This window comes from Emydura macquarii, unplaced genomic scaffold (genome assembly GCF_026122565.2).
Source record: "Emydura macquarii macquarii isolate MOO-44397 ecotype Brisbane River unplaced genomic scaffold, CSIRO-AGI_Emac_v2 contig_2863, whole genome shotgun sequence".
Classification (NCBI taxonomy): Eukaryota; Metazoa; Chordata; order Testudines; family Chelidae; genus Emydura; species Emydura macquarii.
In genome coordinates this window covers 3,228,877-4,367,599 of record NW_027133000.1, presented here as the reverse complement: position 1 = coordinate 4,367,599, position 1,138,723 = coordinate 3,228,877, and the positions used below count along the sequence as shown (strand labels likewise).

Below are 1,138,723 nucleotides of genomic sequence, written 5' to 3'. Positions count from 1 at the left end.
CATGGTAAGATTTCAGAACCATAGGCTTTATTGTTGGCCTATGAATTATAAACGGGTGGATGTAAGATCAATAGCATATCATGGAAGAGCACCAGCAACTTGCCGGGAAACTAGGAGTATTTCTCAAATGTTGTTATATGGATTTTCAATGGGAAACCTTAATGCATTCTGGCCTGCATATAGGACTGTGTATTTTTGTTAATATATAATGAGATGCTGTATGTTTTTATGGCTGAATGTGAGCAGGAGTCAGTGGTTTAATTCACGAACTCTGGAAATCTAGATTGTATTACAGCTGGAAAAAAGTGTTCCCAACTGAGACTATAGTATACTCTTCGGGGGAACCCAGCGCATTACTGAAAACCTACCGAATAAAACACCTTATGTTTTTAAAATAAAATCAATGAACACTGAGTTTTATTTCACTTATAGCTGGTTGTGTGGCTAACTGTGCTAATAGACAGCTGATTATTGGTTGAATACTCAAGTTCAGGAAAAATGTAGAATCCACACAGTGTAAAGTGATCATTTCAGATTATGGCTTATAAATGAACTATTTTTTGCTATGACTGTTCATTAGGCATTGTTTTCTGATTGGTCACCTAGCTCATATGAGGATTGACTCTGCTCTCTGACTGGATAACTGAAACTTTTTACAAAGAGAAGGGGAGTAGAGAGAACTCAAAGATTTCAAAAGGCTGAGGAAACAGACTCCATCTTGGTTTTGACATTACATCACCAACATGGTGTCTGAGCACCTCACAAATGCATAAATACACATTTCTCTCTCCTTTTTTTTTTTTTTTTTGCTCTAGTACGCTAGGAGCAGGCTTTAATCCATTTACTTGAATTTTCATATGACTTATGCTAGCTGTCAATGTTCTTGCAAACCAACAACCACTCAACTGAATGATCAGGGAAAATGAATAACCAGGTCACGAATATCATCAAAGTGAGTTTGGGATTTTTATCTGAACAGGAGTACCCGAACAGGGCTCTAAATTTGGAATTCAGATTTATTTTGATAAGCACCCAACACTTCAGATGTACAGGCCAAGTATTTGCTAAACCAGTGGTTCCCAACCTGTGGCCCAGGGGCCAAAAGTGGCCCGTGGGAGCATTCAAAGTGGCCTGCAGCTCCCATCCTGCTGGCTACAGAAGGAGCTGCTGCCTAAGGACCAAGGCGGAGCATGTTTCCATGCGGCTAAAAGACCAGTGCAGGCTCCTTGCTGTAGCCAGAGGGGTGGGAGATCAGTGCTCCCCTCCCCTGGCTGTAGCAGGGAACACAGTAAAGCGCTCCACCTTGGTCCCCAGGTGCTTGGGGTCCCGGCTGGCGCCAGAGGGAGGGGAGCACTGATCTCCCATCCCCCTGGCTGCAGAAGGGAGCCACTGCCTAGGGACCCAGGTGGAACACAGAGGGCTACAGGATGCATGCGGTTTCCCTGCTGCAACCAGGGAGACATGAGATCAGCAAGGAGGCTCCTTCTGTCTTGCTGCAGTGCGGTGGGAGGCTGCTGGCAGAGACTGGTGGCCCTTCAGGGTTGTGAAAATGATATCTGTGGCCCTCAAGCCAAAAAGGTTGGGAACCACTGATCTAAACTGTCTGAACCTCCTCAGCCTGCAAGACTGAACTGGAACTCCCATAGAGCAGACTTTCACATGCAAGTAATATCAGGCTGTCTTGTTCTGGGCTCTTTATTTCTATGCAGCACTGAAGGAACTATGATGTAGGAATCGGATAGAAACTAGAGATTGGATTAGATTGATAGACTGAAAATACAGTTGGAACAATCCTCATGGCTTTTCAGGATTTCTCATACTAGTTTCAACTAGCTTCACACCCAGAAATGCACACAACTTTTCTGTCTTTTTCCATTTAATGTTTTGTAACCTCAGAAAACTTTGGCTTGAATTCAGTGTGCATTTTGGCTGAATTTCTAGGTGTGGGTGTGCGGAGAAGAATTCATATTTTGTCAGAACCTCTTTGCTAGTTTAACATTTATATAACGTGTCAGGTTTTATGCAGTTAATTTTCTGACTGTCAATAGCCATTCTTAAAATCAAACATGTCCACTCATAAAAGCAATCAAGAAATTTATTCAATATTCCTTGGGCTAGACCTTTAGCTCATGTAAATCAGCATATTTACACAATCTGAGAAGCTGGTTTATTGCTCGGTTTATGAGCTACCGTTCACAATATTATAGTTCAAGTTGAGGACATTTGTCAAATCACATTGAAACATTCTATGACTGGGACAGTAGAATGACAAGGAGGAAAGAGTTAATCTTATCAGATACAACAATGCTGCATCAGTTATCTAGAAGCATGAGATGAAAAGGGAATTATCCTTAAGGAGCAGAGGATTTGGAAGAGGGAGAAACCCCTGAATGGCAGAGGGCTGGTGAGGAAGAGAAGCCTCCGAGGAGAGGAAAGATATATAGGAGAAGATACTTAGGGCTAAAGTGGAGGAATTAGAGAGAGAGAGAGAGAGAGAGAGAGAGAGAGCCCCCCCCCCCCCCCCAGGCCGCCTCAGTCTGGGAAGGAGTGGGTTGTGGAGAAGAGCACCTGAAGTGTGTGAAGATCGGGGGAGGGCACCAAGGTGTCAGGAAAGAGGGGATAAGAGACCACTGAGAATGGGAGAGGTAAAATACTTGGAGTAAATTAAGGGATTAGAAACTCATGGAGGACAGGGAGAGAAACAAGTGATATCCAAAAGGGAAGGGGAGAAGATTCTGTAGGAATGGAGTAGACAGGAGAGCTGTTCAGACTATTCATTGTGAAACATTTACTCAACAAGTTGGGAACAGAAGCAGCCCAGGGAATTACAGGACATTTAAAATCTTTGCCTGATCAGAGTTTACATTTTGAGGGGTTTTTAAGTTTGTTCTTTAAACATTTCTGTTTACCTGATGTAGAATAATCCTGAGATGTATTAGAAATCCTGTAGTTTTGGTTGGCAAATTACCATTGTAGAACATTCCAGATAAATACAAGGTTCTTGGGTATTAATTATTAGTTATGTGGCTTACAGTTTTGGCTTTGAAATACCTAAAATTCTTCTAAAATGTGGACAATTTCACCTTGTATTTTAACATTCTGGAGGATCACGTTGGCGGGAGGGAGGGTGTATTTTTATCTCCCAACAGGTTTTCAGCCTCCCATTTATATTAACAGGCTTGGTGAGAAAGAAGGCTTTCCAGTTTCTTAACTGTATTTTAATAGCCTGTACATTTCTTAATCTGTATCTTGTCCTATATTGCTATGCTGCAGTTACACTAGATGTCAAAGAAGCAAGAGTATAGTTAACCTTCCCCATGTAATTCCCTTAGGGTTCAATCCTGCACTCACTGAAGTCAATAGGATTGTTGCCAGTGACTTGAGTGGAGATAAGATCAGACTGTTAATGTGCACAAAACACATGGCTTATTCACCCTAAGAACACAAACGCACAAGGGAAGGAAACTTCACAGCACAATCATAACACTGAGTCTCTTGCTATAGTATAAACAGTCTTCTTCATCAACAGTCAGCAGAGCATTTTAGGAATGGTCAGCCATAACATTGCATTTCAACAATTCCCCATAGAGAACTAGTGATGGGGAACTAGAAAAGATTTGGAGGTACAGTTTAGATGAGCCACCAAAGTTCAGGTGCTTATCAAAACTTATTTGGACATGTGAATCATTTGAGGCTGCAACATTGATGGAAATTTGTCAAATCCTTCAACTGCCTCCATCAACAGTGCAGTAGTATGGACATATTAGAATGGAAGACCAATGCATTCTGAAGTACATTGACCATGGAATGCTGCTACAAACTTGGCGATCACATGGAGCTAAAATCTTCTATGGTGCAATAAGATTGCCAGCGATAGATCTAAACCGATGAGACAGACAGACCCTTTTAACAGACGCTAATATGGGTGGTGCTTGGTCTCCAAGGAAACCAAATCTTTTTGGCATTTGCCATGATTACCTAGGCCTTGGTTCAGGCACCCTTATTCATGTTTAGTCGCATGTTATGTGAGTAGCCCCAGTGTAATGATTGGGACTGTGTGCAGGGGGGGGGGGTTTGTGGGCAGTACTATTCAATATGGCTAAGGATGGCAGAATCAGGCCCATAAAACTTTGGGGGAAATTGTGAACCCCTTTTTTATTGAGAGGATTATGAACCCCTAACCCACTGGTGAGCAGCTACTTATAGGATGAGTCCCACTGAAGGAATGGCTCATGACTTGTGAGTAGAAGGTTCACAGTCTGGTCCTGGATGTACTAATTATTCAGGCCTCCGTCCTGTTCCACCTGAAGTAAAAAGCAAAATTCCCATTGATTTTAACTAGGTACAGGATCAGTCTCTTGATAATTTGTTCCCTGTGGGTAAATTCATTTAATCGCCATAAAGGCTGAGTAAGGAGGCTCTATGCAGAAGTACAGTGGGGGCTAGGGAGGTGAATTTGACACCCTCCTTCAGGAGCCAGAGCAGTTTCCCACAATGCTGATCACAACACTTAGCTTTTTACAGAGCTTTGAAATCTCTATATGTCAAGTATTTCATTCATGAAGCACAGCCCCCTCAAAGCTCTATTCCAGCCTGTAGGTGGGAGTCAGAGTTACCGCCCCTAAACGCTATTTGTGCAGATTGTGTCAGTGACACTATATCCAAGTAAAAGCAGATTCCTCAGCCTTTCTCACCCATCTCATTGTTGTCCTCGTTGGTCTATGCATCATTGCACAAAGAACCTTTCTGCACTGTACAGGGAAGTTCAGTGGCTCCTCTGTAGGTCCACTCATGGCCTCCTACGTACCTCCAACGAGGGGTTTAAGTAGTTCAGAGCTGGAAAGGGAAAAAAGGTTCGGTGGATAGGGTTGGACTTGGTAGACCTAGATTCAATTCTCTGCCCAGCTACAGCTTTCCTGTGACCTTTGGCAAGTCACTTAATCTTTCGGTGACTCCATTGCCTGTCCATAGAATGGGAGTGACAACACTTTCCTACCTCACAGGAGAGCTGTGAGGATAAATGCAGGCTTTGCCTACACTAGCACTTATGCCAGCAAAATTTGTCACTTGGGGGTGTTTTTTCACACCCCTAGGTGACAAAAGCTTTGCCAGCATAAGTGCTAGTGTAGACAAGGCCACAGTAAAGATTGGAAGGCACTCTCATGTCAGCCTGTAAGTACCTCAAATAGATAGTCCTTAGCTGGCCCTCAGCACCACAAATGAATAACAACCCTACATGGATTTAGGAAGATGGAATGCATTTTTTTCTGGTGTTCCAGTCAATTTCTCTGCCTGTCTGCTTTCAGAAACCTTCTGAAAAACAAGCAGACCATTAAAACCTACTTCAAAGTCTGCTTTTTAGAGCTGACCAACCTTGACAGAGAAATTCACAGTAAGAAATATTCTATCCCATGTGTCATTTCCTGAGTTCTTTGTTACAATTCCTTTAAATCAGAGATGAGCAGAATAGTTCAGGTATAATATCTGACACAACCTTACACCCAAACTCAACCTGAACCCCAAAGCCATTTCTTGAGGTTTGACACTATGCAGTTGACTTTATTATTTTGTCTTTTCCTTCTTTCTATGTGCTCTGCAAACCTTACACTTTTATTCCCTCTGGGCACCTGTTCTGAACAAGATTATGTCAAAGGGATCCCATTCTAAATTATCTCAATTCAACTGTGTGGAAATTGCTCCCTTTCAGTCCCCAGCTTTCAACTGGTTGAATTCTGAAAGTCCGTTACAGCTCTGTACAATTTGTAACCAATTTTAGTCTCACATTTCATCTGTATCTAAATCTGAACAAATAATTCCCAATAAATAGTGTCCAATAAAGTTAGCTGCTTTTTCTAATTGCAGAACGTTTGTGAGCAGATCAGTTTCTGCAAATATATTCATTATTCTATCATTTTTTAAAAATTATTCTAGTAACAGGTTTTGCTGTCAGGCCCTCATCCTGCAAACATTTTATAAGAGCTTAGATTTGCTCACAGGCATAGTCCCAGTGACTTCAAAAAGCATTGCATAAGTGTTTGTAGAATCAGGTCCTGAATAAGTATTGGCTAAAAAAAATTTAAATTTAGAATATCTGTGATGGGTCACACATAGGATTGTTTCTCTTCCTTGATGGATAATCAACTACGGGCACAAAGAGCTGTGTGTTACAAACTTAGTTTGGTTTTGTTGAATACTTATGCATGCAATTTTGAAATTCAACTTTGCAAACATTTGTGACACTAAATGTTCTCTCCAGTGCTTGTGGAAGTGAACACAAGGAGTGTGAACATGACTATGAAAACTTCATTTAAATATTCTAGTATTAATTTATGGAAAATATTTTTGTAATATCCACCCAGCAATAACCAGAACATGGGGATTAAATCAGTGCCCACAAACTCATTAACTTGAGAAGGATCATACCCTTATGAAAAATGACAATGAGTTTGAGCCTTCTCCAGTGAGAATGGGAAGGCTTGTTCAGTGAATCCATGGTGAACAGCTCCCTGTAATAAGCTATATACATGGACATGCATTCCCTGTACATGAGTAAATAGATTTGATTTTATTTGTGTAGGGAAATCAAGTGGGAGTCACTACTCTCCCTGTCCATGAAACAAACTCTGGGAATCTACTGGGATTTAACATGCACATTAAAACAAAATATATTTGAAATTAATCCGCTTTCAACATTTGCCATAATCAAGAACACAAAAAAACCATGATTGGTATCCTACAAAATTTGCCATAACGTTGATCCAAAATGACAATCCTCCTAGATATATAAGGATTGCTCTTATTCAGTTCACTGCTTTATTTTTTTTTATTGTCGTGTAACAGCAAAACAGGAGAGACTGAAAAACAGTTGTAGTCCAATGTTTTTTATATATTAACACCCTTTCTTCTGGCTCATTTATTCAATGAAATAAAATATCGGCTCTAAAGATGAATTCTACAAAACAAACTTTGCACTCAACTCCCTTATCAACAAATGCTACACATTTGTCACATCAAAAAGAGTTAAAACTTAAATTTGCTGACCTATATGCAAAATTTTCTTCCTCTTAGAGGCACTAAATGTTTGCAGCAGTTGCTACTAAGTTCCTTTTTAGATCAGTTTATTAGAACTAGATGAAAAATTTCATGTTTTGAATTTTAAAAAATTCCCATATTTTGACCATCTCTAAACTTCATTCCAGAAGCTTACTCTTCTTCTCCCATTCTCCTTCACCCTCACACCATCCACCTAAATATTTCTGAATCAGTTTTTTTTCCCCCTTTGTGTGCACATCATTTAATTCCCACACTTGCTTTTCTACTTGCTTTAGGAGACCATTCTCTAGCTTATGAATGTACTCCTCCACCAGATGTGGAGCTGTAATATGGGAAAAGTACAGCTATCCTCACCCAACCTATCGTTGTTCATGCTTTTTGTCACCTCTCAGCTGGACTACAGCAATGTGACATACCCGGGCATGAAGCCTGCAGTGCTTAGGAAACTCCAGCTGTTCCAGAACACTGAAGTACATCTACTCAATGCAGGTTACCACCAACATCTCAATCCAGTCTTCTGTATTCTACACAGGTATTTCATAGAATACTGAATCAAGTCCAAGGTCTCCATCCTTCTCATCAAGGTGCTCAATGGCCTGGTTCTAAAAGATTGACCAAAGCTTTGGGATGAAGACTGTGGCCAACATCTTTGTTCCTCTGGCACTATAGAACTTTCTCAGTAAGGGTAAAGCTCATCTGTGCAGGAGACAGAGCTTTATCTAGGGCCATGCCAAGACCTTGGGATGAATTCTCCCAAGAACTAAAGACCATCACAAACCTTAGCACCTTCCACTTTGAGTGCAAGGTGCATTTCTTTAACCTTGCTGTCTCTAACATAGCGATGTGTATATCTATTAAAAAAAATCCAAAACAAAACACTCCATTATACACACTTTTTTGCCCCAGAGACAGGAAGAGAGAACAAACATGACAATGTTACTTGCATTGCCTATGGCACTACTGGAAGGTGTTCAGTGCTACAGTGATGAGCATGATGTAAGAGCTTTTTTATAGAACAAAGTATAGCATCCCCAAAATGCAATATCCCCTATTATAGTAGAAATGAGTTGGTATTTGCTCTCAAATCATTCTCCTTACCAGACAGTGTGATTGCATTAATAGTCTGCCATTTACATGATCACATACTAGTTCCCCCCACCCACCCACCCACCCCCTGGATTCCTACCTTATTCAGTTCACAAACTTGTTGCAAGGCTTTTAGCGATGTGGTTCCCATAAAAGTCAGATTAAATTAAACAATTGAATTTGTTCACCTTTTGAAAATTGGGATGGGGGAGAATGAGCTGTTTTGTGAGAGCTACTGAGGACTACAAGGCACATACTACAGTTTTTAATTTCACCCTACCCCATTAGATCTGACAAATAGATAATTTAGGGTTTGTTCAATGCATAGCTATAGTACAGTAGGTAACAATGGCCACCTTACATCCTGCTTTCTGGTAGGAGTAATACTTGTACACAGGTCTGACCCCACAATGGATGACCGATACCAAGGGCCAAATTTTCTAACAGATTTCAAACTGGCCTCCTCCACTGGATACTGACAATGTTTTTCACACTGTCATTCATGCATCCAAATGATAGGTAAATTCTATGTTTATGGATTTGATTTTTTTTCCCCATTTTGATTTAAGTCAATGAGTTTGCAACTGACCACAGTGAGAATCAGATCAACACTTCTTAAACTTTACTGACATTAAAAAAAAAAAAACCCCACACAAGAAAATTACTCTCTTCCTTATCTTCTTCCCTTCCCCCCCCCCCCCCCCCCCCCAAAAAAAAAAAAAAAAGCTTGAGGCCTCCATGTATTTGCCTCAAATACAATCAGGGCCCTCACATGGTGTGGGGAAGGCAAGAGTACACTTTACCAGGACCCAGAGGCCCTAGGGGCCCCGGCCCAGGCTGCAACCCCCATTACCATGAGGAAAAAAATTTTCACAGCTCATGAGATTGTATGTATGGGATGAGGGATTGTGGTATGTGTGTGGGAGGGGGCCTGTGTTACAAGTTTGTACTGGGCCTGAAAAAATTATGCTTGGGCCCTGAATACAATATTGGGTTTCCTGAAAGTTTATATCTTTTCCATCTTGATACAGCTTATAAATGACCTCCACACTTAACTGAAATCTTCCATTTTATTTGCCCTTTTTATAGTTAATGTTTTCATAGGGGGTTTAGATGAAATGATGGGTGAAATATGAGGAGGTTCAGTTCAGACTAGGGCCTAACAAATTCTCTATCTGATTTGAATAAACATGTGGAATATGTAAACCTAGGCTAGAAATCCTGGCCCCAACCCATCCATCACCCACTGAAGTAAAGGAGTTGGATAAGAGCCCTTTTAAAAAAAAAAAAAAGCTCCCTCCTGAGGCTGGACTGTTGGGTGAAAGCAGCCCAGACAATGTTTCAGCTAATGAACAAAATTCTACCACAAACTCCCTCTGCATCTCACAGCTGTTCATGTGTTGGATTTTTTTAAGTTATCAAGTTTTTCAAATATGAGCTGGTTCAGTCTCAGCTGTATGCGTGTGTGTGGGGGGTGGGGTGCTAGGAATTTGTTTATTTTACCTGAGCCAATTCACCTAACTCTCTTTAAACGGCAGGGCCTGGCAGCAGCTGTCATGCTTGCCATTTATACAGTCAGCATTTACCAACTATACTCTGAGATAGGAAATAACTCTGCCTTAAGTAGGGGGAAACTGGAATACATCAGATAGCACCACATGGCAACTCTTGGCAAATGCAGGGGTTTTTTAATGCTATATTTCCTTACAGCATCACAGGAAAAATAACTCACTTGTTTTGGAACCCAAATCCTTCAGCTTTTACAAATTGGTTGTTGATCCCATGAATGTTGATTGCCTAGACACATTGAAAGAGAGGTTACAGGGAGAAACTGGTTTCTAGTATCAAAGCACCACTCTAGCTAATTGAAAACTCACCTGATATTCCCCTGCCTTAAACTGAGCAGGTTGCTGTTTCTAAGCAATCCTTCCCAGGTTGAAGAGATGCCCCAAATGTAAATAATTAAGCAGTAATCCCAGAACCAGGGATTTAAAGAAGAGAGAAAGCTTGGGAGACCAGTAGTGTGAATTATTTTTCTTTGGTTTGATCTCAAAAGACTTCTTAAAAATCTCTGCAAGTTTCCTTTTGAGACTTGCTATAGCACCAGTTCTCAGGAACTACACAACTCCCTTTCTGAGCACTGATATTGTCATTTGCCTCCCCCGTGCATCATCTAACAAAGGATTGAGTTCCCTCAGAACTGCTTGCTGAGGAAAGAATTTAAAAAAAAAAAAAAAAACCACATTGGCTTGCAGAATAAACACCACCTCAGCAGGCTCCAATTTAGGGACTCTCGGGTAGCACAATTTCCCTTTCTTTTGCCATGACCGTTTCTGCTAGCTGTATCCCAGCCAGCAATAAATAACTTTTCTTAGCACCCAAAATACACTAGGACCTTCACAGACCTAGAAAGACCAAGTCCCTGCCCTGAAAGAACTTGCCATCTAAATCTGAGGTGGGGGGGGGATGAGAAGCAGCCTGGAGAGGATGAGGAAGGACTGTTAAAGGGGGTTGAATTATGCCATGATTGCTCAGGTTAGGTGTATGCACAGCTTGGAGTGTCTCTTGAGTTTTTGTTGATATTTAAAAGAAGGTAAAGATGGAAAATGTGAAATATTACTGACTCACTAAGAGCATGTGGAAGAAATGAATCTCAGCTGGGTGCAGGGGGAGGGATGGAAGCTGTGGATTTCCAGATTCTCTGCCTGTCTCAGGAGCAGGTTAGAGCAGCTTGAGTCTAACCTATGCTAGCCAACTATGATCCCTAAGAGACCATCTGCCAGCTGGAAATTGCTAGAATGCACAGTGCTCTGGCCCCTCCCTCTCCCAAGCAATGCCTACTCTCTCCCTAAAGCCAGGACTGCATCTATTTGCAAACCAGGAAGTGGACGGGCACCAGCCCACTGCTAAAGGCCCCTCCCCCAGCCTAAGGGGAGGAGCTACTGAGCCTGGAATGCAACTGGTTACTTGGGACAACTAATGAAAAAACAGGAAGGGACGTGAGGGTCACAGGTTTAAACGAAGGGATCCAGAAGGGTTCACCGAGCAGAGAACCCCAGACAGCGCCCACTGCTCCCAGAAGGTGTCAAGGGAGCCAGTGGACGCTGCCCAGAGGAACTCTGCCCAGAGAGGGAGGGGTAGGAGCCAGCTGTCCGGCTGCTGGGGACTGTGGTTGCTGGGAGGTCAGTCTCTGCCTCCTGGCTTCTCTTTCTGGCTCTGCAGTTGACTGACTGTCTGTTACCTTAGGAAAATCTCTGTGCCTCAGGTTCCCCATTTGTAAAACAGAGAACACTCACCTCAGGTGAGGGCTGTGGGGCTAGAATAATTCATGACTGAAAAACACTTACCATCCTGGATGGAAGGTGCTCATTCTTGTACATGGCAGGTCAATTATAGCTTTTTCAGAATTAAGAAGTGTAACTTAAGTCGTGAACTGGGGGATTCTGGGATGAGTTTAGATGTTTCCCGACACTTCTGGAAGGGTCAGTTAGTGGAGGATATGAGCTGGCATCTGCAAGTGAAAACACTTTTTTTCACATTTTTCCAAGGCAACATTGGAGAAGCAGCACCCAGGTTTTGATTTTCATCATTAATAATAGTAGCTCCATCCATCTGAAAATCTTTAAAAACATGCACTAAAGGAAACAGAACTGCTAGGTTAAAGAGAGCTGTTAGCATTTTTACAACACTTTGTATGTTCAAAGCATTATACAGAGTATGTTTAACCAATTAATCCTCACAACATCACTGTGTGATAGGTAAGCATCAGAACTTCCAGTTTACAGTTCAGGAAATGGAAGCCCTGATCCTACAAGGCACTCTGTGTGGGTGGACTCTAGAGCCCAAATGAAGCCACTGCATCACCTATTCAGAATGGTGAAATGACCTGCTCAGAGCAGCACAGTGGGTGAGGTTTTGGCCCCACTCACATCAATGACTTCAATAGGGCCAGAATCAGTGGCAGAGCAAGGACTAAGAATTCAGACCCTCCAGATTCCCCACTCTTGGCTTGTTCCTCCTTACCATAGAGCCTTCCTAAAGCTATGCTAGGGTTCCTGACTCCAAAACAAAGTTCTACTCCCATATACAAAATAAGTTCCATTTGTTTTTTAAAAAAATGATTAAAACTTTAGTTTGCCCTCTGGTGGTAGAAGATGGTCAAGGCTCCAGTCTTCTTCATACATTTTTTTCCCTTTTCAATGAAAACACTCAGGGCTTGTCTTCACTTACCTCGGCAATTCAGCGGCAGTCGACCGGAATTACGCAAAAAACTTGCGTAACTCCCATCAACTTCTGTTCTGTGCGCCGTCTTCACTGCACTGATGGGAACTGCGTTCCCATTGATGCAGCGCTATGCCACTTGAGAAGGTGGTTTTAGTACATCGATTTCTGGATCGACTGAGCAGGTCTTCACTGACTGCTCAGTCGATCCAGATAAGTCGATCTGATGACAGCAAATTTGCCGCCGTCAGTGAAGACGTAGCCTCAGGCCTGGTCTACACTACAGACTTTTGTCAACCAAAGTCCGCTTTTTTCACTGAAACAGCAGTGGGGTATATACTGCAATCCCGCCCTGCCGACCAACTCTCCTGTGACAAAATAAAATCACCAACAAGAGGCGCAGAGCTTTTTGTGCCAAACTTGTAGTAACAGTGTCAGTGTAGACACCGTGCTTGGTTATGTTGTGATAAATGGCTTCTAGGAAGTGACCCACAATGCCCATACTGGCCATCAGTTTGACTGCAGAGCAGTGGAGTTCATCTGCCCCTCCCCCTTTAAAGTCCTGGGAATTTTTGAAATTCCACTTCCTGCTTGGTTGGCACGGAGAGCTCACATTGCATCTTCCCAGCTGACCATGACAGTTCCATGCATCAAACACTCTCCTGCCTGGAGCACACTGGAGCATCTGAATCTGATTGATCAGCATTTGGGGAGAGGAGGCTGTGCAGTCCTAGCTCTGCTCCAGACAAAGATATTCCAATACGTAGTCAAATTTCTTGTTTAATGGTGGAGAAGGGCTATGAATGGGACACGCTGCAGTGCCATGGGAAAATCAAGCTGCTGTGTCAGGGGTAGCTAAAGGCTAGGGAGTCAAACTGTTGCTTAGGTACAGACACAAAGACCTGCCACTTCTATAAGGAGCTGGAAGCTATCCTCAGCAGTGACCCTCCACCGCCAAGAGACCTGTGGATACCTCCGTGTGTCTGGAGGCAGTGGACACTGCATTCAACCCCGACAAAGAAGTCATGGATGAGGTCAAGTTGGAGGACTATGTGGAGCAGGGGACAGGGTCATTTGGTGACATGGGGAGCCAGGATCTCTTCTCGACCCCAGTGGTTTCAAGCCAGTCCCAGCCCTCCAGATCTCAGGGTGCAGGATACAGGAGAAGGGAGCTTGGGTAAGTGGTTTGTGTGGGATATTTTTTGAGCTGATGCTGCTCAGTTACATGAGGTACAGCTGTCCTTTGCTTTGTTGCATTATACAGCTGGTTGAAGGGATAGATAGATAGATAAAAATGTACAAGAGTTGCTGTGTTTGCATGTGTCCCCCATTCCCCTGTTCAGCTAGGCAGTGCGACAGAAAAGTATATTAATGCACACCGAGATTTCACAGGAATCCTCCAGAGATCTCTAGAAAACTTTCCTGCAGTTACCCACCAATCCTCTGCCAGAGATTCTTCAGCAGAGCTGCTTGGTTTCTTCCCACATTGGAGGAAGCTTTCCCAACTCTATCGGCAATCACTTTTTGCAGGGACCAAAGCAGCACACAGGCAAGCAGCATAGGGACCCGATTTGAAGCTGCTCACATGGAGGAGATGCAGCCTAACATCCCTGCTTATCTCGGGAGTGAGATCAGCTTCTGTGGTCCCTGCCTGTGGAAAATGATGGCACAATTTGAATTTTGTCCCTATCTACCTGTATGAATACCCCAAAAACCACCCAGAACCTTTTTCCCCAACTTGAGTGCCCCCTCCTCCTGGGCACAACTCACCATGCTCTGGTTGATAAGCTGTGCCCTTGTCAGGGGGCAGTGAGAGAGGTGCATTTTACAGTAATGAATCAATGCTGTTAGTGCACTAACAATCATGCTTCTGTTCATTGTTTAGTGTGCATCTACAGATGTGCCCTTGAGGGGAAACCTCTCCACACCTGCTGAGTGCCTGCAGCTGATAAGAAAATGACCATGGAGGAGCAAAGAAGAGATGTTCCAAGAACTCTCCAGTCCTCAGGCAGGAAAAAGGAGAGAGGGCATGGAGACATAGTGTATCTGAAAATCAGAAAATTGACAGGTGAGGAGGAAAAAATCAGGTCCTAAGGACATGATAAAAGCCATGGAGCAAACAGAGGTGCTAAAGTCACTCATAATGCTGCAGACTGGATTTCATGCATGCTCACCCCCCTCCCTTGCAGCCAGTACAGAACTGCTTTCCAGGCCCTCCCCAAACTCCACCCACACATTCCTACCAAACTCCTGGCCCATCTCAGTACCCTGTTCACACCACCTCTTCAGACTGCTTCCAGAATGATAGCTGGACTTACAACCAGGTATCAGAGCTCTCACTACCCCTTACTGCTTTCTGCCTTGCAGCCCAGCTTTTCATGTGTTGTGAATAAATGTTTGTTAAAGACCTACTCTGTAAAGGATAGACAATCTTTTTGTCTCTTGCACATGGTGATTGCAGCTCACATTGATACACAATGCAAGTTGACTAGCAGTCATAGCATGGCACAGCACTTTAACAAAGACACTGCATTGTTGCTCATTGTCAATATGGCTCCTCAAGGCCTCCCTGATTTGAATAGCTCCCCATTGTCAGCCTACTAGAGGGGCACAACTGCTTGTTCATAGGCAGCTGCAAGGCAACCCCCGCCCCCTCTCTGCGCTCCAACCAGAGGGGAACTTTTCACCCCTGCACACTTGCAATAACACAGTGGTGGACTTCCCAGCTCCAAACTGATTAGCAACTGACCGGTAGCAGTCTGGAGTTGCCAGCTTCCACAGGGTGATCACCCCGCACTTCTCCATCAAGAGGGCAACTCTCATTCTGGTGTCCTTCTGCCCCAGAGTAGGGGTGAGCTCCACACAGAGTTCTAGGAAGGTGGCTTTGCACATTGGAAAGTGCTGCAGCCACTGCTTGTCATCCCAGACCTGCATAATATGATCCCACTACTCAGTGCTTGTCTCTCTCACTCACAAGCAGCGGTGCACTGTGTGCAGATGCTCCATGAATGCAAACAGTAATCCAGCATTGTTTGTTTGCAAGGCACACAGCAGGTCAGGCGCCTCAGATTCCTGTTCTGATTGGTAGCTTATGATATGCTGCATGAGCAGCTGTGCTGTGTTCAGAACATTGACAACAGTGAAGAGCAGTACAGGATCCAGCCTTTCACATAGAGATGGCAGGCGCACAGTAAACTGGGGCCACTGAAAATGCCATGAAACAGTTGGAAACCCATGGAATGTTGGGATGGCAATCACTGCATCATGGGATGTCGAGCCTGCTCCCATGATGCTCTGCAATCTGCTCCACCGTCCCACAACTCTAAATGGCACAAGGTGACAAGTTGCACAGTGGAATAGCTGCCTACAGTGCTGTTATAATTGTTGATGCTAGAGCACCAACTGGAGGCGCTTCGGTGACACAATGAGTGCTATGTGCACAGGCACAAGCTTTGTAATTGCATCACTGTAACTTTCTAGTGTAGACAAGGCCTGATTGGCAATACAGCCATTCTCCCTTCCAAATTCAGAATAACTGCCAATCAGCACTCACTGTGAGAATGGCACATGCACACATCATTAGTTAATGCTGTGTTCCTATATTTAAAAGTCTGCTGTACAAACTTTGTGCTTTAGCTTCCAGCTAGTTATAAATGCATTATGGGTTAAACCTTGCCATAAAACTTCACAATGTGGAAGTGATGTTTTTTCTTTTAAATTCAAGTTTTAAAAAAGGGATAACAATTCACCTATTTTAATGCCACAACTTCCGGACAAAATTGTTTGACAAAATGTAGAAAATCTTTCCCCTTTAAAATAAAAAAAAGTTCCCTTCAACACTAAAGAAATACATAAAGATTTTTTTTCCCCAAAGAAATTACCTCTGACAACTTGGCTTTGTTTTGTGCTTTAAAGCACCAGAAACAATACGCTTTGAAAATGGGCCATTTCACATGAAAGAGGGGGATTTTTCAAAAATACTTCATGTTGGCTTTTTTATCATAGACGTTGACCGTATTTATTTCTTGCCCCATAAATCTAAGTAGGACCAACTGGATCAATACATATATTTATAAATATGCATTAATCATAAATTCATGTTGGACAGACTCTTATAATGAATTCTAAGAATAGTTTAAAATAAACATTTTAAAAAATAACTACTTAAATACTGGAGGTAAAACTCCCAGTAACTTGCGTGGGGCCGGGATTTCAACCTGTGTATTACTTTATCTATCAGTTAAATGTGTTTTATGAGGGAGAGAGGAGCCAAAAAAGAATAATTTGTCTAAAGCCTCTGTACTTTGAAGGTTTGTAAAATATGAAGCCGATATTTTAGTCACACCTGGATTTCTGCTATTTTAGCTACATCTACTTTAGTGATCTCAGATGGTAGAAGGAATTTTTTTTTTAAATTGAAAATTTAAATTGACTGTAACCCAACCAAAAGGAATAGCTATCAAAGTGCATTCAGATACCCTCTTTCAGAAGCAATTCAAGATAAGCCAAATCCAAACCTCATATTCAAACTCCTTCAAGGTTTCAGATATGAAAGTGTCCCACCCCGCCCTGGTTTTTGTTCCTGAGCGGATTCAAAACAGAAAGGGTATGTTTTCTTGTGTCAGTTGAGATCCAGCTGAAAAATCATAAGAGCATCTAATTTGGGGAGAATCACACTTAGGGGCCAATGCTCACAAGATTTCTCTGTCATTGAAGCAGGAACTGAACTCAAGTCCCCAGTTTAGCTACACATCCAATTGCTTAATCATAGCCTAAATCTGAGCCAGAAGGAAACTTCTACACCTTGGTCCATCTGTGGAAGTCATGACATTTACATATTTGCAACTGATTTGTCAGATGCCTTAAGACAGAAGCTCACATAGCAGTGAAACATTGACCCCTCTCACATTTTTTCCTCATCGTAAGTTAATTGTTTATATCACCTGGTTCAGCCGTTCCCAGTAGTCACTTTGTGGCACACCAGAATCCATCAGGATTGAGTTTGGTGTGAAATGGGAAGAAGAGATCTCATTTTATGTTTCTGGTGGGTGGATATTATTGTGATTTTTATCACAGGTCTGAATATATATTCTATGCATTTGGTGGATTTTACTCCTTGTTTTGTATATTTGTAAAAGAGTTGCTCAAAAGTCACAATAAACAAGCTTTTTTTTTCCTTTTTTCTACACACTCTGTTCTTTCTTCTCCTAAAAATCAGCTTGGAGGCCCTGATCCTGTTTAGACCTAGTCCTCTGCTTATCTTTATGCACTGTGAATACTTGCTTTGAAGTTAATGGGACTATTCATAGTGTGTAAAGTTAAGCATGTACATAAATCTTTGCAAGACTGTCTTCTACGTCATTTCTTCTGTTCTACCAGTTGGTTTGTCTATTGCACTACTCTGAATGTACAATATGGCAAGGCTTGAGGGCACCACAACTCAGCATGGCCAGTCCTTGGGGGCATGCGAGATTTGCAGTAAGGTGCTCAGATACAAGAGTAGATGCGGGCAGTATAAAGAACCCATATAAAATAGATTAGAATGGAATTGTGATCTTTTTCTATCAGCTGCACTTTAGTATTTAACTAATGCATCATAAGCAGTATAAAGATAAGCTACCTTTGGTAGCTTATTGAACCATGCACAATTCAGGGAGGATGGAGGTAGGCTGTTCTAAGTTGTGGCAGGTGACAGAACTAGGATCAACGGTCTCAAGTTGCAGTGGGAGAGGTCTAGGTTGGATATTAGGAAAAACCTTTTTCACTAGGAGGGTGGTGAAGCACTGGAATGGGATAGCTAGGGACGTGGTGGAATCTCCAGCCTTAGAGGCCTTTAAGGCCCAGCTTGATTAAAGCTCTGGCTGGGATGATTTAGTTGGGTTGGTCCTGCTTTGAGGACTAGATGACCTCCTGAGGTCCCTTCTAACTCTCATACTCTGATTCTATGAATTCTTAACAGGGCCTCACATATAAAAAGGTGAAAGTGCCCAACAACCTTTTTCCTCAGTCCCAGCACTATCTTCCTTGTCCCACAGGTTTATTCAGAAGATGGCTTATGCTTCACCACTTACTGAGGTACAGTCCCACCAGTTCAGGAGATTCATTACAAGACAGCATTAGACTAGAGAAACAGATAAACTAGCAGGGGATAGGGGAAGCTGCATTTTTTTGCTGCTCGTAATCTGGTCTATCCAACTAAGGCTGACAGGAGCCTTGCTTAGTGTAGTATACAAACCCTATTAATTACCAGTGTATATACAGTGCAACACCTAACTAACTTGTGTTTCCCATTTATACCATTCTTTTTTACAGATGCCATTACTCTTTTTGTAATGCAGAGAGGATGGGTCAAACTCAAAGCTGGTGTAAGCAGGTCTAACTCCACTGAAGTCAACAGAGTTTCACCCACTTACACCACCTCTGAATTTGGCCTGGAGTTTGGATCAATGTGAGAGAGCTTTTCCTGCTCCTGCCTGCACTCTATATGAGCTCTGGATAAACCTTAGCCATCCGTGATTAACCCCTCGGTCACCTTTCAAGGGCACCATGTTCATTATTTAGTAAAACATAAAATATTTTGATCCATTAAATCCTCATTATCCATAATTTATTCCCCAGGGCGCAGGAGCTGTTGAGTCAGCTAGCCTAGATTTAATTATCAATTTTTACAGTAAGAAGACTGTTTATTGATATCATTATGAGACAGACACTAAAATGAAGCAGATGCTAATCTGAGGTTAAGCTCCAGGAGGCGCCAAGCAGTCTGACCAAAGAGACTAATGATGTTCATCAGATAATAAAAAAGGAAAGTCCCCCTCTACCCCTCCCGCCCCCCGACTGTCTGTACAGAAAGCATCTCTCTCCTAGTACCATTTAAAATCACTAGACAAAAGGAATCCCATTACCTGTTAAGGCAAATATTTCAAAATTGTACTCAGTTTTATTAGACTAACATTCTATTTCCTTTATTATAACAATTTTTTTCAACAAGCACTGGTGGATGCTAGTAGAGAAAGACAATGCACTTTATAAGTTTAAAATCAAAGGGATCTTGGACCTTGGTTTCAATGAATTCACAGTCAGACCGTCAGTGAATCCAGGACATTCCAAATCTCTCTCATCTATCCAAACACAACAATATAAATAAAGGGACATGTAGAAACAAACCTGAAATTTCATCAACCTCCTGGTTTCTGTAGTGAGCTGTCACTTTCTAGTGTTGATAGCAATTAAGTGACACTATATGATCCCTCTGGAAAAATATGCTGTCAGGCTGTGTCCACTGATATATAGTAACATGACTGTTAAGGAATGACAAAGTGGAAAAGGTTTCAGACTTGCCAAATAAGCCAATGCAAATGATCATTTGGATTTGTAATTTTCCACCTAATATTTTAAACTTGATTCTGTATTTTTCTCTGAAGTATTTTTGTACATATTTTGCTAGAGGTTGAGTGGGAAAACTGCATGCTACTGTAATATACAATTATCAAGTTTATATTTTACAGTAACACAGATCTGAATTGGGGCTCCTTTTATGCTAGGTGCAGGACAAACACCTGCAAAGATACGATCCAGGCCCTGAAAAGCTTACAAAGATGTACACTTTTCCCATTCAACCCCTGCCAAGATATAGTGATATTTATTATTGTATTATGTGGGCTGAGACTTGAGAATGAGATACCTTCTGGAAGGTAATCCCTAGCCTTGTATTTATTATTAAAATAATAAGATACACTACATATTTTTTTAAAATGTTACTAAGTAATGCTGCTTTTAGGATCTAATCTAAAGCCCACTGATGTGAATGGAAGGACCTAAATAGGCTTTGGATCAGGCACTTATCTAGTAAAGATTGGGAGCATCCTTTCTGTCATTTGGTTACTAATGTATAGATAAACAAGAGAACAAAATGCAATTAACTGATGACTATTCACTCACCTTTTTCTTTTCTAAAATCTGGCCTGGTCCACTGTATTCTAAAGTAATTGTCATCTAATTGGTTAGTAACCCAGATGATGTACAGAATTTTATTAATATTCTTTATCGTTCCTGTAATATAAATAACTAGCAGTCTCGGTGTGCTAGGCAGTGTATAAACACATTATAAGAGACAGTCACCAGCTAATGTGCAACTCCGTGGACCATATTTCCTCTCTGTTGGACCGAGAGTCGAAAACTACTTAACACAACACTGACTATTCACTCCTTCAAGCCCTAACCACCAGTGCAAATTTGACACTTAGCTGCAGAACCCTCACTAAAGTAGTGGCATCAGTGCATGTTTGACTAAAAGGATCCATTTCCAATACCATTCAGACTTGAAAGAGTTAATGAGGTTTCAGGGATAAAAACTATCCCTCTTCTGGAATTTCAAATTGCAAGTGTAAAGCACGAAGGATTATTTCTCCAAGAATTAGGTAGCACAGACAATACTGAAGAGGTTTATTCATGATACCGCGAAGTCTGATAAATCAGCTTCAGCTTCATGGTGTTACAGTGGTCAATTATATACGCTTTCTTATCGATTACATAGTACGTTTTAAATTTTTTATCTATTCACTCACAAATACAGACATTGTCCCATATGGAGAGAACAACAGTGATAATGGTAGTTACATACATGCAGAGACACTTTAATCACTCTACTTACATCAAGGATCCTAGGGCTACACTTCAGGTGGGGGTAGGGTGGAGGAAGAAGGGGGGGGGGCCTTACAGATAGGTGTCAGATAAGACAGAAATTCTAAAAGCAAATGTGCTGTTCTCATTGTAATTAGAATCACTAAGAGGACATCTGGCTTCCTGAGCCATTGGATACTTACACTAGCCATTGTCCTTGAGGATCAGGTATGCTCGTTAGCCATTTAAATGAGTTTCAATCTACAACTTGTTAGCTGAAAACAACCTCAGGCCTTACAGTTCCCTCCTGTTTGACAAATCGAACCCATATGTGAGATATGATCAATTATTTAGATACTTTGATATTCATGATCTATTTTAGGATTATATGGGGAAGGTGTTATGGAGGGGGGAGGAAAACGCGGTGGGGGCAAGAGTAGAGCGCATAGTAAAGTTGAAAATAGGACACGAAGAGAAGCAGCAGCGGTAGCTATTTGCAGGATAGTCCACCAGGTGATGAGGCTGTAGGACGGGCTAGAAATTGAATCTTCCAAGTGGGTTACAATCTGGATGGAGAGTTGGACCTTCACACGACCTTTAGCAGTGTTCTTATGAACAGTGGCAGACCCAGAGACCACAGCAAGGACCACTTTAGCCAGCAGCTCCTTTGCTATTTGGGCAGGGGTATTGTCCGGATATAGATTGCCATACCACCAAGGAAGTGGTGTCATTCCAGTGAAGATGCGGCCAGGCAAATGAATGTCACCCAGAGTGAAGGAGTCTGTAATCTGTAGACACATGGAGGAGTTGGCTGGACACTGTAGTGGGCCGTAGTTGTAATATGATGCAGTGGTGATAAAACACCACTGCATGGCAGACACTTGAACAGCAGTCTCAGCATCCAGGAGAGGAAGGATAGTAACAACCACAGAAGAAGTATTCAAAGGGTGGAGGGTAGAACAAGAGCAAATAATATAGTCAGCAGTTTCTGTACAATAGTCCAAAGTTGTTATGAGCATGCCACCACTGGGGGAGGGAGACATAAAGCCAGAAAGTCCTATTGGATTGACAGTGTTGTTAGACACATAACCAATAGATTTAAAATAAAAAGAGGAAGGAAAAACATGGGTGGGGATAACAAAAGGGTATGTAAGAAGAAAATCAATAGAAAGGGTGGAAGAGGTTTCAGTGGGTAGCAGGGAGGCAACAATTAACTGAGCAGATATATTTGCCAAGTTTGCAAGGGCAGAGGGAGAGAGGGTGTGGGAGGGGGGAAAACCAAGGCACATATCTAACATATCTTCTTTTAACATATGGAACAAATCACCAGCTAACATATCACAAGCACATCCCTTAGATTGGGATATAGTCATATTGATTATGATATCGGAGGATTTTTTTAATTCTGTATAGAATCCATCCATGGCTGTGTCAATAGCAGCGAAAGGGTATAATAAGCCAGCATTGGTGTATTTTAGGGCCTGGGTAGTCTGGCTTTTAACCCAGGCATTGTAAGATCTATCCGCATTGGAATTAAGCAATTTTATCATGGAATTTGAGTTTCCAAATAATCCCCCAATGTCACCTGGGATGCTTCGCTTTTGTCTTTTTACTGCATGGGTGTGGAAAGTATATTGGTGCACTAGTAACTTTAACTGTTCTTGTAGCCATTGTAAAGAATTAGGGTGATCAAAACATACATTTTGTAATGATGTAGTAAACATCAAATCATATTTAACTTTAACAGAAACCATAATTACATCATGTAGAAGTATCTTATTAGATCTCAAATAGATAATACCACCAGGAGGGGTAGAGCGGAGCACAAGGCAGGTGGTAGAGGGGATATAATCACATTCTCTCCTGAAAAGACAAAATTGGTGCACAGAACTCATATTAGATAAACTTATTTATACAGTTTAATTCTGGTTTTGTGAACCCACATTGGGATTTCTTGTCCCTTCATGGATATGCTGTATGCTGATCCTTTGTGATCCAAGTGTTGGCATTATCAATTTTACAAGCATTTTCAATCCATGTCCATTTTTCCTCTCTAGTGCATTGTTCTTGTATTTCAGGTAGTGAAATTTGCTTCAGGTCAGGAGTTTGGGTGGCTGCCACTTGGAGATTTTCCTGTGGAATTATTGCAGCCTTTTTAGCAGACTCATCTACAGCTGCATTTGCAAGAGAGAGGGGGTCATTGTTTCTAGTATGTGCCTTGATCTTAACCACAGCCAGCTTAGAAGATTTTTGAACTGCTTCCAATAAGCCTTTAATACACCCCCCCAATTTTTAAGAGGGGTATCGAATGAAGTGAGGTAACCCCTATTAGTCCAAGAATCAAGATAGTCATGAACTACCCCAAATGCATAGCGGCTGTCTGTGTAAATGGTAACAGCCTGGCCTTCAGCTAGGAGGCAGGCCTGTGTTAGTGCCACTAATTCGGCTACTTGAGCTGACCAGGAAGGCAGCAAGGGACCCGAGCGGAGGCATGTACCTGACAGGTCGCAAACTGCTTAGCCAGAACAAGGTTGACCGGCGACATAGTACCGGAATCCGTCAACAAACAAAACAAGATCAGAAGAGGGTAGTGGTTGTTCAGACACAAGTTGGTCCTGTATAATGGTGTCCTCAGAAAGAGGGCACTGATGAGGTTCCCCTGTTGTTGTCATTCAGGTAGCAGGATTAAGAAGGTTAGAATGTGCAATTGTAATGTGGGGGCTTAGAAGGGTGCACTCCCACTTGGACCATTGTGCTGAGGTGACCTTTGAGAAGCGGCCCCTGTCCAAGATTTTGTGAACTGCATGAGGCACGAAAATTGTAAGGGGGGCTCCAGAAACCAAAGGTGAGGAAACAGTAACAGCCCAGGAGGCTGCCTCTACAGCTTGAAGACAGTGGTTAAAAGCCAGAGTTACTGGATCAAGGCGGATGGAATAGTCGGCCACAGGGTGGCGCCTGTCGCCATGTTTCTGAGTGAGTACAGCAATAGCATGGCCATCCTGTACATGGGTCCAGAGCTCGAATGGTACTCTAGAGCCGAAAGAAGGACTGTTTTAAGCTGCGTTAAGCAGTGGTCATGCTCTGGTGACCAAGAGATGGGGTCCGAGGAGGCTTGGGCCCCTTTAAGAAGGTCATTGAGGGGTTGTGCTAAGGTGGAAAACGATGGGCTATATTGTCTACAAAAGTTAAGGAGGACCATTAACTTACGTAATTCCCGAACTGTTGTTGGCCGCGGGGTTGCAGCTATTGCGATGCAGCGGTCTGAAGTGAGGGCTTTGGAGTCCTGGGAGACCATGTAACCCAGATATTGAACCGTAGGTAGAGCTATCTGAGCTTTCCGAGGGTTGGCCTTTAAGCCTGCATCAGCTAAGGCCTGGAGCAGCATTTGAAGGGCATGTAAGTGGTCAGAGACAGCAGAGGAAGCAAGCAATAAACCATCAACATATTGCAAACAAGTAGAATTGGCAGAAGCCCAGTTTACCAAAGAGAGGGCTTTTGCCATAACCCGGTGAAAGAGGTTGGGAGAATTATGATGTCTTTGGGGCAAACGGGTGGGGCCAAAGGTAAACACAAACCAGAGTTGTGACTCTGGATGCACAGGGAGGTTCCAAAAGCCGTTTGCAATGTTTAACACAGTGAAGATGCAGTAAGAATGATCAGGGCCCGAAAGGACGACTGATGGGTCGGCTACAATGGGGGCAAGTTTATCTGCATATTGATTAACAGTGTGGTAGTTGATGGTAAGGTGCCAGGAGCCATCAGGTTTTTAAACTGGCCAGATAGGACAGTTGGTTGGGGGGTGGAGGGGAACAGGGAACAAGACTTGAGAGGATATTGTTTGGTAGGTGGAGTAAGTTGACCGGTAACCTGGATGGGTGGGCAGAGATGAGCAGGCACCAAGACGCAAGATAACTTGTCCTCAGCCCAGACGGAAGGAAACCTGGAACATAATTCTTGAAAAGATTAGAGGTATTCCAGATGAGAGTCACAGATTTAGGAGTGGCAATAGAAGAAAGAGACTTGTTGCTGCGAAGGGGAATGGTACGGGTGCACATGAGTTTATCAATAAATGTAACTGTGCTCTGAGCGAGATTAAGTGTAGCTGCAAGATCACAGAGGGCATCCATACCCAAAATAGTTCCCTCATATGGAGCTACACAAAAAGATTGAGTCCAGAAAAATAGATTGGATTCTATAAGAATGGGGTGGCTCCTGTAGGCAGTGATGCATGTGCCTCCTACCCCTGAAATAGTAATGTATTGTTTAGTAATGGGGAGAGGGAGGTCAGTAAGGGAAACAGACGCTCCCGTGTCCACAAGAATTGTGCGTGGTCGGCCTCTTATCCATGCTTGCAAATCTGGTCTTGAGAGGTTTATATCCGCCTCCATAGCACTGATGGATAAGGGGGCTGCTGAATTCTAGCAGGTCATGGAGTTCAAAAGTCTAGCAATTTCTTCCCTGCTCAGGTGTGAGTAGAAGTTGGCAGTGGGCTGAGCTGCCAGCTGGGGTTGGTTACGTGGGGCCGTCCGGATTAGATATCCAGCTGCCCAACATCCAGTCCCCCCACAGATAAAACATGGCAAAGCAGGGGGTGGGGGTCAATAGGAGTGGGGCCAGGACCGGATTGAAAAGGCAGAGTACTGCGGGTGTTCAGTTGGCCGTGGTCCCGTCCCTGATTAGGGTTGGGCTTTATGCCTACAGGTTTTCTGGGTATTCCCAACACCCCCACAGTTTTTTCTTTCTTATCTTTGGCTTGTCTAGCTTCACATTCAGAAGCCCACAGGCAGATAGATTCATAATTGAAGCCTGAGTTTACTCCCAAATTAAGGGTTGTTTGCAGATGGGAACTGAAACCTTTCTTTAACATTTTTAAGAATGTCTGATCGGTCTTTTTGGGGACCAAGATGCCTGCATTACTTGAATACACTTTCCATTTTTGCTCACAGTACTTGGCAGCAAGCTTATCCTTGCCTTGCACGCAGCCCACTATCAGTCCCCAGTAACCGGCTCCATTGCCCAGGGCATTTTGAATGGCTTTTTTAAAATCAATGCAAGCACAGGTCATATCAACTTCTGATTTAAACTTAACAGAGGCCCAATTGCCGTTTTGATGTTCCTTTAAAAGGACCTTGACCCATGAAAGGTCGTGGCATTTAGCTTTAGTCAGGCTATGGAGATCCCTAGGATGTAACGTATATGTTGTAACCATCTGATTTATTTTTCCAAAATATCAAGTTTGGGTCTTTGGGTTTTAGATCTGGGAGATCCTTTAATAAGCCCCTCATTTCCTCTGTACTGAGAGGAGTATACTTAAAAGTATGCTGAGCTGTTCTGTTACCTCCCTGTCCCATCCATTTTTATATTTGTTTTGTGAGCTGTTTCCAATTAATTTCTTTTTGGTTATTTTCATTATCATTGTCTGAACCAAAACTGGTGTGATCCTCCTATTGCATGATAGCAGCAATATGATTTTAACCTCTAAAGCACTGTTCTCTGTTTGGAGTTCATTTAATTTATGGTTCAGGTCTGCCTTTTGGCTCTGCACCAATGTGAAAGCCTTTTGGAGTTCCTCTAACTTTACCTTTCTTTCATATTCACAGTAAAGTATCACAACTCTTTTCTCTAGCTTTCCTTTTGTTTTACCAGACCACCACAATGAGCTGTCTTTTATACTTACATCAGTCCATTCATCTTTTACCATAGCCTCCTGAACCTTTGCATGCTTTTCTTTTAGAAATTCAATGATTTTTTCCTCCCGTTGAGGGCATCATTAATGCACCCTGGGGCAATTCGTACAACACTGTCACCCAGCTTCCCAAAACCCTCTTAAATGGTGTTTCAGGGGAATCAGCCGAGCACACCCTTGTACTCAGCACTACTGAAGCACACTCTGGTGCTCAGTACTTGGCGTTGCAGCCTTCACCAGAGCGATCCCTGCAACCCAGAAACCCTGGCAATGCAGCCTTTGCCGAAGCGATCCCTGCACCCTGAAAACGTGGCCAAAACTACAACCCCAAAACACAATCCCTGTTCAGTCCTCTTGTCTGTGCCTTATGCGTGGTTCGTTTTGCAAAGGGGTATCTCAGGGAGTCCCAGACCAAGGTACGCACCATAGGTGGTAAGTATAAAAGGTATTCACCTCTGTCCTTGGTCGTGGGAAGCACTCCGAGGATCCCAGTTGCACCCTGCTTGCTGCGCCAAATTGTAAAGCATAAAGGATTCTTTCTCCAAGGATCAGGCAGCACAGACAATACTGAAGAGGTTTATTCACGATACCAGGAAGTCTGATAAATCAGCTTCAACTTCATGGTGTTACAGTGGTCAATTATATACACTTTCTTATCGATTACATAGTACGTTTTAAATTGTTTATCTATTCACTTACAAATACAGACATTGTCCCATATGGAGAGAACAACAGTGATAATGGTAGTTACATACATGCAGAGACACTTTAATCACTCTACTTACATCAGGGATCCTAAGCTACACTCGGGGCGGGGGTAGGGTGGAGGAAGAAGGTGGGGGGGGGTCTTTACAAATAGGTGGCAGGTGAGACAGAAATTCTAAAAGCAAATGTGCTGTTTCATTGGAATTAAAATCACTCAAAGGACATCTGGCTTCCTGAGCCATCGGATGCTTACACTAGCCATTGTCCTTGAGGATCAGGTATACTCGTTAGCCATTTAAATGAGTTTCAACCTACAACTTGTTCGCTGAAAACAACCTCAAGTCTTACACAAGAGAACAGTGTTTCAATCATATTTAATCCCTGGGCCTGAGTGAACTGAATTTATGGTTTCATTTTAGTTCCTATTGGTCTGTTTTCATGTTACAATTATATATTTGCTACAATTTGTCTCTATTCCAAGATTTGCTGAAACAAAGGAAACATTTGAATGTAATTTGAGACTAAACTATTTTTTCACTCTTTAGGAAGGTAATGCTCAGCTTTTAGATAAATACAGGCATTTGGCTTCCGGTATTCTCATTCCATCTGTCTTTGCAATAATCACCTGGATCTAATTTAACATGGACAATTTTTCTCCAGATCAAAAGGTTACAGTGATGGATCTTACCTAGTAAGATACTATCTTTGGTCCATAGCATGCCCTCACTTGCATTTCTACATATGGATACTTGGACTAGAAGTCAGGAGATATGGTTTTAGTTCCAACTCATTCAACTGTTTGTTTCTCAGTTATCTCATCTGTACAATGGGGATAATAGATTTTGTCCAATTTGGCAATTACTTTGAGTTCTACAGATGAATAGCCAGGTAAGTACAAACTTTCATTATTAATATGATAAAGCTGAAGTGAAAAAGCTAAAGAGATACTTGAGATTTCCTATAACAAAAGAAAAAACACCCTCTTCTGCCATCCACAAAAATCATATGAGTCTTGTCTTGAGATATTTCCATTCAGCAGGGGTGGTAGTACATGCCAGGTGTCACCTTTCAGAAGAGTTGGGAGGCACAATGAAGAGAGAGGGACTTAGGCCAGATGTACACTAGGCGTGATTTGCCAGTATAGGTATACTAGATAGATTACACTGGCAAAGCACTCCTAGCGTGGACGCATCTTATACCAGGAAAATGGCACTTCTGCTAGCATAGTTTATTCCAGCACCCCTGAGCAGAATAAACTCTATCAGCAAAAGAATGGCTTTCTCAGTATAACTAGGTCTACACTCAGGTCTTTTACTGGCACAACTATAGTAGTCACAAATCAAATCCATGACTGACATAGCAATAGTATAGCATAGTACTATCGTAGTATAGTATTGTAGTATAGACCTGGCCTTATTGTACAGCATCCATACCATTTCTTTCTGCTGAAGAAAGCAAGTCAGGTTAGAAACTAAAGATGCCCAAGTCTAAGCTGGCCATAGTGAGTAATGAGACTATCCCTAATACATACAAGGACTTTCAGCACTTAGGGTAACATGACCTAGTGGTTAGACCAGGAGAGACAATTGGGCATCATCTATCATGCATTATTGACTTGAGAGCTGATCTTGGGTAAGACACTTAGCCTTTCTATTACTCCTACTATGTGGGGCCAGATAAGTCCTAGAGCAAGGGGAAGGAGAGGAATTCTCCTTTCATAATGTCTCCCTTGAATGTTTCCAAGTGCATTATTTCACTTTCATTCCATGAGAGGTTGTGAAACTGACAGCATTTTCCATTGAAGGGACAGCACTGAGAGCTGTGCTGGCTCTAGGCAGTGTAAGTCTGAAAAGCCTTAATGGAACACGATGAAGTTAATTCATGTTATGAGTAGGCAAGAGGCATGCATAATGCAATGGTACAAATGAGGACAAACTCTTACATTTCTATTTTATGGCTGTGAGAAACTGATGTGTAAAATGGTCCCATAGGAGATTGCACTTGACCCTTAAATGTCATCCTGAGAAACTGGCCTATGTTTCTCCCATCACATTTCATACATATTTATAGAGGGCAATAGCAAGTGGGTTTGCACCTCAACTGTGTTATTTGCAAGGTATTCCCATTGTTTTAATATACTGTGTTGGGGCACTAAAATATCAGTATTGCAAAGTACTACTTTACAGTTCTGATTAGATTCATTCTAAAGGATAGATTTATTCAATAACATATTGCTATATTCACCCATAAAACTCTGTGTTAGAACAGTATTAAGCATCGTGTTTCAGCCAGAAGTCAGGAAATTCACAGTTATAGCTGTAAGTCCATCTTTTCTTAATCCCATAGTGTATGAATATGGCAACTTGCAGATGTTTTTATTCAGGCAAGTGTCCCATTGACTTTAATGGAAGTTTAGGCTCAGTAAATAGTTCAAAAGAGTATAGGATTGGGGCTATGCTATAGAGTAGATCTTCCGTTATTGTGAGGCTTCCTACAAGAAAACCATATGAAAGTTAGGACAACAGGGCAAAAAACACAGCACTACATAGTTTCCTGCATGATGCTGCTATTGTGAAGTATAAAAGTTTATGAGTAATGGGCTCCAGCTGTGAAATTCCTATCCAGATTAGAACTCTCCTGAAGTTTCAAGATGAAGTTCAGGTACATCTCATAGATTTCAGTGTCAGAAGGGACCATCGTGATCATCTAGTCTGACCATCTGAACATTGCAGGCTCCTGAACCTCATCCACCCACTCCTGTAATAGACTCCTACCCTCTGGCTGAGTTACTGAAGTCCTCAAATCATGGTTTAAAGACTTCACGCTACAGAGAATTCACCATTTACATTAGTTTAAACCTGCAAATGACCTGTGCCCCATGATGCAGAAGAAGGCGAAAACCCACCAGACTCTCTGCCAATCGAAACCAAGGGAAAATTCCTTCTCGACCCCAAATATGGTGACCCACCAGCCAGACAGCTGGCAAATTCTCTGTAGAAAATCAAAGCTCTCCCCATCTAATGTCCCATTGGAGATATTTGCTGCTAGCAGGTGTAGATCAGCTACATGCCATTGTAGGCAGTCACATCATACCATCCCCTCCGTAAATTTATCAAGCTCAGTCTTGAAGTCAGTTAGGTGTTTTGCTCCATTGCTCCTCTGGGAAGTCTGTTCCAGAACTTCACTCTTCTGATGGTTAGAAACCTTCATCTAATTTCAAGCCTGAACTTACTGATGGTCAGTTTACACCCATTTGTCCTCATGCCAACATTGACTTTTAACTTAAATAACTCCTCTCCTTCCCTGGTGTTTATCCCTCTGATGTATTTATCCAGAGCAATCATATCTCTCCCTCAGCCTTCTTTTGGTTATCTTAACCAGCCGTGCTCTTTGAGTTGTCTCTCATAAGGTAGGTTTTCCATTCCTTGGATCGTCCTTGTAGCCCTTCTCTGCACCTGCTCCAGTTTGAATTCATCTTTCTTAAACATGGGAGACCAGAATTGCACACAATATTCCGGAGGAGGTCTCACCAGCACCGTGTATATTGGTACTAACACTCCTCTGTCTCTACTGGAAATACCTCACCTGATGCATCCTAGGAGTACATTAACCTTTTTCATGGCCGCATCACATTGGCAGCTTGTTGTCATCCTGTGAGCAGCCAATATACCCAGGTCTTTCTCCTCCTTTGTCATTTCCAGCTGATATGTCCCCAGCTTATACTTTGCAAGTAGAATATTACTCAAACCTTCATGCTCAGATTTTTAAAGGTATTTAGGTTTTGCTGTGCTCAGCTCAGTCTTGCAACTTCTAACTGATTTAGGAGCCTAAATCTCATTTCAAAAGAGGTCAAAGCACTTAGGAGCCAAAATTCCCCTGACAATTGATGGGATTTTTGCTACTAAGTGCTTTGACCTCTTTTGAAAATGAGATTTAGGCTTCTAAATCAATGAAGGTTGCAAGGCTGAGTACAGCAACACCTAAGTATCTTTAAAAATCTGGGTCTTAGGCACCAATTTCACTGTTGATGCAACTCAATGAAATCAATCCTGCATACTGAATGAGGCAGGGGGATCAGTGAAGGACAATTGTGAGCATATAATTGACGATCTTATCATAATGCACATGAACAAAAAGTCTCAATTAAGGTTGCACAGGCTCACTTATTTCTGACATTTCCACTCCGGCATGCTTGATGAGGCAAGTAAAAACTCTTAACTTTGGGGTTCTTTTAATGCTATACCATTTATATGGCACTGATTTGTGCCAGTCTAGCTTTTGGAGGATTCTTCTATCCTTAACATGCAGCACAGACTTCCCCTTAACTAGAAAGAAAAAGTAACAAGATTCATCCTTGCAAGCCCCCACTACTCCAGCCTTGGTCTCCATGACCCCATGTGACCTAATTGCCTTTGGACTTGATCGCCTCCAAATTTATCCTCATTGGCTCCCAGCAAGACCCCATTACCTCCAGCCTTGCTCTCCGTGACCTCATGTGACCCCATTGTCTGCAGAGATACTCTCAGTGATGCTTTTGTGACTCTGACTGCCTCCAAGTTTTCCTGATTGACCCCTGCATGACCCCACTACCTCCTCATGTGCACTCCATGACCTTGTGTGACCTCACTGCCTTGATATGCCCTCTCATTTGACTCCTGTGTGACCCTGATTATCTCCAAATTTATTCTCATTTACACCTGCAAGACCCCATTACCTCCAGCCTTGCTCTCCATGAATCCCCACCCTTCAGACTTGGTTTCATTGACCCCCTCTGTGATCCGGATTGTCTCCAAGTTTTTCATGATTAACCCTTGTATGACCTCACTACTTCCAGTCTTTCTCTCCATGACTCTGTGTGACCTCAGTGCCTTCAGCTGTTCCTTCACTGACCCCTCTGTGACCCTGATTGCCTTCAAATTTATCCTCATTGACCCATGAATGACCCCACTACCTCCTGCCTTGCTCTCTGTGACTGCATGTGACCGCACAGCCTCAAGTCTCACGTTCATTGATCCCTGCATGACTCCGCTCCCTAGACACTCACCTTACTGATCCCAGTGTGATCAGCACTGCCTTCAGACTTCCCTCTTTGACCCACTCCATGACCCTGACCCCTCCAAAATTATCCTAATTGAGCCATTCATGACCCCTGCTACTTCCAGCTTTCCTTTCCATGATCCCCCATTGCCCTACTGCCTCCAGCCTCATTCTCATTGAGCCCCATGTGACTTCCAACTCCCTCCAATCTTATCATCAGTGATCTCTCTGTGGACTCCACCACCCCCCTTTCCTTCTTGACTTGCCTTCATTGACCCCTCTGTGTCCCTGACTGTCATCAAATTTCCCCTGACTGACCAATCCACATCTACACTCACCCTCACTGATCTTTGTATGACTTCCCGTTGCCTGCAGTCTACCACAGTGATCCATGTGCCCTTACCTGAAACAAAGGGTGAGGCAACCCAAGTGCACACTTCAGCCCTTCAGAATGTGAGTTCAATTCCCTTGGTGGCTCCCTTAGTTTAGGCTTAGTAGGTAATGTTCTCTTGTGCCTCACTGCCATAGCCGGGGGCAAAAGAGGAGGTGGGTGACAGGATGACCACCCCACAAGTCCTGATAGAGGGCATCAATTGTGCTATTTTTGAATGCAAAACACATGCTCTTCCATTTGAGCTAATATCCCTGGCAGAAGACTGGCTCCAGCCTGCCCATATTATACCAGAGACCACAAAGTTCCCTTAGCAGCCTCTTGTTCCTTTCCAAAACAGCCATGAGTGGCTTGTTTCTTGTGAGTTGACTAGCTCCAGTGGTTAGACTGTGGTGCTATTAATTCCAAGGTTAGGGGTTTGATCCTGGGCTGACCACTCTGTTCCTGAAGACCTTCAGAGGGGGAGCTTTGCTCTTTTGTCTGACTGCCAAAGGCAGAGGTAGGGAGCAAAACCAAAAAAAGGAGACAGGCCAACCTCCTCTCAAGTGAGAGCCGGCTCTCTGGTAAGGCAGGAATCAATCCTACTATCACCCACATTCCAAGTGTGGGTTCTACCACTTGAGCTAATTCCCCACCTCTGGCTGACCTGCTGGATACCTATGGGGCAAAAAGAGGGGCCTGCGCAAAGCAACAAGAATGTGCCTGTGCCCTCTGCAGCAAAGCAGGGTAGAAAACACAGACATCTGTCCCCTCACATGCAAAGCAAGCACTCTACCACTTGAAGTAATTCTCCAGGGCCTTAGCCACAATTCACTGTGTTACTGCTACAAGGCAGATGAGGGCCAGGGATGTGTAGCTTTTCACCCTGCCATGGCTTGTTTCTTGGGAGGCCCAATGGAGTAAAGGGGTAGTGGGGATACTGGAGGCACACAACTCCCTGGCTGGCAGAAGCACAAGGGAGGGACTGGTGCTTTGATGCTATTGAAGAACGCGGGCCTCAGTCCCACTGCCTTTTGCACACTAGGACTCTACCATTTGAACTAATGCCCCTGACAAGAGACTGGTCCTGGCCCACTCAGGTCATGCCAGAGGCTACAAAGCAGCTTGTTGCTCCTTCTCAAAATAGCTATGGGAGCCATATTTCTTGGGGGTTAGTCTGAGTGTGATGTTAATAGTGCCAAGGCTGTGGGTTTGATTGCCCTTGGTGGCTGCAGGTCTTTGGAGGGTGGATTTTGCTCTTTTGTTTGACTGCTACGGGGAGGGGGGGGGGTCAAAAAGAGGGAAGGATGTGGGCTGGCTGCCTCATGGAGAATGGAAGAGAGTCCTTGCCCCAGTGCCTGGAGGGCACAAGCATCAATCCCCCTACTTCTAACCTGCAGAGCAAACACTCTACTGCATAAGCTAATTCCCCACCTTTAATCACACTGCACTATGCTTGGATGAGTGAGAAAGAGCTTTGGGGTCTTGCGCAAAGCAGAATAGAACAACAAGGAAGGGCTGGGTCCCTCCACTGCAACAGAGCAAGCTCGGGAAGGCAGGCATTGATTGCACTATTGCTCGACTCATTGTGTTGGGTTGCTACAAGGCAGATGAGCGCCTTGAGGTCAATGAGGAAAATTTGGAGACAATCAGAGTGCCAGAGAGGTCAATGAAGGGGTATAACAAGGCAATGGGGGTTACATGCGGTCAGGGACAGCAAGGCAGTAATGCAGCACTCAATGAGGATAAATTAGGAGGCAACCAGTGTCACAATGGGAGCCAATAGGGTCATATGGGATCATTGAGTGAAGGCTGGAAGTAGAGGGGTCATTCAGCGGGCAATGAGGATACATTTGGAGGCAATCAGCATCATAGAGAGAGTCAATGAGGGGGGCATATCAAGGCAGTGGGGTTACATGAGGTTATTCATTCAAAATGAAGCAGTACTGGGCTCATGCAGGGTGAATGAAGATATATTTGGAGGCAATCAGGGTCACAGAGGAGTCAATGAGAGCAGCTCTGCAGTTGATGGGGTCACATAGGGGCATAAATAGCTAGGCTGGAAGCTGTGAGGTAATAGGTCAGTGAGGATAAAGTTGGCTGCAATCAGGTTCACAGAGGCATCAATGAGAGTTAATCTATTGGCATTGGGGGTCACACTGGTTCATTGAGTGCAAGGCTGGAGGTAGCTGGGTTATTCAGAAGTCAATAAGGATAAATTTGGAGGCAATCAGGGTTGCAGGGAGATAAATGAGGGGGCATATCAAAGGAGTGGGATTACAGGAGTTTATGGATTGCAAATGAGGTGGTAGCGTGGTCATTCCTGGGTCAATTGGGAGCAATCAGGGTCAAGGATGGGTCACATCAAAGCAGTGAGGTCACACAAGGTCATGTCTTGCAAGTGAGGTGATGGGTCATTCAGAGGTCAATGAAGATATATTTGGAGCACGGGGGGGGGGGGGGGTCAAGGTGCTTAAATCTGAAAGTATTGGGTCACACAGGGGTGAATGAGGATAAATTGGAATGTACTAAGGGTCACAGGGTCAATGAGAGCTAATCCACAGGCGATGGGGATCATATGGAGTCACTGAGTACAATGCGGGAGGCAATGGGGCAATTCTGAGATTACTGAGGCTAAATTAGGAAATCATGGTTGCAGGGAGGTCAATGAGGGGGCATATCAAGGCAGTGGATCATAATGCAGTAATGGCTTGCAAGTGAGGAGACTGGTCATTCAGAGGTCAATGAAGCTATATTTAGAGACAAGCATGGTCAAAGCAGGGTCAAGGTGCTTAAGTCTGAAAGTTGGGTCACATAAGTGTCAATTAGGATAAATTTGGAGGAAATCAGAGTCACTGAGGGGTCAATGAGCGTTAATCTACTGGCAATGGGGTCATATGGGGTTATGGAGTGCAAGGCTAGGGACAGTGGGGTCATTCAGAGGGCAATGAGAATAAATCTGAAGGAAATCAGGGTCACTGAGGGGGTCAATGAGCATTAATCTATTGGCAATGGGTTCATGACCTGCAAGACTGTAGTGCAAGGCTAGAGACAGTGGGGTCATTCAGAGGGCAGTGAGAATAAATTTGAAGGCAATCAGTCAGTGAGCAGGCATATCAAGGCAGTGTGGTTACATCAGGTCATGCATTGAAAATGAGGCGGTACTGGGGTCATGCGAGGGTGAATGACACTATAGTTTGAGGCAATCAGGGTCACAGAGGCATCAATAAGAGCAAGGCTGAGTCAGGGGGATCACATAGGGTCATAAGCAGCTAGGCTTGAAGTTGTGCAGTAACACAGAAGTCAATGAGGATACATTTGCTGCAGGCAGGGTCACAGAAGGGTCAATGAGAGCTAATCTATATGCAATGGGGTGGTCATCCTCATTGAGTGCAAGGCAGAAAGCAGTAACAGGGTAAATTAGGAGGTAATCTGGGTCACAGAGAGGTCATTGGATGCATATCAAGGCAGTGGGGGTTACATGAGGTTATGGCTTGGAAATGAGGTGATAGTGAGGGCATGCATGGGTCAATCAGGGTCAAAGAGGGGACACATCAAGGCAGTGGGGGTCACTCAAGGTCATGGTTTGCAAGTGAGGAGACGGGTGATTCAGAGGTCAATGAAGTTATATTTGGAGCACAGGGGTCAAGGTGTTTAAATCTGAAGGTATTAGGGTCACACAGGGGTGAATGATGATAAATATGGATGTAATCAGGGTCACGGGGGTCAATGAAAGTTAATCTATAGGCAATGGAGTCAGACCGGGGCACTGAGTGCAAGGCTGGAGGCAATGGTCTCATTCAATGGTCAAGGAGGATGTGGGGGGTCTCAGCAGGTCACAGAGAACCAGGCTGGGTGCAGTGCTTGGGGGGGGCGGGTCATAGCTGTAAAGGAGGATACATTTGGAGCAGTCAGGTCACTCAGTGTTCAACAAAGGCAGGTATCAAGGCTGTCAACCTCTCCCTCGAGCAAGTATTCAGATCTCTGCTTTCTAGATTGTTTTGAGCCGCTGGCATTTGCTGGCAAATAGACCAATCTCTACTGAGGGACTGGAGGTTTTTCCATTTCTTCATTCTTGGCTCTGGCCAATAATAATGCTCCGTGCTTAATGACCACCCTGTGAAGAGGCTTTGGGTCTATTTTCCATGCATCTTAGCCACTGGTCTCACTGACATGCCTGGCAAAAATGAGTGCCCTGTAAACAGAGTGTAATATCTTATCCCCCTCAATCTTAAAATAGCAGGGCCTGTTGGTGCCACTGTTAGAGACAGGATACCAGATTGATACAGAAGGGCAATTCCTATGTTGTTAAATGTACGCTATTTCACATTTGATGCTGGGGTGTACAAGTCTTTCATAAAATAATCAATCTTATCCTAATGTCAACATATGTGCTATTGTTTCTTTTTAAACAAACAAATAGCAAAATAAACATCCATGTAAATTTTGACACAATAATCAAGAACGCATAGCTGAGTTAAATCAAGCTCACTTCTGCTCCTTTTAAGCTTCTTTTCTGGATAAAGGCTCCTTTAATATCTCTCAATTTTATTTTTCATGACAACCTTTTTTCAAAATCTCAGAACCTTGCTTGGTATTGTGCATCAATAGCCAATGGATCTGACAGACCCCTAAATGTAGTTTGGTTCTGCATTCTTAACAGAAATGACTTTTGGCACTTGTGTGCCTTGCAATAATAAATAATTACTCTTCTGAATCTATCCCAAGCAGTAGCAGATTTATTGACAGGTCCCAGAAACAATTCTGCCATGGAACAGCCCAGAACTTCTTGTGAGCATTTTCTGATATTCTCAAGATGGAGTCTGAGGCAAAAATCTTTTTATTAATATAAACATTGGAGGAAGACATGCTGGTTTGTAAAAGCCCTTCAGCCTCCCTATGCTTCCGCTTTATCAACCCCATCAGTGGTTCTGCATCCTTTCTGCTCTGTGACCAGCATGGTATGGACAGTGACCTAAGGGACCATGGGGAGGCAACCCAGGGAAGCTAGTAGCATTCTTGAAACTAGCAACACAAGGCTGCTACTTATAAGGTCCCTTGGTTGGGGCCCAGAGTAGAGGGTGGGACCAGGCTTCCCCCCGCACCAGTCATTCACCAGAGCAGCCAAAGCCCCAATGAAGAGGCAAGGGCCCTAGCAGGCCCAGAAATGGGACTGGAAGCCAGAGCGGAATGGTCACTTTATGGGATAGAGTTACCCTCTCCCACCACTGGGGGGGGGGGGAGGGGGACACGACGACGACGACACGACGACTTCTGAGGGGTGAAGTAGTACTCTGACACACTGCTAGGGGGAAGCATGGGACGAACTGAGGCAGAGAAGATGCTCTGCCACAATATATATTGATTTCAATGGGAGTAGTCATGGAGTAAAGTAATATTCAGCATGAGTGAGGGTATCAGAATCTAACTCACATTCATCACAGGCCAGTTTGTGAGCCTGGAATCAATGAGAACATGTGTGGCACATCATGCTATTCAGTGTGAGTAAGGGTATCACAATCCGGCCCTAAATTTCCACAAGGATGCTGCTGACACTGCTGTGGAAAATGGCCTTCCCCTCTGCTCAGGTCCTAGCCTACTCCTTCCCAATCTCAGAGCCTGAATCCCTCAGAAAACTCATGAACTATTGGTGTATGGAGGTAGAACGATGCCACACAGAGGTAGCATTATCTGCATTCCTAGATCAGCTGAGTGTGGCCCTAAAAGCCCCTCTGTTCATCATAAAAGAGCGCAGAAGAGAACAATGTGCAATACTGTGTTTGGTTTGTGTTGTTTCTGTCATACATCCACAAGGCACTAACACAGGCCTACTCTGTTATATCAATCTGTAAAGTACACTAATGTTAAAAAGGAGAGACAGAGGGAGTGAGTTTTGAAGCCAATACATCTTCACTTAATAGCAGCTAAACAGAGAAATTACTATGACTGATCCCACTGGAAATAATAGAAGTAAGAGAGAGAAGTCCATTACATGGTGTGTCTGATGGCTGTATTAGAAATGATTTGTTTGTTTTCAGAGAGCGCCTTTCTTATGAACTATTGCTTATCTGTATTAAAGAAAATACAAAAATATTTATTTAAGCCATCCCTTTCCACTTCTGATCCATTTGCAATACAAATAAACTCTGTTTCATTCCTGATTTTATAATGAGAAGATTTGAAAATCTGCCCGCATATCTCAGTCAGATGTTTCCTTACCTTCTGAAAGTTTGTTTGCCTTTTTGGTTTTTGGATGACTATACTATTGCCAGTTGTTATGTAATCATAAATTGCTGTAGAAGGCAGACAAATGCAAATGTTTTAATGCATGTTCCTTTCTGGTCAACTGATTTGGTAAATGTGAGAGGAAAGTTTTTGCCATGCATTAGTTTATAAAGCCAGCTGAATGTAAAGCCAAGTGGCCTACAATAGAACAGATGCAGGAATAAGAAGCAAAACACAAGAAGAGAAAATAACCATTCAAATGGAAGAGCCTGAAACCTGAAATCTATCCCCTTTCTGCAGATACATGTGGAAAGAATAAAGCCTAATACATTCCAAGAAAGGATATGCCAACTTTTGGCTGTAACCTTTTCTATTCTGTTGGTTGCCAAAGTTAATGCACTGTTAAACACACATTCCTTCCTAAGATTTAAGAATGTAAGGCCTAACCATTCAAAGAACCTAGCCACCTTTAGCTCCTTCAACTTTCCTACAGCACTTATAGCTAGCTGGGTGGTATACTGCACATTTACATAACCCCGATTGATACTTTCCAGGTTTGAGCTGAAATTTGTAATTGAAAAGATTTCTGAAAGACCTTACAGCATAAGTTTTTGTGTTAGTGTACACCAGAAAAACCCACATTCATGAATCTGAGCAAAGCTTGGAAAGATTTTTCATTCTACTGCACTCTGCAGCGAATACATCTATATCTGGCTCATTGAATTCTCTTACTGTAGAGCCCTCAGTATGTGTGATATGTAAAGCAATTAAAATGTGCCTGTTAAAATGCACATCTCTTCTGTACTGCTGAAAATAGTGCATTAAAATTTAATTTTTTAAACCACTACAAAATGGCTTGATCTGCCAAAAGTGTGCCAGAGTATATGAGAAAACTATGACATTGATTTCAGAAGGGGTCGCAAGCACTTTGGAGAACAGGATTAGAACTCAAAACAACCTTGACGAATTGGATTGAATTCAACCAGATGAAATTCAATGAAGATACGTGCAAAGTACTTCACATTCAAAGGGAAAATCAAATGCACAATTACAAAATGGGAAATAACTGGCTAGGTGATAGTACTGCTGAAAAAGATCTGGGGGTTCAGTGGCTCATAAATTGAATACAAGTCAACAATGAAATATAGCTGCTAAAAAGGCTGATATTCTGGGGTGTATTAACAGGAGTGTCATAAGTAAGACGTGGGAGGTACTTGTTCCACTTCATTCAGCACTGGTGAGTCCTCGACTTGAGTAGTGTGTCTCTGGGCACCACACATTAGGAAAGATGTGGAGAAACAGGAGAGAGGCCAGAGGAGAGCAACAAATTATAAAAAGTTTAGAAAACCTGACCTATGAGGAAAAGCTAGAAACTGGACATGTTTAGTCTTGAGAAAAAAAAGACTAAGGGTGGACTTGATAACAGACTTCAAATGTTAAAGGCTGTTACAAGGACTGTGATCAATTATTCTCCATGTTCACCAAAGACAGGACAAGATGTAAGGGGCTTAATCTGCAGTAAGAGAGATTTAGATTACATAGAAATCCCCTTCCCCCCCAATAACTGTAAGGATGGTTAAACTCCGGAATAGGCTTCCAATGGAGGTTATAGAATCCCCATCACTGGAGGTTTTAAAGATAGGTTGGACAAACACCTGTCAGGGATGGTCTCGGTTTATTTGATCCTGCCCCAGCACAGGATCTACATTTCTATGATTCTAAATTAATTTAAAAACCAATTAGCTTTTTGCATAGGCACGAGCAGCCAATTCTTTGACCAATTAATGATTTGTCTATGGAAAGCATCCCTGAGCCCCAGTCATGAGGCTAAGATCCCAGCTGCTGTTTTACTGACACACATTCTGATAGCTGCTGCTGAACGGTATCAAAGCGAGAGAACAGTCTCATCATCGTTGCTTTCACTTGGTCCTACAGTGTTACTTTAAAAATGTAATTGGCTTACATAAGGTGAACTCTGCCTCCTGGACTGAAAACTGCCTGAAGGAAAGTGTTCAGACAGTAACAATAATCCAGTGGGGGCCACAGCGTGGGAATCAAATGGGAGGCAACCATGGATGAGACAGAATGTGCAGCTCGGCTCTCAGCAGGAGTGCAAGTGGGAGAGAAGAAGGTTGGCACTCAGGGGTGAGAACAGCAATAGGGATGAGCAGGAAGACTGTGTACTTAGGGGTGTTCAGTAACCCCAGTGAGGTCATACTCTAGTTTCTTATCTTGAGAGCAGGGGTTGCTGGGCTGCAGTGTCCTGGTCAAAGAGACCTGCCAGGGAAGCTCCTTCTGGGCTTTGATTTCATACATAGTTGGAGTCAGCAGAATGAAAAGTTAGAACTCCCCCTTCAAAAGGAGGAGTAGGCAGGTAGAAGACAATTTCCATTGAGCCTATTGTACCTGGAGGCTGAGGAGGAAGACAAGATAGTGGCCAAGGCTCTGATTATAAAGGTTTTCTGCAGCAGCTGCCTCAAAAGGGAAGTTCTGTGATCTTGGATTTGCAGAACTTTCCCCTATCGTTGGTAATAAATGGCTTTACTGATGAAGTTTGCAGATGACACAAAAATTAAGGAGGGTTGCCAACACTTTGGAGGATAGAGCTAAAATTCAGAAGGATCTTGACAAGTTGGAGAACTGGGCTTTGGATAACAAAATGAAATTCAACAAAGACAAATATAAGATGTTACCCTTACGGAATTAAAACCAAATGCACAAATACAGAATGGCGGGGAACTGGCTTGGCAGAAGCACTGCTGAGAAGGATCTGGGAGTTGTGGATCACAACCTCCACATGAATCAGCAATGCGATGCTGTTGCAAAAAAAGCAAATGCAATTTTAGGTTGCATTAACAGAGGCATAGCATGCAAGTCACGGGGAGTGATAGTACTGCTATACTCAGCACAAGTTAGGCCTTAGCTGGAGTGTGCGTCCAATTTTGGTCACCAATGTATAGAAAGATGTCCTCCAGTGAAGGAGCTTCCACAACCTCTATAGGCTGTCTATTCCATTGTCCTACTGTTCTTACAGTTAGGAAGTTTTCCCTGAGATTTAATCTAATCTGCTCTGCTGTAGATTGAACCTATTGCCTCTTGTCCTGCCCTCTGTAGCAAGAGAGAATAACATTTCTCCACCTTTTTTATGGCAGCCTTTTAAGTATTTGGAGACCGCTATCATATCCCCCCTTAATCTTCTCTTTTTCAAACTAAACGTACCCAGTTCCTTCAGCCTTTGCTCATATATGACATCTGTCCTGGATGGTTTAGAGACAACAAATCCTGTACCTAGGCTGGGATGTAGACTAAATGTCCCTTCTAACCCTATTATTCTACTCTGGGGTCTGAATCCAGCCCAGCTTGGCAGTGAGTGGGAATTGAAAGTCATTCCCGTTCACTGAATAATGAATGGCCTGTCTGAAATTGGATGGTATCTGGCCAGTTCCTAGAGGACAAGTGTCCACATCAGAACTGGTATTAAGTGACAATCTCAGCAGAGAAAGCTAAGGAAACAGTGAGCATAGCCATTATGCCATCCTTCCAGGATGGGACTGTGTGCAGAAGCATCCACTGCTTTTACTGTTTTACCTTTTCACGTGGATAAAGATGGTAAATTATCAGTCAGTGAGGCAACAATACCAAGGGGTGTGCTAAATGTTAACCGAGTAGTGTAAGCATCACCTTGAAGTAACATGAGAGATAAAATTACACCTCTTTAGAGGGAAAAACAATACATCTTGGCCAGCTGAAGGGTTAAAGGCATATAAGAATTGCCACACAGATCAGACCGGGGTCCTTTTATTCCAGTATTCCGTCTTTGACAGTACCCAGTACCTGATGCTTCAGGGGAAGCTGCAAGAAATTCTGTAATATTCTGACAAAGAAATTCTGACAATCAAGAAAAACCTTGCACATGGCGGAAGTTTCTTACTGATCTCACTCAGCTACTGGTTGTCTTATGATCTGAAGCATGAGGGCTTATATACCTTATAATTTTTTTCTTTTTAAAAAGTATGGTGGATGTTCTCATTATTCACATAAAAAAGTAGTCTTTTCTAAATCCTACTGACCTCGTGGTCTCAACAATGTCTTCTTGCAATGAGTTCCACAAAGTGAATTATTCATGTCTGCAAAATAGTTTCTCAGTTCAAAACATGTGACATTTCAATGTCATGGACTCTGCCCCCGTTCTTTTATTTTAAGTTACCCTCTCTATATCATATTACCTATAAAGAAAAAGGTTCCATTAAAGAAATGTTCATTTTGCAAAGTCTAGCCTTCAAAAGTTAGGAAATGCCGGAATGAAGGTTACCTGAGAAGCTTCACTTCAGCCCCCTGGTGGATATGCTTTATGATAGAATCTTTAATTACAAGATCATATATTGTTGTTTCACTGCCTCATTCAGTACACAGGCTGGTCAGTGCTCAATTAATGAGCTGCTACTCAATATATTGTTTGCTATACTGCACACTGTTCAAAACCTGCGCTGGAGGCATAATTATTAATTTCCTCATGGACTTTTCTACAGCACTGATCACTATAGCATATAAGTGCCTGCAAAAAGTACCTGTGTGGCAAACAAATATTTAATAAGGGGCTCTTCAATCTAGAAGGGATTCAATCTATAATGGCTGGATGTTGAAACTAGACAAATTCAGACTGGAAATAGGGCGTACATTTTTAACAGTCGGAGTAAATAACCATTGGAAGAACTTACCAAAGGTCATGGTGGATTCTGCATCCCAGACCATTGTTAAATCAAGATCGGATGCTTTTCTAAAAGAGATGCTCTAGAAATTATTTGGGGGACGCTCTATGGCATGTGCTATACAGGAGATCAGACTAGATGGTCACAATGGTCCATTCTGGCCTTGGAATCTCTGAATCTATATACAAACAAAATATTTATTTTCACAACATCACTGTGGGGTAGGAGGACAGGTATGATGGCATTACCATTCTCAACCCAACTCCACATCCTAGTCCCCACCCCCACCTACCTTCCTTGGCTCCACATCTCAGTCCCTCCTACCACAGCTCCAACCCCCAGGCCTGGTCTCTTTACACTGCAGCGCCACATAACAGTCCCCTGGAACCTTTTCCCCCTCCTTGCCACCTCCCCAGGCCCAGTTCCTCAGCATTTGAGTCAGGCTGATTGCTACTCCTGCTCCTCGCTGCTGGAGAGCATGGGAGATAGACAGTCCCCTCGCTCTCAGTGCCTGTCACTGGACAGGCTCCTGATTGCCAGGAGCAGCAACGGCAGGGAAAGCCCTGCTCAGTGCCTGAAGCGTGTTCAGAGCAGATAGATTCTGCAGAAAATTTAGCTGCCAACCCCCCTACTAAGAATTTGCAAATTTGGCTCAACGCTTGGGCAATTTTTCCACTGTGCAGCAAAAAAATACATCCCTAAGACCAAGCTGACCCCACACCACCAAAGGTCAAGTCTCTGCTCCAAAGGATGGAAGTACTGCAACTTCTCTAAGGGCTTGTCTACACTTACCTCTGAGATTCGACAGTAGTCAACTGGAGTTACGCAAGCTACGCAAAAAACTTGCGTAACTCCCGTTGACTTCTCTGCTCCTCTTCTGCACGCCGTCTTCACTGTACTGCGCCGACGGGAACTGTGTTCCCGTCGACGCGGCCCTATACTACTTGAGAAGGTGGTCTTAATACCTCAATTTCTGGATCGACTGAGTGGGACTGAGGCACACACTCAGCATGGAAGATTTCAACTTGAACAGGTAACGTTTGGCAAAGTTATAAGAAATTAGAAACAGGGTCTAATAATGGAAAATGTCAGGCCACCTTGCCTATAAGTGGTGCTACCTGCATTGCCTATAATCAATATTCACTCTCATGCCTCTCAGGTGAAATCCCAGTCACCCTGCACTCGATGGGAATTTTGCCAATGACTTTAACAAAGACAGGATTATGCCTCTAAATGTTTCTCCCCTCAGACAGAAATCTCTCTGTATCTCTAATCTTTGCCTCACTTTTGACTTTAGCACCTTTTGAATAGCTTCTTTATTTTGTTTTAAAATTCCTTTTTCTAAAGCTTAGCATCATACATATTAATCTCATAAAAATCAAAGTTTACCTGTATATTTTTAGATATAAAAGTTTTAAATCTGCTCCATCCACAGACCTCTCATTATCATCAATGGGTTTTGACACTTGCAGTGGCTAATCAGGTAAGAAAAGAGGCGAGCAGGACTATAACCATGTGACTCTGTTGGAGGGAGCCTTCAATCTTCAGTGCACTCTTGTGGCAAAACCAGACGACACAGCAACTCTGCCTCAGTTGCCTACCTTTATTGATGGGCCAATTGCCATTTAGCCCATTTGCTGCAACCTCAGCCCTCCAGCCAAGTCACTGGTAGTCTTTTCCCCTCTCATGGTGCTAAGGAGCCAAAAAGATCAGGAGATCAATCACCCTAGATGAAAGCCATACAATCCTTGTCATCTTCAAGTATGACTTGCTTCTTCAAGGCCTTAATAAACCCTTGATGGGTTTGGTAGGGGAACCCAGACCCACCCGTTCCTTTAGGTTCCAGGCCAGGGACCATATATGAAGAGACTGGCATCAATCCCTCCCAACCCCTTACTACCATGCCGCTTTTGCAGGTTGTTCCTTGGATCACACCCTGTGGACCTCTCCTCATGGAGGTTGAGCTTCCTGGTGGCTTCTCACCAGTCTGTAGAGGAAGAGTCCTTGTCTTAACTCCTCAGCTTCCCTGGCAGCCATCTGGAACGCCTTCACTCCTGCTGCCCTCTCCATTCAGCCCCAGGGTATATGCTACCTAGTGCAGCTCTCCACTCTGTTCTCCATATTGGCCTTGCAGTCCTTCTTTTATAGGAACCACCCATTCTAGTTCGCTCCAGCTGGGTCCAATCCTTAATTTCCTTTCTCCTCTCCAGCTGCCACAAAATGGGCTAATTGGGCTCTCCAGCTCTCCTTAACCCTGTTACTTCCAGTGTGGGTTTTTATACACCCCATTCACCAGCTCTCATTAACTTTAGTGTAAATCCTAAGCTAACACCTTGGGGACTAGTTCCAGAGGGGTAGCCGTGTTAGTCTGTGTACAGCAAAAACAACGAGAGTCCTGTAGCACCTTAAGACTAACAAATTCCTGCGGGCATAAGCTTTCGTGGGCTGCAACCCACTTCGTCAGATGCATGAAATGGAAATCACAGATTGGAGGTATATATATACATCCAAGGGCAAGAAACATAACAATGGGGAGAGCAAGTGCTAACAAAGTCAATTCAGTTAGAGTAGATGAGGCCTATTGACAACCATTGATTAGAAGGTGAGAATGTGTACCTTAAGACCATCAGTCATGTTTCTAGACATATAAATAGCAAAGATCGTTTTAGAAATATTCTCATGTGCACAGAAAGGAGTAAATATTCAGCAGAGTACACTGGGAATTAGTCCTGCAGCCGCTAACCGCTTATGAGAATTGTATAGCTAAAATCCCACCATTGCCCATTGAACATTTACTTTATACTCTACTAAGGCTGGGATCTAATCTTGAGGTGTGGAGGATTTACACTAATAAGGATTATCCTTAAAACAGTCAGAAAAGAACAGACCCCCGCAATATCTATGCATGCTGTACATACGCATTCGTTTTTGCGACCATTTGGATTATCAGTAATTGTGACACATATTACACCTAAGCCATCATTTTGTACTCTGTTCTGTCAAAACAATGGCACTAGGACTTTTTTATTTTATAAATCACAAACTTTATAATCATACAAATAAAACAAATATATTATATTTATATATATATATATATTCTTTTCCTTGTGGTTTTAGCACTAAACAGCATTTTGTGTTTAGATCTATGTGAGTTGAGGAAACAAACATGTTAATTTCATTATTACCAGCACCCCCACTGTAAAACTGTATACTTTTGATTTTCAAAACTCTCCAGTGAAAGCTACCAAGTTAGAAACTAGATTCTTTATACAAAACTAAAGCAAAAAGACTACGAAGCATGGATTTGAAACTGTACAATTTTTAAGGAGTTTGAATCAATCACTTTTGATCTAGAGATGGTCCAAACCCAAAATCTGAACATCTTAAGACAGAGGAATCTTAGATCCAAACTTTGACCCTGATTCAAGGAAACAGTTAAGTACATGCTTGACTTCAAGCACGTGCTTAAATCTCATTGTGGTCAATGAAACCTAAGCACGTGACTAAATGCTTCACTAATCAGGATCTTTGTGTCTGTCTGGCCTCTGTCCTTGTATCAAAACAAACAAAATCACCAGTATGAACAAATATGCCCACAAAGTTTTGGGAAGTTTGAGTTCAGATATAAATCCACACTTGGATACTCTGATCCGTCTCTACTCTGTTCAAAGTTTAGCTATTTACCTTACAGTCCAATCAATATATTTAGTACTTGTGGTACAACACAAGGGTTGTCCCTTATTGTATTTAGTGTTCTAACACTCTTCAAATCACTTCAGTCCAAACAGAGGAGTCGGTGGGTGTGTGTAATTGCAATTAATGTTAATAGCCATTACAAACACATTTGAATAATTCAGATTAGAAATGAAAAAAATCTAATGTTTATGAACCTTTTATAAAACATGTTTTACAACTTTGCATTGAAATCAGAGCTGATGTGATGATTGAATACTCGTGAATTCAGATACCACAGGCTCAATTCTCCTATTGCTTACACCAGTGTAAACTAGGAGTAACTCTACTGAAATCAGTAGAGTTACACAGGTATAAAACTGGTGTAAACAAGAGGAGATTCTGGCCTTGTAACTGTTTAGAGAACCTGCTTCTCCAATTACTAGCCTAGAGATTTAGTAAATGGATGGCAAATATTTCCTGCCTTAATATAGCAGAATTCCAGAAGTGGATTGCAAATATATGTGAATAAAAACAACATTTTCAACTATTGTCTAGATTAAGAAATTATAAGCACTATTAATAGTGATGATAGTCTACTCAATGGATAGAGATGTGGATCCATAATTAGTGCAAGGCAAACCACAAAAACATTGGAGGTTTGATTCTGATTAGCATCCAGATGCCTGCATGAAAGGAGTGGAGATGCACATAGGAACATTCATATTATAAGTAATATAGCTGATTTGCAGATACTTTAAAAACTATCTGAATTCAAATAATTTGAGATCAGAAACAATTAAGTGACACCTTTCTATACAACGGAGCTTTATAACCGTGTTTATTTAATACCTAAGTAAAACTATTAGGAGCAAATTCTAGCTGTTTGGATGTCAATGATAAAATAAATCCTTTTATATGTTTACAATGAATCTCAGGGATTTAATGTGGCAGCACAAACAAGTTGGTTTTGTATAAATCAATCCAAGCTGGATTTTTTTCCTATGTTTTTTTATGAAATGTGTATATTTGGTATGGCAGATGGTTGGAACTCTTTCCATATGCCAGACCCATCCAGAATGAGCCAGATTTCGCTTTCAGTCACACCACTATAAAGTGAGAATAACTCCAGTGCATTTATACTGGTAGACCAGAGAAGAATCTGGCCCATTGTCTCAACCCAGGAACAAAAGATTTCTGTTTCGACTTTCTGTTTCAAGTCCATGATCTGAAGGACTTTGAAGACTGTAGATAGGAAGATTTATAAATGAAGTAGCTTTCCCCAGAGGCTACACCTTCCTTGTTGGATATAATTGATCATTTACATAAAAATTCTTATGGTTCAGGTAAATCTTAAAAGTATAGGACCTCAATTTGCTCTCATTAACACAAGTATGCATCAGGAGTAACTCCACTGAAGTCAAAGGAGGTACACTGGTATAAAACTAGTGTAGGGGATAGGACCATCAGGCCTATAGTGTCCCTGAGTAGCATTCTAATGAAGAAGCCATTTTATCTGATTCTGCTGCATCATCTTAGCTTACAGAACTGCAGTTTCTCTATATGGTCACCCTGGTTACCCATTATCTAATCTATTTGCATGCCTTCTGAATGTATATGCAGAAAGAAAATCCCCCAAAATAATAAAATCATTCAGAAGATGCTTGTTTCTAATGGGTCACCATCTGGGGGATAAGTTCTCTTTCAGTGCCTTCTTAGTTGCAAAGTATGAAATTAGTAGGACTGGCCTTTAAAGTGATATTAACAATGCAATGGAATATTTAGCACTGATTTATTCATCACAGTAATGGTTCCAAGCAAAGATGATATGGAAGGACTGGCGAGGGTTGGGGTTTTTTTAAATGTACAGTTTAGAGAAAAAATATTGCTTCAATGAGTCCACTCTATCCCAGCTTCAGCTCAGTTCCGGAACCCTTTAATCTGGCTGCATTAAGAGGCTGGATGGTGCCGGGGAGTGAAGGTCACTTTCCAACAAGGGAATGGGGCTGATGCTCCACTGAAGCTGCTGAGGGTTCCTCTCTGCTTCACCTTGCTGAGGCTTCCTGCCATTGAGAAGCTGTTGCTGGCAGCCCTGCTCTCTCTCCTCTTCTGCTAGCATCTGTGCTCCTTTGTTGTTCGTTGCAGCCTGAGGCTGTGCATGTGCTGGACGAAATGGATAAATATAACTCAGAGCCATCTGAGACCACTGATAGCAACTAACAAGAAAACAGAACAGAACAGAACAACAGCCATACTGGCTCAGACCACTAGTCTATCTAGCCCAGTATCCTGTCTCTGCAGAGGGTAGCTCTGCAGTCCTTCGGCAGCTGGTGCTCCAACAAAGCATCGGAACTTGGGGCCGTCACCTCTGCACACATCTTCCTTAGGTGTTTGTGGCCACAGTATACACAGAACCATGAACCCCCTCACCATGACACTGTTCCTCCTCCATCCCACTCCTAACTGACCCACCTCCATGATGGCATATCAGGAGTCCATGTGGAAGCCCATCTCCACTGCATGCCCATATGACTGCTCACTTACTAACCTTCCCCAGAGCAGAATCATGGCAGTTTAACTGCATTGGGGATGCTTGTTGTCCCTGCTATCATCGGGGTGAACTTTACCCTAAACAAATTGATCAAGGCTCTCATCAAAGAGGTGGCAGTGGTGGGAACAGAACCCTGGTGACACAGCTCCAAGTCTCCTGTTCTACCCACTAGAATCCCCACTTCCCTCAACATTTGTGCTTTTGGAAAATAAAAGGATTTAAAAATGCTAGTCTGAGACTGTCCCTACACATCTTAGTGCACTGACCTGAAGCCAGTAGGAGTTCTCCATACAAAGAGCTTCCATGATTTGCCTCTATTGTAAGGTCTGAGGCCTTGTTTTTTTGCCTAAGCTTAGGCCTTGTTCTTGGGCTAAGAAGTAGCAGCCATATCAAGAGAGGCAGCAGCCATAAGCTAAGTAGCAGATAGTCACATCTTCATATTCCTGAAATTACTTCAAGACAATGTAATATCAGGCTGTTAAGAAGATGATACTGTCCTAACAGTACCTACCACCAGCAGATAAAGAAACAAATCTTAAGATGCTTAAAGAAAACTGTTTGAAAGCATTCTGTCTGGAAAGGAATCACTTGTCAACTGTTGTGGTTATAAAATCTACACTTCTTATTGTTTTGTCTTTATGGCACCCACTTCTCTATTCTTTATCTGAATGATTTCTGTCTCATTCTTTAATTGTTTCTCGTGTTGCATAACTAAGATAACTAAGTGTGATCAATTAAGGTGGTCGGGTATGATTGGTTAAAGAACTATTTTGCAATATGTTAGGATTGGTCAAAGAATTATTTTGTAATATGATTGGATAAGGTATAGCTAAGCAGGACTCAAGTTTCACTATAAAAACTGGGGTCCAAGAGGGAAACCAGCTAGAAGAAGAATGTGGGACAAGAAGAATAAGAAGGAAAGACCTGAAGGAAGAAGAAGGATCCACCTCCAAGATACCGCCCAAGATCAAAGCTACTAGAATCCTCTGCACGACCCTGACATGCAGCAACCAGAATCCAGACAAGACTGACCTTGCCTGGCCAACAGGGAAAGTCTGCCTGCCTGATCAGGATTGGTGAGCATAGCATTGTATGCTTAGCATGTGTACTATGTTTGGTAATTGTTAATAAATAGAGGTTAAGGTTATTACTGTGTAAGAATCTCTCACTGGTAAAATCCTGAAAACCCACAATAGTATACATCCAGAGCCCTACCAATTTGAGAAAGGGTGTGGGTGTTTATATTAACCAGGTTAGTTTCACCCAGAGCCCTACGGACTGGGAATGGGTGACCCTGAGCCCTAGAGTATGAATTGGGTAAGGGTCGATGCCTTTCCCCTGGAGCCCTACAGATTGGGAAACAGCGGGGTGCCCTAGTGTGTGGGTAACACTATGGGCAATTCAAAGGGATTTATGCACCTAAAATGCAGATAGGCACCTAGTGGGATTTTCAAAAGCACCCAAACCCATTAGGCTCTTTGGAAAATCCCTCTAGGTGTCTATTTGCATTTTTGGGTGTCTAAATACCTTTGCAAATCTGGCCCTTTGTGTTTACAAATTGTTGCAGAGAGTATTTGGTTCTCTCATAATTGCTGTAGACATGAGTTAAATATGAGCAGTGAGAGAACTAGTCCAATACATGAAGCTTTCCTCAGTTATCAGTTTAAATCCAGCCCTGGTCAGCAGTCAATGAATCCAGCTGACATCTGAAAGGCAGTATGCTCTCAATGAATAAGCACAGGAATCAGGAACTCCTGGGTTCCATGTCAGGACTTCTACTGATTTAGTGTGACTTTTCCAAGGTCAGACTTCCCACATCTGTACAATGCAGATAACGACTACCTGCCTGCGTCACAGGGATGTTGTGAGGAGGCTTCATAAGTTAATGTTTGTATAGTTCTTTGAACATGGAAAATCCTAAACAAATACAAAATACAGCGCTATTATTCTCAGACTCCGATAGTTAGTTATTAGGATGTCTGTGAAAAAGTACTGGTTCCTAATTGACGATGTGTGTGCACATCACAAAATCACCAGCACTGGCAGTAAATGGAGACCACCTGGTGTATTCAGCAGGGGTCAAGGACTGAGTGGGCATAACTCAGTGATGCGAGTAATGCTTACACAGTGCCAAGCAGTCTTCAACTGGCTTCAACAGATTCCCACACCAGCCACTCCCATCCCTGGTGCAAGGGGCAGGAGGGAGCATGTCAAGGATGAGCTAAGGTGACAGGGGTATGGCGGAGCTGAGCTCCTCTATGACTGATACTTTATTGGTGTAAAGGACTTTGTGCCAGGGCTGAGCCCTGAATTAAGAAACCTCAACCAGCCCCTGGTACCTGCTGCCCTCCGACATGGTGGAGAATTGGGGCCAGGGAATGTAAATGGACATTAAGAGTTTAATGCTCAGTGTAGCTTTCAACTCCCTAATCTTAATGAAAATGTCATTAATCCCAAGTGAATAATACAAGGTCATTGGGAGAGACTCGGTGACTTGACAAATAGAGAAATTCAGCTTTGTTAAATAAAAGAAGACAGTTTACAGCATATTTATGGATAAAATTGTTGCATCTGCTCAGGCAGAAACTAAGGGACTTCAAAGGAGTTGCACCCCCAACAGGAGCAGTATTTTTAGCTCAAGGAGCACACCTAGGCTTCTTACTTCCTCATTATTCTCTGAGCAGAACTGACCACCACATTGCAGGATGCAGCTCACTTAAAGCTTCCCTCTGAATTGCCACTACAGGCTGGAACTATTTAAACTGTAAACAGCAATTTACCTCTCTCTCAAGCAAGAAGATCCTTCTTAAACATCAACAAATGAGCTCACCAGCAAGATGAAGACGGTACTTGCCAGCCAGGACATTTACATTAGAAGCCCAAGCTGTCTGTGAAGCGGTTGGATTGTAATGCTGCCTTGCTCGGTGGCCAGAAAGGACCTGTTTTCCTCCTGTGCATACTGCTGTAACTGTAACTCTGCCTGACTGCTGTCTAAAAGGACACACACTCCTTCAATAACTGTTAGATGTTCCAAGCAAAGCTGCTGCCAAAGATTAAAGAAAATCCTACTCACTGGGTCCTGAAGGGCAGGAGTGCCCATGGTCTGTTGTCTCATACTCCATTAGATCGACAGCTCTGCCTTCCCTGTGCCCGTTATGTGCGATCACAGCAGTGAGCTGCAAAATATATGCAAATATACTAGTCTTATTTTTCTCAGAGTAACAGACTCAAACAATAGCCATTGTGCTGTGCAGGCAGCATGGTGGAGAAAAGCCCAAAGGGTGGAGAAAAGTGCCTAATATCCTCCAGTGTGATCCCATTCTCTCCAGCTAATTAAGGAGCTGAGCTGAAGGCACACCTGTTATGTCTCCCCGCTTCCCTGGGAGGGCCTGCTCCTAGGCTCCGGAGCAGCTTTTCAGTTAGCCTCTTGGGAGCCCAGGAGAAGTCATCTGAAATCAGCCCAGAGGTTCTGCCCTCTCACAGGGACTTGCGGCCTCTAACTCCCATTGATTTCAAGGCTAGGTGCACCAGCACTTCTGAAAATCCCACTAGGTGTCTATCTGCATCTTTAGGCCCCTAAATGCCTGTAAAAATCTAGCCTGACCTTCCCCTTCTCTTTGGAGAGCAAGTCACCAGCTGCTCAGCAGCACAGAGAGCAGGCTCTGCAGGCAGTGGCCAACAGGCTGCAGCCCAGAACATGAGAGGGGCAGGAAATCCTCCAGAGTAGGCTAGGAAGAAAGCATGATTGTGACTTTCAGTTCCCAGCACATACCCCCTGGGAATGAGGGAGAAGGAGACCCTGCCCCTTCTGGAGGTTAAGAGAAAAAATAAATTCTGCCCAAAGGAGATGGGGAAACTCAACAGGGGAACGACCTGAAAGAACAGAGGGAAAAAGGGTGGAAACAAACGAAGGGGGGGAAGACAGAGATAAAGGAGAATGGGGAAACTCCTGGTGAGGGATAGCTAAAGAGAGGGGAGGGGAATGGAAGAAGGATGTTCAGAGAGGGGAGCCAGAGATTTGATATTGGCATGGGAACTGATGGATTTATGCAAATGAGGCAATGCATATTTATCAAATATGCATAATTGGCATTGATTCACATGCATAAAATCTCCAGACCTACAGCTGTAACAAGACTGCAGTGAACTCTGAGGGAGCCCCAAGGTGCAGCCTTTGGAATATCTGCAACATAATGAACAGTAGAGAAAAACTTGATGGATTACAGATCTGAGAACAAAAACAAAACCCAGAACAGGCTCATCCAATAATTTGCCCCCACCTCCTGAGTGAACCTGGCCTGGTTTCTGATTGCCTACAAAAAAACATGCAAAATCCACAGCTTTCTCTTGGTTTGGCAAGAACATGGTGAAAACTGAAAGTTTTACCTGAGTTGTTCTTTGTGTTTTGGATTTATTTGAATCTGAAAGACTCCATGAAACTCAAGGCTGTGAACCCTTTTAGCATAAAAGTGAGGGAATTGTTGTCATAAACCCCACATGCAGCAAACTGCCATTTTTGCACAACTCTAATTGCTACCACAGTTCCTCAGCTGGAAGGATAGAGGCAGAGAAAGAGGACATTGGCAGAGGGTGCGGGGAAAAACCGAACCATTTTACCAAAGCAGTTCCAGTAACTGATGCCATGGCGATTGATTGCAGCTGGTGGGAAACACTACACCCCTTGCATGCATCAGCTCCACATAATTCACAGCTGGGGGTGTGCGGGTGGGCCCAAATAGGGACAAGGCATGGAAGCTGCCTTGCACCTGGCCCAAAGATCAGAGAGTAGATTCCATTCCCCAAACACCTCTTTTAGCTACACAAACCCTGCTTACTGGGACTGTGTGCCAGGAAAGGGGTGAATTTCATTAACGGTTTACAGTTACAGGTTGCATTATTAGCATTATTTATTATGTGCATCATCATAGCACATGATCCACCCACTACTTAAGTAATTAATTATTAAACATTATTATTATTATTATAAACCATTTATATTTTGGTAGCACCGAAAGACCCTAACCAGGACTGGTGCCCTATTGTGCTGGGCGCAATACAGGCACAGATAAAGCGACAGTTTCCGCCCCAGAAAGTAATTGAATTTTCTTTTTAAATAAAATCCCCAAAGCTTATCGTTCCAAGTGAACAGTAAGAGGGGATTACTGTCCAATGCTTTTCTTGGCAACAATGCCATTCCCAGCCCAAGTTTGCGCAAAGATCTCATGGTACTTAATCCTCATGGCTACATCCTCACTGATCAAATCAAATACATGATGCAAAAGTAATCTATTACTTCTAAGAGAAAGTAGTAAAAGCAGTGGGTCAGTGATTACTTGCTGAGCCAGTAACAAGTCATATTTTTTCAGCCCCCCAGGAGAAGAGTGTAGGAGGTGAAATTCATCACTAGAATGTATATAACAGCTGAGTAGGTCGGATTTGTTTTTGTTGACTCAATTCATTGTTTAGCTGTTTAATTATTCCCATACTCAATGCAAATGTTATAATGCTGGTAAGTAACTGCAGGGACAAATGCTGGTGAGGGCACCGCTGATCAGCCGTAGGTTTCCTAATACACATATCCATGCCAACAAGCTTTTCTCAATTCCAACAAACGTTTCTGATTTCCCAAACGTCACCTACTTTGCAAACTGTTTTTCTTCTCTCCTATCAACAAATGCCAGCATGGGTGAGATTCATCGCATTTGCTATCTGATACCTGCAGGAACAAAGCGCCGACTGGCTCAGCAACTGAATCATTGGTAATAAAAGGTTCACAGGAGAACGAGGCCTCACAACTAAAGAATTATTTCATGCTGCAACCATGGTCAAGTCAAGTCAACACTCCTTGCATATGTTGAACCGCACCTTTCAATGGCCACCCGCTGGCAAACACAGCCAGACTTTCCATTCAGTCCATTTGCAAAATGTCATTTTAGTGTTGATTAAAAATCTTCAGAGCCACAACTCAGCAGACACACATTATATGCTATTTAAAATCTTCCAGCCCATCACATACGTCTGAAATTTATGAATAAATCTGGCACGGCCTGTAAACAGAATTTCTCTGGACTCGGAGACTTGGTGTAATAGTTTCAAGATAGGAACTTTTCATTCAAGATAAAAATATAGAATTAAAACTAACATCTCAATTATTCAAAAACAAAACAAAAAAACAACACCTCCCCCCCCCCCAGTGTGTAGGCCTGAGTCTCTTTTACACTAAGGCCTGGTCTATACACAGTTTTTGTACTGGTATAACTATGTTGGTAAGATATGTCTTTCTATTTTGGTTTAAAAAAAAAAAAGTGTTATACAACTCCTAAGCATGGACACAGTTATACTGCTATACAGGTGTCTTATACTGGACACCTAATGGTTATGGGTCTTATATTGGTTGTATTCTCCTTCCTATACAAGAATAAACTATTCCGCTATATAAGCACTTCTGTGCTGGTAGAACTGTATCTACGCTACGGGGTTGTGGTGGGAGATGTACTGCTTTAATTCTACTGGAAATCTGTACAACTTGTGTGTGTAGACAAGGCTTTATTCCACCTTACACTACTCTGACAGTGAAAAGGGGTCTTAAAGCAAATGTAAATGTATCCATATAGGCAAAGAATGTAATTAGGCCCACTTTAAGGCTCCGTTACAGTGCCAGAGCAGTATACAATAACCTTAGGGAAAATGAAAATCAAGCCCATAATATAGATTTTATGGGGCCAAATTATCTCTATTGCACTGGTGCAACCCCAGTGACTTCAACAGACTTGGACGAGTCTGACCACAAGGAGAATTTGACACCCTCTGCATCAAAAAAAAATTATTAGAAGAATATTTTATATTCTCTCACTCCCAAGCTGCCACAATAGATTGGATGTTTGTCTTTCCAAGGCTGTTTCTAATACAAAGGCATTTAACCGCATCAAACCCAAATATAAAGTTCAATACCTCACATAGCATCCAGAATACTTGGCTTCCAAGAAACCTTTTACAGGGAGGTCATACTTTCCTGTGAAAATAACTCAGTGATATGCCAAGTCATCACATTGCCATTTCCTTAATTTAGAACACAGCCCCAACTGTTGTGTTCAAAGCTAACAATAACACTGGCTAATGGTTGCAATACATTCAGGCAGCTGTGAACTTTGAGGGATAACAATGAGGTAAGATGAACTACAGTTCACAGCAAAGCATTTGATGACTCTAGCAGTTACTTAATATAGTTAAGATGAGAATTATTTGATGGATAATCTCAAGTGGATGCCTAATGCCCTTTGATCCTTCCTACTTCCCTCTCCACTCCATATTCATATAGTTACCCGAGGCTTGTTGCTACTAGGTGTCACGTTCTCAGTGTCAGCACTGCTGCTGCTGCAGGCATCTCTTAGCGCTTCTGCATAAGAATTCTTCTTATGAGTGTTCTGACTTCTGCAACAGAACGAAAGCTCAGACAAATTAATGGTCATTGGGAGCAACAGATGGCATTTTCTTTTCTTTTCTTTTATTGGTGAAGGGTAATATTTTACTAATACTTACAAATGAGTGGATGTATTTTCTTTTCTTTCATACAGACCAATTAGTACATTACTACTAGTTACAGATGTGTCACCTGACCTGACAAAAGTCGAATGGGTCAAATGGCAGTAGGCTCAGTAATAAAATGTTTGTGCTGATGTGCCTTCAGTATCATGTAGTTTATAAAAATAACAGTTGTGATAAGGAAATGGGAGGGAATAGTAAAAAAAATGTAATACAAAAGCATGTTTATTTGCAAATCTGCTTTTTCCTCTTTATTAAAGGCCAGATATTCAGAGCTCTGCATGTGCAAATGCTATGACAGTCTGTACAGTGACTGTAATTCTCGCACACCTATTTGAGCATATACAATTCTGAAAATCTAGCCCTACGTTTTATTCATTGTTTTTCATGAATGACAACAAAACTTCAGAAAAATCATATAATAAAAATCACTAAAACTAGAGCACTCAAAATTCTAACAACTAAACCATTTCCTGGAGTAAGTCTACCAAAGATAGTTATATAAGAGGACTGTTTAGTTCTGAAAAAAAGCAAACAATATTACCAAGAGGAGAAAAAAAGGATACAGGTAATCAGATCTAAGTGGTCAATTTCGCAATTCAAACACACTATTTTAGCAGCTGAACAAAGATCACTATAATAGAAGACTGAAAACCACCGTGGCTCCCATTTCAGAAAAGCATCCCTATTCTCGAAGGGGGTTTAAGTACCTGCTTAATTTTAAGCAGGTGCATAAATGGTTTCCCGAATTGAGGTCACAGACAAAATACATATACTAGAAAACATGTACAACTTTTCTCCGTATAAACATTAACTAAAGTAGTTAATACTTTAACTATCATCCATGCTCTCACCTAAACTTATCTTGGGAGATGTCTCCAGATTAACTCTGGTAAAAACAGAATTACTGCATTTGATAAGATCTACTTTTAATGAAAATTACTAGTTGATCTTTATCATATTAAATGAAAATTACATTCTTTATTTCATCCTGCATTTACATGTTAATTAGCTATTTATATCAGGCCAATAACTGTCGTATTTTGTCACATTTATAAAAATCAAATACAAACCAAAAATTGCCTTCTGATGACCCATCCCCACCTCAGATAGTAAGTACCTCCCTGACCATAGCTACTGACCCTAGAAACAAAAAATAAGATTAAGCAGATGTGACCTGCACTGCACCCTACACCTAGGTTCTGCCATATCACTGGAGAAAGTTAATTCCAAAGCCAAGGACCTGCCTCCAAGACCATTTATGACATACCCCCAGAAGTACAACTATAGAAAAATCCTAACTGCCCTGACAAGGGATAGGAGGAGGAGAGAATATTTCATGCAGCCACATCTGAACCACTTGGCAATATACAGATGATTGTCAATGCTGAGTCTCTGCCTGACAGTTCCAGAAGTGACTCAGGCCCACTGCAAAACTCACGCACAGGAACTACATGCTCACAGCAACCTGTCCACTTAAAAGGATTATTTGAATTCTATTCTTCGTTTTTTAAGCGTATGAACACCACACGCTAGAACAACTTGGCAGGTTGGGAGATCTCTATGTGTAGCTTTGAGAACTCTTTGAAGAGGCAGTGATACCCGGTTGACTGAGCATGAACTAGGAGTCAGATGCTTCTCAATTCTAATCCCAGTTGTGCCACTGACTTGCTCTGTGACCTTGGGCAAGTCACTTTTCCTGTCTTTGCTTCAGTTTTCCTCCTCATCTGTAAAATAGGGATATTAATACTTCCCCGTCTCACAGACATGACACGAGGCTTAGCCAGCTGCAGCACTTCAAACATGTAAAGTGATGATTATTAATAATAAATAAAAATAATAATTCTGTTTTACTTGACCATATCCACTAACTATATTGACACAGTGCATCAGTTCTTTTCCCATCTAAACTATAAATTTTGGAAGCGAATAAATGTAGTTTGCCTAAAATTGTTGCAATCATAAAAAGATATGAAGTGTCTTATGGAGAGAAAGGAGGAGTGTTACCAATCTGTGTATGGAATGTAATCAATATTTTTCAAAATAGACTCGGCTATGAGAAAAAACAAAATAGCAATTTCAATCCAAATACTGGTTTCTAGGCTCCAGTTAAATAGGGATTTTAGATCAGTAGTTTTCTTTTGATCTAGTTAGTAATAGCTGTAGTACAAAGCCAGTCAAGCATGTAACTGAAAACTTGCTGTTGAGGTTAATAGTTATATTGATCAAAACCATTTAGTAAAGAAGAAAAGTAAATCAGGGCAAAATGATAAAGATTTTTTGTTTTGTTTTTAAGGGAATGTACTTTAGAAAGAAAAGAAAAAGAAGAAATACAAATATAGTGTATCAATGAATATCCCTAGACCTTACAGCCAGCTGTATTTTTGACTTTGTTAAAATGATAGCTTCAATAAATGACACATAAAAAGCCTAAGAAACCCTAATTCTGTATATTTAGTCTATAGACATAATTCAGCTGACTTGTCTTTAAATTCCAAATCATGAAAATAGACCAACTGCAATTTCCTTTAAATCCAGGGCTCTAAAATCGGTCAATAGAACATAAGAAATATGGCAGCACTTCCAATTCTGTGGTCTAATATACTATGAATAATTAAATAAATAAATAAAAACTTACTCACTTCAATGACTATTTGTGTCTAATGAACTCTGATCTTAAACACACGCGTGCACGCACACACAGGTTTATTTCCTTCCTTCTGATCTATGCAGGAGGGTGTCTTGATTTGGCTGTTGGGTATTTTTCTCAAAAAGTGCAAACATACTATAGGATTGTACTATAGCCTCTGAGAACAGCTGGGTGATGAGGTCCTTGAATACCGAAGCAGCTGTTTGCATGAGAATTGCCTTTCCTAGAGTTTGCTCCTGTGAGTTGCTCAGCATTCTCAGTTCCCAGTGACACACCAGGGCAAGTTGGGAGCTGCAGTATATTGCAAGATTGGGCCCTTCCATCATCTATAGGAACAGTGTATTTATAAATAACGTATTGATTATAGGCTGGGCATTTTTCCACTAAAAGTAAGCCCATTCCTGTGCAATCCCTCAGAGTCATGAGCGATTGATGGAAGGACTTTCTCAAAAGAGACATTGTAGACTCACACTCCTGTTGCTGCTGCTTTTAATACCTGGCAGTTGCTGCTTCCACGTGCTCTGCTACATGTATCATTGCACAGCCCTGGTGATAGAAGGGGAACACGTCTGATCTTCCCATGCCAAGAAAATTCTCAGGTACAACCCACCAAAAAGCTAATGGGATTGCTCTCACAGGAGAGGCAAAGCCCTACCAATTTTGCTTTGCAGCTCTGGAGCACTGAAGAAGAACCCTGGGGAAAAATATGCATTATAGGGCATGCTTCTGAACTCGCTCATCAATACAAATTATGGATCCTCTTCAAACCTAATAGGGTCTATTCTCCTTCTCCCTGGACACATGTAACTCTCATTAATGTAAATGTGTGTACTGCAAACAAGGGAGAGGAGCTCAGATGCCTCAGGATTATGAATAATTCATAGGTTAAATTAGTGAAAATACAAAATAGCAAAATACATGTGGAGCCAGATCCACAGCTGCTGTAAATCAGCATAGCTCCATTGACCACCATGGAGCTATGCCCAGTTACACCTGCTAAGAACCTGGCCCCTATACTTCACCATATACGGAAGCTTTTTGGTACCTAGGCCAGGGGTTGTAAGTTTGTGATTGAAAGTTTTACCTGTAACAGTAAACAGCAAGACATCCCAAGAGGACCAGCAGGATCAGCACAACCATACAAACTGCAATTGTGATGTTCCGTTTCTTTATTTCCTCTGCACGCTGCTGTTCCCACCATTCCAAGTCGCTGAATTGACAGCGCTCCCCCACGTAACCCGTCACACAGCTATCGAAAAGCAAATGAGCACACATGGTAACCAGTGATGGAAAAGAAAAGTGTCACCGTTTTAATCACCTTTTGTATTGCTTCATCAAGTGCAACCCTTATGGAAGAGTCTTGTTAAAATTTAAGCAGGATTAAACAAACCCATAGGGGTCTGTAGAAATTACTCTAGCCACCTATAGAATTTAATAGCAAGATGTTATCTATAGAAACATTGTATAGAATTTTATAATAGGGCCATCATTCCTTATTAAATTCTATGGGATGGTTAAAAGAAATTATTTTCTATTAAATATTATTGGAATTTTCCATAAGGGAATGTTCCTCTGAAATTTTCAGAATAGCATCTTCCAACAGGTAAGACATTTTGAAAATTAGACAAGGCAAGACACACATATGAGAGCTTGCTGAATAATTTGGTTTTATTAAAAAAAAAAAAATTATTTTTTTATTTTATTTTTTTGTTAAAATGGGGGAAGACGAAGAAGGAGCATTACAAAAGCTCCTATGGATAGAAATATCTTCAGGATCTTTTAAAATTTTAAATGAACAATTGCTGCTTTTTTTAAGTCACTCTTCTGTGATTTAAAACCCAGACACACACAAAAATGTTCATGAGACCCAAACATAAAATTGACTAGAAACTGATCAATAAAAGGGAATTTCACAAATCTAGTTTCATCGTCCAAGCCGAGTGAAACACGAAAAGGGAACAATGCAACATAAACAGTGAAAAGTAAACTAGATTCTTAAAATTCTTTCATGGTTTATAATGTAGACCGCAATCCTGCTCACCAAACTTACAAAACTGGTCTTACTGAAGTCAACAGACCTACCCATATGAGGAAAGCAAGCAGGATTTTGCCTATAGCACACTTCGCTGATGACCTGAAATACTATGCAAACATTAATTACTAAATTAAGTCCATGCATCTTGTTTCTGTCACAAAGTATGACAAGTATGCATTAGGGTTAGAGCAATGCTAATATGTTTTCAATGTAAACCACAATAAATTCCATACAAGCCAAATGGATCACTGTCTAACATGAGCACTTTTATCAAATTAAAATAAATTATGTTTGGTATGTGCAATTTATCACTAAACATATTGTTTTTTCCCCCATAACTCCATTCTTGTATTTATGTGATTGTTACAGTCTAAATGAGGGAATACTGCCATCTACTGTGTGAATGTAAAAAATAATCATTAAAAAGTAAGCCCACTACCATATAATATAATATGAACCTTTAATTTATAAAATGGACCCTAGCTGTTTTGCAAATATTAGAGACTATATACATTTGAACCATTTCACTATTCGTCAAAATCCTACATATGAGAAAATCCAAATTAACAAGGTCCACGTTGAAATTTCTTCAGGAAACCTGACATTAGCCTCTAAAATGCCAGCAAGAAACATGATAGCTTTGAAGGATTTACAACTTATGTAATAACCTGATAGCAAATATTAGATTTGAACTGAAGTATTGGATGTTGCTGCATCTCCCATAGTAGCATTGTTCTACACTGCAACATGGCAAATTGCTCCACTATCTGTCAGTTTAAAAAGCATCACAGACCACCACATTAATTTCACCGGATATATTATGGATGCAGTTCAACTATGATGGGTGCTAAAAAAAAACAAAACAAAACAACCTTTGATTTTACTATTTTAATTTTGTAGTATTAAAACATGTATGTACAAGCTGTTCATAGGGGCATGTCCTGCCTTTTGCTCCGCAGGTACAAAGGGCCTCTGGCAGTGGAAATAGTACAGGTCAGCTGCAGTAGAAGAGGTCTTAGGATTTGAAGGAGTGTGCAGGAAGTGCATAGCACAAAGCCAGCTACATAAAGGTTCCCAGCATGACCGCACATAGAGATACCTGAGGGAGGTTCTGGGAGGAGCTGGTGAAAGGATAAGATGGAAACACAAGATCTTCCAATACATAGATCTTCAGACCTTTACCTCACACAGAGTGGTCATGCTAGGTCTGAAGAGGCTACGCCAGCCATTGCTGGCGCCTCCACCACAGCACAACCACTTACCCCAGCTCGTCTCCTCAACAACTAGCCACGTTTCTTGGGGAATGTACAGGTTACTGATTTTGCCCCATAGTAAATATTTCTCTGGTTAGTTTTTAAGTAACAAATAACAAAGTCCACTTCAAGAATGCAATTATAATTGACACTTGTGGGTGTCAGCGTATAGTATAGAAAGTATTAAAAATGGTTCAGGAGAAATGATGAAATCCATTCACCATTTGCAGAACATGACACCCAATTGCATCCTGGTTTACTTTGGAGCATTTTTTAAAAAACCATATAAATAAAAAAGAGGGCCTGTCTTTAAATTCTATTCTTGATGTGAAACATTATTCAACTGTAAATTTACTCTGTTCTAAGCAGAAAATTAATTCAAGTATAGAGGAGGAAAAGGAGAGACTTCTCTACAAAGTGAAGAAAGGCTGTCAGGCAGATCAGGGAACAGTCAGAGAGGGGACTTGGTTTCTAGAGTGGCAACATTTTTTGTTTTTTTCTGTAACTATGTTAAGGGCTTGTCTATATGAACAGTTAGTTTGCAGCAAGCTGGGGGTATAAATCTACCTCACCCTAGTCTGCTGTGTACCAAGTATCCATGTTACCCTTGCTGCTGGGAATTTTTGGTGTGCAGCTGCAAGGCCCACATGAAGACTTAGTGCACATCAAGCTAGCTGTACACCCCAGCTTGCCACAAAGTAGGAGTTCGCATAGACTCTTTGGGCTTTGGAAAGTATTAGGATGAAGTCTGATATGCAAACCATTTCTGTTGTTTTATTACCATTTTCTCTCTTTTTTAATAAACCTTGTTTTTAAGGAGGCTGTTATATTTGATAATTTCACACAGACTACCCCAGAAGAGACAAGAATCCCTCAATCTCTAAGTGGAGGTGCTGAAGCCTGGTATTGGTCCGATGGGGCCATGGACAGGGGTGTCCTCTCCCATTATAGAGTACCATAGACAGCTGTAGCAAATCAACAGGAGCGAAGCAGAAAGGCCAAGGAGTAGACATGAGTTGGCAGGGGTGTGGATGACTATTACAGCTAAGTATGATTATTGAAAAACACATACAATATATATATGTAAAAGGAGAAATGAAAAGTAACTGCCATGCATCCAGTGTTCCTTTAAGCTGTGGGCGCTCTGGTTTGGCCAGTTACCTCACAAAGGCTATATCTATACTGTCCACTACTAGCGGCAGTGTGTAGGATACATGTAGCTACGCACCGCAGCAAAAAGCAGGCAGCGGTCACATTGTGGTGTGTAGCTACATGTGCCAGTGAAAGGCTGTGTTTGGGGGAGGCAGTGGGGAGCTGATGGAACCTCTCTATTGCCTCTCTGCTACTAGTACCTTTCCTTGCAACTGGGAATATCTGCAGCAGTGGAGAGGCAGAAGGATACTACACTGCTAAAAACGGCAGTGTGAATGGAGGACGCACTGCATGGGTGAGTAGGGTACATATCCGGGTACTTACCCACAGGGGTCCAGTGTGCCCTTACTCTACTCAACTAAGCAATGTTTCGTGGTCTACACTGCCATGTATACCCGTGCTGTAAGGTGCAGGTAGTGTATGTACTCTACAAGTCACCAACCGAAGAGTGCAGTGTAGACATACCTACAGATTCTGAAGCAAATATATGCAAAAGACTCAAGCACTCAAGGAAGAAATCAAATGTTACTGTTAATGACAATGTTTTGGAACGCAGCGAGCATCACTTATACCAATGGAATATGAAGGGCAGGCTCTGCTGACAGTTGTAGGAAATGCACAGAACATATATGGCAAAATACTTCATTGTTTATCTAGAGGGGAAATGCCCATCACAATATTTCTAGGATGCCATATGTCAGCATAGATGATACAAAGGTCTATACTTACGTGCATGCATAGTCTTCTAGAATTGAAACATAAATACAAATTCCACCATGAAGACAATAGGACTCATAGGAAGATGGGCAGTCCATAAAATCATCTTGCCCAGAGGAAATGTTGCCACCACTGGGGCTAGTGATAGAAGGCATAGCAGATTCTGAAATACAGTATTTCACACGCACATCTTAGTAGTTGGCTAAACTGGCAAAATTGCTTGGTACAGAGCTTCAGCATTTCCAAGTCAGATAATAAGTAAGAATCTTTAACATTAATATGCAGATTGTGATTCAGTCCTACACATGGTTAAGGTGGAGCCACACAATATACTTTCTTTGTCTCTATAGTTTGATACTCTTCTTGTACTGCCACACAAACAAGCAGAACCCAGAGAGAACATGAAAAATGACTTGAAATAGTAAGTCTGGCATCATGACATAAGAGGGGTGGGTTATTACCCCTACAAAGAACTATTTAACTCTTACAGAACACAGAAGTTATTAGTTGTATATGCAATTATACAGAAATTACAGCTGGCCCTGAATGTTGATGTTTATTCCGATCAAATGGAATAAAAAATACTCACCATCCCTGGCTTTGTAAAACCAAATACTGGTCTCCTCAGGTCAGCCCTACTTGGGGAGGTGTGATTTGCAAAACAGCAGCATCCAGAACCAATTTCATTGGATTCACAGTCTGCCTGACATATTATTCAAGAATTTCTGAATTTACCAGGATGACTCATCTACTTGAGCACTCAGCCTTTGTTACATAGGGACCAGGTTATTTGGCTTATTCACTAACGTTACTCACCGGTACAGTTGACCCCGGTTCCAGATAGACCATTAATGCAAACGCAGGTGTAGTTTCCTTCAGTATTTGTGCAGACAGTGTTTTCTCCACACGTGTGTGTCCCCAGCTTGCATTCATCGATATCTGTCATCCAAACAGTCTGCAGTTAGACGAACGAATGCCTCAGAGTGTCGTTCTAAACAGGGGCAATGGGCTCAACACTACAGCCTTCTGGCATGGGAAGAATGTGCAGAGCTTCCCTCCACAGAATATTCTTGGCAGCGAGTGGGATGACTGAGCAAGAAAGTGTGCTCTCCGTTTGCGGAGAACAGGTAGACTCATCCATCCCTGCACCTCACAGGACTGCAGTGTTAGGAGAAGGGCTGTAGATCCTCCATTGGAGAGAGAGGAGACAGAAGCTTCACTCAAAAATTAAAGGACAGAGAGACTATGAGACATGTATAAGAAGCCCTAAAGCCTCATCTACACCAGCTATTTTCTGGTATATGCTAATAGGGTTGAGGTAAACGGACTAATAACCTATGGGAGAAGGACACACCAACATTGGTAGGAGAGGAAATATAAATAAGGAAAAGGAAATTAAACCCCTACTGAATATGCATTAGACGTAGTGGCGTCAGCATACCACATCATAAAAGTTGAATCGGGCCTGCACGCCTTAGAAAATACAGCTCTTGGGAGAAGTCAGGATGATGACCACTGGTTATGATGACAAGGAAGATGATGAGGAGAAGGAAGACTATAACTAACTTTTCAGACTGTTATGCAAGGGATGAGATGGCCATTCTGTGTTATCTCTATCTACTTTGCTGAGCTAGAATGTTTGTAACTTGCTAACTGGGTTAATACAACTATTATAAATACAGAAGAATTTTCCTAAGTGTGAGTGTTACAACTGTGCACATCAAGGGTCCCACCTGAACAGTAATTCTAATAATACTGGGGCTTGATCTTGGGACAAGAATCTCAGCGTGTCATCTTGGCATTCTTAAGTAATCAATATAATTAACATACAATCAATAGATCAGGCAACACAGAGTAGACCACAAGGTGGTTAAGAAGCCAACAGCCAAGTGCTCCCAGCAACGCTAAAAACAAGGACGTATATTTTTTTAAAGTCTCGTGGTCTAAAGGTTTGGTTAGGTCATGTAAATTTCAAATAAATGCCTGAACTTTCAGGTAAGCTGAGTCTTTGAACCTTTTGAGGTTCACCCATCCCTCTTTTGCCAGACTTAAACTGGGACAAAGGACTGAATCCTACAGTCCTGATTCATATACAATTCTCAGGATTTTTGCCCGAGTAAGGACTATAGGATGAGGTCCAAAGTGCCCTGGAGAACTCAGAGTGGTGTTTTAAACAAAATTAAAGCAAAATATTCTGAATAATGTGAATGCAAAAAAAAAAAAAAAAAAACAATACAGGTGTGTTTCTGTATTCTCCCTTGGCATATTTTGGATTATTGTTACATGACAATTTATGCATTCATTAAAATCAGAATATGGTATCCATTTGAAGACACTCCTTTCCGTTTCTTTATAAAGTTAAGACTTTTTATTTTTAGCAATCTTGTTCTGCCCTAATGGCCTGAGCCAAAGCCCAGTAAAAAAATCAGTGGAAAGAGTCCCACTGATTTTAAGGGGCTGTTGATCAGGCTGTAGAGGGGGGAAAAACATCTAGAAAAAGTAATTTAAAGGGACAAAAGGGAAATGAAGACTCATGTAAAGCTCTATGCAAGCTTTTTATTATTCTAATATTGATAACAAGCCCATTCTTCAATCCTATTGTAATGCTAAAAATAGATTAGAAAAAATAAAAGTTATAGGAAATGATGTTGGAACCCAAGTTCTGGCCAGTAGGATCAGTGGATCTGATTATTAACACCTTTTTAAATGTACTCAGGTTTGTAAATGTCAACACCCTGAAGCTCATGCCTATTAAATTAGCCTAGAATTATTTGAGGAGTATTATGACACACTCAATACCTGCTTTAGTTTATATGCATGATAATGATTTCCAATAAATCTCAGCTAGTTCACCCATTTTTCCCCCCAGCATAGCCACCAAAGTGTGAACAACAGGGGGAAGTATCCATCGACAACTAGAGGCTTCGCATATTGATCAGCTGCTGATGTTGCCACACATCAAACAATAGGAAAAGAGCCAAAAAAGTAGAGACAATAAATGTCATCTGTTTTGGGGAGCTGACTAAACTAATATTATTATGCAGGTTCTCATGTCTTTTTCACAAATTAGTGGAAGAGATCCTTATGGATGCTTGACACACGGCTCGCATCTTGACATATAGCTGGACCAAATCATTAGACACATCTCTCTTATTTACTCACTCATTCTGTCACTGTCTCTCACTCACTGTCACCCTCGCACTGCCCCTCACCATAACAATGAAGCCCGTCTCCATTGTAGCCCTCCAGACACTTGCAGACGTAGCCGCCTTCAGTATTGATACAGTCTGATAGGTGTCGATTACAGCGGTCCATATTAAGAGCACACTCATCAACATCTATGGGAAAAACAATGTTAGATGCCAACGGGCGTGTTATTCATGGAGAAATCCCGTAACATGCTGAAATGATAGAAAAGAAATGACCATATGTGATCCCCCTAAAACTATCCTGTTACCTTTTCTTTGTGCTTCTGAAGTATGGGGAGAGAGTGAGCAGAGGAAGGGAGGTGTCCTTATTTCCAGCCATGAATTGAGGCTCAGATTTTCAAAAGAACCCAAGAAAGTTAGCTACCGAACCCCGATTCAACTTGATCTGCCTAGCTCCCTTTGGCTCCTTTGAAAATACCAGCTTTATTTATTGATTGATTTTGATCTAAAAGGAAAAAAACTTTACCTCAGTGACACCCAGATCCAAAGCTCTGGATGCCCATGTCATGTGATCAATATGATTTAAATCCCACCACCACATATTCCCACAAGACACCCTCCAGTTAGCTACATTAGCTATCCCCCAATGCCTACTCAAACAGGTGGGCTCTGCAGAGTATGTGGAAGGCTATTTTGGCCCAGCAGTGGATAAGCATTGTAAAGCAAAGGTGGAGAATGCTCTGCCAGCAGCCCCTCTCTTTTATACCATCAAGGTTAGCACCATCCTGAGCCTAGCTGTGAAACAAACTTGCTCTAGAAACACATTTGACTGAATAAATTTCTTATGCCAAAAAAGGGCTGTAGATGGAACCAGCATGGTAATATATTTCTCTCTGAAATTGCAATGCTCAGATACAAAGTCTACTGTCCCATGAGGGTGCACTCTGCCACACACTCTTACTTTACACTTGGCCTCCCGTCTGAACTGCAGTGCCTGGCTTTCCTGACTCATGAGTGTATAACCCAATCTCAAAACTCCCTCTTTTCTTGCACTCCAGAAGCACTATATGAAGAGGAATGTAGACTTTGAAAATGGGAACAAGTGTTAACAGAAAAAGGTATATTTCAGTGAAACAAGTAACATCTATTCTCCCCTCCTAATTATTATTTAAATAATGCTGTAAGTGTACATGGTGTTTTACAGTCAAACAATGGCTTCTGCTTTATTTTTAAGGGCTATCTTGTCTTTAACTTTGTGGTAATATAAAATGCTTTTATTTACTATTTATGCAAGTGTGCAAATGAGCTAACTGCACTGTGCTGTAGTTGGTCTCATCACAAGAGTACCCAAGAGCATATTCTAATACCAGAAAGAGACAAGCAGAGGAACTCGCATAACTATACATTATATTAGGCCAATTAAACCTTAAGAGAATCCACGATTCTAAATTGTACATCAATTTAATATCTATGTGCCTTGAGCTTTTGTAATTAGATGCATTTTATAACTAAATATATTACGTTTGTGTTTCTATACTTCCATAATTTGTATTTATTATCCCTGCTCCTTACAGAACAGAATGTCTGATCTGTCATAGAAACACAGAATTGCAGTGCTGGTGAGAACAATCTGCAGTTTTTTTGGTCAGGAACAATGGCCAGTTCCAGAAGCTTCAGAGACAGGTACAAAAAAAATCATACTGGTCAATAGACATGCCTAGAGGAGAAGGCAGGCAGTGGTTGGCTTACGCTCGCAAGCATGAGGATTTATGTTTTATAATTATTTTTTACCTTGCTGATATTGCTGTGGATGTTCTCTATTTAAATACAAGTGTTTTGACTACCACTGAGCCCTTGGCCTCAACAACATATTGTGACAATGAGTTCATTAGGATAGTTGTGTGTTGTATAACAAAATATTTCCTTTGATCAATTTTGTCGTCTTCCAATTTCATTGGTTGTCTCCTTGTTCTAGCAATATGTGAAAAAACAAGTAGGACTGCCCCGTTAACCTTCTTTGTAGCGTTGGTTATTTTATAAACCTCTACCATATCCCTTCTTATTTTCCTCATCTCTAATTACATAGTCTTAATGTATCACTCCTGCTAATCTTTCACACCTGCTAAAGTGTGCATATTTAATGGTTGCAGCCTGCAGAAACTATAAACGCTAATGCTACTACATGAGCATGAATGTTTAGGGGGTTCTAATTGTTTTCACATTCCACACTGAGTTCAAGGGGAACTCTCTTCTCATCTGATAAAGCTGCCACTTACACACTTTAGCTCTCTCTTTCACAATGTTCTAGGAGAGACAGGGCCAGGGACCAACAGGTTCATTAGAAGAGCATTCTGCCACATCTTCCATTGCTAAGGGCATTGCAGCACATTGTTTATCTTCCTATTCCCATAACAGACTAAATTCATCCCTGGGGTGTAACTTTTCTGAATTTAGAGAACTAAACACCTGAGGCAAATTTGGCCCAAGGAGTCTATTCTATCTTTATGAGCACGTATTGTCACAACCATCAATATTAATAGGAAATATTAGGGAAAAATAATGGAGGTAATAATTAACCATTCCATTTCACACATTCTCTGTTTATTATCTTTTTCAATGGAAACGATGTGTCTAAACAGAGTAGTCTTGTCGACCTTCCTGTGATGGCTCATGCTGTGGACATGTCAGTGCAACAAAAAAAAAAACAGATGACTTTTTCAATTCTATCATTTTCTAGAACATTTTATTTAATGCTTGCCATTACCGTAGCATGATTTACCCTCCCTGGTAAATCCTTTCAAACACTGGCACATAGCACCATCTTCCAGGGGAACACACTGGGCATTGACATTACATTCGAACACAGCACAGTCATCTCGATCTGTAACACAAACAAAATCAAAGCCCACCACGCTGACTAGTTCAGTTAATCAAAGGAGCAAATGAATTTTAACACAAAGGCATGTACAGTCAAAGTTTTAAAACATGGTCCCCTAAGGTTAACAATGACCAGTTTACATAATTTTAAATGCAAGTGTCTTTGTCTATACTGGGTATAAACAACATTTCACCATTTATTTTCCCAGTGTAAGCAAAACACAACAATGCACCAGAGCTGGGTGAATAACTGACTTTTTGCTTCATTGGCAGTTCCAAAAAAAACCCCAGAACAATCTGTTCAAACTGAATCCCAAAATTGTGTAACATTTTGGTGAATCAAAAAAAAAATCCATTTCAGGTTGAGTTAACATGTTTTGTTTGACCCAAAATGAATTTTTCCAGGCAGGAGATGAGGCCTCTTTTATAACCTTTAGCCCAGTGGTTAGAGCACTTTCTTGGAATGTGAGAAATCCAGTTCTCCCTTCTGCCTAATGGGGAGAAAGTTTATGAATTGCTACTATGAAGGTCAAATCCTAAGAAATTTTTAAAGTAAAATCATGCATAGCAATTAACTTGATGTAAAAGTGTCCAGGAAAGAAAAGCCCTAATCCCTTTTTGGTTTTTCTGATCCAGTTCTCTGTGTTTTACAGTTTTCCTGTTAAGCAAGCCTTTTGTCCATATTTAATCCAGGCCTCTCTGGATCCTGTCTTTAGTTGGTACTGACTGGACTTCCCGATTTCATAACATCCAGACCTAAACCTTGATGATTGTTTCCTCTTCCTGGTGGTGGTAATATACAGCATGAACATTACAGGTTGATACCGCCTTCCTCCATCTCTGATCCACTTGAATAAACTAATTTGTAGCCAGCTCCGAATTTCACCTTCAGTATAATAGAAGTGACCATATGAACCATGAAATTGTAGATCTTACCAGACACCATGATTTCAGCCATCAACAAGTGTTTGGTCTGTAGCTCCTCCCCATTGTTAGTATTCCCGTATGTTCCACTATTCAGTGGACTCTGGTATAAGGTTTCCAGTGTTGCTGTTTTATTCTGTGGTGCTGCCTTCCTGTGTACAGAGACACCCCCTGAAAATGTTGAAGACAAGTAGAACAGATTGCTGAAGTCTGCTGAATCAAAGTTCTGATTTTTAGTTGTACATAAATCAGTAATTTGTAAGTAATAGAATCTGTGGCTTTCTGTTTAAAACAAAAGTCAGATTGTTCCCATGCTGGCCTGCTCCCCCAGACCTAAAATCCAGTCACTGGTTGGTTTTCTCAACTACAATCGGAAGGGATTAAATTAATTCCCCAATTGCATTTGCCAACATTGGAGGTACATACATCAATGTCTGTTTTCTGTTCTGCTGCCAAATTTCGCCACGAGTGTAGTCGACAGGAGATATGCAAGCTATGTAGAGTAGCTTGCATCTCTCCCATCAACTTCCTATCTTCTAAATAGCACAGCGGCCCCACTACTCTGCACCAACGGGAAGTGCCCTCCATCGAGGCAGCGTTAATCTTTTTGCGGGGGAGGGGGTAGATTGACGCCGTCGACTTCTGGATCGATTGGGCGGGTCTCCACTGCCGCTCAATTGATTCCGCGGCACCAACAGTGCTGCCGTGAGTGAAGACATACCGTGTGTGTTCAGGTCTAATACCACAGTGGTCTAATAACATATGTTACTGCCTGAGTGGGTCATCCACTGTGGGGAACTGAGTGATTTTTTTTTTCCTTTTTAAAAACGCTAAAGAAGGCACAGCAATTCCTCTTAAAGGTATTGATTCCTACATAAGATAGTGGCATGTTCAGGAGAGCCTGACTATATAAGCCAGCATGTAATAAGGAATGGGAGAAGAGGGTAGAGAGTTGATTTTTTTTGTCAGTGTGGATGTACCATATCAGAACACAGAATCAGAAAAATCAAAGATGCAAAGAATCTTTGATCCACCCTGAGGGGTATTGTAAAGAATTGTACCCTACAGTATATTGCCCCCCTAGAGGATAAAGCATGTCAGATCTGCTTATGTTTTTAGTGGGCAAGTTAGTGGAGCTGCTTCTTTACATTCACTGAGGAAAGGCCTTAATTTTCAGAGCAAAATATTGTGAATTCCAGCCCCCGATGTTGTTGAAATATGTTGTTAAAGACAGGTCCTCCCTACCCCTGATAGAAACATATTGCACATATCCAGGCACTGACACAGTCACAGCTAATGAGATTCAGTGCAGCAGCATTTTTTCCAACTCAACTGAGTGCCAACATATTGGCTTGTCCACACCTAGCACAATGCATGACCGGTGAGTAAGAATACATTCCTGAAAATATGAGCAGTTTTCCCAAATACCTCAGCTGCTGGTGCCAGGGACAGAATACAGTTGGTGTTTTTCCACCTGTACAATGTACTTTGGTAAGCTGTCAATGTGCTTTGGGAAATTCTGCCCTGCAGAACCTGACAATCATGTAATAATTCTGCTCACAAAGTCAAAACACGGTACACCTACATGGTTAGGAATTGTATGTAAATCATTTTGCATGCAGACATGAACTATATGCAGAGTCAGACAGGTTACAAATTCAGTGAGAATCTGTAGTGCTGACAGCATTTAGTAGCTCTTTTCTAGAGCTTTCCATTGGTGGATCTCAGTGTACTGCACAAAGATGGGCAATTACAGATTGGGAAATTGAGGCACAGAGAGATTAAATGACATCCAACTTCATACAGCAGGTGAGTGGGAGAGATATGCTGATATGATCTCCATTCAAAACTCAGAGGGGAAGGAGAGAGAGAAAAAAGACTGGGCAGTGATGCAATAAGAAAATGCCTATAAAAGGGAAATAAATGCTATTTTCAAACTTCTACATGGCTATTACAAGTTGTGAAAAATAATAAAAATACATTATGTTGTTATTTGACTGTATCCTTTGAAGACAAGCTTTTTTCATGATTCGAAGAGTATGATACCTGCTGTTGTCTCAGAAGTATTCAGAGCTTGACAGGTTTTTCCATCTTGAGTTTTCATAAAGCCTTTGTGACATGAGCAATGGGCAACTCCAAATCTGTCTTCACAGATCTGATCACAGCCTCCATTCTCATGAAGGCAGGGGTCTGCCCCTAATGGAGAGACACGATATGTGCATCTTATCAGAATGCAGCCATACACTTGGAGAATCCTCAACCAATATCTTATCTTGTTGGCAGTGCAGATGTGGAGGAGTTAAATTAAAAACTGACTGAATAGAGAATGCACTCTGTTTTGTTAAGACAGGACATGCATAATAAAATATACATATTACACTGACAGTGAAGCAGAACTGCAGTCTTGCCATCAAACAGATATACTTACAGATATTATGCATGCTTTTTATTATTGATCACTTGGAGCCCTATCATCCTTTATAAGGCCTACTTCTGTGCAGGGGAAGACCAGGTCAAAACAGCGGGTCAAACTGCAGCTGCCTTATTTACACAAGTAGCCTTATTGAAGCCAATAGGACAATTCACTTTAGTGTAGACACAATATGAAGTTTCCTGCAAGGTCTTCCATTGGGCTGGATTTTGTCCCTTGCAGAATAATCAAGCAGTTTGGCCTCCCAAACCAAGGAATCTTTACAGTTCCACAGAGGCCTTTTTTTTTGGGGGGGGGGGGGGGGGGGGGAGGGGAGGGGGCGGGGTGTTCCTCATCAGTACTATTTGCATAATGTGAAGGCGATAGATGGACATCAAAAGAGTGTGGCCTCATGGCAATAGGTTAGATAAGTGCTACTGAAAGTATTATATTCTTAGCTTGAAGCACATGACTTTAGATATGCAAGATCTATTAGCATTAATGGGTGGTTGCATGCCCAAAGTCCACACATCCAGCTGAGAACAAACCCACTAACGTCTATGAGTTTAAGAGGTAGGATACAACAGCAACGGTTTTCTCATGATTCCAACAAAAACCAGTCTGACGGTGCATGCGGGGCCTTTTGAAAATTCTATTTCAGAGATGGACATTCTCTCCTCTAAATGTCTATTGTACCAATAGCAATGAACATAAAAGGAGCCAGTAAGGGAATGACTGCTTAACTTCTGCAGTATACCTGGTTTCGCCAAAGGATGAACTACAACCACTGATGAGGGTCTCAGCATGCTGCCTCGGAGACGTACCCTGTTTTGGCCAGTCTTCTTGTCCACTCTCATTAATGAAGGCTTAGCCCAGTCAGAGAACCAAATGTGATCCTCAAATACTGCTACACCAAATGGATGACCTAGAAAGCAATTATATTCTCATGTTCAAGTGGCACAAGTCAGCACATAACCAAAATGAGTATCCTCACATGCATTTCTTTCTAGCAACACAGCAATACTGTACACCAAGATAGACACATAAAAATGCAAGTATGGGTATCAGTATGATGGAACAAATCAGTGCCCATGAATGGTTGTCACTATGGTGATGAGCAGTGATGACACTCAGCTCTTCCTACTCCAAAAGCATAGGCCCTTGCGGCCTCTCAAGATTCACTTTTAGCTGTTACCATTGCAAAGTCTGTGATGCACAGCGGATTCCATTCTGTAAGGGACAATGCTGCGCACATGTGTGTACACACACAAATCAGTACACTACACTATTCACATACATGGTTTAGGATTAACCGTTACATTTTCAAAATAACACATGGAATAACAGTTTTTCCGCTGGTAACTGAACATATTCCAATTTGAAAATTTAGACACAAGGGGATGATTTCAAAGCACAAGCATGGCAATTCAAAGTTAAAGGTATGCTGCCAAGTACTGTTGTATAGATTTTTAAAAGAAATCTCTGTTGTCTAATTCTGGCTATTTTAGTATCAGTGTCAGAGTTAGAGATTGCTGTTAGCTTGCTATGGGCCTACACCATTTAGATGAGTCATCATCTCCTATTTGCAGGATGCCTTCAATGCACAGGCTACCTATACTGGACCTGTATATATATTTAGCTGCTCTTGGAGGGAACTCTAAACTCCTGCCAGAGTTTGGATATTTGCCCCATTTTATCAGCCTGTTGCATCAGGCATTCCTGTCTAGAGAGCGGTATTTCATGTAGGAACACAATTTGCACTTAGTGTTTTTCCAGTTGGGAAAAGGTCTGGTCTATATGAGAAAATTTTACCAGTTATACCAGAATAGCCATCTCCATTGGATACTTAGGCCACAATAAAAGTGTCCTTTTTCAGTTTAGCTTAACGCCTTTCCCAAGTGGCATTAGCTAAACTTTAAAAAAAGCCACTTTTATACCAGAATTAAGAGTGTCTACACAAGGGTTTTTACCGATATAACCATAGTGGTTTGAATTCATACTTTAGGTTATATCGAAGAAATGTTTCCATGTAGACGAGGCCATTTACTTTTTCTTAAATGTATGGAATTTTTTAACCCTTTTCTACTCCATGAGCATATCCTGAGATCCTTGAATCAGGCCTATCCACTTGGCCTGATTTTCTTCTCACTTCATTCCATTAGTAACTAGCCAACATGCTGGGTAATGTCCCCATCCAAATATTGAATCACTATTTAATTATACATAATCTGCACCACTGCAAGACCAAAACCCTCCCTCCCCAATGGTGATCAGTAATTTACCCTTCACTTGTACTTAACCACAACTTAAAAATAAAAGTGGGAAGTGATTTAATAAAATCAAAAATAAGAAAAAAAGGATCCATCCTACAATAATCACATAGAACCAGGGCTAAGTACCATAACTATGCATCTCCAAACATAATAGGAACTGTATAAACAAGTGGAGGCCTTTATTGTTGGTTCTCTAGACCAGGCGCTTGCAGCTTTGTTTTTACTCACACCTACAAAACAGTCACAATGAGGGAACAAATCAAGGAAATCTAATCTGCCTTGCTGTCACCAGATATCCACACATTCTACTCATTATTCACATATGACTTGTAACTACAGTGACACTAGATGGCACCCATGTAATAAGAATGCATACTTACAAAGTATGTATAAGGTATTTAGATACTATTGGGAAGGTTTGAAGTTATAATGGTCCAGGATACAATGTATTAATCTTAAAATGCTCATGGGTCCAGCTAAGTGTTTATCAATGTCTTTTAAAAATATACAATTATATACATACAATACTTCACACAGAATCTCAGAACACACATTTTAAGAAGAGATCTTTTTTAAAAGAAAAACCATTAAAAAATTCCCTAAAGAAACCAGACAGATAGTTCTTTTTAGACAATCCTACCCTGGCTCCTATTTTTAAGCCATAAAACACCAAGAGTGAAACCTTTGCCCTATTGAAGTCAATGGCAAAACTCCATTGACTTCAACAGATTTCACTCTGTATCTCTCTCTTCCCCTTCCAATGCACAGATCTGTTGTTCACCAACCTAAACACACACTGATGCCCTCTTTCTGTCTCCCAATATACACTCCATAGTCTAATATTCATCTCCTTTCCTCCTCTCTTTTGCTTCCCGTTCCCTCCCAAGAGATGCTACTCCTTTGACATCCACTGGAGAACAAAGTGAAACTTACAACAGGTTGTCGGGTTTGTCTTTGCAGCTGAGCCCACCTGACTCAGTTGCTAAGTGGAATTTTCCCCCGGTTTTTACTTTTCACTTTCAAACCTATCACAGAGGGGACAAAGAGAAATGACAAGCCAGGGTAGCACTGTGGAAGGAGGGGAGGAGAAGAAAGGATTGTTGGAAAGGCATTCTATTCAGCCTTATTGGTAGCCAAGTGACGGAGAGTTCTCTCCGCTCTTTGCAGGCTGCCCTGCACACCACTGATGGGGAATCTGGCATGGAAGAAGTAACACAAGCCATGCCAGAGAAAGAGCAGTCTAGTGCTGTGAGATGGCTGCCTAATGTGGTCTCTGGCAGAACACCACTACCACAAAAGTGTGATAGTGTGGTCATTATACATGGAGGTCTATTTGAACCCAGATGGCAGTCCTCATTTGACCCATGACCTGCCTTTTGGGCAATGCTGCTGCAGACTGACTACACAGTTACAAAATATATGAGATCAACATGTGACAGTGTCCAAGGGCAAGGACTGTTCCATGCACACAAACATTAAAGTGTGCTTGATTCTAAATGTGCTAGACTATCAGTTATTCTCTGCTAAGGCTTCTGTTCTAGCTCACAGGGTAATCCCATTTTGTCTCAAACCACAGTAAGGCTGAGCAGTAATAGCCACCAGCATCTTGCAAAGATCATCTTTCCATTGCCTGCAGTGTGTGTGTCATGTATTTTGAGACATCTGTGTATTGAAGATGTATAGACATAGTCCTTGGTACAAGATGCTTAAAATCTAAAGACCTGATTTCTCCTCTCATTTACAAAGGCATAATTCCATTGACATATGTATTTAGTGAAGCAACCACACAAGGAACCAACATATCATTTTCTTAATGTGGTAGATCTTCCAGGGAACGCAGCGCAGAACTCTGTGCAATAGATCTGGGGTGGTCTCTTACAACTGGAGAGTGCTTAATAAGGATTGTCTCGTGTACGGGTTTTGCTGAATATACTAAATACTGCATTGACTTGTCTACTACATTCCCATTAACCTCAATGGAGCTACACAGGATGTAAATCAGGGCAGAATATGGCCTATAATTCAGACTCACATATACTCACAGACATATATACATAACAAGTCATTGTCAACCTCAAAACCTCACCTACATCATTCTGTGTAAGTATTTGGCGTTTAGAACCATCCAGATTTGCAGTTTCAATAACAGAGCGTTTAGCATCACACCAGTACAACTTGTCAGCTAAGTAGTCGACAGTTATTCCACTGGGCCAACCCAGGTCAGTGCTAGCTATAACCAGACGATCAATGCCTTGTAGGGAAGCGCTTTCGATCCGTGGGTTGACCCCCAAGTCGGTCCAGAATAATCTCCTTTAGTGAACAAAACACATAAAGGAGTCAGTAAGCAAATGTTTTCCCTCGCTTTTAATCTTGTTTTGGGGAATTCTTGCATGACAGACTCATTGTAGCAAATCAGGCACATGGCAGATAATACACATGGCACCTATCCTGCAAGCAAATACTTTGAATACTGATCTTTAAAAAATTGTTTTTAAGATCCCAGATCATGAAATTAATACATGTGTTGACAAACATAATTCTGTTTTTGTATTTTAAAATAAAATCTTTGAAAAGCCATCTCTTTCATCTGCTAGCTGCCAAGTCTGGAGTTTAGGGTTCTGTGTTTCCCCTGCAACAGATGATAACTCCCTAAAAATGGAAGGATTGGTGCTTTAGGCATTATGATAGCAACAGCCATTACAGGACACACATGGAATCCTGAATACATATCTCAGCAAGCAAGCCAGAAAGGAAATTATTTTCTTCTACATATTAAAAGAAACCAATAATGATCTGTGGCCCAAATTAACTAATGATTTTTAATGCCTCAATTTTTGGGTGCCCAACCTGAGAAATCATAAAGGAGACTCATTTTCAGAGGTTGGGGGCTCAACATTTTCTGAAAAAGCAGGCCCCTTTAAGGTGACTCAAGTTTGTCACTTAAAAATTAAGGTATGCAGAATCACAAATCATTTTTGGGCCACAGGTCTTCCCTGGTGTAATCCCAGTCAGTCAGTGGAGTTACATCAAGGATGAACTTTGCCAAGTTATCTACCTTTGTTAAACGTACTCATATAGGACCCAAGTCCTACAACCTTACACAAGCAGTTCCTCTGTAGTCAAAGGACTGCTAATGGAGAAGATCATCTGTCCCACAGTATTCTCGATACTCTTGTTTCTCTTTGAATTTCATCTTTAATGCTGATATTTACCGTCATGGAAATTACCATAGTTCTTTGTTGTTCCTTTAGCCTTTAACTTCTCAACAGGGAAATTTTCAGTAGGCTCTTCTCCCCCCACCCCATTATATCTTTTGCTTCAACTTTGAACAGTGAAATTCATCGGTTACAGTTTCAAAAATAAGCATCTTTTCAACTCTGCAATAACCAAAACTTAGGCTAGACTTCTGCCTGTTGTTTCATGAACCAGACCATAGAACTCAGACATTCTGTGACACACTATACATAGAACAAATCTTACTTTCAATTGAGATTTAGCTTCATTGGTAACTCAGATAACTAGCTCCCCAAGCTCAGGTGTTCCTAAGGATTTTCCCTGCAGACACTCTCTGTCATAAACACTTGTTCCATCGTCACTTTCAAATACTCCCAAACCTTATGTATCCTAGATGGAGTTAACAAGGTCAACCTAACTCTTTTCACTCAGCAGTAATTATAGTGCACTTTCATGCAGGATAAAAGTGCCTGACATCAAGATGACTCAGAAGAATCCTGCATCACTAACTCAGGTCTTAGAAACCATCCTGTTACAGACAGATAGGGTGAAATCCTGGCCCATCTGAAGTCCATGGGAGTTTTGCCATTAACTTTGATGAAGCCAGGATTTCACCAATGATCCTAATCTATCACTTGGTGTTTCTAAGGTTCCTATCAACATACTGTCCATGCACCATTAGATATGTATACCTTTACATCCAGTAAATCATAGTGGATCTGACTTCAAAGACGGCAACATTACTTAAAAGTGGGTATGATAACTGCAATAAAATTCCTCCCAGGTGAAAAGGAAAAATTACTTTCAAGCAATATTGCACATGTTGTCGTGCAAAAGGTACAATCCTTTTTAATTGATGGTGTTTACCAGTAAGGATGACTTTCACAACATATATGTATTTGCTTTGTTTTATTTATCCCTGGTGCCAGGTGTTCCTGATAATTGTGCAAAACTTATAGTAATAACATAACTCCTGTAATTACCCCTCAACTAACAATAGCCCAGCAATGAAAAAGAAGCCTTAAGTATTTTTAAAACCTGCTTCTAGATTCCCACTGCTACAGCTGCCCACCCACACAAAACCAGAGAGACAGCATGTGAAGTCACAGTGTGTCCTAAAGGCAAATATTTGTCTTTATTAGGAAAGTCATAGGGAGGCAGTTCCTTGGGATGGGGGTGGGGAAGTAATCTACTGCTTTCTTCCTGTTCCAAGGTGAATCGGGCGCTCATTGACAATGAAGAACTGATAGAACTGGGTAGAGCAAGGACAGCGATGGTAGCTGCTCTGCAAACTTCTCCCACCCAACACCATCAATCTTCACCTGCAACACCCCCAATTACTATGGCCATTAGGCAGTCCACTGCCAACAGTGGGCTAGTATCTTAGGAAGAGATCAACAAGCTCAGTTTGTGTGGGACAAAGGCAGGACCTCGGAGAAAAAAAAAAAAGAAGCTTTCATATTTACCTTCTTCACCACCTAGTCTTAGGTCAATAGTATCTATTACTTCTTACTTAGCTAGTGGGTGAACCGCAATCCCTCGGGGCTGGAAGGTGTCCTCCTTGATGATCATTTCTCTGTGCATTCCATTCAAATCACTCCTCCCAATGTAGGACTTCCTGCAACGTACGTGACACAATTTGAGCCATTACTGCTATCATCTTCATTCCCCTCTTTAGCAAAATATACTCACTGAGTTTTTAAATTGTCATTTGCTTCAGTTGACCATAAAGTGTAATAAATGGCATTTCAAATACAGAAGCTAATCCTACAAGAACCAACTGACCCACTGTTTTAATCATTCATGTCATAACTCCATTATCTGGTCCAACGGAGTGATGACAGAATACCCTCTGCAGGAAATCTTAAACTCACTTTTTTCAGATATGTAGAGAGTTGGAAGTTGGTTTATTAAGAACATTAATTGGAATGAAGTGGAGAATAAGCTTCCGAATGAAGAAAAGTGTTAAGGGACAAAAGTAATAAATATTTTTCTCATATATACCACTCTTCATCCATAGGCGTCAAAGCACTTTACAAAGAAAGGTGCTCCCAAGTCCTCTATTTTATCCAGAAAAGATTGCAGAAAATTTAGTTTAATAAATTTTATCCAGGGAAACAAATGTCAGAATAGTATTAACACCTGACTGAAAGTAAACCTACATCCTTCCATTCCTAGCTGAATCAACAAGGAAAGAGCCAGCAGTGGCAGGATGGAAGGAGGAATATAGACGTGATAAAATGGGGTAGGGGGAGAAACTGGTAGCTCAGAATGTATGACAGGTACTAATTCATAACTCCATCCATGAACTACACCTTCCTAAAAGTGGGCATAGGAACTTACTAATTTTTATACAGGAAGCTGATCCACATATTTGCCATGCAGTTCACAAACACAACTAGTCTGGGTATATACATCACAAAGAGTAAGGAAGGTGCAATTCAGGGTACAGCACATACAGTAGTAAGCTGATCTGGGTATTCAGAATTACTTTTCATTGACTAGTAAAATGTTGGTCATACTATGTAGCCACCGTGTCATCTTTCATATAGCCACTATTGTGTTGCTCTACTCCGACAGTGCCTTTTTGCCAAAGATGGGCCTTCTTTTTCCTTTGTGAATAGTGTAATGTACTGTACAGACATGTGATCATATTATTCACTAGTGACTAAGCCACAAAGAGGATATAACCCTTCCTATGGCAGTCAGTTAATGAAGATTCTCAATTTAACTCAAGAAGGTCTCTGATTCTGTATTATATTCAAAATAGGTCATGAATATAGTATACTAATGTTCATCATGTTTATATGCAGCACACATTCAGCATTCATTACAACTGCACCTGATCACCTGAAATCAGTGGGAATTTGGCTGTACGAGAAGTACAATATCAGAATCACAGTGAATTGTTCTTTTTTTAAAAACATGCTTCCAGACCCTTGACACTGATTTTCAGATGCTATGCTTTCATTTGGTAATGACTTTCAGTCACTATATAAAACACTGCTGTATTTAGCGTAACATCTCATTTATTCCCATATTACAATTCAGTTATTCCATATATTTTATGATAATGTTATGTGCTCTGACATCAGTGCAGAAAGAAGAACATACCCTCTGTCCGTCCAATACAATTTACGGTTAATCCAGTCCACAGCAAGCCCTTCAGGTATATCTATAGCTTCACAGATAATTTTTTCACGTTTTGAGCCATCCAGATTAGCTCGTTCTATCCACTTCAAGGCTTTGTGTGCAAAATAAATCTGTTAAGAGGAAACATAAGAGTTATTTCCAATTATTTCATATATAATTTCTGTCTGGTTTCCCTGATCTTACTGTTTCACCTGTGACTATGAATTTTCTTTTTGGAAATATCCCTATTCACTTATTTACAAAATGGTAACCTGTGATTATTGATCAAATAAACAAGCACTTATCCTTCAACCAGAATGACTTCTGCAGGCTGAGCATGCTTAGCAATAAATCCTAGCTGCCCTACATATCACCTCCCAAATAACCTAAGGTTCTCCTAATGTGAAGCACAGCCCACGAAACAAGAGGAGGAATAGGCAGAAAGATATATGTTAATATTTAGCTGCCATATTATTTAAATAAATGAAAGCACATGTGTGGAGGGGGATGGATATAATTCGTTCCTGTTCCACCTCTTTTTGCATTTGTTTTTCCTTAAACACCAGGCAGTTAGGACCCGAATCTTAATGGGGTTACAGGTGGGCGCAAAGGTCTGGCCCATACAAAGAACCTTGCAAGGTATCAACCAAAATCTGAAATTCTCCAAAGTCTAGCATTATGATTTCCAGAAGAGCCATTTTATATTTGGCATCAGCAGAGAATTGTATCTTGAACTGCAAAACTGCATGCAAACTAAAACTTTATTGCAAATGCAAACAACAACATAAATGCCTTTGCACTGACTGTAGATTTTTCTTGAGCCTTTAACTCAGCTGGGGCAAACTCTCATTAACTTCAAGGGGTATTTTGCTTGAAAGGAGTGAAGGATCAGACCCACAATGATCCATGACCCCAATTCTACAAAGTCTTATTCATGGGCTTAACTTTAAGCATGTGAGTCGTCCTGTTGCTCTCAAAGGGATGATTTGTGCTTACATAACTCTGCAGGATTGGGGCCTATATATGGAAGTAGAGAAGGCTGGTATTTTTTAAAGTCACAATTTCAAGCCTTTGCAACTATTGCTCATTATCTGGGGAAAACAGCAACAAATGAAATTCACAGTCACCATCTTCTCATTTCTGTGCCTCCCATTCTGTCTGGTAACTACTTCCTTCAATTAAGTACATCTGTTAGAGGGCTTGATCATGCAGCATGCTGAGCTTCTGGCCTCAATCCAGCTAGCACTTCTAGATATTTTTGCTGGATAAGGGCCAGAGTGCTCAGCAATTTGCAGAATTAAGCCCGTACAGAAGCACTGCCTTTTGTGACTGAGACAACATTGCAGATAAGTCCGCTCACAGGTAGAGCACGACTTGCTCCACAGAACAGACTAATTTATAATTACATACCACTATTAAAGGGCCACGGTGTCATGGAAGAGGTAGCTGCATTCCTACATTGGCTGGAATTATCCTTCTGCTAACATTTGTATTGGTTTAATTTTGTGCATCCATTGAAGCTAATGGAAGACTTTTCACTGAACGTAATGAGCTTCAGAGCAGGCTCTCAGAGTGCCCCATAGTACGCCTCTGCGCTGCTCTTTTCTGTGATTTTTATTCCTGTACATTTTTAAATGTTGGGGATGCCTCGGAATAAAAGGTGCTTTAGAAGCGTACGGTGTAATTACAGCAAACACCCCTTTATCTGAAACCCTATTGTCTGAAGCTCCACATTATCCAAATCCTGTCCTTGTTCCCACCCCAAAACAACTGCCTGTGTGCACACATCCCCGCACACACACACACCTCAGTTAGCCACTCCACCCAGCTGCTGGCAGGCAACCCTCAGAGTGAAGCTCCCTGCCACCTGTGCCCAGCTGCCTACATGCACATCCCCTGCCCTTGCCTCCTCACTTCCTCCCCGCACCACGCCTGGGTCAGGGTCTGGCCCTGGCTGATGTAGCACTGAAGTGCCCAGCTCCCTCTTCTGCGTGGCCTACATGCTGCTCCCAGGTGGCCCACAGGAGGTACTGCTGGGGCATGTGTGCCCTGAGCCAAGCAACCCAGGAGCCCGAGTGCTAGGGAATCTGCTGTCTTGTTGTTACTGTCCATGCATAGTGACAACGGCAAAGTCTATACCCAGGGTGGCCAAACTGTGGCTCACAAGTCACGTGCAGCTCTTTTATAGTTAAAGTGTGGCTCACAGAGCTCCCCGCCCCCACTCTCTGCTACCAGACTGCGGGGGAGGGCAGAGGATCAGGGAGCTTGGGGCTTCTGCCTGATGGCGGGGTGGTGGGGTTAGGAGCTTCTGCCCAGCAGGGAGGGAGATCTCAGGGCTTCAGCGTCATGGGTGCCCCCTGCTGGGTCTCTGGCTTCAGCAGGAGTGAGGCTGGAGCCTAGAGCCTCAAGCACCGACAGGCATGCCCCATGGGGCTGGAGCGTCAAGCTTCAGCAGGCATGCCCCAGCTCTCAAATTTCTGAAAATGGTCATATGTGGCTGAGAGGGTCAGTAAGTTTGGCCACCCCTGATCTATACCTCCATCTAGCTGTTTCTGAGTGCAAAGAAGACCGCTGGGGGATTGGGATGAGAGGCTGCCCTCTCATTTATCTGAACTCCCAACTATCCAAATAAAATCTGCGTCCCCCATAAACGGGAGCATACTGCATTCCCTCGGAGAACTGTGGAGATAAGTCTCATTATAGGGAGAAAACTACCTACTATACAAGGCTTAACAAAGCAGCATTCAACCATCCCTCTTCCAAATTCACCACGCTGAAAACACTGGAATAAGGCAGTACTCACTGGCTCCAATCTGGCAAACTGCACTCTGTGGGCAGACTCCTGTGTCCTGCCAGGACTGCCAGGCAGAATCAGGACCACATTCTGTAAGGCTAACAAGCCCACCACATTTGCAGCAGGTTGGTTTAATAATACTAGAGATTTGGGTGCAATGCTTGTTAAAACAGCACTACATATGGTATGGGTTGTGATGCGTATCCATGATAAAGATGCCCTGGTTTTCTATGATCCTTCAATAAAAGTACCTGATGTATTGCCAGGAAATGATTCTGAAGTTTAAACTTGTTTAAAGTGTTTTTGTTCTAGACAGTGTCTCTTTCACCAACACAAGGTGGTCCAATAAAAGATAATACCGCATCCATCTTGTCTTTTTGTTCTTGACTGCACGCTTAAAACTATGTGGGAAATCCAACAATTTTGGCATATGGACCACATTAAACTAATAGATACAGAACTGAAGGGTCATATTTAACCCCTAGCTTTTTATCGTCCTATTCATGACAGAAGAACACGTCAACTGTGGTGCTGGACATTTAGCGGAATGATGCACCACCCCAGCATGTAATCTGGATCACTGGCAGCAAAAAGGTTAAGTTCCAAGGAAGCACAGTCCATTTGTCCTTGCAACACTTCAAAATCCTCTCATTTTTAATGCCTTACCTTACTTTCAACTGGGTCATAGTCCAGTGCTAAGACTATTCCCATCTGCCAGTCGAGCAAACTTGCATAATCTGTTCCATCAAAATTGATGCGGCGGATGTCCTGGCCGTTTGCAAATAACAAAAAGGGCCTGGGGCCTGTTAATGAAATTTTGCATGCATGTTAATTCTTCTCAGCCCAGAGTAATCTGTAGATAAGATGCTTTAAGTGTGATAAAGCAATTAGAGTGCACATTCTCTTCTCTGTCTCTCCTTGCTCTTTTGTTTCTATCATCTTAATCAGAGTTGAACATCAACAAGATCTAATCAGTGAAGAAGGAAAAAGTGAATTGTCTATCACTGAAAGCAGTTGCCTCTTTTCCTTTTATTGCTAAATTTTAAACTGGCACTTATCTCTTCTGCACAGCTGACTGAATAGATATGCTGGATGCACACAGGCCAAATCATGACGTCCTTACTTAGTTATTACTTGGTCCTTTCCTCAGGCAAACTCCCATTAAAGTCAATAGAAGTTTTGACTCAGGAAATATTGAAAGTCTGGGCCCAGGTATATAGAAACTGAACCAGGATGTCTTTTATTTAACAAAGAAGCATAAAGGGAAGTGTTAAAATACAGGACATAAACATAGACTACAGGCCACACTCCTGCCTTCCCTTTTCCCCGCGCCCCATATTGTGGGAATCACTGCAGTGGTTCTCAATCTTTCCAGACTAGTGCACCTCTTTCAGGAGTCTGAAGTCTAAGCCCTGCCACGCAGGACTCAAGCCTGAGCCTCGCTGCCCCAGGATCAAGCATGTCACTTAGCTTCATGGGGCCACGGACAATTGCTCTACTTGCCACCCCCTAATGCCGGTCCTGCCCTTGTGATTGCTCCCATCCCGCAACCCCCAGGTTGAGAAACACTGAGCTAGGTGAGTTGACGTATCCCCCGGAAGAGCTCTGCATCCCCCGGGATACATGTACCCCTGGCTGAGAGCCATTGACTAAGGGCATGTCTACCATGCAATCAAAGGTAGATGTGCTTTAACCTAGCTAGCACAAATGAAAATAGCCATGGAGATGTGGCAGCACGGGGTTCAGTGTGGACTGCACAAGCCTGCCTGGAACCCTGGGTGACGTATTTGCTTTGCCAGCCCACGCTGGCAAATATCCACTGCTATTTTTAGCTAACTATATTAAAGACAGCCCAGGTATGCCTGCCTGAGCTGCAATCACACATCCGACTGCAGCGTAGACATATATTTTAAAATGTAAAAAAGAGGGGAGCTTGGTAGTGCTTTAGTTTATTGCACTAACCTTTCACCCATGGGCCCCGGACTTAAATCTCACTTAGGTCACCAACGAAATTAGTCTGACAGTCTCAATCAATCCCCCAACATTAATTAATTATTGCTGCATTACAGTACTGTCCAGAGGCTACAAGTGAGATTGGAGCACCATTGTGCTAGGCACTGTACAAAGACATTGTCAGAGACTCCCTGCCCCAAGATTTTATGAGCTAAATTGAAATAGCAAAAGGCAAAGACGAAGAATGAAAGGCAGGATTATTAGATGGGGAAACTGAGGCACCAAAATTTAGGTCCTGATCCTGCGAACACGTACATGCTTAGCTCTATACTTGAGAATAAAAGTAAGTGTAATTGTTCACAGGATCAGAGTCTGGTCATCTGTCCAAGGGCACACAGAGTTTGTGGCAGAGGCAGGAATTGAACCCACGGCTCTTCAGTGCCAGTCCAATGACTCAGCCACAAGAAAATCCTTCTTCTCTAGAAACTGTGTACAGACATTGTGGCAAACTGCCAGCTCTGCTACTGTGGGTCCTGCACTTTTCTTTCTCTTGGAGGGTCAGGGTGCCACCTGGTGCTCCTATTGCTGGGCATTTGTCAGCCTGGTAATGCCCATTAGGGTAAGGGGGAAGGAGAGAAGGGACCCGGGCCTACCCTCTGCTCTGGGTTATAACTTTCTTATTATGTAGCCAGGAATATCCAGGAACACTTCAATACTGACCTATAGCAGTGCAGTGTCTTGTATCTCCCTGCAGTTTATATCCAGGAAAACAACCACACTTCCAGGAGAATGGGCTTACAGAGGTACAAATCTGGCTACATCCACCATTATCCAGAGATGTACAGCCTTAAATAGAGCATTTTTAAAAATTAAACTATAGTTATGATATAAAACACTATAAAGTCACAAGTATAAGCAACAGAACATCCCACCATACAATTGTGATTTCAACTATGAAATGGATTTTATGGCTGACAGACATTTCAGGAAGACAGCATTACTGTTGAAGGCCAAAGTTTACCACAATGGATGAAGATTATCAGCGTCTTCTTGTTACGTCTCTTCTTGAGAATTTACAACAGGGGCAGTAGGACATATGAACAGAGCTTGCATGTGTTGATTATTTAATTCAGCTCATTTTACTCTCTCATTTGATCTAGTCAAATCTACAGAAATTAATTACTTCCATTAGATGCTGAACATCTGCACATTGTGCCATGATACAGCAAATTAAAGCCATTCTCTCCCCAGAAAATGAAATGGGTTAGGGCAATAAAGCAATGAAACAAACTGATTTTCTAACTCGACAGGCCATAACATTGTGTTTCATTGCTTCATTTTCTAGCCCATGCCACCTTGTTAGGAGAATGGCTCGTGTCTTCAGCCAGAGCTGATGAGTGCAAGTGATTTACTAGATTTTTTTTAAGTTCACTGCATAGCCCTACCCACACCAAAAGAAACCATTCTTCCCACTCCTGGCCAGATAGGGAATGCGGCTACATTTACACTGCAGCTGGGTGCGTGCCTCCCAGCCCAAGAAGACAGATATGCACTAGCTCCACTAGAGCTAGCATGATAAAAATACCAGGGTGGATGTTGTGGCACATGCTAGTCACCTGACAACTGACCGTCTTGTACTTCAGCAGCTAGACCAAGCCATTCCCTGGACCACAATATCCGCACTGCTATTTTTAGCACATGCCTGTCTCCCTGGGTTGGGAGGTACAGTCCCAGGTGCAGTGTAGACGTTCCCATTGACTACACAAACTGACTCAACTGGGTATACGCAGCAAAAAAAATGTTACATTGACTAAAACTATTCCCACCCCCAACTGATCCTTACTGGATCGTGGCCTCTGTATAACACACACCAGAACGTGCAGGAGCTGTAAGGGGAATTCCTGTGACACAGAGGTTTCAAAGGACTGAAAGGCTGGCAAAGCAGCTGTACATTGTCCCCACCCCCTCTCCGCCGCTGCAGCCCTTGGTGTAGGAGATACTTTGGGAATGGGAGGGGATGTTAGCAAGGGAGGGTGAGTAATAAAAGTGCTTTATACTATGGTTATACAGGCTGCAAAGCAGCCCATAGGCAGCTGAGTTAAGGTTGCCTAAATTAGAGCAGCCCAGAATCTGGAGAGCTGTAAAGTCACCTCTGTTACCTCTCACCCCAGCTCAGCTTTTGAGTTGTACCCTCTGAGCTGTGCCTCCTGAGAGATTCTGACAAGGGAAAATCACTAACCTCTGTGTGTTCTGGAACAAATGTCTGTGTAGTGTCCAGATTAGCATTTACAAAGGAGTCCAGCAGAATATGGCCTGAAGGGGTTCAAATGCTGCTGACAAGAAATATCAACTGGTTCAGATGAGTTCTGTTCATCCAATCAAATGGTATGATTCTCCACTGCCATGCACAGTCATTGACAGCTGTGCAAAGTGAGTGTGAAACACCATCATCCAGATTTAGCGCTCAGCACTAGTAACAAATGCAGACTTTGGCAGCCATTAAAGCAAGAAAAATGTTAATATTCCTACCTGTGCAGGTTTTGCCATCTCCTCTGAGCACTGATCCCTCGGGACAGAAGCAAACAGGCCCTCTAGATGTTTCAAGACAACCATGACTGCATTCAGTGTGATTATTTGCACAGGAAAAGAGTTCTATAGTAATTTGAAAGGGAAAAACCCACACTAAATTCACAAATGTTAATCAGCATTTTTAAAAAGGCACAACAAACATTCATGTGTGGACACAGACAGGAAAATATTTCTGTTTGCTTTTCAAAACCTCTGTCTATTAAGGATAATAAAGGAAAAAGTTGAAATTGTTGCTGTGCTCTGATGCTGTTAATATGTACCTTGTAATTTTAAGCTTTCCAAAATTTTACTGAGGTGTCAGCAAAGTAGCAGTAATTTGTTGCACGTGAAACTGACCAAATAACTGAACAGGCACAGGAGTTCTGTAACTGTGAAGAAGGCCGATGTTTGGGCAAGGAGGGAGGATCCCAAAGTGTGGGCTCCAGTCTGAACCCTAACATCTACACAGCAATTTGTAGCTCTGCAGCCTGAGCCTTGCAAACCCAAGTCAGCTGACCCAGGCCAGCCACGGCAGTGCCACGGGCCTTTTATTCCACTGTAGACACACCCTAAGACAGTGGTTCGCAACCTGTGGCCCAGGGGGCAAAAGTAGCCCACAGGAGCTTTCAAAGTGGCCCATCACTTCCCTCCCACTGGCTGCAGAAGGGAGCCGTTGCCTAAGAACCTTGGTGGAGTGTGTTGCCGTGGGGCTAAAAGACCGGTGCAGGCTCCAGGGGGGCAGGGGATCAGCGCTCCCCTCCCCTTAGCTGTAGCAGGGAGCACAGCAAAGTGCTTCACCTGGGTCCCTAGGTGATGGGGTCCGTACTGGAGCCAGAAGAAGTGGAGCACCGATCTCCCTTCGCCCTGGCTACAGAAGGGAGCCACTGCCTAGGGACCCAGGTGGAGTGCATGGGGCTACAGGATGCATGCAGTTTCCCTGCTGCAGCTAGGGGAACAGGAGAACCTCCTCACTGAACATCTTCCATCTGGCTGCAGGGAGGGTGAGGAGGGGGACTGCTGGCAGAGACTGGTGGCCTTTCAGGGTAGTAAAAATTATATCTGTGGCCCTCGAGCTAAAAAGGTTGGGCACCACTGCCCTAAGGGTACTGCAATATGAGCTCTGGGTTAGCAGGACTTGAGCCACTGAAGCTGGGATTACCTTGAGCATCTACACTTAATTGTCAACCCTACATTAAGAATTTTCTAACCTGGGCTGAAACCTGGGGCTCCGGCATTCACACTGCAACACACAGACCTGAGTCAACCAGCCATTGCTGCAATGCAGCCTCCTGCAATGTGGCTACTCTAGCCCTTTGACCATGGGTGCACTGAGAGAAAACTTGACTGTCCACCCTGCACATTACCAGGCGTTTGAACAGCCACCCAGCACATCTTGCTAAGCCGTCATTTTGGTCAGTACACTCCCAGCTGCTGGGGCCAGCAACATGGAAGAGGCGCCATTTGAAGAACTTCTCTTGCTTGTGCTCTCACTCGTGTGTCAGGAAACAGGCAGAGCTTCTGTGAGACGTAGGTGGACACGTTGGCTGCATTTCCTAACCCACCAAGGCACCTGACAGAGCTTATGATGGAGCAAGAGAAGCAGGACACAGACATGGCAGACTCATACTGACTGATGCTGCTCGTGACACTCGGTATTTCTGGAGCAGGGCCACATCATCATGCAGACCTGGGGTGATCAGCAGTGGGCCAAGAACTTTTGCATGAAGAAAGCTACATTTCTGGAGCTCTGTGAGCAGCTTGTTCTGATCTCCTGTGTAAAACCTCACACAAGGACAGCCATGCCCATCCAAAAGCAAGTTGCTATAATCAGCTGGAAGCTGGCAACCCCAGACTGTTATATGTCTGGTGCCAGCCAGTCTGGTGTTGGAAAGTCAACTGTGGGTAAAGCTGTGGTGGAGGTTTCTGAGACAATCAGGCGTGTGGTTTACCCCAAGATGGTGGGCATAAAAGATATTCCTGAAGCAACTGCTGGCTTTGAGAGAATTGAATTTCCAAACTGCACCAGGGCCATTGATGGGACTCATGTGCCTATAGCTTGCACTCCTTCAGGAGCACATGGGCACATAAACCACAAAGGGTGCTATTCCATTGTTATGCAGGCCCTTGTGGACACAGAGGTCGATTTATGAATGTCAATGTGGGCTGTACTGGGAAAGTTCATGTAGTCAGGGGTTTTCCTCCCATCAGGAGTCTGCATTCCTGGACAGGCTGGGACACTATTCCCACCAAATTACATTGTCAAACAGAATTACTGTCCCACCATTATTCTGGGGGACCCTTTTCTCTTGGTTTATGAAACAGTACCTGATTTCAGATACCCTGGCGAAAGACGCTTTAATTACACCCTCAGCAAGTGCAGAATGGTTGTTGAATGTATTTGTTAGAATGAAATCCCGTTGGAGATGACTACTGACCCATTTGGATTCCAGTGTCATCAATGCTGGGCACATTACTGCGGCTTGCTGTGCTCTTCATAATGTTTGCGAAGCCAGAGGTGAACCTTTATTAATTTAAATACACAGTGTATGAAATGACACAGTAATAGCAATACACTTTCTTGATAAAATAAAAAGCTTTATTTATAGACATGCATTAGAAAAGTAAAACATTAGCCCATTGCCAGGCAGGCCAGCTGCCATTACCACACCATCAACAACAGAACTTTGGCAAAAATAAAACTTAAAAAAACCCCAAAAACGTGCATGAACAAGTTCAAACAGTGAAACCTTGTTCAAGACAGAAATCCTCTGGCACTGCATGTCCCCTGAACCCCATTCTCCTTTTCCTTCTTTCCCCTTTTGCCACACAGCTGGCACTAGGGGAGAGGTGGAGGCCCTCACAGGGGATGGGATCAATATACAGGGCTGCATGTGGCAAAGTTGCCCTCCCCAGCTGCTCATGTGACCTGATGGCATGGGCCAACCAGCCACGGAGTTTTCCAAGCTGTTTCTGGACTGCATCACATGGTACCACACAGGGGACTCACGCCATGGTGTGGGTGATTCAGCAGAAGCCGGTAGTCTTGTGGCTATTAGTGACATCAGCCTCTCAAACAGTTCTTTCTGCTGAGCTCTCTCCTCCTCCCTTAGCCACCATTCCTGTTCCAGGAACTGCCAAGCAAGTGCATGTTCCCAATGCTGAAACCCTGTCCTCAAGCTGTGCAGTCAGCCTGAGCCTTTCCTCTAGCTGCAAGTCCCTCGGTCTTTGGTACTTCATCTGCTCATTGGCCCTATCCAGAACTTCAACCAGAAGTTCACCATGGAAACACTTCCTCTTGGAATGGCTCATGAAGATATGTTGGCCCAGCCTTCTGCTACAGTAGAGATCGAGGGTCCTGGAACAGGACAAGATACAGAGGGTTATTGTCTCATATAGCTCAATGCAGGAGCACAGAAAAAATCCTCATGGAATTTCAAGGACATAAAATGTTACTTTTCCAGACTGAACTTCAGTATATTGTGAGAGGGATACGTCAGAGCAAACAGAAGGCCCCTCGACACAGCCTGGTTAATTTCATTGAAAGACGTGCAGAGACAATGGTAAGTTACAAATGCACAACTGTTTTTTGTTTTCTAAAAATTGCAGAATTATCTGGGTATGGGGCAGGTGGGTGCACATCAATGGCCATGCTACAAAAGCTTTTTCTATCATTTCAGGCTTTCAACACATTGGAGGACATAACAGTTCTTGTGGCAAAGAGAGATGTTATTCCAAACTGCTAGTGGGAAATCTGCAGTGTATGCAACTAAAGTATTAAACATGTAGTGATTGAATAGCACATCTATGAGTGACGTGGACTGGTCAGCTACCAAGGTGGCCTGGAAAATATGCCCTTCCCCAAAATGCGACTACCTATCTGAAGTTCCTGCTTCAGGAAAAGCTTGTAACTATCAGCACCTAGGATTGGGTCAGAATTCATGAGGGAATCAATAGGATGCTGGATTAGCATCCACAAGGCTTAGTTTGTTATGGCTGCATGCAAACACACACAAGTCTAGAGCTAGCCTCCTTATCCATATGCCTCCTGCCACATTTCTGGACAAAATTTCAAAGCCCAGTCAAAACTGGCACAAATGATTTGGTTACATATGGACTGCATGGGCTACCTTTGGCTGAAAAGGGACTACATTTGTAAATGGAAAATACTGCCACTGCCCTGCCCTCCCTAGTTCACTGTTTCCAGGCAGCTTGTTACGCCATTGAGTGGATACGGAGCGGCATACTTACGGGCATAGCAACGTAAGGTTATTCTTTTTAAGAAACAGGAATGGCCTAAGCAAAAATCTGAGCCTTCTCAAGTCAAAATTCACTTTCAAGGTGTTTTTACAATTTTGCATTTCCTGGTCACCATTCTGAACACCACATGGTGGAGGAAGGGGGAGGCAAGCCGCTGGTGGCAGACAACCCGCCATTAGCAGAGCCATGTGCTAGCTGGGGCTTCTAACAACTTTTGCATTGGTTCATAGAATGGAAATCCCTCCCATTACTGTATCAACAAACATTACAAGGGAGCCAGAAACTTACCATGCTCAGGGAAGTTTTTGTTCCTTCCATGGTCTGCTGCAAGCTCCGCAGCAAGCTGTTCCTCAGGGGTGGCATCAAACAGCTCCTCAGAGTACGGTCCCAGCATGTGCTGATGCTCCTGCTCCAAAGCCTTCTCTGGGACCGGTTTCAGCAACAGAATCACTTCCTCACTCGGTGTCTGCTGCTGACTCCCATCAGTCCCCATGCTGGATTCTGGGGCCTCAGAGCACCATCCTGGCTGACCAGGTCATCACCAGACCGCTGTTGGCTCTGGGCGTGGCACAGTGCCCAGCACTGGACAAACTCTTCATAAAATGGCCATGATGTCAGCGAGTTGCCTAAGGTGCAGTTCTGGTCCCTGGTTTTCCTGTATTTAATCTGCTCCCTGCACTTGTCACCAGTCCAGTACATTTTCAACTCTGACAGCTTCTTTGGTATTTGCTGGTAGGTGTGGTCATTCCTGGTACTTTCACGGAAGTCCACAGCTTTGCTGGCTTTGCACAAAAAAATTACCAAACTCTGGCTGTGCTCCCGTGACCATGAACCAGCGTGCTTTGCAACAGACTTCTTCTGTTCAGTCTCTATTGCAAATATAGAAGGCTATCTGAGGGTGTGCTTGCAACTGAGTGTGCAGAAGACAATGGGAGGGTTAAACACTGACTCACATAGCTGCTGCACTAAACTAAGGGGGCTGCTTCCATTTCCCTGAAGTCAACTGGAGATTCTTGGGATAAAGGGGACAAAGGAAATTGTCCCATGGACTGTGGACACTAAGGCACGGGCAGCAGGTGGCTAGCCTGAGTCTCTATCATTGCCATAATGTGCTCACTGCTATTTTTTGCTCATCAGCTCAAACAAAGCTAGCCCAAGCCTGGCAACCCCATTTGGGATGCTCACTCACAGCTGTCATGTAGCTATACCCCAAGTGCTACAGTAATACAAACAATTAATAATAATAGTGACTGAAGGCAGAAGTAAATGGTGGGAAAAACCAACAGCTACCAATGCATAGCCTTCCCCCATTCAGCCATCACAAGAAACTGATCACATGGGCTACAATCTCTTGTTTCCAACATATGATCCCTCATAACTGTCTCAGTAACTGTTATACTGCCTGTTGTGGACAGAAAACTTATGATGATTCTTTCAATTGTTTTAGTAAATTCAGCAAGAGGCTCATAATAGGTACACATTCATAAATAAATACAAAGAACTGTTCCTTTTCTCTTGAGTACCATTGTAGTAAATTCTGCCATTAATTTCTGTAGGAGAAAATAGGTTTTTTAGATAGCACAGAACTGCTTTTCTGGTTTTTAGCCACACGGACAGGACTTTCCATTACAACTGTTGACAGTGTCAACAACGTCTTTAGGTTTCCTTCATTAATACTCTTTCCCTTTCAATTAATTAGACAGGAAAACAGCTCTAGATGTCCTCCTTCCAGCCAACATATCTGTTTCTTTACACTGCCTTAGTGCCATATGGCAACATCTGTTGGGAGGAGCTGAAACTGGAACAAATGCAGGTTTCCCACAGATGCTGGCTTAAATGGTACATAGTTACAGTAAATATTCCTTATCCAAGGCAACTGTTCTCTGCGCTGCATTTTTCTGACCTCTAAGTACCTTGAAAATGACCTCACATTAAATCCCTTATAGGAACTTATGGCTTTAGAATGAAGAGATTTATATAATAAACAGGGAATCATCAAAGTTTCAGGCTACTGTGTAGGCTTCCATTATTCCAGCTCTCTGCTTGGTTGAGAAGATGTTCTGGTGTTACGATTATGTGCACACTTTATGGGGTGGGAGTCATTCTGTACTATAGAAATTATAGAACAGTAATCTAGGAGTTAAATTAATTCATGTTTGGTCCCTCGCCTATCTCAGAAGCGGATTATCTTCTTCTCACCCTTATATCACTGGTCAGCACTTAAATACTAAGGTGATAAGTGCCTTGAAAAATAACTAAGATGATCTATGGATTGACTGATTAACAGAGTGATGAGCAGCATTGAAAATGTTCCCAGTCCCAAGGAGCTGCATGTAAGATAGTGACATGAATAAATCACTCAAAGATAGGGCCTCCTTCCTAAGCTTCTGCATTCCATGCAAGGGCCGGTCACAACTGCAGTCCCTGAGCTCAGGAGAGCATAGGAACTTCTCCTCCCTCTGTATGCCCCTAGGTGCACACTTGGAGGTGCACAGAAGCACCACCTGCTCCATAATAGTGCCTGGTGCAGGCCAGGTGCACCAAGGAAAGCAGACTGTACCACCCTGGAGTACCATAACGACACCTCCCCGTCCCACCGTGCACCAAAATGGGATTATGCCTTTTAGAGCATGCTACTCCTGGGACAGTGCAGTGCCTCATTGCCTGTGCCTAAATGCCACAACTAAGTCCAGGACAGCTTGGGAATAAGTGCCAGGCTAGCAGCCAACTGTACGATTCTGTGAGATTTCATGAGCTACAGAACACACCCAAACAGCAAACCTGTGAAAAATAACAGTGGCATGTAAAGTGGTGAAATGAAACACCTTTAAAATACACCTGGGCAACAGAGGACAACTTCAGCCCACAGACACTTTTTTTAAAACACATCTTCTTTCCCTCATGGGTAAGTGTAGCACGTAAAAGAAAAGGCACTTTCCAACCACTGTCTGAAAATTAACACAGCACAGGTAGCATTGAGGGGACATAATACACATGCATGCTTATCCTAATCAAGCACACAAGGAAACGCAGTTAAAGAGCCCTGTTGCACTGGTAGCCACAAAGACTTTCCAAGCCCATGTTTCCAAACAGCTTTCCAAGAACAACCTAAGGAACATTGTATCAGTATAAATCTGAGTGGAGGGTTAGATCATTTTAGGGCCTCAACAAAGGAACACATTAGGCTGTACCACATGCATGACTTCCCCATCATGCCCCCTCTTGGTCAAACATGGTGATGCAAGCAGTCCCTGCCTCAGTTTCCTCCTCTGAGGTAGGTCCCCTCAGCTTTCCCCACACAGATCAGCATTAGTTAGGCCCTCCAGCCAAGTCACTAAACACATTTAACCCCTTCTGTGATAACCCAAGTCCAGACAAACAAAAGATTCTGCCACCCCACCCGGACTACCTTTTCTCAGCCCTCTTTATGAAGTCCCGGTGTTCATCAGGCTAACAGCTGACCCCATTTTTCCCTCCCCTTCAGGTTGGGAGGCAGCTAATTATGGCACAGGTGAGGCTAATTGAACAGGGCTACCTGGCTGGCCCAAGGCCTCCAGGCCCTTAAAGGGGTAGGCTGCCCCATTACAGGCCCTTGTGAGGAAACTTATGCAAAAGTTCTTTACAAGATATTCAAAGCATTGTGCACCTGTCATACCCCGCATCCCCCACCCCACATCAGCTGGGGTTGAGAGTTCAATGGGACCAGCAAGGGGAATGCTCCCCTGAGTCCTGGCTGGCTCAGTCCTGCAAGAGGGACACTCACTCCTCCACCTGCAGACATTTCTCCTGATAAGCCAAGTGCAGCCAGGGAAGACAGAGATGTAGGTGACCCCAAGAGCTCCCTCCTGCTGGTTATGATGTAAAACTGTGTCCTCATTGCCTGATAGAGGTTAAAGTGCTACTAATAGCAGGGCCAGCCCTAGAGCAAACAGCGCACCGGGTGAGGAGTGTCTTCGGCATTATTTGTTAAACTTTTGAATAGCTTATTTTTTATTGCATTTGTAGCCCATGTCATGGCTTTGATGCACAATTTGAATGCCGGATTTACTCCTATCATATAAGTTGATAAATACCTGAAGCATTTTATTTCAAATATTCTATTTTGTCGCTAACAACAAAAAGAGCCCAGCACCCGCCAAACCCGGCACCTCATGCGGTCATCTGGGTCACCTGCCCCTAAATCCAGCCCTGACTAACAATGCTGAGGCCTGACTAATAATGCTGAGGCCTGACATTTTATCCCATCTCTATGCACTGTGTTTTTATTCACCTTCGTTTCCTGATCAAGAGGACTAGGTGCACAAAATTACTTTCTGGTTTCCACATACAGTAAGGATTTAGGTATTCATAAGCCCAAATCTTACACTCAGCAGCTAGATCTGCCTCACAGAAATGGCACTTAGGAGTGCCTCATTTCTGCCTCACAGAAATGGCACATAGGAGACACTTAGGCTCAGACCCTCAGTGATTTCAACGAAGTTAGGAAACTATATACCACTGAGGATCTGGGCCTCAGACACTACGGTGACAAGTGTGGTGTAAGAACTTACATAAAACAGAACAGAACCATGGCAATGAATAAAAAATTCAAAGAAATTTTTGTATGGCTAAACACCATCCTGGCCGGGCAACTCTAAATGAATGAAATCATGACTAAAAATTAGACCAATGAAACATGAATAAAATACTGTTGAAATTACTTCATTGATCCAGATCAGTTACTAAAATGTCTCTAAGGAATTGGAGTAGCAAAAAGGGAAATTTTAAAACGTTCAAGAAATTATATGCCATTAGGCCAGCTGACTGGGAATATATGAGCTTGTCAAATTTATGGCCCTGATGAGAAACAAATCTAGAAAATGTGTCATAAAGAGATCATTTCACATCACAGTGAGAAGATGTGCAAGGTCTAACACACAAGGAAAATACTACACAGAAAAACAAAAAATAGCAGCATTCCTAAGCTTCAAACTATAAAGGTTTTAACCAGAACATCAATTTAAGAAGATATTCCAAGAAGAAAAAAATATCCTACTTTCCCTTTTGATATATCGGAGCATATTGGAGGCTTACTCCAAGAGTACATATTATATGTATTTCATATAACATAAATACTAGGAGTTGTAAGATGTGAATCTATAGAAATGACTGCCTTAGTTTCACAATGACATATGTCAAAAAATGACAATCGTTCTACTGCTGCAGAATGAGATGGAGGTGTGATTTCAATTTTCGTGCTTTCAGGATACAGTATTTCCATTATTAATCAACCACAAGAATCTGTATTATGGTATATATTATGGTTCATTGCACTATCTACAAGCTGTTTGAAGTCAGATAATCGGAAAACATATGTTTATATAAGCTTAGAGTTGTTTGACATCTCTCCTACATACATATGCTATGTTCTAGAGACATTTTACTTGTTTTCTTATATAGGGGTTATATCACTTACAGAATACCTTGGTAAATGGAATAAAATGCCTCACAAAATAAAACAAATCACTCAGTAAAAAGATTTCTTAGATATACAATTATTTCCATATAAGGAGTATATGACCATGAGAAGTGAGAGGATGATATAATGTAATCTGACGGCTGGAAATTTTTGTAATTTTCCCAAAATGCCAGGTGCACAATATATGCCTGGTTGAAATGACAGTATATCAGGTCACATACATTTGTGCTACTGTAACACACTAGTGCGTGTGTTAGAGGTCCCCTCTCTGTACTGACTCACTAGGGATATGTGAATCTATTACACCCTCAAACACAGAGCCCTGGCTCTGTAGCTCAAATTGTTTCAGCATATTCCTTTAGCTCTGGAGGCCCCAGTTCAGTCTCCAATGTGTCAGCCAAGATGGTAGCCATCACACTACCAAAATGAAACATTTTCAGCACTCATTTTCACTTCCCTGCTTGTCTTATAACTTTGCATAATCATAAAAATACAGTATCCATATTTTCAAAGAATGTTTCAGAAAGACAAACATGAATGCAGTGAGGCAAAATAACTTGGCAGTCTCATCATTCCCATTCTAAGCATGAGAGATAATGCTATGGTAGCTAGCTCAGAGTTGCTATCATTTGAAAAAATCTTCAGGAAAAGTTCTCCAAATAAGTCAGGAGCCCGAGGTCCACAGGGCTCCTACTTACCCACACAAGTGAGATCTCTGTGTGCATTTTGGTAAATTTTATATTGTTATATGATTACCTTAATTATCATCATCACCTCAAAATTGATATTCTCTCAAGCTGTTCTTAAAGATCAAGCAAGATAAAAAAATTCACTAACTCCTATGTTCTGTGTCTCATATATTGCATTGTGATATTTATCATCACAATGTTGCAAAAATCTACTGTCAGCATTGCAAAAGTACATATACCGCCAGTGATGGGAGAACCCCAAAAGTTGAGGTTCATAGCTTGGAACTGATTCAGGTAAACATCCTAGAATTTGGATGCTCAGTTAATTCGTGTAGGCTCCATGAGACTCTCACTTGATTATTCACATGTAAGTTATACTTCCTCAAACATGACCTCTGAATTTGGCTCACTGAGTCTAAGCTGATCTAATTTACATATCAAAGGGCTGAAAGACAGAAATGTAGCAAACTGGAAACACTAGGTTTTTGTGTAAGTGAGGACTCCAGGATCAGTCCTCATATATTTATGTATTACAGCTACTTACCATGACATGTTTTCCTATCAGGCAGCAGAATAAAACCGCTTGGGCATGTACAGTAATAGGAGCCAGGGATGTTTACACATCCCAGAGTACAGCCATGGTTCCAAAAAGCACATTCATTGACATCTGACAAGAGAAACAATTGTATGTCAGAGTAGGGTCATTATATTCAATACATGTAAGGACATGGATTAATAAAGCAAACTAACACAAAGTTCAAAAATAAATTATTATTTAATTGTTCTAATGAAGATTGGATATTTCATTTTGTAAAATATGCTGGTCTTAATAAACTATGAAAAATAAGCTCATAGAGTTTAGTCAAACAAGTTTGAAAAAGCTTCTAGTTAAAGTTCCGATTTATAAATTTAAAAAGTGCTGCAATGCCAGATATTTAAAGGTATTTAGGCACCTAAAGATGCAGATAGGCACCTAGATACTTTAACAATCTGGTCTTGTGTGACTTAGGGCAGAATTTGCAAAAACACCTATGTGATTTAGGATCCCAAGTTCCACTTTATAAAGTGATTCCATTTTATTTCAATGTGAGTTAGACACCTGACCTGCTTAGACACTTTTGAAAATCCCACTAGGCACCAACTGCATCTTTAAGTGCCTAAATATTTTTGTAAATATGACTCCTGCGTGATTAGTGTGCTTTTATAAACTTTACCCTAAGACAAGTTTTACAACTTAAAGAAAAAAGTTCAAAGAAAAATACAAGACTATTTAATTTGGATTAAAACAGGTGAGGTAAAATTTTCAAAGGTAAGTGGTTTAGGAGCTTGAGTCACTTTTGAAAATGTGACTAAATCACTTAGGCGTGTTTTGAACATTTTACCCTTGGAGTTTGATTCATTTCAATTCTTATGAGCACCCAAAATTATGCATGCTTATCTGAAGGTCATCTGACTAATCCAAACTGAGACTGCAGCATTTCACAAGAACAGACTTTCTGGCAGTATTTTGGTACTTCTGCTTATAGACTCACTCAGAAACTGGACACATGAAAATGAAATATAATAAGGAAAAAAAGTTAACTGGCATTTTTAGAACTGCCGCAAGACATGTAATTCAACATTTGAGAAAAGGTAGAAGTGTGGGAGGAAGCATATCCAGTTGGCTCATCCATCCCACGATTTGAGTCCATATATTACCTTCACAATATTGCCTAGTTCTACTTAAAACAAATCCATTAGAACACTTGCACCGAGGGGTCTTGGAGTCATCTCTGCAGATGCTTCTCGTGCAGTTTTCTTTGTTTGAAAGGCAGGATCTGAGTTCTGGAAAAGCAAATATTTTCTAGGATGGAGATTGATTTATAATATAGAAAATTTACCTTTCCATACAGAACCTGATTTCATAGTCACTCCCCATGTGGAAATCACATTGACTTCAAAGACAAATTTCATACATGGAGCCACTGCACAATTGGACCCATGGTATTAGGTGAGAAAGAAGGACACAAGCATCTTTGATTTCCCCCTCCAAATCCTGCCTCAAAACCCATTCACCATGCTTTCCACCAATGATTTCCACCCTTGTGTTGTCTACTCATTATTATTATTATATGGACTGAGGGATCAGAACCCCAATGGACTAGGCACTGTACAAACACCGAACAAAAAGATGGTCCCTGCCCCAAAGAGTTTACAATCTAAAGCTTATCTTACCTCGGTCTGTCCTATAAAACAGCAGAACTACTGCTGTACAAATTAACATTTTTATTTGTGTTATCTTTTATCACTCCTTTCCCGACAACCTTCCTTTGTCCGTTACCTTCAAGTTCTATGTTTGTCCAATTTAGACTATAAAATTTTAGGGGGAAAGGACTGTAAAGCCATCCAAGATTAAGATGCTATGTGCATGTTCAGTATTTAATAATCATTTTAGTAAGTAATATGAAACTTCTTTCATGAACTGACCATAAAGCCTACAGAGCAGGATCACATTAGAAATAGCACTAACACATTAATACTCTTTTAAAGGCCCCTGAAATATTTCCAGACAGACCAGGGAGCCACACTAATCATGAAACCCGTGTTTACCCAGCTATTGCTTTGTGATATTTAAAGTCACTGATTAAGTTGACTGTTTGTTTGTGTCCTGAGATTTGTGTTAATATCTAATAGTCTAGGTGCCTCTGTCACAAGTCAAAAATACACTTAACCAAAATAAATCCATCATCTCACCACCCAGCACAAAACTCAACTCCCAACTATATTTTTCCTCCAGCTAACCTCCTCTCCTCCAAACAGCCCCCAAAACCCCACTAAAGAGATAAATTTGGCAGCACTCACTGACATTCAACAAACCAAGGTTATTTTGGACCAAAGGAGGGATTGGGTTCCAGAGTTCACAGAGTAGGTCCTACTGCCAGTCCCCTCTTCCTTTATTCAGGTGATCCAGCTAGAGTGCCTCCATCCATCACAGCTGGGGCAGAAAGCCCTAGGAGGAGAGAGGGGGGAATCTCCAGTATGTAGGTTCCAAGTCTAGTCAGTTTTTATTGTATTCATCTGCCAATTCTAAGGAAATCTCTTCTCTTTCAAGTATTGCTTCTTCTGGTGGAAGACAATTTTAATCCTGCCAGGTAAGAGCAAAGATGCTCTGGGCTCTAACTCTTGCTTCTCATCAGCAGTCTGCACAAACTGGGGAAATACCCTCTCCATCATTTTCCACTGGTAAAATCAACTTAGCAAGTTGCTATCTAAAAATGAAGCTCCAGGTGCTTCAACAGGAGAGTGCGGGCAGGCTAGAAGCCATGACTGTGTAGGATCATTTCTGGCCACCTGCCGGCACAGATACATCCCGGAGACACCAGAAGAAGGGGCAGAACTGGTTTGGTTGGAGGCCCATGGTCAACAGTCAGAGTCACAAGATGATTTTTGTTGATTTGCAAAATCAGAGTGGTGAGACTCATCTGGGCCAAATGCAGGATAATCCCTTGCCAGAAATGGGGTGCCTGTCTCTGTGATCCACTTTTCTGTCTCTATCTATCTGCACATGTGCAGAGGAGTCGTCCCTTTACAAAGGGCTTATCACCTTGCCAACTGTGCGTACAATATTACATCCTGTTTCATATGCTAATTTTCATTTTATTGCTCTCTGTTATTTATATAAAACTAATAATTAATCATCTACTTTGTTCTGCTGCCTGGACTTTATGGGACATCTGTGACTAATTGTCTTCCTTGTCATTGTTCATTGTCACTTTGGATGATGGGGACATATTTACCTTTATCTACTATGCACTGCTTATGATGAGACTGTCACAATTTTTTTTCTAGCAGGTTCAGGGGTATTGTTCTTGCCATTAAATGGGAGTTAAGAGCAGACAACATCACAGGTGACCCGCCACTCTAGCTATATATATATACAATGGACACATGCATAGGGGGACAAGACATGGGAGCGTGCTTAAAGGAACTAGTATCTGTAAAATAAGGTTTTGACATTTTCTTCAGATGGGAAGTACACACCTGTGCAAGAACCTAATTTCACAAAAGATTTGGCCAGTGCAAGCAACCAGGTCAGCAACCCCACGTCAACAGGAATGGCAATGGGCAATCAGCCACCAGTAAAGAAGGTGAATGTAGAAGGTCAGTAAATGCGGATGTGGCCTGTAGAGGAGTTCTGATCCTCCAGAGGTCAGAAAGGTATCCTATGATAATAGTGCTGAGGCAGCTTTCCTAAAGGACTTAGCACAACATCAAGAAGGAATGCCTGCCTCTGGCACGTTAGAGCCAAAGAAAGAGGAACTGATGAAGACCTTATGAGAGCAGCTTATCCACAACAACAACTACTAAAGAACACAAAAGAAAAAAGTATCCAAGTTAAGCTAGCAGTTGAACTTTAAGATGACAAGAGCAGAGTCTATTTTGATTCCATTTTGAATAATCTTCTGTTTGCTACCAAATACTGTTGTTATTGGTTCCCTCTGAATCCTATTGATTAGACAAAGATCTCTCTCTCTCTCCCCCTCTGCAATTATTTTATTTTAACTCTATTACCATAGCTAACTTAGTAAAGCATTTTGGGACACAATTTCCATAAAAGACTCATAGACTCTAAGTCAGAAGGGACCAATATGATCATCTAATCTGTCCTCCTGCACAATGCAGGCCACAGAACCTCACCCACCCACTCCTGTAGTAAACCTCTAACTTATGACTGAGTTATTAAAGTCCTCAAATCATGGTTTAAAGACTTTAAGGTACGGAGAATCCTCCAGCAAGTGAGCCGTGCCCCATGCAACAGAGGAAGGCGAAAAAACCCCAAAGCCTTTGCCAATCTGCCCTGAGGGAAAATTCCTTCCCGACCCCAAATATGGTGATCAGTTAAACCCTGAGCATATGGGCAGGACTCACCAGCCAGACACCCATGAAAGAATTCTCTGTAGTAACTCGGAACCCACCTCATCAAACGTCCCATCATAGGCCATTGGCATATCTACCACCAGTAGTCAAAGATCAGTCAATTGCCAATCTAGGCTGTCCCATCATACATACCATGCCCTCCATACATTTATCAAGCTCAGTTTTGAAGCCAGCTAGGTTAGTTGCCTCCACTGCTCCCCTTCGAAGGCTATTCCAGAACTTCACTCCTCTGATGGTTAGAAATCTTCATCTAATTTCAAGTCTAAACTTCCTAATGGCCAGTTTATATCCATTAGTTCTTGTGTCCACATTGGCGCTGAACTTAAATAATTCTTCTCCTTCCCTAGTATTTATCCCTCTGATGTATTTAGAGAGAGCAATCCTATCTCCCTCAACCTTCTTTTGATTAGGATAAACAAGACAAGCTCTTTGAGTCTCCTCTCATAAGGCAGGTTTTCCATAGTAGCCCTAGTAGCCCTTCTCTGCACCTGTTCCAGTTTGAATTCATCTTTCTTAAACATGGGAAACCAGAACTGCATACAGTATTCCAGATGAGGTCTCACCAGCGCCTTGCATAATGGTACTAAAACTTCCCTATCTCTACTGGAAATACCCAGTCTGATGCATCCTAGAACTACATTAGCTTTTTTCACTGCCACATCACATTGGCGGCTCATAGTCATCCTGTGATCAACCAATAAGCCCAGGTCCTTCTGCTCCGCTGTCACTTTCAACTGATGTTTATAGCAAAAATTCTTGTTATTAGTCGCTAGGTGCATGACCTTGCACTTTCCACTATTAAATTTCATCCTATTTCTATTACTCCAGTTTACAAGGTCATCCAGATCTTCATGTATGATATCCCAATCCTTCTCTGTATTAGCAATACCTCCCAACTTTGTGTCATCCACAAATTTTATTAGCATATTCCCACTTTTTGTGCCAAGTCAGTAATAAAAAGGTTAAATAAGATTGGTCCCAAGACCGATCCCTGAGGAACTCCACTAGTAACCTCCCTCCAGCCTGTTCACCTTTCAGTATGACCCGTTGTAGTCTTCCCTTTACCCAGGTCCTCATCCACCTTTCAATTTTCATATTAATCCCCATTTTTTCCAATTTAACTAATAATTCCCCATGTGGAACCGTATCAAATGCCTTACTGAAATATAGGTAAATTAGATCCACTGAATTCCCTTTGTCTAAAAAATCAGTTATCTTCTCAAAAAAGGAGATCAGGTTGGTTTAGCATGATCTACCTTTTGTAAAGCCATGTTGTATTTTATCCCAATTACCGTTAACTTAGATGACCATAACTACTTTCTCTTTCAAAATTTTTTTCCAAGACCTTGAATACTACTGAGGTCAAACTAACAGACCTGTTGTTACTCAGATCACTTTTTTTCCCTTTCTTAAAAATAGGAACTAAGTTTACAGATTTATTAAAAATCCTTGCTAATGGGCTTGCAATTTCATGTGCTAGTCCTTTAATATTCTTGGATGGAGATTATCCGGCCTCCTCTCCCCCCGATTTAGTCCCATTGAGCTGTTTGCGTTTGGCTTCTACCTCAGATATGGTAATTTCTGCCTTTTTAGCCTCATTCCCATTAGCCACCCTACCACTATCCCCAAGCTCATCATTAGCCTCATTAAAAATGGAGGCAAAGTATTTGTTTAGATATTCGGCCATGCCTAGATTATCCTTAACCTCCACCCCATCCTCAATGCTTAGTGGTCCAACTTCTTCTTTCTTTGTTTTCTTTCTATTTATATGGCTATAGAACCTTTTACTATCAGTTTTAATTCCCTTTGCAAGGTCCAACTCTACTTGGCTTTTGGCTTTTCTCACTTTATCGCTACATGTTCTGAGATAGAGGTAGCTTTCTTTGCTGATCCCTCCCATCTTCCACTCCTTGTAGGCTTTCTGCTTTCTCTCAATCATCTGTCTGAGATGTTTACTCATCCAGCTTGGTCTACAACTCTTGCCTATGAATTTTTTCCCCTTCCTTGGGATGCAGGTTTCAGATAGTTGCTGCAACTTTGATTTGAAGTAATTCCAAGCCTACCCCACCTTTAGATCCATGAGTTCTTCAGTCCAGTCCACTTCTTCAACTAATTCCCTTAATTTTTAAAGTTAAAGATGGGATTTAAATTAAACTGACACTATGTAATACTAGATCAGTGTTTCTCAATTAAATTTGGCCACGGAACCCTTTTGAACTCCATAAATAATTGCGGAACCCCCCAAACTCTTAGCAGTCTTCTAATGTCGAAATAAACAAAGGTCAGCATTTCTCACTTAAATTACACTTACACTGGATACCCTCCGCCGGAAAATCCAAGACATCTTCCCTTTTTCGGCGGCGCGGAGAACAGCTGCTCTCAGCGGTGTGGAGAACAGCTGCTCAGGGCTCCGCGGAACACCAATTGAGAAACACTGTACTAGATGGTATGTTACTAGATGAGAATCAGCTTCTTTATTTGGAAGTATTCTGCTTTCTTCTCAAAACTGCAGTCCTCAGTGAGGCAGACAACAAGCATATTCACTGAAGGGAAATAAAAAGTGGCAGGGATTTCTAAAAGCTGTTCTGAAAATTCTATTTTTTATACATACAGCAGTGAGACATTTAGTATATACTTATGTAGCTATCATATCTAAGAACTACATCAGGTGTCATATAACTAATCCCTGGAGTCTACAAAGAAAACCAAACAAAAGCCAGGTAAGAATAAGAGGAAGCTTTACATGGTGAATACGAATTTGTGGGGCCCAATTCTCCTTCTGCACAATATAGGTAACTTCCAGTCAAATCCATAGGAGTTACTCACATACTGCAGGGTGAGGATTAGGCCCTTAGATGCTTCTAGAGTATCGTCAGAGAAAACATCATCTGCAATAGGATAAGAACCATAGCGTAAGCCGGAGACGTCTTCCTAGGACACGGAGTGAATCTGCTTAGAGATTCTGCTCTTATTTCCTAAATATTGGTGTGTCATATTGGTTCAAACCAAAAAAGAAAGAGTAGGGAAATCAGCTCCCCATCACTAACATAAAGGAATTAATTAGTTTAATAAACAGAGGACACTCAGAAGGGCAGAAAGGAAGGAGATTTCCAAATGTTTATCCTTTTGTGTCCTGTACACCACTATTTTCAGAGACTGTCTAGAGATAAGAAAACAAAGCCAAGAATGAATCCTGTGGCTAACTGAGTGAAACCTTTCCAAAGGAAACAGTCAGTGGTAGGCACTACAGAATAGGATACATCAGGTATCTTGGAATATGGGGGTAGCAAGTGGAGAAAAGGTGCAATTACAAAATGATTGATCACTAGAGTTCTGTCCCAGAAGACACAGAAGTGCTATGCCAAGAAAATATGGTTACTTACAACAAAAGATCCAAATGTTACAGATCTGGCTTAAAGAAGCTGCCCACAAATAATTAATTCAGTCCATTTCCTTGGTTCTTTTTGGACTTTAATACTACTGGTTGCCCAAACAGCCATGGCTAAAACCCCACCTACTTCCATATGCAACTGGCCAGAAGATAGCACCCTGGTCCTAACCACCATTACCCATGCATTTGTGAACTCCAAGCTTGATTATTGCAACTCATATCTAGCAATGAAGCCATATGCCTAGCAAAACCTCCAGCTGGGACAAAATGCAGCAGCCTCTTTGTGTAGCAACACAGGTTGTTATTTGTTATGAACACATCACCCAAGAGCTTTGCTTCCTGTACTGACTCCACAAAGAATATAAAGTAAAGTTCAAAGTCTCTCTCCTGATACTCATTTTATTAAGGGACTGGCCCCATTGCTTACTTGTGAGATCACCTCTCCCTCCATAATCATGACCTCTAATAATGGCAACATTCTAATAGAACAATAGAGAGAAAGAATGAGAAGAAAAAATACCAAGATGGTAAATGCCACTGCATCATCGTAAAGAGAGGTCATTTTCTTCACATTACACAGTGCCAATTGGTGATTCTGATTTTAAACATCAGTAAAGGGTGCTTAACTCTCATATGCTCATAAAAACTGGCTGGATAGATTAACTGACACATTTTATTTAGACAAAAATCATTACCTGAGACTGGTAAAAAAAACCTGTCATTAAATTGGACCCTAGTTTCTTGATCATATAGCCTATAGAACTAGCCTGCTTGCTTGCATTATTATTAGAGATATTTTTCATATATATTTTGATATGATTGTGTGATTAAATAATAAAATTAGATATTTTATTTAGCTGTAATGCAAAGTGCCTTCCAGGCCACATCCTGGATGACAGCTACCGTTAGTATATAGATATAGATATATATATATTCAACTTTTGGCTTAGATAAGTATCAATGTATAACAGGAGAAGACATATATGGTCATAACCTTTACCCTAGACAAGTCAAGAGACATTAAAAGGGGAAGGGGCTGTCCCCGGTTACGCCCAAGAAACAACTTAAAAGAACACCACAAACCCACAATAAGCTAGAAATAACAAAGGTGAGATAGAAGACCACTTGGAAAGGGATGTGGATACGTCAATAATACGTACGAACCTGGTAGCCAATAGCTTATATGTACCCCAAAAGTTTGGAGGTGGAAAGGCCAAGTATGGGCCGGGAAGAAGGATTCATATTCTTGGGGGTATAAAAAAGATCAAATCCAGCTCATCCGGGCAGTCGACTGTCAGCTACCCCTGCTTGAAGTTTTATTTAGTGTTAAGATTCATTCTTTTATTTTATATTCTTAAAGTTGTCATGTTGTAATGTTAGTCTTAGCTTATAGCTCTTAGCTTTGAAGCAGTGATTATTCCACTCAACTCCAACTTGAGAAATTAGACATCTCTTTCAACCAAGTCCAGGAAGGGTGTGAGTATACTAGTTTAAAGCATATCATAGATATATATATCAAATAAGTCTTTAAATTTAAGATTGTATTAATCCATTATCGATTTGATTATTCATTTTATTTTCTCTATATCAGTCATTTGTTTATTATTTTATGTTATCTTAATAAATTTATAAAATTATACAAATATTGGTTATCACTAGAATTTTTCCTGTGTTGTACCCGGGGTCCTTATAAAACTTACCTGAAGCCTAATTAAGGATACGAACCTCATGATCCTTTAATCAGATTAACTGGCAAACCTATTACCCTATTCAATAAATTAATAACCATAAAATCAGGCTACAATCATTAGAATTAAAGCATTACACGTTCTTGCTTATTATACAATGTTCAAAGAACTTGTAGAATTTATTGGACCCTACAGCTGATGCTGAAAGATTCTTTCAAAATAAATGGAAAACAGCACCAAAACACCACCCTAAACTTCCTCCAAACAAAACCCAGGTATGTGGTATACCAACTCTTTGAGCTGTGTGTGCCCAGCTCTCTTCAGTAGCTGATGCTTCTGTAGCTAGGACCAAGTGCTCACAAGCTTACTTTTGTCTCCCAAACTATTATTTTTGGTTTAATCTCCCTAATCTTCTTCTGGAATTCCCTGCCCCCTTATCGGGCAAAGAATAACTGTACTGTTGCTGCTGCTGAATGTGAATATTCAATCATCTACGCACAGGCAGCAAACAACTCGCTTCCCTCTGCAGCAAACAACCTGCATGTGACCACACAGGCGAGAAAGAGCACATGAACAAGCTCTCTTGTACTATTTCCAATTCACCCTCTAAATTCAACCACATGGAACACTGCCTAACAATTGTGTTTCACATGCTTTATTCTACCCAGCCGTAATATGGGAAGCACTGGCCAACTAATAGAAAGGCACATCAACAATTACTATTTAATCAAATATGAATGAAGATCTTGGTTCAGGTTCGGCTGAAAGTGTCAAAATTTCAGCTGCTTTTCTCAAAGAGATTAGCAACATTATAAACTGCTTCCACTGGATTTTTTTTTAAATATCATAGAAATATTTCTACTAGTCTCATTTTTTTTAAAAAAAGAATCATATAGGCCATATTTTTAACCATGTCCTCTTTAAGAGTCAATAGGAGTTACAGCTACTCAGAACCTCTGAAAATCAGATATTTTTATTCAGGAGTCTGTGTGTGGATTTAGGAACTTAAATTTAGATACCCTTGCTTGAAAATTTTGGCCATAAAACCTAAAATTGGAGCTAAGTTTTGCCTGACACTAGTATCCCTTAAACAGAACAGTATTTGAGGGGGAGGGGGAGATAATTAAAGCAGAAATGCTAAAATCAGTCTTTGAGATGTTAGGACCATACTGACAGTCTATAAACCGTAAGTAGAAGTGCAAGTATTCCAGGGGATTTATACATTTATCAGCAGCTGAATCTGGAGTTATTTATCAGACTCTTTATCACGTTAGAAGAAAACTTCCACCTTTCAGATTTTGCCCAACAGAACAAAATTGTGGCATTCAAGCTTGTGATATTTACATCACGACATTCTGTGAGTATATTGCATCAAACCCAAAGCCAAATTAGTGTCCTGTTAGTCATGAAACAGTCATGACAAACTCAAGACTGTCCTGTGAGAGAAAAAGGGGATAATGGAGGACACATCCTTGTCTGATCTCTCCCAAGCCAGGCATTAATCTAGTGAAAAAAGCCTGTAGCATATAACCCAATTTGATCTTGGGCAGGAGTTGTAGCAGTTAAACATTTCCTGTTAAGTTCTCCTCTGGTGCAAAAGAACTTATTTGCCATCTGTGTTACTGTTTTTAATAAGGGTTGTTTGATCATTTACGTTTATGCTGTGTTGCAGCAAACATTGACTTAGCCTCTACAGGACATCCAATTAGAGCCTACATGTCCTCATCTCCAGGTTGCCTGTTGTCAGATCCCCTATAAATCTCATTTGTGCTCCAGGCTAATTAGCCTTCTTCTCAATCCTGGTTCATGTGCTGGACAAACTAAGCAATGGACATGTAAAGTCCAAAAGCTTCATCTGGGTCAGTCAAGGTAAGTTTCTTTTTCTCCCCATGTTTTATGAGAAGCCATTTGGGAATGAAAAAAAAAAACACATTAACAAGCACCACTTACTTTCATGCTTCTACCCAAGTTATCCTTGCAATAAAGCTGAAGACAGCACAGAGCATTTAAAAACATTGACAATTTATCCACTAACAGAAGCAGGGGGAAAACCCTTTTTCAGTTGAAAAGTGAATACTGAAAAGTGGTATATACACTGAGGGGAGGGAAACACATTTAAGCTCCTATGAGAAGAATAAAAGCTAAGTGCTCAGGAAGAATAAGCTTTACATTATGTACTTTTGCCTCCAGGGAATGCTTCTAACCCAGCTGACAGCCACTGGCATTCATGTATCAGCAGTTATGAACTAGCATTCTTGCTTCCAGTTTCTTCTCCCCCTATCCCTCTCCACAGCACATGCAGACAAACCCTATTGGTCAATACCAGCTAAGGATTTAGGAGAAATTATGCAGTGCCTGCCAAACCTGGGTCAAATAGTTACATCAGACTGTGCAATATGCTGACACTTCACCATCTGAACCACAAACCTAACCTGGTCATAACAGAATTCTTTATTTAGTCTGGTGAGTTCAAAGTAACAAGTTTAGTTACAGTGTTGTACAGAGCCCTGAAAATCCCTGAATAAAGAGCTAGGCTCCTTAAGATCATGGATGTGTGTTTTGTTTTCATGCAAGCACTTGTCATTCTATTTTAATTGCTAGCATTTCTGCTGCAGCAGAACAAATGTTTGAAGTGAAAATTACACATTTCCACAGGAGATTCCGATTGGAGACCTTGGTTTCTACCACCCCTCAGTACAAGGAAAAGGGAGAGTGTGTCCAAATTGGGTGTCAGGTGGAGTGAAGGGTTAAAAGGAGGACAAGAGATATGAAGTTAACAAGTGTCAAGGTTCTTTCCAAAATGATGTTTCAAGAGGGTTTTTTACATTATAATTTTTGTTAAGAAATGTTCTATATTCCCCCTAGCCGTCCTCCCCCCTGAGTTGCTCAGAATCCCATGGTTCTTCACCTTCCACAGAGTTTTGGAACTACCACAGCACATCTCAGGTGCCTGATTCTCCATTGTCTTGCACTTTGTGTCGTTGCTTACACTTGTACAAGGTAAGTGCAAAATGCCACTGCATCTTAATAGTAACCATTCATACCCATTTCACATAAGAATGAATGACTACACAAGATGTAAGTCAGTGAAGAGTCAGGCCCTGGTTTTTGTTTTTGTTTTTTCCTCTCTGGGCATTTGTAGTGCACCCACCACTGTGGTATTTAGGGGATCCCCAAAAGTGTGACAACACCTCTGTTATACATTACCTACATTCATCTTCTGATCCCACAGTAAAATACTCATGGTGAGATCATACTTGAGATCATCCATAGTGAGATGACCATGAATCAGACTCACACCTCTCATTTAAAAGTTTCTATTGAAATTCCATATCAGTCCAAGGATAAACAGGGTGACCCTTAATCCAGTCACTTCACTGTGGGAGTGAGACATAAATACATAGCACTACTGGATATTGCATGCATTTCTCAGAACAACTTAGGACTGATAGCAAAGTTTTCAATTATGCCTTAGAATGAAAGGTCCACAAGGGACCTCAGGAACTGAGGAAGTTAGCCTAGAAAGGGCATTGCAAAGCTGTATATTTGATAAACTCAGGATGTGCACACTATAAATACATACACAAACACATGCACACAAACAAAGAAATTAATTCATGTGGATGTTCCTCATTAGTAGATTAATAGAAATAGTTTGTTCTCCATGTGCTTCCTAACTGAAACTCCAGTTAGAATCATTAGTGAAATCCTGGTCCCACTGCAGTCCATGGGAATTTTGTCATTGACTTCAATGGGGCCAGAACTCTTACTGAAGAAAACTCTATCCTGAAAAATCAAATGGAGTGTGTGACAAATATTCTTATATACATAAGAACATTATTGTGTGGTGACTTACCAAAATCTCGAGCGTCTGTTCTTGTACCAGGCTGTTTAAATGGATGCACAATTTTTATCTCAGCAGGTGGCAAAAATGATGGTTTCAGACTGATTGTGACTATAACCTTTCCTGTATATTTATTGGCTCTTCGGATCATGCCTGTTTTCAGCTCTGAATAGTACACATGCTCAGTAAATAGAGACATACCAAATAAATGGTGTCTGGAGTGGAGAGAAAATATCAAAGGTCACTTATTTGTTTTCATCCCCAATTCAATCATTTGCTTGTCAATGTCTCCTGAAAACATGGAACATCTAAATCAACCATATTTGTGTCAAATATCCTGATATACTTTTAGTCAGAAACTAAAATATGTGAACACTCGATTGAGTGGCTTATGACAGTTAATATGCCACTAACACCTCCAGATGGAATAGCACACAAAATCCTGCAGATACAGTGGGGCCAGCCAAACAATTACTAACAAATCCTGCATGTTGAGTGACTAGCTGATCAGGACTGCCCTGTTTCATAGAGGAAGTCCTGGTATTCTGGCTAATTCCATGGAACCCACAGTTTGAAACGGACAACACGCTGCGCCATGTACCTTTGTGGAAGGAGCCAGGCCTGTTAAGCATCTCCATTTCTCTGAGAGGCAACAGATTTCTGGCACCCTCGCCTGAGTTCCTGAGCGACTCAGGAGCGAGAGGCTGGAAACTCTCCATAGCTGGCTAGGAAGAGTAGGATGCTGGTTTCCATTTCCCAGCATATACACATGGGGAAGAAGAAGGAGACTCTGCCCCTTCCAGAGCTCAAGGGAAAATAACATTGCCCCAGGGAACACTCAAAGGAGGAAGTGCGGAACTAGAGAGACTCGGTTGATTGGGTGTGGGTAAATTTAATGGGAGCAACTGATAGAGATTTGACAGTGTGCAAAAAAACATAGATTGTTTGGTAATTGTATGCAAATTAGATAATGCATACTGAAATATACAATTAGGCAGCACTATTTGCATAAACCTCCCAATTTCCAGACTCACAGCCTTAACAGATACGTATTATGTACCAGACATGGGCAGCTGATTTTTCTAAAGCAGTTTGTCTGGGGAGTATATCATCTATACCAGGATATGATAAAATCTTGTCTACTATAGAGAATAGTATTATTGCAATTTCCACTGGTGTGAGTCTACTGAGATCAGTTGCAGTGACACAGGGCATCCATCCTTTTTTCAAGTGCACTACTGCAATGTGTCCATACAGTAACCCTGTACCATTGAAGAAGTACTAGGGGCCAGGTATTTAAAGGTATTTAGGTGCCTAAAAATGCTGATAGGCACCTAGTGGGATTTTCAAATGCCTGCGTGCCTAAGTCCCAAGTCCCATTGATTTCAAATTGGATTGGGCGCCTAGGTTCTTTTGAAAATTCCACTGGGTGCATATCTGTATTTTTAGGCACCTAAATACCTTTAATAATCTAGCTCCAAGGTAACCATGCCACAGGAAGATCCCAGGATTAATACAGGAGATTTAGACTTCCTGGCAACTACAGGTGTGGATTTGAAATGCCTGTGCTTTCTGTCCATGTTGTAGCCAGTGCATTAGTGCAGAGTGATCTGGTGCAGAATACAACAAACATGAACCTTGCTCCAAACAAAAGCAAAAGCAACGTGCAGCACTGCAAGCACTTGAGTGTGTTCAGTGTCACAAGTGCTTGTAATGCCAAAATTCTCTAGCATAGACAGGGCTTGTGACGACAGTAGGTGACAGAGACACTCGTCATTATTTCTGTTTCTGTGGAACTGACCACAGCAATAAAATCAGCAGAGAATTGGACAATGTGTAGATCTAGTGCTGCCAGGGTCAGGAAAACCTCCAGATCCAGCAGCTGAAGAAGACAGCCAGGTTATACGTGACGATCGGAAGAGGAAGAAAAGACATAGCCAGTGGCTTGAGCACAGATTGGGAGTCCACACTCCTGAGTTCTCTTCTGAGAAAACCCACTCTGAGTTGGGGCAAATCACTTAACTTCTTTGCCTCCTTTTCTCCATCTACAGGAAAGAGCTAATAATACGTACCTACTTAACTGGGGAGCCCTCAGGATTAATAAGTTATCATTTGTTAAAAGCTTTGAAGATGAAAAGCGCCAAGATGCAGTATTTCTCAGATATCAATGAAAATAGTTTATGTTTATTCTATTTTCCTATCATCTTCTGGTTATATATTGGCTATTCTGAGAGTATTGTACCATTTTGTCTGTACTTTACAATCGTTATTGTTTCCAGACTCAAAGAAGAAGGGGAAGAGGATGGCTTTATCTCTTATAAGCTCTAGAAAATATTTAGTTTCCTTCTACCCAACAGAGACAATCTTACCGTGGAGAATGTTTGGGCAAACGAATAGCGCCACCATTATAGTCACATGATCCAATACGTGAAACATCTTCCTCGCTATCATACTGGATCCAAAAGAGTCTTGTGTCAATAAAATCCAATGAGATGGTCGTTATTTTTTCGGTGGTCCTCAAAATACTTCTCATGTCAGTTCCATCAAGGATTGCTCTGTGAATGGTGGAAACAGCACTGTCTGAAGACCAAAATATAAACCTAAAGACAAAAAAGAGTCATATTATGAAAGAACTATTTGCACAATAGTTCAACTGCTGATGCACATTATCTCTTTATCCCTCCCTTTTTTCAGTATTTTTCATTTTTACAACACTACTACCCAAACAGAAACACCTAATTCAGAAATGCAGCAATACCGCAATATTTGTTGCATGAAAGAAAAAACAAATATGCAGAAACTGGCAATCTGAAACTGAATGTTTACAAAATACCCTCTTCGATACTTGTGCAGTATCACATGAAAGTCCATAAAAGATCTCTCTCTTCAGGGATGGTCTAGAGATAATACTTAGTCCTGCCATAATAGTGCAGAGAACTGAACTAGATGACCTCTCGAGGTCCCTTCCAGTCCTACAATTCTATGATTCTATCTAAATGGATTTGAGCCTTGCTCTTGACATACTGTTGCCATTAACCTTTATATCTCTTACAAACCTTTGAGGCTTTCAAGCTTTAAGGCTGTCACTCATTTAGTCAAATGGTGCTAATACATTTGTTGATTATCAGAAACTTTTTAAAAATATCTTTCCTGCTTGTCTTTCAAAAAAAAAAAAAAAAAAAAAAAAAAACACCACTTTAGATGTATCAGGAATGTCAAGTCAAGTCTCCCTTAGTTTTGCTGGAGGACCTGTTGAGGGTCTGACAGCATACATGTTCTGAGCTCTCTCACTTTAAAAGGGGGTGACCGTCATTTCTCCAAAATATTCATTAGTTATTGTTTTATACAGTCTGACTAAAAACTGCCTCCCCACTCAGTTCTTCGCTTACTGCCTCTTGACTCCCCTAATACCATAATTTTTACCATAAAAAGGTAATACCATAAATAAGCTCTTCAGTCACTTTAGAGACTTCCAGAATAGACTAGATCTGAGTGCCTAATGTAAATGACCAGCAGGAAAATAAAACCATACACAATAAAGGGAAAAAATATTTGGCCTTCTTTATGCATAAAAAAGTAAATAGGGCAAAAGTCTTATTTTCCCCCTTTGCAGGATACCTTTAAGATAGTAACCAAAGTTATTTTCATGCTGTATCTTTAAATAAGTGTATACATACAACTATGTATGTATGGCAACCACTGTAGCACTAGGTCTTTATCATTTTTTTCCTCATTTAAAAATGTTTTCAAGGGGACTGGATGGCTGAAGGAATTAGGTAAAAAGATACTGGAAACTTCTCCCATTTGGGTCAAGGAAGATCTAATTTAGTCATGACCAAATATCGTGCAGTTTTGATCTAGCAACACCCTGGTTGACGCTTCCAACAAAGAGAACAGTATTGTCAGGGAGTCACTCACAGCTACAGGGGTTCCTGGAAGTCATGAGTGGGGTGGGGGAAACCTGCACTGTTGCCATGCATGTTGTACAACTTCTGTGCATAAATACAGCTCTTCAGTTCTCAGCAATTCTAAACCCAGGATCTCTCTTGCAAACACTTAACTGAAAAAATACCCTTTCTACTATTTTACTGATTTCTTTTAATCTAAATATTAGGGCACAGGCAAAATGTGGCTACTATCCTGCAAACACATACACATGCCCAATGAGACTATTCACATGTGCAAAATTACTCGTTTTTCTTGAGGTTTGCAAGATCGGGGCCTATATTTGCACATGACTAGCTTGGCCACAGTTCCTCCAACAATATATAGATAGTTGTTTTATTTGACAGGACTAAGGTTTGTTTTATACTGTTTGTTTTACAATTGCACGCAGAAATTATATTATTGCGTTGCGTTGGCTTGATAGCACTGAAATGGGTAGACATATTCAATTCAGACTACAAAGCCCACATATTATCGTTATTCTTATTTGTACTTATGGAGCAGTACAGAAAAAGGTTGCTTTGTTGTTATTCTGCAGCAAAACCAACCAAGCATCTTTTGAGAAAAATGCCATTATTAAGTTAGCTGTCATGCTGGTCTTCATTACTTAAGAGTTGTACACATTTCCAGGAAGATATACTTCTCCTTAGCTTCTGACATTGCATATGTTTTTCCCTGTGGAAATTAATTCACTGACTGCTTGGTTTGCTATATTAATATTTTAAAAGGCACCATTGGTACTTTCAGACAAGCACAATGTGATAAAGCATAAAAATGATACATTAGGTTCTCCTAGAAATCTACTTTCTCAATAGTTTATTAATAGCTAGCTAGCCTGACATAGCAGCATGTGAGTAATGCTTTAAAATAAATCCCTAGTAGCTCACGCACAGTTGTATGTATACACCTTAGTCTGTCCACAGAGTTCATAACAGTTTAGCAAATATATTTCCATTATTCCATTCATAACATGTTTCTATGTGGCTTTAGGCTGAAAGGGTACAAGGACTTGTGAGAACTTACAAATCAGTAAATGTGACATTCAATACAGAAAACAAACAGTCTGGCATTCAGCCTTTTAAATCATACCCAAATGGCAACCCTGAAAAATACAGATATTTTTGGTTAGCATGAAAAAAAAGGCTAATGTGTAAGTGCAAAAGAAAACGACATATGAGCTTTAATATTAAAAAGCCTTGACAGTGGTGACGAGTGGCTTCATTATAAATAAAAAGTGCCAAAAACACTTTATTGCCATATCAGTATGAAGAACTTCAATGTCTCTCTCTGTTTTTCTTTTAAAAACTACAAATGAAAGAGCTTTACACAGTCAAGAGGAGTCAGCGTAGAGTATTCACTGTGATGATACATATTCAAATCTCTCTTAAGAACAGCCATATCTCCCTGAGCTGATGCATCTATGAATGGGTCTCTATGTAAATTGTTTTGAGCCTAAAGAAGTTCCCTTATCAAGACTCAAACACTAACATTTACAGAACAATAACAGCAGTCAGTAGCTTTACAACCAGTATTCAAAACTGACCAGACTGGAGGCAAACACAATAGAAAGAGGGGAACAACGAAAATCACTGGCATTAGCTCTTCTTTAAAAGTCACCTACTTTTTAAAAAAGCACTGTCGGCTTAATACAAACTGTGTTATAGATCAGGGATTCTCAGCACTTTCTGACATCATTCCTGCTTTACCAAATGAAGAACAAGCTCATTCCCTTAAGTCCTCCACCTCCTTCAACTGAGACCTCATTGGCTCTTTCCCTGACATTCAATAACCTCCTCATTCCTCTTCGCCCTGAGCTAAGGCCATCTCATCCCTCCTCCCTTGCAATCAGAGCCCTCCCTCCTCCCTTTAATGATGAACTATGCATCCAGACTCTGTTGGACTCCAGTAAGCTGCTGCCACCTACCATCCTATTTATCTGTATTGTGTTCTTGTGGAAGTTGTAACAATCATTTGACATTTGATCAACATACCCTACACAGGCTGTTTCATTACCTTACAAGTAGCCATCAGCACATTTGGTTCATTTTGAGACGGATTCAAAGAAATTATAAACCCAGGCAGAATTACCTTTTCCCGGGGTCAACAGCAATACTTGTGGGATGACCTACATCCTTTAAAAGGACTCGGGAATTGTTTCCGTTCATGTCGGTTGCTTCAATAGTTGCTTTCTGGTGGTTGGCCCAAAGAATATCTTGTTTTATCCAATTGACTGCAAATCCTGAAACACCTTTTTCAACATAGTATAATCTCTGTAAAGAGAAATTAAAAACAAAACATTAAAAAAAAACAAAAAACCCAAAATTACCATCTTAAAGTCATCACAAATACAGTGAGTTGCAAATACATTGAGGCTTCCTTTTAAATCCATTGGCTGACCTCTTTTTAATAGCACCACCAAGACTGGATTTTCTTCCTTGCTCTTTAGCCACCTTGATTTGTGCTGAATTTCCTCCGCTCCTCTCACCTACATCTTTAAGCACAAACCATTGAGGTAAGTCACGCTAAGCAAGGATGAGCTGTTCTCGAATGAAAATAGATAATGTCAGGCCGGGGTATCCCAATGTTGCCCAGATTTTCCTTTTACCTAAATGTATATTGTATTTTCAAAGCAGCCCTAATCCTTCCAGTTCATACATGCAGGATAAGCCAGTGAGGCTGCATGTAGACACCGGAGTTGACTTATGAGGAGTTCATTGCAGAACTGGCAGCATCTCAGGTCCTGGAAGTGCTGAAGTTCCTTGGTCTTTGCCACATAACCTAGTCAGATCTAGAGCACTGCACAGCTATCCCTGAGCAAGAGATGTATCGCTGAAAGGAGTGTTCATGTGACCTTAGGTCTCAATTAGTAGTTTCAAGAAAAATGTCAGGGAAGTTAAGTACATTCTATTCATGCTAGTTGTGCCAGTTTGGGTTTCTGAAAAAATCTGTTTGAGAAATTCCCACAATTCTTGTGATACATTTAAAACTAGTAGAAATTAGCACTGTCTGCAAGTACAACACACCTAGACGTGTCTGAATTTCCTCCCCTTAGCCTTTATTCTGTCACCATCCCCTCATCTTATTAAAGAGATCACATGTATTGTGAATGCTAGTGGGGTAGCCCACTGAACACAGATCTCCCCGTTGCTGCCTAGGCTAGTATGCCATGGACACACACTTCAAAGCTACAGTTGCAAATCTGTAAGCAGAAACTGCACCACTGTATCTGAAGAGTAGCCCCTCACATCGTTGTGTCATTATGCATGGTTTCCTGGACAATCCCATGGAAATTACCACCTTACCTCTTGTTTTGTGCCATTCAGGTACACTCGTTGCAGAAGCCCTTTTTCAGAGTCCACCCAATAAATTCTCTCTTCTTTGTAATGAAAATCTATGAGCACTGATGCGCCAGCATTGGCTACTAGTCTTTCATGATTGGTCCCCTCCCCGTCAATTCTAAAGATGGCATTTCCATGGCTAAAAATTAGAAATGGTGCAGGATCTGGGTGGGGGGTGAAAAGAAATGTGGTTATGCATAGGTATTTTTTTTTTTATGAGACTAAATTCTTTTCAGCACTATGCCAGTCACAGAGTTAGAAGGAACAAAGAATACTCATACCTCTTCACGTTCTGCATCTTAAGGGGCATCACCCATTTTAGTCCCAGAGAGTTATCTATGTTTCACACAAATGTTATGTCCCCTTACTTTTTTATTGTTGAACGTCAGTTACATCAAAAATTACAGACTCATGAAACTGAGAACACAGAAAGAGTTACTTACACTAAAAGACTGAATCCCACAGCATTTTAAGTTTCCTGTCCGAATACTATTTTTGGTGACCTTAATTTTGAGTATGAGTGAAACACTGTGACAGGTGAGAGGTATGATGTTACTAAGTGGAAAATCAGAATAAAGTACTGAGTAAAGCCAAGATTTTAAAAAATTGAAATGCCTACATGTCTACATATCAGGCTTCTGCTAATCGTCAATTTGTCACCAAAGCCACATTTGGAGGGGAAAGCAATAAACATTTTAATGGCAGTTTGTGTGTGTGTGTTTAAATGGTGTTTGAAACTGGTCAGAGCACAAGGTGAAGATAGACAAATAAAACTCTGTGCCTGATCCACCTCCCATTGAGGTAATAGGACCCTCTCGAGATTCTGAGTTTGATTCAGCTTTCAAATAGCAGCTTAGGCAGCAGTTTTTGACCAGTGCCCAAGATCTGGTTTACTGTTGTATAAGGAAGTTGACCAGCATGCTGATTTGTCTCATAAGCTGTTCTGTACTTGAAGTTTTTAAGGTATTACCCAATTATAACAGCTGCTTCTAGGACGTCAGTGACTCTCTTTTTCTGTTGTTTGCTTGCACTGAGCAACTCCATGTGAGACTATTTCAACTATGTAGACTTGGTTTACGTAAATGGTAAATGAATGTTGAACTGCAGCAAGGTTGATTTGTCTCAGGAACCTGACAGCTGTACTGCTTGCACTTTTGCCAATTACTCCTCGACCAAAAGTTTACATGTATTTTGATTTTGTCCTCCCCAGTCAGTGATTTTCTCACAACTGCAGTTTAATTGAGGGCTCTAAAAGGAGAATCGAACACACTGAGGAATTTTGTTTTGTTTGGATTTCCTGTTATTATAATTAGTAGTAGTAGTATTTAATATTTATACTGCACTATCACCTGGAGACACCAATCAGGTTTGGAGCTTCATTGTTTCAGGTGCTGTACAAACAGAGAGAAAGAGACAAAGTGCTTACCATCTATAAAATTTTGAAGGCATTTTGTTTGGTGGGCTTCATATTGAAGAATTTATATCCAAAGATGGAAATATGAGCTGCAGGACTTCTGCCCCATCTTAACAACTCTTGAAGTGAAAAGCCACTTTTCCTTTGACCTTCCACACATCATATCTGATACAGCTAATTTACATGTGACATAAAATGGACAGGAGTAGGGCTTGACATTTGCAACTGACACAGAAAACTGCCTGAACAACAGCACACAAGCCCTACTGGGGCAGTGCTTTAAACATTGGAGCTTTCCTTATAAAAATGTCATCCTCTCGTATCCTTTCTAGTTTAATGTTGGACTGTTCTCTGAAAAGCATCTGTGTACAAATAGTATTGTGAGGCTACCTTATTTTCCTCTCCTTGGTGTCCAGATCAAATGTACATCATTTACAAGCAAATACAAGATAAAAACACTTCTTTTAAACTGCTAGTCTTGTAAAATCAGCCTGGGATCCAAAAGTCAAGCTTGTTTCTTTCTGGCTCATATTTCATCACCAGTGCAGCGAAGATTCTACAGCTGTAACAGAGCTAACACTTCTGTTGTTGATTTGTGAGCCAGACCGAGTCCAGTTCAGACTTCCGTAACTGCATTGGCATTGGGGTGCTACCAGGAGTAACATATTCAAACTTGATTTGGTCGTGTGTGCTCAGATGCCACAGTATTGGACATGAGAGAAATTATTATTATTATTCATGTTTATTAAAGTAGTGCCTAGGGACAAACCAAGACTAGGACCCCATTGCATTAGGACCATATAAAAAAGGAATAGATAGTCCCTGTCATGAAGAACTTACATTCTAAACAGACAAGACAGACAGAGTGCAAGGGGAAAAGGTAGAACACACAGACAGAATGAACGATGTGATAGCAGCAAATGTCATGTTAGTGCCATGATTTTTGGGGGAGGAGGGATAATATTGGGAGGGTTGGTTAGGAAAGGGACGGATGAATGGTTGGATCCTATGATGACTCTGCATAGCGACAGGGAGCAGGTCTGTTAAGTAAGAAGGGCGCATTTTTACAAGTTCACTTTTCTTACCACAACCGCTCTTTATGGAGGGAGGGGGGTGAGGTGAGAGAGAGAGAGAGAGAGAGAGAGAGAGAGCTGTCACACTAATACCAGAGCACAGGCCCATTCCAGTAAGGTCATTTTCCACTTTAATTTTACGTGAGCTGTGGCAGTTGATTAATCAGCACATGAAATTGTCCCAGTCGCTGTCCAGTAGCTGAGTTATGTCATGTCAGCGCTGGAAGCAGACCAGCCTGGAATGTTTCCTCACATTGTGAACTGATGATAACTGCTAGATAAGATTATGAAGCTCTTTTCAGCCATCTATAAAGATGATCTTACCATTAGCATAACAGGACCACTTGTCATTATCCAGTGTGTAGCCAGGCAAACAGGAGCAGATATAGGACCCTGGAACATTGATACAGGTTTGGCCACAGGTACCCAGACCACCTTCAAGGCATTCATCAATATCTGAAATATAGGTACTTACAGGTCAGGAGAATTCAGCGACCAAAACAGAACAAAAAACAAAAAGAAGGCATGTATGATATGACTCAGTTATTCAAGATAATAATGTGTTAGCTACAGATATTTAATCTCCCATTATTAAAATAGTAGGATGACTATATGATATCATTAGTGATGGACCTGGGATTTTCCCAGTCAAGTTTATGGTAAGTATAAATAAGGGTGGGAGATGTGCTGAGAGAGTTGTGTGTGTGGGTTATGTTGTGGTGGGAGAGTTGTGTGGATTTTTGCAGGTGGTGAATGAGGGCGAATGAGGGCATATATGTATTTAGGGTTATTGTGTGTGCTGGTTGTGTTGTTGTGTGTGGATGTGTTGTGCTGAAGTTGTTGAAATGCAAATTAGTTGTAGAGTAAGGTTGGTGATTGGTTGAGTTGCCTCTGATATCACAACGGTCTAGGACTCTTCGCATGGCATAGATACATGCCTCTCTGTAGCTGTAAACTGCACAGGTGTAATTCGTAACGTCAAAATGTCTGAGAACTTCAAAACTGGACAATAACAGACAAAACCGGTGATATTCTGAACAAAAAGAACTCCGAACCATACTTGTAGCTATTCTCAGAGTTGAGTCAATGTGCAGCAGACATCTTAGGGTTCAGAGTGACCACACAGAATGACATTCCATTAATCATATTATATAGCTTCTTTGTTGCTACCAGGGATTTGTTCAGTGATTTATTTATAGGGGACAAGCTAGGGAAATCTCCCTTCTATCTAATGACTCTCCATTTTAAACTAATGTTCAGTAGCTTCACAGACAAAGGGAATGTATTTATCCCCCGCTCTTGTTTGTTTCTGTGGTTTGCATTATAATTTGCTAAATGGATTTTGACACACTACCTTGGTCTGCAGCTGCCCGACTTTTCTGTGATTCTCCCCCCGTAACCTCCCCTCCTGCAGAAGGAATTTCACAAATAAATCACTGGGCTTTGTAAAACATGCCTGAATGCCAAGGCATTCCCATTTCAAACTGAATCTGGTCCATTTGGGATTCAGTTGAGTCTTGCATAGAAAATCAGACCCTTTGAGTTCTGAAAGCAACAAGCCCAAGCCAAACACCCGTCAGTGCAATGAGTGAATCGGTTAGAAACGCTGACTTCTAACTGACCGATTAATCTAGAGCCTTTAGGAATTAACAAAATGCTTGATGTATTTATGCTGTATTTATTGGGGCTGGATGCAACAGCCATAAGACTAAAGGACTTTTGGAAAATAAAGTCATTCCTGAAGAGCAGGGTTTATTTGGGGTGCATGTGGGAAGAGGAATGAAACACGAGGGACCGCTCCTGCGAGGTGCTGAGCACATTTACAGAAAAGCAGAGAACCCTCAATTCCAACTGAAATCAAATGCAGAGGATGGCAACACTCAGGAGGTGCTCAGAACCTTGTACCATCAGGCTCTTGTGTATTTGTTAGTGTACATCAGCAGAAGCGGATTGGCATAGACAAAGTGTTCTTAATTAATGATTCTACCCTGCATAAAATCCATTTTTCTGTCAATTATGGAAGGAGAACAAAAGCATATCAAAGGCTTCTTTTTGGGGATTTATCAACACAATAAGTACATGAATGTACACAAACAAACAGAAAAAGCAGCAAGAGAGAATTTGAAAAAGCGTTGTGATTGATTGCAAGTATGAAAAGGACATTGATTCATGAAAACATATTTTCCTAAAAAGTCAGGTGTACAGCTCAGAGAATAATAGTCCCTGCATAGGTTGCTGGGGATTTTCATTCTATAATCCTGACCAAGACTTTGGAACAACCAAATAAGAGACAACCCCTGGAGAACCCATTTTAGATTTTAATCTTAGCCCAGTGCAAATCGAAAGTGGGTTTTGAGAATTCATTGAGTGCTGTGTGAATACTTCTATAGTTCAAATATGATTGAGAAAGCCCATAGCCATGCATAATCTCACTATAACTGTAGAGAGTCAGTGACTTGATTTAAGGCACTTTTGGTAATCAGGGTTGCAACTATTGCACTTCCTCTCCAGATAACTCAAGAAACTGATCATGATCCTTGCACCGTAACAGGGGTTCAAGTTTTTCACAAAACTCAACTGTTCTTGCACAATTTCTACAATTAATTAGGTGAAGCAAACCTAGCACTAAATGATCAAGATCGGATGTTACATTTCCTTTTTCTATCCTTTTTTTTAATTGCACAAGCATGACTGCAAATAAACTCCCACGCTGACATGGAAGTGATCCAATACAGGCAATCTCACTTCCACTGAAGTCAATTGCATCACTTTTATTAGCTTCTACTTTCCCCTTCCTCGGTAATTCCATTTCAGCCACTGGAGAGTGTAAACTCTTCCCTAATGCCTTCAAGCACAAAAGCACCAAGAGCAGATAACGTTGGGCAACAACTTTCACTGCTTCAGATGTGTACAAATCAGAACCATCAGTATAAGGTAACTGTGTTGGGAGGCACTCCAATCCTTTTCCTACCTACTGAACTGTGCAGGAAAAGCTGCTTTTGTGAGGGTAAAATTAACCATGTTTACATTTCAAAATTTGACTTCCCTTTGGACATGAACTACTGTGTGCACACAGTTTTTTCACGTTATCACTTTGGTGCACAAATTACAGACTTTACACATATAGACCCCATCTGTGTGCAAACTAAGCACCAACTCCATGGAAATGGATTTTGCATTTGTACATTCTATAACTTGTGGGAATAAGGGATAATGCCCAAGAAACGGTGCTTACAAGTGATTGTGTGGCAGAAGTGAGGGCTGAACTGAGACTCTTTTGAAAACATAGCCTAGAAGATCTAAACTCACTTTCCCTTGCTCCTTACGCTCCTGCCTCCTTCCAAACTCTCTCCTTTGGTGGTCTTCCCTCAATCTCTGTTTCACGCCTCCTATCATGACATCCTGCCCCTATGCTTTGAACTGCCTCCCACTTCTCTTGTGAGAAACTCCTGGAACAAGGCTCCAATATCTGCTCTGTTGTTTTTTTTTGTTTTGTTTTGTTTTGTTTTTTTAACTCTTATTCAGTGTATTGTATTTGCCTGACTGAGACTGCATGATCCTTACAACAGTATGTACATAGCAAATAATAATAACTGAACATAAAGCCCACACCAAAAGTTCTGCAGTTGCCCAGTATAGAGAAAAACAAGAAATGCCCTCCACCTATAAGCCTTTTGATTAAAAATGCTGTGAACCAACCACTGGACTGGTATGTCACTATGTATACAGATTGCTCAGAGTTGACTAGTGGATTGCCAACATATTAATCTGGCTACACAGAGGAACTATGTAACATAACCAAGAGAGAACCATAAAACTACATTTCCCCCTGCTTTACCAATGCAAAATCTAATGACAGAATCAGTGACATTTTTTGGTTTTGAATTCATGAAATCTGCCCGTCAGTCACTGGACAAATTTGTATATATTTTGTGCACAGTATTATGCTGGACAATAATAGCCCTGAAGATAAACTAGCCATAACCATAGGCACTAAGGGAAAAGCCTGAGAAAACAAATGAGCAATATACTATGCCCTGTAGGTGAATGGACTCTCACTCTGTCAGACCAATGAGGGAACTGAATTCCATAGCCAGAAATACTCTGCTAAATGAGCCCTGACATTCAGATCTAGGAACTATGAGCCAAAGTGTCCCATCTTATTTCATACTCAATATGCTACACACTGAAGGAGAATAAACAGCCAATTTTGGGTCAGCTTCTTAGTTGTGTTTGAACTGTGCTTAGCACATCTCTAGAAGGCAGGGGACACAGATGGTTTTTTATACCACTTTTATGATCCCACTAGATTCTGAGGCATGTTCACACCCTAGCATAATTAGAGTAGCCTTAAGACTGCCCTAATTTACACCCAGCTTCCCAGATAGGCTATTCTGGCAGCTGGAAATAGCTGGAGCAAAGATGCACTCTGGCCATGCCACTCTTCCCCCAGACAGGCCCCTCGACCAGGGGCTGGGTGGAAAGGGGCACAGAACTACTACTTTGACTCTATGCCATCTAGGGATTTTCCTTTACACAATGGAAGTTCCCAGATATACTGTTGTTTTGTTCCTTAATTTCCCAACTGCAAAATGGGCGTAATAACAACTTTCCTAGATCCTGGGGTTCGTTGTGAGGATAAGTTCATTATTGTTTGTGAGGTGCTCATAAGTCTCTAGACAGCTACTTCCTCAGAAAGCTTAGTAATAATCATTATATATCAAGCCCCCTCCTCAATTTTTTCTAAAAGTTATCTTTTGAAATATGTCCTGTTATTTGATTAATTTTGATAGTGGTCTTTGAGATAGATTCCTACCATGCTGTCCTTTGTATATCATTTATGTCTATAAGCATCCTTTGCAAAGAAAGCCTTTCCTTCTTCCTAAACCTCTACATGAAGATTATTAGTCTATCACACTGAACTCCGCAAAATGCTATTCTGAATGTCCCCTAAATGTCACAATGTTAGGCTTGGTCAAGCAGATTCATTGTCCCTACATGCATTGAAACGAGTTAGACAAAAGGGCAACCTCAACAGATGTTTCTTTCCACCATGTTGCTAAGCAGGTTCTTAGGATAGTTATAGCTATTAGGAAGCTGCATCTAGGATGCTTGGGACTAAACCCTGCAGTCCTTTCTCAGTCAAAACACTCACTGAGGTCAGTGAGAATTTTGATTGAATAAAAATTGCAGGATTTGGCCTTCAATTTGAGTGTCAGCAATACTGCCATTTGGAAGGATCAAATTATAGAATCATAGAATGGTCTAGAAGGGATCTTGAGAGGTCATCAAAGCCAGCCCTCTGTGCTGAGTCCAGATCAAGTACACCTAGACCATCCCTGACAGGTGTTTGTCCAACGTATTCTTAAAAACCTCCAGTAATGGGGATTCTACAACTTCCTTCGGAAATCTATTCCAGAGCTTAACTACCCTTAGAGTTAGAAAGTTTTTCCTAATATCTGACGTAAATTTCCCTTGCTGCAGATTAAGCCCATTACTTCTTGTCCTACTTTCAGTGGACATGGGGAACAATCAATTATCGTCCTCTTTACAGATCTGAAGACTGTTATCAGGTCCACTCTCAGTCTTTTCTCAGACTTAAACATGCCCAGATTTTTTAACCTTTCCTCATAGGCCAGGTTTCCTAAATCTTTTATCATTTCTGTTGCTCTCTTCTGGACTGTCTCCAGTTTACCCATATTTTTCCTAAAGTTTGGTACCCCAAATCAGACACAGTACGTCAGCTGAAGCCTCATCAGTGCCCAGCAGAACAGGACAATTACCTCCCTTGTCTTACATACAACACTCCTGTTAATACATCCCAGAATGATATTTGCTTTTTTTTGCAACTGCAGCACATTGTTGACTCATATTCAATTTGAGCTCCACCATAATAACCACCAGATCCCATTTAGCAGTACTGCCGCATAGCCAGTTATTCCCAATTTGTAGTTGGGCACTTGATTTTTCCTTCCTAAGTGAAGTGCATTTCACTTGTTGTGATTTAATTATCTGTCTCTGTTTAAAACAGAAGCAAGGAGGGATACATTAGCTTGGACTGGTTCATTGTGACACTCTGTGCCACACAGGGATGAAGAATATGGCAATCGTCCTGCATTACCAAGCTCTACCCCACTTGGCCCCTATAAGCAGCAAGAAGGGTTGATAAAGGGTGCATGCAATGCATTTTCAATTGTCCATGTTTGCTGATCCAAGCAGCAGCTCTCATTTGTTCTGCTGCAATCTTTCCTGAGTGGAGTAAATCACCCTGCAAGTGACCAACCGCCAGTCATAGCTTTTCTGAGGATGCACCACCAATTGCCATGAGAAATCTGTGCCTGTTTGCTGGCAAAGTAGAGAGTAATCTGTGTATTCCAAAAGAGAAGGAGGGTATGAGGGTGGCTTGCCCTGCAATCTCACATTGCCTGCAGTGCTGACACTGGCTTAGGAGTTGATGCAGAGAAAATAAAAGGAGAGGAAGCACTTCAAAGAGGAATGTTTAAAACTAAGCTACATATTATTTTCCATCAAATATGCAGATCAAACACAAGTCTTTAGTCATTAAAGATAACTCTGTTTGACATTAAATAAAATGCCACACTACCACAATATAAAAACACGCTTTGTATGAATCTGACAATACCCAGGAAAAAGCTGATTTTAAATTCTCGGTGATCAAATATCTATTCAAAAAACCCCTGAATCACATAGTAATTTGTTTTATCAATCTGAGTAATCACTTAGCTAGACACTTTCTGTCTAGAGGGTCAAGAGCCAAACTACATTACATACCAGACATAGCAAATTAAGTACCAGTGAAAAGCACCTGTGAGCAATAGGTAAGACAACAACCAAAAAAAATGGTAACTAATGTCCTCCCCAGAAACCAATGTTTCTGTCAGATATGACCAGCCGACATGTAACAATATAATTGATGACTCACTCCAGCACTATGAATAGAACTTACCCTCTTGTTCTTCAAGGAATCAACTTTTGGTGGTGTATTCTCTCACAGGAGCACTAGAGGGTGTGTGGGTGTGGAGGAGTGGGGTGGGTGTGTGTCACTCTCATTAGTATTAACGAGAGTGCCTCTTGTAACTCCCATCGGCAGGGACTGGATAATTTGGCGGGCTGCTAATGGGCTACAGGACTGTTTAACTCTACCGGAGAAAGGATAATAAGGATATTAAGTATAATAACCAATGGCTGGAAGGTGAGGCCAGACAAATTAAAATTAGAAATTAGGCACAATTTTTTTTTTTTTTTTTTAAACAGCGAGAGTGATTAACCATTGGAAAAAACTACTATGGGAAATGTTGGATTCTCCATCTGCTGATGTCTTCATATCCAGACTGAATGCCTTTCTGGAAGATATACTTGAGTTAAACAACAGTTATTAGGCTCAAAACAAGGGTACCTGGGTGAAATGTAATGGCCTCTGTTATACAAGAGGCCAGACTAGATGATCTACTGATACCTCCTGGCCTTTAACGCGATGAATCTATGAAATAGTTCCTCCAGGCAAGGGTACACTGACTAGTCAATGTGAGGGAACTTACACGGCCTCTGTTGTATTTGTTTTGTGGATAGACAGGGAATTTCAGTATTGTCAATCTGGCACCTTGCATCACCACCAAAGTTTACATGAAAAAGAAAATCTCACACACACATACAGATGAGCAAACAAGCACCTTAACTGAAACCATGATATAGTTAAAAGATAATTGTTTAATATAAAATCAGAGGCATATTGATAACCCACTTCTGCTATCAGAGAACATTTGTTACAACTGCAAAGATGAGGTGCCAATAGTACACAGAGGTACTATTGAATGTATTGAGTTTCAGTGTATGTTCTCAGCGTATTGCAGTAACAGTGGATGACAGCCCAATACTGAATATGGTCACTCCTCTCTCTGCAAAGTTTAAGATGTAAAAAGGTTATTTTTTAAGCTCGGAGACAAATTGATCATAAAACTTCCCATCAGGTGCACCCTAAGTATTCTCCTTCACCTGCACTGTTTGTGCCAAAGGGAAGTGCAGCTGCCATCCTGCTGGAGCTGCTTTATGTATCCCAGCAACGACTAATGAGAACTTTTTCCTGTGAAAGAAATCGGCTTAGTCAACACAAAGACTGTCGCCGTGCTCTGCCAGGCAGCTCTAAATGGAAGAATGAGGTGCCGCTCTGTACTCAAAGGCTTCTTTATGCAGAGAATGCCTTGAGAATCAGTGAACACTATGAATCGTGTCATTGTGATGCTGGCAGTCGTCAATGCCCTTACAAACAAATATCCCAGTTTACTGAGAGTCCTGAGAAATGCTCTGATCAGAGACGGCAAAGCATTAGCATGCTTGGCAGGGCTGCAGAAAATCAGTGTGTGTGAAGGCAGTGAGTCAGAGTCTGCCTTCATTTACTTACAAATGCAACCTCACTGAAGTTTGGCTCCTGTGGAGTTACACTGGAGATTAATTCAGCCCTTAATTCACCACCACAATTTTATCAACAAGCACAAGCATAAAATTCATTTGAATGATGAAGAAAATGCCAGTGGTGATCCCTTGTGCTAAAACTGTACTGATTAAAGGCCAAAGGAGAGCAAGAAATGGGAAAGAAATTGTACTTATACTATATGAAGTAGCAGCAGAAACTAGCATGCTGACTATAAACCAGACTTCTTGAGTCTTAGGCCGGTGGAATTTAAGGAGCAGGTGTCAAAACAATGCTGCTGAGGGCTCTGCAAAGATGGGATAAAGTTAATTAAGCAAAACAAACAAGCGTGCTGCTTGTCCATCTGTAAAAGACTGTGGGCCAGATTCTCAGTTCTACTTGGGTTACTTTGTGCCATTCAGCCCAGCGGAGAACTCTCCCAGTGGAAGGGAACTCCCCACTGGCATAAAGCCCATACCAGCTGCCCTACATTCAGCCTGAGGGAAAAAGGGGGAAGGCACTGGAAAAGCAGAGGAGGTCATTTGCTTAGGGCAAGTAAATGGGCACTTCACCAATCTTCCCAAGTACAAGCTCCATTAAGAACCTTATTGGTATCACGCATGGAAGCCCTAGATTCTCTAACTCATGCTGGAGTCCACCAGCACAGAATCAGGGAGCCATAATGAGCTCCCTGTTGTTCACTCCGCCACACCCAGAGCTTGGATGCAAGGGAGAATCAAGGCTAATATGTGTACTGAGTATTGGTAAAAAGACCTCAAGAGTCTGCTTCTCAACTTTCCTCTGACATGTGGACTCTTGGACAGCTTATCTTGACGGATTACACTATATGTCCAAGACTACTCCATGTATCTGCAATAACACAGTGAGCAGTGATAAACTTGATCTGCTAACTTTACATCTAGCCTGCTAACAGCACCCATAGCAATAAAGCAGCCAATCTAAGAGAAAAACGAGCAATACCCTAGTGATTCTTGCTCCAAGGAGCTTATGTCTTTTTCATTTGCTCAGTAAAGCACCTAGCACACATATAGGAATCCTGATTTTACTATAATAATAATAATTGCTAATTCATATATCATCTGTCCATTGCTTCCAAGAAGGAAGGATGGTCCAGTGGTTAGGATGCTAGCTTGGAACCAGGGAGACCCAGGTGTAATTGCATTTATACCACATGCATATTTTATACTGCTCTGCCATAGACGACGTGTGTGACCATAGCCAAGTCACTCAGGACTGGTTTACACCTTACCTCGTGATTCAGCGTCAGTCGACGGGAGTTACGCAAACTATGCAGAGTAGCTTGAGTAACTCACGTCGACTGCTCTGCTTCCCTTCTGCGTGCTGTTCACACTGCACTGTGCCGAGGGGGTGGACTTTCTCAGTCGACTTCCTGAACGATTGAGCGGGTCTACACTGACCGCTCAATCGATCCAGAAAGATCGATCTGGCGTCAGCAAATTTGCCGCCGTCAGTATAAACACAGCCTTAGTCTCTCTGTGCCTTAGTCCCCCATCTGTAAAATGGGGATATAATGGCACTGCCCTTCCTCACAGGAGTGTTGTAAGGATAACTGTGTTAAAGATTGTGAGGTGCTGACATACTATGATAATGGGGGGCCATGTAAATGTGATACAGAAATTATCAACCCTTGTACTCTTTCCGTGGAATTGGGCCACGGAGGTGGTGTTTGGATCTGAAAGCAGAGTGAATTTAGGCTTTGGTTTGGGTATGAAACTGGATGAGGTTTTGGGCTGTGTGTCAATGGTGCAAAATCTCAAGTTGTTTTTAAGGGATATCAACTGAAAATGTCAGAAATCTCACAGAGGGAAACTATACCCATCAGACTTCTTCAATTTTGGATCTAGATCTCAAGAGCTTGACCACATCTGAGCAAGAACTGGCAAATAGGCTATTTTCAGTTTGGGAATGAATCCGGAAAATAAACTGTAAGGGCAAGTTAGTATCCAGGGAGTCACATTCAAAGCCCTTAGAGGAGTTCTGAGTCAAAGATCCAATTTTGATGCCTCTCTACTAGAGCAGCGCAAATAAACTAATATTTTCATTCATTGTCTGAACTGAAAAAAATTTTTAAAATCATTTCAGGGCAACATGAAATGAAATTTTTCAAATTTTTTGATGAACCAAAAAATTTAAAAAAAAATTATTCTAGTCAAACAAAACTTTTCATTCAATCTGAAATGCAATGTTTCATTTCATTTTTGAGTGTTTATTTTTTTTAAATAAAATTAAACTCACATTCCAAAACAAAAAGTTAATCTGAATCAGAATGTTTCATTTAAAAAACATTGAAACTAAGTATGTCTTTAAAAAAAAAAATAAATAAATAAATTTTTTTTTGTTTTTCAACCAAAACAATTTGGCAAATTCAGCATGAATTCACTAAATGTTTCAGTCAACCTGAATCTGCTTTTTTCTGCAAAATAAAAGGCTTGAAAATTTCACCCAGCTCTAATCTTCACTTCCCAAATTTCTCAGTTATTGAATGTATTGTTTATTTTATTATTATTATTAGCTTGCCTTTTTCCACAATGACTCTCATTATGTTAATTTTGCCCTTATTTTGAAAGAACTTTTTTGAAAGAACTCTGAAAATCAGGCCCTTTAAAAATGTCTTGCTAGACACCCAAAATCACTTGTGAAAATCTTGACATAAGACATTAATGCCTGAAACTCCTCACTGAACAAAATACTGATGAGGAAAGTTAAGATAGTTTCATTCTATCAGCCGACTGACCTCTCCCTAGTAAAACACTTCCCAGAGTTCCTTTAGATAAGAAATGTTATCCCTGAAGTCAATGTGAGTTGAGAATATTCGGTATCTTCCAGAAGAAGGCCCGATGAGACACGATGTTAGTTTCCACTATTCCCTGGTTACTTTTTGTTCAGACCTCATTTCAAAGTTGTTCCAAATTTTGATCTATAAAGACGGCATTTGTTCATATCAAGCCTCATGCAGTGCCCACTAAAGTCAGTGGGAGTCTTTCAGTTGACTTCCATGTGCTTTGGATCAGACCCCTGTGGAAGATATCTTCTTCTGAATATTTTCAGGTTTCCCATCAGATATCCTATCATGCATCCCAAGGTGAGATGCTTAACTAGCATAGTTGGAGGAAAGTTACTAAACATAATCAATCAACTGCAGTAATATATATACGGCAGCTCATTCAAAAACATGAGTGATAAAGATAAATGGTTGTCTGCTGTGCAGGGAATTAAAGTGCCTCTAGAAACCTGACATTGGGTATACATTCTGACTGTGGTATGAAGAAACACAATGCCAAAATGGCTGAAACTGCTTTTCTTGTACAGGTGAAAGTTTACATGTATTCCGTAAGGTCTATGAGAGAGAGATAATTTACCAACCAGTAACTAAGACCCAAGTCCTGCAGTCTGCCTCCTTTCCCTATGTATATATGCCTTCTCCTAGTAAATACCTTCTGCTGCTATTGCTTAGGCTGGGTTTGGAACTGGTGACCTAATGGTGAAATGCACCCAATGTCTTCCTTTCCCTATATATATACTTTCCCTAAAGGTGGCTTACATGAAATTTTGGTGGCTTACATGAAATGGTTATGGTGATCTTGCCCAAATTCTTGATGCTCTCCTCCTGGAAGCCTACAAAAAAGAATAGCTCTCCTGCAAGTGGATGTACATGAGTGGGGATTTTTTAATCAGTATTTTTTTGAAAGTATAGTATATATTTATTTTCCTCCCTCCCCTCCTCCAATTTCCATACATCACTTAGCACCGCAGAAAAGCATCATGTCTGTCTGTGCTTGTACAGAAATTAGCATAATGGGGTCCCAATCCTGACAGGACTCTCTAGGGATTATTTTATATATATATATATTTAATTTTTTTTAAGTCTATAGTGGATGAGTTTTCAAACCATCAGAAAAGCCTGTATTTGGTACCTTTGTTGGCAATCTTAACAGAGAACCCAAAGATTGAATAATATAGAAAGTGAATTCCCCTTTTGCCCGTAGAAGTGCTTTCTCCAGTCATGAATGAGGAACATTGAGCTGGCAGAATCAAGAAATTTGTACTGCTTCTATCTGTGTCATAAGTGCTGTGCAGGTAAATAGAGGACTTCAGCCTCCAGGGCTGTCAATGCCTTGTTTTGACCTGTGACCTCCACCCCATCCTGTTTTTCATTCTTTGCCCTCATAATCAGTTGATCCCCATGTTTCTTTTGGTCCTTTCCTTCTGTTGAGGGGGAGGTCTTTATTGTTTCATGGGCAGTTCCCTCCCTGGAACCTGGGGACCAAATAGGCCCTTGCCCATGAATCATAATTACAAAGCTATTTTAAAACATTTTAAATATTATGATACCCTCACACTAAGTAGCACCTTGATCTTTCAACATCCTTGAAATCAAAGGAACAATTCAAGAAGTAAAGTACTCCTCAGTGTGAATAAGGATATCACCATCTAGCATTGAATCAGTACTGTAATAACATTAAACAACAAATCTAGAAAAGCCTGTGTTCTTTATCATTAGTCCTTTTTGCAACAGCTCTCTCTTTAGCAGAGAGTTGTTGCCTTCTCATTTTGGTGAAGGCCTTCATGGCTGACGTGGTGCTGAGACAGTAACAGGGAAACAGATGGCGTGAGGAGCACTGATCAATAGCCAGTATATTTGTTATGACCCACAGATGAAAAAGTTGGTTGTCAAGCCCTATCCAGCATCATCATTGTTCACAGTTTGCCAGTATGAGTCACGAGACCCACTCTTCACATTTGTCTCCTCACTTGCCTTCAGCATCTGCCCTCAGCATCCTGTCATGTGTTTGCGTTGCACCTTTTATTTGCCAAGCAGATTCATGTAATTATTGCAGGGACACAAACATTAACAGTTCTATGGTCACACAACAGAAATTTTGTGTCAGAAGAAAATACAGAGAGGGATTTAAAACGTAAACGTGTTCCTCTTCACTGCTGTATGCTGTGCCAAATTCTGCCCTTTGTAACACCCACACAATCCCAGTAGGCTATAACTGAGGACAGATTCCAGCCCATTTCATTTCATTTTCCATTTATGCCAAACAGCGACATGTTACTTGACATCATATAACACCTGTGATCACAATATCTACTAATAGGCTTCGCTATTGCACAAAACACACACTTCTACCAGGTTACCCAGAGAAACTTTATAGCTATAGATTGTATGACTATTTGCTCAGTATCTTGCTGAGCTACTGGCCATCTGTTTTGGTGGATGAGGTATTTAAAGAAGAAACCTCTCCAAATATGAAAAATAGAATGGAGTGTCTCTCATTCTTCATAGAAAGAAAGAGGAGACAGCAAAGCATTTCTCAGTTTTCTGGAGACTAATAAATGTAATGTTAAGGTGAAACTGAGTCAAGTGCAAGAAAAAGAAGGAAGAATGCATCTTTATAGACTTTTAAACTTCAATGGTCCTTCCAGGGCCAAAGTCTGCTCTAAATTAAACCCAGGAAACCTCCTTCAGTTCAATGGGGTTGTTCTCATGTAAGTGAGGACATAATAGGACCAATACAATGTGTTTAGAAGTCATAATGAACTCCCAAAGGAGTGATGAAAGCACCGTAGTCTCTGAAAACCCTTCAATAAAGTTTATCATTTGTATACCTTGTACTTGTAAGCCTTTTTCCTTTTCTCTTAAGAGTAAGACATTTAGCATGCTTTTGTTTTCTGTTTACAAGTTGCCATTTCTTGGCAGAACATACCAAGAGGCACCTTGTTATTAAATCACTGGAATCCTGTCAAAAACTGAGTCAGAGCTTCTGACACAATAGAAAACCAAGGAAAAGTATTCACTTCTAATATTAGGGCTCTCTCCTTGAAGACTTGCAGATGTTTTCCTGCTTTTCTTGCCGTATAGTCCAATTGGTGACTGCCAGTCGCCAACGACTGGAGACAGGACACTAGATGGGGAGGGCTCTAAGTTACTACAGAGAATTCTTTCCCGGGTATCTGCCTGGTGGGTCTTGCCCACATGCTCAGGGTCTAACTGATTGCCATATTTGGGGTCAGGAAGGAATTTTCCCTCAGGTCAGACTGGCAGAGACCCTGGGGTATTTTCACCTTCCTCTGCAGCAAGGGAAGTATACACACACATACACACACACACACACAGAGAACACATATATAGACAAAAATATATATGTATACATATTAGTGTATGTATATAGACACACTACAGAGACACACATAAAAACACAATAGGGGTAACCATGGGATAGTTCTTAAAGATGATTACTAATCTTCCTTTTACATACTACTTTCATATAACTAAATTGGCATTGGCTAGTTTTGGTATAAAAATAAAGGAATAGCAGCCCTGTTAGTTGTGGGAAACAAATATATATAAAATCTGATTTATTGAGCCAATCATAGTAACACACACATTACGTAAAAGCCAATAGTACATGAAACTGAGGTAAGAGGATAAAAAATGCAGCTTCTCTTAATATTTGAATGGTGTAAGTCACTTACCTATACAAGTGGAGTTTTCATTCCCCAATCGGTGTCCCTTGGGACAGTTCCAGTGCTGTAAAGCTGAGAGGCTAACAAAACCAATTTTGAAAACCACCGGCAAAAAAGCAGTAAGTATGAGAAACATAATCTTCAGTTTTTTGAACCGTTAGTAGAGAGTAACTTGCTTGTACTCAGTCATATCCAGGACAAGATGAACATGTGTATTCCCAGAGTGTTTCTACAACAGCCTGCTTTATGCAATTGGACATCTTTTCACAATCCCACAGTTTTCCTTCTGTCTTGCTTTTCTTATCACTTTAGTCCCTACTACAACCTTTGAGGAAATTCCAGTGAGATTTCTTCCACACGTACAATATTTTCTCTCCCTTTCTCTCTCTCTTCTTTTTTTTTTTTTTAAAGCCAAGTATGAAATGCCTGACACCCTTGCCACAAACTTAACACAGCTTGAAAGCAAAGCTCATGAGGATCACTGCAAATTTCCTTGCAACAACCAAGCTGTAGAATAAATCTTAAAAATAGAAAAGCTGTGAAACTGCCCACCACAGACCTTAAATGTGTTTGGGGGTAGATATCTATAGGTATTATCCCTCCTATAACATAGTTTCTCTTTATATACAAACTTGGAATGACTCCCCATTCCTTTTTAAAGCTCTGCTTGCCCCACCTCTTCTCTTTTTAGTGCCACTCGAGTGAAGCCTGTGTTTGCAAATAGTAACGTTCTAAACTACAGGGAAGCCAGCCAAAGTGCAGATATCCAACCACTAATAATAAATATTCAGTATTTAAAAAGAGTACTAGCAGGTACCTGCTTAATACTTAATACCAACTTAATAATTAATACCTGCTTAATACTGTACCTTTAGCTTCTCAGAGGCTGTAGTCAGGCTTACAACGTGCTATGTTCTGTCACAATTATGAATAACAAGTCATTCATTGTAATAACATCATGTGTTTCCTTGCCACAAACAAACTTTATCACACATACATATTCGTGCATAAACAGAAAAAAATAGAATCCTCCAGTTTCCCTGATATACATTTTTGCCTGGGAAGGTGGATTATATTAGGGCCAAATTCAGAACTGGGGTAAGCAGCTGCAACTTCATTGAAATCAACAGAATTGCAACCACTTACATTGGTCTAAATTTGACCCACCATTCTTTCAAAATCACTATGGACAGGAACTGAGACAACATGTGGTCTGATTCTGCGCTGCTTTGTACCTGCTGTAGTAGTCACTGATATTTGTGCACAGAGGGTGTAAAAGGCTACCATTCAGATACAGTGGCCTTTTACATCCGCTTTGCACAGGAGTAAATGATTACAAGCTGCTAGGTAGTGATGAATTAGGCTCATTCTCTTCCTGCTGCTCCAAAAATCCCATCATATATGCACTACGGGTCCCATTCAGCAACGTACTTAAACACGTGCCTAAGTGATTTGCTGAATGGGGCTGGAATTATATGTGCTAAAGTTAAGCAGCTGCTTAAGTACTTTGCTGAATTGGGGCCTGCTCCTCTAACTGTTGTGAGGTGTTTTGTTTTTATATTATTCTTACGGCATCATTTTGGAATAAATCCTCTGATAATCAAGCAGCTGGGAACACTGGCAGCACCAGAACCCAGCACAGCTGTACGCTGGTCCATCCCTGGGAATTTTTTCTATATTTGCTTGAATTGACGAGACGTGTGGATTTGTACTGATTGAAAATAAGAACCATGAAACATTGATTATGAGCTGTGTAACTCTCTGCTAAGTGCAACTGTGTGAAACTGTTTCTTGATGTTTATGTCCATGCATAGTAACGTTCTGCTGGCTTAATCCACTGCCTTCATTGCAAGAACGGGGCAAAGCCACTAATTAAATCTCTACTGACAAATACAAGCCTTGTTTTCCTGTAAACCATTCAGAACTGGGTTCACTACCGTGTGCCCTATAAAACCAAAGTAATGTAAATTATACAGGGCCAGAAACTGCAGCCCTGGCTCATGCAGAATAGCACTCACCCATGCAGAAAGCCCTATAGAATTCAATGGGACTACTGGTGTGAATGAGAGGTATTCACTCAGGGTTGGGGTTGCACAATCTGCCATAAATCGTGGCATTCTACCATTAATACATTTTCACTAACAAAATGACTTTGGGTCATGGCTTTACCTCCCACCCCCTCTCCCATTTTTCTTCTAAGTTCAAGTCATGGTGATAGTGACTGAGCAGCACCAAAGGAATGCATCACTTATCTGTGAGTAACCACCAGAGCAATGTTTGCCAAACTGTGAGGCGGGCCTGCCCTGAAGGGCTCTGACCTCTCCCAGGTCAGACTCAAACAAGCCTACAGAAAAGGAGGGGGAAAAATGAATAATCTCTCCCTTTTCCTTAGGACCAGGGCAAATTTTAGGTTATTCCTGGGGCTCCACATTCTCTCAATCTCTCCTTTCCCACACATGATTCTATTCAACCTCTGCTCCATCTTTTACCCTGATTCTTTACTGTTTTCCCTCTATCCAAACACATGCCCATGTATTTTTCTTTTTCCTTCAGATCCCACACAGTGGGTGGGAGAAGGGAGCAAATTTGAACAGTCAACACCACAAAAACATTTACCTTAGGCAGAGCCCCATTCAGTGCAGTCAGACAACAGCAGACCCCTGGTCACCCATTAATTTCAGGACTGTCCTATAAATTTAGGAGTCCCTAAAAACTGGAAGGAAGCTCTCTCAATGGTGTTATTTTCCATCTCCAAAAGCTAGATCTGCCTCAGACTTGACAAAACTAGAAGTGAGTACCTAAAATTAGTTACTGAAAACTGCATACAAGAGATGGTGCCTCATTTACTTAGTCCAAAGTGTAAATTTCCAAGAAAGAGAGGAAATTGAACAGGCTGGCTTGCTTCACAAGATTCAAATAAACCTTCCAAATGCACCATTTTTCTCCAGTGGTGGCTGTTTACTGCAGCATCCCATTTGTCAGATGTCTGTCCTAAAACAGGGAGTGCACTGGACTGGGACTCAGGAGATCTGGGTTTTATTCCCAACTCTGCTGCTGTGTGGCTTTAGGCAAGTCACTCTGGCCCTGATATTTAAAGCTATTTAGGCATCAGTGTACTCAGTGTTTCAATGCCTAACTGATTCAAGTGCCTAAATTTCATTTTCAAAAGAGATTTGGACACACGGGAGCCTAAATCCCATCAACTATCAATGGGATTTTGGCTCCTTAAGTGCCTCAATCCCTATTGAAAATGAGATTTAGGCACCTAAATCAGGTAGGCATTGCAAGGCTGAGTGCATCAATGCCTAAATACCTGTAGAAGTCTGGGCCTTAACCTCCCTGTGCCTCATTTTCCCCATCTTTAAAATTGGGATAGGGATACCGACCTCCTTTGTGATACAGATGAAAAGCACTACAGAAGAGCTAGGCGGTAGTGTTATTATTCAGTGCTTAGGAGAGGAATGCTGCAACAAGGGAGCAGAGATGTTGGAATCAGGACCATCACTTCCTTACGGGCATGGATGCCAAACACATAGTGGCTGATTATGGTGTGACTGTCATTGGAGAAGTGAGGCACAGTCATGGACAGAAAAGCCCAGAGGCTGGCTTGTGATTCCTCACCAATGCCCGTGTATTGTAGAACTCCAGGTACGGAATGCCTATTGAAGTTGAATTCTCTCAATCTGGGTTTTGCCAGGGGAACAGCTCTGCAACAGTCGCCGAGGGATTCAAGCACGCTTTACTATAATGAGGTTTTCTGCTAACCTCCAGGGAAAATGGGTGATGTATTTATTAACATGCCTTTTTCTATCCACTTAGAGCCAATGTGGATCTCTGGAATTACCACCCCTGTGGAAAACACCTCCAATGACATGACGCTGCTGAAGACACTACACCGTAGTGCACGCTTCCATCTGACATTGGTCACATGATCAACAAGCTGAACATGTGTGTCAGATAGCTTTGGCATGGGACAGATGCATGGAACATAAATGTGCATGCTATTTCATACATCACAGGCGAAACAGGAGGGGCACAGAGCAAGAGACATATTCTAGTGTTCTCTGGGCAGACGACCGAACACCAGTGCTTTCTGAATTCTAAGCCTGGCTATGACACAGACGCTTTCTGCGGCCTTAGGCAGAACTCTCTGCCTAAGTTTGCTCATCTGTAAATGGGGGATAATACTTAACTAGATCAAAGGAGATATAATGAGGATTAATTAGTTTTTGTAACGGACTTTATTCATGAAAAGTGTTATGCATACTGAGTATTATTATACTTCCTGCTCCCACTATTTATTTCAAAATAATTCATGTGCCAATGTCTAACTTGATTTGGTTTTCTCAGCTTGAATTCTATATTTTTTGTTATAAATACAGTTTTTTCCTATACTAATATGATCTTCTGTTAAGGAAAAAGAGCCATGAAAAAGTTCTGACCCTGAGAGCAATTATAGCATTAACTGTAACTTGAACCATCAACTTTAGGCACTTTCACTTTGTTAATTTTGACTTGCAGGCTTTCACTATGATGCTTATCATGACTGACAACAATTATCATGCATAAGTACTTCTCTGAATAAAAGATATCAGATCACGAGGAATTCAAAGAAGAGTCATTTTCCGAAAGTTATAATTTTTTAAACATGTAATATAATAGCGAGACAGTTTAATAGAACAACACCCTAATATTCTGGGGAACCAGTTTAGTGTTCTGCCTATTTTTGACATAGCAGAGCCCATCGCGTTACTTTGTCGGATGATGCTTTAGAGCTCTCTGTTAGATGATTCCACTGCTAAGCATCAGATTTTGGAATACCGACATTGCCTGGAATCAAATCATTCATACTGAAGCAAACCTTCATTATTCTGAGTTACTCCACATACATTAAAGCTCTGTGCAATTTACGATGTGAGGATATATAGGACGAGATCCAAACACTTGAATGTAGGGCTGCTTGTGTGGCTGACGGCACTCTTCCTAGCAATCACTTCATTGTCCTTGGTCAAAAATGTATCCTCCCCCCATGCTGGTTGTCTGCCTGATTGCCATCCCAGAGACAAATACTCACCAACAATCGAACACCATACAAGAAGATCACTAACCCAGGAACATACCCCTGCAACAAACCCCGTTGCCAGCACATCGACTCCAGTGACACCATCACTGGTCCTAACCACATCAGCCACACCATAAGAAGCTCATTCATCTGCACATCTACTAATGTAATATATGCCATCATGTGCCAGCAATGCCTCTCTGCCATGTACATTGGCCAAACCGGACTGTCACTATGCAAAAGAATAAATGGACACAAATCAGACATAAAAAATGGTAACATCCATAAACCAATTGGAGAGCACTTCAATCTCCCGGGACACTCTGTAGCTGGCTTGAAAGTTGCTGTACTTCTACAAAAAAAACTTCAAAAACAGACTTCAAAGAGAAACTGCAGAGCTGGAACTCATCTGCAAACTTGACACAATTAAACTGGGTCTAAATAGGGACTTGGAATGGTTATCTCATTACAAGAAGTAATTGTCACTGTTCACACATTCTCACCTCCTAATCAATGGTTGTGAATAGGCCTCAACTACTCTAACTGAATGGACTTTGCTAATACCTACCTTCCCCATATATATATATATATATATATATATATATATATATATATATATATATATATACACACACCCCCGATCTGATTTCTATTCCTTACATCTGACGAAGTGGGTTACAGCCCACGAAAGCTTATGCCTGCAGAAATTAAATTTGTTAGTCTTTAAAGTGCTACAGAACTCTCGTTTTTATTGATAGTAAAGTGACTGCTAATCTACGTATCTGACCGCAGACGTGCTCTGAGAATCCTTTGGGATGAAATCTGCCACCAATTTTCAGAGCAGCTGAGCACTGAACACTTCCATGGAAGTCAATGGAGGCTGCAGTGATTAGAATTTTGGACTATCAGGACATATGTTTGTATTCTGTAGGCAAATTATCAGATGCATTGCTACTCTCTATGTGCACCTTCCCCACCAGGAGTACTGGCTGGAGACATGGATAATTAACATAACTACCTAAAATTATTTAAAGCCAGTTTCTGTCTGTGGATTGCAAACCTCTTCAGATGACACTCTCTCTCCCTCCTCCCCATCTGTAGACATGTTCCTCTATAGTTAATAAATATCTTGAGTCTATTCCAAGGTTTTCTTTACAAACATTTCCTGAGAAATTTAGCATGGAATCATTTCAAATATAGTTTCATGAATTAGTTCACTTTACTCTGAGAAGTTTGTGTGCCCCCATAGCTCCATCCATCTTGATTCTCAGCTAATTTACACCAGTTTGACACAGGTAAATGTGTTTGTTTGTGTGTAACTGGTGTAAGAGGAGAATCAAGACACATATGAGGACACACATAAATAAATATGCATATTCACACATTTACAAAAGGATCCTGTAGGGTTCCTAATTTATACCTAGTTAAGACAGATACTGTCCATAATACTGTGGCAAATTACAAATGAACAGATGTAAAAGCAGACATCATTGTAGGCTAGTTTTTCAGAGTAAAAAATAAACAGCATGTCTCTCCATTGTCATGGCTGTGACTAGCTGAGATGTTGTCAGTTCCTAATGTTGAACTCCTGTGGGGGAGATGGCAAGATATTCTTAGTGGGGGGTGCCAAACTCTGGAGCACTCTTCCTCCTACAGTTAGGCAGAGCCTTGATTGATGACTTTATGAGTATGGTGCAAATTGCATTCATTTAATTTAGCATTTTTCTTATTTGGGCATTCAGCTAGGGCAGAAGGGATTGCTGGTAGTCTGGGAGTGGCACAGAGCAGGATTAATAAAATGTGTTGCCAATTGCTGACAATATTCATTTATATATTTTTAATTGTGTATTGAGTAAACAATGAGGTGATCTTGGGATGCAGAAAATTTCAAATGAATTAATATTTGAGTTGCAGAACCTCCTGAAGAATCCACTTAAGGCAGACTCTTCTACTGAAAAGTGAGCAAAGCTAGCTGCAGGGCAATTTATTCATCTGAAGTAACATTAAAGGCACTGCATAGATCTAAGGTGAAAAATACATGCTCATTTCCCTACTGACCATAAGAGTCCTGTATGTGGATCTGCTCTACCATATTAGGAAGTACTTACAGTTGGTAGGGGAAGGGACATCTCATCGGCAAGGGGCCCAACTATACACAAAGCAGTCTGACCTGACACAACTTCAGAAGCAGCCTCACAGCTGCCAAGAGACAATGCCAAAGAGCCTATCATGGACCCAAATGCCACTGCGAGAATGATATCCCAGAACTTGGCATCCAAGACACACCCTGTTTGAGGGCACAGCTGTCAATTCTCCTCTTGGGGAAAGACAAGAAGAAGAGAGCAGGGTGGGAAGATAGGCTGCAGTACTCGGTGCAGGCACAACTTATACTTGATTTTTAAAGGGCACTGATGGTTTATCAAATAAACTCACTGCCTATTTTAAATCTGCAGGCAGGTCTCTTATTATTGGAAGAAGTGAATTTTTTGAATATGGAGGCTCAAATTTAGGCTTGAGTGGGTGCAACATTTTGGAGCCAGAATGTGAAGGTTTTCAGAAGAGAACACACAAACAGTAATGCTACTTTGTTTGTTACTCCTGCGAGACAGGATTTGTGTGATGCAGTAATCATGAGTGGTTTTTAGTAGGCAGCAGACAGAAACATTACTATTCCCAGAGGCAGAGCTAATGGAGGGCAGAGGGGTCAACCGCTTCTCCCTTTTTGCCTCTCCCCCCCACCCGCCTTTAGGTGTATGCATGGCACCTTGTCAAGTATATGCTGCAACTAACAAAAGGAGGTGTAAGATACAAATTTTCACAAAGGGCTGGCGAGCAAACCCACCTGCACTTGCTCAACAGCAGCAACTCCTGTCTCATAGGGCCTGACCCAGCTCCCCACTAGCCATGGCACACAGGGCCGTGTGTACTGTGACCCCATGCGCTAGGATGCAAAGCCATGCACTCAAATTTGGCCTAGTTGCCCCTCTGTTCCTGGACCACCCCTGAACAGTGCTGCGAACCTGTGCACCAGGTCGCAATGTCCAGAGTGGGGAGTCAGGCCAGGCCCTGTGGGACAGGAGCTGACGCTGCCAGGTGAGCATGGGGGAGGCTCACTATCCAGCCCAACACCAATGACCCATCGCCCATCCAGTTGCAACACCTGGCTCAGTCACGGACTATTCCTAGAGTGCTTTTCATGCAACTAAACATCCAAGGGGCCAAATCCTGCTTGGCTTATCACACATAGGTCCATTGACTTAATTGGAGACTACTCAAGTGAGCGATTCAGCATTAAAGGGCTTTAAGAAATCGTTTCACTGTAGTGCAGCAGTGGAGTGATTATTGGAGTACAGGACTAACAATCAATTAGCAGTGTACCTACAAACTGTCTACTCAGTTGCATGGCGATATATAATAGCTGCATAGACCATGTTTCGAAGCACACTGCAATCATACACATCGGTACAGATGTTGGCCCATGCTATGGCCCCTTTGTGCCTCTCTGGGCAAATTAGGCTTCTCCTGGTCCTGGTGGGTGGGATCCTCAGCTAACATAGAGCTGGATCTGCACCACTCTGTCCCCTTCCCACAATGTGGGAGGCATGTCAGGAGCAAGCCAAGGAGAAGGGAGGCATAGTTGGAGTGCTGTTGTACTCTGGCAACCCCCAGCTGGCAAAGCAGCTGTATCCAGCCAGTGAGAGTTAGAGCAGCCTGTAACTTACACGAGGGTCTAACCCAGCCTCTGGCAGCCCAGGGAGGGCAAAGGTGGCATCAGGCACCACTCAGCCATTGTATACTGAAATGAAAGGGAAAATATAAACTCCACAATATGTAGTTCTCAATTGCTGCATCTGTATGTATGCTGAGCATCAAGGAGGCCTGAGTTCTGCCACATCTCTGCCACAGACTCCCTGTGTGATCTTGGGTAGATCACAATCTTTCTGCACCTCAGTTTCCTTATCTATACAAGGGAGCTAATGATACTTTCCCTCCCTCAAAAGACTTCTTGAGCCTTAGTTCATTAACATTTGAAAAGTGCACTGAGCTCAGATAGAAGGTGCAATTCAAAAGTGCAAAGCACTTCTTGTAATTTATTACTACAAAAACTATACTAAACAGAGAAAACAAATATAGATGAAAACAAAAAACTGATCCAGTTAGGATTATGCTGCAATTTGCATTTGGAACAAATACTGATGAGTTGTATCATGAGTATGGTATTTTATTATCATATCATTTCTACAAGCCACTGAGAACTACTAAATATTATTTACTGATCCTTAACTAGAAATGATATCTTGAATATACCTGTGTAAAATATGGTAAAACATTAATTTTTCACGTGAGATATGTAAATATTTTTACTGCATACTGAAATCATCACGCTGTATACAGGAAGCTTATATTTATCAAAGAGCACAATGGGTTTATCATGTAAAGTCCCCATATCCACCAAGATAAGGCAACATGCAAAGAAGCCCTGTGTTTTTGTTAAATCTGGCAGACCACATCTCTAGAAATGTTAAAAATAATCTGGAAAAATTTCTGGGTGATCAGGGACAGCTACTTCATTCTCTCATGTCATTTCACTAGATACCTCTATTAAAAATACAGTCATATTTTACAGTAATAGCCCCAGAGTACAGTAGCTGCAGTTTTCAATAGGGTTCCAAATACTATAGTATCACTGTTATAAACAAGGGCGTTTGGAGTGGTTTTGTAGTGTATCACAGTATTTAAAGTCAAGCTAGTTGGAGTACAGTTTCAAAATGGAGTTACACACCCAAATCCTCTGCGAGGAAAGTGGGAAAGGGTTAAGTGTACCTCTTGGGCAATGCTTTGAAAATTAACCCTACTCATCTACTTTTCCAAAATGAAACAAGACTCTAGTAAGAGGAGAGGGGCAGGGAAATTCTATTCTGAGAGTTTGCATGTGTTTCCCAATGCTACTGAAACCTCTCCATTTGTGTGTATGGAGTTTGCCTGCCTTATTTGGAGCCTGGCTCCCAGGCAATGCAGAACATGTTGTTTAAAAAAAAAGAAATACCTAAAATACCTGGATCAAATAATAAAATTCTAATAATATCTGCATATCCATAGACAGACATCTCAGGACCTACCTTAAGCATGTTGGCATGAAAGTCACAAACAGATTCCTGTGTGAATTCTGTGTTCGCAATCTCTCGATACTACAAACATGTGGACTTTGGGCGTGGGGGCTCTCATCATGTTGCTGGGGCACGCGCTCTTCTTCATGTTCCAGGATTAAGGATCCGGAGTGACAGCTCTTACCCTCTAGCTATACAGTATATAGGAAGTGATCCTGCTCCCATTGAAGTCAATGGCAAAATTCCCGTGGATTTCAATGAGCACAAAACTGAGTCTATCTACAGTAAAGGGACAGATTCTCAATTAGTGCAAATCAGCACGGCTCCACTGAAGTAAATGTTTTTTCAATGGTATTGTCACCCTCACAGATTCACAACAGCTCCTTGGAAAACAGGATATTTCAATCTAATGTTCTCCAAGTTGTGTTTGTTTGGTTTTTTTTGGTATTAATTATTTTTATTAATTTAATCATTTCAAATATATTTGACCTAAATCTGAAATCCTTATTCCATCTTAGAGTCAGAACTCCTACTGAAGCCAATACATGCTTTACCTGAGTAAGGATTGAATAAAACCAGTTTAAGATTTTAGGATTTGGCCTTTTCAGTATTTTATACCTGAGTCCACCGTGGGCTGTCAGTGATTGGAAAATAACATGCAGCCGTTTCTGCATATCTCTCTCATTTGTATGGGGTGTTCAATGATTACAGCTAGTTCCTGCTACCAATACAATCACGTGTTATTCAACGTGCAGATTACTCTTCAGAAACATGAGCTGGTGAAAATATTATCTTAAATTGACAAACTCTATTTTAGATCAAGTATAGTCTCACAGTTACCAGCACTTTTGCCATAAAATGACGGAGAGGGTAAATTCCATTAAACATGGAAGAATACAAAAACTGAAAGCAATACGAAGTATTGTGGGGAGAGCTCTTTAAGTAGCAATGCTGAGTGGTTGGCAGTCTCTCAGCATGCAGTTATATCCAGTAACAACAGCAGGTGTTGTCCATGTTTTTCTTAATCAGTTTAGGATCAGGATTGGATCCCCTGGTTTAGGCTTTGGGGTATATTCAGACGTTTAAAGAAGGTGGATTTCCTAGACTGGCATATCAGCCTCACATTCTTAATGCAAGGCCACTCTGAAGTTGGCAGAATTGTTCTGAACTTTCAACGCATAAACAAATAACCTGGACTAGTCTGGTGACTGATGGGAGAGTTGTCCTATAGCTCAATCAAGATAATGTGGAGTTGTTTTGTTGAAGAATTCTCTTAGCAAACTGAATTGTTCCCATATAGGTGGGGAGGGCTAGAAGTAATATGGATGAAAGCATACTGCTTCCCAAAAGTGTGGAATTCAGAGCCGCAAATAGTGGCTCATAGTCAGGGACTATTTCTTCCAGAATGTCAAAATGAGAGAAGATAACATGTCACGGAAAAATTATAAAAGGTGAGTTGTGGGTCTACTAAGAAGTAGAATTTCTACAAACCTAGAAAAAGTCAATGCCGGAAAAGCATGCCTCCTTCTTCCCACAAGACTGGTGCTATCCTTTTCCAAAGTCTAGCTGGCAAAGCAGTGGTTATGAGAGGTTCTTTGAGTTGTCATTGTTCTTTGAGCTGGTCATTCAGCAAGACTTGGACGATTCCACCTTATAGTTTAGGTCCTGCCCTATGCTGAGGTATAGTACCAGCATTGAGGCTCACTCCCCAATTTTTGTAAGGCCCTGGTACCTCTAATAATGTTGTTCTGCGAGGAATGAAGGACTACAGTGAGATTTCCATAGATCATGAGAATTTCTGCTTCTAAGAGATCCCCTTACACTGCATAAAAATCACAGGCTGGATATGGATTCCTCTTAAGTAACTGGGCCAACTATTTCTTAAAACCATGGATAGTTTGCAGTTGTGTATCAGCATTAGTGTATATTTTAATCAATTCTAGTTCATATGTTGAGGTTAGCAGGAGATACAGAAACACCTATGGATCATCCCACGCCTCTGGAGAATATAGGTGATTAATAGGACTCCTCAATAAGGTGTCAGCCACCCCAAGGACCTCCCAGGTGCATATTCAGCAATAGGCTTGAAATTCATAAAATGCCTGAGCAACTTTAGACATCTAAGGAGCATCTTATCCGATTCTGTATTGTTTATTAATAGAACAAGTATCTTGTGATCTGTCACGATTTTGAAGCTATCAAAACCTTGCAAACATTTTGTGAATCTCTTTCATGCTCATAGACTTGTCAATCATTCTCTCTAGTTGCGCGTACTCAGTCTCAGCGTCTGAAAGCTGTCTGGAACAACATGCTACAGGCTTCTAATCATATCACTGAAACTGGAGCAGAACACCAACAACTCTCTAACTGCTGGCATCTATTTAGATGACTGTAGACTTGGAAACATCATCCTTCTCCAGGGATGTGGTCAATAGATTATTTAGATCCTCCAAACATGTTCTTGTGCTTTCTCCTAAATCCACACAGAGTCTGCTTGAAGTAGTTCATAAGGAGCTTGGGCTTTTGTGGAATGTGCTCCAAAAATTTCACAGACAACGGATAAATTGAATCATTTCAGATATATTTTTAGATCATATTTAAACTATAGCTGAAACGTCTTCTGGATCTAGCCCGCAGCTTTCTTTATCAATCACATGCCCTTTGAACTATAGTGGAGTTTCTTGTAGCATACATTTTTCTAAATTTATTTTTGTCAAACAGCTTCTATCACCTTCAGGACTCAAGGATATGATATAGTCCTTTTTTTCTATAGAGCCCGTTGGAACACATCACTCTGTCAGTGCTTTAAGTACACTATTTCTTCCTGTCATATCCAATCCCCCCTGCATTGTGGGAAGAAGACCGATTGGAACCCTCCAGAATGTACTCAACACATGTCATGTGGTTTTTTTTTTAGTACGATCCACACAAGTTCTCCTTTGAGCAGGTAGTTTTCACCAAACGTTGTTCCAGCTTCTCCTTTGTATTTTATGAGGACCATCTCAATGATTGTAGTTAAATCTAGGTGGCTACTTGCCAAAGGGTCAAACACATATTTCCTTGTCTTTGTAGCTAGTGTGGACTTTGAATTAACCCAAACATCTTATCTGTGCATGGGGTCAGTTGAGCATTGCCCAGAGTTGCTCCAACCTATGGCTAAAGTTCACTCCTAAAAAGTCCCTTTACAAACTAGTGTCACCTCGAATCACAGTGTCACACCCGAATCAATTTTAAATTTAACATTCCAATCCTATTCAAGTATGGTGTGTGTGTAGTATTTTTTTATCGTACTTCTTTCTTCCCTATGGGAATTTTTTCTTTGTTACTTCTTGCACTGTGCTTCCATGACACTCTTGTTACTAACTTGCATTTTTACTAGCTCAAACTAGCAATTGGCTGGCCTATTCCAAAGTGAACTCTGACATAACTAATTTTTCTGAAATTCCATCTAAAATTCCAACTACTAGGCAATCCTTAATGTGTTCTTATGCTTGTTCATATAGTGCCTTTATAAAGTCTTCTATGCACTCGCTGGGCCTCTGCACGCTCATAAAAGAGCGTTCATTTGAGTATTACATTCTTTAAGCATCAGAATGCTGATCAGACTTTCTAAGAATGATTGCATGGTAATTATGCTCCTCTCTCAATTTTTAAATATCTCCAGCTTGATTTCTTGTTGCACAAACTGATGACTTGAGCTGTACTTCATTGCTGTGTTAAGATTTGTTGGGTTCAAAATTCTACCTCATTAAACTGAAAGGCTTGTAGAAACTGGGGCATGAGCGGGGGAAGTGTTTTAATTGATGGTTAGCTCAATCAAAATCGTGTCTGCTCATCTATCAAAGAGTTAAGAACAAGCAAATGATGTGGTTCTGTGCACTTATTTTTAAAAACGTATATAAAATACACATGCAAAGTGAGTGCAGCCTGTAACATCCTGGGGGCATCATTCCAGATCCATGAGCAGGAATTTTGAGCAACTTGATTCCATAAAATCCTTCCCAGGTTTTATAATGAAGCTAAGGCTTGCTGGGGCAGAACTTTGAGAGTGTATTCAATGCTCTGTGGATACTTATGCAATGCAGGTATGACCAACGATGCTCATAATAGTAAGGTACCTAAGTCTCAGTGCTTAGATTTACAGAGCTCACAGCAAACTGGGCATAACACAGCCCCTTAGGCTCCTGGCAGTGGCAGGTACAAAATATCACACAGCTAGGGAGTAGCAGGGAGAAATACATTATTTGTATTAAGTAACAATCAAAGAGAAAATTGAGAAAGATATTTCTCAGTCAATAAACGTAAGCTTTGGAAAAATATCTTTAGATGATGTTGCCTCCAGTTATAATCTGAGGTCAGGAGCATTGTGCAAGATTACTTTAACAAAAACGGAGGCTTCTACCAGAAGTCAGATCAGTTACTGAATTTTGCAGCAAACGTTGAAGAAAGCAAGCATAAAACATATGTATTCTGAACTTAAAAGAATAGTTGCCTCATTACAGTAAACTCATATTGCTTCTTTTTCCTCTTCTGTGGCTCAAATTCCCACTTAATCCTAAATGCAAAGGACTGTGCTGTGGAAGACTTAAAAAATACAATTGGTAAGAGCTGTTTTTTGGAGGTTTGAATATTTGACCCAGTCCTAGCAGCTTGAAAATTCAAGCTACATGACTCAGAGGTCAATTTGATCAGTCCATGGCATTAGCTGTGTTAAGAAATGTAGACTTCAGCATCATTAATTAATCGGCTTCATAAGAAAATAAATACTTACGGGTATTGGATTTAACTTTCTCTCTCATCAACAAAGATGTAAGTGTTTCAAAGACTGGAAAAACTTGCTACAAGTTTTAACCCCACATGTGGTTTTATTCCTCATTTTAAAAAAAAATTAAATGAGAAATAAATAAGAGGGAGCAAGAACATGATTTGAGGATTTGTTTTTACTTTTACTTTGCAGAGTCTTGGAGAAAGAAGCCAATGTTTGAGGACTATAATGATATCCTACAAGTGCACATTTTATTGAATGAAAATATTTATAACTTAATTACAAAATATTTGCTTAATGCACTTAACTGCCCAATGGTATTAAAAATGGACATGTGCTAAATGAATGTATTACCATACCGGATCAGACCCAAAATCCATCTAGTCCAGTATCCTGTCTCCAACAACAGCCAACACCAGGATGCTTCAGAGGAAACTTCAAGAACCCATCATTAGGCAGATGTGGGATATCTGATTTATGATATACAGTGAAGGCATGGGAAGCAGAATTCTCATTATTGTCATTCAGTATTTAGAAATGGAATTCAAGATGGATTTTTGCCATTGTTGGGAAAGAGATCCTGTGGGCTTTAATACACATTACAGTGGGGGAAATGGTATTTATTAATCATAATAATACTTTGCATCCTGGTCCAATTGAAGACAATAGGAAAGTTTTGCCATTGATTTCAAAGGGAGCAGAATTTGATCTTTAGTCACTTCCATACACAGATGTTTCTTTTAAACACAGAAAATCAAAAGGGCTAGCTTAGCATGTAAAAGAATCTATTGAATTTTGCAGACCTATCTTAGCCTTCAGTCGGAGAAGTCCCCCAAAGCTCTTGTTATACATAACCCTAGCAAACAGCAATGAGCAATAATGCTAAATCACAATCAGGTCAATTGTGTCAATTATGATTTAACTGCTCACTCACCACCAATATATGAAGTGGGCAGCACAGGTCAAAGCTTACAGCCGCAATACAAATGTAATAAGGTGACATATGGGTCAAGATGAGTTTAAGTCTATAACTGGCTAGATTGTAAAAAATATAGTTCAAGGTCACTGTGGTCCTCTCATCTGCTCAAAAAAGAAATCTAATTGGTTTTCCTCTTCTGACAAATATGTAGAATTTTCTATTATTAACGGCTTTCTGTTAAAAGAAAGTTGTAGTGTACAACAATTCATTATGTTCCAGTATTATTATATGTGGGACTATATCTCTGTCAAAATTTTTATTACACATTTCTTCACTTGCACACTGTATATGTTAATTATTTGCATAGATGCATATTGTATAATAAAATATCCATAAGCAGAAAACATGCATTGACAGAGTTAAAACTGAAAGCATATTTCAATGGTGTCTAGCTGACATCCACCCAAAATTGCATTCTTTACTTTAAAAAAAAAAATCTAAAACGTCAAAGAAAAAAAACCAAAAATAAGCCCAAGATATCAAAAAGACTAAAGATGACCTAGTCAGTTATTCATCTTCCATCTTTCTATATCACCCCACTTGGCTGGTATCATTCACCCAACCTGAATTTCCCCCGCTTGTTTTATTCTGTAGTGGAACAATGTTGTAAAATATATACTATTGATGCTATATTTCATTTTACGTATAGTGAAGATGTTGACAGGAAATACAGTCCTAGGTTTCATTAAGTTCAGTATTCCCATACTGTGATGAAACTGGTTGAGAAGGAAAATATTTGTGTGTATAGAAATGGAATGCTAGACCTGATTTGGTGTTATGAATTGTGTTGATTATATGCTGTTGCAGGTTTACATATATGTATGTACAACTTGAAAGTCTGTATTTTCAATTCTGTTAACAACTATATATAATATTTTGTCATCAGTAAATTGCTGTATATGTTAGTTTTTTGATATATTGGAAATGGACACCTTTAATAGGAAATGAGATTTTATAATCCATTATTTTGCTGTTTTGATTTTTGCAAATATTTGTGTAAATTTTAGGGTGCGGAGTTAAAGATAAGTGGGGGGGACAGTGAGTGATGAAGCACTACAGGGCAGTGGGGGAATGGATGGAATTCTCAACTGCTTATTTCAAGATTTTTTTAGCATTTGCAGGGTTGTTTGTTTCTGAAAACAGGGTTACTTACCAGTAACTGTTGTTCTTTGAGATGTGTTGCTCATATCCATTCCAATATAGGTATGTGCGCGCTTCGTGCACCGATTCCCGGAACTTTTTTCCCTTAGCAGCCCTGCACGGTCGGCTCAGGCGCCCCCTGGAGTGCTGCGCTCATGGCGCGGCATATAGGGCGCTGCCTACCCCGCGGGCCCTCAATCCCTTCTTTCTGCCGACTCCGACAGTGGGGACGGAGGGTGGGTTTGGAATGGATATTAGCAACACATCTCGAAGAACAACAGTTACTAGTAAGTAACCCTGTTTTCTCTCTTTGAGTGATTGCTCATATCCATTCCAATATAGGTGATTAAATAGCCATACCTTGGAGGTGGGTAGGAGTCAGCGTTGAGCTACTCTCGCCAGTACTGCTCTGCCAAATCCTGCGTCCTCTCTCGCCTGCTGCACAATGGCGTAGTGGGACGTGAAGGTGTGGACCGATGACCGGGTTGCTGCTCTGCAGATATCCTGCAGGGGCACTCCTCCCAGGACGGCCGCAGATGAGGCCTGGGCCCTGGTTGAGTGCGCTGTCACAGCTCCTGGAAGCGGCACCTTCGCCTGCTCATAGCAGGTTTTAATACAGGCGGTGATCCAGGTGGAGATGCAGTGGATGGAGACAGGTGAGCCCTTCATCCAGTCCGCCACTGCCACGAACAGCTGTGTTGACTTCCGGAACGACCTGGTCCGCTCGATGTAGAAGGCCAGGGCTCGTCTGACATCCAGGTAGTGCCATCTCCACTCCTCCTCCGAACCGTGTGGTTTAGGAAAAGACACGGGGAGGAAGATATCCTGGTTATAATGAAACTGAGACACCACCTTAGGCAGGAAAGCCGGGTGGGATCTCAGTCGGACCTTATCTTTGTAAAAGACCGTGTGTGGGGGGTCCGAGGTCAAAGCTCTTATCTCGGAGACCCTCCTAGCCGATGTAATGGCCACCAGGAAGGCTACCTTCCAGGAGAGGACGAGCAACGGGCATGTAGCCAAGGGCTCGAAGGGGGGTCCTGTCAGCATGGTGAGGACCAGGTTCAAATCCCAGGGAGGCACCAGGTCACGGACCTGCGGATACAGCCTCTCCACCCCCTTGAGGAACCTGACTGACATGGGGTGGGAGAACAGGGATCGTCCTTCCATTGGCTGGTGGAAGGCCGAAATAGCCACCAGGTGCACTTTCAGGGAGGCTAGTGCTAGACCCTAGAGCTTTAGATGGAGTAGGTACTCCAAGATCACCTGTATGGGCAAACCGCTCGGTGGGATACCCCGGGACTCCACCAAACAGGTAAACCGTTTCCACTTGGCCCGATACACAACCTGAGTGGAAGGTTTTCTGCTGCCCAGCAGAATTTGCTGGACCTGCGCCGAGCAGGCTCTCTCTCCCTCCGTCAGCCACAGAGTCTCCATATGATCAAGTGGAGGGAGTCCAGGTCCGGGTGCAGCATGCGACCCTGGTCCTGTGAGAGCAGGTCATAGCGCCTCGGGAGTGGGATTGGCGTGTCGATAGACAGGTCGAGCAGCATGCTGTACCAGTGCTGCCTCGGCCAAGCAGGTGCAATCAGTATGACATCCGCTCTGTCCCTCTTGATTTTCAAGAGGACTTGGGGCAGGAGAGGAATGGGGGGAAACGCATACATGAGGGTCCCCGTCCAGTCTAGAAGGAACGCGTAGAACATGGCTGCTGTATTGTCCGTAAGGACCTGAACCATTCTGCCCCTCAGAAATCCGAGGAAGACCTTGCAGGCCAAGCGGACTGCTCTGAGCTCCCTGACGTTGATGAGAAGACGCCTCTCATCTGCCGACCAGAGCCCCTGGGTGCTCATGTCACTGGTGATGTGGGCCCCCCCATCCCACATCTGAGGCGTCCATCATCAGTGTTACCGATGGGGCTAAGTTTCTGAAGGGGACGCCCCTCAGAACTCCCCCCGGGTCCCTCCACCAATCTAGGGAGGACAGTACCGGGGTGGGAACAGTGACCACCCTATTCAACAAATGCCTCGCTGGTACACATACTGAGGCCAACCACCCTTGGAGAGGCCTGAGCTTCAGGTGAGCCAGACTCACCACATAAGTACATGCCGCCATGTGTCCCAACAGCTGGAGGCAGTACCTGGCTGTTGTCGTGGGGGACCTGTGTAGATCAGCTATTATGGTGACCATGGTCTTGAATCGAGGCCGTAGGAGGAAGGCTCTGGCCTGGGTGGCATCCAGGGTGGCCCCTATGAAGTCTATGTGCTGCACCGGGGTAAGCGTGGACTTCTGCTAGTTGATGAGCAGCCCCAGTCTGGTGCACGTCGCACAGGTGAGTGCTAGGCTGTTCCTCACATGGGCCCTGGACCTGCCCCGGATCAGCCAGTCGTCCAGGTATGGAAAGATCTGGACCCCATTGCGGCGGAGATAAGCTGCTACCATGGCCATACACTTTGTAAAAACCCTGGGGGCCAACGAGAGGCAAAATGGCAGGGCCGAGAATTGGTAGTGGGAGCCCGCTACCAGGAACCTGAGGAACCTTCTGTGACCGGGGAGGATAGAGATATGAAAGTACGCATCTCTGAGGTCGAGGGAAGCATACCAGTCCCCTGGATCTAGGGTGGGAATGATGGAGGCTAGGGAAACCATGCGAAACCTGATGCGTCTGATGAATCTGTTCAGACGACAAAGGTCTAATATGGGCCTCAGACCCCCCTTGGCCTTGGGGATTAGGAAGTATCATGAATAAAATCCCCTCCTCCATTTCTGTAGAGGAACTTCTTCTACCGCTCCGAGTAAGAGGAGGGAGTTGACCTCCTGTACGAGCAGCTGCTCGTGAGCGGGGCCCCTGAAGAGGGACTGAATAGGGGGAGAGTCCGGGGGGAAGGCCGTAAGCTGAAGGGCATAGCCCCTGAGGACTACGCTGAGGACCCAACGGTCCGAGGATATGGATTCCCATTCAGCATAATAGGGCCGAAGCCTGTGGGTAAAGGGTCGGGAGAGATCCAGGGGCAATGAAGGAGTGCCACCCTCGTACGCACCGTCAAAAATGTTTATTCCCATTGCTACCCTTGCCTGCGCCTTGCTGGGGCCCCGCCGAAGACCCTTGGCGGTCACGGCAATTGGGCGCCCTGAAGCAGACCCGACCCCTCCTGGGTTGAGCGGGTCTGGGGCCTGGCCTGGGAGGCGGCAGTGGCTGCCTCTGGGCCTGAGGCCAAGATTGGCGCCTTGCGGCCTGGGGGGTGTAGAGCCCTAGGGACCTAAGGGTGGCCCGGGAATCCTTTAGGGCATGGAGTTTCTCAACCGTCTTTTGAGAGACGAGCCCTTCCCCTTCAAACAGAAGGTCCTGTATGGCTTGCTGGACCTCCTGGAATAATCCTGAAGATTGCAGCCAGGAGCAGCGGCGCATGACGATGGCCAAAGCCATCACCCTGCTGGCTGATCACTATATAATGCCGCGTTCGCCACTGCCGCTCCTTCCTGGGTCACAGTGGCAAAGTCCGCGGCCTGATCTGGTGGCAGTGCCAACTGGAACCTTTGCAGTGAGGGCCACAAGTTAAAGCTGTACCTCCCCAGGAGCGCCTGGTGGTTGGCGACATGTAGCTGCAGTGCCGCCGTGCAGTAAACCTTGCGTCCAAAAAGGTCCATCTTCTTACAATATTTATCTTTAGGGGTGCTGCCCTGGCCACCCTGTTGGTCGCGCTGGTTGACAGCATCAACAACTAGTGTACGCGGGGCAGGGTGGGTATACAAAAAATCAAACCCCTCCTTTGGGACATAATATTTTCTCTCTGCGGCTTTGGAGGTAGGAGCCACGGAAGCGGGAGTCTGCCAGAGGGCCTTGGCGAGTTTCATAACCCTCTCGTGCACCAGGAGGGCAACCCGCAATGGCCCCGCGAAGCCAGATGACCAAAGAGAGGGTCTTCCTCCTCAGACATCTCTTTGAGGTCCATGCCGAGATTGTCCGCCACCCGCTTTAGCAGGTCCTGGTAGGCCCTAAAGTCAAAGAGGGGGGCCTTACAGTCCATAGCCGCCGCCTCATCTGGATAGGAGGACGACGACTGTGGGAGGGGCCCCGTGGAGGGACCCTCCTCGGGGTCGGAACCCTCCTCAGACGGGTGACCATGGTCCGGTTGGGCCGGAGGCGGGGGTGCTGGCTGGGCCATCGAAGAGTGGATGGACGCAGTGCCCTGGCCCATCTGAGTGCCCCACATCCCCCAGTACGGCCACTGCCAGGGGCCTTGGGGCCACGCCGTTGCTTGCATCGGTGCTTGCAGAGGCTGGCATGCATGAGATCCAGAGCCGCTAGATCGTCGTTTGCAGCCCCGGGTTGTTGAACGGCCCCTAGAGGACGATGAGGAGCGCCTGTGCCGATGTCTCCAGTGTCGTCGGGGGGGTGAGCTGCTGGAAGAGTGGGATGTAGAACTCCCCCTGCGCCTCGATCTTTTCCGGTGCCGTTTCCCACCCTGAGACTGGGAGCGGTGCCACCTACGACTCCTCGAGACTGAGCAAGAGCGTGGTCTACTCTGCGGTGCCGAGACGGTCGGTGCTGGTGCCGAGGCAGGCGGTGCCCTCGCAGGCCGTGCCGAGGCAAGCGGTGCCCTCGCAGGCCGTGCAGCAACCTTCTCCTGCGTCGGAGACGGTGACCGCTCCAGGCTACGCACCGGAGTCTGGGATCAGTGCCGAGCAAAGCTCTGCACCAAGGCATCGGAACTGGAGCTGTGATCCCCGCACGAGGCAGAAGTGGATCGGCGCCGCCTTGCGCGTTTGCCTCTCGACCGCCCTCGGTGCCGCAGTGTCGAGGCGCTCGACGACTCTGAGTCGGAGCTAGGAGGGGAGCCCGCACTCTCGACCCTCCTTGACCGTCTGGGGGGAGATTTCGACTCCTGTCTCCTCCACCCACCGGGGCAACCCAGCGCAGGTTTACCCCGAGACGCTGGTCCCAGAACCCTCGGCCGAGGGAGGGACGGAGGCGTGGGCAGGCCCATGAGGACACGTGCCACCACGAAAGCCTCCAGCGTCGACGGCCCTTGCAGAGGCACTCCCCCACCCCGAGGAGTCGGGGGAGGCTCCCTGCGAGGAGATGCCGGTGCCGGAGTAACCTCCACGGAACATGGCTGGGGCATCTCCTGTGACGCTCCCTGCTGTACCAGTCACAGGGAGGAGTCCATATGTGTGGCCGGGCCGCTTCTTCTTTTTCAGCACCGCTGGCTTCGGTGCCGGTGGGGCGCTCCATACCGAGGAGACGCTCGGTGCTGCCGGTGATCTTGATGGCTCGGAGTCCGGCCAGAGTGCGGACTCCATCAGGATAGCCTTCAGCCTGGCATCCCGTTCTTTTTGGGTGCATGGCTTGAAGGCTTTGCAGATTCTGCATTTGTCTCATCTGTGCTGCTCTCCGAGGTGTCGGAGGATCACTCACAGGAAAAACTTTAGCACACAAGGTGCAGGCTTTGAAACCAGTGGAGCCAGGCATGGCTCTAACGTAGCCCCAAAGGGCACTTACTTACTAACTACTAACTGCTAAAGAGTTGTAAAAACCACAATCAACTAAACAAAGAAAGCACTAAATGCTAAGGGAGGCTACTTGCGATATGCAAGGCAGACATTCCAGCAACCGTCACAGGCGGAAAGAAGGAACTGAGGGCCCGCGGGGTCGGCAGTGCCCTATATACCGCGCCATGAGCGCGGCACTCCAGGGGGCGCCTGAGCCAACCCTGCAGGGCTGCTAAGAGAAAAAAGTTCCGGGAATCTGTGCGCGGAGCGCACACACACCTATATTGGAATGGATATGAGCAATCACGGGAAGAGAAAATTTGTAGTTTTTTTTAAGAAAGGAATTTAAGGTGCTAACTGGATTCATTGAATCACACTCACAACCTGGAATCAGGGAGGGGGGTGCGGAGGAAGTTGCTTGTCAATTTTCCTGGAATTTACTGAGTACCAAAAGGAGATAAGCAATGCTCCATCAAATCTTATCCAGCCCACCAAAGCAAAGGTACCTTACTCGTAAAGATGAATAACGTTTTCAAAACCATTTAGGACTTTCAATGGGAACGAGGAGCCCATGTGCCCACATCACTTTTGAAAAAATGGGACTTGGGCTTCTAAGTTAGTTACATCCTTTAGAAAATTTTACCCCATATCTTAGAACATTTCAGGATTTAAAGTTTAGATAGACCTCTCAGTCCCTCTCTGCCGCCCCATCATGCTCTGCACTCCCTCCAGGCCTTACACACCCTGCCCATGCCCATTCCATGACTTCCTGTCTCCTGCTTCCACCTCTGTGCCCCATCCCCTCTATGCCCCCCAAGACCTTATACTGCTTTCCATTTCCAACTTCCATGCATTTTTCTATCCTCCATACAAGCCCACAACCATCGAGCCTCCCCCTATTCTCTGCACTTCCTCTGTGCCCTTTGTCCCATGCTCCCATTTCAAGACCATCCACATGTCCAGCTTAGCAATGCACAGTGCTCCAATCACTGCAATATACAGGAAATGTCCCAGTACCCACTTCATCTCTCCTTCCACATCTTGCCAGTCTTTTGCCCCATTAGATCCCCTGCCACATGCACCATAGCCCCCTAGGAAAAGTACATGTCCCACATGGTCTCCTACCATTTCATTGTGCCCCCTTCCCTAGGACTCTCAGACCCTGTCTACACTTACTTCCGGGATTCGGCAGCAGTCGACAGGAGTTACGCAAGCTACCCAAAAAACTTGTGCAACTCCTGTCGACCTGAGGCAACGAAGCCAACAGGAGCTTCGTCATGGGCTTCAATGGATGCAGGGTCAGACTCCTGGTAGATCATTCTAGATGTTTATTTTTAAGATATATTACATGATTTTGGAAATGGTGATCTGTGCTCATAATTAGCCTACACAGTTCAAATGTTACCCCTCATCTTCTCACCTAATTCCCTTCTGCTATTTGTTACATCCCCTGTTGCATCTTGTCTGTAGCTATTTGCGGACGAGACCTCATCTTACCCTGTGTCTAATACATACATGAATGTACATTGTGATATATAGTGTCAAAGGTAATAAATTGTCAAAGAGGTTTATTAAATTGTAGTATGTGTAGCATCCACATAAATGGATAAGATTGCAATTTTGAGACAGGGCCCTATTAAGTAGTTTCAAATTATTGTTACCACTTGTCCCTTACAAAGGTACTCACAGCAAAACCTTACCTTAAGTTCACTGGCCAAGAGACGCTCCTTCCAAAAGCATCTGTAACTTGATGAAGAGATATACGTTGCATCTCAAGAAACAACGCACGTAATCTCTGGGTAATTGGCTTGAGCCTTGATTAAACCAAGATCACTCCCAGTCCAAGACATTATACAACGTAGTGCTCTATCACATTTTGAAACACAAGCTGACTATCTTTGATTCAAGCAAAAACAGAATTTAAGCTCTACTCCTATAGCTTTACTTCAGTACATATTATTTTTTAAAGAAATATGGGGAATATTTGATAGCTACAACATACATGCTGTTCACATTAAATACGATGACAAGATAAATACAAGTAAGTTTAATAAAAACAGAAAATAGAAGAACATAAATCAGACAGAGTAACTTTATGCTCTATTTACCCTCCAAGGAACATCACATCACATCATATCAGAAGTCACAGGATGTAAAAAAGACAAAAAACAAAAACAAATACAGGCGTCATTTTCCCTTCCCCCTTTCCACCACAATAGTCTGAGTTGTATCAGATGCTATATCTGATAGTGGTATTTCATAACTGGCACTGACCTGCTTTCAGATACAAGACTGCAGTTTGGAATTAGTTTGACCCTTGGTGTATTTCACATTGTCCACTGTATACAACACTCAACAGAAGTACTCAGACCTGGAGCCCTCACTTTTGAAGGTCATCTGAGAATCCATGCTTGACCTAGAACAAAGCAGAAGTCTTTCTGACTCATCAGTGTCCCTTCGAGTCCAGAGCTCTCCTCCTGTACCCACTGAACGGGGCTTAAGGGAAAGTGTTTCAAATTTGACATAGCTCTCTTTTGCAAGGTCAGCTTCCCTAGCAGATTCTGGTTTCCTGTGAAGCTTTAAAACTTTATAGAGTAAGAAAAATACCAAAGGTAGAACAATCACACATACCGCACTGCTAGCCACTACCAAAATGGAAACTTGAGCACCGCTTTCGTCATTTATTCCATCAGTAGAGAAAATAATGCATTGGTCTTTTGTAGGTGGGACTCCTTTGGGACAGACACATGCCATGTATTGTGTACTAGGCTGTAAACCATCTATTGTGACTTTGTTTCTGCTGGGATCTGTACTTAGAGGCAGCATATCTTTCTCACCATACTTTGAGTACAACACAGTCACTGCAGAGTTGCTTGTGGCATTGACAGTTTTCCAAGTTAAGGTCACTCTTTCATCAGTTTCGCTAATCACTTTTAGGTTCCTTATGGTGACATTCTGTTCAGGCAGTGCTGCTGCATTCAATGAAGTCTCCTGATCTTTTTTGCTTGCTTCCTCCGGCTGTTTTTTGTTTCCAATTGTCACTCCCTTTGAACTTTTTTTCCCATCAGGGATGAACTTGGATTGTTTTTTGTCTGTGATCTTGGCACTTGTGGGTCTTTCAGTGATAGCCATTGTTGTGGGTAGTGATGATAAGGGTGGCAGTGTGGTGGTTTTTTCAGATTCTTGCTTGGCTTCATCCTGTGTGTTATTTTGCTGGTCAGCTCCCAGCTTCTTCCCATACTTTTGTGGTGACACAGTCGTAGTGACAACACCAACCACAGTGACAGTGACAGCAGCTTCTGACATTCCTGCCAAATTTTTGGCCTTACATCTGTAGTCCCCTGCATCCTTGTATGAAATCCCTGTCAAACTTATTATGGACCATCTGACACCCTCTCCTGGAGTTTCTTGAATTACTAAAGGAAAATAAAATGCATTTAGTAAAACAGTGTAACAGTAAGCTGGGGGAAAAAGAAAAAAAAAAGCTGTCATACTATCTCTTCCATGCTTTTGCTATGTTGGAAGGAACCATTTGAAATACCCATATTGTTTTTTAAACACAACTTGTAGAACTCCCTGGAACATGATAGTATTGAAGAACATTGTTGAGGTCAGGTCTACACTACAAACCTATATCAGTATAGCCACATCACTCAGGGGGTGAAAAATCCACCCCGCTGAGCAACATAGATATGCCGACCTAAAGCCCCCATGTAGACAGTGCTATGTCAGTGGGAGAGCTTTTCCCGTTGACATAGCTACGGCCTCTCGGGGAGGTGGATTAACTACGCCGATGGGAGAGCTCTCCCCCGTCAGCATAGAGTCTTCATGAAAGCACAACAGCAGTACAGCTGCATTGGTGCAGCTGCACTATGCAGTGTTTTAAGGGTAGACTTGCCCTGAATAGGGTTCAAAAATAAAATTAGACATTTATATGAGTGATGAAAATATTGCAGTTTCACTATTCAAAACAAAAATGTATAAAGTGATGTAAGGTAAAGTTTCAAAAGTGCGTAAGTGACTTGGCAACCTAAGTCCCATGGATTTTAGGAGCTAAACCCCATTCACTTTCAACAAGACTTAGGACCCTAAGTGACTAAGTCACTTTTAAAAATGAGACTTTGGCTCCCAAGTCACTTGAGTGTTCTTGAAGGTTTTGCCCATCAGCCCATATGCTTAAGGGTAAAAGCTTGCTACTAACTGCCTGGGGTTAGCAAGAAACTTCCTCCATGGGTTAGTTATTGCATAATTACCCATTATGGGGCTTTATGTCTCCTTAGATTATCTAGTTCTAGTAATTGTCTGAGGCACTATTTTGGACTAAATTGAGCACTGGTACAATTGCCTATGACAATTATTAAACCTATTACATAATCCAAGATCTTAATATATCACCTCGCTAGGGAGGTTAAAGTCTAAACGTATGCTGGAAACTGAATTATCCTGTTTCACCTAAAGGTAGTCCTCAGGTCAGGATTGGAGTATGTGGCTGCATCACCCAGGTTGAACCTATCCTGTGGACTTTACTTTTCCGGAGCTGTCAATCTAGAATCCCTAAGAGCCCCCCTCCCAATAATAATTAATAGATTGATATCTATTTTATTATGTTAATTTTACTTTTAGCCCAATATATTTCAATTATTTCAACTATTGTAAGCTCCTAGGGTGAAAGACTGGCACTGTAAATAACAAAACAATTGTAACGCATGACATCTTGACCTTACAAATTTCTACATCTCCACTACTTGTGTGCTACAACAATAGCTGTGACATGAACAGCAAAAACAAAAACAAAAAAATATTACATTCCAGTTTCGAAAGCTCTCCACCCAAATTTGGGAAAAGTCTGGATTTGAATTCAGACATCAGTATTCAGACCCACTTCTACAGAATATGAATCATTAAAATACTTTGAGTTATTAAAACAATTGAGTTTGGAGGCAAATAGTTCAATTTCCAGACTTTTCTAAGAGCTGCAGTTTTTATACAGACACTCAATTATCTTCCTCTACTCTCAGTACCTTCCTTTTCTGTCTTTCCTTTTCTACAGCTTCCTTAAATCCTAAAGATAATCCTTAGATACTAACCATGGTGCCATCTACTGGCAGCCTCCAAAATTGCACAACAATTCATTTCCACTGATATGCTTACTTTGTTTTAAATGAGTGATATTAACTCACTGTTTTGAGTTAAAAGAATTTCTCATAATAAATATAACAATTTTTATTGTGGGCTTACAGTAAGATGCCATACTGTTTCATTCTCATGAATCCATTGCTTTATAATAGGAAAACTTCTGAATTGCTGGATGCAATTACTAAAATTGGCTGATATACAAAAACAATATCAGATATTCACCGTCTCTTTACTATTCAGTATGGACATTGAAATGTTATTTATCATCAAACTACTGTTTATGACAAAGCCAATGCTTATAATACAAATTGCTATGTTTAAATAGCTCAGTTATGGCTATACTGGCTTTTATAACTTGGACACAAGCCAAAACTAAAATTTCTAGCCCAAACCACCCCTCCAATTTTGGGATCCTGAATCTGAGCCCTCATATCCAGTCTTCAATCCAAATCATGTCCAGAATTGGAAACAGCCTGATTGCCATGTTCGTGTTCAGATATGAATGAATTTAATACAAACAGCTGTCAGGAGATTCCGACTCCAAATGGTGGAAATATTGTGAGAATATCTGGTTTCGTTTGTTTTCCCCCATTCATAATAAGGGTCTCAAAGATCATTTCCAAGTGCAAATGCTCAATGTTTCCAGGTTCTCGTATATCTTAGAAATAAATTATGAAATACCTGTATAGTTCACCGGTAAATTGTCAGACCTGATCCAGGTAAGTTGTGGGGTTGGATATCCAGTGGCATCACAGCGTAGCAATACATTACTTCCCAGAGACGACGTGATTTTTGTTGCTGAAGTCATCACCGATGGTTTAAGACATTGCTCCAGCTCTGCTTTCTGGAACAAGATACCTGCCAGGCTCTCAGGTCCACTACAAGCCACAAGAGGATCCAGAAGTACAACAGAGGTGTCCACTATTTTGGAAAATTCAATTAGCTTTGAAATCCGACAGTCACAAAACCAGGGATTGTCCTGCAAACCTTAAGCAGAAAAAAATGTATACCCTTAGCTTCAGACATTATTTGGATTTCATGATTAGAATGGGGACATACCATCATGTCTAAATGCTAATAGGGAGAATTGTGTACCTCTTAAGTTCATGAAATATTTAATTTGTTCCTTTTACCCCCCTTTTCTTTGGAGGTTCAGGAAGGAAAGTTAAAACTGTTTGTTAACATTTGATAAGCTGTTTGTTAACATTTGATAAGCTAGATCTTCTCCTCACAACTACCAGCATTGAAAATGATACATCTGTTGACATGTTCTGCACTAAATTGCACCACTTTTTAATTCCTTAGGAGCAACCTCAGAAGTAGCAGCCTTCATCAGATGCCAAGTAAGGTATTTCACCAGCATTTGGCTTCTTGGCAGACCCTTCATGTACAACTAAGTAGATCTACTAACAGCTATGGGCGTCTTTTGCCCTCTTCCGCTCTCCTCTTACCCCTTCATTACGTATGGAATTTATTAAGCTTCTCTTTTCTTTTCAGGTACATTTTTCAGTGCTTGAATTTTTGTTGGGGAGAGAGCAATGATATAAGCTTTTATGACTTGTACCAATACTTCTGCCACAGAACAGAGATGGTGTTAAGCCAACAAAGTTTAGACCCAGGACCAGATTTCCAGTTAGGCACAGTAGGCACATGCCTAGTAGTGCCAGCATTCTAGGGGTACCTAAACAGTGGCAGATTACTGCATGGGCCAATGGGGCCAGGAACCAGGGGCCCTGGCCAATTTGGGGGCCCCACATGAGTGCCAGAACTCTGGCCCTGCTCCCCGCTCCTCCTCTCTCCCAGGACCCCACCACACTGCTCCACCTCTTCCCCCTGAGGTCCCGCCAGCCTGGAAGCCAGAGCCCAGGGGCGAGCCCCTGCCCGGATCTGGCCAAGCTGGTCACCCCAGCCCCCCACGTGGAAAACACGAAGGTCAGCTGTACACAGGGGAAGCACTGAAGATCCTGTATCTAGGGGTGCATAAGGTGTAAATCCAGCCCTGTTGAGATCTGGATCTGAACTTGCCCAGTGTTCAGGGGTGTTTGGATCCAGAGATCTCATTCAGATTAATCTCTTAAATACAAAATATTTAAAAGTTGAAGAGGGGAGAGGACGAGAATGAGAGGAAGTGGAGGGCAGAGGAACTTTTGAAAGAATTAAAGGATATTAGCATTTTTTATGACACACAAGGACCCTGCCCCTCCACTTTTGACTTCACACTATTAGCCCTTTAATTCTGAAGAACATGAGTGAGGGGACATTTTTTCTCTTGGTGAATTTAGTTTCAGGTGAATTACAGTGGCCATTTTTAGTAATATAAGTCCAGATCTTCAGTTGGTGTAAGACAGCATAGTTTTGTTGACTTCATTAGAGCAACATCTATTAATACCAGCTGAGGATCTGGTCCACAGTGTTTCAGTCATGTCTTTAAATAGTTTCTGATCTGACATGAGATCTTTGTCCACATCTCCCTGAAACACTCCATTTCCTTTGAATGTTAACAATAAATAGAACTAATTCCCAACCTACACTATTTTTGTAGGTAACACAGGAGAAACCCCAATGCTATGATGATGGGTGCATTCGAAGTGGGCAAACAAATATAAAATAAAAGCTGCTATTTTGCAATGAAAGCCTATAATTACTGGATACTCTGAGCAGTTTAGCAAACAAATCATGAACAAAATCCATATGAGGAGACAGAACACACCTCATGATGTGAAAAGATGCACTAACTTTAGGAATAATTAAATAAAAGATTGCTATTATTCCATGTTACCAACATCTTTATTTTCCCCTTTCTTAATAATTCATTTGCTTCTAATCTCTTAGCATTTTTAGAAAAAAATCTGTAGATGTAGAAGTACATGCTTCCTTTTACCACCTGACCAAGATTAGGTTATTTTAAGCACAAAGACAGTGATTGGTTGAGAGAGTGGTAAACCCCGACTAATCTTACCCTTTCAAACAAGACTTGACCTGAAGAGATTCCTTGACTATGAGTTCATGACATCACAATCCAATCTTACTCTTTCCAGACATGAGTGATTTTAAATCTATTTACAAATTATTACCCACAAGAAAAGGAATAGGCAAATCCAAGTAAACTGGTTCAACTATGGTATTTTAGAAAGCTAATCTGCAAAGAAAGAGAGAGTGCATGCTTTGGAGATTATATATAGCATTGAGGATTTTTATATATATACTATATAAATGCCCAGTTCACCAGAGGTTGTCAGGTTTTATATGACTCATAAAACGTCCTTACAATTTACTCACAAGGTAATTTCAAGAGGTTTCCTCTAACATTAGCCCATTCTATCTGTAGCTGCCCGTTTGAACTGTATACTTAAGTTGGGAACATGGGTAAAACTAGCAGGGGAAGGAGAAGGTTGATGTTCTCAATATTCAGCCTACTCCCTTAGTTCATAAAATAAACTTCCTTCCAATTTATACACACACAGCACAAGTGTCCCAGAAGCATTAATTGCAAACTAATCCAACTTAATGCCCCTGATTCCAAGGACTGAGTAAATGTACATGACATGAAAGGATGTTGGTACAACTGTGCAAGATAAAGGTGTCCGAGGGGGCATGGATCAGTGTTCATGTCACCCTCCCCATCAGTACCCAGCCCAAGCCAGGGATACTAACGATCCAGCTAGCATTCCAAATTCGGTGATGAATCCTGGTCACGTGCCACCTGAGGCATGTTGCACATATGCTAAGAATAAGACGGTGTCCAGGGTAACAATGTTACTTACCCACATTCTCTTAAATATGCATTTCCCACTTTTTTGAAATATTTGTATGTTGCTGAGTTGGGGCAATTTTGTCTCTTAAAAAATTTAAATAGCCAAAATAAAATGGTTTAATGGTCTGATCCTGCAAAATCTTACTTGTGAGAGTAATAATGATAATAAGGATTTGTAGGATTAGTCCCTTAAATTGGTAAATTATTCACCAATATGACCGAGTGATTGCAATATATAAACCTATTGTGAATCTTTTAAAACATACAAAGGCACACAAAAATACCAACAAATAATTCCACTGAAAGCAACTACAGTAAGAGAAAGTGAAGGTTGCAGGATTAAGCACTTAACAGTCAGGCATCTCATGTGCAAATGAGCTTCTTAACTCAAATGCTTTTTATTAGGTCAATACATGGTTAATGAAGTTTCTGTGACATATTAATGCCATATAGTAAAAAACCAACATCCTGCTTAGAGACAAGGTGAGTACAGTGTAGTTGTAGCCTTGATTCTCTAATATTCTGGCACCGACAAAGCTACAATTACACTGCATACAACACTCTTATTGTGTGTCTGGGTAGTGCCACAATTCTCATTGCAGAGTATTGATTGTAAGACATCTTCTCAGTGTCCAGGGAACCCCTGCAAGCTTTGGAGCACACTTCTTCTACTGAACGTGGGCCTAAGCCCACAATCCTTTTCTCAGGCAATGCTCCCCCTGAAATCAGTTTTGAGTGGGAGAATGGCAAGATCAGTTGCAGCATCTGTTCCTACTTCAGGCAGAAAGGCAAGGATTCCAGACTGACTAATGAGGAAATAATGTTTCTCCTAGAGGAACGTACCATAGTTTCAGTTGCACAAGGGGTATTCTCTTCACAAATAAAACATTCAATGCACATAAAATGTATGCTAAAATAAGATTTGAGCTGTAACAACACAATGTTAGGAATGCTTCTTGTGGAATGTGTTGTCTCATTTGAGGTATTGGTGTGAGGATTATTTGAGCTTTGTTTTGTGGTGCATTGACCTCTAAAAGTCATTGCAAAATTCTTATGGTATAGAAGGTGAACATTTAAAGATGTGTATTAATCAAGAAGGTGGCTAATCCTAAAAACCCATTGAACTCTCGGCCATTGGAAATTATTAACATTTGCAGAGATAAGAGATTCAAAGTCAGGCATGTGCAACTGCACACTGACCTTTGAACATAGAATCAATCACAGAATCACAGGGCTGGAAGGGACCTTGAGAGGTCATCTAGTCCAGTCCCCCGCACTCATGGCAGGACTAAGTAATATCTAGACCATCCCTGACAGGTGTTTGTCTAACTGCTCTTAAAAATCTCCCATGATGGAGATTCCACAAGCTCCTTAGGCAACTTATTCAGTGATTAACCACCCTAACCATAACATGCCTTACTGATGCCTGGAAACAACTGATGTTCATGAACATGTCAGATACATAGGGATGTAAAAGGTTAACAGTAATCAGCTGTTTAAACGTTTTCAACAACTGATTACCGTTTAAGCTGGGAGGAGGGGAATGGCAGTTGGGCTGGGAGAGAGGCGCAGAGCCCAGCGTGGGGGTAGCTGCAGTTGGGCTGGCTCCCCACCAGCGAGAGGAGCTGGGCAGCTCTTGCCGGCGGGGAAGCATGGAGCCGGGGGCAAGCCACAGCTGGGCTTGGCTCAGTTCCCCATGAATGAGAGTTGCCCAGCTAACATGGTGGGGGGGAGCCACAGCTAGGCATCTCTCACTTGGCAGTGAGGAGCTGAGCCCAGCACGGCTCCCTCCTCGCACTCTCAGCATTTGACCATTCTAAAAATAGAACGTTTAAACAGATTTTTAATTACAATAATTTTTACATCCCTAAGATACAACATCTGAACATGCACAAGACCAGTTGAGTGCCTGCTCTCCATGTGTATATGTACAGATATTTGCTCACAAGTTCAACTCACTCAAATACACAACTACACATGGCTACCTTTAAAATCTGTCCAGTTTTATTTTGTAACTGGTCTAAAATGCAGAGGCTATTCTTATTTGGAGAAATGTCTATTCCGCTCAATATTTTACAACATGAGCTATTCTCTTCCCAATGGACTGGAGAACAAGAGTATAAGGAGATGGAAGTACGCCTAAGATATTGTAAGGCAGAACAGCTGCTCCTGAAACAACCCCTTAAACAGCGGCAGCTTTCCACAGTAGTAAATGATGCAAAAACCCAGGTTAACTCCACTATATAGCTTCTGTTCTTTCCTGTTCAGAGAGTGTAAAAACAAACAGCTGAGGGGATGCTGTGCAGTGGGGAAGTGAAGGTCAGGCGTCAGGAGAACCCAGGATCCTCAGAGTTAGAAGCATGCTTTTGCCCATGGACCTTCAAGACTGGTAGGGCTCGCAACTTGTTTCCCTTCTCAAGATGGCAAAGTCCTTCTCCCCAGGGAGAGCTTGTGACAAAGCCTCTTTGATTGACTTTTACCCTCCTGCAGGCTTTCCTATAGGAAGCTGTGTCTTATCATTTATCAGTCATATTGCAGTAATGCCCAAAGGATTCGATCCAGATCCAGACTCCACTGCCTGGGGCACTGTACAAACACACATCATGAGACGGTCCCTGACACAAAGAGTTTCAAATTGAAATTGACTGAGTAATAAGTGAGTAGCAAACAACAGAAGAGACGGGGAAGCAAAGAACAAGATAATAGGGTCTCATGGTTATTTGGCTAGCCTTGTGGGTTCCAGATCAGTTGGAAACATTGGATTTTGTGTATGGGGAAAGCTGTAGAATCCTGGAGCTACTCACCTTGCCCCTTTCCCAACACTTAATATACTCCTGCATCTGCAGGTAGAGACAGGTGGCTCTTTGAAAGGCAACTGCCTTCCCTCGTCCTCCCATTGCAACTCATATGTACAAGGCTGCAGGGTTAGCCCAAGGTTCTCTTCTTTGCTCCCATGGCACTGAGCTCAGTTTCAGGAGGCACAAATTGGTTTGGAGGATTGGGAAGGGAATCAAAGTCTCCCAAAGAGGAAAGTGAGGCTAAAACACATCAGCAAAAATATGATAGCACAAATGAAAAAGGGAATTTTTTTAAAAAATACCCAGAAAAAAATAATTGTTTATGGCTCTCTTGGCCAACTGCAAGAGGACAAAAATCAGTCTAGCACAAAGGTTGAATAATACAGAAGAACAAGAGGCCTTCAAAAGTGCCTATGATTTGTAAAAATATTCATAAACCACAAATCCCTGGATTAACTTTATCAGAACTCTACAGACTGGTTTGCTCATCCCTACCATATGTCTGCAGTGTCCTGCTGATATCCATCTTGTAAGGATTATGCTCACATTCTTACTCTAAATCCACAGACTATATAAACCCACAACATAAAGAGGTGGTAAATTTGGTTCTATCTCCATTAGATACTGAAGAGAATGGAAATGTAGTTCTGGCCTCCGGACTGCAGAAAGCACTCTGAAAGTTAATAGTTCTTGCTACACAGGATGGTGATGGGTGAGAAGACTTTGTGAAGGATGGTGAGAAGGGGGAGTAAGACACAAAGGAAGCAAAGCAGTGGATGAGCCACATAGGAAAGAGACAGAAAACTGAGGAGCCTTGGAAACAGAAGAGATAAGGAAGAATCTCAGGAAACTCATTTTCCATGTATAGAAGATATGAAGGTGAAGGCATGCCCCAAATGCTTATACTTTCAATGGAATGCAAAGCATGTATCCTTCACAAAGTATATAATAAGCAAATCTTGATTTCTACTCTGAAAATATTAAGATTTATTGATGTGAGAAATAAATATTGACCAAGTCAAAGCAAGAGTTGATAGAATGATGATCTTGGATAATAATTCATGCTGTGAACCAAAACATGAAGTCAATACATTCTGAATGTCTTCATCATAAATCTCTCTACCATGTCAATGACATTCTAAAGTGTAACAGTTTTTTTTTTACATTAACATTCAAGAAGAAAAAATGTTCATCTTCCAGAAATAAAATCTGTAACCAATCACCTCTAATGATACCTTAAGGAAAGTCCAATGACATTTAATAGGCATCAAGCTGATAAAGTTATTCAAAAATACTCTAAACACATATATGGTTTAATAGAGAATGATAGAACTTCTTAACCTACCTATATATAGCAAGTACTTAAGCAGAAATGCTGGAAGAGATTCTGTGTTATATTCTATAGAATACTGAACTATCATCTTTTCTTAAAGTCTTCAATAAGGGAGAAAGATTTGCATAAAGTATCTAATTGGTTCTGAGAAAAATAATTGTTATCACAGCAGCCAGACAAAATGCAATTATTTACTGCTGATTCATTAACATTGTTTCAGTTCCACAGTTCCAACTTTGACCTTTGAGGAGGTAATTTCCTCTCTCACATCATGCCTATTACAAGCCAGTTATGAGCCAGGGTTTTCTTCTAATATGAACCCAACACTTAAAATTGTTGCATAATAAGCACTGATTTGCCATACATGGATCTGATATACATGGATACAGACAACACCGTAAATAAGCAATAAACAAAGCTTCCTTCCCAACGAACCATAATGGAGTTTCTGTGCAAATGGACAGAAAATGGCCACATCCCACAAGTATCCTTATCTGATTCATTTGGAGACAAGCCTGGATGTTGCAGTGATAACAACAAACTCAAATAATTTATTCCCTCAGTAACTGATTTGATTATTCATCTACCCCCAGTCAAATAACAGCCCATATTTACAGTTGTGAATTATATACTCCAATGTGTATCATTTATGTAGTCCCTCCTTCTTGATAAACAGTCCCCTGTTCCCCACCAGTACTGCCGCTGTGTCAATATGGACTTTAGCTTAGAGGCGGTCATGTGCGGAATTTCCTTAGTAAATCAGTAACCAGCTTCAGCTTGTAATTTAATGCACATTATTCCCTCTTTACAGGATTGTGGAGTGGCAATAAATAAAATATTCAAGGTTCCAAACAAAACCCCGATCTACATTACAGGTGATATTCCCTCCACCCCAGCTGGCATACCCATGGCTTTCCTGTAACTGCAATACCATCTGCAGCCCCTGCTCTCCTCCTCCATGGGGGTTTTGGTCAGTGGCTTCAAATAGCAATTGATTGACTGGTCCCTTTTCTCCCTGGCTCCCTGTGCTTCCCTCTCCCCCCACTGCCACACACAGTGCCATGGAAATAATGACTACAGAGCAGGCCTCAGGAAGAGTTGTCTTCTCAACCACCAGGCCAGCACACTCCGCAGAAGCCTAGTAGTTCTGCTGCATTCAGGGTCTTTGGCATGTGGGAAGGCAGTTGGCATCCAGAGCAAACTGCAGCTCTGTCATATGCTGTATATTCCCTCATTCTCTCCATGGCTCTCTAGAAGGCAGAACATGTGGGGAATGATATTACCATTGTGCTTGCCTCCTATTTCAAACCACAGTATGCTCCTGAAGTCCAGCCCTGCCACCATAGACTTCAACGTGAGCAGGATTGATCCCTTTGTGCCCAAAATGACTGAAGAAAGACCAGGAAAATGGGTCAAACAAGAATAAGGTTTGGAGTTACTAACAAAACTAGTGAAAGGCCAGGTTCTTGTCAGCTAGACAAAAGCAGCTCCTGGTTTTCCACTGGCACAGTCAGTCACATCGCCTGAAGGTTTGGAAAGGGAACCTTCTCCTGCACTCTTCCCTCCCGGGTTCACTTATGACACTGCAGCTAGCATTGCCTTCTAAATGTTATTAAAAATCTCTGTCTGGGTTTGGGGTTTTTTTGTTTTGTTTAAACATATCAGAGAATAATCTTGTTTTCCTGAGACCAGGAAATTATTCCGCCAACCATTGCTCACATTGAGTAGAACACTGACTTTCATTTTACTGGCAAGATGTCAAAAAGTTGACTTTGCTGTAAGTGCTGCTAGGAAACTCTGAGTTTCAGCTCCCAATGACCCCATGCTTTCAGCTAACAAGCCAGCTAGAGATAGGGCACCAAACTGGGTGCTCCTGCAGAAGGGGGACAAAACACCCAGAACTCTCTGCGGGGTCACTCTACAGAATTATCTCAGACCACAGAGAAGGCAAAAGATGCAGAGAACTGCAGATCTGTGAAGAAGTGAAGCTTTACTCGAATGGAGGATCAGCTCCTCTGGCCTCACCTCTACCCATAGCAACCTGGTTCCTGCAGGAGAAATGCTACCATTGTAGCAGGTCAGCCTTTCTGATGGGTGCAGAAATGGAGCCTTAGTTAGCACTGATTCAAGCAGAATTAATTAAGGTGTGGAATCTAAGCAGATCTCCTTCCCAGAGATAGAGAGTGAGAGTGCCACACAGAACTACTCCTCTTTGGTTCCTCTCCCAGCCCCGAAAGCCTCAATGAGCTCCAGCAGTTTCCAAGGGTATCAGAGGGCAATGCCACAGAGCCACAATTCTCCCTTCTCCATGGTTTTTACCTAGAATCCGTTCTGCTTGGAGAAGTGAAGAAGATGGCCAGGCTCATAAATAATCCTACTCAACTTTGTACATTTTTATGCAACAAAAATACAGCGTGGGGATTCTCTCTGATTTCATCAGGAGGCCCTAAAACCTACCAGGGTAATAACAGCCCTGTCCCTCTGGCACAGACCTGAGGGTGAGACTCCTGCAATGAGTGTGAGAGAGTGTGTATGCGCACATGTGAGAAACACAACTAGGGCTCCTTGGCACTACATTAATAGAATCAACAAAGAAGAAGGGGGGAAAAAAAAGGTTTAGTAGCAAGGGGATTGTGCGCTTGTCATGGAACAATCCAAAACACAAGCAGCGTGACACTTCAGATCTCCAGAGGAAGAGGATATTTTCTTGTTCACATTATGATTAATTGTGTAACAATCATTGTCTGATTGCATTGTCTGATTGCATTGATAATGATTGGAAATTAAATGAATCATTCACCGCTAGCCTAATTTATAATTGCTCCAAATTCTGCAAAGTAATCATCATTTTATTTTCAGGGCATTTGATTCCAGTATATAAATCTTTATTACCTGCATACAATCTCCACTGAACATAGAATCCAAAAACTAGAGGCTGATTGGTGCCTTAATCCAGTGAATCTACTGCCCTTTAATCACTGGAGATATGGATTCAAAGCCAGACTGGGTTCACAAATGAAAATGATGAAAATGAACTAAAGGTCTCATGCTAATTCCCTTGAGGAGATTTTTGCCCATTATAAAATCATCATATAATGTGGCACAATCAGTCACGCCTGCTCAAGAGAATCTGAGTGCTAGGGCTGCAAGCCTTGTCAGGATTAAAGGATGTTGACAAAGATTGGGGAGGAAAGTTTACAATGTGCCTGCGAGCACACAGCCAGATTCCAGTATCTTTGCACAGCAAGGGCAGTGCAAAGAGACTGGAAGCCAGCTAGATCTCCCTAGAGGAGGATTCTGGTACAGGGGAAATCCTCAGCAGATTTACACAGCAGCTGGGAGGTTTAATTCCCAGCCCAGGTAGATATACACATGCTAGTGCTGCTCAAGCTAGCACATAAAAACAGCAGTGTAGCCAAAGCAGTACAGGCAGCAGTTCAGATTAGCCACGCAAGTGCGCAGCCAGGGGGTCAAGCAGGAGCGTACCAGGGTGGCCTGCCTGAGCCACTATGGCCACCCTAGCTCAAGCAGAGCAAGCATACACACATCTACCTGCACTAGAAATTACACCAGGCTGCTACATAGCCATAGCCAACTTCTACTCTACTCCCTTCTGTAATCTTCAGTGTACGGGGAGTGTGCCAGGGGCAGGGACAGAGCGTGCTGTGTTCCAACCAGCCATCACCAGTTGTGTAGATTAGAGCAGCCCTCACACCCCTTTTACCTACTGCAAGGCTGACCATCCCAGGATCAGTGAGCCACCTGCTCCTACATACAGTCCATTCCCTCCAAACACACACGCTGCATCCCCAGGAACGGAGTGCGATGGAGAATCACTCCCATTCAGCCCTACACAGAATTTTTTTCTGAGCAGCCAAAAAGAAGCATATTTTAAAAATTAAAAAACCAAGTTTTAGCCAGAATATTTACAAAATTTATGCGTGATTCCTGCGGTCCACATTCGTTACGAAAAGCTAAGTTTGTTCTACTAACATTTTAAGCCATGCATTAGTATTTCCCACACAGCGTTTGTCCCCAAACGTTAGCAGTAAAAATAATTAAAATATATAGCAGGCAGCAATCAGCATAGCATAAGCAGCTTTACACTGTATTTCAATACTTAGATTAAACATGTAACAAATTAACATATTAGCACTGATATAACAATGTTGTGCATCGTTATAGCACCTTTTATACTGCATGATCCCAAAGCCCTTTAGAAACCATGGCCTCAATCCTGCAAACACTTATGCATACAAGTAACTCACTGGGACCACTCACATGCATAAAGTTGCTCACATATATAAGAATATTAGCAAGATGGACACAAACTAGTTCTTATTCATGATAATAATACTTACCTGAATAAAGATTTGCAGGATCAGTCCTCTACAATGGAACACAGCAAGTAAACACACATTACACAATGGTATTTAATTACAACTATGGGGCAGAGGTTCCCAAGCTGTGATGTATGGATTCACTGGTGGTTGTCTGTGGAGAGCTGGCTTGTCACATGGTGCTAAGCTTTCCCATTGCATTAAAAGTATAAAAGTTAAAAGTATATAAATACATCGAAAAATAACAACAGGAAAGCAAGCTGTAACTGGAGCTGCCGTGGTAATATTATGCAATTGCTAATTGGGACCAGCAGGCAGGACACAAGATCAGGAATGGGAGGGGAAGCGTGAGGTGGTCTATGAGATTGCAAATAGGATGGGTGGGTGGTCCAGAAGACCCTCTCTCTAAGATGTGGTCTAGACTATGATCAAGTTACGAAACCCCTACCAACAGGCAGGATATAATTATGCAAATAGAGTTTGGCCAAAGCACCAGTTCTAAATCCCTTACTACTACTATGGCTGTGAAAAGTGCCATGGGATCTCTCATATCCACTTTACAGATGACAAAGATAGGATAAATGATCACACAACACACCAGCAGCAAAACCAGAATTAGCACCCAGCCCTGCTGACTCCCAGTCCAGGGCCTTATCCACTACACTAAGCTGCTTCCATTTTAAAGTGAATATTTAGGCATGTTTTAATAAGGAATCCAATCTCCTCGTGAGCTTACCTAATATGACTCTCTGTGCTGCTGGATCTGTGTTCTTGAATGGTGTAGCTTCTGAGAAGGGGGGCCAAATGTCCATGAGGTCTGATGGCAAGGTGGTTAATTTGTTGCTGGATATGTCCAGGTAGGTGAGGTTTCTCAGATATCTACCAGCCTCAGCTGGAATGCTGGTCAATTTGTTGTTATGTAAATCAAGGGTTCGTAAATTGGGCATCTCTACAAGAGACTCCCAAGGGAAACCCGACAGCAAATTCCCATCCAGACGCAATTCATGCAGTTGCTTCAAATTATAAAAGCTGCTGGCATCAATGTTAGCCACACAGTTGTAGGTCACCCATAGGTATTTAAGGTCCACCAAGTAGTAAAAGGCTTCAGTGGGGATTCTTCGTATGACAGTTTTTTCTACACGAAGTTTTACTGTGTCCACAGGAACATTCACAGGGATCTCAAACATATCAGGGTCATTACACAGCACAGACCTAGCACCAAACAACAAGGAGAGATCTGCATTTCATTACCAGAGACTTGCATCTCAAATACATATTAAAGTGTTAATAACCTTTTCCACCACCACTACTGCCAAAATACCAGATCAAGTGCAGTCCTCTATGTTTAAAAGATAGAGACAATTAAGAGGTGGACTTCCTTTCTAAAGAGAAAGTGAATATAAAATATTAATGATACTGCTGCATTAATTCCAGAGCAATTTAAATGCTATCTTTTATCAAGTCATTTTAGGGCCAGCAATGTAATGCAAGAACAGAAGGATTTTATTTGTATTTTTATAATTGAAACAGGAGATTCATGACCTCCATTTTAATAAAAAGTCTGTAATTCTGTGTGTCACATTTATGGAGATATCAGATATTTAATGCATTAGTAAGGATAAATATAGTTGTGGATCTTTACTTTTGAAAGTAGGTAGAAGATTGCAAAAAAAGTCAAAATATTCCAACTGAGTGCTTAAATTTAAGCTTCTAAATCCACAGGTAGGCACCTAGACAGAAGTGACCTAATTTTCAGAGGTTCTGAGCACTTTCTACTCCCACTAACTTCAGTGGTGCTGGGGTTTCTCAAAATCACTGAAAATTAGGCCTGAAATAAATATTTTAAGTGCCTACATATGGATTTAGGTGTCTAGGCACCCAGGTTAAAGAATTTTGACCAAAGAAGTTAATGTCTCTCCTTTCTCTCCCTATAGATGCTGATTGAGCATTTATTTTCCTTTCTTTTCACCAGAACTTTGTACTAGATATAGTACAAGAATAAAACTAGCTGAAATTGTAATTCACCAAATGAGCAACAATACAAAGTCCAGTGCATCTGCTGTAAAAATTTTCAAAGTGGATAAGCTTTTTGTTTATCACCATACTTTTTCTATTGTGAAACAGTAAGATTTTCCTACAGAGTAATGGCAATTTTTGCTTTTATCTAAAACCAGGATTACTATACCATGGATAACTGGTTTGAAAAATTGAATTTTCAAGGAAATATAAACATTTAGTAAGTTAGTGTGCAGACAGAAGTCTCTTTCTGCAAAAACTGGAGATTTAAAATGGGTCCAACTGCTAAGTAAACAATAAGACAAGATATCATTGCTACCCACTAACATTGTTTACCATGGAAAAGTAGCATAAAAAATGGACCAAACTTCCCCTTTATACTTCTAAAAAGCACATGAACTAACAAAGTAAAACTACACAATCCGCACTGATCAATTGTGTCAGAGAATGCTATTCTAAATTTCCATCAACCTATTTTCCTATAATTATATTGTGTAATGGCAATAAAGAAAAGCATACCTTGTTCCAGTGCCATCACTTCTGCCATGGTAAATGCAAGTGCATTGGGAAGGACAAAAACTGTTTACTTCTTCAAAAAAGCTAATCATGATGCATAAATAAACAAGCAGATACATGACTTCCTCCTCACAAAATTGATATGAACAAAATCTAAAACCTTTTATTCCCAGACACTCATACGCTGTGTGCTATGAATGTGAATGTAGACATCCATTTAGCAAGAGCAGATTACACTGGATTAGTTGAGATCTGTAGCTACTTAACCTTCAAATGTATCCTGAAAGGAATGAGTTGAACCAGCTTATTCTTTATTATGTCAAAGGAATATATTCTGTTAAAATTATATCTATCATGTATCAAGACTATCTTTATAGTTAACTATATTGAATGTGGATTTACTAGATATATTTTGATATATCCCTTTATTTCACAGGGGTGTTATGCAGCTTAGTTAGCTAATATTTAGTTAGCTAATATTTCAGATTCTGGAAGGAAGTGTACTGCATAAGTGTAACATATCGTAGACAGTACTAAATAATAAGTTCAGAAAAGACATATTCTAAGACTATATAACCATACAGTGCAGAACGTACCTGTATTTTAATATTAAAAAACATTCAAAATTAATAGCACACTGAGCTAGGTTTAGCAACTTTTTTAAACAATTTTTTCAGACTTTACCAAAAAGCTTAAATATTTTTAACAGTTGCCTACTGAAAAGAATATAGATGACTTCATATAAAACTTAAATGTTAATAAAACAGTCAAAGAAATAAACTAATGGTTGGTGCCATGTACTGATTATCAACTGATAGCACCAAAAATATCTTCTGAAGTGAAATCCCTTTGGATTTTGCTTTACAATATGTGTTCTTCCTTCTTCCTTGAAATATTGGTATGTTTGCTTTTTAGAACAGATATGGGAATCTCAGAACAAAACTATATTTTCTCTATTTTATTGTTTTCAATGCAAGTTAGAGTTCAACATCCAGCATTCCAAAATGGTCTGTGTCACTTTAAAACAGGTACAGGAACTGGTAACAGGAAGTAAACTCAAGAAATTAAGTTGCTATAGTAGATGAAGCAGTTTTAGTTGAGAGCTGCCTGAGTGTTGTTCATATTTTATATTACCAGTAGATATGATATTTATTCACCAAACCTCAGAAACATCAAGTTAATTATCACCTACAACTGAATCTTTGAAAAGATACTCATCCCTTCAGCCCTGAATAAACTCATGCCCAGTACGGCCAACCCAAGGCATTCAGAAACCACGAGTCAGGCCTTCAAAGTATTGAGATTATCTTAAAAATCATGAGATTTTCTTAAATAATAAATTACTTTCCTTCTAGTTTGAACCTTTAACATGTGCTCAAGGTCACACTTTCAAGATTTTCTCTGCAGTCACAAGGGTTAGAATCTTACTATTTTTAAAAATAAAAGCTGAGATTCTTGAATAATCACTTGACTCCAGGAGCCAGAAAAAACACCAAATATCACAAAACTGATAATAAAGAGAATTGGTAACTTAGAGTTGGTACTTAGTCAAATACTCCTGTATACTACAGTACTCACAGAAGCAACCTTTTCAGATCAGATCAATGTGTGCATTTAAGACATGGGAGGGAATGCAGGATACTACTGTGCCTGAAATTTTGGAAACTGGTTTAGAGTTCAAAGAGGGAAAATACACATACCAAAGAATTATGCATACACAACATTTATTTATTTTACTGTAGAAGAATTAAGCAGATACTGCTTTATTCTCCCTCCATTCCACACCACTTTATTGCACCATATGAGAGTTACAAAATAATTGAGCATTCACTATTGTCTTTTGAGAGGGATAGGCTAGTAGGCCAATTGGCCTAGTCTTCAGTACTAAAATTTTGACTTTAAAAAACAAACAACTGTATTAAATATTATTCAGACAAAGAGAAAAATGATTGGCATGTTGGAATGGATTATTATTACAGAGTGATACAAATTTAATTGTGGCCCAGGTTTGACGACTTATTTCCATTTAGTGCACAAAATGTATACTGTGGGACAAATAAAGAGGCAGTGCCTTCTAGCAGCCTCAGTATGTTAGTGTGCTTTGAGAGACACTCATTGGTAAGGCGTTATTAATAGTTATCTCCTGCCGAGTTTGACATCGAACCATTGCCAGGATTGCCCTCCGGAACCTGTAATTCGGGGAGGGAGGCAAAAATTCAGATAGTTAGCTGCATAGATAAAGAAGCAAAAACAGAGGTAAATTAAGATAAAATTACTCAAATGTGCTAAAACAATAAGACTTTTTATTTTAATAAAACTTTTAGAATTCATTTAGTCTCTAAGTCTCTTCCTCTGCCAGAGTAAGTCAGGAGGAACTCTGTTGAGGTCAATAGAATTGCATCAGTGTGAAACTAGTGTGAGTGGAGACTCAGACCCACTGAATTTTGTTACCTTACAATGCATTTTTTTCAGGACAGTCCCATTTTCCAAGTGGTCTGCCTCAGAAATTTGGATCCCTAAAATGGGACACCGATGTATCTCATTTTATCCTCACCTCCCCAGCAGGCAGGCACTGGTGCTAGCTCTTGGAAGTGATTAAACTCAGGTCAAGCCCCCAGAGCAGCACCATGAGTCAGGCCAGCACAAGTAGGGCCCAGCTGCCACAGCTGTGTGATAAAATGTAGGGATGTGAGTGGGTAAATGGAAGCATGCGGTGTGTGTAGCACATGATGGTCTAGGCACAGTGCAGATCTAAACCCACAGGGTCATCTACTCCACAGGAACAGTTCAGTTCATCTGTATGGACGTCCCAAACCATGCTTGTAGGTTGGGGGATAGGAACGGAAGGATTCCAGTATCCCCACCCTCTGTATACTTCCCAACCACAGGCAAAATCCTTTTGATATTGGCTGTTTTGGTGAGGCCAGTGAAATGTCCCCAAATTATTATCTCAATTCAATATGATACCTATGCTCAAAATATGGTAGTTTTATTTTGAGGGAGGAGGAGCCAGATGTGACTTGTAGGTATTCTCTTAAATGTCTCAAACCACTTCACTATGACACATCTCATGCCAAGCAATGATGTTCATGGGAGCTACAAGTCACTAAGGCCCAGATCCTCAAAGGTATTTAGCTTCCTACATTCCATTGAGTAGCCATACATTTTAGCCCATTTAATTAAAAGCGGACGGTCCCTGATTCGGATATGACTCAAATTTCACCCTGACCCCATCTTAGCACAGGACAATATCTGAAATTGTTTTACAAAATGTCTTCAATTGTATTCTAATAAAAACAACACTGAAATGTTGTCAGACACCTTCAGACATACAGTAGTGCAGATACTACTCCCTACATTTATTAAAACCTGTCCTCTAGATCATCCAACCCATCACAGATAATTCAGCACTGGTTTCATCTTTCAATCTCTTTGTTAAATATTTTGTCTTTTATCTTACAGAATGTATTTCTGCACAACGATGATGTCCAATAATCATAAAGCAGTTGGAGGCTATTAATTTAAAAATGGGACACTTACTTTTTGTTTGCAATGACATAAATACAGGGGTTATAGAATGTGGAAGATTTTGCAAATAGAGGTGCTATGATGGCCATTGCAGGGGAAATTTTCTTTGGGTCTCCAAAGGAAGACCATAAGCATACAATGGAATATGGAGACCAAGCCACCAAAAACATCAAAATCATCACAATAGACATCTGTAAAACAAGAAAAAAACGTTTGATAGACCAAATCATTTATATATGCATACAAATATCAAAATCAAACATTATATTTATTGAAGAATTAAGACAAGACACCCCCCCCCGACATCACCTTTGTTACATCTACTTGATCAGACCAATCTATGTTGATGCTCTCCAGGCAGTTACTGGTAGTGTACTGTTTCATTGTTCGGGAAACATTGTAGTAACAGTAAAACATGACTGTTAACGGCACGACAAAATTAACAGCAATTACTGTCATAGTGTAAGAAACAAAGGACCTGTAAGTCAAAAAATAGATACAAGAAATCACAACTGTGCAGCCATGAAAAGTGACTGAAAATGCATTGTTCCCTCAGGATTTATTGTTAATAATTAAGTAAAAAAAAAAACATTTTCAAAAGGTAAAAACAATTTCTTCAACTTGTTAAGTTTTATTAGGGTCAGTGCCTAATACTTTCCGTAGTCAAGGATTCTTACTATCTTTTTTCATTTATTATAGACTATGTCAGTCTCTACTTCTGAACTCCTATTGTCTTTTAGAAATTGGACTACATATTCTGAGGAAAAAACATTTATCACAATGATGAATAAAAATAAGTGATAATCTATATTTGAAAAGTAAAATAAAGTTTTCAAAATCTTACGCATCATTTTTCCGCCAATTTATTGTGCAGGTGGCTCCTGTTGGATCTGGGGCATAACTAGCCCAACCTACAATAGGCATCAAGGCCCAAAAGACAGCATTTATCCAAGCAGCTAGGATCAGTGAAGTATAATTACTGGCAGTCATTCTTCTTCCTGTTACCAAGCAAATATTTTTACGTCAAGCACTCTATTCTTTTGCTTTTCTCCAAGTTTTTATTTGAACCAAAAATATGTCCAAGCAAGACAATTAGCACAGTAATTATTAGTGATCCTTACAAGCACCTGAAGCAGAGTTACAATACATCTCAGTACAATCACACCTTCCCCCACACAAAGTTTAGCAATGAGAGAGTGAGAGAGAGTTTCGGGGGGGGGAGGAAGTGAAGGAATTAACAGTTATAATGTTTAAACCTATAATAAAGATTGAGAAAAATACAGTATAGAAAACAAAATAATATTAAGAGTACATGTCAGCTTCAATTAGTATTCTTAGTATTATTCAATTATTCAGACCTGAAGAAGAACTCTGAGTGACTCAAAAGCTTGTCTCTTTCACCAACAGAAGTTGGTCCAACAAAAGATATTACCTCACCCACCTTGTCTCCCCCAGCTTCAGTTATTGTCAGGAAACATTCCACAAACAAAGGTCTATGGGCTTACTTCTGTATATATGATTGTGTTAGCTGTGTATGGGAGTACCTATCAAATTATTAAGAATCCTACAGATTTGCTATAGTCTTCCACTTCGAAGCACGTGAAAATGCAAATTGTAAAATGGCGAAAATGAAAGGCAACTGAAGGTCCCACTTCTGCATTCCTTACTTGCATAAGTAGAACCACTTAAGTCAATGGGATAGCCCACATGACTAATTACTGCCCAAAATTCAGAAGTACATTTCCACAAGAGGAAATAAAAAAAACTTGCCTGAAGGTTCATAGATGTCAACTAATAAATGACTTAAATGATCATTTTTGTGCAAGAGTTATATCCCAGAGTACAGTACCTATATCAGGCCTGCAGATTGTCAGGTAACGATCAATTGCAACAACAGTAAGCAATCCGATACTTGCCATTCCAAAGAAGATATTTAAGGCAGCATAGATCTGAAATTTAAAAAGATAACACATCCATTTCACTTACTTTTGCAAATGCTTCCAAAGGTTTGAGTCTTCTCCTGCGTCCTGAAGCTAAGTGTTATCATGTGCTGTATTCAGTGCATTCTTTGGTGACCAATTTGTTTAACAAATTAACGATTTGGAGTAGGTTAAGTAAAACTAAACATTTTAAGATACGTGTGCTTGAGCTCTCAAATTCCATTGAAGAAGTTTGCCAAAAGCCACCATTTACTTTAAGTCATGTTAAATAATGAATTTTGAGATCATGGGATGCAAAGTTTTGTTTTTTTTTGTTTTTTGGGTTTTTTTTAACTCTTTTTGTTGCATATTGGGGAAACACAAACAACACTTTTCTTACTGCAAAAGTTATAACCAGAAATTCACACAGTTCTACAATTTCAGTTTACAAGATTTCTTTAGTTTACATCAAGTTGAGTTTTGAGTTGAAAAGATCCTAGGAACTCAATTCAAGTCACAGTGGAAACTGTCATATTCATCCCAAAAATATAAGTCATCCTAGATACAGACAAATAAGGGCCTGGATCACTAGTGAACATTGGCTGAATTTTGAATTTGAAATTAAATCTGCAAATCAGACAACTTGTGTGTGATTTCAGATCTTGCTGTGACCATTCTGCTGTCCTGTTAAGATTTTTACTTGACAAATATTTTCAGGATGTATAATTAATATTACCGCTACATACTCATTTCCTGTGTAAAAATCATAATTAAGTCACTGCATGCACAGTCAGCAAACATCATTACATATCTGCTAAAGTTATACTTTTTTTAATGACAATTTTACATGGAGAGAAAAACTGCAAATTCTAAAATAAGATGGCTAATTCTTTAAACACTCTCCAAGATTTTCAAGAATGACCACTGGTTTTACAAACGTCTATTTTCTGGGTACCCTAATACACATGCCTTAAAGAGGCCTGATTTCCAAAAGTGCTAAGTTCCCACCCTATGCCAATCAGACCTCTTTAAAGTGCATCAGTTTGACCACCCAAAGATTGATGAAACCACAATCACTAGTTACTTTGAAAATTTTGGTTACTGAGTGGTGAGAAGCATCCATGAATTCTTCAATAAGTAATGGGACTTACTTTGTTAAAGCTATTTTAATACTGTATTGTATATTTAACATCAATACAAGTTTATCCTTCAATAACCTTCCAAAGATTAATAATGAAAATTAGCGATGAGATCTAAATACCACCCAGATCCAAATACCATTGAATTTTGAGGAAGTTCAGTTCCAGATGTGGATCTAAACTTTGCAGCTCGGACTCATCTCTAAAAAACATTAAAAATCACAGGAAGGTATTTGTCATATATTTAGGTTTGTTTTTAATTGCTTAGTACTTGTTTTGGTCCCTGATTTAATATCAAAGATATCAAATACCTGGCATCCAATGTATCCAAATTTCCAGCTCCCATGTAGGTCTGAAGCAGCAGACATAGGATAACCAATGCCACTAACACCAATGTCAGTAAAAGCCAGGTTAATAATAATTGCATTTGTTGCTGTCCGAAGTTCCTTGTACTTAACAAAGATGCCTAACACAACTATGTTACTGAGAATGCTAATCACCCCTGTGAAAACACAGAAAAAGGAAGCCTTACCAGTGACAGAAATAATGATAAAATATACATAACAAACCAAAATGCATTTTCACAATGAAATCTAAATATTGAATAGATTTAGTTTAACTGCAAAGATCATATTTAACAAGGAGAGCTTTCCTAATTTAAGGACAGATTCACCAAGGTGTATAAGGACATGCTTAAAATTAAGAACTAATTAGTCACTAAGACTGCTGAGCACAGTGCTTTGTCATGATCCAACAGAATGAAGTAAGCTGAAAGGAGTGGGTGCTACAGGCTGGTTGGGCTGGCAAAACACTCTGGCATTGAGTAGCTGGCTATGATACTGTTTCATAAGACTCAACAGAAGCCTTTATGTGGAAGACCCTCACAGCAACCTCAGTAACTTGCTTTCTGCTAAGGACAGCTCTGCGGCACAGTCACATAAAGCAGCACTCCTGAGTGACAGCAGAACTCTAAAATAATGAAAATGGCTACTATGCACAGAATTGTGCTAAGATATATTTAAGTTAGAGTGCGTTGATCATCTATCTCCATCCTAAGCACATCCATTTCCTCCCTGCTCATCAGTGCTCAGTTCGTTGCAGGCACAGGAGTTTGCTCACATTGCTGAACGTTATGTATAACCCACTCCACTAAGTCCAGTCCTGCTTCCTCTCTGTTTTCCAGTCGACTTCAATGGCAGCATGATTGGACCCATTCTGCTCAGCTGGTGTGTGCTAAGCATTAGCCCTTATGCTGGAGACACTACTTTCAGCTGTGCTATCTACAGGATCTATGTGAATAAACTCTCCATTTTCTCATCTCCCAGTTAATGATTCCATTTAAAACCAAGCATCCTAAATGGTCTACATTCACAGCCAGTCGGGACAGCTTCACAATGAGCATCAGTGTACGGTTGTCTCACTGAATATACAGCCAGAAAAGCTGAAACAATAGCACCAACAGAGTTCTGAATCTTACCAGGGGGTTAGCTTTGAATCTTAACTACCACTACTAAGGTGCTTGGCACACACAGATATGCACATGAAATCAGGCAGAGCGAAAACAGAATGCTATGTTGTTCAGACTGTGAAAGGTCCAGTTCCTCTTGAAGAGGTAAGATCCACTTCTTGACTGACAATTACTACCCTCCTGGATCTCAGAGCAGATACAGTCCTGATCCTCTGATGCTGCACACTTGAGTCTCTAATGTACTCCTCAACACTTTAGAACCCCCTTGAGCCAATCCACTCCCCGAAATCCTCAGTTCTTCCTTCTGGACCCCAGCACTAGTTATTTATGACCCCTGTTGGCTCCCCTGAGTCCTGACAGACATTACTCAACTTCTGCTGACTTTGGCATATGGAAAAGAGAAACAAAATTTCAACTTTTAAATACTGAATACTGCTGTGCTGTCTCTGCTCAAGTCAGTGCTGCAACAGCGTTCAATCAGTTCTCTGCAACTGGTTTATAGGAAGTATCGTGTATGTGGCAGAGAACAGCTGCAGTACAGACCAGTTGACATTCTCACACCAACAGAGGCAGCATAACTGTAAAGGCTAATGGCTTCAAGCACCTCAGTTCATATGTACAAATCCAACTTACAGTCAATAAGAAATGCCCACAATGGACATCACGGGCAATATATAGAGAATATGCCCCAAAGCTTTAAATATACAAGTTACGTGTATAATGATTAAAGCATTTCATCCACCTATATAGCCAAGATACATATACAAGAGATATGGAGACAGATGAAAAAACTGTAACAACTTACATATAGGGATAACAGTGGTGAAATCCTGGAAAAGAGACTCCAGAAACACTGGTACAATGCCAAGATTTCAGTTCTTAAATAAAATGGCTAAATTCTATTTGTGTAAATCAGTGATATTTTGATTATACACGTACCTCATTGTAGGAGTTTCATTGCAATGTATCATTAATTAGTACTAATCACTTATGTTACAGAAACTTTCATATTTAAATTAAAAATGTAAACACAAATGTAGCACTCATTGATTTTTCAGCTAAATTTCTTTTCACTCTTTTTATCATCACAAGCGGTTCAGAACAATAGCAGCTACCAGAGTGCACGTGTTCAGACAGGAAAAATTTCCTGTCCTCACGTGTTTAAATGAATAGAAGGTGCTGGGTGTGCCTAACTGTACTAAGGCCACATATGTTTTGATGACTCCCAATGGCAGGAATTGCACAGCACAGACTTTAAAAATGAAGGACAAACTTATCCAGATTCAGAAATAGCACAGAGATACTGCCATTTTGTTCTGTGAGAAGTCTTGGCATTAAAGGATCACAATTCCTCAGATTTCCTCAATTAAACCTTGTGATATTTGCCACGATCAAAATAACAGAGCCTTGTACATTCCCTGATCAAGAACAGCAAAATGTCCTCTCTTATTCTTCTTGCTAAGGGAGGGGAAGAAAATAAAGGCAGTCTCTATGCCATAGACAAATTTAGGAAATAGAGCAGGACCCTGTTACAGTGAACAGTCAAAATAATTAAGTAGAATATAACTCCTGAATAGTTACAATGTTTTAACTACAGAGGGAGTTTGCAGCTTCAGTCAGTGATCCTCCATTTGCAATGAAGTTATTCTGTGACCATGAAACACTTGATTTAAGATGGTTCCAAAGCTTTTCACCATTATGAGCAAGCCACAGAGACAGAAATGCTTTTAAGGGTTTGACTGTACCAGTGGTCACCATTAAAACAAAAGATTACCACACTATAAACCAAACTCCAGCAATTATTTCCTTTTCAGAGCATGGGGAAATATCTCTTGATACTGTAGCATGGTAGCTGTTAATAAATGTTGACTTAATGGTGACTGCTGTATCTGTATTTCCTTTGTCATCTTCTCCATCTCTTAAATAATACAATGAAGTTAAAGTCTTCCATTAAAGAGCCCTTTCTGCCATGGCAATGGATTATCCTGTTGCAAACCGAATTACATGGCCAACATGTTCATAATGTGAATTTGTTAGAACGAGGAGTTCAGAAATGGATCAAACTAGTTAGCAAAAGTTCCTGCATTAAACCTCAGTTCATACTACAGCTGAAATCATTGCTAGCACTGCTTCCTGATCAGTTAAGACAAAGTAACAAGAAAGAGAAAAAGAAAGAAAAAAAAGATCTTTCCTCTTTCAGCTATTGTTATGAATACTGTCTGAAATAACAGTTGTTGTACTTGGTGTGTTGGTCACCGATGTTTATCAGTGTAGGCTGTGTGTATGTGTCCCCGTGGACATGCTGTCCCAGCTCTGCGCAGGTACTTGAGACAGCTCTCACGATCAAATGAATCGACACGACCACAGATTAGCTGAGCAACGAAGGCACCCAGGCCAGGTTTATTGCGTGTGGCTCAATGAGAAATGACCTACAGAGTATCTCTGGCCATGGCCCAATGGTGGGACTTTCCGTTATCCCCTAAACCGGACAATATTATTCCCTCTGACACCCTCTTTTATACATTGTTTCATACAATTTCGTTCTGCCCCCTTTGACGTAGGTAGTTGCCACCTTCTTGACGTAGTCTAATACCACCTTTTTCCGTTAATTGGCTGATTTGGGCAAAACAACTCCATTTATCACTTTTAGTCATTTCTATTCATCGAAGTGTCATTTTAGGGAGTTAGTATCTTGGTACCTCCTATACCTACTACATAGTTTTCATTTTAATAATATTTTGGCAATATATATGTTTTGCAGTATCAGCACTTTTCTGTGCCAATTTCAGTTAGCTTGATTTTTTCCACTTATACTCCTGTTCACTTGGCTTTTTTCACTTAGGCCTTAGCCTGTTTTACAGGCCTTAAGCTCTTACTTCTTACTACAACAGTTTGTAAATCATTTTCATAATGTTGGGTATACTATGTCCCTTTAACTCAAAAACCAGTACTGTAGATTTACACAACTGACAAATACATAAAACAAACCCACACGTCAGTTGCAAAGTGAGAGAGAAAGAAGAGAGGTTTTTGCCCTTGTTATTCTCCTTAATCTCCCGTTAATTTTTCTCTTAATAAAACCGTTAAACAATTTGATAAGCCAGATATTGATACAAACCTAATCCAGTCAATCTGAGTTAAATCAAAGCCTGAACAAATGACCTACATTTCTGAGAGTGCAAATGATTTGGTGGCACCTACCAGTAGAAGAAAATTTCTGGTGTTTCAAGAATAATCTATTAAATAATATATTGAATATACTAGATTCTTAGCAGAACTAGAAAGAGATTACAGCTGTTTGAAATATCAGCCTTGGTATCAAAAAAACGAAATGAGTTCATTTTAAACAGAAGAATGATTTGTCAAATATTAGACAAAAAAGATTCACTGAGTAAAATTTGATCTACATAATTACTGCACATAAACCATAAAATCAAAAGAATTAGTTGAAAATATATAATAAATTATTTATAACACTGTAATTAGCTGGAAAAAATGTGCTGAAGACTTACAATATTTCCTAACAAAATATTTATAACTAAAATGGCTAAAATTTTCAATTGAACAGGCATAAAATAAACACAGGCATATTTTTAAATGTGCTAGATTGTAGAATTAAAATATTTACTTTTGAAGCTTTCAATTATTGTACTGAAATAAACAAGAAAAGAGTTATTTAATATTTGAAAAGGATCTCAAGCTTCTCCAACCCTTGTCTCAAAGCCCACTGCAGCCAGTGAGAGAACACGGACTTTGGATCAGGCCCCCAAAGGGTGTGCTACTTTTCCTAAAATGCGTCATCAGTGAAATATACAACTGAAACGAGAGTCTGCTCGTCTTCCATCAATGACAAGTGACATTCCAACACTTTCTCTTACATTTCCCACACAGACACCCATGCACACACTCAAGACTACACATACACTGTTGTGAACATTTGACCATCAGAGACATATCAAGATAACTTCAAGCACATCACTAAAAAATGCAAGATGTTGCAACTTCTATTTTTATTCCTCTTGCATGCTGGCAGAATTCTGCACTTTTTTTTTTTCTTTTTTGCTATAATCACATATAAGAAAAATACATTTTTTTTTAAATTATGCAACAAAGCCTTAAATGTAACCCTAATTTTAGAAGTGTTTTCTTTCTTCTTTTCCTTTCTTTTTTGTAAATAAAAGACATTTCACTGGCGTTTTGACCCAAAATGAATACTGAAGCCTAAATTACCATTTTTAAAAAATAACCCACCAACCTCCATACCTGCTGTTATTAAGTAAGCTGCGACTATATTGTGCTCAGTCTGTGAAAAGGCTGACTGAGCTTCATTTTCGCTTTCTGAAGGGTTAGCTGAATCATTCCAAAACATTTTAGACTGAAGAAATTGGGGTATTCCCTCCATGCCAGTTCTTCAACACGACATACACAAAACCCTCCAAGATCCTTTCAGGCAAATTCTTTCACTATGAAACAGACTCATTGAACAATTAAAAAAATCCCCCCTCCCAGTCTTCCCTGACAGGCTACCAACAGAATTTAATTGGACTAAGTGCAAAGGAGTTTACATTCCAAATTTGCGCAAGGAAAAGCTTCTAAGCAAAACAAAGAGCTACACAGAACTAGGTGCATTTCCAACAAGATGCTTACATTTCAAAGTCTTAATGCTAAACAGATTATGCGTCACATGCTCTCACACTTTTTACTTCAACTTCTTGTGCAACATTTCAGAAGATCTAGACAAGAGTTGGCTAGATTAATTAGAAATTCAGCCTTGTTTGGAATTAATTCTAATAATCACAGAGAGCACGATAGGAACACTGAAAATAAAAATGCGGGTTTCTCTAAAATGCAGGGTACACCTAATCTAAACTCCACCTTTTCAAATCATTAGGGAACTCCCTACTATAACTTTTCAGAAGTCTTTGTTAATTTGACTTAAATAATCCTGTTAGTAAATATAAATCTTGTATGATTTCTGTGCATTAAACTCTCATAATTTGTTTACATGTTAAACAAAGTCCTTTTTGTGTTATGTTAGTGCCCTAACCCACTGAAACAGAAAAGTTCTTTGTCCTTCAATTGAACCTAGTGCACTGGACCATCTTGCCACAGAGAACATAAATCAAAAGGAATGCTTCTCAATGGTGTTGCAAGGCTTGTGGATCATGGGGGACACTTCACCGACGTAAGTGTGGAAAGGTGCCTGGCATGCGCATCTTTAGGAACTCAGGTCTGTTCAAAAAGTCCTGACCAAAAAAGTAAATACTGGTGATGTTGAAATGCCAATAGTGACCCTGGGGGATCCTGCCTACCCCTTGCTCCCCTGGCTAATGAAGCCCTACACCGGGCATCTGGACAGCGAGAAGAAGCGTTTCAATAATAGGCTCAGCAAGTGCAGAATGGTGGTGGAATGTGCATTTGGACATTTAAAGGCACGCTGGCGCAGTTTGCTCACTAGGTTAGACCTCAGTGAAAGAATCTCAATAGTTATCTCTGACTGCTGCGTGCTCCATAACGTATGTGAGACAAAGGGGGAGAAGTTCCCATCGGGTTGGGTTGCAGAGGCAGATATACTGGCCGCCAATTTTGAGCAGCCAGATGCCACTGCAACACTGAGAGCTAATCGTGGAGCGCTGCACCTCAAGGAAGCATTGAAAAACCACTTTTGTAATGATACACAACAGTAATGTGTGTCACTTATCTGTGCTGTGCTTTCACTTCGCATCCCCTACCCGTTCCCCACCAATACAGTTTCACCCCTCCCATCCTTCCCCTCCCTTTATTCCCTTCTTATCAATAAACACAGTAATGAATTGTAAAGCACTACTTTTTTATTGGCGACCCTTCACGGGGGGAGAAAAGGAAGATAATTTAACATTCTGCATGCATTGTCTGGGGGCTGAGAGGGGATAAAGAGCTCAGTTTTGCTGTGCACACAGGAAAGAATCACACATTACCACTCCTAAAAGGGGCCATCACCTCTTTCTGCTTCCCTCAATCGGCAACGAGAGGCGCACATATTGACACGCCTGCCTCAGCTCTTTGACCTTAATTGCTGCACGTCCCTGTTATGCCCCTTCTCCAACATGCCGCAAGATATCTTCACATAGATATCCAAATTTCTTTTGCTGGCTCGGAGCTGAGCCAGAACAGACTTTTCGCCCCACAGACCGATGAGATCCGAGACCTTAGGTTGGCTCCAGGCTGAAGCGTGTTTGGGGCATGCAATCAACATGATCAGTTGTGCTGGCAAGCTCTGTCCATGCTGACCTAACAGGAAATGGGAATTCAAAATTTTCTGGGGCTTGAGGGCAAGGGCTGTTTCCTGTATACGTGGCCACAATGCAGCAGAGTGCAAATGTTCAGAGCAGTCACAACAGAGCATTATAGGATACCTCGCAGAGGCCAATGACGTTAATTTACATTGCACTCTGCCTACAGATGCTCATTCATAGAATCATAGAATATTAGAGTTGGAAGGGACCTCAGGAGGTCATCTAGTCCAACCCCCTGCTCAAAGCAGGACTAACCTCAGCTATATCATCCCAACCAGGGCTTTGTCAAGTCTCAGCTTAAAAACCTCTAAGGATGGAGATTTCACCACCTCCCTAGGTAACCCATTCCAGTGCTTCACCACCCTCCTAGTAAAAAACTTTTTCCTAATGTCCAACCTAGACCTCCCGCCCTGCAACTTGAGACCGTTGCTCCTTGTTCTGTCATCTTCCACCCCCGAGAACAGCCTAGCCCCATCCTCCCTGGAACCCCCTTTCAGGTAGTGAAAGGCCGCTAGCAAATCCCCCCTCACTCTTCTCTTTTGCAGATTAAACAAGCCCAGTTCCCTCAGCCTCTCCTCATAAGTCTTGTGCTCCAGCCCCCTAATCATTTTTGTTGCCCTCTGCTGGACTCTTTCGAATTTGTCCACATCCTTTCTGTAGTGGGGGGCCCAAAACTGGACACAATACTCCAAATGTGGCCTCACCAGTGCCGAATAGAGGGGAATAATCACTTCCCTTGATCTGCTAGTAATGCTCCTACTAGTGCAGCCCAATATGCCATTAGCCTTCTTGGCAGTAAGGGCACACTGTTGACACATATCCGGCTTTTTGCCCACTGTAACCCTCAGGTCCTTTTCTGCAAAACTGCTGCCTAGCTAGTCAGTCCCCCAAGTCTGTAGCAGTGCATGGGATTCTTCCGTCCTAAGTGCAGGACTCTGCACTTGTCCTTGTTGAACCTCATCAGATTTCTTTTGGCCCAATCCTCCAATTTGTCTAGGTCACTTTGTATCCTATCCCTACCCTCCAGCGTATCTATCACTCACCCCAGCTTCATGTCATCTGCAATCTTGCTGAGGGTGCAATCCACCCCATCCTCCAGATCATTAATAAAGATGTTGAACAAAACCGGCCCCAACACTGACCCCGGGGCACTCCACTTGTTACCAGTTGCCAACTAGACATCGAGCAATTGATCACTATTTGTTGAGCCTGATGATCTAGCCAGCTTTCTAGCCATTTTATAGTTCATTCATTCAACCTATACTTCTTGAACTTGCTGATAAGAATACTGTCAAAAGAATACTATCAAAAACTTTGCTAAAGTCGAGGTATATCACATCCACCGCATTCCCCACATCCACAGAAGCCAGTCATATCATCATAGAAGGCAATAATATTGGTCAGGCACAACTTGCCCTTGGTGAATCCATGCTGACTGTTCCTGATCACCTTCCTCTCCTACAAGTGCCTCAAAATGGATTCGTTGAGGACCTGCTCCACGACAAGCACTTCCTAATGAGTTAAAAACTCATTAGGAATGTTTGTTACACCAGGTGTTCTTAATAATTGAATTAGAAATTACTTTATTTATAAATCATGTAAACTAAATTTCCATAAAAGAAATTCCACAAGTAATGACATGAGATATCAAAAACAGAACACAGACTGAAATTAAGTGTGGGAAGGCAGTTTTCCTGCCAAAAAGGCATTTTTGTCTTACACCCTATAAAAGGAGAGAGGGTTTGGGAGTTAGTTTGGGAATGACCATCGCCAGCATTCCACCAGTTCCAGAGGAAGAGAACATGGTGCTGTCCTTTCACCATTAACAGGAGGAAAAGTATGTTTTCTTTATGCAGTCTAATATTGTATTAATCTTTGAGGAATATTTTTATTAAATAATTCCATTATATATATTTTTATTAAATAATTTCATGATATATGAATGGTTTTAATTAAATTATTAATAATTGATCCATTAAATAATTGCTGTTATTGTGACATCTCACTTTGTTATTACATTCAAAACACGCAACAATCAAATGAATGGCTGAAACGAGAAAAAACATATCATCCAATATTTTCAAAAGTAGCAATTTTGGGTGCTCAATTTAAATCATCTTAAAGGGGCCTTATTTTTTGAAGGTGGATGCTCAGTGCTTTCTGAAAAGCAGGCCCCTTTGAGATGGCTCAAATTGGACAGCCAAAATTTGAGGTACCTGTGATGGAATGCTAAAACTAAGTAACATACCTTACCTCAGTTGGTACCAGCCACACTTGGCAGTGCATTAAAGTATCTTCAGGAAAACATATATCTTGTATCTCTCTCCATGATGGAAGCTCTGTAACCACTCCAAATCTGGTACAGAGGCCTGACATACTAGTAGCAGCCCTGCAACCCGGTGTGTACAAAGAGTACGACAGCAGCCAAAATTACTAATTGTTTGAAAATCTTGACCATTATAAATATTTTAAGATTATCATTTGATACTTACATAATAGCAGCACTTAGAGACCAACCAATTTGGGGGCCAATTGTGCTAGGTGCTAAACTAATAATGAATGACATACTCTGCCACAAGAACTTAACATACTGCAATTTTTCTCAGTACAAAAAATTATTACGTTATCAAATAAGAGGTTTGCCACCACTTTCCTTCCCCTCGTAAAAGTAATTTGGCTTTGCTTTTATACTACTGAGCAGGTTCTATAGAAGATCATGGAACATCAGTCTGTCAGCTAAACCCATCCCTTCTATTATGCCTAGAGACATGCATTCACTTACATAGGATCTCACACTGCAGCTAGTATCGATGTGATACTTCTTGCCACAAAAGGATAGTATCGATGTTGTACCACTTGTATCGATGTGGTACTTCTTGCCACAAAAGGATTTGAGTCAGTTTTTGGAATGGGGTCAGGGTGGAGGAATTTGTAAGGAGAGAAGAGATGATCGTCTTGGCAATGAAACCACTTTCTCAGCACCCTGCAATCTACATTTTACAAAACCAAACCATAAAATGTGTCTCCTCCATATTGATATCTGATTGAAAACTGCTCTTTGCCTAATTTTTTGGCACAATTTTCAGAAATTCTATAGCTCCTGTAAATTCCATGCAAGTCAACAGAGGTTGCAGGTGATTAGCACCTATAAAGAATAGGCCACTACTATTTCTATTCTAAACAGAATTTCCAACTCAGGCAGTGAAAACATGCAGTCTTTTATACCTAGTCATCAGATAAACTGCAGTTTTCTGATTTGTGTGGCTAGCTAAATGTCACAGAGGCATCATATTGTTTCAGATATCTTATATTCCCAAATAAGGAATTTTCTTCTTAAACTAAGGAAATTCAAAGACAAAAAATGTCAAAAATTAAATTAAGGTTAAGAATACCTATCACTAACTTAGGGATTTAAATTGTTATAAGAACATTTAGCAAAACAAAATAAAAAATCCCAAACCAAGAAATTCAGAATTAAAGCATACAAAAACCCAAATATTTGGATATGCATATGCAAATTCAAAATTAAGTTGCCCAAACTACCTTAAGTAAATAAATAAATAATACTTAGCACTGTGCCTCCCAGACTTTCATGAGAAGAACCAGAAATTCAGGCTACTTTTAGCTATCAATAAGAAATAGTGTTATCAGTGACAAGAAGAACTAGCATGATTTATTCTTAATTACAGGGACTGTGCCACCTCTAGCCTAAATGTCAAAGCCACACCACAGAAAACGTTATTTAAAAAAATTCCTAAATGAAAATAGCTCACTGAAGGCAACTCCTCTGTGAGGGCCAGTCACACCAGATTGCTGGGGGTGCTCAGTACTGTACTAGGCAGTGGGTTGAACCTTCTGATGCTGATCCCAGTTCATTAGATGTAACCTACAATGGAGACATGAATCCAGTTAAGCTAGTGCTCAGGTGCACATTTTTTATCGTGCTTGTAAACTCTAAAGTTCATTGGCTGTTTAAGCCATAGGCTGGAGACTTCTCAAAAGTCCTTAGAAAGTCCATGATCCAAAACCAACATTTTTACAAATAGGGCTGTCAAATAATCGCAGATAACTCAAGCGATGAATGCAAAACAAGTTCACTAGATTAAAAATATTTAGTTTTAATTTTAAAAATTTATTATTTCCTACCACCATGGATAACACCACCATCACAATGGATACTGCCATCCTGTCTGTCAACTCCAACCTCTGTCTACATCTTCATATCCAGACTATATCTAAATCGTGCCAATTATTTCAGTATAACATCTAAGATAGGGCCTTTCCTACCCATTCACAGCTAAAACTCTCATCCAGTTTCTTGTCTTGTCTTATCTTGATTATTGCAACATTCTTCTCTGACCATCACAAATATAAAATTGCTCCATTCATATCCATTCAGAATGCCATTGCAGTTTTCCTAGACTCTTGCTTTGACCACATCAACCCTCTCTTTAAATCATTCCACTGGCTCCCACTTCCCTCTCACAAAAACATTAGCTGCTTATATTCACTTTCAAGGCCCTTTACAGCCGGACCCCACCTTGCCATCATCTCTTATTTGCTATCGAGCCATCAGCATTTGCCTCTGTTCAGACAATAAGGTCAGGCTCCATTGCCCTCTTGTAAAATTTTCAAGCAAGCACCTTTGTGCTTTCTCCCATGTTGCCACATACTTGAGAGGTGCTTTCCAAAACATCCACAAAGCTAACTAACTCTCCTTTGCTGTGATGCCTACAAAACCTTGACTATGATTAGGCTGCTGGTGTGCAGAGACTACTGCTTATCATGCTGACTAACAGTGTCTCACTGTTCCTTGTACTCTTCCATTCTGTTTGTACCCATCTATTACACATAGATGGTAAGCTTCTTGGGGCAGGGACTGTCTTTTTGTTCTGTTTTTGTACAGTGCATAATACAATGAGCTTCAAGTCTACAGCTAAGGCTCCTAGATACTATAGTAATACAAATAATCAATAATTCAACAAGCATAGCAAGGACTGAAAATAAATACGTTAAGAGTGAGCAAGTTAAAAAAAGATATATTTACAATAAAATGAGTTTAATGTTAATGAGAATATAAAGGTATGTTCCACTCCAAAATTTATTTTCTTCCATATTGAGACTGCTGCACAAAACACGTAACTCCAGTTCATTTTGTACACCTCTAGTAAAAGGTTCTCAGTACATGGTATAAATGGTATTGCCAAGTGCTTCCCTTGTTGATTGATAAGAAGATTTTTATAAAATCTTCTTTCATTTTTGCATAAAGGAACTTTTTCAGCCTTATTCTCTTTGCAGGGCTGGAGAATACAGATTGGTTCCCCTCCTCCCCCCAAACTCTGAAGAGCCACAGTAGTTATTAGCATTCCACTCATCCTGTAATGCACATCATTGGACAGGCTTGCCAAAAATTGGATCCATAGAACAAACGCATGCCAGCAATTTGTGGAATCCTGTGCTCTTTTGTGCAACACTTGTCTTACAGCACATCTGCTGCTGAGTGAGTTTAACTAGGATCACATAATTCTCTTATCAATTGCATTAGCACAATGCTGCTGTTCCACCGCTTCGGACACTCAGAAACTCAAAGAGAAAAATAACCAAGGGACATACACTCCTCACCCATTTCATTATCTCACATAATCTGGCACTAAGACTAAGGTGGCCTATAGAAGAACTTGGTATTAACAACCTTGACTTTCCCAAAAGTTACAGGTCCATTTTTAGTTTTAATTAAGAATTCCTTGTTAACCTCCTTTCCTTGCAGAGTATTTTGTACAAATTTTTTATTTTTTAAAAGACAATGTTGAAATATTTGGTTTTTAGACTGCTAGTCACTGAAAATATTCCAAAATAGTAAACAAAAGAAAAAATTAAGCGAGGTACATGGAACATAGAGCATAAAAGACCCAACAATGAAAAGACAGTGAGAACAAAACACGAGTCATGCGTAATACATAGTTATATCTGTGTCCTTAGAGAGTCTGCAGCTTCTTTTTTTACTTCTTCAGTGGATTGTTGTCTTCAAGTTGGAGTAGAAAGTAAACCATTAACTAAAATAGCCTTTCAGAAAGGAAGAATCTAAAAAATATATAAAATATAAAGTCTGCTTCAGATATTTAAAAAAATCTTCAAGTATATTTCAAGTGAAGAATAAAGAGCTGCCTCCAATTCTTCGTCAGTAAACACATCTTCCTCATGTGTTGATAAGTATCCATTAGTTGTAACAATTAATGTTGGCAATATATTTCATTACTTTGGTTTCTCTAAAAACAATTTTTACTTTTCAGGTCCACTAGAAAATTCAGCAGTTAGCTCCACTTTTTAACGTCCTCTACCTGTTTAGAAAGAGAAAAGTGTACATTAAGCAATTCACATCTTGAAGCAAATGTCTGAAGTGTACCAATACTGCACAAATTACTACAGTAAGGAGCCAGCTATTGCTGTATCCATTCGTATGCCCCATTTTTGCTAAAGTTGGTTTTGGTCTTATATAAAAATGCAGAAAACTGAACTTGGTCTAGAGCAGAGGTGGGCAAAATATGGCCCACGGACTGGATCCGGCCCATTTGACACTTTGGTCCGGCCTACCAGGTCCTGGCGCCATGCTGGGAGGCGGGCTGCAGCCCCACGACTCCCTCACCATCTGGGCAGTCCTGCCGCGCACCTGCAGCCACTTGCTTCCTGCCAGGTCCCGGCACGCAGCCACAGCCACCCGCCTGCCCGCTAGTCCCAGCACAAACCTTCAGCCACCAGCCTCCCGCCTGTCCCAGCGCACAGCTTCAATCAATGATGACCAACTTGCAGCTGTGCTCTGCATTGCAACAACAGAAATGACACCTAACTTCACCTCCCTTGTCAATGTCCATCAGAGACTTTCTTCTTCACACTGACTTTCATTTCTTTTTTTTTTTAAACTTCATTTTAATAATAAATGTAAGTTGTAAGGAAAAGTTTCGCATTAGTGAACACTTGTAAAATTGGTAATAACAACACTAAATGGTTTGCAATATGAACTGCTTCCTAAGATAAGCTTTGGATAAACGTGTATTCAGTTAATTGTTATTAAGTTTAATTCCTTTGTTGTGGAAAGAACATAATGGGGTCTTTATACAATAGATGGTGAGGTAATTTCATTAATATAGTAGAAATGTGTGGCCCGTGACGACTTATCAAAATTCATGGAGTGGCCCCTCCGCAAAAATTATTGGTTTAGAGAATCTGTCGTAATGTGCAGAAACTACCATACAGGTAACTTTTTGCATAAAACTATTGGAAGTTTGTGCTTCTTTACAAAACTGATGGCAGAAAAATTAAAGTGCTACTAAGTATTCAATACTTGTTTTACATGTCCTGAAATCTTTTTTTTAAACAGCACTCTTACCCCTAAAACCACGGCCACCACCTCTACCACCACCTCTTCCTCCTCTGAAGCCTCCACCACCTCTTCCTCCTCTGAAGCCACCTGCAAAAAGAAATTAAGTTTTGAGAAGTTCATTTGCAAATCCATTCTGTACTAAGAATGCAACAAGTTACTGCAAAAACATCTTCTCTATGTGAAAATGCAACAAAAATAACTGTTAATGCAAGCAAGGTTTAGTGTCACCCCAGTTTCCTGCCTCCTTCTCCATGAGCCACCTCAATACCTGTCCAAAAATACCAGAAGGCATTTATCAAAAACAAAACGTATTTGGAGTTACTAGATTTTGGACAGAGAGCCAAAACATGCTAGATTATTTAAAAAGTAAACAGGTAAAGTTTTCAAGACACCGTAACTTTCAAACTGATGTTTTACATGAAATGTCTTATATTATCTAACAGTGGAGGAGATGCAAAATACAAAGTTTCAGAGCAATTTTTTCTTTTTGGGAAGGTAGGTGTTTGTGTGTGCAAATGCATGTCAGAGAAAAATCAGTCTTTTAATCAGAAACCTAGCTTCAACCTAACCTGTGGAACGGCTACCACATTGAAGTTAAATGTAATAGAGATGGAAGAGATCTAATAGATCAACCAACTCCACATCCCAAAGCAGTTATATTCACTATATTCAAGTATTTAGTCCAACCTAGATTTAAAATGTGTTATGAAATGGAGCTTTTGCCATTAACTTTGGGAGTATATTCCATTATCTAATAGATTTTACCTCTGAAAAATTATCACTGGTATTCACTAAGTTTTCTTTTTCTTAATTTCATGCTTTTGTTTCTTTAATGAGTCATACTTTACCAGTTTTCACTGTGGTATCAAGTAGAAAAATATGTATAAAATGTGTATTTATTTTAAAATATACTAATAAAGTACAACAATTTACTTGAGTGCTTGCTTGGCTGTAGGTTTTGATAAAAAAATCTGCTGTAATTTTTTTTTTTAAATAAACACTTACCTCCACCTCTACCTCCTCCTCGTCCACGTCCCCCTCTACCTCCTCCTCTTGGAGCGCCTTTCTCACCTGGAGGCCTTGGCAAAAACCTTTGCAAAGGCAACAACTTTGCTGGGTCAATATAAAACTGCAGGACAAAAGCACTGTTACGCTTCAGGAACAGCATGACATTAGTCCAATATTCAATACTTTTCTCCCTCTCTTGGAAGAATTTGAGCTTATTTTTTCTTAATATCATCAGCATTTTAAAGTCTTTTTTTGCAAAGAGCAACACCCAAAACTTTTAAAAATGTGTCAAGATCAGAAAATTATTTCAGTAACCAGAGTAAGATTTTAAAAAATTACCTTTAAAAAAAAAAAAAAAAAAAAAAAAAGATAGCTAAAAATATGTGTATGTGAGAGCAGACAGGAAATGTAAATGAACACAAAATTCTCATAAGCCAGTTAACTATCAGTGATAACAGAGAACTACTAACTAGAGAAAGTAACAGATTCAAAAATTTTGGTTAGAGTGTCATGTAAAAAAAAAAATTGAATTCCTTATATGAGATTAAATGTATATTAAACAAATGCACAACACAAAATTAGTTGTTTACTGCATATGCATTTTATAAGGTCCTAATTAAACATGCACTCCAGTGTTTTTCACTTCAATTATTAAATATATTTTTAGACTATGTGGTAACAGGAAATTCAGACTATGTAAAGGTTTATTTGGAAATTCTTCATAAGGTTATATTTTCCTCTCTCACTGAATGTATCAGAATTGTATTGCATATTAATAAACTCACCTTTTGTAATTTTTTAAAGGAGGAAGCCTTCATGTTCTCTGACAGTTTAACTGAAAAATACTGTTAATTTTCTTAAGGAACATAAAGGGTAACTTAACTGCATTTATAAGTCTCTGTATAAATGGATAAATGCTGGTATTCTATCAATTTAAATCATAGTTGTGATTTTTTTTAATTACTTTTACATTTATGATTACTGTAACAAAGATTAGAGAGAAATATTTCTATTCTTTTTCAGTTTACATTGTGCATTTGACAGCATTTTGTGGACATAGTTTCTTCCTTCTGTATTAAGGTTTAACCCAGCAACACACCAACAGGGGAAAGACAAAACGGTAAGTGGTAATGGTAAAAAGATATTTCATAACCACACATTTGGCAGGGGAAGAGACTAGACTTGAACAGAGCAGTATCCTTTTAGCTTTACTCATAGCTCTGGTATCTTGACAAAATTCAAGATTGAGACAATGAAAAATTAATGAGTTGCAGATTCTAGGTCATTCTTTTTTTAACTTAGGAATGTATATGCAACTAGGAGAAAACTGTTCCTGAAACTCAAGTACAATCCTGACACAAATAGTAAGTTAGTGAGTTAATACATTCAGGCCAATATTCTCAAAAGAGGGTGCCAAAAATTAGGCACTAAATATGGACCTATAAGCTTAAGTGTCCTGATTTTCAAATATACTCAACACCCCATTTCCCATTGAGAACTGCAAAGAGGTCTGCATGTTTGAAAAGCCAGAACACTCAGTTAGGTTCCTGAATACGGATTTAGGAGCTTAACTTCAAGCAGCCATAGTAAGTGAAAAAAAGGGAGGGAGAATATTTAGCAGTAAAACTATAAAGGAGACAAATCTATCAAACATACTTTGTAGGTTTCTGCTTCTGTCTAAGCCCCTTTTGTACCAATTACGAATACCATCAACAGTACTAGGTGAAAAAAGCAGCAAAACTAAGTCATGACCCACACATAATCTAGAGTAATTTGGAATTGGAATACCATATTAATTTGGTATACCATATTGGAATACCATATTAATGTCTAAAACACACGTTAGTGCAGCCTATTGAATACAGTATTTTCACGCATACATAGGTTAGTATTTGTTTAAATATACTTTGAATTAATGAACAAATTAATGGATTGTTAATAATCTTTAAAGCAGATTAAGCATCCAGTGATCCTTTATATCCTATAAAGGAAGCAAATAAAAAAAGATATGGGGAAAATGAGAAATGAAAGTCAACCAACTTGTCTAAGGTCACACATGGTGGCAGAAGATCCTGACTCCAAAACACAAACTTTTAAGTCCTCAATACCACCTATATTTGGATAGTCCACATCTGTAAGTGGAGTCCCCTTTGCCAGGTATTGATAATAGGATTAAATCATTCTAATTATCAGCTCTTTAAAAAAAGCTCAACCAACTCCATTTCCACCACACCACACAAAAAACTGCCACCAGGAAAAACCCTAGTGCCTGCCTGTCTTGTTCTATCACTTCAGCCCGAAAGTTAGTCTGTTTTAACATATGGATTCTCTGCTGCCCATGTGGAAACATCATCTTTCCTCCTCCTGCAGCGTGCCCTTCAGTGGATCCATACACAAGTTTTCACAGAAATTTGGGATGACCCAGACTTATAACAGTGGCAGTTTTATAAATGGCAAGTGCCATCCTTGTGGTTCACAGCAAAAGGAAAAACACTAAGCAATGTAAGGACCCACCAAAAAACAACGAGAGTCCTGTAGCACTTTAACAACTAACAAATTTATCTATTTATAGTACTTTTATTAGGCACAAGTCAAGAAAAAAGAATTCAGTCTTCCACCAGTCTCCAAAACAAAGAGGCTAAGGGCTTCTCTAACAGGAAAGTTATAGCAATACAAGTTAAGGTGTGAACTGAAACCAATATAATCATGGTGGTAAAACTCCTCTTCTGTAAAACTCCACTTACCATAGTATAAGAGTGCCTTTTTTTTTTTTTTAAAGTTTAGCTTACCTCACTTTGGAAGGAGTTTAAGGTAAATCAAAAAAAGCCCCTCTGATGCCAAAATAAGAGTGTCCACACAGGGAGCTATATAGGTATATCAGTTTGACTAGTAAACATTCTTGTGTACACAAGCCCAATGCTATTTTGAAATGGCAGAGCAATTCTCTTCAGTAACTGGCTTTACCACAAATATTCAGAACAATCTACTTTTGAAGGATACAAAGTCTCTTAGCTGTCCAAATATTTCATCCACTTTGCCAATCTGCTCTTTATTATCCAAGTAAACTGGTGCATTGAAATAAGGCACTCTGTTTTCTTCTGTTGTACATTTACAAACTATGTCATCTTCACAAGGATGCATGAACTCTCCCAAAACTGCAGTAAGAAAAAAAAGATATACTGAAAACTAGAACATTCATTCCAAATTAAAATAAACACAATCTCTTGGTATAACTTACTAACTACACTTTCAGGAGGTCCTTGGTCATATCCTCCTCTGTTGAAACCTCCACGTCCACGACCAAAGCCACCTCCTCCACCACGACTGAAGCCACCTCTTCCTCCTCCACCACGATTGAAGCCACCTCTTCCTCCTCCACCCCGATTGAAGCCTCCTCGTCCTCCTCCACCACCTCCTCTCCCTCGAAAAGACATGTTCTACCTGCTAACTGGGGGAGAAAGGGGGAAAAGTCAGACAATTAAAAGCAACAGTCAAGGGCGCCCCATGCCTCACTAAATTTCCAAGTTAGATAAGATCCCAGAGTACTATACAACTTGGTTTGCAGATTTAACACTTATTGATTTGGCTCTTACCTGAAATATATGTTCATTCGTCAACTCAAAATTCCATTGAAAATTAAAGCTACTGCAAAGTCCATACTGCAAAGTTCATAGAAACAGAAGGGAAGGCAAGGATTTTAGATTAGACTTTTAAACACACAGTGCTGTCCATCTGTATATATCAAATAGCTTGAGATGACAAACTTTTCTCTCTTCTGTTTCTATGAATGGACATTACAATAGATTTCAGCTATGGTACAAATTAATGATTGTCACAAAACAAGCATGACAGATTTAGCACACATTTGTATTTTTTATTCTGAGTGTTCCCAAAATGAATCTCAATTACTATAAGCTAAGTAAGAGTATAGAGAGACCAATATTTCATCCACTTGCCAATCCTAGTGGAGATGAGGCAGTTATAGTTTTCATCGGAGTAGGCAGGACGAATTAGGGTATATCTAACACTGCGATAAAAGACATGCAGCAGCAAGTTTCAGAGCCCTGATCAACTGACTCGAGGCTGCAGAGCTAAAAATAGCAGTGTAGACATTTGGGCTTGGGTTGGGGGATCTCAGAATCCGAGCTTCAGCCCAAGCATTAATGCTGCTATTTTTAGCCTCCCAGCACGAGCCCAAGTCAGTTGACCTGAGCTCTGAAACTTGTTCCAATGGGTCTTTTATTGCAGTGTAGACTTACCGTTAGGATATGTCTACAATGCAATTAGACACCCACAGCCGGCCTGTGCCAACTGACACAGTAGCAAGTTTCAGAACCCAGGACATGGAGCTCCAGTTAAGGGGCAGTGTAAATTTTCAGACCTTCCCATCTTGCTGTGTCCTAGAGCCCAGGCTCCAGCCCAAGCCTGAACATCTACACCACAATTAAACAGACCTAAGAAATTAAGTCAGCTGGCATGGGCCAGCCATACATTTTTAATTGCCAGATAGACATATCCTTAGAGACAGCAGGATCCTAGCGTTTACCTTGATGTAGTAACTCCAGGGAAGACTACAAACGGCCTCATCTGCACTATGAGTGTAGCACAAGTTAACTGAATGGAGCTGATACATCTTTCCCTGGGGCAGACACAGACAGATGCGACTTCAGCATCTTCCACACTAGGGGTTCCACATGCTAGCCTAAGACCTGCTGAGCTGAGGCATTATTAGTAACATAGATGATGGGGTTTAGGGTAGCCAACTGTAAATTTACAGACACTCAGTAAAAAAAATGTACAATTTTTACACTGTCCGTAAACACATAAATAATGAAAATGTCTGTGAAATTGGGTAGAAAACATATTGTATTTTGACACTGATTGTCATCATTCAGAATCACTTTTTGTATCATAAAACTACACTGACCATGACTTTATCAGTTTTCGGTTTTCTATTATTGCACACGCCCAAAGAACTTGATTGATCAATTAACTTCAGCTAAAACAATTGTGTAATTCCGAATTCCTGTATACAGAATATCACGAGTACACACTTTTGTGACATTATTGTATGGTTTATAGTATTTTTAGTGATGTCAGTAGAAAGTATACCCTGTCAATTAAAAAAAAAAAAAAAAAAATCAATTTCAGTTCTCCATATCAGTAAAAACTAAAATGCATGGTTGACAACCTCTCATAGCTGGTGCTAGCCCACTGGGGGCCCTAAGCAGGAATATTTTGGGGAGCAGCCCCGATACTAAAACAGGCAAGTTCTTAAATAAAAAACAAATGGAAGGCCCCCTTAAGATGGGCCCTAATTGCTTACTCCGCTTATGCCTAGCACAGACACTGGGTTTACTGATCAGCACATCCCTTTGGTAAGCACACATGGGGCTACGCCTACAGCGCAGGTTCAGCCACAGCAGCGGCTTGGCCTCACCCAGGGTCGAGCCCAGACTCCTGGGTTCTCTCCCTGGCTCTCCCCAACACGGGGACGGGGTAGGGGCAGGGGTCTGTGCTCCACTCACGGCATCCCCCGCCGCAGGCGGAGCGATAGGCCGAGCAGACCCCACGCGATTGTCCATTTCGGTGCTCGGGCAGGGTGAATGGCCTCGAAGAGCGAGAGCGTTCAATCGCACGCAGCCCCCAGACCGGGGGATGGGAGAGGTGTCCCTGAGATACGATGGGGGCGGGGCGGGGCGCTCTGAGGTGCTGCGATGGGACCCAGCCAAGACCCGGGCGGGGCTCGAGGTGCTACTAACCCAGGCAGACCCGGGGGATGGGGGGGAGGGGCTTGAGATACGATCATGGGACCAGGCGAGACCCGAGGGCGGGGTTTGAGGTGCGATGGTAACCCAGCTGGGGGGCGGGGGGGCTTGAGGTGCGATGGGACCCGTCACCGAGCCCAGGGAGCCGGGCAGGGGAGATGCTTGAGGTGCGAGGAGAGGGTTCAGTATTTAGTCCCAATAGACCAGGGTCTGGCCCTGGCGGCGGGGGGGAATTCGGCGGCGGCGGGGTTCCGTGGGAGGACCTCAGCCGTCTTCCGCCTACCACCATCAGGCCCTTAGCAGAAAAAAGGTTCCCCACCCCTGCAATAGACCGTTATTCAAAGAGCTTCGACCCCACACGTGACGCATCCAACTGGGGGAAAGCAGCGACCACCCCCAGCGCCGCGGGCTTGCAATGTCCCCCACCCCGCACTCGCACTCGCACTCGCACTCACCCTCACCCTCAGGAGGAGGCGGCAGCAGCACGTGGCTCCATACAGGCCGGGCCAGCAGCAGCGGGCCGCTACCGATGACGTCAACAAACCGTGACCGGAAAGGGGGGCGGGCGCGCGCGCATCCGGAAACCAACACCCGGATCCTCTTCCTCAGCCAATCCCAGGGGCAGACAGGCGGGTCTGCCGTAAAGCAAAGAGCCGTTTTTGCAACGCGGACTGGGAGAGAGGGTGTCGCGACACTTTTACGTCTGTTAAGTTTACGACAGTTTGGAGGCCGCCCGCTAGGCGGCTGCCGAGCAACGACAAGTGAGCGGCGAGCGCTCGGTACTCAGCCCGCCCGCGCAGTACGCCTGAAACGGGCTGAGAGAGTTACTGTTGCGAGAGAGAAAGCCTCCCCTCCCCTGCACGTCCCAGCCCGCGGGCCCTCGGCTATGACTGGCGCCCAGTCTCCCTGAGCGGCCGGTGACTCGAAGCAGGCGGCGCGCGGGGAGAGTAGAGAGGCGCATGCGCACGTGTGGTGGGTGCTGGCGCGGAACCCCGTCTCCCAGCAACCGAACCTCAGTCCCGCGCGCTCTGGCTGTTGGCTGCCTGCAGCCTGCTCTCAGCGGTGCCGGCTGCCAAGGTGCCAGGCAGGCGACCCCTGAGCGGCTGGGGCTGGGCCACAGGCTTAGCTGTTGTGCTTTGACGTCACACTTTGCCCTGCTGCAGCAGTATGGGCATGTCAGTGGGCCGTGGCCAGCCTGCCAGAGCGAGACACGGGGGTGCACGTGCAGGAAGGCACCAAGAATCAACTAAACAGGCCCAGCAAATGGGTGATTTCAGTCAACGCTGCCAGGCCAGGCCCTTTGACGCAGCCCCACTTGACAGTCTCATAAGCAAACTCTGGAGTAGCTGGAGTGACAGTTAGGTGGGGGCACAACGGTACTTATAAAAGTTGTGGGTGACACCAAGCTGGGCGGGGGAACATGACAGGCATGATTAGGATTCAAAATGATCATGATAAATTGGAGAATGGGTCTGAAATCACTGCAATGAAATTCAGTAAAGGCAAATTCAAAATGCTACACTTGCAAAGAAAAAAAGTAATGCAGAAAAAGATCTGGAGGTTACAGCGAATCACAAACCCAGCCCTCTTCTACAGCATGGTTTCTCAGCCTGTGGTACTCGTACCCTTGGAGGGTATGCGAGACACAGCCAGGGGGTACATGGCGAAAAACCCAGTGAAGGGAGCAGGGCAGCAGCCGCTGGCTTTTTGGGAACCCAAGTGGCAGCCACCTATGTCCCACCTGGTCCCAGCTCCCAGGTGGGAGCCTGGCAGCAGCCTCTTGTGCTTTGTGAGCTGGGCTGGCAGCTAGGTGGCTGCCAATCATGCCCCGGCTCTGAGCCCAGAGACAGCCTCCCACACCCTGGCTTGAAGATGGGCAGCAGTTGTCCACATCCCCGGGTCCCAGCCTGCGTGGAAGTCTCCTCTACCCCAGCTCAGATTGGGTGGTAGTTGCCCACTTCCCAGGCTGACAGCCAGGCAGCAGCTCTCCTCTCCAGCTCAAAGCCCCTGCAGAGAAAGCAGGTGTCAATTTATTTGTCAATTTCACTGCTGTAGCTGAGCGGTGAAATTGACAACCCCAGATTTTACCCCTATAAAAATGTTAAGAGGGGCCCACACAGTGTGATTTGCCCCAGGCCGCACCCCCCTAGGGATGGCCATGGAGAGTGCTGCTATCTACTCTGGTGGGCCGCTAGTGCCTGCTCATACCTCACAAGTTCCCACCTGTGTGAGAACACTGTGACCCTGCCATCAGGCCATACTGATTGGCTGGCGTTGACCTTTGCTCCTATATGACTGAAGGGCAGGAGGAAGGAGGGGAGAAACAGCAGGGGGTTTTATAATCTGCCACAGCCACACAGCATTGCAGAACTGAGAATTCTCTTGCTTTATGAGAAATACAGTCGTCCAGCGGTAAAGGGGGAAAAGATTGTATTTCTCAAAGTGGAAAACTGAGTGTTGGGGTACTTACTAAAATTTTCAGTAGTTAGGGAGTACTTGCTACTTAAAAGGTTGAGAAACACTGTTCTACAGTTCAAATTTATGTCAGTAAAACTATGTTGCTCAGGGGTGTGGAAAATCCATACCCATGAGTGACATAGTTATACTGACCTAATTCCTGATATGGACAGCACTGTGTCAATATATGAGGGCTTCTCCCATAAGCATAGCTACTGCCTCTCGGAGAGGTGGAGAACCTACACCAATGGGAGAAGGTAGGTAGCAACTTCACTAAGCCCTGGTGCAGTGCTTTAAGGGTAGACAAGCTCTGACTAGGAAACGAGAGTGATGCTGTTGCAAAAAAGACTGATTTCATTCTTGGGTGTCTTAATAGGAGTGTCATTCATAAAACAGGAGGTAATTGTTCTGCCATTATTAAACAGTGGTGAGGCCTCAGGTGGACTATTGTATCCTGTTTTGAGCACCACACTTTTAAAAGAGTGAAACTGGAGAGAGACAAGAGTAACAAAAATGATAAGAGGTTTAGAAAACATGACCACTGAGAAAAGGTTGAAAAAATTGGGCAAGAAGAGAAGGCTAAAGGGGGATGTCATAACATACATATGAAAAGGTTGCTATAAAGAAGATAGTCTCCACATTTGCCAAGGGTTGGACAAAAAGTAATTGGCTTAGTTTGCAGCAAGGGAGATTCAGGTAGATATTAGGAAAAACCTTCTAACTGTAAGCACTGAAACAGGTTACCCGGAGAGCTTGTGGATTCTGCCTCAGCCTGGGGAGGCGGGTGGACTAGATGACCTTTTGAGGTCCCATCTAGCCATATATTTCTATAATTCTAACACGCTCAAAAAGAAATCTAAACAATTTCAAATAATCATATTAACCCAGTAGTTTGCATTCCCCCATTTCTGCCCTGACCTCCCTCTTGATATTTGTTGTTGGCACAATCACATTTTCTTGTTTTTAAAAATGTGTTTCTCTCCCCTGTTGCTGTTTGAAAGACCCTTACAAGGAGCAAGGGAATCTGTGTAAAGGCCCTGATCCTGCAAACATACGCTAGCAGTATCACACTGAAGTCCCATTGAATTGTGAAATTCTGGACATAGCTAAGAACTTGGGTTTCAACTACAGCTAATGGCAACAGCTGTTGTGCAATATTTTCTCTCATCCTTGTTTAAGCTTGAATAAGCTTTGGGACTGCATTTGTATGATTAAAGAAAAAAGTCATATCAGAGCCATAATGGACTCTGACAAAACCTGCCTGATTTGCGTGTACGATAGAGCCCACAACCTTCTCCAATCTCATTGCGAGAACTTTTGCCTATATTTTAATATCACTGTGAATAAGTGATACGGGCCTGTAATTGGAACATAGCATGGCATATCTTCCCAGTTTAGGAATAATCGATAAAAAAGTTTCCCTGGGTGTAGGGGGAAGGGTGCTCTGCTCTCCAGAAGTGATTCAAACAGTTCAAGCATCTTGACAGGCAGGAGTTCAAGGAAGTGTCTATAGAACTTGGCAGAGAAGCCATCCAGCCTATTGGCTTTCCCCACTTTCATTTTCTTAATTTCCTCAATTAACTTGTCCTCCATTTAGGGGAGCATAAAGGCTTCCATGCTGTGCAGCTGTAATTTCTGATCATATAATATTTTTTTTTAAAATTGATCCAAAACAAAGCATGTGTGGAGGGGTTTGTCTCCAATTGCTAAGATCATTATAAATATTAAAGTACTCTTCATTAATATCTTTAGGTGCATGGAAGCATATATTTGGCCTTTTCCCTGTTCTATTTAAATGCTCTTTGCAAGTTCAAGCAGATCTGAGATGGTAAGGATCAGGCCTGAAGCTTCCTTTATAGTTCTCTAGCAGGCTAATAGTTTCTTGACAGCAGACATCACAGCAGGGGCTTTCCCAGATGAAGAATAGGCAGTGTATACTGTTGCTTTGAAACTAAACTTGTTTCCTATGTATACAGACGTAAACTAATTAATGAATTAATTAACATAAAGCAATTATCTATTCAAACTATTAAGGCATTCCATTATGGCACAGATAATTTAAACTGAAAACAATGTAAATGTAACCCTTCTGCCAGACAGAGTCAGCAGCAGCAAGGGCTGGGTTCTATATCTAGGGGTCCCTGTCAATGATACAACACCAAACTCACTCGAGCCCCCACCCAGTCACCTGGGAAATCACACACTATCCCCTGGGCGCCCCAAAGGGCAATACTTACCCTCTCACAAGCACAGAGTCTGAGTGTAGAAAGTAAACCTTTTAATAACAGAAAGGAAGTAGCACAGCACTGGTTTGGGAAACAGTGCAAACAGAATTCATGAACTCAATGAGCCAAACCCATCCCAGAGTATGGGGCGTGTCCTTCACCTCTCCCTTCTTGCTTTCCCCTGTACTGACCATCGTAGTTGCAATGTCCATCTCTCGGTCAGGGCTCAGCCAGTCCCCCTATGCAGGCTCCTGTCCGACACAGGCTTGACCAGGCCCCCTCCGCTGCTGTCTCCTACCGCCTTTGGGCCTCTCTGAGTCCCCGACCGCTGGCGACAACCCGCCTGGCTCCCGCTGACCCTGGCGCTGACCACATCTGGCTCCTGCCAACTGCTGGCGCCAACTGCGCCTGGCTCCCGCTGACCGAACCAGGTTGGCACCTACTGTGCCAGCCTCCCACCGGAGTTGACCATTGCTGACTCAGCTCTGTCAGTTGTCAGGCAAGGTTTCCCAGGTCCTCTACTGGTTCAGCTCTTAGTGAATTTCAGCTCTTTAGTGATTCAGCTCTTAGTGAATTTCAGTTCATGGGTAAACCTTCTGCTGACCCAGAGACAACATCCCTGCTTTCAAGAAACAAAAGACTCCAAGAGGAGTTGTTAATTCTACCTTTTAACAATGGGAGGAGATAGTCACTCCATGCCTCGGGGTGGCCCTTTGCCAGCAATCCCAATAGAAGACTTCTCACCCCTCCTCTCCCCTTGTGAGGCTGAAATATCCATTCGCCACCCCTTTTGGGCTCTATTTGGATGAGAGTGAATTTTTTATCAGAACAAGTTAAACACAGATCTGATGCCATTTATTCATACAATCGAAGGACAACATTTCATTACCCCTGCAGTTAACACAAAAGTGACTTGTAACACAATACCAGACACATTGACCATTTCCCATCGTGCTCAACACCTGTGTGCTTATGCAATATGCTGAGTACTTAATTGTACTCATGCAAATACAAAACCCATGCAAACACCGTGCCCCCCTTTCAGCTGCTGAGCAGGGGGAGTGCCACTCAGACCTTGCTTACATAAGTAATATTATTTCCTGCAACATTTTACATCTTTGATCTTAAAGTTAGTTGAACCATTCACACGCATAATATAATGTAAATAAGACATGAAAGGGAATTAATATCCAGAAGCTAATCTGATTACATTGCTAACATCTAACAAGATATAGGTAAACACAGACAAATACAATTAGTATTTACCTCTAATTTTCTAACAATACAGAACTGTTCCTGGCAAGGTTTACATGTCCCAGTTCCATGTTTGTTAAACACATACTGCTTTTGTGATGCTGTGATGGACTTCTGTCCCACCTTCCTATGGCCACATTGAATTACTTCCTGTCCTCTTCAACACTGCAAACCATCAACATGCAGAAGCTGCATAGAGCATAGAACCTTGTTCTGAACATGAGGCATGACTTCAGTAGATCTTTAATTTTTTTGTTTTATTATTTTCTTCCTCATATTGTAAGTTTCTTCACAAGGCTGGCTTGATGTAGGCCCCTGTCCACCACATAGTATAGGAAATCATAGAATTATAGAAATGTAGGTATGGAATGGACCTCAAGATGTCATCAAATCCATTCCCTGTTCTGAGGCAGCACCAAGTATATCTAGATCATCCCTGACTGGTGATTGTCTAACCTGTTCTTAAAAACCTCCATTGATGGGGATTCCACTGGTAACTAATTCCAATAGTTAGCTATCCTTATAATTAAAAAGTTTCTCCTAATATCTAACCTAAATTTCCCATGCTCCAGATTAAGATGATTACTTCTTGTCCTACCTTCCGTGGACATGGGGAATAATCAATCTTCATCCTCTTTATAACATCCCTTAATATATTCAAGACTATCAGGTCCTTCTTAGTCCTTTCTCAACATACCCAGGTTTTTTTTAACCTTTTCTCATAGGTCAGATTTTCAAAACCTTTTAGCATTTTTGTTGCTCTTCTCTCATCTCTCTACACTTTGTCCACATCTTTTGAGACCTAAAATGGGACACAGTATTCCAGCTGAGGCCTCTTCAGTACCAAGTAGAGCAAAACAATTAGCTCCTGTGTCTTACATACAACACTCCTGTTAATACACTCTAGAATGATATTTGCCTTTTTCGCAGCTGCATCACATTGTTGACTCATATTCAGTTTATGATCCACTATAACCTCAAATCCTTTTCAACAGTACTACTGCTTAGCTAGTTATTCCCCATTTTTTATCTGCATTTTATTTTGCCTTCCTAGGTGTAGTACTTTGCATTTTGTCTTTATTAAATTTCATCTTGCTGTTTTCAGACCAATTCTCCAATTTGTCACTTCATTTTGAATTCTAATCCTGTCCTCCAAAGTCTTTGCAACCCTTCCCAGCTTGGGGTCATCTGCAACTTTTTTAAGCCTACTTTCCATTCCATCATCCAAATTATTAATGAAAATATTAAATAGTACAGTCCCAGGACAGACCCCTGTGGAACTCCACTAGATAACAATGCATGGACAGCAAACCATTGATAACTACTCTTTAGTATGGTGTTTCAACCCATTGTGCATTCACTTGATAATAATTTCATCTAGACTTCTTAGTTTGCTTGTGAGAATGTCATGTGAGATTGTGTCAAAAGCTTACTAAAATCAAGATAAATCATGTCTACTGCTTTCCCCCATCCACTAAGCCAGTAAACCTTCAATAAGAAAATCAGGTTGATTTGCCATGATTTGTTCTTGATAAATCCATGTTGACTACCTCTTACCAGCCTATTATCCTTTAGGTGCTTACAAATTGATTATTTAATAATTTGTTCCTACATCCTTCCATGTATCAAAGTTAGACTGATTGGTCTATAATTCCCCAGATCTTCTTTGTTCTCTTTTTTTAAAGATAGGTACTATATTTGCCCTACTCCAGACCTCTGGGCCCTCACCCATCCTCCATGAGTTCTCAAAGTTTGTTAATATTGGTCAGCTCAAGTACCTTAGGGTGAATTTCATCAGGCCCTCCTGACTTGAATACATCTGACTTATCTAAATATTCTTTAATCTGTTCTTTGATTATCAGGCCTGTCTTTTTGTCTCATTATCTAGGTGTTATTTAAATAAAGAGAGCATTAATGTGCATATGTAATTCTGTTATTTGGGGCATTTTGGAATATGTGTTAACTTGTGCTAAAAGATAGACATTCTTCGGTTTTGTTTTGATTCTGGTTTTCCTAGGAACTGACACTCCCATAACAAACCACACAATACCCCTTTCACCACTTGCCAAATAGTTAAGCAATGTATACAGAGCATAATCTTGAAATATGAAACTCTCTGTTGATAGTACATCCTGGTATTCCTCTTTTTTATCCGTTATATTCCAGGATAACTCAAAGGAGGCACATATATAGAAGCAGCTAATAACTAATGTGGAAGCAATGGAAGCAGCTTGAGAATTTCAGTGGTATTCTTTGGCAAAATCAGGAGTGGGACCATTGATTTTTCGTTAGGGCATGAAAAATAAACTCCTAATGGGATCCTCCTTTTAATCATTTACTTAAAAGGCTTTAATTTTGCTATCTTATATTGCAGTTACGGTAAAATAGTTAGATTGAGGCAATTATCTGTCAATGTGGAGGTTCTTGCACTTTACTTCTAAACAACCTATTTAAATATTTTACTAATGGTTAAAAATTAAACAGACAAATACCTAAGGCTAAAAAGAACCAGACAGAGAGAAATTTCTCTAGCAAGAGAGACAAAAACTCTTCATCATGAAAGTACTACTAGTTTTCTTGGTTTTTTCATGTCCTTTCTTTTGTATTTGTGGACTACAGGTAAGAATTTAATTTATTTTAAATAAGCTGATTCATCCGTAAGTTTTTCTTAAATAATAACTGGTGAAAATATTTTATTTTTAAATGTTTCCTTTAATGGCACCCATGCAATTATTTTAATCCAAAATCGAATACTTGAAATGTGACATGCATTTTACTTTCATGTAATTACTGTAATTGGGAATGTATGTCAGTAAGCTTCTGAAAAAGAGTTTTTAGAGAAAAATTATTGCAATTATAGTCCCAGGCCCAGTCCTGCAAGGAGCTCTGAAGGGGCTCAGATGCTTGCCTGTCCAGTCAGTTGCAGGATTGGGACCCTAGAGAATCAAATCATGCAGTCCTCACTCAGTTTATACTTAGGCAAAACTTCCAGTGGAGTAATGGGAGTTATACTGGAATAAACACTTCAGGATCTAGCTCATAGTTGGTCTGTACATTTAAAGGCATAATTAATTTAATTTAATTAATTACTGGCCTGAGAATAGCAGGAAGTATGAAATAAGATTACAAAACAGGGTAAGGTTTTTTGATGAAATCCTGGCCCCTCTAAAGTCAACAACAAAACACTCATCAGCTTCAATGGGGTCAGGATTCACCCTTAGTACTTTAGACTTGAGTAGTATTGATTTAATGGGCACATTCAAGGTTGATAGTCCCTTTGGCTTATCTTTTTTCTGTGTGCAAATTACATGCATGTATTTTTTATGCTTCAACATTTTTTTCTTAAATAATAGCAAGCAAATAAAAGCACTTTGTTCACAATGAAATCAGTGGGGATTTCCATGAGCACAGGCGTAAGCACACACAAGTCTCATTGCAGGATTAGGGCCAGAATCAGTACTTGAAATCCAGAACTCGCTAGCAACCACACCACAATAAATCTTATGTCTCTGCACGAAGCAAGAAAAAAATGGCAGGAAATATATTTCATTTTCAAGTTTCCAAGGGGTTGATATAAATAATTGTCACTTCAGTGGACCTAAAACCAATAAAAAAATTAAGTGTGGATTTAAGTTTCTTTCTTACCTTTATTGTTTGCTTATCTGTGGTTCTTTAAAAATATTTGCAAGTTACATTAAAATCAAACATGATTAGACCAGTAAGAACATCTGTTTCTACACATCCAGCTGCTGCCTTTTTAATTGCAATTTACTGTAAATCCCACTATATATCTACAGTACCATTTGAGTTTGTTAAGATATTAGTTTAAAAATTCTATAATCTGCTGTGTTGAAAAGTCAAGGAATATTTGAAGGAAATCAGAGAGAGCAGAAAGGTGCAAAAAGAAAGAGAAGAGGGATAATCAAATCCAAGAGAAATAAGAAAGGTGGGTTGACCAAGGATACTACTACAAACACCTGAAGTGCAACACCCCATTATTGCACACATAAGACAATAAAAATACAAGGAAAAAGCTAGTGATAGGCCTGATCTAATACCCAATTGGAGTCAATGGAGGGATTCCCAATGCTTTTAGTGGATGTTGGACTGGGTCCTATACATCAGCTGATTTACTTGATTTGCTACCTAGTCTTATTTGATTTTTGATTTCATGTCTTGCAGGGCAGAGCCTCTGAAGAGGAAGAGCTGGTTCAGCAAGTTCAACCAGTTCAGCAAGAGACATATCTGATAAAAGAATGCTTAAATAACAAGTACACGCATAACTCTTGTAAGAAAATTTTCTGTCACCCATGGCAGAGATGTGTTGGAGGAAATTGTATTTGCAAGCTTCCCTACCAGTGCCCAAGGAATGGCACCTTGGTTTGTTCTTCCAGTGGAAGGGCATTCCGAAATTATTGTCAGCTAAAGACCTATGAATGCCAGCACCCACAAGAGAAGTTTCTGAATAAAGCAAACTGTATGCCTGCAGGTATTCAAATATCTTTTTCCAAAACTATCAGTTACAGTCAGGTGGTGAATGCTTAACTCTTTACTCTCAGAGAGCTTGGCTGTTTACTTGTAAATATTTAATTGTAAAATGTGAAGCAGCAAAAGAGAAGTAATTAAAACTAGGTAGTATTTGTTGACAATCATAACAATCAAATACTTGACAGGCCTGCCTGCCTACATCCACTTCTGCTCCTGGAAGCCCCCACAAATGATCAGGTGTGGTGGAGAGCTGGGGGATATGGGAGAGGGGCTTAAGAGGCCTTAGGGGCTCCAAGGGGAATTAATCTATGGCTTGGAGTCATTAAAGGACAGGGGCTATTGAGAACATGAGCAGAGTGAGTGGCTTGCTGTGGGGAACAGAGACCTTCCAGCAGCACGAGTGGATGGAAGCGTAACAATAGCCAGCATTATTGTGGAACTTTTTCTTCACAGATCTCAAAGCACTTTACAAAGGTGGGAATCATTATCCTCATTTTACTGAAAGGAAAAACTGAGGTATATTGAGATGAAGTGACTGGCCCAAGGTCACAAAGTCAGTCAGTGGGAGAGTCAGAAATACTACCTTGGGCCTTGATTCCCAGTCTGGTGCTCTATCCACGAATACATTTTCCCTTCATATTAATGTTACGTATCTACAAGTTCTAAAATAATGACATATTTATTGCTGTGGAGTGGTTGTCTTTCATCTGATACACTTCTGCAATAATAACAATATTATTGGGGGGGTGTTTTTTTTTTTTAGAAAAATTTGAAATTTCTTTGGACTATGCAGATTCACAATCAGAGGGTCTTATTCAAGTAAAGCTTGTGAATCATACTGAGAAGTTATTTATGTGTAACAATGAGTGGAGTATGAATGAAGCAAATGTTGTCTGCACACATCTTGGTTTTAAAACGTAAGTTTTGGGGGAGGGCAGAGGTTCATCTAGATAATTGCAATGTTTATGAAAATGCACCATTGCTTACCTGTGGTCACGTGACTGGGGGGACAGTCATGGAGAGTATATCTACTGTAATCTTCTAATAAGGCTTATGTAATTCATCATTTGACAGTAAAAGCCAAAAGATTTCTATCCTGGTAATCTAGTATATTACAAATAGTTGTTACACATTTTATATTCAAATCATAAGCATTTTTATTTAAACTACCATTTACTGAGGGCTAGATCAAGAATTTTTTCTTAGCCCTATGTTATGGACAATTTGCAGATGTGCCTCCCCAGAAAGAGGTCTGGGAGATAATTCTGGCTCAGAGAGGAAGTAACTTACTGCTGTCCTTTACAGGGTACAGCTTACTTCTCCCACTCCTGCCGGCTATCCTCCACTGGTCAAAATATTGGGGGCTGGAGCCAAGGCTCCACCCACTTTCTGCCCTCTTGACCACCACATAGCCTACGTGGTCACAGGACAGAGGAGCAGCTCTACAGAGCCTGTTTTCTAACCTGTGCCCAGACTCATGGTTATCCAGACAGAGCCATGTAAGAGGCCAGCTTTACACTCCTGTACTCCCTTACATGGCTGCGTAGGGCCAACTGACAATCTAAATATGCGTGAGGGCTGGACATCTTGCTGTAGTGCCCACACCACCCCTATGAGATTAGGGTTTAATTCCCAGTCCTAGTCTTTAACTCCTCAGACCCAAGCTCACTCAGTCCTAGATGAGGATTACATGCCCAACATTGCCATGGCAAGGCTCTCTGGTTGTTTATATACTTGATACAAATTTCTTGCAGGTACGATAGGGCACTAATAAAGTAAGAATAAGGATACAAATGAGATGAATAGAGTAATCTAATTTGGAACAAGTGCAAAGTTACAGGATGTTTTTAAAGACATCTTTGTTGTTGAAGTTCTGTTGGTCAAGAAGATGAGAGAATTTGGGGGAATTCTGACAGTTACTAAGGTTTACAACTCATTAAGGGCCTGGTCCTACTATGTCCTCAGCACCATACATTTTTAATGACTTTAATGGAAATTGGGGGTGCTTAGCATCAGATGGTCCCAAAGTCCACACACACATAAATGTCTGATCCTACAAGTTGTTCCACAGGGGTGGATCCTATGGCCATGCAGCGATCCAGCTATGTAGGTGCCTAACTCTCACTGAAATCAATGGGAGTTAGACATTGAAATACTTTTCAGGATCTGGCCCCACTGACTGTGATGGAGCTGCACACAGGCACACTGTGCAGAACAATTTGCAAGATGAGAGCCTCATTTTGTTTCCAAAGGTGGCACCTTTTACTCATGCAGTGCACCTACCTACCACCATTTTGTGTTGTCAGTAGATGATGTGTGTTCATTTTTCTCAGCTATGTCCTAAACATCTTTACCTTTATGGTACAGGAGGGAAATCAAGGCACTGCTACACAATAACTGAGTATGAATAATTCTATGTGCAATGATAATATATTTTGAGGTTTTTTATTTACATCTTCATAGAGGCGCTGAACATCACAAAAAGAAATTCGAAGTCCCAGAATCTGCCTTAACTTCATCTCAATGTCTTCATGCTACTTGCAGAGGGCTAGAGACTAGCCTGATGGAATGTTCTTTAATCAAGAGATCAAATATTAATAGTAACCAGAATTTTGCTAGTGTTGTGTGCCATAAAGAAGATGATAGAGGTTGGTAAAATATGTATCTTTTTTTAAACACTACTTAGGGTTCTTCAGTTTAAACAGTGTATCCAGTTAGGAAGTTGCATTCTAGCCTATCAAATATGGTACCACAGCCACAGCTACTTCTAACTGTAGTTACATTTTTATAGCTTTTAAAATAATTTTTAGCTTTTAGTTAGTTTGATAAAGAAAATAATTCACCTTCTTTCATAAAATATTCGGAATAAAATTTCACAAAAGAAAACATGGCAAAATGTTGTGCCTACAACTCCATTCCCCCTCCAAACCTAACAAAGGCGCTGGAGTTGAAGAAAGGTTTCTTAAAATCCTTCTCTTGAGCAATTTTCACCATCTCTAGTAAGTCTTTTCTTTCCCTGGTTAGCTGGAGTGGTGGCCAGTGGCAATCTTATAGCCATTGCTCTGTCCAAGATGAATGTGTAATACAATTCAGACCATTTAAAAAAACCAGTAGCATGGTACCAGCCAAGAGCCTGATTATGTGAATTCCTAGTTCTTCTGCAAAGTGCCCAGCACCTTGTAGGATTGGTCCCAAAGTAATTTAACTCCTGCATTGGTGTAAACTAAACCATGTTTTTGTTTAAAACTTTTCATACTTTTATATTCTACGTGATGAAATTTACGATAATTGGGCTTTCTTTGGCTGCTCTGGTAGCATCAGTGAGAGTTGCAGCTGGTCGGAAGAGGGATACAGATCTTCTCTGTCTTTGACACAATGGCAAAAGCAAGAGTTTGGAGACACCTTAAACATGGTGATATCCTTCCAGGGGAAGAGTATATGCACATTACTCACATGCACCACCTCGCAGTAGGTCTGAAATGGCATCTCTATCTTAGTCCTTAACAAAGAAAAATGAAGATCCTCTTTGCCATGTTGCTGGAAGTTGGATGGGGAAAAGAAAAGATCATACTGAAGGTCTGATGCAAAGTCCATTGAAATTAATGAAAAGATTCCTATTGACTTTATTGGGCTTTGGATCATTTCCTAAGAAGGCTGTGGCCCAACTTTTGCAAAAATAAACAAATAAAAGTTTTCCTTGTGTGTTTATGGTGCTGTAGAAAGATAAATAAGAACTTTATTTTTCATCCTGCTTTACAGAATGTTCACAATTCCATTGTGTTAATAAGAAATGCATTCCTTTGACTGAAACCTGTAATGGAATCAATGACTGCGGAGACCTAAGTGATGAATTGTGTTGTAAAGGTAATAGTAATTCTCCCTTCTAAAATGTCTTATAGTTATGTACAATATTCTGATAGAAAACTTTCATACCTTAAAGCTATAAGGCATTATCAGCCTATTTCAATACAATTGAGGAAAAGAAAAACCGTTTAAGGCGATAATAATACAGCTTCATTATAGTTAAGCAAGGAAAGTTAGGCACTAGTTAACTTCTTGAAGCATGTGAATGATCTATTAGTATTAGGACAAAGAAAGAGAAAAAAGATTTTTAGGAAGAAGACAAACTTTAATATCAAAGTTTACTATTTAATATAAAGAGTCATAAACCAAGGAAAAATTGTGGCCAGTTGGACTGAAAATGGATTATTAGAGATGGACAAATAATAAATAATTCAACAAGTTTACATTTTTTTTCTCATAGCGAATTGTCCATAAAGCCAATTAAGATTTTCCAGATTTATTACTTATGAAAAAATATTCACAAAATAATATCTTTACCTGGAGCTTGTTCATGAGCAGTCACTGTGTTCAATATTTAAAATTCCACCTATTTTAACTGGAAACAGGGAACCGAAGCAGGCTATGTGACCTGACTAGATGAGCATACTTTTAGAAATTGGAAAGTGTAGATAAAAATCAGATTTTTCTGGGTGCCATTAACAAAATCTCACCTTCTCACATGGTATTTCAATTATATTTACAATACTGAAGTCAAGTTTCTAAAGTTCAAAGATGATGCTAAATTACCAAACACCCGTGGAACAGACTTCTTGACCCCAAAGCTTGTGTATGAAAAGATTTATTCATGTTCATGTGATTAGTGCTGTTTTCATCACTCTGGCCCTGATCCAAAGCCTACTGAAGTAAAATTCTGTCTTCCCCAGCCCTTATACTGGTATTAAGGAGCCATCACCTTTTCCATAAAATAAAAAATCTCTGAATATAGATTTGCATGGGAGAATATAAAATAACTCAAAAAAAAAAAACCTGGCCAAACTTGGCAAAGCATTGGCTTTACCCTTTAAAATGTATCACATTTTTGTGATAATAAAGTGAAAAGCCACATATGAGAATTTATAGGAAAGTTTCACCCAACAGAGGAGTGCCTGACTGTAATTGAGGGCCATGGCCAATATTTTCAAAATACAATCCTAAAGTTCAGTTCCTAATCCTATATTTAGACACCTCCCAGTAGGATTTTCAAAAGCATTGAAGTCAATAGAACTTGTGCTCTTAAGCCACTTAGATGCGTAAATATGGGCTTAGTAGGTTAACTTTAGGCTCCTGTTTTTGAAAATGTTGGCCTCAGTCTTGAGAGATGTTGAGCATCCCAAATGCCCATTTAAATCATCAAGAACACTAACAAGACTGACAGTTGTTTGGGTGTGGGCAAAAGTTCTGGAAAAAACAGGTAATGGGTCATACTCAAAAAATTTGAGAACTATGGCACCAAACTGATGAAAGCCAGAACTTTTAAAAGCCTGAAAAATTGAAACTCTGCTTCAAAGTTGGAAAATGGGGAGTTTACAGCATTGATGGCATCCATTTTGCTTTATGTTTCCAGTGTCTGGTTCCATTCGATATTTACTATTCTCATAATTGTTGCTGCATTGTAGTAATGTTAAATTAGGTCTCCTACAGCAATTCATTTGGTGTACAGTTTGATCCCATCCCATACAAACTGAGCTCTCTTTTTGTTACAGAATGCAAAAACAACAGTTTCCATTGTAACTCAGATGTGTGTATTTCAAATAAGTACCTCTGTAACGGGGAAGCGGACTGCCTTGCTGGAGAGGATGAATCTCAAGCTCGCTGTGGAGGTTAAACTTTCATAGATTTATCTTCTTTGTTCCAGTCAATTTAAACTAGAGAATAAAGAATTCCTACATTTAAAGTATGCAATTGATAGGAAAGCTCTCATAAAAGTTATGCAAACATTTGTCACAATTTTATGTTATTGGTTTCTGTTCATTACATCCTTATCCTCCTCTTCCTTCTAGAGGAAGAGGAAAAGCCAGAAAACTAAGGGGATGGGGGAACAGATTATACCTTAGGGGTCTTCATTGGAAGGGAATGTCCTTTGCCTCTGAAGTATTGTATTGTCCTCCCCACTTTCTCCAGATTCTGCAAAGAGTTGTCTGTTGTGCCAAATATCCATGGCTGGGGAATGGGTACGACTGGTGGAAGTATTTCACCCCCAATAGATCCATGGGGAATCCAACCAAATATTAATGTTTCCTGTCTGTACCAGCCCACTCTTCCAAAAATGTTTTATTTTGTTTTAAACTTGTTATATTCTCTCTTGCTCTAGCTCTTGCACAATTGTATCTCTTGTCTGATTACCCCTCAATATTCCCCCAAATTTTCTTTTGGTGGAGGACAATCCAAGAGAAACTTCAGATAATTTTGTTTGATTTGTCTAAGGTTGAAGAAGGCAGGCAAAATACAGTTTATATCAGAAAGCTAATCACTGTGTTATTATGTGTATTATGGTGATGTTCAAAGGGGCTTGGGCAGCCCATTGCTCTATACATTGTACAAACATAGAGGAAGACACATCCTGAAGAGTTTACAATCTAAATTTAAGACAAGTGAGTTTGACGGACAATGAGGAAGAGGGAGAATAAGATGAAGGTAACAGGGAGACATTTATGTGGTTACACAGGGTAGCTATATGCACAACTTTATGGTTCCAAATTATTTTAAAGCATTGGGGTACTGGGAAGAATGTTTTGCCTGTGATCCAGCCATCATAAACTGTGCAATAGAAGTGGGCCCCTAGGAATGATTTAAAGGAGATGGTTGTGTCTTTACAGATTTGTTTCAAATATAAGGGGCAACGTGGAGGAAAGCACAAAGATGGTTTTGGGAGATGAGGACAGATAAGCAGTCTGACAGATGGTGTAATTCAGAAATGACAAATAAGAGAGAATAAGCATAGAGGGCAGAATGTGCTTGGATGGTGATAAGAAGAAGCTTGAACTTGAAGGAGTGGAAAATGGGGAGAACGTCTTCTAGCTGTTAATCCTATATTTAGGTATTTTATTTGTGTAGAATTTGTCCAAACATTCCAATCTTTAATTCCAGTTTGGACTGATAAACTATTCTAAAGTGTCTCACCCACTGACTCATCTTTACCCGTCTCTTGTTTGGCTCTGAGTTTTGTTGTAATTAAGTAGTCTAATCAGGTTGAAGTTTCACATTCAAATTATGCATGGAGGGTACCAAAAAAACTATATATCGTCAGAATAAAAACAAAAAACAATCTTGATTCATATGATCTGGGTGTTTTTTCCAGCAGCCATATCTAATGCAACCTTGAAAAATCATCAACAAAATTTAGTAGCAGAGGCATAAAACATACTCGCCCATCCATGAAGATAATAAAGAAATAAACAGTATTTTATTCATCAATCAGTAAATAAATTATTTGGCCAAGGCAAGTAGAGTTTTCCAAGGCTGTCCAAACATCTAGTTAATGACTGCTTTCTGCAAAATCAGAAAAATGCAGAGTTGGGAAACTCTCTCACTGGAACAATATAGAACAATATACAGTGTGTTTAAGCTATACTGATGTTTTTGTGTTTTAGCCCTACGTGAACAAAAGCCAAACCCAGAAATTCCAGGTAAATATGTTTATGTTCTATTATTTTATGTATATTTATATTCTCTCTTCGAGTGATTGCTCATATGCATTCCAATGTAGGTGTGTGCGCGCCCCGTGCACAGATTCCCGGAACTTTTTTCCCTAGCAAGCCCCGCATGGCCAGCTCAGGCGCCCCCTGGAGTGCCGCGCTCATGTCGCGGTATAAAGGGCGCTGCTGGCTGCGCGGGTCCCCAGTTCCTTCTTTCCGCCTGTGACGGTTACTGGAACTATCGCCTCTTGCTGTGTGCAAGTAGCTCATTCCCTAGTTGTTTGACTGTTTTCAACATTTCTTGTTATAGTAGTAGTTATAGAGTTCGTTAGTTTGTAGTTGTAGTGACAAGTTAGAACCCCGGACGGGGTCCTCTTCTGCTGGGAGTCATGCCGGGGTCCACAGGCTTTAAGAACTGTGTCTTGTGTACTAAAGCCTTTCCTATTAGTGACCCGCATGACCGCTGTCTCCGGTGCCTTGGAGAAGAACACCGTCGAGACAAATGTAAGATTTGTAAGTCCTTTAAGCCTCGGACCCAGAAAGAACGAGACGCGAGGCTAAAGGCGATTCTAATGGAGTCGGCGCTCCGTCCAGCTTCCGAGCCGTCCCGGTCTCCGTCGGCACCGAGTGTGTCGTCGGTGCGGAGCGCCCCCCCACCGGCACCGCTTTCGGCACCGCCGCGGGCCTCTAAGGTGGCCAAGAAGACGGCACGGCCTTCGGCCGCACCCAAGATCTCCCTCCGGCCCGCGCAGGGTGGAGGAAGTATGGAGACGCCCCAGCCAAGCGCCGTTGAGATTACTCCGGCACCGGGGTCTCCACGCGGGCTGCCTCCCCCGACTCCTGGTAGTGGGGGAGTGCACCTGCAAGGGCCGTCGACGCCGGAGGCGTTTACTGCGGCACGAGCCCTCATGGCCTTGCCCACGCCTCCGTCCCCCCTCGGCCGAGGGACAAGGGACCCGCGTCTCGGGGCAAACCCGCGCTGGGTGGTCCCGGTGGTTGGAGACGCTCCCAATCTAAGTCTCCTGCCAGACGGTCACGGAGGGTGGAGAGCGTCGGCTCCCCTCCGAGCTCCGACTCTAGGTCGTCGAGCGACTCGGCACCGCGGCACCGTGGGCGGTCCCGAGTCCGTCGCCGGAGCCGCAGATCCAGCTCCGATTCGAGCGGGGATCGGGATTCGGGCTCCCGATCTACGGTGCGGAGCCCGTCCCGGCACCGATCGAGGTCACTGTCGGTCGTTTCGAGAGGCAGCGACTCACATCTGACGGCACCGCCGATCCCGGCACCGCCGCCTGCTTCAGCACTGTTGCCGGCTCCGGCACCGGTGCAACCGGCACCGATGATGGCACCGTTGCAGCCGGCACCGATGATGGCACCGTTGCAACCGGCACCGGTGATGGCACCGGCACCGACCTCGGGACGGCTGGACTCCCTTCAGCGTCACCATCGTCGGCACCGCTCTCGGTCTCGAGGGGGCAAGCGGCATCGCAAGTCCTCTCGCCGCAGGGGCAGGTCGGGTGCGTCGTCGTCGTCGTCCCCGTCCTCCTCTCACCGCCGGCACCGCAGACGTCGGCACCGGTCCACGTCGTCCTCATCGGACCGCTCCACGCGTCGGCGACATAAGCGACGCACGGGGGGCTCTGGTGACACTAGGGCGGTGCGGCTCCATCAGCCTTCCCTGCAGGCCGCGGGGTGGGCCCAGGTACCTTGGCAGTGGCCGTATTGGGGACCCTGGAATGCCTCTATGCCCCAGGGCTCGGTGTCATTGCATTCTGTGGTGGCCCCCCAGTCCCCCCGGCCCCTAAGGTTCATGAGCAGGGTTCGGAGGACTCGGACCCTGGGGAGGGACCCTCTTCCGCACCCCTACCCTTCTCTTCCTCATCGTCACCGGATGAGGCAGCAGCAAGGGATCGTAAAGGGCCCCTGTTTGACTTCAGGGCCCACCAAGACCTCCTAAAGAGGGCTGCTGAGAACTTGGGCATGGAGTTTAAGCTCATGTCTGAGGAGGAGGACTCCCTCTTTGGGCCCTCGGGCTCTCTAGGACCCTCCCGGGCGACCTTGCCAGTGCATGACAATGTCATGAAGATAGCGAGGAAGCTGTGGCAGACCCCTTCCTCCCTGCCTTCCACCTCTAAGGGGGTGGAACGGAAATATTATGTCCCCAAGGAACCCTTTGAATTTCTATACAGCCACCCTGCGCCCAGTTCTCTGGTGGTCGATGCGGCCAACCAGAGGGACCGTCAGGGGGGTCAGGGTAGCACCCCTAAGGACAAGGAGGGCCGTAAACTGGACTTGTTCGGGAGGAAGATCTACTCTACTGCGGCGCTGCAGTTTAGAGTAGCGAACCACCAGGCCTTGTTTGGGAAGTATAATAAGAACCTGTGGGCCTCGATGCAGAGGTTTGCTTCCCAGCTGCCCCCTGACCAGGAGGCGGATTTTTCCACGGTTCTGCATGAAGGATCTGCGGTGGCTACCGCTGCGCTGCAGGTGGCTAGCGACGCGGCTGACACAGCCAGTAGGGCAATGGCCTCGGCGGTGGTGATGCGCCGCTGCTCGTGGCTTCAAGCCTCTGGCCTCACTCAAGAGGTTCAGCAGGCTATCCAGGACTTGCCGTTTGATGGCCTGGGTCTGTTTTCGGAAAAGACAGACGACAAGCTCCACGCTCTCAAGGACTCTCGGGCCACCCTGAAGTCTCTGGGGTTGTATACTCCTCAGGCCTCCAGGCAGCAGTCCAGACCGCAGGTCCAAGGGCAACCACCGCCCCCGCCCAGGCCGGCTCCTCGACCACCCCAGCAGAGGAGGGGTCGTGAGCGCTACCGTGGTCCCAGCAGGGGAGGCCGTCAGGGGTCCTCTGCGAGGGGCCAGCATGGGCCTGCAAAAGGGGGTAATCAGCCTAATAAACGTTTTTGACCCAGAGCAGGAGGGTAGTACTCTTCCTTCTCTCTGGGATCCTGGTCGGCCGTTTGGGGACAGGCTTCGCCCTTTTCTTTCAGAATGGGAAGCCATCACTACGGACCGCTGGGTCCTGGAGGTGATTGCCAAAGGGTATGCCCTCCAGCTTACAACCTCCCCTCCCAACACCCCCCCAAGGCTGTCCCACATTGGGGATCCGGCCTCGGTTCAGCTCCTGGTGCAGGAGATTGGGTCGCTCCTCATGTTGGGGGCAGTGGAGGAAGTCCCACTGGCCGAAGAGGGCAGGGGCTTTTATTCTAAGTATTTCTTAATCCCCAAGGCGAAGGGAGGCCTTAGGCCCATTCTGGACCTCCGTGGCCTAAATAGATATATTAGGCGAGTTAAGTTTCGTATGGTCTCTCTCGCCACTTTCATTCCGGTCCTTGACCCAGGGGATTGGTATGCTGCCCTGGACTTGAAGGATGCATACTTTCACATCTCGATATTACCGGCCCATAGGCGGTTTTTGAGGTTTGTGGTAGCGGGACACCATTATCAGTTTCGGTCCCTACCCTTTGGGCTCTCCTCAGCACCCAGGATTTTTACTAAGTTCATGGCTGTGGTAGTAGCCCACCTGCGCCGTAAAGGTGTTCAAATCTTCCCTTACCTGGATGACTGGTTAATCAGGGGGAGGTCGAGTGCCCATGTGAGACATAGTCTGTTCCTCACACGCGACTTGTGTGCTAGACTGGGGCTGATTATCAATGAGCAAAAGTCCACACTCACTCCGGTTCAATGTATTGAGTTTATTGGAGCCAGGTTAGATGCAGTACAAGCCAGAGCCTTCCTGCCTCAGGCAAGATTTGAGGCGATGGCAGCCATAATATCGGATCTCCACTTGTCCCCCATGACGACAGCCAGGCACTGCCTGCAGCTGTTGGGACATATGGCGGCTTCTACATATGTAGTGAGACTGGCCCGATTGAGGCTTAGACCTCTCCAGGCGTGGTTGAATTCGGTGTATGTACCACACAGGCATTCTCTAACTAGAGTGGTCCTGGTTCCCCCACAGGTGCTGTCGTCCCTCGATTGGTGGAGGGACCCCAGGGAAGTGATGATGGGAGTCCCCTTCAGAGAGTTCACCCCATCTGTGACGCTCATCACAGGCGCATCCGATCGGGGATGGGGAGCCCACATTTCTCATGATCAGGGCACCCAAGGGCTTTGGTCTCTGGAGGAGAGAGCTCTGCACATCAATGTGCGCGAGCTCAGAGCAGTCCGGTTGGCCTGCAGGGCCTTCCTCCCCTTCCTCAGGGGCAGAGTGGTCCAAGTCCTTACGGACAATACGGCAGCCATGTTCTACATGAACAGGCAGGGGGGCACGCTCCTCGGCACTTTGCCAGGAAGCCATTCACCTCTGGAATTTCGCGGTGAGACACGGTTTTCATTTATCTGCCTCTCACCTCCCGGGGGTACGAAACAGCGAGGCGGACCGCCTCAGCAGAGTTTTTTCTCCCCGCCACGAATGGTCCTTACACCAGGACATAGTGGCTTCCCTTTTCCAACGGTGGGGTTCTCCCCGTCTGGACCTGTTCGCTACAGCGGAGAACAGGAAATGCCCGAGGTTTTGCTCGCTCAGGGGTCGCGAGCCGGGCTCTCGGTCCGATGCCTTTTTGGTTCCCTGGACAGGGGAGTTAATGTATGCTTTTCCCCCTGTCCCGCTCCTGCCCCAAGTCCTCCTAAAGATCAAGAGGGACAGGGCGGACGTTATACTGATTGCTCCAGCGTGGCCGAGGCAGCATTGGTACAGTATGCTGCTCGACCTCTCCATCACCGAACCGATTCCGCTACCCAGACGGTGCGACCTGATCTCCCAGGACCATGGGAGATTGTTGCACCCCGACCTGACCTCCCTCCACCTTACCGCCTGGAGACTTTGTGGCTGACGGAGGGAGAGAGGGCCTGTTCTATGCAGGTTCAACAGGTCCTCCTGGGCAGCAGGAAGCCGTCCACGCAAGTAACATACAAAACTAAGTGGCGGAGGTTTTCGGGGTGGGCAGAAGCGAGAGGGTTACACCCTAGCATCTCCCCTATTCAGGCCATCCTGGAGTACTTACTGCAGCTTAAACTGCAGGGCCTGGCTTTGGCCTCCCTCAAGGTCCACCTGGCAGCCATCTCGGCCTTCCACCAACCCATGGAGGGCCGCTCCCTGTTTTCTCACCCTATGTCGGTGAGGTTCCTTAAGGGGGTGGAGAGGACTTTCCCTCAGGTGCGGGACCCGGTGCCACCCTGGGACCTCGACTTGGTCCTCAACGGGCTGATGGGTCACCCATTCGAGCCCTTGGCTACGTGCTCCCTTCTACTCTTGTCATGGAAGGTGGCCTTCCTAGTGGCTATCACCTCGGCCAGAAGGGTCTCCGAACTGAGGGCGTTAACCTCGGAGCCCCCTACACGGTTTTTTATAAGGATAAGGTCTGGCTGAGGCCTCACCCGGCTTTTATGCCTAAGGTGGTGTCTCAGTTCCACTGTAACCAGGACATTTTCCTTCCTGTGTTCTTTCCCAAACCCCATGGGTCGGAGGAGGAAAGGAGGGGACATTCGCTGGACGTCAGGCGAGCCTTGGCCTTCTATCTCGAGAGGACCAAGCCTTTCCGGAAGTCGACACAGCTCTTCGTGGCTGTGGCGGATAGGATGAAGGGCTTGCCTGTCTCCACCCAGCGCATCTCCAAGTGGATTACTGCCTGCATTAAAGCATGCTATGAGCAGGCAGGAGTACCCCTCCCAGGGCCGGTGAGAGCACACTCCACTAGGGCCCAGGCCTCTTCCGCTGCCTTTCTAGAGAGGGTTCCCCTGCAGGACATCTGCAGGGCAGCGACCTGGTCGTCAGTCCATACGTTCACATCGCATTACGCCATCGTGGAACAAGCAAGGGAAGACGCAGGGTTCGGCAGAGCCGTGCTGTCTAGAGCAGGTCACCGATAACTCCTACCCTCCTCCAAGGTACGGCTACGCAATCACCTACATTGGAATGCATATGAGCAATCACTCGAAGAGAGAAAACAAGGTTACTTACCAGTAACTGTTGTTCTTCGAGATGTGTTGCTCATATCCATTCCAAACCCACCCCCGTCCCCGCTGTCGGAGTTGGCAGAAAGAAGGGACTGGGGACCCGCGCAGCCAGCAGCGCCCTTTATACCGCGACATGAGCGCGGCACTCCAGGGGGCGCCTGAGCTGGCCATGCGGGGCTTGCTAGGGAAAAAAGTTCCGGGAATCTGTGCACGGGGCGCGCACACACCTACATTGGAATGGATATGAGCAACACATCTCGAAGAACAACAGTTACTGGTAAGTAACCTTGTTTTTACAATCATTGTAATAATAGTAATATAATAAATATTTCCCTACTCAGTGCTGTATAAGTATAGGAGTATTTGCATATGTTTATCAGAGAGAGAGAGAATTTGGTGCACATGGATGTTTTTGTATTTTATTTCCACAGAGTTCATATGAAAAGTTTAAAATGCAATTAAATATTTTGAAGTCTTTTTATTTTATATATAAGTATATTTTTATATACGTAAGTTATAGACTGCCATTGTGTGAAGATCTCCATACCAACTAGCCATTTAAATCTTGACCTACATCACTTCTGCTATCATGGCATAGGACCTACAATGAAAGTACTTTCATTTCAGCCCTTATTTAGGCAAAATCCTCATTGATTTCAATGGATGTATGGTTTGAATAAAACTTGAAGGATCAAGTCCAATAAAGAAACTTTTTAATTATTTCATATGTGCCAAATATCACTATTAAGCAGGCTAAAGGAAGCATTTAGCACACAACCATACCACCTAAATATAAAATAACTCTGCCACATGCCTTCTTATCGGCTCCACAAAGCTTCCTGAGATGGGTGAATGATGAATTTTGGTGGCCTCATAGTGGAGGAGAGCCAGATGATATTAGTCAAGTGAAACAAGAAAGAAAGGGAGAGAAGTGTCAATATGTAGTTGTTTAGATGCAAAATACCCTGTAATCTTGATTAATGGGGTATTTGGCACACATTTATTAGTAGACCACTTGTTATTTGCAGATCATTTAAGGTGAGAAGGCCAAAGAGTGCCATATTACATGATATTGTGATATAAAGCAACATCCACTAGGAACTGGGATGAAATATGTGTTTTTTTAAAAGGAAAATAACATGCTACCATTATTTTGACACACAAACATATATTTAAGGGCTTGAGTAATTTGAAATGTTTGTAAATATTTGGGTAATAATATTTCATTATTTTGCTACAGAACAAGATGTTGTCATCCCAAATTCTGATACAGATGAAGGTAAGTTTAACTAAAACTCCAGCCCAGTTGCATACCATATCATAGGATGAACTTTCCAAAGCAATCAGGCATTTTTCAACTGATCATTTTCATTTCTTTAAAAAGAAATTTAATAAACACACATTGAGATAAATATGCTGAATTTGAAGGGTTTATTCAGACAAGTTCTTGTACAATTAATATTGTATAAAATAATTTGTACTCCCATATGCATTGTCTTTATGTTTTATTTGTGTACACTGCGGAGCTTAATGCTCAGTTGATGTGAATGTCATCATGCCACTGACATTAGTGATGCAATGGCAATTCACACTGGTTGAAGATCTATCCCTGTATATCTTGCCAAATGATTCAAATGAATATAAACACATTTAAAGGAATATTGTTACAATTACATGAATGAATGCTGCAAGTAGAAAATGAAGAAAAACTAGTAATAGGCTCATATGCATATGATGTATCTAAACTATACAAGATCTTAAAAACAAAAAGAGCCATAGAAAGTTGTAGCCCTAGATTCCCTGTTACTCTTGCCCTGCACCCAGCATGCAGAGTATCTCACAGATGTCATATTTTCCACAAGAGTTTCAATCAGTCTCCAGTTTCTACTGTGTTGAATTCCTATCATTACTGAAATAATTGTGGGCCAGATTCACAAAGGGACCTATGTGCTCACTGCCCGTTTGGGCACCTAGGTCCAACATTCATTGGCATTCGCAAAACCCCCATTCAGCTGCCACCCAACCCTGCAGGTGCCTAGAGTTCCTTGGCACACGTTTGTGCCATTAAAGTTCCTGAGGCACATAAACTTCAGTAGCTAAGCATGTGTACAGACACCTAAATCCTGACAACGTCCAGCAACCTGGCCAGGGATGGATTAACACATAGACGAACTAGTCACATGCTTAGGGCCCAAATGTATGTGTGTGTGTGTTGGCGGGGGGGGTATTTTTGTTTTGGGTTAGATTTTTTTATTGGTTGGTTGGTTGGTTTGTTTTTATGCCAGTGCAGATTTGCACACAACCCGAGAGAACTTCACTCTCTGGAATGAGTGGTGTCACAACATGGCACATGGGTTCGCATCACAACACCACTCAAATTTGACCTGGCCTCCCCTCCTTTTTGTATTGGATTGGATTCGATTCGATTCGATTGTCCTCCCCACTTTCTCCAGATTCTGCAAAGAGTCGTCTGTTGTGCCAAAGACCCATGACCGGGGAATGGGTACGACTGGTGGAGTTATTTCACCTCAATAGACCCATGGGGAATCCAACCAAATATTAATGTTTCCTGTCTGTACCAGCCCACTCTTCCAAAAAAGTTTTATTTTGTTTTAAACTTGTTATACTCTCTCTTGCTCTAGATCTTGCACAATTTTATCTCTTGTCTGATTACCCCCCAATGTTCCCCAAAATTTTCTTTTGGTGGAGGACTATCCAAGAGAAACTTCAGATAATTTTGTTTGATTTGTTTATGAGGTTGAAGAAGGCAGGCAAAATACAGTTTATATCAGAAAGCTAATCACTGTGTTATTATTTGTATTGTGGTGATGTTCAAAGGGGCTTGGGCAGCCCATTGCTCTATACATTGTACAAACATAGAGGAAGACACGTCCTGAAGAGTTTACAATCTAAATTTAAGACAAGTGAGTCTGACGGACAATGAGGAAGAGGGAGACTAAGATGAAGGTAACAGGGAGACATTTATGTCGTTACACAGAGTAGCTATATGCACAACTTTATGGTTCCAAATTATTTTAAAGCATTGGGGTACTGGGAAGAATGTTTTGCCTGTGATCCAGCCATCATAAACTGTGCAATAGTAGTGGGCCCTTAGGAATGATTTAAAGGAGATGGTTGTGTCTTTACAGATTTGTTTCAAATATAAGGGGCAATGTGGAGGAAAGCACAAAGATGGTTTTGGGAGATGAGGACAGATAAGTAGTCTGACAGATGGTGTAATTCAGAAATGACAAATAAGAGAGAATAAGCATAGAGGGCAGAATGTGCTTGGATGGTGATAAGAAGAAGCTTGAACTTGAAGGAGTGGAAAATGGGGAGCACGTCTTCTAGCTGTTAATCCTATATTTATGTATTTTATTTGTGTAGAATTTGTCCAAACATTCCAATCTTTAATTCCAGTTTGGATTGATAAACTATTCTAAAGTGTCTCACCCACTGACTCATCTTTACCCGTCTCTTGTTTGGCTCTGAGTTTTGTTGTAATTAAGTAGTCTAATCAGGTTGAAGTTTCACATTCAAATTATGCATGGAGGGTACCAAAAAAACTATATATCGTCAGAATAAAAACAAAAACAATCTTGATTCATATGATCTGGGTGTTTTTTCCAGCAGCCACATCTAATGCAACCTTGAAAAATCATCAACAAAATTTAGTAGCAGAGGCATAAAACATACTCGCCCATCCATGAAGATAATAAAGAAATAAACAGTATTTTAATCATCAATCAGTAAATAAATTATTTGGCCAAGGCAAGTAGAGTTTTCCAAGGCTGTCCAAACATCTAGTTAATGACTGCTTTCTGCAAAATCAGCAAAATGCAGAGTTGGGAAACTCTCTCACTGGAACAATATAGAACAATATACAGTGTGTTTAAGCTATACTGATGTTTTTGTGTTTTAGCCCTATGTGAACAAAAGCCAAACCCAGAAATTCCAGGTAAATATGTTTATGTTCTATTATTTTATGTATATTTATATTTACAATCATTGTAATAATGGTAATATAATAAATATTTCCCTACTCAGTGCTGTATAAGTATAGGGGTATTTGCATATGTTTATCAGAGAGAGAGAGAATTTCGTGCACATGGATGTTTTTGTATTTTACTTCCACAGAGTTCATATGAAAAGGTTAAAATGCAATGAAATATTTTGAAGTCTTTTTATTTTATATATAAGTATATTTTTATATACGTAAGTTATAGACTGCCATTGTGTGAAGATCTCCATACCAACTAGCCATTTAAATCTTGACCTACATCACTTCTGCTATTATGGCATAGGATCTACAATGAAAGTACTTTCATTTCAGCCCTTATTTAGGCAAAATCCTCATTGATTTCAATGGATGTGTGGTTTGAATAAAACTTGAAGGATCAAGTCCAATAAAGAAACTTTTTAATTATTTCATATGTGCCAAATATCCCTATTAAGCAGGCTAAAGGAAGCATTTAGCACACAACCTACAACCTAAATATAAAATAACTCTGCAACATGCCTTCTTATCGGCTCCACAAAGCTTCCTGAGATGGGTGAATGATGAATTTTGGTGGTCTCATAGTGGAGGAGAACCAGATGATATTAGTCAAGTGAAACGAGAGAGAAAGGGAGAGAAGTGTCAGTATGTAGTTGTTTAGATGCAAAATACCCTGTAATCTTGATTAATGGGGTATTTGGCACACATTTATTAGTAGACCACTTGTTATTTGCAGATCATTTAAGGTGAGAAGGCCAAAGAGTGCCATATTATATGATATTGTGATATAAAGCAACATCCAATAGGAACTGGGATGAAATATGTGTTTTTTTAAAAGGAAAATAACATACTACCATTATTTTGACACACAAACATATATTTAAGGGCTTGGGTAATTTGAAATGTTTGTAAATATTTGGGTACTAATATTTCATTATTTTATTACAGAACAAACTGTTGTCATCCCAAATTCTAATACAGATGAAGGTAAGTTTAACTAAAACTCCAGCCCAGTTGCATATCATATCATAGGATGAACTTTCCAAAGCAATCAGGCATTTTTCAACTGATCATTTTCATTCTTTAAAAAGAAATTTAATAAACACACATTGAGATAAATATGCTGAATTTGAAGGGTTTATTCAGACAAGTTCTTGTACAATTAATATTGTATAAAATAATTTGTACTCCCATATGCATTGTCTTTATGTTTTATTTGTGTACACTGCGGAGCTTAATGCTCAGTTGATGTGAATGTCATCATGCCACTGACATTAGTGATGCAATGGCAATTCACACTGGTTGAAGATCTACCCCTGTATATTTTGCCAAATGATTCAAACGAATATAAACACATTTAAAGGAATATTGTTAAAATTACATGAATGAATGCTGCAAGTAGAAAATGAAGAAAAACTAGTAATAGGCTCATATGCATATGATGTATCTAAACTATACAAGATCTTAAAAACAAAAAGAGCCATAGAAAGTTGTAGCCCTAGATTCCCTGTTACCCTTGCCCTGCACCCAGCATGCAGAGTATCTCACAGATGTCATATTTTCCACAAGAGTTTCAATCAGTCTCCAGTTTCTACTGTGTTGAATTCCTATCATTACTGAAATAATTGTGGGCCAGATTCACAAAGGGATCTATGTGCTAACTGCCCGTTTGGGCACCTAGGTCCAACATTCATTGGCATTCGCAAAACCCCCATTCAGCTGCCACCCAACCCTGCAGGTGCCTAGAGTTCCTTGGCACACATGTTTCTGCCATTAAAGTTCCTGAGGCACATAAACTTCAGTAGCTAAGCATGTGTACAGACACCTAAATCCTGACAACGTCCAGCAACCTGGCCAGGGATGGATTAACACATAGACGAACTAGTCACATGCTTAGGGCCCAAATGTGTGTGTGTGTGTGGGCGGGAGGGAATAATTGTTTTGGGTTAGATTTTTTTATTTGGTTGGTTGGTTAGTTTGTTTTTATGCCAGTGCAGATTTGCACACAACCCGAGAGAACTTCACTCTCTGGAATGAGTGGTGTCATGACATGGCACATGGGTTCGCATCACACCACCACTCAAATTTGACCTGGCCTCCCCTCCTTTTTGTATTATATTGTATTGTCCTCCCCACTTTCTCCAGATTCTGCAAAGAGTCATCTGTTGTGGCAAATATCCATGGCTGGGGAATGGGTACGACTGGTGGAAGTATTTCACCCCAATAGACCCATGGGGAATCCAACCAAATATTAATGTTTCCTGTCTGTACCAGCCCACTCTTCCAAAAATGTTTTATTTTGTTTTAAACTTGTTATACTCTCTCTTGCTCTAGCTCTTGCACAATTGTATCTCTTGTCTGATTACCCCTCAATATTCCCCCAAATTTTCTTTTGGTGGAGGACTATCCAAGAGAAACTTCAGATAATTTTGTTTGATTTGTCTAAGAGGTTGAAGAAGGCAGGCAAAATACAGTTTATATCAGAAAGCTAATCACTGTGTTATTATGTGTATTATGGTGATGTTCAAAGGGGCTTGGGCAGCCCATTGCTCTATACATTGTACAAACATAGAGGAAGACACGTCCTGAAGAGTTTACAATCTAAATTTAAGACAAGTGAGTTTGACGGACAATGAGGAAGAGGGAGAATAAGATGAAGGTAACAGGGAGACATTTATGTGGTTACACAGGGTAGCTATATGCACAACTTTATGGTTCCAAATTATTTTAAAGCATTGGGGTACTGGGAAGAATGTTTTGCCTGTGATCCAGCCATCATAAACTGTGCAATAGAAGTGGGCCCTAGGAATGATTTAAAGGAGATGGTTGTGTCTTTACAGATTTGTTTCAAATATAAGGGGCAACGTGGAGGAAAGCACAAAGATGGTTTTGGGAGATGAGGACAGATAAGCAGTCTGACAGATGGTGTAATTCAGAAATGACAAATAAGAGAGAATAAGCATAGAGGGCAGAATGTGCTTGGATGGTGATAAGAAGAAGCTTGAACGTGAAGGAGTGGAAAATGGGGAGCACGTCTTCTAGCTGTTAATCCTATATTTAGGTATTTTATTTGTGTAGAATTTGTCCAAACATTCCAATCTTTAATTCCAGTTTGGATTGATAAACTATTCTAAAGTGTCTCACCCACTGACTCATCTTTACCCGTCTCTTGTTTGGCTCTGAGTTTTGTTGTAATTAAGTAGTCTAATCAGGTTGAAGTTTCACATTCAAATTATGCATGGAGGGTACCAAAAAAACTATATATCGTCAGAATAAAAACAAAAACAATCTTGATTCATATGATCTGGGTGTTTTTTCCAGCAGCCACATCTAATGCAACCTTGAAAAATCATCAACAAAATTTAGTAGCAGAGGCATAAAACATACTTGCCCATCCATGAAGATAATAAAGAAATAAACAGTATTTTATTCATCAATCAGTAAATAAATTATTTGGCCAAGGCAAGTAGAGTTTTCCAAGGCTGTCCAAACATCTAGTTAATGACTGCTTTCTGCAAAATCAGCAAAATGCAGAGTTGGGAAACTCTCTCACTGGAACAATATACAACAATATACAGTGTGTTTAAGCTATACTGATGTTTTTGTGTTTTAGCCCTATGTGAACAAAAGCCAAACCCAGAAATTCCAGGTAAATATGTTTATGTTCTATTATTTTATGTATATTTATATTTACAATCATTGTAATAATGGTAATATAATAAATATTTCCCTACTCAGTGCTGTATAAGTATAGGGGTATTTGCATATATTTATCAGAGAGAGAGAGAATTTCGTGCACATGGATGTTTTTGTATTTTACTTCCACAGAGTTCATATGAAAAGGTTAAAATGCAATGAAATATTTTGAAGTCTTTTTATTTTATATATAAGTATATTTTTATATACGTAAGTTATAGACTGCCATTGTGTGAAGATCTCCATACCAACTAGCCATTTAAATCTTGACCTACATCACTTCTGCTATTATGGCATAGGATCTACAATGAAAGTACTTTCATTTCAGCCCTTATTTAGGCAAAATCCTCATTGATTTCAATGGATGTGTGGTTTGAATAAAACTTGAAGGATCAAGTCCAATAAAGAAACTTTTTAATTATTTCATATGTGCCAAATATCCCTATTAAGCAAGCTAAAGGAAGCATTTAGCACACAACCATACCACCTAAATATAAAATAACTCTGCCACATGCCTTCTTATCGGCTCCACAAAGCTTCCTGAGATGGGTGAATGATGAATTTTGGTGGTCTCATAGTGGAGGAGAACCAGATGATATTAGTCAAGTGAAACAAGAAAGAAAGGGAGAGAAGTGTCAATATGTAGTTGTTTAGATGCAAAATACCCTGTAATCTTGATTAATGGGGTATTTGGCACACATTTATTAGTAGACCACTTGTTATTTGCAGATCATTTAAGGTGAGAAGGCCAAAGAGTGCCATATTATATGATATTGTGATATAAAGCAACATCCACTAGGAACTGGGATGAAATATGTGTTTTTTTAAAAGGAAAATAACATGCTACCATTATTTTGACACACAAACATATATTTAAGGGCTTGGGTAATTTGAAATGTTTGTAAATATTTGGGTACTAATATTTCATTATTTTACTACAGAACAAGATGTTGTCATCCCAAATTCTGATACAGATGAAGGTAAGTTTAACTAAAACTCCAGCCCAGTTGCATACCATATCATAGGATGAACTTTCCAAAGCAATCAGGCATTTTTCAACTGATCATTTACATTCTTTAAAAAGAAATGTAATAAACACACATTGAGATAAATATGCTGAATTTGAAGGCTTTGTTCAGACAAGTTCTTGTACAATTAATATTGTATCAAATAATTTGTACTCCCATATGCATTGTCTTTATGTTTTATTTGTGTACACTGCGGAGCTTAATGCTCAGTTGATATGAACTGTCATCATGCCACTGACATTAGTGATGCAATGGCAATTCACACTGGTTGAAGATCTACCCCTGTATATATTAGTTTGAACCATTTGGCAAGATAAACACATTTAAAGGAATATTGTTACAATTACATGAATGAATGCTGCAAGTAGAAAATGAAGAAAAACTAGTAATAGGCTCATATGCATATGATGTATCTAAACTATACAAGATTTTAAAAACAAAAAGAGCCATAGAAAGTTGTAGCCCTAGATTCCCTGTTACTCTTGCCCTGCACCCAGCATGCAGAGTATCTCACAGATGTCATATTTTCCACAAGAGTTTCAATCAGTCTCCAGTTTCTACTGTGTTGAATTCCTATCATTACTGAAATAATTGTGGGCCAGAATCACAAAGGGACCTATGTGCTCACTGCCCGTTTGGGCACCTAGGTCCAACATTCATTGGCATTCGCAAAACCCCCATTCAGCTGCCACCCAACCCTGCAGGTGCCTAGAGTTCCTTGGCACACATGTTTCTGCCATTAAAGTTCCTGAGGCACATAAACTTCAGTAGCTAAGCATGTGTACAGACACCTAAATCCTGACAACGTCCAGCAACCTGGCCAGGGATGGATTAACACATAGACAAACTGGTCACATTCTTAGGGCCCAAATGTGTGTGTGTGTGTGTGTGGGCGGGAGGGAATGGTTGTTTTGGGTTAGATATTTTTATTGGGTTGGTTGGTTGGTTTGTTTTTATGCCAGTGCAGATTTGCACACAAACCGAAAGAACTTCACTCTCTGGAATGAGTGGTGTCACAACATGGCACATGGGTTCGCATCACAACACCATTCAAATTTGGCCTGGCCTCCCCTCCATCATGGGAAGTGTTGCGATGCTATTCTCCAGATCACAACTATCACTACCTCCTCCTGGAAGAAATTGCTTCAGTGCCTAACTTCAGGAGAGGGTTCACAGCTGTGATTCCCAAGAACAGATAGGTGCCTCCTTCTGATCTGGATTTGGATCCTAGCTCCCTTTGGCGGCCGGAGCTCAGGCCACACCCCTCTCCTTGAACTTCCTAATAGCTAGTTTAGGCAGCCCTCACATAACCTCACTCACTCAGCTTGCAGGCTCCTGTGGATTCCATTCTTGGGTGCCTAATTCTCCTCATGCATTGTATAGGGATATTAAGCACCTAACTCCAGACTGTGAATTCCACTAGGTGGCAAGGCGCCTAAGTCTCTATGTGACTCTTGTCCTGAATGGCCACAGAAATCAAATTATTTTAAAAAACCCTCTTGATTTGATGAAAATTAATGTGCTCCTTAAAAGACATGCTCATCCCTTTTTGTTAAAGAGAGAAGAAAAATAAAGTCACAGTTGCCTCTGTTAAAGTGTGGTGTTACCAACCACCGAATAACTCGACAGAAGCGAATCATAGGAGGAAACACTGCTGGAAAGGTAAAACAAAACAGACCCACTGACTGGAGGGAGAGGGCAATAGCCCAAGGGCCCGGCAATTTAAAAAGGCCCAAGCCTCTTCCACCCGTAGCCCCACCCACACTCCACCCCTCGCCACATTGCTCCTTCCTCCCTTCCTGCCATTGCTCGCCACTTGCGTCCCTCCTTTTCTCCCCCCACTGCTGCTCATTGTGTCCCCTTCCCCCCTGCCCACTCAGCCCTTCAGGCTGTTGCTTACTGCCTGGAGGAAGGGGGTGTGTGGAAGAGAGGAGGGGAATGAAACAGGAGGGGGGGACAGACATGGTGATGAGTGGGGGTGGGGGCAGGGCCTGAGGCAGAGTGGGGGTGGGGCCACGGGTGAAACAGGCAGGATGGTATTGTTCTGACCTGGTGGGCCTGAACAAAAGTGACCTAATCTGATAAAAATTTCTATGGGCATTGTTGTCTTTAGCTTTTGAGCACCTTGATGTACCATTGGAAGTATGCCTTAAAGCATAATAAATGCAGAAACCTAGTAAGTTTGTAAAATTGCAATTGTGAACAGAAGGGATAAGTCTTATACTTCAAGCTGGGGATGTGATTCCCAGTTCAAGGAGGCATACCCCTGCTATGCTCATTGAGTTAGCATGCTAAAAATAGAATGTAGCTGTGCCAGTGTGAGCCATCCCAAGTACACGTCCATGGTCTCAGACAAACATGTACTCAGCTACCCCAGCGCACCAGCGCAACTGCACGCTATTTTTAGCAAACTAACATGATCACAGCTAGTGTATATCGTCTTGAACTGGGAATCACACCCCGAGCTTGAAGTGTAGACATATCGAAAGATGTCAGAAAAGCAATAGTTAAGGCTTGAATAGAAACTTTTTGTTCTCCAAGGGAAATTGTGTGTGCGCCATAGGATTGACTCCAATTTGCACTCTTAACTGAGATTTTTTGCATTTAATTTCCCTTTTTTTAAGATAAGAGAAAAAAAACACTATCTGTGAAACTATGGAGCTGCACAGTAGTATTTTGAACAACTGCACAAATTTTATACTGCCCCATTTTAAAGAAATGCAAACCCCCTAACCACTGTACTTTAGAGTTACATAATGCAGCACTGCAGAACAGGTGTGTAGTGAAGGTACACCAGCAAAATCTGGAGCAAATAATTTAGCAAAATACTGTAGCTAGAAAGACTATCCTGTTAAAGCAGAATTAAAACCTGAATAGTGTGCCCAATGATACAGTCACATATTATATTTGATCATATAGGACGAGATCCTATAACATGAACCGTGCAGATATTTTTTACAGGGTGAATTTCCGTGGCAAGTAGCAATTAGAGAAGGTAGTGGCTCAGTGAACTGTGGAGGAATTTATATCGGTGGCTGTTGGATTCTGACTGCTGCACATTGTGTCAGGTAAAATCCATTGTAGAAATGGTTTGCTTCTTGCAAAGCAGAGAAAACATTTGATAGGTTCTCGTACTTCTCGTCTGTTTTTTTGCTGATTCCCAATTGCATAGGGAAAAAATACATTGTCACACAAGTCAGCAAACCAAAAATTACTATAATTAAACAAACCAAAAACCCAGGAGAAAGTCTGAACACCAATCTCCATGCTCAGCTCCTAAATTCTTAGCATCATTGTTGTGTAGATTCAGCCCAGTCAACATCATCGCATCCGTCTCCCTCTAGCTCTCTCAGCCCCATTCCCATCATGTTCACTGATTCTATCATAAAGGATTTCCAGATGGGGTCCTCCTTAATGTCTGAAAAGATTTCTCTACTTTTTAATACTGTTTATCTTAACATTTATACAGCACAGATCACTATGGTATCAAAATTACATAATTCTATAATGGGTGGTCTTGTAAATACTCTTCTCCTTTTCAGGAGCAAGATGAGCCAAGTGTAAGTTAAAGAAAATTTCAAGGCTATTCTGCCTGCTCCTACATAGTTCTCCTGCAGGTAGAAGAGCCTCCAGATTCTCCTCTATTTAGTCTTCTTTCCCCTGTTCCAAGGTCAAACAGTTGAGGGGGTTTGCGTGCTTTTTCTATCTGTTTTAAAATTATCATTATTGTGCTATGGAAAAGCTGGGGCAAAGGGCTAGATCTTTCAATTTATCTTGAAGATGGTCAGGTTAGGTCTGCTGTTCTTGAGGAAGGGAATTCCACAGTCAAGGGCCTGCAGCCCAAGTGGCTTTGTCTCCAACTCCCACTATTCTTAAAGCCACCATAAGGCCCCCACTCTCTTGAGGCTGCAAATTCAGTGCTGCACCTCCAAAGCGCAGCACAGACTCTCACTCCAGGAATCAAATCTATGATTACTGCGGCTAAACTGCTTGAAGCAGCATTAGTACACAGCCATTGGAGGGGAGGGTAATCAGTAGGGGAGGTATGAAGAAGATTATGATCTCCACAGATCTCCTGTGGGACATCTCCTCAGGCCACCTGCTGTTTTGGGAACTGAATTTCCTATTGGTTCCACAGGGGTTTGGGAGAAAGTGGGGGGAGAGGAAATAATAGCCTATACATACATCTGATAGAAAAATGAACGGGAAATTCCTTGAGTCAAAACTCTCCCTTTCCTTTCCCCTACATGTGGAAAAACAGCATAGGGCAAACATGGCCTTTATTTTGTCACCATTTAACTTAACTGGCAGATTGTGCATTAGAATATCAAGAGGGTTGCAAGAAGGCTTTAATGATTCTGTGCAAGCACTCTAAAATTCATTCATATATATATTTTTAATTCACTCATTCATATAATTTGTTCAGCCTAGATGCATATTTCACTTGTTTAAGATGTTGTTTACTACTAGCTAAAGAAGTGTCACTGTTGATGTACATTTACACCTAAAAGATGAAAAGATAAGGATGCCTATGCAGTTGCTTGACATGATTGGTGATGTTTCCTGGGTCATTGGTCTGACCCTGCTCTCACTGAACCCATATGGCAGAACTCCCATGGACTCCATGACTATAACATGTCTTAATGCATTAGGATGACTTTTATCGCTCTCCTACATTTTCCATGAAATCCTAAGTTACACAATGCATAGATGATGGTGCATAGATGCACAGATCGGTTCTGTTTAATCGATAGCAGAAGATTTAGAAAAAGCAGGATGTTTGAGGTGGGAGCAGCAACCCAGTGTTTCTAGTGATAGAGAAATCCTGTTACCATGTCAGATGCAGAGCATGCAGTAAAAGGCAGATAGTAATCTTTCACTGTCCTTGTGCGAGTACAGGAACTATTCCGTGTGTACACCTTGGGAGTGTACATTTCCCCAAAGCATGCATGGATGAATGGGGAGGAGGAAGTGATGGTTTCAATATCACCTCCATTCTGGCCCATGGAGTAGGCTGGGCATACTTCCACTAGAGTGAGTGAGTGAGTGAGTGAGAAGAGAGAAGTCTGCACCACAGTACCTGTACATACTGGGGCACAACCAGAGAAGCATGATCCTCCCAGCGTTCCCACTGAGGCAATACTAACAATATATTTTGAGCTATTGTAAATATTTTTCCATGTCAGATGTAGCACTATACAATAAGTGGTATCTGCCCCCACACTTGATACAGTTCAGAAAGCCCTGATCATCCTGGGCAGAGGAGGAATAATACTGAATATGTGGTATTAATTATTGTTCTATAGAGATGCTGATGAATTGCTAATTGGCATAACACTTACTGTAAGCCAGAGTTTACATTTGTATTTATTAACAAAATATAACTGACATTTCTTTTACAGACAAAGTCGAGTTAATCAGTATCGGATATGGACTGGAATAATAGATACAATTGCCTATAACCAGGAGATAGATACTTTTAAACTAAAACAAGTGATAATCCATGAAAACTATAATGCCTCAAGTTATCAGAATGACATTGCTTTGCTGGAGATGAAAAGTAATGACAAAGGAAAACCATGCTCACTAGCATACAGCATACCTGCCTGTGTTCCCTGGTCAGAATATCTGTTCAGATCTGGACATCAATGCAAGGTTTCCGGCTGGGGACTAGCAGATGGTATTTGATTTTTAGTTTATTATAATGAATTATTTATATTATGGTAGTGTCAAAAGGCTCCCATCTGGATCAGAACCTCATTATGCTAAGTACTGTACAAACTCCTAGGATGACACAGTCCTTGTCTCAAAGAGTTTACAATCTAAATAGATTTTTTTTAAAAACCAAAATATGGAGAGAAGTGGGGAAGGAATACAACATACATGCAAAGTGATCAACTACGTCATGTTAGATGTCTATTTTTAGCATATTTGTTTTATTTATAACACAAAAACATAACTTTAGGTTGGTCTGGAGTGGGGAAGGCACTCAAGGTTGAAGTGAAAGGGAAGATATTGTTGGAGTGAAAGAGGGGTCTACATAAATGGAGAGGAAAACTGAGTGGGATAGAGGGGAAAGAGAGAGAAAGAGGACAAAAAGCATGGTGGTAAGGAGAGCGAGGCTGGGCGGCCAAGATACTGCAGAGATGGGAGAAGACAACATTGAGGAAAATAGTAAGTAAAACTCTGCATCCTGACTGATTTGCACAGATGAATGGTGTGTTTTGATAACTTATTTGCCAGTCTGCGTGGGGTAAAGACCTGGATGTGAATCACAGTAAAGGATCCTGAAAAGTTTGCATCCTCCTATTTTTCTTTATCACTCTTCTCTTCTTGGAGCTCAGCCATACAATGGTGCAGCTCTTTACTTCAGTCGTTCAAGGAGTGTAGAAGCACCGGACATTTTTTAATGAGCTCTGTTTTTGCCACAGAGGTGAGGTGATCATTTCCCTCATGAATTACAGTACTTGATTAATAGCATATGGTAAATTAAAAGACTGGCATGGAAGCTACATTTTAAACTGCTACAATATTAATATTATATTACTATATTATATTATATTACCCTCTAGTAACACTCCACTTAGAAAACCAGTTTCCAAGATTTGATCACAAGTGGCCTGTGATTAAAATGATACAAAGGAGACTATGCTTTATGCTTTATTGTCCCTCAACATTTAATAGTTTGTCCCTAAGATACAATAAAAACAACAAGAGTCCTGTAGCACTTTAAAGACTAACAAATTTAATTTCTGCAGGCATAGGCTTTCGTGGGCTGTAACCCACTTCATCAGATGTAAAGAATAGAAATCAAATAGGAGGTATATATATACACATCAAAGGGTAAGTTAGGTATAAGCAAAGTCCATTCAGTTGGAGTAGTTGAGGCCTATTCACAACCATTGATTAGGAGGTGAGAATGTGTGAACAGTGACAATACTTCTTGTAATGAGATAACCATTCCAAGTCCCTATTTAGACCCAGTTTGATTGCGTCAAGTTTGCAGATGAGTTCCAGCTCTGCAGTTTCTCTTTGAAGTCTGTTTTTGAAGTGTTTTTGTAGAAATATAGCAACTTTCAAGTCAGCTACAGAGTGTCCTGGGAGATTGAAATGCTCTCCAACTGGTTTATGCATGTTACCATTTTTTATGTCTGATTTGTGGAGCTGGAACTCATCTGTCACTGTTCACACATTCTCACCTCCTAATCAATGGTTGTGAATAGGCCTCAACTACTCTAACTGAATGGACTTTGCTTATACCTTCCTTCCCCATTGTTGTTCCTTACCCGTTGATGTATATATATACCTCCTTTCTATTCCTTACATCAGACGAAGTGGGTTACAACCCACGAAAGCTTATGCCTGCAGAAATGAAATGTGTTAGTCTTTAAATGCTACAGGACTCTCGTTGTTTTTGCTGTATACAGACTAACATGGCTACCCCTCTGGAATACAATGTGACTCAGTCATCTAGCAGCCCTTTTCCAGTGAAAAGAAAGAAAAGAAAAAGAGATTGAGAATGAAGGGAAATTAAGATAGGAGAGATGGGCAGGGGTGCCACTTAGGGGCAGGCAGGGGGCTCTGGACCCCCAGTTTTGTTTCACCGGCTGGGAGCACCCTGGCTTTCTCTTCTCCCTTCACTGGCATGTTCTTTGCTCAGCAAATAAGAATGCAGAGGTGTACCTGACAGAACCAATAGCAGGGCTGGGAGCCTCTGCAGCTCTTTTTCATTCCTGAAACAAACACGCTCAGTGAGTGGTGAAAGGAAGAAAGCTCTCAAGTGCTATGCTGAGGTTGAAGGATGCTTGCTGCAGATTTCATCATGATCTGCCCCTCACCTTCAGATGTCCACATGTTAAAAAAGCAAGAGCAAGCCTCTTGTGACCCCAGTAGACACAGGGCTGCTCAGGCACATACAGGGGATAATTATCCTTACAGACGGGCTAGCTTTGGAAGTTTCAGGCTGCAGGAGCAGCGCTGCTGAATAAACCACTTATAAAATTTCCCTGCTGTGAAGAAACAAGCATGTGCTGCCACCACCACAAATTTAATTTAAATTACACTTAAAACTTTCCCAATTTTTTTCCAACTCTCTAATTTTGTAGTGAATGTCAGTATCCCAGTGTGGCCATTCTACATACAGTTCCACTTGTCTGTAGAAGTCTTTTCTTTGCCCACAATGGTCTTTGGGTCAGGTCCGTAGGTTATGAGACAGAAACACTGATTCATCTGTGAATGCCCAGATTTTACCAAATCTCCGCGGAGTAGGGTTGCACTTTTCTAGGATCTTTTTCCCAGAATACCTTCTGAGGAGCTGCTGCCCCTCAACTGCTGCCCTTAAGCAGCCATTTTGCAGCCCTCCACTGTATCTCCTTCTCTTCCAGCTGGTAAGTATTCTTATTTCCTGTTGTAACTCACTTGTTAACATTTCTGAGGGTATGGCAGAGTCTCACAAACTTGAGTACCATCGTGAATTTCACTGAGGTGATGTTTACGGTCATCAATCCTTACAACAACACACTAGAAACCTCCCTCCAACTTAATCCTTTGTATTTATTGTAACTATTTGTGTAAACCCTTCAGTGAACATAAACCCAAGCCAATCTGAACAATTTGTAAGAATTTGGCTGCCAAAATTTGTTGAAGACCCATGCTACTAATATCCATCATTTAATTATATTCCAGATAATGATTCTTTTTAAAGGTAAAGACCAATGTGTTAATTTAAAAAGTTGTTTAAATAAATAGATTGGGCTACTTTTTAATTGACTTTGAACTATTGATGCAATAGAAATCTGGCAACCATGTCACACACACACGTCTATGCAGTCATGTTCATTTTGCTGATTTTTCCCAGTCTGTTCCTACAAATCCCACAACCCACCACCTCCTGGGGCTTATCAACAAGGCCATTGACAATTTTGCCAAGATGAGACCACAGCGTTATCCATTTTAGCTCATATCTGTAGTGGTTTTGTTTGTTTGTTTGTTTAAAAAAAATCTAGTTACCTTTAAACATTCCTGGAACAAATTAACAGTCTCATTCTCTCTTCACAATTTGGAACATAAGCCATTTAAAAAACATCAATTGTAGGGGTAAGCAGATTTTAAACATCTCTACTAATGATTGTGTACAAAGTATCAAACTTGTGTATCTGATATCATTTCAAAGCTCTAAAATTAAAAATCTCAAGGTTTGGGATTGGAACTATCTTGCTGTATTATCTCCTCAGGGATCTATACTTACATACAAACTTAAAATCTGGCTGTAATTGGTGTTTGTGTATTTTTTTCTTTCTTTATATAGTGCTCCTGTCAGCTAATTTCTAAGTTATTATCTGCAAAAAACCTAGAGTTCTGCATAGCCCCTTGAGTCACAGTTAAAGTTGTACTAAAATCTGAATGGCACTCCTGGAGATGGGAGGAGAGTGCAATTTCTAGGGCTTTGACAAAATAATTAAACATTGAAAATACTGCAAGCTACCACAACAATTGTTTACTCTGAATAAGATCATGAGGATTATAATGCTGGTCCATTTAGGAAGCTGAGCTGAAGAGCTAGAATGGGCAGGGTAAAAATGGGATGGATTCAGATAACATTTTTATCTAAAGGCCCCTTATGTGGCAGAGGCCCGGAGGGTTTTTTCACCTTCCTCTGTAGCATGGAGCATGGGTCACTTGCTAGTGGATTCTCTGTATCTTGAAGTCTTTAAACCATGATCTGAGGACTTCAATAACTCAGTCAGAGGTTAGGAGTCTATTAGAGGAGTGGGTGGGTGAGGTTCTGTGGCCTGCATTGTGCAGGAGATCAGACTAGATGATCATATTAAAGTCTAAGTGTCAGACCTTAAAGTCTAAGTGTCAGACTGAAATTAAACAAAAATAAGTCTTAAGTATGGCCTGTATTTAGTTCTTCGAGGATTCTGATATTCTTAGATATATCTAATGTCCTCCTTTAAATTAAATTGCCTAGATTAAGGTTCCCTTCCTCACAGAAAATACAAAAGACAGTCAACCGTTTGTCATATTGTGTAGTATATAAATTGCAAGCACTGACAGAAAATGAGGAAACAAGCCAGGTGGTCAAGAACTGCAATTAGCTAAAAAATGTGTCAGAAAATGTAACTGCTGTGTGTGATTCTGTAGTTAAATAGTACTGCTTCTACCTGGCTGATACGCTACACTATGTACAAGGAGAAAGTATGCATGCATTTAAAGTGAGTATTGTATGTAACTGAATAGGTTATATTGAGTCAGAAAGCAAGTATGAAACTTTTGATTTGACTGTGTCTAAAATGCATTTTAAATTTAAAAGTTCTTTTTTTTTTTTTAGGTTATACCAAACAATTTGTTCTTCGTTGGGGCAACATTCATTTATTTCCAAACTGTTCAGATATCTATGAAGAGCGCTTTTTTAAAGGAATGGAATGTGCAGGCAAGCAATTGCATCACTATTATTTCTTTCTGGTGTCATCATCAAGCCCACCTCACCTAATATCTGAAGTCCTACCACCCAGTGCTCTCTTATAGCCATGAAATACAGTAAACTACACACCATAGTGAAGCTCTTAGCAAAGTGATAAGGAGCCAAAATGCTCTTACTAGATCTGCTGTAAAGTGATGCAGATATTTGGGACCCACTTGCATGTACTACTACACACCTATGTTTGCAAGTGCAGTTACCATGACTACATGCAATTGCTGTGATTATGCATGCAAATTTCAGCATCCAGTTCTGTATGTGATTTTGCATGCACAAGTAGGCTACTGCCCATTGAAAATCTGGCCTTTACTATCTTTGGTCCTGATTCAGCAAGGTACTTAAGCACATGCATAACTTAAAGGACAAGTAGTCCCATTGACTTTAATTTGCCTGGTCAGAAAGAATTAGCACTATGGGCTATCATTCTGTAAGCTGAAGTTAGAGCCTTGAATTCAAAATTTTAACTTTTCAAGCTACTAGAAAAATTGCCACAAGCTTGCTTAAACTTATTCCTTGTATACAATTAATATGACAGATGGGACTTTCCCTCCCTTAATTCAAGTAAGTAAAGGCAATGCTTAAAAGAATAATTTTAACAGAAAATAATGAAAAGTAGTCCAATTAAGCTAAGAGTGAATTCAGACTGGTGCCCTGCAAGGAAATGAGTCCTATGGGACCCACCAATTTTATCTCCTAGGTCTGCCATACTTTTCTACTGATAGTATTTATATGTGTAAGGCAGTTAGCAATATAAAAGCCAAAGACAGTGGTTTTCAACCTTTCAAAGTACTGTACCACTTTCAGGAGTCTGAAGCTTGAGCCCTTCCACCCTGCGCTGAAGCATGTAACTTAGCTTCACAGGGTCCCCTGTGGCATGGTGTCCTGGGCAACTGCCATGCTTGCCATCCCCTAATGCCAGCCCTGCACTTGCAAACCCCTTTCCCCTCCAACCTGTCCCACAGGTTGAAAAACACGGATCTAGATGAGTTGATGTACCCCTTGGAAGACCTCTGCATACTCCTAGGGATTCGTGTACCCCTTATTGAGAACCACTAGCCTAAGATATTAATCAAAGGTGAACTTGTAGAGATAAGTCAATGTCTAAGAAGTCAAGAAGAAAACTGATATTAAGGAGAAACTTTCCCTTCTCAAAGCAAAACAAAACACAAACCTTCAATATGATTTTGGAACTGAGGACTGCTATTTGTGGAAGTACATGCCCATCAGCATGAGTAAGGATTGCATAATCAAGTACTACGTGGCTGGCCATCACACTTCACTTTCTTCACTGTCCATATCACAGAAATACCACAATCAGCAATAGCTGATACACTTTTTGGGAAAGCTCCAGAGGCCACACTTTGATAGGTATAGAGACTGAACTACTCTCATGGTTAGTAGTGGTTCCTCCCTATCAAGTTGAAAGACCCTGCTAAAATGTATGGGAAAAAGTAGACCTCTTAGTAAGAGAGCAGCTAAAGCCAGAGGTAACGTTCTAGCACTGAGGCAATGACTCTGCATTATGGTATTTTCACTTTCTTCACACTTGATCTATTTTTCAGAAGCACTATACTAAGTTAAAAAAAAACCCTACTTTTTTGCTTTGGTTTATTTTCTATAGATTACTTTTGCAACAACAAAATACAATGGACTGAATTCTGCTCTGATACTCTGGTATAAAACCAGAGTAACTTCACTCAGTTACTGGACATTAGTTGAAGTTCTGTTATGTAACTGAGGAGAATTTGGCCATCTATGATTTTAGAAAAGAAGTTTTGCAGTCTTCACAATAGGAAAAACATACATAATAAATTTCCGTTGTTTTTATTTCCTCTCTCTTTTGCCTCAGGTACCTTTGATGGTTCCATAGATTCCTGTAAAGGTGACTCAGGAGGACCCTTGGTCTGTATGGATTCAAATAATGTGGCATATGTGTGGGGTATTGTGAGTTGGGGTGAAAACTGTGGAGTTAAAGGATACCCTGGAGTTTATACAAAAGTAGCCAGCTTCTTTGATTGGATTACCCATCATGTGGGAAGGTCCCTTATTTCTCAATATAATGTGTGAAGCTTTGGGAACTAAATACTCCCTTTTCACCACTTACACACACAGAAATGAAGATTAGGTCTACCTTAGGATAGCAATTTTTGGAAGAAATGTTTAAACAAATCTTTGAAAATGCTATGTGTTCTATAAATGTAATGATTTTTGTGGAAAGTGTTTTGTACTGAAATTAGTTCATTGCAAGGTTCCCTAATAAATGCATGCTTAACCATAAGGAAATTAAAGCATCTGATTATTTTTTTTGGGTGTGGGGGGAGAATATTACATTTCATGTTGTGTATGCACTGGGATATCTGTTAAAATGGAGAACTATACTGAAAGCAAGGAATAATAAAAATGAATACATGCAGAGATTGTTCAAACCTAGCAGAGAGTATAGAGACCTAAACACTTTAGGTATGTCTATGCTGCTGGTGGTACTGGCAGTACCGTGGGATCAATTGAGTAGGCAATGGAGACCTGCTTAGTCAATCCCAAAAGTGCCCTCCTGTCGACGCCGTAAACCCACCCTCACAAAAAGCATAAGACTTCCTCGACTGGAGGAAATTTCCTGTCGGTGCAGCACAGATGCCATGGTAAGTAAAAGTAATTCAACAGGAGATATGCAAGCTACGTAAAGTAGATTGCGTATCTCCTGTCGACTGCCGCCTTCAGCTGTAGACCAGGCCTTTGTAACTGACTGGATTTCTTCACTCACTACCAGCATGAGTATCAGCACAAACCTCAAGAAAATGTCCAAAGCCATAAAACAACAGATACTCAAAATAACATGTTCTTCTTCAAGTGCTTGCTTATGTCAATTCCAAACTAGATGTGCGCGTGCTGCATACATGGTCTGCCAGAAAGTCTTTCCCCCAGAGTACCCGTAGGGTCAGCTGTGGAGCCCCCTGGAGTTGCGCCTCCATGGCACTTTATATAGGGCCCTGCTGATCCTTCCCTCCTCAGTTCCTTCTTACCACCCATGACAGTCGCTGGAAAAACCGGTTTCTCTTGCTTAGCAAGTAATTCCCCCTTCATATCACTTCTCGTTAAGTACCTGTAAATAGTTAAGTAGTTAAACGTTAGTTGTAGTAGTTTAGTTTGGATAGAGTACCCGATTAGCAGGTAGTTTAGATCTGCCCACCCCGTACCGGGGTTGGGGCATGCCTGGCTTCAAGTTGTGCGGGTCCTGCAAGAAGCCTATGCCCAGGGACAACCTGCGCTCCTCCTGCCTGAAGTGTCCCTTGCGGGACAAGTGCAAGTTCTGTCGAAGCTTCCATCCAAGGACCCAGAAAGAGAGGAGCCAAAGGCTCAAATTTCTAATGATGGAGGAAGCTCTTCGCCCTTCAGGCACTTCTGGGGAGCAAGCCAGCAAATTGGCCTCGGTGCGGAGTGCTCCAGCATCAGTAAGGGAAGGGCCGCAGTTGAAGGACTCTGCTAAGGAGCTGCGGCACTGACACACCTCTCCGGCACCATTCCCATCACCAGTGCCGCCTAAGAAGAAGTCTGAGAGAGGGCATTCACTGACATCATCGGGAAAGGAAGTGGGCAGAGTGACACCCATGCTGGGCCACTTGAGTCCGGACTCTCAGTGGAGTGCAGCACCAGTGACTCCAGCCCCGAGAAGGGGTCTGTTGAGTCCAGTGCCAGAGGCATCTCTGACAAGGGAGATATTGGAGGAAGATTTACAGCTCCTCTCCACGCCCGAAACCTTTGAGGTGGTGAAGGGGCTGATCAAGGAGACAGATCACACTCCTTGCAGCACCAATCCCCGGCACCACACCACTGTGGTCTCCACGCAGCAAAAGATTCTCCTTGGACTCTGAAGCGGAGTCAGTAGTATCCAGGAGAAGCTGGTGCCAGAGCAGACAGAGACCAGAGGGGCTGCCGCCTCCCTCGGTGCAATGGCCGTCCCAATGGCAGATGCCATCACAGTGGCCTTTTTGGACCCCCTGGGCATACCACCAGGCCTAAGGGTTCCACTCAGGCAGGTCATACTCTTTGGCCTCTGGGTCCAGACCACGGCCCTCTCATTCCGCGAGTGCCCTGCCAGACGTTGGAGATGCCTCAGACCTGGGCACCAAGTTGGATGGACTCCAGGAACCCAGTACTGGGGGAGGTGAGATGGCACCACATGACCCGGCCATTGCTGAGGGGCAGGAGATCCCAGGGCCTGTGAGGGAATCTTCCTCCTTGTCCCCAGACAAAGCAGTAGTGGGAGCTACCCCAGCGGCCATCCCAGATGGCCTCTCTACCCCCTACTGTTAAAAGGGTACAGAAGAAATACTTTCTGCCATCCAAGGAGCATGAACATTTTTATACCCCCCACCACTCCGGGGTCGTTGGTGGTAGCTGCCGCTAACGAAAAAGAGTGGCAAGGTCAGCAGGGGCCCACACAAAAACCCAAAGATGCCAAAAAGTTGGAGCTCTTCAGGCAGAAAGTGTATTCCACCAGAGGGCTCCAACTTAGGATCATGAATTAGCAAGCGATCCTAAGTAGGTATGTCTACAACTCCTGGGCATCAATGGGCAAATTCAAGGACTCTGTGCAACAAGAGTCCAAGTCCAAATTCATGGCCATGGTTAGAGAAGGCAAAGTGGTATCCAGGACTCTGCTCCAGTCGGCCTTGGATGCAGCAACCCATGCCATGTCATCGGGGTGGCCATGAGGAGAAGCTTGTGGCTGTAGGCTTCGGGCCTCCCTCAGGAGGTTCAAACGACCATCCAGGACCTCCCATTTTAAGTTATTCTTGTCCCAGACGGATTCTAAGAGCCTGAAGGACTCAAGGGCCATTCTAAAGTCTTTAGGCCTGCACACACCAGCGTCTCAAAGAAAGCCCTTCAAGCCACAACCCAAGCCCCATTTTTACCAACTGAGACAGAACTATAATCAGAAACGGGGTCAAAATGGCAGGAGGAATAACCATCACACCTCCTGCCAGAACCAGGGCCAGTTGCGGCAGAAGAACTTTTGAGGATGCACCCGAGGACGGCCCAGATCCAACCCATCACTTGCTTTGCAACCATTTATCCCAATTTTAACATGCATGGTCCCAAGTTATGTCGGACCAATGGGTCCTGCACACGGTAAAATTGGGATACTCGCTCCAGTTTCTTCCATGCCTTCTTCCCACCCACTCCCCATCCCCGTTCCATTTCAGGGACCCCTCTCACGAGCAGCTGCTTCTTCAGGAAGTGCAGTCACTTCTGAGGTTGGGGGCAGTGGAAGAGGTGCCTCATGACCTGAGGGAGAAGAAGTTTTACTCCCATTACTTTATAATCCCAAAAGTTAAAGTGGAGCTTCGCCCCATTCTAGACCTGAAAAACCTGAACAGGTTTTTGAGCAAGATATGGTTCCGCATGGTTTCCTTGGCTTCCATCATTCCCTCACTGGATCCGGGAGACTGGTATGCTGCCCTTGATTTGAAGGATGCGTACTTTCATGTGGCCACTGTCCCAAGACTCAGGGTTTCTTTGCTTTGTGCTAGGCAATATGCACCTGCAGTTCCCGGTACTGCCCTTCGGTCTGTCAGTGGCGCCCCGAGTGTTCATGAAATGTCTTGCGATAGTCTCATCCTTCCTGAGGAGGCAAAGGATTCAGGTATTTCCTTACCTGGATGATTGGCTGGTCAAGGGACACACCAGAGCCCAGCTGGAGATGCACCTATAGGTGATAAGGACCTCTCTCAACAGGCTCGGTCTCATGATCAACAAGCAAAAATCAACACTGGTCCCCACAAAGAGAATAGAATTTATTGGGGCAGTGTTAGACTTGGGGCAGGCAAGGGCGTCCCTTCCCCAAGCTCAGTTCTTGGCCATCAGGGATATAATAAGGGGCCTGGAGAGAGACCCTCAAAACTGGAGAGACAGCCCAAAACTGCTTAAAACTGCTGGGGCACATGGCAGCATGCACTTATGTGGTCCAGCACGCAAGGCTGCAACTGAGACCTCTACAGTCCTGGTTAGCAACAGCATATCTCCCAGTGCACAACGCACTGGACAAAGTGGTGTCTGCCACCCGAGGCTCTAAATTCCCTGTATTGGTGGTGCGAGCACCAAAGGGTATGTGCTGGTCTCCCCTTCCAGTCGCTTCAGCCTTCCATGTGTCTGGTGATGGACGCCTCAGACTTGGGGTGGGATGCCCATCTAGGCTCCCTCAGGATGCAGGGCCTGTGGACGCAGGCAGACTGCTGCACATATCAATGTGAGAGAGCTAAGAGCAGTGCATTTCGCTTGCCAAACCTTTCAGGATGATCTACAGGGCAAGGTGGTGTCAGTTCTGACGGACAACATGACAGCGATGTTTTATATAAACAAACAGGGTGGAGCTCGCTCCTCTCCCCTGTGCCAGGAAGCCCTCAGTCTGTGGAAATTCTGCATCGCTCAGTCGATCCACCTAGCGGCATCATACCTCCTGGGGTGACAGAACATGTTGGCAGACAGCCTCAGCAGATCTTTCCTCACCCACAAGTGGTCGATTCACCCAGATGTGTTGGCTGATGTCTTCCAGAGGTGGAGCGTGCCCCAGGTAGATCCGTTCGCTTCAGAACGCAGCAAAAAGTGCAGGAGGTTCTGCTCCTTTCAGAGGCACAGCCCTGGGTCCATTGCAGACACATTTCTCATCCCGTGGGACGGACCAGCTGTTCTACGCTTTTCTGCCAACTCCACTTTTCCTACAGTCCAATGGTTAGGGCACCCACCTGAGAGGTAGTGGGATCCTGGTTTAAATCCCTTCTCAGCAGGACAAGAGGAGAATTAAACCAGTATTTTCTACATCTCAGGTGAGTAACCTAACCACTGGACCAAAGGCTATCATGGAGGTCCTTCTCCCCCCACTGTTGTGTATAGAGCTAGGCAGTTTCTGAAAACACCTCCCAGATCAGCTCAGCAGGTGAGATAAACAGGGTAGGCCTATCTCCACCTGGTTTGAGAACCACATTGGGGCTTATGTGGGCAATAGAGGTCAGCACTGAGGCAACAGCGCATGTGCCCACAGGTACAACCCTAGGCATCTAGAGAATTTGTACAGGGAAAACATAAGCAATGAGGGAATTCAGGAGCCTACAAAGTTAGGCAGCAGCTGAACGGGAGTTTTGTGGATCACAGTGGTGCTTAGGCACCTGAGTCCATTTGTGGATCCAGGCTGAAGTGCTTTCCTGAATAGGGTCCTTGGTGCATTGAACATAGGGAGAGCCCTCCTTCCTCCTTGACAGTTATGGTAAGAGCTCCCCCTTCTATTTCAACTTGCTTTACCTGGTGCCAATCACTTGCTCCTGTGTTTCTATTGGTGCTTGATTGATATAAATCATTTTATATCCTATGGGTCAAGAAATGAAATAATTAAATGCCTGGCACATGAGTCTTTTGCTTGGATAGCCCTTCCTACTCTTACTTGGAAGCAGGACAGTTTTCTTTCCCCATGGCTGGGAACATTAGCTTTCTGCTCTGATTGTTAATTCTGTCCTGAAATTTCAAAAGCACTACTTGAAGGGTTCAGTACATCCAAAAATCAAGAGTTTTTTTGCCAAAATGAAAACAACTCTCACCATCATCCCAGCTGAGCTCATGTAAGTAGTACTTAGGTTTGTTTTTGTTTTTAAACAAAAACTTTATTTCCAAAAACTCTCAAATGTGTTTTGTAGGTGAATTTACCAGGGCCTAAATGTTCTCAGCAAAATAGGACTGGGGTCTTCATGTTTAATAGTCTTTCAGCCTTCTCATTAGCCTTCATCATTAGCACCCAGTCCTACAGCCCTCTCATATAACTGATCCTATTGACTGGAATAGGATCCCTTGCATGAGTAAGTGTTGCAAGATCACTCTCCATCACATTTAACAATGTCACGAAATCAAATACTGGGTTGTATTGCAGAAATAAAATACTGTTAGATATAAAAGGCCAAATCCTGCTACCTATATGTACACAAGCAGTCCTATTGACTTCAAGTGAGTAAGACAAGCATGATTTGTACAAAACATAGTACCTCTGGTTTTGGAAGTAGTGTTTGCTCAGAGGAGCAAGACTGATGAAATCCTATAGATAGAACAAGCCCTGAGTTCTGACCATTCTCCCACTCCAATCAATGTATACACGGTACAGCTGTTTGGAAAACAGGAAAATTTTCCTGCAAAACCTGTGACTTTCATTCCCTCCCTCCTCCAATCAAAACATTTCAAAGCTTGAAAATTTTCAGCCAGCTCTAACAAATGGTCTTTGCCAACCCATTAAAATACCAAGATTTGACATGACCATGCTCTACTACTGTCACCCAAAGTCACTGCTGACCTGATGCCCCTGTGTCTCAAGTTCTTGGCTCACACAAGGAACTCCCCCACTTCCTTAAGTACCTTATTTTGAATCTATATCATTTTAAATAATCTGTTCTTAAAACAACAGGCATTATGAACTCAGGTGCAAAGGCTCCCCTCAAAATGGCTTCTTAAAACAATATGGACTGGATTACGCCTTACTTATGGGGAGATCTACAATGGCTTTTATCCCCTTTCCACACAAAGTAGAATTTGCTATAATATTTCTATGAACTTTATATTTCCCTACATTATTATAACAACACAGGTGAGGATTTTTTGTTTAACATAATTCTATATTTCTTTGATTCTTTGATTCTCGATAGCATATCTTGTGCTATTCATAGTCCCATAACACTTGCACAGCAAATTAAATCAGGATTATATAAATTCTGCAAAAACTTTTATGACCTAAGCTACTCATTAACTTATTTTGAACCATACTTTTTTTCCATTGCAGAATATGTTTGAAGGAGGCAAATATTTCAGAAACATCCTTTAATCCAATGATTTAATTATGTAATGGAGAGAAACTCTCACAAAGATCTCAAAACTGCCGACCAATAGTTACAACAAAATTAATGTAAAGTGTCTAGAAGCTGAAAATATTCTTTGTAATAGAGAAGAGCCCAGGATCCTGCAGTTTTACACCTGCCTAACACTTTCCTAACCCGCAGTCCCACTGAAATTCATTGTAATTAAGCACATGTAGTACAGGATGGAGGCCTAACCTATCACAATTCATCTCCTAACTCAGAATTTGTGAAGTGATTTGAGATCCCCAGATAAGGAGCGAAGTATTTCATCATTTGTTCTTAAAAACATGTGAAATTGGACTTTCTATAGAACTTTGGAGCTCTTTAAACGGAAGATGCGACAGCAGCGCAAAGTCCTTCCACCGCACAGGGCTTGCGCCAGTTCCCACTGAAGTCGGTGGCCGAAGGCCAGTTCAGCGGCTTGAGCCACCCGCTGGCGGGACGCAGCCTTTCCCCAGCCGACGGGCTGGTGGGCGGAGGCCCGGAAGGAGGAGCACGTCCCCTGGGGCTGTCCTTGCAAGCGACTGAGTCAGAGAATTGATGAGGAAGAGCCACCCCCGGCTTCTTCCCTCCGCTCCGCGCAGGACAGCAGGTAGAGCCCCGCCCCAGCAGGGCAGAGGCGGGGCCTGCCCGGCAGGCGCAGGTTGACGGCGCAGAGGTGCTGCTGAAGTTGCCCGGGATGGTGGAAGTTCCGCGGCCGGGGCAAGCGGGGGAGAGTGGGGCTGCGGGCGCCTGTCCTCGGCGCAGGTGAGGGGCGCGCGGCATGCAGCCGGCGGCGGGGGCGTAGCGAGCGCCCGGGCCAGCGGGGACTCTCCTGCGGCGGCTGTGCTACAGCCCGGGCCGCGGGACCTTCCGTGCAGGCAATGGCCTGCGCCCTGCTGCTGCTGCTTCTGGCTTGTGGCTTGCTGGGCGGGCGGCGGCCACCGTTGGGTCAGTGCCAGGAGCCCCAGACCCCGGACTGGAGGATGACTCTCAAGACGATCAGGAACGGGGTGCACAAGATAGACATGTACCTGAACGCGGCTCTGGATCTCCTGGGAGGAGAGGACGGCCTGTGTCTGTATAAATGCAGCGATGGTAACAAGAAGTACTTTCTACCACCCACACGGGGCTGGGCTGGGGTGGCGGGGAGGGAAGAGCCTCTCTCCCGGTGGAGATGGGCCTGGAGTTTTGGAGGGGGTTGGAGCCAAGCTTGGCAGCGGATCCCGGTCTAAAAAGCTGTGAAACGAAGGCAACGAAAAGTTCCTGTGGCTCAAAACGTTCTCTTTGAACCCGGGGGGGCCAGTTTGGTTTCAAATTCCATGGCGTGGGTCCATTTCTAGGGGCAACAGATAAGTTTCCAGGTACAAAGTTGGACATCTGGTGAGGATTAATGCAGGCTGAACCATTTATCTTAGCAGAAGCTTTTGGTTTAGGAATTTCTCTTGCCCTGATGTACTGTCATATAAAATTTCAACCTCTACCCCTCTCACAGGCAGGAAAGAGCAAAAATGGTCAGTTTCTACAGTTATTTCAATAACTGACTTCTGTGGCAACCTGACCTCATTAATATGTTGTCTTTTAAAAAAGACCTTTTAAAAAACTGTTAAAAATACGGTTATGTACAGACTGCCCCATTGTCACCCAAATCTTCTGTATTACAGGGTTTACTTTCCATATTTAGAAGATAAGGTATAGTGTCTGCACTGTCCTAGAAGATCTGAAACAGGATTGGTTGTCAGTGATTTTTGTTAACTTTGACAGCAGTGTCTAATGTTTTTGTCTTCAGGCTTTTCTTGTTTAGCAGCCCTGACTTGGTGTAGTTTAGTAGTAATACTGCTATTTTGCAGTGCTCTTTCCAGTGACCACTCTCTTCACACTGTAGTTGATTGCAGAAGATGTAATTTAGTATTTGCATAATTTCAAGAGTCTTCATTACAGAAGTGTTGGCCTGTAAGTCAATAAACACTTAAGCATAAAATGGCTATTGGCTGTACTAGGATATGATCTAAAAGTCTTAAAACCATGTGGAAAAAAAAAAACCCGATGTTCCCTGCAACTTCCATCAGAATTGCCAGTCCAAATTAAATACTAAAAAGAGGGCCTGTTTAGGTTACCGTAGAAAAGTTACTTGATTTAACAAACAATTGCCAAAAGTTTAATGAAAAACTTAGAACAGGATTTTAGTGAAACTTAAGTAATAGGTATTAAGGCAAAGCTCAAGTTAACATATGCTGTTTGCACTGGTAATGCAACCTAGTTGAATCTTTTGCCACTGAGCATAAATAGTTTGCCTGGACGGGTCAGGAAGGAATCTTTTCTTCCAGGTATGACACTGCACATGTAATTAGCTGTAGTGTGTGGGGATTCACATTCCTCTACAGTCACTGGTATTTTTAATTGCTAGAATCTATTTAGCATATGTAAAATACTTCAATCTGGGACTTCAAAAAAAAAAAAATCACAAGTAAGACTATTTATAACCTAAAGACATATGAAAATGTCAAAAATGGAAGATTCTTTGGAATAAACCTTTAGTACTTTTTTCAATTGAGATAGTGTTAAGTAAGTCCCATCTGAAATTTCTCTTACACTAAATGCATTCTAGCTACTTGCTGAGTGTACACAGTTTCTGCTATGTCTCTCTCTGCTTTACCTCAGGCCAACAGGGTAGCAGTGACACTCCGACCTCAACACATACATTCCCTTCCATAAAATGCTTCCTTCAGTTTGGTCTCAGATATCAAAAGCAGTTTAGCTGTATTCTTATAAAATTCCATACTACTTATTCTGGTGTACGCATCAGAGTAATTTCATGGCTTTTCCCCTTTACATTCTTTCTAAAATATTCAGGGAAGCCCTGCTCAAATAGAATAAGTTAGTCAATGCTGTGGTTTTATAGGATTAAGCAACAATACTTCTGTATCATATTCACTCCAGTTAGTAATTCTGATGTCTAAAATGAAAATTTCAGAGCAATGTCTTGGATTATGGATAGGAAAAGCATGCAGAACTCTAGGTAAATGTACTAAAACTAGTTTTCCTGCTTTAGTTCTTCCCTGCATATAGTACATTTTTCTGCCTTATCGAGTATATTATTTGTAGGCCAAATGTTTTGAACTTGGATGCCTAAAACCAAAACCCAAATACATAAATAAAAATTTAAGAGGTACTTAATACCTGTAGCTCCTTCCAACTTGCAGGTTAGTGGGAGCTCTGAATATTCAGGTGCCTGAATATGGATTTAAATGCATAAAGTGAAATTATACAGTAGTTTTGAAAACTTTGGCCTATATTATTAAGCAGGAAAAGATCTGTACTCCATGCTTTTTAAAATCTCTTTTACAGGATTGAAGCCTTTTCCACGTTATGGGTATAAACTTTCACCACCGAATGGATGTGGATCCCCACTATTTGGAGTTCATGTAAATCTCTCTCCTTCATGCATTTTATTTTTTTCATATTTACTTGGACTTTCATATTTAATAACAGGCTGTGAACCGTATACTTTAAAGAGAAGTATGCCAGTTTTATACTTTCATTCTAAACATAGAAATGTGCATCATATTCATAAGGCCAGAAAGGACCATTATGATCATTTAGTCTGACCACCTGCATAAAGAGGCCAAAGAACCTCACCCATTAATTTCTGCCTAACGCCCATAACTTTCGTTTGAGCTGTAGCAGATCTTTTAGAAAGATATCCAATCTTGATTTAAAGACTTCAAGTGATGGAGAATCTATCACATCTGTATGTAAGCCATGCTATTTGCCAAGTTATTCTCACTTAAAAATGTGCACCTCATTTCTAGTCTGAATAGGTCTTTCTTCAGCTTCTTAACTCAAGTGTCCACACTTCAAAAAGGATGCTGAAAAATTGGAAAAGGTTCAGAAAAGATCTACAAGAATGATATAAAGTGTGGAAAATATAGTGAGAAAGTTAAGAAGTTGAATCTATTTAGTTTATCCAAGAGAAAGCTAAGAGGTGACTTGATCATAGTCAGTAAGTACCTACATAAGAGAGATTTATGGTTGTATGTTGTGTGGTCAGATTTCCTAAACCAAATATTCATGTTTTTGTTTGTGGTTGAACTTCCTCAATATTACATGGGGAAGGAAATTAGTCTCTACTAGTAATAGACTAACTTGATGTTTACTAATGTAAACATTTTTCTTCAGTACCCTAGAATATTACAGGAATGATATTAAATGATTGTTAGTGTTCAACAAGCAATTTCCCCACCCCATCCCAGAAGATCTAAGACCTGCAATGGATGAAATAGAATATTGTCTGATTTAAAACCAAGAACATTGGGTTGGCCTAATGGTACCACTCTGCCCTGCTATGAGAGAATCGTAGGTTCAGTTCTTCTCTCACTGTCCATGTTAGTAACATTTTGCTTGGTATTGGAGTGGTGGGTAATGCACCTTTTTTAATAAGTTCAAACATATTGATTCAACAGTGTGTATAGAAGGCAGGCAGTTTTTACCAACCCTGATGCAATAAAAGTTGTATCTTGTTGGCTGGAATGCTAACTTTGAATTTTTCCTTTACAGTTTGACATTGGTATCCCTTCAATGACAAAGTGCTGTAATCAACATGACAGATGCTACGATACCTGTGGCAATAGAAAAAATGATTGTGATGAACAATTTCAGTATTGTCTCTCCAAGATCTGCAGGGAAGTACAGAAAACACTAGGAATATCAGAGAGTGTACAGGGTAAGGCCGAAAAATAGCATGCAAGTTATACTAAGTTGATATTTTATTGAAGCTCTGTAAAAACGCAGACTCAGACTTTTAGGCCAGAAGGGACTATCATGATCATCTAGTCTGACCTCCTACATACTTCAGTAGTAAGCCCATAACCTCTGGCTGAGTTACTCAAGTCTTGATTTAAAGACTTCAAGTTAGACTCCACCATTTTCTCTAGTTCAGACTAGCAAGACACCCGTGCCTCATGTTGCAGAAGGAGAAAAACCCATAGGATCACTGCCAGTCTGACCTGAGGAAAATTGCTTTCCGATCCCAAATATGGCTATCCATTAGACCATGACGGTGTGGCAAGAGCCAGACAGACATACATACACTTGAGAAAATTCCCTGTAGTGACTCAGGGCCCTCCCCATGTAGTATCCAGTCTCTGACTATTGGAGATATTTTGCTAATAGCCATCATGGGAAGGCCATAAGCCATTGTAGACAATCTCATCATACAACCCCCTCAATACATTTATCAAGATCAGTCTTGAAAACAAGTTGTTTTCTTTTCTCACTCTCACTCTCACTCTCTCACACACACACACCCTTAACTTAAACAACTCCTCTCTCACCCTGATGTTTATCTCGGATGTATTTATGGAGAGCAATCATATTTTCCCCTCTGCCTTCATTTTGTTAGGCTAAACAAGCTAAGCTTCTTAAGTCCCTTGTAAGGTAGGTTCTCCATTCCTATGATCATCCTAGTAGCCCTTCTTTGAACCAGTTTCAGTTTGAACGTGGAGACCAGAATTGAACACAGTATTCTAGATGAGGTCTCACCAGTGCCTTGTATAATGGTAATAACACTTCTCTATTTTTACCGGAAATATCCTGACTGATGCATCCTAAGATTGCATTAGCCTTCTTCATGTCCGCACCACATTGTCATCCTGTGATCAACTAGTACATCTGGGGCTTTCTCCTCCACCATCACATCCAACTGATAAATTCTCATCTTATAGCAAAAATTCTTGCTGTTAGTGCCTGAGTGCATGACTTTGCACTATTAAATTTCATCCCATTTCTATTACTCAAGTTTTCAAGGTAATTCAAATCTTCTTGTATGATATTCTAGACCTCCATATTGGCAATATCTCCCAACTTTGGGTCATCAACAGACTTCATCAGCACACTCCCACTTTTGTGCCAAGGTCATTAATGAAAATGTTAAATAAGATTAGTTCCAAGACCAAGTCATGAGGAGCTCCAGCAGTAACTTCTTTCCAGCCTGACAGTTCATCTTTTGGAATATCACTTGTAGTCTCCCCTTTAAACAGTTTCTTATCCACCTTTTGACTCTTGCATTAATCCCCATTTTTTCCAATTTAACTAATGATTTCCCATGTGGAACTGTATCAGATGCTTTACTGAAATCCAAGTAGATTAGCTCCACTGCATTCCCTTTGTCTAGAAAATCAGTTATCTTCTCAAAAAAAAAAATCTTGTAAAATTGTGATGTATTTTATCCCAATGACCGTTTACCTCTATGTGCTGAACTACTGTCTTTCAAAAATTTGTTCTAAAACCTTGCATACAACTGAAATCAAACTAACTGGTCTGTAGTTTCCTGGATTACCCCACCCCCATTCCTTAAATATTTGAAATTCTCCCATCATACCCTAATGGGTTTGCAATTTCATGTGCCAATTCCTCTAATATTCTTGAATGGAAATTATCCAGGGGCCCCAATTTAGTCTGATTTAAGATATTTGAGCTTTGTGATCCACCTCAGATGTGGAGATTTCTAGTTCCACATTCTCCTTCCCATTAGACACTCTGCCACTGTCCCCAAGCTCCTCATTTCTCTTATTAAAAACTGAGGCAAAGCATTCAAGTATTGGACCATACCTAGATTGTCTTTAATCTCCACCCTATCCTCAGTACTTAGCTGTCCCATTTCTTCTTTCCTTGTTTTCTTTTTATTTATATGGCTAAAGAACCTTTTACTATTGGTTTTAATTTCCTTTGCAAGATCCAACTCTGCTTGGCTTTTGGCAGCTCTCACTTTCCTTACTTTTTGACCTCCAAAAGATTTCTTCCATTTTTTGTAGGCTGGGATGGATCAACAAGGAATGCTTTCTGCTTTCTTCTAACAACTTGTCTGAGATGCTTGTACATCAAGTTTGATCTGCAACCCTTCCCTATGACTTTTTTCCCCTTGGGTTGCAGGTTATAGATAGTATCTGCAACTTTGACTTAAAGTGCAGTAGATCTACTCTATCAGTTGCTGCCTGTCTCTCCCCTTCATTTTTTAAACTCATCAAATCTGTTCCACCGCTTTATTTCTCCTTTACTAGCTAGTCTTTTCCTGTCTTATAGTCACATGCTTCTACCAGCCACTTTGATCATCCAGCAATCTATCCTCACCATTCTCTGAGCCAGTATGCATCTGCAAGTCTTGAAGTTTCCCTTCAGCCTCTTCTCTCCATCATTCATTCAAATCCTTTTCAAAATTCAACTGTAGTTTCTAGCTGCATCTCCAAACATCAGACCATCTCTTCCATCAGAGCTATCAGGTGGCATTTCATACAAATAAAGCACCTTTCAGGTACCCTCTCCAGAATAAGGTACATACCACAGCTTTCATCTCCAGTCATTTTCATTGTCTCTTTTATTCTTTGGGTTACTACCACTGCTGCCTCTCTGACACTTGTAGCCATCTCTCCTAAGCTTTCAAGAAGGGGAAACCAGATAACCTCCTTCTTTTCTGTTTTCATCTGGTTGCTGGGTGGGCTGGCTGCCTGGCTGCCTTTATAGGCATGCTGATTAGTGAAGCCCTGCCCCCAATCAAGGTTCAGCTGTGATCAGAATCACTGCTGCTCTCACAACACACCACCCCCATTAGATTCTGGAAACTGAAAACAAACCAGCAGCAAACACATGCTCAAGAACTCACTCACTGCCCTAAGGAACGGGCTTGCCTCCCTTCTCCTCCAACAGATCTCCACTCAAACTGCCGTTTTCAGCTCTGTGTGCTGGCTGTTGTGCCACTGCATAGTTGCATAGACTGTTTACATTCAGTTTCAAGTAGTTTAGTCATAAACTAATTTATTTCCCTTTCCCTCCAAACTTTTTTTTTTTAAAATGAAGAGATGTGTATATGTATTTTCTGGCTTTTACATGTGTAGATCTAATAATAAAGGGGGGGAAGAGGATATTTTCCACCTCCTACACAGAGATCCCCTAAAATACTACCCTGAGTTGCATCTTTGTTTAGTGGCATACCAAGGGGGGCCAGCCCCTCCAGCACCCCCGGTGCGTCATAAAGGGCCGGCCCGGCGTTCCCCTCTCCCCCCAGGCTGGAGGGTGAAGCTACCCCTTCTGAGCCGGTGCCGGGCTGCGGGGCTGGAGCAATTGGTAAGTGCGGGGTGCCGGGCCAGCTCTTCATGATGAGCGGGGAGCACAGGAGGCTGAGGGACGGCTGTCCCGTTCCTGCCCTGCGCCCGGGGGTGGGAGGCAAATGCAGTCTTGGCCACTGGGCGCCGGAGATCCACCGTCTTTGTTAGACCAAAGTCAAAAGTGAGAGATTATGAAAAGAACTAGGCTAACTGTTGAACCGTGTGTCTTTTAGATTCATGGGTTCCCTTTTATGTGCATGAAAACCAGTGGTACAAGTTCATAAAAATAACTATAATCAGGTTATCTGCAGTGCTGCAGTAATATAAATATTTGTTGCATTGGATTTGGTTTAAACTGCTACTAAATGTGACAGATTAAATTGCAGGCAAATGCTGAACTCTGTTACCTTTTATAAATAATACAGCTACATCATAGTAGTAAACATTAATCTTGCTGAATCAATGTTTCTTTCAAGTTTGGATTTTTCAGTAACTGGAGCCCATCCTGTTAAGAATAAAATTCAGAGACTCACTTTCTCTTGAAATAATTGAGGTGTTGGTTACAGATTCCTGACAAATTAATTTGCCAGTAACATACCTTCCGAAATCTAGTAGCATAACTGTTACTCTTATGACAAAGAATAGGCCTCTTAAATTTTGTATTATGTTAGAATTGATACTATATTTAGTATTCTTTTAGTGACTACTCTTACGTGCATTGAAGTCAGCAGAAGTTCTGGCAGGAACTTCAATGGGAGGAGGATTGGGCCTTCATATAAGTGCAGGAGGAAAGTAATGCTTTGTGCAACAGCAGTAGAGGAGGGAATTATCTTTAAAGAATAATATGTTTTGATCTAAGTGGTGTATGTTCTTCTGTGGCAGCACATGCTATACTTTGTGATTGTGGGCCCACTTCTGCAAATGTACAATATCTGACAGATTCAGACAAGTGCTCTGCTAATTCAGGATCATATTGCTTGTTACCATGACTGGTCTGATTAGGAGCAATATATTTGCAGGATGAGGCTCTCAAAGTTGTTTAACTGCCGTGAAGTAATTATCAGAAATAGTGAGAGATCTGCCATTAAAGCCAGAAGAAGTTAAGCATGAATTGAGGCATAAATCTATATTCTAAATTTTGTCAGAAGTTTGAAATATAAAACATACTAGACATATTGCTGAAGTTAGAGTTTAAAATGATCATTCATTCATTCTCTGGTCCCAGGCTATGTTTATCCTTGTGCTCTGGCAATTTGAAAACAATCGTGAAGAGAATGTCTGAGAAACTAATTTTTAGTTGTTACGATATTCCATTAAGAGTACTTCTAAACTAATCCTATACTGATTTGATCTCCCTTTGTGTCTTGCAGCCTGTGAATCAACTGTTCAGTTGTTATTCGATGCAGTTATACATTTAGGATGTAAACCATATCTGGATAGCCAGCGAGCTGCATGTATGTGCCAGTACGAGGACAAGACAGATCTGTAAAAGAAGATAGCAAAAGCTCATGAGTTAGAACTGAGAAAAAGACAACAAAGACCTACAAAGAGCCAATGTTTTGTTACAAAGCTGTTTTATTTCATTTTCACAAAGCATAACACAAAAATGGTTCCAACATATATTGATATTGTCCTAATTTTAAAAAGGACTGCTTAGCCCTGCTCTCCTCCCACATAACCTGGAGCTTGAAACTGAAACTAGTTTCCTTCAGCATGTGCCAGAGGCTTGAGGGAGGGTGGCTCATAGAATGCTACTGCAAAAACTACTAGTGTCTTTTGTTTTAAAAAATTGGTGGTGGGGAATGATGGGAGTGTGAGAATTGAATAGACTTTTTCAAACATTTTTTAAAGTAGGTCAAGTTTTGGGTTTATCCTTTAATGTTTCTAATTTATCTCAACAGGAAGGGAAGACTTTTTTTGTGTTTGAAATATTTTGTGCATTTAGTATGTAATCTTAAATTTCTTGCCCTTCTGTGCATTTAGTGGAATATCATTGTGATGAATTTATTTCTTTTTCTCTGCTTCAACTGTATGTGCTGCTGTGTTCTCATATACAGTATGTTGAAGACTAGACCAAACCTAGAACCAAAAACCACATCTTCCTATCTGTTTTATATAACAAACTCACTTTTGAAGCACTAATCTGATTAGAAACACTGACACTTTTAAGGCTTGAATTGCAATATTGAACAGTTTACATCCTAGAAAAATACAAGGTGACACTTGTGATCTGACAACTTATTGAAGCATTGGTATTATTCTTACAAATTATTTCTTAAAGAAATATTTTTAATAGATGTTTATATTTTTCAAATCAAAATTATTTTTATTAAATGTACCACCCCCCAGAGGCATTCTTTTTAACAAAGGTGTCGTTATATGCATAGCAAAGATGGATTCTACTTGTGTGTCCACAGAGAGTGATTTATATTTAACTGTTGTAATGTAGACTGTGTTAGTGTATTCACTTATCCTTTGGTCTATCTTCTTCTTATGCTGTTCTTTGGGGTTTTGTAAAAATTTTAAGTAAGAAAAATGATTTTTTAAAAGTGTTTTGAAATTTCAACTACCTGTGCAAGAGTCAGAATACCCAAGACATCTTTTGTATGAATACATTGCTATGTGCCGCTAACAAATACAATTTCTAAATTTCCCTCATAGGTGCATTTTTCTCTGTGACTTTTAACTTGGATCAGATAAAATAACTTTGGACACAAAACTGAATTATCTTTTTTTGTACTAACTTTAAAAAAAAAAAAAAAAGTGAAAACTTCAGCAAGCAACCATGGCTTTTTGATTGTTTATCTCAAAGTCCAGATCTACACTACAAAGCTTGGTCAATAGCTATGGAACTGCTACCATACACACCACATGGCCACAATTGCTATGTTAACAGAAACAAAAAACAATCCACTGTAGATGCAGCTATGCCAACAGAAGAGTGCTTCTATCAGCAAAGCTAATGGTCTGCACTAAAAATTAGGTCAGTTTAACTACATTGGTCAAGCATATGAAAAATCCATACCCCAAGTGGCATAGTTAAGTTGATCTAAGTCCCCATATATCAGCACTAGGTCTGGAATGTCGCAGCAAAACCTGAGAACTCATTAAATTAATCCTCTGTTTTGTATATGCTTTATAAAACTGGATTGTGGAAAATTTTAGTTGGCTAGGATTCTGTGCATTAGTTTTTCCAACTTTCAACTGCTCAAACAAGTTGTGTATTGTTCTCCTCAAGCTTGTACTGAACTTGCATTATAAAAACACTTCCTGCAGTGTGCATGAGGAAATGGCCAGATCCATATTAAAAGGAGAGACACCTTCAACACTACTGAACAATACAATAGGTGAGTGTTGCAATGGAATGAATGGTCTCACGTGCATTGCAAAGGACGTGTTTAATTTCTTCCGCATTATAGAGTGTTTGCATATCTTGTGAGGTTTTCATATGGCAGAAAGCTTCTTGATGTCAGAATTTTTCTTGTTCTGACAAGTATACATCAACACCACGAAAGGAAAATATGTACCATACCCCTATCCCAAAACAAAAGACACCTCCTTGTACCTGCATGAGTTAGCTCAACATCTGATCACTTAACAATGTATTTGTAAAATCCCTCTTGTTCCTTAATGGAGTTTAACTTGTTACTATGCACTTTTAAGTGGGTAGTCAGCAGCAACATTTATTTAAACGTTACCACAAGATGCCCTCAAACCAAGACCTAGTCCACCTTCCATACCAAAACTGGCTACACCATGTTTCTGTGGATTGGGTTGGAATGCTTTGAACAAGGGAAGGCCCATTGTCCTTTCTGGGAAGTTAGAAAAGCAGCAAGTGGTGTGCTAACAATCAAAACTCTGCTAGATGGAATTATAGGCCTGAGATACTTGCAGTAAGACTCCAAAAAAAAAAAAAAAAAAAATCACAAATCATACCAGGCAAACTGTCCCACAGTACATGCTTGCCTAGATAAAAAAAAACTTTATACATAAGAACAGCCACAGTGGGTCAGACCAATGGTCCATCCAGCCCTTGTACCAGATGCTTCAGAAGGAATGAACAGAACAGGGCAGTTTCAAGTAATCCATCCCGTTGTCCAATCCCAGCTTCTTACAGTTGGCGATTTAGTAACACCCAGGACATGGGGATGCATCCCTGATCATATTGACTAATAACCATTGATGGACCTGTCCTTCCTGAATTTGTCTAATTCTTTTTTTAACCCAGTTACACTTTTTGCCTTCACTATGTCACAAGGCAACAAGTTCCACAGTTGACTGTGCGTTGTTTGAACAAGTACTTCCTTTTGTTTGTTTTAAACATGCTGCCTATTAAACACAATCATGGGCACCAGAGTCGTATAATTTTGGTGATGCCCTGCCCTGGCCAGGGCGCTAGGCCCACATTACATGGGAGAAGGGCAGAAGGAAGGGGCTGGGCCAGGAGGGGGGAGTGCTGCTGCACCACGCAGCTTGGGGCCAGGGTTGGTACCAGATTGGCTCCTGGCCAGCCGCTGAGTATGGGAGGCAGCACGGTCAGGCTGTCATGGGTGCTGGGGCCACTGCGCTCTGCACCTCCACCACCGACCAGCAGAAATATGGGTGGAGTCAGGACCATCATGCTCAGTGTTGGTGGAGCTCAGGCACCACAGGCCCATATAACTCACCGCCTATGAACACACTAAGAAAAGCAAAATCCAAGTAAAGTACAATATCATCTTAGTCTATCGCGTATGAAATATTTTAAACCTGTGTTTAAACTCATACTCATTTTATTCAGCAATTCTGGTAGGATTTAGTCTTTCATTTTACATTAAGCCAAACTCCAGTTTCCTGAGGCATCTCAAAACTATGAATATGGCTGTTAAACCACTTTAAACCTTGGTGAATGAAAGGCTGCTATGGAGAGTTGTAGGTTTCAGCATACTATTGCCTCCCCTTCTCTCTCTTCTCCTTCCTCCTTATTTAGGGGTGCAAACTGAGAAGAGTCTAATGCAACTGCTATAGAGCTCCATGTTTCTAGCCATAGTGGCAGTTAAGATGTTAGTCTTTACAGTCACTAATTCATACAGAAATTATTGTAGCTAGTGCCCTTTTTAAAAGAATTTCTACTCACTAGCTGACTTGAGAGCTCTGCGATTTGCAGTTTATAAGAATGGATTTTCTGTTTAGCAGGAGTCTAATTCTTATTCCTTAGTGGGAGGTGCTAAATTCACATAATCAGGATATAATTTTTGGACCAAAGTCTACATTAAGGTAGGTTAAAACAACAACAATTTAATGGTATATTGCTGTAGCCTGTCATTGGCTCTCCCAGGACAGAAAGCCACAGTAAGGAGATTTTATTCATTGCACTGCCTTGGAGAAAGTTCACCAACAGCAATAGAGACTAACACCCGGACAACACTTAAAATTTAGGTTGACACCCTGAGTAGCATAGCCGTTCTATCTAACTCCCCCTGTAGACACATTTAGGTTGACGGAAGAATGTTTCCATCCACCCAGCAATTGTTGTTAGAGGTGTTGGTATTTCTATAGCAGTGTTTCTCAATTTTATTTCCCCCCGGAATCCTTGCGCGCCCATGCCATACCCTCCACCGAAAAGTTGAGGAAATCTTCCCTCTTTTTGGCGGTGCGGTGTAGGGTTGTTTCGGCGGCGCGCTCTCTGAGCCATTTTCCGCGGCCCCATCAGCTGTTCGGCGGCACCCGATTTTTGGTACTTTCAGCGGTGCGGTTCCACGGAACACCATTTGAGAAACACTGTTCTATAGCAATTAAAGAAAATCCTTCCATTGCCATAGGCTGCACCTACCTATACTACAGGGTTATGCCTGTAGCTGGGAGTGTCTTTGCTCTTGCGCTGCAGAAACTGCACAGACTCCACTAGCTGTGCATTCACAGCACCATTTATTTGAGTTCCCTCCACCAACATCACTACAGTCCTCCAGCAACAGTCATTTATAATAGCCTCTGTGCTTTTAGCCATCTCCTCAACACCTGAGCGGAGCTGAGGTGTCCGTTCCCTGCGGCCTCAGAGAGGAGGCTTAGCTATTCCTGTTCCTCTCTGACTTGGCACTGCTTCCCTGCCTCTCTTTATCCTTCTGGGCTGACAGGCTAATTGACTCTTTATCTCACCCAGCCTGCCAGCATGATTATCTAATTACTTCTATCATCTTCTCTAAGGGAACTCATTGGTGCCTAAGTGATCAACAGCAGCAGTAGTTTTGACAGACATGGAAATAGCATATGTATTTAGGGTGCGATTTTCAAAAGTCCTCTGCTCCCATGAAATCAATAGTTTTACTCCATCAAAAGGCGCTCAACTAGGGCAATGCTGAGTGCTTATGAAAATCCTACCCTTATATGACGCTTCTCAGGGGTACCCGGGGCTGTGAGGCACCTTGTCGCCACCACTTGCCCTTAGCGGGAGGAAGTCTTGTCTGTGCCTGCTGTGGATCAGCTCCTTGAAACCATCAGCCTCTGGCAACAACAACACTGCCTTCCATGCCTCCACAGACCTTGCTCTCTCCGTAGTTTAGCAATAGGCACACACCAACCCCCAAGTCCGTCACGCATGGCTGTGGAGTGCTCAGCCTCTGTTCCCTTGAACACTCACAGAACTCTCAGATTTGCTATTCCCAAAGACGTACCCACGCTAAGCTGGCTAAAAATAGCAGTTTAGATGTGGTGACATGGGATTTAGTGCAAGCTAGCAACACAAGTACATACCCTGGGTCTCCAGTGTGCCTGTTTTAGCTGCTGTTTTAGCTATGGTAGCATACAAGAGTGTATGTAATTCATACCAGTTCAACTCCACATGCACAACACATGACAAACCATAAAGAACGTTTTATTTTAATATATTGTTCAGCTACCCACCGACTTCTGAAACATTTCTGTTACATGTTAGAAGTATCACTCTTAACAGACATAGCAAAGAACCTGCCTGCATCTGGTTTCTGAAATGTAAGCAGGTCTTCGACTGCACAATCTGTCAACACTTGTGGCTCTACAACAGCGATACTCAGATCTCAGTGGCTCAGGAGCCAAAGTAGCCAACTGCATTACCCAAAAGAGCCCCCGTTGTGTGAATTCATTGTTTCACTTGTGGCTCTACAACAGCGATACTCAGATCTCAGTGGCTCAGGAGCCAAAGTAGCCAACTGCATTACCCAAAAGAGCCCCCGTTGTGTGAATTCATTGTTTCATTTACTATATATTATAATATATATATTATTCTTATAGCAAATAAAGTAATGCAAATAAATTAACTTAGTGCAAGTTGATAACTTAATTGATTAACAACAGTAAAAGGATCCTGATTGGTAAAAAACTTAGATTTTGAATATCATATGCTGCAAAGAGCAGCAGGAGACACATTAAAGAACCTCAGTCTCACTGCTCTCCAGTATAAGTGAGCAGTAAGATAACTCACTGGCTAGCTATAAGGTTACAGTGTTGGATTAATTTCACTTCTGGCAAAGTAGCTCCTTCCAGTACTTCAAGTATGAAATGTTAACCACATCACTGAAATTACTATTGAGCTGTCATTCAGAACAAAAGGATTTAATGTGTGAAAACAAAAGAGGTAGGCTTTTTTGTGAAATATTAGCTATGAGATCCCCACAGATTACAGGGATGCCACATTCATTCTGCCACATTTTGGTTAGTGTACTGGACTATTTTAAAATGACAGGAAGAACTTTAGTCTGCTCTTTATGGAATCCCCCTTTAGTTTTCCTAATATTATAGTTTTTAATCTCTCTTGTCCCCCAACTCTCAAGGCCTAGTTCTACCCATTTTTATATGCACATATGTACTTTAGGATTCAGCAAGTGTTGGGAGTAAAAAAATATGAGCATAGCACTTGCGATACATATATGCTATTGGTCTTGTGCTGAGCTTTTCTTTACAAAATGAATAGGTGTATAGATGAATGATAATTAATTATTATGATTATTATAAACATTTACACAACAATCTACAGACAGATTAAGACACATTTCCTGCCTGAACATGTTTACAATGTAAGTGAAAGTAAAAAAAGACTAAACATGAGACAACAATTCAGATTTAAAAAAAAGACAGTGTGGAGAAATTATTGCAGGTTAGAACAGGATAGGAAAGATTCCTGGAAGATGTGAGTGGTAAGAAGAATTGAAGGAAGAGGCTGGTAATTGTCTGAAATGGGAAACCATGACAAGAACAGGGGATAGAATAAGGCAGGAGCAATATGAAGGGTCCAGGAAGGAAAGAATAAAATGGGGAATAACAGAAAACAAGAGCAAAGAGGCATAGTAAGTAGGGAGTGAGACTATATGGGGCCTTGACGGTAAGGACAAGAAGCTTGAATTTGATGCAGTAAGAGACAGGAATCCTCCAGTGTTCAGAACAGCAAATTCAATTTAAAAAAAAAGAAAAAAAGAAGAAGATATTTTAAGACAAAATAATTAGGTGTGCACATTACACTAGCATTTCCTCCAAGCGACAGAAGGTGCAGATTCTGAGTAGGGCAGCTGTTGCTCTAACATTATTTGGGGGCACACGCAGGACCTAATTTTTAAAACTGTGCGGCAGTGTGGCACACAATTGTCCCTAAGCCTGTCTAATGATCAGGCACCCCCGGCCTCCATTTTGCTTGCAAACCCCTATGTGTGAGAACCCTAAATGTAATGCTTAGAGATGGGCCCAAGGTCCAGAGTTTAGGGGTGCTCAGATCGACACGAGGGGGAGGTCTGCAGGGGCCTTGGTTCAGCCCATTATTTATAAATATTTTAAGCTGGCTCCTGCCACCTCAAACCCGCCCCCCAGTGCAGGTGCTGTTTGGCTCTGGGGTTTGGTTCAGCCCAGCGATATAAAACCAAAGCCCCCTTAGTGCACTGGAGGATTAGTTGTTGCTGTTTTTCTCCCCTCACACAGCTGGGAGGGCGGCGGACTGGACTGTGCACCCCACCGCTGCGGCCGGCTGACCACACCAAGGGCCGGGCCCGGGGAGAGTGCGGGGCGCGTGCCACCCTGTCGGCCTGCCGGGCCCGGGCGCACACGGCTCGCTGCTGCCTGGGGGTGGGGTGCGGTGGCCGCTGGAGGCGGGCCGGGCGGGCGGTGCTGCGGCACCTGGGCTGTGCAGCAAGCCCGGCGGGCGAGCAGGAACTGGAAGTTGCGCACGTAGCCTGCAGAGAGGAGGACGAGCGAGCGCAGGGGGCGGGGGCCGGGACTTCGGGGTCTCTCTTGGTGGCCATGGCCAGCTCCAAACACCGGCGCATCGGCAGCAACTCGGGTAGGGCCCCGCGCGCTCTCCTCGGGGGCGGTGAGCCCGGGGGGGTCGCGGGCGGGCTAGGGCTGCGGTGGCACCGCGCGGCTCCCCGCGGAGCCTGGCGGTGGCCAGGGGGCTTTGCGGTTGTGCTGGGGGGGGGCTGAGAGCTGGTCTCTAGGGGCGTTGGGCCCGGGGGAGGCCGGGGCTGCCTGCGACCATCGCCGACTTCTTCCGGCTGAGGAGAAGAGAAAGCGACCGCCGAGAGAGCCGAGGGACTGGGAGAGTCGCCGGGCGCCTTGGAGCCTGGCCCGCCCTTTGTCTCCGGTTCCTGCCCCCGCCGCTTCCCAGCTCTCCTTCCACACCGACGTCTTCTGCCAAGGCTCCCTCCCTCCCTCCCGGAGCGGCCACCCTCCTGCCGCTTCCCCTGGCAGCCCCCCAGGGCAGGGAGCTGCTCTTCTTGGGGACACCCAGTGCTTGGTTTGTAATGAAAGGCGCTGGGGCTCAAGCAGGTTTTTTTTGCTTTCGTAGCTGAGATGGCGAGGCCAGAGGTGCCGGGCAATGAACCGCGGAGCCTGGCGGTGGCAGGGCTCATCCCTGGCACAAAGCAAGCCCTGGGTACACACCTGTTCTGCAGTGCCAGGCAAACTGGTGATTTATGAGCAACAGCCACCTTTGGTTTGGCAGGGTTTCAAACAGGCGGCAGATGTGCCCGCTGTCCACTCCTTATAGACCAGGGTTTCTCAAACGTTTTTTTGCTGGGACCCCATTTGAAAATATTTCAGGCTGTGATGACCCCGCCTCCCCCTCTGCCATTCCACACACACACACACTCCCATGCCACCCTTACTTCTGTGCCGCTGCTGCTGGGGTGGGTGCTGCCTTCAGAGCATCACTCCAGCAGCTGCTGCTCTCCCATCATCCAGATCTGAAGGGCTCTGGCCTCATGCATGGGGCTGACAGCCATAGCCAGGCCATGTGCAGGGGCTGACAGCTGGTAACCCTCTCCCATAATACCTCACAACCCCTTGAGGGGTCCCAAACCCCAGTTTGAGAACCCCTGTTATAGATATTGATTGAAAATGGGGTGGGAGGGATCAATTATTCCAACGCGTGCATTGCACATTAAATGAGGGGCTTGGCAGTAATCCACTCTCAGTCAAACTGATGGTTTCATAAAATAAATGAAAGCAGGTTTGCAAAGTATGATATTCGTAGTTATTTATAAATGTGATTGAACAGTGCTTTTTTAAAGTTATTTTATTTCTCTTCTAAAGAATAGTGCCATTTTTAAAATTGATATCATCCCCTAGTATATCCGGTGCATGTCGAACACGCATGTGTATTAACTGAAAATAAAGAGGAATAAAACTCCACAGTGATGGTGATTTCAGACCTCTTCCCCAATCATCTCTTCAGAACTGGTATGAGTAGTAGACTCCCCAACAGATTGTTTGCAAAAAACGCAACCAAACAAAAACCACCAAACAAAACCGCCTCAAACTTCAAGGTCTGGTCTATACGGGAATTTTTTTTACCAGTTATACTATTGTAGTTATAGCTGTATAGTCCCCTGTGTGGACATACTTATTTCAGTGTAAGAGTGCCTTTTCCAGTTTAGCTTTGATACCTTCCCAAGCAACATAAGATAAATTGAAAAAAATCCACCCTTGTACCAGAATAAGAGTATTCACATGGGGAATGATACCAGTATAACTATCTCTGTTTTAATTCACACCTTAGCTTATTCCAGTATAACTTTCCCATATAGACATACCTTAGTCTGCAACTAAAGTGTGTACACAATAATGATGGGGGTTTTTTTTTGTACTGTATGTATTCTATGAGTGTAGGAGCACCCTGGCTGTGAAAACAAAGTTTGGGTCGAGTGGGGTGTGGTTGCTTCGTCCTCAGTGCATGCTGTGGCATAGCCCTAGGCCAGGTTAAAGGCAGCATTGGCACTGCATCTGATTCAGAATGAGATTAGAGGGTGTAGCTAGCACTTTGAAATTTGTGGCCACGTCATCTACTATATTGCCCTCAACCCACACAAGCTGCTTACTGCCATTGCATGTACACTTACTGAAGGACTGCATCTGGCTGTGCATTGCAGCAACCAACCCCTGCCCTAAGGCTATAAAGATTTGCACTTATTGACTTATGCCTGTGCCTATGCCCAGAGGAAAGAGGGAAAAGGTATTCCTGATGTTGGAGGAGGAACCGTTGTAAGTGACTAAGTGAAGCTGCTTCAGGTGAATACAGTCACCTTGTGATGCAATAGACAACTGCTGGCATTCAACTCATACCTTTAAGCACCCACATGTTAAGAATCATTAACTACGGCATCTCAGGTTGTTCAAGCCAGTCATCTATTTTTCTTCATTAACTGAAACTACTTTCATTATCTGCATGTTCCTACTTACCCTCTTCCCTGCAAGGAGTTCCATACAGGCCTCCTCTGTAGAGCTTCTTGAAGGATTGAGGCCATAGTGTATAGAGTTCCTAGGTTATATTCTGCTTTCAAACAACATTTTGACTGTCCACATAGTAGCTAATAGTGATTATTTTAACTACTGATATTTTGCACTTATAGCATTATTAAGACATTTCCTTGAGTGGGTGAGGGGATAGGAGCGAAGTGTGTCAGGCAGAAGGTAGGATAATGGGATGCTGACACAGAATGAGGGTAACTGCCTCAAGCTCTCTTACCTCTTCCACTCCTCCCTCCTTCTCCTCCCAAAACCCATGGGCTCATCTCCCCCAGTCTGCCCCGGTTCCCACCAGTTTTGCCAAGCTCCCTAGTCACTCCTGTATCTCACAACATCCTGATTCTATGAGGTGCAAGAGGACTGACTCCTGTAACACCTTACCCACTGCTACAGGGTACCCATAACAGGAAGTAAGTTGCTGTCAAGAAATGTCATTCAAGGAGCTGCACGTAACTTTGCAGCAGTATTTTCTCCTATGGAAAGGTGCACTGAATTGGGTCCCAGGAGACCACAAGTTTTAGTTCTAGCTCTTTCCCTGACCATGCACTTCATACATATCTTATTACTGAGCAAGGTCTGATATCTCTGTATTTGGAAATAGGAGAAATTAAACATACCTTTTTTACAGATGTAGTAACAGGTAACGCAGGGTCACATTTGGCAGAGCTGGGAATAGAACCAAAGTTTCTAATGGAGCAGATTCATGTCTCATGCAGTTTGCCACCTTGCCTTTCAGATTGAATGTACCAAATCTAGGTTCTTGGATATGTTGCCTGTAACCACTAGCTTCCCTCCCTGAATCATTTTTTTCATTTCCTTTTTTAATAAATCTAGGAAGTTTCACATTTACTTAGGGCTCTTTAGTGAGAGAAGCTTTGGTCTGTAAAACTCCCAACTCATGTGTTGTAGAAGTTGGAAGGTATGTTGTGATAGAGCCAGGGGCCTGCAGGAGTTGATTGCCACTTAGGAAAACTAGATTCTCCTTCTGGCTCTGTCACAGATTTCAGATATGATACTGGGCAAATCATTTAAATTAGTTTTTTCACAGGTGGTCACTAGCTGTGTTCTTTTGGGGTCTGATTTTCACAAGGACTGAGTACCATTGACATCAGTTGCAGCTGCAAAGAAGGATAGTCCAGTGGTTAGGATGCTAGCCTATGATTTGAGGGAGCTGGGTTTAATTTCCTGTTCTGCCACAGACCTTAGGCAAGTCATGTAGGGCTAGATTCACAAGCACTTTGGTACTTAAATCCAACATTTAGGCACCATCGATGTTCTCAAAACCACTGCTCAGTTGCCTCCTAACATCCCCTAAGTGCCTAAATTTCCACCAATAGGCACGTGCAAAGCTGCTTCAGTCTTGACACCAATCCAACTCATTCTTAAGCCCCAGCAAGATTCTCAAAGTAGCCATTCTCCTGCCTGTCTTCCCTGTGAGAATTGATCCAATAGGTGTTCTCAGAGCGTGCATACTGGTTCAGACCCTGCACAAAATACATCCACAAATATATGATTGTCAGTCCACACATTAGACCCATGGATGGGGCACTCACTGGGGACATAGGAACCCAAGTTCAAATCCATCCTCTCTCTGATGTGGAGCAGATACTTGAGCCCAGGTCCCCACATCCCCAGTCAGTACCTTGCCATAAGACTATTGGGTATTCAGTGGGGAGGGATCCTCTCCCAGTTTTTCCTTGGGAGCTGTTACACTTTATAATTAAATATTTTCTGGAGCAGGGAATCAAACCTGACTCTCCCACTTCTCAGGTGAGTGCCCTAAACACTAAGCTGCAGAGTACTCTTGCTTTCTCTGGACCAGTGATATAAGACCCTGCTTCAAATCAAGCAGAGCAGGAATTTAAAAAACAAGGTCTTCCCACATCCCAGGAAAGTGCTCTAACCACTGGCCATGGCATAGACTGGGCTAGAAACACCCCATCACTCTGCTTGTCCCTGGCTATCTTTTGTGCAGGACCCTAACTGGGAGGCATGATCAGAGAACACCTACTGACTTGGTCCCCTTTGGGGCGATAGTTTGAGAATGCCACTAGGTCTCAGGTGTGAGCTAGGACTCCAAGCAACTTGGTATCATCAGCATTTAGGTGCCTTTGCACTTTTCTGCTGGGTGAAACTTACATGTCCAAGGAACTTTGGGTGCCTGCAGGGATAAGCTGCAGCTGAGCAGGGGTTCTGTGAATGTCAGTGGTACTTAAACTTTGGACTGTGCCGCTTAACTCCTCTTTAGATTCCTAAGTCCTTTTGTGAATCTGTCCCTCTGTGCCTCAGTTCTCCATCTTTGAAGCGTGGGTTATAGCATTTCCCTAGCTCACAGAGGTGTTGTGAGGAGAGAGAGACATTAAAGAGTGCCAGGTGCTCAAATACTGCCAGGTACTCAAATAGGTAACGAACCCAGGTCCCCTGCATCACTGCTAAGTAATTTAGAGAGACAGAATTGGTGCTGAGCATTGACAGCTCCTCAGGCACTGGAGTCTAGAGGAAGAAGCAGGGAGTTTGATGGTCCTGAGTCCTAAATCTCTGCCATTGACATACTGTACTTAGAGCCCATTTGCAAAGAGGGGATAAGTAGTATTATCCCCAAACTCTGAGGGTGCTGTGAGGATTAATTGGTTAGAATTCTCTGCTGTTCTTGTCCTCATCCTCATCATCCACAGAGGCCTCCTCATTTGTTCTGGACTGGGATTCTTCGGCGGTATCGATGCTGTGTGGTGGCACAGTGGTGGGATCACTGCCATGAATTGCATGCAGCTCCTCATAAAGGTGGCATGTTTTGGGCGAGGAGCCAGAACGGCTGTTAGCTTCCCTAGTTTTCTGATAAGCCTGCCTCAGCTCTTTGATCTTAACATGGCATGCTGCACGTCCCTGTTGTGCCCCTTCTCCAACATGCCGTGAGATATCTTCTTGTAGATATCTAAATTTCTTTTGCTGGCTTGGAGCTGTGCCAGAACAGACTTTTCGCCCCACAGACCGATGAGATCCAAGACTTCTGGTCGACTCCATGCTGGAGTGCGTTTGGGCCATGTAGTTGCCATGAGCAGTTCAGCTACAAAGCTCTCTCCACTCTGTCCAAATTGGAAATGATAATTCAAAATTTCCTGGGGCATGAGGGGAGGAGCTATTTCCTGTGTACATGACCACGTTACAGCAGAGCACTAATGTCCAGTGCGGTCACAGAGCATTATGGGATGCCTCCCAGAGGCCAAGATGTGGATTTCCGTTGCGCTCTGCCTCCATTGACGCAAATGCGACCAATGGAATTCAACTTTAGCGCTATGCCACTTGTGGAGGTGGTTTTATTAAGTCAACTTTTACCGCGATTTAGATCAGCGGAACTTACATGCCAGTGGAGACGCATGCTTCAAGGAGTTGACGTAAGCAGCGTTATGTCAACCTCCATTGCCAGTGTAGACCAGGCCCAAGAGACAATTTTTTTGGCTCAGGTGATCTCTCTTGAAGCTTATTTATCTCGAACTCCTGGCCTGAGTCTTTCTTCCCCTGTTCTGGGATGATGAGGAATTCATTAATTTCCCACAGCTTGCACTACCCTGCATGTGCCTCATTAAGCACATGTAGCTGTGGCCCGTCCTAAAGAGGAAGGCTAGCATTTCCTTGTCAACACTCAGATAGACCCAATACCCTGATCACAGAGACCTTAACTATGTATTTGTATAATGTTTTTTGGGAGAGATGGCAATTAAGTGGAAAGTTAACTTGGAATTTCCAGGCTAATAAAAAAGGGTTTTTAAGAGAAAACAATAATGTTTTCAAAGGTTGAGTTTATTTTGGATGACTTGATATTTTATCAGCCTTACCTCCAGGTTCTCAGGTAAAAACCATGGTAAATCTCATACACACATGCTCTCTTTAAACGTTCCTTTGCTTAGGATTCTGAACTATGTCATTACTGCTAAGTTCAGCTGTGTCTGCGCTAATACTTTTCAGCACTTCTCCCATTGTTAGTCTCATACCGTTGTTGCAGCTCTTCTGGTGGTAGCAACGATGGACTTGCTAGTGTAGACAGGCTACCGGTGTTTTCTACACTGGTCCATGCAACCTTGGCCGTTAGACAACATGATGGTAAAAATACTGGTACCCTGTTCTACACTAGCACCTCCACCATTACTATTACCAGTGGAGCTGTGCTTGTGCTAGACCAATAATAGAAGTGCTAATGTAGGCAAGGCTGTAGTGATTTGATTTGGATGGAGAGTTAGCTGACAGGTAGGATGCTGAGGGGCCAGCAAAGGGCAAAAAATTCTCGCAAGAGTTAATAAACATGGCCCTTCATGGTTCAGTGCTGGGACTCTATTCAGTTGATTTATGACAGAAACAAATTATGAAAGGGCATGAGTGGTGTAGTATAAAAATGTGCTCATTTGATTTTTTTGTAATATTGTATGTTATGACAGTGACATTGATGTGTTTCAATTGCAGGGCAAATCCAGGTGGATAGTGGGCCTGATTTAAAGACTGAAGGTACAGTGAAGTATATTACTTATGGCCAGGTTAAAAGGAGTATTGTGGGCTGTCACACTGTGGGTAATATGGATTGTGAGAGATCTTCGGATCTACAGAGACAGTAACGTGTAGGTGGGAGAAGAAGATGGGAACAGGACAGCTTTATCTTTAACAGCTTTAGGTCGGTGGGTCTAGCTCTGTATTCTTTGTGCATTCATTGTGTTATTGGCTTCGGTAGGAGTTTTGGTTGTTCTAACACTGCAGATGTATGTCTCTATGCATTTTAGCAGACGAAAGGGTATGAATTGTTTGCACATTTTAGAATTTTTCTGCTAGTTGGAAGACCTTATATCTTCATCACTTATTAAATAATTGAGTGACACATCTAACCACAAAGAAAATGTTTAGCTTCAGGCTGATTGCATCATGTATTTAAAAGACATGCACTATGTGCTAGAAACTAAATAGCATACATAAAAGCATGCAGTTTACATGAAAGCATGAAATTACAGAGGTTGTGTGTTAAAATAACCAGACAGCCGGTTTGTAATTTGCATATGCAATGTCCATGATTGCAGATGTACAAATTATGCACGTGTACTTTTGCAGTTTTAAAAATCTGATCTTTTGGGGCCACATGTTTAAGAATGGCCTCCAAAAGTAAACCCATAAGATTGTGCACCCAAATAAGCATTAATGCAGATCAAGTGGTTTCATACCTAATTACCTAGCCTGTGCATGAACTGCCTTGTTTGTTATCAAGTGTACTTTACAAATGGTTGCACGTGATCTACATATATATAAGTCCTAAAAAAAAAATGCAGGAACAGACTTCCGGAACTATAAGTGATAGTACTGGAACACACTCAAAAAAGTACCAGAACGGCATTCTGGGGTGTTCTAGCATGACTCAAGCCCTGATGCAAGTTTAAATTTGAAATTCTGCCACTGCCTATGATATCAAGTGTTCTTTTAATAACTGATTTAGTAATTCAAACAACCTTTGGCTCTCTTTTTATTATAGGTGGAGACCAAAACATCACAGAAACAGATGCCCTTGATGGAAGGTAAAGGCCCTTGTTTAATTAAACAACTAAATATGGTAATGGAAGAGACAGAGAGACGTGGCATATAGCAACCAGAAAGTGAAACTCAAAGCATTTATGAATTGGGTTTTTTTTAATCTTTAATAAGAGTCCAAAGGGAGTGCACCAGAAGGCCCCCTGTAATGATACAAAACGTGTCAGACTGCTACATGTCTCAATATGGTCTCAAGTTGCAGTAGGTTGGATATTAGGAAAAAGTTTTTCACTAGGAGGGTGGTGAAGCACTGGAATGGGTTACCTAGGGAGGTGGTGGAATCTCCATCTTTAGAGGTTTTTAAGCTGCGGCTTGACAGTGCCCTGGCTGGATTTAGCTGAGGTTAGTCCTGCTTTGAGCGAGGGGTTAGACTAGATGACCTCCTGAGGTCCCTTCCAACTCTAATCTTCTATGATTTTATGATTCTGTGTTCTAGTATAATTGAAGTAGTAGTATTGATTATTATTTCATTATAGCAGCATCCAGAGGCCCTAGTAAGGATCAGAGTTCCATTGTGCTGGACACTGTACAAATATGTACAGTAGGAAGGAGACTGTGGGCTAGACTCACAAATGGAACTTAGGCATTGCAACACCAAACTCTATGGCACTTTGGTGCCGAGTGGAATTCATAGCCCTATGTTAGGTGCCCAGGTGCTCAGGATTCCCACGTAATACATGGGGAGAGTTAGGTTCCTAAGAATGGGATTCACTGAAGCCAACAAGCTGAGTAGGGGGAGCTACCTAAGCTTGGCAAGAGTGAAATGCAGAGGAAAGGGGAAAGGTTTAGGGGCCAGATCTGCAAAGGAACTTAGGTGCCTAAGTCCCCAATTTAGGTGCTACAGTGATCCACAGACCCCTGCTCAGCTACTGCCTAACTCTGTAGGCACCTGAATTTACTTACATAGTCTCTGCTTCTGAGTGCACACTTACTATAGGCATCCAGATACCTAAGTCCCAGCATGATCCTCCAACCAGGGAAAGACAGTCATTCCTCCCACCTCTCTTGCCGGTCAATGTGGTAGAAATCCTTGGAGCATGCATTCCAGATCGGGCCCCATTTAAAATCCAGCTGGATGATGGGGAGGTGGTGCTATTGCTCTTACAACATTCAACCCGGTGGCTGGTTAGAGCAGTCACCCAGGATATGTGAGACCCAAGTTTAATTCCACCCTCTCTGCCTGAGTAGGGAAAAAAGATTTGAACAGGGATCTCCCACCTCAGGAAAGTGCTCTGACTACTGAGCTATGGGATATTCTGGGTGGGGGTCTCTCTCAAGCTGTCCTGTTGAAGCCCTCCCACTTTGTATAAATACTTATAGTCACTGGGACAGAGAGAATGATAATGATTCTCTAGCCTGGTGGCTAGGGCACTCACTACCTCTCTCTAGCCCAGTAAATATTTATTTATGCAAAGTGGAACAGCTTCACCAGGAGTGACTGAGGAAGCCTACTTCAGAATACCCAGTAGTCAAGTCCCTGCTCCTAAGCAGGGGGATTCAATCCTGGGTCTCCCACATCCCAGTTGAGTGCTCTGGCTATTGGGCATAAAGGGACTAGCGCCGCCTCAGTGTTGTGAATGGCGCCTAAATATTGGAGTTAGGCACCTAATTCCCATTGTGAATCTAGCCAAAAAATCAGAACACTTTGTAAATGTCAAAATGTATTTCCAATTTTTTTTCAACTGAAACAGCTCACAAAGTCAGCATTAATTTGCCAAAATATTTCAATCCAAATCTGCATTTTTTTCAGTGAAAAAAGTTTCAGCTGAAAAATTTCACTGAACTCTAATATGTGTCTGTGCGAACACACGCACCTCACTTCTGCTGCTTCCCCCGTTACCTGTTTGGAGGGCTCTTTGTTCCTAGTGGTGGCTCTGCCCCCAGCCCCTGAGAAACAGGGTTGAGTGTAACGGGTAGGAGAGACAACAGGCATGGAACTGCGTGGATAACTATTCACCACAACATTGTTTGTTGGGAATCGAATGATCATTTGAAATTAGGTTAGTGCATTACTTTTTTAAATAGAGCATTTTGTATTTTAAAAGGATTAAATTAAAAGGTACATTCCAGATATAACTTTATAGAGGAGGAAAGGGAACTAAGACATACAGAATGTGAACAACAGCACATACTGCTGCACATGTAAGGAAACGAATTGTCAGACAACTAATACAAGTGAGGAACAAAATACTATGTTATGTTTTTTTATGGTAGCGCTCACTCTATGCTAAGCACTCTCCAGACATTCATGGGAGGCGGGGGTGGGGGAGTGCAGATCTCTGCTTTGAGGATACCACAATCTAAAGTCAGATATGACCACTTCTAACCATCAGAAGAGTGAAGTGCTGGAACAGCCTTCCAAGGAGAGTAGTGGGGGCAAAAATCCTAACTTGTTTTAACCCTGAGCTTAGTAAGTTTATGGAGGTGATGGTATGATGAGATTGCTTACAATGGCATGTGATCCTTCAACGACTGCCATTAGTGAATGTCTCCAACGGCCAGAGATGGGACACTAGAGGGGAAGGGCTCTGAGTTACTACAGAGAATTTAGACCCCGTGTGTGTCTGATGGATCTTGCCCACGTGGTCAGGGTCTAATGGATCATCATATTTAGTGTCTGATTTGAACTAGAGTAAATGGTGGATTCTCTGTAACTTGAAGTCTTTAAATCAAGATTTGAGGACTTGAATAGCTCACCCAGAGATTATGGGCCTACTGCTGGTAGGGTAACCAGAGAGCAAGTGTGAAAAATCGGGACGGGGGCTGAGGGTAATAGGCACCTATGTAAGACAATGCCTGAATATCAGGACTGTCCCTATAAAATTGGGATGACTGATCATCCTTACAGGAGTGGGTGGACGAGTTTCTGTGATCTGTGATGTGCAGGAGATCAAACTGGCTGATCATAATGGTTCCTTCTGGTCTTAAAGTCTAAGACGATAAATAGAATTTTTTTTTTATATGAATCAACTAGATTTACTAGATTTATAAACAACACAGCAGAAGTGGGTCTTTAAGAGGGACTTAAATGTGGATAGTGTAGAGACTTTGCAGCAGAGCTCAGGGGGAGGTCATACCATTCATGGGGGGGCTGCGTGGAAGTGATTAATAAGGCAGAAATATAAGGAACACCATGCCTGAAACCAGTTCGACAGATCTTGAGATGACATGAAGAATTGCCTAGGTCCTCATACCAGCTATTTTCAGACTTCATTCAACACCCCATCTCCAACCATTAGCCCACCCATCAATTAATTTTTCCACTCATCTTTCTTCCTGCTAGGTAATATCCAGGACCCAAATGGCCCTGGTTATACTTTTAGAACAGTCCATAGCATTAGCATATGTACATTTTTATACATATATGTATTATACATGGGATAATCAGACATGATATACATATACAATATTTTACATATTACAAATAATACAAAGCGAGGGGGAGAGAGGCAAAATGGGAGAGAAAATTGCTTCTTCGGGCACATAGAGGTAGCGGTATAGGGAGTAGCAGCTGAGAACCAGCCTCCAGCTATATCTTGTTTACTGGTAATGCGACATGGTCAATCCGAGGGTGCGAAGTATGACAACCCAAGTCGGGTCACACTGCCCTAGAACTGGCTCTAGTCATGCTAGTTATTTTTGACAGGTAAATATTTGTTTTCATATATTCTCAGATGGAATGTTTTCTTTTGTCCTGATTTCATGGGAGAAGCTGTTCAAAATATTGTATGTGCTTCCTAGTGGGTGTTTGGAAATAGTTTTTTAGTATGTATCTGAATTTACACAGGGATCAGAGTTTCATTCCATAAGATAATTTCTTTCTTTACTAGGTATTTATGGCTTATGTACATTTAAAAAAAAATCTCTGTGACCTATTGTGGAAATTTTTCTTTTAGAAAAAGGCCACACTGTCGCTGCTCAAGTGGCTTGGAGGCTATAGCTGGTTATGCCCGACACAGTTTTCCGACTGTTGTAGAATTAAGGGAAAGAAGCTGTGACATGCCCCATCTTTCTCTATATTTTTTCCCCTCTCGATTTTTGAGTACTGAGCATGGTGATGCTAAGGGCAAAAATGCTGAATATTACAGACTTGTAACTCAGTCAGTAGTATTAAGGACATTTTGAGTTCAACTTTCTGGAGTTTATTTTGGATTTAGGTAATTTATCTCAGATGAAAGTCTCTCTCTGTCCTACCAGCATAGGAATCTAACGTCGCAATGTAGTCTTAAGAAAGTCATGTGACTGCATAAGCTGCCATGCACATGTTGCATGTGATTCAGTAAACAGTCACTTGAAACAAAATTCCAGGTAGTGCACACTTAAGTTATCAAATGGTGTTTTAAAATAAGAAGTCTGGTTAAACTGTGAAACCTGGAGAATCAATACTGAGTCCAAGCTCCACTTTAGTTTACCATAATGTGCCTACTTATTGCACTGACAGGCTTCTGTCCTAGAAGTCAATGGATAATCCAAGCAAAACAATGAAAGTTACAGAAACAGCTTTTTAAACTCAGAATTTACTGGCCTTTATCTGCTGCAGCCCATTCTTTAAGGAGATTTTTGAATGACTTATTGAATGTGCCTCAGACTTTCAAAAGTGACTATGCACTCTTGAAAATCTTGACCTCTGAACACATGGAGGTAGGTGAATTTATAATTCTTTATTGATTAATTGAAAGGCATGTTCTTTCTTTGTGACAGCCGAGCATTTGATCCAGCAGCACAGTACAAAATGAACCACAAGCGAAGAGGGGTTGCTTTAATCTTCAATCATGAGCGGTTTTACTGGCACTTAACACTGCCAGATAGACGTGGCACACATGCAGACAGAGAGAATCTGAAACGCAGGTAAGATGATATTTGGCTGCTTCACGGAAGGATAAATTTTTTTAAGGTAAGTTAAATAAAAATACGCAATTCAAAGTGATTTGTCATGTAAGTTATATAAGCAGGTCTAAAATAACCGATTTTATTGACATAATTATTATTGAAAGATCTTGCATGATATCCCATGATAAAAAGAATTAAAGAGCCTGCTTTTGCTCTCTTTGAAATAATAGGCAGGCGGAACTCCATTTGATTTCAGTGGGAACAGGATCAGGCCCTGTGAAAATAGATTGCTGAGGTACAGGCAGCCATCATGGTGGGGAAGACTAAGTGGTGGTTGTAATTTTTAAAAGCTGCTGAGTTTTGTGTAATCCAGCAAACGACGTTTTCTTGTCGCTCAATATCATGAGGGGAAAAAAGTAGAACACAAATATTTTCACAGGTTAATATATAAGAACGGTAAATTTGCTTGTAAAAAATCACAAACTGGTGGGAAGGCCCAGGGGGCAGGTATAGTACCTGAAATAACTTTTAACTCGTTTTTTGTAATGGACTAGATTTCAAGCTGAAATAATATTGTGCCCCTTTAATATTGTTTGACATTAGTTTATCCAGTATCCGTAATGCATGCAAGCCAAGTGATGGCTGTCTACTGTTGAGATAGAAGTTCTAAGTATGTGGCTCTTATAACCATGCAGTTTATGGTAGGAGATAAATTGACCTTTTGCTGTTTTACATCTTACACTTACTGTGATTCACTAAACCAGTAACCAGTTGGAGAAAGTGCTGTGTTGTGCAAATAAATCTGTTTAATAACTTATGCCATCCAATAGCAGAGTAGTTCAAGGACAGGTTCGTAGGGTAAACGTCCTGTATGATACGATTTCAAAAACTGACTAAAGAGTTGAGAAAGTTAAGTGGCCTTTATTCCTATTCATCTAGCAGGTGCATGCAGCTGTAGCTGCTAGCAAATGCAAAATAGGCAACTGGTAGTTACCAAAAAGCAGCTTTAGGGAAGCAGAACAGCTCTGCAGCCAAATGAAGCTCTTGGCGCAATTGGCTAACTCAAGGAGCTGGTATAGTGTAAGCTTAGCCACATGCTATTTTACAACAGTTTAGATATGCAAAAAGGAAGGGATATGTGTCTTATAGAAAACACCCATGTCTCTTAGTACTAGTTGTCTTCCACTGTGGACTACCAACAAATTTCAGACTCTGCCACCACTGACAATATTAGATATAGAGAGACAAGGTGGGTGAGGTAATATCTTTTATTGGACCAACTTCTCTTTGGGGAGAAAGACAAACTTTCAAGCCACAAAGAGCTCTTCTTCAGGTGAAAGCTCAAAAGCTTGTCTCTCACCAAACAGAAATTGGTCCAATAAAAATATTACCTCATCCATCTTGTTGTCTCTCTAATATCCTGGGACCAAAACAGCTACACTGCATACAATATTAGATGTAATTAGAAACACGTCCCTCAGAAAAAGTGATAGTGAGTTTCCTATTCCATTCACTAGCAATAGAATTCCATAATAAATTCTGCGTTAGCCTATGGAACCATTCAACAACAGCACATCAGGGCATTGGGGAAACAAGTAAAAATGGGTAAAGCACCAGGTTAGGCTGGCATTGGCCTGATATCTGTAAAGGAACCAGTTACAAGTGTAATGGATTGGCACAAAGCTCGTGGGGCATGTGGCTGCACATAATCTAATCAAAGCTTAATACAGGGGAGATGGCATAGCCCAGCATCAGCATTTTTCAGGGCATGATTAAGTTTTGATATTCTGCAGCTTCTGATGATTTAATAGTATTATGGCCCTTCAATACCAAAACCAAACAAAACAAAAAAGTCCAATACTGTCATTTTGGTTCATAGTTACATGAAAGTGAAATGCATTTTGGCAAAAATGGCAGTTGTTGTTCCTATTTTATTTGGAGTCTTATGTGATTGGTTTTCAGACAATTCCGTTTGAGTACCTCAATTATTTGTGTTTTCTGGTGCTCCTTAAGAGAATTCCTATTTCATCAGAACACCTTCACTTTGTAAACAATGATTTTTTTTGTTCTATGCATCTTTAGGGCACTCCTGGCTCTCAGGTTTAGGTGCCATTACATAAATTAACATGAATATCTATTCTCTCAAGGAATAGGTACAAAGTTCCCCAGGGAACAACAGAAGTGGGGTCATTTTAAACATAACTCATAAAGGATACTTATTAAAACTTTGTGTGTTTAATGATAGTTTGACAGAGCTTGGATTTGAAGTCATTTGCTTTGATGACCTTAAAGCAGAAGATGTGTTGCAGAACATTTATGAAGGTAGGAGATCATGTACTGGATATGTCTTACTCTATTTGTAGGAGCAGTTCTAGATTAGATGGTATTTATCCATCATTGTTAGACAAGTTCACTCTAACTTGTATGGTTTCCCTTCTGCGGTGAAGTCCCATAACATAAAAAGACTAAGGAACAGAAAATATATTTTATACCAGTGGTATACTCATTTGTATTGCACTGCAAGTATTAGAATTCCTAAGATGTATCTGTGACTGCATCCAACAGAAGTGGTGCTGAATAAGCATCTACTTAACTTCTGGTAGACTGGATCCTCAGCTTGTATGGATCAGTGACTTCAGTAGTGCTATGCTGATTTACATCAGTTGAGAATCTGGCTCAACATATTCGGAATAGGACAGATTTGAGATTAAGTGGCAAAATGTGGCCGTGAATGGATTAATGGTGCAGTGTTTAATAAATACAATAAGCTTTCGTAGTCCTCTAAACACAGATCCACTATTCTAGTGTCGATGAACAACCACAGTGATGCGGACTGCTTTGTGTGCGTGTTCCTGAGCCATGGTGAAGATAATCACGTTTACGCCTATGATGCTAAAATAAAAATTCAGACAGTGACAAACATGTTCAGAGGAAACCAATGCCCAAGTCTAGCAGGAAAGCCTAAAATATTTATAATCCAGGTAAGATGTTTGTTCTTGAATTTATGTACTTTTTCCACAATAGTACAGAAGACAGTTCTTCTGGGATAACTTCCTCCATTATGGAAAAGGCAATGGTTATTGTGGCTCTTCCCAGAGGCACCTTGCTACCAGCTGCCATTACCAAGAGGAATTCTTGTTTGGAAATCAGCTCTCTTCCAGGCTTTCACAGATCTTGCTGTCTCAGTGCAGGTTAGCAATAGGCACACGCCAACCCCAAATCCTCTGACCATCCCTCTAGAGAACTCAGCCCATCCCATTGAACTCTTACAGAACTCTGATTCAGTACTCCCAAAGGTGTAATACAGAGCAGCTTATTAGAGTCAACTCAGGATCATCAGTCAGCTTCACACACAACACTTAGATTCTATTAGCCAGGATGGGCAGGGATGCAAAACTCTGCTCTGAAGCGCCCCTAGCCTGTTTGCCAGAAGCTCAGAGTGGGGATGGGATGGATCAGTTGATGACCTGTTCTGTTTATTCCCTCTGATATTGGGCTAAAAGGACCATTGGCTGACCCCGTATGGCCGTTCTTATATGTTTATAGTGGAAACAATGGTTACATATAAAACAAAATCATAAAACACTTTGTAGAGCCTAAAGTTAACTCACAGGACATTTCCCTGTCTTCTACAGGATAGCTTACCACAGTGCCTTTTCCCACTGTTTTTTCAACCAAGCTGGCTGAAATCCCCCTTTCATAAGATCAAGACTGCTGGCTGACAGCTTGTCTTCATGTATTGAAGGATGCCAGGGTCTCTCTCTGCACCCCAGATCTTCACTTTTGGTCTTCACCTCTTCTGAAGTCTCTGCAAGCTCCTCATTAGCATTTGACTCACTATGCTAATAGACTTCTATTGTAAGACATACAGTGGTCCACCAAGGAGATAAACTTCTCCAAACAGGAGGTGGGAGACACTTCTTTCAAGACATGCTGCATTTACTACGAGGCCTAACAGCAGAGTTTTCAGCATATATACACAGACATCTTGCAGTGGTTGACAACCAGCATCACACAGGCTTTCCTCAGAGACCCTGCGTGATCCCTTAAGATGAACCTAGGGAGCCTGAATGTCAGTGACCTCTGCCAGTTGGCATCAAGAGATCCTTGGGTTACAGTTATCTAGCCTGGGTTGGAAAATCTTAGTCCATGTACAGAAGCATTTGAGAATCAGTTAAATTTGATTTTTTTTGCTATGCTAACTGAAACAAGAAATAATCTTGTACTGAAGCTGCCAGTGAATCACAATGGTAAAATTATACTGATACGTGAAAGCCAGCCCAAATCAAGACAGTGTAGGATAGATGGTCAACAGGTGTCAAATGGCAGAGAAGCCATTGCCTTCAGCTTTTTGGGGCAAAGAGTTGGTAGCCTCAGCTCAGTTTTTAGGTGACCCCACCTCATACTTAGGAAGACTAAAGAGCCAGTGAACAAATTCCATGAACTATATTTCTTGCCTCCCCAGGTGGTTCCCTCCCAGTCAAGGTTGAAGTCTCTTGGCCCAATGCTATGGGGAGTTTGTATTGCATTTCCTGTGCTTTACATGTTTGTTGTCTTAAAAAAAACCCCAAGCCTGTATTTGGAGCTTGATTTGTCCTGCACTACGTTGACCTCTCCTGCCCTGTTAGAAAAAGAATTTTTGCTCAATGTGGTGTCCTAAATTGGCCAGCATAACTCAAGATGAATGGCAGTGGCCAGGGTCTTCAGGAGATGTGTGGCCTCTATTTGCCACAATCCTGTGTGGACCTGACTGCAATTTAAAGCAGCTATCCCCTGGATGAACCACTTTATAACTCTTCTCCTCTAGGGATGCAATTTCCTTAAGACACAGAGGTCCCTGCAAAATTAAACCCTCTGTTAATTCAGTATCTTATACTAAGACTAAATCTACTTGGATTTTATAGAAGTAAGGGCAGCGAGCAGGGGAGAAGTCTACTACTTCAACTGGATAATTAATTATTTAAGGGCTTCTACTAGTGTAGACTCACTAAAAACAAAAACTAGAGCCATAACCTAAAATCACTTCCACCCTTTCTTTTAGTTAATTTACAATGCAAACAAGGACATAGTAGAAAGTAGTGCTGAACCCCTTGAAATATTGGAGCATGCAGTGAGGAAACTTGCTGTTGTATGCTTCCTGTTAATGAAGGCGAGAACTTTCATGAATACCTATTTACTGACCAGCATTATATGTTCATCTAAATACATATCCTCTCTTACATCTTATTGGGTTCCTTATTCTGCCCCTTGCTTCACTGACAATGCCAGCCTCATGTACCTGCTTCTCCCACAAGTGTATTCACACACTTTTTTTCAAGCTGCTGCTTACACATAGAACGCCCTCCCTGAACTGATCTGTAAGGCTTCTATCTTCTTCTTCCACAAGTAGATAATACGTCAGTATGGTGTTTACCAGACTTCAATATTTCTAAGTTGATGCCCTTTGCTATTAACCAGCCTCCTCTACCAATGAAAGCTTCAGGGAAGTACAAGTAGGACAAAGGGTAGTTCTTTCTGAACTTAGTCACATTAATGAAGACCATCTAAACAAACGGGAAGCACTTCCGCTTTTAGAATTTTGTTCTGTGATGGCTAATTGTACTTGGCAGATATAAGGATTCAGCAGTTTTTTCTCCTATTAGGCATGTCGAGGAGATAAACATGATGACCCAGTCGTTGTTACGGATGCAGTGGACAGCATTACAGACAAGTCTAATGTCAATGAAACTGAAGTGGATGCTGCAGCTGTATACACATTACCTGCTGGTGCAGACTTTCTCATGTGCTACTCTGTTGCAGAAGGTATGTTATTTTGCATTTACATTTTTAGTGTTTAACTCCTGCAGGAGTTCTGCTGCTGTATCACTACTGTTTCACTAACTAGAGTAGGCTTGAAGAGATTCTTCATCACACAATCAAACAAAGAATTAAAGTTCCTTAAACTGACCACTTTATTTGTCTGCATTAGCGTTGCCATCTCCCCAACATAAGGATTAAAAATAAATGAAAATATGCCATTTAACTTGCAATTTTTAAAAGACTTTGCACCTCAAAGTATACAGATCCCAGCCCTATCACTGAGCTACCTGTCAGCAGGAAATAGACTTCTGCACCTTTCTTCTGGTCATGTGACTTCTTAAGCCTCCACACACAGATGGTTGCATTTCCCAAACAGCCAATGCATATCACTCCCAATCCTGAAGGCTGTCCTGTAATTCAACAGTGAGTGAATTTACAGAACTGTTTCTACTACTGAACCAATATTGCACTCAACTTAACATTACCTGATGTTGGAAAGATATAAAAATATTCATACAAAATCCTTTTGTAAAATATTGTATAAAGTCAAAGGGCAAAATCCATCACTAATGTGCAACTCCACTGAAGCCACTGCATTAACAAAATGGTATTGCACTCATTATAAATTATAAGAGATTAAAAAGACTGGGGCTTCTCAAGTTGAAAAAGTGACAGCTAAGAGCGATATGATGGAGGTCTATAAAATCATGACTGGTGTGGAGGAAAAGTGTTTACCCCTTCACATAATTTCTTTGGGAACACCCTGCTTCTTGTGTTAAGAGGGAGCAGGTTTAAAAACAAACAAAAGGAAATACCACTTCACACAACCCACAGTCAACCTGTGAAACTCATTGCCAGGAGATGGTATGAAGGCCAAAATTATAAATGGGTTCAAAAAAGAATTAAATTAGTTCTCTCTTCGAGTGATTGCTCATATCCATTCCAGTATAGGTGCGTGCGCACCCTGTGCACAGATTCCCGGAACTTTTTTCCCTTAGCTAGCTCCGTAGGGCCGGCTCAGGCGCCCCTTGGAGTACCGCGCTCATGCCGTGGTACATAGGGCGCTGCCGGCCCTGCGGCCCCTCAGTTCCTTCTTTCCGCCTGTGACGGTTACCGGAACGTCTGCCTCTTGCATGCAAACGCAAGTAGCATCCCTTAGTGTTAGCTGTTATTGTTTGAGTTCTAGTTTATTGTTAAAGTAGTTAGCAAGTAGTTAAGTAGATAGTGGCCTTAGGGGCTAGACTTGAGCCATGCCTGGCTCTATGGGCTTTAAAGCCTGCACCATGTGTGCGAAGTCCTTTCCAGTGAGTGACCCTCAAGACCGTTGCCTCCGATGCCTCGGGGAGCAACACAGAAAGGAGAAGTGCAGGATCTGCAGGTCCTTCAAGCCAAGGACCCAGAAGGAAAGGGACGCAAGGCTGAAGGCGATCCTGATGGAGTCCGCGCCCCGGCCGGACTCTGAGCCTTTGCGTGATCCTGCGGCACCGCGTGTCTCATCGGTGTGGAGCGCCCCACTGGCACCGTCCTCGGCACCAGCACCGGCCCTGCTTGCTGTGCCAAAGCAGCAGCAGCGGCGGGAGGCCGCTCCCATGGACTCTCCCCTGCTACCGGGAAAGCAGGGGGTGCAGCAGGAGATGCCCCAGCCACGTGCCGTGAAGAGTACTCCGGCATCGGCATCTCCTTGCAAAGAGCCTCCCCCGACTTCTGGGGGTGGGGGAACGCCTCTGCAAGGGCCGTCGACACCGGAGGCTTTTGCTGCAGCACGCACCCTCATGGGTCTGCCTACGCCTCCGTCCCCCCCTCGGCCGAGGGCTCCGGGACGGGTGTCTTGGGGTAAACCTGCGTTGGGTGGCCCCCGTGGGTGCAGGAGACAGGAGTCGAGGTCTCCCCCCAGACGGTCAAGGAGGGTAGAGAGTGCGGGCAAATGCCAGGGGCAAACGCTCGAGGCGAAGGCGCTATAGTTCCGCCTCGAGTGAGGACCTTAGCGTGGGCTCTGGTGTGGAGCCCAGCTCGGTACCGATCCCCAGGGCTGCCTACTCCGTGCATCGCAGCACCACCGGCCGCCTCGGCACCGCCTACTCCAGCACCGAGCGCCTCGGCGTAGGCGACACCGCTCCCGTTCGAGATCTGGGAAGTGTCGCTGCAAGTCTTCTCGACGGAGGGGCCGTTCCAGCTACAGCTCCTCCAGCAGCTCTTCCCCTCGTAGACATCGCAGGTGCTGGCACCGGAGGTCTTCATCGTCCTGGAGCTGCTTCCCTCCCAGGGCCCATAAGCAGCGTTCAAGTGGCTCTGGGTCAAAGGGGGGGCGCTTGGAGATGACCCAGCAGGTTCCCACGTCGGTTCCTGCATGGCCTCAAGGCCCCTGGCAATGGCCATATTGGGGGCCTTGGGGCGCTCAGCTGGGTCAAGGGACCGCCTCTGTTCAGTCCTCAGCGGCCCAACCAGTGCCCTCTCCTGTTGAGGCACAGGAGGATAACCCTTCGGAGGAAGGGACTGACCCAGAGGAAGGTCCCTCTACAGGGGTCCTTCCTCAATCCTCCTCCTCCTCCCCTGATGAGGCGGCGGCCAGGGACCACAAGGCCCCCCTCTTTGATTTCCGGGCCCACCAAGACCTCCTGAGGAGAGTGGCAGACAGTCTGGGCCTGGAGATTAAGGAGCTCTCGGAGGAGGAGGACCCCTTCTTTGGGGTCTTGGACACGGCAGGCCCATCTAGGTTGGCCCTCCCCGTTCATGAGAGGGTAATGAAGATTGCTAAGACCCTCTGGCAGACCCCCTCCTCGGTAGCCCCCACCTCGAAAGGTGTGGAGCGCAAGTACTATGTTCCCAAGGAGGGGTTCGAGTTCCTGTATACGCATCCTGCCCTGGGTTCCCTAGAGGTGGATGCAGTAAACCAGTGGGATCGCCAGGGGGGCCAAGGCAATACCCCGAAAGACAAGGACAGCAAAAAGCTGGACCTCTTCAGGCGTAAAATGTGTTCCACGGCAGCCCTACAGCTGAGGGTCGCTAACCATCAGGCAGGTACAATTTGAACCTCTGGTCTTCCTTGAAGAGGTTCTCCTCGGGGTTGCCCCGGGACCAGGCCACTGACTTCGCCACAGTGTCGCAGGAGGGAGTGGCGGTGGCCAAGGCGGCGCTTCAGTCAGCCAGTGACGCAGCGGATGCTGCCAGCAGGGCGATAGCTTCGCCTATCGTCATGCGCCGCTGCTCCTGGCTGCAAGCGTCTGGCCTGTCTCAGGAGGTCCAGCAGTTGATTCAGAACCTCCCATTCGACTGTGCCGGCCTCTTTTCTGAGAGGACGGACGAAAAACTCCACGCCCTGAAGGACTCACTAGCCACCCTGAGGTCCCTAAGGCTATACACCCTCAGGCCTTGAGGTACCAGGGCAGCCGCAGCCCCCACCCAGACCCGCTCAGCCCATGAGGAGTCGGGGGCATTACCGGGCGCCCAACCGCTGGGATCGGCAGGGGCCCCCTATGGGGTCCCAGCAAGGCCCAAACAAGGGTGGTGCACCCCATAAGAAGTTTTGATGGGGTGCACAAGGGTGGCATCTCTTCTTCCCCCCCGGATCACCCCAAGTTATTCTCCCACAGACTTCGGCCATTTTACGCTGAATGGGAGGCTGTTACTACGGACCAGAGGGTCCTTGGCATAGTCCTCCGGGGCTACGCTTTGCAGTTTACAGCCTTCCCCCCCCAACCTGCCCCCTACCCAGTCCCTCTTCAGGGACCCCTTTCACAACCAACTCCTCATGCAGGAGATCAACTCCCTCCTTACGCTCAGGGCTGTGGAGGTCGTTCCTCCACAGGAACAGGGAAGGGGACTATACTCCAGGTACTTCCTGATTCCCAAGGCCAAGGGGGGCCTGAGGCCGATTTTGGACCTCCGCCATCTGAACAAGATTCTCAGGCGCACAAGGTTTCATATGGTCTCCCTGGCCTCCATCATTCGTACCCTAGATCTAGGAGATTGATATGCCGCCCTCGACCTGAAGGATGCGTATTTTCACGTCACTATCCTTCCAGGTCACAGAAAATTCTTAAGGTTTATGGTAGCTGGGTGCCACTACCAGTTTTCGGCCCTACCCTTTGGCCTTTCATCCGCGCCAAGGGTGTTTACGAAATGCATGGCAGTAGTAGCAGCCCACCTGCGCCAACAGGGGATCCAGATATTCCCCTACCTGGACGACTGGCTGATCCGGGGCAAGTCCAGGGCCCATGTGAGGAACAGCCTGGCTCTTACCTGCGCCACATGCACCAGACTGGGGCTGCTCATCAACGAGCAGAAGTCTACTCTCACCCCGGTGCAGCGCAGAGTTTATAGGGGCTATCTTGGATGCCACATAGGCCAGAGCCTTCCTCCCGCAGGCTCGGCTTGAGGCCATCTCCGCCATGAACTCCACAGGTCCTCCACGACGACAGCCAGGCATTGCCTCCAGCTGTTGGGACATATGGCAGCATGTACTTATGTGATGAGGCTGGCTCACCTCAAGCTCAGGCCCCTCCAAAGGTGGCTGGCCTCAGTCTCTCTGCACTGGCCAGACACAGGCTCAACAAGGTGGTCACAGTTCCTGCCCAGGTATTGTCCTCCCTGGTATGGTGGAGGGACCCCGGGACTTGGCCCCTTCAGGTTATGCAGGGGTTGAGAGGCTCCCCTTCCGGGACTTGGCCCCTTCAGTGACTCTGATAATGGACGCCTCAGATGAGGGTTGAGAGGCTCACATCAGCAAGGACCTGAGCACCCAGGGGCTATGCTCACCACACGAAAGAGCTCTCCATATAAACGTCAAGGAGCTCACGGCAGTCTGCTTGGCCTGCAAGGTCTTCATCAAATTCCTGAGGGGCAGGATGGTTCAGGTCCTCACGGACAACACAGCACCCATGTTCTACATAAACAGGAAGAACATAAACACACACACATACACAGTTTCAACTTAGGAGAGAGAGAGAGAACTCAGCAGGCTGGGTGAAAGTGGCAGATCAGCAGGGGGAGCGCGCTCCTCGGCTCTTTGCCAGGAGGCTATCGAACTTTGGGATTTGGCCATGAGACACGATTTTCACATATTGGCCTCTCACCTCCCGGGGGTCAGGACCGAGGCGGACCGCCTCAGCAGGTCGTTCTTACCCCGCCACGACTGGTCACTGCACCCAGAGGTGGTGTCTTCAATCTTCCAGAAGTGGGGGGGTTCCCCAACTGGACTTGTTCACGTCGTCCTGGAACAAGAAGTGCCCGAGGTTCTGCTCACTCCGAGGTTGCAAGCCGGGCTCCCTAGCCGACGCGTTCCTTCTAGATTGGACGGGGACCCTCATGTATGCGTTTCCCCCCACTCCGCTTCTGCCCAAGGTCCTCTTGAAAATCAAGAGGGACAGAGCGGATATGATACTGATTGCGCCAGCCTGGCCACGGCAGCACTGGTGCAGCATGCTGCTCGACCTGTCAATTGATACGCCACTCCCGCGGCGCTATGACCTGCTCTCACAGGACCAGGGTCGCCTGCTGCACCCGGACCTGGACTCCCTCCACCTGATGGCTTGGAGACTCTGTGGCTGACAGAGGGAGAGAGAGTCTGCTCGGCGCAGGTCCAACAGATTCTGCTGGGCAGCAGAAAACCTTCCACTCAGGTTGTGTACCGGGCCAAGTGGAAGCGTTTTACTTGTTGGGCGGAGTCCCGGGGTGTCCCACCGTCCGGCTCACCCATACAGGCGATATTGGAGTACCTACTCCACCTAAAGCTCCAGGGTTTAGCACTGGCTTCCCTGAAAGTGCACCTGGCAGCTATCTCAGCCTTCCACCCGCCGTTGGAGGGGCGTTCACTGTTTTCCCACCCCATGTCTCTCAGGTTCCTCAAGGGGGTGGAGAGGCTTTATCCCCAGGTCCGTGATCCAGTGCCTCCCTGGGATTTAAACCTGGTCCTCGCCATGTTGACAGAACCCCCCCTTTGAGCCCATGGCTACATACCTGCTGCTCATCCTCTCTTGGAAGGTAGCCTTCCTCGTTGCCATTACATCGGCTAGGAGGGTCTCTGAGCTTTAACCTCAGAGCCCCCATACAAGGTTTTCTATAAAGATAAGGTCCAACTGAGGCCCCACTCAGCCTTCCTGCCTAAGGTGGTGTCTCAGTTCCACTATAACCAGAATATCTTCCTCCCCGTGTTTTTTCCTAAACCACACGGTTCGGAGGAGGAGTGGAGATGGCACTTGCTGGACGTCAGACGAGCCCTGGCCTTCTACATCGAGCGGACCAGGCCGTTCTGGAAATAAACGCAGCTGTTCGTGGCAGTGGCGGACTGGATGAAGGGCTCACCTGTCTCCACCCACTGCATCTCCACCTGGATCACCGCCTGTATTAAAACCTGCTATGAGCGGGCGAAGGTGCCGCTTCCAGGAGCTGTGACAGCGCACTCAACCAGGGCCCAGGCCTCATCTGCGGCCTTCCTGGGAGGACTGCCCCTGCAGGATATCTGCAGAGCAGCAACCCGGTCATCGGTCCACACCTTCACGTCCCACTACGCCATCGTGCAGCAGGCGAGAGAGGACGCAGGATTTGGCAGAGCAGTACTGGCGAGAGTAGCTCAACACTGACTCCTACCCACCTCCAAGGTATGGCTATTTAATCACCTATATTGGAATGGATATGAGCAATCACTTGAAGAGAGAAAACAGGGTTATTTACCAGTAACTGTTGCTCTTCGAGATGTGTTGCTCATATCTATTCCAAACCCACTCTCCGTCCCCACTGTCGGAGTCAGCAGAAAGAAGGGACTGAGGGGCCGCAGGGCCGGCAGCGCCCTATGTACCACGGCATGAGCGCGGTACTCCAAGGGGCGCCTGAGCCGGCCCTACGGAGCTAGCTAAGGGAAAAAAGTTCCGGGAATCTGTGCACGAGGTGCGCACACCTATACTGGAATGGATATGAGCAACACATCTCAAAGAACAACAGTTACTGGTAAGTAACCCTGTTTTCATAAAGGACAGGTCCATCAGCCAAGATGATCAGGGATGTAACCTCATGCTATGGGTGTCCTAAGCCTTTAATTGCCAGAAACAGGGAGTGGATGACGGGATGGATCACTCAATATTATTGCCCTGTTCTGTTCATTCTGTTCATTCATGTGACGCATCTGGCAATGGCCACTGTCAGAAGACAGGATGCTAGGTAAGATGGACCATTGATCTGACCCAGTGTGGTCGTTCTTATTAATCCCCGGTTGAATTTGACTATGCAGATGTGCCAAAGTGCTGTTTACATCTCTAATATATGAGTACCCAAGATAGCTTAAACAGTGCAGAGACGTATATCTAAAATTTTATCCATAGTGCATAAACATGGCTGGCAAGAAGTAAATTGTGGTATTGAATGTTATTAACTGTCACTTCTAGTCTTCATTTAAGGTTAAATGCAGTCCTATGCTTTTATTTCCCAATAGGTTACTATTCACATCGTGAAACTGTAAACGGCTCTTGGTATATTCAAGACCTGTGTGAGATGATAAGAAAGTATGGTTCTTCCTTGGAGTTCACAGAACTTCTCACTCTGGTTAACAGGAAAGTAGCTCATCGCAAAGTAGAAGTATGCAAAGATGTTAATGCACTAAGAAAGAAGCAGATTCCGTGTTTTGCCTCAATGCTGACTAAAAAATTGCACTTCCAATCAAAATCAAAGTAGATAGGCTCACTATGAGAACTACATTTTATTCAGATTCACTCCAAAACATGGAAAATATCTTCATCACTTAATTTTGTAGTCTAGATCACTGGGTGAAGAGTTGTTCAGGAGTTTATAACATGATTTTCAATGTAGCTAGAGAACTGCATAGTTATTCACTCATTTTCCTCAACAGGACTATTTGCAAAAATGCTTGGGATCAAATTTCAGGAGCCATATTTTAAATAGGTTTTTTAAAAAAAGTTTCTGTATTAGAAATTATTGCTTTGTTTTGTCAGCATTGTAGCAATAGCAGTCTCAGGGAATTTTGGGAAAAATAATTGTAACTGATTTTTGTGTAATAAAAATTGAAAGGTGCTCAGATCCCATGGTAATGACGTTCAAAGTCCTAAGAGAGAGAGCACTTTTTACTCCATTTTTTTAAAATGTTCTGATTTGCACTTAAAAGATACCGTCTCCACTTTCTCACTGCATTCTAGCATTTTGTAACTTTTTTCAAGTATTTTTAAAACTGCATTAGATTATAAAAGCTTTTTTCTTGCACTGATATTAATTTATGGGGAGTGCAAGTAAGGTATATGTGTACTTTTTTTGTATCTTAAAAAATATTTAAACACAACCCATTAAAATGCTTGTTTCACCAGGCTCAAAATCTGTGTGGTGTGTGCCTTTAATGAACATCTAAGAAACACTGCTGTGTTTGGGCTCTTCCTCACTAGATCAATGCCTTCTCATCACTTGAGTTTAAAGAGCCTGTGTAGTTAGAAAAATGACAACATGGGGTTCCCTATTTATTCTCTCTCTAATTTACACAATAACTACATTCAGTTCACAATCAAGGAGACCATCAATCCAAAAAACAAAACCCACACTCTTCTTTTTGCCTCTTACTTCATCAAGAGTAGTAAACTCAGGATGCCGAATCTTTGACCTGACCAATTTATTCTACATTATTTTAAATACCCTCTTAGGCCTTTGGAAGTCTTCACTGCCTGGTCAGATATTTTCCCACAATCTCTGACTCCAGAAAAATAACATTTTAAATAAAATGTGTATTTAAATTATAGTACACTGAACACTTCATGCCAAACTTTAATCTGTTGCAGCAATAGCATCCTGAGTTTATACTGATAGTACTCAGGCTATGTACAAATATGTTCTTCAGTCCTCTGAAAATGAGCATATATGTCATGCTGTAAAAATTAATATACATTACAGACTGAATTCAGGAAACTACAGATGACTGAAATGAGTCTGAATTTGTTTTTTGTTTCAGATTTGAGGTACCATATTATGTAGGGACCTGAGACTTGATGTGTAGCATATATTGACCTAAGATTTACAATTTTATCATTAATTTTATTCATTCAGTATATAAATTGTATACAGCTTGAGTAAGGTAAATGATCAAAGCCGCTAACAAATTTATTTCACTAAAATAAAATAAATAAAACCAAGCCAACCCCCCCATCATTTAATATTAGATGTAAACTAACTCTGTATCTTCATTTTAATAGGTATCTTTCTAAAAACTTGTGTTCTGGATGTGCAAGTTAAAATCAAAGGATTTTAAACTGTGGTTCAAGATTTTCATACTCTGCCTTTGTCAGTTAAGACAGCATCACTGCTAGAAGTTAGAGCCAGGAAGAGAGAACTAAGAAACTTTGGCATTCCCAAAATTTGGGGCCTTAAGCAACATATTTAACCTCTATAAGCTTTAGTTTCCCCCCTATGTAAAATGCGGATAATACTTATCCACTTTAAGTGGCAAGAGATTCCAGGTGGAAGATGCTGCAGAAGTATATAAATATAGCTAATATCACAAAATGAGGACCATCTTTTTGGCCCTGATTCATGATTACTTAACCATACGAGTTAAAGTTCATCTCTATTCAGGAAAGCACTTATACACATACTTAATTTTAAGCATGTACTTTCTTGAATTGGGACCTTTAACAGGTTTTCTGTCTCCTGTCTAAATATAAAAATATATTTGACCATAAGTACCAGAAACCTTTTCATGACATCAAATTTTTCAGTTATTCCTCTGCTGTTAATAGTCCTATCAAAAACAGTAAAATGCTTCTATACACTAGAACACCACTCTGACTCTAATGCCTGCATCAATTTACTAAAATGGAGAAACAATTTTATTACAATATCTAAATGCATATTTTGAAAGACTTCTTTATTTCAGGAATACAATTTTAAAAAATCCAATTATCTAATATTTTAATCACACATTTCTAGTAAAGTTCAGAACTATAGTGGTCAAAAATATCTAGTTTCCAATGTAGAAACCTAAATAGTGGAATCAGTATTGGAAAGGACAATTCAGTTTTGAAAAAATAATTAGTCTTTATCATTAATTTCCTGTATTGGAAGTCGCAGATGTAGGGGCTGATGCAAGCGTCTCAAGGACTCTTCAGTCTGTAAACGCAAGAGAGAATTAAATGGAGGATGTTCCGCTTTCATATTTATCCCTTTCAGGTCACCCTTAATTTGTATCTTCCTTTCATACTTTTGATGCCCTTTCCCTCTAGCCAGGTCTTTTGCTTCTGAGTGACCTTATGGCACAGATTTCCCACAATAATCACAAGTGCAGCCCCTTGGTCACATCATTCTAGGGATTACCATCCAAAACCAATTCCTGCCATCAGTGAATTAATCTGTCAGCCAACAGATCGACTGGCAGGAACTGCACTCACACAAATGCACAAGCATTCTCTTTCCAGGCAACTGACTGTGTGACTCCATGCATAGTGCTCTCTCGCCTTCAGGCAAAACCTAGGATAATGTAGAAAGCCCATTTCTTCCAACAGCAGAACTGAATTATTTTACTAACATAAATTGCAAAATTCACACTCCAGACTAGTGTCAGATAGTGAAAATATTTTAAGCCCCAACCTTGATAAAAAGAACTAGTTTGAATCCTACCCAATTATCTTTTTTAAAACGAAAATGCATAAATCAAGAAATCTAGAAACCACTTTCCAATTAGCTCATGGTTTACTGAAAGGTCATAAATGGTGAGACCACAGCGTCATTCACTTGCACCAAGAAACTTATAAAAATACCTCTGCCAGTGCCTCTTTTAGCTTGTTGTACTGTTCCACATCAAAATGCTGGCTTCTGGATTTCCGGTAGAAGTAGTGGAGGAATTGCCTGTCTTTGATATCTGGGTAAATATAATCCTGACAGATAGAAAAAGGACACAAATATTTGGGTTTTTTGGGCAGGCAGAGGGTTAGGAGTGCAAAGACATTTGTGCAGATGGAGTTAAATCAAATTAACAAACACCAAAAAAAGCTCTATAGTAATTAAAGGAAACCTACACCAAAACGAATAGATGGCCTTATTTTCAGAATTGCTGAGCACTCAGCTCCCATTGGAATCAATAGGTGAGATTGTTAAAGGAGACTGAGGAAGTTGGGCTCTTGAGTCCCTAAGGTTCCTTTGAAAATCCCAGACAATGGCAGCTACTGGTGCGCAGCAGCTTGGAAAATCAGGCCCGTAAGGAATTTATCAATTTATCCTAAACAAGAAAACTACCTCAACCCTCTTGAAAGTCAGCAGAAAGCAAGAGGAGCAGAATTCACTCACAAACCCAGCTTTCAACAAACCAGCTGAGAGCTCCAAAAGCTGGCAACCTCCTTCACCTACATGTACTGTAGGTTCCATATGTGCATGTATTGGATATTCACCAACTATGTTCACACCAAGCAAAATAAAAATGGAGGAGAGCATTATTGAATATGCACCATGAAAAGGAAGACAAGTTACTATCCAACCATGTGCTTTATAGTATTCCATAGGATCCCAGACAGTCAATGGGAAAAATGTAAGTTCCTTTCTATTTTATTGGAGTTGATGATTTCCACATTCTATACTTGGTCCAAGTTCTGGGTTTTTGCTGTTCAGGAATTATTCTCCCCCCTCTGAACATCTCTCACTTCAGCGCAAGTGACTTCTCCTTTGCATAGCCAAGAACAAGAAAGGAAGTTAGGCCACAAGAAAAATCTGCATCTTACTCAAGGAAATAAAGTAAAGTAGTCTAGGGAAAACAGCTGAAAAGTTTCCAAGCAGTCTGGCCTCCTGCATCAAGTGATGTATGAACTCCATCAAACAGAAAAAGAAACTGGCTTTGCCTTCCTGACCCATTATTAGGCTACGTTCCTTGACCAGCCCTGCTTTAATAGTTGCACTCTCTCTGTAGAGAAGTGTGAGACACACAGTTACCACCCAGGCCACATACAAAGAACTGGAGGATAGAGGATAGGTTTCATTTTCAGCATCAGATTGGATCCCCCCAGTCACTAAGTATAGCCAGGATTTTTAAGTGCAGTTCAGTGTAATATTACTTCAGACCTGTTTATATAATGGGACTCACCTGTTTAGTAAGTACAAAGTAAGCATAGAATGCCAGGGCACTCCCGTAAGTGATAAAATATGTGACTGGCTCCATTATATCCCAGGAATAGACCCACCACGTCAGCCAGGCCAGGGCTCCACCTTGAGTGGACAGTAGTGCTAAGCCAGTCCATAGGAGCCTACTGGTCTTTGCATCTGCGCTTGTTGCGATTCTGGCTTTAATCTAGGACAAAAAAGGTTATTCATTCAACATGTGGCTATTAATTTCATACATTTCCAACATGTCCCACTATGAACTTTTCTCCTGGATAAGAGCCTGCACTCAGCACTCCTACTCACTTGCAGCAGGCTTTCTCTGCCCAGAGAGTCTTTGAGTTTATGCTCCCCAGTGGTGGCCACTTCCTGCATGGAGTACAGAGGGGATGAGGTCTGCCAGCCCTCCACCTGGCCCTACATCCTTCAGGACTCTACTGACTGGATTTGCATGCATCAGCTGATGGTGCCTGATTTTTCAGAGTGGCGCTTTCACAGCGGCTCTGAGACTGCGGTGTTCAATGTAAGGTTTGTTCCCAGCCTATCAAGCTCTTACTGGTCTCCTCCTCCCTATTTCTTCCTTCATGTCCCTTTAACTTGGCCTCTCTTAGCTTCACCATGTTTGTCCCTTTCTTTCTTAACTTATGGTCATCATTAGTCAGACCCAGCTGGCTATCCTGGTGACAGCTTCATCACAGAAAAATAATGCTGCTTTCTAACTCATTGTTTTTCCATGATATGGCAACATCACTCCAGACACCCAAGTGAACAACCAGACTCAGACAAAGTAACCAGGCAGTCAGGGTAGTGCCAGCTCACCATAGTTTTTCCTCCAGCTCTAGACATTGTCAATAGGGTAAGCCACATAACAGGAAAAGGAACAGAGCTGGAAATAATCCTGCATCTGGATTGGCTATCACTTATCTGCCTGACAAATAAGAAGGGCTTGCGCCATTCATTCATGCTGGAGCTGTCACATAATGGAAATTTGTCAAGAGAAATTTGTTTTTATATTTAAAAAAAATCCTTCCCAACCTGCTCCAGGGGTAGCAGCTGTTCCTTCAGGTGGTCCAGTTTCTGAAGCAGTTCTCTCTCTCTCTTTAACTGATGGTCTTCTAAATGAAGGGCCATGAAGAGTCTATGAACCAAGGATTTGACATCGTCTGCTTCAGCATCATGCTTGCTACTCCACTTAGCTGAAAAAAAGGCCATGGTTGTCATTAGAGAGACAAGATGGGTGAGGTAATATATTTTGTTGGACCAGTTTCTGTTGGTAAAAGAGACAAGCTTTCGAGCTTACGCACTGATCTCAAGACGACCTCTGTATAACCTCGCAAGCTTTTCTCTCTCACCAACAGAAGTTGGTCCAATAAAAGATATTACCTCACCCACTTTGTCTCTCTAATATCCTGGGACCAAGACAGTTACGACAAGACTGCAGACATGGTTGTCATGACTGGTAAGATGTATCAAGCAATGCTCATTCAGGAAAAATAAACACATCACCGTCAACAGAGTTTGTATGAGGCCACAAACTGAGGGCCAAAGGTTTCAAAGGGGATACAAAGCCAAACTGATTTTTTGTGGGGACTGTCATGATATTTTAAAAAAAAGGACAAAATATGCCTTGGAACAGATGTAACTGGATAATCAGATTCCTTAAGACTTCAGCATAGCTCTGTTTCTTACCTTTTACAGGGACTTGTACGCTATATGTCGTGTTGTTGATGGCAAGTTTAAAGTCATTCATAAATAAAACTTCCATCAGTGCTGTAGCAGGGATCTTGCTACCATCTGCAGGAGAAAATAGGGAGGCTTAAATCCTAAACACAAAATTACTTTATTTAAAAAACAAAAACAAACCCAAACTGAAAAACCTCTATGTCAGCAGTTTCCAAAAAGTAACACCAACAACAGTGTCTTTTAATAAAGATTACATTAAGTTCAGAAGTGGACAGTATGCAGCTACAATAACAAAGTGCTTTTAACAAATAAGTTTCTTAACAATATTAAGCCAAGAAAGCATCATCTGAAATATTTAGCATGTGCCCATATTTCATTTGATATGTCTGGCATAACTCACTATTGCCAGCAGCCTCCATTTTATTTCAGTTGTAAGGAGGGAGACTGTAAAGATAAAGTTATATATAAAGACACTCTTTATCTGTGTGTCAAAACTTCAAAATTCTCTCTGTTTTACTTAACACCAAGTCGTTTACTTTTAATCATTAACTTTTTGCATTTGGCTTAGTCTGGAAAATTAAACTAGTTAGATTAGATTCACTTTCTAGACATAGAATGGTCTTGTGGTTACAGGATAGAACTCTGTCTCAGGAGATCTAGCTCCACCTGTGAGGGACCCAGGTAAGTCAAAGTTTCTCTCTCAATCGGAGAGAATTTTGTTAAGCTCTCAGAAGTGTTGAGAAGCTAACATTAATGTTTGCAGCGTTTTGTATGGAGGATATTACAACGTAAGACTGAAGACCTTAGAAATTCCACACAAGAACTCAAGGATTATTGAGAGATTGTCAAAGCTTTATAGAAAATACTGTATTTCCAAAATTAACTATAAAACCTCAACAACAACAACAAAATACTCCAAGGCACTATTCTGAACAGATGAAATCTGGAGTTTCTATTCCAATGTGTTTTAAATATCCTTACAGTTGTGACTGGGCCATTCCTCAAGAAAGTAGTCCTCTTGGCCTCAAAAGGGAATGGATATAGGAGTGCAGATTACAAGACTAAGCCCTGGGTTTATTTTTGAAAAATTGAGGGAAAGATTTTTTAGAAAATCAGGTTTAAGATGCAAAGTTATTTACAACCTTAATTACAGTATCTTTACTGTGGCTCCATTTCTCTTTAGTTGGGATTTATTGTTTGAAACCACAGTGTCAACCACCAGCGGAAGAAAGATGAAGATGTGTCTCCTTTCCATCCCAACTTTTTACTATTATGCTGACACAGCCTCTTTAGCATAGCTATAGAAGTCCTATATTTTCAGTCCTCATTCACACACAGCTGCAACTTTGGTTGAACCCTGAATAAGATTTGTTAGAAACTAAACAAACCTCACTCGGTTACAGATTTGCCTTTCCTTCGAAGAGTTCTGCTAGCTGAGAGTAGAGAATTTTGGCATTCTTGTTCTCCAGCTTTTCCTAATCAGTCAGTACAGATAGGAAAATGTAGTCCTTACACTGTTAATACATTTTTAAAACAGGCTTTAGCTGTGATTGGGAGCAAGGGGTGCGTTTACTGAATAATCTTGTTAAGGGAGGTGAGGAAGCAAAAATGAGACATTTCACTGGCCTCTGCAGAAGAGAGTTCAAATTCATTCTCATCCTTTTGTCCACAGGCTTGTGGAAGTACTTATTGGCCCACCACCCATGAAAAATAAAGGTAAAATAAAGATTAACAGTTCACATGAAACTGAACAACCATTTAAGATTGCAGACAAGAGAACAAGACAGATCCAGGCCTTCCCATGCTGTAAGGTGCAGACAAAAAGGACTTTTTAAAATCAGTGAAGCACTGCAAATATTGATACATGAACAGCAAATATAATAATCATTGGCATGTAGGACTGCCAGGGAAATGCAACAACATCTAGACACTACAGGGAAGGAGGCAGTGCTCTCTTACATAGGGATAGTGAAGTGTCCATTTTTCTACAGCTTTCTTATTGTAGATAATGGCACAATTTAATGTTTTTTTCCCCATAGGATGAGAAAGTGGAGTGACACACAGTGCAGCAAAACGTAACAACACACATGCACACACAGGTGAAGACTGACACACTTCAAGTACAAATTCCTCTTGCTTCTTCCACCCCTTTTCCAGTTGTTCCTTTCTCTCATTTTCTCTCTCTCTCTTTCCCTGTGTTTACCTTCTTTCTTCCCAATTAGGCCTGCTTTTTAGCAGGGATAGGCCAAGGAATGGTGTTCGAGTCTGTATAAGACGTAGGCTAGAGTTTGGGTTAGAGGTTAGATCATGGCTTGAATTTCATAGATTTTTTTCATTTCCATCCAATGACATTCACATCTTGCATGCTATTCTCAGCTAAACTCAATTTGGCAGAGTCCATGTGATCATTTGTTCCAGTGATATTTCTGCCATATTGAATGCTGGGAATCTTATGAGAATGGTTGCCTTGTGAGAGTTTACCTGCATCTAAACCAGAACTGGAAGATAGGTCCCTCTCAATGATGGATCCATCTCAGAACCAAGAATGATAGGATAAACATGGGTATTTTAACCCAACGCCCTGCCAAAATTCAGAAGGGTCTGACTCTGTCCAATATCTCCTTTTTGTTTCGTTTTTTAAAATAGCCTGCCATTTTTAAATAGCCTCTCTCTTTTTTGTTGTGTGACTGGCATTCCTGCGATTGCTTCCACCCTCCCAGTCCCATGTTTTGTTGGTTCCCTCCACCTCAGTCCCACCTGCACCATGGATTTATGGAAATAAACTGTTGCCTTCAGTTTGATTATTGCACTGGAGGCCCCAGATTTAGGAAAATACTTAATCACAAGCTTAAGTCCACTTCTAATGGATTTAAGGACATGGTTAAATACTTTGCTGAACTGGGGCACCTGAGATAGACAGACTCCCCAGTAGATAGTGAAGGGAAGAGGTCTGAGAAACAGGAAATCTGGGCTCTGGTCCCACCTTTGCCACTGACTAGCTGTTTGACCTTATCTCCATTTCCCTATAAATAAATTGGAGTTGACATTAATGTTTGTAAAGCACTTTGAGACTCTTGGCTAAGAGGTGCTATACGAGTGGGAAATATAAGTATGATTCCTGACTGAGCATATTGCCACGCTACAGTCCCAGACTTTCCATCTGTAGAAGCATACTGTAAATAACTCCACACCTGCAGTTTCGCATTGGAACTCTGTTGTCTGGGACCCATTTGGCAGTATCTGCTGAGATTTCTATTAATGAGCTCAGGAAGCTAACACACCAGCTGGCTCTCCTACCCACTCTGTATGAGTAGCGTGGCAAACTTGGAACACTATCATTTTAAACAAAAAATGTAAATTGTGCACATATACTCAGTTTTTCAACATTTTACAAATGTCACCTTAATCATTTACATGTAAATGAGCTTCAGCTGTCTCATTAAAATGACATTCAATACAACAATACTTCAGACTTGTTTGAAAGTGCCAGACAGGATTTCTTTTCCATATTTGATGCAATATTAAGATTTTTTAACCTGTCTAATGGTTTATTAACTGGAGGAAAAACAGGAGCGCGCCGGAAGCCTGAAAAACAATTTTCTATACAAGGCAATTTTCCTTTCCATTTATCACGCTGCAGGTGCAGAGATGTCAACAAAAAGCTTTTCTTTGTCTAATTTATACAGTGCTAGAAGGAGATTCATAGAAAATTAAAGTAAATAAACCACTTCTGGTCAGCTTTTCTTTTTAAATATATAGTGTTGGGTTAGATTTTTCTACTCTCATTTTATCTAGCAGTAAAACCAGGAGAAATATCTATATTTAAATCAAAGTTTCCTGGGATCTTAATTTCTTGTTTAAAAAAAAAATATATATAATCATATTTAAAAATGTAATCATCCAGTGTTAACACTTGTTGGTATAATATTCATTTTTTGATAAAAAAACATAAAAGTTCTTCTTTTTGTTACTAGTACTTGGCATTTGAAAGTATGGGGTGGAAGAGATTAACTATGTCACAACTATTAAATACATGCAAGGTACTTTATCAGATGAGATGCTTCCATCCTTGGTGAAGTTGTCATATTTCCTCTAGAACTGGTAACCTAATGTATATCTGCAAAATAGATGGCCTGGTAATTTCTTATTGAAATAGCATTGTGCATTAACTGTGAAGCTTGAACCAAAGCTAAGTGCTTGGTTAACATTAAACTTTTGCAATTAAATACATAAGGATGGGATTCTGCAGACAGTTAAATCTGTAAGTGTAGATACTCCGTGTAGACCCCACTAATACCAATAGGACTCCGTACTGGGGTAGCTGTGCTCACAGATGTAGTTTCTGCAGGATCATGCCCTGACTTAGTTGCTTGTAAAAGATGGAGGATAGCCCAGATCACCATATTACAGTATAATCTATCATGAAAACTCACACATACATCCTAGTCCAGACAGTTTGGAGGGTAGCAATCTGACCCTAACCCATGTAGGATGCTTGCAGGGAATATAAGAAAGTGTTATGGACTATAACTTTTGTAATGCCTGTATTTTAATCTATATGTTCAAATAGACAGACTATTGCCTTCATTAAATGAATCTACACGCTTCATGGATTCAAAGGATAAAAAATGTTTTAAGAGATGAAAGTCAATTACAAAAAGGATATTAAAAGCCCATTCTGTAGTTCAAGTAAGATGTGCTTTTTACTCTGGAAAGAAGAAAATGTAAGTTCGTGCTTATAATTGTAAAAGTTTATAAGTGGTAATATACTACTTCAGAGACAACAGTGTTCTTATAGTATGAGCACATGACAGTAGTGACAGAGTAGTTCTCATTGAGAAGGCACCTTCATTATAAGCTTCTATTTTCAGCACATTATAAAAAAATTCCCTGTTAAAACATAAAAAAAAGCACCTTTGGTTCATAAGCACAAAATTTCAGCCCAAGTTTTACTTTCCACTAGAAAGTGTGCCTGATTTTGTATTACACAGCTGTGAAAAATAAAATGTCTCATTCACAGTTCAAAAACTACAGAAGATGCTCATTCTAATAAGTTATCAAGTCGTTTTGTGCTAAAGGCATTTTGTGCTCATAGCAGCCCCTGTTATGGAATGTATGTTTTGTTCAATTTAAAAAAAAAATCGATAGAGAAGTAATTATTCATTGCAATATTTTCAAAAGTGCCCAAGTAACAGTTCAGGTTCTCGCAAGGGTGTATCATCCACTGTAGGCATCAACAGCAGAGTCCGGTGTCCAGAAGAATTCATCGCTCTTTATCATCAGTTCATTGTTCTGTGTGGCTGGTGGTTTTGCTCCTAAAAGATTTGTGAGGTCTATCCTCAGGACAATGAGTTCTGCTTAGCATGCCCCCTTTCCGTACCAAGTTTTTAGGGCCACTTTGGTGCCAGTGATGTTGGGATTGGCTTCAGTGCCCAGTCCTTTATTAGCACCCTCTTCTCTGTGCCAGTCTTTGGCATTGCTTGTCTACTAGACAGGGTGCTAGATAAGGCTAGCTTGTCTGTTAGCAGGACTCTGGAGCTTGTGTCCTCAGCGTCTGATGAGACCTTCAGGGGTTGCTCCAGAAGATGGAACTTCAACCTTGTGTCCTGACTTAACATGTTCTTGTGGAGAATGAAAGGTGCACCAAATATCTGCTCAGTATGCATGACTCTCCTAAACAGAAGAGACATTTGTGTCCATCTTTCAGGGGAAGGAGATCATCGCAGAACAGACAGGGCTTGAAGCCGCAGGGTGAGTCCACCATCTTAAGTAACCTGTACAGGGGGTCTATGTGAGGAAGTGGAGGGCTAGGAGGGTAGTCTAATCATCAATACTCAGTCCACAATATGGATCTGGGCAGTCATATGTTGAAGAATCAGAAGAGTTCTGAATGTTTGTAGAAGATTTTTGGGACGGTTTAGTCAAAACTGAAAACTAGCATGTTGGACAACTGCCAGGTTCTGCCATTGCCATGGATGGCAAGAGAGAATCAAGGGAGGGTAAAGGTCACTCCACCCTTTGTGTTTTTGAGTCTGGAGAACTGCAGTTGATAAGCTTAATGGAAGAAGTGTGTTTTAAGAAAGAAAGAAAGAAAGAAAGAAGCAGCTTGGCACACAGCAAGAGAGAGAGGAAGTTGTAGAACTTTCAGGTACGAGGGCCAGCATGGAGGAAGACACAAAAATAAAGAGAATGGTTTAAAGCAGGAGGGCCTGGGCTGAAAAAAAGAGGGTAGTATGTAACATGAGGTGACAGCAGAGTCTGAGAAAGTTAACAGGGTTGGGCAAAGCCTTGAAGATGAAGATGAGAAATTTTAATCTAGTGGGAAGGCCTAGAGTAGGCAATAAAGGAATTCAAAGAGCAACAAGACCTGGTCAGAGTGGCTGGTAAGGAAGATAGTCTTGGCAGCAACATTTTGAATTGATTATTGAGGTGTAAGGTGGGAAATCAAGATTTTCCCAGCAGTTCAGTTTGCATTAGTCTGGGCAAAAGGCACGGGACAAAGGTTTGGAACTTTGCCTGGAGACCAAAAGAGAGGATATCTTAGAAATGTATAGGAAGAACAAAGACAATTTTGCAACAAACTGGATATAGGGGAAAGGAGAAAAAAGAGGGTCAAATATGACACTGAGGCTGCAAACCTAGGAAACAGGGATAGCAGTGAAATTGTTAACAGAGATAAACTAATGCAAGGACCTCAGTTTTTCCCATTGTGAGCTGGGCTGTTCAGAAAGAGATTCTGACAGACAGGAGAAGACAGGATAGGTAGAAGAGATTGTGGTGAAGAGGTAGATTTTGGAGTAAAAATCAACAGAAGCATTAAAGGGAAAATATGTATAGGGCTGAAGGAAAGAAAAGCAGCTGGCCAATGGCAATTTTCCCCTTCATTAAGGGGTTTTAAGTTTGTGAAAGAAAGTCACTAACCACTCAAAAAAGTCCCTCGCCACAGCCGTATAGGTTAATCCTAAATTCCTTATTTAAGATCAATATATTCATCTTTGAGCAAGTCCTGAGGAATTCTGTCTTTCCAGGAATAAAAATTGTGATCTCTTGTTCCACAGTGGATTTTGTTTCCAGAAGAATAGAACTCACTAGTTTTGATTGCAGAACACTAGAAGACAGGTTCTTTACCATGGAAAGAAAATCTATGCTCCAGCTAAATAAAGACTCACCTATTGTTATTCTCAGGTCATCTCCCAATCTCATCTAGATCATACCCACAGAAACACTGACAGACACCACAACTAACCACATTCAGAGAGAGAGATTGAGTGTCTTTCAATCCAGTGCAGGGGCCTTTTAAGGCTAGTGGTAGGAGAAATATTGGAAAACGAGAAGATACCCACTTAGCATTAAAAAGCACTGTAAGAAAGATGAGCTTTTTGAAGAATGACAATTAAAGAAAAGTAGCAGATCATAAGAAGGTTAAATTGACAGGTCCAAATTTTGTATTTTTAATTAGGCTTCTCTAGGGAGATACTGAAATTAACCCATGGAACATCATTAATTCATGATGCTCTTAAGGAGTACTAGCAGTTAAGAACCACTAATCCTCTTCAGTTATACAGAATCTGATCAATGACAGAGAAAACCAATACTGTCCAAGACAGTTACTCTTTACAACCTGTTTAAAAATGGACAAGTTCAAGTTATTTTGAACAGGGAGCGGAGTTGTAAATACCTGTTGTAAAGACTTCTGCCTTCTCAATTGCTTTATCTTCTTTCTGTAAATCCTGCAGGAAGGTCCCCACTCTCGTTAACATTGGCTTGATGGTAAACTGACAGCGCTCTTTTCTTGAGGGCAGCATAAGGGTTACCACAGGAAGTCCATGTCTGTAATTAACAGTTATTTCTAAAAAAGGAAATAAAGCCATATTGTAAGGTACAATGTGTCTTTTAAATTTACATGTGCTTTTAAAAACAGGCATGTTTAATACAGAGAGATACATAGTACTTCTTCATTTATTCAATGTATTGTATGGAACTATAACACAATGCTTCATATTTTAACTTCTGGAACACCTTTCATTATCAACAATAAATTAAGACCCACCACACCACTGTGAAGCATATATCCTTCCCATTTTAATCCTGGGGCAACTCAAGCACTAAAAGGATAAGTGATTTGCTCAGAGTCACTCAAGAAGTCAGTGACAGGGCTAGAAATAGAAACCCAATCTCCGGGCTCCCAGTTCTGTGCTGTAACCCCTAATTGTGGCCGAAGGAGAAATACTTGCTGCTATGCAACGAAGTAATGGACATTCAATGTTTCTATACGTGTCATTTTCGGAAGGCTGGAACTGGAAGTTCAGTTGATTTAAAAAGATAACTGATGAGAAAACTTACCATCAGATGGCACCAGTGTGCCATAGCGTGCTGTTTTATGGTGCTTCAGATTTCCAGTTTGCCTCAGACACTGCATCTGCAACAGAGATTTTGGCTTTGTTTTAAGAGAGGTTGGGATAGAATGCTTTCTTGGTAATAGGCAGTTTCCAGCCCAATTTGGTAACCTGCTGCAGAGATTGGCAGAGCACTGGCTGATGATTTCTGAAAATTCTCCTCCATAAATACAAAAGGCTTTAGAGACCCTCATTTCTAGGCAGGTTCATTCCTATTCGTCCTAAACAAAAATGGTGTTAGGCCATAGGCAGCAATTTACAAATACTCTTAATATTTCAGCCAGCATGCTACTAATATCTTAAGATGAAAGCACTGCTCAGAAATAGAGTACACCACTTATTTTGTGATAGGCAGTAAATTGTAAGGGGAACCTAAACATAGAACTTGATATGTTTCCACACTGTAATATCTTGTAGGAGAGAATATCACCACTCACTATGCACACAGCTGCTTGGAGTAGGTCATACAACCTATCTTTTATAGTAGTATTTGTGTGTGCTGGATGAAAAATATCTTAGTAGGTACATTTTAAAAAAGATTATATTCTTAATAAGTAAATCACTACATAGAAAATGCAACCAGCTGTGGTCCAAGGTTAGTCACAGTGTATTTCACAATTTTTATATCATTTTTAAAAAATGATTACTGCTTGCACTACAGTGCAATTCAACTGCTAGTGCAACCACTCGAGATCATCACCACCTAATGCCCCACTGAAAGAGACCTACCAATATGTAAAAAGCCCCATTGTGCTACCTTCTGGAATGAACACACGCAGTAATCACAGCAGGTGTTTTAACCTGAATAATGTCACTAAAAATGTCCACCCTCAGAAATACCAGTAAATAACTATCACACACCTCACTAAGGACTTGTCTACACACAAGAGGTGCTTTAACTTTATTGGTATAGTTAAAGCAGTACAACTTCTCCCCTGGTGTGGATCCAGTTATGTTGGTATAAAGGTTCTTAATACAGGGTATAGCTTTTCCCATATGGGAAGGGAAATAAGCTATACTGGTAAAAGTCTCCTTTATACCAGTAACACTACAACTATACTAAGGATTGGACCAGCATACCTATACCTGTTTTAAAAGCAAACAAATCCAACCTCATCCCCTTACTGAAACAGTTAAAAAAAAAAAAAAACTGTGTGGACCAGGACTAAGTGAAAGTTTGAGACTTAACAGTTAGGGAAGGAGGAAACTGCACAGTTTGGGGTCAATTTACCAGATAAAGGAGACAGTATCCTTCTGGAAGGCTTGCAGCACGCTTTGCCTGAGGCAGATATATTTCTGCTTTCAGTAGCTGCAAGCTAAATGCTTTATGAAAGGTATCAAATGGAAGTTACGTAAGAATGAGACTGATTATTATGTTCTTGCATTTAACAGAATTGCGAGCTTTTCATTCATATGGGATTTATCATTAATTCCGAGAGTCAAACATGCAACCTTTAGAGAAATTAACTGCCTCAACACATGGCTATAGACCAGTGGTTCTCAACCTTTTTTTCACCGAGTACCACTCGGGTCAGGTACAGTCAGGTCGAGTACCACTTGACCTGACTGTACCTGACCCGAGTACCACTCGGGGAAAAAGGGGGGGAGGGGGAGCTTTCGGCGGCAGCGGGGTTTCGTGGCAGCGGTGGGCCGGGACTTTCAGTGGCGGCAGGGTTTCGCAGCAGGCTCCATGGCGGGAACAATGCCCTCCGCCGAAACCCTTCCGCCATTTCCCCTTTTCGGAGGCACAGTCTCACGATGGTGGGTGGGAGGGCCCTTCCGGCGGCGGCGGATTCAGCGGCTCGTGTACCACCCAGCCTTCTTCGGTGTACCACCGGTTGAGAACCGCTGCTATAGACTATACTGCATATGCCATAAGATACAAGAAGGCAGCAGCCTATATTCACATTGTCTCCTTCTCAAAGGCAATGGTAATTTTTTTCTACTGTCCTCTTTCAATACAACACAATGCACTGCTAAATGTAAGCGTTTTAGAACCATTTTAATTACGCTGCAGTGAAAAGCACTCCATTTAAAATGTGTCTCGCTGTGAGCCTTTCAACAGTAATGTAGAATTACAACTCTTCCCTCTTCATATGAGCAAGTGCTCGCTTATTACTACAGTCTCTCAGGGGGCTCTCAATTGTCACCCATAGTTCTGCTTCAATATCAATGCAATTCACCAAAAGTGTCTGCTTGAGAATTAAGGGGGAAGAAAACGCCGAAAAAATATTTGGGAAACTAGGGACTGGACAGCCCAAAACTGAGTTAAGAGGCCTCTCCTTCAAACTGTAATCACCCAGGGCCAAGTCATGTCCTCTGCATATAGATCTCATCCAGCCAGTGAATGACAAGAAGGATGAGGAAGAGGGTTGGGAAGAAGAGTCATCTGCCTCTGTAACACTATTTAGTCTGCAGGGTCAGGCAAAATCAGTCCGTGTTCTGTGGGAGCACACACATCCCATTCTCTGCCTGCCACGTTGGCCTCAAAGTGATTGCTAAGAAGAAACACCACCAGCCTGGGTTATTTTCTGCTGGCTCTTTGGTGTTGCAAAGCTCCCCTTTAACAGGGTTCCTGGGACAGCCACAGCCGGGGTGATTAGTGGGGAAGGTTAGTGCTGGAGCCCCAAAGCCAGTGCAGTCCCCACATGGATTTTGCACGAAAGGCCCAAGCTTCCTCCAGATCAACCCAGGATCCTTCTTGATTCCAGGGGGTCTGTGGAGTTCCTGGGCAGTCTGTGGCTTGTGCCAGGGACGGAGGACCAATCCCCACCTCAACAGGATGAAGTGGAGGAGGAAGTTCCACAAGGGGCTTCCACAGTTTTCCTCCCCAATAAAGGTACATTCCCTCAGTGCTCAGTTGCAAAAAGTCCAGCTGAAGTTAATTCACTGGGACTGAAGTCAACCTGATTATAGACTTTCCTAGGCACTCATCTATCAACAAAAAGCATGCTATCAGAAGGGTTTCTGTACCCCTCAACATTGGATTAGCTAGGCATAACAATGCTTCCTGCAGATTTAAAGTATTAATCTGTAACAATATAAAATGAGATTAATATAAATATACCCAGTTATTTATGAGTACTTTTTCAATATTTTACTTATATGTTTTAGCATACCCAACACACAGACATATTGCTGGGAGCAGGGGCTGAGGAGATGTATGTGTGCATGTGACATTAATTGCATTTTTCTCCTGAAACAAATCTGGAAAGCAATTCATATGGAATGACAAGATTCAAGAGCCAATAGCTGTGATTTCTAACCCAACCTGTGCTCCAGAAATTAAATGAATATTTAAAAAATAAAAATAAAAAGGATTGCCCATCCAAAATCATTACTGGTCTATGGACCTTATCACAAAATGAATCAGTCTTTTAGACAAACTTTATATCTATAAGCGAAGTTACAATTTAAAAGTTGTTCACGAGACATATTTTATATTTTTTCTAATGTTTGTTTTCTGTAAGTAAGAAAATATATGTATAAGGGAGCAAGATATTATGCGCCCTAACAATCACCCACCATCATTTGATATAAATTCTTCATTTGAGCTACAGAAATGCCTCCCAGTTTTGCATGGCAACCCTTGATTTAACATTTCAATAATTTCCTCCTGCTTTTATTGATCAGGATTTTCATTTTGTTCTCTGTGGTTCCTAGAATTGATTTAAGTCACCATGAATTAGACAGTTTTTATACAAATTTGTTCAGGAGGCCTGTAAATCTGCAATTTATCAGCTAGAGGACAATTCATTTTTTAAAAAAAAGATCATTTGCTCTCTGAAATAATACTGTTGTATACAGTTACAATTTCATCCCAGAGAAGTGTCAGAAACAGCCCTTTTCTCTTTCCTAGGGCAAGTCATTGCTGATAAATTTTCTTATCTTTTTCAAACACAACTTCCGCATCACAATAGGAACTAGCAGGCAAATATCTTCTCCCAAATAGAATATTTTATCCTGCTGTTCTGAACAGTACTATAAAGGATTCAACTGCACTGTATTTATGGTTCAAATCTCACAATTTATTGAAAAGCTACAATTTTTTTAATCTCTTTTTACAGGTGTAAATCAAGGTTCCAATGTTAACAAAAGGGATCTTGGAATGCCCATCAGCAATTTCAACTGGCATGATTATTGCAGACACTGCAGCAATTTGATGTACCCACAGAAACATAGCACTTTTCTGGCTCTTGGGTGAAACACCCCATGCTTTACATCTCTGGAAGTGAATGACACACAAGAGATTCATAGTTTTTCTTAGTTGGCTTCATTCTTCCTATCATTTAATGGTCACTAAGGATTTTTCTTTTCCTCCTCCTGCACAGCCTTCTGTAGATGGTTAAACACTGGATTTAAGTAGCCAGACAAATAAAATCAATGGCTAAAATGACAGCATTAATTAAGCATATCAAGATGTCAGAGTCTCAGGATAATTTACCAAGAGGCCAAGTACATGCTTTTCAAGAGCAGAGAACATTTCTAAACTTGCTTCAGAATTCAATTTCAATTCCTGAAGAACAGGCATATCCTTAGCAGATTTACACCTTGCTTAGGCCAGATTATTCCCCTTAGATCCACACATCTCTGCAAAAGAACTCCCTCTGCCCTACATGGAAGGAGGTGAAGGGGATGTCAGCCACTTTTGAAGCATCATCCTTCCCATCCTCGGTCCTCTAGAAGGTTCTGTGGGTCTGGGAGAGCAAAAAAGTTAAATTCACTAGTCTAAATTTCACCATCCAAAACTAGGTGAAGTGCAGAAAAGAAAATTTGCATATACCGGGAAGAGTAAATTTGATTGTTTATTATTTTATTTTTTAACAATTTAAAATGTTATTAATACAGATAAGTGCCTCTTAAAAATACTGTATATGATTTTTAATATGTAGAGCTCTCTTTCAATGGGACTCATACAACTCTGAGCATAACAAAACAACTTGAACATAACCTTTTTAATTTAAGTTTACAAGTATTTCTGCCTTCAGAAATGTAAATCAATAGTGAATCTCAAGTTGATTTTTCATTCTCCAAAAAGGAGAATACCCTAAATGTAGAGGGAGGAAATGCATATGCTGTTGATACATCTGAAAACATTTTGTAAACATAAGAAGCACTTCTAGAAAGTGAAGAAAGAACCAGGAATAAATCTCTAAGTATTTTATCATGTTTTCATTGCTCTGTTTTAAGACTAGCACACTAACGCTCTTTCTTATATCTATCTATAGCTGTATCTAGTTTATCTTTAAAAAGAAACCCATAAAAATGAATGCACAGTCTCAAGCATCTTCTCATGCGAAGGACCACTCCAAAAGAAGGTACTTCTAGAAAGAGTTCATGCCTGCTAATATTAATAGAGTAGGCAATCTTTCTGCAAATGGGAGCCACTTAATCGAAGCTTAGCAACCCACCAAAAATCAATCAATCGGAGTTCACACTGTTATTCAAACTATAACATTTTAAGCAATCACAGAAATAAACAATGGACCAAATTTATCCACTCACTGCAATGCAGTTACACCATGTGTTTGGCCCATTATCCTGTAACAGCTGAAGCAAGGTTAACATCCCTCCTCCTGCTCTTTGTTTTCTCTTTATCAGTTTTCTTTTGCTGGTTTCTCATCCCCCTCCTCAAATTTAATTGGTTTCTCCATCTCTTCTATTTACATGTTTCTATGTTTATTAATTACAACTCCAGTTATAAGATATTTTATCTGTTAAAAATCATATTACCCTACATTGTATAAACTTCAGATGTTCAGTCTGGGGTATTGTGGCAGGCACCTGCACGCTTGTCAATATCAATTCACTGTGTCACAACAACAGAGGCTGAAAACAGTAATACACTAAGGCAGGCTGAAAATTGAGACATAACCCTGTTCTTACCAAAAGCACTACTCCAGAAACAGTGCCACTACTCTGCAAATGAGCATCTCTGAAAGCACTGGGGGGAGACACAAAAGCACTGAACAGCAGAAGAGAGCTTCTGAGCACAAGATCCTCCAGGAAGCACAAAACTATTTAGAAACTACAGGTACCCCCCAGCTTTCCTTTTCAAAACAAGACAACTGTCAAACAAGCATAAAGGAGGGGCTGGAAGAATAGTATATTGTTACACACGTTGAATGCATCTGAATGCGTACACGTAAATCATACTTGCGTAGGTCAAACTGATTTAAAAAAATATATTTAAGCATGAAATTAAATATTTTCCTTTCTACACCTGCACAGCAAAGCCACTCTACAGTTCTCAGCTGATGGATATTCCCCTCTTTTGGGGGGACTACGGCATATTACAATCTATGACAATGAATTTAAAAATGGTGTTCAATCTTTTCCTTACTCCATAGTTTATTGCTCTCCTGCTCTGTTGTCTCTTCCTCACTTTACTTCATCACGCTCCAATGCGTCTCTCCTTCTCCCCCTGATCCTGACCATCCCCATGGGTGAAACCTTGTTCCCATTTAAGTCAATGGCAAAATCCTGAGTGTCCAACTAACTGAGCTTTCCATCGCTCTTTCCCTCCTGCTAGGTTCCCCATCCCTCTCTTTTTTCCCATAGGGAGAGGAAGGAACAGCCCAAATAGCATCCAAAGGATTTAGAGTTTCAGAGATTTGGCAGCATCACACACTTTCAAGAAAGCTTACAGTCTGCCATTTATAGTCCTCAAACTAAGAAGAAGACAGTCTTTACAATCTATGACCTAGAGGGAGGCTCGAATCAGGATGGGTCAGACAGTGACAGGGAAGGATTATAGCAAGAAAATATATTTGCTTTTAACCAGGAGTAAAGTAAAGTCTACACCTGAGAACTGCACCATCTGTCTTTGAACAGGATTCTCAGTCAAAAAATGAATTTGTTGTAATAGACAGGAAGTGTTCAATTTGTTCCACAAATAGTTCTCTGTTCTTGAGCTCTGCTTCCACAGACAAGGATCCCGACCAGAGAAAAACTGTTGCAATCTTTGACTTTAAAACTAATGAAGAGAGACTTTGTTCTTAAAAACAGGCTTAGAGTATGTCCTATTAGGTAATCAGGATAGCTGCTCCTCCCTCTGCAAAGGTTTGGGAAAGAGCTTGGCATAAGACATGTAATTGGCTCCATCCCTATTAAAAAATAATTCAGCTCATCTCTGGAAAGAGCAAAGTTCTTCAGACTGGCTGCTAAGGTAAAGCTAAAACTTTTACTTTTGTTTGTATTTCACCAGAAATGAGTTAACAGAAAAAAATATGAGTGCAAACCATTAGATTAACTTGTTCATCCAACATTGTTTGTTGCTTTACTGAAGTTCTATCTAATTCACTCATTTTTCTTCTGAAAATTTTTTTGGATATCTGAAGCACATTCTAGAAGATAGTAAAACAATTTTTCAATTAAGTGACATTTTGTTCACAGAGTTATTTAAATTGTATTTAAAACATTTAACACATTTTTTTAAAAACCTCAAAAATGGAACTAAACATTCAAATTTTGTTCAAACCAAAATAAATTTTACACTTTTTGGTTCACTAAAATTTTTTCAAAACATTTGCATTTTGGACTGACCCCCAAACATTTGTTATAATTCTTATTTTTTGGAACTGCCAGTGAACCAGAAAAGTTCTTTGACAGGTCTACCACTGACACGTTTATACTTTACCAAATTTCACATTCCCAGAACATATTACTACAAGTTCTGATAAGTGAAACACAGAATCTAGTATATCAGTGTTTTATCTTAAGTGGCTGGCCCAGTTAGAAAGTGCTATAAGAGCATGTATCCTTGATGCAGGGGTCCTTCTCCATAGAAACATGCATTCTGGAAACAAATGTACGTTTCTGTTGAACACTTTTGTACTCCGCTTCAGAACAACTTCCTTCATGTCAATGGGGCAGAAGGCAAGGTCAATGCTCCCAATGTGTCTGATCCATGTTGTTGTGGGGGAAGGAGCACCAGCAGCCCTGGAGTGTTTTTATTTGTTGCAAGGGACAATAGGGATACCAGTGGACTCCTGACAGCATGGGCGTCACAGATACTCCAAACACATGATAAAGAGGTGATTGTTTGAAGCACCTCAGAGGGTTTTGCTTTGGGTTTGTGTGTCGTGGTAGGAAGCATGTAAAGAGGAGAAGGAGTGGTGAACAAGAAGAGGTAGTGTACAGACAATGGAAGATGAGTGAAACAGTGAAGGGCAACAGAACTAACAGAAGAGACAATCAAGAAATAAGAGCAACAGAAGAGAAAAACATGGACAAAAGCCCATCCTGCCAGGGAAAAAAGAAAGTCTTAAGCCAAACCACAGATGGCATGCACTGCCACAGACAGCAGACCAGGCACTCGAAGTACAGGAACATCAGGAACAAAGGTAGTGGTTAGAATTATCACCAGTGACGCCACCCTCTCCAATAACAGCTATTGTACAGTTTTCCTCTCTTGCTGCAGTCACAGATGCACTGAAGATAACCCCTGGGACAACCAAAACCACATGATGGCATCAGTCATCCATTACAGAGCTGTACTATGAGCAACTTATTTTTCTTTTCTACAAATCCACATTCACCCATCACCCTGAGTGCAGACAGACAATCATTTTCATCTTCTATCAAATACATACACACTCTATGCTCTGTACACATACCGAACATCATCTTTACTTAAACCCTAATTCAGCAAGATACATAAGCATGTGCCTACCATTAGGCACAAGTAATCCCAGTACCTGAATGAATCAGAACCATAATCTTATCTCCCCATTACCTCTCTTGTTAAGTCATCAAAAATTAGTTTATTGTAGCCTCTTGACCCTAAAAAAATGTGCCAACAGTTTCAATTATAATCTAATAAAATGCATTTCCCAACAGTTGAACTTCTGCTTTATCATTAGCATTCTGCATGTACAAACACCACCAGGCATGCCAAAACTAGAATACTTCCTGGCCACACAAAACAGTTAGCTGTAGCATTAACAGTTGTGCAAGCTTCCATTTAGCCCCTTCTATCAAACCCAGCTTTAAAAGCCGTCAACAGCTGTGGGTTCCCACCCTTCCTGCTTCATTTCCTCTTCAGATCCCATTTTTAGTTTACGGTAAGGAAGGGATTCAATCCAAGTGGAAAACACAAAGCCTTGCAAAATTCTACCCACCCACACACACAGAATGAACTGACAAGTAAAACGTTACGGACAGATTCTGTGATGCGTCTCCTAAGGGACACAGCACATACAGTGCAGCCCAAGGGAATGGGCAGCAACAATCACCACCATCTGGTGTGGCCCTCAGGGTGAATTAGACAAGCCCAGAAGCAGAATGGATTGATTTAAATCAAGGCGATTTAAATCACCAAGAGAAAATTGATTTAAAATTGATTTAAATCAAGGCAATTTAAATCACCAAGAGAAAATCATTGATTTAAATCAAGTTTCCCACTGATACTTCTTCACATATTTCTTAAACAACGGTGCAAATCTGACCACTAAAACTTGTTAATTTACAACTCAATACAGCATTTTACAACATCTAGCAGGGTATACTTTGTGTAATTTTTTGATAACTTGATTTTTATTAATTTAGGAAATAGTACAAAATACTCATTACCTGTGTCAAGCTGCAGATGCAGCAACAGTATATTGGGAATAGTAAGAACTAAATCACACACGCAAACACAGTAGCACTTATTATATTTTATTAAACTAAATCTTAAATGTTACATAAATGTTTCACATTTGCAATTGCAGCAGTCTCCTGAGTTGCTGGCTGATGGCTGTCCTTGAACTTTTTTTTTTTAATTTTCAAATTTTATTTACTCTAACAGACAAGTCATCACAACACTAAACGTACGCTGTCCTTAAAACTTCTACAACTCTCTCTCATCTTACCCACTCCCACTGTCATTTTTATTCATAGACTGAAACAGAAATACGAGTTTTCCTGTTTTTTCAACTCCTAGTCGATTTCTTAGGTTTGAGTGAATAATACCAAACGATGAAAATATTCTCTCTGTGCCTGCAGAGAAAGCTACTGCTGTGAAAAGATGGCTTAGCAACTGAAGGAACTATATTTCAAGGTGCCTGGCTAATGATTTCCACCAATTCAGGGGAGTGACTTTGTTCAAAACATCATCAGTAAATCTGTACTATTTAAATAGTTCCACTCCAGCCCTGAAATGTATTATGACTGGCATAACTGAGGAATGATTTTGAGATGCCCATGCCACGGCAGCATCATCTTCTTCAGAAGTTAGGATCTACCTTTATATCTGGGGTCGAGAATGTTCACAAGAAAATGAGGTGGAGCTTGATCCATTCGCTTCTTTATTGTCTGCAGTTTAACTTTCTGGTGAGGTATTTCTTTCGTCAATGTCTCTTGAAGTATCTTCCAAATTTTGACAGCATCAGCAATAATTTATCTGAAGTTTGTTTAAGGCTATGCATACAGGCTTCGATATACTGAGCATATCCTCTACATTCCTCTTTAATCCAATGTTAGATACTTTGAATGAGATACTTCCATCTATTTTATCACGATTTTCTTCACAAAGTTTTATGAGAATAGGCCAGTTCTTAATAAATTGTTCAAAACAATCAACCACAGAATTCCATCGAACATCTTGAGGGAGAATTAGTTTGGATTCTCCTGCTCTCTTCAGTGAAGCTGAAGCAAAATGGTTGTTACAGAAGTATTTTGCCACTTCAACAACATTTTCTTTTATTCCTGGAGAAGATGTACTTAAGTCTTTGGCTAAAAGATGCATTAAATGGGCACTGCAGCCATATGTTATTAAGAAGCATCCTTCTGTTTCTTCTTCTAAGTATCTTCTCATCTTTGCCATGTTTGTAGCATTGTCTGTGACAAAACTGCACACGTGACAGTTGAATTTTTGTTCAGTTTATTACAGCTTTCACTGACACTTCTTTTTAATATACTGTTGTGTGGGCTTTTCCCGATGTATCTATTGTTTCTGAAAAATATGCAACCCCATCTTCTGTTGTCACACAGGCAGATATTACTGGATCATTGTGGACATTGCTCCACACATCAAGGCTTAAACTGGCAAATTTCTCCTCGGTATTTCTTGCACTGTTCAAGTTCCTTTTCATACACTGTATCTAGCAACCTTCCACCAATGTCTGCTCTACCTGGTGGAGTGTAGCCTGGTCGTAAGGACTCAACCACATCAATGAAGTGTTTATTGTTAACAGTGAAAAGAGGAGAATTTGTGGCATAAATGAACCAAGCAATCTTTTCATCTATGATGTTTTATTGGTATTTGCTGTCCTTACTACAAACCCATCCGTGGTGGTGGTTTTACTGGATGATTGAAATCTTTTGCTTGCTACTGATACTTTGTTGTCTGAAATACATTTAGTTGCAGCACTGCTCCTAAAAGTACAAACGGATGACTCTGAAGTTGTTGCAAATAGACAGTCACAGTCAAAGTCTCTTGTGCTTAAATGGGATCCTGAAACAAAATTCAAAAATGATTTTGAATAGTCGTTCCTCTCAGTTCTTCTCACTCTATTATTCAGTTAATCATTTACATTTTTTTTTTTTTTTAACAAGGATGCAGATCTGATTCCAAATTACTAAAAAAGCTAAGACTGACTGCACTCAGAGTTAACTTAATTTTGGAGTAAGCCCCAGAGAACACACTGGCACTTCTGTTTTTTGAGAAAACAAGTATAGGATGGGGTTCCCTTGGAAAAGCTGAGTTATGCTGAAGTAAAATAGGGAATAGACTTATGACATGACCATTATGGTCTGTGGCCACAATGTTCCAAAATAAGGGGCACATATTATGTAATATAAAATACGAAAATGACACCCCAGTGGCAACTGGCAACTCTAGATTTCTCTTATTGCAGCTTTCTGTACTGTGTACTTGGGTGACAGATTCTAAACCTAGTTAACTAATTAAACAAGCCATAAGGATTAGCTAAGCTAAACTTTTTTTTTCTAGCAACATTCAGCATAGCAAACAGCTTGGGAATTTACTTGTTAAATCATACTTGTACTAAAAGGCATAGAGAGAGTCTTGAAGAATGATGCATTGCAAAGTGAATTATTTAAGTTACTAACCAGTTGATCCACACTGTTCTTCAGACATATCCACATCTTCATCCACATCATTTTCTCCCAATAAGCAGTTTTCATTATGATGTTTCATTCTTGCAACTAGGCCCTCCATCTCCTTCTTGCACTGCTTACACTTGACACGTTTTCCTTTTTTACCAAGGGAAGGAAATTCTTCAAAATATTCCCAGATAGGGTCTCTCTTACGCTCAGAAGCCATGACAGTTTTTCTGTGGCAAAAGTGTGGGGGAATATAGGAAGCTGTGTGTACTGAATAATGTCTTCCCTTTTTCTTTCCAGTCCAATCCATTGTTTCTTTCTACTCTGCCTCCATCCTTTGTCTCTCTGTCTTAAAGACCGTGTCTTAACTAACTGCTCTGCCTGGCTTGGCCCAGCTCCACCACCACATAAGCACAGAACAACATCAGTTCTATCCAGCTTGTGTCTTTCTTTGTATATGTGACTTTAGTCTGCTGAGAAAATGAAACTGAAAGCCCAGAACTTTCAAGAAGCAAGAGCTGGTAGTTAGACTGGACAGACTAGAGCCATTAATTCATTTTTATGAGACTGTAAGTGGAAGTTTAGCATGTTTGTGATGAGATTTAATTGTAACAGTTATTTTTAAATGAGAGAGAAATGTAGTATTTTATTAATGATTTTTTTAAAAATAAAAAAAAATTAGATTAAAAAAAAAATCATTGATTTTTATCCACCCTGCCCAGAAGTCAGAATGTCTGGCTTCTAAAGAAGCTTCTCCCTTTTTCCTACTGTATCTGCATCTCCAGGCATTACTTGTCTCACAGAAGTACTTTAAATCAGGAATTTAATTAACAACACACAACTGTCATTTCCTGAGCCCCTAGTACCTCTTGACTACTTTGCCTTTTGAAAGGTGTGCTATTAGGCCAGCTGCAGGCAGAAGCCCTTCCAAAGGGAAAAACATCATTTTCTTTTTGTCCCTTTAACAAGTGATGTAGGAACATAGGACCCCTGCCACACTGGAACAGGTCAATGCTTATTCTAGTCTAATATCCAGTGTCTAAAGTGACCAGTGCCAGTACACAGATGTAAGGCTCAGCAACTCTTACAATGGACAGTTACACAATAACCTGCCCATGAGGAAAGTTAGGGGTTAGCTTATGCCCTGAAGCACTAGGATTTAAAACCCTTATAATGTCACTGTGGATGTTCTTACAGGTCACAGAAGTGTATAATACTTTTTTGAACCCTACTAATATACAGATCTTAGCTGTTTATTAGAAAAGGACCCAAAGGGCTGGAAGGAAGCCACAAAGAACCAAAGCAGCAAAGGTTTGTTTGCTGACAGAGAAAATAAAGGGGTGGAATTTTTTTTTTTTTTAAAGTTTCATTTGATACCATAAGAGCATCCATAACCAATAGTCAAAAAAGAGCAAGTAAGATGCTCTGGAACAAAATTAGGGGAAAAAAGTGAAGACATGCTATACTTTAAATTTAGACTCAGGATAAAATCATAACAAGATTAGCATATTTAAAACATCAACACAAGCCTGTTGTTTATCAAAACCTAGCAGTAGATGAATGGGGACATATAAAGATGGCAAGAAAACAAACCAGTCTAGAGAAAGGAGAAACAGAACTACTTTGAGAGATGAGGGCACAGAAGTCACAGGAAACCCAATAATAATCAACAGGTTTAAGAGCCTCTATGCTTCACTACTCTCCTTACACAACAGCTATAATAAGTCAGGTTTATAGGCATGACAGTAGCAACTGTATCATTACGCTTCAGAAGGCAGATTCATTCTAAGCCTCTATTTTCAGGGTCTTATAAATATTCTAAACAATTTAATCCCTTCCTCCCTTAGATCTGAAGTAGCCCAAATCTAATGATCTTCCAGACATACGCAAGGTCTATCTATTTACTTGGAAAGGGGAAATTTGTTGGGAGAAATTGTTTTGTTGGTGCAACAGCTGCTGTTTTAATAGAATTGTTTTTTGAAGTTATGTCAAAGGGGCCTAAGGCATACAGTAGAGCCTGAAATATGGAGAAATAAGGGAAATTTATCATATTTAAGTAAAACAAAATTTACATTTTTCCTCATATAGCTAGAGCTAATCAGATGCAATGAAAGTAATTGCTGATTTAATTTAAGCCAGAATTTTTAATTAATTGATTGAACTGCATGCACACTTTTTCCTGCAAAATTTAGGTTGTCTATGGAAAAGAAGTTTATTTTTTGATTTTGATAAATCTAAAGCTTCCTCTGGGTCACATCAGAATAATGTGAATGGAGGGCAGAGGGATGGGGTTCTGGGTGGTTCAGAAGATAACCTGATGCTTCCCTACACTAATTTTTTTTTTTTTAAACTAATTTTTAAGAGTACTCGCTGTGTTGTTTTAATATAGGACCCAGTGTTATTTGAGGATTTATTTTAGGCGATTTTTTCCCAGAGTCATTGGGTTTTTTTAAAGTCTTCCCTGTGTAAGGTCTTATTCTTTGGCTAAGGAGCTGCAGCCACATAAGGCGAGATAGCAGCCATGTGCTAAGTAGCAGGTACATGTAGTCACATCCCACATTCCTGAAATTGCATCAAACAACTCTAAGAAGGTATAGCTAAGCAGGACCCAAGTTTTAACAATATAAATTGAGGTCCAAAAGGAAGTTCTTTGAAACCTATCTCCAGGACACAGCCCAAGTTCAAAGCTGCCAATCCTCAACACCCTGCCAATGGTATCATGCAGCTGGAGTCCTCAGGTGATCTAATCCTGCTTGGCCACCAGGAGAAATTTGTCTGACTTATTGGGAATAGTGAGCATTGTATGCTTAGCGTGTGTATTCTGTTTTGGTAATTGTTAATAAATAGAGAACAAGGATAATACTGTGTAAGGCTCTTTTGCTGGTAAAACCTCGCAAGCCTGCAGAAGATTATGCCCAGAGCCCTACAAATTGGGAAAGGGCGGGTACTTAAATTAACTGGGTTGTGCCTTGAGCCACCCAGGGTGGGGTGCTGTAGTCACAGTGTGTGCAGGTAACAACTATTGGTTGCTAAATCAATATGGTTATTTATTACTCTAACTGGAAATGATAACTATATTTTTCAAGTTGAAATAGTAGTGGTATATGCTTCTCAAAGAGGACTACATGTGCCATGTCAAGTTTGAAGAAAAAGGCTTGGGGAAAAAAAGAATTACAATTGTTTGGAACAAAAGTTACACACTGATATTTTCAAAGTGAACACCTAAAGACTACACAGATCGAGAAACAGTGGACCAAATTCTGCTCTCAAATACATGAGTGTAAATCTTACTCCACTGAAAGAAATATAGAAGAGCACAATTTGGCCTATAAAGACAACACAGGAAAATAGACACCATTATGCTTATTTCAATAAATGTGCGTTCATTTAGATATGTTAGTTACGTTTGAACAGTTTGTCTTCTCTAAAAAACTCTCAACTCACCTCCCTCAAGAGATTTAAAATATAAAAAATCCCTGTTACTATTCCATTATGCTTGAGATTTTATATGAATGCAATTAGGATGATTCAATACTAGGGGTCTTAGAACAACATATCTGACACATTCTTCACAAATACCAGGGCATCAAGATTAACATTATGTCCCCTAATGCAAAACACAGCGCATCCTCACTACCTATACACCAGTATTCTATATGTTCAAATATCTGGACAAACTGCTTATTCCTGAGAGATGTGGTGCTTGGTGGCTATTCCATGTTTCTAGTTTATGCAGACTGCAGATAGTAGAGGAAGGCAGAATGCATAGATAGCAAAGATGAAATACTACTTTTAAAAAAGTAAACAGAATGCAAACTGGTAACTGAAAGGCATGCAGATGACATGGCAACGAGCCTGGTATAATACCTGGTGTTCATCTGGACTAGGAAAAATGGATCTGTTTAGATCAGGCCTGGCTAACGTGCTAGCTAAACCTGACAAACTCAGCCTTTTTCTAGCTAGAATCAAAGCTAGAACTTTACCAGATAAAGGTGTTACCTTGCATCTATGCTGGCGAAAAGTTGAGTGGAGGTAAAGCTTAAGTAGCACATAAACTAAGCTCAACCTAAACTCAACACTTCTCCAAGTCAATACAACCCTGTGGATAGATCAGATAAGTAATTAAAGGCCATTGATAGGCTAGTGAATGGGTAAAATCTTTCTGACATTAAAATTTCCAGGCAGATACTGAAACTGGCAGAAGAAAAGTGTGATTAAAGAGAAACACAAACAGAAAATCTTAACAAGACCTTCAAAGAGTTAAACCACTATGTGCTCACATACTTATGCAAATAAGAAGCAAAGATGTTCCCTTATCTGGAATATTAATGAGAAAAAAAGCCAAGTACTTTCCTAGATAGAGTTATGATCTCTTATAATTTCCAAGCCTCAAGTAGGAACTGCTTCCAGGAATATACAGTATTCAAAAATTAAAATTATGGTAGAACAGAGATCAGGTGATATTGAAGCAGTTCAGTACTTTTATATCAGAAATTAAAAATTAAAAAATTGTGGAAGTATATGAATCATTTCTGTGCAAACTATGAATCATATGAAGTATATGAATCACTTCTGAGCGCATGCTAACCAGATCGCTCCAAGTTCCCTGACATTGTGGAGCCCCGGTCCTCTCCCAACCAGGTCCCCTGGGTAATGTGACCTGAGCTAATGTGCGCCCCCCACTGCAGGCCTGAAGCATCTGACACTAGAATCATTGAGAGGCTCCTGTCTGCAAAGGGCATTCACTCCATCACTGGTCTAACCACCACTCTAGGGTCTAACCACCACTCTACGGAGGTCAGGACTTGTGGGGGCACTGTCACATCCCTGTCCATGGGGTGCCTGCTCGGGGTGTAAGCCGAGGCCAGCCATAGCTGAAGCAGTCTGAGCTTCAGGTGGGCATGGCGAAGCACATAAGTACACACTGCCATATGGCACAGTAGCTGCAAGCAGACTGATGCCATTGTAAGGGGAAAGGCCTGGAGGTACCTGTTCAGGCCAGACATGGCCTCAAACCTGGCCTGCGGCAGGAATGTTCTGGCCTGCGTTGAGTCGAAGACTGCCTCTACAAACACTATCCTTAGTACAGGCACCAGAGTAGACTTCTGCTCGTTTACTAGCAGGCCCAGCCTGGTGACAGGTGGCTCGCACGAGGTCCAGACTGGCTTGGGCCTGAGCCCTCAACCTGCCTCTGGTTAACCAGTCATCCATATACGGGTAGATCTGTAACCCTTGATGCCTGAGATATGCAACCACCCTGCCTTGCACTTTGTGAATGCCCTCAGGACTGACGACAGGCCAAACGGGAGGGCTGTAAACTGGTAGTGGAAACCACCCACCACAAATCTGAGAAACCTTCTGTGACCCAGAAATATCGATATGTGAAAATATGCATCCTTCAAATCGAGGGCAGCATACCAGTCTCCTGGATCCAGAGAGGGAATAATAGAGGCCAGGGAAACCATGCGGAATTTTTGGCTTCGGATGTACCTGTTTAAGCCCCGCAGGTCCAGGATGGGTCTGAGTCCCCCTTTGGCCTTTGGGATAGGGAAATATCGAGAGTAGAACTCTCGTCCTCTCACATCCGGTGGGACCTCCTCTATGGCTCCCAATATGAGAAGATTGCGCACCTCTTCTAAGAGGAGTTGCTCGTGATAAGGGTCCCTGAAGAGGGAAGGGGACGGGAAGGTGAGAGGAGGAGGAGAGGAAAATTGGAGGGTATAGCCCATTCCAATGGTGCCCATGACCCAGCGGTCCGATGTTATATGGACCCAGGCCAGGAAGAAAGGAGCGAGACAGTTTAGGAAAGGTGAATATGCAGGATTCAGGTGTGAGGCTGGAATGCTGTCCTCATGCGCACCATCAAAATGAGTGACGCTGACTGCCTGAGCATCAGGAGCCAGGCAGCTACGCAGTCAAGGAAGAAGGCAGGCCCTGCCTGCGTCACCTAATGTTCCTCTCTCTCTCTCTCCTCTGTCTCGCTCCTGGCAAAGTGCTGCGCCGGGAACCTGGGCTGCTGTTGTTGTTGCTCTGCTCGGGCCAAAATTGCCTCCTGGAAGCTTGCAGCATGTCCAGACCCAATGAGCGCAGCATTGCCCTTAAGTTCTTAAGCCCATGGAGCTTTGCATCGGTCTGCTCCGAGAAGTGTGCAGCGCCATCAAATGGTAGGTCCTGTATGGACTGCTGCACCTCCTGAGACACAACTGGAGCCAAAAGCAACAGCACATGGAAATCCCCGAGGCCATTGCCCTTGCCACCGAGTCAGCCGCATCTGAGGCAACCTGTAAGGTTGCTCTGGCCGCTGTCCTGCTCTCCTCCAAAACCGTGGATAAGTCTTGGGCCTGATCCAGAAGTATGGCCTCCCCGAAATGCTTGAGGGAGTCCCACAAGTTATAATTATACCTGTTGATTGGCAACGCGGAACTGGAGGCTGGCAGTAGAATAAATTTTTCTCCCAAACAAGTCCAGTTTCTTGCTCTCCTCGTTTTTGGGGGTTGAGCCAGGCTGCCCCTGCCTGTCCCTTTCATTTGCTGCCACCACCACCAGGGAGCTTGGCACAAGGTGGGTGAACAAGTATTCAAACCCTTTCATGGGAATGTAATACTTTTTTTCCACCCTCTTTGAGGTCAGGGGCAGGGAGGATGGAGTTTGCTAAGTGCATGGGAGGCCCTGCAGATGTACCCTCTATAGGGTCCGACTCCTCCCCAACTTGGAGTCATGGGCCTCTGCTGGCTGCGCTGTGGCCCCCGATCGCTTCCCTGACAAGATGAGGGAGTAGGGTCCCAAGGTCACCTGTAATCCCCAGGGGTTCCAGTACTGCCATTGGGGTGGCCATTGACCCCGAGGCCACCCTGGAGGGGCCAGGCTGGGACCTTGCCCTTCAGGTTGAGGAGGCTGGGTGGGAGGAGCCGCTAAGTCCTTTCCCCCCCAGGAATTGCTGGACCCTCCTGCCAGTGACCAGCGTAATTCAGAGCTCGACCGTCTCCCCATCTCACGGTACCAAGGGGAGGGGGAATGGTATCTGCGCCTCCTATCTCGGCTCTCCCTTGACCAACGTCTTGGGGACGGGGAGTATGAGTCCAGTGACCGGCAGTGTCGCTGCCTGGACCACCCGCGGCCAGAGGAGAAGCAGGAGTGGCATCTGGGCAACAGGAAGCCTCTCAATACTGAAGCCCCTGTCAGTAGGGTTCCTCCCTGGGCAAGCGCCGTGATGCCTGCAACCAGGTTCTGCACCGCTCATGCGCAGGTGAACTCATCGGTACCGGTGAATGAGAACAGTGCCAGGCTCCCGACGGGGAGCGTCTGCTTGATACTGAGCGGGACCTGCATCGACTTATCAATGCCGTTGCCTCGGTGCCAGTGATTGTTATTGACGCTCCAGACTGTCTGGGCTCCTCCGGTACTGGTACTCCGGCCCTGGAGACCACCTAGGTGTTGGGGAACATGCCTCAGAGGATCAGCCCCTCGGTGGGATCCATCTCCAGCGCAGTGACCCATTTAGGTAAGGGGAAAAATTTTCTGGTAACTATGCGCAGGGCGCACACCCACCTACAATGAAATAGACATGAGCAAGCACTCGAGGAACAACACTTCTTACTGCATGGTAGAAGTAAAAAAAACCAAACAAACCACCAGCATTTGTAGATATGCTCTGATTTCCAAAACAGGCTGCTTCTAAACAGTCCCTCGACCCATCCTGTCATCTCACTCTGAAGGTGTTGGTGAAATTGCTGTAATTGTTCTACCCTCAAACACTATGTTCCATAACCAGCTTAGACAATGTCTGGCTTAAAGAGAAATCTGGGGAGGGAAAAATTCCTATGTGACCTTTTAGATACAGGACTGAATTTGAGAAAGATATCATCACCTAGAGGGATTGGAATTAATTTGGTTCTGACAGCATCACAAATGCTGAGAGCATTCTTTCCAGGACATTCTCTCTGAGCAAAAAGAGTAAAAAATCGAACTAGCAAGAAATGGAGACAGAAGACTTCATGCACAAAGGGTTACAGAGAATGGTTGAAAGGCTAGGCCAAGCTCAGAACATTCAGCAGGCAGATGAAATGTGACTTCATGTCAATGGCAGAGTGCCTGTCATAGACGATGATCTTGCAGCAAATCATGAGGTCAAGTGAAAAAAAAATATAGGAAACAGATGCTGAGGATTTGTGATCATTGAAAATTATAGCTATTATTAGCGATCTGAGCTGCTCATCACTAGCTAAAAAGACGAGACACTGATTAAATAAAGCCACTTAACATAAAATTGTTTATTGCCTTTGAAAAAAAAGCACACACAAATTTAAGCCATCAAAACCCACTGTTGACTCAAAAAAAAAAAAAAAAAAAAAAGCCACAAATACTCTCACCTCCATGTTTTCAATGTGCTGCTTATTTGGGTCCAGATTACCAGGGCAAGGAGTCTCTCCTCTCACTCAACACACACTGAAGGCACTGGGGAATTCATATGCTGCTCCCTGCTAGTCCTCTGCCCACTCTGGCTGCACAAAGAGGGTTGTGGGATGGAGGGAGGGGAAGGCCACAACCGTCTGACCCATACCCTCCACAAGGGTGGAAGACCTGCCAATAAAGCGAGTGCACAAGCACTTGTGGGGGCCTGTGACAGGGTGTACCAGCCCTGCCTTGCCCTAGAAGAGGGTAAACAATGCACTGCAGGCTGAGGAGGCCATGCCCCATCACCTGTTAGGGATGCTCAACCTGGAAGCAAGGTTCAAAAGGAAGCAACCCAGACCAGCTCAGTCTGGACTGGCTGTGAAGCACGGAGGACACAGGCTGCCAGCTCTTTCCAGGAAGCGGCTATGGACTCTGACCCCAGAGCGAAGGCATGCCAAGCCCTGGATGGGTTCTAGGTCGGTGGATGAACCCAGGGAAGGGACAAAACCACCAGGAGTGGCACTAGCTGTGGACCCCACCACACAGGACGTTCCATCACACGGTCCTTCCCATGGCCTTCCATAAGATATTTGCTTTTTCAGTGGGTTCCATTCCACAAATTCAAATGGCTCTCCCATTCTATGTCCCAGTTCTGTCTCTTTCCCACACCAGTCATGGTCCCAGTTTCCACTCCTTAAGTGTCTGATCCCAGTCCCAGTATCTCTGCCAGTCTTTGTCTTCCCATCTGGGCTCGCTATACAGGTCCCAATCTTCCGTACCCCCCGATTCCCAGTCTCCTCCCCACCCCACACCCACTTCCAATTTCCCCCACTCCCCCCAGCTCCTAGTCCTAGTGTCTCTCCTTTGGCTCCTCATCTAATCTCAGACTCCCTTCATCCCCTTTCTAACTTCTTGCGTGGTCTCACTGCCTCCTTGTCCCAGTCTCTTTGTGCAACCAACCTCTGTTCTCCCCCTGCCACCCAGCTCCTGGTCAGATCTGTCCCTCTTATTCCCCCCCAACACTGGTTCTCAATAGCCCGTCCCAGTCTCTTCCCTCCCTGAGCTTCAAGACCAAATCTCAGAGGCCTCCACCCAGTATCCTCACCAGCACCCAGTCCAAATCTTTCTGCCTCACATGGCTCCAAGACTCTGTCTCCTCACATAAGCGTGTCCAGCCTTCCTTTCCCCTTGGTTGCCAGACCCAACCTTTCCTCCCAGTCCCAGCCTCCACACCCCAGCCTCCTCAGCATCTAGAAGACTATTAATTTAGTAGCCTTAGAAAGAAATTTGTCCTGACTCTGTACCCCACCCTTCTGTACCTCATATTTATGATATAAAATATGTTAGTCCAGTAAAAAAACAAAACAAAATACATTAGCCTTGGAGGTGGAGAAAGTTTCTCCTGCATGTGTTAGTTTTATAAAGGGAAACAACAATTTTGCAGAAACTGCCACCCTTTGAAATGACTTTTTTCACACAAAGGCTTATGAAGTACAAATTATTTGCTGGCTCATTATAAAAAATAAATCAGTCACATCTATTTAGTCCTCAAACCCAGTATAGTCACAAACCTTTCTTGATAAATACAGATTGTGAATGGATGCAATATAATCTCCTGGGGGAAAAAAACAACAAACCTTTAAGGACCTAAGTATTTATGTTAATTCAGGAAGCATTTTACCATAGAAACATCCCGTCATGGACTTGATACCAAGTGGGATTCAGAGTGCAACATGCCAAGCACTTGGAGATGAGACTTCTACAGTATAGTCGGTGCACTCTGCAAGACATTTGATTTGAATGTTGATGCTTCCCTTTCTTCCATAAGCAGGTTATTATATCATGACAGAGCCAGAAAGGATAAGAAGAAGCAACATTAAAGTATGTTCTAAGCAGTGAATGTGTTCAAAGAATAATGGCCCTTTCTGGAAACGTTACCCTTTGTTAGGGGATGTGGTTTTTCCCTTTAGATCATGTTTATACATAACTAGACCTGCAATGGTCCGCATCAGCCACGTGGGAAACCAACTCATTTGTTAGCTATCTGCCCACTGACACTAAGATTAGGTACAGTTTATAGTAACTAGTGCATTGAAACAAATCTCTCATGGTAAAATAAAAGCTGCCTCCCTTCATTTTAAGTCTCTTGTAATAAGAAAAAACCTCTCACACACAAATATCTGAATCCAGTTCATAGAATTCAGGAGTCCATCTCACTAAAAACACCACCACAACTGGCATCTCAGCAAAGAATCAGCCTTAGTTATTTATAAGGAGCTTGTCACTTTGGTATCGAAGTCCAAAGGATTGAATAAGCATGAAATATCAACTACTGCCTCACCATCAAAAACAATCCCTCCAGCTCACAACTAGGACCATTCATGGATCTATATGAGTGTGTTATCTCTATACATTTTATACAATATACCAAGTTTAGACAAAGGCTAGTCAAACAACTGCTTTATTGAACCATTTACATATAACTCACCTCCCAGTCCCCTGAGTTCTTTTCCAGTTGCTGTTTCCATTTCCTGTCAATCCTCAAGGTCTCTCTCACTTGAGTACACTAGTTGCTCTACTCACTAACTTGCATTACAGATAGAGGATGGTTGCACGGCTATTGCTATACTACATCTCTGCTGTTACAAGGGCTTCAAATCTCCAGACTTGTCAGTCCAGCCCCATTCACAAGCACACAGTCCACTGTAAAAACATACAAGTAGGTTATTTCACCTTCGTTTCCAAGAGCAGTAACTATCATTGTAATTAACTTTATTGTAAGATCTTTCCATATTACCCACAAAGCACGTCTTACGGGGAAAATAAGATAATGATGCTGGTTGAATATGAATGATGCCTTGAAAAGCACATCCAAAAATCTTCTCTCAATTCAGAGCAGCAGCTTTGTACTAGAGAGGCCCATAAAACAGCAGTCACCAAACTCCACCAGTAGCTCAGTTCATTATTTTTACAATGTGACAGGCTTTTAGACACTTGAAAAATTACCACCATGGAACTTTGTTCCTCTCTACGACCTTTATTAGTTAACTGGGCATCTGCATATAAATTAAACTTGTCATATCTAAAAAAAGCTCTTTTCCACACATTACATAGAAAAGGCCAAAGCTTCAATATACAGATTAACCCAAGAATGTTGCAGACCGAAGATAGAATCTGCAGTGAGATCAATTTAAAATCCTATGTTTTAAAAACATTTGAGACTGAAATGTACAATAGATTTTTGTTATCATATGCAAATATCTAAAGGAACTTTTTAAAAAGTGCAACCTAAGATTTTAATCTAAAATTATTTGAAAGAAAAGGGTGTTTTACAAAATAAATTTTCTATTTAATTTCAATAATAAGATATTTTAGGGGAGGGGAGAAATTTTAACACGCTTGTAGCATTGGAGACTAAAACAAGTCAACATTGTGTCTGCGTACCAGAGACTGAGGTTATGTATATACTACATATTATCCACATTATCCACTACATAATCCACACCCCTGAGTGACAAATGTTATACCGACCTAAGCACTGGTGGGGACAGTGCTATGTCAGCAGGAGAGCGTCTCCCGCTGACATAGCTACCACTTCTCGGAGGCAGGAGTCATTAAGCAGATGGGAAAGTTCTCTCCCATCAGCTCAGGGCAGTGGCTCTCAACCTATTTACCACTGTGGGCCACATATGTAGCTCTCTTTGTGTGGATGAGGCCCACATAACATAATATATATACTACCTGTATGGCCCTAAGGATGTCAGATGGGCCACAACTGTGCGCTGATTGGGCCACAAGCGGCCCACAGGCTGCAGGTTGAGAACCACTGCCTTAGAGCATCTTCACCAGAATCACTACAGCAGTGCAGCTGCATCAGTGCAACTGCACCACTATAGCAGTTGTAGTATAGACATAGTTTTACCTTATCTCTAGTTAGGATGAGACTGACAAATGTAAACTTACAGCTCAGGCTGAGCAAAATACAAAACCAAAGTACTAGGAAGTTAGTTTTACACAGATGTCTTTAAAAGAAAGTGACAAACTGAAAATGTGCATTTAAATATATATATGGGCACACACTTCAAGATGCCCGGTAATTAGAAGTAATGGGCACAATTTAAACACCCATTTCCAAAACACAGGAAAACTATTTTCAAGCAGTTATCCTCCAAGACGTGAATGAGCCGTAATATTAAGATCACATGTGTAGGCACTGTGGTAGTCAAGATAAGCATCTCCATTTTCTTTTTTCTATACAACCTTTTCCACTTATTAGGGAGAAATAACAGATCATCACTGCCTTTGTCTCCTCCTACCAGAATATAACCACAACAAGCTTGGGATTTTACTAAAAGGATTAAAAATTGTTTAATTACACACTAACAATCCCTTGTTGCCATGGATAATTAATAAAAGCTCAAAGCTTTAATAACCTAGATTCCTTTCATTAGAATTTGTACACCAGTGTGATATTGAGGGAGAGATCTGAGTCTGGCTAGTCACTACTGCTACATAAACCCTTTTAACCCAAAATTACCAGTTACAATGTTTGAGTGAAGTAAAATAAACATATGAGTATATACCTGGCAGTGTACACAATGCTAAAAACAAAAACAGGCCATGCACTGAAGGGTAATCAGTTCAAACTAGAAATTTTCAAAAAATTTCATTGTATAGAACAGTGGTTCTCAATCAGGGATACACATATCCCTGGGGGTATGCAAAGGTCTTCCAGGGGGTACATCAACATCTAAATATTTGCCTAGTTTTACCCCAGACTCCATAAAAATCACTAGCAAAGTCAGTACAAACTAAAATTTCATACTGACAATGACTTGTTTATACTACTGTATATATTATAGTCCAGAATTTGTTAGTCTTTAAAGTGCCACAGAACTCTCGTTGTTTTTCTATATACTATGTACAGAAATGTAAATACAGTATTTATATGCCAATCAATTTATTCTATAATCATATGGTAAAAATGAGAGAGTAAGCTATTTTTCAGTAGTCATGTGCTGTGACACTTTTGTATTTTTGTGTCTGATGTTGTAAGCAAATAGCTTTTAAGTGAGGTGAAACTTTGGGTATGCAAGACAACTCAACTCCTGATGGGAACAGTAGTCTGGAAAGGTTGAGAACCACTGGTATAAAAAAAAAAAAAAATAGAAAAATTTCCACAGGGAGCATTCTCCCCTCAAATTCACAACAGATGTAATCTCTCTCTCTCTAGCTCCCCCCCCCCATTGTGTATTTTGTGTCTTACCTTACTGCCTAGGTTGCCATGGCAACAGAGCTTAGCTTGTTGCCATAGCAAGAGAGTTAGACTATTAGGGGATAGCTCAGCCAGTCCTGGCTGTTTTTTTTTTTTAAAGTGTAGTTCAATAAAGACTTTTCATGGGTTTGCATCTCTCTGTGTTCCCTGCAGATTTCTCTCTGAATACAAGTACTTTCCAAAGATTTAACATAACAAAAATGGCAACAGAAGCTGGGATGACCTGTGCTGCACCAGCAAAGAAGTAAAAGTCAATGTAAGAAAAAAACCTTTTTGCTGTTTTGGGGGCTGGGCTGTTTACATTGACGGTTCAAACTTTAAAACAGGCTCTGCTTTGTTCTAACTGAAGTGAAGCAGAGAGTCTGGGAATGGTGAAAAGCAGTGCTAGTGAATGGAAATCACCAGTAATTGTTTGTGAACGACTCCATCACACATGAATAAAAGACTCAAAGACAAGAGGGGGAAAAAAAAAAAAAAAAGAGGGGCAGCAATGGCTACACTTATGGGGCCCCTGGGACCTTCTGATGACACTCTAGAGGAATGGAACTCGTATATGGAGCATTTTCAGCTTTTTGTTATTGCAAATGAAATTACAGATGCAAAGAAGGTGCCCATTTTCTTAAGTGTTGTAGGAACTAAAACCTATACTTTATTGCGCAGCTTAGGGCATCCTGATAAGCCAGAGACGAAATCTTACAGTGACATTATGAAAATCCTGGAGACACATTTTTCTCCAAAACCACTAGTAATTGCAGAGAGATTTAGGTTCCATAAAAGGAATCAAGAAGAAGGTGAAACAACTGTGCAATTTGTAGCAGCTCTGAAGAAGCTTGCTGAGCACTGTGAATTTAATGATGTGTGAAATGACACCCTATTTGATAGGTTAGTGTGTGGATGCACCTATTGACAGAGGCCCAGCTCACCTGGCAGAAGGCCATTGAAATTGCAAAGGAAGCCCAACAGCTCAGTGCATCGACCAGAATGCATAAGGTGTCACAAGAACCTTCCCACAAGACAGTGGGGAGCTAGGAATGTTACTGCTGTGGAAAGCCAGGTCATCATGCATTGGAATGCTGGTGTAAAAGACCTAGTGTGTCGACAATGTGGCAAAAAGGGACACACTGAGCATGCCTGCAAACATAAGAAAGAAGAGTCAAACAGAACAGGCAAACCTGAGAAAAAGAAGCTTGCTGCCTTGCGGACCAAAAAGGAAAATCTGCACGCGGTAGAGCAGACTCAGGATGATCAAAGTGACACCCAGTCAGAAGAAGTGCCACTCCATGTCTTGTCCATGGTAGTTGGCTCACATGAATACTGGGTAACCCCGCTGTCGGAAGGTAAACCTGTACACATGGAACTGGACACTGGCGTAGCAGTTTCGTTGGTCTCAGACATTGTGTATAAGGAGAAGCTAAAGCATCTCCAGCTTAGGCCGACAAAAACTGTTCTGAAGACATACACTGGAGAAGTTGTACCCATGCTGGGCACTACTGATGTTAAGGTGAAGCTCAATGGACAGACTGCCAAATTGCCACTGTTTGTGGTGGAAGGCAATTACTCAGCCTTAATGGGAATGTCATGGCTTAGGAAGATCCAGCTAAACTGGACAGAAGTGCACAGGATGGCTAAAGAAGAAACAGGACTGACAGCTGTATTAAAGAAACATGATGCTGTTTTTGGAGAGGAAGTATGACGGGAATCATTGTGAAATTGAACATTAAGCCTGACAGCCAACCAAAATGTCTGAAAGCCAGAACTGTGCCATATGCCATCAGGCCAAAGGTTGAAGTGGACCTGGAGCGCCTGGTCATAAATGGAGTCCTAGTACCTGTTGCCTGTAGTTGCCCATTCGGATCTGTGGGGATTTTAAGGTCATTCGACCCAGTGCTGTTTGCAGAGCAATACCCTCTTCCCCGCATCGATGTCTTCTTCGTTGGGTTGGCTGGTGGCCAAAAGTTCAGCAAGATTAATCTGAGTCAGGTGTATTTACAGATGCATATTGATGAGAAGTCCCTAGAGCTGTTGACTATTGTGGCACATAAAGGGCTGTACCAACACTGTCACTTGCCCTTCAGGATAACATCTGCTCCAGCTTTGTTCCAGTGAGCTATGGACCAGATCTTCAGTGGCGGCAGTTCCTCTCTCAGGAGTATGAAAATTTTAAGAAAGCAAATGGGATACATCACATCACTTTAGCACCGAATCATCCATCCACCAGTGGATTAGCTGAAAGGTTTGTGCAGACCATGAAACAAGCTTTAAGATCTGCAAGGGGACATTCATCCATTCAAAAGCATCTGGACACCTTCTTACTATCCTACAGAAACACACCTCATGCTATGACCAAAGCGTCCCCGGCCTTTCTAATGATGGGACGACAGTTGTGCACTTGCTTTGATTGCTGAAACCCACCAAAGCATGACAAGTTGTGCAACATCAACAGCAAAACCAAGTCATCAGACATGCACACAGAGCAAAAGACCGAATCTTTAGTCCTGGACAGCCTGTCCTAGCTCAGAATTTTGCTTCTGGAGCTAAATGGGTCCCTGCTACAGTCATCACCCAAACAGGACCTGTTTCCTACACTGTCCAGACTGCAGATGGTCTCACCTGGCGGCGGCATGTAGATCAGTTGTTGCCAGGTCATACTTCATACTGCTCATTCTTCCCTCTTCATGGTGGGAGTCCTATAGTTTAAGCCCTATGAAAGCTTAGTCTCCTCTGCTCATAAGCTTTCCCTATTGGCGGACAGTTTCATTGTGGCAGAAGAAGATAGTTGTTGGCAGAGGCCACAGTCACTGAAGGAGAGATGGAGTCTCAAGTACTTAGGGCCAATAACACTGACAGCTTTTAATATCAGAAGAAAATCCAAGTGACACTGGAGTGTTATTAGCACTACAGTTTCAGATTCTGGGGCAGGCTGTGGACAACCATGCCATGTTGCCTAAATACTGGGATGCAAGACTATGTCCGTCTCCATTCTGGAACATTCTGACATATTTTCTGAACATTTTTCATTAGAACAATCCAACTATAAGAACAAAGATGTTATTACAAATGTAGAACATAGGTTTCTCAGTGTAGAGATTTGTACATCGATTTTTCATACAAATATGAAATCTGGGCTTATAAAATGCTCCCTGCACATACCATTACTTCTGCTCCAATTTAAAATGAATTCAGAGGAAAGTAATAATCTTATTATACTGTGATCTTATGGAAAATATTTCCCAATGTGATCTGACCGCAGTGAGAGAAAGTGCAGATAAAGAACTCCTATGTCACAGGAGCATTTATTCATATGTTGGTTTGCTTTGGTTTTTTTGGAGGCTTTGATGGAGGTGGGTGAGGGAAGATGTCACATTTGGGTTCTACCAACTATCGCATGAAACACTAGGTGGGTGAGGTAATATCTTTTATTGGACCAACTTCTGTTGGTGAGAGAGACAAGCTTTTGATATTACACAGAGCTCTTCTTCAGGGATCCACACAGCTACAACACCACTGCATACAACTACAGCATGGACCTTCTCAGAAGTACATTTTTCAGAGAAGTAATTTAGGTAAACATTTGAGCTGCAACACATACTTAGGCCCCAATCTTGTAATTGACTTGGGGCAGGTGAAGGAGTCCACCCGCATGGAGTCAAATGTAGGTCAATTAAACTAGGGTTTACTAGAGCTTAATTTACATGGATGGGGTAAAAAACAGATCCTGGAAATAAAACCCAGCCAACCAGACTACAGCCTTCCATCTAATCCAATAAAGCACAGCTGTCTTCTGTCCCCAGCTTGATTTAGAAATGTGTTGGTGGCTATTACAGTGTAAAGCTGTATTATCTGTTTGAATCTGTAAGTTTATCCATAGCCATTTTAAAAGAGTGGTAGTCCACAAAACTACATTAACATGCTCAACTGGCATTTTCAAGGGCAGTAATTTTATTCCTGCTATTAATGTAAGGAGTGTGTGCCAGGACTCCTGGGTTCTCGTTCCACCTCTGACTCACTGTGTGGCCTTGGGTACCCACAGCTATTGATTGTAGCTGGAATCCTGGATGTTCCACTTCTAGAAGTTAGGCCCTAAATGTTTCAAACTGAACACTCAAAGATCAGTGGACAATTCTGAAAATGGTGGTTTTTACCTCTCTGAACCTCAGATTCCACATCAACAATATAGAGATAATACTACTTACAACAGTAATCTCTGAGAGCCAATCTCTGAGAGACATATCAGAACACTAGAACACTCGGACTAACGTGCTTCATCCAAGGAGGATTAAGATATCTTCTGTGTATGTATATGTGATATTTAAGGAGTTCACAGTTTCATAGATCTGGATATAGTGATTATATGCATACAGCAATCAAAACTGGAGATTCCAATACAGATGCTTATAGCAAAATTTCACAGAGGTGTTAGTGTGTGTAAAGCACTTTGAGTTCATTGGCTAGAAGGCTAATATGGAAGTATTATTTTGCAACATGTTTTTAGATCAATCAGAAATTTTCATTTTGATCCACCACAGTTTATGGAGAAACTATAGCGTTCTCCTTAAGGTTGTAAGCAGGTGCCATAATAAACCTTTTTTTTTGTTTTTAGCTCCCCTATAAATTTTGGCTTAAAAGACTGATTGGCCTAGAAATTACTCTGAAGGGTAAGAGAAGTTTTTCTGCACGTTTTGAGAAAAGTGGTCAAATTGATTTTGTATTACAGGTTGTTAAAATTGCCCAGATTTGAACTTTTAGGTTAACTTAGGTACAACCTTTCGAAGTATATATCTAACTCAAAACCAGCTTGTAACCTCTTAGCTTTTACATAGTTTCAAAACGCATGCTAAGACTATATTTGAAAATAATAACTGGGCAAAGTCGTTAATGTTTATCAGATTTGTAATGGTTATTATCTACCTCCCCTAACTGCTCGCTTCCATAGCTTTTAGTATACAGAGTACTTTGCTTGCACTGTTTTACACATTTATTTGTATTCTTATATACAGAATACCACGTTACCTTAATGTTTTTGGCATGCTAATATATTTTAAGCTAATGTTACAACAGATATTCCTTTGCTCAAAATGGGTTTTTTTCTGGGTAGGAAGAGAAATTGGACACCCAATACATGTACATCAATGTCCAGGAGAAGGGGGTCCTACTGGATGTTGAACACTTTGAAAAATCAGGGCTTCAGTATCATAGAATCATAAAAATGTAGGGCTCGAAGGGACCTTGAGAAGTCATCAAGTCCAGCCCGTTGCGCTGAGCAGGACCAAATAAACCTAGACCACCCCTGACAGGTGTTTGTCTAACCTACTCTTAAAAACGTCCAGTGATGGGGATTGCACAAACTTCCTTGGAAGCCATCTACTAATATCTACCAAAGAACCTTGAGAGCATAGTGAGAAAAGAAGAAATGATGGACAGCAGTCTATCAGCAGCACTGGTCAGAATTAGTGAGCCAATGAAAAAAGTATCACCAACATCTACTTAAAAAAAAAAAAAAAAATAGGAAAGGAAACTAATTTTCAAAAAAAAAAGCACTGGATAAAACTTAATTTTTGAGTCATTTGAAGACACAACTGTCAACAACTATACAGTGCCACAAATGTAACATTAATTTATTTCCAAAAGGTGATCACAAGGAACCTGGGTAAATTTAAATTACAATTCATGTGAACAACGGTGCAAAAATTTTTGGTGACGTCACCATGGAATAGAGATGGCTTTTTTTTTTTTAAACTAGTGTCTTGGTGAGAAAAACTGCGTGAACAATATAGTGGTCTAATTGGAAGACAAGCAAATATACAAACATCATGAAAATAGTAAGTTGATTTTTTTAAATTAATGTAAGGATGAAATACCTACATTTACATGTTTATTTCCCCATTTTACTGCATAAGAGGAATTGCATCAGAAGTGTCACAATATATTATTGTTGTTTATATGTTTACAGCCAAGAGCACCACCATACTTGAACTGCCTTAAAACGAGATTGTTTGGAGGAACATGAGCAGAAACCAAGCAAATGGAGGAAGAACTGTTTGTTTTTGTTAAGGGATGGAGGAAGTTAAAAGAAAGGATGGCTAACATTAATTTCAGCTCATTCACAGAACAGTTCCCCACTAATTAACACTAGGAAACAAGCATGATCAATACCTGGCACATCCCCAGATGAACACATTGAGACCAATATTTCTGGGCTGAAGCCTTATGTACAAGTGAACAATATGCTATTTTTAACAGGACTTAACACCTCTGATTTCCCCTAGGAAGTTTTGTTGGTGCTAATCATCATATAAAATAAAACTGCTAGTTAAAATCTCTTAGTTTATTCACCCCTAAAAATGTTTTGAAAACATAAAATTATTTTGTATACCACAGTAATAAGTAGCTTACATTTAGACAGACTGCGTATGAAAGGTAGGATAGGCAGAAGACTGGAATATACAATTCCTTGAGCTGTACACATGAATGAGAGACCTAGTCAACTATTTATCACAATATTACCTCCAGCATTTTAAAGCTTATTTGTAGGGCTGTAAAATGATTACAAAAAAATCACAATTAATCGCTAGATTAAAATAACAGTCGCAATTAATTGCAGTTTTAAGTGTACTGTTAAACCATAACAGAATGCCAATTATAAATTTATTATAAATATTTGTGGATGTTTTTCTACATTTTCAAATATATTGATTTCAGTTACAACACAGAATACTAAGTGTACAGTGCTCACTTTATATTATTTTTATAACAATATTTGCACTGTAAAAAGAAACAAAAGAAATAGTATTTTTCAATTCATCTCTTACATGTACCGTAGTGCAATCTCTATCCTAAAAGTGCAATTTACAAATGTAGAATCATTATTATTTTCTACATAACTGCACTCAAATACAAAACAATGTAAAACTTTAGAGCCTACAAGATGAAGCATGAAGGGGCATACAAATGTTTAGTTTATCTGACACAAATATCTTACAATAGTGCCAGGTCAACACCTATTCTCACTTTCAGGTGACATTGTAAATAAGGAACAGGCAGCATTATTTTCCATAAATTTAAACAAACTTGTTTGTCTTAGTGATTGGCTGAAAAAGAAGTAGGACTGAGTGTACCTGTATGAGGTGAATTGAAAAATACAATTCATAATAAATTGGTATTCTATTATTGTTTAACAGTGCAATGAAAACTATTTTTTTAAATCTAGCTAATTTGTTTTGCATTAATTACATGCATTAACTGTGATTAATTGACAGCCCTACTTATTAGCTAACCTGTCAGGTCAGTTTTTCACTGTTCTACATCAGTGCTTTACAAAAGAGACCAATAATTCATGTCAGAAATAGATTAACAAATTTTAAGGCCAGAAGGGACCATTGTGATCATCTAGATTGACCTCCTGCCTCACAGAGGCCAAAGAACCTCACCTAGTAATTTCTTAATTAAAGTTCATAACTTCATTTTGAGCTAAAACATCTCTTCTTCAGAAAGACATCCAGTCTTGATTTAAAGACTTCAATTAATGGAGAATCTATCACATCCCTATGTAAATGGCATTAATTGTTGTATGATCATCACTTTAAAACGTGCATCTTATTTCTGGTCTGAATTTGTCTAGCTTCAGCTTGCAACCACTAGATCTCATTACGCCTTTGTCTGCCAGATGAAAGAGACATCTATCACCAGACATCTCTTCCCCATGTAGGGAATGATTAAAAAGCATGATTAACTCACCCTTTAATGCTCTCTTGGATAAACTAAGTAGATAGAGCATCTTATGTTTATCACTATAGGGCATGTTTTCCAGACCTTGTTTTATTCTTGCAGTTCTTCTCTGAACGCTTTCCAGTTTTTTAGCATACTTTTCTAAATGTAGACACCAGAACCTGACACAGTGTTCTTATATGTATGGCCTTGCATTTGGTTGTATTAAAAAGTATGTTGGTAAAGCAAGCCCATCTTAACAGAGTACTAGACTGGCACACAGAAGACTTGGGATCTAGTCCTCGCTCTGCTACTAGCCCATTGGGTGACTCTGGGCAAGTCATCTTTGTGCCTCAGTTTTCCCATCCATATAAAATGGGGTTAATACTACTGACCTCCTTTGCAAAAAGCTTTGAGATTTACTGAAGAAAACCAGATTAGAGCTGGGAATTATTAATTATTATTATTAGCAGCAGCAGCAAGTGATCCTGCTCAATCTGTATAATTGACCTGCTTAATCATTACTTACCGCTGCACTAATTTTTGAGTCATCTGCAAATTTTATATTTTCTTCCAGATCATTGATGAAGGTATTGAATTGCATTGGCTCAAGACCAGATCTTTGTAGAACTACTAGAAACACCCCCAATTGAATGCCATTCTCCATTTATAATTATTTTCTGTCTATCAGTTTTTATTCTAATTATTTTTATCTATCAATTAATCTGTCTTTAAATCCATAGACAGGATATGAATACATTCAGAGAGGATAAAGAATAGTACCTGGATAGCTCGATCAGATTCCTTCAATTTCAACCTTATGATTTTCAAGCTTTGAATTTAAATGGATTAGTATGTACATTTCTATGCAGTATCTTTCATACATCAAGTTTCTCAGACTCTGCTGACTAAGTTTTAAAGCTGATTTTTTTTCTTTTGTTTGATTGGTTTTTTTCTGTTTGTTTGTTTTTAAAGAGACCAGCTGGCTTAGAGAGGGGATTAAGGGGAAAAAGAGAAACATTCCTCCTGCTATTCCACATTACTGTTTTCCATAATATTATATATGCATATTTCCTCGCAAAAATCATATCTCAGCTGGACTCCACCTTTTGTCAGCCAATGAGCAGCTGAGTTCCTTCTTCTGCTGTTTTGAAAGTCTCCTGGCTGTCAGAGATGGGAAATTTCCAAGTAATCAGTAAAAGCTCTCTAGCATCGTTTAACAAAAGTAATTCAGCTGAGGGCAAAGTCCTAGCTCATCTCTGTTCTGTGATTAATGTCATAAAAATAACAGCAGAGCATACTGAAATAAATGCAAGAGAATCAAAGATTTGTAAGAAATTAAGGCATTTATGGTCTTCAGGGGACTCAGTACTGCTAATAAGGGCAGGCAATGTCAAAACACTAAAGGCATGTCTACACTACAATCTTTCTACAGCCACTGCAGTAATTATTGTGCCAGATGTCCACACTATCCTCCACTCCTTCTGTCGGTGATGCACATCCTCACCAGGAGCCCTTTCAGCACCTGAAGAGGGGCAGGGTGGGAGGCTGGGAGCCAGGGTTTTCAGCTTTGCACAGCTCTCTGCAAGAAGCGGACGGGAAGCCGCCTGAGGCTTCTTGCCTCCAGCAAGGAGATCTGCACCCAAACTATGGCTGCCGTGCTTCCGGCAGGGAGCCAAGAGCCCAGGGGACAGTCAGACTCCAAGCCAGGAGCCTCAGTGCAGCCATGCGGGGAGTGAGGAGCCTGAGAGGCAGCCCAGCTTGAAGCAGAGACCTGGTAGCAGCCCGGCTGGGAAGCTAGCTTTCTTGTCAATTGCACAACTGACACAAAAGACAGCCAACAGCCAATGTAAGAAATGTAGTGTCTACACAGACACTGCATCACCCTAACGACACTGACATAAACCCTAAGTCTCGTGGAAGTAGAGTTATGATGTCGGTGTAATGGGGCACTTGCATCAGCAGGCACCAGGCTGTAGTGAGTACACTGACATAGTTAGGTAAGAATAAGCTGGTTTATGTTGACCTAACTGTGTAGTGCAGACCAGGCCTAAGTGTCTCCTTAAGAAGGTATAAAAAAAGATGTATTGTTACCCGTCGAGTTACATTGAGACTAATGAAAATGCAAAATGGAGAAAATTAAATCAATCTGCAGCATACAGCCAGTGTACAAAACCTAGAGCAGTGGTTCTTAACCTTTCCAAACTACTGTACCCCTGAAGCCTGAGTCCCACCCCCATGGGGCTGAGGCATGTAACTTAGTTTCATGGCGCCCCTGTGGCTCCAGGCAATTGCCTTTCTTGCCACCCCCAATACCAGCTCTGAACTTGCGACCCCTCTAAACCCCCAGGTTGAGAAACACTGACCTAGAGCAAATTCAAAGTCACCCACTGCTCACCATTCCTATGAGTGCCTTCCAATACATTCTAATGTATTGTGTCAGAGGCAATACTTGTATCATCTCCTCTAACCTCTCACCCTTCCAGTATGATTTGCTAAAACTCTTTGCAAGTAAAACACATTCCTCCGCTATTATTTTTCTTGTTTGGGGTGGTTCAGTGAGAAAGTTTGTGATCATCCGAGTCCCTCAAACTCATCTTCCCATGACCTCAGGCCATCCTATTTTCATAGCTAAGTAGCATCCCACTCCTGCAAGGATTTATTCACATGCTCAGTTTTAAGCAAATCTTTGCCAGATTGTACTAGATGCACCTCCTTCCAGGCCAGTGTGACTCTTATGCAGGCAAGTGAGGGTCAGTCAAGAGCAACACAATGGATTACCAACCTCCAAGCTTCTGAATGTGCTCCACTCACACAGTACTTCCAGTACTCGTTGGCCAGGTTCAGTCCCAAACTTGAATCCCTCATATATCGCTCCTAGGCCAGCCCCTTGACTGTTTTCTGTTCCTTGATTGCTTTCCTATTACATTTAAGTAGTTTTCTATTGAAATTTGTCTGTTATGTAGCGGTAATCTTAGCTGCAGTTTGGTTTTGGCCCACAAGGAGCCAAACAGCTTAGGGGCTCATTTTTGACCAGCTGAACATAGAGGCTCATATTTTGGTAGTGTTGAAGAGTAGCTTTTTTCTCCAATCTGCAAGATGTTCTGAAGTGGTGACCATTATTCCCTCCCTTGTATCTGGATCATATCTTTCCCTCCACTGCTATCCTATCCTATCTCTAGAAAGTATTGAGCTATGTCGCTTTTTTTTTTTTTTTTTTTCCTTCTACCCAGGGGTGGGAGGGGGGGAATAGAGGGGATGAGATACATTTTGGCATAGCATCGTTTTACTTGTATCCTCAGTTGGTAGAAAACACCAGCGAGACAATCTTCAGGGTCTGCCTAAAGAATAGTGATATTCTAAAGACAGGGTTTTTTGTTTTGTTTTTTGGTTTGTTTTTTTTTTAAGATACTTGCTCTCTCATCAGCACACTGAACAGCTGTGTAAAAGGGAAGACCTATCATGTATCACAACACTTCCCTGGCTGCACCACAGGGCCACCAGAGTTGGTCAGTGCAGTAACAAATAAGCAACAACATATGTTAATGACAAGAAGAACAGCAAGTAAACTAGATGCAGAATTTTAAGTGTTCCAATGTGCCATCAGCTTTCATTTCTTTGGCATGTCACTGCACTGAGAAAATAAAACAGACAGTAGTCAATGGCCTGGAAGCTTTTCTCAGAGTGCAAAAAGATGGAAACAGTTTTGAAGGTTATCTTCATTTCAGAATATAAACAACTAATTTTTATCTGTACAAAGAATAGATATCAAAACTGGAATTTTTATGCTCAGTTTTATCAACATGACATTGCCGGTGCCTATTCCAAAATTAGAGCCTGCAAAACATGAATCCATAATGAATCTTACACTCTGCCCCAACAGACCATTAATGCCTTCAGCCCTCAAAGCGCTGAGACCTCTCAACTCCTGCAGAAATCACAGTATTCATTGGCCAGTATTCTAGGGGGACACAGGCAGAAAGATTTTCCATTAATTCAGTATGTAGTTCTACTACTTTTGGATGCAGACATCCCAAGCTCAATGTCATGCTGTAGGTAGGGTGACCAGGTGTCCCGATTTCATAGGGACAGTCCTGGTATTTGGGTCTTTGTTTTATATAGGCACCTATTATCCTCTACACCTCCCCTCCCCTCCTTTCTGATTTTTCACACTTGCTATCTGGTCACCCTAGCTGTAGGAAGTTCTTGACAAAAAATATTCATCCTCCATTTGACGTTTGCTCATTTGGCTACCGTACTAAATTCTGCATTGTCCACACCAGGCACTGCAGTTTTTATTTATTCTTTCCAGAATGCACTTATGCATTAGCTGACTTTATTATGGTTAATACAGCACTTTCATTCCAAACTCCCATTTTCAATGGCTTATAACTTTGTTGAACTATAAAAGTGTTATTAACAGGATCTAAGCTGTCTCATACTTGTGAGTCAGACAAAATTTGGGAGTGTCTGAAGAAAGTTCTTTTGGCTGATTTAGGGGAGTGGACATTCAAGAAAACAGGTTATTTTCTATTTTTGTCTAAAATATTTTTATAACATAGAAAACTGGTACATTAAATGCAAAAAAAAATCTGTTACTTTAAAGATTAAATTTAGTTGCATAAAATCAAGAGACAGAGTTAAAAATCACACAGCTACCTTAACTCTGCCCCTTCCATGCATGTCCTTAGCCACTACCTGAATATGTGATCTCACTGTGTATGCAGTTATAAAAATGATATGCATGCAACTACATTAACAGAAACATGATTTTAAAAATAACCACACACAATTCACTAAAGGAACACTACAGAAAAAGTGCCGCTCCCTTCTATATTTCATGCTGCATTACCATATAATATCCTACTATAATTAATCTATGGAATCTACTGTAATTAATGCAAGGAGACAGTTCTAGCTACTTTGGGAAATTTAACTGTTTCCTGATATTAGTGTAATTACAATCTCAGCCTTAATATAATTTACATGCACTCTAGAGGAATGGGAATGGAAATAATATACAAAAATTACAGCACACACGTTGCTAGGTGCAGGTGTTTTCCTCTAGTTTTAGACTTTCTGGGACCGACCCTGCACTAATGAGGTCTAAGTGTTTTTGTTGGTATGTTTGTTTTATATAAAGTTTTGCCATTGAAGTCAATGGGATCAAGGCCTCAGTTCTTTTTGAAAATTAAATGGAAAAGTATAAAGATACTTTCTCTTCCCCACCCCAGTAAGACAGGGGATCCTGCAAATGACTACTGACAAGAGTAATCAAGATGCAAGTCCACAATAATATGTAGGGTAGGGTTACTAAAGAGCAGGGACAGCAATAGGAACCATAAGGATGAGAGCAGCATTTCAATTCCAGTAATTATGGGGAGGGGGGAGGAGGCATTGGAAGTTCAAGTTTCATTTACCCCCATTTAAATAAAAGGCTGCCCTCGAGCATGTGCTAGCGAATTGTGTCAGGTGCCCTGTTCAACACTGTCCAATTAGGTACTGTGATGACAATTCAGCAAAAATAATGTAGCTATTCCCACGTGGAGCAGTCAAGACATCACTTGCTTTTTCAGCCTGTGGAACTCATTGCCAGGGGATGTTGTGAAGGCCAAAACTATAACAGGGTTCATAAAAGAACTAGATAAGCTTATAAAGGATAGGTCCATCAATGACTATTGGCCAAGATAGTCAGGAATGCAACCCCATGCTCTGGGTGATCCTCTAGCCTCTGACTGCCAGCAGCTGAGAGTGAATGACAGGGGATGGATCGCTCCATGTTTGCCTGTTCTGTTCATTCCTTCTGAAGCACCTGGCATTGGCCACGGTCAGAAGACAGGACACTGGGCTAGATGGACCATTGGTCTGACCCAGGATGGATGTTCTTATGTTCAATAAAAAGCCTTAATATTTCAGTGGAGTTTAGTCATGACTCACCTAACCTCTCAGACAAATTTCAGATAAATATTGTAACAACTAGTTTAATCTTTTTCAAATTAATTCATTTAAATGGGTAAATCCAGATCCTTCAGACCTCAACTCATGCATGCAAAATGTATTTGGGCACATTTACTGAAATATAATTCTTGCATAGCCTCACATATAGCTTTTTCTGATGCAGTTATAAAGTGGCTCAAGCTTTCACAGAGTCTCACATGCTACTACAGAGATTCCACTGCATTAGTTTTAAGGCAGGTATCAGAAATTACGCTAGTGTACTTACATTATTTAATTCTACTATTGTAGCACATAGCAAGTATTTAGCTATCACTGTGTTACCCTTTCACTTTTGCACACTACTTTTAGATTTAGGGTCTGATTTTCAGACATGTTTGGCATCCACACTCTAAACTATGTCAGTGGGAGCGAGCTGCCCTTGCTTTGAATAGTAAACCATTATGGCACCTCTTCATATTCTGTGAATACCTCTCACTCAATTTTCATTTGATCATCGCTGTGTTTTTTGTTGTTGTTTTGTTTGGTTTGGTTTGGTTTTTTAATTTTTGCTCCTACCTTGTTTTGTTTTATGTCTACAAGGACAATTTTAATTTTTACTGAGGTTGGCTGAGGCATCCATTAAGATCGGTTGCAAATAACGGAGTTTTTTTTGGGTTTTTTTGTTTTTTTTTTTGGTTGCTTCTAGGATTACTATATGGCTGTTAACAGAGACTCAGAATGGCTAGAAGCTTCATGATAGGGATTAAACAACCTTTGTGCCAAAGTTTTGCTGGGGAGAGCGAGCCAGTTTGGAAACTGCTACTGCAGAAAGTAAGCTATAAATGACTGAAGAGTCTTTGTGATCTCAATTCCTGATATTCCCCGTGACTAACATTCCTTATATTCTCTCTCCACACACACACACACACACACACACACGACTGAAAAGGAATTGGGCAGTGTGATGCTGAGCCTAACTTTTAGGCAGGACCCAAGCATAATTTTTTCAGGCCCAGTACAAACTTTTAACACGGGCCCCCTCCAATAATGGGATAAAGGGGTTGCAACCTGGGTTGGGCCCCTTAGGGCCTCGGGGCCCCAGTAAAGTGTATCCTTTTTCCCCCCCATGTGGGGGCCCTGCTTTTAGGTGCCTGGAAAAAGACACTGGGCTTCACAAAGCCCAAGTTACAGGCTTAAGTTCCTTCACAAGGAGTGGGGAGAAATACTTACACTGTAAGCACAACACAGTCTCATTTGAAAGCTTTAACATGCCAAATTTATGCCACTCTCCAGGAGACTGTGGTTTGCACAGGGTTTTGGTGCTGTACTGTCATCAGGCAAAGCGCTATAAATTTTTGGAACAACTTTTTAAAAACAGATTTTCATGTATCTGTTTCCTATTCCTATCTTTAGAGGGGAAAATAAAGCCAAGATTCTACTAACCACCACCCTCTGATGACAGCCTTAGCAGTTTTAAATGCCCACACATTCAAATGAGAAATGGACAGACATTCTAGTTATGCTAAATGCTAAGGGTGCTGCAATTTCTGTAGGGCAGCGGTTCTCAAACTTCATTGCACTGCAACCCTCTTCGGACAACAAAAATACTACATGACCCCGGGAGAGGGGCCTGAAGCCTGAACTCTGCCACCCAGGGCCAGAGTGCTTCAGCCCCAGGCGGTGGGGCTTCGGCTTTGGCCTCAGCCCCGGGCCCCAGCAAGTCTTACACCAGCCCTGGTGATCCCATTAAAATGGAGTTGTGACCCACTCTGGAGTCCCAACTCTCACTTTGAGAACTCTGTGGGGAATGTTTAAGTCCTGAAGCTAGATGCAATTGCTTATATATTTATTCCTTTATCATTGTCAGATGGGGTTACTTTGAGAGCGTCATTATATCACATTTTCCACTTATAATTTAAAAAAAAAAAAAAAAAGACCAACTACCATTAGCATTTACCAGTTTAGGGGAACTGAAGAATGTGTTAGTGTATAACTAGACTGCAGTATGTGACACTTTAAATGAGTCAGCTACACTGACAACATTAATATTAATCAAAACACAAACACACACACAAAGTTTTTATATAGCCTTCTTGGGTTTGGGAAGGAATAAGAACTGAACAAATAAATTGGCAATAGCGTCAGAAGTCCTGTATACAATGTCTGGATTCTGATTATCTCTGGTGCAGCTTCTTTGTGCCATGTTGCAGGCATAACAACCAGCTGAAGGAGAACTATCCCATGTAAGGGTGAGCTCTGATGGGTGTGGAGCTGCCACAAGGGATCTTCTACAGCAGCAGTGGGGGAGTCATGGAAGAGAAAAAAGGGGATATTGCCGCCCCTAACCACATGGACCTTGGACTGCATTTTCAGCCCCCCACGGACTGCATAGAGCAAAACCAAAATCAGAGAAGCGCTATGGAAAGCTCTGAACAGTGGTGTACCGTAGGTCTCTTGGCACCTGGGGGCCAATACACATATTTGCGCCCCAACCCGTTGTTGGTAGAAGCAGCCCCCGCAGGGGGGCATGTGTGTCTGTGGGTCCATTTCCCACTGACCTCCCCCTGCTGTGGCAGAGGCATACCGAGGGGGGCATGCACCAGGCACTGGCTCCCGGGAAGGGCGGAGGGGCACCAGCCGAGCCCTTGGAGGGGAAGCCGCCCCCACTGACATCCCCCCTGGCCCGTGGCTCCCTTATTGCACCCAGCCGGAGGCAGAGGGGCAGGGAGGTGGAAGGGCCGGTCACAAACTCTGCTGGTCAGAGTTTTTGGCACTACACCTGGTCGGCGGAGCTGCCGGGGATGCCAGCAGGGGGCTGGTTCCTCTGAGGAAGGCCCAGCCAATGCCCCCAGGCCAGCGCCCAGGGGCATGGCTGCCTCCCAGTCCCCCACCCCAGTATGCCACTGGCTCTAAAACATCTGCACAGCACCCCCAGCCTTGTGTTCTTTGCAGTTTGGCTGCACTGCGACAACCTTACCCCACATGGTCGTTATAACTAACACTTCAGCTTCTGAAGCTCCTAAAAATTAAATAGTATTAGATTTTACATTTTAATTCTTTCCAGTATGTTATTCTCAATAGCTGGATTCACAAGTATTGTTATTAAAACAGCATCTTATTCTAGTACACAACAGATTTTGGATCTAGCATTTATGAACACAGTAATGAACTTTCCAAAAGATTTTTAATGGACCTTGTAAGGGGATGATAGGATATGTTTGACGTCTTAAAGTGTGATATCTGAGCATCTGACAATGTTTAATTCCCACACCACCTGGGGAGGTAGAGAGGCACTATTAGCCTCATTTTACAGATGGAGAACTGCAACAGAGATAAAGTGACTGCTCAAGGTCACACTTGAAGCTTGTGGAGTACCAGGAAACTGAATCCACATCTTCCAAGAGCCAGACTATTAACCATTGGACAATCCTTCTTCTCCTATGAATGTTCCCTTATTTTACCATCCTAGGTCTCAGCCTAGAAGGCAAAATTGCTCCCAGTAAGTGGGATAAAAATTCCATTCCAACCCACTGACTTAATTAACAAAATGTCAGTCACCTATTTTTAAATTTTAAAACCTTAATTTTTTAATCCTATACTTTTCACCATGCAGCATATTCAGAATGGACTGGAGCTACTTAATAATCCTTTCTGGCCTTGTCCAATGAGTTGGGGGTGCTGGGTAGCAGATTTCGGAAAAATCAATTTTGTTGCAATAAATAAACAATTTCATACCTGTTAGAAATCTAGATGCAAGTTCATTTACTAGCAAGAAGTCTAATCTGGCTCAGTGTGCATATCTCAAAATACAGCATTTATTTTACATCTTTAATCGCAAATCTTTTCTCAAGCAGTATGAATTTTGGCACAGGAAGTGTCCCTAAGCAATACATCAAATAATCTCAGAACTGAAGTTATACCTCTCTGTTAAGAATTGGATGCAATGGGTGTTTAGAAGAACAGAGCACATTATTTGAGGAAGACAATACTGTTATACTTTGGAGGTGAGTTCAGCAAAACCTCACTGAAGCTAGTGGGTGAAACCTCCATCCTTCATTCAAGAAACACAAGAAACAACCAAACTCCTTCATGGAACTACATAGCTGAAACCATTCAAAACTCAAAACACAGGCATATGGCAAGGCTTGAGTAGAATCCCAAGTGTGGCCCAAGGGATTTTCCTGGAGACTGATATAGCACACAGGGACTGGGCACTGATTAATGGAGTTGTGCATGTCTTCGTGTAAGAGAAACAGCCAACACATGCAGAACAGAACATAGAGAATGAACAAAGAAGCCCCAGACACAGCTGGAGAAGACCTGGTAGGCTGACCCTCAGAAAAAAGCTAAGGCTTAGTCTATACTACGAAGTTTTGCTGGCATAACTACATGAGCTAGGACTGTGAAAAAAAGTTACACCCCCTATCTGACAGATGTGCCAGCAAAATCCCTGGTGTAGATGCAACTGCACTGACAGAGTGCTTCTGTCAGCTTTACTAATGTCATTCAGGGAGATGATGTTACTGTTTAAGTAGAATTACTCCTTCTCTGGGCATAGGTCGCATCTACACTAGGGGTGCTATACCAGCACAGCCTGCCAACATAGGCTCTGTAGCACAGCTGTCGCCTAAGAGAGAGCTTCTGGGCAAAGTGCTAGCTGAAAGAGGCTTGGAACTGTGAGTAAAGAAACAAATCTCCTGTTTGATTCCTCCTGTGTCTAGGGAAACAAGACTTTGTAATTTCTTTGTAAATAAACAGGATTGCATCTAAAAAATTACTCCAATAGCAATTTCTCCTAATGGAAGCAACTGATTAGACCCAAAGAATGTCCCAAGTCAGAAAGAGGTAACAATATAACATGCTTTGTGTGTAGATTTAATGAACTATAATAGTTAAATTTCTCAGCTGCACTTGAATTCTGTTTTGCATGAAACTAAGAGTGAAATGATCAAATGCAGAAAATCCATCAAATAGTTTAATAGTTTAATTTAATTTGATTAAACTATTTCTTTTTGTATATAATCTGCAACCCCTTTGCTACAAGAAAAATGTCTACAAGGAAATGAAAGCAACAGCTAGAGAAGAACATGTAGGCATATTCAAATGAACAATTGTAGACATCCCAACTCTGCCTGTAGCTGCCGCTCAGTCAGGTATGGCCCTTTAACATATGATTCCTTAATGCTTGTTGATTACATTGATAATAAGAAGTAACCTCTGGGCCAATAAGATTTATAGGGTCCCATACCGCTGGAGGGGAAGGAGAAATGTAATGATCACTCCCACTGCTAGAGGTGGGATCTGGGAATGACTTTTCTCTTCTAGTTGCAGCCCAATTGCCAGAAGGAAAGGGGGAGGGAGATTGGGTGGAGAATTTCCTCTCCCTTTAATTTGATGATGGAGGAGTAGGAAAGAGGAGAAAGAGAAGGCCTGTGTGGGGATTTCAGCACATAACTGCAAAAAGCCTGGGGCCCTTGGCAGCTGTTTGTGTTGCTTGTCCCTAACGCCAGTCCTGAGTCACCTAGACTGCTACCAATCACAGAATGGTAAATGGATTACATGACATAACAGATCTACTCCATCTTCCCGCCAGTGTAGGATTTTTCCCTATTGTATATTTACTAGTGCTTTGTCCAGTTTAGTTTTACACTGTGCCAAAAATGGACAGGGATCATTCCCTTCCTTCAGGGGACTATTTCACAGTTCATTCCATCTCAGGAAGACACAGCCCCACAATAATCAAGATCTGTATTTGCCAACTCAACTTTATCCCATTATTCCTGATTATATGCCCTTTTATAGTCCCTCTCCATCCCAGCTCTTTACATTTTCAAATATCTAATTTATGCTCCCCCTTACTCACTGCTTAGCCAAGTTATGCATATTTATTCCTAAATCTTCCCTAACGAATTCATACCTCCAGCCTCTGACCATCTATATTGTTCTTCTATGAACTCCCTTCAATTATCTATATCTTTACGGCAATAAGGTTCCTAAAATTAAATGAAATATTTCTGGTTCTGTGACACCAGAGGGGGACTATTACTTCCTTGTCCCTTGAAATAATGCCTCCACTATGCAACCCAAACTGGCCTTTTCTGCTGCCCTATCACATTGTACCTTCCTGGCTAAACTTTCTCATCATTAAGCCTTTCAGCATTACTGCTTTCCAAACGTCATCTCTCACTGAGAATAGGATTTTGCTATATTAAATAGCCGCTAAAATCTAAAGATCTACCACTTTCCCTTCACCCACTTATTTTATATTTCTATTGGGGGGTTGGAGGTTAAGGAATCAACTGAGTATGCCTGTACAGCATGAGACCCCAACTGAGTTGAGGTCTCCAGGCCCTATTATAACACCAGTGACAAATAAATAATAATACATTTCTCAGACAAGCTCTATCATATATCAACCTACACTACTCTATTTCATGATTCTGTTATTTTTAGGTGTCATACAATTCTGCTCTCTCATATCTGTTTAATTACTTTGGTAGGGAATAGAAAACTTAACCCCTGTTGAGCAGCCAGGTACCAGATCACTCTCCTTTGTGCAACGTCAGCATGTTTTGCCAATGCCAATACACATACCCAGAATAACCATGTTTCACATTTTATGACCATTTCATTTAGTTCCACCCAAGAGGACCAGGATCCCATTGCACTAGGCACTGCACAAACACATAGGAAGACAGTCTCTGCCCTAAAAGCATGTACAACATAAAATAGACAAGTCACAATAGAGACAAGCAACACACAAGCAAACTGTGAGGTGATGTTAGGTTAACATATTAGCTATTTCATGCCCCCTTCTCACCCCATAACCATCTCTTCAAGTGTCCCAGACAAACTCCACCACCACTACCGCCTCATCCCCAATGGTATAGATTCAGTCCCCATATGGGAACATGACGATTTGGGTAAGGAAAGAGTATGAGAGGGGGAAGAGAGGGAAGGAAAGACAAAAAAGCCAGTCAGTCAGACAGCAGCCATGTTAGTAGAAGTGATTTCAGGTACAAGGGATGGGGGCTCATGTGGCCTCTCCTGATCTCCGCAGTCACTGGCAGCTAATGCTGCTTGCTCCCACACCCATCATGTGAGGAAGACTTGGAGGTCCCTTTGGGTTGGGCCACTTCTGAATATTATTGCTATCTAGGTAGCTGGTTCAGATACAGTCCAGGTTGGTACTGACCAAAAAGCTGTCTGAAGGCCAGAGCTGGTGTCAGTCCAGCTCCCAGTGCACTAGAATCTACACCACATCCACGCCAAGTGCAGAACAGCCATGGAGACTGAAATGCTCACATGCAGTAATACCTACAAGTCAGGCTTGAAGCACCGTATTTGTACTGTTCGGGGAGCTTGCACTGCCACTTCCCTGTGCTACACCTGTTCAACAGATAAAGAGAGCACTTTATTCTCCAAAGTTGCCAATCCTGCACCCTCCCCAAGCAGTCCGTTCACAAAAAACTATTCTATTTTATTTTTAAGAGAACCAATGTTTGTTTTCCAGTCTCTCGAGGCAGGTCATTTCTTTTGTAGTTTGGGGAACTCTTTTAGTCATTTCTCCAAAGCATTCCATTACATCCTTGAATAGCTTATTATCTGCACTGCTGCGATATTGACAGAAGAAGCAAAATATCCTCTGCAGAGTTATGTATGGAAAATATTTAGCAATTAGAATCATGCCAACATATTTCATGGCTTAATCCATCTTCTTCCTTAATTTAATCGATTTTAAGCATATTTTTCCTTGCCACTTATGCTGTTTCCTGCTATATTCAGCCTTTTAGCTCATAACAGGATAGGTGACAGATATTGTGTGACATTACTATTTTTTCCTCTTTTACTCCTATGACTAGATACCACTACTAATGGTTTATGACAAAAGTACTAACCCAAAGTGAACTTCAGTCACAGCTGTAGTTTGTTCAGACAAGGAATCACCTGCAGATTTGTTCTATACTCCCAGTTTATGAGTCTTAACTTCACAAATCAAGGAATCTTGTGCTTTGCTGGGAAAAGGGACTGAACATATGACTTTTCATATTCATAGTGGAGGAGGAATTACTTTTTATTTTTAATAATTCTTCTCAGAAGAGGAGGGAAGGAAACCTCAGACTTTTAAAAAACAGAAGATGCATCTCTTTGCATTGGAGCAAATTTGATTATCTATTATTTGAAGCTTCAGAAGAAGATTCTGTGCAACATGGCCAGGTGATGGCCTTCAGAAAGCTGAACAGAATCAGTCAAGAAAAGTTCACACATCTTCTTTTCCCCCACTCATATAATTATTGAAAACAAATACCATTTGGTTTAAAAGTAATCTGCAGACCAAGCACTAAGCAAGCCCTGCAGAATTCCAAACACCTCAGATGTCAGGGTTCAGTTCAAGTACAGTTCAAGTACTTTATTAGGTTTAGATTAAACAGTGTCAGTGATGGGGCAGAAAGAAATGCAATTTTCTGTAGCTTTGTTTTGCTCTTATAACTCAAAAATGGTTTAGCATTAAACATTATTAAATGGTATAGATGGTTAGTCAAAAACATTCTCCTCAGCATCACAGACCCTCCCACAACAACAAATCAAATCAGCTATCAGGCCAGGTTGGTGGTCATCTTAGAGTACACGGATAAAAGAGTTTGGGTCAGAGTTCCTTGAGGAGAGGCATGAGGCATGGTGTCTGTCTCTCAAGTAAGCTTTTCCAACCAATGTTCAGGGCAGCACTCACCCACCCGTATGGCTATGACAGCTGAAACAAGATACTGTGACATTTTTTAAAGGCTTTATTTCAATATAGCAAAAATACAAGGATGCATTCTTCACTTAAAACAACCTCCAATATTAGCACCTGCACTGACACAAGGGATATGTCTACACTGCAAGCTGGAAGTGTGACTGTAGCCATACTCACAGCAGCTTTAATCTAGCTAGTACAAGTAACAACAACAGTGAACCTATGTCAGCAAAGGATTCAGCATGAGCTGTACAGGCCTGCCAGGGATCCCGGGTACTTATTCAGGAAGATAGCACACTCTGAAGTCTATACCGCTGCAGCTTTACTGATACTGGTACGCAACCTAAATAGATTAAAGCTAACTCATGTATATCTATAGTGTGGACATACAGACTTATTCTACATTGCTGGGTAAATAGCTAGAACGTAATGACAATACAAGGGACTTAAGGTCTGTAAAATCTTGTTTTTGCCAAAAAATTAAATTTTGAGCCGAACTTGAATCATCAATATCCTTTAATTTTGTTCTTCATCAGCTCTTCAAACGTACCAAAAGAAGAGTTGCCTCTAGGGTATTAAGAGTTTAATGCTGTGTCTTATTTACTGTATGCCAAAATCCATGAGTGTATGGGCACCTATTTGTACATGAAGTTGCTGAAAGTCACATACGTATTTACTGTACATTAAGATATTCCAAGAACATCAAATTGAAGATGGCAATCTGAAGCTAGTACAGCATCATCTGTGATATTCTCATTTCAGCTTTTACCTTCTTCTAATGTGTCATTGCAAAGATCTGCCAAAGAGCTTTCATCTCTACCTGCATGAGATGCAGTAATAGAGTATAATTATACTGCCTTCAAGGCAAAAAAGAAGAAAATGGTTTCTAATAAGAATTCAGAATGAAACTTATTTCAATAGCTCCAGCTCAATATCAGCATTAGAAAAATGTCAGGATTTCAATCCCTCCTAAACAGAATACATAGCTGTGGAAACGGAGAGAAAAACTCTCTGATAGGTTCGGTTTGGGATACGGGGGGTTAAGCGAGACAGTGATGATTCTGGGGGTTTGCTTAATCAATAAACCCTTTATTTTACAATAAACAGTCCTATCCTTCTAATAAAACAGTTCTATTTCTATAATAAACAGTTTCACAGCAAGCAATTGCACAGCAAACAGTGATAGCAAAGGGCAGGAGAACTCCGTGCACAAAAGGACAAAATGTGCCACCCAAGACTTTAGCGTTTTGTGATCTCTCCTGGATCAATGCGTGGCTGCCAGCATGTGACACTAGGGTGCCCGGTTTTGGAGTTCCCCAAAGAAGTTACAGGACAAACACAACAGAAAACAGTTAATCCATACTCACAAACATTATATACAGGTATACCATGCTGGCCAGATTCAGTTGCCGTTTGCTTTAGATACTGCAGATGGGAGAGAGCCACTGTGAGTGATCAGTTCACAGTGAAGCGGGCTAGGAAAGATGCGTCAGCCCGCCGAGGCGACACGACCAAGAGATACGCGGGGTGCCAGGTAGATTCAATTCCTCTCTGCCCTCTGCTACCTGGGTTTGAACTTTTATAGTTTCCCACGGTCAGCAGAGGCTAAGCCCCATTGGTTGCTATTTGCTGCATGACCTTCTAAGGTCATGGCTCGGAGTTTAGCCAACCAGGTGCTCCTGATTTCCTGGGCAGGTATGAACCAGCCAACCAGGTGATTACAATTATCCTGGGCAGTTGCTGACCACGTACCAGCAGGTGGGGGTCACTTCATTTCCTTATAAGGAGACAGGTACATGCGGCTCGTGCTGCTGAGTCAACCCTCCCTAGGCTGCCTCTTTATCCACGTGGGGGTGGGGGCAGTGCATGTGGTGCTGCAGACGCCACTATGCAATTCAGTCTCCACAATAGCAAGCAGCAACTCTCAACATTATGCCACCCATTTAAAATCTGTCTTCCACTAAAACTATAGGATTCAGTCTCCGGGCACTTTCTTAGCATGATTACGAGCGAACAGACATTTATTGCTTCTGATTTTGGTGAGGAAAAGCAACTTTCAGTTTCCCCTGTCTAACTACTATGTCTCTTTTACAGTGATTTAAGGCACCACTGGATAGATCTAATTACATTAGCGAAGCTGTGTGAATGACTGATTTTTCAGTTTGTGGGCTGTTCCAGAAAACATCAAGGCAAAAAATTGGTCTTAGATCAACAATTTTTTTTTTTTTAATGTACTGGCTAAAAGTTTTGATTTTGAAGGGTTTTTTAAAAAAAATTTAAAAAAAAAAAACTGAAGTGAACTGAAATAGTTTTGCATAAAAAGCTCAAAACCTTAGGGGGAAAAACATGGAAAACTTTCAATTTTTTCTCTCCACATTTTTAGGTTTTGTTTTTCCCCCACGCAACTGAAAAAAAGTGACAAATTCAACACAAATTCGGGAAATGTTTCAGTAGACCCAAATCTACTTTTTTTCAGTGAAATATTTCTCTGAGCTATCCTTCTTAGTCTGTAATTTGTTCAAACTTTGTTAGTTTTCAGTTAATTGTAGGCAATTGAGAATAACTAGCAAACCACTGCAAGTATATCAATTTATAATGTTTTCAAATATAGCCATATTAAGTCCTTGTGTACACTAGAAAGAAGATGCAGCTTAAAAAAGCAAAAAAAGTCCCTTTCCCAGCATAGTTTATATTAGTTCCCTGAGCAAAATAAGCTACACTTGTAAAACAACTTTTTTTGCCAATATAACTGCATCTACACTAGGGCTTTTGCCAGCATAGGTATGTCAATTAGAGGTGTATGAAAGTCACACTCCTAGCTGTTGCAGAAAAACCTTTAAGTGTAGACGAAGCCTAAGTCCCTCTCTTAGATCTTGCCTATACTACAAAAGTTTTGTTGACAAAAGTCAGCTTTCATTGACAAAACAGCGGAGGTGTACACACTGAAAGAGTTACAGCACATAGCAAAACAAGAGCTTGGAGGGAGACAATTAATGAAAGACTCAGTCTGGATAGCCTGGAAAAGACACAGGGGCAGGAGGGGATGATAGATAGACAGGAGCAGATGAAAAAGCTCCTGGAGGGCCAGACAGAGATGCTGAAGTCCCTAATTATGCTGCAGTCTGAGCACATCCATGCATGTCTCCCCCTGCAGCCAATACAGAACACCGTTCCATGCCATCCCCAACCCCCCCACGTTTCCTCATGTGTTACCGGTTCCTCACAGTATCCTTTACGTTTGACGCCTAGGGACTGGTTTCACAAGGAAAGCTGGAGTTACACACAGCTGTGAGAGACCTAACTGAGAGAATGTTCCGTCCAGTTTGACCAAAACTTTATGTTTTGTCCGGTTGTTAAACTTGAGTCTTTGAAAGAACATGAGTCTTTATTGTGTTATACACACACTGGTCAGTGCTAACATTCAAATATTGTGGCTATAAGCAGGAATATTCGCTCAGTACAATTAACACTCAAGCACTACAAGGGTAATTCAAGGCTGCAAGTAAATATTGCTGGGCCAAATTAATCACAAAAAGGCATATTACTAGGAATCATTGTCAAAATGCTCCTTCAAAGCCTCCCTGATTTGAATAGCCACCCGGTGTGCCCCTCTAATTTCCCTGGTATCTGGGTGCTCAAAATCAGCAGCCAGCTGATCAACTTCAGCACTCCATCCCAGGGAAATCTTTCCCCCTTCATTTCGCAAATATGATACAGAGTACAGCAGGCCACTATGACCATTGGAATATTTTCCTCATTGAGGTCTAATCAGCCAAAAAGGCAGCACCAGAGACCTTTTAATCAACCAAAGGCACATTCAACAATCATTTAGCACCTGTTGAGCCTGTTGTTGAAGCACTCCTGGCTGCTTTCTAGGTTCCCAGTGTAAGGCTTCATGAGCCATGTGAGCAAGGGGTATGTGGGGTCTCCCAGGATCACTATGGGCATTTCCACATCCCCCATTGGAATCTGCTGGATTTCTAGAAAGTCCCTGCTTGCAGCTTTCTCTACAGTCTAGTATCTGAGCATCATGCACCTTCTCTGACCCCCTGCATTGATGTCAGTGAAAGGGCTCCGGTGATCCATCAGCACCTGCAAGACCATGGAGAAGTAGCCCTTTCAGTTGATGTATTCTGTCACAAGATAGTCTGGGGCCAAAATTGGGATGTGTGTTCCACCTACCACCCCACTTGCCTCAAAGCCATCATTTCCTGCATATTACCGAAAGTCACAGTTCTTTGTAACAGGAGGTCATGAATGGCCCTGCATACTTGCATCACTGCAACCTCCATGGTGAACTTTCCAACTCCAAACTTATTTGTGGTAGCAGTCTGGAATTGCCTGCTTCCACAAAACTATTGCCACTTGCTTTTCCACAGTGAGGGCAGCTCTCATTCTGGTGTCCTTGTGCTGCAGTGCTGGGACGAGCCATGCACACAATTCCAGGAGGTGGATTTGCACATCCAGAAGTTCTGGAGCCACTGCTCGTCATCCCATACATGTATCACAAAGCGATCCCACCACTCAGTGCTTGTTTCCCGAACCCAGCACTGATGGTCCATCGTGTGCAGCTGTTCCATGAACATCAGCAGCAATCTTGAATTATTTGTTTCCATTGCAAACAGCAGGGCTGGCACCACCGATTCACTCTCTGTTTTGCTGCTCATTAAATACTGTGAGACCAGCCACATTGTGTTCATAACACTCATCACCAGACTGGTCAGCAGTTCAGAACCCATGCTGCTAGGCAGAAATGGCAGGCACACAGTTTACAAGGGCTGTTGAAAAATGTCATGAAATGAAATCTGAAGCCCATGGAATGATGGGACAAAAAGAACTGCATCATGGGACAATAAGCACATCCCCATGATGCACTGTAATCCATTCCCAGAGCTTTCAGCAGCAGAGGGTGATGAATTGCACAGCACGATAGCTACCCATTATACAATGCTCTGTCAATGCAAGAGCAATGACTGTGGATGCACTCCGCCAACACAAGCATCGTTGTGTGGACGTGCACAACCAATATAATTAAAAAGTGGCTTATGACTGTCGACATAACTTATGTCTACTTAATTCTGTAAAAACAACGAGAGTTCTGTGGCACTTTAAAGACTAACCAATTTAATTTCAGCAGGCATAAGCTTTCGTGAGCTGAAGCTTATGCCTGATGAAATTAAATTGGTTAGTCTTTAAAGTGCCACAGAACTCTCGTTGTTTTTGCTGTATACAGACTAACATGGCCACCCCTCTGGAACTTAATTCTGTAGTGTACCATGGCCTTGTACTATATCCTCCATGCAACAAGCACCACAGTGGCTCCAGTGGCTCTAAAAGAAGAATTTCTCATTTACTTTCAATTTTGAATGGTATGGATTTATATACTTATGCACACCAATGTAGATGGGGAACGGCTAGAATAAGGGGCTCAAGACAATTTGGACAGAAATCTTTACAATATGCTTTCCCCAACTACCATCAATATATGCAGGATAGATGGGGCACACACACTCATCATATCAAAGGAATTGTATTAAACAATCCTGAGCCATTTCCACTTGTAACCATATTGGAATGAGTTCATTCTCAGAAGGGCATAATAAAAAAAATGCACAGGTTGAATATGAACGACCATATTATGAATTGAATTAAAACCTTGTTGAAACTGATGTGTGAATGCATCCTTCCTTCATTTATAATTGTAAGAGACAGCTCAGGGGCCACACCTAAAACAAAGCATAATGGAATCTGCCCAGCAACTAGCAGTATGTGGGAGGAGGGTTCCACTGTGTATTGTTCTGACCAGGGTGTGTGCGCGTGCGAGAGAGAGAGAAACTAGCCGGGGAGTGGATGGGGTAGACAAGAATCGGAGACTCAGGCACAGTAAGAAAGCTAAGCAGCAACCAGTAAGCACAGCGTGACTCTGGGAGAAGCCTAGGGAGAGGTTCTGGGTCAGGGGTGTTGGCTGAAAGAAGCTTGCACCTATAAACTGTGAAATTGTTCCTGTTGTTCTTGGTTCCTCCTGCATTCAGAGAAACAGGACATTGTACGTTCCTTGGAAATATTTTGACCTGCTGCTCAGATCAAAAAGCAGCAACAGTCCATGTAGTATTTTTAAAGGTTAAGAAAACTAAACCCTCTCCAGTTCGTATTTCAGGGGGCTGAGAGTGTTTGTTTTTTTACAGAGATACAGACACACACAGTTTTCAAGGTGTTATTTCATAAAATATGGATGATAAAGATATATCTTTGGCGTCTTATTGCTGATTCCAATTGGCAGCATGCCAATCTACCAAGAGTTTTCAGAGCTGATTTTAGAAGAATTTCCATTGAATTTTTTTCTTTAATCCTCATCAAAGCAGACAGCCACCATACAACAAAATATTAACATAACAGCTAGAGCATTACAGTTATGCAGTCTGTTGTAATATAAGAGACAGCTGAGATAAGACAGCCTATTATTAGATACATTTTATACAAGGGCATGCTATACATCAAATTTTTCCTAGGCTTTTATCATTTGAAGTATTCTACGCTAGTATAAATTTGCAGTTACATTAACATCATGCTAATATTCTATTGAAGATATTTTAAACCAAGCTTCCTAAGTAAATAGAAGGTAGTTGACTAATCACTGACTGCAGTGACCATTTACTAATAAAACAAAAAATAAAATCCTCAGACTTCACACCATTATTTTTATAATTAGATAATTCAAGTTGAACAAACCCAGGAAAATTGGGTTGCAAATATCAGAATATTCTCTATGTTCAAGGAGACTTTAAACTATTAATGGCAAAAAGATATCCCTTCAATTTCTAACATACACTTTGTAGCAATAACTAAAGGATCTAAAGCCAGTATAAACCCTGTCATATCCAACTTTTTAGCAAAAAAAGTATTTTGTCCTCAATCCTGCAAACACTTAAGCACATGCATATATTTACTCACAAATCAGTCCATATGATTTAAATAGGGCCGTTCACATGAGTGAAATTAGGCATGCACTGAAGTGGACACAGGATCGTGGTCTTTCTTAAGGCTTGGCTATTTGGGAGATTTTTCCAGGTATACCAGTATAATAATACAGGTATATAGTTAAACCACTCTAGTTATACTGGTATAATTCCCCTATGTAAACAACTCTTATTCCAGAATAAAAGTGGCTTTTTCCAGTTTAGTTTAAACTTACTCCAGAGCAGCATAAGCTAAACTGGAAAAAGGCCCTTGGATACCAGATTAAGTGTCCACACAGGGAGTTATACCAATATAACTATGGCAATATCAATTTTCACTTTACCTTATATCAGTATAACTTCCCAAGAAGAGAAGCCCTTTGGTAGCACCACTGAGTTAAAGTCACATATATGAAGGAATGGCCATATTTTAGCTCTTAATCTCATTATGGGGGATCAAATGTTTTTATCAAGTCCAGTGAGATTTCTGAAACTGACCATTTAAATGAACTGTATGAAAGAGAATATAGTATTTCCCATCCAAATCTGAGGTTTTATCAATTCAACAGTAGTTAGGAGGGTTCCAATTTCAAATAAGCCTGTTGACAATGTATTTACAATGATTTTTCAGCCACAATCAAAGAGATTATCTAATTATCAGAATTTCGAGGATCTCTTTCTAGCTTTTAAATGACAGTAAAAAAATAGCTTCAGAAGAAATTCCCTGAAATCACTATCCTTCATACAGCAATGAGTTCTTCCATGTGAGGAGTTAGTTTCATTTGGGGGGAAAACAACTTCTGAAACCCAGCACTGCAGCTTTCTTCCCCTGCCGCCTATAGAATGAACAATTCAACAACATAAACCATTAGCTGCATTTTTAACTGCACATGCACGTGTCTACAGATGGTACAGTTTCAGTCTTTGCAGCTTATTCCCCAGCCAGAATGATAAGGGGATCCGGATGCTCAGAATCATGAAAAGACGGCTACTTATCTTGTAACTGTTGTTCTTCGAGATGTGTTGCTCATGTCCATTCCATAATAGGTGCGTGCACAGTTACCGGAAAATTTTTCCCCTTAGCAGATCCCGTAGGGCCAGCTCCAGCACCCCCTGGAGCCCTGCACACATGCCACAGTATATGAGGCGCTGTCGACCCTATGTCCCCTCAGTTCCTTCTTTCTGCCACTGACGGTTACTGGATCTGCATTTTTGCTTGCTTTGGCAAGTGCCTCTTAGCTGTAGCCTTTGTTTTATAAGTACTTGTTAAGTAGTTGTTTAGATAGTTCTTAGTTACTGTTGTAGTAGTAGATAAGGTAGTCCCGTTAGGGGCCTCCACCCGGTTTCAGGGTATGCCCTGATCTCCAGGCTTTAAGCCTTGTAAATCCTGCAGGAAGGCCTTCCCGATTAGCAACCCCCACAGACTGCTTAAAGTGCCTTGGAGAGTCTCATCAAAAGGACAAGTGCAACATCTCCAAGGCGTTCAGACCGAGTACTCAAAAGGACCAAGATATCCGTCTGAAGGCCTTGTTAATGGAGGCGGCACTGAGACCGGCATCAGAACTGTCCCGCTCCCTTTTGGCACCAAGCACCGGGTCGGTACAGAGTGCTCCACCGGCACCAACTTCATTGCAGCACTGGGCTTCCTCTTCACTGAGGAAGAAGCCCAGGAAACAATGTGCGGCAGACGACCACTCACCTGCGTGGAAAAGATCTAAAGACTTGGGGCTGAGCTCTCATAGAAACAAATAAAGGAAAGATGAACCCATCAGGATGGCTATACAGGTGCAGAAACATAAGAAGATAAAAATCTGAGGGCATGAAGAGCCACAAGTTTTCACTTTCACACATGGGATCTGTCAGATCCCCAGATAGAAAGCAGGCTAGGATCTTTAAGAACGTGTAAGTAAATTTTATTAACTCAAGACTTAAAAGTTTTATTAACTTACTTTCTGCAATGAAGTTTTTCAATACCATGAGTACTATCTTCTTAGGCAAGTTTAGTAAGACCGTTTGATTATACTCCATATCCTTCCAAGTCCCTCCAGACATGTTTTCTATCTTGCACACAAATTTTAATAAATCCTGTAACACTGTTTGACTGCATCCCCTGTAAGGGGATCTTCACTCTGAATCCCTCTCAAAGACATGATGCACTGAAGAGTAACCTTCCTTAAAGACACAGCTATCTGACCCCATTAATCAGGCAGACAGGACAGCATCTGAAACAGACCCCAGAGAACTGCAAAAACAATCTCATTTTGAGACAAACTAAGAGGATAGCACCACAGAGGTAACCTTTGCCATTGCTCGGAGCTTCAGGCTGTATCATATGGGTAAGCACTGAACTGAAACAGTACTGAAGCATCTGGGACATTTCTATGAGATAGATTGTGGGCCAAATTCAGTGGAACCGGACTATATACTCAAAAAGATACTCATTCAGTTGCTAAACATTAGTGATATTTTCTTTCAGAAGGGTCCTCTCTGAAGCCAGCTGCCAACTGATATATAGTGATTCTGCCAGACTACAATAAGAAGCAGAGAAGACATTTTCCCTGCCGTTTCTAGATTTATTTATTTATTAAAGCTGGAAACAGGTTTAAGAATATTTGCAGATTTAACATTCCCTGGTTCTTTCCCAGCATTTCATAGAATATTTTTATTATGGGATATTTCTGCCTTGAAATGTTAAAATCTCCCAATTTATCACATACTGACCATGAGCCAGCCAATCCCTGCTGGCTTCTCTTAGAATTTTGGGGATATTGCAAGGTTGCCAATTCTTATAATTTTATCATGCATCTCAAGGTATTTTCTTACAACCACAGCTCCAGGACTTATGTGACCACAGAACAATCTGAGCGTCCATTAAAAAAAAAAAGTGAGTTTCTAGACCTTGTGGCTGCAGAGAAACGCTAGAAAATACCCTAAAAGTACCCTAAAAGCTCAGAATCCAGAACGCAAATAAAAGGAAGTCACAATGTTGTTTGTTTTTTTTAAACTCATGATTCAGACACTTATGATTTTTGGGGTCTGACTCATGACATTTGAATGCTGAGGACTAGCAATACAGAGAATGTCTCTCCAGATTAAAAACCATATCTGGGCCTATTCTAAGAGAGGGATTAGGCATTCTAAATTTCACTGGCATCAGAAGACGACTGGGGTTACTATCCTAGGAAAGGATCAGGCTCTGAAAAAGATAGATCAATTTTGTGACCTGAACTACGTAGAGGTATTTTAAATAATTTATTCTAACTCTGCTACATGCTTAATTACATTCTCAGTTAATTTGCAGGTGCACTGAAGGGACAAACTTAAAATTTCACATATTCAAATTATGTGATCATTTAAAAAAGGCATCTGTAATTCATCCAAATTATTCAAAAAAGAATCCTGACACTGTCATACTTTGACATGTATTATTAAAACCAACATCAGAGACCATAAAGAACATGCATTATGTATTATTCTTGAAAGACCCCAAACAGAGTAAAGAGGTCTTTGCACAAAGCATGCAGCTCTAAACACTGAACCAAGTACTGTTTCTTATGCTGCTGGTATTATTCTGTCAAACCCAAGATGGGAATATTAAGAATAATGTAACCGTAAGGATAGGAGAGAATTTCATCACCTGAATAACAAAAAAACTGCTTCACATCCCTATGCAGCATTAAAAGCCTTGGCTATGAATTAAAATAGGGACTGCCCCAGAATTTACAAGACAGTATTATTTGCATTATATGAAATTGCTTGAGCTTTGAAAGCTACTGTATTGGCTGAAAAAATCGTTCTGATCAGATAAGGGTCTTGGGTCAGTGGAATCACTATGATGCTAGAGGACATGGAATGTGTATTGGCAAAAATCCTTTATTTGAGATGGTTTATTTGGGGCTCTCTTTTCTCACTTTAGATTAATTGTAATTAGCTTTGCAGTAATTCTCTACCAAGTGTAACCAAAGACAAGCAGAACCAATCCAAACTGATAGTTCATCCATTTCAGAACTTCATAGCCTGATGAAACTGCATCCCCAGGAAGGCCTCTGTTTTTGTGAGACCAAATGGAGAGAGCTATAATATGGCTTCAAGAAATTTCCCTAAGCAATGAACTAACCGCAAAGTCAGCTGTATGGTCTGCAGTGGATGTAAGCAACATGGAATTTTAGCATTTGAGAGAAACAAATGAAAAGATATGACAACAGCCCTGAAGATAACCAATGGACACAATGAATTAAAATTAAACGAATTTATGAAGAAAAAGAGAAGGGATATGTAAAACTAAAATAATTGGAAAGAAAAAAACTAAGTACAGGCTGGGATCATGGGATCAGGTTAGCTGAGTGGGAAAGTACAGTCACAAGATGGCTACTCAGGACTATCATTTTTCTAGTGCAATTAGAACATAAATTTCAGTGTGAGCTAGGGGTCAGAGCACAGAACTGGGAGTCAGGAGACTGAAGTTCTAGTCCCAATGCTGACTTATGACAGTGACTTACTCAAGATTACATGTTTGTGTCTCAGCTTCCCCAACCTTAATATGAGGATAATACTTACTGCCTTTGTACAAAGCTTTGAAATGTTAGGATGAATGGCACACAGTATTGTCTGCAGAGAGAGCCTTGCTCCTCTTGGTTCTGTTCAATTTTAAGTTCACTGTCAGCATCCAAACACTAATATTTTTAATTCCAATGAGACAGTCTCACCTGTGTTATATTCAGAATCCCCAAGTTTTAAGATGCCATGGAAAATTGCAATACATTAAAGCTGATCCACAATGAAATTAAAATAATCTGATAATACCATATTTCACATATCTAATCTATTAGAGCATCTGAAGTCAGAAGCATGGCATTTATGACATGAGGAAAATCTGCTCTTTACAGTTTCAATTATTTTCTCTCTGTGTGTGTAACAACAAAAATCTATTTGGACAGTCACTCAAACTACTAGTTCAAGTGCTCAAACAACTCAGAAATGCTAGCCTCATGCATGACTGCTTCAACAATGAAGTCAGTCAGTCAAATTCTTCAAGTTCCATGTAAAATTTATCCTGTCATTGTTGTAATGCAAGATGACAGAAGAGAGTAGGGAGTCACAGCCATCAATCTTGTAAGACGAAGTGGTCTGTGGTGTTATGAAAATAAAGCCTGGGAAATCACTGGGGTAGATAACATACCAGCATAACTGTTAAGAACATTTAGCAATTGTATTGATCTCATGTGGAAAATGTGCAACAAAATATATATGACTAGAAACTGGCCACAACTGGATGAAAGGAATCCTTCTGCTCTTACCAAACTGAATGCAGTAACTATCGTATCATCTCCCTGCTATCACTTGACGTAAGTAGAGTGCTGCTGTACATAAATTCAGAATTGCATGAAGCTAGTGATAGAAACAGAAGCTGGTTTCAGAGACGGACAAGGCACGTGATCAAATTGCAAAATATCTGTCATATCATTGAAAAGGGCAGAGAGTACAATCACCCACTGTTTATGTGGGTCATTGAATACTGCAAAGCGTTTGATACCTTCGGACATGACTGTCTCTGGAGGATACTGGCAGACATTAGGATTCCGAAGCATCTCACTAAACTAATTACAAGTCTCTGCTATGAACAACAGATCATGGTGTAAACAGCAGCTGGCAACAGTGAGTGGTTTTCCACTGGCAGGGTGTCAGACAAAAATGCATTCTATCCCCAAATATTTTCAACATGTACACAGAATTTATTGGGACAAGCCCTGGAAGGTGCTGATAAAGCAGAAGAAGCTGGGATTTCCATTGCTGGACACTTCTTAACTGATATACTGAAGATATGACAGTCTTTGCTGCAGGGTATCAATGCAATGAAATAAACACAGGAGTCTGTATAAATAGTTAACGAAGAATAGGGACTATTCCTGAATATGGCAAAAACAAAATGCATGTACACACTGACATGATAAACAAGATGCAAATGGACATCATGATTAACAGTCAAACTGTAAAGGCAATGGATTAATTATCTGGAATCATATGTATCCATCCATGGAAGCTGTTGAAGAAATCAGAAGCTTACTAGTCATGGCTTGCTCAGCAATGACCTCCCTTATCGAAGTATGGAAAAACTGTTGCATCTCAAAATGTCCAGCAGTTCGACTGGAGAAAAGCTTGATTTCTTTCTAAAATGACTTACAGGTGTAAATCCTGGGAAAGTAATGCTATAAGAAAATTGAAGCCTTTGAGATTTGGTGCTAGTGAAGACTCTTGCGTATTTCCTGGACAGAAAAGACAACGGATGCTCACATAAGAAATATTATTGGAGAGAAGCTGACTCTGCTCTTGGAAATCAAAAGGCTCAAACTTATATACTTCGGTCACAACAGGCACAGAGATGGAAAAAAGCTCAAGAAAGTTATAATGGAAGGACTGATGATGGGTCATCATCGTAGGGAATGACCAGTGAGGAGATAGATTGTGTGCAGCAGATTACTATGAGGTTAGCTGCTGCGTGTGCGAAGTTAGCAATGGATCAAGAAGACTTCTGAAAATTCTGCGATGATGTCACAGTATCCAGACATAAATAAATGGACTTGAATTTACTTACCCCAAAAGACCATAACGTATTGGTTCTGAAACAGCATATTCATGACAAATGTATTTCTTCTAATGGAGTTTATATTACTGTGCTATTATTTTTGCAAAATCTGATTTCAGATTTTCTCTACAGCCAATGCAAGACTGGGACTACTATGTGCTTAGATTATACCTTAGGAGGGTACTGCACTTCCTGTAGTTATGCTGTTCCTTTACCATCTCTTCAAAGACTTTTAGACAGTTTTATTCGATCTTCATTTGCGGTAAGTAATTTCAGTTGCAAACCCCAACCAGAGCAAGATCTAACATATTCTGCTCCAAGATCACTCCACTAAAGGGAATCACTTTAGCACATAGCTATAGTCGTAGCTCCATCAGAATTCCCATTCAGCTTCAAACATCTGCTATTTCATTAAAAGGGTATGACTGAATTCCCCGCCCCTTAATTACAGCTTTGAGGGAAGCTTATAATTAGGCTCAGAAGGATTAAATTGTTATTGCTAAATGTCTATGCAGTGAAATTGAAGTTTACACACACAAATCAAAGAAAAATATTTCCATCAACAACTGAAATTTACAGACAGGCAAAGTAAGAAAAACGTTGCTTGAAAACCTATTAGAGTTTGATATAAGGATATTTTCTTTGTATATGCTGACATATGATGTTGACAGTTTGTGTTTAAATGATTATAATGGCTTTACCTTTTTGAATTTCAGTGTTTATTTTCTTTCAATTGTCTGACCCTCCCATAATTTCCCACAACTGTGAAAATTTAAGATGATAAAAAAAAGTGAAAAAAAAGCTTAGAAACAAAATCAATATTATCCATCCAAATTATTTTAAGAAATACTTTCTTTAAAGCCTACTTAAAATTTGAGGCATCATTAAAACATTATTACAGTTCTAACTTTGGACTTTGGGACAGGGACTGTCACTTCCTATAAAGTAGATTCTTAGAGTTATGAACACCTCGGGAATGGAGGTTGTTCGTAACTCTGAACAAAACATTATGATAGTTGTTTCAAAACTGAAGATTAACGTAATACAGCTTTGAAACAATGCAGAAGAAAAATGCTGCTTTCCCTTTATTTTTTTAGTAGTTTACGTTTAACAGTACTGTACTATATTTGGGTTTTTTTTCTTTTCTCTGCAGCTGTCTGATTGTGTACTTCTGGCTCCAAATGAGGTGTGTGGTTGACTGGTCAATTCGTAACTCTGGTGTTCGTAACTTTGAGGTTCTACTGTATTTGTACTGCATCTAGCACAATGAGGCCCTGACCTGGCTGTCCTCTATGCATTCCCATACTAGAAAAATTGAACAGCAGCAGCAGATTTACAGAATGTATGGAACCCCCCTGCTTTTTTAATAAAAAGTTTAAAGATGCAGGATCCAAGTTTCCTGAGACATGTCTCTTCCCCCCTCCCGCCATGACTAAACATAATGGAGCATGGTCAGATTCTCCAGTAGCTTCAACACTGCAATCCACTACCTTGAGCAGGAAGGAGGCTGGTTCAAAAAATTAAACACGGCATATCAATCTCTGAATATTTTATATGAGCTGTGAAGAAGAAACAAATGAACATTTCCTGGAGAAAGAAAAACCAACCATCCATACATTTTACTCTGGGCAGCAAGATAGGCATTCTAGTCATAATGTGAACTGTATTGCACAGACAGGGAATGGTAATCATCCTTTCATGGTGCAGTGAGTGTCTCTGGCCAAAATGATTTTTCTGGGATGTAAAAAGTTTAATGTTCAAGAAGGAAATAATAAGATTTCCCACTAGTGTGATTATCAGGCCTTCCATCTAAAGGCCCTTCATGAGGTTGAGCATAAAGCAGGCTCATGTGTCTACATCACCCCTTCCTCTGAACAATGGGGAGATATTTATGGAATAGAATTGCTACCAATTTCGTAGATAAATTCAGAAACATTTCTTGCAGGGAGCCTATTTGCATTCCCTCAGCACCAGATAACAACATGAAGGTTATCAAATAATTTTGGACTAAAAAACTTGACAGTGAATGTAAGGAAGGATAACTGCATTTGAATTGTTCATTCTACATAAAGACAAATCACGATTGACTGTCTTACCACTATCTAGGGCACTCAAATTGTTTTATCTTTTTAAAGGTGTATATTCTGTGCTTATCCATGATCAATGCAGCTTTAAAATGTATTAATTTGACCTTTCTTTTTTTTTTTTTGGGCGATATCGAGGCTTTTTGTTTCAGCATCTTAAACAAGCCTACACAGGCAGACAAAATTATGTTAAATGCTCTCTCAGAAGGGACAATAGGAGATTCTATCTGCCAATCATCACATACAGCACAGTGGTTATTTGTTTACCCACTTATTTTTCTGTCACCAGATCACTCTTGTGCCTTGCTCACTAGGCGAGAGAGTCCATACTTCATAGACTGCAAAAGTTACCATCTTTATTAGACAGGGAGCCAACTAATGTTCAGTCTTAACTTTCACTCCCTTCATTACATACGCAGTAATGATGAATAAAATCATTCTAACAAGAGAGATTTATTTCACTAGAGATGGGCCTGACCTGCAGTCTGGATCTGAACTTTCCCAAAATTCAACAGGGACTCCGATCAAGTGCTCCATTTTAAGCCCTCTCTCCTTACAATGAAGAGGCTATAAATTACATATCACTAATCTACTACAATATAAACCATAAATGGGTGTTCATTAGTAAATTGCAAGGTGGCTTTGGACAATCAGTAGCCCAAGCCATATTAAACACAATAGAGGAGTTTAAAAACAATCCTTTTTTATCCTATAACAGAAATAAAGTCTCAGTGGAAGTGTACACTCTCAAAGGATCCCTTTGAGGATGCAAGTATTTCTCTGACAATTCAGTAGAAGAACCAGTGTGAGTGACAAAAAAAACCCAGCTTCCAGATCTGTGCATCTCCCCGCTCAAGCACACAGCTAGTGGCAAGGTTTAATGCTCATTGCTCTCACAAGGCAGGCTTGGACTGCAGGGAATAAGTTGGTGGCCAAGGAGAAGATGGGCAATAACGACCTTATCAAAGACCTCCTTGCCTTAACACATCAAGATGATCACCAGATTCTTGTTCGACACAGACAGCAGCAGAGCCACCTAGAGAGCAGGGAACCAGGATCACTCATCCTTACCGTAAGGCCAGCAAGAGAAAAGAGAAACTAGTCAGGAAGAGAAATTAATATAAGGAGCCCTGCCTCAGGACTTAGCCAATGTCACAGCATGGGCAGGTTCAAGGGAATGATGCTGCTGTCCTCAGTTGGACTTCAAGGAGCACAATCAACTTCCCACCACTAGCCACAGCAGAACTTAGTGACCACTAAACTGAAGAGAGCAACTGGAAATTCACCTTTACTGTGGATTGCAGGCACGCTGTTATGGAATAGGTGAATTAGCAACATTCCACTAAATTTAACTTCTACACACATCTTTCACTAGCCTAATTCTATTCAAGGTAAGAGAATCAAGTTTTATAATTTAACTGAACTTTGAAGGCAGATGCATTGTTTATCATTCCCTAGCATGATGTCAGCAGAGCCATCGTAGCAGACTAATCAAATTTTCCAAGACAACAACCAAAGTCTCAAACACAAAGACAGAAAAACATCTTTCTGGATCAAAATTTCAGATACAAGCAAGGGTTCACGGTTGCATTTAGGTTAAAGAAAAATTCAAGTGCACAAAAAGGGGAAAGATGTGTACCAAAGGAGTTTCTGAAACCATGCAGTTATTTTGTAAAAGTCACTTAAAATTTAGCAATTATACTGAGCTTTGTGGTAAGTCTTGAAAGCACTCGATACGTTTTAATATTCAATACATTTTAATGATTGATTCCCACAACTAGCCTATAAAAGTAGGTTAAGTATTATCCTCAGTGAGAGAGAGAGAGAGAGAGAGAGAGAGAGAGAAATATTAAGTGCCTTGTTCAAGGTCCTAGAAGGAATCAGGTTTGGAATTGGAAACCAAGAGGAATTTATTTCCAACCCCATGCTCAAATCTGTTTTGTGAAAATGTTTCCATGAGGAGTTTGGCTTTTTTCTTTTTTTTGCATAGAACAGTGCAGTTTGTTTTGATTTAAACATTTCATGAATATAAGATGAAGAAACTAACGACATAAAGTTCAGTTTCATTACTCACTAAGTTTGAACTATCAATATGCAAAAATTAAACACCCTGAGTGATGAGAGATTTTTAAGTTTTAATAATATAAGATCTTACAGATAAAGAAATGTTTTTTAAATTAGTTTTAGTGACAACTTTTTTAAATATTAAAAGAATTTTTGTTAAAAAAGACCCATTGTTTAAAGATGCATTTTACAAAAATATTGTTTTCATATTAAAATAAACTTTTAAGCACAGCAGAAAAACAGCAATGAAAATTTGGATCAAATGGGAGCCACAGCTAGTAGGCCAGCTATTCTGCCTACCTTAAATCACAGGTAGGCTCATTTAGGCCCCAATTCCCAAAAGCATCCCTCTTTCAGCACAATATTCAAGCACTTGCTTCAAGTCCCTTGGCAGTCAGTGGGCCCGGGGTTTTTTCTTTTGCAGCGTGGGGCATGGGTCATCTAGTATGATCATCTGGACAAATCTCACCTAAATCAATTCCCCCCACCATTCCAGAGGCCTTGGGCATTAATGGAACCTCAGACACTCCTGTTCTCTACCTGTTGCGCACAGCAGTATAGTTTCCTGAGGGCTGAAATGCTTTAATGTAACTAAAGTTACTGAGCTCAATATGGGGTATGTAGGTGAAATGTAATGGCTGCAATACATAGAATATGGTATTTTGCAGATAACTACAGATACATGCACAAGAACACTTCCTTGCAATTCACTGACTGACTCCAGAATCTATATTCAGTGTGCAGACAGTGAGAAATTGTGGATGTAAATATGTACAGAAGAGGAGGAGACAGTGAATTTTAACTGCACCCTACAACAGGTGTCTTTCCAGTGAGCAAATGTTTATCTCAAAGAATGTAGCCATCTGAACTGCCAGCTGAAACAATGGAGAACATCAAATCCCAATTCCATTATGATATATTGGCATGGATGCAACATTAAAGGCTAACAAAATGAACCTGCTGAGGCAGGCATGTTCTCTGAAAGAGGAATGCACAATGGCTTTTTTTTTTTTTTTTTTTTTTAAAGCATCTATGAACATTTATTTGCAAGTCATGACAAGTGCATACATTCTCAATTAATACTTTATTGGGGGATTGTGTGTGTTTTATTGGCTTTTTATCCTCTTGTATCTAGCACAAGGTTTGTGTGAAGAAAATAAATATTGGTCTTTAAGTTAGAATAACTTCAGGGTTGCTTTAACCCAAGGATCAGCAACCTGTGGCCCGCGAGATGATTTTGTATGGCACTCACCCTGCCACTGGCACCAGGGTTGTATAATTTTTGGTGGTGCCGGGAGTGGCTCCTGGCCAGGGCACTGGAGGCCCACGTCATGTGGGGGGAGGGGCAGGGCCGGGAGGTGGAGCAGCCACTGCAGTGCTGCTTGGGGTCGGGAGCAGCTCGTGGCCAGGGTGCTGGGCCCACGTCCCGTGGGAGAGGGATGGGAGTGGGAAGGGGCGGGGCCGGGGGGGGGACCTTATAAATGTTAAAATGTATTACTGACACGCAAAATCCTAAATTAGATTGAATGAATGAAGACTTGGCACGCCACTTCTGAAAGGTTGCCGACTCCTGATAACCTACGACAGCTACTACAACCCCCCAGGATCACCAAACTGGCTGGAGCTCTCTGCAGCATTTAAGCACTCTACCCATACACCCCTCCCACCACCAATAAACCTCCTATGCCAAGGGGACACAGAGTGACTATAAGGACTCCCTCACGGTCAGGGAATTCCCCTTAGTCCCATGATTCCAAGTGGCCTGAGCAGGGGCTGAGGATCTGGCCTGATGTTTGGAAACGGAGGGATAAGAAAGGGTTAAACCGTAAAACCTACAGTTTATTTAGAATATTCAGCTGCAAGGCAGAAGCTCGGTGATGATTCATTTATCCTAGGTAGGTGGCTGCCAGCACTGTTCTGGGGATGTTACTTTGACAGAATCCACTATAAAAATTGACAGTAAAGTGCAGGGATAACAGGAAAAGAAAACAAGACTGACTAAGTTTCAAATAGCCCTTTGGATATTTGTACACATTTTGGATGTTTGCTCATGAGTTGATGCCCAACTGAACTTTAAAATGTACTATTCATAAACACTGGAAGCATTACAGTAATTTGAGAGTAAATGCGGACAGCTGGTGAAAAGAAGAGGGAAGGATTGGAAAATGCACTTTGTGGAACCAATCAACAGCTTACTGACTGCAGGCATCACAGCATGGGTGATTCTGAGCTGTGTTTTTAAACAAAATGTGAATATCATTGGCAACTGAGATGCAAAATGTTTTTTCCTGCTGCCTGCAGATAAACAAAACAAAGATTTTCCAATTTGCAACCAGAAAGACTCTCCTCAGCAACATAGTTACCTGCCTACTCCTCGATCTGACCGTGGTGAATTCGCCAGCATCAGTGAAGATATACCCTTAATCAGGAAAGCATTTCACTGAGACAACAGATAAGGCTTGTCTGCACTTACAGAACTGCACCTCCCACTGAGGCGATAGCTAGGTTGATGGGGGTTAGGTTGGTTTAACTATGTCACTCAAGGAGTATATGGATTTTTCACACCCCTGACCGACATAGTTATACCGACTTAATTTCCTAGTGTAGACCAGGCCTTAGGGAAGTTTTCTTTGTGTTAAAAATTGAATGAGCCTTCAGTCACTTTTACCAGACAATCAAAATTCCTCACGTTGTTTTGTTGGGACAATTTTCAATATAAGTACCTGTCAAATATGACTGTTATGGTAACAAATGCTTCATCTGAATGAACTGTGCTGCAGACTTACAACATTAAACAAATATTTGCAAACTGCTATAAACACATTTATTTACCTACCTCACTAATAATATTTTAGATTATTAAAACGAAATTGTAAAAAGCCTGTTGACTTGTTACTATGTATGCCCTGTTTATTTTTCAAGTTGACCTCATCTTGGATTATGCAATTAAGGAAGTCAGCTTCACTTTTGTTATAGTCACTTTCAGCTTCTTAGTACTACAGTATTGTGGCTTTCAAACAAGACAAGGAGAATGTCTGGTTTGTTTGGTTTTTTAAAGCATCTTTTCCTATCTGAAATTACAAGACACTGGAGAAACACTTCCATTGGTCTGAAGTTTTAGAAGTTTGTTCCATCCAAGCACATCTAGGGCCAAATTTAAGAGTAATGGTGTCCATTTAAGTAAGGTTTGGACAAAATGTATTTTAGATAAAGTATTGCATTAAAGCAGCAATGTTATTGGCTTCTAATAAGGCAGGCTTTTTTTCTGAATTGTAAGTTTCCTTAACAAAAAGTTTCAGAAAATTATAACCTAACGACACCCCCCATCACTGAACTCGAGATAAAATCCTAGCTCCACTGAAGTCAATGGCAAAACTCACATTGACAGCAAAGAGCCACAGTTTCACCCATGGAACTTGCCTCCATCTATTTTCCATCACGCTCAGTTAGAGCACTGGTCTCCACTGTCCTCACTTATAACCTCCCACTGCCGATGAAAGAGCCTTTTGCCTCCACTTCCTCTTCTCCCCCAGCCCTTTGGAATGGCTTCCTACTTCGTCAACTCTCAATCTCATTTGATATCTTAGCTAAAATCAGTTGTCCTCCCTTGCCGCTCTCTTACTAGCAGTGATTTCATAGTTATAGAATTAAATATTATTTTTTCAGCAAAGCATTTTGGATAAAGATTATATGAAAGATGCTATACAAAATATAAGACTAATCACAAAATGTGCTGTGTAACTTTCAAGATCAAGCCATATATCACGTTGTTTTATTGAATTGTATTATTTCAAAACCCATATTGTATGAGCTGTGAATTAGGCCATTAAACCTTTTTGTTTGACACACAGAGGTAAGGAAGAGATACCAAATATATTACTATGATTTTATCTTCTTTCAGTGCGGTTTCCTAAATTATGAATATATCTCCTAGTGCATGCATTCTTAAGAACTAACTTTCTCAACCACTGGAAATTAAACCTTCATTTTTATCAGTCACCATGCAATCCACTTACTAGTCTGTTTTCAAAAGGAACTTGATATTCTTGCCTGATGTTTCTACAAATATTTCTATTTTAATCATTATTTAAGTAGAGTGGAACATTTTCAAGAGGTGCACGTTACTAAACCAGTTCAACTGCATTCTGTAAAGCCATATTTTGGGAAGGTTGGCAGTTATGACACAATAAAGTCAGAATAATCTGAAAGCATATTTTCAAAGAACAGTGCATGGCTTTTCCTGTAAAATGCCCACTGAAGCATCAGGAGTCCTGTTGCTAAGATCCTACTCAGTTGAGAATCTATAGCCCAACAAAATACTACATGGCAGAACAAAATTCCCATGCAATAATAGAGACAAGGAACATACACCTTAAGAGTATTCCAGATATAGCTGTCTTTTGAGTATGAAATTCATTCAACTACAGAGAAACCTGCAAGGATCTACACCACTTCAGCCTTGCACTAGGCACTGGGAAAGTAACTTCACAGAGGTGCCTCTGAATAGTATGCTATTGTAGGCAGGGCCACTGATTTCAGAATAAGATGAAAGCAGTGGTAGAAAACACCGGCCGAGTGGGCAAAGGAGAGTAAGCTGCGACTATGCCAACTATGAAGGGGCTACAGTGAAACCCCAAACTGGACACAGTTGTACACCTGTGAATTCCATTTCCCCACCCCAGCTCAGCTAGGAACCAAGTTCGTTCTATCAGAGGCATTGTGCAGGAGAGGTGAATTTCACCTTCATTGCATTAAAGTGCTCGGAGTATACAAGTCATGAGAAAAAGTCGACCAGGAATGAAGTTTTATTTCTATAAGAAAACATAGTAGTTGCACTTCTAAGGGCATAATCTACACTACCAGCCCCACAGCTATGCCACTGTCATTCCTTAACGTAGATGGTTCCCACACTGTGGAAGAGGTTTTTCCAATGATGTAAGTAATTCATCTTCCCAAGGAGCGGTAGCTAGGTCGATAGAACTGTCCCATCAATCTGTGTATGTCTCTACTTGGGGATTAGTGGGTTTAACTAGAGCACTCAAGGCTGTGAATTTCTCATACTGGTGAGTGACGTAGCTAGACTGATCAAAATTTTAAGTGTAGACTTGGGCTCAATAAAAACAAAGACTCCTCTGTTCTTCTAACATTTCACTTCATAACAATGAACTAAACTGACTATAAAAATTAAATTTAGAAATTAAGACCACCACCCTGTAATCTCATTTGTGCAGGCTGAACTCTGCATTTCAGCTGGGTCTTAGCTGGATGCAGCAGTCCACCCAAACAAGTTAGACTGAAGAATAAGGATCTACATTAGTGTATACAATGTGTGTACAGCTTCCAGTTAAATTAAAGGGAAACTATATGCAAGCATGTGAGGGCAGAGTTTTACCCCAGGATTGGGGCTGTTTTTGTTATTTTGGGGGAGGAAGGAGGGTGCAGGCTGTAGGGACTGAAGGAGGAAGAATGGGGGCAGGGAGCAACACACATTAAATTATTTTTGCATACTTCTATCGTCTAGAAATACTTTGGGAGAGGAGTTTCTTACATAATTTCCAGTCATGCCTTGTCTAGACTAGGATAAGAAGCTGTGTTAGCTTACATGTTTGAGAAGACCAATGTAGAAAAGGCACACTGTCTTTAACATGTGCTACTAAGTGAATAGAGTTTAAGTGAAGCAAGGAGCCTAGTCTTTAACTCACCTACTTTAGTACGTGTTGAAGTATACACTGCTTTGACTACACCAGACTTTCACAAATATAGACAAAGCAAGTTGTACTTTTAATGTATGTTAGCTAGTCAAGATAAATTCTGGGAAGGAAAGGCTCCTTCCCAGGGTTTAATTCCAAGAGCACACAGCATCAAATACGCCTTTCTTCCTAGTGAAGACTTGGGCAGAGACCATACTGCTCTCCTATACCTCATTACAGACTGTGTCACCCATTTTAGTCCCAATTTAATTGCCATTCCACCCAAAGCCAGTGTTCACACTGTTCATTGCTTTGAATTAATTTTATGAACACTGCACCAGGAAAACTCAGTTAAGGGAAACTTCGCATACGTTAAATAAATAAACCAGCATTTATGAATTTGTGTCTGTCATGTGTCCCAGTCACAGATTTAGTCCTGAATAGGTTGACGAGTTAGGGCCAATATTTTGCTAAGCTTCACTGGAGCAAACTTTTTAAAAGAAATGGATGGCCTCTTTAATAATGGAAGTTAAAAAAGATCCTGATAATGGAACTTGTCAACCATATTTGTTTCCTTTTTCCAGACTATTAGTACACAGTCATATTGTTATCCAGGGCTGTGTTGTCCACAGAACCATACCTTTCAACAGATCTTTCTTTTAAAATAGCATTTTTGACCCTTTCTGCACAGACAGCAGACTGTGTTTTTAAAAGAGGTTTCTTAAAGGGACACAAACTTAAAACATAGAAGAGTGATTTTTTAAATTCACTTGTTTTACAGGAAATATTTAGGATTACTAAAGTGAAAGTAATTAAGAATTACAAGTTGCCAGCCTTCAGTTTGTTTACTTAGTGCATTTGACAGCATTTTGTGCATAGTCCATTTAATTGTTTCCCTGTTGAGACAGTCAGTTTCAACTCTTTTCCTGTGGGTTTTCCCACGGGTTTTCCCACACAGGACAAAGAAAAGCCATTTTAAAATAGCCACTAGAATGCCCAGAAGTTGACAGGCAGACCCAGGAGCAGGTGTGGTACCTAAAAACTATACAGTTTTGGGAAAAGAGGGGGAGCGTTTAATTGACTAATTTTTACAAGTTTAATGCCCTTTGAGAATAAGGCACCACAGCCCTCAAAAGAGCAGCCCACATGGATTTCTCCAAGAGTAGAAGAGAAAGAAAGAAAAGAGGGAATACCTAGAATGCTACTACCTTAGGGCAGGGAAATCAGGGGCAGCAGTCACATCATGTAGTTGGACATGGCACTTCCTAGCTTTCACCTCAAATGGAAAGAAGAAAATGAAGTCCACAATACCTTCATCAATCTGGAACTATCAATGGTCTTTCATGTTCATTGTAGAGTTCAAAGGCTCCCTTCTCTCTTCCTTGTCTCCATTAAACTTCCTAACCTCAAAGTCTCATGCTACTGAAGCCATCACCTCCCAGGTGGAGAGCTGGACTGTCCTCAAATCCTGTCAGCAGCACTCAGTCATCCATAACAGTCACCTGGGGTTGCGGGTGCTACCTTTGCAACTGTCCAAAACAGCAGCAGCCCAAAACCTGATCTCCTGCATAGCACTGCTACCATTACTGTTTATACAGTAGAACCTCAGAGTTATGAACACCTCGGGAATAGAGGTTGTTCTTAACTCTAAAATGTTCATAACTCTGAAAAAATGTTATGGCTGTTTTTCAAAAGTTTACAACTAAACATTAACTTAACACAGCTTTGAAATGCTACTATGCAAAAGAAAAAGTACTAAAAAATAACGGGAGAACAGCATTTATGTTTAACTCAGTACTGTACTGTATTTGCTTTTTTTTTTTCTTCCCCTCTGCAGCTGCCTGCTTGTGTACTTCTGGTTCCAAATGAGATGTGTGGTTGACTGGTCAGTTTGTAACTTTGGTGTTCATAACTTTGAGGTTCTATTGTATTATAGCAGCTCCTAGATGCTCCGGTAAAGATCCAGGTTCTACCATGCTAGGTACTGTATAAACACATAGCATGAGATGGCCCCTATCCCAAAGAACTACTTACAGCCTAAATAGGCAACATAAACAGTAGTACACAAAGGATGCAAATACATAACACAAAAGGTAAATAACTAACCAGTTGTCTGTTTCTATGTATTAGTTTCCCCAAAACTATCCTCCAGCCCTATATACAGGTGTCCCCTGCCCTATTACTACTGATCCAAAGAGCCCTTCTTTCAATCTGCCCACCACAGAGAAGTCACCTGTTTCCCAACAAGGCAAAGTGAGCAGGGAAAGCAGACATTCCAGATCCTGCAGTCAGTACTGGACCCCTGCAGCTATGAATAGGTCAGACTGCAGCATTCAAACCAAACAGGTCACTCTGCTCAATTCTGTAGAAGTTTTCAGTCCACCTTTAAAACCTGATTGTATTTAAAAGCCAAATACAATACGTCATCTCAACTGGTTCTAATCAAAATGAAACATTGACTATGAACCCTTCCTAGTTTGAATATAGAAAACACAAAAGACAATATCTGAGTTAAAGCTGTGTTGTCAGCATGGCTAACTTCTATATTTTTGTCTAAAAAGGGGAAAATACATTTTTCTAAGTCCAACATTGAGAAATATCAAGATTTTACATTATTAACTCCACTCCTGAAAATTCAGGAATAACTGCACTAGCTTAGTGTTTACGAGCCAGAAATTGGTAAGGATTATGAACTGAAACTGAATATGGTGACTGTAATTTCCACAGTGTAGTTTCATTGTCTATGTTGGCTTTAGGCTGAACCAGTAAACAATTGTAAATGGCGAGTTTCAGTAAACTAATGCCTTGTTACTAATAATTACAGTAACAACAACAAAAAGCCTTAAGATGCTTACCCTGCCAATATCCTTTTAAGAACACTCTACCTTAACCTTAGATTTCTTGGCTTTCATTGTTCTATAAAAATGGAGTTATTTACAGGATTTCTTTTTTAAGTTCAGACTTTCCACTGCTTCAGCATACACCTCAGCCACACCTCTCTCTCCATGGATATTTATCAACAGACATATAATGCAGCTGTGCTAAATCAACTGTTACTCCTACAGTTTGCTTTGATGATTCATCCTCAACCAATCAGGGACCAGGGCAACAACGCTGGAGGAAGTGGAAAAATTATAAAGACATTGGTCACGTTTCCATCCTGAGTTCAGTTGACAAGACAGATTCTCCTCCTCTGTCAGGCTTACTTGGAGCGCTACTGCACTAGTCGCTTCGTTTCACACCGTTAAAGTTCACGCCCAAACAAACAGCAGCGCGCTGCCGGGAAGGCAAGGCAGGCTTTCAAAACCTCAGGAAAGCAACGAGCGCTGCCAACAAATGCCTTCGCTTCGGGTGTGCCTGAACCGCAAGGAGCGTCTCGCCACGCCGGCTTCATGTTAAAAGCAGGTGTTGGCAGTCTCCCGGGGAAGGCTTTGGCCAGGGATGAGTTTCAACGAGTCACTTACAACCTCAACTCTTTTGCTGTCGTCGCCCCCCGAGCCTCCCCCTTTCCGCCCCTCCCAGCTGGAGTCCTTATTTAGCCCCAGCAGGATACAGACCGGCGCGGGTAGCAGGCAGAGTCCAGCCGGCGCCGAGCTGCCCCCGCCCCAAGGTGTGGCCCATCCTCCGGCCCCCAGCGGGCACCTCCAGCCCCGGAGGAACTTTCCGCCGCTCCCTGGGCGGGTCGGGGTGACTCGGAGCCCGGTGTCTGCGGAGGGCGGGGGGGATCGCAGACGCAACCCTCCCCCGCTCTGTCTTCCCAAAGCTGCTGCTGCTGCTGCTCCCAGGAGAAAAACAGCCCCCGGGCCGCTGGGAGCCGCCAGGACAAACTCTGGGCCGAGCGCGCGGCCCCAGCTCACCCGCGCGGAGACAGCGGGCAGGGGAGCAAAGTTCTGCCCGGGAGCTGCCCCAGCGCCGCCGAAGTTGCCACGTGCAAACTTTCCCGGTGCTGCCCCCCCCACCACCACCACCACCACCGTCCAGCCCCGCGGCTCACCTGGGGAGCTGCAGGCAGGGGCCCGGCCAACGCGCAGCTGCCGCGTCTCCCAGCGGCGGTCAAGGGCTGCTGCCATCTCCCCCTGCCGCTCCGGAGCAGCTGCCCTGCCCGCGGCAGCATCCTCCTCCTCCTCCTCCCGCGGGGCGAGGCAGTCCCGCTGTACCCGCCCCCCGGGGCACCCCTAAGGCAGGCTCATAGGGGGCGGTCGGCGCCGCCGCTGCACCCGGCGTCGCCCTGTAGAGCAGCTCCGGCGCCGGGAGAGACTCGGCTGGCTCCTGCCGCGCGCCGACTGCAGGAAGAGCCACGTAGGGGCGGTGAGTTAAAGGCGAGGGCGCTGCCTCCGGAGCCCGGGTTTTCAGTTGGCCGACAAAAAGCAAGTCGCCGCGCTGCCCCGGGCGGGGCGATGGAAGCGGCTGGTGACCGACCCACTCCCCCCGACCTGTGCAAAACCCTCCCTCCGCGCGCGGAGCCGAAGAAAAGCGCCGCCGCAGGGCCGGAGACGCAGAACTGGGGCGGCAGGAGCCGTCGGGGCAGAGGCTGCACAGCCCTGCTCCGCCCGCAGCCGGCGCTGCACCGCAGCCGACAGGGGCTGCACGTTCCCCGCCTGCCACTGCCTGAGGAGGCAGGACAGCTGCCGGAGCGGGCGGGTAGGGGAGAGAAGTGAGCGCCGGCAAGGAGGGGTGGCCCCGCTGCTCTGTGAAGGCATTGGTGAACGGACAGCACTACAAGCGGGCGTCTAGTGGAGGGAAGAGTAGATGAATGCAAGGGATGGGCGGATCCGCCCGAATCCATTTGCAGCCACTGAAGAGGGGGCCCGATAGGAAAAAGTGGGGCTTGAAAATAGCAGCTATTCGCTTTGTCGCTCCAGCCACACGAAACACCACAAATCCTGGCCCAGTGTTTTCTTCGGGTGGGTGCTCAGCTGGAAGTACTGCTGAAGAACAGCATCTCCTCCTCTTGCAGTTGTTGACAGGATGATAAAATCAACAACCCACCCTCTCTTTTCCACAGGCACTATGCCAGGCTAGATTGCCACTGACTAGGCAACAGGAAGAACAGGTGAGCAGATAGCAAGTGTGAAACATCAGGACCAAGGCGTAATAGGCACCTCTATAAGAAAAAGCTCTGAATAGCAGAACTGTCCCTATCAAATCAGGATATCTGGTCACCCTAGGAAGGACTCGCTCCAGAGATTGGGGCTGGTTGCTTTCTTTCCCACCTTTTTCCTACTGGAGAGTGTGATTATCATCATGGCCACTAGTATAAAGATTGTGACCCAGGGAGTTCCTCCATGGCAACTGGCAGAGTCCACACCATACTATACAATATCTCACATCAGGCCTGACACACACATTGCCCCTACCCATGGTTGTCATAATCTGTACCTAAGATCTAAAAGGTGTAATGGAAGGTATTAAATGCAAACTAGGAACATGCTGGTCATAAAGGTTATCGTTTAATGTAGGTACAAGCAGTGTGTAAAAAATTATAGATGGGTGCTGAAAATACATTCCTAAAAAGTGTTTTGCAAACACTGCATAAGCTCAGCCTGTCCTAGACAAAGGAACGTTGTTTTGCTTGTTTTCCTATGTCTCTAATGTAAACCGAGTCAGGTAATATCTGAGAGGATGGAAAGAAATACATGTGTTTTCCCTTGTTTACGTTCCATGTACATCTACATGGAAGGTAAACAAAGCCATCAAACTAAACAAGTAGGGTGCAGGAGAGAAAGATCACTTAATCACAAATGGGGAGGGAGCCTGCACCCCCCAGGCAGTCTGCCTGGCTCTTGTAACAAAGATATTTTGGAAAAGATAAGCTGAAGCAGAAAGCCATTTTAGCATCCATCACATAGGGGACAAAGTGGCAGCAGAACCCTATGAGCTCATGCAAAATGGATCATCTTGGCCTGAAAACCAAGAATAGCTGGAACTGACTAAAGGTGAGAAACCTCCTTAGATAAAGATTGTAACATGCCGAAGTTACATTTTAGTCACTAGAAAGCATGTTTTGGTTTGTTGTACTTGTAACCATATACGTGTCTATTTTTACTTATCACTTAAATCTGTGCTTTGTTAATAAACTTATTCTTGGTTCATTACAAAACCATCTCAGTGCCGTGTATTAAACTGAAGGGTGAAATCCACAGCTAAAGTAACAGGCTGGTGTGTACTCTGTTTTCTTTGGAGGCAGCAAACAACTTCTGTGCATATCCAGGGAGAGAATGGACACTGAAGGGCAGATGGTTTGAGGGAGACTCAGGACTGGAAGAGCTGTTGGTGTCACCCTGCAAGGAGTAACCAGGCTTTTAGAGGCCAGGGTGAGGCTATTGTGCTGTGAGCATGATGCTGGGGACAGGGCTCTGAGCCAAAGCTGCACAGCAGGAAGTACCCAGGCTTGCATTGCAGGTAGTGACAAACCCCCCCATTTGTCTGAGTAAACCCCCAAAGCATCCCAATGTCATTTTAGAGGTAGCACACAACTGGACTGATTGACAAACACATTGCAAACTGTTTCACTCACACCTCCAATGCACCTCCACATTGCTTACTGCTGTTACAATTAGTGCCACTTGAGGCTGAAATTTGTAGAAGCAGCCTCACTGTCATTCATTAAGTTGTTTTAGGTTCCCCTACATCTTATGAAAAAGTAATAGAGCTTCTAGTTTGCTATGCTTTTACCATACAGAAATAAACTCCCAAGCCAGTTAAGTTTCTGCAAAAATAATCTTTTCCTCATTATTAATTTTTCCAGATACCCACTGCATTTTCTTTGTCCTGAGAGACCACAGAGGCCAAGATTTTCAAAAGCAATTAGTGGTTTTGGATAACAGACTTGAGACTCTTTAAAGGGACTCAATTTACACAATGGGCAAACAAAACTACTAGGGCTTGTCTACACAGAGGGTTTAAAACAGATTGATTTGATGCACAGAACACAAGTGGCACTAATAGGGAACACTGTGCCATCTTTCATTCGCATCAGTGTATAAATATGGCAGTGGCTTGCCACATACTAAGCGCATGGCATTCTCACAGGGTTCTTTGCTGCACTGCTGAGCAGTGTGCATTCTCTGGGATTTTTCTTGCTGTGCATTATGGGATGCATAGCAGAAGCCAGGTGGATTCAATTTTTTTTTTAAATCCATTCCCATGTTTCTGCTATCTTTGTCCCATGCTTCCTTTCTGGGCAGGTGAGCACCATTTTCCAATTGCTATCAGCCACAATGGACATAATAATACTTCCCACAGGCTGTTTAGGATATATTTCACTTCTCAAAGCCAAGCAGCTGATGTGGCAGCAGCAGCTGGAACTTCAGTGGGTGGCATGAGAACAATGAGCAACTGCAATAACAGGAGCTGTTCCTGAAGCAATTTCACATCATACAGTGTCATTTATGGGCTCAGGAAATCAGGGTTTTCTAAAGAATTGTTCTAAAGACCTTGTTGAAGCTATTCACAGGCCACTTGGCTAGAAAGGAGCAACTGTTTAACTATAGGGGGTTGTGAATCCAGCAGTTTGAAGGAAAGCTAGCAGATTTTGTGGAATAGGTTGTAACCTGCAGGAAAAATAACATATCTAAGACTACAGCTGCATGTTATATTTTGCACAATATTTGTGAAGGATGGGAGAAGGCCACATGTGAAAATCTTGGCTAATTTCTATTGCTGACAGACATCACTAAAACAGGTTTATCTTTAGCAGACATCAGTGTCTGCAACTGGTACCAAGTATGTTTGATGACACCATGTCATCCTTCTGCTGTTTTTTTCCCCCCAGTCTCTTAGGGGCAAACAATTCAAGAGCTACATCTAACTTTTGGTTATTTCTCATGGCAAGTCCTGAGGTTCTTAACTGTCTCTCAACAAGGACAAGAATCACTTCTATAAAATAGTATTTTAGTATTTTGTTTAGCTAGGATAGTTACCAGATCCACCAGGAAAACACTCATGTGCAAACACTTTCTCCATGCAAAGGTATACTCAAAGGCATTGGGTTGTCATTGTAGACAGCTCATTGAAGACTCCCTACTCAATATGAGCCATGGTTTAAAAAAAGCAAAGAACAAATGCATATGTTAGAATGCATAAGGAATAGAATGGTGAATTAATACAGAGATTATAATGCCTTTGTATAAATCAGTGGTGTGGCCTCATCTGAAATACCATGTGCAATACTGGTCATCCCACCTGAAAAAGGACATTGTAGACTAGAGTGGGTTCAGAGAAGGGTGATGAAAATGATCAAAGGTACTGAGAAGCACTCAGATGAAGAGAAACTGAAAAGCTCTGGATTGTTTATCTTAGAAAGGAAATGAAAAGAGGGGACATGATAAAAGTATAGAAAATAATGAATAGTCTAGAGATGGTAGACTGGGGACTCCTCTTCTTCCTGCCCCAACAAAAGAGCAAGGAAGCATTCGATGAAATTCAAAAGCAACAAAACAAAATACTATTGCACACAGCATGTAATTATGCTGTGGAACTCATTGCCACAGGAAATCATTCAAGAATTTAGTAAGGTTCAGTATGGATAGCAAAAATATCCAGTTATCATAATCAACAACAAAAATTGTGGAAAGGCTATTAAACTTCATGCTTCAATATCTGACTATTAGAAACCAGAATGAGACATAAGGGGGGCAGATTATCCACATCTGCCTACAGCAGCATTCTTATACCTTTCTGTGAAGTATCTAGTACAGGCCACCACCAGAGATAGGTTACTGGATTAGATGGACCTTGGGTTTAACTCCAGCATGGCAATTCCTATGGTCCTGCAATACTATCTGATGATCTTGGTGGTCTGAGAATGAACCTGAAGAATCCATCTCCAGTGCTGTTATTTTTCTCAGTGCCTCTCACAAGCATAGATGTTCCTCATGTGGAACCAATCTATTATAACATTATGGTAGAGGATGCTAGAGTTATGGTTGAAGAGACACTTTCATTCTGAATCTCTATTTCAGGGCATTTTAACTTTAAAAAAAATTACCTTTATGAACACGCTTAACTTTATGGAGAGAGTGCTTACTTTTGTGAAGAGTCAGTAGTAAGCACTACAACTGATAGCGATGGCAGGATCAGGCTCCAAATACTCACTATATAGAAAAAGTATACAGGCAATAGAATGCAACAAAAGTAGCTGTTTAGTACACTTTTTGTTCCACTATGTTCTTTGATTTGGCTTTGCTTGGTTTGGCAATATTTATTTTTAGTCCATTTTTTTTAAGTGAAAGATTAAGTCTTGTAGACTCTAAGAGGAAGGGTGTTTGCAGCTTGTCATAAAGATAGTCAGAATCACAGGATTGAAAGGGACCTCAAGAGGTCATCTTGTCCAGTCCCCTGCACTTATGTCAGGACTAAGTATTCTCTGGACCATTTATGACAAGAGTTTGTCTAACCTGCTCTTAAAAACACAGGTTCAGTATTCTTTATATGGCTGCAGAAAATTAATTTAGATATAAGTTATAATTAGAGCTACCAACATTTTTCATAATTTGATTTTTCAATTAGATTTTTCAACAAAATTTTGAGACAAAATGAAGATAGGTGAATTTTTATCATGCTTTTCAACCATCTGTAGAGCAGGATGAAACTAATATCTGTCATGCTGTTAGCAAAGTTATTGCCATATCAAAAGGGTTAATCATGTCCATACCAGATCCTCTCCATACTGGCCAGCTTTCTCTCTCTTCCCCTAAACATTACTTTTTACATACAAGGCATCTTTCATTCAAGAATCTTAAAGCATTTTGCAAACATTAACTAAATCCTCACGTTATCTCTTAGGTAAGGAGACATTCTACCATGTTGTGAATAGCTGAGATATTCTGAGTACCAGAGATATTATCAAATCTCACACATTAAATCAGTGCCAGAGGAGGAAATAGAATTGAGACATTCAACCCCCTGCGCTAACCAAATCCACTTCCTTGTCTCTTCCATTTCACTGCCACATTTATTGGAATGGGAGAATGATTTGCTTAAACATGCAATTAAATTTTTGTATGTATTGGTGTCTGTATGACAGTGGTCACCCAACATGATAAACTAGGGCAGTATATGAATCTCCAAACTAAGGAATGAGAACTCAGGATAAAATGTGCAACAGACATTTTAAAGGGGTAAAACGTCATGGGGGGGAAAAAACATTGCTCAGATTCTGAGCTGTCTGGGGACGCTCTTCCCACTCCTACATCCATATCTTTAAAGGTCCCAAACTACTCAAATCTCCAGGGACATAACTAACAGAGGGGCCTCTGTCTGCCAAGAAATTTGAAACTTCAGAGAGGCATCTAGAATTGTTGGCATTTGCTATTAGTTATCAAAATCAGGAAGCAAAGAGGCAAAAAAGGGCCTGGTGGTGAAAAAGGGAACCAAAGCTTGTCAAAGAGATTTCACAGTTTGAGAAGCACCTGCAGCTTTATCATCTGGATGTTTATGACACTGGTGGAGTACATCACTAATCCTATGTGAGAACTCACCACCCACAGTGAATTTGAGGTTTTGTTTTTTTTTTAATATTATATGAAAAATCATCAGTAGATTGTAAAGAGGTATCAAGAATATGCTCAAACAGTCCAAAAGGTTTATTTAAATTTTCAGTTAATCCTAATATTCCTGACAACATTATCTAGATTTCTCTCCACCAAAGACTCAGGGTGCAAGTAACATTAGAAAGGCAAAAACTGCTACAAGGCATCAACTCTTCAAAATTATAGAGACTGCCAAAGATGGCTGCAAGTATATATTTAATAACCTAAAATTATGGCTGAACATTTTTGTTCAGAGCAGTTTGATTTCTATATGCTTTTATTGCAAAAGCCATATGTATAAATTGAGATTTAACTATGTGGGCTAAAACAGGTTGTGACATAACCTCTGTATATATAGGATTTCACTGGTATGCTGAAGTTGAGATATACATTGATTACATTTTGCCTTAGTTATGAAGAATAGGTAAATAATATATGTAAATAATCTGAGTTCCTCCTTTGAAGGAATTACTGATAGATAGTGAAGTACTATGTGAAGGCTTGGAAATACATTTTTAAACCAGCAAAACTGGTTTCTTGTTTCATATATTAAGCAATAAGTTTTTCATTCAAGTAATACTTGATGTGTTCTCGGGATATATATGATAAATTGGTCCTTCCTAGTTCCACCTACCGCCTACATTATTTAGCACCTGAAAACCAAATGGAATAAGAAGATATTATATATATGGATTAAGATGAATTCTAAAAATTATGGCCAAGCACATTTTGGTAAATCATACAAGATATAAAGGAAGATACCCACTCACTAGGATATACTTAATCTCAGTCTCAGGGATGTAAGCAAATATGATTGAAATTAGTATTACTTCACCCCTTCATTTTCTGCTCCAGATGTTGCATAAATCAAATAATTAAAAACAATCTATCCCAAATTATCCTTGGTTTTATATGAAACGTCAATACTTTCCTTTGTTTACAAAATAGGGGATTCAAATTGCCAAATTGAAAAAGGACATACTGTACATCTACCAGACTTGAAGAATCTGGCAAATGTGAGGATCTTGTGTCCTAGATACGGATGGAATACCCATTAAAGCCCCAGTCCTGCAAACACACACATGCTTAACTTTATTAGCATGAGTAGTTCCATTGACTTCAAACAGAATTACTCAGGCTAGTAAATTAAGCACATACAAAAGTGTTTGCAGAATTACCGCGTCACTGAATACATGTGAATGGCACTTACATAAAATGTACACTAACATTGACTTGAAAATGAAGGAACTAATTCTGATCTCACTTATGCTTTGATAAATAAGAAGCAACTCTACTTAAATCAATGGATTTACTTCAGTTTGAGAGAATAATCAGCTCCACAAAATCCAGTACTATATCATACTCTGAAATTTTTTAAATAAACTTCACAGAATTTAAAATGATCTAGGTAGAAGTTTACATCTGAAATTACAAAAAATAGTGAAAAATATTCTAGAACTATTGGAAGAGCTAAACGATACTTAACACTTGATTTATGACTAACAAAATTTGTTCTTTCAGCAGCTGCAAAATAAAAACAATCTGGATGTAGAAGAGAGGACCAGATGCAATTAAAGCTGTTTGCTAGATTAGTGAGTTTATTTCTAACATCTCAAAGAATCCAATGTCAAATTGGATTTAAAAATAACCCTTCAAAATCCACATTTAGTATCTTACCTCTGAAGAATGATAATCAGACTTTGACACAACTTTTCAATTCAATATTGTTATGAGCAAGAATAAAATACCTATTGTGCTATAAAACAGTGGCTCACAACCTTTCCAAAAACAAGGTTACTTACCAGTGACTGATGTTCTTCAAGATGTGTTGCTCATGTCCATTTCACTATAGGTGAGTGCACGCTACCATGCATGGTTCCCGGAACTTTTTCCTCCTTAGCAGATCCTGTAGGGTCAGCTCTGGTGCTCCCTGGAGCCCCGTGTGCATGCCGCAGTATATAAGGCACTGCCAGCCCTACGCCCTCTCAGTCCCTTCTTTCTGCCAACTCCGGCAGTGGGGACAGGGGGTGGGTTGTGGAATGGACATAAGCAAAGAACATCAGTCACTGGTAAGTAACCTTGTTTTCTTCTTCGAGTGATTGCTCATGTCCATTCCACTATAGGTGATTAACAAGCCATACCTCTGGTGGTGGGCTGGAGTTACCGGTGAGCTGCCCTCAATATGGCTCTACCAAATCCAGCATCCTCTCTCACCTGTTGGACGATGGCGTAGTGGGCCGCGAAGGTATGCACCGACGACCAGGTGGCAGCTTTGCAGATGTTCTGCAGGGCCACTCTCTCCAGGAAGGATATAGACGAGGCTTGAGCTCTGGTTGAGTGCGCTGTGATGGTTCCCGGAAATGGCACCCTCGCCTGCTCGTAGCAGAGCTTGATGCAAGATGTGATCCACAAGGAGATGTGCTGGGTGGAGACCGGTGATCCTTTCATCCGCTTAGCCACTGTGACGAAGAGCTGCGTCGATTTCCGGAACGGCTTTGTACGCACGATGAAGGCGGCCAGGGCTCGTCTCACGTCCAGCGAATGCCATCTCCTCTCCTCCTCTGAACCGTGCGGTTTGGGAAAGAACACGGAGAGAAAAGTATCTTGGTTACAGTGAAATTGGGAAACCACGTTGGGCAGGAAGGCTGGATGCAGCCTCAACTGCACCTTATCCTTATAGAATACTGTATAAGGGGGCTCCAAGGTCAAGGCCCTAATCTCGGAGACCCTCCTAGCTGAGGTAATGGCCACCAGGAAGGCTATCTTCCAAGAAAGCACGAGCAGGGGCATGAAGCCATGGGTTCAAAGGGGGGCCCCGTGAGAATCGAGAAGACCAGGTTGAGATCCCAGGGAGGCATCGGGTCACGGACAAAGCCTCTCCACCCCCTTGAGGAACCTGACAGACATGGGGTGGGAGAACAGGGATCTCCCTTCTAGCAGCTGGTGGAAGGCTGAAATGGCCGCCAGGTGAACCCTCAGGTAAGCCAGTGCCAGATCCTAGAGCTTTAGCTGGAGCAGGTACTCCAGGATAGCCTGCAGAGGTGAGAGGCTCAGCGGAATACCCTGGGACTCCGCCCAACAGCTAAACTGCCTCCACTTAGCCCGATACATGACCTGTGTTGAAGGTTTCCTGCTGCCCAGCAGCACTTGTTGGACCTGCACCGAGCAGGGCTCTCCCCCTCCGTCAGCCACAGAGCCTCCAGGCCGTGAGGTACAGGGAGTCCAGGTCCGGGTGCAACAGGCGACCATAGTCCTGGGAGAGAAGGTCGTGCTGTCTCGGGAGCTCCATGGGTGGGGCGATTGAAAGGTCCAGCAGCATACTGAACCAGTGCTGTCTAGGCCAAGCCGGGGCAATGAGTATGACATCCGCCCTGTCCCTCTTGATTTTCAACAGGACTTTGGGCAGAAGCGGAATGGGTGGAAACGCGTACATGAGGGCTCCCGTCCAGTTGATGAGGAATGCGTCAGATATCGATCCAGCCTCGCGACCCTGGAGCAAGCAGAACCTCGGGCACTTCATGTTCCAGCCCGATGTGAATAGGTCAGTTGGGGAACACTCCAGTTCTGGAAGATCAAAGTCACAACCTCTGGGTGCAACGACCAGTCATGGCGGGGTAGAAACGACCTGCTGAGGTGATCCTCCTCGTCGTTCCTCACTCCCAGGAGGTGAGAGGCAATCAGGTGGAAGTCATGCCTCACAGCGAAGTCCCACAAGTGGGTGGCTTCCTGGAAGAGGAGCACGCTCCCCCGTCTGTGTATATAAAACATGGCTGCAGTGTTGTCTGTCAGCACCTGTACCACCCTGCCCGTCAGGAATCGGAGGAACATCTTGCATGCTAGGCGAATGGCCCTGACCTCCTTCACTTTGATGTGCAGGCACCTCTCCTCCCCCGCCCAAAGCCCCTGAATGCCTAGGCTGGCACTGATGTGGGCTCCCATCCCACATCCGAGGCATCAGAGATTAGGGTGACTGATGGGACCAGTTCCCTGAATGGGACGCCCTTCATCACCCCCCTGAGAGTCCACCACCAGTTTAGGGAGGCTAGGACTGGCGGGGGAACTGTGACCACCCGGTCCAAGGGGTGTCTGGTTGGCACATATGTCAAGACCGACCATGCCTGAAATGGCCTGAGCTTCAGGTGAGCTAGCCTCACTACATATGTGCAGGCCGCCATGTGGCCCAACAGCCTTAGGCAGTGCCTGGCTGTTGTTGTGGGGCACCGGTGCAGCTGGGAGATGATAGAGGCCATCGCCTCAAACCGTGGTTGAGGAAGGAAGGCTCTAGCCCAGGAAGTGTCCAGGGTGGCCCCAATGAATTCTATGCCCTGCACAGGGATTAGTGTGGACTTCTGCTCGTTTATGAGCAGTCCCAGCCTGCTGCACGTAGAGCAAGTGAGGGTCACGCTGTCCTGCACATGAGACCTGGACCTGCCCCTGATCAACCAATCTGTCCAGGTAAGGGAAGATTTGCACACCTTTTCATCTCAGGTGGGCAGCCACTACTGCCATGCATTTGATGAACACCGTGGGGGCCGGCAAGAGGCCAAAAGGTAAGGCTGTAAATTGGTAATGGGAACCAGCCACCGTGAAATGGAGGAAACGCCTGTGGCTGGGGAGGATAGACACATGGAAGTATGTATCCTTCAGGTCGAGGGCGGCATACCAGTCTCCTGGATCCAGGGAAGGGATAATGGAGGCTAGGGAGACCATGCGAAACCTGAGTCATTTGATGTATTTGTTTAGACGACACAGGTCTAATATCCCCCCCTTCGCCTTGGGGATGAGAAAGTTCCTTGAATAAAACCCTTGCCCCCTTCTGCCTTGAGGGACCATTTCCACCATTCCTAGGTTGAGGAGGGTGTCCACCTCCTGCAAGAGGAGTTGCTCGTGAGAGGGGTCGGGGAGAGTATAGAGGGGGGTAGATGTAAATTGTAGGGCGTAGCCCTGAAGGACTATCCTGAGGACCCAATTGTCTGATGTGATACTTGTCCATTCTGCGTAGAAGGGCCTTAACCTGTCTAGGAAGGAGCAGGGTGGATCCAGGGAGGCAGTAGGGGCACCACCCTCGGGCGCACCATCAAAATTGCCCCTTTCAATTGCCCAACTCCTTGGGGGGCCCCTGCTGGGATGCTGAGGATGAGCTGGGGGCTGATTTTGCCTTCTAAACCCCCTATTTCTGTCCCTGCCCCTGTAGGGCTGGAAGGGCCTAGGCGGGGGCCTTGGTTCCTGCTGTGCCTGGGGTCGTGACTGCCACCTGGAAGCCTGGGGCATGTACAGGCCCAGGGAGCGAAGCGTGGCCCTGGAATCTTTAAGACCGTGCAGCTTCATATCGGTCTGATCTGAAAACAGGCCCAACCCATCAAAGGGGAGGTCCTGAATGGACTACTGCACCTCCTGCAACAGCCCCGAGGACTGCAGCCACGAGCACTGCCTCATGGCGATGGCAGATTGCCCTACTCGCTGAGTCTGCAGCATCACTGGACGTCTGTAGTGCTGCCCTAGCCATAGTGATTCCTTCGTCCAGGACAGTGGCAAAGTCTGCGGCCCGGTCTTGGGGCAGGGCCTCAGCGAATCGTCTGAAGGAGTCCCACAAGTTACAATTGTACCTGCCCAGTAGGGCCTGATGGTTGGCAATCCTGAACTGCAGGGCTGCCGTTGAATAAACCTTCTTCCCAAACTAGTCCAGTTTCTTATTGTCCTTGTTTCTGGGAGTGGATCCCGGATGACCTTGTCTGTCCTGCTGGTTAGCTGCATCTACTACTTGGGTTCCCGGGGTTGGGTGGGTGAACAGAAACTCGAACTCCTCGGCCAGGACATAATACTTCTTCTCGGCCCCCTTTGATGTAAGGGCGATCAAGGCAGGGCTTTGCCACAGGGCCTTGGCAATTTTAAGGACCCTGTTATGGACAGGTAGAGCCACCCTTGCTGGGGCCTCTGCCCCCAGCACATTAAAGAGGGTATCCTTGTCCTCCACTAACTCGTTGACCTCCAGCCATAAGTTAGAGGCCACCTTCTTAAGCAGCTCCTGATGCGCCCTAAAATCTCTCAGTGGTGCCATGTGGTCCCTGGAGGCTGCCTAGTCTGGGAAGGAGGAGGAGGACTGCCAAGGTGCGATCTGTGGCTGTTTCCCCCCCGACAACCAGGTGCACCCGTGGAGGGTCCCCTACCCTGGGTCCAATCCCTCGTTTGAGGAATGGTCTTTATGGGCTTTGTCCAGTGCGGGGGGCACAGACTGAAGTCCCGATGATGGGACGGACTGTGGCCCCGGTCCCATCTGGACGTCCCATGGGACCCAATAAGGCCATTGCTGCGGCCATTGACCCTGTGGCCAACCAGGGGCTGGCTGCAGCACTGGCTGAGATGTTTCGTGGGGCGTCGGCTGGCCTTACAAGTGTCCCAATGGCTGCCCCCCTTTTGGGACCCCAAGCCACTGGAGCAGTGGTGCCGAGCCCGCCTCCAGCCCTTGGTGCCGCTCCGTGCTGGGGACTGTCCTCTCAACACCTCCGACGGAGGAGAACAATGAGGACCTCCTCCGTGATCGGTGTCGGCGAGTGGAGGCATGCGCCGAAGAGCTCAATGTTGTTGAACGCTGTCTCGGTACCGACGACTTTCGGTGCCGTTTGCCCTTAGGAGAAGAGGAGCGGTGCTGTTGGGAGCTTTGTTGTGCCGAACCAGACTCCGGTGACTGGGTTCTGAGTTCCCTTGAGGGCGACCGGGTTCCGCACCGCGTTGGTGCAGGCAAACTCCTCAGTGCTAGGCTCCCCGACAGCGACCAGCTTCTATGCCACCTCATTGCAGGCGACCTCCTCGGTACCAGGGATTGAGAACTGAAACCGTCCCCGCGCTGCGCAGCGGGCCTCGAGCAGTGTGCCTTCTCTGCGCTGCCTCCGGTGTCAGCGACCGACTTCGGTGCCAAGGGGGGGACCAGCTCGATGAGGTATACTCAGAACGACTGTTAGGGGAGTGTCCTCACTCTACCCCCGATGGCCATCCGGTGGGAGACCTTTCCACCCCTGCCAGGGGTCTCCACCACCCTTTGGAGGGCCCCAACGCGGGTTTGCCCCGGGACACCTGCCCCTCCTCCCTCGGCAGAGGGGGGGCTGAGGTGGTGTAGGCAAGGCCAGCAGGGCTCTTGCCACCTGAAAAGCCTCCGGTGTTGACAGCGTCGGCAGGGACACTTCCCCACTCCCAGGAGTCAGGGGAGGCTCCCTGCTTGGAGATGCAGGCACCAGAGAAGACTCGACGGGCCATGGCCGGTGCATCTCCGCACTCGACCCTGCCCTTACCGGCGGCGCAGGGGAGTGTCCGCGCTCCCTGCACTGCCGCTTCTTCTTCCTTGGCACTGGGGATGCCTCTCAGCACCAAGTTGATGTCGGTGCCGGGGGTGCACTCTGTACCGAGGACACGCTCGGTGCCGAGGTGGATCAGGGTGGCTCGGAGGCCAGGCGGAACGCTGCCTCCATTAGCATGGCTTTCAACCAAATTTCTCAGTCCTTTTGGGTCCTTGGTTTAAAAGCTTGCAGATCTTACATTTTTCTCTTCTGTGCTCTTCCCCCAAGCATTTAAGGCAGCGGTTGTGGGGGTCGCTGAGCAGGAAAGCCTTCCCGCAGGAGGCACACTGCTTAAAGCCAGGTGACCCAGGCATGGCCCAGCCACCCTAAGCCCTTCAGGGGCTTCTAATCTATCTAAACTAACACTACTTAACAACTACTTAACTAACTAAGGCATTAAAAGTAACAAAGTTCAAACAATGGGAATGGTACTTGCAAAGAGCAAGGCTAGTTCCAGCAACTGTCAAGGGCGGAAAGAACAGAGGGGGCGTAGGGCCGGCAGTGCCTCATACACCACGGCCTGTGCACGAGACTCCAGGGAGCACCAGAGCTGGCCCTACGGGATCTGCTAAGGGGAAAAAAATTCCGGGAACCGTGCACGGTGGCGTGCACTCACCTACAGTGGGATGGACATGAGCAATCACTCGAAGAAGAACTAAGGTATCCATTTCAGGAGTCTGATCTGACTTGCGTTCCCCCAGGTTTCACCCCACTTAAAAAACATCTTGCTTACAAAATCAGACATAAAAATACAAGTGTCACAGCACACTATTACTGAAAAATTGCTTTCTTTTACATTTTTACCATGTAATTATAAAATAAATCAATTTGTATTTAAATATTGTACTTACATTTCAGTGTACGGTATACAGAGCAATATGAGCAAGTCATTGTCTGTATGAAATTTTAGTTTGTACTGACTTTGCTAGTGTTTTTATGTAACCTGTTGTAAAACCAGGCAAGTATCTAGATGACCTCTGCATACCTCCAGGGTTACACGTATCCCTGCTTGAGAAACACGGCTATAAAGGAAAGAGTTTGCAATAATATCTGCTTCTCCAACTAGAAAACTGAAGGATGCCAACCTTCAATTAACGTTTTAAAATTATGAACAAAATTTGGCTGGAGCCCACAAAAATCTTAATTAATTGGGGCTGAAGGACAAATTGTTCCTGGCAGTGCTTGAAATCTACAGGAACATATGCATGTTTTGGGATTGTGCGCAGGTGAAAGTTGGAAGTACATATTTGCTTAAACACTACATTTTTAACAGTAAACATGGCAATATTATCTTGGCCCCTCCCACACACAGCTCAAAGGGAGATTTAAAGTGCTCAGGTTTATTCATTGCTAAGAAGGTATTATAGACACTGGAAATATATCACTAGTTCCTGGTACCTGATTAGACAGTGGCCCTCTAAAATGTACTTCTTACAAGTGACTTTTCTTGGGCATAATAAAAGAAATGATTTTTAAAAAAATCCTGAAAGTAAAAAATAGTATAGAAAACACATGCACCCCTCTCTCACCCACATACACTTTCCCTTTGTTTTGCCTATCCTATCCCATCCCACCTCACACCTTTTTGATCTTCATTTTAGTTTCTTTTATCATTGCATTATGGTTGTGCTATCCTCCTGCAGGAGTCAATGTCTTTCTCTTTACACAGTCTATTTTCTAAGCTGTTTGTGAATGGATTAGTTATTTTTTGGAAGAAGGAGGCAGTATTGAATTTAAATCTCTATTTCAAAAATCTTTCAGATTTCAGCTTCAAAATACACTTAAAACAACATGTAAATGAAAGGAATACACAGAAAAAATATCACAAACAGAAGTATGTGTAGCCTCCTTTTCTATTATACTGTGGCCAGCAAGCAATAAGCATAGAACAAAAAGACTGTTTTAATATTTATAGCAACATTAAAATATATTCTAATACATCTCAGTGCTTTGTGGAGCCACTATTATCAGAACATGAGTGACTACTACACATACAATGCACCTATTCTAATAGCAATACAAAAGATCATAGAATAAATAGGGAAAAGCAGTTGTGTGTGGTGAGATAAGTCTGGATGCATCCAAAGTTGATGCATCATTAATGAAGTGCAACTTAGAGGTACACTGTAGGGAGAAAACAGAACTTGAGATAATCTGCCCTTCCTTTCTTTTCAGTTTTTATGAAAAATCAGAAGTTTTGTTTTTGCCACTGCCCTCAAAAAGAGGTATTCAAATCATCTTTATTTTTATTCCAGAATAAGAAAAATTCAGCTAATTGAAAAGGAATGGAGAAAATGGAACTATGTGACAATAGACGCTTTATAATTTTGTTGAAACAGACATACCATATAATGAACGGTGCTACCAGTGTTAATACTGATTCATTCTTGCATGCTATGTTCACATACTCCCTTAGTGGCACCGTTGTTCTTTTGCTATGAGTCCAAAGTCTGATTTATAAAAATGAACTTTCCTTCCTTTGCTTCAATGGAGCTGCTGTAGCTGGAGGCCACTGTTTCAGAAAAACAAGTTATTGGCAATTAACTCTGAATTCTTTCCCATCACCCTATGCTGCAAGGAACAGTTTTACTCCGCCTCCAAATCCATTAGTGTTCAGTTGCCAAAAAGCGTAATAATTTATACTGTATGGAGTGATTGTAGATTAGCAGATCTTGTATTTTGTATTGCTGTTAAGTTTGCCATAACCTTGCTAGATGTAAATGTAGGTTTCTGCCAATTCTACCCGCTATTACTGCTTTGCCAGTGCCCATGAAGACACCCCTTTACTAAATGAAGCACATCACTGTTACTCATTTCTCAGCTGAAAGACTCTAGTTCCAGTGCAGTGCATGGAAACGTATTTCAAACTGGCAGTAAGGAATCACCTTCCTTATACCACTTTGTTTCTCTATCTCCTTCAGAGTCCCAAACATCAGCTCTGATACAAATTGTTCTATAAGTCTGGCTGTCCTTCCATTCAAGTCTACGACTCCCTTTATCTGCAAAAGTGGACGTTTTTCTTCTTCATTAGAAAAGCACTTCTGAATAAACCATCTTGTAATAAAATATTAAAAATTAAAATCTCACCTGAAAGAATAGACACAGTCCACTCCAAAGAAGCACTTGTATCTCTCCACAGCTTTACAGCTGAAAAATAGATCACTTTTATCTTATAATTTAGAACTCCAACCCTAAATAAATTGGCTGAACTATATTCTTGACAGTCTTCTGAATGCAGCAATCTCACAATTTTAATTTATCTCTTCGCAGTTCCCCAAATAATGTCTCCTTTCAGACAAAGGCGCTGTTTTAACTGAGTTTCAGCCACACCAAGTAGGTAACCCAATCTGTAATCCAAGCATGTTTCTGCAGCAAAATGTTTTTTCTAGATAATTTCTGTGGTGTAAATATTTTAAACTTTGCCACAACTGCCTCCTGCCACAAAGCAGAATGTTATGCCTTTCTTTATATGCACTGAGGTAGAAGGTTGCTTGCAATATATATATTCGACCATGCCTGCTCAGAAAGTGTGCCACTGGTGTTTGACAAAGAGGAAGAGTGAACCTTGGCAGCTGATTGTCTTGGCAGAAGAACAATTTTAATTAATTTCCAGAGGTTGTATTTTTATTTAGTTTACTATTTGTAGATGGTACCAGAACACCATGCAGTAGGGACCCACTACACCCAACTTCAAAAACTGTCCTAACATCAATCACAGCTGATCTGGAGGGAAGATATATGATTGTTTGTGGGGCTCAGTACTCAGGGCAATTAAACTCTTGGGTTCCTCTGCTAAGGCTATTCGTAATAGTATCTCTATTGTGATACCCCTGCAAGAGTAAAAATAATACAGGCAGAAGTCCAGCAGCAGAGTGAGGGCTATCAAGTTTATTGCACTGAATGCAGCGTGTATGATTATCTGTCTTGTGGGCAGGTGATGTATGCATTCAGTGCAAGCAACTCAAGACCTGCAGAAAGTGAGTATGAGCTCTTGAGACCAGGATGGCTGAATTGAAGGAGCTAAGAGAGACAGAGAGCTACGCAGATGAGACTTTTTGGGACACAGTAAAGCAGTCTCTCCCTCAGTCTGACAGCCTCTGTGTTGTTGAGGAGGATGAAAGGCTTGGGGAAGGAGAACAAAGCTGGAGCAAAGGGAAACCATCCGAGTTGGGATCCTCCTAAATCATATCATGGTATCCTCCCACATTGAGGATACCCCTCTGGGGGAGGCAACCCAGTTATTAGGAAAAGACAGGTAATAGTAATGGGGGATTCAACTATTAGAAAACCATGGTTGGTTTTGTGAGGACTGGGAGAATGGCATGATGAATTGCCTGATGGGTGCGAAGGTTGAGGACCTCTTGAGACATCTAGATAGACTTACGTGCAGTGCTGCAGAGAAGCCATGGTTGTGGTACATATAGGTACTGGTGAGGTAGGAGAGAGATCCTCAAGGTCAAATTTAGGCTGCCAGGAAAGAGATCCAAGAAAGTCCAGGACCGCATTCTCTGAAACACTTTCAGTTCCATACACAGGGCCAGTTACACAGATGGAGCTGCAAGGTCTCAGTGCATGGATAAGATGGTGTTACAAGATGAGATTTAGGTTTATTAAGAAATGGGGAACCTTTTGGGAAAGGAGAAGCCTATGCAGGAAGGATGGGCTCCACTTGACCTAGACCAAAATGGAACCAGATTGCTGGCATGTAAAATTAAGAAGGTCGGAGAGGAATTTTTAAACTAAGGGCTGGGGGAAAGACAACAAGTGCAGAAGAGTATACAGTCTAGACAGACATCCTTTAGGGGAAGATTTATTAAAGGGGAAATGCTATATTCTAATATAGAGAAGAGGATAGAAGTTGATAAAGTACAAGTAGGAGAACAGAAACAGGCAAATGAAAAAGAATCCTGTTCAATTACATCAAATGAAGGTGGACAACTAAATATTGATAAAGTTTTATAAGTGCTGGTATACAAATGCAAGAAATCTAAATACAAAAATGGGTGAACTTGACTGCTTGGTATTAAATGAACATGTTCATATAAAATGCATCAGAAACTTGGAATAATTACAATCAATGGTACACGGTAATGCCAGGGTACAAAATATAATGGAATGACAGTAGTGGTGGTGGCGTGGCACTATATGTGAAAGAAAACACAGAACCAAATATAGTAACAATCTTAAATGAATCAAACATTACCACAGAATCTCTATGGATAGAAATTTCATGCTTGAATAAAAAGAGTATAACATTAGGAATATACTATTGACCACCTGACCAGGATGGTGATGGTAACTGAAATGCTTGGCGATTGGAAAGGCTACAAAAACCTAATAGTAATGGGAGATTTCAACTATCCCTCTATTGACTGGGAATATGTCACTTTCAGATGGAATGCAGAGATAGAATTTCTAGACACCATTAATGACTGCTTCTGGGAGCAGCTAGTCCTGGAACCCACAAGGAGAGAGGCAGTTCTTGATTTAGTCCTCAGTGGTTCACAGGATCTGGGGCTAGACGTCAATAAAACTGAACCATTAAGTAATAGCAATAATATAATTAAAAGTTAACATTCTTGAGGTGAGGTGGGTAGGAGAATAAGAAGCCCACCATAGTAGCATTTAACTTCAAAAGGGGAACTACACACAAATGAAGCGGCTAGTTAAATAGAAATTAAAAGGAACAGTCACAAGAGTGAAATGCCTGCAAGCTACATGGAAACTTTTTAAAAACACCGTAACAGAGGCTCAAACTATAGGGATGCACCAAATTAAAAAAAACAAACAGTAAGACGACCAAAAAAATGCCACCATGGCTAAACAGAATAAAAGAGGTGGTTAGAGACAAAAAGGTATACTTAAATTGGAAGTAAGTTCTACTGAGGAAAATAGAAAGGAGCATAAGTTTTGGTAAGTCAAACATAAAAGTATAATTAGGCAGGCCAAAAAAAGAATTTGAAAAGCAACTAGCAAGAAAGACAAATTAACAGCCAAAAAAATTTAAAAATTAAGTATTTTGGAAGCAGGAAGCTTGCCAGCTAAACAATCAGTGTGGCCACTGGATGATCAAGGTTCTAAAGCAGAGGTTCTCAATAGCTGTTGCAGAGAAGCGAACTGAATTCTTTGCATTGGTCTTCACTGTCTGGGAGACTCATATCTGTGCCATTCTTTTTAGGTGACAAATTTGAGAACTGTCCCAGATTGAGGTATCAAGAAAGAACGTTTTGATGACTTTACTTTTTATCAATTTGTTCCAGGATCAGATGCTATTCACCAAAGAGTTCTGAAGGAACTCAAAAGATGAAATTGCAGAACTAACAACTATGGTTTAACCTATCACTTAAATCAGCGCCTGTAGCAGAGGACTGGAGAATAGGTAACGTAACACTGATTTTTAAAAAAGGCTCCAGAGGCAATCTTGGCAATAACAGGCTGATAAGCCTAACTTCAGTACCAAGCAAACTGGTTGAAACTATAGTAAAGAACAGAATTATCAGACACATAGATGAATGTGATTTGCTGGGGAAGAGTCAATGTGGTTTTTGTAAAGGAAAATCATGCCTCACAAATCTATTAGAATTCTTTGAGGGTGTCAATAAGCATGTGGACAAGGGTGATCCATTGGATATAGTGTACTTAGATATTCAGAAAGCCTTCAACAAGGTCCCTCACCAAAGGCTCTTAAGCAAAGTAAACAGTCATGGGATAAGATGGAAGGACCTCTCATGGATGAGTAACTGGTTAAAATATAGGAAACATAGGGTAGGAATAGATGGTGAGTTTTCACAATGGAGAGGTAAATAGCGATTTCCCCCAGGACCTGTTCTGGGACCAGGGTTGTTTAACATATTCATAAATGATCTGAAAAAAGGAAATGAACAGTGAGGTGGCAAAGTTTGTAGATGTACAAAATTACACAAGATTGCAGTCTGCTTTGGACTTAACTAAGAGTTACAAAACGACCTCACAAAAATGGGTGACTGGGCAAGAAAATAGCAGATGAAATTCAATGTTGATAAATGCAAAGTAATGCACATTGGAAAACAATCTCAACTATACATACAAAATGATAAGGTCTAAATTAGCTGACATCATCCAAAATAAATATTGAAGTCATTGTAGATAGTTCTCTGAAAACATCAGCTCAATGTGCAGCAGCAGTAAAAAAAAAAAAGCTAACAAAGTTAAGAATCATTATAAAAAGGGATAGATAGTAAGACAGAAAATATCATGCCACTATATAAATCCATGGTACACTCACATCTTAAATACTGTTGGCAGTTCTGGAAGCCCCAGCTATATCTGACATATCAACCCTCATCCTCAAAGGAAACCTGCACAACACTTTCAAAAGATGAGCATGGGAGCTTAAATTCATTACTCTGCTAGACACTAAAAATTGAACAGAGACACTGGATTTATGGTTTATTACACCAATCTAACCCATTGACCCTCCTCCCTTCCCCCCTTTGTTTTATTATTTACAGAGGTGTTAACAGGCCACTCTATCTTGAATGGTCCCTTACAATATGTTCTAACTATTTATGTTAAACAATCTGTTCCACCTTGCAATTGCTATGACACTTTTCCCAGACTTCAAGAACTTTGTGTAGCTTGAAAGCTTGTCTCTCTCCCCAACAGAAGTTGGCTCAATACAAGATATTACCTCACCCAATTTGTACATCTCAAAAAAAGATATATTAGAATTGGAAAAAGTACAGAGAAGGGCAACAAAAATGATTAGGGGTATGGAACAGCTTCCATATGATGAGAGATTAAAAACACTGGGACTGGAAAGGAAATGAGTGATGGAGGATATAAAAGTCTATAGATCATGAATGGTATGGAGAAAGTATTATTTACTCCTTCACACAGCACATGAACCAGGGGTCATCCAATGAAATTAACTGGCAACTAGTTTAAAACAAACATAAGGAAGTACTTTTCTTAATGCACAGTCAACCTGCAGAACTCACTGCTGGGGTGTTGTGAAGGCAAAAAGTATAACTGGGTTTAAAAAAAGAATGAGATAAGTTCATGGAGGACAGGTCCACCAAGGGCTATTAGCCAAGATGGTCAGGGATGCAACTCCATGCATTGTGTGTCCCTAAACCTCTGACTGCAAGAAGCTGGAACTGGATGACAAAGAACGGATCACTGAATAAATTGCTCTGTTCTGTTCACTCCCTCTGAAGAAACTGGCACCGACCACTATCAGAGAACAGGATACTGGGCTAAATGGACCATTGGTCTGACTCAGCGTGGCAGTGGTCTCCACACTTCTGGGGATGCACACCCCCCTTACCTGGTCCGCACCCCCTACCCAGGAGCCGCAATCGGAAGCCACCTGACAGCTTTTCATTATTATATACATTGGTTGAATTCAAATAAATTAAGAAGTCCTCTTATTACCAATCTCTTGAACCATGCAGTTTTTACATCTTTCAGCAATCTAAGAATTTCTGGAGTCAGCTACTTTCAATGGGTAGGAGTCTGGATGTCTTCAATTTTTGTTTCTAAGGCACACCATTTTTTTTTTATAAGAATGCTTGCTTCATATGGAGATTTAATATAGCCAAAGACCTCTGCTAATTTTTTAAGTTACTCATCATAAAAGCACATCTCCCACATTAAAATGCTACTGATGAGTGGGTCTGATGCTTTTTCAAGGTGGAAACACACATTTTATGGCTCGCATCTAAATTCCTTTATGGTGCTGATATTATCTGACATTAACCTACCGTTATATAAAAAGAGCAAAAAACTACCAGTTTTTCTATACTGTAAATAGCTTATACTAAATAAATCAAAAAGCTCTCACGTATTTTTCATAACAACTTTTATATACAAAATACATAGAAGAATAAAGCTTTAAGTAGCGGTTTTACAGATCATGTCACCATAAATCATTGTTTTAGATGTTCCTGGATATTTAATATCAAGCTCATGTTTGTGTATTCTGAAACTGTTCATTAAGATTATGCTAATATCCCCTTCTGACACATTTTCACCTGTCTTACTGTTCAGTACCATTTACCCTTTATTGAAAATGTGTAGTGTAAATATAACAAAAAATATGTCATTACTTGCATCCTATTGTCCTGATTTAGGGACACTATCCTGTATTTCTGCAGACATTTAGTAACTGACAAAATAAAGATGAATAACAAAGGTTCTGAGCTATCTTTGGTGTTCTTGAGTATATATAAATAAGGAAAAGATACACAAATTTAAATAAGGTATCTCTAAAACTGTGATGTGGTGCAAACATTCAGGATAACACTGCTTTCAAGATTTAATTTGTCATAAAACAGTTGCAATACTTAGCTATTACATTTCTATTGAATATGATACAGCAGGTAAAAATTCAATTTGAGTCCATCTTTCTGGGGGTAGGGTAGTTCATACTCAACTTCCTTAATTTTTTTAAAAAATGTTTTTTTTGGACTGTTTCAAAAGAAAATGTACTAGAATTACCACCATTTATTTTTCTAGCACTTCTTAGTTCAATTACTTGAATGCACAAATGTAATTAAACCAAACAAATGACAACAGTTCAGACTGAGGCATATGACTGACCAACTCTAAACCAGCATTTGCAGCAGATGGCCAAACACAGTTCCTTCTCCTGATCACCGATAGCAGCTTTAAACTTCTGAGCTTAATCAGTGTTCATAAACCCAGGCATTTATTAACAGAAATGAGGTTATAAAGAAGGCAGCAATAAGGTGGTTACATTTTGAAACAAGTTTCTTTGACATTTACCAACTTTTCAAATAAAATATTACTTTCCCTTCATTTCTTTTAATAAAATATTTGTATATCCTTTATTTTTCATCACAGCAGAAACCCTGGGTCACAGGATCCCATTCAGTGATTAACCATGCTTATTTTGAGTGCCACAAAACTGAGTTGCAGAAACCTGGACCAAGCTTGCTGCAGATTACAAAATGTTAGGATGTTATGCTTTTTCACAAGCAAATATGTGAAAGGACCCAACACTAACCCTTACTGATACACCTATTGCCCATTTCAATATATGAAATATTTTCTCTTCCCCTTCTAGAAATCTGTGAAATAAAGTGGTAAAAATGTTATCTTCAATAGTGAATTTTAGATTCAGTATTAGAGTTCCATTTCTAAATCATTATTAGTTGCATAAATCTAAGAACAAATGATCAAGCAAAATATTTTTAATTAGTAAGCTGATCATAAATAAATCCATGTAAAAGAATTAACAGGATTACAAAGTTGTGTTTTTCCTATGTGGATTCAGATTTCTTCATATGTATTATCACAGCCAACCTCATTCTCTAATTGGGCAAAATGATCTGTTATTGAACACCCAACACTGCTGCACACTGAGCAATTCATTGTATAGTTACATTTTTACATTTTCTTTACAAATGTAACATTTATGTACATTATATTTTATTTCTACAATTCATGTACTGTATTGAAACTCTATAGTCTTCACAGGGAAAATGTTTAAGTCTTTTAGTGAATACGAATCATTCCTTTTAAAAAGTAATATAAACAAACAACATATAGCACTGCCCTTGGCATCTCTGTAAGAGTTTGAATCCAGAAAGGTTATCATAATAAATGTAAGAAAAAGATTTTATCTAATTTTACATTTCATTAAGAAATATCATCCCACATAGCTACATAAATTCAACAGCTTGCAATAAACAGAGCACCATACTGCTGCACTACTGGAAACGTGTATAAACCAGTTTAAAATGTACTAGTGAAAGAGCATCATTACTCCTATCATTTTTAGGCTGAAGCAAATCCATAAAATTCCTCTGGAAGTGTGTATTTTTCCTTTAGCTGTAAAGCTTCTGATACGGTGCTGTGCACTGTATATTGTGAAGAGCAAATGCCTGCTTTTGTAATTTGCTATGTGCTTCCCTCACAGCTAATATTTGCATCAAAAGTTGGGAATTTTCTTCTCATTTCTTCCTCTTTCACTTACAAATCTGCTGTTGAATATGAAGTAAGAATTCATAATAAGAGAATGCTGCCTCTGTCCGGTCTTCAATTAAGTGCTGGAAAAAATCTGTTTTGGCAGGACTCTCATCTCTGAAACAGAAAAAAATGCATTAGTCAAAGCACTAAACACTAAGAAAAACTATTATAAAGAAAAGCATAAGAAGGAAGTCCACTCCTTGCATATTGTTCTCAGAGATCTAGGGGTATGTCTTCACTGACAGCAACTAATTCGCTACCGTCAGGTCCATCTATCTGGATCGATTGAGCGGTCAGTGAAGACCCGCTCAATCGATCCGGAAGCTGACGCAATAAAACCACCCCGTCAAGTGGTGCAGCGCAGTGAAGACGCCGCGTAGAAGAGGAGTTACAAAGTTGACGGGAGTTAGGCAAGCTACTCTGTGTTGCTTGCATAACTCCAGTTGACTGCCACCGACTTTCCAGGTAAGTGTAGACCTGGCCTAGGATTCAGAAAAAAATGCTAGTAAGTAGAACTGATAGGGAATTTTTCATTGAATGATTTTCTGAAGGAGAAAATTTCAGTTTTGCCACAATGACAGTTCCTGGCTGACCTGCTGGAAGACTGCCACAGCTGAGTAACCTGACTCTCCACCTCCCCTCCACTTCAGAAGGAAGAGAGCACTCAGCCTTCCCACCATTCCAGGCCAGAGAAGCTGAGCACTCTCAGTCTCTTCCTTTAGAGAGGGGCAGGGAGGAAGGACACAGAGTGGCAGGCTCTCCCCCTCTGACTGCCAGAGCTTGGGGTGATTGATGGTATGTCTACACAGCAACTAGACATCTGTGGCTGGCCGATGCGACTTGGGCTCATGAGGCTTGGGCTGCAGGGCTGTTTCATTGCTGTATAGACCTCTAGGCTCGGGCTGGAGCCCGGTCTCTAGGACCCTGCAACGTGGGAGGGTTCCAGAACTTGGGCTTCAGCCCCCGTCAGGAAGTCTACACCACAACAAAATAGCCCTGCAGCCCAAGTCCGAGTTGGCTGGCACGAGCCAAGCTGTGCCTTTTTCTTTGCTGTGTAGTCCAACTCTCTGTCTCTTCAACAGCCAGGCTGGAAAGCTCTTATTAATTTCACTTTCTGCATGTGCTGGAAGTTTCCCTTTTGCTGACCAAAACAGTTTTTTCTTGAAATCCTTCCCTGAGAGAAAAGTGTCATGTTCTGACTTTGTACGAGTCCAGGACAAAAATATTTCAGGAACATGAAATTCTTCACAGAAAGGAATTTTCATTTTCTGGGCAACTCTGCTAATAAGGGTATCAGTTTTCCATAGTAAAAAACAAACGTTCTTTCCTGTTATAAAAACTGGAACTCCAGAATCTGGGTTAAAAAAATGTGGTAGAGGAGGGAGAGAAAAAAAACATTACATCAAAAGACAAAACATCAATAGGAAACAGAAAAAAGGATTTTTGTGGAAGCATGCCATGATTCTGTTGTCAGCAATGGTTAACTTTTAAACATTTTATATATTTTTAAGATTATAGTCACTGCTGGCGTATAATCCTCAACTTTTGCAGGTGGGACACAGAAAGGAGCATGAAAGAGGCAATAAGACCCCAATCCCACAAACACTTTCAAATGAGCTTAACTTTAAGCATATCAACAGCATCTTTGAAGTTACTGCAAGCGAAAAGCGATGCACAATATTTTGAAGGATCGGGCTCTTAGACTGTAAATTAACTGGGGCACCTGTCAACTATCGTTTGTACAGCACCCATTGTAATTGTGCCCCAGTCCTTATTAAAGTCCCTGGATGTTACTGTAATCCAAACAGCAGCAGCAAGGCTAAGAGTTAAATATGGAATTTCATCCCTAACTTTGAATTTCTTGTCTTTTGTTAATTTGGGTGACAAAGATTATCTCAAGTTAAACCAACTGAAATGATTGATAATCATTACTTTAAACAGTTTTTGATATATTCAATTTTTAAAGGTGTAAAACGATTACCTGAGATGCATATAACTCACTCTCAGTTAACCAATAACATCTGAAAAGTAAGTAGCCATAAGGGAAATGCTGATACAGTCTTTACTACATGATAATTGAACCTATGGTGTCACTCAGTTACCTGAACCTCTTCCTCACATATAAAAAATAAGATCAATATTTGCTTCACGGACATAAGCCAGCAGCCAACTAACACTCAGTGTGTTTATTTTTAAAAATTTGTCAGACATGGTATATCAATCATTGTCAGAGATGAAAAATCTACTGACTGGATACAAGTATTAGCATTTTACAAGGTCTTGGTTTTTCAAGTAGGCAATTGCTTGAAAAGACAACAAGGACTTCAGTAAAGTAATTCAACAGTAAGTATAGTAGATGTATTAGAATACAGGTCACATTTTATGTTAAGGTTCTTTTTATAAATGGTTTATAAAGAATTAATAAATTATTAAATATTGTAAGAACGTTAAAGACGTTAGTAGCACATGTTAAATAGATGGTGGTAGGCACACTAGTTGAAGGTGTTACAGCTAGTTATAAACCATAGTTATAAGCCACTGATTGATCGGTCTAACAATCTGACAACTGATTAACAATTTATTAAAACTATAGAGTTAATTAGTTATTAATTGTAAACCATTTATAAATAGAACCGTAATATAAAGTGAGATTGGAAAATGATTCAGTTACTTCAATTCATCATAAGGCACATACTGTTTAGTATATTCATAATAGTAAAATGTATTCATGTCTGAACTTTGACTAGATACTCTAAAATGAAATGAACTTAATTTTTTTCTAAGGCAATCTCTGGGCCTCATCTTGTGTAGTGCTCAGCATCTCCTGTGCTGTGCTGATATATAAAAATGAGATTACAGAAAGTTTAACTATAAAAATACTTACTTTATTACTTGAAGAACTGGGTTTAAAGGTCTATTGTCTCTAAGCCAGGTTATAAAAGACCGGGCTCTCTCTGAAGAAAGTGTATCTAATTCTGGAAGCTGTGTCTGGTTGAAGAATGCAATTAGAAAAATCAAGTTTTATAATGAAAGGAAATATAACCTAACAAATTAAAATGAAATCATGCTGAAATAATTCAATGGTAGGCTGGAACATCTACTCTAAAACAAACAAAGAAAAAAAACAACACATGGGAAGCTCCACAACCGTGGATGACTGATAAGTTAAACAGCCATTTTTAAAAACATTATATTTCTGGGTACTGAATGGGTATATATGAATCAATAGAAACCATTTAGTAAAATATATACATGAGTTAAAAAATGGTTTGGGAGAAGATGGATCTTAGCATGACATGAACCACAAGGGAAACAGTCCAATCTTTTCCTTCAAAATCATCTATCATGAATTGTATTATATAGACTTATTAAAAGAGAAAATGTGTAAGTGCAAGAATTTCATAATTTCTCTCCTTTTACCTGAATCAATAGTATATGCTTAAATAAAATAGATTAATCACTATATTTTAAGCACAAGATATTTTAGAAAACAGTCCTATAAAAAAAACACAATATGTAGGTTAATTCTGTCCTAACTGTATTCACATTTTACCTCCACTTCCCTGCAAATGCATTATTTTAACTTCTTCACCACGTAAGCTCCTAACCATTGTCCTCTGCATTGCTTCTGCAGCCCTAAGGAGACCAACATACACACAACCACCACAAACAAGCCCTGAACAGCAACCCCCAAGGTTCAACACAAGGATTGGAATTGGCTCTCTAAGTGGCTGTGGGATCACTGCTAAGCAGTGAAAGATGCTTCATTCTCCCTGAACTGAACTGATTCTGCCTTTGAGGCTTGTTTAGTTGGTGGGGCAATTAACATGGGATCAACATTCGTTTATCTAACTACAGGTTTAAAACTAATTCTATTTGTCCTCTATATTAGTGAATGAACTATATTTAAAAAAATTTCACTTACATTTCTGTAATGGCCAGTCATTCCCTATCATAAATGCATCTCCCCCCTCCCTTTGCTTTTTCACTGAAAATAATTAAGCTATCCTTACATCTATCTTCTTCTATTAAAATACCATTACCCTTTCTTCATTCAAATCCATCCTTAAAACCCACTTCAATTGTGTCACCTTCAATTGCCAACTAATTATGTCTGAGTAAAGGGATAGTTAGGACTAGATTACACATGCAAAATAAATTTTAAAAACTTGGAACCTTACTGTTTTTGTGCTAGCTTTCACTCTGACCACTCTGCTGCATGTTTCACGTCTCACTACCTCCTACCCTCATCTGTTTTTTGTCCTTCATATTGTTATCTTTAGGGCAGGACCTGTTTTCCTGAGCGTTTCTACAGTATCTAGCACATTTGATTCTACCTGAATACAATTCTGTTCCAAATTTTTTGTACAGTATCTTCATAAGGTCCCTCTATCCTCAAAACAGACAGCTGTTCTGACATTTTGGAAATAAAATCTTAGTGCCGTCGGATTCAATTAGAGAGAGATTTTCAAAAGCCCTTCAGGGAGTGTCAAGTTCCAGTGATTTTTAATGGTTAAAATGGTTGACTTCCTTGTTAAAATTGACCAAAGCTAGGAAAACTCAATTAAGTAAGGTTTAAACTCTATCCTTGATTCATCACATTATGAGTTGTACTGTAGATCTTGTAGACCACATTGAGTTCAGAAAATACTAAGTCTCCAAACACCGCCACCTCAACAGGGCAAATTATGAATCAAAGAGTTTTAATATTAATTCTGGATTCCCTTTTTTCTGACAGCTAAGTCAGAATCTCAATTATTTTAATCTGCTTATGTAAATCCCGTGATATTTTACTTTTAGTGCGTTAGTTAAATTAATTGTACAGTTCAAATAATTTTATGGTGCTCAGTGAAAACATGCATACACATTTTTTAAACATATGTTTAAAGGACTTGCAACTACCTATAAATTCTCCATTCCTACAAAGCTGGCAAATTGGCATCAGCATTATGCATCTAATAAAATAAATCTATTTCAGTTTCATAATTTGATAAGCCAATATAGGGGAGAATGTAGATTACTTGGCAATATGCCATAGCTCACTGAAAAACTTACCAGTTTCTGTGGTACTGATGCATAGTTAGGGCATCCAAGCACATCTTTTATGAAACTATTATCACAGCTTTTCCCAATCCAAATGTAAAATATCTGTAAGGGAACAAAATCCATTTCAGTGATAAAATGCCTCGCATATATTTTAGCAGATTGAGTTTTAAAATGTTTTATTTGTTTTGGAGTTCAAATTTAGAAATTAAGTGAAATAATGTTTTAGCAATTTTGACTTGTTTTGGGTTAAAATGTTTAGAATGATATTTTTCTGGCTCTGCCAGGTTTCATGTAAAATCTGATAACTTCACAGAATTTGATAATAATTCCAAGGAACTAAAATTATCAGAGTACATTTCTAATTCACACAAGCTGATAATCAGCAACAGGAGCCGTTTCAATGCACGTTCTCCTACAGACATTAATGTTTCATATGGTTGCCTGCCTTATTAATCAACTGGCACCATCTACAGTTAAATCATTAAACAGCATCTAAGAAACTACAGTAAGCACAAACACTTTTTTGAAACCTTTAATTTAAAGTATTCTCAAATTAACCAGGTTAAGGAGGTCAATAATTTTGACATATGCAGGAAAATGCTGAACCCTTCAAACATACAGGGTTCAAATTTTTCCTTTCCAGATAACACTTCAATATACATTGTGGAAGAAAACATTCTTATGGTACTTTAGTAAACATCTATTTTCTTCAATTGTGTCAGTAGCCCTGCTTTCAATGCCACTTAAGTATGAGCATAAGTTGCTATACTGGGACCCTAGGGCATCCAATTCAAAATAACCAACCTAATCAGGGAACCAATGGAAAAAGAAAGCGTTAAGTTTCAGGAAGGACAATTTAAACCAATACTGATCCGTATATGTGCAGAGTAACATGAAAAAGTAACCTTTAAAACATTCGTGGGTTTCTGCCCATGAAAGCTTATGCCCAAATAAATGTGTTAGTCTTTAAGGTGCCACAGGACTCTTGCTGTTTTTCTTTAAAACATTAATATCCATGCTTGTTTAAACAATTTCTTTATCACAAACAACAAGATATTTCAGTCCAGTGCAAATAAACTGCTGACATTCAAGGTTCTCTGATTCTCATTCAGGACATGAATTTAGAATCCTCAAATAACTATGGTGTCAATTCACTACAGAGTATTGGTATTATGAGTTAGCTGCAATTAAAAGTCTGAAGTGAAACACATTCACTTTATTCATATCAGAGAAAAACTATTCAGACAGGTAGCTTACTGAGCCACAATCCATAAGAAAAGCTCCGTCTCTTGTCAGCTTCTCTGCAGACAACTTCTGAAGAGGAGGTTGAGGAACAACCCTGTCGTTAACATGTATTGCACCCTGTAATAAAGAGTGACAATAAACCTATTATATAAAACAGGACATATAATTCAGCAGCATTAAGTTTAACTAGTTTTTGACAAAACAGTAAAAAGACTTGTAAATGTAGTTTTCTAGTTGTATCTTGCAGAGGGTCTCATTTAACAAAGTGCCATATTTATCCTTCACATGGGTCTTAGGGCTTTCTAAAGTGAATTATTAAAACTAATGCCAGGTGATCTTTCTACCATATTGATCCAAGGTTGACTGGGTAAGTTGTAATATAATGTGTGTTATAATATACATATTACATTAAGTGGATTCTCATTCTGCAGCTCCTGAACCTAAAAATAATCCAGAAGCCTAGCCGTTGATAGCTAATGAAAATAAGTTACAAATAGCAATGGCAAAATCTCAACTGATTGTCTGCCAACACCCTCCTAATTTACACAAACATTGTTAGAGCAAAACAATCTAAAATTCTACTCACGATAGACGTGCGCTACATGCCACCTGCAGATAGCAGAAAGCCCCTTTTGGTTAGACCTTGACTGGTGTATAGGTTAAAGCTGCTAAAAAGTCTCTCAGACGAATCTTGGGCCGCGGCCACACAATTTTGAAAGAGCCTAATTGACAGAACTGACCTGTATTTTCAATGTTTTGGTTTAAACAGCAGGGAGGTAATTTAAAAGCCTGTCTGCAGATGAGGAGGAAGAATAAAATTGCAAGGTTCTACAAAGGTAGGATCCACCCCACCCTGTCAGTAACTCTCTGCTCCAAAACAGACTGAACATCTATTTTAAGAACCTATGAACCTTTCTACACAGAAGAATATGGAAATTTATATAAATGAGGACATGTCCACTTCTGAACTGAATTATGATAATCACATTAAAAAAGGTAGAACTGATTTAAAAAGTCCACAGAAATACAATGCAACTGATAAGTGGTCTAGTGGAAATTGTACAAAATAAGAAATGAGAATTTATAGGAGAGAGTCTGTAAGGAGAAGAGCTAGAAGGGACTTCGCTGTACACAATTATGATGAACATCAAGAAAGCTAATCCTTTACACGTAAAAGAAATTTCAAATTTAAAACCAACTACAGGAAATACTGATTTAGAAAAATATAATTAACCCATGTTATTCATGGCTGTAGAAGGTCATCAAGAAAAAGTATGGTCACATTTTAAAAGTTACAGAAGAACACTATTAACGTTGTAACTATGCAAGGTAAGACAATAAGGGAAATTAAATCTGATGCTTCAGGGCCAAATTCTGTTTTCAAATATGCATATGTCAATGGGCAGTGTGCACAAAGACAAAATGTCATGCTTTTAGTATAAGCTAATCCTCTGTAAATATCAGGAAAGATTTTTTTTCTCCAATTTACAAATTGACTAGGTGCATTATATTTATCTTGATCTTACTTCCTTGAACAACAAGCCTGTCCATTTTAGAAAAACCATCCTAAGTTTTTCCCCAAATTTTTCTCAAATGACTACTTCTTAATGACTAATAAGTAGGAGCTGTGACATATCATAAATTATGAAAACACTATAATGAAGAAAGAAACAAACTGGGATTAACTGGTTTGATAGGGCCTTCAGTTCAGCTGTTTCTAATATAGCTTAACACAGGTTTCCTTTAAAAAAATGTTGTTAGGACAATAAGGATTAAAAATTAACTCAAAGCAACTACTCAGGAAATATTTTGAACTGAGGAATTGAAATACCCTGAGTAACATGTATGCCACGCAGAATGAAGCATTTAAATTAATTTTTGTCAGTCAATAAAAACACTAGATAGTTTTAAAAATATAGTTCTGCAAGAGGCAACCAGGTTAAATTCCTTTGGTACTAGGAACTGGATTTTCCAATGAGATGTCCCTATGCGTTTCCATTAACACTAACAGCTGAAAGTACAAATATATAGACTATAGGTGTTTCAGTGTCAGTAGCAAAAAATTTGAAATGGCTTGCTTAAGGAAACTGCCTTACTCAATTTGTGTGTGAAGTATTAGAAACACCAGCTAATTAATATATCAGAGTAAAGTAAATGTAGCTTAGTTTAGCTTCCTTAAAATCATTAGTCATTAAACTTTGAGATAGCATTGGTTAAAACAGCTTTCAAGAAATTTGTCAGCTCTGTCAGCTGAATTAGTCAGATTCAATGACCATATAAAAGTAGTTACTATGTAATGCTCTTTAAAATATTTAAAGGATATTCCCAAACAAATAAAACTTTTAAACTAGAGTTAGGGTCATAGATTCAATAATGACAAACTTTTATTGAGACAGTACAGTTACTAAAATGCAGACTTCAAGTTTTGCAAACATGGTTAACTCTGATCCTGAGCAATGCCCATTCTATTCATTAAAAGCCCCTTTACTTCCAATCACCATATCTTATCTACATTTTAACAGTGAACAAAAAACCTTAATCTTGTTGTACGTACAGTTCTAAAACACTCCCATCCACCTCATACTCAACCACCAAGCAAGACATATTAATATCCCACCTCATCCATACACAATGGAAAAGCAGCTAAGTATTTCCACTATGAGAGAGATAACTTCCTCCACCCTATATATACAAATAAAATATCTACTTCACCCATCCTTCCCATACAGCTGTAAGAGCTTAACTGCTAGTAACAAACCTAATGGATATTATATGCATTGCTTTATATAAACTGCAAAAGATGCCAGAGTACCACAGTCACCAAAGAACGTATGCAAAATGCATTGTGTGGGTTGGTTTTTTTTTTTTTTGTAGTACCCATCCAGTATTCATGACCAAAACCTTTAAAGTAAACATACCTTTGGAGGTTATTCTGATCTACTAGATTTTACCATGGGAAAAACAGAAGAAGTAAATCTTTAAAATTACACCCAAAACTTTTAAAGGAACTGCTACCGCAACATAATAATAGGGTCAATAGATATTCTATTTTATTCAAAATCAAATAAGTTATCCCATAAGAAATGGTTTCATACTGTACCTCATCAGTCAATCTGTCTATCCTGTACAAGTTGGGATGTATCATTTTCATCAGATGAACAAGAGGCTGACTCTTTATCTGGCACATGGCATATACACGATCATCCAAGCGTGTGCTAGTGCCAGTTCTAAATGCTTTCTGTAAGAAAGTATGTTGACTTTAGGCACATTTTATATGTTTTGTATTGCTTTTAAACAAAATTAGAGGTGAAATGTTGCTTTGGCACTGGAAAAAAAAAACCTGCTCTGAAGCTCATGGATACATAGTTGGCAAAAAACAGTTAATTTTTCAAAAGGAAATACTGGCATTAAAAAATTCTAAAATATCCAACAAGTCAAATTCAACTTGAATGCCAAATCTGATGCACTTTAAATCTAATCCATCTTCCCTCTGTTTAGGAGAAAGACCAAAAGAAAGACTGTATTCCCCCACTTAGCATGAGGTTATATTTTATTGCCTCCATCATTTTCCTTACCTTTATGCATGACAACTATTATGGGTCTGTGGAATTTATTACCACAACGTATCAGCTTAGTAGGAGTCCAAATTTATAGTAGTAAAGATTAAAAAAATACCAAGAATTTTGGAAGGGATATAAAACCTCATGTTTCATGGCACAAACCAGCCTCTACCAAATGGGGATTAGGAAGACTCTCCTTGAGGATAGGTTAATCCATAACTGCTTTTGTGCAAAATTTCTTGCTCCTTCCTTTGAAACAGTTGGTATTGGCCACGGTTAGAGACAGGACATTGGGCTAGATGGACTGGTCTGATCCAAGTAGGGCAATTCCTATGTTCAACAAGCAAAAGTCTCTGCAATAATATAGTCACGAACCCTACTGGATCCGTATCTTTCCTGCACCAAGAAGAATTTAAAGTACTCTAATTTTTTGGTCTGTCATGTTTCTAAAATATTTCCATTATCCTTGCTGTGATATTTCCATTGTCCTTTCTGTATCCACTAAGCTTCTATAATAGAAAAAAATAATGTTTCTTATTATTGCCCCACTGCTTTAAAAAAAAAAGTCATCTGTGTGTTCTTCATATGACCTGGCAGTGCTAAAAGGTCCAATTTTGTTGCTTTTATTTGCCAAGCTTTCCAGGGCAGCCTTAATCACTGTCCTATGTTAGTCCTGGGCTTGTGGCTATCAGTGAGCCCCAAAGGAGATAAAAGCTTATGAGCTTCTGATTTGAAGAAATTCTACTTTTCACTTTACTATTTAATTTTGGGGAGTGATGTTTTGTTTGGAAAATGTTATACAGAATATGCAAGCTTTAGATACCAACCTCTCAGTGTAAGCCAAGACCTGCTGTTGGCATCAGGGTACATGGAAAGTACTCTTTTTACCTCCACTCTTTAAACAAAATTTTGTTTTTGTTTTTAAATAAAAAACTTTCAGAAGTAAACATTTTAAAGTGTTTGTAAACATAATGCCATATTAAGCATTTCTCGGAAGTGAAACCCTACTTATCAGCTACATAGTGTTATCTTTCATCTTCAGTTTCTCATTTAATGACACTTAAAACTGACATCTGATATTACCTATTTCCCTTTAGAGGTCTCAGGTATTGGTCACATATGTTTGAGGGCATTTAGTTGGTTTGCTTTACCTACATAATGGAAAATGAGCAAAAAGAAATAAATGGCTTCTAGCAATAATTTCAAGCAACATTTCAAGCAGTGTTTGGCTACAATATTTGTTTACTAGTTTTTGTTATGAAATGAAAGTGTAAACAAAACTGATATGAAGTTCTAAATTTCAGAAACACATGAACTGAAAGTTTTCGTGAGGAACTGATAATGTATCGTTAATTATATTTTTTCATGCAAATCAACTTTTCAGCAATTTATGTACAATGATACTTTCCCCAAAAATAAAGTGCACAGCTCAGCTTTCACAATAATTTAACAAAAGGGTCTACATGAGGAGGGGAAAGATGCTAGACTATGAATCTTAATGTTTACAGCTTGCCTTAAAGCTGAAGACTTAAAGAAAAACACAACTTTGTATTTGATGTCCAACATGAACGAGACTAGATTATAAAGTACCTGTTTAAGAAGAGCCAAAACGTATAAAGGAAACAGCTTGAGGGCGTTTGGTGCTATGAGAGTGGACTGCTGCAGATTTGAGGCAGTTGAGATATATGCCGACAATGAATCTACCACAGCATTCACTAAGGCATCTCTTGCATCGGAAAGACTTGATGTAACTGACCGATCCACAGCTGCAGAATTAAAAGTAGTGACAAATAAAAAAAAAGCCTTAAGTGCTGTATCTTATTAAAAGCAGTTGTGAGAAGTATAAAAAAGGTATGATTCTAAGAAGTGGTATTTTTAAGATTTAAAAAAATAGATATACTGGTGAATTTTTAATAGGAGCAAATACATTGCAGCTTCCTGTAGGAAAAACCACAGTGTTAAGACAAAAGAAGCAGTTCAATGCAGCTACTCTCTTTGTTTGCTAGGTCCCTGTTTCTGGAGATCTACAATATTGGGGAAAAAAGAGAATAATTACGAACAGAACAATTACTCCCCTGTTATGTGCCACTATGACATAGTAGCAAGAAAAGGGATATTGAATCAGAAGAAGTCAATAGAAAGAAAAAACACTCTGTGCTCAATGACAATAGTAAGGAAGTGGGAAACAGCTCATGGTCATTGCTTTGAGGTGAAAGGAAAAATGAAGATATCTGCCAAAACAAACAAATAGAATGGTATGAAAACTGTTTTTTAATAAACCATACATTAAGTTTCATACTTTGGAAGACTGCCAATACAAGTCTCATTCCACTTTAAAAACTGACTGATGTCAACTTCAGCAGAAGCTTCTTCCTTGATCTTCTGCAGTTGGTCCAAATGGCACCAAATGACTGAGAAAAGCTCATCTATGTATTTTTAAAGGCTATCAGCACGTCAAATTGTGGAATCAAAGAAATAAGCATTACATTTATTAATAGAATGCGTGGCCTGAAACTGGTCATAGAAGGCCTGGTCTGAAGTTGTAGCCTGAAACTGAAATAGAATCCCCAGGCTAAACCATTAACAGAATGCCTCAACTGAAATTAGGATAAAGATGTTAAAGTCACACAAGAGGTCTCTGAACCACACCCGAGAGGCAAGTCTCTGTTATGAGCCTTAAGCCTTATTGAAGTCTGAACAGACTTCAACTGTTTTGATAAGTACCAGTACCTGCCCCCCTTTGTCTTACTGGCCCCATAGAAACTCACTCCATACAAATTAGCATTTGAACAGGTATTGTGTCACCACCCATCTTCAGGAGTTAACCAGGGTCCCTGAAAACCTGATTGTATAATCAAGTGACTCATTGGGAATTCCTGTGAGGGCGTCTGGTGTGCCCCACTGTGCATTGTGATTGTCTTTTCTGTTAAGTATTTAATCAAATTCCACTATACAATCAACATGTAAATGAACCTAAGCAACCCCTATATAAGTCTTTTGTATCTGGTAGCCAGAGGAAGTACATTTGCCCAGCATCCAGACATGCTGCTTGACTTCCCTATAGCCACCTGGGTTTTCCCTATGGCTATAGTATTCCCCATAGCTATGGTTATGTGATTGTGTGTGTCACAATTAAAGCTGCACCCGATCCTACTCTAAAATGTAGCTGTGTGATTCTTTTCCACGACAAAATGTTCCTCAATATTACCATTTACTACATATTACAGGTCTCAATCCTGAGTGTCATTTTGTACTCGGAAACCTTCCATAATTCTAAAAATCAAATTACACAATCAGATGGCAATTGCGGAAGAGTGAACCTACAGGAGTTTTAGGATCCTTATGACTCAGAGCCCGTAGCCTCCTAAAGGCTGCCTACACTTAAAATGCTACAGTGGCACAGCTGCACTGCAGTAATGCTTCAATGTAGACACTACCTATGCCAACGGACGGCATTCTCCCATTAGCATAGGTAATCCACCTTCCCAAGAGGCAATAGCTAGGTAGATGGAAGAATTCTGTTGACCTAACGCTGAATACACAAGGGCTTAGGTTGGCTTAACTATGCCACTTGGGCCCTAACCAATGGAGTTAAACTGACAATTTTCTAGTGCAGACCAGGACTAAGGTTCCAGGTTTCACCCTCATTTACAATAACTAGGGGCTTGTCTACATAACAAATTACTGCCTGGCAAACAAGGCTGTGAATCTAAGCCAAACTACACTCCGGGTCTTTCAGTTCACATGGGATGCTGCTGCCAGGAAAACTGATATGCTGTAGATTCGCATCATGAATTACCATGAAGTAACTTGCTTTGTAGACAAGTCCAAAGACCCTTCAATCAGTTCCACTCTTTTCAGTTGGTCAGAGAAGTTGTTTATGAGTGAAACAAAGCACTGCCTCTCCTAACAGGCTAAGTATGCTGTTCGCAAAGCACTCTTTACTCATGTCAAACCTAACAATGAAACTGCAGATTTCTATATGGACCCATAGAGTGAATCTAGGTAAATTTATCCTAAAATTTCAGTTTAACTAATGACAAATCATCTGCTGTATATCAGAGTTCTGAAGTGTAGATTCAAATTTAAATGTTAATAAAACAAAATATTATCAAACTTTGAGATATAAAAGTAACACTTAAAAGCGTTTCAGATCTTTTTGTATACCTCCCAACATTCCCAGTGGTTAAAGCAGGATGGATCCTGACCCCAAATGGTGCAGGTAAGGTTGCAGGGGGCATTGCAGAGCAAGCCAGCCCTGCACACACACTGTAGTTGAAGCTCTTGTCCCATGGGACTAAATATTCTGAGTGGGTGCTAGGTTCCTGGGGTGGAGTGCGGGGCAGTAGGTTGAGAATGGAGAACAGGGAAGGAAAGAGCTGTGAGGGAGGATTTAGGGAAGTAGGAGGGGGAAGCAGACTGCAATGCCTGGAGCAGGGAGCTGACTACAGCCAGCTCCATAGGACAGGAGCTGCTTTAACTGGGACAGAGGATTTTGTAGGTCAAAGCGAAACATGGGACTACTGGGTGATCTGCTTTTGTAATGAGACAAATGTTGGTCTGTTTTGCTGAAGCAGCTATAGTTAAACGTTTCCTTCATTGCAATGCCAGGAACGTAAATACATTTTGGTTGTAGGAAGCCATTTATAGACTGAATGTAAATTTAGCATCGATAAAAATGAAGTGCTATTAATTTCTCTCAATACACTTTGTTTAGTAGACTACTAGCAGAAACACAGTACATACTAGAGGGTCACACTTTGTTTTTTCTGTAGGCCAAGACGTACAGCTATTGAGAGAGAGCAGCATATGAAACCGCTGACTGCAATATGTAGGCAGCAGCACAGGATGCCTGCATCTATTTGGTGGAAGGATTTGTGTAGGGAGTGGGGGAGAGGCAATGAGAACTGGAGGGAGGGAGGGAGAGAAGCGAAGCAGAGAGGGGGCTGTGGTTCTTACAGATATCTCCCCAGTCCTTGCTCTGAGAGCTGCTTTGTCTTTTACCCTTCAGAAACTCAATCTGGGCTCCCTCCTCCACTCTCCACCCCTTTCTGGATCCCTGCTTCCCCCACCATCACTTCATCCCTTCAGTCCCTGCAGCTTCTGCCCTCCCTCTCTGAATCCCCACTTTCCCTCCATCCCACTTTCTCTCTAAGGCTCTCTTATTTTTGTTAGGCTAGGTCTACAACATCATCTTTACCCATGTAGGAATACCAGTATGCTATACTGGCAAAGCACACCTAGTGTGGATGCAAGTATAGCGGATTTATACTGGCATAATAAAGACACACACACACCCCTTTCCAAATTAACAAAAGAAGCGATATTATTAAAAGAGCAGTTTTGCTGGTATATATGTATCCACGCTATGGGCTTCTCCTGGCATACCTTCCTCCAGTCACAACTCCCCCTCTTTTCTTGGACTCAGCATATGGCCTGAGCCCCTGAGGGTATTATACAAAGCCAGAGCTCCCCCAGTTGCCAAGGGGAGAAAGAAAAGCCAAGCCAGTCTCCCCATAGCCCCCTCCTGCTCCTGGAGTACTACATGGGGCAAGAGTTCCCCAGCTTCACAGATAGGGAAGAGAATACCAAATCAGTCTGCTCCTAACTGCCCTCTGGACCAAGCTCATGGAATTAGCAACCCACACCCTCTTCCTTGGGATAACAGTCTTCTTCTGCTGGCAGCTCGTGTAGTTAATCCTGTAAGTCAAGCAGGAATGCTAAAGGTTCAGGGTACAAGCCATGATGATGATGATGACAATGTTACAGCTGTACATAACAGACATACTAGAATTGGTTTTTATCTCTGTCCTTGAAAAATACTAGGAAGTTACATACAAAAAGTTACATTAAAAGAACATTTCAGTCAAGCACTCAAAAATAAGGATGTGTCAGATGTACAGTTAGCTATGCATCCTTAATTTGGTCCTCTGGTATGTATGCATTATGATTTCATACTATTTTTCCCCAAGTGTCCCTGCCTCATTCAGTGCACAGTTTGGATGTACACTGGACCAAATTAAGGTTGTGTGGGAATACATAAATCTGGCAATTCTTAACTAAAATTATTTTAATGTACTTTTTATGTAACATGCTACGATGTGACACACTTCATAGCTTTTGTAGGCTGAGCTCATTACACACACCTTACATTCTCCATTTCACTCACTACCTCCCTGTGTGCCACCCTCCCATTTCCCCCCTGCCCACCTGTGCCTTCAGGGACTCCCTAGAAATCCCCCCAATCTCTCCTCTGACAAGGGTTCTGTGTGTTCCCTCCTTCCATACCAGGGTCCCTATTCTCACTCCAGGACACAGGGTCAGTGTGCTCCCTAATCCCCCATTACAAGGTCACCCATTCTCCTGCATGGCTGGTGCTCTGTGTAAGCCCCAATTCCCTTCTTTCTCACCCATTCACCACAAACAAGCATCCCTCAATCTTCTCCCCATACCAGGGGTTCTATGTGCCCCCCATTCCCTATACCAAGGTTTCCTATTCTGCCCCCATTCCTACCAGGCCCCCCATGCTAAGGGCTCTGTGCCCCCTGTCATCTCATACCAGGGTCCTTCCCTATTCCCTTGTATGTGTACACCCCCATACCCTCCATTCTCATTCTTCCCCCAACTTATTACTAGTCTGGGATATAGGTCATTTAGGGTGTCAACATGTTAAATTCTATTGGGAAGATGGACAGAGATGATATAACAGTACTGTTATGCAGGAAGGTGTTAGGGCTACTAACAACCAGTTGTAATCTACAGACAACTGCAGAGATGCTTGAAGCTATTGCTGTGTTAAACAGATAGCAGGGTCTCCATGTGTTCCCCATTTTCTCCCAAAATCAACATGGTTCTGGCTACTGATACCTAGAACATTCCCTAAATATTACAACTGTTCAGAGATGTCCTTAAAAAATTATTGCATTATACATGAACAAAATCAGATGTGCCATCAATTTGAGGGTAATGCCTTTGCAAGCCTGGCCAATTACACATTTGATCACCTATTCCCGTACTCACCCATGTTTGCTAAGAGGCAGACAGCTGCTTGTACATCTGCTCCTGCATACACATCAGCCAGTGAAGTGACTACAGGCAAGCAAAGTGTGTGCACTCGAATTCTTCGTTCACCTACACCAAAATGATGAATACATTAATAATGCAATACCCACTCATAGGAAAGAGGCACCTGAAATTGTTTACTGCATTCTCTCACCCCAGACTCCTTTGCTCCACCAGTGATATCAGCCCTGATACCCAATTTCTTCCTTCTCCCATTCCTGTCTATGAAACCTTTCACATGCTGTCCACTATGCATGAAATCTCCTAATCCTACTTTATAAAACAACCACCCTCTTCACATTCAAATCCCCCCTAAAAAACTTACTTGCACAATGCAATGTCCAAGTGGTGAGTTTGTAACAATTTATAAACAAAAGTTATTTACCAGAAACTAGAACCTGGGTTTACACTGGCCAAGGATTTCGGAAGCAGTTGACAGGAGATATGCAAGTTCCTGTACATAGCTTGCGTATCTCCCATCAACTTCCTAATGTTTACTTACCACGGCGTCTCCGCTGCGCCGACGGGAAATGCCCTCCTGTCGATGCAGTGCTACGCTTCTTGCTGGGGGGGGGGCGGGGGGGGGGGGGATTTACAGAGTCGACTTCCGGGTTCAACTGATCAAGTCTTCACTGCTGCTCAATCAAACCCACAAAATCGATGCCCCATTGCCGGCGGTGCCACCGGCAGTGTAGACATAGTCCAGATCTTCCAGGGGTGCCTATGTATATTCCTACTCATGGAATCCAAAATGTCCGTGCCACAAGCTTTTAGAACCTTCCAGAAAGCCACTCTATTTAGGTCTTCACAAGCAATTTACACTCATGCATCCTTTGGATCTCATCAGTGGTAATATACAGAGGCTCCTGAAGAAAAGATTTAGGACATATTCCAGAGGAAGGAGCAATTTATTTTCTCTCTGCCTTTAAACAATAAGGTCTTTGTGGCAGGGACTCTACTTGGGCCAGATTATGCCACCTGTACTCAAACTTAGTACCTAATTCCAAAAGAAACTCCACTGATTTCAACAGGACTACTCACAGAGTAAAGATGTCAGTATCTGGTCCTTGGTGAACTGTACAGTGGCAAGCACATTATATGTGATAAATAATAATAAGAAGTTAATTTTCACTTCCTTAGATTGAATTTTGTTTTACCTGAATTAGATATAATTTGGAAAAAAAAAATTCTAATTTGCAACAAAGTTTATGGGCCTGACCCTGGAAAGACTTACATGTGTGCTTAACTGTACACTCTGAGTCATGCCACTGACTTGAACAAGGAGTTGAAGTGCACAAACTTAAGCATGTGTGTGAGACTTTGCACAGTGTCCATACAGATCCATTAAGACATATCAAGCTTAGTATAAAATGTCAAAAGTATTATTTAGGCTGTCTTGGCAATAAGACAATGCACTGTCAAGAGCAAGAAAGATTTATAGTCAATCTGATGTGTCAATTAAATACATGATCAATTGGCCTCTGCATGAGTCATTAACTAGCAACAGCATCCATTTCAGTGCACAATAAACTATCTTAAAACAGAAAATAAATTGCAACAAGACAGGAAGAGAAATAAAGAAATAATGGGAGGGAAGATACCTAAGACATCACAGCATTAAGTACAGAAATAAATACTATTGCTTCAGAAGCATCAGCTGGATTTATTTTGAGGAGAAATAATGCAATAAATGATTGCCTTTTTTCCCAGTTACCTTTGCTGGAAGTATACAAAAGAGCTGTCTGAAAACACACCAGAGACGTGTCTGTTAGACTTTCCTCAATGGACATCTGTACTGCAAACCCAGCATCAGGATTGACATTGGCAAGTGACAGCAAGTCAGTAGATCGCACAAAGAAATTGCCATGGAAAGTATGTATTGAAAGACCTAGAAGCAGATGACATCATTTAAAAAACTGGTAATGGCAACATAAAAAAGCAAATCTCCACATTTAGAACTTTTTAAAAAACAAAAGCCTCGAACTTTATGTCAAAAAGGATTTAAAAAAGTTAATTTTTCTAAGTACTAATGCAAATTCATCAGTGACTGCATAACTACAGCATATAATGGCAAGAAACTTAAGGATAATCTTGTAAAATTCATGTTTACATCCAGTTTTGAATACTTCTTAAAACAAAATACTGCTCTGACTGCAAACATTTAAACTTGAAGGGCTGAATTACAAGAAAAAAATTAGACTCTAATCCTGAGAACCCTTATGCAAATAATTAACTTCAAGCAGTCTCAGGGAACTATCCTCATGCTTGAAGTTAATCAAAAGTGTCTGCTGGAGCAAGGCCTAAATCTGTTTGTTTATTTTTGTATTAATATTTGTGCTAACTTTCATTCTCCAAAATATAAAACTTGTTGCAGTATCCCCACATTGCTCTTATTTTTTCTTTTCTAAAGGTTTTTTGGTGCTCCCTCCCTTCTCCTGTCCCACCTTCCCCGGCCCCACCAAGGCTTTTGGAAAAATTGAGGGTGGAGGAGTGAGCACCTCCCCAAAATTGCCTGGTGATGGAGCTCTACTCCAAGGGGGAGAGCTCAGAGCTGACAGAAGAATCACTTTAGATGCTCTGCCTAATAGGTGACACTGTATGGAAAGGTACAGAAGATGGTTCAAACCAAAACAGATGCAGCTAGTCATTTTACAAAAAATTCATAGAAGATCAGTGTTCGCAATAATCAAGTCTGGAAGTCGCAAGTGGCTCCTAGACCATTTGAGTAACAAAGAAAGCCAATTTGATCAGGGAAAATTACAATCAATTTTTGGCCGTAAAGACTGATGAATACTTTGACTATGCTAAGATGTTGAACTATCAAGTCTGTATAGCTAAGAAGAAATCATAAGACCCAATTTTATAAAGCACCATGTCTCTAGTAATTTAATTTTAAAAAAGGATGGTTTAGGTGTATTAGACACTAGCACTCAATTAACGAATTATATGTGTTTGCACTTTCTAAGCACCAGAACTGAGTATTACAATATTTTTTGCTTACCTCATGTAAAAAACCCTATAAGTATTGCTGTTCTCCTGCATTTACAGTTAATTAGTAATGGAATCTGATTGAAACAGGGCAAGAAGAAAAGAATGTATATCACAGCAATAAACTACTTTCCACGCATTTAGAAACCACTTATGAAAATCATTCAAAATCAGGACATACATCACCAAGTTCAGTAAAATAAGTTATATAACATTCAAGAGTTCCGAATTTTAACACACTGGAATTTAACATCTTGTTTGTTACATATGTTCACTGAGCATTTTATAAATTTCTACAGAATCACACAATAGTTTTGAACCCTCATTCTAACTACTACTTCCACAGATATAAATCATGATATATTAGATCATTTTGAATTATAGGTCACAGTATTTCATTGTATTCAAATGATGCATAAACAGATCAATTAGAGCACTGGAGAGCCTCATTTAAACAACAAGTGAGCCCCTGCAGAACATCAGTAATGTTTTTCAAATTCAAAAAGTTATGGAAGAGTTAAGTCATTGCATGCATTTAGCAACATAAACAAATGGTTATACCTTGGAATTTCATTAATAATTCCAGACAAATTATTTTAAGGATCCTAACTTCATATTATTTACAGGTTATACTTTTGAGCGTATATATATTTAGAGTATTTGATTCTTTGCATAGTAACGAGTGGGCAAAGCAGGGTTTAGATTTCTTGACTCATGAAGCTGATTCTGATGCCCAAATTAAATTTCTGACTGACACTGATTAGCAAGTTAGTTAATTTATTGAAGGCTGGACCTGTCCTAATTAGACAACAGAAATGTTACATTTAATTGCACATCCTGCATACCACCACATTTTTGATTAAGCAGGATGAACTGTACTTTTCATATCAATTATAAGCATATTGACTGGAGAATTCAACTGTATACAATACCTACCAATGAGGTTAAAATTTAGAGTCTAGCTTGAAATCAATGTACCTTTTACTTCAGTGCTTTAAGTTATAAACAAATACGACATTAGGCATCAATGGCCAATTTTTGCAAGCAAAACTTCCTTCAGAGCATCTTAAATGTATTCAACTGACACTTTAGGCAAAATTCACTCGAGTGTGGAAAGCACATGCAAGGTCATCAATACTATTTAAGATTTGTGATAGGCATCAATGGTTGTGAAAACATCAGCTGCATCAGAGCAAGGGGACAGGGCTGTTCATCCCGGAATGCAATACAATGTAGATTTTATTCTGGCTCACGTAACCCAGAGCAGGTCGTGATGGGACAGGAGAAGCCATTGGATCTATAATTCACCATTTTATCTTAAGGAAACTTCTTCCATAGTGTTGATGGTGGACAGCAAAGCCTTTAGAAACTTTTTAGTTATAATATAAAGGTTTATTATAAGAAAGCTGTACTTTTTTCTTAGATACAACTTTTCTTGCCTGGGAAGCCTGAGGCCTAAGATTCTTCCAGTAGAATTACCTAATAAGTAAAAGTTATCATTTGAGTATGCTGTGCAGAAAGTTATAGTAGCGACTGTAAGTTTCTTCCTAGCAAATTGCAATGTAGACACAGGGAATCATATCAAAGGCATTGCATTCAAACAGGTTTCTCCTTCTGGTATTTTTTTTCAGGGTAGGAAAAAGTTCTTAAATGTGAGGCACTATTCCAGCTGATATAGGACAAGCAAAAAGGTGTAAAAACTATATATTTTATCCCAAGGTTTTTAAAAAGAGCCAAAGTCCAAATGCTTAATGATGTATGTACAGTAGTGTATTTAAAAAAAAGTAAAAAGTTGACAGCTCACAAACCAGTGTTCTCAGATAAGCCTTTTTAAAAAGTGAAACATGTTTTGCCTCACTTTACCTCAATGCAATCCCATAGCTTAAAACACAATTTGAAACTTGTCATAAAAAAATTCCAAGATGTATGTCATACCTTTTGTACATCTTATTCTCATGACTGCCTCAAATCCTATCTTCCTCGTAAGGTATCTTTTAAGGTCTTTTTGCAATTTTTCTGCTTGAGCAGGATTGTGGCTATGATGGAAAGATGGATAATAATAGATGCATCCAGCAGAATATTTGGATATGCAAGCTTGTGAGGAGAAAGAGAGAAGGTTAATATTTATATATGAATAGGTGCAATATAATTTATTTATAAATTGAGTTTTGTTTTTTAAAGAAATATAGTAATTTTGCCATTTTAACATAGATTAAACATAGAAATCATTAAACTAGCTTTTAATCCTTAAGCAGTTCACGGGATTTTTGGAGAGCAAGTAAAGGTGCTGTAATGGAGAAGGGGCTTACAACCACAAGGCACCAGATTAGGTCCAGACACCTGAATAGAGTAAGGCCTTCTCTAACTTGCTGGAATCTCTATTCTGTCTATTTTCCTGATGTGATCCATCTCTATTACAGCCAGCTCCCAATTTCTTACTTAGACCAAGAACCAGGAAGGTGACAATGAGTCATCCTAGACATTATTGCATGCCACATTATGAAATGTACAGTATTCATGCAGACAAATAATTTCTGGCGTGCAGTGACATGTTTTGGTTTAAGACTTAGGAAACTAGATAAGAATACTTTTCCTCCATGTTCTGCACTATCAATCAATCAATCTCACTCATTCACTATAACAAAACTATCTTCCATCTCCTGCAATGGCAAAGCACCAGAATATAAACTGACTCTCACACCATCAGCCAGCCTTCTCTGTCCTTTCCAGGTGGTTTCCATGCTAGCTCCTCCACCGTAGGGAAGAGTTAAAATACCCATGTACACAATTTAAGGCTCCTGAAGGACTTTGTGTTTTAAGCTCACTTTAAAACCAAAATTGTGGAAGCAGGAAAATATACAAATTAGCATCTCTTACCTAGAGAAGCCAGGTCAGAATACTGAGAACTTAAGAGAAACAAATCCACAGCTGTTTGCTGTCCTGAGCAGTCCAGTGCCAACTTTTTGTAAAAATCTGTTGCTGGGCCAAGATGCTGCACAACCTTTAATAAAGAAATGATACAGTTGGGAACATACTACCGCTGGCACAGTAAACGTGTTATTAAATAGGAATACATTATAAAAAATAAAAGTACAATATTTACCATTTTCTTACAATAATCATGTGTAGTTGCTTGCTAACTTTTGCAGAGATGTTTTTTTTCTACTCTGTGTTGGAGGCCTAGCTTGGCCTGAGTTGCCTGACCACTGTTGAGATTACTTGACCATTGTTTGAGGCCTAAGCCTCAGCAGCCTGAGCGCTTTCTACATTTGGCAGAGACCAATAGACTGCTGAGTAACCATGTGGTACCTCAGTTTCTGCACACCACAGCAAACAACTACTAATGTGGGTTTGGCACAATACAGCACATAAGCTTGTTAGTTTGCAGCTGCACACAGATAAAGATGAACAAGGACAAGAGTTTATACATTTTATATTAAGAGCTGCTTCTTCCCACCATCTGGGGTCATTTTCCACCACCTCTCCCAGTGCCAGATATTGTTTTACTCTAATTTATCATGGTGAGAACATGAATATTAGTTATTACTAACAATGAAGAATAGAGAAAGTGAAGGACATGAGAACGTCATCTAAGATGAGTGAATGAATGGATGCTGTTTAAAAAAAGGGTGTAAAAAGCCACCACCCAGGAAAGGTAGCGTACTTTAATCGCCACCAGATTCTGCAGGAGATGCTGCTGGCCTGATCACCTGGCAGGGCTCCTGTAGAAAGCCATTCCTGTATATAACCTCTGGAGTAAACATATAACTCCTTGGGTCTAGTGAGTATTGATATGGTTGTAGTTAATTTTTGGCTTTGTATTGAACTAACTATATCTAAGAAATCCTTGCACATTAAACCTTATTGATTTGCAAATCGGGTGTATTGTGTCTCACTGATAACTTCACACTGATCATAAAGTGCCCTGCAACACTCTGCACCTCTTGTCAGTTTATATCCATAATCTTCTTTTCAGAAAAAAGTAAGTACAAATAAATGTTCTAACAATGTGCTGTTCAACCTATACTACGCTTGTGGGATTTCTTAAATAACAAAGTGACAAAATATTAAAATAAGAACTGATGTTTCAGAATTCTTGTAGTGGTTTGACACAGATGTTCATTGTGGTTCCTAAGCCTCTGTCTGATGGAGACAGTTAAAGCAAAAAGCACTAGTGGTATTATTCTTGCAGCATCCTCTGATTATCAGTTTGGCTCTAGATTAAGGAAACTGGAGGAATACGTTTGCTTGCCTCGACGACAGAGGAATAGTGCATAAAATGTTCATAATTATATTCTTATTAAACTAATACAGATGTGCAGAAGAGAGATAGTTAAAAGCTAACAAGTTGCAACAGAATACACAAATACAAAAAGTAGCCTGTAAAACTAGATCAATTAGAAAAACATTGCAAATTTTTAGTTTCACTAATAATGAATGATTCATCAAATAATGTTAATAGTACCTTTGTACTTGATCTTTGATTGGGATCTTCTCTGGAATGCAAGAGCCCTGCACCCAAGGATGGTAACTGCGATTGAAACACAGATATGCGGCCACCTGTTGGAGACATCAGTTTAAAGGCAGCCTGAAGTGCAGGACCCAATGCACTGTGTGTTTCTCTTGTATTGGTGAACATATTTGGTAGTGCATTCAATAAATCTTTTATCAGCTGCAAAACAGATTGAAAGGTATCACTGACAAACTACAGATACAATTTCTCAGAAACTATACTGGCATGATGACATCATGAGCACCTGGTGCTGAACATTTCAGCTTATCTTAAACACATACTATATAGAAAATGAAGTTTTTAAATGAAATAATAAAATAGCAAAATAAGGACTTCAACCGTACACTACAATACTAAATACTGAATTCCAGCAAAATTAAAATGTTGGATTTAAGCATTATGCAGAGGATATAGACTTGAAATCAATGGAATTTAAATTGCAGGCTGCATACAAATATTTTACAATATTTTTAGCATTTATTTTATCCATGAAATGTAAAGGTTTTTTTTTTTTTGATCAATCATACCTCTTTGCTTTCATGCAGATTTACAAGTAAACTATCAGGTGTAGGTAAGAAAATATCTATGGAGGAAAAATACATATTTCATTAAAGAATAAAAGCATATTACAAACACTGCAAAATATTAATTCTATGGCACTGTAAAAACAATTGAATAAGTCCTGCTTTTTTTTTTTTTGGTCATATATACAAAAATATATTTTTTGCTTTATCATCTGTGCCAGTATCATTAATATCAGAGTTTCATTTTTCAGATCCAAATATTTTGCTATTTATTTCTGAACTTATTTTAATTAATCATTTTACATTGTGCTGCTATGTATATTCATCATATTAAAGCAGATTTTAATCTGTCCTTAAAAACGTGAAATAAACTCGAATATTTTTTATTCCTTTTTTTCTTGCCACTTACCATCAATATCTGAGACAATCAACATTTGAGGCTGTGATAAACCTTCCTGCAAATTGTAGAACTGAACAGTGCTGTCAAATGTTATGAACCCTATTCTTGTTCTCGAATCTCCAGGCAGCCTTAAGATAAAAAAGACAAATTAAATACAAAGCCAAAAATCCTGACCTCAGATACACCTCTGCAGCTTCCACTGAGGTTAAAGGACACCATGCTCGTGCAGTTGGGACAGAATCTTTTCTAGTAGAAGCTGCATCTCCATTAGGGAGTTTGCCAGTATGTTAGACACAAGGTCTTAGTGTTATAGTTCATTTTTCTAAATATAGTTAAAAATACCTTTAGCATGAATAACCTTAGAAAGATTGAACCTACTTATTTTAGGCAGCTATAAGAGGAGGTTACTTATCTGTCACTGTAGGTTCTTCGAGGTGTGTGGTCCCCATTTGTATTCTACTGAGGGTTTATTCATGCACACCACATGTCTGGAGCCGGAGAATTTGAAAGTAGTAGGGTCCGTTGGGTCCACACATGCACCCTTGCCTCACCTCATGGTTTCGTCCAAGGTAATAAAGGGTGGACTGACCGTGTCTCCAGTTTCTTCTCCACTGCAAATCTCACAGATCCACAGCAGAGGGGAAGGAGGGTGGGAAGTGGAATACAGATAAGGACCACACATCTCAAAGAGCCTCCAGTTACTGGTAAATAATCTCTTCTTCTTCTTTGAGTGATGGTTCATATTATATTCCACTGAGGGTGATTAACAAGCAATACCTAAGTCAAAGGAGGGTGCATGGATGAGGATGGAACAGTTTAGCAGAGAACAGCCATGTCGAATGAGACATCTGTGGCAAAGTCCTAAACCAAGGTGTAGTGCATAGCGAAGGTATGTACTGAACTTCATGTGGCTGCTCTATATATGTCTTGAAAGCAGCATATCGTGGAGGATGACTATGGTTGAAGTTTGGGCTCTTGTGGAATGGGCCCTGACCCCATGGGATGGAGGCAGTCCCAGCAACTGATAGCATAATGTACCGCTCCCCAAAATCCACTTGGAGATTCTCTGTGTGGAGATTGCCTGCCCCTTAATTCTCTCAACTACTGCAATAAGCAATTTAGAAGATTTTCTGATTGATCTTGTCCTCTGCCAAGGCCCATCAGATGTCAAGAGAATGAAGTCATCGTTCTTCTTCTGAGGCGTGAGACTTTGGGAAAAAAGTAGGCAAGTGTATGGGTTGGTTGAGATGAAACAGGGATAGAACCGTTGGCAGAAACTTGGGATGGAGGTGCAGGGAAACTTTATCCTTATGGAAAATGGTGAAAGCAAAGTCCACCATCATGGCCCAAGTTTACCTACCCTTCTTGCTGAAGTGATAGCCACAAGGAAGGCGACTTTCATGAAAAGGAGGGACAGAGCACGAAGCCAGTGGCTCAAAGGGTTGATTTATTAATGTCAACAGCAGTCAACATGTGTGCAAATACGGAGTGTCCTTCCACAGGAGTGGGAGGATGGAAGGCGCTAACTGCCGCTAGATGGATCTTGAGAGTTGAGGGTGAGACTCGATGCCTTCAAGGACAGGAGCTAATCCAAAAGAAGCAGTTTGTGTGGTTTCTTGTCATATTTGTGTGTTGGAGAGCACTGCTTCCCCACGGCTGGAGCATCTCCTTTCTTCTGTTTGGAGGAAGGCTTACTGCCATGCTTATGTGCATGTTTCCTTACCTCCTGACTAGGCCCCGGCACAGGGTCCATAGTGAAGGTACCAGCAGAGCCTGACTCTATTTCTGTAGCCAGAGGCGCACTCCTGGCTGTCCAGGCCAATGCATGTGGGAGTTCCCTGGCCTGGATCCGAATGAGGTCTCATGGCGACTTCCGTGAGGTGCTTCTTGAGATAGAGAGATTGACCTTCTCAGGTGCGGCTTGGGAAGGACTGGCAGTTACTGCATCTGGATTAAATGTGGGCTTCTCCCAAACAGTAGAGACAGTGTTGATGTTCATCACTGACTGAGAAGGTGCAGGTGAGAGGCGTGGATTTTAAAGCCTGGGGTCTTTTGTATAGTCCAATACCCGCACAAAGGTGCAGGAGGAGAAGGGTGTTTACAAATAAACAGGTCCCCCAAAGTCCCAATTTTACTCTAAATAACTACTAAAACGACTAAAAACCTATTTAAAAACAGTGAAACAGCAAAAGACTACAAAAACAAACTATATAAAACTATATTCTCTTTAAAAGGTGCATCACACAAGAGGACACTAATAATTCCAACCAGACCATGCAGTGGTGAGAAGGAACTGAAGACACAGTCAGTCCGCCCCATCCTTTATCATCTCAGACAAAACCATGAGGCCAGGGAAGGGCACATGTGTGGACCAACAGACACTACTACTTTTAAATTCTCCAGCTCCAGAGTCCTGGTGCACATACATAAACCCTCAGTGATATACAACAGGGACCATCACTCAAAGAAGATCTTTTGTTACAGTGCTACACTTTCAGAAAAGGAAAGAAAGAAAACAGTTCCTCTCGCCATTCATCTTGTGATGTTGCTGGAGGACAATAGCCTGTGCACTGTTACCTGTTGCAATTCACTTGGCATTGCAGTGTGAATTTACTAAAGAGAAAGTAAACGGGACAGCTGGATACTGAGGATTGTGTTCTTGGCTGCCAAATCAACATTTAAAATTAAAAAAAAAAAAAAAAAAAAAAAAAGATGTGATCACCTCATTGTTTCCTGAGCAGGTGACACAATCATGATAAAAAGCAAAACTCTACAAATTTCCAGATGCCATTACAAATCAGCCCTCTTAAATAGGTCAAACTTCAACAGTACTTTATGGTTTACTGCAGAGGACTCAAATTTGTTTGAAAAATCTATTTATGATGGCAAGAACTCAGCTGTATTATAATGCACCTAAATTTATGTTTACTTTTCTTTTTTCTCCTTCTTTTATTCTTATATTCTATATTCTTTTTTGTGTTCCTCTCTCCTTATAGCATTATTGGATCTTGTATTAATCAAAATCTGCAATGTAATATTCCAGAAGATGTGCTCACCACCCTATCTCCGCAATCAGAAAATACAATGTGGTTTTCATCCTTTGTTAGAGAAAAAAATGCCAGTAACTGATGTAGTGGTGATTTGTTTATTTAAACTCCAATATGAAAATATAAGATATGCATAATACAACTCATATGCTTCAGAAGTGGGATACTTTCTGTGTGTATTCTGTGTCAATCAGCAATAAAAATACAAAACTGAATGGAAATTATAAAGTGCAATTTCAGCACAGAATACTTAAACTACAGCAAGTGTTCAAAATTCCCAATTTTGAAAGAAAAACCTAACCAAAAAGCTATTTTGTATCAGAAGGTAAAATATCAGCTATTACCAACTCTTTCTTTCAGGATGAATTCATACAGCATCTAAACACTATGAAGTTGCTTACAAATAAAAGATATTCATAGTGCTCATTTCTATATTAACACTTCTAGTGTTTCTTTGATTGTATTGATGGTCCTTTATGTGTAAAGTAAGGAAATCCTTACTTCAGATTCCTAACAACATTATTTGAAAGAAAAGCACTTGTTTTCAGAGCCAACCTTCCTCTTTAAAATGGCCATGAGCAGAGAAGTCTGTGGGACTTCCCTCTAGATGTGCCAAGAAAAGGACCTACAGCTACTGTGACAGTAATAATAGAGCAACAATAAATTAACATACAGTACTAGGCAGCAAACAAATTAATTTTGAAATCTGCACCATAAAATGAAAAATCCAAAGCAGTTAATATGAGTCTCTGTTTTCCAATTTCATTCTCCAATGTAGCATCCTGGAACATGCAAGATCACAGAATTGTGCATGTACAACTTTAGGGAATTGAAAATCATTAGAAATTTAGAATTGGTGTAAGGAATTATCCATCTTTAGCCATAGCTATTTTGAGCATTCAATATATAATTCTTGGGTCGTCTAAACAAAACCCTTTGCAGATCACTTCTAATAATATTAATAGAAAGATATTCTTCGCCATTATACAAATGGTGGTAAGCTACATGGCCATATTGTTTTTCTGAACTATTACAGACATTTCAGAATCTAATTTAGTCAGCAAAATATTTACCCTATATTGGTAGATCCTGTAAATATTGTATGAAAATTATAGTAAAACGAACAGCATGGGTTAACATTTCAGCCTGATCACAAATATAAATTTAAGTCAATCCAAAAATATTTTGTATATTCTTACTTGTCCAGGTTTTCCAGCAATGACTGACTGACAATTGTCAAATATCCAGCTTCCACTGCATTATGAGATACATCTAAAACAAACAAATACACTGCAGGCTGAGGAGGACGAAGCTGAAAAGTATAATAAAAGAATTCAAAATTCTTATTTTAAAGAATAAAAAATGTTATCTATTAATATTCCCTTTGGGGGAGGGGGAAAAGAGGAGAAGCAAGAGGGGAAAGGGAATGGCTTGCAAAATGTTAAAATATATCTCAATTAAATTAACCAAGAATCAGATTGACAGTCATTTTGGGTTTTTAACAAAACAAAATAAAAGCAATTCTCACTTGTGTTAAGCTTATAATTAATGTAGAAAATAAAATCAACATACTAATATTTCCTTTCATTAGCTAGGTCAGAGGAGACCCTTTGATGTCAACTGTAGATTTCATTCTTAAAAATGGCAGTTCTTTCAGAATGCTGACAATGACACACTTTACTACTCTGAATTACAATAAGGCATCAGCATTACATTGCTATCAAAATTATAATTAAGTGGCTATTTATGGGAATTCTATATTGCATTACCGAATCCTCTTAGCCAGTTTCACTTCTAAAATAAGATCCATTCCAGCAAAGATTAGTGGTGAATTTAAATTTACCTAATCTAATAGAAACTCAGTAGTTTTTCTGAAAAGACTATTTTAATCCTATTTATTTGCAGATATGCTTTCTGTCACTAAGTTATTAGAGCACTGACCCTGAGGTAGGAGATGGCTACCCTGCGAAGAAGGAAAGAGTGTAAAGTACACTCTTTGGGATACAAATGACAACTATTGTCTGATTTGATTCCTTTCCGTTACGATATAAAGGAAGAGATACTTCTTTCTCTGAATCACTGCAACTAGGGGAAAGAGAGAGTCAGAAACACTGACAGCTCTGGAAGGCCACAAAAAGCAGTTTACACAGAGTCTGATTTCAGAAATAACTCCCCTCCCTTTTAGATCCCAGACCCAGGTCTGTATTTAACCGATCATCTTCTGAAGCGGCTTTTACCTGGTGAGTGCTTACACTTCTTAGAGTATGTCTACACTTCTGGGGCCGCATGGTCGATACAGAGGGATTGAGTGGGCTATGGAGACCGCTCAATCGATCCTGGAAGTGCTCACCGGTCAATGGAATAAATCCACTTCACCCCCCAAAAAAAGAGTAAGGCTGTGTTGACCAGAGGGCGTCTCTCATAGACCCAGCGCAGTGAAAATGCTGTGATATGGCAACATAAGTCAGTCAATGGGCGATATGCAAGCTACAGTATATAACTTGTTTATCTCCCATCGATGTCAGTGTAGACTAGGTCTTAGCCTGTGAAGCTGGAATCATAGGGACACTCCTATAGATTACTGTCCTCAACACCTACATATTCCATAGCCCCTCCTAGAGAAGCTCTCTTCTTTGCACAAGTCCCCATTGCTCAGCCTATACTGCTCCTAGCTGCTTCCACACGTTGCACTAGTAGAACCTGCCTCAGGCTGCAATGGAAACCTCTCCCCCACTTTTTGGCCCAGTGGTGGTCAGCAAAGCATTGTTAATGGCACCCAAAGTGCTACTGTAGGATGCATAAAAGCGAGGTTACTTTCTTATTAGAAAGTTTTCCAGACCTCATTTCCATACTGAACTGAGTTCAAGATGACTATCAGAGGGTGGCTGCAGGTTGCTTTCTAGCTGTTAATTCTATTAGGGACAGGAAGCGATCTTTGGAAGATGCCAAAATTCTTCCATCTGATCAGTCATTGATCCTGCCCATCTTTCCAGAAGAAGGGAGAAACCTAGCACTGATGTAGCATTCCCAGTCAAAGAATGAGTTTGGCAAATTAGTGCTTAAGTGCCCACATCACAATTGGCACTAACTGACACCTTTACTGTCAGTTTTGGCAGAGAAAGATTCAAATGGGAACTGAGACAACTGTTCTTTCAATCCTAAGGGTCCCTCCAGGCGAAAATTCAAGCACACTGGTTGGGCATTATGGAGAGGTCTGCAAAGCCATACTTTTTACTGGTAAATAGGGCTGTCACTCTAGCACCTTGCACTAGTATTAAATTCACATACTTAAAGTATATTTACCATGTAGTCTGAAGAAGCAATGAACTCTACTGTAGAATTTTGGACCTCTGGCCGTTTATGAGGCTCCCCATAGGATCGTGTCAAAGGGTTATACATAAATTCCTCAGGAACTAAACAAAAATTATGAATCCAAAGTAAATTATTCATTGACGGATACATAGATGTTGTGCCTGTTAACTACATTCAACATAATGTTAATTGAATTATACGTATTTTAGCTACAAAAAGCAGCAATTAGACCATAAACATTTTAAAAGTATGTAAATAAAGAAACTGTCAAAATGTTGTCAAACCTAACTATCAAAGCTAAAGAATTGGAGACAAGAACGTCCATTTTATGGACAATGAGGTATATCTACTCTAACTCCAGTGCCCTACAATGGCACATCTCAACATGCACTGTATTTCTGAAACTAGCCTTTGTCTTTAACTGCTGTTAATTATGATCTTGACTTAATTGTGTATTATGCTAGCAGTCAGTGGGGTAAATTGCTTTAATTACATAGCTTAGACCATCCAATCTGATAAGGTGTTTTCAGGCTCCTGACATGTTGCACGAGAGCCTTCACTTGGGCAAAACACAGGTGCCTCTGACAAATTATCTACATATTAAAAATCCCAGATATTCTAAATGGAAGACATTCTCAGTTGTTGATACAAATGCAAGACATCTTAAATATGTTATGTAGATGCAAGAAACCAGCTATTTACCTCTGTAATGAAACTTACCATCATTAACTCTATAGCATAAGTTGCATTTCCATCTCCTTTGGTCAATGAAGGAAACAAAAGGATTGATATATGTCCTGCAGGATCTGCACCTCACAATGGTGCTTGATGTTATTACTGGTAATTGCTAAAAAGGAAAATAATAAAAAAACTGTAACAAAGAGGATCCTAGTCAAATTTTTAGAAGACAGGATTGTGCAATATCACAATCTTTGAAAGCTGTGTAAGACCAAAATATTAATAGAATCATATGACTGGAAAGGACCTTGAGAGGTCTTCACTCAAGGAAGGACCAAGCATTATCTAGACAAGAAGTCCCCAAACTGTGAGGTGCACCCGCCTAAGGGGGCGCAAAGGAACATTTGGAGGGTGCGGCTCAGCCCAGGCCAGCCCCTATGGGGGGGCAGGGAAGGAGCGCCACCCAGCCTCGCTCTGCCCTGAGCTCTGCTCTGGGCCTGCCGGGGCCTTCATGCCAAGCACCCGCCTCCTCGGCCGCAGCCCCTGGCTCCCTGGCCTTGGCCCTGATCCCAACCTCAGCTGATGTGTGAGCAGGGCAGCACGGGGTAAAAAGTTTGGGGACCACTGATCTAGACCATCCCTGACAAGTGTCTGTCCAAACCTGCTCTTAAAAATCTCCAGTGATGGAGATTTTACCACCTCCCTAGGGAATTTATTGCAATGCTTAACTACCCTGACAGTTAGGAAGTTTTTCATAGTGTCCAACTGAAACCACCCTTGCTGCAATTTAAGCCTATTGCTTCTTATCCTACCCTCAGAGGTTAACAAGAACAATTTTCCTCCCTCCTCCTTGTAACAACCTTTTATGTACTTTAAAACTGTTATGTCCCCCCTCAGTCTTCTCTTCTCCAGATTGAAAAAACCCAGTTTTCTCAATCTTCCCTCAGAGTCATGTTTTCTAGACCTTTAATCATTTTTGTTGTTCTTCTCTGGACTTCCTCCAATTTGTTCACATCTTTCCTGAAATATGGTGCCCAGAACGACACAATACTACAGCTGAAGCCTAATCAACACAAAGTAGAACAGAAGAATTACTTCTCATGTCTTGCTTACAACACTCTGCTAATACATCCCAGAATGATGTTTGCTTTTTTTGCAACCATGTTTTTAATAGAATTTTAATCCTATCCTCCAAAGCACTTGCAACCTCTCCCAGCTTGGTATCATCCACAAATTTTATAAGTGTACTCTCTATGACATTATCTAAGTCACTGATGAAACTGTTAAACAGAACTAGATCCAGAATCGATCTCTGCGGGACCCCACTTGATATGCCCTTCCTGCTTGACTATGAACCCTGATAACTATTCTCTAGGAAAGGTTTTCCAACCAGTTATGCACTCATCTTATAGTAGCTCCTTCTAGGTTATATTTCTCTAGTTTGTTTATGAGACGGTCATGCGGGACAGTATCAAAAACCTTACTAAAATCAAGATATACGACATCTGCTGCTTCCCCCCAATCCACAAGGCTTGCTATTGTGTCACAGAACGCCATTAGGTTGGTTTGACATGATTTGTTCTTGACAAATCCATACTGACTGTTACTTATTGTCGCTGCACCAATTCTGCCATGACCACCCCTCGCCCACCCCCCCCCTCCCCCACCCATTCGGTGCTAACAGTCAACCCACGACCTGACCTTATTAGGGTATGCCTATGCGACTGGCTGGGCCTTTGGCTCCCACATCATATATGGGAAACGAAACTTAACAGCAACCAGGAAACGAAACCTATTGCAAGTATCCCCCGGCCAATCTGGTGCTGGCACGAAGCCCATAAAGGGGTCTTATCCAAGCCCCTGGTTGAGAGGCACTTCCCGAACTACCAGCCTGATCACCTGGTCCGGACTCTCCCGCTCCCGTGTCTGTTTATCTAATTTATATATGATGCAATATTAACACGCACACTAACATTCTCCCTAGGAAGACATAATAAAGTATTTACTTTGATTGAACAAGATTTTGATCTCACATATACCAGTGTTAATCAGTGAGTAATTTCAATGAAGTCTACTGTGTTACACTTGTCTACAAAACGTTGCAGAGAAGAATCTGGTCTGATAATGAACATTAGTATATTTAGTTGGATAGAAGGAATCTGAATGATCATTGTAACTGCAAGGGTCAGGTCAGCCGTCATATTATTGTAATTCTATATAAGCAATAACACTGCTGAAGTTAATTTATGCGGGAATACTTGTATATCTTGGATGACTGAAGGCACTAGCAGCTGGAACTTATGCCTGAAAGAATACACAAGACAAGTGAATATCCACCTGGTATAACTTCATACTTTTTATGTATAAGCAATTGTATTTAATACAGAGAGAGCCATAGATTTTCATAAGAAATTAATGAGGACAAGAGGTGCTTAATATGTGCACATACTTTCAAGCACGGATGAATTTTTAATATTGAATCTAATTTCTACAGATACTATTTACCAAAGGAGAAATGAAATTGTTTAGTGTATTATGTATTTTTTTAAACTTGTTTAGAGAGAAAAGATTAAATGAAACAGCTAGCACTTTTGAAATAGCACTGTTGGGACAAAAGACCATTTTGTTCTGTTATTTGAGCATTGCAGGTCTGTTTATTTAACTCCTCTCTTTTCTTCTCCTAGGAATAATCTATGACAGCATTCTGTGACAGCAATAGTCACTGTTGCGGATAATGGGGAATAGACACCTATGGACTTCTGAACCTCATCTACTAACTAGGTCCTATGTGGATCTAGATGGAGCAATCTGAAAGATTACATTCCCTCCAGAGAGTGATATCAATGATCACCACTTCAGCAATTCTCCCCATCTTCCGCAGGAATGTCATGAATAAATGGGCTAGGTGGACACATGGATCTGCAAATTACTCTAAAATCACAGTGTTGAAAACTGTAAAATGACCAGGGAAATAGGAGGAGCTGATCCCTGTACTACTTCCCCAGAATCTAATCAGGTGTGCTTGTTGAGGAAAGATTCCTGGAAGGGGTGGAATCTTTCAGATCTCTCCCCCAAGTCCAAGTTCACCATATAAATTAAGAAGTCAATAGTAAGGTACATTTTCCATTGTCTACATAGAAAACATTTTTACAAGAGGCAAAACTTGAGACAACTTTCATAGGGGTCGCTAAAAGGGAATGGCTTCCTGCAGGAGAGACAGGGCTTGAAGCCGGGTGACTGGGGCATGCCCCGCTCCCAGGCAAAAGTCCCAGCCGGGACCATCCCTACACTATCTACAACAATTAACAACTACTTCCTACTAACTACTTAACTAAGAACCAAAACAATGAACAATTAACAGATTACTGAAGGGTTTGTAAAGCACTTGCGATGCAAGCAGACCAGTCCCAGCAACCATCAAGAAGGACGGTCAAGAACCGGAAAGAAGGAATTGAGGGGGCGTAGGGCCGGCAGCACCTCATATACACAGCATGTGTGTGGGACTCCAGGGGGCGCTGGAGATGGCCCTACGGGTACTGTTGACAGGAAAAAAGTTCCGGTAACGGTGCACAGAGGCACGCACACACCTACAATAAAATTGAGATGAGCAAGCACTCAAAGAAGAACTATTAAATTTAGAGGGACAATCAATGTAAACAGGCATAGAGGACTAAAAGACATGAATTTAAAAAAATACCATGGTAAGCTGTTCCCTTTGATAAAGCTTTAAATAAAAATAATCAAACAAATTTTTTGAAAATTACAATTTTACCTGAACCACTACAGCCACTCTAAGGTACATAAAAGCCTTAATTGCAATTTTTGTAGTTTGCCTAAGTACTTTGTTCAACTTATCAGATACTACATTTCAATTTCAAAAAACGATGCAAGATTTACAGTCATAGTATTTATAATCTTATAGTAAATAAATCAGTTCATCCTGTTAATTTGAGATAAGATTTTGAAACAAACAAAATTTGACTATATCAAAGAACAGACATCTGAACAGACAAGTTGAATAGAAATTCTATTTGAAAATAGTTCTACACCTCCTGATATAACTATTTAATCCTAAATAAGGCTTAGACAAGGTAAAAAAGTACCAAAAAGTAAAAAGCAAAGCACAGCACTATGAGAAGATATTCAAAATAAAAAAAATCTAAATTTTACCGTTAGGTCTCTGAATGGATGTAGCAGCAAACCCAAGGGAAGTTTAGCTTTGTTTAGCAAAGCCTGAGTCTGTGGAATATTTGTCAGCGTACATCGAAATGAACTGGAAGGAAAGGATACAAAAATCAGCTTGCAACTCAAACTTGAGCACAAAAGCTATATTAGCATTCAACTATATTCTCTGCAACTCAAAGAGTTGTTACTAAACCTATTTTGAAAATAAACAAAAAACATGCCCTAAAACAGCAAAAGTCTCCTCCAGGGTGAACAACATTCAAGTATATGTACTGCACCAAACAAAAAGCTGAAAGTATTATACAAACAGAGTTCAACAGGAAATGCATATTACAGCTACTTAGTTTTAAAAAAGAACAAACAGTAAGGGAGGTCTAGTACACAAAGTTATTTAAATTTTGAGATGGTATTTTCATTCATGATAAGTATTTCCTGAACTCACTAAAGGAAAACTGTACTTGCTAGTTGTTGAAAAGTTATTTTAGTGTAGAAGGAATATTGGAGGATCTTAATGTTTCTCTCCCTGAAAGAGCTGTTATGAGTCATCCTCTTCTCTGATGTGGAATGGATGCGACTCCTTAAAAACTTACTAATGCCACTTAATATAGTAATCAAAGGGGAATAGCTATAGACACGCATAAGGAGTCCAGAAGAGTACTGCCTCCAAAGTGCTTCAAGCCTAGGACTGAATGTGACTCACTCTAATTTCCCTCTTGCTCCACAAAACAATATATTTGCACTAGACCACCAACCTGACCCAAGTTTACATACTGGATAAAACTTTTTTCAGCATTACAACTAAGCTTTTTGGAACAGAGACTCATTTTCCTTGTTTGCTCATGCCTGGCACAATGGGTCCCAAATTAGCTGAGGCCTTTACACACTACCACAATTTAAATATTTTATCATAATAATAATGTCTCTACTACTCATATACAAATGGCTGGATTATTGTAGTGTACCTGGTACATCCCTCAAAAGCTACACAGTAGTGCTTGGCAATGCCAGTATACTACACGAAATTTCCAAAGATTGCACTACTGTAGGTTCCTATTTGCTTCAGATGCAAATAAACATACTTAGACTGAAATATAAAGTCATTAGGGGTTTGGATCTTGGCTACTGCCTCTCTCCTAATGTGTCACCATCACAGTTGAAATCAGTTGGGGTTCTTTCCCTTCCAGTCCCTTGATTTGAATCCCAAGATATTCTCACTGTAAAGCAGTGGTTCGCTAACTTTTTAAATGGAGCCCCCCTGTGGACTTTTGTATAACAACTGTGCCCCCCGCCCCCGAGGCTCCCCCCACTTTCAGGAAAAAACAGGACAGAAGGCAGGGGAGTGGGGAGCAGGGGCAGCAGCAGCTGCAACTGCAGCAGGGGAGCAATGGCATGGGAGCGGGGAGCAGGGGCGGCAGCAGTGGCAGGGGACCGGGCAGCAGGGAGGAAGGGCAGCAGCAGTGGCAGGGGAGCAGGGTGCAAGAGCGGCAGCAGCTGCAGCATGGGGAGGCGGAGGGGCTGCTGCTGTGGGAGCCAGGTGGCGGCAGTGGCTGCTGGGAGCAGTGTGGCGAGTGTTCCCAGTAGCAGTGGGGGAGCTGCTGCTGGTGTGAGAAGCAGGTGGCAGCTGCTGGGAGCAGCGGCAGCATGTCGAGCAGCGAACATGCCCGGCAGTGGCAGGGGGGCTACATAAAGTGCGGAGCTGGACCAGCTCTGTTCCCCGTTCCGCCAGCAGGGCAGCCCAGGCAGGTGTTGCGGGTGGGGGACACTTAGGTGGGAAGCGGAGATGGGGCGGGCAGCAAGCTTGGCACTGCTGGTAGTGGCAGGAGAACGGGGAGCAAGGATGGCAGCAACTGGCAGAGCTGGGGATAGAGCCCGTCCAGCTCCTCACCCAGCATGTCCCCCAAAACTCCACCCATGGCGCCCCCCCACTTTGAGAACTGCTGCGTAAGGAAGTTGGATGGGGAACAGTGTAAAGCTCATCTCTTTTACCCAGCTTTATAATTATGGAGTTTTATTTTAATAACATATAGTAGGAGGGATTTCTTAGCTCTCAATTAGCTGAACTCTGCTCCCACTTATGGCAATGGTAAAACTCCCAATGTCTTTACAAGGAGCAGAAATGGGCTAATGCTGAGTGCTTTTGAAAATTCCATGCTTAAAAAAAAAAAAAAAAAAAAAAAAAAAAAACTATTCAGAAACTGAGTATTTTTTATTTTTATGAGTGTTCTACTTTTGCAAATGAGCTCAATTTTTTTTTGACCACTACAAACAATGGTAAATAAAGTTTATAGATGAGTAAAATGAGGGAAATAGAGAGTAAGTGATTTGCTCAGTGTCAAAAGCAAATCAGTGGCAGAGTTGAGACTAGAATGCTGCCTAGTCATATTAGAGTAAGCTTCATGAAGCTTGTTTCAATAGCTAGTTTATAAAACATTGTTCTCTTGATTTTAGAATGGTAGAACCTTGAGGTCAGACCCCCTGTTGGTTCGGGGATTAGAACAGACCAAACGTATCTCCTGCGTGTCGTAAAAGGCGAATGATATTTATAGATATCGAAAAGGCCTATGACCACGTGCCAAGAGAGGAAGTGTGGAGATGTGCAAGAAAGCGAGGGATTCCTGAGAAGTACATCAAATTGATCCAAGATATGTACTCTGAAACCAAGACTTCGGTAAGATGCTCAGCAGGAAGAGGGAAGAACTTTGAGATAAAAGTGGGACTACACCAAGGATCTGCCTTGAGTCCATTCCTATTTTTGATAGTAATGGATGTGATTACCGAGGGTGTGAGAAAGGATCCCCCGTGGACTACGCTTTTTGCTGATGACATTGTGCTGTGTGGAGGTTCAGAAGAAAACATGGAGGAAAACCTAGAACGTTAGAGAAAAGTACTAGAGGACAGAGGAATGAGGATCAGCAAAACAAAGACCCAACTGCTGAACTGTAAATTTAGTGGAGCTCATAGGAAATGGGATGCACCAGTGAAAACTGAAGGAGGAGAAATCAAACAGGTAGAAAGCTTCAAGTACCTTGGATCTATGGTACAAGAGGATGGTGGTATGGGTGCAGAAATAAAGCAGAGTACAATCAGCATGGAACAACTGGAAAAATGTAGAGGTGTGCTTTGCGAAAGGAAAATACCAGTTAAACTGAAAGGGAAGATACACAAAACTGTTGTGCGACCAGCACTAACATATGGTGCAGAAACGTGGGCGACAACATTAAAAGAGGAGACTAGGCTGAATGTGAACGAAATGAGGATGCTGCGATGGATTTGTGGTGTAACAAAGAAGGATAAGATAAGGAACGAATACATTCAAGGGACTCTGAAAGTGATAGAGGTAGCAACAAAGTTGAAGGAGAAGAGATTGAGATGGTATGGACATGTAATGCGAAGAGGCGAGGCCCATGTGACGAGAAGAGTGTTGGAAATGGAGCCCCCTGGACCACGAAAGAAAGGAAGGCCAAAGACCCGCTGAAAGGATGTGCTAAAGAGAGACATGGAAAGTGTTGGACTTAAGATAGAAGATACACAAGATCGTATCGGATGGAGAAGGACCATAATGAACCTTTTTGGCAACCCTGCTTAGTGTGGGAAAAGCTGGAAGAAGAAGAAGAACCTTGAGGTCAGAAGAGTATGCTGTTCCAGCAGAAAGGAATACCACAAGTTGCTCAACAGTGACCTCCCCAGACATGAAGGAACAATATTGGTAGGCTCTACAAAAGTCTAAGCTAGTTGCCATAAGAATGGTAGCCATAATGCTAAGCACTAGTGGCAGGAGATGTAAATTAGGAACAGCTTCAGTATTCACACAGGAATGCAGAGGACTGAACCTCTTCTCTCCAGAGGAAATGAACTAAACTGGTTGACCGGTGAAAGCAGAATATTGTCAATTTCACCCTTTACAAAAACATTTTTTAATTATTATTCTTAACCAAATTTTGAAAGGTCACAGAAAAATGCTACATCTAATATACCCAAAATTGAAAATAGTATACCTACTCTGGACTACAATTTAATTTCCTAAGGTCTGAATTCAAATTAGGCACAGGAGCTAGAACTGGAGAAACAGGAAGAATATTCTTATCTTGAGTAAGGTTTACTGGTCTCAAGCTTTCTGGTTGCTGAGAATGCTGTAGACTTAATCCTCCTAAGGTGGACGACAATTGGTTCACACCAGGATATTGCTGAAAAAAAACAAGAGCATTGGAAAACAGTTATACTACATGTTTAAAGAACATAATCTTAATTAATTACACTATTCTTTCAGATCACCATTAAAGAAGATATAGCAGTAGCTAATAATCCTTTGCTGATAAGAGACTTGTAATTTTAAAGGGTTACACAAACCAGACAGCCATTTCCCAGAATCTTAGTATATATACTTCTTTGAATAACATTCAGTCTACAGCATAAAGTCAAGATACTTCTGCAGGAACTACATAATCCTCAATTTCAAGACACTCTGATTCAACATTGTTTAAATAAATCTATAGGTAAAACCAGCTCAAATATTACAAGAAAATTGATGGTTTTCCCTCCTCCAAAGATCTTACAAAAGCAAAGTACTTAATACCACTTTTTGCTTTTTCCAAACCAGAAAAACAGGCTACATATTCTATTTTGTCCCTCCGATCCAGGGTAAACCTCAGACTCGGTCATGCATTCCCTTGTTTAACCTGTACTAATTAGTAAGAAATTATTTTAAATGAGTATTTGTAAAAGCTCTCTCAATTTAGAAACTCAAAATTCAGTTAGGTCTTTTGTATTAAAATTGAAAAATGCTTCAGTTTCATTACACAGGACTGCCTGAAGTCAAGGAACTGTAGTGTTATCACAAAGAATGCTGTAATCTGAGTTTCCCAGTGAAGGCTCAATTGTCTTAATTAATAAAGTATGGAGGGGGTAATACTATGAACCAAGCATAGAAAGGGAAATGTTAGGTTAAACTGAGCTATGCCTTCCTTTTCCTTTAGAAGTATATTTTAAACATTTCCTCATCCACCAACCAATCTGCATTCCCCAAAGTGAAGAAGTACTCTCTTTTGAGTATTAGTGTCATCTTGTGCTGATGTATACACACCAGTGAGAAATCTGGATTGTCTATCAGGAAATTACTGGCCGTCTTTCCTCTTTATTGAATGATTAACTATAATAAATCTTCAGTTTCTTTCTCCTTCAAAAATATCAATTTAATAAATGCTTAAAATATTAATTTTAAAAAGTTTTTGTTACTAACAGTGAATAAGTAAGTCCAGGGGCTACAGCAATTTGTTGGTCCTCTCCCCAATAATTCAAGAACACATCTAATTTATTATTTTGAATTTAGAGCAATTACATAAATATTCAAACTTGCTTGATATTTAGAGTTCTCACTTAAAACTGTACTCATATTTTTAAAACAGACTATTGTGAACTATGTCAAAGGCACATCAATATAAGCTTCACAAAAGGATTTTAAAGAAACATCAAATAATTTCTCAATTAAAAATCTCACTTGTGGATATTGTTGAAACCCAGAATGATGTCCTGGATTACTGGGCTGCATAGCAGAAGTAGGTGGTGTTGCATTTTGGTAGCCAGGTTGAAGAGTTGGGTATCCATAACCAAAGGGCTTAGGAGTCCTTAACACCTGAGGAGTAGGAGCTGGACTACTTGTCGCAGAACCTGTCTCTAGGAAAGGGAAAACAAATTAAAAAAAAAAATCTGTCTATTGCATTTAAATACCATAAGAAGCAAAATCCCAGTAACTGAACAGGGGAGCAATGATTTTGTTAATTATAAAGAAACAATCCAAATGTATCTTTGCATTGACCAAATGGATATTGTAAAACAGCGGTAAGAAAGTTTGTATCTTATTGTCCGTATCTAGGACAATCTGCTGGAACACAGCACCATAGTAGGACCTACTTGTCTTCTAACTCTTCTCTGCATTTAATTAAATGCACCTCATCTACTAAGCAATTGAAACAACTTGCTGACATGATGCCATTTTATAACTGCCCCCTTTTCAGAGAAAGGTTAAGAGTAAATGAATTGCAAAAATATATAAAAATCCCTTAATTACATTTTTTTCTCCAAGACAGCTCTTGCTCCCAAATCTCCCTTCCCCTGCAAACTGCACCAAGACCTACTGACCCTTAGCCTCTCTAGTCAACCATGATGAGATTTCTAAATTTTATTAAGAGGCTAATTCTGTCTTCCAGGCTGCACATGGGGTTTCTGTTGAAGTCAACATAAGCTCCACACATATATATATCCAAAGGTAAAATTTGGCCCAACTGTCTTAAAAGGCTGAGTTATTTGTAGCATGCAGCTCCCAATTCAGCTGGTTTATTACTAACTGCTTACTGGTTATTTACTGAGATGTCTCAATAGCTGTAAGCAGTGAAAAGCAGCAGTTTTGAAACTGGTACAACTTCTCAGCAACTTTAACATGTGACCCCCCCACCCCCAAAATACCTTACACTGTCATCTACTGCCAGGTGAACTGAGGCTAGAAAGTCTACCTGGAGTAAAGGCATGGCAGTGCAAGTAATCTGCAGCAAGCAGCCTAAGGAGCTAGAGTTGGCTTGTGCAAGCCCAGAAAGTTGGCAAGGCCAGAGAATCAGGGAATGGTCCCAAAGAAATTTAAACCTGATACCCTCTTCCCCTCAAAAAGGTGAATTCTCCCAAGCAGGGGTGCAAATTCCACTCTTGTGCCCACAGGAAAGAGTCAAAGCTGACACGAATAAAGTGCTACTCAAATCTATAGTGCTATAGAAATATTTTATAATAAACAACAAGCCAGCTGAATTGGGAATCACATATTCTGTAATATAATGGACTTGTCAATGCTGATGACTGGAAGGGAGGAGGTAAGGATAAACAGGAATTCATGATGGGATTACAGGAAATCTAGAGGAAGAGGAAACAGGTGATTTAAAAAAAAAAAACAAAACAAAAAAAAACGAACAACCTGAAAAACAACTTATATCTTATAAAAGTAACAAGTAAAAGTAACTTATACAAGTAACATTTTATTTTAAGGTTTTTCATGTTTTTGTTTTGTTATACCTTAACAAACAAACAAACAAACAAACAAATTACTCAGAATGTACATGCAACAAACAGCTCACCTGGATAGCCACCTCCTTCCAAGGCATCATAATTGTTGAGAACAGGAGAGGCACTGCTAGTAGTGGAGGAGCTGTCAATAGCTAAAAATAAATACAAAAATAAAACAAATATTTGCTTTGAGCAATGGCATGCTTCTGTGAGGACAAGGGTTCAGAGAAAATTGTTTCTTAAACTTCTGGTAAGAAACTGTGAAAGAGCTACAGGAAAAATATTGTCCTAAATATCCAATGAAGTTATTACTGTTAGAAAACACAAAGATTATACCTAAACGTTGCCAATTTGGTATTCAGAAAACATGGAAAAAGCAACAAATGGATAAGGACAAAAATTAAATTAAAATCATTTCTTATTTCCAAAAGGATTTTAGACAACCATTTCTAAATTCTTTTTAATCTAAAAAAGATCAGGTAATTTAAGGATTACTATTTCATAGAATTATAGAATCATAGAATATTAGAGTTGGAAGGGACCTCAGGAGGTCATCTAGTCCAACCCCCTGCTCAAAACAGGACTAACCTCAGCTATATCATCCCAACCAGGGCTTTGTCAAGCCTCAGCTTAAAAACCTCTAAGGATGGAGATTCCACCACCTCCCTAGGTAACCCATTCCAGTGCTTCACCACCCTCCTAGTAAAAAACTTTTTCCTAATGTCCAACCTAGACCTCCAGCCCTGCAACTTGAGACCGTTGCTCCTTGTTCTGTCATCTGCCACCACCGAGAACAGCCTAGCCCCATCCTCCCTGGAACCCCCTTTCAGGTAGTTAAAGGCCGCTATCAAATCCCCCCTCACTCTTCTCTTTTGCAGACTAAATTCTCATTCTGATTCAGTGGAAGCATTCAGCACTGCCATATCATGTCTGAATTGAGAGTGCTGGATAGAGCGTTTTGAAGTAACCTTTTCATTTGAAATTTTCCAATGCCCCTCCTTGAGTATGCTGCTGTAAAAAAGAGTGGCTTGTTTTACTGTTAGATGCAAAAATATTAATACAAACGCTACTGAATATTGCTTATTAAAGTTCTCTGTCAAGCCATAAAGAAATGTTATTTACTGTAACTGATGGTTCTTCAAAATGTGTGATCCCTATCTGGATACCATCATGGGTGCACATGCGCAAGAACTCTTTGAAGTAGTCTCCACTGACCCGTGTGTATGTCGTGCATCCGAAGTGTTATGAGACCACATAGGGAGATGTTCCCGCTTACCAACAGGCACAGAACTTGTAGCAGAGGGGATGGGATTGGGGTCCCAGACAGGGACTACACATTTCAAAGAACCATCAGCTACAGAAAGTAACCTTTCTTTCTTTTTCGAGTGCTGGTCCCTATGTAGATTCCATACATGGGTCACATAACGAGCAGTATTTAGTGGGGAGGTGGAAGTGAGGACTTAGTAGAAGTGAGAGTTTGCAGGACTGTGCGGCCGACTGCCATATCTGCTGCTGCTGACTGGGCTATGGTGTAATGAGCGGTGAATATGTGGATGGAGGACCACGTTGCTGATTTACAAATGTCTTGCCATGGGACATCTGCACAGAGGGCAGAGGTGGTGGCGTGCACTCTCGTGGAGTATTGGCAGACCCACCCTTTACTGTATTCTACAAGGAAAAAGTCTCCCTATGACTCCATCCCAAGTTTCTCCGCAAAGTTGCCTCTCCGTTCAGGTCATCCAATCAGGACATCAATCAGGTCATTCATCTCCCAATCTTTTATCCTAAACCACACACCTCCACCAGGGAGCGTACATTACATTCCCTTGATGTCCATCATGCACTGACCTTTTATCTCCAACACACCTGCACTCTCCGAGCCTCACCCAGACTCTTTCTCATTATAGTGGAACACTGCTGAGACCACGCCCTCTCCTTCCAACACCTCTAAATGGATCTCTCACTGCATCACAGAGTATTACTGCCTTCCCGAGTCTCTTCACCACCTAGCATCACTGCCATAGCTGCCAGTTCGCTGACTCATTGAGCAAAGATCACCTTTTTGGACAGATAGGTGAGGGAGCAAGTGGAAACGGCCTCAAGGGTGGTCTAGTGAGGACTGAAAGGATGAGGTTAAAGTCCCAAGGGGGAGTAGGTTTCCAGACCCAGGGAAGGTGTTGAGGAGACTGCCGAGGAATTGAACAGAAGTTGGGTGGTGGAAGGCACAGAAACAGTTTATGGCCACGTTGTTGCGTGAGGAGATTTAGAAGAGGGGGGAGATGGACTGGAGGGCAGGTTGAAAGATGAAGAAGATCGGTGAACCAATATTGGCGAAGCCAGAAGAAGGCTAAGAGGATGATGACTGTTCAGTCGTGTTTCACTTTGTGGAACACTTGTGGGAGGAGCAGTATGGGCAAGAAGACTTAACGTAGTTCTGGTGTCCAAGGGAGGAGAAGAGCATTCCCCTGAGAGCCTTGCCTAAGACCACTTCTGGAGCAAAAAAAGGGGAAGCTTGTAGTTGGTAGCTGTCACGAAAAGGTCCCAGCATGGTGTGCCCCGTTGGTGGAAGACGGAACAAACAGTGGGGTCGTGCAATTCCGACTCGTGGTTGCAATGAAAGGAACATATGAGAATGTCCGCAAGGTTCTTGTCTGTACCCGGTAGATGGACTGCATGAAGTGTCACATGGTGGATTGCCTCCAGACAGAGGGTCGGAGATCTGGCTCTGCCTTGTTTATGTATACGTTATGTTACACTGTTATGTTGTCCAAGAAAAATTGCACATCTGGAGCAGATAAGAGGAAGAAGCACTTGACAGGCATGCTGGACCACTCGTAATTCTAGGATGTTGATGTGCATCCTTGCTTCTCTGGGGGACCAGAGACCTTGGGACATGTGGCTCTCTATGTGAGTGCCCCAGCCCACGAGTGAGGCGTCCATGGTGAGGGTGGTGTGGGGCACAGGAAGGTTAAAGGGGGGTGCCCGCCATGACCTTGGATGGGTCACACCACCATGAAAGGGAAGTTACCACTGAGGGTGGGAGGAGGATCCGCTTGTTGAGGTAGTCCTGTGGATTGTACACTGTGCAAAGCCACAACTGAAGGCATCTTATGTGAAGGTGGGCATACGGAGTAACGGACGTGCATGCCAATATATGTCCCAGACGTGAAAGGCATTGACAGAGGCATGTGTGGGGACAATGTTGTAGTTTCATAATGAGGGAGGTGAGTGTGGCAAAGCAGTCCATCAGGAGGAAGGCCTATCCCACAAATGAGTCCAAGCACGCTCCTATAAAGATGAGTTCTCTGGAAGGCACTAGGGTAGACTTGTCTTCACTGATGCAGATGCCTCGACAGGTGAAGAGTTCCCACAGCATACGAATGTTAATAAGGCAGTATTCATGGGGTGATGCCACTAGGATCCAGTCATCCAGGTAAGGGAACAGATAGAGGCCCAGGCATCACACATAAGCCACAACTACTGTGAAGACCTTTGTGAACAGGCAGGGGGCAGTGGCAATCTCGGAAGGGAGGACACGGAACTGATAATGGGAATTTCCTTCCGTGAAGCAAAGGAATTAGCAATGGGTGGAATGGATGTCCACGTGAAATTATGTATTCTTCATATCAAGAGCAGAAATCCAGGCCCCAGGGGAGAGGGAGATGATTTGGGGAAAAGTGACCATTAGAAAATGGAACTTGCAGATAAACTGGTTTAATGCTCATAGATCCAGAATGGGGTGGAGGTCCCCCCCCCACTTTTTCAGTATAAGGAAATAGGATGACTAGAAGCCATGGCCACAGCAGTGGAGCAGAACCCGTTCTATGGCACCTTTTTGGAGGAGGGTGCATGCCTCCTTCTGGAGAAGGTTATGCTGAGATGGGTCTGCATGGCTCCCATGGAGAGGGTGATGAGGGGGGAAGTGAAAAAAAATGTATGAGGTACCTCAGGTGGCTGATGTCTAATACCCAACGATTGGTGGCAATCTTGTTCCAATTTTGTGCAAAGAGAGCAAGACAGCCCCCAAAAACAATTGGAGGAGGGATGGAGTGGGGTTTGTGGTTCTCAAGGGAAGAGTCAAAAGGATTGTTTGGAGGGGCGTTGCTGGAAAGAGGCGGCGGCAGAGGTGGAGCCAGCGGAAAAACTGGGTTGTTGGAAGCACTGGCGGCAGCAGGGCTCTTCTTGCTGGCGTGGAAGGTAGGGTTGGTAGGTGGGTCAGGCGGGGTATCAAGATCAGAAAGAAGCCTGGTTTTGGTGGTGAGTTGGAGCCAGAGCATAGAGCCCCAAGGACTGAAGCGTGGCATGAGAGTCTTTGAGCAAGTGAAGACACCCAACAGTCTCATCGCTGAAAAATTTCTGATTGTCCTCTCAAGGGTGGTTTGGACCTTGTTAGGGAAACCAGAACTCTGGAGCCAGTAATCCATACAAAGAACCACCTCAGGGCTAGGGAGTATGATGCTGTATCATCTGCTGCACTGACTGCTGCATGGAGGGAGACCTTGGCCACTAATTTGCCCTCCTCAAAAAAGGACTTAAATTCGGCTTGTTTATCCTCTGGGAGTTAGGCTTGAAATTCCGCCAGTTTAGAGTACGACCTGAAATTGTACTTTGCTCATATAGCTTGGTAGATGGCTAGGAGGAATCGCAGGCCCGCCGATGAATAAACTTTGCGCCCGATCAAGTCGAGTTTTTTGGCCACTCAATCTGGAGGAGTGGTCCTGAAATGTTGTTGTTGGGCATGTTCCATTGCCGCTTGTACTATGAGAGTTGGGTGGTGGGTGTATGAAAAGGAAGTCAGTGTGCTTGGACAGAACAAAACGCCTGTCAGCTCATTTAGGTGTTGGTATGCATGATGCCAGAGCATGTCAGACCACCTGGCCTGGCTGAAGGAGAATACGGCAAACTGCGAACACAGTGCGTGAGGGACCTTTCTTTTACATCCTCAGCAGGAAGACTGAAGGCCACTGCCATACGACACAGGTGGTCTTGGTACTGGCCCTGGTCATGGGGGGAAGGGAGAAAAGGAGGGGAAGGAATGAGTGCCTCATCTGGGGATGATGATGCTATGGTTGGAATTGGCAGTTCCAGGGGCATGATAGTGCCCTGTGGTTCCTCATATACCGAGGGAGGGGCAATATAACCGGGTGAAAGTCGGTGATGAGGTGATGGTGCTCCATGACTACGATATGGATTCCAATGATGCCAGTAGAACCAGGCATACACATCTGTTTGCATTGGTGGTCTGTGGAGATATCAGAACCATGGCTCTGTGGGTGGTGCATACGCTGGTATGTAACTGAGTTGTTGTGGACTATGTGAGCTCACTGGTGAAAAGGCTGGGCCTGGTTCCAAGAACCATCTGGAGTCTGATGGCTAGTCCTGGAAGGGTGGTGCTGTCAAGGCGGGTGGAGCCGGCAGTGCGGGTAGGGCCTGTGATGAAGTTCCAGGTTGTAGGGTTGGTGGTTGATCTAGGAGCAGTGGTTCATTCACCAGTAATGGAGGCTGCATGATCTCAGGCTATGAGTCCTGCGGCGGGGAGCCCACAAAGGGCAGAAGCAGTTCTGCTGTAGCCATGAGAGGAGACAGTCGGCCAGGTGTACTTGGTACTTGGGGCATGCACAGTTCCGGGCGTGAGAGGCTAGATGGACCCGGAGGAGTAAGCAGAGACGGGAGCTCCAGTGATGCTCTGGTGCCTGAGGTAGAAGATGACTCTGGTTGGTCATGGTGATGCTTCATCTTACGTTCTGCTTTAGATTTCTTTGGACATGGTGCTGCCAGATGAGCACACGACTTCTCGCCTGGCCTGGCATGGCTTGGAGAGGTAATGCTGTGCTTGGAGGTGGTCCCTCTTGGGAATCTGCCCTTGTGCCCATGCCTGTGCTTCTTATGAGCATGGTAAGTTATTGCCTGTGCCGCCTTGGCGGGTGAAGTGCTCACTGACGGTGTGGTTGAGTGCTCCGGTGGGTCCGTCCGTGACACCTCCAAGTGCACACATGGACACATCGCTTCCTCCATGAGGTGCTTATGCAGTCTAAGTTCTCAGGCCTCATGGATTCGCAATGGGAAGGACTGGCAGATGGAGCAATGGGTGACGATGTGGGTATCACCAAACAATAAAGGCAGCATTGGTCCTTGCCATTCACTGAGAAGGAGCGCAGGCACGAAGCAGCGTTCTTAAAACCGGTTGTCAGGGCATAGTCCCCGCGCAGCAGGTAGGACACCCCAGACAGGAGGCTAACTATACTAAGACTATTAACAATGAACTTACTAATGAAAGAACTATATACAACAATAATTCCTCTTTTCTACACAGATCAAAAGACAGAGGAAAGGTGTTCCAAATCTGGCCATGCAGTGGTAAGAGGGAACTGAGGGGTGTCAAGCCCTGCAGTCTCATAAGAGCTCGGATGCACCATGTAGCCAATGCACATGCAAGTCAATGAAGACTATTTCAAACAGTTCCGGCACATGGCGCACATGCGGACCCACATAGGGACCAGAATTTGAAGAGGAAGGGAGGATAATCTGGTGCAGCCAAAAGGCATATCTAAACACACTAATAAAGTAAGTCAAATAAAGAACACTTTTTTTAAAACTGCGTAGACCACTGATGCATATCTTTTTTTAGTGCCATATACTTATTCTCTATTTAACGGATTATCTGGATTATAATACATTTAAAACATTTTCCTATTTTCATTTAAAGCATTTGTATTAGTGCAGTTTCATATACATTTGCCATAAGAAAGGGACACGAGAGAGTAGAGAGACTTTGTAATACCTGCTCCTTTAAAACAAACACAAACAGATAATTTTGGCCTCTGAATTCTGGTATCTGAACCATTACAAGTCTCAAAACGCAACACAAAGAAAATAGTAACATGTAAGAGTTAAGCCAAAACAAAGCCACACACAATTTTTGTGGGTGGGAGAGACAGGATGGAAGGTTTTAAGAGACTCCTCCACTACTGTCTCAAAGTTATCAGCTACTACAACCCATCCTTCCTAGTGAAGCCAAAGTGGGTTTAAGGAAAATGTTACTGGAGATAACATCCGGTTTGACAAACTGGGATTGGGAAAGTCTTCCATGCATAGGGGCAGAGTAAATGCATTTGGGAGACACTACTATTGTAAAGATTACTTCAGTTTTTCAATTATAGCTATTTCTATGAAGTTTTTAGTTAGGGTATAAAACAAGGCTTAAACTCAACATTCAAAATCAGTTACTCTTAGCAGTGAAGTTTTACTTCTCTTTAAAAAAAGAATTTTTTTCTAAAAGTACAGTGTTAATTAAAAATAAACTTGTGAACTAAAATACTTTCTTTTGTTGTATTCTCTTATGACCTTAAAAACTAGCATTTCTTTCCCTACCAAGTTTTTTCTTTTTTTCCTATCAGAGGAAAAATCCTAGGAGCTGAAACAAGCATGACTCCTGTTTATTATTTTGTCCTCCAGCTTCAGCAGCAACATAGCTTCAGTAAGTTTGGGTAACCACTACTAATTAAAAGCTAAAAGGGGAGCTTATTTCCAGGGCAAACAAAAATATGGTAGGTATAGATGAGGCAATTTTTTAAAATGAATTTACATTCTTTGCACCAGAAAGCTGGTTTTACTTAAAAAATATATACTAAAAATATATATATACACTGCTACCCAATTATAATATTTTAAGGGAGGTCAATGTTTGTGAATGAACTACTGTTCTGATGCAACAGGATAGTTGTAGAAAATATGTATAATTTATTCAACAGTAAATTGGATTCCATAAAATGTATTATATCAATCCACACTATCAATCAGATATAAAATCAATTTAAACTAGTCACTCATTAAGATACTACTATGTAATGAACAGACTATATGGCAGAACAAAGCACAGATGATTCAAAGCTTTACATTAATAAATGCACAGCAAAAACTGATTATTATGCAAAATTTGGCTAAAGCATGAAAGATATGTATCTTAAGATGTAGCACTAACTAGGTAGTGCTGGCATAAAATCAATGGCTATGAAGCAGAAATTAAAATATATATTTGTAATGAATACTATTAAATCAAAGTACATATCTCCAAAGAATAGTGTGAGGATCTTTGTGAGGTGAATGCCAGCTTTGGAAACAAATGTTAACCTAGGATTTGGCAAATATCAGAAGGGGGCAATTTTTTGCAGTGTGTCACACTAAAATTGTAATTAAGTCTAAATTATTTTTGGTTTCTTCTACAAAAGTTCTCCAGGCCAACTCTTGGAGAAAGATACAGTATATTAAAGACAATTATATTTGCAGAGAAACATCTCAGATTCTCCGTTTAACTATTCTACTAACAAGTCTTACCTGATTAATAAGGATATGTGCTTTCATATCCTATGAAAAACATTTGATCCCCCTCCCCGCAAGATCTTTTATGTACTGACCCCACCCCTGATAATTCATTAGAGGCCCAAGGTATACTAAGAATTCTGAGGGGTCTAAAAATTTTTTTTCCCATTGCAAGGCATATTTTATTGATTGCACCACTCCATACTATTTTTCTGACATGTTGCATTTTACTGATGCCAAACTACGACTGGGCTCCGATTCAGCAAGGTACTTATGTATTTACCTGACTTCAAGCAAATGAGGAATCCTACTTATTTCAATAGGAATCCTCACATGCTTAAAGTTAGGCACTTAACTATCTTGCTGAATTAGGATTATATAGTATTCATTTCCTTGTATATCTTACATACTAGTAATAGGAGTTCCCTCTCCATTACTGACTCTTCCAGTATCATGTACTAAATGACTTGAACATCAGTGTACAAGATAAACATCAGTATAATACACACAAAATTTCCTTGATACCATAAACTGTGATGTTGCCACCAGTTTCTGTGGTTTGTTCTGCAATCACTGCAGCTGAAATTTGAGACACTTTTGTAATCAGATTTCTACCACCAAAGTACACTTGTTGCACAAGGAAGTATCTATTTTGTAATTCTGACTCACTAGAAATTCAATACAGTGAGATCTAAGAAGCAGACCTACTATTAAAGTCCCCTACATGAAACAGTCTCAGTAAAATAAAGTGACATTTTGTTGCCAGGGCTCTAAGGGTATTCTGCTTGAAGTTGCTCCCTAGCGACAGAGGGTCCAAATCTGTTCCCATTGAAGTCAATAGAAGCAGCAGCAGACCTAATGTTAAGCTGCGGAATTTGTGAGAGGAAAGGTCTACTTTTATCCTCTCAATCTTGACAAAAAAATTCAGAATGCATTTTTTGAATGACCAATGCAAAAATATTATTGGTTAAAAAACCGATCATGCCCCTGTTCTAATAATTATACATATTTTATATATATATTATAATATATTATAACCTTTCTTCAATACCACTTCCAAGTAGGTAACAAACTAGAGAATCAGATTATACTGAGAGAGCAAAGGAGTGATTATAAAGAACAATTTAGCAGAAAATATTCCTTAGATTTATAAAATAAGATGGGATAAAATTAATTTAAGACTAAGCAGAATAAATATTTAATTTAAGATCATTCGCAAACAAATCTGAATTCTGCTTTTGTTCAATTTTAATAACTCTGAAAACTAAATGGATTAACTTAATTTCACTCAGAAATAAGTGCTGGTCTCTGCAAACTGCTAAAAATAAGGGGTTTATTTGATACACAGTATATTGGTCTTGCAATCTTTTTCTTTGGAAGAGGGGGGAAAACATTACTGTAGGTGTTTTTTTTGTTAAGAGAATTCTCTAGGAAAGCTTCCTGCTGTTCAGTTAAATGCTTTCTGAACAAAAAACATTACATGAGAAGCATCCTCCATCTGAACTCAATGGGCAGGATACATAAGCTAGTGTAAGACAAAGAAACAAATCAAAGGCAATAAATTATTCTCAAAATATCCTTCTAAATTAGTGCAGAGAATAGACTTCAACACAGTATGCAAAAGATGCGTAAAAACTTAGTGCAACAGTTTTTCAACCTTTTTGAGTGCGAGGACCCCTTTTCAACCTCCAAACATTTTGTGGACCACCACGTGCTACTAGTTGTTTTTTACACTCTGTTTTTATTTGAAATTGTACATTTCCTTGGTGAGGATGTTAATTTTCTTTTCCGTTGACCCCCCGTGTGGTCCGTGGACCACAGGTTGAGAACCACAGCCTTAGTGAACAAGAGCCTTCAGGGAATGTATTTGAAAAGAGGCAGCTGCAGGAGCAGTAGGTCAAGGTTACTCTGACTGGTAAAAGCATACAGATATAATCTTCCAATGTGGCTCCTGTACATTACTTCTCTGGAACAACCATTCTCTCCACTCACAAAGCAGTGAATGAATTCATGAAATAAGCTTTAATTGAGCCTGGAGCCTCTTTAAGCTTTTAATAGTAAGACTTCCTAATAATCCTCAAAACCAACAGCACATTCAATAGTATACCATACAAGAAGTTGCATATGACTACCAATAAGATGAATCAATGGCCACAGATCTCTCTCTCTCTCAAGAGGGCTCTCTTAAAGGAGATATTTAGCATCCTCATCATCATCCAGGCTGTAGAGCCACTTTTCTTTTAGGACTCATGCAAAGGAAGAAAAACAAATAATGACCCGAGAAACTATCAGAAAACATGGAACTAGTTTTGAAACCAAATCATTCTAACAAAACAAAACAGACATGGATCCTTGCAGTGAAATGCCTGAAACTCCCAACAAACCTACCCAAACAAACTGCCATAAGAAAAACAGTTTTCAGAGTAAGTGACCCATCTAAGATACCCACCAGGGTTTAGGAGAGATAATCCACAAAGGTAAGTAGGGTTAAGACCCCACAAGAAAAATGGAGAACAGTTTTGCTATCATTGTATCTGCCACCCTAAAGACTTCTAGATGATTGTCTGTGGATAAGTATTTTATTACATATAATTAAGGCTCCATTATTAAATTGAACAAAACAGATGCTCTATTACGATTTTTGGTTTTTGTTTTTTTTTTAAAGGAAATGAAACATTACAATAAAGGTTGGGGGCAGAACTTTCTTGAAGTGTGCCAAATTATGAAGGTGTCACATTTTGCAATGGATTGTGGAAATGAAACCACTTGTGCCATTTGGCCCAATCACTTTCTCAGAGATCTTTATTTTTCTTTAAAAAGACTATCCTCCCAAAAGACATGCTAAGAGGCACTGGTGATATCTCGATCATACTGGTCACTGGCATAACAGAAAAGGAGAGAGAGGATGATCTTGAGGCTAAGCCACTAGACTGACAGTACCACAGGAGTTTTACTTTTTCCCTTCTCTGTCTCCTTATAGAAAGAACTAAACAGACTTGCCTGCCTTGGGACTGGAGGGTACTAGAGAAATATAGCACAGGTTCTGTAATACAGTTATTGCACTAAAAAGAATATTTACCACATTACAATATATTTTACTGCAATATTTACATTTCCTATACTTTAGGAGAAATACCAAAAAGTAACTGATATATTTAACTATTGTAGGTAGTCAAACATCAGCTTGTATAGCTGTAACAGAGCCAAACCAATTATCATCCAAAAGCTCTACATCCAAACACCATCTATTAGAACATTACAAGTTTTGCTGAAAATTAGAATACTGAAATTAAAACAGCCTCACAAAGTGCAGCTGTTACACTATAAAATACAAAGATACATGTTATTTCAGAGGAAAACACAGTTTACTGAACAATTGCCAATTACTACACTCTATTTTTAACTACCATATTGATACAATAATTGGAAGTTTTCCATTAGCTTGCTAGGTGTCTGAAGAATCGCAACTACTTCTGGATTTAAATTTTTAATTTTAATAATTCAAGGAGGTGGAAATATGAAGACAAAACTTAGGTAGGAATAAAGCAAGATACTGGTGTAAAGCTAAAGCAGACCTGCTTCCTCATCCTCCTCATCCTCTTCCTCATCATCTGAACTTGATGACAAGGGAGCTGGTGCAGAGCTAGCTTGATTATTAACATATCCACCATACTGCATGCCTGTGAAGTGGAAAGCACAAACACAAGAGTCAAACAGACAGGAAAGATGAGAAACAAAAGTCACAAATCACTGCATTAAAAGTGAGAGAAATCAGGCATTCCAGAGAACTTCCTAACATGCAAGTGATGAAAGTTTGTTACCCAGGCTAAGAGAGCTAGATAATCTCTGTAAGCAGTTTAGCAGAAGCAGCTTTTTAGTGAGCTAGTTTGGTTCAGCATTAGTAGTGCATAAGGAAATTTAGTAGGAAGGAATATTAAAAAAGAATTAAGTATTTGTCCCCTGGAGAGTTCTCAGAAAGATATATACTCTTCCCTAGTTAATTTTAAACTTGACGATAAAACTGTTAGAAAAATTAGAAGTTTGCTTGGCAAACTTGCCCTTTTAAATAAGAATCATCCAAATTCTTTAATATTTTGCAGTTGGCAAGAAAAGCAATGAAATATACTATTGCCTCACCATATAAGTGCACACACGTTCCACCATTCCATGTTTTCCACCACACTCTTACCATATATTTTAAACATGATATGCCAATTTAGTACAATGCTAGCACTACTGCGCGGGGCAACCTGGTCAAGATTTTAAAAAATGAGGGCCTAAAGCTGGGCTCATAAGTCCATATTTAGGCAACTAAATACATGGCCTGATTTTTCAACAAGTGCTGAGCACTCAGCATCATCATCACAGAATATTCTACAAACAGTAACCAAAAGTTTTCATTACAATAGGAACTATACACAAATACAAACAATACACAAGCACTAAATACATATACTATGTATCGATGCATAGAACTGCCCATAGCAATGTTAAGCACTAATCAGTTGACATTTAGTGTGTGTACAACTTCTGACTTGATTTACACTGTTCAAGTATGTAATAAAATCTTGAACATGTTTTTTTCAGACACAATTTACCATAGCTTTCCTCCTGCCAGCCCAATGGACAACTATTCTTTTAAAAAAAAAAAAAAAAAAAACTCAGACACTTCCAAGGTTTTTAAGAGTTCTGTGTTTGTCTAATAGAAGCCCTGAATTAACACTGAATGAGTATACCACATATTAGACATGAAAATATATTTAACATTCTATTACATACAATAAAATTGTTGCAGATAAATAATATACACACTGGCATTCATGTATACAATGATGTGTGTATATATAATGACATTCAATTACTAACCCAAAGACTGTTTTAACTATTATACAGTGAGCCATATTAACATGTATTTTATTTAAATACATATAAGCTAAAAAAGGGCTAGATGTCACATCATTCTGCTTTAAAGATCCTTAAATGAACAAACCAAGAGTATTTAAATTACATTTAATACAAATCAATGTGGTCAGTCTGAAGAGCAGCCAATGAAAGAGGAAATAGGAAACCAAAGAGAATACCAGAATGTTGTCCAGCCATGCCAAAAGAAAGACAGGAGGCAATGGATGTGGTTTAATTAGACTACGACTTTATTCACTTAAAATGTTTGCAAGTAGCCAGCAATAAGTACAGTGCAGGTATTTCCCTAATCATTTCCACCTAATCCCCAACCTGGTTCCAGTCATCTTGTTGCTGGAAACCTACCACCCTTCCCTCATATGAAGCAAAAGAAGGGAAGTCAGCTCCATGTTGCATCAGCCATAGGAGCCACAAATTCCTCTGTCTTAGCTCCCTTCAGGGGGAGTAGAAAAAGAGAGGGTGGGTCAGCTTCCAAATACACCTTTACTCAGATTCCTTAAGTGATGCTTTCTTTCAAATCCTTTTCCAATCCATTATATCCGATAACCATATTCCTTCCATAATGTGTACAGTTGTGGTTGGTAACCTCACTCACCCAGCCCCTGACAGGTTTCCAGATATTGACTGATTCCTCCCTTAATATTAAGAGAGAAATATATCCACTTCCCCTTCAGATAGGCATACTCCATTTTCCCTGAATAGTTCAGGTGCAACTAAAATATGTTCCAATGAGAAATTATCAAACTCCCTTGGTTACGTACCAATTTAGCCACCTCCTTATTCACATACATCCCAGTTATATTGACCCAAGAAGGCACCCGGCTATGTCGGCGCTGCAATGTGTCAGACCAAACAATTGTCACTCCAAGGAACAACTCCAGAATCTGCCCCACATCCCTCTTAATTTTGAGCATCAATCTGACCCCCTTACAATGATTTTCAACTAGGAAAATAATAACTGCAACCGTTTTTTGCTCCTGGGCTGCCAAAGAATGTACAAGGGGCTTCAATTGTTCACATAGCACACCCCACCATCGATGCCTGCTCAGGACTGCTTCACCACCTAGACCCAGATATGAACCTCCAGATGACCTGTGCACCCAATATAAAATATTGTGCTTAAGTTCCACACTGCTACTTGCTTGGCCCATTTGCATAATTCTGAAATTGGAAATAGTAAAATTAGTTCATATTCTCTACCTGGGGTCTCTCATACGTCCCATATGCATTTGAATGCCATTGCTCAATTGCCAATACAGTCCTGGCCCCAGCTGTCAGAGTGCCAATCTGGAATGAGTGGGGGACCAAATTATGCACCAGTAGTACCAACTCTAAAAGTCCTTTCCTGAAAACTGTAACAAACTGGCATGTTGTGAGGGGCCTTCTATCACCATAAATAAAGAGGAGACCCTCTCCAAATGGTCTCATCTCTATTTAAGTCCTTAATACACCTCGTGTGCACCTCCCCTCTGACTTGTAGTATTATGGACTCATCTCACCCCCCCCCCCCCAAACGGTTTTCGATATCCTCAGGGCCAAGATAATTTAGCGTACCTCCTACTCTAAATTCCTCCACAACAAAGCCCATTCCAAAGTATCCCTCACTGACCCAGGCACTAGCTTGCCAATTCTAATAGCTCCAAAAACCTGCCAGGAATACAGTCTTGAACAAGGCTGACTCCTCTGCTTCTGCATATTTGGGTGAGAATTTGCACCAAATCCCCAAGCACCTGAACAGTGACTGTGTACAGGAGCATTTTAGCAACCAGCCTGGTGCCCAAGCCACTGCCAATTATTGGGATGGACTACCAATTAGTCTGCTTGCTGCTTTTAGCCATTTTTAGGCCTCTGTAGGCATAAACTTGGCAAACTGGGGGAGGACGGTCAGACAGTGAACAAAGGAAGTGGACTTGACTCTACGTTCTCTCTCTGAATATACTATCTGTGAAAAACAGAATCTGGCTATATTTTAGAATTGATGGCATGGGAAAATTTAGCTATCAGACTAACAGCATAAGACTGCTTGCTTAACAATATTTTTTAAGTGACATGTCTCTAACTCCTGCTTCTGCCCAATGATTGATTTGTTTGGAAAGCTATGTTACATTTTCTTGATTGACATGTTTCTGTAACTTTCGGGTGTAAGTGGGAGGTAGCGAGTCTAAATCAGGCAGATTACTTCATGGACACACTGAAACCTCTCCAGGCTCACTCTGAAGGACTGGCCATCCAGAAATTTGTGACTGATTCACCCAGACTGCCTCAGACTTGCAAGGTAACTATCAAGTTTTGGCGTACTCTGACCACCTATTGTATTTCTATGTGCTTAAGACAAATAAGTGGAGACTTGCGGTAAAGGCAATTCCAGTGGGAATTGCTGGAGACCAATAAAGTAAAACTTTAAGTTAAGAGCACTTTTTGACTTGTCTGTGCCAGCCATATAGCAGGTGGAGGTAACTGAATTTCCTTTGGTTTATTTCTTGATATCTATGGAGAGACTAAAAGTTATTGGATCGACTTCAGAACCCTAAGTGATCTGAAGGGCTGCCGATTGAGAACATGTACCACTGCCATGTTGTCACTCCAAAAACACACACTTTTGTTTTCAAAATCCATTCCCCAAATGCTTATAGCTATCAAATGGGGGAAAAAATCCCAAGAATGGTATATCCTTTACTACAGCTTTTTGTATCCAATCTGAGGACCATTCTGAGCATACTACCTGCCTTGGTAAAATACCCCCAAACATTCCTCTTGATGCATCTGAATTAATCTAGAACTCTCTCTCTCTAATCCATTCCTCCCTCCAAAATGACACTCCATTAAAAAATGATTTAAATGATTCAGAAACTACTCCAAGCCCCCAAATCATCCTTCATCTCTTTATTAAACTTATAAAATGGTTGGACTTTGATATTCCCACATTGGCAGGTGACAATCTGGTACAAAATGCCTCCCTCCCCCCAACTCAGCACACAAAGTTAAGATGCCCAATAACAGATTGCAGCTCCAGCACTGTATCCTTCTTGGCCATTTTAGCCTTGATAATCAATCCCAGAAGTTCCCCAAGCATATCCTGGGAGAGTTTAAATACACTAGTCTGTGTATCTATCCCACTCCCATTCCTCTCTATTTTTTTCATCAGTGAGGAAGTATCTCCAACCTAATAAGGATTCATCACATATAATGGCACTGAGCACATTCTTGAAAAGCTGAGCTGTCAGATGCCATAACATATTACAGAAGTTTAGAGACACCGCAAGACTCAAGGTATCCCACTTTTTCCAATATGATATGCATTAACATTCCCACAGGGACAATCACACCTCTGCTGAAGCTCCTACATGTAACAACTGGCCAGTGTGACATAGAGAGGACCAACAGAAATGAAACCAATGAATTCTTCAGTTTCTCTCTGCAGCTAGAATGTGGGGAAAAACTTGTTCAGATACTCTTATCCTCTGACGGTATGGGGTGCACTTGATAAAAAGGAGAGAAAAGAAAAATTCTCTTCCCTGTACCAGATTGTATTTGTGCTTCTGACAATGTTACTCCTGGTTCAGCAGGAGCTGCAGAGTGAAACTGACTAGGAATATATCAGTCTCCTTTTATCATGTTTCAGGAGAGCTGAGCAAGAACAGGAGCACATCGGCATGATTAAGAAGGGTAGAAAAATGGATTAAAGTCAGTAATACACAAGAGGTGAGGAAGACAGAAGATAAAAACCACAGGAGTGGGGGCAGATATGAAGAGATGGATTGGAACACAAAAGGAGAGAGAAGCCACAAGCAATTAGGGTATGGCTGGTGTGGTGTTCCACTGGCAGTGAGTCTGCGGGATTTAATTTAAATCGACCTTCACCCACCAAGCTGCAGAATTCAGAGGACCGTGATCACACCACGCTCACCACGCCAGGGGATTGCATCCCCACCATCCGTGCTTACGTCTGAAATCAAAGCAGTCCACTGTGGGTAGCTATCCCACAATGCAACTACCCGCAGGGGCATTCTAGAAAGTTTTTGATCTCCCATGATACAACCCTCCCCCCCCCTTCCAAACAAACAGCCTTTTCACACCATTTTTTCAAACCCTTCACTTTCTGCAGTGCGCACGCCATTGCCTGAATGGAATGGAGCCTGCTCAGCTCTGCACTATTATTGTGAGCATCACAAACACCTCACAACTTATTCTACAGTATTTTCAGGGGTGAGACAGGCGCCACCACGCTGAAAATTGAGATGTTACTGAGGCTGCCTTGCTACAAGCAATAAAACGAAACAATTCCTTTTTGCTGCAGGCTGTCACACACCCTCTGCAGTTGGTGGAGCGCCACTTTTGGTCTTGGGAAATAAGCAGTGACTGGTGGGATCGTATAGTTATGAAGGCATACGATGATGAGCAGTGGCTGCAAACTTTCATATGTGAAAGGCCACTTTCTTGGAACTTTGCGGAGAGCTCTCCCCAGCCCTGAAATGCATGAATGCTCGCTTGAGACCTGCTCTGACAGTGGAGAAGAGAGTGGCCATCGCTCTGTGGAAGCTAGCAATGCCAGACTGCTACTAGTCAGTTGGGAATCAATTTGGAGTTGGTAAATCCACCTTGGAAGCAGCAATGATACAAGTGTGCCGGGCCATTAATAGACTTCTGCTAAGAAGGGTAGTGACTTTGGGAAACGGGGAGGACATAATGGAAGGCTTTTTCCACAATGGGGTTCCCTAACTATGGGAGGGCCATAGATGGCACACACATCCCTATCTTAGCACTGGACCACTTTGCCACAGAGTACATACATTGAAAGGGATACTTCTCAATGGTGTTGCAGACCCTTGTGGATCACGGGGGACACTTCACAGACATCAATTTGGGGTGGGGTCTGGAAAGATGCATGATGCATGCATCTTTAGGAACTCAGGTCTGTTCAAAAAGATGCACTTGGGCACTTTCTTCCCTGACCAAAAAATAAATATTGGCGATGATGAAATGCCAATAGTGATTCTGAGGGATCCTGCCTACCCCTCGCTCCCGTCTAATGAAGCCCTACACCGGGCACCTGGACAGTGAGATGGAGCGTTTCAATAACAGGCTCAGCAAGTGCAGAATGGTGGTGGAATGTGCATTTGGACATTTAAAGGCATGCTGGTGCAGTTTGCTCACTAGGTTAGACTTCAGTGAAAGAAATATCTCAATAGTTATATCTGCCTGCTGTGTGCTCCATAATGTATGTGAGACAAAGTGGGAGAAGTTCCCATTGGGTTGGGTTGTGGAGGCAGATAGGCTGGCTGCCAATTTTGAGCAGCCAGATGCCACTGCAATGCTGAGAGACAATCATGGAGTGCTGCACATCAGGGAAGCACTGAAAAACCACTTTTGCAATTAGACACAAAAGTAATGTGCATCGCTTATCTGTGCTGTGCTTTCACTTCACATCTCCTACCCATCCCCATTAATAGTTCCCCCCCCCCACCACCACCCTCCCTTTCCCTTTATTCTCTTCTTATCAATAAACAAGCAATAATGAATTGTAAAGCAATACATTTTTATTGGTGATCCTTCACAAAGGGGGGAAGGAAGATAATTTAACATTCAGCATGCATTGTCTGGGGGCGGAGAGGGGATACGGAGCCCAGTTTGGCAGTGCACACAGGAAAGAATCTCACATTCTCACTCCTTAAAGAGGCCATCGCCTATTTCTGCTCCCCTCACCCAGCGACCAGTGGAGCACATACTGCATCCTGCTCAGCCTCCGAGACCACTTAGGGGTGGGGGCTAGGAAAGAGTGAGTTAGCTCAGAGTTTTGCAGGGTCTTCAGAGGAGTCTCTGCTGCCACTGGGCGTCCTGAAGCTCAACCAGACGTCACAACATGTCTAACTGATCATGCATTATACGCAGCATCTCATCTTGTGTTGAATACTCATATTCCTGTGCTGGCTTCCTGTTGTCCATGTCCATGTCCAGTTTGTCTGATAATGAAATCCTCCATACTCTTAGCTCTGTGTCACCAGCCACGGAGGCATTCATTATCTCATTGAACATGTCATCCAGAGTTTCTTTTTCCGCCTTCTTCTCTGTGACAGGTGCTCTGCAGAAGTATGAGATGGTGTGTTGAAGGCCATGTTGTCCATTGTAAGGAAAGCAAAGTACAAGGTATCCATTGTTAACTCATCCCATGGATGAAAAGCAATGTTCAATGTAGAAATAACTTCCCCTGAAGGGAAGGCTAGAATGGCATACCATTGTCTAACTTTTGCAGAGGCCGGAGTGCCGTTCAAGCCATGATAAGTAAGGAGCTAGTTCATCTATTTTAGGGAAATCTCCAATGCCCATGCCGCACAAGTCCATGATTCCCAGAGCAGCATGAATGTTAAGCTCCCACTGTCCTCCATAAATCAGGCTTTTAAGAGGCAGTGGAAAGAGGTGAGTAGAGGTTAACCATCTATGGAAGGAAAAAAATGGGCACCCATTTACGGATTCCCAAGGCTCAGAGCAACAACGTCCTGCTCAGGAACTTGTGCTGTGCTAAACCAAGAAACCATCCCCGAATGCAGAAAAAACACTTAAAAAAGTGTTTCTTGGGCGGGTAATGTAAACATGCGCCATCTTCCTTAGGTAACCATGCGTGATATCAGACTGCTGAGTGTCACACAGGCAGAAAGGGACTGTACTATCTGTAACCTAGGAAGTGGGCGTGCGCGAGCCCACCCATTGCTAAAGGCCCCTCCCCCTTAAGGAGAGGAGTCACTGGACCCACGAAACAACTAAGTGCATGGACAACTAATGAAAAAAGGAGCAGGTGTGGAGGTCATAGGTTTAAAGGAAGAGAACGAGAAAGGGACACCAAGCAGAGAACCTCGGACAACGCCGACTGCTCCCAGAAGGTGTCAAGGGATCCAACTGACGCCACCCAGAGGAACCCTGCCCTGCTGTGTGAATGGACGGAGGAACCAAAGAAGGCCCCACAGTCACAGAGTGCCCCTCCAGCCAACCTCCTCTCCCTGGTCTGTAGCAAGGCGCTGTGGCCTTCCTCAAAGCCTGGGCCCAAGGAAGGGTTGCGACACCCCTGCTGGGCAGAACAAGGTCCTACAGGTATTACCCCCCCGGAAACAAAGGAGCAGCACCAAGGCAGGAAAGGGAACTATAGAAGGCCGGTCTAGCAGCTCAGTAGGAAGGAAGCTGCCGCCAGAGGCAGACATGCCAACTGGAGCCTCCTGGAGAGGGTCGCTGGACCCTAGTAGCTGGGAAGAGCCACCCGAGACTACTGGGTGGGAAAAACCCCGAGGCCGGCCCTGACCTGGAAGAGCTGCCTGATGTCAGGGACTCGCTGGAGCTGCCTGAGCCAGGTGTACCGAAGGAACCCCTGCGACCTGGAGGAGCTGTGCTCTGACGACAACCCGGAGGAGTTTCCGGACTTGTTGCTGGTCAATGGTGAGGGACTTGTGGGACTGCTGCTCGCCATCTACCCCAGCGACCCAGAGGGAAACTATTACCTACAGGTACCCTGGAGCAGAGTGGAAGGAAGTGGCCCAGGGACAGCCGACTGGCAAGTGACTGAGTCAGGAGTCAGTGTTGCGATTGGATTCCCGCTGACTCAGTGGCAAACTGCTTTTCCACTGATAGGGCCCTGGGCTGGGACACAGTGGAGTTGGGTGGGCCTGCGTCCTTCTCCCCCCTTCCCTAACCACTCCGGGAGTGCCTGACATCCTCTGCGCTTGGCTAGCAGAGGATACTGAGCCCTACTAGCCCCGCTTGCCTGCAAGCCTGGGGGCTCCAGACTATTTTGCCTGCCCCGCCCGGCCAGATGGCCGGGGGCACCAGACCACTTGCTAGCCCCGCCTGTGGGAAGGCCGGAGGATATAGACAGCTTGCCTGTACCACCCTGCCTGATGGCCAGGGGCACCAGACTGCTTGCTAGCCCCACCTGTGAGAAGGCCAGGGGCGATAGACTTCTTGACTGCCCCGCTTGTTGGAAAGCTGGGGCTACAAACCCCTTATCAAGGAGGGTGGAGGGCTACGGACTAGGAAGGAAGCCTGCCCCGCTAGGAGCCAGGGCTAAAGAGCTGTACCCGGCACCATTCCCCTAGGGGAAGGCACTGTGGTCTTCCTCAGAGCCTGGGCCCAAGGAAGGATCGCGACGCCCTGACCGGACCGTGCCACACCGTGCCACTGGCTTACAGGGACAATTTGCTGCAAGCATCTGGCTACAGGCATGGCCCTTATGCTGCTATGCTATGTACCGCAATGATGCCTGCACAATTAGTAACAAAGTGGGGGAAAGTGTCCTATCAGTGGAAGAAATAAGGCTGCCCTCCCAAGAAACCTTCTGCAAAGGATTGCAGAGTGTCTACATGAAAGCTTCCTGGAGATATCCATGGAGGATTCTTGCAGCTTCCTTGTGCACATAAAATCTTTTCTGGGGTGAACCCAATGCTTAAGCACACCAACCATGAGGAAGCACAGCCCCACCACCACCCACACTACTTTTTTTCCCACTGATACAAGACTCTGGACTGGGGTTATAACCAGTACACTCACCAGATGTGCCTTTCCCAGCATCACGGTCAGTCCCGGTTTCCTGTGTCCAGCTGGGCTGCTCCTGTGTAGCAAACAGCTCCTGGCTTTCAGAGAGAAAGGATATTCCACTTGCCTATATCCTGTTCTCCTCATCATCCTCCTCCTCGTTCACAGACTCATCCTCATTCATCCTGGCCTTGGATTCCCCAAAGGTATCTACACTGTGTGGCGGCACAGTGGCTGGATCTCTGCTGAGAACTGCATGCAGCTCCTCGTAAAAGCGGCATGTTTTTGATGATGAACCAGAATGACTGTTAGCTTTCCTAGTTTTCTGATACGCCTGCCTCAGCATTTTGACCTTAAATGCTGCGCGTCCCTGTTGTGCTCCTTCTCCAACATGCCGCAAGGTATCTTCACATAGATATCCAAATTTCTTTTGCTGGCTCAGAGCTGAGCCAGAACACTCTTTGCCCTACAGACCGATGAGATCGAAGACCTCAGGGCGGCTCCAGACTGGAGCACATTTGGGGCATGCAGTCACCATGATCAGTTGTGCTGACAAGCTCTCTCCATGTTGGCCTAACAGGAAATGGGAATTCAAAATTTCCCAGGGCTTGAGGGGAGAGGCAGTCTCCTGTTTACATGGCCATGGTGCAGCAAAGTGCAAATGTCCAGAGCAGTCACAACAGAGCATTATGAGAAACCTCCCAGAGACGAATGACATCGATTTACCTTGCGCTCTGCCTACACTGACGGTCATTTGACCCATACAATTCGACTTCAGCACTACGCCACTTGAGAAGGTGGTTTTATTAGGTCGAATTTCACCGATTTCAGTGGGCAGGACTGACATGTCAGTGGAGATGCATACTTTACATGGTCGACGGAAACCGCGTTCCGTCAACCAACATTATCAGTAGACTAGGCCAGAGTTTAGAACTGGGCTTGGTTCCAAACTCCATGTCCCAGGAGGATCTGGGAGTTCTGTAGGGACGATACATATAAACCATGAGGAAACATATGTTCAGAATCACTCTCTAATAAGCCAAACCCAATCAGAAATCGAAGCAATCTTGGAACCATTAGCAATTATCTTCCACAACTAATGGATGACAGGTGAGGTTCCAGAGACTGTAAAAGAACAAACATAGTACCTATCTTTAAAAAGGGGAACAAAGAGGAATGTAGACTAGTCAGCCTAACTTCAATACCTGGAAAGATACTGGAACAATCAATTTGTAAGCACCTAGAGCAGTGGTTTTCAACCTGTAGTCCGTGAACACTTGGGGGTCCACGGACTACATTTAAGGGGTCTGCAAAAGGTTGTCGTTACCATAGAACAGTGATTTTCAACCTGTTGTCCGCAGACCTCCAAAGGGCTCCATTTGAAATCTTTTAAGGATCCCAAAAGGTTGAAAACCACTGACCTAGAGGATAATAGGGTAAGGAATAGCCAGCATGGATTTGCCAAGAACAAATCAAGCTAAACCAACCTAATTTCCTTCTTTGAGAGGGTTACTGTCCCAGGGGATAGGGAGAAGCAAAAGACATGAAATATCTTGATTTTAGTAAGGCTTCTGACGTAGCCTCACATGGCATTCTCATAAGCAAACTAGGGAAATGCAGTCTAGATGAATTTACTGTAAGATGGGTGCAAAACTGGTTAAAAGACCATACTCAAAGAAAAAAAAGTTATCAGTGGTTTGCTGTCAAACTGGGAGGGTGTATCTAGTGGAGTCCCAAAGGGTTCAGTCTTGGGTCCAGTAGTGCTCAATATTTTCTTAAATGACTTGGATAATGGAATGGGCAGTACGCTTATAAAATCTGCAAATGACCGATTGTGAGAACATTAGGAGGACAGGATGAGAATTCAAAAGGACCTTGACAAATCAGTCTGAAATCAACAAGATGAAATTCATTGAGGACAAGTGCAAAGAACTTCACTTAGGAAGGAAAAATCATATGCACAACTACAAAACAGGGAATATTCTAATATTCTGGCGTGTCTTAACAGGAGTGTTGTATGCAAGACGTGGGAGATAGTCATCCCACTATGCTCAACACTGGTGAGGCCTCAGCTGGAGTAGTATATGAGCTCCACACTTTAGGAAATACATGGACAAACTGGAGAGTCCAGAGGAGAGCAACAAACATGCTAAAAGGTTTAGAAAACTTGACCTAAGAGGAAAGGTTAACACAACTGGGCATGTTTAGTCTTAAAAAGAGAAGATTGAGGGTGGACCTGATAAGTCTTCAAATATATCAAGGAAGAGGACTGTGCTCAATTGTTCTTCATGTTCACTGATGGTAGGACAGGAAGTAATGGGCTTAATCTGCAGCAAGGGAAATTTAGGTTAGATATTAAGAAAAACTTTACAACTGTAGGGACAGACAAACACTGGAATAGGCTTCAAAGGGAGGTTGGGGAATCCTCATCATTTGAGGTTTTATAAAAACAGGTTGATGTGTCAGGGATGGTCTAGGTTTACTTGGTCCTAACTCAATGTAGGGGGCTAGACTTGATAACTTTGAGATCCCTTTCAGCCATAAAATTCTCTTATGTTGAGGAGGGTTTAACTAAAGGGAGTATTATAAAAAGGAGGAATCCCTGGATATATATCACACACCAAAACGGAAAGGGGATGAAAGAAAGAAATTGAAAGGTAAAGGTAAGAAATAACAAAATCCAAGGTTGGGAACGTGAGACAAAAGAAACAGGAAAAGGAAGGTAATTCTAGGGGGATATTTTACTTGGCATTTTTGACCAAAAGAAATTCCAAAATAAAGCTTCCCATCAAAATTTTTCAATTATAGCCTATTCACTCGAACAGTGGACTGTGCTTGGGAGGAGTGATGAGAAGGAAGAGAGAAATAATTGTATTGATGGTACTGTAGTTCACTAATAGGATTTTTTGAAATACTCAAAGCTTTGTTCCATACCAGTGATACTCAGACCAATTTAGGAGCTAAATTAGTGATTAACATTACCAGAAGAGCCATAGTTGTGTGAATTCATTGTTTCATTTATTATAGTACTGTTCATATTTAAACAGAATGACAGGGGAAATATTTATATTATATATTCTCACAGCAAATAAGTGAATAACTTAGTGCAAATTGATAATTGAATTGGTTAACAACACAGTAAAAGCATTCTGACTCATTAATAATTAAAATCACAGTGTTTTCATATCATGTGCTGCAAAGAGCTTCAGGAGACATCTTAAAGAGCCACTTGTGGCTCAAGAGCTGCAGTTTGACGGTATGTCTACATTCATGGTGGCACTGTCGATACCACCGGCTCGATTCTGTGGGATCGACTGAGTGGCAATGGAGACCTGCTCAATCAATCCAGAAGTTGACTGTGTTAATTCACCCCCGCAAAAAGATTAATGTTGTGTCGACCGGTGGGCACTTCCAGTCAGTGCAGCGTAGTGGGGACGTTGCAGTAAGTAGAAGTTAGGAAATCAATGGGAGATACCCAAGCTATGTAAAGTATCTCCCATCAACTGTCATCAAAATTCGCTGGCAGTATAGACCAAGTCTGAGTATCACTGTTCCATACAGTAGGTTTACAGACAAATGAGGACGAAGGTGAGAGGAAGAGCAAGGATGAAATGTGAATAGATTTCATTTACAAAACAAGAACCCAATTACATGATATTGCAGGATTTTGTTTTTGTTGCTAAAACAAGACTATTATAGCACAATATGAAAGATTTCCAAAATGTAAATTATACATTTACTGGGCTTGGATTTCATAACAGTAGCAGTGTCAAGAATAAAATGAGAACTGTAAGTGAAAAGAAATTAGATTATAAAGTAATTTCTTAACAAGTCTTCCCTTTTCATAACTGTCAGATTTCCAATAAAACTATCACAATACCTAAGCACTGATTAAAATACTAAGCACTGATTAAAATACTAAGATTAATCTTGCATTTGTTAAAAATGGACCCTGCTGTTCAACAGTCTAAGATTTAGCTGCTTTTAAACTGATTTTTCAAATAATTTTGAAATTTTATTATTTTATTTTTCATTCATCAGCTTCTCTTATTCGAGAATTTACGCAGGCTACAAATTATTTTTTACACACTATATGAGAGGCCAAAAATCAGCTCACAATCTACATGTAACAGCCAGGATCAAAATAAATGTACATTTAGAGCATTAAAACTTCAATTAACTTCTGAAAAACTACACTGAGATTCTGTAGACTCTACTTGCAAAAGAAAAAGAGTTTATAAACGTTTACCTGAGCAGCTTCGAAACATCAGTATTTTTAAGCCCTATTCACATTGGATCAACATTAACCCAGCTTCCAAATACACAGTGTAAAATTCAATTACATTAACAGCCTTTCACAGTTGTGGCCCTGATTCAACAAAACACTTAAGTAATGTAGGCACTTGCTTAAATGCTTTTGTGGAATCTGGGATAGACTTATGCTTAAATGCTTTGAAGAAGCAAGACTTCTATTAGGAGTATCCATACATTACTCTTACATGAATGAGATAAGATGTACTTTGTCCAGTACAGAACCTTGGGACAAGGTAAAGTAGTAACCTCCAGTGGGCACATCCCATGAGGAAGAGCACACTTTATCAAAAAATAATTTGTGACACTTTATACTCATCTGTACTATGGGAAAAATGAAAAATGCGTATCAAGCGATCCCACATTCAAATAATCCCTGGTACAAATATTTCAAGGGTGCTTTAAGTGCATCTGAAGGGGATAAAGCTGATCAGTTGCAAGTTTCTATTGCTGGTGAACCCAATAGCCTTTTTCATGTATCAAGGAAGATACAAATATAGGAAATGTAATTGTGTATTTATTATTGATAAAATTAAATCAAATATATGCAAATCAGTATAACCTTCAGACTTCTGGCAAATTAACAAGGGCCTTGGTGTCATGCCATTTGGACACCTTTGGCCTGAAAGTGTGATTAGCCAACTGTGCAATACATCTTTCTGACAGACTGAATTTATTAAGATATTTACATATAGCTGTGTGTTCAGCAATACCTGAAATGATCTGTATAGAATGTATCAAATGTCCTTACTTTCCATACAAACCACAGCCACCATGTATACATGAAATACTGCATGTTAAGATATATTTAAATGTATATATTTGCCATCATGTCAAATCTCTTCCCTATTTTGGAAGTGCAGACTCTGCACACACTTCTTATGTGACAGTTATGAAAATGCCTAGGAGGACTAAGTCACATGGTGCTCTAGAAAACCTGATTTAGCAAGTCTACACTGCAACTGAATTCTGTTCAACAGCAGAGTTCAAATAGCTACTTAACATGGCTGTGAAACTGTTTAAGATCCAAACAGCAGCTGCAAATCAATTTCCACAAACATCACTTTCTTTAAAATGATTTTAAAAGTTTTAGTGTGGTAGTACTTTTCAACCAATTAGTAGTTTTCATCTCTGCATGTTTGGGGGATAAAAGTCTTATTATCTATACAGAGTTTTCATCCATTAATGGATTTTCCTCGGTTTTTATTTATTGATAAATATGGGGATTAAAACACTCTTTATAATAGAGTTTTGAGAGCTATGTATGAAAACTCTGTATAGGAGCCAAGTATTTAAGACTTAAAAGCTTTTGAGAATTATTTTAAACATGCACATATTTTATTGTAACTGAAACAACTGGTATCTGCTCAAATTCATGTAGTCAATATTTAAACAAATGTATTAAAATATTATTTTGTAGGATGTTACAGAGCATTAAAATACCTAAAAAAAACCCGATGTGTAAAAACAAACAGAATACAGAAACTGGAATCTCCATCTATACATAATGTAGTGTTTTACAACCTGGAAGGTAAGCCAGAACAGACCACTGAGAATCAGCGAGGATGATGAAAAGTACAAGACCCTAGATTCATTCCAGTTTCTCCACTATGAGTGTGCTGCCATCAGTAAAGCACCAAGCAGCTTCTTTAAAAGCTTTCCTCCCTGCTCCTACAACAGTCCCTATTGAGCTTGCCACAGAAGCAGTTTACAGGGCTACAGGCTCAGGAAACAGCTCCCTCGCCCAAGTTTGTGTGTGTCTGCTTTTGCAACACAGATCAGCTTCAACAGCATGTGATTAGTTCCCATAGAGTCACCAACAGATAGATGTACACTATCCAAACAGCACATAGCCTTTTGGCAACTGAGGGGATTGGAATAGAGCGACTAAGGGAAGGGGAGTAAAAATGAAAAAAAGCAAATAAGGTCAAAAAAGAGGTGTGATAGGAGAATGGAAACAAAGGAGAGGAGACTAGACAGAATAAATGTAGACACTAGATAAATGATCCATTTTGAAAGGATGCAAAAGTGGGTACTCTTTCACTGTCAATCACAGCGGGGTGTCAACAGAAAGCAAAATCCCCTACTATAATCCCTTCTATGCGTACATGCATATAGGACAAGTTGCAAATAGGTCTATTTTAAAAAAAAGAGACAATCCAAAGTGTGCTTTTTTAAAAAAACATCAAAAAAGAACAGACTTGCCCTACATGCTCACTGTGGGATATATTTTGTACACAGGAAAAAATGGGGGTAAAAAATTAAAAGCCTTTATAAATATTAAAAGTTAAAGTACTATTCTGTATTCTAAAATATGCTAACTCTCCTCTCACTTTTAATACCTTCTTGAAGCAGTGATTCTGGTGGCTGTGTAATTGAAGGCACAGAAGCAGGTTCACTTAAGTGGTCAGCAGCAGGTGTTCGTACTGAAGAGGTCACAGCAGAAGAAACAACAGATGTTTCCACACCAGGCTTGGTAAACTGAACTGTCTGGCTTACAGGATGTGATGAATCAAGGATACCAACTGAAAACAAAGTAGAAAAGGCAGATAACATTTTACTCTTTAGCAAAGACAACTGCACAAATACCAGACAACAGTTAAGATGCTGGTTTCATAGTTCCTAAAACAACAATAAAGAACAGCTTTAAACAGATAGATTGCTGAGAAAGAGGAAAATATGTTTTTCATTTGAACACCAATTCTGTTAAGTAAACACTCCATTAAAATGCAGAGATCGATTACTCCTTTGAATATTAATTGTACCAACAACTAAAGCAGAAAACAATTTCACATAGTAAGCATCAGATAGCATTAAACCATCTAAGTAGAACCTGGATATTCCAAAATTTTTGTTCCATCCCCAAACCTATGCCCTTTCATTCCTCCTCGAAGAATTGTTCCCACAGCCTGACACACTGTTCTACTCTCCAATCACTAATCTTCCTTTCAAGTAAGACAGCACAGCCAAACTGCAGCAATCAGTTGTGCAGTGTTCCACTACTCTGCCTCCCTACTACATTTGGTCCTTTCCAACTACAGGGGCCAGACACATAAGATTCTGCTTTAATCAGCAATTAGTATCACATGGAATATTAAAATATTTTCACATGGAATTTGAGATGTGTGTTTTGAACATCTGAGCCTTTAAAACTCAAACGATTGCCACAAGGCAGGATATAGCTCAGTAAGCATTCTTGCCATATCAAAACGATCCTCACTTCAGTGAAGTGAGTTTTAAAGGAGCACAGATATTATAGAGACAAGTTAAATATAGTTATGAACACTTTTGTAAAGGTATAGTAACTTTGTTTCTACCAAAAAAAAAAAAAAATCAATGTAGTCTAAATAAACTGTAATGTTAGCAAAAGTAACTTTAAGCAAGGCTCAATTCCCCCCTTATAAACACACATTCCTGAGAACTATGGGTAAATTTAGTTGATGCACAGGTGCAGAATACCTGCTTTTACAAGACAACACACCTGGCAATGCAGAATAAACCAAAAGACAGGATCAAGTCTTTGATGATTATGTTACCAAACCAGACTATTAAAATGGCAAAACGAATTCATCCAACCATCAGCATTTAAAAAACAAATGACGCAACTATTATAAGTAAAAATAAATAAATATGCATTATATTTTTAAAAAATTAAAATTGTTATGGTTATAGTTACCATTCAAGTCAGGAAAACCCAAGTTTGTATGTGCAACCTTAATTCTACCCTCGTGTATATATTATGATAGTCCAATTATGTGGTCCTATGTGATACTATACCATTTTTCTCAACTAGTACAATATTATTTGACAAGGTTTTAGGGAAGTTTGAGGGAAAGAGGGCATGTAAATCAACAATTCTGTTGGTTGGATTTACTGGCTGGCTAAGTGTTAACTGTATGTTACTACTGATGCCAGGTGGTCATTGTATTTTAAGTCTGTTTAATTTTAGGGTATCTAATGCTTTTTTAATGATTTATTTCTGAAATCTAAAATATAAGTATGTTGTTTCATTAATGTTTCTATAGCATACGTACAAATGTGAGCCGTTTCTAATAAGGGACACTACTGACTATTTATGCCAGACAGAGTTAATTGAAATAGTTTATATAAAAGATGAGCAGTGAATTTTTCTATTACTTAGAACACTGGTATAGGCACTAAAAGCAGTAGCCAGAGTACCTATATGCATAAAGCACTATAATCAATTGTTCATAACTCAGTTAAAAACTCTAACCAATATTCACTGTAACATTCAAAGATTCTTAATGATTTATTTCCTTGCCAAATGTTAGTTTTCTGCTTGCTATCATTTTTTATTAAAATTATCCAAAAAGCTTTCACAAACTAATAGGGAAAGGTTTTGGGCTTCTATTTATACTCTTTCAAAACAGCAGAACAGTTTCTCTCATATTTTAGAAAATGATGTTGCCTTGAAGCAGAAACAAAGCCTGGAAAATTTCATATACAAAGAGGAAAGTTTTGGAGAGTCCTGAGCAACTGAAAACAAGGGATTACAATGGGAACACTTACATAACTTTAACTATAGCCTTTGTTACTGCTCTAAGTCTTTCAAGAGTGGATGGCATACTATCTCATGAATCACAATCTACAGCAGTTTTAATTTTGCTATCAGTTTTTTCTCAAATGACAGGGAGATAAAGTACATACTCAAGTAGTGATTAACCTACAATACAGCAATCAAGCTCAGGATAAAGCTTGACTGAACATCTGTTTAAGTACACATTTTCTATTGGTTTATCCTAGACAAGCTTGATTAGCCACTACCTACATTCCAGACAGCAGATGCCATAAAAAATGCACCCATGAAACTAACAATGCTTTGTTAGCTAACAGTAAATGTGAAAAAATTTAAACACCCTTTAAAGTTAGCCTGAATTAGAGGAAAACAGCAACATAATAAATATATTTTATGGCACTACAATGAAGAATTAATCACTAAAAATGTGTAAGAACCTTAAATGTAAGTTAAAATAATTAAACAGGAAGCTGCCATTTTGAGATTCTGACAGAACTTAAGACACAGAACTTAAGTCACTGTATAATTGCATGACAGAGGAAAGTCAATGTTTAAATTTTATGTATTTTGTTAGCTAACTATAGTTCAACCAGTTTTCTTGAAACATCATGGATTAAATGCTGAGCATCCCTCCCTGCTTTTAAATATCAGGCTGGACCTTCTCTTACAAATCATTGGTCAGTACACTAGCACCATTCACAGATATGAAGATACCACAAGAGTACTTTTAAAGGATATTTTGGTGGACAGCCTGTCCAGTATTTTGTGGTAATCTGCAGTTAGAAGATCTAATATTACAGCCAGGGCCCTGTGCAGCTGGGGAATTTGTTCTGAGAAGCTGAGGAGTCTGTTCTGCACGATGTCCCCACTACACTTCGCTGACGGGAAATGTGTACCTGTCGACGCAGCACTACATGTTTTGTAGCAGTGGTTTTACTAAATTGACTTCTGGATTGATTGAGCAGGTCTTCACTTCCGCTCAATCGATCCGGATAAATCGATTTGACGGTGGCAAATTTGCTGCCGTCAGTGAAGACATACCTTGTCCTGAGGTTACATTTTCAATATAATGCCACACTTCAGACTTGGATAAAAATCTGCTGAGCTATTTTAACAAGAAAATTGTAGAGTATCAGCAAAAGGCTGGAATTTACTGGCAAATGGAACATTTATTATTTATTAATGCTTTGTTTACCCCAGGCTTCACTAATGGTGCAAATTTATTATAAAACTAGCTTTTGACCAATTAATGATAAGAATATTCGGCTTGTCGTATGTAACATGATAACCTCAAATGGAATGAAATAAAGTTAAATTTGGATACAGCTCGCTAACTTAGAAAAATGAATCTTTGGATCAGCCAGCAGCATAATTATCTACCTCACACTCAATGAGCTAGGTATTGTTATATTGCTCTAGTACAACAGAAAAGGAATACTGTATTAGTGCTTATTCTTAGATATGTAACTATAAATAAGTAAAAGTTAAAGTTAAGTTACACCACAGTAGGCAATTCCATCCTTCACCTTCGATTTTTTTCAAGCCCAAAGTTTATTATTTATTTGTATTATGGAACCATCCAGGAGCCCCACTCCTGGACTAGAGCCCATGATAGGTATTGTACAAGCAAGCAGAGATAAGATAGACTGACCACGCCCCATAGATCTTACAATCTAAATCAATGTTAAGTTAGTCTGAAAGTTAAAGTGAAATCTATACAGATGTTTTTAAGAAATTAGTCAGAACCAGAAATTTACCAAATGCAAAATTGTATGTAAAATCTACTTTAGCACTCATACTTCCATTTAAGCAATGATTGTTTAACTGACCTTTTCATTAATGAACAAACTGAATGCAACAAAAATATCACACCGTACATCTTTCATGTTCTCACTTAGATTTTTGCCAGCTTCATTGCCCTGTCTTTAAAATCAGTGTCCCTTGGAGACAACATTGTTAGGAGCAAATAAATAATGGCTTTCAACGTGTCTGACAATCAAGATTTTTCATTTAAATGAAAATGAAAAATCTATGTTAATGCAACACTAACATTGAGAATTTGTACAGACAAAAAGGGTTCACAGTACTACAGCAGATATGTATGACAGTATTTTGTATTGCTGCTTGGATTGGTCAAAGTTTGTCAATTTTTCCCTGTGGTGTGTGTAATGTGGTCAAGTTTAATATTACTGTGAAAATTTCAATATCCTAACTAATCCCTTTAAATTTTCAACCTGAACAAGCACTAACTGGTTTCTGCATTTAACTTTTTAAAGAAAAACAAAAGGAGTAGGCAAGAAGAGAAGTCAAGCAGATCTGGGGAAATTATGTCATTTGTGTCATCACACCATTTCATATAAATTACTTAATGCTTGACAGTAGCCACTCAAGTGAGATTTAGTTTCCCATTTTTTAGGTTATTTATTTTTGGGGGAAAGGGCAAGAAAGAAAGGGAAAGAGTGTAAGGAATCTTTAGGGAGTGTAGCATCATAGAAGGAGGATCTGCAAGCAGTGGGAGGAAGAAGCCAGCTTCCCAATCTTTCCTTGCGACTGCAAATCCCATATAAAATAGGAATGGAAGCTGCAGCAGGTATACAGCTCAGAGCAGCAGTAGAGATTTCTTGGCATGCAACCCAGCATGGTTCTAGGCTGAAACCGTAAATATTTGAAGGAGATAAAGTGAACAAAGAACGAGCTGGCTCACCAGCAACAACCTTCAACTTTGACAGATGAGGAAAGCAGCTTTTATTAGATAAAGGGAGGAAATGGAAATACAAAGATGCTCATCACCTAAGAATTTTAAGAACAAGCATACACAAGTCTTAGAGTTTTTACAGTTAATAGGAGTAAAAACATATATATATTTCTTTGATAACCTTCTAACAAACTATCACTTTCAATCCAGCATACATAGGCAGGAACCTAACCTACAATTCAACACAATAAAATTAAGCTAAAAGATACTCTGCATTCAAAACTACTAAAATAGTTGAATTTAGGCAGGGCTTAACTAATATGTGTTAGCTAAGCCTGACCTGAACTCAACCACTTTTCATGGTCAAGACAAACCTTCAGCTACAGAAACATGATAAGCACCTCTCCCAAATTCTCTTTTAATAAGCCTCCTATCCTAGTCCCCCTTTCCCAGCTAGAGAAATCCTTACATCATCTCCAACAGATTGTTTTCTAATTCAAGTGTGTTCAGTGTTTAAATATCCCTTTCTTCCAGTAAAGGAAGACAGTACCCATTTTGCTCCGCTCACAGTCAGGAACATAAAATTGTGAGAAACATACATCACCACAAACAAACAGTAAGGTATCTAATAGAACTAAGGGTTTTTCTTATTTTCTTATTACAATTCATACTGGGGGCAGCTACCTTGCTAAAAATGTGATGTTGACAATGTCCAAGTAACTTATCAGCAATAGTTTCAAATGCTAGTAGCACATTTTTTTTTAAAAAACCCAAAAAACTAGGATTTTCAAATGCATTTAGGTTATATATATATATATTTAATCTTTTGAATTTTCAGAGTGGGCTCAGCAAAATAAGTAGTTTTCCTTCACTAGCATTTGAAAGTATTAATCACCATGCTGGGGCATGACAAACGGATTATTGATTAGGTTCTGTCTTCACAGCTGACAGAGAAAATATACAGAGTTTGTCCATTTTTTTCCTAAGCATAGATCTACTAAGCACTAGAAGCCTCTTTGACCCTTCAGTTCTGTTTACACATATATTTATGTATTCTTTCCCAAAATTTTTATTACGAGAAACATTTGTACAAAAATAGTGTCTCTAATCCTTAGCTGACTTGCATCTCTCTCGGTGGAAGTCACATCTGTCAGCAATAACCCAGTTAGCTGCTGTGGAGAGAATTATGTCACCACAAACAGAGAATGACTTCAAGGGATTAATAAGGAAGAGGAAGTGACAAACTTAAAGGGTATAGAGGCCTTAATAGACATTTCATGCAAATGTATTAAAACAAATCAACAGAAATACCTACATTCAAAATATTTTCAATCATAAGCCATCATCAGTATAAATTATCATTTATATTGTTTTAATTGTGAAAAAATACTTCATTTCATGTAGAAGTTTCCTGATTTTGGCATAGTACTATACCTGTATTTATTTTGTTGCCTGCTCTAGCCGGGGATCCAGTGTGATTCCTGCTGAAGTTGTCTTGAGCTGACTGAAAATCTGAAGTGGACCACGATGTATAATTATATCCCAAAGGAACTTGCTGTTGCAGTGTATGAGGTACAGTTGTACTTTGACCAGGAAATGCATTAGTCTCTTCAAACTGTCCAACAGCTGGAAGGCTCTGGGAAGTAAACACCTGCCCATAGGGACTACCAACAGACATGGAAGGATAGGAAAGATTAGGATACACAGCACTAGAAACAGTAGGCATGGCATAATGACCAGAATAAAGGGGAAATCCCTGAGATGCAACTGAAGAGCTAGCTGAAGAACTGTAGTGACTCCTCAATGCAGAATATGACTGTGGAGTACTTGTATGCTGTAAATGGGATGCAGATGATATTCCTCCTTGGATAAGTCCTCCAGCTGGCTCCACAGGATGAGGAGCCCTACTGTACAACTGCTGTGTGTTCAACATGCTGGGAGCCCTAGAAGGTGTCATGACACTTTGCACTGGTATTGAATAGCAAGCAGGGTGGTAATCAGCACCATACTGGTTATTCAACTGCGTAGGGATAGCTTCACGGGGCACTTGCGGGTAGTGTCCAGATGGACCACTATAGTTTTCAAGATGTAAACCATATCCAGAAGGGAACTGCATCGGACCTGAAAAGAAAAAAAAAACGTCATATGTATTAAAGTTGTATGAATTATACCTTTATCACAATTGATTCAGACAGACAGATTGTGCGATCAGGGTGCTTACTAACATTAACATGCCAGCACGAGGAGCAAGCAACAAGCAGCACCAAAAAAGAGAAGTGATTTCCAAACAGCAGAAAGGACAGAATGGCCAAAGTAACAGACATTTATGTGAAAATAAAATACTTAAAGTAGTTTGTGTACACATACAAAAGACACTTTTCAAAGGCTGGTCTTAGATATTTGAAAATTTGTTGTAAAATGTTTACCCCAAGATAAGATGTCACATTTATATTTGGAGGATTTAAAAAAAAAAACAAACAAACATTAAAAAGCCCCTGAAAAAGAATGGTATTTACACAACAGAAAAATGAATAATTTTGTGTTAACACTTTTTGGCATAAAAGTCAAGTAAATTTTTCATATTCTGGGCATTTAAAGACCAAAACTTAGACAAATTAGTAAAAAACAGTGAAAAATATTTCCAGATAAAAACACTGATTAATTTGAAGAGCAGTTTAAATACTGTAGCAATAAATAAATTCAAAACAGTGCAAGACTACACACTAGTTGTCCAAAAGTGCTTTCTAATTAGCTGATAGGGCCTTCCTGAAATTGCATATCATTATGTTCAATAGAATTGAGGAAGAAACCTAATGGAGGAATAAAGATAAGGTATCCTATGTGGACAGGAGGTGGAGAGAGTGTTTGGGAGGAAGGGTGAGGGGCTGAAGGAGAAATAAAGCATGACAACTTAAACAGCCTTCTTCTCCAAAGTGCCAGGCTGCTCTTTCAGCAGCAATTTGTGGCTCTTTTGGCACTCGCTAGTCCACTATCTTAGTGTTAAAGCTAAAGTGGGAGCTATTTAATAGTTCAATTTCTTTTTCCATACAAGCTGAGCTGAAAGTATTTGTTAGGCACAAAGTGCTGCTGAAAGGACTACTAGATTTCTGAGAAACAGAAAAAGCCCAAATAGTCCACGAATCCTTTAAAATGTTGAAAAAGATATATTTTAATAATGGCCAAAAGATGCTTATACCACTTTCCTTAGTAGCTTTAAGAGTAGAGAGTAATGGTGAATAAGCCCAAGAAAACATTTTTAAAAAATGAAATGTAAAATGAATGAACCCCACTCTAACAGTAATGAGCTATTTTATGGTGTGTATTAATGCACTACTGATGCACTTTGACCTAATGCCTTCAGCCACCTGAAAAGGTGCATCAATACCCTACTATGACACCTACATGACACCTTGTCATGGCTTGTTTTATTTAAATATTTTTGACACTTTACATTTAATGGCTCTCTCTGACAAATTCTAAGACATCTCTTTGACAATGTATGTATGTGAACTGCATCTGATCATCTAAATGAGAGTATTTTTAATTTCTTATATTGAATATAAACAAAGAGTTAATACTATTTAGAAACTGAATTTTGTAGCGCAGCAAAATGTGTAATGTAACTTCTTCCACTGCCTCTCCTCCAAGTGAAAGGGCTGTGTGTAGTACCAAAACTTTCTTATGCCCTTTTTAAATTAGCATTGAATAAATAAGACTGGGTATGAAGACAGACTGAACCAGTCTGAACTAGCCCATAATCTCATTGTCTCAAATCTCCATCTTCTACAATGGCTGGGCTAACTTCATTTACAGTCTTAAATAAAGGTTTTAGTGTGTACAGTAGCCATTTCTAACTCCACAAACATTTTTGTTCTTTCAAAACACATGGCAGATTACAAGTGTGAAAGCTAAAGAAAAATGACCAAATCATTCGTAGCTAGCCAATGAAAGAAAACAATTTTATCACACAAATTTAAAAAAAGCCCATAACTTTAAGATTTTAAAAATCCAAGTACATTACTAGCAGATTTTACATCTATAGAAGAAAAGTTCCAGGCAGTTAAGTCCCTATTCCTCCAACTATAGCTTTTCATGAAGGAGGAGTCAGTATCTGGCCCTTATTATATCCTTACACAAAAACCTCTGATTACACAACATCAGTGTCAGCTTCCGAGACATTTAAACTGCACAATAATAGTTTAGAATGTCTAACAGTTTAAAAATAATTAGCTTCATTTTATAATTTAAGTAGTTTGAGTTCACTTATCCAGCCTTAGCTGAAAAAAATAGTTCACAACAAGGATTTAAAATATGCTTAAATATTAAATGTAATGGTCTAGAAAAAAACAAGTCCATTACAAAAGCAAAGACTGCAATTCTTCCAATGAGGTATCTAGCAATTCAAGAGTCTTAAACTTCCAAAAGGAGACTTCTTAACACTTTTACAGATTTGCAAAAAGTGTAAATCGGGAAACTAAGCAGAAAACTCACCAGTTACAGGTTAATTTACAGTACTGCTCTGCTGATGCCTCAGATTGTGTCAGAGACTACCAAGTGGAATTGATTTTACTGCAGTAGATTATCTTATAAATACAAAAAAGGTGCTTATCCAAAGTTCTAAGTGCATTTACCATATATTAAAAATACTAAAATAAATGCAGTTGACTTCTAATAATGGGGGGCAACTTCAGATCCTCATCCCAACTGTACAAGATGACCACCCAAGCAAAGACATGGACCTTAAAAAAAGATGTGGGCTACTTAGGAATATACTCACACCTTAAGGTTCCCTCAAGCAGAGGAAGATCTGATCAATCACCTATTGGGCCAAAAACCGTTTCTGAGGTGGTTCCAACTACAAATGATAAAGTGCCTATACCTTAATCATACTTCTACCTTTGTTCTTTTCCTTGCTTCCATTTCCCCTTATTTCTATCATACTGCTGATATGTTCCTGCATAACTTCATTCTTGTGTACCGTTTACTCTTTCAAACAGAATATTGTATATTACATCCAATGGTCTCTGGAGACACACAAAAACACTGAGATAATTGAGTGTTTGAATAACCGAGGAAAATGAGCATGAAGACCTCAAGGTGCTTTTCATTCCTATAAACAGCTGATCATTTTAGCAGAGCTACTGGAGGAGGGGTCTAGCTCTGAAATTCCACAGAACCCTGTTCATCCCAATCTTAGGATTTCTACACAACACAAGTGCTACTGCTGCACAACTCCTAAGCAACTCCACTTTGTGGAGTGAAGAAGTTATGTAGAAGAGGAGTTTCATGGATCCCAGTGGCCTCCTTTCCCAGCATCTCTACTTCATTTGAGGATGGGCTCTCAGGTAGGAATGGAGAATTTTTAAAACTTCATTCAAATCTTTATCTGAAATTCCCAGAGAATATTACCTTGGTTTAGGTAATAGGAAGGTTTTGGATAAGTGAGGTTTGGATACTCAAAATACTACATTAGGAAGAAAGCAGCAGTGTGACAACAGGATTATAGAATGCAACTATCAGCAGGATTAAGCATAGCATCAGTTTATTGGATATAAAGCTTGACAATCAACGAATCCAGATGAAAAACAGAATACCTTCAGCAATCTTGAAATTTCAAGCGAAGATATACTTTTCACCAGAACTCAAAAAATGTACTTATATGTTACACAGTCATGGTGAGCTTCATAATTATGAAGGGAATCAAGCAGGGAAACAAACACCATCAACTTTTGCAGAATTTTGCAGAATCTAAGATTTAATTTATAGTATTAAATGTCTAACCCTTTTGGCTGCAAAGAAAGATAAACTTTCTGAATGTGAAATAAATGTGAACTATTGCAGTGCAATCCTGCTAAATATGAAGTCTGCCCCAGCACCTTTGAAGCTGCTCCGAGTTAAAAGCTTTGAATATATTAGGTCCCTAACCAATCAGAGACTAATCCAAAAGATGAGCCTCCTCCAAATAGGGCACAGGTACAGGGGACAGCACCACAGGCAGAACCCAAGCAATAGCCCCATTCTCATTAACTATGGAACAGGTGACTAGGCTACTCCACTGGCCCTTTCCATGCACATCTTTTGTACTGACTCACTGGTAAGTGTCCTTTTTCCAAACCCTGCTACTTACAATGAATAAGTTCTGAACTATGAGAGTAAAAGTCAATATTTTCAAACTTTGATGCCATAAGTTAAGATACCTAAATCCATAACTGGGCTCATTTATAAGGCTTGCCTGAGATTCCAGGATGCTTTGAGTGCCCAGTACTTCTGGGAAATCAGGCTACCTTTTTATTTAGGAAACCAAAATATAGACTTATTGCCTTAAGTTTATTACAATTAACAGATGCATCTACTATTGGTGGTGGCTACCTAGTTGAAAAGCAACAATGTTCAACCTGGGACATTGTACACTTTTAACTTGAAATCTCAACAACAGCAAATTTTGAATTGGAGATTCAGATACTGCAACTTCCTCTCAAAATCCCTAGCAACTTTCTTTATTTTCTCTCTTCTGTTGCTGTGGAAAGAGACATGTCAACAGGGAAAACCTGATATATGAACAGAACTTGTCTACAAATAAAAATTGTACCACCTAACTACACCAATACTGTTAAAGTGGTAAAACTAGAAAGAATAGCTAGTTGTATACACTACAGCTTATTCCTATATGGGATGAGGAAGAAGCTATACTGGTCTAAGGCACCTTTACACCAGTACAACTTCATCTATATTGGGGGTTGTACTGTATTGGTAAAAAAAAATACAACCAAAACCTTACTCCTCTGACAGTTATGCTGGTGCAAAAGCCATATGCAGATCAGGCCTGAGTGAAACTGACTATCCAAAAGTGCTATCAAATGCATAAACTTGAAAAAATGAAGTATCTATTTTAGTTAGAGTAATCTTAGGTGCCACTTGTAACAATATTATGAAAAAAAGTCTTCCTATGGAAATGTGCATGTGTCTGGGGGTGTTAATATGACTGTCTCTTTAGTATTTAACACAAGACTTGAAAAAAAATCCATCATTAATAATCTGAATTCATTACAGTATTACTTTCACCTTAAGTATCACTTTTCAGCTAGAAAACAGCCACCAGCAACATAAGTTATAATTAGTAATTTTATTGTCATATATTTAGTGAGAAAGTCTTACATTTGGACTTCAAGACTGAAGGGATAAGCAAAACAGGCTTTTTTTTTTTTTTTTTTTTTTTTTTTTTAATATTAAAAGGGCTTTAGCACAGACTCCAACAGGATTGAATAGTTAGGAAGAAAACCATTAAGACAAACAGTTTTACAAAACATTCTTTTTTAAAAAGTTTGTACCAGTATGAAAATCACTAAGGATCTTTCTCATGGACTTGTTCCCTGGATCAGACAAATACTGTCATGGGCATGAGCACCAACAGCCTTCTGAATACTTACAAGACCCAATTTATCATCTCTGCCAAACACTGAATTCTTTGGATAGAAGTCTTTGGATTGAGCTCTTTATTAGGGTCCAATAAATTCCAACAGTTAAGAGAAATCTGGCAGAATTTATGAAGTCTAATGTATACAGTACTCTCACAACAACACATACTGTTATCTCTAGCATGTGCAAACATGTCAGGAACTGTATTGACATAAGTAAGCTACACTTACTCCTCACAACATATAACCAACACTGATTTCAAAAGCAGAGGCTAAATTCAAGGAAGCAGATGGTGCTATTCTGGGCAAAGTGGAACATGGCATTAAAACTAAAAAAAAAAAAATCAAGCCTCGTAGCTTCCTTTTTGAGTTTCCTGTCTCCCCTCTTTCCCATCTTTCTTTCATAAACCAATGCTCCATGTAAGTTCTTCAAGACTGGTAGATCAAAACAAAACTATCTTTTTCAAAATGTTGGAATAGTATTGTGTGGTTACGTAAAGTGACCAATTAAATTAATGCCTTACCTATGAATCACCAAATCCACATTACTGAAAATATATCCTGAGGTCAAGAATATGAAAACCAAGGAACAAATAGAAGCAACAGTCTGCTTCTGAGTTTATTTTTAAATTTTTTGAGAATTAAAAATAATTGTCTGAATCACAGGTAAATTAAATGGTCAAACTTAAGATAGTTTGTAAACAAAATTATGTTGCTCATAAGCCCTTACACTATTACCATGGAAGAATTTTAAAAAGCCAAATGATCAGTACTATTTTTACTCTTATTTTTGACAATTCTCCTGTGGTAGACATAGTAAAAGTATACTTAGTGAAAGTTATGGTTTCCTATTTTTAGTGTTGCAATATTTGGATATCAATACTGCATGGAAACAACTGTTTATTTGAAAACAACTGCTTACATTAGAATTTTATAAACATGGAAACATTTATTTTTGTCTTAGTTCTTACAAAATTAAACCTCTGGACAAAATTTAAGTTCAAAGCCTCTTTCTAAAAGCTTCCATTTAATTGTCCTAGGTTTCTACAAACCTTCAGCAGTATTTGCATGAACTTGATTCATGATCTGTTGCCTAAATTTGACAGAGACTGCCACCTAACTCTGCTCCTATAATCAAGGAACATTAAAATTAAAGACCTTGATCCTGCAAACATCTAGAGGCTAACCTCTGTGCCTATGCCAATCTAACTGAGCCTAAGATGCTAAAATGCAATGCTAGCAAATATGCTTAATATGAATAACACAGAGAAATTAAACGGATTTGGATCAGAAGCTAAGGATCTCATTAAATCAATTATACATATTGTTACGATAGATCCATTTTAAAATTGTGAGCTATAAAATCAGCGACAGTATCATTATAGATTACAAAATATGTGAAGAGATGTCTTAATATATTTTCACACTAAAATACACAGGCAATTTGCTCAATTTTAGGATATGTAACTTGAAGTGCATGTCTTCTCATTCTGTGATTATAAAACACTATAAAAAACAAAAAGCATTGTGTTTTAGTGATTCACATCCCATGAGTACTTCCTTGTTTAAGTTAATCATGCATTAGTCTTGTTTATTTCTCTCAAATCCCTAAGACCTCAACCCTATGAACATTTATGCACATGCTTACTTGGTATACATGAATAATCCCACTGTGAATGCAACTATTCCCATCAAAACTACTCAGGTATACAAAATAAACTAAGCATCTTAAGTGTTTGCAGAACAAAAGCCTGAGGCTGTTGTAACCTATAAAGTGTTCCTGTGATGCAGTTTCCCAACTAGAAAGGTTCCAAAATTAAATTAAATTTGAGGAAAAATACTGTACTACCTTGCTTACTATTTTAAATAAGCCTAGCTGGAAACAGCCAATATTCTGAGAAGTTATTCCTCTGTTTCAGAGCCAGAACTGAAGAGATAGGGAAAAAATTATCAAAGGTTTGGTTTTTTACCTGTTATACAGCTACTTCACTTAAACACTTCTTGCCCCATTCCCAACCACGAGATGCAATAAAAAACACATGAACTAAGTCTAAATAGCTATGCGTGCATGTATATAAAGCCAAAAGTCACTCCTGCAGAGCACTCCATACCAACAAACAAGTCACTCTCCCCTCCCCACACACATGCAAATCACGTGTCCACAAAGGGGCAGGGCAACACCTAGGCCAGTGATACTTAGACCTCAGTGGTTCAGGAATCAAATTATCCTCAACATTATCCAAATGAGCCACAATAATGTGAATTGTTTCATTTACTACAGTACTATGTATTCATATTTAGTTTTAATGCATATATATTATTCTCACAGCCAAATATTATTTGATCAACTATAATTGGTTAATAAAACAGTAAAAGCATCCTGATTGGTTAACAACTAAATCACAGCGCTATAATATCATGTGCTGCAAAAAGAGCCGCAGGAGACACATTAAAGCGGCGGCGAGCCTCAGTCCCACTATCCCTAGGCGAGGCTAACCACTCAGTCAGTCACTCACTCACTCAGACGACCAGGGCTACACACGCCAACTGAAGGCCCAGCCGCTGGGCTTTACTCTGCGTCTGGAAAAGCCCGTTATGTGATGGGACATTATCCCAGCCCATCACCTCAGCGAGCTGGGAGCAGGACCGGACCGGACCGCACCGCACCGCACGGGCCTTCGCGCCGTGTGAACGGGGGCACGCAGCGCAGCTCAGGCGGGCCCGGGACAAGACATGTGGAAACGCCACAGGGCGGAATTACCCCAGCACTTCCCCCAGACCAGCCCCCTCTGCCCCCGGCCCCCGCCGCCCTACCGCCGCCATTGCCCCCGCTACTCCAGCCCCGGCGCTAGGCCCGCGCGGATTTCCAGGCCTCCGCTCCTCACCGTTCTGACAGGGCGGCGCCCTGGCCGGGGCGGCGGGAGCTCCGGCCGCTCTAGGGGCTGCGCCGAGGCCGGCGGAGCGCGGGGGGAACCCGGCGGGCGCCGACATGGCTCTTGGCTCGCGCCTCCTCTGCCTCTGTCCTGACTCCTCCTGACCCCGCGCGCGGACGCGCCGCCGGGCGTCACCAACGGAACGGACCCTACTGGAACGCGCGCAGCCGCAGCCTTCCGCGTTGGAACTGGCTGGCGCGTGAGGCAGCGAGCTAGACCAGCCTGTCCGCGCCCGGAGCCGACAGCGCACAGTGCCCCCTAGCGCCACCTCCAAAAGTGCCACCGCCACAGACCCCTCCCCCAACATGGCCCATATGGATAGGCCACTCCTGCTCCAGGCTTTCCAGACCCTACTGCAGCCTTTTCTACTGCCTGGGAGAGGGAGCAACTTGCAGCACGTGCCCCATGGTCCCCTCCCCTTAGATTTGAGCCATTTCTGACCCAGGCCCCTTTCCCATCTGTCCTGACTCCAGCATCCTGATAATTATAGCTCTAACAGCAAACCTTTGGGAGGGATCTGGTTTCTCAGGTCAGAGAGACAAAATCAGCTCCTTAATATCCATCCAGAGACCTACAGGCAGTGCAGATCCTGGCAGAGCAGTGCCATGTGTCCCTCAGAATATGCTACTTGTAATATCCTGCACTGGCTTCAGCTTCCAGCTGGATTTAAGGTGCAGCCCAAGGCATAACACATTACAGTGATCTAGTCTGGCAGTTACAAACCCATGGATGAAGAACCACATTTAAAGGGAACAGTTGCAATCTCCAAGCAAGACAGAGATGTAAAAAAGTTGCTTTGGTCACTGTGATTTCCAACAGCAGCTGTGAATCTGACAGTACTTTCACGCTGAGATGCCTAGAGAAAAATGTCAGGTACACACCCACACGGAGAAAAGCAGCTATCATCCCCACCCTCTTCTCCAGTCTACCAGCATCACCTCAATTTTATCCTGATTGAGTTTCAACCATCTTGCTCACATCCTATTCCACGTTCTGGTTGGACAAGAGCACCATGCACACACTAAACAGGAGAGGTGACAAGAAACAACCCTTGGGCCTCCACAAGAGCATTAGAAGGGAGTAAAAGCAATTGTCCAAAACAACTATCTGGGAACACTCACGAGATTTGTAACAACAGCCATTTTCTTTTCACACCTACTACTATCATCAGGGAATAAACAACACTTAACGACCGTTGATATCAAAGGAAGCTGATAGATCTAATAATATCTGCATCTGCTAGTAGAGGGTGATTGTAAGAGAGTGGCTTGCCCGTGGCTAAAGAGCCAGGGGCTAAAACTACCTGATTATAACATGAGCCCCACTTGAGGGGAATCAGGCAATTCCCATAAAGAGGAGGCAGTGATGCTAGTAAAGAACAGGAAGCTAGGCTTAAATAGTAATAAAGCCCAGCTGATGAAAGCAATGGAGTAAGACCTAGGTAGGAAATTCAGAGTAAGCAGAAAAGTTTTTCAAGTAGCAAGGTCTGACTTGACTTGCAAAGCCTGACTTAAGTAAGGAAGAGATCCAGACAGGAACTTAAGATGCTGTGTCAGAAATGGTCTGTAGAAAAATGCACCTCTGCTAAAGAAGCCAAGGTAGGGTATGTCTACAGTGTTATATTAGTAAACCAAAATGACCTGTGAGGATAAAGCTAGGAAAAATAAAATTAAAAAAAAAAAAAAGCTGAGGACACTGTTCTAATCCTGTGGCTATAAAACTTTATTATTGCAATTTACTTGCAGGACACCATGTAAGTGTGAAATCAGAAAGCTGAAATGTTGTAGAAAATGTAGATAACTGCAATGACTCCAATGACCAATATGAAAACTGTTTAAATTACTCTTTAAAAGTAGACTGAACAAAGCACTAGAAAATACTATATAGGACCAATCCTTTACTGGTTCCAGGGGATAGACTACATATAATTTAATAGGTTTTCTCCAGCTCAGTCTGTGAATCACTGTATGTCATAAGCTGTAGTGATGCTCTCACAAATGTGCAATAACTTTAAGATGTTAGTTTTAAACCAGTTTACATTTCATGTGGCACTTATTTTTCTTGTACCCATAATTTATTTTTAACTTGTACCCATTATTATATGTTAATTTATATTAAGTTTATTTTTAAGTTATATTAACTTATTTTTTTTGTACCCATAATTTTTGAGAGCTTGGTTCAAAGTTGCTCCATTTGCCCTCAACTACATGTTGGACTTGCTTAAATGTCTGTAAGTTTCCTAGATGGTATTTGAACTTATGGGTTCTTTTGTAGCTTTGGGCCAATCCATTAGTAGTGGATTAACTTTTTAGCCAGACATGTATTGCTGCTAACCATGTTTAATTTTTTCTTCACAACAAAAAAGAAAAATCATCACACAACCGCTAGCCAATTATAACTAACACCGTATTAATCAACACATGTGGAGTAAAGCGTAGGGTTCTTGTGGATGGTATCCAAAAAAGAGAATCCCATGAAAACTTTAAATAAAAGAATCATTTTGGAGCTTGTAGTGTTTTCCTCATATCAACCCAATTTTCATCAAACCACCCTGAAATATTCATATAATACTCATGGTTTACTTTCTACATAATCTGCTATTCTAATGAGATTTTTTTTTCTACAAAATGAAAGTTTAAAGCGCCTGCAAAACTGTAAACTTCTGACAACTTTATGGAGTCTCAACCAGAGCTGCTATAACAAATCGTGCTTAACGGGTAAATAACTATTACAAAATAGTTAAGTGGCATTCCACTGCGTGTTAGAGATGTGAAATTCTAAGCTATGATTTTTTTTTAATGAACAATTTGCAAACTAAATAATTAAGGGGTATATTTCCTGGAAACAAAGAAGGCCTCCATCAAGGGCAGAAACAAAGGAGGCCAAATAGTTCCAGGCCCGTGGCTCTGAGACAGCTTACCTACATTGCCATAGCTGTATACTGCGATGGCATAGTTATTCCTGTGTGGGAGGGGAAATAACTGTATGAGTATAAGTCCTCTTTAGAATGGTATAACGGCATCTACACTAGAGGGATTGTTCTAGGCTTTTAACTGGTATAATTATTTCACTTAAAAGTCACATCCCTTACTGAAATAGTTTAGAGCAGTAAAACTTTTATGTTTAGAACATGCTTCAGATCTCCTGTGGCCCATCTAAAACAGGCGTCCATGGTGAAGCACCTTTGTTGTTTTAATCAGTGTAGATATAATGGATTCTTATTATAGTGTGCTTTAAAACAACCTGTGTAGCCTGCATACACTAGTAGTACATGGAGCAGATCACAGAGCTGACAACTTCCATGACCACAGTATGTCTATGGGTACATCTGCACTGATGGTGGCAAAGTCGCTGCCGTCAGATCGACCTATCTGGATCAACTGAGTGGTCAGTGAAGACCCGCTCAATCGATTCAGAAGTCGATGCAGTAAAACCACCCCCTCAAGTGGTGTAGTGCTGCATCGAGGGGAACATGGTTCCCGTTGGTGCAGTGCAGTGAAGACGCCACGCAGAAGGAAAGCACTGCGGTCAGCTTGCATAACTCCCATCGACTGCCACCAAATCGCCAGGTAAGCATAGACGGGGCTTTTTTCTTCTTTCATTTTTTTTAAAAAACCAAAACAAGAACATTCAAATAAGAGAGAGAAAAACAACTAAATCCCAAACTGAGCATTAGGGCATCTTTAAGTTTAAGAAATCAAGTACCCAAACATAACATGCAGAATTAAGGATAACATTGATTTTGACTTTTCATGTTTAGCTCTGTTCTAGCGTGCTTGATTTCTCAACTTTAATGTTGCATTAATACTAGGTGGTTGTGTATGGGGGGTGGGGTTGTTTTGTAGAATATACTATATATAGATTTGTATTTTAATAAGTTTTCCTTTCATAGCCTTGTTTATCCATCCTGCAGTAGTTATTACATCAGTCTATTGCTATGGAAATTATTGTGGTATCTAAACTGGTATTTAATGACTTCACTGTAAAACAAACCACAAAAGGAAGGAGAGCTGTGAGGAGAAAAATCCTTGTTTAGACACACATGTTTAATATTTAGCAACTATTATAAGACATTATAGAAAGTATGTGAAAGGTTAAAAACCTTTGAGTTGTCAGTCTGATATATCTGAAAGCTGCCCCCATTATAAAACTACAATGCTAAAGACAAAGAAAATGTAGTTTTGAATGTTTGTTTAATTATTTTGAATATTGTTTTACAAAGCTTAGGGAATTGTCTTCCACATATAGCATTTACACTGTGATTAAATCCATTCATTGCTAGCAAGTCCAGATGTGTTAGCAGTTAACACACCGGCTCCCTAATGTAATTCCATCATAAACCCAAATACATTAATTTTCAGATTCATTATGAATGAGGATGCATTAGCATGAGTTGGATATTAAATCTGTAAGCAGTTAATGCTACCATGCAACCAATAACATATGAGTTGGCTTATTGAGTCAGACCATTGGTCCACCTAGTTTAGTATCCTGCTTCAGGCAATAACTAAGTCCTGGTGATACTGAGGAAGGAAAAAAAGTGGCCATAATGCAGCTATCCATTTATGCAGTGCTATGGAAAAATGTATTTTCAGACCCTAGCTGTCAGTGATCTTATTTTCTGATACAAGGTTCAGTTTCCTTTGACTCTTTTAATGCCCACAAATGTAAATATTATTGTTCATACAAATATTCAACCCTTTAAAGTTTTTGTCAGAGAGAATTGTTTTGAAAACAATATGTTTTAATGCAACGAAGTATACAACTGTAAGTAAGGACTTGATCCTGCAAACATAAACTACACTGCTTATTGTCATGAGAACACACCATGGGGTATTTGCAGCACTGCCACTTCTGGTGATTATGTTGGAAGTGATACAGTTTTGGAAGTTTGAAGTAATGCAGACTGCTGCAGGTAGTCTCACAATGATGTGAAAAGCTCCAGCTCTCGCATGGTTTTGGAGTAGCAAAAGTGAGTGAATCTCTTCACCCAGCAATGCCCTGTAGCCTAATGGAAAGTGTGTTACATTTACAAGCCCAGAGGCCACGAGTTAGTTCTCTGCTCTGTCCTTTCACAGCCCTTATGAGTTCTTATACTACTGCATTGTGGGTTACTTATTATTCATTCATTTCACAGGTCAGAAAACAGGGCTTGCACAAGGTCAGTTTAGGCAGAGGCAGGAACAGAAATCTAGTGCACCAATGTAATAACCCAGTCTCTTCTGGTTTGCCACATGCTCTTGCAGAAGCAGCATGCCAAATTAGGTACTTCTGTTACCCACACTAACATAAGGTTCTGTCACCTTTTAACAGCTAGCTCATGTATAGATTTATGACTGCTACTTCATTGCTGATAAGAGATCTGGTACTTGTATTCAAGGGTTAGAGGTTCATACTTTTACCTCCAGAGGTCTCAGGTTCAGTCCCCACAGATGAGCTGAACAGGCTGTGCTGTCTGTAACCACTGTATGCTGTCAGAGGTAGGAAGAGAAACCAAAAATCTTGATGTCTGAATGTGTATGTTGTGTCTTCTTGTATGGGCTGGTCCACACAAAGGATACCAGTATGCTTTCCTTCTTATTGATTACTTCTAATCTTCCAGATGTCCGTGTTGTATCTTAGGATGTAATGCATTTCATCCATGTGGAAATGAAAACAACTTTTATACATTTATGTATATTGTTATAAGGACTCTGCAGTAATTAATTGAATGATTTCATATTGCAAAACGTTGCCTTTAGAAGTGAATGTAGATGTTTAGTTTTACTGTTTGTTGCATTTTTACTGATCCTTGTGGTTAATGGGATCTCTCTTTTAAGAACAGAATGTGGCAGATTGAGAGTTCGTTTTACTGACTAATGCGTGGAAGATTTTGCCCATGGACTTGTCTTCACTGCAGAGTTAACTCAAGTGTTGCCCCTAACTTGAGTCCTATTCACAAACACAAACCCTTAGCTTGAGCATAGTGGTCTTAAGTTGGATGACCTGTTGGAGAGTATAGGCTGCAGCTTGAGTTAACACTGTGCAGTCTGAGTGCTGTTTTGCAGGGTGGGTGCTATCATTCAAAGTAGGCTAATTTGAGAGGAGTTAACTCAAGTGTAGATAATTTACATTAACTCTGCAGTGAAGACATAGCATGTGTCCCTAGAGATTGGAAGACTCTGCCTATATAAGTTCCAAGAATGTCAGAACTTGATTTATTAAACAGCTTTCCAGAAAGCAAGCTTCATTATTAATCAGCAATCAAGCTCACTTGTAAATGACCAATCCTGTCCAGATCAGCAGGGATTAAAAATTGTTCCTATCAAATTTAGGTTTGGTGTTCCCTATATGAGATGAGCTTGAAAAGTACCAGTTCCTGTTCCTAAACTCAGCAATATGCAGTGCACTAGGTTGTAAGCTCTCCAGGACAGGGACGGTCTCTCACTATGTGTTTGTACAGTGCCTAGCACATTGGGGCCCCAATTTTTGTGGAGTCCTTGTCAAAGGTTGGCTGGCCTCTCTAAATGAAGTAGGTCCAGCCCCACTGTGTCAACACAGTTGCATCCCAGGTTGACCTGATTAAGAGGGTGGGATTGCATCTAGGGCTAATAAATAGGAGGAAGAGAGGTGTGATAGGGAGGAGAAAAGGGAACGTTCCAGTCTTCTGGGAAAGGCTGACTAGCTATCTTGATTTTTTCTGAGCTAGGACTAGGAAACCAACAGAGGGGCTAGCTTGCTGACCTTTCTAAGGTAAAAACTTGGAAGCCTGGAAGAAGCCTAGGAATGACTCCAGCTGGATGGGTGGGGTGGCTGTTCTGATAAAAGTACAGGTGGGGATCGAAAGAGTGCCTGGATGGTGCAGTAGATTCAAGACTGGAAGTTTGAGATGTGTTGTTGGACTGTGTTTTGGGACTATTGTGGACTATGCATGCTGTATGTGGGACAAATAGATTGTGTTTTGGGTTTTCAAGGACTACTTGTAGTGTATCAGATGACAAATTGGCCCTGAGTAGGAATAACGTTGGACCCAAGAGAACTTGTAGTGGAGTTTTAAAGGTACATGAGTGGGAAAATTGAAATGGTAACCCTGGTTTTATTGTACCCAGCCACAAGGGTGAACTTTATCAGTCTTCTAGTGACAGCCCAAAAATGATATTGAATCTTTCCCCTTAAATCTTGTGAATTTTTTTTAAGGGACAATCTCATGATTTTTGGGATGGGTCTCACTCGTGATTTCTGAACTTTTGGGGTTGGAAGTACTGTTTTTATAGGAGCAGGGCTTATATCTGTAAAGCAGCATTGCAACTGTGCTCATTTAGATGTGATAGCATTAGCTTTTGAAGAGCTGATGCTAGCCTTTGTATTAATGAACTCTGTTAAAGAGGATTAGTTCTAGGTGGGAGATATTTGTATTGGCTTCCACTGCCATCTGCTGATCCATACACAGAGGTTCTAGGACTTTGGAAAAAATAGCAAATTTGGGACCTGTTCTGGTATACACTTAAGCATGTGCTTAACTTTAACTACTTAAGTAGTCCCATAGTCTTCAGTGAGACTACTCACATGAGTAAACTAAATGTGTGTCTGCAGGATCAGGGCTCTAGTTACATAGTTACTAAAATTACCCTTGTCATCAGTATGTGAGGAAAATATTGGGAATAAGATTTCACCCGTATGCCTTTTTTTTTTTTTTTTTTCTATTTTGAAGATAACAAAAGAATCCACACTAACATCTGGAGCTCCTAGATGGAAAGGGGTTAATATGCTACTGTTTCAGTTAGGATTGACCTGCAAAGGGAAGAAAGAGATTGTTTTTTGTTTCTCTGTGATGTGTAAAGAACGCATCTATTTCTTAAACTTTTTTTGCTTGTTTTTCACATTAGTAATTCAGGTCTTGTCTGATCTGAAAACTCTGTGATGACTAGGGAATTATTGAAATGATATCACAAGAGTTGAGAGAATGAAAGTTAACTGAGAAGAGATTTTTAGCAAGACAGCTTAAAATGTTGTGGTGTTCTTAGCACTTGCAGTACTTAACATCAGTTACTGCATTTTGGGTAAAGTACATCTCTGTTGAAGTTTCAGTACCTCTGCCCCTTCAAGAGGTCTCAGTAAACATGCTATGAGACATCCAGGAGGTCCTCTGCAAAAACAGGGAATGCGAGATATATATCTCCTGATGATTCTAATGAAAAAAACAAGCAAGAGAAAAGCCTCTTTAAGCATTGGAAAAAGGGAACAAAATCAGGCACTAGCATAGGGACAGAAAAGAGGCAGCTTCCACGCTTCCCTTAAGAGCTGTGGTAGGGGAGAAGGGCAGTGGTGCCCTCAACACAGACTAGGGCATTTCTGAGGCCGTAAGTTGCATGCCTGCTTCAGTGGTCTCTGGAGGTTCACATTGGTGTCCACCTATGCTCCCTCCTGTCCCTGAAATACCTGCTGCCTCCTTTAGTCCATCCCACTCCACATCCATCCCATCTCCATCTATCTCAGACTGCTTGCTTCTTTGAACTATTGTAAAGTTTGTGCAAAACTGGTGTCTTCACGTGCATGAAGAATTCCCCTCCATCCATCAGGCTTAGGCCTGTCCTACAACCCCTTTGTGCATGACTAGCTGGTACAAAGAGGCCAGAGAGCATTCGGGCTCCAGTTTTTAAAAATCTGTTGCAAATCACTCTTTTTTTAAGTCTAAAAGGACTGCTTGCATTATAAATACACACTATAACCTTTAACCTACCTCCTCTATAGTATTTATGCCTCCATACAGCAAATATTCATGTGAGTAGTACCACTGAGTATAATAGGATTGTTCACATATGTAAGTGTTTAGAGGGTCAGGGCCTTAATCAGGTCTTTTGGTAACTGAAAAAGTAAGAAATGGCTAATGCCAAGAAAAGCTGGCAATAGGGATAGGAGACCCTCTATGAAGGGAAGTATTGTTCCTCTGTGTGTGATGGCTAAACCTAAACAAAAGCATGGCACTGGGCCATTAGTGAGATCCTGATAATTGGATCAGTTTCCTTTGTATCCTTTGAGATCCAAATGTACTAAAAAAGTGGTGCTTCTCCTGTGATCAAAACAGGTTGAGCTTGCGTTTATGAAATATTTCAGTTTTAAACAAGTACAGGTTTGTTTTTCTAGTAACTTTTAATGAGCTCTGTAAAACTAAAAAAAACTACTGGAAGACCTCTTACAGTTTGAGATTTTACACATTTTCCATTAAAAAGGAGCCCTGGCTGTCTAATCCAATGGAGCCCCTGCCTTCTTTCATGTGACTCCAGATGTGCTTTTAGACCATAAAGCTAACTCCGCTGTTTGTTCTCAAAGAAGCAAGCAGTAAAAATGGTGAAACTGTAGTTAGACAGAATCTCTCCTCTAGCAAAACAGTGAGAGTCCTGTGGCACCTTAAAGACTAACACATTTATTTGGGCATAAGCTTTCGTGGGCAGGAACCCTACTGGTTTTTTAATTTTACCATTCCTGATATCTGAATTGTGTCCATTTATTCTTTTGTGTAGCCAGTAGGAGAGCACTTCAATCTCCCTGGACACTCAGTAACAGACTTGAAAGTTGCCATCATTCAACAAAAAAAAATTCAAAAACAAACTCCAGCGCGAAACTGCAGGGCTGGAACTCATGCAAACTTGACACTATCAGACTAGGTTTGAATAGAGACTGGGAGTGGCTAGCCCATTACAAAAAATAATGTTCCCTCTTTTGACATTCACACCTTCTCATCAACTGTTGTCAATGGCTTCATCCACCCTGATTGAATTTACCTCGTTAACAATTGCCCTCGTCACTGTGATGTAACTCACCCATCCTTGCATGTGTATATACACTTACCAAGCTGAAGTTTCCACTTCATGCATCCGATGAAGTGGGTTTCTGCCCACGAAAGCTTATGCCCAAATAAATTTTTAGTCTTTAAGGTGCCACAGGACTCTCGCTGTTTTGCTAAAAACAGACTAACATGGCTACTCCTTTGGATCTCTCTTTTAGGTATATAAGGCACTGGCCCCCTTCCTAGTTTCACTTCGGCAGTATATAACAAACTCTTCAACAGAAAGAAAACACAGTTCAACCTTTTCTGTGGATTAGAATCCTGCAGACACATATACTTCACTATTTTTATATGCTGTAAACACAGGGCCTGAGGCGCTCCCTCACATGATAGTCCCGTTGGTGTCAAAGGGATTTCTCATGTGGGTGAGGGCAGCAAGACTGGACTCGTGTGAATTGTAGATCAAACCATTCAAAAACAGAAGTATAAGATAATTAAGCCATTGAAGCACAATTAAAGTTCAAAAGGACCATGCTGTGGATTAACAGTTCAATGGGAACTATAATCTTCAAGGCTTCTGCAATCACAATTTAGAAACTCTGGTGTTCTGTGTATAGTACTTTCTGAAAAACTTAAGCTGAAACTGTCCAAATCTTTATGTGAAGAGACTGCTGACCTCAAATGGATTGAAAAATTCCTTTCATGAGACACGCTGGCAAAACTTGGATAGCTTGTAATGTCAATAAATATTATGGAATGGAATTGACCAGGGCCAGATTCTCCATTGAGTAGTCCATTGGCTTCAGTGCAACAAACTGGGGATTAAGATACATAGAACTGCCACCTCTGGTTAGGAAAAGCATCACCCATAAGCATGTTATTACATAAATTGCTGTTTTAAGGATCGTGCAACTTCCTTTGAAGTATCTGGCACTGGCTGCTCTTGGAGCAATATACTGAGTTAGACAGATCATTGGTCTTGCCTGGCATGACAATATTTCTATATTGTTTGTGGTACACTGTATAAATTGGTAAATATATACTGTATACGTGTCATCTTTAAATAGGTAATACATCAACAGTCAGCCCTTAAGAGGACATAATTGCAGTTCTACTCTATCAAAATCAGTCCAGATTTTGCACTAAGTAGTCCTATTGGGTTTCAGTGGGACAAACTGAGGAAGGAGGTGCTATTCCATGTGGCAGGAAGGATGGCAGAATCTAGCTCTTGAAGGAAGTGTAAATTTCTAGATGACACACACTCAAAATGATGACACAAAGCCACAAACAGAGCCATAATATCCACAGCCTCCATTTTCACACTTCAAGTAAAATCTAAGTAGCATAAACAGAGAAACTTTATTTCAAAACCAATTTTAAGTTGTAAACTCAGATTTGTAAAATACTGAATTATTTTTTAATTGATTGTAAGGTAGAGATTGGTAATGTTGTTGGAAGCATCTTAACTCACATCTCTATGCTATGGGAGGGGGTGGGGGGGAGGGCAAGTGGTGGTCACTGGTCCCTTTCCAGTAATTTCCCCCCAATTTAATTTTGTTTCCCCTGGAGAAGGAGTAGCTTTTTTGTAAACTTTCATTGAAGTAAATGGTGGTACATACACTACCTCCTAATTCACCTGATAGGGAATCAGTCCAGTAAATGATTTTAGTTGGCCAATAACAACATTTATTATCCTGCCCTAGCACCATGTAACAAAAAGTTGTGAAAGTGAACTATGTGTATACTCAGTAGCTTCTTTTCAATAATAAACAGCCCACTCAGTTCAAACTATGTTTTGTGAACAACCCTCTAATAAGAGACTCATGCTAAAACCAGCGGATTTTTGATAGAATGCGTCTGCTTTAAAAATGCATCTTAAACAGTGTGAATGTAGTTCCTTGCTCTTCTGATGTATAGCATGGCCCAACCTTTGGCCCAGAGCCCTGCATTAGAGATGGTGCACAAGCACGCCCCCTCTTGGGGAGAGATGGGGTGGTATTGTGATTCAAAGAGAAAGAGGGTAGTGCAATCTGTGACCGTTTTTATGGGGTGCACCATCTGTCCCTTGCACAGCCTGCCAGTCCCACTGGCCAGCCCATAATAGGGTGTATTCATGGCTTCTTTTCCTCTTGATCCTCCCCATCTGCCTTTCAGATAAGTTCCTCTTGGTAGCCACCCCTGTGCTACCTCAACTGTAAGGGGATATAATTTTAACTGGTCCTTACAGTACTTCCACTGAGGCTTTCCACATTAGTATAACTAGAAAGTGATTTTAAAAAGTAAATTTGTGTATTGTTCTGAGCTTCAACCTTTGTGTGGATATTGGCTTTGAACTTTATCGTGTCTCTAGGTTGTGCCCCATCAAGCAGGGTCCGTCTTCCTCAGTATATTGTGGAATGCCAATCACATAGACAGTGCCTGATAAATAAATATTACCACTGTTGCTGGAGCCATCTGGATTTTCTTCTTTTCATTTTACATTAGCAGAGGACATCAAATGAAGCAGATACTGTACCCTATACCTGTACAGAAAAAAGAAAGTGTCTCTGTGCAGAGAATAGCAGCATGGGAAATAATGTATAAAGTTTAGAAAACCACCTTCACAAGTCATGTATTTCCTTTACAGGGATTACAGTAATGGACTGGGCATTTGGCCTGGTTTAAAAGTTGCCCAGTGGGCTGAAGGAAAGAAAGTAACGAGGTTCATAAATATCTATGAACTGGTGTAAACCAAAGATAAGTCAAATGGCCCATATTTAAAATCAGTTCAATTGGTGGGTTCTCTTCAAGTAAAGTATCTGATCCTGTCCCTGATTCAGGAGCGCATTTAATTTTAAAGTGACTTTATCATTATCATCATGGCAAATCCCAAGGGGACAAGCCTCCTTGCAGATGGAGTGCTACCTGGATCAATCTTTAGCGAGGTCCCTAAGGTGCTTTGGCAGGACGTTCATCGCTGGTGATCTTATTACACCACCAAAGCTTTTGGCACTTCTGTGATCATTGACATTGCAGTGGCATTCCTTGGTAAATGCACTTCGTAATTTATTATTGGTTTTACTTCCTAATCTGTCTGTACCAAGGAAACTGCTAACACCAAATCAGTGCTGGTGGAGGCAATTCCTGGGTTTGGCTGGGATCCTTATTGCTGATCTTGTCCTGCCACTTAATATGAAGCAGCTGATGAAGATGACGAGAATTGAAAATGTTAATCTGCCACTTTCAGCCTTCCTCAGGGCTCCCATTTTACTGCTGTACAACAGAGTTGGCTTCATAACAAGCCTGATGTCCCAATGTCTCCACAGTGGCTGCAGAAAGTCCCAGAATATGGCAGTGGCTGCTGCGATATAAGCATCCACATTTTTCAGACATCCTTCTGCAGTCTATGACTAAGCATGCCTTTAACTTGACTGCAACAGGAGCTAATAATTTGCTTACAGGATGCCCTGACTAGGGAATGCTATTCTGAATAGGGACCCCCTGTTCAGTGCTGAGCACTTGCAATTCCTGTTGGATTAAGTGGGAGTTGTGGATGCTTAGCACTTCAGAAGATCAAGCCCACTCTATGTATGTGTAAAAACATTATTGTGCTTACACTGAATCACATCTGACTAATCTAACCTCACCTTGTTAACTAAAGACTGGATTTGAAATATTACTCCGCCTTTAGCCATTGTGCTGAGTTTAATTGGCACACTGGACCCTCCAATAATTTAAAGTTTTGTTGTGCTGGTGATAGCAATGATAGTGCTAAGAATTTAGAGCTGCTTCTCTTTGAATTTTTTGATCCTGAACTAATTTTTATGTGCTGCTTATGCATTGTTAATTTAAATTTCCCTCCCTCCCCATACCCACCTTTACATGCCAACTATTGGTATTCCAATACCAATTGGTCTGCAAATTGTAGGCCGTATCTGGAAATTATTTGTGCCTGGTTCCTTGCAGACCAATCAAAGAATAGGTCCTGGTCCTGAATTGCTTATAAAGTAGAGATGTGGGGCCAGAGTCCTCACTTACACCAGTGTAAATCTGGAAGTCAGTGGAATTACACTGGTATAAAATCTGAAGTGAGAGCAGAATTATATTCAAGATGAACACAGGATATGGGCAAACTCCACAAGAGTGTTGCCAACAGAGGATTTCCTAGTCCACCTTGCTCTGCTCCTATTGGTCTAGCTCCACCCACTTTGTGGACTGGTGATAGCCAGGCCCAGATTCCCAGAAAGAGCTTGGTTTGCCAGTGGCTTAGTCTCAGCCAAATCCCCGAGGGTGAATGTTGTCCATAGTCATTATTTTTAGCATTTGTAGGATAAAGAACAAATCAGACAAAATCAAATTCATGTAAATTCAACTGTAAAAAGAAAACAAATTCTGTCATTTACATGCATGGCTACTATGCTCTTTTCTAACTATCCACAAGTATCCCCTACTAAGCAGTAGTGTAGTATGTCCACTAGGAGATGCTGCTGTACATGGAATACACTGAATTATGCACAGAGGAAGGACAGAAAGAAGAAATATTTGAAAACACCCAAGTGTGTGTGTGTGTGTGTGTGTGTGTGAAACAGAAGTTGGTCCAATAAAAGAAATGACCTCACCCACCTTCTCTCCCTATCAAACCATGACATGTTTTCAATAACTATTTAAATGAGCGAGAGAGAAATGTCAGTCAGACACAGTGATTGGAACAGCAACCCTCAATTTTTAGTAATGGGAAGGAGGAATATTTTAACACTTAAAAGCAATCCATTTGAGTTCTAAGATAAATTACTTATGCAACTATATGCTTTTCTGATTTAGAATAGTGACTACTGAGAGTGTCGTAAAAAGACTGAGCATAAGGGAAGGGATAGGTCTGGTCAGCAGTGTGACTTTTTGACATATTTGGAAAAACTTCTTGGCTAAAATAAAATTACGTTTTGGGGATGTTATTTAAACCAACGAATTAGAAATACACTGCAGAATGTAAGTAATGACATTTTTGATGTTGGGGTGGAAACCTAATAGCTTTAATGATTTCAGTTTGAAACTCAGGTATCCTGGAGCCAGTGGTGAGGTTTCTCAAAATTATTAAGATTAATTTAAACTCCATTATCTGTCTGTATTTGCTTATCACTGCAGCAAAACTTCAGAGACTTTAATGTTCTACTCCGCAACTTTTGACAGTAGCTGTGCTCAGAATATTCCTTTGCCGCTCAGATATTGTCTTCTGCTGTCATTTTATTATCTTTGCCAGAAAATATCTTGCAAATATTAGTAGAACATTCCTTTGGCAACACACAAGGTTGATGTTGTCAACCTAAATTACTGTTCATTCACGAGGACTCTTAATGTCAAACAATGCTTTCATTGGCACGGCACAAATCTTGGAATGGATATTGAGGATTTTCAAGGGGAATCCTTTGGACATGTAAATCAGGCGCAGCAGACTATCTTATGGGACAAGGTTGACATTTTCAGACTTGGGTGCACAAAAGCAAGCATTGTTTCCATATGTAGTAAATGGGACCTGAGAATACTTATCCCCTCTGAAAATTAGGCACCTAGGTAAGGGATCTAAATATAGAATTAAGTGCCTAGTATAGTGCCTAGTAAATAGCTTAACTTCCAGAGGTGCTGAGCCCCCATTGACTAAATATGGATATAGCTGCTCAATTTTAAGCACCAAATTTTGACCTAAATATACAAAATCTATGTCAATGAACCAAAAAACTTCAGGGAAGCCACACTGAAGGGTGCCCAGAGGGAGCTGATGTAAGATATTTTAATTGTTGTTGCCTTTCTGTTGTATGGGGCACGGTTTGAAGTGTGTTGGTGAAGTTTCTCCACATACCAATGTAGAGTAGTTTGACAAACGATGAATTTTATATTTTTCCCTAAGATATTGAATGCCGGATTAGGGTGCTTTCTTCAGCAACTTTACTGCTAGAAGCTGAATAGAAATCTTGTTTATAGGACTTGATGTTGGTAGTGGTGGTTTTAGTTTAGTTCTATAGTATCATAAATATACTTTGCAAACACACACAAGACTAGGCCCTATCTTAAGGAGCTTACAGTCTACTTCAGACACAAGACACTGGGTACTAATTCAACACAAAGTGAGTACAGATGTTGTTGGTGGAGATTGTCACTGAAAGGAAATGCATTTAAGGAGGGATTTGAAGGGGGAAATGAAGGAAGCTTGGCATGTGAGAAATGTTTAGACTTTATCCATAAATGGCTGGACAGGATTCAGAAGTCTCGCAGAACCACAGAAATGTAGGATTAGAAGGGACTTTGAGAGGTCATCAAGTCCAGCCTCCTGTGCTGAGGCAGGACTGAGTAAATCTAGGCCATCCCTGACAGCAGTTTGTCTTACCTGTTCTTAAACGCCAATGATGAGGATTCCACAATGTCCCTTGGAAGCCTGTTCTAGAGTTTAAATACCTTTTAATAGTTAGAAAAATTTTCCTAATATCTAACCTGAATCTCCCTTGCTGCAGATTAAGCCCATTACTTCTTGTCCTACCTTCAGTGTACACGGAGAACAATTGATCCCCATCCTCTGTATAACAATCCTTAACACATTTGAACAGTGGTTCCCAACCCGTTGCCCGCAGGGTCTTTCAGAGTGGCCCGCAGCTCCCCTCCCACCGGCTGCAGAAGAGAGCTGCTGCCTAAGTACCCAGGCAGTGTGTGTTGCCGGTGCAGGCTCCTTGCTGCAGCCAAGGGGACGGGAGATCTTCCTCGTTGAACTCCTTCCCTTTGGCTGCAGTGAGCGGGGGGAGGGTGGGCTGCTGACGGAGACTGGTGGCCCTTCAGGGTTGTAAAAATTATATTTGTGGCCCTCGAGCCAAAAAGATTTGGAACCACTGTATCTGAAGACTGTTATCAGGTCCCCTGCAGTCGTCTTTTTCTCAAGACTAAAGCCCAGTTTTCTAAGCTTTCCTCATAGCTCAGGTTTTCTAAACCTTTTAGTGTTTTTGTTGTTCTCCTCTGAACTCTTTGCAGTTCATCCATGTCTTTCTTAAGGTGTGGCATCCAGAACTGGGCACAATACTCCAGCTGAGGCCTCCTCATGCCAAGTAGAATGGGACAATTACCACCCATGTCTTACATATGACACTCCTGTTAATACACAACAGAAAGATGTTAGCCTTTTTCCACAACTGATCACATTCTTGACTCATGGTCAATGTGTGATCCACTATAACCCCTAGATCCTTTTTAGAAGTACTAACACCTAGCCAGTTATTCAGTATTTTTGTAGTTGGGCATTTGATTTTTTTTTTTCCCCTCCCAAGTGTAGTGCTTTGTGTTTGTCTTAATTTAATTTCATCTTGTTGATTTCAGACCAATTCTCTAATTTGTTGCATCCACTTTATAGTAATTTCATCTAGACCATGTTTCCCTAGTTTGCTTATGAGAATGTCATGCAGGGTGATGACAGAAGCCTTACTAAAATCAAAATATATGCCATCTACTGCTCCTCCCCCTCACCCCATAAGTTAAGCCAGTAACACTGTCAAAGAAGGTAATTAGGTTGGCTTGGTGTGATTTGTTCTTGACAAATCCATGGTGGTTATTCCTTATAACCCAGTTATCTTCTAGATGCTTACAAATTGATTGTTTAATAATTTGCTCCAATATTTTTCCAGGTATCAAAGTTAGGCTGACTGATCTATAATTCCAGGGTTCCTCTTTGTTCCCCTTTTTAAAGATAACTATTATATTTGTTCTTTCTGACCCTCTGGGACCTCACTTGTCCTCCAAGAGTTCACAAAGATAATTGCTAAGGGTGCTGAGTTTGCTTCAACTTATTCCTTAAGCACCGTATGGTGAATTTCATATGGCCCTGCCAACTTGAATACATCTAACTTATCTAAATATTATCTAAATAAATATCTTTCCCTCTTTTGGCTTGCATTTGTTGTTAATATTAGCAGTGTTGAGTATCTGATCTCCATTAATCTTTTCAGTGAACAGTGAAGCAAAATAGACATTAAACACCTTCTTGATGTCATCAGTTATCTCTCCTTTCCTGCAAAGAGGACCTACATGTTCTGATTTTATCCCTACACACTTTGCTATTTTTTCATACTCTTTAGCATTGATCCATGTTTCCACTTTTTGTAGGATTCCTTTCTGATTTTCAGGTTAATAAACAGATCCTGATGGAACCATAGTGACCTCTTATTATTCTTCCTTTCTTTCCTCTGCATCGAGCTAGCTTGCAGTTGTGCCTTTAGTGTTGTCTCTGAGGGTTTGTCTTCACTTACCTCCAAGATTTGGCAGCAGTCGACCGGAGTTATGCAAGCTACGCAAAAAACTTGCGTAACTCCTGTTGACTTCTCAGCTTCTCTTCTGTGCGCCGTCTTCACTGCACTGCACCAACAGACGGCGCTACACTACTTGAGGAGGTGGTCTTAATATGTCGATTTCTGGATCGACTGAGCAGGTCTTCACTGACTGCTCAGTTGATCCAGAGAAGTCGATCTGACGGTGGCGAATTTGCCGCCGTCAGTGAAGACTTAGGCTGAGAAACTGCCGGCTTTCCAGTGCTCAAAGCAATCAGGAGTTCATCAGAGTTGGCACTTGGGCTCTTCCCCCTCACAGGAGTGCACCAGCACTACTCTGATGTTCCAAAATCTTAACCTTTGTCTGATTCTGATCTCAGATCAGTTCTACACTAATTGACTTCAGTGGGTTATTGCATAACATCCTTCCCATGCCAATGTTGGCATACAGGAGAAATTAGCCTTTTCCATTCTCCTCTGTCATTTGCTGCTGCTTCCATCTGTTCTATGGTGTTGATCGACTGTTCTGCCTTACCTGCTAAAGGATTCTTAAGGTTTCTCATGGGTGCCCTTGTTTCCTCACACAAGTTGGTTTCCACTTGATAGCTTCATTGGAGAATCTGTGTCTTTGCACCTGAAGCACATGCCCCAAATAGGTTCAGTACTTCCTTCTGACTCTTGTGGAAACGAGCTGCTGGCTAGTGACTTATCTTAGCTGATAATGGAGTCTCTCCAACCAATACCCTGAATCTTTTGCAGGAACTTACTTTTTAAGACATCTAGCTTTGTCTTACTACTTGAGTAGTTATCCAACTATCCTAGCTATATGTTAGCCAAACGTTAGGTAGCTGAGATTGCATTTGAATTGAAAAATCTGTTTTGTTCTAATGCTATATCAGTGGTTCTCAACTAGAGATCTTCCAAGGGGTACATCAGCTTATCTATATATTTGCCTAGTTTTACAACAGGCTACATAAAAGGCACTAGCAAAGTCAGTACGAACTAAAATTTCATACAGACAATGTTTTGTTTAAACTGTTTTATATACTATATCAGCAGTGCCCAAACTATGGGCAAGTTCATTTTAATGGGGTCACTAGGCCCAGAGTTAGACTCGCTGGGACCCAGGGCAGAATGCCGAAGCCCTGCGGTGTGGGAATGAAGCTGAAGCTCGAGTTTTTAAGTGAGATGAAATTTGGGGTATGCAAGACAAATTAGACTCCTGAAAGGGGTACAGTAGTCTGGAAAGGTTGAGAACCACTGTGCTATATGTCTCTGATTTCTGTATAGTAAGTTTAGTAAATGCTGTGGATGTCCCTTCCTTCTTAAGGTCTCAGTTGGCCAATATGGTGATGCTTAGGTAGGTGAACTGTTCAACTTTCTTGGTTCCCCCTTTCCCCCCTTGCAATCTGATATGCTTAAGTCTGAGTTTCAAGGATGGTTGTTTTTAGCATAACTAATTTTGATCCCTGTTTGGCCTACTGTTGTCAGATTGTCTTTGTAACTCTTTGTAGGTGTCATTCAATAGTGTGATATCAGCAAAACCTAGGTCCTCCAGGCATTTGCCATCCACCCAATCTATACCAATGTTTGTATTGCTAATACACTTCGTATCCAGTCTGACAGTGTCAAACAGTGTAGGTAAAATGCAGCTCTATTCTATACCAGTGTCCACATTGAACCACTTTGGTTGTTCAGTGGGTTACTTGTGATTTATACTAGTGCAAGTGAGAGAAGAATCAGGCCCTTAGCTGGGGTACCATTAGGAAACAAAGATTAGCCCAGTTAAAACAGATGAGGAGACTAAGAAATGCACTGTTAAACCCAGCCAGGCTGTGTGTGGACTTTGGGGGATCCACTTCCCCTTTTAAATCACTTCATAAAGTTGGTTCCTTCATTTCCTCAAAGAAAACTGATCTATCTGTGGACACAGTAGTTCTGTTGTTGGAAAAATCAGATACTGAGTGACATAGAGATTCTTGTGGGCTTTTTATTATTATTATAAGATGTCTTTTGAGTAGCTGTCATTTCTCATTGCTCTCATATAGGATTCTAGCAGTTAAAACAATGTTGCTGCTGGCATTGTGCCTGTTGCAGAAATAGTTTATTTGTATAGCTTTCTGATTCTTCATGGGCAGGAGACCTAATGCATTTTATTCATTCTTCTTACGGTAGAGTGTGACCACTTCTCATTCCCTTTTCATAGTCTGTGTGTAGCTAACAGCTACCAACTGCTCTAGTGGAATGAGGATGAGGGTTTGTAGTAACTCACTCTCTATTACCACAAGCAACTCTCTGGTCTTGTGCCAGCTTCTTCAATGCTACCCCACTGTGATATCGCCACTTGTGTTTCAGATCCTTAAGTCTTTCCTTCGCTATCCTATTCCGTGCACTCACTTCTTGGCAAGGTCTCCTAACAACACGATAGCACAAAGTAAAGCTAATAAAGTTTTGTACCAGAATTTTATAAAGGGTTAAAACAGGTGTTTTAATCTTGGCATGCAGCTATTTAAGAAATGGGAATATTGGCAGTTGTTCCTGGTCTGGCCATTCGGTTCCCAGATGCCAGTTTATAGTGTTTAACTTTTTACAAGTTGATACTTAAGGTGCACCATTCCTTCTGCAGGGGGAGAGATTAAAGAATTGTTGACTACACAGAACCTGCATAACAGTGCGTTTAAAATCTGTAGGTCAGGATTGTCAAAATGTTTAGGCACCTAAATAAGTGGGATGACTTTCAAGTTCAAATTAACAGAAGCTGAACTACTGTGTGCATGACACTTTTTTTTTTTAAATTCAGGCCACTAATTTAGGTGCCTAACTGTGGACTTCAGGGTTAAATCCACAAAGGGACTTCTGCGATGCTCATTGTTGGGATGCCTAACTTTTAGATGCCTTGCCACCCAGTGGAATCCTTAACCCTGAGTTAGGTACCCAGGATCCCTTTGCAATGCATGGGGAGAGTCAGGTGCCTAAGAATGGGATTCACAAAAGCCAGTAAGCCAAATGGGGAGCAGCCTAAGGTAGCCTGTAAGAAATGCTGAAGAGAAGGACGAGGCCTAAGCTCTGCCCCTCAAAGATAGTTAGGTGCCTATCTCTGCTTGGGATTCACAGCCAGGATCCCTCTTCGGGAGTTAAGCATCTAAACAAGATCAGCCCTTTCTTATGAAAAGTGAGAGAAATCCACCCCTCTATAGCAAATTGGCTAGTGGTTAAGGGAACTCAGCTGGGAAGTGAGAGGCATGTTTTCAGATTCCCACTCTGCCTGATATGCGGCAGGGTCTCCCATATTGTATCCATCAGGGGAGGGTCTCTCTCGATCTCTCCTGTTGAAGCTGTTCCACTTTGTATAAATAATGAAATGTACATTGGAGCAGGGACTTGCATCTGGGTCTCCCACCTCCCAGGTAACCACCAGGCTACCAAATTAATCTTGTTCTGTTTCTGGCCCAATAAACTTAATTTCTATGAAGTGGAACAGCTTCAACAGGAGAGATTGAGCAAGAAACCCATTACTTCATAAACACCCAATAGCACTCTGGTTTGGATACTCTCCTGGGATGTGGGAGACAGGGGTTCTAGTCCCTGCTCCAAATCAGAGAGAGCAAGGACTTGCAAACAAGTCTACCATAGCCTAGCTGAGTGCTTTTAACCACTGGACTATTGGGTATTATGGGAGACACCCCTCACCATTACCACCAACAAATTCCTGATCTTGTCATCTCCAGATGTCTTGGTGTGGGGCCTGACCCAGTAGGCATGCTCTGAGCACGCCTATCAGCTCAGGCACTGTGTCTAGACAGGTGGGGAGAAAGCCTATTTTGATGATCCTACCAAGATTTAAGTGTGAACTAGTGTGCTGAGCTGCTAAGCGGTGTCAGGACTTCAGTGTTTTTGTGCATGCCCACTGGCGGGAAAATTAGGCATCTACAGTATTAGGCAGCAGCTGTATGGGGCTTTTGAGCATCTCAGTGCCTGAAGTGGCAATTTGGGTCCTATGGCTAGATGCACAAAAGGACTTATGCACCTAACTTTAGGCATCCACTTTTGAAAATCTTGGACTACTATCAGCAAAGTAATCAACAAACACAGTAGCTAGTTTGCAGTAGGTCATTCTGAAATACCTGGCCATTGCTGACACTTATACCATTTCCCCCACTGATCTTTCTCTTCAGCAGGAATGTCCTGATGCAATATTTGTAGTTATGAAAGAGAGGTTTCCTCTAAGTTTTTTCATGGGAAAGAGCACTCTGAGAAAGTGCAAACAAGCTTACAGGCACCCTTAAACTTGACTCTCAAAGCCACTTTCACTACAAATTGGATCTTTGAACAACTGCTCTTAAGATCTTCAGAATACAGAACCTAGGTAGGCAAAGCCACTTGGTAAATTGCATTACTTCAGTACCTCACTTAATCTCCCACACATAGCTTTAGGTCACCTATGCTCTTTGCATAGCCTACAAAAAGCTTCATCTTGTACTGGCACCTATATAAGGGCCAGGTGGAATTTGCCATTAACTAGATATTATACCTTGCTGGCAGTGGAAAGAAAAATATCCTTTTAGAGGATATTTAGAATTCTATATTACAGCCAAAAATGCCAAAAGTTGGCTACTCTCTTTCAACAAACAAAAGAAATATTGAACATTGAATTCTCATAGGGAATCAGCCAAATATTATTTAGCACAGATATTTCTGAAAGTATGGCATGTTAAGAATGTTTATAGTGTTCCAGTTTCCTCAGACCTTACCATGACCTAGAATCAGGGCCAGATTAAAGCAGGGGCTTTAGGGGCTGCAGCCCAGGGCTTCGGGCTAAGGGGGGCCCTTCAAAAATAAATCCAGGTGGCTGGTGACTTGCCCGTTTGGGGAGGCTAACTCCTGGCCCCGCCCCTTCTGCCTGAAGCCCCACCCCTTCCACCCCTTTCCTGTCAGAGCCCCATCCTGGGCGGCCCAAGCATGAGCCAGGTTGGCCGGGTGGCCTCAGTGCTGGAGCACCCAAAGTGCCCACAGAGCCTATGCGTCAGCGCTGCCCTGTCCCACCCTACCCTGGCTGTCCCACACTCCAGCAGCCCCTCTCCCCCACTGCCAGAGTGCCCCAGCACCAGGTGTGGACCCAACCCGGCTCCAGGCTGGCCAGTCCACTCCAGCCCCCAGAGCGCCACCAGCCCCCACCATGCTACAGTGTTGGCCTGCCCTGCCCCTGGCCTGGCTGGTCTGCCCCAGGTCCTGGAGCACCTCTGGCCCGAGAGCTCCCAACCCCCTCGGCCTACGCCACACCACAGCGCTGGTCCACCTTGACCCCAGGCTGGCTGGTCTGAATGCTCCCAGCCCCCAGAGCACCGCTGTGCCAGCCCATAAAGGGCACCACAAAATCTAATAGCCCTGGGCCCCCAGGAGAGTTCATCTGGCCGTGCCTAGAATGATGCTGTCTAGCATAAGTATGCTGGCCTAGAATATAATTGCTATCCTGTCACTCCAGCAGACCTTATTTGGAGATAACCCCTACGTTGTGGGCCTACAGGCTATGTACAAGTGTCAAGGAGAGGTGGATGTCAGGGGGTCCACCCAGCCTTTTCCATATTGCTCCATGGGTGGGGAATCCCTGAGGAAATCTCATAGGTAAAGGCTGAGAACCACTGATCTAGTCTCATGATATTAAGATTGAAATCACAGTTGATGTTTATAAGCACATATATTATGGGGACCTACAGTAAGCCCAACCTCCATGACATCAGAGCTCAGCACTAGTATTTTGTCTGACTTTTATGTTTTTGGATGAGCCCTAGAATCACAGTGACATCTTAGTGACTGATAACTATTTTATCAGTGAATATTTTCCATGGTTAACTTCGATACTGATGTAAATTGGTCAGAAAGTGGGTGTAAGTGATAAAACTGTATTTTGCACAAAAGATTTGTAATTGAGTGCATGCTGAGAGGGTGAGAGAATTGTATGTAACAGGAAAAGAGTTTATCATATAGGTGTAAAATAAAATAGCCCCACAGCCCATGTACAGTCCCCTCTTGTTAGGGGTTTTGACACTTCTGCCCTCTAGGTATGTAAGATACACTGCTTTTGCACATCCATTTAATACTAAATCTGTGCAAATCAATCTATTTTATTATTTACACCTGATTTTTCAATTGACTTACATCTGACATGTAACTCACAATATCCTTTTCATCACTCTTGAATTTGGTGTTTGACAGCTTTCTTGTACAGATATATTAGGATTAAAACCAACGAATTACAAAGCGCACTTATCGAAGAATGCTGCTACACAGCCAGTGATCACGTGGTTGTCCAGAAAGCATTCAACCCAAGGTGCTTTTCTGCCTTTGCTAACTTAGATTGTTTGAGCAGAAGTCGAATTTATGGAGTTCAAGAATTAGTAAGAGAATAAGAGGTTGACAGGCTTGCTCATAATGAGTAAAAGTGCAAGCATCATAACAGAATACATCACCGCATCTTTTTTTCCCCCTCTTTGCAGGGTAGTGTGGTTTGGGTTCAGAAAGTAGTTCAAAGTTCACATGATGCTGAATAAAGAGAGCCCTATTCAAAGGTTGGAAAATAGCAAACGTTTACTGAACAGCATAAACCTGAAGAAGCAGCAGTATTCTGACTAAATCGTTTCAATACTAATTCTTCCTTCTAGACAGAAATCAATGTCTGATGAGTGTTTATTTTGTTTTCTATTGTTAGACATATAGCTGCTTCCCCGTGAGCCATCTCCACCTATAATTTACCTTTAAACAGGTTTATTTGTGGCGTCTACTCCTCCTTAAATAAAAACACTTATACAACTGCAAAGGTGGGCCAAGTGCAGGCCTGGTGAAGGGGTTGCATAGCTGTTGTATCCAGTAGAGTTGCTCCTTCTTATACCAGATCTGAATTTGACCCATTACAGCCAGGAAAGGGATGATTTTACAGTAGTTTTATTCTGCTTCACTTCTTCCTAGTTTGTATGTGACTCATATGTATCCTTTACATATAATTTTGGATAAAATTAATGTAATCCCTCTCATAATGGAACCAGATTGCAAACTGTTAGGCTTCTCTTGAATTGAGGATAAATCACAAAAAATGTGAATCATTACTATTAACTTTCTATCCCCAAACACTTTGGGTAGGTGTCAACTAATATTGAGACAATATGTCTGGCTATTTTGTTTTAGTTTTAGAAATTCCAGAGCTATGCTGTAATCTTGCCAAGACTTAATTTTAGATTTAGTAATGATATAAATTTGACCTAGAGAACATTTGATTAAAATGCTGAAATAGACATCAGTATATAATTACGTTTCAATAGTTGCTTTTAAAAAGGATGAGAGAAAAGAAATAATGCCAAAAAGTTCAGAGAACACATGCAAACCACAGAATGGATACTTTTTTGGAAAGCTCCTGTTTCCTATTGCAATTTTACTGGAGCATACCTAAACCACTGAGATGAAGTTCTGCATATGCAAAAGCAGGGAGATGATAGCACCTCTTTCTATAATTCTGGTCTGATTCCACCTGGACTATTGCACTCAACTCTGGGCATGTCATCACCAAAAATAGTTATTGAACAAACTGAAGGGAATTCAGAGAAGAGCAACAAATATGATGAGTTAGAACAATTGACTTATGTAGTTATAATGGTTACACATTGCTTAGCCATGCTATACATATAACAGGGGACATGATATAATCATCCACAACCACTCAACAGATGGAAGCATCTAAAGACAATAGGAATTATTTAGTATAGTACAAGTGTGTGTAACCACAAATAATGACATGCAATTAAGAAAAGGTGGGGGAGAAGTTAAATATTGGGTGTGGAGGTCAAGATAGAAGAAAACTAGAACAAAACAATCTCTCCTTACAGTGGGACCTATAAGATAATGGAATAGTCTTCCAAGGACAGTGGTGGAAACCCCATCTCTGAAGAGAATTTGTACCATATGAATCGGTCTTGAAAGTGGCCAGATGAATGAATGGTGCTGAATTAGGCAACAATCCTGTAGTGACAGAGAAATGGACTAGATGACCAGATTGGTCCATCTCCAGTATAGCTACATGATTCCATGAGCTCTACTCTTCACGATGTGATTTCCAAGGCTGTTAATTTACCAGAAAGTTTTGGCTGCTGGACTTCTGAAACTAACCAATTATGGCCTACAGCACCACCCGTGTGGGGCATTTCACAGACAAACAAAAAGGCATGTCCCTGCCTTGAGGGGTCTACAACCGAATGGCCAAATTATGCCACTTAGCTTCCTCCTGATTGAGCTCTATGTTTGCAGGTCTGCCTCCAACAGCATAGTGGACAGGTTGGCCACATATACATCACCATACCCTGGACCCTGTGGAGGGACTTCCAGGGCTGGAGGGAGCTGCATGTGAGCTCAGGAACTAACAAATGGTCCCTCACACCCTACAGAATCCCCTTGAATGTTCCAGAATCAGCCACCAGGGGCTGAAGCCCCGGCAGTGCAGTTCCTTTAGAAACACATTGTCTCTGAGCTTGAGGGGAGACAAGAGTCCCCCAGAACCAGTGCAGATTTATAGAACCTCCTACAGATGGCTTGGTCTCCTGCAAAAACCCACAGGCTCCCCATGGCTCTGGGAGCATCCATGGATTTTTGGAGGTGGAACATTTTGTTCCATAGGATGACAAATGTTGCCCTTCCCTCACCCCTCCCCCACTCTGAACAATTTAGAGGAAACTCCATAAACTTGCAGAATATCCTTCCTGGAGTATTTTCTCCTTGAGACTTTCCACAGGAGGAGTGATTGAACAACAAACAAATGGTTGGGAGGGCAGTAGGGAAAGGACAGGGTTTACCATTGTAAAGGATCATAATGTTATATGTGCATAATTTGTTTTGCATTCCTTTTATTTGCATAGAACTTTCAGATTGTGGCTTTCTTTCTTTTTAAAAAAGTTATTAAATTAATCATGTCTGGGACAAAGTCCAGCAAGAAGTAAGCAATGGGGTTGTGAAGGTTAGCATTGGGAGCTAAATAAATGCAGTGTCTTGAATGGGGATAGGAAGGTTAGTAGTGAAGTTGTATGGTGCACAAGATGTCGAAGGATGTTCAGTTAAAGTTAAAGCAAGTTCCACAGCTCCAATCCCTGATGTTTTTCTTGATGAAAATGTACCTTGAAATTCCACATTGCTAAGTATGGAGGTTGTCAAAAGAGCATCAAAATCTTTTTTCTTTTTTTAAATACTTGAGCTCCTTTTTTAAAAACAAAAAGAAAACTAAACCCACTCTAACAAAGTTTTGGAATAACATTTGTTCCTGGGCTGATGACTTTAATGGCAAGTTATGGATGAGTTCCAAACCTGTGAAAATTGGACTTATAATGAAAACTGCAACTCAGCCATGTAACGATAGTATTGCAAATGTGATACTGTAATACAGAATCATTCACTGCCTGAATGAATTGCCTACCTTGGAATGCTCAAGAAATCACTCACTTTATACCATTCTTGTCTCAGCTGAAAAGAAATCAGCAGACTTCTCTTTAGATGAAAAGGATCAGAAATGTCAGCATACTGAGCAATAACATGGTTTGTTTCAAGATGGGAAACAAAGGAAGAACATTATAGAATGGGTTTTAAATGGTTAGCAAACTGCAGCACAGGCTGCTTTGGGGAAGGATAAAGATGCAGCAATTTAGTTATTTAACTGTTTTATCATATCCATGGTACAGATGTTTCCTATATGAGTAGATAGTTATTTTCAAACTAGATGCCTACTATTCCCTTCAAATCTACACTAAGCGTCTCATTTGCATAAATGAAGCATAATATGACAAAACCAAATGTTTTTGGATGTTTCATGCAGGGTAGATTTATTGGTGGATTATTATGGGTATGTGACATGTGGAGAGTATTGATCAGGTTGAATGTCTGAGATGCACCTAATTTATTTCACATACAGCGATGCACTTTCCTGTCTGCTGTCACAGGAGACAGTGAGATTACATTTACGTGGGCTAGTACAAGTTGTCATTCTAATTGCCTCTTGTGATGCTAGGCCCGAAAAAGCCAAGCAACTTTGCAAGTTGCATGGCCCAACTCTGACCTTTCAAGAGAGATTCTAGAAAAATACAATGGTAGTGAGGGTCATTCCTTATAAGTAGACTAGAGCTTTGATATGCAAGTGTATTGTTGGTAGTTATCTGATGATGTTTACATATCTCGTTAGAGGTTAACAATGTAGATAAACTGCTTTCCTGTCTGTCACTGTTCAATTGGTTAAGAGTTCAAAAGGAACACATGAACATTCAGATAGAACTTTGAATGTAACAATATTATTGTTGGTATTTCTCTTTGAAGATTAAGTAGTAAATACCTGTTACCTTATGCTAATGTAACTAGTTACGGGTGTGCTCAGGACATAGAAGATGGTACTTCAGAGTCCCAAGCAATCATCTATTAATTGTTCAAGGAGATACCTGCTGGCAAGGAAATATCGGTGAGCTTGCATGGATCTATAAAAGACTCTAATGAACTGATCCTTTTCATCTCAAATCTGTCCAAGCTTGTCAGGGAAAGTTTGGATCACAAGATTGAGATCCCAGCACCAGCCTGGAATCACTGTGCTAATTCTCATGGGAGAATTTGAACAAACTCTGCACATGGACTATTTAGTCTTCATTTCTCTGGATTGGATTTCTAACAAAGAAGTTGTAAACAAGGACTGACGACCTCCAAGCTATTTGGGTAATTTCAGAGACTTTGCAATTTAAGAACTTTGCAATTCAGTTATCATCTCTACTTTGAAACTGACCTAAGAGCTTTAGTTTCATCTGTGTATGTATACTGATTTTTTTTAACCATTACTCTTATTTTAAAAAAAAAAAAAATGTTAGTTTAGTTAATAAGCTTTGGCTTTAAGCATGTATTTGGGTAAGATCTGAACCATTCCTTGACCTGTCTGATAATGTGTCCAATTCTTTGGGATTGGTAGAACTTTTTTTTTTTTTTTTTTTTTTTTTTTTTTTTAAACATATGATGGATAAAAATTTTCAGTAATCCCTATCATGTTTGATTTGGCTGTCTGTGTGCTAGCCAGAGGGCTGGATACTTTAAAGGGAACTGTATTTTGTCTACTGAAGGACCAGTGAGATCATCAGAACCTGTTTGTTGCTGGCTTGGTATATCTTATGGAAGAAAAATCACCAGTATTTAGGGCTTTGCCTGCCCCATTCTTTGCAGTTTGCCCTGTTTAAGCTATCTCAGCATGGCTCCCTTGGAGGCCAACGTCACACCTCTATTTTGCATTTATGCAAAACATCAATACAGCTGTAAGGTAGAGATTTAAACTCACCAAAGCTGAATAACTTAGTTAATGTTCCCTCTGTACTAATGCATTATGATATTTCATTACATGATCACATAACATAGGGCAATGTAACAATGTACCATGCTATTCAACAAAATGTGAAATGTTGATAAATGTTTGTTACTTACATGAATAGTTTGGAATAATAAGTGATAGATTCTAGTATCAGTAATGGAATGAAAGTTCACATGTTTGCATTGTGCATAGAACATCATTACTGGCATTATGGAAATGACAAACTTTGCATGCTTAGCCCATCAATTTTAAAAAATCTCTGCTCATTTAGAGCTGGATTTTGCCACCTTTAAGCCTTTAACAGTCTGACTTCCAAGTGATTAAGGGACTATGCGGTGTGAGTAAGCATGTGAAAGGAAAGGTGTGAAGCCAAAGATTTTTCAGAAGTGACTGGTGATTTTTGAGAGCCTCAATTTTGAAGTGACCCACTTGAGACATCTCCTTTTAGTGTATGATATTTCACTTGGTACATGCTGTGTCTGAGTGCCTTTGCCTGAGCCACAAAGTGTGGATTCAGATTCACATCCAGGGGTTTTTGATCCCAGCCCTTCTACATCCTACTGGTTGAAAAAGGAGTTTTGAATGGCTTCCTGTCTGTAACCTCCACTATACTATCTCCATTTTAGAAAAAGAAAATGGAAAAGAAGCAAGAAACCAATGGCTTCTTAGGAAAAAGTGTATGAAAGCAACAATCATAGCATCTCCTATAACAGGAGAATCTTCAACGTCTTGAGAAGGTCATACTCTGCATTTCCCTTTTGTTGCCTTGCCCCTCACCAGCACGAATATCTGATATAATACAGCTTATCCTTCAGTGGATAGGAGACAGGACTGGGAGTCAGGAGTCTTGTGTTCTCCTGTCAGCTCTCATGCAAAGTGCTATGTGACCTTGGACAAGTCTTTTCACTGTACTTCTGTTTCCTCACTTGCAAAATAGAAGTAATGGAACTTATTCATCTTTGTAAAGTGCTTTGAAATCTATCTTTGGATGACACATATGTAATGTATGTTAAAAGTGTTCCTTATAATATACTGAGTCCAAGGATCCTTTATATCCTTTGTTTTAAAACCCATACCTCAATCTAAAAGAGCCCAGCTGAATCAGAAAAAAACCCTGAGCTGTTTGTTTCAGTTAAGTACTATAGTTCATGCCTTTTTGATGTCAGTCATCAATTTTGTGCTATAAATATCCAAAACTTCAAGACTTTTTTTTTTCTCTTCTATTAGCTGGCTTTCTCAATGCCTTTATATCAGTTTAATAAATATGCTCCTCTCAGCCAAGAAGGGCAAGACAGACAGAGTTGTTCCCATTTTACATCGGTGACAAGCATTTTGAAACCGTCTCCAAGCCACTCTACTCCACCTTAGGTGTCTTCTGTTTGAGGATTGCTGCTGGAAAGTCATAGATAAGAAGTTGATGATCATAAAGATGGTCTGCAGGTTTAAATTTAGTAATAAAATCATTTGAAATATAGAACTGGAAAGGATCTCGATAGGTCGTCTAGTCCAGTCCCCTGCATTGAGGCAGACTAAGTATTAGCTAGCCCATCCTTGACAGGTGTTTGGAGGTTTTTAAGAACAAGTTACACAATGGGAGAGATTTCACAGCCTTCCTAAGTAATTTGTTCCAGTGCTTAACTACCGTGACAGTTAGAAAGCTTTCCTAACGTCTAACCTAAATCTCCCGTGTTGCAATTCAGCCCATTTCTTCTTGTCCTGTCTTCAGTGGTTACAAAGAAAAATGCATCACCCTCTTCTTTATAACAATTTTTTATGTACTTTGAAGACTGTTATGTTCCTCCTCAGTCTTCTCTTCTCAAGACTACACACACACTCTTAAAATCTTTCCTTGCAGGTCATGTTTTCTAGACATATTTGATCATTTTTTGTTGCTCTCCTCTGGATTTTCTCCAATTTGTCCACACTTTTCCCAAAGGGTGGTGCTCAAAACTGGATACAATACATCAACTGAGGTCTTATCAGTGCTGAGGCGAGTGGAAGAATTACTTCTCATGTCTTGCTTATAACACCTCTGCTAATACATCCCGGAATGTAACGCACTCTTTTTTTCGGCAGCAGTATTACATTGTTGACTAATATTTAGTCACGTTATCACCCCAGATCCTTTTCTGCAGTACTCCTTCCTAGACAGTCATTTCCCATTTTGTATTTATGCAAACTGAACTTCATCCTAATCTAATTCTGACCATTTCTTCAGTTTGTCAAGATTATTCTGAATTCTAAACCTGTAGTCCAAAGCACTTGCAACCCATTGGTATCATCCGCAAACTTTTTTATAAGTGTACACTCTGCCATTATCTAAATAATTTATGAAGATACTGAATAGTACTGGACCCAGGATATGCCCTTCCAGCTCAATTGTGAACCACTAATAACTACTCTGATTACTGTTTTCCAGCCAGTTGTGTACGTGCCTTATAGTGGGTTTGTCTAGGCTATATTTCTCTAGTTTGTCTATGAGATGGTCATGTGAGACAGTATCAAAAGCCTTGCTATAGTTGAGATCTATCACATTTACTGCTTTCCCCTATCCACAAGGCTTGTTACTCTGTCAAAGAATGATGTTAGGTTGGTTTGATATTTGTTCATGACAAATCCATGTTGACTGTTACTGATAACTTTTTTTTCTCCTAGAAGCTTACAAATTGATTATTTGCTCCATTATCTTTCTGGGTACTGAAGTTAAGCTGACTGGCCTATAATTCCCTGGGTTGTCTTCCCCCACCCACCCTCCTTTTATTGATACGTAGCATATTTGCCCTTTTCCAGTCCTCTTCAGCCATTTCTCTAAGTATTCAGGATGTATTTTATCAGGCCCTACCAACTTGAAGACATCGCACTTGTTTAAGTAATTCTTAACTTGCTTCCCTATTTTAGCCTTAGATCCCATTTACACTGATGTCCACTATATTAGTCATCTGATCACCGTTAACTTTCTTTTAGTGAAAACTGACACAAAAAAGGCATTTAGCACTTTGACCATTGTTGTGTTTTCTGTTGTTGTCTTTCCCTCCTCATTAAGTAATGGGCCCACCCTGTCCTCTGTCTTCCTCTTGCTTCTCATGTATTTTGTAAAATGCTTTGTTACTCTTTATATTCCTAGCTAGTTGGATCTCATTTTGTGCCTTGGCCTTTCTAATTTTGTCCCTACATGCTTGTGGTGGTGGGTTTTTTGGGTTTTTTTTTTTTTTTATTATAGTCATCCTTTGTAATTTGACCTAATTTTCACTTTTTGTATGACTCATTTTTTGAGTTTCAGGTCAATGAAGATCTTCTGGTTAAGCCAAGGTGGCCTCTTACCATGCTTCCTATCTTTCTTACACATTGTGATAGTTTTTTCTTGTGTTCTTAATAATGTCTCTTTTAAAAGACTGGCCAAATCTCTTGAACTCTTTCCTGGCTCCCCCTTCCGCCCGTTCCCCCCCCCCCCCCCCCTAACTTGCTTGCCATGGACTCTTACCTATCAATTCTCTGAGTTTGCTAAAGTCTGCCTGTAACCCTGTACTGTAACCCTTCAGGACAGAGAGAGGATATACATGGTTCCTCTACATCTATCCACCTACCTAGTATGTATATTTCATAATACAACTTTCCTTCAAGTGCCTAACTTCTTAATATGTTCATAGATTTATCTTCTGCTTTTCTCTGATAGTCAGTCAGGTGTTGGTCTCTTCACATACATTGTCTACCCTCTGGGCAAAGGAAGGTCTCCTAAATCCCTTTAGTACCTGCCTCTGTTTTCATAGTACCATCATGATCCTAGCTCTCAGCAGTAGGCTCACCATATTAGAACACATGGCTAGACCGTGGACATCTGCAGACCATTTCTTGTGGATGGTGGTCAGATGGTCACAGCTGTTAGGCTGCTAACAGGACCCAGCAACTGATCAGCTGTTTGGCTGGCGGGGCGGGGCTGATCAACTGTTTGCGGTGGCAGGGGCTCAACAGCTTATGGAGGGTTGCTGGCTCCAAAACAGCTGATGAACGGATGTGGGTAAATCTAAAAGAGGGAGGGTGGATTGTGGGTTGGGTTAAAGTTTATTCCTGTGGATGCAGATCCACATATTTATATCTGCCCAGGGCTCTATATATGGCTAACATTGTTTGACACCCCAGTCTAAATTGCATCTTAGCCTTCCATCATTGCTGATGCTTTTCTCAGTGGCAGAATCACCCATTATCCATAACTAGAATTGCTGCTTTGCAGACAGCATAACTCTTCCACCTACATAACTTTTTTCCCCACTGTAGTGTCAAGTTCTATCACCAGGTGAGCTCAGATGCTACGATCGATAATATTGTTAGCAATCGGACAGACCTACAGGCAAGGTGGAGTGTCAGGAAGGTAGAGTTGTAAATATTTAGTTACTCAAGTGTTTTTTAGTTTTGCGCAGAGCTAGATGATTCTGAACCATTTAGAAAAGGTTTAAAAACAATCTTACATGGCCAAGTGATCCTATTCATTTTACCTTTAGGCCTCCCCCCTTTCTGTCTTTTGTAACACTGCCTTGTTGAACTTGGGTCACACTGTAAGCTTTTCAGGGCAGGGCCACTGTCCCCTATATGTAGGACTGGGGGACCTATTGTGCTGGCTGAGGCTTTGGGTGCTACCACAATGCAAATAATTAACTATAATTATAATTTATACTTGGCAACCCAAAACCATGGCACCACAGAGTTTTATGTCTCTTCCCCTTAAGCACAGTTAACATGGAAGGGCAGAGATTAAGACCAAGATCCTAGCCCTCCAAGTTAGGAGCACATTTGCCTTCTGAATCTAGTTATTGTATTTCCAACCCTTTTTATGACCAGTTGGGGTGTGAGCATAAGAATTTTTCCTGAGCAATTTATTTTATACTACTGCTATGCCAAGGTAGCAAAGTGAGAACATGGACTGCTTTTTACTTCATCCTCTGGTGCAGTGTAGGGCAATGGAATTTCTAGGGCAGTCTAACCAAACTGAATACACCATTATTAATATAGGACGCCACTAGGAAGAATGAACAATGCCTTATTGTGAGAATGGAAAGAGATTGTTGATAGTTCAGCTTTAACCCCTGAATTCTCTAGCTCTGTATGTGACCCCCAGGAACCCTTTCTCTCTGTCCATCATTTGCCTTCTTCCCCTGAGAGTTCTTTATTGTGTTGCTATTTAATGAGTGTGCTTGGTATACTCATTTGCATACCAATGTACACTGCCCTTCCAGCTCACACATAGTCCGGAGCAATGCTTATGCTCAAACTTGAGAAACAAACTGAAAGGTGTGGAAGTCCCTTAAATTTGTTCTTCAACAATTTGCTTTACAAAGAAGAATGGAGGCTATTCCCCATGTTTAGCTTCCATAGTGTACCTCTTTTGACAACGGGCAGGGTTGCCAACCTTGCATTTTAGTTTTTACTGACATGAAGGTCTGAAGTTGGTTGGTTTGTTTTTTTTTTTTTTTGGTTTTTTTTTTTAAACTGACATGGTAAACTTTACTGACATCACTAAAAATACCATAAACAATACAATAATGTCACAAAAGTGTGTACTCACTCACTGTTATTCTGTATACAGGAATTCGGAATTATGCAATGGTTTTAGCTGCAGTTAATTGGTCAATCGGGTTCTTTGGATGTGTGCAATAATAGAAAACAGGAAATTGATAAAGTCATGGTCAGTTTTATGATACAAGAAGTGATTCAGAACGATGACAATCAGTGTCAAAATACATTTTTTTATTTATTTTTTTATTTTTACCCACTTTCACAAACACTTTCATTTATTTAGGGGTTTATAGACTGTGTTAAAATTGTGCCTTTTTTTTTTTTTTTTTACAGTGACTGTCCATAAATTTACGGATGGTTAGCAACCCTGCAATGGGGTCATTAATACAAAAAATGTTAAATCCTTTTAAAGATCATAGTTTGAAAACCTTATTAGGTATAAACTCACAATAAATACTGCCCTCGGAGACAGAGTTACTGGTGTGTTTCATCAAAGCTGTAATAAATAACAGTTTTTAGTGGGACTGGGAGCTTGGGAAAGGCAGCCTTTCATTGTATATCACTTTAAGTCCTTAAATAAGAATCAATAGAACTAGAACCTGAGACCATAGGGGTTGTGGGCTGCTGATGCTTCTTTGTTGCCGTTGGAAGCTTAGGTTGGGTTTTTCTGCAGAAGGACCCTGCGAAGCTAGGCTCTGCAGAATGTACCACCCAGCTGGGTGGTGGTTCCTGGAAGCCCACTTTTTGGCTCATGCTAGTATATAAACAAGGAAGCCAGTGGGGGAGCTGTTTGAGCAATGATGCAGACTGCTTACTTGCTCCCACTCCAGACCTTGCCTTACTGTGGACCCTAGATACCGCCTTCTGACCCTGGTTTTCCCAGGCTCTGTGTTGTCCTGACCCAGTTCAACCCCCACTCCACTACTTGACAACTGCCTGCCACCTTCAACTTGATGCCTAACCTTGACTTCCTGACCCCACTACCTGTCTCCTCACCACAACTTGTTGACCAGTGCAGACAGGGCTGCCCTCGGTCCGGCCCTGATGCTTTGTAATGGAAAGCTTTATTGGAAGGACAGACTGCATTTATTTCCTTGTTGAAAATCTTTGCTAATGTGTATTTTGGCTTCCTCCCCAGACCCTCAAACAAAGTCCACTAATAAACATATATTTTTTTCAGTGCTACTGAGAACTGAATGTGGATGAGCTCAGCAAGTGTTTGGTGGTTGTAGTCCTGCTCTTTTTTCATACTTTTGCCTAGTTTTCAAACTTGATTGCCTAGTCATCCATTTAGGCCCTGAAAGTATCACTTAGCCTCCCAAATACTCATTTTAAACATATATGTGGATTTCAGTGGGATGACACATGTCCGATATTGATTTTATAGTCTCACTACATGAGAAGTGTTGTAAGATTTATGACCTCCTTAACTGGCTGTGAGTGCTTGAGGTCTGTAAATAATGTGATAGGTAAGTACACTGTTATGCCTTAGCAATCTTTATTAGTTTAATAAACAGAGCTTTGTTTGTTTTTAAAATGAATAAAAGTTAATCTGTTCATATTCACTTATATGACCATCAGGATGTATCAATATAACAGGTTCATATTGACCTACTGTTAATATTTACCTCAAAGGATAAAAAACATCTCAGTATTTACTGAAAAAAATCAATATATACTGGAAAACATCCAGCGTGAATGTACATTAAAAACTCATTCCATAATGTAAAGGCTTTCAAATCTTTCTACAGTATAATAGTTCATCTTTTTAGGCTAAAGCAGATCTAAAAACCTAGAAAATAAACCAAAACTATTATTTACCTCCTGAGTGGCTGCAACTGAGTGCAGTATCTGGATGGACTCATTTACATATGTGCTCTATTTAGTAAGCATTGCTGCAGGTCTCTGTATTGTTGACCTCTGAAGAAGTAATCAGTAGAAATTTAGGCCTGGTTGGTACGATGAAGTTAGGCTGATCTAAGTCTCCTTGCATCAACCTATCAATGCATGTGTTGACACTCAAATTTGTCTGCGGCTGAGAGAAGTGTCCCATTATGGCGATGCAATAAAACCACCTCCCTGACTGGCATAAGGCCACGGTCAATCTACTTTGGTTGACACAGTGCAACGATAGATACTGCATGAACTATGTCGACCTTAACAGTTCTCCAGCCATTGTCCCACAACATCCTAGTTCCCATGACAGTAACTGCTTTGCTCACAACTTTAAACTCTCTACCTGGGGGTCACAGACTGGAACAACATTCTTGTCCCTCTCTTAAAAACTCTGCATGTTTCTGAAGTGCTCTTTCTTGGTTGCCCAACTTGGTGAGGGCACCTAGCAGCTCATCTTTGTGTTCAATCCATCATGGTGCCATCACACAGGGAGAAATCCTAGATGCACGCTTCCCCTGAAGCAGGCAAGAAGTGTTGGATTTCCTGGGCCTGTGGGAAGAAGAGTCTGCAAGCGCAGCTGCAGAACAACCATAGAAATATGGACATCTATGAGCAGATTGCACGGAGGATGTGGGCAAAGGGGCACGACAGGGATGAACAGTGTTGCTCTGTGAAAGTGAAGGAACTTTTTGTGGGATACCACAAGGCAAGGAAGGGCAACAAGAAATCTGGTGCTGCCCAGCAGACCTGCTGTTTTTAGAACAAACTGCATGTCCTACTTGGCAGTGACCCCACAGACTACTGTGGACCCCTCAGAGGAGCCTGACATGGAGACGCCTGATGTGGAGACCCCTGTCATGAACAGCAAGGCGGAGAAGGTCCAGGAAGACGTATGGTTGGAGTTCCTGTCACAGCAAGCTAAACCTGTTTGAAACTCCATAGGAGTCTAGCCTGGTGAGTGTGGGCGAGCCTGCTAATGAAGAGGAAGAGAGCTTAGGTAAGTTTGTTCCTACAAGATTCCTTGCAAAGTTCTATTTGCTTTTCTTTTCTCCATCTCATTTCTCCCCACCCTCCCACCATTGAAAGATGGTGCCTGGCCCATCCCCAAATGTAGAAGACAAAGGGGTCGACTTTTAATTTTGATTTACGGATATAGTGTGAGAAAATAAAAAGTTAGGAAATAAATTCAAAACAAATTCCTGAACTGTATGGTGTTGCTGTTTGGATTAGGGGTGACCTTTGGTATTAAATAATATTATAAATGTGACAAAATTTCAGTGATTCTTACAAGATATGCCGTGTCAGGTACCATTGGAAAGGTTATAATTTGCTAAATATGATATTGTTTGTGTGAATATCATTTTTGTACTGTAAGTTAGAGAGATGTGTAATATATCTGTATCTAAAAACTTGTGCTGTGTTACTGGGTTACACCCCCCAGGCAGATTAATGTCAGGATTGATGATTCATCTGCTTTTCATTCCCTTGTTAGGCTAGGCTGGAAGAGAGCATGCATGTAGACCACCTTGTTTATGTGAATAGGAATGTCTTTTATCCTCCTGAGAGATCTCAATGACTCTTTCATGGAGATACTCTACAGTCCTCTTCTGAAAGGTTCTAGGGATGGCTGCCTTATTTCTTCCTCTGTGATAGGACACTTTCCCACACTGCTCCACGGTGAGTTCAGCTAGCATCACAGCAAACAGGCTAGCACAAAACGGCCAGGGCAACTGTGGGATAAGCAGTGGGATTCTCTGTGCCTTAGTGACCCTCAGGAGTGAGGGATTAGCTAAAATCACTACTGTCTGTGAAAAATAGTGCTGATCTTCACTGCCATTGCCCTGTACTTGTACCCAGGGGGTAGGGGAGCCAACATTTTATAGATTTAATGAAACAGAAACACACACACACCCATCCTCCATCACCAGCCATACTCATCGTGGTTGGGGCTGGAGAGTGGTGCTATACCAAGGTGCTCCAAAGCTGAAGTTTTACATGTTTCCTATTAAAAGTATTTATGGGAATAAAGGAAGGGAGTTTTGAAACTTACCTTTCCCTTCTGACTGTAACTCTAAGGAGGCATCTGTTTTTATATGAGCCGTCTATGGTGTTTTAGTCTTGAGGGATGCCCCCTCCATGCCTGACCCTGATGAGAAGGAGCAGAAAGAGGACTAGGCAGAACATGATCTGTGAGATCCTACTAGCCAGTGCTGTACTGGGCCATTAACAAAGGGCTTGGAGGGCTAATATGACTGAGAGCATGGAGAAAGACAGGACAGTCAAAAGGCCTCAGTGTCCCACAGGTCAAGGAGCGGACATGCACCAGGACTTAATGTGTCTTCACAGGCGCCAAACCCAACTGCTATAGACCTTGGTTGACCTACAGGTCCAAAAATCCCAGACTCAGTCTTAGCATTCACTGGAAAACTCCATTGTTGCTGCTCCCTGCACCCCCCAACCTAAAAAGTGGCATCTTTACCCCCATCACTCCGCAAGGGGAATGGCAAAGAAAACTGCCCCTTCACATAAGCTGATCTGTGAAAGCCACAATGGGGTACACTGAACTACCTATTTTGTTTACACGCATGGACATAAATGTTTACTTCCTCTTCAACAGCAATTTTAAATGTTTCACCCCAGTAAGTTGTTTGTATAACATTGTATTTGTGTGTTTGCACTTTGATTTTGTGCACTGAATTTTTGCACTCTGCTAAGTTGTATCTTTGCAGAATCAAAGAATCTTTTAGTTCATTACAAATCTTACAGAATGCATAGGGGCAGTCAAGAAATCACCATATTTATAAATGCACACCAAGCACCACAGAATTCATAGCATCAGGAAAACACCGTCATATTTATAAAATGTACAGCAAGCACGACCCAATTCATAGTGGCAGGGAAAGCCCCGGGCCAACACTATTTATAATTTGCAGGAGGCACTACAGACTAGATACCAACAGGCAAAAATTAAAAACTACATGATTTAAATTATACTGAAGATCACTACTGTAGGTGTCTGTGAAAATGAGCCTTTAAAGCAATCCTTCATCCACACAGCTCCACAGTTGGCTCTTCTGATAGCCCTTGTGTCTGGCCATTTCATTTCAGCAACTAGTCGCTGCACCTCGCCCTTCCATCCTGGTGGCAGCTTCTCCCTGCTTGTTTCCCATGCTATGAGGCATGCAACATGCAGCTGTAACCATTGAGATGTTTTTATTGCTGAGATCTAATCTCGTGAGCAAACAACATCAGCAACCCTTCATTTCATAGTCATTCTGTTTCTGTACTTACCGAGCCAATAGTGGAATCTTTCCTTGACCCAGTCCAGATGACCAGTAGATGGCTTCATGAGTGAGGGATAGGATGTGTCTCCCAAAATTACTACTGCATTTCTACATCACCGACTTTAATTCACTGCACTGGAAAAAATGGCCCTGCATGCAGCTTTCTGAACAGTCCTGTAGTCTTAAAGATGCAAGTGTCATGCACCTTGGCTGACCAACCCTCACCGACATTGGTGAAGCCTTCTCAGTGCTGTACTAGTGGTTGCATAACCATGGAAAAGTGTCCATTTCAGCTTAGTAGCAAGATGGATTGGGGCTGAAACAGGGATAGGCATACTGTCTATTATGCCACTGCAGTTTAGGAACCCTGTTGTTGAAAATCCATTTCTCGCACAGTGCCAAGAGTCACAGTTCTGTGTAGCGGGAGACAATTAAGGGCCCTACATGCTTGCATAACAATGTTCCTCACTATGGATTTTCCAATTCCAAATGATTTCCCATGGACCAGTAGCAATCTGACATTGCAAGCTTCTGAGCGTGATCACCGCGCTTCTCCACTGTCAATGCAGATCCCATTCTGATGTCCTTTATAGTGGAAGGTTTGGGTAAACTTGGTACACAGATCCTGGAATGTGACCTTTTTCCACCAAAAAGTTCTGCAGGCATTGGTCATTGTCCCAAACCTCCATTACAGTGCAATCCCACCAATCAGTGCTCATTTCTCAGGCCTAGAAGTGGTGCTCCACCAAATAGATATAAACGGACCATCAGGAAGTTTAGACTTGAAATTAGACATAGGTTTCTAACCATTGGAGGAATGAAGTTCTGGAACAGCCTTCCAAGGAGAGCAGTGGGGGCAAAAAACCTAGCGGTCTTCAAAACTGGCCTGGATAAGTTTATGGAGGGGATGATATGATGGGACAGCCTAATATGGCAATTAACTGATCTTTGACTACTAGTGATAAATATGCCCAATAACCTGTGATGGGACGTATAATGTGGTGGGTTCTGAGTTACTACAGAGAATTCTTTCCCGGGTGTCTGGCTGATGAGTCTTTGCCCACAGGCTCAGGGTTTAGCTGATCACCATATTTGGGGTCAGGAAGGAATTTCCCCCCAGGGCAGATTGGCAGAGGCTCTGTTTCTTTTTGTTTTTTGTTTTTGTTTTTTTGCCTTCCTGTTCAACATGGGGTACGGGTCACTTGCATGATTTGAAGACTTCAATAACTCAGTCGTAGGGTAGGGGTCTATTTACAGGAGTGGGTGGGTGAGGTTCTGTGGTCTGTGTAGTGCAGGAGGTCAGACTAGATAATCATATTGGTCCATTCTGACCTTTAAGTCTATGAGCTGCTCCATGAACTCCACCAGCAACCTGGAATTTTTTTCAATGTGTCCATCAACAAACTGTGCTCAAAGATATTCTCATGTTCCGCACTGTGATCCTGGTGGTTGGGATACATCCTGAAGGTCTGCAAATGCAGCAGAATCATGCATCATATATTTGCAATGGTCATGAAACTAGTGATGAGCTCAGCAGGCTCCAAGGTTCTGTCAGAAATAGCAGACACTAAAAGGGTTGTGCAGGATTGTGGGAGTTTTAAAAAATAGTGCAAAAATTATGGGATATGGAAGGTATTATGAGTTGGAGAAAGCTGTATGCTGGGATCTTGACCCCTTGCTCCCAGAAATCCCTGTGCAAATTGTTACTATGCCAAAAAATAAAGTGAAAATGTCCGAAAAGGCAATGTGCCAGACAGTGGAGCATGACCTTCCAGGATACTCACCCATGGCACATTGTACTTTACATCAACATAAGCAGTCTTACAGAATATGCACAAGTAGCCATGTATGCATTTGCATGAGCTATATATGGCCTTCAGTGGCTGTAGGCCAATGTAAATTGTGTCAACCAAAGCTTGTAGTGTACACCTGGCCTTACTGACCTGTCACCTAGCTAAGCCATGAGCCAGGATTTTCATGAGTCAAAATGTTCCAGGTGTATATATCAATATGTGAAAGTGAGCAGCATAATAATTCCCCCTTCCCCCTCCATTTTTATTACTGGGTTGATCATGGTTGAAATGGTCATCACTTATTGTTCCATCATTATTAAAATAAAAAGTAGATGACCGTGCTTGCCAACAAATATTTCCTTTTTCTATTGCCATGTGTATATATATTTATTAAAAAGGAATGTTCCCCTAAAGCTTCATCTAACAGTCTCCTCTTCTGAATTAATATGGGTTAGCTCATGCCATTCCTCAGCTGTTGTCTTGTTTACATATCCTGGTTTAGAGGACATTCCCGCCATGGGACATATGGAGCATGTATGTTACATATTGCCTTCTGGAATAAGTCTTGTTAAATCCCATTTTTATGGCTTTAGTTTTTAAGTCCCTGTGAGACTTTCCAGAAGGAGACTGATGAGAGGGACAGGTGTATCACGGATTTCAGCTTGGTGACAAGTTTTCAAATTCAGCTGCATTCTTGCAGTGGCAAAGTTAGGAGCAGCTGGCCTCTCGAGAGCCTCTCTGTTTCTGTTGGAATTCCTGTGGCAGAAAGAAGAATGTACTATTTTGCTCTCCCTGTGAACAACACATCATGCAAAGCTGCCACATTTCAGCTGAGACATGCCAGGTGCTCAGTCACATCAGGTGAAGCTTCTGTTAACTACAGATTCAACAGCCATATTTGCCCCAGTCTGATTATAGTATTTAGACCCTGATCCTGCACGTGCTGAGCACCTCTCATTTCAGGCCTCATTTTATGTGTAAGGGGAAAAAATTCTGCTATCCTAAGAATAGACAGTGAATAGGACCAGTGAAATGAAAGAAAAGCTTTTTTGGATGAGGAAATATTGCGAAAGTGAAAGAGTTATATACAAATTTTCCATTTTAGAATTTGGGTGACAATAGAGCTATCTCATTATACTCCCCGGATGGCTTAACCGGTACTACTTTTGTGAACTAGCTGGGCAAGCCTCTACAGGGACCAGTTTAGGTGGGATCTTCCTAAAGTGTGCCACACAATTTGTGCAGGCAAGTCAGGTAATTCCATGTGCAAATAGAAATTACTGGTGCACACACATTTTTCCAGCATAGTTTAGCTGGGTCTTTAGAAAAGTGGGCATGTTATACATTTGAAAAAACGAGTTGATTATGTGTTGTCAAACATTACTTTATGTGCTACTAGATATACAGCGGTGAGCTAAATTGTGTCACTCTGTATGGGTGCACTCACACTGTGTGTCCACATAGTCCCCAGACATCATCTGTCTCCCACCATATGACAGCACAAGGGGAATGGCTGCCATGCTGGCCAGAGGTGAGCATGTCTGAGTGGGACAGTGACCCAGGGATCACTGTGCTGGGGCAAGTACTGTCTACACCTGTTAAAAAGGTGTAGCAAGGGTTCCCCGCTTCACATTCCTCCTCTACCATGTTGCATTTGGATGATATTTTTTTTTTAAATCCCTTGTGTATATTTGTGGCAATGAGTATATTCTCCACTCAATGCGTTCCAGGATGGGAGGGCTACTTCAGATTCCCAGCCTAACTGCTCAGGCTGCAAATAAATCCAGCTATTTGGGAAAGTGGCTGAACAAAAGTAGAAACCAGTCACTGTGTTAGGTTGGTAAAGGGAATGGTGTGAGAGCCTGGGGTGAAATCCTGACCCTATTGAAGTCCGTAGGAATGGTCCTATTGACTTTAGTGGACCCAGGATTTCAGCCCCATGTCTCTCAAGGCCTGATCCTGCAAGATGCTGAGCTCTAGCTGGGAATTGCTGAAGGTTCACAACTATCACTGAAGTCCATGGGAATTGAGTGCCTGAGCATTGTTCAGAAAGCATGCAGTTCTATACAGTATCAGGGCTTTCTGAAGCTTAAACACATCTGAGAGCTGCAAGAGTAAGGGTTTTGTTACAAACTAAAGTGGAAAGAAATATTTAAATTAGTATTAATTTTTTTTCTTAAGCTATGAAGCTGTTCAATCAGACGACAAGAGACCAAAGGAAACATTTGAAATCCAGATTGTTTATATGCATCATTTCTTTGTCAGCTAATGTCGGGCTGCAGGTCCCAAGCATAATTTTTTTCGGGCCCAGTACAAACTTGTAACATGGTCCACCTCCCACACACATACCACAATCCCTCATCCCATACATACAATTTTTTCCTCCTGGTGATGAAGGTTGCAGCCTAGGCCGGGCCTCCGGGCCCCAGTAAAGTGCACCGTTCCACCCCACCTGCCGTGTGGGGGCCCTGTCGGGCTGTCAGAGCTGTTAATAATCTTATAACACAAAATTGGGGATAGGTTTGTCTCATTTTAGATACATATTTCGACATATAAGAAAACCACTGCTTTTTTGTATCCCCTCCCCACAACCACAGATCATGATAAAATGTAGAATTCTGTAACTCACTCCTAGCATTGGCAGACGCTAAACTGTAAAAAATAGTTAAGATTTTGGTTTACTATTTTGCAATGAGACTTGGTACCAGAGACCTTTCAACTTTCCTTATAGTCTTAATTACCATGGAAAGAGTAAGTTCAGGTCCCTTATTTTTCCCCTAGCAGTAACTCTAGATATCAACTATCTGATCATCGTAAGGATCAAAAGTGTTTTTTATGCACACATTCATTTAAGGCTCTCCCCATTCTCCCCTCCCCCCAAAATCATACTCTCTTCTTCCTAAAAGCAGCAGCTGTGACTGATGCATTCATCCAATGGCTGGGAGGACAATAAGCCTCTGAAACAGCATTGTTGCTTGGTAACCACCTGCTAAGGAGTGCAAAAGTGTAACGCACTAAGTGCCCTCGAGGCTGAGGACATCGCATCTCATAGACAAATGGGTGCCTCACAGTTGGCCTGAGGATCAGCAGTGCTGAACATGGATCTCTCCCTCATGGCAGCCACAATGTCATGTGCTGGGCCAGCTGGCTGCACCACTTCTATATCATGGTTCTTGTCTGATCGAGCAAGGACAGTTATCTTAGTTCTAAAAACAATAATGTTGTTCTGCCATGCACAGCTGTATAATACTGAAGGAAATAAATTCACTGCAATCTATTTTTTTTAATATACAAATGAGCAAGGAAAAACCTGGCATCCTCCATACTGCAACCTAGAAGGATACCATGATACAAGAAGTCTTTTATTTACCAAAACATTCGTATTTGGATACAACTATCGTTGCAATTTTCAAACCCAGAGATTCTGAGATTTTGTCATACGTTTATATTCCAAGTATACTTTTGGATTTCAATGTATCAAGTTATGGGTCAAAGATGTGGTGTTTAGCTGCAGATCATAATTCTGATAGTCTAGTTATTGTTGGAAAGCAATCAAAACTAGGGTTTGTGTTCAGATCAAACAGTGCTATAGTCTACTGAGCTGCTCTCAGGAGACTTCCAATAGTGGATATCTTGAATGACTGAAACCTTGCAAGATCAGTTGTTTTCACTAGCTTTCTGCCATCTGGGCCTGAAATCTGATGAGAACCAAATTTCATCTCTATCTGAATCAGAATTGAAAAATAGATTCCTTCCACTTTTGTATTTAGATCTGGAACCAGACTGTGGCTTTGGGTTCAGATCTAAAGGTTGAAATTTTGTTCTCTCTCTCTCTGTCTGTCACACACAGTCACGCAATTTCAAACGATAAATATTTTATCAATTAACAACCTACACAAAGGGCAGAAAAAAAGAGGTGACAAGGATTACAACCTGGCACTATCAAAATTATAAAATTATTTGATGTTGCAGAACATTTGTATTGAGTTCAGGACTATACTTGTTGGCTCAAAACACAGAAGCAAAATCCAAACATAGAGAAACATAATAGAAAATACTTTTGAATATTTGCCATAGTGTGTAATATACTGAACAGTCTGCGGGAGATTCACACCTTTTTTATTTGACAACTAGATCTGTGCACATATGTTCTGTGCACCACTTTGAAAACTGGCCATATAATATTATTCTGGTGGTTTTACTATGTCTGAGTAGAGCTAATAGCTATTATAGCACAGATATGCATTCATTTATATAAATGTTCTTCTAATGCTTCCTCTCCCTCTTATGCAGCATCCTGGGTGCCAGATGGCTGCCCCCCATATACCAGAGGTGGCGGCATCTCAGCAATGGTTTGTTTGTGATCCTTCAGATTGAAAGGTGATACAGAAATGCTAACTGTTATCTCTGAGAGCTATGCATTTTATTTATTATTGTCTTATCTATGCGATACAGGAGAGACTAACCTTCAGGGATCCTGGTCAATCAGCCCATTCTGCTTGCCAGAGAAGTGGGGAGGGAGGAGAAGACCTGTTTTCACCCTCCCCCATCTTCTTGGGAGCATCTTTGCCTATGGGAGGACACTGATGGAGCACTCCTTGTGCTCCAAGACGCATAAGGAATGCAGTTGAGAGAATCTTGTCCAGGCTGCCCATGAGAGCTGCCCAGGCTTGCTCTCCCACTGAGCCCCACACATCTGCTTAAGGGTCAGCTACAATGTGGTTCTGTATAATGTACTGATAAACCTAAACCAATCATAACTATCCTACATCTTCAGTTATGCATGAAAACCTGGCTGTATGATTAAACGTGTTTAAGACAATAGCAGCTGAGGGAGCAAATCATAGTGCAAACACTAGCTTAGCCAAGAGCAAACATTCAAAAAGCATGAGTCAGCCTCCCCCCTCCCCCCAATGTGAAATTGACTTATAAATCACACAAGTCTAAAAAATAATACATTGACTCTTTTTTTTTTTTAATTTAGCTTCTGGTTTTTGAGCCTGTACGGGTTTTCAAACTTTTCTCTGATATCTAGAAACCTTTTTTTTTGGTTTTGTTTTGTTTTTGTTTTAAAAAGGAAGCTGAGTGTCTCATGTAATTGCCTGACTCCAGAGTGTGGGGCTTTCAGAAAAACATCAAATCTTGTGAAACTCATTCTAAGCACTGTAAGAGTTGGCAACTCCGCCCGCACAAAGAAGGAGCATCACAACACATGATTCTGTATTCAATTTTGAACCTACAAACTGCTGGCTATGTAGCCATGCCGAGCAAGTGATGGAAAGAAAGGGAGCAGCATGTAACACCATCATCATTTGAAAAGCGAGTAAGATAGCAGAACTATTACACCATCAGACTACCTTTACAAAGCAGGGATGGAGAGGGCAGATGATGTGACTGGTTTATTCATTCCTTGTGTATTATTCTCCTAAGGTGGCATGGCCTGGCCAAATCCCTCCTGTTTTGTGCAGCCCTCTAGAACCAGTATAAAAAAGATGAGTAAGAGTGAGCAATACCATGCTAACTTTCCCCTCCACATACGGAGCTATTATGGTGCCATTGTGTGAGTGAATTGTGGGGAGACTCTTCCTACTTGCATGTGTGACTGGTTTCATTCTGACAGTTGTATTTATCCAAACTTGTTTGATTTAGAGATCTGCTGGCCAATTATATGTTAGGCCTGGTCTACACACACAGTTGCGCTTCTTTAACTAATGGTGTTCTGTTGCACCAATGTAGTTAAACCAGTGCAACTTTGTGTGTGGACACCTTGCAATGCATTTGGAACCTTTGCCCCTGCTCAATTGATGTAAGACAAGCTAAACTGATATATGCCAGGTTTACACTGATATGGGTACTCAGCCACAAACTTGCACCAATTTAGTTTGTGTATAGACACATCTTCTGTAATGAGTTGGGGGCATTGTTTCCATGGTTAAGCCTTCTCAGAAGCAGGTAATATATCCCCTACAACATGTATACAATTCCTATTCCTTAGCTAATGTCTGCAATGACTGATATTTTCATCAGTCTTTTCCTGAGTGTGTGGTGCAGAGTGTAAATATATATTTCACACTCCTGTCTGAAGCTGCTCCTGACTTCTTCTTTTCTTGAGACAAGGAATCTTCTGTATGAGATAACTGTGCACTATTCAAGATTCATGCTGTGCTCTGAAGTGACATGCATTCACTGAGTGGTGGTGGTGGTGGCGGCAGCAGCTGCTTTAGATTGGTGGAGCCTTCCCACCAGTCACACACAGCCCTGCAAATCTGCAAAAAACTGCTTTATAGCCGTGGACCATGTTTGCGGATTGGATGCGGATACAAATTTTGTATCTGTGCAGGGCTCTACTGTAACACTCTGCATTTAACCCAGATCTTTGCCTCCACAGCATAGTTTGCGTCTGTCCTTATGATCTTTTGCCCAGGATGGGCAAGTTGTGAACAGTATTTTACATGTAGTGTCCCCTCACCCCACCCATATCATACAATCTTTATGTATCCCAAAACTAGTGATAATTGCCTCTATGCCTTAACATAATAATAAGATGGATCTCTCACACCAGAGCTGAGTGATATAGATAAGCATGATTACCTTACTGCATCAATGCCTTTCTTTTATGTGGACTGTCTGTGGTACTTCACCTACTGATTTCTGGTCACCCTGAAAATTCACCTAGTATCGATGGTACTCGAGTGCTTTTTATGTACACCTAGTTTTTGGTGTATCTTTTCACTATGTATACTTTTAAAAGCTAGGTGGGATGATATGGTCCTTGATTGCACCCTGTCCTGCTATAAAGTTTCCAGGTGGGATGATGTATTCTTCTTTAACTACTCCTTCCTTTCATTGTCTACTACCACTATTGCTACATCTTTGCTTAGCCGAGAAAGGTGGAGGTCCAATGGCCCTTTGTGGTTGCAGATTCAAATCGCAGGCACTTCTAATAAACAATAGTAGTTAACAAATGCCATAGAAAAGATGGAATAGTAATAATATAAATTAAATGCACATTGATAATGGTGTAAAGGCCAACATGTTATGTCTAACATATTGCCTAGGCAATTGTGAGCTGTGAAATGTTATAAACATCTTACAGAGACCAAGAGAGTAAAATTCAAGTACAATAGCTTGCAATTTCCTCAAAACTCTGAGGTAAGTGCTAAGATGTGCTGCATTCCGTGTGGGTTTTTTAAAACTATATCTGAAATATCTCCGGATCTATTTTTTTTTTTTTTTTAGTGAACTGCATTACAAGCAACCTTCTGCCCTTCTCCATCTTGATTATTTTGCTTCATTTTGTTAGTTTGTTACAGGAGAAAATCTTCAGCTTACAACTGAATTTGAAGTTATTTATTAAACAGCTCATTGTTAGATGATGGAAATATAACTCAGCCAGCAAACACAGCTAACAGCTCATTTGTGTATAGCAATTGTTTGTTATTTCTGATGTATGGAGTGCCATTCCTATGTAAACTGGCCCATTAAGTTTACAGGGAAAATTTCCTCTCCACCCACTGCAGTGCTGTGTGGCAGCTGGTTGACTCCCTTCACTCTAGAAGTGGCAACATATCAGTGGTACTGTACATAAACAAAGGCTGATCCTGCAACCATTTATTCTCAGGGTCTCATATTCAAAGAGAACCAACAATGAACTGTTTATCCTTGTGGGACTACTCAACACCACACCTGGTGCTTTGGGATCCTTTTGGGATTAGAGGTGTTATAGAAATGCAAGTTTATACTAAGACAATGCAAAGAAATAAATCCATCTTTGTTAGTTTTAAAACATTGAATGGTGTGAGACATATAAATGTCCCTTCAGAGGGGTGAGATATGGGAGAGGAAGCTTCTGTCTCTGAATGGAAACAAGTTGCTGAGGAAAAATAAGTGTTCTTAAGTTCACACTAAAAATAGAAAATAAAGTAAGGAAAAGCATCTCAGGCTTCTTTGAGAATAATCAATAAAAGGAGTGAGGGAAGGATTGTTGGAAGAGTGAGAAATGTGCACTATACGTATTTATAAAGATAGAGAAGTAAGACAAAATAGCTGTGAGGTGAGAAATGCTAAGGAAACAAAATGGGTAAGTAAAAAAAAAAAAAAAAAAAGGTGCTTAAGTGATTTATTCTCCCTGGATGCATACTCACAAATCTTATTAATATTAATGGTATTTAAATACATGGCTCAAGGGGACAAAACAGTGATCCTTATGTGTTTAAATGGGTTTTGCAAAACTCAGTTAAAACCCACAAATTGTAATTGTAAGAGTCTCATTAAGTTCTAGGTATCTGTATTCAGTACTAAGCAATTATGCTGTATTTTAAAGTTAATCATAGGGAAATGAAATTCAAGCAATAGCAACTAACGATATAAGGACAATTTGATTTCTTTTTAAATTAGCACAGTTCTTTAGGCAAAACAGTTTATACTGATTGCTCAATTTTGTAGCATGAGAAAATGTAGAAAATGATTTATTCAAAAACAAAAGGGCCAGATTCTCAGCTGGTGTCAATCATTGTAGCTCCATTGCTTTCAGTTGAGCAGCACTGATATATACCAGCTGAGAATATGACCTATATAGCTTTTTGTAGTAAGGAAAGATCAACTTACTCTGGCTGGTAACGGCAAGACCAGCTACAACGACAGTAAATAATTGCAGAGAAACCAGGTAATGCAGTAAAGTTCTGCCAATAATTTGTCAAGGGGCTCTCACAAAAATATTCCCTCTTAACATGTGATAAATTTCACATTAAGGAGGTGCATGTGCTTGGAGAAAGGAGGGACTGGAGAATCCATTTATTTACTATTTAAACACAAATGCTTTCTCATAGCTAGAGAACCAAAGAAACAGGATATACTATCTGGTAAACAAACTTGTATTAAGCTACACTTTGCAGAAAATGTTTGTATTCTTGGAAAGTGTACTGGGAAAGCGCCTCAACTACTGTAAATCAATGTAGGTCCATTGAAGTCTATGGAGCTAGGTTGACTTATGCTAGTTAAGGATCTGGCTCACTGAGTATCTTAATAGTACAGGAAAGCGTTACACTTGTGTAATTTGTAGGGGGCCTTGATGAGGGACCTCCTCCTCTTTTTCAGGGATGCCTCTTGCCTTGGAAACAATTGATACTATCTGACATTTGGTGCATCCTAAAAGGCAAAAAAAAAAAAAAAAAAAAAAAAGTCTGTTCAGAAGTATTTCTAAAAGCCTCAAGACTAAATCCATTCTGGCAGTGGTGATTTAGGCAGTACCCAGAGCAACAATAAATTTGTAGACTATAAATTCAGAAGGGACCACTAGGATCATCTAGTCTGACCTCCTGCACAATGCAGGCGACAGAACCTCACTTACCCAGTCCGGTAATAGACCCCTCACCTAAGACTGAGTTATTAAAGTCCTCAAATAATGATTTAAAGATTTCAAGGTACAGAGAATCCACCAGCAAGTGCCCCATGCTGCAGTGGAAGGCGAAAACCCCACAGGGCCTCTGCCAATCTGCTCTAAAAGAAAATTCCCTCCTGACCCCAAATAGGGTGATCAGCTAAACCCTGAGTCTGTGGGTAAGACTCACCAGCCAGACACCCAAGAAAGAATTCTCTGTAGTAACTCAGAGCCCATCCCATCAAACATCCCTTCACAGGCCATTGTGATAGAGCTAGGGAAATCACCTGCCCTTCCCTTCTGTTTGGATACAGAGCTTTAAGAAGGGTGTCACAGGAGCCACAAAGCATAATGCAAAGAGAAGTAAATAAGGACTCCAGGTGACTAATTTACAGAGGTTTTCACCTTTTGCATCTAGGGGCTCAATTCATTTTTATCTTCAAATCCAGTGCAAGTGACAGTTTGTCAGATTACACAGAAATATTTTCAAATGAATTCAAATCATCATGGTATAAATAGTGGTGACAGTAGGACTTCAGTAGTAAATCTACCTATTGGAATTGTACATACGCTTATCTGAATTTCTTTGTCAGTATATCTTTTTCAGATAAGACTCCAATGGAGAGGTAGCCTTCAGCTGAGATAACTAGTGGGATGTGCAACTGTCTTTCATAGGAAATAAAGAAGCAGCCTGTAACCTCTAGGTGTAGGTGGGCAGCTGCTGTGTGCCGATCATTGAGGAGTAAGCATTCCTCCATTGCTCACTGTAACCAAGAATCTGAAATTTTCATACCACTTAAGAAAGTCTTACATCACAGCTCTAGTTAATGTGGCAAAATGAATGGACCGTATTTTGTGTCAAGATACTTCAGGGGGTGCATCTTTCATAAATACTTGCCATTCTCTTATAAACTGACTGAGAAAAAGGCTTATGAGTTTCTTACAATATGTAATCATATACAGGCAAGCTCTAACTTCTAATAAGAAAAATCCAGTTTTATTTTAAGCATATGGGCTGGTAGTCCTGTGGGTAAACCACCTAAAAAATTAGTTCCAGAACAGACATATTAATGGAGACTCAAATAACTAAACCATATAGTACAGCTGATGAAATTTTGGCAGCAAAATCTTTAAGCATTGCCAAAAGAGTGGAATTCCCACCTTTATAGCCAAATTTTATTACTCCTTTAATGATGGATACCACCGGTATGTCTTAATCTTGGTTACTTTTAAGTATTTGTTACATTCTACAGATCAATGTGTCATTGCCTGTAGCCATAATACCTTGTGCTGTGATGCTGTCAAATTTCACAAATTAAATAATTATCAATCTAAAGTAGCACTCAGAACGCTTTTGTGGTGCTGTTCATTCCACAAGCAGATCCCTTTTTTCCCCCCCTTCTGAATCAATACACTGATTTGCTACCAGGGTCTTAGAGGGCACTGTAGGTGCCATCTCTTTCATGAGGCATAAGGCGGACATCCTAATTACTTAGTCATTAAAGATTCCATGGCATATTTTGCAAGTATAGGAGTGTTAACTCTGGTGTCCTAACAACATTCTGATTCAAACAGTTTATACTCTGCCTAATTTCACCTTGTGGTCTCAGTTGGAGAAAGTATTCTTCCCTTCCTTTCAAACCCGTTGTGTAGGATTGCTATGTGCTGTTACATATTTAACATATTGCACCCCAGCCTTGGCTGAATTTCATGGCTAAAGTGACCCCTGTGTAAGGTTTGTACATAATTTTATCATATAAATAGATTGTGTCACTGTCAGGGGATGGCCCTTTAAAGGAGTTAGGCTGTGACTGATTAGCTGCCTCCCAGCTAATGCTGTGGAGCTAAAGATCAGGTGATAATTGAAGATAATGTGATGCTCTTGAAAAACAGCAAATAGGTCAGCTTAGATGGAAAGATGCTGTTTTTCAAGTGGACCACATTATCTTCAATTATCATCTGACCTCTAGCTGAAGCCTTGAAGGAAAAAGGGCTGGAATTCTATAGCTGGAGAGGTGGGGTTTTTTTGTTGTGCGTGTGGTGGTTAGTTAACCCACTGCTTACAGTCAGTTACCCCAACCCATCTGCTGCTCAACCTAACCATCGTTAGCTGGGCATAATAGTCAATATTACTAGCAAAGATTTAAATATGCAGGTAGGCAAGGCATGTGGGGAAGACACAAACACTTGATTTAATCTTTGACTTATTCCTCCTCTACAAACTATAGAACTAATCTAAATCATAAGACAGGCTCTACAGAGAGAGTCTAAGGCAGGAATCGGAGGACTCGGTGTTGCTGAAAGATGCCAAAAAATGCTCTCAGGGTTGGTGGCCCAGGGGGTCAGGATGTTGTAGACAAAACACCGAGGCCCAAATTCCCAAGCAAATATGGGAATTGCATTATGCTTGTTCATATGAGCTCCTGGCTAGCCATAAACTCTTGAAGGGGCTAACTTTTCCTGACAGGCCTATTTTTCTCTACTGTGTTTTTGACAAAAAGAAAAAAAAACAAATTCCTAACCAGGAATATTTCAGAGCAGCACAGGTCTTTGCTAAACCTTCCGCTACTTCAGAGTGAATTGATTCAGGAGAAGTTACTGGTCATAATGTTCCTTTTAGCTCTATAACTTCTCTTTTTAGGGCTAGGGGAAAATATTAGTGTCTCAAAATTTTACTACTAATAACGACTGAGTTTATATCCTACTGAACTCTAATAATTTAAAAAAAATTAGAGTAAGCCCAGAGAATTTCAAATAGGTGTGGTTATTGCATCTTTATACATAAAAATACATTGATAAGAACAGTTGCTTGATAATGAGATCACCTTTCTATGCAGAACTATTTCTTGAATTTGTCAGTGCTGAAGAGCAACATATGGGGGTGCTCTCACAGTGGCATCTTGGTGCTGAGGGAAGAGGCTGTTCTGCCGCCACTTGCCTTCGAAATTGGACCCTGAACAAAGGCAAAAACAGACTGCCTTCCTCTAACAATTTCCTAGGTACTAAGGCCTAAATCATCAAACGTACTTCAGTGTTGCTCTGCTCTGTCCTGGAATACCTCATTCTAGGCACCTTGCTGTTGCCAGTAATCCTGCTTTTTTTCTGAGGGTTCCTTTCCTCAAAATTGGAAAAACATGTAGGTTGTAAGCAGAAGCAGGGAATGAACAGAGTTCGGGGGCGGGGGGTGATTTGGGGTAGAAATTAAAATACATCACAGTAACTTAGAAAACATTTGCCATCCTCTAACTGCTTAGAGAATTTTGGTAAAACGCTGATGCCTGAGCAAGGGACTGTTTAACAATACAGTGAACAACAACATTCTCTTTGCCAAATGTGGTTAAACTGGGGGGTGGAGCCTTTTCTGTTCAGACCTCAGTGAAATGTGAGGATTTAGAACTGATTGGAAAAATAAAATTTTGCAAAGCTAACAAAATCCACTAACATCTTCCGACTGCAGATTTAGTAATATATCATAAAGGCTTAGGAGGCCAAAGGAATCACTAAAGGTTGCAACAAGGGAAGTTTTAAATGATTGAGATTGAAGGAGCTGGACATCTTGATAAGGATGTTCCTCCTTCTTCTTAGAAAGTTGGTTAAAGGAAAAAGAATACATAATCCTACACAGAGTTATGGAGGTAACTCTCTAGAAATGAGATAAAGTTGGTAGTATTAGTGGGAAAATACTTAATTCCAAATCATCTACTAGGTCTCAGTTGCCTTGTTTTCAATTAGAGCAGACACACTACACCTTGACAAATGGTAAAACTCCCAATCTACTTGGTTCTCTCACTCTTTTCAAATCCCTTCCAATAACCTTTCAGTTCTTCCTCACCCATTACTATTTCCATAAATATTTCTATTTAATAAAACAATCTATTTATTTCTATTTAATAAAACAATCAAATTCTACTCTCTTCGCTTGGTTTTTCCCTATTCTAACTCATTCTTCCCATGGTGGAGGAGCATCAGCCTTTTATCTTCCGAGTTGATGTATTTTTTTACAGATGAGGGGCACACACTGTGCTCTGTAAAGGAGAGTGCATTCATTCATTCATTCTTCTTTGTTACTCTAAAACAAAATTTTAGCCATGGTATATAGATGCTGCTTGTGTAAAGAAACACTTGACACTGATCCAACAGCAAAATCGACAACCAAGAAGCTCCCAATAAAACTGTGGGATCAATAAGACTCTGTTATGTGCTTTTTGCCACATGCCATCTTCTGCTCCTCATCTATATGTTTTCTGTATACGTCCTGATCTTTCAAACACTTTAACACGTTTTAACTTTACTCCTTAATTTGGATGGGGCTGCTCATATGTAAAGAGTGTAAGTGCTTTCAGCATTGAGTCTTTAGATTATACACTGTTCGGGGCAGGGACCTTATTCTCATATTTTTCTGCAGAAGCCTTTGCATGCCAATGGTACAGTATATGTAAATAAAAAATAATATATCAGAGCACCAAGGGACACTAACTGTCCTGAAGTCATAGCTAGCCTCTTTCAGTCCAAGGTTCTCAAATCTCATAGACTTGAAGATCAGACGGGATCATTGTGATCATCTAGTCTAACCTCCTGCACATTGCAGGCCCCGGAACCTCACACACTCACTCCTGAAATAGACCCCTAACCTCTGAGTGAGTTACTGAAGTCCTCATATCATGGTTTAAAGAATTCAAGTTACAGAGAATTCTCCATTTATACTAGTTTAAACCTGCACGTGACCCAGACCCCACACTACAGGGAAGGTGAAAAATCCCCAGGGTCTCTGCCAAATTGACCTGGGGGAAAATTCATTCCCAACCCCAAATATGGTGATCAGTTAGATCCTAAGGAGGTGGGCAAGACACATCAGGTAGATCCCTGAGATACAGATATCAGTAGTAACTCATCTCTCCCCATCTACTGTCCTGTCTCCAGCCACTGGGAATTTTTGCTACTGGCATTCGTCAAAGGGCCACGTGTCCTCGTAGGCAGTCCTATCATACCATACCTCCATAAACTGATCAAGCTCAGTCTTGAAGCCACTTTGGTTTTTTGCCCACACAGCTCCCCTTGGAAGGCTGTTCCAGAACTTTACTTTTCTGATGGTTAGAAACCTTTGCCTAATTTTGAGCCTAAAGTTGTTGAGGGCCAGTTTATATCCATTTGTTCTTGTGTCCACAATGGTGCTTAACTTAAATCCTCTCCCTCCCTGGTATTTATCTCTCTGATTTATTTATAAACCGCAACAATACCTCCCCCCTCAGCCTTTTTTTGGTTAAGCTAAAGCCAAGCTCTTTGGGTCTTCTCTCATAAGGCAAGTTTTCCATTCCTCGGATCATCCTAGTAACCCTTCTCTGCACCTGTTCCAGTTTGAATTCATCTTTTTTAAACATGGGATACCAGAACTGCATACAATATTCCAGATGAGGTCTCACCAATGCCTTGTATAATGGTATTAACGCTTCCCTGTCTCTACTGGAAATACCTCGCCTGATGCATCCTAGGACTGCATTAGCCTTTTTCACAGCCTCATCACAGTGACGGCTCAAAGTCATCCTGTGATCAACCAATACAGCAGGTCTTTCTTCTTCTTTATTGCTGCCAAGTGATAAGTCTCCAGCTTATAGCAAAAATTTTTATTAGTCCTCAAATGCATGATCTTGCACTTTGCACTATTAAATTTCATCTAATTTCTACTACTCCAGTTTACAAGGTCATCCAGATCTTCTTATACGATATTCCAGTCCTCCTCCGTATTGGCAGTACCTCCAAACTTTGTGTTACTAGTAAGCTCCTTGCAGTTGGACAATTCATCTTTCAGTATGAACCATTGTAGTCTCCCCTTTAATCAGTTTCTTATCCACCTTTCAATTCTCATATTAATCCCCATCTTCTCCAATTTAATAATTTCTCATGTAGAACTGTATCAAATGCCTTACTGAAATCCAGGTAGATTAGATATACTCCATTTCCCTTGTCTAAAAAATCAGTTATCTTCTCAAAAGTCTGGTCTTCTCATTCCATTTCTGACTGTGGTTCGACACTCATTTTTGGCCTACTGCCAAAGCTGTAAAGCTGGCATTAGTGAATGTTTGAGACTCTGAAAAACTCAGGGTAGATCTTTAACTGTTGTGAAGTGTTTGATTTCACATTCACATGAACAAAGTTATAGAAAGTGGATTTCTTCTTAGGGGGATTACAGACCAGTCAGCTTAACTTCAGTACTGGAAAGACAGTGAAGAAAATAATTAAGTAATCAATTTGCAAATAACTAGGCTTGGTCTACACTTACCTGGTGATTCGGCGGCAGTCACAGGAGTTACGCAAGCTACGCAGAGTAGCTTGTGTAACTCCCGTCAACTGCTGTGCTTCTCTTCTGCATGCTGCCTTCACTGCACTGTGCATCATCACTTGAGGGGGCGGGTTAACAGCGTTGATTTCTGGATCGATTCAGCGAGTCTTCACTGACTGCTCAATTGATCCAGATAAGTCGATCTGACAGCAGTGACTTTGCCGCCATCAGTGTAGATGTACCCCTAGAAGATAATAAGGAAGAAGAGAAGTAAGAGAAGTAGCAGTCAGCATAGATTTATCAAGAACAAATCATGTCAACCAACCTAATAGCTTTCTTTGACAGGGTAACAAGCCTTGTGGATAGGGGGAAGTAGTAGAAGTGTATATCTTGACTTTAGTAAGGCTTTTGATACTGTCTCGCATGACTGTCTCATAAACAAGCTAGGGAAATACAAGCTAGATGGAACTACTATAAGAAGGGTTCAAAACTGGGTGGAAAACCATTCCCAGAGAGTAGTTAGTGGTTCACAGTCCAACTGGAAGGGCATATCAAGTGGGGTGCCCCAGGCAGGGCCGGCCATGGACCAAATGGAACTCCAGGAGAGGAACATCTTCAGCGCCCTCCCTCCATTTGTTAAACTTTTGAATACCTTATTTTTATTGCATTTGTAGCCCATTTCATAACTTTGATCCATGATTTGCATTCATGATTTATCCTTGTCATGTAAGATGACACATTTGCATGCTAGGACCTGTAAATCTGTATTTATTCATGCCATATAAAAATTTTGTTTCCACTAAACTTATAGAAACTTTTTAATTTTAAGAATAACTGAAATGTACTAACTTCAAGAAATTGAACTGTGCACCATCATTGGGTGGCCCAGTATTAAATAGTGTTACAGTGGGTGACAGTCTTACAATGTTAGGCCTAGTCCTTGAGTTTAAAAAGTTGTTTTTCTTTCCTATGCCCTCGTGAATTGAAGCACAGAGTCAGAGAGATCCAAAGACTGGCCAATGGCATTTTCAAGTGATAAAATAGCCAGCAATGGCAGTCTCTCATTGGCCAGGAGCCTGATTTTAATGATCCTGAGTTATGAAGAACTCTGCTCACCACTCACGACTGTGACCGGCAGCATGAGCAGAATCCTCAATGCTAGTCACACATTAGGAAAAATGTCATTCTGCATCAGGAATGAATTGGAGAACTTGGAGTGGAGAGTGCTTCTAATGTGACAAAATCTAACAGATATTGTCTAGTTTGACATAATGTCTTTATCATTGACATACAAACATTCCCCATGTGTCAGCATCCGGTGAAAGTCCGAACAGTGGTTCAAGAATGGTTTCCTGTCTGCTGGCAGCTTACTAAGGTCATACAAAACCCCCCAGGTCTTTTTGTGGTGCTTCATTTGCCTGAATCTTTCTTTGATAGACACTCAACCATTATTAATGAGCGAGCAAACAACTATCTCATGAATTTTCCTTCAGAGATGCCCATCACTTTATCTTTGCCCTTATAACCAAACTCTTCTTCCGATGAATACGAGTTTCCTTGAAGACAGGTTCAACTCCTAAGATTTCCATTATTTCTTTGGCAGCAGTGATGGCATCTTCAAATCCAAACTAAATCAAGGCAATTTCTCATCATGGTAGTAACAGTCACATCGACTGAGTTTGTTCATCGACTGAGTTTGTAATGCCTTGCTTACGACGTTTACTTGGAACACGATATTGTGCCAAACCACAACCGAGACCAGAAATTGGAAGTCAGTGATTTAATTTGCCAAGCTTTGCACCTTGTTTTGGATTCTGGCCTTGGCTTTACTTGAGTGCACTAGTTCCATCAGGATGTCATAAATCTCAGTAACTTGGTACCTTACTGGCCTTACACTGTTAATGCAGCTCTCCCGGGGGCTCGAGGAAAATTAGTTCTCAGAAAGTCTGGAAAGTTCCATGAGATTCTACAAAGGTCCAGAACATTCTAGGAGATTAGTGAAAGATGAATCTACATACGGAATATCTGAAACATTTTACTTCAAACATTCTATTTTCCCTTTTGTCATTAACAACAAAATCAGCATCCCAAGCCTGGCACCCCAGGCACCAGGAGGTCATCTGGGTTGCCTGCCCCTAAATCTGGCCCTGTCCAGAGGGATTGGTCCTGGGTCCAGTTCTGTTCAATATCATCATCAGTGATTTAGATAATGGCATAGAGAGTACACTTATAAAGTTTGCGGATGATACCAAGCTGGGAAGGGTTGCAAGTGCTTTGGAGGGTAGGATTAAATTTCAAAATGATCTGGAAAAACTGGAGAAATGGTCTGAAGTAAATAGGATGAAATTCAGTAAGGATAAATACAAAGTACTTCACCTAGGAGGGAACAATCAATAGCACACATACAAAATGGGAAATGACTGCCTGGGAAGGAATACTGCAGAAAGGGATCTGGAGGTCAAAGTGGATCACAAGTTAAATATGATTCAGCAGTGTACCACTGTTGCGCAAAAAAAAAAAAAAAAGGGTGGGGCAAGCAAACATTCTGGGATGGATCAGCAGGAGTGTTGTAAGCAAGACACAATAAGTAATTCTTCCACTTTACTCTGTGTTGATAAGGTCTCAATTGGAGTATGGTGTTGCCATGGTGCCCGGAATGGCTCACAAGGGAGAGTGCCAGTCTCAGGTCAGATTGTCAGAAAACAGGGTAGACACTCCCAAAATGATAGCAGAGATGGTGACTCTGCTTAGTTCTTCTCCATAAGTCTTTCAGAGCTTCCCAAAATGGCTTTGAGGACCTGTCTCTTGTATCTGGAATTCTCCCCTTCCCCCCCACAGCATCCAAATAGATTAGAGATGCAGGATCATTCCCTTGAATCTGTATTTATAGAGCTTTTTCACCTAAAGCAAACTGACAAGTGTCTTGACTCATGCGGGTTTTGATGAGTAGCACCTGCCAATTGAGTTGTGAATGTCCATTGTTGAACATGAAATGACTCTTGCTTTGAAGTTAACATTCTACTTTCTATGTATTCACAAGTAATCCAGTTATAGTAATATGCATAATGTAATTGCCAGCTATTCATTATAATAGGGATGGATACATGGGAACAATATAAGTATCCTTCATTAGTATTCATAAAGTTTTGCACACTAAGTAAATTCTCATCCTGATACCAACACACATTTTGATCTAGGGTTATTTACTACAGGACATGCATAATAGCAAATAACCAACAGGTTCTAGTCAAGCCTAACAATTCAGTTACATCTTACAAGTGAATTGGTTTGAACATACCATGACCTTTTAACATACTTTTGATTTTTGTTCGCATGTGAGTGAATTAGCCTGCTGGCAACCTGTGGAAACAGCATCCCAGGTGTCCAGTTCTGGGTGCCACATTTCAGGAAAGATGTAGACAAATGGGGAAAGTCCAGAGGAGAGCAACAAAAATGATTAAAGGTGTGGAAAATGTGACCTATGAGGAAAGATTGAAAAAGTTGGGTTTTTTTAGTCTGGAGAAGAGAAGACTGAGGGGAGACATGATTACAGTTTTCAAGTACATAAAAGGTTGTTACACAGAGGAGGGAGAAAAACTGTTCTTGTTAACCTCTGAGAATAGGACAAGAAACAATGGGCTTAAATTGCAGCAAGGTAGGTTTAGGTTGGTCATTAGGAAAACCTTCCTAGCTGGTCAGGGTAGTTAAGCATTGGAATAAATTGCCTAGGGAGGTTGTGGAATCTTCATCATTGGAGGTTTGTGACAGCATGTTAGACAAACACCTGTCAAGGATGGTGTAGATACTTAGTTCTGCCTTGAGTGCAGGGAACTGGACTAGACGGCCTCTATTGTATGATTTTTATTTTATTTTATTTTTACTCTATGAATTTGAACAAAAGTGATATACTGATTGTGGATCTCATTTTAGTTCAGCCGGTTTGTACCTGTAGATTTAGGAGAGCAGCTGTCATTATGTGGAAAAAGGAATCCTGCAAAATATATTGGAATCCAGATGCATATTTGTATCAAGTTTGCAAAAATACCAGTATGGTTACAGAACTGATAAATGCAGTGTTATGCTCATGTGACCTAGCTGCCTCTAGTCTGAAGATGTCTGACTAAAATGTTCAAATATATTATGTGTGCATGTGAAATGTACTTATTTAAGCATTAAATCACAAGCATTAGCCATCTGCTAAGTATATTGATATGCTGTATCATGTATTCCCTTCTTTAATATAAACGCTCATATTAACCTTCAATGACAGAAGGCAATCTGTTTGGATAGACAAAACTGCAAGGTTTTGCTAGCTGTGGTTTTTTTTGTTTTTTTCCTTCCTGAGGCAACGCTATACATTGTACAGAGCTTAGCAGTACTAGGTCATTATACACTGTTGTGAATGCATAGCACAAGCAGCTCAGTGAGAAATATGATAATATGGTACTCAGCATGAGAGGGACTTAACAAAACAGAGGACATGCAAAGAGCAGTCCAAGATAGACATGAATAGCAGAGTCTTGTTTGTGTCCTACTCCTCAGTGACATGTCACAGTGCAGGAAGGATTCATCTTCACAACACGAGGTGGCCATTAAGTGATGCATAGCACTAAAGTACTGGATGCAGGCTTCATTAAGGATTTTGTTTGTAAAAATATGTAAACGTTGATATTGAACCTAATTTGGGATATAAATGGTACAATTAATCCCAAATTAAGCCCTGATTCGGCAAGGTACATAAGCCCATGTGTAAATTTAGGCACGTGAATAGACCCATTGACTTCAGTGGGATTACTTAAGTACTTAAAGTTACATACATGCTTAGGTACCTTGCTGAACTGGGGACCGAGTCTTTTAGAGCCTCTTGACACAGTGGGGTAGTGTGGTCTACCGGGCTGTGTTTTCTGAAGTGCACTAACGTTTTGCACGTGAATTGCACTCCTGGGGTGCATTAACATAGTGCTGCTTGAAACAGTACTATGGTAAAGTGCACGAGGGAACCTTCAGTGCACACCAACAGGGTCTACACAGACCAATTAATGTGCAACTTGTTGGTGGGCTTTGGAAATCCTTGTACAGCTCAGTGTCAACAAGCTTTTAGATCTGCCCTACTGGCCAGATCATGCACTATCTTGTCTCAGCCACACAGACATGAGCTCTGCTAGTGGGCCTGAAGCCCACGGGTGTGGCCCACAAAGTGCACAGGGAAATGAAATGTGCATCCGGGTGCACTAAGAGGTGGCTAATAAAAGCTTCCCTTCCCTGGAAGAGGATGGTAGTTATGCTACTGCATTTCCTTTTGCTAGCAGCTGAATTTCCCACTGGGTGTGTCTGGCCTGATTGGTACTGGGCAAGCAAATTGCACTTCTCTGCTTTCACAGAGGTGAATCAGACTCAATCAATGACAGAAACTATATGCAAATTGCAAGGGGTTGGTGGTTTGCAGCATTTTGTGGCAAGTCTCTGTGAAATGCATGTTACTGTTTAGGTGTCATGTTGCAGTTAAAAAGCTGGCATGGGATCTGCCTCATGCCATGAAAAGCCACTTCCCCTACTACAAAATGTGGAATATGATAACTTGGGAGTGTAATAATTCATGGGCTACAGTGTTGAGGACAATGAATGCAAAAAAACCCAAAAGAACGACGACAAAACGTCATAACTCCTGAGTGTGATTTCCCAGCCATGTATCCTGTGAATTAACCTTAAACCATGTGAGAAGAAGGGGAGATCCTCTCTGGGGGGAAGGTGTGTGAAGTGGGGGCAAATAGAGAAGAGTGGAAGGAAGAAGCAACAGCCTGGATCTAGGATTCACATCCATTTAATATATAAATCCAATTTAACCACAGCAACATTGGAAATATGAGGCTAAAAGTCCATCTAGAAGTTTTGGTGACTACATTAACTATTTAAGTTTCACTCTGGGTGTGGAATCAGAGCCCCAAGGCAGAATACCAGACCCAAAATTTATAGTTAACTCTTGTTTAGTTTGTCTCCTGCATTTCTCGACCATAGATACAATATGTTGCCTAAGCTCAGTGTAGCCTGTAGTTTCAGCAGACGATTGATTATTTTCATTAGAAGCATACAAGAATAAATAAATCAGAGGTCTATGTTGTATCCAGTCATATACTGATCATCCAGAATGAGGCACACTGTGGAAGTAAACATATGGAAATAAATTTAGACACTAGCCCTGCCTGACAGAAATGCATATCTGCAAACCCCATCCACATTTTCAAATACAGACATGTGAAAATCAAACAGTAGCATTTGATATAAATGCCTCTGTCCTGGTCATATAGATATGCTAAAATGTGCCACTTAGAGATTTGAATCTTCAAAGGAGTCAGAGAGCAATGTTGCCTTCTGTCTTTGCATACCATCAGCTCTACAGATCTTATTTAGAAATCTCTTCTTCTTCTTTTTTTTTTTAAACTGCCTTTTGAATTTAGCTGCTGCAGATCTGGGACTTCTTCTATTCTACCTGTACAAGTAAATAGCTTGCCCTGTAATATCTGAGGTACAGATCTTATTTCAAACTGTCTTATTCTAGTTAGTGGCCAAATACAGAACAGATGCTATAAATGTTCTATAATCTGAATGTAAATAGAATACACTTTATCTGTGATTAACAATATCTGAGGTACAGTTATATTACTGTTATATTACTGCTATATTACTGTTCACCCACGAACTGCTACCTGTTTCACTACTGAACTGTTTGGACCCACTTATCCCTTGTAATTCAAAAACATGATACAAACACTAATAAAACACCACCACCAAATAAACTGGGAGGTGAGGGGGTCTTTTAAAGCAAAAATGAAAAATAATTTCTTCTGTATATATAACAAACTCAAAATCAATATGGAAAGCTGGCTTCAGTCTTGATGATCACTCCAAATAGATGCAATCTTAGCTCTGACATCATGATGGCTCCAAAATAAAAACAAGGCCCACTGGCATTGGGAGGGTTTCAGGTCCTGGATTCGTCCTGTAGCTTGTGCAAAAAAAGCAAGAGAAGTGTCATGGCCTGATCCTGTTGGTCTAGTGCCCTCCAATCCAGTGAAGCGTGAGTATCTCACATATTTAATGGTTATCCATTATGTTATATTCAATATAAAATGTGAGAATACACTTACACACACTGAACAGAAAGACTTCAGTATCAGGTAGCAGAGGGTAAAAAAATTATTACAGTCATACACCCATTGTTACGTTCTCATCCATACTGACCCAGAGTGCACTAGTTGTGTTTGTTCCATACTTGCTGCCTCGCTGCCCACACGCTGGAAGCAAGACTTCCCAATCTGGTATTAGCCACATGGCGGGCATGGGCAGGTGAATGAAGAAGCCTCTATTTGGAAAACCACCCTGATGGCTTTTCAGGCTCTTTCTAAAAGAGAAACAAAAAGATCATCCTATTAATATGCATTTGCCCACAGTCACACAATTGTCTGTTTCACGTTGTCTGTTTATGTTCATATGGTAACCGAGCCAATAGAGATTTAAATTCTCTCTCATCTTTATCTGTTGCTTTCTGGACAAATATTTTCATAAGCATTTGCAAACAGCATTTTGTATGACAACCCATTTCTGACCTAGGATTTTGTAATTAAGAAAATATTGCTTATGTTAACCACAGCTGGGCAAGAGATTTGTCACTGGTCTTCTCTTTGTCTTTTGCCTTTGTCTTTTGAGGGTGATGTGAGCAGAAGTAGTTTCACGAAGGCAGAAAAGGCAGGGACAACATGTATAAGGGGATGGCTAACCTATAGCATAAGGGGCATTTTAGGTATCTGTGAGTTGAAGGGGGCTGGTCTTTGATTTGACAACAGTAGTAGTCCTTATATGTTTTGGGCAGCAGAAAGTTAAAGGTTTCTTGTGACTTTTCTGGATATAGGTATGCGGGACACATGGTATGAAAGGTATCTTGTCCAATACGAACGTGATGATCTGGATTGCTGAGCATTGTTTGCTGACCTTTAGAATGACAGATGTATGTAAAGATACAGATGTGACTTGTTTCACTTCTAGAGTGGAGTATTTTTTGCACTACCCTATTTTAATCCAAATTTAAGATGGTAGGATATGGAGCAGGGATGCACAAATCCCTCTCTTTAGCCAAACAATGTCCCTTTTCATATGATACCAAATCAGATATGATTTATGGACAATATTAACCCCTGCTTGGGGCATGGAAGGATCTAGACTAGAGAGAGGCTGTTTCTGCACTGAAATGGAAATAAACTGCCATTACCATCCTGGATCTCAAGGGGGAATTTCAACATAATCTACATGAAGCAGCACCTACTATTGATACAGTGCAAAATATAGTAGAATACTCTTTGCCTTGAGAGAGGCACAGGAATGATCTTGGCTTTAACAGTGGCTTCCTCAATCAATCAAGTGTCCTTAATCAAGACGCTTAACTTCTCTCTTCCTTAGTATTCCCAGGTGTAAAACAGATAACAAATGCTTACTTACCATGAGGAGGGGGAAGGGGCTGTTGTGGTGATTGTTTCACATGGTCAGGTTATGCATTGCAAATAATGTTTCTTGGAAATTTAGTCCTCTATTGCTAACAAATAGTTTGTGAACTAAGCCTTAGAAAATATTCATTATTCTGTGTTGACTGAATAGTTTGTGTGATTTTGACCTATGTGGGGTTTATAAACTGTTCACTCCAACTGTTCACTATTTATAGCAAGTGACTGATCACCTAAAATCGCATGGGATTAGTTTTGGTCACTGGCTAAGTACCTAGAACTTTAAAGGAAAAAAATCCAAAACAAATGACAAATAGCAAATGACTAACTATAAATAATACACTTCTGCTACAAATTTTCTGACAAATAATTGTTTCTGATAAAATGCACAAAGCTGTTGGGATTGCAAACATTTTCATGATACTGGCCACTGTTTGAATATTCATAGCCAACAAATGATTCCACAAAAACAAAACAAAATAATCCTCCCCCACAACTTGCTGCTTTTGTTTGTGAAAATATTCGCAAATCACTTTCTGTACTGTCTGACCAATTCTGTTAATCTGTTTGAAGTCAGATTGTGGAGTCCTTATTTAGTGCAGTGTGCATTTTATCATGTGAGTAGTTCCATTGTCTTTGCTAGGAATATTCATGAGAATAAGTGCTCACTAGGGTGAATAAGGATTCTACTATCAGAGTCTTTAGTGTCTGAAAAGTTTATGTGCAAGAAAAGTGCTATATAAGTGCTAAGCATTTGTTTTAGTCAGCAGCAATTCTCACAGCTACATTGTGGTGAAGCTAAAATGGGAACCAAAACACAACAGGTAAATGCAGTGTTAGCAGAAAGGAGATAGAGAAAGAGAGCACAAAAACTATGTCTACACTGACAGCAGCAAGTTTGCCAATGTCAGATTGATTTTTCTGATCTGATTGAGCAGCAGTGATGACCCAGTCAATAGATCCGGAAGTTGATTTAATAAAACTATGTCCCAAAAAGTGTAGCGCTGTGTCGACGGGTGTGCATTTGCCATCAGTGCAGTGCAGTGCAGTGCAGTGGAGATGGGACACTAAACGGAAGTTATGAAGTTGATGGGAGTTACGTGAGCTACTCTGAGTAGCTTGTGTGACTCCCGTCGACTGCTGCTGAATTTCACGGGCACTGTAGAGTAGACCTAAGTTAGCCCCTAGGTCATGTGGTGATTCATTGTATGTTAATGTTTCGTTTCTAGCCATACAAAACAGGCATAATGAAAATCCATTAGTGTATGTGCAACAAGGAGAAGCAAGTTGGTAAAGAAACAGGAAAAACAAAACAAAACTCCAATACCTAAAATGACTACATAAGCACAGGAAGAAGTACAGATGTCTCATGTGATACAGAATTTGTGTGTGGTTTATGCGTCTACCTTGAAAAAAAGAAGCATATTGAGTATAGGCTTTACATGCTCACTTTGCAAATGGCAACACAATTGTATTTTTCATTCTTAAAAAAGGGTCGTGCACCTACTTTAGAAATGGCAACAGTAGAGTAATAAATACTGTGAAATTCTACATATATTAATGAATTATATATCATACCTGTCTATTCATCCCCTGTGAAAAGTAGGCAAATATTATCACTCCTATTTCTCAGACAGGGAAACTGAGACACAGAGCAGTTACATGAGGGGGCATGGTATCGGGAGTCAGAATATGACTTCTGCTCCTAACTTGGCCACCAAGAGTATGCCTACATTCCCATGAAACACCTGCAGGTGTTTGCTACCTTGGCCTCCAGGGGAACCCTTCCGCCTAGGCCAGATCCTAGGGCCCTAGATCCAGCCTGAGGAGCATAATCTACAGTGCAGTTTATAGTCCTGCTAGTCTGAGTCAGCTGCCCTAGGCCAGGTGCTGCTGTTTTATTGCAGTGTAGACGTATCCAGAAGGCCCAGGGCGATGTGGGCAAGTCCCATAAAGGCTCTGTGCCTCAGTTTCCTCAGCTGTAACACAAGGAGAATGATGCTTACCCAGCTTTGTACCTGGAGTTGTGTGGAGGCGAAAATGCTAACTAAGTATTAGACGGTATTCAGTAGTGTGAGTGCCCAGAATTTCACACGGAGTTTGTTGCCGAATCAGGCATGGAGCCGCTGCCCTACTCTGTCCTGAAGCCATAAACCACGCAGCTACCCACGTGGACAATGCAGAGTTCTACACTGCAAGGTTCTTTTCGGTCGAGCCCCGGGGAACCCGAGCCTGCATCAGAAACGAGTGCCCCATGCTGGCCCCGCGTGGAGCAGCCTTTACTCCATCCCTCCACTAGCAAGTGGCCCGTCCGAGCCTGTTTAGTCTAATAAACGGTCGAGCGCAGCCAACCAGCTTTGGGTGAGCGATCCGGGATTCTGCATAAATTATGCAAAGCGCCGAGCGCCCGGTCGTGCCGCTGGGTGCGGGGCTGGCCGATCTCCCCTCTGGCTAGGTGAATAAATTATGCTAATGAGGCTCGGGAGGTTCTGGCGGGGGGCTTGGAAGAGGCGCGCGTGCAGTGCAGCAGGAGCTGTGGCCAGTGCGGAGTAGGAGAGGGGGAGCGCCGGGGCGGCTGCTGCTGCTGCTGACACACACGCGCGCACACACACCGTGAGGGATATTCAGGGCTCGCGCACCCACAGACTGAGGGCTGCGAACACGCCCGGGGGAAGCCGCGGCTGCAGCCACTTGCATGGTTCCCCTGCGCCTTGCCGTGCTGCAGCTCTTGAACGGAGCCTCTCCTGAGGGTGCGAGCCGCCGACAGCCGGGTAGAGAGGAGAAGGGGGAAGCAACAAGTTCGTCTGCTCCATCTCCGGGAGGGCGACCCCCTATCGTCTCCCCGTGCACCTGAAATAAATCTCGCTGACAAGTGGACGGGCGTGTGCAGACGCCACTCTTGGGAGACTTCGCAAAGAGGTTTCTCTAGGCGAGTCCCGGGGGGGTCTGCAAACCCTGCTGCTTCGTTTTGGTCTGGCTGGTTTTTGGATCTCGGCCTCCCGCTCTGCTGGATGGTTGATTTCTGATCCCTCCTGGGGTGTCCTGGGGAGGCTGGCAATGAAGGCTCTGCTGCGTGCTGTCTCCTTGCATTGAAAGCGTGGAACCCGTTCCTGGGCTCTCTATTTCTTTATTTTTTCCATCTGTGTTTTTTTTTCCTTTCTTCTTTTTTTTTTTTGTTTTTTTTGTTTGCCTCTGTGAACTAGTTGCCCCCTCCGAGGGGGCTGGGGGCGAAGAAAAACCGTTGCATCTGCAGGGTGGAAAAGCATGTTGGGGAAAAGCCAAGAAGCCAAAGGACAGGATGGCAACGGGGAGCCTAGCTGCCTGGGGGGACAGCGCTGCTGCCCTAGCTGGACTCTGCCCTCCAGTTCGCTGCTGGCTGCTTTCCTGTCAGTGGTGTCTGTAGCCTCCTGTGTGTATCTGGGGGTGAAGACCAGTGATCTGCACGCAAGGGTCTCTGCCATTGAGAGCGCCCAAGGGGACTTCTCTGCTGCGGCTGCTTCGTACCAGCTGCTGCCCGGCTTCTCCTTGGATCAGCTAAATTCCGTGATGCAGGAAAAAGTGGAGCGACTTCTAGCTCAGGTGTGGCAGACTTGGTGTTTGTTGTCCGTGGGTGTGGACGTGGGTGGGACTGGCACGTCCCGTGCTGGACTTTTAATTAGCCGTTGCCAACATGAGTTTCTGCCTCACTGAGGTGAGCAAACCTATTCCCCAGCATTTATGCTGGAAATGAAAGTGAGGGGGGCCACAGGTAAAAAGGCTAGAAAGAAGTATTGGCACTTGCAGCAAAGTGAAATTGCCAAATGCTTGTGTGGCTGAGGGTAAAGGAGAACTCGAGAGACAGGGACTCACTCTTGCCCGTGTCTAAAAGATAATATGATCTCATGGAGTTTTAGGGAAATCCTTTTAGTTGAGTATTATTGATCCTAATACATGCTTTACTTGGGGTGCATTGGATACAAAAGCATCTAAAGTTAAGGCTTGAAAATAAGTCCTTGGATATGGCTGTTAAAGTAAGGTCTGAGTTTCAAAGGGCTGTCATAAAGATCTTTCTATCCATTTGGCAGCAGTTGCTGAAATAATGTGATAGAGTAGTTGACCTTTGTGTATAATGTTATTGACTGACTGTTCTCTCATCTGACACACCCAAGTTTCTACATTTATTCCATATGCCCCAGATGCTATGTGGGGAAGAGGGGATATTTTGTATGGAGATGTAAAATTACACAAGTAAAGCAGCGATGGGTAGAAACTCAGTTGTTTTTTTCTTTTCTTTTGGTGTATGTATGTGTGTAAAATGCTCCAGTTGTGGTGGAGGTGTATGGATCACTGATACAGTTTGAATCAAGTCCAAGTAGAGAAGTCATCATTAGTTATGCAGTCTTTCAAATAGTCGTAAATCATAGTTTAACACATGCAAGTCTATAATCCTGCCTGTAATGGAGTGAGCTTACCAAGTTTACCAAATTTGCTAATGTTTCCCCTTTCCCCCACAGAAATCTTATGAGCATTTGGCAAAAATAAGAATAGCAAGAGAAGCGCCTCCAGAGTGCAACTGCCCAGCAGGTAAACAAGAACAGCTTTGAAATGTTTCCTTGGAGTCAGAGGATTTTGACTTTTTTTCTTTTTATCCTCTTTCTGTCAGGCACCCATGTAATAACAGCACATATTAAATATAAGACATTACTTTTAATAAACAACTGAGTCTTAGAGAGAGGGTACAGCCCAGAGCGATAGCCTGTTTTCTTCCTGTATGGCGTAAGATTAGAATAAAATATTCATGAAGATAAAATTAGAGGAGGGGATGCTCAAAAAGTAAAAAGTTTAACAAAGCATACTTAATGAGAAGAAATATATTCCCTGTATGCCTCTGGCTTTTTTTTGAAAAGGAGAATGCAGTATACTAAGTACATGCAACTTCAGTGTTTGGTTTAAATCTGCCCTAGTATACCTATGAACTTTTCAGGTATTTGTTGGGGTTTTTTCTTCATCGTGGGAAAAAATGATATTTTAGAAAGTGACTGTCTCATACTGAATATTATTTTAAAGAATGAGGTCCTTACTCAGGCAATACTCCCAAGAACTTCAGTGGGAGTGTTGTTTGAGTAAGGATATAAGGGTTGAGCCCTGTGGTAGTAGGATCAGTTGCTTGCGGACCAATCCGTAGTTTTATGGTCCTTTTCTGTGTGGTGTTCTCAACTACTTGTGGTCTGGTGCTATTTTTTAGGTAACTGCTGAAGATTAATTTTATTTTATTTATTAGATTTGTTGATATATACAACAGGCCATTTTGTCTCCTCAGAAGTTATGGAAATAGTGCTAATGTTCAATAGGTGCTGTAGGAGCATTGGCACAAACTGTGTGTGGTGGCGTACTATGGATGTACAGTATGCTATATATATATTGTTGACAAAAATGACTATTTAAGAGACGGGGATGTTGACATGCATAGAGATGTGATATAATGAGTTAATATTTGACATTGTGTTTTTTTAAATTTATTTTTATGTCAGTAGGATGTGAGACTTCAAAGTAGGTGTTTAAGGAAGAGAGAGATTAACTCATGACAAACTCATCAAATTTAGGGGATTATTGAACCTAAGGGATGAAACTCCCTTTGACAGTTGATGTAGTGTTTTGCTGATAAGCAACTGATAAGTAATTTTATTTTATTGTCCTATATAGGAATCTTAGCAACTAGCATGAAATGGGTGATATGATTGTTGGAATAGAACTGTTTAACAGAGCGCATAGAGTTATTCAATTCTTAGCTAGTTTGGGTAAGAAATATTGTATAACTTGGGGGGGGGGGAGGGAAGGGGAAGAGCAATAGTAATTTTATTAGAATCTCTCCCCCCCTCCCGCACAAAAGAGTCATGTGCACATAGCCTGGATTTGATATTCCTAATGCTTAGCTATAGAAAGATTGATGAAGTTCAAGATTTGGTACTAAAGAGCTAGGCTCTCCACACTGTTCTGCTTACACACACACAGATGTATTCCATGATCCTGAAGCATCAAACAGTTTTCTCTTTTCATGTTAACTATTTAAATTAATCTTGTCACTTACCAGCTATTCTATTTTAAGGCTCAGGACAACTTCTGCCATTGTCACATTTGGTGTTATGTGCTGCTTTACTTCCTTACTACCACTAGAGCTCCACATAATACCAGTTTTTACCTGACTGCACTTTATATTTATGCAATACATTTCATTATATTTTATCAAACGGATTGCAAGCACTAGAATATTTACAGTAATCCTCACTGTAAAGCATGGCATAAATCAGATGGCATAAATCAAAATACAATATGTTGGGGAGTTTGTTTCAAATTGGATAATGTAGACCTATCAGATTAGGATGGTTAATATGAACTGGCAAGAATTATTTTACAAAAAGGACTAGCTGGTCAGAGGATTAGAAATAAGATACAGAGCTTTTTGCTTCTTTGTAACTATTTCAGTTTGGAGGCAGGTTTGTAGCCATTGAAAGTGATCATGTGATGGCTACATTTTGGACTATTTAAAATGATTTGATGGTCTCATCTTCATTCCCAGTGAACAGTTGTCCACATCAAAAATGACACTGTTTTATCAGTCTCAGCACAGAGGACAAGGTCTGAATAGACACAGACAAAACTACTGTGCCTTAGCAACTGTAGAAGGTGCTGCTCCTAGTCAGGTTTGAAGCAGACTAGGAAGGTGGGTGAGCATAGTGTACCGCTGTTGCCCATGCGGTATCTGTTCTATGTATAAAGAATTATTTCTTCATCCGAGCAGCCAATATACTTTTCACATGCACTAAATTGTTAACATTTCCATTATAAATTTGAAACTCTCTATTCAGGGAAGTGTTTGGCTTAACAGGAACGGAATCATGGAAACTCTGGGGGGTTCTGTGGCTTGGCACCTGTGAAGCCTAATCCTGATTCTGAAGAGTAAATAGTGTCTTTACCACGACTGCACAATCCCACTTTTGCTGTTCTGTTTAGCTCCCTCATTCCTCACTAGGGTTACATAGTAGTAAGATATACGACCGTTAGATCTTACTTCAAGAAGAACTTCACAGGACATGCGGAGGTGGTCCTTTAACACCAATACTCTGGGAGCAAGACAGCTGCCAAGCGGCCCTCAAGATAGCCTTCCAGCGTTCTGTGTCTCAAAGAGAAATGAAGATTATTTAAAAGTAGGTTATATCATCCTCTGTCAAAGTGAGAGAGGGAAATTCAATCTGCAGAGGGAAAGGGTGAGAATCTGATCTCTGATTTGTTGTTAAACTTCTGCACTGGTGTAGATCTCATTAACTGGAGTTATTCATCCCCTTGTGGCTGTCCGTGATAGGAACTCACATGTTCAAAGGAAAATGGGGTTTTGAATAGCTTGGACACTGAGGGAAGCCAGATTCTCAACTTTCAGAATCTGGAAGGCCATACTCATGTGGATCCTTTTTAGCCAAACAACGGGCTTAATCTTCTTGTCTAGAGTAAATAGTGCTTTGTTTTCTCTTCTAAAAACTGGATGGTTCCACTAAACATGTTTTTCTAATTATGTTTTTTTTATTTATTAAAAAGCCACACAATGAAGAGCTTGTTTAACGTCATGTACATTAATGTTTTGTTTTCAATTATGTGGAGCTAAAACCGGACACTGAACACAGGTAAATGCAATAATATTTACAGAATTTTCAAATGATAGTAGTAGGCATTCCTTCCCCTCACAAAGCAGAACAATAACATTTGAAATTTAAATGCATACTAACATTCCTCTTAAATTACCTCAGACATAATGAGTGAACCAGTGTAAGTCCTACACTTGCAACTGGCATTACAGTAAATTCTGGCAAAATGCCTTCCACCCAGGGGACTGGGAACAACTTGGGTTGCTAAACCTAACATAATTTACTTTTCATAGGTTCTTTTGCCTTAGTAGGACACTTTTATTTGCTTAGATATAATCTATTTCCCAATTGTTAGGAATCTATTAAAAATCAGTATGTCTGTAAATATTTCAGTGTGTTAAATTTTAACATTTCAATATTTTGAATTTTTATTAAAAATGTGTATTGCACCCTGTTTAGTGTAGTTCTTATAGGACCTGCAAGGTGTTAAGGGCTTTCAGCTCTTACTGAAGATTCAACATGAGGTAGAAAACACTAAGGATTGGTTTACACTACCAACTTATATCTGTATAACTATGTTGCTTGGAGTGTGGAAGACGCACCCCTCACTGAAGTAGTTATGCTGTCCTAACACCTGGAGTAGACAGCACTAAGTCTATGGGGAGGGCATCTCCTGTTGACCTAACTATCACCTCTTGGGGAAGTGGAGTACCTCTGCCTACAGGAGAAGCTCTCCCGTTGGTGGAAGTAGTGTCTTCACTAAGTGCTAAAGCAGTGCAGTTGCACTGGTGCAGCACTGTAATTGTAGACAAGCCCATAGCATTTTAGGATTGGGTCTTGTAGACTACGCCTCCGATTTAGCAAAGAACTTAAATACATGTTTGACTTTAAACAGAGGCTGAAGTCATCCTAGTCAGGAAAGCACTTCAGCACAGGGGCTCATGTTGAGTAGTTGCCCTACTCCATGAGTTGTCTTTAGTGAGACTACTTGTGGAGTAAGATACTACTTGGCATATCTAAAAGTGTCTGTCAGCATATCTGTATAAGAATATCAGAATCTGGACCTAAATAATGTTAAGATACAGCAATTATTGATTTCAATGGAAGTAGGAATTGTCTGGTGGCGATTGTGCAAGAAAGTAAACTGTCACAAGAATAACACTGAAGAAAAACGCTGAAAGTGTTTGTGGGAGAAAAAAGGTTTTATGGTTAACCTCCACTTTCTGAGGGTTATTGGTAGATTGAAGGGAAGCTGAAAAATGTAAAAACACAGGATGAGTCAGTCTTAGCTGGGTACTGTAGCTTGCTATGTGATGGCTAAACATAGCAATGTTACAAACAGCTTTTATATAACATAGTGGATAAAATTCCATGCAGTTGTTTAATGTTCCTATAACATTTTAAAACTATCTTATTAGCCTTAGAATGCAAGTGTGGTACGACCATTTCTGAGGCAGGTACAGTTACCTTCTTTTAATGTTGGTGAAACAACATCAGCTTTTTCAAAATTGATCTTATTTTTAGCCTGCAATTTTTTTAACTTGTCTGATTTTAAAAAAAAATCAAACTGCAGCAAGTAATAGGGTTATAATGGAATAATTAACAGTAAATGAAAATAAGAAAACTTAAAAATCAAGATAATTAATAGATTTTTATATGAAATGTGTTGCACGTCCTTATAAGTGCTAGATTGTGCATTCCATATGCATGATGGTGAGCATTTACATGAGCTGTCCCATATAGCAGGGATTAATTTGGTCGTATACATTTTATTAAGTCTTGGAGCTATCATTAAAACTTACTGCACTTGCACTGTTTTGGCCAACAGACATTGAAAAATAAATACTTAACAAACTTCCAAGGAAGACCTGAATAAATGTGTTGATTTTTATTTAGCCCTTGCTTTACAGTATTGTACAAATGAGAATTGGCTATGCAGTTTGCTCCGAAATGTCTATTGTGCCATGTCTGTTTAATTCTGCATTGTCAAGAAGATGGACTATGTACGATATAATAGGTCTTCTCCATGTCTAACTTCTGCTATGTACAGTACTTGCATTATGTATATTTATAACTTAAATATAAAAAGTTTATTTTTCATTATTCTGTTTTTCTGGAACCTTTAGCTAAGTTCAATTCCTTGAATCCCTTGGGTGTCTGACAGAATCTCAAGTGGCCAAACAGAAGTTTAGTTTAGTTTTTTCTTTTTTTTAATTTTCCTTCCCTTTTTTTGTGAGACAGAGTATTTCTTTATGCTCTTTTATTTTTTCCCCCTTCATTTCCTCACATTTTCCCACCTTTGTCCTGTGTATTCAGATACCTCTAGCTTGAAATCATTTCCAGTCTCTGGACACCATTCTCTGGACATAATTCTCAAGCTCCTCTTTTGCCATCTGCAGCTATTTTGTGCTGTTTCTGCAATCATGTCACCTTGATTCCCCATCCCAGTATCAGAGATCCCCATGATTTGGCATTAGAAGTGCCTCCCAGTTCACTGTGCATTTTGCTACAGTCAGGGCTATCAAGTTTGCTTCAGTGCTGTTGGATGTAAGCATGCTCATTCTGTGGATGCAGCAATGTTGTAGGCCAAGTTTTTCAGGGATGTACAGTGCCAGTTTGTCCAACTCTGTTTCTAATTTATAGTCCTTGTTGTGAGAATTGTGTTTTACAGATACTAATGTTCTTATATTATATAACATATGTATCAGATTTATTGTGGTAGTGATATGGATGCGTGAAACCAATGTATTTTCTCTCCATACCAATGCTATTTTTGTTCTCCTAAAAGTCTAGGGTTTGTCTTATGGTACAATGCCAGCAGCTGAAGTGGGATATACAGTATAGGCCCAGTATTACAGCAGCACATTTCTAATTCTCACAAGTAATGAAGTTGTCAGAATAGAGGAGAAATCCAATTTCAGGGATTAAAAGAATCCAGAAATTGACATCAGCAGGGTATATATTCTTTATTATGAGCGCAGTGAAGTAGTCCTACAGAAACTAAAGAAGTAAAAATAAGGGGAGATGAGTTAATGTTTGCAGATGTGGGGAATCCTGAAGGAAAGTATGGAATAATATAGAAAATATCAGAATAATATCCCCCTATTATTAAAAGATCCAGCAGTGAGGTATCTTATCTTAGCTCCCAGAACGACGTATCTGCTTGATGGCTCTGCATCAGCTATTTTCTGAATGCAATACTCTTCCTTAATGTTAATTTTTCTGACAGGGCTTTTATTTCCTCCTTCATACTTTCACTGATTCTTTGATTCCAGTTCCTAGGCAAAGATGACCTTTGATGTGCAGTAGGATGCAACTTTCTGGGTAATCTGTGGTCACTTTTGGATGACTGCTTAAGGTTACTGTTTTTCCCCATAGTATAGATAAATGTATTTTATTGGCTAAGGCTTGACCTTTTAAATCTCTGCACTGTGGGGGGAACGTGTACAACATAATGAATGAAATGTAAGGATGATTAAAGGAAGACTGATTGACAACAGTATGAACCAAATTCATCTGCCCTGTAACTCTGTTGACTTCAGTGGTGTTGCACCAAATGCTAATTTGGTCCTGTATGTTAATGAGATCCTTTAAAAGTCTTGAATTACATCTTACTGAACTTGCTCTGCTTTGTCAAACAAGTTTGGAAAAATATTTAACCTCAGCTTCCAAGAAAGGCCTGAATAGTTATTTAACTGTCATTTGACCCTTGTATTATACTTTGCATGATAAACAGAACTGAATATTCTGTTTTATGATTATATGCTTCTTTCCCACCAGAAATCTTGAAAGCTTGGAAATGTCCAGTTTGGTTTAGTCAAAGTTCTATTAAGTTTTTCTCCAGTTAAATGCTGGTACATTGAACTGACTGGTACTACTGACTGACTATAATGCTAAAATGGCGGCATTACTATAGGATGCAGCAGTGCTCTTTCTGATTGCTTCTAAATTAACTTGCTGCAGCCAACTGAGCTATTAGTTTAGTTAGCTGCAGTATTGAACACTACAGCAAATATTGTAATAATCAGCTAGCTTTGGAATACAGCTTGGCTGACCACTGCAAGTCTCTAAATGCCTTTTGTAGGTCACCAGATAGAATAATAGAATTGCTCTGTTCAGGTTATTGAGTTTTTCGAGCAATTTATTTTATTTTTAACACACACGGCTCTATTACTCATAGCACTAGTTACAGCCCTTTCAGGAATGCCTGGGTACTAAGGAATTTTTCCCCTTAATCATTTCAGTTGATTACCCTGCCAGATTTCCTAGAAGCCTTCAACAGACTGGCAATCTGATCATCCACTACATGTAAGAAGATGTAAGGATGGGTAGAGTAATGTGAGCTGGAAGAGCCCCCCTCCTCTCCCAGAAAACTAAAGCTGCAGCAAACTGTCAGAAAAAATATGTACTCTGGTTAATGTGATCTTATGCTTACTTTCTGAAAGTTTGTAGACTCAGTCAAGTTTTGCTATTACAGTGAAAATCAAAGGCTGAGAGCTGTGCCAATATTAATTTGTGTGTATATATTTGGAGATGAAGTCATGAGACCAGTTACAGAAGGAGACAGTTTGTAAGACCATGATAAACATGAAAAATGTTGGGTCAAGTTTTCAAAACAGACTGCCTAAATTACACATGCAAAAAATTCACTTGCACCCAGAGCTTGTATTTGCCCATGCAGAGTGGATCATTGTGTACATGCAATTGTAGGTTTTGCATGTGCAATATCTATGGGTGCAATTTATGCAATGAGTTTTGAAAATGTGGCCCAGTCAGAGCTAGATTCTGCCACCCCCACTCACGTTCAGTAGTAGCTTGTTATAGATTCGATGGAACTACTCATTTAGCAAGCATTCACAAAGGTGGCAGAATCAGGCCTGGAGTGATTACTTCACTCACTGGAGATTTCTATATGGTGCCTACTGGAGCTCTTGACTGCCCAGAGACTGCATACCTGCAAATAATCCCAGGGGTTTAAAGTAAGGCAGAGCATGGAGGACATAGTTCCACTCCTCAGTTAAAAATGGGAGAGTTTCCCTCCTTGTTTGGTGCTGTCAGAACTCCCCTTCCTATTTCAATCTGTTTTTACTACTGACTGTATCCCCACAAATGGGTATAGATTACCACCCTCTGCATGCCAGTCATCTTTGTTGGCTGGTGCTAAGGAGATAAGGTGGAACCGTGTCCCTCCTCTTTCCTGCTTCCCTTCAGGGGCACCATGCTCCCCTAGGGGAGTAGGGTAACAGTAGCATCTGAGCACAAGGACTGGAATTGTGCTTGGCCCTCGTGTGGGCTGCACAAGGCAGAGAAGCGCTTGTTGCCCACATTGTGCTACCCTGTACAAGCCAGGCAGAATCTGGCCTAAAAGCTTTTTTGTTTTGGTTATGGTGAAATTAGTCTAAGCAACTACAGTCACTCTGGCATGTTCAATAGGCGTGTAAGGGCATGTCTAAACGGAAGCAGAAAAGCTACTTTGAATTAACTAAAGATGTGAATTTGAAGTGGATTAGTTAAACGTCATTAAACCCTTCAGTCAAAATGAAAGTAGACTTAATTAGGCTTAATTTAATTCAACTTGAAGTTGCTGGAAGAGATATAGAAGTGGATAAATGTAGGAAGAGTTTGATAAGAGTGGATAGTATGAATTATGCCACTGATTTCACTGGGCCATGGTTACACCTAAAACATTTAGAGTGCTACTGTATTGTGTTATGGAGAAATTTGTGAATCTAAGACTTCTAATTGAGGTGGGTGAGTCAAATTAAATCTATTTATGCAAAATTATGGGAATTAATAAGTTTATACTTTATTACTGTTATGCTGGAAAAGCTGGACACTGTTTTTTTTTCTTTTATTAAAAGAGAAGTTTTTGCTGATCATGTTCCCCATGCCCCCAGTCTATGGGATTTGTTTCTGTTTTGTTTTTTGCATGCATGGGAATGTTTTTGCTGTTCTTTGGCATAAAATATTTAACTTTTGGAAAAAAACCTAGTAAAAACAACACCTGTGGAATAACTTTCAATAATTCCAGATATAGTATGACCTGATTCTGATCATACACAACTAAATAATACCGTAGCAAAAAACTGCCTTAACGTTAGGGAAAAGAGAAAATCACAAGTGTGATATTAGAGTTTTCTACAATTTAAGCAGATAATTGCAGATATAAAAAGTGAAGGCAGATTGAGGCCCCCCATTCAAAATAAGGCCCTTATAATTTAAATAATTTTCTTTAAACATTAAGGTTCATACTCTAGCTATGGATGTGGCTTATCTTGCAGTTAATGTGTGCTGTTACATGTACATCTGAAGTAACAATGGCCTAGATTTTCAAAGGTATGATTTCAGTGGAAGTTAGGAGTCTAAATATCTTTGAAGAGCTGGGCCAATATGTCTGTGAATGCTTCATATTAAAAATGTTTAGTGGAAGTGTATTTATGGGGAAGAAAAGAGTCTTTTGGTGTGGGACTCAGGGTTTCCATTTTGGAGAAACTGATCTTTGGCCCATGTGCTCTTCTTTGCTGTGCAGTGTGAAATGGAACAAAAACTCTCAAACACTCTATAAAAGGTGGAGAATTGGGCCATGCAGAGGAGCAAGGAGTATTTGCGTCCTATTGGGCAGACTCCTTCAGCCCCTCCATGACAATAATGCACAAGTCAGCTGGAGTGGCTGGAAGGGATTGGAGAACAGCTGCTCTGAGAGGCATATTTTCTTCTCAAAACAGTATAACTTACCATAGAGAATCCAGGGTAAATTACTGTTACTCAGAGCAGTAGTAAGTCCCTCTTTGCTGTTTTTTATGTTGTGTAATGGGTATGTGCCCAGGGTAGTTTGAGAGCCAGACCATGGTAACATAACAAGGTAGTTGTTGGAGGGAAAGCAGCAGGCAGCCTGGAGTTGTGGGGGAATCCTACATATAACCAGAATGATCTGCTCTACCATTTGCGGTGGGCTGCCAATATCTGATACATGTTATGAAATTGTGGCCAAGCCCTCATACCAGATACTGCTTCAGTCTGTTGGTCTCAGGAGAAAGTTATGACAAACTGACTGGTCTCTCAAGGCTCCCCTTTCACTTGCTTTTACATAGGAAAGTGGAACCTATATCTTCATGGAACTGGCCTTCCCCACTCTTCTGCGATACTGAAGTGTCACTGTGAATTACAATTACAGGGGGCAATGATACAAGTGCAGTAACTAAAAAACACAGGAGGGAGAGGGCAGAGAATAAACATATCTTCACCTGCATCACTCATGGCCGTTGACTGCTCTACCACTTGCAAATTATGCCGTCTTTAACACAAGTACCATTTATTTCACCCTTCTGTTTATTCTTTCGGTTCTCCTTTATATATAGCAATGCAAAGGGAAAAACAAGAGGGCACACCAAATCCGCAAGTATATTTTAAAGGTTTACCTCATAAGTGGGATTTTTTCCATAACCCAGGGAAACATTATTCATTCTCTGCACACTGTATTTAGTGATATTTTGGGTGATATTGATTGATGTGTTCTGCAAAAAACTGCTTTTAAAAGGAAAACTTATAAAACGAAGGGGGAGGAAAGTAGTTTGAAACCCAAAAGATGCTTTAATTGCCCAGGGCCAAAAATCTGCCCTGACATATGTGACTCCCATCAGAGTGACTGACAGTTGTGCGCACATGTGAGGGCAGAATGTTACCATATATTTTCGTGACTGGAAAGACAAATAAGCTCCTAGCTCACATTCTAGAGGTGTAAGCTTTATTAGATCTTGTACAAATGCAGGCTGCAAGAGTACTAGAAACCATATGAGTATAGACTAAAGGCCAGCTTCTGTAGTGCTTATTGTGCCAGTAGGGCATGACGCAGGGTCTAGCTGGTGTAGGGCTCCTTATGTATCCATGTCTCACATGGGTCATCAGTGGGGTTTTAATGCAGGGCCTTCAGTGCTAAAAGGAAAAAGCCTCTAAGACTTGAGCCACATGGGTAACTCCTTTAGCTGGCATTTAGAGTAATCTCTTACCATATTCGTAGACTTTAAGCTCAGGGACCATCATGATCATCTAGTCTGACCTCCTGCACGTTGCAGGCCACAGTATCTCACTCCTGTAATAGACCCCTTATTCTCTGGCAGAGTTTCTGAAGTCCTCACATCATGGTTTAAAGACTTCAAGTTACAGAGAATTCACCATTTACACTAGTTAAAACATGCAAGTGACCCTTGCCCCATGCTGCAGAGGAAGGCGAAGCCTCCCCCAGGATCTCTGCCAATCTGACCCAAGAAAACATTCTTTCCCATCCCCAAATATAGGAATCAGTTAGATCCCGAGCATGTGGACAAGACCCACCAGGCAGATACCTGGGAAAGAATTCTCTGTAGTAACTCAAAGCTTTCTCCCTCTAATGTCCTGTTTCCAGCCATGGGGGATTTTTGCTGCTGGTAGTCATTGATGGGCCACATGCCATTGTAGGCAATCCCGCCATGCCAGCCCCTTCATAAACTTAAGGATAAGAGGACCAGCCACTAAAAGGCAGTCAAGAATTGCACTCTTCCAGTATAGATTATGCTCACACCTTTTATTCTATTTAAATTCTTATACAAACCTCTCATTACAGTATGTGAGCACTTATCCTCCCGTTCTCCCTGTGCACCCTCACAAAGGGGACCAAAAGGATGGTTTCTCTAAGCTCCCAATCCAGTGTCCCCGCTTCTCTAGCCTGTACCCCATATGCACACATGCACTTTGGAGCAGCCAGTAAGGTGACTTAATATAAATTATTATAATTCCCTCTTCAAGAGGAGCAAATACTTTTAGAAATAAACTAAGCAACAAGATAATTAAAGCAAGTGTGAAATCACTAGGTTTTATCTTTGAATTGGTTTGGTGGACATAGGATGTTGTGTTTGTTTGCTGTAGACTCTAGACCATCTGAGAAAGTCAATAAAATAATTTATAATAAAATCAGCATCCCCGATGCATATTTACAATAAACTGGAGGGGGGAGTGTTCTGTAAAGCTCACAGTTTTTTTTCAAGAAGTTGAAGGGAGTAATTGATCAAAGAAGGCAGTGTGGTTTATCTAGTGTTGAGAGCAAAGGGCCTGGGAAGTAGCAGACCTGTATTCTAATATAGCACTGGTTCATTGTGTGAGTTTAGGGGAATAACTTAATCTTTCTGTGCCTCAGTTTGCCCATCAGTAAAATGGGGATGATGATGATAATTATGGATACAATTTTTTCATGGTAAAATTAGGCAAAATTCACAGAACAGTCATGGTAAAAATGTACAAAATCAGGGTATGGTCACGGCAAAAAAATGTTCAACAATTTAACAATAAAGTATTACAATGTAACACGGAGGCATTGACACTGAACCACAGGATGGGTGGCCCTCTAAGGTAAGTCAGGGGGTGGAGTTGGCACTCCATCCCCGAGCCCAGCTGCCTTGGGCTGAAGCCAAAACCAGAGCCCCGGAAGCTGAAGAACTTGTGAACTCTTAAAGTCATGGAATCCATAATCTCCCTGACAGAATTGTCTCCATAGTAATAATTACCAATATTTCTAAAATGCTTTGAGATCTTCAGATGAAAGATGCTAGTTAAGTGCAAATGTTTATTAATAACCTAGCAGAGTAAGAGTAATCTACTGTTTGGGAGGGAAGATTTTTTCTTTGGTAAAATTCATTCCTCTCTCCTTTGTTGTCGTCTTCCAGCAACTCAGTATAGGTCACATTTCAGTATTGTTTCTTTTTGATTGCTAAGATCAGCTAGAATTCTTAATAGCACCATCACTGTCAATTCTGTACACATTTGAAAGAATACTGCAATGAAATGTTGTGTTAAGCACCCTTTGTTATTCCTGAAGGTTACTGAACCATTACTTATAAAAGGTGACTTCAAGTGGATTGATTTGTAATTAAAGTAATCTTTTGGGAGGAAACTGGTATGTTTTCTTCTAAATCATAACCATCTGTATCCCAGGTGCATTCTAAAAGGTTCCACCTGGTCTTCTACAGGGAATAAGATGGCATCAGTCCAACTGCTAGTGTCATGTTTCTTGTTTAGAAAATTAGTTATTTATGTTTAGAAGGGTATTGTACATAACAAATCAACACAAAGCTACTATTGGACATTAACAAAGAAGAAATATACATATGTCTTTTTTATACTGAGATTAATATAAATTCAATGGAAAGAGTTTTTTCCCCCTGCATGTGATAATTGGATTTAAATATTTCAACAGATAAAATGTATTTGCAGAGCTTGATTAGTCATTCTTGCTTGCAGTATTGTAAAGAGATTTGATGATTTCAGATCTATATTTATATTTGCTTTTTCTTTCTGGGAAGTTTTTTCACAATTACTGCTCTGGAAGATTATTTAAAAAAGAAATTCATAGTAAAACCAAATACATTTTTTACTGGTTAACTCAGATGGATAATGGTAGTTCAATTTATTCAAACAGGGAAATAGTCTCATGCTAACATTAGTAAAAGCCCAGGAATTAATTTGACTGTTGATAGGTTACAGTATATTTGTAGTAATAAAGACTTCACTTGTACAGAAATAGTTGAAACTAACTTTAAAATAGGATTTTGATAGTGTGAAAATAATTAGTCCCAATCTTGCAAACGTGTGCAGATGTATTACTTTACATGTCACTAGCCCCATGACTTTCAAATGAAATCAGTGGAATTGCTCTGGATTTATATCAGCATGCATAAAAGCAGGCTCTGGCCCAATTTCAGTTTGAACATCTTACAAACAGCCTTGAAAACCTATTTTAGCTTTAATATTAAAACATGTTTATGATGGAAAAGAACTACCTAAGGCTAAATGGATATAGAATCATAGGACTGGAAAGGACCGGGAGAGGTCATCTAGTCCAGTCCTCTGCACTTTATGGCAGGACTAAGTAATATCTAGACCATCCCTGACAGGTGTTTGTCTAACCTGCTCTTAAAAATTTCCAGTGATGGAGATTCCACAACCTTCCTAGGCAATTTATTCCAGTGCTTAACTACCCTAACAGCTAGGAAGTTTTTCCTAATGTTCAATCTAAACCACCCTTGCTGCAAGTTAAGCCCATTGCTTCTTGTCCGACCCTCAGAGGTTTACGAGAACAATTTTTCTCCCTTCTCCTTGTAACAATCTTTTGTGTACTTGAAAACTGTTATCATGTTCCCCCCTCAGTCTTTTCTTCTCTAGACTAAACAAACCCAGTTTTTACAATCTTACCTCATAGATCATGTTTTCTAAACCTTTAATCATTTTTGTTGCTCTTCTTTGGACTTTCTCCAATTTGTCCACATTTTTCCTGAAATGTGGTACCTAGAAGTGGACACGATACTGCAGTTGAAGCCTAATCTGCGTGGAGTAGAGCAGAAGAATTACTTCTCGTGTCTTGTTTACAACACTCCTGCTAGTACATCCCAGAATCATGTTTGCTTTTTTTTTTTTTTTGGCAATAGTGTTACCTTGTTGACTCATATTTAGCTTGTGATCCACTATGATTCCCAGAGCCCTTTCTGCAATACTTTTTCCTAGGGTGTCATTTTCCATTTTGTATGTTTGCACCCTATTGTTCCTTCCTAAGTGGAGTGCTTTGCATTTGTCCTTATTATATTTCATCCTATTTACTTCAGACCATTTCTTCAGTTTGTCCAAATCATTTTGAATTTTAATCCTATCCTCCAAAGCACTTGCAACCCCTCCCAACTTAGTATTGCCCACAGATTTTATAAATGTACTCTCTATGCCATTATCTAAATCACTGATGATGATATTGAACAGAACCGGACCCAGAACTGATCCTTGTGGAACCCCACGCGATATGCCCTTCCAATTTGACTGTGAACTACTGATAACTACTCTCTGGGAAAGGTTTTCCAACCAGTTATACATCTACCTTATAGTAGTTCCAGGTAGGTTGTATTTTCTTAGTTTGTTCATGAGAAGATCGTATGAGATATAATCTATATCCTAAGAACTAAAATCATCACTTGGAAGGGTAGAGTATTAGTTTCATAATACTATAATAATTCTATTAGCACTCAGATGCTGTCTGGACAGTGGAAATTCTTAAATGTATTTACAGGGCTCTGTATTCCCACTTTTGTGTTCAAAGTATGTGGGGCCTATGTGTACTGGTTATTTACAAATGACTGGATTTAGTTACTGAAAAATCCTTCTAAACCTACAGTTCAAAGCATCAATTCTGGGATTTGAGGAAAAAATAGCATAGTGTATACAGCTGGGTCTTTATGTTCTTTACTGTATCACCATGACCAGCTTTTGGAGTCAAGTAGCTGTTTCATTTTTCGCATATGTCCCTTTTACTTAGCTCAGATGGTTGTATGAACTCTAAGTACCAATCACCCATTCCCCAGCCTCCAATACTGAGCACCAAAAGTCACTGTTCAATGAACTCAAATGTTCCCTCCTTTTCTTCAATGAAGCAATGTTTGACAAGCTATCTTTTGCAGGTTTCTTTGTGTTCAATGGTTAACGAGTTCCATTTGTGGGCTGCTGACTGGCTGGCAGAACCAGGGAGTACCTGCTCCTGCTTTAGAGGAGGGATTGTCTCAACAGACACCGGACTGGATGGTTAGCGAACCTGTTGAGTTGATAGGCTGTGAAGAGATTCCCACTGTGAAGGGTGAGATGACTAACCAGAACAGGCAGAAGAGAGCCTTTGTAAACACAAATCAAGCCAGAGTAACATAAGCAAAAAGAAGCGTAACCCACAGCTTGGGGCTCAACCAAACCATCGGATCCTGGGTAAGAAACCTGCCCACTGGCATTCTCTGTCTCTCTAGCAAACCTTCATATATCTGATCCTTTGAACACCTGGGAAAAGAGAGCAGGAGTTAGCCTCTTGAAACCTGGGTTCCATGTATTGTCATCCCCAGACGTTCCACTGTGACTATGGCGGCAGCACTGGACTTTGAGAGTGGGGCAAAATGAAGTGGGGGGAAAAATATGGGTCTCCTTGGGGTTCCATCAGGGACAAGAGGTGTCCTGAGGTGAGTGAGGAAGGGTGACAACTTTGCTAGGTCATGGTCTCTGGAGTTGTGTTTTCCCATGATACACATATGCATTGCTTGGAGGATCTTGCGCCCCCCCCTCCCCCCCAAAAAAAAGTCCTTTAATACAATAACAATACAATAAGCCCAGATACCCAAAGGTATTTAGGATCCTAACTTCCAGGAGTCTAAATACCTTTGAGGATCTGGGCCATGTTGCCTATGTACCTATGAGGGACAAAAAGGGGAGTAAGCCACCCCCTCGCCCTCTCGTGGCATGTGTAGTTAAGCAAGGACATGTGCACCCGCTACTTCTCCAGCAAGTAGGTATGTGGGGAGTGTGAGTGGCCACGGTTCCATTCTGCTGACAGCGGGTGGTGTCCAACAGAGTTAAGCTGGCACAGGAGTGGGGAGGGATAATTTGCTCTGGGTATGAACTGTAGCGAAGTACTATCCTCTGGAGTAAGGGAGTCAGAAAATTTCAGGCTGGGGCAGCACAGCTGCACACCACCCATACACAGGGCTTGTGATAATACTGCTCTCCAGCCATTTGTGAAAACAGTGCCCCTACTATCTCCCCCTGTGCTGGGGATGTTTCTCAAAGCTCCAAAGAGTCATCCTATTTTGAACTATAGTCACATCTCTTGAAGTCCCAAATTCTGATGGGAATTATAGCTATCTTGGGTATTACGACCAGCAGGCAAACATAATAGCTTCCTGTGCCAGAGGACTCTTTCCGCAGGCTGTTAACTCCACTCCTGACTTGATCAGATGGATTGCTGCAGGTTGGGATGACTCTCACTCTTGCCTCTTGGGCATGCTGCTCCCACAGTGTTTCCACCGCTTACTTGATGGGAAGCCAGGGATTAAACCCAAATCTTGAACTTTGATCCTGTGCATGGATTCATGTTTTGCAAGCAGTGGGCTGTTGGAAGGTCCCCAAGTTTCCTCTGTACGAGGCACATTACCCCAGTAAGAGGGAGTACATTCTGGTATTCCATTGGACATCATTATAAGTGCATTCTTATCACACTGATGTTGCTATGACATACAAAATGCTTAGCTTCTAAGAACAGCCTTATATAGTGGGGACTCAGTATATTATCCTCCCATTAATCACACTTGAAGCTGAACTGTGTCTGTTTAACATAGTCCGTTACTAATAATAGCTCTAGGATAGGGAGTAATGAATCCATGATTATTCAGACTCTGGGAAAATTCATGATGGTATTAAAGAACACTTGTTTCCAGCTGAAGACAGATTTCCCCCCCCAAATCATCTTCTTTCTTTCAGGCGCCTAAGCATACTCTCTCTTTGACTGCATTCAGTGTTCTTTAAACAGTGTTGCAGGACATTACAAAGGGGGTTACTCACATCTCTGTGTTGCATTGTGTCCAGATACACTAATCTTTTTGTTAGGCCATGATTGGTCACCTCAGTCTAAACCCGATGAAACCTCTGAGCAAAAGTGGCTTGAGAGGGACTTTTTGTGACAGACAGCCATCAATTCAAAGCCTGGGAAGAGAGGCTCATAGGCATCCGGGGAGGGTGGATGGGTGGGGTGGGTCCTTTCATGGCAAATGGACAGATTCTTTTCTCCACTTGGGATCATACAGAATATACAATGTCTCGAGCGCTTGCATCCCCACCATCTGATTTTGCAAGGCTGCTTCATGATGGGAACATACACTTTTCATGGACTCAGCAGGGGGACATTTACTTGTTGCTACTGTTCCTTTCAACCGCTTTGTGGAGAATCTAAGACTACCCTTTTGTGAAATGAAAAAGGGTTTTTAGTAGAACATCAGCTTCATAAAGAGTGCCATTGTTTACATATGTATCTTCTGTGTAAAACTAATTTGATATTTGAAATACAATCAGAAAGAAAGTGTAGAAACCAATAATTCCAAATCCTATTGTTTGTGTTTTGGTAAAATATAATTAACTGTCTCAGTTGTGCTTGCAAACAAGCAATGAGAATAGAATAAAATGAGAATTTTTCATGGAGAAAGTTAATTATATGCTTATTATATTAAAAAAGAGTACACAGGAGTAAATTAATTTTCTTAAGCAGGCTGTACATAATATAACTAATGATGTATTTACACAGCAACAAGCTACTCTTAGTGTTCCTTAGTGTTCATTAAATATGCTGCATTTTGCAATTCAATCTTTTGCTTTTCAATTACGTCTGTACAAAATACGATCTTCGGACATCAGCCCTTTCAGGAGTCTAAAAATTCCTCTGGGTATAACTAGAGGGGGGAAGAATTGATTTATTCCTATTCTATTTTATCAACTGTGAACTGATTTAAAAGAATGTAAAATGGGGCAAAAGCTAAGGCGGTTGCGTACAATTGTTTGCTCATCCCCAGACAACACATTTTCTAAAACGAATATATTTTTGTTTGTCTATGGCATCTTTTCACTGTGGTCAATGACAACCTCTGTTTGGGTGATTAAACATTCTATTAGAATATTTATTTATGCATTCACTGTATGGGGTGGGAATAAAATAATGCTTGAATCTTGCTGCTTTATTTGGCTGCCCCCCACTAAATAATTTTATTGAAAATGATTTTTCAGAAGTTTGGCATTGAGAATATGAATTGTAGAGCTTGTAGCGCTGCTAGTGGTTATAGTTCATCTGAAGTAATTATCTGTTTTCTTTCTGACCTTTTCTCTCATTGATCTTCAGTTGCAGTAATTATGGCTTGAAAACCTGAACCCCACTGTGATATACATTAATAAAATAGATTTTTTTAAAACAAAATTTAGTTTACTGAAAATGAAGAACATAAAATAGAGAGGAGATAGATAGACATTGCTCCATCAGATAATTGTAAACACACAGACATAGGGTGATCTTTAGTCACTTGATTTAAATGGGACTGCTCGTGTGCTAAAGATTACTCCACTGCTATAAAGCATGAATGATTGAGTCTTCAGCACAAAGAAGTTACAGCGGGTCCCCTTGTAATGAAACAAGACAACTTCAAGTAAAAGACCATTGGAAATGTGCAGTGCCTTCTTGGTGAAAGTCCTATAAAAATAAATGTGTAAACTTCAAAAATATGTATGTAATTTCAAATTGCCTATGTCAAAAGTATAATGTAATGTAAACAGAACTGTGTTTGTGAAACAACATATTAATTGCTTAAAAAAATGTGACATTTTGGAACTCAGTTAACTGCAAACTGGAGTTGGTCTGAAAATGTTCCTTTATTTTCCCCCTTGAAAATTTTGACTTTTCAACAAAAGCCTGAAACCCAAAACCCGGGAAAAAAACAAAACAAAAAACCATTCATGGTCAAAAGGTTCATAGTCAAAAACTGAAACCTGCAAACATTTTGTCTGAAAATGAAAAAAAAATTAGTTTTCTGAATTTTCGGTTTTCTGATGGAAAATCAAAAATTTTTGAGGGAAGGAGACACTTTCCACCAAAAATATTTAGTAGAAAACCGAATTTTCATCATTGGAATGAATGGGAATTTTTTCATTGCCTTGAATGGGAACAGGGCTGGCTTTGATTCTTTAAATAATAAACGTTTTTTTGATTATCCCGTAAAAGGGGCTGTAATTCTGGAAAAATACTGCTCCAGCTGCTTTGAGTTGATCCAACAATGCAAAACATCCATAAACCAGGCTGGTTAGTAAACCAGGTTTATGGCTGTTTTATGTCACTGGAGCAGCATAAAGCAATCCTGGTGAATCTGGCCCAATATTCTTAAGTCTCTTAAAACTGCACTCTGGAATATTTCCCATGTTCAATATATTTTACTGTGGACCATATATTTGGCCGACCATATACAAGATATAGGCTGGGCTTTGAATGTGCTGTGACTCAAGGCAGAAGCAAATTTAAAATGTTTATAAATATCTCAGTGTTTTCACCCTGCTCTACATCCTTCTGTTATGTTCATGGCATACACACGGAGAAGGTAGATACAAATATAGAATACTCCTTCTGGAAGGTTGCAATGTAACACTAGCTTATTTCTTAGAATTCAGAGCCTTAACACAGCAGTTCCCGTCTTTCACAAGTGTGTGGACCCCTTTTCAATCTCCAAACATTTCACGGACCACCCCCTGCTATTAGTTTTATTTGAAATTGTACATTTCCTTGGTGAGGATGTTTTTTCTTTTCCACGGACCCCCTGTAGTAGTCTGGCAGACCACCAGGGGTCCGCTGACCACAGGTTGGGAACCGTTGCCCTACACATAAGTACCAAAAATAGAGGACACAAAACGAGCGGCTCCCTACAGCAGAGAGGCACACCTTGCTCTAGGTGGGCTCTTTTGCATACTAACTGCACCAGATCCAGATTGCATGCTTCCCTACAAAGCCCCCTACTTTGCAAGTCCTTACAAGTTAATGTGATAGCTTGTAATTTTAATACAGTTTTCAATACATGGCTCCTTCCATAAAAATAACCTGTGCTTTTCTTTTCCACAAGAAAGGCCTCAAGGCCAGCCACTAACCTGACATTTCTTAATCTGACAATATTTATTTTCTTTGTGTCCTCCATAAACACATTCAGTTTACAAATCAAAAGATAATTTTTCTATTTGCCAGCACTGCAACCACAAACTATTTGAGAATCAAGCTGTGTTTTGTTGTTTTTTCACCAGCATCATCATCAATAACAAAGACTCTGCAATAACGTTTATGATGTACAAGGCAAAAGAGCATGCAGCTTGCACTTGTCTAGATGTACTAGCTCTGCAAGGCGAACAGTAGTAAAAATTAGTTTCACAAGTACATTAAGTTGATAAGATGTGGGAACACAACAGGAAAAAGGATATCTTGGGTAATAAGGTGCCACTTATATGTGGCTCTCTTTCTGACCAGAATCTTAATTTTTGGCCTGCATTTTCAAAAAAGGAAGGTGTAGGTTCCCAAAAACTAGTGTACATATCTACCATGATTGCATGTGCTAACTGGACAATTGCATATGCAAATTATGTGTTAAGTGGCTGAGTGTTACCAGCATTGCAAACACATTGGTTTTTGCACATTTGTGCATGCATTATTTATTCATTATTTTTCATTTGTCTTATTTTTCAATTGTCTTATTCATGGAACAAAGGTAGCCTGGATCACATCTCATTTATTTCTGATGTCTTCCAAAGATTTTTTCCAGAAGTAAATTGAAATTTGGTAGGTCAGATTTGCATGACCCTTTCTTGTTCCTTGTAGTATTCTTAATATCTTGAATACACCCACACTTGTAATTTTATACTGTATGAATATTACAAATGCACTTTGGGAACATGGTTGATTCCCTTAAACAAATAAGTGAATAATTTACATTCAGATTTTGTATTACAATATTCAGAGATGAGGAATAACTTTCAAGTACAAATAAATCAACAAATATGCAAGTTACTTAGGAGAGTAAGCTTTAAAGTAATATTTGCTTAGAGAGCAAATTCTTGTCCTAAAATAACTAATGGTTATGTCATGTTCATGTTCTTCACAACAAGAATAAATTTCTTTATTAAAAGGACATTAATTATATGCCGCATCCCCATCAAGAGGTTAAACTATTTGCTCAGTTAGAAAATCATTTAGGTGCCTGTTGCTACTTAGTCTGTTGCTCCAGCAGGTGAGCAAGAGGTGCCAATTTTGATTTGCTTGTGGATCTTGCTGGAGTCCCATCATTTTGTATCTTCCTTAGCAGAGTTTCTCTGTTTGTTCAAACCACCTAATCCTGATCCTAATAAAAGGAAGAATCAGTGGCCTGCCCCCTAATTTGTGGCAGATGTTATTACTTCATAGCTTCCAAATCCCAGCTATCCAATGATTAGCTACAGGGATATAATTACTGTGGTCTCTACATTGCACTCATTATTAATAATTGCTAAATATTGAATTCCAGACCTGAAAGGGGGACCCTGCTGATAATATAGCCTGCTTTTTATTCAAAACTTGTCTAGCCAGGGGTTAAATGTGCGCAAATCTGTAAAATAAATATTTTTGAGTGAGACCACCCATCATTTTCAGTTTTGTATTGCTCCTTAGTGAGTAATTGATGATGTTGCAATATTCAAGAGATACAGATACACAGAAGCTAATTATTAAGTGAGTTGCTATCAAGGGAAATTGGAGGATGTTTTGAAGGTGTCCAGATTAAATATGAAAAATACCTCTAACAACTTTGCATTTAATTTGATTTCAACCCCTATTTAATTAAAGCAGAGTAGCTGAATTCTTTAGATATGTTTGTGTTTGAAACAGTGGATCCTGAGAAAATCATTGTTTTTTGGTATGGGATGTTTATCCTGCTTCCAACAGAAAATGAGTCTTTGATGGTATTTTCAGTTGGGCAAGGATAAGCAGTTTATCTTTAAAAATACTATGTGGTACCTGAACCATCACTTCCTCTTTTTTTTTTTCTTTTCCCCTGAGCTGCCCCTGTAGATCTTAGCCATACTGCCAAGGAATAAGAATATCAACAAATCCATCTCCAGTTGGTTCTATACAAGCAGTCTCAGGATGTGATCTTGTCCCCTTTTGTAAACTAAGCAAGTTCAGATCTAGCCAGTAGTTGGATGGTACCTTCAGGGACCCATAGTGTTAGTATGGAGTCAATATATCAGCCTTTTGTTTGAGGGAACTGTGCTTATAGAGCGTAAATTGAAATTGTGGTCACTTGTGTAATGTGTCTACTCAATCTGTTCTTGAAATAAGTTTTATAAGAAGCAGGCCAGATTCTGATTTCTCTTATGGATCTGTAGATCTGGAATAACTTCGTTGAGGTGACTATGAAGTCCATCAAGGGCCTGAGATGACGTCTACACTGCCGCGGGAAGTCGACTTCGTTTAGTTCGACTTTCAGCCGGCAATTTTTAGAAATCACAGCAGAGTGTACACACTACGGTGTTTGCGCTGGTCTCTTGCATTCACGCTGACCAGCCTTAATTCGAATTAGAAAGCAGTACAATGTGGGTAGCTATCTCACAATGCAACTAGCCACAGTGGCTGTTGGGACGAGTGTCCTCGTCCCAGGATGCAATGCTGCTTCTCCTCCCCCCCCCCCAACAAACAGGAAAAGTGTTTTCGCACCATTTGTTTACTCCCCGCGATCGCCATTGCTGCAGAGACATGAAGACAGTTCAACTCTGCACTATAATTGTGAGCATGACAAATACATCGCGGCTTATCATCGATTATTTTAGAAAAAGAACAAGAAGCCAAAGCAGAGTCAACTCCAATGCCACCTACGCTGCCCTGCTAGAAGACATTGAGCAGAACAATTCCCGGTTGCTGCAAGCTGTAATGAGTCATCTGCAATCCACAGAGCGCAGGTTCTGGTGCAGGGAAACAAGCACAGACTGCTGGGACCACATTGTTATGCAGCTGTGGGATGATGATCAGCGGCTGCAAAACTTTCGGATGCGAAAGGCAACTTTCCTGGAACTGTGCTTAGTGCCTGCACATCTAGCGACGGAGTACATAAACCACAAGGGGTACTTTTCCATGGTCCTGCAGGGGCTTGTGGATCACAGGGGTTGTTTCACAGACATCTATGTGGGGTGGTCTGGGAAGGTGCATGACGCTCGTGTATTTTGTAACTCAGGGCTGTTCCCTAAGATGCAGGCAGGAACTTTCTTCCCCGACCAAAAAATTGACATCGGGGGTGTGGAAATGCCAATAGTGATCCCGGGGGATCCTGCTTACCTCTTGCTCCCTTGGCTAATGAAGCCGTACACCGGTCTCCTTGACAGTGACAAGGAGTGTTTTAATAAGAGGTTAAGCAGTTGCAGAATGGTTGTAGAATGTGCCTTTGGGCGTTTAAAGGACAGATGGAGGAGTCTCCTCACTAGGCTGGACATGAGTGAGAAGTATCTCCCTTCTGTGATATCTGCGTGCTGTGTTCTTCATAATGTGTGTGAAGCGAAGGGTGAGCGGTTCTCCCAGGGTTGGGCTGTGGAGGCAGAAAGACTGGCCGCCAATTATGAACAGCCAGATGCTAGCACTACGCTGAGCTAACCAAAGAGCGCTTTGCATTAGGGAAGCTTTGAAAACCAGGTTCTGCAATGAGATGCAGCAGTGGTTTCTGTTCCAGTATGTTGTTTGCCTTTGGTTTACCCCCTCCCCGCAATGATATCTGTGCCCACCAAATTCCTCCTAAACAAGATATGATTTAATAAAGAAACATGTTGAAATAATGCAAAGCTTTATTTCTGAACATTCAAGTCATGGGGGAAGTGGAGGAGGGTCCATTTCACTGTATCAAGGGGTGGAGTGGTAGCTTGCTGACTAGCTATCAGCGTGGCCGCCGCAGCTTTCTGCTCACCTCCACTGGGGTGGAGGAGAACACATACTGCATCCTGGACAATCTCCTCCAAGACCTCTTGGGAGTGGGGGAGGGCGGCAAAGCCCTAGGTTGAGGAGCATTATGGAGGGGCTGCAGCGGGACTCTGTCCTGCCTCCGCTCCTCCTGAAGCTCCACAAGCCGCCGGAGCATGTCTGCCTGGTCATGCATGATTCGCAGCATTTCCTGCATGGTGCTGCGATCATGCTCCATCATTTCTCGCTGACCCTCCCTGTCCATGTCCATGTCCTGTGACAAGGTCAGCCACCTCACTCTTTGCTCTGTCTCTGTGGTTGCTGAGGCATTCATGAGCTCACAAAACATGTCATCTCTGCTTTTTTTTCCCTCTTCCTAATCTGAGACAGTCTGTCCGCAGCATTTCTTAAGGGTCAGTCCAGTGCCGAGGTGTCTACAGAATGAAAGAAAAGTAACAAGGTAGCCACAATTAGCATAGTGAAGAAAATGAAACAAGTGTTACAATTTAGATAATGATCTCCTGAAAAAATATAGCAAATGATTACAGAGAAACAATGTACACAATGTTACCATTAAAATGTTGCAATGATTCCCTTGATATAATGTAGCACATGATTCACTCTCTCTGCTTGTATTAAACCATTACAGAGAGGAACTGTCAACAGCGTGGTGGTGGTGTGGGGGATCTCTGCTGATATTTTAAACCCTTACAGAGAGGAACTGCGGTTGGTGTGGTGGTGGGGGGAGGCTATGCTTAAAACACATGAGGCCATGATGCTGGTTACCTTGATTGCAGAGAAGAATCCTATCGTGGAGGGAGGAACAAGGCAGCCCTCCCCTAAAAAGTTTTTCTAGAGATAACAGATTACATACATTAAATTTTCCATGAGATATCAACTGATGATAAACGTAGCATTTCTCATCACATACAAAAACTGATCCCTGGGTAACCACCCAGTACAGTCAACGAAACTCCTGAGATCCCCTTCGTGCCCCGCCCCCCCCCCTCCAATGTACAAGAACAGAAACGCTAATAAGAAAGAAAACTCACCAGATGTGCCTTCCCTGGGATCATTTGTGCTGTCCTGTGTGCTGCTGGACGTCAGGAATAAGTCCTGACTTTCGGGAAGAATGGACTCCCCGCTCTCCTGCACCCTGCTCTCCTCAGCTTCCTTCTCCTCCTCGTCCACGGAGTCCCCTTCATTGATCAGGGACTGTGATCTACCGGAGGTGTCGATGCTGCAGGGAGGCAACATGGTGGGATCCCCACCGAGAAATGCATGCACCTCATCATAGAACCTGCATTTTTTGGGCAAGGAGCCAGAGCGGCTGTTAGTTCCCTGGCTTTCTGATACGACTGGCGCAGCTCCTTAATCTTCACTCGGCACTGCTGAGCATCCCTTTGGTGTCCCTTCTCCAGTATGCCCTGGGATATCTTCCCATAAATGTTCAGATTCCTTTTGCTGGCTCTGAGCTGAGCCAGAACGGACTCCTCACCCCACAGCCCGATGAGGGCTAAGACCTCTGGTTGACTCCATGCTGGAGTGCGTTTGGGCTTTGCAATAGCCATGTGGAGAACAGTGACAAAGTTCTCTCCACGCTGGCAGCACAGGAAATGAAAATTTAAATCTTCCCAGGTCTTGAGGGGCGGGGACATTTCCTGCTAGCGTGACCACTGAGCAGCACAGCGCGACTGTCCAGAGTGGTCAAAACGGGGCATTGTGGGATACATTCTGGAGGTCAATTAATTCAAATTAAGTTTCATTGCATCTACACTAACACTAACACTAAATCGACTTAAATTCGAATTAGGCGCAACGCCACTTGCGGAGGTGGTCTTATTAAGTCGATTTTACAGGCACCTTAATTCGAATTAAGAGTGGTGCCAGTGTAGACGTGAGTATAATTAAGTCGACTTATGTGACTTTAAGTCCACCTAAGTCACCAGTGTAGACCAGGCCTGAGTCATGGGCCTAGGTCAGAAAAGTTGATCCATGTAGTTGTAAATTATACATACCAGAGATCCTGGAATGAGTGTAGCCTTGTTTAAAGAAAAAAAAAACCCAAAAAACCAAAAACCAAAACAACACACACCTTCCTTACCTGATTTTTTTAAAAAGTTAGTTTACTTCAGTGGGGGATGGGGGACTCTACATAGAGTAGCTTGCATAACTTACGTTGACTTCCTAACTTCTTTTCTACGTGCTGCCTCCACTATGCTGTGCTGATGGGAAATGCGTACCCATTGAGGCTGCACTATGCTTTTTCTGGAGGTGGTTTTAATAGATTGACTTCCAGATCGATTGAGCGTGTTTTCACTGCCACTCAATTGAACCGGATAAATTGATCTGACAGCAGCGAATTTCACACCATCAGTGTAGACATAGCCTAAGAGTTAGTACTTGCTTATGTCCTCTGCAAAGAGGGTTGCAGACACAACGAAGTGCTGAGTGCACCATTCATATTCTTGGTGGCAGCAGAGATTAAACTAACATGACTTTGAATTATTAGTTCAACTCTGAAAACTGACTTTTAAAATTAACACCTCTCACAGATCTGCTTCGTGTGTGCATTCATCTCTCTCTGCATCTAGACATCTTTGTCATTCAAGTCAGCATATAGATATGTGTATGTATGCTGATTTGAATGACAAAAATGTGTTTCTTTTACTCCTGTGGGCAACAGGAGACTGAGTTGGATTCTTCTGTTCCTCCTTATGCATCATCAAAAGAATTGTGTAATAAATTACAGGGGTGTAATCATTTTCACCTGTCTAAACCCACTGAATCCACTAATGCAAAGGTCTCCCCAAATGTCATGGCTGATGGTGGAGTTTGTCCTACAGAATCTTTATTACTGGTAATGGTGAGCAAGAAAGAAAGAAACCAGCTTGATTTTCAAAACCCAGATTGTTCATAACATTGGAAATTAGAAAAAAAAGCATATTTTTATTTGTAAACTGAGCACATTTCATGTATAAATTATTGAGATGCAATTAAAGCCTTCCATCCTTTCATCTACGGAATCAATTTTCAGAGTGGGACTGCATTTAAAAGCTGACTAATGACTGAAATTTGTATAGTCCTAGCACAGATCTCACTTAATTAAGATCAGTGTTCCTCCTATCAAGTACACAACCATTGATTACTTTAGGGTTAAATTAATTTGATACTTGTAGGAGTCTATTCCAGCAAGGAAGACATTAAATATGGGGCATATTGTTTGCATAATTAAATTACATCATTAACTACATAACTTTGAAGAAAAGCATAGTCAGTAGTATACTATTAGAAATAGAGAATTGTATTTAGTAATTTAAAAGCATTATTATAATATTTGGTAATTGATATAAATCTGAATTTTTGACATACATTTCCTTATAAGTAGAAGCTTCCTTAGTTAAAAATCAATGTTTACTGAATTAAAAAGATGAGTTAAATAATATTGAGTCTGTGACCAAAAACAACTAAGGAAGAAAGTTCTAACGTAAGGATGACTTGAGCCATTGGGACACATCTTCCTCTGGTATAAATTGGCATAATGCCACTAATTTCAATAGAACTATGTTGATTTACATCAGCTGAGGATCTTGGCCTGCTGACTGACCAAAGACTGTATGAGGAATATGAATACAAATACAATACAAGGACTTGAACATTCAGTGGGTGGGATTAATTTTGCTAGATATTGAGCATTGTCTGAAAACTTGGCTTCATGTTGCTGCATTTGTGATATAAATAAGTTTGAAAAAGTGAGACCACGAAGACCCTGAAATCTTCCATGATGCTATGGGATGTTCAAGGAAAGCAGGATCAGGGCTCTGATTCAGCAAAGCATTTTGAGCATGTGCTTAATTTTAAACACAAACCTAAATTACATTGAAGTCAAGCATTGTAGATGTTCATCACTTTTCAGGACTTGGCCAGCTGTGATTCTAAAAAAGGTACAACTGGTAAAGTTCATTGATTATTTATGTAATAGACTGAATTACTCTGCTTTTCTCAATTTGGCTGCTGAGTATGCACTAAAAGTATTGATTGTTGAAAGAATGGTGTTCATAGGCAATCCCAGGTTATTAAAACTTACTATTTATTGATCAGTTGATGAGCAGGAAGGAGGCAATTCTTAAATGTTAGTAACAATAATAATACTTTGAAAACACTAAAAATCACAATATCCCTGTAAGCAAAGTAGACATTATTATATCTTTTATATAGATGGATGAAGTCAGGCACCAAGACATTTCCTTGCACAGTGTCACATTGGAGAGCTAGGAGAAGTACTCAGAAATCATGACTTCCAGTCTTTGAGCGTGTCTACACTGCAAAAAAACAAAAACAAAAAAACAAACAAACAAAAAAAAACCCCTGCAGCAGCGAGTCTCAGAGCCCATGTTCTGAGACTCTTTGCTGCATTTTCTTGCGGTGTAGGTGTACCCTATGACATGCTCAAGCGACCATGTAAAATGATTTTTTTTTAAAAAATCAGTTTTACAGAAGCCTTGTATCTTGAGATTCCTTTCCAAGATGGCTTATAAATTCCTGGTACAGCTTCATTTACAGTCGTGTTAATGAATATGCCTTAGTTATTTAAAAATAAATAAAGAGAGAGAGAGAGAAAAAAAAAAAGCTTCTAATAAAATGGGGCGGTGGAGGGAAAAGAAGCTTCAGAGGCAGCTTCTGGGACTCTTATCTTCAGAAGAGCGAATCCAAGATCATGGGTAAGGTCTTGCAGGACCCTGCTGTTTCTCCCATGGGTTTGGTATGCTTTTCAAAGGCTGGAACCGTATATATTAAACTAATTAATATTAGTTTTAATAAGGAGACTTGTATTTCCTCCTGTTCTCCCTGAATTTGAACTCTGTATGGTAACCTGGACAAAGAGAATACTGTAAATATTTTGCCAACAATCAGCACTATAGGTTTTGTGTGGGTTTTTTTTTCTTCTCCCTCTCTGTTTCCTTTATAAATAATATTAACATTTTCGCAAGAGCTAAAAGGCCTCTTTTTGGCCTCATTAAATTTACTTTTTGGCCTTTGCTCCCCTGTGGTGCTGGGAAACTTGTCTGGAGTGTTTGGGGGATTTTGTTGGCATGAAGGGAAAAAGGGGAAATTTCATTGTGATATAGATTTATGCAAACAGGGTGATGGCAATTTCCCTTTTATGAGCTTGCATAAGATACATAAAAGTTGTATGAATAAGGCAGCTCTTAGGGGGCTAGCTCTTGTAATGAATTATACTACATCCTTAAGATTTAAACTAACAGAGGTTTTTCAAAGAAGTATGGAAGATAAAATAATAGCTTTGCTTAGATAGAACCCACACTTCTCATTGTTTTATATAATCTTTTCCTTAGAAATGTCTGGTTACCAAACTGAAAAGCAAAGGATCTCAATTTTGTTGTAACAATATTGAGAAAGTAAGTAATGATTAGCTCTCATCGGTTCTGCTTGGAAAGCTTTGGGAAGTGACCCCAGTGTTTTAAAGATACAGTATTGTAATGGTTTTTGCTTTTAAATAATAACAGCAGTTACCTGATCAATTAAACGTAAAATGATTTCCCAAACCATGCCTATATAGTGCCAAAGAAACTTTCGCACATCATCACAAACGTTTTATTTTTTTAAGTCACCAAAATCCCTTAATGTGTTTAACATTTTTCGAGACTCAGACAATTCTGCTTTGTTAAAACAACTTGAAAATTGGCAGCTTCTTTACTGAAAACCAGTCAAAACTGGAGATCTCTGACGGGCTAACCCTTTTATTTTCAATATAAGTTAGTTATGGTGAATTCTGCTTTCCATCTTATCATTTGCTTTTTTTATTAGCTCAGCATAATTATAAGCTTTTATTACAAATGGTTCCTTCCCTGCCACTGAAAAAAAAGTTTATTTCAATTTCTAATCTATCAAATGCCCCCAAACCTATGCTCTGACACCTTTTACAAACTTAAAAAATTACTTCATATACATGTACTTTAGATATGGACATTAAGTAGTACAGTACTCCATCTATCCTGAGAAGTGTACTTGGCAGTAACCTACTTACAAATCAAAATATTAATGAACAGATAAAACTGTTACTTCTTTAACACTAATCTTCACCCGAGGCCTGATTCAGAACATGCATAAGGTTAAAAATTTGGGCTCTAGTGGACCAAGTGGGATAACAAATTCCAGAATCTGTGGTACATCAGACAGTACCCTATTAGCATTCTCTTCTTATTAATATTGAGGATAGCTAATGTGACACCAATTTTTTAAAAAGGTTGCAGAGGCAATCTCGGCCATTCCAGGACGGTAAGCCTAAGTTTAGTACCAGTCAAATTGGTTGAAACTACAGTAAAGAACAGAATTATCAGACACATAGATGAATGCGATTTGTTGGGGAAGAGTCAACATGGTTTTTGTAAAGGAAAATCATGCCTCACAAATCTTCTAGAATTCTTTGAGGGGTTTATAAGCATGTGGGCAAGGGTGATCCAGTGGAAGTAGTGCACTTAGGTTTTCAGAAAGCCTTTGACAAGGTCCCTCACCAAAGGTCTTAAGCAAAGTAAGCGGTCATGGGATAAGAGGGAAGGTCCTCTCCTGGATCAGTAACTAGTTAAAAGATAGGAAACAAAGGGTAGGAATAAATGGTCAGTTTTCAGAGTGGAGAGAAATAAATAGTAGTGACCCCCAGAGGTCTGTACTGGGACCAGTACTGTTCAACCTATTCATAAATGATCTGGAAAAAGGGGTAAACAGTGAGGAGGCAAAATTTGCAATTGATACAAAGCTGGTCAAGATAGTTAAATCCAAAACAGACTGTGAAGAGTTTCAAAGGGATCTCACAAAACTGGGTGACTAGGCAACAAAATGGCAGATGAAATTCAATGTTGATAAATGCAAAGTAATGCACATTGGAAAACATAATCCTAACTGTACATCTAAAATGATGGGGTATAAATTAGCTGTTACTACTAAAGAAATATCTTGGAATCATTGTGGATAGTTCTCTGAAAACATCCGGTCAATATGCAGCGGAGGTCAAAAAAGCTAACAGAATGTTGGGAATCATTAGGAAAGGGATAGACAGAAAATATTATATTGCCTCTTTATAAATCCATGGTAAGCCCACATCTTGAATACTGTGTGCAGATCTGGTTGTCCCATCTCAAAAAAAGATATATTGGAATTGGAAAAGGTACAGAAAAGGGCAACTACAATTATTAGGATATGGAAAAGCTTCCGTATGAGAAGAGATTAATAAGGCTGTGACTTTTCAGCTTGGAAAAGAGACGACTAAAGGGGGGATGTGATTAAGGTCTATAAAATCATGACTGATGGTAGGGAAAGTAAATAAGGAAGTATTATTTATTCCTTCTCATAACACAAAAACTAAGGGTCACCAAATTAAATTAATGGACTGCAGGCTTAAAATGAACAAAAGGAAGTGTTTCTTCACACAAGGCACAGACAACCTGTGGAACTCCTTTTCAGAGGATGTTGTGAAAGCCAAAACTAGAACAGGGTTAAAAAAAGAACTAGATAAATTCATGGAGGATATGTCCATCAATAGCTATTAGGTAGGATAGGCAGGGGTTTCTGTTTGCCAGAGGCTGGTAATGGTTGATGGGATAGATCATTTGATGATTATCTGCTCTATTCATTCCTTTTGAAGCACCTGGCATTGGGCACTGTCAGAAGACAGGGTACTGGGCTAGACCATTGGTCTGACCCAATATTTCAAAATTTCTAACTCATTTTTTAAAGTGAAAGCTTTATATGATCAGTACTTTTAATACAAAGTTGGAAAGAGACCTTTATAATTTAAGCAGTAAGGCCCAAATTGAGTGTATTCAGAAGTGCCCGCAACAGCATAACCCTCTAATCAACAATTGAAAATCAAGTTAGCTTGTTCAAAGCGCTGTTCCGCTTGCAGTGATATTACGTCTGCAGTGCAGACCATTTGTACCCGATATAATGCTATGAGCATCAGGCTAAGAGCATTAGCTTAGATTCTATGCACTTTGAATTATTTTATTTCCAAATCATTAGTATGGGTCAGTGAATGGTGGAGACAAATAAAAATAGCTGAAGGGATAGAATACTGACTTAGATCTAAAACTTCTGATTTTCTAATTAAATATTGGAATGTCATTGGATCCTGTTGAAATGACTAAATCATGGACTTCTCCATCTTACTGACATTGTGAAAATTGAAAATGTCAGAAATGTCGGTGTGAGCATGATTCATGAACACAAACCTGAATTTTATTTCATTTTTACAAATGGCCAAATTAACTTGAAATTATGTTGAAGTCTTCTTACTCTTCTGCTCCATAATGAATCACCAATTTGTTTGCTGAATTTTCACACATCCCTCATGCAACAAAGACAACACGAGCTGTATTGAAATAGTAAAAGGCATTAATTACTCTAAGGCAGCATGCATGCCAGAAGCTGAGGCACAGTACTGCATAGGCAATTGACCTCAAGCAAAGAAACATTTCAAGGTCTGATTCAGCAGAGTTGAGTGTATAAAGCTGTAGATCTTGGGTGCAGACCTGGCTCAGCTTTGCAGCAGAACCTCAGCCAGGCTGCATACAGTAAGTTTATTCATTACAGTTTGAGGCTGCAGACTTCTCAGGAGTGGGAGGAGTAGAAGGATTTGAGAAAATCATGCTAAAGAGTTTTTTCCACCTTCTGCAGAACTCTGATCCTGCATTTATCACTCGGTAGCAGCCTTTTAGAAGCTTTATATTCTTTGAAAAGGACTTTCTCTAGGGAGCTGCAGTTGCTGTAAGTCCTTTCGTGAGGCTACACTTTAGCATGGTTTTTATCTTGGGGAGGAAGCAGTTTGATTAGGGGATAAACCCCAAACTCAGCCAAGTTTGCTGAGGTATGACAACCTTTTGACAAAGAATGTGGCCTGAGTTTCAAGCCAAATTTTGAATGAACCTCGGCCAAATTATGGAACTTATGGAAACTGAGCAAAACTAGGTAGTTGCAGCTGAGTTTCACTTTTGAGTTGGAACTGAAACTCAAAACTGGGGATAGGACCCTGACAAACCAAACCAAACCAAATCAAAACAGGTGGGTATGAACGCTGGAAAACTGTGTAGATTTACAGACTACAGTTACAAGGAAATCTTTAACTATTCCATTATTGTTGTGTAATGTCCAAGCATTCAGGAACTCTACACAATCCCATACACTTGAGGTGATATAAAAGAGTCTCAGTTCGTCTCCTTTGCTTTGAAATCACAGTGGCTCTGAATATTGTTATGTTAATGGAATTTTTAAAAAAGAATATTGCTTAATAAAAATCCATTTTATGTGACCAGGCAAAGCATCTGAAACAATCATTCCAGTGTTGTGAGATCAAAACTTGAATTTGACTGATTTGTTAATAGTAAGAGACAGTGGAATAGACTGGTGAGGAAAGGGAAGGTGATTGAGGCACCATTGTGATAGCTATTCATGTATTTTCTGGCCTTTCTGTGAATTTATAATTTTATTGTTTTCACAAGTGATAAGGCACAAACCGGTACATTAAAGAGTGGTTGCACCTACAGTGTCCTCAGTTCTGATTATTTCTAGTTCCTTTCGAGCAAATCACCAATGAGTGACTTGATTTGTGTGTGTGTGAGATTCCTTTACTTTAAAGGATGGAATTTACTGCAGTGGAGAGGTCCCAGTGAAAGGAACTATTTAAGCTCTACGTTAAGTTCTTAAGGTGTTGATGTGGCAAAACACATAAGCATGTGCAACCTTTAGCCATGTGAGTAATCTCACTGACATTCATGTAATATGAGTTACATACGTGATGGAGTTACTCCAAGTCCAGAGTAGCTCCACTGAGGCCAATGATGTTACTCCAGATTTACCCTGATACAAATAAGAGCAAAATTTGACCCAGTCTCTTCAGGTCAGGGTTGAGGCACATTGCTGGGCTTGTCATTTATTTATTTAGATTTATATAAAAAGATGAAAATGGATACTATGAGCAGTTCTACTGTCCTACTGAACATAGAATTGGGGAAAAATAGTCTATTAGTGTCAAGTTATATATCTCATCATCTTGGATCTTAGAAATCAACTTTCATGCTTAAGTAAACTTTCATATGTTTTTGACATAAATTGATATACCTGTTTTGTTCTGGATTAATTTTCCATGGCAGATATATGGAAACAGGAAGTTTCTTTTCTGCCAACTCCTGAGTTTGTTTGTTCACATGGAACTATGGTTTTCATAATCCCTTTGGTCACTGCAGAAATATTTTAAATAGTGGATTAACATCTCATGTGATCAACCAGCAGAAAGAGGCAGTGAGTTTTGATGAAAACTTTCTCTGTATAGCTACAGTATAAATTAATAGCTTGCAAATATAAGATTGAGTTTGAATCTGATTTATGTTTAAATTATGTTTCAGACAGAGGGCAAAAGTTTGTCTTTGAATGGAACTCCAAGTTAGCTTTCAACTATGGAAAAATAGGTTCATTTTTCTAATGACAAAATACAATACTCTATTTATCAGAATTAAGAAAATGAAGGGTAGTTCAGTGGATTACACTATGCAGTATATTGTATTTATGCAAAATCAGAGTAGCACCACAGGAGTATAATAGTAGAGTGTACAAAACTAAGACAATTCCATATGCAGAAGTGATATGCTTGTAAGTAGGATGTTATTTTTTGTGATATAGCCCTGAAACCGTGAGGCTTTATTGGACAAACTGACTCAGGCTTTGAAAAGAATTTATCCAGGAGAATGAAGAATACGGGCATAGGATTAGGACTGCATATGATACTCTCTCAACCTTTACATTTACACAAAGAAAGGCCTACAAGAAGGATGTTTTCAGTATTTGAAACATATATTGCGTTATCACTCATAAATTCAGCCTTTTGAAATGATTCATAGTTTTAATACATTAGTGACTGTATACACAGATTAAGTAGTTATAGTTGTTTGTCTACATTAATTGTTCTGTGGATTAAATATACATTTCATTAAATTAGCTAATGTGTTAGCCAGGGTTTCCTTTATGTTTGTTGCTTTCTTTTTTTGTTTTTGATGTGACAAAATTATTTTCAGAAAGCGAATGGGGAGGGAATCAGTAAAATCCACAGAACAGGAGATGCAGAACTCTCTGATGGGGAAATGATCCGAAAAATGGCACCAAAGTGCTGACTGTCATAGTGGAGATTGTATTTGAACCGTTTGGCTAGCAGTCTAATTAGTGGTGATTATCAACCCAATTAACTAAAAAATCTTAGGCCTGAGGTTTATTTCTTTATGTACTCCCATCTGAAAGTATGTGTGAAAGATTCTCTTCTCTGTGAACAAAGATTTGATTAAAGCACTTCTTACTGATTCAGGGCTTGGTTGTGGTTGGCACTCGTGTGTCTATATTTTTTCCTATGGTTCCTATCCTGCAGTTGCATCCCTGTGGATGAACACTCGTCTGCAAGAAATCCACAAGGGCACAAAGTGCAGATCCAGTTGCAGGTTCAGGACCTGAGTTTGTATAGTTAAATTATATTGTTCACTACTGAGTTTTGGTTAAATTACACCTTTACCCATATATAGCATTTTTGTAATGGAATTTGTGTTGTGTGATCATGTAATGAAATACTCTGTTGTAATGCATATGAGAATGCTAGAGCCTGATCCTGCAAATCCTTACTCACAAAAGTAGTCTCATTGACATGGGTCTGGACTATTCACTTACGTAAACCAGGGTTTGCAGAATTAGGCCCTTTACTTTGAATCTCCTGGCTATCGTAAATGTATTTCTCAGCCCTGAGAGTTGCAGTAACATACGTAATTTATTTATCATTGAATAACTGTCTGTTTTCAATGTAGACCCCTAATATGATAACAAACAAATAAGAAGTACTTGTTTTGTAACACTGAAATCCACTGACTCATAACAGTATTTTGTTTTCTTTTGGTGTGCTTTTTTTGGTAAGAGTTTAGAGAGAAGTGCTTTTTTCTAGTTTGTTGTGTGTAATCTTTTCAGGGAAAAGGTTTTCCCAGAAAGTCTCTTGGCCTAGTAAAAAACTTGCTAAAGGAGAAAACAGAGGCTTCAACTCATGAAAGTGAATAGGCACTCTTAGCTATGAAGAAGTGAATACATTCAGTCATCAAAGGGTACTTAAAGACAGTCTGTAAGTTATCAACAGAAACATAAGTCATTCTTTAGATCTGCAAGCTTTGTGGGAGACTGAATTCCATGTGCCACTAGTGCAGGGTCAAGGATGGCAAAGTGGCTTGTAAAAGTATTTAATTTTAAAAGTTGTGCTAGATATTGGGAATAAAGAATTATATTACATTCTTTGCTTGCAGGTCATGATGTTTGCATGGAAACTTAAGTTAGAACGCAGGAAAACTCTCATTGACTAATATATCATGAATCTATAGATTGTACAGATTTAATGGTTATGTAAGATAAAACTTTCTATATCCTATTGCAAGCACTCCAGTTACAGAAACACTCAGGTGACAAATCCAGACATTGCTAAATAGATAACACCTACTCTAACAGCAATTTTAAAAAGTAAGTCAGTACATTTCATGTGAAAAATAGCATAACATAAAGAGGCAATCCTAATTATCTTCCAGAATGTTGTCTGGTGAATGATGCTTAAATACCTGGCATGCTAACAATTCAGATAATTTCTCAACCTTCACTAATCAAAAGAAGCCAGAAAGATACCAAATTCCTGGGCTGAAAGAGGACCAGATGCTCACCTAAGCTGTTTATTTAAGACAATTTAGAAATTGTTAGTGGGGAAAATCACTGGTGGGAATGTGAGTGAAACTGAGCTCTGACTTCAGGGATGATACAGCTAACTGTCAAAATTTGGGACCAGTTTCCTGTGCGTACAATGGTGGTGTTGGGCTTTCCTGGCAGTGCTAAGCAGTTATAGTGCCATTTTGACATGTTATGTGGAGATTCTTCTGGAGTGTATACATAGTTATATTTCCTGTCAGCATGTTTTTAATATTAATTGGAATTGTGTGTGCAGGGAAGGGAGGAAGAAGGGGGAAAACCCAAGTGTTCATCTTTATTATTATGTATTACGATTTTATTTCATTATATATTGTTGCAGCCGAAGGCCCCAGTCAGGATCCCGGCCCCATTGTGCTAGGCGTTGTACAAACACATAAGACAAATGTCTCTACTCTAAAAAGCTTACATTCTAAATAGACTGTACAAACAAAGGGTGAGGGGAAAGGGATACTATGTGTAAGCAAAATAGTGTGAGTGATGGTTGGCAAACATTGTGTTACCTTGTTTATACTCACCCGCTCTCACATACACACAGGGGTCGAGTGGAGTGAGGGGGAATGTCAGGAGATAATAAGTAAATAAGAGCATGGGAGAGGGAAAAAGGAGGAAGGGAAAGAGGATTGGGGGGAGGAGGATGGTAGGAAGAATGAGGAAGATGTTGGAAAGGATTGGCAGGGGGCATGAGGATCACAAACAGCCAATCAATGGAGAAGGAAGTCCAGCTTCCTGACTGACGAAAGTAAAGTATAATGATTCTGCTTTTGTCTAGTGGGGTCTAATAGCAATCCTGCAAATAGCTATTCACACGAGTAACCCTTAATTGTGTGAAGTCACTGAGAACTCCTGGTGAAAAATCATGGGGCTTATTTAAGTGGCTAAATATGGATGTAGGTGCCTCTTGTCACCAAGGACCAGATCCTCTGAATTGATCAAGCTGGGTTAAATTAAACTGGGTTAACAGCTGCTTTGCATCACTGTTGCAGTGCAAAGTAGTGGAAATGTACCATTCTGGCCCTTAAGCTTTACCACTTGAATTGGAATTCACAGGGCAATATCTATGTCAGCTTTGGTGTAATGAAATGGTATTAGTGCTGGGTAATTTAACATGGAAATTTAAGATTGTATTTTCTGAAGTTAACTTAAAAAAAAAAAAAAAAAAAAGGTAGAGAAAAATATATTCAGTGTTCACAGTGTACAGTTAGCTCTGTAATTTAGTATTTTGCAATTAAAGAGCAAAAGCTGAGTTGGTTTCTGATAGATAATGTTCTGACTTTCTGAAACTTCTCCAAATCTTAACTAATCTTTCTTTCCGTTACTGGCATCAAGGCATATTTTTTTGTGCAGTAAAATTAGGCAGCCTATAGTTTTGTTTGTAATGATATCATTTTGATTTTCTTCTTTTGGTAATGATTTTTTTATTAAATGACTTTTATTATTTTTTATTATTATTCACACAGGCCATAATTTCTGATCTACTGGGGTGCACAATATACCTTGTCCAGTTCATGCATAGTCTTGTTATTCATTCTGTTGGTGCTTAGACTAAACTATAAAATACTTATTAATTTGACAAAAATATCTGGAAAATACGTAATTATGAAGAATGCAGGAACCATTCATTTCCAGTTGTAAAGGGCTGGCCAATAAAGGGTTAATGCCTTTAAATCCAAGGACAATTCTAGAGGGATTGTTTGCATGATTATTCTTTGAGTGGATATGGACTGCACACATGGTGCAAAGCTGAGGAAACACATGGCATTTCCTTGGCTGTTTGTATACAGGAAAAGCAGCCTGGTGAGATACATGACAAGTATGTGCAAAGACAAGTGGTATTCCACTTAGAAGCTTCGGAGCAGTGATGTCACACTTATAAAATGTGGTGTATATGAGAGGAAAAGCAAGACAGCTATTAATATTCCAGACCGAAGGTTTTGCACTTAGCCTCTGTGTCTGGAACTGAAACAAATCAAGTGGACGCAAGGTGAACTGAAAAGAAGTCAATAGTTCTTCTGTTAATAACAAATCCATTTTTATGTGAAACCATTTATTTATTTATTTGGCATTCAAGTGCCATGGAAGCACTTCATAATTATTGCAATAAAAAAGACTTATGAACACATCAGGAACTTGAACAGATAAATTAGTCATTGAAGTAGCTGTTTGGGGTGAGATCGGGGTTAGTGGGGTTTCACTAACTCTGCTTCAACAACAAATTCAGAATGTTTCCTGTGCTGTAAATTAGAAACTGCTCTATTTTAATTAAGGCCATCTGGAAGCTCAAAAGGATTACAGGTCTAAGAGTACCCAAAGGTAATCTCATTTTTGTCAGGCAAGAGACCTTCTTTACAAGCATGTGCTCTTCATGGTGTAAGACACTGAGGGCTGTGAAGTGTTTTTCTTTAGTCAGCTGTATCTTTGTCTGTGTGTCTTCTGAAAAACTGGATAGGTGTTTTGACTGCACTGTTCTTGGGAAGAGTATATGATATAGCATAGAATCAAAGAAATGTAGGGCTGGATGGGACCTTGAAAGGTCATCAAGTCCTGCCTGCCCCCCCCGTACTGAGTCAGGACCAAGTAAACCTAGACCATCCCTGACAGGTGTTTGTCCAACTTGTTTTTAAAGCTTCCGGTAATGGGGGACTCCACAACCTCCTTGCAAACCTTTTCCAGAGTTTTACAACCATTCTAGTTAGAAAGCTTTTCCTAATATGTAGCCTAAATCTCTCTTGCTGCAGATTAAGCTCATTCCTTCTTTGCCCTACTTTCAGTGGACATGGAGAACAATTGTTCTATCTTCGAGTGATTGCTCATATGCATTCCAATGTAGGTGTGTGCGCGCCCCGTGCACAGATTCCCGGAACTTTTTCCCTAGCAAGCCCCGCATGGCCAGCTCAGGCGCCCCCTGGAGTGCCGCGCTCATATCGCGGTATAAAGGGCACTGCTGGCACCGCGGGTCCCCAGTTCCTTCTTTCCGCCTGTGACGGTTGCTGGAACTATCGCCTCTTGCTGCGTTCAAGTAGCTCATTCCCTAGTTGTTTGACTGTTTTTCAAAGTTGTTGTTTATAGTGTTTATAGAGTTAGTTAGTTTATAGTTTAGTGTTAAGTCTGAACCCCGGACGGGGTTCCTCCTTCTGGAGTCATGCCGGGCTCCACTGGCTTTAAGAACTGTGTCTTGTGCACCAAAGCCTTTCCGATCAGCGACCCGCATGACCGTTGTCTCCGGTGCCTTGGGGAAGAACACCGTCGAGACAAGTGCAGAATCTGCAAGTCCTTTAAGCCTCGCACCCAAAAGGAGAGGGACGCGAGGCTAAAAGCAATACTTATGGAGTCGGCGCTCCGTCCAGCCTCTGAACCGTCCCGGTCTCCGTCGGCACCGAGTGTGTCGTCGGTGCGGAGCACCCCCCCGCCGGCACCGCTTTCGGCACCGCAGAAGGCCTCCAAGGGTCCCAAGAAGTCGGCACGGCCCTTGGCCGCACCGGAGATCTCCCCCCGGCCCTCGCAGGGCGGCGGGAGCACGGAGATGCCCCAGTCACGGGCCGTAGAGGTTACTCCGGCACCGGGGTCTCCGCGCGGGTTGCCTCCCCCGACTCCTGGGGGTGGGGGAGTGCACCCGCAAGGGCCGTCGACGCCGGAGGCATTTACCGCGGCACGGGCCCTTATGGCCATGCCTATGCCTCCGTCCCCCCTCGGCCGAGGGACAAGGGACCTGCGTCTCGAGGCAAACCCGCGCTGGGTGGTCTCGGTGGTTGGAGACGTTCCCAATCCAAGTCTCCTTCCAGACGGTCACGGAGGGTGGAGAGCATCGGCTCCCCTCCGAGCTCCGACTCTAGGTCGTCGAGCGACTCGGCACCGCGGCACCGTGGGCGGTCCCGAGTCCGTCGCCGGAGCCGTGTGTCCAGCTCCAATGCCAGCAGGGACCGAAACTCGGGCTCGCACTCTTCGGCACGGAGCCCGTCTCGGCACCGCTCCCGGTCACCGTCGGTCTCGAAAGGCCCAGAGACACCGATGGCTCCGGCACCGATGGTCCAGGCACCGATGGCCCAGGCACCGTTAGGCCCGGCACCGATGGGGCCCGCACCGATGATGGGCCCGGCACCGGTTGGCCCGACGCCGACATCGGGGCGACGGGACTCTCCTCTACGTCGCCGTCATCGGTACCGCTCTCGGTCCCGGGGAGGAAGCGGTACCGCAAGTCCTCTCACCGCAGAGGCCGGTCGGCTACGTCGTCGTCATCATCCTCGACTTCCTCGTATCGCCGGCACCGCCGACGTCGGCACCGGTCCGCGTCGTCCTCGCCCGACCGCTCCACGCGTCGGCGACATAGACGACGCACGGCGGGCTCGGGGGACAGGAAGGCTGTGCAGCTGCAGCAGCCTTCCCTGCAGGCCCCAGGATGGACCCAAGGGCCTTGGCAGTGGCCGTACTGGGGGCCTTGGAATGCCACTATGCCCCAGGGCTCAGTGTCGCTGCAGTCGGCGGTGGCTCCCCCCGTACCTCCCGCACCTAAGGTTCAGGAGCAAGGGTCGGAGGATTTGGACCCAGGGGAGGGACCCTCCACTGCGCCCCTACCCTTCTCTTCCTCCTCATCGCCTGATGAGGCAGCAGCCAGGGATCGTAAGGGGCCCCTGTTTGACTTTAGGGCTCATCAAGACCTCCTAAAGAGAGCGGCTGAAAACTTAGGCATGGAGTTTAAGCTCATGTCCGAGGAGGAGGACCCCCTTTTTGGGCCCTCGAGCTCTCTGGGACCCTCACGGGCCACCTTGCCAGTACATGACAATGTCATGAAGATAGCCAGGAAACTCTGGCAGACCCCGTCCTCTCTGCCCTCTACGTCCAAGGGGGTGGAACGCAAGTATTATGTCCCCAAGGAACCATTTGAGTTCCTCTACAACCACCCGGCACCTTGCTCCCTGGTGGTCGATGCGGCCAACCAGAGGGACCGCCAGGGGAACCAGGGTAACATGCCCAAGGACAAGGAGGGTCGCAAGATGGACTTATTTGGGAGGAAGGTTTACTCTACTGCGGCGCTGCAGTTTAGAGTAGCGAACCATCAGGCCCTGTTTGGGAAATATAATAAAAACTTGTGGGCCTCTATGCAGAGGTTTGCCTCCCAGCTGCCCCCGGACCAGGAGGCAGACTTTTCCACTATCCTCCAGGAAGGGGCTGCTGTGGCCACCGCTGCGCTGCAGTCGGCTAGTGACGCGGCGGACACAGCCAGCAGGGCTATGGCCTCAGCGATAGTGATGCGCCGCTGTTCATGGCTTCAGGCTTCTGGCCTCACCCAGGAGGTACAGCAGGCCATTCAGGACTTACCGTTTGATGGCCTGGGTCTGTTCTCGGAGAAGACAGACGACAAACTCCACGCACTCAAGGACTCTCGGGCCACCCTGAAGTCACTTGGGTTGTATACCCCTCAGGCCTCCAAACAGCAGTCCAGGCCTCAAGCCCAGAGGCAACCACCACCCCCGCCCAGGCCGGCTCCTCGCCCCGCCCAGCAGAGGAGGGGTCGTGAGCGCTACCGCGGTCCCAGCAGAGGAGGCCGCCAAGGGTCCTCTGCAGGGGGCCAGCAGGGGCCTTCGAAAGGGGGTAATCCGAATAAACGTTTTTGACCCAGAACCGGAGGGTGGTACTCTTCCTTCTCTCTGGGATCTTGGCCGGCCGTTCGCAGATAGGCTTCGCCCTTTCCTTGAGGATTGGGAAGCCATTACTACGGACCGGTGGGTCCTGGAGGTGATTGCTAAGGGGTACTCCCTCCAGCTCACAGCTTTTCCCCCCAACAACCCTCCGCGGCTGTCCCCCATTGGGGATCTGGCCTCGGTTCAACTCCTTGTGCGGGAGATTGGGTCGCTCCTCACGTTGGGGGCAGTGGAGGAAGTCCCACTGGCCGAAGAGGGCAGGGGCTTTTATTCTAAATATTTCTTAATCCCCAAGGCGAAGGGAGGCCTTAGGCCCATTCTGGACCTCCGTGGCCTAAATAGGTATATTAGGCGGGTTAAGTTTCGTATGGTCTCCCTCGCCACAATCATTCCGGTCCTTGACCCAGGGGATTGGTATGCCGCCCTTGACCTAAAGGATGCATACTTTCACATCTCAATATTACCGGCCCATAGGCGGTTTTTGAGGTTTGTGGTAGCGGGACGCCATTATCAGTTTCGGTCCCTACCCTTTGGGCTCTCCTCAGCACCTAGGGTCTTTACTAAGAGTATGGCTGTGGTGGTAGCCCACCTGCGCCGTAAAGGTGTTCAAATCTTCCCCTACCTGGATGACTGGTTAATCAGGGGGAGGTCGAGTTCCCATGTGAGACATAGTCTGTTCCTCACACGTGAATTGTGCACTAGACTGGGGCTGCTTATCAATGAGCAAAAGTCCACACTCACTCCGGTACAATGTATTGAGTTTATTGGAGCCAGGCTAGATGCGGTACAAGCCAGGGCCTTCCTCCCTCAAGCAAGATTTGAGGCGATGGCAGCCATCATATCTGATCTCCACTTGTCCCCCATGACGACAGCCAGGCACTGCCTGCAGCTGTTGGGACATATGGCGGCTTCTACATATGTGGTGAGACTGGCACGATTGAGGCTTAGACCTCTCCAGGCGTGGCTGGCTTCGGTGTATGTACCACACCGGCATTCTCTAACTAGAATGGTCCTGGTTCCCCCACAGGTGCTGTCATCCCTCGATTGGTGGAGGGACCCGAGGGAAGTGATGATGGGCGTCCCCTTCAGAGAATTCATCCCATCTGTGATGCTCATCACAGACGCATCCGATCGGGGATGGGGAGCCCACATTTCTCACGATCAGGGCACCCAAGGGCTTTGGTCACTGGAGGAGAGAGCTCTGCACATCAACGTGCGCGAGCTCAGAGCGGTCCGATTGGCCTGCAAGGCCTTCCTCCACTTCCTCAGGGGCAGAGTGGTCCGAGTCCTTACGGACAATACGGCAGCCATGTTCTACATGAACAGGCAAGGGGGGCACGTTCCTCGGCACTCTGCCAGGAAGCCATTCACCTCTGGGACTTCGCGGTGAGGCACAGGTTTCATTTATCTGCCTCTCACCTCCCGGGGGTACGGAACAGCGAGGCAGACCGCCTCAGCAGATTTTTTTCTCCCCGCCACGAATGGTCCTTACACCAGGACATAGTGGCTTGCCTCTTCCAACGGTGGGGTACTCCCCGTCTGGACCTGTTCGCTACAGCGGAGAACAGGAAATGCCCGAGGTTTTGCTCGCTCAGGGGTCGCGAGCCGGGCTCTCTGTCCGATGCCTTTTTGATTCCCTGGACAGGGGATTTAATGTATGCTTTTCCCCCTGTCCCGCTCCTGCCCCAAGTCCTCCTCAAAATCAAGAGGGACAGGGCGGACATTATCCTGATTGCCCCAGCGTGGCCGAGGCAGCATTGGTACAGCATGCTGCTCGACCTCTCCATCACCGAACCGATTCCGCTACCCAGACGGTGCGACCTGATCTCCCAGGACCATGGGAGATTGTTGCACCCCGACCTGGACTCCCTCCACCTCACCGCCTGGAGACTTTGTGGCTGACGGAGGGAGAGAGAGCCTGTTCCATGCAGGTTCAACAGGTCCTCCTGGGCAGCAGGAAGCCGTCCACGCAAGTAACATATAAAGCTAAGTGGCAGAGGTTTTCGGGGTGGGCAGAAGCAAGAGGGTTACACCCTAGCATCTCACCTATACAGGCCATCTTGGAGTACTTACTGCAGCTTAAACTGCAGGGCCTGGCTTTGGCCTCCCTCAAGGTCCACCTAGCAGCCATCTCGGCCTTCCACCAACCCATGGAGGGCCGCTCCCTGTTTTCTCACCCTATGTCGGTGAGGTTCCTTAAGGGGGTGGAGAGGACTTTCCCTCAGGTGCGGGACCCGGTGCCACCCTGGGACCTCAACTTGGTCCTTAACGGGCTGATGGGTCATCCGTTCGAGCCCTTGGCTACATGCTCTCTTCTACTTTTGTCATGGAAGGTGGCCTTCCTAGTGGCTATCACCTCGGCCAGAAGGGTCTCCGAACTGAGGGCGTTAACCTCGGAGCCCCCCTACACGGTTTTTTATAAGGATAAGGTCCGGCTGAGGCCTCACCCGGCTTTTATGCCTAAGGTGGTGTCTCAGTTCCACTGTAACCAGGACATTTTCCTTCCTGTGTTCTTTCCAAAACCCCACGGGTCGGAGGAGGAAAGGAGGGGGCATTCGCTGGATGTCAGGCGAGCCTTGGCCTTCTATCTCGAGAGGACCAAGCCTTTCCGGAAGTCGACACAGCTCTTCGTAGCTGTGGCGGATAGGATGAAGGGCTTGCCTGTCTCCACCCAGCGCATCTCCAAGTGGATTACTGCCTGCATTAAAGCATGCTATGAGCAGGCAGGAGTACCCCTCCCAGGGCCGGTGAGAGCACACTCCACTAGGGCTCAGGCCTCTTCCGCAGCCTTTCTAGAAAGGGTTCCCCTGCAGGACATCTGCAGGGCAGCGACCTGGTCGTCAGTCCATACGTTCACGTCGCATTACGCCATCGTGGAACAAGCAAGGGAAGACGCAGGGTTCGGCAGGGCCGTGCTGTCTAGAGCAGGTCACCGATAACTCCTACCCTCCTCCAAGGTATGGCTACTCAATCACCTACATTGGAATGCATATGAGCAATCACTCGAAGATAGAAAACAAGGTTACTTACCAGTAACTGTTGTTCTTCGAGATGTGTTGCTCATATCCATTCCAAACCCACCCCCTGTCCCCACTGTCGGAGTTGGCAGAAAGAAGGGACTGGGGACCCGCGGTGCCAGCAGTGCCCTTTATACCGCGATATGAGCGCGGCACTCCAGGGGGCGCCTGAGCTGGCCATGCGGGGCTTGCTAGGGAAAAAGTTCCGGGAATCTGTGCACGGGGCACGCACACACCTACATTGGAATGGATATGAGCAACACATCTCGAAGAACAACAGTTACTGGTAAGTAACCTTGTTTTCACCGTCTTCTTTGTAACAGCCCTTTACATATTAGAAGACTGTTATCAATCCACCCTCAGTCTTCTTTTCTCAGAACTTAACATGCCCAGCTTTTTTAACCTTTCCTCATAGGTCAGGTTTTCTAAAATTTTTATAATTGTTGTTGGTCTCCTTGGGACTCTTTCCTAAATTGTAGTGCCCAGAATTGGACACAGTATTCCACCTGGGGGCTCACCAGTGTCAAGCAGAGGTACTGTTACCTTCTGTGTCTTACATACAACACCCCTGTTACTATGCCCCAGAATCATATTAGCCTTCTTTGCAGCTGTATCACATTAACAACTCATATTCAGTTTGTAGTCCACTATACCTCCCAGATCATTTTCAGCAGTACTACCACCTAGATAGTTATTCCCCATTTTGCACAACTTTAACTTGTCTTCATTGAATTCCATCTTGTTGAATTCGGACCAAGACTCCAATTTATCAAGGTTATTTTGAATTTTAAACCTGCCCTCCAAAGTGCTTGCAACATCCCCCAACTTGGTGTCTTCTACAGATTTTATAGGCATACTGTCTATTTGCGTTATCCAAGTCATTAATTAAATTATTGAATAGTATCAGACCCAGGACTGACCCCTGGGGGATTCCTCCAGATAGGCCCTCCGAATTTGACAGCAAACCATTGGTATAGTTTGTGTATAGTCTTTCAACCAGTTGTGCACCCACCTTCTAGTAATTTCATGTAGACTACATTTCCCTAGTTTTATAAGAATGTCATGCAGAACTGTGTCAAGTCTTATTAAAATCAAGGTATATCATATCCACTGCTTCTTCCTCCCCAACCACTAGATCACTAATTCTATCAAAGAAGGAAATTATGTTGGTTTGACATGATTTATTCTTGATGAATCCATGCTGACTGTTCTTTATAACCCTATTTTGCTTCAGTTGCTTACAAATTGTTTGTTTAATAATTTGCTCCAGTATCTTTCCAAGTATTAGAGTTAGGCTGATTGGTCTATAATTCCCCCAGTGCTCTTTGTTCCCCTTTTTAAAGATAGGTGCTATGTTTGCTCTTCTCCAGTCTTCTGGGACCTCTCCTGTACTCCATGAGTTCTCAGAGAAAATTGCTAATGGCTCTGAGATTGCTTCAGTTAATTCCTTAAGTACCCTAGCATGAATTTCATCAGGTCCTGCTAACTTGGACTTATCTAAATATTCTTTAACCAGTTCTTCCCCTATTGTGGCTTGCATTTCTTCTCCCTGGTTGTTAATATTGATTGTGTTGATTAACCTTTTTATTGAAAACTGAAGCAAAGTAGACATTAGGCATCTCAGCTTTCTTGATGTCATCAGTTATTAACTTTCCTTTCCCACTAAATAGAAGATCTACACTTTTCTTCATCTTTCTCTTGCTTCTAATGAATGTAAAGAACTTCTTATTGCCTTTTATGTTGCTTACTATGTGTAACTCATTTTGTGCCATAGGGCTAGTCTATACTAGAGGTGCTACAGCGGTGCAGCTGTCCTGTCCGCATAATAAAACCAACAAGCTCTCCCACCGACATAGCGCTGTCCACACTGGTGCTTAGGTCAGTGTAACTTATGTCGCTTGAGGGGGGTGGTGACTTATTCACTACCTTGAGCAACATAAGGTATACCAACATAACCTGTAGTGTAGACAAACCCTTAGCCTTTCTGATTTTGACCCTGCATACTTGTGCTGTTCTTTTGTTCTCTTTATCAATTTGACCATGTTTCTACTTTCTGTAGGATTCATTTTTGATTTTCAGGTTATTAAAGAGATGCTGATGGAACAATAGTGACCTCTTACTATTTTTCCTGTCTTTCCTTTGCATTGGAATAGTTTGCAGTTGTGCCTTTAAATTGTCTCCTTGAGGAACTGTCAGCTCTCCTGAACTCCTTTTTCCCTTAGATGTTCTTCCCATGGGACCTTACCTGCCAGTTCTGAGTTTGTGTAAGTCTGTTTTTTTGAAGTCCATTATCCTTATTCTGCTGCTGTCATTTCTTGCTTTCCTTAGACTCATGGTATCTATCACTTCATGATCACTGTCAACCAAATTGCCTTTCACCTTCAGATTTGCTACCAATTTCTCCCTGTTGATAAGAATCAAGTCTAAAATGATTGTACCCCTGGTTACTTCCTACTCTTTCTGGAATAAAAAGTTGTCCCTGATACATTTAAAAAACTTATTGGAAATTTTATGCTTTCCTGTATTTCTTTCCCAATAGATGTCTGGGTAGTTAAAGTCCCCTATTGCTACCAGGTCCTGTGTTTTGGATATTTCTAGTGTTTGTTTTAGAATGTCAACACCTCCTCCTGATTTGGTGGTCTATACATGCTTGCATAGACTGGTCTATAGGTGGAACTTGGCTTTGAATTTGAATCACTGTTGAGGGCACAGACAAATTGGTTCTGCAAATTGCTGAATGCCCTCATCTCTGTAAGAATTGAGGGCATTGAAGAGTCCATCACTTCACAAGACTGGGGCCAAATTTACTCTTGATGGCTTTTTGGAAGGGCAGGGGAAGTGCACAAGTTTTAAAGGTGAATTGAACAGCCTTTTACCTGCCAAGAGCTGAGTTCCTCAGGTTGTTTTTTCTCCTATACAATACATGATATCTCTAGCACTTAAAGCTAGAGAGCTGCATTCTTTCTGTAGATCCAATAGTTGGCAAAGTTATCAACTCTAGTAGGGGAAACACAGGAACCTGAGTGTGGATAAGCAAAAAGAGGAAATATTTTGAATACTATGGGCCTGAATGAGCACTGTTGCTCTAATTTTATGGTGAATCAGGGCTCTTTATTTTGTTTTTAAAGCATTTATTTGTAGTTGTCTGCACTTGTATTCCATTAAAGATTTGGGACTGTAAATCATTCTGCTTTACTACATACACAGCTGGTATAGACTGGTGTGCCTCCACTAATTGTAATGCAGCTTGTCCATTTAAATCAGCAGAAAATTGGTCCTTATATCTTAGAAACTTTTCTGTAGCTCACATCCCCATAGTAGATGTAGACCAAATTTATGGTTATGTTTAGGGTATGGACACAACACAGTCCACTCGTGCAGAAATGCCTCATGGCATTATGGCACTAAAAAGAATATATATGGTGCTTTTCATTTGCACTGATCTGAAATTGCTTTACAAACTTCATAAAACTGATCTACATTCTGTGGGTCAGTCTTCATTTTATTATGCCAGTGTCAATTCAGAGTAACTCCACTGAAGTAAGTGATGTAATTAAGGCAGAATTTGAATATTTATGAATTTTTCCCACTCCCTTGAAAAGCTGTCACCTATGGGAAGACGTGAGGCAGCTGTATAACAGTGCTCTGTAATTATACTACTGAACTCTGCAAGGAGAATCCTACCAAAAAAAAAAAAAAGGGGGGGGGAGGGAAAATCTGGGGCCTGATCCAGAAATGTTGTAGTCATTGGCAGAATTCCAAAGGGTTCAATGGGAACAGGATAGGGCTGTTTATGTGGCAATACCCTTTCTATATGGTACCTGTACTGTTCCACGTTGCAGTTATATCCTGTAAATGACTGCTTTTGCTCCAGTATGGGTGTGTAGCTTCCATTACATTAAGAGGAATATGACCAAACTTTAATAGCTGAGTACTTAAAGTTAGGCTCTGAAATCCATATTTAGACACTTAAATAAGCACCTTCATTTTTAAAGGTGCTAACTATCCAGAACTCTTTAAACAAATGTATTACCATTAGTATAATTTATATAGCATGTCCATGTCTTAGGCAGTATAAAAGGACATAAGAATAGCCGTATTGAGTCAGACCAATGGTCTATCTAGTGGCCCAATATCCAGTCCTCCAACAATGGCAAGTGCCAGATGCTTCAGAGGGAATGAACGGAACAGGGCAATTATTGAGTGATCCATCCTCTGTCATCCACTTCCAGTTTCTGGCAGTCAGAGGTTTAGGGACATCCAGCGCTTGGGTTCAGGCATGGGGAGGTGAAGCTCATGACAATGTGTACTAATGTAATATAATATAGTGGGGAGATGAATTTATCTGGTCACAATTACAGCTTCTTCAGGGAATGAGTCAAAAGAGAAGGCTTACATGCCTAAGGTTGAAAGACAGCCTCTTTGTTCCTTAAACATTGCAGAAATAATTCAAGAACAGTTTATCCCTATATAAAGATTATCACAGTTTAGTAAGATTTGGATAAGCTGCTATGAAAGGGCTGGTTGAGAAAATTAAAATGGTCCCAGGACTGCTTTTTCTCTCTCATCCATTTTTTAAACGGACACTCCGTGTTTTGTATTACCTACCGGTGCCACTGGATTGGTAAGTCAGATGAAGCCCCATCTTTTTTCCCTTCACATTTGAACTTGCACAACGTGTGCAATGAAATTTCTCTCTGGGTGAACCCAACCCTGCAAACATTTAGATAATGGTGCTACTTACAGCAGAATGCACTAAAGTTAATGAAACAGTTCCTCAGCTGTGGCTAAGCCGAACACAGGCTGTCAGGGGTGTGTGTGCACGGGTAGCTGAAAGGTTCTTCATGTACACCCCTCCTTCTGGTCCCTCTGTGCTGTGTTACACCAGCATAATTTACCCATCTTATCTATTGTATCTAATAGATTTTATCCAAAGCAGTAGAGCTGGTTGGAAAACTGAATTTTCATTCCAGGAGAAAGAAATGCTTTCTGAACCTGAATGAAAAGATAACATTTTCCACAGAGCGGAAATTCAGAAAAATTTCAATTCAGAAGTATTGAAATGTTACAGTTTTGATAATGGTGACATGTTATATTTTAATGTAATATTATAATAGTTAAAATTAAATGAACAATGATAGCTGAAACAAAATATTTCAACATTATTGAAACAAAATGTTTTATGCTTCCAAATTGACATGACAGTCAATATGAATAGTTTTGAAATTTTCCTGTAGAAAATAGAACATGCAAATCAACATGTTCATGTGAAACATTTAGATTTTGATGAAACTGCATTTTCTGATGGAAAACTGTTTCCATCTAAAATTTTTTTGACTAGCTCTGGAATGTAACTAAGTACTTAAATGGTTTTCATCACTGTAGTATCTGAACGCCTTGCAAACATTTAAATTGAACTGGATTTTCTTCATCTCACCACCACCGTGAGCTGGAGAAGTATCACACCTGGATTACTGATGGTTGCTCTAATTTATACTTGGCTGAAAATGTAAAAGGTGACCAAAAACACAGCTAAGGATCAGCATAGCACAGGGCTGCCTCAGACACTCCCTCCCTACTTCTTTCCCTTTTTTCCTCCATCCGCATTCCCTTTTCTCTTCTACTCCAGTAGAAGGGAGAGGGAGTAGCATAAGAACCCTTACGTCAGCTCTCTGCCACCAGAAATTAACCATTACAGTGCAGGTTATCCTCCCAGGGTCAGTAATACCAGCATTAGAATAAGATTGTAGTGGGTGGTGCTTTGCAGAAAGGACTTTGCAGAAAGTACTGCAGGCTTGTTGGGCCTACTTGTGAGAGATCTGGAGAATGTATTTGCAGGATAATGCCTTGATTTTGTGTAAAGTCCATATAAAAATATATGAGGTAAAATTTATTCAGGACCTGAGGTGGTGGTAGTAGTAATAGTTTATTAATTAAATATATGACACTCTTAAGACAGCATGTATCACTAAGGATTCCAAAGTGCTTTATAAAATGCAGTAAAAAACTCTTCACCTAACATTGAAAATGTTCCTCTGGAATGGAACATGGCAGATGGTTAATAGCATGAAATAGCACAATAGTATTGAAGAGGAAGAAAGAATGCTGTATCCAGCTGAGCCACCTATGGAAATATTGGCTTCCAGGCAGAATGTAATTATCCAGATTGTAATTTGGGAAGATGTGGAGGTGCTATTGGATCCTTAATGCCCAGCACTAGTCAGGACCCTGGTTTACAGGGTAGTTGTTGGGGAAATGACTATAACAATAGTATCCTTCTATTCCATGGATTTACCTCCAGTGTGTATTGAGTCATTAGTTCCACACTTCAGTGGAAAAAAAAATACATTTGTGCTGCTTTTTACTCTTGTTAGCAACACAAAGCTAACACACCTACAAGGGGCGAGCTGGATTCTCATCCTTGTTATACATCAATCAGTGTTTATTATTATACAATCAATCATATCTCTTTAAGCCCACTGAATATGGCAATCAAAACAAAAGCCCTTGTAAAGTAAGCACATTTAACATGGAAATCAGTGAAAAAAAATAAACAGGGAACCTTGCCATACCATTTTTACAGTCACTGCTCAGAGTAAAATCACACTTTAATTATCATCTGAAAGATGGCTCCCTACGTCCACTCTGTAGAATTGTTTTAGCATGGACTTAGAATGAAGAGCATCATCAACTGCATCATCAAAACTACTTCTTGTAGCATTTGGGATTTTCTTGCAGGTTTCCCATTGAGGTAATGACCATGCTGAATTCCATGTAGCATGTGAGATCTCATGAGATCACAGTACTAACAGCCATATTTTGGTTTTTGTAACCAAAGATTATTGTACTATTGCCACTATTGATAAAAAGTTAACTTATCTAAGAGAATCATCCGAGGATCACTGTAAAACAGCTACTTTCAGCAGCTTGTCTTCATAACAAGCAATTTGAAGTGATGTGTTTCCCTGTTCATCAATAATTCATAGATGACTTCAGAAATGTTTGTTCTCCATTTTCTATGCTGTAATGCTCTCCAGCTGAATAGTCACAATCAGCAAATCAGAACTGTTATTCTTGCTAAGAAATAACTACACACACAAAAATTTTAGTGTGATGTATCTTGTTACCCCATGGAAGAGACAGAGGTATTGTTATCAGGTCCCTGGGATAAAACTAAGCATTGTGAGTAAAACAGAATACACTGTTCCTTTTACATGACTGATCTGGATCATACTGATTCAAGTTTTTATGTTCATTTTTCCAAGTTCACAGTGTAAGTCAGATGGCAGTGTTTTAGACTATTTTATTTATCAAGCCCTCTTTTTACAGGAGTTTGAAACAATGTTATTTTTCTCTCCAATGAAAATAAATAGGTAAGCTCATCTGCTTGCACCAGCTTAACATCCTTTCTTCTGATTGTTTTTTGATAGTCATAGCATAACCAGAAAGGCAGAAACAAAGCAAATGTTTTTAACTCGGTCCTGAGACTGAGTATATTACATAGGAAGGATATTAAATATCCTGAGCCAACATCTCTGCTTGTGTAAATCAGTGCAGTGCAATGAAGTCAGTGCACTGATTTACATCAGCTGAAGATCTGGCCCCATAAACTTTTATTGTGGGCCTGATTTTCTTCTGGCTTACACCAACTTTTCACCAGGGTGACTCCATTTTCTTTAATTGAGTGACTGTTGATTTATAATGGTGTGAGAGGAATGTCAGATCAAATATCTGCAGAGAACAAACAAACAGGAAGAGAGAATTAGACTGTATAGTTTGTCTGAAATTTTATTGTACTGGTGAGATAATTGCATTAACAATGGAGACAGTGAAGGTTCAGGGCTATAAATCACACATTATATTGGTGAAACTAGATAGTGAGATATCCTTTGTTGGGAGGGAATGCAAGTCTTCTACATTGAACAGTATTTTGTGCTAAATTTCATTTTGTGCAAGGCTTCATAGAATGGGTATGATTTATGCATTCCCTGTAACCCTGAAGGAGTGAAATGTCCATTTGTGGTTGAATTTATGAATTTAATGGGGGTTTTTGAAAATTGTTGGGGAAGTTACAGGTGGACTGGGAGCTGTTTGGGTTTCATCCAGTTCAGATTTAACGTACCCTGCCTGCTGCTGTTGCTTGGCAGGCAGGAGAATACAGAAGAGCTCTTGTTGAGGAAAAGTAGAGTTGGATGTATGTCATGTCATTTATTCAAGCTCTGTACTAAGCTGGCTTTTAAAAAAATGTGGCTGGTTGTATACAGGGCATCAAGCAACACTCTTTGACTAGACAGAGAACCGAGTGACATGCTAAAGTTCAGAGTCTTGGAAAAGGCTAATCCCATTTGAGTGCTCATGCGGAGCAGTTATGAGCAATCTTCAGCATGTTATTCTGCAATCATTTCCTTTCTTCTGAACTGTAAATTGTTTAGCAATTTAAATGCCCATCATAGTGATAGCTTTTAGGGTTCTAAAGAACAGGCTGCTAGTTTTCCTAACGGTGTTCAATTTAATACCTTGAGTTTTTATTCAGACTTAAATTCTGATTACAGGCTACATTGTGCCTTGTGGCGCATCCCTTGCTAAAGGGGTGGTGCAGAGAGGGAGCCTTTGGAAGCACAGAGACGCCCCAGTGAGGCGCAGTCCTTCTGCGGCTCCCATATTGCACTACGGAATAAATTGCTACAGCCATTTAAAAGGTGTAGCGTATTTCCTCATGCATCCAGCCTTGTCTACACTGCAGCTGGAAGGATGATTCCCAGCTCGAGTAGACAGACTGGGGCTTGCGCTCAGCTTGAGGTAGTGCACTAAAAATAGCAGAATGGACATTGCATTATGGGTGGCAACTGGGGCTAACCGCCCGAATCCAAGTCTGCCTGCCCCACTTGGATCTGAGCTCCGGTGGCCCGTGCTGCAACATTCACACTACTGTTTTTAGCACGCTTGCTCTAGTTGAGCTAGAACGAATCTGTGAACTGGGAATCACATCTCCCAGTTTCTGGGTATGTCTACATACCTTGTGCGGGGGAAAGCTAGGCTTCTGCCCCACCCTCCCTTTGTCCTATCCACTCCCCAACCCTCCTTGCCCACTTGGTCTAACACCAGGCTCCACTGCTCCCCCCAACTGCACCTGGAGCTTAATCTGATGTGGTGTGCAGGCACTGAGAGGGGCATTACTCCTTTGCATAGCCACATGAGACCAGGGCATGATCTAGCCCTATATTTTATGTTGTACTCCATGCAAATTATAGGTCTAATTCTGATTTCACTCACCCAGGTGTAACTGAGAGCAGAATCTGGGTCAGTGTCTGGAGGAATAAAGAATGTTAAATTCTGCTGGAGTGGTGTTTATTGCCCTAGAATAATGTTCTGAATAGTAGGGCTGAGTGAATAATATGCATTGGATAGTTGAATTGATTAATTTATCTCTTCCTCCTCCCCCGCTTGTGGGATGCTAACGAATAAATAATTTACTCCACAATTCTTTTGAGTTTTAAAAGATATTCATTGTTTGGACCAATGGTAAACAGCTTAACCTTTGAGCTGTTTACTAGATATGATTGTCCACATTAGCCGCATGTTATTACCTGTGTTCCTCAAACTGTGTTTCGTTTTGGGAACACACTTTAGAAGGGAATTGCAGGGGATTCAGAGATGGGCAATGAAAATGAATACGGGTAAATAAAAACTCTCATGTGATGAGAGATTGAAACGACTGGCACGTGTTTAAAGTTAAGCAGGTGCTTAAGTGCTTTCCTGAAATGGGGCTGTCGGCAAGTTATATTCTGAAATCTCTAAAGTGCTATCTTACCGTCCTTACATGTACACATCACTGGTGTAAAGTCCGTAGAGGTTCTAACGTTTAGAAAGATTGCAGAACTGAGTGCCTAGAATCAGATCTTGAGGTGCTGAGGCCACTGGGGCGCTCAGCACATTTCATGGGCTGGGTTAGTGATTAGCAAAGCCGTGACACTGGTAATGTCTGGGTTATCTACAGTCAGATGGCTCAACATTCTCTCTCACTCCACCAGTGGCTGACTTCCTCTTTCTTTCTTAGTACGGTAATTAGCACTTTTTTATATGACTTTGAAATATTAGACGGAGAAGCATGATGGATAGCATTGAACACGCTTGAACTGTTTTTGGAACATTCTTTTCACATAATGGTGTCAGCTGCTTCTTTGGCTCTGCCTGGTTAACGCTCTTTCTGTTGAGGGTTTTAAAAATGTATATACGTTATACTGAAACCAAGATATGGATCTAGTGGAGACTATTTTAAGTGTGCAACAAGCAATAGAATAAGAGATTGATTTACAATGCATTGTTCCTCATGTAATGGGCAAAAGTCTTAAAGCCTCAGCCCAGACTTTCTCTAGATCCCTATCCAACAGGAAAACTAGATACCATGTAGAATGTGGTCTGTTACAGTATTTAATGGTTTAGACCTACCAGGAGTTATATCTAAAATAATTCTTTTTTCAGGTAATTAAGTGGATCTTTCATATGATCTATGTGTCATGAGAGAATTTCAAATAAAGGAGAAACCCCGTCTGACACCCTAAAACCTTTTTCTTATTTCATCAAATTATCATAGCAGTTTTCTTTGACACACTCTGTATATCGACACTTGTGGGCCAATCCTGATCCAAGATATTCAGTACATCACCTATTTACACAGACCTCAAATTTTCTGACAAGTTAAGCAATATAGACCCATTAAACATTTTTCCTTTTACTTACATTTCACTGTGTGAGATTTCCTCCCTCTGGAAAATCAGCTTTTTGTCTTGTCTTATATGGCTACTCTGCAAGAGGGTGTTTGAATTTTAAATACAGAGCAAAGATATAAAAAATATTAGTATAAATAAGTTGACATAATGAATATTTTTTTAATTCCCTCTTTCCCCATCTTACTAAGGTTAGTGCCAAAATTCTACTTGTAAAACATACCATAAGAGTCTTCCTCCTTACTGATATTTGGGTAATGAGGAGGGAAGCTGGGAATAAAATTCCCAAATACATTATTTAGTCATTGATGGACAAATACTGTTGAATAAATAATCTGAACATCCATGGAGCCAGATGAATAATGAAAATGCCTATTTGCAAATAACATATTCAGGGGGGAAAATTGGTTGGAAAATCTCTGCCCTTTTGCTGCCTTCCCTCAGTTGTTACCTCCACCCCTTCCACATCTCTCACTCACACACTTTCCTTATTTTCTTAAAAGAGTAAAATTTACAAAAATACCTAAGTCCCATTTTAAAAAATGACTTGGTACCTAGGAGACTAAATCCCATTGATTCTCACTGAGACTGAGGTTCTTTAGTGCCTAAGTCACTTTTGAGAAATCAACTTTTAATCAGCTAAGGTACTTTTCCAAATTGAACCCCAAATCTTTATATTTACATGTACACCAATCAATGATTCAGGAAGAAAAATAGAAACAAAAGGAAAAGGCATATTTTTCATGAAGGGCAGTGCAAAAGAATGCTCGAAGATCAGAAAAACCGATGTGAAAACCTCTAGCCTTGGGGGCTATCTAACATCCCCTTTCGTTTCAAGCACTCATTGAATTGCTGTTGTGAACTGTGGTGATGTAGAAGGACACTTGAAAGGATTTCTGATTAATATTATATTGTACTTGAAACAATCATCAAATATCATGTAATCATCTTGAATTGATTTCACTGGGAATTTGTCATTGGATTTATAGTATACAACAAACAGTTCATTTTTAAATCAATGAATACTGATTTTACAGTGATTAAGGATCAAAGCCCACTGAATTCAAAGGGAGTTTTTCCTATTGACTTCAGTGGACTTTGGATTGGGCCCTAAATGTTGAATGTAGACCTTCATAATTCTTATATGTCATAGTCTTTTGATGAATTCTCTTCAGCATTAGAATAGTATTAATATTAAAGAAAACAGAGGACTCTAAATTTTCTATGCAAATATTTCATCTTAGGCATAGCAAATTAATTCAAATATAGGAGTCTGTTTTTCCCTTGAAACCTTCATAACATCTGTTATGTATGTAATGTATGTTGCATATGTGCACAACAATGAGAAAAGACTTCACAGGACCATATTTAGACTTGACTTAAGGGAATGGAACACTGAAATCAATGAAATTTGATTGAATTCCAGTTGTATTCAATTGGTTTTGAAACTAAGTCAGTGAAGTCAATGGAACTGAGTCAGTTGAGTTGCACCCACTTACACCAAGTCTAAATTTGTCCATTTATTGACTTCTGTATGAGAGAGAGACTTTTGTGAGGGTGTCTGACAGGGCAGATTCACAAGTCATAATATTGCAATGTGATGATGTTACTTAAATATTTTGTTATGCAGTGTGTTGAAATAGCTAAATCTCAGAGTTTTGTAGTGCAATGATGTTGCACCACAATGCATTGTTGAACTATTTGCCTTAGGCCCAGTGCATCTCCCACTGAAGTTAGTGGAAAGACTCCCTTAGACGTTAATAGGAACTAGATTGGGCACCTTTACATAGGCATGGAGAAATCAGCCATTATGAAATGTACTCTAGGATTTAAATCACATGTGATCCCATAACAATGCATTTGGATTTTAAGGTTAATATATGAGCGTGCAGACTCTTCTCAAGGTTTTAATATTTTAATTCACCTGTCTCAACAGCAGTTACCAGGAGCAAAAACCTCACTCAGCTACTTGCATGGACTTTTTGTGGAATCAAATCATATTGTATGCCTATTGCCCAGGGAGCAACCAAAGTTTAGGATAGGGGTATCTACTCCATTATTTGAAATGTGTCCTACAAGTAAACATGAATAGAAAAAAATAATTGAGTGGAACAAGTAGGATACGTTTTATTCTGTGCAAATCTGTCCCAGCAAAGGATCAGTTTATGACTTCCTTTCTTTTAAAAATAAGGGAGAATAGCTGTCAGATATAAGGGTCTGAATTTAATTAACCCACTTTATATTCCTTTTAATCTTTGTAAACATTTTGGGGGCTGGAACACCAAAGAAGGCTGTTTAAACAGAGCAGCGACTAAACCTGCACAACACTCCTTGTGACACAAGTCTAAACTCTCTCCTGCCCTGTTAAACCCATGTTTTGGCCAAGACACTAAAGTGAGTTTTCATTTGAGTAGTTTCCTCCAGTTCATGCTCTTGGGGGAAGGGCAGAATCCCCCCTCACCACATGCAATAGATAGGCAAATTTGATACCGTAAACTTGCAGATATTGAACTATTCTTATTAATCCTTATTGAGGCTCAGTGTATCTACACATCTTCATGATCCTCTTTGGTCCCCATGATAGCGACTTTTTCAGCTGACTACTAACTACAGAATCCCTTAAATTCATAACTTTCCAAGGCACTAAAAACCATTGTCTTAAGTCACTGGATTTATGGTTTATTACAACAATCTGCAACCCACTAATCCCCCTTTTTTGTCCTGTGACTGAAGAAGTGTTAACTGGCCACTTCACCTTGGATGGTCTCTTACAATATGTCTTAACTACTTATGATAAACAACCTGTTCCTTGTATTTGGCTGTGACACTCTGAATACATTTCACAGACTGGGAGAAGATCTCTGTATAGCTTGAAAGCTTGTCCCTTCCATCAATGGAAGTTGGTCCAATAAAGATATTACCTCACCCACCGTGCCTTTCCAAAATAACTGCAGTTAATTGTATTATATTGAACATAACAATTATTTCATATCTATAATTAATATAAAAGATATGGATTTGAATCACAGCTGTAGCATAGTTTTCCTGTGTGACTCTGGGCAAGTCACTTAGCCTTCATCTGCCTCAGTTACTCTGGCTTTCAGTTGGGGACAATATTATTTACCTCCCGCTGTTGTTTTGCACCTCAGTTCAATAGCTTCTTTCAAGAAGAATTGGTTATTCGGAGCAGATTACAGATCAGTTCATTTAAAATACTTACAACAAAAATTAAGACGTTACCGTCCATGTTGCAAATGGCATTCTGTGGGTTTACAGTGCAGGGATATACACATTTAGTATTGTCCTTGGAAATCTCTGCCACTTATAAGGATCACATTTTAGTCAGAAATGAGATTAACAACTATTAGTTAATAATTTTCTCAAAGCTGCTGCTTTTATACTTTGGGAGGCTTCCTTCTTTAATTTCTTGGGACGAGAGCTTCTGCACTCATTGTTTAATGGCAATGGCATTTGCAGCCATTTCCCCCTGAAAATTTAAACAGATCTTCTTGATTATTTTTTCCAAAATGTAGGGATAATGTATGCCATTTGATCAACTTTAAAGGGTCTTCTGGAAATCTAAATCTTTGCAGTATTGAAACCCGTTATCTGATGGGAAGCGTGATAGCAATTCTTTAATGAAATATAGTAACTGTTGATTGTCATCATAAGGAGAGCAGTAAATCATAGGAACTGTGAAAAAATATTTATTGTGTAGCAACATTATTGTGGGAATTACATCACTTTCAGATAGGACATTTGAGAAATGCACTGTGTGTCAGAATTAAAATTCAGGATGAATAAAACTTGGAAAATGGTTTTGCTTAGTGCTTCTGCCTGTTACTGCCATCATGTCACTGAAGAAAATTGTTCATCTATCTTTGATCTTTCAATGCTAATGGATTTTTCAACTGATTGTTTTAAGGATTGTTATTTTCAGGAGGAAAAAGTAGTTTAGAACTATTTTACCCTTTAAGATTAAATCATCTCTTCAGAATTTTTGTTCCTTCTTACTTCAAAATATTACTATTTTGTGCCTCAGTTTATGGAAGAGGGATAACAGATTTTTAACTGTGATGGTAATTAACCATTGGAACAATTTACTGAGGGATGTAGTGCATTTTCCATCACTTGGCATTTTAAAATCAAAATTAAATGTGTGTCTAAAAGATATGCTATAGCTCGTCTAGAAACAATGGGCTTGTTGCCGGAATCATTGGATGAAATTCTATAGCCTGAGTTATGCAGGAGGTCAGACTAGGTGAGTGACCTTAATGGTCCTTTCTGGCCTCCAAGTATATGAATCTGTGAGTCTATGAAAATAACCATGCATTTCTACTTAATGGCATTTCAATCAGTCAATTAAGTTAGGTTGTTGGAAAAAGTTCGTGGAGTACTAAGTAACTCATCAGAACAGCAACAAAAGTGTGGTACTTAGACAAAACTGCCACTGAAGTCTTGATTAAGGACTGAGTAAGGGTTTGGTTGCTTTGGAATAAGATGCAACAAAGTGTGAATTGTGCTGCATAAATGCACTTCTAGTGTAGGGTTATGCATGAGGTCAAAGGATGAGTGCCATTCATATAACTAAGCATGAATTTGTAGAAATAGTTACAATTAGCATGCACAAAAGGATCAACAAAATTGTTCATCCCAGCAGGCCATTCATTACTACGCATGTTTTCTAGTAGCTATAAACTTATTTTAAATCTTTGTTTGGACAGTAGCATTGAAGAATAACTACAAATGATCCTGTGAAATGGTCTGCTTATTTAGAATTTCTTTTTTAGTGTCCTCACTGGCCAGATTTTCAAAAGGGCTTGTCTCCCATTTAGTCACCAAATAAAGTGGCCAGATTTTCAGAAGTGCTCAATACCAGAAGCTCCCATTGTTCTCATTGCGTAAGTGGGAGCTGATCTCTGGAAAATCCATCCACTTAGTTAGGTGCTGAAATGTGAGTTGCTGGGTGCTGAGTTTTTTTTTAATTCTGATTCTTTCTCCCACTGGCCAGTTGCAGAATTAGTATGTGGTCTAAACTACTATAGGTGGATCTCTCACATATGGACTTTATATAAGACAAAATCCATCTGTATTGGACAACTAAACTACATGTAGTGTGTCCACATCTACAATAAATTCACATTGTCTTTCTGTCAGTTACATTTTAATATTTAGGGCCAGATTCTAGCTGTATTGCACTGCTCTGAGGATGCAAACCAGCCACTACTAAGATACGTATGCTGAGTTTTTGGCTGTTTTGCAACACCAGAACAGAAGAACAAAGCAGCCAGAACGTGATAATGAATTTGGCCCTACATCTTTCAAGCAAGCTATGGTGACCTCAATGCAAGCATATGGACAAAGTGTGTGTATCTAAAGAGAAGCAGTAGTTGGTTTAGATTTTCAAAATATGCCTAGCAGTTTTGGACTGTGTCATCGGTTTGTGTGGTGTTTCATTTTATCTGAAACAGAAAAATAATAGGGCTAGCTGAAAAACGTGTAGCAGATTGCAATGCTAATCAGGGAAATTTCAAGCCATAGAGAAGTCAGATTTTGGGTGTGTAATTTACATTGTTTAGGTTATGCATTTAAAAAGAGCAAAATTATTTCTTTACCACTCTTACCAACCTTATTGTTCCACAGTCTGACTGTGGCTATGAGATCTTGCTGTAAGGAGAAATATAGACACACGATACAATAAGATCAATAAAGTGTTGAAATGACACAGAAGTTAAAAGAAAGAAATGTATGGTCTTACAAAAGAGAAATAAGTTCCATGTGCCCCATGATTCATTTTTTCAGAATTTATATCAAAACCATTCTTTTGAAAGACTTATTTGGTAATCATTTTTGGTTTTTTATGTAGGTTTAGCAATAAATCATATATTTCTTGGGGCCCCATCTTTCAGTCCTTACTCAGGGAATGCTCCCACTGAAGTTGTCAATGAAGTTCAACGTATACTTAAGCACTAAAAACGTAGTGAACTACAATACTTTGCATACCTGATTGAGTGCTATTAAACTCAAGCATGATGCACTGGCAGCATTAGTTCTGTTTTGTTTAATGTAATTAAAATTCTGTGGTAAATTTTTCCTGCATTCCGCAGCAAAATAGCCACTGTGTGCCTGCTGAATGGCTTTGTAGGCAATCTGTTTGTCTCCACTGAACTGCTTTTGTTTTTAAGAGATCTGTTTTGTACAGTCGTTTCTGAATGTCTCTTCAGTGTGAGTTAAGTCACTAATACAAGTACCTACAGTGAGCGGGAGGTCTGTTCAATTTCAAGGAGCCTTAAGATTCATGAACAGGGGTCTACTGAGGAGCAAATCAGTTAATCTTTAAAACAAAATGTAATGAGCCAAATAAAGAAACCACAGTTCAGATATCTGACATCATATTATAATATCTTTCAGACAACACAAGACTTCCCATGAATGTGGGTTGATATTCTCCCCCCCCCCCCCCCCCATGGACACACAGATTCCAATTGACTTGAGAGCTCCAACAGCCAGATTTTTAAAGGTAATTTGGCCCCTAGAGATGCAGATTGGCACCTAGTAGAGCAGGGGTCCCCAAATTTTTTACCTTGTGACCCCGCTCAGTTTTCCCCTCTACTCCATGAGCTGGGCTGGGAGCAGGGATGGGGGCTAAGGCTGGAGCCACAGCTGCAGGCAGGCTGGGAGCGGATCTGGGTCTGGGGTCTGGAGTGGAGCTGCGGCCAAGCCATGGTTGGGCACGGAGCCATGGCTAGGCTGGGAGCCAGGGGTCAAGGCTGGGGGCAGAGTGGGGCTGGGTGGCACTCTCTCCCCGTGCCCCCATGGGGGATGGCCTTGGCCCCTCCAAGCCTGCCCCACATAGCCACGCGCACCCCACAGTTTGGGGACCTCTGCAGTGTTTCAAAAAAATTTTTACTCAAGTGAGGTATGCATTATTTGTGTGTGCAAAGACTAAAACACTTTTCCAGTAGATGAATTATGTTTCATGGTTTTCAGATAACAATATATAAAATAGAATTAATAGAAGCTGCCCATCCTATTGTCCAAAGGAGAAAAGTCTGGGTTAAAAATGAAAAGAATCCAAGCCCCGTTTAATGGACATCACTATCTACAAGTCCCAACACTCTCATATTAGGGTTTTTACTGGTGGTGTCCAGCATTTCAGTTTTATGAGGGATTATCTTTCATCAGGACTCTGAGTATGTCTTGAAACTAGGAACATCTGTTGGAAAGGCCTGAACATTATCGGATAGAGTTTTCAATCTTTGAATGCTTTAGTTGCCTCCTTTTGTCTTCCATCTTAGTCATACAAGGACTGAAAGCATCTTAGACACTAATTTTCCTCTAAAATGTAATTGCTTCAAGCACTGAATGGAGGGATGCTTTAGATGTCCCTCCTAGAAAAGCCTCATCTAATATTTCAGAATTGCTTACAGGTGGTGCAGCTGGTAAAAGCTTCCTTCCCTGGAGGGGAGAAGGGCCGTGGAGCAGGCATTGACTCTCCTTGCAGTACTCCACTTTCCCAAATCATGCAAGGGTCAGACTTGCGGAAATCTCTTCAGTGGATTCTCTTCCTGCAGCTCTATGCAGTCTTTTGAGTGGTTTGATTGCTGCCTATGAGGAGAAAACCTGCAAGAGAGGGCTGTGGGGAGGAAAACCTTGCAGTTTCCTCCATTAAAGGGTGAGTCCTATCTCCCTGCAAAAAAAGCAGTGGGTTTGCCTCTCAAATCCTGGAGATGCCCTAAGATTCACAGAAGACAAAGAAAGAGCAATTTGCATAAAGGTATTTGCCTGCCCATGGGTCTCACCATTACCCTTATGGCACCTTGTCACGGTGATTCTTTTCATAGAATCTTAGAATCATAGAAAATTATGGTTGGACGGGACCTCAGGAGGTCATCTCGTCCAACAAACTGCTCAAAGCAGAACCAACCCCGACTAAATCATCCCAGCCAGGGCTTTGTCAAGCCGCACCTTAAAAACCTCAAAGGATGGAGATTCCACCACCTCTCTAGGTAACCCATTCCAGTGCTTCACCACCCTCAGAATGAAATTTTTTTTCCTAATATCCAACCTAGTATCCTCCCCCAATATAGGGAAATATGGGGTTTCCTAATATCCTCCCCCACTGCAACTTGAGACCTTTGCCCCTAGTTCTGCCATCTACTACCACTACTACAGCCTAGCTCCATCCTCCCTGGAACCCCCTTTCAGGTGTTAAAGGCTGCTATCAAATCCCCCTTCATTCTTCTTTTCTGCAGGCTAAACAAGCCTACTTTTCTGTCTCTCCTCATAAATTATGTGCTTCAGCCCCTTAATCATTTTTGTTGCCCTCTGCTAGACTCTCTCTAATTTGTCCACATCCTTCCTATAGTGGGGGGCCCAAAACTAGAGACAATACTCCAAATGTAGCCTCACCAGTGCCGAATAGAGGGGAATAATCACTTCCCTCGATCTGCTGGCAATGCTCCTACTTTTATAGCTGGTTGTCAGTGGTTCCAATGCCCATGGCAGCCCCCAAAGTACCCATTACAGTGGGGAAAGCCCCACTGTGAGTCACATTCTTTTCTGTAGATTTGCCCCTGGGTTCCCAGCTCCATCCCAAGCACTCTATGGATTCTTTCCTGTTGGTTCAGCAGCAGAGGGTATACTGCTGAGAGTCTGGCAGGCTGCTCCGCTAATGTTCCTTCAAGCTGTTATTGGTCTGCAGAAAAGTATAGACAGAATGTCAGTAGACAAGAAAAAATGCAGACCTGCATTTCAGATTGGACCACTGGAGAAAACACGTACATCTCCAATTAACGAAATTATCGAATCATATAGCTACTATCTTGCTCTTCTGCTTCTCAGTTAACTTGTGGCCTATCATGGTATCTTACATTCTGAAAGTTAACTTGTTTCATCACTGTATGTGTAACAGTGTCTACACGGGTAATTTACAGTGCTATTGACTAAGTTTAACATGATTTAGGGAAAACTCTACCATCAATATATAGTGCAAGACTCAGCAGAGTAAAACACCACATGGCACAGCAGTCCTCTTACAATGGTAGAGAACGCTACATATATTTAACAGAAAAAGGTATTTCAACTAGCTGGGCTACGTCCCATAAATGAATGAACATAAATGTTTTATGTACCATTTATATTTATGCCTACATTTAAAGAATTAATTTGATTATATTCTCCTTAAGGCAGAGACTGAATCATCTATATTTAGTACTGGCTCAGCACATTCTAGGTTATTAAATATAATAATTAATAATCATAATAATAATAAATATGTAACACTGGCTTGTGGTCTGGGACCTATTGCCAGAAGCAGCAGTGTCTTAAGGAATCAGAAAAAATGATGAAACGGGAGCCTATATATAAAATAGTCCTTGCTCCTTTGAATGTGAGGCCTTTAATGTTGCTTTAAAATGGCACTTGTTGAATATAAGAGATCTTTGGAAAACATAGCTTTTATTATCAAAGGGCATTGCACATGGAAAGTTGGGGAAGTGTTTATTTTCAGTGTTTCTTGAAGTCAAATTAAAGGCTGTGAAATGCCAGATGACCCATCAGCCATGTGACAAATCCAAAGGGAAAGCTAAAGTTGTCAGCACAACTGCCTGTGGAGCTCACCAAACCCAGAGGACGATGAGAGAATTTCATAAGTATTTTACTGTTTTACTCCCATGATGCTTAGTGTGTGTCTTCAAGCCAGGTGTCCTGATCTCACTGTTGGGAGAGAAAATCTAGGAAGAAGCAGAAGGAAAGCATGCTTTTTTATTTAAAAAAAAAAAAAAATCAAGGTAGGTGATTTTTGTTTAACTGACCAATCTTTTTCCTCCTAAAATGTTAATTCAAATGGCTAATGCCTGCTTCATTAGATGTGGAGAAGATGCATCGTTTGCCTGAGAAATTTTATCATTCTAGAGCAGAATTCCTTAGAATCAGAAACGCTCTGCTGCAGGACACAGATTACTGTTCCTCTGAATCTGCATGCCTTCTCCTAGACCTGCATGTTATATGTACATGTATACAGAATGCTCTCTTGTTGGCCTGGTGATCAAGCTCAGATTAGCCATGCTTCTTCTCTTACTGTGATCTTGAACACTACAAAGACATTCTGTCCTGGTGCTTGCTTAGGAGGAAGAGGCTTCCGTTCTTATGCTCTCTCCTTTTTGTGTACTGGAATAGTGGGAGATGGCCCCGTACAAGACATAGTGGGAGATGGCCCGAGATCTCCGTAAATGTTAAGTTACATGTCTGAAAAACATTACAAGAGAACTTCAACCCCCCTACCAATGTTGTCCATCATCATCATTCGTAAAGAGGAAAAAAAGGACAATGATCACTTTCTTATTAGTCACCTGCACAAGCCTTCTACTGAGGAGGGTTCTGAAGGCAGTGAATGAAAGGAAATCCCCTTGCATTGTGATCCCCATATAGCTAGGGTTGGTGAGAGCCATTTGGGAAAGTAGAAGCTTACAGGAGATTCCTTAAGAACGGTGGGTTTGGAGACAGAAGCCCCTTCTTGCCTCTTCTTAGAATGAAGAACCCTGACACTTCCCCTCTCCACAGGAATGACTGAGAGGCAACTTTGTGAATGAAAACGTACAGTCCCATATGTGGGTTTTTCTGGGACAAAGTTACTGCTTCTCACCCTTTGATATTGGGGCTTTTTTACGTCTGGGTCCTTCTCTAGAAAACTCACAACTGAATACTGAAACGTTTGTCCCTTTTCTCTTTTTAGATTACTATGGTATCATAAATGGATTTTAATGAAATATTTAAGATGTACATTTAAAAGAAGCTATAGTTAATGTAAACCTTTAAAAAAATCTACCTGTAATTTAACTTGCTAATTATAAAACAATTGTATGATCCTTCAGACTTTTTTTTAAGTCTCTTAAAAATAAAGTTCCTATAAAGGGAATAAACCCTCAGTTCAGGGCATACACCAGTTTACTGATGGGGGTTGGGAAGAAACTCTCCCTCCTTACAGGTTGTTCCATAACTGTTTTGTTAGCAGGTGCTTTTCCCAATATGCTTTGAATAAAACCTTCCACACTGTATGAAAAATCCAAACTCATTCTCTTCAAGGATTTTTGCTTTATCAACAACAAAAAATCATTAATAAAATAATCTGAATGTTAACTCAGTTTTTCTCTGCAGGCTTGGCTGCTCCTGTGGTTCCTCTCTCAGGACTGCTCAGCCTGTATCCTAAATCCTCTCTCCTAGAGAGTCTCATACCAGCATTGCCTATATTATTGTGTTCCTATAGGTGCTTTTTCATGCTAAAGGAACTTTCTAAAAATGGAAAGCTCATTCATGTCTGATTTCTAGAGCTCCATGGGGCACTCACACACACACACAGAGTTTGAAATAAGAAATTATTCATTGTACTTGTAATGGTAGATGAATACCAGCACAGATGTGTTTTAAGCATTTTTAAAGTTCCTCGAATAGTTCTCATTCAGAAATCCCACTGACACACAAAAATGTGTTGGAAGGTGAAAATAACAATTAAAGAGCTTCTGCAAATGCTACTTTGCCTCTAGGTGAGTATTCTTTATACCTGCACTTGCAGGTATGTAGAATATATCAGGAGGCTAAATAAAATTCTGTGGCCAGCCACTGTGCAGCTCCTCAGTATCTCCTAAATAATGAATTCCTATGTTTGATTGCTCTCAAATTATTATTTTGACAAGATAAAAAAATCCATTTCTTTTCTGTAATATCTGTGCCATGGTTTGTTCTCAGGCATTTTAACATCTGTATCCTATTTACAGTACATTTATTAGGAAGTATGAAATCATTAACTCTACTCAAGAATCCATTAATAATGGTTCCATATAAACACTTCTGTTGGCTTTCATTCAGGACATCTTGTTGGTAAACTTTTAAATCACCCGATAAAATGACAAATGAGTAAGTATTTGAGCACTTCCTTTTCATCCACTCCAAATGTTGTTGTTCATTCCTCAAAGCAACACATTCTGTTATTTTCAAATAATTGTTTCATAGATTGCTTTTCCATTTAATCTCCAAGCTCCCAAAGTTATTTCCCCCAAAGGCAGTAGGTAAAGCAGTATTGTTTCATGTGTGTATTTTGACACCACTTAATTTCATATTTGTAGTAATTCCTTTCTGTACCCTGCCAAAATGTCTCAGTGCATTAGACCTAAACTTACATATTTCACTTTTTCTACTGAACGTAAGCTAATACCATATATTTACAAGACTGTGTGGACCTCCGGTCCAGAGTCTTAATGGGGAGGAAAGGAAAAGGGGGGAGAGAGAGAGACCCACACACCCACCCCCTTTAGAGTATAGTTCCCCCTAGAAGTACTGTATGCTGTCAGGTCTCACTCATATGGAAACGATACAGGGACACTCCCATGCAATGCTGACAGTTTAGAAATGCTCTAGTCTTCCATCTTTCTCTTTTGAAACCTGCGTTTATGGTGATGGGAATTGTAGGACTATGCAGGTTAGTGTGGATGTAATTAATGTGGCCTGAGAGATTGGATAATTTATACAGTCCCTGATGTTACCATCTTAATGCTGACAAGGCTGTTCACAGGAGAAAGTCAGACAGTTCATCATTACATGTCTTTTTTTGATCCATAGACACTTTTTTTTTTTTTTTGGCCTGCATTGGGTATTTTATTTGTCTTGTGGGAAGAGGCAGGCAGAGATACACTTAATATCCTCAACTTGGGGAAATTGGTGTAGCTCTGCTATAGCCAAACTACATCAGTTTACACCAGCTCAGGGTCTCCCGTCTATTTTTATATAGGCACTGCCCAGGTAGTGCAGTGACACAAATCTTTTCTCACTTAAGACAAACCCTATGCTTTGGTTGGGATGCACCAGAATACTATAAACTGTATTCTCTGCCCAAAGTTCCTGGAGAAATACGCTCCCCCCATCCCTCAAAGCATCATCTAATTTGGAAGGAGGTGGGGAAGAGGGAAGACTGAAACTCGTCTCATTTGCTTTATTTGTGTGCTAAGGGTGAAATCCTGGCTTCACTGAGTCAATGGCAAAACTCCCGTTGACTTCAATTGGGGTAGGATTTCACCTAGATAGTGAGTAAGGGGAATGCATAGTTGCATTAGACCAGGAGCAGACTAGGAACCAATTGTCATAATTCAGTCCTGGAATACCCCTTGCCTCGGAAGTAAAGTAATCTGCACCAGTCCTGTGCCTGACAGAGAGCTGGTCCATCTCCACACTGGCTCAGGGTACTGGCTAGCAGGTTCAGGGGGTAGAATGAAGGCTCAACCCACCCCTGCCTGTCTACTCTTTGTCCACATGAGGGTATGTAGCAGCCCCATAGAGTTTGCTCTACCCCATATAGTGAGACCGGCAATGTGGGCAGCCTGCACAGGGGAAGGAAAGGCACTCTGTACAGTTTGGGTCATGAGTTAGCCCTAGTAGAAGAGGAACAGCAGCAGGCTGTACTTATTAATATCACTTATACAGGCTGGGCCTTGGACAGGAAATGTGTTTGGTAGCAAACCACCAGGTCTTCAGTGCTCCTTTCTCAGGAGACAACACTGAATATGGCGAAGAGGAATCTAATTGGCCTTCACTGATAACTATACTGCCCATGACATCTTTCTAATGGAAAATTGGTTAATTTTTTACATTGGCATGTACCCTTGCAAAATTCATGGATCAGCAGAAAGGCATTGGGACAGCTCTTGCTCCTCCTTTCTCCCTTTTTTATTCCTCATTCCAAAGACCCCTTTCCATCTCATCTGCTCTCCAGTTTTTGTTCCTCTTTTCCCTCTGTTCTCCGCTGATGATGCACTGCAAATAGCTCATTGTTGAGCTGATTGTCTTGGGAGCCTTTTCTTATTCCTTCTTCCTATGCTGCTGTTGCCCAGCTCATTGAGTGGAGGGATTGTGTCAGCAGAGATCAGTGGGTGGTGCAGTGTGAGAGGAAAGGTCACGCAGATAGACAAACAAGGTTCTTATGTACTCTATATAGGCAGCCCCGAACTAATTAATGTAAATGCTCAAATAGATGGCTGCACTTACATATACTTTGTGCTGAATTATGCCAATGTTCAACCTTTATATTTTTGCTTTGATTTTTTTTGTTTTTCACAAGTATTCACCAGTCAGATATATAATTATGATTAATAATGAAAAAGGACACAAGAAGAACAAGTGCTATTACTTCTGCATTTCTGACTAGCATGGCCCTAAGGTAAAATTTGACTTGTAAGGCTCCTGTTTTAACTACAGTGGTGTGCTTGTTCTAGATAGCTGCCCTTTTGCTTAAGGATTCAGTTATTTTGAGCTTCTTATATACATTTACAGTCCTTATAAAGAAAGATGGAATCAGATATTTCAGGAGTGGTATTCTAAAAGGTCTATTAATTAATGGATTGCATCTTACAAAATCTGTAGTATTTGGATTTGTGTGATGGGATACATATTCTAGATAGTACATTATTTTTCACTTACAAGGAGAGAGTGTTTTGTAAAATCTCAGCAGCTAGAACCATGTGTTAAAGATAGTGAATACAGCACCTTACTACATGTGTAAATGTGAGGAAGAGGTGGCAGTGTAATGGTAAGACCTTGAATGTCCCTTTTGCTATTCATGCAAACACTGATATTATTTACATCTCTATAACTATACTGTAGGGACTGTGCCAAGATCTTTAAGCTTCTGTTTTTCCCCTGGCTAATTGATTATCTGATATGGGATGCTTTGACTTGGCAGTATCAGATATACACAGAGTGAGGTACAGGGGCAGCTGGCATGCTCATTTCTAATTTCAATGTTTGGCAACTTCCGAAATCAGCATGGGGCACACTGAAACACTTGGCACTTCACCCAAAAGCAGCAAAGTCTTTCACTTAACCCAATGTGAGGGTAAACAGGATGTTAGCTCAGGGTCACTTTGGTGTCAGATATCAGATTCAGAATAAAATACTTTGTAATTTATGGACTGAACTAAAATACATTTTACAATTCCAATTTCTTGTTTACAGTTTTAATCCTATTTCCAAATTCTCTCCCTACCTTAGTTGGCCACAACAAGGCCTGTATAGGACTATCAGATTAAGGAAAACATAGTTTGTTTGATCTAAGGCCAGATTTTTTCCTACTGGCTAGACCCAGTGTGGTGGCAGGCATGCTGTGCTAGACAGTAGAGATGCTGTGGCTGCATTATTTTTGCTGAATCTCCTTTATTCCTATCTGTTGCTTCTTCAAACCCTTATCAAATCTATTTTGCATGAGATGTAAATTAAAATGGGTGTTATATTTAAGTTAGTGAATCCTAGAAAATAGGTAGCAAAAGAAAGCACCAGTTTCCCCACCCCAAAACAAAAATTATTCCCTGAATTTGTTAAAAGAAAAGGCTGAATGAGAAATAATGGGAAAATAAAACTTCCTATGCACAATTCCTTATAAAATTGAATCCAGCACTGAGTGACCCCTGCTTCTCAAAAGAATCAGGCTTATTGCAGGCTGAATGAAGTAACTCAGGCAACATCTACACTACCACTTACGTTGGCAAAACTTATGTTGCTGTGAGATGTGAAAAAAAACACCCCCCTGAGCGACATAAAATTTGCCGGCGTAAGTGATAGTGTGCACAGCACTATGTCGGTGGGAGAGCTTCTCCTGTTGACATACTTACTGCCGCTCATTGAGGTGGATTTATTCTGTCGAGGGGAGAGCTCTCTCATAGTCAGCATAGTGATTTTGAGTGATTTTACAGCGGTGCAGCTGCGCTGCTGTGAGCTCGCTAGTGTAGACATGACTTCGGTTTGCTAGCCTTAGTTCATAATTGATGTGACTAAAGGAAAAAAAAATTTAGCTGTGATAAACAATTCATCATGTTGCTGTGCTAGATCAGAATGTCACGTTGGAGAAACATCTAGGAATTCTGTCTGATGAAGTGTGTTCCTTAGACTCCTTCAAATGGGGTGAGACTTATTCTACTGCTTATTCTATTGCAAAATGGTTACAGAACAAGCAATTTTCTGGAAACAAGCAATTTTCCTTTCGCAGTCTTTTGCCATGTTACCTAATTGCTTTCATTGGGCAACAGATGATATGTGAATTCTTTAATCTTTGTTCATAAAAGCTCTGCTCAAACCTGGTATAGGTAATCAAATTATATTTTAGGACATCCCCATCTACTGTTTACTGACAAACAAGACAGGTCAGTGTGTGTGCAGAGAGAGCTTGGTTTTGTGGTCTTTTAAGTGATGGTTAAAAGGTAGCCTATATTTGTAGTCCAGATTGTGTTTGTGGTGATAAGAGAAATGGTGATATTTTGATCACCCCATGTATGCTCATTGTAAAATTGTCGAAGGGGCATGACAAGTTTCTGGGCCTCTGCGTAGAAATGCAGTTATTTCTGTTTACCCACACTGGTGTCAGATGCTAAAACCCTGCTCCGAGTTGAGGTTATTTTTGCTGACTCATAAAAGCAGGTGAGTTCTTGGATTATTCTAGCAGAGCACCTGCTACAGTATAGTTCTGGAATAGTTAAGACTGAGTTAGAAAAAGTGTCTGAGGGTCCATCTGAGGCACAGTGAACTAGGGGCAGGAACAGAGGGAGCCTGAAGGGAGAAACACTTGCAACAGTGCACACTCTGGAAGAAGCTGACACTGAGATTTATTTTGTAGTTGTTTAAATTAACAAAAGCTAAATCCAGGAAGAGGGTGAGTTTTGGACAAGATGCGTGCGGTCCTGCAAGGTGAGATTATGGCTATCCCGAATGGTTAAAAAATCATGAGTCAGGACCCAAAATTCCCAATTGGTTTAAAACCTATGAGACATGAAAAAACGATAAATGCTGGTCTCTTATTATTTGCCTTCTAGTTTTTGAGCCTTTAGGGTTCATGTGCAGCCTTTTCTCTACTATCATGAAGGCTAGAAACTTCCTTTTTCTCATGAAAGCTGAGGGTCCCACATAATCACAGGAGTCAGGGCTTTAAGAAAGACATGAAATATTATGAGACACGTGCTAATATCACAAGAATTAGCTACACGGGAAAGAACACTCCTCCGAGGTGATGAGTACCCTCAGCTCCTACTGATCTCTTATGCACAGTGCCTCTTGGGGACTCGCTGGCATGCTTGGGAAGCCTGCTTGCTGCTACACCCCCTGAATGGTGCTCTTTCCTGTGGCTAGTCAGCTCTGCTTGCTGTAGAGTGGTGGGAGACTCACTTCCTCCCTATCTCTAGCATGGCTTGTATTGCATATGGCTCTAGCCCTGTAGTCCAGGTCCTCAAGCAGGAATAAATGCAGGACTATAGTTATGTCTAGCCTCTCTTTGTACCCTTTCTTACCCCAGTGGCCCACCCACAGTTGTATGAATGGCAGCTAGCCCTTTTTTGTAATGCCAGTGGTATATTTCTTTTGTTCTCTGTTGCACTCATGTATCGATGATGATGCAGGGTTTTGTTATGAGTTTTAATAGGGAAAACGTGAATTAATTTCTATGATGATTCTCAAAGAATGAACACTAATCCTTCTGTGCCATTACTAGGCTCATCTCTCTGGTAAACAAAGAACTCTTAGGTTTCCAGTGTCAAATGTTTTCTTCTTTCTTGCCCTTTGTACAGTATCTATTTGGATATGGCTTGCAGGCAGATCCCCTTCATTTGTGATTTTGTGATGTTGCAAAGTAGGCCAGGCCCAGCATGTGGATGGGAGACATACAGATAAAATCTAGCATTCTGCAGGGTGTGATGTTTGCTGTTCAGCCGGTGGCACTCTTCACTGTGAGATCATATTGAACCAGGACTCTAATTGGGGCAGAGATACTGTCTGTTGAAGAAGATGTAAAATCATAGTCTTGACCATGGACATGCTTTTGAGATCCTGTAACACTTTTTTCAAGAGTAAGGATGCTGTTAACCCTACTGTCCTAAATTCCAGTTTGGGAAATGCATTTTGTTTACCTAAATTCATCCTGCAGAGTCATTTGGATACGGTAAGTCTGATTCTGGTCTCCCTCACCAATCTAAATCAGAAGTAACTACACTGAAGTCTAAGTAGTTACAATCACTGTAAAATTGGAGTGAGATCAGAAATATGGGATGTATTCGGCTTTCACTTACACCATTGTAAATCTGAAGTAAATTTAATTATTTCTATGGAATTATTCCAAATTTACTTGAGTATAATTATGGACAGAATCAGTGCCAGAGTCTTAATTTCCTGACCTAACAAGTTTTTGATGTGTGCTGCTGTACAGTTGCCATAGAAGTGATTGGACTTCAGGTGAAGTGAACTCTATCCTTTGGGATGGAAAGCATCATATTACTGCAAGCTATTATTATCATAATAGTATTTTTGTTTGCAACGATTCTGACTGGATTTTCTCTGCCTTCTGCTGATTTACTGTTTGCGTCAAATCTCTCCCTCCCTCTCCTTCACAGTCTCTTCACCTTAGCTTCACCCCACACCTGCCCTCGTACCCTCTTCTCTCCTGCCCTGTCCCCCTCATTCCCCTTTTTTTCCCTTTTGTTTCCATTCAGCTGAGCCATTCTAAGTAAAACTTTGCAAAATAAAATAAAATTATGGAACATGGTGCTTGCTGCCATCACACTGTTAGTTTTTCTTCTCTCTTCGAGTGATTGCTCATATCCATTTCAACATAGGTGAGTGCGCACCCCGTGCACTAGTCACCGGAACTTTTTGGCCCCTAGCAAGCCCCGTAGGGTCGGCTCAGGCACCCCCTGGAGTACCGCACTCATGTCGCGGTACATAGGGCGCTGCCGACCCCGCGGGCCCCCAGTTCCTTCTTTCCGCCTGTTGACGGTAGCTGGAACATCTGCCCCTTGCTTTTCGAAGCAGGTAGCAATCCCAGATAGTTAGTCTAGTTGTTAGTTTGTTGTTTTCTTAAGTAGTAGATAATAGTTACAGTTTAAGATAAGTTTGTCCTTCGGGGCTTTCTGTTGAGCTATGCCGGGCTCAACGGGTTTTAAAGCCTGCACTGACTGCGGCAAGTCTTTCCCTACCAGCGACCCTCATGACTGCTGCCTCTGTTGCCTCAGGGAGCAGCATCGGAGGGAAAAGTGTAGAATCTGCAAGGCGTTTAAGCCTCGCACCCAGAAGAAGCGGGACGCTCGCCTCAAAGCGATCCTGATGGAGTCCGCGCTCCGGCCGGACTCAGAACCATCCGACTCCCCTGCGGCACCAAGCGTATCGTCGGTGCGCAGCGCACCGCCGGCACCGGGACAGTCAGCTCAGAAGCAGCCAGCGGTGCAGAAGAAAAAGAAGCGGCAAGCCGCTCACATGGACTCCCCCGCGCCACCGGTACTGCTGGGGGCAGCAAAGGAGATGGCGCAGGGACCGGTGTCCCGGGGAAAACCCGCGCTGGGTGCCCCCGGTGTGTGGCGGAGACAGGAGTCGAGGTCTCCCCCCAGACGGTCAAGGAGGGTTGAGAGTGAGGGCTCCCCTCCTTGCTCCGACATTGAGTCGTTGAACCCCTCGACACCGCGGCACCAAGGCCACTCTCCAGGTTCCTCAGCGGGACGTCGTCACCCGAGTCCCGCCTCACCGAGTCGTTCTCAATCCCGCGAGAGCACCCCGGTGTGGATCCCGGTGTCCCAGAGACACATCCGGCATCGGTCCCGATCCCCGGGGCATAGCCCGGCACCGACTACTCGTCCTGCCCGGCACCATTCACGCTCCTCAGAAGCTGTCGCTGGAGCTCGGCACCAGTCACGATCCCTGGCACGCAGTTTGGTGCGGATCCCAGTGCCCAAAGACCTTGGGAGCACTCGTCATCACTCCCGATCCCGACACTGCTCCAGATCCATCACGGGGAGCCCGGTGCGGATCCCGGTAGCCACGCAACCTCCGGCGGAACTCCACTCTCGGCGCCATCCCAGATCCCCGGCCCATAAAGCAAGCAGCCCGGTGCCGGGCTCGGCACCAACAGAATGCTCAGCACCGAGAGAGCGCTCCGAGGATTCCATGCGGGGACGCCCTCCGGAGGATCAACACCGCTCTCGATCCCCGAGGAAGCGCCAGTATAAGACATCAGCACAGCACCGGTCCAGTCCTCCAGCCTTTCACTCCGCCGGCACTGCGGGCACCGCCAAGACCATTCATCGTCTCGGAGTGCCTCATCAGGGAGAGACAACAGACACTGCAGGTCTCGTCGGCACCGGTCCCATAGCCCAGGACACCGGGTGCACGGAGCACCTCCCTATGCGGCTCCAGGGCCGTTCCGTGCTTGGCCACAAGGTCCCTGGCAATGGCCCTACTGGGGACCCTGGGATTCTCAAATGACCCAGGCTACGGGGTCGGCCCCCTCCTTACCACCGCCCCCTCCCCCGCCCCCCCCCAGGCAGGGCTGACAAAGACCATGCCTCGGATGAGGAATCCGACCCTCAGGAGGGCCCCTCTACAGGGCCCCTCCCACACTCATCCTCCTCTTCCCCGGACGATGCAGCAGCCAGGGATAGGAGAGCTCCACTCCCTGATTTCAAAGCTCATCAGGAGCTTCTTAAAAGGGTAGTGGACAACTTAAACATGGAGTTGAAAGAACTCTCCGAGGAGGAGGACTCCCTATTCGGGGTCTCAGGTTCAGCAGGACCTTCCAGGGTTGGCCTCCCTGTCCATGAGCGGGTCTTAAAGAGGGTTAAGACCCTATGGCAAACCCCTGCCTCGGTGGCCCCTACTTCCAAGGCCGCCAAGCATAAATACTATGTCCCTGCGGATGATTTTGAGTACTTGTACAGCCATCCTGCCCCGGGGTCACTGGTTGTGGAGGCCGTCAACCATCGAGACAGACAGGGGGCCCAAGCTAATACCCCTAAGAACAAAGATAACAAGAAACTTGACTTGTCTGGCAGGAAAGTGTACTTAACTGGCTATCCTGAGCTGCAAAGCCCCAATCACTAGGCTCTCCTGGGCAGATACAATTTGAATCTTTGGTCTTGCCTCCAAAGATTTGTGCAAGGGTGGTCTCAGGACCAGCCTGAGGATTTTGCCACTCTTGTACAGGAGGGTGCGACAGTGGCAACAGCGGCCCTCCAGTCTGCTAGCGATGCGGCAGACGCCACGGGTAGAGCTATGGCATCAGGCATTGCCATGAGATGCTGCTCCTGGCTCCAGTCCTCAGGGCTATCACAGGAGGTCCAACAGACAATCCAGGACCTCCCCTTTGACTGTACTGGCCTCTTTTCGGAGCGCACATATGAAAAATTGCATGCCCTGAAGGACTCCAGGGCCACTCTAAGGTCATTAGGGCTGTACACTCCGCAGCCCGCAAGGCGCCATGCGCGGCCATGCCATCAGCGTCCACGACTACAGGCACCAAGACCGCCTCCCCGACCCCCTCAACGCAGGAGAGGTCGGGATAGATTTAGGGCTCCCAACTGCTGGGACCGCCAAGGCCTCTCGGGGGGGCCACAACAGCCACCCTCTAAGGGAAACAAAAAGAGACAGTTTTGATGGGACGCCTGAGGGTGGCACACCCCCCCCTCACTCCCTCAGATCACAACCCTCCCTTTCGAAACAGACTGAGACCATTTCTCGCAGAGTGGCGGGACATTACCTCAGACCAGTGGGTCTTCAGCATAGTGCGCAGAGGTTATGCTCTGCAACTCAGGGCCTTCCCCCCAGACTCTTCCCCTTCCCCATCCCTCTTCAGGGACCCCTCTCACAAGCATCTCCTCATGCAGGAGTTAAACTCTCTTCTCCGACTCGGAGCGGTGGAAGAGGTTCCTCTTCAGGAAAGAGGAAAGGGGTTCTACTCCCGTTATTTCCTAATTCCCAAGACAAAGGGAGGCCTGAGGCCCATTCTGGACCTCCGACGTCTAAACAGATTCATCAGGCATCTCAAATTCCGCATGGTCTCTCTAGCCTCTATCATTCCTGCTCTTGATCCAGGGGACTGGTATGCTGGCCTTGACCTAAAGGATGCTTACTTCCACATTACTATCCTCCCCGGTCACAGAAGGTTCCTCCGGTTTCTGGTAGCTGGCTGCCACTACCAATTCGCGGCCTTACCCTTTGGCCTTTCGTCCGCCCCAAGGGTTTTTACAAAATGTATGGCAGTAGTGGCAGCCCACCTCCGCCGCAGAGGGGTCTAGATTTTCCCCTACCTAGACGATTGGCTGATCCGGGGCAAGTCCAGGGCCCATGTGAAGAACAGCCTGGCACTCACTTGCGCGACATGCACCAGACTGAGGCTGCTCATCAACGAGCAGAAGTCCATGCTAACCCCGGTGCAGCGCATAGAATTCATCGGGGCCACCCTAGATGCCATCCAAGCAAGAGCCTTCCTTCCACAGCCTCGCTTTGACGCAATGACCGCCATAATCACAGAACTCCACAGGTCCCCCACGACGACAGCCAGGCACTGCCTTCAGCTGTTGGGACATATGGCGGCATGCACTTATGTGGTAAGGCTGGCCCGACTCAAGCTCAGGCCCCTCCAAGGCTGGCTGGCCTCGGTATACGCTCCAGCCAGGCACTCACTAAGCAGAGTGGTCTCTGTCCCCACTCAAGTCCTGTCCTCTCTGGATTGGTGGATGGACCCAAGGGAGGTATTGAAAGGTGTCCCCTTCAGAGAACTCTCGCCCTCGATAACCCTAATCACGGACGCCTCGGATGTGGATTGGGGGGCCCACATCAGCAGTGACCGCAGCACCCAGGGGCTTTGGTCGGTGCAAGAGCAGGCTCTCCACATCAACGTTTGGGAGCTCAGGGCAGTCCGTCTGGCCTGCAAAGTCTTCCTTAGATTCCTGAGGGGCAGGATGGTACAAGTCCTGATGGACAACACGGCAGCCATGTTTTACATAAACAGGCAGGGGGCCATGCTCCTCGGCCCTTTGCCAGGAAGCTATTCAACTTTGGGACCTTGCGGTGAGGCACGACTTCCACTTATCTGCCTCTCACCTCCTGGGGGTCAGGAACGACGAGGCGGACTGCCTCAGCAGGTCGTTTCTACCCCAACACGACTGGTCCCTGCACCCGGAGGTGATAACTTTTATCTTCCGCAAGAGGGGTATTCCCCAACTAGACCTGTTCGAGTCGTCCTGGAACAGGAAGTGCCCGAGGTTCTGCTCGCTCCGGGGTCACGAACCGGGCTCTATTTCCGACGCGTTCCTTATAGATTGGACGGGGACCCTCATGTACGTGTTCCCCCCCCAATCCGCTACTGCCCAAAGTCCTCTTGAAGATCAAGAGGGACAAAGTGGACATCATCTTGGTCGCCCCAGCATGGCCAAGACAACATTGGTTCAGCATGTTGCTGGACCTGTCCATTGCCACGCCGATCCCGCTCCCAAGGCACTAAGACCTACTCTCTCAGGACCGGGAACGTACGCTGCACCTGGATCTGGACTCCCTCCACCTGACAGCATGGAGACTCTGTGGCTGACGGAGGAAGAGAGAGCCTGCTCGGTGCAGGTCCAACAGGTTCTGCTGGGTAGCAGAAAACCTTCCACTCAGGTGGTGTACCAAGCAAAGTGGAAGCGCTTTACCTCTTGGGCGGAGTCCAGGGGGATCCCACTGAACCATTCACCCGTACAGGTGATATTGGAGTACCTGCTGCACCTAAAGCTGCAGGGCTTGGCCCTATCCTCCCTGAGGGTGCACCTGGCGGCCATCTCGGCCTTCCACCAGCCGTTAGAGGGGAGGTCGCTGTTCTCGCACCCGATGTCTCTCAGGTTCCTCAAAGGGGTGGAGAGGCTGTATCCCCAGGTCCGTGACCCGGTGCCTCCCTGGGATTTAAACCTGGTCCTCACCACGTTGACAGGACCCCTCTTCGAGCCTATAGCCACATGCCCACTGCTCGTTCTCTCTTGGAGAGTGGTGAGGACCTGGTGGCCGTCACATCGGCTAGGAGGGTCTCCGAGATAAGAGCATTGACCTCGGAGCCCCCCTACAAGTCTTCTATAAAGATAAGGTGTGACTGCGACCCCACCCAGCCATCCTGCTGAAGGTGGTGTCCCAGTTTCATTATAACCAGGATATCTTCCTCCCCATGTTTTTTCCTAAACCGCACGGTTCGGAGGAGGAGCGGAGATGGCACTCGCTGGATGTCAGATGGCCCTGGCCTTCTACATAGAGCGGACCAGATCATTCCGGAAGTCAACGCAACTGTTTGTGGCAGTGGCGGACCGGATGAAGGGCTCCCCTGTCTCCATCCAGCGCATCTCCACCTGGATCACCGCCTGCATTAGGGCCTGTTATGAGCAGGCGAAGGTGCCGCTTCCAGGCACTGTAATGGCGCACTCAACTAGAGCCCAGGCCTCATCGGCGGCCTTCCTGGGAGGAGTGCCCCTGCAGGACATCTGCAGAGCAGCGACCTGGTCGTCGGTCCACACCTTCATGTCCCACTACGCCATAGTGCAGCAGGCGAGAGAGAATGCAGGATTCGGCAGAGCAGTACTGGCGAGAGTAGCTCGACGCTGACTCCTACCCACCTCCAAGGTATGGCTATTTAATCACCTATGTTGGAATGGATATGAGCAATCACTCGAAGAGAGAAAACACGGTTACTTACCAGTAACTGTTGTTCTTCGAGATGTGTTGCTCATATCCAGGCCAAACCTGCCCTCCGTCCCCACTGTCGGAGTCGGCAGAAAGAAGGGACTGGGGGCCTGCGGGGTCGGCGGCATCCTATGTACCACAACATGAGCGCAGTACTCCAGGGCGTGCCTGAGCCGACCGTACAGGGCTTGCTAGGGGCAAAAAAGTTCCGGAGACTAGTTCACGGGGCGCGTACTCCCCTATGTTGGAATGGATATGAGCAACACATCTCGAAGAACAACAGTTACTGGTAAGTAACTCTGTTTTGTGTGTTGTGCTCCTCCTCCCACCCTTTGTCTGTCATGTCTATTTGGATCGTAAGCTCTTTGGGTCAGGGACCATCTCTACTCTGTGATTGCACAGTGCCTAGCTCCATATGGCCCCATTCTTGGTTGATTCCTAGCACTAGTTTAATAAACGTGATCAGTGATATTTATTAATAATGCTATAGTGTATTACCTTGGGCGTATCAGTTTGACCTATTTGTCTGTTTCCAAGGTTCATACTTGTATTAGCTACTCAGGTTCACTTCCTATTTCCATTTTATTGTCACCATAATCTTCTTGGTTACTATTAAGTAAATTTATACTAGTGAGAGGGGCAGGTTAACAGGCCTAGAGACTGAGGTTCTCTATTTACCCACAGGCTATGATTAAGCAAAGCACTTAAGCACATGCTTAATTTTAATCACATGAGTACTCCTATAATCTATTAATGCAACTATTAACATATTTAAGTTAAGCACATGTTTAAGCATAGTTCAGATTTGTCCAACATAGCATGAGTGCAAACTTCTTCTTACTGTCCAGCTGATACGCCTTTGACTGAACACTTTCCTGCAGTGATAGTGTAGTTTAGACTTCACATCCATACAGCCTTTGGCTTCTCTGCAGAGACTGAACAGGTGCAGATTAGTTCTGTTTGTGATGGTGGCTTTTGTGTTGTGCTCCGTAAACTCCCTGGCCTGTTGCAGTCTGTGCCCTATCAGAACAAAATGGAATTATGTTAATTCTTGCATGTGATTATATAAAGTGGGAGATACCATATAGATTTACTTTGAAACTTGTTGTGTATTAAATAGGTAAATGTAATTTAAAAATTTTTTAGAACACATGTGCCTCTTCTATGTCAATTTCTAGGAGCCAGTGAATTCACTGTAGTAAACTGATCAAATATTCACCCACTTGCATTTTTAAGACTTTCAAAGTAGTGTCCAATGCAGCCTTAGTTCCCAGTTGTCCCATGGTCCTATGTGGCCAATGACGGAGTGAACACCTGTTATCTTACCAACTGGGATCTGATATTAGTGCGTTCAGGAATTGACATGACACTCGTTTGATAATGACAGAAAGGCTTTAAGTACTACATTTATAAAATGAGCCCCCAAAAGAAAGGTCTAGTATATAATAGCTGCAAAAGCAATTTTCCTCACCAATACAGGCAATAAGCGGTGGTTTCAATTCCTGACAGCTTCTGCGAGAGCTTGGATCCATCCGTAGTCTCAGAAGAAAGCTAGGTGAGATGACAGTTCTGTATCTGGTAATGATTTCTCAGTCTTGAAGCATGTTTGCTAGTGGAATTGCTTCCCTCTTTATACTTTTAAATGTAATGTTTTCAAAGCATTTTTGGTAATTATGAGAGAACAAAGGAAATCCAAACAAAAACAACAGGGGAAAGACCTACATGTTTTTGCTTAGTTGAAAAGGTGTTAGTTCCCTGGATTTTGTTTAGTCAACAGTCCAGCACTTGTTTGTCACAAAGTTCCACCCTTTCCTGACAAAAGAAGGTGGGGATTTGCTGAGATGAAAATTGAATAATACCTGAGATGGTACCCATCAAAAAATCGGATCAAAAGGTATCCTTCAAAAATATGGAGCCGCTGAGATATAGATGAGTTAATTACAGAAGATAATTTCATTAAGGAGGCTGGTCAGTCAAGAGGGGCCATTAATCATAGGAAAGGCAGTTACCCTGATGAAATACCAGACATGCTTAAAGAAGAAAATGGCACATGGATGATGCAATAAGAAGCAATCACTTCTCTTCAAAAAGGGATTCCAGCCACCACCATACTTATTTTGCAATATGCTTCTTATTAGTAATATTTGGTAGCTTAATTTTATGAGTAGGCCCAGCCTAGCTTGAATTCCATAGTTTTACACACCCAACCTTGTGTGTGGTCCTGCAGGATCCTTCTGGTTTGAAGGGCTGCCTTAGCTGGGAGGTGCAGTTACACATTGTCCCTTATACAGGCTTGATTTAGCCTTTAAGAATGTAGGGCCAAATCCTTCAAAGGCATGCATACAACTCCCAGTGAATGCCATGGTAGCCACATGTGACCATCTGAATTTGGTGTTCCTTGCTCAGCTCTGCAGTCCTCCTTTAGTCAAACCGCTCGATAGCTTCAGTAGATGGCACCCTTGTTTTCACTGGGTGTGCTGACTGAGTAAAGCTTCATAGGACACTGATATGGGAGTTTGGAAAATGCATGTAGGTGAATGTTAAAAACCGAATCTGAGCATTTATGAGAGGAGAAGTTTTGCTTTTGGGGTATTTCTCATCACAACTGAAACAGTGATTTATCATACAATGGGGCCTGCTGAAAACGATGGTCAAATTCTCTGAGCCCCCATCTCTGCAGGGAATGTTGTGAAACAGTGTATTATAGTTCAGATTTCCTCAATGCCCTGCAGAATCTCACAGGTCCTGCCTTGCTGGGATTCTGTTTTTCATGGACTGCTGTGTAATTGGATAGGTAAGGTTTTTTTGTACCTATCTCCCTGCAGACCTAGAGGCCTCTTCCTCATGTTGCCATCATAATTCATATGGAAGATAAGTTAAAAATTATTGAAATCTGATATTAAATAGCCTGCCAGACAAATGAAATAGTATTTTTAAAGTAATGTACTTACTCTTTTTCATACTCCAGATTTAACTCAATGAATTTATGGTCCTAGTTTTGAGGCTGAAATCTGCTTTCATTTGTGTTGGTGTAAATCTGGAATAATTTGTCTCAACCAATTGAATTACTCCAGATTTATACTGATATAGCTGAAATTAGAGTTTGGAGAGTAGCTGTCAAAGCAAACGGTGTTATACTGGGGATATGAAGAGTAAATGCACTTTTCAAGACCTGATTTTGGTCCATGAGTGATAGAAGAGATACACTGAAGGATAATGTAACAGTGGCCTAAGCAAGGAGATTTTGCACATCCTCACAGCTGTAATAAAGTAATTTAGATGCAAGCTTCAAAGGAAAAGATGACTCCAGGTACAAAAATATTACATAGTCTTTTGAGAAGACTGAAAAATCCTAACATTACTAAATAGCAGAATGTTCTTGCTTTAACAAAGGCCTCTTATGAAATTACACAAAGATGCTACATAGAATAAAATAGTAAATGTTGAAAAATTGCTTTGGTGTATGGAGCATAAATACATTCAGGAAAGAATTCTGACCATGGTGCAGTGCTGGAGTCCCATGGAAAACAACTCAGCTCCAGAGGGGAGAGAGGCTCCTTCAGAAGTGGCTGCATAGCCGCTCTGCTGTCATCCAGGATGGCATTTTGCCTGGAAGCAGTCGATGATCCCGTGCCTATCTGAACTGGAGGTGCAGGAGAGTCATACTAGGTGTGGTGGTGTCTCCCCAAAATCTCATCATGGGAGGAGGGGGTCCCTGCTCAGCTGACTGACTTCAATGAGATTATGGTCTTGAGTGTTTGCAGGATCAGGCCTTTAGTATATGTTACTCATGGGCCCCTGTGATGTTTTCAGTGACAGACGAATATGATTAATTTTCAGAAATGAGTTCATGGGAGTGTACCAGCAAAAGGGAATAAACAACATATTTGCAAAGCATTGAACTTAAGTGCACGAATGAGATATTTCCATAGGCAATTTACTTTTGCATATACTTAACTATATGGACAAATGTGGCATGTGCACTTATATTAATTGCACCTACTTTTAGCCCAATAAGACATTTACAGTAAATAATTGTCATTAAGGAATCGAAAATATATGGATAATAGATATGTTTCTTACATAAGTATTAAACCTCAGTCAGTGTGTTGCTATTAATCAATTGATAGGTCAGTAAGATAACAGTAATTATTGCTAAATCTAGTGCTACTGTATGTTAGGTACCAGTTAACTATTCCAAACATTTACATTGATGATTAATCACTCTATAACAAACAGTTATATTAATCCTCAGAAATAGATTTTTAATAGCTGGTTGGTATTTCAGTATCATTTAATACCTAGCCTATTAAATCTAACAGTTTAGATTAGAGTTGGATCAAAACTAGAATCTTGCATCCAAATTCTGGCAGTAAATTGAGGGCTGTAAGTAAAGGTTTGTATTAAGAAGACCTATATCTGAACTGCACATAGTTTATGTACCAAAAACAACCCCCCTACTTTTGTTCATCTCTTGTGTATATATATGCTATTATTTCAAGTAGACCTAAGTGTATGGTTCAATGGAAGAATTCTATTGTACAAAATAAATCTTAATCTTTTCTGTACCTGAAATGAAAGAACAGTACAATAGTTTTATTTTACACCCAGAAATTTTATTAAGTGAAGTAAACACGACCTAGCTCTTTTGTGCAAGTGAAATGTTTGCTTATAATTTTTAACACATATGCAGGAGGTAAGAAACTCGTTGTAACTCATTTGAGGCATGGAGCAGGAACTGTGTAACTGTAGCTGGAACTGTGCATCACATTCTTCTATATGGGACCTGATCCAGTTGAAAGTAGTATGTATATGATGGATGTGTGTCTGTACACATCCACTGCATCAGTAATATGTATACATACTGTACTTATGGTTTCTATTCAATATATTCTTGTATAAATGAAGAATGTTTTTCTTCAGAGAGTAAACATTTGGATAACATCCAAACCTCATGAACATCATTAATATGTTGGCATTTTAACATCATTGAGTAAAAGCGAAGCTGTCCAACTCAGCTTACTTTCAATTTATCTATACTACTGTATGGACTTTTCAGTGTTTCTAACTCTCTTAAAAAATGAGGTACAATAGCAGCCTCTAGTCTGGTTCAACCACGCAATATGTATACACTATGCTATATAGAACACATGTGTGCCATACTTACAATGTGAGTGTGTGTGTCTGTCTGTGTGCACACATTATATCCAGTCTGGTGTCGTCTCACAAGTTGGAGTTAGCAGGAGCATCTTTTCCTGCTATGCCATTCTGCTTGAATTGCAGTTGGCAAAACTTGAGGGAGAAGGGAATTGGGGCTCTGAAGATGTGGATTGAAAAAATAGACATGAATGGACAGGAGTCTTCAAAATGTGAGCCACGTATATTATATACCACATTCACTTCCTCTGCAGAATATAGTTAAATGAAAAACATATGGAGTGACTTGTTGAGTTGATTTTGTTCTGTGCTCTATCCTCGTTATGGATTTGTTTCCAGAATCAAACATTCTGAGTGTTTCCTGGTGGATGCTAGCAGGCTTGGAAATATCACAGCATGTGGGACCCAGTAAAACATGAATTTCATTTGTTTTTCTTGGCTTCTGTGTGTCATGATGTGTTCAAGATGACATAGTCTGGAAAAGTGTAAATTTTAGTTGGGTCTCAAATCTGAATCCTGAGTCTTGTCTGAGCAGCAAAAGAAGTCTGATAGTAAAAAGTAGTTCAGCTCTGTTCCTGAGGTTATACTGTACAGTGTGTGTTTTGTTTACATTAAAGGTATAACTGTCAAGGCTGGTGAATCTGACATTAGACATTTTGTTTGGGTTTGCAGATGTGTTGGGCTGCCCCTCTACTCTGTCTGCCTGCTGTGTTCTCCACAGCATTGTAATGCACTTGACAGGCGCTTAAAGCATTTCTGAGAACAAGATCCTGGTATATCTCTGCATTCTCATAAGAAGAGACCTAGCTGGCAGATTGGAGAGACAGAGGCATATGTATGAGCATGTAAGTGCTCCTACGAGTTGCCAGTTATGTGGACCCCTAATCTGAAAGACACTCAGTGTCTTTGTTTGGTTTTGCAGGAGCGTAGTCTAATTGAGAAGTTGTGTTTTAGCGGTCTTGTAAACCTTCTTGGAGTGGGAGAGGTGCTGGTAGAGAAGTTTAAGAATGTAAAGGAATTAAAAATGAGATTTGGAAAATGAACTTTTCCCATTTAATTTTGGATTTTTCAATAAGGTGCAGTAAATAACATTTAAAATGTTGCAGTTTTATTTTTTAGCAAAAACATTAATGTTTTAAAATTATTATAATTTAGTATTTATATTACATTAGTGCTCGAGGCCCCAGTTGTGATTGCGGGCCTGTTATGTAGGTTCTGTACAAATGAAGAAATAAATACCATCCCTGACACAGAAATTACAGTCTACAGCCCTGAGTAAGCAACTTGTTCTGCTCTGGCATTGTAATTTGTATAAATAAATAAATATTGTCTTCCCCAAGACAGAATCAATTCATATTGGAATTTATCATGTTTTCTGTTGAAAATGACCTGTTAGTAGAAATTTTATAGGTATTATTTAGTGGAAATTTTATTTTTGAGAGAATATTTTTGAGCTCAGTGAAAATTTTGGCCCATCCACCTTAAATGGGACACTTAATATTTGATTAAGATCAAACTTAATATTCTGTGGTCTAGCCGATAAAATGGATCGATGCACTTATTTTTTGTTTTTAAATGCAGCTGGCTGAAGCTGCAAGTAAAAATCAGTGTGCTGGTCCTCATCATTAGCTGGTGTTTGTCCTAGTCACAAGCCAGCATCTGTTTTTGTCATAATAGGCTCTCTCTGCCCCGTAAAGGTTCAGCACATTGAATTGTTGGGAGTCGAACATTGCTGGTCAAGGTACTGCTAAAATCAGCAAAGCTTTGTGGGGAAGTATTGTTTTGTATACACTCCATACTACACTTGTACTTGTCTTCTAGCTAAGGGTATCATTACTGGGGTTTGATGAACAAAACAATTTACTCAGTTCACTCCTGCAGATTTTTTTTTTTTTTTTTTTTAAGTTTGCATTAGTCCAAAATGAAAATCCACAGTTTAAAGGCTTGGGACAAGACAGAACCTCATAGAATCAGCATGCCAGTTAATGAATACTTGGTCCTTCAGAGCAGTGGCTCAACTTTCAGTATTTCACATCTCTGTTTCTTGCGGGTGATAAGTAAAATGTCTCTTGGACAGAGAGAGAGAGAGAGAATGAAGGAACATTGGGGTTCATAGCCTCAGCTGTTGAAGTTTGTCACCCAAGTCAGATCATTAGGATTCTCTTCTCACTAGACTTCATGATTTCCCGCAAGGATGTTCTTCCTTCCAGTCAGCAAGGTCAAATGCATAACTGGGTATAGCAACAAACTTTAGTCTAAAAGTGTTCTAGTCATGGAAATATTAATCTAAAAAGTACCATAGAGTGTTTTGATAAGCCTCATATTCTTATCAACATACAGCTGGCCTGATTCTCTCTTGTGCTGCTCCAGTTTTACTCTGATGTCACTTTGTTGAGATCAGTGGAGTTACACTGTGCCATAAAACTGGAATAAGGCAGTGGAGAATCAGGCCCACACATTCATGATTCTTTGTCTTGAGGCAGCTAAGTACTTAAGATTGTATTGTGCCATAGAGTCTCAGCCTATGTTGGTGGCAGTGCAATCCACATGGTTGACTGGAGCTGTGGACGGGGGAATGGAGTAATGACCCTTTCTCCTCCCATCCTCTTGCAGCTCCTTTGCAGAAACTAGCAGTGCTAATGGCCCTAGCCTTATGCAGTACAACGGACTTCAGATTCCTTCAGTGCCCTCTCCTTCTCTGATTCACACACAGTTGCCAGGCATAATCTAGCTTTCAGTGCTTCCCTCTTATTTTTACAAGGTTTACTAAGGCAAATTAAGAATGAGGGATCATGCTATGCATGTATATTAAAAGCGCAGAATCTGCAGCCTGGGAATACCTTCTAGAGTTAAATTTCCATTTGGCTGGAGTTGCTTACCCACGGTTATCACTTGCAAATAATCCTGATAAAAATGAAACTAAGTTGTGACAGATCCTCAGCTGGTGTTAACTGGCAAAGCCTCATTTAACTATGTGGAGCTGCATTGACTCACCCCAATTGAGGATCTGACCTATTAGGCTTTTTTGGCTGCAAGTGTGAAACTTGATGAAGTGCGTTCTTTTCAGATTGCACAGTGTGGCATTTCTCCATATTATTAAGTCTTGTATGTTTAGTGGACAATAGATGCAAACTTATATGAAGAATATGGGTTCAAAAGGTTTGCAAACATTAGGGCAGAGTTTGACTAATGGACCCTTGTGGTTTTCCTGTGTCATGGCGGTATGTTTTTTACAAGCATTAAACTATGGGAAAAACCTAGAAGTTGGGGCTATGTTTAGGTAGTGTTTTTTATTTCTTTCAAGCATCAACTCTGCATTTGTTCAGCTCAAGTAGGTTATTTTTGGGAAGGTTAGGTTTGGGTTGAAGATGTGAATAGAAACACTACAGAAATCTAGAAACCAGTGTGATACTAACATGTCAAGCTATAATAACATCAAATTGTAACTTTTTTCATCATTATTTCCTTTAGTCTTACCTAAAAAGTATCGATACGTTGCTTGAATTTTTGTCTCAAGGGCCCCGCATCATCACCCTTAGCTATGCACCTAGTCCCATCAAAGTCCATGGGGCTACTTGCATGGAGTAAGTGCTGTGTTATCAAGCTTTAATTACCTGCTTTTGGCCCCAGTTCAGCAGTCTACCCCTAAGAACATAGTTAAGTCCCATTGATTATAGTAGAGTTTAAGTGTATGCTTAAAGTTGAACATGTGCTTAAATGCTTCACTGAAGTCTTACCCAGGTTATTCACAGAGTGTGCGGACTTTTTTGATGATGGTTCAGAGATCAAAGGATTGTCTCATCAGCCTTCATCATTAATGCTTGGGGATAAGGAATTAAAATAAGAGCAGGAGATTGGGGAGGAAATGAAGAACAGTCAAAAGGAGAAAAGTTTTTCGTAATGGTGCAGTGGAATTCCCTGTAATTAATCCAACTCCCTAGACACTGTAAATAAAAGGAAGATAATACACATTACTAGAATGGTGCGCACACCCTGTGGTTACATGTATAAGCATCTGGTGAAATGGTGTGTGACTCAGCATGCTGGCTTCTGTTGGCCTGTAGTTACTGGTAGCCATTATATGCATTGAAAACTACAGAGATCTGAAATGACCACTTCTGAGTTATTTTATTATTGCAGGGCTGTTAACACTCAATAACATGACAGTAACTGCCTGTTGCTATTGTATAGTCCATATGTGACATGTAAATGTTGGTTTTGATGTTATATCCTCCATATAATCAGGAGCCAGAATTTTGGAGAGATTGTCTGTTGAATGGGCTAGATTTTTATAGTCCCTCTGGATTTACAAGGGAGGAACCCTTTTCTCCTGTGCACGCCTCCACACAGACCAGTTAGTCATACTCCTTCCACTTACCAGAGCAGCCACCTCAGAGTGGCACTAGTTGGCAGGAGGTAAAGCCATGACCCTTCACTCACTGTGTACATTGTGTCTCTTTAAGGTGCATGGTAGCAGCCCACTTCCCCGTGCAGCTCCAGCCTGTCCGAGCACAGGCTCATGCTTTCAAGTCATGACAGAGCCCAGGGAAAAATCTCCCTTCTTCTCAGGTTTGCTGCTGGAGCCTCAGCACTCTCCTCCGCCGCTTCTCAGTGACTGTCAACATCTCCATCATCTCCACAGTTGCAATTGGTCACCATAAGCTCTGTAAGTTCTGTGGTTCTTGCTCCCTCTCCAGCAGCTACTGTACTGTAGCATTTAGCATTTTTAGAGGAGGGGGACAGCAGAATTTGCCTTCTACTTTGTACAGGAATTGGACTGGTTTTTTGTTTTTAGTTAGTATCCAGCATTGACTTTGTACAGTTCTTCAGTAGCTGTCTGGCTTTGTGACCCTTTCCCTCTAGCCCAGCTTGCAGAACTTGTTGGCCTAGGGTGAATGATTATGGATGTGGCAACTGACTTTCTCTTTCTTCCTCCTTTGATCAAGTTGGAGAGGTTTGTTTTATAGCAGTTACCTGTCACAGTAGGCTGAGGAAATGAGATTTCAGTGATGTGTAACACGCAGAAAAATGTGTGACAAATCACAATTAAAAGTCTGTGCCATGATTTGTAGAGCCTGAAATATTTCACAGACATCTGCTAGCCAAAGGACTAAACCTGCTAGCCAAAGAAGAGAACCCTTTGTCCCCATCCCTCCTAACATGTTTTTTCCTAATCTTGGACAGCACTGTGGGCATCTGGCTAGCTGGAACCTGTGGAGAAAGACCTTTTCTTACCCAAACATCCAAAAACATTCTCACATCCTTATCTTATTGCTTTGGGAAGACCATTGTAAATGAAAATTAAATCTGGATTTAGCATGGCAACAAAAAATTACCAGCATACTTGGATCCTGTTTAATTTCTGCACAAAACTACAGTGCTCAAGTCTTTTCAGCATGTGCCTTACACAGTAATGTTCATGACTCTTACTTAGCTATGGAAATGTACTTGTATATCAGACACCAACAACTTGTATAGTAGAACTGCTTTCTGCTCCAGCCTCTAAAACCTCACTAGACTCGATATGTGATCTTCATGTTAAATGCCAGTGTATCCATTTTCTTCTGGTGCTATAGAAAGGGTGGGGGGAGAGAGAGAAATAAAAGAACATTTTGGGCAAAGCTACATTACCGCTTAAATCGATATAATTTACGTCAATCAGGGAAGTGAACCCGCCCCCCCCAACCGAGTGACACAAGTTACAGTGACCTAAGTGTTGTCAACACCAGCACTGAGTCTATGGGAGATCCTCTCCCTCCAACATAGCTTCTGACTCACACAGAGGTGGAGTAATTATGCCTATGGGAAAATGTTTTGCTGTCAGCATGGAGCATCTTCACCAGATACACTACAGTGGCACAGCTGCACTGGTGCAGCTGCATCAATGTAGCGCTTCTAGTGTAGACTAGCTCTTTACTGAAAGGACTTTCAGAGCAGAAATACAACACACAGCTCTGCAGAGAGGAAATTCAACTAGAGGTATTTTGGGCCTGTTAGTGAAGATTTTGAGCAACTGTAACCCAGTAAATTACGTATTTAGGTATTGATAAATTTAAAAGTTTTAAAGAAAGTGTGTGCAGACTTGCTATGTATGCTACGACGGATATGTTGGCTCTTTTTAGCGATAAACAGTGAACCCGAACATTCATTTCGTGTATCCTGTGGATTTTAGATATATTTTAGATATAGATATATTTATTCTCCATATTTTAAATTTTATCAATGGGATTTAGTTTTTATACTATTGACCTGTTGGCTATGTTTAACTGTTCTTTCATGTAATTTAATTTAATTAATTGAATAATAAATATTACTTATAGGTTAGATCTTGATTTTAGATTATCTTAGCTACTGAATACTAGACTGGATGGCGGACTGGCCGCATAGTAACCAGGAAAGGGCAGGTATTTGTATTTGATAAATATTTAGGTCAGCGTGAACCTATGAGCAATATTCCTTGAAAGCTTCCATCTGGAACAAAGCCATTTGCTTGGTCACAGAAACCCATGGCTGAGAAAACTTCAACGTTCCTTTTCTCAATGGTATGTTGTAAAAGGTGGGGCAATAAAAACATTGAATCCTGTCTGCTGCAGGAAAGTCACACTTTTTGGTTTCATCCTTGCCTTCAGATGGCAAGTCTGTACAGTCTTCTTAGAAGGAGGCAACTGGAAGAGGCCATGGGAGATCCCCTTTTGAACAACTTAATGATTAAAAATATTAAAACCACTACTTGTTTTAAAGCTATTGTTGACTTTAATGTGGCATTTTAAAAATTGTCTGTATTTTAGAATGTTTTTAATATTGCAGGCGGGGCACATCTCCATTGCAAGCATTAAATAGGGCTTATTAAAATTCAGCATGAGACACAAACATATTAGCATATTAGCAGTCCTTCTGAATAAATTCATTTTTAAGCTTCATGCTTATTTTTGATAACAGGGTACATCATGGCATGCTACCTTTTTAGTATTAGAAAGTCAACAGTGTACATTCAATTGAACAGAGCACCCCAGAGCAACTGAAGAAAAGTTACCTCATTTGATTGAAGTAAGCGTATGTAAAAACAACACTGGATGTGATTTTCCACTTGTGTCATCTAAAAGGAGGACTTTGAAACTGGAGCAAACTTAATCCTGAACCGCTGAAGTCAATGGGTCTTCGATGCCATTGAATGGTATGAGAGCAGAGTCAGAGCTTTGTGGGGAAAACATCCGCAAAAGCTCAGAATAATCATAGAAAAAGAATTGTGTTTGGTTAGTGCTTGTGAATGTCTCCTTTGCTATTATTAACACGTGTTTTGAATAAGAACTTTCTCACTCATGGCCAATTTCTCTTTCTTCCTGTTCCTGTGATGATATCATCATCCTGCCATTCATAGCAGTCAGGCACTTGGGGTGGGCAGCAGGAGAAATAATGAGCGTATACAGGGCCTGCTCAACATCCTGTTAAGGATGTGGTGATTCACAGGCAGCCGGGATGAACTATGAAGTGACCATGTGGCCCAAAGAGGGGTCACCTGATTGACAGCTTTGAAACAGAGCAGTCGGCCAGGGTGAGGAAACAGGGCCCAAGAACCCCATCAAAAGATCTATATGCAATGGGGGTGAGATGTCTCAGTGACTGCCACAATCACACCTCCAGAACTCAATTATGACTTCTCAGTTCTCCCACGCCTGCTAACCTGGGCTGCACTGTCTGAGAAGGGTGCAGGCTTTTGCCACCTCACTTTTATCTATTGTGCCAACATTCCCAAAGTTCAGCTAGCTCTATACACAGTGAGTTTATGTAGCCATTTGGAGCTAAAGTCCTTTTTTGCAGTATAAATCAGGTTCTGAATTTGGCTTGATGTACTTAATTTATGAGCATTCAGCAATTAACTTGAAACTCTGACAGCTCATTTGCTTATAAATAACTCGTGTATTTCCTAATTTTTTGCAATAAAACTGTCATGCTGAGAAAGCCAGGCACGTAGCAGGCGAGTGAAACAAAGCCCATTTCCCATCTTCTGGAAACATTTTTTTAAAAAAGTTTGAAACGGACTCAGGCCAGCCCCTGTGCGAGTGCACAAGGAGGTGGATGGCTGAGAAGACTCCCTCAAATTCCTGTGCAGGGTTCATCTCATCCCTTGTACATATGTGAGCACAAGGACTATATATGCTAGCTGTCTCAAAGGAGGTGGAGGGAGGTGAGAGTATGAGCCTGCTTTGGCTCCACGCTAGTCAGTGGAGCTGGCTGGTCACAGAGGAGAGTACATTCTCTTAATGGGATGGTGCAACACTTCTGCTCTGGGACCTCTTCCACATAGGTTTATGCCTAAAAGGCACACGAGAGCTCTTTCTAATTCATTAGGGTAAAGAGGCTACGTTTTCATCCTCTTAAAACATTTTTTTCGCTTCATTGTCTTTTATAAAAGATGATTAAATTATGTAAATCCCTTCATTTTGCAATGTCCTTTTAATTATTAACAGGGTAACATTGTGAATCTGGTGCTTATCACATTCCCTTTTTTTAACAAACAGCAACTAAAGGCCTGATCCTATGAGGTGCTGAGTGCTCTTACTTCCCTTTGAAGTGAAAGTTGATGACACTCAGTGTCATGTGACAATGGTAAAGAATCACAGGAAGAGTTGCTGTCTTCTAACATTGAAAAAGGAACTAAGTAAATAAATTATCCCTAATGTTACTCTGCTTCTGCCTAGAAGTGTGCCTTCCTGCCTTGCAAGATAGGATTCCAAGTTCTGAAATGCACTAGTCGCAGCAATGATTACAAAGCTTTGCATAAAATATCTTTAATTTTTTTTAAAAACTTGCTTACAAGTCTTAGGCCACATTTGCACCAGGGTCCTATAGCAGCACAACTATGATGCTGCAGCTGTGATGATGTAGCACCGTAGTATAGATTCTTCCTACCACGACGGAAGGGATTTTTCCATTGCTGTAGTTAATCCACTTCTCTGAGTAGCGATTGACAGAAGGTTGACAGAAGAATTCTGGGGGTTAGTTTGGTTGTGAATTTTTCACACTCCGGAGCGATGTAGTTAGCGATGTAAATTTTACATGTGGACCAGGCCTTATAGGATACCTGAGAGAGAAAAAATCGTATCTTCTGATTTGTATTTATTTTTAAAGTAGTACTTGGGATGTCCATTCTCTTTATAGCTTTGACTTGAGATGACAGCTGAATTTATTGCAGCACAGGTCTTATATAATGCAGTGCATACCATAAAATGAAATTTAAAAAATTATGTTCTAACTTGAAAATATACATGCGAGTTTTGATGAAGGATTTAGTTTCTGAAGTCCAAAGGAGCTGAAGCAAATGTTTGGGAGTGTGACAACATATCAGAGGTCTCAGATGACGATGGTCTAACCAGGATGAGACCAACATGCATAGTTTAACCGTACAGGGCTTTGAAATCAGCAGTACTGGCCGGAGCTGTCCAAACAGTTGTTGTGTCAGGTGCAATTGGGGCCAGTCAAGACAGGTTGCATGGAAGGCCATCTATGACGTGGTAGAGGATGTGTTCCTTTTGCCAGCTTGGAGGAATTCCAAAATCAGCTGCCCAGAACATTAATCTAGTGGGGCACAGGTGGTGACTGTCTCCTTTGGTGATCATATTGTAGTTAGTGCAAACTCACAGTCACTGGTGAATGCTAACAAGGATATGAGGATATGACACTCAGCATTCCTGTACCAGCATGGCAGAGCACATTCTGAGGATGTCAAACATTGACCTTCCTCTTATAAATGACTAAAAGAAGTGATACATTAGTCATGGTGGAAGCTATAAAAATGAAGGATTGTCAAAACTTAAGCTGAAAGCTCCTTGGAACAGGGACTGGGTCGTCATAATTGTTTGCACAGCTCTGAACACGCTGCCAGTTCTCAAAAAGGAAAAATATAATAAAAGAAATAATAATTCATTGTTTTGGGCTTTTTAACATTTATGTTACTTTCTTTTCATTATTTCAACAAATATTCCAGCTACTCCAACTGGACTTTACTCACACTACCTGTTCTAGCAGTGTGCCAATTTTCTGTGGCATGTGGGAAGACTAGAGTAGTTATAAAATCCCGAACAGTTGCCTGTCCGTGTCTATTAAAGCGTCTAATAAAATTGCTAAGCCTGCCATGCCTGAGTTATGGGAATTTATAGAAATACGTCAGGCTGTTTCTATTCCAACTAGTAGTGTTGAGATGTCCAAAGTGTGCCTATATACATTACTTAATATTCTTTAGTTAGTATTCATGTGTTCCTTTACAGTGGAAAACCAGTGAAAAGCATTTGTATTCTTTAAACGTGCAAATACATGATAGTGATATGTGTGGGAAATATATAGATGAAGGGCTCTTCTATATCCTTACCATTACTACATATGTCACATATTTGTGCCTAGAATTAATGAAAGTGTGATCCAGAGAGAGGGTGAAGGTAGAATGTGTGTTCAAGTGATCCAAGCACAAGATTAGGAGACTGGAATTCCTATATTCTATTTCTGACACTGATTTGGTCTTGAGCAAGTAACTTAGGCTAAAATTTTCATAGATTCATAGACTTTAAGGTCATAGGGGACCAATATGATCATCTAGTCTGACCTCCTGCACAACTCAGGACACAAAACTTCACCCACCCACTCCTGTAATAGACCCCTAACCTAAGACTGAGTTATTGAAGTTCTCAAATAATGATTTAAAGACCTCAAGGTACAGAGAATCCACCAGCAAGCGATCCATGCCCCATGCTGCAGAGGAAGGTGAAAAAACCTTAGGGCCCCTGCTAGTCTTCTGTGGGCCTGGAGGAAAATTCCTTCCTGACCCCAAATACGGCGATCAGTTAAACCCTGAGCATGTGGGCAAGACTCTGTAGTGACTCAGAACCCTCCCCATCTAACATCCCATCACAGGCCATTGGGCATAGTTACCGCTAGTAGTCAAAGATCAGTCAATTGCCAAATTAGGCTGTCCCATCATACCATCCCTTTTATAAACTTATCAAGCTCAGTCTTGAAGCCAGGTAGGCTTCTTGCCCCCACTGCTCCCCTTGGAAGACTTCACTCCCCTGATGGTTAGAAACCTGCATCTAATTTCAAGTCTAAACTTCCTGATGGCCAATTTATATCCATTTGTTCTTGTGTCCACATTGGTGCTGAACTTAAATAACTCCTCTCCCTCCCTGGTATTTATCCCTCTGATGTATTTATAGAGAACAATCATATTTCCCCTCAGCCTTTTTTTGGTTAGGCTAAACAAGCCAAGCTCTTTGAGTCTCCCTTCATAAGGCAGGTTTTCCCTTTCTCGGATCATCCTAGCAGCCCTTCTCTGCATCTCTTCCAGTTTGAATGAATCTTTCTTAAACGTAGGAGACCAGAACAGCACACAGTATTCCAGATGAGGTCTGACCAACGCCTGTATAACGGCACTACTACTAACACCTCCCTATGTCTACTGGAAATACCTCGGCTGATGCATCCTAGGACCGCATTAGCTTTTTTCATGGCCACATAATGTTGGTAGCTCATAGTCATCTTGCGATCAACCAATGTGCCCAGGTCCTTCTCCTCCTCTGTCACTTCCAACTGATGCATCCCCAGCTTATAGCAAAAGTTATTGTTATTAGTCCCTAAATGCATGACCTTGCATTTTCCACTATTAAATATCATCCTATTTCTATTACTCCAGTTTACAAGGTCATCCAGATCTTCTTGTATGATATGCCGAGTTTCAAGTGTATGTGCCCAGAATTAGTCATCTGCATCCACACTGAGGCACCTAAATAAAGGTGGCCTGATTTTCAGAGGTGCTGAGCGCCTAGAGCTCTTGGTGACTTCAGGGACGGTGCTTACCACTTCTGGAAAATCAGGCTATTTTTATATAAATATAAATGTAGGTGCCTATCTTTAGACACTCAAGCTTGAAAATGGTGGTGGTAATCTTTCTGCCTCTATTTTTCCCAACTGCAAAATGAGAATAAAAATACCTATCTATGTCACAGAGGTGTTGTAAGGTTTAATTAATTAATGCTTGTGTATTGCTTTGAAATTGAAATGAACACTATACAGTAAGGCTTAGATTTTCAAAACATTTGGGGCCAGATTTTCAGGCCCTTAGCAGCTATAGTGGGGTCCAGGTTTTCAAGAGCTCAGCTTCCATTTAGGCATGTAAGCAATGGCCAGATTTTTAAAAGCACTGAGCATCCAACAGCTCTTAGTGTGACACTTACGGCCAGATTTTCAGAAGGGCAGCATGCTGAGTTCCTTTTAAAATCTGGCTCCTTATTTGGTACCAGAAGGGGAGCTGAGCTCTTTTGAAAATCTGTCCCTATTTGTTGTTGTTCCTTGAATTCGTGCACATATTGTGATAAATGACAGGAGGACAGGGAAGTTGGAGGAGAAAATAGTTTTTATTGGAGGCTTCCTCTTTGTCATTAAGTGATGTTTTCTTTGCTATTGCACAAGAGTAAACCTAATGTAGCAAATACAATACCTTTTCATTCAAATTTACCAACCTATAGCTAATGTATAGTTGCAAGTTTTAGATATTGTACATCCGAAGTAATATTAATGGGATGGAAAAGATACATGCAAGAAAGTGTAGTAATTAAAACAAACAAACACCCTAAGCATAGCCTCAGCCTAGATGGCACAAATACAGTTTACTTTTCCAAACGCCAAACAGATTTTGATTGCTAAATATAGACATATTATCCTCACATCAGCTATACAAACCAGTAGTATTTTTTGGGCCCAGGTTTTCGTTGATAGAACAATATTGTGGTCTTTGGGCAGCAGAAAATCCACTGGCTACAGCTTCCACTCTTCCAGGATCCAGAGATGGCTGGAGCAGCTGCGGTAGGGGGTGGAGACCAGAGCACCTAGCTGTTGTGTTGATTCAATGCATGTCTTCGGTAGCTCCTGCTAAGTAGACTCCTACGAAGCTCCATCTGGAGTTTAAAGCTGCTCTCCCCTGATGAAAGGCATTGTGGCAGTACTGTCAATTATCTCCCTCCTTCCTCCCCCTCCATGGACACAACAGGTGCAGATTTTATTCCTTTATGCTACAAATGTGAATCAAGTTCTTGTCTTTGAAACGGTAGTTTGTCTTTGAGTCTTTCATTATGAGTCTCCCTCCCTCTCTCTTCCATGCTACCCCATTCTTTCTTTTTTCTTAGTATCTACTTGTGAGTTACTGTGTGAGAAGTTAGCTCTGGGATTTATGCTGTACTTGAGTCGAAGGATTGGGTCGGATTTATGGGAAAAATCTTGGTGAGAAAAAAAACTAGCGTGGTCTCAGTTGTAGGGCCTAGTGTAAACTTTACACCATAGGGAGGGAGAAGAAATGCCCTAGCAGGGCAATGCCAGGCCCTAGGCACATCCACTGTGGTTCTGACTCTTGACGTGTCCTTCATCCCACTTGCATGGGTGATGGCATGGGCCATCTACACAAGGAACTCCAGATGGGTAGGTGAAGGCCTGCTGTCAGACTCTAAACAACTTTGGAAGCCAGAGGTCCTTGGCTTGCAGTTGTTACTCCTCTTCAAGAGAGCTGGGACTTACCTCTGGGCCAGCCCACTACTTTCTGTCTTTGACTTGAGAAAGGGATATAAACTCATAAGCCAACCACTAACTCATGGGGATTAGGAAGAAACAATCCCTCTGGCCAGGTTATTCTATGATTGTCCTCTATACTGTTTCTTGTGCCTTCCTCTAAAACAGCTGGTACTTGTCACTATATATTTAAAAAAAAAACAGGATAGTGGATTACATGGGCCATTGGTATCTGGTGTGCAAATGCCTGTGTTCTATGTAGGCCTTGCTTTTTATACATAAATCCCTATTACGTCAAGCCAAGTGCATGATGGACCGTCTACCTTACTACCTTCAGTGGCACTTGAGACTGATGGGTTGGCTCTTTTGACACTTCCTTGTTTACAGTCTTGAGAAGATGGGAAGTAGGACCTTCACTCAGAAAGCCTGGCATTCTCTCCCCCGTTATATACCTAGTCATATTAATGGCATCCTCCCAGACAAGGCTGAGTATTTTTTAAATTCCCCTTTAGGCTGTGTTGGGGGCTCTGATGTATTTTTGTGGAGGTCTGGATTATTAATTTATTCTGTTCATTATGCTACTTCACATGCTGTATTTAAACATAGGACCAGGATTTCTCTTACGAATTATTGCTTAGTGCCTAAAGTCCTCCAAGAATTATTATTTATAGTGCCTCAAAGTGTGTGAGATTTTTCTCAGAACACACAAAAGCCCAGCCCCAAGAAATTTACATTCTATATATTAGCCATCAGACTAGTGAAGGAGACAAGCAAAATGGAGGAAATGAGCATTTAGAAATTTAAAGTATAATTATGCTGAATCTAAAGATGTACAGCTGACTAACTGTACCAGTATCTTAGCATATCTAGTAGTCTTTGCCTTCCTCTGCAGCATGCGGCACAGGTCACTTGCTGGTGGATTCTCTGTACCTTGAAGTCTTTAAATCATTATTTGAGAACTTCAATAACTCAGTCTTAAGTTAGGGGTCTATTGCAGGAGTCGGTGGGTGAAGTTCTGTGGCCTGTGTTGCGCAGGAGGTCATACTAGATGATCATAATGGTTCCTTCTGAGCTTATAGTCTATAAATCTATAGCAAGTCCAGTAGCAAATCTTATGTGTCTATAAATTAGTCCATTACTTAATCTCTGAAGGCATAGACCACAAGCTCATATTTTTTTAGATTAACTCAGTATCCTATATATAAATTCCCAGATTTCCAGATTCGAGTACTGGAATTCTATAGTAAAGAAAACAGCAGCCCATTGGAGTGACTGTAGTACTGTATACCATCTAACCAAGTTAAACTAGACTTGAGATAGAAAGCGTTGGCATGATGGAAGCTAGGGATATTGCAGAATTGATGTGATCTATCTCTTAAGAAAATATCCCAGATGTTTTGCTCTGCAGCATTTCATCTGACCAGTCTGTAAATTAGCATTGGAACTGATTTACTTGCATAGCTTCCCAAGTGGATGATTCAAGTGTCACAGTAGTACAACAAATATAAAAAGGAACAGGGGGGTTAAAAATATGAACTGCCTTAGAAAAATTAGAGGTAATTGAAAATAGTTAATTTTAGACCATATCAAAGATTAATAGCTGACATCAACGACATCATTTTTAACTGAATGTCAGATACTTTTTTTAAAAAAAAGATTTACATATTTCCAAGAATTCTCAGCCTTGTTTAAAAGACCTGTGAATGGCAGTGCAGCCTAAGTATTCATTGTCTCCATAGCATTTTGGTTCTAGAGACAGTAACGTTTTTTTCTTTTGCATTATTTATAAAGTTAATTTTGATAACAAGCAATTTTACAAACACTAATGTTTGTGGTAGATGCATATAAAAGCAGATTCTGCTGGTTCCATAATTAAACAATGAATCACATTATCTGACACATCAAGATCTGAAGTTTTTGAATTATTCAAAAATGTTTTTGTTTTGAGCTGGCACATCCTCATTAGCATGGATCTGGTCAGCCAGGCTGAATCAGTCATGCAGGGGAAATTCATGAACTGCCACGCTTGTCACCTCCTGTTAACTCACAAGATAAACTTGGCCTGAAACAAATCTTGACTGGGAAGTGTGTGGATGGTATTGATAGCAGATGGTAACCACTACATTAATCCTGAAGGAGCTCGGCTATGTACAGAGGAGGTAGGGTGAGGGGGAGAGGAGGACAATCTTGGAAGAAAGTTTGGTAGCTCATTTTAATGATGTGGAGATAAGAGAGTTTGGCTGCTTTTCTCTGCTAAGGAAGAGCTGCACATGCTATAGTTGTGTGGGTACCTGTAACTGATTGAATACAGAGTTGCAGGGAAGAGAAAATAGTCATGAGATAACTACACTGTTTATGCCTGATTTTTCTTTAAAGCAGTTTTCTGCAACTAAAGAGAGTGCTTTATAATTTATTTTGTAGAAGCAAATGGATCATTTTATTGGAAAGCATTACATTTGTGTCATGGGTTTTTTTGTTTGTTTATTTTTTATTCTTCAAATGCTTGCTCATGTGCACTGCCAATTTAGGTGTGTATGTGCGCCACATGCACCAGTGCTGGAAAAACTTTTCCCCCTAGTGGTACCCGTACAAGAATGGGAATAGACATGAGCAACACATCTCGAAGAACAACAGTTACAAGGTAAGTAACTGTTCTTTCTTAAAGTAAGTTTTGGTGTTGTCGTGTGTCTCCCTCCCTCCCAGCGTGGAAACAACAGCAAAGTCTATTGGCCAAATTCTTGTACTCACATACATAAAAATTAGAGAAACTCAGCCAGGGGATAGAATGTCTGGCATTGCTTCTGTGGTTCAATCCTGGCTTCCTCAAAATCCATAGGATGAAATCCTAGTCCCAGTGAAGTCAATGCGGGGGTTACCATTGACTGCAATGTAGTCAGGATTTCACTCATAGAGCTCACACTCCACAGGATCTCCATGGCTCATGTCCACCATATAGTGGTATCTCAGATGCCTCTTTCCTCCGCCATACTCACAATACAGAATATTCTCTGTTTCTCAGATATCACTGCAAGGTAACTGTTAGTAAAATAATGACTTTCAGTTGGTATGGCAATGTTCCTGACCTGAAAAGTGAGCAAACACTATGCAACAGTTTGGAGTAACTTCAAATCCAAATTGAAATGGGTTCTTGTGGAAAAGCAGAATATGCAAACCAAAAAGACTGAATCATGTGTCTGAAGTAGAAAATCTGAAATTCAGATTGGATTTGAAGACATAAGTTCTTGGCTATCTGGAAGGTATTAGCCATGAGCGGAATGTTGAAAATGCTGGCGTTACATCTTATAACAATAGTTAGATTTTTATCTGAAGAAGAACCAGCTACTGCATAATGCCTACACCCTCACGAATGAACAGTTGAGTTAAACATAGTAAACACCATTACAAGTTGTCTGTGTATTTAGTATTATTTTATTTCATTTCTGGCCATTTTTGGTGTCAAATTTAAATTTGTAACTGGCACTTTGAACAACTGCTTACCCATTTTAGGGAAGGCAGCAGTGAAATTGAGTGAAATTAGTACTGTCAGAAGAAAGAAGTAAAAAAGTAAAAGTAAAAAACGTCTATTAAGGCTTTGGATTTTTTATAATTTTGGTATTCTTGTCTCTGTGACAGTGTTAATGGCACTCAAATGGTAGTGTCAGAAAACAACTGTTTGATTGTAGGATGAGTAGGATGGAAGTAGCAGTTTTTTAAGTTTTATATGAAGTCACAACTTATGCTACAAATGCCTGGTTCCGAAATTATAACATTTACTGGATGTAATTATTATGAAGGGAAATGCCTAATTTATGCATGTGCTCTATTTCAACACATGAGAGTTTTGGTCTTTTATGGCATTTACTTTCATTAGTTATCAAATCTCTTCACAAAAGAGTGATGTAGCCATGCATGCATTATCTCTTCACTTAAGAAGGTAAACATCTGCAAAATCTTGTGCTTATAAAACTGGATTCCACCCTCAGTGGGAGTCGGATTGGGTCCATTATTCACCGTCTGATTACATACGCAATTACTGGAGGCATCACAGATTTTCTTATTGAGAAGGATGATAAACTAACTAATAGAATGTAATAACTATGGTTTGTCCACACAGTTGCTTAGTTTGCAGGAAGCTAGGGTGTAAATCTAATCTGCACACGCCTGCTGTGCAGTAAGTGTTTGTATGGACAATGCTGCTGCACTTCAGTCTGCTCCTGTTTCAAAGGTTTACATCCAGATTGCCATGAACAGCCCTGCCTGTTAGATGGTTTTATTCAGAAAAACGCTGTTTGGGTGTTATCATGGTAAGATTCAGAGTAATAATGATCATCATTAACAGATAATATCTAACTGTTGCATAAGGCTTCTTTTAACAGTAGATCTCCAAGTGCTTTACAAAGGGGGGGGGGGGTCTGTATATATAAGTATTATGGAGAATTAAACTTTCACTGGAAATGAGTGTACTTTATTTAAATTGCTCTTTTCACCTTTGACTTGGTTGTAGGTACTCCTATTAAGCATAAACCGTTTTAAGATATGGGTAGTGCAAAATAGTTTTTATTATATAAAATAGTATGACATTCCTATTTCAATATCCATTGTTTTGAAATGCACTGACTAAATTTTATCAGTCTGTTTCATTTTGCTATCAAGGGAGTAAATGTAATTTCACTTCTCCATGATGAAAATAACATCAGGAAAATGTATATAAGAATACTTGTTTAATTTCCTCCTTGCCTGCATTACTCCTCTGCAAAATTATGAAGTGTCTCAGTCAGTCATATGAAACATACTCTTCTTGTTCCTGACCTTTCTGTCAGTGGTGCTGGAACAATTTTTATGGTGGGGGTGCTGAGAGCCCTTGAACAAAACTGTAAACCTATATATGATGGAAACCACTTCAAACCAGAGAGTGCAGCAGCACCCATAGTTCCAGCACCTATGCTTGCTGTATGACATATGTTTTTCTTCAGAATAAAATGGTGTTGGTCTTAGATTAAGTAGTCAAGTTTGTCTCTACTTTTACTGTTCAGCAATAGAATAGTAGAAACTATAGCTAATGATTAGATGTTGACTCACATAAATTGATTAAAATATAAAGATTATAACTATATAATGATATTTTCAATGGAAATTAATGTACATAAGGTGAATTAATTGCTGCTCATTAAGGACTTGATCTTACACTCTGGAACAATGGTCCTATTCTTGTGAATCTTGAAAAGTCTGCTGTGGGGTATATATATATATATATATATATATCAGAAGGTGAACCTGAGAAAATGCATGCTCATATGTCTTGGGGAAATAATTCCAAAACACAGTGATTCAGTGGGAAGAGACATGTGGAAATCAAGGAATCCTAGGGTTGATAGTGAGAAGTAGCCTAGTTATGAATTTGGTATATGGTACGTTTAAAAAATAAAAGCAATATGATTTTGAATTGTGTCTACTGTGGTATCATGTAATTGACCAGGAAACAGGGAAGACCTCTTTGAGAGACTGTACCTAGAAAATAAATGCAGTACTAGGTACACCTCAATGCCATAGTAAATTATAGGAGATTTTAAGAAGAGCAACAAAAACAATTTAGATATTGAGGGAATTTAGATATTGAGGGATTATGAAGAAAAAATAAAAGGACAGAATAGTCATATTTTGGTTAACAAGCATCTAGTGGTGATGTTATAATCATTTACAAGTATTTGAAAGATGTTAATACCAATAACAGTTTACAAGAAGTGTTTGGGATACTCAATAGAGTATACAAGTAAGAATAATGGTTTGGAATGAAATTAAGAAATGGAAAATTTAGGCTAAATATTATATAAAAAAAAAAATCCTAACAATCAAGCGTATCAGACAAAGGAATACTCTCACAAGGGAAAGGTAGAAACTCCATTACTAAATTAATAAAAAATCAATTGACTGAACCAAGCAGTGGAAAAAATATATTGTAGGGGACTAGTCCTCCCATCCTATGGTTTTTGTGGTGTTAATATTAAGATTAAGAATTAAGTGATCTATTCTTACTGGTTTTTTGGTGTTAATATGCATCCATTTTCTAAATAAAACAAAGGAGTATGCATGTTTGTCTATTTTAATGGAAAGAGTGAGTTTGTTGTGTGTAACGTGTAAAACAAATGGTTGTGGTGTTGTATTACTTTTAACTTTACTATTTCATAGATGAAAGAAGGAAGTATAACTCAAGAGAAATGTTTTGTGTGAGAGTTATTAGGTACTACAGTCTCTGATGCATGAACTAACCAAAGTGAAAATGCCATCCTATACACACAGGCTCTTTTATCAGTCATGTTTATGTTGTGGCATTATCTCAATACTGGATTTTGTAATACTCTGCATGCTTTGCACAAAACTTTAAGAATTATTAATGCCATTTGAGAATCGCTTGTGTGTGCTACACGACAGCATTTCTGACACAGGTTGTTCAGTGCAGAGGGATTCCACAAATGGCAACAGGTTTCTAGGAAAGCTTGTTTATGGGCTTATTTGTGGCTTTGGCACAAGCCTGAATAAGAGGCAAATGCATTGTTGCACTGCCCTGGGAGCAGGTTGGAAGTTGTTTTGTGATTCAGAGTCACAAGCTGCTGCCCTGTTTCCTTCTGCTCCAATGGAGAAATACGCTGCATAAGGTATAGTCCTGGTACCGCATACATCTCAAGATGCACCATGTAGCTACAGCAGCTGCTGTATTGGGTAACTGGAGCCAAAACTGTCCTGTCCTGTCCGTTCTTGCTTGTTTGTGTTGGGGAGATTGGATGTAACTGACCCACTGCTCTTCCCTTTGCAGTGCTACCTTTGATCTGAGTTGCTGGCACAAGCCTGGCCATAAATGAAGTTAGTGTGCGCACGTGTGTGTGTGTGTGTGTGTGTGTGTGTGTGTGTGTGTGTGTGTGTAAAATATATTTATGAGAAAGAGGGAGAGAAAATACATAGCGTAGTGTTGTTTAAAAGATTTGTTGTTTGGTAAGGGGTTTGGTGACTTTTTACATTGGGAAAGCCATGAGTGAATTATGCAAGCCAATCCAATGATGAATGAAATCTTCATACCATATTGTACCATCTTGCATATTCCACCGGTGTTACAGAAAAGTACTTTATGAATGTTTTAGATAAACTGTAAAAATTGTGTTGTGACTATTTCTTGTAGCCATCTGTGATGCCCAGTACTTTAGTTACCAGTGAATCCACTGAAACGAAACTAAAATATTTTTTCTGAAATAAAAATGTCAGAATTGTAAGGTCCATTATTTCTACTCCTTCTGTATAGATGCCAACCCCAGCCAGGTTTTGTAGTCTGCTTTGGCCACAGCCCACACTGTCTCACTTAGAGAGCATTTTGAAGTTCTCAGAATGCCCTTTTTCTGCCACAGTGTCAGCTGCATTATGGAGAGAAAACATCACTATTTAGGGATTTCACAGAAATGCATCTGACTCATGCTACAAGATGGATTGCACCTATTGCATACTGACTAAATCAAGGACAGAATATGACCAACTGAGTACGCATGTGCAGATAGAACGCTGTCTTCATTTTCTGGGAAGATCATTGGTCCCAAACTATTTCCTGTACAGTCGGAAGTGATTCAATAAATCTGTTCTTCAACTTTTGTCACCAGGCAGGTGATAGCAGAAGGTATAGTGCATATTCCTGAGCAAAGGTAAGGCTGGAGGTTCCACAGTTCATACAGTCTTCCAACAATAAACACATAATGTTGACTTCAGGAAGAGATCAATGGAATATAAAGCCCATTGCACCAATATTTTGACATTTAGGTAAGCATTAAAACCGGGTAGGCATTGGCACCTGTTCCAGCTGTTTCATGCATAATACACATAAATACAACAGACAAGCAGGCCAGTAGAATGCAGCTTAATTATTTTTATTTGTGAGCCAGAAACAACAGGGAAGATGACAGAGTCATACAGAACAGATTTGTGGAAGCCTGACTTTGCTGAATTTACAGCCAAAACCAAGGAATGAAAATGACATCATTCAGCGGGAAAGAAAGGAGAAAAACTTAAGAATAGCATTGCAACAAGATTGGCGAAGAGGAGCAAATGAGTTACAGCTGTATTTAAAAGAAAATCTTTCGGGTTTTGAAAATTAACTAGTGATGGATGGAGACTGTGACAATTGACACAACAATGGTGCCAAGTGAAACACATTTGTTCTCCAACAGGGAATAAAATAAAGGCTACTGAAACCCTTTAGCACAGTTTGAAACTTAATATAACCAAAGTATATTTTAAAATCATGCCAATAGTTAGCAAAACCCAATTTCTTTCGTAGTTCCTTTTTTCCTCTTGTGTTCCTTTGTGCACACGTGTGTTCTTTATTGTGTTAGAAGAATAAATTACAGTAAAAGTGAATATGCTGATATGTTGTAACTATGCGAGACTGTTGGATTCAAGGACAAATGTTTGTTCTTCATTAAACATTGAGTTTACAGGTACGAACCTTACTTGAAATGTCATCAAATCACTAGCAAATAGGCACTAAGTGCCAGTCTCTCTGCTGTTGTGCAAAGGAGCGGGAAAGGGCATAGCAAAGTCTATTTCATTCCAGGCATTTCAAGGTTTCTCCCTGGTGCGAAGTAGTTTGCAAAGGGGTGGAGAGTGGGAAAACGGACCACATGCCCTTATTCTGGCTATCTTCGCCTTTTCCTTCGAAGGCTTGTGGAGAAGCTGGCACTCCAGACCCTCCACAACAGTACTCATGGAGGGCTGTTCTGGAACATGGCCTGGTTTAATGTCCATGGGCCTGGTCTGCAAGTGTATAAGCATATGTCCTCTGACTCAGGAATGAACCCTATGCACAGCTCCCCTACAGACCATTTCTGCTTTTTTCCTGTGTGTGTGTTTGTGTATGTGTGTGTAAAAATATGTGTTGATTTTAGGTGCAGTTTCATATAACGCACTATAGCTTTATGGGGGTTGTGTGGGCCCTTAGAAGGCTGCACATACTGGCTGTGCAGCAGGCTAGATGAATTAAGAAGAGAATGGTTAGCATGCTTTCCTGAGCACCCTGATTGCCCAATATGCTATAGAGCTGCACAGCAGCATAACTCTTCTAAATGAGCTTTTCTCCTGTGAGCGCTTCAAGTTCTGTCTCCTGAGCTAGGACTGCATAGACTATGGGAGTTTTTGCAGTCCTGTTTTGGAGGACAGGAAAGGCCCCAATAGATTCTGATCAACCTAGGGGGCAGTGTTACAAAAACTAAGTAAGAATCAGCTGGTGGGGTATATGGTGAAGTGCACCTTTTTTCTGTCATTCATTTAAATCAGATTTTCTTTGGATTGTGTGACTCAGCCCCTGGGCAGAGGGAATTTGATACTAAACTTGCATTCTAAAGGAGAGTTACCTCATTAGAAGAAGGAGCAGCTATCATGTCTGCATAGTTAGAGTGGCTGTCAGCCTTCTGTGACCCAACAGCTGTAGATGTGACTTTCTGCTTGAAAGGGCACTGAATATGGTTGATATATCCCTTTTCATTCTGAGATCTTTATAAAACACACACTACAGCCAAGTTGGTTTTTATTATTTTATTATTAGTATTGCGGTACCACTTAGGAACCCCAATCATGGACCAGGACCCCATTGTTCTAGAAACTGTACTAACATAGAAGAAAAAAAGATGGTCCCTGCCCCCCAAAGAACTTACAGTTTCCTTGCATTCAAGTGCTATGGAACATTCCTGCTTTTATGTAGTGATGCATCATGCAGTAGCCTTCTCTTCTATGATCTTGTATTTTTTTTTTACTGACATATATTTTGTTTTGTGGTTTGTTTTTTTAAATAAATGGAAAGGGGAGTAAAATGGGTTCCACCAGTAAATCAGTCTAAAACTGTCAAACCTTATATTTCATCAGTGTTACACCTAAATTTGAATTTAACTCCCATTTGGATCCCTCTGGTATGAAATAGTGATAATTTGATGGATAGAGCAGGCTAAAACTAATTAAAGGACATGTTCTGTCGCCGGGGATTTACAGAAAAAAAAAAAAAAACACCAAAAAACCCTGGCTGTCTCTTTCTGCCACAGTAGGTGCTTATCCTTTTCATAGATAGAAGCATGGTGAAAAAGTGTAAAAGAATTTAAATCAGACTCCAGCTATTTAATAATAAAGTTAACTCCTGAAGTGCCATGAAACATAGAGCTTAAGTCCAATATTTATAATGAATATGTAGAAAAGTCAGGACCAAAACTATGACTGTAACCACAGATGTTTCAAAAGCTTTAGTGACTCTTATTCCTTGGCTGGATTCTGTGTGACCAACAGCTGTGACATCTATCTCTTAGTAAACATATGTTGAGTTTGAATGGATGGGTGAAGATCATAATGAAGTAACAACAGACTACAAGGTGCTGACTTGTTTTGCATGTAAAGTTAAAATGAAAAGTAACGAACAAGCTTTCAGTGCTCTTGTGGGGTTTTTTTTAATTGTAAGAATGAGATTTCTTAGAAAATGAGATTTCATAATAACAATGTGGATGTGGTCTTAGGTATGTAGTAAGAGTTACAAACAACCCTGCAAACTATAGTAAGATAGTTCTTCTATCTCCAATGAGGCACAACAAAAGAGTTTAACAGCTACAATGAAATTCAGACTTTTACTAAACTTCCAAGACTGTATTTTTGTACATCTAACAGTCTTTTATTCTGTTTAGGGCTTTGCTGTTTTTATTTACTTAATTTTATGAAACCAAGGAATATCTGGAAGGAGACTGATTACTATAATAATAAAAATGACAGTATTATTCCTGAATTTCTTCTCCAAGAAACCATAACAATGCTGTTTTTTGAACAAAAGGAACTCCTCGTATCACTCTATGAATTTGGAATCAGGGTATCATGTTGACTGAGGATTATGAAAACTATGTAGGCCTAACCCAATCAGCAGTATTTGATCTGTCCAGTGGTAGGGAGTGTGGAACAATTATAAAAAGAAAAAAGTTAGAAGAGGAATCTCAGCCATTGGAGTTGATAGAGAGTATGCTGGCATAATGAAACAAATGTCTCATTTTCAGGTTTTATATGAACTCATGGAATGAAATGGGTTACATGGGAGTAACTGAGAACATTATTTTGCAGCTAGTAATATCTAAGAATTTGGAAAAGTTCCAATTAAGATGATACTTTAACTACTCTAAAAGTAAAAATGTAGAGGGTGAGGGAGCATTTGTAGCCTGATGGCAGCAGAAATGGTTGCATGCTCAAAGCACTCCTGAATGTCGGCAGTCATTCAAGCATTCTATCTCTAATACCTTCAGAAGAGTAGACATTACAATGGTGCATGGATTTGGGGCCAGAGTCTGCCACCCGTAATCACGTGTAGCAGTAACTTAATCTGCTTGTAGTTCTATTAATTGGCATTAACAGAACTACTTATGGAGTAAGAGTAGTACAATCTTGTATTTGGTAAGGTTTAAAGGAATAGGGGAATGAAACATTATAATAAAGGAATAGGGGAATGAGCTGACACACATACATTTATATTTATTATCTAATGTATATATATAGAGAGAGAGAGAAGTAGGAAAAATTACTTGACTTCATGGAACCAGCAAGATCAGAGCGAGCTCCATCTTTCATGTCCCTTCTTAACCATTGTGCTGTAGCTAGCACACAGGAGAGAGATTTTAGAGGCTTTGAACACTTTGATTGATATCATGTAAGGTATTCTCTCTTCTACAGAGCTGACAGTTGGAACTCTACCTGCTAAAATTAGTAGGCTTGATAAAAGAACGAGCAGACACTCACAGCAGCTGAAACCAAGATGGGAAAGGTATGAGGCTAAAGGAAAGGAAAATAAACCCTCCAGGGAGTAAAAGTTAACAAATGGACTGAAGGAGTGAGCTGACTGAGTTTTGGTGAATGGAGGAAGTATTTGAGTACTGGGTTTTCCTGCAGGAGTGGAGGGCACAGACTCTTTGGGCTCTAATATTAGGATTGTGACTGAGCTTTCAGGGTTTAACTCTGAAACTCAGCATGTCTAATGGGAGGGGTTTAAGCCGGTAAATGAGCCGATTCACAGACACAGGTTTGTAATTGCCGTGCAGAGAAAAGCAGGAGAATCAGATTGGCAGTACTTTCAACTTTTATAATGGTTGATGAAGCGAAGAAGAACGAGCAGAAGGAGAAGAAGGGTAGAAATCTAAAAAGAGACTTTTTAAAATGAGGAAAAACTTAGTTTTCTAGATTTAAGCCCAGCAACCCAAAACTGGAGAAAATGCCTCACATCGATGAAGAAATTTTTTCTAAAAAGAGAGGTTTAAAAAAAAAAGTGTATGTGTGCAAAAAAATGTGCATGCATTTGCACACCAATATTTGCATGTGCAGTTCCAGAAACTGCCAACAAAAATACTATTTTATATTTGCATTTCAGAAACTCAGATTTCCAAATAGACCTGCTCTATTTCAAATTGTGAAAAGATTTTTAAAGGCTTCTGTGGTTTTTTAGTTTTGATTTATATTGTTTTATGTAAGACATTTCTTACACACACAGTCAACACCTATAAGAAACTGTTTAGAATGAAATAAAAATAAAAATACTGGTTAAGCAATGTCACCTTGCTTATTTGGGTGGTAGTGTGCAAATAAAATACTACATTTATATTTTATTAAACTTTGGACTGCTTGAGACTTAGCAGTCAGTTAACCCCAAATGCTGGAATGCCCCCTATTTTCCTGGTAGAATTTAATCCCCCATTTCAAATGTATTCTTGGTCTGTAGACCCTATTTCCTGATGGTATGAGATCACATTTGCAGTGTGTGAGTTTCCCGTCACTCCATCCTGTTAATATTTTGGAATTTAACCATAAATTGCAGAACTGTAAATTCAGTAGGAAACCTCAGGGTCCAATATCTTCAGGTTCTTGAGGATTGAGAAGACACCTTTAATTTGAAAAATTATTTAAAATATAATGGTGAGTGGCTGCTGCCATTCATAGTGTCTTTCAACACATTTGGAAGATTTTATAACCAAGACTCCTGCAATGAAATCCTATAAATTTTGTTTCACTTTATCTCTAGGCAGCCTATGCATATTTCCTTTGCTGATAAACCGTGAACATTTGAATGATCTTCTGAAAATGTCTGCACTCCCATATCACCAGTTTAGCTTTCTCACTCTGGTTATGAGATATGATTTCTGACAACATTTGTCACATCCTACACATGGCAGAGGTCCTGACCTTGTCCTACGTCATGAAGCCCTTTAGATACATGATCACCTATGACTTTCAGTTGTCTTAAGAACAACGGGTTTGTTTTGTTTTTTAAATGAAGTGAAGACACTTAAATAATTGTCAATGAAGCAGTGGTATAGCTACAGGTGGGCCTGGGTAGGCCACGGCTCACCCAATTTGAAAGTAGGCCCACCCAATCAGTTGCGGAAGTTCGGCTGCTGACACTCTGCTTAAGCTACCTTGGAAACTGGAGTGTCAGGCAGCTTAGTTTCTTGGCCGGTCGCTCCCCAAACTTCCAGCTTCCAGTCACGTGACTAGAAACGGAAAGTTCAGGAAGCACTTTTTTTTCGGCCGGCCCACCCGTGTCAATCACAGGTCCTGCCAAAAAGTCACTTCTGGCTACGCCACTGCAATGAAGATTTAGTGGCCTGATTCTGATTTTACTCAGTGATGTGTATCAGAAGTAATTCCATTGAAGTTAAATTCTCAGGCCCAATGACTTCAAAAGGGCTTATGACTAAAGGTTGGGTGAATTCGTCAATGTTGACAATCAGAAATAAGCCAGAAGTCTTAACACTTAATGGCACACATTTTATAGTCAGTCAAATATGTATTAATCCTTGATGGAAAGTCTAAACTTTGGGCTACTTATGGCTCTGCAGGGGCAGACCACTTACCTAGCTCCTCTGATCAGCAAATAGACTACCCAGCAATTCTCCACCTAATGGAAAACTTTTAGTGATGGTCATAGACCTGCTAGTAGGTTATTGACAGTTCTTTCCCTGTCATTAGAACTTCTGAATGCTAATGCAAAGAATTTTATCCTTATATTGTACCTCTTTAAAATAAGGGGTTGGAAATCGTATAGTATTGTAGCCTCTTCTTGGTTATGCTGAATGGTTGAATTTTTGTTGTAAAGAATGCCCTTGGGCCACTAGCAGAGCAGATTGCTTACCCGACTGATACAATTTGAGATGATTTACTCTTTGTCTGAATCGCTTCCTAGAAAACTCTGAAGACCATGTTTAATTTTCTGACCTTATCTAATCTACTATTATGAAGAGGTGTTATAGTGGGGGTCATATAAAGTATGGCAGGTGGGACTCAAGGTACAGTATTCTTAAACTCAGTGAACGCTGTAAGAGAAACACTCCATCAGGACTATAAAAAGTATTATAATTTTGTGTTATAGACCATTATCCAGTCTCGTTTTAGTCCAAATTCATACTGTATGAGATGAAATAAAGTTCATACTGTATGAGATGAAATAATCCCCTGTCCTATGAAGGGAATTAGAAAAATTGAAAAATGTTGAAAAGATTTTTGATACCTACAGGTAATAGTGCTATTTAGGGTCTTGAGATTTTTGTTTGCACAATTATACATTTGGTCTAATCTGGGAAAACCATTAATCATAATGAGCATTTTAAAGCACTCCCTTTCGTTTACAGGCTGGGCCACGGGGTCATCAGCTTGTCATTCAGGTCAATAAATGGGTCACACATCTACCCCTCTTTGACTACTGGCTCAGTGTATAAGTTGTCACTGGGTTAACAACAGGCTACTCTTCTGGTAATTATAGGAAACATGGCAAGTTTGTACAGATGGACAAAGGTCAAACTTGAAGGAACTTACAGGTGGTAGTGGGGTCTGCAGCTGAAGACTGAAACAACAATATAAGCCAAATCAGTCTCAGCCTGATCAGAATTAATGTATTTCCCAGGATTCTGCAGAAAGGTATTTCTGTTTGTTTTAATCCTAAAAGCTGAGTTGTTTGGGCTTCATCTTTCTCTGAAAAAGACAGGACACAGAGCAGCTTTTCATAATGATTATATGATATTATATATCATTTTGTTTTGTGCTCAGAGACCCTGATCCTGTGAAGAATGAAGAATGCGTAACTTTAAGCATGTGCTTGTATGCTTTGCTGAATCAGGACCTAAAACAATACCTAATTCATTCCAGCAGTTTGCTATATTTATATCTATACTTTCTCTATATAATAAAAGTCAACACTAGAGACAAAAGTTGCATTTTGTGTGGGTGTGTCTTGTCTTTTAGGAAACAGGATTGGACTTTAGCAATGACAGCTCTAGCCCATCTCAACTAACTTCTTTTCTTTTCCCTGAAAGGGCAGTTATTACCATCTTTGATACCATCTAACAGGCTGTCAAACAGGAAGGTTTTCCTTCTAAAAACTCTCTCCAGCTAAAGGAAAAGGGAACAAGGGATGTTATTAAAATGAAAGTCGTATTTAATACTTTTACATTTCAAACACTGTAACTGTTTTTTTCCTTCTTTTCTGTATCTTTAATAGAAGGTGAAAATGATTTTTTGTGGTGTGTTTGCATTAGTACTAAGCAGACTGAGGTCTCTATATATTAAACCCTGAATCTTGTTTAAAACTGTTTTTAATTTTGGTGAGTGACAGGATCATGTTATCACCTTTGATACTTTGAGCCTATTTATTCCATCTAAATTAATCAAGTATGACCTCAGGGTTTTTCCCCCAATGTATATAATTTCTCAGTTAAAGACAATGGACCAGATTCTGCATTACATTGCACCAGTGGGATAAACTGGCAGTAAAGTGTGACCCAGCGGGGGAATCATCCTCAGTGCAACGATGATCTTCTGATGACTTAGTCTGGTGTAAGTGTGCAAATTATGCACACTCCCTGTTATTGGTTAGCAAGAAAGTTTGGGGTTTTGAGTATGCTGCAGGCGTGTGTAAGTGCAAAGGTTTGCACACACCAACCTGACCTAAACCTTGTGCTGGTCAGCCGGACGCTAGGCTCTGATCCAATATATGGCCAGTTAGTACCTAGGCTTTGGAGTAAATCTACTGATGATAAGGTATGAAACCCCTAATTTTTGGGATGGTGAACACAATTGGTATCGGTAGCCTACACCAAGAAAAATACCACAATGAATCCTTTGGTTCAACAGAGGTTATTATAAAGAAAACAAGAAGGCAATTAATAACTTTGATGCAACCAGATTCCCAATGTAGAACAAGTCCCCAGGAAGCAAGAGAAGTGAGGTGTATGTAGAGGGCTGAGGGGCTGTAGTCATTAGAGCTATGTTTGAACCAAACTCTCTGATCTCAATGCTTCCAAATTTTGGTCAAGTTTGGATCCAGATGTCAACTTTGTGGCTGGGGCTCATCTCTGGTGCTCAGATGTTTCTGTGAAATCGGAATATTTTTTTTAAAAAGAATTAAGGGATATAAACCTTCATGCTCCACTCTAATTGACAGGGGCTAATGAGAAAGTTTCCTTGTGGCAGGTATTCCATCACTGCCTACCGCAGTCTTTTCTACACCTTCTTTTGAAGCATCTGGAAACTGGATAGATTGACCACTGATCTGGTGTGGCAATCTCTATGTTTCTGTGTAAGTCTGAATGAAGTGGAAATAAGCAGTTTTGCCTACCTTTACTGAAATCCTAACACGTCTTCATTTTTGGTGTCTTCAGTCCTACTTCAAAACCCCAAACTATTGAACACCATTCGGTCCTTACATTAAGGTCTGAAGGCAACTGTAGTGTATGACAACAAAGAATCAAATGCCTTTGACATCAATAATGGGATGAAACAGGGGTGTGTCTTAGCACCCATACTCTTTAACATCTACTTTTCATTTGTGCTTTTCCATGCACTCAAGGACAGCAGTAATGGCATTTATCTTCAAATCAGGCTAGATAGAGGCTTGTTTAACATTGCAAGATTTAGAGCAAAAACCAAGATGAAAGGAGCTGGTTTTGAGAGATTTCTGTTTGTGGATGACTTGGCCTTAGTGGCCCACAGTGAATCTTCTCTGCAAAATCCCTTGGGCAGATTTTCTACATCATGCAAGAGCTTCAGGTTGACAATCAGTTTCAAGATGACTGTGATTGGAAGAACCAATGCCTGATATTACTCTGGAGGATAAATCTCGTGGCATTGTCAACAGCTTTTGCTACTTGGGTGCTATGATCAGCAGGAATCTTGACTTTCAGATTGAACTGACAGAATCAAAAAAGCAGCTAAGAATTTCAGGTTATTACAGAAATGTGCATGGAATAACAGCAAACTATCAACTAAAGTGAAGATGCAAATCTGAGACTTGCATGCTGTCATCTGTGCTCTGTGGTTCAGAAACATGGACAGCATATGCTAGGAACATCAGTAGACTGAACAGCTTTCACGTGAGAAGCCTGCATAAGATTCTGGAAATAAAGTGGGAAGATATCAAACACAGAGGTGCAGGAGCATGCAGGATTGACACACCTAGAAACTACTATAAAGAAGAGGATATTGCGATGGCTTGGTCATATCAAGAGAATGGGAGAAGACTGTATTGCTAAGAATATTTTGTACAGCAAGATTTGAGATGGCTCTAGGAAGAGGGGTCACCCTTTATGGCGGTACGACGATATGTGTAAAAATGATATGAAGTTGTTCAACTTCAGTATAGACAGCTGGGAGGAGTGCACAGAATCCTGTTCAATCTGGAGGGAACATCTGGCACTGTGTTCAGCTCAACATGAAGCAGCTTTGATCCAGAGGATGGAAGCAAAGCAAGAAAGAAGAAAGTGTGTTGTAGTCTTGGACTCCAACTCAAACAACATATGTATCTGTGAAATTTATAACAAGCTTTGTTGCTCTTGAACTGGGCTTGTCAGCCATAAGTAGATTCATCAGGCACCTGACTAGACCTTTTATGTGTACACCATGATCCTGTGGATTGACGGTTGCCTATATACTTCAAAACCTAGTTACATATTAGTCACTGCTGGTTAGGTATTCTTCACAAATCATGATATCTATGCTATTTGTAAGGAAGTCAGGAACTACTTCTTTTTGTCTTTAATTACATAGATTACAAATTGTCTGGGATGGCATTTTATCCCAGATTTGCTTGATTGATTTCTTCCACTTTGGGTTCCCAATTCCTCTTGATGTACTTGAATTCTTTGTTTTTCTCCCTATGCTTCATATTTTTCTGTTTAATTTTATAACCTTCCTGCATACCAAAGCTGCTTTTTCCCTTCTGCTGCTGTTTTTTCTATAGATTCTCCTCATACCTGCTTGCCCATGCTCCTTTCAGTCATCTTGGCTAGTACATTAATGTCCCTTCTGTTCACAGGCATCCCACTAAATAAAGGCACCATCTGTTCACAAGCATTTCACTTGTAAAGTGTCTATGTTCAATTAACCTAAAACTCAGCTAGCTATATCTATATTTCAGCCATGCATTCAGATTTCTAATTTGCCTTTGTCTGGCTCTTGTGAGTTGCACTAGCAGTAGTTCTATGATGGTCTTGTTCCTGAGCTTTCTTCCAAATGCCCCAAGCATATTTTCCACAATTCCAATCTTCTTTTGCCTATTCTGTGCTAATGACTCTAACACAGATCAAACATCCTTACTTTTCCTCTGTTCCATCAGTGGAATTACTTATGTCAGACACAAGAAGCAACATTTTATAGCAAACTTATGGCTACATTTATGTATCATTCTACCCCAAAACTTAATATTTGGTTCTTGACCACTTCTACATGACTTTTCATTTTTCCGTCTTTCTTTGACTCATTGTAAACAGAAGTGTCCTTCATGGTAATTAGATGATACAAATATTTGCCACACTTCTTTTACTCCACTTGCCTTGACTCTGGTAGAGCTCACAACCTATTTGATAGTTCCACTGTGTGGTTTATCATACCTTTTAGGTTACTATCTCTTTGATTCTCTGCTATATTTGTATCCTGTGCTGTGTTGCTGATCGCCAGACCTTCCTGTTACTAACTCTTACACGTGCCTTCCTGTTATTAACAACTTCCTGTTACTGACTTTTACAAATGCCACATTTCTTAATCTTTCATGGTCCTGGATGTTAGATAGGAAGACTTGTCCACACTTACAACCTGTTCAAAGAAAGATGAAGGGATAAGAAAAATGATGAAATACGTTGTAAAACCAGCCTACTAATAAATCCTGACTATCTCCTTGCACAACCTGCACCAGCCTAATTAAATCCATAATTCAACATGCAAGTGAACTGAGTACACACACATTCTCTCCCGCCATACAAATAAATGCACAAACCAAAACAAAGAAAACCAAGATTTTGAATCAATAGTGCAATTTAGAATTCTTTACATACACACTTCAATGGGGATTGGTAATTGGATACAGAACCTTTCACTCCTAGGTCAACCAGTTAAAATCTACCCCAGGTTGATAGTCACTGAAAGCTGGTACTATCTAACAGCTGATAGTTTATGTGAAATGTTGGACCTAGTCCAGTTCCTACTGAACAGGTGTCCACATTACAAAAAAAGCCACCACTCTGATTGTTATCCTAGCTGACAGTCTTAGTATGGAGGCAAAGGACTGAACAGGCATAAAGACTGAACTGCACTATCACCTCCAAAAGGGATTGGGGCTGAAGTTTATTTGTGGCAGACTGATGAAGCTTCCAAGACCTGTCATGTCCTATTCCTATGCTGTGAAGAAATGGAGGGGTTCAGTTTTGCCTTTCAAGAGCATTAAATTATTGTTATAGCAAAACTGATAAACCATCTTTAAAACCTATAAATCAGAAATATGAATTTTATATCAACAATTAGATTATTCTACAATATTGAACCTTTCACTCAAAACATAGACAGAATATGCTAGAAAAAGATCAAAACAGATTAAAAAAATTTAAAAAATACTTCCCGTTTCCTTTAAAATGCTTCTTAAAATTCCTTCCAATTCTCTGCAGTTTCCGGTGCCTTTCACAATCCCAGTTTTTCCTAGCAGAGCTAGCCTATGCGTACCCTACAAGGTGAAAATGAGATGTCAAGCAGTAAGACCTGACATTTGGAACAGCTAAACACCGCTTGTGGGAAGCTTAGCATGGTAAAAATCTAAGAAATTAAAGTGAAAAACTGTGGGGACTAAAGAACTAAAATATTTTTATGCAGCTCACTGTGTAATTTTGCCATGAAAGAAACATTCTGTAGTATATATTTATATGGTCTTTTTTCCTCCAGAGGGTTTCGTAGCACCCAAAGCTCCCATTAAAGTTAGTGAAAGCTCTGGGTTCTTAGAACAAGTGAAAAATAAGGTCAATAGCGTATAATATAATACTACATACAAAAACCTGTAATGTTGTATGAATGTCATTTCCTAGCTTTTAAAAAACTGGAAAAACCAGAAATGCCAACCTGTGAAACCATATTGACTATCCATTGACCTCTGTGTCAGAAGCATGTAACTTGACCAGATTTGGGTGGATTTTCAGGGGGAGGGCAAAAGGCACATCCCTGACACTAGAGTGAGCTTCCTGCAAAATTTCAAGACCCTGCTCCAAAGCGTGGAAGGGCTGGAGTATCTCAATGAAATGATTGTAAAAAACATTTTAACATGGCCAAAACAATGTAATTTTCCCCTAATTTCATTCTGTGAAATAGCTGAACTGTTTGGCAGAAACTTTCCAAACTCAGCCAGAGGCAGACAGCCCCAGTCTAGCAAATTGTAGCCCATGTTTGGCAAAGTTCTAAACAAATGAAAACAGGGTCTTATAAAAGAAAGTGTCAGGGATCCTTAAAGTAGGCAGCACTATCAGCTCTGCCCATAATTAGTGAATGAATTAGGTACACAATTATTGTCTTTGTTCAAAGGAATCTCAGGGATGATGAATAGTTCTGTTTTTCATCGAGATGATTTTTTTAAAGATTTAAAATCCCACCCAATTGTTGCCAACTGAAGGCCAGATTGTGCCTGGCTCTTGCATGGATCCCAGTGTTACATGAGTGCCATGATATTTGGAGTTTTACTTAAAGCCCCAGCTGCAGAAGTCATTGGAAAATGTTAAGATCTCAGCTTTTGTTTAAAAAAAAAAAAAAAGAAGAAGAAAAAGAAGCAAATTTCTAGCCTTTGTGGTTGCAGAGATTTGAGAAGCGACCCAGGTACACCCTAAACCAGAAGGCAAAATAACCCTCCTCTCCAAATTATTATTATTATTTTATTTAAATGTCATGATTTTTAAACCAGTCTCATTGTTTCTGAATGTTTGGGGCCGGCAGTGCTGGGATCCTTCAGAGGCAGAAAGCAAGGAGGCTTCCTGTGCATCCAGAGAAAGGGACAGAGACAATCAGTCTCTGCTGGGAGAGCCGACCGCACTGTCCCAAGGGTTGGTGCAACCTGTGCATTCCCTCTGTGCGCTGGGGAGCCGTGGAGGGGAATGCTTCTCTTGAATCACAATTCCTTCTGAAGCTCCCAGTGGGGCTGTGCAGCTCCACATCTCCTCAACGTAGAGCCATGTGCTGTTTGCACAGTCTGGCCCAGAGTATATTTGTGTAGGGTAAAAGAAAAACGTCAGGAGGACATGCATTAAAAGGTGGCCTCACAAGGGCACAATGTTATATAGTTTTTCTTCAGCCCAACAGGTGGCTTGTCAACATAACTGTAATTTTATATAGAGGTATTCAGAAGCTTTAGGGACATAGACTATGGCATTTCAATTATGTCCATGCCTTTGATACTGTGCTACAGTGTCAAGAATGGTATGGCACTATTTAAACTCAGTGTATGTCAGTGTTGGCTACATGGTTATGTGCCTGGTGCCAGCTCAATGCTTTCTTGTGTCAATGACTGCTCATGCTGTGCATGTGAAAGGCAGCTGTATTAGTAAAGCTTGAGTTTCTTTGATTTGTTGCTAATATAGATAAACACCATTGTTACAAAAGTTATCATAAAACAGCCTCCAAGATAATGCACAAAATGCTGTCGGATGAACAAATGTGCTTAATAAGGGGAGGCACATAGTGCAAAATAGTACCTTTGTCAATAGGCAGAACTGGCTAAAGCAGGTTACGTGCATGATAGTATGTTTTATTTATTGCTCTCAGTTTCAGAAGCAGTTACATTACATTGTAAGCAACAATTAGTAAGACAGACGGGTACTTTAAAGAGTGTGGCTAAAGACGTATGTTTAGCGTCTTTAGATCAAAAACTGGAGCTGTCTTAAAAGTGATAAAATCTAAAAAGGAGAGAATATTTTCTAACAGCCTGGCTCCCCTCTCACTTACACTGGATAGCTGTTGACTTAATTGATTTATGGCAGTATGTGTGATGGGAGAATCAAATCCAAGATACCTATTTTTGTCTCAGTGCCACTATGTCACTCGTGTATAAAGGGGGAAGAATCAGGATATGGTAACACCCAAATATGTTGTTTGCATTAACTGTTTGATGTCCCTTCATTTCTCTGTAACAGGAGCTAAACAACAAAGTTCCTATTCCTACTCCCCTTGAACTGAATGGGAGTTTTGCCTAAACCACAACACTGTACCTTTTACAAAGAACAAACAATGAATGGAGTGCCCAGTTCTTAGCCAGACTAAGACCCTAGAGATATGCATCATCTCATCATCACCAAATACTACTCTGTGTGTGTATGTGTGTCCGTCCGTCCGTCCCTAGATATATAATATCACCATGGAGGTGATTCAGATATGAAAAAAAATTCTAATGTGTAATTAAAAAAAACAGCTTAATCTAAACTAGGACCACAAACACTGAAATGCCTTAATCGTAATTGTATTGTTGCATGGCATCACGAGTTTTGGGTGCCTTACTGTGCATTTCCATACCTGATGGATTTTTTTTAAATTTAACCTTAGCTCTGAGTTTTCTTGATTTCTGCTTCTTGGTTTTGGGATAATTACAACATCCCTATTATGATTTTTACTCTTAAATTAGTGCTATGTACTTTTAATCTTTAATACATTTTTTTTGTCTTGGAATCTGTAACTATATATGTATAATAATGTCAGATTGTTATTTTACAATCAGTGAAGTAAAAAAAAATAACCATTTTTTATGCCTATTCATTAGTCTAGTGGCTTTCAAATTGTGGTCTGTGGATCACTGATGGTCCACTGAGTACTGGAGGTTACATGCTTCTAGCTTCTTCTCTGAATTTTCAGCTGCTTCTTGAAGGGTCTGAGCAGCTGTAGAAGCAGGTGGTCTGCTGCAATCATAAGAGCTGGAAGGTAGAGGAATCCAAAGCTACTAGCGCAAGAAAATTCAAAATCTGCCATGTGGAGAAAAGCCAGGTAGCTGCTTTTCTATCTGACATTATTATAGCAGGATTATAGAAGTCAGGAGTTTGACACAAGAAGTCTGGGCATGGCGAGGATGTGTTGGGGAGAAGAGAATAAACAGGCAAGAGACAAGACAGAGGAAGTGCAAGGGAGCACGGACATAATTAGAGAAGGGATGAAGAGACATCTTACCCCCCACAACTTTCAGTGTGTGGGGGACAACACTGTTTCTCCCCACAGTTTACAGCCCCCATTTGGAGGAAGGGGTCAGCAGATGGAGGAGGAGGAGGAACTGCATCAGACAGCTGTGCTCATCACTCTCCCCTCCCCCCTCCCCCCATCAGCTTTGATCAGCTGGACAGAGAGGCAGAAGCCACAGTGTCACCCTCCTGCTAATAGGGGCCACTGCCCCCTGCCGAGCACAGAGGCTGCTCTGCACATCAGACCTGGAACGAAGATCAAAGTAGGTCTGGTGTAGCTGAGCTGGGGATTGGGAGGCACAATGTAAAAGACAATGTGCAATCAAGCTCTGATAATATTTAACCAGATATTTTAAAAATATACATAGTATACTTCCCTTCACACGTAAGTAATTTTCCTTAGAAATCCAATTCAATATGTAGAAAATACTTACAATATCTTGGCCAACTGATTTGTTGATCTTAATATAGCTTTGGTAGTTCTAGAATGTAAAATGGTAGTAAAATATTATTTACTGAAGTATTATTATTTAGGAAACTTCCAAGATAGTTATGTGTGTGCCCCATAGTTTATTAGAACTTTTCTTCAATGTTTTTCAACTGGTGTATTGTTTGCAGTAAGTTAAGATAGGTTCAGATTTCCCATTGTCACATCTGCAATCTGGGCTTTTCCAGTACAGTCAGTGCCTTTTGGGTCAAGTTTTGGCCACCAGATCCATTGTGTTCATGTGCTCTGAAATTGGTGCCAGAGAGCTAGGGTTAATTCTCAGAATATTAACGGGTTAAATTCAGCATTGTTTGCCAATTTGGAACATGTGAAATGGTGGATCATTGTTTGTAATTGGTGAATATAGTGGCAGCTCCATAAATAAATAACGTAATAATGAGGGTGTTTGATAATCACACGGATCTTAACTGTATAACTAGATTCATAGCCTTCAAAATGACAGGAAAAAACATGTACAGTCTTAAGTGTGTCAAATAAAACCCCTGAGGAGACTGTTACATTACTGTTCATTTTGAAAAATTGCAACATATGTTCCTTGATGAATTAAACAAATACTCGCTTTTGTAGCTGATGAAAAGGTGAATATCCATCTGAATATCTGTTTATGTAGGTGGAAACATTACCCTGTCTTTTGAAGTAGTAGTGGTGCCTGATGGCTTGACTTTTAATTTATTCCCTGCAGAACCAGCAGTTTGAGGGATCCATTCAGAAAAAGAGTGAAGTGGATCAGTGTCTTCCACTCCTTCCTGGGAACCCAAGAGGGAGCAACTTCTATTTTTAATATTTTTCTTTAGCTGTATGTTTTTTCAGGAAGTGCAGACAGGGATTTGTTGCTATTTGAACTGATTTCACATTTTGATACTCTTTGTTTTACTGCTGTTAGTTGATTTTGAAACCCATCTTACTTTTCAATGAGTTGGTTTAAGAGGGTTTTCAGAGATCTTTTGGTATCAGAAAACCTGGCTGTAGTCAAGTTTAAGGTGATTTCTTGCATGAAGTTGGTGGCTGGATTTCTGGGATTTGCAAGTGACATAGCTCCGCCACCTTGACTGTTGTTTTGTTCTGCTTCGCAATCCTTGAGAGCTGTGAGGCTTGATATCAGATTTAGTAGGTGTGTCTTTCTGAGCACTGAGAAAAGATCCATAGACATTTAGAAAGCTGTGCTCCATTGCGGGGGGGGACGGACGACGATGGGACGGGACAGGACGACAACAAAAATTAGTGCTTGAAATGAGGATTCTAAGAAGATTCCACTGATAAGCTTGTGGAGACATTTCTTAACTGCAGTGCTGCCTCCCATGACCTGTGGAATTCTTTAATAGTGTCATCCATACAGTGCTACCATATAACTAGTAGTAATAGCTAGTGCATTGTTGAGTATTAATTCATAATTCTAAAAGATGATCCTACATGATTTGAATCATATTCTTATTTTCTTTTGAGGCCCTTCCTCCCCCACCATCTTTTGAAGTGGCACGTGTCAGTGCAAGCTCTGAGATGTGCCCACATGTGGCATGCTGATAACATCATGTCAGACATAGGTCTTTATTGGAACATAGTGCTGGTTTATAGAGACTCTCATAAAGGGGTACACACCTAAAGGGGTACACACCTAAGTGTGTGTGCTGGTGTGTGTAAAAAAATTATACACACACAGTTTGGGATATAAAATAGTAATAAAACACTCAGCAAAATTCTGCCATTTAACAAAAAAGGTCATTTATCTGACCCTCTGTAGGCCATCTGCAAGTTTCTGACATCACCAGTAGAAGCCCCTCTTCAGGAAAGCACTTAGCATGTGCATAAGTGCTTTCTTGAATAGTGATGATTTTCTGAATTGGGACCATTGTGCATGCTAAGGCTTATTAGCAACATGAAGGTGAGATCCACAACATCAGGGTATTTGAGAAAGAAAACAAAATGATGTTTTAAATCACGTGTTTGAATATTGCTCACAACCTGGCTTATGGGGGACTCAGTACATAACCCTTCACTTAGTTAATTGCTCTTTACATTCTTGGAAATCAGGTTTATGTGTCTTAATTTTTTACATGCACTTTAAGGCTGTGAGGGAAAAGAAAGAAGATACTTTCAATTTTATTGTCCTTATTCTAGTACTAGGAGGCCAGCTTCAAAACCTGGGTCTAAAAAGGTCCTTGGCTTTAATCTGGAGCAGATAGAGCCCTTTAAGAAAGTTCCTTTAATTTTTTGTTTCACTTGACACCTACACGCTGTGTCCCACAGAAACAAGTCTAAATGGTTCGACTTTATGCATTTCTAATTGATTTTTTCTCCAGAGGGTCAAATTAGAGCTTATGCACTCTGAGCTGTAGCGATGACAGTTGACACCATCAGCTCAGTTCTGCCTTGTGAGTCAGACACTTAGAGGGATTTTTTTTTTAAATATTCCTATGCTGACAAAGCACCTGATAGTGAGAGCCCAGAAAGTCTATCTTTATTCCAAAGATTATTTCCTTAACTTGAGGGTCTGATTCTTGTTTTTCTAGTCTTTGCCTTGCCTTTTGTTTTAGATGTGACACATCGATATGCAAATGTTTTTTAATACAATTTATTATCATGTATACTCACCCCAGGTAATTATATATTACAAAAGTAAAAAGCCAAGACCCCAAGCCTGCAGATGTTTTGACCGTACATAATGTTTACTACCAAAGACAGTCCTGTTGATTTCCCTGGTACTGTTCATGGTAGTGAACACTGTATTTGATACCAAGGATTTGCAGGATTGGACCGTTAATTGTAGCTATTTGAAGCTTTACTTATCTAGGAAGAGCTGCAGATAAACATTCATTCACCTTATTTTCTAAACAGCTGGAATGCTATGGTAGGATTCTTATCAACAAGTAGCTAATGGTTAGAAATGGCAATGCATACTATATTTCTTTCATGTAGCCTTTCTCATCTTTCTCATGTAGCCGAAGATAGGTGTGGGAGGGGGGAAAGCAGAGGGTACCTTTTAAAAGTTTACAACTTGCTAAGCTGGTTCCGTTTCGTATGTGTAAAGTACAATCTTTATTTTACAATTGTAACAATTCTGTTACAATTACTGAACTATATCGTGCTGTCCGATTTTAAGTAGAACTCATCTATGAAATCATTAAGGAGTTTTGTTAGGTTGTGCTATCAGTTTTGCTATCTCACTGTAAGTAATGTATCCTAATGTATAGGGCCAGAGTCTGGTCTCATTACCATTTAAATCCAGAGTTATGGAAGGTAGTGCGTTATTCTGCATTTATATCAGTATAACACTGAAAAAGCAGAATCGAACACTGCTGGGCTATAGAAATGTATTTTTTTTCTTCAAACTTAGTCAAAATTTGAAAAACATGGAGCGAATCAGATGGTACGGCCAAGATGGCAGGCAGACTTCAATGGAAAGCTATTTTTAGATTTCTTTTACTAGTTCTGCTAGCTCATTGCATGTAGAGCCAAATCCTGCTGCCTTGCCTCAGAGTAACTAGTACCTCATTCCTGGAGTAATGCGTTGGAGCCAACTCTTGTAATGAGCAACTCTTTAAAAGTTTTGAAATTGACACGTCTGAATAAAAGCTGATGGAATTCAAAAGTCTTTATTTTATTGGATTAGAATCCTGTTGCTTTACATTACTGGAAGTAATTTATGACTGTTAAAATAAGAGTGATGGATAGGGGTCTGGAATACGTACTGCTTTTTGCTGGTAAGCTAAGGGTTAGCTGTGGAGGTCAGACATGCTGTAGAGGGAGCTTTTCTTTCTCTTTTGAGTGCCTTGGTGTTTTTATATTAAAAAAAAAAAAAAGAGGCTGCTTGTTTCTGAACAGCTTCAAAAATGGCTTCAAAAGATTGTCTCTCTTTCTAGGGTAAATTTTGATTCGCTTTCATGTTTTTTTTTCTTTCTGTAAAAGTAGCTGCCGTTTAATTTTTTTAAAAAGTTCTCATGTTACAAGTATTATTGCTTTGTGTTGTAAATTGCCCATCCTTTTACCTCTGATGGCTTCAGTGGAATCACAGACCATGCTCCAACAGAGTTTTATTAATGCCATCTCAATATGTTAGCTTCTCTGAATCATAGAAATAAAAGATGGAAAAGAACTAGTACTCTATCTTGTATATCATCTTGCCAGTTTGGGATTGTCCCCTAAAATATAATGTCCAGTGCTTTTTCCAGTCTTGTTTTAAATGATTCTAGTGCTGGAATTTTATCAGTTCCTTCAAGAAACCATTCAACAGTTAGACAGTTTCTTCAGTTACCTCCTTAGGTTCAGTCTTTGTATACCACAGTGATATGTGTTATATAAAAAGTCATACACGAGGGAGAACCGCCCTGAGCAATTCCTCTGCCTCCTGGGTGTTTACACTCTTCAGATACTTTTAGATTATCTAATACCCCCTGAATCACTGGTTAGCCTAGCTGTACCTACTTAGGTCTCTATAGCATATTCCTCTCTCACATAAAAGAATAAAGGACAGCAATTACCTGAAAAGATAGATGGCAGTGGAGGGTGGTTAAGAATCTCTACATCCATCCCCTACCCCATGGAACTGGTAGCAGTGTAGCTGGGATAAAAGACGTGTTCTCAGAAATAGAGAGGCTGGTAATCCATTGGTTGCAAAGCACCAAACTCAGTGGATCCTTAGCCAGCTGCTGAAAAGGAATCTCTTTCAATGCTACTGTAAGCCACCAGTGGTAACACTGTCCACGAATGATTGTCATAGAGTTAACACTGCTCCAAATTTAAACATTCTAGGTTCAGAAACATGATTTATGTGAGCTATGGTACAGGTTGTATTCTTGCATACTGATGTGAAGTTGCTACTGACATACTGTGGTGATAAGCATGTTGTAAATACCTAGATAAGTAGGTGTGCTGTTCATGTTATGGCAATTTAATATAAGAAGTGACATTTCTGCTAGAACAGATAATTGTAGACCTTCCATATCTTCCTCCATTGTATTACTGTGTAGTACACTCCTATAATGTAGCTTCCTAACATTTTTCTTAAACTATGCTTATAGCTTTTTTAACATAATTATAGTTTTTCAAATATTGATACCAAGAAGCAGAGACAGGGACTGGAAGGCTGGACATTTGATTTCCAGTTAAGCAACTTATTTCAACTATAAAAATAAAAAAAACCCAACCAATTTGGCTTTGTCCTAAAGATGTTTACATATTTTAAAGTAGGATCATAGCCACCCTTTAAATTGATATTTGATCTATTCATGTCAAGTTGCTGTGATGATGAATTAATGTATTATTAATATGAATAGGATTCTTTGCCACTCCATTCTTATTAAGTATCTTCTCTTATTAAATACATGATGTGCAGTCTCTGAACTTCAAGGAGTCTTATTAACTTAATTTTGTCCCAATGGAGCATGATCTCTGGGATATTATCAGAATAAACAATGAGCCATGTGTGTGTGTGTGTGTGTGTGTGTGTGTGTGTGTGTGTAGGACAAGTACAGGGGTACCTGTCATTATCCTGAGTATAGAGCACTATTTTCTGTGTAAAAAAAATCTTGAGCCTTCGATATAAACTACAATATGGTTAATTGCTATAATAACACTAATTGTTTCAAAAACATGGGCCCAAACTCCGTCTCATGAGTGCAATAGGACTACCTGCAGAATATGATATTTCTCAACATAAATAAAAGTGCCAGAATTTGGCACTTAGATTGTAAATTCTTCAGGGTCTGTGTTGTTTTGTATATGTGAGCTGCATTGAGCATATTGTAGACAGTCACTACTGGAATAAAGTAATAACAGTATAATCTCAATTGGGCCCCTCTTATGGTCACTAAAGTAAATGTTTAAATAGATCAAAACATGATTATGTATCCTCTGCTTGTCACTTGCTTTGTTCTCCGTGTTAAATAAAGAACATGGACCTGGTTTGCTATAAGAACGAGACTATTAGCCCCCAGCAACCAATAGTCTTTCAGGAGCTTGGATGACCCGTCTCAAGCCATTGATGTTTCTGGCTAGAACAGCCTACAGAGTGGTTGGGCTTAGCTTGGCAGGAAGTGGGTAAGACCATCTGGGAGATGCAGCCACAAGCTATTCCTCTGGTTATGTCTGCGCTGGAGCTGGATGTGTAATTTTCAGCTTGGGGAGACACATCTGCACTAGTTCTGGTTGAGCTAGCACACTAGAACTAGACCTGTAGCCATAGCAGTGTGAGTGATGGGACGAGCCAGCTGTCCCGAGGACAAGCTTGTCTGAGACTCTAGGTATGTACTGAGGGTTGCTAGCCCATCCCGTACTCATGCCGTGGCAGCTACCCTTCTGTTTTTTTGTATGCTAGTTTGATCAGAGCTATTGTAGCTACTGAAGCAGGAAATTACACCTCCAGCCCCAGTGTAGAAATAGTCTAGGATAGGTCCTCAATTTAGCCTTATTCAGAAAAGGACTTAAGCACAAGCCTAAATCCTGTTTAAGTCAATGGAACATAGGCATGTGCATAATGTTCAGTGTATGCTTAAGTGCTTTCATGAACAGAGACAGATATAAATACATGCCTGGTTGCTTTTCTGAATGGGGGTCTTTATTAGCAGAGTCCTCCATTCCACCCTGCCAGTATGCCTGAGCCGCATTCTGGAATGACAACCTCTGAGTCTGAGAGGGTAATTCATTCTCCATGCCAGTCATTGGCCTCTCTGCTGAGATTGCCAACTAACTGCCAGTTATGATGGTGGTTTTTGTGATGTGGACAGGTGTTCTCTAGGAATTGGACCAAGATCACCAATTCATTTGACACGGGCTAGTAGACAACAGAGAATGAGTATTACTGTATGTGTAAATGTATTACTGTATATTTTGAATGTTTATGTACTGTATAATTAGTTTCCAGTGGAATGTATTTAATAGATACAGTAATATGTTTATTACAGCTAGATTTAACACAAAAAGGACAGCCAAAGGGCTGGACTGGTGTGACATAGAGACTTCCTGTTTGTAAGCAATTTCTCCCATGAAACATGTTACAAAATAATTTTGGTAGCAGGAATGTGTTGTGTTGTGAAAGGCCATTTGTATCAGCTTGGTTCCTCCCAACCCCAGCCGCTTCTTCTCCAGGGCTACTTACTCCCTATCTATGAAGTCCAGTGCTCGTGGACCACTCATGCAGAGGCTTCCAGGGGATTTCAGGGAAGGAGAGGATAATGCAATGTAATAGTGTTTCCCCTTTTCTGTGCTTTTTACCCAAAATTCTGCAGGTCTAGATCCATTTGCAGAAGTCTGGGAGACAATCAATCCATGATTTGTAACACTGAGATTATAGGGGCCTTGCTCCTAGTGACTGTAAACAAGTTTGGGGCTAACTACAGCACTTTTAGTTTAATTTTCGTTTAGAAGAACTTCACTGTTTAAATATTTTAGAGTACACTTTTAAGTGGGCTGAGGTCTCTTTTTCAGACCCAGTTTGCTGCTACATATTTGCGCTTGCAAAATGAACTAGGGGCATGAATTAGAGGACTTGTTTCTCTAGCTTCCTAATTTGCAGCTATGGTGAGGTAGTAAGAGGTCAGGAACTCTGATCTGTGCTGTGTCAGATAAGATTTCAGAGTCTGACAGCACTAAATTAAAAAACATAAGTAGCAAGAAGCTAACTTGCATATGCTAATGTGCACCCTGTGGGCATTTCTTTTCTAGTCCCTGGGTATCAAGGAAATTTGTAATGGTCACATCAGCTTGGAAAATCCCTTGGGCATCCACTTATGTCTCTAGCTCAGCACTCAAATGGCTGTTTACACCTGCCCGAGCTTTTGAACGTTTTGGTCCAGTTTTAAGAAACTGCCCCTTATCTGCTTCAGATTTCACTTTCTCAACCCAGAGCACAATATGCAAAGCTACTTTTAAAGGCCAGTGAGCAGTTCTTTACTTGTAATCTGTGTAAGCTTTTTCTACCAATTCACCTGCTGGAGAGGCTGTTGTACTGTCACAGTAGGCCACAGATGTCCTATTGGATGATACTGAAATATTTTGAGTGACCCTGCATGGGGCGGGGCAGATATGTCATTTAGAAACAGAGAGAACAATAATGGAAAACACAGAGGATATATAGCAGTGAAGTTGGAAAATCTCTGTGGCTGGGAGCCCAGATGAGCCTTTGAGTATCCAGTCACCTTAGGCATACAGTTCAGAAACCCTATTTCCAAAGAACCAGGATCACCCATATTCCTCTTTGAAAATGCCCCTCATTTTCTGAGCTTCTGGATTTAGGCAACCATATTCTTTGCAGAGTGCCCAGTGGAGGCTTTTTGGAAATTTTGCTGTTAACCTCTGTGTAAAATCAAAGTAACAACACCTACTTCAGAGGATGATGTGGTAATTACTTTTTGTAAAGTATTTTGAGATCTGCAAATAAAACCTGCTATATAAGTGTGTGTTGTTATTGTGAATACTGTACAAGTATACATCATTTTTTGAGATTTCTTTTCATTGCCTAAGCATAAAGTGAACGTCACTCCTTTAGGTTTTCATCCAGATTGGCAAAAGTTGCTGTTCCTTCCAGTATTTGATGCATTTTCCCCCTGCTCATTTGTTTGATGTTTTTGAATTAACAATTATTTCTGATACATGCTGTTAAAATAAATTAGAAAACTGCGAGGACATTTCATCAAGTCAATATATTTGCCTCTTGCCCAGATGAAGTAGTTCTTCATAGCACTTGCACTTGCACTTTATCCCACATATAAAATCCCATTTTCATAGCATCCAAGAAATTATGACCCAAGTCTTTCTCAGAAGAGCCCTTAGGACGTATTACTTGATTACAGGATTGAGGAGGACTGCCAAAGACATTAGAAATTCAGGAAACCTAATAGTTTCTAATTTTGAGAACCACATTGGGGTAAGCCATTTTCAGCATAACCATAGCGAGATTGATTTTGAAGTGCATAGTTATGTTATCATGGTGGTTTATGAATGAACCTTTATGTCCCCCACCTTTTCATATTGGGCCCGCCACCAGATTTATATAGGCTTTGGATTCCAGCATATCCTCTGGCATTCACAAAATTATCACAAAATGAAAACAGTAAAATATACTGTATCATCTTGTGGAGCAATTAGATGCCATTATTTTTATTTTGTTTTTACCTTTCCTTCCTTCTTTTTCTGACCTATCTGCTGCCTGGTTGTATAACCTATAGGCTGGTTGTAAGACCTTGAGACAACTTTTGAAGTATTATTTTAGTATTTTTACAAGGATTTATAGAGTGGCCATCCCTGTAGTTGTGTGTCTGAGTGCACTGTATGTGTTTTAGATTAAGGCAAACATAATCCATATGTATAATATAGAGAGCTGATACCCATGAGCCACACTGAGCACCATGTCGGATAAAGATGAGAAGGACATTGGTGGGGGTTTTATTTTTGGGGGAGGGTGGATCAGAGGGTAGTATCACTGTACTGTCAAGTCTGACGTCAAAATTAAAAACAGAACGGTTCAGTCATAAACAGGTGGTATCTGGTTTTTATATTAGAAAAGATTTAAAACTTTTAACTGATCAAGACCCATGGCTAACTTGGTCCCCCTCCTTAAATTTGTAATTCCTGATGTGTACGCGGTAAGGTTTAATTTGACTATTAAACTGTCCCTTCACCTGTCCTGGGCAGCACGCCCTGGATTGGGGGGAACATGGGCCAGGGACTGGTCTTGGGCATCCCACCCAGGGGAGGCTCTTACTGGGCGGCTCTTACTACTGCCTGACTCTGGCTTTGCAGGACCTTGGGGAAGAGGAGGAGCAAGGGATGGGGCCACGGAGGGGGGCAGGGATGCTATATGCATCTTGTTTTCGCATTTTGAAAAGATGGTTACCCTAATTTGAGTTGGTGTGTGTCTCCATTGTAGCCCCTTTCAAATCTTGCCTTCCATTTGTGCAGCGAAATAATTCACATGGAGAGTTGTTAGCCTCTTGGCCATTTCTAGGTTTGGGGTAGGCAGAAAAGAGCTCTCTCTCCTCCCCCAGCCAATCCAACTTCACTCAGCTGCATTGATTGAGATGCAAGTAGGGTTCAAGCCATCAGAAAATTACTGCTCTCCCATTTCTATTCCAGTGTTACTATTCTCTTTGGGAGTGTGTCAACCTGTGGGGCTGGAGAAGTATTGTGGAGTCTCTTCGTAACAGTGATGGTCTCAGAGGGAAAGGAAAGGGGCAGAAGAGGATTGAGTAGAGGCAAGACCCCAGGGGGAACCCTTTTGGAGCTTCCGGGCAGAGAGTAGGAGAGATTTAGCAGACTGATCAGAGAATCACAATGTTTCAACCAATGTTTGTCTTACAGTATGTCTAGAGTCGGAAAGACTCATGTTTTTATATTTTAAAATTGTTCCCTTTGCAGCAGGACACTTTAACTTAAACGGTTGGGGGGAGAAGAAGTTTAAATAGCCAACATAAAATTACAGCATTTTATTGAAAATCCTCAAAGGGAAACCACAGAAGAGATGTTCTTGAACTATAAGAGGCTCGGTTTGGACATATGCAAATTCTTGTATGTAGTGTTGTGGTAGCTGTCTTGGTCCCAAGATATTAGAGAGACAAGGTGGGTGAAGTAATATGTTGGTCCAAAAAAAGATATTACCTCACCTGCCTTGTCTCTCTAGTATGCAAATTCTGCCGGAGAAGCTGTGAAAAAGTTTTAACAATGTAGCCGTGAAAGCTGTCACTTTTATGAAAGCATGAATGATAATTATGGGAATCTCAAACCCTAAATAAATCTACCGGAGCTCCAAAAGAATTTCACAGGTTCAAAACTTCCCAAATTAGTGATTTTTATCTTATTTTTGAAATCTTCATTCCTTTCAAAATAACACACAGGTGTTTAGGACCTGTGGTGACAATTCAATGATGAGTTTTGACCTCGAAGCCCTGACCCCATTCTAGTCCATTAGATCTAAAGACTATTATATCTCTCCTTTTATTCCCTGCAAATAGAGGGTTGCTGTTAAAAGTATCATGTTCTCTTCAGCTTGAGTTTTTGTAAATAAATAAAACAAAAAGTCAACTTGACTTTATTGGGAGTACTTGTGTAAGGACAGTATAGCAATGTGGCCCAAAAGAGGGTATGTATATAGAAAGAAAAATTGAACATACACATGTATTTAAAAATACTTATAAGGCAGTTCTTCTGTAAATGTGGAGAGGTGATGTTATCATAAGCATTGAAAGATTATAGGATGCTCTGTTCTAGATGCTTGTGATGTTATCTGGGATTTCAGTAAATCAATAGGTCCTGGCACATAGGTAAATGAGGGACCTGTTTCAAATATCTTGTTCTGAAATATACTTGTAAATACATTTGGATCTGTAGAATTTTTGTAATAACTACACTTTTCAATTCCATTATATATCATCTCTTATCTGGGCATCTCAAATTGCTTTACAAACTTCCATGAATTTAGTCTCACAACACTCTGGGAGATGGGGATGTTTTTTTATCCCCATTTTGCATTAAAAATCATAGATTATAAATCCAGAAAAGACCATTTTAATAATTTAGTGTGACATCCTGCGTAACATGTCATGGGACTTCCCTGAATTAATTCCTGTTTGAATTAGAGCATATCTTTTAGAAAAATATCCAAAATTTAAAAATTTCCATGATAGAGAATCCACCACAATCTTTGGTAAATTGTTCAAATGATTAATTATCCTCACTCTTCAAAAAAAAAAAAAAAAAAAAAAAAAAAAAAAAATCATTTCAAGTCTAAATTTGTCAAGCTTCAACATTGTGCGGTTGACTGTAAATTGAAATGCAGGCAGAGACAGATTAAAGTCAAATGTTTCAAAGATAATAATTGATTTTAAGTGTTTCCATTTTTGCATATCCCACCTGCGGCACCTTCAGCTCCCATTATCTTCAGTGGGAGTTCCCGGCCGCTCAACATTTCTGAAAAGTACGGCTAGGATGCCTGCAGAAATTTGTTAGCCTTTAAGGTGCTACAGGAGTCTTGTTTTTTTTGTTTTTAAATAAAATCAGTAGCTGCTTTTGAAAATTTTATTCCCAAGATTTGCACAAGTTTGTGGCAGAATGAGAGTAAAACCTATCCCAAATCTCCTTAATCTCAGTCCTATATCTGAGCCATCCTTCTGTATTCATAGATTCTGCTTCTCATTTGGGGAATGTAATTAGGTTTTTGAAATGTCATATCAGTTAGAATGTAAGTTCTAAAAGAAGTGTCACAAGATTCATATGTAATTTTCTCTCCTTTCAAACTGTAAATCTCTCTGGAAACGGACTCAGCATTGCAGTTTTCATCCGTTGAATGCAACCTTTTTTCTTCTCTGAATTTTTTCTTGTTTGTTTCATCCGTGAGTATTTCTCACTTGCAAAATTCTCCGTTTTCAAGAGACTAATTCTGTCCCCTGGGACATTTTCAGATGTCAGAAATCATTGATGAGAAGTCTTAAAGTTCGGTAGTTCAGAAAATGTCTTTTTTTTTTTCAGAGTGGAAGCAAAATGCTAGGAAATGAGAAAAGGAAACCCCAGGTAATGCAACCGCATGGAAGCCCATTTCTGTGTGTTTAAGGGCAGTTATTGTATTGGGACATGGTATGCATCACTGCTGCCTCCTGACAGGTTCACCATGGAGAGACACAAATTAAATTCTTTCAGTTGCAATTTTGAAGCTAAAAGTGTTTGACTGGTTCAGCCCCTGAATGGTATTTAAGGAATAAAGGAAAAAGAGCAGGAAGTTCTAATTGGCAAATTACTCCTTCTTATTTAGTTTGGCTTCCAAGTTGGAAATTACGATAATGAGGAGCTTTGTGGGACTTGCCCTTGAACAGGACCAGGAGTCTTTTTGTTCAATTACTATTTAATGTGAAGATATTCAAGGAACATATTGTAGCATTTAAGCCATCACTTTCTATTAAACAAATATTTTAATGTAATGATTTTTAAATCTCTTTCTCCATGGATGCTTTTATGATTTAAAAATATCTAAGTGAAGTGTAGATTGCAAACAAGGGCTAAAAGGATTTTCTTGTTACTTAGCATTTATCAAAGTGTGATTCATTTAGTGGCTGTACGTATATAACTCAGAATGTAATAAGCCCCAATTTCTCTTTATGTACAGTAATCTAAGATTGTTCTAAAGTATTAAACTCTGAAAGAATTGTCTTGTGATAGAATAGATATCATGTACATTTAATAAGCAGCATTCACAGTAAAGTGCATGATTCTATTTACTAATGTATTTTAAAACTGATTAAGCTTATTCTCACCATTTTTTAAACAAAAAAGATCAAGGCGACAACAGAAAGCCATATTATCATGAAGAGTGTGATCCTACAAACATAAATATTCATATTAGCAACACTGATCACAAGAGTTATGCACCTATTTGCATGATTGGGCCCTAAATTTCTATTGTGTTTGTCATTATGTTACATGCATAAGTATGTATAAAAATTTACATTGTGAGCATACTTGTAGTCTACAAAACTAATAAAAGAACTACATGCATTGAGAGAAGTATTATTAAAAAAACCCAACTTTTTTCTCCTCTAAATCATGGCTTGTATTGGTTGACCTTATCAAAACTTGTACTTCCCTGAGAAACACAATACAATAAATATTGCTTCTTCTCTTTCTCTGTATTTGTAAGAGATACTCTTTTTTTGTTAGTGGTTATAATACTGTACAAATTGTCTAGAAGTCTTTTTTTATCTATAACTAGTACTTACATTAATATAATAGTAGTACTGTGCTAAGTAATTTACAGGGCAAATAGAAGGCTAAGGCATTGATCCTGCAAACACAGGATAGGGCCATAGTCTCTGCCCTGATGTGCTGAAATCATCATTTTAGACATGATACCACAAATACAGTAACAAGCAGTAGGCAGGGGAAAGGATGAGGAAGGACATTATCCAACAATAAGATCACACCGTTACTCAGCATGGGACACATGCATGACTTGGTGATTTAAGAAAAAGGATTTAAAAAAAAATTAATTACTCTCTTCTTCTGTGCAAGAAGTTAGTTTTTAAAAGGGTTTTGACATATGAAAGGATAGTGCATTGGCAGACCAGAGTCAGCAGGTTTTGATTTAATTAGATAAATGGATACTACCGTAGATGGAACAGAAATATTTGTATTATGTGATACATTTCCCCTTTTTCTCTCTCTCTCTCTCTCTCTGTTTCCTCCATACCTATATGTATTTGGCTTTCTTTGCACATTCTAACCCTTATACATTTTTCAATGGAAGTTTACCTGATATTGATAGTTACTTCATACAGACTGAACAGTAGATAACTTGTTTCACCTCTCTGGAGCACTCTGGGCAAGGCCACAGAGAGGATTCATGTAGCCCTGGGTAACCAATGGTGTTTGTTAGTCTTATAAAGTAAGCTGCCTTTGACTGCCATGCCTATTAGTAGACGCTGAGTATTTATTTTCCAGTTTCTTGCATTGTAGACTAAGGACCTGGTATGTTAGTTAAAGCTGGAGGTAAACTATTTATCTGAAGCTATAAATTGAATGAGAGGAAGGATATAAATTGAATGAGAGGTTTTGTTAAAGGCACTGAACTAAAGAGAGCAGGGTTCAGCTCTCACATCTGTCACAGACAGGTGTGACCTCGACCAAGTCACTTAGTATCTGTACTTCAGTTCCCCATCTATAAAATGGAAATAATGCTTTTTTTCCCCCCTCACATTCTGTTTCTGTCTTGTCTCTTTAGAGTAAATGCTCTTCAGAGCAGGGACTGTTTTTTAATATATATCTGTACAGCCTGTCAATACATTTCTATCATCCACATAAGTTATAGTACAGCCTTGTCATTTCTTCCTGTGAATTAAATGTGTCCTTTTCTTTCCATATCTGCCATCAGAACTCTGGTCCACGTCTTGTTCAGCCTTTTCCCTCCCTTCTCTGCATTCCAAATTTAAATGACTTATTCCTTTTCTTATTTATTTTTAGTGAGGAAAAAACCCCAAACCCCAAAATAATTTTTCCATTTTTATTCAGTTTATTGCTCCTATGGAGCTTGCCTGTACAAGGACTAAGTAAGGCCCTCAGGCTTTGATCCAGAGTGATTAGACTATTGTGGACAAATCATTTACTAAATGTCATAAGAAAACTAAAGTAAAACGTATTAGGTGGTGACACCTTATGATACCACATAATTTTAAAATAATAACTAAGTGAACCCTAAGCCATAAAAAGTCACCCCACACAAGTACCTCTTCTCTTGCTTACATTTCTGCAGTTAAACCTTTTTTTAGTTGCAAGCTCAAAATTATAAATCAAAACTAAAGAACTTTTCCTCCTACCCCAACATTTACATTAATTAAGAATGGCTAAAGAGACTGTTGGGAGAGGTTTAATTTGTTCAATAAATTTTCTTCTGAATTTGGTCTTTTCATGCCAAATTTTGGCCTAGAGCAAATATGCTTAATGCCAATTTATAAACCTCTGAAAACAGGAATATATAAGAGAAACACTGACAGATTCTGAGCTATAGCAGTGCTGCTGGATGCTGTTCTCATACAGTCTACTATTGTTTTAGTGTAAGTATAGGACCAGTGGATGATTCATAGCTCACTCTTCTGTCCAGAATAGAGACCTGTTTCAGAGTGAACCTGTGAGCAGTTTAGTCCATGTTTTCTTTTGGTTAAGCTGTCCCTAGAATAGAATAACAAATTAATTAAACAAAAACTACCCCTAAACCCTGTGATAGCTCAGCACAGCAGTGTTCTGGAAATACTATTGTATTGCATACATATTTTTTTAATATTTTAAAATGTAATTTTAAACTAATATTCCAGTTTGGTATTCCATTTATATATGAATGATATGCCATCAGACAATAGCAGGAAAGTACTTTGTTTTGACAGTTTTGACATCAGTAGCTAGAAGTGGTCTGTTTTTGAATTGGTCCCTATGAGAAGAAAAGTTGGTTCACATCAAAGGTGTGAGAAGTGCACCATCATAAGTAAAATCAGTTAAAGCAGCCCTTGCTTTTGCTTTTACTGGAGACCAGAAGAGTATTGAGGGTAGTCGACTTCTCAATTTACTTTGGCAGTTCACTGTCTGAAATCCTGAAGCCATACCAGTGTTGAGTATGCTGTACCAGTGGATAGCTGTCATCACTTTCCCAAATGATACTCTTTTTAAGGAAAGACAGAGAGTCAAAATTAAATTCAATTCTCTTGTCTCATATGCTCTTGGATTGTCTATCTGGTGGTGTGAAATTTCTAAATCACTTTCATTGTTACATTAGCTACTGACTCAGTGGTAGGCAGCATAAATTACATATTTTTTATTAGAGATGCTTTAGACACATTTTAAACACAGTGCTTTCAGATCGAGTGCCATAGTGTTCAGTGAATTTATTGAAACTTCTTTCCTATGTCCTTAAATATGTGTACAATTTTTGCTAAAGGAAAAAGATTTAGCTAATCCAAAGAATGATTGAGAGATGACTCGATTATGGGGAGAAAAGCGTAAGAGGAACCTGTGGCTATAAGTTAAGGCCAGACAAATTCAAATGAAAAATAAGGCACACGTTTTTAATAGTGTGTCTTATTAACCATTGTGATAAACTACCAAGGAAAGAGATGGATTCTAAATATCTTCATTGTGTCTTCAAGTCAAAACTGGATGCTATTCTGAAAGGTATGCTTTAGTTTAGTCAAACAAATTATTGGGCTCAGTGCAGAGGCAACTGACTGAAATTCTCTGGCCTGTGTTATACAGGAGATAAGACAAGATGATCAGATGGTCCCTTCTGACCTTAAAATGTATGGAAAAACTCACTGAGCAACTCTGTTGTGGACCTATTTTCCAATATAATATCTTCCCAGTCCATAATGCAAGGTGTTCCACACAAACAATATATGAATATACATCTTTACTATTATATCAAAAAGTAATTGTTCTGCCTCAGTAGTTCATTAATTCTTGGGCATTGTAACTGATACCCTGGAATTTATTGCTTGTTTGCAGAGGTGAAAGCATAGAGGAAAAACATTTACAACCTTAAATGGATAAAAATGTAATTAAGGTCATTAATTAAAATGTAACAAAACAAAACAAAAAAACCCCCAAAAGGTGAGATACTGCCTGGCCCTTGGACATGTGCACAGTGGGTTGTGGGAATTGTGTAAGGGACCTTCCTACCTATGCTTGTGCAAGTTGTATAAGGGCCTTGCAGAATTTGTTAGGGAAATACCCCTGTACCTCAGAGCATGAATAACGGTACAGACCTAATCAGGTAAAGGTCTGTATTACCCACATGCTCGCATTAAATGAAGGTTGTTTTCAGCTGACACGAAAGGCAGGAGAGACACACGGTAGTATGAAGAAGAAACCTTTATTCAGCTGAAGGCTTACCAGAGGTGTAAGCCCCAATTTCCCTTTACAAAGAATCTTTATACTCTGGTAATATGCCACAAAGTGAACCAAATAACGTATGGTTTGTTAAACAGGCCCCTGGATTGGGTCACCTTTATCTTTAAACTAACTTTGCACAACTTCCCCTGTTTCCTGTTATTTTTCTGCTGACAAGACATTCTCGGTTTCTGCCTAGTGACACTATCATTTACGACTTCCTCATCCCTTCCTCCTTAAGTTATTCCTTTCCCTCACAAATTGCAGCCCCTATGTTTAGGAAAAATATAGATACTATGCATCGTTATTCCCCTGGGGGGCAGACAGCACTCAATATGGTTGTGGCAGGGGCACGTAGACTCTCTATGGCTAGGAGGTATTCTACATTGCCCAAATAAAATGCCTTGCAGTAATTCCCTGGACTGGTGCAATTGCACACACAGCCTGCAAAATCAAGCCCAAAATTATTACCTGGATTTGTGACAGATAAATATTTTGGTACCATACAAAAAAATGAGTTTTGAATGAAAGAATTGTATTGAAGGACTAATAGATTCTCTTTACTGGTTGCATATAATTTCTGGGGAGGCTTATGTCTCTATATAATTTTGTACGTTCCTTATACTTCTTATTTGTAGAGCCGATGTACTTGAAAATTCAATAGAAGATAACATTACATGAATAGCATACAATTATATTGCTAACAGAATTATGCTAAGCAGTCAAGGTACAGCTTGATATCAAGGAAAATTACTCTTTACCTGCCTGCAGGGTTAGCAGAATGGTGTAATTATGATTTGGTATCCTTCAGCACTAGAGTGCTTTAATCCAGATACTGGAATATCTGTTTCTTCAACAGTGAGGAATTTGAAAAGTAACTAGGAAGTCTTTCTACAGCAAGACACAGACATTTTACTGTTATTTTATGTTTATGTATACATAGACACACACACAAACAAATGTTATATGAAAGGAACTTGATGCTTGCAAAGCAAATCAGTCCAAAGATATAATAGTCAATATTCTTTTTGATAGCTGGATGAAATTTTTCAGCCAAAACTTTTTTTTAGTGAAAATGACATTGAAACGTTTTATGAATTCATGTTGATTTCTCTGAATTGCTCATTTTAGAGGGGAAAAATAAAATGAAATGTTTCAAAGATTTTAAAAACAAAATATTTTGACTTTTTTGTTTTGAAACAATTTTTCATTTCAGAATTTCCTTTTTGTTTTGGAAATTAAAAATGTTTTTAAACAGTTGGTTTTGGTCAAACGAAAACACATTTTTATTCAACTTTTCAATTTGCTGAAAATTTTGAAAAATTTTGTTTTCAATTCAAACCAAAACAGTTTTTTTTAAACTGTCAACAATCTGAAAAATCTGCTAGTCACCTACCTCTAGGCTTTATTCCTTGGTTAGTTATGGGTCATGTGTGTACTAGGATGGTCCAGAAGAACATGCCTGTAAAGCATAGCTCAGAGGCAAGGGGTGGTACAGAGCTCCCTGCCCCAAGGGAGAGCACTGGGATGCATTCTGCAGCTAGGAGGTCACTATGGTTATGTAAGTGAAGTACACCCACTAATGTACCCCTTTGTGAAATGCAAAGTGCTCCCCCTTGTGCAGTGGTCCTGCTTTGTGTGCAGCAGAGGGTGAAGGGCAGAGCGTTTTATCTATACCTCTCCATCCTCTTTGGGGTGCCACGTACTCCTGAAGGAGTAGGCGTGAAGCAGTATGCCTGTGCTCCTGAGTGTAAGGTGCCTGGCTCTTATATGGGTTCCTTATGCTTCTCCTTCCTGCCCTCTCCACGTGCACAAACTGCATAAGGGCAAGGGAGAATATGGCTCAGAGATTTTCGTTCTCTTGCATTCCAAGATGTCCAGGTGTGGGTTCCCCACCCCTTCCCCCCTGCCTCCCACCTACCAAACTATCTCATCAAGTCAGAAGTCTCTTGGTGTCTCATGACATGATCTCTAACCTGTCTGAATGTTAAACTTTGCTTTTCACCTGAACAATCAGTATGGATAAGCTGGACCGTGGGTAGGATTTAGGATGATAATAGTAATTACTGCATGTTTCCACTCTCCCGGGACACTAGTGTAACTTCTAACTAGCATAGATTATGAGTATCTGAAAATGACTAGACTTCTTGCATGTAGTGTTAGGATAACTAATTTTTCATTGAATATTGCTGTACAGAGAAGGTCTTACAAGGCACATTAGAACAATAAAAAGGCATATGAGCTTATGACAAAAATGAGAGATGGCTCATTTCTCAGTAACGCTGCAAAGGAGAATAAACCAAGAAGCAAGCATCTGACTTTATAAGGAAAACTATAGGTCAGATAGTAGAAAAAGCCATATTCTTTGTTGATATATTAACTACAGTGATATCAATAATTTATACTTGTTAAGAATTTGGCCCTTTAAGTGTAAGAATAATTAGGGACCAATCTAACTCTGTTTGAAAGCAATAACTTCAGTGGGAATTGGACTGGCCACTTAGTTACCAATAGAGATGGAAGTCATCCCCTCTAAAGACAGTCAAGGAATAGAAGAAGAACAGCAATTGGGAATGTGATAAAATGTAAAAATTTCTTTGCAGTGATTCAGGGCAGGTGAATTGGATCCAAGAAGCCATTTCTAACCTCAAGGCCCAATTCTGGAAACAACTGTGCATGTGAATATACATTACTCATGTGAGAATTCCCATTGACTTCAGAGGGGTTATCTGTGTATTAATAGTAATGTCACATATAACACACATGAGGTAATTGTTCTGTTCTACTTCATTGTGGAAACATTTGTAGGATCAGGTCCTTAATGTCTGTGAAAAAACCCACATTTTTGAATACATGTCAAACTGCAATATTCATTGTATTTGTTATTGTATAATACGGTAGTATTTTTTTTTTTATTTGTTCTTTTTTTTTTTTTTTTTTTTTTTACCATCACTGCTATTATTAGGGTACATTACCTTTCTCTTGCATCTTCTGTCCTCGGAATCAAAGCTCTTTTATAAACATTAATGAATATTTATATACCATCCTTTTGAAGTAATTTGTGCATACAGTTATCTGTGTGTACAAAAATCTGAATTTGGTATCAAAAAGAGAACTTGTACTCACAATTCAGGATGAACAATAAAGGCGTACATTTATTGAATACTCAATCAGAAAGGACATTATTTTTATTCATCAAACAAACTAAAGAAACTAAAACTTAACTAAACTTAATTTTTTTTTAATTAACAACTAAACAAAATACCAAATTTTTGCTGTAGTGATAACCAGGTGTAGAAAAAGATACAGTCAATTTTCATTATCTTTATCTTTAACCAGATAGTGAGCTAGCCCAAATTGACCAAAATAGATTAAGGTTTCTTCATCTTCCTGTCCTAGAGAATGAGACGTCGCTCACCAGGTGTTATGGACTTAAATTCCTCAATCACATCATTGTAATTAACTGACAAAGCCAGTTCTTGTTCAATGTACAAAATCATGAGTGAGTCGAGGTGCTGTTGGGACATTGTACTAGTTTGTTTTTGTGCTAGTTTAGAAAAGGCTCTTTCACATGAACAGCTTGTAACAGGTAAGACTGCAAAGCACTGAATAGATTTGTAAAAGGCCTGGAACATGGAAGACTGATCCGATTCCTTTAGCCAATCAAGCCACTCTCTGGTGGTGTTCATAGGAATAGATCCATCATAACCCCGAAGCAATCTGACTTCAGCTTCCAAGTCATCCAAGGACACTTTAAATTTGTTGGCAATGATTCTCATATCGTCCCTGCCAATGTCTAAGCTCAGCAGTTTTCCCATTGCAGTCACACTTTTACAAGTCTCCTGTTCAAATTGCTGGTCAATGCTGGTAATCATTGAGTCTAGGAGTGGGTAAAATGAAGTTATTCTGTCCTGCTTCTCTTTTGTGTCAAAGTGATGCTGGGACTCAAACGCGTCATCAATACGAGTGGACATTTTTCTCTTCTTAACTGGGGGAATCGATATATCCTTCTCTACACACGTTTTTCACACTGTCATTGAAAATAGATTGAAAATATTCTGGGCCACTTCTCATCGCAGCCAAAGAGTTACGCAAGCTTTTCACTCCTGTCATTGCAGTAAGTAAGTTGAGATCTGGAGCTTGAAGAGCCTTACTCACTTTTACCACCATCTGGAGAATAGGGTGCATCATGTGAAGGGCAAACATGAACTTGAATGAATTTAGTTCATGGATAAGGCCCCTAGCTTTTATTTTAATGTCAGCAAGACGAGTTGTTTCGATAATCTCTTGTAAAGCTTGTAAAATGATGGAGTAGTTTTGTTTTACAGCAGCCACTGCTTCTGCTCTGCATGCCCATCTTGTGTTTCACAGTGACTTCAAAGACTTCAACTGGGATCCTACTTCTTGTGAAATCTTCATTACATCTTCATTACTGCATGTTGCATGGGACGCCCCTCCATGAAGGCATAAAGAGTCTGAATAACACCAAAAAAATCAGACAGTTCTGTTTTGTTTACTTGAAGTGCATGCATCTACTAGGACAAGGTTCAAACAATGTGCATAGCAGTGTCCATAGAGTATTTCACTGTTTCTTTCTTTACATTTCATTTGAACTCCCGCAGTACATCCAGACATAGTAGATGCGCCATCAAAACAAACAGACATCACTGATGACCAGTCAATTTTAAGAATGCCAAGGACATCATTTAACTGGTCAAAAATAGACTGAGCATCAACTGTTAATAGTCTCTGAACAGACAAAAAATGTTCAACTGGACTATGTTTTTCATTGTCAAAATACCGCACCACATCTGTTCATGGTGTCCACAGTCAGTAGTGTCATTGGCAATTATTCAGACCATTTTTCCATTTAGTGAAGACACAATCTTTTGTTGCACAGCGTTGTGCAAGGCCACAATTAAATCATTTTGGGTGCGATTACTCACATGCTTTGCCATTACGTGATCATATTTTTGGAGCATATTGACAAGATTTAGAAATAAACCTTTCTCAAAACTGTCAGCTTTTTCATTGTGACCCCTAAATGGTCTCCCATCTTTCGCCAAACACAGAACAATGTCAATCAATCGCTCCATTACACTTCGGTTATGGCACCGTTCTTCTTCTTGTTTAGACAGATAAGCCTGCTTGCCCTCATCCAACAATACATCAATAGGTTTCCCTTCATTAAAACTTGACCATGAAGAACAGCTCAACACATGAGATTTTGACAGTTGGTGGTTTTTAAAACATTCGTTAGCCCTGTGCCAGTTTCTGAATCCCTTATCAATAAATGCTGGACCAGTGTGACCTTTGTTTGCTGCATCATTAGAGGAGAAGAAACGGCAGTAAAAGCAAAATGCTGCATCCTTTGATGGGCTATATTCTAACCACCTATACTTTTCATACCAATCAGACTGAAAACTTCTTTGTTTATTCCCTATATTACTTCTAGGAAACATGCTCAATCTAGGCTGATAAGGACCTCTAGATAATCGAGACTGGCATTCTATTCTATTTTTTGGAATATCACAGAGCGGGTCATCAGATGGAATGTTTGATGGCTTTGAATAGGAACTACACTGACCTGAACTAAGAGACAAAGTCGGTTTCTGTTGGTCATTATTCAGTTTATTGCATGCACTGGAACTTGTGGCTACATTATGTTCATGTAAGTTCTTAACCGAGGAGTCGGAGGTATTTGCACTACTATCAGCACATTCATTATAACTCTGTTTGTCTGCTCCTTTTCTTATCTTAACAATGAACCGATCCATATTTTAAAATTAAAAGGGGGTATCATACGATTGAATTAAAATGTAAAGCCACGAGCTTGTTATGCTATTTCAGTAGAGGACATGTGACAAAGATTACAAACACTGTAGACACTGCGCTGGGCACACCTGATGCGACTGCTTATATAGGTCAAAGAATTTTCTAGAATAGTAGTCGGAGGGGGAGGGGAAGACCAATGATAATGCGGCACCGCAGTAATGGGGATGCATGCTGCGAGCGAACGCAGGCTTTCTATACATTTCTACAACATCTAACGAGAATGAACCACAGCTAATGAGTTAGTAAGCGAAGTCTGCAGTTAACCGAACATCTTCCTTTGATTGGAAGCTCACTAGAACACCTCCGAGGACCTGCCCATTTCATTGCAAAGCTGCTGTTACTTTCTGACATATGCAAGTAAGGCAGAGGGCTCTGTGAATGCCGTCCAGCCTGAGGCGCAGCTTGAGCCCGATGGATGAATGAGGCAGCTGGATGGCTGGCACCCACTAGAGGGAGCACAAAGTCGGCCAGAGAGGCCTCCTGTGCGCTGTGGGCAGGAGAGACGCTAGGAGCCATCTGGGGAGGCGAAACCAGGGCTTTCCCCATCGAAAAAAACCCCAAACAAACAAGCGCTCGACAATGTTTAGATCAGCCTTAAGGGCCGCCCGCTTGACTGTCCAGCCTTGCAGGGCAGGGCGTGGAGGGAGCTGCTGTGAGAGGCGCTCTGGGGAAGTGCGTGGCCCAAAGGACTGAGGAGTGTGAGGGGAGGAAGTTGTGTAATGCTAACCCGGAGCCACCGCTTGCGCTGTCCTAGTGAACAAGCTGCAGTGCAGGCACCTTGCCAGTCAATCCCAGGCTGAGCAGGTAAGAGCCCCGCCTGCCCAAGCACAGAGCGATCAGTGGCTGCCTGAGAAGATTCACCCAGCCTGCCGTGCCTCCGCTGTAGTGAGGTTCCCTCACCTTTTTTTTTTTTTTTTGAGACATTAGGGTGTGCCTTGTCACACCCGGCACACCCCGTACGCACACCTATGAAGGGGAGGCATGTGGGCAAAAAACCTAGTTGGCTTCAAAATTGAGCTTGATAAATTTATGGAGGGGATGGTATGATGGGACAGCCTATTTTGGCAATTAACTGATCTTTGACTACTAGCCGTAAATATGCCCAGTGGCCTGTGATGGGATGTTAGGTGGGGTGGGTTCTGAGTTACTACAGATAATTCTTTCCCGGGTGCCTGGCTGGTGAGTCTTGCCCACATGCTCAGGGTTTAGCTGATCACCATATTTGGGGTTGGGAAGGAATTTTCCCCCATGGCAGATTGGCAGAGGCCCTGGGGTTTTTTCACCTTCCTCTGCAGCATGGAGCACGGGTCACTTGCTGGTGGATTCTCTGTACCTTGTAGTCTTTAAACCATAATTTGAGGACTTCAGTAATTCAGTCGTAGGGTAAGAGTCTATTACAGGAGTGGATGGGTGAGGTTCCGTGGCCTGCATTGTGCAGGAGGTCAAACTAGATCATCATAATCGTCCCTGATGACCTTAAAGTCTATGAGTCTTCTCTCCATGAAGGTACCTATAAACCATAATCAGCCTTCTAGTTGATAAGATAAATTGATTGAGCTTCTTAAGTCTTTCACTGTAAATCAGTTTTTCCAGGCCTCAAATCATTCTTGTAGCTCTTTTCTGAAACCTCTCCAGTTTGTCAATATCCTTTATAAAGAGTGGACACCAGACCTGGATATACTATTCTAATAAGGTGTCACTACCTCTATACATAGAGGTAATACCATCTCCCTGATCCTGTTTGGTATTTCTCTGGTTATGCATCCAGGGATTGCATTAGCCTTCTTAGCTGCAGCATTACTCTAGGTGCTTGTGGTCACTTAAATATCCACTGTGGCCCCCTAAGTCCTTTTCAGAATCACTGATTTCCATAATACTTTCTCCCAGCCTGTAGGTGTGACTGCCTTCTTTGTTCTTAAAAGTATGACCTTGTATTTGGCTGCATTAAAATGCATGTTGTTCAAATGAGCCTAGTTTACCTTGCACTCCAGATTGCTCCGTGTTACTGACTTCTCCTTATCATTTATCATTCCATCAATTTTTGAGTTGCGTAGCGCTCGTGCTAAAACCATTCAGTAAGATTCTTAGTCACACTGACAAATTGATGCAGTCAGCTCCAAGCAGGATATTCAAGGAGTAGGAGTATTTTTTTGGGCCTGATGGAGCTAGGATAGAGATTAATAGATTCCAAGACCAGAAGAGGCCATTGTGATCATGTAGTCTGACCTGTATAACACAGGACATGCAACTCTCCCAAAATAATTCTTAAAAGATATCTTTTAGAAAAACATCCAATCTTAATTTCCATTGACAGAGAATCCACCACGATCCTTTGTAAATAGTTCTATTGTTACCTTCACTGTTAAAAATGTATGCCTTCTTTCCAGTCTGAATTTATCTAGCTTTGGCTTCCAGCCACTGTATCATGTTATACCTTTGTGTGATAGATTAAAGAACCCATTATCAAATATTTGTTCCCCATGTAAGTACTTAAGACTGTAATCAAGTCACCTCTAAACAGTCTGTTTCTTAAGCTTAAATAGCTCCTTGAGTCTCATTACAAGACATGTTTTCTAATCCTTTAACCATTCTCATGGCTCTTCTCTGAACCTTCTCCTGCTTTTCAACAACCTTCTTGAATTGTGGGTGCTTGGACTCAGTATTCTAGTAGTGGTTGTACCAGTGCCAAATAATCTCTCTGATTCAACTTGAGTCCCCTGTTTGTATATCTAAGGTTCGCATTATCGCTTTTGGCTACAGCGTTGCACTGAGAGCTCATGTTCTGATAAAATTTAAGCTTCCTCCCAAGCTTGACTATCTGTTGTATTTTTGTTTTTCTGTTACTAGTAAAGCCTAACCCCAATCAGGGAAGAGTCTGGATATTAACTCAAAGATGGGTGTTCTCTGTTGAGATTGTTCACAGTTGAAATTGTGCATGAAATTTGATAAATCCAAATGATATTGCCAGACAATCGAGTGGGATTTTAAAAAGACCTCAACATGGACCTGTTCCTATTGAAGTCAATGTGGCTAAATTAGGCACTAGGCTAAATCTTCTCCCACTGAAGTGAAGGAGACCTTACAATTGGCTTCAATGGGACCAGAATTTGGTCAGCCCTAAGGGCTTTTTAAAATCCATAATGAAGAATCTAGGCTGGGATTTTAAAAGGAGCGAAAAGGAAATTAGGTGCCCATATCTTATTCAGTGTCAATGGGATTAAGGTGCCTGACTCTTTTAGGATCTTTTGACATCCCCAGCCTTAGCCTTGATATGTTTTAAAGAATGGCAACTTTCCTCTTGTATTTTTGCACATTTGGGAGCTTTAAATCCTCCGTTAAAACAGCTTCTGTATAAAAACCAGTGATTATTAAAAAGAATTTGTTTTAGACCATTAATTCATGTTGCAGAATTGGTTAATTACAGTTTTCTGTTTTTAATTTGAAAGAGTTTTAGAATATCATCTATGGCAATCTATTGCACATATCTGAACATAGAAACTACTTTTTATAGCCTTAAGCAGACGGCATATTATGGAGCCATTCCAATAGTATTAAATCCCACTGATTTCTGTGGAACTACCATAATCATAGTACCATAATTATATAGTGTTTAATATTCTTAGTCTACACAGAGGCATTAATAACATTGAGAAGAGTAGTCACAGTGAATTAGTGAGTGTGTATTAAATATTCCATTTTGGTCTATCTTGCTGTTCAAAGATTTAAGTTGTTCTGAGGCTCATTGGCTCCTATTGGTCCCAATATAAAAAGGTGTGGATTTAAAAGGAGATGCATGTAAGCAAGCAAATACACTTACCAAATAGTTTAAAAAAACAAAAATAAAAACTGACAGTGGCAACTGGCCCAATTTTAAATTTGGTAAAACTTGGAGCTAAGTTTGTGTTATGCTGACAAAAGTATTCCAAATTTGAAACCTGATGCTGCATTCCTCATGGACTCAAATCTTTAACTGACTTCAAAGTCTTCACAGGGAATGTAGGAGCTGGCCCTGCGACTTGCACTTTGGGCCTTCTGACCTCAGTTAAAACCTATTTAAATCTGAAGTAATGCTATTGATTTCAGAGCCTGGCTCTTTGCCATTAAGCAGTTGGGAAATACTGTCAAAGTGAGAACATTATCCAGAATTTTGTTGCATTTTTGTTTAAGGCCAAATTCAGCCCTGATGTAAATGAACACAAATCTGCTAAATTCAGTAGAGTTTCATCTCCTTACACTAATGCCCATCATCTCAGTGTTCTTCATAACAGGATTTTGAATGTATTGTGATGGAACTCCATTCTATAACAAATGGATTCTGGTAACTAAAATAATAAAAATCATTGGGGCAAACTGCCTGGTTTCAGTAACATTAAGATCAGCAAAGACCTAGGCATAGACACATTAACTACTGCACATTGCTATTCTAAATTTAGATGATCACAGAGATTACAGTTTTGGTACTGATTGTGAACATAAAAGCTTCTTGAGCATGAAGAATTATTCTTCCTTTTATCAATGGTTGTGGTTTAAAAATGCTTCTGCCTCCCTTTTTTTTTAATGTGTATCTATGTTTAGGGAACTCAATTATCGAAAGACACTTCATTCTGAAATGTGACTATATAAAACTGGTAGTTTCTGACCAAACAATTCTGCTTTCCATGTGTATAATAACACATACTCATAACTGTTTCCTTTAGTTACAAACAATCTTTTTACTGAATCTTAGTTCATTTAGTCCTAAAGAATCAAAGCACATAAAAGAGTGAATAGGATTTTATTTCTTCTTTTGTATTGTCAGTTCCAGTCTGAGCAAATTTACCATAAGTAATGAAGTGAGTAGTACAATGCACAGGTGTCAATTAGGGCATAATATGGAGACAGTTAGATTGCACAGCTGCTGTTAAGAGCCAAGAACTAGTGTTTAGTATGCAATGTGCACTTAGCTCTGTGTTTCCATCACATCGGTCCCAGTCGGTGCACCAGAGTAAATCAACCTGGTGTCTTTATAAAATTCAAGTGGGCATGCTTCTGGAACATAATTCAGAAAACACCAAAATGAAGTTGGTGAGTTGGGAAAAGCAATTGGGAGAGTTGGCAAGGCTAACATCTTCACCAATGATTGAGGGAGTTGATCTACCATTTGTGATCAGGTTTGCATTCTTGGAGCTTTATTAGATCGAGGGATGTTCTGGGAAGTTCAGATTGGAGCTCTAATTGTTTGCATTTGTCTGACTAGGAGAGCATGACCTTTTCTTTTCAATGTGGTCCTTGCTATCATGATCTGTGCCTTTGTCATTTTGAAATGAGACTTCAGTGATGCACTTTTTTTCATAGATTCCAAAACCAAAAGGGACCATTCTGATGCTCTAATATCATCTTCTCAAGCCATAGAACTTCCCCAGAATACTTCCTCTAGTCTATCTTTTGGAAAAACATCCAATCGTGATTTCAAAATTTCTAATAATGGAAAATCCACCATGATCCTTGGTAACTTGTTCTGGTGGTTAGTTACTCTCAGTGATTAAAGTGAAGGCCTTCTTTCCAGTCTGAATTTGTTTAGCTTCAACTTTTAGCCATTGGATCATGTTATACCTCTCTCTGCTAGATCGAAGAGCCCACTATAAAATATTTATTCCCCATGCAAGTAATTATAGACTGTAATCAAAGCACCCCTTAACCATCTCTTTGTTAGGCTAAATGAATTGAGTTCCATGAGTTTATCCCTAGAAGACAAGTTTTCTAATCCTTTAACCATTCTTCTGGCTCCTCTCTGAACCCTCTCCAATTTATCAACATCCTTCTTGAATTGTGGACGCCAGAACTGGACACAGTATTCCAGCAGTGAAGAGGTAAAATAATCTTTCTACTCTTACTTGAAATTTCTCTGTTCATGTATCCAAGGATTGCATTAGCTGTTTTGGGCACAGCAGATTGTACTGGTCAGCCGATTATTCACCAGAACCCTACAAATCTTTTTCAGATTCCTTGCTTCCTGGGATACAGTATCCCATTATCTAAGTACAGCTTACATTTTGTTCCTTGGTAGGAGGCTACCTGTTGAGACCATTTGGAAGCTCTGAAAATGCAGTAAGTGACTCAAGCTGGCAAATAGTGCATTATGCAGTGTACATTTAACAGCAATATTCCGAGAGATGCAATGGATCCTGATATGTTTCCTGATGGAGTCTGTCTTTTAAATTTTGGGAGATGCATATGTCTCTGGATATGTAGTAAATGTGTCCTGAAATCATTACATTACATATGATGATGTATGTGAAACCAAGTTTGACTTTCACTTTCTGGGCCGAGTTTGCAGGATGGCCGAACGATATTTATTTAGTTCAAAACCTCAGCCAGTTTGGTACTAAAAGCATGTAGAGGAAATGAACAACCGAACAATGCCATTTTCAGAGTCACGGATCTGAGCATCTTAAAAACATGATGAAATAGCCCACAGCAGTACTACTTTCTTCTGAGAAGTATTGTGTTGTTTGACAGCATGAAAATATGTCCAGTAAAACCCACACTGAAATAAAAAGCTCCTAATGGAGATTTCCATTATAGTGTGACATCCTCATATGAGCATGCTCCCTTCCACTGAGGATAAGGTATGTGCTAAATAGATTACAAAGGTTACAAGAGTAGATTTTATCACCATATTCCTTAGTCATGCAGTCTAATCAAAGTCTCCCCCTCATGGATAGTTGCCTGGTTTCTCTTCTTACTGCATGGAAGTAAGTGAGGATGGCTTATGTTTACAAACTCCTTTGATATATCTTAAGGAAAAGAAAAACCATTCCCATCAACATCAGCTTTGTTTAAGGTCTGTTTGGAAAGTACAGGCATCTTTTAAATTTCTTTCTTGTCTTAAACAGGATGTGTTCTGTGTACTTTATTCTAAATAAAGTCCAAAATGTACCATCAGGTAATTTATTTTGAGCAGTAATAATGGAATGAATAAAATGGGTGATTTGTGATGGCTTTCCTTGCTCTTTCTATGTACAATTGAGAATATGCTACCTGAACTATTGCATATGTAATGCATAGTTCTGTATGGGATTCTGTATGAACCATCTCAACCTCTGGATTTGTAAGACATCCTGAAAACTACTGCCTTTTTTAGATGATTTTACTTTTGTTACCAATGGTAAATGAGTTATATGGAAATAAATGAGATCACTAAAGAACATTTGAAAAATGTACTGCTATGATATAAAATCCAAGGGTTTTTATATAGTGGATTTTTTAAAATCTTTGAATTTGGGTACATTGATTATTTTGTTTTGCTCATAACCAAAAACAGTGCGCTAGCAGAATGACAGCCATTAATTGTGCTGGCTTTTGAGGTTATACTATATTTGAAGGGGACTTCACCATTCATGGTTAGATTCTGCTACACCTACTCATACTCCACAAATAGTCCTATTGAAATTGTTAGTACCATACATGGAATATCTCACTATTTAATGTGAGATAGGATAGCAGAATCTGGTTGACTTGGAATAATATGAGAAGGAAGTGAGAGCACTTTAGAAAAAATGTATTTTTGTGATATATGGAGAGGAAAGACATACTCCTCTGGAAAGAAGAAACCATTTCTTTTTCTTTTCTTTTTCTCTTTCTTTTCTTTGATGAGTCAATGCCAACTGTTAATGTTACTCCTGAGCATTACTTTCCTTGACATAATAATTAATAATGTCTACAGTATTAGGGAAGTGCAATAAGACTCTGGCTGCAAAATATCATCAAGATTTATGGGTGTAATTGGCAGTTCCATACTTCGACATGTGTCATTCCTTGTGCTGAAAAATATTTTTGCTCAACACACAGTAAAGGCAAAACTTTCATCACAGTCAAAGTGGGGTGTGTGTGCACACGTGTATGTATGTATATAAAATAACACGGTGTGACCATAAAGTATTTTGTACTTCAAAACTATTTACTGTGGGCTCAATTGTATCTGTGTCATAAGCCCATAGTAAAAAGGCAGTGTGTCATTACTCTGCCCCAAAGCACCCACTAGTCACAATCTCCCTTGTGCTTCCATCGCTTCCGGAGCAAAATGCATCAGGTCTTTTCCTGTGCAGCATATATTCCCTGGCGTGCCTGTGCAATTATACTGGCTGGTGCATTGGGGGAATTGAATCAAAGCTCTCCCAAGCCACTACCTGGCTCTGTCCCTTCCTGCCCACCTGTATGAAGAGTGGTTGCAGGGAATATAGTGGCTCTGCAGAATCTGCTTCTCTTACTATGTTCTGAGTAATCAGGGCAGCGGTGTGAGTGGAAGCCTTGTGCCCTGTTAAACCTCTGTGCTACTGCTCTAGCTGAGCTGCAATCTGGCCCTGTAGCTTCCCTTCCTCTGTGGAGGTGATGTTGTTTCTCAGTGAGCCTAACTCTGAAAGGAAAGTATGGGTCTGGCTCACCACTGCTTTATGTCAGAGTGACTCCACTGGATTCAGGAGTTACTTTTGGAGTTTGGGGGGTATGAAAATGCAAATGCAAAGAATTATGACAGACAAAATATCTTTATCAGTTATACACCTCCTCTTAGAGCATGTAATAAATGTAATACAGGTTGGGCAATGTCGGTCACGAGTCCCTATAAAGTAAATAGAATGATCAGTTCATAAATTCATAGTAATTGGGGAATAATTACCACTGTTTTTACTAATCAGTAGTGATATGCTGTACTAAGAGACGTAAGAGACAGCTAAATGAAATGTGTCAATATCTGTAAGTCTCTATTAATGTTTGATCCACATTCTCTTTTCAGTCCACTGTGCTGCAGTCACAGGCTGCCAAAGTATCAGCTCCATTAAGCACTGCCTTAGTGTCTTTGCCTGTATGTGGCATTGAAGTCAATGTGATCTGTGTCTCTCTCTCCAAGGACAGAATTTGGTGCTAAGACTGTACATACATCTTGTGATTCTGATCTCCATAAGTCACTTGAGGTTCTGATTACCATGGATGTCATCAGATCAGACCCTCTTGATGTGTGCGTACAGTCATATAGTTTACATTTATTTGTAAAGGGGTTATTCTCTTTTTGATGCAAGCATTTAACTCCTGGTATGTTAATGGAAGTTACTGCACAAATCAAGTGGAAAATACAACTCAAGGTTTCCTCTCTTTCTATATATACACCCTGTACAATACCAAGGACAGCATACCAACATCTAGTGTAGCATGCTCTTCAGATCTAGGATTCCTTTACATACAGCCTTCTTCCTAACTGGTTTTGAGTTGGATTAGAGCCACATACAGTTGATGAAATCCTTCATTACTGCAATGCAGATCATTTTACCAAGTTGACTGAGGAAGTGATGAGTAATTAAACTTTTTATTTTGAGCAATTCATTGCTGAGTTACATTACAGTCCCTGTGATGTTTGTACAGTACAGCATATTATACTCAGTGTTCCAAATCACCATGTCCAGCATCAATTGTTGGGATCTAATTTTGGCATAGGGAAAGAACAAAGATAAGGTGGGTTCCCCCCTTGGTTTGCTGGTTCCTTTGTTGTTTCACCCCAGTGGAGAATTTTGGTCCCCAAATTAACATTGCTACTACTTGACTGCAGCATCCCACACCTCAGGTGGACATGCGTATCACATTAGTGCCCGTGACATACTCATTCCTTTAAGTTTTCTAAGCTAAAATCTGTTAAATACAGCAGGTGACCTCAATGACCTTAATTCCTCCAAAGCTTCAATGACTCATATCCAACCTGAGCACTTCACAGAAGAAATTAATATCATTTGTGTAAGTTGTTAGGCTGATGTTCTTTTGGCTGATCTCTTGTGGAAAATCCAATGGTCATATCCGGAATCTTTCTTGTACTCATCTGCCCATAATAAATGAGTCTATGCCAAATTTTATTATTCTAGTTCAATGGGAACATGGTAGTTAATTTTGTCAGTCAGCCACCTGTCAAAATCATTTGTATTATATTGAATTATAACTACAAATATTTTAAAGCCCCCATTATAAAGGTGCTTTGGTGCTAGGTGGGCAGGAAGTGGGCAAAATATATTTCTGTGCAGACAGCTAGCAAAGACCCAAGCACTATTTAAATCCTATTTTGAAGGTGCAGATGGGACTAAGTCATGCATCAGCCTTGTCCTGCCTTTCAGCACAAAGAGGGGAGCACATTAGATCAGATGAGAGGACCAGTTCAGAGACAGCTGTTGCTCAGAAACTCACTCTTTGATGATTGTGTAGCCCACATGTCAAAAAAAATTGGCAAATTCTGTTACAACAATCTCAAAAAAATAACTGTTTGGAATATTAATGAAAAATATCTAAAAACCTGTCTTAAGATGCATGGATCCATCCTCATTGAAATGCCATTATTAAACAATTTATAACTTAATACCCAGAAGGTAAAATCATCACACATGTAATGAAAATATTGTATTATTTCTATTTTAACAGTAGTACTAGTTGGCTGTACTGCAAGCATGGAATGATTATTTAGGCATGGTCCAACACTTAAACGAATACTAACCCTTGGTTTTAATTAAGGTAATGAAGAGCTTAGCGGTAGTGGCAGGGTGGCTAATGGCAACGAGGATATGGAAGTAGAAATTACCACATGTGAGGTGGAAGTCAAACTCAAGCAGCTTTATGGGATTAAATTGGGGGGCCCAGATAATCTCCATCCAAGAATATTAAACGAATTGGCACATGAAATTGCAAGTCCAATAGCAAGGATTTTTAATGAATCTGTAAACTTGGGGTCATATCCTATGACTGAAGAATTGCTAATATAGTTCCTATTTTTAAGAAAGGGAAAAAAAGTACTCCAGGAAACTACAGGCCTGTTGGTTGACCTCAATTATATGCAAAGTTTTGGAACAAATTTTGGAAGAGAAAGTAGTTAAGGACATAGAGGTGAATGGTAATTGGGATAAAATACAACATGGTTTTATAAAAAGTCAATTGTGCCAGACCAACCTGATCTCCTTCTTTGAGAAGATAACTGATTTTTTAGACAAAGCAAATGCAGTAGATCTAATCTACCTGGATTTCAGCAAAGTATTTGATACAGTTCGACATGGCAAAGCATTAGTCAAATTGGAGAAGATGGGGATTAATATGAGAATTGAAAGGTGGATAAGGAATTGGTTAAAGGGGAGACTGAAAGCTGATCAGACAGGCTGGAGGAAGGTTACTACTGGAGTTCCTCAGGGATCAATCTTGGGACCAAACTTATTTAACATTTTATTACTAACATTGGCACAAAAAATGATTGTGCTAATAAAATTTGCAGATGACACAAAGTTGACAGGTATTGCCAATACGGAGGAGGACCGGAATATCATATGAGCAGATCTGGATGACCTTATAAACTGGAGTAATAGAAACAAAATGAAATTTAATAGTGCAAAGTGGAAGATCATACATTTAGGGACTAATAACAAGAATTTTTGCTATAAGCTAAGGACTTATCACTTGGAAGTGACAGAGAAGGAGAAAGACCTGGTGTATTGATTGATCACAGGATTACTATGAACCATCAATGTGATATGGCTCTGAAAAAGGCTATTGCATTCCTATGATGCATCAGGCGAGGTATTTCCAACAGAGACAGGGAAGTGTTAGTATCATTATACAAGGACACTGGTGAGACCTCATCTGGAATACTGTGTGCAATTCTGGTCTCCTATGTTTAAGAAAGATGAATTCAAGCTAGAACAGGTGCAGAGAAGGGCTACTAGGATGATCCAAGAAATGCAAAACCTGACTTTTGAGAGGAGATTCAAAGAGCTTGGCTTTACCCAAACCAAAAAAGGCTGAGGGGGAGATATGATTGCTCTCCACAAAGATGTCAGAGGGATAAATACTATGGAGGGAGTGGAGTTATTTAAGTTGAGTGCCAGTGTGGACACAAGAACAAATGGATATAAACTGGTCACTGGCAAGTGTAGGCTTGAAATTAGATGGAGGTTTCTAAGCATCAGAGGAGTAAACTTCTGGAACAGCCTTCCAAGGGGACCCATGGGGGCAAAAAACTTGGTTAGCTTCAGAACTGAGCTTGATAAGTTTATGGAGGGGATGGCATGATGGGACTGCCTACAAGGACATGTGGCCCATCCGTGAGTGCCAGTAGCAAAAGTCTCCAACAACCAGAGACAGGACACTAGATGGGGAGGGCTCTGAGTTTCTGCAGAGAATTCTTTCCCAGGTACCTGCCTGGTGCATCTTGCCTACATGCTCAGGATCTAACTGATCACTATATTTGGGGTTGGGAAGGAATTTCCCCCAGATTAGATTGACAGAGAGCCTGTGGGTTTTTTGCCTTCCTCTGCAGCATTAGTCATGGGTCACTTGCAGGTTTAAATTGGTGTAAATGGTGAATTCTCTGTAACTTGAAGTCTTTAAACCATGATTTGAGGACTTCAGTAACTTGGCCAGAGGTTAGGGGTCTATTACAGGAGTGGTGGGTGAGGTTCTGTGGTCTGGGTCAGACTAGATGATCATGATGGTCCCTCCTGACTTTAAAGTCTATGAGTCTTTCTTCAGACAATGCCAGTGACCTGAGGGGGTTTCCACCCAGAAGGAATCATGTTTACTGTTTGTAGGATCACCCCCTATATAATAACATGACACACAAACTTCAACACTTTGCAACAAAGTGATTCCTTTAAACAGGACGTGTTCACTCTATTCTATTTTTGTGTGTTTTTATTTAAAGAAAAAATTAAATCCATATAAAAAAGTGCAAAAAGCGAATGAAACAGACAATATTATCAATAATAGTCTGATCCAGTTCCCAGGGAACAAGTATCTCTATCACATAGCCAACCATCACAAATGGCACCCTTGCTGGAAGCTTAAGCAGAAAGGCTAAAGACTAGGCAAGGAGAGTTGAAGTACTTTTACCCCAGGAGGTCAGTCCATCTAAAAATTGAACTGTACTTGAGAATCAATGTGCAAAAGTTTGCATTACCACTTTCCATGCTGTGCCAGTCTTGTGGATAAATACAGCCCTTCTGTGTTCCGTCTGTGATTCTGGATTGGCACTCTCATGAATGCTAAATTTCATTAACTCCCCCTTCCACCATATGTCTGAATGTACACGTTTAGCAAAAATAATACACAAACATATACAGTGTGTAGAAATCATAACATAATTTCAGTGTATAGTGTGTTTTCTGGTGATGGAGCATGCTGAAGTATGTATAACATAGTACCATCTATAAATAAGTTGTTACTGCTACTGGTGGAAAGCTTTTAAGACTATTTTTTAAACATGTAGGGCCAGATTATGAACACCTTCTTCTGAATGGTGAGTTGTACTCACATGAGTAGTCCCATTGAACTCACCAGTGAGAACAAGAAGTTCACAAAGTTCCCCATGATAATAATTCCTTTTAATTATTCATTACTATATTTTGGATTGCTTAATATTGTTCGTTCACTGGTGCATTTATTTAAGGTTACATGGTGTGCCAATGTTTGCAAAAGGGGTGTGGTTTCTAAAGCAGCACAATGGATTGTGCCCTAATTGGTCTGCTTAGATCCTGCAAATGAGAACTAAAAGTTCCCTAGTGCATGTGTTCTGGGGAGTGTCTATTTCATGAAGTCTGCAGGATCTATATGGACCAATTAGTGCACAATCTCTTGGGGTGCTTTAGAAATCATACCCCTGAATTGCTCATTACTGCACCATGTGGACAAGCCCTCTATCTCAAAATGTTTGGTTAAGTATTTTTCTTTATTATTCCAAAAGTTAATAGTAGAAAAAAGCTGGAATTAATGGGAATGATATATTAATGTGTGGAGATCGGATTGACATCTTAAGGACAGTTGTATGATGAGAGATTTAAAATAAAATACCTTATTATCAGTAAAAATACCTGTTGAACATCATTGGAGAGCTGCATGTTTAAAAACCTGTAGTGTTAGAGGTTAAGAGCGGTATTCCTTGGAAAATGCAGCACTGTGGTTCTGTATAATATCAAGGAGGAAAGATCTGTTTTGCGCATTTGGGGCAAATCTCTTCCCATAGCTACAAAACAATTTGTTTCTGTCATTAGGAGGTTAAAGAAGCAATCTTCTTCCTGTCTTGTTAGGAGAATTTTGTCTCCCCTAATGGTTCAAGGAAGCGCATCAGAGAAGCAGATTAGTCACAATTACCTAATGCTGCTGTAATATGGCTTTTTGTTTTATATTTTTGAAGTACGGGAACATTTTGTGCATTCCATTTATCTAGTGCTAAAAAAACTCAGAGATTCTCAGATGTACTCCTGTCAGATCAGAAATTTCTCCCAGTTCTGCCACCCTTATTTATGCTGAGTAGCATTTTATTACACAAGCAGCATTGAAATCAATCAGTTAAAATAAATAGGGCTGCTTGTGGGATGAGGCACTGCTGAAAGTGAGTAAAGGCGATGGTTGGAGGGAGTGTGTGTATGTTTGTGTTTTGTCCAAATGTAAACTTTAATGTCCAGAGTCCTGGGTTCAAAACCTACTGTAATTTGGTTATCTCGCCTTTGTGCCTGTGGACTACAGGATATTTATTAGTCTTCCAAAGCCGGCATGTGTGTAACCTCAATAACTTCAATATGAGTGTTCATGGTAATAAATATTACATTCAGTAATAAGTGTTTATAGGATTGAACTCTTAATTAGATACATAGCTATAAGATTCCAGACACTGAAAATGATTCCATCTTTTTCTTGTGAGTCTAAAATCTTTCAAAGTGTATAAATCCAGATGATTGGTCTATATGAAGTTCTGTAGCATCCAAGATTGAAGGATTATTTTAATGGCCAAGTTTAATAGCAGTTGGTTGTCTGCTATGAACATCTGCTTAATCAGTTAAAACTGCTGATTTAAAAATTGTAACTGATATTCTTAAAACTAAGTTTCATAGTAATTTTTTATATTAGTCATTAGTTTATATCCCTCTACTCCATTATACTGGGGCTAGAAAAAGGCTGTGAGAGAGGATGCTGATTGCCATGCAAGATGACCAGAAGGGATAGTTAAACAGCAGTTTGTGGAACTGAGCCGATGAAGACTAGAGCATTGACACACATTTGATATATATTGTGAATAATTTTTTTCTAAAACTTTTTTAAATTGAGAGTTACTTTCAGTATCAGCTTCACTTGGTCAAACTTGAGGCTAGACTGAACACCCCTCCTTTCTGATTAGTTTATCTTGTGAATTTTTATCTATGTAAGCAGAAAAGTGGAAAGATTTTGATTAGACATGAAGATTTCTACAGGCAGAAAAAGAAAACATTAAACAAGGTTGACTGTTTAAAAAAAAAAAAAAAAGTGGAGAATGAAAATAAAAATTTGTGGTGGAGACGGAGATTTGAGAGAGTGAATGTTTTCCTTGTCCCGATTAATTATTTTGCACTGACTGTACTGAGCTATTCTCTGGACTCAAATGTGAGCATTAGGGGCCAAACTCAAAAGGGCTAATTCTAATCTCATACCAGTTTTATATCATTTTAACTTCCCTGGTTTCAATAGAATTATTCCCGATTTACACCAGTGGGAGATTCTCTGATGACCTGGAGCGAGCTTCCCTGAGCCCATTGTTGACAGAGTTGGGCTTTGGGGCTCATAAAATTGAATCTCAGCTTTCACTAAGGAAAAAAGTAAGTCCATAGCCCTTTTCCAGGTACAGATAGCCATGGAAATGTAAGCTGGTTACTAAGCTTGAAAGGAACAAGGCACCAAATGCCACTTCTGGAGCAGGAGCCGGGGGCCCCACACTTCCCCACCACACACAGACAGTCCTGCCCCACAAACATTTTAATGTAAAATGAGTCAGTCAGATGTTGGTGTGTCCCAAATAATCATTTCACTAGCCCTCCCTCTAATAATTCAGCTGGCCCTGTGCAGAGAGTTGTGATACTGATGAGTAGGAGTCAGCTGTGTTTTGAGGGGGCAGCAAGAAAACTGTTTCACCAGCCTGCCCCCAAAATGTCTACCCTGTCTGGGTCTGGCACTGAGCCAGCTGCTGTTCATTCAGGCAGATGTCACACCGCTGGTGCATGCCTACAGTTGTCATGGAAACTACTGCAAAGTACTCCTGCTTCTTTTGCCATCTGCTACTGACAGCACCAGGCATGGGGGATTGAGAATGCCAGCCTTGCAACCCCATTCCTACAGTGGCAGCTCCTGTTGTGCAGGAAAGAAGGCACGGCCAAGCTGTGCTTCACTGAGTGGGAGTCCTGCAGTGCTTCCGCCCTCCTCTTTCTCCAACACTGCCTGCCTGCCCGTCCAGCCCTTGCCAGGAGTTTGATGAGCCATGATTGGAGCAAGTCTGTTGCCCCAGCAGATGTTCTCGCCTCCTTTTCTTCTCTCAATAGGTAGTACCCAGAGGAGACCTGCTCCTATACTCAACTCTTTATACCAGCTAATAGAAAAGCTAGCAGACAGGGGAGGCCTGCCTATCTCAAGAACCAAAGGGGATCTATTCCCCCAACTGACTGCTTAGCCTGTTACTAGAAGGAACATGTATTATTGACTGCTGTGGAAAATTTTTGGGTGGGTTTATCACCTTGTTAAAATTTGTCAACTCACCACTAGTGAGCTCACAATCAGGCCCAAGGATCTAGTGCTTTGTACTGGCGTTGAGTCTTACACCATGTCAAGTGATTCACAGAATGTAAATGTTAGTTTTTTAGGCCACAGGATTGGCTATTTCCAGATGCACGCTGAGAGACTAGACGGGAGATGATCTCATCTGTTATGGAAGAATCTATGGGCCAGATGCTCCGTTTTGCTAAATCCACTTTGTCCTGGGTAAACAGTGAAATTACACTAGCTGGAGAAACCCAGTGGAGAATCTCCCCTGTGAAAGAGGGGAGGAGGGCACATGTCAGGGCGTGGAGGCTGGCGGCGGGTCAAAGAGAAGGGGACATAGCTGGAAAGGAAAGGAGAGGAGAGAACAAGGGGAGTGCCAGAGCAAGGCTCTGCTAATCCTGATTTTCTGTGGGTGGAAGGTATTCCATCAGCATTGTAACATAAAGCTGCCCTCTTGCAGCTTTCATTTAGTCTGGGTCCAGGCAGGGAAGAATCAAGAATCTGTGATGGCATTCCTGTCATCCCCCTTTAGCTAGGGCAGTGGATAATTGAGCTGTATGATCCTATGTACCCATGCACTGATGTTGTGTGCCTGACCAGTCTATGGGCTCCATAAATTATGCTTAGTGCTTAATGATTCCTTTTTGTGGTCATGTAAAAATGTATGCAAGGCATGGTATCAGAGAGATTGTCTGCGTCCACGCCATTTCCAAACCAATCACAGAAGACGCAGAGGGTGCTTTTATGTTTTGTTAATCTTTTTTAAAAAAAAGACTGCTCTCTCTGCATATAAAAAAATGCTCTCCAGAATCTGCTATCTTGTATTTCTACCACCTTCTAATTAAACATTCCTGAATGGGCATGGCAGTGCCCATTTATAACAGGAAATACTCTGAGGCTGCTGGTGTTTTAAGAGTGTCCATGTTGGAAACACCAACTGTCTGTTATATGCCAATGTGTTTACCCTAAACCCAGAATGATACTTCCAGAAGTCCCCCTACCTCACTTTGTAGGTGGAACTGAATGCAAACTGAAACCACTATAGGTTTTCCCAAAAAATCCAATGGGAAAACCATCTGAATTCATATTCATACACTAATATATGGGAAAAGACTTTATTCCAAAAGCAATGCAATGGGGAAAAAAATTCAGGAGAGGTATTTAAGTTTAATATAATTGTAAAAGACTGAATATTTGGTTTAACTTACTTTTGCTTTAAATTCCAGAGACTGAATTGTCATATTTCGGTCAGATTGATATAAGAAAGGGAGGGAACTAGGCACACAAGCAGCAAAATTCACCCTTCAATGGAAATGCTGCCCAAGGTCTTTTCAGTCCGTATTGTGGGAGATATAGCTATAAGCATATCCTAAGATGTATTGACTGCCTGCATCAACCCTTTAACTTGAATGGTAATTGAGAGGTGTCCAATATCTTTAGCTACTATTGTGTCACTAAACCATGCATATTACATTATATAAATTGTAAAGCCAACCAGAGAAAATTAGGAGCCTTTACTGATTGCTAAGCGTTTGTTTCAACAGTATTTTGATATCACATTGGTGGACTTCTTTTCTTCGAAGCAGCCACTTACTGTTTTTGTCTACACAGGCTGTTCTTTGGTGACTTTAGAGATGTCAGCACTATCCTAGTAACTGTTTTCTGTAAGTATGGTCTGGTATTTCTGATTACTTCATGTTAGTATTCTGCATAAAAGAGATGATGGAAGATTGGCAGATAGCTCCCCCGCCCCGCTTTATCTCAGTGTCACAGGAACACATTTCAGTGATTAAAGGGGACAGTTTTGTGCATTTTCTTTATTTTATGCTAATTCAGTAAACATTTAGTAATGTCCCCTCATTAGAAACTGAAAGACAATTATGAAATTTCTTTTGACAGCTTAATGAGGCAATAACTACTTAAATTCACCTGCTAATCATTTCCTTCCTTATTGTTTATATAACTTAAATAAAGTTATAAGCCACAAAAACTTCATTTACTTCTTGATTGTAAATGTTATCCATACAGTCTTTCAGTTGGTTACAGTTGCTGTAATAGAAGGAAAAACACTAAAATTTATTTGCTAAGCAATGAAAAAGAACTAGTATGGAAACTGTTTGGTAAAAGGTCGTGCTGTCATTATTTCAGTTCTGCATTAAGGGAGGCTTAGCAGCAGAGAAAATCCTGCCTTTGTAGTTCATAGAGACTGCATGATAGACTTTTATTACATCTGTGATGGACCTACATTGAAGCTGATTCTTGCATCAGATTATTGTCTAGAAATCTGGTGAAAAAGCCTGCACAGTGAAACTAGTGGCCATTAAATTAAATCATTCATTAATTTCTCCTCTCTTGAGGAGATAATGTAGAAAACAATAATAATGTAGATTTGATAAAACTTCAAGTTCATGTTTTGTATTTGGATATTTAATCCACCCTTGGAATGTAACATGTACTGTAAACTGCTAATGAGGGAGGTATATGTTGCTCTGGATGTTGTTGTACCTCTCTTGAACAATAAAGATTCTAAATATCTGGAGGTGATTAAGAATATGGAGAAGAGGCTTTCATGAGTACGTTCACATCTGTCTTTCTAACCAAATCCTTCTACAGGGTTTGAAATTCAAGAGCTTCTGAGCTCCTTGGAAACCTTTTAGATAAATCATTTGGTGGGACATGTTAAAGAAATGTCTTCCTTGCATTGTTGTTATAGTCAATTTTCAGAAGAATCAGGTTGAGTATTCTGTCATTGTTGAGCCTTTGAAGATCCAGGACCAGAGTAAGGGCTGTCATGAGTTGTTCGTTGGTGTACAGATTCATATGTGAACTTACAACTCCTAAACATGAATTGATTGATTTTTTTTTTTAACAATAAAGAAATGGAGTCTTTGTAGAAGATTAGGAAATACAATAATTGAGCCCAATTCTTTCCTAATTTACATCTCAGGCAACCTTATCAACAGAGTTGTGCTAAGTGTAATTTGGGTCAGATTTAGGCCACAAGATGAGTGCTTAAAGTGAAGCACCTAAATCCATATTTAAGGATTTGAATGAGTGTCCTGATTTTCAGAGGGCTAACAACTGCTATTGGTGTTAATGTGAGCAGGGGAGGCTAATGAGGCATATGTGGCTCTGAAAATCAGGCCAAATGTATTTAGATGTGTGGAAGAGGCCAATCCTTACTTCTACAGATGACAAACTTTATTCCCACAAATTTGAAAATTTTGGCCTTTTATTTGGTGACTTTTTTTTTCTGAGCTAGAACTTCAGATTCTCCTAAAATTAAAACTCATACCTTTCAGCCACTCTGAAACCAGCTTCATGTTCCTACTCTTTCCCTTTCTCCACCCAAGCACAAACACCAGGGGGTTTGCTAATTCTAGTAATGAGAACGTGGAAACGATGCACAATAAATTCATTATACCTAATAGATTATCAGGTCTGACTGTCTAACTTGACATCCATTTTCTACACCATCATATTCTTGCGTAAGGCTGGTAATTTGGATTTCAACAGTATTTAAATAGTTTTGACAGGAAGCTTTACAGTTTCTGGTAACTAGCCATGTGCAATAATTGGAAAGAAAATGATACATTGTATATTTAGTGAAGAAAAATGTGGCAGAGTTAAATTGAAAAACCAATGTTTACTGCATTCTGATTCTCTGAACAATATATCCACATTATTTGGCAGTGTTATATTCTGGAATTGGGGAGGTTGATACCCTCAAGTAGCAGAACCTTACTTCTTTTAGTCATCCTTCCAGCTTTCCAAGCCATTTTACAACAAGAAATTCAGTTAATTAAATGGTGACCAGTTCAAAAAAAGGAAGCAATGTTACCCACTCTATATTCTGAGTGTTGCTTTTCCATTTAAAAACATGTCTCCATTTTATTCAAAACTGTGGATATTCTTATTCTCACTAACACTAATTGGCACTACTATTTCAGCATAGAAAAAGCTGATTCTATGGAATGGCTTAACTTTAGGCCTTCTGAAGAAAGCAATGAGTGATTGTATCTGTATACAGAGGGAGAATCACATCATCTGCAGTATCCATTGGTGAGGAAGGAGAATTAATTTTTACACAGCAGGAAGTAGTGCAGTAAATGGTCACTATTATCTTCTTTATTTGTTGCTAAGTAAATTGGGAGGAAAAAGAGACCAAGTTTTGGTTCATTTGGGGCTTCCGTCCCCAGTTCTTTCCATCATATACATTATATGCTGCACAAATGATGTTTGTTTCTTCATACAATATTCTTGCATATGCACAGCCTGTTCATATATTCTATTCAAAAGATATAGGGACTATTTATTGGGAGCAGCACTTGCTCTTAAGCATATACCTTCATGGGTATACATACAGATTTTTCCCACTTCCACTATGACCACATCTAATTACTCCTCCCTACAATATGACAAAGTACTTCTCATCTGTCCATGACTTTCTAGACGAGGCAAAATTGGGACAGCAAACTTCCAATATAGGCTCCCGCTGCAGCCCACAGGTTTCTTCCATCAACGTATTTGCATTATTAGCCAGAATTTGGCCTATGATTAATTTTTTGTTTTAAATTATGTGGCTGATGGCCGGCTTCCCTCTAGTGGATCTCATGCTTCGCTCCCGTTGGGGGCCAGGAAGATGCCCGTCACCCCGTCTTCCCTGTGGGAGGAGGGTAGGGACCCGGGCCCACCCGCTCCTCCGGGTCCCAGCCCAGGGGCTCTATGAACAGTAGCTGCAGACTACTGGCTCTGTATTTTGGGAGCCGCAGCCTCTTCCCCTGGGCTACTTTCCCCCCTCTCTTCTGCTGGCCTCCAGGCCCTGTGTCCGTGTTGCCCCTTGCTGGGCTCAGTACCTCCTTTGGGGTTCCTCCGCTCCTCCACACTTTGCTGCTCCGGTCCGCTGCTTCGCTTTGCTCCGCTCCACACAGCACAACTTCTCTGCTCCCTGCAGCTTGTGCCCTGTGTGTTTGGGGCAGAGCCCTTTTATGGAGCACCTGGCTGATCCTTAATTGGCCCCAGCTGCCCCTGGTCAGGCTGCAGGGAATAAAGCCCTGATCATTCTGGCGCTGATATACTCCCTTCATGTACTCTCCTGCTGCCCTCGATATATCACACATCCCCCTCCCCCGCTCAACACCATGGGGTTGGGCTACGTGGGATGTTAGGCAGTGCTGGCGGGACAGGGCGTCAGCGTTGCCGTGCTGGCTTCCGGCCCTATGCTGCATCCGAAAGTTGAAGGGCTGCAAGGAGAGGAACCAGTGGGTCACTCGTGCATTCCTCTCTTTGTTGGTGTGCATCCACCGGAGCGGGGTGTGGTCCGTTACTAGGGTGAATCGCCTCCCCAGTAGATAATATCTGAGGGTTTCCATGGCCCACTTGACTGCCAGACACTCCTTTTCCACCACTGCATACCTCTGCTCTCTGGGGAGGAGCTTCCTGCTGAGATAGAGGACCGGGTGCTCCTCACCCCCTATTAGCTGCGTGAGTACAGCCCCTAGCCCTGTCTCCGAGGCATCCGTTTGGAGGATGAACTCCTTCTCGAAATCCGGGGCTATAAGCACTGGGTGGCTACACAGGGCTGTCCTTAAGTCCATGAATGCTTTGTCTGCTGCCTCTGTCCACTTTACCATATCTGGGCCCCGAGCTTTTATCAAGTCAGTCAAGGGGCCTGATCTAGCGGCGAAGTGGGGAATAAACCTTCTATAATACCCCACAATTCCAAGGAATGCCCTGATCTGTTTCTTAAGGGCCGGTCGGGGCCACGCCCGGATGGCCTCCACCTTGTTCCAGTGCGGCTTCACTAGGCCTCTCCCTACCACATAGCCTAGGTATTTGGCCTCTGCCAGCCCTATGGCACACTTTGAGGGGTTGGCAGTGAAGCCCGCCTTCCGGAGGGAGTCGAGCACCGCCTCCACTTTCTCCAGGTGTGTTTCCCAGTCGGGGCTGTGGATGACCATGTCATCCAAATAGGCAGCCGCATACTTGGTGGGGGGTCTCAGTAGGTGGTCCATCAATCTCTGGAAGGTCACAGGGGCCCCGTGGAGTCCGAAGGGGAGGACGGTATATTGGAAAAGGCCATCTGGCGTGGAGAAGGTGGTCTTCTCCCTGGCGGCTTTGGCTAGGGGGATTTGCCAGTAATCTTTTGTCAGGTCTAAAGTGGTCAAGTAGCGGGCCTTGCCTAACTGGTCCACTAACTCGTCGATACGTGGGATAGGGTAGGCGTCAAATTTAGATATTTCGTTCAGCTTCCTGAAGTCGTTGCAGAAGCGCAGGCTGCCGTCAGGCTTGGGGAGTAGGACGATGGGGCTGGACCACTGGCTGCGGGACTCTTCAATCACCCCCAGTTCCAACATCCTTCTTACCTCCGTTCTAATCTCTTCCCTCTTGGCCTCTGGAATCCGGTATGATTTTATCGTCACCTGCGCTCCCGGGTTGGTGCTGATATGATGGTGGACCACTGTTGCCCGACCGGACTGTTTGGAAAATACGTCCTGGTTTCTTTGGATCATCTCAATCATCTCCACCCGCTGCTCGGAAGTTAAGTCAGGGGATACGCTCACCTCCTCCTGTGGAGCGCCTGTCTGGGGGGTCGTTTCTCAGGCGGTCAGGCATGCTTCCCAATCTTCCCAGGGCTTTAGCAGGTTGATGTGATATAGCTGTACCGGCTTCCAGCAATCTGGTTGCCTCACCTTATAGTTCAGGTCCCAGACGGCTACTACGACTTCGTAGGGACCTTGCCAACTAGCCAGGAGCTTGCTTTCCGCTGTTGGCACCAGCACCATTACCCGGTCTCCCGGCTGAAACTTCCGTGCCTTGGCCCGTCGATTATAGTAGGTTCGCTGGGCCTCCTGGGCTCTTTCCAGGTGGTCCCGCACAATGGGAGTCACCCAGGCAATCCGCTCTCTCATCTGGGCCACGTGCTTGATGACGTTTCTTCCTGCATTGAGCTGCTCCTCCCAGTCCTCCTTGGCTATGTCTAGTATGCCCCGCGGGTGGCGACCATATAAGAGTTCGAAGGGGGAGAATCCAGTGGATGCCTGAGGAACTTCTCGTATCACAAACATCAGGCAGGGTAACAGGGCATCCCAATCTTTCCCGTCCTGTGCCACTACCTTCCTTATCATGCTCTTGAGGGTGCGATTGAACCTCTCTACCAGGCCATCCATTTGTGGATGATATACTGAGGTCCACAGGGCCTGGATATGGAGCAGGGTACAAAGGTCCTTCATTAATCGGGACATAAAAGGGGTCCCTTGATCTGTCAAAATATCTTTGGGGATGCCCACCCTAGCGAAGACCTGGAGTAGCTCCTTTGTAATCGCTTTTGAGGTGGGGTTCCTTAATGGAATGGCCTCCGGGTACCGTGTGGCATAGTCCAGAATGACAAGTACATTCCGATGGCCCTGTGTTGATCGCTCTAGTGGTCCCACCAGGTCCATAGCGATTCTCTCAAAAGGAACCTCGATGATGGGTAAGGGCACTAACGGGGCTCGTAAGTGAGGCCAGGGGCTGTGTAACTGGCACTCCGGGCAGGAGAGGCAGTACCTTTGGACCTCCACCCGTATCCCTGGCCAATAAAACCTTCTCAAAATTCGGTCCAGGGTCTTGTCTACTCCTAAGTGCCCCCCGAATAAATGACTGTGGGCCAGCTCAAACACTGCCCTGATGTGTTTTCGTGGCACCAAGAGCTGGTGCACCTCCTCCCCCCATATCAGTGCCACATGGTACAGCAGGTCGCGCCTCAGGACATAGTATGGTCCGGGTCCCTTAGTCCGGCCCTCTACGGGCACGCCATCTATTTCTACTACTTCCTCTCTCACGTTTACGTAGAGGGGGTCATTGGCCTGGTCTTGCCCAAAGTTACCCTGCAGGGGACCTATCTGGCTCTCCTCAAGGGGCCCTACCTCCGCTTCCTCCCCGGGGCCACTTCTGCTGGTAGTGAGACCTGCCACTGGGTCCTCGCTAGTTGGAGCAGTCCCTTGGCCTGCCGAACGGGTTTGCCTACTAGCCAGGGCAGCTTTCTGGGCGCCAGCTAGTATCCGTGTCCCCAATTCTTTAGCCGTCTTCCTTTCCTGCCGGGACTTCCTGGGTCTCCCAGGGGAAGCAAATATTTCTGGAGAAAATTCAGCAAAAGCGGGGGGAGGGCAGACTGCCGTGCCCTGGTCTCCACCAGGGGTTGGCCATCCACGCCGAGCTCTACTGGGGGGAGTAGGTTCTCGAACTCAGGGAAATCTCTCCCGATCAGGACCGGGTAGGGGAGCTTAGGGACTACCCCTGCTGTCACCCGGCTAGTATTCCCCTGGATCTCAATCTTCACTGAGATTGAAGGATAGAAATTCACAGTCCCATGCACGCAGGTTATCCCGGTGTGTCTGGCGCGGGTCAGCTGGTCGTACCCCACCAGCTTCCCGGAGACCAGCGTAATTGCACTCCCCGAGTCTACCAGGGCCATGGTCTTGATGCCATTCATCTTTACTGGCCTGGTATACCCATGGGGTGCCTCTATGACCCCTACCAGGCCGACGAGACCGCAGCCCCCCCCGGGACCTCCCAGATTGCACTGCATGGGTTCTTCCCCGTTGGGGCACTGGGCTGCTATGTGGCCTAGTTCCCCGCACCCATAAGACCGGTATGGCTGGTTAGTGGCCCCCCTCTGTCCTGGGCTATTTGGTTGGGCATCTCCGTGCTCGCCCCCTATGCTTCCCAGCCCCCTTCGGTTCTCGGGCCGCTCCTCAATGTCCCGGCGCCCGGGTCCCATCTTCTTGGGCCTCCCGACAGTCCCGGAACTGGAGTTAGGACCCGGCCTCTGGGCCCGCCCTGTCTTCTCCTGGGGCGTCAGGGATAACTCACGGGCTGCCAACTGTCTTTCGACCAAGGTGATCAGTTAGTCATAGGTGGAGGGGTCGTTCTGTCCCACCCAGGCTCGGAGGTCTGGCGGTAACCCCCTCGTGTACCGGTCTAGCACTAGGAGCTCCACTATCTCCTCAGTGCGGAGAGCCTCAGGGCGCAGCCACTTCCGAGCCAGGTGGATTAAATCGAACAACTGGGACCGGGGTGCCTTCTCCTCCTGGTACCGCCACTCATGGTACCTCTTGGCTTGCGTCACCACCGTCACCCCAGAATGGGCCAGGATTTCAGCCTTGAGCTGGGTGTAGTCCTCAGCAGCTTCCACCGCCATGTCATAATAGACCTTCTGGGCCTCTCCCCCTAAGAAAGGGGCAAGGATGCTGGCCCACTGACCTCGCGACCAGGCCTCCCGTAGGGCTGTTCTCTCAAACGCGAGAAGATAGGCCTCTACGTCATCCTCCCTTGTCATTTTCTGTAGGTAGGGGCTGGCCCATATGGTCCGCCCCCCCATCCTGGCTGCCACCTCGCTCTACCAGCACCTTCAGCTGGCCTACCACTTCCTGGAGTAGGGCCCAGTCCTGGGTAGCCTGGGTCATCAGCAGGCGGTTGGTCTCCTGCTGTAATTATGCAGTCTCCTGCTGGGCCACCGCGTGGACCCGGGTAGCCTCCTGTTGGGCTGCTGTGGCTTGGACCAGGGCCTTCACTACGTCCTCCATCTTGGTAGTGGGGTGGGTTGGTCTCCTGCTTCAACCCCACTGCACGATAAATCCCACTTCTGACACCACGTGTGGCTGATGGCCGGCTTCCCTCTAGTGGATCTTGTGCTTTGCTCCCGTTGGGGGCCAGGAAGGTGCCTGTCACCCTGTCTTCCCTGGGGGAGGGACCTGGGCCCACCCACTCCCCCGGGTCCCAGCCCAGGGGCCTTATGAACAGTAGCTGCAGACTACTGGCTCTGTATTTTGGGAGCCGCAGCCTCTTCCCCTGGGCTACTTTCCCCCCTCTGTCCTGCTGGCCTCCCAGGCCCTGTGTCCGTGTTGCCCCTTGCTGGGCTCAGTACCTCCTTTGGGATTCCTCCGCTTGTTGTGCAAAATTAAGCACTCGGGACTTTTTCAAGGGGAAAAGGCAGTATGCCGCATTTATTGACAAAAACTAAAGTAATAACTAACTTAAACCTACACACACACATACACACCAGAAAGCGTTCTATAGTTATATATAGCTACCAGTCCTGGTTGTGGCTTGAGATCGTAGCTAGGGTCCGTTGCTGGAGTTCGTGGCAGCTACCTGGCCAGGGAAGCTGGGCATGAGGAGAGCAGGGTCCTTGTCGGGCGCGCACCGACGCTGTTCTTTAGATGATGTGTAGAACGCTGTTTTTCCCCCAAAGCCTTGAAATCTCACCCAGTCTTTTATAGGTTTTTCAGTTCTGCTGTGTCACGTCGCTTCTCTGTGACCGTTGATTGCTGGTACAATAGCAGATGTGACTTTCAGCTTGTTCTTTGATGTCTTTGATTAAGTTTTTCTGGGGTGGATCCTTCTTTGCTTTTTGGGGCTGTGTTCACACTCTTCAGCCTAGTGTGGACTTCACACTTCATCAGGACAACTTCATCAGGACAACCTCATCAGGACAAGCTGGCAGTTTGGGTCTGACTCACACACACATACACCCTCCATTCATACCTTGTTCAGATAACTCTCTTATTCATCTAAAGGTTTAGAAAGGGTTTGACACAAGATGGAGTACATAGGGTCAAAATGGGGTTTTTACATTCACAATACGGAGTATGACTGAGAGAAGTTCAAATGTTACAGACAAAATTGTGAGATGGTGATTATACATAACCATATAGAGGCTGACACAAATAAGGTATGAATTAATCTACACTATGAATTAATCTACAGGGTTACAATTACAATTGTATTCCTACACGCTCCTCCACACTTTGCTGCTCCGCTCCACACAGCACAACTCCTCTGCTCCCTCCAGCTTGTGTCCTGTGTGTTTGGGGCTGATCCTTAATTGGCCCCAGCTGCCCCTGGTTAGGCTGCAGGGAATAAAGCCCTGATCATTCTGGCACTGATATACTCCCTTCATGTACTCTCCTGCTGCCCTTGATATATCACAATTAATAAGATACTGAATCTGGTTTATGCTGGAAGGGGGGGAGCAGGTGAACGGGTGAGGAGGGATCCTCTGAGATCCTTTCTATTTCCCTTCAAAGGCTCTCAGCAGACTGACCAATCCTTCTGGCTAGAAAGAGCTAGATGTGGTTCCCTCTAGAAGCTGGTTCTGCTCCTGGCTTGGTAACGGGGTATTTCAAGAGGGATGCGAGTCATTCCTTCCATTAAGGGAGTTGAGTGTACAGCCTCCAGAGTGCTCCTGGTTATTGACAGTTTGGGATTAAACTCAGGACTTGAGCTCAGATTCTCCGTGTGACACAGTTAATGCTGCCACTTGACCTCCAGTATTGTTGTATTGCTTTGAATGAAGATCCGATTACATTCATGTACGAACAGTGATTCTTGTAAAGTTCTGTGTCTATAAAACTTCATTATAAATACTCAGGGCCAAATTCTGCTGTCTTTACTTTCTTCTTCTTGGATCAGGGCAGAATAATATGAGCTGCTGTGAGCATGTTATTGCTTTTTATTGAGCTTGGATAAGAGTATCTTGTAAAGGATTTAATTGCTAAGGGAAATAATAAAGGTTTTAATAGCATAAAAGGGATATGTTCCATGTTATTTATTAAAAGTTTTCTTTCATGTCCTTTCAGTCTAGTTGTAATATTGTGTGTTTTTATAAGGTCAGATGTAGTGAACTGTTGGTTATGAATTTCTCTTTGGGGATAGAAAAAGAAAAATGCCAGTGGTAGTTCAAATGGCCTAGTGTGTTTTGAAGGGAAGGCCTGGGAGAAGCATGAGAGTCTGAGTTTCTATGGGGGACAGCCAGATGTCAGCTTGAAGGGAATTTTTTGTCTGTCTCTGTGCCGGGTGGAGAGCATTTCATGCAAAGTATAATAAGCATATGGAATAAGTTACTGGGAAGGCTGTTGAAGCAAACAGTATAAATTAGTTCAAGAGACATCGAGATTTGTTTCTGGAGATTATTGAAAGAGATTGTGAGAAAGCAAGAAGATTAGATTAACTTCATCCTAAAATAAGCAGGTATGTTGGTCCAGACAGCTTTTTGTTCTTAACACTTCTATGCTTGTAACTTCTGGAAGCTGTTTTCCTTATCTTCCATTTCCGGTCTCTGTCCATCCCATGTACTGTTCAACTCACCACTATTATGGGCAGAGCAGTAGTGTGTGTGTATTTGTTTGAGTTAGTAATTGGATAGACTGGATTGCTCAGGGAATCAGCAATTGAGTATGGAGCCTTTCACCACTAGCTGGCTGTTTGGTGAGCTACCGGTATGTGAAATAAGTTGATTGTCTCAGGCCACTTCCTGTGGAAAGATCTCCACATAAATGCTTCCACAACTGGCTCTAGCTGGGATCCTTGTTGGCAGCAGAGAGGCCCAGGGTAGAATGGGCCAGAGAGAATGAATTGCTTCCTCATTCCTAAAGTTGATCTCTCAAGGTCAGAGTTGGGGTATTATGGGGCAGATTGTACTCCCACAGCTTGTGCTTTTGCAGTGGCTAAACAAAAGGCTTCTGTCTTCAGAATTGTCAGCTCAGCACCTTTCATGAGTGTTAAATTAATTAAAAATATTATAAAATTGTTAGTTTGTTTCTCATGGAAAAAGCATTTAAAAATACAGAAACAGAGTCAATCACAGAACAGTTTATTTATATTCCACATTAGATTTTAGTTTTACATTAAAGTCTCTGTTTGAATAAACATATAAAAAGACATTTAAGACTGTGAAATGCCCAGCTTTACCACACCAGTGTAATCTAAAATAAAAATGTGTGTAAAATTAATTTACCTGAATGGGTTTTCTAATGTAAATGATGGCATAGTTTATAGTGATGTTAGTGGACTTATTTAGAATAACTAAGGGATACATAAACGAAAGGGGATAAATAAGAACGGACTAATCATGCAAGATGCTGTGCAATTCCTGTAGGGCAGAACCTCATGGGACTGGGCCCATAATGTCCAGTCTATTGCACAACATCAAACATTATTTAAAAAAAAAAAATCATTCTCTAGGAAAGCATCTTTTTGCTTTGTATGTAGTAAGTACATCATAAATCAAGACAAAACATTTTTATACCACCGTCTTCATTAAAGTGAGGGAAAGGTCAAAACCCTACAAATATGAGTATAATTATATCCGAATAATGCATTCTCATTCAGAGATCACATTGCTCTTTCCTAGAGTCACTTCTTAGATCCTGATCCTGCAATCAGATCTGTACAGGCAGAACCTTACGCCCAAATGAAGTTCCACTGAAGTAAGTGGGGATGTGCACAGGTGACAGGGTCTACCTTCATGGGTGTGATTGCAGGATTGGGGCCTTAGTCAGTAGAAGAAGAATTGCTGAACACTTTCTCCTGTGTATTTATGTGGACCCTGATTCAGCAAGGTATTTAAACATATACCTCTCACATTAAGCGTGGGAAGAGTCAAAGTGAAATAAATGGAACTACTGTTGTGCTTAAAGTTAAGATATGTACTAGGGGTTCTTACTGAATCAGGGCCTTAAATAGGATAAAGAAAACGTTAGGGGTCTCATTGTGGTGGCCTCTGTGTGGGTATGCAAGGGGGTGGGGGCACAGAAAGAGCCTTTCATCCTCTTGCCTGCTCTGCCCCTGTCCCCTGGGACTTTTCCACAGTTACAACCTTTGTGCATAGTCTGACCTTTAATTGTCATAGTTGTAAATTATTCTGCATTTACACAATGTAAAAGCTGGAATTTCCATCTCCATCTGTTTTAAATTGGGAATGAGAGATAGGAATAGTTTCCTTAAGTTCAAGGCTGATTGTGTGAGATCTGGAAACAGATCCCTCTTTAACATATAAAGCGGAAAGGTGCTTTTCTGGAGTATGAATTTTTTAAAATAATGTTTGATGTCATAGAATAGAAAGGACATGATAGCCTGCTCCCATGAGGTTCAGCCAGCCTCAGCTCCCACTGACTTCATTGGGAACTGAGGAAGACTCATCTCCCTACACTACAGGAAGTTCGCAGTACCTTGCATGATTAGTCCTTACACATGAAGAATATATTGAAGCATGGTTTTCTCATTTGGTGTGCTGAAAAAACACACTGTGCTGAAGTGTCAGCTGACACACACCCACTCACAGCTAGGAAGAAGAAACAAAGTTAGCTATCAGAGTATGTTTATCAATAATTTCTTTCATTGGTTCAGTGGCAGATATAGTCTGGTCTCATACCTTTGTGTATCAGGAGTAGTTACCAAAGTCAATGAAGTTCACCGATAGAAGTGAAGGAAGAAGTAGGCTCTGAGATAGCTCTAGAAGAGACATTAACTGATTGACTACCCTGGCGTAGAAATTTGGAAAAGTTTTGTTAACTCTTTGAACATTGGCTCCAGCCAAATGTATCCAATTTGATCATCTGTTGAACCTGCCCCTACCTTCCCTCGGTGATGAATGCTCCAAATTTGCTGAATTCCTGACTGTTGAACCCTATCAAACAAGCACCAGAGAAGTACCATGATTTTCATGACAGGATTTTATTGTGAGAAGGAGCTTTGTGTAGCTTGAAAACTTGTTTCTTTCACTGACGGAAGTTGGTCCAGTAAAAGATGTTACCTCACCCACCTTGTCTCTCTAATATCCTGAGACCGACAAGGCTAGAACAACACTGCGTAAGGCTTTTCTTGTGGCATTTCAGACCACACTAGAGCCAGGAAGTACTGGAAATTGTGTGTTTGTATTCTCCGAAGATTTCCAAACACTACACCCTCATCTGAACCTATACTACATGCTTACCACTCGTACTGGTGCTACTAATTCAGGGCATCCAAAGATGCACTTTACAAAGGGCCAAATTGTCAAATTCAAGCACTGATCAGTCACTGTGGGGCTGCACTGCCCTGGTGTGAGCTCTGTGAGGTATTGTGTCTCAGGAAGGCGTAATACCTTTGGAAACTCCCTGGCATGTGGGCAAATGTGGACCAAAATCCACCCTCTGGAAATGTGTAGTGTGGGCTCCCCTTCATGGCAAGGCAGTCTTTCTCCACAGGCCCCACCTTCTCATCCTTTCTTTTTCCTCTATGGTGGTTAATGCCCATGGGGATATTAGAAGATGCTGTCAGGAGAGTGTAGGGATTGCAGTTGTGCCTAGCCCAGTGCAGGTGCTGAAGGGAAAAGACTGCTTGCATCCTCTCCTGGTTAAGCACCTGTGCAAGCACCAAGCACACACTAGCCTAATTAATTAAGCTTCTCAACACCCCTGTTCTGCTAAAAGAACCCAGGTGTTTTAACTCCTAGTCCCTTGTTTTGATCTTCAAACAATATGCCCTTCCAGCTCCATGATTCAGAGAGTGCTGCACTAGCCAAGGCAAGTGGCTCAATGGAGCTGTGTTTTCTTTAAGCCCCTGTTAAGTTATGAAATGCCTTAAAACAGAATATAGTTTATTTTTAGTTTAGAACAAATATATTTGCCTTCACTGAGATGAATGGAATTGGCCATGTGCACTAGGTTCATTTCCAAAATGACCCCTGCATTACCTCATACTTTTACCCACTTCTGTCATAAGAAACTTTCTTGAATTTCTCTCTCACTATTTGTATATGACATAACGTATAAACATGTCTGTTGAAATACAGGCAGAACATTATCTTTATTGAAGACTAACATTGTTGCCTTCATATAATGAACATACTGCAAGGTTTAATATACACAAACCTGTTCTTGATCCATTATTTAACAAATATATATGTACAGCATTTAAAAATACACCATCCCTCTGTCTAGACATGTAAATATTTGATTTGGACAAGTCATGCAAATACTGAGTTTTTTTAAATGAGCTCAGCATGGCCTTTCCATTGAGTCAAGTTTCTAATCTCTTCTTTTCTGTTAGGTTTACCTTTCCCAAGCAAGGCATTTTGTTACAAATGAATTCCTGCAAAAGATTCCTGCTAGTGATTCTGAACTCACTGTCCATTGCCTGTTTACCTTTAAAACTCAAGAAAGGGAAAACTTTATTATAAAGCAGCTGTTACAAAATGCTGGTATAGACAAAATGCTGGTGGCTACACATTGCATAGTAATGTGACTTGTTCATTTGCCAGACACTGATTTCTGTAAAAAAAAAAAAAAAAAAAAATGGTGATGATGACTGATGTAAATTTGGGCTCAAAGCTAACTAATTACCAAAAAATGCTTAATTATTATACTGAAAGAGAAAAGAAATGGAAAATGATACATCTGTCGGAATGTCAAAAGTAATTAAATTAGATTCAAGCATGTTAGAAAACATTCCAGTAGCTTAGAGTGCAACAGGTGGTTACCCCTGTCTTCTAAATAAGTGCCTATGGATAGATAGCATTTGCTTAATCAAATAGTGGTGTCAAAAACAAAAGCATCTTAATAGCCAGATGTGTTAGAATTGTGGTCTCCCAAATGCCCCGTTTCCTGGTGTAGTATTCCTGTGTCCTTCACCTCTGTTCCATCATCACATTCCTGTTCAGGTTGAAAAATGCCATTTGTCTTTTCATGTGCAGACACTTCCCCACATGACAGCTTGAATCTTGCAAAGCAGGTATCCGCTTAAGCAATTTAGCACTACTATGTCTGCTTAAAGAAAAGCAGCACGCTATAAATCCAGAAAGTTTCTCAGGAAGCACATGATTTTTGATGTAAAGTGCTGTCCGGAGCAACAAAAAGCCTTCAAATACACTCCACCAAAGAGTGATAAAATACCTCTGTGTAAAGGAGCCCTTCGCAAAATCGATAGACCATCTGTCCCTCCGCGGATGCTGTTGCCTCATCGTTTCGAATGAATGTCATTTGCTGCTTTAAAAATGAAATTTGTTGTTTTCTCGAGAGAATATAATCTCAATTAAGGAAGTTCACATGCCAACAACTGCCCCATAATCAGATAACATTGAGTTGTTTAGCATAACTGCAGCTAGGATGAACTCCTGGACAAGTTTGTCAGTCATGATAAAAAGCTATTGTGTTATATTATTTTTAAAAAGTAAGAGCTGATCTAGTAAAAAGTCTAAAATATTTAAACAAACAAGCTGACGGTAATCCTTACTGATTATTTATACTTTCTACATATTTAAAGCAAACAAATATAGCTCTGCTTTTACTCTCAAACCCTGTAGATCAGTATACAGTATGTGGTTTCAGTAAACAGTAATACAGTAATGTGGATGAGTATGCCCCAAGTAAAAGACTGGTGGGGTGCAGTTTTGTTGCAAACCTCTGGCCTTATAAAAAACAGACACCATGAGTCAGTTATCAGCAGTGATAGAATCCAGGATGGACAGCATCACATTTTCCTTTCCTTCCAGTGATAATGGATTATGCTTTGGCTGCTGTAGGTCATGGGTTCTGTCTCTGTTGTCTCTTTCCGTATGCATAACTGGTCCGTAGTACTTAACTTCCCAGCTTTGAACCATCTCCCTTCTCTACCATTCTCCCTTCTCCATTCTCCCTTCTCAATGAACCATTCTCCCTTCTCAATGAACCTGCCTGCAGCAGCACCAGCAATCAACACCATCTCTCACCCAGCTACCAAATCTTCCTGTGCTACCACAGACAAGTGCCAAGCTCTCCTTGCACTGCACAAACCTACCTAACATCGGTGACCTATATAGTCCTATTCCCATAATCCCTAAATGTTCATACTCCCCTCACCCCCAAAGCTGCCAAACTCTGCTAGTAACCTCTACAGACAATGATCCTAGTCCCTCTTCCAAAAGCCCACAGTCACCCAACAAGAAGATGGAAGCTTAAGTCCCCTTCCCAGTCATCAAATACTTCTGTAGCTCCATTCCCTGAAGACCCCCTTACAGCCCTTAACTGCTGAACCCTCCTGCCATTCTAACATCTGATTCAGCCCATCCACAAGCATCATATACAGAACAGACTTGTTTATATATAAACAAGTTTTTTTAATTTTCCATTTTTAAATTTTCCATTTTTAAAGTTTTTTTTAGTTTCTATTTTTTCAATAACCTGAAAAAGTATTTTTTTATTTTGTTTTTCAGTGTTTTAGTTTTTCCATTGCCTTCTTTCCTTTTTTTTCTTTCTGTCTCCCCCCTTCCCTCTCCAACTCCTTTTTGAATGATAAAATCAGGAAAAAAGGTGATGAAGGGAGGGGGAAATGGAGAAAGTGGTTAAAAAAAAACAACCCTGAAAAACAAAAATTTAAACCACAATTTAAAAAACAAATTAAAAATTGTTCTCTTTCAAAATCTGCAGAATTTTAAAAACATCATGAAAAATCTTCACTATTTTTCTACCAGCATTATGTGTGACTAATTTAAACCAAACTAAGCAAAATTAATGGAACTTTTCAAACCTCCTAGAAAGGTTTAGTTTAAAAAGGTTGGGATTTTTTTGGTTATTTTTTTTAAACAAAGATTTTAGTTAGTTCTTGATTTCTTCTTGCTGGCTTGCCCATCTCTGGTCATGATCCACCATGAATTCTGCTCACATTATTTTTCCATACAAAGTGATTTTGTTTTCTGTTAGTAACTTAAAATATCTCCAAACTTGCTTTACCTCGTGGTATATTGGAAAAATAACTATCACAAAATTTAGAGTGTTCATGTAAAAATTCACATTTCTGACTGATTAATCTCTGAAACTTCAAAAGTTTTCCAAACATGTGGTATGAGGTCTTTTGCCAAAATATAATGTCTTAATACTATGTGATATAAATTATTTGATTGAACTGACAACCTGCTACCAAAAATATAAACCTTACGTCAAACACTAGGTATGTATATGAATCGAGCTAAATCCTCTTGAAAGTAATAAGGGCACTTAAAGGAATAATAGAGGATCCCACATATCTAAAAAGGAAACTGTATATAGTGTCTGTTAGAATAGTTTAAAAAGTAAGTGTTCAATGAATATTGATAGGGAGAATGGTAATGTCTTTAATAGGTTTCCTCTCTTCTGATAGTGTTTTCATGCCAAGCAAAGGTAATGGAAATAAAGAGAATTAAATTCAAGGGCTGTTCTAGTGCAACTGTAGGCTGTCTGGCATGTTCTAAATGCAGATCTTGTTTTCTAGCTCTCCCTAAATAATGTATCCTATCCATCCCTTATGTGGTCTCTCTGGATTTTTGTGTATTTTCTATAAATCTATCTATTAAACAAAAGATGTGTTCCCATCACCACAAATAGGTTTAGTTTTCAAGCAGTTGTAAATGCAGTGATTACCATGATCTTTTCAGAAAGAATGTGAGGTTGTTGATTTATGTAAATGTTTTACAATTCGTGGTGAGCTTAAATTTTGTCTGATCTGTGGCAAAAGCAACTTGAGTGGGAAGTATAAGTTTTTAGAAAAACATTTTGGTTGAAACCGTGATTTATTTTTCTATGTTGATGTTAGTTATAATAATAAATGTCCAGGTGCTTCTAAATAGTTTTGCCGGTAGACATGACTCATGTTAGGAAGTTAAAAGAGAAAGAAAGAAAGAAAGAGAACTAATTAGAGTTAGAATTTTTGTGACCTTTGGATAATTGCTTGGGAAACTAACAAAGCTTGTAACCCACATTGTTCAGTGAAATCTAATGTCGCAAATATTGATTCTTGATTGGAGCTCAGTATTGGATGCTGCAGCCTGTCTTAACACAATGCTGTCATTTGTCCTGGAAATTGTTCTCTCTTTTCACAGCTGTAGCACTTCACTTCTGACTCTAGATATGCTCTGTTGCTTTCTGTCTTCCACCCACACAGCTTTATAGCTTTTTAGCTCAATACCAAACTTCAGCTGTGCTGTACGATAACTAGAGGCCTGCAATTGATAAATCAGGAGAAGAGATTGCTTGCCATTAACAATCACACAATGTGGGCCCTAAATAAATCAAGGGCAGTTTTCTAGAAAAAAAAAGAAGTCAAATAGCAGGAGTAGAAAGCAGTGAAAGCCAGCCTCCAGAGTGACTCCAACATTGTTGTTCCTCAGGCTAATTAGATAGATGAACATTTACTTGAACCTGGGTCTTCCACATCCCAGGTGAGTGCCCTAATCACAGGGCTATAAGAATCAGACTATGTCTACACTTGCCACCAAATTCAGTGGCAGTCAACAGGAGAATCGCCTGTCAACTTCCTGACTCCTATTTACCACGATGTCTTCATTTTGCTGCGCTGATGGGAAATGTGCTCCCGTTTATGCAATGTTACTCCACCTGGTGGAGGTGGATTAATAGCATCGATTTCTAGGTTGATTGAGCAGGTCTCCACTTCCACTCAGTCAATCTTGATAAATCGATCTGATGGCAGCGAATTTTCCACTGAGAGTCTAGACATAGCCTCAGTCTCTTTCTGGCCCCACGTGTATTTATGTATACAAAGTGGAACAGCTCCAACAGGCAAGACTGAAAGAGAGACAGATGTTGACTAACTGTAGCCCTCTTGAACCTAGGTTCAGCTTCCTACTCTGGCCAATTCCAAGCAAGGACCTGAACCTGGGTTTTGCACATCCCAGCTGAGTGCTCTAACCACAGGGCTATAGGTTATTCTGAAGTTATTCCTCCACCCCTGAGACACCTTCCAGACTAAATTCCAGAGGGGTACACATGTTAGTCTGTTTCTAGCAAAACAGCACCTTAAAGACTGTGGCACCTTAAAGACTAACAAAACTAGTTGGGCATAAGATTTCGTGTGCAGAAATCCACTTCAGTGGATGCATGAAATGGAAACTTCAGTTTGGTAGGTATATATACACATGCAAGGATGGGTGAATTACATCACAGTGAGGAGGACAAGTGTTAATGAGGTTAATTCAATCAGGGTGGATGAGCTCATTCACAACAGTTGATGAGAAGGTGTGAATGCCAAAAGAGGGAACATTATTTTTTGTAGTGGGCTAGCCACTCCCAGTCTCTGTTCAGACCTAGTCTGTTAGTATCAAGTTTGCATATGAGTTCCAGCTCTGCCGTTTCATGCTGGAGTTTGTTTTTAAAGTTTTTCTGTTGAATGATGGCAGCTTTCAAGTCTGTTACTGAGTGTCCAGGGAGATTGAAGTGCTCTCCTACTGGTTTTTGAATGTTACCATTCTTGATGTCTGATTTGTGTCCATTTATTCTTTTGCATAGAGACAGTACAGTTTGGCCAATGTACATGGCAGAGGGGCGTTGTTGGCATATGATGATATCCATAGGCTTTGTGGGCCCGATTCTTTCCACGTGGGGGCACACCTCGCCCTCCCTAAAACAGAAGAATCCATGAACAGAACTTCACAGACTTTCCTGGCCCCTATGGGGGCACATCTGTGTAGGGCGCTATCTGGCCCTCCGTGTTTACCCAGCTCGTGCTCATGAACAAAATCATTCAGATAGAATATGAGTTCATTTGATCACAAACAATGTATCCTTTTCACCTTATTGGATTTTGTTAAATAGCAGAAAAAATTCATCTACTTTCCATAGCATGCAATTACCATGCATTTTGCATAATGCACACTTCTCCTCCCCAAATATCAGGCTGTCCCTAACATGTACGGAACTATTATGCCAACTATAGCTTTGCATTTCCATTTATTTTAACTAAAGATGTTGCTAGAATTCTCACCAGTCAATGTTGTGACTGATTGTTACTGAACTTTAATATGGAGCTCTGGCTTTACAATCCACTGTGCAAACGCATCCGGGTATCTTTTGGTGCATAAGTGTTTGCAGAATCAGGCCTTTGTTGACATGGATACAGCATCTTTTATTTTAATTAATAATTGCCTATTATAGAAGAGCTTTACCTTTCTAGCCATCTATCAGTCTTAAAATCACCACAGGGAAATCATATGCTAATATGAAATAATTGGAAAAAGTAAAAGATTCTAAAACACTTGTGAAAATTTATTTTCCATGAAGACTTGCAGTATAGCCACTGGGAATAACTCACTACTTTGCTAATGAGGTGTCCAATCCTGAACTCCCCAGTCCTATTGTGAAGTCAGTGCAAACTTCACCTGAGTAAGATCTGAAGGGGAAATCCTCCCAGACAAAGGAAAGGCAGAGTGGAGGAGATTGCAAATGCAGTGGAACTATTGCTACTCTATTGCACAGGGAAGTTCAGGGTGTGGTTTGCCTCTGTATGAGGACTGCATGTTCCCCACTTGCCACACAGCCCAGTCCTGTGTAGTGGCCTCTGCCCTTAGCTTACATAGGAAGAGGTTGTAGATGGGATGGAGGCATATCTGTGACTATATGAATCTTTGGATCTAAACTCATGCATAGGATCTGTATAGTTCCTGTCCTGTATAGTGCTCCAGTTCTGAGGCTGCTGTAGAGTGACCATGCAGATGGGTGTGGGTGCTCTGCACCCTCTCCTGGATGGGTGAGGAGATTTTACCCGACACCTGCCATTTATGTACCATTTGCCTGGGGTAAGTCCTGGGTCCAAGTTTTGTTGTGGGCCTTAGATGTTTAAAAGTTTCTTTTTGTTCATTTTGGCCATTGCACAAGTTTATTTTTATGTGTTTGATACTTGTGTCAATTTTTAGATCTGGACTATAGGCCAAGAAGTCAGAGAAAAGACTGGATATTTTTTCTAAAAGATACGCTCTAGTTCAAGCAGGAATTAATTCAGGACAGTCCTATGGCTTCTGTTATATAGGAAGTCAGACCAGATGGTCACAGTGGTCCCTTCTTGCTTTATAATCTATGAAAGCAGAGATTAATTATAACAAAGTTAGAATTGTGGCTTTTAGCCATAAGCAGTGAGTAGGGGGCAGCACTGACCCACGCCACCTGAAGAGGTAAATTGCGAAAACTGTTTCAGGCAGCCAGAAGCTCCCTTGGTGGTGTTCCTGCTCACAGGGATGTGCAGTTTGAACCTACATTGGGTGGGAGCAGAATGCTTCTCTCAGGATACTAGCACTGCTCTAAAGACTAGCATAGACGGGGGTGGAGACATGACCCCATTTCCTCTTTGACTTTCCATTATTTTTGACACCATATTCACCAAGTGGGAGCAGTTTCTGCATTCTTTTATTGGGTGCTCAAGTGAGGGACTGTTCTCTCCAGGCAGCAGTCTGGCCTCAAGTTTGCCTGAGGGAGTTCAGAATAAAACCTGAGCAAGAACCTCAGGGGTTGGTCCCATATAAATAAGATATAAGCCTGCAGCATTTTATATTTCTGTGCAAGATGCAGAACTTATAGTGGTTATTCTATCACTATCATCAAACACATTGACCCATGCATCTTGAAAGTCGTCACTTTGGCCTGGTAGTTGAAAAGACGGCAGCTAAGAAAGACATGAACACACTCTTAATATAGCAACTAATGCTAGGTATATCTATGTGAAGGTTTCTGTGATGCTATGGGGAAAGAGTCAGTTACTCAAGTGGTTACTATGTATCCTTCAAGAGCTACATCAAAATACCTGTGTGTTTTAATCCTGTCAAGGGAACAGTAGTACGCTGTTAAAATGGTGCTCACAAATGAAGAGTACATGGGGCAGTTAAGCAATTGTGTTATTTCACACTAATTTAAAAAGCTCTGTTAGGCCAGATTTCATTATTTATTTATTTTTTCTAATGAACAGAATGCACCTATGACTCACTCCCAGATGTACACACATTAAAATGTAATAGCACAATAATCAATGCAAAATAACTGTATTGTCACGAATAATAAAATACCTACTCTTCCCCCCAACTCACTGAAAGAGCCCTCATTGCCTCAGGAAAAATCTTAGTAACTAGATAGGATTTGCACCTTGGCCTAGAGGTCAGCACACCTGAGTTCTGTGGGCTCTAGGGGGAAGTGAGTTCTAGAATCGGGTTGTGTACTGAAAGTGCCCTAGTAGAAAATTCTTCATAACAGGAAAAACTCAGCTCTTACGTGTCTGAAAATAATTCGAATTCACTTGGGCCAGCTACCACTCAGAACAATTCTGTTATTGAGAACTTCAGATGTACTGTAATTTAAGAGGAGATTCCAACATAGGGATAAGAAGCACATTAATTAAGAGATTAGTCTCTGTGCGCTCATATCCAGGGGCAGTGTTTGTCCCTCTGCAAAATATTTTGCTCAACTTATTCTTCCACAGTACTACGTAGATGTGTCTCAGCTTCCTTCTACATTCAATCCTTGATCTCCCAAGGGAGATGCTCCTTGCAATGGTGGTTTTGCAATGTGGACATCAATCCATTGGAAAGATAACCGAAGTCAACCAGTTCATTTAATACAGACCACCAGACATCCAAGTGATGCCTTTCAGTGAGTAATAATCTGAAAACTTGGTGCCTAAAGTTAGGCTTTTAAAGCTGTATTTAGGCACATAAAAAAGCATCCTGATTTTCAATGCTGCTGATGACTCAGCAGCTCTCAATGACTTCGGTATGCAGATGTTTCAGTTTTGGGCTCGATTCTAAAATGAGATATACTTCAATTGGTATCCATAGTCATGTCCTTGGGCAATCCACTGCTGCACTTGTACACTCAAGTTCAGTAGCAGATTTTTCAAGGTAAGTGGTGACATGTATGTCAGCATATTTCAAATTAGAATAGATTCCACTGAATTGAGTCCTGAAGAGAGAAATCTGTTAAATTACTGTTTTACCTGAAGAGCTACATCTGCACGTGTAATATATGGAATATTTTTCTATAAATTACCAGTGGGCTCTGAAAAGCTGAAGTGCTAGTACATAAAGTGATTTGCTTACCTCTGAAACACTGCTTGAAGAGGTAAAAGCTTTTGGACACTATATGTTTATTTGTAAAACGTTGATAAACATATATTGTAGTGGATTGATTTTCATCAGTTAAGAGCACTGGAAATTAGAATATATACTGAAGTAGGATACCAGGGTTATGGAAGTTATTTGCATTCATTTTCCTGGGTTAATATTTTTATTTGTCCATATAAGCACTTCTTCAAGTAGTGGTGCCATTAGCATTGTCCTCGGTGAACCTACAGGAAGGCAAATTCAATTTTTGAAAGCAATCAATCACTACTTTATTCTAAACCTAACATAATTACTTCAGTAGCTGTCACACAATGTTATGTTACTCCCATAAGTCTGAATGATGTTGGTTGAGAAAATAAACTCTCAAGTGGGATTGCAACCTTATATATTCTGCTGGGCATTCAAACAGAAGTGTTAGTGTTTGAAATTGAAGTGGCAAAAGAAGTATTTCTTCATAACACTTAGGAATAAATTACCTTTATAGTAATGCTTGAAACAAACTGGAGAAGGAAGGAGCCCAGTTATATTTCATCACCCAGAAGGGTGACTTTTTAATGCTTGTCTCATGTGCCAGAAATGCACATTTTTAATGTGGTTTAAATAAACAATCTTGATGATTTTTTCCAGCAGTTTTCACCAATTTGAGATAAACACAGTAAGTTTCAGATGATGGACACCTTCCTCATTGAGCTAATCAATATGGAAAATCATTTACAAAACCAAGTGGTAATTATGTGAAGGCAGAATATGGAAGGGAAATAAAGCAAATCTGTTAGCAGGGAAACTGTTGGAAGACTAAACCCTCAGATTAAACCTTCATTAATAAATTATCAAAGGTTTATCAAATGACTAAACTTTGGAAAAGCATGATAACATGCCTATGTCTCTTTCCTTGGCTAGCTAGAATACACTCTCTACATACTTACAACAAAAGGCTGTTTGATTAACGAGAAATAATTTTGTTTAAAAACAGTTTGGTTTCCTCCAGGAGTGATATTTTTATTTTAACAGTGCTTTACACCTAACTGTGGAATTACTATTTCTGTCAGAGCAAGCTTAGTGCCATTTAATCAGGCATGTGATATAGGATTCTAACATATTTCTTATAAACTTTTGCAAAAAATTAGTTTTACTAGGACGTGACATCTGTGTAGTACATGGTGACACTTATTCTGTTTGTTTTATTCATAAGGCCATCGAACTAAGAATGTACATTGCTGAACTCTTCTAAGAACATTTACCACGTAATTATGAGTTTTTCATTGCCAGATGCTTATAAATCTTATATCTAAGGTCCAACAGAATAAAAGCTCTGCTCATAATTTTGGATGGAATAGGTTAGTTTTGTAAATATTCCGTCTGGAAGCTGTTAAGGCTGAGTGTCATAGGATAAAACTCTGGTCCCATACACAGCTTTGCACACCCTGTTGGTAGGGTACAATCCGGCTACAGAGGCATTAAAGCCATGGGTCATAGTAGTGGCTACAGTCCATTGTACTCAATGTACATGTGGTTATGGTCCATTGGATCTGACCATTCCAATGTCCACTGTCCATCCACAAACCCATTCATGCTGCATAACTTGACTACTTGGTGGGCAGTAACCCTTGGAGTCACTGTTCAAAACATCTCTGCTTCTCAGGACCTCTCTGCCTCAAATGTGAAATTTTTGCTAGGCTTGGGACCTACCATGGACATGCAGTGTGTTAAAGGAAATAGTCTTTCATTTCAGGAGTAAGATTGAAACAATTTTGTATTTTCAAGCAAACCTGGAGAAGTTTGCTGGGTTTTTGCAGTGAATTTAAATTGCTCCTCCCCTAATGCAACCAGGTAGGATGAGGCAGCTGTAATTTGTCTGCAGACTCTGAGGAGTCCTAGTCCGAGGAAGAGGGAAGCAGCTATTGCTGCATATAGCACCATCAGTCTCAGAAATTCTCCTCTCTGTAAACCCCAAAATAAGGTACCTCCTCATCTTCTAATGCAGTGTTTATTCATTCCACAGTAATAGCAGCTTATTAAAGCAGCTTTGCACTAAACTTCTTGGATTATAATGATTTCATTAGTTTTAATATAATAATGGTCTGGACACCATATGGAATACATACCATGTAATAATGAGAAAGGACAGAATCTTTCTCCTAAACCAGCATAGTGGAGTATTTGTGGGATTTTCCCTTGACCATTAGGCAGTAATATGCTCCCCTTTATGTTGCCTTTGATGATTTAGGAAACTTACTCTGTCTCTTTGTAAATACAGGAGACGTGCAATAGAACGAATGTTGAAGACCATATGCAGGAAAATATACTCAGTGGGGGTTCTGCTGGGATTATGACTGCAGATTTGGATTTAGAGAAGTCAGGATAGAGGTACACAGAGAAGGAGGAATAGATGCTCAGATTTGTACATCTGTATGGTGACTTACTCTGAAGGAAAGAAATAGAAGGGGAGAAAACCCATTGATTTTAGTGGGAACAGATAACACTGAGCATAATCCAAGAGACCCTCAGCACCTCATGAGATCAGGCTCATATAGCCTCTATACTTTCATGCAAGTGCAAGTGTTTCTCTTAACTTTCTTAGTGATGCTGAGGAGACAAAGTAGAAGAGCGAAGGGCCTCTAGATCTGAAATAAACATCCTGTGCATGACAGATGAGCAGAGCTTCTGCAGTTTCCATTTAGACTGGAGGGCTATCTTGCGCCTCTGCAAGCCGTTAGTTGGGGAAATGGACAATAACTAGTGCACTGGGTCAGAGTGACAGCTGATCATGCTGGCATTAGTCAGGCAGCAATGTCTGGATGCCTCACAGCACTTTTGTCTGCCATCATGCTTTGTTTTTGGGATACAAGTTCAAGTTCTTTTCACTGCTGCAATAATGTAAAGGGAAGGAAGATTTTGTGTAATCCTTGGGGCTGTATTAACCCCTATGTATGTGGCTGTTTTACAGTGAAAGTATTCATAGAAATTAAGAATAATACCATATCATGAATCACAAACAACACTGCTGAATGGCTGGGATCCAACCACGATTTTTACATGTCTTGAATGTCACAGTTCCATCAGCTACTCTGGATACTTTGACCAGGCATCAGGTAGGTTGATAAGCAGGTCCCCATTTGGCTTTCAGCATTACTCACACCCTGATGCTGTCACTGGTGAAACTGCATAGCATGGATTCAAAACAGATTGTAGGTAACAGTAGGTGTTCCATTACTCACTGTCTGACCACCCTCTTCTTGTCCTCCTCCTCCTCCTCCTGCACAACACAATGCAACATACTGTGCCACTAGACATGTGTATTGAATCATCTTGTGGCATTGATATCACGCTGTGTAGATACCTGAGAAATTCTGGTGGGCCTTTCAACTAATTCCTTAAAAGACCTGTGAAGTGATCCTTATGTGTTGTATAACCTGCGTTGCTCAGATAGAATACCTAAGAGGGGCATAACAGAAGATGAAGAGCTAGTATTGTTTTGCTGTTTTACAGTGCTTTTGACTAAGGATCTCAAAGTGCTTTGCAAACATTGATTAATTCTCACAGTACCATCCTGAGGTTGGTATTATTGTGCCCATTTTACTGAGAGAGAGACTGAGGCTCAGAGAGTTTACATGAGCTACCCTAGGTCACACAGTCACCTCAGTGTCAGAGCTGGGAAGAAAACTCTGGAGTCCTGTCTCACTCCCAGGATACTGATTGCTCAGTATGTGTTGGCTTGTGTATTTTACACACAGCCCTGTTGTGTCAGGAACCAGCCCACTGCAGGAGTAATTTGTGCTTCAGGGAAGACAATCTCTTTGAGAGCTGCTTGGCATCCTGTTCTGTGGCCATTGTGAAAGGGGGACAAGACCCTGACCCTGTCTCCTCCTGAGCCCCTTCCAGGTGATTTTCTTGCTTGTGGAAGAATCCTTGTGAGCATGGTCTGCAGTTCTGAGCTGATCTGGCACATATTTTGCAAGGCTAGGGCAGCTTTTGGCATACTTCCTCTCCTTATGTGCCTGCTCCAAGGCCATTTATAATCTGGCCATAGTGCAAGAGTAAGTCTATTGATCTAGGGAGGTGATCACTACAACTCAGTTTCACTGAATTTAATTTTCATATGGCTATATATACCATCTTCCTATTGTATTCTTATGCCACAGGCCTCTAACCTTATATTTGTGGTTCATTTGTACATGTACCAGTAACTAATAAAAAGAGACATTGATATACTCTAAATATCATTTAAAAGTATATAGCACTTTAAATGTTTGAGAGTTGCTCTTGCTTTTTTTCTGCATCCAGCACTGATTTCCAGAAGAATTCTGCATTAGCTTCTTTTCCAATATTTTGTGACTCAAACAAGATACTATATATTTCAACAGGATACTCTGTTTCAAGGATATTTTTCTTTTCTTCCTGTATGGAACATTACAATTCTGGCATTTATCTGCATAGCATAATCAGTATATATGTTTAGTTAAACAGGCAGTTATACATGATTTGTATTTTATTGTATTTTATTTAACTAGTTAGACTAAGCCCAGTGATGCTCCTTTCTGTGATGACTTCAGCATGAGCCAGAAAGGCTTTCCTTCAAACATAGATGGGATTGGAAATTATTACTAAGAATGACACTTTGAGGTCCAGAAAACCATTGCCAGGATCAATAAGATCTAGCATACATAGTCCTCTTCAACATAATGTACAGTTTCCCCACATGCTACTGCTGCAATCATATCTTGACTTTATTAACTTTGAGTGGTACAGTACAGAGTATTTATCTGAGCACCTGTTTGGGATAAAGTGCTGGCAGGGTATGAAATATAAATTACTATATAATGTTACCCATCAGCATGGCCACAGGAGCATATTACAGTACGTTGGCACACTGGCACACTGTCTCATGCCATTCCAGCTTGCTTCCAGGAAAATAAAAATACTTTTGACTTCAGCAAAATAACTTGATATGAAATCCATCACTTTAAACAACGAGATAGAAGGTGACAAAGCATTGTAATTTTACCAAGCCGGGCATTTTGCCCAACTGCAGATGAACTTTAGATACTGGAGGATAAAATCAAACTTTGCAGTTTTACGCACGGCCTTAATAGCACGATGGCATAAATTCCCAAAGAAAACAATTGACAGTAATAAAGTGTTTAGGCCTCCCTGTAGTGTTAGTGAGTTAGTCAGCGATGTGAAAATAAACATGTTGCAGCCATCTGCGTTGGTAAAAGTTATTGCACGGTCTCTGGAGCTTCTGGAATAGCTAGATGGCCTTTTTAAGATTTTGGGGTGGGTAACACTTGGTAACTATTCCCATTGTTAGTGTTAATGTCTTTTGAGCTGCGAAATATTGACCGAACTGAAAAATGTCTTTAAAAAGATAATCACTTCGGAAATGGTACAGCGATGGCACTGCATAAATAAGTTTCCCTTTGCATTCTGTTCTCATTCAGGTTTTCAGTTAGCACCATTAAAATATCAGATTTTGTCCTTATTTCTTAATCCAATGATTAAGGAAAGTAACTACAGGCCCAGTCCTGTGAACAATTACTACAAGATGAAGTTCTTACTGGTTTCAAAAGACCCACTGAAGTCAATGTTTAAGTCAATGGGAATACTCACAGTGCTAAGCAGTAGTATGTAATTGCTGGATTTTGCTCTCTGATGCTAATATATTGATACGGTGAATATTGTAGACCTAAATGTGTTAGAAATCGCACTGTCTCACAAAATGATATATTGTACCCATGTGTGAGACTCCTAATTAATGTTTATTGTAGGTATCAACATGTTAAGATACTTGCAAACAGAACATTTCTGTCATTTCCTTTAAAATTTAGATAGCCAACATGTACTAAATAGTTGTTTTTATTTCATGTAAACGATTTTAATAGATTATAGTAAGTCACTGACTAAGCACTTGGAACTAGAATTGTTGAAGTGCTAGACCAACTTTTGGGAGCAGTACCCTCATTTGCAGGTGCATAGAGAATATTTTCTTCATTTCAGATTTTTCAACTAGTTCAATTCAATGACTAGTTTATTCAAAGTTAAGAAACCAACTGGAAGTTGAAAAAGCAGGAAATCTTATTTTCCTCTTCCAATCTAAATAAAAATGAGGTGTGAGAGGATAAGATCTACTACTTCTAAAATCTTGCAGGACTTGGTGACTAGAAGCAATCAATTCTATTCACTAACTACAGATAATACATCATTTGTTAATAAATCAATTAGTTTTAAATGCAAAACATGTTTTAATAAACTTACTCTTTTCTTATGTATCCAGCACATTGAGATGGGTTTATTTAGCTAATAAAACAATTTTAAAATACTGTTATTGTCTATTTTGATTGAATTCGAATTTCCCTCCAAATGCAGCTGGTCAAAAATCCTGAGTAAAAAAACTAGCCATACAGTAAATAAGATATACATCTTTCACCGTTTTCTAACATAATAAAAATAATAAATAATACAATAAAAAAAAAATAAAGAATCTCAATAAATGTATGCTAAGATATGTAATTGCTTAAATAAATGTATATAGACATAGTGTATCCTCCCGGTTAGCAAAAGGAAGTACTGAATTTAGCCTAAAGGCTATATTTGGTTGCAAATCAACGTGTTCTAATGGTTATCAACCATTGAGAATCTCTTTCTTTAACTAAGTACAAATGCAAAACAAGATTAAAACTGGTGTTTAAAGTAAAGTTTCTTTGTTGCTGATTTAAATCACAATGAAAAATGATTATTTAGATCACGTTGATGATTTAAATCACCTGCACAATGATTGATTTAAAGGGCCAGAGTCTTAAACTAGTGTAAATCAAAACTAATCTTACTGAAGTAAGTGAAATTATGGAAGGAGTCTGGAATAGATATAATTCCAGAAAAGGCTTCCACTGTAGCAAAATCAATTAGTGAGATTAAAATTATACACCATTTACAGCCTCCACAGACAGAGACGTTTTGAAGGTTGCTCAGTTTCTTCAGAAATTACTCCTAACTCATGGCCAGTTTTTCTTTCTGGTTGGGAGACAATAGGTTTTATTAAATTAAGAAAAACAGACAAAACCCACATATTTAGAAACCCAAAATTAAATTTTGTCTTCACTTAAACTCACAGCTCCATGAGTTCAGTGGGAATTGTTCATGCATCTCTGAGGGCAAACTTGGGTCCTGTATTATTTCTTATTGTTTGTTGAGAGTTGTATGAGGGGAATGATATTAAAATTATTGAATATTGTTCTCTCTCTAGTGGATCAGTAATAGGATGCAATGGAGATTGAGAAAAGAAAAGACATTTTTTTAAAAAGCTAACAGATGTATCCTTTTAAAAGTGTATTTGAAGAAAGTATATTGTAAAGTACAGATAAAGTGGTCTAGCATGGTGTCCTTTGTTATACTTCTCTGTTGCATCTGTTTCTATAAGCTACTTAATCTTTAAAAAGACTGTTTCACAGCTTTAAACAGTTTTGTATTCAGAGGTCCTGTAGACCCTGAAAGAGTTGAAAGACTCTTCCATTCATGCCACCACCAAAGTTCTATCACAATACCAGAGACAAAAGCAGTAGTGCCAGTAGCTGTGGTAGTAAAGACACCTCTTGAAGATGCCATTCAATTGGCCTTCCACAGTTCATAGTCAGGGACGACAGTACAGTATGTTCATACCAAGAAGAATGAACATTATTGATGCCCACAAAAGATTTTTTTTTACCACTGTCTGGTCAGATGGTGCAGCGATCTTTATCGGAGTGACGGATGCAAGCGTTCTTTTATGATAGTAACTAGAGTTTTGGATTCTTCAAAGACTGGGAAAAATTCAGTGACGGGATTTATAGTGCATGTTGTACAAATAACATAGATGGCCATTCATAATTAAGTACTTCCATATACCTCCCATAAGTTAGATTCACTGTCTGAAAGAGCAGCAAGAATATTAGTAAACTTAATCTTGGAATGGTTTATCTATTTTAGAGCCATTTGGGATATAGTTTCATTAATCACTTGCTGGTTTTGCTGAGGAAAATCTGTAATAAGCAGGGATTTCAAGTACATCAACAAGATTTGCAAGAGTCTTGTGGCAGCAAGTGCCTGTAATTTTGCCAAGGATAACAGCAAACTGCTTTACATAGTCAATATGTAGTTCAGCCAGTAGAAGTAGCAAGCTGATTTTAAATAGCTCCACCACAGTGAGCTGACCTTCTAAGATGTAAACTCAAACAAATCCTTACAAGCTTTCTTAGGAAAAGCTTCTGGAGATACCAGCTTCTCTAGTCATGCTCATGACGAAGAGTGAGTTGAAAACAGAAGCATAAATTGCACGACAAAGCTGTTTGAGGAATTCCTAGTACACCAAGCATGAGATCCAAAAGAATAATGACTGGTTGCTGAAGCCATGATGTACTCTTTCAAATGAAATTCCTATATTGTGATTTTGCTGTGCCTGTATTTTCTTGGTTCTTCCTGAGGTGTATGCTTCAGTTTATAGGTGTCTGTATTGCATATTGGTGAGGGAGGTAGAAAGGAGTTCATTTGTGTGCATAATACTTTTTTCTCTTGGAAAATTATTTTGCATTATGTCAGACATCAGGCAAAGTAGTAGTAATAATAAGATCACCTGGCTCTTGCATAGTGCATTTCGTCCATAGATCTCAAAGTGCTCTACAGAGAAAGTCAATCTGACTATCCCCGTTTTACAGATAAGCAAATTTCGGCAGAGAGAGAGGAAGACAACTTGCCCAAGGTCAGCCAGCAGGTCAGTGGCAAAGACAGGAACAGAACCCAAACAACAACAACAAAAACAACAGCGTGATATATTTGTCTGCTTTGTTAGTTTTTTTTTTTTATTGTATCTTAAGGATTTCCTAGACCAGAGAAAATGATAAGATCTTTGTGAATGTGTTTTTAATTTTATAAGCACTGGGATAATTAAATCCATAATTTAAAAAAGATGCTTTAATCCATACTCTTCTGAAGTCGTAGCAGAGCCTAGTTTATAAATTACTGCTGAGTAAGCAAAGATCATCTCTTTCTTAAAATGGTGTAAGTTTGGTGGTAGGATATTATTAGCACTTAGTGATAAGATTGCCTTTCCATAAGTGAAGGAGCAGTCATATGGTGTGGTATAGGTATAATGGGTAAAGGAAGATCTGCAGAAGAAATTAAAAGCAGTTACACAGACTAAGGACCACAAGAAGGAATCAGCTGAGGAAGAACACTGGTCTTTTTCTGTTAGCGGAGATGTTCCAGGGGCAATCAAGACCAAAAAAACCCCAAAACCCCAAACCCTCCATCCTCCCTTTTCCCCACCAGATGATTCTGTAATGGGCAATACCTACATTATTGAACAACCATCTATCAAAATATACTTTACATGATAAATTTCAGAGCTGTAAAAGCATTCAAATGTATAGACTGCCCTTGTCAACATTATAAATGACCTTGTTACATTTACAGATTTTTGTCTTCTGATCTGTCCTCCTCCTGAAGCACTTGAACATAGGACATCTTTCAACACCATTGATTATGATATACTTTTAAAATACTTGAGGGATTTTGCCATTCTGTTTGGTTCCGTTTCAAAGTGATTTCAGTCATATGCACCTGACAGTCGAACAATATGTTTAAATAAGTGAGCATTGTTCTTCTACACAGTTATTCATACTGGTCTTCCACAGGCTTCTAATCTAGATCTGTCACTGTTTAATATTTATATATGTTGCCTTTATATCACATTATTCATAGGCACCATGTTGGGTTTTTAGTTTTTTTGCTGATAAAATATAGGTCTACCACCCAATTTGGTTAAACTGAATAATGGTGTTTTTTTCTGTCAGACAAGACATTAAGATATTAAGCAATAATAAAAACTATTATTTTTCAATTACCTTCAAGTAAAATTCTAATGTTAATAGTTTGCTCTCACCAACAGGTCAAACAAGTACATTTGAGAGATGTACATTGACTGGAATTACAACAGTAAAAACTCTTCCCTTATTTAAAATGGTATCTGTACTATTGTTAAAGCTCCAAACTCTATAGTAACATAGGTAGGATTTAATGCCATTGTCGGTATCTTATCTGTTAAAAGCTCTCCATCATAGTGTCTAAGTGCTAAATACAATAACGTAGATTTTCATAGAGTTAGCCATAGAAGGATTTGGCAGGTTACAGAATGCTTTGTTTGCTTTTGTGTGTGTGTGTGTGTGTGTGTAAGCATCAGTGTGTATGTTATCATTTTCTTATTGTTGCTTATGGTGGCAAGACCAAAACAACAGGTGGTTTTGCAGTATCCTCTGAAGTTAGATAGGTTTTGACTGATTACTTTAGTATTCCTTTAATTAGGATTGGTATTGTTCTGAATCCAGAAAAGACATTTGACTCTTGTGTTCATGAGTTGATGGTTATGACCTTGTATTATCATCTAGGAACATTGGCAGCTCTTAACATGCTTGTCCATGACTGACACTGAGAAACAACTCTATGCTTTTATTTCATCCATTCTAATACCCTTTCAGTTGGCTTGACAAGTAGTTTGATAAGCAAGCTCAAAGTTGTTCCAAATTTTGTTGCCAAGGCAATATTTTACCAGGAACGTTTGAGTTCATATAACCAGTTTTTGTGTCTTTGCCATGATTACCTGCTAAACACGTTATTGATTTTTAAGACCTCAACGCCTTTCATTAACAGAACACGGAATATGTCCAACAGTATTGTGGCCCCTACTAAGATTGTGTTGTAGCACTGGTATAAGAAAAATGGCTTGATTTCTTAGCTTTAGTTTTTTACTTTTTTGATCCAGAGACAGAGTGCTACCTTTAAAGCTTAGTTTAAGATTTAAAAATAAGACATTTTTATTAGTGGTTAATGTTAATGGCAGTTATGAATATAACTTCCTATGTACCACAAGGGAAATTAAGCACTTGAACATTGTCACTTCATTATGAATCTAACTGCCTGTAAATTCAACTTTCAAGGGATGTAAGTGCCCTACTATATACATTTATTAGCTCTAGAGAACCATTTAGAATTAAGCCTAATACCTTTCAACATCCCATTCTGCTTAAGCACTAATAAGTTGTACTCACCAGCTTATCTGACAATGAGAGAAGTGGTTTATTCCACTCACGGTCCTTGTTATGTTCCACATTGACACGGATTTTCAGGTGCTCATCAGCACCCATTTGGGGACATTTTCAAAAGAGTTCAGCTCTCCTTTAAATAAGGAAGAGACAGATTTTCAAGTATTCAGCACCCAGCAACTCTCATTGTGACTCTGAATGCCAAATTTTCAAAAGAGCGCCGCACCCAATATGCTGCACACTTTTGAAAATCTGGCCGATAGTGTAAAAGAAAGGAATTGATTACAATACACTCCTGAGCTTTTTCCCTTTTAGTGCCATTGTTTCAGTGATGTCACTCTGAATTGTGGTGAAACCTCCAGTTACATAGAAGAGTCCAAATATTGTTTCAGGCAGAGACAGTTTTTAATAATTGGACAGTTAGGACGTGTCTTTTTGTCTTTAAAATGCTGTCTATAGTTCTGTGAAATTCACCATGGCAAAAATGTTGGCAAATTAGAGAGAATCCCTAACCCTAGGTTATCAAGCTGCTTGTAGAGGCAATACCAGTCAAGTATTTTATTGAGGATGCATTGGGAATGATGGGCCATAACATGGGGATCCTACATAGGCATACAGGATTTATAAAGAGATTATCACTGCATATTGGTTAAAGTGGGAGGAAAGTAGCAGAAACCATATACAATAGATTCAGTACCCTTATGTTTTGCAGCTGTCTCTGTGATGGGTCTCCCCAGCTCACCAGGGGGAATGTGGGCGTTCCAGAAAGGCATGGCCAGTGGACTCATTCACAGTGCAGCCGCAAAGCTACATACAAAGGGTGCAATGAGCAGTATCATTTAATAACACCCAGCTGCTATATAATGCTTTTCATCAGTATATCTCAAAGCCCTTATGGAGGAGGTCGGTACCTCCATTTTACAGGGGGGAATCTGAGGCACAGCGAGGTTAAGTGACTTGCTCAATGTTACCCAACAAGCCAGTGGCAGAACCCAGGTCTCCTGATGGCCAGCTCAGTGCTCTGTCTACTAGATCCACAGCCTCTGTCCTCTTCATATTTGGCTCCATCTCAGATGCACTGTTAGACATGGACACAACTGAGAGCTCTCCAGCTGAATAGAAAACTAATGTGTGTGTACTAGTAATCCCATTGTTTTTGGTTTTTTGCTTGGGAATGATTGGTAGATGAGTAAAATACTGTAGCTATTTAGTGGCTTATCACAATAACTTTATTTTAAACGCTGAATGACTTTGCACTAGGTTTTAAAACATATACTATACCAGGTTGTAATGTAGGGGAAAGAAATTTTGTTCAGCTACATTTTGTACATTGTTTGCTTGGGCTATATCTCTATCAAAAGTGAATTATTTCAGTTTTACATATATCCCTGTGTAAATCTTTATCTTTGATTATTCATTATGAACTTTAATTAACCAGTGTATGAAATATATACTATGTTACACTTATTCTAAGTATAATTGGAAAAATAAAATCTGTTAAACTACTTTCTCAAAGGTGTGTATATATGAAGTATATATTGAGGTACTCATTCAGATTTTATTCAGATTGTACTCAACAAAACTCCTATTAACCAAAAACTGAGTAAGGAACTGGCTTTAAAGTAGAAAGCGAGTGTGTGCGAGTGTGCGCGCGTGCGTGTTTGCGCTAGACTCTAGTTTTACCTTTTTCTGTGTCTGGCTGTCTAAAAGGATAGATCACTTTAATGGCTGGGTTTTGCTACTTATTAGCAAATCTGGGCCTATAGTGAGAGGAAAGAATGATGTATATAGAAAAAATAATATGAACAGTAATTGGCTTTTTGGAGTCTTTATTATGTTATGAGGAGGACCTTGATAAAAGAAAAGCGCACAGGTTTCACCTGTGAAAAGGCAGTAATAGAGTGGATTAAGTTCTTTAATTTAACATGGAGTTATAATTGTCTGTCAGGAGTCACTCAGTGGATGGTTTCCAAGCTACTGAAGGTACAGCTGGTCATAGAGAAGCAGCTGAAAGCATCCATCCCGCTTTGCTGACTTTTGAATATTGTGTAGTACATGTCCTGCATTCAAGCATGACATTTTTATTGGGATTTTGTTTGTTTTTTGAACATTGTTTAGAATCACTTGAAAATCATAATGACTTTTGCTGGCCAAAAACAAATGTAGATATTCAATAAAATGTTCATTCTTTAACTCTGAGGTCTCATACTGAGCCCAACCTGTGGTAGTTTTCTTTAGAGTCACCTTACGTTAGGTTAGCGGCATCTATAGTTAGAATAATTAATGTCCTGCCTTTCCCAGCATACACAAAAATGTTGCTGTGACTATCCAGTGCACCAGCATCTGCACCGTACATCATCTTCCCTGAGCTAAAGGCAGACTGATTGGATTTCATCAGAAAAATCTCAGGAGAATGCCTAAACAGCAGGATTTTGCTGTGGATGATAGGGGTAGCACTTTCGTTGAGCATTTACAGTGCAGTCTGTATCTAAGCAAATCTCTTGCTGAAGTCAATGAGCCTAAGCAGCAGAGTTTGGCTCAGAGTGAGTAATATGTTATTTTGTATGTAATTAAAGCATTTTACCTCTATCTGCCAGGATGAGCAAGTATGTGGTGGTGTTGTAGCTGTGTTGATCCCAGGATCTTAGAGAGACAACGTGGTTTGAGGTAATAAGGTGATATCTTTTATTGTACGAACTTCTGTTGGTGAGAGAGACAGACTTTCAAATTTACACAAAGATCTTCAGGTGTGGGAAAGGTACTCAAGTTTCAGCTAAATTAAATACAAGGTAGAACAGATTGTTTAGAATAAGTAGTTAACATATATTTCAAGGGACAATTCAAGATGAAGTGGCTCGTTAACCTCTCCTGTCATGGGGGGCTGGAGCAGGGAAAGCAGGAAGGAAGAGTGGGTTACAGATTGTTGTAATAAACCATAAATCCAGTGTCTCTATTTGGTTCTTGATTTTTAGTGTCTAGCAAAGTTATGAACAAGTATCTACTTAGGAGCCCAAAGTCATTACTGCTGCAGTAGGCCAGCAGGGGCTGCAAGATGTAAGCTATCACGAGTAAATTACTTCCTATTTATTGTTTTTGGACTCCTGTTGTTGTACCCACTCTGTGTTCATCCAAAAGAGACATTTTAAAACCTATTTATGTATTTGTTTTTTCTGTTTGTAGATAACGGAGCATCAGTGCCACTGCCATAGAATATCAGTGAAACAACTGTGCCGTTTGTGACAAACAAATGGCACAAGACAATGTTATTACTTTTTTGCTATTTGTGTCTTACAACAAATGTGCATGTTCGTTCAGCACTGTTATGGCATTAGAGGATTATTAAAAGTTTCAAAGTCACTGATTATTTTTTGTAATTAGAACTAACTTCTGCAGCTGTCACTAAGCTCCTTGTCAAATGATATATTTATTATGTTAGAAATGAGAAGGGACAGTGAACAAGACTTTGAAAAGAATATGCTCAGCTCAGAGTAGAGTATTATGTTTAAATGGACAATCAGTGTGTGGGTTAGACCAAGATTACTGCAGTATCAGTGTGCCCGATTTATGTGCCGCCTTTAATCTTATCGTATTGTATTTCATTGTCACTCGGGGCACTACTGTCACAAGTGAAATGAAAGTCCTCTATGTTCAATGAACACTTTAATCTGTCATCATAATCACAAAAGTCTTGTCAATCTTGGCCTAAAAGTTAAGCATGCAGATCAAATATGTGGGAAAAGAGACACCTGGACTCCACGATGTAAATGGACATTGCTTAGGAGAAGGATATTAAATATTTGTCGTCTTTGTGTTTTATTACTTTAAATGAGCATATTGTTCTCATGTGGTCAAAAAACCAGGAATAGAGATAATGCTACTCACTGCCCTTGAAGGAAGAAATTGCTAGACAAAAAGCACAGCACATAAACATGAATATTTCCTGCTGAAGATTGCAGTAGCATTACTCAAGATCATCTTAGCGACATTTTTTCTTCAGTGTTTTTTAGCCCCTCAAACTTGCTCTGCCAATAAAAGCAAGACAATGGGGGAAAGTTCTGTTGGTTCAGAAAACTGACAAAATTAAATGACTACAGGTTGACAAGAGATAGTAGAAACTAAATTTGCTGTATCCAAAAGACAGGATTTAAAAGCACAGTTACATCTTGTAAACAAATATTTTGTCAGCCTTTGTGTATTTTAAAAGCCTGGCATAAAAGTGAATTAAATTATATCTTGCATTTATGTAGCATAATAGCAACCTTAATACTCCAAATTACAATATAAAGTGTAATATATTTTGCTATCATCACAATAGTGAAGTCTAATTCAGTGCTAAAAATGCTTTCTGATTTAATGGAAGTGTGTGTGTGTTCAACATGGGATATTGCTAGTTTGGGGGAAGTTCTGATAGAGACTAACACAATTTTCTGGAGATGAATCTGTTTTTGGATCTACTGGAATAGTAGCATGAAAAACTGAAATAGGAGCATTACTTTCTGTTTTAAAAGCACTTAGTGGTACATTAAATTATGTCTTTTAATAAATTTTTATGGTGGGATTTTCAGAAACACTAGTGTTGGCTTAACTCTGAAGTCAGTCATAAAACTTCCAACCATATGCTGAGCACTTTTGGAAACCCCACACTTAAGGCACTGTTTGCTCCTGTTCCTTTTTACTTCCAGTGCCATGAATGAGGGTAACATTGCCTATTATTGTAATGCCACCTATGATATGTAGTGATGTATATAGTTAAGGTTGTCTGACACTTCCATTATAAGACCCTGTTTTCAATTGCTTCTAAATTTGCCAAACTTTTACCTTTTGGGATGAGATTTTTCATGCCAGGTATTTGCCTCAGTCGTTGTCATCGTCTTTTTTTAAAAAGAAGCTTCAGCAAAAATAATACTTTCATTTCCAAGAATTAGATTAGGGAAAAATACGTTATTTTGCCCATTTAAAAAAAAAAAAACATACACTCATTTCATTGAGAAGTTCTGGTGCTTCTATACTTTGGAGCAAAGGCTTAAAATTTGGCAGGGAGTGGCCTTTTGTCAGTCAGGGATGTCTTTTTTGCTGTTCCCTTGAAAAAACACATTTGGCCAAGTTATAAGCCTTTGAAAAATTACAGTTTTTATATGCTCATTAGGAGCTTGTTATAGTTTGGCCACTAAATTCTGTGAGTATTCCATCTACACTGATCATGCTCCACTGGCTTGCAGTTCCCATGTGGGAACAGAATGTGCATACCCCATCCCTCCAGAGTGACAGGGCAAGTTGCATCTCAGGACTGCTGGAGCTGAGTAGTATTTTCTCTGTAATAGCTGCTCCCAGCTGTTGTTCTGCCTCTCTGGTTCTGGGAACAGGAGCATGTCTCTCCTGTGCTCTCAGTGACTCCACTGTCAACACTTAGGTGGCAAGGAGGAGGAAGCAACCTGATTCAAATGGGAAGGGGAAAAGAGCTGGACCCCTTGGGGGCGGCAGTAAAGGCAGTAGATTGGTACCAGGGGCTTGGAGGGAGTTGCTTTAATTCTGGCATTTCCTAACTTTTGAGTGCTTGACTTTGCAACATTAATGTTCTTTTAATGTAGTTTTTATGTGTAATTTAACATTTATATTGCAGTACTATATGAAGACTGCAACCAGGTTAGACCCTTTGTGTTAGGCACCATAAAAACATGTTACAGTGACAATGCCTGCCCTCAACAGCTTACACCAATAGGATAAGACATTGGTTGGCACTAAAATGTCAACATTTATCTACAGTGGTACCTAAGATATTGCAATATTGTCCTATACTGTTATGTATCCCGGACACTACTATGTATTAACTTCATTAAAATTGATATTTTACGGTGACCACTACAGACTCCTTATTTCAAATTTTGCATGCTTTAAGCGCTGTTCCTGTGGATACGTCATTATTATAACTTTGTGTCCCTGATGAGAAAACTTTGACACAGGAATATGAAGTGATTTGTCCAAAGCCACTTAGTAAATCAAAAGCAGAGCCAGGATTGAAGTTCAGAATTCCTGATTCCTAGCCCTGTGTTCATTTCTCTAGATCACTCATAATATGTTAAACACCAATTGAAATGTATTAAACATGTTCAGCATACTTGCAAGTCCTCACAAAGGACTATAATCTATCCGTATTCTCTGGGCACAGTTTCCATTGAACTTAAGGGCAGAATTTGGCCCTAACATCTTATCACGGGTGCATCTAAATTAAATACGTATTCAAAAAGGTTAAATGAAATTGTTATTGTTTTCTCCATATATCGTATGCTTTTTATATCATAAGGAAAACTATAAGCATGGCATGGTAAGAATACAATGGAATGGCAAATTGAAACTATGAGAAGGTTTTCATGCCTTACTAGTATTGAGTGGCTCTGCTTGCCTACTTCAGCTGTCCCTCAGCAGTATTTGTCAGCCAGGTGACGATAGCTATTTCTGTATTTGCAAAGATGACCATGTGTGCGTGCAGTGTTGTATGTTCATTAATTGTGCTCCTCCACATCACACTGTATGTTAGAACTGACTACGGCTGTGCCCCAGGCTACATGAAACACTTTTAAATCAAAGAGCCAAAGCATGACAGTGAGGTACATAGACAGAGCTTTATTAATACCTATACAGTGCAGATACAATCAGTAAAGTGCGGACTAAACCACAAATTCCTGCCCCCAGCATGCACTGAGTTTATTATAAAACGTGAGAAGGATTGTTTTCTGGGGTGAATTCTTCCTTGTTTATTCTATAAACCTGGTCTTGAATCTGGATATTACAACCATGTTATTTTAAAAACCATCACTCAAATGCAAATTGTTTATTCAAACTAAAAGATGATAGACTCCACAGATCTTTTCACTCCACCCCAACACTGTTCCACTATTCCCTTAAGCAATGGAGGATGCTAATAGGTTTTCTGAACATTGCTGCTATGTTGCTTAGCCTTTCTAAAATAAAATCACATCAGCAACAACCTGCTGTGCACACATAGCCATATCCTGCTGACTAGAGGGAGGAGAATATATATATATGCCTTACGTGTACACGTCATGATTTGGTAGGTGCTCAGATATTCAGGAAAGAGACCTGGGTGTGATTGTGGACAGCTCATAGATGACTTCTGTTAAATATGCAGCTGTGGTCAAAAACAAACAAGATGTTAGATATGTAAGAAATGGGATGGAGAATAATACAGAAAATATTATAATGTCTCTTTAAATCACTGGTACAGCTTCATATAGAATGTTCTCTGCAACTAGTCACCCCACCTCAAAAAGGATGTTTCAGAATTAAAGCAGGTTCAGAGAAAGGCAATGAGAGTGACTAGGGGCCTGCTATGAAAAAAATCTCTCAGATGAAGAAAGATTGAAAATACTGTGATTATGTACCTTAGAAAGGAGACAAATAAGAGGGGATACAATAAAAATTATATAAAATAATTAATACTAAAAGGAAGTAGAGTTGGAGCTTCTGTCCTTCCTATCTCATAACACAAGAAAAAAGGGGACATTCAATGAACTGGAAAAGTGGCAAATTCAAAACTGATGGAGGAACGTACTTTTCCACACATATATTTAGGGCTAGTCTACACTTAAAACTTACAGTGGCACAGCTGTACTGGTACAGTTGTGCCTCTGTAAGAATGCTTGTGTAGCCACGTTATGTTGACGGGCGAGAGCTTTCCCACCAACATAATAAAACCACCTGAATGAGCGGCGGTAGCTATATTGGTGGGAGATGCTCTCCTGCCAATATAGCACTATACACACAAGTGCTTATGCTGGCAACACTTACTTACGTTGCGCAGGGGTGTGTTTTTTCATACCCCTGAGTGATAAAAGTTTTGCCAGAATAAGTGCTAGTGTAGACAAGGCCTCAGACTGTGGAACTTCTTGTTGCAAGAAATTGCTGAGACCAAGCAAGATTTGCAAAGGAATTGAACATTTATGTGGATATATTATACTAGATAGACGTCAGTTCTGATTGCATGGTAATTTTTATTTACTGAAGCGATATGAAGCTTAGACGGATAGGGTCAGATAGATTGCTCTTTTGTGGATGAAACAGAATGATTTGGGGGTGTTTGCTTGCACAATTTTAACAACTTTATCCAAGTTGTATTCTGTTACACCACTGAGAATCCGGAACAACTCCACTGATTTCAGGAAACTTACTCTGGATTTATATTCATATAACTAACACAATAGTTGGACCCATTATCTTTCATGGCTAATAACAGGTGGATTAACATGATGCAGTAAAATTCAAATTGCAATATTTACATTTTTAAATGCTTGGGTATGTATTTTTCTTTTGGTGTCAGCATGAAATTCCCACTGAAGTTAACGGGAATTATGTTCTTATGTGGAGAGAGAAACGAGTAAGGGCTTGTGTGTCAGTGAAGTTGTGAATGGAGTCTTGTGCATAACTGTCCGTCTTTCTTCAGTGGTACACTGTATTAGTTCATGAGCCATTAACCTGTGGAGTTCTGTATTCAAGTCTAAAAATAGGTCTCATGTACGTTCTGGGTCCTGTTTGACCAAATGACAAAACAGCTTGGCATGACTGGTGGTTGCTGACAGAGGTGGGTAATAGAACCATAGACTTTATAGATGGAAAAGACAGATCAGCTTACATTTTAAAGAGTAGATGCCAGTGGCCATACATAAAAAATAAGTCAGGCAGTGACATAACTACATTTGTGTGTGTAATAATTTATTTACAGTTGCATGCATGAATATACATATTTTGCTGATAGGCCACAGCTGCTGATTTCCCTCCTCCCTCTCACCCCAACAAATTTGGGCTGTTAGGTCATTTAATATAATGCTTTGCCAAGATAGGATTATTCCCTAAAAGGTCGAGAGTGAGTTGCACTGCCAAAGCAGGTTTACAGGAAGATTGCAAAGTGCCTGTGGCTGCCAGATTCTCAACTGGTGTAAAGCAGTGTAACTCCATGAGGCATCACCAATTTACACCAGCTGTGGGTCTGGCCCCTAGTTCCCAAGTACTACATACATGTGCATTTTCAACATTAACATCTACATTTTTCCTTCTATAACCCCCCCTCCCTCCCAAAATATCCCAAGAATAACATTGTGCTTCCTTCTAGGTAGATAGTCCTGCAGTGATTTGTTTTGGAGAGGGCCATTCATACTTTTGGCACAATATCAGTTCAAAAGTCCATGAACTGTGGGCTTTATTTCCCCCAGAAGACTGATCTCTTGTTTTAAAATGTGGATGAAGAGTCCCAATTTTCATTAAGTCCCAGCTCCTTCTCCCTATTCTCTCACATGCACAACACTGATTCTTTTTCAGCTTCTGAAAAATTAAATTAGAACATACTATTAGGAATATTCACTTGGTTTGAGTTTTGCAGAATAAAATGTTGAGATTAGAATAATGTTATATTTAAAAAAAATTTAGATCAGAACAGCCTTTTCTTTTCTTTTTTTAATTTTATTTTTGTAAGCCTCAGGGGTAACCCATGTTTTAAAAATTATTTCTTCCTTTTCATAAGCTATGGAAAATCTAAATAATCTCTCACTATACATGGTACACATCTCTTTAATGATAAATTGTCTCCAGAATCATGGGGGGGGGGGGGGGAATCTAATAATGAAACACTTTTTAGGAAACAAGACTGATAGAAATAACAACTGTGTCACATCAGACCTCATTAGTCAATGAACTGACACAATGAGCTGTTTTGTGGTATTTAACAGTTTCCAAGAAGTAGGCCATAATTCATAAATTAGTATAATTCATAAAGTACTTAATTCATAAAACACCACTGTTGAGAACAACAGCAGCATACAATTCCTGGTTTATTGAGACTCTTTTTTAAAGAGTCAAACCTAGGAGCTGGAAAATACAAGAATAAATAAAAATTTAAAAGGCATGGGATTTATTCCCATTGCATACAATTTGAAAAATGCATATCATTCCAAAACCAAAAGTCTTTGTTTAAAAAAACAGTCAAGGTTGATAAATGACAACAGTGTACTTATGTATCACATCGTTTGCGAAATGCAAGCACTTAAAAGCAAGGAAATGAATAGTTAGGGGCATCATAAATCTTATCCTGGACAAATAATAAATATAAACACATTGAGCCAGATTCTCTGGTCTCTTAAGGCTGCTTCATGATTTTTCAGCATCTTAAAACCAGTTTAACTGCATAGAGTAATCCTTCTGTAATGTAAGGATAGCATAATGGCTCCTATGTCACTCTCCCTCCTGGTCCCTGGTTGCTCAAATGACTCCTTAGGGATCCTTAAGTCCTCTATACATAGGAAGAAAGTCATAAAGTAGATCAGCTGCAATAATGCACTGCTCTTCTTTACTCTGAGGACTGGCTCAGTAGCCAGACAGCCCCAGGATCAGGGGCTGCAAAGGTGGCTTTTCCGGAGCTGAGGGTAGCATGGCTGGACCAAAGAATCTGGCCCTTTATTCTTAGCACATACAAAAAAATGCATAGTATATTACAACGTAACCTTAACTCTGACCCACGGATTTTTTAAAGATGTTTTGTCATCTTGATGTTTATATCTAAACTAACTGCCCATAGTTGAAATCATTCATAACAATTTGCTTCACTACAACCTGTTGTCTTCAAATATAGTTGGTGCACGAGTTTTCAAGAAAATGTAACTATATGGAAAGTCTAAAGGAGTAATTATAACACATTTCAGAACAAGAGCAGTGGTTCTCAACCTTTACCATATGAGGATCCCATCTCATCTAAGATCTAGCTGAGAACCTTCTTCTGTTTAGCAATATGGAAAGAGCAGAATGATTCAGACCCCGCTGATACCTTTGTGCAACTCCTCTAGGTTGAGAGCCCATGAGCCAGAGGACGACAAATGTCACTTGACAAAAAGTGCTAGTCATTCCTGGTTGTGAGCACTATAATTGGGGGTTTCTGAATTTATGAAATGGTGGATGAGACATCTTACTAGATTAATAAGAAGAGAAGACATGTCAGTCATACCTTATGATTTTTTTAAAAGTTATTTCCCAGAGATTTTCAATACGAGTTTTGACTTGACCTATGTCCTCAATGATGATTTGCCCATTTTTAACACATCCATTCTTTTGACAACTCCACTACTTACCAATGAGAGGAGTTTTGTGCTTAATTCATTGAACACTGTGGAACAAGTTAATTTGTAACTCCTTCACTACTTCATTAACTACCTTAGAAACCACACATCAGTAGAGCCCTGCAAATTTGCGGATATCCGCTTTACATCTGAGGACCATTTTTTGCGGATCGAAGATGGATGTGGAACCAATATTTTATATCTAGAGCCTTGCAAAACTGCAGATATCTGCTTTATATACATGGACCATTGTTGCGGACTATGGATTGGATGCGATACAAATTTTGTATCTGCGCAGGGCTCTACACATCAGCATTAATGTACTAAGTCTAAAGATATTGTCTATCTGAAACACAGCATTTCTACATTTGATTTCTTCTAGATTTTTTATTTTTAATCTAAGCTTTTTCAGAAAGTAATACCTAGCGCCAAATTCATAGAAGGAATAACCTGGAGACAACTAAGGTTTGTGGAATTTCAAGAAATAATTCTAAATTATAATTACCAGTTTGGTTTCTATTATTAGAAAACAAATACTAAGATAGGTAATTACTTAGCTATTAGGTTTTTGATAAAAGATGGAAAATCAATAATTATCACCACAACGATTTGTCAAAACTTTATATGTAAATGAAGAATAAAAATAGCATTCATTTGTTAAAGTTTAATGGCAAAAAAACCCTGTCTTTTTGTTAATCTTTTAATTAAATTTAAGATTTCCAGGAATTGGACTCCTAAATAATCTCTTTGAGGATGAAATTATTTAAAATATCTCTAAAGTGAAACAAAGGAAAAAAAGGAACAAGAGCTGATTTTTCCATTGTTTCACTTGCACTCCTAACCTGTAGGTAAATCTAGAAACCTTGTAGAACGGTATGTTGGCAGCTCTTGAATTTAGCTCCTGTAAACTGGTTTTCCTTACTACCTATCATTTGGCATCATTAATCTTCATTAAACCAGTTTATCCCATTGAGATTAAAGTCTCTTTCTTTTTAGAGACTTGAAAATTGAAAAAGACATTTAAAACAAACAAGTCTTGTTTAAGTACTCTGTATGGGTGAAATATAACTCAGCACAGAATCTGCTGATCATATTCTACAGGGATTCTGTCCAAGGCTAGAAAGTACAGTACATTTGCTTTATAGACTGTACTGTATATCACAGCAAATTGTATAAATGAAAATCTGTTGCATTGTCTTAAAATTAACTGGTGGTGCTCAACATTCCAGTGAAAGTCTGAAGGATCTGCCAATTATTTCACAGTTTTACATTCCTACATCTCAAGGATCAATTTAAAGGCCACCATCGTCGCAAAGCAGGATTGGACAAAAGTTCCTGAAGGTTTAATTAGGAAGGAGAAGTGCCTCATGTCACTCAACAGCAGTTCCTCCAACTAAATGGGGCTGGCTTGGGGAGTAAAGGTCAGGGGCCATCCTCTGATCTCTTTTATACTGGCATAAATGCAGAGTAATTCCATAGACTTCAGTGGTGTTATGACTGTGGAGCTACAATAACAATTAGAATGTATCCAGTGATTAGCACTTATCTACATTTTCATCCAGTGATCTCACAGTATCAGCATAGCTGTGATCTGCATTTGATGCTAGAAGAAACATTCAAATAGATTACTTTCTCTTTAAGGGTTATATTGCTGGGCCTATTCTTCTATTGCTGTGATGTATCTGCCTGATCCTACATCCAGCCAATAAGTCAGTGGAAATTTTGGATGTGCAAGGTGTTCAACATTGGGTCTTGATTCTATAAATGCGAGTTACATATGGGAACAGAATATAGCTATGCAAAACTTCCATTTAAGAAACTCTTTTATTTTTTGTTCATTCCCTCAGAGTGTCACTTTGAGTTCTCAGGTTTGAACCCAAAATCTCAAAGTAAATCTCAGCTGGAACTACAATTTTACACCATTTCAAGTTAAAACCATAAATCCCTCCTTAGCATCCATAGATAGGGAGGCTGTTTGTGCAAAACATGGCCAGGGCTCATTGGAAAACTTTGCAAACGTCAGGTCCCAGATTGTACTAAGGTTTTACTTGGACAAATTCTCACATCAGTGGAAGTTTGCCCAAGGAAGGACTGATTTAAAAACTGCATAATAGAGGAAGGAAAGGTAGAACCTGGAGACCAAATCCTGATGCTTTTACTCATATTTACAAATAAAATTTAAAAAAAAAAAAACACCTTTATACTGACAGGATCTGATTTCCTAATGCATTACGTTAGTTTGACACCAGTGAAACTTCATTGATTTCAATGAAGATACACTGGCATGAAAACTGGAGTGACAGTGAATGAGGCCCATATTCTCTAAGTTTCACAAGACAATTCTCTGCCTTTCTAAGCTTGTATGCCAAGTTTCAAATAGGAGGAAATTTATGTCCAAGTTGTCCCTCTGAAAATAAAGTTGCGTATAATGAAAGTAGATACAACATGAAAAGTAGTGTTGCGGGAGAGACTGTACAACACTCTAATAGAGCATTTGTTTTGTCTAAGCCAAATAATTTTATCTTTCAAACACATATTGCCCTTTCTCTGTCTGAGAAGAATGTTTTCAGTGTTCCCATGTAGTGAGCTCCTGTTGGCATTAATTGGCAGTTTCATGTGTGGAGGGCTTGCAAGGAAAATATTACTTTATGGCAAATCAATTATTTATTGTCTTAAAAACTGGTCCTCCTTCTTCCAATGGCTTGATTGAAGTAAAAATTGGAATCTTCTTTTTCTGATGCTGCCATCTATAGTTGCATAGAATTTGATTTCTGGTGTTTAATCAAAGTCCATGGGACTTACACACATATGAATAATAAAACTTTGCACACCTATAGCACCTTCAGTCCAAATATTTCAAAGTGCTTTACAAGCATTTATTCATTAAGCCTCACAGTATGTCTTGAAGCAGGCAGATATTACCCTCATCAGTATTGTCATTATGCAGATGAAGAAACTGGTGCACAGAGAGGTAAAGGACAACATTTTAAACTTGGGCATTTAAAATCAGGGACTTAAATACATATTTAGGCTCCTAGGATGCAATCTTGCTCCATTGGAATTCAGTGGCAAAACTTCCACTCCCTTCAGTGGTGTAGGATCAGGCCCTCAAAGGAGGTTCGATTTTTCCAGAGGTTCTCAGAATCTCCACTTCCCTTTGAAATCAGTGGCACTACAAGTGCTCTGAAAATTCAGTTCCCTGTAATTTAGGTGCTTAAATACAGAACTGTCTAACGGTAGCCACCAGCGTTTGACAATTTTGGTCTAAATGACTTGACAAAATCACACAGAAAGTCCTTGGCAGAACTGGGAATGGAACCTTGACCTCCTGATGCCTGGTCTTCTCTTTAATCACCAGACCATTTGTTTTCAGTTATCTATATAGTATCTAAGGGCAAGATTTGACCTTGACAAAAAGCACCACTGTGTACCTAGCAAATGCCTGGATACTTGCACTACTAGTTTAATGTTATGTCCATTGAAGTCAATGGAAGTTTTATGTGTGAGGACTGCCAGATCAGCCTAATGGTTTGCAATTGATTTTACATTTGGCTAGATTGTCCCCTTAAATGTAGCCTAGAATTAGGGGCTATAGATTCCTACACTAAAGCTAGATGAGTTCTGGGAAGAAATTATGGGTGGGATTTTCAAAGGAGCCTAAGAGCCAACTCCCGCTGAATTTCAGTGGGAAAGGGGAGATTTTTAAAAGGTCGCAAAGTGTTTAGGAACACAAGACCCCACTGGTAGTCGATGAGACTTGAGATCCTATATGGTTTAGGTGCTTTTGAAAATCCCACCCTGGGTGCCTAACTCCCTTAGGCTCCTTTGAAAATCCTTGTCTATGTCTTCCCCTTGCTGACTAGTAACAATATACCCTTCTCTCCACACTGGGAATTTCTGCCTTCACCTATCCACTCCTGTCCCTCCTGCACAAGGGGAAGTAACAGGTGCACCTGCAGCAGCAATCTGTGAAGGTCACACAGGGTTACGTGAGGGGGAGATGAACTGTATTCCGTTCAGATAGCCACATTTTAAAAGGATGTTGAAAAATTGGAGAGGGTACAGAAAAGAGCCACAAAAAATGATGTGAGAGCTAGAGAAAATGCTTAGAGTGAGAGACTTAAAGCGCTCAATCTGATTATTTTACCAAAGAGAAGATTGAGAGATGAATTGATTAGTGTCTAAATGAATACCCTTGTGGGGAGAAAATAATGGGTACTAAAGTGCTCTTTAATGTAGCAGAGAAAACATAATGAGAACCAATGGTTGGAAATTTAAAACAGACAAATTCAGATTAGACATTAGGCACGCATTCTGACAGAACGGGTGATTAACCATTGGAACAAACTACCAAGGGAAGTGGTGGCTTCTCCATCTCTTGATGTCCTCACATCAAAATTGGATGCCTTTCTGGAAGTTATTCTTAGCCAACTTTAGTCAAACATAGGTTATTGGGCTCAATACAGGAGTAAAGGGGTAAAATGTAATGGCCTGTACTATACAGGAGGTCAGGCTAGATGATCTAATTGTCCCTTCTGGTCTTAATATCTGTGAATCTGAATCTTACTGTTCTTTATATCTATGCGGCCAACTAGGAGCAGGCCAAAATGTGGTCCATTATGAGTTGGTTTAATACTATTCTTTCTAAATACAAATTGAATTTTAAATGTGAAGAACTATATTAAATTGCAAAATCACATACCAGAAACTTTGTTTTTTCAGGCCCTCCAGGGAAACGAGGTAAACGGGGCAGAAGAGGAGAGACCGGTAAGTTTTCACTTTTGGATGTTTTTCTCAGTATTTTGTCCGGTTTGTGCAAATGAATCTATTATTCAGCCAGATCGATGATAACTCAGCTACTTTATTTTGATTTGCATTTTTTCTTGGGGGCAGAGGGATGTGGCTAGCATGCCTTATTTTTGCTCTTTGTTGCCTATGAGTTACAGGAAGAAAAGATCTGTAAAAATAATTCTGATAGAAGTTTTGTGATCCTTGGCATATAACTTGTGGCCTTCTAAATTGTTTTCAGTCTCAAATAGTAATTACATTGTAGGTGTGCTTCACAATGCTTGATGCGTCTATAGACCCTTCAATAGTTTTTGCGATTTCTGACATAAAAAGACATTGATAATAAAATTGGTTATTGGTGATGGTGAAATAATTTCAGCACTCTGAATCTTCTCTCATTTACATCTCTGCAAATCTGCTTAACTCCACTGGAGTCAGTAAGGTTACAATGGTATATACGAGTGTAAAATCAAGCCCTTTGAGTTTGGAACAGATCATGTCATAAGGAAGAGGGAACATATGGTACATGAACAGTCAGGGAAATAATGTCTAATTAACCTGAACTTTGTAAAATAAGCAGTTGGTTGTCAGGAACTTGTAGCATTTAGGATCCTCTGGAATTAAAATCCAGTCTGTGTTTGGTTGTGTTTGTCGCTGAAAGTTTGCTAATGCAACACATAAATAAAGAAAGGCTTTTTCTTTGTGTGGAAACTGCACATGGGGCATGATCCTCTGAGGTGCTGGGCACCTTCAACTCCTATTGACATCAGTGAGAGTTGATGGAACTGATCACCTTACAGGATTCAGCTCTTTGCCATGATGGTGTTTCTAGAAGTGACATCAGAAAAAAGGCTATTTCAGGTCCCCCTGGCTATATTGGGTATTTTTGGCTATCTGTGAATTAATCTGTCAGGTTGGGAGGAACCTACAATCTGGTTGTTTCCCATAAAAGTTAGTCATTCACAGTATTCTGTTATTTTTGTCTTTTAGATAGCTATAAATTCAAACTTTATTTTGTTCTTAGAAAATTATTTCCTTCTTTTTCTTGGACAACTAAGATAAAGCCAAACTCTGATAAAATTAGATCAACTAACTTTGATATGTTAATCAGTTTATGATACTTGCTGCAGAGAAAAATGTTTGTGTATAGCAGGAATCACTCAGATTGAATTTGGCTTTACAAATGATCTTGACAATTCAAATGAACTTGGCAGCTACCTTGCAGTATGTTTGTCTGTTCATTTACGCATCAAATAAACACATATTAAAAGAGGAAATTGATCTCTTTCCTTTAGAAACAGACTCTGTACATTAAAATGCTCTTTAGAAATGTTTACCAGTATAAAGAAATTACCTTAGTTATTAGACAATAAAATCACATTGTTAAAAATAAAAGCCTGACAATATCAAAAGCAAACTGAAAGTACAGCTGTTGCTATTTTATGCCCTTTTTGCACCACACTTTATTCAGAAGTTAGAGGGAGACATGAGAGCTAATGAAAAGCCATTGATTTGGGAGCTGCAGCTGCTCCATTTAATAAGAATGAAATATTAGATTTGATTTGCAGCCCTTTGATAATGTTCTCAAGAACTGCAAAAGCCTTTGAATCTAAATAATTGGAAAAATGTGCAAATATCACTTCACAAAGTGTGACATATTTAATAGGGAGCGTTTTATAAGTGGGTCTTGAAAAAAGATGGTGATGAAAGGAAATTTCCGTAGACTCAGGTGATCATTGGAACTTCTCCTTATTCTAGATGCAAATATTTCTGTCTTGATGCCAAGGTTAAATGCCAAGGGTAAATAAAAAAAATGTGTAATTTTTTAAGACAAGATGTAATGTAATTCCCAGTTGCATAACTAATTGAAACTGGTGGATATTAAAAATATGCATATGTGAAGTTTGAGCAAACAAATTGTATTTCATGATTATTATGTTTTGCCTGCCATGAGACTGCATGAAAATAGATGAAAAATAATTAACATAAAATTGCATGGGAATGGGTGAAGGATGTTTAATTCTTCACAAAGAAACTGCATATATTCAAGTCTTTGGCATCACTACTAACCTAAAAGAACCACTGAAGTAAAATATTGTTACAGAACAAAATCCAGACAGTATGTTGATTATGCTAATTTATGATCATGTGCTCTTATGTTTGCCTTCTTGCATATGAATCACTCTACTAACGTCATAAACTTATATATTCTTTTTTCTCTTTTTTCTGCCCCACAGGACCACCTGTAAGTACATTTGATACATTGTTGGGTTTCCCAGGTTGACCAGGATCAGGCAGAAATGGGTTAGGACCCATTTAAGTTATCTTCATGGTGAACTGATCATATTTCATGGAGAGGAAATTTACAGTTATTATTAGTACAGTGTGAACTTTTACTAATTTTGCTGGAGTTGAATGATTTGTTTGGAAACTTTTAAATTTTTTTTTTAAACAAACCCTTAAAATGAGAAATCTTTACATCGGTGCTACAGATAGCAATTTTGGATCAGAATAGCATGTAAGTATGTTATGTTCGTTTTGTTTCCTACTTATTAAAGTTTGGTCTGGTATAGAAATGTAAATCAGTAGGAGTGCCAGAAGGTTGAGACAGGTCATATAAATATAGGATCCGACTCAGCCACCTTTAGTTGCACTGAGTAGTAACTTACTCTGCAAGTAATCCCATTGGTAAAAGTAAATTCCTTGAAGCAGGGACTGTCTTTTCATTATGTGTGCCTAGCACAATGGAACCCTGATCTGGACTGCAGCCTCTAGATGCTCTTGTAACACAAATATTACATAATGATACTCAGTTTTAGCGAGGGTGGTAAATCTGGCTGTACATTTGTTTCAATTTTTTTCTTGTTCACACCTTTCCAGACTTAAGTCACACTTGTTTTTCTATACATGGAATTTAAGATATACACCTGAAGTATTTGTATTTGTTGTGCTACCATACAATTTGTAGATAACAATGCAGTCATGAGAATAATATCTCCTGTACAATGATTGAAGGAGACTTGCTCTTTTTTTTTCCTTGGATTTGTCACAGCAGTTGGCATTTCCACAGTCTACTTTCATGACCAGATTATCTTATCAACCATATGTATTTTAGAATAATTAATTAATATTCTGAATTGCTGTTGTCTGACCCAATAATTTTAGCATTAGCTGTAACTACAGGGTAGCAATGCTACAGGAAATATTTTAACTTCTAAATTATCAAAATGCTCAGTGGCTCACACTGGCAATCTCATCTAACAGTCCATCAGCAAAGGAGAAGGCTTAGTACAAACTAGTGCTCTTTATGTGAAGGAAATGCTGATTTCCTAAATATCTTTTGCAGTCTCGTCTCACAAAGTACAGAGATCAAGCATTAATCAAGATATGAATGCTTTTCCTACAGCAAGAGAATTTAGCAAAGCAGACAGTGAATTCTGAGTATGCAAATCTTTTCTCCTTGACATCATCTTCCTACTGTTTTAGCATAGTTCCATTTAAAAAAATCTAGAACCATACAGTATTAAATATAGCCCAGAATTAGCTACAAGGATTATGGGTAAAGTTTTCAAAACCATATAAATGATTTAGGAGCTTAGGCCCTATTTTCAAAAGAGACTTAGGCACTGGGGAGTGACTTTCAGTGAAATTTATTCTCCGAAGGATGGAATTGTCTATAGCACCTAAATCCTATTTTCAAAAGTGATTTTATAAGCCTACGTCTCATTGGGAGTCAGTGGACCTAGGCTCCTACGTTCCTAAGTCACTTCTGAAAATGCTTTACTTTAGCTTTGATCCCATGTACATAGTGGTAACCATGAAAAACTGTACTGTGGTTATCACCTGGGATCTCACAGTAATTCTCTATATTTAGAATATTGAATAATTGTGGTATCTCAAGTATCACCGTGTAGTAACTTTGGGTGGTTATTGCATCTTCAAAGGTGATTGCTGAGATTTTAGGTGCCTTTTCTACCTATAACCAGTGTGTCAAGAGGACAATCAAAGTCCAGTGGGTTTGGTTTTTTTATGATCTACTGCAGCTTTCTATGGTTTCTTCTTTGACACTGACATACTATAGGTAGCACATCTTCTATCCATCTTATACTCTTTCTGCCCTCTGTTGCCCCTCAATCTATGTGTATAATTCCTACTGATAGTAAGAGTTCCATCAAGGATCAAAGGCAGTAAATGGCTCTTCTGTCAATTATTTTTAACACTGACTATCTTTTATCTTGAATAATGTGCCTTGCCAAACAAAAAATGTGTTCACTGAATATATATCTATGCCATACTTGTTCATCTGTAAAATATAATCAAGTGTAAAGGATCAATGGCTACTCAAATAGAAATTTTCCATTAGTGTACTGCGCATGTTGGTAATGTCACATGTCATGAATATGCTCTTAATGTGTGTCATACCCATTTCATCTCATTCAACCAGGGTCAACCAGGGCGAAATGGCTATCCGGTAACTCTTCTATCATATATTTATGAGCGCTTACTCTCAGAATCATTCTTTTCTTTTCTGTCTTTTTTGTTTGTCTCTGCCTTATTAACCTTAAAATGAAATATGGGAAATTCAACCTTCCCTGATGTTTTTCAAGTGCCTATAGAACATGAGGCTTTAATTTAAAAAAAAAAAAAAAAAAAAAAAAAAAAAGTTTGGTTCTTCATGTAGCAGTGCTTTATAAATGTTCTAGTGCAATGGACATGTACAATATATGCCATAAACATAATGCCGTGTTTGATACTAGAAATGTTTTGTTTGTTAAAGTTGTGCATTCTTGCACACAGATAATTTTTTCACGGTAATTTTAACCTGGATCCTACATATCAATTTTCTCTATCAGAAAGCTGTTCATCTGGCATGTTGAACCTCCAAGTCTTCCACTTGCATTGTACTCTGTTTCTTTTGGCTGCTTAGTTCTATGCATTTTGAGCAAAGTAATTGCTAATATAAGGACCTTAGCAATTGGCTGCAAAGCCTATAATAGACCATATGATAATGTATGTAATTCACTTGTATGTCCTCTTCATTTACATCTTTATGGCTTTCTGTCTAAAAAATGGAAATGTATGAAATAATGCATCTTTCTGGAAAACCACAAATAAGAATTTTAGGAAATAACCAATCTCAGCACAAGATTGAGTTATACTGTCATCTTTGTGGCATACAGAGAGTGACTAGTATCAGATATATATTTGAAACCAAGTTACAAAAGATACTATTGGATAAATTTGCAAGAGAATATAATTGCACAACACAGTAATTGTTTAAGTGTGATTCTGATCCTATTTTAAACACTTACTGGTATTTTGGAGCCTCCAAAACTTTGGTTTGCTTGATCAAATCAGGCAGTTAGATGTCTGACTGCTCAGTGTATATTAACAATTGCTGTGTGTACTTGCAAACCACAGCATTGGGTCACTCCAAATTCGAGATCAGGTAGAAGCCACTTTGCAAATCGAACCCTAAACATCTTCAGTTTTATCTGCTTAGTTTACTGGGAGGGGAAGGGGGAGACAGAAGAGGGTAACCCCCAGTCCAACCCTATCAGTAGTTTAAATACATAATTTTGGTTAAATAGCCAACAAACAACACAATGGAATTGCTTCTAAAGAATCTGGACATGTTGAAACTCCGTTATAGTCAAATATTCTAGAATGAAAGACATAAATTGTTTGAGTGTACAAATTGCAATTCCATTCATAGTGTTTAATCCTTTTAGACCAAAGTTGTTCTGTGTTTGGGGAAAAAGATATTTGGCAATAATTCTGTTCTGCCTCATGCATTATGCCTACGTGTTCTGCCTCCACCTGCCTACAGAGGATGGTGTTTCCAAAGATCCCCCAGGGAGTTAGACTCCCAGATCACATGGAGATTCAACAGGAATTGGGTGCCTAGCTCCAGCCAGAATCTTAATTGTCATTGATGAATGGTGAAGATAATATAGGAAGCAGAAAGAAGCCAGATTAAACTTTTATTGCTTGGTTTGAGATGTAAACTGAGAAGACTTGATCTGCAGATAGATAATTTGTCAAAATGATGATCACAGACATATCCACAGAGTCCATTTTTTAACTAGAAGTGTATTTAGAGCCTGAGAGCCCAAGCTTTGGTCCCACTCTATCTATGTTGGAACCTAGAATCCAGAGGCTGCAAAGGTTTCCAAAAGCCACTTTTGTCTCCTCCACCCAACCTACTGAACATAGCTTGGCTGGACCAGGGTTCCTCAGAGGCAACATGGTAAAAATTAGAACTGAAGTAATGCTGAATGTCATTTTTACCATTCTTAAATTAAATGTATGGAGCTATCAGTGACGTAACCTGGGGCAGATTGTGTGTGTGTGTGTACATGTGTGAGAGAGGGATTTTGAAAAGCTCTCACCATTGACCAACTCTGCTACCACTGAATGGAAGTGACCAATAGAATTTCACCCTAATTCTCAAAAACTGTATTGTGACTGGCTGATTGGCCCTTTCTAGTGAAATTACAGCCACATACTAACTTTTCTCCTGAATGGAATTTAATAACAACCAAGATATTTCTTTAAATTTTTTATACCCTCCGATGCAATTCTATAGCAGGGAATCTCATTTTCTATTAAATTCAGCAGTTATTTTGGAGCCCTGTTTGATTCTTTATTGCTTTCATTGTTGTTAAGTTATGTAGGAGATTTCTGTAAGGACATCGGCAAAATACACCCCTCAAAAACCCTCTGCAAATTAAGCCAACAATCAGTGTTTAGCTACAACTGTGCAATCTCATGAAAGTCAGTAGGCATTTTGTCTGAGTAAGGACTGCAGGATTTCATAATCAAGGAAAATCTCAATCTGTAAAGGTAGGTAAAGAAATAAAAAAGAATGTAATGAGAAATCTAAGCTCTCAGGAAGGAATATTCTCACAGATCAAGATAATAAGCAAGACTTACTGCTGATGAGTAAAATAGTTGCTGTGGGGGTTCAAAAGACCATGATTAAATGATTATTATGCCAGGTCCCATAAAAGCTATAAAAATAGTAAATTAATTCTGCTGCTTTTTCCCTTCACACCTTTACCAGCTTTGTATGGCACATATAGTAGTGATCAAATGCACCAGTGTCTGAAATAGCTCATCACAGTGTTTTGAACAAGAGAATTCTAATAGATACTGAACAAGAGCAAAAACATTTTTGTGCTGCAGGTATTTTGCTGAAAGCGAATTTGTCACTGTAGAAATCTTGGAACTAAAAAAAGAAAAAAAGTACTCAGATTTTGCTGTTAATGGGCCAAACCCTGAGGCCTATTCAATTTTAATCAGCTCCTATGAAGATGAAACTCCCATTATAGCTGTGGAGGGTGAGGGGAGGAAATAGGGTAAATTTACACTGAGGGCGGCAAAGCCGCTGCCATCAGATTGACTTATCTGGATCAATTGAGCGGTCACTGAAGACCCGCTCAATTGATCCAGAAGTTGATGCTATTAATCCACTCCCTCAAGTGATGTAGCGCTGTATCAACAGGAACGCGCAGAAGAAAAGCACAGTAGTCAACAGGAGTTACACAAGTTACTCTGCGTAGTTTGCGTAACTCCAGTTGACTGCCGCCAAATTGCCAGGTAAGTTTAGACCAAGCCATAGAATCTGATGATGTAAACCTCCACTTGTAGCTCAGCTATTTACAATTTTCCACTGGAAAAGCTAAATTGGAGGCATGAAGCATCCCTACAATGGGGGAATAAACCAGTAAAGGAAATTTCTGTCCGTCTATGTACTTATATGTATGCAGTGCTGTTGTAGCTGTGTTGGTCCCAGGATATTAGGAGAATAAGGTGGGTGAGGTCTTTTACAGAAGTTAGTCCAATAAAAAACACTACCTCACTCACCCTGTCTCTCTATGTACTTATATGATCCCCATCACCTTAGTAACTCAAGGCCTCCATAGTACTGGAGTGCAAAGGTCCCTGTATGGAATTTCCCTGGCATTGTTCTGGGGTGGGGAGAAAATTTGTGGGATTTATCGTACACCCTCCAATGACATCAGCCCCCCAAAACCTCTGATGCCCCAAGAACCACAAGATCTGTGAGATCAGTGGCGGCATAGCACAATTCTTTGTGCCTCTACACTGAGACCTGGCTTGCAGGACAAAGTTAGGTTGACATAAGTCCACTTGCATCACCTGAATTATGCACGTCTACCCTAAAATTTGTCTCCTGCCGAATAAGTGACCTGTTACAGCAATGCATTAACACCTCCACCACCTCAAATGACGAGGTCGATGTAGTGTGAGTGTAAACACTGCATTAGTTGTGTTGACCCTAAGAGTTCTCCAGCTGGTATCTCTTAATGCCCACAACAGCGACTGCTTTGTATGCAAATTTGAATTCTACTGCCCAACGTTCATAGACACCAGAAGCCCAGCACCTCACTTTAAAACTCCATGTGCTTTTGAAATGCCTTTTCCTGAATGCCCAATGCCTTGGTTACCACAACTAGCAGCTCATCTTTGGCACGTTCATCCAGCTGCCCAACTGAACAGACCAGCTGCATGCCCACAGAGAACTACTAGACGCGTTCCTGCCTGAAATAGGCAAGAACTCTTAAATCTCCCTGGGATGTGGGGAAAGAGGCTGTGCATCCACGGCTGTGGACCAGCCATAGAAATATCAACATCTAGGAGCAAATTGCATGGGGAATGCTGGCAAAGGGGCACAATACAGATATGCAGCAATGCTTCGTGAAAGCAAAATAACTATGCCAGGCAAATCACAACGTGAGAGAGGGCAATGAGGTCTGGTGCTACCTTGCAGACCTGCTGCGTCTATGATGAACTGCATTGCCATACTTGCCAGGGACCTCACCAGCACCCCTCACACCCCTGTGGATATTTTAGAGGCGCCTGAGATCCCTGCCATGAACAGCGAGGAGGGGGAAAGGAGATGCAGCAGGGGATTCAAACAATGCTGCAAGCCAGGAACTGTTTGAAACTCCACAGGAATCTAGCCAGGTGAGTGCAGATGACCCTGTTGGTGAAGGGGAAGGGAGCTCAGTTAAGTATGTACATTATTTCTTGTAATATTTTTAGCATTTCCTTTCCCTCAAACCTCATCTCACTCTCTCTTTCTCCCCCCTCCCCCCCAAACCTTTGTTCCCCATTTAAAAATGGTGCCTGGTTCATCCATAAGTTAAGATAAAGGTATCCACTTTTCCATGCTTCACTGATATACTGTAGTAAAATACAGTGTTAGGGAATAAGTTCAAAAAGACTAATATGGCAGTCTGGTTTCACAATTCACATCAGATGAGTGTCTTTTGCTTGGGTAGAGGTAGAACAAAGAGAAGTAGAATCAGTGTCATCATTCCATTTCATCATTGACTTGTTGGACTAGGCAGTGGGTCCATGCAGATTACTCTGTTTATCTGAATAGGAATACCCCTTTTATCCCCTTGAGAGATCTCAGTGAAACTTTCATGGAGATACTCTGCAATCCTCTCCCAAAGATGTTTACTGGTGTCATGAGTGCGGCCTGTTCTGCCCTTCCATGGGTCCTGTGCTCTTTTCGGCTATGCTGGTGGTATGGCCGGGTGGGAGCTGGGGAGGTTTGGTCCCGCCCTCTGCCCCGGGCCCCAACCCAGGGACCCTGTGAGGAGTAGCATCAAACTGCTTAGTCCATGAGAACTACTACCTTCCCTGGGTCGCCTGTCCTTGGCCCCACTGCTCGTGATCCCCTTCCTGGAACTGGGGCCGGGGTCCTCCCTCAGGCCTCTGTGCCTGTGATCCCTGGCCGTGCCTGTACGGGCTTCCCCTTGACTCTTGTACCTTCTGGGTTGTGGTAGCAACAGCAACCGCTCCAAGCGCTGCGCTGCGCTGCGCTGCGCTGCTCCTCCTCTTAACTCCCTTTCAGCTGCCCCCATCAGCCTGACCGGGAGGCTTTTAACTGCTGGAGCAAGCTCATTAAATTGGCCTCAGTTGGCCTAATTAGCCTAATTGCTCTGGTGTAACCCCAGCTGAATCGCCCAGGGAAAAAGGATTTGTTGATCCTGGGGCTAATATAGATACCCTCCACTACTCTCCTGTAGCCATCAGGTCTGGCCCTGTCACACTGGGTACTTCCATTTTCACTTGGGATTGTAAACTATGGTTGGCCCTGTTAACAGTGTTGGTAAGTCCTATTTTGGAAATTAAGAGGATCTTTATTAGTTCATACCAAGCATTACAGAATTCATAGCAGCAGGCAAAGATCCAACCAAGATATAATCTAAAGTACAATACAAGAGGGATAATATTTCATGAAAGCAATGGAGAACTGTACTGTGGCTGACTGTTTAAATGCTCTTTTAAACCCTCATTTAACTGCATTGCTCCATTTGGGGCTCTTCTAATAGTCCTCAGGTCTGCCTGTTCAAATTCAGCAGACAGCTGGTCAACCTTGCCCTTCCACCATGGTGGCAGCTTTTTCCTTGTTGCCTCACAGATATTATGTGGTATACGTCATGCAACTGTAATCAGTGGGATGTTTTTCTTGCTGAGATCCAGTGGACTGAGTAAACAACGCCAGTGTTCCTTCAACCTACCAAAAGCACATTCAATAGTCACAGAGATGCCACCCCTCCCTACCATTCCGTAATCCTCTCGATTTTTACATGTAATTACAAAATTACTAATTCGGGCTTCAATCTGCTAATTTTGCAAATTCACACATATGTATAGATGTGTCATTCACCAACACAACAAATAGTGGGGGACCTTCTTCTCTGCCTCCCCTGTGGCATGAGCACTGACATCACAACAAAGGTCTGATAGGAGGCAAGCCGCAGTAAAGTTGAATGTGTTGGTACACTGCTGGATCCAGCACTCAAGCCACAGGCTGCGTGTTGCGCTCTAATTGTCTCATGTGGACCCTGTTGGACTATGTTAATGTGCTCTAGATATTTAGAGCATGCTAGCAGGGTCCACGCGGGCCGGTGAGAGTGCAACACACACAGCCTGTGACTTGGGCAGCATATCCAGCGCCCAAGTCGCCACTGACAGTTGTCTGCAGCTTGCTTCCTGTAAGACCCTCACTGTGCAGTCTGTGTAGGAGGAGAATCTGGAGGGGCAGGCGGAGGTGGTGGTGGCAGAGGAGGGAGAAGAGGACGTTAATTCTGGGAAGGACGTCCAGGCCTGGGACTGGCCAAGGAAATTAAGAACCATAGGTGGCATAGGAAGGCAACTTTCCTGGGGGGTTGATCCTCCCTTCCTCCCTGTTTGGGGGTGGGGGATCAATGGTGCAACAAGGGCAGGTTTCAGCTCTCCTCTTGGCCATAGACAGTGAGGGGAAGGAGGATGAAAGAGAGGTGCCGGTTTCTGTGGGGTGAGGAGTGGGGGTGAGGGTGGTGAGGGGAGGGAGAGGCCAACTTTCTGTGGGGGAAGGGGAGGGAGAAGGTCAAGAAATCTCCCTAATTCCTCTCTAATTTTTTTTAATAAACATGCCTAAAACTCTCAGGGCAAGGTTGGCATTACTGCCATCATTCTGCCATCAGCTGGTAGATGCATCTTTCCTTTGTGCTGTTGAGGTGGCCGCTGTGCAGCTTCATGAGCCAGAGGAGCAAGGAATAGGTGGGTCCCGCAGAATCACTACAGACATTTCATCATCTCCAGTGGTAATCTGCTAGTCAGGAAAGACATACCTGTGTGCAGCTTTTTGAAAAGTACTGTGACTTTAAAGATGCAAGCATCATGAACCTTCTCTGTCCAGCCCACATTGATATCAGTGACGAGACCCTGGTGATCCACTAGCACAACCATAGAAAAGTTTCCCTTTCTAGTGATGTACTCAGTAGGAAGGTGGGCTGGTGCCAGAAGAGAGAGGTGTGCGCCCTCTGTCGCCCCACCGCAGTTCAGGAACCCTGTTGCTGAAAATCCATCCGCTAATTCCAGTAAGTTACTGAGCATCACAGGTCTGTGTAGAGGAGATATTTAATTGCCTTACACATGTGAGTCACAACGGTCCCCACTGTGGATTTTCCATCTCCAAAATGATTGCTTGCCGATAGATAGGAATCTGGTGTTGCAAGCTTCCAGAACATGATGACCACTGATGTCTCCATTATCAATGCAGGTCTCATTCTAATGTCCCTGTGCCAGAAAGCTGGGGTGAGCTCGGCACACAGCTTTGAGGAATGGGGGCTTTCTCATCAGAAAGTTCTGAAGCCATCGTGTGTCATCCCAAACCTTCATTACAATCCGTGCTTGATTCTTAGGTCTGGAAGTGATGCTTCACCATGTGGCACTGCCCTGCGAATGCTAGTAGCAACCTGGAATTTTTTTCGCTATGGCCATCAGCATCCAGTTCTTGAGCTTGGACATCTAGACATTGTCCTCATCGTCGTCCCAATTGTAGCAAAGCTGTGTAAATACTGGAGAACGGTGTGTCCTGTAACTGCAATGCACATGAGAATTGTGTTGAGCTCTGCAGAGAGATGGTGGAAAGCTTTGTGCAGGACTGTGGGAGTTTTAAACAATGGTGCAAAAATGTTGGGCTGTGGAAAGCATTATGGGATGGAGAAAATGGTCTGTTGGCCTGTAGATCCCAGAAATCCCTGGACAAAGAACTGTGAAAATGTCCCAGAAGACACTGGGCTGGGCATGGAGTATTTACTCATGGTGCACCACACTTTACATTGATGCAAACATGAGTGAGTACCTACAGTACTGATGCAAGCAGCCAACTGTACATGTGCCTGAGTGTGGAGGTTATGCAACAACTGAAAGTTTTAGTGTAGCTATGACCTGACTCCCACTTCCCTAGCCTACTTTGACTTTATAACTTGTCCTTTCTCCTTAAGGTGTGGGTGAGTTCCCACACTGCAGAAGGGGAATGCACCCAACTTAATTGTTCATCTCCTGTTATTATCATTTATTGATTTGGAGAAAATTTGTATATTACCATTTTTCCAAACCCAAACTCTATACCTTTTGGGGTTCTCACTTGTCAGTAATTAATACCCTCGAAAAATGTTAAAATACATTGAACCATGAACATTGTAGCTAACATACCAACAGAGCTTTCATCTCCCACCAGAGCTGAGGTTGGGGTGGCAGAATTTCCATTAGCAACAATCTGTCTATAATTCCCTTTAGGTAACAAGACAATTTTAACATTACACTTCTGTTTTCCCGCTTTAGTTAGCAGTAACATCCACAGTTACTATAAGATGGGGGACAGTGAACTGTAGAGGGGTTGCAAATAAGTGTCAGGAGGCTATGGTTACCCTACCTTTCATTCAGTGCTAAGTGGGAAGGGGGATACTAGCTAGATGGGAGAGGGATTTTTGGTGAGTCCAGATATTAAAAAGGTTGAGAGCCACTGTGAAAAGAGATCAGAGGAGAAAATATTTTATTGTTTCAATAGAATTTCTCTGTGCATTGTCAGCACATTCTGTGTAACCAGTTTCATTGTTCCCCCAGTATAGGCAGTGAATTAGGGCTAAATTTTGCCATTCAGGCATAGTATATACTGCCCCATATTAAGGGGCAGTGTAGAGCCATTATATCCCAGAGGAAGCACTGGAAGGGACTGTGCACAGTGAGACAGAATGCCTCCTGGAGCTCAGGGACAGACAGTGATTATGCATTGTGCAGTCCCTGAGCAATATGGAAGAATCAACCTCATATTCCTCAGAATGTGGAGGCTGTAATTCTTTCTAGAGCTTACAAAGATGATGCAAAGCTGTGTGCGAAACTTACTTACGTGGCCCCTAGTTTCCCCTTTGGCCTTACTTGGCCCTTAGTTTCCCTTTTGGTCTGTGTGGATCTTTCACACACCAACAGGGGGGAAGAAAAATATTTTTAAAATATCACAAAGTGATTCCAAAACCACAAACAGTGACAGCTGGACTCAGGGGCAGCAGTGCGGTACTGGAAACTACATTGATTTACATTTTATTTTATTCTGATTAGATTTGGAGTTGACATTGTCTCTGGAAGACTTTGCATAAGAGACATCAGGCCATTTGTAAAGTCGGGGGAGGGTCATAATAAGTTCTTTTAACTTTGATTACTATTTTAAATATTTTTGTGACTAAGAAATATCAGTGGACTTCAAAAAAAAAAAAAAAAAAAAAAAAAGAAAGAAAGAAACTGAATCCAATTGGTACCATAAGGTACTTTCTTCAGGGTTTCCTCTAAAATCCCATTTCCCCAATTCTCTCCCCTCCCCCCCTCCAACAGTGACTCTAGAAAATAGCATGGTGAGATCCCATGTTTATATTCCCTCATTGACTTGCAAATCAAATTTGCTCATCACCCCCGTCTCCTCACTCTCCCAAAATCTATCAGCAAATTCATCTGAGAATAAGAAAGTGGAGATGGGTTTTTCTGGCTGATGCATCACCTTCAATGACCCTTATCCAACTGAAGTATATTATTGGTGAAACTCAGGTGAGTTTCCTGCGGTGAATTCTGGTTGCTGATGATCATATGTGAACCAGAAAGAACACAGCTTGACTTTCAGATACCAAGGTAAATTTGCAGAGCTGGCAGTTAGAAATAGCATTTTTTTCCCTAACACTGTAACTAAGTAAATTTGATCTGGAAATCATTGAGACACAATAAATGTGGAACCCCCAGTACCATTTTTATGGAGCTGCTTTTCATAACAGAGCTGCACTTTGTGATGCCTGCTTATGCTGCATAAAATCACTTCGTTGCTGCCATATCACATTTCAAGTTCAGGTATAATTTACTGTCCACTATGACTCCTAGATCTGTTGGGCTTTACTGGTTTTCAAGTTTTTCCTTCCCACTGAAGATCTGTGTTTTGGATTATTCGTTGCCAGACCTTTCAGACTCCTGCATTTTAATACTTCCTCCCAATGAATCATCCTCATTAGGGACCAAATCCTGATCCCTGTGCACACCCCAACTGAACTGCCTATATGCAAGTAGGTGGGAGGGACAGAACCCTCCATCACAACCCTGGGGCAGCACGTGGAATACTTGTACAGCCCCTTCACACAGGCTTTAGCCAGTGTATCCAAAATTCCCCCATCTTGGGCCCTCTTCCATGGGCCCGATATGGAAGTATGATACTCTGGGGCTGCACCCTGAGAATCCTCTTTGCACCCTGGCCTCAGGACAATGCTGGTTCTGCTACATCCACAGTCCTGCCCCACCTATGAGAATTTGGCCAATGGTTTCTTAATTCCCTAAGATTTGCTAAGAAAAGTAATACCTTTTTGTGTGCCCCATTTCTTACTGTCTTGCTTGGAGGATGCTTGTGGTTACTGGTAGCAAATATCCTTACTCCCCTTGTTCTCAACCAGATCCAGGATGGCTACTCTTGTGTTTGACTTCTCTCCTCTCTGTATCATGCAGCTTTTCTCTGTGGGCCAGATTCTGCCTTGCCCTAACTCTGGCATACAGTATTGGGAGAGGGCATAGTGAGCTTCTTTCCCCCACCTGCACTCTGCCTGGCATAGCCTATGGAAGAGGCTGGAAAAATTCCAGTCCCTCCTCTGAGCAGACCACAGGAGCTTTTTCCATCCTTAGTGCTCTGGGAAAAGTGCATAGCAACTGGGAAGAGAGGAGATGGTGTGCTGACACTGTTCCCCCCATGCTGGCCAACAGAGCACACCCCACAAATGTGTACATTCTCTGTGCTCCCAGTAGTTCTGGGAGGCTCTCTGTACATGACTGTGTATGTCACCAATCAGACAGCTGGATAGTTACCACTTCCTGCAGGTAAAAACTGTGCAACTTGACTGTTTTTACAGAAAAAAAAACAATTGTTCTTGAAAGCCCAGAATAATGCATTTCCTGAAAACACCTCCAATATTTAGTTTATTCAGCCGGATGCTGAATATTTGTGGAAATGTATTATTCAGAATGCCACCCCTACAAACTAGGCCTGATATGGCACCCATTGATGTCAATGGCAAAATTCCTATTGATGTCAGTAGGTGCAGGATCAGCTTCCATGTTTGTACATTGCTTCATTAGATATCACCTAAAAAGATGGTGTAAGAAGGTAGTCCCACCTGCAGTGTCCTCCTGCAGCAAGCTGCAGCATGACAGAGATGCCTGCCTCAGTTTCCCTTCTCAGGTAGCCCAAGGAATTTATGCCAGGCTATCTTGTTTGAATAATGCCCCTCCTGCAAGCCAGGTTATTACAAAACATAATGCAACTAATCTGGTAAGAAAAGCCCCAAATCATGGCCAATATGACCTCCCACTGCATGTTGTCCTTAAAACGCTACTGTTCCCAGCCTTTCTGCTGGGAGTGTATCTTCACTGTACGCTGGTGTCTTCCACCGCATCCTTGTCCAACCTCCTTCATCCCTATAACAGGACAGCCCGTCCAGCCCTTCCAGCTGGAGTTCTGCTCCACTTTTCTCCGCAGGAATCTCCACAGCTTCTGTGCTGGGAAATCGTTCTCTCTGGAAGAGCATCCCTCATTCCCCCATGTCCTTTCTGTTCTCTTTGGTCCAGCTCTCCCATGTGGAAACATCAGTTAGTAAGTCCCTCCACTGCTCCCCTACCTTCAGCCTTCTATAACCCTGTGTTCAGCTCTGCGCCTTAGAGCCTGTAGACATCTCCCTCTGCTGCTCCTCTTGCCTTCCGCCTTCCTCCGGGAGACACCATCTGGCTCTGACAGCTCTCATCTCCTGCCAATCTCCTCCTCCCAGGCATTCCTTCCTCATCAGATCTCTCTCCCTCTAGAACCCAGGTGGCCATCTTTTAAGCCCAGGTGGAGTGAGCTGATGAGAAACGGGCACTTCTCCCCTGCTCTCTCTTAAAGGAGCCAGTCACCCCATGACAGATGGCCTTCCTTGCTATGCTGATGCTATCATGAACTAGCTTGCCCTGTTCAGTGATATATTTGGAAGTGCAACTCTCAGGAGCATCATTCAACACTGCTCTGCATACCAATTGAGAAGTTGTTGAAGCAGTCAAAATATCCAGTGTATACCTTTGGACCCTCAAACAATTCTGAATTTGTTCAGCCCATCTCTAGTAAACATTACCCTGGATTTTTAATTGTAAATTAAACATGTGTATAGAAAGGATCCCTTACAAAAGTGAGGTTTTGTGCCAGAATTTCAGTCCTCGCTCTGGTTTGACGACCGAGTTCGTATATGAATCACTAAAACTACAGGTTTATAATGGGAAAAACTTGTCAGATCCTTAGTTGTAGTAGAGCTAGTGGCTGCCTTTTTAATGAATTGCAGAGAGACCATATTTTACCTTTTTTTTTTCTTGGTTTGTTCTATTGTCTCAATGGCTAAGCACAATCAAGATTAAAATTATCTTTTTTGATGTAAGTTAGCAATCCAGGAGAGTCCTTGTACCTCTTGGCCACTGCAGTAACTCTGTACTGCAATGCAGATTACTGATTTACTGCAAGGTATGTCAGTGTATGAAGGAGCCTTTGGAAACATTTAACATTTGTTACAGTGCCTACTAGCCCACTTACATTATTACATGATTGTGAACATTAACATTATGGGACTATTACCGCATTCCTTGCACACCTATATCTCCCATAGGCCTTGGCACAATAAGGTTAAGTATCAGGATCATCGTTATTTATATCAGTCAATTATTTTTATCATTGATTTTTAATGCAATCAAGTTGTTTGCACCCATAGAAGATATTACATACATGGCCAAAAATTATTTTCAGCGGTACCTACATCTGAGAGAACCATAAAGCATCAACTCTTATGTTGCTTTTCTGCACATCTTAGTTAAATAATGTAAAAAGTGATGTGTATGCCACTGCCCCTTTCTTGTGGGCTTCCATTTTCGCAGCGTAATGTGTGAGGTATCAACATTAGAGGGAAATCCCAGATAACAACGGTCCCCTCCCCTCTCTTTGGAGTATAATAAGTCTCCTTGTAACAATGGAGATGGTGTCTATAGTGACATGAGGTTCCACTCCCATCTTTGTGAAGAGGCTTCACTGTTTGTTTTATTTTAATCATCTCTCTAAGATGTAGTCGGGTAGGCTTTGGTGCCATCTTTTTTTAACAGTTTTGGCTCCTGCCACAAATGAGCAAGCTATCTGGCAGTAGGAGCAGTCAGTGCACAAGACCTGGTAGTAACAGGGGACTTTAACAACCCAGGCATAGGTTGGAAATTCAATACAGCAAAAAATAAAAATGAAAAAATAGTTTTTGAAATGTGTTAGGGACAACTTTTTGTTTCAGAAGGTGGAGAAAATAACCAGAGGGACAGTCATTTTAGGCTTGATTCTCACTAATGGGAAGAAATTGGTTGGGAATCTGAAGATGGAAGGGAAATTGGATGAAAGTGATGGGAAATGAAAGATTTTCTGAGTGTAAGAAAGGAATGAGAGAGAGAAGAATAAGGACAGTGGATTTCAAAAAAGCAGACTTTAAGAAACTCAGAGAACTTGTAGGTTAAGGTCTCATAGGAAAAAAATTAAGAGAAAAAGGAGTTTGGGAGAGCTGGCAGTTTGTCAACAAGACAGTATTGAGGACACAACAGCAAACTTTCCTAATGTCAAGGAAAGATAGGAAAAATAGCGAGACAATTATGGCTGCATCAGGATCTCTTTAATGACTTGAAAATCCAAAAGGAATCCTATAAAAAGTGGAAATATGAACAAATAGCTAAAGATAAGTATAAAAGACTAGCACAAGCGTGTAGAGACAAAATCAGAAAGGCTAATGCACAAAATGAGTTACACATAGCCAGGGACATAAGGCAATAAGAAGAGGTTCTCTAAATATACTAGGAGCAAAAGAAAGACAAAGGAAGGTGTAGGTCTACTACATAGTGGGAAAGAAGAACTAATAACCTATGATACCAGGAAGGCTGAAGTGTTTATTGCCTGGTTTAACTAATTTTTCACTAAAAAGGTTAACTGTAACAAATATTTAACACAATTAATATTAACAACAAGGAGGAAGGAACACAAGCCAGAATAGGGAAAGAACAGGTAAAAGAATATTTAGATAACTTTGAAACATAGAATTGTAACACTGGAAGGGATCACAAGAGGTCTTCTAATTCAATCCCCTGCACTCAAGCCAGGACCAAACATTATCTAGACCATCCCTGACAGGTGTCTGTCCAATCAATACTTAGATGTATTCAAGTAATCAGGGATTGATGAAATTCACTCAACTTAAGAAACTAGCTAAAGCAATCTTGGAACTATTAATGATTATCTTCAAGAACTCATGGAGCATCAGTGAGGACCCAGAGGACTGGAGAAGGGCAAACATAGTAGCTATCTTTAAAAAGAGGAACAAAGAGGACCTCGGGAATTATAGACCAGTCAGCATAGCTTCAATTCATGGAAAGATAATGGAACAAATTATTAAACAATCAATTTGTAAGCACCTAGAAGATAATAGGATTATAAATAATGGCCAACATGGATTTGTCAATAATAATTTATGCTAAACTGACCTAATTTCCTTCTTTGACAGAGTTCCTTCTTTGACAGAGTTACTGTCATAGTAAATAGGGGAAAGCAATAGATGTGATTTTAGTAAGGCTTTTGACACAGTCCCACATGACATTCTCATAAGCAAACTAGGGAAATGTGGTCTAGATTAAATTACTATAGAGTGGTAACTGGTTGGAAAATTGTGCTCAAATAGTAGTTATCAATGGTTCGCTGTCAAACTGGAAGGGCATAACAAGTGGGGTGTTGCAGGGGGTCAGTCCTGGGTGTGGCACTAGACAATATTTTCATTAATGACTTGGATAATGGCAGGCCGAGTATGCTTATAAAATCTGTGGAGGACACCAAGATGGGAGGGGTTGCAAGCCCTTAGGACAGGATTTGAATTCAAAATGACCTTGATAAATAGGAGAATTGGTCTGAAATCAATAAGATGAAATTCAATTAAGACAAGTGCAAAGTACTACCCTGAGGAAGGAAAAATCAAATGCACAATTACAAAATGAGGCACAACTGGCTAGGATTGAGGGTTATAGTGGATCACATATTGAATATGAGCCAACAATATGATTCAGTTGCAAAAAAGGCTAATAGTCTGGTGTGTATTAACAGTAGTGTTATATGTAAGACATGAGAGGTAATTGTCTCATTCTACTCGGCGCTGATAAGGCCTCCGCTGGAGTACTGTGTCCATTTTTGGGCACCAGACTTTAAGAAAGATGTGGCCCAACAGAAGATAGTTCAGAGGAGAACAACAAAAATGATAAAAGGTTTAAAAAAAAAAACAAAAAAACCCTGTGCTCATTTAGTTTTCAGAAAAGCGACTCAAGGGGCCCCTGATAACAGTCTTCAAATATATTAAAGGCTGTTATAAAAAGGACAGGGATCAGTTGTTTTCTATGCCCACTGAAGATAAGACAAAACGTAATGGTCTGAATCTGCAGTAAGGGAGATTTAAGTTACATATTCGGGAAAACTTCTTAACTATAAGGATATTTGAGTACTGGAAAAGGTTACTGAAGGAGGTTGTGGGATCCTCATCATTTGAGGTTTTGAAGAACAGGTTAGACAAACACTTGTTAGGGATGGTCTAGGTGCACTTGGTCCTGCCTGAGTTTAGAGGGCTGAACTTGATGACCTCTCGAGTCCCTACCCAGCCCTGCATTTCTGTTTTTTTTTGATTTGGCATGGTAGCTGGAGCAAAAATTGGGAGCAGCTAGATTCCCTCATTTTTCACCACTACTCATTTATTCTCATCTAGTCCCCTCTCATCTCCTCCCAACTGTGCTCAGTCTCAGCCTGCGGTAATATTAGCCATCTCTGCAACAGTTGCTGTAGTTGCAGTGCCTAGTCAGGGCTCTTCTCTCCCACAGTTATTGCATAACACAGCTGCTTAAGCTCCAGCAGCCACTATGTCAGTTTCCAGGCCTTCCCCCTTGCGCTTCTGTCTGATGACCCTTCTCCACATTACAGGATTTCTTCTCAACATGCTTCTTCACAAGATCACCCTTCTTCCCTCCTGAGACAAGATTATGTCTATTCTTGCATTCTTAACTGAGCACTGTGGGCACTCTGTACTTCAAAATATTGCACAATAATGCTAATACTCTAGTTGCTTCAGAGAACTGATGGCCACTTCACAACTAATATAAATAGTAAAGTCTTTGAGGCCTTTCTTCTTGTTAGGATATTCCCTTAAAACACATGCCCAAGCCCACAGTCAAACAACAAAAAAGGAAACTCCAAGTTGATGTACTATAGCCCATGTGTTGCTAAGCAAAACTCAGTCCATAGGGTGAACATACGAACACTTCATCCTGACCCAAGTGAAATATAATAATACTACTTAGATGGACCATCTTTCTCTTTATGTGTGCACTTGTGCTATAGTCCTGCCATATTTGGTCCTCTGGCAGCAGAACTGGTCCGGCTTTGCTGCCCAAGGAGTTGTAGGAATTGGAGAGTGTGGAGGGGGATCATGGCAGGCAGCTCATGTGGTTCCAGCTAGCATTGTGTGTAGGGGCGAGGCAGCTGTTCCACAGGTATGGAAGAAGGATGCTGTCTGCCTTTTTCATCTACACATCTGCCCAGCACCCAGCCCAAGAATAGCCATTGGAGTCAGGGGATACAGACCCATGCCATGTGATAGGGGTATAACCTTTTGCAAACCTGACCCATAATATGTGACTCTGGCCAGTAAACAAAGCTCAGTGTCATGTGTGACACCCTTGTTAAACTCGTCAGTTGGAAGTGACAGAGGAGGAAAGGACCTGGGGCGTATTGGTTGATCACATGATGACCATGAGCTGCCAATGTGATGTGGCCATGAAAAAAAGCCAATGAAATCCTAGGGATCTATCAAGCGAAGTATTTCCAGTAGAGACAGGGAAGTGTTAGTATCATTATACGAGGCATTGGTGAGGCCTTATCAGGAATACTCAGTGCAGTTCTGGTCTCCCTTGTTCAAGAAAGATGAATACAAACTGGAACAGGTGCAGAGAAGGGCTACTAGAATGATCCAAGGAATGGAAAACCTGCCTTATGAGATGAGACTCAAAAAGCTCAGCTCGTTTAGCCTAACCAAAAGAAGACTGAGGGGAGATATGATTGCTCTGTATAAATACATCAGAGGGATAAATACCAGGGAGAGAGAAGAATTATTTAAGTTCAGTGCCAATGCGAACACAAGAACAATGGCTATAAATTGGGAAATTTAGACTTGAAAGTAGACGAAGGTTTCTAACCATCAGAGGAGTGAAGTTCTGGAACAGCCTTCCAAGGGGAGCAGTGGGGGCAAAAAACATAGCTGGCTTCAAGATTGATCTTGATAAGTTTATGGCGGGGATGGTATGATGGAACAGCCTAATTTGGCAATTAACTGATCTTTGACTACTGGCAGTAAATATACCCAATGGCCTGTGAGGGGATGTTAGGTGTGGTGGGTTCTGAGTTACTACAGGGAATTCTTTTCTGGGTGTCTGTCTGGTGAGTCTTGCCCGTATGCTCAGGGTTTAGTTGATCGCCATATTTGGAGTTGGGAAGGAATTTTCCCACATGTCAGATTGGCAGAGGCACTGGGTGTTTTTAGGCCTTTTTCACCTTCCTCTGCAGCATGGGGCATGAGTCACTTGCTGGTGGATTCTCTGTACCTTGACGGTTGTGTGGCCTGCATTGAGCAGGAGGTCAAACTAGATGATGACAATGGTCCCTTCTGACCTTAAAGTCTAAGTACTTGGGCTCAGTCGTGATTTGGCCCTAAATGCAGTTTTTAGGTAGGCAGCCCCAGATAGGCTCTTGCAAAATCCACATTCCCATGGATAAAGGGTAAACTCTGTGCCCCAAAGAAAGCTTTATATAGCTTTCCTTCTTCCAGTTGCCACCCTGCCATGGTATAAGGTTGATAGGCCTTATGGCCTGTATATTCATAATAAAAAATACCTCTATGCAACAGAGAACTCTGATAGCACCCCAGAGCTATCCTCAGTTAGAAAACAGTGATTCAGAATTTCTTAGCAATATAATGCTAACAGTACCAGCTTTTATAACATTCTTGGATACATTCCTTGTTATCAGCAGGCACAAAAGACTGTTAACAAGTTAACTAACCAAGCAGTACCGTCATGCTGTCAGAAATCAATGAAGGCCAAGAACATGGTTATGCATTTTTTAAGAAATACTGTAACTGAGGACATAACAATGTAAAAGAGAAATAGATTTCCAATTTTTATTAAGAGACATGAAGAGTCTTTAAACTTACATTGCTGGATGAATAGTTATCGTGGATTGTGTCATGCAGTGGGTCTTACGAAGTGATGATAATTGTCCTTTCTGGCCTTCAGATTTGTGAATCATAGATAATCCAACTGATCAATATTTTCATAGACAAAATAATTTAAGATTCTTTATTGATAGTTGTGTGAAAAGAAAGGTTGAGAGCTCTGAGATTTTTGGTTATCTATCATGGATATTACAGATTATAGTGCCGGCTACTTCTCATGTAATATTGTATGTTCGCTTGGTATAGCCCTATTCAGATTACACACATTCTGTGAAACGGACCTTATCTACATTAGTTACTGTGGTCCAGTTTCTGTCCTCAGTTACACCTGTGTAACCTTGAATTCAGTGGGGATGCATAATTATAAGTGAAGGCTGGATTTGGCCCTGTATCTTAAGTGCCCAACCCTTTCCCCAGTGCAATGGATTCCCCTCCCTCCAGGCTACACATTCCATAGCTGTTACTGCAATGTTGGGGTGATGATAGCCTTTACAAAAAATCCATCCCTGTGCATGAGGGCATTTGGCTGTTGAAAACTCATGGTCCCAGGTCTACTGGTTTCACACTTACCCATTTCACCCTGAAGTTCCACCCTCCACATTGCTGCAGGAGTCACCAGAAGCACAGCTCTACTGTATGTAAAGTAGGGGCAGGATTTGCTCCTTATATATAAATGTCGTAATGCATGCTTTTTAAAAAGGCCAGAAATGTTGCTAGAAAAGATTGTATAAAAACAGAGTGGCAGAGAATCAAAAGGTTTAGAATCTTACAGAACTCAAAACAAGAATTTGCATGAAAAATGTGTCCCAAGTATTTATATACAGCAAGAATATTTTTCAGGACCCAAGCATAATTTTTTGGGCCTAGTACAAACTTGTAACGCGGGCCCCCTCCCACACACATACCACAATCTGTCATCCCATACATACACTCTCATGAGCTATGAAATTTTTTTTCCTCATGGTAATGGGGGTTTCAGCCTACCCTGGTAGGCTCCTCCCCCTTGTAGGGGCCTTGGTATTTTGTTATATTCAACACTAGTCCCATGTATCAAACTCTGATTGTCCTTAACCAGTAAAGAGGATGCTATTACAATTATGATGTTTACTGCACCATGGTATTCACTTTACCTGTCACATTTGTATTATGCCCTATACATACAACAGCAAAATTAACCACTGCAAATGTAAGTTTGTAATGGTGCCTGCTGTATGTGGATTAAGTGCATAATATGCAACAGAGATCCATAATGTGGATCTGAGAGAAGTATTTTGACAGAATATAAATACTTGGGACACATTTTTCATATTTGGTGGCAAGGAGGCAACCACATGTTCTGGGTGTCCCTAAGCCTCTGACTGCCAGAGGCTGAGAACGGATGACCAGGGGTGGATCACTTGATGGTTGCCCTGTTCTGTTCATTACTTCTGGGGCATCTGGTGCCAGCCACTGTTGGGGAACAGGATGCTGGGGTAGATGGATCATTGGTCTGACCCAGAATGGCCGTTCTATGTTCTTATGGCGAGTGGGTGCAAAGAGACAGCTGAATCTTATTCTTTCACTAGTGTTTTTTTTTAATTTATTCTCTTCTCTGTTGGAGTTCTATGTGCACAGAGAAAAAAGTACAACCCAGTGCCAACTAGAGATTTGGTTCTGCCATCTATTTGAAAAATTAACAGTACTAAGTTTCTGTTCACACTGGACAGTTATTTTTTATTCTTATTACAGTGGCTTCAGTTTGGCAGATAAGAATGTGCAGAACAGGCTGAAGGCAGGATTTTCATGTGCGTGCTTTGGCAAATATGATTCACATTTAACCCATACCTAAACTATTTAAAGGTCTCTAGTTGTGCATCTTATCTTTTTTTGTTCTGGCTATTGTTCTGGCTATTCTGAGCAGGCTTCCTAATCATTTCCTAACAACAGATAATGTAGACCAACAGAGTAATAGCATTATTTAGGAAATAAACAACCTTTGACAGGAACTTCAGATTCCAAACACTTTAGCCAACATATACATAAGCAGGAAATGTAATATTGGCCCTCATTTTTCAAATGATATTTGTGACAGTTACAAGCTAAAAGAGAGAGAGAGAGTGAGAGAGAGAGAGAGAGAGAGAGAGAGTGTGTGTGTGTGTGTGTGTGTGTGTAACCCAATGATAAATTACTTCATCAGTACATTTTGAACATATTGCTTTAAAATATTTCTTCACAGTTTGTATGATATTTTCTTATAAGGTCCTGAAAGAGCAGAAGAAAATGTTTAATAGTTATATTAATTAATGGTTTGTATTTATTTTTATTACTTATAAAATGATGATCATCCATATGTCTGTCATGGGTGAAAAAAATCCTACATATAAGAATGAATGTAATCCATTAATTGGTTTGTAGATACAAAATCCTTCAGGAGTGTCACAAATCAACATGAAATCCCCGAATGCTATATTTTCCATTTGGATCTATGATATAGCTGAAAGATGTGTAAAATCCCGTGTAGCCAGACAGTTCTCAAACTAATATGCATGTGAGGAAGCTCATGTGCACTGCTGATCTGCTGATCATAGCAAAAGTCAGAAACAAGTTACTCTAAAGAATTTGTTCCTGAAGCGTGTGCTTCAGTTGGTAGTATTTCTATGACCTGACTGGACAAAGCACATGGTGGGGTGATTTTCCAAGGGCATTTAGAAACCCAGTGAAAGTCAGGGTCTTAATTCCCATTTATGCCTTTGAAAATCTTCCCCGGGAGAATATACTGAAGGAACAATCCTGCAATGGCCTGAGACTGGACTGGATGACCTAATAGATCTTATTTTAATGTACAAATAACTGGAGGGCTAAATCCTGCTACTTTAAATGAAAATTGCAACAGACACATTGAACATGCATATCTCTTCTCTCTTGCTTCAGGGAGAATACCCAGATACTCTTAGGGCAACAGTTTTGTGTGGAGGCTGTTGTTAGCTCTTTATACACAAATTAGTTCACTGGTATGCATGTGCATATTGAACAGCAGAAATGAGGATTAGTTAAAGCAGTTACTTTTTTAAAGCAAACATGCTTGTCTAGTATGAATGACATATAAAAGAAGTGTGGAATGTCTTTTGAAACGTTTTTCATGACAATATTCTATACAGATTGTAAATCAGCCTCTCAAAAAAATTCTTTGACATCACATTGCAATTTTGTGTTTCTTTTATCGATCTCTTTTGCTTAAGGTAAAACAGTTCACATGTTTTATTGTTTTTATCTATTATTTAGATGTGTGTAGAATGAACAGACCATATAACATAAAATCATTGAACTAAATTCTGCTCTCATTTTCACTGGTGCAAGTTCAGAATAATTATTCCCAGCATATGCTGGTATGCTAAATAGAATTGTCCCCTTGCTTTTTTACCTCTCAAGACAAGCATGAAGAAAAGCAATCGTGCACAAATACGCAATAATTCAAAGAAATATTCAATTATAATGTAAAAATCAGTTTCTTGCTGTTCCATGATATTTTTAACAAATACTGTACACTGTCTGGGCATGGTCTGTATATTTTCAGCTTTTAACAAGAGAAGTAAAATTTCCAACATCCTTTTTTCCCCCATTTTTGATAAACATCACACACAAGTTTTTTTCTAAAAGTCCCCTTTTCACCATATCAGTAATACTAAGATAGTCCTTGATTCTGTAATTCTTGTTCACATTGAGCAGCACTTATTCAGGAGAGTGGTCCCATGTTGCCAGGGCTACTCACCTGAATAAATAATACTTACCACAAGAAATGACTGCTTCTTTAAACATACTTCAGGAGAAAAATAGTAATTGTTTAAGAAAATGCTCTACTTCTGAAGGCACAGGTTTTACTAAGCACATGAAAGACATGGTTTTTTCCAGAGTTTGAGAAATTAAGATTTATGTTCAGATATACAGTTTCATTCAGCAGTGTTAGACACACGTAATATGTCTCTTGATTTGCAGTTATCAGGATGATTTTAGTCTGCTACTTTCAGTTGGTTCCAGAGAGCATTATTAACAACCTTGCAGACTTCCACAGGTGAGAGTTAATGCTGAAAGAGTGGATTAAAGTATTCTGCAGGCACCCAGGATAATTTATAACAGTTTAGTATCTTTCATCATTCACAGTCAAGCACTTATACTCCTAATCAACACTAAAGTGTAAGTGCAGATACATTTTTATAAAAAAGATCCCCTTGAGTTGCACTAATCGGGCTGTGGTTTTCCGACAGGTAGTCTAACCAATTAGCCATTCCTTGCTATATCCCTAAATAGGAAATGACCAAACATTTCCACTTCCAGCTGTTTGGATCAATTATCTTGATTTTTTTTCCATTCTGCATATAATAGGAGATCTCTCATTTTGGGCTTTTGCCTTTAAAGTGTGGAAAGTGTTATCTGCTATTGCCATCAAATGCACATAAAAATTGTTCTTCACAGGCCATGAATGCAAAGGATCAAACTTTTTATGTTGTTCATGTTGACACTGGCTTCTGCAAGAATCCTTTGTAAGCCTGAAACTTAGTTGAGAGACAGAGAGAGGAGGGAATTTGGTATTCAAATGGACAATAATATATTGGGTCAACATCCAAATACATAGTTGACAGTTATTTAAATGTAGTGCAATCTTGCTTCCGCCCAGCCACAATTCAAGGCATAATTCAGAGATTGCAAGACCAATGAGGAGATGAACCTAACTGTTAAATTTGTTACCTTGATGGGATTTTTAAAAATGATAAGCCACATTCTGTCCTCAGGCACTCCTGCTCAACTCCTGTGAACTTCAGTGGGTTTTGCATCTGTGGACAGAATTTTGGTGACTGTCAGAAAAGGGATGGTGTGGAAATGTGCTACCTACTGGAATATTGTTCATAAAAGCACAGGTGTAATACGTTGATGGGCAAAGAAATAAGCTTATTTTCAATGTACTGTCTCACTTGCTGATGTGTTTTCAGTAATTTCGGCTTTAGTTTCTGCAGCAAAATTTAATTAGTTGTTCTTGTTTGCTACTGTTTTCGTAGCTGGAGTGATAGGAGGGAAGGAAAGACTTCTTTTATCAAATGTAAACAGAAACATGAAGGCTATGATACCATTTTGAATTATGTGGAAATTTCAGAACCATAGTAAGAAAATCTGTATATTCAGTTCCAGATGCACAACCTGCAATAAATTACTTTAACCACAATGATCAGGGCACAGGTACAGAGGAACTCAGTGGCCCTTTCTAAATAACTTTTGAAAAAAACGTGAATCCAAGTAGACAGATTTATGGATAAAGAGCTGTGTTCTTGCTCCTGAACACGAAGAAGAGAAATTTCTGTTTCATTTCATATTTAACATAATTCAAAAGATGTAATTGGAAACAGTCATAGACGTTTCCATGTTTCAGCACTAACAGCCTTCCCCACTGATTCTTTTTAAGGTCTCTGCAGAAGGCCATCTGTGCCAAAATCATGGAACTTCTGACTGTTTTCAAACACATCTCTTGAATTCTGCTTAAAAAAGAGAAAGAGAAGTTCCCCTTCCCTGGAAAGTTAACAGGAGTGAGGTTCTGTATCTGTAAGAGCTGTTTTATGGAAAGTAAAACATATATAAGCTTTTAGGGCCAAATTTTGCCCCCACGTAGGGTCCAATCTGCAATATCCATATTGCTCTCAAATCCAGAAATGGGGTGGGGAACACAGCAAGGATCAGCTTTTGTTGGAGGGGAAATGCAAACCAAAATGAGGCCTTCAGAGTTGCCACTTCCCCTCCTGCCTTTGATTGGTTTGGCAAGATGGAGGGCATGGGGAGAAGCCTTAGGTAGAAGAGAGGTAGAAGATGGGGCTACATAGGCCTTCAGCTTGTGGGGAAGGATAAGATCAGCAGAGAGCAGGGATTTTGCACCTTTTCTTGTTCTTTTATCTTCCCACAGAAGCACTGTTGCTAATTCTCTCAAACAGGGGAAGTGGGGGGGGGGGGGAGGTTAAAGGAAAGTGGTGTTTTGGGGAAGACCATCTCTTCCAGTCTCATCACAATAGCAAAGCAATTGAGAAAGAGAAAACACATTGTTCACAGCTTTCAAAAGATACATTGTCACCCTGACCCTGTCTGCCTACTTGGTTTGTGTCTCCTCACACTCCCTTCTTGCCCCTTCCCCTTACTGCCTGCCTTCCTGTGTCTGCCTCCTTCTCTCCCCCATTCTATTTGCTGTCTCCTTCATCCTCTTTCCTTCCCAACCATTGGCTGCCCCTGTTTTCCTCTGGCCTGATTTGCTGGATAGGTAGGAAGCTCTTGAAGTTTTCCAATAGGCCCTAGTAAATTCTAGTACCACCAGAGTGATTTCCCTATCTCCTTCTGATGTTATCATTCCCTTTCCAGATACCATTAATTGTTATTTGCCAGAGGTGAGTTATCTTGGGACTTAGTCAAAAGAACACACTTTTTCTTCCCTTTAGAATGGACCAAATTGCAGCAAGCATTATCAAACTATGCTCCTGTTTAGTATACTCCAGTCAAGGTCATCACCACCACAATCAGCCCTGAGTTGAGTACTGTGCTATATTATCAGTATACTCACTATGGATCTAATTGTAAAGCACATTAACGTCAATGGAAGTCTTTCAACTGACTTCATTGGGCTTTGGATCAGGTCTGTATCTCTGAAGGACAAAGAACAAACATTTCTAGTGAAGTGGTGCAGGAAGATTGGAGCCATTTTTAGTGTTGCTTGAGAGCCCATGTAAGTATTGTATATACCCCTGATTTAAATTGACAGGAGTTGTTCAGGGTGCTCACAGGAGGTGTTCAGATTTTGTAGCATCAGGCCATTATATCCATTTGAGGTCAGTTGGACTGCATGACTTACAAGTGAGGGTAGAATTTGGCTACCTAGCTAAACTAGTTGAACAAGTTAAAATCAAATCCTACACCTTACAAATAAAGATATTAAAGACTCCTCTAAAACCTTTGTGATTTATTATCCTTGTTATTGCACGCTCAATACATTAGATTTCTCAGGCATTCTAGTAGACATTCCTTCTGGAAACTGAGTTTTGGTAACAGTCATGGAGAAAATTTATGTGAATATTTTTCTTTTAGGATGGATATAATCCTTTGTTGAGGAATGAAGTACAACAGATGGTGTACCATTACAGTCTACACATGGAATTAAGATATTATTAGTATAATTATTATTAAGATATTAAGTATTAAGTAGTATTTTATATATTAAGTATTAAGATAGTTTTTAAAATAATCTATTCAGTGTAACTTACTCAGTGCTGACCCTCTGTAGAAAGTGTATTGGTGTATAAGTCCATTGTAGGGTAGCAGGTGCTAACTACAGCATGATAATCATTGAAGATAAGAAGTAAGTCAGTGCATAGTCAAAAATACAATTGCCCCTTTGCAATAACTATAAGTAAATAAATGTAATTTAAATATAGGAAGTGCATGTCACAAGTACCTAGAATCTGAATTGACCTGCATGTGCACAATTGCAAATTCTATCATCTGGGCACATGTGGCAGTGTGTGTGTGTGTGGAGGTGGGACAGGAGTAGAAAGGATCTGTTCTGGAATTAAAATTTAACATGCCCTCTATTTCTATCCCAGATGGAACTGTTGCACCTATGTACCAGGATTAAATATGAACATTAGTTCTTGAGTTACCCTTTTGTTTTACTGATCTCAAACTATGTCTACACTGCAATCCGGGTGTGTGATTACAGCACATATAGACACACCTGAGCTAGCTTTAATCTAGCTAGCACAAGTATCAGTAGCAGCAAAGCCATGGCAGCAAAGACTTCAGCATGGGCTAGAAGGTTGAGTAAGTACCCAGGGTTTTTTGGGTGGGCTTGTACAGCTCACGCAGAAGTTGGTGCTGTAATGGCATCACTGCTGTCTGTACTCACACTAGCTAGATTAAAACTACCTCAGGTATGCCTACATGAGCTGCAGTCACACATACTAACTGCAGTGCAGACATACCCAAACAGTTGCACAGAATAGATGCAGATTGGTTTTGGATGGAACAGTTTTTCAGTTTTACCTAGACACCTCCCAAAACATTGGTGTGTTTTTTAAAGACTTTGGCCATGATTTTTTCCCTTTCCCTCTATATGTAGTGAACATGAATACTCCGATGGATCTCTTTTTGGGGGATGCGGAAGTGGGAAGTGTTAATTGTATGACAATTTCTATCCTTTTCTCAAGCCCATGCGGGCCCAACCATGGATGCTCCAGATGTCAGGTTCTGCAGGCATCTGGAGAGGCAGATTAGAGGGAAGGAGTGAGATAGAGCAGCTTTCTCTCATATTCTCAACATCCTCATGTGGTGGGTATCTGCCAGACTGTCTGCACTCTGCAAGCAGCATTCACACTGTACCCTTAGAAGCAGCTTCACATCTGCACTTCTCCTCAGGCGAATTTCTTTTTGGCATGTATGGGTGGATGTCTAATGGCAGCATGGTTTTTCTTTTTGGCATGGTGTGTATGTCTGTGTGATTTGATGCGGGAAGGGTCAGAGAAACAGCAAAGAGGTTGGATTGTGCTGGAAGACCTCATTTTGGGTTTTCTTTTTGGACCCCTAAACATTGCCCTGGAGGGGAATATTTGTGGAAACTGCAAAAACAACTGAAGCCTTCTGACAGAGAATTAAAAAAAAATGATATTTTCAACTTACCATGGAGATTCTCGGCTGTTGTCAAAACAGAGATAATAGAACAGGTTATTATTTAATATGATTTATATGAACAAATGGATTGACTTCTATGGATGGAAAGTGGTTCTTCAGAATTATTCCAGGAAAGAAAAAAAAATCTAATTAATCAAAGTCATCATGCCAGCTGTTACAAAAATCCATCTCTGTTGAACTCTAGCCAACTAATTTTGAGAAGTGACATTTTTCACAGTTTATTGTTTTCTCATCAACATGACACCAGCCACATCAAATATATTCATAAAATGACATTGTCATTGATGAATTAGCCATGTGCTTTCTATTTATTGGTACAGGAGTTTCAATTTCTTCAAGAGAAATGAGAATTTTTAGGCACGGAGTTAGAGATTCCTATCTGTTCTGTACACACATGCTCAGTGTTCAAGTACACTGTTTTCATCTGCCTGGGTGAGGAGAATAGGCAATCACTTCAAGACCACAATTTTAATACAAGCTGTTCTTTTACAACAAGCTGTTCACAATGTGTTGTTTCTTAGTGCACCATATCATTTATTGTCCTCCAGGATTAAAATTAACTAGCCTTAAAGTCTTTATTTTATTTACCAGAGTAATTGAATGTTCTTTAATTATGGTTCCTGATGGTAGAAGGAAACTATATTTGGCATTCCTCTCTTTTCCCATCCTATTAGTCAATGGCACTGAAATACAGTGATATACTAATATACACTCCACACACCAGGAAGTAAGAAATGAAAGAATATATGAATGAACACCTGTATGTAAGCCCACCCATTTTCTTCCCATTCCTGGAAGAATCAACTGGCTTCCCTTTGCATTACCCAGGCTGCACAAAAATTGACCAGCATTTCTATGATGCAATCAGATATTGCAATAAGACAGAATCTGTTGTGGATGTGCCTTGTTCCATCTCTTCAGATGATCCTTGAGCATCATCCATATATATGAAGACACATGGAAATGATCTGTGCGGGCTTTTGGCAATGTTGTATCTTTTCTATGCAACTGTCTTGACAAGTCCCACAGTTCAAACAAAATATCAAACATAATTCCTAAATTTTGCAAGCGCATGACATAGATCAGGATGTTTCCAATGCCATTGTACTTGGCACATTGCTTGGCATCTCTTTATTTGTCTGTGGAAACTTCACAAGTGTTTCTACAGAGGAGGGTACTCATTTCACACTGCCTTGATAGATGCCTCAGTTGATGCCACCCAGTAGATAAACAGGTCTGCTCACCATTGGCAAGATCCTATCGCCGCACTCTTACACAGATGTGTAATTATTATTTATCCTTGGGAGACAGGTTTCAGTGGGACTGTGACTTGTTAAAGAATCAGCTGCAAGTGATTCATGCTGTTTGTTAGAGCTGGTTGGGAATTTTACATTAGAATGGTTTTTCTGTGGAACATGCAGTTTTTGCAAAATTGAAATTTACAGTTTTACCCAAACTGGAGTATTTCATTTTGTTGAACTGACTTGAAATGTTTTGTTTTGAATCAGTTCAGTAAAACATTAAACTACATTTCCTTGTCCACACAATGGCTTATGTGAGTTGTAGTTTGGGCCCCCATTCTCTCCTATGGACCAAACTCATTGACAACACCTGATTTCTCTCTGACTGAGCTTTGTGTGGTGCATCTTTGCATTCATATGACTCTGGGTACATCATGGGAGATGTAGTCCAGCCAGGATGCTTGGCCCAGAGGGGGAAATGGAGGCATCAGGCTTCCAAACTAGAACTCCCACGAGGCAGTGTGCCACAATGGGAAAATTCAGTTAAAGTTGATCTGACCAGAAATTAAGCATTTCAAGTCATTTCAACAAACTGAAACATTTCAATTTTGGACATATTGAAATGTTTAGTTTCAATTGAAAATATTGAAGCAAAAGATTTTGACATCTCCAGTCTGAAAATTTTCTGAGTTTGCTCAGCTGTACTATTGATATTTCAGGCCGTGTCTCCAGCAATAATTCCCAACCTGTGATTACAGCCAAGGTAGACAAAGAGATTTGGCTACTGAGCTAGTAGATGGTAAGCTAATCCTGATTTATTTTCTTCAATGTGTTGAAGGTGATGTGAGATGGAAAACAATTAGTTATTCTGCAGGAAGTTTTTAGTGAACATATTGCACCTCAGACATTCCAAAAAAGTTGCTGTAGTGCTTGCAAATGTACAGTTAGTCAGATGGACCAACTTCTAGACATGGGTCTGCATCTGGAAGTGGTCCCACTGTGGCCTAGTGCACATGATCAAGACCAACTGGTACCTTAGAAGTTGTCTCGTTTACCTTCTCAGTGCGTTTGGCTCTAGTTTCCTGTATATTAAGGATGTTTCTTTTCATTCTGGCCATATGATGTTCAAGGATATCTCTTACTGAAGAACTCATGCCATGTTGGATCCATGCCAGTTCCTTCTGTGTATCTGCATGAATAGGAAAATCAGTCAGAGCCCTCTGATGCTTCTCAATTTTATATATTATATGAAAAATCTGACAGATGGTTTCTTGTTGGGCAGAAATATGCCTGGCTGCTTTTTTTGGCCCAAGAGAGATTTGATTACTCCAACCAGTATTTTTCAGCTGCAAGATGTGCTTTTGATAGCTGTGAATGCAGTTTTTGTTCCACAGGACTCTCTGTCACATTGACTTATTGTCACCATATGAGGTGATTTTGTACTTCACACCATGGACAGCCAAACCCCTAGCAATTTTTCATTTTCCAAACTCTTCACCTTCAAATATAACCACCCATCATCTCATTATTCCAAATGAGCTATTTAGGGTATTCAGACTGCATTTCAGGCACTGGCTAATGCTGCTGTAAGGAACGGTGCTGGTGACTGCACCCATGCTTTCAGATTGTGCTATTCATGGACTGATGTTTTCTGTTAGACTCTTCAGAGGTGTTCTCTGTCTTTTTCTTGTACCCATGTACACTTGTACTGTCTATCACAGACTAAATCTAAATTAGCAAATTCATAACTTTAGATTCTGTGTTCTTCTGGCTTACTAAAAATCAAAGTAGAGGCAAATCAAGAAAAATGGGGAAAATGCAAATAAAACAAAAAAGCTGCATACTTACTTGCTGCATACTTACCAGGCTGGGGACTGGTTTGAGGATCTTGGTCCCTCTGGCTTTCCCTAGTTGGGGTCTGGTCTGAGGTTTCGTTCTTAAGTCTTTCCAACTGGTTGGGTTCCAGTCTGGTGTCCTGTTGAGAGTTCCTACGGACAAGATCTGGTTTAGTATCCTGGGGTTCCTGCTCTTCAGTTGTAGCTGAATTGTTGCTGTGTCTGCTTCTGTCCCTCCTCTTCACCTGCAGGGAAAGCTCTTGGGTTCCTCTTGCTCCCGTCATCTTGAGTCAGGCAGCAGCATGCACAAAAGTTGGTGTTGCAACTTAGCAACCAGCCTCTCTTCAGACAACCATTGTTGTTTCACCCCCTTCAGGCAGCAGCTGTTGCTCTGGAGCAGTGGTGGTAGCAATGATGTGGCACTCTGGGGCCCCAACGCTGAGCCAATGATTCAGCTCTTTCACCCCTGGTGTCCCTTCCTGCGGTGGCTGTTTGGTGCCTCTCCCCAGAGTTGTGGTGGTCAGTGGTGGTTTGGTGAGGCAGTGGTAGTGGTGTTTTGTAGACATTGTGCAGAGGTAAGTGTTAAGGAGGTGTCTGAAGGACAATGTAATAGCTTTGCCTTTTTTTTTTAAAGTGGGAGCTCGTTCCCTGAATAAAGGGTGGGAGAAAGCATAAAGCATTGAGGAGAAAATGAGACTGATGGGCAGTAAAGGCTGGTATTGTAAGCATAGTTGGGGGGAGGGAGAGAGAGAGAAATCGGAGCCATGATCTTTGCAGCAGCATTTTGGATGGATTTAAGAGTGGCAATATGTCATGTGTCAAAGCTGGAAAGGAAGGAGGATGGTCAAAAGGACGTGGACTAGGGAATAGTGACAGGATTGGGGTCTACATAAGTTGTTCATAATTAGGGCTAGCAAGGCACAATTCTGCTATAAAATTTATTTAAAATCATTTTTGCGTTGGAGGTTTAGAACAATAAATCAATCCCCCACCTCAAAAGGGATTTATTTCTCTTACCACGGAAAATCAAAGGTCCATTTAACCTACTATCACGTTGCTGATAGGCCAGTACCAAATGCTTCAGGGAAAAATACAAAAAACTGCATAACAGACATTTATGGAATAACCTGCCAATAGTGCTTTCATGCATCCCTACTGTCAGTGCTTGTGTTTTTGGTGGGTTTTTTTTTTTTTTTTTAGAGGAAGAAGGATCTTTCCCTTCCCATACATTTCATTCTTTAGAGGGTGACCGTCGTTCCAGCCAAAGAGGAATGGACCCCTTGATCTTGCCAATGATATTCTGTTGGTTAGAAGTAGTTGCTACAGAATGTTTTAAAGTGCTCCCTCCCTCCAGGAGACTGGGCACACAATTTCTGCAGCTAAGCTGTTTGCACTCATTATTCTTTTTAACAGCAATCATTTAGACTCATTCAAAAAGAACCAACAGATTTTCATCAGTAGAAGCAATTTAGCTAGTGGAGGAGTGCCTCTTAAAAAACTTAACGCCCACCTATATTCTAAAAATCTTTTACGAGGAAAAACTCATCCGACTGCTAGGAATATCACATTAAAACACCCAATTTAATGCCAATCTTGCTAAACATGTAATTAGCTGAGGGAAAAGAGGAAATGGAGATCCATTATTTTTATTGGCTTCATGATGAACAGATTTGACAACAGTCAAGTTTTTAACCAGTGTGAATCTGGAACTAGTCAGGGTAATGCAAAAAGAAAAATGTGCCATCTTTTTACCTTACCTGAATTTAAAATGGATGATTTGTAAAATTGCTGTTTGACACAGAAAAACTTTTTAAAATAGGTATTTTTAAATTCTCACTGAAAATAATAAATGGTATGCAACTCATGTAGCTGCTTTAAAGCTAAATTCCTGCTTTATTTTTCTGAAACTGCGCTGGAAATCTTCTAGTATATATGTATTTACATAAAAGGATTCAGACAACTGCTAGTAACAATTTTACAACCTAGCCTACTGCATACTGTTTAGAAAATTGTCATAATTTTAGTCATAATAATCAGACTGTCTATAAATTCCAGTATGCATCTGTGACAATCTTAAACTAGTATTATTTAAAACTATGTCAAATTACTGTCATAGAGACAAAAAAAAATCACTGTGGTTCATATATTAAAATGTGATTGCACAATAAATACCAAATCTTGGTCTCACTTGAAGTCAGTGGTTAAACTTCCAATGACTTTACTGGGACTTGAATTTAACCCAAAGATTATTTGTGCACCTGTTAAATTATTGCTGTGAGATGGACTGGTATGTCTCAGAAGGTCTATTTGTGAGCACAGAATCTTGCATGAAAAATGTGGGAGAAGACTCTGCTACTTATTCGTTCCATAAAATGAGTCCAAGTTGTCTGGAGCAAAATCTTGCACCTGGATCCATAATGGGGATCTCAGTTCCATGTTTTGCACTTCTGTAAATCTCCCATGCGTGTAGGAATTCTGTGTTGGTCTTGCATACAGACTATACACTAGAGATCCACAGTTGAGACTGGAGAAGATACTTTGGTCCAAAATATTTCATTTAACATAAAATGGCCTGGAAAAGCAATGTGAGTGACTCAGCCAAGTTTGGGAGCTCAGTACAGATTTGGATCTGAATATATTAGCTCGTTAGCATATTGGTTCATTTCTAATTACATGCATAAACATAAATTGCACTGTCCAGAATTTTCCTCAGATACTTTCCAGAGAAAAACTGATTCACAACGATAATGTTAAAATGAATTATTGTCCTAATTATAGTATAAGTGGCTCAAACCTCACACCAGCTATGGTAAAACAATATACTCCATAGAGTGCAAAAGAGGTAGAAACTATCTAACACAATGAAAGATCTGCACATATCAGATATTAGATCATAACTGCTTTTGGTTGAGTGTGTGTCTTTTCACTTTAGAACGTAATCTTACGATTAATTTTGGTGAGATTAAAAGGATCACAAAGGGATGATCAAAGAATTTTAGAAATTAGAGCTAGAAAAGATGTTAGGTCATTTAGATCCTTCCCTTTTTTCTCTGCCTTTGCTTTCCCTGGAAGATTCTATTACTGTCTAGTAGCTCTCAGGAATTATTTCCTGATGTTGAGCATACATTTTCTTAATTTTACGGATTACTCCTAGTTATGCCTAAACTGAGAACAAGACAACACTAAAAAAGCTAATATCTTTCGGAAGCAGGGATATAGGTATATTGCAGAGGTCTCCAATATTTTTGTTGGTGTCTTTTCAATATTTTCAAAACTAGTTTTGAAAATTAATATTAATTTTAAAAATATTGGCATCTAAATTAACCCATAAATAAGAGAGAGACATTGACTGTAAACAGAAAAAATTGATTTGCTAAAGTTGATCACTTTTGCACATGTAATTTACAATTTTTTATGCTTTTCCATCTCTAAATATTCTTGAGTAAAATTAATCTCTCTGCATATAACCAGAATATGTGGGCTTTGTGCAAGGAAATAAGTGGGAACTAGGGGAATATGGTCTTGGGTCTTCAATAGAACAGCATATTCAACAGATATCCAGTAAGAGGATACGTTTTAAAGGTAGTAGTGGAAACCTAGAATGGAATTTCGTATAGTCAGAAGAGAGCATTCTATTCTCAGTACCCTACACAATGTCCACAAGAAGTGAATGAGTAATAACATTAACTATTTTTTGAAAAACCTAATCAGTTCCTTCTCTGTCAGGATACATCCTGTCTAGTCTAGATTGTTCTTGAAAGAGATTTGACAGTGTGTGTCACATAGAGCACCATGTACTTTGTTGCTGCTTGTCAAAAAATAATATACTAATTAGTAATAATAATGGTTATGTTTGGGGAAACGCTGATTGTTTCCATTTTTGAAAAGTGCATTATTTGTCTGCTGTCAGCATTGGAAGTAGGTAATAGAGGAAAAAATAAGTTAATTGTTAAGTTGATGGTTGAGATTCAATATTTTTATAAAATAAGAATCTTATTCATTCTTCTGGTAGAGTAATTGCCTCAAAAAAAAAAAAAAAAAAAGCGTTTTAAATATCTGCCATTAATTTGTTTTTCTTCTCCTGTGGCTCAGTATTCCCCAAATAAGTTTTCTCTCCTTTCCCCACATTTTTAAAAGAAATCTCAGAAAATTAATCAAGGCTGAAACAATGTGCTCAGTTCTGCTCCAAATGGAATCAAAAGGAAAATTCCCATTGAAATCAATCAGAGCAGGATCCAACCTTATTTATGTTCATTTTCAGCCTAGTAGGAATTTCCCTTCAGCCCTTCCAAGAGTTATAAAATGCTGAGAATCATGGACTTACTAATAGAAAATATGTCTCACATAAACCCTTAATTCTATCATAGTAGTGATATAATATGGCTGTAGAAAAGGCTAAAGCTATAAGAATAATTAATGCCAATCATGTAGGGTAACACAGCTACTGATATAAATTATGTATAATGTTTATTCTCCGTCGGGCAAAAGAAATTCCCTGTTCATTTGGAAAATGGAAGCATTATTTTAATTGTAAGAACTGAAGTAGACTAGGGGGACCCACTGAGGCCATTCTCCATGAGCCAGCAGTTGCACCCTATGATGAGTTTTCCTTCTACAAATATTTATATAATTCTTCGTTTGTTCATTCATTATAGAAGTAATTAAACCTTTGGTTTAATGCTAAGTCTACAGTTCACCAAATTGTTTTAAACTTAACTGCTGGCCCATGTAGCCACATGGGCGACTTTGGGAGGGTTTGTATCTCTATCTAATTACTTACCTACCATGACTCATAATTAGGGCCCTTACAAATTCATGGTCCATTTTGGCAAATTTCATGGTCATAGCATTTTTAAAATCTTGAATTTCATGGTTATAGATATTTAAATCTTAAATTTTACGGTGTTCTCATAAATCATGAATATGTATTTTAAAATATAAACATGTAAATCCTTGGAGTCAGTGTTTCTCACGCTTTGGATCCTGACCCAAAAGGGGGTCACATCATGGGATAGAGTGTCGTGATATTGCCACTCTTGCTTCTGCGCTGCCGTCACAGCAGGCCAGCTAGAGAGCGGCAGCTGCTGGCTGGGAGTCCAGCTCTGAAGGCAGCACCGCCACCAGCAGCAGTACAGAAGTGAGGGTGGCATGGTATGGTATTGCCACCCTTACATCTCCGCTGCTGCCGGCGGCAGTGCAGAAGGGATGGCAATACCATACCATGTCACCCTCACTTCTGCGCTGCTGCTGGTGGTGCTGCCTTTAGAGCCGGGCTCCCATACAGCAGTCTCCACTTTCCGGCTGCCCAGCTCTGAAGGTAGTGCAGAAGTAAGGGTGGCAATACTGTGACATCCCTACAATAGCCAGATATCACGAGGGAGACCAGATTTCACAGTCCATGACACGTTTTTCACGGCTATGAATTTGGCAGGGCCCTACTCATGGTACTGATCTGAGGATTAACTAGTTAATGTTTATACAATGCTTTGTAGAAATAAAACCTAATTCACAGTTAGGATTCGACTCAGCCTTCATTTCTGCACCTACAACAGATTGCAAGCACAAATATCAACAGTTAATATTTTTGACTACTGTACTAGTAGTTTTATGTCTAGCTATTAGATGTCTACTTACTAATACTCTATTTGTGTCCACAGTTCACTGTGGAAGCAAAAATGCATATGTTATAATTTGAGGATAAAAGATTGTGCCTGCAAAAGCAAAGATAATTTCTAAAAGTGTAGGCCTCACAGTGCAATATAATTGCTAGGAAATCATTAAGTGCTCTCTCTGTGGTATATGTTAGGGGGTACAGGGAAAGTATAACAGTGAAAATTGCCCTTTTAATAAATTGGATAAACATTTTTCTTTATTTATGTATTAATAAAAAATAATAATGGGGGGAAATCAAATTTTACTTCTAGAAGACCCATTGCAAGACTCCGTAGGACCTTGTGGCAGCTGCAGACTTTCTTCTGCCATCTTAGAATTGTTATTTGTAATAGGGAGATTCAAACTACCATGTTTTAAGCCTTTGTTCCAGCTCATATATGCTGTGATCAGCTATTTTTATAAATGAAAATAAAAGGGCAGATGAAAATCTCATTCTCAGAAGTAGTGATTCCAGAATGGCTGCTGTGAAGTAATGTAGCAGGTGTTCAGAATGTTGATGAGGCAATTGACTTTTGCTATGCTTTAAGTGTCTACTCTGTCTTGCTTTGATATAAATTCTTTGCACATCATCCATGCATTTGCTTTCTTTAAGACGTGTTCGTTGGACTAATAACATTTTATTTTCAGTATCTGAAATCAGATATGTGCAGTACTTATTGTAGGTTTCTCATCTATTTTGTGTGTTTGTTTTTATTTTTATTTTTGCCTATGCCTGGACTAACGGAAAGGCATATAGACCTATGCCTAGTCCCCAGCAACTGGTGGCACAGGATGATGTCAAGATCTCAGCTTTCATTTAAAAAAAAAAAAAAAAGGAATGTTTCTAGCACTCATGGACATGAAGAAAAGCTGAACACTTCATCCAAGTATAACTAGTGGAGCCATGTCTGCCTGTCTCTGTAGAAAGACTGAAACAATCACACCAAGAGGTGCAAATTTCCCCATTCCTTTTAAATCAGAAACCTGCTGTCCCTGCAAGAAGGGGTGGGGACATGATGAAGGGGTAAAGTATGCCGGGCCTCTTGTAGAGTCTATGCAGGGCTTCAGATTGCCTTAATTCAGTTCTGGATCAGTCCGTTTGTACTACAAATCTAGTTTGCAGAACATCAAAGGATCCAAAAATGACTTTGAGAGGGTAGATTAAATCATTGTGTATTGATTCTGTATTAGTGTATGATGCAACATGATAACATTTTATGACATGTTGCATTATGACTCACGATATTATGATGTACAGTGATCTGCTGATAAACAATCATATTGAGGCATAAATATCATACTGGGAAGTACAATATCTTACTGGACAAACTCTCAAAATGAGTGAATGACCCTTACATAAATCCACTGCTAACTAAACAAAGGCATAACCAGAATTATTGAAATGTATAAACTGTGTTTGTGAGACGACTGTAGCGATTAAAGAACAAATTCTCAAAAGAGGACAGCACCCTGCCCTCGTATTTAGACACCTCTGTAAGTGGCCAGATTTCCAAAAGAACTCAGTACCCAGCAGCTTACATTTGTGGGTGCTGAGAACTTTTGAAAACTTTGAGAACTTTTGAAAATATGGCTTAAATGTTACAGAATAATGTTTCCCAAAACAGTATCAACATGTATTTAATATTGGGGCATATTATGAGTTTCACCAATATGGATCAAAATAACCCCATTGAAATGACTGGAAATACTCTGATTTTACATCCATATAGCTGAAATCAGAATTTCAGTTATTATTCAGAATTTTGAATAATAATAATAAGTAATCTGTCTCTGAAATATCACAGTGAGAGATGCCATTGTTACCAAGAAACAGGCAATATTTAGCACAGTTGTTTTTTCTACCCTAAGCATAGGGGAAAAAGTTCAGTTCCTCAGCTAACACCGTATAGTAACTGTTGGCAAATGCTGCTTTTTTAACACAGGCATTGTAATAACCTCATCTGAAAGCTAAATTACTTCTGAGATTTTAGAGAGGAGTGTTTGCTTTCTTCAAGTGTTCTTGAAGCCATAATTGTGATAACAGCCTTACAGTAAATGGCTTACATAATATAGTTCCCTAATTGCTTAAAGCAAAATACATAAGCCAGATGCATTATTTCATATGTCCTGTCGTGTTGTACCATTGTGGTTTGCAAGCCTAACAAATCTTTCATTTCAACTTGAACACTTTCTTGTCAAACACCAGCTACTGCCTGATTACTTCCCACCATATTGTTCTGATTACTACCTTCTTAGGTCTGCTTCTTCTGTTGTTCCTTTTTCTTAACTTTGGCGCTTGAGATGCCCTTAGGGCATTGTGTTTAACTGCTGACGTACTTTAAATCATCTTCTAAAGCCTAAAGTATTCCACAAGTCTGTATATTTCCCTCTGACATCAGTGTTCCTATGATTTAACTGTTTTGTTTTGTTTTGGCTTTTGATTATCCTAGGGTCCGATTGGTATGGATGGAAAGCTGGTAGGTGATTTGTTTAAAACTAGTATAAGCTAGGTCTTTCTACACCTTTTTCTTCTTTTCTTTTTTGAATCATTTATGCTAAAATATACATTAAAGTAAATTTATAGCCAGCCCCAGACTGGTTCATCTTGACATAAGCTGTATGGCTCCTTAATAACTTAGGCTTGATGTATTCTAGGTGACCAACCACCTCTTCTTTTTGCATTCATCCAAGGCAACTGAGATCAGCCAGGTTATCTCTATGTTCTGATCACATTTTGTCTGGTTCATGCTGGAGCAGGCCCATCTCAGTTCAGGAACATTGTCCATGGAACTCACTCCCAGAGAAGGTTCATCAAAGTAGCGTGGTGATTGTATTCAAAACTTAGCATGATGTCTTTCTATGTGTAATAGCACTTCTACGACCCTTTATTCACTGGATCTTCTTTTTGGGTTTTTGTGTCTTTGTGCAGTGATGTTGGCTAGTGGTATCTGGGCTAGCCTGGTTTTTGGTTTTATATTTGTTTATATCACATTCCAGATACTCTTTTGGGAGATGGATATTTTTAAAATGTAATTAATTAAATCAGAGGTGGTTTTAATTTTGTAGAATGCATTCTGTTCAGTTTTCATCAGTTGTCACAACAAATATTTTCTTAATTAGAAAATGCATGTTGGCGCTTCTATAAATAGTGATGGAAGATCTTGAAGTTTTTTGTTCAAAGATCCTTTAAGTATTTTTAAAAATATTCTAGATGGTTCATAGGACTCAGTTTCTGCTCTCTCAGATTCTCACTCTCGTTCTTTATCACTCTTTCACTTCACCCCCCTCCCTCTTTCCAGCTGGGCCCTTCTTTTGCTTTGATACCAGGAATGCATATCTTTCTTGCCATTCTCTCTGTTTGCTGCCAGATGCAGTCTCAGATGACCACATCTTAGTTGCCAAGCTCCTTCCCCTTTCTTTTATTTTTAAAAAGGGTTTTCTCTATTCTCTAGGGCTCTGGTTCCGCTGCAAACTAACTTTCCTGCTACAACTACCACCAGCACTCACTACGCGTCTTCATCTGAACTTTTATCACCTCTGTTACTTGTCGGGAAGACTTTTGCTATTGGTTTCACTGCACAGCTGCTTAAGTTGGCCCTCACTTTCTTGCCCCCTCCTTTCAGTATCACTTGCCCTGTCAGTAGCTGATATCAAATTAGCTAGGTGGACCGGATCCGTTAGCAGCCCCTCAAACTCCCTTTGATCAAGACAATGTTGAGGAGCTGTCAAATTGAACTCCAGCATTTTGCAGCCAAAAATTTTAAAGTGAAACTCAAACCCAATTGTATCAATCTGCCAAAAAAAAAAAAAAAAAAAAAAAAAAGATATGAAGGAAAATTGTTCAAAAAACTCTGTCAAAATGGGAAGTATTCTGTAACTACCCTTATCATGGTATTATATGTGAAAAGGCAGGAATGGGTAGTGACCAATGAAATAGATGAAAGAAGGTTGTTGATATAATTGTCATAGAAATAGGTCTGCATTTGGTTCAAAGCGGCTACCACAATGAGAAGGGCAAGGTAGGGAGTGAGCTGTAGGGTCACATTCAACAACATTGTGCTAATTCATGAAAATCAATAAGTGAAGCAAAGTAGAAACAGAAAATAAAACAACCACGTAGTTTCACTATCCACGCTTAAGGAAGTGTCAAAAGGAAATAAAATGTATACCTCAAAGGGGAAAAGTTAATACAATTTTAAAAATCTGTCATCTTTAAATTATGGAAGTCAGGTGAAAGAGGTGGGTTGGGGAGCTAGCCTCCCTGTGGGGAAGTTTCACCAGCTGCCCATGGATCTATCACATCCACCCGGGCCCTTTTAAATCTCCAGGCCCCTAGGCAATTGTAGGTGGGCCTGCCCATGTTGCTCTGCTGCTTGTTGAATAAAAACAAATGGCATATACTGCCACTTTTAAGGGACAAGCACCAAATTTTCCCAGTTAAATCATTCACACTTTCTTAAGATCAACCTTTCAAGTACATCTCTGAGTCATATCTGCTTACTTTACTGGCAAAACTTGCCCCTGTTAGCATTGCAAGAGGCACTACTTATGTGGGAGAACAAGCTGGATTTTATCTTGCTTCCGAGATTGTAATCAAAATAGTCAGCTGATTACAGGTGGTGCTGGAAGAGGCAATAAGAACCAAGGTTGACTTTACAGATCTACAGAAGAAACACCTTTAGACTTTTAAGCTGAGCAAATTTGATATGACAGTCATAGAGAGAGAATTAATATGGAGCACAAAGTCATTTTTAGAGTCACTCTTCTGAGTAAAATTACATTTAATCATCTAAGATGTTATAAATTACACTAATTAAGAAAGTTATTCTTTTGCAAATTATATAGGACCACATTCTGCTCTCAGTTATCACAGTATAAATCCCACATAACTGCAGTGAAGTATTAAAACAGAATTTAGCCCCGTATCTTGATGTTATCCCTTTTTAATATGCAGTAGAAATATTAATTGTACATTATGTAGCATATTTTAATAAACAGGTACTCAGTAATGTTTCATAATTAAGATTCTGCCAGCCTTTCAATGCTGAAGCCAGTTTTTCACAGTGATATTTATCTTGAATTTAAAAGTTAATTCCCAGCTAAAACCTGATATACAGAATCGTACTGTGCATTGTGTTAAAGAGCCATGCTACTCATGCATCAGTATCAGTGAGACACGCTGTCCTTCAGCATTCCCTTAGAAATACAGTGCAATTGCAGTGATTGAAATGGCATTTCCCAAGACAGTTTTCAAAACAAATCATGTTGATATGATAATTTAAAAAAAATAAACACAAAAGCCACTCATCTAGGGCCTGTTTGTTCTTGGCCCCTGTATAGATATCCAAGGAAGGAGAAGGACACAATGAACTGCTCCTCCTTTATGCCTTATACCTTTGACTTCTTTTGCTTCAGGCTAATACAAATGGCAGCTAGTGGAAAGGTAGTGGTCAGACTCATGGTGCCATCCCTCCATCTACACCTGACCAGCCCCAAAGTAGAGTATTTGATACACCATCTTTTTGTATTGGATTTTTTTATGTACAAAACGACAAGCACATAAGGGAAAAAAATGAAGAAAAGAAATAACAAAAAACAATTCTGTAACTGCAATTGTTGGTTAGTAACATAAAATATCTGACCTATGAAGGGTATACAGACATGTTTATTGATCAAGAACGGTTAATAGCCATGAAATAATTAGTCTGATGGTATTTAGATTACAGCAGACCTGGAGATCTTTTCCTGTCTAAGGGGTGTTTTTATATTGGTTACCCTTGTATACAGTTGCATGCTGGATAACTCTGGTGCTAAGATCGAGACAACCTGTATAAATCAGCCTTATTAAGGGTGATGCAGCCCTCATGCTCCCCAGGATTTACACAAAGCACTATGACCCCAATCCACAAACATATTTAGGAGTCTAAACCCCAGATTTGGTCACCTAAATCTTGGGTTTAGGCATCCAAATCCCAGTTTTAGGCTCCACTGCAATCCAGAAAACTCCTGCTGAACCTGTAGGCACTTACAATCACTTGGTGCTGAAATTTTCTGGGTAAAAGTTCCCTAGACAACTAAATTTCTGCTTCTGCGTATATGCACTGCTGCCTCTCTCTAGGCGTCCATACAACTATCTCCTGCCTAAGCCCCAAAGTGATCCACGAACCGGTGCCTACCAGATTGGGTCCCATTCACAACTGTGAAGAGGCAGCTGAAGTGGTAGGGGTGCCATCCAGCTTGTAACTTTTAGCCCCGTGGTTAGAGCATTCACTTGGGATGTGAGAGACCCAGGTTCAATTTCCCTTCTGTTGGAGAGGGAGAAACTAATTGGATAGGAGATTCCCATACCACTGAGAAGAGTGCTCTAATTACTCAGCGATGGGATATTCTGATGAGGAACTCCCTCAGTCTCTCCTGTTGAAGCTGTTCCACCAGGTGGATGCCATAAGCACTAGTGTACAGAGTCAGAGTCATTCTCTCTCTCTCTCTCTCTCTCTCTCTTTTTGGCCCAATAGCTATTCCACTGTGGATAAAGACTTAAATAGTCATTGGGCCAGAGAGAGAGAATTAGTAGTCTTGAGGTTGTGGCATATCAAGGCTATAGCCCTCATCTTAGAGGTGGAAGGCCCCTGTTTAGGTCCTTTCTTCCCCTTTGGCAGAGATGAAAGAATTAAACTTGGGTCTTTCACATACCAGGTGAGTGCTCTAAACATTGGGTTAAAAGTTATAAAGTGGGCACCACCACCATCACCTGCTGCTGCTGTTTTGTGTGGAGCAAGGCATGACTCTAACTCATTCCCACAAGAAACCACCTAGTTACCTAAGCTGTGTGATTCCAGGAGCGGGGTTCTTCCTCATGGATCGCTAAGTGTAGATAGGCGCCTATGTCTGAGAGAGGGTTGGAGCTACCTGCCTAGTAGGCTGGGTCACATTATGAGGCAGCTATCTTTCCTCATTAATTATGTAGGGCATCTAGGCATCTAACTCAGGTTTCGTTGATGACAATTTTGCTTCTGTGGTTTTTTTTAGTTGCCTAAAAGTTAAACATTGTGATGCTGAGTGTTGCAACATCTTTGTGGATCCGGACCTGTGCCTCCAGGAGGCATAATTGCACTTGACTTTCTTCGTGGAGTTCAAAAGCCTCCCAGTGTCCTCAGTACAGAGCTGCGGTTTAATGCTACAATGTATACATGATAAAAGAAAAGCAGAGTTAAAGAGAGAAATCCTGGCCCCATTGAGATCAGTGGTAAAACTCCCATTGACTTCAGTGGGATCAGAATTTCATTTCCAGTTTTTAATTAACTCTGTTGTGGGCTACACAACACACTCCATTCAGCTATGGTCTGTAGCATGTAGGCACAAGGTAGGGAGTTCAGAAGGGAGTGCCAGCTTTCAAATCTATTTTTTTGTTTAATCAGTTTGTTTTAAATCAAAACCTTAGCACTGTTTGAATGTTGGTTTTGGTATTTCTGAATTTATGTAAATATCTGTGTATCTCTGCTATTTGGGCCAAATTTTCCAATTGGATGTGCACATTTGTACTTGTATTGCATACACTTAGGTTAGGCTGAAATGTGCTTATAGTGAGTGTGTGCAAATTAAAAATTTGTATGGGCATGTATATGCATGTGGTAGGTACACACAAATGAATATATATGACTGACTTTGAAAATCTGCCCGGGCTTCCTTTACATTTCTGTCTTTATGTCAGTTGAAGTCAAAATGGTGAGATTTATTTGAATACAGTCTTTCATAGATATTTCAGAATTTATTATGACTTGATTTATGTGTCTGTGTGTATATATGTGCGTTTGTTTGTGTTGTTCCAAATTTGGTTTATCTATATTGGACCCAGTACTGCAGTCATTATTAGGTGAAATTTCCTTTGATTTCAGAATTGAGACCAGCATGTACATCTAAAGTGTCACTGACTATAAAATTGTTATAGCCAGGTGGGACAAAATATAGACTTTGGGAAATCCTGTGGGATTTGAGTAATTCTTTCATCCTCTTGGATTAATCCAGTCTGAGGTGTCAGCCCCAGGGCTGACAAATTTAGAAGCTTCATTTTATATTAGAACAGTTTAACAACTTTAAATATTGTTTTGGCCTAAAAAAAGAAGCTGTAAAATCTTCAAAAGTGGCTGGTTCTCAGAATCACTCCTCAGAAGGAAAGAATGCAAAATGCCAACAATGCGCTGAGTGGTGGGAGTGTGTAGTTCTCTCTCAGTGCAGGTCTGATAGCCACAATTCTGTTACACTTTGCCTGTGATAGCTCTGTAACGTTCTAGTACTATTTACTATGTGACGATCATAGAATTCATATTGCAAAATGACTTATTTGTTACTAAAAGGGACGTTTTCCTCTCTATTTAGTGTAATAAACCTGATTAACTATAAGCAAAAAGTGACATTCACTGTTCAGAAACTTTTGTATGTGGGGCAAAGTCGCCGCCATCAGATCGACTTATCTGGATCAACTGAGCGGTCAGTGAAGACCCGTTCAGTCGATCCAGAATTAGATGTACTAAAACCACCTCCTCAAGTGGCGTAGTGCTGCGTTGATGGGAACGCGGTTCCCGTTGGCGCAGTGCAGTGAAGACGGCGCACAGAAGAGAAGCACAGAAGTTGACGGGAGTTACACAAGTTCTTTGCGTAACTCCCATCGACTGCCGCCGAATCACTGAAGTAAGTGTAGACCAAGTCTAGGTTACAGTCCTTGGATGGTAAGCATCTCGATTATGCTTTTTAAAGTTCTGGGGGAAAAAACAGTTGAGAACAGATCGAGATGGTTAGAGACCATATAAACCTTTTGACCCATTGTAGGAATTACAATATCCTGAAACTAAAGTGAAAACATTTTTTTTTCTTTTTAAAATGTCTTTAGGCGCAGTTACATTCAACAAAAAGAAAGGTTTTTTCATTAAACTAAAATATTATTGAGTTACTAGAAAAGCCAAAATCTTAGCTAATTCTAAAAGCTCAAGTATTTGCTTCCTTGTAAAAGTTCCTCTTTGTCTTCCAGTGTGATCTGATCCTCTGTGAGATTGTAGTTCGCAATCAAACTTACTATATTGTACCATAATACATTTCCTCCTCACATAAATAATGTACAGTGGATGGACTAGATTTACCCATAGAACTCTCTAACTTTTTCCAGTGTAATCCACGATACAGGGGCCTCTGTGGTTAAAAGTCCGTCCAGAAAGGGATTGCAGCAGTACAAGATTCCTACAGCTCTTTGGTCTGCCATAGGGCCCTCAGTTGACCAGACTAGAGATAACGCACAAAAGCCAGGGAGGGAGTGGATGGGAGATGCACTGAATCAGTATATACGCAGGCAGCTTCTGCTGACAGGATTCCTGTGGTGCTGCAGCCTCAATTTAAACCTACCCTCCCTATGGCAGGGGAGGAAAGACCATGTAGCCTCCCTGATAGGTGTATTCCCTGACATGCAGCCCTCATTAGCACAGTAGAGAATAGTTTACACCTCCCCGCACCAGTGGTGTGAATCAAGCCTGATGATTTAGCTTAATTGTTTAAAATAAATAAATAAAGCCCAGTGTTTTTATCTGAATAAATTCAATATCTGTATTTTCTCCCTCACTCTTATATGGTTAATTGAAGTCCTTCCATCATTTCTGAATCACACTTATCTGATCAGTAGAGCTATGAAGTTTCTTAAATTAAGGTTTATTGTTGTATTATTGTCATAGCTTTCTCATGGATCAGTTAATTATAACAAACACCCACTAATTTTAATTATAACTGAACATATTGTTGAGACTCCAGAATTTAATTTTATCCAGGTTGCTTCTTGCTGGGATGTTCATCACTTCCTTATCAGAAAACAGTGTCAATTTCTTTTCAGGTGAATGATAGCTTTTTGTAACTCTCTTGTTTTATTATTTTTATTTTGCAGGGTCAACCTGGTCCTCAAGTAAGTGTCATCTTGTTCTTTTACACTAGATTATGCCTAGCTGTGGAGTCCACGAAGATCTGATTATCTTCAAATTATTTTTATTTTTGTGGACTGGCATAAAAAAAAAAGAAGCTAAAAACTGGTAATCATTACACAATACAGTAGACCAAATATTCCCTGAGCGAGCAACATGGGGCCCCCAGATGGTTGTTTTAATTCCATCAGCTGTTTGACCAGATGGTGGGTTTAACAATGTATTACCAAATAAAGCAGATCTCTTAACTATGGATTGAAACTTTGCCACATAACTTTAAAGCAAGATGAAATAACTTAGCAAATGTGTAGCAGGAGCAGGTTTGCATTAACTGCTTATTAATCACATACTAATAATGCTGTTGTAATCTAGGCAGGCTTCAGTTATTTCAGATATTGCACTACTTGCTACTTTGATTAATTATATACAATCCCTGAATTAGTTCTGCTTTGGTTAAGAATAGCACAACTCTCTGTCATGTGAGGTGTAATTAAAGAATTCAGTGTAAAGAAAATTCATCCTGAGTTCTCAGTCAGATACATAAAATAAAAGAGGGGAAGTATTGGATTTAATAGAAATTATATATAAATTGTTTGGGTTATGTTCAGAAGAATGGAAGGGCACAAGAGAAGGAGGACTAGACAAAATTAAACTGCGGTTTAGCTAGTATAAAATTAAGGTTCTGTCCATTTGCATGATTGTAGTGCATCATGGGAGCTTCATAGACTCATAACTCCAAGGCCGGACGGGACCGTTGTAATCATCTAGTCTGACCTCCTATACAAAACATGCCATAGAACTTCCCCAAAATAATTCCTAGAGCATATCTATTAGAAAGATTTCCAATCTTGCTTTAAAAATTTTCAGTGATGGAGAATCCACCACAATCCTTGGTAAATTGTTCCAATGGTTAATTATGCTCACTGTTAAAAATGTATGCCTTATTTCCAGTCTGAATTTGTCCGGCTTAAATCTCTACCCATTTGATTGTGTTACACCTTTTTCTGCTAGACTGAAGGGCCCATTATCAAATATTTGTTCCCCATGTAGGTACTTTTAAACTGGAGTCAAGGCACCGCATCACCTTCTCTTTGTTAAATTAAATAGATTAAAATGCTTGAGCCTATCATTACAAGGCATGTTGTCTAATCCTTTAATCATTCTCATGGCTCTTCTCTTCTCTAATTTATCAACATTCTTCTTGATTTGTGGGCACAGAACTGGACATAATATTCCAGCACGAGTTGCAGCAGTGCCAAATACAGAGGTAAAATAACCTCTCTATTCCTACTCAAGATTCCCTTGTATATGCATCCAAGGATTGCCTTAGCCTTTTAGGACACAATGCTGCATTAGGAGTTCATGTTCAGCTGATCATGCACCACGACCCCCAAATCTTTTTAACAATCACTACTTCCCATGATTGAGTCCCCCGTCTTGTAAGTATGGCCTACATTCTGTGTTCTAAGATGTATACGTTTTTCATTTACCTATATTGAAACACATACTGTTTGCTTGTGCCCAGTTTACCAAGCGATCCAGATTTCTCTCACACCCTCTTGATGATGATTCCCTGTTTACAATTACATTTTGAGACCTATTAATTAGTTAGTTAGTTTTTAATATATTGAATGTTAATTTTATATTCTAGTTTTTAATCAAAATGTTGTGCAATACCAACTCAAATGCCTTACAGAAGTCTAAGGCTAAGTCTACACTAAACAGTTATTTAGATATAACTACGTTGCTCAGCGATGTGAAAAATCCACACCCGAGTGACAGTTATACTGACTTTATTCCCTTCCTCTCCGCCGCCATGTAGACAGCGCTATGTTGGTGGGAGAACTCTCCCACCATCATAGCTACTGCCTCTTGCAGAGGTGGAGTTATTAAGTCAACAGCACAGCTCTCTCCCATCAGCTTACAGTGTCTTCGCCAGAAGCGCTACAGTAGTATCAATCCAAGTTTGTAGTGTAGATTTGCCTTGCGTATATTACATCAAGACTACTATTCTTATATTCTTATAATATATATAAAACCAAACTTGTAATCTCATCAAAAAAGGATATCAAGTTAGTTTGGTAGGATCTATTTTCCATAAGCCCATGTTGATAGGCATTATTTTTATTACCCTCCTTTAATTCTTTATTAATTGAGTCCTGTATCAACTGCTCCGTTATTTTGCCCAGGATCAATGTTAGAGTAACAGGCCTGTAATTACCTGGGTCATTCCATTTACCCTTTTAAAATATTGGCACAACTTTACCAATCTTCTGGAATTGCCCTAGTGTTCCAAGACTTATTGAAAATCATCATTAACAGTCCAGTGAGCTCCTCATCCTGCTCTTTTAAGACTCTTGGATGCAAAATATCTGGATCTGCTGATTTTAACGTATCTTATTTTAGTAGCTGTTGTTTAACATCCTCCTGAGATACTGGTGGAATGGAAAAAGTGTTATCATCGTTTGATGAAACTGCATCATCAGAGATGAAACCCAGCTAGGGATCCTCCTGGCCTCTAAAAGAGAATGGAAGCATTAGGCACTTGAACTGCAACTCCCATGAAACACAGTGGTAGCATTTCAGAATCTAAATATTTCTGTTTTTTGTTTGAAATAATTTTACTTTCATCTGAAAGCTTTTTGGGTTTTGGGTGTTTAGTTTTTTGATGAAAAATTGAAATTTTCCACAGAAAGCAGATACTTTCATGAAAAGATTTCATTTAATTAAAAAACATAAACAAACAAAAAAAAAAACCAGTTTTCCGGTTGAAAATCAGTTTTGATGGAAAAATTTTGACCAGCCCAAGCCACCACTTAATTTTGGCACCAGCTGCCAGTGTTGTAAAGTTTTTTGATACACTGTATACAGGGTGCCAGTTACCATTAACTGTACCATTAAGTATATTATGAATATTATTTTATTAGTCTCATCATATAAGAAATACAGGACTGTTAGGTATACCAGCTGAAATTCACCCTGGTGCCCAGGACTTGTGCAAAGACCCTCCCCCATTATGTTCCAAACTGGCTTTGTGGAGACTGCTCTAAAGCAAACACAAGGAAATTTTATTAACCTCTTCCTATCCATGACTGCCATGATAGGGAATAATTAGAAGGCTGTGCTCCGCTCTAGCATCGTGCACCTGATGGGCTCAATATTTTAGACATAAGAGAATGAAGCTTAACTCATCTCCTGAGAGGCTCCTTTCATCTGGCAACTTTCTCTCATCTTGTCCTCACAGTTCTTCCATTGTCTTTCATTCCTAAGGCCCTGCAGGTTTATTCTTATCCCACTGCCTCTTCCTCTTCTGCGTAATGCCTGCGGTGTTGCCTCTTTGTCCTCTTACTACTTGGTGCGGTCTTTCGTAGTCCCTCTTAAGTTCTGGAATGAATTTACTCCAGCTAGCTCCAGGCTCACCTGCCTCTGCTGCTCTCTGAGATCAGAATATTATGGGGCTCCCAGGTAGCCACTGGTCATGCGTTGCTGACCTCACAGCATTGTTGTTTTATCTTCTGTGATGAAGTATGTCAGGGTCACAGGAGAATCTCAGCTGGTCTTCAACACATACTGTTTTTTCTACAGCATCCCTGCCTCAGTCATTTCACAGAGCTTAGTAAATGAGGCATCTGTTCAATATTTCTTTTTATGCTCAACTTCCAGATTCCACAGATAGAAAATGACCAGACCAGATTATGTGGCCACAGGTCTTACTTACTGCTTACCATATAAATCTTGCACTGAATACAGAATTTGGGGAACATTTTACAACTCAGTCATTTTTTTCCTTCCTCCTCCTCCCCTAGTTCAGGAGGAAGCATATCCTTACCACCACACCCACTGTGGCATTGGTAGCCTAAAGCAACAACTCTTATTTTGAACTCCCAGCTAGCTATGTTCTTTATGTCTCCTACATAAATCAGTACCTTCCCTAGAGCTACTTTAGTATGCAGAGAGACTTTAAATTCCATCCTGTGTACACAGGCCTGCTTATCTTTCATATATTTGGCTTTGTGGAGACTGCTCTAAAGACTGCTTTTTCATATATTTGGAAAAATTGGTTGAAAATTATATTTAAAATATTATTTAAGGAAAGATCACCATCTTCCCTTCTGATCAGTGGTCAGATTGTGTGGAGAGAAGGGGAAAGTGGTGGGACTCTTCCAAGCTCCACCCATAAAATAAGCTCTGCCCATGTGAGATGTCAAAAGAAGATACCATTTAATGGTGCCAGATACTCATGCAATGACTGTGTGCCGCTGTCTCCTATATGTAACCTTAGACAGTGACACAGGTTCAAACATCAGCGTTTTACCATAGATTAGTTCATATGGGTTAGTTTAAAACACATCTTTTTTCCTAGTGCCATGGCGCACCATGGCTATGTTACATCATGGGATACATCATGGGATGGCTGGAGAGCCTGGCTTTAGAAAGGAGAATGGGAGTCTGAGGCATTACAGCAGCATTTTATAATCAAAATATTTTAATTTTTGGCTGAAATGTTTTGATTTTTTTTTTTTTTTGCCTGAAAACTTTGACAGTTTTATGACAGTTTTCTGACATTTAGGGTTTCTTTTATGAAAAATGAATATTTTTCACAGAAAGCAGACACTCAGCAAAACTCCTTTCCCTCAGTTTTGATGAAAAAATTTTGACCAGCCCTGATAGTAAGTAATTTTCCCAGTCTAAACTATGCTCATGAGAAATTTGGAGTGCAAAAAATGGATCAGCTTTGCTAAACTAAATGGCTTTCTGGATCCAAAGAACAAGTTTCCTATGCTGACAAAGGGAACATTTAGAAAGTTTCCTGTGCTATAGGTCTATTTATTTGCACTGAGAGCAGAGTTAAATTACAGTACTATGTCTTACATTTACACCTATTCTTTGGTGATCATTGATAAGTATGAAGTATTTACTATATCCACACAACACATACATAAATACTGTGCATAAATACATCCACAACAACTGGAAAACTGCCCATATTCTTATCTTCACATTTTTATTGATTCAGTATAAACAGGGTCTTTTTGTAATAATACAGTATAAAAGATAATTTAATTTTGTTTTTCCTATTTCAACTCAGTAAAATAATATCTTTATTACAAACCATAAGCATTTTCCAGAAAAGCTCCTACTCCTATTCTGCTGCTGAAAATATTGAGCCCAAAGCAGAACTATGGATTTTTTGTCATAGCCTTTAAATAGTGGACAACACCTACTTATGGTTACTTTTGTCCTTTAAAAAGAAAACAGTTTTGAATACCCTATTGTTAACAAAATTACTCTGAGGAATAGTGGGCAATACATGAATGAGTGCTTTGGTTTTTTAAAATTGAAATGCTGCTGCTAAAATGATTCCAAAGAGCATCAGGGGTGTCTTATTTAGGACACAAAATCCAGTGATTAACAATCACCAAAGGGGTAATTTCCACAGTGAATCGCTAGGGCCAAATTCTCCCCTCAGGCATGACCGTGAAATTCCTATTGAATACAATGGAATTACATACATGTATCAAAGAACAGAATATTGCCTTTAAGTTGTAGTTAAGCCTGGTGGAATGTAACACTCTGATAAATGAAAGCAGATGGGTTACATTAATAAGAAAAAGAGTAACTTTTGTTATTTTTCTAGAAACTAAAGTCACATAAATGTTAGAAAACAATGAACATATTACAATAATCAAAGGAGAGACCAAACTTGCTTAGGAAATCCCACTATGAGCTCTTTTTGTCTTGTGTTTGTACAGCGCCTGGCACAATGGGGTCGAGGTCCATGACTGGGGCTCCTGGGTGATATAGTAATATAAGTAATAAATGAAAATAATACTCACCACCAATAAATAGAAATACTGTCAAAGCACTTGATTGTGGCTTTGTTATAGTCAATCTCCCAGTTTCCTGCTGCATCAAGTGGAAGTATACCGTGCCCGACCTTTTCCTGGTGCAGCATACTTCTTTCAGTGTTCCAGTGTAACTATTTAGGAGGAATAGCCAAGGAGGCCATGCCTAGACATTGATAACTTGCTATCTGCATTCTCCCCTTTATATGGGACATCACAGCCTTACAGAGACTGCTCTCCTCCATTCAGTGGCCCTCCAAATCCTGAGCAAAATAGTAGTCATGAATATTTATTATATTCAGATATTGCCGGTTTTCATGTTTGTGAATTGCCTGTGAAAGAATTTTACATGCATTTGATATTTCCCAATTTAATGTCATGTTCATGGCAACATTTTTGTGACAAATGTTTGCATTTGTTTTAAATTTGAGCTTCCAGCTGGGTTACTTAGTTGTATTTGGTCCCAAAAGCCCCATAGTATTGGTTCTGGGGTTTCCTGATTGGCTGAAGCTACCCCATGCAATCAGCAGGTTTAGCAAAAAAACCACTTTGACGTGTTTTCTAAGAGTAGTGCCTTCAGATTGTACTTTTTTTCTGCAACAGCCAGGAAAGAAAATTGTCAGCAGCCCATAGTAGAGAGTATCTCTTTGCTATCTTGTGCTGCGGTGTATGTGGGAAAGCAATTTATCATCCCTTAAATATATTGGTGGCCCTCCAAAGACACTGGAAGAGAGAGCAGTGCATCCACCAAAGATACAAGAGGAGGGTAGCAGGCAACAGGTCTTTTTCCTTAAGAAGCCATCACCAGGTAGAGTTGGAAGGGGATTGTATGGGGACAGTGGGCTGCAAGTCCTGGTGAGTTTCTCTATAGGTGCAGGCTGTTTGGATAGCCATCTACATTCAGCCTTTTGAGTTACCTCCCTCAATAAATATATATGTAATTTTAGCTTGGGGGAGGCTGGTTTACACCAGGTTGGTAGGTGTAGTTTGGCTATGTTAAAGCTATGGTCATGGTGTACAGGTCATAAGATCAATAGTGCTGTGGATACAGTACAGAGTTGGAAAACAGGCTGGATTATCTGCTGTAACACCATCACAACAAAGCCTAACAGCAATATCCATGATTCCCTCAGGCTCAGACTGGCTTCCCTTTCCCCAGCTGCTCCAAATTGAGATTTAAAGTCAGGTCTCTTCAATAGTTTCTCAACATGGGTGCTGTAATGTTACCATGGATTGCAGGATATGGGGGAGAGGGAAAGACACACTCACAGTGTGCAGGCCCAAAGCCAGGTCCAGAGGAGTAGCCAATGACTGCTGATGCAGAAGAAGTGCTGCCCCATTTAGTGCCTCCTTGCCCAGGGGCATCTCAGCAACTGCAATGCTAGCTGAAGGACACCGGCTTCTAGCTGTCCATCAGCCAGAGATTCTTGTCAGCCAACTCCCACCCCTGATCATTCAGTGCCTTATCATAATGATTGAAAGAAGCCCCAAATTCACAGAGATGGCTGTTCCCACTCTGCAGGAAGATCTGAAGTCCATCACCTGTTTCCATTATGCAGGAAGATCTGGTTTCCCTCTCTGTGGCAGCTGATACCTCACTGCCTCAAGTGGACCCTCCCTCTGCTGAAAGATAAAATGAGATGTGCCTATTTATATGAAAATGCCTGTTTGTTTGTGCAGATTTTCATGTGGGATGCACAACATATGCAGGTCAAATTTAAGAACCAAACTTTATAAATTTGATCAGTGTTGCATAAAGTCACATACAGTCTTACAAATCCTTGATTTCTAGGCACAGTGGATTGAGTTAAAGTATGGAATGAAATTGGTATAGTTGTGATCATTAAATGATATCATTAGAGCCAAAATTTCAGTATAGATATGATTGGGAGAGTTAGATTTTTATTGATATATGTCAATAAATGTAAATTTCATCTTACACACACAAACTGATAAAAAAAAAATTTCCTTCGATGAGAATCAAAATTTACAGTTAGGCAAAGTAAGAAAAATGCTGCCTAAGAACTTATTAGAGTTTGATTTAAGAATATTTACTTTGTATATTTTGACAATGTGATATTGACAATTTGTATTTCATTGACTATCAGACTTTAACTTTTTGAATCTCATCTTTTACTGTCATTAAATAATTGTCTGACCTTTCCCACTGTTTAATTCCCCCATAATTTCTCACAACTGTGAAAATGTCAATTCAGAAAACAGAAAAAATGCTTAAAATCCATAATTTTGTGCAGCTGTGAAAATTTAAGCATTTTAGTTTGTTTTTATCTATTTAAAAATAAACATCCACATTATCCATTGAAATTTTATATATAATTTAATTCTTCCAAGCCTAAATATGGGCTATGAAATTGCTTCTACAGTCATTCACTCATGTCCTTGTGTAAAACTGGAGTTTGAGTAACTACCAAGTCAGGACTTCAGTATGAGGCCCATTGTACCAGGAGTGTAGTCAGAACTGATTTTTTGGCAGGGCCTGTGGTTGACACGGGTGGACATATAAGCGATGGCTGTAAAAGGACAGAGAATTAGAGACTGTGTGCGCAAAAGTCTATTTGTTATCTGTCTACATTTTGGCAGTAAGGGCCAAAACTTACTTCCACTGAAGTTAATGGGAGTTTTGCCATTAACTTCTGTGGGATCAGGATGTAGCCTTAACTGAGCACATCTCATAAATAAGCTTGTCTGAACAAAGTCCCTTAAGTATCTGACTGGTAGAGCTCCAGAGAGTATTCTGCAGACTTTATTACTTCTCTGCCCATTTCGGATCTGTTTTGTAACCTTCCTTCCTTTTTACAGCCATAATATAATCTTTATATAGTACTGAAATTTAATGTGATCTTTGCAGGAAACACTCAGCCAGCATTAAGTTGTGTAACTAATGAAACAAATGCCATATCCATGGTCTATAAATTTTTTTTTTTTTTACAGTGGTTGCCTGGTTAAAGGCAACAGACTTGATTCTTCTCTCACTCCAGGATAACTTTGTTCACTTCAGCGGTGTTGCTCCTGATTTTCACCAGAGAAAGCTGGAGGATGATTGGGCTTAAGACTTTTCGTTGATGTCTGATGTTTCAAAAAGCAAAACAAACAAACAAACAAAAAGAAACCCCATGTGAATGCAACCACAATAAGGGATATGGAATTTACTTTCACAGAAGTAGTTAACTTATTAATAGTTCAGAAAGTCTGTTGATTTTCTTCAGGTTTGCATGTAGTGAAGCAAAGCTAAATTGAACAATAACTTTTTGCTGAAAAGATTTGACAGTAAGGGTCACCTGTTAAATCATGAGTGCTTCAATTGCACCTGGTGAATATATTCATATGTGCACATAAGGATTTGTGAATGCCTAATGTTAAGTGCTCTACTCAAGCAAGTAAATGAGCAAATAATGTTAACACAAAGGGTGAGCTGCTATGCCAGAGAGACAGCACCGAATGCACACCGGGATATGGCTGAGGTAGCTGTGAGCCTTTGTGCCCTCCTGATCCTTGTCTGCTCAGGAGACTGGAGAGATACCTGGTATTTATGGCAGCCTGAGCAAAATCTCTGCAGCACTACGTGCTAGGCCTCCACCCCCAACACATCCTTCCCAGCCCTACCCCTTAGTACACCCCCTTCTGCCTTTGCTAGGCCTTGCCAGGTGGTCCTTGGAAGGCAACCTTATGGCTGCCTTCTGCAGTACTTGTGCCAGATGAATCCTCCCTGAATAGATCAGGGGGATTTTAGAGCTCCTTTACACCACTCTGGTCTCCTTTTCGCCAGTGGAACGGGGCTCTCACGCAAAGTATGTTTTGAGTTGCATTTACCTACTTTGTGCAGAATGTATGCATTTTGCTTGTTCAGTTTCCTACTTATGATTGCAGTTCAGGTAATCAACTTCAGAAATCTTGTGCTCAGATAGTAGACTATTTAAGTGTTTGCCAGCAATTCCAGGTACTCATGTTGTTCAGATTTATTCTTCTGGCTCAGAAAGACATCTGGTCAAATCTGTTCATCCCAATAATATTTGAAAGCTGCTTTCAGATTTTTTTTTCCACCCAAAAATGTTTAAGAATATAAACCAATGTAACAATCAAAAGGAAAGAAACAGGGCTCTCAGTGCAGTCTAACATCAGTGCCAACAGTGCTGATACACAGCTATGGGGTTTTTTCTTCCTCATCTGATGAAAAAAACCCTCTCAGGAGCAGCTATATATATATATAGCAGATGAAGATGAATTGAAGGGACAGATTCTTAGAATATGTGGGGCTCAATCTTGAAGGGCACTGAGCACCTTGTGCAGCATGCTGGGCACCTTCATCTCCCAATTAAATTCATGGGAACTGAGGGAACTCAGCACTTTGCAGGAGTTGCTCAGCAGTTGCAGGCCCTGGAAGATCTAGGTAAAACTTAATCAAATAGTTACTAAAGGGAGTATGAGGAAGAGACTGCCAATTAACCACCTACTTCTGTTTGAAGGGTATTATCTCTAGTTTCACCTGACAGGACCCTAGTTTCTGAAAACCACCTATACTTCTTTTAAGACACAACTAAGGGGTCTGTTTTCCTCATCTCACACGCTTAACATTAATGCTAAGTGGAAATGCACATTCTGTCTGTTTATCTGGGACTTGATTCCACACCTATCACTATGGTATTTTTAAGGCTTAGATCTTCTCACAGCAAGAAGGGCAAAATTTCATTCCTTAATTCTGTATAGTTTCACTCAACAAAGCGTACATGAGTACAAAAGGCCAATTCCAAACATAATACTGTGTTTCCCATTTGAGTTCTACAAATATCTTGTCAAAAACTATTAAAGAACTATGAAACATCTCTTGTATTTCCATAGCATTCCCTAGTTTTGAGTCAGATTAAAGTTACATTTTCCTGGTATAGTTCTAAAAGCTGTGAAAATATAGTAGCATCCTCTGTGTTTTATTAGAAATTATGTCAGAGCAAAATATTGTACCATATTCAAGTATATAATATGGTATTTTACTATCCTATTGCATATGTTTTGTATTCCATATTAAACTCCTACTACCCTATCATTTTTAATGATCCCCATGCTCTCTTTCAGTTCTAAATTCCAGCTCAATCTGTTGCAGATCCCTAAAGTTCCACTGAAGCTTAAAAAAAAATCAAGACATTTGAGAAACTTTATTCTTTATCAAGTTGTTGGGTAGCTTTAAAAAATCTGAATTGACCTCTACTATCGAGAGCCCAATCCCATATCTTTTGTGAGAATAAAGCAATCCTTATTCATGCGAGGTGCTAATGTTGTGCCAATATTCAAAGGGCAAATGGGATGACCAGGGAACTAACTATAGGCTGGTTAGCCTGACGTTAATCCCTGGCAAAATAATAGAAAAGTTGATATGAGATTAATTTAGACTCATAGACTTTAAGGTCAGAAGAGACTATCTTGATCATTTTGTCTGACCTCCTGAACATTGCAGGCACAGAACCTCAGCCACCCACTCCTGTAATAGACCCCCTAACCTCTGGCTGAGTTACTGAAGTCCTCAAATTTAAAGACTTCAAGTTACAGAGAATTCATCATTTACCAATTAATAAAGAATTAAAGATTAGGAATATAATTAAGACCACTCCACATGTTTTAGTGGAAAATAGATATTTTCAACAAACCTTAATTTCATTCTTTGATGAGATTACACATTCGTTGATAAAGGTAAATGCATCGACATAAGCTACTTAGACTTTTTGAAGGCATTTGACTTAGTACCACACGGCATTTTGATGAAAAAAATAGCACTATATAATATCAGTAAAACATACATTATACGGATTAAGAATTGTCTGACAAATCTCAAAAAGTAGCCAGTGGGCAAGGCCCTTTGTTTTCAGTTTCATTTTGATTAAAATTTCCTGGAAATGTAAGTGTTTATTACAAAAATTTAAAAATGGGTGAAAAGCAGTCCAAAAAATGAACAGATTTGTGGGTAAATATTATTAATATTAGGGGACTGTTGGACAAGAAAGAAGGAACAAATTCAGAAGAGCAAGTATAATGAAAGGAAAAACAGTTTAATGCTGTGGTTTATTTCATGAACTTTACATTAACAGTACGTCCACATATGCAGAGGTGTGTGTGTGTGTGTGTGTGTGTGTGTGTGTGTGTGTGTGTGTGTGTGTGTGTTCCACTACATTGCCTTACTTTGACAGCCTTGCAATTACACTTACACTAGTTTATTATTAACAGAAACACATCTACCTAATGTAATGTATTGGATTTTCTTGACATAATGGTATTTTCATGTACTTGGGTAGTCCAAAATTTGGGCAAAAATCAGTGAAAAGTTAATAATAGCTTTTGTAAAACCTGGGAATTTTTCTGTAAAAACTGAAAATGAAGGGCCTTACCAATGGGGAATCATCATCAAATGGGGTGTTTCTACTGAGGTACTAGGCCCGACACTATTCAGCATTTTCATCAATGACTGAAAGTAAATATAAAATTATTGCTGATAAAATTTGCATATGAGACAGATTGGGAAAATGGTAAATAATGAGTACAGGATAGTCATCAGCTGGACCCCTGCAAACAAAATGTGTTTAAATATAGCCAAATGCTAGGAACAGGGAATGCTGTCCAGACCTACAAAATGGGGGACTGAATCCTGGAGAGCAGGACTCTGAAAATGATTGAAGGGTCATCGTTAACATGAACTCACTGTGCGGTGCTGTGGCAGAAAGGGCTGATGTGATCCTTGCATAAATAGGGGAGCAGTGAGTAGGCGTATGGAGGTGATTTTAATTCTCTATATAATTGGCAAGACTGATAGTGGAAAACTGTATACAGTTCTGGTGTCCACACTTTTAAAAGAATGTTGAAAAGAAAGAGCCACAAAATGCTTCGAGGGCTGGATAAAATGCCTTACAGTGAGAGATTTAAGAGCTCAATCTGTTTAATTTATTGAAAAGATTAAAAGATGGCGTGATTACAGAGTATAAGTAATTTAATGAGGAGAAAATACCAGATACTAAAGGGCTCTTTAATCTAGCAAAGAAGGGCTTAATAAGAATCAATGACTAGAAGCTGAAGCCATACAAATTCAAACAGGAAATAAGAGACACGTTTTTAACAGTGAGGGTGATTAACCTTTGGAACAAGCTACCAAGAAAGTACTGTATTATCCAACTCTAGATGTCTTCAGATCAAGACTGGATACCTTTCTGAAAAATATGTCTTAGCCAAATAGAAGTCATGCTTTAGCCAAACACAAGTTATTGGACTCAATACAATGGTAACTGGTGAAATGTAAGGGTGTGTCATATGCAGGAGATCAGATTAGATGATCTAATGGACCCTCCTGGCCTCAAACTCTATGAATCGATGATTAGTGCAGTTGTGTTCAGCAGGACTACTTGCAAGTTTAAAGATTGCTTGTGTGTGTGTAGGGGTTGAATCAGACCCTAGATTAGTAATGCATACCATAGGAAAATCCAAACTTCATTGAAGTCAGTGAGAGTTTTGCCAGTGACTTCAGTGGGTCCTGGTTTTACCCTACATCACCAGTAAGCACATCGATAAACTTACATACATAAGCATTTGCAGGAGCAGGCCCCAAAACATTGAAGACTTAACAGTGTTGTTATAATACCAAGATATTAGTGTATCATAGACTTTCCTTCAGATTTTAGCAGGAATTTAATACATTACGTGCATTTGATGAGATGCTGGCATGTATAGCTGTGATGATGCATTATTCTGTTTATATGGATATAGGTCACATTTAAATGAGGATAGCATGATGTAAAAAGAACGCAGTGGGGTATGAAATACTGTAATTCCTTTCATAAGGACAGGTCAAAATGTCCTCTGCATTTTCAGTAATTTGCCAATTTGCATCAAGAATGAACATGGCATACTGCAACCTGTAATCTCTACAGGTCACCATTGTGTATGCAGGCCATAATTCAGAACTCCATGGGCCACATTCTGCCCATGGAACACACTTTGCCTTGCTATATAATAGAGGCTTTTGGATAACCTCAAAAACTGGCATTCATAAGGAATGTTAGGAGTCATGAGCTGCTGGGGAACATTTAAAAGAATCACATATTTTCGAAGAAATATAATATAATTGCATTATATAGTATGTCTGTGAGTGATCATTTGCCAGAAGAATAAATACTCATTTATATATACACATACATATGTGTGTAATTTCCCCAGAAGATGGTCTGAGTTTTGCAGAAAAAATATTAGTCTTAGGAAAATTTTTAGTTTTGTTTTTAATAAACTTTATGTTGTTTTAAATTGTTTCCATTTTAAAAAATGTTGTAAGCCTCAGAGGTTACAAAAAAATCTCTCTAGTCACTTCTTTTTTATATATACATATGTACACATATGCATAACTGATGTACAATAATGCTCAGCATTTATAGGGTGTTTCATCTTCAGAGCACATTATAAATATTAACTAATTCTCAAAATATCTCTATAAAGTATGTCTTTATTATCCACTATTGCAGATGGGGAAACTGAGGCAGAGATGTTAAGAGCCCAGTCCTTCAATCCTCACTCACACAAGTAGGCTTTACTTATACATGCAGTCTCATTGACTTCAGCTGAATTACTTGTGTGAATAAGGGTTGGATCCATGTCAGAGCCAGCATTAGAACCCCAGGAGTTCCAGACTTTGCCTGTCTTGTCATGACTCAGATGAGGTAGTTAGGTACCTTGTAGTGTCCTGCTGGATTGTAATTTGCCTCAAAGGGATTTACGTTGTATAAAGTTCTGCAATTTTTATTACTCACAATTGATCAACAGCCATAATGTACTTTGTTTTAAAAAAGATGTTATGATTTGTTTACACAATGTTTGAGGTTGCAACAACATTGGCGGACAGAGAAACTATTTGAGGACCTACAGGATGTGCAAGGTAGCGTGGAAAAGGAGGAAGCACAAGGTCCCACAGGAAAATATAAAAAGCAATTTCAATGGTGCAAAATTTCACTCCAATGTTTTTGTGTGATATTTTCCCAAGCTTTAGCATACCCAAAGGATAAAAAAGTTACCTAGACTGTGAAATAATTCCTTCACTCCTAGGGTATGGAGATTATATTACAATCTCAGAAACTTTTCTATCCCTTGGGCAATATTTTACACAGCTTCATATTAATATTTTACTGCTATTGCCCTCTTAACCAGTCATGATTTATATAATATGACCTGCCACCTCTTTTACAATTGCATTTTATAGTTGTATTTGTGGACATTTCTAAAAGGAAATCTAAATCTTTCTTTGATTTTCTGCTTCCTTGAAACAAAATGAATGTGTGTTGTAATGTAGTTTATAGTAAAATTGGGAAGAGAAAAAATGCAGTACAAGGATAAGTTGAAATATTGCTCTCATTGATGCCAAGATAAGTCCAGAATAATTCCACTGAAGTAAGTAGAGTTACTTTGGATGTGCTTTGGAGAACTGAGAGCAGAATTTGGCCCCCTGATTCTTAAATGCCCATCATAAAAGCCAAATGCTAATACATTTCAGTGTAACTGTACAATAAATTGCTTTCACAGTACTTCTTAATACCAAGTTCCCAGTTCCACTCAGTTACATAAGTGCAACGTTTATTGATGTCATTTGGATTTACACCTATGTAACTGAGAGCTGAACTGGACCAAAATTCTTCAAAAGAGGCACCTGACATTTAATAGCAGATATTATGAGACGTTGTTTTTAGAATTTTCAGTAAGTAAATCTTGTTTTCAGGTTGGGGAAAACCAAACAGTCTTAAAAAAAGTCATTCAAATCTGAACAAAATGTGCAGTGGTCACAATTACCAAGTTGACATTTACCATAAGTTAATATATATTTATTTCACTAGACATTGCTGTGAAACTGCTGGTAAATATTGACATTTTAATGGTGACCAGTGCTCAGGGCTTAGTTAGTGATGGATGAACCTCATCACTAATCAGATGCTTTATTTCTATCTATTTATCTTAGAGTTTTCTAACATCACCTATGCCAGGTCCCTAGTGATCTGCATGAGTCTTGTGCTCCTAGACTTTAAGGCCAGAAGGGACCATTGTAATCATCTAGGCTGACCTGCACATCACAGGCCACAGAACCTCACCACTCACTCCTGTCTACACTCATAATCTCTGGCTGAGAAACTGAATTCCTCAAATCAAGATTTAATGACTTCAAGTTACAAAGACTCCACCATTTACTCTAGTTCTCCTCTTCTCCATTAAAGAAGGCTCTGCTTGGGATATAACTATATGCTTTTTTCCCCCCAAAGTGACAAAAGTGGAGAGATTTTGCCAAGCCACAAAAATGGTTAGAGAGCTTACAAGATGGATGTCAGTGATGTCAGTAAGCAGCAGTGCTACTCCTGAACTGGCTACTAGAACTGGCAAGTTCACATTACTCTCAGGGTATGTCTACACCGTAGCTAGCAGTTTGCTTCCCAGTATGGGTGTCCAGACATGTGCTACCTCTGCTTGAGCTAGCGTGCTAACAATAGCAGTGTGGTTGTGGTGGGTTGGACTAGCCACCTGAGTGTGTACCCAGGAGGTTGGGTGTGATTGTACTTGGATGGTTAGCCCATGCTTTCTAGTGCATTAGCTGAAGCAGAGCTAGTGTGTGTGTGTCTACCTGCGCTGGGAAGCACCCTCCTAGCTGCAGTGTAGAACAGTGTAGAACTGGCTTTGGATCATCCAGAAACAAATTTTTAAAAATTTTTTGGCAAAACAAAAAGTTGAAAAAAGTTCATTTTGGGTTGGGCAAAAGATTAATTTTGGTTCTGAGGGTTTTTTTTTATTTTTACCTTTTTAAAAATAAAATGGAAGTCAAATTCTAAATGAAGTCATTTCACATTGAAATATTTTTTGACTTTTTCAGAATATTTTTTCTAGCTGAAACAATTAGACAAATTCAACAAGGATTTGCAAATATTTCAGTTTATCTAACTATTCACTTTTCATCAAAGAAAAGTTTTGTCCATAATATTTTGTCCAACTGTACTCTGAACCTCTCTTCATACCCTCAGAAGGTGTAATTTTCTGCAACGTGTTTGAGGCATAAGCTGTGATCCAAAGGAAAAAGATGCTTAGGAGCACCCTCTGAAGTGAGTTTTTCATAGGGCACTGGGTTATCTACCAGACCACTGGGCAATTGGACAAACCACAACAACCTTTGCCTTATAGGAGCTACTTTCCAAGTTTAAGCTAACATGAATAAAATATTACATTTGTGAACTACAGTTACCTAAAATGTTATAAAGATTTCCTAAGCCTCATCAAGGAGCTATTTTCATATTGTACTTTTAGGAGTAAATGGAAGAACGTGCCAATTCAGAAAAATCTGCAAAGGGAAATATAAAAAAGGATTTAACAGCATGTTTATATCTCAAAAGACTTTGGAAACAAAGGATTTCATGGCTTTGATTGGCAAGAGGTGTAATTTTGCTGTTTAATTTGTATTGTATTAAAAAAGAAAGCTAGATTGTGCTTTCCTGATCCATGCAGTTTTATAAGCCCAAAATATCATTGGACTCTATCAGTTTTCCTTTTAAGGTCTTTTCCCCAGAAGTGTTCTTTCAGTTCTAGACCACATTCCATAAGGCAGAGGTTTGTGATCAGAGTCAGTACCTAATCGACCGTCCTAGGTCTGAGCTCAAATGGACATCATACATTCTGAGAAAATAGCTTAGTGGTAAAGATATCTCAGAAGGGTCCACAAAACAATACAGACTTGTTCTATATCACTGGTATTCCTAATACAAGTGGCTGATTGGAAGATTTAGCAGTTCTCTTTATTTTTCCTTTTTTTCCTGTTTTGTTTCATGGCCTCTTTAATCTTTAGTGCAAAATGAAAGGTGTGAAATCTGAAGCTATAAATCTGTTTATAGCTTTAACTCCCTTTCCCAGCTTAACAGAGTTCGACACCGTAATAAACACAATTTTTCTGTGGAAAGGTAGGACATAGTGCTTTGATAATTCTTTGCACAGTCTCTAGCTCCTTTTTGTTGTAAATGCTAAGGTAGCCTTTTATTTCTTTCATCTTCCTCCTTTTTTTGTTCATGTATTTTTGTGGCTGATTTATTGTTCTGCTCCCTGAATTTCAAAGCACTAATTTCTGTGGACTGCAGTAAATATTTATTAACAAAAATACAAAGCCAGAGTGAACTTCATTTTCTCTTGCTATTGAATCCTATCAAGTGCCCGTGGGTTCCAACAAATATCTTCTGTTAGTGGACATTGGAGAGCATTTTCCCCCTTCCAGGTTTGAGGTGTGACATAACTGATTATGCTCTCACTCATTACTTATGTGCACAGAGATGCAGAGTGAACACTAGTGTGAGAAATACACTATTACATTGAAATTCTGGAATGGATACACATATATGATCCCAGTTGAGAGAGGACATGGTAGGAAGAAGAAAAGACCATCACTCGACATCCTCCAGAATAGGGATGGAATAGGACTCCATCCCCAGGGCAGGGGAAGAATGGAATGAATAGGGGGATACCAAAATGAGCTTGGGGGGAAGGGAAAAGGAAATTAACAGCTGTGATGTTTCAGTCTCTGAATGGCCAGTCTTCAAAGATAAGCTATGACCCAGATAGTTATCGTGAAAGTTATCATCAAACAGCTTTTCAGCCGCCTGTGTAACTTGGGTGGTTTCATTCCATTACCAAGGACTAGTTCTCCCCATGCCCAGAATAAAAACCAACATGGATGGCAGTCTCAGCAGGTACGCCAAGGAGTGAAATGGCCATTGAGGCTGAGATTTCGCCCTGATGTGAGTTGCTCCTTCCAGGTCAAGGTTAAGACATGTTGATGGGTCAATGTGGAAATCCTCTACCCATGCTGCACTTTTTCTGTGGCTACAAGGATCACTTCAGTCTACAGAGCTGTCAGTCAGCACTTTTTGCTGGTACTAGATACATATGTTTAAACAATAGAAAATAGAACAAAGTTTTGGGTGCTTATCTGAACTGGCCTATAAATCCTAATCCTTCTATGGTTTGTCCATCATTAATTAATTACTGTATAGTTGTCATAATTTGAACAATGCAGATATATCTTCATTTTATCACAAGAATCTTTGGTATGGCTTTATGAATTCACTGTATCCATCCTCATAAATGGTCAAAATTTGCAGGAGCATATCAGTGGCTATATAAGAGCATCAGTAAATTCATGCTTTGCAGAGATACAAAGTTTGAGCAAAGGGAAACACCTTGTGACCAATGAGGTGACAGCTGAAATTATTTTCATCTGGGAAGTATGTTCATTATATTATATTAGCTAACAAATGGCATCCAGGAACTGTCTGTCTGTATTCTGGATGAGAGAATAATCTCAGTATTCTAGTTTTGCTAATGCACCTCATTTCTCTGCCATTATATTCTTGGTCATAGTGTCATGCTAGCTCAGTGGGTCTAGGAGTATCCTGCAAATATTCATCTAGCTCTGGTTTAGACGAGATGTAACAGCTGGTTCAGAATGTCATTGCGCTTGACTGATTGTTTATATTGTTGGACTGATAAGAGAAATTGGGCCAAATGAGCTCCTAGCATAAACAGGCTCAATAGTACTGAAGTAAATGGAGTTGCATTAACTTATGCTAGAAGTAAATATGACCTTTCGTCTGTAAAGCCCAGGCAGTGGACAGTTACCTATATTCTTTCAGCGTCCTGAAATTTTTTTTCAGTATTATTTGTGCTGAGGTTTGTGGTTTTTCAAAGAAAAGTATTTAGTAAAAAGAAAGACAATTGTATGGACTAATCAAAGAAATCATGTGTGTGTGCCATAAAGGATAATGTGTTCAAAGAACATCTAACAGTAGCACAATGCACTAACATACTGGGAATCTGAGTTTCAAGTCTGGCTTGGTTCCTGACTAGTGGGATGCCTGGAAGCTCTGTGTAAGAGTTCTGTGGTGAAGCCACTGGTCACTCTAGTTCTCTGAGCATTTTAGGAGCAGTATTACAAGGCTGCAAATCCTGGTCTCAGTCCCAGCACTGCATAGAGGTGAAGATACATGTGTAAATTAATGCTATTGTAATGTAAGTCTTCACTTTCCTGACACCTCTTGGCTAGATCATCTTTTCTAGCCTGCAGTTTAGGAATGAACCTGTGTGATTTACATAGCAGTGTATATCACTGCATTCTGGATACAGTGGTGTAAATAAATGTCAAGTTAAGGTTAACCTTGACCTCAACAAGTAAATTACAAGACTGAATTGTTCATCTAAAGCATGTTATGTACAGTGATTTTACATCTTACTTTTTACACACTTTCATATGTTTATTGATTATTAAGTCAGGTACAAATTACATTGTCAAATATGAAGACTACTTTTCTTCTGTACTGGAAGAAAGATTGTTTAAAAAAAAAAAAAGAAAGTGCAATGCAGAGTGGAAAGTAAAGAGATTTGTGAAGAGATTTTTTTTAGGATCCAAGAGACGCTATGAGAATCCCAGAGGGGAAAGTGAAACGTGGAAAAAAGGGTGATTGGAGGCAGCATTGGTTAAGAGGAAGAAGCTCTAAAATGCACTGGAAATTTTGGAGAGCATTTGTAAATTTGATCCAAAGTGAGAGGCTGACATTGTGCGCCAGCTAACATAGCCCTTGTTAGGAAACATGGCCAAATTTAATGAAGTCCAAAACCATGCTGCTTAACGTTCCCAGGACTCATAAGGGAGGCAAGAAAAATAACAGGACAGGAAGCTTAAAATTATTTTGTAATTCTTTTCTTAATACTTTCTATAACATCACATCTCATGATTCAGCATATCCAGTCCTCTGATATTTTACAGTAATTGCTGGATTTGTATGAGATTGAGATAAATTTTAGTTTCAAAGTCAAGGAAATCTTTTGTAATTTGGGACAACTGTTCGTTTGTGAGCAAAATTGGGAATGAAGAAATATCAGTACTTTCATAGTGAAATGGCTCTTCATCACGTACAGAGACTACCTTCCATCACTGAATTAAAATCCTCAAAAAACATATAAACAGCAAAAAAAATTCTAGGTTAATGTTGTTATTTTTGATATAATTGTGAAAATATGATTTAATGCCAGTTTATCAATAATGAGAAACTGTCTGATAACTTTGCCAGGTTAAGGAGCAACTTTTGGGTTATCTCCTGATGTGCTTATTTGTAAGACTTGGCTTGGGCTAGTCTAACTTGCATATCATAATTTTTTTTAAATGCTTTGTTCTTAGTTGGCTAATCAGTTACATTTCTGCCGTTGTATTGACGCTGTCTCTTGTTTGGAGTCAGTTCTTTATTCCCATTTCATTCTGGGCACCCTTCAGAAGACCACTAGCTTCTTGTGGTTGTCCTCTACATGTTCCATTGGTAAGCATTGTCATTCAGTGTCAAAATCATTGTGGGGTTATTTTGTCCAAAATTAAAAATGAAACCTTAATTCATAGATACTTCGAATCCTGCAAGCCAGATTCAGTCCTATGTGTGCATGGATTCCCTTGGGCCCACAGGGGCAGCGAGCTGAGGTGTAGAAAAGACGAGAAGGGAGAACAAAATATTATCAGTCCCTTCCACAGTGGTTTTACTAGGGGAGAAGAGCTTTGTTTTACAGTTGGGGTTCCCTAGAAGCCTCACAGGTGGATGCATTGCCTGTGTTGACTTTGTACCTTTGCAGGCCACTGAACGCAGTTCCTGGGCTGTGCCAATCTGGCTATGACAGAGATTGCTGGTAACTTGCACAGCTGCATTACTGCTCCTAGTGGAGTGAACTTACTGTCACAAAAGATCCACACCTTAGGTTCCACAGCTGTGAATCTGGCCTTGTGTGTGTAACCTGGGCATGTTGCGATCTCTTTAAACATCCTCCTGCACATCCCTGATCTGTCAGGTGTCACACTACATTATACACTCTACATCTTCCCTATTAAATTATTGAGCCTCACTCGTTATTTCATGTCCTGTTTAAGTTTTTGTATAGAAACAGATCATAATGTAGAAACAGACCATAGATAAAGTTGGGAGACTTCCTTGTTGAATATACAGTATACTGGTTCCTCTGCAGAGATGTGTTATGCAGATTAAAGTTGGGGTCTATAATGAAGGGAAGATTGTGTCTGCGTTTATACTTCTAAAGAAAAGTTGGACTGGCTTGGAAGATAACATAAGGCACAAGCAAATATATCGGTAAAACTCGTTTGATTTAAATACCGGCTGTTGAGAAGATGTTGCTAATATGATCATCAGAAGACTTTTACAGGTGGAAAATAGTTGTCACAGTAGAATTAGAGTAGAAAATTAGCACCTTTCAGATAATATGCCATGAAATACTGCCTATGGGCTAAATCCTGCAGACCTTACTCAGATAATTCTCTCACAAACTTCAGTGGGAATCTTGTCTGAGTGCAGACTGCAGGATTTGGCCTTATGGTTTTCATTATCACACTTTCCTGCCGTTCCATCACTACTTGTATACCTATTTATAATAATGAGGATGTGAGAAAGAAATGGAAATGTGGCTGCAGTCAAGACAGCAAAAAAGAAGCACCTGCCATTAATCCTGAATGTATAAATGTCACTGGTGTTTGTACTAAGGGGCAGCAGCAGCAGCTGTACAATGTAGTTGACCCTTACTTCAGCTTTGTTCTCAGTTGGCAGGTGCCTGGACGCCTTTCAGTCTGCTTTGGCACACCCTGTTTTTAAAAGAGCAGTATTTATCACCTAATTATGAATGCAAATTTTGCATGTGTTTGTGATTTACAAGGCCTTGCTTATGCCAAACAGGCTACAAACTGTATTTGAAAACGTATGGCAGTCTGCAGTAGATAATTACACTTTGAGAAAAGAGCCTCTGTTTCCAGTGAAAACATTGTAAAGTTATTTCAGAAATGTTCTGACCTCAGACGTTTCATATAACTGACACAAAATGCTTTCACATTTGTGCAGCAGCTACAGGCTTGATCTCTGCCATCTCACAAATGAAAGCACAGAAAGCTCCTTTGGAAAAGGGCAAGACGTCTCTGATGCGGCCTTCAAAATTAGCATTTTTTTACTCACTCAGTTCTTTGTATCTATGCTCTTAACAAGAAGAATAGAGTTTTGGGAAAAACAAACCCTATGCAACACTTGCTCTACTTTAAACAGACCAGTCCCCAAACTCTCACCCCACCCTCCACAAACATAACTTTGCCTCATACCAAACCCTTACAGCCTTTCCTCCCTCCCCCTAACACACACATTTAAAAAATCTGCAGTAAAACCTTGGGAGAATTTCTCAACACAAAAATGGAAAGGAGATGTCAAAGGCTGAGGGTTGGAGATTTCCTTTTTAAAGTTCCCAAGACAATGGAAACTCTATGCTCAAAAACTAGAGCCATAAAATATTACATGATAGTCTTGTAACAAAACATCACTGATTCCCTTTACTGGTATTTAGGAGAGCTATTTTTTTTATTTTCAAGAAACCTCATGGAAAGCAAAGCAAAAGCATTGTGAAAAAAGTACAAGTGTTTGTGTGAGCATTCACATCAAAAATGCTCTGTGGCCATTTTGAAAAGATATTTTTATTTATTCATACAAGAGATTTGTGGAACATTTATGAATACTTATAGATAATTTGTAAGCAGAAAGAGGGATTCTTCTTAATTATAAAATATCCAATTAGGAAACAGAAACAAGCCATGTGACTTAGATAACTAGCTATATTTGTGCAAAAAGCAAATACTCCAGCAACCAATTTGATCCATCAGACAATTGTGAATAATTAACTAATTCGCAGAAATCAGAACCTGTTCGTGGATAATCTGCAAAGAGAAAAGAGGGCAAAAATAATTGGATAAGTTATTTGAAACAAATAATCCAACCAGCTCTATTAAAAACCATAGATCAGAGTCTCATTCATACTCCCAGAGCTTTAGGAAGTCTACTGGGAAGAAGGTTGTGATGGTGCAAATTGACTGCAACCTTAGTTGTGTCAGAATTAACTAATTGCATCCCTGTGAGCCCAGCAAGTGGGTGGCACTGGTCGGGAAGGGCAATAGCTGCAACAGCTGTACCATCGCTTCAGCAGTTTCTGCCACTGGAGTTTCTGTCAAAACCTGACTGTGAACTAACTGCATTCCACTGACACAAACAAAAATCACAAGAGAGTGCAGTGGCAGTAAAATTCCCGGCCCTTCCTTGAGGTGAATACCTTTGTGCTGCAGGAGACCCCACTGGCACAGGGAGTGTAATATACAGCGTTACTGAATCTGACCTCTTAGCTATCGTACACTATTGATGGGTTGTCAAAGGTCAGTTATAGGATTATTTTTTAAAGTAATGGAATGTAACACAACCCATATTGTATTCTTGGTACAGTGTCACCATTATAAAGTCAGTGTTTACCAACAATTACTATTCCATTACTACACTACACTCTCAGACACTATTCTGCAGTAACCGTTGGTAAATGTTGATATGTTTATCTGAGAGCTTGCAAGCTTGATATCTATTCACATGTTTTAAAGCAGGCCTACTGAAAATATGCTGCATTATTATCCCTCTGAGTCACATCAAGACAAGCAGTCATAGGGTCAGTTGCTGACACAGAATGCAGAATTCTGCATGCAGTTTTAACTGTTAGGTATGTGTACCTCTGCATTGCGAAGAAGCAGTGTGAGATGTAAGTTGACTAAGTGGATGTCAGACAAATGCGCATCACAAGTTTATCTGTTCTTTAATTTGTTTTTTAAACTTTAGGGAAGGACTATGCCCAACCTCTTTGTGGTAACAGAAGGGGGAGAGGGACACAACTACAGTCATTATATTCAATTGAGTTCAAGGGCTCCACTCATCTAGCTAGCGATGCTAGCCATCCCAGAGGAGAAATTGGAAGGAAAGGACGATCATGAGTCCGGAAGAGGGCAACAAAAATTATTAGGGGGCTGAAGCACATGACTTATGAGGAGAGGCTGAGGGAACTGGGCTGGTTTTTGTCTGCAGAAGAGAAGAATGAGGGAGCATTTTATAGCAACTTTTAACTACTTGAAAGGGAATTCCAGGGAGGATGGAGCTAGTCTGTTCTCAGTGGTAGTAGATGACAGAACAAGGAGCAATGGTCTCAAGTTGCAGTGGGGGAGGTCTAGGTTGGGTATTAGGAAAAACTTTTTCACTAGGAGGGTGGTGAAGCACTGGAATGGGTTACCTAGGGAGGTGGTGGAATCTTGATCCTTAGAGATTTTTAAGGTGCGGCTTGACAAAGCTTGGGTGGGATGATTGAATTGGGGTTGGATTAGATGACTTTCTGAGGTCACTTCCAACCCTAATATTCTGTGATTCTATGCCAGGGCTTGATTCTTTCCTCCTGAACTAGCCAGATGAGATGGCAATCTACAGAAGTTAATATAAATTGAATCCCCTTAAAAGGTATAGCAGCTGGGGCTCTCCTACGTGTTGGGGAGCCCTTAAAAATACACAGGAAATTGGCTAGAAAAGGAGTTTTCAAAGCTTTTTTAAACACACCATAGCCAACATCCTAAGAGACAGTGTTTCATGGGCCACTTCCCCTCCCATTTGTGATCATGCAACATCCTTCTGGCAGTTACATCGCTTGCTTACATGGAGAAGTGACATTCGGAAGATACTTAGTTATTTTTAACTATGCTGGTGGTGGTGGTGCTTTGGTAAAGATGCTGTAGCAATGGCCCCTACTAAACATAGCTAGACTGGCTTGTCCTCTTCGTTTGCAGCTGCTTTTACCAGTGCCTTAGCTCTTCTTTACACTGAAACACCTGGACATCTTCAGAAGGAGCTGGAAACATGGAAACAAAATCAGCCCCATTTAATCTACCAGTACCGTGCAGAATACCAGCAAGTGAACCACAAACCATAGCTTGAGAATTGAGAATAGAAAGTTGATTCTATTCAGTTGCACAGCACAGACGCTGGGAACTTGTTCAGTAAACAGAGAATAATGAAAGAACTTACAGTACCACCCTAATATCACCACTACACCATTTTGTTTGTCAGGTGTTTTTAAAATAATTATAATTCATTCTGAAAAGTCATATCAAACTGAATTCTGATACAGAATTGCTCACTTTCCTCTACCACATCACAGTCTGCCGCTGGTCTAAGCATGACTTGCTATGCTCCTAAAATTCCTAATCCAATTTTTCTTTACTGTTCTAATTTAAGAACACTGCAAAAATACATGACAGATTTATAAAACTCTGGATTTATTAGCTATATTTGGTAAAAAGTTTTACTGTTTTTGAAGATGCTTATTATCAGATGTAGGATAAAATCCTGGCTCTGCTGAAGTCAGAGGGAGTTTTGCCAGTGCCATTCGCCATTTCCAGGATTTCACTCTTACTTTATTTATTTATTTTTTACTATTGTGAGTAGTCTTACTGAGGACACTGGGCACAACTGAACAGCAGTAACTCTACTACACCTGCTACTAAAACTTTGCAGATCCTCTCCCTAAAATACCTGCGGTTGATGGAATGAAAACCATGAGAAATTTTAACGTTAGCAATAGATCTCTAGATCATTCAGACCTGCTTCTTATTATGTCCCTAAAACTAGTCATTGAACATCATTAGCATCAATAATTTGTCAATTCTTTTCTGTTTTTTTCAGGGCCCTCCTGGTCCAAAAGGCGAGAAGGTGAGTAGACGTCAACATTTACAAAATAAATGGAAACCCCTCATGATAATAACTGGTCACACAGTTTCTATTGAAGCAGTATGATGTGAGATTATGTAAGAGAGTTGGGTAGCACACAGATGCTGTGTTAAAACTATCATCTCATCTTTCCACTTTGCAGGGAGATCAAGGTGATCAGGGCCCTCGGGTAAGCATCTTAAAAAAAATGTTACAATTCCCCTTCCCTGAGTAGGCAATTAGTCCTTAGCGCAAAACTAAATTAAACATAGTGTCTTATCTAGTCATGCTTATTAGCTGCTTTTACCCTGCATGTTTTAGTAAATGTCTGCAGGACAGCAATACCTAATATAACGAAATAGTCTCTGAGAAGCATTTGAGTAACAGTAGCCATTCAAACATTACTATATATTAAAATATACAACTGCTGCTAGTGTCAAATGCATTTGACAGTGATTTTGCTATGCTGTGTAAGAGTTGGTTTGCTAGAGCAACTTTCCAGTTTCCCCAGCCATCTTTCAGGTCTTGCATGGACTCCTAAAATGTAGAGGGCAAGTAGGGAATTTAATAAATTTGGTCCTATATTTTCACTTTAAAATATCCATTATTTAGAGGATTATAAAAACATGGCACATTCATGGACTAATATATGTACTTAATAGAATAATATTATTGTCTCTTAAACATAGCATTTTTTCAAGCAGTTAGAAATAGAGCAAATTTTAGAGTTAGCAATGTAAACATAACACATTCCTTGTGGGGTTATTTTAGTTTTTAAATATTGTGTTTGTTTTAATCACAGGAATACAATGATGAATATATTGTTATGTTGGTAGTGCCAGTTCATTCTCTTTACATCTGTTCTTCATTATACAAATGTTTGGACATATTGTTCTAATGATACAGAGGCTCAGTTCAGTTACATATTTATGAATTTTCTCATGACATTATGTGCCAGGGCACGTTTTTTGTCAATTAGTTACTATATTTTTATTTTAATATTTTAATACTTTAAGTGAAGGGCCCTAAAAAACTGAGGACAAGGATCTTGAATTTGATGTGGTGGAGAAGGAGTTGTCAGTGGAGGAATTCAAAGGGGGGGGGTTAACATGGTCAGAACAGCAGGTCTGAGTGAGGCCAGAGAAGGTTGCAGTAGTTACGCCAAAGAGATCATCAGGGCCTGGATGAGAGTGTTAGCAGGATGGAAAGAAAGAAAAGGTTGGAGTTCGGAAATTCTGTTGAGTAAGAAATGAAAGATTTGCAAAGGGCATGGTTAGGTGTGGCAGGATAGAGGGTAGAATCAGAGATGGCTCATAGGTTATGGGAGAATGAAGGTAGTGTTAATGATGACAGGGAATGGAGTATTGGAGAGGGTTTGGGAGTGGCGAAAAGGGCACAGATTCTGTAGACTGGCCGAGCAATCTTGGTACAAATCTAGAGAGATGAGAAAGGGGCAAAGTGGCTTTAAACCATTTTTGCAACTCTTCAGTTCTAGAGCTAGCAAATCTAGTTAGACTTTAGACTAATGCCGTGCAGCTAGAAGGTACAGAATACTCAGATCCAACGAGTTCAACTTCAAACATGTTATGTTTAAGTTGACAGTGCGGCGATATGCAGGAGATATCAGAGAGAGAGTGGCTGAGATGTAGGATTGGATGGTATTGACATGTCAGGATTGGTGATGCAGAGTTGGGAGACAGTATCCTGTAGTTTAGATTATGCTTCATCATTGGTTTAATTTGTTTACACTGTATTGAAGTGTTTCATTAAGAAATTTGTTGATATAGTTTGAGTAATTTGCAATCTCTTCTCTCATGTCCTTATCTTTCTAAAAATGAGTTTGGATATACCATGCAATAACCTTTCCTTCTTTTTTCTCAGATATTTCAAGTGTAAATATTAGGACAGTGCTTCTTACCATTTTATTTTTCATGGTACAATAGTTATCTTTTCTGATTACTGTCTTCAGGATGTATGTCCTCAATTTGCATTGCTAAGGGATTAGACATGGGTAATTAATGGAAGTTATAGGTGTAAATCCATTATGCACCAAAATGAAACTATACCTACTTGTTCCTTGCTTGGTTACCTTTCTGTATGTTTTGCATCATTTCATATGTGAAATAGGTATTGTGGTGGTTGCCACTATAATGTTTTCTATTGTTCCCAGAAGTATTTTGCCTGAAAGTGAAACTGGAATGACATCAACATTTGCACTAAAAAAGCCTGCAAATAGACACGTTACTATACCTGAGCGTCCTGGACACTTTCAGACTAGCTTATCTACTGGAGATATGGAGCCTGCAGTTTATTTGTTATATAAGAAAGTTTTTACAAATGTTTTTGAAGCTCAGTCTTGCTTATAGCAAAGGTTTTACTGCTCCAAGTCATTTTTATGGCTTTGAAAATTCAAAAGAGCTCCTTAGCCTTTATAACAGCCACCTTCTTCCTTAAGGCACTTTCTTTAGTAAAAGAAACCAAAATAAAAAGTGGAGATTTGCCAAGGTCAAAATGGGACCCTGAAGCTTGCAAAATTCATAGTGAAATGAAGAGAAGGATGTAGATCATCACCTTCTCTCATTACTTATACCCGACACAAGAACATCTTTCTTGCTACCCTCAAACACATCCCTTTGTTAACTTTTCTCTTTTGATCTTAAAAATGTAAAGATGTTCCTTGCTTAAATCACTCTGAAACTATTGGGGGGAGAGGGGAAGAATTAAATATAGTGTTTCAGAGTTGCAGAAGTCCACATTACTTGATTTGCACGCACACTCATGGTAACAGTATGCATGAGGTAGGTGAGCAATAGTATGCCTATCTGGTTTGAAAACAAAGCCCTTAATACATCTCCCATTAATAGATAGAGTTACAGAATTGAAAATGAGGGTCCCTGATCCTGCAAACATTATTTGGAGGTTCAGAGACTTGCAATTTTCTTGGAGTTATGGCTATTTTTTCCACGTTTTTTTTTTTTTTTAAAGGGGCTAATGTTTGTTAGGGGTTGGATTTTTCAAATGTTCTCAGAATTGGCCTGCCTCATTAACTCCACTGAGACTAGAGATATGTCAGTGCTGAGTACTCTTGAAAGTCCTATGCTAACTGTTTGGTCTCCCCAAGTAAGTTGGTTTTCTATACATGTATATTTGTTGCTAACTTCTGATTCTGATTGGACCAGATTTTTTGGTCACCTGCAGAACCAGAATTCCTCCAATCCCAAGTGTAAGAGGCTCCATGTTGGTAAATCTTCTGAATCAATGTCCATTTTGTAGAGGATGCTTGTTTCACCTCTCACTGTAGAGGTCTGCAGTGCTATACTGAGCCATGGCATTGAAAATTAAAATTGATGTATTTTAGCCTATGGGCTATTAGAGTAAGCCACTGCTCAGTTCCAATTGCTCAGCTCCACTTCAATTTAAAACTATTTGATTAGAAACTAGCAGAGTCTTTGAAGATTTCATAATGACTATTACTTAAGGAACCCTGCCACCTTTAGATTGCAAAGGATTTATTGCCCAGCAGAGGTTGAAACCTAATTAATGAAAATAGACTTTGAGAGGTGAATGTGCAGTGGCTAAAGGAGCTATAGCACAGTATCTTAATCAGTCTGCTATCATCTTCCTGCAAATGACATAATAAACAGCTTCTGTCATTCACTCCTGATACATGAGAGATTTATTGTTTATCAGATCTAAAAATCATAAGCTAACAGCTGGTTCTAAATTAGTTTTGGGAGCGAGGTGCAATAACAAGCCACCCAGGAGCCGTACATAATGGCTTTCATAAAATTATTTTCTCCTCACAGTGTGCTCAAGTAAATTTTCCTAACAGCTGGATCTACACAAAACTGATAGCATCTTTAAAATGTCTTCAGCAGGAGAGATTAAGTTCCAGAAAAGGAAGGCATTCAGAAGTTTATTTTATTATCTTAACCTTTGTTGACTTGAATGATTAAACAGATTGTTTTGCTCTGTTAAAACAGTTAGGCCCAGATAGTAATGCACTGTTCCTATTTGCTTAACACTTGCCTCCCTGGTCTTTTCCTTTAATGAATTTGCTGCTGCTGTATGTATTGCTCAGGAAAGAGAAATAGCCATGTTGCAATTGATGCTTTGCAGGTTCTGTACTTGAGTGCAGGAAACCTATTTAAATTTCTTCTAGTATTGACAGATGTTGGCATGATGACAGCAAATTCATTGAAATTAAAAATGTCCTGATTACATGTTCCAATCAAAGCACTTTTTTGCTTATTACATTTCAGACTCTGTTAGAGAAGAGCTTTGATAAAGTGTTCCATGTTAAATGGAAACTAAAGATATCTGTAAATTTTGCCTGTTGAGGGAGTATTTGGGGGAAAAAATCAAATTGTTTGTAAACCAGATTGACTAATACATATACAGTAACTTTAGTTAATATGTTTCCAGGAAATGCACCATAAAAACAACACTTTGGGACTATTTTGCTCTAAAGAAGTAAACCCATAGTGACTTTAATAGGGTCTAGTCCAACTATTTACTCTCTACTGACAAATCAGAAAATTAGTAATTAGAGACTGAAGAATAAATCACCAGTCTCTACCTTGCATCAAAAATGCCTTGTAATGTATTTCCAGCCGGAAGCCTAATTCTTCTCTCCTTTGAGATAAGTGGTGAACTTCCATTAATTTCAGTCAGAACAGGCTCGGTTCCCAAAATAGGAATTGCCATACTGTATCAAACCATTTGTTCTTCTAATTTGGGGTCCTGCTGCAAGCAGTGGCCAGCACCCAGTTCTTTAGGATATGATGAAAACTCTCCAAACCGTATGTAATTTACTGGTGTGATGCAGTGATTTCTTCTTGAACCCTTGTGCAATTAGTTTATGCCCTGAATGCAGCATTCTTATATAGCTCTAAATTATACAGTATTAATGGCGATTAAATTATCTAATCCTGCCACATTGTAATATTTGTCTTGATGACCTCCTAGGTTCCTTTCACTGACAGACTATATGCCATACAAAGAAGTGTTTCTTTTTATTTGTTCTAATGTACTGGCCATTAATTTCACTTAGTGCCCTCTTGTTCTTGTTTGTCTGTTTCAGGGAAGAACTAATTAGTTTTCATTACACTGCCCATAATTCAGCAGGTCAAAATCAAGTCCCCTCTAGCTATTCTCCTTTCAGATTAAGTAATTTTAGGGCTTGTCTATGTGGGAAGTTATACAAGTATTTGGTAAAGTGTGACTTTAAACCACCATACGTATAGCAGTATAACTCCCTTTGTGGATATTTGTATTGCAGAGAGCTTTTTTTCTGGTGCAGGTTATGTCCGTTTGAAAGTAGTTTAGGCTAAACCAGAAAAAGCCTCTCTTATTCCAGAATAAGGGTATCCACACAGGTGTTATACTGGTATAACTGAATAGCAAGTTACATTCACACCGTACTCTATGATGGTATAACTTCCCATTTAGACAAGCCCTTAATCTTTGCACTGCCTCATCATATGTAAATAAAGGTATGATTTCAGCTATCTTCAATATCTTTGTTAGGTGACAATACTGAGGTTTAGAATGTTTTAAGGGCTTGTTTGGGAGACACTGTGCTCTGGTGAACTGCACAGAGGCTAGGGCCCATCCTGATTCTAATTGTGACTTACCGTGCAACCTTGGGCAAGTAATTAACATCTCTGACTCTCAGTTCTCCTGTCTCTAAAATGGGAACAAAGATATTTACCACCCACGTAAATGGCCCTGATTCTCCACTCTGCTACACCAGTTTTCTGCCATTGTATCTCCACTCGTTTCAATAGAGTTACACACATAAAAGCAATACAGCTTTTGTGAATGCAAACCAAAGAAGAGTGAGAACAGAACTCAAGTTCTTCTGGCCTCTCAACCTATATTTACTCCATTAGAAAACATGGGCTTGGGCCATATCTTCCTTCAAAATTAACAAAAGTGGCCTTTCAATTTTTTTACAACCACCTAGGGCCAGACTATGCCTTTTAAGTCATGGCCCTGGGGTGCCATGGGAGAGGGCAACTACAGCTGTGACATCCTGGGGAAGTGTGCTGAGTACTTGCCCCCCTGTATTAGAATGCCAGCATGACTAGTCTAATGGCTGGGGGTGGTATCTTCAGTCTGTACTAGGCTCCTTGCCAGTGGTGCAAAGAAGGCAGGGGTAAGGAAGGCTCTCTAAGAACCTGATCTCTGTTATGTGCACCAACACGCACAGGCTTGTCCCAAGGTTGTGAAAAACATTATGCACAAAATTTCACCTCAAAATGTTGACATTTTGTAAAATTGTTTCAATTACCATGAAGTATTGCACACTTGAAAAAGACAAATTTGATCAAATAAAGCTCATTGTGACTATTTTACATAGCTATAATAAATACTCTAAATACAGTTTGTGCCATTTATCTATTCAGACACCTCAGTGTGTATGTAATTAATAGAAATGGAATGAGCCAAAACTGCAGATTTTGAGCAGTGTCCAGGAGGGAGGCATGCGCTTACTAAGGTCCTCTCCTATTCAGTTCATATCTCAAAAACGGAGTGCAATTTGATAAGGGTTGCAGTTGAAGCCAATGGGTTTCTTTCAGTGGAAGCTGAATTGGATCTAAGCCTTTAGAAAGGACAATTCATGTGGTTCAGGTTGAGATTGTTCTTTGGAACTCACATTATGCCTGACTGTAGTACATTTGTTGTGTAGGCAACTAGATTGTCCCACTTAAAATACACTTGTCATTGAGTTATTTCTGGAGAGGATACTGGATTTTTGGAAATTCATCTAATACTAAAAACAAAGCAGCTTATCAGAGTCTGGTATGAAAATGTTGTGATGATCACAGAAAATAATGTTTTTGTAATGACCCATTTCTAGCTGGAATTAGTTTGTGCTCATTGCTAAATGTCAGGTTTTTATTGACTTGATACAAACTCTTAACAGTGGCATAATGCATTAAAATTAAAGGTCTGTCATTCATTGCAGTGCATTGTGTTAGTTAGCAGAATTTTGCTGATGGAGAAAACAGCAGTTGTGATAAAAGGGATTGTATAAAAGAGCTCCTGCTGAGATTCTGTGCCACAGTACAGAGTGATACAGCACACTGTATTCCCCAGGGCAGGTACAATAATTAGCTGCAGGACAGGCTCTTGGTCTGAGGGATTAATTAGAACTTGAAGTGGTAGGTGGGGGAGGGAAGTCAGCCATAAAGAGTGTCAGAATCACTCTGGCCTGAAGCCTGTGTGATTTGATGTGAAATAGCAGCAGCTGGCTGTAACTTTAGGAAGTGCAAGTGAGCAGCAGGTGGTAATTCCTGTCTCATTTACCATGTCTTCACAGGAACATGTAAGCTTGTGCAGCTTGGGTTTATTGATAGGTCAGAAGGAAAAGCCTAAGGAAGACTTTCTATGCAGTGTTGTAGCTGTGCTGGTTCCAGGATATCAGAAAGACAAGGTGGGTGAGGTAATATCTTTTACTGAACCAACTTCTGTTGGTGAAAGAGACAAGCTTTCAAAGCTTACTTCAGGTCACCTGAATAAGAGCTCAGAGATAAGCTTCAAAGCTTGTCTCTTTCACCACTGATGCTGGTCCAATAAAAGATATTACCTCACCTACTTTGTCTCTTGAATGAAGACTTTGTCGTGGCTTTCATAATAAGCAAATCCAACAGTCAACATACAGTATATGTAGCAGTATATAAAGGCAGTAATAATGACTTCATAATGTTACTGCATTTTTAATACAGCAGTAAAATTCTGATGGGGTCTTTTAAATATCTTCAAGAAATTTTGTCCTTATGTAGACTACCACGCTGAGCAGAGTGTATTGTATTCCCACTAGAGTGTATTCTGGGACTGCTGGTGGGAATTCCTGCATGGAAGAAGTTAGACTACAGTATGATGGATGTAACAAGAACATTCTTCAGTTTCCTCTCCATAGGTGTCACATGGGAATGTACAGCCATGATATATGTTTCCAAGTTGGTAAACAGAGCCCTATGCATTGTGCAATTCCATGACTGTGGGCATGCGCCAAAGCTCACCATTTTGCTTAGACATTTGTGGAGGCGTTGGGATGAGGATGTGACAGTGTGTGCATATTTGGATGTTGTAAGCCAATGGAGCTCCGGGATAGGAATGAATTCAGATTGTGATAGTCAATGAACCTTAATGGTCCAATGTAGTTGTTGCTTATTGTAGTGTTGTAATTATTAGAAGGGGCACACAGAGTGTGGGATGAGTGCTCTTAGTATGTGTGTTATAAAACTCAAAACAAAATAAATAAAATAATCTACCACTGAGCAACTTTGAAACCGTCCCTGGTAATAGCTCTAGTTAGAGAACAAAAAAATCAGACAGATCTAGGAACTATTTAAGGCTGTCTGTGTAGCAGAGGAACAGAAGAAGGAGGAGAATTCATTTTGAGGAAAGGATAGATCTTTTATGTCCTTTAATTTTGAGAGACTCATTGTGCACTTGCACCATGTTCCCTGGACTCCAGAAGATGGAAAGCCTCCCAGAGCTCCCAGGCATGCAGATACTATGTACCCATTTCTGCTCACCTTCGCAGGGTTCTTCTACCTAATATCTTTGGAGGGCTAGCTAGCTCCATAGGATACTATATGTGGGATGAACTGTTATCCTGACTCCCTTCTACTCCCTTTTGGAACACCTTGCTCCCCTGTGGGAGTAGGAAGGGAGCAGTCTCTATGTTACCCTGAGTGCAAGATTTGGCTTTTATGCAGCTGTGCCTTTCTCTACTACTGCACATCTTCATAAGAACAAATCATAATCTGGTCCTAAACACACATTAAAAAGAGGGTTCCTCTCTTGACCTAATGTATTTGTACATACAAATAGCTGCAATCTTGATAACTACCCTTTGTTTTGTTGATGTAGCTTCAGAGGGATTGAGTATGCCAGAGGTGTAATTTAAGTTGAGCGAAATGGCACCTTTTCTGAACAAAATCTCCTTTTCTATTTCATCCACAGGTCTGGTTCATATTCAGGCGGGAATAAATCAACACTGATATGAATTTCCATCAATATTTTTTAAATTGCCAAATTTCAAGCCTATTATAGTCAGAGCTAACTATGAAAATTCCTGCATTATCATGTTGTAATCATAGAGCCTGCAGAGTAAAAATGAACTGTTAAAAGATTTTCAATTTATCCTTTTTTTAAAAAGTGAGATTTAATATTTATCTTTGCTATTCAGGTGTTAGTTCTTTTGTAGGCTTTTTGTTGTACCTGTTCTCATTATATAAGTATTGTGGTTTTATCAAGAAAAGGAATGGACCACGTGCCTAGCAGGACTAATGAGACACAGATGTAAAGATTCTGGCATGTTACCATCTAATAACTTTTTAAACTCATATTCCATAATAAGACAAACACAAATTAAAGACATCTGTTTTCCAAATTGTGCATCATTCCTGTGTTTGGTAGCAGTATGCGTTTAGATGATTTTAGCTTGTTTAAGAAACATAAAAAGAGAACAGTGTAGTTCTTTCAAAACTTCGCAGAAAGTAGCAAGGCCAATAAAATTTGTTTTGTTTTCTTACAGTACAGTACTAGAGTCTCTGCTCACTTCACTAGTTTAATCACTGTAACGCCACTGAAGTCAGTAAAGTTACATCAGTGTTAAACCAAAATGAGAGGAGAATCAGGCCCCAGTTCTTAAGATATGATTTAAATGTACCATTGGAGAAATGGCATTAGAAAATACCTGTGACTTTATTTATAAAGAAAAATCTTAAATCACTGTGATCAAAAGGGGTGAAAAACAGAAGTGGTATTCAGCTATTTGTAATGGTTAAAAAACTTTGCTGCAGCTTACAGCCTCTGTCAGGCTAAAAGTGCCCTGAGATCCTTTAGCTAATATACTGTGCTACAGGCTAGAAGAGGATTTTGTTTAAAATATACTGATCAACTGTAGAAGAGAGAGAGACTTTTCCCCTTTGCTAACAGATCTAACAACCTCCCTCCAATGCAATACTGGAAAGGTATAAATTGGGGGCAAAATTCACTGCTCTCATCCTCTCAGAAGCTCCAACTCTGGTATTCTTCTCTCCCTTCATCAATACAGTGGGAGTCATGCATGTGTAGGGAGAGTAGAATGTGAGAGGCTAGATCCAGCATGGGGGATTTGAGAGGAGAATTTTGTCCTGAAGGTGGAGACAAGAATGTTGGACTCATCCGTCTGACTACTCCTGATCTCACAGTGGAACGTTGTTCAGTGTATATTATTATATATAGACTATCACTTTATGTGCTGAATGTCATATGTTAAACAGAATATTAGAGGCATAATAATTCAAAGTCATGTCAGGATCTGCTCTCAGTCTTTCAGGCTCTGCAGTGATCTCCAGGCAGAGCTTTTGAACACGCTCCTCTCTAGAAGTACTATAACATATGTTGATTGAAAATGACTTACACCTCAGCCAGCTGTAACCTAACAGCTGTCAAATGTTCATAATTACCCATAATAATGTGTGGTACTGCTGGGTTGATTTTCTCTTTAAAATTCCTTTATTTTCTTTGTGCAAAATAATCAACCAAATCTCTGATATACTGCTTGCATCTAGTTCTGTTTCTCATATGACAGACAAAGCTGTAGATAGGCAATGAGACGTACTAAACACTGTATTCGTTTTGTTTGTCCATTAGTAAATTGTCTGTGTGATGTTCTGTGTTGTGTTGTTTTGGTCCCATGTTATGTTGTGTCCCTAGGGTCTGCCAGGCTTCCCCACTGTTGCTGCTCTCCACAGTAATCAGATCCTCACTGTCAAGGTTTGTGGCTGACATGTACCTGTTCAGTCAGGTCTCTCTGTATCAGCATAAGAGTGCACATGAATAGTTAATTTTACCATGGGATTCCAGTTAGCCCATCTGACTTACTATGGGCCTAATTCTGATATTACTGAGGTAGATTTCATGCTATAATTCCACTTACTCCAATGGAATTACTCCTGAGGTACAGTGTGAGTGAGATTAGAAGCCAGCTGTGTGTGTGTGTTAGTACCTAAACCAGCATCCACATCACACATACTCTTGAAGGGCATTTTGGTTTTTAGATGAAGCTTTATTATAACTGTACTTTATTACGACATACAAGAATATGGAAAATGTCAAAATACTGTACATCAGGCACCTAATGAGCATAGGCAGATTCAATTATCTGTTTATGTGTCATGCACCAGTAGTTTAAGCTGTCCACTTGGAGATGCACTTTGAAAAATGTGCTATGCAGGAAGGATTTAAACAATCTAGGTATGCCTGGACTTCAGATATCATTAAAATGGCACTATTCATCATGGCACAATATGCTGGCTGGAAAAATCTGACTGAAAATTGAATTGGTGCTTTGTCTATGGAATCTTTGCTGAAAGACCAGCATATAAGAAATGTGGTGATTTTAGACCCTTAGGATTATAAGATGTTGATGAACTCAGAGATTCCTAGAAGAATTGTTGGGAGGAGAACTTGTGTTATGTTACCTTCAACTGATCCCTAAGTAACAAAGCTTCTATCTTGTATTCTCTGAATCTACATATTAACTTCTTTAAAAGAAAAGGCATAGATTTTATCAGACACAAGCACCAGTTTATATGATATTAGCTATTATAAGTCTAATGTATATATCTTTATTTCTTTCTTGGGGCCTTCTGATGTCTATTCTTCAACTCTCTCACCTCTGAACTTCAACCTTTGACCTCACCTGCCTGATCAGATGGTGTTTCCTAAAATCAATCATGGGTTTCTCTCTGCTGATCAGCAGCTCATTAAACGCCGCCTCATTAAGGTAGTGCTTAATCTCACTGGAATCTGGTTCTTCTTTACATTTGAATATTACTCTCTACTGTACTTTTTGTCATATTCCTTCTTATAGTGGGTAATTAATCTGAAAAATATCCTGGAGCCAAACCATTTTTGGTGAAATATGTTTGTATAAAATAGCAGTGGAAACTACACGAAGCTTTGCTAAAAAGTTCATATTTAAAATTCAGCCAACAAGGCTTTTTATAGTAGTTTGTAGTATATTCTGGAAACTGAATAAAATTAAATACTGGGTTTTTTTAAAAGAAATGTGCTTTAACAATTTGTTTGTAAATTAAGTTATTGCAAAATCAATGTATCTAAACCATAAAAGTAGCCACTTATCACTATCAACCAGCTACTGAAAACAGATAAAATATTATATACAACTTTTCAGCAAGGCAATTATATTTCATTGTCATTTTAGACCTCCGTCAGTACTCAGTTGTTGAGCTTTGCAAAATTGCTAAGAAAATGTAACAACTCTCAGACAAACCTACTCGCTCAGTCTTTGCTATGAATCTGTGATCATGATGATGATCACAAATTGAAAATTATGCCTGCTCTTCCAAATCAGTTGCTTGCTTTGGGAAATGGTGAGTAGAATTTTGCAAAGCAACATCAGTGTAAACCCTGCTATTGAACCTGAGTCTCACTCTTTGTGGCTCTATTAGCTGGTTGCACAATATAGGTTCAGCACATTAGTCTTCTGAGGTGAACTGCAATCTCAGCCATAAGAAATGAAGAAGCTGTTTAAAGACCATCTCCATCCATGATCAAACCAAGCATCCTGCTCATAACAGCCACTTCAGCCCATCAGGAACATAGTATAGGTAAATTGCCTTTTTGTGGGGCTTTGTACAGCTGAACTTCTGATGATGATTTTGTTCACTCCTGTTCAGGGTGACCAAGGACAAGCTGGACCCCCTGGTCCTCCAGGACCACCAGGACCCAGAGGTCCTCCAGGAGACACTGGCAAAGATGGCCCCCGAGGGATACCTGGAGTACCGGTGAGTTAGCCTAGAGGATATAGTGGCATCACTGTGGTATGTGAGTGCTTTACACGCATGAATAAATTTAGCCTCAGAAACACTCCTGTGAGGTTGGAAATATTATTATTCACATTTTATCAATGGGGAAACTGAACCAGAGGGAGGTTATATGACATGCTTACAGCAATATGCTGTGAGTAAGTAGCCGGGCCAAGAACAGCACCCAGATCTCATGACTCCCAGTCCTGACAATTGTTTCCCCAAGTTCCTGACTGTCTGAATTGTTCCCTAATGTTCTAATTATGGCAGTGCTGGGCAGCCTCTTTGCAAACAAGAAGAGAATGTCGCTACCCAGCCACTCACTTAAAGCTCAGTTTGAATCCAGGTTATTGTGTGTTTGATTTGACTTCTAGCTTCCTAACGATGATTAATATTTTTTAAAAATGAAGTTAGAGAAAATGGATTGTTAAATTCTCAGAGCCTGATTCTGCGATGCACACTCAGGATGAGCAGTATACCGCTCCTCAGAAAGCCCCATATATTTCAATGGAACCACTCACAGAGTAAGATACTGGTTATCATTTGTTTGGGAGAAAGAATCCGGCTTTTAGCTTTTTGGCCTTTTATTGTTGGAGGTCTGATGAAACTTTTTAAAATTATAACATAAATACAAAAATCGCTTGGCCCCATTTTTAACAAGTCTTGGAAATACTCATGATTTTATATTTTTGTGACCTACTAAACTCTTGAGCTTTTTTTTTTTTTCCAGGAGACTGCCCCCCTTTCCATTTTCATAGTCCTATAGGACATAAAATCAACATTGTGAAGGAAAATTCATGGTTCCATATGTGGACCAGGGCAGGAAGACATAAACCTTCCCTACAGAGTCCTTTTTTGGTAATACCAAAAGGAAAATACACCCAAGCTCATATTCTAATCTCATTCTGAGTGCCTTATCCTACATTATATTAACTGTATAAAATTATAGAACATAACAACAATAATAGCTCAACTCAGTTAAAACTTTTTTTGAAAACTGAACAAGACTTGGCATTTATAAGTCTTAGTCCAAAATGCCTTGCAAGAGTTGCCTTGAAAAACCTTCAGTTAGAAGAATGCTGTGAAAGGTTGAATAAATCTGCTACTTTCCATTCTTTAAAGTTCATCTCAGCCACTTTTGCCAGTGATGCACTATCCCTTCATTGTCAGAAATCTTTGGACTTTATTCTGATATCCCTTACCCTGGTACAATTCCACTCACATAGTGGAATTACTCCTGAGTTCCAGTTGTGTAAGTGAGATCGGAATCAGCTGTCTGACTCCAACAGTATAATTTTCTCTGGATCATGCACAAGTGGCTGGGAGAGGTCAGCAGTGATGGAAAGCAAGGCTGATTATAATCTGACTAGATTTTTACTTCTCAAGCAAGTGGAGCATTAGTGATTATTATAACAGGAAAATAATGCATCTTCTATATACAATAGGGGTCATAAGTATCATAATTGTCCTGCAGTAAATTTGACTTTAGACAGCAAGGGACAGATTATATTATTTTATTTATTTATATGGCTTTAAAAAATGTGCCTATCTAAAGGTTTCTAGGTGCCTGCATATGCAGATAACAACGATACATTGTGAACAAACAGGACCAGTGCCCATATTAAAATCCTCCAGAAACACTAATTACTATTATCTTCCTCCACTCCACTCCCACTCTAGGAGAGCCTGGGAAATTGGCTTTGCAACTGGATGTGGTTTACTCATTTGTTGCATATAATATGTATTGTGAATTTAGTTCTTTTTCTTTTTCTTTCCTGTTTGTGAAGCTTTTGCAAACTGATCCGAGTCACTGCAAATGTGTTTTTCATGGCTGTTTGCCAAACATTTTGAACAAACAACTTTCAGTCTTTTTCTTTTTCACTACTGTTCAATCTGAGCATGCACAATTTGTTAGCCATAAGTGAATAGTTGGTCACTTAAGTATTGTTTTCTGCTCTGCAATTGGACTGAAGCTTTTTAAACAAGAAAATAATGAAAAACAAATATTCCTTTTCCTGTATGAATAGACTTGTTTGCACTACAATGCCGGTATTTGTATAATTAGCCATTCCCCACTCAGTCATGTGTGAACAAAGTGTGTTCACATGAAAGATTTCCAAAAGTGAACAAAGAGGCACAAGCATGGTTGAATTGAATAATGGTTTGGATTTAGAATGAATGTTCGAAAATACTGTTCTGCAATATTCAACCATGTGTAGTATGTCTTGAAGGTGAACAAATTCACATTCTTTTGGATCAGTGCAGCAAAGTGAGCACCAGGGTCAGACACTGAGCTCAATCTCTTACTCAGTTTTTACTCAGTCAAGACCCAATTAACTTCAGTTACACTAGTTGGAAAACTTGTTGGTAGTTTCAGCAGAGGCGCCAAAGAATGAGTAGGCATGGGGACTGAATTATCCTCTTATCTCTAAGGTCCTTCCAAGCCCATAGTGAAGGCACTTCAATGGTACAGTCTCTGGAGCCTCTATACCTGTTCTGTGGATAAAGGCCTTCAGTTTCGAGGGCTGTCAACACAGCACTTTTAACAAACACTAAATTGACACCAACAAAAATAAATAACATTTAAGAATAGTTACATGCAGCAACCATTTACCATATGCACAAAGTGCTTCATTTCCAGTGGTTAAGCATTAGCCAAAGATGGAACAATTTAGCGACAGTGTGGCAATGTCAGAGAAAGCTAGGATGTCTGAGTACTATTCCGTTTCCTTTTCTAGCATTCTATATACATAAACCATTTAGACATAGTTCAGGTGTATGTAACATCAGTGTTTTCTTATATCTTATTTAGGGTCCTGAGGGCTAGATTTTCAAATGTATTCAGATGCCTAAAAAAGATGCAGATCGGCATCTAGTGGGATTTTCAAAAGCCTAAGTGCGTTAAGCACCTAACTCCTATTGAAATCAATAGGAGTTAGGTGCCTAACCTGCTTAGGCACTTTGGAAAATCCCACTAGGCGCTTATCTGCATCTTTAGGCACCTGAATGACTTTGAATATCTGGCCCTGTGTGCCTCCTTCCAGATTTGTTTCCCTTGTTTCCCAGTGAAGTCAGCAGGGCTTTGCAGGATCAGCATCTTGCAGGTCTGGATTGGCATCACCAGATGATGACCTACTTAAGCTCTGTGGGTCTCCCAAGTTATGTAGCAGCAGAGGTTGCAACAATTCAGAGATATAAGCACTCCCTCAGTAGTTACTGCTGCATGTGTTTGCCAGAGGCTGCCCTCTTTCCAGAACAGATGCAGAGTCAGCTCTCAGGCTCCTGGGACTGACATTTCCTGATTTCTGCTCAATGAATCCCCTGGCATCCTGACACCAAGGCTTGTTCTTCTGTGGCTGACTGATTTGTATTTAGTCAGGCAGGAAAGAGTTGTAAAGGGACTACATGGCCCAAGTTACTGGCATCTACCTGGCTGACACCTTCATTTCTGAAATACAAATGGGCTTTTGAACTCAATATTCATTTCCCTTGTCTCATACATCCAACAAAGTAGTGGTTAGGGAGTGTAAGAATAAGGACACCCCAGAATTCCATAGCTAGAGGACAAAGACCCCTACACCATCACACTAGAGCAACCATTAATGAGATCAGCACCCTGCCGTCCTCTGCAACTCCATGTATTTAAAACAAAATTGACCAATGGGGGGCCTGCCTTAGTTTATCTTCCCACCTGAAAAGGCCACATGGGTTATTTACACCAGCACCTAGGTTTTAGTAGCTCATGCATCCTCAGAAGGGAATGGAGGGAGAAATGAGGTTCCCCTGCAACTACTATGGAGCTTTCCCAGAACTTATATCCCAGAATACGACATGTGCTTCCGAAACCCTTGCATCATTTAAATAGGTGCCTCTAGCATACTCTTAGAAAGTCTGGCTCTGCTTTGTCTCCTTTCCATCTAATAAGATAACTGCAACATAAACCCATCACTTTTGTGACATAAAATAACGAGTGACTTCTTTACCACTGCTGAGCAAGTGAAAATGTTCATATCAGTCAGCAGAATAGTAATTCCTCTTCTGACCTGCTCAGTGTGAGAACGAGTGTGGAAAAATTCTAGGTTGAGATTTTCAAAGCCAGCTATGGGATTTAGCCACACAACTCTCATAGAAATTAATAAGTGCGGTGTAGCTTTGAAAATATCAAGCCTAGTCTTTTTAGTGATTTGTGTAATGTCCTAAAGCATTAATTTGCAAAGAGACAAAGTGGGTGAGGTAGTATCTTTTATTGGATCAATTTCTATTGATAAGAGAGACAAGCTTTCGAGTTTACACAAAACTAAGCTCAAAAGTTTGTCTTTCTCACCAGCAGAAGTTGGTCAAATAAAAGATATTACTACAACAATACTTTGCAAAATCAGTTAAAAGCTTCCTAACAGAGAATGTAATAATTATTTTGGAATACTCAAAAATCAGATCTTTGCAAAACATTTGCAAAACAACATTACTTCATTTGCCTTAAAACTCCAGTTTACTGGGAAGGAAATGTTTTCCAAATAACAGGAGACTGGAAGTCAGGGCATTTGGTACTGAAGAGCTGTTGAATTAAGAGATTTATCCCGTTAAAACATTGAAAGAAAGGATTTTGACCTGCCATGTTAATAGCCAGCGATCATCATAATATATATTAGATATTCATGCAGCTGTCACATGCTTCAGTAGGTATTTCAGTGTAATGTAGTTAATAGACATTTTAACGTTACTAAGTAGGGAGTGAATGTAAATAACATTATTGATATAAATCCAATTTATTTTTAAGGGAGAGCCAGGAAAACCAGGTGAACAAGGGTTAATGGTAAGTACCTTTATTTCTTCTGTTTCCAGTTCACTAAACAGTTATACAGAGTACCTTTATGTTTTCTTCACCAAAAAGTCTTATGATTTTGTTTTACTTAACCCTTTTTTGTTACAAAAGTATATGGATCCTCATTTGTGAGAAAAGCATAGAATGAGAGATCTCCTCCTATGCACAACTGGCTGACTCTTGGGGCCGGATTCTTCTCTCAATTTACAGAAGCAGAGGAGAACCAAAAGAGGGAAAGAGTCAGACGAGTTGCATAATACCCCACTCACAGGGAGTCCCCATGTGTGCCCTCCCTTTAAAGCTTAATTGTTGCCTCTTGCCCACTTCTTGAGAGAGCCCAACCCTCACCTGACTCTGTAGTGACAGTCCTGGCCCCTTTTCCTGATGGAACAATAAAGAGGAAACGCTGCACACTGAAACTCTCAGGATAATTCTTCTCCCTCTGAGTTTTTTCCCGCCACATATGGGAGTATCTAGCCCCATATTCAATAATCAAGTGAATGCATTTTTTATGAGTTCAGTGATCTGGGTATAGATGTTTTCTGCTGCATCAAGGAAACGAAACCCTTTCAATTTGAAATAAAATGAGTACCATCACTTTTAACCCCCAGTTCAACCAATGAGCAAGTGAAATAGTGGCTGCTGCCCGGCGCACACATGATATGTGGTCCATACACTGGTTTTTTATCTTTGAGGTCTTGTCTCACAGTGCTGGCCAGGCCCAACCTTATTTTCTTATAGGAGCTGACAAAATCACAGCCCATGGCCCTTTCGAATTTGTGAATGTCTGGGCAGCAAGATAATAGGATCAGGAATCAGACACAAATTTGATTGTTTATAGTCTGAATTTCTGAAGTTTGGAGGAAAAATGGTGTTATTTTTACCTTGAAAAACTTCAGGTGATTTTGAATGGCAATAGGCACATATTCTTAGAAGCTGATGAAATTTAGAAATGTCTAGGCTCTGAAATGCCCTGCTGGGAGCAGGCAGTTAAAGAAAATCCTGTGGCTTGTTCATCTGAAGATAATGACAAAAAACAAAAAAATTAATTAACAAAAAAAAGTACCACCCAATGTTCTAATCAGTTTCTTTCTTTTCTCCTTCCCTCTTCTATTTTTTTTGATTGCCCATTGATTATAACGTGTATAATAGCTGTAGGTTTCTTTTACATTTGCTTTAATACAGTTCTCCGTGTTCTCATTAATTCACTGTGGACCAGATTCACTCAGGATCTGCACCAGTGTCTTCTAGTACAGACCTTGGCACAGGATCACTGGAGACAAAGTCTACCTGGATGAGGTTTGCAGTAGTGCAAGGTTCCTGCAACTCCTTGTCACTGATAGTGCCCAGAAACAGAGCCGGCCATTCCAAAAATTAGGTTCAGTGGGATTACTCATGTGAATAAATGACTAGGTGCTACATTATTTTAGTGGGAATAAGGACATTTACCTCATAAGGGCGTCTTAAGTCCTAAATGTTGGTAAAGTGCCTTGACATCTTCCAATAAATTTGAGAAGTATTATTAGGATGGGGAAACTAGTGTTCCAACCTTTGCAATTATGGACCAACAACTGCAGTGCACAGTTTGAAACTACTTAGCTATGCTAATTATTTTCTCCTCTCACAAATAGTCAGTCTTGCAGCCGTCCAAGTGGAATAACACTTCATGGAGAGGCACTGTTGGGAGATAATGAGATGACAGCAAGTCTTGGAAGCCTGTGTCTCTGTGCTCACCCACAGCTTATAGTTATCTCACAACAATTGCACACCATATTGTGTGTTACTCCTTACATAGTTATTGTAGCAGTGGTTTCGTCACAATGGTTCTCAAAATAAACCTTCCCTATACTTTCAAAGTATTACAGGGACACTATAAAGTCATATAAAGCCTGAATTTCACAGAGGCTTGAAACTGGGCTATTATTATAGTACCAAATATAATTGAGATTTAGAAGAACCAATTTTTTTTTTTTAAATCTTCACACGCATTTTCCCTCAGTTTGCCTGCATAAATTCTCTTGACATTAAGAAGAGTTATTCAGGCATTCTGAAATAAGGACAGATTGGAACTACAATGTGATCATAACATAATGTGTATATATGTGTAGGGCCTACATTGAGCACAGAGATTTTTTAATATTATTCACATTTGCATACGATTCACTGGATGTATTCAATACTTATATGTACATTTAAAATGATTCATGCTTTCATACACTAAAGGTTTAAATCATTTTAATGTATCTGGATTCCCAAGAATAATTTTTTTTCAATTAAATAAGAGGTCCACTGACTTTAGTGGACTTATGACAGGTTACAACCGCTGATGGTCTGCCCCATTTTATTAAAATCTCTTGAACAAATAACAGTATTTCCTTGATTGATAAAGAAAACACATACTTTAGATGATATCAGGAGGGAGCTGGTATTACAGTGCCCCTCCTCATCTCAGCTGGAGGGGGGTTTGGTTGGACCAGCAGAGGGATGGCCAACCCCTGAGAGGCAGGGGAGAGGAAGTGCTTGTGCTCAGATGTGCAAGGAGCTTATCCCCTACTCCCTCTGGTGTCTCAGAATGAAGGTAGAAGTGCCCTTCAAGGAGAGAAAGGGGTTTCTCTGCTTCCCATTGGCCAGCGGAAGTGACAGAGGTATAGGGGTGCCAGTTAGCTCTTACAGGCACCCCCATTTCAATGTAAAGGCCCCCCATGTGTCTGGGGGCCATCTTGCTGCTATTGCTGCCCCCTCTTCCTCTTTAGTGTTGAGATATTGTTGAGCTCTGTTTCCAATATACTGTGGGTCTGACTGATTGTATCTTCTGATTTGAGAAGGTATTTTTTCCCCTCAGGGCCAAATTGGCAGGATGTCAGGGCGGAGGGTCACTTTCCTTGCAGCATCATGGAAGCCCAGTTCTAGTGTAAAGGAATGAGAGTGCAAATTTTTAAGATTCAAAGAGATAAAGGCGTATTTGGTTTGTTGCATCTTGGGTCTAGTGCAGATAAAGGCTAAAACAGCAGCTTCCAGAGGTAAATGTGAGTAAAAGCTCAGGATATAACTGGTTGTCCTTTTTGTCTATATGGAGAAAGGAACACCACATTTTCTGGGACTGAGGTAACCCGAATTCATCTTTGAGTGTGTGTGTAGGGTTAGGCTAAAATGAGTCAGTTTTGAATGATTGATTAGCTGGTGTGAGGTCATTTAGCTTCATACCGGGCCAAGTTAAATGCCTGATGTGTGAGGGGGTGGCTGGATAGTGCCCCTTAAAACTCCCACACTTCTTACGTTAAAGTTGAGCCCTGCCATTTACAATCCATCCCTGCATCTGTGTTTTATTTGCCTGTGTCCTGATCAATACGCTTTAATACCCAGGAAGTGGTCCTCCATTATTTCCTTCTCATTTTCAGAACTGAACATAAGAAATTGAATTGCTGATCATTTTGCACCAGGAGTTAGAATTTCTGATTGCAAGCTACTAATGAGTGCCTCATTTGTGGTTAGTGACAGGAAACCTCAGCTCCTGGCACTGAAATATTAAAGTTCTTATACTATTTTATATGAATACTCTGCAGTCTGCACTTGGGGTGTTTAATTACCCCTAATGCAAAACCACCCCAAGCTAAGTATAAAGTCTGTAGGGTCAACAAGTTTGTCTTTATCCAGTTTCACTGGGAAACTCTTCTAGAAAACATGACCTACATGTTGTTTTTTTTCAGATATGCAAAATAAGGGCCTGATCCTGGAGTCCTCTCTCGTAAGAAACTATCATCTTTGATGGATAATAGAAGACTGCAGGATCAGACCTTGAATTCTCAAAATGCCAAACCTTGAAATGGAAAACCTATTAATTTTCATATGGAGAAAAAGAAAATGATTTAACTGTATGAAATGAACTCACAAAGGAGTGTCAAAACTGAGAGTAGGAAGCGCTATTAGTTTGAACTTTGACTTTTGTAGGCCAGGGGCAAATCCTCAGCTGGTGTAAATTCCCATAGCTCCTTTGAATTCAGTGAAGTCTGCCCTGAAGTCAATGAATCTATGGGAATTTACACCATCTGAGGAATTTAATAATTTTGCTGTTTTACCTGTAGTATATAGACAAAGCAGTAGTGCACTATTCGTAACATTTTGACAGTGTAGTCAGTATAAATCCTGGATGAGATTATTTTAGAATTAAGTTGGCTGCAAAGGTTTCCTTAAGGGCTAAAAGGTGGCTGTCAGATTTTCAGCCTACATATATTAGAGCTTATTCCTTCCCCCAACACAAATCTACATTGCTGTTTTGTCTTAATAATGCTTGTGCAAGTAAAAATGCCAGTCTCACTGGCTTTTTATCCTTTTTAATGTTCTTGTACCTCAAAAAGTCTGTGTGTGTTTAAATTAGGCATCTCTTATGAAAATATAGTGCATGTTAGTGCACTTTGTTATGTTTTAAAAATACCTCAAGGATCTCTAGTATTTGTGAGTAAACTAGATGTAGTTGCTTTTCAGAATGGATAATTCCGTTTCTGTTTTGGAAGGAAAGAACATGTAACTAGTTAAGATACTGAGGTATTAGACCAAATTTTCAAAGAACTGATCAACAGGTGAGCTATCCAAAATGTATGTGCAAGCTGGTAAATGAGAAAATGAAATCAATTTGCATGTGTAAATATGCAAAATAAAGGTTTTGCAGGATCAACAGGCGTACAAATATTTTGCATGGGTCATAGGGCCAAAATGTTAAATACTTAACAAATTATCCACTGTCTAAATGCAACACATTTCCATTACTTTAGCACAGAATAGTGTTCAGTCATACGGATGTGTTATAATATCTCCAGTGGAGTCTCTAAGGTCTGTTGAGCAAATAATGAACATCTAGGCCTCTATCCAGCTGATATTTCCTCTAGCTTTCCAAAATGAAAAAGCTGCAGAAGATTAAAGGTGCTGGCTGCACATCTGGCCAGTTTAAGTCAGGTGGTCTGCCTACTGCAGAAGTCCTTTCTCAAAACAAAAATAAACATACATACACACAAGAAGCCCAAAACTGGGTGATAGTATGTTGCAGAAGAGGCATGTAACAGGCAAAATATAATTGCGCTAATTGCTAATTGCTAATTGCTAATTGTTCAGTGAGACAAATTTCCCTATTCTCATGAAAAATGCCATCATCGCTTTAGTGATCACAGATTCTCAATTCTCGGTGTTAGTCTCCTCTCAAAAATAGCACCTCTTACAGAATGGCACATGTAGCATCAAGCATGTGTAAATATGCAAAATAAAGGTTTTGCAGGATCAACAGGCGTACAAATATTTTGCATGGGTGATCGCTTTAGTGATCACAGATTCTCAATTCTCGGTGTTAGTCTCCTCTCAAAAATAGCACCTCTTACAGAATAGCACATGTAGCATCAAGCATGTGTAAATATGCAAAATAAAGGTTTTGCAGGATCAACAGGCGTACAAATATTTTGCATGGGTCATAGGGCCAAAATGTTAAATACTTAACAAATTATCCACTGTCTAAATGCAACACATTTCCATTACTTTAGCACAGAATAGTGTTCAGTCATACGGATGTGCTATAATATCTCCAGTGGAGTCTCTAAGGTCTGTTGAGCAAATAATGAACATCTAGGCCTCTATCCAGCTGATATTTCCTCTAGCTTTCCAAAATGAAAAAGCTGCAGAAGATTAAAGGTGCTGGCTGCACATCTGGCCAGTTTAAGTCAGGTGGTCTGCCTACTGCAGAAGTCCTTTCTCAAAACAAAAATAAACATACATACACACAAGAAGCCCAAAACTGGGTGATAGTATGTTGCAGAAGAGGCATGTAACAGGCAAAATATAATTGCGCTAATTGCAATTTGTTCAGTGAGACAAATTTCCCTATTCTCATGAAAAATGCCATCATCGCTTTAGTGATCACAGATTCTCAATTCTCGGTGTTAGTCTCCTCTCAAAAATAGCACCTCTTACAGAATAGCACATGTAGCATCAAGCTGGAGTGTTTGCTCAATATTTACTCAGAAGGTAAAGTGCCACTGCTGAATTATCAAATCAGTTTTCTGCAGTAGCTGGACTTTATCTGGAGGTTTTGCCATCCTGAAGTGGCATTACTGGTGGCATACAATCCTCTTAGTTCTAGCTTTAGCACCATTTATCACCTAGCTCTTTATATTTCCTTTTTCTTTCTTTCGTTCTTTTCTTTCATTCTTTCTTTGACCTATTCTGGAAGAGCAAGTTCACGAAAGCAGGGAAAGTTCACGTCTCCACACTTCTTCCTTCTGTTGCTGCCTCCACCGATGCCCCTCTTCCCCCACCAATGTGTTGGACATCCTGCCCTTCCTGCTGGTGTTTTCCCTCCCAATTCTTTAGTGCTCCATACTTATCCCATTCATCCTTGGTCTACATTTACCAGACCTCCTGTCCTATGGCTGGTCAGCCCTGGCTCCTCCTGTTGGTGCTGTTCCTGCTTTTGCCTTTCCTTCAGTCAGTAAGGGCTGTATTCACTTCACTTCCTTCCTATGTGATCTGCCAGTAACTCTCTCATTCTGTTTTCCTCATGGACCAGTAAATCCAATGGGAGGTCAGTTAACTAAGCATGATATTTGTTAACATTTAACTGATTCTGAAAGTTCCTTTTTAAATACAATGGATAACTTTACCTTTTTAACCAACTGAGAATGAGTTCACGATATCTTTTTCTGCCAGACTGAAACTTTGAGTCATGTATGTGAAATCATGGAGGAACGGTGGAGAATTATTGGTTGTTGTTTTTTTAATTACTATACTTCAAAAAAAAAAAAAAAAAAGTTTTAGGAGAGCAACTTTGGCATATCACCCTTTAAATTCCTAAATTACTCTCTTGTTATAGAAATGTTGAGTCTTACTTTAATTCACAAATTGTAGGGCATAAATAGATGCAAATATGTCCATGTAAACACCAACTCTTTGTTTAGAGGGAAGTTCTGCAAACATCGGGGAACATAAACTGACCCAAAAAAGGTACCAAAGTTGAAATATTGAAGTCAAATTAAATGATAAAATTATATCATTACTGAGCCAGATCTTCAGTTGGTATAAATCAACATTTCTCCATTGACTGACTTGAAGCTATACCATTTTGCATCAGCGGAGGATCTGACCCATTGTTTATTTCCAAGAGTATATTTCTCAATTTGTAATTAGCTACTCTGTACTTTTGTTATTATCGTACATTATCGTAAATGTCACGTACATTTTCTGGGATGCCATACCAACCGTTAATAGAAATCTGCTGAAGAACAGCATTATATGAAAACTAATTAATTATTGTTGTGGCTGCTGTTGTTTTTTCCATCAGTGAATACAAATAGCATTGAGGCCACTGCTTAATCAGAATTCATGTGAAGTTTCCCATCTGATGATTAGTCTATTTCTTACTTAGCCATTGTTTTATCCAGTTGACTTCACCAGTACTAAAGCCAAATGCAGTTAAACATAAATACGTACTATGAGAGTGAATTACCACTGCATGGGGCAAGCCTCCTTTGGAGCTACACAGGACCACATTTTCAAAATTTCTTCATGTGCCCATTGTGCATCCAAAACAGGATCAGAAGCTTAGTAGGTGAAATCCTGGCTCCAGAGAAGTCAATACCAAACCCCTCATTGACAATGCGGCCTGGATTTCACCCCATGACTTTATATCAGGTTAGTGCTTTACACTGTCCCCTGGTTCAGGTTTCGATCTCAATTTTTCAGCCCTTTGGCTGGCAGGGGCTGGAAGTTTTGTGGGGTCAACGTACAGGGAGCAACAACACGTGTACTGTTTCTTTAAAGGAGCAGGGAATGTGTGAGGTTTTGTGTGCGTTCCAGTGAGAAGGACTGGCCACTGCAGGGGAGACCATTTGGGGGAAACTCAGGGATGGAAGGTCTCTTGATGTCACCCTGCAAGAAATAACCAGGCTATTGGAAGCCAGGGTGAGGCTGTTGTGCTGTGAGCAAGCTGCTGGTATCAGGACTCTGAGCCAAAGCTGCACAGCACAGAGTCACCAAGAGTTACAGGGCAGGCAGTGACTTACTGGTCTGGGTTGAACCTCCAAACATCACACCAACACGCAAGTAGGTAACAGAGGTTTTTTTCAAAGTCACATCACACATTTTGGATACAATATTTTATAACCATTGAGCAGTGTTTTACTTCATTATGTTTTAAAAGTATCTAATATGAATATGCCTCAATAAGCAAAAGCACTTACGTGCTTCTTTACATTTTCATTACATTTTCTCATGTGGCATTTACATTCACAATCCATGAAATCTGATATCTTGTAAAACAAATCATCTGTGCTATACCAGACATACAAATAAAAATGGTCAGAGTTTATATTTCTACATTTCCTTGAACATTTAAACATCTAGGTAATTTGAAATTGGATACAAAAACACCTTGAATGACTTGAATGACTCTTCCTAAAATATACAAGTTGAAATTACTTTACTTTTGAACTACATTATAATCTTTACAGGAGAAATTTATATATTTCCTCCTCACTATAACACTTTTTCCTGTTCTGTAACGTGCTAAAACACACATAGTTAACAGACTGTGTTCAAAAATATTAGGACAATATAATGATTATGGACCTGATTCTGTTCTCACAGCACTTTTTCACTTTAGTAGGAGAGTTGGCTGCGTAAGGCAGATCAGGAGAAAATCCTGGCCCCATTGAAGTTATAGGAGTTTTGCCATCCACTTCAGTTGGGCCAGGATTTTACTCCAGGTCTTTATTAACCAGGGGACACCCAAGTATCAAATCTTCTGACACACCTCCTTCTGTTTGTTCATCCTTGCTGTTCTCAGCCATGCGGAGACAGAAGTCCAGAGACCAGTTAAATTAACAAAGTAGTGATTAAAGCCAATCTGGAAGTCTTCTGGTTTTTACACACACACACTGTTGGGTCACCTTCTTCTCCGAGGATATCCCATTTTCCACTGGCATCAGATGGATGCATGTGCAATGTGTTGTACACACACTTACACTCAGCTAGAGCAACCAATTAGCTCCCCCGCTGCAATTACACACAGTTAGTAATACGGGGTTCTTGTGAGCTACAGCCTCTCTCCAGTGTCTCATTCAGAATGTATGTGCCAGTAGTTAGAATCCAGAAATCATTTCAAAATCTATCTCCCATCTCTGGTAATGCTCTGTACTACCTTCTGACATGTTAGCTAGCTAATTTACTCTCTTTGTGTATCTTAATAAATTATACTGTTTTAAGATGAAGCTTTACAAAAATTTTAATGGGTTCTGATTAGCAGGGGCTACACTTCTATTTTTATTGTATTTTAGCATTTTTCAGCTCTTGATTTTGTGCAGGCATAACAGCCAAGATATTCAAACCTGACAGCTTCAGGTTAACCTTCCCAATCCACATTAGAATTTCAATAAAAGTGGCTTACTCTTCAAAGGTGCAGAGCACCTGCAGCTCCCACTGACTTCAGTGGGATTTCTGGGAGCTCAGTGCCTCTAAAAACCAGACCACTTTCATTTACGTTACTAAACATGAATTTAGAAACCTAATTTTAGGTACCAGGTCTGAAAATTTTGGCCCAAGTCTCACAGCAGGTCAGCAAAATAGATAAGTATTATCATCCTAATTTGCACAGAGGACTGAAGCACAAAGAGATTAGTTGATTTGGCTAAGACCGCATAAATGTCTTCAATATTAGTGGAAATAGAAATTAGGTTAGGTCTCTTGTCCCTAAGCTCTTTTCCTTAATTACAATAACATCCTTTCTGCTGCTAATGGTAATAGTGACAGTAGGCCACATGACACTTATGCTACTCATGTGGAAAGTAGCAAAGTAATGTAGATTGGGCCTTAAACTAGTGAAGACTACTGTGTGTTTCCCGGGTCCCCATGCACTGCAGAAGCTCCTCTGCTTGGGGGAAGGATAGAACGGAGGGGGGAAGAAGAGAAGCCGCTCGTGCAGCATATCCCTTCAAGTTCAGGCAGAGATTCAATAAATAGCTATCTAAATATTATTCCTGGTTGAACCTGCAGCTGCAAAACACCACTGACAAGGGTTTAATTGTAGCCACTAGCAGGGATCATAATGTGGCTCCTGAGGGAACCATGCTATGGAAGGAAAAGACTTACAGAGCTGTTTGGAAACTGGGCCTCTCTTCTGTCTTTTGGAGTTATCCCAAACCCTAAAGGTTTTATGGGTTGAACCCCTTCCAGTCCGTCGTGTGAGCAACACAGTCCTCTCCCAATCTCAGGGAACAAATGGGAAAATACTGTGCAAGTTTGCATTCTGTTTCCTTGCTCCTGGTTTTTTTCTCATGTAGGATAGCAAGTGCCTTCAATTATAATCCTAGTAAGAAAAAGTAATTCAAACCATTTTCTTTCCCCAGAAATTTTACTTATGTGCTTATATACTTATATTAGAAAGACAAGGTTGGAGAGGTAATATCTTTTATTGGATGAATTTCTTCAGCTCTCTGTAGCTCAAAATCTTGTAAAAAAACCAAACAAACCCTGAAGTTGGTCCAATAAAAGATACTGTCTCACCCACTCCATCTTTCTAATATCTTAGGACCAACCCAGCAACTGCAACACTGCAAAATATATATGCATATATATATATATATATCAATCATATATTATTTTTAAAGGGAAGGTTAGAAAGTGTAGACAACTCATTAAAAATAGATTCTAGGGAAGTCCAGAACATGTTAAAATGTTGGTCTTTAACTAAGTACTCCTCTTTGGTGTATAAATGGCTACATTTCCATTGTTCTGCCTAGGAGACCACTGGAAGGTGGGTGTGGGAAGAGTCATCAGTGGATCAGCTGCACAAAGTTTCCACACAGCTTTGAGTGCAAGATCTTCCCCAGTCCCAATGCCACAGGGCAATCCTTTAAAGGAATACAGCTCCCATTTGACTGAGCTCATCAGTCTGGAAGTTCACAGCATAAGAAGCACTTGTCAGCATGAATAAATTGTGAAATATATAGTTTTGGATAAGTTTTTAATTACGGCTGGCATTTCTGAGCTTAGTGCTGGAGGAAGCCATCTTGCTGAAGAGTGATATCATCTGTGACTCAAGTAGTGCAAGTGCTCAGTGGAAGAGATAGGAAAGCAGTTTCCAACCTGGTCTAATAAAGGTTTGGGTTTGAGCACCATATAAAGAACACTAATAATGACATAAAATACTTGATTTTAAAATACCATCCACCATTTTCTTTTCGCAACTGTTAACCCATTTTAAAAGCACTTTAGGGAGTACTTTACAGTCTCTTCCACTGGGCTTGCATGCCTGAAGCCCTCTCCGCACTTGAACTCCAACCACTACCACCCTGGTGGAGCTGGAGTGGTGGTAGCAATGATGGGAAATTTTAGGGAAAACATCTACTATGGACAACAGCCACAGTGTCACAGATTACATCACTTTTAAACAGAGTAGCAGCCTCTCGTACTAGACACAGAAATGCCTCATATATAATTAATAAATTCACATTTCACAGTTTATTCATGGAGATAGAAATAATATATTAATTATAATATAATCTGTTTAAATAGTCACTTTCTGCTGAAGGGTCCCAAATAGCTCTTCAATACTACAGTGAGAGATACCTTAGAAAAAACAGAAAGCAATACCACTTCAAAAATTACATTCCTAGAACACCACTGAAATGCGGCCACATTTGTGATGGAGGTCTGCAAACAACAGGTACACCACACTTGGGGGAGGGAGAAGTTTGCTAGAGATCACAGGCCAAACCCTTGTTATAACAGTAACCACCCATGGTACACCTCCCTATTTGAATTACTCAATCCCTTTTATTAGAGGATGCTCACAATGATCAAGTACACTAGATACAGGAGAAGAACCCGTTTGCTCGCTAACACAGTTGCTTGAAAGCTGTATCATTGCTGCAGGGTAGCACAAGGGGAGTCTGATAAGGGGAGATTTCGGTTGGGAGTTTCTAAATTAATGAGTGTCATGGTGACTGGCACTAGAAGAAGGTTTCTCTCCTTTTTCAATCTGGGAGAGAGAGAGAAAAAAACACCTTGTAAATTGTCATGCTATGTTTTTATGTCCCTAACTGGTTACCCGGTGTACTGCACTCAACAGGACACACACATGCACCCTATGAAGATCCTTGTATTTTTTCAACTTCATCTTGAACTTTTTTGCACTTTAATGCCACCCACGATCAACGCTCTAGAAACATGCATTCCTTCATTCCCACATCCAGAATTTCCTCTTCTCTCGGCCGCCAACAGACCTTATAACCAAGCATCAACCACTTAATGGAAATAAGTGCCGACTTACTCTACAGTTTCTTGAAATCTGTGGCCTGGAAGGACTTCTCCTCTGGCCTAATAAACCATGCAGCTGTTCCGGCCATTCTCCTCATCCTCCCCAATGCTGAGCACACTCAATGCCCAGGGAAGATTGGGAGATGAAAGCACTCGGCACCTCACAAGTGTCTTTCTGCATCTCACAGGATCAGGCACTGAACTCAGTAGAAGCGGAGGGTGCTCAGCATAATTCCCCACTATTGGAGCTCCTCCATGCTAGCAATGGTAGAGGCTGCAGTGTGAACAGGTCTCAAGTTTTTTAGTGCTATGTCATCTAGCACTGCAGGGGATGGACAGTTGAAAAGTACGGAAGGTTATCGTTGCAGGGAGAGTGTTGAATAGAGTGCATTCTGCACCATGGACATTCCCATGGCCTCTATCTCCACTGGCCAGTGACAGGGTTGAGAGCACACTTCACGCTCTTGAGAAATGTTGTAGTGGCTATTCTCGGCATTGTGTCTCTTGGCAAACCCTTACCCCACCCCCCGCAGAAGGACTCTGCCCTGCCTTCACAGCATATGTCTATAAAGCAAAATCCAGCTCTGTATTTGAAAGCATTGTGCAAACTGAGTGTCTGCATAAGTCCAACTCTGGTACTGTTCCCCTTGGTTCCCATGAGGGGCAACTCACAGAGGGATGGATTCTGTGTTCTCTATTTGCTTTGTGCCACTCAGGCAGCATAGAGCCAGTGAACGTACCTGACCAGAAAATAATTTCCCCTGTGTTGGTATACCCGCCATGGGTATAAGGCTGGATGAGGTGGCAGAACCAGCTCCTGCAAGAGCTGTCCCCATCTCCCCTCAGCCATAGCATAGAAAGAGGAATGTGGGAAGGAGATGTGTTGGAGCTGGTCTAATTTCCTCCAGAACCAACTAACATGGATCTAGGAGCTGCATGACTTCCCTGTTGTCTCTCCTCTCCTTTGCAGCTGAGCTCCACTTGGGTGGATTGGAGAATCAAGGCCCCCAACAGTCCCATTGAAATCAATGGGACTTCAGCACATGCTTAAAGTTAAGCAGATGTTTGTGCTTTTCTAAGACAACAACCCATTAACTTCTCTGATCATCTGTAAAATGGGGATAATAGGGCTTCCCTACCTCTCAAGGGTGGTGTTAAGAATAATTAGTTAATGTTTTAAAACTGTGTTGCAGAGTAAAGCACTGTAAAAGTCCCTCAAATACTATGATTATTATGTAGATTTGCTCAGCTAGTTCTGGACTAGAAGGGGTGGCGGGGGGAGGAAGAGGGACTGTTATGAAGATTTTTTTCCCAAAAAATATTCATTGCGTAAATCTTTCCCTTAAGTTACCAAGCAAATACCTAATGTAAATATTTCACTGTGGAAGCACTCCTGTTTCTTAGCTGGTATCAGAAGCAGAAAACCCTTAACTCTCTGAACACTGACACATTTGCAAGTATAAGAAGAAACAGATGGGATGAAATATAAAAGATTAAAAAAATGGGAAAACCTGAATCTTCTAGTGTGTATGTAATGCTGTTCCAAAAGAGAGGAGAAAAGTTCCATTGTACATTTCCAGCAGAAAGTTTTATTTTTCCTTGATGTCCAAAACATCAGCTGGTTTCAGTCCAGCATAAGAATGCTTACACAATAGGACATTCTTAATTGGTCATTTAAGCTTAAATTGGCTACATTATTATGCTAATTGAATTATTTTCCCTTTTCAGGGGCCTCAGGGACCTCCAGGACAAAAGGTATAGTATAAACAAAAATACTGTGAAAGCGATTATACTTCCTAGAGCCAAATTGTGCAAGCAGGAGAGGTGAATGGAATTAGCTACTGTACACCACACTGAAGCAGTTAGTTTAGTCTGTGAATCTTGTTTTCTGAAAATACAATTACATAATGTGAGACACAAGTTTTCTAATTTCCCCCATCATAGGAAATTCAAGCAATGCAGTGCAGACTGTTTTCAATCTGTCTGCTGAACTTGCAGGTTAAAAGGTCACTATAATTTTCTTATTCAAGGGCTGTATAACTATGAAACCAAACTTAAAACATTGTGAAAGGTGGAGGATAAAGTTTCAGATTGAATGCATGTCTTTACTCAAGTAGATCAGTGCCGTATGACCAAAAATTGACCAGAAGAAATAAAGGATGTAGGTGTTTGGTTGGTTGGCTATATTCAGGTGGTCTGCCAGTGTCTTCCTGTTTCTATGGTAACCTGATAACTGATTTCCTTTGAATGCTTTCAGCATTATTTACATTCATCAGGACTGACTGATGGAATTTGATGGAGGGAACCAAGATTTTCTCGGATTGAACCATTAAAATAATATTAAATATATCGGTAATAATTAGTAGATGGTACTTTGTCAGTTTGTCACCCAGTTATCACGAAGGCCAAATTGTTTGAAAGTGATTTCAGAAGATAAACACTATTGTAGAAAATGTTTAGTTATGATATTGTCCTCTGTTTTTCTGTCTCTGAGACTGTCACAGATGCAACATTCTTTGAAATGTTGGTTGTTTGGCATTGGTTAAAACAAAACCTTTCGAACAAAAGATGGTAAAAGCTACTCAGATGCAATGTCTTGATCCTGCAGCATTCAAGTCAATGGGAGTTTTCCCACTGACATGAATAAGAGCAGGATCAAGCCCTAGGACTAAGGAGAAGAGCATTGTGTGCTTAGCAATGTAACCTCTGATAGACAGTGTGTGAAATTGTAAAGCTGCCCTACTCCCCATGTTGCCATTGTAAAACTGCTTCAGATTTTGGAAGGGACTTTAATAGCATGCTTATTATCAGCAAAGCTTTTTTTTTTTTTTTTTTTTTTTTTTATGTTAGAAAATCTGAGATCCTTTTGCGTGATTAAGCATATGCTCATTTTAAACCGGTTTTATTTTTGCATCTTATCATAAGAAAAATCAGCAGGTATCAACAAGGGAAAGGTCCATACAAAAAAAAAACAACAGAGTTTATCCAGAGCCTGATGGCTTAACTTCTTTGTGAGCCTTGCCCTCTGTTTTTTTGGGAGGAACAGCAAGAATATGTGAGTGTTCACTAATGCCTCCTATTCCTGATTAGCATTCGTGGGCTTGCATCAAGCAAAAACATGGCTGGGACAGATAATGCTACCAAGTCTGCATCCTCAGGAGACTCCAGGTCTTGGAGGGCTCTCCTGACCGTGGACAGGGTGAAATGCTTGTGTGATACCTTTTGCTAAGACTACCTACAGTGCCATGATGTATGAAATACAAACAGTTTCTGACTGACTCACAACTCCATCGTGACAAAAGCTGGAGCCTTCTGAGAGTTCAGGATATCTCTCCTTTTATTGTGGCCCATTCTGGGTCACGTGACACACTTCCTCCTTTTCCTGTTTCACAAGAATTTTCCGTCCATTATTCTCCTAACCCAATCCATCCACAAATGCATGCACCAGTATTGGACTCATTCTCTAATGGCTTTGTATCCCCTCACTTCTCTCATTGGACTGAACCTCCCAGCTGGTGTGAATGGCTGGGGGGAGGTGGGAGAGGCTCCCCCACTGGTTCTTTGGTCTTGTAGAAAATGTAGCCAAATGAATGGCTTTGCAGGGGGTCCTAGATTTGTTCGAAAGGGCCCTGGGCAACAGTACATCCCACCATTGGCAATTCCCTTCCCTTTAGCCTGGCTAAACAGAGATTCAGACACCTGTGATCTAAGCTGAGAATGTGTTTATAAATGAAAGATAAACGGATGGTTTCAATTTTCTTTTTCACTGAAATTTACTGTTTAAAAAAAAAAAGACTGCTGTGTCAGCACATGCTGTACTGCTGCTCTCCTCACCTCCTGAGCTGTCACCGAAAATTCAAAATGACAGTTGCACAAGTTACTACAAAAAGACAATGCATCATGTGGAAGTTTGAATTGGTGCTAAGACTTTACAAAAAAAATCCCTCCAATGTTACATTTCAGTGCTGATTTCTTTTTAATTATTTGTTTACATATGCTTCTTGTTTGATCTATAGTGGTTTTTAAAGTTTTTTCTGCAGTAAAGTGAAACTAAGCAGTTTAAAAGGGTAGCTATAGCTTGCAGTTCCAGTCTGAATTATTCCATTTTATCCCTTAAAAGCACCAAAGAAAGATCAGTGCTACCAGTTGGTAGCTTTGGAGTATGGCTCCTGATATGAATGTTTTGATCACACAGGTGCAAATGTTATTTAGGGGGCTCAATCTTCCAAATTCATGTGGCGTGGTCAGTGGAATTGAATTATAATTCCTTAGTGTGTACTGAAGGTTTCAGAACATCACAATATAATCAGCCATTTGAACTTGATTACTGAAGTAGGACATCAAGTGGTAGAATAGTTATAACACTAGGAAACTTCTAATTAGTGAAGAAGGTCAAGTGAGAAGAGCTCTTACCCTGAGCAAACAATGATTATTTTAAAAAACATTTTGCATGTATGGCAAGCATATGCTCAACGTAATTCTTTGAAGTGCTGTGTTTAGAACTGACCATGTTTTATGATTTGTTTGTCTGGTAAACTTGCTAAATCCAAGTCTATGGTTCCCACCAGGGTTCTGTCGGAGTGCCTGGTGTTCCAGGAATAGATGGACAGATGGTGAGTTCAATATGAAAATTTTTAATCTTTTTCAGTGCTGAAAATGTTATTTACTTGAGTTTCTAAAGTTCGGAAGTGTTTTTCTACAGGAGAGAATTGCACTATATATAACGAAAGGTGTAATTTTTAATAAATTTTGTTAAACTGGTGCCATAAGCTCTGTGGACGCTCTTATTTTTGTTTGAGGGACTTTTTCTGGTTTAGTTTAAGGCCTGGTCTACACTGACTGGCAAATTCAGCAGCAGTCGACAGGAGTTACGCAAGCTACGTAGAGTAGGTTGCCTAACTTACGTCGACTTCCTAACTTCTGTTCTGCGTGCCATTTTCACTATGCTGCACTGACAGGAAATGTGTACCTGTCGACTCAACTCTACTTTTTTCTAGAGATGGTTTTAATAGATTTACTTCAGGATTGATTGAGCATGTCTTCACAGCTGCTCAATCGAACTGGATAACTCGATCTGATGGTGGCAAATTTGTCAACTAGAAACAGTGAAACTGAAACAAGCCACTGTGAAACTGTGTTCACACTGGATTTTGCCATCAATTGCCTCATGTAGACAAATCGTTGGTCACTCTGTCTCATTAGGAATAATTTTAATAATGCAATCCATACAATGAAACTTTAGTTTTCTAAACTCCCAGGGAGAGTCATGACATATATCAAGATCAATGATTGGGTATAAAAATACACATAAATCAGGTAAGCAAAGATTGACAAAGATTCTGATCAAAGCGATAACACTGTTGTTGTGAAAACAGATGTCAAAGTAAATACGTACAATGTCATTGTTAATTTTAAATGGAAGTTTGTGTTAGAGGGTTTGTTTTGGTTTGCATTTTATAGCCAAATATAGCAGTCCTCAGTCACACATTACTCAGAAAATTCCCATTGAAGTATGTGGGAGTTTTGCTTGAATAAAGAGTAAATAAAGATTGTGGGATCTGCCCTTAAATGGAAAGGAGGAGATAAAGCTTTTATGAGAACATGTAGTTCTGAAGTCTCCTTACAGTTAAATTAAGACAAAAAATAGCCTTAAATTACTATTTACACAGGAAAAAATACAGAATCTTATAGCTTTTTGTTGGGCCCAGTCCTGCAGAGGACAATTTTACTTCCATGAATACTTCTATTCAAGATAAAGGGACTACTCATAAAATTGCTCATGCTTCAATGTTTTGAGGGTTCTTGAGGGTTCTGGCCTTCAGTGAGCTATTCTGTGTTCATGAGCTAAGCCCTCCACCTGAAAGACACTTATGAAATCTGAACCTAGAAACAAACTTCTTTCTTCATTGATACACACAGCTGTATTTGGCTCTTTCTGTAGATCATGCCAAGCACTGCAACTAAGTACAGGGAGATAAGTGGAAGTTTGTCAAATGGAAGGGTAAAAATTTAGACACTGTATCTACAAAAAAACAAAAATACAAAAGATTTTCTGCAATTTGTTTTTTCTTTCTGATATCTGAATGCCTTGCTATAAAGGACCATGTCTTCTCTGGTGTTTTTACAGTGGCTAGCACATTGTTGTGCTACTAGCAATAAATAATGAATAGTAAAACAGATTAGAAATGTAGGGGGAACATAAACTTAGATTCACTGTGGAAAAATGCAAACTAATCTATGTGGGGAAAAATAATCCCCAAAACAGTTATTCATTTAAGGGATGGAGGGGGGATTTATCTTTGGTCACTAGTGAAATCAATTTGGTAGTCCTAATCTTTTAGTTCCATCACCAGACTGACTCACAATTCAGCATGACTGATGGTCTCTGCATAAAAGGCCTCTGACTAAAACAGCAGGGGTGTTTCACATCAGCACTAAGGTCTGTTGGCAGAGCTGGGTGGGGAAGTTTACATAATATGCCTGGCCCAGCTCTAGACAGTACTATGCATCTGTTTTTCTCATGAACACTAACTTTCCTACCAAACTTCAGAAACACTTGCAGTGAATACTGAAAGGAAAAAATGTAATTGATTCACTGTGTTGGGATGGCAAACTATTGTGTATAAAGATGATATTACTTGCACAGAAAAACTTCTAAAGCATAATTCAGAAGTTTTTGATCATTTATTTTTAACTGAGTTTTTCTTAACAAAAGAAGTACAGCATTTTAACATTATAATTTGCAGCACTGGATTTATATAATTTGATGATAATTATAATTTAATAGTAATTTCATTTGATTGGTAGTGAAACATGAACCTAATCTTGCCATGATATCCAAGGAAAACACACACAAAAATTAGTGTTGTCTGTTGAAAGACAGCAAAGGAGAAAACATTTTGGAATCAGCATATGTGACATCTAAGAAATGTTAAAATATCATCGACCAAATTTTTAATGGGGCCTCAGATTTTGCATCTGTATTTTTGTCTATGTTCCATTGATGGCATAATTTTGCAGGCACAATCACTTACTGGCACAAATAGTAGATTGTAGATGCTAATTACTATACACTATTTGTATGTTCAAATGGTCTTAGTGACCATAGTCTGCTATCCAAATGTTATCAGGTGTGTCCATCAAAGTGTGGGTGCAAGATTAGTAACATCGTTTTTGAAAACTTGGTCACTCAATCATAAAGGAAGGAAAGGATTAATTCCAGGCAAATTTAACTATATTTAATCATTCACTTCCTATAACAAAATATTCTTTTTAGGAGTTTGGGGCCACAAATTTACTCAAGCAAATAGTCTTTACTCACATGAGTAGACACACAGATTTCAATTGGACTACTCATATGAGTAAGGATTTGCCTGATTGTGGCCAATATCTTTTTTAAGATCATACATTGGAGAGACATTGGAGTGTGCACTTTCATTGCGTGTACAAAGATATGATTCTGTGATTTCACAATTTGTAAATCTACCTTCTGAAATTTACTTGTACCATATCGTGTTCACACTTTAAAAAGAAAAGAATAAATATGCAGTTTCCATTGGGATGGGGGGAAGAAAAAGTGCTACAGATCCTAACATGCTACTCATCAAATTTAAATTGTACTTCTGTGACAGAGCCTGACATTTTCAATTTATGGTTTTATGTTCTGATTCCCTTCAGAAGTTGTGGCATTTTCAAACTTTTTCCTCCTTATAATTTGAAGACATTCTTAAATGGTTATACATTTCCGATAAAGGTGTCAGCACATTTTCATTCAGCTTGAACACTTTACTTTTGGCCTGGAAGAGAGAATGTTACACATTACTAAACTAAGACACTAAATCCTACAGCAAAGCCATTGTGATCTAAAATAAAAATGTAGTCAAAATTCTTTTCATTATATCGCAGTTGTTTTTCATGGCCTTTGACTAGTATGTATTTTTTTCTTGTGAAAAGAAAATGAATTACTTTAATGTAGCACAAAGGGGGCATTTTGAAATCCCTTTCAGTAAATGACTAATAAATTCCGTTTGTTTGGGAATATGTGAAAAAAGAATATTGAAAAGCTAAACTAAAATAGAATTGTCTCTTACACGAAGAGGCATATAATATACACCATGCAGTGTAAGGCCCTGTTCTTGCCAGTGAACTGTGCAAGTGGATCCCTGTGTTCATATTCTGCTGCCAAAAGGTTAAACCTTTCAGATAACATGCAGAGCCAAACCACAAGCACTCTGAGATGCAGTGCGTTGTTAAGCAGGAGATACTGTTGAAAAAAACTGGAATAATAATTTTAGTGTCTGGCTTAATTTTTCCATTGTCCTTTGCAGGCTTCTCTTTCTCTGCAGTCTCAAACAGGAGATAGTACCCTTTGAGAAATGAATGTGTATACTCAAAAAGCTAGTCTTCATGAATTAAAGTTAGAGCTTATTCTGGGCTGCTGGCTGGTGATTCTGGCATCACTCTTATGGATTTACTGTGATTTGCAGAATATTGAACCAGATGAAATGTGTGATGCAAATCATCTCCCTTGAGAGGACAGATGGGTAAAAGGCTTTAGAAAAGCCTTAAAGCCATGATAGCCTTTTAATGAGAGAACTCCCTCTGTCCAATGATATATTGGACTAGAATGCAAGAGTCATTAACAGAGTTAGTATTTTTTTCTTCGGCTCCAATTCAGAAAAGTATCTCTGTTCAGGGGAGCACTTATGCATATGCTTATCTTTCAGCATGTACTTATGGCCCACTGACTTAAAGTTAAGCATGTGCTCAAATGCTTTCCTCAATTTTACTCCCCCTTTAGAAATAATCACACACCTTGAGGAAATGTTGCAAGGTTGCCGTTACCTATAACAACACCCTTAACAACTGAAAGTCAATCATGAAGTTACTTTATCTTTTAGTGCAAGTAGTTGAATGTGTACAACTAAGCAATCTCAGTTGTACAAGGTTTTCTGTATTCTGCCTTTTTTTCTTCACTGGTCCTTTAATTGGAATAGTAGAATGTGGGAGACAGTTAATGATTGTGACCAAAGGTCTGGAAATCAAATCACAGGTTTTAGGTACATTTAGAACAATATTCTAATGCTTGAACACATGAACCATGTTTCTTAGACAGTCTCTAAGTGCTAGCTTAATTGTTACCTTATTTTCATGGGACTGTTAAATTAGTAGATTTCATTCTGTTAAAAATAGTAGTACAGCATTTCCCAGCAAAAGCCATGTATCCTCCATGGTTTTTTAAAAGACCAAAGCCAGGGAAACATTACTCAAATATTTGCAAGAATCTTTCCCCTCTTTGTGTGATACATAGATTAAAAGCAACATATAGTTACTCTTTACAAGGCTGTAACTTTAATTCACTTCCTGTATTGAGAATGATAGTAAGGACGGGCTACACAGCAATGTAGAGAGGCACGATCGCTCTGGGAGCATTGAGAGGCTGTAGCTCTGAGTAGGACCTTCTCTTCCGTTTTACAAAATACAGTGTGCATTTGTCCCAGTGCCAGCTGCGCTCTCCGGAATAGGCCAGAGAGATAGTGAGGCTATAACCCCACTCCTCTCCTCCCTCTTTGTAGAGTCCAGCACTGAGAGTGACACAAGCCTGCCCAGTCATTGAGCACTGGGAACACAAGGTGCAGGATTGTGCCTGGCCCATGTGGGGACACAATGAGAAGTAGAAGGGCTCTTGCACTTACACAATCTATCCCTGTATCACTAATATTAAAATGGCTACAAAAGGATTCTTGGAAAGTTTAGATATTATAAGGATATGACCCAAATCAACTATTCCTTATGTGGACCTTACTCAGACAGAACTCCTATTGTCTCCAATAAGTCAGAAGGACTTTTGACACCAGTGGGAGTTTTGTGTAAGTAAGCACTGCAGTATATTTGACCTGAAGGAATCCACTTTCCCATCAACGGATTGGAGATTTACTTGAGCTGTGTAATTCTCATTAGCTTTAAAAAGGACTTTTTTACAGTACATAAATCCTCCCCTCTTCACTGCCTAGATCCCTATTTTTATTTATATATTACTTGGAAATTTTTTTTGAAAAGGATATATTGAAAGCAAAATGTGTGGTCAGTGTAGATCATTCCACTTTAAATTGCTTCAGTGGTTTGGCCAAGTTAGTTATCTGATAGCAGTTTGATAAACCTTGAAAGAATTTTCCTTCTTTTAAATATGCCAGTAGATTTAGAGACTGAGGGTATGCAGATTTATTATTACCCTTTTGATTGCTTATTTATTATTACTCTAGTTCATGCACATTTCTTCTCCTGTTCTATTTATTACACAGGATGCATTTTTAAAAGATTTTCTTCAAAGTATTTTTGTGGGTATAAAAAATCATGTTGCATGAACTGCAGTTTATTAAAATAAGAAATACAAAGAAAGGAAACGTCACTGAATATAGTTCACAAATTCTCAGACAGAGTTTGTGGGCCAGCTGAGCCTTGTTGAAGAGTCTTTTCACTTAATTTCACCTGGTGAGTGGGCCAGGAGAGATTTCCAGTCCTTAAACAAACAATTTTGAGTTCCTTTTGAGGGGGGGATGAAAAGCAAGTTGAAAGGAGGTAATTCAACCCTTTCTTGAAATGAAAATCACAGTAACATGTCTGAGAAACCACTTTTTCCCCTGTCCTCGTTTATGTATTTTACAGTAAAATTAGACTGGATTAAGTTTTGGGGGCCTCTTGTATTTCCTCTTCCTTAAAATTAATTACATTCTAGTGACTGAAAAATATAGCAGCACTGACAAACCTTTCCTCTCAGGGGGAGGGGAAAATCAACCAGATGCTATACCAAGAGCTACGTATCTCACCAAAACTATGCTGTCATGAAAGAGGCTGCTTTTTTACTCTTTTAGTCCCTTTTCTTTTAAATTCAACACATACAGCAAAAGTTAGGTTAGCCCCCCTGATTTTAGATTCCAATCCTGGAGGGCGCGTAGCACTTCCTGCAAGGTGAAGTATGCTCTCAACTACCTTTGATTCCTTTTCATGTCTGTTCCACAGCCTATAAGATATCAAAACAAGAAATATTTGGGGTCTTACGCAATGTCTTCATAGTATGTAGTATCAAAATGGCAAAATATGAATTTGTGTGGACCTAACACAACTTAATAAAAGTGTGTGCAGAAAAAGACATGCTTTTCACAGTTGTCCAGACATTAGCTCAGTTATCAGAATCCAAAGTCTTCTCAGAGTTAGATACTATAGCAGGCTTCTGGCAAATCCTCCTTGCTAAAGAATCTATACCATTGACTACATGCAGCATGCTGTTTCGAAGCTCCTGTTATAATTGTCTTCCATTCAGCATATGTTCAGCACCAGAACATTTCCAAAATAGAATCTTTCAGATTGTGTCGGTTCTGCCTGGCATCCTTTGCCATGCAGATGATGTGTTGCTATATGGCAGAGATAAAAATGAATATGAAAAGCAACTACATGCAGTTTTGAGATGCTTCCAGCAAGCCTTGCTCTGAATGAAAAATTTGAATTTGGAAAGGAGCAGATAAAATTGATAGGGCGCGTTATTAGCAAAGAGGAACTGCAGCTGAATTCAGACAAACTGAAGGCATTACTTAAGGCATTACTAAACCAAAAATGTTTTTGCTATAGGAAGATTCCTGGGCATGAGAAATCATTTTGGCAAATCCTTAACAAATTTAGCTCATCTAACAAAACCCTGGAGAGATCTCTTTAATGGTCAGATTATGTTTATCTGGGAGAGCACACAACAAAACCCATTTAATAAAATAAAATAACTACTGATATCTCCGCCACTTTTTGCACAATATTCTATAAGCTATCCAGCAACAGTAGCAGCGGATAAACCTTCATATGGTTTAGGAGCAGTGCCTGGACAAAACCAGCTAGAAAGATACCGGAGACCTGTTGCATTCATATCAAGAAGGCTTACAGAAAGCAAGCAGCAGTATCCTCAAGTGGAAAAGGAAGCTCTAGCAGTCACTTTTGCCTGCTCAGTGCAAAACAGCATATCTGTTTCACTTGAATTTGAACACAAAAACAGACCACAAGCCTTTAGTGTCATTATTGTGTTCAAAACCACTGGCTGACTTTCCACCTAGGATTCAAAGATTTTGACTATGGCTGATTCAGTTTTCTTTCAAAATTGAACATTTAGCAGGGAATGCATGCATAGCAGCAGACAGTATCTAGAGCCCTAGTTGAGGAGTCACCAACGGAAAAAGAAAAAGCTTTAGAGAAAGATGTCAAAGTCTACATTGTGCTTGTTCTGGCAGCAATTCCAGCATCTGTCAGCTGACATCAACAAATTGTAGATGAACAGTTAAAGGATGAGACTTACCAGAAACTGACTCAACTTTGCCAAAGAAGGTGGGATTTAAGGAGCCAACTTCCACCGGATCTACTACCATATTGGAAGGACCTAAGTTACCTTCACCTAGCTGGTGGCCTGCTTCTGAGAGGACAGTACCTTCTGATCCCTATGGTACTTCAGAAAGAGATACTCTGCAAGATCTAAAGCATAAACAAGTGCAGGACACCAGCACAACAATCCGTGTGGTGGCCTTGTCTGAGCTTAGCAGAGGGCTGTGATATATGTAACAAGTTTAAATTTTTAAAAAAATGTCCAGAACCATTACTCTCTACAAAGCTACCTGACAGAATTGGCAGAAGGTAGCCACAGATTTGTTTTTCTGGAAAGGACACACACACTTTATTGTAGTCAATTAGTTCTCCAGATGTATTGACTTGGATAGACTTACACAGATTTCATCCAGGTCATCCAGAAACTACAGTCATTGTTTGCAAGACATGGAGTTTCTGAAGTCCTCATATCTGATGTTCGGCCTCAATTTACCTATGAAACATTGCTAGCATTTGCATAGGACTTTGGTTTTGAACATCATACTGGTAATCTAATTTTTATTCCGAGTTTTGGGGAGGGAGAGAAAGCAGTGTGGACTTTAAAAAGACTTCTGCAAAAATCACTGGACCCATCATAGAGCACTCCAGGCATATCCGTCAATACTGCTGACTGGGCTATCTCTGGCAGAACTTCTGATGGACGATGACTGAGGATGACCTGAAGGAATTTTGAAAACAGGATGCTGGAGTAAAAATTCTGCAAGAACAAAACTTCATTATTTGGCACGGAAGAAAAGCACTACCTGAACTGAGACCAGGGAACAAAGTTTGTCTCAAAAGCTCCCAGACATTTGGAGCTGTTCCCAATTTGTCAGAAACTCCCAGATCCCACCCAGCGAAGACTTTTAAAGATTCTCCAGAGGAATTGGGTTCATTTTCACTATTTCACAACATAATGAAGAGGGGATCTGGGTCCTGCAGATACTCAGTCAAGAAGTGAGCCCCCTCCACAGGAAACTCCACAGAACTGACAACATGGTCTGGAAGACTGATCAGAAGTCCTCAAAAGTTTAGAATACTGCTCAGGTCTATTTTAATGCAATTGATAAGGGGACATAGTAGTGTAAATAGTTTTAAGGAAATTGAAGTTTATTTTGAACTGTTGTACATTGGTTTATAATTTAAATTGTAATACTTTATGAAAAAGAAAGGGAGATGTGAAATGGTTGTAGAATTCCTGGTCATCCAGTTACAGAATGTGTTGCGGCAGGAAGCTTAATGAATGTAGGAACTTCTGGTTAGGGGGTTCTTTAGTTGCTGCATAAAGCGTGGCTCTTTGTGTTTCTGTCTTCACACTACTGCCAGTTCTAGAAATTCTCAGACGTTTTGGGTGGAAGATGGTATTATTCAGAATGGTTCTGTCATCCTTAGTGATGATGTAATCTAATGATGTTTCTGTATTATGCAATAACATCACAACTTTCTGAGACAACAGCTATCTTAAACAGTGGCAATCCTGTGATCACTATAGCAATAATGAAGACAGCTTAACTTGTTAGCTTGTTGCTGCTGATAGTGCATTACAATGCCTATTGTCCCATTCAGTGCATTTGAAGTTTATTTGCAGAACTCCAGTTAGCGTTAATGGCAGCTACATGCCCAGAAACTGACTCCTATAACATGTTAAAGCCTCTTCTGTTATTGACAGCCAACTGAATGTTTCAACCTATTTGTGAGTTTGCTTGAAACTGTACCGTCATTACTGCACTAATGAGGACCCTGGAATCTCTCTATAGCAATGGTTCCCAACCTGTGGCTTAGGGGCCAAAAGTGGCTTTCAAAGTGGCCCATGGCTCCCCTCCTGCTGGCTGTAGAAGGCAGCCACTGCCTAAGGACCCAGGCGGAGTGCGTTTCCGCGGGGCTAAAAGTCCGGTGCAGGCTCCCTGCTGTAGCCAAGGGGATGGGAGATCAGCGCTTCCCTTCCTCTGCTGTATCAGGGAGCACAGTAAAGCGCTCTGCCTGGGTCCCTAGGTGCTGGGGTCCATGCTGGAGCCAGGTGGAGAAGAGCACTAATCTTCCATCCCCCTGGCTGCAGAAGGGAGCCACTGCCTAGGAACCCAGGTGGAGCGCACAGGGCTACAGGATGCATGCAGTTTCCCTGCTGCAGCCAGAGAGATGGGAGATGAGTGAGGAGGCAGTCTCCTTGCTGAACTTTTTCTGTCGCTGCAGTGGGGAGAGAGGGAGGCTTGCTGGCGGAGGCTGGTGGCCCTTCAGGGTTGTAAAAATAATATCTGTGGCCCTCGAGCCAAAAAGGTTGGGAACCACTGCTGTATAGTATGTAAACAACACAAAATCCTATTGTGTCAGCAGCATTATTTTTCTGTGTAAGTGGTCAGCAGATAAACTACTTATTTAGAGGTCAGAGCAGGAAGTTGAGGTCAGCTTGTCAGGTGGTAGACATTGTCATGGAGTTCCGAACTCCACTCAGTCACTTCGCCTCTCTGTATTTCAGTTTCCTCAGTGGGTAAAATTAGGATGCTGCTTTCCTATTACAAAGGATTTGTGTGATTTAACTGATGTTTATGTAGTGCTTTGAGATGCGTGGTTGAAAGACACTGTAGGAGTCTGAAGAATTACGTGCCTGTTTCTGCTCTCTTTTATACCAGTATAAATCCATTGATGGAATTAATCCTGATTAATACCAGTGTAAATTAAATCAGAACTCAGTCCTTTATTGGGTGCAGCATGTTCATTTTTCATCACTACCATTCTGCACATGTGCTGCCTGGTCAGTTTCTGGCAATCTGTATAATACTGAGCCATGTGATGGGACTAAAAATCCCCATTCATATTGCTGACAATGTAGTTATAAAACTTCTGCAAAGGTCCAAAGTCTCCATTGCTTAGGCCGCTGCAGACCTCTTTCTGGGTTAGGAAGAGACTACAGGAGGCTTCATGTCCTTTTGCCCTGGGTTTAGTTAAAATGACTTGATGTCAGACTGCCATGTGGTGATCCTGTGGCTGCAGTATTTAATGCTTCATTATTTGGCAAATTATCTATTTTGTTCCAGTTAACGTTCAGATTCCTGTACTCTCTGTGAGGCTCCTTTCATCATTTGCATTTCCAGCATGGGCGTTTCTGCAGAGTGATGCTTAGCGACATATCTTGGTGTCAGGCAGTCCCCTGCATTGATTTTTTCTTTCCAACACTGAAGCAGCAGAACTTTGTTCTTTGTACCTAGGACACTCGTGTACACATAACACCTCTACAAAGTAAATCTAGTATCTATTTAGGACTGAACTAAATAGCTGCATAAAGAGTATACCTGGGCTCCCTAATTAAAATACACTTTGAAAACATGAGCACTGTTTTATTAGAGAGTGTTTGTGCAGTTCAACTGACAGTTTACAGGTAAGTTATGAACATGGATAATGTGACTCACTGTTACAAATTTTATAGGTCTTTGGCCACATGGATATTAATTTTTGAAAAACGTTAACCCATGCACTTTTTCTGGTATTTCATTGTCTTTTGTATAGGCAATCATGCGTTCTTTTTCAATATATGATTCTTCTTTAACGGTGAATATGTTCTGTTCTTAAAGGCTAGGAAGTGGTTATGTAGCTAAAGCAAAAGTTAAAGGATATTAAAACTGCACTTTTGCTTTAGAAGGAGTATTTGCATGTTTACAGTCTTGGGACATGTTTTCTGTGGCCCTGACTGCCACCACTGTTTCTGCAAGCACAGGGCACCCAGATCAAGCAAAACTGGAAGCAGATGGAAGTGTGCTCAGCAGAGAAGTTACCAGCACCATATCTGCTGCTGGACATTGTGGAAACTTCTCTACCAACTACTGTGTCAAGTGGGCTATATAGAGCTGCATATACCCACTTCTAGAGGCAGGGGATATCCCAACCCACATTGATGGTAATAGAAGTTGTGTTAACTGAGACTCTGTTCCTGCCTATGGCATGGTGGTTCTGTAGACATAGCATTGGTGACCAGCAGGAGCATAGCTTTTGAAGAAGCCGTCTAGCTGGATGTGGAACAGAGAAGCAGAGGAGAGAAGCCAAACATCCACTGGAGCTGAATGTTCCCTTGGATCCACAGTGTTGGGAAGCTCCAACACTGCCTCGTCTGCAATCCCCTGAGCCCCTCCCTGCCGGGGAAGGATTACAAGGAAACTCTCTATGGGTGACTTTACAGAGTTTCCTGGGCCCTCTGTCCGTCTCCCATGTGAGGGTGCAGTACAGCCCTCATTCTTATTTTAATTAAGAGCATGGCATGGATTATATTTTTAGATATGCACTAAAAGATTATTGGACGCATATGTTTGCTACATTTCTCTCCCTGCCCCCCGCTGCCCTGAATGATGGGCCCTCTTGTTTCCCAGAAGTTTACAAATACAAAAAGTGGGGCAGTTACCTACACTTTGGAATCTGATGTGGACAGAGCAACTGTTTGGGCCCCCCGCCACTCCTGAATACATTAAAGAGCTAAATGATAAAAAGACAACTGTTTCCACAATCTAACATCTTTGTTGTCGTCATTGTTAGAGATAGTTTTCAGCAATAGTCAGGAAACACATCCACTGCAGCATTGTGAATGTAAAATTATATTTGATTAAAGATTGAAATTCACAGCTTTATTCATTTTACCAGTGCCAAATTGAAAAACAATCTGATTGAATTTATTGCATGTGATAGTACTGTTGAATGGCCAATTTTTCCTTTGGTGTCTCGTTTCCTTAAAAAATGGTGTAACCACTTTTCCACCTTAAAAATGATATAAATCTTTTATGTTACTCTTTAAAACAGTTACCTGAATGGTTGAAAAAGCACTGTTTTATATTATGGTTTTAAAATGTGTTTCAGTTAAAAAAAAAATGTAATCAGCCTTACTTTCTAACAAAGGCATTCTACATTATTTTCAGCCTAAATACTAAAATGGTCAGTTGGGACCAATACACTCAAAATAATGTTGTGTTTTAAGGTATAGCAGAGGAAGCACCATCAATCTACTTGCATTTAAAATGTCAGCTGCTGTTTTCCTTTTATAACTACCTGTGGAATGTCCTCATCAACTAAGTGTTCGAAATGTTGTCAGGGTTCTTTTATTTTTGAAAGGCTTTGAAAAACTGAAACTTTAAAAAATACCAGCATATACAGCCAGATCCTGCCCTTGATTGCAACTGAAGGACAGAATTTGGTCCATAGTATACAGATATCAGATAAGCATACTAAAAGCCATAATAAATTGTGTGAGGTAGTATCCCACTTTGAGATTTGACTACCCACTAAAAAAAAGGCTTTTCAGCTTGCAGTGTTCCCTTGTGTTTTGCTACTATTCGTAGTACATTATCCAGTATTCTTTGGAGATGGCCAAATGATACGTTTCTGCCATTTTCCATCTGTTGTGGTTATGTTTTCCTGCTTTTGTAGTAGATTCTTTGCAGGGTTGACTCTCAGTTTGGTGGGCTGGAATGCAAAAAAACTCATTTTTGAGTGGGACTGTGTCACACCACTGTTCATAGGGCTATATGAAGAGTTTTGGAATAGGTTAGTAAGATAAGCCTTTGGAGCCCCCAAGACTTGACTGACAGACTTATCTGTAAAAAGCTGCCAAGGGTAGAGGAAATCTTTAGTTTCTCACTAGTGTACCACTGCAGGAGAGATGTAGCTAGTTGCTTGTGTTAGGGTACATGGCCAACATTTAGGAAAGTTTAGCACAGGATAATTATACAACAAGCTGAGGGTAGTATGTGCCACTAGGTCCCCATCTTCTGGAGAACTCTGTGTGCATGCTGGTAAAATGTAGCATGTTTTAAAACAGTGGCTGGGGAATTAGGGTGTCACTTTGATTGGTAGGTCAGATACGTGGGGAAGGGAGGGAAGGGAGTTGCAGGGCTCCTGGAATCACACGGTGCTATGAAGCTACTTGGGTCAGATAGCTCTTACTTTCCTGCCAAGTTTTTGAGATCTCATGCATGCACAATGCTAACAATAATCAGCATTATCATAGCTGATTCACCCATCAAGACTCTCAGAAAACAAAATGAGCTGCTGAATAAGTGTGGGATGAAAAATTGAAGAGAGGGATGCAGGGTGTATTACAGAAATCAGAATATGAGATAATCCATTACATTTGGAGGAGGATAATCAATTCAAATGTTATTATTAGACAATGTTATTCATGTACTGTCCCATATTTTCAGTTTCTCCTTCCCCCATAGCTGATCTTCTGTGTGGTGCTCCCTCTCACTTGGTACTGACAATCCTGGAAACCCAGCACTGGCTTTAGGCAGATACGTTATAGAGACCCACCAGAGGGTCAGAGTTAGGAGTTTTGTTTTAGGAGGGATTTACTATGACTTGATAAAAGCTTCAGAATTTCACTTCAAGAAAATCAGATGAATTTTCTGTTCTACTTAGGCAGTCTCTTTGCCATGCTGGTAACTATAGGCATTAATACCATTGCTATGCAGGCCTAGGAAGAAGGTGGAGGCATGGAACCCTAGCACTTTGATTAAAGATGTAAGCCCTTGGCAAGTATCAGCAGGCAACAGCTGTTTTAAAGTGAAGGGGACAGGAATGAACAATGGTTTGTTTTTTTTTGAGGGGTGGTGGAGAAATAAGTAAACATACAAGTGCTCATTCCATCTCAGTGTCTCAAATGTAGGACACACATGTTTGATAGTGAATTTAAATGATGCTTTCCTTATAGGTCAGACTTACAATAACTGGCTGGAATGGGTTGCCAACCTTCCAGGAATTAAAGATTAATCTTTAATTAAAGATTATGTGTTGTGATGAAACCTCCAGGGATACATCCAACCAAAATTGGCAACTTTAGGCCAGACCCATTTAAAAATACCAGGGAACATTGACAATGAATTGCCCAAGTTGGCCATATAACTCCTTGTGACTATCATGATGCTCTGATGGCTAACTCCTCACCCCCTGCTTAGAAAACTTCCCTCACTAAATGCTTTTGGGAGAATCTCAACATTCTTGTTTTGTATTATTCAAATTATCCAACTCTTGATAAGCATAATATATCCCATCTTTCTTGTGACCTAGGTCAGAAATAGAATACTACATGATTGTGAAGAATGGGTGCTCTAGAGTTGTGGTTTATAAATAATCATAGCATTGAGGGATAGAAAAAGCCTCTGACAATGGAAAATTGTGTTGTGGAAAAGTAGAATCTTTCCATAGTTCTGATTGCAATCAGCTTCCATTTTAGTTGCCCTCTAACTTTGGCTTGTAAAACTGGTTTGTCGTTTGTCAGATTTTCTCTGAAGGCCAAAGAGAATATTTCTGCAAAGTTTGAAGAAATTTTTCCAAAAAGTTTTTTTTTGTGAGCTCAATTCCCTGTTTAACGTTTGTCTGTCTTTAGCTTGGCTACAATGGAATCTGCTGAGTGTTCAGCACTTTTAAAAATCAGACCACTTTATTTAGGTACCTAAATATAGATTTAAGAGCCTAACTTTAGGCACGTGTGTTTTAAATCTTGTCCTTGTGCCTTTTGGACCCATTTGATCAACAATTCAGTGAAGGTAGGCTGTGCTATGTATATAAATTGTTAAAGGTTATCTAAGGAACATGCCTACCTTACTACATGATTGAATGAGGCAGGTTCTGTAGGAGATATTATTAGGTTGACCAACACCACTAACTTCTTTAATAATTTGCTGACCTCTCCATCTCATTTATTTCATTTTTTTAAAATGGTGTCTTTATTTACCTACATAGAAGAGGCGGGGGGAGGAACATGGGAAATTCATAAAGTGAACAAAATTTGTTTATAAAAAACAATTAAAGTTGGTAAGTGACAACAATGTTATCATCTATCACTTCACTTATGAAATGCAACCACTTTAAATGGTTGGGTTTCATAACCTCACACTGCCTACGTAATAAACAAACATTAGCTAATTACTGTTATCCCAACCTGGGCCTCTTTGAATAGGCATCTTCTACTTCTCAGCCTTCAGTACCACCATAAGAGTGTTGGGCAAACCACTTCGTGTTCTAAAATAAAAAGAATACCCTATTTCCCAAAACCTCTCCCATTTCTAGAATTGGACCTTTTTGGAAGCTAACATTTGTTGTCATAGTTTTTCACATGCCTCTGCACATCTGTTTTCCAGAATTGCCTATATATATATATATATATATATATATATATATATTTTTTTAAAGAAAGGCCATTCTTGTGTTATTTCAAGGCCAAGGGGAAAGAAGGACATCCTGGCAACCTTCTTAGAAAGATGTATGAAGATAATGGGCTAGTTCTGCCAACTCAAGAGTCCTGATTCTCCTCTCAGGACAATTTAACACCATTGTAACTCCACTGACTTCAATAGAGTTATTCTTGATTTATACTCGAGTAAATGAGATCAGCATCTGCCCCAAGAGATTCAATAAGCTTTATATAAGCATCCCAGTCTTTGGGTTTTTATCCAAATTGAACCCTTTTTGAGGTTTCTCCATCACTACTACAAATGCAATAGAAGACATTAGGTGGAATATTGCTGATGTTCTTCATCTTGTTTTTCTTAACACCACCTCTTTATTTATTGTCATTCTAGGGTGAGCCAGGTTTGCCTGGCACAGTGGGAGAAAGTGGAGCACCAGGGCTTAAGGTTAGTGCAGAAAATCAATTGAAAAGTAAAGCACAGTAGAGTCATTTATATGAATGATAGTGTCATGCTTTTTGACTTGTGTATCCTGACTGATTTGTAATGCTTTGCCTCTCTACAGTGCTACGTGGTGTAAGAGACTTTAAACTTTTCACCATAAAGGGGTATGTTCTTCTGCTGCACATGCATAATTCCAGTCAACATTAGTAACTAGTATATATGCACTGCAAGGCAAATACGATGCAAGTTTGGGAATTTGGAAACTTGCTTACACGGTGTTATTCATGCATCTGACAATGCATTTCAGACCCCTCTTCAAGAACTACTATGGTCAATTTTTGATGAATGTCAGGATTAAATCTTGAGGTCTGATCCTGCTTCTTTGGAAGTTAACAGCAAACTTCAGTGGGAATTATGGCAAAAACAAAATGTTGCCTTGCATTTATTTTTATGATAATTATTATTCTTTATTTATTCTGAACAGGTTTGAATAAAAGCCAGATACATCCAAAATGTTTTTTTAGTGGGCCTTTCAGAAAGGATAATACCAATTTCTAATCCCATCAGCTGTGTCTGTGTATCTGTGGGGGCACATATGCCTCTCAGCTGATTTTTACAGATTACATTGCTATAGACAGCTAGCCAGGAGAGACTTTAAAATTTACTGACTTTGCCGCTTGTCTATCAGAAAAGAAAACAAGCCATTTGGGGGCATACCCTTTTCTTGTTTTATACACAGTGAAAGTTAAGTGTTTGTAGTTATTGCTTCATTCATATTCACAGCAATATTCTTTGAGTTGCCAAGCAACCGTCAACCATCAAAAGCTAGAATGGTCAAAAATACAAAGATGAATTGCAGGGTCAGATTCAGTGTATGAAAGTGGATTTGCCATTGTACTGGCTTCTCAAACAAGTTGTAATTTAAGTAATGGCTTTAGACTATCTTTTTGATATAGAGTTCTGGGAGCACTTTGCTCTCTATCAGATTATGAATCTAGACAAAATGTTTACGGGGTTTCCATTTCTCGTTAGGTGTCCTCCAAATTCCTCTCCAAACCTCAGAACTCCCCCCTTTTTCATTTTATTTTCTCCTTCAGTCCCTCTAGAATAAGGCGGGCTGGGCACATCTCCCGCTGGTTCATCTCAGTCCTGATGGGTTGCTTCACAGAACCATGAGGTTTTTCCTCATCTCCCTTAATCCAGAGTGAAAAACCTGAGCCTGTATTGCACTGCATGTAAATTACCAGTGCAGCTATTCAGATAATGGTTTTGAATCATTTTGACATGGCTTCTTCTATGAATAATCTGTAATATTAAATGAAATACAGCTGCTCTACAGTGTCTTGCATTAAATATGTTATCTAATGTTTCATGGCTCTTCTGTTGAGTTATCTAATGACACCATTTGTTTCTACTCAGGGTGATCCTGGAGAACGAGGAGAAAAGGTGAGGCATATTTCACTTTCCCTGTGTTTATCTTGTTTTGAAGAATTGTGAATGTACAGGCAGTAATGAGGATGGATCTGTAAAAGGCCATCCATTGACTTAATGGAACTACACATATGAGTACTATATGTGCTCACTTATATGTGTTAGGACTGCACAGTTGGGCTCTGAAACTATCGGCCGTATGTAAAAAAAAGAAAAGAAAAAAAAAGATGTTCCTGCTATGAATAAACAGAAAAGCAAACTGGTATTGATTATTTGGTCTTGGTGTTGTGGGTGTCTGTGGGAAGTAGTTTCCTATAAAGGCAGACAGATAGCATAGTGATATTTCATCTAACTCATGCTGAGTTCTCTATTGCTGCACAGCTCTACTTGAGAGAATCTGGCACATCTATCTCTGATGTGAGACTGCATGAAAAAGGAGAGTAACACAAATTCTCTACTGTTTCTGTTCTCACTTGCGTTAGTATCAATGAGGAATGACTCCAAAGAAATCAATGGAATTACACCAGTATAATATCAGAGGTCAGAATCAGCCCTAAGTATCAGTAACTAGTACCAGTAACTGATTCTGTCCTACCAGAGCAGAACCCATATCAGTACTCAGATAAGAAAGTGCTACACAACATGAGTAAGGCTTGTGGAACTAAGCCTCCCACTGCTGCTCCTGAAGCAGAGTATTGGGCTGAAAACAAGGGGACTACTCAAGGAGTAAGTTTCTACTTATTGTGAGTAAGAGCAGAATAATCTGATCCTCTGTAAATATAAAGAGTCATGTTTTCTAAAGTTGACTACTGTTTTCTCCGCTGAGAAAGCTTCACCCATATTTTTTCACTTGCAATTTTATTGAAGTTGTAAATCTAAGTACTTCCATTGGATCATAGATGTGAGTATGGCTTGCAACAGCAATTCATTTTTCATGTTCAGAGTTGCAGTTGCAAATCACACCTACAGAGGGAGGCCAAACCTGGTTACTTTTGAAAATTTACCCCAAAATGTGAAACTACAATAATGAAAGGGCTTCCCTCTCCACCCCACCAAATTACTATTTTGGTTACATTTCAGGGCATGTGAAGAGTTTCAGTAACCTTTTATTCATTTATTTGGGATATAAACAATATCTGCACTTTCTGACATTTTGTTTACTAATTCCCATTACTTTGACATTTTCCACCATGATCTCCAATTGCCAGTATAAAACCAGAGTCCTACCCATGGTGTAAAATGTTTACTGTACCTGGAGAGACATTTCTTATGGTGACTGGCAGGGTATTTTTGTGCTTCATCGGGCATTTTATTACAGTGCTGCTAGATTGCTAGAGATAATTACCCACTGTGTTAATGGTCATGGTATATGTAATGATCTGTCTGCTGTTATGAAATTCCCTAAATGGGATTTTATATTAAATTTGGGATAGTCCCGTTAAGTAGAAACTTCCTGTCAGAGAGACCAGGCGCTTTTCCAACATTCCTGTGTGCTTTCTGAAAGAGAATTTCAGTTTAAAGTGACCATCTCAGTGTCACATCGCATTTAGCATGATACTGCCATGGGAAATTATAAGTGTGCTTTAAGTAGGGGGCAAGGGATTGGCCACAGTGTGTACACATCTTCACTAGCTACAACCTTGGAATCTCATTTTTCTGCCGTTGAATTTTAGCAACTCCTTCAAAGTCAGGAAGTTATTCAAACTCGTAGCATAAGAACCAAGCTCTTAATTGACACAATGGGCTAAATTCTTGGCTGCACCAGACCGCATGGAGAAGATTGAGGGCCAGTTTGTCCTGTTTCTGCCCCTTTCAGTGTTATTTAGAGCAGCCTCAGGACTGGTCTAATTAACACCTGGCTAAAACTGCCCAAATGCCTATTCTGTAGCTTTGAATCACATTCTGGCCACACACCCTCTAACACCCAGAACAAGCCTGAAATGCACTTTGTACCAGTGCCCGGAGGGAAATGGCATGGAGAATCCTCAGCTAGCTATGTAAGCACGTGGGGTGACAGGCCAAGATTGGGTCGTATCTTTTTTAAAAGTGTGTGTGTATGGTTGGGCAGGAGGGTTGTTTGGGGTTGGGTTTTTTTTTTTTTTTTTTTTTTTCAACTTTAATGATCCTAGTTAGGAAAATTTCCAAAATGATTTTCAAAGCAATGAGAATTCATCAGAAATATTTTATAAATGACAGCTTTCCATTACTTGCATAAGAATTCCTTGTATTTTACCGGGGCCAGCTGATACACTCTTTGGCCCATTTGTAGATCAGATTTATCAAGACATTTTAGTTGATGAAAAAAATATGTTTTAAGAAAAAACCTCTCTTGTTCCTTTCAAGAGCGTAGAAGCCTGCAAAAGTCTTTGGGCCTGATTCAGATTTACACTAAGGCCCTTTTACACTTCTCTGGCCATGAAGTGGGTGAATTATTGGAAATTAACATTCGACCCTTTCTGCATAGGTGATGCTTTTAAACTATTTCTTAAAATAAAAAACTATCAACTATCAATAATTTTTAAATAGGGAAATTTTCTCCTGGGCAATGACAAGAGTGCTACTTCAACATTACCTCTTTGAATAATAAATAATACTTAGCATTAACATTGACAATGTTTTGGCTGCTTATTCTATATTTTAGTTAAGTTTTGCTAGCTGCAGACTGATTCATGGGGAAATACTTGAAATTCAAAGAGCACATCATGAATCGCTTCAAAATCATAATAAAAATGTATTGGAAGACAGTAACTGCCAGCTCCCTTTGATCCGAAGTGTCTATCAATGTCTTTGTGGTGAAAAATATTTACTGGCTATTCTTAATGCTGAATCATCATAAAATCATTCCTTCATCGCTGAACCAGAATGAACTGGGGAAGTCTGTAGACCACATTGAGAAGAAGATGAAATGACATGTCAGTTTGTATTTTCTCAAGGAACTGTGAAGAGGTGTATAACTTTGAAATATCTTTCCTATCAATGATCAGATATAACAGTTGTGTAAGTTATATTTCAGGCCACAAATCCAAATGTTTTTATCCTGTTAAGGATTTTCTCCTGTTATGGATTTAAGCTGACTGAAGGCTCTGAGTTCATGTTGTAAATATTTTATTATATTTATTCTGAGAGACAAGATGGGTGAGGTAAATACATTTATTTATTGATTGACTGATTGATTTCTTATTGACACTGGCTAGTGAATTAAAATGGTTAGCCTGTTAATAGTGTTTACAAATTGATTTATTTCTAGATACTTTGTGAATGCATGAAAATTATTTTAAAAATTGTAGAACTCAGCACTACAGAGATTTTTTTTTTTTAATTTTTATTTTAGGGTGATGCTGGAGAAAACGGACCTAAAGGAGACATGGGTGAAAAGGTACATCTGTTAATGAGAAGAGATGAAAGGATATGTGAAAGGCCATAAAATCTAACCAGGGGATGGTGCCAAAAGGAAAATATACAAAAAGACTTATAAAAGGTTGAATAGTCTGACTGTGGCTCATTCTCACAAACAGCAGAAACTCATCAGTTCTAATTAGGTGCAGAGGGCCTGATTATACTACAGTAGGTAACATGGCCTTTTATAAATCTCTAAATATGCATTACTCAGAAACTTGGGTCACAAGGTCTCAGACTATTCTTGTTATGTCTGTCTAGTAAATGATGCAAGATTTTAGTATTAAGGCCAAAGCCTATATTTTTAAAGGTCATGCAATGCCTAACTGATTGAAGAACGTAAATCTTATTTTCAAAAGGCATTTAGGCACTTAGGAACAAAAATCCTATCAACAGTCAATGTTTAGGCAGCAACATCTAAATACCTTTAAAAAACTGGGTCCAAAATCCAAGCTGCAGTGTATAGCCTGAGCGCTCAGGATGTGTGCTGGGGAGTTCCTCTGAGCCTGAGAGGAAAGAATGCTCCAAACCAAGACATGGAGCAGCAGCTAGGTCTCCCTATGGATGGTACATCAGTCCACACCTCCCTCACACACACAACATGCTTCTTTATATGCCAGGTAGAACCACTTAACTGCACTGCTAGGGAGCTGGAGCTAAGGGAGATGTGCCAAGGCATCCATACACAGACCCAGAGATCTCTGTAGCGATCTCGGGAGATCTGGGGGTTGTGAGAGGACCCCAACCTCTTGCTTTTTCAGGCTGGAGATTCTGCCCCCTGACTGGATAGGAAAAGAAAATTCTGTGAAAGGAAACTGATTCCCTTTCACATTCTTTTCCAAAGGAAGGGCCAAGGCAATCTGGTATGCAGTGTTGAAAATGTAATCCAAGTGGCGGGCCAAGCCCCCTAAAGCTTGGAAATTTAGAGTGAAAGTTAAAAATTATGTTTCAGATCTTTGGGTCATTTCACACCAGCTGAAGATCTGGCTTTTCTGCCTTTAAGTCAGCTCAGTCCGTTCAGGTACCACATTTCAGAAGTCTCCAAAGAAAAGGTGATTGTAAATATCATGCGTGCTATGATCTGGAAAGGGGAAGTTGAGATTGTTATCATTGACGATTTTATGACTTAAGAGTAATGGGAAATAGAGAATCTCACCTGCAGCCCACATCTCTAGTGGCCAGAAATCGTGGCTATCTGTCTTTGAACATTTAGATTATCATTCTATTACTCAAAAAATATATGCAGTTTGATTTCATAACTATTTTCCTGAGAGACCCAGTTGCATGTCCAGAGAATATCATGATAAGTCAAATAATCTGAAACAGTAGATCAGATAAATAGATCAGGTACATGTGAGTGAAACAATATTAAGGTCCAGCAGCAGATAAAATGGAAGTTCAGAATCTCTCCCGTGAGCCCTGTGAAGCTTTCTAATTGTTCTTCAATTTTGTCAGCTGCTGAAATATTTGGCATGCATCCAAGTGAGAACACTTGTTCAAAAAAATCTCTTCCTTTTTCTGTTGAGAATCCATACTTCCAAAGTCTGACATTTTGTCTGTTTGTGTGAGGGCCTCAAATGGTTTGGTAGTATGATTGGGATGAACTTTTAGCAAAGATAGCTCAGCAGATGACCTTTTGGATGTTCATCTGAAAAACTTTAACTGACTTCACTGATCCTCTGAAACATATAATGCTCCCACCACTTTCATGTTTCTTTTAATTGTCTGGAGTCCTGGGGTGAAATGGAGATGAGCAGGCAGTGTTTGCACAGGGCTCATTGCTTTATCAGCATCAGGCTAGTTACTACATGAAGATCTCCTGGTTACACTAAACGAGACCGCTTGGCATAGTTACCTTTTATCAGTTTCCATCTCACTTTTCCAACAAAAAGATCTGCCAGTCAGAATTTTAAAGGGAGTTGGGCTTCCCATTGATCTAGATCTTCCTGGGAAGCTATAAGAGAAGGCCACAGAACTTCTCTGATTATGTTCCTGGGGAGTGACTCTGCAATGGAGGGCTGTTTGGTGAGCTGTTTAGGAGTAAGTCTTGAAGTCAGAGTAATTACTCCACATTTACACCAGTGTAGTTAGGAGCATTGAGCCTGTGGTCAGTGCTCCAGTGATTTATGCTGTCCTTGCCAGTCATATAGTATTTATATCAGAGATGAATTTGCCCCAGTGGTTGCTAATCGTGGTTAGTTGCAGAGGAAATAAATCACAGTGACTGCTGTCCCCTAATAGGAACAGCCAAGTGTAACCGGCTCGCCAAATAGCTGTGGTTTTCCTTCCCTTTCTTGATCCATCACAGTCACTTTTCCCCATCAATGGCAGGATTGTTTTCAGGAGACAGGTGGAGTTCTGTGGCTTTCCCTTCCAAGATAGTTGCAGGCTCTTCAGGTAGTGCTGCTCTCCTCTAGTTGGCATCATTTGTGAGAGGAGAAACAATCTCCTTTTTCCTCTGCCCTTTTAGAAGCAGCTGGCATTGTGTTCCAGCAAATCTTTCTACTGTCCTTGCTGCTGCACCATTAACAAGGGTGCTGGTCAAAGTTTTCCATGATGTTTCTAATCCAGAATGCACCATATGCCTAAGAAATCTCAGAACATGGGACATTTGGATGGCTCTTGGGTTTCTGAAACATGTGACATCACTCGTGCAAAGCAACAAAGCAGTACTTGAGCTGAAGAGCAGCAGTGAGGCTTACAAACTTACTTAGCCTCAGTTTTTAAGGTGGCATGGGGAGAGGTCTTTAAGCCTGGGGAAGAGGGAGTTAGGGATGTTTTGGTTGTGCTGGAATGATTTATCGAGACTAATCTGAACCAAAAATACAATTCAAAGATGAGATAAAGTTAGAGCCAGTTCACCCAGCTCTCTCTCTCTCTCTTCCCCCATGCAATAAACATTCATAAATTTTGTCTGAATTTTATTTTATGTATGGGGATACAGAGACACAGAGAGGTGAACATATAACAATTTCAAACTTGGGTGCCTGAAGTTAGGAACATATACCCATATTTATGCACGTAAATTAAAGCAGCCTTCTTTTCAGAGGTGATGCATATCTGCAGCTCCCATTAATTTTACTACATAAACATGGACTTAGGTGCATACATTTAGACCTCCAAGTTTGACAATGTTGGCATCACTGAGTAGTCCTAGGTCACATACAGAGTCAGTGGCAGACTAGGGAATGGAACCCGCTCACTGGTCCTTGCTTCCATTTCTCTGCTCTAGCCGGTGGCCTCTCAAAGAACCAAAATCTCCTTGCAGTGCTTTTCCATTTGTGTATTCCCCTGCTGAAATTCTTTCATTTCCAATCCAGCTGACTCAGTGAGGAACTGAGAACATTCTCTGGCTATAGTTTTTACTTTTATCCTGTATTAGTTTTCATTCTTCAATGAAAGTGGATTATAAACACTTTGTGTCTTATCTGTGCTATTTCCAGTATTATCCCTTAAAATGTTTAACTTGTGACTGTCTCTCAGCAGTTGCTTTGCCACTTTATAGCTATTAAAAAGTCCTTGAGATTTCACAGTTGTATGTGCTGTGAGGGACAACAGCAATATCACTCATAAATGTCTATCAAAATGAGACAGCTCAGGTTTCCAGACATGAATCAGCCTTTCAGAAAATTGCCTTTTGTTTTCTCTTTACTCTCTGAAGAAAGAGCTACAATAACTATGAAAAGGAAATCTAGTCACAATCTTCTAAGGATTTTGAACACTATGCATGGCACCATTTAATTTCCATTATAATAAAAAAGGGGCATTTGGTACAAATTAAATTCATTTGTTTAAATTAAAAATCAGACTTTTATAATATAAATCATCACAGTCCTTCATTCAGCTTTACTGAACCACAGGACAGCTAATCATAGATTTAAATTATATTGTTTTATACAGTGCTAGACTGTAATAATAATAAAACTTAGCCTTTATACTGTGCTTAACATCTTCATAGTATGTTACAAGTGACCTATTTAAATACATAAGTTGTCCAGCAAAACTTTTCAAGTGAGAAAGAGCATGTAATTAATTTAGCTTCCTCCCTTTCTTCTGGCATCCCATTCAAGACAAGGTACACTGAAATGACAGTAAAAGAATTTTCAGAAGTCCACAAAAGCTATACATGTAGAGCAAAGAACTGAGAGCCAGAAGCACTCTGCCTCCGCCTCTGGCTGATTCTGTGACCTGGGACAGGTCACCTCCTATCAAACCCAGTCAACTCAGCTGAAAGCTGAGCAAAACATAGGAGAGTCTCTTTGAAAGCTAGTTGCTTCATCAGAACTGACCTTTCCTGAGTAAATAAATTACAGCTCATCTGACATTCTGTTACTTACTACATTTAGCTGTATTAAAGCATCAAGATGAAAACAGTGAAAAACCTGAGGAAAAGAGACGGTTATTCTGACATGTCTTGATTAAGATAAACTGATAGGTCAATGGGTTCTTTGAGGTTGAATGTCATTAACACAAAAGCTTTGTCAATTAAAACCTGGCACTTGCCATGTGTAGCTATGGACCTAAGGGATCAGTGATGCCCTTTGATTATGACAAATGATTTTGAATGTGTGTCAGAGATTTGGGGATGTCAAAACATGAAGAGAAATGGCACTATTCTCTAGCTTTACATTGCACATCTCTTTAAAATTCATATTTATTACAGCAGCAACATTATTGGTGAAACTTTTCAAACAAATGAATAGGTTATTATGTAGTCTGGATAAATGGAAACCACATCCCTCATCTGCATTTCTTTGAAAGTAGAATTGTTTCCCTTTGAATAATACTGACTTGTGGATGGTCAGATTGGTAGGCAATGTTGCAAGGCATATTTAATTTTGCTCCAGTAATTGAGAGGTACCTGGAGAAGGTTCCAGGATAATCATGCCTATGTTTGTTATATCTGTTTCCTGAAAATCTATGTACATAATAAGTGTGGTCATTGTTTTCTTGTGAATTTTATATCAGGGTGACCCTGGATCTTCTGCTGCAGGAATTAAGGTAATATTGTGTTTATAATGGTCCTTTCCTCCCCCCACCCCCAGAATTCTTGTCAGTTTATGCCACAATTAATTTTATTACTCTTTTCTCCTCTTCTCCAACCCTGATTTTTTCACTTTCTCTGATCTTGTGATTTGTTTGTTTGTTTGTTTATTTGTGTTTCAACTAGGGAGAACCTGGAGAATCTGGTCGGCCAGGCCAAAAGGTAATACATAAAAGCATTCAGTCCTAATTTTCCATATTAGACTTGTGATCAAATCTTGTGCATAAAAAGCATTAATACTGGGGCTTTCCTCTTGCACATAAATTGCTTGTTTGCAATGATTGTAAGATAGTTCAATTTAACAGATTGCTCAAGGTCTGTGCACATTTTGTTTATGAGCATTTTGAGTTTTGAAAACTACAATAAGAATGACACTGGTTAGAGTGAAAAGTGAGGATTAGAATAACCCACCCCTCTTATGATTATAGGGCACTGTTTTCTACATTGAAAGTTTGGGTATCTCAGCTGTCTGAAACTAACAAAGAATGTCTCTGCTGTCTGAATGTTGACAACTTACCCTTGCATGTTTGACTAAATATTGACCTGCAGATTATAGTATTTTATTACACCTCATTAAAATGAAATAAATATTGACTCTGGAGCTGGATGTTCTTTTTCAATTGTACTGGCAGGGAGGAGCTAAACTGGTGGAAACAGACAGAGGCCTTAGAAAGTCCAGAGCAGGCAGCTCCACTGTGTCCTATCCCCCAGAGAAGCCCTTCCACAACTTGACACTGTGCAGCCATAGTGTCCTTGGTTGGAAGGGATGTATCAGGGAAGCAGCTACTCAATATGGCATGATGCCCTCTCAGCCTAGCAAATTTCCAGTAGGAAAGCAATGGTGCACCATGCCTTTGACCCTTTTTCAGAGGAGGATAGAATGCAGGCACAGACGGGAGAGCTAGTGACAGTGTGTCTCCTCAGGGAGCCTGAAAGTGTTGGGGGAACACCAACGAGAGGTTGGATTTCAACACTACAATCCTGGGATGTGTGGGGTATCAGTTTGGCTTCCTTCTGGAGCCTACAGGGTTCCCTGGGAGCAACCCTTCACCATCCCCACCTCTTTTAGAGCAAGAAACCTCTCCCCTATCCCAACAGGAGAATCTTGGAGATTTTCCAGTACTCAGGTCAGGGGAGAAGTAAAATCATATACTCCACATAGGGAATATCAGGCCAGCTATATGCTAAAACTCCATTCCTTATTATGGCCATATGGAACTCTGAGAATTCATTTTTAAAACATCAGTAAAAGAAAAAATTGCAGCTGAGTTTCTCTACTTGGCAAATTTTAATCATAATGATTTGTAACAGATTGAACAGACTTTATAAGACTATTATGATATGCAAATTAAATTTGCCAGTAAAGCTCAGTTTTAATTAGGAAAGCTGGTGAAAACAGTTTTAACTAGCTAACTTATGGAATCATTGCATATCATGTACTGTATGTTCTACTTGGATAATAAACTACAGAATGCACTGTAAATGTTTAGATTCATACTCTCATTTGCTGCCTGCCAGCCAGGGAATAACTAGCAGTGATTTATCATTAAGCTCTTGGATCTCACTGCCCAATACAATCAGGTTTGATATAAGAGATGTAAAATAGATAAATAACCAGTAGCCATGAACTCCATATTAATTTAGAGTTTTATAAGATGATGTGTTGTCTTTATGTGGTTGCATATGATGTTATACAAAGAGAAATGACGGATACACAGAATTCCCGTCACTGGAATAGAATGGGGAGAATAAACTTATTGTAATATTTTGAAAACAGAGGGCATAATACAAATATTGCTTCCACATTCTGGAAGACCTCAAAAGTGGCAGGTTTTAGTCTCAAACATTTACATTGCCAGTAATATTTTGAATACTCATTCTCTCTCTGCATTTTTATAGTTCTCTTTTTTTAAACTTAAGAGTGAATTGGGACATGATCCTTAAAGGCACTGAGATCTTTGGAACCTTGCAGAATCAATGCACATTTCCTTACACCACCCTTCCAATGCACCTCAGTCTTGACCTACAGTACATCCTCCACTTTCAGCGTCAGGCCACACTGGAGCATAGATTGCCAGTCATACTAAACTCAGTGATTGTTTTGTGATGTGGGCTAGTGGCTACTTTGAAACCACTGAACGTATTTTGCCTGTGATCTACTGTAAGTCAAGACTTTGAAGGTAAAAGGTGTGTAGATTTATGCATTGTGTCACCTACCCCATTTGTTTCCCTTCATTTTATATATTTTTTTAAACCTTACAATCTGGAGGCAAAAATCTGGTTTTGGTGAGATCGCTATAAAAGTAATACTAAGAAATTGATGTCAGGATAATACCGTAAATAAAAACAATATCTCACCTGAAACAAGAAAGGCCAAAGTTTTAAAGGACTAGATGCTGAGGTTCATAAGCACTTGTACTTACATGAACATATTGGTCAATTGAATGTGCAAAACAAACAGGTTATTGCTCATAAAAATATCTGTTTGCATGCACAATTAATCAGTTTCTTACACAAATGCACATATGTGCACTTCTGCTTCTGCTCTTTAAAAATTTGACCCTGTGAGAAAAATTCTCCTCTCTGATCCAGATTAAAGGTATTTTATCCACTGCAGTGCAGATCTTTGTTGTGTACTCTGTAATCCATAATACAGGGAACTCCAAATCACACCAGGCTGAGTTCAGTACATAGAACAAGTGCAGAATGTGCAGAGAAGTCTAAACTGCAATGAATAAAAGATCTGTAATGTGGATGAAAGGGTAATTTTCCATATATTTTTACTTCCCTGTGAATAGAGAATCTGAGCTAAATCCTATAGTTCTTACTCAGGTAAAACACCCGTTGCAGACAATGGGAACTTTTCTTGAATAAGTGATAAGTACGGAATGAGGGTTTGACCATTCTTATATATACACTATGTAAGCACAGATTAGTGGATAAATACATATTCATCTACATTTACATATCACATTTTAAATGAGAGTCACTATGTGAGTGTAAATGTAATGAAGATACAAAAAAACTAGCAACGAGAAACGTTCATATAGGCATAAACTGTGACAAAGCTCAATTTTTCCCAAACTTTTGTTCTCTCCTCTTATGAGGACACGTTCAGAATGTACATCTATTTTTACAGCGCTCAATGAGAGTTTTCTCTGATTAAATACTAAGAATTTGATCCTCCATTGATATTTACTAGAGTAGATATGTGTGGAGAGACCCCCTGAAGTCCCAGATCTCAATGTAGAATTGGAGTCATAAAATAATAAAAAGGACACCGTGAGGAATTTTGGCCCATGTAGTTTATTTAATTTTATTTATTTATGTGTTGATTCATATGTGAGTGTATTTTCATATATATGAATGAAGTACATCTGTGTATGAATGTATGAAAAAAGGTTAGGTTTGCCATATACATCATAGAAGTAGCCCATGTACATTTTATATGTTATACACTAGTTTAGAATACTTTTCTACTTTAGTTTGATAGCCTGGAGTTTGTATTCAGCTTCTATTTGTCCTTGAAGTCATTTAATCTCATAAATCTTATGAAACTTATATTTTGGAAATGGTTAAGGATTGGAAATACTTTCCATTCAACTACAACGAGCTTCATAATAGAATATTAGTAATTGAAATGTGATTTTAATTCTTCTGTGTTTAAAAAAGTCTTGCCTTGAAGAGTACATTTTAATCACCTAGGTTAGATTACTTTTAATTTGAATATCTTTTTGTTGTATGTGTGCGAAGTGCCTAGTACAGTGGGGTCCCGAGCGCTGATTGTGGCCTATGCATGCCATGGCAATACAAATAAAATAATAAAAGATTTATTAATGATCATTATTAAACATTTATATTTAGAAGTAAATTTTACTTATTTTAAAACAGAGGGAGAAAAAGTTACATTCACTTTAGCAACAGTAATTGGCAGATTAAAGTATTAATATCTTTGTTTCACTAGCGGATCTGACTCTTCATGCAAGAAAATAAAAGATGGAGTAGAACTTTTGGGCTAATACTATATCAAGAGTGAATGTAATGCATCCTGTTTAGACAGGATCGTGAATTACTCTTTAGACAGGAGTAATGGTCCAGTTTCTGTTAGAGTGTAGGCAGTGTATCAACTGCTAACTGAATCTGCTGAAAATGATATCCTGTCCTCCATTCTTTGGTCCTGTCTCACATATAAAATTCTCAATGTGGATTGTCCTTTTCAGTAGCTTCAGTCAAAAAGAATTGTTAAAATTTTGGAATGACTGAAATCTACAGGGAAACTGGTATTGGATCCTCCCAAAATGTTTAAGAATTCTTTCATTTGGCAAATCAATTTTCAAATCAGTTATTCTTTTGGTTTTGTTATGACAGACTGTAAATTTGCTAGAAGTTCTTCAAGTATATTTTAATATAATGACACACAAATATAGTGCAATTGGTTATGTAAGCTGAGGAATTTGTAAGAAGTTGTAATCTCTATGCACACGCCCAAACCACAAAATTGAGATCTGTATTTCTGTAAAGTTCAGGAATGGATGAATCTAGAATTTAGTTCAACTCATTATAGAGGCAGGGACCGGCTACAGAGTTTGGACCTGATCTTCCCTATTGTTTAGGGATATTCAGAGCCTGACCTTTGTTTCAGTTCCATCTCTATGATAACCGAAATCTACTGTCTGTTCTTAATATAATCATTTTGCCCTTGAAATCAGAATTATTATATCCATTATATTCCTAAACCCTTTGATTTTTGTTGTTGACTGTTTTTCCTTCTCCAATGAAGACACATTTTCAGCATCATTTCAACTAACATCTTAATATGATTGTATGTGTGCAAATGTTGTGCTTGTCCACCTCTCCCATAGATAGAAAAATATCAACTTATTTCAAAATGAATGTATTCAGTCTTCAAGTCCTGTTACACATATTCTTCTTGAAAGTTCAGTCATTTTGTTCTTTTTTTATTGCAGTGCTAAATAAGCCCGGTATTTATTAGGAGAAGTAATTCTAGTTTATTTGCTTATAGTACTTTATGGTGGTGGTGTGTGTGTGTGTGTGGGTTGATAGTTCTATAAAAACATTAGTTAATTGTAATTGAGTAATCCTCCTGAAAATGTAAATTAAATTATGCTTTTTTGAGTCACTTTATAGCTAAACTGGACGGTTACACAGCCCCATAAGCAGCCAATAATCGAATAGGGGATAGAATTAAATATCTGTTACAAATGCAGTAAATGTCAGTGTTTATATTATTTTTTAATTAATTCTGTTTATTTCCTCTCCTTTTGATAAAAATATTGGCCAGAATTTTCATCCTGTGTATCTAGTTAGGCTCCTCAATCCATAGGAGATGTTTAGGTCCTTAAATATAGATTTAGGAGACTAAATTTAGGCATTCAGTTTGAACATTATAGCGATATTTCTAGGTTAGCAAGTACATTGTGTTGGTCTGAGTATCCGTGATCCCTGAACTGAATAGCAACCACATACAGAGTGTGTGATCTCACACTATACCTACTACAGTGTGTACCTGGTTGTTTTCTGGATACCCATCATAAATGAATATTGTTCTGTAATGTTATATAATTTTCCTATGTAGGGTGAACCAGGTCTCCCTGGGCTTCCTGGACTCCCTGGGATAAAGGTAAATACAATTATAATCTCTGTGTAGTGCTACTTACATCTTCTTAAACATTTTTTATTTTAAAATGAGTTTTGTCACATGAAGGCCTCACACAGAAAATTGGTCATCTATGTATGAATGAATAAACAATACACCTTACATTTTAAATATGCAGTAAAATGTCACCTGGCTTTGAAAAAAAAAACCCCATGAGCTACTTTAAAAAATTTCTTTTTTCCATTTGTATTTAATTCAGGAGGCTTGTCATCCCTGTTCGGTGTACAGTTTAATGAGTATTTGCCAGTAACAATAGTCTACAGAACCTGCAAAGCTAGCAGCCAGAGAACTGTCTTCATTATTCACAAATTGTGGCGAACCAACTCTGTTTATGAGCAAAAATAGTCTGTGCTCTCGTTGTCTGTTAGTCATTTCCATTGACAAGTCAAAATATTTTAATAGGAAGACTTTATGCAATATTGCCATTAAGCAGTCAGAGAATCTGTGGACCAATAACTGGTTTATCTACTGACTTCCAGGCTGCCTGTTATCTTTAAGCAAAATATTATAAAAGACATGCAGTCAGTTTAGCCCTAACATAAGTGTTGCATTGGGAGTTGCTGCCAATTATACGGGAACTCAGTTTGATTCATGTTGCATTATATTATAAAAAGTGAGCAGATTTAAATGTTATGAATGTGATCTGCCTATGTTGATTGCTTCTCTTTTATTTCAGAGGTTATTCTTTCAGACAATGAAACCTCTTCTTAGAATTTCCTTATATTCCATTTTCAGCATGGGTCCGTGAACAGCTGATGAAGAGGTTTATTCCCCACTACCACACACACACACTGAATACAGGGGGTGAAATCCTGCCTCCGTTGAAGTCTAAACTCCTTTTGACTTCAGTGAGACCAGGCTTTACTCTATGATGTATAACATTTTCAGTAGCTTTCTCAGTGACAATTGTCAAGTGCCACAGTGTTTTAACTTAGTGTCCATATTTCACTTGTGGAGAATTATAAGAGGAGTTGATGGGACATCTTACACATGCAAGAGCGTGCGTGCTCAGTTTAAAATGTGTCTCAATACTGAAAAGTGCAGGATCTGGAGATAGAAATAATGTTATGTTTTGTCTGTTCTGTAAGAAGGAACCATGTTTTAATTATGCTGTGAAAGACTGGGTTGTAAATGGATCCTCCAGAATTGTTACATTTGTTGTGTAGATGGGAACTTAATATATGTGAACAAACACCTTGAATAATTTTCTCTACCTGCTTTGGAAAGTCAGTATAGAAATAACATTTGTTTTCTAGTGTACCCATAATATAGTACAGTTGCAGGCTATTGCCAACATATTAAGAGCAATTATCAGGGCTGGCTTTGGGCACTGAAAAACCTGAGATTATGAGGTAACTCAGCTAGAAGATCTAGTTACAGTAACTTCTTGTAGAAAGAGCACTTTTGAGAGAGTTCCTGTTGCAACATATACATTTTAATGAAGAGAAAGATGAAGCTCCTTGAGTTGCATCTCCAAGTATGGATTCTGTTCCTAGAAAGGAATTTCCTTTTTTTCTAGATTTCTTAAGAGGACAATCCATAATAATGAATTCTCTTCCAAGCACCTTTGATTCATGGTTATTGATACTGTATGACAGGTGATCTGCAAAGACTCCAGTGACTGTCACTAACTGTGCTGACAGCTGGACCCAAAATTTCTAAAACTAATTAAAAAATATCTCTAAGGGCTGCTGCCTGCTGTTCACTAATTGTCTGTGTGGACCCAGCTGCAGTGCACTAAAAATTCCCTAGTGCCCTTTGCGTACTGCTGTTTCAGACCTATGAGAAAGCCGTCACCTTCAGCCTTTATTTGGGCTTTTGGCTCTTCACTTACTATCCTTTTGGAGATAAGGACAGCATAAAGAGGGGGGGTAGCTAGGCCACTTGAGAAACAAAAGTTTAATGCGGTGAGAAATGGATGAAGCATGAAAAGTTCTGGATATTGTGGAACAAATGTTTTCCAGCATTAAGCCTCTGCATGAGGCTGGCTTCTGCTGGAATAATGCAGGGTTCAGTGTAGAATTCACACCTGTCACATGGGAAACCCAGGTTCAGTTCCCAGCCAGTTCAGTACCGAACTCTAGGTGTTCAGATTCTATGGTGATGATTGTGATATAGAATAGAACAGGGTGATATTGAATAGAACAGGGCCCTTGGTGGTGAAAAGCCAGCCTGGATGTGTGTGGCATTGTTCAAGATACCTGCAAATGCTGTTTCCCTGGGGAGCTTGCGGCCAGCCATTGCCACCTCAAAGGTGAGCAGCAGTGGTAGGATAGGTGATGGCATTGTATCCACAATGCACAGATTCTTATGGACCACTGGACACCAGTTAAAGTTGCATTCCCTGATCAAAACCTCAGGGGGAACATGGCACTGTATAACTTGTCAAAGGAAAACTGAATCCAGAAGAGAGGATCAAGAGAACATTAAGAGATAGGAAGCTACGTTGCATGAGTCAATCAAGTGAATGAAGAAATAACAAAGTGAATGACCAAATTAACAGTAACCTGGCCCGCATCAGTGTATAGTGCAGAAGGATGAAGATGACTGAGGAGCATGTTGGCAGTTCTGCTGTGTTCCGAGTCCCTTTGGAATTGGCTGAAAGTCTACAAACTGATACACAGAGGCTTCTCTGTAGCATTTGAGAAGCAGGGTAAGGGAGACTTTCTTTTGTGCCACCAAATTCTAAAAAAGCTTGACTTAACGTCTTCTATTCTAGTAACCCTGATGAAGTACGCAACACCCAGGCATTCTCCTGTTTTATGGATGTCATATAATAAATAAGAGGTTTAATCTCTTCTGTTCCTTAAATGTGTTATTTAATCTACAAATTCTTCTCAGCTAATCTCCTCTGATACTGTCTGCTCTGGCAGGCTGTATAATGAAACACAGTATGAAACTATAAATATCAAGCACACTATTTATGGTACAAGTCTGAAAGCAATATTTGCATAAACTTTGTAAACTCAGAGGCCATTTCAATCAATGAACCACACCTTTCAAGTTGCATCTTATCTTTCTTGTGCTGGATTTGGTACATTCGTAAAGGGATCCATTAAGATATTTTTGAATGAGTAGCCAAAAAGTCATTTACAATATTAATAAGTATCAGTCAGTAGAAAAGTTTCAACTTCATAATGCACAATTATTCAATTAATCATTTAATGTGACAATTCAGTATACCTTCCAGATAGCCAGTTAGAATTGAGTGAACATGATTTCAATCTGAATGAGTGGTAATATCTGAAAGGCACATATGTATCTTATGCAAATTCAGTATATGTGGCAAAGACATTATTAATTTTCTTTCTAGGTTCATTCACTATGTACTTTTGGATGTTTGGGAGTGCTTCCTGATCTTTTCATCCCTTTCATTATCAGTTTGGTGCCACAGAGAGTACAGAACTGCAGTCAGTTGTTTCCGAGACACTGATGAAGCCAGCTGTGACATACTGTAGAAACTTTTCTTGACCACCTGTTGCTGTTTAGGAATGGCTGGAAACTTAATGAGCGTCTGAAAGTTTTCCTTCGTGTCATTCAGAAAATGAGCAGAGCACCTAAACACAGAATATTGATTCATCTCTGTGACATCCCAGTCCTTAGAATGACCCTATTACTGATGCCAAAAGGATGCTGAGTACTTTCAGGAAGACAAAAATGTAGTAATTTGCATCCTACTCTTCAAGAAGTCATAAAATGTACATACAAAACAGCTTACCTATTGAAGGCATTTGTTATTTAGTTCATTTGTGGTCTCTAGACCTTCTCTCAAGGTATTCTGTTGCCTTGTTAAATTTTGTGGCATTTAATCAACACAGTCATTAATTTTGACATCCCAGTGTAACCTGGAAGATAGGTTAGATAAACTGTTTGCAGCAGTTGGCCCAATATAGTATATCATGCGAGAATAGGCTTTCCATTAGCATTGGGCCTGTCTGTCTTCTTGTTCCTCTTATTTTTTGAGACAAGTGTTGGGGCAAATGTTGAGGTCCCCAGTTGAGTTTTTAATTAGACCTTATTCAAACAAACGCCCATTCAAGGATTTTCCTTCCCTGCCCTACTTGTTTGGTGACATGGAGAGATCTGCTTATAACAGTTTGCTCTATTCTCAACTCTGTAGGAATTGCTGAGACTATTGGCAGAGCTGCCAATATTCAGTCACCTACATCTTTCTATGTAGTTGCTTACATAGGCCATGTGAATCGGATCCCAGCCAACATACTCTGTTCTCAGCTACTTGGAATTTATATCATCACTGGAACTTCTGCCTGAGTAAGGACTCAGTAAAAACTGGAAAAGGACCTCAGGATCTGGCCCTTATGTGCTTTAGCTAAAGCAAAAACAATTCCAACCTTCATTTATGTTTTGTATTTTAATTTCACTATTTCTCTCTCTTACTATATCCCAGGATCTTGTTCCCTCCTTGCATGGTAGGGACCTAAGAATCATGTTTGAAATGCTTAAGACTTTTCAGAATCAAAGTTTTAAGTTCTGGAAGAGTCAAATAAATTTTTCATGCAATGAAAAAGTGACTTCCATGCAGACAAAACTTTAAAAACAAAAGCCAACATTTTCAAACTTGGGGTGCCTAAAGTTAGGGTCCTAAATCCCATATTTAGGCACTATAGAAGTGACTTACCCTCTTGCCCTGGATATACTTACTCTCCATTCTCTTTTCCTTGGGCCTGGTCTGTTTAGTCCTTGCTCTGTCTTCTGGCACTAGGGGGCCTGAGCATGTTTCCAAGGTATGGTGGATCCTCTGCCTGGGTCTCTTTGGAGAGAATCCACAAGCGATTCCTGCTTTCTTCAGATTTTCCTTTCTCTTTCTCTCTTTAGAAAAATTTACAACAGATCTTACTTTTTTCTTGGTGTCTCCCTTACTGGGAAAAAAGAAACTCTTATATCTCTTCTCTCTTTGCCCCCATGCATTGCTGCCAAGCGTAGAACTCTTATTGGTCCTAGAGACCATCACTCCAAAAATTCCTTCTTTCTGGGAAGAAAAAGGTCAAAGCTGGATCTTGAACCCCTCTAAACAGACCAGCTCAGCTGTTATTGGCATGTAAATAAAAATCCTCTGATTTTCAGAAGTGCTGGACATCTCACCGATGTCATTGAAAGCTGCAGAAATTCAACCTCAGACTATCTTTTGTGAACACTTGTGCTGCTTCCTCATATGCATTTGCCTGGATTTGAAATCCCTGTTAATTCCTACCCTTTCCTCATCCAAATAATGATGTCCTGGAGGGTAGGTCATCGCTGGGGGCAGAAAAAATAGATAGTGCATGTAAGTCAAACGCTGGAGAGTAGAGTTCAATGAAGTGTGTGTCATGATAAAAATGGACAGTGGCTGGAAGTAATATCAGGAGGGTTTACACTGTTTGTTACATGGATTTATAGGCCTACTTTTAAAAGTAGATGGAAAAGTACATGGATTTACATGTATAGAAATAATACACAATTGTACAACTAATTTGAATATGCAGTTACCAGGATTGCAATACATGCATAAATTAGGTAGCTGAATGCATAGAAAGTAGTTACACAACTACCTGTACATTTGCATGCCCATTTATGTCACTGTGGTAATTGCACAAATTAGGCATGTAATTTCCCAGACCTAATTTTGAAAATCAAACCCAGAATATGAAATCATCATTGACACTGGCTGTGAATAATGACTAACTGTTGCAGATGGCAAGAGCATGTACTATAGCATTCCTCAGAATATATGCAATTCTTTGTAATCCATCAGAAACAATAGCCTCTAAATTCACAAACTCCAGGATTTCGTTCCTGGAAAAGACACTAAAGTACTAGGGAAGTGAGAAAAGGGTAAAACATAAGTAACTGAAACACAGGATGTGAATTCTGTTTCCCCAAAAGCTGTTACAAGTTAACAGATTGATCTTGTAGGGAGAAACTGTTTTACAGTGTCTTTTAATTTGCTTCTTTGTGCTGGATAAAGTCAGTCCAAATTTAGAATCCAGTTGAGTAATCTGAGAGTCCAATAAGCAGACCCAGAAATCAGGGATTTTATCAGCCATAATGGAGATGTCAAAACAGTAAACTGAAAACACTCTGATGATGTAATGCCACCATAGAAAATGTTTTCTTGATTTTAGATGGTCATAAATGAGTGAAAACAGTTGCAGTTCATTTTTAATATTAGCAACAAAAGCCCATTAAATTTATCATCTAACTTGGTTTTAGAGGGAAACAATTTTTTGGACAGACTGTACAGTCTCATTCTTTTCTTCTAATAATTTAGCAGATCAATCATTGCAAAAGTTGGCTGCCTTTAGGAAAAAAGGAGACTCTTATTACAACAAATGTTTTTACTGTTATCCTCAAAAGCAAGTATCATGCTGACTTGAATTCTAATTAGCCTTTAAGTAAGAAGTATTCTGTATGACTAATGCATGCAGAATCATGATGCATTTATCAGAATTGTTGCTGATACTTTTAGCACCCTTGCAAATCATCACATATTTTTCAAGCACCACTGCACTTTTCTTAAAATGAAAATTGGACTCACTAAAAGGCAATAAATGTTGTAGAAAACAGAGTCTGGTTAAAACCTGAAGCTTCAGGTTTTTAGACAGGCTAAAGAATAATACATTTTGCCTCTAATGAATCATAAAAACTGAATAAATGGTCATAAATACAAAACCAGAGATATTTTTTCCAAGTTAAGAAGTTGATTAGGCAACTGGGTTGATCAGAAAGTCAAAATATGGTCTCATAAGTGATGAGGGAGCCAGGGAGCCTGTGCAACGGGGCACCAATGGAGCCAATTGTGAATTAGTATAAAAAAATCTAAACAAAGGTCTAAAAAAACATGGAACATTGTTTATGGGGTTTCCCTTTACACCCTTCATTTCCTTACTGCAGGCTAACTATTGTAGTCCTTCTGAGCGCAAAATAGAAACAAAACTGGAAGACAGCAGATGCCAGTGTCTGAGAATCAAAATAAAAGGCAGTGACTCAAATTCAGCCCTGATGTACTTCATTGCTTTAATTGAATTTGCTTTATTTTGTTCTTTTTAAACACAATCTGCCTATAAATCTTTTAATATCATAAAGCAGTGGTCCCCAAACTGTGAGCCCCAGCCACAGCTCTGGCCCACAGATCCCAGAAAGGTGCAGACCAGATTTGGGGAAGGAGGGGCACAGACCAAAAAAGTTTGGGGACCACTGGCATAAAGGAAGGAATACATCTCATATAGTTTCTTTCTATTTTAAATTTGTTTAGGAATGAGTCATGAGGGTCTTTCAAGGCTGGCACATCCCTATGTATGATAAGCTAACACAGTGGTTCTTAACCTTTCCAAACTACTGTACCCCTGAAGCCTGAGTCCCACTCCCACGGGGCTGAGGCATGTAACTTAGTTTCATGGCACCCCTGTGGCTCCAGACAATTGCCTTTCTTGCCACCCCCAATACCAGCTCTGCACTTGCGACCCCTCTAAAACTCCAGGTTAAGAAACACTGAGCTAACATATGTATCTGTTAGACTGGATAAAATGAGGACATTTCAGTTTGCACAGTCCAAACTGAAAAACAACCAACGGAGCAATTCTGTGTAGAACTGAAGAGCAAATAATTAAAGTATGAAGTAACTCCTAGATGCCAGACTTCCATAGCTCACCCTATTAATAAGAGCATAAATGGAACAGGGCCTAGAAAAAAAATTGATTGGACCTCCTCTTTGCAGTGAGCTATCTTGGGACTGGGGCTCTGCAGTGTGTGTGGTGGGGGGGTATGTTGCTGAGCAAGGAGCTGGTGGGTAGATGATGATCTGCTGTATGCTGCCACCAAGAGAGAACTCCAAAGCATATAGCTACGGAGGTCAATGCTGGGAACAGTATTAACTCTTTAAAAAGAGTTTTGCAATAAAGAGTTGTGGTGGTAGAGTGAGTGGTTGGACAAATGGGAAGGACAAGTGCTTTTCAGGTTTGGCTGGGGGGTCTTTAAGGTGTAAGCTTGTGTTCCGTGTGTTCCATGCAGATTCATGCTCTGAATGTCCTTTGCCAGCCCACTTCCATGTAACCACCATAACTGCTTTAGAACGAGGAACCTGTGATAACCATACCACAGCTTCACATGGTGTTTTGGGAGAGTCTTTGCCCTGCCAAGATTATTTTCCATGGCTGGGAGAATTGGGCCTATATTTTTTTATTGTCTTACATAAGTATTTCAGTGAGAGAATTAAAATATCTTTAAATTCCCTGATGATATAATTTCTGCCTCACTGACTGCTGAAGGTCAAAAGTATGCAGTGCTGTTTTAGCTGTGTTTGTCCCAGAATATTAGAGATACAAGGTAAGTGAGGTAATAACTTTCATGGGACCAACTTCTGTTGGTTAAAGAGAGAAGCTTTCAAGCTTAGCTCTGTGTTAACTCGAAAGCTTGTCTCACCAACACAAGGAGGTCAAAGGTGTCAGCTGAGACTGACACACATTTTTAAACGTTGTCACACTTTTTAGTACAGTTTTTGTTTTAAAGGCTCAGTTTATTTGTGCATACATTGATGTGAATGAGAGAGAACTTCTTATGTCCTTAAAACATTAATGATAAAAGCATAGCCCTAGTTACACCTTTACAGCCAAATGTATACTACTTAACCACTTGACAGTTGTTGCATATATATTTAGTTTATGTGTTACTCAAAACAGTATATTTATATTGTTTTTTAAACCTTTATGCTATAGAAATATATTCCAGGCACCTAAAGCAGAGTAGACCTCTATAGAAGTGTGAAGTGTTAAATAATTCTGTTGATCTGCATATGAACTGTGAGATGAAGACCCAACGTAAGTCAGGAAGTGGTTAGAAATCTACTGCTAATCAGTTGCAGTGTAAATCCTTCAACAAATTAATGGTGATTAAAATATTGTGAGCACAACAGGTGGTGTTTCACCCGAAGGAGGCTGAAAACAAAGTATAAATTTGCACATCTATAGCAATCAAGATACCTACAGTAAATGGTGTTGTTCTTATCGTTAGCCTCTAATTTCAAAGCTTGTCTCCATTTACTCCCATAAAATATTGATAAATGTGAAACAGCCACTGAAGCATTTGTCTAGATAGTAATTTCTGTAAAAAAAAAAAAAGACAACCTCCCCCCTGCCTTCACCCCCCCAAAAAAACAGACTGTACTCAAAAAGAGTTGAACATCGTTACAAGCTTCCCTGCTGCTGATTCTAAAGGTCCTTTTAAGTATAAAATATTAGCTAAATATATATCTGGCTTACATTCTGTTAGATCTACATCACACCATTTGTTTTAATGGACTAACACATTTTTTCATTTTGATGTCCTGTGTTTACTTCATTAGGGGCTAAAATAATTCTAAAAGGATTGGCAAAAGGTATCTTGTAATTTGTCATTTGCCAAGATAGCAACTCTACATTGCATGAACATTTGTGGGAAAAACAAAGAGGCTTGGATTATTGTTTCTGGTGGTTTGATGTGATCACATTTAACAGTTTACAGTATTAACATCATTATTATTAATAATGTCACAGGAACGGGAATACCAACCTCAGGGCAAACTGTTAAGAAGCAGGGACAAACCCCAAACTGGTTGTGAGTTCAGTACTTAGATTTCACCAACCAAGTAACAAGTGTAAACTCCTCAGGCAATATACATCCTTAAAATGGAGTCACAGACAGTCTTCTTGGACACACTGATCTATCTTGCCACCCAGGCAAGATTGATTCTGTGATAGACGGTCACTTTACATCAAAGATCACAAAATACTCAGGTTACTCCCAGTCCCCGAGGACCAGTCACTTACCCCAGGTCAATTTGGACCTTATATCTTACACCAAAGACAATGCTTGTAGCCAAACCAATAGTAAATTAATTAAGGATTTATTAACTAAGAAAAAGAAACGAGAGTGATTTATATTATTAAAACAGGTAAACATATACACACAAATGAGTTGCAGATTTAGGTTTCAGATGATGATAGAGCTGCTGAAATATGCCAGCTCTATAGATCCTTTAAAGCTAATCCAGGTTAATCCTGGATATCTCTTCCTTATGTTTAGGAATCTTTGCCTCTTAGAGTCCAAACAGCATAAAAAGACCCTAATTCCTTCTGGTCAGGGACTTTTATCCCCATCTCCATAGAGTCCAAGCTGATAGGACAAATGTTTCTGCGTGTCCCCCTCTTCATAAGTGTGCCGGGAGCAATCAACAAAGTCCTTGTTCTTTGGTGGTGTACAATGAACCATTTGGATTCAATAGGCCTTCCTGATGGGCCATAGATAACCCTTCCTCATGGGTGAAACCAGTAGTTCACACTTGGTGATGCTTCTTTCCTGACTGGTTTTGCAGTTTCATAGAAGCATAGAATCATAGAATATTAGAGTTGGAAGGGACCTCAGGAGGTCATCTAGTCCAACCCCCTGCTCAAAGCAGGACTAACCTCAGCTATATCATCCCAGCCAGGGCTTTGTCAAGCCTCAGCTTAAAAACCTCTAAAGATGGAGATTCCACCACCTCTCTAGGTAACCCATTCCAGTGCTTCACCACCCTCCTAGTGAAAAACTTTTTCCTAATGTCCAACCTAGACCTCCCCCCCTGCAACTTGAGACCGTTGCTCCTTGTTCTGTCATCTGCCACCTCCGAGAACTGCCTAACCCCATCCTCCCTGGAACCCCCTTTCAGGTAGTTAAAGGCCGCTATCAAATCCCCCCTCACTCTTCTCTTTTGCAGACTAAACAAACCCAGTTCCCTCAGCCTCTCCTCAAAAGTCCTGTGCTCCAGCCCCCTAATCATTTTTGTTACCCTCCGCTGTATTCTCTCCAACTTGTCCACATCCTTTTTGTAGTGGGGGGCCCAAAACTGGACACAATAGTCTAAATGCGGCCTCACCAATGCCGAATAGAGGGGAATAATCACTTCCCGTGACCTGCTGGCAATGCCCCTCCTAATGCAGCCCAATATGCTATTAGCCTTCTTGACAACCAGGGCACACTGCTGACTCATATCCAGCTTTTTATCCACTGTTACCCCCCAGGTCCTTTTCTGCAGAGCTGCTGCCTAGCTCGTCGGTCCCCAGTCTATAGCTGTGCATGGGATTCTTCCTTCCTAAAGTGGAGGACTCTGCACTTTTCTTTGTTGAACCTCATTAGATTACTTTTGGCCCAATCCTCCAGTTTGTTTAGGTCACTCTGTATCCTATTCTTACCTTCCAGGGTATCTACCACTCCCCCCAGCTTAGTGTCATCCGCAAACTTGCTGAGGGTGCAATCTACCCCGTCCTCCAGATCATTAATGAAGATGTTGAACAAAACCGGCCCCAGGACCGACCCCTGGGGAACTTCTCTTGTGACCGGTTGCCAGCTAGACATGGAGCCATTGATCACTACTCATTGAGCCCTATGCTCTAGCTAGTTCTCTATCCATTTTATAGTCCATTCATCCAACCCATACTACTTTAACTTGCTGATAAGAATACTGTGAGAGACAGTATCAAAAGCTTTGCTAAAGTCGAAGTATATCACATCCACCGCCTTCCCTACATCCACAGAGCCAGTCACCTCATCATAGAAAGCAATCAGGTTGGTCAGGTTCAGATAAAATATTTTTTACAGTTACAGAGCAAACACTTAAGTGTTACCTTATAGTATGGGTGACAGAAATTACAAGTGAGATTAATGCATGCAGCAATTTACAGGCATTTTATAAAGACTAAACACATTGTTCCAAGTCTAATACCGATGTTAGCAATACTAACACATAGGTGACTCAGACTGGTTTCCAGCTATGCATTTGATAGTGTTCACTTGAGGCCTAGGGACATTGGCATGAGCTGGCATCTGATGTGCCAGCGTCACAAATAACAAATGATTTGGGCCCTTCTGCATAATGGAAGTAATTTTTGGAATGTATCTTGATATCAAGTAAACTGGTGGAACTTGCCTCAATGCCTACAAATAGGTAATGTCTTGATCTGAAAAATCATGTTGTTGGAAAACCTGGGCTCTGCTAAGTGAGTGTTTCATAATGACTAATGAACACAACAATCTTAAGCCAAAATACAAACAGACAATTCTCAGTGCTTTTTTTTTTTTTAATGTGCCTGGCAATATTACTAGTAGAGGAATTGCTGATCCTCTAGAAAAGATTATTGGCCAATCTGCTACCACAGTGCTCCTGCTTCCCTAACATGTCACCTTCAAGATTTCATGTTCTTGGGTCCCCAGATCAGTTTTCTGCAGACTGAGCTGCTTATAGTAGATCCTTACAAGATAAAACTTCTGGTTTGCTTTAAGAAACTGCACCAGGTGTTTAGATAAGTCAAAGTTAAAAGTCATCTTGGTTTTATAGACAGAAGTGTTCACTTCAGCGTCTCAATGTCTGAGAACCTGTGGATCGTCTGGACATGACACTTATCTGCTCCCGGACTGCAAGCTGCATTAGATTATATCTAGAATCAGTTTCCAGGACCATAGGTTTTGTCCCTAGCACATTATGCCTATCGATGCAGAAGAAAAGATGACTAAATGCAGATGTGAGTGATACATTCCACTTACTGTGATATTCTTAATCAGCAATGCAAGCTGAATCCAGTTTTTGAGAATACATTTTTAAAAAAATCATCTAGAATGACATTCACTCCAGTTTGGCGGGATTATTTGAGCCCCTCATGTGGGCCATAGTTGTGGGTTAGAGGGCGTGGCATGAGTGCTCTGCACTGGGGTGAATTTGTCACCTCTCATACCTACTGGAAAAAAACCTTTGCTAAACTAAAACAGATTAGCATATGTGACAGCAGGTACTATGAATCCTAGTGGCATTATTTCTTTGCATTAAAGGGTGCTGCATCCTACAGTAGTTAAAGCCTGTTTCTGATCTCACTTAACAAGGGCAGATCAGAAGTAACGGCAATGAAGTCAATAATGACGCAAGAGTAAAATCTGTGCAAGTATGATCAGAATCCAACCTATAATCTTGTATTCCTGTGGCAATATGCTGGGTTAGTTTTTTAGTGTCAGATATTATTTTTTAAATAACATAGTCCTTGATTTTGTAATCATAATCCTTTCTGGCTTCTGTGTCGTGTGTGCCATGGATTAGTTAAAATGATTTTCCCCTTCCTTCTGCATCGCAGGAGCATCACTGTATGATACTGAGATAAAACTGTTTGTTTTCATTACATTTCACACATCAGTGACAGTACTAATCTGGACAGTTTCATGTGCTTTGTTATCTGAGCAGCGTAGATGAGGATAAAGCAGAAATCTGGCAATATTAGCACTGTACGCTAGGTAGGATGAAGATACATTTTTTACAGAGTAAACATTTCCTTTACGAGTAACTGACAGAAAAGCCAGGGAATGGGCTTACTAAAGTTACCTAAACATATTGTGAATAGCACAAAAGTACACTTAGTGGACATTTTCTGTCAGTACAACTTGCTGTAGTTACACTGAAGAGCTATCAGATGTTAGAGATACACAGCCAAGATATAAATCATAGTGTTAAAACAATGAATATTTTTAAGTTGGAAACTGTTTGCAAATCAGTCTTGTCTTTGAACATTAAAGCTACCTATTTGGTTGTGCTAATTTCTTTGAAAATACATTAGATTTCATTTGTGCCTGTTGCTTCCCAAGGGTCCCTTGGGTTGTGAGCACCTCACTACCACCTGCCCCTAACATGAGGAAGCCTTGTCTGTGCTTGCCTGAGTCAGCTCCCTGGCACCACCAGCTTCTGGCAACACAAGCGCTGCCTTCCAGGCCTCCACAGGCCTTGCTTTCTCTGTACAGGTTAAGAATAGGCACACTCCAACACGCTAGTCATCCAAATGTCTGCCTGGAATGCTCAGCACCTGATCCACTGGGAACTCACAGAATTCCCAGATCCTCTGTTCCCAAAGGAACAAGACACCACAGTTTACCAGTTACGCCTAGAACACAGCTCTTCTTCACACACAGCACTTAAATTGGTTTATCGGGAAAGCAAGTATAAGTTTCTGTAACAAAGAACAGGGGGTTCAATGACAGCAAGCTGAAATATTGGAAACAAAGGGTTACATGTAAAAGAAAATCATAGCACGTATACTGGAGCCTAAATTTAGCTTCCAAGACATTGTCATTTCATACAGAGTAAAAGCTCACCCCAATCCTTCCAGCACATTACAGCCAGGATTGGCTATGATCTTCCATTCATGAGGCAAGCACCCTGTCTTCTTAATGCCTCAGTAAAACTGCATCTCGACTCTTGTAGTCCAAAAATCCATTGTCTTCACTTGCAAATAGTGCTGCTTCTGTTTTCCTGTCTAGGATCTCACTTCCTCCTCCCCTTACTCCTGAAGAGACTTTGCAGTCACTTGATTAGCATTTTGCTCAGACCATAAATAGGCATGAATCTACAATACTCAATTTACATGTAGACAGACTGATAAACATCTTCTGCCTGAAAAAAACCTGTTTCTCAGCCCCCCCTCCACCTCCCCTCCCAAGTCACAGACCTTAGGAACATAATTTTCAGTGTATATACAAAACTCCTTTCATATTATCCACACATACATTTCACAATGATTATGAGGACCAGTGTAACATAGACTTTCAGTAGAGACCTTACATGACACTCATTGGCAAACTAATATGTAGATACCAGACCCAGGGGATCCCTGTAATCCGTCTGCACCACTGTGCCATCTGCCAGTTGGCACCAAGAGATCCCTGGGTCACAGTGCCCTTCCTGGTTTTGGTTCGTGTGTACAGAGATATAACCATGCTCAGGCAGTGATCTGGGAAGACTATATGCACAGCTGTCCCCATTCTTTTCCTTCTCCGCCTTTCTGGCCCCTGAGAACTGCAATGGCTAGATCAATCTTCCATTTTATCTTTCTATCACTTCCCTCTTGGCTCAAGTACAGTAGCTTGGATGTGGTTTATTTTCCCTCACTACCAGTATTTCACATCTGTCACTTCCCTCCAGGGCATAACTTGAGTTTGGAATTTGGCCCTTGTCATTATATGTTGCAGACTTGTCTACATTAGACAAGAAGCTTGAGGTTAGGTTCTTGTATCCCACTTTTTCCTTCATGTGAAGTTGCTCTTCACCAAAGCTGAATCTGCTCAAACATTCAGAAGTGTCACCAGCAGCCAGATTTCTCTTCTGGAAGTTTGTGAGAGCATCTGCTAATGTCCTGATTCACCTGCCCCTAGCAGGTGGAAGCATAGTAATTATACATGAACATGCATGGATATTACACTGAGCACATCGACCTATATATTTTTGAGGACAAGTATTTTTTTCTATTTAAAATGACATTAAATATATTTATAATCCATATTTTTGTCTGTACACTGTAGCAGCCTCATCCCAGCAGTTTGCATCAGTGACATTATTACATTATTGAGAGAAATGTAGTATGATATCACTGAAGTGAACTGAGGTGACTTATGATTCAGGAACATTAGCAAATGTGGGCTTTCTTCTGAACATAAGAAAAAGTACAAGACAAAAGAATAATTCTATTGGTACATGATTTGCCAAACACACTCCTAGTTATTCTCCAAAAGCAACGTTAGTATGTGCCAGAATTCTGGCTGGCAGAAGGCCCATCCAGAGCTTCTCTGAACACTATGAGCACAAATAAACCACTCAGATGGGTTATTTTTAGGGGTCATTCCCAGGTCAGGGTTATAGTTCCATATCTATACAGAGTATAATGCCTCACCCCTATGCCTTGCCCCAGAAGGAAGGCAGGAATATGATGGCCTGAGGTTTCCAGATAGAGAGAGAAGGTGGAATCCTTTTATTTACTTAGATTTTTCCACGACACCTATCCCAGGCCCAAGGATATTACACAATTTATTTAAAAAACTCTGTTCTGATAAAATACTAAAGCAGGTCTCGATATAAGCCCTGCACTCTTAGATCATTCAAGTAAAACCACGGATCTCTTACAATATCCTCCACATTTTCTGTTGCTGTACAGGTGCTTTATAATCTCTCGCCAGGTTTGGGGGGAAGCTGGGTTTGCAGTGGAAAGGTTTTGCCAGCACTCCTTTTACAGTGTATGAAGTTTCTGGTATGAGCCTATGCAGAATGCTCTGCCAGAATTTAACCCAAAAGCTTTGTATTAAGATCTTTGGATAACATTTCTAAGCCTGGCTGCTGATAGAAAAAGTTGGGTCATGGAATTAGTACTTGTTTCTTCCCCTAGAAATCATAATTAACAGGTCAAGTAATAAAGCCGCCCAGCTGACCACGTGATAGTGTTGGCACATTGTAAAATAATTTTGAGTTGTGAAACACCTTCTTAATTTTAAAATAAACTATTGATATTCCACTGCTGTGGAGGGAAAGTGATTTTTTTTTTTTTAGTTTGCTGCCATACAAAGGGAATGCCTCCCTCCACAGTGAAAACCTAAAGGTTACTCTCACCGGTGTGCACTAACACAGTTACATTACAAAGACTTAGCATGTGAACTCTAGAGTTGTTTTCTTATGGTAACATACCCTCTAATCTCATTAAGAAACACCCATGCTTGTGCATTATTTATTTCCTACTAATTTCCTCCCTTTCTCTCTCTCATTTTGTGCTTTAGCAGATCTGCTGGCCTTAGTTTTGTACTGCTAGTGGTACATTGATCAATAAGAGCAATGATTTCCATATGCAGATATACAAGAACCCTCTCTGACTTCATAACCTGCATTATTTTTCTCACAATGCAACACGCCTGTAATTCCATGCCGATGAGCAAGTTGACACTTCCCTTTATTTCCTAGTTGGAATTAAACCATGTGTCTCCCTTTTCATATCAATGTAAACAATTTTATAAACAAGGAATTGTGATGTGTTTGTCATACTAGGTATTTAAAATAGCCAATGTTTGTGTGTGTGGGGGGGGAGGGGTATTATGTAGCCATTAATAGTCTGCCGCTGTGAGGTGCTGTACTTTCGCAATTCCCATTGACTTCAGCGGAGCTGAGGGCGTTCACCACCTAGCAGAACCAGTTTGAATAGAACCAAGTAGAGTTGTCAGGCTCAGATTCAGGGGATACCACTAAAACTTACACGTGACCATTTTTTAAAAAGTGATTGTTCGCTCTGTAGCACTATGGCCATCTGATCTCATGATGGCTGGTAGCTAAACTTCTTCTTGGTTCAGATTGATGGGGAAAATAGAATGCTAGGAAACAGGAGGCCTCATTCAGGGAGAGCCTGTAAAGGAAAACATATGGTTCGTATAGTCCCCTGCAGACCATACAGAGTTATTTAAAGCTTTGTGCTGCATTGTAGTCGCTAATCTAGACTAAGTTGCCACAACCATTACTTTAGATGTGCAGGGGCGTGAGAGGGAATAAGACCTTCCTTACTCCCTACTCCGCCATGCTCAGTTGCGACTGGCCATGGTGGGAGAGAGCAGGAGCTACTTACCTGTTATTCCGCTCTGCAAATAAATGGGCAGGGAGAAGCAGGGAACGGGAGGAACCCTGGTTCTCAACCCCACCTACTCCCTGAATCCACCAGGATGTTAGTCTTCCCTTGGTGGATTTTTGTTTGGTAAATTGCAGCACAATCCAGGGTGATGTTAACAGTCCTTAGCTTCAAGATTTGAAGCCTTCCAGTTCATTTGTTTTTCTCAAGCTACGTGATGCTTTGCTCCAAGAAGTATGCTGATGGAAACCATCCCTGAATAATTAAATCATCCCTAATTAATCTCTCTATAGCTATTGGATCACAGAAGAAAATACCATTAGAAGAAAACTGATTTTATTGTAATGATGTACTATTAAACGAAGAATAATCTAATATGCTCTCATCTTTTAAAGGGTGAACCAGGTTTCTTTGGTCCACAGGGAGAACCTGGGTTACCAGGGTTACCAGGAACAAAGGTAAGCTTCTTCCCTCCACTCACCCATATTGTATTGGGTTCTTTCATGTTAATGACCCCCACGAAAAAAAGTTAAAGTGAAGTTCAGGTTGAGAGTCTATAATCAGTCATTTAAGGATAAAAATCCTTACAAGAGGGTGATACTTATCAAAAACTGCCAAAAAGTTTAGAGTTCAGGTTAAAACTTTAAAGTACCCCCCAAATTTGGAAATATTAAAATTCACACTTGTGCAGAATACAGCTGCTCGCCTTCTAACCAGCAAAAGCATCTCAGACCTGTGGTTTGTTTGCTGTAGTGGCTGCCAATAGGCTCCTAAAAGGCCAACACTTCATTTCTTAGCCATCAGATTGACCTTCACTCATTCAGAACACTGAAACTAACTAACCCATCAGTTATGAGAATGGAAGTAAGAGGTGGCACTTCCTGACCTCTGCTCCCTTCTCTCTAGGCCGTATTCTGGTCTTTTGTTACGTACTATATCTCAGATAATACAGTCGTGTTCAACAGAAAATGACTCCGATTAAGTTACATAAAAAATCCACTTATGCTTTCAGGAATGCTGTGAGTTTCCTTAGGAAAAAAGTTCTCCATCCCATTATAGCTGTCAGATTGGCTTGAAAGTACATCCTGATTAGTTTTTCTGAACTGACATAGTTCTATACTAAAGGTTGCCTGTGTTTTGTGATGTGTACATATGTGTTGTAATCTTTGACAGGGTGAAAGAGGAGAAGCAGGGCCTCCTGGGAAGGGTGAGAGAGGTGAACCTGGAGTTCCTGGGCCAAAGGTCAGTCTGATTTAACACTGGCAATGTTTTTTTAGTTTTAGAGATATAAATATTCAATAACTACTTCAAAAACCAGAACAAAACTTTGCAAATGAGCTTTAAAGGAGAACAACGTGAATTCATCCCTGTGCACTGAAGTGAGGGGGATAATTTCCAGCTGGGGTAGATCTACACATGCTAACTTTCATCAAGCTGATGCACTAAAAATTGCATTGTAATCACAGCAGCATGGGTGGTGGGATGGACTAGCTGCTCCAAGTCTGTACCATGGGTCCTGGATGGGATTGTACTCGGGCAGCTAACCCCTTCCACCACAGCTATGCTGCTATTTTTAGTGTGTTAGATCAATCACAGCTAGTGTGTGTACATCTCCCTAAGCTGGAAATTGTACCTCCAGCTGCAGTATAAACATATCCACAGTTTAGTCCAGAAGCCAGTGGTAGTTTAGTGTTCACAACTGCAGAATTGGGCCCTAAAGTGGAATCCATTATTTGGACTGAAGGAGATAAATCCTCAGATGGTATAAATTGTGATACAGCTATGGAAATTTACAAAAGATGCCCTGATGTGTCTATAAATACCCTAGTTTGAACTGTTTGAGCACTGTAACCTTTCAAGTTCAGAGAACGTCCATTTTGCTGCTTGTTTTCTAATTTTGTAAGAAGAACTAAAGAAGTAACCCAAAATGTAATTTAATATCCTCTAAGCATTTTCTACTTCTTCTTTGTATGGCTGATGTAAATGTAGAGCAACAACTATAATTTTATATTCAGATGGTTAAGCCAGATAATTGCATCTGGAGTAGCAGAATGTATTGCTGTGATGCCTCCTTTGTATTTGTGAATCAGGCATTGGTTGTTATACGTTCCATGGTTTGTTCTAGGTGACCACATTTGCACACTGGAGAGTCTTTAATTTTCTATTTGTTCAGTAATTATCCACATCTCCAATGGTTTGTGCAGATGCGGTTTAGGGTTGCCCATAAACTGGAAAATCGAAGCCAGGGATCTTCTGTGTCAGGTCTTTTATGAGGTGTTTATTTGTAACTTCTCATAAACTCATTTGGCTTTCCACGCTTCATCAGGGTTGAAGTTGCATTGTTGAAGGTTAAACGCTAAGGTCCAAAAGGGCTTACGTAACTTCAAGTGGTGGTGAGGGACATTGTTAAGGCCCTGGTTGGATGGGAAGATGTTCATTTTCCACGATCCTATGGAATTCCTGAAGGGTTGTGGCATCGTGGGAATGGATGGGGGAGCAGTGTGCAACACCACCGGCAGCCAAGGCGTTGGGGTTGACTTGAGGGTTCCAGTGATGCACCACGTTGCCGTGTTCAGTTGGACATCAACAAGTCGAGTATGGCTACTTCTGATCCATACCAGTGCACAGTACTCAGCTATGGAGTACACAAGGGCCGTCACTGGTGTCCGTAGCAGTGACACTGATGCCCCCCAGATTGTGCTTGCCAGTTTCTGGACTAGGTTGACCCTTGTCTTCGTCTTGGCAGCTACCTTCTTCAGATGGTCGTGGAAGGTTAGTGTGCGATCCAGTTTCACTTCGAAATAGGTCAGAGTGGGATCATGTCGCCCAGTGCTGTAGCAGAAGATCACTTTCAAGGTGCGCTTAGCGTTCCTGTTGTCATGATGGAATGCAGTGATTGTTGTTTTGTGAGGATTTGGCTTGAGCCTCCATTTCTGGAAATATTCCTCCATGGCAGTGGTCCCCAAACTTTTGGGGTTGTGTGTCCCCCCCTTACCTGGTCTGTGCCCCTCCACACACACACCCTTCCCACTGGAGCTGCAATTGGGGGCTGAGGCTGGGAGCCAAGGCTAGGGCCAAAGCCAAGGTTGGGGGCCATGAGTGGGATCATGAGCTGGGACCAGAGCTGCGGCTGGGGCTGAGGTGGGGACTGAAGTTGCGACTGCAGGGTCTGGGGCTCAGGCCTAGAGCGGGGCTGGGAGCCAAGGCCAGGAGCAGAGTCGGGACCTGGGCTGTGGCCCGGAGCCAGGGACAGCCAGGAATGGGGCAGGAGCAGGGGCCAGGAGCAGAGTTGGGGAGGAGCAGGGCACAGGGCCCGGGCGTGAGATGCAGCCAGGAGAAGGACACAGAGCACAGACACAGGATGCGGCCAGTAGCAGGGCTGCAGCTGGGGGCTGGGGCTGCAGCTGGGGGCTGGGGCTGGGACAGCAATGGGGGCAGAGCGGGGCTGGGTTGCGCTTCCTCTCCACTGCTGTGAGGGCTGGGCTCAGGCCCTGTGCCTCCCCAAAGGTTCCTCCAAACCCGTTGGTTTGGGGACCTCTGCTCCATGGTGTTTAGGTCCCCATTCAAGATGGACTCAATGTCATTGAAGGTGGCTGCTTGCATTGCCAGGGCAAGATCATCCACATGTACAAATTTGTGCAGCTTTGTTGGACGCACATCACTTGTGTAAACATTGAAAAGTATCAGTGTGAGCACGGAGCCTTGTGGCAGTCCATTGCCCAAGTGGACACTTAGCCACCTGTTGCTCAGCATTGTTCATAGCAGACGTAGTGTTTTGCAATAAGGGATGATCCTCGCGAGCTTCAGCATCAAGCCTTAATCCAGACTGTGTCATTGGCCAATGACAGGTCTACAAAGGCTGTGTTGGTTTTAGATTTCCTCTGGAATGCAGCTTCGATGTACTTTATAAGGGCCAGAACTTGGGCGCAACAATTGTGTTTAGGCCAGAACCCTGCTTGTTCTTTGGGGGTCACCAACGCGACAAGGGGACTGATTCTCTGGAGGATAATATGTTCCAGGAGTTTGTAGGTAGTGCACAGGAGTGATATTGGCTTATAACTTCCAGGGTTAGTGGTCGGTTTGCCCTGTTTGAGTATGGCAATGACTATCACCTCCCACCAGGCTTTTAGAGTGCATCCAGATTCCATAGTTTTGTTGTACAGTTTTGCCAACCATTGGAGTCCCCTGGGACCTAGTTATGAAGAAATTCCTGGGGGATACCATCTCCACTGGCCACCTTCCCTTTCTTCATTGCGGCTAAAACCTCTTCCTACTGCACTGATGTGACTGAATTTTCCTCTCTTGGTGTATCTTGAAATAGTAGTCTGGTTTCTCTGTCAGGTAGATCTTTGTTCATCTATACTTCCTGGGAAAATTACTTAACTGTAATATCATGTAAACACTTAGAGGGTTTATTCAACACTTAGAGGGTTTATTCAACTGTCAGTTATTGGTGGGCCTAACAGTACAGTGGGCATCTCCTGCAAGCCAGAATTATTTGTGCCAGTCCTCTGAAAGAATCAATAAGAGAATAGTCAGTGGAATTCCCCTGAAAGAATGGAACCTATAGCATATGCTCATGGATATTAAATAATTCATTATTTTGCATGCTATTAAACTCAGTACTATATGGATTCATGAGGTTGTTCATATAAAATAAAGTATTTCCACTGCTCCCTATTAATACTAGCCAGAACTAATTTCTTTTTTGCCTCTGCTCTTCCCTTTCTCTCTCATTTTTCTTCTGTCCATCTTCTATGTCTTTCTTCATACAGGGGAAATCAGGCGAATCTGGAACTAGAGGCCCAAAGGGGTCAAAGGTTAGTGTCAGCTGAATTACCTTTTTTGGTGTAACATGAAGATTTCTAGGACAAATTATTAGTAACATTACATAGATTTTCATTTATAGTTAGAAAGAAATGATAACTGTTCCTGCAGTCTTCGGACAAGTAAAACACTTATGGGTTTCATTGGGATTTTTAACTGTAAGGTCTGAAGAATCAAACTCTATATATTTTGTACACTATGATTGTACTCTTTCTTTATCTGTTGTAACATCTTAAAATGATTAGTCTCTTTTTCTCTGTTCTGCTTTTCCATCTACCAGCTTTATCTCTCTATGTTTAACTGATCTGTTTTAATCGATTTTCTTTGGGGTGGGAGGGAAGAGCTGTTAAAACTGGTGCTTTCCACTTTTTGCTGATCAAATAACCATTAAAAGTATTTGATTTAAATATAATCTTATTGTTATTCTGCTGATGTTTTGAGGGGGGTTCGTGGCTGTTTATTTTGAATTTTGATCTGTGAGATGTACTAGGCTTGGGTTTCTCAGATTCTTCTTCTAGCTAGTTGAAAAACTACCTTGGTCCTTGGCAGAAAGTTAAAGCTTCAATACCGCATTGTATACAAAAACAGTGAAAATAAAAATTTTCAATGGATTTGCAATTTTTTTTGGCAAAATCTTGTACTTATTAGTCTCTGCCGTTTTATACTATGGGGTCCACACAAAATAAAATTGGATTATTTATTCTTTTATTTTATTTAATCACTTTGCGAGAACAAAGATGTGCTGAGAATTATTTCTATATTGCTCGCAACATAGGCCCTGAATCAACAGTCTGTACCCATTAGGCAAAACACATAAACACACAATTAAAGTTAAGTAAGTGCTTCAGTCCCATTGACTTCACAGACTTAAGTATATGCTAAATGCTTTGCTGAATTGGGACCATAGTGAATTATAAAATGTAAGAAGTGAGTCACAGAACCATGGTGGTGTAAAGAACAATTAAATACTCCTGATTATTTTTCCTCCTTGTGCTGGCGAACTTGATCTCCATTACAATGTTACTCACAGAATAATGTGGTTTTTTTAGGTCTGGTCTACAGAGTTAGGCTGACACAAGGCAGTTTACGTCAACCTAACTATGAAAGTGTCTACACTTAAATTTCACTCCCGCTGATGTAACTGCCCTGCTTTGCTGATTTAGTAACTTCATCTCCATGAGCAGCGTAGAGTCAAGGTCGATGTAGTTAGGTCAATGCAGTGTCAATGTAGACACTGCATTGCTTACATTGACTGTTACTGGTTTTCAGGAGTCATCCCATAATGCCCCACACTGACAGTATTTAATCAGTACAAGCGTTCCTGGTGAAGATGTGCATCACTGACACAAGGAGCAAAGTGTAGACACACACAAGCGATGTAATTACTGCGACAGCTATATGCCAACGTAAGTTAGGTTGACTTAATTTTTTAGTGTAGACACGGCCATAGTGTCTGATCCTACACCAAGTCAATGGAATCTTCACCACTAAATTCAGGGTGTGCAGGATGAAATCTTAGTAGTGCTTTTCATCCATAGGTTGTCAGCATTCACTTTCACAAAAGGGAATTCTTGGGAGGGGAGGAAGGTTGAGATAGATGTTAATCTGTCAAGAGAGAGATGAAAAGCACTGTCTATTTATATGACCTCCATCATTATAGTGTCTGAGCACCTCCCAAGTATTCTGGTGTGTGTCCACACAACATCCCAATGAGGTAGAGAAGTATTGTTTTTATTCCCCTTTTCCAGAAAGGGAGCTCAGGCACAGTAGGCTGGATTTTCAAAGGTATTTAGGCACCTAAAGATGCAGATAAGTGCCCAGTGGGATTTTCAACCTGTCTGAGCAGGTTAGTCACCTAACTCCCAATGGGACTTAAGCATCTGATCACGTTTGAAAATCTATCTAGGGATCTATCTGCATCTTTAGGCACTTAAATACCTTTGCAGATCTGGCCCAGAGAGGCCAAGTGACTGCCCAGAGTCACACACAAAAACTTTGTGGGAGAACTGGGAATTGAACTCAAATTTTTAAGCCAGTGCTGTAGCCACAGGTCCACCAATCCTTCCCTGCTACAAAGAAGACAACACGGGAAATAGAGCCAGATGCAGCAACATTAGTAACTCCTCCAAATGTGCACCTCTCTTTTTTCTCATGCATGCTCTTCTCTTATCATGAGTGAATTAATAATCCTTGCCCAGACAGTATCACAAAAGCAAGGAAAGATCCAATCAGGAGCAGGAGTAGCAACATTGATTTAATTTACTAACGATATTGAAAAACAAGAAAGCTTGTTGTGAAAGTGACTGTGAATGTCAAATAAATCCCAGGCAATAGATTTCAGATTATGAAGATGGGGGCCACTCACAGAATTTACCTTTATGCATAAAGTTTTCTCCACCGCTCTGAGCAGGGGGAGAAAGATGAGAGCGTGATGATAAAGATCTTTATTCCACCTAGGAATACTAGGGCAAAGATATGTGCTGAGGATGATGTGGTTGTAAGAGAGGCAGTGATTCAGAGGAAAGAAGTTCTGAAATCCCAGTGGGAGTAATGAGCACAGAAAGAAATGCATGTGTGGTTTGAAAAATCCCTATGAAGATGTATCAAGATTGCTGAGGGTGCATCTACACAGCAATCTATGGCTGGTCTGTGTCAGCTGACCCAGGCTCACAGGGTTTGGGCTGTGAGACTGTAAAATTATGGTATAGACATTTGGGCTCTGGAACCCCAGGAGCGGGGAAGGCACTGGAGCCCGGGCTCCAGCATGAGCCCAAACATCTACACTGCAATTTTACCATGAGCCCAAGTCAGCTGACACAGACCATCTCTGGGTGTTTAATGGCTGTGTAGACACATCCTGAATGATTTACCCCTTGAGCTTTCTTGTAAAGCTTCTGATAGTGTGGTTTTCGACACCATTAAGAATGGGGAGGTTGTTTAAATGACCTAATTTGCAGTATCCCTTTAATTTGATTATTTGTTATTTCTTAAGCAACCCCACTAATGTATTATATAGTAAATGCTACACACGAAGAGCCAAACTCCATTCTGAGTTAAAAAAATCTCAGTCCTGACACTCCATTGACTTCAATGGAATTATCCCTATGTAACTAAAACCCATATCCTGTTTGGTTTTTATTAAACCCCTGTCAAGTGTTTTTGTTTTGTTTTTTTAAAATAAAGTATATAAGTTCCCTTTTAAGGCTTGACTTAGAGGGTGATAAAATATGTAAACAGATTGTTTATCTTTTTGCTTACAAATATTACTTTTACATAGGGTGATCCTGGAGACAAAGGTGATTCAGGAGCAATAGGTCCAAAGGTAAGTATACTTCATTTTAAGCTATCCAATGGGAAATCTTCATTGTTACACATAGGCCAAGTCAACAACTACAGTTGAAAGTGAGTTAGCACCAGCCATGGTTAAACATGGTTGTTGCTAACATAGTTGTGGCATGAAGAGGGTTGCTAATAGGAGTTCAATGTCAACAGGGAAAGCTATGTTCTAAATCATACACTAGATATCTAGGCGATTAGTACATCTTTTACTAGACCAACTTCTGTTGGTGAGCTCTGTGTGAGCTTGAAAGCTTGTCTCTCTCACGAACTGAAGTTGATCCAATAAAAGATATTACCTCAGTCACTTTGTCTCTAATATCCTGGAACCCACATGGCTACAACAACACTGCATAGATGATTAGTAGTCCTTTGATGTTGTTTGGCTAATGTTTGCCCTTTTCTAACAATCATTTGATTTCCAGGTGAAGTTTAAAGTGTGATAAGGCTATATCTTATAAAATCCTAAATGATCTAGGTCCCACCTATCTGAAGAATCACCTCTCCTCCAGACTTTCTCTAAGGAATAAAGAGAGTAGATTGGAAAACTGACTGAGAGGATAAGGGATTCTGGATTGGGAGATGTTGTTTGGGGTTTGCAAAATTTCATAGGTAGTCTGGTTTTTTTACTTGTATGATCCTAGAGAGTAGGCCTGATACAGCACCCTGTTTCATTGTTTTACCTAAATGGTTTTATATATTGGTGTTACCTGTTGCAGCACAATCCCTGTGTTATGATTTACTCCTTCATATTTATCTTTTTTAAATTCCTCTCAAAACAACCTTTGGTTTTAGATTAAATTTTGCACTCTGCTATTTATTGAAAATGTTATAAATGAAGAAATATAATGTACCAAGATCAGGAGAAAAGTTCAGGAAATGAATGTGAATGAATAAATAGCACAAGTGTCAGAAAACAACCCTTCTCTATACTAAGGGCTTGTCTACACTTACCTTTGAGATTCGGCAGCAGTCGACCGGAGTTACGCAAGCTACGCAAAAAACATGTGTAAATCCCATCGACTTCTCTGCTTCTCTTCTGCGCGCTGTCTTCACTGCACTGCGCCGACTGGAACAGCATTCCCATCGATGCAGTGCTATGCCACTTGAGAAAGTGGTCTTAATACGTCGATCCAGAGAAATGGATCTGACGGTGGCAAATTTGCCTCCGTCAGTGAAGACGTAGCCTAAGTCATGGAAAACATACAGGAAATATGCTTGTGATAATTGTGTTCAGACAGCATTGTTGCTGACACAGTTTTAGTTGCAGTGTAAAAGAGAGCTTGGGACAATATTTCTTTTCATAGATAGAATGAGTTTCACTCCTCTGAAACCCCTTTTAATGGAAATATAAAAATATGAGAATGAAACTTATGAGTTATGGGGCCCAAATGGAGAGACAAGATTCAAATCTAAACTTTTTGCTTCTGATTCTCATCTCTATCATGGGGCAATCAAAACCTGAATCTTTACACCCCTGAACTTTTCAGCTCAGAGAGATCTTGCAAACAAATTCTGACCATGGAATAAAACAGTCTCAGACAGACTGAGATAGACCAGGATAGAACAATCAGTCAGTGAGAGTTTGTGTTCTTGATTCAGATAATGTAGTGTTTGTGGGGATGTGTTACAGGGCCCACCTGGACAAAAGGGTGATCAAGGTGCAACAGAGATAATTGACTACAATGGCAATATCCATGAAGCTCTGCAGGTATGTGAGCATAAAGAAGCACAAATGATTCAATATAGGAAAAACAGCTTTTTAGCATAATTACATTTTTCTTTTGCATAGGACATGAAATTACTCTACCATAGTATCTTAAAGATTTGTTGGAAATATTAATTAGGAATCTCCTTCTGTGCTTGGAAGCTAGATTTTCTATTTGATGTAAGACAAAGAATTTCCTTGATACCATGGTGAGTGGAATGAGCTGTGTATCTCCTGGACTGTATTGACATCATCTGATGAGGACTGAACTGATTCGTTGCTGGTTCCACAGCTGTTAGTGCTGAATTAATCTAATAAACCACTTACACAGATCCCACAGAATTGTTTGCTTTTCAATTCAGGTAGAATAATATTGACCATCTTCCTTTGTCTTTTCCTTTTTCTTCTCCTCCTCCTTATCCTCTTCCCCATCCTCTTTCTATAAAATATAAAGAGCAGAAACTTTGAGGTTTGGAAACCAACTCACTTGACTCCATTAGCTAGCTATGGAGTTGATCTGCAACTTGAATTAGGATCCTTAGCAGTAAACATATTATGTAGACTTGAGCATTGATGGCCTTATTTACTCAGCCTTAGAAAAATAAGTGTTTTACAAAAAGGGTGAGTGAATGTTCATATGAAAGCCAAGTACCAAGGTGACTTGCAAGCGATGGGAAAGTATTTGGTGATATTATTGGCTCTGTGATTTATTTCATTATATAGGAATTGACCCAAATTTTGTAGTGAATGGGGCTGCACGTGTGTAACTCAGGGCAGAATTTGGCCCATTATGGGCCTGACCTGATCTCACTGAAGTCATTTGAGGTTTTTGCCATTAACTTCAGTGGGAGCAGGACTGGGCCCTGGGTTAGTAATTTCAAATTGTCATCACTCTGTGATTCATGAGACAAAACAATGTATGTCAATGGGACTACTTGCACAAGGACTATCTGCGTAAGAAAAATTGTATCGGATAAATCCTTAAGTCTGGTACAATTTGGTATAATTAATTTAGTTATTTGTCCTGTAAATTAGCAGAATTGAATTTTTCTGCTATTTTAAAACTCTTTAAATATTTCCATATATAGGGGAATGCAAATGCACCACCATATAAGATGCCATCTTCGAGAGATTTGGGTTCCAGTGCTAGCTTGTATTGATACGATTCAAGTTTTATTAAAAAAAGTTCTTGATTATGCAATTCTCTATAAATTACTGTATGCTTATATGTCTATTAAACTGAATGAGACAAAAGAAACTTGTTATTAGATAGATACATTAAACGTATAAACATCTTTGTTGGACTAAATACTGCCTGCCTTATTTGTGCAAGTCATCGCATTGCTGTCAATGAGAGAACCTATATGAGTGAGCCAACCACAATTTGGCCCTAACTAAATTTAAACAATACAACCAAACAATACAAATACAATAAACAACAAACACAATACAACCAAATAATTTTTTCTTGTCTTTTGAGTATGTTTACTACTTTCTGTGCATACTATCTTCTTTGAAACATAAAAATAACCAATCTAACAATTTTGCCTTTTTCCATTATGAAAATACCGATCTGCCCTTCTTCCAAATGTTGTATATGGAGCTGAAATTAACATGATTGATATTGTGGGTCAACAACTTCACATTAATACTTTATCACTTTAGAACATCTTGGTTTGTGTACTGTTCTTACTACTAACATCACAGCTCTAGGTATTGTATTTGTTAATGACGCGGAACCAGCAGAGAACTCAAAGTCAGCAGAGACCTCACAATATTAGGCAAGTCTTCAGATCATACCCAAAATAACAGCTCTTAGCAAAGGAGAGTTATGGAAGATTAATATATAGATACATGTAGGAGCCAAAAGTTTTCCCCCATCAGATTCTGTTGTTGTTAAGGTACATCCTATTTGGACCTGAAAATTTTATAGCCAGATCCTGCAGTATTCACTCTCATAAAACTCCCATGCAAGTTAATGGGGCTAAACCAATGGGGATTGGACCTTGATGATTGTGTTCTTTTAACTTTAGCTCTTTCAGACACAGTATCTCCCAGAAACAGCAGTTTCTGTTGCGTTCATTATTAAACAAGTGAAATATTTTATTTCAGTATTCACATCTGATAATATTGTCTTTTGTTAATATATTTTGCCAACAGAGGATTACCACCCTAACTGTCACGGTAATTCTTAATGCATGATTTACTGTGCTTTGTAGCTATTTTATTCTGTGTAGTTGCATGTTCATCATTCTGCCAATTTAGGATGTATCTCATTCATCTGATGTCGACCCTGTTCATCACCACATTTGGTCACTAAATGTTTCCTTCAGTGAACATACTGTTGAAAACTAGGGCCCAATTCTGTTTCTATTGAATAATGAGAAAACTGCCATTGATATAAATAGGAGAAAGATTGGACATGTGAGGCTCTTAGTGTCTTACTGTCACTATGCACCACAGGCCAGAAGGCCCGATCCTTCATTTGCTCCGCTCTCAAATCTCTCATTAATTTAAATGGGCGTTCTGAATGTGCAAGAAGTGCAGGATTGGGCACCAAGTAACTTTCTGTTGTCAGCCTTACTTTTCAGGGTAGACAATTCAGTTATTTTAAACCATATTGATTTAAACTTAATTGATGATTTTGCATTTTTCACCCCTAAAAAGTGGCTATTTCAGTTTACAAGCAGGAATATATGATAGGGATTTAGTGTGGGGATTTTTCCTTCCCTTTTTTATCAGACACTGTTAAAAGAACTTGTAATATGTAACACTGACAATTTTCCAGTACCTAAGTTCAAGTGCTGAGTATTTTCTGGGCCCTGCATTCTCACTAACTCCCTCTGGAGGTTTATACACATTGGGCCAGAGTGTGGCTGTGTGTGTGACTTCACTGGAAACTTGGGGGACTCAGTATGTCCTAGGGTGTGCTTAGAATTTTGCAGAATTAGACTCCAAAGGAGCTTCAGACTTGATCAAATTAAATGTTTTTTCCCCTTTTTTTGTTTAATTGTTTGTCTCTAACGTTTTCATTAGGTCTGTTTTGCCATCTTTGCAAATGCTATTATAATATTGAAGGAATTTGGTTTTTTTACTGCACCCCACCCTCACTATGCAGCATTCAGAACAGTAAACAATCTTATGCTGTTTCTGCTGCAGTTGCTAGACAAAAGGGGATGAATTAATGGCCTAAGGGCCTGATCCAAGATCCATTGCAATCAGCCAGAGTCTGTCTGTTGACTTCAGTGGGCCCTGAATCTGGCCCGGATGCCAGTTTTAATTTTTTTGTGCTTTGGGATTCAGTCTTGTTCCTACTGGAATCAATGGAAGCTTTGCCATTGCCATCAATTGGAGCAGCAGGCCCTTCATCAGTTCAAAGCCATAAACATGCAATGTTATTTTAACATAGATTTTTGTGACTCCATGTTGTCTGTTGAGAGGTGTCGTAAATTAACAGCCTTGTGTTGTAGCTGGTGTTGGTTCTTCCTTGTGTTAAAGTTTTCTTAGAAAGATGGGTTGTGTTATTAACAATGGTGAAGTTCACACTTACGCGTATCCGGTATGTTCTGCAAGAACTTAGATAGTTCAAAGCTAACAGATTTATCTATTTCTGTCTCTAGGGTCCACCAGGACCACCTGGACCACAAGGACCACAAGGACCGAAGGTGATCTTTCTTATTTGACACATCCTCTTGTAAAAATCTAGGAATTCTCTAATAGAGCTAGGTTATATTTTTTTTACTGAAACTTTTTTTCAGTGAAAAATGTAGTTTGGGTGACACACACATTTGCAAATTCATGTTGATTTTACCAAATTGTTTTGGTCAGAAAAGAAACTAAACAAAATTCTGTAAAAATTGAAAAGTTTCATTTTGAGATTTTCTGAATTAGATGTTTCAATTATTTTATTGAAAATTTTTTTTTTAAATGCTCAAAAATTAAACAAAATGTTTTGTCTAACCCAAAATGATTTTTTCCAATTTTTCAAAATTACCAGTGAACCAAAAAACATTATATGTACAGTTCTATTTTCTGTGTTTCATTTGCTTACACAAATGGTTCACTTATATATGCAATGCTGCATATACTGTATAGGAGAGTATATACACTTGAAATATTACATGATGGGACTTACTTCATGATAAGCATCTTAATTAGTATAAAATGTTTATTTCAATATATGTACAGTTTTGCTTGGGTATTGTGCAGAGGTACCCAGTAGAGAATCACCCATGCTGGATGGCAGGAATAATCTGCACTGGGGGCTGTACGTGGAAGTGCTTGCCAAAAGATGGGGACACACTGATGCAGCTTTTATATCATATATTTGCATCAGAAGGGGAAAAGCAGCAAAAGGAACAGCATATTCTACTCCCGTGACTTGCCACCAAGAGTAATATGTGCAAAGGGGGCCAGGAGCCTGGCTACAATCCAAAGCCAACTGATCCCACCTCTTTGGTGCTGTGGAGCACCATCAGGCTCATTAGGCCAGCATCATATATGAAACTTGAGAGAACTAAGACACTATTCTGCCCTGTATTTGTGAGGATACGCCAGGATGGGGGACGTTCCCTCTTCCACTCCAGTAAATCCACACAAAATAGAACACAGTCTTGCTGTCTGTTTCTCTGTCTACACATATTTTTTTCATATAAAATATGTCTAATTAGATAACATTTATTAATTGCAATTCAAAATCTAGTCAAATTCTAATAGTCCTATATTTTATGTATAATGATGCACACATTTAAGTGCAGGATATAGGAGCCGCATGCTATGCTTTTTCCAAATGGGGCTCTCTTTATACAATCTAAATCGTGAATTGCTTACACTTATAAATGGTTTTTTTTTTAAAGCAGAGTATATTGAAAGAACTGGGGATCCTCCCTAAGCTGGTGTCGGATAGCTAACTGATTAATAAGGAGATAATTATCATAGTTCTTAAGAGCTTATCATATAAAGTATCCTCCAGGAAGTCTGGTTTGGGTTGCAGCAACCTCTCTTAGTGATTATCAGTTCTTGTGATGAGCAAATACTCTCTTGTGCAGCCCGCACTGGAAACAATGCCATTTGTTTTAAATTTATGATGCATCACATCCCATGATATCTTGGGAAAATGCATCCCTTTTGATTTATCAAAATTTGTTCTTGTATTTAAAAGCTTTTCACCAAATGCCAATATAGATGTAAGTGAGTCAGTGTAAGTATTTGTGAGAAACGAGTGTCTTTCTGTTTCTCACAGACTGGATATGGACAGTATATGTGAGGGCACAAAAAGACATTTAAGTAGGATCTATGTAGCCTGAAGAGTCTCTGCAGCTTCCAGTCAGGGGCAGGTTTATGAAATTCTGGGGCTACAGATGCAGAGGTTGCTCCCTTCCAAGAGGATATTTTCCCCCTCAGAAATAGCCAGGTAAAGCAGAATTCAGCTTTACAGAGGCTGTAACCAAAGGTCCTACCCCTACTGCCATATATATATATCAACTCCTCCCCTTGGAATGACATTCAAGAATCAGGGCATCTTCCCACATTCTAGTGGGTCAGGGAGGTTCTTCCCTGGTTGATGGACACAACTCAGATTAGCCAGGGAAGAAAATTGAAAGGGCCTGTGTGGTCTGTATTTATTCATCCAGCTGCCAGCAACACTGTTGAGCATCCTAAACCACTGACCAGGGACTTAATCTTATGCTCATTGATGTCAATGATAAAACTCCCCTTTGACTTTAATGGTGCAGAGTGGAGGATGGTTGAATTTTTCTTTGAATGTATTCACTTTGTACCCCATTCTGGGCCTTACACAACTTAGATGGCAGTGTATCTGCCCTATTGGCAGAGCCTATTGTAAGTATTCTATGTATCTAGATACTGTAACAGATAAACTTCCACAACATGTTTAACAAGATGACATGGCTCGTTCATATTCTCTACAGTGTATTATGCAACTGTGTCATTCATTGTGCTGATGTGTGCTGCTAAGGTTGGGGGCAGGGGGTTACTGACCAACATAATTTACTTAGCACTGCATAGTCTCACCAGTAATTGAAGTATTAAGGGAAGATAACACAATTCTACCTTATGTTTTACAGGGTGAACCAGGATTCCGAGGAACTCCAGGAGTTGAAGGGGAGCAGGTACCTCATGAGTATATCACTTAGTGCCAGACCCTATGAACAATTAGCTTTTTTAAGGAAATAATTTCATTGTATGTTGGGGATGGGGTGGGCTTAGACTTCATAATCACATGACATGGCCATATGGGACACGTGATCACATATTATGCAGTATTCATAAATATATTCATTCCTATAAGAGGCAAAAAGTCACTCTGTGTTTTATTGGTTTATCCTTGAACAAATCTAGGATTTTATTGATTTGTGTCATTTTCATGATAGAAATATGATTTTTCAGGGTCCTAAAGGCTCGAAGGGGGACGTGGGCGACTCCGGCATGCCTGGAGAAAAGGGAGGAATTGGACTGCCAGGCTTACCAGTAAGTATGCAAAATAAATTTAATTTAGCTGAAAGTTAATTTGGGTTTTTTAACGTCATCTTCCACATTTGGTAGTTCTTAAGTGTTTGTAAATTGCAGAAGTAACAGAAAACATAAAATGAAAATGTTAGTTGTTCCATTTCTAGTATAGGAGAAGGCATGAACGCTAGACCAAAAGGTTAGTTGTCAGAGCTTTTCATTCTAGTTGTGGACAAATAAAATCTCACTTTGGAAAGATGTAGTTTAGCTGGTATGCTGAGCAAATGTATTTGTCCACTGTAAGAGTCATCAATCTCAGCAGAGCTTTGACAAAAATAAATGTGATAAAGTTCAGGAGAAATGAGCTGCTTGACTGAACCTCAGGGGCTGACTCATAATCTTGAAGGAGAGAAATTGCATAAACACTTATGAAAAGTCTATTTTTTGTATTTATAGCAGGATTATATATATAATATATTTTATTTATAGGTATGTGGGGTGTATAAATACATGTATACAGAAAGTGTGTGTGTATATTTGCACATACACTCACATGCACAATATATAATGAAACCAGTATAATTGCAAGAGAAAGCACTTTTAATAAACTTTGTGGTGTCTGATCTATCTGTATTTTAATCATGCATCTTAAAATTAATATTTGTAATTGTTTGATAGTCTAGTAGTTAGTGGCTATTATGAGTTTTTGCAATAAGCATCCTTTTATAATATATGTTGGCAAGTATGAAAGTCATGGGAGTTAGAAATACAGTTGTATTATAAGCAGTACTCTTATTATGAAAAACAAACATTTAATCACAAAATATGTTCTTTTCTCTAGAGTAAATTCAATTGTTAATAAGACAGAAATTGTTTAATAACTCTTTATAATGATTTTGTAGGGAGCCAATGGTATGAAAGGAGAAAAAGGAGATGTTGGTTTGCCTGGTCCTCAAGGTCCTTCTGTAAGTCTTGCCGTACTGTTGCGATGTGCTCATTATTATAACAGTTGCTCTCCACCTTTTCAATCTGAGGAACACGTCATATTAGAGAAGGAGAGGGACCTTCATGGATGAGCTCTCCTACCAACACCCACAGTTCCTATTTTTTTGGTTTTCAAAATGTTTTACTCTATGAACAACCAGGTGGGCAAGGTAGACCACTGGTGGTCCATGGATAGTAATCTGAGAACTACTGATCTATACAGAATTCTGGCAAGCAGGTCACTTGTTTACTAACTTATCCCTATACTATGCAGTTAAAAACTATATAAGAATTCAGACCCCTGCATAAGTCATGGACAAAACTCTCACTGGCTTCAGTGAGAATAAGAACCATCCCTTCTTGTGTTGAATCATAGAGAGATAAGACTGATGGAAATTTCCTGTCTCAGCAGTCTGTTTATGTATCTATCAGCCTTGTACAGTGAGTATCTTGGAGGGACAGATGAGAAGCAGATCTTCAAAGGGCTATAATGATGGTAGGCCCCAATCCAAAGCCAAGTGAAGGACTCCCATTGATTTTGTTGAGCAGTATATCAGGTCCTTAATGGCTTGGGCCTGATCTTGGAAATATCTGTGCATGAGTGTATCTTTGCTGATGTGAATAATTTCAAGGAAATATTCAGGATTACTCACATGAGCAAGTGTTTGCAGTATCACATGTATGTTGGTCTTGTGATGTAGGTTGTGACCTGCCCGTGCCTAGGGTAGCCCACCTGAAAATGCCAAGGTCAGAGCAGGTTGCAAAAGGAGAGCAGATTCTCCCAAAACTGGTGGTTAACACTGAAGTTAGATTCCCCTACCTGTCACAAACAGTGCTCCAGATTTTCCACACTGATTATCAAGAAGCTACTACAAGAAATACACAGCCCCCTTTAGTGCGTTTCAATCTCTGGCTTCCAATCAGCAACTAGGTCCAGTAAAGAGATAAGTTATTTAAAACTCTATTCCCTTTACGAAAGTGTTCTCCTGATCCCCAAAGGGTCAGTCACATCACCAGATCAATATTGGTTTACTTAAGAATCTTACCCAAAATACCACACTGCCAGCCAATCCTTTAGTAACTAAAACTAAACGTTTATAATAAAAGGAAAGAAACAAACAAGAAGAGAGATGTTAAATTGTCAAAGCAATCAGATACATACAAATGATTTCAAAGTCCATATGTATCAGATTCTTAGCAGTATTGGAGTTTGCAGGCTTGTATGGTTCCTCTGGAGTACCTCCAGTACCAGGATGGGTGTCTGTCCTTCGTTTCACAGCTTCAGATGTAGAATAGTTGTTCCGTAGGTAGGAAGCAGGAATGAAGACAGGATTGAGAAGGTGCAGCTCGTACTTGTACCATGAGACTTGTACTTCCCTTGTGTCAAGTAGCACATGGCACGGAAAAGTGTCAGAGTCCCCTGTCCATAAGCATGTTCTTACATGTCCTGATGACTCATAAAGTGTAGCCCCTGAGTTCTTTCACTGGAATCATTGTACATTTGAGTTCCCTCGATGGGCCGTTGAGTGGGCTAGTGCTGCTTCCATCCTGTCTGGGGGTGTTACCCAGAAACACCACACAAGTCTGAAATACAAATGCACCATACATATTTAGAACTCATAATACAAAACTGATACATACCTATAAACTGCTTATTAAACTTAGTGAATCATGACTTTTCCATTGATACCTTGCATGGCATATCCTATATGATATTTATTGCAATTCTGCAATATTGGTACGGTAACATTATAAATGATCATTCATATTCCACACAGCGTCACATAGGTAACTACCATTATCTCTATTTTATAGATCATGAAACTGAAGGAAAAAGGTTAAGCATCTTGCCCAAGGTGACAGGCAGTCAATGTTATGGCTAGGATAAGAAATCAAGAGTTGATGGCTTCCTGTCCTGTCCTGGCACCTCTAGATCCCATCTCTCACTACAGACCACAAATGTCTCAATCTAGCTCTGAAGGGAAAATCAGTTCGCTACTTTCCAACAGTGGGTGTGTGTGGAACTCAAAGATCTCGACGCAGATGTGCTGAATGTCCTAGCTGTGGTTTTGTAAAAGGCTTATCCTCTGGAGAATACAGTCGTGGCAATTGTCCTCCTTTCCTTCTCTCATTAGAGGCTTCGCCACTCCTCTCCACTTCCCAGAGATTCCCACCAGCCATTATCAACCCTTCCCTCTTCATCCTGTTTTATATTTTAAAACCTGCTTTGTTGACACCACACTTAACCTCGGACGTTTGGCTAGAAAAGTCATTAATGCTACATGTTAAGCCCTAGGACTGGCTGTGCTGCTCGACAGCCCTGCTGGTGGCTCAGTGCTGCTCTCACAACCCTTGTTCATAGCTATTTTAGACTGAGCCCAATGTGAGAAGTGGTGCTAAATGTTACAAATATCATAATCAAATTCTTCCTCCTGGATTTGGTGGGATAAATAAAGTAAACCAGCCCACGCCGAAAACTGAATAACCTGATTACCTGTTGTAATGACTTCATCATTAGGATTAAGCCTGAACATTTGTGCAAGTGGTTCTTGGGCTAAATCAAATAAAATGGGAGGAAGAGAGTGATCTAGACATGTCCCAAGACTTAAGGTAAATTGTTTAGTTTTATTTCCATTGATCAGGATTGGAAAGGAACCAAGGAATGGCATCACAGCATCCCCCACTATTCTTGTAAAATATAGATTGCAAATACAGCAGGGAATACGTACCAGTAAATAAAAGAGCCAACAGCAGCTCTACTCCATCAGGATTTGAAGAAGTTTACTACTAGCTAATGTTTTAAAGTTATCTAATGGTTAGAGTGGAGGAATGGGAGTCAGGAGACCTGTATTCTGTTTGCAGCTCAGCTCTGCATCTGATTTGAAGTATGACTGTGGGCGTGTTATTTTTTCTCTCTGTGCCCTATCCATTAAATGAGAATAATAACCATATCAGTAAAGCACTCCAAGTACCAAAATAATGTGCAAGTTATGCTATTGCTTTTTAAATTGCTCTCCCAGCTGAGAGGTTCTTAAGCAACTGCAGCACTCTGCAGTATTCTTCATCTGAATGGTGACAAATGATGTTAGCAGAGAGCTGGAGAAAGAGTCTGACTTCCTGTATTTGCAAGGGAGATTCCCTTCACTACATGAACTGATGACATCATTTTTATATGTAGATCATAGGACCGCCAGGACCACCAGGGCCGCATGGGTCACCAGGCCCTATGGTAAGTCTTTTATTTTTTCCTCTCCCCATTGCAATGCTTGCTTAATGAAAGTGCTATGAGAAAACATGACTATTAGAGATGGGCCCAAGCCATAGATTTTGGATCTGTATTTGGATCCTAACCCAAAGTTCTTGGGAAGTGGGGAAATGAATTGTGGGCATAAATGTGTTTCCCCATTTTGTTCCCCCAATGAGGTATTTATAGGTTCAACTACTTATATTGGCATCCACAATTTATTTTGTGAGGACAAAAATGTAGGTGCATCCAACCTTTATTTTCTTCATTCAAAGATGGAATCTTTATTTTCAGGGACCCCATGGACTGCCTGGCCCAAAGGTAAAAATAATTACCCTGGATTCTTTAAGTCTGTAATGTGTAATGCTATGTTCTTTATTAATCATAGTGAAGCATGCAGCTATGTTGTGTCCTTTGTTTCATTTATTTGTTAAATTTTTCTGATACTCTTAAGCCTTTAAGCAGATATTTAAAGTAAAAGTTAAATGATATTTTTGAATTGTAATGATTTGTCATTTCTTGTGTATGTTTCACATGAGTAGAAATTGGATTAGATTTTTACGATGATGATGATTACAAACTGGTAGTAAATTATCGAGCCTCCTGTTTGCTGGTGAGAGTTTCATGCTATTCTCATTGCTTTGAAATTGCCTTAAATTTACACTTTAGAACACAGAGGATGAGTGTGTTGTACATGGAGGAGGTGAAATCAAGTAAACTTGTTTCCAGATACACCTCTTTTTCTCTTCCCTGTCTCTCTCTCTCTCCCACCTCCTATTATCTCTCACAGTCCCGACCACGAGTTCCACTGCAGACAAGAGTGTATCGTAGTTCTGCTGGAAACACTCCCTCATCCCTGGGGTATGTGTGAGTGTAGAATCACTCACACCTACCTCAGAAGCCCTGCAAAACTCTTAGAAAACATCCAGTTACCTGAAAACATGGAAGATTTTGGAAGGGTTAAAAGAAACCATGCTTTAATTTGTATTTTAATTTAATTTACATGTTCATTAAAAAATTCAGTATGCCACTTTGGCATAATGAATCCCCTAACAACCTGCTGTCTGCATTAGAATTAGCATTTCATAACCATTTTAATCATTACATTTCTCTTTTCATATTCAGCTTTCTAAAAAAGGGTTATTTGGTTTTTGAGGTATGGATGATGAGGCAGAAATATCCCTTTTTAATGCGTGAGCACAGTTAGACTATGTCAAACTTTTCCTGGCAGTAGGTCAGAATTATCTTCTGAAATCAAGTCTATTCCATTTTCGCATCAGACTTCTCTTTCCTCAGATTTTTTACCTGATACTCAGATTTTTGTGGGAATTCTGCTTCCAAAATGTCAGGATTTTTAGTGCTCTAGGATGATCAGATGGCCTGATTTTACAGGGACTGGTCCCAATATTTGGGGCTTTTTCGTATGTACGCGCCCATTACCTCCCATCTCTGTTCTGATTTTTATCACTTGCTGTCTGTTCACCCTATCCTGGTCTGAAAGGAACATAGCACAGATATGTGTACTCGAGCTGGAAATACAACTTCCAGCTCCATTGTAGACATGTCCATTATCTCAAATGGAGGAAGAATATAGAAATGGTTCCTGTTTTTAGGCAGGATATAAAGAAAAGGTCACTTAAAGCAGAAGCATAGTTTAAATTCTTTTATGGTTTGTTTGATTTTTTTGTGCAGCAAAAAGAAACCTGGGAACAGGGCGTAGGAACAGTTATGGGCATAGAGAAAATCCTATGCATTCCCATTTCTCACTGGAAGCAGGTATCATTAGCACCCTGAGTTGTCTGTAGAACCACCACGCTATAGTAGTTTACATGGTGTGAACCCACACATACCCTAGCTCCGCCATTATTCACGTCACAATTTTCAATACAACGATGTCTATGTAACTTCATAATCACAATCTTTACACAATATCTTTTGTTCTAATATAGCTTTTTTTTGTGAGATCAGTGAAGCATGGGCCCTCAAAATGTATTGTCCCAGTACAACATACTGCTCCTCTTAATTTCCTGTTTAACAATGTGTGCTTAAAGGTTTAAAGTATCTTTACATAAGATCATGTTGCAAATTCCAGTTTGCCATTGGAAGAAAATGTACTTCCACACAAAATGCACTTTTCAGACGCTCTCACTGCAGTTAGCACTATATTAAACAAAATGCAAACGTTGATATTCTTTTCTAAGGTTTTTCTTCAGTTTGAATTATCAGCCTAGGGCAGAAATGTGTGGGCATAGAGGAAACTCAAAAAAGGCAGGAAAATTATAATTGACCCCACATCGGACAAATACTTCAATAATTATTTAGAAGTGATTCAAGAAAGTCTTATACGGCAGAGTTTCTTGTATTATTTTAACACACAATTGTATTTAACGACCAATAATTGCCTATTGTATATTTTAGCACAGGTCACTACAATATCTCCATGTAAATCGCCAATAAACTGTGAATGCTGAATTAGTACCTTACACTGAAAAGACCGTTTTGAACTGGAATTTGCAGCTACTTCTGAGACTGGCTCTCTTCTGTCCCAGCTTAAATACCCATGGTAGCACCCAAAAATTGGCATTTATACTTTTACATCTAGGGTGAACCAGGGTTAAATGGTCTGAAAGGATTGAAGGGTGAACCGGGTCAAAAGGGTGACAGAGGGCCCCTTGGTCTTCCAGTAAGTAAAAAAAACTATTCCATTTCAGTGCAAATCACAGACTTTTCTCTCTGCTTTCAACCAACAACTCTGGTTTACTCAGCAGCATTTATAAACCCCTGTCCTGTTGGAGCAGAACATCAGTCTTGTTTTGTTTTACCCAGAGTCTGTACCATTGTCCAAAGTCACATCCTGTAACACACAGTGCTGTCAGTTTCTTTTTGTTATGTGTCACTTGACAGGGTTAATAGCCTCGCGAGGATGCTGTCAGCCCCATTACATTAATCATGTTGTGGTTTGAATGTTGTGTGGTGTTTGCTTTAAAAACGTGTTTTTATCAAACACTTTGTGTTTTAATTTTAATGTATCTTCATCGATATTTCCTTGAACAGCTACTACTAAAGTGGGAGGTTTGCCTGAGTAAGACTGAGTAAAATCTGAGTGAAGACCTTGGGAACTGGCTTACAGAATTTTAAAACATTCCTCATTCAGTCAGGGTTTGGTTTTTTTTGTTTTTTTTTACTTTTGCCTTGTACTGTTCAGAACAGTTCCCATTATAGGTACTTGGCTTAGATTTATCTTAAAAGGAAACAATAGACTTAAAAATCACATTTCCATTTGAAAATTTTGTTACAAGTGACACCAGAGCTGAAAGCAATTAGAGGAAATACAAATTTTAGTGTGTTTACTTTGTGCATTTGACAGCACTTTGTGAAAAGTCAATTTCATTGTTTTTCACTTTATAGTCAAATCTGTTTCCCCTGTTTGTTGAGTGGGTCTAGCCCACAGCAGCATTTAAAAAATGATCCCAAAAATCTAATCAAACGTTTTTTAAGATTTTCAGGGAGACTCTGAGGATTTTAGATTTCACTCAATGAAACTGACCATTTTCAAGTTGACAAGGTCCCTTTGATAATCCAGCAAATAGTTTCCACTGCACCAGTTTTATGTTATTCACATAAAATCCACCAGGGGTCATCCAGTCCCCAAGGATGTTAAACTGAATAGCCCAAAGTGCAATGCATTATATGCACTCCCAGCCTGGAATTAGATTAATTGTTCATGAATGTGCTCTACGATTGTAATTTGTTGGGAAAAAACAGGGAATTTCATTGTCTCCTGGGCTCTTGAAAATGAATAAAACCATTGTAATGGGGGACAAGATTTTGTTGGTGATGTAACACAATTTTCTTCAGTTTAAACACTTCTTATCAATGTTAAAATGTATATTTTAATTTCATTGCAAAGTAGAGTAGTCAGTATTGTCATTATTTTATAATCCACATTAGGCAACTTAGTAGTTAATTTATAAATTAAGTATTTGTATATTAAAGCACAGGAAACACCATGATGTTTGATGTTTGTAACACTAATATATCTAGGGCCTCATTCTGATCTCAGGTACGTTGATGTAATTCAGGAGTAATTCCATCAAGTCAGTGGCATTATATCAAGGTAGAACCAATGTAACTGAGATCAGAATCAGGCTCTTAATGTTGTATGTAAATTTTTAACTAACATATTGTAATAATGTGAGCCTCATTCCAGACCCCCGTAACTTAAACACAGAATGTAAACGGTTATGTTTATTCATCAACACCACTTACTAATCTCACATTCTTGTCCTTCGTGTTATACCCATCATCCATGCTTCCACCTAATCATACAGGGAGCATCTGGCTTAGACGGAAAGCCAGGACCCCGGGTGAGTTCCTTGCATTCCTGTGTCGTGCTTTGCTACTGAGTCTGTGTGTTTCACAGTGGTCCTGTCTGCCTACTTTATACATGTCACTTGCATGAAATGAGGCAGTTTTTTTCCGGCAATTTACATGATGCTGAATCTGGAGAAAGTCTTGGTACAGGTTAGTGGGGGGGGGGGATGACAGACATGTAGTGCAGTGCTCTGTAGATGGGGCTCTGAATCTTAAAAATGCATTCTGGGCTGAAAATTTGGTTAGAGCTAGCTTAGTTATATAGCTGCACAAAAAAATCTGTAAATAAACAGAAAATCTGTTTAAATGGGGACATGGCTCAATGTGTCTAAGTATATTCATCTGGTTTCTGAGCTTTATGTTCATCCTTGGTTTACATTGGTCTTGGAAATTATAGCTTTGTCACTGGGACTAGCTTTCCAGTCCCATGTAAGAAAGGAGAACTGCCATTTGAGTGACGCATGCTGTATATTTTCCTTTTCCTTTCTTTTGCGTGTGTTTTTCCCTCTGACTTCAGCAATGGAAACCATGCAATGCTTGGACCATCAATTCTGAGCTTAGAAAGCAAAAAAAGAAAAAGTAAAAAAGCAATGGTTTCACTAGTGCTTGTTCTACTTGGTAAGATTAGGCTTCCCTATATAAACTGAAGCCCTGATGAGTTTTATACTAACTTCACAAGACCAAGTAATGCTGAGTCTGAAAGAGTGGTGCAAAACTGCTGCAGTTCTGTCTTGAGCCTTCTCACATTTAAAACAAATGTTAACTGCTGTGGCATTTATAATCATGAAGGGAAAAAGTGAAGGAACAATATCTCTGTGTATTTAAACGCTTTCTTAAGCCTGTCATTCATCATTTTATATGTAATCTACACAATTCTTTGTATAAACTTCCATGTTTAACCCTTTAACTCTGACTGGCAGAATTTCACTCTATATTTTAAACCTCTATAAATCTGTTGACTTAAAGTAATAAAGTACAAACCAATTAGGTGAAAGATGATCTACATCACAACTAACAGTTTATAGATGTGATTTTCAAAGCCACCCAGTAGATTTGGATGCCCAGTTCCCATTATAATTAAGATTTGAAAATCTCAGTCTATATTTTCAGACAGGGGGAGCTGAACTGATTCTAAGGCAGTTCTTGGCTAGAATAAACATGCAGTTAAGAACTGCTAAGAGATTTTGGGGCATTTGTTTTTCACTGCTTGTCTGTTTAATCTTTTAGGGTATGGATGGCCCAGTCGGTCCACATGGCCCAGCAGGTCCTAAAGGAGACAGAGTAAGTACACATTCTTCAGATATTTCTCCTTATGAAGGAAACATCATAGCAAAATGTTGTTCTAAAACTAACAACACACACACACACACACACGTTATTGAGCAAAATAATCATCTCTTTAAGGGTCAGACTTCCTAATATAGTTTAAAGTGCATATTTAATCTGAAAAATGTAAAAATAGTGCCTTCTTATTCATCTGATTTATTCTCTAAGCGATCTGATTAATTTAGTTACTCAAATAAGTTTTTATGGCTTTTCATTCCTGTTAGCGTGGCAGCGCTAACTAACAAAGGTGAGTGGGAGGGAGCGGTATGCCAGTCCTTCTTGTACAGCATCAGGAGAATTGTTTACTACATTCCAATCAGTTACAACAAGGCAAAGATATTGACAAGAGGTCTGCAGAGACATCGCTAAGGGTATGATCTAAAGAAAAGGGTGGTTAGTGCAGGCGTTTTGAGGGTCTGATCTGAAGATAAGGGGTGAAGGGTTGCATGGGCATCACCTGGGCCTGGAAAATTCACACCCTTGAGTGCTATAGTTATGCCGACCTAATCCCTAGTGTAGACAAAGCTATGTCAATGGAGAATGCTTCTGTCGCCCTAGTTACCATTATTCAGGGAGGTGGAGATCCTACTGCGACAGAAAAACCCTTTCCATTGCTGCAGGAAGCATCTACACTAGGGCACTACAGCAGCATAGCGCTAGTGCCACAGCTGTGCTGCTGTAGTGTCCCTACTGTAGACATGCACTCAGGGTGTGATCTGAAGATAATGGGGTTTGCACAGACATCATTGAGGATGTGATGTGAAGATAATGGCTCTGACTAGAGGAAACTTTTTCCTGATGAATTTTCAACTGTTGCTAACTGTGTTGCAGCTCCATTGTATGGTAGCAACAGCCTGAAGGCTAGTGTGGACCAGGCTTCAAGTTACCAGTGGTGTTTTCACTATATCATCTAACCCTATTCAGAACAGATTTACACAACATGATGTCAAAAGTGGCCACCGATACCTTACCTACATTAGCACTTCCTTGCTTGCTATCTCTGGTGGGTCTGCGCCCATGTAAGGAGAAGTTTTCCAGAAAAAAGACTAGTACAGACAATACCAGTGTGTTTGCACAGGTGTCAGGGAGGGTATTACCACAAGGCAGGTAAAACCAAGGGTTTGATCTGAAGATACTAAGGTTGTGTATGTATAACTGAGAACATGATTTGGCCCAAAGGGCTTTTATTGTTGGTGATATGAGAGCAAAGAACCCATCTTCATTCACAAGTTCCAGGTTGAGTTTGAAACGCTTGTAAACTGAACAAATTTGAGCAAGAAGAAATTGAGACAAAAAAAGCAGAACATTATTGTCACTATAGTCACTTTTCACAGTAGAACTACACTTTAAGGCTCATGTTCTATGAACAAATAGGGACTATATGTCCCAGAATTTGTAACTGTGACTGAACAATTTAAGCCACAGGGATACTAGGCAGTGCAGCTTCTTCACAGTTCGGAATTATAGCATCCACAGGAAAGTATTTGTAAGTTTTTTTTCTTTGTGTGTGTGTGTGTGTGTGTGTGTGTGTGTGTGTGTGCGGGCGGGCGGGCGGGCGGGCGTGCGTGCGTGCGTGTGTGTGTGTGTGTGTGGGCGGGTGGGTGGGAGAGGTGGATTTAAGACATTTTATTTTGGATTTGTACTTTTTTAACCTGCTAAAATATGCTTAATCAAGCAATCTAACTAGATAAATGATGAAGGGAATATTTTACATTTCTATAGCACTTTAAATCTCATAGCACTTTATAAACTATGGACCAGATCCTGAGCCTATTGATTTCAGTTCTGAGAATGCCTCAGAGTTTGATCCTATATACACACAGCACCACTGTAGTGCAATCAGCTTTGGCCTATATAACAACAGCCAGCCCAATACACAACTGTGGAAAATAAGGGGACATTTTGGCAAAGGACACTTGGGCAAATGCCTACTCTTGCAACAAACACTGTAAGATTTTTAATATCCCCATTGGAATATCTTACATGTAATTTGCACATTCACTAAATTGCATGGTAATTTGCATATTATATATATCCTGATTGCGCCTTTGTATTTTTAGTATATTGGGCTTATTTTAATTTCAGTAGCATGTTCAGCGTAGTGGAAACATCAATATAGCAATTTGAACAGTGAACTTTCTACCACACTCCCATGGGCTACACTTTTATTAGGAAGATACAAACAAGCCAAAGGTGGTCACGGGGGCCTTACATGGGCAAACTTTGTACACTAGTCTGTATTTGCACCTATTTCTTCTTGCATATGGTCTGCTTGTAAAATTCAACTTACAAAAGATGGGATACAGCTAACCAAATAACTTAGTTCTTCGAATAGCGTCCCTATTGGTATTCGAAGATTTCTCATAGCAGTGTCTGTTCGGCCCACACGTGTGTTAGTTAGCCTAATGCCCCATGCCGTTGCTATAGCACTGCGCAGGCGAATCGCCATCTGTTCCTTCTCAGCCAGAGACAGCTCTGGCAGTTATGCCCATTGAAATTACCTCAGCTATGGCCCAGTTTCATGTTGTTATGCACCACCTCCTTGACTATACTGGGACCCTTTGAAAGATTATTGACAATGATTTTCCAGGGCTTCAAGCACCACCTGTTGCAGTCATAGGCAACCTTTATTGCCTGCCCTCTCTAGCAGACCTGATCCTCAAGAATAAACCTTTGAGAAGCAGGAAGCTAGAGCCGATGAAAAGGACTCTCATCTGGCTAACATCTCCTCATGCTTCCTCCTCCACCATTGGTGGATGATTTTAAGCAGTTCTAGGATCTGATCAAGAGAATTACTGACTCCTTGCAGATCCCTCTTGAGGAGGTTAAAGAACCTCATCATAAGCTGATTGGTATCGTTCATTCACCCTCATCTGCCCGCCTAGTTTGCCTGTCAACAAGGCTTCTGGACCCCGTGAAGATCATCTGGCACACCCCAGTTACTATTCCACCTACCTGCAAGAGAGCATATCAGAAATATTATGATCCAGCAAAAGACTCAGTTTTTATTTTCTCATCCCTCTCAATTCTTTGGTGGTTGATGCATTTAAGGAATTTGGAAGACAGCACCATGTCCCATGAAAAAGAGTCTAGATCAACTTGGTAGAAAATTGTATTAATCAGCCTCCTTACAATTTAGAATCACCCATTACCAGGTGTCAATGGCAAAATATAATCATGGAAATTACACTAATCTGAAGTTGTTTGTTGACCACCTACCCACGAAGCAGAGAGAGCAATTCCAGACAGTTATTGCGGAGGGCCAGCTACTTGCCAGAACATCTCTACAAGCCTCCCTCTCAACACTTCTGATACTGCTGCCCATTCACGCTCTACAGCAGTAGTCATGAAAAGGGCTTCCTGGTTCCAGCTCTCCAGATTTCCAGGACAGGTCCAAAATACAGTGGAAGACCTTCCTTTTGATGGGTTTGTGGAAAGCATGGATGAATCTCCAAGCACGTTAAAGGACTCTAGGGCTACTTTGTATTCTCTTGGGATCTATACATCTGAGTACAAGATAACATTTAACAACCTCAGAGATTCCATCGTGCCCAATTCTTGACCTCCCAGAGGCCGTATGAACTGCATCAAAAGAAACAGAAATTCCAGAGAAGAAAGCCATCCACATTTCAGCCTTCCACCTCACACCTCCAAGCAGCAATTTTGATGGGTTGGTCAAGGGCCTGAATTTCCATCCTCATCCTTACCAGCTGCACCTATTCAACTGTCTTCCTCCCTTCAGTGACTGACTTTACCACTTCAGGAAGGCTTGGAAGGTGATCACTACAGACAAGCAGATTTTGGAGATTATCTCCACAGGGTACGCTATCCACTTTACTACTCTTTCACCCACCAACCCCACTTCCCTGTCCCTCTTCAGCAACTCCTCTCACAAGAGCTTGCTTTGTCAAGAAACAGACAGTCACCTTCACTTGGGTGCCACAGAATCAGTTCCCATGCAGCACAGGGGAAAGGGGCTTTATTTCAGGTACCAAAAAGAATGGCAGTTGGGAGACCCATCCTGGATTTGAGGTTACTCAATCTTTTTGTGAAGGCACAAAAATTCAAATGGTGACACTTGCAGCAATAATTCCCTCCCTAGATCAAGAGGATTGGGGCTCAGCCCTTGACATTCAGGATACATATTTCCTCATTAGGCTCCACCTATCTCACAAACAATTCCTACATTTTACTGTTGGCCAGTACCACTTTCAGTACCAGATGCTCCCTTTCAACCTGTCATCTCTCCTGATGGTCTCTTCAAAAGTCATGTCAGTAGTAGCAACAGCAGAGCTCCACAGGAAGGTATTTAAGTGTTCCCTTACCTGGACAATTTGCTGCTGAAAGGTCACTCCCTGGAACTGATGTCACAGGCAACTTCCGAAGCCACATATCTCTTCCTCAACATGGGCCTAAAATTGAACATTCAAAAATCCACTTTGACCCCTGTGCAAAACTTAGAATTCATAGAAGATCATCTTGATCTTGATCAAGTAATGGCAAGAGCCTACCTCCCTCTGCACAGGTTTGTGGCCCTTTCCAGTGTAGTCAATACAATCCAGCTCAGTCTCCAAACTCTGGTCAAAAACAGTTATCAGTTGCTGGGGCATGTGGCAGCCAGTACCTTTGTCATAGACCACACAAGGCTCTGAATGGACTGCCTTCAGGGGTGGCTCAGGACTGTTATTCACCAAACAGACACAGTTTAAATATGCTCTTTTACATATCCACCTGTGTAAAACAATCCCTCAGTTGGTGGAAAGACCATCACAATGTGTGTGCAGGAGTCCCATTTTCACGTCCTTCCCTACCAGTTGTCGTCATGACAGATGCCTCCCTGCTAAGGTGCGGAGCACATTTGAGTGCTCACATAGCCCAGGGCAAGTGGATGTCGCAAGAGACCATGCTACACATCAACCTCCGGTCATATATGTCTGCTTCCAGTTTCTACCACTAATCAAGGGCAAGCACATAAAGGTCATGACGGACAACATATCATGCATGTTTTATATCACCTGGCAAGAAGAAACAACCCTCCTTCTGTGGCAAGGCTACCAAGCTTTGGAATTGGGGCATAAACACAATCAGATCGTCATCACAACAGTCTGTCTTCCAAGGGTTCAGAATGTGACCAAAGATTCACTCAGCAGGCACTTCTTTCAAGACCATGAGTGAAAAATAGATTCCAGCATATTTCACCACATATTCTGGCAATGGGGCTTCCTCTCCCTCCTTCCCCCTGATAGACTTGTTCACCACAGTGATAAACAAGAAAAGTGCTCAGTTTCACTCCAGAGGTGGATTGGGTCACCAATCACTGCGGTATGTCTTTCATTTTCAATGGTTGTTGGATCTACTGTACGCATTGCCACCAACTCCTCTAATAGCCAGAGTTTTGCTCAAAATAGAAATGACAAATCCGGAGTCATCCTTATAGTTCCAGTCTGGCCCAGACAAATATGGTTTTCTTACCTGAGACACCTGGTTGTTTGCTCACCGATCACTCTCCATGTTGCGCCTCATCTCCTCTCCCAGCAAGACGGGAAGATCCTTCACTCCAGTCTCAGAGTTCTTCATCTCAAAGCATGGTTGATTGATGGTTCTTGGGATTAGAGACAACCTGTTCAGAAGAGGTAAAAAGAGTAGTTACACAGCAGACAGTCTACTTGCTACACATACTCTCAAAAATGGACAAGATTTGTCTATTGGTGTGACCTCACATATTCCACTGATGACCTCATTGCTGCCAGATATACTGGACTATATCCTAACACTAAAAAGTTTGGGGCTATCGCTGAGCTCCATTAGAGTCCACATGTCAACCACCATGGCTTACCATTCTCCAATAGATGGTAATTCCATTTTTGCCCAACCAACGACAGTGAGGTTCCTCAGAGGGCTCAGAACTCTCTCTCTGCCAGTCAAGCATCCTACTCTGGTTTGGGACCTCAATCTGGTTCTTAAATGCCTTACAAGACCACTACCGTTGAACGGACGACTACTTGCTCACTGCTCCATTTATCCGTGAAAATGGCATTCCTGATAGCCATCACATTGGCATGACAGGTTGGGGAAATATAGGAGCTCTTATAGCATACCCACCTTTCACAGTATTTTCTAAGGACAAGGCCACATTGCAACTGGACCCCAAAATTTTACCTAAAGTTTCCTCCAAGTTCCATATTAACCAATCCATCCAGCTGTCAGACTTCAACCCTAAACCTCACTTAGATAAACAAGAGGCACTGTAACACACCCTTGACATCAGAAGAGCTCTTGCCTTCTATCTCAATAGGACTAAACTCTTCAGAAAGACCCCCAAATTGTTTGTCTCATTTGCAGATAGATTGAAAGGGTCTGCAGCCTCTAATAAAAAATTTTCTAAGTGAATATCTGACTGCATTAAATCTTGCTACAAATCTTGTAATATTCAAGCACCTTCGGACATAAGTAGTCACTCTGCAAGATCCATTTCCATCTTTATGGCATTTGTCAAAAGTGGGCCCATTATTGAAATATGTAAGGCTGCTACTTGGGCTTCTATTCAGACATTCGCTGAACACTACACAATAACTCACAGCTCAGCTTCTGATACTGTGTTCAGCTCGGCTGTACTTTCTTCCAGACTCGACTCTGAAGCCCGCTTCGCCTTAGTAGAATTGCTCGGTAGTACCTATAGTGGAGCACTCCTAGGACATGACTTGAAGAAGAAAAAGAGATGGTTACTCACCCTATGCAGTAACTGTAGTTTTTCGAGATGTGACCCCTATGGGTGCGCCACTATCCGCCGTCCTTCCCCACTGCTTCCGAGGTCTCTGCTATCGGACTTCACGATAGAGAAGAAACGGAGAACCGTTTGCCCACAGCGTGCTGTATAACAACAGCACAGGGCCTAAGTTAAGACACACATCTCAAAGAACTACAGTTACTGCACTGGGTGAGTGACCATTTCTTATTGCCACACTACATCAGTGACTGCATTACAAACAAGAACTACTGATAAGAGGTCTGGAATCAGAACAAAACAAATTCAGTATTCATGCCAGGAGTTACTTGTCATTTCATCGACTTGGGTTTTTTTTTAGACATTTTATATATCACAACATTTTATCTGTGAATCTCTGCAGCCACAGAGCTGTATAAAAGTCTGACCACACACTCATCTGCTTAGTTTGTAGGCAACGCCTATGTTGTTCAGTAACAAAAAGGAATCCAGAACAATGGGTATTTTACAATCACAGATTAGGAAGAAACTAGTAAGATTCCTGCATTCTGAGTGCCACATAGAACAGGATTCTGGTCAGTTTAATTGTCTTGTGTGCCTAGAATGATGGCGCAAACTGAGAAGACAGAAGACTGTGTGATTTGATTGTGTAAATGCACAATATCAAAAAGCTCAGTGCTCCATATTTATCACTGCTGAGTCATCCTGTTGAGGAACAGGGATTTTCACAGTTCTTGTTTTTAGAGGAGCTGAGGGGTTTCTGCAAAATCAGGGGAGCATTTAAACATCACTAATTTTTAGGGTAGAAGCTAGGATCTGAGCCTCTTCCCTTAGGAAATTTCCTATCAATTTTAGTCTAAATAGGATGGGCGCCTTACTTTTTAACTATGAGTCTGTCAACCTTAACACCACTTTAAACTTGCACAACAAAACAGAAGATACTTGATACTGACTAAAACCTCTTAGGAGTTGCAAACCCAGAATTATGTCTGTTTGGATTTCTAACAAACAGCTGTGGTACCACTATTTCAGACCTGCCATGTTGAAGATGTTACCATGTGGAATGGATCCAATTAACTTTAACAGCAGCACATCCGAGACAGATCTGCATGGCTTGAGGATTCATTTTTGCAAAAATGTATGGTGAGATATAGGATCTAGACATCTAGCAAGTGTAGTCCAAAGCAGGTACAGTAGCTAATGTTGCCACTCAATTTGGTTTAATGGTCTTGAGGGCCATAGCTTATTTTTTGTAGGGGATTATAGTACTCATTTTCTTTGAAAGATACACATCTCTGTGTAGTGTAAGAACATAAACAAAGAGCCATGCTTTAAGCAGCAACTAGAGAACTCCCTAAGTTCCTATTTTATTAAGCTGAAACACATCCTGGTCTTTTCTGGTAATTATGAGCAGGACCAGGAACCCCTGTAATCACTCCAAGCCTTATTTCTAAAATAAGGAAAGATTAAAACTTAAATTATAAACCATATACTTTGTTCTGTGTTTGTAAAGTGCCCAGCACAAAGGGGTCCTAGTGTGTGACTAGGGCTCCTATGCACTATGATAATATAAATAATAAAACTAATAATAAATCAATTAAATGATGACAATATGGTGGGGGGAGGAGTTTTTTGTAGGTGGCAGGCTAGCAGAGTTCTTACCTGAATAATTATTTAATGCTGTTGCGATTTTTTTGTGGCATGTGTTATGTGTCAGGGTGCCTAGACTTTTATAAAAATGTCTTTTTTTACTATTTAAATTTAAATAAATAATAAATGCACAATCAGCTATTTTCATGCATCGTTACAATTTGCACATTCACTTACTGAGCTTTTGTATGCAAAAGCAGGAGCGCAAACATTTTGTCCTTGGACTTCAATATCTGCATTTCAAAATAATAGTCGATAGTGTGGCTGCTGCATATCACTGTACAGGATCAAATTTTGTCCTTGCTGATAACTAAATCTTTGGTTCAGAAACAGAAGCTAGTGTTAAATTGGAAGGGTACACAGATACCCTTCAAGGTGAAATGTTTAGGAAGGGCCAGTCACAAATACAAAGTAAATTGTAAGTCCACATATTATACTTACGATTTGGAAAGCTAATCTTGCTTTTTAAAAGACATGGTAGTTGACCGCAGGTTTAGGACTCCTTAAGTGTTTCAGGGAGCAAGGAAAAAATCAAATTAAAAAATATTAGTTTCTTAACTATGTGGATTCATTTTTGTGTATGCAGAATTTTGGGCAGTGATAGGTTCATTTACTGTTCTTGGCATGTGGCCGAAGTAACATTGTCCAGATCTGAATTTTTTCAAGTTTAACTATTGCACTAGAACCTCAAACATGGAATACTCCTATATACAAAAACAGATTTAGAGGGAGGCGGTGTGGTCTAGAGAACTGGTGCAGGGGACTGGTAACCTTGATTTCTAATGCTGGGTCTGACATTAACTCCCTGTGTGACTTTGGTCAAGTCATTTAACTTCTCTTGGCCTAATTCAGTACTGGTATAAGAGAACACAATTCCCACTGACTTCAATCAGAGTTGCACCTACTTAATCTAGAGCTGAATTTGTTGCTCTTTGTCTCAAGGCATGTCTACACTGCCATGGCAGCAGGCATCAATACAGTGGCATTGATTGGGCAGATCTGTGTAGACCCACTCAGTCAATGGAGAGCACTCTCCAGTTGACTGAATTAGTCCACCTCCCCAAAAGGCGGATTGATGTAGCGTCGTGAAGACACCACATTGCATAGACGTAGGTACGTAGGTACTAGTGTAGCTCACATCAACCCAGCGTGGCAGTGTAGACCAGGCCCCAGTTTCTCCTGGTGTAAAACAGGGATGGTGATAATTGCCTAACTGCCCTATCTGGCTATTGTGAGAATAGTGTTTTAAAATTGTGAGAGGTGGTGTGTTACATTCCCATGTAACAGACAATTGTTTGCAATACTGATTCTCAGATGACCATGGGCAGTATTTCAAGACTGCACTTTGTGCACAATGCTATATTTGTACATAATGCTTTTTGTTGTAAAAGAGATATGACAATTATTTAAAATTTGTAAAACACTTTTAAGATCCTGGTATGAAAGATGCTACATAAATTCAAATTATTATTAGTCCACTGATAATAACAGCAGTGCCCATTTCACCAGGAACTGAGGGATTTTTTTACTATAGCCATCTCTGCTTATATTTTAATAATTTTTCTAACCAAAAAATGGAGTTGATTGTTTAATAATAGGTATGAGTGCTGTCTGAAAGACCTAACAACATCTATTCTACATTTTCTGTTTACCAGTTAACTGTATTTTCCCTCTGGACAATCAAACATCTTGGAGTATTTGTATTTTGTATGTTCCTTATGGCTAATCATTCAATAGCTAATGTAAAATCAGTGATAACGTTGGCAGACAAAACAGTTTCTCCAGTCTCTTATCAGTTTAAAGGGTCTTTTAAAGAACACACAATGATATACTAGTTGTAAGGGATTCTCACTTGTGTGGCAAAGTTTTGTCTCTGAACTCAGCTCTTTTCAGGATCTCAAATGTGTGGCTTGCTAAAACTTCTGTCACTGAAGACATTGAAAATATGTTAGTGTTTCTGACAACACATTTATTTATTTAAAACTCTTCTCGCTGGGGTGGCCTGATGAGATCTCCATCTAGTTTGTGTGCAGGTTCCAGGGAGACACCAAATATAGTCTTATTCCTGCACACAGTACTTCAGCATAACACAGAACAACATAATTCAATGGATCTAAACTGACAGGAAACAACACTGAAGAACCACAAGTACAGTTGTCTTTGCATTGGCAAGATTCTGAAAATGGGAGATTAAGAGATTCTTATAACTAGACTGTGAATGCCTGTTTCTGTGAAGCAAGTAGTTTATTTCACTCTTTGGGGCAGCAATCCCAAAAGTCTGTTTCCCTCCTCCCCCCCCGCCACCCTCCTCCCATCCTAATCCATAGCCATTGATGGCATGAGGCCACGTTCCAAACACCTTTCAGCAGGTGCTTCACATTGGAAGTCAAAAATCTATAGCGTACATATCTAGTCGGCTCTTCATGTATAATAGATGGGATGACTTCCCTGAACTGATTTGCCAAGCCCTTTGCCAGTATTTTTACATCTACCATATGTTTAGCAATGACATGAACCTATTTTGAGAGGATTCCATATGGTCTAGATCAAAAGGACCTTAACTACTCTTGATGTATGTCAAATATGGATCAAAGAACTTTGTAGCTGTTATATAAGTAGGTTAACAAATCCCTTAGCTTCTTCTGGCAGAACGTGCTGAGGCCCCAGGGGATTTATTTTGTAAATCAGATTTATTTATTTTGTAAATCAGATGTTACTTCCAATACCTCCTGTTGTTTTACAAGGGTATCTAGTCTTGCTGCCTGGTCAGAAACTGTTGGGAGAGCAATAGAATCAAGAAAGACCTTCATTGGACACTTAGTCTCATCCAGACTGAGGTGTATGTAAGAAGCTATATTCTTCATCAAAAATGTAAAGTAGCTAGTCTTGATCAAATGTCAATCCCCCTAGTGCATTCCTTGTTCCTGGGATTATTACACAAGAGATTGAGATTCTTTATCTAACTTTTTCTCGAGCCTACTTGTGGTTATTGTCCAAGCAATATATTTTACACTGAAGTGATACATTCTCAGAGCAGTGCACAGGAATTTATCCATGACTCCCAAAGATAACACACGCATCTAAATCTCCAGTCTGTGCTTTTAAGGCGTACCCTTTCCATTAATAATGGATAGTAAATAACCTAGATTGTAGCACACCTTTCACCAAGAGGCAGACAGTCCATCTACCACTGAAGTGTGGCAACTTCTGGGATGGAACATGGTGTTTTTCCATTGCAGGAACATTACACCAAATCTTTGTTTACATTAAGGGAAAGAAGTGAGGAAGATATCCAAGCAATGCTTCAGGGGGAACATAGTCAAACAAGCAGCCTTGAAAACAGTACCAGGACCTCTCTTTTTTTATCTCATGCAACACCCCACCTCCAGCATCACAGTCCCACCAAAAGACTATGCTGGAGTGTTGGTTCAGTGCTTAATGAGAGGAAAGAACATCATGGAAAGCAAACTTTACATTGCTTATTGCAGCACACTTGATGTTTCTTGGAATCTCCGATCTTGATGCTCACCAGACATATGATTGCTTAGCATACATGATTTAATAAGATCACCACCAGAGGTCCTGCAGCTGCAGTTATGCAGAGCCATGTGTCCACTAATTCAAAGTGTTCTTTCCTGTCACTAAGCCCAGTACTGATTCCAACCTTAATTTGTTTTCTAGAGATTTCATTTCATTCTGGAAACATTTCCTCTTTACTGGCTTGTAAAACGTTATGTGCAAAGTTGCTTTAACAGCACCCCTCTTTGAAAACTCTTTATTCCACTGATTTCAGTGGAGAATGGGATTGGACTCTCAGTGAGAATCACTTCTCCTATCTGTCTAACCCCTTGCTAGAATTTTTATTTAATAAAATCTGAGCAGAGGCATCACTAATTCAGGATCTGAAAAGAGCAGTTAAATATATGGCTCTATATATGCTATGGTCTTTATGATATTACTGTTAATAATATTGCCTGTTAAACACAAGCCTCGGCTGACAGTAATTTTGCTGTTCATCATAGCAAATCTCCGCTGTTCAGCCAGAGCCTGAGCCAAGGTGCTGAGCACCCTCCGTTTTCATTACAGTATTGAGCTCCTACTGAAGTCCCGATGCTCCAGCTGTAAGAAGCTCATAAACTGGTTGACAGTTAATAATACTGGATGTTTAGTGACTACATGCATTTTTTGGTACTAAACAAGTTCACATAAGAGTATCAATACATGATAATGTTTACCTTTATCACATGTGTCATTTATCATACTGTACTGGCTTATCTTGAGTAGTCCAGAAAAAGACACAAGCGTGTCTGAATATGCGAACATAGTTAAATGAAAATGACAGGCTATTTACTGAAAATCAGTTTGGCAGATATTATCCAGACAAAGGATTAGAGATAGCTAGACTTCTGCTTTTGAGAAAGAGGGATTGTTTTAACATGAAGAGACTGGTTGCTCTTTGAACCAGATATGTGTTTTTAATTTTTTTTTCTAGGGTGAAAAGGGAGCAGTTGGTGACCCTGGACCCAGAGGACCATATGGTTTGCCTGTAAGTTGCATGTAACTTGTACAAACTGCAACTTTCACCACTCCTTGATTAAACTTTGCTGTGTTTTATGACCATTTTCCATCCACCAGTGTAATTAGTCAAGAGTGATACGGGTAGATAACAATCCCTGACAATGCAAGGTCACTGAAATTGAAGCAGGTCCATCTTTCTCTCTCACACACACTCACACTTCATGTAAAAGTAATGGAATGGAGCTGATATAAACCAACAAGAAAGTAATCTAGAGTTAAAGTGCCCCTTCTTCCACAACTCATGCCATTTTGATTATGTATGGTTGGTCCATGTTGTTAAATCCCTTGAGACCAGCAAAACAGAGTGGCAAAGCGTTCAGGACAAGCATATAGCCATAAAAGTTTGGGGATTGTTTTAATATCTTGTTCAGATTTCTTTGATGCAACAATATTTTGCTGTTAATATTTTTGTTGTTGTTTGTGATTTTTGTTTGCTTTGAGTTTTTGCATGTGTGTGTGTGTTCAGGATGGGAGAACTTTAAAAGGTTCATAGTTTGGGTTTGGTTTGGATAAATATTCAGAAGTTCAGATGATTACCTAAAAGCTTATCCAAACCTCTCAGTTTGCAAAATTGGCCTAGAAATCTTACTGACTTTCCGATAGTATTTTGTTTCCTGATCAGAAAGCTGAAGTGATAAAACTTTTATCTGAATACACCTGTGTAGGCAACTTTCAAGACAGGGGGCCAGGATCCTTTATTCTATAAGCCAGTAAAAGCATTTACCTGTCCCTAAAATATGAAGGCCAGGGCTTCAGTCCTTGCAAATCAGCATAGCTCCTCTGAAGTCAATTGAACAACCCCAGTTTACACCAGCTAAGGGTCTACGTCAGTGTATGTGCACTTGGATGCTACTGTGTGAATTGACACAGAAGGCCATGGTCTGTTACAAACAGATCTGTTCCAGCTTTAGTAAGAAGATTACAATGATTCCATTGAAATCATACTGGGTCATTATTTACAATGACAGAGTTTTATATATAGCCTCTCCAATTTCATTTGTTCGAGCTAGATTCTCTCAAGATAGAATGGGGAGTTGTAATTTACATCACCCTGCGCTGGAGAGTCTCCCGTAGGAGGGCAGGTGGTGTTGCTGCCGCCATCTTCCTTTGACAGTCTGCCATAGTGAGGTAGTTTTATTTTCAACTGGAAGTTCCATAGGAACCCTCTTGAGGGGTTGCTGAGAGAATGTGCTAAGATGGGCATGGCCACCGGATGCATTCTTTCCTAACTAGTGCTGCCCCTTCGAGAGGTGAGCTGGATTCTGATGGTTCCCTCAACACAGGGGAGGGTTAATTACCTTCTAGCACCATCTCTCCATTGGTAGGTAGACTTTCTCCCTCTTGGGCCGTGAGCATGCCAGGTAAACCTGGGCCAAATCTGACCCAAATTTAAGTGTACAAAACCAGCAATCAAGTGCATCATAGGCTAGTCCCGTGTTACTCAGTCCAGCACAACTCCCAAGACATAGGGGTAGTTTTTTCACTTCCTTGCCCATTATGTAGTGATTTACACCTCTGCAAAGTGAGAACAAACCAGGATTCACTGCTCGTTTGCAGTGGTAGTATCATTTAACACCCATTTTATACAAGTGCAGAGATAAAATAAAGTGCAAGAAAGTGGAGGATAAGGCCTCAAAAGTGAAAGTGTTGCAGAATTGGGCCACCAGTTTGTGCCCTCCTTTTTACAGCCACAGTTTGCATATGAAATTAATGTCACTTGGGTGTCTAATAGCACCTGCACATCAGGTATTAGACATCAAAGTGACATCTTGCACACAGTTGTATGCACCCACAAAACTACATGCACAAAAAGGGATGCTAGGATAGGGATAGCTGGACGTTAGGCCTATTATGGTTTTTTGTTGTTGTTTTAAACACAGGGCTACTCCTCACTTAGCGCTCACCTGCATCCAGCCCTCTGTGGATGCCTCCCCATCACTGGGCCTTGAGAAGGGGCCAGACATAATCAGATTTCTTGAGCACAGAGATCACAAGGAGTCTGCAAAGCTAACACTCACAGCAGCATTCTCTTTCATGAAAAGAGAGTAGGGCGGGGCTGTGAGGTGGTCTTCTCAGCCTGGGAAGTCTGGTCTAGTCCCTTTTCTCAGGCTTTTGGCTTTATTTCTTCCACAAAAAAACAGCATAATACATATATCAATTGTCCTTCCCCCTAGCCCTGGGTCCTCTGCAGGAGCCTGTCTATTTCTGCTCTGTAGATCACTTGTCTGAGAGTCATGTGCTGCTCTAGGGCTTCCCACAGGAATCAACCTACTTCCTATAATTCTCCTACCTTGACTAAGGGCCTACCTGCTAGAGCTTCCCTGTTCCTGGGCACTCCCTACCCCTCCAGCTAAACCACTTGCTGGCTTTTATAATTACCTGATCCTTCGCGCTCGCTGATCAGCCTCAGTTGGAAGATAGCTGATCCATCACAGGTAAAGCTGTGTTCAATTCCCCTTAAAGGAACCTAACCCCATTTCCCCTGTGTATCAGCTAGCACAACTGGCCCCACTAGAGGGAAGATAACAGTAGCTTCATTTTGCATGTGCTCTCTACAGCTCTGAGGCTTTGTTATCTGAGTCAGATTTCCCAGTAAGACATTGCTGCTTTGCCTGAGCCTTGAAGTGTATAAAACCATGCTTTTGGGAGCAGTGACCTGGTCAGTGCAATCAGTGTGGTTTTCCTACTGAAGGTGGAACAGATCATTAACAGACAGTGAGCCCAGGCTGAGGCTTATCTCTGAATCTATGCATGCTGTGGGCCCTATCCTTAGAGGTGCTGAGACCCCTCAACTCCCATTGAAGTCAGTGCATCTGATCCTGCTCTGACAAATCAGTGGCAAAACTTCCATAGACTTCATCCAAAGCAGGAGAAGGCCAGTCAGTAGTGAGGGCCTTCAGCTCTATCTGGATACTAAAAATCTCTCTGAAATACCAGATGAGTATTAGTTTGCAGTGTATGCTTATTTGCTGGCCACTTCCATGAGTAAAACTCTTTACCTTTTCTCCCCCCTCTTGTGAATTGAAAATGGTGAAATCCTAGGTATTGCTCTATTTTAACTTGCTCCTGGAACTTGTGCAATAAGCTTCAATCTACAGCAAAATTTTACAGTCAAGTTATCAGTTCCTGGAAACAGGAAATGTTAAACACTGACAGAAGGACCCTTCACTAATGGCAATGCTATTTATATAACCCTAGAAATGTGTGTTGCTACTGTACAAAAAATACTGTTGCTCTCCTACAGTGTATAGGCAGGTATGAAGACAGCCTTTGGAGGTGTCATTAGCAGATAAGACATCATATAGTCATGAGGCTTAGGGATGCTAACATAGTTTATATGGTTCTTTGGCAGGGCAAAGATGGCGAGCCTGGCCTTGATGTAAGTAATATTTATGACCAATTTGCTCATAATGGTAGGTAAGCTATTCCTTTATTGGGTGCAGCACATTTGTTTTCCGTTTGCTGTGCATGCTGAAGATGCAGAAAAACATAATAAACATTGCATTACTGTTTGCATATGATGAAGAGAGACGACAGAGAAAGTACAGTCCAACCCCGCAAAGTCCACAGGGCATAGTGCTTACTTCCCCAACGGTCCCATTGACCTGCATGGGACTGATCACAGTAGTAACTACTACGCCTGGTAAGAAGAGATTGCAGGATCAGACTCTAACAAATGCCCCCCACTAGGAGCAGAACAAAGAGCCATTATCATTTAGCTAAGTAACTTCATCCCTATTAAAAAGAAAATAAATCACATACTCCACAAATGATTCTTACGGCATGCAGGGGAGAGCCTGTTACGAGCCCGTTCTCATCTGCCCCACTGTCAAAGGCCCCAAATTGCAGCAACCCCCTTAAGAGCCCAATAATGTCATTTAGTAGGGACAACAGTGGGAGTTGCTTTGAGTCACCTGTTTTACTTCCCTTGCTGGAATGATCTTGCTGAATATGATGAGTCACATTTTTTACAAAAAGCATGCAGTGCAGTATTCTTTTTCTATATAAGTTTTCTAGCAGCACTATTTTAAAACCTAACCTACATCAGTAGAGACGCCAATAGATATCTTTGTTCATTTTTTATAGGGTTTCCCTGGTCCTCGAGGAGAAAAGGGTGATCTAGGAGAAAAGGGAGAAAAGGTGACCTCAGTGCTGTTATCTGTTGTTTGATTCCTCAGCCAGTCAGTTTTGCTGTCCCAACCTTATCGTTTGTCCATTAAACCTGATCTTTCTTCCTACTGTGTGCCAAAAGGCAGGTCACATGTATCTGCTAGACAAAGTCATTGGTCAGAAGGAGAACCAAAACCTACATACAGAATCAGTAATACAACACTTGCCATAATAGGAGTGGAAGGGTTTGTCTACTCTCACCCTAGGATCAGGCTCCTTTTCTGTAACCCATGCCAGGCCTCATGAAAGTCTGTGTCAGTCTGTGATTCCTCATGCATATGTCACTGTGGTAGTAATTGTTTGTGTTGGGGATGCTGGCTCAGGTCCTCAGCTACTATAAATCAATGTAGTTCCATTGATTTCAATGGGTAAAGACCAGCTGAGAGTCTGGTTCATTATCAAGTATTCTAGGGCCAAAAATAGGAGTTGTTTTTTTTTAAAAATGTACAAACTTCACAATTAAGAGAATTATCTTAATTGTTGGCATTCAGTTGCTTTTATGGATTAAAGCTCTTCCCTATACTTTTTGTAAACCAAACAATGCAATATTTTTCTAGTGCATGAGAACCATAAAGTGAAATTAACTAGCCTCATTTCACAGCACAAGCGGAGTGATATGCAAATAGTAAACACAGTGAAAAGCAATTTATATTTTTAGGGCCAGAATGTGACTCTCCCTGGGGGCACAGAGAGAGTATGCAAGGAGACTCCATTCGTGCAACCCACAGGGGCTTAGAACAAGTGCAGCCCGCAGGAGTAGAGGGGCTGCTCCTTCAAAGAGGGCCTGCATGAAGATGTGACCTTGGCCCTGTCCCCTGTACCAGCCTACAGAGCAAGCCACCTGTGCTGGGGAGCAGAGTACATCATCCTAAAGGAAGACATTGCAAATGGGCCAAAGAATATTAGATTGAGTTTTTAAATGGCTTCACTTTGACTATAGCCGTACCACTTATGTGCATGTTCCATGGACATTTATGTGATCAAGTTTCACTGGCATGAATGTTGTTGCAGAAAGTGAACCTTGGAGTCACATGAGCAAGTATTGACAGACACAGAACTATAAATACCACGTGCATGATGGGTAATCTCTCCAGAAGTGCCTGTGCATCTTGTCAATCGGGACAGAAACAATACTGTTATGGCAACAAGTGCTAATATCATGCATGTTATGAGTCATTGAGATACAATCATTCGGGAGGATTAAACCCTCCACAGAAAGGGATCTATGCAATACCGTACCAGACATTCTTTAAAGGGATTCTGTAGGTTAAAGCACTCTTCCTTCTGTTGGAAATTTTTTCTGGAGTTCCTTTATGTTGTAGAGTAGCAGTAGGGATGGCCAGGCCACCTTTTGAAACCATGTGATCCTAGGTAAGAAGCCCAGGTGCTGAGGTAGGAAAGGGGAACAATATATTTAATAAGCAGTGAGATTCCAAGAGAGAGAGAGACCCAAGAGAGGTGCTTCTTGGTGAAAAGGCAGTGGTGTCTAAGCTGAGGCTTCTGCAAGTGTGCAATTTTTGACTACTTCTGTTCAAAGAACTAGGAGGTGTGTACATCTTGGAAATAAATTACACTAGAAAACATCTTAGCTCTGCAACACTGATTTCTGCTCCTAATGGGAAACAGACCCACAAGGCCTTGAGACCTGATATTGCTTGAACAGGGAAAACAATACCCTGTGACTGATCTTCCCAACCTGATTAGCACAACTTTCAGAGCAAACAGCCAAAACTTGGAGAGAAAGGTTCATGCACAATCAATTCATAGAGTTAAAGAAATTTACCCACCCTCTCAAAAAAACCCAAATGCTTTTGGAGAATAAATATGACCAAGTCACGATCTGCTTGTCATTGTTCCAAGACCAGAACAAAGAGGCTGATTTTAACCAATAAATTAATCAATAAGAGCTAAATTCAACTGATAAATTATTCATTGTAATTTATTTTCTCAGCTGTAACTGTTAGGGTAAGGAAAAAAGTCAAAGAGCTCAGGCCGGTCCTTAGCTAATGTAAATTTGTATAGTTGCATTGATTTCAATTCAACTGTATGCCAATTTACACCATATAAATTATGTTTTTTTCAGAATAGCATCACTTTAAATATTGCTGACTGATATGGATTGCTATTCTGATGTCAGAGGTTCAGATCATTACATTTCTTGACCAAAAATCTGATGATTATTTACACTGCAGACATTTGTAGCATAAACAATGTGACACTTTTTGGAGACAATAACATCCTCTCTTTCACATATGTGCTCCTTTCAAATAATGTTGGGTGGCGCATAAATCTGCAGCCCTTTTGTTCTGGATTAAATCATAGACTGGTCATTTCTCCTACAGGTGCTAACTAGCTCTGCTACAGTGAAAGTGAGTCAGTGTTTGCATAATAATTTCTGCATAACTTGGCTGTAAAATCATAATTGTTCAAAGCTGTAAATTGACATAAGGCTATATCCCGGAGCACTCTTCAAGAAATAAGTTTTTAAAAGTAGTTTGATTAGGGCTCTGTGTTTGTTTGTTTTTTTTTTTTGTTTTGTTTTTTGTTAATTTGTTTGATTGGGTTTTTTCTTTGGGTTTTTCAAGTTGTATTAATCAAAAAATGAATCCTCAAAATTCTGCACTTAAATAATGTGTTATTTTGGGTCATTAAAATGGGTTTTAAAAACCTCACTAAAAACAGAGGCCAGTAATTTACTTTTTCTTTTTTAAAACCCACTTTTTACAGGGTGTTACATATACAATTTTAAAAGGACAGATTGATTTTTCTGAACCCAGGTTAAGGCTTGATCCCGCAAAGTGCTTAGCACCCTCCGTTCCCACTGATGGTAGGGCAGTGGGGGGGAAGTCCAGACCTTCACAGGACTGGACTGTAAGGGCCTCATGCTTTGAGGGGTATCTGTGCCTGTGTCCTTCCCTACTCACAGCAGCCCCTCCACAGGTCTGGAGAAAACAGGAGGGAGAGTGGGCTAGGGACAGCCAATTAGAATTTTCTTGATTCTCCATCTCTGGGGAACACACAGCACACGTTATAACAGCCTTAATCTAGTCTCCTTTGCTGCCCAGCATTCATCAGTGCCAGACAGCGGTCGTAACACATGGGGCATTCACACAGATGCTCCTTGACTTCTGGGGCTCCCCTGAAAGCTGCATGAATCTCTGGCGGGTGGGGAGCAGCAGGTTAAGGGGACAGAAATCACCACCCTTTTCCCACCCTCACCCAGTTCACTGAAGAATTAATAGGAGGCTCAGTGATTTAAAACTGAGGCCTGGTTTACATTTAAAATGTAGGTCGACATAGCTATGGTGCTCAGGTGTGTGAAAAATCCAATCCCCTAAAGCCCCAGGGGTACTGACCTAACCTTTAGTGCAGACTCAGCTAGGTTGACGGAAGAAAGCTTTTTGGCACACAGGAAAGATAGATGAGGAATTCTGTTCAGCTGGTGCCATAAATACAGTACATCTGTTCTTGGAAAACTTTTGTTTACATTTGAATGATACAGTGTACTGTGGTATGTCATGTGTCTTGTGTGATTTCCCTTTCGTAAATGTATTACAGTAAGACAGTTTGTTTCTTAAATTAATCCAAAATGTTTTTTTTTGTTAAAAAAAAAAAAAAATCCTTCTCTAAATGGATTTAATCTTTTTATTGGTGTGAAATTGGTTGAATGTCCATTTACTGTACTTCCTCCTGAACATGTCTGCCTTTCCAGAGGTGCATTCTTTCCTTTTCCTTTTACCTTCTTTCCTTACAATTCCCTCTGTCTTTTTTTTTTTTACACTTTTCCTTACAAATTAAATCCTTTCCACAGCCACAAGCTTGAAACCCCTCCTTTGTTATCCAGTGTCATACTAATTTTCCTTTCACTATTTTCCTTTTTCTTTGTAATATACCTGGTGCTCTCCACTCTTTTTTTTTTTTTTTTTTTTTGGTCCTAGTCCATATTTTTTTGTTTTTTAATAGAAGCAGTTTTGGTTTTATTAAACTGCAAGTGAGCCTGAAATTCATTTACCATTGTGATCAACTGGTGTGAAATCAATTATAAAATTGACTCTCCACATATTACATACTGCTTGAAGGAAACCACCATTTCAGGGTAGCCCTGTTGGGAAAAAGAAGATTCTTTTTCCGTGTCTCATTTCTATGGATTATCAAAAACTATGAAATTTGCTGTGAAATTCACTGCAGAATTCTCTTTCAGAAATCTATCATTTGCTTTTTAAAAAAGCAACTCAGTGCAAATTCAGTCACCTGCTTAAAGGTGTGAATAATATTAAACCAGTGAAATTTTACTTGCAGTGGAGAGGTATTTGGAAATCGTGTTTTGAATGTGAAATTTAAATGAAAGCACTCATTAGATTCTGATTACAGAAAGATAGGGATCTCTGGAAAATTTATAGCACCTCTGCATCAAGCTCTTTGGATCTTCTGAGTCCTTTAGCAGGGTTTGAAATGAAGGGCCAAATTCTGTTCTGAGTGGTATCCGTGCCATCCCCTTGACTTCCATGGGTTTGCTTGGTGGTAACTGAGGGCAGGATTTGGCCCAGACTCTACTGGGAATGATGCATGCAAGATCCATGTAATAAAGGACATGTTGGGGCATATTTATCCCTGCTGTGACTCCACTGAGCTTAGTGGAGTCACACCGGGAATCAGTTGTTCCCACTATTTTTCCCTCCTTTGCAGAAATTAGATTGTTCTGTTTAGTTGTTCCAAAGACACCTCTGACTAGAAATCCCTCTCCCTCTGTAGCTCCCAAAGAAAGTGACAAAATTTCAGCTTGCCATTTCTGTCAATGTCAGTGTTAAGACAGTAGCACTCACAGCAAGGAGAGAGATCTGATCTGGCCAACAGTTTGAATCATGAGGTCAGCCTATAATTTCAAACCTCACTTTAGGATTCAAATCATTCATAATACTGACAGTAATAAAAGAGCTCAATATTACCAATTGGTGCAGTTCTTACTTATGATCCTATCATTTATTTTTCCACATAATGCACTATCCAAACCAGAACACAGTGGTAAGTGTCCTTTCAGCCCTCCACTGGCAAAAAGACAGCTTTGAAACCAACCTCTTTCATTTATATTTTTTTTACCCAAAAGAATGAAATATTTGTTTTATCCAAACCATTGTGTCCACAGGGGGAAAAGGGAAAGAAAGGCAAAAAGGGGCCTAAAGGGGAGAAAGGAGAACAGGGTGCTCCTGGATTAGATGCACCTTGCCCATTGGTATGTCTCACTCATGTATTGGAAATCGATCCTCCTGCTGTAGATTATAATGGGATAAAGCGAGAGGAGAGGAACAAGCCACAGCTATAGTGTAACCTGGCATCGTTCAAAAGGCCTCATCTCCTTGTCCGCAAATTATAGCACAGACTTGTTTGGTGGTTCTTTGGCCTCCCATTTTGGTTTAAATTATCAGTTTGAAGGTTTAAAAAATGAATGTCACTTGGGAATATTTTTCATGGTATGTGCTACGTATCTGTCAGTATACAAATTGGAAACCTGTTCTGCTAAATAGTTCTTTCCTGATAGGAGGGCCATTTAAAAGTTATGGTCTTAGATGTGAGAATGCACCTGGGTCATTTCCACACAGGATTTTAATCACTGCTGCTGTAAGCTTGCTCCTCTTGGTCTCTCTTTATTTTTTATTTTTTTTGCTCCAGCTAAATCAAAATACCAAAGACACTTCTTTGTCAGTAACATTGCAAGTTAATCTTTACAAACAGGGATTCCGTGGAATTAAGGGGTAAAAAGGGGAGCCAGGCCAGCCAGGCCTGGATGGGCTGGATGCCCCTTGCCAATTGGTACAGTATTTCTCTTTCCTACCAACCCTGCATGCTATTCCTTTGTATATAGTCAGTCGTTCTCAGTGTAAAGTGGTGTTTTTCTGAGCAGACTTTACATTATCCGCATAATACATGCATGTGCATGAACAAATCAGCTGCTTCAGTGATCCTAACAATATCAAGGAGAAACATTCTGTCAACACCTGGAACCTAACACCCAGCATTTTGCTCCCACATCACATCGTAGTTTGAGTATGTGTTCTTCCAATATAATTTTTCCCTCAGCACTGTTTGTTTTTTCCCAAAAAATGCCTTTTGCCTTACTCACTAAGAATGAAATACACCACTGTGCAGAGAGCCAGCACAAGGACTATACATTCTCTCAGTCCCACAGCGCAAGTGGTGCAGGGACCTCATACTGGCTGGCTGCATAGGAGTGAGTTTCACCCTAACCTGCACCTGAAACCATTCTGCTCACTTGACTCCAGCTGAAATCAGTGGGAATTTTGAGTGCACTTTTCTTCAGGATTGAGCCGAGATGCCATTTATGCAGAGAATGAGATAAATACCTGTCACAGTTAAATCATAGGGCTTTGCCATAAGCAAAGGTGAGAGTCAGATCTGCACGATTAGACCCCAAGAACAAAGTTTTGGGGATCGGACCCATAGATCAGAATAGTATTTAAATCTGAAACACATAACTTAGCCGAGCTTTGTAAGAAGATAATGGTCTGCAGCCCAAACCCTCACTGTCTTCGTTATTTAACGTTTTCAATTTAATGGTCTTTCCTTTGGAACTTACCTCCCTGCAATACACACAATACTCCCCCACTCTGTGTTAGCATGAATTCAAGTTCCCACCTATACTAAAATTCTACTTGTTGACCCCTCTCCCTTGTACCAATCTGGCAACACTGATTTTTTTTTAATCTAAGTATGCTTTATTTTTTCCAGTTAAAATTGAACAGTACATACACATTTCCTAAAGGCTCAAGAAATAGGTGTTTTTAATTGTTGACAGTTAAATTTGATCTGCATGTTCTGATATTGTTTGTTAGCTAAGCACGATTCTCTAAAGATGAATGTTAAAATTTAAGTAGGTTTTATATCAAGTACAAAGCATCTAATCTAAACTGTCAACAGAATTTTAATCTGAAGTACATAGTCCATGTTATATTTTGTTTGCTTCTGATTAATGATAACCATATCTCATATTTTGTTGGGGGGTAATCAAGCATGCCTTCATAATTTAAAAGTGCGTTTGTCTTTGTAGTATCATTTATATCTGGAGAATCCTTACAACATTGGTGTGAAAAATGTTCTGCTATTGGTAGGATAGATAGGCGTTATCAGAATAAGCTTTCAAACAAACAGCACTGTTTCTTGTTCTACTAAGCAGGTAGTTCTTAACAAAAACAAAAAACAAAGAAAAAAACCACCACCACACAGAACACACAAACTCTGTTTATCAATTTTGTGAGCAAATAAGAAATTCAAGTATAAAACAGTATTGTCGTTAACCTAATAAATGGTTGGCGTCTGATTCTTCTCTTTTACAGTCCAATACTGTAAGGTGCTGAATGCCCTCAACTCTGTGCACTCATCACATTACAGGATCGGTCCTCTACACCAGTGTAAATTAGGAATAGCTTCATTAAAACCTGTGCATCTAAGATCAGAATCTGTCCCATGACAGCTAAATTGAGGACACAGATGGTTTAAGCAAGAACAGAATACAGTCCTAGGAGTATTTTAAAGTAGTTGTACCTAGCACAGTCCAACTAATGACAAGTAGCTTGACAGCCATATGTTATCTATGCTATAGAATAGTCAGCTTCTACCTTAGTGCCCTACTCTCATGGAAACTTCTCCCACCGATTTCAGTATGAGTAGGTTCAGTACTTTAGTTTTCATTGAAAAAAGATAAGAAATAACGTGTATGAAAATATTCCCATCTGAAGTTTGGATATAAATATCCCATCCTTGTGCTAACTTTGTACGAGGACAAAAAAACAATGTGATATGCTAATGCCGACTGATCTATGGCTAAATGTTCATGGACTTACGAATAATAGATACAGTTTAGAATAATATTTAGTTCTGCAGGCTATGAATCCAGCTCAGCTGATTTGAACCCTGATAATACTGCCATGACAGCAACAAACTAACAGTTACATTCTTAAGTTCTTACAGTGATTAGGCACACTATAGTTGGGATTTGAAATTTTTGTTTTTGGAGGGGCAAGTTTAAATGTATTTACAATGTGAACACTGTCAGCCTCTATTGGATGTTGGAATTTTCCTCATCTTAAGTGACAGAGAATTCTTAGTTAGGAAGTGGGAGTTATTCATTAGCTAAGAAGGTATGGTTGTTTCATCAGATATACTGTCAGGCTCAACTATGTACTTTCTATCTTTCTCCTTGGAACAGGGACCAGATGGATTACCAATGCCTGGCTGTTGGCAAAAGGTAAGACATGCTGAATTATTTCTGCACAGAGGCATGGTCCATTTTCTTTGGTATAAGAGAACCCTTTCAACCTCACACATTCTGATTTCTGTAAGAATATCTTACAGTACACGGCAGACAAAGATATAACCTCTCCTCAAATATTATTTGCAGGATGAATTTGTAATACGTAGGGTTATAACAACAACTGATTTATGCAGTATTTTAAAACAATTGGCACCTGAGTTGCTGGGAAGTCAAAAACTATCATTCTTCTTCATGGAGAGCCATCTCCTTCAGCCCCTGCACATGAGCTGGGAGACCGTCTCAAATCTGCCCATCAGTAGCATGGCAAAGTCTTACTCTACTGTTCATATTGACCTATCAAGCTTTAACTTTTCTGGGTTATCCAAAGGGACAGTGCATCCTGCTTCCTGTTTACCTCTTTCCCAACCTCCAAAGTGCTGCTGCTGCATTTTATTAGTGCTTGCTGCTGATTTACAGCAATGCTAAGTGATAACATTGTTACTTTGGTAAAGATTTCTGCTGTTTAGCGAGTAGAACTCTCAGGATGCTAAATTTAAAAACAGCAGCATTCAGAGTAAATTGATCTGTGAAAGGATATTTAGTCCTCTGCATACTGTTGCATGAATTTATTTGAAAGAATTAACCATGTGTGAAATCCTAGCTGTGTTTAAGTCAATGGCCAAACTCTCATCAGCTAACGGGGGGCTGTGGGTCAGGAGGGGAGTCTAGCCTCCGAGCCAGGGGAAGCAGGCAACAGAGTCCTGGTGTGAAGTTATCCATCTCAGAGGAGCCATAAACTTCACTCTCTGAGCAGCAGACTGAGGCAGCTGGCACGGAATTGTCCTTCCTTATAGAGCAGGACACCATATATCGCCAACAGTGAGCTGCTCTTCCCTTTCCCAACCTGCACACCCTCAAGCCAGCTACTGCAGAGCAGAGCAGGGTTAGCCTTATGTGCAAAGCCTAAACAATGTATAAATTACACTGAAAAGAAAAATTCCACTTCTAAGCTGGGAAAATGTATGTGCAGAAATGTAGCTGTACTTGTAGAGAAAGATCATTAATACACCTGCAGCTTCCCTTTAACTAGTGCCTCCTTTGACAGTTTAGAGGCACTATTTCAGCTCTGGCTCTCAAAACAGGCAAAGCACCTCAGGAGCTATTGTAGTACTTGAAGCTATTTTTTGCTCATATTTGAAGTTGTCCAGGTTTCAAATTGATGTTCTTGTTGCTAGAAGTAAACAGGAGTCACTATTTGTCTCCCAGGACACTAAGTATTGCTTTTCTTCTCAAAAGAGGTCAGCATCTGCCTATAATTCTTAGGTAATTGGCAATTCAGGCCCAGAAAGAATTATTCAGGGGCACTGGTTAGGAAGTTACAGATATTTGTGACAGCATCACTGAACAATAGTAAAAAAAAATAAACCCACAACTGTTATCGGTCTTTTGGAAGTACATTTGTGGCTAAGAGAATAAAAGGTGTTTGGGGTTCTGCCCGATGATTATGTACTTGGAATAGAAGTTTGGCTACTAGATTACTAACCTGGTCATTTGTTTCTTTTTTTGTCTTTTTGCAGTGATGAATCTAACCTTAGAAGCATGAAGTTGTGTATAATGCTCCACTTTTTGTATTTATAGTTGAAAACAGAGAAATTTTATTTTACAAGTCTGAGATATGTTTACATGTAGCTGCTTCTACTTGTTTGCAGTAGTCCATGTGTACATTTCCTTCACTTACATCTGTGGTTAGGCAATATGTATAACTGCAGGAGAAACCTGCAGAAACAGAGATTGGTCTCTCTATAGAGGTATCTATACAGAGATAAATCTTGGAGATTTAGTTTCTTCTGCAAGTTTTTATTTTTGGCTTGTGGCTCTGCATGGACAATGAGTGCCATGAACTAGTTTACATGAAATTGTGACCAAATATGAGCTAAATGCTATGAAAAGTACTGTACCAACTGCCATTGGCGTTTATTGACTTTGCTTCCATATTCATCGTAAACACCACCACTGATTCATGTCATCATCCCTGCTTGTACAAACTAAAAAAAAAAGCATGAATTGTGTGCCAAACCTGCTTGTCGTGTGATCACTCCACATGCTAAATGGCTGCTCACTGTGACCTTTGATCCAAACTTCTGAATTATTTCCTTTTGTTATCTCAAGGGAGTCACACCGTGGCTTATTGCCAAAAAGAGATAAAGCAGAGGAGATTAGAAAAAGGTCTTGAATTTTTGGGGAACACAGTTCCAACTGCAGGTGGACGGCTTCCAGTTTTGTGGGGGTCATGTGACACTCCTCCTTGGTCAAAAAGGGTCATGCCTGTTGATCAGCATCTGTTTTTCTTGCACTGCTCACAGTCACGGAGACATTCAAGATAGATGGGTTTAGATGCCAAGTGCTATCAACTGTTTAACCAAGAAGGAAAGAAGTTTGAAGGAGAAACCAGACTTTCTCTGTGAGTAGTTTGAAAAGATTACGAAGATGCCAAGTGGATCTTTTGACAGCAGGCCTCACTTGAATCAGCTGAGAAGCTTCTAATCTCAAGGACTGACACAATATGTGCCCCACATATTGTATTTTTGGGTTGCTAAAGGAAAGCATTCTTGGCAATGGGGATGTCTTGGAACACTCTCCTATGGACTAATGAAACTGATGGAATATGTATGTACTGTAGTGTGGTTTTTGGATTATCCAATTTAAATTACACAGCACTTGTATTTTATGGGGAAAAAATGAAAAAATTAACCATAGCTTTCAAAACTTGTGGAAGATTCATTTCAGTGGCCTCTTTCAGATTGGTTATGACAAATACTTAGGCTCTGAAGGAAGCATTTCACATCATGTGTTTCTCTTGTTTCAGTATTATCTATTTTTAGAGTCTTTGAAGGCTTTATATTGGGAAAAAAAGTTATTTAATTTTACTTTCATAAGCTGATTTATTCACATGGTTCTTTTTCTACAATTGCAATGATTTTGCTAGTCATGGCTGCCCCAAGAATGTAGAAAAGGAGTGAGCCCAAGTGATTATCATTGGATGGTAGGTCACAATACACTGTATAAAGGTAATTATTTTTCCATTTCTGATCAAGTGACTAGTACACAAGAGAAGCAGAGACTATGTTTTGTTCCTCTGCATTTTGATTACTGGAAACATTGAATTGGTGCATATTTTGTAGTTTGAACCTACCTGAGAATTTGTTTCAGTTACAGTTTTGAGTCTTCTTATGGTGCATTTGTGGTCAGATTAAGAGATTTGTATGAAATAGTTTTGTTTGGTGGATGCAAATTCTTTTTAGATTTATTCAAATAGTTGTGCATATTGAGATGATCACAAAGTTTTTAAGAAAGTTATTGGACTAGACCGTCTATTGTCTGGTCCAGTATGGTAATTCCTATCTTCTAATCAGAAAGTTTGCCCACTTAATATATATTATGTAATTTAGCTAAGGTAAAAAGGGAACATACATAAGCATCTAATCAGCTAGTTTAAGTGAAAAAATCAGGCTATATACATGTTCTTCATAACGGTCTATGTTTACAGAATAAGTGAGTGTTAGCACGCTGAATATGGTAGCAAAAACTTGGAAGTGCCCATGAAAGCAAGTCATTTTAAGGAGTTAGCACCAGCCTAGAGAACTGTTAAATGTATGTTGTCCCTTATCTCCCCAATATTTTTTGCTGTAACTGATTTGACATCAACTTTAGAAGACTTATTCTATAAACAAGAAAAACTGAGCCTTAGTTCCTATACTTGAGGCTTCCAATCACTAGTGTGAGATATCACAGTACATATAGTTCTGTCGATAGTATTGGTGACAAACACAGGGCAAAATTCAGCACTGGTGTAACAGGGCCTATAAAATACATATATGTAAACTTTAAAAAGTAAATAACAAATTCCTTATTTTTGCTCCTTTCAGGTAAGAATGCTTCTGCTGTCCATTAATGGGTGTTTTGGTTTCTTTAAAGCATCCACTTTGGCTAATGTCAGAAAGGATCATTCCACTGAAATGACAGGGTCTCATCAATAGACATTCAGTGTTATCATTCTTATCGGTCAGATTAGGCCAGTTATATATATATATTATATATATTAAGTGGTATTGAAAAGGTGCCTACAGCATGCAAAGTTTTATTGTATGGGGAAGCTGAACAGTATTTAGAAAAAGATTGATATGTAGTACAGACAAAGCAGCTCAAGTTGAATATTTCATAATGAAAAGCACCCTCTGAAGACTTGCAACATATTTAGTTTAAAAACAATTGTTTTTGGTGCTATTATGTCATTTTTTTGTTTGATGGTGCAGCTTTGGTTTGAACCACCCATTTTGTTATTACATTTTTAGTAGCATTCCTCCAATAGATATCATTTGCTTTGTTTAATTTGTGAACATGCAGAAGCAGTGGTTCATCTACTTTTCAGCTGTAAAAATGGGTAGAGGACATGAATTTATTTAAGTTCTATATCCCTAGCTTTGTTTTGTGATTATTTCTTGTTCCTTTGTTTAGGATTTTCAGTATTTGTTTGGTACCAATCTTGTGTATCTACCTTAAGTGTAGTGAAGTCACATTGAACAGTGGCCTTTGTCTTTATTTTCATAAGTTAGTTGTTCGTGGGAGAGGGGAGAACTTTCTTACAGGATGCTTTGAAACCTCATTTTTACAAAGTAAAGCATGACACATTCATTCACAACATTGATAAGTTATTTTTCTTTGAATATATTTTTTTAAACTTATTGGTGATTTTGATGTCACTGTCTGACAATCTGGTGAGGCAGAATGACTCTGCATCCAGCTGTTTGTATGTGTTTTCTCTGTATATCATAAAAGTATTATGAAAAAGTTTGAAAGAAGTCAAACCAGCTTGTCTGCATCCATAAAAAGCATACGTACTCTAATAGCTTAAAAAGAATCAGGATTATGCACAGTATGAAAAACTGAAAATGGAATAAGCTTTATAATACTGAATGCACACAAATTTGATACTGGTGTGTATTTGTTGTCTGATGACGACATTGGGACGTACTACAACCCTGCCTGCAAGTAGTCCTTAATCCCTTAAGGGCAGGCAGTGAAATCTAATGCACTGGGCTGGGAATCAGAGGACATGGGGTGAAATCCTGGCCCCATTAAAATGAATGGGAGTCATTCCATTATCTTAGTCAGGCCAGGATTTCATCCCTGGATTCTGTTCCCACCTGTGCAACTGGGCAAGTTACTCCACTGTGTGCCTCAGTTTCCCAATGTGTAAAATGGGGATAATGATACTTATTACCTCCTCTGTAAAGTATTTTTAGATCTACTAATGACAAGCACTATACAAGAGGTAGGTATTATTAAACATGAGAAAAATTCCATTGACTTCAATGGGACTGTGAGTGCAGGAATGATTTCACTTTTCTGAAAGTGAATAAGCTCCTACAGGACATGTAGAACTTGACATTTTCTTTCAAACTTCCTTATCTCCACTACTTGTCCATCATACCTATGTATCTGTAAATCTGTATCTGTACATTTTACCCAGGGAGAACACTTCAGTTTTCACAAAGAAAAAAAAAAGTATCTCACAGAAGAACTGATCTCTGCAAAGACACATCAGAAGCAAGCATGGAGTTTAGTGGTTGTGGATACTGATTTATTTTCCTGGGGCCATTAAAATAATAAGCCTATCATCTGATTGTCTTCTTTCTTATGGCAACTTTATTTTATGAATCAATATTACAGTAATGTGAAAACAGAGTCTCTCAAACCTTCAGCTATTGAAGTATTTTACATGGTGGTTGGATACATTAAATGACATTGCAAACAAGTGCCTGCCACCTTCATTTCTGATAGAATTTGAACATAGATTCTACTTTTGTGGAGTAACATGTTAAAAGTAATGAATCTTCTGGAGTGTTTGTTTTGTAATTTTAAATATATCAAGTTAATGCTGCTTAGAAATAATTGTCTTTCTTTGGAGAACAGGGGGCCTTACCCAACCTGGGACCTTTAGTGTTTTATTTGTTTAACCAAGAAATTGTATGAATTTCCCAGATACCATTGGTACTTGCACTTGTCTCTGAAGTATTATTGAAGAGGTTGGTTTGAAAAAGAAGAATGTTTTACATATTGTTAACATTTATGTGAATATTCTTATATTATTGTACATGTTTGGGAAAATATATCATGCGCCTAGTAACATTTTTTTAAAGATGTATGTATCTGACTTTTTTCCTTTGGAAAATATTATATATTTTTATTTGTATTTTTTACTTTTTTCATCTGTAAGTGCAGTTATTTTTGTATTGCAACTGGTCTCTTGCAAGTACAGTAGAGGAGATGAAAATGCAATGAAAAGTAATTTGGTAAGAGTTACACTGCTTTTGGGAAAACATTGAGTCAGCCTCATGTAATCAGTTCCGCTACAACTATTTGGAGTGTCTTATCACTGTAAAGAACAGCACCAAATATGTTTTGCCGAGTAGTGTAAATAATTGCAATGTTTAAATAATTCATTTAAATTTGTTATTTACACTTTGTTGTGGCCTCTGGTTCTGACTTACTTGAACCAGATCAAACAGCATGGTTTTGGTTTTGTTTTGAAAGTTTCTCCTTGGTTTTCAGTTAATATTAGTTTTTTTCTTTTTTTTTTTTTTGAGTTTTGTACTTGAGTTTTTGGTCTTAGCTTGTGCGAAGTTGATCTTCAGAATTATTTTTACACTATTTATGACTTATTTTCATAATGTAAAAAGTGTGTAATTATTAAAATATTAATCCAATAATTGATGCTGATTTACATAGTTATAAAGTTCTCAGTGTTGAAAAAATTTGTTCTAATGTGTCTGGATTGAAAAATGTATTTACTGTGTTGTAGCTTGAACTACCGTGCTGATCCCTCCAGTTAGTATTCAGACCAGCTATGATTCCTCTTACATCAGTGTTTCTCAACTGGGGAGCCATGAGGTGTTGAAAAATTTAGTACAGTCTAACCAAAAATCCTGCTCTTCCATACCTTTACTCTTCAAGATTAAGTATTTTCTGTCACTGTCTCAAAACACCACAAATCAATTATATAGGTTTGTGCTTGATAAATTTTTGCAGCCTTCCACCCCCTAAATTTTCTGTAAGAGTCAGTTTTTTTGGTTTTTTTTACTTCAAATGAAGGGTCGGCAACCTGAAAAGGTTGAGAAACAGTCTTACGTTAAGCTGTTTATGGCACATCATAAACAGGAGAGAGAGAGAGAGAGAGAGAGAGAGAGAGATGTGGCCTGTGGTGAAACAGCTGTAATTTTGTTAAACAACTAGTGTAGTTGGAGCAGCAGTAATCACAGTTGTTAAACTTGCAAAATGTTTCAGTTTTAGAGCCCTGTTTTTGGACAGACATAGCTTTGTAAGACATGCTCCTGGAGGGTTCTGGTGTTTGAGATTTTCCATGCTTCTCTTTCCTAAAGAGAAATGTTTGGTTGTGAAAAGTTTTAGCAAAAAAACATTTCAACCCTTTGAGGGAGAGGGGAGACTGAAAAAAAACGCATTTCCATGTATAACATTTTGGATCCTATTTTTAACAGCCCTACAGTCAAAATGACTGTTTGAAAGTTGCAGTTTTGCATGGAAAATAGTCCTCAGTGAAACACACAGTCTTGTTCTGGCAGCAGTTGATTTGATTTGACTGAATTATGAACACTCAAAAATTGCACCATGCAAAATAGAACTCTGCTGAGTTGATTAAGTGTACACCTAAGGAACAAAGCACTGTGTGTGTAGGAAACTACTCAAACTGGCTGAGACAACTTTCCAGATGTTTTTGGAAAACCCAAGGTCTAATTAAAGGACTCCTTCTCTTTTTGCTTTCCTCACCAGAATCCCTGCGTGGCCTGGGGGAATTAATACAGAGCTGAGAGGGGTGAGGTCATGACTTCTATTCTCACTTCTTTGTAAGCTTTAAATCTCTGTTCTCAGTCTAATTGAATGACACCACATGCTCCTAAAGGAATAGAAAAAATAATGCTGCTCCATTTCACAGATGAGATTAATTTGGCACATGGAGGTTAAATGACTTGCCCATTGTTACACAGGAGATGTAAGGCAGGGCTGAGACCAGAACTCTGATCCTATTGTGTGCTCATCCCATGCTTTTCCTAATAAACCAAAATGTTTCTCCAGCATATTGCTTTAAAGCTCAGTCCTTGGTTATTACCTCCATTTTGCACACAGTACAATGCTTCAGTGGTCCTTGCACCGGACCTGAGTTCTACAGCCTAGTCACCACACTGACAAGCATTATCCACTAAAATGAATGAGTGGAGACAAAAGAAAGAATACAATCAAATTTGAAAGTAGTACACACCAGTCACCATACCTAAACAACAGGACAGAGTAATGCACCAGTGACACTAAGAGCCTCTTTCCTGTCTGCTGCAGGCAATCTCACAACATTAACAGCCAACCCATGGCATCAGCAAACATGCTAAGTAAGGCATTCCCAGAGAGGAGTGGAAGGATCTCACACACACAAAGTATAGACCTACTGCTTCAAGGCAAACAGGTGGTTGGCAAAGCGACCAAAGATTTTCTGCTCTCAAGATTTATTTTTATTCTGGTCCAGGGAACCGTTTGGGACCCTGTACACAGGTGTTGTAATCAGGGCGGTACAGCAGGCCAACTGCACTGATCCCTATGTTCTGCTAACACTGTTGTGAAAGGCCTGCAGAGCAGCCTGTACTTTTGAGTGCAGGAATAATACATGCCCCTTATGCCCGCTGGGAGCACCTGGCAGGATTTGGGTGGCTATATGTAATCATAAGAGTGCCCATTTTATTTGCAAAAGCAGGACAGGTATTTGAGAAAGACATGAGTTCTCGTTGCTTATTATATTTATTTTCTAATTTTTAGTGTGCTCCCATTACAAGTTATTTGTGCACGTTAAAACAAGTTAAAACATATGAGGTAATAAAGGGACTTTCAGAACTATCACCCTACCCTTCTTTACATCCTCAGGCAAAATGGATGAAACAAATGGGCTTGGCATAATGCCATAGACATTAACAAATTCAGGTTTTGAATCAACTGAAAGTCTCTGTTCCAGTCACATTACCATTCTGCCCCCTGCTTTGTGGCCAGATGAAGTGTACAAGCTAGACTGTGGCATTAGCAGAAGCTAGAATGAAAGAAAGGCAAAGTAGGGGAGGGAGCAGGAGCACCTCTGTGCCTGTATTTGGCTCGCTTCCACAATGGGGAAGGATAGCTTTTACGATATTGCTGCTGCCCTATGGCCAGATAATTAGCAAACTGAGCTGTGGTCCACCACAATTCTCATTTCTGGAGTGGGAGCCAGCCCATGCTATGGCATCTCTAACCAGAGCCATGAATCTAGTTTTCCTGTGATCTGTCAAGTCTCTCAGACTGGCAAAGGAGGTAGGTGTGTCATCACAACCAGAAAGGTCACATGCAAACAGTGGTTGTCGTTATGAGGTACTCTGGCTGTACGTACGTTGATGGAAGGGGGATGCCTTGTCATTGTACAGCTTGGGACTTCACATAATGGCCTGTAAGTCATACAGATGAACTCGTGCGACATTTAGCAGTTCAGCTTAAAGCTACCTGCTTTGGGGGAATATTTAGTTCATAGATGTCCTCCTCCAGAAGTCTCTCCAGTGCAGGCTTTTCTTCACTAACATGGCTTCTTGCCTATTATGCTTGGTATGGCCACGCTCAGCCTTGTTAGCATTAGCTCAGGGTGTTTTGAAGTCTCTCCAACAGTTCTCTCTCTCCAGCCCTATAGTTATTGTCGCTGACCATTTTGTCATTTGCGCCCCGTGCCCTAAATGTATACAATTTTCTGATAACTGTTATACTACATTAGCTAGCTACAAGGCTCTGCCACCTCTTAACACATGTAATAATTACTTGTTTCCCCACACTAATATTTATCACAGTTGCATGTTCCCTTTGTTATAGTTGTCTGACCTCAGGGTGCCAGGATGTCATAGGCTTCATGCACTGTTGCACTAATCTGTATTCACTTTATTCTCCTCTCATGTAGTCTGAACCTCTCCACTCTCCAGTGATCCTGAAGCACAAGTGCTCAGGAGTTGCACGTAGAAGGCTGCCATCTCATTCTTTTTCCACTTTTTATATTTGTTTTTCACTGGGACTTTTAAGTGTATTTGTTTGAAAGGCCCTCCTTTCCACACAGCACTTCTGACACTGTTCCAATAGGTAGCTTGTTGTAAAAAAGGATTCTGTATCAGCAAGAGGGAAAATAAAGTCTATTGTTCTCAGCCACATCAGACCTCCATCTAGTGGTCCACTAGTAAAAATGCTTACACTTATCTGGGTCATAAAATGAATCAAGGAAAGGCCAAACCATTCAAATCATGTTCTGTCAATCCCATCTCTTCTTGCCTCTTACTAAACATTTCCCCATATCTTTGTTGACTTCCGTTCATTGCCAGGAGGAATGCTAATATGACATTCTCATGACCCAGATTTTGACTGCAGTGAGAAAATGTTTTTTAAAGTTCCTGGAAACCCAGAGAATCATGGAATATGAGAGTCTGTCAAAGTAGGTTACAGAACAGAATACAAATGAAATCCCCATTTTAAGAAATTAAATCTCTTTCAGGACAAGATGACAAATGTTTTATTTGTATGAAGGCAGTTTGTTGGAAAGTAAAACTCTATTGTGACTAGGAAAAGAGGAGTATGTCATTATACAGAAAAATGTGGTCAAAAGATTAAATAGTTCTAAATATTGTATTAGTGATTAAAGGCATAATGCAAAATAATCACAACCCTTGTTTACTGCATAAAAAATAAGGGTGCAGTTTAGTTTTTAACCTTTGGTTGTAAACTAATCTTTTTAAAAAGGGTCCAATTAATCTCAGACATTCACATAAATACTCTGCTCCCTTTCTTGTCTTTCATATAAGGATCTCAGATGCCTCTAAAGCCACCTCTGGTATGTTGGTAAATTGTATTCTATCCATTTTGTAAATTGCTTCTGAGACTCAATTAAGGGCCTGATTCTGCTTCATTGATGTAAATAGCAAAAACTCCCATGGCCTTAAGTGGTGCAGGAACAGGTCCATGATCAGGAATAAAAGATGGATTCCTAATTCTGTGTGCTAACCGACAGCTAATGGGATCAATTCTGAACTTGCATTACTTTTACATCATTTATTTCAATGGCATTACTTCCAATTAGCACTGATGCAAGATCAGAATTGGACTACAATGTGTTAAGAAGCATTAATCTAATGAGGATGAAAGCATCATTCTTCAGTATTACAGTTTATTAGCAATTTTTTCCCCTAACAACTTGACTTCAGTGGGATCTTTTTAATAAGGACTGCAGCATATAGTGTTGAGTATTAAAAGCTGTCATGGGCCAAATTAATCCAAAGTTCCCCCTGAAGAGAAATGGCGTTTTTCCTGACTAAGATGTCAGTGGATGAACTTGACACAATACATTGAAACTAAACATTCCGTCATAGCTTTAAAAATAGCTACCTACATTTTGCGGAGAATGAGACTATTCTTAACTTTGAGTTTAAATTCAATTATATTTTTTGTAAGACGACACCATCACTTCTATCTTAGAACTGATTGTATATATTGCCTTGGCTTTACAAGAATTTGGAGTTCACGATCAGTAGAATTATTAGTGAAAGACTGATAGTTTTTAAATTGTCTATAGTTTATCAAGTACTTATGTTAGTTTGACACTACCACTAGTTTCAAATGATGATCTAGGCCATTACCCTGCAAAAACTTTATACACTTACCATCTGTACACATTGTGAGTAGTCTCACTGATCCCAATGGCATAAAGTTGAGCAAAGCACATGCATAGATCTTTGCAGGATAAGGCCCTTAGGCTATATATTTTAATCAATAAAATCAATATGCAAGTCTGAAGTCCCAATCCTGCAATGAGCTATGCATGGGCAGGCCCCTGGGCCCAAGCAGAGCCCATGGTAGCATGGGGGCCTTAGTGTTTGTTGGAATGTATTCAGATAATGAATCTGAAGTAGACAAGTATAAAATCTGAGTGCTACTATCAACAATCAAGATGCGAAATAAAACTTCACTCTACTGAATGGGATTTTATCATTATAGTTTTACGGCCAAGTGCTGTCCTTTAGAAGCATACAGATCTTAGTGAAATGGCCAGCTTAAAAACAACAGCAATTCATTGCTGGTATAACTATTGATTTACACCAGTAATTCATCTGGCCCTATGTATTAAAAATTATCCTTTTCCTTACCTGTGTTAGGAACAGCACCTTATTCTGTTGAAGAGCAAATCTTTAAAATCTAGGGGTGAGATTCCCCTGCCTGCCCAAGCCTTGGTGGAGACCATTAATTCTTGTGATGGCGACACCTCTTTGTTAGGAACTGAAACAAACTTCAAGATCACATAGCCCACCAGCCAACCTCCAGCTGGCAATGCCTTTTGGTAATTGCTAGCGGGGCTAGATTCCAGGTCACTTTTCCAGGTCTGTCTGTCTAACAGAAGGAAAAACCCAACTGAAGAGCCAAATAAATATCCACACCAATAATGCTTCTGAAATTCTTGGGCTTCAGTGAAGTTCTCTGCCCTTTGCCCCTTATGCCTGGACCTAGAGCTCGTCTATGCTGCTTTTTCCTAGCAGGCTTCCCCAGAACTTCTCCCCGCTTCCCCAGGGAATCTGGCAACTCCTTTCAAGAATTACTACTCTGTGTTTACAGAGGTAGCTCCAGACCTTCCACATGAACCTGGCCAACTCTCTATAGTTATCTCCACCCTGCCTTCACAGGACCTGCCCCAAGGGCCGGGGGAGGGGGGGGGGCATTAATTCTCTTGCTCTGCTCCCCTGCAGTTTCTCGGCCTGCCTGAGTTCCCCTCTCTATGTACTGCACCCAGACCCTTTCACAGCTGTCACTAATGGTAATTAAGCTACTTGATGAGGAACAACTGCTACAGTCTCAAGTAAAGCTCAGGCTGATGCACCCCCCCCCCCCTTAAAGGGCCAGTCAGTCTGTGCCATTTAGCTAAAAAACACTATTCAAAACTGACTGCCCATTAATCAGAAAGAGTCTGTCCATCACATGTAACCTGCTCATGTAAAGCTGGTACACTGTAGCCATGACCACAAAGACATCCATGATTATTATGTAAATAGCATGTGACTGCTATAAGAGCATGATACTGACATATTCCGGGGGGGGGGGGGCGGAGAACGGCCACTTCGGACTGTTCCTGTAAACTGGTAGTATGCATGACCATTAGCTGCATGACACACACATATATATATATATATAAAATGGTTGAAGGAGGATGAGGTTGGAGGTGGCAGACCTAACTTGGGGCTAGAAAGACTTAAGACTGGCAGTAGGGGAGGGTCTGTGAGGGCACGTATCAAGGAAGTGGATTCACTCAGGTGTCAATGAGGCTAAGGATGGCACAGGGGCACGCTGGGGGCAAATAGGATCATGGCAAGAAAGGCTGGCAGTAGAGCCAGTCATGCAGAGGTCAACGAGACATAACTTGCAGACAAATGGACACAGCAAGGCTGGCTTTACTAGTGGGGCCGAGAGTGGTCAATTTTGCAGCATTCAGAGTCATGGTGGCTGGGGGGGGTGGTCAAAATATCAGAGCAGTGGGTTCATGATGGGGGAGGGTCAATGATTGTAAGGCTAGAGTTGGCTGGGTCACGTGTGGTCATGGAGAGTAAGGCTGTGGGGTAGTGGGGCGGGGTTAAGCAACGGTCAATAAGGGTGAATTTGCAGGCAGTGGGGGTCAAACGAGGACACGGCTGGCTGTAGTGCAGGGTCATGGAGAGGTCAATGAGGATGAAGTTGCAAGCAGTGGGGTCAAATGAGGACATGGCTGACTGTAGTGGGGTCACGGAGAGGTCAATGAGGCTGAATTTTCAGACAGTGGAGGGGGGGGGTCAAACGAGGACACGGCTGGCTGTAGTGCAGGGTCACGGAGAGGTCAATGAGGCAGAATTTGCAGGCAGTGGGGTCAAATGAGGACACAGCTGGCTGTAGTGGGGGTCACGGAGAGGTCAATGAGGATGAATTTGCAGGCAGTGGGGTCAAATGAGGACACGGCTGACTGTAGTGGGGGGAATTTGCAAGCAGTGGGGGGGTCAAACGAGGACACGGCTGGCTGTAGTGGGGGGTCACGGAGAGGTCAATGAGGATGAATTTGCAAGCAGTGGGGTCAAATGAGGACACGGCTGACTGTACTGGGGTCACGGAGAGGTCAATGAGGCTGAATTTGCAGGCAGTGGGGGGGGGGGTCAAACGAGGACACGGCTGGCTTAGTGGGGGTCACAGAGAGGTCAATGAGGCTGAATTTGCAGGCAGTGGGGTCAAATGAGGACACAGCTGACAGTAGTGGGGGGGAATTTGCAAGCAGTGGGGGGTCAAACGAGGACACGGCTCGCTGTAGTGGGGTCACGGAGAGGTCGATGAGGCTGAATTTGCAGGCAGTGGGGTCAAATGAGGACACGGCTGACTGTAGTGGGGTCACAGAGAGTTCAATGAGGCTGAATTTGCAGGCAGTGGGGTCAAACGAGGACACGGCTGACTGTAGTGGGGTCACGGAGAGGTCAATGAGGCTGAATTTGCAGGCAGTGGGGTCAAATGAGGACACGGCTGACTGGACGGAGAGGTCAATCAGGTTGAATTTGCAGGCAGTGAAATGAGGACACGGCTGACTGTAGTGGGGTCAAGGAGAGGTCAATGAGGATGAATTTGCAGGCAGTGGGGGGGGGGGGTCAAACGAGGACACGGCTGACTGTAGTGGGGACACAGAGAGGCCAATGAGGATGAATTTGCAGGCAGTGGGGGGGGGGGGGGGTCAAACAAGGACACGGCTGACTGTAGTGGGGTCACGGAGAGGTCAATGAGGATGAATTTGCAGGCAGTGGGGGGGTCAAACGAGGACACGGCTGACTGTAGTGGGGTCACGGAGAGGTCAGTGAGGGTGAATTTGCAAACAGTGGGGTCAAATAAGGACACGGACAGCTCTAGTGGGGTCAATGAAGGTGAATTTGCAGGCAGTGGGGTCAAATGAGGACATGGCTGGCTGTAGTGGGGTCAATGAAGGTGAATTTGCAGGCAGTGGGGGTCAAACGAGGACACGGCTGACTGTAGTGGGGTCACGGAGAGGTCCGTGAGGGTGAATTTGCAAACAGTGGGGTCAAATAAGGACACGGACAGCTCTAGTGGGGTCAATGAAGGTGAATTTGCAAGCAGTGGGGTCAAACGAGGACATGGCTGGCTGTAGTGGGGGTCACAGAGAGGTCGATGAGGCTGAATTTGCAGGCAGTGGGGTCAAATGAGGACACGGCTGGCTGTAGTGGGGGTCACGGAGAGGTCAATGAGGATGAATTTGCAGGCAGTGGGGTCAAATGAGGACACGGCTGACTGTAGTGGGGTCTGGGAGAGGTCAATGAGGATGAATTTGCAGGCAGTAGGGGGGTCAAACGAGGACACGGCTGACTGTAGTGGGGTCACGGAGAGGTCAATGAGGATGAATTTGCAGGCAGTAGGGGGGGGGTCAAACGAGGACACGGCTGACTGTAGTGGGGTCACGGAGAGGTCAATGAGGATGAATTTGCAGGCAGTGGGGGGGGTCAAACGAGGATACGGCTGACTGTAGTGGGGTCACGGAGAGGTCAGTGAGGATGAATTTGCAGGCAGTGGGGTCAAATGAGGACACGGCCGGCTCTAGTGGGGTCAATGAAGGTGAATTTGCAGGCAGTGGGGGTCAAACGAGGACACGGCTGGCTGTAGTGGGGTCACGGAGAGGTCAATGAGGCTGAATTTGCAGGCAGTGGGGGGGGGTCAAATGAGGACACGGCTGACTGTAGTGGGGACACAGAGAGGTCAATGAGGCTGAATTTGCAGGCAGTGGGGGGGGGCTCAAACGAGGACACGGCTGACTGTAGTGGGGTCACGGAGAGGTCAATGAGGATGAATTTGCAGGCAGTGGGGGGGTCAGACGAGGACACGGCTGACTGTAGTGGGGGTCACGGAGAGGTCAATGAGGCTGAATTTGCAAGCAGTGGGGGGTCAAACGAGGACACGGCTGGCAGTAGTGGGGTCACGGAGAGGTCAATGAGGCTGAATTTGCAGGCAGTGGGGTCAAATGAGGACACGACTGACTTTAGTGGGGTCACGGAGAGGTCAATGAGGCTGAATTTGCAGGCAGTGGGGTCAAACGAGGACACGGCTGGCTGTAGTGGGGTCACGGAGAGGTCAATGAGGCTGAATTTGCAGGCAGTGGGGTCAAATGAGGACATGGCTGACTGTAGTGGGGTCACGGAGGGGTCAATGAGGCTGAATTTGCAGGCAGTAGGGGGGTCAAACGAGGACACGGCTGGCTGTAGTGGGGTCACGGAGAGGTCAATGAGGCTGAATTTGCAGGCAGTGGGGTCAAATGAGGACACGGCTGGCTGTAGTGGGGGGGAATTTGCAGGCAGTGGGGGTCAAACGAGGATACGGCTGACTGTAGTGGGGTCAATGAAGGTGAATTTGCAGGCAGTGGGGTCAAACGAGGACACGGCTGGCTGTAGTGGGGTCAATGAAGGTGAATTTGCAGGCAGTGGGGTCAAATGAGGACACGGCTGGCTGTAGTGGGGTCACGGAGAGGTCAATGAGGCTGAATTTGCAGGCAGCTGGGGGGGGGGCAAACGAGGATATGGCTGACTGTAGTGGGGTCATGGAGAGGTCAATGAGGCTGAATTTGCAGGCAGTGGGGTCAAATGAGGACACGGCTGGCTGTAGTGGGGTCACGGAGAGGTCAATGAGGCTGAATTTGCAGGCAGTGGGGGGGGTCAAACGAGGACACGGCTGACTGTAGTGGGGTCACGGAGAGGTCAGTGAGGGTGAATTTGCAAACAGTGGGGTCAAATAAGGACACGGACAGCTCTAGTGGGGTCAATGAAGGTGAATTTGCAGGCAGTGGGGTCAAATGAGGACACGGCTGGCTGTAGTGGGGTCAATGAAGGTGAATTTGCAGGCAGTGGGGTCAAACGAGGACACGGCTGACTGTAGTGGGGTCACGGAGAGGTCAATGAGGATGAATTTGCAGGCAGTGGGGGGTCAAATAAGGATACAGCTGTCTGTAGTGGGGGGGAATTTGCAGGCAGTGGGGGTCAAACGAGGACACGGCTGACTGTAGTGGGGTCACGGAGAGGTCAATGAGGAGGAATTTGCAAGCAGTGGGGTCAAACGAGGACACGGCTGGCTGTAGTGGGGGTCACGGAGAGGTCAATGAAGCTGAATTTGCAGGCAGTGGGGTCAAATGAGGACACGGCTGACTGTAGTGGGGTCACGGAGAGGTCAATGAGGATGAATTTGCAGGCAGTGGGGTCAAATGAGGACACGGCTGACTGTAGTGGGGTCATGGAGAGGTCAATGAGGATGAATTTGCAGGCAGTGGGGGGGTCAAACAAGGACACGGCTGGCTGTAGTGGGGTCACGGAGAGGTCAATGAGGATGAATTTGCAGGCAGTGGGGGTCAAATAAGGATAAAGCTGTCTGTAGTGGGGGGAATTTGCAGGCAGTGGGGGTCAAACGAGGACACGGCTGGCTGTAGTGAGGGTCACAGAGAGGGCGATGAGGCTGAATTTGCAGGCAGTGGGGGTCAAACAAGGACACGGCTGGCTGTAGTGGGGTCACGGAGAGGTCAATGAGGATGAATTTGCAAGCAGTGGGGTCAAACGAGGACACGGCTGGCTGTAGTGAGGGTCACAGAGAGGGCGATGAGGCTGAATTTGCAGGCAGTGGGGTCAAACGAGGACACGGCTGACTGTAGTGGGGTCACGGAGAGGTCAATGAGGCTGAATTTGCAGGCAGTGGGGGTCAAACGAGCCCACGGCTGGCTGTAGTGGTGTCAATGAGGGTGAATTGGCAGGCAGTGGGGTCAAATGAGGCCACGGCTGGTTGTAGTGGGGTCACGGAGAGGATGACTTGGCAGGCAGTGAGTATGAACAAGGACATGGCTGGCTGTAGTGGGGTCACGGAGAGGTCGATGAGGGTGAATTGGCAGGCAGTGGGGGGTCAAACGAGGCCACGGCTGGCTGTAGTAGGGATTACGCAGTAGTCAATGAGGCTGAATTTGGAGGGAGTCAGGGTCAATAAGGGGGATGTATGGAGGCAGTGGGGTCATAAAGAGTAAGGCTGGTGGAAGCAGGGGGTGAGGCTGGATGCAATGGGATTATGCAGGGGGTCACTAGCGCCACGCTCTAACGAGCCGACAAGAAGCGTGCCTCTCTTTGACACGAGCAACAGGCTGCCATGGCATATTTGTGGCCTGTGGCACAGCATGGGGGTGGTTGGGGGCTAGTTTCTCGTCAGGGGAATTAGCACTCTTTTTACATGCCAGAAATAATAGGACTGCTGCCTGCATTCTCTGGGGGATGGAGCTATAGCTCTTCTAGGGATGAGGGTGCTTGGCACCCCTCCCTCTCTCGTCCTTTGGCCCTTTGCCCATAGTAGTCAGGGGAAAGGAAAAAAAAAAAAAAACACAGGGCCAGGCCTGTCTATAGGATGTTAATGACAAGCACAGAAACTAACCTGCAGAGCTGATGTTCTTAACTCCCCAGACTTACCCACTGAGCTAGCCTGCCTATGCCAATGGCCCCTCTCCCAGCCATTTCAGGTACGAGAACCAGGCTGCCATGGTATGATATCAGAGTGACCCCTTCCCTTTTTTTGTTAGGTAGGTTAGCTCAAATAGTGGAGCTCAAAATTTGGTTACCTCAAATAGCAGTAATGGGATTGATGCCTGCATTATCCAGCCTGCTCTGGTGGGATAGGGGGAACTGGCACCTTCACCTGTCAGTGGGATTGTGCCCGCTCCCCTTGCAGTACTTAATAGCTCTGGCATGGGCAGCCATGTCTTTATTGTCACTTTGCTCAAGACCCTGGAGCTTTGTATCACTGGCATGAGACGGGTCAGCTGAATGTGGGGAATTAGCTCATGCAATAGCGTATTTTCAAGACACTGACCTTTGCTCACTCCATGTGACACAGCTAGCTTCCTTACCACTTTTTGGCCTCCCTACTCAGAGCAGTGAGGCAAATGCCACACTCTGCCGGCCTCCTTCTGCCAAGGGGCTCAAACCCACAACCACAGCAGTAGCAGTACCACACGCAAACCAACTATGCTAGCTGACCCACAACCCAAACACCTGCCTGGGCCACTTCAGAGAGGAGCAAAGGCTACCTTGGGAACCTTGCAATCTCTGGCATGACATGGGTAGGTCATGGGCCAACTCCAGGCAGGTGATTAACTTAAATGGTAGTGTGCTTGCTTAGCATGCAAGCAGAGCTGGGATCAAGGGCTGGGTGGTGATGCAGTTGGATAGACTTCCTATGAGGAGAGACTGAAACCAAAGGAATCATTTTACATTTTTTGAAATTCATAAAGAGAAAACCTAAAATTGAACCAGGAACATAAATAATATAACAGTACCACAGACGTACTATTTATAATAATAAACTATAGGTCACCGCCTCCTTAACCTTTGTGAGCATGTACACGCCGTGCAGTTAGTACCAACTTCTTTGTTATTCACGAGAAGAAGCATTTAATTAACAATATACTTTGTCACTTCAGGGAAGAATTGACGTTTCCTCTTCTTGGCTGTCAGTCCAGCACCCCTCTTACAGTCCTGTTCTTTGCTTCCCTTTGGCTTGAAGAGCTCCTTAGATTCGAAGTGCATGTGGCTGTGCATCTTTTCACCCAGTGTATCCACAAGCCGGGTTTCTTCACCTAGTGGGCCCTCATTTGTCATTCAGACACCTTTGAACTGTGTTCTGTCAGTAGATGTTCAAACAGTCATTCTCTCTGTCCAATTATTTCAGGTCGTTTGTGGGGTACGCTTCTGGTTTACCGTTTTTAGGATTTGTTTTCTAATAGCTTTTTGATCAATTCCCTATTTCACCAACTGTATTTCCTGCCAGGTTTTTTTCCCTTGGTACTCTCTCTATCTCTGGTAAGTCTGTAGATTTTATTTCCCTCTACTTCCTTTCTCTCATAATGCCTTCTCACATACTCAGGCCTGACCAAATGCACTCCTGTATCACACTGTACATGCTATTGTAATAATCTTGTACAATATATGCCTTGTGAAGTATCATTTGAAAACTAATAACTTGCTGGTCAGTAACATAGTGAAATGTACATAGCAAAATTATATATACAGCTATGAACATAAGCTGAAATTATGACAAAATGTGTTTACCAGACAAGTCTGGGGAATAGGTAGACCACTTTCTAAAAGACAAAGGGCAAGCTGATACCTCTAGCCAGGTGTCATCAAAGTCAAGTGGCCATTCTTTGGCAATGAAGGCGGGCAGGAACAGATCTATTTGCATTTTAGCAAACAATATGGGACCTCTTCCACCACAAGATTCCATGTCTCCAGTTTCACATCAGGAAGAAACTTTACCTAGGGGTAATCCTTGGGAAAATACTTTTCAAAGAGTGATTGGACTATAAAAGTGAGGGGCAAACACACCCCAAGTATTATCTCTCTCTTTCTGTCACTCTTTCACCTAAGGCAACAAAGGAACCTGACCTTTGACTTTGGGTGGCATCCTGACATGAGAACTTGGTCAGCCCCGTTGCTGAGATCATGTGGTAAGGATTTTATCTTGAACCGAGTCTAACTTCATAAGGCTTAGTTACTAGAAAGTGTTTTATCTTTATTTCTCTTGTAACCATTTCTGACTTTCGTGCCTTAACCTTTTATTCATTTAAAATCTCTCTCTGTAGTTAAACATTTTTTGTATGGGAATGCCAGTTAAAGTAGCAAACTCTTGTATACGGACCCCATACAGAGGCTACATACCTCTAATATCTGAATTGTCCAGGAGAGGGCTGGGTGGTGCAGACCATGTTTCTGAGGAAAATTTGGGACTGGGAATGTATTGCGATCACCCTAGAGGTAGTAACTAAGCTGCTTGAAGCCAGAGTGTGGCTGATGTTGCTGACAGGCTGCTGGGACAATATAGTTGGAGACAGACACATTCAGGGTGTGACCTGCATGCTGTCTGGCTGTTTGTGAGCAGACTAGGTTGGGAGCTACAATAGCAAAGGATGGGGAGGCACTCCAGATTTCAGGGCAGGTAGTGACACAACCCCTCATTGGTCTGGACTGCATCCCGCAATGTGACATCACTAGGTTAGGTAGTGGAGTCCCAGGACAGGACCAAGCAGCTTAGTGCTGCTGCCCGCTGTCTGGTTGTGTCACCCAGAAACAGCACAAGTTTGAAATACAAGCAAACCAAGCATATTTACACTCATAATACAAAACTGATACATACCTATAAATGTGCTTATCAGACTTAGCGAATCATGACTTTTCCATCGATGCCTTGCAAGGCAAATCCTATACGATATTTATTGCAAATCCGTAATATTGGTATCAGTAATATTATAAATGGTCACCCCTAATCCAGACAGCATCAGAGGCTCCCTTTGTCAACCTCCTTGAGCAGAGCAGAATAGACATAGCTTTATGTCTGACAAATCTGTCCTAGGGGTGAGCGCTTAAAAGCTTGTATGGGGTCTTTGTAAGAATGAAGACACTGGCTGTATTTGTATATCATGCAGTAGAAGAAAGTGTTGTGGGTACAGGATTGGGAAGTTGTGACCCTAGAACCTCTCACTGCCATCAGTCAAAGGGCTCACTGTTGTGTAACAGCAACTCCCAACAGGTCTGACAACCTCACGACAACTAGCACATTCCTTTCATAGTCTTTATCCATCTCTGATGTCATGTGAGGTCTCCAATAAAAGCTTTATCATAAGGATCCTCAATCTTTGTGATGGACACACAGATGATATTTAAGGAGCTGTGTATATCTCCTGAAAATATGTTTTCAAAGTCTGCCATCAACCAAGGAAAAGGTTTTCTTTCAGACAGGAGTTCTCCCCTCTCTGAGGAAAGACAATGTACTTTGGGGATACAGGTAGAAGGTGAGGAGACTTCCTTTATCCTGCAGTTGAGGAAGTAAATGGACAGCATGTTTACATTCGTGAAAACAAGATCTCCACTAGGTTTGAATGAAAGGCTGCAAAAGACATTGGGAGTGAGGATAAATGGCCTTAGGTAGGAGGTTAGGCTGCTAAATTAAGGTTAATCTTTAGAAAAACATGTTATGATTTTGGTTGATAGATAGATAACCTGTGTCCATTATCCTTACTCACTATCTGTTAAATCATAACCTTTGGTAATAAATTTAGATTTACAGTGAAAACAATCATATCTCAATGCTGTGAGGTTTTACAGGAGCTGATCCAGAGTTGAATCATCAAGCTGGAGAGTACTTTGGTCCTTTGGGGACAGCTGACCTGGTGATTATGTGAGTGTTCAGTGGATAAGGAGCTGAATACTATACAAGAACAATTCAAAAGGGTTCAGGGACTGGGGTACCCTTGTGAAGGAAAAGCCAGGGCTGATATAAGCCCAGAGGAAAGTGCCTGGGTGACTGAAGTGCTGGAGATGGCAGGGAGCAGTCTCCCAGCTACCACAAGAAAGAATCTCTTTTGCTGGAGGCAGGGGTGTAACAAGGTGACTCTCACGGCACCCTGAGAACAATCACAGAAATACAAAAGACAGCTGTGAGTAAGGATGCATTTCTTAGGCTGAGGACAGGACTGAAGAAATGGTGAGAGAGACAGCGGAGAATAACAGTTGTGATTAAGGAGTGAGACGCTGGATGTTCTGCACTTTTGTCCTGCTTCATACAACACGGATTGTTCTTCGTATCTCTTTCAGTTTACTCTTTTGTTTGGTTTGCAGTAAACATAGTTATCTTTGTGCTAATGGACTTGTATGTGTGCTGTCAAATAGCTTATTCACAGAAATATGTGGTGGTGTTTTCTCACACAACAACAACAATGATGGTAACGACAATAACACCCCCACACATTCACAGTCATAACAAGTTTAAATATTTAAAATTAAATCATTGCTTGAGCCCCGGCACCTCTCATTACAAATTAAGCACTGGAGTTCTACCACTTACTGTTGTGCACTATTTTTAAATAGTTCAGACTAACCTCGCTCTCCCTCCTATCTACCAGGCATCCAACTACACTGGGTAATCACATTAGCTGGATATTTCTGCTAAAATGATCAGCAATAAAATAGATAACATTTGTAATCATTAGGCTTCAGAATCATCTCCCCATTGGGATGAATGAGAACAATTCACATCTTTCTTGGAGTTACTGTTTCATGCTGTTTGTAGACTCAGGAAAACAGCCAAACATGTATAAAATAGGGGGTGGGGGAGTGGGGCTTAAAGTTAAATTTGTGGTTCTCCCATGAAAAGGGACTATAAAAATGGTTTTGTGTAGCTCCTTGTATATTGCCTCAATGATTTCCAGATCATATTTGCTGAGTTTACATGTAAAATAAGTTTTTTTTCTAGCCACTACCATGAGGCTAGCTTGAAACTACATTATTTTAGTGGATTGAACACTAGATGAGGATTCTGGACATCTGGGTTCTAGTCTTGGCTCTGCCACTGGCCTTCTGGGTATCTTGGGCAGGTCACTTCACCTCGCTGTGCATCAGTTTCCTCATCTGTAAAATGGGGATAGTCATGGGAGCTGGGTAATGTAGGCGGGGGAAGGCTTAACTTTCCCAAAGAACCAGGTGTGGCCCCATCCCCTCCTGCTGCCTCTACAGCAGAAGCTTCCCGGGCACTGCTGGGGGCTGCCCTGGTACCACTTCGGGGCAGCTGGGGCTGCTGGCGGGCCCTGGGGCCACTGCACCACCGGTGGGCACTGGAGCCGTGTGCTACTGCTGCACCAGGGCAGCTGGGGCCGGCCGCCACACCAGGACCACCAGGATCGCATGTGGCCACACCTCTGGGGCCATTGGCAGGCAATGGGGCCACTGCACCACGGCGGCTGCAGCTCAGGCCACCCAGCTGGTGCTGGGGCTGCTGGCCAGGACTCTCGGGCAGCTGGGGGTGATGGGCTGTTGGGACTCAGGGCAGCCCAACTCTGGAGTAGGGTGGGGGGCTGGGAACTCCACGGTGGTGAAGTACGGGGTGGGAGGGGCATGGCCTCAGGCAGAAGGGGAGGAGTCATAGGTTAGCCTCCCCTAACAGGTGGTTCACCAGGCGCCCATGGGGATAGTGATACTGACTGCCTTTGCAAAATTCATTGAGAGCTACTGAAGAAAAAACAAACACACTATAAGAACTAGGCATTACTTTTCATTTATGCACTATCAATAGTAATAAAGGTTTTGCAGGCCAAAAGCCGCCTCCAGCTGTCCCAAAAATCTGTTCATCAGATCTTTCCTATACACAAGATTTGTACTGCTTTAGCTATGCCGGTATAGTTTAAGTAGGACAAATCTCACCCTTGTAGACAACTATATTAGAATAAAGGTGCCATTATTTTAATGTTTAAGGTAAACATTATCTGTATAACTATTCATGTTTGGGAACAGGAATAAACTATAAGGCACCTTTATACCAGCACAATTGCATCCACATTAGAGGCTGTACCAAGTTAGCTATTTCAGTAGGAAAATCACACCCCTCATTGCAACAGTTATATTACTAAAATAATTGTGTGTAGACCAGAACCCATTTTCTTAGACTACCCATCACCATAATATTCTAGGTGCTACTGCCAATAAACCCATCGTCATTGTTTATGCAATCTTATTGCCCTCAGAAAGGTGACACGGATATAAATGAGGGCATAATTTGAAGACAGTAGTGTTACAAAGATGGTCTTGCACTTGGACCATAAGTCTTCTTTATATAAGGAAACTGACTAGCATAGCTACTGCAGAATAACTCTCCTATATGGACACGCTGCTCTGAAATAAAAGTGATTTTGGAAGCAGAATAATTATTCCAGAAAAAAATTGTTTTTATTCCAGAATAAAGTGTGCATGCAGGAGAGCTTTTCCAGACTAGCTAAATTATACCAGCATAGTTATTCCAGACTAGCTATGCTGGTCAATTTCCCCTATGTATGTAAATCCTAAATTAATCTGGACAATGATCAAGCCAGAAGAAAATCCAGTTCTGTCCCCCAAAGCTGTTTGTGCTTCTGTCATCCTCGCAGAACCTAAACTTGCTCTAGTCTAGGAAGCAAGCAGAGATGATTTTGAGCAGAACTGCAAAGTGAAAGGGCCTATTTTTGTATAGTCATTGTCCAGGGTGAAATTGCACTTTATGTTTGTTATAGAACAATTCAAAACCCTGAACACAGAAAATATTCTTGTAAATACTTATTGCATGGTAAATTTAGGTCTAACCTACCTAATGATAGATCTAACTTATCATTACCCCAAAGCTCCTCAGCATTACTGCTTCCCAAATGTCTCCTTCCCTTTGAATATCTGGGTTTCAAATGTAACGGCAGGATACTTGCTCTCCTTATGGATTAGCATGGACTTTCCACTTTATTATTCTGCCTGTGTTTCTTGTTATCTTGGTCCCCTTTATATTTTGCTTGTGCTGCTGTCGTCCACATAGTATTTATTACAATCAGTAGAAGACGTCCAGCTGACAGCACTAAGTAGCTGAAATCTTTCATCAGTATTAAGTTAAGAAAAAACAGAAAGAGGCCAAAATCTTGGTAACAAGCAACAACAAGCCACAGTTTCCCTTGGGAAACAGAGTGCTCTTGTGTCCCTGGCCTATTTTTCCCACGTGAATGACTGGAAAAATACTGCCACATAAGCAGTAAAGGATGCCAAGCTCATAAGGGACTTTGTAATATTGACAGTTTCAAACATCCCAAGAAGCAACATACTACCCTGTACTGCACTAACTAGTAAAGGAGGGTGTCATTTATGAAATGTAATTACCCTCATCTTGCATTTGTCTTCCTATCCAAATTTTAAACAAGTCAAAAATCAATGTTATTTTCCTGCTATTTAGCAATGTTTGTTAGCTCCTCACGGCCTGCAGCTTCCAGTCCTATGTATTTATTTTCCATCCCCTACTTATCCAGCAGCAGCATTAATTCACTCCTGGAGGCTTTGGTTCTGCAGTGGAGGCACCTCATTAAGCTTTCTGGGGAGAGTCAGCACCACTGTACATGGAAAAGAAAAGGAAAATAAAGAAGTCCCAACTGTATCCCCCAGAACATCAATGCTTTGATGGTAACAAAATCCCCAGAGCTTGGACTGCATATAATGGAAAGCATATAAGCAGGAAACTATGGAATTCACTGCTGTAGAACGTCACGTATGCAAGTTGTTTACAAGGGCGTCTCAGAAGAGGATTAGGCATTTATGAGCAAGGATAGCATTTACAGACTGGCTTGCTATTTTACAAAGCCACAAAAACTAAGTGACTTTTTATGAGCATTAAAAATACAGAATTCTATAACTGGGCAGGTTCGGCATGAGAGCCGCATCTTCCCCATAGAGCATCAAATGAGAGTCACTGCAGGAGTCTGAATAACCAGATGAGAGCAACCAAACTTTAACTGGCATAGCAGAAGCATGAAAGAAAAAAACACTTCTAAATGTAGACTAAGTAATAAACAGGTGAGATAAGTTTAAAAAGATACCTTCATGAAAGTTCCCAGGCCACTGTAGGACACTCTGAAGGACATGATAATTCCCTCTAGCCATAGAGAGCATGCAAACACTCCTTAGTGTTTCCTGATTTAAGAAGAAAGATAATTAAAAAGAAAGAACAAAGAGATTGCACAGAACCGGAAAAGACAACCTTGTGACACATGTTAGTGTGCAGGCCACATGCAGGGGATTCCACGTGAGTTTTCATTTAGCAGATGTCATGCTTTTCCTTCATTATAAAATTGTTCTTAATTTTTTAATATTTAAACCTGTATGTTTGATTCCTTTCCTCAAGTTCTGTTCTAGGACATGTGTTGAACGCTCCTCAATCTGTGAGCCACACCTGTATGAACCAGAATGGGGAGCGCTGAGCAAAAATTGAAAAGGTCCAACCGGAAAACCTTTAGCACATATTAGATGCTACAACAAACAAATAAGAAACAGGAGTGCTTCAACACAGATAAATTGGCTTGGTCTTGCCTTGCCTCAAAAGTGAGATTTTACCATTGTTTAAGGGGCTGATGATTTAGCTCTTGATCTTTGACAGCAGTGTAGCACAGTTCAGGAACATGCCACTCATTCATGTGGGCACTAATGATTTTGCGAGGTATGACCCTGAGCAGATCAGAAAGGACTACAGGGCTCTGGGAGTAAGGCTGAAGGGGTTGGGGGCACAGGTGGTGTTCTCCGGTCAATGATAGGGGCCCAGGAAGGGACAGATGCATGCCTGGCTGTATGAATGGTGTCACCAAGAGGGCTTTGGATTCCTTGACCTTCCAAGAAGAAGGACTGCTCAGCAGAGGTAGGATCCACCTATCGAGGAAGGGGAAGAGCATATTTGGATACAGACTGGTTAACCTAGTGAGGAGGGCTTTAAACTAGATTCAACAAAAACCCACAGATAAGTCCTGGGAGAAAGGTCAGAATCTGGGGGGACAATGGGACATTATAGCAGGGATAAGTGAGAGACAAGAGAGATCATATGGGGAAAATCAAATCAGTATCTGAGATGTCTGTATACTAATGCGAGAAGTATGGGGAATAAGCAGGAAGAACTTGAAATGCTAGTAAATAAACACAACTATGACATAGTTGGTATCACAGAGACTTGGTGGGGTAATACACATGACTAAAATATTGGTATAGATGGGTACAGCTTGCTCAGGAAGGACAGGCATGAGAAAAAGGGAGGAGGTGTTGCCTTATATATTAAATGGGTACACTTGGACTGAGACTGAGATGGAAAGAGGAGACAGACTTGTTGCAAGTCTCTGGGTAGGGATAAAAGGGGTAAAAAACAAGAGTGATGTCATGGCAGGAGTCTACTACAGATCACCTAACCAGAAAGAAGTGGTGGATGAGGCTTTTTTTAAACAATTAACAAAATCATCCAAAGCACAAGAGTTAGTTGGTGGTAATGGGGGTCTTCAACTACCCAGACATCTGTTGGGAAGATAAAACAGCAGGGCACATATTATCCAACAAGTTATTGGAATGTATTGGAGACAATATTTTTTATTTCAGAAGATGCAGAAAGCTACTAGGGGAAAGGCTGTTCTAGATTTGATTTTGACAAATAGGAAGGAACTGGTCGAAATTTGAAAGTGGAAGGCAGTTTTGGTGAAAGTGATCATGAAATGGTGGAGTTCACGATTCTAAGGAATGGTTGGTGGGAAAAATAGCAAAATAAAGATAATGGATTAAATGAAGTCAGACTTTGGCAAACTCAGGGAGTTGGTAGTTAAGATCCCATGGGAGGCAAGTCTAAGGGAGAAAACAGTTCAAGAGAGTTGGCAGTTTTTCAAAGAGAAATAATTAAGGGCAAAAGAACAAACTGTCCCACTGCATAAGAAAGACAGGAAGTATGGCAAGAGACCACCCTGGCTTAACCAGGAGCATCTTCAATGACCTGAAACTCAAAAGAGAGTACTATAAAAATGGAAATTAGCTCTAATTACAAAGGATGAATATAAACAAATAACACAAGTATGTAGGGACAAAATTAGAAAGGCCAAGGCACAAAATGAGATTAAATTAGCTAGAGACATAAAAGGTAACAAGAAAACCTTCTACAAATACATTGAAAGGAAGAGGAAAACCAAGGACAGGGTAGGCCCATTACTCAATAAAGGGGGAAAAACAATAACAGAAAATGTGGAAAAGGCAGAAGTGCTAGATGATTTTTTTGTTTCAATTTTCACCAAAAAGGTTAGTACTGATTGGACATCTAAGATAGTGAATGTCAGTGAAAATGAGGTAGGATCAGAGGCTAAACAAGGGAAAGAACAAGTAAAAATTACTTAGACAAGTTAAATGTCTTCAAGTCACCAGAGCCTGATCAAATACAATCTGAAATACTCAAGGAGCTGACTGAGGAGATATCTGAGCTAGTAGAGATTATCTTTGAAAAGTCATGGAAGATGGGAGAGAATCCAGAGGACTGGAAAAGGGCAAATATAGTGCCAATCTATAAAAAGGGGGAATAAGGACAAGTCATCTTAACTTTAGTACCCAGAAATATAATGGACAAATAATTAAGCAATCCATTTGCAAACACATAGAAGATAATATGGTGATAAGTAACAGTCAGCATGGATTTGTCAAGAACAAATCATGTCAGACCAACTTGATAGCTTTCTTTGACAGGATAACAAACCTTGTGGATGGGAGGGAAGCGGCAGATGTGGTATATCTTGACTTTACTAAGGCTTTTAATACTGTCTCACATTACCTTCTCATAAACAAACTAGGGAAATACAACCTAGATGGAGCTACTATAAGATGGGTGCATAACTGGTTGGAAAACCATTCCCAGAGAGTAATCATCAGTGGTTCAGAGTCAAGCTGGAAGGGTATATCAAGTGGGGTCCTGCAGAGATCAGTTCCAGGTCCAGTTCAGTTCAACATCATCATCAATGATTTAGATAATGGCATAGAGAGTACACTTATAAAGTCTGCAGATGATACTAAGCTGGGAGGGGCTGTAAGTACTTTTCAGGATAGGATTAAAATTCAAACTGGAGAAATGGTCTGAAATAAATGGGATGAAATTTAATAAGGACAAATGCAAAGTACAACACTTAGGAAGGAGCAATCAGTTGCACACATACAAAATGGGAAATCACTGCCTAGGAAGGAGTACTGTGGAAAGGGATCTGGAGGTCATAGGGGCTCACAAGCTAAATATGAGTCACCAGTGTAACACTGTTGCAAAAAAAGCAAACATTCTGAGCCACCCTTCAGACACAACCAAATGCCTTAATTGAGCTCTCCAACCCCAATTAACCCTTTTAGCGTCAGGTCCAGGCGCAACTAGTTTATATTGTTATGGGTTGGGTAAGGTCGGTTTGAAACTGGTGGCTTCACATGAGGCTTTAGGCCATTTAGGATATTTATGGTCCATTATTTACCTAAAATATTTTCTAAGAGCTTGTCTACACAAGAAAGTTATTTTGGAATAAAATAAAGTATGAGTTTAACGAAGATTAACTATTCCAGATGAACTATTCTGGATTAATATTTTTTCCACAACGAGAGTCCATACATGGACAGGAAGAGTTAATTTGGAATAATTGTATGTATAGACAAACCCGCACCAATTATTTCCTTATGTCTGGTGAGCTCTGCTTGGCTAGTTACTGTTTTCATATCCTGTGAGGCTCAGAAGCTCTTACAATGTCATGGTTGCACAACGCATTGCAGTGAGAGCTCATTCTTACTTTGATCCTGAATCTTGCTTTCCCTTAGCTAGGCTCTGACTTTTGGTATGGAATGGACTTGCATGTTTGCATTCCCTTGCCCACCTGATGTCAGTAGTAACAACTGAGGTATTTATTCAAATATCTTTCTCATCACATTGTGATTGTTTGTTTTTGCATATTCCTCGATAAATAAATTAAAAAAAGGTGTTACAGAAAAATATATAAAAAGAAAAAGATGCCAAAATGGAGCATATATGGTTTATTTTTTTAAACTCGTGTATCAATCCATTGAATCACTAAGGGTGAATTTATGGCATTTATACCATAGCCCTGTGGGGCTGGAGGAGGAATGCAGAACCCACCATCCCAGCAAGAGCTTGGGAGAGATTGTGCCTGCCTGAATCACAATCTCTCTGGGACTTGTGGCGGGGTACGCCTGCTCCGCTCGGTGGATCCTGCGCTTCACCGGCTACGCCAGTGGTGCGGATGGGAGGGGAGTGCAGGGGGGGTGGGGGGGGACCCGGTCCCACCCTCTGCCCCGGGCCCCCGACCCAGGGACCCTGTGAGGAGTGGTCTCACCCTGCTCAGTCCCTGAGACCGACTACCTTCCCTGGGTCGCCTGTCCGTGGCCCCCCGGCCTGTAGCCTTCTCCGCCTCAGTGTGGTAGCCGCAGCAGATGATAGCTCCAAGCCCCGCGGCTGTCGCTGCAGCAGGGCAAGGCAGCTCTTCTCCGCTCTGCTTTACTTCGCTTCGGTCTGGTCTGGTCTGGTCTGGTCTGGTCTGGTCTGTGCCTCCTCTCCTCTCGCTGTTAACTCCCTTCAGCCCCCCTGGCCTGCCTGAAGTGGAGGCTTTTATCTGCTGGGGCAGCTTCTTTGATAGGCCCCAGGTGGCCTAATTGGCCCAACTGTCTTAAATTAGCCCCAGCTGGGTTACCCAGGGAAGAGGGCTTTATGGAGCCTGGGGCTAATATACATGCCCTCCAGCACTCTTTCGTAGCCGTGCGGTCTGGCCCTGTCACAGACTGTACTGTGCTAATGTTGGGGAGGTATGCATAATTTGTTTCATACATTAGGATGGAGCAGATTACTCTCTCTAGTGCACTGATTCTGGAAGGAGTGCAATGACGATGAGCCAGAGGGCTTGGGAGGCTTCTTGATTGCCTTTCTGCCTTGCAAAGCCATGTAAAGGCTTCTTTTAAGCTGTTCCCTAACAATCTATTTCTATTGTACCTGCCCTTTGCTGCTGGAGCTTATTGTTCCCATACCAACACATCTCCCAATGGAATTTCTATTGACAATCTTCCTTCTCTCACCATCAGAATTTTGCTGAAACTCATTGTACCAACAGAGGGCAGATGCAGACAGTGAAGGAAAGTGGCTTGTCCTTACATGCCCTTACATCCTCCTTTCAGATTCCTTCGCACACTCATTTTTATGAAAAAGCAGTAAAACAATGTCTGGGCTGTGCAATCTTGTTTATATTAGTTTAATAAAGGGTTTGAAACTAGGTCAGTATAAAATGTGCATGTCCTGAGCTTTGTCTGTCACATCACATTATGACCCATACATCATTGTTTTGCAGCTTTTAGAAACGGAGGCAAGAGAAAAAGCCTGTACAAATTGGCTTGGATCAAGACCTAAGCCAGGTTTGCGTTTAACACAGCATGCTGGCATGCAGTGAGGCCCTATGCAAATGTATCTGGGGCCCAGTCTCTCTCCCTTTATTTGAGTCAATCCCCCTGTATCCATGTATCCACTGACCCACCAGAAGACTAGCAACAACCTCACTTGTTTGTGAGGTTGCATGGTTTCTGCTCTCTCCCCTACAACGGTCAGGACCCTAGGATGTGGAGACATTCAAGCTGATGCAGGGAGATCAGAAGACCTAAATCTATTCCCATTCTCTCCAAAGACTTCCTATGGATCTTTGGCTAAATCACTTATTCTTACTGTCTCAGTTTCCTCACCTGTCAAATGGAGGCAGGCATTGAAGTGGGAATAAAGTAGTGATACTCACAAACCAAGCTCCACCCTTTGAGACACCCAAATTAGGTACTAGTTAAAAGATTTTTCAGGTATACAAAATATAATTCTGCATTTGCTCATGGGCTCATTGGGATTGACTCCAACTTCAGTGGAGTTCAGATACCCTACTAGGTTTGTGGAGTGTGGCTTCTTGTTAGTGGATCTGGATTCTCTGCTTTGGCTTGACTTGGTTTCATATTGATAAAAGTCAGATACCAAGCGTGCTTCCCCTTGGTGGGATTTGGATTTTCTGCTGACCCCTGCTGGATTGGGTCCGCATCAATGGAGCTCTGCTGAGTTCTACTCCTAAATCCTCCCCCCTGGTTTCTTAACTCCAAGGGTCAGACAGGGGGTGGGTGGATGAGGGAAAGTATTGATATTCTTCCAAGCACTGCCCATTCATGGTGCCAAATGAGATGCCACTCAATGTAGATTGTGCAGCTCTTCATAGTATGATGTCATCTCTCTTTTCTTACATGCTTTGATTAACACTAAAATAGTTAACAGTGTTGACCTTTATCATTCAAGTTAAAACCTCACTGAAATAAATTGGGACATTCACACTTCAGAGCTATGATTTTAGGAATCTTGCTTACCTAGGTATGTCTACATTTAAACCACTAGAGCCATACAGCTGCAGCTGCACTGCTGTACCACTTCAGCGTACACACTTCCTGTGCTGATGGGAGGGATAGAAATGTACAAGAGTAGCTGTGTTTGCATGTGTTTCCCATTCCCGTGTACAGCTAGGCAGTGCGACAGAAAAGTGTGTTAATGCACACCGAGATTTCACAGGAATCCTCCAGAGAGATCTCTAGGAAAATTTCTTAGAGGTACTCACCAATCCTCTTATAGACTCATAGACTTTAAGGTCAGAAGGGACCATTATGATCATCTCGTCTGACCTCCGGCACAACGCAGGCCACAGAACCTCACCCACCCACTCCTGTAATAAACTCCTAACCTATGACTGAGTTATTGAAGTCCTCAAATAATGGTTTAAAGACTTCAAGGTACAGAGAATCCACCAGCAAGTGACCTGTGCCCCATGCTACAGAGGAAGGCAAAAAAACCCCAGTGCCTATACCAATCTCTGCCCAAGGTTCCTTTGCAGAGCTGCTTTGTTCCTTCCCCCCCATTGTAGGAAACTTTTCCACGCCAATTGGCAATCATTTTTGCAGGGACCAAAGCAGCATACAGGCGAGCAACAGCATATGGACCCGATCTGTGGCTGCTCGCATGGAGGACATGCACCCTAGCATCTCTGCTTACTCTTTAGGAGTGAGATATTGGCTTCTATGATGCCTGCCTGTGGAAAACAGTGGCAGAATTTACAGTTTTGTTCTGGCTACTTGTAGTGATCCCCTTAACAACAAGCCAGACCCTCTTCCACTTCTTGAGAGCCCTCCCTCTTTAAGGGCAGAACTCACAATGTTCAGGGTGTTTGCCGAGCTGAGTGCTTGCTAGGGGACAATGAGAATGAGGTATAATTTATTGTAATGAATCAGTGATGTTAGTGCACTAATAATCGTTCCTCTGTTCATTGTTTCTTGTGCTTCTACAGATGTGGCTTTGAGGAGTACCTCCTACACACAGTGAAGTGCCTCTGCTTGATAAGAAAGCTACTGTGGAGGAGCAAAAAGGACATGTTTCAAGAACTGTTCCAATATTCAGAGGCAGAAAAAAAGAACACAGGAGATGGAGACAGGGTGTAAATGAAAAGCACAAAATAGATAGGCAAGAGAGGAAGGAGCACAAGGAGCAAGTGTTAACAGGTCACAAGCAGATGATAAAAGCCATGGAGGAGCAAAAAGAGATGTTAAAGTTCCTAATAATGCTGCAAATTGAATTCATGCCAGCGAGCTCCCCGCCTCCTGCAGCCAATAAAGAACTGCTTACCATGCCATCCCCAAACTCCACCTACACATTCCTTCCAATATCCTGGCCCATCTCGCTACTCTGTTCTCTCCATTCATTCAGACAGCTTCCAAAATGACAACTGGAATCCACACAGCTGTGAGAGCCCACACTGCCCCTCACTGCTTTTTCCCTTCCAGCCCAGCGTTGTGTGTGTTTGTTGTTAATCGGTATTTAATAAAAACATACCCTCTGAAAGATAAGCAATCTTTGTCTCCTACACATGGTGATTGTTGCTGAAATTGATGCACAGGCAACTGGATCATTTGCAGAGTACAAATCATGGTCAGGAATCATCCAAATGCTCATTCAAGTTGACTAGCAATAAGAGCATGGCACAGAGTTATTTACATGGACATCTTACTGGTACTCATTGTCAAAATGATCCCTGAAGGCCTCCCTCATTCGAACAGTCCTCTGTTGTGCCCCTCTAATAGCCCTGACATCTGGTTGCTCAAACTCAGCTGCTAGGCAATCTGCCTCTGCACTCCACTCAGGGGGAAATGTTTCTTCCTTAGATTCACAAATATTATGGAGCACACAGCAGGCAGCGATAACCATGGGAATATTTTTCTCATTTAGATCGAACCATAAAGGCATCACCAGCATGCTTTTAATCTGCCAAACGCACATTCCACGGTCATTCGGCACCTGCTCAGCCTGTTATTGAAGCGCTCCTTGCTGCTGTCCAGGTTGCCTGTATAAGGCTTCATGGGCCGTGGGAATAAGGGGTACACTTGGTCTCCCAGGATCACTATGGACATTTCTATATCCCCCACTGGAATCTTTTGGTCTGGAAAGAAAGCCCCTGCTTGCAGCTTTCAGTCCAGACCATTGTTCCTGAAGATGTGTGCGTCATGCACCTTCCCTGGCCACTCAGCACTGATGTCAGTGAAATGCCCCCGGTGATCCACTAGCGCCTGCAGTACCATAAAGAAGTACCCCTTTCTATGGATCTACTCTGTTGCAAGATGGTCTGGGGCCAAAATTGGGATATACGTGCCATCCATCAACCAGCCACTGTTAGGGAATCCCACTGCTGCAAAGCATCTACTATTTCAGGCACATTTTTAAGACATTCAGTCCTTTGTAGCAGAATGTGATTACTGGTCCTGAACACTTGCGATAATGCAGCTCCAAAGGTGGATTTTCCAACTCCAAACTGATTTGCTACCGACCAGTAGCAGTCTGGAGTTGCCAGCTTCCACATGGTGATCGCCACATGCTTCTCCACCGAGAGGGCAGTTCTCATTCTGGTGTCCTTCCGCCGCAGGGCAGGGGCAAGCTCCACACAGAGTCCCATGAAGGTGGCTTTGTGCATTCGAAAGTTCTGCAGCTATTGTGCGTTATCCTAGATCTGAATAACGATGCGATCCCACCACTCAATGCTTGTTTCACATGCCCAAAAGTGATGGTGCACCATGTTCAGCTGCTCCGTGAATGCCAAAAGCAATCCGGTGTCGCTTCTTTCTATGGCACATAGCAGGTCATGCGCCTCGGATTCCCATTCAGATTGGGAGCTCATGATATACTGCATACCATCCACAATGTGTTCAGAACAATGACCACAAAAGTGGAGAGCAGTACAGGATCCATCCTTTCAGACAGAGATGGCGGGCGCACAGTAAACAGCGGCTGCGAAACACAATCTGCAAAAAAGGCTGCTAAACACAATCAGAAACCCATGGAATGATGGGACAGAAAGCATTACATTATGGGACATTCAGCCCGCACCCTTGATGCACTGCGATCCTCTCTGCCTTCCCACAACTCCCAGCTGCAGAAGGTGGCGAGTTGCACAGTGGGATAACTGCCTACAGTGCACTACTCTTACTGTTGATGCTAGAACACCGAGTGTGAGTGCTGTGTGAATAGGCACAGGGGCTGTAACTTGCATCGACAACACTCAGTAGTGTAGACAAGGCCTGAGAGGTGGTAGCTAGGTCAATGGAAGAATTCTTCTGTTGACCTAGAGCTGTCAACACTGGGGATCAGGTCAGCATAACTTCATCTCCCAGGGGGGTTGGATTTTTCACACCCCTGAGAGACATATCTATGCTGATAAAAGTTCCCAGTGTAGACAAGCCCCTTGGCAGACATTACTGCATCAGTTACACCTCAGGTTTTGAAAGTTTTTCTCACAACTATAACAGCTAGAGAGAGAGACTTAGGGTTGGTCTACACTAGCAAATTAGATCGATCCAGCTAGGTTGCTCAGAGGTCTGAAGAATCCACACCCTTGAAAAATGTAGGTAAGCTGACTTTATAGAGAGCACTAGTTAACAGAAAAATTCTTCTGTTGACCTAGCTACCGGCTCTCAGGGAGGTCGTTTACTACAGTGACAGGAGAACCTCTCCCATTGCTGTAGTGTCTACATCAAACCACTACAGCGGTGGAGTTGCAACACTGCAGCTGTGCCACTGTAGAGTTTTAAGTGCAGACACAGCAATACTGTTTTAAATGAAAATTTAGATTCTGGAGTAAAAGAAAGAAAGAAAGAAAAAGAAATTTGCTCACATTGCTGATATGATCCGACTTAGTTCAAACCCTAATCTTTACCTCCCAGAGATGTTGTAAGGGTATATTCAATGATGTTTAAGAATATAAACTTTAAGAATTCAAAAAAGCAAGTGATGGTTGCAATCTGATTCCTAGATTATGATGATTTATTAGGATTGCAGAAGCACAAAGGGGACTCAGTCTACGATCAGGGCCCCATTGTGCTTAGTCACTGTATAAACATAGAACAACAAAGATGGTCCTTATATATTTGCCCAGTCTTACAGCTAAAATTCTGACAGATATTGGATCTGTGATAGTGGATGGATTCTGGGGATCATGTAGCTGAAATACTATGGCCCTTGAATCATGGTTCCAGGTTTGGTTAAATTAACTTCCCTGGGTTCCCCATTGTTTAAGTCTGTAGCTAAGGTGATGTATATAACAAAAGTCATTTGATAAGCAGAATTTTCAAAAAGGTGAATGCAAGGTGCGGCAATGATGTTCATAGCTCACTGAAGTATTTACGATGGATAGATGGTGTGCTACCTACAAATATCCCAGGTATATTTTAAAGGGTCCCTGTAAAAGTAAATTTGTAAAGTAATGTAAATTTCTAAAGTAATTTTAAAGGGTCCCCTGTAAAAGTAAAGCAGTTTTGTAATGTAAATGCAGTTCAGATGTTGGCAAGATTATGCTGTTTACATTTTTTATGAAGCCTTGATCAGTACATTTAAAAATACAGCTCAAATATGTCCTGTTAGGCGTGGGTTTCTGCAGCAATTTTATAAGCAGTAAAGCAGAATGACCTATCCTCTCAGTCAGACAGAAGCCAAGCTATTTATCAGTCATTTTCAGCTAAACCTTGTATAACATTAGGAAATTTGGCCAGAAAACTAAAGTACTCTGTCCTGCAGGACAATGCTTTAAAAGCTCAGAAGGAAAAGAGCTGCAACCTGACATGCCAAATTAACATGAATATTTATCACTTAAATAGCACTTTCCATGTTCAGATCTCTCTTTAAGCCTGAGGCAATTAAACCTCATAGCACCGCAGTGAGGTAGGTAAATAAGCCATAGAAGTAAATCAGTGTCAGTGTCTCCCGCTCAGGCAGTGGGCGACAGACCCATCCTGGCTTACAGACCTGAAGCAAATACTCAACCTGCAACCATACACTCTACAAGAAGTCCAGTCCAGAAACCTATCCCTGCAACAAACCCCGTTGCCAGCTCTGCCCACACATTGACTCTAGTGACAGCATCACTGGTCCTAACCACATCAATCACACCATAAGGGGCTCATTCACCTGCACATCCACTAATGTTATATATGCCATCATGTGCCAGCAATGCCCCTCTGCCATGTAAATTGGCCATACTGGACTATCACTTCGCAAAAGGATAAATGGACACAAATCAGACAAAAAATAACAACATCCATAAACCAGGCGGAGAACGCTTCAATCTCCCAGACACTCTGTCTCTGACCTAAAAGTTGCTGTACTTCTCCAAAAAACTTCAAAAACAGACTTCAAAGAGAAACTGCTGAGTTAGAAATTATCTGTAAACTTGACACATTCAAACTGGGTTTAAACAGGGATTTGGAATGGCTATCTCATTACAAGAAGTAATTGTTCTGATCACCCTTTCTCACCTCCTACTCAATTGTTGTCATTAGGCCCCAAGTACCTGGCTTTCATCCACATACCCCATTGTTGTCTATGCCTTTAGATATGTATATGTTGCCTCCTATATATGTTGCCAATATTTGCTGTATTATTTCTACCAACTGCATCTGAGGAAGTGGGCTGAAGCCCACAAAAGCTTATGCCTGCTGAAATTAAATGTGTTAGTTTTTAAAGTGCTACAGAACTCTCAGTGTCAGAGAAGCAGAAGAACTAGTAGGTCTTAATACATTGGCCAGTAGATGTATGTGCCCAGTAGAGGGAAAGCAGACCCCTGGCCGCGAAGAGGAGAGAGTGACTGAATAAGAAAAGGAATTTGTAGCCCCCCTTGAGGAACATCCTCCACGAGGGGAGAAAGGCAGGGTAGCGGTGGCACTGACCGGGAGGCAGGCGGAGGAGGGCTGGGGCTGGGGCAGGGAGTTGGCACAGCCAGAGGGGTGTGCGGAGGGAGGATCTCTGCTTGGCAGGGAGGGGGCAAACTGGCGGTAGGTGGCGTGCAGCTTAGAAAGCAGGAGGAGGGGTTTGGCAGGCGGCAGAGCCGAAGACGGGATAAAAGGAAGGTGAGACTAATAGCCCGCTACCGTGCCAGCCCCATCTTCAGCAGGCTCCTGGGACAAGGGCAGCCGGGCGGGCGGGCAGGAGCCAGGTGAAGAGAGAGAAGGGGAGAGAGGCGCCCGGGGGCACCGCTGGCCAGGATGAGCGAGCTGTACAGCAAGGCGGAGACCCTGGAGCTGCGGAGGAAGCACATAGGGTGAGCAAGGCTGGTGCAAGGCGAGGGCGCTGTGGCCGGGAGCCGGGCAGCGGCTGGACAGCGCCGGGCTCTTGGTGCGGGTCTCTCCCCCACCCCGCCAGCCTGCCCGGGCTCCTGGCTTGTCCCCGGGACGCGGCGCGGGGCTAACGGCTTCGCTCCTGCCCAGCCCTGCGGACAGCCCCGGCAAGGGTCTGGCGGGAGAGGCCCCCGTGCGCCCACCCGGCCTCCAGCTGAGCCCGCAGCCCCGTTTCCTTCTGCCAGCCGCGCAGCCCTCCTGTCAGGGCTCCCGCCGGGGCTGGGGGTTATTGCTCCGGACGGCTCCTTTCCCCTTTGGGATCCAGCCCTTCCCGCTGCGCCCTCTGGGTTTCTGCCCCGCAGCTAAACCCGACACAAAGGGGAGGCTGGGGGGGGGGGGGGATTGGGGGATCAGCGTGTGGCTGACTGTACGCCCTGAGCGCTCAGTTACATAAAGCAGCCTACACTGATGTTACATAAAACTAGGATGTTTGTCTTCCCTCCCCTTCCCCCCAGAAGTTCTGCCCGAGCTGGGATCCAGGCCCAGCCGCTGCTCCATTTTCAATATTTTATCCCCAAGTTTAAGGGCCTCTGCCCCGAAAGCTGGAATCCAGAATTAAAGGAATTTTGCCCCCACAATAATGTGTTTTTGCTTCTAAGGTTGTTTTTCTAACACAGTCACCTTTAAATACACTCCATGCTAGCTGAAATCCATGGACGCTGTTTAAATGGAATGGGCATCAGATAATGGGCTTCATACTTAATTACATATTACACCTATACAAATGACCGAAAGAATTCAGAGTAATTAGTATTGTTAAGAGTACATGCTAATACTACTTTCCCCAGAGAACAAAGCATTTCCACAAAACAGTGTGATGACTAAAATAGAAATGGCCCTGTGATCCACAGAGCTATTATAATAATAATTTACAATTCTATAGCTACCTTCACTAAGAACATCAAAGCGCTCTAAAAATTACATACTCCAGAAATTATACAGAGCTACCTGAGGGGAAGCAGTAGCCAGTGGATAATGCATTGCGTAGTTATGTGGAGGGGAAATTTTGGCCAACACCTGCACTTACATAAAGCTTCAAACCAAAGCAGACAAGACAAATCCTGCTGGTTCTTGCACCCATGTAAATTCACAGTAACTGCACTTAAGTTAATTGGCTTACCATTGTAACTGAGAGCAGAACCTAGCATGTGATCTTAGGTTTAAAGGTCTTATCCATAGTGAAAATTACACAGAATTTAGTTCACCTACCTCAGACATATGAAGGACTGAGTCATCCTGTTGATAAACTGTGGCTTCAGAGAATTTAGGCATTTCATAGTTGGTGCTTAAAGTAGTAAACCATCTTCCTTTGGTACCTTCTGTTTGTGTTGCAAAACAATTCTGAGTTTACTTATAACGAATTTAAGTCATCAGACATAGGCAGTACCTCCTCATTGTAGATAACTGGGTGAATGAAATAAAAAGCAAGAAGAAGGTCAGATTTTTAGTTTGTAATTCAGATACTTAAGACTTTGATTGCCTCTTCCTGACAAATTCAGTCTCAAAACTTACTTGTTTAATATACTGCACTTGATAGCATATTACACAAAAGTGAGCACTCTAAAACTATGAAACAGAGTAGAATGCCCAAAATACATTTTTAAATGTTATTGTTTAGTTAATTCATGGGCAAATTTAGCACTCATAAAAATGGGGGTGCTAAAGGGATAGTCTTGAGCGTAACCTAGCACAAATGGCTGTGATGCAGATTCTCTATGCAATTCTGTAGACCTGTTATGCCACTCTTGAGACAAGATTGTACAATTGTGATATAATGGGAAGTAGGATGTGACCATCAAACACTATTTTCTCTCTTGTGACCTGAGTCAGGATTGAAAGAAAATATGAACTGTAGCCTTGTCACTGTGTGTATCTGATACCTATTTATCATTTACTACAAGTTAAATCATATGGTTTCCTCTAGAGCATGTGATCTTAATTAATATTTCACTAGGTCATGCCAAGTGACAAGCTAATTCATCATTGTTAGATATGAAAATACAAAAATGCTCACTGAGTTTCTCATATTATTCTACTGATAATATGCTAACTTGCTTAGATTCCATAGAACCGTATAGTGCCATCAATGGTTTTAATATGCTTAAAAATCAATGTCATCATATAGCATGTGCAGCCTGTCATCTCTAAGGGCTAGATCTCATGATCTGGGAGTCTTGCCTAAGTACAGATTGCAGGTTCAGGCTCTGCTGAGGCAAACAGTCATGGGAACCTCATGGAAAGGATTTACAACTACTAACTGAAAAACTGTAGCTAAGAAATATTTGATAATGTTCAGTCTGCTGCTTTACCTCTGTTTCACTTTTTAATTGTCTTATGGCAGTAGATTTGTAAGAGCAAAGGGGAAATAGCTCTGAATGATGTCTCTAGGTAACAGGCAGAAATTCAGACACTAAATTATTTCAAAGCACTATAGATTACTTTTTATGAGTAACAGTTAGGGTCCATGTACACAATTAATTTTATTGTATCAGGTTACCAGACAACATGGACAGCAAGGATACATTTAGTATAGCAGTTTTATTATTTAGAAACAATCGCATCCATCTTAAATAATTACTATGAAAGATTTCTAAATGCTTTCTCCCTGTTCAGTAATATTTCTGAATATAACTGTATAGTTTGAATATGTTTCAGTGTTGTATGCCCAGAAAAGGGGGGGGGGGGGAAAATTTTTCAAAAGTGTCTAAAAGTGACTTAGGAGCCTGAGTCTCATTGAAAGTCAGTGGGATTTTGGTGCTTTTGAAAATGGGGATTAGCCATCTCAAAATTCCATAAACCTGATTTTCAGAAGTGCTGAGTACCTTTGAAAATTAAGACCACCAAGTGTTGGTAATTTGTTCTAAAATATGAATTCTATAAATATCATACATCAAATTCAGTATTGTCTTCCAATGAATTTTTGGTCATACATTTGGAAAAAATTCTTAAAAATTAATCCTATTTCCAGAGAGTTAATTTTATATAAACTTTCATGTGTAAGTTAATAAGACTGTGTCAGACAAACATAGCCAGACATCAGAGGATACCGCATGGTGCCCATTCCTTTGTGCTCACAGGAAACCATACACAGGATTTTGTACACCGGGACACTCAGGAATGTTAATCCGAACTATGTTTTAAATTTGATGAGTTAAATCATATTTAACACCTATGTGGATGCTTTTATTCAGAATCCAAGTGGCCTTAATTAAATTTAGCCACTGAAATTCTAAATAAGAGTGTCCTCACAGGATTTGAATGTACTTTACACTCATTCCTTTAATTAATTTGAATTAATTTTCCTCAATGTCCCCTTGTAGACAAGCCCTTAGATACAAAAGCAGGGCTTTGAAAATAACCTCCGTAAGGACCTGCTCCTGTTCCCAAAGAAGTCAATGGGAGCCTTTCCATTCATTTTAATGAGTTGCTCAGTCCTCACTTGACCATCCATTAAACTACATAGTATAAAAAAGATTCATGCCTGCTTCACAGGCATTTCATAGAAGTGATGGCATTATTTATCTGTAATATACTGAACGGCTTTCATGATGTTAACATTTCAAGCTTTGTCACTTCACTGATATAACATAATATACACGATGGACATCAGCAGCTGTCTATATGAAGGTAAAGGTGCCTTTGAAGGCAGTGGCAGCTTTGCCTGTGCTATGTCTTCAGGAGTATGTGGGATTTAGTTTTTGTTTTGCTAAGTCCTGAGATCATCAATTCTCTTGAAAGGCAACAATTGAGCAAGCTGAAATAATATTATTTTATACTTTTTTAGACCTTCATGCAAAGTTTTCTTTGCTAAGGACCCTATCAAGATAGTGCGTGCTCAGGGGCAATATATGTATGATGAGAATGGAGAAAAATACCTGGATTGCATCAACAATGTTGCACATGGTAAGTACAAAAACTCCATTGACTAAGTTTGCGTCATTTTATTTAGAAATCAGAAGATCCCTTTTCCAGGCAAGCTGACAATGCTAGATTCAGGAGGGCTCGCTGACTCTGTGTGGTTTAGTAACTGGTCACCTGTCAGTAATTATTAATAATTTGTCTTGTTCAGTTGGCCACAGCCATCCAGAGGTGATCAAGGCTGCAGTGAAACAGATGGAACTGCTCAACACCAATTCCCGATTCCTGCATGACAACCTTGTCCAGTACGCTAAGCGCCTCACAGTTACCCTGCCGGAGAAACTCTCCATTTGTTATTTTGTGAACTCTGGGTATGTCTGAAGGGGTTTTCATTGACACTACTTTATTGCTATTTAACAAGGACACAGTCAAGTGAATTTAAGCCTATATTTTAAACTGTGGGAAAAACAGGATTTAACAAAAGTAATAGAAATGTTTCCATGGTAATTTACTTCTAAATAATCCCAGGAAAAACTCGTTTTGTTCTGGTCAGATGCAAAACATCCTGTGCAGTGTTTGCTAATCTCACCTTGCTCTACTGTCTTAGTGCATGAAAACCAGAAAGTGAAACTTTCTTGCTCTGATTGGAGTCAATGGCAATTTTCCCATTAACTTTATTAGGACCAGATTTGACCTACCACATGGAAGCTTTGAAGCAGTGATGATCCCTTTCTATATAATGACTAGAGGAGACTACAGCAGAAAGAACTGATACCATATATCTTGTGAAAATAGATTTGTGTATTTAGAAACAAGAGGGATTAAAAGAAAGAAGAGAAAACTAAAAAATGAAATTCAGCAGACATTTACTCAGTTGTCTTTGGTTAGTCTTTGTAGAAGCATCGTGTGGGTCTGTTTTAATCAACTATTCTATTTTTCAGTCCAAATAGATTTATAAACCACCATACCTGTCCCTGTGATCTAAATAGATGTCTCAGTGCACCTCTAAAGGGAGTGGAGCTGTTTATTTAGCATAGTTGGGGAGCTTGCACATCTCTGTACCACCTAAAATCTTTATTCAGTCATTGTGATAATGTGGCCCTAGCCTGACCTGTATTCCCCATCGCAAATTTTATTGCTTCTTCTTGTTCCAGCAAATGGATCATTGGTGTATGTGGATTGTACTACATTTTAAAGGAGGCAACATTCCAAGAAAGATGATATATTTTGTTTGGGATGTCTTATTGACCTAAATCTTCTTATAAGATGATCTGATGTACAGTGGGTTGATGGTTAGAGAGTAGGGTGGTTTGGTGCTGAGTGAGAGCCCTGACTTCGGAAATAGATTTGGGTCTTCATATGGAGCCTGATGCTACAAGGCTCTGAGCAGGATCTGGTCCACATAAAGGCTGGGAAGCTGCTGGGCATTTTGTAACTTTAAGATGGGTGGCAGTTGCATTGTTCTCCCAGCTGCTGGCTGCTATGTGGAGTGGCATTATCTGTACAAAGGAGAGGTAAAGTGCCCACAAACAAACAGGGCTAGGGGAATAAAGCATCTCTTTGTTTGCTGATATACAAAGAGCTGTTTTCCCTCTTCTGTGGTATTTCTATTCTGAATCATAGCATTCTAATCTGTATAACAGAGCCTGTTGTGTTAAATGTTTGTATTAATCAATTCCATACCCCTTTTCTGTTTTAAATTAAAATTACTGATAAGTGCTTACTAACCATCTACCTCTGGTGTTGCAATAAACCATCTTATAGCATGTATTGTCCCCTATTGTGTTTATTATTTTGTAGATCTGAAGCCAATGACCTCGCCTTACGACTGGCTCGGCAGTATCGCGGACACCAAGATGTGATCACCCTTGACCAGTAAGTTTGCAGAATAGCATACATGAATGCAGCTAGACATTTCCACAGTATCTTTAGAGGTGGACTCTATACAGTTGTATGGAATATTTCAGCGAAAGATCAGCTTTGTTGCCTTCATGCATACATTGTAGTTAAATATGGAAGATTCCATTTAAAGTGATGGTAATTAGGTTTTGGGACACAATCTGACAGCAGCATGTAAACTGAGATCTGAAGGGACACAAAAATTTGGTAGGCCTGAAAGCTGACCTACCATGAAAGATGTCAAACTGGGCCAGATCTCTCACTCTTATGCAGGCAAAACATTGAGAGCTACATTCAATTAACGTTTTGCCTGGGTGACAACTACAGGACTAAAAAACTTACAATTCCATTTATGTGGGTTTGTGGTGCGGTCAGAGGGTGGGCTAGTTGATCCATGCTGTTATTTTTTAAAAAATCCTAGACACATGCTCTGTGATTCACAGTGGCCAAACTGGTGCTACAACATTAAGAATTAACTTTTCAAAAGGACTGATGCCCAGCTTCCCTTTTGCCATGTGGTGCAGCTATAAAATTTGTGCCTCCATAATTTACTGGAGCAAATCCGAGTGCTTGTGTCTGTGACTTTCTGATTTGCAGCCATCTTTTAGGGTCTGCTAAAGTCTGACAACATTTACTAAATCCCAGATTTAAGGGCCGTTGTGGAATACCCCTAGTGGAGAGAATCCCAACACGCAAGTGCCAGAGGCAGGGCACAGCTGGTGGGACATGGAAGGCTGGAGGTGAGAGGCCAAGGTATACTTGGTCCCAGTGCTTCTACATCCTTTCAAAATCCTACTGGCCACTGTTACAGGTGGACTTAGGAAGACATCAACTTTTTCTGTCCTTGCAACGGCAGGAATGAATTTGGTTTATTGGTTCCAATCCTGCTCCAACTGAAGTAAAAAATAAGACTCCCCCTGCCTTCACTAGGTTCAGGATTGGTCAGATTAACTTGAGTAGCCCTCACAAACACCACCCCTGTGTTTCTTGGTACTTTTTTTTTTTATTCTGGGTTGTGTGCGTGTAGTTGTGAATTTTAGCTTCTCTAAAACCTTAATGATAGTGATTTTGCATTTAACTCTCATGCAGTGCTTACCATGGTCATGTTTCATCTCTGATTGACATTAGTCCATATAAATTTAATCAGCTGGGGAAGAAGGGCAAAAAAGAGTTTGTGCATGTGGTGAGTACTTTTTCAATTGCATATAAAATGACTGTACTTTGTAGGTGTTTTTTCCCCTTCTTCTAGAATCATTTCAAAATCTGCCTGGGTGCTGGCTCTATTTCCCCAGATTAAATTATTCCTAACTGGTCAGACTACACACTCCTGTCATTTTGCATCAAAGGATTAAATTCAGCAGAAATGTTTGCTGCTGGATTTGAAAGAAGTGACTTTTTATTAGCTTTCATGCTGAATTCCCTCATGCTATTATCATGAATTGTGATTATTATGTAATGATATATGGGTAACAAAACCAGGAAACAGCTGTTGGGTAATTAGCGCTTACCTGGTTAAAGCTAGAGTTGGCCCACAGTGGCAAAGCTCCAGCCCAAAGTAATATATATGACTCTATCTAGCTGTCTCCCACTTTATAACTGGTTATCATAGAATCATAGAATATTAGAGTTGGAAGGGACCTCAGGAGGTCATCTAGTCCAACCCCCTGCTCGAAGCAGGACTAACCTCAGCTCTCCATGCCAACGCCGTTCCCAGGCGGGTTTCTACCTTCCAATGACCCCATCTGATCCTGGGACCCCTCCCCACTCAGTTTGTAGGGGTTGGCAAGGCTGTGCAGCAGGTCCACCTTCTTCACAGAATAGGAAGCCAAGTGGTAGAAATGAAGCACAGGTTTTTTGTGGAAGGAAGGGGCATCAACCTTTCTTGCAGACTGTAAGAATTGGAGTCACTTTGGACCCTGGTGCAGGAACTGGCAATGGCTGTGGGCCCTAATGAAAACACTGGGAACCGTTCAATAGAAAATGAATATTGAAAGGAGGCATGCATTTGAAATAAATTCTGATTATTTCAGGCTCCTGCGCCAGATATCTACAGAGGAAAATATAGGGAAAATCATCCAGATCCAGCAAGTGCTTATGCAGGTGATGTGAAAAAGATTATTGAAGAAACTGAGAAGAACGGGCGCAAGGTTTGTAGCGTGAGCTGTAGAAACACTAACTCTGTGCAACTTTAATAATGAAATGACATCTTGGCAACAGAATGGGGGGAAAGGAGACAAAAGATCAGCATCCATACAGTGCAATTTCCTCTCCTTTTCTGCCTTCACTCTTTTGTTATGGGTTTTATATTCTAAGGCTTCCATTTTCCCCTTGATGCACTTTCATAACCCCATTACTATCCATGAAAGTTATATGCAAGGATCAAGAGGAGAAAAGACTCATAAAGGAGCAAATAAATCCAAAATTGTTTAATTCACTATTTTGTTAGTCTTTGAAAAACAAGTCAAACTTTCAAGTCCTGTTGAGAGAGAATAGTGGAAGTCCTAGACAGGATATGTAGAAAACAATTGCCAGGAGAACAGATAAATAAGGAAACTCATCATTGCAGTCAAGCACCTTGAGATACATTTATTGCACTTTAAGCCTTGTGGCTTGGAATCCATGTAAAGCTGATAACAACCACTCCTAACTTCTATAAAATTTTATTTAGAATGTCTGTTGCTTCCTGGGGCAATTCTCATTTTGTTGAAGAGTGCTAGGGATTGATCTAAAAGCCTGCTGAAGCCAATAGAAAGACTGCAATGGGTACTGAATCAGTTTCCTTTTAGTCCAGAGGATTAGATCACCTGTCTTTTAGTTTCTTCGTCAATTTTTCTTCTTTTTTTGACTAACGGACAGTTTTTTTTCTTTTCTTGTCTTCCTCCTTTTTTCCCTCCTTTTGCATATCTTCTTAGGTTTTGGTGACGTAGACCTGTGACAGGACAAGTTGTGATAAAGGCTAAAGTCTCACATGCTATGGGGAGCCTCGTACTGTTTGGCTGTAGTGTGCCTCTTCGAATATAGTGTACGCTTCTTTACACGTTACTGCTCGACCTTGTTTCCAGGAAGACTGCACTGCTGTCCGGCTCGAGTGTACCTGTTGATGCTCAGGGAGGGTTGTACAAGTGGTGTGGGAGGCAATCTGTTAAATAGCAGACTTGTGGTGACGCTCCTGGGAGATCGGGGGTAAAAACTGTCTGTGCTGCACTGCAATGTAAAACGTCATGTTCCAGTGTATCTGATCTGCTGCTGTTGCCCATCCTGATTTGGAATAACTTCTTTTTTCATTCCTAGCAACTGGAATTACTTGACCTATAGATTTTCTTTTGTGGAGTGCCTTGCCATAATGTATTTCTTGTTTAGTCATTTGCATGAGGCAGGGGTGCCCAAAGCATAGCCAGGGTGTTCTAAAAATGCAAACTCTGTCTCTGCCCTTTCCCTGGTCACCACAGGTTTCTATTGCTGATGTTCCATAACATTAAGCAGTGTCTATTACTCTATCAGGGCAAATCACAAGTACCAGTAAGTATGTATTTTTTAAATGAAATTTCTATTTAAACTTACATGCACATTATGAGCCTGATACAACTCCCACTGAGGCCAGTAGGACATGAGTGGCTGTTGGATTAGGTCCCAGATGTGGCCCTTCGATTCCTGGCAGGCTGCCAATGTGGCCCTCGGTGTTGCAAATTTGGGCACCCTGAATGGAAATCTTATGCCATCGCCATTGACAACAAATCGCTGTCCAACCCAGCATGTTATCGGAGTTATTAAAGTAACCCAGGTCTTTAAAAGCTTTTTTCTGTAAGTGTTAGCTTATTTGCAAAGGCTAGATAGAGGAACATTGCTCTTATTTCATCTTCTTTTGCGTAGATTGCGGCCTTTATTGCTGAATCCATGCAGAGTTGCGGAGGCCAAATAATTCCACCTGCAGGCTACTTCCAGAAAGTGGCAGAGTATGTACAATACTTGGCATGGGCATAGCTGAGCAGTTACACAGAGTAATAGGTTGAGGCTATAGGCTTATTCTAGTAATCCATTAGGGGTTTTTTGTCCTTCGTTTTTGTTCCACAACTTAAATGCCATTACGTAATTCATGACCAATGGAATTTTTAGTTATAAATCACTTTACAAAATATAATCCATGGGTTTATCATTAAAAAGGAATCAAGTGGCTTGAAATGGAGTAATTTAAACACCAACCATAAAATGCAGTCATGGGGTTTTGTCTGAAATCTTCTAAATTAATTGTATGCTCCTCAGGGCAGGGACTGAATCAAATAATAAACTTCTGTAACACATCCTCCTTTGTGCTAAAATTAGGCCTGAACACTAGAATCCTATTATGTGGTGTGGCATTTGGACTGTTCCTTTTGTTTTCAGATATGTGCATAAAGCAGGTGGCGTATTCATAGCAGATGAAGTCCAGGTTGGTTTTGGTCGAGTTGGGAAACATTTTTGGGGTTTCCAGCTGCAAGGCAAAGACTTCGTACCTGACATTGTCACCATGGGAAAGCCAATTGGTAATGGCCATCCAATGTCTTGTGTGGTTACAACAAGAGAGATTGCTGAAGCCTTCAGTGCCTCTGGATTGGAATATTTCAACACGGTAACTTTCCAGATGAAAGTTTTCCTTTTTTCCTCCTACAATAACTTTAGTCTGCATTCAGTGCTTGCAGAAGATGCTGAGTTGATATGGCTGGAGAACTGTAGGCCCAAGTTTAAAAAAAAAAACTCAGCATCCGCCTTTGGGGCCAGATTTTCAAAAGAGTTCTGGTCCCATTTAGACACCTGAAAGGAAGCGGTCAGGTTTTCAAAAGTGCTTAACACCCAGCAGCTCCCATTGAGAATCCAAATTCCATGGGGCCCTTAATTTCTTTACCTCTCAGAGGGCAGCTAAACATTCTCACTGTATCAGGAAACATTGGAGCTGTGCAGATATCACAAAGCCACAGTTTTGATTTTGTCTTGCCTGTTCAGTCTGATGTCTGCCATATTTTCGACTGTGATTGAGCCTTGCCAGTAACTGCAGTGAAGTTCTACTACTTAGACTAAGTCCTTTTAAGCTTCAGATTGCAGGGGTTCTGGGATGTGGCTGGGGAATTGTGCGACTGGGATACAGTAAATGTTGTTGATAAGAAGGTTGGAAAAAATACCATCAGGGTCGATTCTTTAAAAGAATGAACTATCATAATGTTACATCCTGTCCAGCACAAGATAATGGCTCATGTTGTCCCTCAGAGCTCGTATATAGAGAGGGATACTGAACATGGATCTTACCTTTCCCATATGGAAGGTGGGTTGACTGCCCCAATACCATCATCCCTTTCTCTCTCACACAGTCGCTGGACCAGGAAGGTGATGCAGGCCAGTAGTTGCACAGCTTCTGAATCTACCAAAAAAAAAAAAAAAAAAAAGATTAGATATTTATATGGATCACAAGGATATCCAGAGTTACAAAAGTTAATGCAACAAAATGAGTATTGGAAAAGAGATAAAACTCATGTTTTGGGGCTTAAACTGCTTTTTAATGATTAAAGGTTAGGGTGAGACCTTCAGGGTTGTATGGGCGGGGAAGGAAATGGGATAGACTTCCCCACATCTGCCTACTGCAGGGTTTCTTGCAGCTGCCTCTGAAGCATCCAATACTGTTCATTGTCTATAAAAGGATACGGGACTATATGGATCTCAGGTCTGATGTAGCATGGCAATTTCTGTTATCAAAACCTGAGGGTGAGGAGCAACAATTGGAGAGGGACACCTTGTCTGCACCCCATGCATTGCATGGTTGGGGTGAGAGGGTCCAGGGAGGGAGGATCCTGTATCCCATTTTCCTCCTAAGCAACCAAGCAGGCACTAACCACAATCTTTCCTAAAGTCCCTTTCTTTAAGCTTTGCTCACAGCTTAGTGACTTGGGAAGTGTTAGTGAAGCCCCCATGGATGGAGGTGGAACAGAATTTCAACCAATTTGTTTTCTCATTTGTCTTTGCCTTCAGTTTGGAGGCAATCCAGTGTCCTGTGCTATTGGCTTGGCTGTGCTCGATGTAATTGAAAAAGAAGATCTCCAAGGAAATGCCATACGAGTTGGAAATTATCTCACAGAGCTGCTGAACAAACAAAAGGAAAAACATCCTTTAGTAGGAGATGTCAGGTAGGTACCTCAGGTACAATCAAGAAGCTCCCAGGCAGAAGGTTGGACAAAGAAGTGGTTATTCTGTTACCCCAGTAGGCGAAGAATATAGGACAAAAATGAGAAAATTGTAAATAATGATTATGTCTTGTTTTTATTTGTAAATTATCCCCCCAAAATGGATCCCATACGATTTCCTGGTTTTTGTTTTTATTCATGTTATGGGTTAAAATCCAAATCCAAACTGCAGGTATAAAAGACAACAAATCAAGTTACGGGTAGTTTGGACCTACAGGAGATAATGAGAAGTTTTTCTCTTTAACTGACAAAGCAACCTTATTAAACCAGCTAAATGTATATCTATACAATTAGCATTGAAGAACTTAGTACTTGAAAGTGTAGTATCTTTATATAGTTCACTCGCTGGAATTGGTGGAGTAATGTTACTATCTGTGCAAGAGAAGGGTTTTACTACTGGACAGTGGATCTTATCCTTCTTCCTCCTTTTGTTTTCTAGGGGTATTGGTTTGTTTGTTGGAGTAGATCTGGTGAAGGATCAACAAAAGAGAACACCTGCCACAGCTGAAGCCCAGCATATCATCTACAAGTAAATATTTATCTTCTGTATCCATGCATAAAAGCACCTTGGTGCAATCTCTATCTAACCATTTGCCAGCCTTTTCTTAAGGAGGTTGAAAACCTTGATTTTTCTCCAGCAGATGTACATACATGACTTTAACTGGAAATTAATGTAATCTTTGATTAGCATTAGAAAACTCAGACAGTGGCCCAAACCCTGACATGGTGTAAGTAGATGTAATTCCCTGGACTTCAGCATTGTTACCTCTATGGACAACAGATCTGAGTTTGGTCTGATGCACCTCTCTGAATCCTGGCATATGCAAGTTACATTGTGCCCTTAGATGCCTTTTTACATACACATCATTTGTTTTCTGCGCAGACTGAAAGAACAGCGGATCCTTCTGAGTGCAGATGGACCCCATAGAAACATTCTGAAATTTAAACCACCCATGTGCTTCACTATGGAAGATGCAGAGCTTGTAGTGAGCCAAATTGATGAGCTCCTCACAGGTATGCAAGCATTATAGAACATTCCTCCTTGTTCATTTTCAAATGACGTAGGAAATCCTCTGAAACCACTGAAATCTAGGCCATCATGTGCAGAAAATGTCAGCAAAGATTCACAGGAAAGCTAGATTTCAGAACTTTATTTTCCCCCTCCTTGAGAGATCTATTCTCTTAGCTCTATCCTAACACACTTTCTTAATGCAGTTGATTATATACTATGTGTAGGACCCTTTATTTACATCTATGCCAACCTGTCAGGCCAAATCCTGCACTTATCTCTGCCACAATCCCATTATTTATTATTGTCTGTTTGTTTCTGGTGGTGCCCCTAACATGCTAGGCAGCAGAGTTTCTGCCCTGAAGGATTTTGAAGTTAAAGGGGTTGCAGAAGGTGTAAGTCATCACAGCATTTGGCCCACTGACGTTACAGAGGTTGCACCGGTGTTGGATAGATCAGTAAACGGCTAAACTTTTCAAAATGACCTTTAATATTGGATTCCTGAGTTTTTCATTGCACAACTTGCAACATGATGGGTCAAATTCTGCTCTTCTTTACCCCCCTGCAAACCTTCAGACTCCTCTGTCCTGTGCCAGGGAACTGGCCCAGTACTGAACGACCCCAGAATTGTGTGAACGTAAAGGCACCGCTACATTCTCTACTCCTCATCTGTATTGAGTACTCCTTGGCCACAGCTGAGGATCTGGCCCAGTGGAGTTACTCTGGTGTAAATAAAGTCAAAATTAGGCCCTTTATTTATGAGTCGATCTGAAGGCAGATCTGTACAGAAGTGCTAAGCTTGTAAATTTCACCTCTGCTCTAAATGCCCACCATTCTCAGGCTACTAGTCATCATAATTCACCATTCTCCAAAGAGAGGTGTTAGAAAGGGTTAAGTAGTTCTTCAGTTAAGCTATTATCTTTCTATGCTATAAATATGCGGCTAGTAATTCAAGCGCAGTACTTCCTAGGTAATAGACATTCAGCCTTTTTATGGGTGCTGTTATTAACAGTGACAATGCTTGGCAATAAAAAGGTGATCATTGAATGCTTTTGCTTGATTTAGCTTTGGAAGAAGCAACTGGAGCCAGTACAAGAAATGGAAGATCTACAATTCCACAACATAAGAGAAAAGTATGTTTTTCCTTTTTGATGTCTTAAAAAAATAGGTATTGGGAGAAGCACATACAAATTACTTTAGTGGAGATATAGCATAAATGCATAGGTGTAAGTGATCTAGACTGACGTAACTGAGATCAGAATTTGATCTATGATAAAAGAAGATGGAAAGCAGTCTGTAAGATTCCTGTTACTGAACAAATATGAAGAGCTGAGTAACAGACTGTACCCTTTAAACATTATTTTCAAAAGGTTCCAAGGATTTCACTTCCATCTTATATCTTTGAGTATGAATAGCCTTCTTGATTGGACCCCATAGACTGTAATGTTAGCCTTGGACAAAACTTTTATATAATTCCTCGTGCACTAAAAATATGCATATTACATATAGCCCTGAAAAGTTCTCTAAAGAGCATGTACTATGTGTATTTTCTGATGATGTCTAGAATGGCTGGAGAGCAATAAATGAACCTCTCAGTGGGATGACTATTAAGGGATCCTATGCTAATGGCTACTCTAGAAATACCATAAATGAGACCTAAGCCTTCTCTTGCATACATCTGTGTAAAAGTGCAGTAACTCCATTGATCTGGATGGAATGATTTCACTCTAAAAGGAGAATCAGGCAGTTTCCTAACCCTAAAGTCAAAGTTCATAATTAGAAATTGATGCAAACATGCTTATTCATTGAAACTTTGTGTGTTTCAGGTGATTAATGAAGTGAATTCCCAGTCAGACTGTATTAGTGAAAGCATCAACCATAGCAGCGGAACAGCTTGCAGACAAGAAAATGGCTTGCATGCTGATAACTGTGTAGTGCCATGTAAAAGAATCAGAACATGAAAGGAGAAGCTCTTTTTTGACCAGTATATTAAAAAAAAAAAAAAAAAAAAAAAGGAGGATGAGTGGATGTGTATAAGTATCATACTGATTATTCAGGGTCCAATCCTGCCTTCCTTACACGAGCAAGACTCCAGTTAGCTTTATTGGGAGTTTAAAATACATTTTCACCAATATAAGGACTGCAGGGTCAGGCCTTTAACTTAACCAGGTAGGTTAAAATAAATAATTAAATAAAATACACACAGTTCTAAATAATTTTTTTGATTTTTAACCCTTGTGGGTCATATTTAAACCTGATATAAGTAGATGCCACTCTATTGAACTGCATGGAGTTGCACCTGGTTATTTAAGGTCTGAATTTGGCCCATTGTGCTTAATAAGCATGGACACACAGCATCAATCCTATTAAATTCTACACATTTTACTGTATTTGAAATTTCAGTATCCAATATTGAGATGTTAATTACTTTCCATGTTTTAATGGCTCAGTTTACAACACAAAGCTTGACAGACAATTCACACTGGAAGAAGATTTAGGACCTATGAACCAGATCCTCAGCTGATGGAAATTGGCATAGCTGTAGTGAGGAGAATAGAACTCTGCCAAATTTATATCCTGTAAGAATTGAGTTGGGGGTGTATGTATAATTATATGAACATGTGTATGCAAGGTTTTCTCACTTAGAGATGAAAAGAGCTTGGATCATAATTTTCTACATAGAAAGTGACTTTATAATTTGTTAAACTTTTTATCATGGGTAAGTGGCAATCTTCCCAGTAAAATTTACTGTAAAGAGAATCTGTTTAAAACAAAAGGCACCTATTTCCATGCATAACAAATTCAGGAAGATTTTAAAAATCAATTACTTTAACCTCAGAATAGCATGAAAAATGAGATTTCCTGGGGTAACCCCAAATTGCATTCTTATGATTTTAGACATTTTTAGTCTAGCCTCATACAAAATAGGGTCTGATCCTTTGAAATGCTGAATACCATCAACTCCTGTTGAGGTTAGTCAACAGAACTTGAGGGTGCTCTGCACCTGGCAAAATTGGGACCTCATATAACATTTGTTACATTACTAAAAAGGGAGTTCCACAGAACAGAGAGAGAGACAGAACAAACTAACATCAGGATCAGACTGTACTCTTACTCCAGCTTCCCACATGGATTTGGGTGGGAGGAGAATCCAGAGTAGCTGAGCTGGTTTCCTTCGCTCACCCAGCCTAGGCACTTTGGACTTGTTTTTCTGCCTCTGGCAGTAAAATGGACCTTGCATTGCACAGTGTGTGTGTGTGTTAAAGTTGGATCAGGTCTCTCAAATGCCACAGTTTTAATGCATGCACAAGTAAGCTTTATGGAAAAAATTGAGGGCTTTTAAAAATGAGTTATATTTACTTTAACAAAACTAAAATATGGCTTTATAATCAATCATTTACCAAGTCTTGCTGTTTTATACTAGCTGTAAATGACTTTTCATTAATTGCGTACGATGACTGAAAACTAAGAGGTACTGCTATTTGTAGTCAGTCTTATCTAGTTTTATGCCTTCAGCCATTATGTTATATTGATATTTTCTGTATGAACTCTTCTGGTAACATCAAGCCAGCTCATTATCTGTTCAGTGGTCCTTACTTATTCTAAAAATTAAAGCTATTTGTAACCATGGAGATCTTGTGCACTGTTTTGAATTTAATAATTTACTCTTTTAAACACCCATTTAGTTAATTAGGAAAGTAGTGCTTACTGCTGTCTATCTCCCTGAAACAAGGGTTGGCTGTAAATTAACTGTTATATACAGGTGTAGCCTACTCATGATATAACATGCCTTTATTACGCAGATTATAAACTAGTCAGGTCTTGCTTATACTGGAATCTAAAATGGAATTTAGCACCTTCCTAGAACTCTCTTTAAACACTTCATAAAAAAAAGTATATCATTTAGAAACAAGAGAAGATCTACATACTATATCTGTGACAGACTCATTTTAACATAGTATATATTCCCATGCAGCTGATTAATAGAGTACAGATCCTCAAAACACCTAGGCCTTAACTGTATGAGAATGATACATGGTATATGTAAGTTTTTTAAACCCATTTCATTAAACCAGTGCCTGTGGGAGTTAGTCACTGAGATACTTTTGAAAATCTCACTTGGTGCCAATCTGCACCTTTAGATGCCTAAATACCACTACAGATCTGGCTCTATGCTGCCTTCAATTGCAAATATAAACCGAAGAGTGGGGCTGGCTGCTGTCCCTTCAGTTTATAGTCAGCCTCCTTCCCTGGCCTGTGTGGGCTCTCTCCTGACAAGGATTTGAAAATGTGGTGTTAGATTGTGCTAACTAAAACTTCTAAACTAGGCAAGTTTTCCTTTGTTACGTGCTAAACTGGTTGAGTTAAAATCTAGGCTCCTTCCTTTGCTTTAACTATATTCAGTCAGTGGCATCACCTCAAAATGGAAAAGACAAAACCAGAAGAACAGCTACTTTGCTGCAGTAACAGGTGACTCATCCCAGGCCACCAGATTATCAAAGTAGAGAACAGGTAAAGATTAAATGACAAGATCAATATGTAAGGAAAGAGGAACAAAGGTAGCTTTAGCTACTGACAGTCATTACCCTGAATGGTGGAGCTATGAGGAACACAGCTGATGATGGTGTGGGGGGCAGAAGCTAGTGCGATTCAGAGGTGGCTGAAGACTTCTATTGAGGGAGTATAGTGCTATGAACTTCAACAGCTGCTGAAGATTTGGACATGGGATGGAGATGGAAGGATCACATTCTAAGTCAAACTGCACCCAGCACTATGTGGGTGCACAAAGGGGAAAGGGTGCAAGAAGGCTTCTTCCGACTCTTGAATGCACAGTCAAAATGCCAGTGTTTGTGCACTCAGACAGTATTTTGCTACCAGCCACATTTACATTCCCTTAAAAGGTTTGTCTGCAAGTCAAGGTACATAACAAAGCCTGGGGAGAGGAGGGAGGAGAGAGTGCATTTTCTGCCCTCTCTTAGAGTAGGTCTCCACTGCAGTTAGAACCCCGCGACTGGCCCATGTCAGCTGACTCAAGTTTGTAGGGCTCAGTCTAAAGGGCTGTTTAATTGTGGTGTAGCTGTTCTACTGGGCCCCTTGCACCAGCTGGCACGGGCCAGTCGTGGGTATCTAATTGCAGTGAAGACATACCCTAAAGCAGTTAGCAGTGACTGCCCTCCCCTTACACTGCAGAAAGTATTGTCTGGCTCACATAGAATGCCTCTGGAAGCTCCTGCTGAGACAGTACGTGGCTGTCCCACTCCCTACTGAGGGCTGCGACTAAAAGCACAATTTAGCTCTACTTGGACAGACCAACGGGCTGTTCCACACATGACAAGTGAGGCACAAGTAGCACACAGTTCCCAATGAGCGAAGTCCAGTGGGATTTATTGGGAAACTTATTTTCAGAAGCACAGCCTAGCAAGCTGTACCATGGCCCACCGTCCCCACTTTATTACTGAGATATGTCATCAATCTTGTATTTCAAAGTACACTTCAAACAATGCATACTCCCAAGGCTAATTTGATTTTGAAAGTGACTTACAATCATATAAATGCAATGGGCCTGCTTTGCTACTGCCTTGCACGTGTGTAGTCATGATTCACACCCATGCACAGTGGTGAAAACACTATCATTCTGATTTGGCATGGTTTTACACCCTTTACTTTTGGGCCTCAGCTGAGATCAGGGCCCCGTTGTGCTAAAAGACGGTCTCTCCATGCTGAAGAGTTTACAATCTAAATAGACAGGGCAGATTTATGGATGGGAGAAAGAAAATACAGGGGTGCCACTGAGACTAAAGGACTTGCCCAAGCTTAGGAAGCTGGAAACTGAATCCAGATTTCCTGAGTTCTGTTCCACTGCATTTGTCACCGGAACAACATTCTCATATCTTCATATATGCTCAACGTACTAGACAGGCAAGTTGGAATGGGGAGAAATAACAGCACAGCACTTGCTGAGAATGGTTATGAAAGACCATTGTACACAGCAGGTACATCTACACAGCAAGCAGGATCCTGCAGCATCAAATCTCAGAGCCTGGGTCTACAAACTCAGGCTCATGCTATGGCACTAAAATAGCTATGTGGGCTTCAGAGCCTGAGCCAACAGTTATTTTTAGCACTGCAGCATGAGCTCTGCGACCAGGGGCTGTAAACCTGAGATCTGAGACTCTCTGCCGTGGGACCCTGCTTACTGCGTAGACATACCCATTGAGGGCCCATATAAGCATGGCTGGACCTGTATTGACTTGAAAAAGCACGTTACAGAAGGCATCACCATACATGACAATACTGAGCTGAAAAGGAAAATATATAATAAGCATCTAGTTAGACCTTTTAAAAATACAAAATGCCTTGGCATTAGCACTGGAACATGGCAATCTGAATACACTCAGTTGTCACACATTACAGAAAACCAGGTCCGAATTGTTAGCATACCAAAAAGTATGAGAACACCAGGCAGAAATTCAAACCCCAGAGGCCTAAATGGCTTTGGATGTTAAAAGCTGGGGTAGGGAGGAATAGTTTTTCAGAGGCCTACTCCATAGGTATAGGACTCCCTTCATTTAGGGATCCTGTGTGTGTGTGTGCGCACATGCACCATGCACGGTGGGTGTGTCCACAGCCAGGGAAAAGTGTGTGTTTGAGTGCTGTGTTAGCTAACATATGGTCCATCCTCAGATTTTACAAGGCAGAGCTATCTTTCACATGTTAGCAGGTCCCTTGTTCACACTAGAAGTTTACCCCGTCAGCTAACATGTGGTTTAAACCAAACACCTTCCCCTCTCCCTCTGCTCCCAGAAAGACAAGGCCAGATCAGTAATAGCATTCCCTTGTTTCTTATGGTTCTTGTATCCAGTTTTATCCTCCCAGCTGAAGCTCTTGATTTTACCAGGCAGTGTGGTTCAGTAGAAGAGGCATCAAACTGGGAATAAGATGACCAAGGTTCTATTCTTGGCTTTCCTACTGTGTTTACTTGAACAAGTCACCCACTGGAAGTTAGGTGCCTAAATACCTTTGAGGATCTGAGCCTTTGCCTCTCGGTATCTGCATTTCAAATTACTTATCAAATACCGCAGTGATGGAAGCATTAGGAGAACCTAGTGGAATATCAGGATGGGCAGCCTAAGAACTAGAGTGGCCTGAGTAAAAATCCTGGATTCAAACACTGGAGAAGCTTGGAGCAGGATCTGCACTTCACAGCTTTGGACAAATCTCTATTAAGCAAAAATAATCTATCACACTTCAGTTTTTTTGAAACACAAAGTTGGGCAAGCAACATTCTGACCCCTCCAGTAAAGAGTTTTAAAGTGGGTGAGGTGGTAGAGAGAGAAAATGGAAAGAGATGATTGATGAGAAAGATTCTAGCATGGGTCAGTAAGAGTCTGCTTACGAGTATCTTATTAGATGTGGGCAAGGAGTGTAGTCTTGTGATTAGAATAAGGGAATGGAGGTTACAGTTCCTGGGGTCAGTTTAGCATTGAGTCACTATGTAGCCTGTGCAAATGACAATGTCTGACCCAGATCCACAGAGGCATTTAGGAAGCCAGGAGCCTAAGTACTGTTGTGGATCTGGGTCTTTGTGCCTCAGCTTTCCATCTTTAAGACAGCTGTAATAACACTATTGCATGAGACTGACAGAGGGAAGGTTCAGTTAAGGAGTGTAAAGTGCTTTGAAATTATTGGTTGACAAGCACTAACTAGAAATGTAAATTATTATTCCTGGTAATAAGTCACACACTAACAAAGTACAGATAGCACAGATTGCTAAATGTGCAGACAACACAGTCACTTGTCCTGCTTTTGCTTATCATATGCCCTACCCATTCATGCAGTTCTGCTAGCTAAAAAAGCCATCGTCTATAGGAAATAAAGCCTGACTTTGTTTGGCATAAAGTCCGTTCACGACTGTATTAAATGACGGAATGATGAAGCACACCCACAGAACAAAAGGCGGGCTGTCCAGAAAGTTCTATAAACAAGTTTTCAGCTGGCACAGAGCATTTATCTAGCAAAAATGAAGCAAAGACTTATTCTTGATTTCTCAGCTTCTTCACCCCAGTTACATCACAAGGAAGGAGAGGAGTTCATCTGGAAGCATATACATATAATGTTCCTTCACACTCCAGAATGCTGTTCTTGGGAGTAACGCTTTCTGCATACTATTCATATGGCTCCTGTTTCTCCATTGTCTTGTACACCTGTGCAGAGTACATAGTGGCATGTTGTGCCCTCTTTGCACTCTTTGAGGTGGCATAAATGACTACTCAGTGAAAGACAATGGTGAATCAGGCCCATAAAGCCAAGAGGATAAAACTTTTATTGAGATGAGAAAGGTTTGTGGGAGGGGGGAGAGCTGTAATTATACAGGTACACTAAACTGAAAGAGTGCATCCATGCCACTTTGTCGCAAATGGCTGAAGCTCCTTCCTTTGTGAAGGATAGGGTCCACACAGCACAGCTTTCTCTGCAATTTCTGCAGAGAGACTGCCTTATGGGTTATTTTTGCAATGGATTGCACAGGATCTATTGGAATTCTGAGACTTGGGCTAAAAAACTTTTTCTGATTCCTACTATGGTATCTTATAATAATGTGTTTTTTTGCTAGCCAGCACCATTTTCAAACTGCTGATCATAGAATATTAGAGTTGGAAGGGACCTCAAGAGGTCATCTAATCCAACCCCTTGCTGAAAGCAGGACTAACCTCAGCTAAATCATCCCAGCTAGGGCTTTGTCAAGCCGCAGCTTAAAAACCTCTAAAGATGGAGATTCCACCACCTCCCTAGGTAACTCATTCCAGTGCTTCACCACCCTCCTAGTGAAAAACTTTTTCCTAATATCCAACCTAGACCTCCCCCCCTGCAACTTGAGACCGTTGCTCCTTGTTCTGTCATCTACCACCATTGAGAACAGCCTAGCTCCATCCTCTCTGGAACCCCATTTCAGGTAGTTAAAGACTGCTATCAAATACCCCTTCACTCTTCTCTTCTGTAGACTGAACAAGCCTAGTTCCTGCAGCCTCTCCTCATAAGTCTTGTGCTCCAGCCCCCTAATCATTTTTGTTCAATTTTCTTCAATTTATTTAAAAAAAAACCAAAACAAACAAAAAAAAAGCCTCTAGGATAAATTTGACTTTTGACATGAACTGGGGTGCAAGTTACATATGGGACCTGATTCTGCTGCCGCCCTACAGCTCAGGGTTAAAGCACATTGGAGGGGAAGTTTGAGCTACTGCTGCTTATACTGTATCTGTTCTGTGCATAAATGGAGGTTAGACCTGGACTATTTCTTTGATGAATCTCATTCCTTTTCCTGTGCACAAATTAGTCATGGGCAAATTTGTATTTAATTATATGCTGACTGGCTTATTTGGTTAATATATTTTCACACTATGGGGTGGTCAGGGATAACTATCACTCAGAATACTCATGAGCTGTACTCAATTTTGTAAGTTCACTGCTGTTTCTTCTGCTCCCTCATTTGGTAACTCTTACATACACAATGAGCTTTCAAGATGTTTACACCAACAGACTGGTTACAAATACTTGTGCAAATACATCGGGTACTCATGAACATTCCCAACACTTCTTTTCTTGTGATTAAAAATTTGTTCACATAAATGTTTGTGGAAATCACATCAAGGGAGGGAGGGGTCATGAAAGCCATCAAGGTGAATTTGCATTTCCTGTTCATGGAATTTTTGTAATGTTCTCCCATATTATTAATCCTGCACCTTTCATAAACCATGTATAAAGGCTGAACTGTTATATCCTCCTGCTTTGCTTGATTTTCTCCTTCCCTTGTTTGACCTTCTCTTTTCTGTTCTTTTGAATGGTCCTTAGCATTCCTTTAATAAGGATCTTCAGTGAGAACATGAGTGGCAGCAGTGAGGACAAAGGATCTCATCAGGGGAACACTTTCATTAAAGAATTTCTACTGCTGTCCTTGAATACCATGGCATGTGTTGTTGCCAATGATTCCTGGAAAAACTAGGGTTTCTGATTATATTTTTACATACACAACTTCAGAACCACAGAAGGTGAAGAACTATATCACTTGCATAACCAGCACTGAACAAATAACTCTGCATGAGGTAAGGGCAGATTAGCACTGGCCTATAAAAGTGTAACAAACAACTGAGTCAAGCAGGTGATAACATTACTTTAACATAAGCCTGCAGTCTTACACAACAGCCGGGTCATTGTACAGGAACAAACTCTAGCAAAGACTCAGTACACAGATGACAGATGCATTCAGTAGCTCTTGAGGCTGGCAGCTAAAGAACTGGCAAGAGGAACTGAGTCTATAACAAAACAGACTACAGTTCTTATCTCTTGTTCCTCACCTCAGACTTATTTTCTTAACTGCTTGCGTCATTAGTTACAAATCCAGACAGTACAGAACTGTGAAACTTCTACAGCAAAGTGGTAAATCTAAAGTTTGTAAACTCAAAGAAGAAATAATCATAGACTCATAAAATCATAGGGCTAGAAGGGACCTCGAGAGGTCATCTAGTACAGTCCCCTGCACTCATGGCAGGACTAAGTAATATCTAGACCATCCCTGACAGGTGTTTGTCTAACCTGCTCTTTAAAAAACTCCAATGATGGAGATTCCACAAGCTCCTTAGCAATTTATTCCGGTGATTAACCACCCTGACAGTAGGAAGTTTTTCCTAATGTCCAACCTAAACCTCCCTTGCTGCAGTTTAAGCCCATTGCTTCTTGTCCTGTCCTCAGGAGGTTAAGAACAATTTTTCTCCCTCCTCCTTGTAACAACCTTTTATGTACTTGAAAGCTGTTATCATGTCCCCTCTCAGTCTTCTCTTCTCCAGACTTAACAAACCCAGTTCTTTCAGTCTTGCCTCATAGCTCATGTTTTCTAGACCTTTAATCATTTTTGTTCCTCTTCTCTGGACTGTCTCCAATTTGTCCACATCCTTCCTGAAATGTGGCGTCCAAAACTGGACACAATACTCCAGTTGAGGCTGATCAGCTCAGAGTAGAGCAGAAGAATTACTACTCGTGTCTTACTTACAACACTCCTGCTGATACATCCCAGAATCATGTTTGCTTTTTTTGCAACAGCATTACGCTGTTGACTCATATTTAGCTTGTGGTCCACTGTGATCCCCAGATCCCTTTCTGCAGCACTCCTTCCTAGGCAGTCATTTCCCATTTTGTACACATACAACTGATTGTTCCTTCCTAAGTGGAGTACTTTGCATTTGTCCTTATTGAATTTCGTTCTATTTACCTCAGACCAATTCTCCAGATCATTCTGAATTATAATCCTGTCCTCCAAAGCACTTGTAACCCCTCCCAGCTTGGTATCATCCGCAAATTTAATAAGTGTACTCTCTATGCCATTATCTAAATCACTGATGACAATATTGAACAGAACCGGACCCAGAACCAATCCCTGCGGAACCCCACTCATTATGCCCTTCCAGCATGATGGTGAACCATTGATAATTACTCTCTGGGAATGGTTTTCCAACCAGTTTTGCACCCACCTTATAGTAGCTCCATCTAGGTTGTATTTCCCTAGTTTGTTTAAGAGAAGATCATGCAGAACAGTATCAAAAGCCTTACTAAAGTCAAGGTATACCATATCTGCCACCTCTACCCTATCCACAGGGCTTGTTACCCTGTCAAGGAAAGCTATCAGGTTGGTTTGACATGATTTGTTCTTGACAAATCCATGCTGACTGTTACTTATTACCTTATCTTCTAGATGTTTGCAAATTGATTGCTTAAGTATAAATCCAAACAGTTTATAAACTCAACAAAGAAATAATAAAGTCACATGCATAGGTGGTCGTTCTTGATGTTTAGGCTGTGTGCCAACTGATATACAAGGAAAAAGCAGGTGCAATATCTGACTCTGGGAAGCCAATCAAAATAATCTGTATTTATTTTTCCCACTTGTGGGTTTGACTGGCCTAAGAAGTTGTTTTCTGCAACCTATATGTGTGCAACCTATTTATGATTCCTAATCTTGGATCTCATTTGGGTGTACCTAAGAGCTTGTCTACATGGTGCGTTAGTGCACACCCCTTGATGGTGGATTAGTATGTTGCTCACTAACTTGCCCCAGCTGGTGCACATAAGAATTCCCTAGTGCACGGCAATGTAGTGTTATTTGAAACGTGATTGATGGCAGAAAGGTGCCAAAATACCTTTGAGGATTTGGGCAGAAATGACAGTCTGGTAGCGACCATTGAGCCTGTTTAACTAACGGAAGTAGTGTTCCTTCTAGGTATTTACAACTATTCAGTACTCCTGCCTGTTCTTCTCAATGACATTGTAGTTGTGTGTATGCATTGGATAGATCTGTGCTGAAGTGATTCCTGAGGAATGTTTGCCTCCTCAAAGGTTTTACGTTTGGAACAACCTAACAGAGAGAGAGAGGAGCCAGGCAAAACAATTGAGCTTCACAGTGGTTTCCACATGAAATAATCAATCAATCTAATAAGCCACACAGGCTTGAAATTAGCTATGAACCAGATGTTCAAAGCTGGTGTAAATCAGTACAGTTCAATCGACTTCAGCAGAAGTATGTCAAATTATACAAGCTGAGGCTCTGGGACAATGACTAAAATGCATCAGACTCAGTACAAACAAAAATGAACCAAGTTAGCACAGGGAGCGGGTGGAGGGCTTGTGTATGAGCTACATCCTGCCCCACTTGATACCTAGCTTCAGTCTCCATCTAGTTTAAGTAGTTGGGTTCTGAGACAGAAGAGAGGCTTGTATGCTTTGCAGGGCATAAAGGATTCCTTTTCCCTTACAGCTGATCCCTGGCTCCTACTGCAGCTCTGAGGTTGCACCAACTCGCAGCTCCTATTCTGCTGGTGGCAATGGCTAATGGATCTTCAGAGCAGCTAATCCATTAGATTTTTCCAGCCTCTGTTAGCTCTACCCAAAACCCCTTTGTGCACAGCAGCCTACTGGAAGCTCCAACAAGGGCTCCCCAAATCCTGCCTCTCCCATGGAACAGGGTCTCACTGCTTCCACTGCATCCTCACACCTCTGCAACCCTGGGTGAGAGGAGTGGAAGCAGTATTCCTACTTGAGAGTCAACTTCAGTTAGCTGCACAGACTGTGTTAAAAAAACAGAAGCAAATGCTGCCTGTGTTAACTCATGACAGATGTTGCTCATGATGACTATTTTATAATAACCACTTTGAAATTTCTGTCTTCATAGCACTCAGAGCAATATGAGTCACATCCATGTTCCATTGCAAAACCAGCTCTGTCCTGCATGCACACATTACAAACTGACTTCACTGTTACTGACTGAAACCTTATATGAACCTACATTTTCTCCTACCCCTGGAGGCCCCAGTTCAGGAAAGTACATACAAACTTAAAGCATATGCTTAAATCCCAGAGTGACTTCAATAGGATTTAAACACTGAGTCTGAGAGCTTGTCCACATGGTGACACTCAAGAAAGGTAAGACAATAACTAATGCATTTTAATGTCATACCTTTTTAAAGTACATTAAACACCTGTGTGAATGCTCTCATTCAGAAGTAAAGAGGCCTTCATTCATCCTGCCAACGGGGTTAAACTAAATCAAAATAAGGCCTCTTTACTTCTGAATGAGAGCATTCATTTGGGTTTTAACACACTTTAATGTGTTAACTTCAGACCATTAGTTGATTAGTCTTAACTTTTCTGAGGGTATATCTACTTAACTGCTCCCATCAGCGGTGTAGATAATCCACTTCCTTGAGAAGCAACAGCTAGGTTGATGGAAGAATTCTTCCATCAGCCTAGTGCTGTCTACATTGTGATTTAGGTTGGCTTAACAATGCCACTCAGCGGGGTGGATTTTTCACACCCCTAACCAACAGAGTTAAACCAATCTAATTTTCTAGTGTAGACAAGGCCTGTTGTATGTTATTCATAAAGACCTATATTGGTATAACTACATCACTCCGGGGTGTGAAAACTCCACACCCCTGGGTGACTTAGTTATATCAATCTAACCTCCCGTGTAGACAGCACTATGTTGGGAGGGCTTCTCCTGCTGACATAACTACTGTCTCTTGGGAAGGTGGATTAACTACACCAACGGGAGAAGCTCTCGTCAGCACAGGAGCATCTTCACTAAAGCACTACAGCAATGCAGCAGCGCTGGTGAAGCTGCCCTGCTATATGTGAAGACAAGCCCTCAGTTATAACTGTTTCTATTAAGTGGCTGCTATATTAAAAGCCAACTGTAGTTCCTCTTTCACAGAACTGCCAACCTCAAAAGTTCAAAAGTCATGAGTTGGGTCCAAAAAGTTGGGACCTGGGTTAAAAATGAGTTTTTTAAACAAAAAAAATGTGTTTATTTGCTGTCTGGTTTCTAAGTCTTCAGTATCCAATCAGATAACACTTCCAAGCTTTTCTAACCCATATGGTTGTGGAGAAACCAAATAAAGCCATTCCAGGAAATCATGCAAATAACTGCTGAGTTTTACCCTCCTCTAGCAATATCCATGTGACCAGCACCACAGTGATATGCTGATGGCTGTCTCCCACTTCATCTTAAACATCCAGCTGTGAGACTGCCAACATATCTGGAGCACCCTCTTTATATTAATGACTCTCTGGGCCGCCATGCTCAGCAGTGTTTCCACTATGCTGCCTGACAGCAGTTGAAAATGGTACTGACTCGCTAAAACCATATAATGTATGAATACCAGAAAAGGAGTTTGCTATGAGATATAAGGAAAGGAGTTTCTGGGACTTGGGGGCCCAGAATTCCAGCAGATGTCTCACAACATGCTGTGAGGAAAATCCCAGAATGCCTAACAGCGGAACATTGCTCCATGGGATATCTGCCAAAAATGCTTTGTGGTTATTTAAAAAAAAAAAACAACAACAACAACAACAAACCCCAGCTGTGTGGACACAGTGATTCACAAAAGAAGTAGCATCTCAAAATGATAGAATCAGAAATGTAGAGCAGGAAGTTTTTTGAAGCTTGAAAGATAATGTAGGCCATCCACCCACACTGAGGCAAGATTAAGTAAACCTAGACCAAATAGTTTAAACCAGCAAAAACAAAGTAGTGTGGACACACCTCTCAGAATATTATGCAAGAATAGCTAAAGTGTTCCCCACCAGAAATATACGCACTAAAAAAATCTTTTCCATGTAGCCCAACCATGTCAGAGAGAGTGAGTGAGCACTGAGATTCTCATGTAATCAGCTGTCTCCAGGAGCTGAGTAAAACTAAACCATCAGATATTGAGAGAGACTGCAACGTTGCATTTATAACACACCCCTCTCACGTGTTATAGATATAGGCCTCTATCAGTATTCCTTACTCAGATTAAACTCACATTTGCTTCAGGATTGAAATGAGGAGTCACGAATAGAAACCAGAACTGAAAGAGTCCCTGTTTTCAGACACCTAGGATGAGATAGTGAATGCCTTACAATGTGCTGGGTACTGTACAAACATGCAACAAAGAGACAGTCCCTATCCCAAAGAGTTTACAATCAGTATGAGACAACACGTAGCTAGAACAAGCTTATGATATGTATTCAAACAGATGGAGGGAGCACAAGGTAACAATGAATCAGTTATGATAACCCTTTTTTAATTTTAACTAATAAAACTTAGCACATAAGCTACACTTTTCATTCAAATTCCAGAAGCTGAATAAGTATTATGGGCCTGATCTAACTCCCATTAAGGTCAGTGGAAAGACTTTACTAATGGGAATTGAATCAGGCCCTATTAGAACTATTGCCTTTGAAATAGCTGAAGAAATTTTGTTTGGGAATAATAACTAAGTTACAGAGAGATTTGACCGTAGCGTACAATGCATGTGTTATAGGAGGCCTGATTGTCACTGTCTCGTATCCTATCACATTCACTTTGCACAGGGGTAAATAACCATACAAAGCGCAATGCTGAAAATCAAGCCCACTGGCCTTTACTTTTTAAACACTGAGTGCAATTGCAGATATCTAAAGAGTTGAACGTTGAGGCTGGGAATTTCAAGAGACCGTTTCAATTGTCTACATCCAGAAGCTGCAACCCTTTATACGCATCCACACTAGAATTGTGCCAATATGATCTTTTTTTCAGTTAAAAAAAATGTCACACCCTTAAATGAAATAGTTGTATCAGGTCAAAAACAGTGTAGACTAGATGTAAGGGAGTGAAGGTCATTGGGAGATGGGAACCTCAGTGGGATTTGGACATTTAATTCCCATAGGCTGCTGTAGCAATCCCAGCCTGAAATAAATGCAGATGCCCAATTCCATGTACTTCAATAGGAGTTTCATTTGGATCAGGCCCTCAAATGTTTAGCCAAGAGCTTATGAATCTGATACCTCTATCATATTAAGTATATCAAGCCACTAACCCTGAAGTATGAAAAGCAAAGGATTATAGTCTCCTCTATCATATTGCTCTCCACTCCATTTCTAGCTGCAGAAAGTTATCCGTCTGTTTCATTACTTTTTTTAATCTTTGAAGCTGTGCTGTGTTGTAGGACAATGCATTGTTACCTGCCTCAGAGCTTCAGTCCAGTGAAACATTTCCCCAGCTGAGTCACAGCAAGCTTCATTTTGAAATGCACTGAAGAAAGGTGTTAAATTCATGCTCGTTCGCTTTCTGTACATAGAATACCGTGCAAACTATATAAAGCAAGAAGCTTAGATGCATTCTGTGATCTATTCTTCAACTGGTCTTCATGGAATAAATTTAAGATTGTGTAAGTTTAAAAACCAGGATGGGCTTGATTCTTCTCACTGGTAATGCCATTTATATCAGTGGAGTGAGTCACAGTGTAAAACTTGAGTAAGTTTGAATTTTCTGAATTCTAGTCTAAGATAAAGCAAATGCTTAAGGTGAAAGAGACAACATGAGCTAAGAAGGAGATGTCAGCTTTATTTTTTTAATTTAACCTAATACCACTTAGCTTTCATATAGCACTTTTCATCAGTAGATCTCAAAGTGTTCTAAGGAGGCGGCAAATATCATACCACAGTTTACAGATAGATAAACTGAGGCACAGACAGTTAAGTGACTTGCCCAAGGTCACCCAGCAGGCCAATTGCAGGGGTGGTAATAGAACCCATATCACCAGAGTGCCAATCCAGTGTCCTATTCACTAATCTAGGGATCAGGCGAATGTAAAGTAGACATTTGCAGCCTAGATCAAATGTGTGAGAGTATTCACATGAGCCTTTTACCAATGTGTTATGTGCCTTTGGTTAAATGATTGCCAATTAACTTAAGGTACTTCAGTCTAGTGAAGGTAAGCCTCTGAAAGAAGAAGAAAAAGAAAGAAATGGCATATTTGGTTATAACTGGCCAAATACTGCTCATCTTAGCTATATGAGAAATCCCATGGTTTCAGTAAGACTTGTGCATGCATAAGGTGAGCAGGGTTTGGTCCAAAATATGTACTAATTATCCACAAGACTGAAGCAGCTCTGATCCTTTCCTGTTTCATCTGTTAAACTTAAAAATATTTGATTCTGCACTGAAGTAAAATCAAGCTGATAGAGGCACTGTAAGGCTGTTTTTCATGTTTAGCTCTTTCCCGATAGTGTTGCTGGTCCTGTAACTCCATAGAGATCCTGTCAGTTTCAGTGGGAATTCCTTGCAGGAACAGTTGCAGACCTGGGCACTTTATAGAGCATCTTTGCTGTCATTGTTGTCTAGCTTCCTAGTACTGATCAAAATGCTCATGTAACATTCTTGCCCTCAAGTGATCCTGTGTCATCTGACTGAGGACACTATTATAAGAACTCATGGCCTCATGTGTTCTGAAGTCTATGGTTGCTCAAACAGATAAATACATGCCAGCCACTGAAAGTTATACTGGGGTGAAATTTTTAGGAGAAAAATAGGCACAACCTCATAAAACTCCTTTAGACTAAAATAGCTTTTTGGAGAGATGGAGCATAGACACGGAAAATAATTTGCTAAAAGAAATAGGGAGTGCCTCTCCCCAGTAGAAATTCATATTGCCAATGGCAGGGCTGCAATTCAATCTGGAGCCCGCTTCTGCTCTCACCCTGGCATGAGTCAGGAGCAATTCCATTGAAATCAATAGACCAAATAGGCGTAAACAGCTATCAAATCAGAACGGTAGCACTGGCATAAGTGACAACTCAAGGAGCAAGGAAGAACCAAGCCCAGAGATACATTAAAGCACAGGCACTATAGGCCCTTGCCTAAGGCCCCCCCAACACCTGGAGTCATGTTTATGTTACAATTTCAGTTTTCATTTTAAAATAAGGTTTGCCAATAAAACCTTGCAAACGTAAGAGGAGTGTGACCAATGACATCTGCTTGAGTCTGCAGAAAGCCCGAATCAATAGTTCAGTGCAAATAACTTCAAGCCCCACCTCCCTGGGGGACCCTGCTGACAGTAACCCAGCAGAGGATTGTGTGTGGTAGATGAGGGCGGTGGGCTCCATCCATCCCACCAAAACATTCACCTGGAGAAGCAGAGGTGGAGGTGCGGTGATAGAGGTCCTGCTGCTACTTTATGGGGAGGATACACCCCTCCCACTGTTCCTGGTGGGGTGAAGACACCCCCGTGCCGCCATGCGGCTGACCTGCCTTTAAAAAGGAGAGAGGGCTTTTTGCCATCACAACCCCAAGTGGGTGATGGAGCCATTGGGCACCATGTGATGGTGTGCCCTGGGCCCCAGAATGCCCTGCTGGCACCATTCCCGCAAGACCAATTGAGCCTAAACAAGTCTGTTCTACAGTCTCCAGAAACATTAGATCTGACTAGCTTCAGGAGACATACAAGCTTCTCCTGCTGTTTCCCTACGCCCTTCCACAGCAGCAAGGAGAGGGTGAAGTCTTACTATCAGTGACTATCAGTGTCACAACAGACCTCCTTAGATGCAAGAAATACAAATGATAGTAACCAAGGCAAACAAACAGCCTGACTTAGGTTCTTAATGGTATATCAGCAGCACACTTTCAAGTATGTATGTGTGTACATGAGGCAGAGCAGAGATACCCTGTTTAAGGGAACATGAGCAGGCTGCAGAAGCAGATGCTAAAACAGCGGTTCTCAAACTTTTTTGCTGGGACCCCTTTGAAAATATTTCAGGCTGTGATGAACCCTCTTCCCCCCATGCCATGGCACCCTTACAAGCATGTGTGGGGGCTGACAGCTCATGATCCCCCCATAATAGCCTCACGACCCTCTGAGGGTCACAAACCCCAGTTTGAGAACCCCTAGCCTATAGGAAATAGTATTCAGTATCACCACCCTATACTTAGTTTCATGCAACCAAGCAACTCCCTACACCTGGCAGGCCATACTCATTATGGCTGGTGCTATAAGTGGCACCGTGCTTAAGCACTCTGAAGCAGAAGTGTCAATAAGCATGTCTTATTTGAAATTTTAAGGGAGCAAGGCCAGGGATTTCTGAACCTTAACTTTCAATTTCCATTGTCACTATTTTGACAATGGTACCTCTGTGTTTTATCGGCAACTACTGCTGTTGTGGCCTTCAAGAATTCCCCCTCCACACCTGTGGAACACCTGAGTCAGATGAGGAGAAAGAAGAGGATGCAAGAAGGCATGTTCAATGAGATCCTGCAAACCAGTACTGTATCAGTCAGAGAGCAAAGGACTTGGAGGCTGAACATCATAGGCAGCCTGCAGAATGAAAGAGTGGACAGGAGAGAGGCCTAGAATTCTCAGCAGGAAAAGGAGAGCGAGATGCACCAGGACATAACAGGGCTTCTACAGCAGCAAACACAGAAGCTGAAGACTTTTGTGGGCCTACAGGTTCAACAGGCTCACCTCTCTTTGCAGTCCATGGAGAAATCCATCATAGCACTCCACCCTGGGGGAGATTAAGGACAACCACAGCTTCACACACAGTAACCATGGCTTTTACAGGTCAGTGTATGTGAAGGTAAAATGGACATGGATGTTCTTTCCCCTTTTTAAACTCTCTTCCGTTCATTTATTAAGTTTTTGATCTACTTTCTTTTAAATTGCAACTTTTTCTTTGCACTGACTTTGTTATTCAATAAAATTGGATGGAAATTAATTCATCTATATTAGTTCACAACACGTGCTTCAGAGTGCCTAGCAGTTCTGAAAGTACCCACTCGCTCTGTACAGTGTGACAACTCATAGGATTAGTGAAAGTGCAATAGTCATAAATGTACAGCAACCACCACAGAGTTAATAGGTGCATTGACGGTGTTATATTCATAGACGTACACCAAGCAGCATGCAATTCCTAACAGGTCCCAAAATGGCAGGGCCAGATAGAGCACAGTCCAGCACAATGCGTTATGATGGCCTGCTGTTAAAGTGCTCTTTCAAAGCCACCCTGAGCAATATAGCTCCGTGTTGTGTCTGGCTGCTCAAACATATCAGACAGCTGCTCCACCTCCATCCTGGCAGCAACTTTCTCCTTTGCCCCCAGATATTATGCAGGACACAGCAGGCAGCTATAACCACTGGGATTTTTTCCCCACTCACTGAGATCTAACCTTGAGAGTAAAGAATGCCAGGATCCTTTCAATCTACCAAAAGCACATTCAACTGCCATTCTGCACCTGCTGAGCTGGTAGTTGAATCTTCCCTGGGTGTTATCAAGTTGGCTGGTGTACATCTTCATGAGCAAGGGGAGCAAGGGGTAGGCTGGGTCCCCCCAGATCACCACTGGCATATCAGCATCACCAGTGGAATCTGCCACTCAGGAAAGAATGTCCCTGTTTGTATCTTTCTGAACTGTCCCATGTTCTTAAAGATGTGAGCATCATCCACCTTCCTTGACCAGCCAACACTGATGTTGGTGAAGCATCCCTGGTGATCCACCAGCGCTTGTGTAACCACAGGAAAAAAGTAGCACTTTCTGTTAATGCGCTCTGTGGTGAGGTGGTCTGATGCCAAAATAGGGATGCATGTGCCATCTATTGCTCCACTGCAGTTCAGGAGCCCCATTGCTGTAAATCCATCCAATATGTCTTGGACATGGCTGAAAGTCACAGTCCTGTGTAGCAGGAGACAATTAGTGATCCTGCATACGTGCATGACAACAGCTCCTCACAGTGGATTTTCCAACTCCAAAATGATTTTCTACTGACCAGTAGCAATCTGGAGCTGCAAGTTTCCACGGGGTGATCACCGCTCACTTCTCCACAGTCAGGGCAGCTCTCATTTAAGTGTTCTGCACTGGAGGGCTGAGTTGAGCTCGGCACACAGGTCCAGGAATGTCGCCTTGTGCATCTAAAAGTTTTGCAGTCACTGCTCACCCTCCCAAGCCTGCATTATGATCCAACCCTGCCAGTCAATGCTTGTTTCTTAGGACCAGAAGTGGTGCATCCCCATCTGCAGCTGCTCCTTGAATGCCACCAATCTTTAACTGGTTTTCACTACATCCCACTGCAATCTGTCCTCCAAGAAATCATCATGTTCCTCGCTGATTTGGTTCTTGTGACTCTGCAAATACCAGAGGATCATACGTCTTATGCTTGCAATGCTTATGATGACAGTGAAGGTCTGTGCAGGCTCCTTGCTTCTGTCAGAGGTGGCAGATAGTGAAGAGGACTTTGGGGGTCATGGGATTTTTTTTTAAAGGCACAAAAATTATGGACTAAAGAGGACATTATGGGATGGAGACAGTTGCACACAGGGAAGCTGACCCTTTGCTCCCAGCTACCCGTGACTTTTTTCTGCCCCACTATGTGTTGCCAAAGTTTCTCTAAGCCAGCGTGCTGGACGATGGTGGGTTGTACACTGGGATACCTATCCATAATACACTACCTTGTGCACTGACACAAGAACTCCTCGTGTGTACGTGCAGCACTGACACAAGGAGCCAAGTATGCATGCGCATTTGTGAAATGACTTGATTACTGCGCCTTCATGAGGAGAAAATTCCAGGTAAGCAGAAGCCAGACACATTCAAATAGGCACAAATTTTTTAATAGTATTATTAACTACTGGAACAAACTACCAAGCAAAGTGGTGGATACTCCATTTGCTGATGTCTTCAAATCAAGACTGGATGCCTTTCTAGAAGATGTACTTTAGCCAAACAAGTTATTGGACTCAATATAGGCATAATTAGTAATGGCCTGTGATATCGGCCACTAAAAAGAAGATCAGAACTTGGACTGGAACCTATAGCTTTTCGAGTACAGTATGATTAGAGCCAAGACTGTAACTGACCATCGCTATGGTATTAAGTGACTGTATTTGAAATTGGGACAAAAGTGTGGTGGTGATCAATGCCAGGAATTATGCTAAATCGTACCAAGGCATTAATAAAGCCAGTCAATAAAGGTACTAAAATCTCTGCACTTGCTTTAAGTAACCAAGATGGGCAAAGGTCAGAGCAACACAAAGTGGGTCTCACTGCAGGTGATAAGGTTGATTGTCTGCTCCCTTGCACCATGCATAGTTATTTACACCTGAATGAAGTATGCACCACCATCAGAACAGTAATTTTTTAGATCAACTTTATATGAGGTTAAATGACGAACAAGATGCAAGCTGAACAGCATACAGCGGTGCCGCCAGAATTATATATTCTACAAGGCTGCAGCAGCCCTGTATTAACAGACAGTAAATTAACCCGCACTCTGAGTGAGCCGGTGCCCTTTGGTCATTGATAACATTTGGTATTTCCAAAACAGTAAACTAATTCAGGTAATTACTCTTTGGCACTACAGTTTCTCTCTTTGGGGTCTGATACACAGGAGGTCAGCCCAGTTGATCTAATGGTCCCTTAAACTCTATTAATCTATTACTGAAGGTATGTCTTTACTCACGGCGGCATTGTCAGCACCGCTGGATTGATTCTTTGGGATGGATTGAGCAGCAGTGGAGACCTGCTCAATCAATCTGGAAGTCAACTCAAGAAATCCATCCCTGCAAAAAGATTAACGCTGCGTTGACAGGAGGGCACTTCCCATCGGCTCAGCTAATGAGGACACCACGCTAATTAGAATGTAGGAAGTTGACAGGAGATTCTCAAGCTTCTCTACATAGCTTGTGTATCTCCCATCGACTGCTGCTGAATTTCACCATGAGTGTAGATTAGGCCTAATAGTCACTTTCTTTCATTCATATGAACCACAGTCACTGGATTATTGTTTGTAAACGCAAAACAATTTAGGGGTAAGTTATGTTATTTAAACCAGTCTCCCTATTTAGTGGAAGGATTGAGTGAGGACCGCAGAATGTGACTTGTTAGCCAGCATCCATTGTAATCAATGGAAAGACACCTATTGACTTCAATCAGTGTTTTGTTCAGGCCCTATATGCAGAGCTCTGGGTTTGTTGCATCCTCCTGTGGATTTTCATGCAATTTACCTTAGGCTTCTGCAGTGGCAATTAAGAATTGTTACTGGTGTTTTTGGAGATGCCCTCCAGTGGCTCAAGTCACATACAGGAGATGCATCATCACTCAGGGATCTCTCCCATTTCACATCCTTTGATGGTGATGATGTACAATTGCCCCTCACCCCACCTGACTCATACCTGCTATGCTTTTCAATGTATAGGAGTCCTGGTCTTTGCCAGAATGCTTTTAAACACAGGCTAGAGGATTAAGGATACATAATTCTCACTTTTTTCTAATGGAACCTTGTTTGCTTCCTTGTTTCATATCCCTACTTACTGATGAGACTAGTGAACAATGTTAATCTTGGCATAACTTTAGAGCCCACCTTTTCCATAGCAAATCACGAAGGGACAGGTGATGAAAGTGGTTCCCCCCCCCCCCCTCGCCCATGTGTACAGGTTGTGCCTTTATTTTATGATGGCCTTGAAGGAATAACACATAGCTTTGTGATCATAAGCCTTGATTAGCACAATGCCCTGCAAGCTAGGCTTCCAGCACTATTTTTCCATTGTAGCCCACTCAGAAGGAACAATATGTTTGCTTTTTGCTTTCATCCACCATACTCATATTATAGCTGGGCTGTGCTCATTTCAATGACTGCCTATGAAGTGGGTGACTGACTTTACACTTGCCCTTTTGGTTTTTAAGAGCCCATAAATGGATAAGTCTTGGTTAAATACAAGACCTCCTCCTAGCACTTTGCTTTGATGGAGAGTTGCATCTGATATCACCTTCTTTTTAGGGATCCTATCTCTGTGGCAGGAAATTATACTATTGCTGTGATGGGTTTTTGAGTATAGAATTCCTTCTCCCTTGACATCTGTCCCCTCTACTCAATCCCCATGGCCAAGTGACCTTGAAAATATTTATTTTTCCAAAGTTGTTGGTTACCTTTCCACTTGCACCCCCAACCAAACCCCTTTTATTTTCCACCATCTTGCTCAAATATATGTTTTAGCTCAACCAGAAGTTACTGGCTAAACGCAGGAATTACTGGGTGAAATTCTATGTCCTGCGTTGTACAGGAGTTCAGACTAGAAGATTATAGTGGTATTTACTGGTCTTAAACGGTCTTTAGCAGTATAATATTTTTATTAGGTAGCTCCAGCTGTTTTCATTACTTAGACTATAAGCTCTTTGGGGGCGGACACTGCCTTTGTTCTGTGTTTGTACAGCATGCAGCCCCGTGGGATCTTGTCCATGAGTAGGGCTCCTAAATGCTATTTCATAAAATAATAAAACAGCAGCAATTGGAAAATAATCTGTGTATTGGTTTAAGCTTGTAAAACACTCTGGGAGCCTTTGAAATGAAGGTTACAATGGAAATTTAAGAAATTAATCATTAAAATCTCCTATTGGCCTGTATGGGATAAAATCTTTCACAATTAAGTGGAAAACAATCAGTTGGGTACGGGTGGGTAGGTGGGTGGAGATTGTCCTTGCACAGAAGCCAAAAAATTTATTGGGTTTGCACTTGCCTCAAACTAAATTGGAGAATGATGATCTCTTCATAACCTAACTCCAAAGCATTACAGGTAAAACTGTAATTTGTCTTAAGTAACAACACAGCCCACTATTAAGTTAAAAACAAAGTAGCTTCATCCAGAATCATAACTAGCCTTCCTGGGGAAAAAAATAAATCATCTTGGGACTATGCCTCAAAGCACTGTATGTGTTAGCAGATCAAGGTCACTTGCACGTCAGTCAGTATGTTTCAGGGCACTCAGAATATGTATAACTTATCAGTAGAGCAGAAGTTCATGGCTAACCTCAAAATCAACTTATTTAAATCAGTACAACATGGAACAGAGGAGGAATGCATCATCATAGTGGCAAAGGACCTAGGCCTTGGGGAGCTGAAGTCCCTGGCTAAACTGCGGTCCAGGCATTTCTGCAGTGCAGAGAAGACTGGCCAGAGATGTGCAACTACTTCCACAGCCATGGAGGCCTAAGCAAATGGTGAAGCGCTGAGAAGAGAAAACATCCTCCTCCCAAAAAAGGTGTGAAGCATCTGAATGGCTGCAAAAGTCTGCCCTGGCTGTGCAGTCTGTGGATAAGGCATACATCTGCACAGTGGCCCCTTTATGCTGACTTAAAGGGCTAGAGCATCACTAAAGAGGCTCTAAACTTGCTGGAGGTGCCCAGGGATGGAAGATAGTCATAGGCGAAATAAGTTCACATTGCTGAAGGATTGTCCTGACCAACAGATTCAGACAGATGTCCAACTGAGGACGATATGGAGATTCACGTGGAAGACAAGGACTCAGCTACATCCCTGAGATTCTCCACAGGCAGGACTGCAGGCACAGCCATAATCCAAAGAGGGTTTTCTAGTGGGAAAGCTTGTCTGTACAATTGTTACTTTCTACAGATGTGGCTCCATGGACACCAAAACAGAGTCCCACTCAGTCCACCCTCCCTCTAGAACTATCAGGACGGCGGGGTGTTGACATGTGCCAAAAGGCAGAATGGAGACTGGAACTCAGAGTTCCAAGCTCTCCAGCCCCTGATTAATTCTGTTCATTTGTTTATGCTGACTCAGAAATATAGCTACAGTACACTAGGACTGATTTGCAAGGGATAAATCAGACTACTGGTTTAATACCCCATAGGTTTGCCAAACAGAACAGTATTTCCTATCTACCAGTCAAATGTAAACAGATTTTATAGCCAGCACTGCTGCTGCTGCATATGCTACCGTTATTTCCAATTCAGTTTCAAGTATAGCACAGTTCACAGGACTAGGACTTTTCCATGACTTCCTGTAAAGCACTGGATGCAGCTGACAGTTTGAGTGGGTATTGACACACAAAGCACAGAGCTTTTTAGATTTCCTTGTATGTGAATCAAATTTGGCAGCGGGGGGTTTTCTAGCTCAATTTTTTCAGTCAAAGTTTCACGTATTCCCTTTGGAGCTTGTCTCAAAAGTGTGAGGAGAAGAACGTAAAGTATGGGGAGTCTCTCTGGTAGAAAAGATTTAAGGCAGCCTGTGTAAAAAGAAGAGTGCGATAGTTTTACAAAAAGGAGTACTTCAAATGGAGCAAGAAGCAGATTATATCAGGAAGAGAAGGTGTTATCACCTTTTACATCAGTGAACAAAAGTATAAAACCTGATTCCATAGTTCATACTAAACTAAGCTCCAGCCGAAACCCCTGAGAGTTTCGCCTGAGTGAGGACTGCAGGACCAGACACATAGACAATGTATTTCTATAGTGTTTGCGCTAATTCCAAAGTCTTTTTCCCAGCCCAACAGTTAATTTAAAATCAATTACATTTATTAGTTTAATGAAGAACCAGGAGATCTGGAGATATCTGGTTTCTAACTTGATCTCTTCTTGGCATTTGTGAGTGATAATAGCAGGTGTATGTATCTGATATAGTAGGTTCATATTTCCCCCCCCCCCCCAAGGATCAAAGTCACTTTCTATTTTTGAGCCAAGCTACTGCATCATTCTTCCCCTTCCCCTGTACTGTAACCTTGTAACCTAAGCTAGTCCCAGCAGTATTGAGTTCTTTGACCTTTGGCTGTGTGCTTGAAACTGACTGGTTTTATCCTGTCTGCGAGAGAGCCAGGTTCAGTTACACTGACAGCATTTCATAGCAGGAGATACTACTGGATGTTAAGGTCTTCTGACCTTTCCAGCAGAAACAGGGAAGGATAATGGCTTACTTTAAATAAAATGGCTACAATTCAAGATTGGGTCAGTGTTAGGTGGGACGTTATTCATTTAGGGTGAAATTTCCCCCCCCCCCCCAGAGCAACACACAGGCTAGTGCCACTTAAAGCCCACATAAACCCTATTTTGAGGGCTACAGGGAGGCTTAAGTGATCCACAGACATTGTTCTGGGCCTTTTTGCACAAGAGTGAATTTCATCCTCTAAGCCCAATCCTGCAGTCCTTAGTCAGGGAAAACCGCTGTTGAACTCACTGGATATTTTGCTTTTGTAAAGGAGGTCAGAATCAGGCCAGCTGCTTGCCTTCTTTAGTATAAATGCATAGCCATTTGTACATTTAAAAGAAAAAACCCTACCCAAGCAAAACACTTTACTTCACACACAGTTCTCCCTGTCCTAAAGAGAGGATGAGAGAGAGAACAAGTCACCTCATTCAGTGTAGTATTGGAAGGTGTTTAGATACTACAGTATGATCTCCATTTAAAAACCTGTATAAGACTAGACTAGAGGAAGTGAGGTGACTCTTGGAGTGTTGATGCTGTTTATCAGCTACATATTGCTTTTTTTTTTTTTTTTTAAACTCTCACCCCCTGCAAATGGGGGTGGGGGAGGAAACAAGATGTGCCCTTTTTGCTGCTTTTGATTATGAAAAAGAATTGAAAGTTTCCACAAAAAAGGCAGGGGTCCTTGTGTTCAGCCTCAGGTATCACGGATGTCAAGCCTTTTATTCCCTTTTTTGTCAGAGGACTGTTTAGGGTCTCAGCCCATCACTGAAGGAGCTGGGGCTTGAATCTTTCTTCCAACTATTTATATGATGTTAGAATTAACTAGATACTAAAACCAAGCACCAGAAAGTTTTAGCCAGTCTTATTAACCCTCTCCTAATTACTCAGTGTTCCAACCTCGTGACATCCACTTGTCTCCCAGTTGTCTATCATGTCTTCCAAAAATGGTAAGACCTGAATTTCTTATGTAATCCCCTCTTTTCCCAATCCTCTCTATACAACAAATTAAAATACCAATACAAGCCTTTAGGCTTTCTTCATACATTAAGTGGCAAAACAGGGCACAGAGCCAATTGTTTTTCCTTGCAGATCACCTTTAATAAAACTGATAATGGTGCTTTCCCCCTCGCCCCCCAAACTTTTTTTTTTTTTTTTTTAAAAACACATTTAGCTTGGCTGAATCAGCCATTATTAATGTGGAATTATATTCCCTTTTTAAAAAGACTTTTAAATACAGAACACAAGTGCTTTGTAAGTCTGGCCTCTATCTTCACTACATCGGATTTCGGTCTTCTCCATGTGTGACGTTTCTGGTTTAACAGTAGATTGTTTAGTTTTAAAAATTCTCCTTCACTTTTCTTCAGGCCAGACATGGAGCCCTTACTCACAGCAGGAAGTATTTACTCATGTGATTAGACCCAGTGGCTTCATGAAAATATTTGTGGGAGTATTGGCTCACCATTGTAACAGCCCTGGAGACCAAAATATTCTGTTTATCCCAAATGGATGCACTGCTGGTGCCTATTTTGTAAGCATCTCCCTAATGCCTTGGTAATTTATTTCACTGTTGAATTGAAGCAGCCACTCCTAAGGGCAGGAGGTCAATGCGTCCTACGCAGTTCACTGAATCCGTGGCCTGTCTGTGAGACTGCCAACAAGATGGCTAACTGCTAATGCCATTCCTGATAATGTTTTGTGATAAAGAAACTTGTCCATGGTTTCATAATACATATGTTTGTTTGTAGGGGTTATCACCATCATCTGAATTCCAATTCTCCCTTTTTAGGCAATGGTAAAGCTCTAACAATTTTTCATGCTTCAAAGAGGAAATAATGCTGTTGTACAAGTCTCAATCTTCTCACTCATCCAGGGAACTTCAGCTATCATTATCAATATCCAGCTATCATTCCTGACAAGGATAAGTGGTGGCCTGGCTATACAAGATTGATAATATATTACCTATTCTCTACATGGTTAACAAACCAGCATTGCTAGTTTAGAGCAAATCTCAGGTGGTAATGCATGGGATTAGTGCATACATGCAGTCCTCCTAAAACATGCTACTTGATAATCATTTTATGTTATGAGTTTACCATTTAAATGATGTCCTACATATATCCACAGAATAGCTGTAGTATTTGCATCACCACTAGCTCACCATCCAGTGTCACATCAGATTTAGTCTTGTTACCATCTTCAAAACCCTATATAAACTCAGCCCCTATTTATTCTTGCTTGCTGATCTCCGCCTTTCCCCACTTTCTCTGCTCTACCAGCGCACCCAAACTCATCTGCCCATTTGCCAGCTTCAGTCATTTCCACACAACGCCCCCTCCAAATTGTCTGAGCTCATTTGCAAAGTCCCTGCCCTTATTTTTAAAGGTCCACCTCTGCCATACTGCCTACCTACCGTGAATCTGACTTGTGTTTAATAAGCCCTCTTTTGTTGTTTTCCCACCTCAATCTACTTTTTTGTCCCTTCTTAGACTGTGAGTGCCATAAGACAGTCTGTCCTCTCAACGGTTTAAGAAGCCTTAGCATATTAGAGATGTTATCATAAATACTATACTAGGGCTATTCTATTCTAGTTCTTATATGACTCATCACAACAGCATCTGCACACCATCCAGGAGTCCGTTAGATGACATGACTAATATCTGTCATTCTCTCAGCCTCTCCCCAGAGGGAAAATAGTGTGTGCAGCATATTGTTTCATGGGATTTTTTTTAAAATAAGTTACAGGTACAATGTGCTGCAGGTTTATGTTAGCAAAGGCAAGGCACTTCAGGTGCATCTTGCACTTTGAGTGGAAGGTGGTGAAGTCTGTGGTGGTACTTAATCCCTAAAGTAATTTGCTACACAGCTTTCCCTGCACAGAAAAGCTTTACCTTTGCAGTGGACAGTTCCACTACGCCTAATGAGTGTAGTTGTCTAGAACTCCTAAAATAAGCAGGACTGTGGGGGTCTAGTCAGCTGCTGGATAGGAGGTATTCAAGTAGTAAGACAGGCAGGAGAGTCCGTGATTCAGTAAGCGGTGATGAACTAAGCATTGGGGCACCGTGCTACCCTATTTTGCATAAAACATAAAAGCCATGGTCCTGATTACCTCTTGTAACCAAAAAACGCTCACACAGCACGAACACACACGCAAACCTCAGACTTTCCACAAGTGTCGTGGTGTTTAGCCTGGTTTCCCTGACTAATTTCCAGTTTTCTAGAGGTAGGCACATTGTGCTTACCAGGCCTGTCAACAGAGGGGTTGGGTGGGGAGAGATGAGGAAGAGGAGAAGCAATTGCTCAGGGGCCCAGAATTTTAAAAGGGCCTGAGCCTCTTCCCCCCCATGGCCCCACCCACACTCCACCCCCCACCCTGCCGCTGACCATATCATCCTCCCCCCACCAGCTACTGTTCCCTGCTTGTGTCCCCCACAGCTGTCACTTTCCACCTGGAGGAAGGGGGGAGTGTGGAAGAGAGGAGGGGGACCAAACGAGGGGTTGGGGGGAGGGAGGAGAAGGACATAGCAGCAAGCAGGCCAGTCGAGCGGGGGAGGGGCAGGGCCGAAGATGGAGCAGGGACAGACTGTGGGCAGAAGAGGACTGTTCTGCCCTGGGGTTCAGAATTGCTGTCAGTGGGCCTGGCTGCTTACCTCAATTGCCACTATAGATTCAATTGGACACACTATGCTTCAGTTCTTGTCCTAAACAGCTGCTTTGTTCCACCCTAGAGGTCGCTGCATTCAAATGGCAGAAGGGATTCCTTTTGTGTACACATGCAGAGTTTATAAGGCATTTAGGGATACATTGGGATAAAAGTTTATATTTCTATAGCAATTAATGACACCCTCACACTAGCTTACTACATATGTTGTTTAATTTTCCTAAAACCTTTTGTTTAAGCCAGCCAAAGAAGTTAAGATCATTAAGTGAAAAGGATCATTTATAATGAGGTAAGGTGAACCCAAACCTTCTTTGGGATTGAGCATCTTTTGTGTGTTGTCACGTACCCACAACCAACCACTGGGAATGGTTATTTGAGCAGAGTCCGAGGAATCTTGGCCCTTAAATCAATCTCACGTGGATTTTTTTTTTTTTTTTAAAAACCAAAGTTTCTTCTTTGCAACGAAAGAGTATTTGCAGAGCCAGGCAGAAGTGGTTAAATATTTTTCAGAAATTGTGTTAATTCATTTTGAGAGATTCCTTGTCCTTGAAATGTTACATCCTGTTCTCATAATGTTGAAAGATGTCTCTTCAGGGGATCATTTGACATGATATTTTCAGTATGCAAATAATGAGCACCCATTGCACAAAAATTTCACTGAAATGTCTCACTAATACTGAATCTAACACCTATGCTGGGAGTGGTTGTGCCCTCCCTCAACAAAACCCCATGTCTTGACAACTGCAGTGTCTGGTTAAGTATCAGTGATTGGGCTGTCTACAAATATTGTCTGCCTTTCTGCAGATGTACAAAAGCCCAAAAGATTAAATTAACTCTTTGCACCCATTTAGCAAACGTGACAGTAATCAAATAGCTCTATGTACATATAATACTCTTCTTCACATTCCCAGTGGTCATTCCTAGGATTTTCATTGAAAATGAAAGATCCCAGTCCTGGGAACTGCACTGTGGGAGAAACAGTAAAACATAACTTTAAAAATTACATGTAATTATCAAGAAAGCGCTACTGTAAGAAAAAAACATACATCAGACTTGACATCTCATAAGCACAGCACAAATATAGGTCAGTCTGTCTGGATTTAAAATAGGTTCTGTGGATACAGACCTACAAAGTTCAATAGTTATGACTATTCTGATAGTCATAACTATCAGAAATCCATCTAAAATCAACTTCCACTAGGAAAAATTCTCCAGCATCTCTCAAGGTCAATATGTCTAAATGAATCACAGAACAATTGGGCTCCAGGAGAAAACCCATGAGTATAGTACTCTGTGGCATATTAAATCATCATAAAGGAAATAAATGAAACTTCATAAATGCCTTCAAGGATGACAAGATGGTGTGTCAAACATATGGGCCAAGTAATGGCCTAATAAACATAGCAGAAATGGAGAAATGCAGCCTTCCAGTTGGTCTTGCCCTGACAGTGCTACCACAAGGCTTAATGTTATATTTGTATCTCCACTCGAAGTGAACTTTTAACATGGGGTAGGGGGAAAATATCCTTTTGAAAAAAAGAAAGGAGACACTACTGTAAGCTCTTTGAGGCCTCACTGTGCTGTGTACTGTACAACCACACACTCATTGGAAGACAGGGCAAGAGCCCACAAGCTAATTGTTACCACATTACAAATAAGAGTAATTGCATATAAGTTAACCTCAATACACACATGGAATTTGCAACTGGTAATTATAGGAGCATTTTCATGTTATTTACCTGAAATAACATGAAAATCTGAAGGAAGGATTATCAGAAGCACTCAGCATTGACCCACTTCTGCTTCCATTGAGATCACCAAGAGTCTTGCGACTGACTTAGACAGGACAGTTAGATCAGTGCTGAGTATTTTTGAAAATCCTACTCAAATAAAATCAACAGCATTCTCAAGTGTTTGATATTTTAATTAATTGTCACTTTCTATAATGCCCACTTCAAGAATCTGGGCACTTGATCTCTGATCAGTTCAGCTTTGTTGCCCTAAAAATATTCATAATAAAAATAAGAGGAGATAGTGTAAATGAGTCCACTCACAGCTAGCCACACACTCGTGGTCAGTCATGACACAGCATGCTTCTTCTCTTGCTTCTCTAGCATGCCCCTGCCTGTGGTCAGTCCAGAGCCCTGGTGATTTCTCTTTCAGTGACTCAGCCCTCCAGGGGAATCACCATTTTAAGTATATACCTATCAGAGTCACAGTGGTCTAACCTAAGTGTCCCAAAATGTCTTTAACACAAGAAGTCCTTCCATTTTCTCTGGGGCTATCCCTCAGAGAACCCCAGGACTGAATCAGCAGTCCCCTTACAACAGGCTAGGAGAATCCAGTCTCACCCTGTACTCTGGGTTGCAGCCCAGAGTTCTGTACTGACCAACAAGGCCTGCTTCTTTACCTGCACTGCAGGCTCCCTCTACCGCTTCTTCCCTCACAAGACTTCTTAAGTATCCCTCCAGGTCTCTCAGACTCTTCCCTACTTATTCAGGGTTTCTCCCAGACCTCCCTGTCTAGGAAGCTTTCCCTTCCACTTTGAACTTCCTACCTAGCTCACAGTCCACCTCTTTGCCCAGCTGAGCTTTATTAGAACTTAAGCATAGCTCTCCCTTCCATTACTGCAGCCACCTTCTGCTCTTTGTGGGGAATTGCCTGATTGCCCTCAGGTGGGGCTGATTCTGCAATCAAGTTGGCTTAGCCTCAGGCTCTCCAGCCCAAGGAGCAGTTTATCCTGTTACATATAGATTCTGTCCTTTAACCTGGACCCAATATGCCACTGCAATCATATACATGGGCCAGGACTATGCCCTAAGGATCATAGAATAATTTCCCCAGCACTAGCACAGTGTAAGGCCTCTATAATCAGCCCTATGCTGGGCTATTTGCAAGTCCTAGTGCAGGGGGCACATGAGACATGCAGAAGGGTGTGTTCTGAGATGAGAGACTAGGCTACCACATAGTCAATGAACGTGGCTTCATAGGTGTTAGCCAGCATCTTACCAAGCTGTAAGAATATTTTTCAGTCATGTGAAGCTACAATTCAGCTAACAGGATTGAAAAACAGACCCTTTTTGCTTACCAAGCACCAGTCTTTATACATTGCCACAGTGGGATATGGGCATCTGGTCAGAGGACAGAACCTCTCCCTATATTTTTTGGATTCACAAGAACCCAAAGATGGCTTCATTTGGTGCTCCAAGATGCACAGCTCCAAATTTCAACCATAAAGAAGAGGGAAATCTAGATCTAAACTTTGAGCAAGTTTGATTAGATCTGGATCCAGATTCACTGCTGGCCAGGACTGTTTTTTGTTTGGACTGTTTGGGCCAAACCAAAATCCTAGAGTCAAAGATACCATATGGTAGGGAAGCTTGACTCTCAGTCAGGATCTTAGCTTTGTGGCTTGTGTAACAGCTTCCTCTGGTAAAACAAATATCAATGAACTCTGGAACTGCCCTTGGTCTTTCTAACCCTATGGGACACTGCAGCTTCTCTGGGATAGTTTTTTCCCTGTGGGGGCAGGGAATGATCGAGACATCAGCATACACATCCCTCTCTCATCCAGAAGAGAGAGTTTCCACAGAAGATTGTCCTGGAAAGACACCCCAGAAAGATGCCTTTCACAGCTCCACACTATACTGAGAGCTTAACAGAGAGCTCACATGAGCTCCTTGTTAGCAGCTCCAGCCTTCTGACCCCATGAAGAATCTCAATTTTCATTTAAAAAAACAAAAATTAATCTCTGTCCCTTTTCATTGTGCAGAGCCTTGAAAATATAAAGCAATAAAAATTAACAGCAAAGGTGGATAAGAATATGCTGCTGGGATCCCCTTCTGGCAGCAGGAGTCTGGGGGAAACCTAAAGGTTCTCCACCACGTACAGACTAAAATCTCCCCAAAATCCTTAGGCCAGGCCAGTACATCGACAGCGAAAAGGAATTATTTATGCTGGTTGCTAGAAAGTGCAATGTTCTCTCTTCCACAAGATCTGCATTCACAACCTGATTCTGTACTTTTACACTGTTGTAATTCCATTGATTTCAGTGGTGTCACATCAGAATCAGGCCCTCAGTGAGGCCCTTTTTGGATGAACGTACACATTACTCAGCGACTGCCCCCATTCCAGATTCTGTGTTAAAGAGGGTGTCACTGAGTCAGGTCCAGATCCTGCAAGGAATTCTGTGTGGGTGGATCTCTGTGCCTGCATAGAGCTCAGTGCAGGATCAGGGCCTAAGTGTGAAGTGTGTAAATAAAAAGTGTGGCAATAATTTCTTACAGTGGGAACTGGGTCAGCCCAGAAGAGAAAACAAGGGCTAATGTAATGGAAACTTTTCCATCATTCTAAGTTTGCTACCAAGTGTCCGTCCATAAAAGAATGTCAGTATCTCTAGAAAAGATGAATAGAAAAATTCTGCTACACCTAAAATCTGCTGTAACTTTCTTCCTGGCCAATCATTTGTCTCTGCCAATGCAGAATCTGATCTGTTATGTTTATCATTTTGAGTAGCAGCTAAATGAAGCACAATATGAGTTAACATTCTCAGTCTCACAGACTGTCTATCCCTATTCTGTGTGTTTATAGAAGTACATCTGATCAACAACAGGCGGCTAAATAACAGAATGTCTGCACACAGAGACAGTGAGAGGTTAGGTTGGGACAAGCAGCAAACATACTGTGTCAGCAGGAAAATGGATTGGGCAGCAGTGGAGGGTGTGTCATGATGTGTTTCTAGGCAGAAAAAGGCTCAGAACCAAAACAGGGAGAAAATTACTGGCCAGCAATCTGAATAAAGATCTGAGGGTTTAGAGAGCACAGACAATCTAATTAGTGTATCAGCACTTTTCAGCAAATGGATATCCAGTGAGGAGGGTGAGAGAAAGAGAGAAAAATAAAAGAGAGAGTAAAGGCAGGGGGAGGCGTTGGGGAGTTCCAAAAGGAGCTTTTAAAACTAATCTGAAACCTCAGCCTTTTTGATGTAGATATTAGAGCAGGTCAGGAGATGGGGGGAGGATTCCCCATTAAACATTTCAAGAAATGTGGAAAATGTATTCATTTTCCCCAAAATTCTGCTATAATTTTTTTTTTTAGTTTTAAAAAAAAAAAAAAAAGAAAGAAAGAAAGAAAAAGAAAAAAAACCACTAAATAGACCAAAATATTTCACCTGTTTGAGCAAAAAATGTTTGGTTTTACTAAAAACTTTCACCCAACCAACCAAAAATTTTCAGGTTTTGGTTGCCAAAAGAAATAATATATATATTCCATTTTTTGTTACAAAGGGCATTTCCCATAAAAAATTCTATTTTGACCAAAAAAAAAAAAGCCATATTGCACTGAATAAAATTTCAGCTATCAAGACATGAAGAAAAATTTTGACCAGCTCTGCACTCAAGAATGTGTAAGCACAGATTTAGAAGCTACTTTGAAGAATCAGGCCCATTGTAAATGAAAAATTCATCAGCAATGTTCCTCTTTAGTAATTTCATTACCTTTTAGTGGAGGGAGGATGTTTATATGGTTAAAATGCAGGACTAGAAGATAGGAGACTGGGATTCTATTCCCAGCCCTTTCCCAGATGATCTATGACCTTGACCAAGTTAGATATTTGACTACACTTCAGCTTTCTTGTTTATAAACTATGTATAATACTACTAACCTGCTCAAAGAGGTATTAATTCAATCAGTCTTTGTAAAGAACTTTGAAGATCCTTGAATGGAAGGGCAAGGTGCTCTTCTTATTTTGTATGTCCTTTGGCCCTAAAGATCACTCTCCAGTCATAAATTCTGAGCAGGATTTGTTGAGAAAGAGGGTGAGAAAATATTTCAGTATGCCCTGTCAGTCTGAAAGATCTATACAGCTCAATTATGTTTGAAAACTCAACTACAAGTTGTTCAAAGAGAAAAGTTGTTCTCATGTTTGTACTCTTAAGCAGCAGAAAAATGGTGTTAAATACACCAACACCACTGATACTTTGTATTTGTATTACAAAATTAGACAAAATATTACAGGTTGCTTGTTTCATTGCCCTTCAGTACTTTTCTACATTTTTTTAAAGGCGTTTCGCTTCAGCGTCTCAGTATTCTCTGAGGTGAGGGGAAAAACATTGCAGTGAGCACCATCCAATGATCAATCAGGATTTGGACTGACACTTCATATTGCAGATACACACATTTATATAAAGCTGAAAAGTTACGGTTGGAAACTTAGTAGAGGTGTGGTTCATGGTGCAGCCACAGTTACTGGAAGGTAGACAAAACATTTTTATTTGGCCAGACACTTATTTGCAGACACTTTTAAAAATTTTAAGTAAAGCAAAAAACTTTATTTTCAGCAGGATTGCCTCTGCCAGTCTATACTTCTGCCAGTAGCTGAATAATATCTTAATGTTTTTAGCAATGGGTGTTCTGAGTTCAGTCGTTCACTGGCTCCATCTACACAAATCTTTCAACCAAATTTAACAACCATGCTTAAGCACAGTTTGAGCTGTTGTCGTGATCAGAAGAGATTATGGCTTGTTGAGGCAGGGTGGTCATCTATGATTTACCTAAGTGGGATATCTTAGCTAGAGCATGAGTTTTGAACCAAGTTCTATCATTTGGCCCTGTTCACGCAGGTGGTCCACAACCTAATTTAAACCACAATTAAACATGGATGTTAAATTCATTTGAAAAACCACAGAGCTTTTTTTCTTCTTACTTACATTGGCACATCTCCATTGATTTCAATGGAGTTTACTTTGGAATTACATCAGTTAGGTGACGGGAGAATCTTTTTAGGGCCGTCAATGACATGAGCTATGACTTCAGCAAATACCGAAAGAAAAAAAGATCTAACATAGTGGGAGCTGATGTTTATTTAATTCTCTCCTGACTAGATTACAGAACCAAATATTGAGTTAATTGAGTTTACCATAGTCATTCTGTTTTACTTGTGCAGGGAACAGTGGTTTCAGCAGTTAGGTGTCCACGACACACAGTTAACCCATGGAATTCATTGCCGGGGATGTTGTAATGGCCAAAACTATAACTGGGTTCAAAAAAGAAGTAGGTAAGTTCATGGAGAATAGGGTCACTAATAACTATTAGCTAAAATGGTCAGGGATGCAAACCCACTTGGGGTGACCCTAAACCTCTGACTGCCAGGAACCAGGAGTGGAAGACAGGGTTGGATTTCTCCAAAATTCCCTGTTCTATACATGCCCCTGAAGCTCGAGCATGGGCCACTGACTGAGACCGGATACTAGACTAGATGGACCAATGGTCTGACCTACTATGGTAGTTCTGATCTCTTTAAGAAGAAAGCTTGAAGGAACATTCCTTTTCCCTGCTTTTCTGAACTTGTGTATTTCCTGTCTATGTCTTATCTGCTGTGTATACTACACTTCTATTTTCTGTCATTTTTTTTGTCATGTCAGTTTGTTGCATTGTGTACAACGATATGCTACTGAGGCCCATTAAACATTCATTAATTGTTTTTCCAAAACTAACACCTAAGTTACATTGCAAAGAAAATTTAAGAATTTTCAGCTTATCAATTAAAAGGCGTTAAGTCCAAGACCACGAAACTATAGTTTATTTTTTAAGATACATTGCTATTGACGTAAAGGAAAGTGGAGTTGGGACACTGCAGTGTCTTTGTTAGCTCCCTGGTGTATTGTTGTAGGATGCAATTGGATTTCTATTGTTTCCAGGCTGAGTCATGCAAGAAGCACCATAGCTAAGAGTGGAGCTATAAAAACATACCAATACCAGGGAGCTAAGAAAGAAGACAGGAGTAGTCAAGGGAACTAAGAATGAGGAACCAGGCTGGGGAACCTGAAATAGGATTAGAAGAGCCAGGAAGCACGGAGGCTGTCTACATTTGGAGCTGGGGGGTGTTTATAGCTCTAGCTCTGCTCAAGCTAGTGTGCCAAAAATAGCAGCGTAGCTTTATAGAGCAGTAAACCTTTGAAACAGATTCTTCTGAAGGTTATCCCACAACCTAAACTTTATTCAAGCTAGGAGCAAGATGACACGGAGTCTAGTGGTGAAGGAGGCTCCATGCTCTTCCTTCCCCCCATGGTGTTTGCTGAAATGCAAATTGTTCTGTTTTCTGCCATCTCCTCCCCTGCTGTCTTGATGGTATTGTTTATTGCTTATCTGTAAACTGAGGCAAACCCCCATTCCTTTGTTTAGGACAGACCTATTTAACATCTTTACCAAGTCAAGGTTGTCTAGTCTTGAACATATTCTAGTAACATAGAATCGTAGGAATGGAAGGGACCTTAAGAAGTCTTCTAGTCCCCTGCACCCAAGGCAGGACCAAGTATTATCTAGACCATCCCTGACAGGTGTCTGTCCAACTTGCTCTTAAAAATCTCCAGTGATGAAGATTTTACCACCTCCCTAGGCAATTTATTCCAGTGCTAACTAACCTGACAGTTTAGGAAGTTTTTCCTAATGTCCCACTTAAACCATCCTTGCTGCACTTTAAGAACAATTTTTCTCTCTTTTTATGTACTTGAAAACTGTTATATCAGTCTTCTCTTCTCCAGACTAAACAAACCCATGTTTTCAATCTTCCCTCATATGTCATATTTTCTAGACCTTTAATCATTTTGGTTGCTCTTCTCTGAACTTTCTCCATTGTGTCCACATCTTTCCTGAAATATGGCACCCAGACAATATTCCAGTTGAGGCCTTATCAGCAGGAAATTGAACAGAAGAATTACTTCTCATGTCTTGCTTACACCATTTCTGCTAATACATCCCAGTATGATGTTTGCTTTTTTTGCGACACTGCTGACTCATATTTAGCTTGTGATCTACTATGACCCCCAGCTCCCTTTCCACAGTTACTCCTTCCTAGGCAGTCAACATACATGGGAATTCAGAACTTCACATATAATATTGGTCCATACATTTCACTATAGTATTGTTTTTAGTTTTTAAACGATACCCCACAAAGTGTATTATGTTCAAAGATTATCACAGTAGTGTGTAGGGTGTGAATACCTGGGTGCTTTGGATCACACAGGCCTCCATTCACTTCCACCAGTGGTAGCATTTTACACCCACTTTACACAGTGTAACACAGTGCACAGCAGTGGTGAATCACGCCCAATGTGAATAAGAAAAAAGAATAATTAAATTATTTTTCTTTGATTAGGTAAAACACCATCTACATAAGTGTTGCAGTGGGCATCTATCTTAGGTATTTTTATGGCCTAACTCCCCCACTGAGTGCCTTTCAGTCTTCAATGTATTTATCGTCACACTGCCCATGAGGCAGGGAAGGACTATCATCCCCATTTACAGATGGGAACTGAAGCAAAGAAAGACTAAATGACTTGCCTAAAGCAAACAAGAAGTATGCACGTGCTAGAGCAGAGAATTGGACCCAAAACTCCAGAGTCTCAGAATAGAATTCTAAAACACATCCTCTCCCAAGAGCATGACAAATAGGAATAGGCTGTCTCTATGGCAGCACAGAGCTAAAGATTTTTTTCCTTTCACTTAAATCGAAAGGCACAGCTTCTTCCCCCCAGCACAATGACCGTGTGCCAAGATCTACTCTGAATTCTATTCCCTATTTCAACAGGCTGTTTCTGTTGATTTGGCCAAATCACTTTGGCCTAAATTTTCAAAAGTCTCTATTAGTTTTTGTTAACTAACTTGTGACACTACAGACTTGATTCTGGAGGCTCTGTGCACCCACAGATCTCACTAACTTCAATTGGAGATATGGGCACTTACTTGAAAGTCAGGGGCTGGGTTCCACAGACTCACTATATTAGTGGACACTTTTGAAATAGTAAGTTGTAGCTTCATTGTCAGTTTCTGCATTTTGGGGCAGAAGGCTTGCTTCCCTGTGCGATGAGAAGATTGAGGTTTGTGAAGTGCTCTGCAGAAAGAGCACTAGTTCTTAAGAATATTTTTAAAGCGAATTTACTGAGTTGTTTTTAAGGTGGCATATGATCCCATGTAAGTTTTAACATTCATTGGCTTGAACCTAAGATTTCCTTATAAGCTCATGCCACAGACAAAATCTGTCATGTTAGGATATTAAAATGAAACAGTCAATATTTGTTACTACACTTGGAATGAGGATGTAATATAGTAAGATATTATAAGTACTACAGTTAAGGCTTATATTACTGTTAAAGTCACATATTACCCATGAACTGGGAAACTACAATTAAGTAAAAGATTTAGAAATAAATTTGGCTTCATTAGAGGTGTAACAAATAAAGTAGTCTAGTAAATTATACCCTTCCCTGTAAAGTAATCTGCATATTCTGTGTAGTTTACAAACCTTTATAAAAAAAAATTAAGCCATACATTTTAATTACTTTTAACCCCCATGCAGTAGGACTAGCAGAGAAAGATGCCGGTATATTTCAGTTAAGTTTATTGTAGATTAGTCATGAAACTTACTTACAAACTCTACATTAAAAAGTCATTGCTTAGATTTACTGTAATGTCTTTATCAGCACATCTTTCAAACCCTATAAACTTGGTTTTCAGAGGGTTGATTTAATGGTATTAGAAAGAAGGAAGTCAGGACAGTGCCCAAGCTTTATAACCACACTTCTAGCAGTGTTTCCAAGTTTAATTCCCAGCACTGCTGCCAGTTTAATACCTCTCACCTTGCTTCGAGTGCTGAAGTGATTTCCCAATATTTTAACAGAAGCATGGAAGAGTTCCAAATTCAATTCTGTTTCTAGCACACCAGCCTAGGAGGGACAATCTTTATTTAAAAAAAAAAATGAACACAGGAGTTCTTAATTTGACTGCCAGTAAGTTTCTATTACACGCCAGATTGAAACTGCAGCTTGCCAAGCTAGTAAGTAGTCATATCCTTATTTCCAGCTATGGAGAGGTTTTCCTGTTACCAATATGTTTATTTTTGAGTCCTTTTTTGGATAAATTATAACAGGTTCTCCCCCACCACATGCTTTAGAATAGTATGGGCCAGACAAAAGGTAAAGTCTTTTTTTGGGGAGGGGGGTGTGGCTATAATCACTATTCTGAGAAGTGAAATATTCTGGTAGTCATTTGTACATTTTCTTGAATATCCTGAAATCAAGCGTGTGAGGCCATCTGCTGGTGCTTACAGTAAACTGCATACAATTGTATAACATGCACCCCTTCATGTAGCCGGAGAGCTATGAGATACAGCAATGCTTTTCTTTTAGTTTGTTTGGTACAGAATCTCACAGAAGAAACCTCTCAAGCCCATGCCAGCACTGGACCAGGGTTCAGTCCCACACTGATGCTTCACCACCCAAAACACTCACATTTTTGCATGGCCTACCTCACTTCTGGGCACCCTCTCTCATTATTCCCTCATCTGTTTCTTTCTGCTCCTTCTCCTTACAGCAGAGGATAATAGCTGGCATGTACTGATCCTGTAAATAGCACTTTCCCTGTTAAGACAGGCAGTAACAGAGGGATACAAACAACACTCTTGGGAAAAAATGCAGGATTCCTGTAATCATAAGAACTCGTTTTTTTTTTTTTTTAAACGCTAATTGCGCCAGCCTTCCTTATAGACAAGGATGTAGCAAGACAAATGAATGGAGGGATGATTACAAACATAAGAAGGAATGAGTAGAAAGTTTACCTCTCATGATGGCATATCATGGTGGTAGATGTTAAATAGCAAGATCTCAAACTGTAGGCACGCTGAGGTCCTAAACAGGACTATGGCTCCCAATGACAGAATTATCCTCCAGATTCAGACGTTAATATCTTTGAACACTTCTGATTAAGGACCTTGCTGTTATTTTAAATAAAGATTGTTTCTTCCCACAGAGAGAAGCAATGCATGATCTACACCAGGGGTTCTCAAATTTTTTTTGCTGGGACCTCCTTTGAAAATATTTCAGACTGTGGCGACCCCACCCAATACCATGCCACTCCCCTCCCCACCCCAAAATAATAACCTCACAACTCCTTGAGGGGGTCACAAGCCCCCGTTTGAGAACCCCTGACTATATTAATTATATTAACAATTAGAGTAATGAGATGATTTCTTCTCTTAATGCCTATACACTAATCAAAGAAAAATAAGTTGGTGTCTGTCCTAGCAACAATAAAACACAAGCAGAAGCCTCCGGAGTAATTCAGTAACTCACCTTGTTATTGGTAATGGTGTAGCATTTCAGTACAATGCATGTTTGAGAAGAACCGTGGGCTCTGGTGAACTTATGAGAGACAGCTACAGTTGCCCCCCTACAGTTTACATCACTTATCCAATAAAAGATACATTAAGCAAGTACCCATTGTGTAGCATTTTGTTACTGCAGAACCCACAGATCTGTATACAATTTACAAAGATTACTGTTTTAGAAACTGCACAAAATGCAAGTGGTTTAGTAGAAAACATGTTTAATTTGGCTCCTTTTGTACACTGTTCCAAAAAGAAATGCACTCATACAATGTTGTATCCAGTGTACATCTGGATTTGTTAATGCGATGCCATGAATATCAAGGCAATAGGTGCCTTAGAAATAACTTCATTAGACACAGTATAATTGATAGTAAAGTATCACCAAAAGACTTCTCTCTAGGTATAAATCTGAAACGGGGGAGACCAAAGAGAACAGGCTAGAGTGCTGCATACTTTAAAATCAGGAATTGTAAAACCATTGCCTAATACTTCAGTCAGGTAAGGGAAAAAGTGAGCAAGAGAAAAATGCTAGTTTTACATTTTATACTGAATTGTTTCAAGATACAAATTCATACCTAGAGCTAGATAACAGTTAAGTAACTTTCTCTCTTTAATGATAGAAATAGACAAGTGATAAAATGCTGTTTTAAAAATAGACTAGCAACTGGTAATGGCAATTTTTATTTATGAAATGTGAGTTGGAAGCACTGCTTGCACTTGCTGTTTCTCATAATTAGACCTTTCTTGTGTCTTCCTGAGGGATACGGTATAGTTTTGTTGATTGCTAGTTTTTCAGCTCTTCATGAAGAGAAACAAATCCATTTTGTGCTTGTACATACCACACAAGGCACTAACCCATCAAGTATCCCCTACAGGACAAAATAAAAGTTGAGAGAGAAATTAGGAGCACAACACACTTAAAGTAAACAGATTACAATCTTAAAAAATAAAGCTATATCAAGTTAACAGTGTACCCATTTTTCAGACTTAAACAATTGAAAAAAAGTTACAATAAATCATTAATGAGGAAACAACGAACAGTTTGCTAGAATGTCTGTTAAAGCCTTAAATAATTTTATGGTAAAGACGTTCACTAGAAACATGCTCAAAGGATACTCAGGAAATTTTCCACCCAGTTAAAACGTAATGAACTATTCCATACTCAAATTTTCACCAGACCACACAACCTACTCCTCTATGGTGTATGTGATATATTAATGCAAGTTTAGTTCCACAATTCCAGAGCCTCTTTTAAGAATACGATTTTTAAAAACAGAAGACCAAGGGATAAAGTTCTTCATAAATATATATAAAATAAAGTATGGATCCAAGGATTCTCTCTGTTCTAGTTAATTAACCTGAGTTTAGTTATCATTAGGTCTCAGGTCCAAAAGTCTGGTTTTACTAGCTGTCAGCCATTTTATCCTCCAAGATGAACTCCAAGATTGTGGTGGAACTGGCTTGTGATGAAAATTATTTGCAGGTGCCCCTAGTATGTAGAGAATATGATCAAGTTTCTAGTTGGTCTGTATAAAATAAAGGATAGGTACCCCCCCCATTGTCTGAAATTTAAAAAAAAAAAAAAAAAAAAAAAAAAAAGGGAATTTAGCTTACATTTCTAATATTTGATAGTAAAGCTCAAACTGGCATCTTTGGGGTTTTGTTGTTCTGATAACCTCAGCAAACGAGCTTTGTAACAGTTGGAAAATACTTTTAGCACAGCTGGAACTAACACCTACTGTGTGTCCTTTTAAAAAAAAAAAAAGTCTGCATCTTCGGTCAGTTGAAACTGGTCTTAAAGGCCTGTTTTACTATTACTGCTGATCTTCCACCACATTCATGTCCTTGGAGGGTTTTACTCCATGTCTAATCAAGCACAAATAAATAATAAAATAAATAAATAATCCTCTTTAACCAAAAAGAAAATTTTCATTTGATGAATATTCAAGATCAAAAATTTTTGTAAGTATAATCTGGGGAGTCTACAGTCCTTTCACTACATCCATAAACGTCTCAATAACCATCACACTGGATTAATTTTTTTAATTAGGATTTTACAAAGAATCCTGTAAAATGTTCCTTGGAAGAAATTTCTTCCATTTCTTTTTGGATATAGTAGTTTTGGCAGTTTCTCCTTTACTGGCACACTATTACCTCCCCTAGATAGGGATCTAAGTGAAAAGAACCATTGACGACAGTCTTACCACTGCAGCTGCACTTAGGTGCAGGTAGTTATAGCCAGGTAGAGCTAAGAAAATATCCTTTGAGGCTGGCAAGGGATTCCTATACTAGCAAATCAATGGGCACATTTATATACCAGCATTTCCTGGCCTTAGTGCTTATGGCATTAACTGCACAGAAGCTTGCTGAGAGATTCAAGGGCAAGACTAGTCCAAACTAGAATCTTCTCTGCTGACTAGCTTGAGCTGCCTCTCCTTCCCCATTTTCTTTGATCATTGGAACTGATTTAGTCTATCATCATAAATTTCTGAAGTCTTTATTACATCGTGTGAAAGGTTCTGCATTTGTGTTGGTCATGCCAACTATCAATTTCAAGATCCTACATCATTCAGCCCCAACTTGTACGATTCAGCCCCAACTTTTCTCCTGTCTTCTCTAACCTCCTCTTCTCCAATGAACTAAGGTAACATAACTGCTAAGACAATACATGTCTTACAGAGTAGCTGTATATTATTGTAACCCCTGTCCTTCCTTTCCCCCAATTTCTCCTTGTCTGTCTATGGCTCTCACTTCTTGAATCATGTCTAAATCATAACATTTCAGAGCAAGGACTGTCTTTACTTACTTCTGTAAGGCATCTAGCACAATTTTGGGTGTTTGTTTGAAAAATCAGAGTGAAAGCAGAAGATACAGCATAAGTTTATTGCTGTGAGTATAGCTACAATAATAGCAGGAATCATGATTTGACTTATATGCATTAGTTTTAAATTTTAAATTTGCAGTTCTCAGATGCAAAACAAGAATAATGTCCATGTTAATCAAAAACAATATACTGAATATCACCAGAACACAAAGGCTTTTCTATGCCTTGAGTAACTAAGGATCTGCCTGCCTTTCAATAAAAGTAAAATTCACTGTTGTGTCCTGTATCTATCAGATAAGTCTTATATTTTCATTAATGAGGATTTAGTAAGCTATTTGGCCAGCACTCAGATATGATAAACTTTCCCCTAGGCAAGATATTCCTGAATATTAAATAATCAGTGAACAAAAGCCTGTTAAGAAATTAACTGAGGTGATATAAAGTCAGTACACCAGGTACAATCTTGTTATTGTTAGAATATATGTCCAAGCCACAAATGATTCTTACAAGATTTCCTTCCTATTCTTTAGAACTTCTCAAACGTGACCAGGAACCATTGAGACCAGACATATTTGATTTAAAAAAAAAAATCTATTGTATTCTGATGCTGTATATGTCGTTGCTATACACGGCGAGGAAACCCAACACTTCCACTCTATGGGCCAGCAGTGCCTATCTATACAATAGGGAAGATTAAGTGAATTTCCAAGAAATGGAGAATGACCATATCATTGTTAAAAAACCAAAGACATCCCCTGCCAGTTAATTCATGGAGTAGTTTTAGCAGTAGCCCTCAAAGAAACTGCTGCTCTTGGCAGCCCCAGTCAGGTCATATCGGGAAGGGAAGGAGAAAAGGGAAAGCCAGACAGCAAAAATAAAAAAAATTAATTATAAGCTACTGTATAGACTGGAAATTACAAAATCAAGAAGCTGGAAAGCCCTGCCAGTACACACACATTTCAATATAGAATCATGTCATACACAGTATGTTTTATAGTGTTTTGTCCAGTTTTATGATGAGGTCTCCAAGAACAAAGATTACTTCACCCTGCTTGGAAGACTGGGAACGTTTTTCACAAGCAGTAGAACAGATAGAAAATTAAGAAGGAAAACTCAGGCTTCTTGTTATACCACTAATCTGTCTCCCATCCTCCAAATGCTTAGCTATTTATGCTTATCTCCAAAGCCTGTGCTGGCTTTTAGCCAACCTCTAGAAATCAAGTCTTTTAATCTTTCCTCAAAATCTAATCCATCAAGTCTAGAATCAAACTGTATTTTAGCTATGATTTCTGACATATTAGGGAGCTTCTGTCACCTCCCTTCACCACAACATAATGGCTCAGAATGGGCAGACCAAAAATATGTCTCACTACAGAGGGCAAATTCCAAGTAAATTTTTAACAAAAACACCTTAAAGCCAAGCTGTGAATGTTTAATCGACACCAATTTTTTTTAAAAAAAAAACAACTCATCCTTGCTTCATATGTAGTGCTTTGTAAACTTATCAGCAGGGATCTTAGAAATCTGTTCGTCATGGAAAAACACAGAATTTGTTTTCCAGAGAATCTTTAGTTTTTATATTTTGTGAAAAAATAAAAACACTAACTAGATCTTACTGAAAGTACCGGTGTCACTTAGTCAATGCATGCAACCTCCCCCTCTTATGGTTGATTTTTTAATGCACTGACCACCCGAGCCTCCCGCCACTGTCAGCCCCAGGCAGCTGGTGGTTCAGTTTATACAGAGAACCAGATAATGGAGGCTCGAATAAATGGGTTCTACTGTACATAGCTAAACATACTCCAATAAACTGCTTCCGGTGTAATAAGGTTACTTAATAGCATATAGGGTTGTGTTTTAATACATCTCAAATTTTACTTCAGCCTCCAGGACTAACTCAGAAAGTGAATAATTTTAATTTTATTTTTTATGCATTTTAAAAAAACCCCAATTTTCTGAAAATATAGAATACAGACAAATATTTGGTATATATAAAATACAAATTGCAATTCTATTAATTTTATTGTATTATAATGATTGATGGCACTGGTAGACTTCAAACTTGCTGAAAAATAGTAAATATATCAATAAAACATTGTGTTCAACTGATACCTATACATATATATTTTGTGGCTAGGGAACCTGAAGTTCAGCGTTCCATTTTAACAACAGAAAAATGTGGATTTTTATGTTTATTTATAATGGGAAAGCTAGGATCCCTGCTTATCAGTAACAAAAAAGGAGGTGGGGGGGAGTGGGGAAGGAAGAAAGGTGAGAACAGCATGAAATGTACTAAACAACTTACGGCAATTTCATCCGCATGAAAACTCTTGCCATGAAGAAGCTCAACAGGACACTGACAAATCCAATAAAAAGCAACAAAAATCTATTGAGCTTTGGGATATTTGGTGCATTGGATCGATCCAGAATTATGAAGCCTAGACCTCCCATTGTGAAGAGGAAGCTGGATGCGAGTCCTTCCATAATATACTGTCCATTTACTCTAAGGGAAAAAAAACAGGAGTAAAAGATGTTTCAGTAGAACACCAGTCCCCCAAGGTATTATTTCCACTTCAAGAGACAGGTAGTTAGTGTAATACTCAGGTCTGCTTCAGTTTCACAAAAATCCAGGAGAGTTAATTTTAATGTTTACACACTTAGCTCCAGCAGCATGTGCTATGTTCCATTGTCTCCTGATAGGAAGTCAATCACAATAAGGGATTAATATAAAATTTAGCTCCTGGACCAGTACTCTCCAAAGTGAAAAACATACTAATGCTTTTTATCATAAGTATACATAAAAAGATAATGTGACTGAATGCAAAACCACCACATTTTATACATTACATTTAAAATTCTAAATAAAGTAAGTGTGGTCATTTCAAATGTATCTTAGTTGAAAGCAAAAATAAGTTTTTAACAAATGCATGTAAGTAGGGACCCAGGACTTCTAGATGGTTGAACTTTCAAGTTTGTTTCCCATCCCATTGCTTGGAAGACAGACTCTGAATTCCAGTCACAGCAAGAAGAGGAGTGTTATTCAAGCCATATCATGGGAGGAAGTGTGTCTCCTTGTTCTAGCACAGCATTAGGAATGGGTGAGATGTGCTAGACTGCGTTCTCGGTCCTGTCACTGCATGAAGTTGGATAAGTTCCTTACACTTCAGTGCCTCAGTTTCCCAATTTCTAATATGGTTATACACCAGCACCTTTGTAAAGCACTTTGCTGAAAGGATCTACAAGGCAGCAGAGCATTTCATATTAGTGTCTTGCCATTTTGATAAACAGCAGCCTAATCTTTTACACTGTTCTTCCCAATGACTTTTATTAAGTGCTCCCACCTTCCTGGAGTAGCGTGATTCATGTCTATTGCAGTGGCCCAAAGAAATCTAAGGCATACTGGAGGGTGTTAATTCTGAGCACAAACTGCACAAAATATTCCAGAATCAAGAGTAACAATGATAACTATTATGTATTTTATAATGTTTAAAAAAACAAAAACAAAAAAACCATGTCAGCTCTTTTTACAATGAGGTACTTCTAATAAAACAAAACAACCCATCATTCTCTTCAGCAATTAAGGACAACCAGTCCAGACAGTCAAAATCCAAAGCTCTGTAGACTTATTCAATCTTCTCAACTAACTTCTGATTAATTTAGTTTCACCTCTAGTAAAGTTTTAGATTCGAAGCAAGAAGCATCTGCTGAACTAATTTTGAAGGACAGACTCTGTAGATTTGTTTCAAACTGAACAAAAATCTGACCCAAAACCTGCAAGTTACTCCATGGGGGTGGTCCCCTGCACTCATGCAAAGTAACTACATCCTTGATCCTGCAAATTATCAAAATCCATCATATTATTTTGGATTCACAAACTGAATACAAGTTTTAAATTACAGATGTGAGTTCTATAGTTTATTGCTGCTAAGATTAATTAGAAAAATAAGAGTTTGTGGTTAGACCTTACAGTAGTACTGAATGTGGAACAGAAAAATGGTCATTCGAAATAGTAGGAAAGAAGAGTTTTGGAGGGGGAAAAAAAAAGAAAAAAGTGAAAGCCAACTAAAGATAGACTATATTAATACACACCACTAAACTTGGGTATTCAATTTTAATTGTTACATATTTGCAACCACACACCTTTCCTTCCACAAACAAGCACACAAACATCTTTCACCCATTACTAAACGAAGTTTAACAGAAAGGAAAAATATAAAAACACATTACACAACTGGTGTACTCAGTCAATTCTGACAATAATTAAAAAGATATTATAGTTATGAAACATGATCAAATAGAGCTTCTGATTCTGATATGACTCGACTTTTATCACTGAAAATTAATTAGTGTCATCTACCTGAAATTTCTTTTCCTGTAATGCAGAAATGTAAATTGATATTATTTTTTATTAATTTATTTTTTTTTAAAAGTCAAATCCTTCCAAGCCTATATATAAAATATACAGTGGATATTTAAACAATTCGTTTGCAAATGAAGGCTTTAATAGTGCAATAAGATGCATATTTCTGGATCCTGGGTCTCTCAGAGAGCTCACCTAAAGTCAATGGAGCTCTACAAGAGCACTGAATGCAAGTGAGCCACATTCATTTGCAGGTCAGAGAGAGACCCTTCTTTTACAACAAAGGATAATTTCTACCTGTATGCCAAGAAGGCCACTGGTCTCTGATGTCCATGTTCGTCTGTCATAGACCCGACACTTGGAGGCTCTACAATCACATCATAGATTATTCCTATTAAAAAAAAAAAAAAAAAAAGACAGGTTTGCACATTAGTTTTGAACAATGTGCCAGCATCACCCACCTCTAAATATTAAGAATGATTTCCTTCTACAGCCAATATGAATACACAGTAAACAGTTTAGTAAATTAAATGCCTTTTTACATCTCCTGTTCAAATGCTAAAAGGCAATTTGGTATTTTCAAATCCACCTTATCAATTAATTAAGGTACAGCCTTAAATCATAGAGGGATGAGTATTAGACATTTCAGAAAGCCCTTTTTTAGATTAGTGTTACAAGGAAAAAAAAAATTGGTAGGAGTATAGCTATACTGCAGCTCGGAGGATTGTTCCCAGCTTGTGTAGATATACACACTAGTTCTGCTCAAGCTAGCATGCAAAAAGTAGCAGCATGGCCACTGTGGCACAGGTTAGCTACCTGAGTACAATGCCGCTCGACTCCCTGGGTAGGTACTCAGGCAGCTGAGCTGCCACATCCCTAATGCTATATTTAGCACACTAGTTCAACCACAGCTAGACGTAGACATATGTCTACCAAAGCAGAGATTCACCCTCCCAGCTGCTGCATAGACAAATCCTTAATGGTAAGTGGCTTATGTGTGATTAGTACTCCAATGACTTTACACAGTCACAGTCCTGTGTGTTCATCATATCATGATCTAGTGTCCTAGGCTTTGTTTTCGTATGGGGTTTAATTGGTGATTGTTAACTTCATTCATTCTATTTAACTTTATAGGGACAAGAAAAATAAAAATCATTTTTGGCTGAAAAGATCTAAAATCATAGAAGTGTGTAGTACGTACAGGAAATGTACAGTAGTCTTCTATTTAGGGACTATTCTTTCTTACTCTATAGGTACAGAAATGAGAGCATATTGCCAGAAGACTGCAATGTCATTGAGCTTTACAGAGATACTGTGAACTTTAGCAATAATTTTGAATTTAATCTAAAATTTTAAGAGTTACTTATATAAAACTCTCAGTTTATTCCAGCAAATTTACTTGATCTACTGCCTCTTGTGGTTGGACTTCAGATTCTTTATTTGTTTCTGGAGTGACTGACTATAGCACATGAGGCACTATAAACTCACAGGAGGCACATTCTCAGCCCCAGAAAGGAGAGTAGGAAGACAGAAAGGGAGCAGAAAATACAACATACAAGGACAGTGGTCAAGAGGACAAATTAGCCATGTCTTGACACGGTATTTTTAATTAATATAAACTATTATTTATGCTCCTCTACCTAGCACTGTTATTTAGCTATTTTCTTGCAGGTGACACTTAGGGCTAGTCTACACTTAATACTTACACAAGCACAGCTATATCAGTACAGCTGTGCCACTGTAAGAGCACTTGTGTAGCCGCGTTATGTCGGTGGGAGAGCTCTCCTGCTGACATAATAAAACCACCTAAATGAGTGGCAGTAGCTATGTCAGTGGGAGAGTGTCTCCCACCAACACAACGCTGTCCACACAAGCACTTATGCAGGCAAAACATGTCACACCCCTGAGCGACAAAAGTTTTGCTGGCATAAGTGCTAGTGTGGACAAGAGAGGATCTTCATGAAGGATTTGAATGGAGATGGTAACAGCTTTGCAGACTAGCGCAACAGACTTCTTGCTAATAGACTTATTGCTATTTGGGGATAACTATAATACATGCAGAATTATGTTCCTTTGGTGCATCAACCCAAACTACACTGGATCACTTGATTGGAGTTTGCTTTGATAAATAGAGAAAGAGATTTTGATCCACATACCATCTCATATTAAGCAGCAGTAGTGATAAATAAACCAGAAGCTGCTACAGGGTTGGAGTAGGAAAGCAAAACAGCCACCTGCCAAATCACCACTCAACAGCCACATCCTCATTCCTTAATCAACACTCCCTTGAAAGCCAGGTAATCAAAGCTAAAGTAAAGTTTTCTGATATTCACTGAAATCCCTAATTTGATCACTCATTAAATTCTATTTACCACACGCTAGAAAGCCTCATTCCAGCATCAGGATTAAGGCAAAATTTTAATAGTGGACAGAGAAAACTGGGGAGGTTTGCTTGCAGGGGGGTGAGTTGGTGGGTGGGCACATAGTACACCTCACTGACATAACACAAGCAAAATTCACAGGTAGCTTAATCTAAGCATTAATGGAGTGTAGGGGCTGCTCTTCTCAGGATGCATATCAATTTAAAAGAGGAAACTTTTGAATGTCTTTGAACACAAAGAGCAAAATCCTTCATCCCTCGAGGAAGATGTTTTAAGAGCTGTCTTAACGTTATTCCTTCCAAAAGCCAAGACTGGAAAGTAGGCCTTTAGGAACAAACGTTTCTCCCCATGGCACACATCTCCTGAATCTGCTTCAAAAATCAAACACAGTGTCAGTTTAGTGTCTAATAATCCCTTTACTAACCAACAGTATCCTCATCTAGAGATGAATTTGGTCCCCCTGATCTCTTCGGTTACTCGATTTTGTGATCTGCACCCGAACCAAGATCCTCGCCAAGACTTATCGCTGAACCATAGAGCCAAAACCTGGCCCACTGCCTTGCCTACTCTTCACAGAGCTGCGGCTATCGCCCCAGCGGAGACGGGGAGCTCTGTGCCACGCTCAGTGCGAACGGGGGGGTCTTAAACCACGGGCAAAAGAGATCCCTCTCTGGGAACACCCCGGAGAGCGTCCCTGCGTCCCGGGGCCGGCTCAGGCAGGCGGAACCCGGGGAACCAACCGCGATGCCGCAAGAAGGGGGGCAGACCTGGACGCGCTTCCCCGCACGTGACGGGTCCCCTTGTATGGGGGGTGGGTCACACAGAGACCGCTCCCCTCACCCGGGGGTCTCCCTCGCCCAGCCCCAGAGGAAGGGCGCCCCTCTCCCCCCAGCAGCTCCAGCCCCGGGAGTGGAGAGGGAAAGGAGCCCCGCTGCCCACCGAACGGGGGAGGCGCCCCCACGCCGCCGCCCAGCCCACTGAGAGAGGCACGGGTCAGCCCACTGCCCCCGCCCCCAAGAAGCGCCCCGGGAGCGGAGAGAGACAGGCCCGCTCCCCCCACCTTCCCCTCCGTCCGGCTCCGGTACCTCCGGTGATGAGGAAGTAGGACACCACCACCAGCGCGTAGACGGTCATGGCCGAGGGCGTGTGTACCCAGCTCGGCCGCTTCAGCTTGATGTTGGGGCACTGGAGCACCGCGAACGGCACCCGGTACAGCGTCTCCATGATGGCGGCCCAGCCACCTCCAACAGAAGAAAATCAAAAGCAGCCCCGGCCGCGGCTACCACCTGCCCCGGCTTCGTCCCCGGGTTGATTGACCCGCCGCGGCCACCGTTTTCCCCTCCCTACAGCCGCGAGTCACTCACTCTCTCTACACGAAGACGGAAACGGAAGCCAGTTTGAGAGGAGACGCAGAGCAACGGCGGGGTCCTGGAAGGTGATAAGAATAAGGGGGGGATGAGGGGAAAGTGCAAAATTGAGCACGGTAAATGTCACCTTGAGAGAAATAAAAGAGATATAAAAGCTTGCTTCGTTAAAACACCCCAAACTCTGGGGCTTCAAACCGGCTGCACATGTCCGGGGATTATCATTGGTACTCAGCTGCCAGGGCCTAGCACCACCTGACGTGGCCAAAAAGACAGGGTAACTCAGAGAGTGTCGGGCGGGATTAGCCCACTCGGAGTTCCGCCCACACAGACGGAGGAGAGGAGGAACGCTCGACCCATCGCGGCGTGCGACACGTCAACTAATGGGATAATCCGGGGGCAGCACGTGGCTGAAGGGCGCGTGGGGCGGTGGTGTCGGAGGCTCACTCCATCAGCTGGTGGGGCGCGCGCGGGCTTGGTGTGCAGGCTGAGCGGGGAGCAGCCCCGCTGGAAAAGCTCCCGCGGTGACTGAAGCGACACCTCCGCCCTCAGTCCTGCCGCGCTGCGGGGATCGGCGCCGCTTGAGTTTAAACAAAAGCCAGGGGAAAGGAAAGCGTCACAAGACGTGAAGGGTCTCAGGTGCAGTTAGTACGTTTCAGTCTGGAGCACCCCAGAATGGGATGAGCGTGTCCTTGGTTTGCAAAAGCGAGCAGCCTGCCAGTGGGAGGAGGGGTAGCGAGGAAGACTGGGATGTTTGACATCGGGAGTGGGCGTGGGGCGGCAGGGGTGGAAGAGAGACCTTCCCTGCTTGTGTCCTAGTCCCCTGAGCTGGGGCCTTCTGGGCTCCCACTGCCTCTTTCTTTTTCTCTGCTAGCCACTTCTCTGTTGGATTTGCCAAAGTACTTCCCCAGTAGTGTCCTGATTTTATAGCATCAGTCCTGATATTGAGGGCTTTTTCTTATACGGGCGCCTATTACCCCCCAGTCCTTGTCTGGATTTTTCACGCTTGCTATCTGGTTACCCTATACACCAGGGAATATAAAAGGAGTCCCACATTAGCTGTCTCAAATAATAAGGATGCAGCCGGCAGAGAGAGGGAGGGTTGGTCTACACTGAAAACATACATCAGCATTGCTATGTCTCTCAGAGGTGTGAAAAACCCATACCCAAGTGATGGAGGTGAATCGACCCAAGTCTCCATGTAGATAGTGTGAGGTTGATGGAAGAATACTTCTTCAGAATTAGCCACAGCCTCTGAGGGAAGCCATCGCAGAAGTGAATGTTTACAATGAAACGCAGCAGTGCCCTTGTAGTGTTTTAAGTGTAGACATAGCCTAAGCCAGTATCTTCAAGACTGGCACAAATAGGTCTGACAGCTACAGGAAGGGGAAGATGAGTTGAACAAAACAGGGAGAGATGGATGGGTCGTGTCATCTGGTGGCACTTGGACAAAACTTGGATTTTACTGCTGCCAATCAAAACATCAGGATTTTCCCTCGGAATCAGGTCAAGTGTGCTAAAATGGACATCTGCTCCAGTGAGCCCAAGGTCTCCAAACAAAAATAAAAATGAGCTGAGTGCCTTCAGGGATATGGAGTCCTTCGTGGGTATGCAGCATACCATATTATAAATATTTACTGCTAATAAAACTTGTACTGCCTACTTCCACATCTAATACTTGTTTAAAAATAGCATTTGGATTAGCAATACTCTAGTAATAAATATTTCCATAGGGGAATACATTTAAAAACACTTAAAATTTTAAAAAATAAACACTTAAAATAAAGCATCTTTGGTAGCCCACCATTTAAGGTTTTAGATTTAAGGTGATGGTAAATAAAAAAAAGTTACTAGACTAGACTGATATTTGTTGTGATTAGAAACAATGGGCTAGATTCTGATATTCTTAATCACATTTAGTAGCACTTTATGAGTGATCCATTAATTTCAGTGAGACATTTTGTGAAGCAATGATGGAGTCTCATGTCAATATTGAGGATCCAGCAAACTCTATAGGTGAAGACTTCCGTGTGAGGTCAGACCAATGGGTTACATGTGGGATAGATTAGGTTGTCCATGACCATTGTAGGCTGCTGTAGCCTTGGTTGCACTCTTCATGTTTTTCACATAAGGTGTTAATGCACCCTGCTTCAAAATGATTAATGACTTGACAACGGCTTTGTCATGGGCTGTTGCTTCCCAGTTGCTAGAGACTAGGGGTCAGCCTGATATGCTTTCAAGTTTACTTCAGTAAATTTTTATATCATTTGTACTGTCCACCATGAGAATAGGTGCCTAGCTTTAGCCGACCATAACATATGGCCTTGTGTATTCTCAAGTCAGCCATAAAAACGAGATGCCTAGACTAATGCAACTGAGCTTTACTGAACATGCTTTGAATGCCTGACACTTAACAATGACTAAGGATTTTGATATTGACTCTCTTGTCCCACCATTTGACCCTGCAAACAGACTAAAGACTGTGCATGTGGACCTGATCCAGTTTCCTAATTTGGTGGCAAAATATTGTCTTTCACAGCCATAGAGCAGTGCTATAAGCATGACATTTAGATTAGTACTTATTTTGATGCCCTGGTCATTGCAGAGGTGGCGTGACAACATTCCACGTACAGAGCTGCTCTTGGCTATGAGATGAGCAATTTCATAATCAGTTACGGAATTCTCTGACAACATATTCCCTAGGTAGCAAAACTTTTCCAGGGACTTGAGAGGAGCATTACTGAGCTTACTAATTGAGTAGAGAGGTGCATCCCCCAGTGCAGGTTCCTACAATACTACAAAACAACTGACTGCAACAGCCAAGTGATCTGTTGTAAATTGAATGCCATCAACTGAGAGCAACCAGTGCACAGTCTTTAGCAAATAAAAGCTCCTTAATGAGTAAATCTGCCAGATTCATGTGAGCACAGAAGCACTGCAGATGGAACAACTTCCATCAGTGTGGAACTGGATAAATATTCCTCTGTGAATGTCATGAAATGCATCCATAAGCATAACCCAAAAAAGGATGGAAAAGTGTGGGAGTCAGCCTACAACCTTGTTTGGTGCCATTGGTGACTGAAAAGGGGTCTGATATCTTGCCATTTCCCACCACTCTGATCATCATGGAAGGACCAAATGATAGAAATAAATTTTGCAGGGCCTCCAAAGATAAAAGGTTCCAGAGTCCCTCACACTTTACAGAATAAAAGCTTTGGCTAAGTTGATGAATACCATATAAAGAGCACAGTTTTGCTCCCAGCATTTTTCCTGAAGCTAAGGGGTTATGAAGATCATGGTACAGGAATGTGACTAAGGACTTCCAGCAACACCTGCTGGTGTCACCATGCCCCCGTTGCCACAGGACTTGGACCAAGAGGCTGCAGAATCATCTGTTGCATTGCTGAATCACCTGTAGTGATCGTATTACAGTAGGAAAGGTGTGTGTGCAGTTTCAGTCCCACTCTCTCATCCATGCAAGCCACATGCCATACTGCTACAGAAATTGCATAACTGAGGTGCAACTAATCCTGATCCGCTTATTTGAAAGTCTTTGTTTTATTTCATCCCTGATTATTTTGATGTAATATTTTAAACTGTTGTTGACTGAGCTAGCCACAGGGTGGTACGAGTACTCTTTTAAAGTAATTGTGTCCACAGCAATTTAATCTTGAGAACAGATGGAAAAACATGTTACATATTCTGGCTGTTCCCAGGAGAGACTGTTGTAACATTTGCTCAGGAAAAAAAAAGATGCAAATCTTAAATACCAGGAGCTATCAAAATAAAAGAATACTTGGACCAACGAAGGAAAGAGGACTTGCTTGAGTATCAGGAAGATTATAGCAGTATACAAGACTTTTTTGGGAAAAGTGGGGAAACAGGGTTCCTCAGAGGACTGAAAATTAGTTCTAAAGCCTTTCACCTCTAAGTCATTCATTGTCCCAGGTCAGATGAGACCAAAAGTCATTACCCTCTTTTTTCTCTGTACAGCTCCCAGTATAATGTAGTCTCAATCGTGATTGCGTGCTACCATTTTTATAAATAATCTAGTATCTGTTCAGTATTTATGGGAAATGGGTTTTGTGGTTTTTCAGTCATTTCCAGAAGAAAAAAGTGTCCACATCATGAAAACCTTCACAATTGCATCCTTGCTGTAATGAGGACAAAGATACAACTTCATCAATAACTGGGTATTTACGAGACCAAAGGTGAAACATGGCTTACTTTACACTGATAGTTAAACATAATTTGACTCCATAGTGGTAGTAGTAAAACTTGTACATGAACCTAAAGCCTAGGTGTCAGCCACTTATTTTTGGTTATTTGTCAGTGTTTAATAGGCTTGCTCTACAAGAAAACATAGCTTGTCTTGCTAAATAATTGAATCTAATGACTACACTGAAGACATTGCTAGTTAAGAGGCACATCACATCTCTAAAAAGTGCTTTGATATCTAAATTGCAGCTGTCTGCTTTGTGCCTGTCATCAATATTATTTAAAAACAGATCTAACAGCCTTATCATCATTTCCCAGATACTTTGTCTAATGACTGCATTTTTATTTTTGCCACTAGCCAGGCTATCGCACATGGAAACTAAGATTTTAGTTGCCTTGTTCCCTCAAATTTCATTTGTATAATTGGTTTCTTTCTTCCAACCCCCCATTCAGATCAAACTGCCTAATTCCACTGCTTTCTGCCTGTTCATTATTTAGCAATAATTACATTGAAGATGTTATACAAACCAAAATGGAAATGCAGCATGAATATCATCTCCTTTCCCACCATTGCCTCCCATCCCCAAGAGCCCTAAAGGAAATCTAATCTAACAGACATTAATGTAAATCATGCATGTTGAATCATATCTAATTGAAAAACCACTTATGGGGCAGATTAAACACCTGTCCTCATTTCCATTTCTAGCTTAAATCCATTCTTTTCAGCATACTGAGGAGCCAATGAAGTTGTACACAGTAAGACAGTGAATATCAACTTCAACTTTGAAAACTTAATTTAGTACATTAACATTCTGCTGCTTTGAATTTAGTTAATGTTACAATCCCAGGGCAAGATCTTTCTAATAGTTGCTAGCCTTTAAAAACATTTGAAGCTGGCTTGGAGGTGGCTGAGCTATTGCTGTTTTAAATAGTCTTTGAATCTGTCATTATTGCTAGGTACTATACTAACCCATAATACAGACCTGCCCTGAAGAGCTTGCAGTCCATATCATGGTATGTTCATTCAATCTGAGAACATTAACAAAACTGCCTTCATTGCCTTGGCAGATTGGTAAGGCAGCTCTCTTGGGGGACAGACACTGTTTTACCTCTTCTGTTACCACCAAGCCACTCAGAAGTTTTAAACAGAGACCTATCTTTCTGTTTCTCCATGAAAAGCAACCATGGCTGAGGTCCTTAACATTAGAAGAAAAATGAGCAATGAATGATACGGAGGACCTCTTCAAAACAAAGGATAACTCCCCTTGGGCAATTTTTTAATATTAAAATATTCCTTCCCCTTCCATATTTTAATATTGGCTGGTTACAGTATAGGTAGGAATTGATGAGGGTTCTTTGCCCTTAGGAAAGAGCTGTTAAAGGCAGCTTGCAGCTGATTAAAATTGGGCTTATTCCCTTTTGACTTTTTTTTTTTTTAAATCAGTCTTATAGCACAGACAGAACTAGAATTACTAAGGTAAAAGCTAGAAGGAAAAAAATTAGATGCATCTGGAAAATAGGGATAATGCTCCCCTCCTTTAGAGATCTACTGATGAACAGAACTGTATGAGAGTTAGGTATTATTTAAGGGTATTTTAAACAGGATTTTTGCTTTTCCCTCCCCCCCCGATTGAAATGGTTGAATCCTATGTTCCAACGACAGGCACCTAGGTGCCTAAAAGTACATCTATGCTGCAAAAAACGACAAAGAACATACCTCCGCCACTTAAGCAGCTTCTCCACCAGTGCTACAAAATTCTTCTCCCAGCCAGTTGGAGTAGTGGGACAAGAGTGAGATCCCTGCTCAGCAGGACTTTTTCCCATCTGAGCTGCAGAGGAGTTCTGAAGCTCATTGACCATTTTGTATGCTGGCAGGCCAGGGACATGAAGTGGGGGCAATTTCAAAGCTCATTCTTCCCATATGCAGAGAGATTTGAGTGGCTATTAAAAAGTTGCATGACCTGTTTGTGCAGCAACTTTAAAGCTCTTCACAGAGTAGCTACAATGACTGTGAAGACTACAACAAAAAACATCTTGACTTGTGAGTGAAGACTTCACTAACACTCAATTAAAAAGCAAAACTTGTGAAAATACTTCCTAGCTTTAACCACACTTGTGGTGCAGATGTACAGGTAGAGGTACATGTAATGGTAGAGGACACAAGAAAAGTTGAATTCTCATTTATTAGGCACACAATACAAATAGATTCACTTAGATTTCTGACTCTGTGCTTGTGCCTTCAACACTTTCACAACAATCTTCTGCTCCTCAATAAGGAAAGCTCGTTTGATTCTAGGAGAAAAAAAGATGCCTTCATTAGCTCCTGAATATATGAACTGTACTTTGATATTACACATATACTTCTCCAAACCACTATTAAGCGCAAAAGGATACCTAAAACCTAGTTTTAAAACTTCTCAATTTCCACTCTTCACCATTCCCAGCAATATTGAAATATGACATGCATACCATCTGAGTTTAAGAATGCTTGTGGCTTCACATGGCAGAGTGGGCTGAAAGAACATGTCAGAAAAGAGCAAAGGCCTAAGTATTTCAGGGTTAAAACAGTTCCCGCTAGTGGATTACATTTTTTCATGCACTCAGTCAGGCCAGAGTCATGTTTAAACATGGTTATTTTTGTAGGCTAGGCATTGTCATTATGTAAAGGACCTCAAGCCTAAAACGATTAAACTTAAGTCACCCAACAGCTTGCTTTCCCATACCCAAACACAAATATACCACATGAACATTTCTAGTTACTATTTAATACAAAGGTGTTAAGTGACATGGAAGTGCAGTTTAACAATCTCACTAAAAAGCTGCTGTTAGTATTTGATTGTGCGTAGGCTATTGCTGGAAAGAATTTGGTTCTCAAATCCATGTCTGTACAAATATTCCTCCCATCCCTAATTGTGCAAATACAAGACCCACCCCAAAAATGAAGAATACTAGAAGTGTGCCTTGCCCACATCAGCAGACACTTGCTACACTGAAACCCTGTTTGTGGCTCCTTCCTGTTGCCAGAATCCCTGCTTCCCCTCCTGTGTGGTGGTCAGGATCTTTTCTCCCTCCACTACCAGCAGCAACAGCAGCAGCAACTCTCTCCAGTGCTGTATGTAGATTTATCTGCCTGATACAGATAGCCATTTTGTAACCCTGTAGCAAAACAGCCCTGGAATTGTCTCTTCCCTATTTAGTTAATATTAAAAACAGTTTATCTGATCCCTAGTTCACCTTTTCTGTAGGACCTAACAGTAGTGGCTCAAACCTCCTAAAGATACAAACTTCCTTCACTTCTAAAACTCCTCTTCTTTTCTAGAGTTGTATCCAAACACCCAATTTTCCTTCAAGCTGGCACGAATACCAATGCTCCATGCTTAATAAAAGAGCTTTTAAACTGCACAGAAACAACACCTTTTTCCATATCAAGTTACCATTATCTTTAAGACTATCATACACATTTCACATGATAAAGCTGCTTTTCACATCATGCAAACCTGTAGTAGGCTGGCTTAGTCACAAAGTAAAACTTTTATATAGATGAATTAAACACAGACATGCTAGCATCCTCAAAAAGCTTTCCCAATTTTGAACTAAGCATTATGTCCGTCACACACCAGAGGTCTTCCACATATCTGCAATTGCATTTTAAAAGTACAGTACTCAAAAGTGAAAAATTGCTACCAATGGTTATAGTACAGATCAGGTATGGAGTAGTATGTTTACCTTTTAACTTTGGAGATCTGGACTCAAATTTGCCTAACATATGCATAAACTAAGCCTTTTGCACTGGGGATCTTTTGTTGCATCTGTCTACGACAGGGCTAATACACATTGGCACTTTGCTATAAAATGAATTATGATGGCCTTAGTCTAGTGTGCAGTGTAAAAGTTATCCGGATAGCAAACCCAATACATCAATGCTGAGATGTTCAGTGTGCAAGTAATAGGGACAATAATCATCAGGGCTTGGATTCAGTAAACAGCATGGAAAAGCAAACACCTCAATTTTATCTATCCTTATTCACTGTTCACACAAGACAGGCAGAACTATTTAAAATACCTGAGAGTATCTACTATGTATGCACAGTATTAAAAAAAAAAAAAAAAATGAAGTATATAGATCGTTCAACTAGTATCATACTTTTAAACAGGGTCAGCTTCAGCATGAATGCTTTTCTTAAATAATTATGCCTCTCTCCTGTATCAATCAGTATTCAGAACAGAACTGAAAGTTCAGGTTTACACAGAAAAGATGTCATGATGTTTGATAGCAAATTAGAATGAAGAATCTAAAACCTTTCTAAAAAAGTATAATAAAAGTTGATATCCAGGAAACAAGATTTGATATATAATAAAATGCATCTACATCAGTGGTTCCCAACCCAGAGCCTGGGGGCCAAAAGTGGCCTGTGGAGTCTTTCAAAGGGGCCCATTGCTCCCCTCCCCTGGCTGTAGCAGGGAGCACGCCAAAGTGCTCTGCTTTAGTCCCTAGGCACTGGGGGCTCTGCTGGAGCCAGAAAAAAGAGGATCCAGAAGGGAACCACTGCCTAGAGACCCAAGTGAAGTGCATGGGGTTACAGGACGTGTGTGGTTTCCCTGCTGCAGCCAGGGGGATGGGAGACCAGAGAGGACTACTTCTGTCTGACTGCAGTGGGGGGGAGGGGGGGTAAGAGGAGGCCCTGCAGGGCCGTAAAAATGATAACTGTGGCCCTTGAGCCAAAAAGGTTGGGAACCACTGATCTACATGGTTACATCGTTGCTGAGTTTCACAGCCCCATGTTTATCCAAGTTAATCAAGAGAAATACACTGTTATACAGAGTGTTAAGTACCCACAGTTTGAAAAATCTGTCCCAGCTAATATGATGTGAATAACAACTTTTTTTTCATATTTTGACCAATATTTATGACAAAGTTGCTTAGCTTTCTTTAAATTTACCTGTCACGGACACATTTAGCACACATGGAACCACCATAGGCTCTGCTAACATGCTTCTTTGTTTTTGACAGCCTCATAAGGACTTTAGGGCGCACAGCACGAACCTATGTGAAGCAAAAATTGAAGTGTCATACAGAGTAATTCATAATCATGCACACTTTCTGGATACAAGCCATATCAAAAGAAAATCATGCGGACCATTTAAGCATGTCACTTAAGACTAAATAAGCACAGGCATATTGGGCAGCTCTCTTGAAAAAAAGTCAACTGCTGGCACCTGAAAGTGCAAGATAGGTTTTTACAAAATACAGTTGTTTACAGTCTCTCTTTATTACAAATATCTTACTAAAAATCCCTACTGTGGTCTAAGATCTACCACAATTGTATAGGCATTGTGGGAAACTGGCAGTTAAATGTCAGATTGCTTGTGCTTTTGTGTACATATTACCCTGCAGAGTTTGCAACCAAAATACTGCAGAAGAATCTGGAAGCGAAATTGAGGACTATAAAAATAAATTCTAAAACTTAATCAGTTTTTTAAATAATCCTCGGTGGTATTAGTAACATAACTAAGGAAATTTGTGTTACATACATGTAACCTGACAGTGTCTCTTCCAAGTCATTTTGCACATTCTATGCCAAGCTTCTTGAACCTTTTCATAGTGTAGACCAAATCATAATAGGTATTATCTCATGGACCACTTTCCTTCCTTCCCCATTTAGGATTATTTATAATCCTGTGGAAAGCATTGCGATTGCTTTTACTGAAAAGTAACATTGGGAAATTATGTACTAGCTCTCTTTTAAAGACATTTAGCGCTAGAAACAAGGAAAGCCAGCATCATGTGATTAAATAAGCTTTCTGGCAACCACCAGCAACCAGTCCATGAACTACAAACAAAGAAGAATCTCTCTTCCATACAAAATTGAAATAAAACCCTAAATATTCTCTTTCCAAGTGTATCAGTCTTTTATCAGCTACAACGGACACACCAGTCACATCAAGTTTGGATGATGGTGGTATTATTCATAAACGGCAAAATCACAGAGGATGACAATAAGTGACAGGATCAGGTTTAGAATATACATTGTCCTTTAGTCACTTTTCACTGCTACAACTGAACCTGCAAACCTTTAAGTGTTTTTTTGGAGGGAGGAGTGGGGAGAGTTAGTGATATAGTGGAAGCCTCCCTAGCAAAGATTAAATCAATTTCTTTCCTTCTGTAAGAAGGAAACGATACCTTTGCTATGTGGACAGCTTTAAAAAATACTGTAGTTACTATAACTAACTTTTGATTGTACAATCTACACACAGAACTACACCATGTAGTTTATTACTACAGTATCCCTTAGATAGTTATCTATGTCTAGACTGGCTAGATTTTTATGGTAAACATCAGTAAACTGCAATTTCATCTCCCCCATTCAAACCAATGAAAAAAAATATTTCCATCGATAACTAAATTTTACAGATGAAGAAAAATACTGCTTGATAACTTAGAGATGGCATTAAATAATCATCTCACCCCCCCATAATTTAGTGCAACTAAAACATTTTAAAACAGTAAAAAAAATTTAAAAACTTAAACATCAACATTATCCAAAGTTATAAAAAAAGTTGAATTTTGCCAAGCCTATCCATGCCCAGTTCTATTGCATGGGCGTTTGCTACTTATCCACTAAAGTGAAGCTCAAATGCTGTGGATTATCAGTACCACTATAAAGAAAAAATAGCATCACTATTAAATGCTTTAAATTTTCAGAGTGCTGTTTTAACAACTAATTCTCACAAACACACATGAAGTAAGTATCATCTTCAATTAAAGATTGAAAAGCAATGGACAAGATACTTCACTAGAAAAAAAAAAAAATCATACAGCAAGTCAGCTGGGACTTGAAGTATATAATCATGGAACCGAAAATGACCAGGTGAATGAGTGCAATACTTACACCACGAAGTCTTCCTGGGCACACACCACAGGCAGACTTTGGTGCTTTGCCAACTTTCTTGGTGTAAAGGTAAACAATCCTGTTACCTGGTGTCCGGGACCTATGTCAGGGAAACATGGAATTAGTGTAAAAAACTAGGCTCAAACAGATAAACGCTCAGAAGCTTCAGATTTTACTTACAGCCTGGTCTTGTTAGAGGCTGTGTTGTAGGACAACCTACGGCGATATGTCAGACGCTGAACCATTTTTTATATCTAAATAAAGGAGAGAGAGAAAAAGAGCATTAGACTCAAAACCATCTTTCACCATTAAATTTAAACTTTTTTCCCCTAGTAATTTGGACAACAACAAAAAGTAGGTGGCATTATCAATAAATACTTTTAATGGCCCTGGCAACAATACACTGATGTCTGAGGGGCGCAGTAGAATGCATCATGTTTCACATCTGCTAGTCCTAAAGATGCAGTAGTCCCCCCACAAAAAAAAAAAAAAGCTCTGAGTCACAGTATTTCTCATCTCTAGATCATAAAGCATTTTACAAAGGAGGGGAAGTGGCATCTGCAAACAAGTTAAATCTACGTTCAGAGGATGAGGGATCACACAGTCTGTGCTAACGCCCGCATACTTACAGCTTGCAAACCCCTATAGCTTTCACAGCAACCAGAACTATCTGCTCCCCGCGTCTCTTGCCCATCATGTCACTCTCCTGTAACCACCACAACGCCAGGCCCACCCCAGCACCCCCGTGTTCACACCCGATCCTTCCCGCACGAGAAACTAGAAAACAGCAGGACTTCCCCCCTCTCCCTGCCTAGCGGCCCCGCCACGGGGGAAGCAGAGAGGTGCACCCCCTCCGTTGTCTGGCCCTGCCCACCTCCAGGATAGCACCATAACCTCGGGGCCTTTCGATAGCCCCAGCGACTCGCAAGGCTGCAGCCGGATCGGGGCAACGGGTGCAGGACACGCGCTGCAGCCAGTCGGCGCGAGCCCCAAGCGCAGCCCCGCACGGGATACCCCAGCCCGGTCCCGAGGCTCCATCCAGGCCTCGACCCAAGCCCCGCTCCCCAATACCGCCCTCCCGCAGCTCCCCACAGCCCACTGTCCGCCCAGGACTCGGCCCCCGCCCACCCGGCCCCGCCAGCCCGCGGATGGAAGCGGATCGGAGCAGCGCCCCTCACGAGCTAGGAGCTAAAAGCGGCCCTACCGGGCGTCGCCGGGACCGGAAGAGAAAGAGCAAGAGCGCGGGTCAAAGTTCAAATAGTGCCCGGGAGGCCCCGGAAGTAGTATTAGCTCCTACAGGCCGGGCAGGGCTGGCTTCCTCCTCGCAGCGCGTGCCCTAGCGCTGCGTGCGTGGCCGCCGCCGCCGCCATGTTGTACGGAAAAGGAGCGGGCTGGCCGGGGTGTTAAAGAGACAGGACGGCTCCGGCAGGAGCACGCAGCTCATCGTCCCCTCCAGCCCGCCAGTCTCCCCCAGACCCAGTTCGGTTCAGTTGCCTGCGTTCCCCACTGCTACTGGGTGCCCCTCGGCCTCCCTCCCTGCACTGACTGACCTAGTCCGGGGCTGGGGAACGAGCCCGCTCAGCGCGAGCTCGCCTTGGCGGCTCCTGCTCGGGGGCGGCCCGGCTCCCCGCACCCGGCGCACGGGGCGCAGCGCCCCGCAGGGACCCGGGAGAGTGGGGAGGCCCTGTGCCAGTGTTCCCCGACGCAGCTTGATCCAGGGCTGGTTTCTGTGGGTGCAGTTTGCATCCATAAACCCTGGCTGAAGCCATCACTGGCTTCTAACACCCACAGCACAGGGTCCAGTCCAAACTCAGACCCTGACAGAGCACAGCGGGGAGATCAACACCCCTGGCTTCTCCCCCGGGGGAGCAGAGAAGGAGTGAGTCACAGCCAGGGGGCAGAGCGAAGTTGGCTTGCTTTGCTTGCTGCACCACTGAAGGACACTCAGGAGATGGCTTAAACTAGCTTCAGTGTAGACACTACATACGCCGATCTGAGATAGTCGCCTGTTGGCATAGCTAATCCACCTCGCTCACCGACAAGCGGTAGCTAGGTCGACAGAAAACTTCCGTCAACCTAGCGCTGCCTACATAGGGATGTAGGTTGGCTTAACTATGCCGCTCAGGGGTGTGGATTTTTCACACTCTAAATTACGTTGTTATGCCACTCCTAATTTTCTAGTGTAGACCAGGCCTTGGTTACTATCATGATGAGAGTGGTATGACACCCAATAGATGGACTCTCATAGTAGCTGAGATTTCAGCCATTACAACAACAATCCTGTAGCACCTTAAAGACTAACAAATTCCTGCAGGCATAAGCTTTCATGGGCTGCAACCCACTTCCTCAGATGCATGAAATGGAAATCACAGATAGGGTAAGAAATATATACATCTAAGGGTAAGAAATAACAATGGGGAGGGCAAGTGCTAACAAAGTCAATTCAGTTAGAGTAGATGAGACCCATTCACAACCATTGATTAGAAGGTGAGAATGTGAACAGTGACAATTACCTCTTGTAATGAGATAACCATTCCAAGTCCCTATTCAGACCTAGTCTGATTGTACCAAGTTTTGCACGAGTTCAAACTCTGCCGTTTCTCTCTGAAGTCTGTTTTTGAAGTTTTTTTGTAGAAATATGGCAACTTTCAAGTCAGCTACAGAGTGTTCTGGGAGATTGAAGTGCTCTCCCACTGGTTTATGGATGTTACCATTTTTTATATCTGATTTGTGTCCATTTATTCTTTTGCATAGTGACAGTCCAGTTTGGCCAATGTACATGGCAGAGGGGCATTGCTGGCACATGATGGCATACATTACATAAGTAGATGTGCAAGCTCCTGATGGTGTGGCTGATGAGGTTAGGACCTGTGATGGTGTCACTAGAGTCAATGTGTGGGCAGAGTTGGCAATGGAGTTTGTTGCAGGGATATGTTCCTAGGTTAGTGTTCTTGTCGTATGGTGTACGGTTGCTGGTGAGTATTTGCTTCAGGTTGAGGGGCTGTCTGTAAACAAGGATAGGCCTGCCTCTCATGGCTTGAGCGAAGGAGTGATCATCTGCCAGGATAGGTTGCAGATCCTTAATGATGTTTTGGAGAGATTTTAGATGGGGGCTGTAGGTGATGGCCAGTGGTGTTCTGTTGTTTCCTTTGTTGGGTCTGTTCTGTAATAGGTGAGTTCTGGGTACCCGTCTGGCTCTGTCAATTTTTTTCTTCACCTCCCCAGGTGGGTATTGTAGTTTTAAGAATGTTTTATGGAGACCCTGTAGGTTTTTGTCTGAGGGATTGGAGCAAATCCGGTTGTATCTTAGGGCTTGGTTGTAGACAATGGATCGTGTAATGTGTCCAACATGGAAGCTGGAGGTATGAAGGTATGTATTGCGGTCAGTTGGTTTTTGTTATGGGGTGGTATTAATGTAACCATCCTTTATTTGTATAGTAGTGTCCAGGAAGTGGATTTCTTGTGTGGACTGGTCCAGGCTGAGGTTGATGGTGAGTTGGAAATTATTGAAATCCCGATGGAATTCTTCGAGGGACTCTTTCCTGTGGGTCCAGATGATGAAAATGTCATCAATGTAGCATAGGTAAAGAAGAGGTGCTTGGGGACAAATTTTGAGGAAGCGGTGTTCTCGGTCAGCCATAAAAATGTTGGCATACCGTGGGGCCATGCGGGTGCCCATAGCTGAAGTAGTTATGGGTCAGGACAAAGTCACAAAGTTCAGTTGCCAGGTGTGCTATGTCATCATCAGGGAAAATGTTCCTGATGGCTTGTAGCCCATCTTTGTGTGTACATCCATAGTGGCTAGGACGGTGTTTTCTGGGAGATCACCGATGGATTGTAGTTTTCTCAGGAAGTCAGTGGTATCACGAAGATAGCTAGGAGTACTGGTGGCATAGGGCCTGAGGAAAGAGTCCACATAGCCTGACAGTCCTGCTGTGAGAGTGCCAATGCCTGAGATGACGTGGCGTCCAAGATTCCCAGGTTTGTGGATCTTGGGTAGCAGATAGAATAATCCTGGCTGGGGCTCAAGGGGTGTGTCTCTATAAATGTGTTCCTTTGTTTCTTTAGGGAGTTTCTTAAGTAGATGTTGTAGTTTCTTTTGGTATTCCTCAGTGGGATCCGATGGTAGTGGCTTGTAGAATGTGGTGTTGGAGAGTTGTTTGGCAACCTCCTGTTCATAATCTGACCTATTCATGACTACGGCACCTCCTTATTAGGCCATGTCTACGCTAGCACTTATGTCGGCAAAACTTTTGTTGCTTGGGTGTGAAAAAAATCACACACATTCTGGGTGATGCAAGTTTTGCCAGCAAAAGTGCTTGTGTGCACAGCGCTGTGTTAGTGGGAGATGCTCTCCCACTGAGAGCTACCTCTGCTCGTTGAGCTGGTTTTGTGTTGGTTTTGGTTTGTGTTCTCCCATCTGCATAATGTGGCTACACAAGTACTTGTACAGTGACACAGCTGTAAGAGTAGACATGGCCTTACTTTTGACAGGTCTAAATGGTGCAGTGGGTAAAACATCCTGTCTACACTGTCACCAGTGGTAACAATGGTGGGAATATCTTGTCCCCAAGGCCCAGTGTAAACACAAGCTTTGGAGACACTGACTCACAAAGTGCATCCCAGCACTGATGGGTTTGCCATTCAACTTGACCCTAGGACAGAGACAATGACTTCTGCTCCATCCAATATAGCCCAGGCCAATGGCTCCCATTGCAGCCCAGATCTTTGGCACTCAGATGCAGTGATTCAGGCCCCTAACAGCCTCACCTTATGTCTCAGAGACAGTGATTCCAACCCCATCCAGCAGCACACTATGGCTTCTGTTGCTGCCTGCTACACAGACTTATAGTTCAAAGTTGGCCTGATAGAGCCCAGGCAGCTCCATAGCTCTTCAGAAATGCCATCACCACTTGTCTCAGACGCACTGGCCCTATGGCCAAGAGATGAAAATGACCAGCCGACACAGCCAAATTCTATGGATCAGAGATGCAGGCACCCAGTGTGCCCAACCCAGCCCTGAGCATTGAAGATGATGACAAACACCATTGCAGCTCTTTCTTGCAGCTCTTTCTTGCAGCTCAGAAACATTTGCCACGTGTGCCAAGCTGCTTGCCCAGTCTTGTGGCTTGGAGTTCCACCGCTTAGTATTTTGCATGCTCCACTGGTGTTCTTAGGAGCAACTGATGCTCCAAAGTCTGAGTCACGCCAACAAAATCAGGTGAAGAGTAATAAAATAACCTTTGACACTGATACAGAGTTACATGTTTAGGGCACTTCACACACATAACCAAGATCCTGTGCCATTCTGAGGGATGCTGCATAAATATGTTATTTGATAATACACAACACCCTACTTAGTGAGGCACACTTGCCTCAGCAATCAATTGGAGAGCCTGAAATTTTCCCCTTGGCTGTTCCTTGACTTGCCACACCTGGATTCATTCTCCCTTTCAGGAGGGAAAAATGATATATGATAATTTTATATAACTTTAAATCAGGAAAATACTCTACTCCAGACTTCACATGTTTTCTGGCAACAATGGGACCTAAGAGCTGTCTTCTTAGCAGCCTGTCTTGGCAGGACCAAGCTCTCTTTTCTCTTCTAATCTATTGGATGCCACTGTCATGGTTGTGGCTGCTGCAGGCATGGTATCTATTTACATTGACAGCATTTACCACACCCACTATTCTGAGATTTTGGAAGCAGTACTGAGGACTTGAGAAATCTCTAGACTCTTGAGTCTCAAGACAAAAGCCTGAAGATATGCAGAGCTAGAGGTATGTAATGCCTATGAGATGTTTCTTTAGAAACCTGGAAACAGAACCCAAGACATCACAAGTGATAATTTTTTGGACAGCCAAGAAAGAAAAAACACTAAGAGCCCTAATCAGGCAGTTCCTTTTCATTCAAGTCTCCCACTGTGGTTACATCCATTTCCTGTTATTTTTTATTTCTTTGCTGCAATAAAGTTATCTAATGGAAAACAAAAAAACCCTACATGCCTATCCCAACAAGTGATTCATTCAGGGTAAAGAACTGCACTATTTCTCTTCATTCTTTTCTGACTGGTTCTATTCCTCTTATGCATTCCAGAAAAATCTGCACAGATGCTAATTCTTGCAGTTTAATAAATTATAATTTTCAGTTCATGAGCTGTCTTCAGAATGCTGATTATCATGATTGCTAAACATAGAATTTTATCTAAAAAATAGTATTGCAGCAGCTGGTGAACTGAAATCAGTGACGGTGGAACAGGTGAACTAATGAAATCAAGTAGACCAGTAGATCATTTAAAAAGTATTTCTGGAATAGAGCTTCATTTTTTTCCAGGGTTCCACTAACCCTGATTTTTTATGCCACCTTATTTTCTAAAACATCAGATTATTTCCTGAGAATGATATTGTTCTACACTGTGGCAGTTATCATGGCTTCATGCCTGCAGGAAGAAATGTTTTAATCTACTAGTCAAAAATCTAAACCACAAATGACTGGATAGGTTTTGTTTGTTTTGTTTTTTCTAATGGAACAAGGACAGACAAAGCATCTTCTTGGACACTTCCCAGTTTTTTATGAAGAGAAGAATCAATGGGTGAAATCCTGGTCCCATTGAAGCCAGTGGGAGAGTTTCAACTGACTTCAGTGGTGCCAGAATTTCACCCCATGTTTTTTGCAGTGACATTCCTGAGATCTTGAAAGCCCTTTCTGAGCAGAGCCCATGTTATTTAAGAAAAGGCACTGACACCATGTTCAGTACACAGGCCCTGTGGTTTAAAAATAATTACTTTGTTTTCACATAGCTGCATTTCCTTTTGGTATAATAAGAACAAAGATGTGAAGGTCACAGGTAGTTACACTGGTCAAGAAAAATGGGAATGAGAAATTGCCCCAAGTGCAAATGTTTTTTGAACCTGTGGCCACACCAGATTCTTATGCATGCCCAGTTCCCATCTAAGTTATTTTATTCCTGTCTTACTAAATCCTCTACGTGCACCTCCTTTGCCATCCAAAACTCAGCAGTGACATGAGTTGTGCTCACATAGGTTACAGCTGTCTGCAATATTTCTTGTTTGATGTGCAGCTGAACAAGGAGTTCTGGATGGGGATTCTTCTTCTCCCTGGTGCATGGCAGTAGGGTTCCTCAACAGTCTCTGATAATAACTCCCCCCTTCCCTAATGTAATCCTGCTAGACCATAAACATAGTGGTGCAGAGTTCTTATATGGGAGAATCTGATGCAGCTGAGCCTGGACAGCCCACTAACAAACTATGTGCCATCTGAACTTGTACTTACCTCCCACCTACTGTGCACAGCATGGGACAGATGCTCAGACAGAAAGCAGTAAAAGTTGAGCATAGAGGGAGTCAGATGGTCTCCCAACAACCAATGAGAGTACTCGAGCTGAGCCAATTCTGCCCATGTAAATTTGATGTTATCTCCTTATTTATTTTGGAAAACGATTTCTATCAGTAATTTTCAATTACTGTACATTTAGGCAATGGAGAGTGTTATTTATATTAAAGAAAGGAATGCTAGCTTTAAAGATTCCCATCGTATTATGTTTCTCATGTTCCTTCAATTGGACCTTTGTCTGAGATCACATCCCACACACTAAGGCCTTGACAGGTTGAAGAATATTTTGACAAGCATGGCTGGCCTTTTCACTTTGAAATTAGTGGCTAGCTGGCAATAGGAAGGCCCGTGTTTTTCATTCTGTTCTCTCCCTAATGGATCCTGCTTCCATCCTGCTGTGGGGCACTGATCCAGCAAAGAAAATATTTTAAAACATATGTTTCAATTTCTCCTGCTCTCTAGTCTCAGTTGCTTTTGGTGGTTCCACTCTGCCTGTCCCACTGTGCTGCACAAAGTCCATTCTTTTCTTCCCACAGTATATGAGAACAACTTGTGGGTGATATGTTAATTGGCACAGTTTATTTGCATTTGCTTTATAAGGCCAAATTCTGCTCGGGGTTGAATGCAATGTTAATATTGACTTCTATGCAAGCCCCCCCTTATTCATCGGGAGCACCGAATTTGACCCAATGAGTGTAAGCCATGAAGTGTTCTCTGCTACTTTTTTCTAAACAATATTACAAAAAATAAATTGTGTTGTATACATTTTCAAAGGACCTATACACACATCTCAGGGTTCCGATGCCATCATTAGTCACTTGAGCTTTGCTCTTGGAAGTAGTATGTATACAGAAACCTTTGATGTGTGTTCACAGCCTTATTTATAGATTTGTATCTCACAGTGTGTTGTGCAGCATTCTCCCTGCTTTATATCTATAATTATTATTTTGGTTAATTATTAACTCTTTTTAAATGCAAATTATGGGCACCAATATTTTCTGTTTCATGAAAGAAAGAGAAAATATGTCTGAACTAGATATGAGAGTACATTGAAATAGGAGCACATTTTAGACAACACGTGAATTTCAGAGCAATTAGAGTATTTAATTTGAACTTTCTGGGTCCAGAACCCTAAGGGGAGTAAGAAAACCAATTAAATAAAATTAAATAATCACGCTCTAAATATAAAAATGTAACAGAACCCAATTGTTAAAGAACACCACTATTAAATAACGGATGAAGTAGTTTGGAAATGCAACAGTTTGCCATCTTATTAGCAAACAGTAGTTACTGACACTATCTAGACTTAGCAAATTTTGGTCACAATCTCAACTGGTGAACATAGAAATAGCTGCATAGGAGACAATAAAGTTGCATTGATTACACCGGCTGACGCTCTGGCCTGTTGTTTTAAAACACATGCAATTTATTTTGTCTGATTAACAGGACTGTCAAACTGTTTGCAAGAGCATCTTTAAACTTTACTTTGATGACAACTTTTTTTAATATTATCTAGTTTGGTGAATCTGAAGTAGGAGTTTACTAGAGTAGAATATAGTTAGTGTTGTATAGATTAGTGATGATCAAGTGATTTGACCCTCCCTTTATTGCTCTGACCACTTCACAGACCTGAACTGACTTTCTGGAAGCACCACTGGTCTGTAGCTGACATGTGGCACTAACTCTTTTTCTTCACCTTCTGCTTCCCTTACATGAAGTATACTATGCTGGTGTGGGGTGACAGTCAAATGCAGCACAGCTTCTCAACAGGGAAAAGGAGGCCAGACGCATCACTAAAGAATAATTTTGTTCAGTGATGTCCCTGGGTGCATAGGTCGGGGAGAGAAGGGGTAGGGGAGGGGAAGGGGGAATCTTATTTCCCTAGAGAGCCTTTGCTTCACATGGCTTTCAGACTACACTCTTTTGTCCTCACTGCAAAACTGAAAACCCCTCCCTCTTAAGAGGTGGATAGGGAAGTTACCTTGCATGAGGAACCTCTCCAATGGACGTTTTACCCTACTGCAAGATTATCCAAAGATGAGACAATCAGTCTACATGCCAGGAGTCATATACACCAGGGCTGGTTCACACTGACCGCGCGATTCGGTGGCAGTCGACAGGAGTTACACAAACTACGCAGAGTAGTTTGCGTAACTGACGTCGACTGCTCAGCTTCCCTTCTGCGCACTGTTCATACTGCGCTGAGCCGTTCCCGTCGACTCAGCACTATGCTACTTGAGGGGGTGGACTTACTCAGTCGACTTCCTGATCGATTGAGCGGGTCTCACTAACTGCTCAATCGATCAAGAAAGATCGATCTGGCGGCAGTGATTTTGCCACCGTCAGTGTAAACGTAGCCTGAGATACGATCATGATGAGCACAAGGTAGAGAGAAAGATACAGACATACAGACAAACAGAAATCATGACAGCTTTTTCATAAAGTTATTTTATTTATTTGATTACACAAGGGTCTTGTCCAATAGAATCTGTCAATACTTTGTTTTGTGTCAGGTATCAGTTAGCTCAGTGGTTTTGAAAAAAATGGAATGCATGAGAAAAATCCTGTAATGAAGGGCAACACATTTTATTTAGTACAGAGGTTTTCAAATTGTAGGGCGCATCCTCCTACGGAGGTGTGGAGTAACGTTTGAGGACTTGGGCCAGCCCCACATGGTGGGGCTCTGGGACAGAGCGCCTCCTCCACCTCCTGACTCACCTCAGCAGGCCACCCAGCTGTCTGGGTTGGGGCGCAACCAAAAATTGTAACTCAAAGGGTCCTGTCCTGATTTTTCACACTTGCTATTTGGTCACCCTACCCCAAATGTTCTTCCATGCTGCCCTACAGGGGCACGTCCCACAGTTTGAAAACCTCTAGAAGCTGTTGCTAAATTGGAGGCCTCTAGGGGCATGTGACCCCGCATGCTCTCTCCACATATCGCCTTAGCCTATCTCAGATGGGGGTATGTGGTGGACTATATTATTTGGAAAGGGGTACACAGCCTGAAATATTTGAAAATGACTGAGTTTGGTGAAGGTGAAGTGCACTTTATGTTGCACCAAATTTGTTCCCAAGCTTCATCCCCATAGAAATCCCAAGTTTTTCATTCGTTTGTTTTGAATATGAAGAAAGATGAATAACAGCATTTAGCACTGTTCAGCAAAGTATAACCAAACTTCTGTACTGAACCAGGCCTGTGAACGCTTTTTAAATATTTTAAGAGCATCTCATGATATCTTGAATCATAGAGTCATAGAGCTTAATGCCAAAAGGGACCAGCACATCATCCAGGCTGACCTCCTGTATATCACAGGCCACCAACATCATCCAGCACCCACACACTAAATCCAACAACCAAAATTAGGCCAATGTATTACAGCTCATAGGAAATTAGACTATTATGCGTCACAAGCAAAGAATACAAAGGACTAAGGTGCACTAACACCCGAGGCCTCTGCAGTGGCAGGGAAAAGATTAAGTGAGATATACCCAGATAATCCTAGTAGGTGACCTACACTTAAATGCTGCAGAGGAAGGCAAAACCCACCCAAGATCACTACCAATCTGCCAATTCCTTCCCAACCCCACATATGGTGATCAGTAAGGTTATGATTCCATGACTTCACCTGACCTCTGTGACTTCTTTGGTTTCAGCTGTCAGTGACTGAAGCTGGAGCTGGGTGTACCCCCCCACCCTTCCCAGTGGCTGTGGACGGAGAAATGTGTCCCCCCCCCTGCTGTGCATTCGGGTCCCCTGTGACTGTGGCCAGGGCTGGAGCTGGGCGCGCCCCTCGCCCCCCTTCAGCCGGGACTGGAACCCGGGCTGTGTGCCACTGCAGTTGGTGGCTGCAGGGTCTGTGCACCCTCCTTCCCCCCCCCCCCCTCATCCCCAGTGCTCTGGTCGGGGCTAGGGCTTTGGCTTCAGCCAGGGCTAGAGCCAGAGCTGTGCCCCTCCCCCCACATGGCAGTAAGGTTCTGACTGTCAGCTCCCCCCCTCCCCCTTACAGTGGGGTTCCAGCTGTCATTACCCCCCAGTCCAGTTATTTTTAGTGGAAGTCACAGACAGGTTGGGGATTCCTGTGAATTTTTGTTTGTTGCCTGCAACCTGTGCATGGCTTTTAATAAAAATAACTGACAAAATCTTATCCTTTGTGATCAGTTAGACCTTGAGCATGGGTGGAAGAACCAGCCAGCCAAGCAGCTGAAAGAGAGAATGCTCGGTGCCATCTCAGAGCCCTGGCCCACCTCCCCAATGTCTCATCTCCAGCTGTGGCCATCTCTGATGCTTCAGAGGAAGGAGATCCGAACCACACCCCTCCACCCGCGAATACATTGGAGGGAATTCCCTTCCTGACCCCTACAGGTGGCCAGCTGAAACCCTAAAGTATGAGTTTTCAGTAACACAAGACATAAACCGGAAGTGAGCCCCAGGGCTGTTGAGCTCTGCCCAAGTTAGCTACTGCTCCTTTCTTCCTTACACTGTCCTCGTTTATCTTTTCTCTTCCCAAGATCCTCAGTTGTGCAACCCCATACTCACCCTGGAGAACACTCACAGGAGTAGTTCCACTGAAGTCAGAGGGTGAACAAGAGCTCTAAGGCTTGCATAATTGGACTTTCAGAAGTTATCCTATGACCACCTCCTTTTCTTTCCCTGTGGCTATCCTACCTCATTCTAGTAGTCTAGTACTAGCAGGCTTCCACTATGAATCCACTCTACAGGTCCTCTGCCCTGTGCTGGTGGTGCTGATCCCTTGCTCTCTAGTAGATTTCTGCAGTCCTGTGGGCTCTTCTAGTTCATAAGACTCCCTTTAAGACTGAACTACTGTTTACTCTCTTATTCATTCACCAGCTCACCCAAGTCTGCCAAAATTTTTAAAGACATGGGGAAAAAAAGCAAGTACTGTATGTGCAAGCAAATACTAAGTATGGAACAGAAAGAAGCAAAGCATCAGCTGGAGAATACTTTGATCCTGTTGAGCTCCAGCTATAGTTTGAAGCTGTGCTCCCATGGGCATGTACGGTGGGGGTACAAATTGCACCCTATTGCATCAGCAGAGGTGAATACACCTCATAAACACAACATGCACACAGGCAGAGGTTACAATAAAGTAGACAGAAGGAGATGAAAATTAATGGGGAGGAAACCTGTGAGATGATATACTGTATATAACGGACAGCTGTGTCATTTAGGATGTGAGTTTTTACTGATAATAGTAATACCAGAACAACCCCTAGTGTAGATGCAGTTATATCAGTTTAAAACTATCCTGTACAGTATAGGGTGTAGAAGGGTTGTACCGTTTTAACTATATCAATATAATTAAAGCAATACAACTCTCCTATAAGCAATATTGGTATAAGACATTTTTATACTCGTATAACTGTGTCCAAGCTGTAGGTATACTAGTATAATTAAAGCAGTACCATCTGTGTATATAGAGAAGCTCTTTGACTTCACAATATCATACTGAAAAGCATGACATTTAAGCACCTTTTTCCACGATTCTAAACTTCTGCCTCTGGATTAAAAAAACCCACCAGATACCTTTACTATTCACAGTTAAGCACTCTTTGACTTCTGAGTTTGGGGATGAAAAAATGCTGTATGCACTGCACAGTCATTCTGTGATTTATTCATATGTATATGCTATAAAGTCTCTCATTTCTCATTAAAGGGCCTGACTTGTTGTCCTCACTCCATCCATATTTTCACAGACTGCAATGGAGGTCCTTATTCTCATTTACACTAAAATCCTTTAGTGTATGTGAGAATCTGGCCCAGAGTATTGGTTGCATAAGAACAGCAGGATTGGGCCTTTAAAAAAGGAAGGAAAGCAACAAGCCTTTATGGAGATGTGCTATGAATTGACTGACTGGGCAGAGAGGGGGGAAAAAATCCTAAAACCTGGGCCTCTTTGAAATGCTTCAGTCTTTAAAAAAAATCACATAATTTTTCCTTGTTAGCTGTGTGACGTGTCATGATTCAATTGTATTCATCTTAAGTCAATGTAACCTTTCATGACATGGACTTGTAGAAATTACATTACAAGAAACCAGAGTTCATTTCCATTTCAGTGGAGCTTGTTAAACAAGCAAAATTATTTTGTAGCAATGGGGAAAACAATTTAGAAGAATGCACACCTAGCACAGGAAGTACATAAATGTACTATTTGGGTTGAAACTTTTTCTGTCAAAAATGTCATAACCCCATAAGAAAGAGAATTAAAATCCCGTTATTTTAATTTACATCTAGCCACAAGATAAGTAAAGTTATCATTGAAATTCTAATTAAATAGGATGATTGACTAAGGTAGGACATCAAAGAAGAGAAGTGAATATGATAAGTCAAAGTCTTATTAATTAGTCCGCGTGGAAGAAATTCCAGGGACGTCAAGCTGAGGCTGCTGCAAGGAGAAAAAAAGCAGACAAGAAAATGTGTGTTTCTTTGAAGTTAGGAACTGAGATGGTGATGGAGGTAATTGTGTCTGACTGGATCCAGTAATGAAGAGCCGTAAATCAGACCTAGGAATCAGAGGAAAGAGTCTAGTAACGAATGTGGCTGCCCCCCTGCTGCGAAGAAACAGAATGCAGAGCTGACTAATTGACCCAGTCTATCTCCCAGTAGCTCTCTGTTATTATTTATTAATTTTTAATTTCTGAATTATTTACGTTCTGGGAAATTATTTTTGACAGCCTGTTAGGCCCGCCAAAGTTAATGGAGGATGAAAGGACCAGTACCAGAATTAGCAGGGATGTAGTCACAGGCTACTGAATTTAATGATTTTGGAAGGGAAAATTGATTTCACACAGTGTGTCACTTTATACTACTTTAGGGATAGACCAGTTATTTGATTAATTGAGGAATAACCAACTCAAAGTATATTTGAAGTGTAAATGAATTACAGTGCTCAGCTGTTTATTTTCTCCTTTTTCTGATTAGAGCATGGAGTTTGCTTAAAGTTGCTGATTAAAACCAATATACGTAAGTCCCATTTGTATACCTGCTTAGTTCCTTTTTTTTACTCTGAAAAAAAAAATGTCTCACCATCTGGAGAAGACCTGTAATCCTCCTATTCTCTAGAACAGCAGTTCTCAAACTGCGTGTTGAGACCCCAAATTGGGTCGCGACCACATTTTAATGGAGTCCAGGGCTGGCGTTAGACTTGCTGAGGCCTGAGCTCCCCCTGCCCAGGCTTCATCCCCCCCACCAGAGTGGCGGGATTTGGGCTTCAGCTTTGGCCTTCCCACCTGGGCTGGCAAGGCTCAGTTCAGGCTACAGACCCTCCTGGGGTTGTGTAGTAATTTTTGTTGTCCAAAGGGAGTTGTGGTGCAATGAAGTTTGAGCACCGCTGCTCTAGAGGTGAAATTTAACCTGTCTTGCTCAAAATCAAATTCAATGGGCTCTATGTGCATCTCCCCCAGGAGTTGTATGGGATGGAATCCAACACCCAACCCGCAGGCAGAGCTTGGGATTCAAGCATGGACTTTCCATGGATGCCCTCAACAGCCTATTCCAGACCCTGAGCTGTTGTAGTAGTCACTGGCCTAACACATCACATATGCAGGGATTCAGAAGCTACGTAATTGTTGATTCAGTAGCATCAATCCTGGTCCAATCCCCATGTTCCTCTCTACACCAGACTATGTGGGATCAGTGCAAAGGCCTTCACCCCAGCACACAGTAGGTGCAGGATTCGCTCCACTCTGCCCTCAGCCCCTACTATGAGGCTGCAGTGGGGCATTCATAACATAGAGGGCCTTGTGCAGGCCCTTTGCAATAGCTACATATTATCTTAATGTCAGATGCAAACTAATTTTGTTCATAGCTCACATCCGCTCTGTATAAAACCCCTCATGCAATA

At 40.9% G+C, this 1,138,723-nt stretch overlaps 13 protein-coding genes and 4 long non-coding RNA genes across 29 annotated transcripts; 7 read left to right on the top strand and 10 right to left on the bottom strand.

Moving 5' to 3' along the window:
- Window positions 1-49,161: 49,161 nt before the first annotated feature.
- On the bottom strand, window positions 49,162-140,110 carry EGF (epidermal growth factor). The gene is made up of 25 exons (XM_067568205.1): window positions 139,565-140,110; window positions 124,939-125,070; window positions 122,092-122,291; window positions 120,878-121,059; window positions 117,214-117,444; window positions 114,857-115,059; window positions 102,703-102,828; window positions 101,549-101,671; window positions 90,562-90,684; window positions 88,753-88,878; window positions 86,746-86,882; window positions 83,268-83,416; window positions 81,667-81,771; window positions 79,006-79,229; window positions 75,404-75,571; window positions 74,283-74,432; window positions 72,249-72,407; window positions 71,200-71,316; window positions 68,499-68,624; window positions 66,103-66,225; window positions 65,299-65,449; window positions 61,214-61,378; window positions 57,260-57,368; window positions 53,011-53,113; window positions 49,162-49,549 (listed from the first exon to the last, which is right to left on the bottom strand). Exons 1-25 carry the CDS (start codon window positions 139,689-139,691, stop codon window positions 49,323-49,325), a joined length of 3,786 nt encoding a protein of 1,261 aa, XP_067424306.1. The 5' UTR covers window positions 139,692-140,110; the 3' UTR covers window positions 49,162-49,322.
- Window positions 140,111-164,173: 24,063 nt separating this feature from the next.
- Window positions 164,174-182,111, bottom strand: LRIT3 (leucine rich repeat, Ig-like and transmembrane domains 3). The gene is made up of 4 exons (XM_067568213.1): window positions 181,996-182,111; window positions 180,197-180,672; window positions 167,917-168,222; window positions 164,174-165,515 (listed from the first exon to the last, which is right to left on the bottom strand). The coding sequence occupies exons 1-4, from the start codon at window positions 182,109-182,111 to the stop codon at window positions 164,452-164,454; spliced, it is 1,962 nt and encodes a 653-aa protein (XP_067424314.1). The 3' UTR covers window positions 164,174-164,451.
- Window positions 182,112-183,540: 1,429 nt separating this feature from the next.
- Window positions 183,541-195,767, bottom strand: RRH (retinal pigment epithelium-derived rhodopsin homolog). The gene is made up of 7 exons (XM_067568241.1): window positions 194,310-195,767; window positions 188,890-189,080; window positions 187,370-187,469; window positions 186,365-186,518; window positions 185,830-185,998; window positions 185,533-185,711; window positions 183,541-184,181 (listed from the first exon to the last, which is right to left on the bottom strand). Exons 1-7 carry the CDS (start codon window positions 194,446-194,448, stop codon window positions 184,076-184,078), a joined length of 1,038 nt encoding a protein of 345 aa, XP_067424342.1. The 5' UTR covers window positions 194,449-195,767; the 3' UTR covers window positions 183,541-184,075.
- A 5,637-nt stretch (window positions 195,768-201,404) lies between these two features.
- On the bottom strand, window positions 201,405-211,022 carry GAR1 (GAR1 ribonucleoprotein). Of its 3 annotated transcripts, none has more exons than XM_067568236.1 (7): window positions 210,937-211,022; window positions 207,946-208,155; window positions 207,708-207,862; window positions 205,493-205,552; window positions 204,705-204,828; window positions 203,706-203,786; window positions 201,405-202,659 (listed from the first exon to the last, which is right to left on the bottom strand). In XM_067568236.1, exons 2-7 carry the CDS (start codon window positions 208,139-208,141, stop codon window positions 202,646-202,648), a joined length of 630 nt encoding a protein of 209 aa, XP_067424337.1. In that variant the 5' UTR covers window positions 208,142-208,155; window positions 210,937-211,022; the 3' UTR covers window positions 201,405-202,645. The 3 variants fall into 3 exon arrangements, with proteins under 3 accessions (XP_067424337.1, XP_067424338.1, XP_067424336.1); XM_067568237.1 differs by having other exon boundaries at window positions 207,946-208,151; window positions 210,937-210,954; XM_067568235.1 differs by lacking the exon at window positions 210,937-211,022 and adding an exon at window positions 208,301-208,366.
- A 7,563-nt stretch (window positions 211,023-218,585) lies between these two features.
- Window positions 218,586-255,818, top strand: CFI (complement factor I). 3 transcript variants are annotated; one of them, XM_067568263.1, is made up of 17 exons: window positions 218,587-219,030; window positions 220,594-220,900; window positions 221,663-221,816; window positions 223,363-223,547; window positions 224,659-224,763; window positions 226,446-226,562; window positions 228,333-228,368; window positions 235,576-235,614; window positions 238,258-238,293; window positions 239,281-239,319; window positions 241,946-241,981; window positions 242,970-243,008; window positions 244,615-244,718; window positions 246,018-246,124; window positions 248,459-248,736; window positions 253,390-253,491; window positions 255,389-255,818. In XM_067568263.1, the coding sequence occupies exons 1-17, from the start codon at window positions 218,968-218,970 to the stop codon at window positions 255,604-255,606; spliced, it is 1,965 nt and encodes a 654-aa protein (XP_067424364.1). In that variant the 5' UTR covers window positions 218,587-218,967; the 3' UTR covers window positions 255,607-255,818. The 3 variants fall into 3 exon arrangements, with proteins under 3 accessions (XP_067424366.1, XP_067424367.1, XP_067424364.1); XM_067568265.1 differs by lacking the exons at window positions 235,576-235,614; window positions 238,258-238,293 and having other exon boundaries at window positions 218,586-219,030; XM_067568266.1 differs by lacking the exons at window positions 235,576-235,614; window positions 238,258-238,293; window positions 239,281-239,319; window positions 241,946-241,981 and having other exon boundaries at window positions 218,586-219,030.
- A 6,583-nt stretch (window positions 255,819-262,401) lies between these two features.
- PLA2G12A (phospholipase A2 group XIIA) lies at window positions 262,402-273,357 on the top strand. The gene is made up of 4 exons (XM_067568225.1): window positions 262,402-263,504; window positions 265,755-265,831; window positions 266,964-267,129; window positions 271,876-273,357. The coding sequence occupies exons 1-4, from the start codon at window positions 263,291-263,293 to the stop codon at window positions 271,992-271,994; spliced, it is 576 nt and encodes a 191-aa protein (XP_067424326.1). The 5' UTR covers window positions 262,402-263,290; the 3' UTR covers window positions 271,995-273,357.
- Window positions 273,358-279,666: 6,309 nt separating this feature from the next.
- On the top strand, window positions 279,667-307,037 carry CASP6 (caspase 6). The gene is made up of 8 exons (XM_067568212.1): window positions 279,667-279,782; window positions 286,700-286,741; window positions 287,748-287,790; window positions 292,505-292,651; window positions 294,879-294,955; window positions 295,439-295,614; window positions 298,276-298,435; window positions 305,856-307,037. Exons 1-8 carry the CDS (start codon window positions 279,743-279,745, stop codon window positions 306,092-306,094), a joined length of 924 nt encoding a protein of 307 aa, XP_067424313.1. The 5' UTR covers window positions 279,667-279,742; the 3' UTR covers window positions 306,095-307,037.
- A 1,226-nt stretch (window positions 307,038-308,263) lies between these two features.
- MCUB (mitochondrial calcium uniporter dominant negative subunit beta) lies at window positions 308,264-396,905 on the bottom strand. Of its 4 annotated transcripts, none has more exons than XM_067568208.1 (8): window positions 396,044-396,905; window positions 320,525-320,600; window positions 319,860-320,030; window positions 312,188-312,292; window positions 311,534-311,694; window positions 310,485-310,688; window positions 309,172-309,288; window positions 308,264-308,524 (listed from the first exon to the last, which is right to left on the bottom strand). In XM_067568208.1, the coding sequence occupies exons 1-8, from the start codon at window positions 396,161-396,163 to the stop codon at window positions 308,447-308,449; spliced, it is 1,032 nt and encodes a 343-aa protein (XP_067424309.1). In that variant the 5' UTR covers window positions 396,164-396,905; the 3' UTR covers window positions 308,264-308,446. The 4 variants fall into 4 exon arrangements, with proteins under 4 accessions (XP_067424309.1, XP_067424311.1, XP_067424310.1 ...); XM_067568210.1 differs by lacking the exon at window positions 396,044-396,905 and adding an exon at window positions 394,905-395,092; XM_067568209.1 differs by lacking the exon at window positions 396,044-396,905 and adding an exon at window positions 393,361-393,381.
- A 21,716-nt stretch (window positions 396,906-418,621) lies between these two features.
- Window positions 418,622-508,266, bottom strand: SEC24B (SEC24 homolog B, COPII coat complex component). 3 transcript variants are annotated; one of them, XM_067568254.1, is made up of 24 exons: window positions 508,087-508,266; window positions 499,221-499,907; window positions 492,897-493,079; window positions 476,385-476,489; window positions 464,562-464,642; window positions 462,941-463,116; window positions 461,446-461,630; window positions 457,432-457,534; window positions 453,304-453,430; window positions 452,575-452,684; window positions 450,471-450,583; window positions 446,234-446,352; window positions 445,828-445,883; window positions 445,253-445,459; window positions 443,665-443,788; window positions 442,723-442,881; window positions 439,514-439,687; window positions 437,758-437,868; window positions 432,328-432,503; window positions 430,278-430,415; window positions 427,190-427,294; window positions 425,942-426,034; window positions 423,771-423,874; window positions 418,622-421,000 (listed from the first exon to the last, which is right to left on the bottom strand). In XM_067568254.1, the coding sequence occupies exons 1-24, from the start codon at window positions 508,190-508,192 to the stop codon at window positions 420,886-420,888; spliced, it is 3,657 nt and encodes a 1,218-aa protein (XP_067424355.1). In that variant the 5' UTR covers window positions 508,193-508,266; the 3' UTR covers window positions 418,622-420,885. The 3 variants fall into 3 exon arrangements, with proteins under 3 accessions (XP_067424355.1, XP_067424356.1, XP_067424357.1); XM_067568255.1 differs by having other exon boundaries at window positions 462,941-463,110; XM_067568256.1 differs by lacking the exon at window positions 476,385-476,489 and having other exon boundaries at window positions 418,623-421,000; window positions 508,087-508,265.
- Window positions 508,267-508,852: 586 nt separating this feature from the next.
- Window positions 508,853-562,363, top strand: LOC137166502 (uncharacterized). 3 transcript variants are annotated; one of them, XR_010923716.1, is made up of 4 exons: window positions 508,853-509,732; window positions 510,769-510,851; window positions 554,313-554,399; window positions 562,258-562,363. It is a non-coding gene; the product is annotated as an uncharacterized lncRNA (long non-coding RNA). The 3 variants fall into 3 exon arrangements; XR_010923717.1 differs by lacking the exons at window positions 510,769-510,851; window positions 562,258-562,363 and adding an exon at window positions 557,259-558,143; XR_010923718.1 differs by lacking the exons at window positions 510,769-510,851; window positions 562,258-562,363 and adding an exon at window positions 554,475-554,900.
- Window positions 562,364-576,569: 14,206 nt separating this feature from the next.
- COL25A1 (collagen type XXV alpha 1 chain) lies at window positions 576,570-998,250 on the top strand. The gene is made up of 34 exons (XM_067568260.1): window positions 576,570-577,746; window positions 578,661-578,730; window positions 793,737-793,781; window positions 796,040-796,047; window positions 844,324-844,341; window positions 870,816-870,842; window positions 871,003-871,029; window positions 881,559-881,618; window positions 883,547-883,654; window positions 888,453-888,488; window positions 902,517-902,543; window positions 905,357-905,401; window positions 921,740-921,793; window positions 923,210-923,236; window positions 926,553-926,597; window positions 931,586-931,618; window positions 931,788-931,823; window positions 937,258-937,302; window positions 955,148-955,210; window positions 955,926-955,994; window positions 962,857-962,901; window positions 964,549-964,626; window positions 968,244-968,288; window positions 970,710-970,754; window positions 971,032-971,112; window positions 971,994-972,056; window positions 975,254-975,304; window positions 975,614-975,640; window positions 977,922-978,002; window positions 979,651-979,686; window positions 980,921-980,974; window positions 993,886-993,939; window positions 997,324-997,350; window positions 998,058-998,250. The coding sequence occupies exons 1-34, from the start codon at window positions 577,432-577,434 to the stop codon at window positions 998,139-998,141; spliced, it is 1,929 nt and encodes a 642-aa protein (XP_067424361.1). The 5' UTR covers window positions 576,570-577,431; the 3' UTR covers window positions 998,142-998,250.
- LOC137166508 (uncharacterized) lies at window positions 971,677-986,633 on the bottom strand. Its single transcript, XR_010923722.1, has 3 exons — window positions 986,492-986,633; window positions 985,345-985,431; window positions 971,677-973,659 (listed from the first exon to the last, which is right to left on the bottom strand). It is a non-coding gene; the product is annotated as an uncharacterized lncRNA (long non-coding RNA).
- Window positions 998,251-1,003,315: 5,065 nt separating the features above from the next.
- LOC137166507 (uncharacterized) lies at window positions 1,003,316-1,009,286 on the top strand. Its single transcript, XR_010923721.1, has 3 exons — window positions 1,003,316-1,003,371; window positions 1,006,363-1,006,401; window positions 1,007,985-1,009,286. It is a non-coding gene; the product is annotated as an uncharacterized lncRNA (long non-coding RNA).
- Window positions 1,009,287-1,045,378: 36,092 nt separating this feature from the next.
- Window positions 1,045,379-1,062,235, top strand: ETNPPL (ethanolamine-phosphate phospho-lyase). Its single transcript, XM_067568261.1, has 13 exons — window positions 1,045,379-1,045,555; window positions 1,049,416-1,049,534; window positions 1,049,701-1,049,860; window positions 1,051,290-1,051,364; window positions 1,052,478-1,052,571; window positions 1,053,419-1,053,535; window positions 1,055,259-1,055,341; window positions 1,055,769-1,055,994; window positions 1,057,383-1,057,537; window positions 1,058,034-1,058,123; window positions 1,058,478-1,058,608; window positions 1,059,669-1,059,736; window positions 1,060,430-1,062,235. The coding sequence occupies exons 1-13, from the start codon at window positions 1,045,500-1,045,502 to the stop codon at window positions 1,060,562-1,060,564; spliced, it is 1,509 nt and encodes a 502-aa protein (XP_067424362.1). The 5' UTR covers window positions 1,045,379-1,045,499; the 3' UTR covers window positions 1,060,565-1,062,235.
- A 32,694-nt stretch (window positions 1,062,236-1,094,929) lies between these two features.
- On the bottom strand, window positions 1,094,930-1,099,158 carry LOC137166506 (uncharacterized). 2 transcript variants are annotated; one of them, XR_010923720.1, is made up of 4 exons: window positions 1,099,052-1,099,158; window positions 1,098,311-1,098,372; window positions 1,096,227-1,096,343; window positions 1,094,930-1,095,100 (listed from the first exon to the last, which is right to left on the bottom strand). It is a non-coding gene; the product is annotated as an uncharacterized lncRNA (long non-coding RNA). The 2 variants fall into 2 exon arrangements; XR_010923719.1 differs by lacking the exon at window positions 1,094,930-1,095,100 and having other exon boundaries at window positions 1,096,167-1,096,343.
- A 2,513-nt stretch (window positions 1,099,159-1,101,671) lies between these two features.
- Window positions 1,101,672-1,112,430, bottom strand: OSTC (oligosaccharyltransferase complex non-catalytic subunit). Its single transcript, XM_067568185.1, has 4 exons — window positions 1,112,121-1,112,430; window positions 1,108,952-1,109,045; window positions 1,106,600-1,106,797; window positions 1,101,672-1,102,339 (listed from the first exon to the last, which is right to left on the bottom strand). Exons 1-4 carry the CDS (start codon window positions 1,112,257-1,112,259, stop codon window positions 1,102,321-1,102,323), a joined length of 450 nt encoding a protein of 149 aa, XP_067424286.1. The 5' UTR covers window positions 1,112,260-1,112,430; the 3' UTR covers window positions 1,101,672-1,102,320.
- A 6,352-nt stretch (window positions 1,112,431-1,118,782) lies between these two features.
- RPL34 (ribosomal protein L34) lies at window positions 1,118,783-1,124,780 on the bottom strand. The gene is made up of 5 exons (XM_067568239.1): window positions 1,124,712-1,124,780; window positions 1,123,688-1,123,761; window positions 1,123,508-1,123,607; window positions 1,121,558-1,121,661; window positions 1,118,783-1,118,909 (listed from the first exon to the last, which is right to left on the bottom strand). Exons 2-5 carry the CDS (start codon window positions 1,123,750-1,123,752, stop codon window positions 1,118,825-1,118,827), a joined length of 354 nt encoding a protein of 117 aa, XP_067424340.1. The 5' UTR covers window positions 1,123,753-1,123,761; window positions 1,124,712-1,124,780; the 3' UTR covers window positions 1,118,783-1,118,824.
- Between the last annotated feature and the right edge of the window lie 13,943 nt (window positions 1,124,781-1,138,723).

What these genes read in the sequence shown, in the direction of transcription:
- EGF (XM_067568205.1), bottom strand. Translation starts at nt 139,691, where the DNA reads ATGTTTCTCATACTTACTGCTTTTTTGCCGGTGGTTTTCAAAATTGGT. An exon ending in TGAAAACTCCACTTGTATAG is followed by an intron (nt 125,071 to 139,564) that starts GTAAGTGACTTA and finishes CCTATATTTCAG; the next exon opens with ATATTGATGAATGCCTTGAA. An exon ending in CTAGTAGCAACAAGCCTCGG is followed by an intron (nt 53,114 to 57,259) that starts GTAACTATATGA and finishes TATATTTTGCAG; the next exon opens with CTCACTGCTGTGATCGCACA.
- LRIT3 (XM_067568213.1), bottom strand. Translation starts at nt 182,111, where the DNA reads ATGTATCTGCTTGTTTATTTATGCATCATGATTAGCTTTTTTGAAGAA. An exon ending in AGTGATGGCACTGGAACAAG is followed by an intron (nt 180,673 to 181,995) that starts GTATGCTTTTCT and finishes GTTTGGTGCTAG; the next exon opens with GTCTGTGCTGTGTAATGACC. An exon ending in AGCACAGAGAGTCATATTAG is followed by an intron (nt 168,223 to 180,196) that starts GTAAGCTCACGA and finishes TTTCTGCTTAAG; the next exon opens with GTTTGCAGGACAATCCCTGG.
- RRH (XM_067568241.1), bottom strand. Translation starts at nt 194,448, where the DNA reads ATGGAGGGAATACCCCAATTTCTTCAGTCTAAAATGTTTTGGAATGAT. An exon ending in ATCAAGTAGATGTAACAAAG is followed by an intron (nt 185,712 to 185,829) that starts GTGATGTCGGGG and finishes CTTGTTTTACAG; the next exon opens with ATGTCTATTGTGATGATTTT. An exon ending in TATGTCATTGCAAACAAAAA is followed by an intron (nt 184,182 to 185,532) that starts GTAAGTGTCCCA and finishes CCCGAATTACAG; the next exon opens with GTTCCGGAGGGCAATCCTGG.
- GAR1 (XM_067568236.1), bottom strand. Translation starts at nt 208,141, where the DNA reads ATGTCTTTTCGAGGGAGAGGAGGTGGTGGAGGAGGACGAGGAGGCTTC. An exon ending in ACCTCCTGAAAGTGTAGTTA is followed by an intron (nt 207,863 to 207,945) that starts GTAAGTTATACC and finishes TTCTTACTGCAG; the next exon opens with TTTTGGGAGAGTTCATGCAT. An exon ending in TTGGACAGCTAAGAGACTTT is followed by an intron (nt 205,553 to 207,707) that starts GTATCCTTCAAA and finishes GAAAATTAACAG; the next exon opens with TATTTTTCAGTTAAACTGTC.
- CFI (XM_067568263.1), top strand. Translation starts at nt 218,968, where the DNA reads ATGAAAGTACTACTAGTTTTCTTGGTTTTTTCATGTCCTTTCTTTTGT. An exon ending in ATCTCAAGCTCGCTGTGGAG is followed by an intron (nt 226,563 to 228,332) that starts GTTAAACTTTCA and finishes TTTGTGTTTTAG; the next exon opens with CCCTACGTGAACAAAAGCCA. An exon ending in GCCAAACCCAGAAATTCCAG is followed by an intron (nt 241,982 to 242,969) that starts GTAAATATGTTT and finishes ATTTTACTACAG; the next exon opens with AACAAGATGTTGTCATCCCA.
- PLA2G12A (XM_067568225.1), top strand. Translation starts at nt 263,291, where the DNA reads ATGGCCTGCGCCCTGCTGCTGCTGCTTCTGGCTTGTGGCTTGCTGGGC. An exon ending in TCTGTATAAATGCAGCGATG is followed by an intron (nt 263,505 to 265,754) that starts GTAACAAGAAGT and finishes TCTCTTTTACAG; the next exon opens with GATTGAAGCCTTTTCCACGT. An exon ending in CCCCACTATTTGGAGTTCAT is followed by an intron (nt 265,832 to 266,963) that starts GTAAATCTCTCT and finishes TTTCCTTTACAG; the next exon opens with TTTGACATTGGTATCCCTTC.
- CASP6 (XM_067568212.1), top strand. Translation starts at nt 279,743, where the DNA reads ATGGCCAGCTCCAAACACCGGCGCATCGGCAGCAACTCGG. An exon ending in GCGCATCGGCAGCAACTCGG is followed by an intron (nt 279,783 to 286,699) that starts GTAGGGCCCCGC and finishes TTTCAATTGCAG; the next exon opens with GGCAAATCCAGGTGGATAGT. An exon ending in GCCTGATTTAAAGACTGAAG is followed by an intron (nt 286,742 to 287,747) that starts GTACAGTGAAGT and finishes TTTTTATTATAG; the next exon opens with GTGGAGACCAAAACATCACA.
- MCUB (XM_067568208.1), bottom strand. Translation starts at nt 396,163, where the DNA reads ATGCTGCCGCGGGCAGGGCAGCTGCTCCGGAGCGGCAGGGGGAGATGG. An exon ending in ACTTTGTACTTACTAAACAG is followed by an intron (nt 309,289 to 310,484) that starts GTGAGTCCCATT and finishes TCTATCTGTCAG; the next exon opens with GATTATATTTACCCAGATAT. An exon ending in TAAAAGAGGCACTGGCAGAG is followed by an intron (nt 308,525 to 309,171) that starts GTATTTTTATAA and finishes TTGCGTTTACAG; the next exon opens with ACTGAAGAGTCCTTGAGACG.
- SEC24B (XM_067568254.1), bottom strand. Translation starts at nt 508,192, where the DNA reads ATGTCGGCGCCCGCCGGGTTCCCCCCGCGCTCCGCCGGCCTCGGCGCA. An exon ending in TGAGGAGGATGAGGAAGCAG is followed by an intron (nt 464,643 to 476,384) that starts GTCTGCTTTAGC and finishes ATTTATTTTTAG; the next exon opens with CTATTGACAGCTCCTCCACT. An exon ending in TTTTGGCTCTTCTTAAACAG is followed by an intron (nt 430,416 to 432,327) that starts GTACTTTATAAT and finishes ACTTTCTTACAG; the next exon opens with AAAGCATTTAGAACTGGCAC.
- COL25A1 (XM_067568260.1), top strand. Translation starts at nt 577,432, where the DNA reads ATGTTGGGGAAAAGCCAAGAAGCCAAAGGACAGGATGGCAACGGGGAG. An exon ending in GTGGAGCACCAGGGCTTAAG is followed by an intron (nt 921,794 to 923,209) that starts GTTAGTGCAGAA and finishes GTTTCTACTCAG; the next exon opens with GGTGATCCTGGAGAACGAGG. An exon ending in CAGGGTTACCAGGAACAAAG is followed by an intron (nt 955,211 to 955,925) that starts GTAAGCTTCTTC and finishes AATCTTTGACAG; the next exon opens with GGTGAAAGAGGAGAAGCAGG.
- ETNPPL (XM_067568261.1), top strand. Translation starts at nt 1,045,500, where the DNA reads ATGAGCGAGCTGTACAGCAAGGCGGAGACCCTGGAGCTGCGGAGGAAG. An exon ending in CATCAACAATGTTGCACATG is followed by an intron (nt 1,049,535 to 1,049,700) that starts GTAAGTACAAAA and finishes TGTCTTGTTCAG; the next exon opens with TTGGCCACAGCCATCCAGAG. An exon ending in GATGTGATCACCCTTGACCA is followed by an intron (nt 1,051,365 to 1,052,477) that starts GTAAGTTTGCAG and finishes ACTCTCATGCAG; the next exon opens with TGCTTACCATGGTCATGTTT.
- OSTC (XM_067568185.1), bottom strand. Translation starts at nt 1,112,259, where the DNA reads ATGGAGACGCTGTACCGGGTGCCGTTCGCGGTGCTCCAGTGCCCCAAC. An exon ending in CTACTTCCTCATCACCGGAG is followed by an intron (nt 1,109,046 to 1,112,120) that starts GTACCGGAGCCG and finishes TTTTTTTAATAG; the next exon opens with GAATAATCTATGATGTGATT. An exon ending in GTGGCCTTCTTGGCATACAG is followed by an intron (nt 1,106,798 to 1,108,951) that starts GTAGAAATTATC and finishes TTTTTCCCTTAG; the next exon opens with AGTAAATGGACAGTATATTA.
- RPL34 (XM_067568239.1), bottom strand. Translation starts at nt 1,123,752, where the DNA reads ATGGTTCAGCGTCTGACATATCGCCGTAGGTTGTCCTACAACACAGCC. An exon ending in GCCCAGGAAGACTTCGTGGT is followed by an intron (nt 1,121,662 to 1,123,507) that starts GTAAGTATTGCA and finishes TGCTTCACATAG; the next exon opens with GTTCGTGCTGTGCGCCCTAA. An exon ending in GCTAAATGTGTCCGTGACAG is followed by an intron (nt 1,118,910 to 1,121,557) that starts GTAAATTTAAAG and finishes TTTTTCTCCTAG; the next exon opens with AATCAAACGAGCTTTCCTTA.